The 1,153,433-nt window shown below is 43.7% G+C and overlaps 1 protein-coding gene across 1 annotated transcript; it reads right to left on the bottom strand.

The window, feature by feature from the left end:
* Positions 1–395,615: 395,615 nt before the first annotated feature.
* On the bottom strand, positions 395,616–965,584 carry FGD3 (FYVE, RhoGEF and PH domain containing 3). The gene is made up of 19 exons (XM_086939157.1): positions 965,243–965,584; positions 660,995–661,165; positions 646,056–646,245; positions 619,143–619,737; positions 577,016–577,105; positions 542,234–542,370; positions 512,436–512,592; positions 510,576–510,714; positions 508,140–508,198; positions 502,311–502,457; positions 501,609–501,701; positions 496,590–496,669; positions 495,683–495,713; positions 493,998–494,099; positions 474,532–474,594; positions 419,043–419,162; positions 418,157–418,309; positions 407,989–408,129; positions 395,616–396,941 (listed from the first exon to the last, which is right to left on the bottom strand). The coding sequence occupies exons 1-19, from the start codon at positions 965,400–965,402 to the stop codon at positions 396,729–396,731; spliced, it is 2,841 nt and encodes a 946-aa protein (XP_086795283.1). The 5' UTR covers positions 965,403–965,584; the 3' UTR covers positions 395,616–396,728.
* Positions 965,585–1,153,433: the final 187,849 nt, after the last annotated feature.

Here is a 1,153,433-nt window from a genome sequence, read left to right as displayed (position 1 = left end):
CATTGAGTGCAGTGTAATTATGTGGCGTGTAATTATGTGGCACTGAGGGATATTTGGAGCGTATGTTGCATTGAGTGCAGTGTAATTATGTGGCGTGTAATTATGTGGCATTGAGTGTTATTTGGAGTGTATGTTGCATTGAGTGCAGTGTAATTATGTGGCTTTTAAATATGTGGCACTTAGTGGTATTTGGAGTGTGTGTTGCATTTAGTGCAGTGTAATTATGTGGTGGCACTGAGTGATGCTGTGGTGGCGCTGAGTGATATTGTTGTGGCCCTGAGTGATGTTGTGGTGGTGCTGAGTGATGCTGTGGTGGTGCTGGGTGATACTGTGGTGGTGTTGAGTGATGCTGTGTTGGAACTGAGTGATGCTGTGGTGTCACTGAGTGATGCTGTGGTGGTGTTGAGTGTTGCTGTGTTGACCCTGAGCGATGCTGTGGTGTCGCTGAGTGATGGTTTGGTGGTGCTGAGTGACGCTGTGTTGGCCGTGAGTAATGCTGTGGTGGGGACGAGTGATATTGTTGTGGCCTGAGTGATGCTGTGGTGGTGCTGAGTGATGCTGTGGTGGTGCTAAGTTATGCTGTGGGGGTGCTGAGTGATGCTGTGGTGGTGTTGAGTGATGCTGTATTGGCCCTGAGTGATGCTGTGGTGGTGCTGAGTGATGCTGTGGTGGCACTGAGTGTTGCTGTGGTGGCACTGAGTGATGCTGTGGTGATGCTGAGTGATTCTGTGGTGGCACTGAGTGATGCTTTGGTGGCGCTGAGTGATGCTGTGGTAGCGCTGAGTGATCTGTGGTGGCGTTGAGTGATGCTGTAGTGGCGCTTTGTGATGCTTTGATGGCGCTGCGTTCGCTAGCAAGGCCTAAAAAGGACCATGCCTCCCCGGAGCACCACCTGTCGCCGACCAGGCACTGCAGAACAGGTCACCAAGAGGGCTTCCTTTACCATAGGTGGGGGGGGTGAAGCTCAAGAGACATATGGAATGCACAGCAAGAGTGAGAGCCACAGCAGTCACAGCCACAGGTCTGCATTTAAAACACTGAATCCCATACATGCAGACTATCCAGTGTCGACAGATAAAGTGAATAGGGAATGGGGGTGCATTGTGGGGTCACAAAATACAAAAACCGACCTTACAGTCTTCAACCTACAACTCGCACACACCCTAGCAAGGAATGCAAGTCAGAGGTGCCACACAGAGGTGCCCCTCCACACCCAGTACAGCAGCGTGCTACAGGCCTCCTGGTCTTAGCAGCCCTTTCAGGTGGAACCTCTCAGCAGTTCTCCCGCTACCTCCATGCTCACCCCATACTAAGGGCACCACGAACAGCACTGCTCAAAAAGCCGAGAGGCCTTCTTCCCTCTCCGGTGAGCCAAGGCAATGTCCCAGTAAACATCCCTGATCAAGGACTCCATAAAGAAAGGCTGCAGTAGGCTGGATCTGCCTGCCACATTTAAACCCCAAACCCACACAGGCCAAGTAGGAACTGAGACATGTCAAACACAGGACACCCTTGACAGCCTAACTAGAATGCTGCTCCTCAGAGAAACTAAGGAAGGGAGAAAGCTGGTTAGAGGTGTGAGCACCTTTCCACATCCACTCAGCCTCCCACTCAGAGCTGCCACTTCTGCCCCACTCAGCCAGGCTGTATTCGAGTCAACGGAAGCATCAAGTTCCCAATGGAGACCACCGCCCCTTCTTACTTCGTAGTCCTACAACCTTTCCTAGGTTTCATCCGGTACACTTCCCATCAGCCCTATGCCCACCCCTAGCAGACTACACTGGAAAGGCCACTTGCTCAGTGACTATATCAATCAAAAATCACCATAATCTTCTATGTTTTCAGAATCATCCAGATTCTCAACAAGGGACTACTTAGTTTACTCTAGGATCTTTCTAGTTCCAAACACATTTCTAAGCTCGTAAAAATTATTGGTATTGTATTGTAATTGCATTTATACCCCTGACGAGGGGTCAAAGAGCTTTTTCAGCGAGTAGCAGGCTACACAGAAAAGAATTTGAGTGGTGGATTAATCAGTTATTTGGATTAAGAAGGATAGCCCAAATTGGCATTCTTTGGTGGTCATACGCTGGGAAGTACAGGAAAATATTATAATACAATTACCTCTTTAGGTGGCTAGCCCACTGCTAAACCTTACTTTTCTCTTTAATGGGCTCCTTCGTCCTGTGGCTCTGTTGGGCCCACCGTGTAATGTTATGATGGAGTTTAGCCTTTCTTTCTATGGAGTGCTGCGGTACCCTTATTGTCAGTTAGGCGCTACTATAGGATCTAGAGTACATGCATTTGTATATCCAACATGGGGTAACTGTCCTAGCACTATGTTGAATTCCAAGAATGGGACTGTCCACTCGACACAGGGTGGCAGCCAAGAGCTCCCGGTATGGGTGGTCTTCTACGTGCACTGCACAGAGGGACCACTCATTTCACAAGAATGCAGAGGAAACATGCACTTGTTTTAAACTTAAGACTGACACATAGTAAAACCGTAACATCCATCTAAAAAAAGAACGAAACAGTAGTACTGTGTGAATTTGTGTGCAGGGGATCGAAATGTACATTGTTACTACAAGGGTTATAAATATGAGAATGGTGTGTGGCGGGGGCAGTGGTGCGGAATGCAACACTGTGCTTGAGGCTCAAACAAGGGCCTCTGTGATTACCTGTGGCTCCGTTCTGGTTCCATTGTGGGCCCTTTCGGTCTGGGAGGAGTCCATGCTGCAGGGGCCCAAACTCCTGGGGCTAGGAGGCTTGTCTACTACCCGGTGCAGGACAGCTGAGCCGCCGTTCATGTTGCGAACCCCCAGGGAAGGGGGCTTCTTCACGCCCCCCTTGGGCTCCTCTGACATCTGCTGGATGACCCCCCAGTGCTTCTCCTTGCCCTGTTTAACACGCAGCAGGACCACCCTCCCTTTATTCTCATCGCTGCCCCGGCGTTAGAAGCGCGGACTTGACTCAGTTCTGCGTTGGAGAGCGAGCTTCGAAGTCCATGCACAAAGCGCTCGAAGGTGAGCAGGCCACTGGGGGGCACCACCCGGCGCAGGCACTGCAGCCCCCGCGGGGCAGCTCCAGGGTGTCCTCCCGATGCCAGCAGGACTCGATCTCCGTGATGTGCACCGCGCCCCGCCGGCCGTCGTCCAGAATATCGAAGAGCATCTGAAGGCTTTGCAGGAATGCGCGGGGCAGCCCGTCCGTACCCTCTGGCGGCACCAGAAGCACCGGCCAGCGGGGATCCGTGCTCAGAGCAGCGGCCATGGAGCCCCGGGCCAGGGAACTTGCCCCCTTCCGACCCAGGAGACGCCACCTGCTTCTGGAGCAGGCAAGGGAGAGGAGGCGCTGCTACATGAAGCTCGAAGGAAGATGCACAACCTTCACCCCAGAGCAACTTTCTTCCCACATGAAACTCTGTTTATTCTTTGAATTAACCTGCAAGATTGTTGCGTCACGGGTTAGAACCACGTCTTCCACTGATTGGTTAGTCACCAGCTCCTTTCGCCATGATTGGTTAAAAGTCCTGCATTCACAAATTTGCATATCAAAAACCAAGCCTTGGCAAAGCCTAAAGGGCTGGCACGGCAGGAGGGGGAGGGGCCTGCGCAATTACCTTGCGGGAGCGTGCGACCATTTGGCAGTGCGCGCTCCCGCAGTAGATCGACTCACGTGCACGCGTTGCCATTGATGGCAATGGAACGCGTGCACGTTTTGGGCTGAAAAGCCCAAGCGATCGCAAAAGGTCTTTTTGCCTGGCAGCGCATGCTCGCACCGTAGGCTTGACCTAAAAATGAAGTAATACATCCTGCAAGCCAAAATAAATAAGGACATTACTGAATGTTTGATGCAGAATTACAGCAACCGATGCATGCTCACTTCACTCGTATTCCTGGAATGCTCTGTGCAGTTTCTTAAACCTTTGATCGCACAAGATGCTTCATTGATCAGTCCAGGTAGGCAGGTGTGGTACCAGAATATTACATGCACACAATATGCATGTCTGGCAATATTTGTATATACAATATTCTGACATAAAATCATTGGGCCATAAGGTCCTTTGTATTGTCTGTGTGGTTCACTTCTTCAAGATAACCTGATGATGGAGGCGTCAGTCAAAAGGACTTTGACCTTTGTCCTCATTGTTTTCGGAACGGTTCTTCGTATTACCAATGAGTTCACCTCTTTAAGATACCCTCCATTCTGTCATCAGGCATCTCGACCTTGATTTTGCCATTGTCAGGAGCCTGTTCTCATTTTCATTTCTGCTACGGAAGGTCCCAGCAGAAGGGATTTGTCAAATTCTTGTACCCGTCCTGGAATGAAGGGAAACAGCAACTCACAGGATCCTCTGTAACGGTGGCCAAAGTCCTATGAAGGTTAACTGCTGGCTGGGAAGAGATACTATTTACTCTGCTTGGGTTGTAAATGGCAAGAAACAAGTGGCAGGCAAAGAACCAGTGTGATCCAAAGCTCAAGGATGGTTCATAATGTAGATTGTCTTCTAATAGTGACAGAGTCCATTCTCTTAGGCTTCTCAGAAAGCACAAAAGAGCTAGTACAAGCTGGTCAGTGGAATCTGTATTGCACTTTGACCCCCTCAGCCACTGCAACACCAATTTGGAAGTGGAAAGTTAGTACTTGGGGTGTATTAACTAGTTCACAGGGAAGCAGGTGTATATTCTTCATTCCCAGCAGACAGGTTCTCTGGGGAAATCCCAGGGGACAGCAGTGTCCCATCTACAAGGAAGGGTAAAGACAACCTGAAGGGAAGCAATCACTTTTTTGAAGAAAAGTATAGGGTCCTCCATAGAACATCATTCACACTTCATATGGTGTTCTAAAATATTCTGCATTCACCTCAAACCCAAGTGATGGGGGACTGCATATAGTTTCCACAAGGGGCCAGTGGGATGCTTACTCTCCAAAGATTTAGGTAAAAACGTTCTTAACCCCGCAAACCATGAACAACTGCTTTCAACAGACAGGCACCCCGTAGTCTGGTAAATGGATAGTTGGCAGTATCAGCTATGGGTGGATATACACTTTCTATGCATCCCCAGCCTTTACTCTGCTGGTAAAGAGAGTGGACTCAAAGATTATTGAGACCAGTGGAGGGGGAAACAATCACTTCCCTCGATATGTGCCTATGATTTTATTATTCCCGAAAAGATTTAATTTTTCTATTATGTGAACTTCATGTTGCACTGAGCAGTTTGAAGGCGCTGTTGGGGCTTGTGTTGAAAAGGGAGAAGTCGGGGTGACTGACGGTTTCCTGTTATCACATATCTCTGACCAAATCTTTTAAAATATTTGAAATGAATGCAGGACTGCAGGAATGCAGGACTGGGGTCTTCGCAGTGAAGACCTGAGACCTAACAGATAGATTTCACAGCACTCATCATGATGCAGCCAGAAATCCAATGTTATTGTTTGCAAATTATTGTTTCCTTTCAAAACGGGTTTACAATTAGGATGCACATCAAGCAGTGTTTCCTCCTGCAATCTGTGGTAGGTAAACCTGCCATATGTCACGTGAGCAAAAAGAGCACATGGGGGCTTATTTACAAGCCCCTTGCTCCACCTGTGCGTCACTTTTTCCCATATTAAAAGTGAAGTATTGGTGGTGCTGGTGTTGGTGCATCACCGAATGGGGGCTATTGGCACATTATTCCACATTCTAAGGCGTCAAGCTCAGAATTGCATGCTAATTTGTGCACCTCGTACTAACTCAAATTATCCGAGGATCAATTTGGACATGCATTTTGCGGCCCCTCGTGATCGGTGCTTAGGCGTCTTTGATCAGTTGTTTCTTGGGTGATTCTAATTGGCTCACTTGAATGACTGTGTCTAGATTCCATTTTTCAAGAAAGGGTTACAACAGGGGTTCAATGCACGCCCATGCAGTGCAGTAGCCCGCTACCTTTCAGGGGACTGCCAATTGAATCTACAAGCTGTGGATAGCTAAGAAAAATGGCAGTATCATTGCCCCTGACCACATTCTGCAGGGTGACCCTCTAATTTTGCATTATGCCACTGCTTTCCAGGCAGGGTTGACCACCCCTTTGTGGCCTCACTGCTCAATGTTATATCAAGGGATTACACCTCTGTCTCACAGACAACACTTTGCAGTTTAACATGTGGGGCACGTAAGCATGCAAGCGTAGTCACTAAAACATTCAAAAGAATTTAGCACTGCAAAATAGAACACGCTATTAAAAGCAAAAATAACACATCCTCCACACTAATCCATACTAATAATATAAAGAGAGAGCCCAAACCTTTGAAGCGGGTAATCTCAGGAACCACAGCACCAATCACAACACCCAATACAGCGTTGGAAAGGGCAGTTGCAGCAGAAGGACATAGGCTATACAGATGCCCACCATATACATTTAAAAGGTAAAAGAACCGTGCCAGCAAAGTAGTCCCTTGTAGGCGTGTCTGCGTTGTGCTGTGGGCGTGTGCTGGGGGCATGTGCTGGGGGCGTGACAAACACTGGGGGCGTGTGGTACGTTCCACCCTTCATGCCATGTCTCATATTGTGTACTAATCCCACCATGCTCCCTTTAAATACCCCTGCACCCCATGATCATAACCCACCCTTACTCCTTAAAATACCCCAACACCCTTAAACACTAACCCATCTTAACCCTATAAATATACCCTGTACCCAAAACCCAAACCTATCCCTAAACCCTAAAAATACCCCTATACCCCAAAACCCAAACCTAGCCCTGAACCCTATAAATACCCCTGTACCTCAAAACTCAAACCTACCCTGAACCCTAAAAATACCCCTGTACCCCAAAACCCAAGCCTAGCCCCGAACCCTAAAAATACCACTGTACCCCAAACCCAAACCTACCCCTGAACCCTAAAATACCCCTGTACCCCAAAACCCAAACCTAGCCCTGAACCCTTAAAATACCCCTGTACCCCAAAACCCAAACCTACCCCTGAACCCTAAAAATACCCCTGTACCCCAAAACCCAAACCTAGGCCTGAACTCTAAAAATACCCCTGTCCCCCAAAACCCAAACCTACCCCTGAACCCTAAATTACCTCTGTACCCCAAAACCCAAAACTAGCCCTGAACCCTAAAAATACCCCTGTAACCCAAAACCCAAACCTAGCCCTGAACACTTAAAATACCCCTGTACCCCAAAACCCAAACCTACCCCTGAACCCTAAGAATACCCCTATACCCCAAACCCCCAAACTATATCTGAACCCTTAAAATACCCCTGTACCCCAAAACCACCCCTGAACCCTAAAAATACCCCTGTACTCCAAAACCCAAACCTAGCCCTGAACCCTAAAAATACCACTGTACCCCAAAACCCAAACCTACCCCTGAATCCTAAAATACCCATGTACCCCAAAACCCAAACCTAGCCCTGAACCCTTAAAATACCCCTGTACCCCAAAACCCAAACCTACCCCTGAACCCTAAAAATACCTCTGTACCCCAAAACCCAAACCTAGCCCTGAACCCTAAAAATACCCCTGTACCCCAAAACCCAAACCTACCCCTGAACCCTAAAATACCTCTGTACCCCAAAACCCAAACCTAGCCCTGAACCCTAAAAATACCCCTGTACCCCAAAACCAAACCTAGCCCTGAACTCTAAAAATACCCCTGTACCCCAAAATCCAAACCTACCCCTGAACCCTAAAAATATCCCTATACCCCAAAACCCCAAACTATATTTGAACCCTTAAAATACCCCTGTACCTCAAAACCCAAACCTAGCCCTGAACCCTAAAAATACCCCTGTACCCCAAAACCCAAACCTAGCCCTGAACCCTTAAAATACCCCTGTACCCCAGAACCCAAACCTAGCCCTGAAGCCTAAAAATACCCCTATACCCCAAAACCCAAACCTAGCCCTGAACCCTAAAAATACCCCTGTACCCCAAAACCCATACCTATCCCTAAACACTAAAACTACCCCTGTACCCCATAACCCAAAACTAAATCTGAACCCTTAAAATACCCAAACACCCCAAAACATACACCTCAGTACCCCAAAACATATACCCCTATACCCATACTTACCTTATCCAAACATTAAAAAAACATGCTTTTACCATTCATGCATTTACAACGAATTTCGTTGTATATGTATGCGTAGTAAAAGCATATAAAATGTAATGCCATGCGTTATAATGGCATTGCGGAGTCATGGTACTTTCGTAATGAAAGTATGTGGAGTGATGGTATGCGGAAAGAAAGTTGCGGAATAATCGGTGTTTACCCTCCCCCGGTAAGTACATTGGTGGCACGGCGGCCCACATCTCCAGCAACATCCTCATATTTTTTCACCACCCATTTGAAAAATGCACAGGTCTCTCTCATTGATGGCCAGCACCAACATACACTTTTAGACACACCTCCCGCCACAAGTTCTAGAATTGCGAACTTTAGAGCTGGGGAGCTACGTTCGAATCTCGGCATCAGCTCAACATCCTGTGATTCCAGGCAAATCTCTTTGTCTCCCCGTGCCTACCACAAATGAATGTGTTCTTCTGTAATGTAAATTGTGCTCATGCCATGTTGTCGAGTTTGCGCTATATAATATTGCAAAGAAATATAATGTAGGGAAACTCGAGTTCACACACTACTGAATGCGCACTCTTAAGTGCATCAGCAGTGCACTGTGAATCGGAGCATTTCACAGGCCTGTCACAGATAAGAAATGCTATCAAAACGAAATACTACAAAACAATATACTACTGGCCGGCAGCAATTCATACCCGGACAACGTCGGCACAGGCTGCTATCAACAATGAAATCATAAACCAAGGACTTATAGAAATTGAAGACTCACTGTATCTATTAAACGGGAAGTCCTTACAAGATTTCAGCCTGCCGCCAGCGGTCCGAACTAACCTAACTGGATACCACAATATCGCTACCACACACAATATTCCGGAGCTAAATAACTACCTTGCTCAACACTTGCCTAACTTAGTTCCCGATCAACAACTCGCCTACAACACCATAGTTGATAGTGTTGAAAAGAAGCAAGGCAAACTATTGTTCATAGATGCCCCCGGTGGCACAGGAAAGACTTACCTAATCAACCTCATACTTGCCAAAGTTCGTTCTTCTGGGAATTTGGCTCTAGCTGTTGCTTCATCTGGAATAGCTGCCACTTTGCTAACAGCTGGGAAAACAGCACATTCTACCTTTGAACTACCTCTAACAGTTTCCCTTGAAAGGGATTCAATATGCTCTATTCGGAAAAACGGACCTTTGTGGGACGAATGCACAATGATACTAAAACCATTGCTGCCTAGCCTTTTTTTACCCGGACAACGTCGGGACGGGACGCTAGTATATACATAAAAGCTGAATATTTTGTTGCATCACATTTGTGAAATCATTTCTACTTTAATGTAGAAAAACTATATTAAATTGTGTCACTAAGGCTATGTACTACCCCATTAACAACCTAACAGAGTGCAGCACATTGAAATTAGAGTTTTTATTTGATCACTGTTCTCCTTTCAAACACGGTACTTATCTAACACTGCTATTTCAGACATGTATCAGGGCCTGTTAGAAATGGGGTTTCTGGTTGGCTAAGGTATACACCCAGCCCAGGCAGAACCTACCATGCTAGTCTGGATACGCTAGATATACAACTGAGATTACCTTTGCTCACCCGGTGGTGGCTTCGGGCAGAATATTGTAGGCATATCAATGGGTAAAGTATTTATGCAACACACACACAGTAACACAATAAATAGGCCACAGAAATACTCCACACAGCATTATAAAAATAGTTTGTTATATTCTAAACACATTAAGGGAAAGCTACAAAAGTCCAATGAGTAAGTTTCAAGTTATGAATACTTTACAATAATAAAAATAAAAATAGTGCTAGCCACACTTATGATCATATATCATGTGGGTACTTTCAAGTGTCACTTTCTTGGATGTGCGGGGTCACTGGGGACCGTAGGATTTAGACACTCATGGCATTCAGACTGATAGTGGGACCGCGTACCAAACATTACCTGAGCCCCGGCTGTAGTCGTGGGAGAGTTGGAACGGATTCGGTGGCCCAAGAAAAACACAAGGGGCCCAGATGAGGCAATCTTACTCTCAACAGAGCCCTCCTTTGTGGGGTGTGATGAGCAGCAATGTTGGCATGCAGCACAACCTCTACTGACAGGGGAAGGCTGGTCCGATGCAACTTCATGGAGAAATCTCTGGTCACCACTGCAATGCTGGGGTCCACACTGGAAGGCTTCCCTCAGCACGACGGCACCAGCAAGAACACAGAGACGGCAACCACGATTGGCACAGAACGCAGATCAGTGTAACTGGCAATCACAGGTCAAAAGCAAACGCTGGACCTTTGTAAAGCAAATTGCTCAGTCTGGTCAGAGAGTGCATGTCAAAAGCAAACGCTGGACCTCTGTAGGGTGAAGTGCTCAATATTTCTAAAGCAAGGTTTTTGATTACCCTGAGACATCAAGAACAAGGGACAAGCAAGCAAGCCCATGGAGAATGATTTAGGTCAGCACAGCATGAAGGTAGCAGGCAGCAGGCCAGTACAGCAAGGCAGGTAGCAAAGTGGCAGTCCCTACTGCACCTCAACAAGCACCAGGCCAACACATTAGAGCAGTTAGCAGAGTGGTAGTCCCTTCTGGCAGCACATCAGTCCTTCTAGCAATGTGTAGATGTGGAGCAAGCGGCATCTGGCTACAAGTCCAAAAAGTGTCCGATTTGCAAGTGTCAGAGCCCCAGTAATTTAAACCAAAAGTACCTTTGATGTAGGGGGTGACTTCAAAGAAGGCCTTTGGAGTACACAAGGACCCCTTTCAAACCAGTCCTGCCTGACTTTCTGGGGGGCGGGGGGGGGGGGTGATCAGCACATTTTGTGTGGGCAGGACATTACCTATTCAAGAGGAGTGTGAACCCCTCCCATCACTCCCAGCCCAGGAAGCCCAATGTGAATGCAGATGGATTCAGATGCATTTCAATTTTCTGTATTGTGACTGTCTAGAGGAAATGCCCAAATGTAGCTGTCACCCAGCTAAGCCCAGACATGTATTGGAGCAGTAATTTCAGAGAAATTTCCACTCAACTGGCATTTCAAAAACAGTAAGGTCAAATCCAACTTTTCAAGTAAGGAGGAATCATTATTACCAATCCAAAGATATAAAGCATGAAAAAGCTACTCCTCACCGATCAGGAATTACCACTTAAACAGGCATGCAGGAATTGGCAATGCTAATCTATGAGAGGGGTAGGCCTCACAATTCTTAGAAATGGATTTAGCTATTTGTTACTACTAGGACATTCAAGGGACTTACAAGTAAATTGAATATGCCAATCAGGTACACAACAGTTACACCATGTTTAGGGAAGAATCACATGCACTTTAGCACTGATTAGCAGTGGTAAAGTGCTCAGAGTCCTAGGGCCAACAAATAAATACACCAAAACGGGGAGGTAAAAAGTACAATGTTAGGAGGAAGACAATCCTAAGGAGGCCAGGTCTAACAAGAGCCACTGGATCTGTTTTCTGTATAAGTATTGATTTGTCATGTTTCCCACATAATCCATCACCCAAAAAAAGCTTGGGGCAAAATAAACACAGATTCTGTTTTTAAAGCAATTTGTCCCTCCAGTGCGTGATCAGGAGATATCACTTGACAAGTATTTAGATGACATCGAAACCGCCATGTCCAACTCCTTAGATAACTACGCTCCATTAAAATCACATAAATCACCGAGACTTTTACCATCAGAAAAATGGTACTTCTTAAAATTAGAACAAAAAAATGGAAATCACTGTATCAAACTTGGAGCAACTCCAAGTGCATAAAGGATAATCAAGAATATAAACGAAAGTTTAATAACTATTACAGAGCACTTAAGAGAGCAAAGAAAGATGAATTCATCAAAAGACTTAAAGAAAACAGTAATTTGTCCAGAAAACTACTTAAAATTGTAAAGGAACTCTCTCAGCCTGTGTGTCCATCACAGATTATCACTCCCTCGCTATCCAATGTGAAGAAACAGGCAACTTCCTTACCGATATAATTGACAAAATTTATTCAGCATTTGACACACAACTCTACTAAGACACGCTCACTTGGGAACAACTTGGCCTCTCCACAGTAGCAATCCCACACCTAGGGAATTTTGCAAAACTTTCTGTGGAAGAAGTTGAAAAAATGATTATGAAAGTCAAGTCCAGATCCCCTCTTGACCCTTGTCCCCATGTTTTTCTCCCTCGGCTAGCTCTCATACTAAGCCCCTGTCTGACACAAATCTTCAATTGTTCCCTGTCAAATGCAGAGTACCCGGATACTTGGAAGCAAGGTTTAATACTCCCCTTGAAGAAAGCAGCTGGGATAGATGTTTCCATCTTATTCAACTATAGACCTATTTAATTGTTTCCCTATATGTCCCAAGTCCTGGAACGACTAGTCAACATCCAGCTAACTGTCTTTCTTGAAAACAATAACCAGTTAGATCGATTACAGATGAGCTTCTGAACCAATAACAAAACAGAATCCACTGTCCTTCCAGTGCTAGACAATATCAAATTAGAAATGGATCATGGCAAGGTTCTATCCTGTTTCCACTCGGCCTTTGTGGGATTTGATACCATTTCTCTTAGTCTAATGGTGAAAATCTTCATGAGGTTAGTGTACACTCCACAGCCATAACATGGTTGGGTTCCTTTTTAAGTAAGACAATCCAATACATCTAGTTAGATACCTTTAGGTCATTACCCCACTATGTAAATGAGTGGTTCCTCAGGGCTCCTCCTTAAGCCTAACACTTTTCAATGTGTATGTGTCATCGCTCGCAAAAATCAGAACATTCGGCTTTGAGATCTGCTCATATGCCAACAATACCCAGCCGGTAATCTTGATAGGGAAGACACATAATGAAAACAGTTAAAACCTTACCAGGTGTCTCGCTGAGGTAGCAAGTTGGATGAGGGCACATTGTTTGAAGCTGAACTCCGATAAAACAAAGATTCTACTTTTCGGCAGTGCACATCAGATCTGGGACTCTTCATGGTGGCCTGCTTCGCTGGGCTCAGCTTCTGAGCCCAAGAAAGTGGCAAAACACCATTTTAAACAATGACTCCTCATCCAAACAGGAGCAATTCAATACTACTTGCCATGCAGGAGCAAGTCAACGTCCATAAAGGAGCAAGTCAACGCCCCATGTGGCAAGTGCTTTGGCTTACTCAAGCTCTTGAGAAAGCTTTTTTGCTGATCCCTGTTGACTGGCGAAGAACCGTAGTCCAAGCTCTAATCACAAGTAGATTAGACTACGGGAATGCTCTTTATGTGAAGATGGCTATCTCGTCACACGATTTCTGGTGATTCAAAATGTGGCAGCCAAGCTTATCTGTAGCAAAGACGGATATACCTCGGCATCAGATTGTCTAAAAACCCTTCACTGGCTGCCACTGCACAAAAGAGCTAAATTCAAACTTTTGTGCCATGCGCATAAAGCATTTTATGAATCTGGCCCAGCAATCCTGTGTTAAAAATTGAATTTTATAAACCAGCGCGAAATCGGAGACCACTCAATTTAGCAGTAGGTACCAACTGGCGGTCGTTCTTTCTCCCATTTAGCATCAGCCCGGAGGAACCTACTGTCTCTAGACCTCTGCCTCACTGACAATCATATCGGGTTTAGAAAAAAAAAACTAGAAGCCTGGCTTCAACAGAAGAATCCCAGAGAGCCATTCGAGTTCGCAGCAATTCAGTGCTGTGATGTCCTTTAGGGGATGACTGTGCATGCTTTATAAATACTGATCATAAATAAATCCATAAATAAAATTAATCTGCTGCAGATTTTGCAGATTTTAACAACAAAACATTTGTTTCTAGCTCAAACGCATCAAAAGTTATTAAAAACGCAGGAACACTTGTTGCAGTGCAGTGGAAGGCCCCTTGCAAAGGTTGACCTGTCACCTTTCTGTTATTTAATGCTTTATTTGGCTATTAAACTAGTATTCATGAGTTGAAGCCTTTGCCTAGACAATGTTAACGTGTATGTTAACGTGTAAAACAGACAAAATAATGAAGTTATACTATCACAAAATGTGCCACATTATGCCGCATAATTTGCCTTTTATTGCTGAATAATTTAGTCCACCCTGATACATAATTCCAGTGGTGCTGATCATACGAAAGAAGAATTAAAGCATTTGATTGCCTACCCTTCCCTTCCTCACAACCAGACCCAGGCCCGGACTGGCCATAGCGGGCACCGGGCAATCCCCCGGTGCGCCGCAAGGGTGGGGGGCGGTTTTGAACTCCTGGGGGCCGATTTTGTTACAGGGCCGTTTTTGCAGCGTAGCTGCAAAATCGGCACTGCAACAAAATCGGCCGAAAACCGGCCCTAGCAAAGCGCTAGCCGGCACCTCCAACCCCCCACCACCACCACCCCCTCCCCCCCGAGTGGGGAGGGGGGTCCGGCCGAGCTCTTTGCCAGGGCCGGTTTTGGTTCCCAGTCCGGCCCTGACCAGACCTACAGGTCTGACCTGATTAATGTTAGGTGAGGGCACAGTATAGGCTGTGTGCATCTGAACTGGTTGGTTGTAGAAAGCGACAAGCAGGGGCGGCCTTAGGCATGTGCAAGCTGTGCACCTGCACAGGGATACCAAACCCCAGGGGCCTCCACACCAATATATATCCTTAATATAATAAACCTCTGAGGATGGATACATACTTGCGCGGCGGCCCCTGGCAGGGATTTGGCGGCCTTTGGCTCTGTTCCACTTCCTAACACCGTGACCCCCCCTCCTGAGCTCCGCTGGGCTTTGCCCCGCCCGGATCCCCTCTTCCGGTGCCCCCTCCCTACGCTCCCTGCCCAGGGCTGCCATGAGCCTAGACCCGCCCCTGCGACAAGGGCGTAGTTTAAGTGGATTAAGTGTACGTGAAGTATGTAAACATACTTATTGGGGCACACGAGAGCTAGTCACATCCTCATTAAAGGAAATAGATTTTTTGAGCACCCTCCTTTCAAAACAGCCACGGGTGACATTGTTTTCTTCTATGCAGAGCTGTGTAATCACATCTGCTGCTGCTATGGTGGTATTTCTTGGTCTTTGCTCGTCAAAACAATGCTTCTGAAGCCGAGTTCTGACATGATGTGTTATACCTCAGAAAATCCAGCCTCTGCTCACCTTCCGGTACAACAACACAGGCTTCCTGTATGATAGCTCGTGGCTCGCGCCGCTAAGAAGCCATTTATAGCACAGCCTGCTGGGAAACCAGCTGCGGCTCTTCATAGGCTGCGGCATGAAAGCGTGTCACAGCTGCCACCCTCACAGAGACGACGAGCTTGATGGACAGGCCGGGGAGCTGCTCTGTCATCTCAAGCAAATGTGAAGTGCAACGGAGGGAGGTGGGGGAGAGAAATGAGACGGGAAGAGAACGAGAGGGGCCATTGACTCCACTGATGCTAGGCGAGTTTGTTTGTTATTTTTCAAATATACTCAGTAAATCACTTAGGAAATGCAATAATTTCCAAAACGTTGTGCCTGGCATACTTCTTCTCGGAACTGTTGATTTTAGAGCCCCTTTACAAGAATGATGCTTGTTCTGGGAGTGTTGCGTTTAATCTGACTTTAAAACCGGTATGACACTTTTATTCGTAAACACCTCGATGTTTATGTGAGACTGTCTACTCGGTGCACGAGCAGCGCGTCCTCACGTAGTACAATGCAATGCAAGTGGTGTGTGGTCCAAGAACTGTAAAGCACAGCGTAACCATAACATAACAAAATGGAATGTCATGCATCATTATGTTGCATGATATGACACTAAGTTAACGTAGCATCATACCAAGCGGTGCCGGATTAAACCCTGTGGAGGCCCCTAGGAAATAGAAATTTCGACCCCCTCCCCCAAATCATCTCCTAATACGTTTTTAATTTTACCAACCAACAATTTGAATACCCCGATTTTATTACACAAAACTAAACATTAACAATTATTGATGTTATATATATATTTTTTTAATAAACCAACACATTTCTAAATATTTACTTCCCTCAATTTGTTTTTGGTGAAATCTTTCAGAATATCTTGGAAGTCTACCTTCTGCAATACATTGAGTTGATTCATTCTTTTCTATCTTTTGGAAACAATTTAGGAAAGCTTGATTGTAATTTTCTGTCAAGGTAAAATTAATGTTATTTTTATCTGTTGTCGCGGGCCCCTATAAGGAATGGGGCCCATAGGCCAGTTTCAACTTTGCCTCATTGTAAATCCTAACTGATACCACACTGACTATTAAGATACAAGATATGACATTACATGAACATAACAAGATGTGACATTACATGAACATAACACAAGATGACATAACATAACCACTCAAAATCACTCAACACTTCTGTGCGATTCTGTAGTTTATCAAAGTTACGCTGCGCATTATGCAATTAATTTTAATCTACAAATGATAAACTGAAAAGTATATAAGTCATGTATTAATATAATTCTCTAAAGATACAATTCCTGCACAGAAGAAGATCTGTGGACTTCTGAAAGTTAATCGCAAAAAATATATTTAAGCTCAATATACTCTTGCAAAACTGCCTGTTTATTTTGTTTAAAATATACAATGATTTCTTCTCTCTGGCTTCAAACAGTGGAGAAACACCTTCGGCATTTCTGGTAGGTAACCGATGGACTGATTATTCTGTTTTCTATTGCAATGATTATATTTGCCTGTAATGTTCATTAAATAAAGGTTATTGCTGACACAACTGACATAATCTAATATTCAATGTCCTGCCCATATTAAAATTCTAACGTAGTCAAGTCAAGTCAAGTCAGAGAATTTATATAGCGCACTACATACCCAGAGGGTCTCAAGGCGCTTAAGGAGGGGTGGGGAATTACTTGTCAAATATCCACGTTTTAAGTTGCTTTCTGAATGCTAGGTGGTTCTGGGTGAGGCGAAGGTAAGTGGGAAGTGAGTTCCAGGTTTTAGCTGCCAGGTAGGAGAAGGATCTACCTCCCATGGTGGTCTTGTTGATGCGAGGTATAGTGGCAAGGGCTTGGTGGGAAGATCGAAGCTGGCGGGAGGGGGTGTAGAAGGACAGTCGTGTGTTGAGGCATTCTGGTCCGATTTCGTAGAGTGCTTTGTTTGCGTGGGTTAGGAGCCGGAAAGTGATCCTCTTATTGACGGGAAGCCAGTGGAGGTTTTTCAGGTGACCAGAGATATGTTCTTTACGCGGGATGTCTAATATGAGCCTGGCTGAGGCGTTTTGGATTCGTTGGAGTTTTTTCTGGAGTTTAGCGGTAGTCCCGGCGTAGAGGGTGTTTCCATAGTCCAGTAGGCTCGTGACCAGAGCGTGGGTGACCGTTTTCCTAGTTTCGGTGGGGATCCAACGAAATGTTTTTTTGAGCATGCGAAGAGTGTTGAAGCAGGATGAGGAGACGGCGTTGACTTGTCTGTTCATTGAGAGTGAGGAATCCAGGATGACGCCCAGGTTCCGTGCGTGGTCTGTCGGGATGGGTGCTTTTCCAAGGGCTTCTGGCCACCAAGAGTCGTCCCATGCGGAGGGGGAGGTACCTAAGATGAGGACTTCTGTTTTATCTGAGTTCAGTTTCAGACGGCTGTGTTTTATCCATTCGGCTACTTCTTTCATTCCTTCGTGTAGGTTCGTTTTGGCGGTGCTAGGGTCATTGGTGAGTGATAGGATCAGTTGAGTGTCATCCGCGTAGGAGATGATGTTGAGGTTGTGTTGGCGGGCGATGGCCGCGAGGGGGCTCATGTATACGTTGAAAAGGGTGGGGCTGAGTGAAGATCCTTGTGGTACGCCGCAGATGACTTCAGTGGCCTCTGACTTGAATGGTGGAAGGCGGACTCTCTGGGTTCTTCCGGTGAGGAATGAGGTGATCCATTCCAGTGCTTTTCCTTGGATTCCGATGTTTCTGAGGCGCTGTAGAAGGGTGCTATGGCAGACTGTGTCGAAGGCTGCGGAGAGGTCGAGGAGGATGAGGGCGACTGTGTCTCCATTGTCCAGTAGAGTTCGAATGTCGTCTGTTGCTGCGATGAGGGCGGTCTCAGTGCTGTGTTTTGCTCGGAAGCCGGACTGTGAGGAGTCGAGGGATTTGTTGGCTTCGAGGAAGGCGGCGAGCTGGTTGTTGACAGCTTTCTTGATGACTTTGGCCGGGAATGGAAGGAGCGAGATGGGGCGGTAATTTTTGAGTTCGGTGGGGTCCGCTGTGGGTTTTTTCAGAAGGGCGCTGAGTTCAGCGTGTTTCCAGCTTTCCGGGAAGGTGGCGGATTTGAAGGAGCAGTTGATGACGTCTCGGAGGTGCGGTGCTATGATGGAGTCTGCTTTGTTGAAGATGTGGTGAGGGCATGGGTCTGTGGGGGATCCTGAGTGGATGGAGTTCATCAGGCGGGTGGTGTCCTCAGTGGAGATTGGGTTCCAGTCATTAAGGATGTTCGAGGGGGGAGAAGGTCCAGCAGATGGTTGGGTGGGTTGGTCTCCGGGTAGGTTGTCGAAGCTGTTGTGGATGTCGGCAATTTTGTTGTGGAAGAATGAGGCTAGGGAGTCGCAGAGTGCTTGAGAGGGGGTGATGTCGTTAGAGTTGGCCGAGGGATTGGTAAATTCCTTGACGATGTTGAAAAGTTCCTTGCTGTTGTAGGCGTTGTTATCTAGTCGTTCCTTGAAGGCGGTTTTCTTGGCCTTTCGGATCAGTTGGTGGTGTATGCGGGTGGCGTTTTTGAAGGCGTCCTTGGTGCTGGTGGTTGGGTCTTTTTTCCAGGCCTTCTCAAGGGAGCGGCAGAGTTTCTTGGATTTCTTAAGATCATCGTTGAACCATGAGGCCTTCTTGCTGCCAAGTTTGCTTTGTCGTTTTTTCAGTGGTGCTAGGATGTCGGCGCTGTTGGATAGACATAGGGTGAGGTTGGTGGCGGCTTGGTCGGGGTTTGAGGAGTGGGCTGGGGGGTTTAGAAGAAGCGATGAGGAGATCTGGTCGATGGTGATTTTGCTCCAGTTTCTTTGCAGAGTGGGTTGGGGGTGGATGTTGGATGTGGGCTTGTTGTAGGTAAAGTGAACGCAGCTGTGGTCAGTCCAAAGGAGCGCTGTGGTGTGGCTGAAGGAGACATGTTTGCTGGAGGTGAAGATAGGGTCGAGTGTGTGACCTGCGATGTGGGTGGGGGTAGTGACAAGTTGTTTAAGTCCGAGGTTGGCGAGGTTGTCCAGAAGGGTGGTGGAGTTGCGGTCGTTGTTCTTTTCAAGGTGAAAGTTGAGGTCTCCCAGCAGGATGTAATCTTTGGAGGGGAGCGCGTGTGGAGTGATGAAGTCCGTGATGTCCTCACTGAATTGTGCGTGGGGTCCTGGTGGCCTGTAAAGGAGGGTGCCTCTGAGTGTGGTCTTGGGGTCGATGTGGATCTGGAAGTGAAGTTGTTCAGAGTTGGCGAGATTGACGTCAGAGCTGGTTGAGATGTGGATGGATTTCTTATGGACGATAGCGATTCCTCCTCCTGTGTGGCCGGTACGGTCCTTGCGTATGATCTTATAATCTTCTGGGATGGCAATGGTGATGTCTGGGGCGGAGGAGGCGTTCATCCATGTTTCTGTAAGGAAGGCGACGTCCGGAGAGATGGTGTCTAGTAGATTCCATAGGTCAATGGCATGCCTGTGGACCGAGCGGGTGTTGAGCAAGATGCATTGTAGGTGGTTGGGGTCGGGAATCTGAGGTGTGATGGTAGTGGAGTTGGTGACGGTGCTGATGAATTTGCAGGAGTAGCATGAGAAAGGTCCATGGGTGTGTCCAGGAGCGGCTTGGACGCAGTTGGGGGAACGGCCGGGGTTAAGGGCTAGGAGGGTGGTGGCATCGTAGGTAATGCGGGAGGGCTGGGCAATGCGAGGACCAGGGGGTCTGGCGCTGGGCGCGGTCCAGGCGCAGACGGGCGTAGACGGGCTTACCTTTGGCGCACCTTCGGCGCGACTGGGGCGCGAACGCTGCACGTGGACGCTGCGCGCATGGGCTACTGTCATATATGGATGGTGGGAAGGGGGAGGGGCGAGGGCGGCTCAGCTGGGAGGCGGGGCGGGCTCAAGTGAACGCACACGGAGCACAAACAACAACAGAAACAAAATGGAGGGGGGAGCAGAGCAGGGCGCCGGGGGATATCGCGCAATGAACTGAGCTACAAGTCAGAGTAAATAACAAGCCAGTTATGCAGCCACCAATCGAGGTAAATCAAATTAAGTTCTAGGCGCAAATAATATAGTTGATCACAATGCAGCAGATAAATGACAAGCCAGCTGTGCAGCAACAAAGCGAGGTAAATGCGATTCAGTTCCAGGCGCAAGTCAAACAGTTAATTACAGTGCTACGATACCGCGTCTCGGCAGGGAGACAGGGGAGCGACCACTCAGGGCAGGAGCGATGAGGGATCACAGCGCTTTGAGGTCTGGGAGCGCTGTAAGTAGTTAGTGGGAGGGCGGCTCAGCTGGGAGGCGGGGCGGGCTCAAGTGAACGCACACGGAGCACAAACAACAACAGAAACAAAATGGAGGGGGGAGCAGAGCAGGGCGCCGGGGGATATCGCGCAATGAACTGAGCTACAAGTCAGAGTAAATAACAAGCCAGTTATGCAGCCACCAATCGAGGTAAATCAAATTAAGTTCTAGGCACAAATAATATAGTTGATCACAATGCAGCAGATAAATGACAAGCCAGCTGTGCAGCAACAAAGCGAGGTAAATGCGATTCAGTTCCAGGCGCAAGTCAAACAGTTAATTACAGTGCTACGATACCGCGTCTAGGCAGGGAGACAGGGGAGCGACCACTCAGGGCAGGAGCGATGAGGGATCACAGCGCTTTGAGGTCTGGGAGCGCTGTAAGTAGTTAGTGGGAGGGCGGCTCAGCTGGGAGGCGGGGCGGGCTCAAGTGAACGCACACGGAGCACAAACAACAACAGAAACAAAATGGAGGGGGGAGCAGAGCAGGGCGCCGGGGGATATCGCGCAATGAACTGAGCTACAAGTCAGAGTAAATAACAAGCCAGTTATGCAGCCACCAATCGAGGTAAATCAAATTAAGTTCTAGGCGCAAATAATATAGTTGATCACAATGCAGCAGATAAATGACAAGCCAGCTGTGCAGCAACAAAGCGAGGTAAATGCGATTCAGTTCCAGGCGCAAGTCAAACAGTTAATTACAGTGCTACGATACCGCGTCTCGGCAGGGAGACAGGGGAGCGACCACTCAGGGCAGGAGCGATGACTTGACTACAGACACTTGTTTGCATATAGATCAGATTTACAAGTTGTGGGATAAATACCACAACCAAGCATTTTCCTCTGATACATTTTGGAAGGTCAAATGTGTCAGGATTTATTGGTAAAGGCCCGGAAAAAAAGGCAAAGAATACAGAAGACTGTGGGCCCGATTCACAGAATGAACTTAAGACACAATCCTAAACGTACTACTATTTTGGTATTCACAGAATGCACTTAATCATTTCGGTATTCACAGAATGCACTTACTCATTTCGGTATTCCGAGAATGCACTTACTCATTTCGGTATTCACAGAAGTTAGTAGTCCTAACTTTAGGACTCTTAAATGCCTTCTGTGAATACCGAAAGTCTTAAAATTAGGATTTTTCTCAGTTTAGTAGTAGTAAATTTAGTAGTCCTAACTTTAGGATTCCTAAATGCCCTCTGTGAATACCGAAAGTCTTAAAATTAGGATTTTTCTCAATTTAGTAGTAGTAAAGTTAGGACTCCTAACTTTAGGACTCCTAAATGCCTTCCGTGAATACCGAAAGTCTTAAAATTAGGATTTTTCTCAGTTTAGGAGTCCTAAAGTTAGGAGTCCTAACTTTACTCCTACTGTGTGCTGTGGCCTTCCAATAAAATTAAATTGACCAATTGGGTGAAACCAATTTTACCAAGACCATGGTTGGGCCTGAGCACACACACGGTGGCACTAAATAGGAGTGTCAAAGTGCACAGATTCCTAATACCTGCAAAAATAGGGACCAGAAAAAGAACTAGGACCTCATTACGATGTCAGGCCAAAGCCTCCACCCAACAGTCAGAATTTCATAAACCGCGTCAGAACCCTTCCAACTGACTCTTCGGTTTACAATCCACCCGAACGATTACAATGTTTGTGTTTGGATTGTAAACCGCACGGTCCTTCCGAATCGGTTCAGACTGGCTCTCGGAGAATTTGTGTCAGTAGGGACCGCATCGTGCACCTCTACAAGCAGTGTTTCCGACCGACCGATTACAAAGTGGATTTCCAACAGCCTTTCTGAGTTGGCCTGCCGGACATGGAAAGGCTGTCGGAAAGTGACTTTGGGGGCCCCTAGCAGGGCCCTCTTTATCCTGTGGCCTCCAGTTGGTGGCCGAGGGGGGTACCTAAGGCACTCCCTTGTAGAAACCCTGCAATGTGTGGCTGGCACCATGGGGAGCCTACGACAGGGTGTATGGTTTTAAACACACACCCCATTTCCCCATAGGAGCCTGTGTTGTCGGGCAGAACAAGGGCTCCCATGGGGAACAATGGGACTCCGACCGAACATTGTTCGGTCTCATCGTAATCTGGCGGAATCGCAGGCCCGAGTTGGTCACTTTCCGAATTGGAGATGGTGTTGGCCAAAAAGTCATCGTAAAGAGGCCCCAAACATTTTGAATCAATCACAAAGGTTAACATACTATTCCCTACCCTTTTGTTTTTCATAGTATCAATAGTCAACCAGAAGAAGTAAATGGATGCGGATGGCTAAGCATGGCAAAGCAATTAAAAGAGAACATGAACTATGCTTGCTACACTGTTGAAAAACAGTAAACTATTTTAATTTGTGTGAGAGGAGAAACACAATTTATTTTTTATTTCCTCATTTTTTTCTCTATAGCATGAACAGAGCCTTCTATGAACATCAGTGTACAGAGATCTTTGTACAAAAAAAATATTTTTACAGCGGTAAGAGCCTGCCATAATTCTGTTCACCACTTTTGTCAGAAGGTACATTTGAGACTTCAGGTGTGGCAAGAGTTGGTGCCACACCATTGTAAAACATTTCATCCAAGTTATATATGAGAAAGAAAGCAGATGTCACATTAAAGGGGAAAAGTGCAATTTACAGCAGCATTTCTAAATGTAGGCCCATGGAGATTCAAAGTAATGCAGAAATACTCAACCCCCTGGTTTACCCCAGGAACTCCAGCTGCTGAAAGCAGCTGAAATCTCCACATGAAAATTTGGTAGTGAATGAGGAATAACTAGGGAAATCAGCTGCTTCAAATCCAATTCCCCTTAATTATTCCCCTTTTCATAGTGGAACCTCACACTTCAACTCATAATTACACGGTTTTTTTTCTGACCTTCAGGGTTACTGTACCTGCGGGTAAAGATAATTCCTGGTGCCTGAATTACCAATCTCATTACCATGTACCTAATACCAAAGCCTTTAGAGGTGATATTCAGTGGCAAAAGAAGGTGGAATTGAGTGAGAGAAGGGAGAGTACCAGGCAGAGGTGAGTTCTCAGTGCTGAAGGAAGAAATAGAAAGTAGCAGAAAGGATGTGAGTGAAAGTCAGCATATATATAGGCAACCCTTAGACTAGGCCAGAATTTACAAGAACCTAAACATTTTGTTTGAGTTCTTGTTTAGGGTTAAAATGTGTCATTGATCTAACAAGTCATCTGAACTGATTGTAAAGGTATTTGGCTGTGGCTTTAATTTGTACATCTAAGTTTGTCTTGTTCTAGATTGTAAAGCCTAAGGATCTGGATGCAATGGGTTATTTTTGAGTCCGCATGGGACTCTTGTCAGGAGGTTGCAATATGGGTTCAAGCAGATCCTTTTAAACTATGCTATACTAGGGTTGAGTTACCAGTCATGTATTTGATGTGAGTGATGGATGAGCTCGCATTGAATCTTAGATGGAGGTGGGTCTTGTCCTCATGTTGTTGATATGATACTCCAAGATTGTTTTTGAGTTCCCACATGAGTTCAATGTCCCTCTTTGAAAGGATACAGGTGTGACTACATCCTTGAGAAATGCCAAACAATGTATGAACATGTGTAGAAGTGAGATGTTTGTAATAACAACCTAATATTGGCCGGAGAGGTATAAACTTCAGCAGCTTAGGGCTGCACCCCCTACTCCTAATCTTATCAAGAGATGATCTACAAGAACAAGCGATCATCGATTTCAATGCAACAGAGAGGTCTAGAAGGATCAGGAGACAAGCCTCTCCTCTCCCGAGCATCCAGGAACCAGCATCCACAAGGTTGGAAAAAGTAGTTTCCGAACAGTCCCAATTTCAGAAAACTACATTGATATTACAGAGTTGCTGGAAATAAATTGGTTTTGCTGCTGAGCCACACATATAAATTGGTTTAAGTGATGAACGAGACATCATAAACATTATATGCGTGTTTAAAGCAATAACATAATGCAAATTAATATTTAGCATTTACTTGTCTTTGTTCATCTTGTGAAATGGCAAGACATATTTAATTTGTTTCAAAGCAGGAGAACGCAAATAAGTAATTATTTAGCTAAGCTGTTCGTGTACGCAGGACAGCATGTTTTCGTTTCTGAGTTTTCATCTAAGAAATTATTATGGGACATGTCATTTTCATTTAATTCATTTAGCCATTTATTTGATAACAATGATTTATATACTGAATACAAAATGCTTGATGTTGATGAGGCAAACTAACAAGTATTTCATGTAAGCAATATGGAAGCATCGGTGCTGAATTGCAATGCTAGCAAAGAGGCATAGGATAGAAGGGGCACAGGGAGAGCGCGGTATTGTTACTGACAAGTCACATTCCGAAGAAGGATGGCCATGACCAAGTAAAAGGGAATTCTCTAAGGTGATTCCAAAGACAGGTAAGTCATTAAACCTAATCTTTTCACATTATGCTAGAAGGTTATATGCATGTAAGTACCTAACAGGTGTTTTGGCACAAAGAGAATGATGGCTACCCTACCCAGAGTGCATAAGCCAAACATAGAAAACTAAAAACCTAGGAATGACCTTCCCATACCAAGTCAATGACATATGAGAAACACCCAAGTTCTAAAGAACCCTTCCAGATCCATGTGCCCAGACAGACAAGGATAAGGAAATCTCTAGTTATAATAATCCATAGCAGCAGTTCCGAACCTGTGGTCCTTGGACCCGTAGGGGTCCACAACACAGTCTGGTGGTCCGCACCTGCTTAGAAAATAAATTCCCTTTACGTATTAATAAAGTGTTCATCAATAGATAAAGAGTCAAAGTGTTAAACTGAAACAATTGAGATATTTTGTAAATGTGATGGAATTTAGAAGCTAAAAAATAATGTAATATGCTCAGACTGATTTGCTGGAAGAGTGCAACAGAATTTTTGATGACCAATATGACTGTATGACTGATAGGGGGCTTCAACTGAATTTAGAAAAGATGTAACCTTTCAATTAAAAGTAAAACGTAGGATTTTTTTTAAATGTGTTCATCATTTTAGCATATGTTCAATGAATGCTTGTTTATGTATTTTTATGTATTGTTTTGATGTTCAAATCAGTAGTATCTTACACTTTCTGTCCATACTTGTCATTCTCCTCTTTCATCACATGCAATGCCTCTAGAATGTTACAGAGTGATGATGCTCTGTGGAATGTTGGTTGTCTCTCAAGAAAGGCACAGTTGAGATGGGCTGAGCTGCCTGCTGGCTGTCCGGCTGAATTACTACAAAATCATAGAACAATTTTAGGCGGGGCAGAGGAGGGAGCGGAGATGCTGTATTCTGAAGCAGAGAGCGTAAGAAGCTGCTCCCGCTCCTTCATTGATCCCAACCTCGGATTCAGGGTTGTCGGGTCGCTCTAGCTTGGTTTGTGGAAAGCAGAGGGAGCGGGAAAGAAGCGGAGCTGCTCTTGCTACTGTACAGCTGGAAGAGTCAGGCACTGAGGGAGGCCTCCCAGGGGACTCCACAGCGTCACGGCTTCGGGCGTGGCCTCGGGCGGCTTTGAGCATGAAGGGCAGCTGCTGAAGGAAATGTCACACCGGAGGGGAATCACAAGAGCGCCACGGAAACATCCTTTACAGAGAAAAGGAAGGTGTCCTATTGCAGCCAAAGAACTAGAGCCTGGAGGATCACACAATGGTAGGAGAGAAAATGGGAGCCAGTATGGCATGGCTTCTGCTTCTCGGTCTTCAGTGCTGCTTTGTTGGTGATGGTTCCTCACTTCAAACCTTGGACTTTGGCTTCCCTGCATGCACTCATTCCATACTGCCTCTACAGCTACATACGTAACTGGAATTTAATTAGCCCAGGAAGGCAGGAAGCCTTCTGTGCAGCTTCCACTTCCCTATCTGTTGCTCATTGATTCCATGTCAGCACCCAGAGTGCCTGTGCCACAACCTGTGCACTGCATTAGCAGCCACCCCTTGACAGGTACAATTGGGTCCCTCCTCTCTGGAGTGGTACTACCCCATGCCACTCCTATATGTACCAAACATGTTGGTATCTCAGAAGCGGAGGCTACTGGCAATTCCAGGTAAGGGCAGAGGGGGTAAGGCTGATTGGGGTGGTCGATCCGGAGAGGGATTGACCCCCATAGTGGGTAAGGGGTGTGTGCTTTCCATGCTTGTACAGACTTGGCTGGAGGTCTGGTTGCAGCTTGAAAATCCATTGTCAGTGGGCAGCAACTGTCTGCTGTGAAGGGTAACTGACTTTCTGGTATCTCATGAAATCCTGAACTTGGTACTTTATCATTTGTATGTGAGATTGAATTTGCATTTGTGCTCATCCCCTCAGCAACCGAAGAAATTGTAGCTGGGTTCAACGGTCAGTGCATCAAGCGCTTTTTACCCAAGGTCTTATAGAGCAGAGAAACTTTCCCTAGAAAAGAAGCCATGACGGCAGAGAAACTATGTTCCGTAGACTTGTTTACTTACAAGTATGCAAAAAACACTAAATCCACCTGTCCGAGAAATGCATTCCTCCATGTGAATGCTTTAAAAATATTTAAGGCAATCTCAACTTATTTTTCAGCCGGAAGTTGGAGTTGAATATTTTTACCTAACAGACTAAATTTCAGAAATTGCACCACCATTTGTAGCTTCTTATTTATTTATAACGTTTTGTATAGCGTAAACAAAACCCTAAAGGGTATCAGAGCGCTTCACATTATAGGGTAGGTAGGATACAGTTGTAAAAAAAAAGACATTTGTTACATATAGAAGAGTGGAAAGGTAACTCTGGAGTTAATGGTTGCACAACAATGTAGTTGTCAGGGCATCTGGATAGTGGGCAGGTGAGTAAACAATAGGAACTTAAGTCACTTAGTGCAGAAACGTGTTCATCAGTATTGTTTTCACTTCTTTTTTAAAAGAGGAAGATGAGATTTGTTGGACATCCGGTGGGAGGGAGTTCCATATCCTTGGGGTGAAGCCGAGAAGGCTCATTCTCTTTTTGTGGAAAACCTCTGATCTCAGTAGCAGTGAACTTGCACTTCGTGAGGATCTGCACCCCCCTGAAAACTCTAGCTTTAGAGCTAGATATATGATGGTCTTGAAATGTAGGGCTTTATGAGTCATGCAGGCAATCTTTAGCTGTATTTTTGCTTCATAGGGTAATCAGTTTTAGGTTTTTAGTGCTGGGGATATGCCACAATTACTTTTTGTACCAGTTATCAGTCTGCTGCGGCATTAAGGAAGACCCTTCGTGGGGCCAAAGTGTATTTAGGAAGACCACAAAGAGTGGAGCTTAAGTAGTCTAGCCTCGGCAATACAAGAGCTTGGACTGCCTCTTAACCTTTGGTGTTTGATGGAGTGGATGGGCGAATGGATCCCTTAAATTCAAAGACTGCCTCCAATAAAATTTGCTTATCAAAAAAAAATTCAAAGACTGCCGTAAAATCACCTCTTATGGAATATTTTACTATCCCTGATCTGGACATCAAACCTAGCCAATTCAAAGAATTTCCTCTGAACACATTTCACCTTGCTGATCAGGAAAAGACACTTAAGGCACCATATTGGATTCCATCCCGCACCCTAAGATTCAGCTTTTGAGCAGTACTGCTAGTGAGGCTTGTCCTATCACTTCATGCATATCTGGTACTCTAGAACTGCATTTGAACTCTCATTCATCGCTTAACCTTTCTGGGAATATTGCTCAGTGCCCTGAATCCCTACAGTGTCTTTAGAGAATAGTGTCCTATGTATTGTCTCTGAAACATTCTGATCAGATTTTAGAGTCACTCTTGACCTTAACTAAGTCATTGGTTTTGGATAACAGAACTTATTGGGAACGGGTACTTCTCCCTTGCCCCTGAGTAGTGCAAAAGGGACTGGAAAGTCGGTTGAAGTACTTCAATCAGGAATCCTTTAAGTCTAATCTAGTGGGCATGGCTCTTATTTCTGATCATCGCTCTAGAGATAGAGGAATGCAAGCTTGCCCTTATCAATGTAGGAAAAATTATATTGGATCCCTGAGTCTGTCGGAGAACAAGCGGATTATTTCTCTGCAACATCTGTTTGAACTAAAATCGACAGAAGTATTAACTCATTCCTCCCCTACGCTAGCAAGCATAAAACAAATCATCTTTTTCCAATCTTTCAAAGTAAAGTAGTATGTGCACAGCCATGCTCTACGGGGAAGAGAAGTAAGGAAGACAATTAACAAAAAGCCACGAGGAGGAAGAAACTGCGAAGAATCTCCAAAAAATGAGCCAAAAAACTCGACTTTGACTTATATTCTGACTTGTGAATAATAGTGGAGAGCGGGGAGAATCACTTAAAAGAGGAAAGGGCAGGATTATCACTCTCTCAATTGTCTCAGGCTTTACAGTTAAACCCACAGGCGGAGACACTATTGCCACCTCAACGGTACAGAACGGGAATATCGTCGTAAAAATATCGACTAACCTAAATATCGCTGCAAAAATATCTACAGGAAGAAATATCGATGACAAAAGTATAGTCTGACCAGAATATCGACAGACAGGTAAGTAATATCGATAACATTGATATAGTTGTAATAAATATCGTTTACAAAAACATAGTTTACAAAAATATCGTTTTTTTAATAATTATAAGTAATGTAGTGTTTTTAATGAGTATTTGTTGTCAAAGTAGTATTTTTTGTAGTATTTTATTAGTTAATAATGTATTTTATGTTGAATTTAGTATTAATAGTTCCGTAGCGGGTTGTGGGTTTATAGGGGAGTAGGGTGGGGAGCAATTTAAATATAATAAAATAATAGATTAATTAATGTTTTAAATGAATATAAATAGTGTAATAAATAATAGTTAATTAATTTCAATTCGTTAATTGATTAATAATTATGTAATTAATTATGTTAATTGTTTAATTAATTTTAGGTGTGTGTACTGGAATTTTTTAGTGAAAATGTAGTAAATTAATTACATTTTAATTGAATAATTATTTAATTAATGATTAATTAAATAAAAATAAAGATTTGTTATTTTATAAATGACTAAATACATTTAGTAATTTTTACACCTACACTATCCAACGCTTTCCCTACTGTTGCACCTTCTGGAGTGGGAATAGTAATTTTTACCCTACGCTATCCAACGTTTTCCCTACTGTTGCACCCTCTGGAGTGGGAATAGTCATTTTTACCCCTACGCTATCCAACGTTTTCCCTACTGTTGCACCCTCTGGAGTGGGAATAGTAATTTTTACCCCTACGCTATCCAACGCTTTCCCTACTGTTGCACCCTCTGGAGTGGGAATAGTAATTTTTACCCCTACGCTATCCAACGCTTTCACTACTGTTGCACCCTCTGGAGTGGGAATAGTAATTTTTACCCCTACGCTATCCAACGCTTTCCCTACTGTTGCACCCTCTGGAGTGGGAATAATAATTTTTACTCCTACGCTATCCAACGCTTTCCCTACTGTTGCACCCTCTGGAGTGGGAATAGTAATTTTTACCCCTACGCTATCCAACGCTTTCCCTACTGTTGCACCCTCTGGAGTGGGAATAGTAATTTTTAAACCTACGCTATCAAATGTTTTATATGTATGTATTATTGTTGTTATATAAAGTAATGTGTAAAATATATGTATATGTACACATTTATTAAGTTTATAATGAAAAAGTGTAGTTAATTTGTTTTAAATAGTTAAAAAATAAAAGTAATGTAATGTATTTTGTTAATAGTACTTATATTTATTTATTATTTAATGTAATTTTAATTAATTTAAAAAGTCGATATTTTTTACATCTATATTTATTACAACGATATTTTTGAGTAGATATTTATGTACTTACCTGTTTAAGTATAGGGTGTCGATATTTTTGTAAACGATATTTTTACAACTATATTTATGTCAACTATATTTTAGTAATCGATATTTCAACACCCTACCCACCTCAACCATGGTCTCCCCCCAACAAGGGGTCCCTACTTTTCCCCTGAACCCTCTGGCTATGATGTTTTCCTCCAATGATGGGGATAATGCTATTTACAGATGTGACAAGGTGGGGTCTGTAGGGAATAATATTTTCTGTAACCCCTTGAATGTGCCTTTAAAGTTGGAATGTATTGCCAGTTATTTAAATTGGGCTTTACCATTGGATTATTTCGCTGACATTGCGGATGTACATAAGTTCCAAAATCATAAACCTAGGAAGAAATTGCAGGATTACAGTAACCATCTGATCTAGTTTTATTAAACAGTGATAAGCTACACAATTGTGGCATCAACATAATACCATTACAGGAGGAAAAGGAAACTAGATCCTCCTTGTCAAAAACCTGGGGTGAGGGGAACGACCACCCAGATTCCTCACCCACAGATGACTTGTCAAATAAAAAGTCAAATAATCTGCAGGTCTTGTTTGGTAAGGGTGGGTAGGAGGGTTTCCTTATGCTGCAGGGTAGGGAGGGGAACACTTCAGACCAAGGTAGAGTGACTGGGAAATGGAGTTGGGTAGCAAGAGTCCTTAACTCTAAGGGTTCCACTGGGCTAAGCTGCTAGTAATAGCCTCCAACTGGCCTCTTGAAATGCTGCTTGTTCATTGACTGATGGTAACAAAATGATTTTTCTGAATAGTCTGGGGGGCTGATATATTATGTATCCAATAAACCTGGTTAAGTAATAATTTTGCGTTTGAAGGCTACTTTGTTGTAAGTAGCACCGCAAAGCCTTCTAGGAGAGGACATGCAAAAAGGGGAGTTGCAATACTGTACATAATAAATATAGCTGGACATTTAATGAATTTTCATATGACTCAAAAACTAATTCAGGCTTTAAAAGTACTTTTTAAGGGTGAACAGGATATTAATGAATCAATGTGGTGGTAAATGTAAATATCCTTACTGACCCTATTTATGGCCAACTGGTAACTGACATGTTCTCTTTCACCGTTAAAATATTGAAGAGGGAGGAATGTAAATCCATTGTATTTGAAGGTGACCTTAACACAAAAACTTCTAACCACGCTTTATGGCTATTCGCAAATGAAACCAAAGAAGAAGCACTAAAAATTGGTTTTTGGGGTTACCAGAAAGAAGACAGACAAGTACATAAGGTAAGTAAAGCTTATCTTCCAGACACCTCATCCAACAGCTCGTCTCTCAAACTGACGCTTCCAAAGCTTCCACATTCAAATTCCATTACCTTATTACATTCTAACATAGAACCGTGCACTTATGCTAATATGCCTTCTCCCTCCCACAACAAACATCAAACAAGAGAATGAGGCAACCAATAAATGAACTTCTACATCTACATTTTACAAATGAAAAAATATTTCAAAGCTTTTAAAGCAAAAATGTTAACAAGCAATGTGAAAAAAGCATACATATAATGAACAATATTAATGTGTTTTTAACTTGTTTTTTTGTATGAATTGCAATGATTTTAATTAATTGTGCAAATAAAATACTTTGTACTTTGTAATATTAACATAGAAGAAGAACAAAACGTGTCTAATGTACTAGAAAACCCCTCAGATAGGATGATTTTTTGTCTTCCTTGTCACTCTTCCTCCTGCTGTGTGTTACCTCAGAAGGTGGTTTGGTTTTGTCCTGACCACTTATCCTCTCATCTGACCCACATTTCCCTTCTTGTTCTGACTCATGATGAAGAACTGCAGGTGCATGATGGAGAAGAGCAGCACTGTGTTTATTCCAGATTCTCCATGTTGTGTTTTAACTGCATTTTTGAAAGTTTTTACTGCTTCCAACGTCCTCGTGAATCTGGACCTTTCTGCACATCCTTTAGATGTCCTTATTTCAACAAAGTCTCCCACTTTCAATTCTACGTTTTTCACATTTTTCCGTTTGTCATAACTCTCCGTCCTTTTGTTCTGTAAGAATTTGTTTTCACCAGTCACCTGGGTATTATCTACACAGCCTTCATCCCAAAACATCATACCTGGACACACCTTTGTGGAAAGAGCTCTACCTTTGAATAGTTCAAATGGGAATTTGCTTGTGGTAGACAGAGGAGACATATGGGAACCAGCTTTTCTCTGTGACAAATTTACATTCCACAGACCATTCACTCTAGTCAAATGTATCCCCTCCTTCAATGCTTTTACCAACCTGTACATGGCACCATTTCTGTCTGTGGAGGAGACAAAGCTGACAATTTGTGTTCTATCCTACATTCTTTCAGGTAATTTTCCATCTCTCTGGAACAAAACTATACTCTGTTATCCATGAGTAAGAAACTAGGATAACTCTCTCTCTTGAATATGTTCTTTAGAAATCTTATGACAGCAGAAGAGGAAATGTCATCTGGGCATACACATCTGGAATACAGATCCAGGACTACCAGCACGTAAGGGGTGGGATGTTCCATTGTGACCTCTTCCCAGGGATAAGATGGTAATTTCTTGCGCACAATAGGAGTATTACTAGCCTTTAGGCCTTCGTCACATATCACACACTCCACACATTCCCCATTATACGCTCCACATCATGATCCAACTCTGGCCACCACAAATCTCTGCAAAGTCTCCTTTTAGTGTTACTATTCCCATGCATTATTCATGTGTGAGCTGTAACTTTTTCTGGTGCAAGCTTTTTTTGGGGTGAAACTAATCTCGTCCCTCTTAGAAGAAACCCTATGGCAACTGCAAGCTCATGTTTTAGTTTCCCTCAACTGCCTTTGCACATTTTCCTCTCTTTTATATTCGGTCTCCCAGAGGATAACAACTGAATTACACGTTTTGACTCTTCACCCAGCTCCAATTCTTCTAGCCATTCACTTTCAGCTATGCAATCCTGGCAGACCCAGAGACTCTCTCTATAACTAGATAATTACAATCACTATCTCTTAAGGCATGGGAGATACACACAATCAGATTTTCTTGACCATTCTTTGTCTGGATGAATAAAGCCCCTAAACACTTAGCACTGGCATCATGTACCACCTTAGTGTTAAATTCCTCTGAACATTCATCTCCCCATAGAAATTCAGCACTTTTCTTCAACAGTTTCCTCATATTATAGGTCTTACCAGCAAAATCCCTTACAAATTTGCAATAGTATTCAGACAGAACAAGGAATGAGGATTGCGCATACTTGAATATTGGATCCTTGATGGCCTGAAATCCTGTACCCTGAATATTTCACCTCACTCACCCCAAACTTGCACTTTTCTGACTTCAGTGTTAGATCATGTTAGAAATTGGGTTTCTAGTTGGCAAAGGTATGTACCCTGTCCAAGCAAAAGACACAATCCTACTCAGGGTAAACAAAGTGCACACTAAAATATAGCAGTCAGGCGTATCTAAAGAGGAAATGTGCAAAGTATTTGTGCAGCACATACACACACAGTAACACAATGAATATACCCCTAAAGTACTCCACACAGGTTCTTAACAATGGATTATTACAATATAAACTAAACAAGACCAAAACTACGAAACCCCAATGCATAGAAGATGAGATATTGAATATTTAAAGAATAAATGCAGTAAAGCACTTATAATCAAGTAGCCCTTAAAGGTTACATTAGATCGTGCTGGACCGGGGAAAAGTCAAAGTTTAAATGTAAATGTAAATGTAGGTGTACTTATATAGCGCAACCTGTCACCCAAAGGGCATCCTGGCGCTTGCTTAGGGAACCCGTCCTGGTATTCCCCTGTGAGAGACCCCGAAAGGGTGTCCACAGGGTGAAAGCCAGGCATCCCGCCACGAGGGGCCGTAGTGGAGATTAAGCAAGCTATTGCCCAGAGTTGCAGAGTGAGACCCCGTGAGTTGAGTAGGCACCGGAGCGAGAATTATTGAGGCCGTGGAATTTTTAGCCCGAGACCCGCTGAGGCGAGGAATCGAACCCTGGTCCACGGTCGATCCCAGCTTCCGGGTCTGCCGCCTCTAACCACTGAGCCACACTTCTCCAGTGTAGGCCAACCATGTGGAAGTGCAGGCCGTCCACAGGACCCTCGCAGGCCCTGGTGAACAAAGTACCTTTCCTGGTCAGAAACAAGGAGATGTGCGGATCTTCTCCACAGAGTGAAGGTGATGAGTCCGTTCCGAAGATGGATGCCGGAGTCGAGAGTCGTCGAGCAATGCACCAGAATCTGTCACTCTGTCGAGGGTATGCATCGATCTCACCAAGCTGCAGCAGCAGCGATACATTGTATAATGGGGCGACCTTCGGAGGCAAAGCGCTGGTTCTAATGCGTTGCACCTATTTTACACCCGCAACGTCTCAATGTGTCACTTCTGCTACTCACAGATGGGACATGCATCGAAATCCATGTTGCAAGTTGTCTGGGTCATTTCCATTGAGCTAGGCACAGAAGTAGGGTTAGAATCTTTGATGTCTCAGAGTCTCAAGCAACAGGAGGCAAGACAACTAGCCCTTGGCGATCACTTGGAAGGAAGGCAGAGTCCAGCTTACCTTCAGCAGAGTCAGAGAGCAGCATGCAGCAGTACAACCAGGTGCGTAACACAGGCCCCGCACTCTCCGCAGTATAGTGGGACCCCGAGCTGCAGGGGGCCCCCTCAGCTCAGTACTCAGGCCTGCACGCTCCAGATTAAATCCCGAGGGGGGCCCCTTTGTGTACATTGCAGGAGGGCCCCCTAGGCTTTTGTTACGCCACTGAGGACAACACACAGAAATGCAGGTCTTATAGTTCAGCAGTCCAGTTGAGTCTGTTAAGCAGCATAGCAGTTCCTCTGGCCTCCAGTTACAAGTCAAGGAATGTCTGTTTTTGGGGTCAGAGACCCAGTAATTATACCCAAAAGTGCCTTTGATGTGGAGGTAACTTCAAAGTAGCTCTCTGAAGTACACAGGTTCTCTTTCAACCAAGTCCTGTCTGCCAGGCTATCTGTGGGAGGTAATCAGTCCTTTGTGTGAGGACAGGACACAGCCTATTCAAATGAAGTGTTTGCCCCTCCCTTCCATCCTGCACAGGCAAGGCCATCATAATACAGATATACGTAGATGGGTAGTCTGACACCCCTATCCTTTCAGTATTGTGGCTGTCTAGAGAGAACGCACAAAGTGTAGCTGTCACCCACCCCAGACGTGTATTGGAAACAGGCTGTCAGGCACACAGAGCAGTAAGTGCACAGAAATGTTCACTTTCTAAAAATTGCATTTTAAAACGGTAATGTTAAATCCAACTTCACGAGTAAGTATGATTTATCAAGACAAGTCCAAGCAAATGAAACATGAAAAAGCTACTCCTCTCTCATCAATAATTACAGCTTAAATGTGTATTTAAGGAATTCCCACTGTTAACCTTTGAGAGGAGTAGGCCTCACAGTAAGGAAAAACTAAATAGGCTGTTTGTCACAACCAGAACATGCAAAACTTAAAAGTACATGTCCTACCTTTTACTTACATAGACCTCTGTCCTTAGGGCTAACTAGGGCCTACCTTAGGTGTGACCTATATGTAGCAAAGGGGGAGTTTAAGGCTTGGCAAGTAGTTTTAAATGCCAAGTCGAAGTGACAGTAAACGGCACACACAGGCACTGCAATGGCAGGTTTGAGGGGCTACTTCTGTGGGTGGCAGAATCAATTATGAAACCCACTAGTAGCGTTTAACTTCCAGGCCTCGGCATATGGTATACCACCTTCCAAGGGACTTACAAGTAAATTAAACAGGTCAATCAGGTATACACCAATTACAGACATGTTTAGAGAAGAATCACATGCACTTTAGCACTGATTACCAGGGGTAAAGTGCTCAGAGCCCTAAGGCCAACAAATGAGATTCAGCAAAACATGGAGGCAGAAAGCAACAAGAGTGGAGGAAGATCACCCTAAGGCTGACAAATCTAACACTTGTCCCCCCAGCTGAACGTGGGAGAGCTGCCAAGTCTCTAGGCGTATGGCTGCATCCAAAATGGGATGGCATAGTGAGAAGAAAATCAATAGAATTAACCCAGATCTGTGACTGGGCTGAATGTTTGGCAATGTTCAGCATTCAGTCCATCATCCTTTTGGGCTGCTATAGTCTTCCTAAGTAGGAAGGGTATACTCAGATGTGGGTTCCTTGCTCTCTATGCCACTTGATTCAAGCTAGCCTGCCTGATGTGGGGTGATATCCCGACACCGGTCTAAAGATACTTGTTTTCCAGTCTGGAGAGCACCTAGCTTGGCATTTCAGGCTGGACCGTTCCCATGGGGAGCAGGGTCAAGACTGGTTTGCATATGGCTGGGTCCAAACTGGGGTGCCATGGAGAGCAGAATAATGATGGTTGTAGCCTAGATATGTGACTGGAAGTGAATGTTTGACAATGTTCGGCATTCTACCCATCAACTTTTTGTTTTGCGATAGTTGCCCTAAGTGGAAAGGGTATGCTCAGTCGTGGGTCTGTGCTCGCTATGTCACTGGCTTCATGCTAGCCTGGTTGATGAGGAGTGATTCTCCAAAACCGGTCACAGGATGTCTGTTTTCCAGTCCAGGGAGGACCTGCCATGCAGTTTAGGATGGACTGTTTTACAGGGGGAGAAGGGTCAAGACTTATTTGCTTATGGCTGGGTCCAAACTGGGGTGGCATGGTGACCAAAGAACAAGGGATTTAACCCAGTTCTCTGACTGGGAGTGAATGTTCCATCCATTAACAGTTTGTGTTGCCAGAGTCCTAAGGCCAACAAAAAGATTCAGCAAAATGTGGAGGCAGAAAGCATAAAGATTGGGGGAAAATCACCTTAAAGCTGACAGGTTTAACAGACTTGCTCTTTGAAGTCTATTTAATATTTCTCTCTAATCATGTTCTTTAACAGTGAAACCAAAAATAAAAATGTAATTCTGGTAACATTATACTCTGGGAACACACCGTGGGATTGTAATATTGACCCTTTGGAAAACAGCTGCTGATGAGATCAGCCCAAAAGGCATCCTTTTGAAATGAAACACTCCATTGGGTATCACAAAAGCTGCAAGCTCTTGGGATGTCTTGTTGAGCTCAATTTGGTGATATGCTGACACAAGGTCTAGGGTAGTAAATACCCTTGCCTCCGAGAATGTTGCAATCATCTTTTCAATGTTAGTTAAAATGAATTTTATCAGTTACCTGATGAGTCACCACAAGTCCACACAATGACATTTATCTCCATTGTCCTTACGTGCCACCACAATGTAAGCCAGCCATTCTATTTCTTCCACCGGCTCAATCACCCAACTTTTGTTTCTCCAATTCATTTGCTACCCGTATGCTCAAAGGAATGTGCTTCACTTTTGCCACCAATGGAATTGTATTCTCTATTAACCTTATTTTATATTTGCAATCCTCCAATTTGCCAACTCCGTTCTGAAACAAACTTTCAAACTCTCTAGTAAAGTTGTTATTTTCCGAAAAAACTCCCTTCACTTGAACTTGGAGAACTTTGTTGGGCTTGAGACTCACACCCAATTCTCCTTTGTTAACCAACCCCAACAAACCATCCCCTGCATGTGACACATACAAAGAATGTCTGACAGAATATCGACAGACAGAAAATCGACCTACGGAAATATCGAAGTCAAGAATATCGACATCCTATCTACATTATGGTAAGTAAAAAAAGATCAAAAAAAATATCGATGTCAAAAAGATCGTTGTTAAAAATATCGTTTTTTATTTAAGTTAAAACAATAATGTAAAATAAAGTAAATAATACATATAAATAAAATAAACATAGTTAAAACAATTAAAATGATAAGTAATATATATATAATTTAAAAATAAATTTAACATATACATATAATATATATGCTTACTTACTAATAATTATTTTAATAAATTATACATTTTTTTAAATATCAGATACGTTATAAATACATCTATGCACATAAAACAATAATATAAATACCAATTAAATAAATATATAAAACAAAAAAAATGGTTTACTCTTTTTATTATTAATTATATACTACATTAACTAAAATCATGCAACAAATATTAGATAGCGGAGGTAATGAAATTACTATTCAAACCCCAAACAGTGCTACAGTAGGGAAAATGTTGGATAGCATAGGGGTCAAAATTAATATTCCCACCCCAGTGAGTGCAACATTAGGGAAAGTGTTGGATAGCATAGGGATAAAAATTACTATTCCCACTCCAGTGTGTGCAACAGTAGAGAAAGTGTTGGATAGCGTAGGGGTAAAAATTACTACTCCAACTCCAGAGGGTGCAACAGTAGTGAAAGTGTTTGATAGCTTAGTGGTAGAAATTACTATTACCACTCCAGGAGTGCAACAGTAAGGAATGTGTTGGATAGCGTAGGGGTAAAAATAGCTATTTCCACTCGAGTGAATGCAACAGTAGGAAAAGTGTTGGATAGCATAGGGGTAAAAATTATCATTGCCACTCCAGTGAGTTCAACAGTAGGGTACATGTTGGATAGCGTAAAGGTAAAAATTGCTATTTCCACTCCAGTGAGTGCAACAGTGTTGAAAACGTAGGATAGCGTAGGGTTTAACTTAACATACTTAATAATTAAATAATGTTTGAAAAATAAATAACATATTAAAAATGTATAAACTAAGAAAGGAATAACTTCCCACCCTATTCCCTCATAAACACACAACACGCTACACATAAAAAAGAACACAATTAATGTAATTGTCAATTAATACAAATTAATTGCCAATTAATAAATTAACAATACATTAATCAACAATAAAAACAAATAAAAAATAATAATAAAGTAATTATAATTATAAATTATTCAATTAAAATTAATTACCAATTGATAATTATTTAACAATAAAAGAATTATCAATAACAATTAATACAAAATATTAATTAATTCATGATAATTAAATTACTTCTGACCCTAGTCCCCTATAAACCCACAACCCACTACACATAAAAATGACCATAATTAATTAAATGGTCAATTAATTGATTAATAAAAATGCATTACCAATTAATAATTAATTAACAATAAAGTTATCATCAATAACAATAAATAAAAACAAATTCATTAATTATAATTAATTTTCTTCCCAACCTATTCCTCTATAAACCCACAACCTGATACTAAAACGCAAAAGGTACTTAAAAAAAATTACTAATTTCTAATTACTAATTTCTAAACATTTTATACATATATTTAAAAATAATGAAAATACATTTCAAAAAATGTTAAACATACATATAAAATACATACTAAAATACATAACACTAATGTAAATATCGATATTATTAACAACTAAATTATTTCTAACCATATTACTTACTTCGAAACTACTAACTCCGATATTACTTACTTCGATATAAAAAAAACAATATTACTTACCTTAAGGTCGATATTCTGGTTAACAACATTCTTGACATCGATATTCTGTCCCTACGATATTAAAAACTCGATAATACTGTAGGTCGTTATAAACAAATCAATTTTTTGACTGCTCATCACATGCAACATACCATATGTGTGCTTGTTTTTTTACCTCTATGTCTGGCTCAAAATATGCGAACATCCTAATCAAGGAACCACCAAAATGACCCAGTTTAACATCCATTTCCATCAGACTTCTTCTTTCAGGAAAACATTTCGTAAATGTATTTTAGAGGTGATGGTAATTCGTGAGCACAAGTCAAATTTAATAGAAACCTGTGTTCCATCAATTCTCACCCCCTCAGTTGGATACCCTTTGACCCCACCATGTCTCTGCAACACTACTTTCTGTCACACATATGATATTTCCCTTTTGGATAATTTCTTTCTCTACTCCTGCAATACTTTCTAAAACGACCTTTACCCCCACAGGCATTACATGTCTGCAAACATGATGGGCATAAATTGTCATTCGGTCTGTGGCCTTCCTGACCACACCTAAAACATGCTCCGTTAAATTCTGTTTCATTTCTCTTTTGAGGAACTTAGGGGCATATTACCAACAACTAGCTATAATTTTTGTCTCTAACTTGTTTAGAGACAAAAATTATCGCCGCACATCGGCGATTTTTATCGCAGATAAACCTTGCTATTAGCAAGGTTTATCGCAAATGCGATAAAAAACGGCCGCAATGCATGAATATCGCTGAAAAGTCAGCGATATTCATGCATTATCGAGCAAATGCTATTAGCCATGTTATCCACCTCCCATTGGATAACATGGCTAAGAACTCCTCAGGGCAGGTGTTAGCTTTTGGAGATATTCGCGCTTAGCGCGAATATCTCCAAAGGTTGGTAATAGGAGATAGCGATGTTAGGGACTGTTTCCAGTCACTAACATCTTGGCACGCCCACTTTGCATGTCATTAGTGATAAATATCACTGACATGCAAAGCGGGGCCCAAGATGGTCGCTATCTCCTTTTAGCTGTCACTAACTGGTGTTAGCGACAGTTTGGTTATAGGGAGATAATTTTATCTCCGCTTTTTTGGCTTTTAAAGCCAAAAAAGCGGAGATAAACCCCCTTGATAATATGCCCCTTTGTTTTTTGTTCTCACTACTCACTCTTTAACACTGGGGTTATCTCTCTTCCCCATACTGAGTTCCCTCTCACACTTCAGCACGTCTGCATGTGTTATGCCCCTTTTCCCACTAAAGGTACTTCTTTTAGTGGTGGATCATCTTTCATCCACAACTCTTCACAGATTTTGTCATGGTTACAACGTTGCACAAACTCATCTCAGATTCTTCCACCGTGCCTCCAAGTTTGCAGGTTGATGTCAACTTCCTCCAACTAGTGACATACTCCTCTTCCAACACATCCTGACCTTGATTCTGTAAGCCAAAATGACACCTTTCCAGTCTCTTGCTCACTTGTGGTAAATAATGTTGATCCAGTTTAGTGATCGCTATTTCATATTCATTAAGACCACGGATCTCATTTGTGCCAAGTACTGGTGAATTCTCAAGTACTTCCTGCCCTTACGCACCCAAGCAATGTAATAAAAGAACGCTTCCCTTCTGTACTAAGATTTGTACCACAAACATGTGCATAATTACTGAAAACGTTTTTCAATTTTATTATGGGTTCTCCAGGAGAAGGTAAACAAAATGGTGGTGCTGTGACATTTTGCATTGTGGAGCTTGGAAACTGAAAATAGATACATCGCACTTTAGTCTTGACAACTGTGTAATGTTTCTTTGTTGAACATATTTTCAAGGTATATTATCCTTTGTTTAATTCTTTTGACCTTATTTATTATTTTTTCTTCTTTGGTCCATTTCATTGCCTGTGTTCACACCACAACCTTTACAAGATGGCCACCAAGTTACCTTGTCTTTTTATTTATTTTTTAGACAATATGAACCCTCATACAGCAAGTGTACACTTCTTATTTTCCACAAACGTATTTCCTCCAAGACTGAGCACAAACTCTCCTAATGTAAATTGTCTGCCGTTGTTTCCTCACTGTAAATTTAAGTGCTGTTTCAACTGGAATCTGCAAATGTCCCAACTGAAAATGGACAACACTCGACTCTTTTTGTCAGTGACGAAAATGACAGACCATTTTCAACATGAAGAGTGACACGCGCAGAGTATTGTTCAGAGGTTTGCGCTGCACTCTGGACTGTTGTGCAAGCCAAGTGCTTCTGCGCGTGGGGAGAGGCACACACTGGCTACAGTCCTGTGCCGCACGCCAAACTACCACTATAGGGATCGCACTTGTACTTACGCACCTCGACACCTGAACTTAACTATGCCGAGGCCACATTGCCCCTCCAATGTTGCTGGTTCTCACCCAGATTCACACTCTGGATTCACGGTCTGTCACAGGGATATAGACGGAGTGCATCAATTGACATTGATGCTCAGCTCTCACTGCAGGCGCACTCAACAGCAGAAAAATGCTCACATCCTTTTTTGAGGTGTCTCGTTCCTGTAGATGTCGTCGAACCCATCCTCGTCGCAAGTCAATGTGGGGGATATGTGCAAGAAAATGTCAGAGAATGGTGTAATGCCAAATTTGGCAATGCCGCGCTCTGACATTTTCAAACAGCAGGGATGAGCCATATTTACCAAATTACGGCACACTCTGCATTTACCCTAGTGCTAAAAGAACTGCCTAGTGCCAACACATGCACCATTGTGCCATGTTGCAAGGGTGACTGCGCTGCAGGGGCGATGAAACAATCTTTAAAGGATATTTGCTGTTTCTATGTTTGCTGCAGAATGCGCAAATTGAGCAAATTGCTATGTGCAAGGATTGGCTAGTGTGATTCGGTGGGGTTTTCAGCTGAAGAATAGTAAAGAGGATTCATTAAAGGCCATCTGAGCTTAGAAATGTTTGGATCAGAATTTGGAAATTATCTATTTCCCAGGGACATAGGGGCCGATTACGATGGCGATCGCAGCTGCAAAAGGGACCGCACGCCATAGGTGCGGCGGTCCTGCCATACGAATTTGGATGTGCCCGCCACACTGGCGGGTGCATCCTGTATTTTAACATTGTGGCGGGTGGCAGCACCCGCCACAATGTTAAAAAATATGTATTTCATATGTATGTACAACATGACAGGCACTGTGCAGTGCCTGCCACCTTGTACATGCATATGTAGAGGGGTACCATAGGTACCCCCCACATGCAGCACCCCACTCCCCCACCCCTGGGGTGCCTGCAATGGGCCCCCAAAGGCACAAAGCATTCACCGCCTGCCTTTTTGTGGTGGCATCGCCGCCAAAAAAGACAGGCATCCTAATACCCACAGCGGTGCCTGCATGGCACTGCCGCCATAGTCCCATTATACCTGGTCCTGCAAGGTGGGCGGAAAAGGCCTGCCATGCAGGACCACGGTGGACGGTCTTTGCGTCCGCCGCGGTACCTTTCCCATTCCCACCGCCATCCTAATTTGGCGGTGGGAAGTCCGTCACCGCCGGCCCGGCGGTCCTCACCGATGGCCCAACGGTGGCGGATTTCCCGCCATTGTAATCGGCCCCATAGATCTTGCGCTAAACCATTTTGAATTTAAGCAGGCAACACTGGTCTCATTTTCTCATATTCAACTCAAAAGCTTCCAAAAACTTTCCTCCAGTCTCATTAGTCGATGGTTAGATATAAAATATAGCATATCAAAGTAAAAGTGTGAGGTGGTGCCCTCTTCCTGTGAGTCACAGGTAGCACCACAATACTTATCTTGGCACCTCAAGCATGGTCTTCGCCGCATCTGGAAGTTATTATGTATGAATTTGCTTTCCGTAAGTGTGAAATTTGTGCAATATGACAATTCAAGGTTTTAATCATGCATTTCTTGTCTGCCCTTCCTTGACCCTTCAGCTTTTTTACATATTAAAGGCCAATGTTTTTAAAGAATAATATTAAGACGTTGGCCTCGACATGACAATTTATTTTCTTTCCTAAAAACGAGGTTACCTGTAGATACAGTTTTTCCTTTTTTTTTAATGCTTTTTAAATGTATTTTAATGTATTTTTTGTATGGACCTCTTTTAAATTCCATAACAAGAATAAAATTGAATTGAGTTGGCCATCAGATTCCAAATAATGACTCAGTAGTGGTACCTCGGGTTACAATAATGATTCATTGGCATTCACAGGAAGTCTTAAGTGGGGTCCACAGAAGTCAAAAGTTTAAGAAGTACTGATCTATACAACCAGGTTTTCAAAGCCTTTCTGAAGGTCAAATGGAGAGAACATTTCCACAGTGTTATAGGAAGAGTGTTCCACATTTTCACAGCTGCTATCGAAAAAGCCCAGCTGCCTATATGGACCCGAAGCAATCAGGGAACTGAAAAGAGAGAAGACTCATGCGAGTAGTAGGACCGACTTGGAGCATAGATATTGATTTTGATTCCCAAATATAGTGGTTCTGAATCATGAATGCCTCTGTGTACATGGCAGAGACATTTAAAAGTGAAGTTGAGACAAACAAGGGCAAGCCAAGTGATAGTTTAGCAGCATTTTTTTAAATATGCTGGAACTTATTTACCCCACCCAGCAGTACGCCCCGATAAAACAATTACACTAATCAACACACAGTGGCGGCCCGCATGGCTCGCAGGAGGAGGGCTGTGCATGGGGGAGGGCACAGAGGTGTTGCGCGGGGGAGGGGAAGGGTGAGTGTCGCAATTGCGGGAGGTAGCTTCAGAATAATAAAAAATAATAATAACTTTCTTTTCCGGGGCCCATGTCTCTGGTCCTGCTCCTGCTCTCCTGCTGACTTCAGGAAGCAGGCAGCCAGGCTCCCACCCCAAAGCCAATCACAATGCTGCAATACAGCGTTGTGATTGGTCTGAGCACCGTGACACAGCCCTGTGCCAGGGACTGTAAGAGGTGGACATATTCCACATGCAGGCTGTAAATCAGTCTGCATGGAGAAGGTGAAAGCGAGCATGACTGGGTTGGGCAGCTCAAGAGGGCCGAGCAAACAGTCATTGCGCACTTAGAAGTGGGCAAACCACTCCTCCCCTGCCTTGCTCCTGGAGCAGACCAGCCTCGCCCACCCACCTGCAGAGGAAACAATAAATGATATTAACTTAGTTATTATCATTTTATATTTCCTTTCTTTTCCACTGCTCGAAAGCAATGGGGCAACGCTCCTTCGCCATAGCAGGGGAGCCGCCACTGTCAACACGTCTAAGAATAGTTGCTTTGATTACAACATCTATGTCAAATTTTATTTCATCAGCAAATATTTTAAAGAGTAAGTAGACAGAAGAGCTGTACATATACATCTGTCCTTTCTTCTTTTTGTTAGTTTGCCCCCTTTTCTTCTATGTGTGGTTGCACGCGAGTGTCACTCCCTAAGTGATGGTTTGGGAAAATGTGTGCTTGGCACTCCTTGGCAAATATTTTAAAGAGTAAGTAAACAGAAGAGCTGTACATATACATCTGTCCTTTCTTCTTTTTGTCCTTTTGCCCCCTTTTCTTCTATGTGTGGTTGCACGCGAGTGTCACTCCCTAAGTGATGGTTTGGGAAAATGTGTGCTTGGCACTCCTTGGCAAATATTTTAAAGAGTAAGTAAACAGAAGAGCTGTACAAATACATCTGTCCTTTCTTCTTTTTGTCCTTTTGCCCCCTTTTCTTCTATGTGTGGTTACACGCTAGTGTCACTCCCTCAGTGATGGTTTAGGAAAATGTGTGCTTGGCACTCCTTGGCTTGCCCTGTTACTTCTCTAACATTCTACGGTTTCTAACTTTCTACCAAGTCCCAATTACTCTGTTTTGGGTGAGAGTCTTCTGATCAAAAAGACTCAATCTTCATTCCCTTTTTCTTCTTATCTCCATTCAGGTTTTTTGTCACATCTATCACTTTGACATGCTCTCAGAGCAGCAAAAAGTGCCATACAACCTACCAACATAACATAACTAAGGGTGGGCGTACTTCGCGTAGCCGCACCCGCGAAGCTACGTGAAGCCGTTCTCGCACTACTCGAGCTTCGCGTAGCTTCGCGTAGCTTCGCTAGCTTGCGTAGTAGCTTGCTGGTCCCGTTCGCGAGCCGTTTTTCTTGCTCGGGAGCGCGTAGTGCGTGTTCGGGGCGCTGTCTGCGTGTTCGGGGGATTGTAGCGTGCGACCTTACCCATGTGGTGGGCTATGGGCGCGGCCATCTTGTTTTTTCAATTGTCCCGCCCGCCCGCGTTCCCTACTTCCTCTTCCGGGTCGCGAATAACGCGTTTGCGCGGTGCACGTCTTGTTCGGAAACACAACTACTTGTTTGCGTGTCCGAATGACGTTATCGCATTCTCACAGTCGGGTTGGATTGTGCGGCCGCATTCCAAACATCGTAGCGAACGCGACTAGGAGAGAAAAGCGAGAAAGCGAACGCAGAACCACGGTAAGTCATTACCGCGCACGCGAGAATGCTATTGAGCGCGCGAGGAAGAAAAACTACTACGCTACGCTGTAGATTGCGAAGTAGGCGACAGCTTCGCGCGCTCCACGAGGTGCGAAGTTGCCGAAACTTCGCAAACTCCGCGAACGGAGCGTAGTTCTCCGCCCAGGCCTAAACATAACACAGGTCTCTTCATCTGTGGGTGAATAGATGTCAGGTGACCCACTCCTGTGGGTGCCTCTAGATCTATGCTCGTGTGAGTCCCAATCGGCTGGTCTGTGTGTGTTGGTGGCTCTAGTTATTTAGGTTTGTGTACATGGATGTCTGCTGGTATGTTGTTCTATCAACATACTTGCATGTATGTCAGTATCAATGTCAGTATGTTCGTGTATGTATGCCCGATAGAAAAGTAAACCTGTTGGCTTTGTCATTGCTTCTTTGTTTTATGATGAAACAGAAATGACAGATCATTTCATGGGCCACTTATGCTTGTCGCTCTCAAGGCATCACACACACCACACACAAGTATGATACTTGAATTTCTTTGTTCATTGGTTTATACGTGGTTTATGAGGCTTTGCGACATCTTAATTATTCCAGTATAAAAGAGGTTTTTCCTTAGAGATTCGTATACATATTACATGCAGTTTACCAGCTTCAAATGCAAAACGCTTCTCTGCATTTCAGAACAGGGCCTTCCACCGCCTCGAGACTTCAGGTGTGACACACTATAATGCAAGCCTGGTGCCTCTTTTTCCAAAAGACGTCTCAGGAAAGCTTTCCACCACCTGAGAACTTCGAACGAGTTTTGTAATTGTTTGAAAGGATGTAGAAGGTATGAAAACCAAACACTGGTTGAAGCTCTGGGAACAGGGTTTGTTTGTGCAATCTGTTTAAGCTTCCATTAGGCAAACACAGTAAGCCTTGAAATAACTTTAAGGGGATGTTGCCTCAGTGTGAGTGAGGCAAGCACTAGCTGGTTTGTTATTTTCCACGGTCATAATAAAGCGAATATATTTCGGTGTTTTATGAAAATGTACGCCTCAGCTAAGCTCTGATAGGTCCCAAGGGCTCATTATCTATTCATATTTCTATATCTTTATGTAAATCTTTTTAAATACATTTTTATACTGGTTTCCTCGCTGTCTTTTTGGCCACATTAACAGTTAGTAAATTCACATTAGAAAACGTAATGATGGCAGTGAGTCTGCGTTCAAAACTCCCAATTAAAATATGTTTTGAACCTCGCAGCATCACAGACACCCACGTGAAGTCTGTCTCTGAACACCTTCACTGGATTCTTACATCTGTTCCTACGTAAATATCAATATGTTTGTGTATATGATCCTGACATTTATGGTACAGTTGCATCAGTCGTCAAGGAGTACTTCAGCATCGGAAACCATACAAAGGCAGCAAGTGGTCCACGTGACATACATAGCAAAAGGGCATTTTTTGCACAGACCTTTACGCATTACAGAGGTTGCACAAATGCAAGTGCAATTTTCGTGGGCGTTTGCACTACCAGCAAGTGCAAACAATTACATCTTCTCTGACAGTCCAAACACGAGGTCTTCAAGGGATTTCTGTGTCCAAATGTCAGTTCAGGGATGAGAACATGGGGGCTAATTTACATCCCACTTACGTCACTTTTTCCCATATTGAAAGTGATGCACCAGAGGCGCAAGTAGCTTGTAAATAAGCCTCTTCGTTTGTGGTTGAAGCAAGTCAACAAGTGTTGCTGGAAGGGTTGGGGGCGGGGTGCTAATAAGTATGGCTGCTTTTTACACCTCTTTTAAGGGAATAGGTTCGCTAGAAAGGTGTAGTAGGTTCCGGTGGTGTGACACAGAACTATGGGCCCACCCGCCGAATGTGTGAGGTCCCCTCAGTCTCCCATATCTCGCAGATATTCATAGACACTGGGTTGAATGCCTCCCTCCCAACCCCCAATCCCCCCCCCCACACAGCTCTTGCACCACAGGCGGAGGAGGGTGGCTGGGGACAGCATGGAGATGACATTAGCATACAGCAAAACATGGGCTTCGCATCCACCTTCAGTAAGGGTCTTGAAACTTAGTAGTGGGAAAGCGGAAATCAGGTAGGTTGAGGGAATTACCCTCTCAGGTGCTTGTTACCAACTGAGAGCCTCATTAACAAAATTATGACAAACTGCAGTGCAGCAAGCCTTCCTGCTCGAATGTCATGTGTCAAAATAAAAGGGCAGGAATGCGCCGTATCTACAGGATACAGCGCATTCCTGTCCTTCTCCCCTGCTCACAAACAGCAGCCATGCGCCAGCGCAGACACCCTTGCATCATTTTGCAAGGGTGTCTGCTCTGAAGTGATGCTTGTTTTTGTGCAGGAAGGTACACCTTCCTGCACATATACAACCATTAAAAACATGTTTCTCTTGCTATGCATGCTGCAGAATGCCGCACGCATAGAAAGAGGAAATAACAAGGAGAAATTAAAGTATTTATGCTTATTACGCCATTCCTATGCATCCCCTGGGGGACGTAGGATTCTGACGCACTCCCAGGTTTGCAAAATGTTGTAAATCTGGGAATGTGTCAGGTTCCATGGATGTTGAGTGGAAGCACCCCCAGCAAGACCCTTGGAACGCCCCTTTCACGCAGAGTAAAGTGTGAAAGGGAACCATATTTACTAGGCCATGAAAAGTCATGCAGGGTGACTTTAAATTACCTTGAAAATAAGGGGAAGCCTATTGCACTGCCAGTGCATTAATAAAAGTGATTCAGCGGCGGTGCTTTGGAGGCTAATAGATAAGCCCCTGAGAGTGAACAGGTGGGTGAGGGATTGATTGTGAGTTTCTTGCCTTGAATCACGTCCACACATAGCAGAGGGCTTTGTTAATCCTGCAAAGGCAAATTTACTATTCTAACTCCAGTCTTATATTATCTGGGAAAAGCGCAACTTCAATATTCCAAGAGGCAAATTTACCATTGTATCTCGAGTCTAGAAGTATTTTGTGAAAAGTTACAAATTCCCCAAGTATTTTAAGAAAGGTTTGGAAAGCAGTAATTTTGCATTGCAGAAAGTTCCCTGAGGGCCACTCAAAGAAAAAACAGGTATAAAGTCAATTACTGCTTTTGTTTAACAACACACACAGTAACTAAATGAGTGGAAGAGTTTTCGGAACAATCCAGATGGGAACTCATTGCTCATGAGAGGTTTTAGAGGGAGTGTACTGCGGCCTAAGATCCACTTCAAAGCACATACTATAGACAGGGTACACTGCCCTGGTCTGCAACGGGTATGCCCAGCCGTGGGTCCAGGGCTCACTGTGCCAATGGATTCAAGCTAGCCTGGCTGATGAGGAGTGATGCCCCAGACTCACTCCCAGGATGCTTATTTCTGGTCCAGGGAGGACCTGGCTAGGCAGTTCGGGTTGGACTGTTCCCATGAGGCACAGGGTCAAGACTGATTGCACATGGCTGGGTCTAAACTGGGGTGCTATGGTGAGCAAAAGAACAATGAATTAAACTTAGATCTCTTGACTGGGGGTGAATGTTTGATTTGCTCTGCATTCCGTCCATCATCTGTGTGTCTTTTGCTTTCTCGCCCTAAGTGCGCAAAGCATGCCCAGATGTGGATACCAGGCTCACTGTGCTAATGGATCCAAGCTAGTCTGGCTGATGAGGGGTGATACCCCGAAACCAGTCCTAGGATGCTTGTTTCCAGTCCAAGGAGGACCTGGATTTGTAGTTCGGACTGGACTGGTCCCATGAGGTACAGGGTCAAGACTGATTTGCATATGGCTGGGTGTACTTGGGGTGGCTTGGTGAACAAAAGAACAACAGATTCAACACAGATCTCTTGACTGGGAGTGAATGTCTTTTAATTTCTCGCCCTAAGGGCGCCGAGTATGCCCAGATGTGGATCGCGGGCTCACTGTGTCACTGGATTCTAGCCTGGATAATGACGAGTGATGCTCCGAAGCTCATCCCAGGATGCTTGTTTATGGTCTAGAGAGGACCTGACTTGGCAGTTCGAGCAGGACTGCATATGGCTGGGTCTAGACTGGGGTGCCATGGTGAGCAAAAGAATGACGGATTTAATCCAGATCTCTTGACTAGAGGTGAATGTTTGATTTGCTCTGCTTTCCGTCCATCATCTGGTTGTTTTTTGCTGGTCTGTGTTGTAAAAACAACAATTGATGGACGGAATGTTGCACAATGGCAAAACATTCACCCCCAGTCACAGATCTGAGTTTAATCCATTGTTATTTTGCTCACCACACCACCCCAGTTCAGACAAGGCCATATGCAAATCAGTCTTGACCCTGCGCCTCATGGGAACAGTCCAGCCTGAACTGTCAAGCCATGTAATCCCTGGACCGGAATCAAGCATCCTAGGACCGGTTTCTGGCTATCAGCCATCATCAGCCAGGATAGCTTGATTCCAGTGGCATGGAGAGCACGGTACTCACGTCTGAGCATACCCGTCCCACTCGGGGTGACAATTGCAAAAACAACAATTGATGGACGGAATGTTGCACAATGGCAAAACATTCACCCCCCGTCTCAGATCTGGGTTTAATCCATTGTTATTTTGCTAACCACACCACCCCAGTTCAGACATGGCCATCTGCAAATCAGTCCTGACCCTGTGCCTCATGGGAACAGTCCAGCCCAAACTGCCAAGCGATGTAAACCCTGGACCGGAATCAAGCCTCCTAGGACCGGTTTCTGGCTATTCAGGCCCTCCGGTTCTTGTTTGATTGGTACGTTGGGTGATGTACAATCGAGTTTTTCTCATGAGGTACTGACAAGTGGATTATTCTAATGAAGATACTACCTGTTTGCCTCCTAGATTTACAAGATTTGTTGGAGTGGATATAATTAATGCCCCATTAAGAGTTTTTGAAGCCGTATGGAGGTTAGAAGACACTGCAATGTAAGCCCAAGTCTCCATTTACATAGGGCGTGCACTCTAATGTATTGACTTGTGAGGACGCAGGTTGACATTTTTCTTTCCTTTATTCTATTATTCTTTCACTTTATAGACACATTGAATATTGATTAAATTAAATAGCCTTTTCTCATATGAGTAAGGTAAGAAGTTTAAGTGCCTTTAGGGTGCGTCTATGCCGTTGGAGGGAATTAAGTGGCATAAAGAGTAAGAGCATTTGTTTCTTTTTTCTTTTGTAGATTGTTCTGGTCCTGAGGAGAACCCTGGTAGTCAAAGGGTTCAAAACGCGTCAACTGTACGCATTTTCTAGTCAAACAAACATATTCAAAATGTTGTAGTTGTTTGTGATGCACTGTAACATGATTTGTGATTCACTCTGATGATATTTTGGTGCACTACATTAATAAAATTGTGGTTTATGCTTGATGTTGTTTGGCTGGTTGCGTATTGTTCCCTATTGTATTGAGCCTTTCCAAAAAACTGGTAGTGAGTTTGGCTTAACCCTTAGGTGAACGTGTGATTGTGTGGAGTTGATGATGTGTCTGGGATGAATGCTGAATGAATGAAGGAGAGGATTGAGTGATTGTGATGTCTTTGCGGAAGTTGTGAAAGTGAAAAGGAATGGTGTTGTTGTATTTTTTGTATTGGTTTCACTGATCATTGCTTTGTATGCATTTATTGGAAATGGAGTAAGAATTTAAAAGAAAAAGAAAAAATGTTCTTTTAATTGAGCTTTCATGGAACATGTGACGGACTTGCATTTGTCCAGTGTGTAATTGATTGGTAAATACTGTTCAGTACTGGCACTTGTCTTGGTTTGGATTATATTGACTCAGCCTTACTGAGTAGAGTCAAGGCCCTTGTTTGTTCCTTGACTTTTAGAAAGTAGGCATTTTAACCATTCTGTGCAACTCTGCCTGTTTGTGTATTGACTGTCTGATTTTGGAGTGACAGGGGCTGGGGAGGTGCATTCTCTCAGCCAACCACGGTCGGTCGATGTGTGTCCTGCCTTTCCTGAATGAGTCAGGGCTGGGATGAATAGACCTGGGCTGCATTCAGAGTAGGGGAGACGTTCTCACTAGCACCTGAATTGACTCAGTCTGCAATTAAAGTGATGGGAGGAGATTTCCCTTGCAGCCCTCATCAGCCAGGCATGGCTGCCTTACACACAGCTGTCTCCACCTCCTGCGGGCAGCTGCACCAGAGAGTACATAACTGGTTTGGACTGGGCTCAGAGACCCTTGCACAAAGAAAACAAATACATTTTGCGGTATAAGTATTTGAACTGAAACCCCTGAACTTTATACTTCTGGAATCAAGAGGAACCTTTGCCAAGGAGAAGAGCTGGAGAAACTTAGGAAGAATACTGCCCTTGCTGTGTGTCTGAGGTTGACCTGCAGTTGATGTTTCTGTCAAGGAAACAAGAAGGAATTTGCTATGTGCTGTGTCCCCTGCTTAAGTAAAGTCTCCAAGGGCTTGAGTAGAGCTTGCCTCCTGTTTTTAAGTCTCAGGAACACAAAGACTTCACCCCAGCTCCCCTGAACTTCCTTGCTGGGTTTTCTGACCTGACAAGACATGCCTGTGACTGTGTGGGGCCTCTGGAGGTTGTTTCTGTGGCTGGGAGATGGAAATAAATGCAACAACAAGAAAATCGATGCATCGCTCTTCATGCAACAGTTTTTCCCACGCAATGCCGCAGTGCGAGAAGAATCTCCCCGCACCTCTGCTGAAACTGATGCAGCGCCTGTCGCCGCTGCAAAATCGACGGTTCAAGGGATCGCAGCTGAAGAAATTGATGCAGCGCCACTCAATGCCGCCGCATCATTCATTGTCGCATCCCGGATTTCCATGCATCGTCCCTGTGCAGCAAGTTTTCCAGATGCCTCACCCGCAGATTGGAGTCGTCTCAGAATTGACGCATCACTTGTCCCTACAGACCGGACCCGACGCACCGCTCACCTAGGTCCAGCGGAACTGTTGCATCGCATCCACGAAGGACTCAGGAATCAATGCATCTCTTTGTTTTTTTATGCTTTCCAACACTGCAGCTGTTTGGCTTGGTGAATTTTGTCGCAAGAACAGGTACTTTGCAAGAAATCGCGCATCCATAGTTTTCTATTGACTCAGTTGGTAACACCTTTCGAAAGTCATTTTTCTTAAAACTTGTATGTTTGATTTTGGTAATTTTTGGTCTTGTTAAGTTTAGATAAAGATACTTTCTTTTTCTAAACCGGTGTGGTTTCCATTGGTGGTGTTATCACTGTGTTACTGTGAGTGTTGGTACAAATACTTTACACATTGCCTTTGGGAAAAGCCTGCAATCTGGTGGCAAGCTACCAAGAGGGTGAGTAGGGGTTACCTAGAGTGTGTGTCCACTTTACCCTGACTAGAAGCAAGGGTCCCTATTTGGACAAAGGTACCTACATTTGTCAATTAGAGACCCCATTTCTAACAGCCAGGCTCTAATGCAAATAAGGGAATGCCCCCTTGTGATCCATCCGGCACTTCATGTGCTTGAGCACAAAGTGTGTTACAGAAGAGGCCACAAAACCATCTGCCGGCCCTCCTGTAATTCCAAAAAGTCCTGCAGACTCAGAAAAGCTGGTACACAAACCATCATGCCTCCGGAGCTCTTTTGATGATGTGGTCCTAGCAGTGCAGACCATTTTGGAATTCTGAACAAGTAGCCAATGACCTAGATTCAGTCATTCCATTTTAGATAATGTTCCTTTCTGTGTGCTGAAACTCGGTTTTACATTTCAATTTAGTGCCCTGTATTGAAAGTGGTTCTGGATTTCAGTGGGACCAAAGAAGTAGGATCAAAATAAAGGTAGGATAGTTTAACCTTAGGGCTGAATAACACCACCCTGATGCATGACAGGTTAGATTGGGAAGTCTGCTAAGCATTGCACAGCCATAGTCAACCAGTAAAAGGACTAACACCTAATTATACTTTTTATCATTGTAAGCAGAAATGTAGCCAGCATTTGACTGATTCCGTACTCTAGGGCATAAACTGAGTCAGGAATTTGCAAAACCACGCTAATCCTTACTTGACCCATGTACACCAAGAGAGTCTTTCTTCACTTCTAACCAGCTGATGTGACTTCATGCAGCACCAAGTACTTCTCAAACTCTCTTATCCCAGAAACATTTTAATGATCAGTGAATCAGCTATCCCAATGTGTGATTCAAGCTCTTTTAAAAAATAACTATAGTAAATATCTTGAAACTGATCTACTAGACCCTGCAACATGCCTTCAAATTTCAATGGTACCTTTCCGAAACAGTGGAGAGGACGATAACTAATTTGAATTTGAATTTGAATTTGAATTTATGAATTTAATTTGAATTTAAAAACATTTATATAGCGCTCTACTACCAGGCGGTTTCTTGGCGCTTTGGGATTGCGAGGGGGGATGGCAGGAGCGGAGGGGATCAGACCTTGTAGGCTTGGGAAAAGAGCAGAGTTTTAAGACCCTTCCGGAACTCTATGTAGGAGGAAGTCAGTCGAAGTTCAGTCGGGAGGGAGTTCCAGAACGCAGGAGCGAGAACTGCAAATTTTGTTCCTCCGGCCTTTTTCTTACGGAAACGGGGGATAGTTAGCAGGGCCTGATGGGAGGAGCGGAGCTCTCTGCCAGGTGAGTAGGGTTTGATGGCGGAGCAGATGAACTCCGGGGCGGTGCCCATTTTGGCCTGGAAGGTGGTACAGCCGAGTTTGAACAGGGCACGCTCTTTCACCGGCAGCCAGTGCAGTGCCTGCATTAGGGGGGTAACCCGATGGAATTTAGGCAGGCCGTGGATCAGGCGGGCAGCCTGGTTCTGCACTAGCTGCAATCGGCGAATGGCGTAGGCTGGGGCGCCATTGTAGATGATATTACCATAATCAAGGCGCGAGAGCACCATGGCCATCACTATGATTTTTAACGCAGGCAGAGAGAAAAAGCGAGAGATCTTCCTAATGGTTCTAAGGGAGAAAAAACAGGAAGAAACAACTGAGGAAACCTGTGAGTGAACGGAAAGTGAAGAATTGAGGAGAATGCCAAGGGTTTTGACCTTGGGAACAGGAAGCGGAGGGACACCAAGTGAGGAAGGCCAGTGGGAGGGGGACCAGGGACTGCAACCATCCAACCTGGATGAACAACATGACGGACTGGACGTTCAGGGAGGAGGAAGGGGAATGGGAAAGGTTGAAAATTAGCTGGAGGTCATCGGCGTAATTAAACACCGTGACCTCGAGCTGCTGTAACATAAAAATTAGAGGGTAGATGTATAAATTAAACAAAAGAGGGGAAAGTGAGGAACCTTGGGGGACTCCACAAGCAACCCTGCAAGGAGCAGCGGTGAAGCCAGCTAGGTGGACCGCCTGAGCCCTGTCGCTCAGGAAGGACTCAAGCCAGGCGAGGGCCAGGTCCTCGATGCCCGCCGCCTTGACACGGGTGAGAAGAGTGGAATGGTCCACCGTGTCAAAAGCGGCGGACAGATCTAAAAGGATGAGGGCCTGCTGACAGTTAGTGTCGATGCCCTCGCGTAGGCTGTCCATCACTGAGGTCACCACCCTCTCGGTGGAGTGCAGGGGGCGGAAGCCCGCCTGCCTGGTAGAGAGGCAGTGGTTGGCTTCCACATAGGCGCTCAGGGTGCTGGTCACGTGGGCTTCTAGAACTTTACCCAAGTAAGGCAGGAGGGAAATGGGACGATAGTTGGAAGGGGAAGAGGGATCTGCACCAGGTTTTTTTAGAATGGGGATGATGGCCGCAAATTTGTGAGCAGTGGGGACCGCTCCGTTGCTGAGCGAGTCGTTCAAAAGTGTGAGGGGGGGAGTGGGGCAGTTTAGGAAGATTTCTCTTAAGATGTGAGCAGGGGCAAAGTCAAGGGGGGAACCTGACTTTACCTTATGAAGCAGGGGGAAGAGCGTGGCCTTGGTTAAGGGGGGAATGGAAGTGAGTTTAGACGTGATAACGGGCGGGGAAGGGTTGGTAAAAGTGGAGGAAGGGAGAGGAATGTTGGCTTTGATCTTTGCGACCTTGTCAACGCATCAGTAGTTAAAAGCCAATCTAGTCACCTTCAACATCTGCTTTCCGTATGGTAGATGGGGATGGGCCTATACAGACTGACCTTTAAAGGGACGTCCAATAGGTGTTAGAAAAAAAACAACTAACAGCTCTACAATTGAGCAGCCTATCAGCTGATAATTACAGAATGGAACCCCACAGCTCATGACTTAATGCCTTCATAACTAGTCCAAACCTTAAGGGACATCCTTCAACCAGGTCATATCCTGTGAATTGAGCTGAATTACTCCAGTTCATCGGTTTCAACGAGATATAACATCTCTAACCTTGGCTACCTCAGAGTTTCTAGCTGCCCTCACTTCTTTTCAATATCTATTTGTTTCCACTACTGATACTCATCCAGACAAGATCAAAAAACGTGGTCAAGACTGGACCTTAGACATGATGTCCAAATAAGATGTAGCCTTTATCCAATGTAGCCAAGGTATGACCCGCCCTTTCAACTCTATCACAAATATATTACCCATCATGAATTATCAGCAACAGACAAAACTCTTGGATACTTTTTTTTAACTCTTTTTTATTGCATGTCAAAAATAATCAGCAGCACTACAATGCAAGGTAGCTTCCGTATCAAACCAAACAGAAACACATTGTGATTGATCAATACCATAGTGGATGAACATTACATATCAAATCGATGATCCCAGTGTACACCTTGAGTGTCAGATCTCTTTCATGTATAACGTTCACTCTGCTTCGGCTTGCGACCCAGCCATGACTTGTTGTTGAAGGAAGTGCCGCAATGGCTCCAAAATGTCTTTGCACTTACATGACGTTGGGAGTTCCTCCGCATATAATTCCACATTTTCTTTGCAGTATACCAAGTCTTTAAGCCAGTGTACGACTTTTGGTGACTGTGCTCCTTTCCACGTTATAGCAACTCTACGTTTGGCCATTAGCAAGGCAATGCGTATAAATTTACCCAGGATCCCTTTCACATGAGGAACATAACATAGAAGACATACCAGCGGCGTACATTGTAATTTCGACCCAGACATTTCCTGTATATTTTGCACAACCTGCCTTCAGTAGCATGCCACCCTCCCACAATCCCAAGTGAGATGCATAAAATCAGCTTCTGATTGGCCACACCTCCTTCATCTGCTAGAATCCCGCAAGCCATAGCGGATTAATCGAAGGGGCGTGTGATATGTCTGATGTAGGTATTTAAAATGTATGATGCGAAGGTTTCCATTAGGGGTAAGCTTACTTGTGAGGCTGCAGACATGTTCCCATTCTGCCAGTGTCATAGGGGGGTCAATTTGTCATTCCATCGATCAAGGCTCCTATCTAGCCCACTGGTTTCCTCACCTAGTATTGCCCTGTGTAGCTTAGTGATTAACTTTTTATATGTGGGAGTAGTCAATAGTAACTGTAGGGATTGGAGAACTGTAGGCTTGGTCGGATATGTATCATAATGCGATTTAATAGCGTGCCTCAATCTGTGAACAGTGAACTTAAATAGAAGTATAGGGTTAGTAATCTACTGTGGGGCTTCAGGGGTGAGGAAAGTACCACCCGGATAAAGGTCCTGCATGGCACTCATTCCTGCCTTCCTAAGCAGCCGATTGAGCCAGCCTCCTGTGTCACCGATAAACCTGCATTATGTGCCAGGGGCATTGCTGGGGCATATATTTGTTGGCGAGCTGCCCTATAGATTGCCATGCTGCTATTGTAGTATCTATTGTGTGTATTTCCGTTTTTGGGGTACCTCGTCGTTGTGAGTGATGAAACTATGTAGCGGGGTCAGAGAGGCATCGCCATCTTCAACTGCCACATGAGGGGTGTAGGCATGTGGATTAAACCAGAAATATGCATATTGTGCTTGAGCACTTAAATATTAGATATATGGGTCCGGTGCACTGAATCCCCCTCTGGCATAGTCAAGGGTAAGGGTAGTCCAACCCACCCGAGCATGTTTACCTCCCCAGATTAATCGAAGCAATGATGTTCACAAAGTATTAAAAAACCCTTGTGTCAGTTTTATTGGAATGTTGGAAAAGAGATATAGAAAATGCAGCAATACTTCCTTTTTTATAATTGCAATGTGGTCCGCTAGGGACAGCGGTAATGATATCCATTTATCAATTTGTTGGTCCAATGAAACACATGCTCGCCCATAGTTTTCCCTTATAATAACGTCGGGGTCCCGATGAATCCAGACCCATTAGGTATTTGACCGAATCTGCGGTCCAAACTATTGTTTATTCCATAGGTGGTGGAGGGGTGGCTGCTGTCAAAAGGATGATAATTGACTTATCTCAGTTAATATTGAGGCTCGATAGCAGTCCAAATCAAATCGAATCTATTCTCTTAACACCTGCGCCAAATATCGAATGGGTTCTCTAATAAAAAGCACCATGTCATCAGCATGAAGAGATATACCAACTGGACGGTGATTAAAATTTAGAGCCGTCAATGGTTGGAGTTTAGTGGCTAGGATTTGGCGAATATTTTAGCGTCAATGTTAATCAAAGATAAAGGCCGATACAAGTTGCATGCATCAGAGGGTTTGTGCTTTTTTAAAAGGGTGATAATTAGAGCCTGATGGAGGGATGGAGGCAGAACACCAGCTTCACGTGCTTCAGGGTACATCTCCAATAGGTATGGCGTGAGAAGATCTATATATGCTTTATAAAGTTCTATGGTGAGACCGTCTGGCCCTGGTGCTTTTGCATTCAGTAGGGCACAGATTGCTGATTTTATGTCCGCTTCGTCTATTGGTACAGGTACTCCCGATGACCGGTCGCCAACCACGCACAGGCAATGTCATCCAGATATTCCTCCACAGTGGAGTCTGGGCCCACCCCCTCAGAGGTTTACATTTTAGCATAGTAACCTCTGAACTGTTTCACTATTTCCAAAGGATTGTAATATTCCCCTCCCTGAGTGTTGGTTATTTTATCTATATGATGATGCTCTGCACGTGTTTTGATTTTTTCAGCTAAATTAAGGCCTGGTCTACCACCCTCTCCATATTTCCTGGCAAGGTGTCGACGTGAAATATAGCGAGTTTCCGATTCTGCTACTGTGTCATATTCCAGAACTAACTCATGAATGAGTGATACTGTGTCAGGGGATGGGTTATCTGTATAGGCACTCTCTAGGGTTTTTAGTGTGGTCTTTATCTTCGTGAGGTGGGCTCCAAGAACTTTCAGAATACCGGCTGTGGTGCAAATGCAAACTCCCTGGATCGTCACATTAAATGCCTCCCATAGTGTGGCAGCACTGTCAACCGTGCCTTTATTAACCTCAAAGTAGTCTTCTACTGCTTTGTGAATAGTGTCATTATAAATGGGTTCCATTAAAGCCTCCAAACGAAAACGCCATGTGAATGGACAATGAATTGTGGTGGGAATATGAAGAACCAGTTGCACTGGATTGTGATTGGAAAGAGTGCGTTGATAAGTAGTGACAACAGTCACCGACTCGGTAGCGCCCTCACTCAGGAACTAATTATCCAACTGAGACCAGCTATTATGCTTAGGTGTGGCATGTGCTCCCTCCTTTGATGTACCGTTGCGAAGCCTCCAAACGTCCACCAACCCAAATTCCAACATAGCATGATTAACACTTTGGGCCACTTTAGGCGTGCAAATGCTTTGTGGGTTAGATTTGTCCAGATTGGGATTGAAATTGGTATTAAGATCCCCCCCACACACACAATGGCATTCTCGGGCCATTCTCTCAGTATGCTATACATTCGCTGAAACACTTCTAGCCCATCTGCTATAGGACCATACATATTTATGAGAGTGATTAATAAATTCCCTAATTTACCCTGAACCATAGCACAGCGACCCTCGTCATCTATTTGAGTCGTGAGTGGTGTAAACGGGATGCCCTTCTTAATCAATATGAGAACCCCCCTAGCATAAGAGGAGTATGCTGAGGCTAGCTTGAACCCAGACCATTTAAGTGCAATTTTCTCTTCTGTAACCTTGGTCATGTGCGTTTCTTGCAAAAAGGGAATCTGAGTGCCAAGTCGGTTCAGATATCCAAAGATTTTTTTCGGGGAATTCAGCCCTCTAATGTTCCACGTTAGAAACTGTAGCCTTCACCCATTGGCCCCTCGAGCACTTTTTATCACATATGGATTAGTCAACTGGCAGTCATAGTACACCATATTAAAATGAATTCCCCATTCCTCGTCTCAATACAATCACAATGAACAATCTTCTTAATTACAACATCTAAGCATTGGCTAACTTCAAACGCATTGAACCCTTCAGTCTACTCCCCTCCCAATTAGGTCGAGAATACAAGCCCTCCACCTTCCCTAAATTTACCCTAAACCCAATTTGAAAATTCAAACTAATGGGGGATCAACCTCTGGGGGGAAGGAATGACGGTAAACGCCTACCAAGCGGCAGGGTGGCCAGGCTGCTATAACAGGAAACCTAAACCTGCTCTTCAATTATGAAAGAGTAAATGTACCAAAAGCCTAACTGTAGCATAGATATAATATACTATCGACATACTTCTGTTATCACATCAATGCGACTAAGCTGCGGGCTCCCATTTAATGATATATTCTATTGTGTCCATGTATGCAGTCATGTGGATAAGCGACAACATAACGCACCAAGATAAGCAGCTGCTAGTCAGTATCACTGAGAGTCGGCGACATTGTTGAACTTTTTGAAGTGACCTAAGGAGTTTTGCGAGGACAAATGTGTTTCATGAATTTCAGAGCCGACTTGGAGTCTGTAAAAAAATGTGCTTCACCATCATGAGTAATTTTCAATTTGGCAGGGTATAGCATTGCATAAGGAACAGAGGCAGACTGTAAAAACCTTTTTACTGGCATGAATTCCCTACGGGCAGCCTGCACTGCTGGGGTTCAATCCGAAAAGAAGGACAATGATTACCCACATGAAAGATGGGACTCTTGGCTCTCGCCTCTCGGAGAATAGCATCCCTGTCCGCATAATTGAGGAGTCATGCAATGATCAGGCGCGGCAAGCACCCGGCATCGGAACGGGTTCCAAGCGACTGGTGGGCCCTCTCCACGATCTTGACCACGGAAAGCACCGAACCAACCACTTCACACAATAGTTTGTCAATGAAGGGCTCCATCTTCGAAGTGGCTGTCGATTCCGGAAGGCCAAGTATTCTAAGGTTGTTCCGTTGGGAATGTGCTTCCAAATCTTCATTTTTCGCCCTTATTACCTCCAGCACCTTCTCCATACTAAGGATCTGCGTCCTAGATTAAGCCCGAGAATCCTGGGTATCAGATAGCCTGTTCTCCAGCACATCAAGCCGAGTTTCATGGATGTCCAACTTTTTCCTAACTGCATAAAGGCTGGATGTAAGGACATCAATCTTACTATCGATAGTTTTAAGACCGGACCGTACCTCTAGTAATATAGACTTTATGTCCTCATCAGGGTTGTCCGCAGCGTCGACTGGGCTTTGAGCAGCACCCAGCTTCATTGATGAGTCCATGGTGCGTGTTTGGCGCTTTCTTTCGAATGGAATCTGGGGTTGTTTAGGGTCTGCCTTGCCAATTATCTGGAAATAGTAGCGGCACAGACGGCAGTGCCCGTCCGCGCACTATGTCTTGTTGTTCCAAAATACGTCGTCGTGTACAAGCCCAATCCTATCTCTGGCCGGTGGGTTCCTTTTTGTTGTATTATCTTTACCATGCCCTGGAAAAACCTGGATTATGACAGTTTACAAAGAGCAATATAACCGCCATGTATTACTAAAAGCTGTGGTTGTGGCACAAACACAGTGTTTTGCATGCCAAATCAATATTACATCAAACTGTTAGCAATGGATCATGTAAGGAACTCTCTTCCTCTCGCAGTGTGTGACTATAAGACAGCACCTCCCACCTAATCCGCATGTTGCTCGATAAAAGAAAGCTATAGGTAAGCACAAAAGTGTTTGAACTTATGTATGTCATGATAGGATGACAATCACATTATGAATGGATAATATTTTATTCACTACACCTAGGATTGGCATTTGGACCTAGTATAGATTGCACAATCTACTCAAATTTAGATTTTTTAATAAATAGTCGAAGTTTAATATAGATAGACCACACATCATAAATATGTAAATATCCACGGGATCAGTACAATTGTTTTTTTCTATAGAGCTTTAGAGAACTCGCCCACCACAATGCACAGAATAAAAGTATTTATAAACAAGAGTAAAACACGGTCCGATGTATAAAGATGGATGAATTGTGATTCAATAAGTCTGGAAGAAACACCAATATGATTTTGACTTTTTCCATTTCCTCCCTGCTAGAAAATATACTGAGGACATAAAGAAGACAGGTGAGCGCATGGAGTCCGTGCACCCTATAGAAGCATGGACAAAAAGAAGTAGATAAACCACCCTGGCGAAGGCTACAGACCCACGTAGTTCCTAGCGAGGGCCAAAACATGTTGGCACTTTAAAGGGGTACAACTGAACAATCATATTCAGTAAAACCCAATACATTCACATTTTTATACATGCCCCAGGTTCCCTCCAAATAAAACAAAGTGTTTGGGTATACTTGAAGGTATTTTTAATTTATCACTCATCTGAATATCTGCATGACCAGTACTTGCTTTATCTAAGAACTCCTGTTACATCTATGGTTGATTCCGCCCGGGTAGTGCCACCTTACCCGGGTGTGGATAGACGTCAATGATGAAGCATGTCACGATAAGTGAGTGAGGCGTCTACTCCAATATCTTTGGATACCCCTGCTACCAAAGATAAAGCGGAGGGAGATCACCATATCCTGCCAGAATCCTTGTTTGTTTTTAAATAAGCCCTGAATTCCTAAGGAGAATTCATAAGGCAGCGGTTGCCTATATGTGATAAGAGTTGTAATACGGCAGACTGAGGACCACCACGGTTGCAGCACCTCCAGCGTGGCAGTCGGAAGTCTGCAGGACTCATAATCAGGCCCTTTCTTTCTCCAGTCTGTTTCCTCTTTCTAAGTGTGCTGCACAAAAACAATCCTGCCTGTAACACAGGCACCATTCACAAGCACCCTTCCTCTAAGGTGCAATGATGCCTGCATTGGTTCTAGGCTGAATATTGTGCGCCAGTGCAGGCAGAGGACAGGAATGTGCCATATCCTGATCGAAATAGTGCATTATTGACCTCCTACATTCATGCAGCGCAGCACAGCAAATTGTCTTTCTGCGTTGTGTTGCATGAAAAAATGTTAAATATAATCCCAGGTGGTTTTACTATGAGCAAAGAGATGCAGGAAGAGGGTTTCAATGTTTGGGTGCAAATAAAAGACAAAGAGCAATCACCAACTCGAGTTTTAGGGATCTTAGACTGAAAACAATTCAACAACAGGATGGTGTAAAGATTGAAATGGTGTTGCAGGTTAATGGCACCCTATTTACAGATTCCTGCTGTTAAAGCTAACAAATAGTTCCCATAAGTTTTCCCCACTGCTCTTATTTCTGTAGCTATCTGCTCCCGAAATAACAGCACCAGAACCTTATGAAGGGCATCATGGGTCAGATCTGTAAATTCCACTATTGGTGTACAGGTTTTCTTTATTTTGGGACAATTTGCACTGAGGGTAGCCACATCTGCAGTGACATATACATCAAAGACCAGTACACACATGGCATTTATACTGGCTGACCATTGTAACTCAATGTCAGTTAGTACAGTAGTCTTCTCAAGTTTGTACATAATTGTCCAACTCCAGTGCAAAAGTGCAAAATGTTTACTCACGCGTTCAAGTGATGTGATCTGGCCCAATAATAATAATAATAATAATACTGGGTTTTATACAGCGCGAACAGCTACCTACGAGGAGGTGTCCCAGCGCTAGTAGACCACAAGTAGCCTGAGGCAAGAAGTAGGGGAGTTAACGTGGCTGGGTGAAAAGCCACGTCTTTAGCAGTTTCTTAAAACAGGGTTCGGAGGGGGCCTGTTGTATTGCTTGTGGCAGGGAGTTCCACAAAGCAGCGACGTTAGCTGAGAAGGTCCGACCTCCTAGTCGTGCCTTCTTTGCTCGCGGGACGATCAGTTGGACACGGTCATTGGACCGTAGTACACGGCTTTGGGCGTATCTTGGAAGGCGGTTTTTCAGGTATTGTGGACAGAAGCCATGCAGAGATCTGAACGCAAGCGTCAGAGCTTTGAATTTTATTCTGTTGGCGACTGATAGCCAGTGCAGGGTTCGGAGATGCGGAGAGACTGACTGCTTGAAAGGAATTCGCAGTAACAGTCTCGCAGCCGCATTTTGAACCACCTGGAGCTTATGCGTCAGGTATTTTGGAAGGCCAAGGTATAGACCATTGGCATAGTCCAGCCGTGAAGTGACAGTCGCGTGAACAACCGTTTTCCTACAGCTCTCCGGTAAAAGTCTAAGAATTTTCCGGAGGTTTCTCAGCTTGCTCATGCAGCATCCGGCCACTTGTTGAATGTGGGGTGTAAAGGACATGTTAGCATCCCATCTCACTCCAAGATTTTTTGCCGAATGACTGGGTGAAGGGGGCGGGCCCAACTCCGTCGGCCACCAAAGTTCAGGGGCGGGGGGTGGACCCTTGCCGAAGAAAATAACTTCGGTTTTATTAGCATTTAATTTTAGTTTATTGGTGTTCATCCAAAGAGCAATGTCCCGGAGACAGCCTTTAAAATCAGAGAAGGAATCCTGCGACGTCTCCGAGTACGGAAATACCAACTGGGTATCGTCGGCGTATGAAATTGCCTTGATGCCCCAGTTGGCAATTAGCGTGAAGAGAGGGGCCAGGTAGATGTTGAACAAAAGGGGGCTGAGGGCCGATCCCTGCGGCACTCCACAACTGAGGGGTTTAGGTGTGGAAGAGATCGTCCCCAGTGCCACCTTCTGCGTTCTAAGTGAGAGGTAGGAGTTTATCCACCCCAGTGCTCTGTCCTGAATCCCTATCTCTGTCAGCCGGCTGAGTAGCCTGGCGTGGTCCACCGTATCGAAGGCGGCCGACAGATCCAGGAGTACCAGCATTGCTGAGTTTCCTGCATCCATCGACCACCTCACTGACTCGGCTACCTCTAAGAGCGCAGTTTCAGTACTAATGCAGGCAGCATCTGTAGTGAGATGATACAAAGTCAATAAAGTTGTTAGAAATTGGGTTTCTGGTTGTCAGAAGTATGCACCCTGTCCAAGCAGGACCCACAATCCTAGTCAGAGTAAGTCAGATATGCACAATACATTAACCTGTGCTCACTCTCTGTTAGCTTGGTACAGAGAAGGCAGGCTTAACTAAAGAGGTCATGTGTTAGTACAATACTTCAGACAATAACACAGTGAAAACACTGCAAAAGACTCCACACCAAGTTAGAAAAATCAATCATGATTTTATAAATAAAACAAGCCCAAAAAGACAAAAAAACAATAAGTATAAGTCGAGATCATAATTTTTAAAGATTTAAAGTGAAAGATAGAGCTTATAAGTAATAAGCGACTATGGGATTATCTGGTCTCGCAGGACTTGGGAAAAGTCAAGAGTTCAGGCAGAGCGATGGAGCGCAGGCCACATACAGGAGCCACGCAAGGCACGCTGAACAAAATTTACTTGATCCTGGTCGCAACAGCGAGATGGGGGTGCAGCCAATCGATGCATTGGTTTTGATCCTGCAGCCGACATGATGCATTGATTTTCTCCATACAACAATTGGAATGAGCTGGTTCTGAAGACAAAGAGTCAGACCCAAGATGCATTGGTTCCGAAGCTGATGCACCAGGTTTTCTCCACACAGTCGAGGGGATATGTCAATCATTTCTCCTTCAGCAGTGGCGATGTGGTGGTTCGATGCATCAGTTCTGAAGGTGGTGCGCTGGTTCCAAGTGTGATGCACCAGTTCTATTCCTGCAACAGCAGCGATGCGTCTAATCAGCTCACACACCAGAGAATGCATCAGTTCCCCTGGAGCTAGCACCTGGATCCACTTCCAGTGGAACAAGCACAGGAGCAGTGGGTAAGACTTTGATATCCCTGAGTCTTAAAACAGGAGCCAAGCCAGCATGCCCTTGAAGATCACTCTAGGTTCAAGTCAAAGAGTCCAGTTCTTCCTCAGCAGGGCACAAGGTAGAAGGCAGCAGGGCAGCACAGCAGGAGAGCAGTTGTCCAGAGCAGCATTCCAGCAAAGTGGCAGTCCTTGTAGCAGCACAGGAGTACTTCCTTCTGGCAGAGTTTCTTCACAGGTCCAGTAGTGTCGGATTTGGTGAGGTCAGATGTCCAGTTCTTGTACCCAGTGGTGCCTTTGAAAGGGGAGACCTTTGGGTCCAGACTCACCATAGGTGGTTCAGCAGTCCTTTCTGTGGGTACAGGACGCAGCCTATTCTACAGTAAGTGAGACAGTGCTCAGCTCCTCCCCCAGTTAATGGCCAATTGAGACCTATTAAGTCACAACTAGGCTTCCATTGTGAGTGGCTTTCTAGAGGGAAGACAAAAAGCCCAGCTATCACCCATCCCAGACGTGTATTGGAGACAGGCTGCAGGCACCAAGGCTAAGAGCAGAAAAACGCCATCTTTCTAAAAGCGGTATTTTTAAAATTGTAATGATAAATTCAACTTTACAAGTAAGAGGATTTATCATTAGAATTCCATAGGTAATAAACATGACCGTTCCCTCTCCTTCCAACTGATTATTAGATGTAACGAGGAAGAGTCAAAATAGAAGCTTCTGAGTGGGAGAAAAAGTCTTTAAAAATGCAATTTTTGTCAATATTAACCTATGGGAGGGAAAAACTAATTTGGGTGTTTCCTCAGTATCAGAACATGTAAAACTTAAAGTAAATGTGTTAACTTTTAATTACCCAGTGCCCTGCCCTATGTGCTACCTAGGGCCTAGCTTATGGGTGGCCTATATGTAACAAAAGGAGAGTTCGAGTCTTGGCAAGGGGTTTTAAATGCCAAGTAGACATGGCAATGCAAACTGCACACACAGGCAATACAGTGGAAGGCCTGAGACAAGTTTGAAAGACTACTTCTGTGGGTGGCACAATCAGTGCTGCAGACCCTCTAGTAGCATTTAATTTACAGGCCCTGGGCACATGTGGTGCACCTTACTAGGGACTTATAGGTACATTAAATATGCCAATCAAACCATGTTTAGGAAGAGAGTACAGGCACTTTAGCACTGGTCAGCAGTGGTAAAGTGCAGAGTCCTAAATCCCCCCCAAAAAATTCAGCAAAAAGGTAAGGAAGAAGACACAAAATTTGGCGGTGACCATTCAGAACAGGGCCATTTCCAACAAAAGAAAAAAAACGACTGCACAAAAATCTCTTTTAAAAAAGCATGTCGCTGTTGGAACTGACATCTTGTAATATTCATATACACAAATGTTTAGGAATGGATTTAGAATCATGATCTATAACTATAGAATATAAACCGTCAGCCCCTTCTTCCTTCTTTCGGTATTCTGTGTCTCCCTCAATCCAAGTTATGGGCCTTCCTCTACTCCCTTAGCTTTAAATCTAATTGTGAGCTCTCCTTTTATGCCTGTATCAGATTCTCCATCTCTCTCTTAACTGGCCATAAATCTATAGTTCGTCATCACTCCCCCAGTCCTGGCCCTATGCCCCTCTTACTACTGTTTCATTCTTCAAAACAATCTTTATTAGCTCAGAATAGTTTCTTACCATGTTATTCTCTGATGGCTTTAACTCCAAGCTTTATGCAGATATTGTTGCTGACTCTTTATTTGTAGTTATTTGACAAGTCATTTGTCAAATGCTCATTCTAAATCTTTTTAAGGGGTTACCATGCACCCACGTTGTTGCTTTGATGTGCAACATGCTGGTACCGGTCTAGTGGAGTTTCAATTTAAATAAATGTGACATAAATGAATGACTAAATAGATAGATAAATAAATACATCTAAAATTGAACAGTTATAAGTGTACTCTGTATCACACCAAGTCAACTGCACCAATGCAGTTCCAATGCCATAACAAAGTACAATATTGTTGGGCTGCCACAATATGCAAGTGGCAGTGGCCCCTTTGCTGAACAGGCTGCATTAGCAGTTAAGCGGTAAACTCGAAGAAGAGTGTTATCAAAAGATGAAGTTAACATTGCAAGTGGTGAATATAAAAGGCATGAACCAATCAATCAATCAAGTGTAACATGGACCCTACTGGAAGCAAGGAAAAAGGACATTTGCAGTGTGGTTTGGTAGAAATAAATCTGTATTTGGGGCTTAGTGGGATTCTCACACCCTTCAGCCCTATTGGCATTGCACTTACTAAATTATTGATAGCTAGTCTCTTATTGATAGTAAGTCGCCAGCCATGAACAGCAGAATATTGGGGGCATATTTACTAGCTTTCCACGCAACGAAGGCAGCAAGCAAAGTTGTTGCATTACATGAAACGGATAGTGCAGAAATAATGCGCTATATCTACAATGATATATATAACACACTTCTGTTGCCCTCTAGTCCTGGAATACTGTGTGCTGCCAAGCGCCAGCGCAGCCACCCTTTCACCATGATGCAAGGATGCCTGGGTTTTGGGCAGGATTGCTTTTGTAGAGGAAGGATAACATTTATGCACAAAACAATCCAAAGGCAGCACTTATCTCTTTCTATGTGTGAAGCAGAATACATCTTTCATAGAAAGAGGAAATAATAATAAGAAAAAAATTGCTCTCGTTGTCATGTCATCCTCTGGCAGGCCTATTGATATGACACAAACCTTTGTAAATCTGGAATTGTGTCAAATTCATGGGTGGATGCACGGGAACAACCATGGCCCACCCCTGGACCGCCTCCCAGTCTGAAATGTATCATACTGTGTTGGTTTACATTTCTTTACAAAGCCATGCCAGGTGGCACGAATTGTCCCATGTGTGGCTGTAAAGATCTTACTGAAGCCTTTGTGTTGTACTTGCATCACCTTCTGTTATGCATGGAAAATGCAAAGGCTTAGTAAATCTGGGCACAGATCCTCGTGAAATAGGCACAGAGGTGTTGTTAAATCATTAGTAAAGCCTATGTTTGCTTAAGTTTACTTTTGAACAAATATACTGTAACTCCAACGTGTTATCATAACCGCAAAGTACAACAAATGAACATATAAGGGTAAATTAGTGAGTAGCACTCTGGATGTCAAGGTGTGTTGCAAAGACAAACAGCACCCACTTCTTAATGAAAAAAAGGCATAAACCATAAATTAAAATGCCATTGTGCCTTTAGACAAAATACATCAAATAACACTCACTGAATCTGAATTACAAGCTAAGCAGTAGGTCCATCTGCTTTCTTACAAAAGTAGTTCCAGAACCCCATCATCAAAACCTAACCAGAACATAAATGGGACAATGTACTTAGCCTTGAAATGCCATAGTCTTGATGGACAACCAAACCGAACAATGACACACCATGAAAAACACACAAATGGCAATGGCTAGATGGTGCAAATGCAAACCACCCTCTTCCCTACTGTATTTATGAATAACTAATGACAGGAGTTCTTTCACGATGAAATCAAATCTGCCTTTAGCCAGATTTAATAAATCCCCCTCATAAGCCCCTCACAGAACCGTCACTCTGTCTTACATCACCTCAATACTCATAAAACTATGTTAACTTTATTAACTAACACTGGGCCTCAAACTCAGAAATTCCATGGGCCCACAAGTCAGAGCTCCTCTAAACTGTCCCCAATGAATGGAACCTCTTAAATATTGACCTCTTAAAAAAAAATCATCTGAAATCAGTAAATGTTGATATGGTGATGGACGAATGCAAGCTGATGGTTTCACGCCATCCTGCTGAGCTCTAATGATCCATCTCCATTGCCTCACCCATATTGCTTTTGCCATTCCTGATGTGTATACAAAAGTGACCTAAAGTTATTGTAAAATGACCACTAGCACTGCAAAAAACAACCTAGCAAATACATTCTGTAGGCTATTGACAAACAAAAACATAAAAGTAAGAACAAAGATTTAGATCTCTGCCTGACTGTAATATCTCCTTTCTTTGGAATTCACAAACATCACCAGATTTTCCTGAAAAGTTACACCAGGTATAGGTTTTCAGGCATACTTCTTCTGCATGACTTTTCTGAAAGGCTGATTTTGGCCCTGTGAAAAATTCGTCTAAGTGGAGTGCTCTGCACAAAGGGAATAGAATCTTCTGTGCAAATTAAAAGAACATCCTCTTAAACAAAAATTTATTTTGCCATTTAAAAAGTTCTTCAACTACATCCAGAGCGAATCTATGGATGATACATTCCACTATCCATCCTCAAAGGGAATTTATTCCAGCCCTTGCTCAGGCACACATGGTAACCATTTCAAAATGGCTGCAGTGCACGCACTCACATGCTCAGCAGCCATCTTGCTATTGTTTTTCATAAGCAAAAGACACACAATTGATGGACGAAATGCAGAACAGTTCAAAACATTCACCCTCAGTCATGCGATCTGGGTTAAATCCATCTTTCTTTGGCTCACCATGACACCCCAGTTAGACCTGGCTGAATGATGAATTTAACCCAGATCTCTCAACTGGGGGCAAATGTTTTGATTTCTTCTGCATTCCGTTCATCAATTTTGTGTCTATTGTTTTTCATAAAGCATAAGAAAAAACATTACAAAATGGCTGCTGGCCTGATTTTATTTATTCAAGATGGCCAGATGACACTATCGACTTTACCAATTCTTATGGTGCAGTTCAGTATATATTCGCAAGCGAAAAACACAAGCAGTGGTGGACAGCAGGAGCAGCCACATCCTGCACAGCAAGGAAGAGCAGAATGATCTAGGGAACATGGGAGAGGTGGCTTAAGTTCTGCCATTTCTAAAACAAAATCACCAATAATAATAGTAATTCCTCGTAACCTACCACAAAATGTGTGGCTGTGAGGGCATCCCACTAAATAATGGCACATCTTAAAAATGTCAACTGCAAATGACTGAAGGGGGCTTACCCAGCGCTCATTCTCTCTGTACATTATGTGTTTGTTGCATGCATGTAGCAGTGTATAGGTGGCATGACATCTCTGACAGACAGCTGCAGCCATCTATAGGCGAGACCAAAACAGGGTCCATTAATGCATATCAGGCTGTGTGGAAAGGTAGGGCCGATTTCGACCAAGAACCCTTCAGTAGTTGCCCGGCGTTAGTCGCCCCTCATACCATTTGATATTATCAAACAAAGAGGCAGGCGCTGGAGACTGGAAGGCAGGAAACAGAAGTTTATTCCGACGGAGCAGAACACGTCAAATCAGACAACAGGGTATCTTCTCGAGGTGCTCTAAACGCATCCTTGCGGCCTGGCCTCTTATACACAGGTTTATTGCTTTATTACATGAAACACATTCTTGTCAATACTTTGATGTACGGAAAGACATCCTAGGAATCCCCGCTTCAAGCCCGTTCCCACACACATTTACAATAGAAGTCCCCACCCCGGTCACAGTAGGTGATGACTATCGCACAGCAGGACATTCCGTCGATTCCCGGAATGTGTGTGTCTGATCAGATCTCATGGGTTGGGGGGCCTTGATCAGTCGAAGATCCTTTGAATCGGGGCAGCTGCTTACTGTAAGGGGGCCAATAAATGGCATCCGCAGGGCCAGGTGGCGGCCTGGGAACGGGCAGGACAATTGGGCACAGAGGAAAAGGGGGTTCATCAAAGGATGGGGAGGTGTTGGCCGGGAGCAGAATGCGTTTCCGAGGCAGAGTCGCTCTGGATGGGAGGTTTATGGTTCAGGTATGTGAGAGCGGGGGCTGTCAGTGCGCGGGGGATGCTTGCGAGGTTAGGAGAGGGAGGGAGAGAGACGCGCTGGCTATTGGCAATGGGCAGAGGGGCCATGGCTTTCAAAATGGCTGCCACTTACGCGCACGAAGGGGCCTAAAAGGGACATGATGGTGTGGCCAATGTTTCACGATTTTCACATTACGCTCAACAGTGGCTATGGTGAACATAAATGAACGCCGCTTATGTATACCGATTTTAGTCATTTTCCAGAGTCCCCAGTTTTTATCATAAGTTAGTTCATTTCTGTTCATGCCTAGGGTGAGGATGTATAAGCCGACATTAGTTATACTAATGAGGGAAGTATGTGGCTGGTCTGTCCATAGAGGTCTTCGGTAGCCCATATGCATTACGGGCAGATGGAAATAATCCTGTTATCAAAAGAAAAGCTGACAGAATCGAACATAACCATACGTAGTCAACGTGATAGGCGGGGAAGCAGTGCATACGAAATTACACTAGCTGCGTAGGAAATTCGTTCGAATACAAACATGATGTCATACAAAAATGTTCTGGCAGAATAAGGGCTATTTGCACTTGAGGTTTAGACTTCGTGGGGATCAAAACTAGACAGCATGTTTATGTGCATAACTGGTGTTCTACAATCATCATGATATAGAGTTAACGCTTTCTTAGTTATGCATGTACAGTTGAAAGTGACCGATGTAAGGTTTCGAAAAGCTCAATTGGGTGATAATCAATACAAGTGGTTGGGAGAGGAATTCAACTTAATACAAGTGTCAGTCAAGGGGTGGCAATGTTCAAAAAAAGGGTTCTTCTTTCCAGTGTCTTATTACAGTGAGCCATCACTGGTAGGCTCTTATTGTTCTTCTTCTTTCGTTGGCACTATTGAGCACCGGCGGTGGAGCTATGCGTCCAGCTCTAATTCAGATTTCGCGTTGCAGGGTGTGGCCACTCTTTGCTCTCGGACCACAGTCCTGTTTGTCCTGTTCCCTAACTAGTCTACCATAGGTACCTTAGGCGGGGTACCCGCATTCCGTTCTTCTTTCGTAACAAACCCTATTCTATCTTTTGTGCTGTGTTTCTTCTTCAAGTCAAGTTAAAAAAACTCCATATGGAAAAGGGGGTGATGGGGGCGTGCTTTGGGAGGCCGAGGGAAGAGAGGGTGGAGTGGGATCAGATCTGAAATGGACCAAGGAGGACAGAAATTTCAAGCAAGTGGGCCCATCAATCGGGCACAATGGGCTGGGACTTTCGGAACGAGCTCATCAACATGCAGGGGCTACTGGACAGCCCTTCCTTCTTTCACTTTCCATGTTGAGAATGGTGCCTCGTCCCGCAACTCTTTGCTCTGTGGCTCCGCCTTGGTCAAGGTCGTAGATATTCCCCGATCTGCAGCCAGGCTGTGCGTCACGTCCGGCCCCTCTCCTCCGACGACTGTACGTTATCTTTAAATGAGTACAAAAAAACAAGTCTTAGAGAACTGACAGGGGAAGATGTTTACGCACTTTAATTTCTCCCCCAACCCCAAGTAGTTGGGGAAACGTCTATCGGTCACGATAGGGCGGAGACTTAGTAATCCTTACATCGGCATATGCTATCAACACATGAATCATGCTGTGGTCCGGGTCTGCTAATTTATAAAAAGTGTGAAGTGCTAATATCATGGGCTTGCGTCTACTTTTTTTTCAGGGAGGGACATACGCTAAGCATTTTTCTATTCTGAAAGCAACGGCTAACCTTTATAATTTTTAGACGATTTTATCTTTAAAAACAAGGTCATCAGCTACAGTCTTTAAGATTTTCTGGGACGGCTAGTACGGGACTGGGACCATTCTGGAAAAACAGGAACGTTTCGGACATTCTACTTTTGTGCAATGAGCGGTGGTAGTCTGAGTGATGAAGGTGGTGTTGCTGAAGCACTTAAAACAAAAAGCCACTGACATATAGTTCCCTTTTAAGGGTCAGATTAGGGGACATCAGTCGTCTTACCTGTCCTTTCTTTTCTCAGCCAATTAAGTTTCATCATTTTTCAGAAAGGAGAGGTAGTAATATGGCAAAATACGATCGTTTTGTTTCTGTCAATTTGTTCAAACACTGTCGTGTTTAAAGCCAATTATTCAGGTACCGACGAGGTACAGTGTCGTTATTTATTCAAAAGGAAGCAAGGGAGCCCTCAGAGAGAGAGAGAGCGTCGTGCCCGTCAAATAGGCTTTTAAGTACACGTACAACATAAAGAGAGAGAGAGAGAAAGAGACGTGTACAATAATAGGCTACTCAATGCACACATAACATAGAACAGTACGGGTCAGTTTTACGTATAAAAAACACACAAGCTGAGGGAAAACATAAATTCATAGTTTACGTACACACGAATACCAGATAAGGTGCGACAGTACATACATCAAGTACGAAAACCTAAGACAAAACACAGAGCTATCTTGGGCAAAAGGACTTTTTCATGCGTGTTGCGCATTCTCAGTATTCCATTTAATTCCTTTGGGGGTCGAGCTCTTTATTCTCCTTTCTTCCTAATAGTAGACAATTTTTGTTGGTAACCTCGTTTCAAAAATACTTACTCCCTTTTAATTGGTCGGACACTAGTCCAGTCGTGCTCATACTCACGGAAGGGGTCTTCCAACACCTAGCAAATGATGATCCAAGCTGAGGTAAAGGAGGGGTGCCAGTCGGACGTGTGATGGGACAATTCTGATTTTTTTTTTCTACGAGGGTGGAAGAAGAAGGGGTAAATCTAAAACATGACAATATCCCTAATTTCTCGGTTGAGGGGGAGTTTGGATGAACCCCAACCCGGGGTACTCTTAACTTCTCTTATTTAGCCAGCACATAAATTGACTCACTGGTGCGCATTATTTTGGGTGTACATTTGGGATATTGGTCGGGGTCGGGTCCGTTGTACTGCAATAACCCTTCAAGCTTCTGGTGTAGGCCACTCTCCCATTCACTAGCTCCAGGGAGAGTCGTTTTCTACGTAAGGAAAGTGCTATGTTTTTATTCGCCCTTTACATGCAGGTACCATGTTCGGGTTTATTTTTCTCATTCCATTAATCGTTCGATCGACATCTCAGTCATACAGGAGCATTCTTTTATCGACCCAGACGTGCGCCACACATACGCATTCATACCGTACAAATCAGGGCCCATGCGCACATTCATACCATACAATTTTTCACGCTCCCAGAGATAGCTCATACATACAATGTACCGTCTCACATGGCTGGTCTATTTTCCTCGCGTGGAGCACGGTGCGTTTTAGGTCTTCTCCATACTTCAGCGGAAATTCCGCTGCAACCTGCAGAACAAAGAAAAGAGGGGGAGGGGGCAGTGTTCAAAGCACATCAGCGCGCATAAACACGAGAAATGTTTTTACCTACCACGTACCTGACTTATCTCTTTGGGATGCAGTCCCTTGCATCTCGGCATTGAAGCCCAGAGGAACTGGTAGTGCGGAAAAGATAACCAATGATAGGCTGTTCATTACATAGGTCGCCCGAGGGCGGTAGTACAGACCTCGTGTAGGAAAGGGTCAAAAGCCAGGGGCATTCAGTATAAGGTGAAGGGGGGTGACGGATTCACGTTTTCATTTGAGGAATAGGAATGGTCTACAGTGGTATAGGGTCATTCCTATTCGCGGAGCACGATGCTTAGGATTCCGAGGACCAGGATACGCTTGGGTGTACTTCCTCGGGAATATTTACAGCTGTAGTGTAATTAAAGATTCCTAGTTTGGAAAAGGCGCGCTTTCGATCTACGAGGGAGCTGTGAGGTAAAAAGGGGGTTCGATCTGCTGTCCTATTCATAGATATATCTAAACATCAGGATCTTTACCGGCTGTTTATGCTGCAAGAATACATAAAATATGACAGATCTTGACTATTCCTTTACCACTATTTCTGTGTGCTATATCTTTTCAACCTTTTATAATCGAATTGCTTCATTTTACTTGCCTTTTTATTTATATGAAGATAGTAGCCTTTATTTAAAGACCTACCAATTCTAAGTGACCGTTATGATGAGCGAACCATTTAATTGAAAAAAAAACCAAACGTGACAAACGGTTGCGGGATCAGTGAAGGTTGATTTTATAATTGAAAGTATCAGTTACAGTAAAATTGTCCATACGCACATCATGGGCGAGTATCATGAGTAACATTACTTCGAAGTTTTAATAATACAATAATCAATAATGAAAAACCGACATCAATAGGGTTGTTCGCATGCCCAGTCAGTACCCTTCCCTGCCCGCCACGTGCACAAAGACCGCATACATCCCCCACAACATCAAGGCTAAGCAACTAGAACGTCATAAGGGGTTGTAAGTCCCGCCCATACTGGGGCCATTTTGGTTGAGGCCAGGCAGGTCCAGAGTATAGTTCAAATGCCTCCAATAACTAGCGGCCGGACCTGAATCCCTTTCGGCAGTTCCAAAAAGTTTGTTAGCGCCAACAGAAAGAACAAGCAGCATGAACCATGACTCAAAGGCGAGGGAGGCAAAATCTTTCCTACCGGGTCACGCTGAGGTCCCGCCGGAGCTGATCGAGTTGGTAGTCTACAGTGTCTCTTAGCAATTTGGACAAAAACTGGCGTCAGCATGAGAGCACCACCATCTTGTGACGACGTTGTGGCCACTCCGGAGAGCGGGACAGCAGGCGTATCCCTCTGCCGATGCACTAGATCAGCCTCCCTCATGGCACCAGAGGTGGATAAGGCTGCGGTCACCCGGGGCAGCAGCATATCCATGGGGGATAGTCGAGCAGCAGTGGCGGTTGCCCCCACCGGAAACCTGCGGGAGTCGAGGGCCAACGACTCTCGTAGAATCTTTAAAGCGGAGAGAACGTCTTCAAGAGTGGGGCTCATGCCCAAGCAGGCAAGCATCCGAGTTCCATGGTAGCCCATCGCCATCCTAGTGGACCAGGCCCAAATCCGGGGAGCCGGCCGCCATCTTGAGAGCCCCTCCCCGCAGCTGCCCTTCACCACGGCCACTGGAGCGGGTCCCCCGGCCAGCCAACCGCGGGGGCCCGCCGAGTGGAATGCTAATGGCAATCTTGGTGCGGGAGAAGAACCTCCACCTGGGGGGAAGGGAGAGAGAGAGACCGTCCGCGCCGCCTCTCCGCGGGCGTCCCACGCCATCTTCTGCCGAAGGTATCCAAAATGGCCGGATCCGCGACCCTGAGTTTAAGAGTCTCATGCTCGATCGATTGAGCTAGTCGGGCCAGGCAACAAGAGGGGGGTGGGGGCCATCAGCAAGGCATCCCCCCCCCACGGAACTTGCCGGACACCACCTGTGGGCTTATCCGGGGACGGGCCTTGGCGCGTTTTTGTTGCCTCCGGCCTATTCGCACAACGGTTCTCCACCCCAGGCCGCCACCGATGCCGCCTTTGTAGGCTTTCTATCGCCCAAAGCCAACCAAAAAATAGCCCAAAGTAGCCCAACATTACTACTTTAAGGAAGGAGGGACAGGAACAGCGTCAAGCAGACGGCGAATGCATTGGGATTGATGTTGCAGCAGGCTACCAATGTAAATAGTTGTTTAATACAGTGTTTTAACCTGTTACTTTGCTGGAGTGTTGTATATGTTTAATATTTGTATAGTGTTTGCCGTTATTTGGGCGGGGTGGGCGGTGGAGCCGGGCTGCCTTGCAGCCATCATGGCATCGAGCTTGGCTCCTCCCACTGGTTTCATATTTCTCACGACACGAGGGGTTGTTCCTAATGTTTCTGTTTTAGCGGGGTCAAAAAGATCCCTTCAGTGGCCTACTGATTTTGCTCGATTCCTTTTGTTTTTCCTAACGATTTTTATGTCATAGTTTGCTAGAAAGATACAGCGGCTAATCCGCATTTTTAAATACATGTCCTTTTTATTAGGGGTGTCTTCCGGTGGAGCCGGATGATCTACCCCTAATGAACGGTCCAGGCTGAACCAATTACCAATCAGTGGGGAGAAGATAGGTATGACGGGTTACAACGGGGACAAAAGTCTGCACTACCTATCTTTTCACTGCTTACAAAGACTAGATAGAATATCTCTATTCCACGTTATTTGTAAGCAGAGAATACCTCCAAAGAACCAATATCGGGCAATCAATGTCCGTTCAGTCAAACAATCAGTGGCGAGAAAGAAATAGGCACGACGGGTTACAACGGGGGCAAAGGCCTGCGTTACCTATTCTTCACTATCTGCAAAGGAGGACAGAATCTTTTATCCTTCCCCGTTTGTAGACAGAGAATTCTCGAGAAAACAATCCTCGAACAAACAATGTTCGGGCAAACAATCAATCAGTGGGGGAAAAAGATAGGCACGACGGATTACAACGGGGGCAAAAGCCTGCATTACCTACCCTTCACTACCTGCAAAGGAAGAGAGAATCTTTCTATTCCTCTCCGTTTGCAGACAGAGAATCTCCAAAAAGAACCATCAATTCGAAGAGTAATACTAGTATTTTCCAATCAATCAATCAAATATCTCACAGTTTGTCGTGTTACACGACCTTACCCGGACCGCATGGACAGTTTCTTGTCTTCCAAATCCAGTGCCCGATCGTCCTCTATCTTCTGTCGTGGCACTCCTGATGGTTCCCAGTCAGGACCGTAGATCACTCGGGAGAGGTCTGCTCGGAACCAGTGAAGTTCGGATGATCGGCTGCCAGACGAGGGTCTATTGGGCAGGTGCACTTCCCGATCGTTGCAGTCGTTCACTCTGTCGTTGGGACCTCTCCCACTGGATCCACGTGTCACTGATGGGCCCCACTTTTGGGACGCCAATTGTAGAAAGGTAGGGCCGATTTCGACCAAGAACCCTTCAGTAGTTGCCCGGCGTTAGTCGCCCCTCATACCATTTGATATTACCAAACAAAGAGGCAGGCGCTGGAGACTGGAAGGCAGGAAACAGAAGTTTATTCCGACGGAGCAGAACACGTCAAATCAGACAACAGGGTATCTTCTCGAGGTGCTCTAAACGCATCCTTGCGGCCTGGCCTCTTATACACAGGTTTATTGCTTTATTACATGAAACACATTCTTGTCAATACTTTGATGTACGGAAAGACATCCTAGGAATCCCCGCTTCAAGCCCGTTCCCACACACATTTACAGTAGAAGTCCCCACCCCGGTCACAGTAGGTGATGACTATTGCACAGCAGGACATTCCGTTGATTCCCGGAATGTGTGTGTCTGATCGGATCTCATGGGTTGGGGGGCCTTGATCAGTCGAAGATCCTTTGAATCGGGGCAGCTGCTTACTGTAAGGGGGCCAATAAATGGCATCCGCAGGGCCAGGTGGCGGCCTGGGAACGGGCAGGACAATTGGGCACAGAGGAAAAGGGGGTTCATCAAAGGATGGGGAGGTGTTGGCCAGGAGCAGAATGCGTTTCCGAGGCAGAGTCGCTCTGGAGGGGAGGTTTATGGTTCAGGTATGTGAGAGCGGGGGCTGTCAGTGCGCGGGGGTGCTTGCGAGGTTAGGAGAGGGAGAGAGAGAGACTCGCTGGCTATTGGCAATGGGCAGAGGGGCCATGGCTTTCAAAATGGCTGCCACTTACGTGCACGAAGGGGCCTAAAAGGGATATGATGGTGTGGCCAATGTTTCACGATTTTCACATTACGCTCAACAGTGGCTATGGTGAACATAAATGAACGCCACTTATGTATACCGATTTTAGTCATTTTCCACAACTGTGCGCCAAAAAATGATTATGCATGGAGTCTCAAAAATATATTGATGGCAGTGCCTTAGAACATTGCCTAAGAGACTTTGGAAAGCCTGAATGAAGAGGAAATTTAGGTTGTCTTGGGAATGTATTTGATCAGGGGATCCTGGGAAAAAAATTATCAGGCACAGTAGAATCAGAAACTTTTTGTGATTGTAATAGGAAACACACCCATTTGATTTCAGTGGTGGAATATTTCTGTGCTGATGAAAACAGAAGCTACAGTTTAATAGGTTTATTGAAGGATTCTATGTACTTGTAAAAGGCTAGATGGAAAAATATTTTTCAAACTTGTGTTTCGTTTTTAGGTCGAGCCTCAACCTGTTGTATCTCTCTATGGGCTGTTAGTACATCTCTTAATTGCTATTCGTTGTTAAGTGTGGCACTTAAAAATGTTGGCTTATTATTGGTGCATTTGTTGCAATGTCCCTCCTTTGTTTGCTGACTTCCCTCCCTGGCGATTTCACTCAGAGAATGTTTTTGTTGGCCATCACACTGTACAACTGTGATGGCCTCTACTCCAGTCTAGTTTATAGCTGTTCTTTGTCTGTACTCAGCGTGGACACATGCATTCCTGAAATAACAGGAGCATGTGGGATGGCTGGCGCACCTGAGTGCCAAGCTTAATGGCACCTTTGCCATCAGCACTCCCACTCATGAGTCTCTCACAGTGTCAGACTACTCGTAGATGAATGATGAAATGCATAGCATTAAAAGGCTCTGATAAATGCATTACATTTGCTGTAGCAAAGGCACCAGGTCCACCACACAGCCTTCCCATCGGCTCTAATCTATAAGACCGCCTATCAGCCCACCACACCCACTAACACCACATAAGTGCGTCCAAGGCCTCACTCAGTGACCATCTGCCTGCCAACTCCATGTGAGTCATAAATATCTCTCCCAGATCTCACACAGAATGATGGCCTGCTCTGCCTGACTACTACATGGCCGACTGTCTCCATGATCTTTTTGCCTGACCTTTCAAGACTACTGGTAAATTTAGGCACACCATTTACCCTATGTCTCCGCCAGGGTACACCTCATTTGATTTCGGTGGAGCTGAGTAATTGACACAGTACTGATCAATGCCGCATTTATTATTGTATAGCTAAGGTGTCCCCTATTTACTTTAAGGCCCAAGAGGAGGGGGAAGAAAGAGAACCAGAAATAGAAACCTCTTGACGGACCTATATGATTTAAACTTTGGTCATAGCTCTATGTGTTTAACCATATACAGCACAGAGGCATGAAAAGATAGGCTCAAGTCTAGCTTTTTGAGCTATCTTTATTTATACAAAAGACATGGTTATTTTTACTTTTTCTAAATATATAAAAAAACATTTTTTATAAATTATATCCAATAGAATAGTTTTGAATTTTTATGTACAAACAACAATAAGATCCAAGAATTAACAAAATTGACTGAATTGACCCCCACTATGAAAACTGTGTGAAAATCAAAAAGCAATCATTCCTGCAGTCTCTCTCTCATTCATTCTAATTATGCATTCTAGGACTCATACTAGGTGAGAAATGTAAACTCAAATCCACATCTGAGAAGAACAACACTATCTTCTTTGTATTATGTATACATGGGGTAGCGTTAACCCGTCATTGGCTACTCCCAAAGAGATCAATTTTCCTTTTTTCTGTAAGTATTTGTTGAGTTCTCAGACGTGTGTAGGAGGCCTACGCGCGTTTCTGTGAAAGCTGGATGTTGTCACCTTCATCAGGGCTGGAAGTGTGTAGATTCCAGAACATACGAGATGGGGGTCTCTAAAAACATCTGCAATACAATACATTTGTTAAGTGTCTGTGATGTATACGAGACCTGCTGCAACTTATTATGAAAAGCTGGAGATAAACGTGTGCTAAGCAATGTGACCAGAGCAGAGTGAAGGAATTATTATTGAGAAGATGTAGGACTAAGGTAAGTCATATCAGAAAGGAATTCGAATTTTAAGACATCACCGGAAGTGCAAAGAAAATAGTACATAGTGATGCGAATAAGATTTATCTAAACCTTCACCAAGATTCCAAAAAGATATATGAGAAGAATAATAAAAAACTAGTAATAACCTACTTTTAACAGTGCAAGTACACTGAAGAATTAAGTCTGAGCCTGGACTGCTATGTAGTCCAATGGACAAATAGTTATCTAGAAGGAATTGAGAGATAACCATTTATAAATCACTGAGGTTAAGACTAGAGGGCAGGTATCTAGGAGTCAAAATAACATACAAAAAAACTTACTTAGTATGCCAATCGTGAGATTAGGATCGCTGAAGCCGTTCTTTTCAAAAGAGTTTTTCTGCACGAGGACATGCGAGTCTAGAATCATATGTGCTGCACTGCAATCCTGTTTAAGGCTGTAAGATAAATTCAAGTTAGATGGCTGCTGTCATCCAGGCAGGAAGACAGCTGAAGCTGGTACAGACAAAGCATCTCACCTATAGTAATGTATTTGGGGGTGCTTCTGAGTTGCTACCAAGCGTCTGTGGTGATTTTTAGGATTGTTTGGTTTGCCACCATTCTGCAAGGTACAATATATAGGTATTGATTAGACATGAGTGTTTCTGGTTCCAATGCCGCATTTATATCACCATTCCACATAATCCCACTCCACATAACTCCAGTACACTCAATACCATATCATTATTATCCACATATTTCCTCTGCACCCCATACCACATAATTCCACAACACAAATCCACTCCACACCACACAATTTTACAACTAACAATTTCCAATTCAAATCAATATTTCCACTACACACCACATGCAAACACTCCATAACACAGGGTAAAACACATTGTCATTTACAAATCCAATAGGTCTAACAACCATATGCAAGACCGATTGCATTGCAAATGCTTGTTTAATGAGGCTTGTGAATTTGCCAAACCATACAGCAAAACGAGTACTGCAATACTCCTCTGTTAAAAGGACTTCACTTTAGTGATTTGTACTCGAGTACAGTTGCAAGGTATCCTGGAATTTTAGAATTCAACCACATTGCAATTGGTGCTGTATAAATACACAAGGCAGTTCATTACCCCTTCTTATGGTCCTCCTTGTCCCAGTCATGGCGTAGTGAGGGTGGTCCCACCTTCGGCAGGCACATACCACGTTTAGTCCTTTTTTAATGTCCATTTATTGGACAAACGCTCCCTCCTTCTGTTTTATTTCCTATCATTCCGATATGGTAAGATACTGCATTTTTTAGATTGCCTACTCTTTTGGTAGGTTACAGATGGCTCTGTTTGAACCTTTCGATGGTTATTCTCTGATGTGGTTATTGGACAAACAGTTTTTTTTTGTACAGCTAATTACTCCATTCGTTGCTTAGAGGAGCTTCAGGCATTAGTCCTCTCTTTTCCCTATACAAGATTTTTCCGGATAGGGGTGTTCTTCCCCTGATCCTGGTTTCCTTCAAAGTAAGCTGCAAATTTAATCTGCAGCAGGAGTTGATTCTGCCTGTTTTTGAGGAAGCTGGTTCTAGTAAAGTACCATCCTGACTTGATGTTAGGTGCTGTTTATTGTGTTATTTACAGTGTCTTGAGAATTTTTGCCTAAGTCTTTATTTGTCTCCTTTGTGGTGTTCATAAAGGCAAAAAGGTGAAGACGTCCACCTCGAGTCGCTGGGTGCAACAAGCTATCTGTCAGGCATACACTTCTCTTGATATGATTCCTCCTTCTTCTTTATAGGGTAGGTCCACCAGGTCGCTCCTAACATCCTGAGTGGAGTTGGATGGAGTTTCTATCCAGGATGCCATGCCAAATAATTGTGGGCATTACGTTCTGACCATTGCTATATGCAGTCATTTATTTTCTGTAATGAAAAATTAATGTCAGTGCAAACCTTCTTTTGTCTCTGGCTTGTGATGTCCTAACTATGTCATGACTGGGACGAGGAGGACTGTATGAGGGGGTAACGACTTCTTACCAGGAATTTTCATTACCCCAATTAAGTCCACTGCATCCCAGTCATTGACCCTCTTTTCCCTCTCTTGAGGTGTGCATTTCTTCTTGCTTCTGAACTTATAAGAAAGAGGAGGGAGAAGAGGGCGGAGTTTTGTCTATTCAATGGATGTTAATTAAAGGACTAAAGATGGTAAGTGCCTTGTGAGGGTGGGCCGCCCTCACTACGTCATGAAAGGTACGAGGAGGATCTAATTTTGGGTAGTGAAGATTACTGGTAAGTAAAGAAGTCATTACCTTTCTTTCAGGCAGCCACTCCTGCCTGAACTGTAAAATGATTCCTAGAGAATGCTAATGCTATGGTGACACTCGTTATAGATGTCAAAAGGGTTATTGAAAACACAATACAAATACCAATATGGTCAATTCAGCAGCAGCTCCTCGGCTGTTATGACAGAGGAGTGATACCTTGCCTGCTGCGAGCACAGCAGGCACACACATTAATAAAATGGTAATAAATACAAGTTTATCTTAGTCGCAGACTTGAGCTGTTACAGCGTAATGGCAGGGGACTGGCTGATTCATGCAATTACACTGTTACTGCAGCCCCTGCCAGTGCACATGCCAGATTGACCGGCTGCCTACAGCTGGTTAATCTGACATGCATGCTTCAACCTGCACAATCCCAGGGCTGAGAAACAGACGAGCGATTTCAGGTAAAAAGGTAAAAAAGTGGAATGAGAAAAGAGTTGAGAAATCCAAATTAAACCTTTCTGCCTCCAAGATTTCCAATAAAAAGGTTTGTTATTGATAAGGAGACTTTTATTGTGCCAAATGGTAGTGGATAAGAAATCAGCAATGGTGGAGGGAGGAGCTGGAGCTGAGGCCAAGAGTAACTTGGTAGTAAATTTATGTATAGGAGTGGATGATAAATGTGGTTTGCGAGAAAAAGAGAGAAATTCAGCAAAAGTAAAAGGGCAGAGGGAAAGACGTTCTAGCGTAACCCATAGAGGGCAAGGCTCATCAGGATCACGTAACCAAAAGGAGGCCTGGTGCAAAAGAAAAGCTTTGTGGTAGGTAGGGAAATCAGGGAAATTAACACCACCTTCTAATTTAGGGCGTGTTAATCTAAGGAGGGACATACAGGGCTTTTTGCCGGACCAAAGAAAAGAAGTAAGAATAGCGTTGATCTTCTTATGAAACTTCATGGGGATAGGGACTGGAATGTTAGAAATAGTATATAGGACAATAGGGGATAGCATCATTTTAATGGTATCGAGGCGACCCCACCACGAGAGATAGAGTGGGTGCCATCTGGTTGTGAGAGCAGAGAGTTTCTGGGTGCATTTGTTGAGACAAAGTGAAACCGTATCAGCAATAGAGGAAGTGACATGTAAACCAAGGTATTTAATGTGGGAGGAACTCCAGGTGAAATTGGAGGCAGCAAAATCAGGTTTGAAGGTGAACTTAGTGAGGGGTAAAATTTCTCACTTATCATTGTTGAACTTGTAGCCTGAGATCTGCGAATACTCATGCACTGCAGCAAGGAAAGCGGGAATAGAGTCAGTAGGATTGGAGATAAAAAGTATAATGTCGTCTGCATAAGCAGCAAGTTTGATGTGGATTGTGATGTTTGAAAGCCCTGGATATTAGGATGTTGTCTGAGTTTGGAAAGAAAGGGTTCCAAAGCTAGATTAAAGAGGAACGGGGATAGAGGACAACCTTGCCATACACCTCTACCCAGGTCAAAGAAAGGGGATACCAGACCATTCGCACAGACTGCCGCTCTGGGATTGGAATAAAGAAAGGAAATTAAGGATATAAACCTAGGGCCAAAACCAAACCATTCAAGGGCAGAAAAGAGATAGGTCCATTCTACCCTATCAAAAGCTTTCTCCGCGTCCAAGGGAATAGCAGCTAAAGAATCTTGAAAGCGGAGGGACTTAGATAAAACATTAAAAAGAAGTCTAGTATTGTCAGTAATATACCGCCCTTTAACAAAACCAGATTGTTCGGGGCCAAGTAGTTCAGGTAAAAAGGGGTCTAACCGGATTGCAAGCGATTTAGCAAAAATGTTGTAATCAATGTTAACAAGGGAGATTGGTCTATAATTTTTGCAGTATTGAGGATCTTTCCCTTCCTTAGGAATAATGCAAATGTGGGCATCAGAGAAGGTACCTGAAGAACTACCAAGAGCGACAAATGAACCAATAAGGGAGTGTAATTTAGGCATTAGTAATTTGGAAAAATGGAGATAAAATTCAACAGTGAATCCATCAGGCCCAGGAGCTTTGTCTTTTTTAAGGGATTGGAGGGCAGAAAGCAATTCTTGTTGGGAGATGTCAAATTCCAAAGAGGCTAAATCAATAGGAAAATGGTCTGCTTGAAGAATAGAAGAGAAGAAATCAGATAGAGATTGGGGAGAGGGATGAGTCTCAGAGGAGTAAAGGGTAGAATGGAAACGGGAGAATTCATCAAGGATGTCACCATCTTTATGTTTAAGAGTAGCGTTGTCATCAAAAACAGAATCAATGTTCAACTTATTATGTCTGATTTTCAAATAGTTAGCCAGTATCTTTCCCGCCTTATTCTTCCCTCCATAAAATTTCGAACTAGATTTCAATAGATAAAGAGAAGCATCGTCTGTGGATTTTTTGTTAAACTTCAACTTAACGTCAATAAGTGCTGTCAAGCTTTTCTTCGAGTGAGAGGTATAGTAGGAGTGCTCCAAACCCTTAATGTGTTGGAGAAGATCGCTGGTATATTTGCGAGCGGTCTTCCGTTTTTTGGCCACATAGTTGATGATAAAATCCCTAGCAGTCAGGCCCGGACTGGCAATGCCGGGCACCGGGCAATCCCCCGGTAGGCTGGAGGGGGCCGGTTTTCAAAAAGGGGGCCGGTTTTGTGGCTGGGGGCCGATTTTCAGTCCGCCCGTTACAGCCTGTGCTGTGACGGTCGGACTGAAAATCGGCCCCCAGCGTCACGTCACTACTTAGAAGAAGCGAAGCCACACATCAATCATGAGAGGCTCTCACTCTCTCAGTCAGACTTCCGACAGTTCCGATGCAGGCCTGCCTGCTGCCCCGGCCCCCGAGTAGTTACTAGCGCCGCCAGGCAGCAAGCCTGATTGACCGGTGTGCGTGTGTGCACTGTACTAGCAAGTGTGCAACGGACCCACCTAACATAAACAAATGGAGCCTGGAGGGAGGAGGTGCCTGTGTGCAGCACCCAGAATTTTGCCCTGTGACCCCTGTCTCCTCCTCTGCCGCGTCTGCGCGTGGGCCGTGGGCGGCGCGCCTCTCTAGGGTGCGGCTGTCCCGCCCGCATGCGCTTTGGTGATGAGAGGGGCAGAGGTGCGCACGGACGTCGGACGGACTGTAGTTGAAGTGGGTCGCGGCCCCTGCCCTGCAGTGAGTGAGTGGCTACTGGGTAGCGCCGCCGCCCCGCCCGACCCCCCAGTGTCTGCCATAGTGCCACCCCGTGACCCTCACCCCACCACAACACTGGGCAAACCTGTTCTGACCAGCCTCTCGTCCTGCCTTAATCATGGCCACAATAACTGCGTCACCTTTTCAGGCCGGGCATGTTCTCCCTGAGAAGCAGCAACGTCATGAGCAGGCCTTCAAGTCCGCCCACTCGATCCACACGCACCACAGTATACACTAATGTAAATAATAAAATAAACGTTGTAATGTAGTACTGTCATGATTGGGCAAAACGTTATAAATGTACAGAGGCGCGTGTGCTGGGCTGGCAGCGGCATAATTAAGACCAATAGGTGAAAAGCAGGTAAAGGCGAGGTTGGTGTGATTCAACAGTAAGGGGCTGGGAGAAGGGCAAAGAAAGAAAGTTCAGAGGGAGTGCAGAAGCGGAAAAGTGGGGTAGGGGCAGTAGGTGGTGACTAGATAGAAGCATGCATTGGCCCAATTATTTTGAAAGGAACTCGTATTGTTTTGCCAATGGGCTCTCAATAAATGAATATAAATGATTCAGAGAGGGCAGTGAGAAATATAAATCCTATTTAACGTAAAGATTAATAGACAAGAAATATGAAACTAGATGAGCGATGCTAGGGGCAGTAAAGGGGGGGTTTGTGGTGGGAAATGTGCAAAGGATTCGAAGGAATGGTTTTATGAGCACGTTCAAATAAGTGTGACAGCTACCACATGACATCCCAAAAAAGACACACAGGTAAAAAAGAGATTCTGAATGAGCACCAATAAACCACCAAATCCTTTGTAACAAACGCCCTGTACTTCAGGCCTGCTGGCCTCTTCTGTTCGAATTGGATCTATCTAACTCGTGACCTGGCTGCACATCACCTTACCAATGAGCAAGTGATGAGTGAACCTGACCGTGCGCTTTTCACTCTCTGGTTCAGGGACAAGCAAAGAGTCATCTGATGAGGTTTGTCAGGCAGGGCTTTAAGTGGGATGAAAAAACGGGTCTCTCAAAGTGGCGTGGCTGATGTAATTAATTGTGTGGTTTAAAAACATGAAAGCTAAGCATCTGTGCTTAGCATAGTGTGCTGCTCAACTGGTATTTTGCTGGTTCTGTGATTGTATCCAGTTATAGAGTGCAACAAGTTATATTATGCCTACAACAAGCTATTGGCTTTGTCAACTGAAAAATGCATTGTTTTGGCCTTGCTTTTTCCAAAATTTTCTTGGGGGGTAAAACCCCCCCAACCCCCTTAGCAGTGGTCTGCTCAGTCGGTACGCTTGCTCGTTACGCACTTTATAGGGGCTGGTCTGCCAAAATTTGCCAGGGCTGCTTTCAGTTCCCAGTCCGGCCCTGCTAGCAGTGGCCTTAAATGCATCCCAAATAGTGTGGGCAGGTATAGAAGGAGTGTCATTAAAGGCAAAATAATCGTGAAAAAGTCAACAAAAGAGGCGGTGAATTTAGGATCCAAAAGTAAAGAATTATTAAAACGCCACCTCTTAGGTCCAATGGGCTTGGATATAACATCAATACTAATAGAGACTGGGGCATGATCAGATAATAGGATAGGGCCAATTTCTGAATGGGTGAGGGATTGAGATAAATGGTGGGAAATAAAAATGTAATCGATACGTGATTGGGAGTGGTGAGAGAGAGAATAGAAGGTAAATTATTTTGTAGTAGGATTACAGAGACGCCAGGCATCAATAAGTTTATGCTGCGAGACTGCTTGGGAAAAGAGTTTGTGAGGTTTATTTGGAATGAAGGGAGCTTTAGAGTGCCGATCTAAAAAAGGATCAAGAGGTTGGTTACAATCTCCTGCCATAATGAAATTATCATCAATGAGAGTGGAGATACGGGTAGCCATAGCACGCCAAAACAATGGGTCACCATTCGTGGGAGCATAAACATTAAGAAGAGAGAGTGGAACACCCCTTAAGGAAAGCTTGACATATAACCATCGGCCATCAGTGTCAAATTCAGTAGCTAACAGGGAGTAAGAAAGAGCTTTACGAGTTAGAATGACAACACCATTACGTTTACCGTTCCCAGGAGCAAAAAACACCTCCCCCACCCATCCCCTCTTAAGCTTAACAGATTCTGCTTCGGATAAATGAGTTTCTTGTCAAAAAGCAAAATCCACATTAAATTTGGCAAGATGAGAAAGAATTCGTTGTCTCTTAATGGGAGAATGGAGACCTTTAACGTTCCATGAAACAATACGTACTGACATTAAAAATAATAATACAGATGATAAGAAATACAGTAAGAAAAAACCTTATGAGAGAAGGAAATAAGAAGAGATGAAGAGAGGAAGAATAGAAATAAGAATTTGGATATAAAATATGGAAGTACAATACAAAACCATCGAAAGAGAAACATATTGTAGCAAAAGAAGTAGACAAATTGAAGCAAGTAAAAAAAAAAGACACCTTGAAACACTGGAAGAGAAAAGGAAAGATTAGGAGAAAGGAAATATGAACATGAGCAAACATTGCGAACAGGAAATGAAAAAGCGTACTTACAGGGAAGGGAAGCAGGGGAGGGCAGTCAGGGAAAAGTTCGAGCGGGAGAGAGGAGGGGGGTAGAGCCTACTAGAGAAGGCGGGACAACCAAGGTCAGCAAACCGTCCAACCAGGAAGACAGCGCGGGACGCAAGAATAAATGCTGTGGAGACATGAGGAGAGAATATCAAAAATACAAGTCGGTAAGGAACAATAAGAAACTAATACAACCACATACAAGGAGAAGGAGTAAGATAATTAGGAAAAAATTACTACGAAAACAGGACATCATATGAAACTGGGAAGGAATACGAGAAACAAGGAATTAAGTGATGCAGTATGAACAAGGAACATAGCAAGTCAAGTGGAAAAAAAAACACAAAACAATTCAAAAGAGTCATGGAGGAAAGGACGAAGAAGAAGCGCCAGACACAGCCATGTCAGCTGCTCGGCAGGAATTTAAGAAGCTCTGAAGTCGAACAGGACCCTCATAGGTCGTTGTTTTGTTGTTGTAGGTAACCCTGAAGAGGCAAGGATGGAAGAGGCCATATCTGGCGCCAATTGAGCGGGGCTCCAGTCTCATGTCCAGGAAGGCCTTACGGCGGTTAGCTGTGGCTCTGGCATAGTCTTGTGCAAAAAACAAAGAGGAACCAGACCAAGAGAGACGAGGTGAAGCTCTGGCAGCTGAGAGAACTTTCAAAAGATCAGTGTACTCTAGGAAATACATGATGACGCCTCTTGGTTTCGATGAAGTGGAATTAGGAGAGGTAGCTCGACCTAATCTGTGGGCACGTTGTATATTAAGTACAGTACCTTCTGGCAGATGTAGGAGTTTAGATAGAAAAGATTTGAAGAAAGCAATGGGGTCACTTCCCTCCCATCCTTCCACCAGGCCGTAGACACGTAGGTTTTTGCACCTGTTTCTATTTTCGAGCTCCTCCACCTGCTTTTGAAGAGAGGTCATTTGCGAGTGCATATGAGAAACCTTAGCAGATGATTCCTGGAGAGAAGAAACAGTATGTTCCACCGATGTGACTCTATCTTCCATTTGCGATCAGTTATCGATCAGAACTTGTAACTTAGCATTGGTTTCCTCCATAAAGGGACGTAAGGCCCTTATTTCCTCCAGGAGTAAGTCCATAGTGGTATTCGGGGCGGAGTTGGATGGTGAGGGAGGATCCTTCTTTAGCCGTTTAGTGGTTGTTTTCCCAGACGTCTGCACTGATGACTCCATTTCAGATGAGGAGACAGTGGCAGCAGATGCTTGAGATGCAGAAAAAACTTTGGAGTTTTTGATGAGGGTGCGCTTCTGGATCTTATTAGCGCAGTCCGCCGTAAGTCTACTCATGAGGTAGTAGTTGGAAACACAAAATAACCACCAAATGACCTGTGTACACTGTAGGAATGACCAGAAGATGAAAGTCGCAAAAAATATGGCCGAGCAGCTGATAAAGTCAACAATGGCTCTAAAATAACGTCGCGAACTGCCTGTCTGGCTCGGCAGGTACGGAGCGCTCACAGGGATGCCGCCATTCTCGACTGGCGCTAAGCCACGCCCCCCCCCCGCCATTGCATTTTTGAATCATGATAAATACAGAAAGCAACTTTAGCAGAGATGGAATCCCAAGTTCTCAAAAAGTGTTCCTAAGTAGGACAGTGTTTGGTATTGCCTGTTTGTTATTGTTGCAGGATCACGTCATTTTGAGGTGTTTTTCTATGCTTTCTATTTTGCAGCTGTCATTCTTCCAGGTCTCACATTGTAGACCGTATCATGATGGACGAGCGACTATTCTTATTTGCATTAAGTGCGTAAAGTATATTCATTAAACACAATTTATCTATGAACTAGTGCATTATTTTAGACAGCGCAGCTCCCAATTTGAAAGAGACAAATTTTGTTCACTGTTTCGGAGCTGTGCTTTCTAAAAGTAAAGCTCTACCTCACAAAAATATTAAGTAAATTAATTAACTTCATACAGTGCAGGTGCATAAAAACGTGTACCCGGCTCTGCACTGAGCGAGTGGATCTCATCGTAATAGCGCCCTAACATTTTTTTAGTTTAGCGCATGTTTTTTTGTTCTATATTCTGACAATTAAGAGGCTTTACTCCTGGGTAATATCATGAAGGGCTGCGCTGATTCAGCGCAAAGCTGAGTGCTGATTTTATGCCCCTAGATCGTACAAAGTGAGTTCATTTAGCTCAATATTTTTCTGAGTTATTGCATTATTTCATACAGCACAAAACTGAAACAGAAAGAGGCAAACCCTCCACCCCGCTTCTGATCAGTAGTGTCTAAAATCAACTCTTAACTCAGATAAATATCTGGTTATATGAATTGAATTTGGATGCTGCAGGCGCATGAAAACTGCGGTAATTTTCACAGGGGCGGTTACTACGCTAAGGCGGAGGAGCATTGCCCCACTGCTCTGTGAACAGAGGAAAAGGGAAAAACAAAATGACAATAACAAACGTTATTATGATTTTATTTTTCTGTTGTGTCTCAGCTGGTTAGGGCCAGGGCGGGGCTAGAAGTCACAGGAACAGTGGGCGGAGTTGTGGCATTCTCTTAAGTGCGCATGACAGTGCGTCCAGTCGTCTTTGGCCATCCAAACAGCCATGCACACTTTGCACTTTGCATGATCTCCACAGACTGTATTGCACAACCTGAGTGAAGAACATGCCCAGGCCCATGCCTGCCTGAGCGCCGAACCAGGGCACTCAGACCAATCCCAGCACTGCTGTAACGCAGCGTCGTGATTGGCCAGGGTTATCTGGGAGCCTGGATGTTCCTGGTTCTTGCTTCCTTCCTGCTCCTAGAGTGACAAGAGGACCAAGAGGAGGTAGCCAGTGTACAGATAATTGGTATATTTGATCCTATTTTTTTCATTTAGCCCCGCAACCCGTCCACCCCCATTAAGTAGCGGCCACCACTGCGACCACAGCACATCATGATGAGGCCCAAACATATTTTCCTAGAAAGATGGTATGGGTACCAGTAGTTTTCACATGTGACAGAGCTGCCATCGGCTCTTGAATATTGCAAGCAGAGCTGTGATTACTAGAATGTTCAAAGCTTCAACAGTATGTCTCTTAGCATTGTCAGACTGTATCAGTGCACTCTTATATTGCAAATACTTAACAGATTGACATTTTGATCTGAACTGCAGGTAAGTTCAATATAGCCATTTTTCCTGGTGAAGAGCCACGGATTCTTTTTGATGAGCCAAATTTGGTGAGTGAGGTAATAGTGACAATAACATTTTAATGTAGAGTGGCATGTATATTTTTAGACTCACGATGCTCTGCTTAATCTCTTCTTTCCATCTACCGCAGAAAAAAGCAATCCATATCTGGGTTATAAAAGTAGGTCTTGAGGAAAGTAGGTAATTGTGGTTGTCCTTCTTGTACCTTATATTTATCACGTCCTGTACAGCTGCCTAGGTGTCAGACATTTCTGGTCGACACATAATTGGTTGTTTTGAAACGAACCACAGTTCTTGGTATTGTGGTCTTGCTGAAACACCTTTCTCCCTTCCCCTTCTTGCTAGGAGGGATTCACTTCTTCCTCGCTGCTGCTGTGTTGATTCTGTGTTCTTGCAAAGATACATGTGATTTAGGAAATAAATCTAATTCATGTTGTTCAAACAGACAATTCACCTGTGTTTAAAAAAAAAAAATCATGCTACGCTAGAATCTATTCCTCCTACACCATCAATGTTTTTGGCTTGCTCCATTGCAAAAACTCTTTGCTGGATTTTGGTGAAATGTGGTGGTCAACCTCCTGTGCCACTCATTTGGCAGGATTGTCATGCATGTGTGTTCTTCAATCATGACAGCATTTTTGAGATCTTAAATATTTAGATGTATGCAGTGCTTCATGTGTACATTGGATCCTGGTACCGGGCATAAGCACTATTTTTTGGGAGCAGGGTTTGTTTTTCATCACTAGACTTTAACCGAGAGTAAGCAAGAGAGAGGTAGAGAAGTGAGAAAGAATCAAGACGAGAACGATAGGAAAACAATGATAGAAGGAGTACATTTAACCTGCTACAGTGAGATAAACCGCCTGATTCATCAACGGGCCGTTTTGCGAGCCCCTAATAGCGAATCATAGCGATTCGCTATTAGGGGCTCGCAAAACGGCATTCATGTAGGAATCGCATAAATAAATTGCGATTCCTACACATTCCTTATTTGCGATTAGCAAATTGCTAATCGCAAATAAGGAATAACTCGCCATTCATTCCTATGGGCCAAAAGGCCCATAGGAATGAATGGGGAGTATTCCTTATTTGCGATTAGCAATTAGCTAATCGCAAATGAGATTGCGATTTGAAGGGTGCCAGGGGTGTCCACAGGACACCCTGTAGCACCCCTCAAATGAAATCTGACACAGGTGTTGCACACACACATGTCCAAAGGACATGTGTGTGTGTAACATGCAACTCAGAAAAATGCATTTATATGCATTTTTCTGAGTTTTCGCAATTTACCGCGAGGTTTGACCTCGCGGTAAATTGCGTCCAAAAATAGCGAATTCGCAATTTTATATTGGGTCATGAATATCATTTAAGGAATCTCAAATTGAGATTCCTTAAATGTGATCGCAATTTGAAAAATCGCAATTTTTTGCGATTTTTCAATTTGCGAGTACATGACCCAATGATGAATTTCTAATGCAATTTTTGCAGGCGCAAACGGCTGAATTCTGCGATTCGCACTGTTTGCGCCCGCAAAAATGCTTCATGAATCTGGCTGAAAGAGACTGTGCGTATAGGGTGGTGGAAGAAAGACACATGATATGGCGTCTAAACTAGGCATCATTATTATTCGTAAACCTGGAATTTGGAGTCCCTGCACTTAATTAAGAAAAATATATACAATAGATTCTTGCTTGCTATGGTATTTACCTGTGCCAAGATATTCCCTTATGTAGCATTCTTCGTTCCAAGTGGGGAGCACAGGGTCTAGCAAGCTGTAGTTTTTCAGTTGGAATCACAAGATAACCTGTATTTTTAAAGCACACGTTGTCCCAGAGGGATCTTGGTGCTCAATAACATGTTTATTGTTACCCAAGGTACTCATTTTATTGACCTTAGATGGATGAAAGGCTGAGTGGACTCGCCAGGATTCGAACCTGTGACCATAAGGTCGAACACAGGGCCCTGCACTGGACGCATTAGTCCACTGAGCCACCAGACACAGCAGTCGAATTCTCGAGTTCCTGCTCATGGACCTGTGTCTTAAAATGTTGATATACCATGGCTATTTACCGTATGCAACTTTTCCCAGAGGTCTGCTAAATTGGAGTGAATGGTTCAGGGAACGCAGAATTGACCACTGTGCAATGGGCAAGGAGGGAAAACCAAGCAGACAATTTTGATTAAATGGGATAATTTATGCACAGTGAGGAGACTGATGTGTTCCTCCAATGACAGTGAATGTCAAACGCAATTGTTAAATACATTTTTACTATTTAAAATAAGATATTACTTGTCAATGCAACAATCGACTGCCCGAATGTTGTGCAGGCCCAAACATCAAAACTTAAAGCCGAAACTGTACCACTGGCAGCACACAACCCTGTGCGCTCACCACAACAGAATTAGTTATGGTTTGAAATATTATGTAATAATCAAAACTAACCCGCCGTTGGCATGCAATACAACAGGTAATCTTGTGCAGATTTCTTTGCTGCTTTTTCATATTAATCATGTGTTAGTACTTGTCGCCTCAATACTAAATTATGAGTACCATGGATTTTTGCCCAGTATAATCCTAGTTTGGAATTGCCAATATGTGGAGCACTCTTGGTTTGGGGTGAATACCAAGAATTATGGTGTGTACCTTGAGGAAATCCCCCAAAATAAGGAATTACTAAGGCACTTTGGAATACCACACCTGATTTCTCCAGTATTTCCTCCTTTCGTCTGATAGTTTGACCCAGACATTTTGTTTTTTATCAGCAATTAATTTGTTTGGTGCAGCAAAATCAACTTGCGCATTTAACACAATTGTTTAATCCTCATGGGACTGCCACTTGAGTTATCAGCATCATCAACATTAATGGTTAAAATAAATTCCACTGCACAGCACAACATCACATATGTGGATATCAGATGCATCTGACAGCACCCCACCATGAGTGGTGCAGAAGGATGCAAAAATGTGCAAAACCTGGAATGTGTGCACGAGCGTGGAAGAATGAGCGAGCCCCCCCCCCTGAGTGCGTGGAAAGCTGGATTGGACTATTTTATGGGTTTGGAGCGCCCAGTGTTTGAGGCCAGAGGTTGTCCCAGGAAGCATTTTAAAATCTGGAAGCGGTGGGCAGACTACAGGGGTTTGACTCTTGATCCACCGGCGGAGCCTGATGAGGATCTAGATTTGGGTGATGGATGCCAGGCTTAGAGTGCGCAGGGCACTGGACTTTCAGATGGCGCGTAAAGAGGGCTTGACATGATCGCGTGTACGGGGCTAGGGCGGGATAAGGGGTGGGTAGTGGGATTTTTGGGTGGATGTGGGAGTTGGGGAAGTTAGGGGGAAACGTTTCTTTCTTATTGATTGGGATATAATGATGTGTTTATAATGATAATCATGCAGTGACCTCCTGATTGTGGAGTGCTGTATACCTGCTTCTGCCTGATCAACTAATAAAATTTGTTGTGAAAAAAAAAAACCTGGAATGTGTGACTTTGTTATACAATCCAGTAGACTGCAGATCAAAGTAATGACAGAGAACACTTACTTGGTAAAACTTGTTATTGTGGGTATCGAGTATCACTTCGGTGTCTAATGAGCTTTAAATATCCTTATTCAGCATGGTTTGATTATGCAGATTAGTTGTGTATGGAAAATATGACCAGAGGAGTATGAAGATAATGTATGTTCCTAATCACTGAAGTTATTTTTCTGCCTTCACATGGACCAAGAGGCCCTCAAGATGTGGTGAAGAATGTGTGTTGCAGTAAGTATGTCATGGTCAAGGTTTTGTGCATATAATATTATAATGAAACTCAATTATCATTGTGTGGCAGTTGTTGTGCTTTCTTCGATGGTTTAGATGTACTTGCCATGTTTCACGACTGCCACTTTAACAGATGCCACCAAAAATGCAGGGCGGACTCAGTTCATGTGCAGGGTTTATTCTTGGCACACTGGAAGCAGCTCACATGGCCGTCTGTGGTTAAATCTCTTAACGGGCTTATCTCTTAAAGCAAATCAGATTTGAGCTTCCGGTTTAGCACTTACAATGTTGATGTCCCACCTCTTCTTTTCTGGCTGAAACAAATACATGCCATACCCAAACCAGGAAAGGAAACATCACTTTCTGGTTAATCATCTAGGAAAGCATTTTATCTAAATTTGCTGCCTTCTAACCTTTGTTCACAGCCTGATCTCAATGTTTATGAATAATCAGTTTTTTATTATTGTGTTGACACTGCTTTTCTGTAAACTGTTTTTTATTAATGTACTTGTTTAGGTATAAAGGCAGCAGCAGCCCATGCAGGTAAGAGTGGTAAGGCGGTGGGACCCGGTTGAGGGGAAATTCGACAGATGACCACGAGGGAAAATTAAATGAATAATTAATTAATTTTCCCTTGTCGTCGTCTGTTGAAATCCCCCCACAACCGGACCAACCGGACCCACCACCCACCACTCTTACCTGCACGGGCCGCCGCTGTGTAAATGATGATTTATTCAAGTAACAAACGCACATGGCATCACTGCTTTTTATTTTATCCACTTGTCTCTGTATCTTTCTAATACCCTTCAGTGCCACCGAGTGCAAGGAATGTAGGCACCTAGGCAAACCTACATTTTGCCATATTGCTGCTACTCCCCACTATGCACAAAGACAAACAGGTACATGCATCAATCTCGTCATTTGCGATTCCTTATTTGCGATTTTTAAGGAATCGCAATTAAGGAATTGCAAATGCCAATGCATTAAGAAATCGCTAAATAAGTTGCGATTTCTTAGAATTCCTTAAATGCGATTAGCATTTTGCGAATCGCAATTAAGGAATCCCTTCCAATTCATTCCTATGGGCCTAGAGGCCCATAGGAATGAATGGGAAGACAATCTCAATTTGCGATTCGCAATTAGCTAATCACAAATTGGGATTGATATTTCAAGGGTGCAGGGGTGTCCAAAGGACACCCTGTTGCACCCCTGAAATCAAACAATGCACATATGTTGTGTACACACATGCCCTAAGGGCATGTGTGTGCACAACATGAAAGTTAAAAAAATGCACAAAATTTCATATTTCTAACATTTCGCAAAATTACCATGAGGTCCAACCTCATGGTAATTTTTCTCTCTAATTGCGAAATCACAATTTTTTTCAGTTTCATGCATTGCTTTTAAGGAATCGCAAAATTGCGATTCTTTAAAAGCAATTGCACTTTAAAAAATCGCAAAAATAGCGATTTCTTCACTTTGAGGATAATGCATCCCAAATAGTGATTTGGGAATCGCAAACGGACGAATTTTGCGATTCGCACCGTTTGCGATTCCTAAATCGCTTGATGCATGGCCTGTAAGTCTGATGTCTCCAGCTTCAATCTAGTGCGCTGGTGCTCTGGCACCCTCGGCAGGTAATAGTACTATTGACTTTATGTAGAGCTGACCTGCCTTTCAGTCCTACAGAATTGTCTAATATGTCAGACCCATCAGCTAATCTCTACTGGACCCACACCCTTCCACTGAGGAAATGGCTTGAAGAATCTCCTTCAATTGAGTCCAGTACTAGAGACTTGCACACATGCACACAGAGTGGTTTACACAAGGAAGAAAATGTGCATTGATAGGTAGACTTACGGATATTATGGACAAATTCCCAAATTGCATTTTTTGATATGTAAAGTAGCACGGCAGTAGTACTACTCATGTACTACAAACTACTATTCACAAACCTATGGACGCGTGGAAAAGGATACTACAGTTTTGTTTGGCACTTCAACCCATTACTGGCTTTTGACATATACCGCCTGCATTTTTAGTCATTACATCCTCTTTGAAAAATATCACTGTAGCACTTGCAAGGATCAGTGGTAATGGGATACCTCACTTAATAGCATTAACTTTCATTATCTGTTTTACTAGCATTACATTCTGGGTGTATGTGCACAAATCAAGTAATTGAAGACTTTTCTTGATTTTAATATTTTGATATTTCAGACCCATTTATTGACAATCCGCACACGTATTTTGAGTTCCTTGATTTTTTACGCACAATCTTATGTTTTAAAATAAATGTTTGATTTAAGTCGACGTAGCTGTTCACAGTTTCATTGATGGAAGTGCGCTTATCACTTTTGTATACGTTTTTTAGCACGAGAAGCAAGAGCAAAATACCTTTGTGCTATACTTTATTTCATTTGCACTTCTTTGCCCCATTTGCCCGATCCTCCTCTCCCTACTCATTACATCTCAATGAATGCACAGTATTTTGTGGGCATAGTAATACAAACAGCTGTGTCCACAATAATTAAGGTGATTAAAATATCACAGTTTTTTTTTACATCTTTGCAGGTGCGAGGCTGTTGTATTGGAATTATCCACCAATTTGCATGTTCAAAATTAAAGCCGGATATTTTGACAGTAATTACATGCATTTGTTCCTTTCCCTTCTTCTGATTCATGAAGCCGCTGCTGTGGCTGCCATGTTGCGTTGTTATATAAACAAAGACAGATAAACAGTGTTTATCATTTACAGCTACTTTTGCAAATCTAAAATGTAGAGAAAGCTGTTCTCAATTTAATCTCTTAGTATAAAGTATGATTAATATTGCAAAAGACGTGATTTAACGAAATCTCTAGTTTAGCATAGTAACACAACTCATGATTTCAAATCTTCACAGAATATGAAAAAGTCTAGAAGGGGCATATTATCAAGGGGGTTTTTCTCCGCTTTTTTGTCTTTAAAAGCCAAGAAAGCGGAGATAAAATTATCTCCCTATTACCTAGCTGTCGCTAAGATAGCGACCATCTTGGGCCCCACTTTGCATGTCAACATCGCTATCTCCTATTACCAACTTTTGGAGATATTCGCGCTAAGCGCGAATATCTCCAAAAGCTAACACCTGCCCCTGAGCAGTTCTTAGCCATGTTATCCAATGGGAGGTGGATAACATGGCTAAGAGCATTAGCTCGGTAATGCATGAATATCGCTGACTTTTATCCAAAAAGCAGTTAAGAATTCAAATGAGAAAAAAGGCAGTCTGAAATCATCTATTTTATATGTTCAACTTTAACTGAAAATGTACATATATTGTGAAATGAGTACAGCAAAAAGTGGAGGATTAACGTCTTAGATAGAATGACAAGAAAAATAGAACAAGGAAATTGGAATGACTTTAGCAAGGACACACTTCAATAAACTGCTTCAAGTTCAGCTCTTTTGTTGAGAAACTGATGTAGTATTTGCACTATAACATACATGACATGGAAGAAAGAAAAACTCGACTTCAAGAAAACAAATAAAGAATATAGCAAGCAATATTCTGTTAGTTTTAAAACATTTACTTGAAATGCAGTGCCTAAAGGCATTCAAATTGTGCCTTTGATAAATAGTCTATAATCAAAACCTGGATAGAATCCAAGTAATTGACATTGGTTGCTGAAGAGGAGACAAACTGGTGTAACTGTAGAGCATAAGGTGTATTAAGGAACTAATGTGTTTTACAATAAAGCCAAAATAATATGATGCAGTGATCCTTTAGTGATGTTGGGAAGCTCTGAGGTAGAAGATCTGGGCAGAGATGTACAAAGGAATCACACAAAGCAGCTCACCAAGTGAAGTTGCTGTGCTGTGTTGTCTAAATGGAAGAGAACAAAAATGCACCATATCTACTAAGACGTGGATCTTTCTGCTCTCTTCCTGTGCTGGTGGACTTGATAGAGTAGGTGTATACTAATAAGGGATTATATCACCTTCTCTCTACTCTCTCTCTCTGCTGTAGTGAATGTTCTCCCGCATCTGAGGGAACACTCTTCACATATAACACAGGAGAGGCACGGATCGATTTGACCTGCCCACCCCTGGTGGGATAATATTTCTCTGGAGTACGGGGGATCCCAGATTGACACCGAATGCGATGGTCCTGAAGAAGAGCGGAGTGACCTTACAGGCGCATACAGAGCGGTCGAAACATGTTGACTCTGGCAGTGGTAGGAGGGATGCCTTGAGGTTCTTAATTATTCCTTAGAGGCTTATACCCATCCTTTTTTTTCTAATTTTAATTTAAAGTGTGTCAAGGAAAGTTTAATAAAGTTTGTTTTTGGTTGACACCTTTAATCAGTTTTAATCACTCCCTATACTGCACTTTTTGTCGCACTTCTCGGTTGAGATCACTTGGTGTTTGCACAAATTCTCACCAATTTATGTGTTTAATGTTGTTAATGTCCATTTGTCCTGACTATATGTTGTGTTTAGAGAAATTTATTATTTTTTCCCCTCCCTTATGCTCCGTCTTGTGTGGGGTACACCAGGACGTATTGTAAGCAGGCCCAATGATGAAGCATGTCACATACCTTGGTATGTGAGTGAGGGCAGTTTTTTCAAATAGAGTGATTTGCCCTATTGGGGCCTTCTCTGTTTGTTGTGTATATATGTATTTTTATGTTATTTACTCTACTCCCCCTATTGTGTGTACAATTGAGGTCTTTGGGGGTCTGGGGTATTAGAGTTAAAACTTGGTTGACCCTCGCCCCTTTTTTGTGATTGATTATGTACAAAGAAATCACACAAAGCAGCTCACCAAGTGAAGTTGCTGTGCTGTGTTGTCTAAATGGAAGAGAACAAAAATGCACCATATCTACTAAGACGTGGATCTTTCTGCTCTCTTCCTGTGCTGGTGGACTTTAAGCTGGCTTGTGCCAATACAGATCTCTGGCAAGAGTGCCTAAGTCGGTAGTTAGCAAGGTTTTTGTGCAGAAAGGGGTCCCCATTGACACACATCAACCCAAGACAGCACAATGCTGTTGGATTTTAAATACACCCTAATACTTTGCATCAGGTTTGCTTTAAAAAAAAAAAGTAGTGCCAACTCATTCCAAAGTCTCTGTAAATGTGGACCCTATCCTTTTAAGGGACGTATATGAAGGCAGTTTATTTCATATAACACTGCAAATATGATCCACAGGTTGCCTTTATAAAACATAAAAAAATTTCCCTCCAATTGTGCATCAGATTAGAAGGTTGATGTGATATGTTTGAATATATAGAGAACTCCTACATGTATATTAAAGGATGGTCTATTGTTAAAGTAAGCTGCAGAGACTGTCAGCCAAGCCCTGGTGCTAATAATGGCCTTGTGGCACTATAGAAACAATTGAAGGAAAACTATTGCATAGGTCTTAACAGTGTGGCATCTGAGCAAGGAAGTTTACATTTTGTTTCATTGTAAAATTAGTGCTTCTTTTTTTGGGCATCAAGCATCAATGAACGTAGGTGTAAATAAAGTGCAGTGTTCCTGCTATTTCCATATAAGAGTTTCATCTGTACTTGTTCCACACAACACACTCAAAAGCAACTCTCCCGGTGTGGTGCATTTAAGTACTTTGGGGGCAATTACAATGTCGGTCGGATCGCAACCGAAAGACTGTTGGTTGCGATCCGACTGACATCTTTACATGCAGTCTGACCGCTGCATTAAGATGCGGCAGTCAGAGGCAGGTGGCGGAGGGAGAGACTGCTGCCTATTTGAGGGGCTCAAGAAGCCCATTGGGGCAGCGGGCAGAAAGTAATCCCCTACAATGGACCGGTGTCTGCTCAGGCACCACCATAGGGATTACAATGCATGTTTCAGGCAGCCTTTCAATGGTGGTCTGACTGCTATTGAAAAGCTGTCGGAAACAGACTTTGGGGACTCCCAGCAGGGCCCTTGTCCCTCCCTAGTGTCCGCTAAGAGGCCTGGAGGGCGCCTGTGGCCGCCAAACATCAGTACACCGCATGTCGGGCACAACTTGGTGCCTGGCTCATGGTGCATGGATGTTTCTAAACATTCATTTTCCTAATGCAGGTTGTGCAGCAGCCCTTTTCCACCCGCTGCACAAGCCATTTTAGGAAAATGGATGTTTACGACCGCCTCATGGGCAGCCACATCCAAATTCATTGGATGCAACTGCCGACTACTAGTCATCGGTTTTCCATCTAACAATGCCATTCGGATGCTCGTCCGACCTGCATCGTAACTAGGGCCTTTGTGTTTTTGGCTAACCCGTTGATTTTCTACAGCTCCCTCTCTTGACACTACCCTCTTTTGACACTCTCCACATGTCTGCTCTTACTGAAAAGTTCTAGCAGTGTAACACGCGTAGGGTTTCCTTTAGCTAGAGGTGTGCACTAACTTAGAGACTGATGTTTGAGCAAGAATCTCATCTCCATTTTGGGATAATTATTCTGTCCATTATAAATAAGCAACTTCAAACAGATATACTTTCCAACTTTGCTCACTACTATAATCACCTTGCCATCTTTATTTCATGATAAAGCAGCACCTTCAATTTAAAGGTATATGGCACTCTTACCATATTGGCTCCTATTTAATTGTTGTATCTATTAGTTATGACAGTTCACTTTAATGTTTGATACACAGCTGTGTGCAGTAGGGTGTCATCAACTGGTTCCATAACACTCAAGACATTTATTGTAAGTTGTAAAGTTGGCAATGTTGACTCATCTTTGATATATTTATCCTTTAGAAAAATGAGCATGAAGCATTAGTGTAGCAACAGTGTATGTACACATTTCTTATATAGTTGAAACCACACCCTTCAACCTGACATATGAAGCAGTAGCATCTAACTTGAGAGGGACCACCAGTAATAACTTGAGAAACTGTAGCCGATCTGCAGCCCTTACTCTTCTTTCTGATAAATTGTTGTTGCAGTTACATGTACTCATTATGTGAAAAAAATCCAGGATATTACAGCCATCCCGGAATAGTTGCGCAGCAGCTATTGTCCACTGGGGGGGGACATTCTAATTCCAAAGAAGAAAGGAAAAGTTCAATATGTCACTGTTGCTTTTTGCATATCTTACTTTTCTGAAGTTTAAATAGACACCGAATAAGGCCTATGGTGCCAGTGTACTCTCCTATGATGACCTCTGTTGGTGGTATAGTGCACCAAACATTCCATTTCCAATGCACTCTTTTGTGAAGCTCCCCATTGATAGAATAGTGGAACTGCAACTTTCCATCTCTATTGCACTCCTCTTTGAGGACCTCTATTAGAAGTATAGCACAACACCAACTTTCCTTCTCCGTTGTAGTTTACTGTGGGTTCATCTGTTGATATTAGAAGGCAGCATGTTTTCCATCAACAAATACCCTTCTGTGAGGACATCCGTTGGTAGTATAGCACAACTGTTTCTTTCCAACTCCATTGCACTTATCTGTGAGAACCTCTATTGGCAGAATAGCACTCCTGCAGCTTTCCATCTCAATCGAATTCTTGTGTGAGGACCTCTTTTGCTAGTAGAATGCAACAGATTTTCCATCTATGTTATGCTACTCTGCTGTGAAGACTTCTACTGTAAGTATAGTAATACATATATACATGCACCTAAATAGATATCCACCATAAAAGTTTTTCCCCAGTGACGTTTTGTTCCTATGTATGGTAGAATGTAATTAACAATTTCTATATTGCTCAAGACATTTATTGTAAGTTGCAGTATTTTCTTATCAGTATGAATCAACTTTGGCAAATCTCTTTAGTCTTAAAAAAGATAAAGTTGCAAGAGAATAGATGCAAATTTCCAGGTTGAAGTCACATCATAAGCTTTGTAATTGACAAGTCAAGCAATTGTACCTGACTTGAGAGGGACCTCTGGTACCAACTTGAGGAACTACAGCAGCTTTGCAGATCATTCACATCTTTCCAATAGGGTGGTGTTGCCATTACCTGTATTCATTGTGTCCTGGAACATCTAAGGGAATCAATCACGATGACAAGCATTACCTTGTGGTTAGACAATTCTCACAATTTCATGAAGAAAATATCAAATTCTTGAAAAACGTTGTCATAGACAGAATACCACAGACCAAGAGAGGGGGTAATAGAACACGGTACCTGAGTCCGTTGGAGTCTAAATACATTTTGGAACTGGATACCAAGGCCCTAAGGGGTTGAACATTGATGAAGAAATGAATACTCATTTGGGTTAAGCAATGCTATGTACTAGTTTATATCAATCTCAATCAATCAAAGATTTGTAAAGCACTGTAAATCATCTGAGAGAGTCTCAAGGCACTGGGGTTGCTTACTGCGTCGTGTTACTCTGATCATTCAAACAGCCAGGTCTTGAGTTCCTTGAATTGCAGAAGCAATGAGGCAGTCCTGAGGTGCAGGGGAAGGTTGTTCCAAGCTTTGGATGCCAGGTGTGAGGAGAGTCCTCCGCTGTTGCTTCAGTGGATTCGGGGGGGGAACTGCAAGGAAGAGGAAGTCGGATCATAGATGTATTGTTGGCTTGTGGCAAGCCATGCATTTATTGATGTATGTTGGTCCTTGGTTGTGCAGGGCTTTGTATGTGTGGTTCAACATCTTTAACTGGCAAGTCTTCTGTATCGGGAGGCAGTGTAGCTTCTTGAGGTGGGGTGTGATGTGGGTCCATCTGGAGACATTGATGATGATTCTTGTAGCTGAGTTTTGTATTGTTTGCAATCTCTTCAGGAGGCTGTGGTGATTTCTACGTATGGGGAGTTCCGTAGTCCAACCCACTGGTGACAAGCCCCTCTGTGACAGTTCTGGTCTGTCTGGGAGCCACCTGAAGATCTTGTGAAGCATGCGTCCGATGTGGAAGCAGGCAGATGAGACGCATGAACCTGTTTCTTCATAGATAGCTTGCTGTCCAGGATGTTGCTATGGTTGTGGGCGTAGTCTGTTGGGGCGGGGGATGGGCTCAGTTCAGCAGGCCAACATGCATCATTCCATGGCGAGGTGTCCACCCTGTATTGACATTTTCTCTCCTGTCTCTTACTTCTCATTTCCTAAGGTTGAAGTTCTAAACATGATTTTAATGTTGTGTTAGTCTTTCCCTTTCTCTCACATAAGGTTTATTGAACTGGTGAATCGCAGGGCTAGGCCTCCTAATGAGCTACGAATATGTTTTTTAATTAGGTTTCAATTCTTTTTTTTGCCACTTGGTTGTAATTGATGGAACACTGCTTTTTTTTGCTGTAAAGGACTTTCTCAATTTACTGGAAGCTCAGGTTCCGTAGTATCTGTGGTTCAGCTATAATTTACCCACTTTGATATGATAATATCTGAAATCATGAATTGACTACAGGGCAGTTTGTAAGTCTCATGAATTGACTCATTATTTGATGGTGATACTATCTCGTACATGTTTTAATTACTAAGGCATGCACATTGTGACATAAATATTTCTGCCAGGAGCAGATTATTTTAGTGTGGAAGGAGTACTGTTGTTTCAGTTGGAATCCAAAACATACAAGGACCGACATATTAAGATTTTATTAACCGACTTCGGTTTAATTCCTGTGCTATTGATTTTGAGCCTGTTATTGAAGCATTGATATATGTTGCTGATATTTTTTGATTATGTGTTACACATTGTGATATCTTTGCACACCATTGTGGCATGTATTTAGCTTCTAATGTAGTTATGGACATATTACAAGATAGCCGACCAATCAAAGTCTGTACTCATGACGCTCTTCCTTAGCCCTTTGTTTATGCTTATGATTCACAGCTAAGGTTTATGTTCGATGTTGGGGGTGGCTGTCATGATCTGTGAACAAGGAGGTCCTCCGACAAAATAGATTGGGAGTTTTTTACCACTGGCTGGTGTAATGGATGATTTAATGGAGTAAATATTGTTTGAGCAACTTTGGAGTGTGCGTCCTTAAAGGAAAAGTACTGTTGGATTATACTCGGGCTCTCTCACTAGTACGCACACCACTGCCACAGGAACTGGGGAGTGAGAGGATTTTGTGCTGCTGTTTTCACTTAAAAACTCAAAGGTTAAAGTAACATTATACTTAGGTCAAACATTCAGTTTTAAACTCTAAAAACCACTGAAATTCACCAGTTATGGTTAGAGTTATATCAAGTAACTATAACTCCTACCCTAAGGTAACTACAACTCACTCCCCATGTGCAGTGACATTATCAATGATGTCAAGGAAGATGGCATGAGTGATGCAATATATAGGGTAATTAACAGCGCGAGTTATAATTACCTTAGGGCACGAGTTATAGTTACTCTAATTATAACTGATTAATTTCAGTGTTTTTTAGAGTTTAAACCTGAACATTTCACCTAACAAGAACATTACTGAATTTCTAGGTTTTTTAATGAAAAGTAACTTTAATTATCATTAATTATATCATTGACATTAATCAAGCCGTGCGTGGTGGTCAGTTAGATGTAGGGCCTGGCCAATGACCAGGCTCTTTTGGTAGGCCCATGCATACAGTCAACCCCAAGTTTTGCAGGGTGTTTGGTTGTGCATTACGATGAGCTGGCCACAGGGCCTAGCCTGCGGCCAATCTCCTGCATGCAGCCAACCTTACGCTGTGCACGACCTTTGGCTATGCGCAGTGGAGGGTTGGTCAACTCCAATAGTGCCATGGTGTCCACCCAGGGCACCCACCAGGCTATCTTTGAGGGCTACGGGGGAGGCACCAAGGACCCAAGCCCCAGCCAGCTCCCCACATCCAGCAAAGGCTGGTGTTGATCCCATCCACAGCGGGCTGCTAAAAATTAAGTATGGGTGAATTTTGCGGATTTGCGGTCCGCGAAATCTTGCGGATTTTCTTAAATATATGTGACCACTTGTTTCTGTAACTTTGCCACTGTGCCGAAAGGCGCCAAGGTCCCTCGAGTGAGGTGTCCATCATAGTGAGGAAAGGGTGCGAAGACGTTGCATACCCTAGTGTGTGTGGGGTGGGACAAACGTGCGGGGCTTCCGTGCAAGTTCACATGCCTCTTGTTTATAAAGGGTCAGAGACCGATCAGAGCAGCAGATGAGAAGAAAGCAGCCTCCTGGTCACAGGAAGTACACGGGGATTGCGCTCGGGAAACTTGTGGATGCAAAGACCTCCATCAAGGATTACATCTAATTGTAGGCGGTAGATATGGGGAGGAAGCACACCTGCCTAGCCTAGACCATGCTCACTAGTTGTTTGGGCTGATTATAAGCGACCGTGCTCACTAGTTGTTTGGGCTGATTATAATGCGTGACTGAATTTAAGCTTCAACTCGGGCACCTACTTTATCAGTAAGTGCTTCCTGTTGAGGTTTAATTTTTGTGACAGGAGCATCATGCCAGAATGAATCCTGCCTGCATATTTATCCACGAAGATGCCACCGCGTTGTGCCATACCTCTACTCAACAGAAGTACTTTCTACTGGCTAATAAGTAAGTGCTACCTCGTTGGGTAAATGTATAGTGCTTTTGCTACACTACAGCTGCGTAAAGGGCCAGAATAGTTGTCTCCAGTTACCATGTGTGTCTGTAATTTTGCCACCGCGCCAAAAGGCACCGAGGTCCCTCGAGTGAGCTGTCCATCATAGTGAGGAAAGGGCAGGAAGATGTTGCATACCCTAGTGTGTGTGGGGTGGGGCTTCCATGCGAGTTCACATGCCTCTTGTTTATAAAGGGTCAGAGACCGATCAGAGCAGCAGATGAGAAGGAAGCAGCCTCCTGGTCACAGGAAGTACCTGGGGATTTCGCTCAAGAAAGTCGTGGATGCAAACACCTCCATCATGGATTACATCTAATTGTAGATGGTAGATGGTAGATATAGGGAGGAAGCACACCTGCCTAGCCTCAACCGTGCTCACTAATTTTTTGGGCTGAACGTTACTGAATTTGAGCTTCAACTCGGACATGTGCAAAAAAAAAAAAATCCACCAGCGAGCGGATTTGCGGATTTTTGGCAATCTTGCAAGATTTGCGGATGGCGAAATTGCCGAAAATCCACAAATTCCGAGAGCGGAACGGATTTTGCCCCCATACTTACTAAAAATGCTGCTCCCTGCGAGCGGGAGCAGTCGTTTTCCCTGTCCTGAACAGATGAAAAGTCTGCTCCCAGCGAGTGGGAGCATTTTTCAAGCTCCCGCCTGCTGGGAGCAGTTTGGTGGTTGCTCTGCTTGGCAGGAGACTTGAAACTGCTCCAGCCAAGGGAGACCAAACACAGGTTTCCCTGCCCATGCCAGTGCAGGTTGGGAAACTTCTACATCCTGGGGCTGGGCTCCCTAGGACATAGCCTTAGCTGGCCCTGGGAGATGGGGTCCCCAGGGCCATGAATGGCTCAGAGAGGGGTACCGTACACCCCTTTATAACAACATGGCCTGGACCTGGGGGATGAGGTCTTTGAGACCAAAATTGGCCTGGGTAGGTAGGGTCGCATGTGCCCCCTCCGTCAAAATATAAATATTTTGGCCCCCTTTCCTGGGACCTGGGCGCACCGGGGGTCCTTTTTTTGGAACAAGCACAGGAGGTCTGCTTGTTCTTTTTTGTAAATATTTTGCTGCAGATTTGTGGATCCTCTGCAAATTGTTGCAAATTTCAAAGAAAAAACATGTCTTTTGGGCCTTAGGCGGGGTTTCTCTGAGACCCCACCACCATGCCTGGGGGCTCAGGATATGGCTGTTACCACTTCCTGGTTGAGGTGGTAACATCCAATAAGATCTCCGTGTGAGATCTGTTGGGATCCGTGGAGCTTCCAAATCCCTAGAAAAAATCTTTTAGCAATGATTGCTCAAAAACTACTGAACAGATTTACACAAAAAGCATCCTTTATGGACCTAGATCTAACTTTCAAAATTGTGGAAATGCGTGCAGTGTTTTAGGCTGTAGCTGTATCTAAAGTTCATATGGGAATATAAATGGGGAGAGCGGATTCAGGACCCTCCTTTTTTCTAAGCCCCGCATGATGGAGCACCTGAAACAATTCATGTGCAAACTAGGCCAAAAAATATATTTTGGGGGGGAAAGTATTGTGGAGATTTTTCAATAAGCGCAAAATGTATTAGTGGTTCAAAATGAGGTACTTCATGTGTATTATCAGATTTCCCTCAGATGCAAGACTTAATGTTTTTTCATTAAACATATTATTTTCTCAAAACATACATTTTTAAAAAAAAATCAGGGATACTTTAAAAGCTGTAGTATGTGGAGGCCTGCGAAGTCTTCTAGGGTTTACGGTTTCGCACCGGCAATTTAAAGGCACAGCGTGCTGAGATGCAAAAAAGGCTGTTGAGAGAAATGCAAGACACTATCATATCCCCAAAGACTACAGAGTGATTGAACTTGAAAAAACTGACATGATGAATAATTTCTCGTCGGCTAAAATGCAAGTTTGAAATGAAAATGTCCCCATTAATGAACATGTCATGTATGGCTTTTATTCCATTAGAGCGGTGAATGTGGCCTCCTGGCATGACTGGAAGTAAACCAATTATTTGCAGAGCGCTGGATGGATGTGTCAGTCATCTTGGCGAGCGAGTGGCTATTTGTAATGCACACAACAGCTTGTTAAAGTTATTTTGTCGCTGGAGAGAATTTGAAAAGGATTTGTTTTTGGCATCTGGGAGAGCGAAATGCCACTCTCAAAATTATTGCTATGAAAATAATGTATCATAATAGTGTGACTTTCTTTAAGTTCTGGAGCAAGGACAAAATTACTTCTTGTTTGCTTAGAAAATAACCAGAATCCAATATAAGGAGGAGCTTCAATGTTCTGGCATAAAAGTTACATGTTTTTGCAGCGAGAAGCAGAGCTTTGATTTTATTGGCTCTTATAACTGTAATTGGGTGCTTGTTTGCTATGGCTGTTATAACTACACCTAATGCCAGCTTGGCTCTCGCATCCTTCATTTACAGGCTATTACTTCACTAGCATACTACTTTGGGGCTCATTCTAACTACAACTGGATTTGTTATTTGGTAATACATCACAGAGGACATGTGTGGTATTACTGCACTGTTCGGAGTTATCGGGTCCGATTCACAGAACTAACTTAAGACAAAATCCTAAACTTACTACTTTTGGTATTCACAGCAGTTAAGATTTTGTCTTAAATTTGTCTTAAGACAGACTTAAGACAGACTTAAGTTAGGATTTTGTCTTAAGTCTGTCTTAAGACAAACTTAAGACAAAATCCTAACTTCTGTGAATGCCAAAAGTAGTAAGTTTAGGATTTTGTCTTAAGTTGGTTCTGTGAATCAGCCCCATAGTTCGCCAAACCCTAAGTCCACCAACCTCATTTAGAGCCGGACAGACAATAAGCTTTAAATTGATGGGGTCCCAGTTGGTGTAGTTGTTAGAAAGCTTCCTCTGACAGCCTTCTGATGTAGGGGCCTTTAGAGAAACTACTGCAGGTTTCAGCCCTGCCCGAATTTTAGAAGGAGCCCACACTATTTAGGGTGGATGGTGTAAAGTATTTCCGGCCACATGCATCATTGCACCCGTTTGCGATTCCTAAATTGCGAAAATGAAGGAATCGCAATTTAGAAATCGCAAACGGCAATGCATGAATAATTCGCAAATATTTTTGCGATTTCTTAATTTTCCTTAATTGCGATTCACATTTTGTGAATCGCAATTAAGGAAAACCTTCCCATTGATTCCTATGGGCCAAAAGGCCCATAGGAATCAATGGGAAGGCATTAACATTTTGCGTTTTTCATTTTGCGAATCGCAATTTGTTAATGCATTTCAAGGGTGCTGAGCGGGGTCCAAAGGAGGCCCCTTGCACCCTTGAAATGTTTGTTTAAGTGCAAGTTTCACACACACATGTTGAAAAACATGTGTGTGTGTAACATGACACTTTCAAAAATGCATTTTTGAGCATTTTTGAAAGATTTCGCAAATTAACACGAGGTTCAACCTCGTGTTAATTTGCTCCCCCTATTTGCGAAGTCACATTTTTTTAAACATTCATGCATTGCATTTAAGGAATCGCAAAAATGTGATTCCTTAAATGCAATCGCATTTTTAGAAATCGCAAAAAATTGCGATTTCTAGAAAATTGTTTAATGCATCCAAAAAAGTGATTTTGGAATTCGAAACGGCCGAATTTTGCGATTCGCACCGTTTGCGACTCCAAAATCGCTTGATGCATGTGGCTGTTTATTTTTGGACTACCACCACAAGGATAAACTGGGTGGTGAGGGACAAAAAAATAATACCTGTCCCCACAACCTGGGAGAAAACTCCCAGTTAGTGGGGGCTTTTTTTTTGTTGCAAACAATAATTTTGGAAAGGGTTGCTGAATGGCTGTCAAAACTGACTGTGGCCGTCCACCAATATTTATGTACTGAGGGTACTGCTGGGCCAGCAATCAGCTCTAAATTTGGCGGATGGTAGTCCATCAGGGTGATAGTGACAATGCCCCTGGCCACCCTGACGCATGGAGTATCATCAGCCAAACCCTAAATCAAGCCCTTAAAGCCTGATTTAGAGTTTGGTGGATGGGTACTTCCTCACAAGTGTGACAGATATTGTTGAACAGGGCCCTTTTTGCAGGGTTATCCCCAGGCTTTTTGCCTTCCTCCTGTATTTTCTCTAACCGGTTTTTGTTGGCTTTCAGACTCTGGGCACTTTTTCATTGCTATTCAGTGCTAAAGTGCATATGCTCTCTCCTTTGAACTTGGTATGATAGGTTTACACCTGTTTGGCATATTTAATTTACTCTTGTACATAGTATTCCATATACCCAGGGCCTGTAAATTAAATGCTACATGTGGGCCTGCAGCGCTGCTTGCGCCACTCACGAAGTTGCCTTTCACACCTGTCTCTAGCCTCTGCCCCTGCAGGGCCTGCATGCGCAGTCTACTGCTACAGTGACTTGACATTTGAAGTTACTTGCCAAGTCTGGAAGCCCCCTTTTACTACATATATGTCACCCCTAAGGGAGGCCCTAGGTAGGTATGGGTAAGGTGCTCTGTAGGTAAAAGGTAAGACATGTGCTTTTGTTGTGTGGCATGCCCTGGTAGTGAAAAACAGCCTATTTGGTTTCTCACTGCTGTGAGGCTGCTCTTATCATAGGTTTCAATTTGGAATTCTCTAATATGTGTTTTAGTGGTAATTTTTGATCTGAAAGGAGTAGCTTTGCCGTGCTTGGTATGTTTGAAATAGTGTTGATGTATCCTGCTTATTGGTGTTAGTGGACTTGTCATTACTATTTTAGAAATGCCACTTGTAGAAAGTGTTAAAGGGGGTAGGCCCAAATATTGATGGCTAGATAGGGCCTAAATATAATACAACAACATTGTATCTAGCTGCCACTTGTGTTGCTGTTGTCTACTTGAACAGACTACGGCCAATTCAGATTTCATTGGTCCTGGTTATTTATTAAACCATTATACTGTATTTTTCTTTTGACTTTTTCTTTTTCATTAACCCCTTCACTGCGGCGGCTATTCTGCCGTACTGCTAAGGGGGCGGGCGGAAGAGCTGCGGGCGCATGCTGGTGACGGAACTGCTCCGTCACCAGCGTTGGTTGCGCTGTGCTTATGATGGAGCGGTTCCGTCATGGCCCCGCCCGCTCATTAGAACGCTCAGCACAGGCGCGGAATTCGCGCTGCGAATGAGCGGCGGGCGGGCCTTGACGGAACCGCTCCGTCATCAGCACAGCGCCACCGCAGCTGATGATGGAGAGGTTCCGTCATCAGCACACAAGGGGTTAAAGTGTCAGAAACAGGAAAAACAATATGTTTCAATGAAGTTACAACACAAGTATTGAATAATACTCATGCACATAAAACGTGACAAAACAATACAAATACAAAGTAAATCAGTAGAAAATAAGTTGCAGTATTAAACCAGTCATTAATTTCTCAAATGCAACAAAGATGTTCATAATTTGTTTGAACAATTTATACAATCCTTTGCGAAGTTGCTGCCCACTCGGAACAAAATTTAATGCAACTAAGGTTTTGGAATTTTGACCAGTCCCTTAGAGCAGATCCTACTCCTAAGTGTATGGTTCTCAAATGATAAAAGATGCAGATGCACTTCAAGCCCCTATAATATTCTTGGGGTTCTCCTCAGGGCTCTGACTGGGTACAATCTGCTTATTCTTTTGTCTATTCATTTTACTTCAAGTTATTGGCAGGGCACAATTCATCAATCTCATTTAGTTTGACACATGTCCTTTGACCATCCGGTCTGGAATTTTCTTTGTTGTCTGAAGCTGACTTGTTTTCCAGCTTCTTGTCTTGTTTCATAACCACGGATTTAGGTAAAGAACCGATCAAGGTCCGACTGGTTTCCCCCACTACTCCATTTGAATTTTTTCAGCGGTACAACCATTGGCGTTGTGGACACATTCTCACTGGGTGAAGCAATCACTTGTAGAAAGTGAGCATTTCTGTGTGCTTATGACTCTTTGTACTTTGCAGCCTAACTCCAATCAACGTCTGGTTTAGACTGGCAGGGGCCTGTTTTGTGCATTCACTCTAGACCAGGGATACTCAAAGTACAGCCTGATGGCTGCATGCTGCATTCCTGACCTTTAATTGCGGTCCCATGGTGAACAGCAGCACTGGGCTATTGTTCACTTGACAGAGCAGGAACATTCGGAAAGCTGTGAAATGGGCATACTTTATTTGTAAGTTAACTAAACTAAAGCTAAAGAAGCAAAGAATGTTTCCCAGACAACTTATCTTTAGCATGCATCTGTTTCGCATCCCTCTATGGCCACTTTTCAACGTCCTGCTGGCATCGGTGTGGCCCTTGGGAAGCCACTTTGTGGCCCCAGGGGAAATGTTTGACATATTCTAGTGGGCGCACTGCTGGATGTGACTGCGGGCAGCCGCCTTGTGCTGCTTAAGGTAGGGGACCCAGCAAGGTCTCCCCGCAGCTCCCAGAGGGGTGTGGGCGTGCCCCCCACCCCAGTGGTACGAAAGGGGGTGGTGATGGATGGAACATCTGAACAAATCAAACACTCACACCCAGTCAACAAATCTGGGTTTAATCCATCACCGTTCTTTAGCCCACTCTGCCACCCCAGTTCAGACATGGCTATATGCAAATCAGTCTGACCCTGTGCCTCATGGGAATAGTCCAGCCCGAACTGCCAAGCCATGTCTTCCCTGGACCGGAAACAAGCTTCCTAGGACCGTTTTCTGGCATCACAGCTATCTTCAGACAGGCTTGCTTGAATCCAGTGGCAAAGTGAGCAAGGGACTCACGTCTGAGCATACCCTGCCAAGTTATGGCAAACAAAGTGGTACAAAAGGGGGTGGTGATGGACGGAGCATCTGAACCAATCAAACACTCCGACCCAGTGTCAAGACTTCAAGCACGATAGCTAGCATTAGGTCAGTTCAAGCGAAAACTCAGCGGTCTCTAAAGCAAACCTCTAAATATCCACATTGGAGGAGACAGCACAGAGTGACTACCCTATTCCTGCAGCACTGCTTTCAGAACCTTGGAGAGCGAGTACTTCAACATGGCCGCAGAGGAAGCCCGCAAACTGTGCTGAGTGACCGTTCTAGTCTTCTAGAGCGCGCGAGCAGCTGTGGTAATGAAGCGCACGTTTGCTCAGGAAACTGCGCACTTTAACTGACTTCTTCACCGGAGACACAGTGCGGCTCTCGTGTGAAGCACCTTTCCTGAAATTTCCTGTCAGCGCTTCTTGATTCTTGGCAGAGTTCATTCGCATGCGCAACGTGGGATTCTGGCAAGTGACTTTTGTGAGAGACTTTGTTGAATTAAGCATCATTTAGTGCCTCTTCATAGAGTTTGAGTGAGGAACTCGGAAGACATAGAGTAGGGTTAGTTTATTCATTAGAAGTATCGCATAGCATTTAGGGTTAGAATTTAGCTTACCTATAGTGAGGGTTAGTTTCATTCAAAAACAATTACAGTACAGACTTCCAGAGAACTTTATACGTGGGACTAATTAATACCCAGGTAATCCCCTCAAATTATCCAAAGGTTTATCAATTGAAATACAGAAAAGAACAGCGCACTAATATTGGTTTATGTGCAGGAGCTGTGAAGAATATACAACAGCTACCTACAAGAGAGAAGCATAGTCCAGGTTACATTGGGGTAAGAGACTTCGAATTGTTAAAAAAACAGTTAATACACATAATATGTTTTAGAGAGTTGTGAATGCATTAAGTTGTTCTTTCCAGGGGTTGGTGTATCCAGTCAGAAGTCATATTGAAGAAGCACAGCCCACCAACCTGCGACTGTTTTCTCTCTTTCTCTTCCACTTCCCCTTTCCCTGCTGTTTTAGGGGTTACCAATAGTTTCCTACTGGTGACTCCTGAGGTGGTGGGGCATTGGGACCTACGTCGACTCCAGTGGATTCCTGAGCCTTCTGACAGATTGAAGTGCACACTTTTCCACTCGAGTCGACATGGCTGAGGGATACGATTTAAAGTCTTTGGCGGGAATCTTAGAAGGGTTACAGGCTCAGCTTACATGCTCTGCAGAAGAGAATAGGGTCCTTAGGGATGAGGTAAAAAGGTCCCAACAAGAAACTCGTCATGTTCAACAGAAATTGGAGGAACTCATAGCGGGAACAACTCCTTTGCCTAGTTTCAATTCCTCGCACAACTCAGGTTCGGAAGTGGCCACACAAGTGATTCATTCGGTGGCTCCAATTGTTCCTTTAGCTAACCCTGAACGCTTTAGTGGGGATCCCCATAAGGCCCAAATTTTCCTCACTCAATGTGGTAAAAAGCTTGGGGTTAAGGATCGATGCAGACCTCTCAATGGCCCCTCAAGTTTCTGCTGTGGCAGGATCCTGCATAGGTGTGTTGAGGCAATTGCGAAAGCTAGTCCCCATCTTATCTGCCTCCACCCTGCAATCGATCGTATCCGCCACAGTCATTTCGAGACTTGATTATGGTAATGCCTTATACCTATGCCTACCACAGAAGCTGTTGAGGAAGCTGCAGGTAATACAAAACGATGCAGCCAGGCTGATCCATTCTTTGCCTAGAAACGCGCATGTAACCCCACTGCTTCAGAAGCTGCACTGGCTCCCAGTGAAATTCCGAGTGCAGTTCAAATGTCTCTGTGTGGCCCATAAGGCACTCTTTGGGAAAGCCCCAGAGTACATTAAGCAACGTCTAAAGAGGTACACTCCGGGGAGGCTACTGCGCTCAGGAACAACCTCCAACCTGTTTCATCCTAGGTTCAAATTAAAGACCAAAGGAGGCAGGGCCCTGTCCGTGCTCCTTCCACAACTGTGGAACAAGCTTCCACCTACCTTGAAAGCGGAATCGCAACTTCTACCTTTCAGAAAGAAACTAAAAACTTATCTTTTCAGAAAGGCCTTCATGACATCATAGGAGGTGAAACAACTGAGGTTCTGGGGTCATTAGTGTGTTATGTTCTTTCTGGTTAAGCGCTTAGAGACCGGCGGTGATAGGCGCTATACAAGCAATCCCTAACATAACATATCATAACAATGTTCCTTGCATTTCCTGTGCAGATCAGTAGTTTTCAAAGAGGATCAAGCCAAGGTTGCATTCATGTTGTTTTATTTGAGCGGAGACGCCGCTGCCTGGTCCATGCCGCTGGTTGCTCGAAATGACGCAGCATTATATGATTTTGACCATTTCAAAAAAGAATTCTTAAGAATATTCGATAGAAGAACTGCTAACCAAGCTACAGACAATGAACTCCTAGATCTCAAGCAAGGCAATCGAGAATTGGTAGCGTATATAGCCCAGTTCAACAAACTGATCGTCGAAACAGATTGGCCCGACAGTAAGCGTGCGGCGTTATTCTATCGAGGTCTTAAGGATGAAATAAAAGATGCCTTAGCTCAGATTCCTAAACGTCCTCAGGAAATATCAGAACTGATAGATTTAGTTCTTCAAATTGAACATCGACTGTTTGAAAGAAGGTCAGAAAAGAAGCGACATTACAAGTCATTTGTGCCACGTCTAGACCGTATAAAATCCGAACACTCAAAACCCGATGCAGGTACCGGAGAAGAACCAATGCAAATACTAAGGGCGAGGCTGGACGAGCCCGCCTTTAGGGGTCGGCCCCCCGGCCCACGCACCCCATTCGTTGAGGGTAGCCGGTCGTCCACCCTATGGGTGGCGACCGAGTAGAGGAAGTCCTTCCGGGGGAGCGGTGACGCGTGTCCGGCGCAGGCGGGGTCAGAGGCCGTGACCTATATAGGTCACATTCGCAATTCGGTCGGCCTCTTTCCTCGCCTGCGCACGGACCTGCTCGCACCTTCTGCCCCCCTCCCCTCTCTGTTACTCCCAGGCTCGGTAGCCTGTTTTTTGTTATTTAATCTGTATCGAGCCTGATCTGGTAGATTCCCCTGCCCCGTAGTTGTTGCTGGCCCCCACTTCCCTCGTGGTGTCGGAGGAGTCGAGGCGGCTGTCCGGGAAGGCGTGGAGGAGTGCGAGCTTGACCGGGCGGAATCACGGTGGAACAGAGTCGGGGCGGCAGCGACCAGCGCGACAGGTAAGGGGTTGTAGCTCACGGGGCTGCGGGCTTGGATGGGCTTCGGGGTTCGCCCGGCGTCCTAAGTCGTTCCGTGGGTGTCCCTGGGGCCTGTCCAGGCTGTGGCAATCTTTGGTTTTTTAAGTATCCGCTGAGCTCTGATACCCCCTTGCCTGCTGCCTGGGCGCGAGCTGCGAAGGCGGGAGGGGGTCTGCTGGGTTATTCAGCGAGCGGGAAGGGCAAGCGGTAATTTTTTCCCGCGCGCCGGATCCGAGGGCACTATGCCACCCAAGGGCGTGCACCAGAAGCGGAAGGGTAAAGACCCAGAGGTAGCGCAGCTACTCAAGGCGCTGCTCACCAAATTCGATGGTGCCGGGGAGAGTAGTGAGGAGGAGGGGGAGGGGGAGCTTCCGGAGCCCGAGGCGGAGCCCGAAACGGTCGTCGAGCGCCCGCGGAGGCCGGGAGTTCCCCCTAGGGCCGCTTTCTCCCCTCTAAGAAAGCTAAGGTTCAGAAGCAAGGCGGGAGGGGCAAGAGCAAGAAAGCGGGAGGCCGGGCTTCGACGCACCCTAAGGAGGTCCCGCTCGAGCCGGATGTTTTGATTATACCGCCCCCTAGGCTGCCTGGATTACCGCCAGCTGCACCTGGCAACCCCCAGGGTAATCCGGGGACGCCTGCCCCCGTCGGCCCACCGGAGGACAGGACGGGGGCGATTTTGGAGGAGATTCGTGGTGCTTTAGCGGCCCTTGCGCCGGTCCCGGTCACTGGGGGGGGTGTGCATCCACCTGATACAGTAGCGCCTGTAGCGCCCACACCAGTTGCCCCATCGGCCCCCCAACCTGCAGCCCCAGTACCAGTGACTCCTCTCCCGGGGGGTGCAGCTTCGAGCCCACTCATGGAAATATTGGGGGCACTTAAAACATTGTCAGCAGGTCCTAAGGAGCAGGGTGGTGGGGGGGTGGGGACGACGCCGGTGGCGGTAGCCCCCCCTCCGCGTCAGGGACAGTAGTGGCCACCGCAGCAGTCGCGCCATGGGCGCCAAGTGCATCTGAGGATCCCACTCTTAGCGAGATTAGGGCCCAACTAGCGTTACTGGTCAAGGAGCGGGGGGCCATTGGACAGTTAGGTCAACAGGCCACCGCATCAGGGACGGTCGGTCCCGCGTCTTCAGGAGGTAAGCCTGAGGGCCCGAGTGTTCTGTCTGCCAGCGGGCAGAAAGCCGGGGGTGGGCAGGGTTATGTGTTATCTAAACCTGGCCGCTTGGCTACCCATGTGCCACTGGAAATTAAGGAGAAGATCTGGAAAGGGGAATATGTGGATCTGTTTTCTCTCATTCGACCCAAAAGGTGGGAAGTAGAGTACAAAGATAAAGATGGTAAGGACAGCGCTTCTAAGGAGAGGAGGCCGAGAGTGGAGGAGTCCATTACCAACTGGCTTTTTGGTTTTCAGGTGTTCATGACAGTGTTGATTGAAAAGAAGCCAGAGCTGGCTGCGTCCTTGGTTTATTATCAGCATAAGATTTTGAAGGCACATGCAACTCATGGTGGTTCTGCTTGGTTAGACTATGATAGGGACTTTAGATGGGAAAAGGTACAGGATCCTGACATGGGGTGGGACCAGGTGGAGGTCAATGTTTGGCTTGAAAGCGTGAATGGTGGCAAGTCAGGGGGGTTTCAACCAGCTAGGCAGCCCTTTCGGACTTCGCAGGGGGGGGCCGGGGAAAAAAGAGGAACCTGTTGGGCCTTTAACAGGAAGACATGTACCTGGCCCCCAGATAAGTGCAAGTTCAAGCATGTGTGCTCCTATTGCGGGCATCCCTCCCACCCTGAGTTCAAGTGCATTAAAAAATCCAAAGAAAAGGGAGGCGGGGGTAAGGACATCAAGCCCCCACAGCCTTGAATTGCCCACTCCCGTGGACATTGGGAGACTGATTTATTGGCTGAATCAGTATCCTGACTGGTCAGCAGCCGAGTTATTGTACCTAGGTTTTTCTGAGGGTTTTCGCATCCCAGCGCAGGACGTTCCCCCTGTTGACTATTGCAACAATCTACTTTCAGCACGGGCCCAGCCAGCAGTGGTCAAATCCAAAATTGACAAAGAACTGGGGTTGGGGCGGGTAGCGGGCCCCTTTTTGACTCCCCCCTTGCCTGGTTATGTGTGTTCTCCTTTAGGGGTGGTCCCCAAGAAGGACCCTGGTCAGTTTAGGATGATACATAATCTGTCGGCGCCCAGAGGGGCCTCAGTGAACGATGCAATTGACCCTGCCTTGTGTTCAGTTAATTATGCCTCATTTGATGCCGCTTTACAGAAATTGAGGGACCTGGGCCCTGGAGCCATCATGGCAAAAACGGACATAGAATCTGCCTTTCGCCTTTTGCCCGTACACCCGGAAGACTATCACCTGTTAGGTTTTCAGTTGGATGGCAAGTTCTATTATGACCGGTGTATGCCTATGGGGTGTGCAGTATCTTGCCGATATTTTGAGACTTTTAGCTCAATGCTTCACTGGCTATTTTCATATAGGTCTGGTTACAAAGGGGTCGTGCATTGTTTGGATGACTTTATGGTGATGGGGCCAGCGGCTTCCGCAGATTGTGAGCATGCTTTGGAACAGTTAGTGGCCATGTTTCATGAGTTCAAGATACCCCTGGCCCCTGGTAAGACGGTCGGCCCGGCGACATGTATGTCATTCTTGGGCATAGAGATTGACTCAGTGGCAGGCGAGTGCAGGTTGCCCCTTGATAAGGTTCAGGCTTTTTCTGGGGCCATTGAGGTGGCATTGTCTTCTACTAAGGTGACTCTGCATCAGTTACAGGTACTAGTTGGCCAGCTGAATTTCGCCCTGAGAATCATTCCTATGGGGCGCCCTTTCTCAAGGTCAATTGCAAGAGCTATGGTAGGCCTGTCCCAGAAGCACCACAGGGTTCGCCTCAGGGCTGAGGTAAAAAATGACTTGAAAGTGTGGCTGAGTTTCCTGTCAAACTTTAATGGTTCTGTTGTCTGGCCGGCACCGGCAGTATCTAGCAAGGAACTGGGATTGTTCACGGATACGGCTGGGAGCATTGGTTTTGGGGCAATCTTGGGCTCACGTTGGTGTGGGGCCGAATGGCCACGTGAGTGGCATGAGAGTGGTCTGACTAGGAACATTGCATTTTTAGAATTGTTCCCGATCTTGGTTGCAGTGAGCATTTGGGCAGAGCACTTCAGGAACAGATGGGTGATCTTTTGGTCTGACAACATGGCTGTGGTGGAAGCGATTAACAGGCAGGGGGCTACGTGTGCGCACGTGTTGAGATTGCTGAAGCGGCTGGTGTTGGAGTGTCTGAAGTGGAATTTGACGTTCAGGGCTGCACACATTCCGGGCGTTGATAACCACGCTGCTGATGCCTTGTCTCGTTCCAAGTTACAGGAGTTCAGGAAGTTCCACCCGGAAGCGGAGGACGAGATGACAGTGTTTCCCCCATCACTGTGGAGGATTGGAGCCCCGCTCTAGCGGGGCTGGTAGGTGCCTCACTGAGTGACCGCACTCGGGTTGGGTATCAACAGTGTTTTTTGACTTACAGGTGCCTAGTTCAGGAGGCGGGCAATACAAACTGGTTCTCCGATCAAGCCATGTATTCTTTCTTGCAGCGAATCAGGGATCAGGGCAGGTCTCTCTCTTATGCTAGGACTCATATTTCAGCAGTGGGGTTCTTTGCTAGATTGGCTGGTTCACATGATCCTGGGTCATCCTTTGTAGTTAAAAAGGCTTTGTCGGGTTGGGCTAGGCTGGAGGGGCCCAGGCGGGATTGCAGGCGCCCTTTAGATGTGAGGACTTTGGGGGATATCCTGGGGGTATTGCCTTTGCTCTGCACCTCAGCATATGAGGGCAGGCTCTTTGCAGCAGTGTTTTCCTTGGCATTTTATGGTGCCTTCCGCCTGGGTGAGATTGTGGGGTCGTCCCGGAACAATCAAGAGGGTGGGATCCAGTTTGGGGACACGAGAATTGAGCATGGTGGCCTGGTGGTGATCCTTACGAAATCCAAGACTGACCAGGCGGGGAGGGGGGGCGGTGATTCACTTGCGCCCCACGCTGGGAGCCCCGGTATGCCCGGTGGCCTGCATGCGGGAATATTTAGCCTTGCGTCCTGGTGGGGGCTGGACAGCCTTGTTCATCCATGATAATGGGGAGTGCGTATCGCAGTTCCAATTCAAGGCGGTGTTTCAGAGGGCCTTAACACATCTGGGTTTGGGGGGCGCAGGTTACTCTTCCCACTCTTTCAGAATAGGGGCAGCAACTTTGGCGGCAGGAGCAGGGTTGTCATCTGTGGCTGTTATGAAGGTGGGCCGCTGGTCGTCCAATTGTTTCAAGCGTTACATTCGCCCTGAATTACTTTGACAAACTGTTTTTTGCCACGATTTTGCTAACTTTTCTATTTCCTCTCTGATTAGTATGCCGGGTATGGTGGTATGGGTGTTGGGTCACTCATTTGTGCGACGGGCGGCTGAGCATCTGCGACGGCGCCATCTGAGGAAGCCATCGAGTTTGGTCGGGCTGAATTTCTATGGCATGGTGTGGGAGGAATGCGCATTCGGCATCTGCGGCGGCTCGTGGAGGAGATTAAAGAACGCGAGGGACAGAAGTCCCCGGACCTAATCATAATCCATCTGGGCGGCAACGACATGGTAGACCGTGGACGCCTGGCAGTCAAAGAGGCGCTCCTCGCTGAATTTTCTTGGCTTGGTCACACCTTCCCACAGGCCAGGATTGCATGGTCATGTATGATTCCGAGGAAATGGTGGGGCAAGGACATCAGGGCTAGGGTTTTGAACATATCAGTGAGACGTCTGAATGGTGAGTTGGCAAAGCTGTGCTCAGCGAAGGGCCGCTTGCTGCACTTACCACATAAGATGATTTCTGGCCCGGCTATGTTTCACCAGGATGGAGTGCACTTGTCGGACATTGGCATGGACGCATGGATTAATGGAATCTGGTCTTTTGTGCTGCATCTATTGGAAGGGGGGGAAGGGCGTCGGACCTATGGCCCCTAGTCGCCCTTGTGGCGGAAAAGAGACATTCGAACACTGATCTTGATAGATTGCATAGACGGGAGTCCACCTTTGAGCACTCCCTTAGGCCAGCACTGAGGGGAGAGAGGGTAAGCTCTTCACAGGGGGATGGAGACCACCGGTTGGGGAGGCTAGGGCGACAGGTACGAGCCTCCTGGGTCCCTGGTCAACCTGGTGGAGGAGTGGTGGTGCCCTGGAAATGGCAGACAAGGTTACGAGGGCTGGGGCCCATCACTCTATGACGCAGGTGGGTTGCTCCTCGCGTGGGCATCGCTTCCAGGGGAGAGCATAGCCAGAGGGCCCCTTGGTGCTGGGGGGATAATGTCATTCTGTGTGATTATTAAAATGATAATGTACAGTTTTAATTTAGTGTTCTGATTTGCAAGTTTTTAATAATTCTAATAATAATACTTCGTCATGTTTATGTTGTGTGAATATTAAACATGGCCGTTTTGACACCCACCTAAATCTCAAGTTTAATTATTGGGTGGGTGATGGGAGGGCGTGGAGCATGCTGGGGGATCCGGTCCCTATACTAAGGGCGAGGCTGGACGAGCCCGCCTTTAGGGGCCGGCCCCCCGGCCCACGCACCCCATTTGTTGAGGGTAGCCGGTCGTCCACCCTATGGATGGCGGCCGAGTAGAGGAAGTCCTTCCGGGGGAGCGGTGACGCGTGTCCGGCGCAGGCGGGGTCAGAGGCCGTGACCTATATAGGTCACATTCGCAATTCGGTCGGCCTCTTTCCTCGCCTGCGCACAGACCTGCTCGCACCTTCTGCCCCCCTCCACTCTCTGTTACTCCCAGGCTCGGTAGCCTGTTTTTTGTTATTTAATCTCCCACCCACCCGTCCCTTAGCTAGGCAGTTCAAAAGGGTGTGGCGGAAAAGAGACATTCGAACACTGATCTTGATAGATGGCATAGACGGGAGTCCACCTTTGAGCACTCCCTTAGGCCAGCACTGAGGGGAGAGAGGGTAAGCTCTTCACAGGGGGATGGAGACCACCGGTTGGGGAGGCTAGGGCGACAGGTACGAGCCTCCTGGGTCCCTGGTCAACCTGGTGGAGGAGTGGTGGTGCCCTGGAAATGGCGGACAAGGTTACGAGGGCTGGGGCCCATCACTCTATGACGCAGGTGGGTTGCACCTCGCGTGGGCATCGCTTCCTGGGTAGAGCATAGCCAGAGGGCCCCTTGGTGCTGGGGGATAATGTCATTCTGTGTGATTATTAAAATGATAATGTACAGTTTTAATTTAGTGTTCTGATTTGCAAGTTTTTAATAATTCTAATAATAATACTTCGTCATGTTTATGTTGTGTGAATATTAAACATGGCCGTTTTGACACCCACCTAAATCTCAAGTTTAATTATTGGGTGGGTGATGGGAGGGCGTGGAGCATGCTGGGGGATCCGGTCCCTATAGGTTCCATTAGAGGACCTCTCTCTCAGGAGGAAAAAGACAAGAGACGAGCAAATCAGTTGTGTCTGTACTGTGGAACTTCAGGGCATTTTGTGAGGGAATGTCCGAAGAAACCCAAAAATAACCAAGGGTTAAAAGACCGATCCCACCAGTAAAGGGAGTTGCCCTGGTGGGATGTTCCGAACAGTCAACTCATGAACACCAGCAATTGATTAACACATTACAGTCAGCAGCCCCTCACCTCACAGTGTCTTTTACAGTCAAATTCGGTCTTCAGAAGTTGAAAGAAGTTTCAGTTATGATTGATTCGGGGGCTGCCGGAAACTTCTGCGATCAGAAATATGCACAAGAGATGGGTATTAAGGCGATTAAGAAGAAGAACCTTGAAGTGGTGAAAGCGGTCGACGGTACCAATTTAACCTCAGGTCCTATAGTAGAAGAAACAGAAACCTTGGAATTGGATGCGTTACAGGGTCATCGAGAATTTATCAGATTTAACCTTATTGACGCACCCCAGTTTCAACTGATCCTGGGTCTGCCGTGGTTGACTGTGCATAACCCGATTATTGATTGGGAGAGAAGGACGGTCAAGATGAACTCAGAATATTGTCAGAAGAATTGTCTTGCTAAAAACATGGAGAAAAGCGAAGGATCACCGGCCACCGAGTTGGCTCAACTATCGCTTCACATTTGCACAGTCAGTACTGAAGAAATACCTAAGGAATATCAAGATTTAGCAAGTGTGTTCGACAAAAGAAATGCAGAAAAACTACCGCCACACAGGAGTTATGATTGTAAAATTGAGTTGGAAGCCGGTGCCAACTTACCCTGTAGCCGAGTTTATGCGCTCACAGAAAAGGAAAACATTTATCTCAAAGAATATTTGGAAGAATACACTAAAATGGGATTCATAAGGCCATCTCAATCTCCTGTTTCCTCTCCGCTTTTCTTCCGGCCAAAAAAGGATGGGACTCTCCGCACGTGTATTGACTATAGAGCCCTGAATCAAGTCACTGTGAAAAACCGGTATCCATTACCCCTCATCAACCAGCTATTGGACCAAGTCAAAGGAGCTAAAATTTACACCAAGCTTGACCTACGTGGGGCTTACCATTTGGTGAGAGTTGCCGAGGGTGATGAATGGAAAACAGCTTTCCGGACCAAGTATGGATTATTTGAATATCAAGTAATGCCATATGGGTTGAGCAATGCCCCGGCAGCCTTTCAAAACTTCGTAAACGACGTCCTACGGGAGTTCCTGGATCGAGTGGCCGTAGTATATATTGATGATATATTGATTTTTTTCCAACAATATGGAGGATCACGTCAGGCACGTGCGAGCCATTCTCCAAAAGCTTTTGGATAACCATTTGTATGTGAAGTTGGAAAAGTGTTCATTTCATGCAGAGAAGGTGGAGTTCTTGGGACTCATGTTGTCCGCAGCTGGTGTCGAGATGGACAATTCAAAGGTTCGAACAATTCAGGAATGGTCATCACCGAGGAGTGTGAAAGAAATCCAAAGTTTTATTGGCTTTGCCAATTTTTACCGGAGGTTCATTCCTAATTTCTCGTCTAAGGTCACTCCCATCAACCATCTGCTAAAGAAGGGGCAGAAATTTGAGTGGACAGCAAATGCGGAACAAGCCTTCCAAGACTTGAAGACTGCATTCATTAGCGCTCCTGTTCTAATGCACCCAGACCCGGAACAAGCATTTTTTGTAGAGACAGATGCGTCAGACTTTGCAACTGGTGGAATATTATCGCAGAGAAACAAAACTACGGGGCAACTACATCCGGTTGCCTACCGTTCCAGGAAACTGTCTGACACTGAGCGTAATTATTCCATCGCCGACAAGGAGTTGTTGGCAGTCAAAGAGGCATTCCAAGACTGGCGTCATTACCTACTGGGGGCCAAGCATACTGTCACGGTATTTACAGACCATCGTAATCTTCAATTTCTTAAGTCTGCAAAAACTCTTTTGCCACGTCAATTGAGATGGTCCCTGTATTTCTCAGAGTTCGACTTTGTGATCACTTACAAACCTGGTGCAAAAAATGGAAAGGCCGATGCCCTTTCGCGTATGAACCCTGCTGCCGAAGAAAGACCCTCAGTCGAGGAACCAATAGTTCCGTTGAAACAAATCATTGGCACCATGCACTTGAAAGAATTCGATGAACAAATTCAGCAAGCTTGCTCAGAGGATGATCTCCGCAAATGGGTAGAGTCTGATGTGAAAAGAACTCTCGTCAGTGGACTTCCTTATCATGAAGGCAAATTATATCTTCCCACCAGAAAACTTCAAGAAGAGGCCATGAAAGGTTGCCACGATGATCGGTTGGCGGGTCACAAAGGAGTTAAGAAGACAGAAGAATTGGTCAGGCGACACTTTTGGTGGCCTGGCTTGGCAGCTCAAGTAAGACAATATGTTTAGACCTGTGAGATTTGCATTAAGGGGAAACCAAGTCGACAGGCCCCACAGGGTTTACTGCAACCATTACCTAATGAACCATACCCATGGCACACAGTGACACTAGATCTGATTGTAGATCTGCCCTCTAGTCAAGGTAATACAGTGATTTTGGTGGTGGTGGACTCGTTTACCAAAATGGGACACTTCATTACCTTTAAGGCAGTACCCACAGCTTTTCAATTAGTGCAGACCTTTAACCAACACATAATTCGGGCACACAGGATTCCTCAGGTAATCATATCAGACAGAGGTTCACAGTTTATGTCTAGATTTTGGAAAGCCTTTATGCACAATTTAGGCATTGATACAGGTTATTCGACCAGTGATCATCCTGAAACAGATGGTCAGACTGAGAGGTTGAACCAAGATTTGGAGCAATATTTGCGCCTCTATCTGTTGGAACAGGATGTTGAATGGTCTGAATTATTGTGGACCGCAGAATTTGCATATAATAATGCAATCCATGACTCCACGGGGTTTACTCCATTTTATTTCAATACAGGCAGACATCCGACAATCACTCTAGGGAAACAGAATGGAGATGTCCCAGCCATTACTAGTGTGATGGAAGAACTACAGGGTTCTTACAAAAGTGCGTTGAGGAATTTAAAAAAGGCAAAACAATCCTATAAGAAACAGGCAGATAAAAAGAGAAGACAGGGTCCCCAGTTTGAAGTAGGTGAACAGGTATGCATTAGGTCAGTTCAAGCGAAAACTCAGCGGTCTCTAAAGCAAACCTCTAAATATCCACATTGGAGGAGACAGCACAGAGTGACTACCCTATTCCTGCAGCACTGCTTTCAGAACCTTGGAGAGCGAGTACTTCAACATGGCCGCAGAGGAAGCCCGCAAACTGTGCTGAGTGACCGTTCTAGTCTTCTAGAGCGCGCGAGCAGCTGTGGTAATGAAGCGCACGTTTGCTCAGGAAACTGCACACTTCAACTGACTTCTTCACCGGAGACACAGTGCGGCTCTCGTGTGAAGCACCTTTCCTGAAATTTCTTAGCAGCGCTTCTTGATTCTTGGCAGAGTTCATTCGCATGCGCAACGTGGGATTCTGGCAAGTGACTTTTGTGAGAGACTTTGTTGAATTAAGCATCATTTAGTGCCTCTTCATAGAGTTCGAGTGAGGAACTCGGAAGACATAGAGTAGGGTTAGTTTATTCATTAGAAGTATCGCATAGCATTTAGGGTTAGAATTTAGCTTACCTATAGTGAGGGTTAGTTTCATTCAAAAACAATTACAGTACAGACTTCCAGAGAACTTTATACGTGGGACTAATTAATACCCAGGTAATCCCCTCAAATTATCCAAAGGTTTATCAATTGAAATACAGAAAAGAACAGCGCACTAATATTGGTTTATGTGCAGGAGCTGTGAAGAATATACAACAGCTACCTACAAGAGAGAAGCATAGTCCAGGTAACATTGGGGTAAGAGACTTCGAATTGTTAAAAAAACATTTAATACACATAATATGTTTTAGAGAGTTGTGAATGCATTAAGTTGTTCTTTCCAGGGGTTGGTGTATCCAGTCAGAAGTCATATTGAAGAAGCACAGCCCACCAACCTGCGACTGTTTTCTCTCTTTCACTTTCACTTCCCCTTTCCCTGCTGTTTTAGGGGTTACCAATAGTTTCCTACTGGTGACTCCTGAGGTGGTGGGGCATTGGGACCTACGTCGACTCCAGTGGATTCCTGAGCCTTCTGACACCCAGTCAGCAGATCTGGGTTTAATCCATCACCGTTCTTTAGCCCACTCTGCCACCCCAGTTCAGACATGGCCATATGCAACTCAGTCTGACCCTGTGCCTCATGGAAACATTCCAGCCCGAACTGCAAAGCCATGCCTTCCCTGGACCGGAAACAAGCTTCCTAGGACCGGTTTCTGGCATTACAGCCATCTTCAGCCAGGCTTGCTTGAATCCAGTGGCAAAGTGAGCAAGGGACTCACGTCTGAGCATACCCTGCCGACTTATGGCGATCAAAGCGGTGCAAAAGGGGGTGGTGATGGACGGAGCATCTGAACCAATCAAACACTCACACCCAGTCAACAGATCTGGGTTTAATCCATCACCGTTCTTTAGCCCACTCTGCCACCCCAGTTCAGACATGGCCATATGCAAATCAGTCTGACACTGTGCCTCATGGGAACAGTCCAGCCTGAACTGCCAAGCCATGCCTTCCCTGGACCGGAAACAAGCTTCCTAGGACCGGTTTCTGGCATTACAGCCGTCTTCAGCCAAACTTGCTTGAATCCAGTGGCAAAGTGAGCAAGGGACTCACGTCTGAGCATACCCTGCCAACTTATGGCGAACAAAGCGGTACAAAAGGGGGTGGTGAAGTGACATGTACTTCAAGGACACTTGCCTTGCATTTTGGGGCACTCCTTGGCTACCCCGTATACATTCTGGCTTTGTGGGACTACCGGATCGGGTGGAATCTTGTCATATGATTTTCCCCAATTTATGCTGCTGCTGTGGTTGGGGTTTCACTGAATTTACCATAAAAATCCTAATAGGGGTGCAGGTGCATCTATACCCATTGATTACTTTAGGCCCTTAACGTGTTACTTAGTTGAAATGGTATATCCTGAAAAGCCCTCATGTGCTTCATATGCATTTAAATTGATCTTTGGTAAAAGTAATCTATATCCAATGGTAGACATGCAAGGATTATCAGATTGCCCTGTTGGGACTGTAGTCCGGAAGATTACGGTATAACGTTTACTAGGAGCACAGATTTGCTACGTCCTGTATGCCTATGGTGATCTTTTTATGATTCATGTGTTAGTATTTCTTAACCTGCTGCATTCCAGACCCTGATGTGTTCTAATGTATGTTATCTTTGCCTTGCATTGTCATGATAACAAGCATTATTCCAAGATTCGCTTTCTGTGCACAGTGATGCAACATATAAGTCTTTACTTTATTGCACTAACTGTGATGTTATGACAATTGCCTAATTGGCAATGTGATTTATGATTTATGTTGTCTGGGTGTTATATACAATATATGAAATATTTTTTATATAATAGTGTGTGGAGTCTCTTTTGTGGTGTATTTATTGTGTCACTGGTGTGTGTGTTTGTGTTGCAGAAACACTTTACACATTGCCTTTTGGATAATCATGTCTGCTCTGCCAAGCAACTAAGGGGGTGAGCAGGGGGTTATTTTGGGTGTGTACCTCAGTTACCCTGAATAGAGTGGTGGGTACTGTCTGGCTTAGATGCATTCCCTAGCCAAACAGAACCCCCATTTTTTACATTTTAATGAGAGAGGAAAGGTAAAAGAAACACTACATATCAGACCCGTTGTTTTTTTGCTTTAATAAAACAAGCTTATGCTTTGGGAATAAAATAAAAAGAAAAAAAGAAAGACCCAATTGGCTCAAAAACTCCTGGGGCCAAATTTATCATGGTATTGTGTTTCCCTTGCATCATGCATGGTGTCGCAAGGTCAATGTATTTCTAAAGTCAGATTTGCCAAGCAAAGCAAGACCACCTTGCATGGCCCGGCATTGTTTGATGAATCTATAGTAAAACAAGTCAGCACAAATCCCTGCATTACAAGGGTGGAGTGTGGGTATTCCCATGCATCCACCTGTGTATTTTGGCCCATTACCAGATTTACCAAGATGGTAAACCTTGGAATGAGTCAAAATGCTACGCCTACCAAGGGGAGGCACAATGAGGAGAAATATCTTTATTTCTCCTCATTGTTTCCTCTTTCTAAGTGTACTACATTCTGTAGCACACTTAGAAAGATGAATGAGTCTTAGAGAATTATTTTTGTGTGGAAAGGTATTCATTTCTGCACAAATACAATCCTGCCTACAATGCACCATGACACAAGGGTGCCTGTGTTGGAGCTAGGCAGCAGATTGTGCACCAGCCTAGGCAGCGAGCAGGAATGCGCCATATGTTAGTAAATATGGCACATTTCTGCCTTCTCCTTTTCAGGCAACGCAGCAAATTGACTTGCTGCGTTGCGCTGCATAAAAGAGTGATGAATCTGGCCCATGGTCTCTGCTTGTCATTGAACTGTGCCTTCAGTGCATCTGCTGCATTGGCAGATGCACTGATGTTATGGAGATCCCAACTAGACAGACATGGACCTATCGATATCATGCACTGTACTCCACAATGGGCGTGGAGGGCAGGATCTCAAACAGGAGGCTGGTAGGTCACTCACCAATCTATTAACCACACCCTGGATGCCAATCAGAGTACACTCACTGGTGCAAAGGTACCGGTCCTACCCTTGCTTGCTTGCTTCTTCCCCACAAAAACCATCTAGTTGGGTAAGGATGCAACAAGTTTACTTCACAGCAAAATGTAATACTGCAACGAAATTTGCAGATTGGAAGATTAGGAAATACATAGCAAACATTTAAATCAATATAAATCAAATTTCCTATTTACATCTCCCTGAAGGGCAGGCTGGACATCAGGAAAAGATCTTTATTGTTGCAAAAAATAACAAAAACTACCTGAATTGTATTCTAAAGGTACCTCACGGGAAAGACATAGACCAGTACTTTTCCAGATAATGTCTGCTTCATCTGAGCTCTCTGTGCATTGAGGTTCTTGGCTCGCGGTACTCAGGCACTCTCCAGAAGTGCAAGACTCTTGGGAATCAGAGGAAATATGCCAAGTGCTAATATTACAACTGTAGGCAGTTACATGCCTAATGGCCTATACAGTTTCATACATAGCTTCAGATACATTTGTTTAACGTTTCCTTTGGGAAAGTTGTCTTGTGCGTAGAAGAGAGGAGCCAGAGAGGGCGGACACAGAACTATTAAAAGTCCTGTGCTGCATTTTTCTCATGCAATTACCTACGGCTGTTTATGAAAAACCATATCAACTAACAATAGTGGCTACCCTACACATGAGACACACCGTGACACAGGACCTCATCACCTGCTGACTGGACTACGGCAACACCCTCTATGTAGGAATCACCGCACACCTCCTACAGAGACTTCAGAACATATTGAAAGCTGCAGCCAGACTCATCATCAGCCTTCCCCGATGAACCCACATCACACCCCACCTCCGGCAACTTCACTGGCTCCCCGTACAGAAGAGATGCCAATTCAAGCTGCTGATTGACGCACGTAAGGCTCTACACAACCAAGGACTCGCCTACATTAAACAGTGCCTGAGCTCCCACCAATCGTCGATAAAACTACGCTCTGCCTCCCTTTCACTTGCCCATACTCCCCACATTTACTGAAGCATAAGTGGAAGATGCTCCTCCCACAACGTAGAAAAGACCTGAAGCAGCCTCCCCATGATCCATCACCTCACTACTGGAAGTCCCAATGGCCCTCAAGACCTGGCTGTTCGGATAAGCCTCCGGGATTTGCAAGCGCTTTATAATCCTGATTCATTCATTGAATAGACAGGATTTTGTACCAAAAAATAATGCCTCTTTGAGGCAGGTGTAAAGAGGAGAAATGATTTTATTTCTCCAAACTTTTCTGACTTTGCTTCTGGGCTGTATGGTACCACACACATCTAAATTTGAAGAAGTTTTAAAGTTTATCTAGGTGCCCTTTCAGTACAAAACCAGTGGTAGATATGACGCAGTCACCTTTGCATTATGGTGCAAAGGTGTGTGCATGGCGCTGTGCACCAGCAACTCTGCGTGTTGCTCTGCGTTGTGTGACAACTTTGTAAATATGAGCCCTGGTGTCAATGATATGTGGCTCTCCACTCCCACACACCTTTCTCCTAATTTTATGATCCACAATTGAAAAGGAATGCCCGATTACTTACTGGAAACTATCGTTATCCTGAAAGTGTCAAAATTGGTTGTGTATTTTTTGTGATGAGGTGGGTACAGCAGAAATGCCTAGACAAACAGAACGCCTAAAAATAAAATGTGTCAGGCTTAAAGCACCGGAGAGGGTCGGACCGAACCTTTGCACACAGAGGTGAAAGCCTCAAGGTGAAACTGGTGCAAAGCTCATAACACAGCGCCATTTCATGAGTAGCCCTACTCTCCTAGCATTGCAGACTGAATGACGTCATCCCAAGAATACCAATTAGAGCTTTAACAAGGGAAGCGGATAGTCCGGTGATTAAGTCGGAAGGTAAAACCAGGCCTTGTCCAGATGGCACAGGAGCCCTTTGTCCCGGGGGTTCCCTGAGGAGACGCGCCAGGGTTTTACGCTGGTGTCCTCAAAAGCAGACGCAGAAAGATGATCTTCCCGCCTCCGATCAGGTAAGGCTCAAAGTGGTCTCGGCTTACCCAGCTTCAACGGCGGCATTCTGTGCGGCTTAGAAAGGATGCCTTAAAACGCCGAGGACCCAAAGCCGTGGTGATGACAGCAGCAGTGAGCGCGGAATACTAGCCACGTCAGCGGGCGCGAGGCTGGGCCTCGTGGAATGGAGGTACTTCTATCTCGTCCATTCAAGTCTCCATTTTCAGGAGCTTAGCTTCCATTGGTGCAGCGGCACCGAGGCTCAGAAGCCTGGGGGACCCCTGAACCCTGATTACTGCTGTGTTTCACTATTCAAAGAGCGGCCAGGCGGAGGGCTGTTCCTTCCTTGCACTAGAGCCCATGTTATACTAACTGACCATTAAAATTAGCTTTGAAAGTACATCTCGGGTGCTACCTTACTTAGTAAACTCTTGAAGAGAAGCCATGATTAAAACATTAGCTCCATATAAGATAGTAATACTCACAATATTTTATTGTTTTTATGATATAGTGTCCGAGGCAAGGAACAGATTTTTTGCAGGTGTGCTCGATAAAGAATTTGATGAATCCAACTACCTTAGGTTCCGCAGACAGGTAAAAACCTGGCTATTCAACATCTAATAGTTCTCTTCTGACTTTCCCCCCTCACCTTTTGGTTTTAGCGCCGGGAAACCTACGGGTAGCTGAGCGCTTTAGAAACTTAATTATAATAATAATAATAATTAACATGCAAATAGATGCTTACGAACAGGCGTCGAAGTGCATTAAAAAAAAGTTTGAGAACTGTGATGCTCCGCACAATGGTAGTTTTTTCGGTCTTTCCCTTTCAAGTAACTACACAGAAAATAATACACTATTGTGCAAACAGTCTGGGTATTACTAAAATGTATATGTACTGCAGAGGTCTGTGTCAGTAAACAGAGAACCAGAGAATTGAAAGATGTTGGTGCAGTGGTGAATATGACTTGTGTATGTTTAGTGCTAGGAGGACATTCTGTGACAGAAAGCACTGTGAATATGTAAGTCATTATTTTAGACTTGTATTACAAATATTATGATAGGCTGCTACAAATGACGCAAAAAGATTTTTAAGATAGAAAAGTGCTTCCAAAATTTAACGTTTAGTAATACCCAGTCTGTATGTAGTGCATTTATTTTTATAACTGTCTTCAACAGCACACACTTCATAGCTCAGATGGTAGCTCCCTTGCAATGCCACTCAGAATAAATCTGTCTCATCAGGAGACTTCAAATGATTCTGTTATTTAAAGCCAATACCGGCTTCCAAGCACCCTTTACAACTGCAGGTTAACCAGTTTACATTTACATTTCTTTCAGGCAAGCAGGCACCCTGGCAAGACGGCTTGTATAGCTGTTTTCCCCTCCCTTCGTTTCACAGCACCGGAGACTCCCTGCTTTACATTTCAACTGAAGCATTTCAGATCTCGGATTTAACCTTCCCCGGATGGTTGTCTTTCCACAAAAAGTAAAGGAACTGTTTCTCTTAAAATAAAAAAAGTATCGGCAAGTCGTGCCCCTCAGATCCCTCCCACTTCGACCACCGCTTACTAGGCTTGTGCTAAACTTATCTTTTGTGCTGTGTGGGGATTCTTATTGACTCCATTCCTCAGTCAGTATGCTTGTTTCAGGATCAGCCCAGAAGAATCAGACCAGCCCACTTCCATTGTGTATCATTCCGCCCACTGCTGGTGGAATACAGCCATTATGTTGTTTTGTCTCAGGCAATCACATTGGTCCCTGTTTCGGTCAATGAAACAGTGGAAAATATTCCATTCCCCTCCCAAGTTTAACAGGACAGGGCAGAAAAAAGACAGAACAGTGTTTGCTCCACAGAGAGACAGGATGGTGATGAACAGAGTGGATTTTGCCTCTCCGTGACATGTCATTGCCTCCCTCTCCCCCAGTGCTAACATGGAACTCCTTTTATTTGTATAGCTTTCAAGTAAATCTGGTATGCTGCTATTTATTTTATATTTGTGTTTGGGAACTAGTGTTTCTTTCTTTCTATATAGGTCAAATGCATTTATTTTAGTGCATGGGTGGACTCTTTTATTCCAATATTAAGGCTTGTGGGTATTTCGAAACACTATTTCCTTTTAATGTCCGTTTTTTCCAGTGAATAATGTATAAGGCCTAGTGTCAAAAGTCACTAGGACTCCAGTACGCACTACAAAAAAGTTGTTTATAAGGTTTATCTCATTCGGTTTAGTTTAAACCTTTTATTTAGAAAAACATCAAACATATGTATGTACTCATTATTTTCTTGAATTGGTGTTTTCCAACATGAATATTACAAACTTCGTAATTCAGTGGTTAAATTGTAAGAAACAAAAGGTCACATTTTATCAAAACACAGGTACAGTGCGAAATCAACACAAAGCAAATAAAAAAAAACAATGCATTTCGGGGCAATGGCCCCTTCGTCGGGGGTCTGAAAAAGAAAGAAAAAACAAGGAGGCTAATGTATATCAATACATCATAATATATGAACACTTATAACCCTTTGTATTTTGGATCACAGCTTACCTAATATATGAAAGCACAGTAGTAACCTGCGTGTGGTGGCTCCTAATTAGCCAAACATTTTCTGAAAAACCAAGAAACAATTTTTGAATAGACTCATTGAAGTGATATGTTATTTTGCTTAGCGAGATAAATGGGATGGCAATATGTGTGTTAGCTGTTCTTTAATCAAATTTGCATCTATAAAGAAAGAAGAAATAATTTCTAGAAATTACATGCCACTCGGTATCGAGCAATGTAGCATATATGCTTGCCAGAATACAGAAGCAAATCGGCTCACCTGCATGTGAAACTTGTGTGCAAGGAGAAAGAAACCTATTGGAAAAAATAGTTGCTATAAGTGCAATGCACGTTAAATGCCAAAAAATCGAGTGGAAGGAGAGAGACAACTTTAAATACCTGCGTGTCTAGGTAGTCGCGTTTCGATCACGCAAAAGTATCTCTTCACGATTCTGTGAACACGAGAGGAGAAAGATTGTAACTATTGCCCTTTAATCAACACGCCTAAGTTTGCCGACAAGAAAGCTGCAGACTAACTCACCGCCCGTTTTGACGATCCGTGCTCATTGAGGTTCAACCGGCAGTATGCTGGCTGACCGGCAGCGATTCAAAACTTAAAAATCCTACGTCTATTACGATGAAACGCTGAAAAATAGTAAACAGCGTTGATGGACTCGATAGAGTCAGTTTTTTGAATTAGAACAAAACTTTATGCGCTTTCTCTTTAAGCGCCAGGTACACATAATCAAACACGGCATGCTCTGTCTGAACTTTACAGACGAGTCCGTTTTTTATATATCACAAACGGTGCTTAGTACATTTATTCAGCGAGCGCCAAGAACACCAGAAATCAAATTAAAAGGCCGATTTTAAGAAGCGATTTTTAAGAATAACTTGCATCAAGCTTCTGAGATTACATTCTGAAGCGGAAGCTTTTCAAGTGTGAACCGAGGGTCACTATCTAAAACGTTGAACGATAGGTGTAAAACAGTGACCTAAGAATAGGTTGATGTTCCACGAAATAGGATGCAGAGATGTGTGATGCAGCATGTAATCTAATGTATATTTCAACAGCATCATGAAATCAATTGCGAAAGAGACACAATCTGACCCTGCCTATTTACAGTCTATACACGTATTGCAAATGATCAGTACACAGCAGTTCTTATGAATACGATATATATGTTTTTCTTGGTAACAAATGGAAAACATAGATGCACCAAAATGAACAGTCGTTTCTGCCTATTTCCAAACTTTAAACAAGTCACAACATTTTACTGGTGACTGATTGCGATTATGGTAACATGTGGAAAATTGTGTAAGTAAGGGAATCATATTTCTGTTTTCAGCTAAACAGGGTGAAAATTTTAAGGAGTCTGAAAATTCAAAGGTAACACGCCATTTCTATTTTATCATTCAACCCAAACGGAGTCATGGTTTGTAATTTGCGAATCCAGTAGGTTTCTCTTTGAAGTAAAATTTTGGCATTATCCATACCTAGCCTCTGAGGTATCAGCTCAATGATTTGAAAGCGTAGTTGTGCTATATTATGGTTTGCATCTATCCAATGCTGTGCCAGTGGAGACGTGACATTTTTTGTTTCTTATACGACTCTTATGCTCTGAGAGTCTTGTTTTCATCTTTCTATCTGTCTTGCCCATGTACAATAGGCCACACGGGCATTTTATGGAGTAAACTATATGTTCAGAGTCACAGTTTGTTGTGTGTCTAAGCATTATTTTTTCTCCCGTCCTCGGATGTTGAAGTGTGTTGCCTGGGATAACGTTGTTACAATTCTTGCAGTTGAAACACTTCATTGTTCCCTTGTGAATTTGTTCCTGTTGTAAAGCAGTCGGTTGATTAAGGAGTTCTTTCAGGTTTTGAGCTCTTTTGTATGCGAACAATGGTCGTTCACTAAACAGTGTTCCAAAGTCTTGCTCAGCAAGTAGAATTTCCCATCTTTTCAGTATAGTTCTTTTAATATCTCTAGAAGCAGTTGAATACTTTGACACAAAGACCATTCTTCTGCTTGGGTTTTTTGGTTTCTTTTTCAGAAGCTCAGTTCTTGGTATTGTTTTTATCTTCTCCAGGTGTGATTCCAATAGTTTCTTTGGGTAACCTCTGTCAAGGTATCTGTGTTTTTGATCGTTGAGACTCTTGTTGCATTGATCTGGATTGGAGGATATGCGTTTGATTCTCATGAATTGGGAAACTGGCAAGTTGTTTATTAGACTGGCTGGGTGAAAGCTACTATATAGTAGCGCAGTATTTTTGTCAGTTACTTTTTTATGCAGTTTCGTCTGGATGGACTTGTCTTTGATCTCGACTAAAACATCCAAAAATGGTGGTGCTTCAGTACTTATGTTGTGCGTGAATTGGATCCTTGGGTCCACAAGATTAAGACTGCCAATATTCTTCAAAAGGTCTGCTTTGGAGCGCTTCCATATAATGAAGATGTCGTCTATATAACGTTTGTAGTAAATCAGACCTTGTTGCCACGTTTGATCCTCCAGGATGTAATCCAGTTCGAATTTCGCCATGTAGATGTTTGCATATATACATGCTCCTGGGAAACCCATGGCCGTACCTGTCAGTTGATTATAGTATTTATCCTGCCAGTGAAAATAACTGTTAACCAAACAGAATTCCAGTAATTGCAGTAAGAATACCTGTAGTCCATGTGGTTTATCAGTTTTAAGGAGAGCCCATTCCATAGCCTCTATCCCTTGTTTATGCGGTGTCGACGTGTACAATGATGTGACGTCTATGCTGCAAAGAATCCATTCGCTACATCCAGCTGTGTCGATAGTTGCCAGACTCCTAAGGAAGTCCGAAGTGTCCTGCAAATATGTGGGCCAGTTTTGAATAAATGGCTGCATGTGAGTGTCAATGAAAGTGCCGAGATTCTCAAAAATAGACGAACAGCCTGACACTATTGGCCTAAACGGTGGATTTTCAATATTTTTGTGAACCTTTGGCAGAAAGTAAATTCTAGGTCTCCGTGGATAGATCTGCTTAAGGTACCGTTTTGTGTTGTTGTCTATCCAATTCAACGTTTCTGCACTTTCCAAAATTTCGTCAAGACTATGGGTGATGCTTGTTGTAGGGTCTAGCTCTAAAGGAGCATATGTATTTGTGTCATAAACATGTTCATCTCCTTTTTGTTTGTAGAACGTGGAATCCATTATCACAAGTGCTCCTCCTTTGTCAGCTTTTTGTATTGTGATATCCTTGTTTCTTGCCAGACGTTGTATCGCACTTTGTTCTGCTCTTGTCAGATTGTTTAGTTTCCTTTTATAGTGTATTTTACTCAAATCTGATTTGACTAGAGTTTCAAAGGTATCCAAACTTTTGTGGGATATTGGCGCCATAAAGTTGCTTTTGGGTTTGAAAGGTTTGTCAGTGTCATCCAAATTATCTGTAGGATTCAGTGTCATGAAGAAAAATTTCAACCTAAGAACTCTCATGAATTTAAAAAAAGATACTTCTGTTTTCTAACTCATTGGTTTGATACGTCCTAACGAAAGATGTCTTCTAGTGTTCTTGTCCATTGCGCTTCTTCTAGACGCTCCGATAATTCATGATTGACATTGAAGATTTCTTCCTCAAGATCTTTTATTGTTTTTGCAAGCTCCTCAACAAGCAGCAGAATTAGATCTAAGGAACATTTGTTTAAAATCTCAAACCATTTTTCCATAAATTTTGGATTATTATTGAGCCTGTATAACATAGGTCGAATAGCCAATCTAAGGCCTCTGGGAATTCTTCTAACTCGATGGTACTGAATTAGAGTTGTAGCATGTAACCGCTGATTAAGTTCTCGTCGGGTTAAGTATTCTAGTTGTTTTAATTGTTGTTCAACTGATCCTCCTTGTGTGTCAAATGTTTTGGCTTCTTTAATAAGTTTGTAAATTTGACTGGCCTCATCCGCTGTGTAAACCTTTGTATTTGCCCGATTGTCGGTGATTGAGGCAATCGAATCAAAGGACATTTTTGGTTTGGTGCAAGCGCCCTAAGGGTGCAGTAAGAGTAAATATGAATAAGGTAGGGTGCTGCACTCGTGTGTAACACTGAGGTTTTAATCCTATATATCGATACGTGTGCTGTACCAGATTAGTGCCTGCCAACTAAAACTAAACAATGTATAAGGCCTAGTGTCAAAAGTCACTTGGACTCCAGTACGCACTACAAAAAAGTTGTTTATAAGGTTTATCTCATTCGGTTTAGTTTAAACCTTTTATTTAGAAAAACATCAAACATATGTATGTACTCATTATGTATATCAATACATCATAATATATGAACACTTATAACCCTTTGTATTTTGGATCACAGCTTACCTAATATATGAAAGCACAGTAGTAACCTGCGTGTGGTGGCTCCTAATTAGCCAAACATTTTCTGAAAAACCAAGAAACAATTTTTGAATAGACTCATTGAAGTGATATGTTATTTTGCTTAGCGAGATAAATGGGATGGCAATATGTGTGTTACCTGTTCTTTAATCAAATTTGCATCTATAAAGAAAGAAGAAATAATTTCTAGAAATTACATGCCACTCGGTATCGAGCAATGTAGCATATATGCTTGCCAGAATACAGAAGCAAATCGGCTCACCTGCATGTGAAACTTGTGTGCAAGGAGAAAGAAACCTATTGGAAAAAATAGTTGCTATAAGTGCATAGTCAGATTTTGTTCTTACCCTTATATCAATCAGATATATGTGTACTGGTATATTACTGTTTATCGTCCCTTGGCTTTGATAACCAGTTTTCCTATATTTTTAACACCTAAGACAGTTGTTAATTGAAGGCAATTTTTTCCTCTAGATCTTTCTGTTTCTGGCGGATGTATGACGTTACAACGCATGCTTTTACCACGCATGCCTTTACAACGCGGTTTTTACAACGCATGCCTTTACAACGCATAGTGCTTTGGGGCGCTGGATAGTGAATAGTTTAATTTACTATTCCAACTCCAGTCCCCGTGGATAGTAGGGAAGGTGTTGGATAGTACATTAAACCTATTCCCTATCCTAGAGCACCCCCCAGCGCAATGCGTTGTAATGGTTTGCGTTGTAAAAGTTGCGTCGTAATGGTAGTGCGTTGTTAAAGTTTCATTGTAAAGGTTGTTTACCGTTTCTGGCTATTAGGACATTACCCATTCCTCTGTTTCTTTTACTTATGCTTATGGATATTCACTGTACTTTTTCTTTCCATTTCTAAGAGTGAATTTGACATCTGATCACAAGCCTCGACTATATTTCTATTTCATATGCCTTTGAGGAGGTGCCATCTCACCCATTTCTTTTCCAGTGTCAGGTGGGCGAATTCAAGATTTTATTGCTTTGCTTCCCTCTAGTAAGAATTCCGCCTTGTGTGTGTACAGTTTCTGTATTATTAAAGGGTGTGCTGCATTGTGGCGATACAAAACTTGAGTGGGGCCCCCCGCAAGGTCCAGGGAGGGCCCCCTGGACTCAACCAGGATCCCTCAGGTCAGGGTACTGTGCTGAGGGAGCCCCTGGGGCTCAGGGACCCCCCCCCGCTCAGCGGAGGGGGCGGAGGGGGGGTTGCAGGGCCTGTGTTACGCCATTGGCACAGCACAAAGCATCATTACATTTTGTGGCTGTCAATCACCTATGAGTCTCAACCATTTTATAGAATGCAAATCATGTTACATTTACCGCATGCCAAATGTCATGACCTTGCCCCACAAGCAACAGAATGCCTAGGTTCCCATATATAGGGTGGTCCCCGTCCAAATGTATTCTGCTTTCACAAAACTGTTACTTTTATTTATGTGTTATTTACTTTTGACACTGCCAGTTTGATTTCCATGATGGCAAGTGGTAGGCACGACTGTAAATACCTGCAATTCAGTACTGCTTCACCTTCTGAAGCAGGAAATGCCCTTTTTCCATTCTTAGCCACATGAGAGACATGTGTTATCAACATGCAGTTTATAGACAAACACAACTTGCAAAATAACGGCAGTCATGAGGGAGCAACTGTCATCTGCAATGCCCTTCACATGCCTGTCCAAGACGTGACTATTTAACCGGCCCTGTCACAGCACCCAGTGTTTGGCCTCATGCTTGCGGCAACTTACCTGAGCTCCGGTTACTCACAGTGTTCTCCCTTCATCCTCCAGCCAGCTCATTATTCTGCGCCTCGCGCCCGTCATCGTCGGCGTCTGCCATACTCCACAGCATTGTGTAGCGCCATGCCAGCGTTTCCTGATGCACCTCGCCTACGTCCCTCCAATGGAAGAAAAAAAAGAAAAGAAGACAAACTGCACTCGGGTATTCCTCATCCCCAGGGTCGGATTGGTAACGCGGGCATTCGGGCAATGTCAAAGGGGTTGGTGTCTGAGTTACAGCTGTCGGCCGCTTTTTTGGGCAACCTGGGGTGCCGATTTGGGCTGTCTGTGTTGTTAGGATGCCGCCAGCGGCCCAGTGGGTGCCTACTGGCCTTTCTGGAGGCAGAGGGGCGTCCATTACCTCCCTTTTTTCAAAGGGGCAGAGGTATCACTCCCTTTCACTCCCTGGGCCGGCCCATTAATGTATGAATATTGAGTGGGAGTAAGGGGCCTGAGCAGAAGTGGCCTCACTTGTTTTCAGGTGTGTTTCACCAGTGTGAACTAATCTGTGCATTTTTTAAAAATCTAAGTAAAGTTAAGAAAACATGCCTCTGTCAGAGAACCCCCCCACCCCTTCTTTTTATAAAACTTCGCCAAAGCTGTGTTTTGCGGAGAGGCAATATGCAAATGTGGGCCGCTTTTTTTTTTAGCGTGCCAGGGACGATTTTTAATCCCAATCCAACCCTGCTCATCCCCTATGTCTTGTGGCAGCCACATCAAAACTTGTCGGACAAGGTAATTTTCTAAAGTAGAGAGCGCATTAAAATAAAATAGCTCAGTCTTATTGTTTGGGCAGCCCTTATTGGACAGGGAAAAACGTGGGTATTTGAGATACAGCTTGAGATCATAGACACTCTCATGGACCCATGCCATGTGCACTAAACAGTATTTATAACACTAATCCTTTGTTGTTGGAACTACAGTATGACCCTAAAGAGAAGTGTTGGTAACTGCTCCTTGCAAGACTTTTGAAAACTCAGATCTCAAAGTGAACGTTGTATCTTATTGTCAACACTGCGTTGGGCAAGACTAGAAATCGTGAATTGGCTTTGTGAGAACATTGAAAGCATATCATTTGTTTACACAACACGTGTGTTCTTGAAGACAGGAAGTTGTGTCCCCTATTTGCCAGAAGACAAAATCCTAGACCTATGTTATGATGTGTAATGTGATTGAGAAGAGATAACACATGTTCGCTCTTGTGTGCTTAAGTGTGCTTTAACTAATTGTGCCTATCCTCTACAGATCACACTAGTGAATGCAGACGCTACACCCTGCTTGAATCCAAGGACACCATGTTACCCAGCTGTTAGAAATGGGGGTCTATAGTTGGCAATGGTTTGCACCGTTGTCCAAGTAGGGACCCTTCTTCTTAGTCATGGTAAGGGGCATACACCTCTAAAATAACCCCTGCTCACCCCTTGGTAGTTTGGCACAAGCAGACAGGCTGATCTCAGAGGCAGTGTGCAAAGCATTTGTGAACACATACAGTAATACGGTAAAAACACTACAAATGGACACCACACCAGTTTAGAAAAATAAGTCATCTTTATCTAAACCAAACAAGACCAAAACAGCAAAAATCCGCAATACAGTAATAAAGATATGTCTTTTAAATGATAAAAATAGTTCTGCTCAAAGCAAATTGCATGTGCAAATCTTTCAACACAAAATACCTTAGATGCGACACGCAGATAAACAAAAACTGTTGCAGGGAAGGTGATGCGTTTGTTCCTTACGCCCAGGGAAGGTGATGAGCTGATTTCTTACTTCAGGCGAGGTGACGCATCAGTGTCTCACTGCCACGCAGGGGTGATGATGCGTCATTTCTTTCACTGAAGGGGAAGTGATGTGTCGGTTTCTTACTGTGCGAGGAGGTGATGCATCGGTTTCTTACTGCAACCTCAGTGTTCTTGCCGGCATGGCGCCCAGATGCGATACATGACGATTAGGGATGCGTTCTCGATTCAATGGCGACGACACTGCGTGGCTCTCTTTAGCCGCGGTCCCACGAGGTGTTGGTACTTGCAGCCGCACAGCAAGGCCTGCATCGGGTTTGGTGCGGGATCTCAGCGTCCAGCGATTTCTCGAGCCACGGCAGGCGCTGCAACGGTTTCTTCGGTGAAGTATCGGAAACAGGTGCATATGCATCACGCTTCACGAAGTTGCATCACTTTTCCAGCTCCCAGTGGCAAACAGCCTCCAGAGGTCGAAAACAGCAGCAGGCACCTCTTAGAAAGGTCAGAACTCCCAGCAAGGAATACCTGGGGAGCTGGTGGTGAAGTCTTTGTGTCCCTGAGACTTCAGAACAGAAGGCAAGCTCTTCTTTCAAGCCCTAGGAGATCTTCAAGCAGGGGACACAGCAAAGTCCTTTCTCCTTTCCTTGGCAGAAACAGCCACTGCAGGCCAACCCCAGACAGCACACAGCAACGGCGCAGTACTTCTCCTCAGTTTCTCCAGCTCTTCTCCTTGGCAAAGTTCCTCTTGATTCCCAGAATGATTTAAAAGTTTGGGTCCTGGGCCCCTCTTTGCCCAGTCAAAACCAGATCTGTCCCCTCTGGTGCAGCTTCCTGGAAGGAGGTGGAGACAGCATTGTCCTTGGCAGACCTGGCCCGTTCAGGTGTGAAATAAAGCTCCTCCCCCTGCTCTGAATGCAGCCCAGGTCTATTCAGCCCAGTCCTGAATCACCCTGGAAAGGCAGGACACACCTCAACCCCCCAGGTGGCTGTCTGAACAAAATGCACATCTCAAGTCCCTGTCATTCCAAAGCCAGACAGTCAAAACACAACCTAGCAGAAGCACACTGGATGGTTAGGCAAGAAAATACCTACTTTCTAACAGTGGTATTTTCAAACCCATAATGTGAAAATCACCCTCACTAAAAAATGCATCTGAACATTCTGATTTCAGGCATATCAAACTTTATTTTCCTATCTTGTTCCAGTGGGCAGTAATGTTCATAAGATGTTATGAGCAAGCTCCCCATTCTATCTTATGGGGACAGAAAGCCTTCGAATAGTGAAAAACAAAATTGGCAGTATTTCAAAATCAGGAAATGCAACACACATCAGGGCATGTCCTACCTTTCACATACACCACACCCTGCCCACAGGATACCTTGGGCCTACCTTAGGGGTGACTAACATGTAAGTATGGGTGAATTCTGCGGATCTGCGGTCCGCAAATTTGCGTGAAATCGAAAGGAAATCTGCGAATTCTTCTGCAAAATCTTTTGCGATTTGCACCATACTTAACTGGAGTACTTTCTACTGGCTATCAGTAAGTGCTACCTCGGGTAAATGTATAGTGCTTTTCCTACACTGCAGCTGCGTAAAGGGCCAGATGATTTGTCCCCAGTGACCATGTGTGTCTGTAAGTTTGCCACCGCACCAAAAGGCGCCGAGGTCCCTTGAGTGAGCTGTCCATCATAGTTAGGAAAGGGCGGGAAAAACGTTTGATACTGCTAGTGTGTGGTGCGGGGCTTCTATGCGTATGCACAGGCCTCTTGTGTAAAGGGTCAGAGAGCGAGCAGGGCAGCAGGTAAGGAGAAAGCAGCCTCCTGGCCAGAGGAACTACAAGGGGATCGCTCTCGAGAAACTCATGGATGCAAATACCTCCCTCGAGTATTACAGCTAATTTTCAATGACAGATATAGGGTTAAAGCACATTTGCCCAGCCTCAGCCGTGCTCACTAATGTTTTGGGCTGATTAAAAACGTTACTGAATTTGAACTTCAACTTGGGCACCAGCTATATCTGTAAGTGCTTCCTGTTGAGGTTTAATTTTTGTGACAGGAGCCTCGTGCCAGAATGAATCCTGCCCTGCATAGTTATCCACGAAGATGCCACAGTTTTGTGCAATACCTCTACTCAACTGGAGTACTGGCTAATCAGTAAGTGCTACCTCGTTGTGTAAATGTATAGTGCTTTTCCTACACTGCAGCTGCGTGAAGGGACAGAAGATTTGTCCCCAGTAACCATGTGTGCCTGCAGGTTTGCCACTGCGCCAAAAGGCGCCGAGGTCCCTTGAGTGAGCTGTCCATCATAGTTGGGAAAGGGCAGGAAAAACGTTTGATACTGCTAGTGTGTGGTGCAGGGCTTCTATGTGTGTGCACATGCCTCTTGTGTAAAGGGTCAGAGAGCGAGCAGGGCAGCAGGTGAGGAGAAAGCAGCCTCCTGGCCACAGGAACTACAAGGGGATTGCGCTCGAGAAACTTATGGATGCCACGACCTCCCTCTAGTATTACAGCTAATTTTCAATGGCAGATATGGGGTTAAAGCACACTTGCCCAGCCCCGACCGTGCTCAGTACTGTTTGGGGCTGATTAAAAACGTTACTGAATTTGAACTTCAACTCGGGCACCAGCTATATCTGTAAGTGCTTCCTGTTGAGGTTTATTTTTTGTGACAGGAGACTCGTGCCATAATGAATCCTCCCCTGCATAGTTATCCACGAAGATGCAACAGTTTTGTGCAATACCTCTACTGAACTGGAGTACTGGCTAATCAGTAAGTGCTAACTCGTTGTGTAAATGTATAGTGCTTTTCCTACACTGCAGCTGCGTAAAGGGCCAGATGATTTGTCCCCAGTGACCTTGTGTGCCTGTAGGTTTGCCACTGCGCCAAAAGGCGCCGAGGTCCCTTGAGTGAGCTGTCCATCATAGTTAGGAAAGGGCGGGAAAAACGTTTGATACTGCTAGTGTGTGGTGCGGGGCTTCTATGCGTGTGCACATGCCTCTTGTGTAAAGGGTCAGAGAGCGAGCAGGGCAGCAGGTGAGGAGAAAGCAGCCTCCTGGCCACAGGAACTACAAGGGGATCGCGCTCGAGAAGCTCATGGATGCAAAGACCTCCCTCGAGTTTTACAGCTAATTTTCGACGGCAGATATGGGGTTAAAGCACACTTGCCCAGCCTCGACCGTGCTCACTAATGTTTTGGGCTGATTAAAAACGTTACTGAATTTGAACTTCACCTCGGGCACCAGCTATATCTGTAAGTGCTTCCTGTTGAGGTTTAATTTTTGTGACAAGAGCCTCGTGCCAGAATGAATCCTGCCCTGCATAGTTTTCCACAAAGATGCCACCGCTTTGTGCAATACCTCTACCCAACTGGAGTACTGGCTAATCAGTAAGTGCTACCTCGTTGTGTAAATGTATAGTGCTTTTCCTACACTGCAGCTGCGTAAAGGGCCAGAAGATTTGTCCCCACTGACCATGTGTGCCTCTAACTTTGCCACCGTGCCAAAAGGCGCCGAGGTCCCTTGAGTGAGCTATCCATCATAGTTGGGAAAGGGCGGGAAAAACATTTGATACTGCTAGTGTGTGGTGCAGGGCTTCTATGCATGTGCACATGCCTCTTGTGTAAAGGGTCAGAGAGCGAGCAGGGCATCAGGTGAGGAGAAAGCAGCCTCCTGGCCACAGGAACTACATGGGGATCGCGCTAGAGAAACTCATGGATGCAAAGACCTTCCCTCGAGTATTACAGCTAATTTCCGACGGCAGATATGGGGTTAAAGCACACTTGCCCAGCCTCGACCGTGCTCACTAATGTTTTGGGCTGATTAAAACGTTACTGAATTTGAGCTTCAACTCGGGCACCTGCTTTATTTATCTGTCAATGCTTCCTGTTGAGGTTTCATTTTTATGACAAGGCCTTGTGCCATACTTGTATCTATTCTCTGACCCTGCTTCGAGGGTCAGAGCAGGGTCAGAGAATAGTTGCAAGTAGGAAACAAGGTGCCGCTCAGGAGGCACTTACAGCGTTAGTAAATTCCGCGAGCGGAACTAATTTTTGGCCCATAGTTACTAACATGCAAGAAAAGGGATGGTTAGGGTCTGGCAAGTAGCTGCACTGGGCAGATCGACATAGCAGTACCAAACTGCGCACAGACACCACACTGGCAGGTCTGAGTTACCTTTGAAAGGCTGCTTGTGTGGATGTCACAATCAGTGCTGCAGGCCCACTAGCAGCATTTGATTTACAGGCCCTGGGCACACATAGTGCACTGTACTAGGGACTGACTAGTAAATCAAATATGCCATTCATGAAATTCACAACCCATAAAAACTATTTACAGGAAGCACTTGCACTTTGGCACTGAACTGCAGTGGCAAAGTGCCCAAAGCATCTAGACCAGCAAAAACGAAGTCCAACACACAGCAACATAACAGCAGGTAAAAGCAAGAATACAGGGGAAACCCACACCAATGATGCCAGGTCTAACACCAGCATTCTTACAGAAGCATTACACCATTAGAAAATATGTGCCCTGGTCCAGTGTGGTTTGTTTTCTCTTTTCTCCTCCCATCACCCCTTCCCTTTGGGAACATCCGTGGTACAGTGCATCTCCACTTGTCATTGCTACCACAGTTAGGTGATAATGTGAGTGCCAGAGGCAGTCTAGCTGTTAGAGTAAAGTGTTCTGCAACATACACTGTCTTGTTAGAGCTATAGAAATAGAAGTATCGAAACAGGAGACGTAGACCAGTGGCTACACCTATCAGCCTGGAATGAAGAAATTAATCCGGTATTTATCCACCAGCCCTTTATAAACAAAATGAAGAGAAAGCAGTGCAGTAAAAGATTATAAAGGCGACTTAGGGTGGTCTTCCCCAAAACCCATTGGCTTCAGTCCTCCTGTTTCTGATTACATTAATTTTTGTTGGCCTTGAGACTCTGCACACTTTACCCCTGCATTTAATTTTCTTTCAAGTCCCTAGTCAGGTGCAGCCCTCTCTAACACTCCTTTTCGAAGTAGCACGAGAAAAACTCATACCAACAATTTCGTACAGGAGTGAGCTGCAAAGGCCAAGATGCCAAAACCCCGGACAATGTAACTGTGCATGCCTAGAGGATCATCTTCTCACTCCCATAACTCACTTCATCAGTGCAGATCCGCCTGAAATTTGGATTGCCGAAACAGATGCTGCCCAGGCATGGAACATACTTAACATGCTGGAACAAGAACAGGAAAGCAGAGCCAAATAGATTGAATCATCTGCTATGAAAGGAGCTGCAGGAACGCAAACTGTCACTGGCAAGGACCTATTTACAGGAATCACTAGAAAGCATAAAGCTCACGCAACTCTAGGACACACACCCCCACCAGTCACCAGGAGTTCAAGCTGACGGTCTGAAAGGCCTAAAATATTTGCTTCGTCATTGAGGAAAAGGCTTCACTTTGAAAATGAAAACATGAATGGTTGACATTTAACAACCTAATACCTAAAACATAAAACCTTGTGCCACGGGACATCCAGCCGTAGTGATGGTGCAGTTCTTAAAATATCGACTGGGATTGTTACCCGCTACGGTCCACCTACCACCCTGGTTACGAGAACTCCGCATGGACACCTGTCACCTATGTGGGGATGGGAAGGTAGATCTACTCCACTGAGTCTGTTCCTGATCAAAACAATACACCCTTGAAAGCACAGACAGAACTAGTGGGGACTAATGATCTTAACCTTTTTTATACTTGCATATGTGTGTTTTAAACTTGTGATCTAACACTTTCTTTTATTGGGTATTTATGGAGTATGTATCTTGCTTTTAAAATGTGCCATTTTATTGCAATGGTTTTATTTAACCACGTCAATAACGAATACCATTAAACCTAGTCAAGTGGCACTTCATGTACCCAAGACATTAAGAACAGCCATTATAATCATGAGGACTAACATTATGTATGGGGGGCTCTCCTGGTTGGGCTGGTATCCCTATTTACATGGATGGGAGGTGGCAGCAAGCTAGATGGTAATGACTCTCCAATTGGTTCACTCTCGTCTGTTTGATATTGTTTTAATAGCAGCCGTTTTAAGGTCTATTGATGTTACAAGTGTTGGTTTGCAATGACTTTAAATAATTATGCAATACATTATTTCATTCATTCATTTGTACTACATGTACCCAGGGCCTGTGAATTAAAAGCTACTAGTGGGCATATAGCAGTCATTGAGCCACCCACTTAAATAGCTCTTTAGACATGTCTTGGCTTGCCATTGCAGTCTGTGTGTGCAGTTTTTAACTGCAATTTTGACCTGGCAATATAAATATTTTGCCAGGCCTTAGCCTTCTTTTTTTATTACACATATGTCACCCCTAAGTCATGCCCTAAACAGCCCATAGGGCAGAGTAAAATACATTTAAAAAGTTGGACATGTACTTTTATGTTTTATGTGTCCTAGTAGTGAAAAACTCGTAAATTCATTTTTCACTACTGTAAGGCCTACCTCACCCATAGGATAACTTTAGGTTACCTTAGATCCGTCTTACTTACTGATGCAAGCATCAAAGACACCTTAGGGCATTCAAAGCGCTCTAAAAGCATAAACAATATTAATAATAAATTCAGATTTTAAGTCACAATTGTAACAATGCCACTTTTAGTATGTTGGCATTTTATTTTCCTAACTATTTTCTGCCTGTATACTGTATCTGCATCACATGACTAGGTGTAGCTAGCATTAAGCCTTTGTGTATTGCTCGCAGGCAGTGATATAAAGGTGGTTAGGTATTGGTAGGATGGGCCCGCTCTAGCAGGGTGGGGAGGGGCAGACAAAACCTGGCCTAACTGAAAGTTTCATCACTTCTGTCGAGAAGCAACGCAAATCCCCACAAAGGCTTCTCGTACAGATGCAAGCTTCACTGGAAACGACGCCAAGCAACACAAAGTCACTCAGCTTCATCAGAACTGATGCTGAGTGACTCTAAGCCTTGCCACAAAGTTTCCAGCTTCATTGGAACTGACAACAAATGAAGAAAAGCCCCACAAAGCCCTAGCTGCACAGCTTCATCGGAACTGACACAGAGGACATGAAGATTTGCAAAGCAACTCTGTGCTGAGCGTGCAACACAGACCTAAGGTACAATCCTCAGCGGGCCAAACTTGTTTCTGTGCCTGGCCTGTGCTCCATCATGGTCGGCATGAATTTGTGACTTTGTCCCTGCCCAATGCGACCTGTCATCCACAGTTGGTGCTTTGTGCCTCTCAGCTCTCTTTTAGTTAAATCTTTAAAATTACATATCTCTATTCGACTGATTGCATATTTATAATTGAGGTGGCATTTTATTTATTACATTTTACTCCATTGATTCAAATTGGTGTGGGATATCTCTTATGCTATATTTTTACTTTGTTACTGTTTGAGTGCAGCATAAATACTTTACACATTGGGGCACATGCATCATTGTAGGAATTTGCATTTCCTAAATTGCGAAAATTAAGGAATCGCAATTTAGGAATTGCAAAATCCTATGCATCAAGAAATCCTAAAATCTTTTAGGATTCCTTAATTTTCGGAATTTGCGATTCCTTAATTGCGAATCGCAATTAAGGAATGGCATTACATTGATTCCTATGGGCCTAAAGGCCCATAGGAATCAATGCCGTTTTGCATTTCTATTTTTTGGAATTCGCAATTTGTTGATGCATTGCAAGGGTGCAGAGGGGGGTCCAAAGGACCCCCTCCTGCACCCCTGAAATGTATTTTAAAGTGCATGTTTCACACACACTTGTCCTAAGGACATGTGTGTCTGTAACATGACACTTTCCAAAATGCATTTTTGTGCTTTTTTAAAGAATTTCGCAAATTAACACGAGGGTCAACCTCGTGTTAATTTGCACTTCCTATTTCAAAATTCGCATTTTAAAAAAAATTGATGCATTGCATTTAAGAAATCGCACAAATGCGATTCCTTAAATGCATTCTCATTTTTAGGAAATGCAAAAAAAAGCGAATTTTGAAAAATTGTTTCATGCATCCCAAAAACGTATGTAGGAAGTGCAAACGGCCGAATTTACCGATTCGCACCGTTTGCACTTCCTAAATAGGTTAATGCATGTGTGCCATTGCCTCTAAGTTAAGCATGGCTGCGTTCATGCCAAGCCGCCAGAGAGTTAAGCATAGGTTAATTTAGTGACTTTTGTGGTTCACCCTGATAAGGATTGTGCCTGTTGCCTGAGAAGGGCTTACAACCCCCTCAACCAACACCTCATTTTCTCAAATGACTTATGTGGGAGGTTTTGAAAACATTCAAAGAAATAGAAGAAATACATGTATTGGATATATCCAAGAGCTTGATTACAGGAAATAGAGAAATATAAGCTGGACCTCCAAGAAACCAAATGCACCTGCAGACGTTTCGAGAAAAACTGGAGGAACAGCAAATACCGGAACACCACACCACCTACAAGAACGCATTAACGGAATGCCGCCAACACATCAGATCCACCAAAAGGACCTTCATCCAGAACAAGATCCTCGCCAACTCCACAACCCCAAGGAACTCTTCAACGTCATCCAGGAATTCACCAGACCCCCCCCTGCGAAACCACAGCCATCACCCCCTTCCAGGGCCTCTGCAACAAGCTCTGCTCCTACTTCCACCTGAAAATCAAGAGCCTCTACAACAACTTCAATGACCAGACACCTGACTCCGAAACCACTCTCTTCTCTAGCAATGCCAGCCAGCCCACCATCTTCTCCTGGCGCCAGTTACCACCGAAGACAAGGCATTGACCATGAAAGGCATGTACTCAGGAGCCCTCATAGAACCCTGGCCCCGCACATCTTCCACAGAGCCACCGCCGCCATTTCTCCAGAACTACGACACAACATCATTTCTACCTTCAAAACCGGCATCTTCCACGACAACTGGAAACACGCAGAAGTCAGACCCCTACCAAAGAAGCCCTCAGCAGATCCCACAGACCTCAAGAACTACTGAACAATCTCCCTCATCCCCTTCACGGCCAAGGTCACTGAGAAGACGTCAATGTCCAACTAACAAATTCATCAAAGAAAACTCCATCCTTGATCACTCCCAATCCAGATTCAGCAGCATCAAGACTGCTCTACTCGCCGCCATAGACGACATCAGCACCCTCCTCAACCAAGGACACACCATGGCCCTGATCCTACTCGATCTTTCTGCAATCTTCAACACCGTCTCCCACTGCACACTCACCGCCAGACTCCATGATGCTGGCTTACAGGGAACCACCCTCAATTGGCTCTGCTCCTTCCTCACTGGCAGAACCCAAAGAATCACACTGCCACCCTTCCGCTCCAAACCCATGGAGTCAACTGCGGAGTTCCCCAAGGATCATCGCTCAGCACCACGCTCTTCAACATCTGCATGGCCCCCCTCGGCGCCATCGCCAAACAGCAGAGATGCAGCATTGTATCCTACGCCGACGACACCCAGCTCATCTTCTCTCTCACCAAAGACCCCATCACCAGCAGACTCAATTTTCATGAAGGGTGTCGCATCCGGAATGAGCAGCAGCTGCCTAAGCTCAACTCATAGAAGACAGAGGTCCTCGTCCTCAGACCCTCCCCCTCTTCATGGGACAACACTTGGTGGCCCACAGCCCTCTTCAGCCCCACAACCCCCACGGACCACGCTCAAAACCTCGGCATCGTACTCGACTCCTCCATTTCCATGACACGACAGGTCAAAGCCATCGCCTACACCTGCTTCAACACCCTCCACATCCTCCAAAAGACCGTCAAATGGATCCCCCCCGAATCAAGCAAATCCTTCACCCAAGCACTCATAACAAGCAGACTGGACTATGGAAATGCCCTCTATGCTGGGATCAACAAGCCTCTGCTCCACAAACTCCATACCATACAGAACACCGCAGCCAGACTTGTCCTCGGCATCCCACAACACAAACACATCACCCAACACCTGCGCAACCTCCACTGGCTCCCCTTTGAGAAGAGAGTAACTGTCAAGATACTCACCCATGCCTACAAATGCCTCCACAACACCGGACCCCAATACCTCAACGACAGAATCTCCTTCCAGGCACCAAAGAGGAACCTCCGATCAGCCGACCTCGCCCTTGTCCAAACACCACACATCCGCAGAGCAAGAACAGGTGATAGAACCTTCTCCTACATTGCAGCCAAGACCTGGAACGAGCTCCCGATCGACATCAGACACGCCCCCAACCGGCATATCTTCAGGAAGACCCTTAAAACCTGGCTCTTCGACTGACAGGAGCTGCTTCCCCCCACCCTCGGCGCCTTGATACACTCACGGGTCAAGTAGCTCTCTTAAAGAATCTCTGATTGTTTGATTGATTGATTGATTGGGAGCAGGGTCAAGACTGATTTGCATTTGCCACAGCACTGCGAATATTAAAGACAAGCACTCAAGAGGCAATAGTGATTGCCCTAGCAAAGTTTTTAGGTTGGATGTGGAGAATTCAACGACAGATTGATAGCAAGTAGACTGCGAAGTGTTTATTTCCCTTCTATGCACAGTCTTCTACTTAGCATTTCGCCACAAGGCACTGTATTTTATAATTTTTTATAGCTGATACAAGGATGCACAGCTCCTGTCTTTTAAATGAAATCTTTTTTATCATAAAAAGTTTTTATGCAAAGCATCCAATGTTAGATAGGATGCATAGCTTATTTTTTAGACATTTACCCTACTTGCATTATTCTTTTAAATTTTGATTATCTATTCATGTCATGTAAATAGTTGTGAAGTATTGGAACCCTTGTTTTTTATGAGATTTGTTATTTATTGTCTTTTATGAACAAACTGTTCGAAATAGACTGAATGAACTGAACTGATTTGCATATGACTGGGCTCAATTTGGAATGGCATGGTCCACCAAAAAATGATTAAATTTAGGCCCAGGTCTCTACTGGGGTTGAATGTTTGACTTTGTTTCACTATTGCGTCCATCAATTTTTCTTTTTGCATTTGTCGCCCTAAGTGGGAAAGGTATGCCCAGAAGTGGGTCCCTATGCTTACCATGCCAAGGAAGTAAAGCTAGCCTGTCTAATGAGGGCTGATGGCGTGCAACTGTTCTCAGGATGCTTGTTTCCGCTCCAGGGTGGGCCTGGCCTGGCAGTTTGGGCTGGACTGTTCCCATGAGGAGCAGGATCAAGACTAATTTGCATATAGCTGGGTCTAAACTGGAATGGCATGGTGTGTAAAAAAACTATTTGGCAGATTTACAAGCCGCTTGCGCCACTTTTGCGTCAATTTTAACATTGGAAAAATGACGCAAAAGTGGCGCATGGGGCTTGTAAATCTGCCCCTATGAATTTAGGCCCAGTTCTCTGTGCTGGGGGTGAATGTTTGACATTTTTTCAGCATTCCGTTTACCAATTGTTCTTTTTGCAATTGTAGCGAGAGGAGCACAAATAAACTGTGCGCATAAGCGCATGCCTTGTGTTTGACCTGTTGGCTTTGTCAATGCACAGACAGTTGCACTTTCTGATTCCTCAGGGAATTGTATCCCTTGAAACATGAAAGCGCCACAAGTTTACCAATTCTCGAAGAAAGAATGAAATGACATGAGTCTTGCTCAGTTAATTCAAAGTTCGAACACTATACATCCTACAATATCACATTCACGATTGCCAAGGACTGCTTAGGGACTATATATTCATGCCGCTACTTTGAAGCTGTATGGCTCTAAAAAACGTTAACTCCTACAAATTCAGAATTCGCCATTCTTCGTTTTCCAAGTGGTTTGAAATGAACAGTTTATCAGATTCTTTCAGACTCGCGTGAAGGCCGCAAGGCTCCTCGAGCAAATGCAACCGGGATTCTATTTTCCATCTGTTTTATGCAAAATGTAAATGCACATTGAGAAACAGATTCGGGTTTTCATGAAGGCTGTGACCCCGTGCCATACGTTCGGGGGATTAACGTGCGCATTATTTCAATACCTCCCAGTTTCGGATCTGCTGCGGTCCCTGCATTGTTCCCGTCAGATTCAGGTCAGACCGCAGCACGCACGCGCTGTAGCTCTGACAGGCGGCTTTGTGTACAGTCGAAGGCTTAAAGGCCGCGCGGTGCAACCCTTAATCTCCTCCGATGCACACACCGCATTTTAATAATTTAAACAGTGATAGGTTAGACATACTGGTATAGATAAACATGAAAGTTTTCATGGCTCGCGGTGAGGGCCGATGTCGTCCTTTGTCTACCCCTTGCACGCATGTCCATGCTTTTAAGCGTATTCATTTTATGCGGGAGCCTATACAATCACTGCACCCCACCTCACCTCCCCCTGTGCCGGGAAAGCAGCTTGTCCAGCTCTCAGCGCTTGTTCCAAAGGCAGAACAATTCACAGTGTGTTCACTATTAACCAGCTGACTGTTAGCCTGATTCACAGATACAGATTTAAACTTTGTATAAGTTTAGGTTTGTTTTATAATTCACAAACTTCGATGTAATAGTAAATAGTTTAATATCGTAGGGCCCGATTCACAGAACGAACTTAAGACAAAATCCTAAACTTACTCCTTTTGGTATTCACAGAAGTTAGGATTTTGTCTTAAGTTTGTCTTAAGTTTGTCTTAAGTCTGTCTTAAGTCTGTCTTAAGACAAATTTAAGACAAAATCCTAACTTCTGTGAATACCAAAAGGAGTAAGTTTAGGATTTTGTCTTAAGTTAGTTCTGTGAATCGGCCCCGTAGACCCCGTAGCCAGGAGGAGAACAGTGGCAGCTGTCATCAAATAAAAGTAGTGGGGCGAGAAAAGGTGCAATGCCTATCCAGAGAAAATACCACTGGCAAACACTACTAAATCACCAACATGGCTTACATTAGCATTTTAAAAATAACATGTTTAACTTTAAAATGTTAAAGCAATGCATGTTGGCGATTCAGTTTACATGAAATAAAGTAAAATTAACCTTCCCTTACCTTGCTTGCTGAATGTCCTCAAGTCCCAGTCAACTCCCCTAACCAGTCCAGACGCTGCTCTCATGCTGTTAACCAGCATGAGAGAAGCATCAGGATTGGTTGGAGCGGTCTGGATTAGCGCTCTTTCAGGCACTGGGTGCCTGTGCCTTCTCTCCACCTGGCTGTCTAAGACAGCTGGGTTGGAGAGGCTTAAAGTGTGCATGTAAGGCTGGCCGTTGCAAGATCGCCGGCCAAAAAGACACACACACTTTAAACTTGTGAACCACTCCTCCTCCACTGTTGCCAGTATGCAGCAAAGGCCCCACCCTCGCAACCAGCTCGGGCTGGCAGAGGAAAAATAAAACGTTAATAAAGTCATTTTATTCCCTTTTTTTGCCCACTCAGCAGGTAGGGCAATGCTCCTCCACTCAACAGGAGAAGCCGCCGCTGGTGGAGAACTCCATGCATAAAAACCTAAGACATGCCTATCACTTTTGTGCATAGTTCTCCCCTCCCCTACTGCGGAGCCTCCACAGTCATAAACTTACCATTAAATCAGAGTTTGTGAATTCCAAAACAAACATAAACTTATACAAAGTGTGCGTTTACCTTTGTGAATCAGGCCCCCTCTGTTTAACAATAAGGTTATATTCATTAGGAGACCTCACAGATTCTTTCAGTGTGTTTGAACACTTTAATAACCTATCATCCCTACGTCCTCATCTCAGTCATTAATATTGAAATGTATCCCACCTCACAGCAAGGAAAACAAGCAATGGCATAGCCAATAGGTCTTGCCTATGGCTTTGCCAATGTGTTTTAGACACGCTGACTGCAGTGTGGCTGCTTTTCAGTATGGCTACAAGTTATTGGTGTAAAGGGGTGTGGAGTAAAGTGTTCTAAAGTTGAGTAGAGTGTACTGTTTTGGTGTAGAGTTGAGTTGAGTGGTATGGTGTGTTATGAAGTGGCGTATAGAACTGTGCTGTGTAATATAGGGAATAGAGTGTTGTATAGTGAAAGGGCATAGAGTTGAGTGGAGCAGATTGTTAGAGTGGAGTAGAGTTTTAGAGTTGAGTAGAGTGTTGGGGAGTGCTATAGAGCGTTGTGGAGTTGTGTAGAGCAGAGTTGAGCGATGTAAAGGGTTTTGGGTAGATTGGAGTAGAGTGTTGTAAAGTTGAGTGACCTTGAGTGGAGTATATTGTGAGAGTGGAGTGGCATAGAGTGGAGTGCAGTTATGTGGAGTGACATTGGGCAAACATTGCGCACAGTGAAGTGGTGTTCCGTAGCGTGTAATGCAGTTGCAGGGAGTGAAGTTACTTAGAGTGGAGTGGCTTTGCATAGAGTCTAGTGGCATAAAGTGGAGTGGAGTGGTGTTACGTGGAGTGGCATTGCATGGAGTGGAGTGTTGCTGCATGGAGTAGCATTGCATAGATTGGAGTTGCAATGCATGGAGTGCCATTTTGTGGAGTGGCGGTGCATGGCATAGAGTGGAGTGGCATGGCATAGAGTGGAGTTGCGTGGCATAGAGTGGAGGGCAGTTTGGTGGAGTGGCATGGCGTAAAGCGTAGTGGTGTTACATATAGCAGAGTGGCACTGAACGGAGTGGGGTGGCATTGCATAGAGCGGAGTGGTATTGCGTGAAGTGGCAAATTGTGGAGTGGAGTGGCGTGGCGTAGAGTGGTGTGTCATGGCATAGAGTGCAGTTGAGTGAAGTGACGTGACTTGGAGTTGCCAAAAGTGGAGTGGCATTGCGTTGCGCAGAGCAAAGTGGCATTGCATGTTGCGGAGTGGTGTAAAGGTCTCATGGATCCTTATTATTCATAGACTGACTCACTGATGAGTAGTCATTTTCATCAGCACCAATATCCTCTATTATATGAGGCTTGGCAGAGTGGTCATCAGTATCACTCATGACACTGCTTTAGGCCTTTTTGTAAAGGAGCTGACCAAAGGTCAATGATCAACTGAACACCCTAAGCACAGTAATAAACAATCTACCACTGGAAACCAAGGGCATCACTCATGCGGTGGAATGGGGCATACCACATGTAACTATACAAAGATAAGTGATTTATTTTGTCCAGCTTGCTCATGGTTCAGAAGGCACTCAGTAGTAATCAATAATAGATTTTTGTGTCAAGTCATGAAAATATAGGAGAATAATCATTTAGATTTCCCTTTGGAAGATTTGGACTTTCCTGAATCTGTTGAAAGGGTTCTTTTATATTCCTTCGAGGTTATTACAACATCAATTTCCTCACTTTCTGTTAAGATAAAAATGTTACTGTACTCCATACTGCCATTCTGTTTTGGAGATCCCTCCACCAGTTTTTATCATGATGCTGACTCTACTGAAGTGTCACCTCCATGAGTAGGAGGTGTCAATCTTTCCCCATCTCTACTTGTGCGGCACTGATCTAAGCCCAAAATGCAGAATTGGGTTCCTTCTTAGGTCTGACCTTGTGTTAAGTGTTCGCATTGAAAACATACAAACTCATGACTTTTACTATACATTTTTGTTGCTGATGACCATTGGTTCATCTCACTTGGGTGGGTTAGCTTCTTTCTTGAGAGAGAACTATTTTTGGTGGCTCTTCCAGGAGGCTTGGCTTTTGGGAAGATTTGCTTTAGCCAGAACACCCTCACCTCACTTTATAGGTCAGAGGAGCTACTACTTTGTCTGTGCATGATCTCAGTTGATGTGACTGAGACATCCAATTGACAGTTGGCTTCCATTAGTTTTAAGCAAAAGGAATATCTATCTATGGGACTAGGATCACAGAAGAGTACTGATAATTAATACAGTTTGCGCTGAATGGATATTCTTAGCACATTTTCAAGATAATAACACACTTAATGTCATTCCTAATACATGTATTCTAGATGTGGCTAGAGAAAACTTTAGTAGGCTCACAGAGTTGACATATACAGAGATGAGCAAAAGACCGACTTCAATCAAAAATTGATAGTTGTGTCATTCACATAATCATTGGATGATACCTGGTATTTTGGATAGCAGCATATTATCATCTCATTAATGCAGAGTTAAATTAGTCTACATTGAGAGTTGTGTCCTCATTTATACCTTTAGTGTCATACTAAGGTTGACAGACAATGAATTATTTGGAATAATACTGTTTGCTTTTGAACAATACATATCAATCATAGATGAAGGGGAAGATTTTGTGAAAGTGATGCTGAGAGTTGTTGGTGAAAGGCATACATGAGACTGTGATGGACACTGGGCATGTCACCAGCAGAGTCTGATCAGTGCACAAAAGCACTAGCCTGTTGTGCCTGTGAGGTGTTGGCTTTCCATCAAAACTGTTAATTTCATGTCCACAAATTTCATCACTGGTCCATACCATCATCTTCCCTCTCCATTCTTTTGAGGTTTTTTTAAACACTGATGTGGAGGTTAGGAGGTTCAGAGTCACTTTCCTGACTTGCTTACCTCCCACAGACCCATTGTCAGTGGCCAAGGCCAACCCATGGAGAGGTCTGTGAGTGACCCAAAATAAGATACCTATAGAAGGAGTAGGGTAGAATTGGAGGAAGAAGCAAAAAAGGGAGTGAAAGATAGTTCATAGTCAGAACAAGTTTGTTGAACTCCCTGAGCAGCACCGGTGGCATATTCTGCCGCTGCCCTAATGTTTCTCACTGTTCTCCTTGTCGCTCCATTGGAATCCAGTTTGCGTCCTTGATGGTGCGATGAACAGCATTTTTCTGCTGGTACTCTGGATTGGAGTCAAAAGAGTCCAGCTGGACAAACCAGCAACTGCCTGCAGCCCTTCAGGGGAAACAAACATACAGTCTGCCATGTTACTTTACCAATCAACCAAGACAGGAAAAAAAGAATTAATGCATTTTGCTTTCTGGAGAGTTAACCGAAAAAGACCCAGCAAAGAAAAAGAAAAGACATTGTTTTTGATGATGCTTGTTTAACAAATAGAAACAGCTAGATCCAGTAAATCATGTTTAAGAAAGCTATGAAAAGCAGAATTGTCAAATAATGCTTGTTACATGTAATTAAGTGTACTTGCATAGACCCTCCTATGTATTTATGATAATAATAACCATTTATATAGTACCGAACATAAACTGCATTGCTATTTGGCCTTTAATAATATATGTGTAACAAGATGGGCATTTCTATGTCTTGCTGGTGTTCTGGAGCCTTGGGTGCCATCAGGTTCCGTGTAGGCTGAGCCGATCAGTTTCATTGACTCCAGACACACATTATGACATGTGGGTAAAATGGTAGAGGTAACATCAACTGATTGCGTTTTCTAGGGAAAATTATGTTTTAATCAAGGGAGATAGAGGGGAAGGAGTTGGTAGTTGGGAAAGAGTAGAATATTTTGGGATTGAAACATCAAACAGATTTCAAAATAAAATTATCTTTACCTCTTCCAATGAAGTTTAAGAGTTATCGATCATGAAAGAAAAAATCAAATGGATTGGAGAATACAAGACAGCCTTGAGGACAGACTGGGCCAGATAAAAAGGGATACGTATGTTCAAATTGAAGAAGGAATGATACTGACAAAACACATGTTGTGTATCGTACCTTTTAATGTAGAGGGTGGAACTAAGAAACATTTCGGAAGATGTGCAGTGAAAGTATTAGCTTTGCCAGAGTCTAATATAATTAGCTTTTTATCCGAATACGCATGTGGCATTAAAAGGTTTTATGAGATACCAGGATACCAGGAGGTTACTGGTTTGAGTAGATGATGTCTCTGTCAGACATTTTATATATAAACCAGTCTCCCCTGGTATCTTGTAAGACTTTTTAACTAAAGATCCATGCTTGGGTAAAACAAATTAGGATAAATCAATGTGTGCAAAAGTTTGTTAAAAATATTCAAGTTTTGTATAACACAAAATTTGGCAATTTCGCAAGTTTTGCCACTGTAATTAAAATTTCACCCCAATAGAAGCTACTTTGTCGTTATCAACCACAGTGACTTGTATGAAGGCCACAGGGCAAATATATTTATGCATTGATTTACTCAGCCAGGACAATTCAATTTGAGTACAGTACCATCCTTTACCACATAAGATGTTATTGGGGTTGCGTCAGGGGCGAGTGTGTTCACTAAGCTGGATCTAAGATCAGCTTATCATCAGGTGATGCGCGATGAGAGGCATAGTTGTAGAATGAGGTTGGAGATGAGTTAGAAAGTGTGGGCAGAGGATATCTTAAGAGAGTATTAGGATGAGACAGAGCAGTACATTGTAGAAGTTTCAGTTTTTTAATTATTGTTTTTCTCTCTTTCTTTCTTTGGAGTTAAATAATACATATAAAGATACATAACTACATAGAAAGGGTATACATGTATAAGGAAAATAACAAAGAGATATAGAATTGTATTGCACAAAATTCCAACCAAGAGACAGGTGTTCTTAGAACAAATGTCGTAGCCCTTTTTAGTTTCAATGCTCATAAAAGGGAAATAAGACTCTTATTGGTGCAAAGTAAAGATGCATTGTGCTAAAATAACAGTAATGTGACAGTGTAGTTTATACACAAATTTAAGGCTAGGTAAACCTTTTCACAAGGGAAGGGGCACGGCATGGCGGCCAACGATTGCAGACATGCCTCGATGAGCTTGGTGAGGACCACAGCAGTAATCCTGAAAATCAGCTGGAAACGCTCACCTTCGATCCCTAAAATACAAAATCTAGACTACAGCATCGCCTTGCATGGGACTCCCATTGTGAAGGACCCCAACCATTACAAGAAAAAAGTCTCCCTCTCGTACTATATTCCTTTTTCACTTAATTTGACACAGATACAAAGCATGAGCTCAAAAATCCTTACTAACCAAATACTCAAACAATTAGCAAAGATATATTATTTTATTTAATTTCTTTTATCAAAAATGTTTTCATCATAATACTATATTTATACGTTTTTTAAACTATATATAAACAACTCAACACAAAATATTTCAAATAATAATATAGTCATATCTCAGTGGAAAATACAATAAAACAATAAATAAAGAATATCCCCAGGTAGAGAGACACAAACCAAATTCACACACTCCCACTCATACCAAACTCTTACACTCCCAAAACAACCTCCACACATATATCTGGGGAACTTAACTACAGAGTAACATTGTAGTTTAGGTGACCAAATACAACAACTGCATATATTAGGATCTAACAAGGCAGTGGTCGACGCGTTTTGGTGACTGCAGAGCAATGAAATGCCACCTTCCTCAGGACCTGCCAGATATAGAACCTTAAAAAAGGCGCTCAACCCGGCGAAGAAAAACACAACTAGTGATGTAATTCCACTGTCATCTATTAAAGTAAACTCGGTAGTTTCAATTGTCTAGATATTCAGTATCCTGTAATGACTGAGGTCAGTAATCTACCCCTTCTCATGAAGATTGCCATAATATAACGCTCTACTCTCCTGAAACGACTGAAATTAGTATAATGCCGCTTCTCATAAAGATTGCCACAATAACAAGCTCCGCTCTCCTTTCTGAAGGCGAAATTGCACCGGAAGTTCACTTCTCAAATTCATATACGTAAGGCACCAAAGTTCTCGAGCAATCACAATACGACGTCACTTGTGAGACGCAAAATTGCTGTTCAAAGCATCTTCTATTTCTCCATGTACATGTCGTGTCCTTTAACAATACGGGTCTGCTATAACTGTATATATCACACCGTCCACCTTGAATCCTGCTTTCAACACTCTAGGCAGTAAGCTTCATCCTGTATTATTTTCGAAGCTCTGATATGAGTTTTAGCCTGTATACACGTAGTCCACATATTCTCACAGTCGGCCCGGTCGAACCCAACCATCAAGCATTGCTGGGACAAGACCAAAGGCATTAATCCCCGATACAGCACCTTGTGGCAGGGCGGCAGATGTTTAGAAATGTAGAGCAGTGAAGATTTGGACACCAGCGGCCTTTATCAGCATGAACCACAAAAGCATGAACCCGTGCTTAACACTCTGTTAGCTTGGCGTAAAGGCAGTCAGACTTAACTTAGATCTAATTTGTAAAGAATTTACGCAGCACTCAGACAGTAATAAAGTGAAAACACAACACAAGAAAAAATCCTAAACTAATTTTGAAAAATAAAGTACATTTTAATAAATAAAATTACACATCATCAAATTAAATGCAATCAGTACAACTTGAGTTATGATTTTTTTAAAGTTGCTAGTGTAAAGTAGTGCTTAAAACATCAAAGCACCTCGCGGGTATCTGGTCACACAAGACCGGTTCAAAGTCAAAAGTTACGGTTGACCGCAATGAAGCCTACATCGGATATAAGTGGTGGGTTGGGCCCCATCTCATTTTACCTTCAAACTTAAATGAAATTCTGAAGAAAAGTTACTGACAAAGTAGACTCCAGGGGAGCAAGTCAGCAGGTGGTGTCTGAGAAGGAGGCGTCATTGTCAGGCAGCTGCTAGCTGTAGTCGCAGTGAAGATTTTAACATTTGGACTTTGTCATATTTATGGAAGTCAAAAATTCCCAGAGGCATGAAGCTGCAGGCTGTTGAAGATGGGAGCTCCATGAGGCTGGATACCTTCACCAAGCGGTCCAGATGAACAGGATTTGATGCTGTGGAGAAGAACGTTGTGGGAGCTGCCACAAAGTCAGGCCTACTGTCGATAGACGTTGGGTGGATTGGCTGGAAGGTAGGTCTTGGTTTTCAGTCAATTCTCTGGGGGCACTTTTTTTGGTAAAAAATATTTTAATTCCCAGATTCTTGGAGAAGAACCACCAACACCACAACCAAGGGTCCAGGACCTGGGAGGGCATCACTTACGGGGGTTAGGACTCACTCCACCAAGGGCCAGGTGCAGAGTTCAGGACCCCAAGAGCTTGTTATGTCGTTGTAGCTCACATAGGATGCCTGCTAACTAGCCCGTGGAGTCCCTTCTGGTGGGCCTAGGCTTAAGGAGATGGTCCAGTTCTCTCTAAGCAGCAAAGCTGGTATTCTAGACAGAAGACAGTCTGCCGGTAGTAGCAGATCAATCATATGGGGAGTCAAAGGCAGTGCTTGTGAACCTTAGGACCACAGATCCAGAAGTGTACTAAAGAAGTGTTCTGAGGGTTCAATATTTATACCTGGTTCCAGGCTTTGAAGGGGTTGAATCCTCCAGGCTACCCCCACATCTGGTCCTGGTAAGGTCAGGGGGCTTATTTATGAGCCCTTTCATCACTTTAGCGCTGCTGGTGCGTCACTTTTTGTGACTCACCAGCGGCGTAAAAAATGTGCCTTGTTGTACCATATTTACAAAGTGATGCATCTGGGTAGATGCATCACTTTGTAATCCCCTGCGCCACAAACCTGCACCAGGTATAAGGTATGCAGAGGGGGGCGTTCTGACGCAATAAGGGTCAAAGAAGTGACGCAGTGAAGTCTATAAGACTTCACAGAGCCACTTCAAGGACGTAAATGTCAATATCTTATGCCTGCCTCGTGGTAGGCGTAAAACTGAATCAGGCATGTTTCACAAGGGACTTGCCCGTGTTTAATGACCCATTGCTAGATTTGCGTCACTTTTGTGACACACTCCAGCAATGCGTCATTTTTGCACCTACAGATACGTCAGAAATATTAATGTATCTGTAACTCCTTGCGACATCATGCTTCATACTGTAAATATGACGCATCATTGGTGTCGCAAGGAGGGCGCAATAAAAAAGTGATGCATCGCTGTTTTCTCACAGTGATGCGTCACTTTTCTTAAATGAGGCCCTTAGTGTTTAGAACTCACTAGTGGTCAAATGGTTACTTGAGGTGACAAGGGACCGGTGCAAATCCAAAGTTCAGACCGACTGTAATGGAGTGAACTAGCCTTTGGAGTCACGTGGAAGGTCTTGGGCTCAAGATGCAGGTCTTTACTCAGGCAATGCAGCAGTGTAGCAGTTTTTCTTGGTGAGCAGCCCTTGTGAGAGTTCCACAGGTCCCCTAGGTGTACTGAAGCATTAGGTCCGAGGGTCCATTATTTATAATTGATGCCCACTTTGAATTAGGAGAAGGTTCTGGAGGTTGCCACCTTTAGAGGTGTCAGGAATTTCCTGCCTCCCTGCCCTGGCCCCAACCTTTCTGGGGTCACATCAGAGATTTGTCAAACACTTTAAAAGTGTGCTCAGACTGAGCCTTTGTGATGTGCAAGCGTGGATGGCAACAGCTCCTCCCCCTCATCAAGTCAGAGATGACCCATCCTGCCAGCACTTATCTCCCCTTTGTCTCACTGCAGGGGAGTAATATCCAAAAACCAACTGGCAGCTACACCTTGTCATGTGATCCTGGATCAGGCTGCAGGAACCAAATGGTTAGGATAAGGAAATGGCAACTTTCTAAAAGTGGAATTTTCAGAATTGTATTCAATTACAATGCCTTGGACACCTTTACAATGCCTTGGACACCAAACTTGACCTTTCTACTTGCTCTCAAGTGAACGTTATCACTTATTAAATGTGATAAGTTAACCCAATGTTATCTTATGGGAGAGGTAGGCCTCACAATAGTGAAAATCAAATGTAGGAGTTTTCCACTACCAGGACATGTAGAACTTAAAAGTACATGCCCAACTTTTTAAATATACCGCACTCTGCCTTCTGGGCTGCTTCAGGCCTACCCTAGGGGTGACATATGTATTAAAAAGGGAATTTTGGACCTGTCAAAAGGTCTATCTTGCCAGAGCAAACTGTTCAAACAGGCAATGGGTGTCTTGAGACATGTTTAAAGGGCTATTTAATTAGGCAGCATATTGAGAACTGCAAGCCCACTAGTAGAATTTATATTACAGCTCTTGGGTACATGTAGTACAACTTTACTAGGAATGTATAAGTACATTTAATATGCCAATTGGGTGTAATCCTAATTTACTATATTTAAAGGAGAGAGCGCAAGCATTTTAGAACTGGTTAGTAGTTGTAGAGTCCTTAGGCCAGCAAAAACAGATTAAAATTAAGGAAAAAACAGAAGGATGGAAGGCACAATGTTGGTGGGAATAATGCCAAGGAAGCCAGGTCCAACAGGATGTTGTATTTGTGCCATAGACAAACATTTAACATATTGTTTCCCACTTCTTCTAATGGAGTGTGGTGGGAGATCATGGGGTATGCATGGGGTTGATTTTCTTGGACCTTTCAATGTTCTACCTGAATAGAGCATGTATGTGGTTGATGGATTTTAAGTTTATTAGACATCTTAAATCATGAGAGGTTCTAGATTTCTCTGTTGAATTGTTTTTAGGGAAGTAGTCCCAGGAAGAATTTTACTGACCATGGAGTACAGCTTACTTTGGCAGAGAAAGCAGGGTATCTCAAAGAAAAGGGGAGTTGTGCATGTGGGACGGCAGTCAAAAGGGTACGTGGAGAGATTCAAAGCTTATGATTGTGAACTGTCTCTAGTGGGTGGTAAGCAGTGGAAAATAGATGTCCAAGGATGTACAGTATACTGTTATTTTCCACAGAACTGTCCCACATAGTGCCACTGGAGTTTCTCCTTTCAAGGGGCTGAGGGCAAGGAAGATTTGTTCTGATTTTGGTGCTGTGGATTCGAGACTTAAATGACCAATAACAGAATGGTGGCAGTGAGTGGGAGTACAGGTGCAAAACCATTGAACATATTTGCAAAAATTGAAAAGGTAATTTGATGTCTCTAGGGACAGTACTACGTCACATTGTCTGAATGTCAGTGATTGAGTAAGGTGAAGAATCCATCGTTTGTAGACAAAAATTTGTATAAATATCATGAGCTGGCAGAAGTGTTGTAGGTTCATGGGTTTTGTGCTAGAATTTTGGGTAACCATTGGCAGAATGTCAGACACATGGTGAAAGTAAAAAACAAGTGTCCATAGCAAGCAGGAACAACAGCATTCGTCTGTGTGCATAGAGTAGTAAGAGGTAAAGCAATGTACAAGGAAGTAAAATGTATTTCCTGTGTTCCTGTGATAGTTTCATTGTTGCTATTATGAGCAGAATTTTGTATCTTATTTCCTCACCCAGGTCCGGGTGTTAGTGTATCATATTTATTCATTACTAGCTGTATTCGGCCACGCGTTGCTGTGGCTCAGTCTGGTTAAATGGAAGAGTAAGAAAAGAGTAAGCGCATGTTTCTAATATGTTTAATTTCGAATGCTTGTGGGTATACAATGTGTTTTTGTGACTATTGTCCCTTGTAGTTGCTGTGCAGCAAATCGATAGGGTCTGTTCGACGTTTCGATTAAAATCACGCGCGTATTGGACACACGCGTATTCGAATCCAAAGTTGTGTCAAAATTTCAAAGCAATCGGTGAAGAACTTTCGGAGATTTAAGATTTTGAACAACGAACATTGACATTTTTATGTGTCTGTTCGGGCTTTCGATTAAAAACTCGCGAGTATTCGACACGCACGTATTCGAATCCAACGTTGTGTATATAGAACCACGCGCTAATGTTGCAAAGTAAACCAACTCCTCCTCCTTCCCTCCACCCACTTCCCAGTCTGCCATCCTGACACAAATTGCCCATCCTAATATATGTAGAATATTGTCTCTATGCGTCATTTCTTAATGTTGCAAAGTGAACTAACTCCTCCCCCCTCCCTCCACCCTCTTCCCGGTCTGCCATCCTGATACCAACTGTCCATCCTAATATATGTAGACTATTGGCTCTATGCGTCCCTTGTAGTTGTTCCGCAGCAACCAAATCAATAGGGTCTGTTCGGCCTTTCGATTAAAAACACGCGCGTATTGGACACACGCGTATTCGAATCCAACGTTGTGTCAAAATTTCAAAGCAATCGGTGAAGAACTTTCGGAGATTTAAGATGTTGAACAAACCAACATTGACATTTTTATGTGTCTGTTCGGGCTTTCGATTAAAAACTCGCGCGTATTCGACACGTGCGTATTCGAATCCAACGTTGTGTATATAAAAGCAGGTGCGTATTCGAATCCAACATTGTGTCAACATTTCAAATCAATCGGTGAAGATTTATGATTTAGAAATAAAGAACATTTACATTTTTATTTATATAGATAGATAGATAATTTGTCTTATTAGTGTTTTACAGGAACTAGGGGCATATTACTAAGCAATAGCGATAATTATCGCTATTGCTTGGTTAGAGACAAAACTTTACCGCTGAGCTGCGGCGATTTTTATCGCAGATAAACCTTGGTATTACCAAGGTTTATCGCAAATGCAATAAAAAACGGCCGCAATGCATGAATATCGCTGAAAAGTCAGCGATATTTATGCATTACCGAGCTAATGCTCTTAGCCATGTTATCCACCTTCCATTGGATTACATGGCTAAGAACTGCTCAGGGCAGGTGTTAGTTTTTGGAGATATTCGCGCTTAGCGCGAATATCTCCAAAAGTTGGTAATAGGAGATAGCGATGTTAGCGACTGTTTCCAGTCGCTAACATCTTGGCACTCCCACTTTGCATGTCATTAGTGATAAATATCACTGACATGCAAAGTGGGGCCCAAGATGGTCGCTATCTCCTACTAGCTGTCACTAACTGGTGTTAGCGACAGCTAGGTAATAGGGAGATAATTTTATCTCCGCTTTCTTGGCTTTTAAAGCCAAAAAAGAGGATATAAACCCCCTTGATAATATGCCCCAAGATCTTCTGTAATGAGCATTTTTACAGATGTTCTGGAGTCTTGATTGTTGTGATGTTCTTAGTTGGTCGGTTGACTAATTCAGTTGAAGCCATACTTCCAAAGCGGTATGCTACAATGGGACTGTTCCATATACCATTAAATAGCATATTTATCTACCTTATGGCATCATTCTTGGTACATCACAAGGTGCTAGTATCTAACTCAATGATACTCTTTCTATTAACTATGGAAGAGTGAAAAACAGAGACAAAACTTGAAAGGATTCAAATATATGCCTTGCAGGATCCATCAAGATGTTTGGAGCAGGTGTAGAGCTGTTGTACCAGGACTGAACTTGTAACCTTCAGGCAGCGCCAAGGTAGCTCTGCAGTAAATGCATTGACAACATCACCAGTCTTATCAGTAGTACATGCTGCAGCTTGCAGAATGGGCAGAGGTATCTGCAGCAATTGCTTTAGCCCCTTTATCTACCTTGAAATATGGTCTGTTGGTGATTAATAAAATAAGCCAGAACAAGAGGTTTGCTATAAACCTACAGTAAGCAGTAAATACTTATCTTCTGTTTAAGTCTGTGTACTTTCCCTAACTTTTTCACAGCCTTTGAGCACCACTCTTTCCTTTGCCTTCCTCTCCCAACTTGGGGCTTTTTCAGTTTTTCAATTTAAAGTGATTGTAAAATGCTTCACTAAGTCAAACGTAGTCTTGATGTATATGCAGTCTAAGATGACGGTTTGCTAAGGTTTCTCGTCGGATTGCATAACTTGTGTTGCGCAACCCTGATGCGAATTCCTTCTTGGTATTTACTAAACCACGCAAAGCTACTTTGCATGGCTTTGCATGGTTTAGTAAATAAAAAGTAGCGCAAGGCAATGCATAGAGTTACCTTTAATTACCTTATGGTTGGAAGGCGTTCCATGGGTGGAGCATGGACATTCCCATGGCTCCACCAATGGAGTTTGGTGCGTTCCCAGATTAACTAAAGTTAGTAAACCTGGGAATGCTCCAAAGTTATGCGCTTCCCCCAGTGAGATGTAAGGAGGAGTAATACGTTTATTTCGCTTCATCACTTCCTCTTTCCGTGTGTGGTGCAATCTTAGGATTGTTTTTGTGCAGGAAGGTATCACTGCCTGCGGAAAAAACAATCCAGCCCATAATGCAGACACCCTTGCCCCATGGAGCAAGGGTTGCCTGCATTGGCGTTAGGCAGCCTCAATTGCACCAGAGTAGGGAGAGAGGTAAAGAGCACCACATCTTAGTAAGTATGGAGCTTTTCAGCTTTCTCCCATTCACATGACACAGTGCTGCAACTTGTCCTGCTGCACTGCATGGCATGAATTCTAAGTAAATCTGCCCTTAAATGGGATAAGGAGGACATCTACCACTTATGGGTGATGTGCTTCATCCACCAAACTCCTAATAAGGCAGTGTCAGCTGGTAGGGGACAGTGGTGGGAGGGATGATTAGGAAACTAAAAGAATAAACGTACCGAATCATCGGAGCTGCCAGCCGTTGCAGGAAACAGGAACAGGAAGCACCCAGACATCCAGACTCCCCCAGCCAATCACAACGCTGCTGATAGCAGCGTCATGATTGGTCTGAGCGCCTTGGGGCAGCGCTCAGACAGGGGCTAGGCCTGGGCATGTTCTCCACCCAGGCTGTAATGCAACCTGGGTGCAGAATATGCAAAGTGCAAACCGGCCGGCCAAACAGTCATGTGTACTTTAAGTGTAGTAATTGCCACTCCTCCTACCACTGGGTCAAGGTGGCAAGGCGCCCTCACCTGGTGGCAATGGGAATGCAAAAAATTAAATGATAATAACTTCATTTTATCCAATGACTGCTTCAAACCAGTGGGGCGACGCTCCTCCCCCTTAGCGGAGGATCCACCGCTGTATTAAGTCCCAGAATGCTGAAACAATGTCTAATGTGGTAGTTAGACTTAAGACAAAGCAGAAAGGAGAGCCAGGTAAGTACTGCAAGCATAAAAAGGAAAAGAACGGAAGAGAGGTTTTGTAAATTCCAGTGCACCTTGCCTCATGTCAGTAATGTGCAGAACTGGCTCTATCCACTAAACCACAAGCACTTACTGAAGCATATCAAGTCCATGATTTGCAAGTATCATGTAACAGTGAGAAAATAACTAGTGCAGGTTTTTTAGGTCTGTCTCGTGATAGCAATAGTTGATATACAGTATGAATGCATTTGTATAGAGTTTACAAGATTAGGCCCAATTCAGCCAGTCATTGATTGAAACTATCATTCATGATGTATGGATTTTAGCTAAAGCATTAAGACCTATAGTCAGTCTTTTGGTGCAGCAGTCAGATGGGTCTAGGTGGGGGTGGGGATGAATTATTTACTGTCTCAAATAACCCAAAGTTTATTTAATATAGCAATTAGGACTGGCACCTAGCAGATTTTTAATGGCATGACCAGTTTATTTAATGTCCCATTTGGTACAAAATAAGGAAAACTAACTAAAGCCGGTCGGGACTTTTTCCTCTTCTCAGTACATATTTTTTTTTTAAAAGGAAAGCAGTTTAAAATGTGTTCTACGTTTATCTTAAAGATCCATGACTGATCGTTAAATTAAATAAAAAACGCAAAGCCAAAGTACTGAAGAATACAAACAATTTCAAATAAAGTTCTATTTGAGTAAAAGGTCGTGGACTTTATAGAATACAAAACATTAACAAATAGCCGTTTTGTTTTCAGGAAGGATTCCGGTCGGCACACTCGATTCTAAGACGGAATGTTCCTGACTAGCACTCGCTAATAAGAGATAAACAGTTCCCCTGATGAAGGGCAATATTTAGCCCGAAATGCATTGGGATTGATACATCGTGATACCAGGATTGATGTATTACACTGATTGTACAGATGGAACTGTTTTCAGAAATTAACCAAACCAAGGGGTCTATTACGATTGCGGTTTTTCCGCATCCTCCAGGCCGGCAGAAGCCACCGCCCGGACGGAGGATGTGGAAAAACCGCAGAGGACCCACCAAAGACCCAACGCCACATCAGGATGGCTGGTGGGTCCTGGTTTCCGTCTGCAGTTTTCCGCCGTGGTTGGCTTACAACCGCGGCGGAAAAGCTCTAATATGGAGGCGGTGTCTCTCAGACACCGCCAGCCATATTAGGATGGGCTTTAAAAAATGCTTTTCCGCGGCAGGTTTCTGCCGTGGAAAAGCATGTGGAACTTCACTGCGGGGGCCCGTTGCGGGGCCCCTGGGTGAAGGAAGGGTGGGGGGTGCACATGGGGGGGTACCTATGGTACCCCCCTGCATTTGTATGCAGAAATCGGCAGGCACCGCACGGTGCATGCCGCTTTCTGCATACAAATGCAATGTATGCATTTTTACCATTGCGGCGGGTGCACCTTGAAGCCGCACCCGCTGCAATGGTAAAAATAGAGGATGTGACCGCCAGGGTGGCGGTCACATCCTAATTGGACAGGAGGGAACTCTGCAGGCCATGCGGAGGTTCCCTCATCCTCTATGGTCGCGGACGGACTCAAGTCCGTCCGCGATCATAATGGGCCCCCATATGTGGATGAAAAAATAAAATAAATCCTAAAATGATGTAACTTTAGCTGCATCACTTTTCGTTTAGATGTTAATTAATGTGAGAATTCCTTTTTTTTGGAGTTCATAAAACTGCGCATCAAGGGGACTTCTCCCCGGTGAGGGGAACACATTTGGCTATGCTTGTATATGGTACATGTGCTGCGATAATCAGTAGACAGAAACATATGAAAGTGATTACAAGCACCAACATCGTAAATAGCAGGTATAGTTCCACCATGATGCTAATAACACTGTCTACATGCAGGCGTATAACACAAGGTAATAATCAGGTGCACCTCTATTATTCAATCCCTACTCTACGTGTGTCTAGGGAGTGTGTGTGAGAGTATAGCCAAGAATCCTCCACCGGGATGATCCAACACCATTACCTGGGGGACAGAATGTAGGACCCCCGTTGTAGTGTAGTTCCTATATTTCCAATAGGCTCTGCGCATTGGAATAACATATATTATAGTTTAGACGTGGGACTGAGGTCGACTACGTCTCTATCGAATATGTTAGACTTAATCGTGAGTGCCAGCTAGCTCAGCGGTCACTAGACACTTTCTCGAATTCACAAGAAGGGATTAGTTTCTGACAACCGCATAAACATGAAAACTTTGTTTCCCCAGGAGGAGAAACGTATCTCTAGAGTCGCGGAAACAATAGACAACTATTTCACTCAGTCAATCGTGCATGCTTCGTTTCACCAGAGGTGCAGAGAAATAGAGAGACAGGCGTTTTCAATAAAAAGTATTTATTGAACAGTCTTCTTTCTCAGGCAGAGGAAATGAACTGCTACATTAGTAATTCTGGTTGCAAAGTATAATGCATACAGTACGAAGAGTATTATAAAAGAAAACTCTAAAAGCATGGTATGGTTTCTAAGCCATATAAAATAACATAGAATACATACATTAATAGATAATGACTAAAAAGTACTCAACTGGTGTTTCTAAAATACGCCTACCCCGATGTACCTAACCTAGGTCTAGTACGAGGCAAGAAGTAAGTGAGGTGTATCTAAAGTTTAGTATTCTTTTTGCCAAGAATCTATTCCAAGAATTCTCTAGGGGGTCTAATCAACTCTGTACCTTGGTTTAGAATGAAGGAGGTCTTGTATCTCTCTCTCAGGACTCGATTTCCCAGGAACCCGCAAGGGTAGCCTGGAAACACTGGAGCTGGATTACTCTGCAGGAGAAAAGACAGCGTCTCTCTCAGTGCGTCAGCTGGAGGGTCGGCTTCCTTCGGCACTAGCTGTAGCAGGGCGTCGGGCAAGTAGATAGTCGAACTGCTCCAAACCGCCGTGTGTTTGCCTGGGCAAATGTGGGCATATTTATACATTGAAGGTGCCGAGTTTGACGTAAGGTTGGACATAATAACGTCATCAAAGACTCAGTTCTTTGAAAACTCCTTGAGTTTTTGGACAAATCAATATTCAAGCAAGGCGAAGTCCCCGACTGCTGAAGACGAGTTTTTCCAAGAAATCGTTGTGGATTCTCGGAACTAGTGGAAGAAGCCATGCCGTATTTGGGCTGCATAGGCTAAGTCTAAATATGGTTATGATTTCTATGCCTATATAAGGATAGGGTGATTTATACCTATATATGGGCATGAATCAGGAAAATTACACTAGGGTCCTAGATTCATATACAACACCCACTCCACTTTAATATGTTCAACATTACTACATCATAAGCATCTAAACATATCTAAAGCATATGTTTACAATCCCAACCAGAATACATGAAAGGCATTTGAAAAAAAATGAGTATGTCTATAGTACGCATTTAAAGGAATTGATGTCATTCTTAAGCATAAAACCTGATATCGGTAATGCAAACTGAATGAATCGGGAAATTTCATTTATGAAAAATGGCTCTGGAGTGCAGAAGTAAAAGTCGCGACCATTCCATAGCAAAATATATAAAACTGTTTTGGTGTTCGAGGACAAGGTCAAATATTGTCTAGGAAGTGTGTCAAAAAGAATTTCTTGTTCTTTAAGAATACTTCTACTTTAAGCAGATTACTATCCTCTTCGAGGCTATTGACGGAACCGTTCCGTCACGGCTCGCGGGTGAGCTGTGCTCATGACGGAACAGTTCCGTCACAGCCCGGCCGCTGCGCCAGCGCGGTGCTGATTTCGCACCTGCGCGGCGCGTTTAATTGAGCGGGCGGGGCTGTGACGGAACATTCCGTCATGAGCACAGCTCACCCGCGAGCCATGACGGAACGGTTCTGTCACCCGCAGAGCTCACCCGCGTGCCCCCCCCGTGACCGTTAGCGCCTCAGCGGAATAGCCGCCTGCAGCGAAAGAGTTAAGTGCAATAAACTGTTTCAATTTGGAAAAAAGTTCAAATTGAATCGTAGGAAAACAGAGTTCCCAATTTAGAAAGTTTGTTTTGAAAAAGTGAAGGTCGGATTTCAGAGTTCATGGAACGCTGTGTTCAAGTTTCAAAAGTTATTCTCGGTTTCAGGAGAAAACATCAGATCGTCTAGGCTGGAAAAGAAACCGTCTACCATAGTAGGCGAAAGTGGAACTACTTCATCAAGTAGATCAAATGTGCACAGATGAGAAGCATCGCCGTCAGCGCCAGGTGCCACATTAGCAATGTTCACCTCAGATGGTACCTGTGTGCCTGTTGATCCTCGTATCTCACCCTCAGTTAGACTTACTGGTGAGACCTCAATGAATGCCATCATCAGGATTGGTAGCCGTTGTGGGCAAAGTCGTTACCGGACCTAGCAAAGCGTCAACATCCGATAGCAGTACTGATGGAAGTGTAAGACAAATGTCCAACACACATTATTCTCTGCAAAGCAGGTATCGTAGAACAGGTAAGATGCAATCTTGCCAGATTGGTCTGAATGAAAGGAACCAAGTGGTATTCATATCTCTTAAATGAGCCAAGCCAAGAATCTATGTAATCCTTTCACGATACCGCATGGCTAGGAGGGCTTGTTCCATGGTAGTCTGGGTATAGTTGGTGACTGGACTTGCCATTTCGGAGCAGAAGGAATAAAAATATAAATCCTGCTACGAGTCGCAAAATGAGAGGCAGGCCGCCGAACACAGAGTGCGAGGAATTTTGAAAAATGCCTAGGACTGCTTCAAACGGTGCTAACAGTCCTGAAAAAATCATCTTAAATACGTGTGCGATGCCGCTGGTATCAGACATGTTTAAGATTTGACCTAACATTTCTGCAAAATGTACTGGGCAGTTTGTTGATAATAATGCATTTATCTCTGCAGAAGTCCTTGCAACTTGCAGATCATACGTTTCTCTAGACGAGGTCAGTGGCACAGTTTTTTGCAAAAGAATGGCTTTCATTCTCCTTAAAGTATCAATTCGTATAGAAGAGATATTCAGTGAAGGCCATAACACCGACACCCTGTCTGTATTGCTTTTTGGAAACAATACTTGCATACAGCAAGTGACTCTGGCTGAAACACTAACTAGATAGGCTTTTCCTGACAACATGCCACAACAGCTGGGATCATTGAGCATAACGTAGCTGCCATTGGAAAGCTGCCTGAAAATTGGTTCTATCATTGCTGCTGGTGAACCATGCAGGTGGCAAGAGAGGTTATTTGAAGAACCTTTGCAGGCTCCGTGTAAATTAATACCTTGACACAAAAGTGTACCACTTAGTGAGTCCTTACAATTGTTACCACTAGGAAATACCTCCTTTCCCCACTCCAACATTTGTGTGTGTATGGTAAATTCCAGGGAGACTTGATATATTCTTTACCTAACCTTTCATACATGCCCGCTGGTATGTGTCTTAAGCAATACTAAAACTGGAAAATCGCCACTGGTATCATGATGGTGCCAAGTATTATCCATTTGACCACTGGTTTCTCAGTAACAGTTAATGGTAATCTTTCCAGTTTTACTATGCCCAGCACCGTATGGTCTGCTCCTCTTTGTGCCAACTAGATTTGTTTATCTGTAAGGTTAAATACAGAAAACAATGATGTGGTGTTGATTAGACGCCATGGCACGTAGCCTGAACAAAGGTTTTGTAACGTCCAGCCTAGCAGCATTATAGAACGTAATTGAGACTGTGTTTTTTGCAATTTTTTCGTAATTGAGACTGGCCATGCTGTAACATAAGCAAGTCCTGCTCTATTATGTCAATGGCAGAGGATATAATGCTGTCCAAAGAATAAATTCTGGAGGACAGAGTTGTTAACCCATTGTCCACTACAGAGAGAGCTTTCTCCAAATTAATACGATCAATTTTTCGTATTTTTTCTGCAGTTTTTATTTGCGTGATTTTCCATGCTTCATTGTAAGCAGCGTATATACCGGCGTATATGAAACGTTTTTGACGTGGCTTACGAGGTCCAAGTAAGAAGTCTCGTAAATCAACGCCTTCTTTAAGTAATGTTCAGTGTTGTTTAATTTCTGGAAGTGTGGATTTCTGTAGCCACCTAAGGCATAGTTTTCCTACACTATAAGTTGTTACTATCCCTGGATGTTGTCTCTGGGAATATCTTGGATCTGGCCTATTCACTGTGAACCCTTGTTTTTGTTCAGGAATCTATCTTGACAGTTATTCGTGTCTGTGGGCCAGATTAACCATTTTCTCCATTCAGGATTAGTTCTGTTGTGTTGTAAAATCTGTTTTACGTCTACTTCCTCATCTGCAGTGCTATTACTGTCAGGTGTGGGCTTAGGTATGGACGGTTTGTTTAAATCCTTTATCTTAGCTAAGCCAAGACATGATGTTTGTTGAACAGTGTCATTTAAAAACATTATTCGTTCTGGGATAACGCAGGCTCTAAATAAGGCTTCTAAACCTTGCACCTGCCAGTCTTTTGTGCCCCAGACAGTTTTTGAGTCAATGTTGTCTTTCCAAAATTTAAAACCTAATGTAGACAGCTGAGCATAAAAGTTCGAAGAATAAATTTGTTTAGTATTTGTCAACATGTTTTTCATTCCTGTCTTGTTCACATTTTTAAAATAAAACGTTTCTGGATTTGTGATATTAAAACCTGAGAAGTATGGAAACTTTTTATAAAATGTTTTTGAGCTGCCCTTTGGCAGCGTTGGACAATGTTCCCATTGATTGTAAGTAAAAACATTTCTAGGGTTTGCAGATTTGTGCAAATAATGGTGACCATAATGATTAAAACAAAGCATTTGTTCATAATCCGATAAACTTTCTAAGTATTCATGTTCTGAAATTTAGCTGACATTTCTAAATCTGTCATCATATTATTAACAGTTTCAAAGTCCCAATCATCAGAGAATGTGGTGGGTGGCACAAAGTCACTCAAAGAGACCTTAAACTGGTGTAGAATCTTCACAAGTACCACCGGGACATAAATGTCATAATCAGATGTGTCCAATGCTATACCACCAGGTATAGGAATGGCTGTGATGTTCACTGATGACAGGTTTCTTCTTTCACGATGAGATGATTTGTGAGGTTTCAGGTGCAAGTTGATGTTCTTACTTGCTGTGTCCATTGTACTGTATTTTCCATCTGTCGTCTTTCGCAGACTTAAAACAAGAATGAGCCATAGTAGGAGGAAAAGTACACCTAGCAAAATCCAAAATTCAACCCATGGTGAAACCAGATATGTATTTTCAAGTTGATGTTATTTTTTCTTTGAAAGTTATTTTTTCTTTGAGTTCTGTTATTTTGTCTTTGAAAGTTTTATTTGCTGGCATAGTTTCAGGTTCAGTGGGATCCTCAGAAAATGTATCAAAGTTGATGAAATAGCCAGAGGCAGTTCTGTCAATTGTTGGAATTGCATCAGGATTGTTTGGAATCGCTGGAGCTGCTTCTTCCTTTGTCATATTAGTATAGTCAGGGACTATATCATTGTAGACAGGTGTTTCTTGACTAACTGTTATTTGAGTTTCAAGAGGTACAAGTTCCATTGCCTTGTTGCATAGTCGTTCTTTTCTTACTGCAGATTTATCAAAGGTGATAAGTCTTTCAGTTTGAACCTCTTGGATTGTAGCAAGATTAGGTCGTCTGCTACATCGTGGGAGTCCACTTGGCCTACTACTTATTATCGGCCACATGATGTGGTTTTACCAGGTCGATGGACACAACTTGGTTCTCCTTTTACCAGCAAGGGGCGGTAGTAACACTGATGTTCCGTGGATTGCTAAGACAGGTACTGCTTTTCTATAAGAAGGCCCAAATTTATTCTTCACCGCAATCTTTTCCCTGACTAGAACCCCAATTTTTGGAATCCAGACAGCTCTTGCTGGGACAGGTGGGTTTTCTTCAGTGGTTGTTGGCTTTGCGTTGAGTTGCTCAGACTTCTTGTTTCATTTAAGTCCTGTAAAACAGCCAAACGATCTTTGATATCAAAGGGTTTTTGTTCTACCACTGAAGTTTGACAATTGAGGTCTTTGATAATCATTCTAGTACCAAACAGTAATTCACATGGAGTGATTCCACCCAGAGAATTTCTTGGCAGATTGTTAAGACTACGTTGGACACTTTTTAGATGTTTGACCCACTGTAGGCGTGGGAGGGGGTTTGGTACTGGTTTCTGAGTTAGGTAGAGGCGGTACACCGGTATAACGTTTCAAACTTGGTTTTATTTTTATGGTTCTCTTTGTCCTATAAGTCAGTCTTTCCCTGGCGAACTCCAGGTTGTTCGTGGTGGCGGTGTCTTCGGCTTTTGGATAGTCCACGCTGTCTTGACCGGCGTAGCTGTCTTCTGCTTCGGTTCTCCAGGCCGGTATACCGAGGGAAAAAGGAGACCAACAGAGGGAGTCGTTAGTTTAAGGTTTGGATACTTCCGGACTGTTCAGGGGCCCAAGTGAAGTGAGGAGTCACCCGTGTCTTTCGCTACCTAGTCGTGATTGTGCAAAGTGGCGGGATAAGAATGTGAGGGAACCAACGGGTAGGGAGGGTGGACAGAAATTGGGACACACACACAGGGCAGGCACGCACAAGGCTACTTTACAAATTTACACAGGGGCGTTCTTCTTCCCCACCCAAGCCGCCAAACGTCTCCGTACCTGGGAAAGCCACACTCCTCCCTCGGGAGTGTGGCACGGCGATACACAGGGTCTTTGGCCTCCTGGCTCTCCCTCACTCTTGGTGCTTTCGTCCGTCTTCTCCGCTCCGTCCTTCTTCTCCGCTCCGTCCTTCTTCTTCGCTCCGTCCTTCCACGCTTGCTCGCCTTCTCCGCTTCTGTCCTCCGAGGTGTAAACACACCCACCATACAGGATATCCTGCTCTTTTCCAGTCTGGGTCCTCTGACGCCGGCAAGGGGTGGAGTCGCGTCCTGCTCCACGAAGGTCCAATTAAAGGCGCCGCGGTCTCCGTCTTCCTCCTGTTCTGAAACGCTGTCCCACTCCGCCCTTGGTTTGTTAGTCTGCAGGGAACGAGTGGAATTAGGGTCAGGCAACCACCAGTCAGTGTGCTTCTCCACCTTGACCTCGCTACACTCCTCCCCCCTTGGATTCTCCCGTTCGGGGAGAATGGGTGCCCTTGACAGGTAGTCAGCATTACTGTTTGCAATGCCTTTCTTGTGTACAATTTTAAACGAAAAGGGCTGCAGGTACAAAAACCATCTCTGCACTTGTGCGTTCTGGGACAGGTTCTTCTGCATCCACTGCAGCGGGGCGTGATCGGAGTGCAGAGTGAAGGGTCTACCTTCTAGGTAGTATCTTAGTTTGTCCACAGCCCATCGTATCGCTAGGCACTCCTTTTCTACGGTAGGGTACTGTTTTTCTCTGGGATGTAGTTTCCTGCTTATAAAGAGAATAGGATGTTCCATCCCATCCTCCCCCTCCTGTGATAGGACTGCGTCTACTCCCGTATCTGAGGCATCTGTCGCTAGGATAAAAGGTTTCTCATAGTTAGGGGGAATTAGGACCGGGCTGGATGTGATGGTAGTCTTCAGTGCTTCAAACGCCAGTCGTGCTTCTTCGGGAGGTGGTTTCCCTCTGTTAAAGTCGGAATTCTTCCTAAGAAGATTTGTTAAGGGGGCTGCAATATCTGCGAAGTCCTTAATGAACCGCCTGTAATAGCCTATAAGGCCCAAAAAGGCACGCAGTTCCCTGATAGTGGAAGGAAACAGTGTTTTGGTTATGGCGCTTACCTTCTCTTCCTGGGGAGCGATAACGCCGTCCCCTAACATGTACCCGAGGTACTGAACTTTGGGGAAGGCCGCTCTCGATTTCTTTGAATTGACATGGAGCCTGGCTTTTAGTAGGGCAGTTAGGATACTCTCCACATGTACTAAGTGGTCCTCCCATGTGAGGCTGAAAATAACAATATCATCGAGGTATACTAAGCTATACTTGGAGTGTGGGGCTAACACGGTGTTCATTAACCTTTGGAATGTTGCTGGGGCTCTATGGAGCCCGAATGGTAAAACGTTGAATTCGTATAAACCATCATCTGTGGCAAAGGCTGTTTTGTGCTTGTCACTTTCCCGCAGTGGCACCTGCCAATAGCCTTTTGTCAGGTCCAGCGTAGTGATGTATTTTGCTTCTCCTATCCTTTCAATTAACTCGTCCACCCTGGGTATAGGGAAGGCGTCGAAAGAGGAGATTGCGTTGGGAGCCCTAAAGTCCATACAAAAACGGGTGGACCCGTCTGGTTTTGGGACCATAACTATGGGCGAAGCCCAGTTGCTTTTTGATGGACGTATGACGCCTAGTTGTAACATGTCCCTCACTTCCTTTTTAACGTTGGCTCGCCTTGCGGCGGGAATGCGATATGGTCTTTGTTTAACCACTTTTCCTTCTTCTGTCTTTATACAGTGTTCGGCTAAGTGGGTACACCCTGGTTTGTCTGAGAACATGGAGGAGAACCGCTGTAACCTATGTACCAGCTCCGCACGTTTATCGCTTGGCAAGTCCGGGTTAATCGGTAGTTGTTTCAGGGTGGACCTCTCGTCTCGTCCTGGTAGTGCTAGCTGTATTGTTTTGGGAGGGGGACCTATCCATTTTTTTAACAGATTGATGTGGAAGGTCTGTTGACGTGATGGAGAGACTTGTAGTTTGTAAGTGGTGTTTCCCAGGGTGTCAGTGATCAGATAGGGTCCCTTCCATTCACTCCTAAACTTCTGAGTGGATGATGGAAGAAGTACCAAGGCCCAGTCCCCTTGGTGTAGAATCCTCCATTTCTTCCCTTTGTCATAATGCAATTTCTGGTGGACCTGGGCTTTTTCCAAATTGGAATAAGCTAAGTCTCTTAACTTGCCTAACCGGGATTTCAGTTGAGTCGTATAATCCAATAAGGATCTTTGTTCTGCCGCTTCTTCCCTTTCCCAGGCTTCCCTTGTGATTTCTAACAGGGACCTAGGTTGTCGCCCATAAAGGAGTTCGAAAGGTGAGAACCCTAAACTGCTTTGCACTTGTGACCGTAATACATAAAGGGCTAAGGGCAGCAATTTGTCCCAGTCTTTGTTTTCCGCACTCAACATTTTCTTAAGGGTGGACTTCAATGTGCGATTATACCTTTCGACCAACCCATCGGTTTGTGGGTGGTAGGCGGACGTGCGTATATGTTTCAGATCTAACAGTTTGCATACTTCAGACATCATTCTGGAAACAAAAGGGGTTCCCTGGTCTGTAAGTATCTCCCTAGGGAATCCTACCCTAGCAAACAGCTCAACCAGTTTTTCTGCCACGTTTTTTGTGGTAGGAGTGCTCAGGGCAAAGGCTTCCGGAAACCTGGTGTTGTAGTCCACTATGACTAAGGCGTATGTGTGCCCTCTCGGGGTGCGTGGGAGGGGTCCTATTAAGTCCATGCCCACCCTCTCGAAGGGATTACCTATTATAGGCAAGGGTTGTAGGGGTACTGCTGGGGGCCTGTACATGTTCTTCTTCTGGCAGACTTTGCATCGTTTACAATACATCTCGGCTGTTTTGTAAATACCAGGCCAAAAGAATAAACGGACTATGCTTTGTAGTGTCTTTTCGGCCCGCTATGCCCTGCTGTCAGGTGGGTGTGTGCATAGAACAATATCTGCTCTCTAAAATCCTGCGGGACAACCAGCTGAAGGGGTTCGCCTGCCTTCCCTTCCCTATACAGTAGGTCATTCATGATCCTGAACTTGGGATACCCCTGGGAAGGCGTTGTTTGTTCTCTATGTCCTGACTCCCAGGCATTCATAAGAGTTGGATCATTGGCTTGCGCGAACTTAAACCCCTTATCTAACTCCCAAGGTTCAGTTGCTAGATATGCTTCTAGTGGTTGGGCCCTCAACTCTCTCCTGAAGAGAGCAAGGAAATCAGGATTATCTATTCCCACTATCAGGTCCTCTGGTAGGGAGTCCACCACCCCCACTTTCACCTCACAGGGGTCTCTGCCTATTGGGCGTAGAGTGACTTGGGCTACGGGGTAGGGCTTCACATCCCCGTGGACACATCTGATATGCACGATGGCCTCGGGGCCTAACTGTGCAGGTAGAACAAATTTAGACTGTATTACAGATTGTCGACATCCTGAGTCTAGAAGGGCTTTAACGCATTGACTATTTACAAACATCCTTACGTAAAAGGAGGGCCCCATCTCGGCTGTGTACATCACGGCTCTCGGTATGTACCCGACCTCCATTGGTTCTTCTACAGTCTTCTTTCGTGGACACATTCGGGCAATGTGGCCCCACTCCCCACACTCAAAACACTGCGGACCCCTATGAGGAGGAGCATCAACTCTTATCGGGCGAGGCCTCCCTATGTCCGGGGTTGGTTTGTTTGTTTTCTTGTCTTGTTTCACGGGCCCCGTGCTGGATTTGTTGCCCTTGTCAGAGTCCCAGGGAAACGTGCGGGGCATCGCTCGGTAATAATTAGAAGCCATCTCGATGGCTTGGTCTGGAGTTAGCCCAGAATGTTGTCTCAACCACCGTTGTGTTCCATATGGCAGAGCCTCCATGAACTGTTCGAGATAGATGCTGGCCATTACTTCTTCTTTGGTTCGACTCTCGGGTCTCAACCATTTATCCGCTGCCATTTTTAGCCTGAGGTACAAGGTCTTAGGGTGCTCTCCTGCTACGCCTCTTTCTTTCCTGAATCGGAGTCGGTAGGCTTCTGTATCTAGTCCCAAGTGGTCCAAGAGTACTGCTTTGATGGTCAAGTAGGGTGTTACTCCGGTATGATTGGCTACTTGGTAAGCCACCTGGGCTTCACCAGACAGGAGGGGAGCCAAAAAGAAAGGCCACTTGTCTTCCGGCCATCCACATGCTCTGGCTGCTCTTTCAAAGTTGACTAAGAAGGCGTCTGGGTCTTCTCCCGGAACATATTTTTGTAAATGTACCCCCGAGGGTCCGAACTGTCTTCTCTCCATCGGTATAGGTACACTTGGGCTCTGTACAACTTTCTGAAGGCTGTCCATCTGAGCGGCCATTGTCGCTTTGAACAGGTCTCTGTCCGCATCGGCTACTGACATTTGCTGTCCTACCGCCCACTCCAATTTCTGTTGCCCCTCAATGAGCTGCTGGATCACCTGTTCCATCGCTGGGTCCGGCAGAGAAGGGGCGGATCCCACTTCTGACACCAATGTAGGCGTGGGAGGGGGTTTGGTACTGGTTTCTGAGTTAGGTAGAGGCGGTACACCGGTATAACGTTTCAAACTTGGCTTTATTTTTATGGTTCTCTTTGTCCTATAAGTCAGTCTTTCCCTGGCGAACTCCAGGTTGTTCGTGGTGGCGGTGTCTTCGGCTTTTAGATAGTCCACGCTGTCTTGACCGGCGTAGCTGTCTTCTGCTTCGGTTCTCCAGGCCGGTATACCGAGGGAAAAAGGAGACCAACCGAGGGAGCCGTTAGTTTAAGGTTTGGATACTTCCGGACTGTTCAGGGGCCCAAGTGAAGTGAGGAGTCACCCGTGTCTTTCGCTACCTAGTCGTGATTGTGCAAAGTGGCGGGATAAGAATGTGAGGGAACCAACGGGTAGGGAGGGTGGACGGGAATCGGGACACACACACAGGGCAGGCACGCACAAGGCTACTTTACAAATTTACACAGGGGCGTTCTTCTTCCCCACCCAAGCCGCCAAACATCTCCGTACCTGGGAAAGCCACACTCCTCCCTCGGGAGTGTGGCATGGCGATACACAGGGTCGTTGGCCTCCTGGCTCTCCCTCACTCTCGGTGCTTTCGTCCGTCTTCTCCGCTCCGTCCTTCTTCTCCGCTCCGTCCTTCTTCTCCGCTCCGTCCTTCCACGCTTGCTCGCCTTCTCCGCTTCCGTCCTCCGAGGTGTAAACACACCCACCATACAGGATATCCTGCTCTTTGTCCAGTCTGGGTCCTCTGATGTCGGCAAGGGCTGGAGTCGCGTCCTGCTCCACGAAGGTCCAATTAAAGGCGCTGCGGTCTTCGTCTTCCTCCTGTTCTGAAACGCTGTCCCACTCCGCCCTTGGTTTGTTAGTCTTCAGGGAACGAGTGGAATTAGGGTCAGGCAACCACCAGTCAGTGTGCTTCTCCACCTTGACCTCGCTACACCCACCCATCACCCGAACCTAATACCCTAGCTGTTATAGATTGCTTTATGTCATGGTTTTTTCTTTCCACTACCGCATTTCCCTTAGGATGGAATAGACTTGAGTACCACAATGCAACGCCCAAGCTGGCCATGGCCTCCTTGTAAGCCAGAGAGCTAAACGCAGGACCCTGGTCAGAATGTAGCGTGCCGATTGCGTATGTGCCGATAACGGCTTGCAAATCTTTTATAACAGTTCGAGGGTCATCCGAGCGCTGGGGCCACATCCAAATGAATCTTTTGTCCTAATAGTTCTGGGACAGCATCTTTCCATGGTGACGTCTGCATGTAGATAGTTTAATGCTGCCTAACAATGGTGTCTGAACTGGGCTGGCTACACTGTAGTCAGGTATCTGGTGGTTTTCAAAGCTATGATCTCTGTAACAGACATTGCAATTAATTCTAAATTCGTACACTTGGACGCTCATTCCTGGCCACCAGTACATCTCTTCTAATTCTATTAGAGATTTTAAGATCTCTTGATGTGTCAGACCCTCTCCCATATGTTCTTCGTGAACCAAAGCAGCTCTCCGATTCCTGTTTGGAATTACTCTATCCCCCACTCCAGGGATTCGAGCAAAAAGGAACGGAGTATGCATCAATTATGTATGTATGTCCGAGTGGATAATTCAGTGGTAATGCTGCATAGTTGCCTTTCATTGAGGCATTAACTGCTAGCATTGTTTCACAGTCTATCGTTTATTTATTTATTTATTTATTTATTTTTTGCAATTTTTAAAGCGCAAACAAATACCCATAAGGGTGTCTCGGCGCTAAAATTCACAGAACTCACTTAGAGGTGACAGGGGAGTTAAAGGTGGAGGATAGCCATGTCTTGACAGGGGAGTTAGGAGGTGGTGAATAGCCATGTCTTGAGGCTTTTACAAAATTTTAGAAGCGTGGGGGCAGTTTTGATATAGAGAGGTAAAGTGTTCCACAGTTTGGCCGTGGCAATAGTGAAGCATCTGTCTCCCCAGTTGGCCCTTTTTGTACGAGGGACTTTCAACAGGAAGGCTGAAGAAGACCTTAGAATCCTATGTTGTTCAACTGGACGGAGAGCTTCTTTTAAAAACTGTGGTCCTGCGTTGTTCAGGGTCTTATAAGCTATGCACATAGCTTTAAATTTGATTCGGCTCCTGATAGGGAGCCAATGGAGTTTTCTGATGTACGGGGAAATGGATGAGAATTTAGGGATAGACAGTAACGTTCTAGCTGCAGCATTTTGTACTGTTTGTAATTTATTGAGAACTCCTTCCTGCGCATTCAGAAGAAGTGAATTGCAGTAATCGGTTCTCGAGAACACTAAGGTGCTGATGAGAGTTTTTCCTGCTGATTGTGGTAGGTAAGGAAGAAGTTTTTTTATTTTTTGAGGGTGTAGAAAGCAGATGAAACAACGGCGTTGGCATGGTGGTGAAAAGTCAGCTTGTTGTCAAAGGTGACTCCCAGATTGCGGACCTTTGCCACTGGCTGGGGTGGGGGCCCCAGCTGAGATGGCCACCACTGAGGAGACCATGCTGGGTGCAAGCTCCCGAATGTCATCACCTCCGTTTTATCGGAGTTAAGCTTGAGGCAGTTTGATGACATCCAGGAGCTTATCGCCTTCATTCCCTCCTGAAAGTTGGCTGCGACGGATGTTCCATTATTGTGCACCGATAATACTAATTGGGTATCATCGGCGTACGTAGTGAGGGCACTTCCATAAGATTTTATCACCCTCGCCAAGTCCGACGCATAGATATTAAACTGCGTCGGACTTAGCGAGGAGCCCTGGGGAACACCGCAAGGGAGGGAGAAGGTGTGGGAGGTGAAATTGCCCATCTTGATGGTCTGAGGGCGGTTAGCTAGGAATGAGGCAATCAGATCTTTAGCTTTGCCTCTTATTCCTAGAGCTGAGACACGGTCAATCAGATTGACATGATCGACCGTGTCAAAAGCAGCCGAGAGGTCCAGAAGTATTAGGACTGCTGCTCCTCCCATGTCCATGGTTACTCTGATTTCGTCTGCGGCCTTTAGTAGTGCCGTCTCCGTCCCATGACCCTGTCTAAAACCAAACTGGGTCTCATCAAGAAGATTGTTATCATTGATGAATTTAGAAAGCTGGATGTTGATAGACTTTTCGAAAATTTTGGCTGGGAAGGGGAGACAGGCGATGGGTCTGTAGCTAGCGGGAAGCTGAGGGTCCAGTGTAGGCTTCTTTAGGAGGGGCTTGATGACAGCTTCCTTCCAGACTGAAGGATATACGCCAGATGCAAACATGGCGTTGCAGATAGTAGTCAAGGCAGGGGAGATTGCATCAGGGATGCGGTTTAAAATAGCTGGAGGGCAAGGGTCAAGAGGGGAACCGGATTTGATGCTGGATACCAAGCGATGAATATGATCCTGATCAATAGTATCAAAGGATAATAGGGAGGGCGAGATATTAGTAGGAGGTACCTCAGGAAAGGTAGGGGGAGCGGAATGAGTAAAGGTGATGAAAATGGATCTGACTTTTTCCTCAAAGTAGTTGGCCAGGGCATCCACTAAAGACTGAGAGCCTTCTAGGCATGGTGCCGGGGGGTTGGACAAAGTGTTGACCACCCGATAAAGTTCTCCTGCTGAGTTTTTTGCTTGCTCGATTTGAGAGGTGTAATAACGGCTTTTTTCAGCAACTATAAGTCCTTTATAGATGGCCAGGGCGTTTTTATAGGTCATTTCGTCTGCAGGACTATAGTTGCGTCGCCAGTGTCTTTCAAGATTCCTGCAGTGTTGTTTCTGCATCCGAAGGGTTTCATTAAACCATGGGGCTGATGGTATTTTCCTGTTTCGATAGGAGGTTTTGATGGGGGCTAGCTTGTTACAAGCCATGTTTAGATTCCTCAAGTAGGTGGAAGACGCTATAATGGGGTCATGCTCATCAGGAATGAGATTTTCTTGCATCATCTCCGCTAAGTGCGATATATTGATGTTTTTCCAATCTCTGTATGAAGATTGAGGGGGGGCTGTGACTGTAGGTTTTGGAGGATTAGTTTCTACAGTGAAGAAAATCGCTGCATGGTCTGTCCAAACGAGAGGGATAGTTCGGGTAACCTTTACTAAGGGGCTGTTGGTAAACAGACCGTCTAGCGTGTGGCCTGCTTGGTGCGTAGGAGAGGTTATCAATTGAGTCGTTGTTTTAGAACGATTGATTGTAGCTACGGAAGCCGTTTGCACAGCTGCCTTTGCGGCTTCATCAGCCAATGAATTCCCTGCAACGTGAACGCCGTCACGCTGATGACTCAGTGTATGAATCATGTAAGTCTTTTGTAGTTCTTTTTGGTTCCCAAAGCATTTTATGCTTGATTGAGCCACCTTTGGCGTCTTTGAAACCGTTTTGAACCCAGTTCTGCAGATATTCATTGTAAGACTGGATGCAGTAATATGAATCGCACACTATGAGTGTGGGGAATTCGCGATCAGTATTTTCAAGCGCCATCTTGAATGCCTGTAGTTCAGCTCGCTGAGCTGTACAGTCTCCGAGTGATTGGGTTTTAGTGACCAAAGGTCTGAATTTACCTTCGTGCCAGCGACCTTTAACAATCCCGCACGCAGCACTATAGGCTTGTTTACCCCCAATTGCGGGTTGTGCTGAACCGTCTGTGTAAATTATACATCTGTAATGTTCTAGAGGCAGAATCTCGGTCGGCAGAGGACATTCGTATTCGTATTGTAGAAATTCTTGTGTTTTCAAGTGGGGGTCAAAGACGTATTCAACGTCTGTTGCAGCAAGAGGATTAACCCATTGTATCCACCTTGGATGTAAAGCCTTAGCATTTGGAATGCTTGCTTGTGTCACTGCCTCTAAGGCAGGTACAGGTGTAACAATCATTATGCGTTTTCCCTGCGCAAGAGCTCTTTCTTTTGCTACTGCAGTTTGAACCGCTGTCAGAATCTTTTCTGTTGAAGTGAATTTCATTTCAGCTTGTGTGTACAAGAGTGATTTGTATGCTCTTGGTACCTTTTCACCTTCATTAAAGGTTAGGTATGTGAATCTGCATCTCTTTGGGATGATTCGGATCACAAGATTTCGCACGTTGTCGTGTGTTTTTAATTGTGTTTTTGCTAACATGTCTGTTTGCACGGAAAGCAAAATTTCTGTGTGATTTTGAGTCCAATTAGTTGGTTTGAAATCAGGTTTGATTAGTGTCGTGTCGTTATGCCTGACTGTCCAGCGAGACAGGTCAGGCAATGAGGAAGAGGAAACACGGACACGAAAGGGAGGAGCAATTAGTTGTGAGCCAGTAACTTCCTGGCAGGGAATAAAGAAGGTTGCCCCTGTTAAGCTCCGTGTCCTGTGGTCATTTGGGCGGGCTAAAGCGTGACAATGGCGACGAGGGTGGGATGAGCCAGAACCCACACACAACGTCGCGCAGCCCAGCCGAGCACCGGCCCCAACGACCAGCCAGCAGCGCCAGAAAGAGCGTGCAGAATACCGACGCCTGCGTCGGATCCTGGCTCACGGACGAGCGGAGCAAGAAAGAGCACGCGAGGATACACCTGCGTGATAGTGCCCAGCTGTGGAGAAGTAGAGAGCCTGCCAAGCGACGCTGAGGGTGCGCGAGTACCTGCCCCTCCGAGGCCTGAGGACCGCGAGAAGTGGAGAGCCAGTCGAGCGGCGCCGAGGTGAGCGCGATGTCCCTGCACCCCTCCGAGGCCTGAAGACTGCGAGGGTGAGTCTCCCAGCACACGCGACCGCTAGACAAGCCAGAGCGGGTCCACACGTGCGTCTGAGACTGCCGAGAGCAGGGGAATATGGCGGCCATGTTGAAGTCAGGCGCCGGCCCTCAATAGACCCACGCGTCACACACGGCGGCCATTTTAAAGTCAGGCAAGTGACCCGAGCACCTGAAAAGGCGGGAATAAAGCCAAATACACCACGCAGGAGCAGCAAAAGACAAACATAAGCTGAAACACTCGCAAGCACTACCAAAGAACACAAGAACAGTCGAATACTGCTGACAATAAGTACAAATACCGACTACACAGAACTACCATGTCTAATACCGATGCTCAAAGCACGTCCTCGACCGGAGGTGAACCCACGCAACCCACCACAACGGCGGTGCCTCAAGTAGCGTCCATAGGAGCACCTTTCATGCGCCAACCACAGCCGCTGGTGCTGACGCCTGGCAACACCATGGGCCCTGCATGGAAAACCTGGAGTGAGGATTTTGAGGATTACATGGAAGGGTCTCTTGTACAAGACTCTAAGCGCAAGCTGGTTGCGTTACGAAACCTTGCTGGCCAAGAAATAGCACAAATAATCAAAGAAATGCCCAACATTGCCACAGCCACTTATGACGAAGTGAAAGCTGCCCTTGATCGGCGATTCCTGCACAAGCACAATGTCGATTACGAACGCTACGTGTTCAATCTAGCGTCTCAGGAGAAAGGAGAGTGCATGGGTGATTTCATCACACGCATCAAAAGGATGACGCGTCACTGTGACTTCGAAAACTTCAAGACGGAAGACGCACTACGGCTCAGAATCATCGACGGTTGCCGCTCAGAATCGCTACGCAGAAATGTAGTACCACTTCTTTGAACAAAAGGGGGAGATGTTGTGTCGTTATGCCTGACTGTCCAGCGAGACAGGTCAGGCAATGAGGAAGAGGAAACACGGACACGAAAGGGAGGAGCAATTAGTTGTGAGCCAGTAACTTCCTGGCAGGGAATAAAGAAGGTTGCCCCTGTTAAGCTCCGTGTCCTGTGGTCATTTGGGCGGGCTAAAGCGTGACAATTAGTTCGTAGAGAGGGTTAACCCTTTCTGCATAGTTTAGAACATAAGTTCTTCCAAAATTCAGGAAACCTAGAATTGACTGTAAGTTTTTCAGCGTTCTTGGAGGTTGGAGCAGCGCACATTTCTCTAGAAAGTTAGCTGATAGGCTTTTGCCTTCACTTGATAACTCGTAGCCTAAGAATAGGACGTTGAGGTGGGCAATTTGTGATTTCTTAAAATTGAATTCATGCCCTTCAGAAGCGAACCCAAGTATTATGGTGTTCACTCTTTTCAAGTGCACTTCCAATCATCGTCTTTAAGATAGATGTCATCCACATAAGATAATGCCTCATCATCATACGTTTGTAGTAAGTCTGTTATTCTGGCTGAAAAGAATCCTGGACTATTCTTGAATCCCTGGGGGAGACAGCAACATTGTTGTGGTGTCCCCATCATTGAGAAAGTGGTAAAGTACCTGCTTTCTGGTGCAATGTTTTGACAGAAAAATCCATTTGAAATATCTAATGTGGTTTTATATTTTTTACGCACTATGTTATTCATTAGTGCTGCACTGTGTGCATTTTGTACTGCAAAAGTTTTGTAACAAGAGTTTAATTGTCTGTAGTCCAAAACTAGACGATATGTATTGTCTGGTTTGGAGACAGGAAACAAAGGATTGTTCATGGACGAGGTGCATGTTTCAATCACCCCTTGGTATTCAAGTTGATTTAAAATCTCCCTGACCTGTTTTTTATTTCCTGTTTGACAGGATATTGCCTTTGCATTGTAGGTTTAGTTTTTAACTGGATTTTATGAGAGTCCTATCCTATCCTACATGATTTTTGTATAATGCTGGAGCCTGGGCTACTGCCCATTTTCTGGCATAAGTGTATTTTTTATGAATTGGAATGTGATTAGAGAAGGCTGGCATAATTATCTCTTTGCCAGGTGGGCACTCCCTGATGAATTCAGGTGGCCAGTCTTGTGCAGCTAGAAGAATGTCATAACCCTTAGAAAGCTTCTACCAAAAGAGTGCTTTTATTTTTCTAGGTATGTCCCCTTCCATCCGGAGTGTTACTTCATATATGGGTACACTAACCCTGGTGTCGGCGGTTTCAACTTGAATGCATTCATTCAAGTTCACTATCTTCAGGATCTTGTGAGCTATTGTGACTTCTGTTGCGCTGTCTAGCATTGTCTGGGCCCACTCCCCGTTCCTGAGTTGTGTCCTCAAGATCCTCAGCATGTCTGATCTTTATGCTTGCTACCTTCTTCTTGGTAAATTGAGTTTTCTTATTTTTTGGAACGTGACGTTCGTCTATGGACTTCACGTGTTCTTCTTTTTGTTCTGATAGTCCTCTTCTTTGGATTTCTGCGAGGAAGTCTGAAAGGTACGAGAGGAACGAGTATCAGTATCTTGATATCTATCAGGTTTTCTCAAATTATACCTATTTCTGAGGTTATACCTTTTTTCGGAGGGCTCCTGTTGAGGAGACCTTCCTCTGGACTGAGAACGCTTCTCTTTAGGAAGTGTCTATTGGGTGTTTTCCCACTTCTTTTTAGGAGTAGTGAGATTATTTTTAATAAAAACTTTTTCAGGATTTTCAGTTAGTTGGGGTTTTACTGGTTTCCCACCTAAACTATCTCTACCTAGTTCTTCATATGATTTTTCAATAATTCTTGCAAGTTCATATGGTTGCTCTGTTATATCTGTTTCTTTTAGTTTTGGGCGGATTGCCACGGATGCTGCTTCACCTTTAATGTTGGCTAATAGTATAGCCGAGACATGTTTGAAATCTTTTAGTAATTTCATACCAAGATGTAAAGCAGGTTCAGGTCCATATTCATTTTGAATCTGTCTTAGGACATCGGGTATTACCACCAGAGACGGAACACCATGCGTTTTTGTTTAGATTGAATCAAAGACTGTACCCCAAGTGTCACAGTCCTCCACATGTGGTGCTATCCCCATTTGTAAACAGATTGTCAGAATTCTGTGTTGCTCATGAGGTGTACTATCAGGAAATACTGCCTCTATTGGAGTAATTATTTGGGCTAACCAAAACGGAATTTGTTCCCATTTTGCGGGCAATTTACCAGTGACTGATTGTATAGTCTGTGGTGTGATTTTGTTTGTGTTCCCTGGTGAGGGGTATGCTGTGGAATCCTTACAGTAGGTTGTACTGTTAAGATCCACATGACATTTTGAATCAATTGTCTATGTATTTTAATTAACTGTTTTAGCTGTGCTAACAGTTCTGGACCTGTCATGTTTCTATGTCAGGATGTGGTGTATAGCTGGCTAGTACCGGCCATGTTGCTCCTGGTCTACCTAGTGGACCGAGCCTGGTAATGTGATTTTGATGTTTAAGGGTGCCTTTAAACCAGAGCTGATGCTCAACTACATTTCAACATCCTCGAAATGAACGTATCCTACTGGAGGTTCCTCTACTTTGTAGTAGTGGAAATAGTGTGTTACTGGATTCGCTGCAGGAAACAGAATCCATAATTAGAATACCTCTGTCTGTTATATCTTTCTTTTGTTTCTTCTTTATTCAATATTCTTTTAAGCAGCCAATGCGTTTCGTTCAACAGAACTTCATCAGGGCTGTAAAAACATTTAAAAACATCACTTGTAATAATAGCCAATTAAAATCATTTCATACTTCAGTCATCATTTTTGTCATTTTACGATAGAAGAACATCCTTCTTACAAATTGGATCTCTAATCCTAAGGGCTTATTCTAGACTTGTAAATTTGTGAACTACATATCAAAGCACATAAATGTATCATTGATACAATGCAACAACATTATACAAAACCATATTAGATTATATATATATACATTTCTAAAAACTCTCCAAAGTGGAGGGAATTCATTTTAGTCTCTTTTTTGCACTGTATCACTATTTACAAAATTCATTCAGATTGGAAAAATACCTTTATGTAGTTAATGGTGTTTAAGGAGGAGACACATTACGGTGTTCATTACTTTTCCAGATTGTATTCCATTTTAAAATTGCAATTTATCTACATATTTTAGTTTTTTAAGAACATGCAGCCTATACAGACTTTGTTATTTCCACAAGGAGTTTCTTTTGGAACAGCATCTTTAAAACATAGTTTTGTCCTTTAGGCATGGTTATTATGACCCCTCCCCTCTCTCCGTTGTTAAAAGAAAAGGGGGGGGGGGTAGGGAGAACTTTGCTGAAAAGCCGTGCAATCAATAGCAACATGATTTTTATGACCCCACCCGTCTATCCGTTGTTAGGGAAGGGGAGAGGAGGGAGGGGGACCTTGCCGAGGACCAGTGCAATCAGTAACAATATAATTTCTTCAGTGAGATAGAGTTTCAATCAGATATATCTCTTATACCGAAAGTCATAAAAAGCTATACAATGAAATATAGTGCAATCTATTTGAAGGGAATGACGTGTGTAGTGGATTGCTGTCATATGTAATCCGTTAAACATCATGTAATGGTATGTTTATAGTCACGGGGCCCCATCTGACCCCCCAAAAGCTCTAACCAAAAACTAACACGACTCATACCAGACTTGATGTCTTACCGTGCTGGCTGTGTCCAATGTGCACAGGCATCACATCTCGTTTTTCTGTTAGTTACATCCAGGTCAGTAACAAAGGCTATTGTGCCTAGACAGTAAAAAGTATACATATATAAGAGAAATGTTTTTGACTTGAACCATACACATTATATGCATGCATTTTCAGACCTACAGGGATATCTTAATCTCATGGTGCAGGCAGTAGTCCCTACCCATTCGCGTTTTTCTGGAAAGTTTTCTTTGTGAGGAGAACATAATTTTTCACATATTTTGTGTGTTCTCCCATTTAACCTCTTGTCGAGTGTATGCCTCATGTTATTATCTACAAATGTGCACACAATATTTTGCTCCATTTTCTACAAGTTTACAGGTTTATAATTGTTCTACACTTGGTGATTTTTTGAGCAATCGAGTGTATCTCCATTTCGGCAAACCACTGTTCAATTGCACCGAAGTGATTGCATCTTTTAAGTCTATTTCTAAATTAACATGTTCGAAGATATTACATTGTACCTACTTATAATTTGTACTAAGAAGGTACACAAAATATTGCGTTTTCAATAAAAAGTATTTAATGAGCAATCTTCTTTCTCAGGCAGAGGAAATGAACTGCTACAATAGTAATACTGGTTGCAAAGTATAATGCATACAGTACGAAGAGTATTATAAAATAATACTGTAAAAGCATGGTATGGTTTCTAAGCCATATAAAATAACATGGAATACATACATAAAATAATAAAATAATAAATAATGACTAAAAAGTACTCAACTGGTGTTTCTAAAATACGCCTACCCCGGTGTACCTAACCTAGGTCTTGTACGAGGCAAGAAGTAAGTGAGGTGTATCTTAAGTTTAGTATTCTTTTTGCCAAGAATCTATTCCAAGAATTCTCTAGGGGGTCTAATCAACTCCGTACCTTGGTTTAGAATGAAGGAGGTCTTGTATCTCTCTCAGGACTCGATTTCCCAGCAACCCGCAAGGGTAGCCTGGGAACACTGGAGCTGGATTTCTCGGCAGGAGAATAGACAGCGTCTCTCTCAGTGCGTCAGCTGGAGGATTGGCTTCCTTCGGCACTTGCTGTAGCAGGGCATCGGGTAAGTAGATAGTCGAACTGCTCCAAACCACTGTGTGTTTGCCTGGGCAAATGTGGTCATATTTATACCTTGAAGGTGCCGAGTTTGACGTAAGGTTGGACATAATAACGTCATCAAAGACTCAGTTCTTTGAAAACTCCTTGAGTTCTTGGATAAATCAATATTCAAGCAAGGAGAAGTCCCTGAATGCTGAAGGTGAGTTTTTCCAAGAAATTGTTGTGGATTCTTGGAACTAGTGGAAGTAGCCATGCCGTATTTGGGCTCCATAGGCTAAGTCTAAATATGGTTATGATTTCTATGCATATATAAGGATAGGGTGATTTATACCTATATATGGCATGAATCTGGAAAATTACACTAGGGTCCTAGATTCATATACAACACCGTCTTGGTCACGTACTGGACAACCCTCACAGAGATGTTAGGCAGGTGCTTGGTGAAGCATCAGCATGCAGGGGCCCCTTGCTGTCAGCAGAACTGTCTCCTCTGCGTAACCCCCAGAAATGCCTATTTATGTATAATTAAAAGCATCCTTGCGATGTAAATACAGATTGGCATGGATATGGGTTTGCAGATAGCTCTGTCAGCCTGGGGATGAAGATAGAAGACATTGTATAGCGTGTGCGAAGACCTTGTACTCGGTGTACGAGGCATCATGATAATGTTGGCAGACTCAAAATGTGTAAGCAAATTACAGAGAAACAAATCCAACATTGTCACACCTGCGAATATGTGTAAAAGGTTATCCTAAAATGATATTGTGCAGAAAGAGGACAATGTAAGAAAATTTGCAGCGTTGCTACATGGTGCTAAACCAGGCACATAACACCATATACTTGCAACTGTATGTGGCCTTTGCAAATTTGAATCTGTTTTATTTGTTAATCTGAACCCCCTTTCTATGTTTTTGGTCTCTCACACTGGAGACCATCTACTGTCTCTGTTGACAGGTGCAGTTTTTGGTTTGGAATATGTGGTCACACTATTTAGATGTGGTTGTTGCTTGAGTCCCAGCGAAATAACTGTAGTTTACATTTTGAAAAAGCAGTTTTACTGAGTGATGTTAAATGCAATACGGCAGCACCATATTACAGCTGACCAGGAAGCCATGTTTAATTTAATACGCATTTTTATAGCATCTTACCTGACAAGTTTGGCAGTGGTATGGAATAGTGTGTGTAATTCATCTTGATTGGTCCCACATCCGACTCAGAGTGGAATAGGGAGCTGTAAAATGTGCACTTTGATATTGATATTGAATATGTTTGTAGAGCACTCAAATGCCCTAAGCCATCTTGGTGCTGGCATCCATAGATAAGAACAGATCTATAAAGCAGAGCTGATGTTATTAAAGAGCCTGCTTTTGTGAAAAGAGCCATGTTTTAGGTGTTTCCTAAATAGCAGGAGGTTATAGGTTGCTTTGATACTTAAAGGGAGCATACTCCATAAATTGTTGGAGACATCTGAGAAATTTCTCCCTCCCCAGTCTGCTCTCTTAATTTTTGGAACATGCCTTACATTTAGTGTAGTTGGAGCGGAGGTATTTACTTCTCCTATAGCAGCAAAAGACTTTCTTCAAATAGTGAGGTCCTGCATTATGAAGAGCTTTATAGGCCAAACAGAGTGCTTTAACCCCTTCCGTGCGGCCGCGATTTTCCCCGTATGCGGCCGCCGGACGAACACGGGCGGGCCATGACGAACCCCAGCCGTCATCAGCACACGAGCACCGTAGTGCATGACGGCTGGGGTTTATCACCAGCATGGAAGGGGTTAAAAGTCTCACTTTTTCCCACAGGCAGCCAGTGTAGCTGCTTGAACGTTTTAGAAACTGATGAGTGTTTGGGAATTTTCATCAGCAAGTGGGCAGCAGCATTTTGAAGGGCCTGTAGTTTGCTTACGTGTCATTTTTGGATGCCCAAATAAAGGGCATCCCAGTAATAAATCATAGACAGCACTAAGGTGGGTATTACTGTTTTTTTGTAAATTGAAGGGGATGAACTGCAATATATTTTTCAATGTTCTTAGGCGGTATAAACATGCAGGAGTAGTTTGATTTACCTGCTTTGAAGGTGTGAACTTGCTGCAAAAAAAATCCCTAGACTTCTGACCTTAGAGATAGGAGAAGGTAAAGGACCTAATTCCTGAGGTCACCAGGTGATTTTCCAAAAGGTAGTGTATTTTCCAAACAGTAGGACTGCTGCTTTTTTCTGAGTTTAATTTCAGACAGTTGATGCCCATCCAGTTTACACTGCATACAAGATCTAAAACGATTTGCAACCTCTAGTGGATCTCCCGAGATTGAAACTAGAAGCTCTGTATCATCTGCATGTGATACAGAGGAGAAAACAAATTATATTATCAGTTTTGCCAGAGGCGCCACAAATATATTAAAAAGGTTCGGACTCAAGGACTATCCCAGAGGGACCAAGCAGGGCAGAGTAACAGGCGTGTACGTAAGATCACTAAATGTGACTGTTAGAAATGGGGTTCTCTAGTTGGCAAGGTTTGCACCTTTGTCCAAATAGGGACTCTTCCTTCTAAGAAAATACCTACTTTCTAAAAGTGGTATTTTCAAACGCAGAACATAAAAATCGTCTTTACTAAAAGATGCATTTCTATATTCGGAGTTCAGGCATACTAAACTACATCTCTCTATCTTGTCCCAGTGGGAAGATATACTTGCAAAATGTTAACCAGTACTTCCTATTCTATCCTATGGGACAAATAGCCTTTACATAGTGAAAAACTAAATATAATGTTCATTAGCAGGTTATGTTACACACACCAGTACATGTCCTACCTTTCAAATACACTGCACCCTGCCCATAGGGGTAACTTGGGCCTACCTTAGGGGTGATTCACATGTAATAAAAGGGAAGGTAGAAGCTTGGCACATGGGTGCCCTTGCCAAGTGGACATGGCAGTAAAAACTGCATGCAGACACTGCAGTGGCAGGTCTGAGAACCCTTTGAAAGGCTGCTCGTGTGGGTGGCACAATCAATGCTGCAGGCCCACTAGCAGCATTTGATTTACAGGCACTGGTGCTCTCAGTGCACTTCACTAGGGATTTATCAGTAAATCAAATATGTCAAATCATGGAAACACCAATCCATAATCCAATTTACAATAGGAGCACTTGTATTTTAACAATGAACAGCAGTGAGAAAGAGTGCAGAGACACTAAACCAGCAAAAACAGAGTCAAAACCGAGAGGTCAGAAAGCAAAAAGACAGGGTAAACATGCCAAAAGATGCCAGGTGTAACACATGTCCCCTCCAGCTTAAAGTAGGGAGAACTAGCCAAACTCCTTGGAGTTCTTTTCACTAAGACGGAAGAACCGGAATTTGCCCATTAGCATTGGCACGCTCTGTGTCAGGGTGGTGTCCCGTTACCTTCCACTGACCCATCGTGCTCCTTGGCAGACAGGAGGCCAAGGAGAGGTTTACTCTCTTCTTCCACCCCATTATCTGTCGCCAAGAGCATGCTCACTTCAGACCTCGCAAAGTGAGGCATGAGGCGGTTCACATGGAGGACCCTTAATGGGTTCCTGGATGTCTGCAAATTCACCAGGTAAGTGACATTACATTTGCACACCACCACTTCAAAAGGCCCAGTCCACTTGTCCTGTCATACCAGCTGTTTCATCTCTTCTTGGCTTGCTTCCAGGTTTGCCTAAGCTGAAGCGTGAAGTCTGGTTCCTGAAGACCAGCATGTAGCTAAATGCATCCTGGGGAGTTTTCCTGGGAGTGTCTCCCAGCCTTCCTTGACCAAACTGATCTACTGTAGTTCCGATAGTACCCTTTCATGCAGGACCTACGCTGTTTACGGATAACATATACTGTGGGCTCGGTGGCAAACTGGCTCTGTACACCCCCACCGAATATGTCAGCCTATGTTTTCGCATTAGCTATCTCGCAGTGCTACAAGAATCTCCTATTATCAGAAAGATTAGTTTTTGCAAATTCAGAACATAATAACCTCAGACTTTTGGAAACAATATACTACTTTTTACCCAGTCACTCTTGCTTGCTTGTTTTGCTCTCAGAGAGATACACAGAAGAAACAGACAAGCATGCTTACAATAAGAATGTATTGTACCAGTAGCAGAGATATAGAACCAGCAGTACAGTGAATAAGAAGAAATAGTATTGTTCTACCATTTTGCAATAGTCATGAACACATACATGAATATGAAATGCATTTATAAAATAAAGTGCGTACTCCTAAGAAGTCTAAGTGACAAGAATCCTATTAGGATTTAGTCAAACCTCCCATACCTGAATAGTGAGAGTGTGGGACCTCGTCCTGGACTTGAGTTGGACACCCCGCAAGGGATTGTCAGACCACTGTCAGCTGGAGCAATGGCATGCCAAAATTGTAGCATTTCTGGTCAGTGTGTTGGCTTTGAAGTTTCGGTTCCCTCCTGCTTACTGATAGCAATAGCTGCTGTATTTATACAGTCTATGTGCGTATGTTCCCCATTGTTCAGTATGAGGATGACGTTGGGGATTAAACCTTGTGCGTTGATGAGAGAGGTAAAGTGGCCCTCCTGTAGAGTGTACTCATACATTATTCATATGTGCTAAGGATGAAATCTTAGCAATATCTATTGGGAAAAACCCAACCTCGGCATAGAACTAGGTGAAAGCTTCAGTCCATAAAAGGCTACAGACCTTATAAGGAGTTATGTCCATACAAGGCAGTCTGTCCTTATTTGGAGTTATGTCCTTATAAGGTTTGTTCATATGAAATGAGGGGGAGATGATCTAGGGAAAGTGTATGATGTTCCCTAGACCTACACCAGGGTACAAATAGGATATATCACACTGAGAGGTCCTTTCACAGGGTGGCCATGCAGAAGATCGAAGAAAATGAACCCTAATGACTTCTGTGGTACCTCCTTGTATGCAAAGAGAAGGCATGGTTAGAGGACATCCCACTTACGTCTCATGGGCTCTGCTAGACCCTTCATCATGCCCTTTAAAGTTGGATTGACTCTTTCCACCAAACCATTACCTTGTGGGTGGTAAGGAGTGGTGAACTTGTAGGTTACACCGCAATCATTCTACAGGGATGTCATATACTTGGATATGAAGTTGGTCTCAAGGTCAGATACCACCTCTCTGGGGAGACCCACATGGTAAAAGTTCCCCATTAATTCTCGGCCCACCGTTGGCGCCATTGTTCTGAGAGGGATAGCCTCTGTGTACTGGGTGGCATGGTCTACCAAGACCAGGATGTACCTGTTGCCCTTTGCTGTCTTGGGATCCAGTGGCCCCACAATTCCCATACCAACCCTTTCAAAAGAGGACCCTACAAATGGAATAGGTTGGAGAGGAGCCTTACGCTTCCTCCCACTGTTACCAATTTACTGGCAAGTCTGGCAAGACCTACAATGTGCATCTTGCTGCCTTCGCATTTGGGGCCAAAAGAAGTGGGTGAAATGCTGTCAACGGTCTTGACCTGCCTCAAATGTCCTGCCAAAGGCATGTCATGAGCCAGACCCAATAGGAAGGTCCTGATGCACTGGGGTACCACCAGCACAAGGGCTGACCCAGGTTCAGTGACCTAAGGCTTGCTGCATAGGAGACCATTTTCCCAGTAGATCCAGAATGATCACCAGCTGCGTGCAGCTGCAAACCCTCTAGGGAAGGGCATTCCTTCTGTTCCCTGTAGAATTCTTTCCAGGTGGGACCACCGTCTTGCTGCCTATGGGTCAGCTCAGATAAGTCCCCCAGTTCAGCCTTTTGTTCTCATGTAGGTACCTGGGCGTCCTCCTCAAGGTCAGCCTCCTCCCTTACTGTGGGAACTTTAGGGTCGGGTTTCAAGTGCCCACCGCCTTTCTCTTAGCAGGAACCTGGGCCACTGTTTCAGGCTCAAACTCCTTCTGAGTGGTCATGCATACCCACAATGGCAACTAAAGCATCTCCAAGCGAGACCTGACCTCCCTACACAAGGACTGCTCCAGGTCATTATCTAGCAGACAATCTAAAGGCCTGGTAGGGCTCACAACCCCCCTCATTTAAAGGGAATCTGCACCACCATACACTGGCGCTCTGAGTTGTCCACAGCAACTACTTGGTGGAATGCCCTAGGGACTACCTGCTCCTCATAGACCAGATGACACAGGACTGAGGTCACACTGGCTTCAGTATCTCTTAGAGCCTCTACCCTTCTCCCATTGATGGTCACCCAGGCGCTGTATTTCTTATTGTTAGCAGTCACCTGGTTTCCTGGGACCATCTCACTATCCCCTAGTGAGATGAGGGTCATTTCTGCTGGATCCCAAATCTCCTGTAGGTACCCCTCCTCCCCAAGCGCTACACTAGCCAACACCTTGGACTGGCTACCTGTAGGTGACTGTGTCCTCTTGGGACAAAGAGGTCAGAAAGCAAAAAGACAGGGGAAAAGCCAAAAGATGACAGGTCTAACCGTAACCATCTTTTCTCTGTCCATGAGAAAGGGATGTCAACAGAGTGCTGATCCAGCAACCCATATACTTTCTAGCCACTTGGTAAATACTAAATGGGAGAGCGTATCAAAAGCGTCAGAAAGAACTAATAAAATCAGTGCCGCTTTCCCTCCCCTGTTCATGATCATTCTAATTTCTTTCACCACTGCAACCACGGCTGACTCTGTGCTGTGGTTTTTACTGAAACCAAACTACACATGGTCTAAGATTTCATTTGCATCCAGAAACTCAGGAAGTCCAGAGTTTAGATGGTTTGCCAATATTTTAGCAGGAAACAAAAGCCTATAACCCTTTTGCCTCCTTGGGATCCAGTAAAGGCTCATTTCAGTATGGTAAGAATGGCTGCTTTCTTCCAGTCAGTGGGAAAGATTCCTGTTTGAATAATTAGATTCAAAAGTGTGGTAAGGTGGCCTGAGATTACCTTTGATGCTAATTGACGAGTAGTTGGAGGACAGGGGTCTGATGGTGAGCAAGATTTAGGGCCTGATTACGATGGCGGACAGACTCCTGTCCGTCTGCCATCGTCCTGGGGCCACCTGCCTACAAGGCAGCGGTCCCACAGTATGATAGCGGAAAGTCACTACCGACAGGCTGTCGTGGCAGGCCTGCCGCCATCATAATCAGGCCCTAAGTAATTTCAATAAGCTGAATCGTCTTCTCTTCCCTCAGCAGAGGCAACTCTATTTAAGTGTCCCGGGAAGTTAGAACATTATCTAAACCATCACTTAAGTTACTAGTATTCTGGTTAGGTGTACATTTTCCATATATTTCTTGGATCTTATCTTGAAGGAAATCAGCTGATCTGGTACAACAGTATCAGCAGTATCCAGGATAACCAAAGTTTTAGCTGTATTAAATAACTCCTTCACAGCGTTTTTTTGTCGATTTGATTTTATCCATAAAATATTCTGATTTCTTTTCAACAATCAGTAGCCTATATTCCGATAAGAGTTGTTAATATTAGGATTTTTCTGTCTCACAATATTTGTCCCTCCATGCTCTTTCTTGGCATCTACTCTTTTATTTAAAAAGTCTTAATTCTGTTGAAAACCAGGCAGCAGTGGCCTACTCCTACATTTTTTTAGGGTTTTTTGAGGAACAGTTAAGGCAACTGCTGCATTAATCCAGTCCTTATAATTCGAGACTGCTGTGTCTATAAGAGATATTTTCCCAATTGATTTATATACCATGTATTTAAATACCTTAGAGTTGGAAACTTCCCAAAATGAACCACTGATTAAATACTAACCAAACACCACAAAGCATTACTCCTTTACAGTAAGAAGACGTGTATGTACACAAAGATTCTTTGCTCTTCATGTGTAAAGAACGTTATGCGGCCAGAGTTCCTCAAATGTTTTGTCACACACTTTCTGTCAGGCTAGCAGTGCCACACATCACATTTGACAATATCACATATTGTACATATCTCTGCAGGGTAGTGGTTTGGAAAATATGTTACCACTTGGAAATGTTTCAGAAAGATTTCAAAGGTTTTATGCAAGGATACTATAAATATTGTTTTGGCAGTGAGAGTAACAAAGGAAATGATCACACAGCATGTTCTATATCTGTGAAATTGCTTGAGAAAAGCATTGGGTTGTTATACTTCCAGTAGACACTATAGTGCATTTTTCTGAAATCATTGAAAAATGGCTCTGAAACAAAGACATTCCATATTCCTTAACATATTAGATGTGCAACGCTTTATTCAAAAATAATTTAAAAGAACAATAATTTCCCTAAATTGCTAATAAATCATTGTGGGGTGATGCTAGAGTTGTAATGTGATTATGTGAAAAACGCAAAAGGTAATGGGAGGCTGCTTGCAATAAATATAACCATGTGAAATAGCTCAGGGTAGCACCCCAAACCATCATTCTTTTGTTCACCATGCCACCTCAGTTTGGACCCTGCTCTTCGTGGGAACTGTCCACCCTGAACTGCCAAGCTAGGTCCTCCTTGAACAGGAGCACAAGGTACCCGGGGTTGGTTTCGTCCTATTGTGATTAAGTGATCTTGTCCAAATATGTTGTCAAAAATATCAAGATGAGCATTTCTTGAAAGACAGATTTTCACGGTTCCAAAGAAATAGGTGTGTAAGGCACTGTCAATTAGGCTGGCCTGGATATGAGATAATTTCATGCATCACAACTTCATGTCTGGTTGTCCTATGTCAGGTCTGAGTGACTCTTCTAGGTGTTGTCTACCAGACAGCACAAGCTCTCTAATGCAAAAAGACGCCTTGGCAGCTAAGAGAGAGCTTAGAGCATTCCTATCGCTTACCATTGATTGAGTTTCATGCCCCTCTCATTTACTTGCTTTTTATTTGTAAGCTTGTGTGGGCGTTGATTTATTTTCTTGTGTTTGTCCCTCTCCTGGACAATGGCCTTGTTACTTGTGTCCTTCCATTGCCTACTTTTCAAGTGCTGTTTTTTTCTTTTTAGGCAAGCGCTCAGTGGAGTGCATGTGTTTTCCAACTGTCTCCCTTGTGTACGTATTTCCCCCCGCCGTGCTCTGCATTGTTCTCTCCCACCTATGTGCTTCTCTTTTTCCTTTGCTGCGTTGCTTCTCTTTTTCGCCACTGTTTTACTTCAGTGTCAGACTTTTTTCATACAATCTTCCAGCAACCATATACCACACACAATGCTTTAAAAAAACCTTTTCAATAATTCTGTAACACACCACTGCTTCTGGAAACAGTAAAACAATATTTTAATTATAGGGAACCTGATTCAATGGCTCAACGTAACTGGTAACAAACAGACTTCTGAATTTATAGAGAACATGACAAAACTGGGGTTCAACCAAACCATGAAAGTGCCTTACCTATAGCAGCCCTCATGCTTGATCGAGTTCCAGCACTGAAGCATGAAATGTATTATGAACTAAGAAAGAGAAGCAGTCACTATCAGTTGAATTAAAGAAAATCATTGAAACCCTTTCCCCATTAGGTTGGCTCCCTGCTGATATATTTGAGGAGCACGTGGGAATATTTGTGAGGATAACCCAGAATTTGGTAGGTAGCCTAGGAAAAAAACCTCTAAGGTAGTCTAATAGTTTCGTAGCGAGATGAGGCGAATTTTCGCCCCAAACCAATTGCACAGCTTTTGAACTGCCTCCCTGGCGAATTCATTAATCTGTTCAACCATCAGTTAATCATTTTCATCGATGTACTCCAAAACTTTTTCTTTTTCTTTATCCTTTTTGACTAATTTTATGCTCTACATACAGGATTCATATGGCTTTTTTTCAAGTTTCTAATGTTTAAACTGTGCCCATCCGAGCCTCTTGTAAAGACACGACTGATGCCATGATTCGTTCCAAGCAGTGTTTATTAATAGCCCAATGCATTTCGGGCGGAATACGCCCTTCGTCAGGGGACACTGCTATGGGAGTTGTCAGCGCTACATTCTCCCAGCTCCAAACCGATAGCTTCGGTTTGATAAAATTGAATACAAGGGTGTGCATCCCGATTTCTCGCATAGTCTAATAGTTTCGATCAATTGTTTGTTTTACAAAAAAGCTTCTACTCACTTACAAAGACGGCAATATAACTTTTATTCCAAAAAAGCTTAATAAGTGGATCTCTCATTCGAAAAGAAGAAGAACTAGGTGGGTAAGAACCCCCCCAAAAAATCGATCTCTCACAACATCTGGATAAAAATTACAGAATTAATGAAATGCAAAATTCAAAAGGCCTTTTGGAAAATTATTGAAGAGATAAGCGGCTCTCTCAAAACCTAAAATAAATAATATTACTAGCTTGGAATGGAAAAAATATATATATAAATTCTCTTTATGCTTTGAATCAGTTGGGTGATGTTCTCGTCTTTCTCCTCCTTCTAGACAGGAGGTGTTATATTATCTTAAGGTTGCCAGCAACACCAGTGCTAGATGCCCGATCAATGATCTATTACTGTTATAAACAGAGCTGCCTGTGAAGTTAAGAGCGGTGGGGCAGATGGGGTGGACTCGATAGACGACGAGGGAACATTTTTCCCTCGTCGTCAATCGAGTCCCCCGCACCACGCCCCACCGCCCCACTGCCCTTACCTGCATGGGCTGCTCCTAAATTTAAAATTGGACCCGGCCTATGGGCCTCCTACTTAGTGGTGTTCTTCTGCTACTGTTATCATACAGGAGTGGTCCTACCTCTTAAAAAGGCAGTGTTATCTTACTGCTATATAAAAAGCCCCCTTAAACATACCTAGCAATTATAGACAGATTACCCTGTTTGATGCCACAGGAAATAAAACATTTTATGAATGTATATTATCTAACCGATTAGAATAGGTGGAGGAAAAACATATTATACTATTGGAGCAGGCAGGGTTTGGAGCAGGCCACTCTACTTTGGATATTATAACTGTAAAACACCATATATTGGACAAATATTTGAAACACAGGCGGATGCCTGTCTATGCCCCCTACATCGACTATTCAACTACTTTTGATTGCATGGACAGGCAGACCCGTTAGAGGAAGTTGAGTGGCATGGCAATACCAGGGGGTCTTCTGAAAATTATTATTGCTCATCACACTTCTGGGTGGTGTCATGTTATGTTTGGAGCTAGGCGGGATATGACTCTAAAAATCCCTACCAGAATGGCCTGACACAGGGATTCCTGTTGTTCCCCCCTCCTTTTTTCACTATATATGGCACATTTGCCTGACGTGTTAAGTAAAGTAACTGGCGATGCCCCAAAATTAGGCTCTCATCCTTTAGGCACACTCCTTTATGCAGATGATATCGTCCTGCCAGACCAAACTCCTAAAGACCTTCAGAGACGTCTTGATATCCTGACATTATATTCAGACGCTTAGTTCCTGAAGTGATATATAAATTAAACTAAGGTCATGAGGTTTCGGCCAAAAGGGTGTCAGATAAATACCAAGTAAAAGCGGTCTTATAATAATTCTGCCATTGAAGTAGTAAAATCCTACCCTTACCTTAGAAGAATTATGTTGGCAAATTTGGCGGTGAACATATTGCATATATATAAATAAGGCACTAGCCTATGGAAATGCATTAAAGGAACTTTATGAAACAACAGGTCACATACACTTGAATAAGCTCTTAACAGTTTATAAAATAAAGATTACACTGACACTTCTATATGCTACAGAGACATTGAACCCAATCAATGGCACTTTATGCATAAGGTTGAGCGGAAAATTCTTCATGTTAATTGCACTTTAAGTTCTAGGGTCTCAATACAACCCCTCCGTTTGGAATTAGGATTGGTGAGCTCTTTCATAAGCGGACTGGCTGCTATTTTAGGATGGTATCATTGTCTATTCATTTTTTTTTTTACAGAGTTTTATATAGCGTGAACTTGACCCGGTATCGGGTATCAGAACACTTTACATAGCACCAGTTGCGTTACATGAGGACACACAATCATTTTTGGTAGGCACAGGGAGATTAATTGATTTTGGCCAGAATCACAGGATGTCCAGCGTCATTGCCGAGACTCGAACCCAGTTCCCTAGATTCGAAGGTCGACCGCCCTAGCCGTTAGGCCAACTCCTCTCCCCCAAATGCTGCTAAAGGAAAGCTAAAGAAAAGTCTTTAAGGAGCCGTATGGATTTGGAATGTCTTGCTCCTACTATGGATAATTTTTAACTAATATTTGAACTGCACTTCAGCTCTTTTCTTTGACTAGATTACATATCCAGAATATAACCTATGTTCACCTTAAAACCTTTCTCAAATATACTATGAAAAATTGCTCCATGGAAAATTATATAGCAATATGTAGAGCAAAATGTTGTTTTGTTTTATTGCTCAATTGTTTCAGGCAAAATTGCGCGATTCTGTGAATCGGGCCGTTTCTATAAAAACTGTGATGAATGCATGACGGAATATAATTTTGGGCGAAGAGAATATACACCTTATTTTATACAGATGTTCATACCATTGAACGTGTTATATATGCTTGTCCTGTCTTAAAAAAAATTAATTATCAACAGAGATTTTTAAAACCACTCTTTAAAAATATGGTATTTCAACAGCAAGAGCTGCAATGGAGATTATAAATTATCCAGTTAATTAATTATTAATGTGTTGTAAAATGTTTAATTTTTTTTGTTCCATTTCAAAGTTGAATTAATGAATGTAACTTTGTATATAGAAGATCTCATTGTAAGATCTAAGGGGCATATTACCTACAAACAGCGATATTTATCGCTAAGTAGGGTTAGCAGCAAAATTATTATCGCTGCCCTTCACCGATTTTTATCGCTGAGCTAACTTGCTATTAGCAAGGTTCATCTCAAAAGCGATAAAAATCCTGCAAAATGCGTGAATATCGTTGACAATACAGCGATATTCACGCATTAGCGTGAAACAGCTCTTAGCCATGTTATCCACCTCCCATTGGATAACATGGCTAAGAACTGGTATTAGCAGGCGTTAGCTTTTGGAGATATTCGCGCTTAGCGCGAATATTTCCATTACTTTGCCTTTGTAGGTAATAGGCGATAGCGATGTTAGCGACTATTTTTAGTCGCTAACATTTTGGCACGCCCACTTTGCATCTCATTAGCGATAATTATCACTGACATGCAAAGCGGGCCCCAAAATGCTTGCTATCGCCTACAAGCTCTCGCTAACCGGTGTTGGCGACAGCTTGGTAATTGGGCGATGAAATTTTCGCCGCTTTAGCGGGAAAAAGTCCTGCTAAAGCGGCGAAAAGGCCCTTGGTAATATGCCCCTAAATCTTTCATAAAAAAGTTTGACTTTCAAATGTATTTTTAAAAAAACCAGAAGTGCGTTTGAAAAATTCACTGGTTACATTCCAGATTTGCAGCATACCATGAATCCCTCTGCCAAATAGTAATACAAAACAGGTAGCTTTCGCAGTGAGAGATGTAAAGAACTTAAATAAAACTGCAACACCACACAGGTACCTGTTAATCCCAAATGCATCTGTCTTGGCTTGACCCATAGATGTTTTACTTAAAGTGGGTGGTAAAAATCGTTTTTTTTGTGACCTTATTTTGATCACAAAACATTTATACATACACCTGTGATCGGTAGTAGGAAGGGGAACCCTAAATATACCCTTCCTAAAACCGAATAACAAACCTAATTTGAGATTCAGAAATAGGTTACTGAATCGCAAATTGGGCCTTTGTACATTTCAAAATGCCTTTTCTCATTGAATCGAGACATTTGGAAACAAAAAATAGCTTGAACATATGCCCATAGGTCCTCCAGCACCTTCTGCAAGCAGTCATGTCGGGCAGCTGAGTGATCCAAATAAATTCACCCCTTTAGTCAACCCAAAGGTCAAGAGAACTCAGGAAAGTGAGTGAGTGAGCACTGTGCTGCCCACAGATAAAAGAGAAACACAATCTGCTCAACAGGGAGTTTTTGAAGTTTATGCCTTGGGGCTAGATTTACATGGGTAATCTTGTGCAATTACCAAATAGCAAATTTTTGTGATTCGCTATTTGGTAATCACAAACACAAATGTATGTAAGTATGCTTTGCACTTTGTGTGATTCCCAGTGTGTCTGAAATAGGCCATCCTCATGAATATTAATGTGGTAGGTCTCGGTTTGCAACCCATTGGGAATTGCAAAAATCACAGGGATGGTGGCCTGCTGGGGTCAGCAGACCCCCATGTCTGTGATTAATTTGAAATAAAGCAATCTTTTTTTTTTTAATGCAGCCCGTTTCCCTTAAAGGAAAACAGGATGCATTTCAAAAATGCGTTTCAAAAAGAAAATGAAAGGTTTTCTTTATTTTTTTAGGAGCAGGCAGTGGTCCGTGGGATCACAGCCTGCTCTAAAAAAGTGTTTTAACAAACACTCAGAAAGGGGAAGGGGCCCCTTAGGGACCCTTCCCATTTTAGAATGGGTTAGCACATACTTGAAGTAGGTGGTAAAATGCAAATGTTTTGCAATTGCATTTCGGTCGCAAAACATTCAGACATACAACTGCTATTGGGTATTAGGAAGGGACGCCATAAACACGCCCCTTCCTAATACCGAATCTCAAACCCACTTTGCAATTCGGTAATAGGCTACCAAATCGCTAATAGGGCTTTGTAAGTTAAAAAAATTCTTTTTGCAGCCACAAATTGCGTGATTCTGTGAATCGGGCCGTTTGCGTCCTCAAAAAAACGTTGTCAATCTGGTTCCTAATCTGTAATTTACAACAGCCATACACAGAACTTCCTTTACCATTTGTTTAGACCCAGTTAGGTTTGGCACTCTCTCCTTCTTCAATATTCCATCCATGACAGCAGCAGAAGTAGGAGACTGTTAGACATTGCCTCACCAATATCTTGTTACCTGGTTACTGAGTCATCAGGCTAGACCAGAGCCCATCCAGGAACCTCACATTAGGCAATTATGGTGTATTGTCTAGCCTGTGGCACTGGCCACACAAATTTCGTGTAAGGTGCTGGTGGTGATGCCAAGAACTATTCTGCCAAGTGCAGTTCTTGGGAAAGCTATGGAATTGATGCAGAGTTTGCAAGCCACAAGGCTCGTCTTTTGTGGATTGCAGTTCTCAGACTTTTTTCAAAGAACACCCTAAGAGTAAGGCATTTCTCCTCATTCCCACCTTCAAAGGCATGCCCTACTTTCGAAACAAATAAAAATAAAAACACTGCAAGGCAAGGCTTCTTCCTTCCACTGTCTGCCCACATGGGGAACCCGACCTCCAACTACATTATCCCATGTCCAAGACAACTCCTCAAGCAGAGTTCTCAACCACTTGAGTAGACTCTGGAAAGAAGAACTCTTCCTGTACTTGCTGGATAGTCAATTAGTCTATCACTAGCCCATCCACCTGCTCCGTAGGGTGGGTGGGAGGAGTACGAGTGATCATAATTCACACTAGCTAATAAAATACTCCTAGTTTAAATTCTGCTTTCCACCTTCCTTTAGACTAGCACATTTGAGGAGATCACTCCAGGATTACACTTTATTGGATGTGTAAACAGGACCACAGAAAGGGTAAGTATATCTTTACTCTTAGATTGGAGAAAGGTAAGGGCAGCTGTACATAACCGGAGCTGTGTGAAACCATCTTTACAAGCCTGAATGGTACCCACACCTACCTAGAAATTCATTTTGGGATGTGGAAACAGAGAGGTTCCAATTTGCATGAAGGTAGCTCATAAAAAGGCCAGGGCTTACATGCTAAAAGTGCTATCTGCTCCTGCTCAGGGCACTATCACACTATATTCTCTCCAACAAAACTGGCAGTGCCTTTCCTTGTTTGGGTGGGCCAAGGAGACTGCTGCTCATGCAGCTAGTTGGCCTAGAATATTGTGCCTTTCTAACTATATACCACAAGTGTCAATCTGTGTTACTGCTTTGGGGTGGCTAAGGTAATGGGTTGATTTCAGGGCACACTCTGTATGTCAGCAACATGCTGATTGGTTAACACAGCCAGCTGTGTGCACTTCAGACACATCCAAATGCACACAGTGGCTAAAGCAAGCCGACTATTCCAGCAGCCCGCTAGCACCTTGAGTCAACTCTCATTTTCTTCACATCAGATTTTAAAGAAGCATTTTCTACAGTTTACAGTAAATGAAGGTGTTCGTAAGTCTGCACCTTAATACATAGCACAGTAAATAATCAAGTATGAGCAAGTATTCCTAGTTATTATGGGAACATATTTAGTACAGTTAACAAATCTGTGCAATGTTAGTCTTGTAGTCATTGATTTGTGAGTCTTGTAACCTCTGATAGCTCAATACGTCTGGATGGTCTGTCTCACCAGGTCAAAGGAAGGGAATGGCTATAAAAATGCTGTCCTGCAGACTGAGAAACCTGATAACCCCAATGGTAATGTAACTGTCAGCACAGGATGATGTGTCTCTTGACCTTGGCCAGTGTGTGTCCAATCGTCAGCCACCACCAAGGTGCAGACTCAGACATGAGCACAAGTGCCACCTTGGTCTCTCATCTGATTATGAGAGCTATACATGGACTAATGTGATGCACACCTTCAAGGGTTTTGCATGCCAGCAGATAGCTGCAGATTGGCAAGTTTGATAGGGCTGGTAGACCTATTCCTGTATTGAGACAAGTGAAACTCTAAGTACCATGATGATTGGTGTAAACAGCAATGACAGTGTACTGAGAGCTAATGTGTATGGGCCATCATTTTAAGTAATGACATGACATGACACAACATGAGCCAAGTAGCATTAACCTGCCAATTTGGGGTTAGCAGTGAAAAGAGGCAAGAATGCCCACACGTGACGACCTGCATTATGCGATTCATTTTGTTCAATGCGATGCACGCTGCTGATGTGTAGTTGGCTTTCTATATATATGTACAAGAGCATATCAAAGCCTGAACACAAATATGAGGCAGTTGTGTAAAAATGCTACCACCTATTATAGGAAATTACTTCCACTCTCTCACAGCATGAGAATTTTGAATGTCCTAATCCTACATTATACATCTTACAATAAGAGCCTCCACTTAAATACGAGGAGCTAAATTACGGATAGGGCACACTTTCCTTGTTTGAGCCACAGGGCACCTTTCAAATGTGTGCCGGGTCATGATGCAAACAAGAAAAGTGCTTCGTATTAGTATGCATGCACAGCCCCTTGGGAAGTGGCCAACTCGTACTGCCCCCAGGACCGCACATTTAAAGTGAAATACCAGGCAGCGGCTTAAAAACTGTACGTGTTTCACTGTGCAGGTAGCAGCCTGCTTGCACTTTAAGGGGATTAGAAATCCACTCTAAGGCTGTTCAGTGAATGACTGCACCAGCCTGCATGGGATGTCTGTGGTGTCAATGGGACCCCCCCCCCCCCCTTCCAGGGCTGCCTTTTTATACTGAAAGTGCAACAACACCTTTTTTCATACAGGTATGTTTACCTCAGCGCCCACGTTGGTAATTTGGCGGGTGCATAGAGGCAAAGTGATCACCTCATTTACATATGTCCACGCCCCCAAGCAAATAAGGGAGTAACCCCTCATGAAAGCGCTGGTGCAACATGTGCGCCAGTACTATCGGGATTACAGAAGGAGATGCACAAGCGTCTGCAGCCCCTTCTGTATTACCATTGTGACCCGGGGTGCTCAAAGCGAGCGCACATGCACATTGCACCCACAGGCAATAATGTAAAATACAGGTCCCGATATATATCCCATATAGAAATCCCAGATAATGAATATTTCTGAACTATAAGTCAATGTAATTTACATTTTTTTCTTGTAAGCCTGAAGAACAAAACAATAGTCCATATCCAGAGAGGAATGAGAAAGCACCAAAAACTGCAAAACATTTTTTCAAAGTATCAAACGTACTTAATTTCAGACTTAACTCCATGGCTGCTATGCGTTTTCCCCTCCTGTGCTGCAGATTGCTGTTTTACATTGTTTTATGACGAGCTGGGCTCGTCATCAGTGTTTGAGGAGGCTACACCATGACGAGCCCAGCTCGTCATGAGTGTGGAAGGGGATTTCAAAGTTTAGTTTTTTCATGCCACAATGTTATCAAAAACGAAAGTGGTAGAAATTGTCATTATTCTTTGTTTGAAATGTACCCAAAATGTAGACTGTCATATTTAATGGCTTTTGGGATGAATATGTATTCTCCTGGGAAGCTCGACACCGCTCATATCTGTAGTGACTAATGTTCATGACCTTCAAAGACTTGTTTTGCATAAAGCATGGCTCACCATGGTGCAGAAGATAGAGCAATTTTTGTAATAAAAAATGTATCTCAATTAAAACGACAATAACCCTCAGACATACCCTGAAACGTTGCTTTGCACTAAATGACAATGTTATTAATAAAACTGAAGGAAGACAGTAGGTATAAAATTCTGTCTTCACTGACATTAAGTCCCTAGTCAATTAGACATGAAGTTGGAATCCTTGCACCAGTTAAAATTACAAGTTCTTATATTTGGAATATGTAATAAAGTAGAAAATCTGCTTATGAAATTGATTAAAGAAAATGCTAAATTGCCTTGGATATTAAACACGAAAAAACATTTAAAATAACTAGACAAATGGTGTTGAAAATACGAAGCATTTATTTTCACTGGTAAGCCTCAGCTGTATTTTTCCCCCTTCTTTTTTCTTTTTTTTCCTCTTAATAAATAGATGCTTCAAGAAATGCTGAACTATGCACAAGTGAATTTGATGGCTTGACCTCAAGGTGACATGCTTGTTGGAAGTTATAACTGTTGAAAGTGCCCAGTTTATAATATGTATTTTTTTACTGAAGCTTCATATTCTCCATGAACTAGATTGAAATTTCTATTTTACCATACATACCTTTCACATAATACTGAATAGAGATTCATGCATTTAACAAAACGTATGCTTACAAAGAATTTGAATATCATTCTTGGACTGGAGAATCTGTATGCAGATGTTTCTGTTTTCAGTGTAGCTCATTATTCCTCAGGAAAACATTCAATAGATGATAGAATGAATGCAGTAGTGTTCTCCCCACTGAACCAAGGTTATCTTGTACCAGCTAGGTAGTATGATACATTTTCTATTGAATAATGGACGTCATGTGTTTTTTCGTGGAAAAAAAGAATAGAGCTGCTGAGATGTCAGAAGATGTCCTCTCCTTGGATGGAAGTAGACGGTGATGCAGCACTGTTGTTGGAATATTCCCATGTTTTTTATATCAGTGCTAGTTTCTAGTTAGTTACTACCACTTGCAGTTCCACGTCTACCACTTCCTCTGGAGAGGAATTCACTCCACACTGTCATTCTTTGCCCCATGCTCTACATGACAGAGATCCTTTAGTTCTTACGGATGCAGCTACTGCTGCCTCTGTTTTTTTTCCTTTTCCTGATTGAGATTGCTTTTGTACAGCCTACTTCTGCAACTGTATATTGAAACTTGTGATAGATGAGATGAGTTTACTGTGTCAAATCCTTACTTCTGCTTCACAGCAAGTGAAAGGAATGACGCAGTCCCTTTTACGTGCGACTCGGCCATGTGTAATGACACATTGCTGGAGTTGAGTCTGTTTTCCAACACACTCCAGCAATGCATCATTACCGCTCCACCAGATACGCCAGGATTCCTGATGTATCTGGTCAATCCTTGCGACATGGAGCGTCGTACTGTAAATACAGTGCATCCAAGGTGTTGCAAGGAGGGCGCAATGAAAAGTGTTGCATCGCGGTTTACCAGTGATTGTATTCTAAGGGGCATATGTACAAGCCAAGATCACCACAGAAACAATCTTTAAAAAAATGACAGTTTGTTACTTCTATGTGTACTGCATTAACCCGTTCCGTGCTTAGCCGGCGGGAGCACTCCCTCCCTTACCGTCGCAGCCCCGCCCACCTTTCAGAACGCCCGCACCGCGGCGAAATTCCCATCACGGTTAAGGCGTTAAACAGCACACATAGAAGCGACAAAACACCATTTAAAGATTGTTTATGTGCAGGAAGGAACACCATCCTGCACATAAACAATCTAACCCGTCAACGCAAACAGCATTGCACTATGGTGCAAGGATGCCTGTGTTGGCACTAGTTTGCTAAATTTAGCGCTGCGCGGGGGAAAAAGCAGGGCTGCACCATATTGTTGTAAATATGGTGCAGCCCAGCATATCAGAATTGGCAGAGCGTGGCATTCAGCCAAGGAGACTAACGCGACGCTCCGCCACTTTGTTGTAAATATGCCCCTTAGTGTTCACATAAGTGAAATATACATCGCTTATTTATCAAAGTACCAAAGGAGTACCATAATGAGGGTAGAAAATAACTTTCAAAGTCAGTTATTGACCACAAATATAACCCCTGTTATATGTATTTATATTCGTATTGACAATGAATGTAGGATAAAGATAGTTCTCTTCGTCTACAGATGGTTATTTAACTTATTGAAAGTTATATTTCAATAAAAGTTATGGAATACTCACACGCCAACACCGAGATGGTGTGAAATGGGGTCACTATAAGAAATCATAATACGAATTAAATACTATAAGTATGATTACATTGACATATATGGGGCCTGTCTTCGATGACAACAGCTAACTCAGACCACTTTAATTATCTAGTGTGAGATGGTCAGAGGTTCTCTCCTTTTTCCACAGATTTTATTATATTAATATAGGTAAAAGTGTACAATGTGAACTTTCAGATCTCCATCTGAGCTGATCATGCATTGCATGCAAGGTGAAAGTGATGCTGCATGATAGTCAGTTTAAAGACACCCTCAAGGGGGGGGGTGTGGCTTAGGCACCAGCGGGGATGGCGGATTTACCGGAGAGCTCATCGACGACGTAGCCGGCCGGAACTTTTCCGGGTGCTACCAACGCTCGTCGGACCTGCTGCAATACTCGCACATACGGCGGAATACCTGCTGCTTCTATTGGGCCACTTGCTGACACATGGGGTGAGCACAATGCTTTGAGCATTTGTTCGTCTCGGCATTTCTCGTCATAGCGCAGCCGCCATTTTGTGATGCTCCCCACCTCGGAATCTGCCGCTTTTCCTTATCACTCTGGATTTTGAGCGTTTTTATGCCAGGAAGTGGGCTTATTTACTGCAAGTTTGAACTCTGTTTCTACCCTATACACTAGTCATTTGAAATATTGGATTTGGGCTCTTCTTTTTTCTTTATTAAGCCCTCATAGTTTCTATGGCCGCCATTTTGTGCTGCTGCTCTCTTCAGGACTCTACAATTCAATCTCTCATGTGAATTCCTCCCTCATTTCACTTTTTAACCTCCTCAAACAACATTTTCTGGATTTCTTCATGAGCTGTTCAGCAGTTAAACCCGGCGTATTTTTATAATTCCTTTCCTCTGCCATTCTTTTTTCTTATACAGTAGTTTTTGCGATTTATGCTTCATTACTCATTCCTTTTTGTTATCACCTAAGTGCAAATTGTGTACCTGGTTTATTTTACTTCTTCATTCATAATGGCGCGCCTGAACCGCACTTCCACTCAACCAATTCCACAATCCCTGGCTGATGTAAACCCCTTCAGTGTTTTGCAGGACACTTCTGAAGATATCTCAAACGATTCTCTTCTCTTGAAAAATTCCCCTGCGCCTTCTTCTCGCCCAAATACAAAACTCATTACTAAAGGGTCTTCTTCAACATCCTCTACTGGGAAGAGAGTAAAGGCGAACCCTCCATCACCCACCAATACATTTTCGTCGATTTCCATGGAACTTATATTAGAAGAGATACGCTCACTGAAAGCCTTTATGGAGGAAATTCGTTCACTTAAACCATATATGGCTGACACCAATGCTCGCTTTCAAAACATGGAAGACAACTGGTCAAATACAGAACAAAAAGTGATTCACTTAGAGAAATCTCTCTCCTCAGTCCAATCTTTTACTGCGGTTGTTCCGGACATGCAGATGGAAATTCAGAATCTTAAACAACAGGTAGAAAATTTAGAAAATCGAAATAGACGCAATAATATTCGCATTTATGGTCTTGTGGAGGGTCTTGAGGGATCCAATCCTATAAAAAAATGTCAATCCTTTTTACCTTAGCTTTTGGGCCTTCCGGACTCTCCACCACTTAACATCCAACGAGCACACCGTTTAGGCCCTCCTTCTCGCAGCTCCACTTTATCATCGTCTACCGTAAAACCCAGAGATGTCATTCTGTATTTTTGGGAAAACACAGACTTACTTAAAGTTCTTCGGTCCGCTAAAAAGAAGGGTAAGATCTCTTGGAATGGCTCCAATCTCTTCTTTGCACTAGACTATGCTAAAACTACGGCGGACCGTCACAAGAAGTTCCTGGAGATGAGAGCAGCACTTCGTTCCTTGAATGCTCGTTATGGTTTATTTCATCCATGCCTGTTCAAAGTTACTCACAACAATAAGACGACGAACTATGAAGATCCGGACCAGCTTCAAAAGTTTCTCGACTCCTGTACCACCGACTCTATGGACATTCCTCATCAATAGGTACTGTGCAGGTCGATTAATATGAATACTGTCCCCTGTTTGTAAAATGTCACCCATCAAGTTGTTCAGTTTCCATTTTCGTCCCCTTCTGTATCCATTTTGTACTTTTTCCTCTGTATTTTATTATGTATTGTAACTCAGTCTTTTATATCGTATCTCGTCTTTCTACTTTTGTGATATTTTAACGATATTTTCCTTGCTCCCCTCTAGATGCGGTTGTATGGTCCCTCTCATTCGTTTTTATGCCTCTCGTATTCACCTGGTGATTGTTTCGCCCTACGTGCGTCTCTGTGATATGTCCGGTTTGGCACTGTCGTCTCCACATATGGCTCCACTCCCCCTACTTCCTTGTCTTCCTGTGGTATGTCTCCATCTTGTTTTCTTCCGAGTTGCATATCATGTTTTTTATACATTTTTGTTCTCTGTCTCTCCTCCTCCTCCTTTTTTCCTTCTTTACTTCTCTCCTTTTCTCCTCTTTCCTCTTATTCTACCTTTCTGGTCTTTTATTACCCTTGTCTCTATTCTTTCACCCTATACATACCTTCTTTTCTCTTCTTTTACTTAACTATACCTCTTCTTTATTTCCTTACTCTGTTTTTCTACTTGCTTTAGTACTACTGTTTTGCAATGTTTTATTGTTCTCTTATCCATTTCTTACAATATAATTCATAGTTCATTCTCATATGTCTTTAGACAAGTGGCGCATATTTTTGCTTCTGATAATAGTTTCAATGTTTTGACATTTATTCTCAATTCTGTTTTTGTTTTTATTCTAATTGCTACTTTTTATCTTGGTTTTATTAGTATCATATGTACATACTTTACCTTATTCATTTACATTTAGAGTTTTAACTTGGAATGTTAAAGGAGTTACTAACCCTATAAAACGGCAATGTGTGTTAAGTCATTACGCTAAATTAAATACTGATAATGTTTTGATCCAGGAAACTCATTTATCAGAGCTTGAAGCAAATAAATTGAAAAGAGGTTGGGTAGGTCATGTTTTTTCCTCTACTGCTCCTGGAAGGAAAAATGGTCTATCTATCCTATGCCACAAAAAACATGCTATTACTGTATTACATCAAGAAAACGATCTAGAGGGTCATTGGGTAATTGTCAAATTAATTATTGATCAAATATCTTTAGTATTGTTTAATATATATATGCTCCTGTTTCTATTGATAATTTGTTTTGGACTTCAATCTCAGATAAGCTTGTTACATTTAACAATGATCATATCATCTTTGGAGGTGATTGCAACCAAGTTTTTGATCCCGTTTTAGATAGACGCTCCACAGTTAAATTCTCCAACACTAGGATGCACTCACAATTCACCTCTGCCATTCGTCGCAAAGCCTTGTCTGATATCTGGAGGCTTTGCAATCCTGATTTACAAAATACACTTTTTATTCTCCCCCTCATAATTCACAGTCTAGAATAGACTATCTTTTCTTCAGTAAACCTCTATCCCAATTTGTCTCACACTCTGAAATTGGTTCTATCCTGATTTCCGACCATGCCCCCGTTTTTGTGGACTTTGATTTGATCCCCTTCTCTTCTCACTCTGGCAGATGGCGTTTTAATAATACGCTACTTTCAGATCCTAATTTCACAGGCCAATTCACTTCTTTTGCGACTGAATTCTTCTCTCTTAATTCTACCCCAGACTAATGATTTGGGATTCTTTCAAAGTGGCGGCTAGAGGTTTTATTATTAGCTTTGTATCGCGGAAAAGAAAATTCTTTGAAAAACAACATACTCAACTGTTAGCTGAAATTAAACAACTGGAATACTCTAATTACCATACGAATTCTGACACTTCCTTAAAAAAGCTTATTGCAGCTAAAATATCCTTCAATAAATCTTCCACAGAAGCTGCTTCCTCTTACCTTCTGAAAAGTAGTGCCAGGTACTATGGAGGACAAAACAAGATGGGCAAATTGCTTGCCAACTATTTAAAAACTCGTACAGAAATTGAATCCATTTGTAACCCTGCTGGTGACTCATTTTTTAGAGATGAAGACATTCTCAATGAATTTGTTTCATTTTATAAGACTTTATCCACACCAGAACAACGCCCTTCTTCCGCTGCGCTCTCCTTTTTTTTTTTACTTGCTTCTCCAGCTTCACATTCGGCCTTAGATTTTTCCTCTTTGGATTCTGACGTCTCTTTATCTGAAATTAAAACAGCTGTTTCCAAATTAAAAGAGGGGTAAAGCACCTGGCTCTGATGTTTTTACTATTGAATTCTATCATAATTTTTTCCTCTTTTCTACTTCCTCACCTTCTATCGCTTTATAATTACTTTATACAATGTAACTCTTCTTCTGGTTCTTTTCAATACGCAGTGATTTGTTTAATCCCCAAAGAAAACAAAGACCCTTCTTTGTGTAAAAACTACCGCCCAATGGTTAATTTGGATTATAAGATCTTTGCTAAGCTACTTGCTCTTCGTATTGACCCCATTCTGCCATATGTTATTTAGGCATGGGCGGATTTTGCGGATTGGCAATCCGCGAATTTGCGGATTTGCGAATTTGCGGATTGCGAAAATCCACAAAATCCGCAAAATCCGCGAATCTTCGCGGATTTTTTTTTTTGTGTTCGCACGGGTTTCTGCAAGTTCGCGAGGGTTTTGTACAATTTCGCAAATTGCGAAATTGTACAAAACACTTGCGAACTTGCAGAAACCCGTGCGAACACAATGTGCCTACTCATGTATGTGCCTCTTGTGTGTATAAAAGGTCAGAGAAAGATCAGTTCAGCAGATAAAGAGAAAGAAGCTCCTGGTCACAGGAACAGCACGGGTATTGCGCTCGTGAAAGTCAAGGATGCAAAGTCTATCCAGCATCACAGCTGATTTTCCATGGTAGATTTGGGAAGAAGGCACACCTGTCCAGCCTCGACGATGCTCATGATTGTTTTTGGGCTAATGAATGAGTCACTGAATTTGAGCATCAACTAGTTCGAGCGACCATGTGTGTGTTACTATGCAATCGCCCCGAAGGGCGCAGGGGTCCCTTGAGTGAGCTGTAACTATTTTACAATGGCGCCAGCAAGCTGCCAGCGCTGTTGTAAAATAGTTACAAAGTTAGCTTGCACAGGAAGCACGTAGATAAAATAAAGCAGCACCTGCTTCGTTTTATCTAGTGGTTCCTGTGCAAGCTAACTTTGTAACTATTTTACAACGGCGCTGGCAGCTTGCTGGCGCCATTGTAAAATAGTTACATGAGTGGGGGTTCAACTTTTGAACCCGTTACGTCCGCGGATTTTTTTTTGCGGATTTTGCGGGAAATCCGCAAAATTCGCAGATTGCGGATTTCCCAAAAATCCGCAAAATCCGCGGGCGTAACGGATTTCCCACTCATGCCTAATGTTATTGGACCGGAACAATCTGGCTTTGTTAAAGGCCGTCTGTCTTCAGATAATTCCAGAGTCTTATTTAATATTCTTAGTAAAGCCTCTTCTCTTGACCATCCCATTGCTGCTATAGCATTAGATGCTGAAAAAGCTTTCCATGGAATTGGGTGGGTTTTTATGTTTCAAGCTCTTAAAAGGATTGGTTTTCCTTCCAAATTGATTTCTTTCATCTCCTTATTATATTCAGATCCAAAAGCCTCTATTTTATGCAATGGGAAAACTTAATCTTCCTTCTCTCTGTTTAGAGGCGTTCGCCAAGGCTGTCCTCTCTCCCCTCTTTTATTTATAGTTGCCTTAGAACCCTTCTTAACAAACATTTGACTAGATGATAACATTTCTTAAACTTGGTACTTCACAAGTCAAATTGTCGGTGTGCGCTGACGATATTCTTCTTTACTGTTCCAACCCCTCTACTTCTCTTCCGGCCTTCCTATCCCAAGTCGACACGTTTTCCCAGCTCTCTAGTTATCGTCTGAATTCAGATAAATGTAAGGTCCTTCCCTTAAATGTTCTTTGCCTAAAACAAGATTTTATCTCAACAGGTTTTTCTTGGAAAACTACTAAGAGTAAATACTTGGGCTTATGGTTCTCTTCTTCCATCCCTGACACACTGAAAGAAAACTTTGATGCTCTTTCCAAAACTTTATCTTCTTCCATTGACCGTTGGCACCCACTTGTTCTCTCTTAGTGGGGACTCCATCAAGATGATGCTCTCTCCACTCATTCTCTATCTCTTATCCATGATTCCAGTTCACATTCCGAATTTTAACTTTAAAAAGATCGACTCCATTTTAAACAAATTTCTTTGGAAAAATAAATCTCCGCGTATTACTGCTCTTAAAACTAATAACATTTCTGGTGGTCTTAAATTTCCTGACTTCAAATCCTATCATGTTGCTTTTTCACTTCGTCAAGCTTCTCGTTGAATTTCTTCTTCTGACCAGGATCAAGATTCTCCTCCTCCTCTTTGGTTGGAAATTGAAAACTATTTCATAGCCCCTTTCCATTTTGATGAATTCCTCGCCTTTACAAAAATCATTTCTTCCTTTCGTCCTCAAGTTATTTCTCATACACGTAAAATATTAATGCCTCTTCTTCCATCCTCCTTCCCTGCTACCTCCTCGCTAGACCTTCAACCCATTTGGAATAATTATTTATTACGCATCAAAGGTAGAACCTTTTACTGGAAAGTATGGAGAACCAAAGGTTTACTATGGATTTCTCAATTGGTATCTAATAATCTTCCACGTTCTTTTCTAGATCTTCAATCATCCTTCTCGTTACCTTCCTCCTGTAGATCTCAGAACAACTTGCTCCTTCCCTCCCTCCAGCAATATCTTCTCTCCTTACCTTCTAATCCCACTATTCCTAACAAATGTGTATTGCTCTTTCCTTTACTATCTTCCTCTACTTCTGCCTCATCACTTTATCGTAATTTATTTTTCTCTTCAGATAGACCCAAAAGTAAATGTGAAATGGCCTGGGAAAAAGATCTTGCAGATTGTTGGAGTATTCCTTTTTGGGATAAATTATGGTTAAAGATTCATAAGACGTCCAGAACAGCCAGTACCTCACAAACGTTATTCTTCCTATACAAACGCCTTCTCTTCACTCCGATGAAACTAGCCTCCTTCTCCTCTGACCTTTCCTCCCATTGCTGGTCATGCAAACATCCCTCAGCAGATTTAAAACATATGTTGTTTGACTGCCCTTTCCTTTCCCGCTTTTGGCTTTCGATTTGGTCACAAATTAATAAAATCTTTCACACCCAAATTCCTTTTTCTATTTCTCACATTTTCCTTGGCTTCCTTTCACCCTTATGGCCACTCCCTTCTTCCAATCCCACGCTACTAGATTTGCTTATTGCAATAGCCTTACACCTAATTACTTCTAATTGGAAGCAAGCTGAAAAACTCACCTTTAAGGCCTGCTGGAATGCTGTCTGTTTCCATCACAGATTAGACACCAGTAATGTTTCCCCTATTCCTTTAGGTATTAAGAGAGATCTTTTGTGGCTTCCCTTATCATCCTACTTATCCTCCTCAGCTTTAGCATCCACTTCTGTGCTTACCTCAGAAGAAGTTAGAAAACCTCCATGACCTCTAATTTTGCCGATGTTTATATATGTTTTAATATATGTTTTTCAGTTAAAACTCCTTTTTCCTTATTATGATTATTATATCCTGGATGTTCATATTCAATTTATTGTTACAAATGATACCTTTGCTAGCCTTGTACTTTTAGGTAATAATTTGCCCCCCCCCCTTTTTCTTCACTTCCCCCTCTTTCTCTTCTCCACCCCTTCCTTCTTCTCTTCTCTTCTCCTTTTCTTTTCTTCATTTTATGGTCATAATTTACTTCCAATGTAACGTATATATTTTATTGCATATTCTTTATTGTAATGTTCTATTTTCTTCAATAAACTTCAAACTTAAAAAAAGACACCCTCAAGCGCATGCGCATTAAGTTTTCTCATGTTTTGCAAAGTGTTACATCTCAGAACCCATTGAACCCATTTTAAGTTTGGTAGTCTAAATTCTAGTTTCTTGAGACACCTTACTCGCAGTGATCATACTCTTTGCAGCCTATCAGCATTAATGATGTTCGCTAGGACACCGCTTGGAATCATTCATGAAAAGAACAGTGGGTCAAAGGTGCTAATTTTATGGCTGGAAAAAGCGGTCACATTTTATGAGCAATACTGTTTTGTGTCTGGAAACGTATTTTGTGAATAGAGCTTTGTATTCATAGGTCAGTCACAAAATAAGGAACCTGAGCTGTCCAAAGTACATAAATAGTATACATTAGGTTGGCTGCAGATTGTGGCTCACTGATTGCTCATAATGACAGGGAAGGTGATCTGCAAGGGTCAGCAGACCACCATGCTTGTGATTGCTTTTAAAGAGGGAAACCATTTTTTTTAACAGTCCAATTTTCTTGTATGAAATGGGGCTGCTTTCTTTTTACATAAACAATTTATTTTCCTTTTTTTAAAGTTGTAGTGAAAGATGGCAGTGGTCCAATGGTCCTCTGCCTGTTACTCCTGAATCTTTTACCCAATTCACATCAGCTAGCACCACAATTTGGCTGTAACTTTTACAATTGCAAACCATAGATACGCCTGTTACCGAAGGGATGCCTAAAACATGTCCCTTCCAAATACTGAATTTTGATGATTACTGAAAATTGTAATGACTCCTGAAATGGGTTTGTAGATGGAAACATAAGTTTTTGCATTTGCAAACCCTAAATTGGAGTTATTGCAATCACAAAAACTGTTTTATATGTCTGGTCCAACTTTCTGGGTTAATTTCACTTCTGCCTCAATAGTTAAGTACATTCCTCACTCTCTTGCAATCATGGACTTAAAATCAGATATTCTACAAATCGGTATCATCCCCACCGTTTCCCAAAAATGAGCAGGTGTTGCTTTTTTAATGTTTTGCAGACTGAAAAGGGACAAGATGTATCCATTGTAGTTTTTCATTATTCATCTGCATAAGGAATGATAACACTGGATTTCCCATCATCCATCTACAAGGGAAGTTACATCACTTCTCTCCATGCTCGGGACCTGCTTAATAGCGAACAACTGTGAGCAAACAACTGCCACTTGAAAGGCAAGCCCTTCTGCACCTGTCCATTCCTGGACCATGCCTAGCATCAGGATCCTCCATCCTACCCCCTTCCATCACACACTGCCACACTCCCATCCCTTATCCCCGGCTGCTGCTCCACACGCTAATGCCTCACTACATCGCACAACAGCAAAGGACTTCCTGCAAGTTTTGATGCACTTATCCACACTCAACACTCATTGCACCCACACTGACAGCATCCAGCACCCCACTCTTTCACACTCACACACTCCTGCACCTACCCACACAACACTCCACACTCAGATGCATGCTCCTCAACACCTGCACACGCAACCAAACATGACACAGAGATCTGGGACCTGCTGCATGGCAATGCCCCAGACCTACTTTTCCTTTTGGAAACCTGGCTGAACCCTACATCTTCACCTCACATCACCACAGTCAGTGGGTACAAGATGGCCAGGCAAGACAGACTTCACAAGCCCAAGGGGGATTAATCTACAAGAATGCCATCAGCTGCACCACCTCCACAGACATATTATCCTCCAACATGGAACATCTGCCATTCAAGAGCCACATTACAGCTAACTTCACCCTAATTGGCAGTTTCATCTACAACCACCAAGACTGCACACCCACTTCACATACACCATCACACACTTTGCTGCGCCCCCCTCGACACTAGCAATTATAATCTACTTTCACCTGGAAGACAACGCCAACCCCAACTAAAAATCACACATGAAGATCTTGGAATCCTGCAGCTCACCCAAGGAGTAAAGAGACCTACTCATGTCACTGGACACATCTTTGGCCCTATTTTCACCACCTTTGTCAAGCCCACACCAAACTCCTGGACAGGCCAGTCCTTTGTCAATTTCAGCATTGTCTCCCAGATCAATATACAAGCATCACCACCAGACCAGCCCAATGAAACTGACAACCAAAACACAGCAATAGCCTCCCCAAACCCATCAACAATTTCACAAATTTGATCATCTCTTGCACCGTCTCTCTGCCCCCCACTAAACACAGCAAAACAACAAGATCTAGACCCAGGGACAGTTGGAACATGAGGAATTCAGACTGATGAAATATCACTGCAAACAACTGTAGAACAAATTGAGAATTAGCCAGGATAATGCAGACAGGAGACTATTTAAACCACCCTGAGACGCTAACACCAAACGATCCAGACCACCAAGAACGCCACTCTGGCGGACAGCATACATTTTAGCACCAACAGAAGCAAATAAATATTCACCAGTGTGAAGGAATTCTTCCCACAAGTGGCAGATTCAACTTAGTCCCCCCCCGACAGGATCCCTGCAACAATGTCTTTCAATTCTTCAGCAACAAAATCACTGCAATTTACAGCAACTTCAACCCACAACCGGACTTGACAGACCTGGCCAAATGCCTCCTGATCTTATCCAGGGAACCAATGCTAACCACATGGCCTGTTATCACCCCCGAAGAAACTGCAGCCTCCATGAAGTCCATCCACTTTAGAGGACTCATTTTGCCTCGCCATTCACCATGCCTACTCAAGAGAATTGCAATCCATCAGCGCCATGCTCACACCCCTACTGAATGGCTGCACCTCTTACACAACCTTCACTGATGCTTGGAAGCATGCAACTGTCCTCGATTGTTGAAGAAACTCTACACGGACTCTTCAAATCTTGCCAACTACAGTCCAAACTCCCTACTACCATTCCTATCTAAGTGCTAAGAGATGACAGAAACAACCCTTTTCCCTGCCACGGATGACATCTGCTTAACACTGGATGGAGGAGATGTGGCAACCTTAGTCCTCCTGGACCTCTATGCCACGCTTGACTGGGTCTACCACCCCATCCTCATCCAATACCCAAATGAAATCCGAATCCAAGGACATGCACTTACATATGGATCTGCTCCTTCCTGACTGAAGGACCCAGTCAGTCAGCCTATTTAACAACAAGGGGTGGTGATGGACAGAGTTTCTGAATTAAGCAGAATACTCTCACCCAGTCAAGAGATCAGGGCTAGATCCAACACCGTTTTTTAGCTCACTGCACCATCCCAGCTCAGAACCTGGCTATATGCAAATTAGTCTGTTCTTGTCCCAGTGCATGATGGGAACAGGGCAAACCAAACTACCAAGCCAATTCTGACACTGGGAAGGAAACAAGCTTCCGGGGACCGGTTTCTGGCATTTCAGCCGTCGTCGGCCCGGCTTGCTTGAATCCTGATGGTGCAATGAGCAAGGGACTCACATCTGAGTATACCCTTCCACGCTTATGGTGGACAAAATATTTAACAACAAGGGGTGGTGATGGACAGAGTTTCTGAATTAAGCAGAATACTCTCACCCAGTCAAGAGATCAGGGCTAGATCCAACACCGTTTTTTAGCTCACTGTACCATCCCAGCTCAGAACCTGGCTATATGCTAATTAGTCTTTTCCTGTCCCAGTGCATGATGGGAACAGGGCAAACCAAACTACCAAGCCAATTCTTACACTGGGAAGAAAACAAGCTTCCGGGGACCGGTTTCTGGCATTTCAGCCGTCGTCGGCCCGGCTTGCTTGAATCCTGATGGTGCAACGAGCAAGGGACTCACATCTGAGTATACCCTTCCACGCTTATGGTGGACAAAATATTTAACAACAAGGGGTCAGTCAGCCTGGCACCAGACAGCTTGGATGTATATCACCTCATCGGGGGAGTTCCAGAAGGATCCTCCTTGAGCCGGACCCATTTCAACAAATACATAATCCTTATAGCCAGCATCATTCACTCTCACAACATCACATCCACTCCTATACTGACGACATGCAACTCATTCTCTCCTTCACAGACAAGACGCTAAATACTGGGATCTAATGTATTGCTTGCATGACAAAAATCTCCCATTGGATGAAAACCACCTGTCCGACAAAATTGTCATCTTCAAGACAAGCACTTCACAGTGGGACTCCACTTGGTGGCCATCAGAGCTAGGACCGACATTCACCCCTGCAACCCAGGCCAAGAAACTCAAGATTGTCATTGACAGCAAACTCAACATGACCACCCAAGTCAATGCCATCACCGCTTCATGCTTCCATAACCTGAAAATGATGAGGAAGTTTTTAAAATGGCTCCCAATCAGCATCAAGAAAACTGTCACGCACACTCTCGCTGCAAGCAAGCTGGACTACAGGAACATTCTTTATGCCGCGATCAACGAAAAACTCATAAGAAAGTTCGAGACCATTCAGTACTTGGAGTCTCTCTCCGCAACCTTCCACACTGCACTCACATCACTGTACACTTAATGGAGCTCCACTGGCTCCCCATACACAAACAAGCACATTTTCAACTCATCGTCCACACTTTCAAGGGACTACATAACACTGGCCTAGCATCAACAACCCCATCTGATTCCAATACACTTCAGACACCTCTTCTCATTCTGACTCCTACTTGCACACATCCCACGCAAATGGAAAACCAGATCCAGTAGACAAGCCTTCTCCTACATCACTTCCAAAGTGTGGGCCAACCTGCCACTACATATAAAAGCCTCCTCCTCATTTCTTGCATTCAGCAAGAAGCTGTAGACGACCATTCATACATCTTCCCAAAAAAGCTTTGCTATAAGTATGGTTGCGAAACCTACTTTCTGTTACCTGTGGTAAATAAACAAAAACCTACAGAAAAATTGTTTTTAATGTATCGAGAAGGCATGGCCAGACCACATCATATAAAGTAGCTACAATCATTTAACAAAGTGTATAATATATGAGGAATTAATGTTTTTTATAGAAGACAAATCCTTCATTCTTATTAAATAATGTTTTATTTTTTAGATCTTGATTGATACATTTTCTGGAGCACGGCCTGAGATTTTCTATCCGCCGGCACAAAGGACTTACAGCCTGATTCATGAAGTAAAATTGCGCCCGCAATCGCTGCGAAAATGCAATTGCGGGCGCAATTTTCGTAATCGGCATTCAACATCAAAAAAGCGAATTCGCAAACACATAATAGCGAATTCGCTATTATATTCGCAGAATCCCGGCAGGTGAGCATTAGCGAATCGGAAAATGCGAGAAACCACGGATTCTGCGAAATAAATAGCGAATTCGCTATACAATCGCAATCGGTATTCAAGATAAATCGCAAATAGCGAAAAACCCAAAAATCGCATTTAGCGCCGCGCAAAATAAGGACAACTCAAAGCAGGTGGTAACCATAAAAGACATGCAAAAATTACATTTAAAAAACCGTTGTCCAATCACCAACAGGTTCAGGCCTGACCAATCACACATAAGGACAATCATCAGCAGCAGCATTAGGAGTTCCACAATGCCAGGAATGTACATGGTGGTGAGGCGTCGAAGGCTACAGCGATTAGCACGGAGGAGACGCAGGATCCAGGACAGGATATTCCGCCAGCGGGTCACCTTGCTGGGCCAAACCAGAGAGCAGATATATGCAAAATACAGGCAGAATGGGGAAATGATAATGCAGCTCATACAGGACCTTGACCCCCTGATGCAGCACCCAACAAGCCGTACCAATGCGGTGCCTGCACATGTGCAGGTATTGTGTAGCCTGCACCTCCTGGCCTCCGGGAGTTTCCAGGGGATAGTAGCGGCTGCTGGGGGGATATCCCAGCCCACCATGTCACGCTGCCTCCACACTTTTGTTGACGCCATGCTCACCCAGCTACACCGTCACATCAAATTCCCCGCCAGCCAAGAGGAATTGGACATGACCAAGCTACAATTCTACAATGTAGCCCATTTTCCACATGTGCTCGGATGCATAGACTGTACCCACGTCGCCATCTGCCCACCAGCTGCCATGGAGTATATGTTCCGCAATAGAAAGTCCTACCACTCCCTCAACATCCAGATGGTCTGCAATGCTAAGACATACATCACTGACATTGTCGCACAGTACCCAGGGAGTAGCCATGACTCCTTCATATTCTGGCACAGCGGCCTCCACACACGACTGGTCAGGGGAGAGTTTGGGGAAGGACACCTACTTGGTAAGTACACTTTGTCGACAATGTCACATTGCTAAGATGTAACAGCACAGCACAGGCAATCACCATCTGCTCCTCTCATTCAGGTGACAGTGGCTACGCCCTCCGTGAATACCTCCTGACCCCATACCTCAACCCTGCTACACCCCAGCAACGGCGCTACAATATTGCACACATACGGACAAGGAATTGCATAGAAAGGACATTTGGCCTGCTCAAGAGCAGGTTCCGCATACTGCACAAGACAGGTGGGGCCATGTATTACAGTCCTGCAGTGTGCTGCCGCATTGTGGTTGTCTGCGCAATACTACATAACATAGCAACCAAGCGCCGGATACCTGTCGACATCTCTGGCAGTAAATCTGAAGGGGACAACCGGCCACCAGCACATGCGCGCCATGCACGCGGGGAGAACCCAGCTGAAGGCCACAGACGTCGCAACCACATCACAGTGAACAGTTTCTAGTGCACCCTCTTCCATCACCCCACAAATCAATAATGCATGCAAAATGTAATGATGACACAACGCTAATGTGTGTAGCAAAATAAATGTATTTGTTCAAATCACAAAAAAGGTTTCAGTTCTACTATCTCCCACTAACAGTATTACAGCATACTGCAGTGTCATAGGACAGGGCAGGCTTAAAGTCAGCCTGTGCCTGTTATTGTCCAATGTACTCAAGTGCGCCTCCTGCGCGTTCCGCCCAGGCGCCTCTGAGGCGCATCCTCTTCCGGGGCTTCTGGACCTGGCGTGGGCCTGGTGCTGCGGCTGAGTGGCGGAATTTGTGAGGCTGAGTGGCTGCTGATGCTGGATGCCCCCTCACTAACATCATCACCCCCCACAGTGGCTGGTATTGCTGGAGGGTGTAGTGCCGTAACCGACGTGGTCAGGTGCTCCAGGACCCTGGTCATGTCCTCACAGCACTGGACAAGTTGGTGCTGCTGTGCTAATGAGCGGCGCGACAACTGAGAAGTTGCATTGGCAGCAACATAATTCGACCTACTGTAGGAGGCCAGCCGGCTCATGAGTTGATGGTGGCGGCGGCGTGCTGCACTGCGCTGTGTGGTCATCGCAGCAGTGTTGGCCTCCATGGCAGTCATGCGGGCCATTCCCTCACCCACACCTGCCATGGCTGCAGTCATGTTGTCCATGCACTCCCCCATTCCTGCCATGGCCGCCGTCATGCGGTCCATGCGGTCAGCGACTCCGGCCACATTGCGCCCTATCTTGTGTAGCTGGAGCTGAATGGCACCTTGCTGTCGTGCCTGGCGCTGATGTATTCTCAACATGCGTCTTTCTAGACTCAAACGCGCCAGCCCCTGTCCATTGCCCCTCCTGCTTGCTGGAGTGGTGTGCTGGCGAGACCTGCCACGCCTGCCCTGCTGGCCTGACACTGTGGCTGGCCACTGTGTCGCAACTGCCGCGGGCCCAGATGTTGTAGCGACTGCTGCTGGTGGTGTGACAGCTGGCGTTGCTGGTGCGCCAAATGCAGGGGGCTCAATAGTAGCTGGCCTGGCTGCAGCTATAGGTGGTGCGGCTGTTGCAGGGGGCACAATAGTAGCTGGCCTGGCTGCGGCTCTAGGTGGTGCGGCTGTTGCAGGGGGCACAATAGTAGCTGGCCTGGCTGCGGCTCTAGGTGGTGCGGCTGTTGCAGGGGGCACAATAGTAGCTGGCCTGGCGGCGGCTGTAGGTGCTGCACCAGTCGAAGGGGGAACACTGCTGGTGGACCTGGCTGCTGGTGTTGTAGCAGCGGCAGGGGCTGGTGCCTGGGTTGGTGGTGGCACCTCCTCCTCCTGGACCTCCTCATCAATTTGCAGCCTTTCACTGTCGCTGCTTTCGCCGCCACCTGTGAGGGTAAGTGGAGGATCATTAGTTGCATGTATCTGGCAGACGTGCAGTTTCTACATGCATGCTGGGTGATAATCCCTGAATGGCTGTGGCTTTGCGTAATTTGGAACCTGTCTGGCTGCATTGTGGTACTACTACATTGTGGCCACACCACATCTCCCACAATGCTTCAGGGCATTCCCTGATGTGCAACTATGGCATGCCTATGGGACATTAGGGGAGCCTATTTGGTCATGGACATTCATAGGGGGCAGGGTCGCAGTCGCATGCCACTTACCTTGGGTGTCTTGGGTGGTGCAGGATGAGTCGAGACGTGTGAAGCCTATGCAGGCCTCCCTCTCAAGGGTGTTCTCCACCTGGTCCTCCATGGGTGTGTTGGGAGGGACTGTAGGTCCGCCACCTCCAGTGCCCGACGACTCTCCAAGGCGCTCCGCCACCTTCTCTTTGGCACGACCTCGGAGGTCGTACCATCGTTTCTTCAGCTCCTCTAGGGACCTATCGGCCACTCCCACGGAGTTGACAGTGGAGGCAATCCCCTGCCAGATCCTCCGTTTTTCTTGCTCCGGGACCCTCCTGGAGTCTTTTCCAAAGAGTTTGTCGTGGTTGGCCACCACCCCCTCAATCAAGTGTTCGAGCTCCTGCTCGGAAAATTTGAGCTTCCTTTTGCGCCCAGAGGTGTTGCTGGGGCCAGGAACAAGTTCCTCTGACATGTCAGCAATGTAGTAGATGTGTTGAAATCACCAGAATTGCAGCAGCTCTCCCACTAGCTCTCTCCAGGTCTGCCTCACTGTGGTGAATGGGGGTGGGAACTGGCTGCTTCCTGGTTGTGATGTCATCACTGGGCTCGAAATGCGACTTCCCGTTTTCCCGATCTCGCGAGTTTGCGATCTCGCAAATAGCGATATCGCAAATAGCGATATCGCTATTTGCGAGTTCGCAATCCCGGCGCGGGTAGCCGAAAATAGCGATTTTTCTGCGATTATCGGTAATCGCAAACGGAATTTGCGCCCGCGTGCCAATCACATTTTTTTCTCGCTAATCTTCATGAATTCAGATTCCCGATTTCTCAATAGCGATTCGCATTTTTTCGCTATTAAGGAATCGCAAATCCCGTTTTTCATGAATCAGGCGGCATGTCAATTCAGCAATATGAGAAAGAGAATGAGATGGACTGATTCCCTCCCAACCCACTGAGTATTACATGAATACCGTGCATTCAATAGGTAATGATCAGTGATGTGAGACTCACAGAAATATTGGAACCAAAACCCTGTTTCAACATTAATAGACATACTCGTGAACAGGAGAAAACTAGGAATATTTTTTCAAGATTTAATAAAGTTGTTATGTTATGTTATGTTATTTGCATTTTAATGCGCACAGCTGCTCCAGCGAAGGAGCGTCCTGGCGCAGGGAAAGGAAAACACAACACAACACTAAGTCCAGTAACAAAAAAGCAGAACAGTAAAAACAAGGAACATTTAAAACAGGAAGGTTTTCAAAGCCCTACGAAAAGATATTAGGTCGTTCGAGAGGCGGATTTCCAAGGGGAGCGCATTCCAGAGGGTTGCAGTTAAAACCCTAACCTAAAGCACATGGTCAGATTAGTTGCTATTACAAAAACAAACAAGATAGTGGCAATTATATTTGTCAATAGGCAGAACAACAGAAAATATTGTAACATTTAGACAATATTTTAGTATTTCTCGCCATCAATAACCCCAACCTGTGTCTTCCCTCTGCTAACTAAACTAATCTTAGCACAATCCAATCTTAGCTCTATGGATGACCTACACCCAATATTTTTTTTGAACAACAGAAGCAGTGTTCAATATGGCGATTGCTGATGTTCTTGTCTCTGCACTTCAGTGATTAAGTTGTTCTTGACCAGGTAGATAAGTCTGTCAGCATACTGTATGGGCCAGGGGGCACATGTGGTGGGCCCTCAAACATCCATGTACCGTGTGCTAGGCACCACATGGGGCCTGGCACATGGTGCATGGGTGTTTGAAGCACCCCTTTTTCTATTGCAGCTTGTTCTGCGGCCCTTTTCCGAGATGCAGCACAAACCGCAAAAGAAAAAGGGATTTTTCTGACCACCTACACGGCAGGCGCAATACAATTTGGTGGGTGGTACATCCGATTGCATGTTAGGCGGTCCCACTCCTGCTGCGATGGCAGTCGGACGCTCGGCCGAACGCCATTATAATAAGGCCCTATGGGGCATATTATCAAGGGATTTATCTCCGCTTTTTTGGCTTTAAAAGCCAAGAAAGCTGAGATAAAATTATCTCCCTATTAGCAACAGGGTGCTAACACGCAAATTCGCATGTTAGCACCCTTTTTCTCTAAGGTTCCCCTTGCATCTCTAATGAGATGCAAAGGGGGCGTTCCAGAGGAAAATAATAGGAGAAATGTTGTTAAGCGACATTTCTCCTATTATCAAGGATTTCACTAACCCTGTTAGTGATAAAAAAAAGCAGCGGTTAGCACTGCTTTTTTTACACTTGGTATTTTCCTGATTTAGCCATGATATCCTATGGAAGGTGGATATCATGGCTAAGTTTGTGAGCCCCTATTATCAAGCTAACGCCAAACTTCGAGAGATTATCGTTGATTTTCCAGAGATAATCTCTCAATTGGCAGTTAGCGCGAGGATTTTTATCACTACTGAGATAAACCTTGCTAATAGCAAGTTATCTCTGCGATAATTTCCGGCGATGCTTAGCGTTAAAAAATTTGTTGCTAAGCATCGTTAGCGGTAAATATCGCTAAACGTTGGTAATACGGCCCTATGTGTCTTTTCTGTAGCCTTCAATAAGCAAAGGTGTTTACAGCTACTGAGGGACTGCAGCCCGGAATCCCTGGATTGAATCGTTTTGTTATTGCTTTGTTCCAGTTTATATTCTCTATTTGAACATTGCGCATATCTTTAAAATAAGCATTCAGCCGTTCTAGTCTTCTAGTATTCTGTGAAACATTGCTTACTGTTTAAAAACAGTACTGAAAATCAAAATATCAAAATATTTGAAACCTTGTTCATTGCATAGGAGTAATAACTAGCAAATCAAAATAGCAACAACATTGATAATTGTGCATTTGCATTTTAAAACATGCACCTGCATAAATGAGCATACATCATTTAAAAAGGCAATACTTTAAAAAAAAATATATATATATATATATATGAAAAGTATATCTGAATGCAACTACTAAACAAAAATATACATGCTATTTTGCAAAGTACAATACATGTGTTGTTGTTTTATTTAAAAGTGCACTAAATAGAGAGAGTTTTTTTAAACTAGGAAACACAAAGTGCTGCTAATGCTTTTTTTGTTTCATACCCTTGCCTGATACTTATGTACCTATTAGTTAAATTACACATTGTATTTCTCATGATGTACACAATTTATGGGATTTTTTGCGGGATCTAAATGTTGGATCATTACGTTTAAGATTATGATTATGATGCTCGGAAAGGATTTGATTTACACGGTTGCTTTTTTGCCTCATATATATATCTCACTAGTTTTTATTTACAACTGGAGTGTCTATTATTTCGAATGTTATGCTTTGTGGCATCAGACAGCATTCAGCAAACAATATTAACCCCTTGCATGCATCGGACGGCCCCTGGCCATCCGACGCCGCTGTGCTCGTGTGCGTCGGACGGCCAGGGGCGGTCCGATCTGCGCACGTGTAGAATATTGCCACACTGCGGGAAAATTCCGGCCGCGCCCAAGGGGTTAAACTCAACAATCAGTAGGTATAACATAAATATCAAAATCAAATTATGCTTAGTGAGAAAGACGCAAGGAGAAATTCTAAGTTATGCAAATAGGGATACTAGTGAATGAATATAAGAATCTTACCTCCATCCTAATGAGTGAAATCCGTCCTAACATTGGTATGGAAAGCTGACGCTATTGCTCAATGTACCCTCTGTGTGCTCCAAGCTGTCCCACAGTTCGGCCGCAACAATTCACCATTATCTCTTGGAACATATATACCCAGATAATTCACTCCATCAGCAATCTCTCTCAGTGGGGTAAACTGAGCTGTACAGCCAGTGAGAGGAAGTATTCCTAACCTTTCCCTGATAATCTGCAAGCTAGAGTAGGCACCAAGCTCAATAATATCTCTAATAATAGGCGTTATGATAGTCTCTGGCCTTTGAGAATATAGTTACGCATCATCAGCATATAGGTAGATCATGAGTGGCCTACTCCAAATGGAAATACCCAGTTGAGAATGATATTCACTGAGCAAGTATGCAGGAGGCTTAGTAGTGAGAACAAAAGCCAATGGGGATAGTAGAAAAACCTAGATGAGCCCCCCCTACCAACATGCACTAGGTTTACATACAGATTATTCACTCTCACATGTGCCAAAGCTCCAGTGTACAATAAAGGTATTACGCTCAAAAATTACTTTCCTAGGCCCATAGGCTTTAGGACTCCCTGGGTATAAGGCCACTTAAAAGCATCACATGCCTTCTCAGAGTTGAGCAGAGTAGCTGCTGCTGGTAAATTTAGATCTATTTGATGTAGAATGGCCATCAAAGTACATAGACTAAAGGCTGTTAATCTCTGAGGTATTAACCCAGCATGCCCCGGGCACCAACATCTGGTTCAGAGGCTGTAGTTTCTGCAGTTTCTGCACTAACGTTTTGGCCAGAATCTTTTTGCCAACATTTAACAAAAAGAGTAGCCACAACAGGACAGGAGCTCTGGTGTCTTCTGTCGGTAACTTCCAAAAGCAAGCAAGCAATGTGATATCTCATATTATGAATTTATATGACTCTGTGGAATGTTTGGAGAGTTTTGCACCTCAGAATTTACGTATTTGTATTGCTCCTCAGTTCCTGGCACATATTCCCCCATTACTCTGTGGTTTATCCCACAAACCTTGATAGAAAAAATATGTGTGGTAAATATCTTGCCTAGAACCTTGTTGGACCACTCCCCAGGTGGGCTCTCTTTATCTAGCAATCTCCTCGCATTGCTGACATTGTGATGCCTGAAGGGGTGCGAACTCCAGGACTCTGTGTTTCACTCTGAGGTTAGAGCCTGTATACTGGGACATTTTATGCTCAAAGTTGGTACGGTTTCCGAAGTAGAAACATTGTGGGAAACATTTAAAGTATGTCATTGGGGCACCAGTATTGCTAAAGAGGCATCTTTAAATCAGGATTAGATCTGCTGGAAAACATGCTGAAGCATCTTGAGCAGGATACTGCAAGGTTATAGCTGTGCAACATGTTCTGCAGGAAACTCCTCACAACATAGGCAACACCACAAAATGTTGACATTTGACCATGATGTCATCAAAAACATCTGTCGCATCAGCATTGCGGCCATATATTAACCAATACTGTCAGCTTCTAGCCAAAGCTGTCCACCAGCTTACACCTGTGGGTCGCTAATCCATTTCTGCAACATAATATTAGTTGATTTTCGTATAAGAATCCCACTGCCCCCTGAATATGTATAATAGTCAAACATGAGATATACTTGTCCTGAAGTAAAGCTACATCAATTATTGATGATAAAGATAAGCCAGTACTTGACAGGCTTTATGAGGATTGCTTAGTCCAGCTGATTAGTCTCAATGTGGTGACAGAGAAAACAGATATTGTCCATGCTTTTGTGATGCATTAAGCTACAAATACTGTGCTGTTGTATAAAGTAGACTATAAGCAATGTGTCTCCCTGATATTAAACAAAGATTCATATACGTAATAGGGGAGAGGATGTGACCTAACGGCTAGAGCGGTCGATCTCGGAGCTGGGGAACTGGGTTCGAGTCTCAGCAGGGATGCTTAACCTCCTGTGATTCCGGGCAAATCATTTAATCTGGTTCTGCCTAACAAAAATGAATGTGTCCGGCTGTAAGGCAATTGGTGCTCATGTAAAGCACTCTGTTACCTTTGGGTCTAGTTTGCTTTATCTAAAACTCGCAAAAACAAAACATAAACCCCCAATCCTCTCAATCCCACCGCATCCCACGCCAACCCCAAACAGTATTTAATACCCTCTCTTCAGTTAACCACATGGCTGCTGGGCGTTTCCCCCCCCTGTGCTGGAAAATGCCATTTTAGTGGCACCATGACGAGCTCAGCTCGTCATCAGCACACGACACCCGTGGGTGATGACGAGCTGAGCTCGTCATCAGCATCGAAAGGGTTAAGGAAGAGAACCAAAGTAATACAGTAGCCCATATAATAGCTGAGATTATTCTCCATTCATGAGGAGGCCTGAGAGCGCGCATTCGGCACAGGATGAAACATCAACCATTACTGCAATGAAAACAAAGCCCGTTTGCCCACCCAATCAACATAATTCTTTATCACCATCACAGTATCAAATCATAATGCAACCATGTGTACTCCATTGGACTAAACTGAGGCATCTTCGTCAAGTGCTCCAAAATGTCAAATATTGCATAGCATGTGTACTACAAGTCACCAATTTCACAAAGTTTATATAATCAGTTTGCACAAGCCAAAGAGCAAATATACCTCATCTGAATGCACCGTAACAGTTGCAAAAGAGAGCATGAGGAATACTTAATCATTATCACTTAGGCCAATGGTGCCATTGCACCAGTCCTCTCAAGTGAAACCTGGACTGCTGGAACCAGCTCTCTCCACTTCTGTGTTTCAGATGTATGTCAATAAATCAAATGCTGCATCTGGTTGGGTGAATAAAATGTGATTTATTGTTGTCCTCTATTCTCAGATTGTCTGGGAATAAAACTGAGTATTTGATTGATTTTTTCCACAAAATTGTTTTAACTTCCAAGAACGATCTTCTAGCCTCGCATATTAGAAGTGCGAAGTCAGGGTAGATGCAATAGGGGAGTCTGCATTTTCAGGTGGGGGCTCACATCCCTGTTTCTGTGATTACGAATAAGTAGGGATGCAATTATGGACTTCAGATTTTGCCTGGGTCATGGTTTGAGGGCCAGTGATATATGCGCCCTCTCGGCGATGAACATCTTAGAAAAGGCATCAAGGCTAATGACTGCAGCAAGCTATCAACAAATGCTATCATGTTGTGTAAGTAATTGGTCTCCACAATCCCCTTGAATCGAATATTGTTTCTGCATGAATGCCCTTCCAGGTCCTCATTCTTCATGTTCACCAGTTTCATCTCATGCACCAATTTAGACAGAGTGTCCGACACTTCTCAGTAAATCAGAGATCTTTGTTACATCCATCATCAGACCTTCATCCTTCCTGTCCAGACGTTCCTGAAAGTGGTCCATTCTTTTGAACAGATTGTCTATTTTTGATCTATCAACCACAGGCTGTTATTAATGTATTTGTGCAGTGTAGTTACTTCATTATCATGGGGCTCAGTGGGTATCTGCTGCTGATTGTGCCCCTGCCTCTCCCCTAGCCTGCACCAGAACAAACTGTATGGCTCAGAATGACAGTCTCCAGGGCTGCCAGCAGTACTCACATTACCATCCGCCAGGCGTATTCCAACAAATGCAAAATCATGTCCTTCAACAACACATCAGCAGAAATAGATCATGGAATGCTTTGAAGTTCTCACCAGGCCACAACACCAGCAGGGCAGGCTAAGCGATCCCCAGCATTCAGGGGCCAGGGGCTGGGGTCCTTCTTCACTAACCTGGCTGTCCCAGATGCAAGCCCCTACAGGAACGCAAGGTCTTCACTCACTGTCTTGCAGGGTTCATGGCCTATTATCGTCCACCATTATCCAGCCCACCCTGACTGGCTCTTCAGCTGGCACACTTGCCTGCACAGGCGCACTCTTCACCAGACCAGGCCACTTAGTGCTCGAGCTTCAACGGGGGTGTGGTGTAGTAAGACCAATTCACGAGGGTATGCTGTCCCCTATTGCCTGCCCAACAGCAGCCATGGTCCCTGATGGGCCACAATCCTCCTCAGTGATTGGGCAGCACCGGATTCACTACTGGGATACTCAAGCTGGGGATCACATAGCCATGCACTCCACTCCACTAGGCTGCAGACCACCGATCACATAAGGCCTCTGTCAAGGTGCTCTATAAGTAGCCTGGGACCTACACTTATGAGCAGCAAGCAGTCCTAGATGAAAACCTGTGGAGGCCCCTAGGCTGTCAAAATTTCGGGGGACCACTCGCAAATTATCTCCTAATATGTTTTTAATTTTATCAACCATCAATTTTAATAAACACATTTTATTACACAATACTAAACATTAACAAGTATTAATGTTATTAAACAAAAACTAATTGGAAACAATTTGAGAAAGCTAGATTGAAATTTTGTTTCAAGATCAAATCATTTTTTATGTATCCCTTGTCATGTGGTCCCTAAAAGGAGTGGTTCTCATAGGCCGGTGACTACTTTGCCTATTTTGTCATCTGGAACTGGCGGCAAGCAGTTGACAGGGAGCGTCACCCCACTGCTTTCAAGCAGTGCAAGAAGAGAAAACTTAAAATAATAATAACTTTTAGTTATTATCATTTTATGTTTGTGCTACTTTGCGGGCGGGCGGGTTGGCTTTGCTGCTCTGCACCCCCTTTTGTGCCGCTTTTGGCCGCCATAAGTGTGGCAGGGTATGCTCAGAAGTGAGTCCCTTGCTCACTTTGCCACTGGAGTCAAGCAAGCCGGGCTGAAGACGGCTGGAATGCCAGAAACCGGTCCTCGGAAGCTTGTTTCCAGTCCAGGGAAGACATGGCTTGGCAGTTCGGGCTGGACTGTTCCCATGAGGCACAGGGTCAGACTGATTTGCATATAGCCATGTCTGAACTGGGGTGGCAGAGTGGGCTAAAGAACGGTGATGGATTAAACCCACATCTTTTGACTGGGTGTGAGTGTTTGATTGATTCAGATGCTCCGTCCATCACCACCCCCTTTTGTACCGCTTTTGGCCGCCATAAGTGTGGCAGGGTATGCTCAGACGTGAGTCCCTTGCTCACTTTGCCACTGGATTCAAGCAAGCCGGGCTGAAGACGGCTGGAATGCCAGAAACCGGTCCTCGGAAGCTTGTTTCCGGTCCAGGGAAGACATGGCTTGGCAGTTCTGGCTGGATTGTTCAGGGTCAGACTGATTTGCATATAGCCATGTCTGAACTGGGGTGGCAGAGTGGGCTAAAGAACGGTGATGGATTAAACCCAGATCTTTTGACTGGGTGTGAGTGTTTGATTGATTCAGATGCTCCGTCCATCACCACCCCCTTTTGTACCGCTGTCGGAGCAGGGCAGGGGAGGAGTGGTTTGCTCACTCCTAAATGCGCAGTGACTGTTTGGTCGGCCCACTCGGGCCACCCACAACCAGTCATGCGCACTTTCCCCATTCTCCATGCAGGCTGCATTACAGACTGCATGGAGAACATACCCAGGACCCCATTCCCTGGTTGAGCACCGAACCAGGACACTCAAATCCAATCACAACGCTGCATTGCAGCGTTGCGATTAGTCTGGGGGGCTTGGATGCCTTCCAATCACAATGCTGCATTGGAGTGCTGTGAATGGTCAGTGGGCCCTTGCTGTGCTTCCTGTTCCTCGGGGAGAGCATGGGCAGTGATGCGTGTCCCGGCATGAAGGTAAGTTAATATTTGATTTTTTAGATTTTTTATTATGTGCATCCTTGCATGACCCCCTCAACCGCGACTCCCCTCAATCGCACCCACCCCCCACCCCCTCGGCCACCCCCTCCCAGTCACCCGCGAGCCATGCCGGCCGCCACAGGCAGCAAGGCACCTCAAACACCCTGGCTAACGAGAATGAAAGAGAATCTGCAGGACACAAGCTGAAAAAACTCAGCTATGTAAGCTGGCCCCAGAGAGCACACTGCTTAAGCGGCCATATTGTATCAAGGCTCTCTGGCAACGCCCCACCCCCATATATCATTAGGAAGCTACTCAAAATCAGCATTTTTCCTTCTTTATAAACTTTTATTTTATAGCGACTGTCCATTATTTCCTGCAAAAATATGATGTACAGTTTTAAAAAACACTGATGTCTTTGATTGTTTATAAAACACTTCTATGTTTTAATTAAAGAAAGAAAATTATAAATATGTGTAGGTTGACAATATATAAGTTTGGCCATAATTCATTTGATGAATTCTAAAGCTATGTTTTCTCTCGCTCAGGAAAGCGACCCACAAAATTGTCTCCGAGCAGGTGAACGACGTGTGTTTTTTTTTTCATTACTACTCTCGAGACAACAGAATCTAATTTTTTACCAGAACTGTCTTGAAGCAGGTGAATCAAGTTTTTTTATCATTTTCATGGAGGAGATAGAATCTCATTATGCTCCTGCTTGGCTGAAAGTTAGTGCACAACCTGCTTTGTTCTCAGAGCCTCTCTAATAGGCAGAGCTCAGAATATATTTGCCTTCAATTGCATTTCTCCCAGCAGAATGTGATTTTCCATAACGAGCAAACTCCAACTGGCCTGCAGGTGTATTTTTATACCTGTCAGCGTTGGATGCATTTGGAATTTAATCAAACACTCTGCTATGCCACATCCGGGGAAGCAGTACCTCACGAATGACAAACTCTGCCCTCTCTGTCATTCTCACACCACTATGCATATCAGTTGCTCCCAGTGTTGTAATATCGAGGACAGTTATTCATAGCACACCTTGGCATTTCAATTCATTTGATTGTGTGTTCTTATGGGAAAGGGTTGTCTACAGAACTGCACCCATTTTTATGCATGTAAGTCTTATGTTCCTGCATTTTTTTTGCCTGCTGTCCATCCAGGCTATATATATGTAGTAGGTTATAACGGACGTCACAGAAATGCTGTTCAACATATTCATGGAATTCTTACCATGCAAACATATATTTTCTCATCGCTTTTTCAACCAATACTTGATGTTGTGCTAACAGCACACTGACAAGGGGTATTCCACATAGGTTCATTTTAAATTCTAGCCTTCTCCTATATAAAATATATTTGAAAATGTAATAATAAGGTCACAATTCACATTTGCAAAGCAAGCTTAATTCCTCCTATATTATTTGTGAGAATAACGTAAGTGACATAAAAGTGGGAGTCGAGGACATGGTATGTTATAAAATATGCAAAAAGTTATCAAAAAAATTGACAGCTGTCAAAGCATGTTATTTGAGCAGGATAGAACAATGTCACCAAAATGCGAAAAATAATCAAAACCATCATTCATTGAAAAATGATAATGTTGACAGGCCTGGAGGGCATCACAAAAGCGACTGTTCTGTCAAACTTCATACTAAAGTGAAGATGGCTGAGTATTGCCGCATTACAGTGATGCAGGTGAAGGGATTTCGGGGTGGGTGGTGGATCTTGGGGTGGATAGATACACTGAACTTCAATGTGCTGCTGTGTGCTATAAACATTAGTTGTACAAATAGTATAAAAATATGGTTACTCAATCAATCAATCAATCAGGGAACTGAAAGCGCGCTACTCACCCGTGAGGGTCTCATGGTGCTGTGTGTGTGTGGGGGGGGTACGCCACTCTATTCAGCCGAAGAGCCAGGTCTTGAGGTTCTTCGTGAAGGTGTTCTGGGATGGGGCATGTCTGATGTTGGCCGGTAGCTCGTTTCAGGTCTTGGCTGCGATGTGGGAGATCGATCTTCTGCCTGATCTGGCTCTGTGGATCCGCTGGGTTTCAGCCAGCGTGAGGTTGGATGATCGCAGGTTTCTTTTGGGTACATAGAAGTTGATTCTGTTGTTGAAGTATTTGGGTCCATTGTTGTGCAGGCACTTGTAGGCATGAGTGAGGATTTTGAAGGTGACTCTCTTCTCCACAGGGAGCCAGTGGAGTCGCCGAAGGTGTTGGCTGATGTGTTTGTGCCGTGGGATGCCGAGGACGAGTCTGGCCGCTGTGTTCTGTATTGTTTGTAGTTTGCAGAGTAGGGATTTGTTGATGCCGGCGTAGAGTGCGTTGCCATAGTCGAGTTTGCTGGTGATGAATGCGTGGGTGACTGTTTTCCTCGATTCAGGGGGGATTCATTTGAAAGTCTTTCTGTGGATGCTGAGGGTGTTGAAATAGGTGGAGGTGACGGGGTTGACCTGTTGGTTCATGGTGAGTGATGAGTCGAGTACGATGCCGAGGTTCCCTAGCGTGGTCTGTGGGGGTAGGTGGGCTTCCGAGGGTGGTGGGCCACCAGGTGTTGTCCCATTCTGAGGGGGTGGTTCCAAGGATGAGGACTTCTGTTTTCTCTGCGTTAAGTTTTAGGCAGCTGTTGGCCATCCAGACTATCACTTCTTGCATTCCTCTCTGGAAGTTGAGTTTTGCAGTGGTGGGGTCTTTGGTGAGGGAGAGGATGAGTTGGGTGTCGTCGGCGTAGGATACTATGATGAGGCTGTGTTGTCGGACGATGTCTTCGAGGGGGGCCATTTAGATGTTGTAAAGGGTCGGGCTCAGAGATGACCCCTGTGTTACTACGCAGGTGATGTCGGTGGGGGCAGAGAGGAAGGGCGTTAGTCTGATCATTTGGCTTCTTCAGGTGAGGAACGAGCGGATCGAGTCTAGGGTAGTTGCTTGTATGCCAGCCTTGCGTAGTCTGGTGATTAGTGTGCAATGAGAGACGGTGTTGAAGGCTGCAGATAGGTCGAGGAGTATGAGGGCAGCGGAGTGGCCCTGGTCCAGGAGGGTGCGGATGTCGTCTGTGGCGGCGAGAAGGGCGGTGTCGGTGTGGATATCTTTCTTTAAAAAAAAAGTACCCACAACACATCCAAGCATCATTCAATCATGCCTTAAATACAGCGGCAGGCTTCATAGAACACAGTTTGTCCATTAGCCATCTATGCTTGTGATAAACAGGTGGAAACATAGGTTCTTATTGGAATAAACTACAGAATTCCTCAACCCTTAAGAGGAAAAATACAGCCATGGACATTCTTACATTTACTGCATTTGGTATGTATAGAGGGAGTTTAAAAAAGCAAAATGTATCATTTTGTCTTGTTTTTCCAGTTTTTTGCCTCAGGAAAAGGTTTTATTTTGGCTACCTCAGTGTCTGAAGGCCTGCTGATCAGTCCACGGGCACATATGCTCTGTTTAACTGGATAACAATCTCTATTCCTAATTGCTCTAGCTGTCACTTAGCCAAATCCTCAGCGTCCCACCGCAGTGTGCAGTACCTATGTATTAGGTGTCTAAGAAGTAAATATATTGCCATCTAAACCTCAAAATTACTATGTGCTTTCAGATGGGAATCCTTTCTGCAGTCAGGCTATATATGAGGCATATAACCAATGTGTAACAGGGATTAAAACTTAAGTATGTAAAGATGCTGATTCAACCAGAATCACAGTTTATAAGTAACCTGGGCTGAAAAGACCATTGGAAATAATAGATTTTTATTAAGTGTAACACTCTTACTAGTTTTGGAAAAAAATATATTCTGCTACAGCTCAGCTAGGTGCTTAAAAAATCATATATATCCTGGCTGGTGATCCTGTCTCTTCACATATATAGTTCCTACCTAGGCTCTGCTGGAAGCAGCAACTGCAATTACAAAGTAAAGCCATACAAAGGCCAGTGTAAGAGGGCTAATTGCAAGTGCTGTAAAGTGTATTTTGTGGCATTGTGTTTGGTCTGAGCACCATGGATTGGTGCTCATCCAGGGAACGGGGGCCTGGGCATGGTCTCCACAGAAGGTGTAATGCAGCCTGCATGGAGAAGATGTGATGTGGGCATAAATAAGTCCAGAGAATGCCAGCCAAACAGTCATGTGCACTTAGAAGTGGGCAAACCACTCCTACCCTCCCCTCTGTCGTTGGAGCAGCCCCGCCCGAATGCAAAGCTGCAGCACAAGGAAACGTAAAATGATAATACCGTGAGTTATTATCACTTTATGTTTTCTTTACTTCGCTGCTGCAAAATAGTGGGGCGGCACTCCTCTGCCTTAGTGGAGGAGTCACCACTTGACCCCTTCCCGCTTGTGAATGGGTTACACCAATTTGAAGTTGATGGTAAATGTGAATGTTTTGTTTTGCAACCGCATTCCCAGTCGCAAAACATTCCTACATACCAGTGCGATTCGCTGTTCGAAAGGGATGCTGTTGGCATGTCCCTTCCTAATAGAGACTCACAAATCAAATTTGTGATTAGGTAATAGCTTACCGAATCGCAAATAGGCCTTTGTACATTTCAAAATGCTTTTTTCAGGTTGCAAATTGCCTGCGAATCGAGCCATTTGTATGCTGAAGAAATCTTTGTCCATCTGGCCCTAAATTGTGCCGGTTGTGGTTGGTGTATATCAGCACTCATTTATGGACATGAGGGCTTATTTTTCAATGTCAGTCTTACACCCAGAACAAGAAAGATAAAATATTGCAAAACAGAGATAAAAAGGAAAAGAAGACAAAGATAGGGCAACATTGATAAAGGATAAAAACAGGGCTAAAAAAGAATATGTGAGAGTGAGATGACGAGACTAGAAGTGCAGGGTGGTGGTTCAAATAGTCAAGACCACGATGCCTTAATGTTAGGGACTCCTGGCAATCAGCAGCATCTGCAGTGGCCACACAAGAATATTTGGGGTGCTACATTATATATTTGTGTTCACAGATTTTTGCATATGCGCTCCACACCATGGATTTTTTTTCAGTGGTGTTTTATTAAACAGACCTGATAAATTATGATTAAAGATGCCTCAGCAATTCACTAGTCTTCAAGTGTTTATAAGTTATCTAATGAGTAGAGAACCCTGAATTAGAGGCATGCATTCCTTTGTGTATGTTAGTGTGATGCATTCCTCTTTCTGCATTGAATATCAGTGAAATGTGTGTAAGACTTCCGAAATACTCCAACATTAATAATCATCCCCTTCAAATCAATGTGTGTTTCCATTTGTATTAGCTAAAAAAGTTAGCATCCTTATTAAATACAAAAAAACTTGTAAAAGTCACAAATACTACGAATTTCTGTCAGCTGCATAAAATGATCAGGTGGAATGACTCTTGTAGCATTCTTTTACATTCTCTTTACATGCCTTTGTGAATCGGCCTCAAAACATTTAAAGTGGGAATAACAAGGAACTCTAAGGTCATATTCAAATAAAGTTAATACAAAGAGAAAGTAATATGCCCTCTTTGCATTTTTAATAACAGGGGTTTAAAATGTAGGTCTAATTCACAAAGGCACATAAGAGAATGGATAGAGTACTCCTTCAGAAATGCTTTTGTGAATCAGCCCCATTGTCTGAATACTGATGTTAACAGGGAGCTTGGCCTGGGGTTGATATGCAGTGGGCTCAAACAGAGGTTAAAGGTGCACCAGCCAGTACCGTTTCAGAGTGACAGCGACATGAGTTTGCTTATTAGGGCCAGTCAGCATCACACAAAAACACACTATTTGCCATAACTAGGTGTACAAATGAACAACTGTGTTTCCATCTGGAAGAAAAAGCCTAATTTAATCTGCTGTACTCCAGAGTGATGACAGCACACACAATAGCCCGAGACAGCCTCGCATGGGGATAGTGTGCAAATGATTCCAGATGAAGCTGGGTTTCTTGTCTAAAACAGGAGTGAGTGCTTTCTTTTTCCAGATTAGTTGGTTTAGCAGAAGAAAAATTTACCAGATCAGCCAGTAGTTCTGCCAATTTGATGTTAAGAGAAGTTCAGGAGTCTATGTGTCAGATTCACAAAGAAAGCAGTAAAGCTAAGCTCACAGATTTACACCTCCTTGTGACTGTAGATTTACTTCTTTCTTTGATTCACAAATATTTACAGACATCTGCATGGAGAGCTGCCCCAGGCACGGGTTTTTCATTCAGATTCCAAGGGAATATCATGTGACATTTGTATACATACATTTTCTCTTTGGGGAAAATATATTTCCCTTTAGAGAAATTGACTTTCCTGCACCCACACCAAATTTGGCAGTGACCCATTCCATTCCCACTCCAGAAAGGGGTTCACACCAGCTCTTGGCTGAAGTAAAAATCATGCCATTTCTGTGCATCAAAAAGGAATAAGAGGAGTTTGTAAATGGTGACAAACTTGAATATATAAAAGGGATATTTTTGTTTTGATATTCATCATTTATGGTGTATATCTGAGTGAATGGTTTGGGACACATTTGGAAGCTCCCGTCGATCATCTAGGTTTGTCAATGGCTTAGTTTAAGTAAGTTATTTGATGTAGAGGACATTAAGATTAATTTATCATTGTTTAGGTTGTCATATAAAAGGAAATGTTCCTCATTATATGGCATTGTTAAATTTTCAGGCATTTCTATGACTTAGTATATTCTAAGAGCAGGAGGATTATCGCAAGTGACCTTTTAGTTTGTACAATTAAATGCATTAAAGTGGATATAGGTGATAGGCTTGTGATGTGTTTGGGGAATTTAGAGAGTATATCTTTAGGATTTTCTGGGAGCTAGTACTGGTCTCTCTTATGTCCTTTATACCTCCCTTACTTCTATTTCTGTCTCATTTAGGGAGGGGTTTTGATCCCAGTCATTAATGAGAGCAACATATTTTGTAGTGGCTCTCTCTTAGCATGCATTAGAATAATATTTGGTACATTTCCAAATCACAATTTCTGTCTATTTACTTTCTTGGTTGTAGGTGTAGCCCACGTGACTTAGTAACTGCTTTCCTTTCTGGGATGTTATATAGTTAGCTCTCTCTGTCATTGGATCTGAACCTTTTGTAGTAGTATCAATACCTTTATATGTTTGTTATTTGCATAAAAAATAAAGCAACTACTTAAGTTATTTATACTTACATTTATGTTCTTATATATTTCACATTATTTTGCAGCTTTTCCGTCGGCGCGTTGTATTGTAGAACAGGTGCTTTCTTTTCTGTTGGAAGGAAAAAAAGCATTAGTTTAATTTTAAGTATTTATTTGGTGTCAGTTTGTAGACGTAAGGTTGTTTGGTTTATTTTTACTCACTTTTGGGGTGTGTTTATATTTTTTAATAATTTATGTATACTAACTTTTTTATATCTTTTTGCTGGTTTGCGATAGATTTTTTCAAAGTTGTAGTGTTTTTATCTAGGAAGTACATGTAAAACAATAGCAGTTGGAGAATGTGGCATTAAATACTTGCTGTTTTACATGTTTAGTTTTATTTACTAGTAAGTTTTAATTTAAATATAAGTGTTACTTGTTTAGGTAGGTGTCAAGATGTATATATTTCTTCTTTACGGCTCTGGTCAGAGAAACTGGCAGAATTTCGTCTTCGTGCAGCATCTGTAATTTTTCAAGTATATAGTTGCTTAAATTAGTGTGCCTTTTATATTGTTGAGTTAATTGTTTATTTGATTATATTGAGTAAGGTGTTTATAGTCTGATTGTATTGGTTAGTTTAGTTTGAATTCTTTTTCTTCTTCTTTGGTAAACGCTAAATTACTAAATTAAGGTTAATTTATGATGTTTGATATATAGTTTGATAGTTCGTAATATCATTATACATTTTATATTTTTTATATATAGGTTTTGCTGGATGCTGAAAATAAAGAAAGAAATTGCAAATCAACTTTAAACCCGGTGTGGTTTTTTGATCCTGACACACGGGAGTGCACGAGGAAAAACCTTCCTTTGGGAAAAGCTGAATAAATATATATATATATATATATATATATATATATTCATTAACATTTTGATTGTATAAAAGTTATTGCATTTTTTTGGTTATATTGTTATGAATTTAGCTATATATTTTACTGGGATGAATTATAAATATTTTGGTGATGTCATATATTGGGTGGAGAGGTGTGGTGCAATGGCCAGACCAGCTGACTTCGGAGCACATGGTTCACAGTTCGACCCCCGGCTCCAGCGGCAGCTCAGCTCAGCACCATGTGACTCTGGGCAATAGCTCACTTAATTTCCATGACGGCCCCCAGCGCCTTGAGACCCATAAGATTGAGTGGCTCGCGCTTTACAAATACAGCTTTTAAATATGGATTTATATATTTATTTTTAATTTGTAAATGTGTATACAATTTTATATGTTTATTTGAAATAATTGTTTTAATTGTTCCCACTGTTTAGGTCTCGCGCCTAGCGGTGCAGTGCGCAGCACTGTCGCGCAGCACGAGACATTTTGTAGGGGGGTTTTAAAACGGGTCTAGGATTCGCACACGCTCGTGCGTGTGCTTTTCCTTTTGGGCCAGGCTATTGGCCTTTGCGTGCGCCTTTTTTTCAAAGACAGCACGCAATTGGCCAAAGGCGGGTGCATTGCTCTGCCCATGGCCTATCGGTGTCTATTACGCGCACCGATGGTCATGTGGTTTCAATTATCATGCCTAGACATGGGCGCGATAATTGAAACCACATGGCTTGCTGTGGCACCCACGCACCACTCACAGGCTTTTTTTTTTAGATCCATTTCACAGGGAAGCATGTACATGAAAGAAGGAAAGAGAGGTGGGCTGCTCGCGCGCACCACTCGTTCTCGTAGCTTTTTGTAAAATGGTTTAAGGGTGTCGCACTGTGTTACATGCTGAGTCACTTTCTAACCCATGAGAAAGGGTTGTTTCTGCGTCACGCTAGTATACTGGTACACGGTGAGTAGCCGCTGATATAAATGCCTAGTTTTTTTTAAAGGTATAAGGCAACCTGGCGACAAGGCTTGTTCCTTCTTCGCTGCCTCTCAAATCACAGTAGAGGAGACCCATCTCTCCTTTCAGCCTGCATGAACGGTTGTTTTTTCATTACAAAAAAGTGGGAAAAGTTCTAACCAAAAAAATAAAAATTGAGAACCTCAGAGCAATTCACGATGTTACTATTTATCTTTCAAGAAATGTGTTTTAAAATGGATGTTTACAGAGTCTACTGGTATTACAGAAGCGGAAGAAGTTTTTTTCCTGCATTTACAGAAACGACCTGCATAAGAAATGCTGGTGCACTCCGTGTTTTTTTTTTTAACACGATGACAAACAAATTGTACAAATGCACTTCCCCCTTCATTGCACAACGAGCGTACATGCTCGTCATTGCACTGTATGATATGCACGGAAGGTTTCACAGTAGCTTGCCGTCATTTTCTCTCAGAAGGGTGTCTTGGAGAGACGTATATGGAAACTAGCCAAGTGGTCGGTGCTTCTGAAGAGCCAGAGATATGTACACGACATGCCACCGGCTTTAGGCCCCCGGCTACCGCCCGTCATTCATATCGTCAAGGGATTACTCGAAGGTCAGTCTCACATATAACCACAAACAGCTGAAGTCAAGGTCAAGGAAGGAGAGAAAGAGACATTTTTATATCTGATCCTGACACCAGCCTTTGAGACTATTAAACACTCAGAGCACCGGATGTGACGGACAGGCACTAGTGGACATGTTTAACGTTCCCTGGTCTGACATTATGGAAGATTCTAGAAGAGATGGGAGAGCATCCTCGTCAAAGCATGAGGTGTCCAGAAGGAAGGCTGACTGAACGGACCGCTAGTTGCTGACAAATCCGGTATCCAAGGCAAATAGAGCCGCTCAGTCTTCGGAGATGTCTAAATTAAAAACCATGACTTGGTTAACAGTAGCATCTTTCATTTAAAGCAACAGGAAATGGCAGCAATGTGACAGTTTGAGCTGTATAAAAGAATGTTTTATAAACATCTGCATTTGAAGTCTAGAAGAATCCATTGAGGAGCCCGCAGGAGCGCGGGTCTCCACTTTGTGCTAAGAACATGTGCATATCTCTTCTGTGGATCGCGGGACGTCACAGCAGCCAGCTGTGTTACAGGTCCACTGCCAGCCTCTTCCTAGTCACTCCAAATGTGGCTCTCAGTTAAGGTTATTTATCAGCTGTAGACAGTGCAATCTCAGGGCAGCTTAGGGTTTAGAAGAGGCTGGAAGGCAAATTTCCTATTCTAACTCCGTACTAGAATATTTAGAGAAAGTGCATTTATTTCCAAAATAATCCAGGGGGCTTATTAACCATTCAAATTTCAGTCCAGGAATACTTTGAAAAAGTTAAAAATTTCCCAAGTGTTTAAAAAAAAAAGAGGGTTGAATTGTCTGAAGGTGCCACTTGAGGAAAAAAACTAGGAATGTCTCTGTGGAAGTAGGACTCCATCGAGCCAACACATGATCAAATTGTGTTATCTAGAGCAAATTACTTCACATCCATGTGTCTCGGTTCCCTTATATATCAAAATTTGAAACACAGATGCAAAAACCAAGCCCTTTTGTTAGTTAGTCACCTATAACAAATTTGGGAATTTGCGTCAAAGTATTTTCCTTTCCCCGTGACAGAAGGTATCTGACCTATGGAAACTTTCACATCACAAACACCAAGAACATCGCACAAGCTCATCAAACACACATACGTCCAGCACATCTAGAAGATGCCATAAAGTCACATTACCACGTTGAATACCATTTATGCCTGCTGGGAAGGTCACCCTCCTAATAGAGGCTGAAGCAGCAGTAAAAACCTGCAGATGCATCGCTGAGACAACACATCAACATCATACACCAACAGTTCATTGGCAGATACTTGTTTATTCTAGTTATTTACTTTTGAAGCAATCACAGCACGCCGCGCTGTAGCTTGAAACATCTTAAGATAAAATGTGGCGTGCTGCATTGCTTCAAAACTAATAAATAGAACAAAAAAGAGGGCAGAGGACACATTTTTTTCCATTTATTTACTTTTGTATCAATATCAGTACGCGGTGTTTTAGCTTTAATTATTTAAAGTTAAACCGCAGTGTGCCATCATTACTACAAAACAAAATATATTAAAATAAAAGCTGCGGACAAAATCGGGTTACTTTTGAGCACAATGCCTTCAGCTGTAAATTAGCGGGCACACTTTTTTTTGTTACACGGCTAGCCAAAAACAACTTTTACTACACTCCACGCTATAGATTCGCCATCCTTCAGCACTGCTGATTTTTTCCAGCTTGTTGCGATTGGCAGTGAGCAGGGTGTGATGAGGAGAGGTACTGCCTTGAGCACTCTCGTCCATTAACTGGACGCAGTCGAACATACTTGATTACCAGTATTTTTTGTATAGCACAACTTTGACGGCTGCATTGCCATTTAATGCCATCCAATGCCATCAAGTGCAGACTTGTACATATTTTCAATGGTGTAAGGTCCAAAGATGTTCCGCAAGCTTCCCAATCAACAAACCAAGTGACATTGAGTGGGCTGCTAGGTGTTGTGTTTGAGAATGGTGTGTTGAGTGTAAATGTAAATGTAAATGTATTTGAGCTTATATAGCGCACAGCTACCCACAAAGGGTTTCCCGGCGCTTGCTTAGGGAACCCATCCTGGTATTCCCCTGTGAGATAACCCCGGCAGGTGAAAGCCAGGCATCCCGCCGCGAGGGGCCGTTGTGGAGATTAAGCAAGCTATTGCCCAGAGTCGCAGAGTGTGAACCCGTGAGTCGAGAAGGCACCAGAGCGAGAATTATCGAGTCCGTGGAATTTTTGAGCCCAAGACCCGCCGAGGTGAGGAATTGAACCCTGGTCCAGGGCCGATCTCAGCTTCCAGGTCTGCCGCCTCTAACCCCTGAGCCACACTTCCCCACAACTAACAAAGCCACCTGCAAGTGGACTAATGATCTTACTCCATTCTCTGCTTTCCTGATATTGGAGGGGGTGGGTCAGATGCTCTTGCTGCACCTCTTTTCTGAGTGCAGAAGTCCCATGAATCTTACAAAGTACCGACTGATGACAAATTACAGTGGCTAGCTTTTTATTCAATGTGTAAAAAAAAATTACACAATGGACAAGTTTTAAGTATGATGGCTACAGTCAAGGCACTTTCAGTTTACATATTTTTATACAGTGGTAATTCTTCATTTTAAGTCCTCTATACAGTGCTGCAGCTATATCTCTATTCATGCATCAACTGTATTCCAAACAAAAACACATAGGTAAAACACATTGTCATTTTCAACACCAATACCTCTAACTCTAAACAATGCGAGACCTATTGCATTGTAAATGCTTGTTTTCAGTTTTGTATGTGTTCCTGTTTGAAGAGAAGGGGAAACACGGGGAACAATGTTTTACAATTATTGTAATTCAGGTTGTTAGTAGAAGACACTCTTCTTTTTAGCAGAACAGCCTTTCACAGTATGAGCGCTCAACCTATTCAGGGACTGCTGATGACACAACATAGGGTAAAGGACATTTGACACCAAAATAAAAGCTGCAAAAAAATCAGAACCTTTCCACAGAATGGATATCTGTCCTGTCTGTGTATGTCTAACTGTGCCTGGTTGTTGCTTTTTGTGGTCATGAGCGGGGTTGTGTGTTACTGTATGTATGTATTTATTTGGGAATCAATATATCTATATTTATTTTATGTACATATTTTAGCTGTGTATCTATTTACTTGGAGTTGGCTATGTGAATTGGAATATCTGTGTTAGTATGTAAATGTATCGGTATCACCGCAGGCCAGGGTTTTTTTCTGTATTTTTATGCCTAACTCTGTAGGAGTCTAATATTTGCCGTGTGTCTGCGCAGGTTTGTGCGCATATTTATTATAGGTGTTTTTGAGCTAGTATGGGTGTGTTCTCTGTCGCCGTTGCCATCTGTAGTGCCTTGGGGATCAAGGCTTTTGTTAGACTTGACATATTTGCTGTGATATTCCCCCAAACATTCTAACTTCATCCCTCCTGTTTGCTGAATTTGTTTTTGTTGGCTTTAAGACTCTTTGATGTATGCCACTGGTAACCAGTTCTAAGGTGCTTGTGCTATCTACTTCAAACATAGTAAAATGACCTAAACATAGTTGGCAAATTTAATTTATTTTTAAGTTCTGATTAAATAGTACTACATCTATCCAGGACCTGGAAATTAAGTGCTACTGGTGGGCCTGCAGCACTCATTGTTCCACCCACTAGAGTAGCATTCTGAAACATGTCTCAGGCTTGCCATTGCAGCCTGGAGTGCAGTTTTAAACTGCCATTTCGACTTAGCAAAAAAAATAAACGTTTGGCATGCCTAAACCTTCCTTTTTAATACTTATAAGTCACCCTTAAGGTAGGCCCTAAGGGATCATAGGGAAGGGTGCATTGTATTTAAAAAGTAGAATGTGTATATTTAAGTTTTACATGTCCTAGCAGTGAAAAAGTCCAACAGTTGTTTTTCACTCTTGTAAGCCTCTCTTTTCCATTGACTCACACTAGGTTACCTTATTACATTTAATGAATGCTAACTTTGGTTTGGGAACAGATAGAGATATTCTATTTAGACTAGGGGTGGGCGGAATTTGCGTAGTCGCACTAGGCAAAGCTCCGCGAAACGGTAAAAAATCTCTGCGAGCATGCAGAATTCTGCCAACATGCGGAATTGCTTGTTCCACCCGTTAGCAATGCTTTTTTTCTGTTCGCGAACGCTGTTTGCGTGCTCGGGGGAAAATATCTTGCGAACACGCATTTTGAAAGCCCCAACAAGCTAAAAATTCTGTGAAGCCGCGGATCGCGGAATTTTTGGCAATTCCGCGCTCTCCGCGGAATGCGAAATTATGCAAATTACGCATGCGGAACGGAATTTACTGCCCAGGCCTAATTTGGACTCAAATGAATTGTCATTTAAAATCCTCTTTATTTAGTAAAGATGGATTTTAAGTTACAATTCTGTAAATGCCGCATTTTTAAAAGTTGGCATTTTCTTGTCTCAACCGTTTGTTCCTTCTGCGTGTGTCCTGGGTTATATGACTATGAATGCTTTGTAGTTTGGGTATGTATATTCCTTCTAGACAGTGATCCACAGAGTGCTTAGGTGTAGGCAGGTTGGGCCATCCTGACAGAATGACTACGGGGTACTGCACCCGGCCCTACTTGCACATCAAATGGCTTTGCCTTTTACACCCACACAAAGAAACCTGCCACCAGCGCTGCCTGTCGTCTGTTACCCCCAGACAGACTGGAGCCTTGGCAGGAGAAGGCAAAGAAGTATAAATAACAGATGTGGTGGTATGACAGGAGTTTCCCCACACCAAGGCTGACACAAGGTATAAGTACTAGAACTCCAATCTTGAGAAATATCCTGGGCCTGTGTAAGTTATAGAAGGACTGCTATGCTGCTTGAAGGACTGCCATGCTGTCTGAGAAGGAAGACTGGTCTTGCTTGCCTTCATTCCAGACTAACTAGAGTGTTTCCCATGGTCAGTTGGGTCAGCTACAGAGGGCACAACATGCTTTAGAGGCCTCACTGCAACTTCCCACCTGTACTGCTGACACTTTACCTACCTGTACCTTCAAACGGACCTGCCTGATTCCTGCTGGCCCTGATCCCCAAGAGGTGCTCCCCAGGTCCTGGATCCTTGAGTGACATAAGAGTGTACTCATCTTAAGGAAAAGTTGAACATCCTGAATCCTGAGGCCCATTCACAACAAGATTCTGCACCAGCGATGACTACCAGTGCAAAGTACTGGTGAGACCTGGTCTGTGCAATGATAACGACTGGCAAAATGAGACCTGCACTTCGGGGTACAGCTGCGACAGCCTGCAATGGCTGGCAATGCGAAGCTACAGCACTGATTGCCTACAACGCTCGGCTTGCTCTTTGTCCTACAGCGACCTCCTTTGTTGTGAAAGCAACTCTTCGCGCTGTTCTTAGAAGGTACATTTTTATTGGGACCTGGTCTCTGAATCTGACCCATGCTCCTTCGCAGTTGGTCAGAACTTCAGACTTCCCCTCAGTCCAGATGACCGTGAGTGGTGCCCTAAAAACTTTTCAATAGAATATCTCTAGTTCTACTGATTGGATTTGTGTTGTTCTGGTATCAATGTATTTATTAAAATGTGTTCTATTTTCCAAAATTGTTTTGAGATTTTTCTTGTGTTGGGTTTTCACTTTAATACTGTGCCCTGGTCCAATGCTCCTTCATGCCCTGGATGCCTGTGCCTGCTCTCCACCCAGCTGTCTGAGACAGCTTGGTTTGTAGTACTTAAAGTGTGCATGTCAGGCTGGCCGTCGCAAGACAGCCAGCCAAAGTGACATGAGCACTTTAAACTAAAGTGCTCTGTGCTAACTGTTCCTCTCTGCAAGGGGCCCCACTCTCTCAGCCTCTACAGCTTACCAGAATGAAAAATAAAATGGTAATACATCTGTTTGATTACTATTTAATATAAATTTTTCCCTTCACTTTTGTCAGCGGCCAGAGCACCTTTGCCCTCATGGAGGCACGACTGCTGCCAGACCTGCTGCTGCTTTCCTGCCTTGAATGCTAGGTTATTGCAATTGTCAGAGACATCTGCTGTTAGTTTTGATGGCGGTACCATTGATGCAGTGGTGATAATAATGCATTTTCCTGTTCAAAGGGAGGTGCAGCAGGCATACCACACTACGCGTCTTGGCAGAAAAAGATGGTGAGTTTGATGGCAGTGTTCTTCCCAGTGGTGACATACTTCCTCTCACTGGTCACTTTAATGCTGAAACTGGTTTCTTGTTGGTAGCAAAGAGGTTTATTGATCGCGAGGTCAGCTACTTCATAGACTTTCTCCATCACTGTCTCAGTCTTGTCCACTTGCATACAATATAAAAATAAGAAAGATGATTATGATGCAGCGTAAAAGCTGATCTTGCCTTGAACAACATTAAAACTTGAATCAACAAGAAAAACATAAATGTACACTCTGCACATGTCTAGAAAAATGATACAGAAACGTTTGTTGATGTACCAGCACCATATAAAGCATGCTTGTCTCGGTAGAAACAGTAAGAATAATCAACTAAATGTAAGATATTTAAGTAACCAATTACCTTATATACATTAACAGAGATGTTATACAATTTGATGATAACTAAGCATTGCTCTTGACTTTATAGCAGTGTCCTAACAAACTTGAGAATGGTATTGTGTTAGATGTTTGAAATTTTCAGGATAAGTGCCTAATATGATAAAGAACATTTGCGTTTGAGAACAATTTCATTTTAATGATTATTAGAATTAAGTTACATGCTGCTACTTTTTTAAATGGTGGCAGTATGACACACTTGAAGTTGAACATTTTTATGTAACAATTATTGACATTACAGAATGCATATATATACATATATATAGATACACATATATATGTATATTTATGGTGGGATTTATTTAATTATATTTAAATTTAATTATGAGTTTATTATACAAAATATATTAAATGCTGAATTTAAAGCACGTCCGGATGCATTTTCTCCTCTGGCTGCATTATTTATTAGCCTTGTGCAATGGACTTTGATACTTTTTCTCAAATGTTGCTTTATTTGTTCTTGGTTCATCCAACATTCCATTTGACAAGAAAGATCGCTCTTTTACCCTTTTGTGTGTGAACGGTGGGAAAATAATTTTTCTTCTATAGCCATGAAAAGTAGTAAAAGGAACAAGCTCTTTGTCAACTAACCTTTGAAGATGGAAGGCAATTCATTTCTCATGATATGTGTGAGAAAATATGACGGAGTAACAATTTGTACCTGGAAAGACAGAAGGATGATGATCTGACCATTGTGGACCAACCTTTGATGTCATGATGACAAATATGAACTATATAACTATGTCGTTCAGGAGGAAGAGAATGCTTTTGATGCCCTTTTTGAGGAGAGCTTACGTCTAAGCTCAGGCTGCCCCTTGTCGCTTTTTCTTAGCTCCAACCTGCCTGCCAGACTCTCTGTGTTATGCCCCTTTGTTTACTGCCTTTGCTGATGAACTTGCTGTAGGAAGATTTGGAGCAGTTTGGTGAGAAACCAGGCTTGAACTTTCCTGATTTATGCTTCATTCCGCCTTGACCATTCCTCGTGACTTTTCCCTAATGGACTTTAACCTTATCCTCTTGCCCATGCTAAGAGAACTTTTGAGAACCAACTTCTTCCTTTGTTGTTGATAGAAATTGTTTGTGTACTAAAAACCATCCACTATCGGATTCTTTTCTTTAGGGATAGATTATTTCAACCGCATGTGTGGTTTTTTATTTTGAACTGTTAGATTTATGACTGAGCTTCTTAAAATGTTACTTTTATGCATTGATTTTGGATCTTTGATACAATAAGCATGTTCTCTAAAGTAGAAAAAGTCTTTTTGTGCCGAATGTTCTTTTACAAAAACTGTGCTTATTTCTAAATGTATAATAAATGTACTCATAGATAATTTTCTGAACATCAGGTTCTTTTGCTCTTGTTCTGTGTAACCGCAGAAGAGCTTTTGGTTTGCATGATTCTTGCTAGATGACACTTCTTTAGGAGGTTTGGTCTACCAATTGCCATACTTTATATCTATAGCATTATTTTGAGCGCAATATACCTAAACCTGATTACCAATTTGTGAGTTGGCTACCAAATAACGGTCCTCATTGGGTAGCTGACACTTGGACATCTTGTTTCCTCACCATTCACAATGACAGACAAAGGTCCATCAGACGACCATTGCCTCTAAGGTGAAGCATTAATCCTGAGTAGGAATTCGAACCGTATGGGCCCAGTGGGAGTTTTATGGGTATGTTCATAAGTGTAGTAGGCGTCCGCTGCAACAACTGTCAGACTTGGCCAGTCTAATGAATGTAATGCAAGCAATCATAACATATCACAATAATGCCCATGTGTAAACTAGTTGTTAGACAAAAATCATTGAAATATTAAAAATATTATTTCAATACTAAAAAATGTCTTGATAAAATGAGCTTGATGACATACCCTCAACGCAACATTAACAGAAGCCTGTGTTAAAGAGAAACAGATCAAAAGAACTGGTAATAATTATAATTTGCTTTTATATGTAGATAGCGCTTAATGCCAAATGTATGCCATTTCTAAGCCTTGAAAATAACAGATGTACTATTGTCCATTCATGGTCCTCAATTTACCATCCTTCAAGAGGATAAAACGATGAGTTGGCCTTGCCAGGAGTCAATCTTGTGTCCTGCTGATGACTGGTTTCTTGCAGTAGCGAATGTTCAACTCATTGAGCTAGCCATTGGATTCCTGCTCCCTCCAGAAAAGCTGGGACCCTATAAGAGCAAGAGAATACCAGCAAACATTGATTAAATGAATTTAAAATATCATCCATCCATGGCCCAGCAAGCCCAATCAACCTTGTAGAAACTTCTGATCAAAAATCTACAAAATGAGCAAGAATACTTGGTGCCCCTCCAGGGCCCATTGGAACCATCGGAGAGCAAGGGGGGCTAGAGAAATGGATTACATAAAACAAAATTAATAAACATGGTGCACCAGGCCCTATCACAGAAAATATAGCAAAAAAAGTATAAAACGAGAAATAATAACTGGGGTCTCTCTATGGTTTCCTTTGAGAGACAGCCAGAAGTGAAAATACATTATTAAAATATTTACAAATAATACCATTGGCCTACAGTCTACGTATAACCTACGTGGAAGACCAATAATAAATGTGGACAAAACAAAAATAAATATAAATAGTAAAATGAGCAAAAATATCAGTGGGCTTAAAAAGAAGCCTTTCATACAAAGCAGAAGTCTATTAAAAGATCACAAACACACCCAGGTTTTGGTTTGCAAAATGGTGGGTGAGTACATGGTTTGACAATTTTAGCAAAGCATGGGGAACAAAGAGAGAATGACTTCCCAACATACAAACGGACTGCTTTTTCAAAGCAATGGATGATCTAATGGTTTGGCAAGGAAGGAGAAGGCCTGGAGAGCAAAGAGAAAATGAGTACTTATCCCACACACTCGCTTTACAAAGTAGAGGATGGGCACATGGCAAGCATGGCTTATCAAATGGGTAGTGGGACACTCCAACCACCAAAGATCAACTGCAGGCATAAATATCTAGAATTTGGCATTAATATAAGGTCCTTCACATTGATGGGAATTTGGCATCATAAGAGTAATGCACAATGCACGATCTTATACAAGATTACATCAATATATAAAAAGTTGTGCCTGGGCTACGTTGGAAACAGTTCTAATAGAACCTAAAACATGATTTCATCCTGTAAATAGCAGTGCAAATTTAAGTTTAATCACTAGTATAATGCATTTTTCATATATAAATGTTTATCATGATGCTATGGCCTAAAACAAATGGGTATCTGCACGTTTATCTAAAGAGACTAACCTTTGTGCACAACATTTTAATATAAATTCCATTTTATTCATTAAGTAAAATATTAAGAGTTAACATATGGATTTTTATACTATCTACATCCTAAATTTAGGGTTGCATTTATGCTTATCTAGAATCAACAATGACAGTGTCTTCTACTTGATCATAGAATTGGTTCTATTACTTTGTAAGTAACATAGTCACTCTACAATTTAGTACAAAGAAAACTAATTAGATTTCCTTTTATATGGTAGAGTTAAGCTTATTTGTGTTACTTTTTCTTTAATCTCTTGTAATTTGGCAGCCAGTAATCAAATCTGTGGCAAGTATGTTGTTATAATAATTTGAATGTAAGAACTATATGTCATGTTGCCTTATGTATCCATTTAATGTAATTCACCAGTTTTAATGATGTGTTACTTTTCTGAGAATTAGAAAATGTGAATAACTGCTCTGGTTGTCAACACTTTACAAGTGGCCCCTAAAATGGTTCTGCAACTATACATTGGGGTAAAAGCAATTTTTAGTTTCCAGATTGTAAATTAATAAACCAATCTTGCTATTCTAGACCAATGTACCCCAATACACTTTCAAAGTTGTCTGTGTTAGCCACTGATAATGCACTGCAATCTTGGAACAACTTTTATGTTTATGGTGCAATTGCTTTGTCCACTTACCCAGAAATTGATTCTATCATATTTGTATTGTGTTCATGGAAGTAGATGTGGGGCTTTTTTTGATTTACTCAAACGTTCAAGCCCTAAACAATTGCACTAAGTATTATCTTAACTTTATCTTATTTAGATACATAACTTTGATTTTTATCAAGAGAACAAAGTAAAATGTTTATCAGGTATTTAAATAGAATATCAAAATGATAAGGACCCATCGACTTTCTGCTGCACAGTAAATAAATTTACATATGACTAAGATATTTTACTTTAGTTGGTAGTTTGTAAAATTTGATCACAGTTTATGATCTTGTTGACATAAATTTTATTTGATAATTATTTCAAAATTACTCTATCAAATTTGGATCTATAACAGTGTTTATCTAATGCATTTTGTTTTTCAGTATGCTTTATAACTCTGTTCTCTTTAGCCCTATTATCAATACTCATATTTTTCCTTTTCTAGAAAAATACATATTGTCACTGATTAAAATTATATAGCAGTTGATAAAGCTGTTCACAATTCCATTTTAAATGTGTCACACTCTATAAACTGAATACTTTTCAACAATAAGGGTTATTTCATAGCAACTATGTGATAACTATTCTATGTGAGACAGACCTCTGAGTATTCAGTGTCTCTTCTATAAGGATCTATGTGTACAATACCAATGAGTCATTTTTTTTTATAATTCCTCACTCTTGTATGATGAATTGAAGTGTACTGCCAGATGATAATTAGGGTCACAGTTGTTAAAGGTCCTGATGCATTCCCTCCACTATTCCTTCAGTCATGTGTTGATAAAACATACAACTTCGTTATTGCATGTACATATAATCATGTTATCTATAGAAATGGATGTTGCAAATATTAATATTCAGGATCTTGAATGTTTCACTGGAATTATAGTAAAAGTGTTTGTTTTATCCTACACTTAATTCAACAGGTACATTTTCCTTTTGACTCTCTTGAAAAAAGTATATATGTTTAGGAGGGCAAATCCCCCAATTAAGTCACACAGGGGAGTTGGGGTTTGGGTTCAAATGTGATCTATTGTCATGTCAGGTGGCAGGGCCCAACTTCATTAGGTCCATACTGGGTATTGGTGGGCAGGGCCACACAAGGAACCAAAAACAGCCCTCACATCAAATGTTAAAACCAACCCCCTTCCCCTTTCATTTCTTACTCCCCGTTTCTCTTTCCTCTGTTTCATCTCATGTACCCGCTGTGCCTGATGTAATTACCTGGAGGATCTGGAGAAAGCAGCAGAGGAGCCAGCAGCCCCATTTGCCTTCAAATACCAGCCTCCAGTGGCTATAGCCAACTGGGAAAATGTGCAGTGGAATACTGGTCTGGTGGTTAGTTTCTGGTCTGTCGGTGTAGGTATGACATACACTTATGCATAAATACAGTAAAAATGCATGATCAATTCTAACTCTCTGCTCTGTAAGAGAGAAAATGAACAGCATTTGACAAAGGGAGAATGTTGACAGGATCAGAAAACTTCCAGGTTGAGTTTTTTGTTTTTTCCATGCTGTTCTGCTTGAACCTACTCATGCAAGGTAGTCAAATTAAATAACAATCTGACAGCACAATGAAATAAATTGAAAAATTGTAAGAAGGTGAATGGAAAACGTGGAGTGCAAAACCTGTGGAAATATATTAAGTAGAAACTTCCTTGTCGACATCCTGTGCTCGTGAATACAGCAGAAGGGTGGATAGGGCTGGACGGTGCACAAGCAATTCTGTAGCTGGCCAAGAAGTAGGACATAATTTCCTGGACCCGGTGTGGATCCCGATTATCAACTACAGAATATAGTAGGATACTAATATTGTCACTGGGATTCTGCTTTTGCAGAACTGTGTCTTCCGACAGCTGAACATCAGAATGCAGGGACTGAGTCTCATCAGTGTCTGGTTCACTACATTCCTGGCAAGCTCACAGTGCCTTGGATGTGCTCTAGACTTACAGAGCAACAGGTAATTGTGGCAACTCAAAAGCATGACACTCTAGTCCCCTAAGAGAACTGTGGAAAAACAGATCATCAACTTTTGGTCGCTGACTCAAATGTCTATAGCAAAACAGTAAACAAGGCAAAAAGAAAGTTCACAATATATTTATTGCAACTAACGTAGTCGTGCATGAAGCTAGCTTGCTGCGATTATTATACTGACTATAGAAAGCAACACAATTATCATCATAATGAAACTGCACAATACAGAAATGACTGATTCTCCTTCACAAGCCCTGTGTGACAATGTTGCGTCATACCTCATTCAGAAAATTAATCTTATTTACCAAACAATTACTTCAGCCAACCCTATTTCCATGCCTGAGACATTCAATGCAGCCCGGTCGCAGGACACTTCCCACTTATTGTGTTCTTTTCCACCTCTTTGTCCTAAGGAAGTCGAAACCTTATTAGATAAAACCAAAGCAGGCTCCCAGTTGGATATAATGCCTGCCAAAATTGCTGCTAAATTTGCTGAACAGCTTTCCCCTCCTATTTGTGCCATTCTTAGCAACTCTCTTACCAATGGTTACCTACCAGTTTCATGGAAAGATGCGCAAATCATTCCCTTACCTAAGAATCTCAAAGCCCCTATCACAGATCTTAGTAATTATCGTCCAATCTCCTTGCTCCCCCTACAGACCAAAATAATTGAGAAACATATTAATAGACACCTTTCAGAGTATTTAGAATCTACACAATAGCTTGATGCTTCCCAATCAGGGTTCAGAATTAAACATAGTACCGAATCTGCCCTTATCGAAGTCACAGACAATATTCGGATGGCCCTGGATAAAGATCAGGCAGCACTTCTTGTGCTGCTTGATCTTTCAGCAGGTATCAATATACAAGGGAACCCGTAGTAATGGCCAAGGACCACGGGTAGTACTACTTATTTTTATTTTACAAAGGTCCTAGGCTTTAGTAATACTTAGAGAAATGATTTTCACAGGCTTGAAATAAGGACTGTGTTTCCTTCTTCAGTGTCCAGCCGGACCTAGAAGTATTTACTTTGAACACAATTTTAGAGTATAAACAGAGTAGGGTGAGACAAGTCACACAATAATAACTGGGCACAAGCCTGTACCAAGTCATAGGAAGACAATACATGGGAGAAAAGAAAAGAATTAACAGGCAAACAAGGAGAACAGGGTGGCTTATAGTACAATGCAAAATTTAGATAAGCCAAACCCACAGTAACTGCCATGGAAAATGCAAATCATAGAACAAGCAGTACTGCACAAACAGTCGACGAACGTTTCGATCCCTATCTCCAACAATATAGTGGGATCATCTTCAGGACTAAAATGAGCTTTGCCTGATTGGTCGAGTGAGCCACGAGCAATGCAAAGTGAGCAGGACGTGGCTGACACTCATCAGTCGGCATTCAAGTTTCGATTGGCTGATGCGGATTGTGTCCGTTTTCGCCTAGCAATTTTGCGTGGCGTCAGGAAAGTTACTGGCAACAAACCGGTTTGGTCGGTTACATTTGACCGTTGGAGCCTAGCGTTTCTAGCGTAGGCTTGACGGGGAGCTTCAATGAAAGGGAGCCGTGAATTGTTACTTGTGATCTCTGCCGGGCGCTAAATAGCGTGGGCCTTTTCCGTGTGAGCCGTAAATTGCTCGTAGTGGGGCCGAAATTGGGTCCCGTCTGGAGGCACAATGGCCGAGTGCCTCCAGACGGGACCCAATTTCGGCCCCACTACAAGCAATTTACGGCTCGCACGGAAAAGGCCCACGCTATTTAGCGCCCTGCAGAGATCACAAGTATCAATTCACGGCTCCCTTTCATTGAAGCTCCCTGTCAAGCCTACGCTAGAAACGCTAGGCTCCAACGGTCAAATGGAACCGACCAAACCGGTTTGTTGCCAGTAACTTTCCTGACGCCACGCAAAATTGCTAGGCAAAAACGGACACAATCCGCATCAGCCAATCGAAACTTGAATGCCGACTGATGTGTGTCAGTCACGTCCTGCTCACTTTGCATCGCTCCTGGCTCACTCGACCAATCAGGCAAAGCTCATTTTAGTCCTGAAGATGATCCCACTATATTGTTGGAGATAGGGATCGAAACGTTCGTCGACTGTTTGTGCAGTACTGCTTGTTCTATGATTTGCATTTTCTATGGCAGTTACTGTGGGTTTGAGCTTATCTAAATTTTGCATTGTACTATAAGCCACCCTGTTCTCCTTGTTTGCCTGTTAATTCTTTTCTTTCTCCCATGTATTGTCTTCCTTTGACTTGGTACAGGCTTGTGCCCAGTTATTATTGTGTGACTTGTCTCACCCTACTCTGTTTATACTCTAAAATTGTGTTAAAAAAAATACTTCTAGGTCCGGCTGGACACTGAAGAAGGAAACACAGTCCTTATTTCAAGCCTGTGAAAATCATTTCTCTAAGTATTACTAAAGCTTGATCTTTCAGCAGCCTTCGATACGGTCTCCCATCAGATCCTATTGGAGAGACTACAGAGGATAGGTATTAGAGGATTGGCTTTACAATGGCTCACTAGCTTCCTGACAGACAGGACACAGAAAGTTACTATGGGCACATTTAAATCAACCACGACTAAAGTCAGCAAAGGGGTTCCACAGGGCTCCTGCCTGAGCCTGACCCTTTTTAATATTTATGTTTCTCCTTTAGCCAGACTGATGAGAGATTTAGGCTTCACCCCTATTTCGTACGCAGACGATACTCAGCTCCTCCTTACCTTTGATAAAAACCATCCCAACATCCAATCTAGATTTTCGGATGGCATGAAAGCCATTGCTGCTTGGATGCAGACCAACTTTCTGCAACTTAATGCAGGGAAGTCAGAGATTATGCTGTTCGGAGGAGCTGAAATATGCTGGACACCCACCTGGTGGCCTGACGAACTAGGCACCGCCCCCACTCCTAAGGATGTGGTTAAAAATCTGGGGGTCAGAATTGATCGTAAACTGACTCTGGAGACACATGCCAACACCACGGCGGGGTCTTGCTATTACATTCTGGGTCTCCTACGCAGGATTTTTCCCCTTCTGCCCACCTCCACTAAGAAAACCCTGATGCAGGCCTTGGTACTCAGCAGGATAGATTACTGTAATGCCCTTTTGTTCTCAGCAAACATCTCGGCCATTAAGAGATTACAGGTTGTACAAAACACTGCTGCTCGCCTTACAGTGGATGCACTCGCTAGAACACCTTCAGCACCTCTCCTGAATCAGCTACACTGGCTCCCCATTATAAAAAGAATACAATTTAAAATAGGATGTATTATTCACAAGGCCCTTAGAGGGCTAGGGCCTATGTATCTAACCCACAAATTGACCCCTTATTCTCCTATGCGCTCTCTTAGATCTAGTTCAGAGCTACTGATTACTGTTCCTAGGATCAAAAAAGCACGTAGTGGAGCCAAAGCATTTTCCTACCAGGCCCCTATGTTTTGGAACCACCTGCCTTTACATCTACGTGCTTGTTCCAATCTGATCCTATTTAGAAAAATGGTAAAAACATATCTTTTTTAATTATTCTCTGGTACTGCTATGATGTTTAGTCCCAAGCGCCGCGATACCCTCATGGGTGATTCAGCGCTATACAAACCAATATACACATACATATACATACATAATGTCACCATGATGTAAATCTAGTGGGCTAAGCCTATCCTTACACTGTATGCACATGGAGATTATTATTATTATTATTATTATTATTACTAATATTATTAATATTAGTGATATCTGGGAGCAACGAACCCCATACCTGGTGCGCGTGGTCAAGTGGTCTGCAACTGGCTTTGTAATCTCAGTTTACACCTGCTGCATGCCCCAGGGGTCGTCTGTTCCAGGACCAGTGAATTCCCCTCTCTGAGCTAAACACTATGGGCTCTGGATTATAAAATAAACGTTGTACATTGGAAAGCTACAGAGATGTGCTAATGTGTTGTGGCTATGAGAGCCTGGGTGCTATTGCAGACCGAACAAAAATAGTACATGATGTTGTTGGGTTTTCGACATTGGAGAATGTACATACAGAATCCCAGGAAGCAAAGAATACCAATCAAGATTGGAGTGTGTTTTCAAAATAATGGCATAAAAGAAAATGTACAGACGAAACTGAGGTGCACTCACTAGTATTACCCAGTGTAATCTATGAATCATCCTGATAGTCTTAAGGGTGCTGCACTACTGTATTGTACTGGCTATACAATAAGAAAACGAGAAAGATGCAGATGGCAATCTGCATGTAGTGCGCACTGTTCCTATGGAAACTGATTTCCAATATATCAACAATATAAATCACACAACACAACTTTAACTCAAATGCAATTAGCCAATTTTTAGTGGCATATTTTCTTCAATGATCATAAAACAATTCCATCATTGTTTACATTACATCCTATTTACATGTATAGTACACAAAATGCAAATGTGTCATTCTCTTTTTCAGGGAAAGGAATATTTAACATCAAATATAACAACAAAAATGTGAATATTTCAAAATTTTCATGTCATTGGAACATTAATACATTATCTCAACATTTCCAGAGCCCGATGCATTTCGGGAAATATTCTTCCCTTCATCAGGGGCAGTATCCTAAAACACAAAATGAGCAAACATCACAATTTTATCTAATGAAAAAGAACAATAAGACACTCTATTTAGGTGAGTCCAAAACGTAATATCTACCTGTGTCATAAGCTATGATGTACCCGTGAGTGAGGGCTATAAAGCATTCATGAAAAGTGGGAAAATTATCATGTACTCAAAGATATCGATCCAAGGGACCCAAAGGAAAAGTTTAAGCGGTTTTGCACACCTTCTCACTGGAGTGAAACTGTTGTGTTATATGACGCCCATTAAAGTGGTGAACCAATACATGCATCTGTTATTTGCGTGTAAATACCTGCATTCTGGCTTTAGGAAATATTCAAAAAACGTAGTAAAAATGCCACGTGTCACGAACATATACTGCAAAGCAAATAATAGTTGCCCATTACTGTATAAAGACAACGGGAAAGCTACTGACTTCAGTATTCTCCATTGGTGCCTCGTTTTGTCATCACTAACCTGCAGTGATGGAATGAAGAAAATGCCTCCTCTATTCTTTGGTTAGGATCATACATGCTCCTAGTTCTAGCATCAATTCGCCGTCTGTGGAAGATATATTATCTAGCATTACTCTTTTTAACTACCATTTAAACTGCGAATAATTACTGCTTTTATGAAATCAGACATACCAGTCTTCTTCTTCTAGCGCTCAGGAATCAATACTGTCAAAGCCGAAAAAGATCCCCACCTCAAATTCCTAAGAGTTGTAAATAAAATCCTGTTACTGCTCTATTCATGTAATGTGTTAAAAAAAACACCCACATACTTTTACATGCTGACATACCTCCTAGAATATCAATGTAAGTTTCTCCTAGTATCTTCTTGGTCCGTATTCTGCTCTGTCCTAGTGTAGATGGAGATTCTGTAACCGTGGATGGTTACCATACAGGTATATAGTAGTCCCATGTAGTGAGAGGCGGTGACTGCGCCTCCAAGGGTTATGGGAGATGTAGTCCTCAATATTAACAGACTTCCCAATGTGAAAGAAAAAACCTGGCAACCAATTGTTGCGGTAGGAAATGATAATATTGAAAAAATGACTGACTTTTCTTAGAAGACCGAAAAATATCCTGTGTATATATCGTCAATTGACGCTTAAGGAGTCAGAGGTAAACCTAATATAATTGCCAACAAGAGATAACCTCATAGCTGACTCTGTTGAACTGACAGGTCGCTAACACTCTCTCACTGTTATACATTCAGTCTATATAGTTGTTGAACTTTTTAATGCCCAAAGATAAGTACACACTAAAGGAAGATTCTACCTACGAGGTGTCCTTAGATGTATTTATAGTCCTTAATGTGTGCAAAACCTCTCGCGTTTTTCCAATGAGAATAAATAAGGTGCTATACTCATAAAGTACCTAGATGCCTGATGGTGTAGCCCTATATATACTGATACTGATGTTCGAATGAATTCATTATAGTAATCATTCTTAGGTTACATACGTACCTGATCGTATAGCAACATACCAGTAAACCATGATTAGTCTGCATTGCCATCATGTAGTTCATGTCTTTGGTTTACAATATTTGTATTAACATCATGGGATTACACAAAAATGTAGTAAACTCTATATAACATGTAATCATCCAGAGAAATGAAAAAACTACCAGAAGGTGAAATAGTGCCTTTATACAAAGCAACTAAGGTCTAGTCTATCATTAAGACCTCGAGGACTCAAAGTTTGTGAAAAATCTATCCAGAATGCCTCTCTCTGGAGTAATTTAACAGTGTTGTCCTGAACTTCTCGTTTTGGAACTACTTCAATGATTTGTGCTCTAAGTTGGGCTATATTGTGATGTGCTTCCACCCAGTGATTGGCTACCGACGATTATCTATTTTGTGTCCGAATAGTGCTTTTATGTTCTGTCAACCACGTTTTAAATTTCCGTTCTGATTTACCTACATAGGCTTTGCCACATAGGCACTTTAGACAGTATACTATGTGGGTAGCATTGCAGTCTGCAGAATGTTTTAAAGGTATATTTTTACCTGAGATGGGGTGTAGTAATATATTACCCAAGGTTATGTTGTTGCAGTTAATACAATTATGGCATTTCAAGGTGCCTTTGAATGTAGAATTTTCCGATGTTTTCTGGGATGTTCTCACCATAATAGGTTTTTTCCACGGGTGAAGGCGAATATAGTTTTTTTTCGTCAAATACTCCCTTGAAGTCTTCCTCATGTTGTAGAATCTCCCATCTCTTCAGTACAGTGTGTTTTATTTGACTGGAGACTGTAGAGTATTTGGAAACAAAGGTAAAAGAAGTACGTTGTTGTCTAGATGAAGTAGTTAGAAGTGATGCACGATCTTTGACCTCTAATCTATCAAGACTCTGTTCCAGTATATCCGTAGGATAACCTCTTTCTTGGAACTTCATCTTGTTGACCATCAGTTGCTGGGCTAAAGTGTCTTCATCCAAGCAAATCCTCTTGATCCTTAAAAAAATGTAATACAGTAAATTGGATATTAGACTCCTTGGATGGAAACTCGTGTATAATAATGTACTGTTCCTGTCAGTTGGTTTGGTGTAAACCTCTGTGCTGAGTTTTTGTTGCATGAGATTTTTCTTGATAAGAACATCAAAGAAATTGACTTGTGTTGTACTTATGGAATGTGTGAATTGAATTCTGGGATTTCTGGTGTTCAAATCCACAATTAGATGCTCTAGTTCCTTGTTTTGGACCATATTAGAAAAATATCGTCTATGTATTGACAATATTGAACTAAGCCTTTCTGCCAACTGTTGGACGTCAGTATGTAGTCATATTTGAATTTGGACATAAAAGTGTTTGCATGAGCTGGTGCCCCAGAAAATCCCATGCTTGTGCCAGATAGCTTGGCGTAGTATTTCTCCTGCCATTAAAAATAACTGTTATGCAAACAGAAATGAATGAGATTAAGTAAAAAAATGCTAGTCTTCAGTGGTAAATAAAGTTTGAGAAGCGCCCATTCTGTAGCCTTAATGCCCTCTGAGTGTGCAATGGAAGTATACAAGGCGGTGACGTCTATTGTGCATGATCATTTTCCCACTTTTCATGAATGCTTTATAGCCCTGTACTCACGGGTACATCATAGCTTATGACACAGGGAGATATTACGTTTTGGACTCACCTAAATAGAGTGTCTTATTGTTCTTTTTGATTAGATAAAATTGTGATGTTTGCTCATTTTGTGTTTTAGAATACTGCCCCTGATGAAGGGAAGAATATTTCCCGAAATGCATTGGGCTCTGGAACTGTTGAGATAATGTATTAATGTTCCAATGGCATGAAAATTGTGAAATATCATTGACATTTTTTTGTTCTATTTGATGTTAAATATTCCTTTCCCTGAAAAAGAGAATGACACATTTGCATTTTGTGTACTATATATGTAAATAGGACGTAATGTAAACAATGATGGAATTGTTTTATGATCATTGAAGAAAATTTGCCACTAAAGATTGGCTAATTGCATTTGAGTTAAAGTTGTGTTGTGTGATTTATATTGTTGATATATTGGAAATCAGTTTCCATAGGAACAGTGCACACTACATGCAGATTGCCATCTGCATCTTTCTCATAAAAGAAAATGTGCAATGCACAACAGCGCAAAGCGGAGACGTTCTAATTTCTACAGTCGTGACAATAAGGGATAACCATAGTAGGTGCACTGAGGGACTTCACAACTATATGGCAGACAGAATATCAAGGGACACAATATTGAAAGGCAAGATGGCATACGTTTTTTACACCCATCTCCACAGCTGTGTACCTCTACAACATGGACATATTGTCAAGGTATATATATGTGGAGTTAAGAATAGTGAATCTATACTTCCCTATACGCACTTCCCTTCATACTTTATATTTTGTCCACAATATTAGTGTGTCACTATATTCTTGTACTCAATATTCCCGCTGCCATGTGGAGTTAGCACAGAGAGTGTGACACCCCTCTCCAATTCTGTAAGAGCGTTGGAAACAATATGTGTGTTAGAGTTCCTGTCCGGAGCTTAAGTTTAAATTTCAAATAGGTATCATTTCAGGTCTAGGTCTTGAAGCAAATACTGTGATTTTATGGATTGTGCTCAAGAATAATGAAAATGACCTCACAGTCTCTGCAGCAGTCTTGTTTTTCCTAAATCTTTACTCACTACTAATTCCTTACTTTCTTAAGTGCTATTCATTACTCTTACTGCACTTGTAGGCAGGTTAACGTTGTACTGCCAAATGCTCTTCAGGGACAAAGGTGAGGACCTACAATAAGGATAACGCAAGTTTGAAAAAATTGCAGTCATGGACAGGATTTGCGCATTAATTCTCAGGACCTAGCACCAAATTAATGCAGAAGTCATTCAGATTAAAACTTGCTTCCAGAATTTGAATTTTCTTTATTGGCAAAAACTTAAAGTAAAGCTTAAAGAAGAAATAAATGGACTAACTAATGAATCCATAGCTTATTTCTTTGCATAATGAAACACTTAGCGATAATTAAAGTGAATATTAATTTAGTGAACAGTAGAAAACAGCTCGCAAGTGTACCAGCCTCTTTTTATTGTGGGGTGGAAGAAAATAAAGTAAACTGTTTTTGTGAAAGCTGAGCCAATAGGGCAATACATCAATCTGTCTTTTTTGGGGGGGGATGTTGTTGTTGCAGTGAAGAGGAAAATACACTATCAAGCTCCCACATTTGATCACATCAATGACCAAGTGCGGTGTTTGTTTCTAGTCACCTTATCAGTAATAATGGGTGGATGCCTTGTGTTTAGAACTTGACTTTGTCATTATTTGCACAGGCTTCGAGCAAATGGTGTATTTTGTTTGTCTGTGACTGCTCTTTAGAGCCTGATTTACACAAAAGGCTGGTTGCAGCAGAATGCTTTGAATTGCACAGTGAGCTGACCAGTGGCATAACATAAGCCCCGCGCAGCCCCTGACGCACAGAGGGGCCCCCTCATCAAAAGTGGCAGGTGGTGAGCCGGGGAGACGGGGCCTCTGTGTACTTTGCAGTGGAGCCCCCTCAAGTTTCATCACGCCACTGGAGCTGACTCCACACTTTATGCAGCAAATAATTCACTAATCTTTTTTTAGGCAAAAGGACTATGTACAACCTCAAAGTTAATGGGACGACTTTTATTGTCAAGGCTAGAGAAATGGGGAAGGGGCAACAACATTCTTATCCAAGCCCAATACGGATTCCAGCAGGGGAAGGGTAAGATAGATCAAGCCCCAAATTTAACCTTGACAATAGAGAAGTATACTAGTATAAAGGAAGGAAATGATATATGGCGGTCATGGACCTGAAGGCAACCTTTGACTGCGTAGCCCATGTGGAGGAGAGTGGCTCACTGATTAGAGCGACAGACCCTGATGCAGAGGTCTGGCACGGGACCAGGGTTCAATTCCCGACGCGGCAGGGTCCTGAGCCCAAAAATGTCCACGGACTCGATAATTCTCGCCTCGGTGCCTACTCTAATCATGGGGTCCCACGCTGCAACTCTGGGCAATAGCTTGCTTAATCTCCACTTCGGCAGCCCACCCGCTGCAGGATGCCTGGCTTTCACCTTGGGGATGCCCAGTAGGGGTTATCTCACAGGGAAAAAGCCAGGATGGGTTCCCAAGGCAAGCGCCTTGATGCCTTCGGGTGATACGTGCACTATATAAGTCGCCATACATACATACATACATGTCAAACTTTGGAGTACAATGCAGTTAATGGGAGTGGACCTGGCTATATTATATTTCATAAGTCAGCTATATGTCAATGCAACAGCTTCAGTTCGCTACACAAAAAATTGAGACTGCAGGCGCCCATTTAAAATTGGTAGGGGGGAGCGGCAGGGATGCGTGTTGGCTCCTTTTCTCTTCTCTTTGTACACTAATGGAGTAGAGCAAGCACTTTTAGCGGTTACTGATGGTGTCCCTAGATTTGGGAATAGTAGCACTCCCATACTGGCGTATGCAGATGACTCTGTATTGATCGCTAGGACGGGGTTGGGGCTACAGAGACTGATTACCAAATATGTCTCTTTTATGGGTGCCCTCCAGATGAGAGTAAATCACACAAAGTCGTTTGTAATTGTAGCAGGGGCGGGAAAAAGAGATAAAACCCCAAGTTTTCATGCGGAGGGGAATAAAATCGAAGTGGTAGAACCCTTACCATACCTGGGTATCCTCTTTGATAAAGACCTCTCTTGGAAAAAACTAGTGGAAAGCAGAAAGCGGATCATGGAGAGGGGAATCACCGCACTGAAATCCTTTGCTAAAAAACTGGGGCCAAGCCACTCCCCACGTTTAAGAATATTTATCATTTATTCTTTTATGATAATTTAAATTTTGATTGAATAAAGAGTTTTGATGATGATGATGACTATGTACAATCAGGTCAATACCGGCAGCCTAATTGGTATCAATGGTGCAGGAACAAGTAGAGCAGTGATTCTTAACCTTTTGACTTCGGTGGGTTCCCACTTAATCATTACCGGAATCTGGGAACACCCACTAAATCATTACTGAAATCTGGAGACCCCCATTGATTCATTTCTAAAATCTGAGGACTTCTATAGAGTCATTATTAGAAGCCGTGGATCCCTGCATAAGAAACTTAGATGATTTGAACATCAAATCAATACAGAAAAATACAGAAAAAGCATTCATCAAACAAATAGACAATAGTTAAATATTGCATTTAATTCACAGATTAGTACAATCAAAATCATAATTTAATGCAACAGCTTTGGATTTTCTAAATTCAGCTTAGGCCGCCCAGTGTCCATACTACATTCAGTTTGATGTATTTGCACTGCTCCCACAAACCAATCTGAGGACACAAACTTAATTTTAAGCCTCCAGTTGCAAACTCCTTCAAATTTACTTAACATTTTCAAATCATTTTGATTTTCATTTACATATACTTTAATAATCTTTTAGGAAATTGTTTTTTTTAGTGTTGTGTGGCCTTCTCCTGAGGTGCTGGGAGAATGCAGGCTTTTTCCCTTTGGTCATTTTTTAATCGTGGGGTTCCCATTCCCACCCAGGCATCCCATTTGATTCCTTCTGTTGAGGGCAGCTCAGGAAGCCTACTTTTGGCTGCCGTGCTGCCCCATACAACCCACACTACTGCATAATCCATAGGAGCTAGCAGCTTCTCCTTCTGTGCCTGCTCATGGAGGCTGGGATCTCTTCAATTGTGGTGGCCGTCTGCTCCCTCCAGACACTGGCACAGGGAGCGAGACAGGCCCACCACTACTCGGGGGCACAGCTGCACTCCCTGGCTTTCCTGGTCTTCGGGGGTCAGGGATGGGGTCCAGGCCGCCTTTTCTGTATTTACGGGTCTGCGGATGGGGTCCTATGGCCAATGGATAGTCTGGAGAGGGGGCTCCACACAGGTCCCCTCCCTGGAAAAATGAAAGAAGTCATCATGTCCCGACTCCAGGGCCTTGGCCTACACTCAGGGTAATTTCAGGAGCGGCAGTGGAGCCCCACCCTCTCCATTGTAGGAAATAGGTCAAATGTCGCCAATCTTCAAACCGCCATAACTCGACTCCCGTTGGGTCAATCTAAACAATTGTGGGCTCATTTTACTCCTGGTCCCTTTAAAGTTAGTGAAGTTCCTGGACTCCCACCATACCCTTCCTGAGAGAAGATGAGTCGCATACCTCACACCCACCTCGTCGTGCCAAAATGCCCAAACCACTGTCTCTACTCTAGGAACAGTTTTCACACCTCATCGAGGATAAAGCACTGGCAGGGAGAGCAGCTGCAGACACGCTAATGCTAATTAGTAATGGTGGGTGGTGAACTCTGCTCCGCCAGCGGAGTTTTGTCAACTTTGCACTCCACTGGGAAGGCGGAGTTCAGCAAAAACCTCTAACTTCTCAGCGTAGAGGAGTTTGCCCTGCAACTCAACACGAAGCCGCCGCAGGCTTACCCGTTCACTGTGCTTTCATGCCCTGCCCGGGCTGTCCTCCTCCTCCTGGTTGTTTCTTTTCCACTCCAGGCTCACCCCCAGGCAAAATGAAACCCCTACCCTCTACATCACTCTTGGGATGACTGTGCATGCACGCACGCATGCTCAGTCCTCCCAAGACGTAGAACATAGGAGTTTTGTTTTGCCTGGGGACGAGCCTAGCATGGGAAAGAGACAGCCAGGAGGAGAAGGACAGCCGAGGCAGGGCACAGAAGTGGAGAAGCACCATGACCAGGTAAGCCTGAGGCAGCCTCGGGGTGGGTGGCAGGGGCGGAGCAGAACGGAATTCCACAGAGTTTTTAGATAACTCTGTGGAAATCCACGAAGTAGCACTCCGCCAACTCCGCCCAACCTTACTAATTAGCAGCTGGAACTTCAGACAATACAATTCTAACACTCTAAAAGTTACCATTTCTGTACGTGTATCAAAAATCCAAATTCACCACTGACTAGAAATGTGTAACACATTTTAAAAACAGTGTTTTATTTGACTCTGTTTCTTATTCAAAAGCAAAGTGTCCAAAAATAGCATTTTAATTGTACTTGAGCTTTTCTCTCCTGTCAAAAAGTAATACCATGACAGGGGTGCCTATTGGTTTAAAAGCTGTAGCAGTCAAGCTACACATGTGGACCTAGAGCCATGTTTTCCTGATCAACCTAGTGAAACGCACAATATGTGCTTCAGTTCACAGATTATATTTAACATTGCATGGGTGTATTTCCTCCACAGATAGTATGGCCTTACTTGAATTCTAAATATAGATTATCGGGATTAGCCAATTTTACCATCTTTTAAGGGTCAGAGCACACACACCGGCGACATGAGAGCTGTTCTCCAGTGCTGACGGTGAAGTCCTTTGAAAGAGGTATAAAACCTTTACCTGTTGCCAGAATAGACAGGTTGCAGATTTTTGGATGAAAACATCCAGCTCTCTTGAGAAATATTTACGCTGAAAGCCTTGTCTTTTATTTATTTATTTATTTATGTCATTTGTAAAGCGCCTGAATCACCCCAGGTGGGGTATCTCCGCGCTAGGGCGAGACTAGGAGGGAGGCAGTGAATAGCAGGCAAGTGGGGCAGAGATTAGAAAAGCAGGGTTTTTAGTTGTTTTCTGAAAATCAGATAGTTGGTAGAAGTGCGAATGTCCAGGTGAAGATTGTTCGAGTTCGGGGGCAAGGTAGGAGAAGGATCTGCCTCCCATTCTGGTTTGTTGTAATGCGGGGTATAACAAGAAGGAGTGTATTTGGACAGTTTGTTGGTGAGATAGACCGGTCCCATTTGATTTAGACTTTTGAATACTATACAACAGATTTTAAAGTGTATTCTTTTCCGAATGGGAAGCCAATGGAGTTCACGTAGGAGTGGGAGAGAGGGGGTTCGGTGCGGGAAGCTTGTGACCAGACGGGCCGCCGTGTTCTGTACAACCTGCAGACTCTGAAGGGCCGATTATTTGGCGGAGATCAGCAAGGCATTGCTGAAATCCAGGCGGCTGAGTACTAGTGCATGGATATGAGAGTCTTTCATGTGGAGGGGGGAGGAAATGGAAGACTTTGCGCAGCAAGCTGAGGACGTGAAAACATGCTCGGTTGATAGCGCCAATGTGTTCATCCATTTTCAGGTTGTTATTAAGGAGAACTCCTAGGTTTTTAACCACTGGCTTGGGCGATGTGGCTGCCCCGAGTTCTTCAGGCCACCAGCTGGGGGCCCAGCAAGTAGTGGCATCTTTGAAAAGCATGATTTCTGTTTTATCAGTGTTAAGCTGCAAAAAATTGCAGCTCATCCAGGAAGAAATTGCTTTCATGCCATTAGCAAATATATCTTGAATGTTGGGGGTATTTTTGTCAAAGGACAGAAGAAGTTGGGTGTCATCTGCGTAGGAAATCGGGGTAAACCCGATTTTCCTAAGGAGTGACGCTAGGGGGGCATTGTACACATTGAATAGGGTGGGACTGAGACACGAGCCCTGGGGTACCCCTTTGGTCACCATTGTGGTGTTGGACTTGAAGGGTCCGAGATTTACTGTTTGTGTTCTGTCTTTAAGGAAGTCCATCAACCATTCAAGGGAGCGTCCTGGACGCCCATTGAATGTAGTCTGTCTAGCAGGATCTGATGGGAGATAGTGTTGAATGCTGTGGACAGGTCGAGCAGTATGAGAATTACTGCACGACCTGCGTCCGCCTGCATACATTAACCAAGGCCAGTTCGGTGCTATGCCGAGGACGGAACCCTGATTGAGATATATCGAGACAGTTAGAGGACTCCACAAAGGCTGAGAGGTGCTTGTTGATGTGTTTTCCAGTAGTTTGCTACACAGGGGGAAGCAGTGAGATGGGTCAGTAATTGGTAACAACGTTAGATGGCAGTTTAGCGTTTTTCTTGATTGGCATAATCTGTGCAGCTTTCCATTCTTTAGGAAGTGTGCCTTGGCTAATGGAGTGATTGAGGATGGGACAAAGGGGCTCCGCCAATTCGATAGCGAGTTTTTTTGCGCTTTTGGCGGGTATAAGGTCTGTAGGGGATCCAGACTTTGCAGATTTTAGTAGATTCTCTGTGTCTTGTGTGGTGAGAAGAGGGAAGTCTTTCAGTGGGCAGATTGGGGGGATGGGGGGTTCCCTGTGTTGGGAGTGGTCTGTGGTTGGTGTTAGGAGAGGATATTTTGTTTAAATTTCCTCGATTTTTTGTTTAAAATGGTCGGCGATAATATTGCATAAAGATTGGGAAAGTTCACCAGGGTTGCATGCTTTGGGATTGATCAGTATATTGAGAATGTGGAACAAGGTTTTTGATGTGTTGTCCTCTTGCTCGATTTGGGTGGCTATGTAGTTTTTCCGAGCTTTCCTAAGATTTTTGTGATATTTATCAAGGGCAGATTTGAACTTTTCTTTGTCCAGCATGTTTTTAGAACGGCGCCAGAGACGTTCAAGGTTTTTACACTTGCTCTTCTCTGCTCTAAGATCTGACGAATACCAGGGAGTCTGGGGATGGGTGAGGGGCGCCACTTGTTTTTTCATGGGAATTAGGGTGTCTATAGTGTGTCTGATAGAGTGTTGGAAAGTCCTTAGGCGTCCCTCAACAGTGTCCGTGGAAGAGTAGTGGGGATGGCTAAAAGTTTCATTAAAAAGGGTGGGTGTGAGTTTGTGCCATTGTCTGTGGCTATGGGTTACTGGAGAATTTTTATGTACATGCTCCCGAGGACCCATCAGGTCAAATGAGACTATCAAGTGTTCTGACCAAGTTAGCGGATTGGTGGATTTGTAGATAGTCTCGGAGGAGTTGGATAGTACCTGGTCCAAGGTGTGACCGGCAGTATGTGAGGGGGCATCATTCTTTTTTATAAGGCAGACTGTTGCCATTTCCTTAAGGAAGGTGGTCGCTTCTGGGTCCTGAGTGTCCTCACTATGGACATTAAAGTCACCAAGGAGAAGGAATTTATTTGATGAAATTACGTGGGGAGCAATCAGGTCCATGAGAGTGGTAATGTAGCTTGGAAGAGGTCCAGGGAGGCGGTAAACAAGAGCGCCCTCCCAGCTCAGTTGTGCGTGGAGGTCCAACCTGAATATGAGAATTTCTATTTTGTCACTGAGATGTTGACCTATTATGGTGGCTTTTATGGGGTCCTTATAAATGACAGCCGTCCCTCCACCAGTCTTGTGGGGTCTGTACAGTTTTACGATGCGGTAACCCTCAGGAAGTGCCAAAGCAATGGCTGGTGTGGAAGAGGGTTTTAACCATGTTTCTATCAAAAATCCCATATTAGGGCGAGAGGTGGCTAAAATATACCAGATATTTGTGGAGTGTTTGGGAAGAGAGCGGACATTGGCTAGGAAGCTGTCCCAGCTGGCTTTGATGGAGGTGTTGTTGTCCGTACGGTTAGTGTGGGGCTTACTTGATGCTGTGGAAAGGCTTTGGAAGCCGCAGTGGATGCATGAAAGAGGGCCTTCCAAAGTGAGGGGGAAGTTGTGAGGGTCTGCATGGGATCCACTGGCCAGGGTGGGGATAGGTGACTGATCCCTAATTAGTAAGAGGCCTGAGTTGGAATAGGTTATCCTAGCTTTTGGGTCAGAGTCATGAGCGGCATGGAAACTGGCAGAGTTTCTGGCTCCTGGCGACGGTCTGGCACGGACGGGTGCAGATGGGCTTGCCATTGGCGCGCCTTCGGCGTGCCAGCGGTACGCCGACTGCGCGTCGGCCAGGGCATGGGTATTTGACGTTTTTGGCAGAGGCCAGCTGATCTGGGCTTTGAAGTCACTTCCTGGTTGTGCGACACTCCCTCCATTCAATCGGAACTTTCCGTGGTGGAATGGGGAGGCACTGGCAATCAACACAAGGCAGGCAAGTACAGAGTCTTAGTGGTGCAGTGTGAGGATTAAAACATGTGAAAACAGTGAAATTCGTATTTTAAAAGAAACTAAACTGACAAGAAAACGAAAAAGTAAGGAATTGTTATGTAATTAGTTTTCTGTAGCACATACTCTTTCCAGAAGGATATCAGAGCAATTTACAGTTTTATGAAAAATATACGTACATTAGAGAATAAAATTTTGGAAGTCGAGAATACACGTTATACATTGAGCAAACGTAATAAACTCATGTCTCTTATACAAAAAAATTTGTAGATACGACAAATCAAACTTTATACAAACAGATATACAATGAGTTAGGAATAATGTACAAAAGATTAGATATTAGCATTTCATTTATAACATATGAATATGAGAGGTCTTGTACATTGCCCATAATTGCCCATAATTACTTGAATGGTGTATAAGAGCTGGTAGTTATTTACAGGTAAATTAGTCGGACTGAGATGTGGGCACAGAATAAAAAGTGAAGAAGTTCATATAGTTCATGTATTTGAAGACTGAGAAGTATGTGGCTAACCTATTAATAGAGAGATCATTACATACCTTAGCTACTTTTCTAGAGAAACTATGGGGTACATAGCAACATTTCCTGAAACAAGAGGTTTCTAGCTGGAATGCCATTTGGAGCAAATATATTTTGATACCCTGATGCATTACTTTATTAGATAGGCACTTTGAGCCTAGAAGGTGATACAAACAGGTTTTTATTTTTTATTTTTTTTATTGAAGTTCCATAGCAGCAAAAATAGACAAACACATAAAACAACCAATAAGACTGATATAAAACAGGCATATGTAACATCTACAACAATTTTCGGCCCAAGTCCAGGCCAATATTCTTGGTTTGCTATTAAACATACACATAAACATAATCTCCCCAATATTATACATGATAAAATAAATTACCCAGCCATATATTCCCTCAGTGACCCCATATCAAAAATCCTAACTGCCTCTTCCTGAATCCCTTCAGAGCATATAAGCTATATTCCAAATTATAAACATTCAGTAACGTAGCCCGCCAAAGCTCAAAAGCTGGGGCCTCTTGCTGGAGCCACAACTATGCAATTGTCAAGCGGGCAACGGCCGAGGCCATAAACATTAATTACCAATGCCTATATAGTGGCTGTCACGCCCCAACCTCCTCCCCTATACCAAACAACATCATGGATTGAGACATATTAACCCTATCTCCAGTTATTTCTGTCAGGAACTTCTCAATAGAATCTAACAAAGGGTCCAGAACCTCACATGCAAAAAAACATGGAGAATATCAGCACTATCTTTACCACAACGAAAGCACCTCCCATCATGCTGCCCTTCCCACTTCATCATTTTAAATGGAGTATGATATAGATTAAATATTATTTTATAATGTTGGCTGCGAAGGTTGGCTGCACATAGAATCCTTCCAGCCCGATCGATGGATTCTTCCAACGAGATTCCGGGGTTTCCCAACCAGGTTCTCCATTTCAAGTTATACTTATCTAAGTTGTTTGATCTACCCTCTAGCAATACTTTATAAATAACCCCAATCTTAGCATGTCGTCTGATAGATTCGACAATTTTAACCTTGGTAATACAAATTAAATGTTTTGCCAAAAAATCCCTATTTGCAAGTACTTAAAAAATTGCGTAGAGGGTAGATGAAATTTATCCACCAGCTCAACAAATGAATAAACCGGCCCATCATCTTGGTAAAGATCCCCAAGTCAGATGATCACCCTCCTTCTCCAACCAATTGCCACCTGATCCCAAAAAGTCGAGGAGAGTGCTCCAACAGAGTTAATAGGGGTATACATAGAAAGTGCTTCTTTTGAAATAACTACCATCCACCCTATTGAAAAGATAAAGCTTTACCTCTGGCCCTAGAATCATCTAATATGTAGAGGGTGCTTCGGCTGGATTACTGACATCTTCTCCTGTAAGTAGTAAACGAACGTTAACCAGAATACATGAGTAATAGTACAAAGCAATTTCCGGTATAGACCATCCTCCCTTTTCTCGAGAGAGAGTCATATATCTGGCCACTCTAGGAGCCCCGGGGCCCACATATATCTAGAGCAGAGCGATTGTAAATATTGGATTTGTTTCTGGGGCACCTCCAGTAGAACAGACCTGTAAAAATACATTACACAGGGTAAAACATTCATGTTCAGCATATTCGCTCTACCTACTAATGACAGATGGAGATTCTCCCACCTTTCAAATGATCTTTTCACTCCATAAATATTATCCCCCCCAGTATACCTCGATGATCTCTTGAACAGAGGTACGGATCTTAATACCCAGGTATGTGGCTTCCTTAACACACCTAACATCCCCATCCATTACCTGAGATGTGCATAGTACTTGGGTTTTTACAGAATTACGTTTGTACCCCGAGGCTGCCCCAAATGTCTGCGCTAAAGATTCTATTTCACATATTGCAAACCTAAGAGTAGAGGTGACAATGGCAATATCGTCAGCGTAGGCCAATACAGAATAACATTCTTGTTGTACTACGAAGGGCAAAATCTTTCTACTTTGTTCTAACTTAAAAATAAAAGGATTAATATATAACGCAAATAAAAGTAGCGAAAAGGGACATACCTGCAGTGTACCTCTAGAGATCACGATAGCTTGAGAATTATGTGCCATTGAGCAGAGTTTAGCTGACGTGCGATAGTAAAGGGCCTTTTGGGCCCTTATATAACCTTGTCCTAGGCCCATTTGTTGCAATCCCCGCCAGAGGAAATTCCATGAAACCCGGTCAAAAGCCTTTTCAGCATTAAGTAATACCAAACCTAATTCACGGGCCTCAGCCTGTGCAATGTCAAAGAGGGTTATTACTCTATGTCATGGGTACTCACAAACTTTCTCTAGGGGGCCAAATGTACAGTGTGGTTTATGTCCGAGGGCCGCACTGGTGGGGGCGGGGTCAGTGGGGGAAGGGGCGGGGCTATAGCAACAAGAAAAAAACTGTGACCATCAGGTTGATCACAGGTCCCCACAGCGAACGCCTTCGTCCACTGAGCCACCAGACCCGGCATACACACATCTCTCTCTCTCTCTCTCTCTCTCGTTCTTTCTCTCCCTCACTCTCCCTCCCTCCCTCTCTCCCTCTGTCTCTCTGTCTCCATCTGTCTCCCTCACTCTGACTGTATCGCTCCCTCTCTCCCTCTGTCTCACTCCCATTCTCCCTCTGTCTCACTCCCTCTCTCCCTCTGTCTCACTCTTTCTCTCCCTCTGTCTTGCTCACTCCCTCTCTCTCTCTGTCTCACTCACTCTGAATGTCTCACTCTCTATATCTCCCTCTCCATCTCTGTCTACCTCTCCATCTCTGTCTACCTCTCCATCTCTGTCTTCCTCTCCCTCACTCTGTTTCCCTCTCCCTCAGTTTTCCTCTCCCTCACTCTGTTTACCTCTCCCTCAGTTTCCCTCTCTCACACTCTGTTTCCCTCTCCTTCAGTTTCCCTCTCTCTCACTCTGTTTCCCTCTCCCTCACTCTGTTTCCCTCTCCCTCTGGTTCCCTCTCCCTCACTCGGTTTCCCTCTCCCTCCTTCCCTGTCTCCCTCTCTCCTTTCTTCCCTCTGTCTCCCTCTCTCCTTCCCTCTCCCTCCCTCCCTCACTCTCCCTCCCTCACTCTCCCTCACTCTCTCTCTCCCTCCCTCTCTCCCTCCCTCGCTCTCTCCCTCCCTCGCTCTCTCCTTCCCTCGCTCTCTCCTTCCCTCTCCCTCGTCTTCCCTCTCCCTCGTCCTCCCTCTCCCTCGACCTCCCTCGACCTCCCTCTCCCTCACTCTCTCCTTCCCTCGCTCTCTCCCTCCCTCGCTCTCTCCCTTCCTCGCTCTCTCCTTCCCTCGCTCTCTCCTTCCCTCGCTCTCTCCTTCCCTCGCTCTCCCTCCCTCTCCCTCATCCTCCCTCTCCCTCGACCTTCCTCTCCCTCACTCTCTCCTTCCCTCGCTCTCTCCTTCCCTCATTCTCCTTCCCTCTCCCTCCCTCACTCTCCTTCCCTCACTCTCTCATTTCCTCACTCTCTCCTTCCCTTGCTCTCCCTCCCTCTCCCTCGTCCTCCCTCTCCCTCACTCTCTCCTTCCCTCGCTCTACCTCTCCCTCGCCCTCACTCTCCTGCCATCACTCTCCTGCCATCACTCTCCTGCCATCACTCTCCCTCGCTCTCCTTCCCTCGCGCTCTCCTTCCCTCGCGCTCTCCTTCCCTCGCGCTCTCCTTCCCTCGCGCTCTCCTTCCCTCACTCTCCCTCTCCCTCCCTCCCTCACTCTCCTGCCATCACTCTCCCTCGCTCTCCTTCCCTCACGCTCTCCTTCCCTCACTCTCCCTCTCCCTCCCTCACTCTCCTGCCATCACTCTCCTGCCATCACTCTCCCTCACTCTTCTTCCCTAACTCTCCCTCCCTGTCTCTCGCCCTCCCTTTCCCTCCCTGTCTCCCTCCCTCCACCTTGCCCGTGTGTGCCCGGGCTGAGACAGCTTCTGGGCAGGCACACCCACAAACACAGCCTCACCGGAGCACTTCACACGTCTTCAAAAGACACTTCGTTTGTTAATGAGGCTTTGTCACCTCTTAGCCCCCCTGCAGCCCCACTCTGACTGCGAAGGAAATCGCCCGGCCCCCACAGAGCAGCAGTCTTAGTCGCGCTGCCGCAGGGGTTTTTGCTGACACTGTAAAAAAAAAAATGTAAACACGGGTACATGTCTGCAAGGTCCGCGGGCCGCCAGGGAAGGCTTGCTTGGCAGCCCCTGGCCCGCGGGCCGTACTATGAGTACCCGTGCTCTATGTACATGATCAACCGTCCCTCTCCCAGGTATAAAACCATGCTGTTTGAGCAAGACTATAGATGGTATAATTTTTGCCAAACGCATGGCCAATATTTTCGCATACATTTTACCGTCGGCATTAAGAAGAGAAATTGGGCATTATGATCCAGGTAATCCCCTTTTTCTTAAACACACAGATAGTAGCCTCAGACCAGGTTCGTGGAATCCCTCCTTTTTGCGCCACTTGGTACACTATAAGCATATCATTTTTAATTTCATGAAAGAAAGTTTTGAAAACTTCCAAGGGGAGCCTGTCAGGTCCTGCAGTTTTCCCTACGGTCAGTGAACCAATGGCCTGCTCTAATTCCCACATTGAAATTGGCTCCTCAAGTCTTTTAACATCCCCTTGCTCTAGCTGACCCCATAACGTGGCTGGTAGTCCCATATCAATTAGAGACAAATCCCCAACCTGACTCAGTATATAATTTGGTATAAAACTCATGAAATACTTTATGAATTTCCTGGGGATCAGATACGACTACACCCGCCTTATTTTGAATCCCCTTGATTCTTTGTTCCGACTCTTTGGTTCGCAATTTCTGAGCTAGACATCGCCCCGTGGATTCGCCATACTTATAGCATTCCTTTTTATAAGTTTGGTATTTTATGGTGATCTCCTTACTCCACTCAAGGTAAATTTTGGCCTTGCATCTCACTAAGTTATTCAGAAGTGCAGTGGTATTATCTCCAGCAGATAATGCAGTGACTAATTCCTCCTTGGCACTCTTAAGATCATCATAACATGCCTGCAATGCCTGTCTAGCCATTTTGGATTTTAAAAACCCAAAACTCTGCGTTTCCCCTCTCAATCCCACTTTAAAAGTGTCCCATAACACCCCCCAGGATGCTGAATGTCTGTTAATTTGAAAAAAGTCCTTTATCCACAGCCTGATATGCTCAACATATTTTTCATCCAACAAATTCTTCCTGTCAAATGTAACTATTCTGAGGGTGCACTTCTGATAATCAGTGGGATTTCTACTAACAAGTGTGCGTGATCCGAGGTCACCCTTGGATATATACTGATTTTCAGTCCGGTAAACAATTCAGACGGTGCAAAAAAATAATCCAGCCGAACATGCCTATTATGACGGTTCGAAAAAATTTAAAGCCTGGATTTTGTCTATGTAGGCTACTCCAAACATCCAAAAAGCCATGATTCTTTAATAATTGAAATAAGGCCTCATTAACCCGGGGTTTCCTACCCTTATAACTACGCCCCCCCATTTTGGAAATCTTCCCTAGTCAAATTTAATTTAAAGTCTCCGCAGAGAAGTAGAGGGGTGGGCCTTGTATCAAGCTCCCCATTCAGATATTCCAATTCTAAAGCTTCATCCAAATTAGACTCATAAACAGTACACAGGGTAAATAAAACACCCCCTACCCTGCATTCCGCAATAGCCCAATGTCCCAGATTATCAGCCAAAGTACGCCCGCGGTTTCAATTTAGAATCTTGCCAATATCGCCACCCCTCTTCTCATACTTGTCTGCCTTGAAGTTACTAATACCGTATACCCTAACTCTACTACTACCTTGCGTTTAGGCCATGGGCTATGTGTCTCTTGCAGACACACCACATCTGGCTGAAGAACCTGCAACTCTCTGGAGACCCTCTGCCTTTTGTTGTAGTTATTTAAACCACACACATTCAGTGTGCATAATCGGAGACCTACGTTTGCCATATTTTCCGAATAACCTGGTCAAGAAACCAAAAAATCAAAAAAACAAAAAACTTAACCAAATATCTTTTTATTTTGATAAGCATTTCTTTGCTGCCATGAAGCTTCCTTTATCTTTTGCTTTGACCCCTACCACCCCCCACCAACCCCCACTAGCCCCCTCCCCTCACCACTTCACCATCCCCCCACCACCCGCCCCACCTCGAGGCTTTAGGACTGTCAGTCCTCATGATGACAAGCTCCCTATACCCATTGTGCCCCCCACACCCGTGAGCTTCCCCTCCCAGTAGCAAATCCTGACCAACCAGAAAAGCCAAAGGGAACCCTAACTAATAGATTTCTAAACCAGACATAGCACTAAATCAGATTCCCTTTACCAAAAGCACTCCCTACTTGGGAAGCTGGAACATTTATAATCAGAACAAGACCCTACTTAAAGAAATATATGAATCAACCTAATAGAATAATACAACATTTTTGTCCTCCTTTAAGTGTTTGCAGATACTCATTCGCCTGAGTTTTGGAGGTGAAATACCAAGTATCCCCTTTGTAAATGATTTTAAGCTTAGCTGGTTGTAATAAGAATGGCTGGGGCCCTTTAGACTGAAACGGTGCAATGAGTCGGCGTAGTTGCCACCGCTTCTCTACCGTCTGGTGACAATAATCAGGCCTGGCAAAGAATTCGACCCCCTTTCCAGCTTTTTTCCTATCGGGGCGGGCCAGCTCAGAGGCAGCTTCCTGTGCCAAAAAGTTGTTAAATGATATAAGAATAGCCCTGGGTTTAACTGCCTCTGCCCCCTGCCCGAGCCCAGATAGAGAAAGGAAATCGATGGGCTCTCTGCACCTCTCTCTGCCAATCCCATTGGGTTAAATCTGGAAATGCCTCAGTAAACAGCTCAATAATAAATTTCTGAGGGTCCTGGCCTTCAATTCCCTCAGGGATTTGAAGAACTCTCAAAATATTCCGCCGAGCCCTGTTCTCCAAGTCGCCCAGCTTCCATAATACATCGCCCTTTCCTGCGCTCAAAGTCTCGTTCACTGTCTTCTGCCAGGCTAGTTCATCTTCCAACTGTGAGATACATGATTCTGACTCTATGATTCTTACAGTAAACTCCGAACATGTTTTACCAATCCGGCGCACTGAATTTTGCAGCTTGCAACAAACATTCTGTGTCCTCAGACTTTCAGACCGCGTTTTCTCCCTGTGGGTCATAATTGTTCTATATATGAGGCTCAAGGATACCTCTTCAGTTATCTCTACCGATGCATCTGGCATTCTGTGAGTTACAGGGGAGTTAGTTCCAACAGGGGAATGAGGAGTTAGCTTACGTGCCGGGACTGGGGAGTGAGCATACAGATGGGCTGCCCTCCGACATTAACCTCCCATATCCTCGGAATGTAGTGAACTATAGTCACTCACCTCATCATCATTTTGCTCCGTACCTGAAGCATTTTGCTTCCTTCTGTCACCCCCAGGTATATCTAAGTGACCCGGATGATCTGATAGCGAGAAAAACTTCTCTACAAGATCAACCAATTCGGCCTCCTTCTCTAGCGACTCTATACTATCCGAGTCTGATCCCGTGAGGACCCCACTTATACTAGCCATTTGAGCCATACTGCCTACCAGAAGATTATCATCCATATGAGCCTTAAGACTTCCAGTTGATTCACTAGCTTGAGTAGTGAGTTCCGGGGGTTCCCCATCTCTGTTACCTATTCCAAAGGAGTTGCCGCCATGCACCTTATCCTCCGCTGCCTCACTATCAGGCTGTTGAGCCGCAATTGCACCCATCAAGTCCCCCACAAGTCCAGTAGGTTGCACAGCCCCTTCATTGCCCATTACTTCTTGTGTCATATCTATAGGATGGTCCTGAGCTTTCCAGGTCTCCACTTTCTTCCCTCCTTTCCCCATTGCAAATAATTGCAGGATCGTACCTTTCACTCGGTTAACCGAGTCTGCCATATTGAGAGTGCCTCCTCTCTCACCTTTGCTTGATTTGGCGTTACTTTTGGACGGTTTTGTTGCTTGGCGGTTCCAGCGTTTTTCTACAGCTCCATTAGCACCAGTGCCAGTGTCCACCGCGGTAGCAGAAGCGGCAGGGGTAGCAGCATCCAAGTCGGGCGGGGCTCTGGCTTTCCCTTCCGCCCTTGGGAGGCATTCTCTACTCACTGAAGAGGCCCTAGAGTTCCAAACACTCAAAGCTCCAGTAACCGAGTTGCCAACTGCAGTCTCCACCCGTGCTCCTGCTTGACTCGGCGTCCAGGCTCACCTCTCGTGGCAGCTCCTAGCCCTGCAACAATGTATCCCGTTCGCGTTTTACCAAACAGGAATAATGCCGCCGTAAACTGATGAAACATGCCGTCCCTGCCGTCCCTCCGAGAATTGAGGTCAGAATTCGAAACTCGAAACTCAGGGCATAACAGTAAGCATTATTTCGTTATCTTCCAGGAATGTCCACTTTAATCTCTCGCAATCCGTAAAAAATATCATCGATATAGCCTCACAGGTGTGGGAGGTCGGGAGCAGCCAGCTCACACATCTGAGCCGGCGACCGCCATCTTGCCTCTCATTTTGTAATATGTCAATGCTTCGATACAAAGGGGCAGATTTACAATAACTGGCGCATCCCAGGGATGCGCCAGTTATTGTGTGCCACAGCTCCGCCACCCATGGTGCGCCACATTTACAATGCGGCGCACCATGGGGCAAAAACGGCACAGATGCGTCACGCATCTGTGCCGTATAGGCGGCGCATTGCTGGAGTTATCTGTTCAATGCTGCGTCAAGCCTTACGCCTGCTTCAAGCAGGTGCAGGGTTTTGACGCAGCATTGGCCTAAAAGTGCCCGCTTGAAATCTTGTAGATTTCACGCAGGCAGTTTTGCGAGGCGCACCTGCCCCGGAACGCCCACCCTGCGCCGGAACGCCCACATGTGACGCAGGGCTTTACAACGTGATGCATCTGCCTAGGGGCATCACGTTGTAAATGGGTCGCAGGGATGCACCATCTTTACGCCGCCGTTGCGTGACGCAAGGACAGCTTAAACGTGGCGCAAGTCCGACATAAATCTGCCTCAGCCCAAGGCAGCAATTAGAGTGATTTAAAAAACTGGTGTAATTTGCTCATTATTCATAGTAGTAGATATCTGAATTAGAGCAGAATGTAGTATTGTTTTAGGAGGGTGAAACATCTTCCTGGGACACCTGTAAGTAGTGAGTTTCCAAAGCCGGGGAATATTTACAAGCCCCTATCGCCACCAGAACATCACTTTTAGTGACGTTGTGGTGGCGATACGGGCTTCATCTTATTCACTAAACATGGCTTAATGCTGCCATGCAAATAAGGCACCCTTTCACGCTATACCTGCGGGCAATGGGTGTTACGGTGGGTGTTCCACTGCACACCCATTGATTTTGATTCTGCTTCATAGTTACAAGGGTGACGTAAATATGGGGCAGCTCCAACATTAAGATCAAGAAAAACCTGGCTTTACCATGGGGAAATGAAGAGAAATGTTTTATTTCCTCCTCGTTTTTGCTGTTTGCTGTTTCTATGTGTGCTGCGTTGTGCAGCACACATAGAAACAGCAAAACACCACTGATTGTTTATGTGCAAGAAGGTATCCTTTCCTGCACATAAACAATCTTTTTTTTTAAATTACACGTTGCAACGTCTATGTGTGCTGCATTCTGCAGCACACATAGTACTTACAAAATGCCATTTGTGATTGTTTATGTGCAGGAAGGGACTCCTTCCTGCACATAAACAATCTTTCCCTGCAACACAGATGCTCTTGCACCATGGTGCAAGAGTGCCTGCATTGGCGCTAGGCAGGTACATTTAGCGCCAGCGCTAAGGGAAAGGCAGGGGTGTGCCGTATTCTTGTGAATATGGCATATCCCTGCATTTGAAAACTGTCAGAGCGCGATGTTACATTTCTTAGCTTTACGCCGCGCTCCGACAGTTTCATAGTAAATACGCCCCTCTATGAGCAAAATGGCTAATGCCTGTAAGGCTTATTTACAATCATGCTTTGCTATTGAGACTCTCTTCAATATGATTATATGTTGATGGCAATGGGCAGCTTTTGATATGTATTTGAAGTGAGGGTCTTATGTTAAGGATGGTCCCAAGAGATTTGGTATTGATGACAATTTTGTGGGAAATCCTACATTTTGTAAGGGGATTCTTATTCATTTTTTCAGTTGAGGATAGGAGGAGGGTTTTAGCTTTTGTTGGATTAAGCCTCAAATTTCTCTCTGGCAACCAATCTTGAATGACATCATTGCTTGATTTGCTGTGACTAATACAGCTCAAATGTATTTCATAAATCCACATAACGATAGATGAAGTTTGTGAAATCTATAAGATTTCCAAATGGCTCTAGGTAAAGACTGAACAGGATGGGGCCAATATATAACCTTTTGGTACACCAAAATGCGTTGTCAGATGTGGAGGCAGGGTGTCATTGAGTGTAATCAATTAGAAGTGTTTTCTGGGATACAATTTACTCCATTTAACAGCTGTTTCTCCAATGTTTAGGGACTGCAGAACGAATTTCCATGTTGGTGTTAATGGATTAAAAGAGCAGGCCTAAAGCCCCTCAAACTATGTACATATATGTGTTTTTTATTTATGAATATTTAATGAGTTAATAGTGTTGAAACGTCTAACGCTTTCTCTAAGCCATACCTCATTATATGTTTGCTCTAAACAGTTACGTTATGCTTCAAAAATGTAATAGGTCCTTACAAATTATGATAAATCAAAATGATAAGGTATATGTCAAGCCAATAACATAGTTCATATTCAATATATGGTTGACATGGATTGATGGCAGTAGGTAGATCACTTTTCTGTGAATCTCCCTGTTATTTATCAATACATTTTCTCTGATTTACACATTAGGCTTTAATGACAATAATGAATATTATGGCATCAGGATGAAGGTCATGTTGCATCACTCCTTGTGATTTAGGTCAAAGGTCATATGATTCACTTCCTGTGATGACTTCTAGGTCAAAGAGCGGGTGATGTAACTTCTGCTAACTCTGGCAATTTGATGAATTGATGTCCATGGCTCCTCTAGGTCCAATGCTGTGGCACAGATATAACTCCTCCATGTCAAATACAGATTTTTCACACATGTAATCTGATCAGAATTACATGCTAATTGTTTCCATTATTCGGTCTGTAGAAGCCCTTCAATATAGGAAACTTAACAACATAAAAAAGTTTTTTGCAACTAGGGCAATATGTGAGATCTTGCACATTTTGTGCCACAGAGTTTGTCTCACATTCTTAATTGGAACCAGATTTCAATTTCAATACTAAAAAGGTTAATTGTGAGATGCATGCTACACAGCCATGTTCCACTTGTTAGAAGTAACACATTGTATGGAAGTACTCACAAAAGGCAAAGAGTAGAAGAAGCTAAGAACATCAATGATATCAAGCTTGTTTTACAGAATGCATGATCTAAATCATGTTCCAAAAAGGTGGTGTTTGCATGCACCGTACACAGATTCTCACAGATGTTGCAGGTTTTGCCTAAAATTGGAAGATGGGAGTCTTTTATACTAAGCGTTATTCTGAAATTGTTCCATCAAAATTGACCAGTTGACCCTCTTTGGAAATTTTAAGGAGAATCCCTAAACCATAATTATATGCTTTATTTGAAATCATTGGTGCTCTATTAAACTATCTATTTGTATCTGTAAAACCCGCCTGTGTAGGTCACAAGGCAAGGTAAAACATGTTTAATTATGCAGCATTTGGAATTGTTTTGTAAACATTTTCTAGGACTACATATTTCCAAAGTTTTTATTGTAAGGACTCAGGCCTATCAATACCCAATCTTTAGCTGTACCCACTCCGTTGAATTGTTACTGGTGAAAAAGAGAATGTCTCAATGTCCCCAAAATTACCAAAACTATTACCTCGCTGTGTGAGTAATAACGAATTACAACTGGTGTGCTATGAGACCTCAGATTCATAAATATGGCTATTGACTATTGGGGCCATTATATACAAACTTGTCTGGTAAACCATGGAAATATTCAATATCAAGGGGGTTTATCTCCTCTTTTTTGGCTTTAAAAGCCAAGAAAGCGGAGATAAAATTATCTCCCTATTAACTAGCTGTCGCTAACACCAGTTAGCGACAGCTAGTAGGAGATAGTGACGATCTTGGGCCCCGCTTTGCATGTCAGTGATATTTATCACTAATGACATGCAAAGTGGGCGTGCCAAGATGTTAGTGACTGGAAACAGTCGCTAACATCACTATGCCCTATTACCAACTTTTGGAGATATTTGCGCTAAGCGCGAATATCTCCAAAAGCTAACACTTGCCCCTGAGCAGTTCTTAGCCATGGTATCCAATGGGAGGTGGATAACATGGCTAAGAGCATTAGCTTGGTAATGCATGAATATCGCTGACTTTTCAGTGATATTCATGCATTGCGGCCGATTTTTATCTCTTAGGAGATAAACCTTGATAATAGCATGGTTCCTAAGCGATAAAAATCGCCTCAGCTCGGCGATAAAAATATCGCCGCTAAATCAACATAGCAATAATTATTGCTAGTTGTTGGTAATATGCCCCCGTGTTTCTGCACTGAAATTATCTTGGAATTACCAAGGATTTATACTTTAAAAGGTAATAATTAGAGGAAACTGTATTAACTTGTCTCGGTTATTGATGTGGGTGTAGGACCAGCTAAGTTCATCAATGTAATGATATTGAATTTATGATACAGTAATATAACATTACCTCCTTGTATGATTTGATCTGCCCATTCCTTACCAAGAGAGGTTTACTGCATTCAGCAGGCATTTAACAAAATATACCTAGTCCCAAGCTCAAACACCACCACATCTGGGAGCTACAAATAAGAATCACTCTCTTAAGACAATCGTTTTTTTAACTTGATAGATGGACCAATGCTTGCCTGAACCACAGTAAGTTGTGGCTGCCTGGGGGTCCAGATTCTCATGCTCCTGTGTCTTCGTTAGCACATGGGGGTCAACTTGAGCTCTGTCTCTTGTATGGGGGCTTGCTCTAGCATACCTTGCTGACATTCCACTCACTTCCTGGCTCTCTCGCCCTCCATCACCTGTGGTTTGAGTATTATCTCCACCAGATCCAGTTGCCTGGTGTGCTTTTGGTACTAGAAGCAGGGGGGTGGGGGTTGTTTTGACTCTCTCCCTCTTTCATGGGGCAGGCCAAGCACTGTCCTCAATGTGGAATGAGTTGGTTGTGTTCCCTGTCTGTCCCCATGCCCTGTGCTCCATGCCTATTTCGTAAAAGAGTAAGCACCAGGGCTCAGAGTTTTGCTCCGAAGGCTGTGGCCAATTATGTAGAATATAGAGGTGCTCTATACCAAGGCTGCCTAGTCTTGATTCCACCTATTAACTATTTCATCCATCACCATACTTCCTGCCCCTTTATCACACTCTTTCAGGTCCTTCTTCATGCCTGCTTTCTTTCCTTGTCACTCTTGGCCCCAGCTTTCTCTTCCTCCTTTTTTCCACCTTGTGTGTTTTTCCTCTCTCTTTCTCTGGGACAGTTTGATGAAGAAAAATTAGTGCTGGTCCCCCAAAAAATGAGTGCCCGTAGGCCCACCTGCAAACCACCGGCTCAAATTAAGTACTGGGAGCAACTACCTCTAACGGCTGTGGCAGGTGAGTGAAATCGGCATGGGTGCAATCAGTGCCTTAACTCACCTCTAAATGAGGGTCCACTTGGCTAGTTTCAAAGCTGCTAGAAAATAGCCCAAAGGTTGCTTTTAATTGCTAAACCGCACTGCTACTTTGACTCCTGGATGCTCTGTGCTTGCATTAAGTTTTTACTTTTAGGAATGCAGGCTACACATGTATCAGAGGTTGTCATCCGCATAAATCACACTGGAATCTGGCAAAAAACACAGCCCCAGAATCACATTTAGATAAAGAAAAGCAAATCTTTTTACGGTACCAAAGATGGCAGGCGAAACTCTTACATGAATATAAGTGGAAGGGGTTAGCATAGCTTTGAGTCGCAGAATGACTGACAGTGACACCTCCTGGCATTCATTAAAAATAATTAACACATACAAAAACACACAAACTCTTTTGCTCCATATGGTGACGAATTTCAAACTCGGTAATATCTGTCTAAACTAAAACTAAATGTGGGAAGGTTTCTTTCCAAAAGTTCCCATGTTTTTTAAAAATACCCTGAAGAAGAGATAAGAGCAAGAATGCTTCCTCACTCTTCAAACTCCAATAAAATTGCAGTGTTTGTAGCTAATGTCTTGGGTATTTTGACATTCTCTGATTTGGCTGCATCCTCGAAGATAAAACAGTGCTTTATCCATTCTGTCCACAAATTATTGTCCCATTGAATTCAAACTGAAGTCAGAAATATAAGATTGTGAAATGCAGTATTATGCTAGATGCTTTTATAATCCATTTCCCCAGTTCGCCTGCTTGTTAAGCATACTATATAATGCAAATATTATTCATTATGTAGCAGAGACTGAACTACAGTTTAATGAGCGTTCAATGTCACATTTTACAAGCCATGCTTCACTATTCCTATATTTTGACCCGAGCTGATAAACCATTTAGCGTGCTGGTAGAATTGCATAATAAATTCTGGAATGGATTTTTAGAGGAGTGTGGCTGTTATGGCTCTCAAGGGTATATTTTTATATTATATTGTGCACATTTTAAGTTGCAGTCTCGTCCAAATACACTGGAAGGCCTCTCTTGAAGAGTTTGCTTCACTGAGCCTGAAGTTCATAATGTAATTATAATGATTATAGATGGTGTTAATAAGACTTTCAACCATGGAGAAGATGATTGTTTTTCTTTAATCAGGGGCAGCTCTATAGGGGGTGACAGAGCAATGATGCTTTGAAGGGTCAGATGATTTTTATTTCCATTTCAGTGTGCTATGCGTTCATGCACCTTTAGGGAGTCCTTACATCAAACCACACCACTATGTTGGATGTCTGATAGAATATTGATTGCAAAAATATGGTGTGGAAAGAATCTTGTGTTCAAAATATCGAGGACCAAAATAATGAGAATCTAAGTGCAAATAGGTAAGTATAGATTGGTCATTTTTTACTCCACGTCTACGTACCTTGCAGATATATAAATCAAGGTGTGCAAAAATGGAACGAAGAATCGGAATGGGGCGTCGCTTGCAGGAGCAAGATGGCGGACGCGTTTTAGCACCGCTCCGCAACACACACCATTTATCCTCAAATTATGGTGTCCATGAGACGCCATCCAGCAGACCAGGCTGTGCCTGCTGGACCCAGTGTCCCCCAGACTGTGCTGATACTGCAGGTGGGGCTACTTTGTCGGTCAAGGACCAAGGCAGGTCGGAGCACACAGGCTGGGACGCGCAATGGGTGCCATCCGGCAACAGGAGGAAACAGCCGTAATAGCAGAACAATGTAACGGAGGGCTGACCCCGGATCTACTCAGCTTCTGTGAGGAGGGTTGTTGCACCAGAGATGGCCGGAGATCAAGGCAGGCTAGCCCATGTAGGTCGTGCCACATGAGAAAAGCCGTCCAACATCAGGAGTGGTCTGGTACGCATTGTGGAAGTCCACGGAAGAGCACCAAACTCCGCGAGCACATGAGTGGAAGACAGAGCCTGCATCCCAGAGCCCGCAGGAGGACTGCTGCCTAGAAATAAAAGGCCAGAGGCAGCGCAGTGGAGCAGGCTGTGGATGTGGCCCACTGGTTGGGCGGCAGTACGTGGACTGGACGCTCGCTGCAGCCTGGCTCTGCTTGTGAGTTGCACCTGGGCGTTTGGACCAGCACTTCTGAGCCTGCTCCACACCTGAGCTGCTTCCTCTCTTCCTGGATGCTCAGAGAATGAAGCCGGATGACGCTCACACATGCTGTGGAAGCGGGCTCAAGATGACGGAAGTGATATGGCTGGGCTGATACCTGGGGCCATGTTTTCTTGAGGAACTGACACAACTATTTACCTCTTCTGGTGGGAGCATGTTGGGGAGGGAGGGCCCCCCCACTCACAAATGTGAATGTTCATGGGAAACACGTTATTCATTATTGGGGGAGAGGTGAAGTCAAAAGCGAACACTGCTATGCATTTAGGAGAGAGAGTAACACATACACAACTGGCCCACAATCTATGGGTCAGTAGCGTTCCATGTGAATGCTTATATGCCTCTAATGGGTCTAGTCTACTTCGAGGATCCTCGCGGTCATGTGTAATGTTGGAGTTGACCCCTGAGCGTGTCTCCTGGAGTGAGCCAATCTCGAGCTCCTCTGAAATACTGAGCATTGTGCAGCTTGAGACACTGCTGCCCCCTTGTAATTAACTAGTGCAATACCACAATAATCTGGGAAGAAGGCAGCCTTATACATGCAGGATGACGACACCATTCTGCACCTAAGCTACTGAACAGCACCTACTGCTCCTACATTGCCCTTAGACCCAGGGAACGGGGTGGAATAGATGTCCGGGAAGCAGAGCTGATTTCAGATTTGGCTAAACAATCTGATAGAGACACAGTGATGGTCCAGTCGTCTGAAGATGCAAGGCTCGTCGGTGGTCTACCCCTCAGACACTAACTCTCTGACTCTACCAGAGGTCAGTCCGCAGACGTCAGATGGACCCATCCGATATATAAAATATACTTTATTTAGCTACTTGCTTATTGCTGTATCCTTAAATGCCTCTATGCAGATCATTAGGTGTCGCAAGTGCTCTCTAAATGGTGTGACCTACACTTGGAAATAGGAGGGAACTTTAACAGTGTGTTGGACATGGCCCTAGACCGCTCATTCCCACCATTGGGAGACACAAGTGCATCTACAGGAGCCTTGATGTTGAGGAACTGGCCCCAAAGAAGGGGGTTGGAGATATATGGAGACATCGCAATTCTTTCGCATGAGTATACTCCTTCTATTCAACACTGCATACTCTACATTTACGCATTGATAGGATCTTATAAAGTATTGGCTGGCATACTTGCAAAACGGTGGCACTATTATGTTATGTTAAATGTTAAAAATCTTATACCGCGCACGTACACCGAGACGGTTTCTTGGCGCTCAAATTCCCATTTAATACATAGTTATCAGAACGGGTTCATCCCAGACCGTTCTACCTTGCTTAAACTGCTCCAGCTGTTCCGCACCATGCGATATGCTCCTCGGCTTTGGCCCCGCTCTGGAAGTATGGTACTTTTACTTAGAAAAGGCATTTGACACTGTTGAGTGGCCCTTCCTCTTCAGTGTCCTGCCTTGATACAGTGTAGGACCCCTCTTTATTAAGCTTGTCAAGTTACAATACCACAGTCCAATCATGAGGGTCAGCACTGGTAGCATGGTGTCAAAAGACTATATTGGTGGGAAGAGGCACCAGGCGACTGTCCCTGCTCCATTCTCCTCTTTTCATTAACCAACGAGCCTTTGGCCCTGGCCCTGCGAGATTTCACAGGACTATGGGGAATACCATTGGGTGATCACTACATGCAGACAACCTGTTACTATATATAAAAGATGTCAAGATGATTCTGGATGTCATTCCTAATATGTTCACTCTCTTTGTCCGTCTATCAGGGCTATGGGTTAACTGGGGAAAATCATGTTTGTTCCCATTCGATCCTAAAATGCCTGATCGTATGCTTTTTGTCAGTTGAGCTTCAGTCACTTGGCAATCGGTTATGTTCAGCTACCTAGGCATTAGGGTGTATCACGATGATCTGGACTTAGTTGATGGCAAACTTACCGGGGCACTCACTTCTCTGATGTTACAGATGATTTTCTGGAATACGCTTGCTCTTTCACTTGTGGGAAGGGTATCGCTCATTAAGATGGTGGTGATCCCTCCATTTCTTTATTATTTCACCAATTTGCCGCTATGTCTACCGCCATCCTTATTCAGGCCCATCGAGTGCATTCTCTGTGATTTAATATGGAATACATCACGATGCAGATTAGCACCCACAAAGCTATATCTACCTATGGATCGGGGAGGATTAGCGGTACCCAATATAGAACATTACTACTTAGCATCTCTACTACAATGAGTGGCCTGTTGGGTGGTTGGTTTACACCTATCGGATACAGCTGGGGATGATGCTCCACACACGCTAAACACCTTCCTTTGTTTCATCCCTATAACAAGAAATCTGGTCCACTCCCCTTGCTGTTACAAGTGGCCAGCCACTGCTTCCATAGATCCCTGTTCCTCACCAGAAACATCAGACCATATGCTCCAGCAATTCTATTACTAGGGATGCCTAGAGGTAATGGGATAACTTCACTGACAGACCTTGCTGATTGGCATGCAGCGGTCATTCATATGCTAGGTGACCTCTGCCAAGACAGCACACTTATGACATAAAGCAATCTGACACAGGAGGAAGGAATGCCTCCAGGACACTTCCTTATGTATGCCTCATGTCTGTTATGGCACACATGGGGGGACATAACGCAATAATTGTAGACACATTTAGTGCTCCAATATATACGTCATGGGAGAAGGCCGTCATCTCACTCGCTGGTTTGCGGATGCATTCTGCCTGCATACAGCAACAGACCTGACTCAATAACGCTTAAAATGGGAGATTGATTTAGGCCATCCATGCAGAGTCACAAAAGGAATACAATTCTGGTGAGCCCCACACAGATCCCTGGCCAATGTTAGGTTTAGATCAATACTATATAATACACAGAGCATCCTTGACCTCAGAAAAAATCAATTGCTACTTTCATAGACGAGACATGGACTGTACTTGTTGTTCCCACTATGATGCTGGTATTATACATATGATATGGTTATGCACAAAACTACATTAATACTGGGAGGGGGTAACACAACATGCATACGAATGCACAGATAGACAACTCTCGAACACATGGGAAACAAGAATACTGGAGATATACATACAAGATAATAAACACAGAGACACAAATCTATTCCTAGATCTCAGCCTTTTAGTAGCCAAATGTATCATTATGAGGCACTGGAAATCCAGCGATCAACTGTCCTTACTGGACTGGTCTCACTCTATTTTCATTCGTGCTAAAGCAGAGGGTGTGTCCCTTCGTAGGGAGGATACCATTGGACTACTCAAATTCCCTATATCAGACAGTTGTAACTCGATCCTTATAGCCCTTCAAATGATTATACACCCAGTCTCAGAAACTGATGTCTCTTCGAATGGGGAACCAAAGTCTAGATAAGAGAGGTGGCCCAGTATTCACCCTTTTGGGGCAAGCTGTTTGTTTTTATCCATGTAGAGTCACATAAATATGCCGTTCTTACGGCATATTAGATGCTGTCACTGATTGCCTCGGGAAGGACTCTATGACAATTAATATTCCCAAGCTTAGTTAGTTTAATTGTTCAAATGTTCATTGATCTCCTACAATTGTTTGATGTCAGCAATACTCATATTTTGACCTCACACGACTGTCAGGTCTATTATGCAATGTGGAACTCACACGTACGCTGGTAATCAACAGGACAATGGACGCCAATTCACAATGCAACTTATCTCCTTTAGTTTCATTGAAACGTATGGGAGTGCTGATGTGTAGCAGGATAACAAAAATAGGTTGTTCAAGTTAACCAAATTGTATATTAAGTTACTGTACCAGTGCTCCAATGGATCAAGCTATGTGTATGTCTCCAATGAGGTCAATTACTGTAGCATTGCACTTTGACACCCCTTGACCCCGCTTGCAGGTTAGGCCGCTCCTCACGCCGCAGAGCTCCGCCTGTGTGTGCCTGCCTCTGTGCCCACTGCTGCCGCTCCATAAGCTCGCCACCCCCCCTTCCCTGCGTGCATACTTCTGCATTGCGCTATATCCTTTGGGCTGACTTGTTGACTGTCTTGTGCCGTTTTAAATTACTTTCTGTTGCCCCTTTGTTAACTGCTTTTTGGTGCCCCGTTTCCCCTTTGCCTTCTCTTCCCGCCACTGCCTCCCTGCGGCCCGCCCCCTCGCTCACCCATTCGCCGCCCCGCTCCCGCCTCCCAGCTGCTCCTCCTTCCCTTCTCCCCGTATATGGCAGCCCCTGCACGGTAAAGGGAGCAACCCTTGACCCTGATTGCAGGTTAGGCCGCTCCCCACGCCACACAGCTCCGCCTGTGTCTGCCTGCCTTTGTGCCCACTGCTGCTGCCCCGTAAGTTCACCGCCCCCTTCCCTGTGTGTATTCTTCTGCATTGCGCTATATCCTTTGTGCTGACTTGTGGACTGTTTTGTGCTGTTTTAAATTACTTTCTGTTGCCCTTTGTTAACTGTTTTTTGGTGCCCGTTCCCCCTTTGCCTTCTCTTCCCGCCACTGCCTCCCTGCGGCCCCCGGCCCCTCGCTCACCTATTCGCCGCCTTGCTCCCGCCGCCCAGCAGCTCCTCCCTCCCAAATCCCCTTATATGGCAGCCACTGTGCAGCCGCACAGCGGGCGCGCGCTGGCGCGCCAAAGGCAAGCCCGTCTGCGCCCGTCCGCACCTGGACCACGCCCAGCAGCAGAACCCCTGGCCACGATGACCGTCTCCGCTATGACTCCAACACCCTCCACGCACTCAACGCTGGACGACCATGCACCCTCTGACTGGCCGCCCGAAGCGCACCCAAGGACCCTTCTCCTGCCAGAACTGCAGTTTCACCAGCATCCGGCCCACCAACCCACCTACCAAAGAACCCAACTACCTCAGATGCATCCTTCTCAACACCCGCTCCACCTGCAAACACGCGGTTGAACTCTGGGACCTACTCGACTCTAACACCCCAGACGTCACCTTCCTGACGAAGACCTGGCTGAACCCCTCCTCAGCTCCCGACATTGCCATAGCCGTCCCAGAAGACTATAAGATCACCCGCAAGGACTGCACCAGTAGGAGGGGGAATCGCCATTGTCCACAGGAACAGTCTCAAAGTCTCGACAAACACCAACGACACCCTTAGCTCAGCCAAACACCTGCACTTTCAGATCCACACTGACCCCAATATCACCCTCCGAGAAACCCTCATCTACAGACCCCCCGGACCCCGACCACAGTTCAGCTACTCCATCGCCGACTTCGTCAGTGCACACGCCCTCGCCTCCATGGACTACATCCTCCTCAGGGACCTGAACTTCCACCTCGAGAACAACAACGACTCCAAATCTTCCACCTTGATCGACAACCTCGCCAACCTCGGACTCCAGCAACTCTTCACAACACCCACCCACTCCTCTGGCCACACACTTGACCCCATCTTCTCAGCAAGCTCCCACGTTTCCTTCAACCACACCACCGAGCTCCACCGGACCGACCACCGTTGCATCCAGTTCACCTTCCGGAAACCCACCACCGCACCCAACAGATGCTGCGCCGCTGAGCAAAGTCACTAAAGACCAGCTATCCACCACCCTCGCACGGTGCCCCACGCAGACCCGACCAACCCCGACGATGCCACCCACAACCTCCGATAATGGATCAATGACTGCGCCCACACCCTCTCCTGCTCAAGAAACCCTTCAACAGCCACACCAGCAAGAAAGCCAGCTGGACCTCCAGACCTCCAAGCGAACCTGCCGAAAACTGGAGAAGAACTGGATCCGTGAATGAACATCGGAAAGCTACGCAGCCCACAAGAACGCCACCTGCGGACACCACCACCTCATCATATCCGCCAAAAGGGCCTCCTTCAAAGACCACCTAAACAACAATGCACACAACAGCAAAGAGCTCTTCAACATTGTGAAGGAACTCTTCAACCCCAGCTCCAACACCAATGACATCCCACCTTCGCAAGAGCTGTGCGACTCACTGGCCACCTTCTTCCACCGCAAGATCGCAGACATCCATGACAGCTTCAACGCCGCGACTGCCCTGGTAACCACTAAGACCCCTGCCCCCACGACCTCCATCCACACCAACCGCCTGCTCTCCTGGACCAACATCAATGACGACGACACCATCAAAATCATGAGCACCGTCCTCTCCGGATCCCTGTCAGATCCTTGCCCACACCACATCTTCAACAAAGTCCCATCTCCGGAAAGCCATCAACATCTCCTTCGAGACAGCGACCTTCCCGGAGAGCTGGAAGCATGCCGAGATCAACGCCTTACTCAAGAAACCCAAGGCGGACCTCAAGAACTTCCGACCCATCTCCCTGCTCCTGTTCCCGGCGAAGGTCATTGAGAAAGCCGTCGACAAACAACTGACCAGCTTCCTCAAGGAGAACAGCATCCTAGACCCATCCCAGTCTGGGTTCCGCAGCAACCACAGCACCGGAACTACCCCCATTGCCGCCTTCGATGACACATCAGGACCCTATTAGACAATGGAGAAACCTTGGCCCTCATCCTCCTGGACCTGTCAGCCGCCTTCGACATGGTCTGCCACCGCACACTACGAGCACGCATCTACGACGCTGGAATCCAAGAGAAGACCCTGGACTGGACCACCTCCTTCCTCTGCGGCAGAACACAGAGCTTCTGCCTCCCCCCCTTTTGCTCCGAAGCCACAAAGATCATCTCCGGCGTACCCCAGGGCTCATCCCTCAGCCCAACACTGTTCAACATCAACATGGCACCGCTCACCTACGTCGCCCGACTGCACGACCTCAGCATCCTCTCCTATGCTGATGACACCCTGCTAATCCTCTCCCTCACCAAGGACCCTCACACCGCCAAAACCAACCTCCACAAAGGAATGAAGGCCGTCGCCGAATGGATGAGGAACAGCCGACTGAAGCTGAACTCAGACAAGACGAAGGTCCTCATCTTTGGATCCACCCCCCTGGCCTGGGACGACTCTTGGTGGCCGACCACACTAGCTCAAACATCCAACGACCACGCACGCAACCTAGGGGCCATCCTCGTCTCCACCTTCTCCATGAAGCAGCAGGTCAACGCCGTCTCCTCCTCCTGCTTCAACACCCTCCTCATGCTCCACAGGATCTACAAGTGGATCCTCACCGAAACAAGAAGGACGGTCATCCAGGCTCGTCGGCAAAAGACTGGACTACGGAAATGCCCTCTACACAGGGGCCTAGGTCAAACTCCTGAAATGGCTCCAACGCAGCCAGAACGCCTCCGCACGCCTGATCCTCAACATCCCTCGACACAGCCACATCAAACCCCACCTGAGGGACCTGCAATGGCTCCCGGTCAACAAAAAGATAACCTTCAAGCTCCTCACCCACACACACAAGGCACTCCACCACACCGGACCAGGGTACCTCAACAGCCGACTCAGCTTCTACACCCCCCACCCACCAGCTCCGCTCCGCCAAGCGCACCCTCGCCACTGTCCCCTGCATCCAAAGAGTGACCACCGGCAGAAGATCATTCTCCCTCCTCACCGCCAAGACATGGAACACCCTCCCCATCTGCCTACGACCGACCCAAGACCTACTGACCTTCAGGAGACTCCTCAAGACCTGGCTCTTCGAACAGTAGCAGCATTTCTCCCCCTTAGCGCCTTGAGACCATCACAGGTGTGTGGTGCGCTTTACAAAATGCTTGATTGATTGTGTTAATACCACACTCATGTATGCACTATATTTATGTATCTTTCTTCTTACAAAAACCAATAAACAGATTAAACAAAAAAAAATAACTAAGTATAGGAAGACTTTGTTACCCATAGAAACTTACCTTCATGATTTTTTTGTCCTCGATATTCTTGACACAATATTTTATCCAAATATTTCTTCCTTGATATTTTTCCCAGAGACCTTGATGTTTTGTCCAAATACCACTATGTTTAGATCCGTTGTATGCTTCGCAGAGGAGAGCAATTTATTAAGACCTTTAGCAGGCGGTGAAGATCACATTTATTATGTTTCGGACAAAATGCAATATTCCTGGAACAATGCATCATTCCATGCACACCACTAGGAGCTGACTCCTAAAGTAACCCTTGTATGCAAAGTATAAAGCATGAAATTTACGCCTTTGCTCCTTCTTCTGAATTCTGTGCTTTTCGGTGTGGCAAACAATCCCTCCAATGGGAACATTGGGGCATATTACCAACCAATAGCGATAATTATCGCTATTGCTTGGTTAGAGACAAAAATTTACCGCTGAGCTGCGGCGATTTTTACCGCAAATAAACCTTGGTATGATAAAAATCGCCGCAATGCATGAATATCGCTGAAAAGTCAGCGATAATCATGCATTACCGAGCTAATGCTCTTAGCCATGTTATCCACCTCCCATTGGATAACATGGCTAAGAACTGCTCAGGGCAGGTGTTAGCTTTTGGAGATATTCGCACTTAGCGCGAATATCTCCAAAAGTTGGTAATAGGAGATAGCGATGTTAGCGACTGTTTTCAGTCGCTAACATCTTGGCACGCCCACTTTGCATATCATTAGTGATAAATATCGCTGACATGCAAAGTGGGGCCCAAGATGGTCGCTATCTCCTACTAGCTGTCGCTAACTGGTGTTAGCGACAGCTAGGTAATAGGGAGATAATTTTATCTCCGCTTTCTTGGCTTTTAAAGCCAAAAAAGCGGAGATAAACCCCCTTGATAATATGCCCCATTGTTCTTGCTGGTTTTATTTTAAGCTGGTGCTGCATTTCCTATGCATTCCAAGCTCTACATATTTCATTGGGGGCCAATGAAACAATAAAGCACATTTTCGCACATTCCAAACTGCGAAACTCAGATTGCATTCAGGGGTGGCTCTTCCATTTGTGCAGAGGAGCGTAGCCCTACAGGCTAAAATCCCTCTCCATGCCCCAGAATTGAAAAATAAAATGGTGATAAATTTGGTTTATTACCATTTTACTTTGCAATATAACAACATCCTGATGGGGTGTGACAGCAGCAGGGAGGGGGTGGGCTGCCTCAGCATGTCTTTTTGGTCAGCCGCCTTGCAATGACATGCGCACTTTGAAACCTCTAACCTAGCTCTCTTAATACAGCTCGGTTAGAGTAAGTGCGGGTCTCCAGTGTTGTTGGGAGCGGCGAGTGATGCCACTCACTCCAATTACGACGCCACTCTCACAGCATCAGGAAAGCAAGACGTGCAGAGAGGAAGGGGTCGGAGTCGGACGTGTCACAGGTAAGTGTTTTTTATTTTTTATTTTTACCCACCCTCCATTCGCCTGCCTCATAGATGCCAGCCGCCACTGATTGCATTTGTTCCTTGCACACATTTTCCCACGTTTCACCTGGAAACATATGCAGAAGAAACTTAGCGCACATGTTTTCATTCAGACTCCACTAAGTCTGACAGAGAACTACTACAGCCTAAAAACTAGGGGGCAGATTTACAAGCGCCTTGCGCCTCTTTTGGGCCGCCGTTGCGTCACTTTTGTGACGCAGTGGTGGCGCAAAAGATGCTCCAAGGTGCGAGATATTAACAACGTGAAGCATCTGGGAGATGCGTCATATTGTAAAGCCCTGCGCCATCAGGAGGCGTTCCGGTGCAGGGGGGCGTTCCTGCGCAGGAACGCCTCCTAAAAGTGGCTGAGTGAAATCTACAAGATTTCACTCAGTCACTTTAAGGCTAATGCTGCGTCAAAACCCTGCGCCTGCTTGAAGCAGGCGTAAGGCTTGACGCAGCATATTAAGAATAGGCCCTCTCAGAGCATTGCTGGAGCTGCGTCACGCTTGCGATGCAACTCCAGCAATGCGCCGCCTTTACGGCACAGATGCGTGACACATCTGTGCCGTTTTTGCCCCATGGTGCGCTGATATGCAGGGATGCGCCAGTAATTGTAAATCTGCCCCTAGATGTACTGCTAGCGACTCATTAAAAGTGGCCCGACTGGAAGACGATTATTATCGCACCGTTTGAAACGTGATACCACAGGGATTGGAATTTAAGAGGTGCAAAAATTAGCACCTGTTACAAGTTGCACCCTTTAAATTGGGGCATAACTTGCAGATGTTGGTACTTTGCACATCAAAATACGCCTGTTCCGATATTTACAGGGCATTATGGGGAAAACTGTGAGGAACGTGGCACTACTACAAGTCTTGTAATTCCGATTCCTCGGACAGAAATTTGCACAGGAATCGGAAAAGAACAGGCCACTTGTAATGAGTGTCTAGGTGTTTTCTGACTACTCCACTACCAGGGTCAGCCTTTGCTAAAATAGTGCCCTGGGTATAATCCAATGTCATGCCCTTCTTGCTCCTCTTTCTTTCTCCTCACTCTCAACGATTTTCCATTTACCCTTTCCTAAGTGATATATATTCAATATTTAATTTGTATACATAAATAAATAAACAAATACGTGTAATTCCCCAACATTTTTCTAAGGAGGTTGTGGCACACATTTACCACAGATGCAACCTGCTTGCACCACTTGGCCACCATCGAACTTCCCACTGACTTCAGACGCTGCGTCACGCCTGCTTGGAAGCAATATCAGCTGGTAAACCTACTGAATAGGTGCAGATGGGTGTTCACCCCCCAAAAAAGCACCAAATTGTGATTATTACAGCACAATTGTCAAAGAAATGCTCCGAAAAATCAGAGGTTTTGAAGGATCACTTACAAATTATTCCAGTACATATGTAGTGTTCTACAGAAAACTTTACGCTCTCCTTGGTTATTGGCACTTACCCATCCAATTTCACATGACTTTGCTTATAAAAATATATAGAGCATCTTTTGTTGCTTAATTTTTTTCAACTTCTTTCCTCAAGTAGATTCTGAGGATGTAAGTTAAAGGTGAAGGTGGACATTTCACAAACTCTTGCTGTAGACAGAAGCCCTCATCAGTTACTCTTGATAGAGCAGAGATTACATCAAATGATTAGAATGACAAAAGAAATGATTATGACAACTTTTACGCAAATCATGACAAACGCGTGCCAAGTTTCACATTATGGAAAATGACATACATATATAATTCAGATCCTGCGTCATAAAAGCATGCAGATGAAAAGATAGTTTTGAGATATATTATATGTATAACTAAAAAAGATATGACTATTAATCATGAAAAACTATTTTTACTAATTTATATTGTTAGAATAATGTAGGAGAAAAGTCTCACGTTATGGATTTTATTACTAATTGATATGATTTTCGTGTATTAAGTGTGAAATTAATAAGACTAAAGGAAATAAATGTGAAGTAGATTGATTTTTATGTGAAAAAGTTACACAAATGTTATCCCATGTTATAATTTGCGCACCGAATTTGACAAAAAAAGTAGGTGATACATGAATATATTTAGATGTGTTCTCATGAAACTTCTTTGGCATGCAGTTCACATACCTATTACACGAATAACATAAAAATGACAAAAGAAATGCTTGTTCTTATATATGTAATGTCGACACTTTAAAGTACCTTAGACTTACATGTATTAATTATGAACAGATTGAAATGTTTATTAATGGATTCTGAAGTTAAAATGCTATTTTCCCTATTAAAATGTGATTCATAATTTAACATGATCTTGTTGTATAATAGCCACATTTCATGTAAGCCTTTATTTTTACATTTTCTTTTCAGTGAAGTAATGCACTGAATATTCTAAGCGCTTGGGAACTTTTTGAAATGATAACAGTTTGCTTTGTCATCTCCAGGACTGAATACCATATTTGCAACAAGTGTTATTACACTCTGGAACAGCCGCTTGGGAAAGAGCACACATAAATTCCTATGTCTCTCTTTTTTTAATTGTCCTATTGTTCAATGTGTCCTTTGCTTACATGATCTAAGGCAGCTGCGTAATCGATTTACTTAATTTTTCCGGATTTGTATCTTCTTTTCTGCTGCTGACCAAAGGAACTGAGAGGTCTGACAATTTGGTGATGCGAGGGGGTGTCACCCCGGAAACTTATCAGGTATATTTGCTCTAAGTTTAGGATAAATAGAGGGGTGGCTGCCTATTGTGATAGGGGGCTTCGATTTCTGATCTTCGATCCAGATTCCAATTTTGCTGTTGGGAGTAGGATTCGCTCCTGTTGATCGGTGTCCTGGTAAAGACTGAACCTTTCAGATGACATGTTCTCGTCATGTTGTTGTGACTCTTGCTGTTACAATGACAGACTGAGACCGATTGCCGTCAGGATGAACTGGAATTGCCTACTTGGAACTTTGCTGAACATTCCTGAGAGTCTTTACAAGGCTCGCCTGGCTTCCTAATCCTATGGGCACATATCCCCTGTTCATTCATCATATTCTCCTTGAATCTCAGAGGCTGGGTATAATAAATTGAATTCTTTTTCTAATTGGTTATTAGGGCTGTATACTATTTCATTTGAATGCAAATGTTCTTTACCTATAAATGAATAACTAAACTTTCAGGGCCATATTATCAAGAAAGGGCGATACATTATTGCCGCTTTTATCGGCAGGAAACTGCTGCTAAAGCGGTGATAATGGGTTTGATAATATGCCCTTGTGAATTCCCATAGAAGCCCAGGTTATGGTATTAACCTGGGCTTCTATGGAAATTCACAAGGGCATATTAGCAAGCCAATTATCGCTGCTTTAGCGGCAGTTTCCTGTCGATAAAAGCTGCGATAATGTATTGCCCTTTCTTGATAATATGGCCCTAAATTCTTAATCTGATTCTGCTGTTCTGATTCATCATTACTTGTTAGTAATTCATTGGTTTTGGGTTACCTATAGTCACTGTGGGAGCTTTACCTAATTGTAATGTATTGAGTGAAAGATACAGTTATTTTCTTCCTGGTCCTCATTGGGTAACTGTCCATCCTCCGAACATCCAAGCCCTTTCAGCACAGAGCAAGATCTATTGGAGGTACCAAGTGTATTTATAAGTTAGCGAGAGGTTAAAGTATATTGTATCCTATACAAGGGCCCAGGAAACGCTACAGCACTCTCAAAACCAATGGGTGCTTCTTTGTAAATGTCTATGTATTCAATCAGATCAGTTTCTAGTAGTCTTTCAAACACTTAGATTAGAAAACAGAAACTTCCTTCTTTGGTCAATTTGAAAGGGTGCAGCCACTTTTAAAAGCCGGTGCAAGCACTTAAAGAACGGTGTAAGTTAGCTCACTAGGTTGAGCACCATAGCTTCATTCCACAGCATGGCCAATGCATCCCTTCTTCCTTCTGGGGGATGATAACATGCATACCAAACAGTTGGGATCGCTCTCTCTCATTTATCTCATAGACAACATGAACAATTTAAAATACAGACTGTTTGATGCAAGTTGCTTTTTTTATGGGCATAAAGAACATCACTCCTCGATATTTCAGCACCTTTTCAGAGAGTTTGATTTTCTGCTTCAGGGGAATGGGGAACTGGTTCCAAAAGCCTGCAACATTGAAGAAATAAACATAAAGGGTGAGTGATTACTCTGCCTCAGAAGTGTAATGCTTTACACATGAATCTGAATGCTCATTGGATGCTGTGTACATTGGATACCTTTGTTTTGATAGGATACATGTAAGCAGTGGCAAGTAGGTAGCATGGGTGAGGCAGTGGCCTTAGAGTCACTTACAATTATTCACATTGTTTTGTTTGGTGCTGAGCGTGGCAGTGATCGACCCTTTATCTCTCGCTACACTGTTCACAGGAGGGGGCTCTTCTTCCTCTACCCCACCTGAATCACCTGTTTAGATGGTAATTTAGAATTGAGAGGCCCAAGGAGAGGGAGTGAATGAGGAGGGGAAGGCACGAGGACTTAGAGACAGATTTATCAAACTTTCAGGCAGCACAGTGCAACAAGACAGCTTGCAAGAAAGAGGGAAGGCAGGATTGCACCATATCTATCAAGAAATGGTGCATTTCAGTCCTGTGCCTGCACTGGTGCACAATTAGCAGATCATCTCCAAATCAGGCATCCTTGCAAAAGGGAATAATGGTGCCGGTGTTAAAAACAGGATTGTTTTTGTGCAGGTAGGCACACCTTCCTGCACAAGGATAATCCTTAGAGGCCTAATCCTCTATCTAATTGTGCCGCAGAATGTAGCACACTTAGAAAGAGGAACCAACGAGGAGAAATAAAGACATTTCTCCACCTTGTGTCTCCGGTGGGAAGGCATACGATTTTGATGCATTCTCAGGTTTTTCAGTGTTGGAAAATCTGGGATTGCCTCAGAATACATGTAACGCCCCCACCAAGTAGAATAACGTAAGGCAGCGACTTGCGCCGCCTTAAGTTACTCTAGAATTGCTAAGCCAGGCAGGTCCACTCAAGGTGGACTTGCGTGGCTTGGCATATCTCATCTAGGTTTTGTGTTGCTCTTGTGTTACCTTGCATGGCGTAAGAGCGGTTTCCATAAATCTGGCCCACAGTGAGAGGGCAAGATAGTTTATGTAACGAGGCGCCAGCAAACTTAAAATGAAATGAAAGATCAAGAGCATGCTTACAAGCAAGCTCATTGCACCTCTTTGAAATTAGGCGCACTGGGCCTGGGCCCGGCTCGCCCATGCCAAAAGCCAGTCCTGCCACCACTTATCAAGCCTTTATTAAAAAGTCATCTGATGAATGTTGTCACAATAGACCTAAAAACGAAAGCTGATATCATAAAACAAATGTTCTAGAATGCCAGTGAGGGTGATTGCCAACAATGATTGACTTCTTCTTTCCTCTACATTGGATGTCCCCTTTATGGTGTTTATGTACCCCCCTCCCCCTTACTGCATCTATTGACTCTTGTATCACATCTTTTCATTAGTAATACTGTTTCTTCTCCAGAAATAAATAGATCAACAAAACCACAAACTGTTCCATTAATCAAGTTTGGTATACTTTGACTTCAAACATGAATGAACATAAATATTGTAAATACGATAAATTGTTATAAAGTGAAAACACTAGACTCAGATAAAGGCCTGTGTTTGTCTTGTGCATGTACTAAATCCAATATTGATACAAAAATGGCAAGAGCAATTTCATCACAACAAAAAATATCAAATTAAAATGCTTTGCAGTTGAATAAATAGTGCAATTGTGCAATTCATTAACATTGCATCTTAGCTTATCAATTTGGTTAAGATGTCTAGCTAGAGACCATTACCTCTATGCCACTTATGAAGGTGACGCAACTAAATCAGGCCCTAAATTACACAAAGAGGGCATATGACGCATATGACATACTGTGAATTTAAACTAATCCGGGACAGAATTGCATGAGTCTGCCTCAATTATTCAGTGAATATGCTGAATAGTTCAACGATTTCCGAAGAAAATAGTGCGTGTCTCGCTTCTATATTTAAGGAAAGCATATTTGACAATTTTACTTTGTTGCTTGAGACATTGCCTCTTTCTTTCATCAGGTAGATGCACAGTGAATCCGATGTCCACAATGGCTCCCATTTAGGGCAATCGTAAGAGTCTGGGCCTCCACAAGAGATCTAAAAGCAGAAACATTTGATGTGTCCTTAAACCAACTACATCACAGGCTACTAATATGTCAGCCAAACAGGTACAGCGCTTCAAATCCAGGTTGAAAGCAGCCAGGGGCGTAGCTTAGTCATTTGGGGATCATTTGGATGCTAGTTGGACCACCATGACAGCCTGCCGGTGGTGGTCTGGCTGACTGACAGCACTTCGGTCTATGATACATGCTGTCGGACCATTTGCTGTTGGGGGGAAAACCACCACCTCTGACAGGATCTAGGAACCCGTCGGGGCGGTGGTTGGACTCCTATCCCTATAATGGAGGCGGTGCCTGAGCAGGTACCGCTGTAGGGATTAGGATGTCCCTTTACGACTGCCTTTTAATAGAGGTCCCACAGTCATGAAAAGGCAGCCATAAAGGGACTTTCGGGACCCAAGCTGGGCCCCTGTCCCCTGTGGGCCACTGAGGGCACATGTAGTGCCCACCCACAAATCCATGCGCTGCGTGCTAGGACCAAATGGGGCCTGGCACACGGTGCATGGATGTGTGCAAAGAGCCTTTTCCTACTGCGGTTTGTGCTGTGGCCCTTTTCCTGGGCCGCAGCGCACTTTGAGACTGCCTGCATGGCAATCTTATCATAATAGGGCAGGTGGGAACATCGACTCGTTGTCGGACGGACACCTGCCTGCAGCAATGGTGTTTGGAAGCTCATCCGACCGCCATCGTAATGAGGGCCTCAGTTTCATTGGGTGTAAATCTCAAATTTCCCAACTGAAAGAGCATTGAGCTGCAGGGTGGAATTGCCTGATGATCAAGGTTCGGGATTCGATATTTGAGATTCAGTTCCAAAAAATAACCAAGTGAAAACCTAGTATTGAAATGAGAACAACAAGTAAAACTGACACAAATATAGCAGACCTAACTCAGGGACCCCAAACCAAACTAGAAGCCAGGGGCCTTATTTATGAAGGACTTGCGCCACTCTTACGTGACTTTTAAAATGGGAAAAAGACACGCACCGGTGGCGCAAGGCCTTCATAAATAAGGCCCCAGGAATGCATTCTTTTTTATGGAGTCACACCCGAAACACCCCCTGCAGCTACTCCCCTGAAATCAGTAAGTGACAGTGTGTGTTCTCTTATCTCTGGAGGCCTTTCCTACACAGAAATGGGCAAGTGGAGGAAGGAATGAAAAAATGAATTTATTTCAATCAGTCCAAATTTTGCCAGGCCACAAAAAAGGGCAGTGCTTTAAATGAGGGTGCTGCAGGCATCATGGACCCTTGTGAGTCCTAAATTGTGCCTGTGCTGCACCTCTTCCAGATGCAGTAGAGGAAGCTCGCCATATCATAAAACTCTTTCAGTATCCAGTGTCCTGCAGCCCCTGACCCCTTACACACCTAGCCAGTAATTAATCCCACTGCAGGTGTCTGGAATGCTCAGGTTCTGTGGTGCAAGAGTCTGCTCAACATCCCAGTCGTGTAACACAAAATGCTAACCTCCACCCACAGAACATATGAAAAAGTCACTGAGACCTACATATGTCACGGACATTCATAGTCCTGAGACTGAAAGACCCCCAGAAGGCTGCCCTCCTGCACAGTAGGGGCTTCATGGCCTGTGTTACGCCCCAGCAAAAACCCTACATGCACAGCTGGTCTATTGACGTTGCTTTGTTTACAATTTTTGAGGACTGAGCTCTGCCACCACTTGTTTTTTCACCCCATCTTCATTATTTCTTCATCATTAATGGGCCTGGGAGTCAGCAGTGTTGGCAGATCCTGAGACACAAGGTGTAAGAGGCATTGTTATGTTATGATAAGTGGTATTTGTTAAGCGCACAGCTACACAGTGTCCCAGTGTCCCGGAGCTAATGAACCTTGTAGCTGAACTGTTGCTGTCCCTAAAGGGGGAAAAACAACTTAAGGTTGTTGCTGGAACAGCCATGTTTTCAGCAGTTTCCTGAAGGTCAGTAAGTCCGACACCTGTCTAAGTGTCGCCGGCAGGAGGTTCCAGACAGGTATATTATATTCTTGTTTTCATAGATTTAGATACATTCCCCTTTGAAATCCATATGCTCATCATTGCTGGGTACCTGCTAGAAAATATTAATTAACAGTTAATTGGGAGTGCACTGTAAGTAAGGCTGCGAGTAAAACGATTTTGCAGAATGTGACTAGTAGCAAGGCATTGAGTTTAATATCTATGTATTGATTTCTTTAATATTCTTCAGTATTGGACATCCACCCATAAGAAAATCAGTCATTCCTATAAAAGAAAAAAGTGAAAAAATTAAGTAAGGACTACATTTCTTGATAGTATAAATATGGGACAACGATAGTATAGATTAAGATAACAGACACCTAAAAGTGATGATGCTCTAAATGCCAGTAGCTAAGTAATTCTAGGCTCTTTTTTATCTTGCCAACCTAATTTTTTAATATATCAGATCCCTGAACACTACCTGGTTTAGGTCATAAGTCTGTACCATTGTCACCCTGCCCTCTTTTTCTATTTTTCTCACTGGGTGAAGGTGAAGGTCAATCTAGTCAATCATTATCAGAAACTGGAGTGTAACTGTTTAATTATATATTAGGTTATCGTGTGGCCTTCCTGACGAAGACGCAGTTTGCGTCGAAACACGCGTCGAAGATTGTTATTTTCCTTGCCACAAGGAACATTGTTATTATTCAGAATTGTTTTTAGAATTGTAATATGAAATATTGATTTTATATAAATGTGTACATGAGACAAAAGACACTTGATTGATATGTGCCAGGAATTTTTAACTGTTTTGTATTTTAATAAAATCATGTTTTTAAATTCATGTAACTAATTTAGTTTTAATTGTTACACTTCAGTTGTTTTTCATTGTATTGCATGTTGACAAGCATTGAGACATAAGGATCTATGACGTGTATATATTAGAAAATTGCCTTGGGATATATATTTGACTTGAATAGTCCCTGCCCTAGGAATTGCCAAATCAATTCGACAGGGGGTCCTTGTTATTTTTCAATATATTAGTTTTTGGCGCTGCCTCAGATTTACAAATCCTTGTAAAACTGGGGAAGCATCAAAAAGCAATGGGTGTTGCGGTAGAAGGCCCACATTAACACTCATTGCACTCCCCTTTAACCCCTTCGGTGCGGCGGCAATTCCGCCGTAGTGCTAGGGGGGAGGGGGGCCGAGGGGCGCTCACATGCTCGTGATGGAACCGCTCCGTCACGAGCTTCGGTTGAGCTGTGCTCATGACGGAGCGGTTCCGTCATGGCCCGCCCGCTCAATGGAACGTCCAGAGCAGGCGCAGAATTCGCGCCGAGCGGGCCATGGCGGAACCGCTCCGTCATAAGCACAGCTCAACCGATGCTCGTGACGGAGCGGTTCCATCACAAGCATGGAAGGAGTTAACACAGATACCTGCGTGAACGTATACCATAATTACAAAGTGGTATTAGGCCACAAAAAGTGGCTTAACTCCGCTTTGTAAATATGGAGCAGGGCATTGCGCCACTGGAGCGTTAGTAAATGAGATGCTGTGGTGGAGTAATCCCCTTGTACATATGCCCCTCTCATAGGGGGGTGCTGTATTATCCAAGAAAAAAATGGGACATCGGCTTGCACAGCCTATGAGCCCCAGGTCCCAATCATCAGCCACGCTGTTCGGCAAGGCAGTGAGCGGAGTTCTCATGATTTGTGATAGCTCTTCAACCACAGAGATGTGCTTGACTGCATGTCTTCTCCACTGTCAAGCACAAGTTATCGCCTTCCATCACGGATGGATCAATTGGGAGGGGGTGTGGTTAACCCACGTTCTGAGATACTTTTTAAGGGTCTGTTTCAAGGGTCTTCTTTAGATATTTTGAACTTGACAGTTTCTCTACATCTTTTGAGAAACTGTTATACCAGGAGGCTTGTTCTTTGCTACTAAGAGGGAGACAGGTTTTACCGACACAGCCTGTTTACCTAGTAGAAGTTCGTTTTTTACTTTTGGCTTTCTTTGAGCATGGCCTCAGCTCATATGAAAACGGGTGCCTTTCTCACTCACAGCTTAATAATTCGGGGGCATATTATCAAGGGGGTTTATCTTTGCTTTTTTGGCTTTAAAAGCCAAGAAAGCGGAGATAAAATTATCTCCCTATTACCTAGCTGTCGCTAACACCAGTTAGCGACAGCTAGTAGGAGATAGCGACCATCTTGGGCCCCACTTTGCATGTCAGTGATATTTATCACTAATGACATGCAAAGTGGGCGTGCCAAGATGTTAGAGACTGGAAACAGTCGCTAACATCGATATCTCCTATTACCAACGTTTGGAGATATTCGCGCTAAGCGCGAATATCTCCAAAAGCTAACACCTGCCCTGAGCAGTTCTTAGCCATGTTATCCAATGGGAGGTGGATAACATGGCTAAGAGCATTAGCTCGGTAATGCCTGAATATCGCTGACTTTTCAGCGATATTCATGCATTGCGGCCGATTTTTATTGCATTTGCGATAAACCTTGATAATACCAAGGTTTATCTGCGATAAAAATGGCCGCAGCTCATCTGTAAATTTTTGTCTCTAACCAAGCAATAGCGATAATTATCGCTATTGCTTGGTAATATGCCCCTTGGTTTCCTACAATCACCCAGGGTAAAATTCAATCTACACAATGTATCTGTGTTGGCAACTGTCCTTTACATTTTTGTTGCAGAGAATTCTTAAAGTTCAACGGCCAATTTTTTTTTTCAGATTTAAGATTACTTAGGGGATTACACAGATTTGACCATATGTGAGAATATTTCCGTATGAACAGGAGATGAATTCCAAAAAGTGGGTCAACATCCATCACCTGATTGTTTAAAGACATGAGTACACTGTTTTGCAAGTTTTGTTAATGTTGCAACTGTTGCTTCTTCTAGGTCAGTGTGTCACAAGCTGTGGGCCACGGAAGTCAGAGCAATTAATAAAGATGCCATTACATTCTCTGTTTAAATAGTCACATTTGCCATGATTTAAAGACAGCTCAAAGGTCAGGCTGCGTTATTCTTTTAACATGGATATTGGTGTTTTCATTCTCTGAATGCAAAATGAGAGGTGATTTTAAAGTGAATTATGTAACACTGTAAAATGCTTTTTGCAATACAGAACACAATGTCAATAACTGTAATTCAATTGTATGCATCCAACAGTTAAAAAAGCAAAAATGAAGAACTTATTTTTGGAATTCTGCAATGTGCTGGAAACAGAGATTTTAATAGGATCAAAACAAGTCAAGACACTTGGTGATGCATAATAGATAAATATTCACAGAAACCCTATTTCAACACATTAAAATTTGTATTCTATAAAGTTTTATTAGTAAAACTGTATGTCTGTGCAAATGTAGTGGCCATTTGAATGGAAAATGAGCTGTCTGTCAATGACAATGAGCTACCACACAATGCTTTAGGTACATTAGAAAATCGGCCCGCCTCATGTCCTTTAAAAGTGGGTTGCAGAAGTTTGTTGTTCTAAAAAGTGGGTCGTGGTTCTTAAAGATTTGGGGATCGCCGTTCTATGTTGTTAAGGAGCTCATGCTGTCCACGTGCATATAGCATATATACAATAATTAAAAAGTAACAGTGACGGACCAGGTTCTTGAGGCATGTCCAAGTGACTGATTTATGGGTAGACTTGCCAATGGTTGTTCTCAAATTTGCTTACGGAATCTCAAATACCCCTTAGTTGGTGCCCAAATAAATTTGGGTCTACTACATGTACCTAATGGCAGCTCACTTTATCAGTGGATGATTCAAGGGTGGCTAAAAAAAATCTTAGCATTAATGGTTTTACGAGTTTGGCATTTCCAATCTTGTCCAGTACTAAGTGTGGTAAGCAATACCCCCAGACCTGCTTCCTGATAAGAGGATACAGTCAGCAAGACACTCCCTTGCTTGAGGGGACCTCATGTGGTCGACCATACTGGTCCAAAATGTTTATTCATAAAACATATGATTGTATGACCCATTACAATGCTTAAATGTTGCTCTCGGGAACCAGTTTAGGGAACATTCTCTGAAAAATTGCAACTTTTTGATCTTTGATAAGCCAAGACAAAGTGCGAAATTTACCAGAAAAATAGGACATCCCAGGAGACGTTTTACCTTCACTCAGTGCTTTTGACTGTGAAATTCAAGGCTACTATGGGAACTGTGAAAGAGTAATATCTGGCTATGTGAGGCACTCCTTGACTAGAGGTTTGAGCTTTGTTTCAGCATAATTGCTCAACTTTCTGAGTCTGAAGGTAAAATGTTTGACTTGGGCAAAAGACTGTGGGGAATTTTTAAAAGCCCCTATCTCCACGGGAACATCACTTTTATCAACGCTGCTGTAGTGACAGGAGCTTCATCCTATTTACAAGGCTGCTTTAAATACTTAACGTGGCTTATCCCTGCCTTGTAACTAAAGCACTCTATCACGCTATACTTAGCATGAACGGGGTGGGCAATGGGTGTTGCAGTGGGCGTTCCATCGCAGCACCCATTGATTTTGATGCCAGCCATGGCCCGAGCAGGTAAGAGCGGTGGGGCCGTGTGGGGGAATATTTCGACGTATATGAAGAGGCGAAATTCATTATTTATTTAATTTTCCCTCATCATCGTCTGTCAAAATCCCCCCACCCGGCCCCACTGCCCACTGCTTTTACCTGCATGGGCGGTGGCTGTTTGACACTGCCCCCTATTTACAAGGGTGGCGTAAATAGGAGGCAACGCCAAGATTTGACCAGGGAAAACTGGTCTTAACATGCCGAAGCAAGGAGAAATGCTATATTTCTCCTTGTTTTTGCTGTTTCTATGTGTGCTTCATTGTGCAGCAAACATGGAAATAGATCATGAATGATTGTTTTTGTGCAGGAAGGTGTCCCTTCCTGCACATAAACAATCATTTAAAAATAACGATTTGCAACTTCTATGTGTGCTTCACGTAGCAGCACACGTAGAAGTTTCAAATCGCCATTCTGGATTGTTTGTGTACAGGAAGGGACACCTTCCTGCACATAAGCAATCATTCCCTCAATGCAGGCACTCTTGCACTATGTTGCAAGGGTGCCTGTGTTGGCTCTAGGCAGCTGGGTTCAGCACCAGCACTAGGGAAAATGCAGGGATGCACGGTATTGTTGTAAATACAGCGCATCCCTGCGTTTTTAGAATGGCCGAGCGCAGCGTTAACTATTTCGGCTTAACGCTGCACTCCGTCATTCTTTTGTAAATATGCCCCCATTTCTCCGTTACTAGGGGCTACTTTTCTTGCCTAGGTCTTCGTCCTTCATAACATTTAACTGGAGTTAACATCACCATCTCATATTCAACCATGGCCTTTGTGGAGACTAGGTCCTAGTCTACCACACCACAGAGACTAAAATCGAATTTGAATTTTCCATTGCTCCTATAAAAAGGTTTTTCTTTTTACAATAACTCCTGAACCCTGAGTCGAGTTTTTTTCCTTTTTCTATCATTTTATCAACTCCGTTCTCTTTTTGCAACTAAATTGGCATGATCATTTAAATGCCTTTATTTCTTTAGAATAACGTTTTTTTGTGTTGTGGCATATATAAGACATGCCTCTTTCAAATAGGAGAGACATACTGCTTGTGCACAGCTGTCAAGGGTGAGCAGCTATACCTCACACATAACCAGCTTCCCTCACAGGAGCCAGATTGCTTTGTATGAGCTCAGCCTCAGCCTCAGCTTCTATCAACCCTTCTTTCTTGCAGAGCTTAACAATCCAGTTTTCTGCTTCACTCTCTGAGAGCACAATATATACAAGCACTTTGTGTTAGCAAACATCTAACTATTTTTGCTGCACAAAACCACTAAAAGATAACTTCAGGAAAGCTTCTACTTAAAGACCACTCCTATGATTTTAGTTATTTACTGGGGTAGTATTTAATGTACGTTTCACAAGTCCCTAAAGAACCTAAGTCTCTGTCAAATAGTCAATTGCATTATTACATTTTTCATATTAATAGTTTGCGCCTGCAATTGAGATCGCAAACAATTGGAACACAGAAATGAGAATGACAGTATGGAAGGGATGCCCTAAACAAGCTCCTTCAAAACAGCATTTCAGAATGCATTTGGGAACCCATTTTACGATTTAGTAACCTGTTGCTGAATTGCAAAAATGGGTTAAGTACATTTAGCAAAGTCATTTAGCGGTTGCAAACCCTGTGCATTTGCAAATATAAGACTTTGCAACCAATACATGTGTTCATACATCAGGCCCTTAGCTACAATACTTCGGTAACTGTTAGTTTATATATTTCATATTCATTAATTTTTGGCAAACTTTCAAATATGTCAGTAATTATTAAGTACATCTTTTTTGGATCAACACATATTGCATCTTAAAATATAACACTCCATGGAATATTTCTTAATTACATGTACCCAGTGCTCCACTAAATAACTCATCTGCCAACAACTGTCTAAACATCTCAATTAAATATTTACAAGTGCGACTGCTAACCCCCTTATCCTATTTGACAAAGCTTTTTTTCTGACTGTGCGTACTGCCAAAATGTCCCTTTTTATTTATCAAGTGAAAACGACATGAATTTGGGTAGCGTCAATCTAGGATGCTTTCACATTTCTCTTCCCTGACAACATGCGTTTTTCTCCTTCGCTCATCCACACTACCATTGCGGTAAGCCTAGTTGGTGTGTCCCACATCTAAAGCTGTCTCTGCATTTCACTTGACCAAGTTACTGGCCACCGCTGCACCTTTTGTTCTCTACTGTCTGTCCATATACCACTTCCGATCTACCAGCTAACAGGCACCTAGAAACAGTCATGCAACAGAGTGATTGGGTTAGGAGTTAGTTGGGAGCCTTTGAGTGCATAAGGGATACAGAAACTTTAATCATTGGCCCCAGCTGTGTTGGGGTGGATGTAAGTGAGTACAGGAGGCAGTAAGGTTTTTAGATACCATGATTGACACATGGTCCTCCTTCTGATCCTCTTATCAATCTCTTTAGTCTCCTGTGACTAATCCCATGAGGCCAGAAAATTCCCACACAATATCAACCCTCAATCCTGCAGACTCTAGTCCCCAGGTCTTCTGAACACAGATCTAGAAAACAATACCAGAGAAGATAGACTTAAAAGGTTTACATTGGAGTCTAACAAGCTTTATACCAATTCTCGTAAGGCTTGGTTTGTTCTAGAAACATGTGAGGCTCCAAAAGGCATAAGGATTTGCAATAAAACCAGTTAATTGAAGAAGAAGTAATAGAACCTGCAGGGAGAGAATGGGAAGAGTAACCTTTCGGTTCACTGCCTTGAAGAATTCCTGCTTATCTGCCTGAACTTTGGAAACAGTGGTCCCCAGATTTACCTTCAATGTTTGCATTCCAATATTTGGCTCCAAGTCAGATGACATCAGTCTCCAAAAGTTCTTTAGCAGCTCATGGAGGGCCATAGAAATCATCCTAAACGCATCTAAAAAAACCTGTGCTAACAGAGAGAGCCATAATCACCATATTACTCACTATTCTAAAACATAAAGAGAAAATTGTGAGTGTGGAGACTGGAAGCAACAAAACTGACTGACTCCACTAAGGGGCACAAATCGGGATTGTATGGATTGAAACTTTGCTTGACAGAAAGGAGATTAGGTTTGACTAGGATAGACACATCGATTATGATTTTATAAATAATAGAAGACCGTAATGACAACAATCCAACCAGTAGGCGTTGAGATATTATTTTTAAAAGATTAAATGCAAGTATAGCACTGTGAAGCAAATAGCGCTCAACAAGTTAATTGTTCACGTTGGACCGAGACAAAGTCAAGAGTTCAGGCCGCCCATGATAGAGCTGAGGCCGGATACAGGACCCACTGAAGCAAAGTACCTTAATCCTTGTCGCAACACGAAATGTGTCGATGTTTACCACTCAGTTGAGGTGCTACGCTGAATTTCTCCATGCAACTGCAGTCATGTGTTGAGTCCATCAGCAAAGTGTTGGTAACGGAGTGTGGCAGTTCCGAATGCGATGCGCTGGGTTCCTTCACGGGTTGGTGGTGGAGTGTCGGTTCGGGAGCAGTAGTTCTGAGTGCGTTGTGGCAGTTCCAAGTGTCATGCGCTGATCCAGTTCCTGCAACAGTGGTGATGCGTCAATTCTACCCTCATTAGAGCACAACCCTAGGTCCACTTGCGAAGGTCCCAGACTGGAGTGGCACCACTTCGCAGGAAAGACTCACACGCAAATGGTCCCAATGGGCAGGACAGCAGAGTTATAAGCCTCTTGTGTCCCTGAGACTTAGGCAACAAGAGGAAAGCCAGCAAGCCCTTGGAGCCTCTCTGGCTTCAGGTAAAGCAGGTCCAGTCTTTCTCACCCAGGCACGGGAACAGCAGGCACCAGGGCAGCTCAGCAAGGCAAGAGCAGCTAAGGCAGAGTCATGGAAAGCAGTAGTCCAGCAGAGTGGCAGTCCTTTCAGCAGCACAGCAGTTCTTCTTCCTGGCAGAGTAACCAAAGGTCCAGAAGCGTACTTAGTTGATGATGCCAGTACTTAAACCCAGCTGTGCCTTTGAAGTGGGGCAGATGTCAAAGACAAGCTTTGAAGTGCACAAGGTCCCTGCTCTTCCGGCCCTGGATCCAGACTCACTACAGTGGAGTATGCAGCGCAGCTTTTTGTGTGGGGACAGGCACAGACCTATACAGGTGCAAGTGTCAGCCCCCCACACCCATCTAGCTCAAGAAGACCTATCTACCAGGTAATGGGCCATGAGGGTGTGAATTGCTCATCAGGTATATCTACGCTCCCTTTGTGTGGGTTCGTTAAAGGGAATGTACAAATCCCAGCGGTCACCCACCCAGATGTGTATTCGGAGACAGGTAGAGGCACAGCATGGTTCATCTAAGAAAATGCCAACTTTCTAAAAGCAGAAAGCAAAAGACACACAGCATTCCGTCCATCATCTATTCTGTTTGCATTTGTCAACCTAAGTGGGAAGGGTTTGCCCAGACGTGGGTCCTGTGCTCACTACACCACCAAATTCAAGCTATCCTTTGCTGATGAGGTCAGAAACCCCCAAACTGGTCCTAGGAGCTTGTTTCTGGTCCAGGGAGGACTTGGCCTGGCAGTTCGGGCTGGACTGTACCCAGGGTAAAAAGGGTCAAGACTGATTTGAATATGGCTGGGTGTAAACTGGAATGGGGTGGCATGCAAACAATGGATTTAACCCAGATCTGTGGCTGGGGTGAATGTTCGATTGATTCAGCATTCTGTCCATCATCTGTTCTTTTTGCATTTGTCTCACTAAGTGCAAAGGGAATGCCCAGACGTGGGTCCTGTGCTTGCTATGCCACCAGATTTAGGCTGTCCTGGCCGATGAGGGGTGAAACCCCGAAACCGGTCCTAGGATGCTTGTTTCTGGCCCAGGGAGGACTTGGTCTGGCAGTTCAGGCTGAACTGTTCCCAGGGTAAAAGGGTAAAGATTGATTTGAATATGGCTGGGTGTAAACCGGAATGGCATTGCATGCAAACAAACAATGGATTTAACCCAGATCTGTGACTGGGGGTGAATGTTCAATTGATTTAGCATTATGTCCATCATCTGTTCTTTTTGATTTTGTCACCCTAAGTGGGAAGGGTATGCCCAGACGTGGGTCTTGTGCTTGCTAATGCCACCAGATTCAAGCTATCCTGGCTGATGAGGGGTGAAACCCCGAAACCGGTCTTAGGATGCTTGTTTCTTATCCAGGGAGGACCTGGCTAGCAGTTCGGGCTGGACTGTTCCCATGGGGAACAGGGTCAAGACTGAATTGGAATGGCATGGCATGCAAAAAAACGATGGATTAACCTAGATCTATGACTGGGGTGAATGTTCAATTGATTCAGCATTCTGTCCATCATTTGTTCTTTAAACTTTCTAAAAGCGCCATTTTCAGACTTACAAGTTAAAGTCTGACTTCACCATAAATTGTGATTTGAATTGTGAGTCCAGAGACACCAAACTCTTAATATCTAGCTTTTCCCATTTGAAAATTACACTTATAAAATGTAATAAGGTAACCCCAGTGTTAACCTGTGAGAGGGATAGGCCTTGCTGTAGTGAAAAACAAATAAAACCGTTTTCGGCTATTAGGACATGTATAACTTAAATGTACATGTCCAACTTTTTAAAAACACTGCGCCCTGCCCTTAGCGATGTCTAGGCCCTATCTTAAGTGTGACTTATATCTATATATTAAAAAGGAAGATTTAGGCCTGGCAAGAGGTTTTCCTTGCCAATTCGACATGACAGTGTGAAACTGCACATACAGGCTCTGCAGTGGCAGGCCTGGGACATGGTTAAGGGGCTACTTATATGGACAGCACAAGTATTTCTGCAGATCTATCAGTACAAGGGACGTATATGTAAACTAAATATGCTAATTGAGTATGAGACAGTGTTACCATGTTTTAAGAAGAGAGCACATGCACTTTAGCACTAGTTAGACGTGGTAGAGTCCTAAAGCCAGTAAAAACAAGATTGGACAAATGGAGAAGGTAGGCAAAAAGGCTGTCAGGACTAATATCTCACCTCTACCTTACTTGGGGGCATTAATGATCTCCCTCCTAAAACTTGACAGAGGCCTGAAAGGAGAGAATGTAACACTCCACTTATGTTTCCAATGGCATGGTGTGAATATGAACCCCAAGCCCCTCACTTTGCCTAAGGGGAGGGGGCTTACATAGAAGCTCTCCTCACATTACACCCACCCATCTACCATGTTCAACGTAAAGGAGGTATGACACTTTCTCCTCTGGCTTTGCCTCAAGGTGAGGGAGAAAATGTCTCACTGCCCCTCCTCTGGCCTGTGGTGGATGAAATGACCAGACAACCTCCCCATGCCAGGCTCAAGAGTGAGGGGGTATAATGGCCCCTCATCTTGCCTATGGAAGGTGATCCACAGAATGCTGCACATGGTCAGGTGGCAGATCACTTGCTCCTGTTTTTGTTTTTAGTATCCCTTGGCAAACGTGTGGGGGGAAGAGGTCGCACACTGCTCATGTCCTTTGACAAAGTAGGGTTTGTTCATTTAAGAAACCTCTCCACCATTGAGGAAGAAAAGGAGAGGGATACACACTACCTCTTCTGAGGTGTGATTAAAACACTCAACCTTAGGCAACATTTGTTTTCCATTGTCGCTATGGATGAACTGTGCATCAGCCCAGTGGTTACTACCTGATTCAGGCCAGTACCATATTTTTTAATGACCATCTTAGTGGTGATATGAATGGAGGAGATATTATTTTACCCTAATAGTGCTGATGATTGCTTCGTCCAATTTTAGACTATTGAGGTAGAAATTACATCAACTATTTAACAGTGCATAAAATTATATGAAATTATTTGAGTGATCAAAGGCAGTCTGTCTGCTTTTCCTTGCATCTATAAGAATTATTTTTCACCCTCTTCTACACTGTATATAAACACTACTCCACTTTCTGAACTTCGCTGAATGCACCTTATTGCATCTTTCCCGCACAGTCACTGACTATTTGATGTATGGTGTTTCTTGTGAATAATCTCAGCGATTATGGATTATACAGGCATTCTCATTGATTGATGCTGCCCAGATTCTGTTCTGATAGGTTAAAAATGGGAACAATCACATTCAGAATATTTCATTTGTGTGTATTACTACCCAGGGTTACTGTGGCTTGATGGGTCACCCTCTTTTTTTTACATCATAAAGTGGAGTAGTTTAACTGTGATCCTACTAAGCAAGTAGGATCCTGGAGCATAGAAGAAGAAAGCCAGTTGCCTTGTTTTTCTTTTTTGCACTCTTTCATATCCAGTCTGATGGACTCCTTGCTTTTGGTTTGCCAAACTATTGAGCCCTTCATTGCGCTAGGTAGAGTATTGGTCATGAATGCTTTGTGGCTAATGCTGATGGTTTTGAGGATCATGCCGGCTGGTAAGGGGAGTCAGTTGAGTTTGATCAGGGTGGGAAGGGATGTGGTCCTGTTTCTTCAGGCCCTTGATGTTCCTACATATAGGTTTCCCTTAAGTGGGGCCAGTGTGGCGTCTGAGAGGCCACAGTGCAGGGCGTTGGCAAATACAAGTATGGGTGTTTCTGTGTAGTGCCAGGTTTCTTTGGTACCAGTTTCAGAAATGTATGAAATGTAATTAAATGCAATTCAACATTCCTGGTTTACATCTTATTTTATTTATTTTATTTTTTAAACTTGTAAGGCGCAACAGCTACCCAAAAAGAGTTTCCGGGCGCCGAGACACACGTACCTACCTACCACCGTACCTACACTCTCTCGAATTTTTTAAAACATACCAATTTTTTTATTTTTATTTTTTATATCACCGAAGTCCATATTGATGGTATTTACGTGTGGCGACGGAAATATAACCTCAATGGACCCGTGGGAAGTTTGGACTAAAGTGCAAGAAAGATCTAAATGAAACTTTTAATCCCTATAAAAACCAGACATATTCAGACTCCTTCAATTTTTTCTACTTCAACATAATGGTTTTGATAATACTGAGACTTTCAGATCTCCGTCAACTTGTGAACATGCATGCATATTTTTATAAATATTGGAACTTTGCATATGTTGGGAGGCAGATGATAGGCATTAAGCCATAATGAGCATTTTTTTGATGAGATGTTTTTGTGTTTATTATTGCCATAATGTTAAAGAATATCTTACATGATTTGGCAAGTAATTGAAGCGAATCTCACCAATTGATGTTCATTCATTTTACATGTGACATGTACAAATCTTTTAACAGTCAAGTGGCCAGGGAATAGGTTACATTTTGAGAGACCTGTTTGGGTGCCTGCACCAGAGTCTTGAAGCGAGAAGAGCCTAAAAAGCAACTGTAACGGGGATCGTTGGGCAAAGAGCACTTTCGGTGTGGTACTGGTTCTTAATGACAGACAGAGGCAGCATCAGAAATGGAAGTGGAGAGAATTGAGACAACCTCCTTCTGCAAGTGTCAGATTGTCAACACTCTGGTACTAAACAAGTGGAGACAATACCCCTGCAACAGATATCTTCGCCGCAAATTCTGCAGCGAGACTGTACATAGTCATCTAACAGTCAGAGGCTCATAAAACCGATCTGAAAAACTTTGCTAAAGTTCCTAGTGTGGGAAAGAGGAAGACCTTAGGAGGGAAAAATGGAAACAGCCATCACTCAGTGAGAGGGCTCTTCGATGAAAAGAATGACCACAGCCCCAATTTCCAGGCTCTTCGATGAAAAGAATGACCACAGCCCCAATTTCCAGGAAACCTGGGCTCTCACCAATGAAGGTGTTTCAGAGTGAGTGAGTATCGCATATGAAGGCACATTTGAAACATGATGATAACAAATTGGATTTTGTTTTGGAAAACAATTAAACCATTGTGGATTACCTTATTTTTCAGAAGTCATACACATAGGCATTCATTTTAAGTGGCCGAATGCAATGGAAATAATTCTGCACCTTGGGAGTCAGTGACACAAGGGATCCTGTTATCAGATACAGCACAAATTCACTTGAGATTCTGAATTGAACCCTGAGACTCAACTGAGAAATTACTGGGTCAGATTCCTCCAATAATTCTTTATCCCACTCAGTAGTTTCCCCCAGATATTATGGCTGATTTTTAGCAGACAAAGGGCCTTGTAAGAGTGTTAGAGTTATCATGGATCTCGCAATTCCAGATGATACAAGTAGCCTTGCAAGAGTGTTAGAGTTGCTGTGACCTTCGTAATTCCACATGATGCAAGTAGCCTTGCAAGTGTGTTAAAGTTACCATGGCTCTTGCAATTCCAGATGATACAAGAACCCTTGCAGGAGTGTTAGAATTACCATGGACATCCCAATTCCAGATGATGCAAATGGTCTTGCAAGATTGTTAGAGGTACTCTGGATCTCGTAATTCCAGATGATGCACGTAGCCTTGTAGGAGTTACCATGGAATTCGTAATTCCAGATGATGAAAGTAGCCTTGCAAGAGTGTGAGAGGTACCGTGGAACTCAGAATTCCAGATGATGCAAGTAGCCTTGTAAGAGTGTTAGAGTTACAGTGGATCTCATAATTCTCAATGGGACCAGGAACCTTGCAACCGGGTTACCGACCCCATAAGTGATTACAGCCTGCCAATAATGAGAGCCTTAATCTTTAAAGAAAGATGTTGTAAAGAATAATTGTATGTTAATACTACTACCACTTGTAAATGGGCTCTCGACTGTAGGAAGCTGGCTCTGTATATACTATACCAAAGTGAAATATAGTGTGCACAGAGCCCAGTGGATCCCCAAAAGCTTACAAAGGTAAAAGTAGATAATACCTTACTCTCTATAGGTCAGATTCACAGAACGAACTTAAGACAAAATCCTAAACTTACTACTTTTGGTATTCACAGAAGTTAGGATTTTGTCTTAAATCTGTCTTAAGACAGACTTAAGACAGACTTAATTTAGGAGTTTGTCTTAAGTCTGTCTTAAGTCTGTCTTAAGACAAACTTAAGACAAAATCCTAACTTCTGTGAATACCAAAAGTAGTAAGTGTAGGATATTGTCTTAAGTTCGTTCTGTGAATCGGGGCCTATTTGTGGTAGTGTGGGTGAGCATTTAGGCTTTATGAGAGGGTAGTGTTAAGCATTTAATGTACACACTAAGGTAAGAAATGATGGCACACACTGAAAGACTGCACTCAGACCAATTTTTTGTATACAAATATTTCTTTAGTTGTATTCTATTTTCTAGAACCAGGCAGAGCTTGATACAGGTAATTAAAGTTGTACTTTTCAAAACAGGTTGATAAAGAAGTGCAAGCTGAATGAAGATGGCTTTGTTACAGGTTGGTAAAATGTTTCAAAACAGTTGTAATTACTTTGTGATTACTTTTTAATACTTTGTGATTACTTTTTAGATTACTTTTTCTACTCAGTGTAGCATGACTAGATATCACACTGGGAAATTTCCTAGACAAAGGTAATATACTTTTGCATTAAAACACAGTTGCTTAGTTTTCCATACAAACACAACTCAACACAGAACTTATTCGGAGAAAAAACAGACAATGCAATCCTATGGAGGAAAATGAGGTTATCGGTTTGCAGGTAAGCAATAGGTCTTTGGGGTTGTGTTTCTGGGGTTAGAACAAGGGTTTCCTCAGGGTCAAGGTTGCACTCAAAGAGCACCGTCAGTGGCACTATGGCAGGTAGGTGCTGAAGCCCAATGTTAGCCTATAGGACTAGGGGGCCGTTGGTTCGTGGCTGCTCACGGTGTAGTGTAGTTCCTATATTCCCAATAGGCTCTGCGCATTGGAATAAAATATCCAATAGATGTGACGTAGGACTTATGTCTACTAGGTCGCTATCGAATATATTAAACTTAAATGTGAGTGCCAGCTAGCTCAGAGGTCACTAGAAACTTCACAAGAAGGGATTTCGTTTCTGACAACTGCATAAACATGACAACTTTGTTTCCCCAAGATAAAACTGATCTTCAGAGTTGTAGAACAATAGATAGATATTTTACTCAGTCATTCGTGCATGCTTCATTTCACCAGAGGTGCAGAGAAATAGATAGACGGGCGTTTTCAATAAAAGGATTTATGGAACAGTCTTCTTTCTCAAGCATAAGAAATGAACTGCTACAATCGTAAAACTGGTTGCAAAATATAATGCATACAGTAAAAAGAGTAGAATAAAATAATACTGTAAGAGCAGTGTATGGTTCCTAAACCATAGATAAATACATTCATAAATAAATAACAAAGGCTAAAAAGTAGTCAACTGGTGCTTTCTAAAATACGCCTACCCTGATGTACCTAACCTAAGCTTAGTACGAGGGAAGAAGTGAGGTGCAGCATAAAGTTAGTATTCTTTAGCCAGGAATCTATCCAAGATTTCTCTTAGGGTCAAATCAGCTCCGTACCTTGGTTTAGAATGAAGAAAATCAATCTCAGGACTCGATTTCCCAACAACCGCAAAGGGTAGCTTGGAAACACTGGAGCTGGATTTCTCGGCAGGAGAAAAGACAGCGTCTCTCTCAGTACGTCTGCTGGAGGGTCGGCTTCCTTCGGCACTTGCTGTAGCAGGATGCGTCGGGCAAGTAGATAGTCGAACTGCTCCAAACCACTGTGTGTTTGCTATGGCAAGTGTGGGCGTATTTATACCTTGAAGGTGCTGAGTTTGACATAAAGGTGGACAAAATAAAGTCATCAAAGAGTCTCAATTCTTTGAAAACTCCATGAGTTATTGGACAAATCAATATTCAAGCAAGGGGAAGTCCCTAACTGCTAAAGCCGAGTTTTCCAAGAAATCGTTGTGGATTTTCGAACTAGTGGAAGTAGCCCTGCCGTATTTGGACTGCATGAGCTATGTCTAAATATGGTTATGATTTCTATGCCTATATAAGCATATGGTGATTAATACCTATATAAGGGCATGAATCGGGAAAATTATAATAGGGTCCTAAAATACTATACAACAACGGGTAGGCCACTTGGTCTTGGGAGCCAAGCTCCTAGCGTTAAGATCAAGGCAAAGTGTTAAGGTCAGCACTAAGTTCACATCACCAGCGGAGCAGGTACGGCCGGGTGCAGAGTGCTTAGGAGGGGTTGGGAGCACACTGCAATCTTATGGAGATTGCCGGTTTTGTTTTTTAGCTGCAGGCTCCGTCCAGGAAGTCTTCTGAGAAGAACCAGACTCTGGAGTGCTGGGAGACCTGGCTGGGAACGGTGGGCCACTCGGACTCAGGCCGTAGGCGACAAGTGCAGTGGTGGTTGCAGGCATCTGATTTGTCTTCAGCAGGCTTGGAGTCTTTCTTTGGAGATTCTTTTGAACAAAGCTGCTGTTCACAGGAGATTTGGTCTTTGTTGAGGACAGTCAGTCCTCCCAGGGTTTCTGGAGGTGAATGGCTGCAGGACAAGGCATCTTTTGGTGCAGGATCTCTGGAAACTGAAAACAGGCTGGTAGGGCTGGGACCAAGTCAGTTCTTCACTGCAGTTTCCTCTGCTGTTCATCTTCTTTCATCCTTCATCTTCGTAGGTTGTGGGAATCTGCCTTCTGGGTTCATGGCTGCCCCCTAAATACAATATTTAGGGGGCATTTTAGCGGTCTCGATGTAGTAGCCAATGGGCTACTGACCTTAGTGGGACTTCACCCTTGGTGTGCTCACCCCACGTCGGGGAGTGGGCACAATCCTTTATCCTGATTGGAGAGTGCCTACCATCTGCAAGTTGGCGGGCACTGGCGGGTAGGCCTTACCTCGCCTCTGCCACCTGAGGGGTGGGGTTGGCTGTGGTGGTCACATCTTCTGGGCTGCTCTAATTTTTCCTGTTTATCTTCCTACCGAAAAGGGGGTGAGGCAGGAAGGGGTGCCTGCTCCTGATAGCAGTAGAGGCTAGGGGTCATGTTGCAAAGGTGGCAAGGCCTGTGAAGCTCCCCTGCCACAGATGCCTCTTCCTGACCTGGGGGAGGTGTGAACACCTCCACCCAGGAAAGGCTTTGTTTCTGGGCGGGCGTCCAGAAACATGTGTCGTGGTGGCAAGCTGGTGTTTACCAGTCATTAAATCCACCAGAGGCAGGTCATTTTTCAGGGGACAATCACTAATATGCCCTCTGAGTGCATTGTATAATAATTCCCACTTTGGCATCAGTTTATTATGCTGAGATGTTTGCTACCAAACTTCCCAGAATTCAGGAAAGACATTGTGGTGCTGTGGAGTTCATAATGACAAACTCCAAGACCATATACTCTTTTATGGCTTTACTGCACTTGCAATGTCTAAGAATGGACTTAGACACTGTAGGGGTACAGTGCTCATGTAACTGTACCCTCACAAGTGGTATAGTGCACCCAGCCAGAGGGGTATCTCACCTATACCATAGGCAGTGGGTTGTAAGCATGGCACACAGGTATGTGTGCCATGTCAACTCTTCACTTTTTTCTGCACCACAACATGCAGCATGCAATGGCTGTGTGTGTGTATTAGGGTACATGACCTCTAAGGGTGGTACAATATGTGCTGCAGCCCTTAGAGGCCTTCCCTGGTCACAATGCCCTTGGTACCCATGGTACCTTTTACATGCGACTTACATGTGGCCAGAGAGGTGCCAATTGGGGGTACAAAGGTACAGTTTTTGTAAAGAACACAGGCTAAAGGAACCTAATTGGCAGGGACCCAGGGCACATCAAGGCAAAGTGCATCAGAATTCTGGCAAAAAGTGTGTGGGGGGGGGGGGGAGATTGCTGTAACAGAAACCCACTTTCCTACATTTACCTGGTGGAAAGCAAAAGCTGATAGAATTGATTTTCAAAGCTATTGTCGAGTATAAACAATTTGGCATGGTTTGCTGGGGTGAGTCTCACCTGATAATATAGGAATTGTGTAAAATTGACTGTATTAAATATAGACATGACAAACACATGTTCGAGTCAATCAGGGAAGGGGGTCTTTATCAGACCGCCTTCCCCTATCTAGCTTTTTATGAAAAATAGGTTTTGCAAGGTTTCCATAATGTAAGTACATGCTAACACAGAATATTGGTTTAACTGGAAATCCAGAGCTAAAAGCATACAACACAGTGCATTTCTAAAGAACAATGGATGAAATCTTATCATGTAATGAAGCGGGCTCCTCTTTTCTCACGATTTTTCCTCTTCCCATTCTAGTCAAGAGTATGCCAATTATAACAGAAATGCTCAGGTCTTATTGCTGGCATGTGGTGCCAGGCTGGGGTGGTGGTGGGAGCAATTTAATGCCTGACCTTTAAATTAGCTGCAAAGACACTGGGAATTCAACAGGATGATATATTTCTGTGCCTGAAGCACATTAGTCCTTGAAAGATAAAAACATATATTTGAGTTGACTGACTGTCTCATTCATTCATTAATTCATTTGCTCATTCATGTACTTATTTTCCTTCCTGCTATCCACTCAAAATCTTGGAATTTAATTGCCAGTGACGCTAGTGAGCCAGTAACAATATTTTTAAGCTCTGATATCTAAAATAGGTTTTAAAAAATCCCATTGGCAGTAGCAAATTGTAAATCTGGATACATGGACAATAATGGCCTCAGAAAGAACTTAGGGTCAGATGCAGCAAAGGGTTTTAGCAATTCTGTGTCTATGGGAAAATGTGTACGTACATATGGCCCTTAATGCCCAAACTTCAATGCAGAGCTGAGTTTAGAGGAAGTGCTTTGGTGTTTCCACAGAAGGGGTGAGATCAGGGCTGGCTTTAGGGCGGGGCACCCGGTGCAGCCGCACCTGGTGCAGATCTGAGTGTGGCAAGGATGGCGCTGCATTTAGAAATAACGTATGGGTTTAAAAGCACCTGCTGCAGAGTACCTTGTGTGTTCAGCAGTTTTCAGGCAATAATAAAAATGTAAGGATAATTTTGGAGAATAATGGTCCTGCTGGAGAGAGAGATTTGAGTTTTGTCTAATAGCAGTTTTGAAGTATCATAAAGTAGTGCAGAGGGTTAATATCCCTGCTGCAAAGAGCATGTACCATGAAGATCGTGCAACTGTATTTTATGTGGATAACTCAGTGGGTTCTTGCTTTTGTCACAGAGATTCTTTAGTTATTTTCAGTTCATAAATTACAATCCAAATATAGCACAGTGACCTATGACCTATCATCAAAGAGCTTCATGCCCACTGCATGATATAGGTTAGAATATTATCTTTATTCCCAGTCTTCCCTTATCCCAATGTTGCTAAAAAGGGGTTGTTTGAGTAGAAATACATCTTTATTAGGAAAGCTAACCCCAACCACTGTGGTACTTTATGAATCCTGAGTTTGTACTTCGGCAGAACTACACTCTTAAAATATATTGCCTGCTAGTATGGGTGACTTGTGATTCCAAACCTTGTAGTCCTCATTGTCTTATGTAGTTTCCGGTGGAATGATTTACAGATGTATGATTCATGGTCTACATATAATGTGTGTGTGAGATAAAGTGCTCTGACGCTTTACACTGGTATACTATAAAACAAATGAAATGCATATGAGAGAGGGATTATGGAGAAATGACGGACACTGTTGAAGGGTGGTAGTGATGGAATCTGAGCGGTCATGGGTGGGGGAGCCAAAACATTTGTCGCATCCACCACCACCACCGCTAAAGCCTGCCCTAGGTAGGCTGATGGAATTGGGAAGGTGGTAACCACTGAAACGGTCTTAACATCATAAATGTTCTAATGATCCCTGCATCTTAAAAATTGTTTTATCACAGCAAATGTACGCAAATTACTTTGTTTCAAAATAAGGTAGGCGGGGCAGAGGAAAGAGATCTGTGTTTGCGTTAGTGATAGTGGTGGCAGTGGAGGTCTGTAAGTACATCCTAGAAGGGGCAGTAGCAGCCCACGCATGCACACTCACTTACACCCATGCATTGACATGCAGACATCCACAAGCACACCCATTCACAACACTCACTCATAAATACACATTCATTAATACGTATTCAAATGCACAGTCAATAAAAACAACAATTACCTGCTGCAGATCTGAGGGAGAGAAGCCTCGAAGGTGCCAAGAGGGTGTGCAATGCTGCCTACCCTCTTTTGCTGACCTTAATTTCATTGGTTCATTAGGTCAGTCAATGAAGGGACACAGCAGTCCCTACCTTGTCACAGAGTAGGAGGGGGTCAGAGATGCTGCTGACCCCGCCCACTCTGTGACGAGGTGTCAGTGATAAACACTCATCCCTGGGCAATTCAGGGCTTAAGACTGAAGCCCACAGGTATGAGGCTATCACTGATACTCTCCCTCATCACGAGGCAGAGGGCCTTGAGGACCTTTGCTGAAATATGGAGGTCACACCCACAAAAGCTGTGCCATCCTCCGCCCAGCAAAGTTCAGCTCAGGCAGCAAGGAGCCTGCGCATTTAGCGGATATGTGTCTACTGGCTGCCTGACCTGAAAATAAAGGCTGTCTGTCAGGCTGACCTTTGCTCATTCATCATTATGTCTATAAGAGGTGGGTGAGTGGTCCCTACACTCTTAAGGATGGGGCTTCTGCTGGGTGGTGGATTTGTAGGTTAATAAATGTGCATATAAGTTTGGAGTGAAAAATAAAATGATTCCTATGGATTTTCTGCACTCCACAATTCACAGGGTATGAGGATTCATGGAAATCCACAATTTGCATAGATTTCCATGAGTCCGAACTGGGATTTTGGTTAATTCCCAAAATCAGAAATTGAAGGAACTCATGCATAAAACCTATATGAGTACATTTGTGACTTTTTAAAACAGTTCAGTAAACTAGGCCCTTTCCAGGAGGAAACGTGAAGTCGACATGCACCTGGATAAAATCTTAATTCATGTTGCATAACTTATCCACAATGTACAAAGGCAGAAGTATCTATGTCAGGTATGTGTAAAGTCAAACATATCTATGTTAATGTACGCATGCATATTTAATGTGCTACTTTCAAAGCACTACTCATGAGTGAGTACTGTATTGAGAAAGTAGCACAAGAGTAGGCCTACTGAAAGACAAGTTAGGTTTCTATGAAGATGCTAATTTAAAATTTCCTCATGCTTACTTCAGTCACAAATAAAAATGTATGTGTATGTAATAAAAAGTTGCAATTTATTCAAAAATGTGCCCAAAGTAATTATTTTCAATATAAACATTTTCCATATAGAGGTCACCTTTTAGAGCTGACCCTATTAAAAAGAAAAACAATCACCTTTAGGAAACCCAAGAAGATGCGTGGAGGGTGGCATTTTAATAACGTAAAAATGGACTCAACACCTCAAATTAAGTATCTGGGAATATTTTTAAACTCCAGAAGCTCATTTGCCAAGCAAAAAGAAGCACTGAGGACCAAATCACAGGCTTTAGAGGCTGCAGCAACAAAACTGTCAAAAAGACTACTAGGTCCCAGCTTTATCCCATTGTTAAAAGTGATGAAGGCAAAAACATCTAACTCTCTGATGTATGGCCAAGAGATTATGAAGGGAACCACAAACATTCTTCTAAACAAACTGACAACCAAATTCTTTAAACGTGCATTCCATCTGCCAAATTCAGAATCACCGGCACAAGACCGCCTCGAATTTGGCTTACTTGACCACCATGGCGGAGAGGCTGGGGCATTTATAAAGTTTTGCAACACACTGTGTCAACCCCGGGAAGACTCACCAGACTTTGGCAAAAAATACAGAAAAGTCATGCCTGTAACAAATATCGGCTCCATCTGGATCATAGTCTACAATTACTTGGTATTAAGGAATTTTGGGGAACAGACCCCACCCAGTCGGCATTAAAGCTAGCTATCAGGAAGAGTGCCAGGTTGTGGTCCTTTCACTCAGGTAGGGCAATAGTGTCAAAAAGGAAACACGCCTGGGCAGTAATCACTAACTTTAATCCAGGAGTTGAATCCCTCCATTTATCAAGCACCTCAGCACTTTATTTGAAACAAAGGTTCCTGGCGCTGAGTTTGGGTGAATGGCCTTTTTTGAAAAATCTTCCAGGATGGCGCCAGAAAGACAGCCACACCCAATGCAGGTTGTGCGGCTACCACACCGAGGGGATGGAACATATAGTTTGCCTATGCCCAACAATGCTCACTTTTAGACGTTCATTATTGCGAGAAGAATGGATAAGACTTGGAATCCGATCTTGCCACCAAGCCATAATAGCAGCCTTCAACCCGAACAACACAAAGCTGAATATCGGGTTAACAAAATTTGTTATTAAAGCTTTAAGCCAGTTGGAAGTTATCGGGCCGCCAACCCTGTCCCATCATAGCAGTGGGAAACTCCATCATGGACACATCAACAGTCTCTCGGTCATTAACAAATTGCTGATTCGAACTTGGTCCGCGAGCCTTATAACAGCAGTTAAGAAGCTAAAAAATTTTAACTAATGTATCCATTTTAGAAAATGATGCTAGTGCTTTTATATTGTAAGGGTTTTTAATTTACCAACAATAAAGTTCTTATTATTACATATAGAGGTCAGTGTTGACAGAAACCTGACAACCTCCGAGTACATCACTAAAAGTGTAGAGGTATTTTATGTTTGGCTGGTTTAGAACAATATTCTAAAAACAGCAACATCCTCAATTGTCTCTGTTGTCCATTCGCCCTAGGACCTTCAAGTATGTAGTATCCTGGGTTGTGATGATTTACACTGTGCCAGTGGAACCCTGCCGGAATGATGCAAGACGGAATGTTGGGAGTGGGAACTCACAGTTGGAGATGGGCTGAGCGCCTAGCTGGGTGCTCCTGGTGGGGCCTTCTACTGGCTTTCATCTGCTTAAGACTGCTTTGTACAAGCTATATCTACTGTACTTGTAAGCTGTAACTAACCAGAATAATTCTACCTGAAATACTACTACCACAGTCTGGACTTAGTTATTACATTATCACAGTGATGCTCACCTTATTTGAGGCGGGTCAACCATTGATAACTTTTCTTGTCTGTGGGGTATGGTGGTGCTGGGCAGGGAAATCAAACGTTTTTTGTTTTGTTTCTGTTTTGTTTTTAGAGTAACACTCTCCTGCTTTGGGAGGCTTTGTTTTACTGGGGAACCAAAAAGCTTGGCTGAGCCAATGAAACAAACATGGTGCTGCCCAGCAAAGTTCAATGTCTTCTAGTTCATAGCTGAACCAAAGGCTCTAGATATCGCCACTAGGTAGATGGGTATCTCTAAATTGAAAATTGTATTACAGGGAAACTGGCAAACTATCCACCTAATGTAAAATTAGCCAAGGTCTGTCTAGGAATTCAGTGCTAACTGGGTACAACATCGCACAGGAACAGGCATGATACCATTGTACTAAGATTAAAATATAAATATACCACAATGCATGTTCTCGCTAGCATTAGATTTGTAATGAAAGAATACACTTCTAGTTGAAAATCCTACGTCTAGACACATTTTAAAACATTCTACACATTGTATGTGAGCAGTGCAGCACACATGCAATGTTTGAAGAAATAAAAACATTTCTCCTTGTTAGTGTCTGCTTCCACCTGAAAAAGGCACATTTGGAGCATGAATACCCCTGTTCTGGAAAGTAAATACAGTTGCAAGACGTTGCATCACTTTGCATGACTCTGTGTTGGTGCCAAGTCTTTGTAAATCGGGGCACTTGTGCCTAGAGTCTATTGGACGTGGCTGATGGTAGTGTTCAAGGAACTAAGGTGCGGGCCTTTAACTGACTGAAGATCTATCTTTGAGCCCAGTGGTGGATGCTGTCAGGAGAACTGGATACAGGACATCTCAAAAGTCTATGCCCTGCACACATTGCCTTGTGGGCATGTGGGTCATACCTAGAGTGTAGGCCAGAGGTAAAGCCAAATTCCCAGTGCAAGAGGCAGGCATTTGTTCAAGAAGAGTTAAATCCTCCTCAACGGGCCCAACGGGCACAACAATCAGGGACATGAGAAAGAAGGATGCCTGGAGCCATGATGGATATTGAAGTTTGAAGTGGTGCAGTGTAAAATACTCAGCTGAAATTCAGTTGGAAACAGGGGCGTAATACAGGCCCACGCAGCCCCCGTGGTGTGGGGAGGCCTCTAGCTCCAAGGGGCCCCCTCGGCACTGCACTGTGGCCGGAGAGCTCCTGATTGAGCCCGGAGGGGGCCCCTCTAAGTACTGTGCAGGGAGGCCCCCTCACTTTTCGTTACGCCAGTGGTTGGAAACAACCTTAACAATCTGGGCAGAGCCACGCATGCGGTTTCCCCGCAAGCTCAACCACGCATGCCTTAACTGCGCATATGTTTGGTTACGGCAGTGAGTGGTCAAGATGCTGGGATGGACGGGCCCAGGAGCAGGAAGAGTCGGGTGAGGATGCAGTGAGGTAAGCGGGGCTGAGGCTGGGATTTGTGGGGTAGTTTTGAAGGGCTCTGGGGAGTTAGGGTTGTGTTTAGTGCTCAATGGGGGTCGGGTAGTGGTAAGGCTCAGGGGGGTATTCAGCTAGTGTTTAGGACTTGGGGTCAGGTAGTGTTTAGGGCTCGGGTGGTCGGGGTAGTGTTTAGGGCTTCTGGGGGGTCGAGTAGTGTTTATGCTTGGGCAGGGGGGTTGGGGTGTGATCTGTACCACACATCCCTTTACCAGTCATGTCTTTACCATGAAGTTGCGTAGTAAAGGCATGTATGATAAAGTAATTGCCTCGCTATGAGGGGAGAGGCAGGAATCTCATAGGGTCCTCAGCACATTTTTTTAAACCTCCCTATTAATATGCATGTTTCTGCTGTCCATAAAGTCTGTGTTTCACCTGGGTACTTATTTTACGGAAGTTTGGTAATAAAGATCGGGTAGCCGAAGTGTTGCTGTAACTTATTTATTCAGTCTTAGTTGCAGGTTGGTAAATCAATGTAGAGAAGCCCCAACAGGAGGAACCTGTCTGCTGCTCAGCCCATACTCCAACTGTCACACCTCACCACAGAGGCACCCAAACATTCCATTCAGCATCACTCCTCCAACATTCCACACAGCACATTCACATTGGCTGAGCAGCTAGAGAGAAAGCAACAGGAGAGAAGCATAGATACATATAAAAGATACTAAAGAAATCAAGTGTCTTGGTCTTCTTACTGTGCCTCTAACGTCAATGAAAGAGAACCATGCCAGCAATATAGCAATAAGGTTTCAAAATATTGGATACTGCTTGAACATTTGAATGTATTCTGTAGTAAAAACATGCTAGCTATATTTTATTTCTTAAAAACCATACTTGTTTAAAAAACTGTATGATGCAGTCACATTTTTCTGTTGTAAGGTTTTCATTTCTAATTTGTATAATTTCTCTTTGTGCCACTTAACTGTTAGACAGTCAGCAGCTGAGAAATCAGGAATTAAAAAAAATTGGATCTGATAATGAAGACTATGAGAAGCTTGTCTGAAATATTTACTATTTCCCACTGTTTATTTTAGGGTGTGTCTGGCTTAGGCGGTGCAGTGTGTTACGCCTTCACTGCGAAAACCTCTGTTACTTGCACATTCACGAGTTTAATTGAACATCTTAAAATCCTATTTCTATGTTTTATGACAGAAAGGATTCCATGTTTTATGACAGAAAGGATTCATTGTTTATTAAAATAACACAGCATGCTCTTATCCATGGATTCTCGCGAGACGTCATCTTTGTGTTTCAGCTGTCAAGAGAGATAAACAGAAAAGAAAACATGAGAAAGGCAGGCACTGTATCAGCAGTGAACACACCAGGGAGGGTTTGTGGGCACGACCCTTCCTGGGCAACTTCTGATACCGAAAAACGTACACAATGATCTAAGACACTACTGGTGACAGATAGAGAAGCAATAATATGCAAAGCACAAGTCCCACGTCCCTACTGTCCCATGGGCTACATTTGAACTCCAGATGTTACAAGATGGCGTCATTCATCACTAAAATCCACTCCACCGTTCTTTCAGAAAGCGATGAACAGGAGTGAGGCTTTTCTTGTGCCAAAAGGAGACATTTCATTACATCTTCTTATGAATAAGGTTCTTCAACAGCTTAAAAGTTAGGACGTGCAAAATATATGATCGATGGTGACGTATCAACGTATGAGTGACAAAGACCTCCTTTCGAATTTTCTCTTAAACGCATAGTTTTTATTGATATTAATTTCATAGACAAATATTTCACATCGGTTAGTTCCAGGGTGTTGCTGTTGAAAATTTTTGAAAACGACTGTTTTGCCCGAAACACCTATATGTTCCTTAGCACCGGATTGAAGGAAAATGCAGGAAATACTTGTATTGCCAAACAGAGGGGATAACACTAATTGCTAAAAGCGTGGACAGGGGTCTGCTAGGTGTATGATAGTTGGAAAGTGGTTCGCATTTATTATTATTGCATTAATTTTACGTGTTTGCCAAGTTCAACAGAACATGTCTGTAAAGTAATTATTTCTGGGAAAATAATAAACAGACAGAAAGATTTATATTGCAAAATCAATATTTGGTCCTGAGCATCGATTCTGCACCAAAAAGAATTGCTAAGATCTACAAAGTGAACGTTTAGAGATGTACTTTCTTGTTTGACAAACACTTCAGCAAACAATATGTTGTCAGAGGAAATTTAAAAATAAACATCAACATTTAATTGCCAAAGTAAGTAACAAAATAACAACAGGTCAGCTATTAGTCTAAATAAATGGGATCTAAGAGAATATTACAGCCTTACATTAAGGACCAGGTAGGGGCAGAGGTGAAGAGAGAGACCCATCGCCCTTCATGTGCTGCTCTAACCCTATCTGCATGTCAGAAGGAAGGGACCTTAAAGGAGGAAGCAGGCCGTCCCTCTGACCGCACGTTGCAGAGAACACGCTGCAAACCATGACCCGTGGAGAGTGAGAACAATGACTTCAATTTCCCCGTCAAGAGCATTGGAGAGCTGCCCTAAAAACCCAGGACAGGCTTAGTGGATCGTAGTAGTGCCAAGAATGGCGTTGGTCGGCCGCAACGGCAGGTTCCAGCCATGTGACCAATGGGCTGTAGAGCCCTGGAGAACATGCTCTGAAACTGATGCGCTCAAGCACGGCGACTCCTGGATCGTGCTAAAGCACCCCAATAGAACTTACGAGACTTGAATGCCTTAGCGGGGCCTATCTTGGATGTCTCCACATGTGAATGAATGACTTTCAACCATAAAGGGGATGTGGAACTGGAAAACTGACCTAGGCAATGCTAGTGGGCATCCATCAAGAAAACTGTGTATATTGTTTGCAATCTGTTGTATTGTACTTTTCTGTTAATAGATGAATAGTCTTTTCTACATAAAAGCAAGTATTTGACTGGACAATCATTTATTGAGGTTGCTGGATGTATTTTGAAATGCGAGTCTGTGCTCATCCTACACCTATCTCCTCCCCAAGAAGCATTGGACTGCTCGACCTGCACTACCACTGAAAGTCAAGTGCTGAAGAGGTACTTGACCCAGTTGCTCAGAGCCCATGGTAGGCTGGGCGTCAGGACATCGGGGGTAAAGGACTCTACCATCACAGTTGGGCCAAGTAAATCTTTCTTTCCCCATGGCCCTCTACAAGGGGTTGTGACATAATTTTGAGAGCAACCTTATTGCTTTTATTTGTCAAATGATGATAGTAGTTCCTATATTAAAAAATGTAATAAAGATCTAAATAACTACTTTTTTTTTGTGTGTGTTATTTGCAAAAATATTTTTCACCTATCTAGTCACATGGATCAATAACAATATACTTCAAAAGACCCACTCTGGTGTTTGCAAGGTTTCCTGGACAAAAGGTAATAGGTCCCACCCTAGATTTGATATTTACAGATGCCACAAATCTAGTGGTGAACCCACCAATCACACAGGTGTGGCCTGATCATTCCTCCTAAAAGTTCCTCCTAGATGTGCTGAAGCCATAGGGTGCTCCCCGGGAGGTGACAGAACTCATTTTTTTTTTGTTCTCATTTGCCGCATCCTTGTTCCAAGAAATAGCCAACCACCTTATTGTCCTTAACCCCTTCCATGCTGATGACGGCCCCCATCCGTCATGCATCACGGTGCTCGTGTGCTCATGACGGCTGGGGGCCGTCATAAACCCATTGACTCTTTAAAAGTCTAGCACAGCAGCAGAATTGGCCCAGTATGGAAGGGGTTAAGAAAGAGAACAGAAAATGATCCCATCCTACACCCGGACAGACATACCGAATTGGAGGGAGGTACTTTCAGGAAGATCTTACTCCATCAAGGCATATTTCAGCCTGTTGGCCCTAGATTCATCGTGGTCCGGCAGACCCCCATCTGGACCATGGAGTGTAAGGGAATAATCATCGGACCCGGGGGTAAAAAAACAAACAAAAAAAAAACCCTGGAGGCCTGAGTAGCTTTTCATCTCCACTTAACTAAGAGGTTCCAAAAGGCGAGGCTCGGAGAGCTGCCCGATTTAGCTGTGTCCACCCTTGATGTTTCGTAGAGGGATGACAGCCAATCTGCGTGGGTTGGTGGGTTAGAATCTACCCAGTGTTTGCATATTTGCTGTCGTGCCAGGAGGATTGCATAGAATAGAAAGGTCCTTTCCAACCCCGTAATGTTGTCTTCCAGACCAAATATAATTAATGCCAAGCTGAGGGAAATCGGTATTTTGAGGATTGACTCCAGGGTAGCTGTGAGAAGTTGGCCTGATATGTGGTGTTTCCAATTCTGGAACCGCCTTGTATCAGTCCAAACAATCCCTTATGGTGTCTGGTTGTAAGTCAACCTTGTAGACAAGCTATCCTAGGGGTAGCATGGACTAAGCAGCCTTAAAGGCTTAACTTAAGAGGTCGTGTTAAGCGAGCTGTTTTACCACATACAATCCTGTAATACCAAATGAAAGGACACTACACAAGTATATATTATAAAAATATATGTGTTTATTTCTAAATTAATCCCCAGTACTCTTTATGAGCAAAGGGGCACAAGCGTTAAATCAAAAGCACAGTATAACATACAAAGTTGCACAATTATGGATGAGGGCGGGTGGCCACTCAAACCATATATTAAAAAAGTGGTATAAGAGATACCAATCGAATAGTGGTTAGGCCTAGGGCCTAGAGAATCGCTGGGAGCAGTCAGGACTAGCAATGCTGAAGTCGGGAGAAGCCCGCGGGATTCGGTTGCAGCACGTAAAGTGCGGCTTGCACCAATGCAATGTCAATGGTGCGTAAAAGTTACACAAATAGAGTTTAAGGACACTTCCGCTGAACCTAGAGGAACAAAACTTTAGACACAGACCCTAGAGGTGTGTACCAGTGTGGGAACACCGGCGTTGCAATGTTACCTCACCCACAGGCAGCGGGTGCATAGGGTCGAAGTGGCGTCGGATTTTGACACGCAGGCTCTTGGTGCTTGAAGCTGAAGATGCTGCAGGCAATGTGAAGGAGGAGTGTCCGGTGGATCTAAGGGTGGATCTGAAGTGGTGAAGACCTGAAAGCAGAGGGGACAATGTTCAAAGTCACTGACCAGTGACCACCGTGGAACCAGATTGGAACCAGGCAAAGTCGGGTGCAAACAGGTGATGGGGTGTTTCTTCTTTCTGCAGCCACGTGGACACGAAGAGGTCAAGGACGTCCCGGAGTCGATCACGAGCTGTCCTATAAAGGTTCTAGCTGATGGCGGTGTCGGCAACTCGATTGAAGCAAACAAGCCTTGGCTAATGCAAGCCACGGGGAAAATAAAAAAGGCTCATTACTCAGACCAACAAGGTTAGAGTGGGTACTCCTTTCTACAGGAGTGAGGGCAGGCTTGGAGCAACCAGACCCACAGTATAAATTGTAGGTTTTGTCGCCAAGATGGCCGCTGACCACGTGGCAAGTGGCCGGAATGGTGAGTCAAGTGGCACAAAACAAAAGGGCCCCACGCAAATCGTGGAGATGCTGGAGGGTTGATCTTTGGAACAAATGCTGCTCGGTTGTAGGGCTTCTTAAACCCCAAAGCACAGAGTCGAGGGTGCCTCGGGTGCTGCGCAGTCAGCGTCTCGGGGGTCTTCCAAGATGTCCGGTCCCACATCTCTCGATGCCTCCACGGGTCCCTTCTTTGCAGGGACTGTGGATCGGGCTGTGAGAAGTCTGGGAAGCTGGGTCTTGTCAGGCTCTGCACTCGGGCTCCAGCGGGAGGTGGCGGCACAGCAGACGTCAAGGTGCTGGGTGGTGCCTGTGTTCACGAGGTGGCCCCTCCTAGGCCACAAGGGAGATGCTCTTCAGTCTTCTATTCATCAGAAAGTCGAAGTCCAGTCGTCTTAGTTTAAAGTTGATTTCAGGATGATCTGCCGTGCTAGGGCACTGCTCCCTCTCTTATTCCAATCTGAGGGGTGGATCTCCTGCTAGGTCCCTCCCTATGGGTGGGACCAGGAAGGGGGGTGGTTACACCCCTTTCCTTTGTCCAGGTCGCCTTGGAGCTGGGGCTGGTGTGCCCCAGAACCGGTTTGACCGGATTATGCAATGGGAAGCCTTGTGCTCCCCAGGCACTGTCTGGTTTCTTTCAAACCTCCCTGCTACAATCCACTATCTCCTGTCTGGGGTGGTGTGACACCTCCCTGTGACAGGAAAGCCTTTGTCCAGGCCTCCTCTGCTAAGTTTCGGTCAGCAGCAGGAGGTCAGACATGTGTCTGTGGCAGAAGCATCCATTTTGTGGATCTGAGGCTCTTTTAAAAATCAACCGCGTTTTAGCAAAAGTAACATGTCGTCCCCTCTAGAGGGGTGGAATGCTACCCCCATCGCCAGGACTGGCGAGGGGGTAGTATTCCAATTCGTATGACACCTTACACGACATGTTTTGATAAAGCCAAACCAAAGTTGACATATAACCGCGAGGATTATAATGCACTTAATAGTATATGGTTTGGAATTATCCCGGAACAGCTAAGGGAATTGGTCCCGACAGCTGCAGACAGGCTCAGCTCATGATAGAGCACCATCTCACATTAAACCACGCACTCTGCCTTCAGGATTGTTAAGGCCTGCCATAGGAGTGGCTCACAGGTTTATATGTGTCCAGATAGGTTTAGATATAGGCATACTATATCTAAGCAAGGGGTGATTACACCACCTTGCCCCAGCTGAGTGATCAGCCAGTTGTGTCAATTTTAGATAGCCAGCCAGGGGTGGCAAAAGATATGCTGCAGCCCCTGGTAGGCCTTGGATGCACCTATGCCCTGGGCACCTATAGTGCTCTGTACAGGGGCTGATAAGGTGACCCAAGCCAATCTAGTTATGCACCTAGGGGACATGGAATCCATTTTACAGAGAGTGCAGATAGCCTGGGGCCCTGATTAGCAGGGAACCAGGCCAACTAAGTCGAAAACCAGCTAAACACAAGGAAAAAAATATGGGGTAACCATAGTCAGGTAGCCACCTTCCTACAGTAGCCTTAACTTCTTCCCAATACACAATGATACCGGGGCAATCCCAAAACATATGAATATCAGAGGCTGCTGGGAGGAGGCACTTGTTACAACACTTTCCTGGCTGGAATTTAGAGATATGCTCGATGCACAGTAAACAGGTGGTTACGTCTTAACCATGCTGGCTTGACGGCTTTGTAGAGGAGGCTAAAAGATCTAAGCCATAGGTCCTCACCCTGTGCGCCCACTTCACTTCACCACAATTCCAACGGGAGATTAAATTTGCCATCTGCTTCCTCCATGATGGGCCAGTACCAAAAGGTCACCTCCTTACGCCCCATTTGCCTTTCTACCAGATGTTTTTCTAGAAAACTGTACCTTGAAGATTTTTCCTCGACTGCTCCCGGGACCAGCTGACCAATTGCAAGTATTTTAATCTAGATAGGACTGGGCCGACTCTCTCGGAGAGCACCTCCCATTCTACCAAAGAACCTCCTGCCATCAACTCACCCCATCTTAGAATCCCTGCCTCTAGTAGGGGAACTGCAAGGCTATCTTTTAGACAGGGCGGAAGCCCCGGGGAATCCCAAATTGGGGCGAGGTTGGAAAAGTATGCCAACCCAACTCTAGCTTTTATTTGAACCCATTCTCTCACCAACAATTGTAAAATCTTTAGTCTCACCTTTTTAAAGAACCTCTGGTGTCCAAACTTGAATAAAAAACCGTCAAGTGGAAGGTTAGACCCAGTTAACATGGCCTTAAACATTTTCCCATTTGAGTTGTCTTCAGGGGTCTCCAGCAACATCCTGGAGTGGGACATCTGAAATGCCCAGGCGTAGTACTCTAGGTCTGGCAATGGAAGCCCTTCCTTCTCCCTCCTCCTCCTTCATTTTTTCCATGCCAGCCTTACTGTTTTATAACTCCAAATAAAATAATTAATTTCCTGCTGACATTTATGGAGCTGTTTGGGATCAAATGCTAGTGGAATGGAATTGAAAATAAACGTAAATTTAGGGAGGATAGACATTTTCACTAAGTTTTTTTTCCCATACACAGTCGGGGGGAGAAAGGACCAGGCTCTCAATAGTACCTTGGACGCACGAAAGTTGGTCTGAGCCAGTGCACCGATGTCATGGGTGATTTTAACTCCCAGGTAATGAATTGAGGGGGTCACTGGAAGATGTAAGTTGTCAATGTTCCAGGTCATAAGCTCAGTTTTCCCCGGATTCATTTCATACCCGGAAACCCGCCCAAATTCCTCCGCCCTCCTTATGACCACAGAGATAGCCTGGACATGGTCTGTGGTGTAGATGAGGATGTTGTCAGCATATAGTCCGACCTTCTTCTCCCAATCGCAGAATGTAAAAGGCGGGATGCTGAATTCGTCTCTCAGGATCTGGACGAAGGGTTCGACATAAATGTTGAATAAAAGGGGAGAGAGCGGACAGCCCTGTCTAGTGCCCCTCATGATTTGAAAGGGCTCAGTGTGGGTACCATTCACCAGAAGGCTGGCCCTGGGATCTCTGTATCAAAGTTTGATTGCTCGCCAAAATTTGGCCCGAGTTGAAACTTCTTCATTGCTGCAGCCAGATAGGGCCAGTTGACCCTATCAAATGCTGTAGTAGCATCTAGGGTCATAATGGCCAGAGGAAGGGCAAAGGTTGAGGCGATATCAATTGCACCTACCAGGTCGTGGGTTAGGTCTGCTAACTGGCTCCCCCGTATAAAGCCCTTTTGATCATGGTGGATAATCGTGCCGATCTCACTCCCAAGCCGTGCCGACAGAATAGCGGCAAAGATCTTATAATCATTGTTTAGGAGCGAAATCGGCCGATAGGACCCACAGTCGAACGGGCCCTTAACTGGTTTTAGGATCAGAGCGATATTTGCCTCACCCCACGACTCGGGTGGCACCGCTCCGTTCAATAGGATGTCATTGAACAGGCCAGTCAAGACAGGGACAATAGCTAAACCCAGAGCACGGTAGAGCTCGCCCGGAGTACCATCTGGCCCAGCGGCCTTCCCCTGCTTCAGTTGTTTGATGGCGTTGCTGACTTCTGCCTCTGTTATTTCCTTATCCAGGCGATCGCTCTGTTCCAAGGTAAGCGCAGGGAGACCAGCCTTATCTAGCCACGCGTACCAGGCCGATGGATCAACTATAGTTTCTTCTTTATAAATATTCTGGAAGAACTCCTGGAAGGCTTTTCCTATGTCTGTATTTGAGGTCCTAGACGTGACTTTCCCCTCTCCTCTCACTTACCTGATATAATTTTTAGCCTGATCTGATTTAATTTTTCAGGCTAAAACTTTACCTGCGGCCTTTCCATATTCAAAGTGTGAGAGCTTGCTGGCCTCCCACCTCTTTGCCACCCTTCCCTGTAGTATGCAATCCAGTTTTGCTTTTAGGTCCTTCTGTCTCTCTTGGTCTACTAATGGTATGGTATCAGAGCCTAGTTTCAGGTCTAGGAGTGTCAGCTCCTGCTCTATACTTAATATCCCTTCTCTATATTGCTTCCTTCTGAATGAGGCTCGGTTGGTAAAACATCCTCTTAAGTAGACCTTAAACGCCTCCCACACGATAGCCAAGGAGGCCGAGTTTAGATTACATTCTAGAAACGAGGTAGACTCTCCTATAAGGAAGTCCGTCTCTTCTTCCTCAAGCAGAATGGTCCGGTCCAAAAGACCAGGAGGTGTGTTTAGTCTGCTGGTCCATTGTTAATAAGAAGAGAATAGCCGAGTGGTCAGACAAATGGGAGGGGAGATAAACCAAATCCTTCAGGGCATCCTTAAGAATATAGCTAAAAAGAGCATAATTGATGCATGATTTATGCTTGTATTTGAGGTTGCGAAAAGACTCCCCCAACGTAGTGCCCGCTCTCTCCCTCCAGAAGTCCGCTAACCCCAAGTTTGCAATACATGTTGTAAGAATTGTTCTGGATTTAACATGGGTCTGTGCTCTGGAATTGGGCGATTTATCCAATTTAGGGTTTAGGACTAAGTTAAAGTCTCCCATCCATATCACGGGATCTTGAGAGGTAATCAGATAACTCTGAATTATATTAAGGAAGGAAGGGTCATCGTGGTTGGAACCGTAATATCCTACCAAGGTGAAAGCCCTCCCGTCTAACAGAACATTGGCTAATAGCCATCTACCGCTGGGATCCTCCTTATAGTCAATGACCTGAGCCTTGGGCTGTTTCTTGAAAACAATAAGAATCCCATGGATGTTGGCATTATGATCCGTACAGAGAAATGTATCCACCCATTTCAGATTTTTCATAATTTCCTTGACCTCTTGTTTTAATAGATGTGTCTCCTGGATGACAATGACCTGCGTGGGGGAGTCTCTTAGGTACTGCAAAATGTTATGTCTCCTACCCCTCACACGCAGGCCACTGACATTCCAGGTGATAAGCGTGGCTCAAATCCACCCGAGTGACTTACCGCACTCACCTATAGTCGCTATATAGGAAGTCAGCCGGACAGTGGAGAAGAATAAACAAAAGTCTTTATTAGGCCAAACAACACTCATATGAGAGGGCCCTGTCCGACCTCACTCCTAAGAGTGCGAACGAGAGGACTGACTCTCTGCATCACAGCGATACATTATAATGCAATACAGCAAAAAGGGGTACGCCCCCAATGGAAAGTTACCGAGCCTCAGACCAGTGTACAATGCTCTCATACAGTAGGCATCTGCACCTGCAAGGGATACATCATTATCTCTACTCAAGGCCATGGAGCCAGGCTTCGGCGTCTCTGGGCATGAGAACATTACTGATAAAGAGACTTGTTAGTTTCGGCCACAGTAAGCCGAGAAACGAAAACTGCTGTCTTAGTGAATTTCTGTATTCCTGCGGGAGGGGCATATGAGCGAGCAGGGTCCGCAGGCACAGAGGAATACACAAAATGGTGGCACACAGGCTAAGCTAAGAAACTAATATGATCACACATACATTTGAATATATGTAAGGAGCAAATAAAAGTAATTCAGCATAGGTGCATATACGAACTTCATCAGTTAGCCATATGATGCTAACTCATACATCAGCAATAGGTAATTAGGGTATCGAAAAGTGAATTCTATCAGACCCTCCTTTTAGCATCATTGGCTAACTATGGCCTCATTTATTTGCCAAAAGGTAGTGCCGACATCCATTCTAGGGGCAGGACTTTTCCTCTAGTCTAGAACATCTTCTGCAATAAACATCAACCAACTTGCATCGGCAGGAATTTCAGTAATCATAGAAGTAGTATATTGACCAGGTAACTTCTTTTTCGGACTTAAATTTGTAGCACACATCGAGCAACATGGAGGGAGGCAATATATGCAAAGGCAGCAAGTCAGAATTACACTCACCACACCAACCAAACCCATCAATATTTTCTAACCCCAGGAGGAGAAGGCGCCCCAGAGCCACCCTTGTAAGGACCATGTCCCATTATCCTGATGCAGTTCAGTCGCTAATCTATGTAATTTCTGTACTGCCAAGTTAACAGTCGGGGCCGAGTCAGGTATATAAACGCAACAGGACGTCCCGATGACGCGACAGGCCCCGCCCCTATCAGCCAGTATGACGTCAAGCACCATCCTGTTCTGGATCGTAAATAATCTCATAGCCTGAATCTCGACAGATATGTTAGTCGTAATGTCAGCTTCGGTGAGGACTACCTTTTCCATTACCCTAGACAGTCGTCGGATAGCCCTGCTGTTAAATATCGGACCCCAGAAAGGTAACAAACCCTTAGAAAAATCAGTCCATTGTTGGTACGAGGTGTCCGTCTGATCAACGTCGTCTACTTGAAGTTCCCTCCTTTTGCGCTGCTCTTGTGGCTGCTCCTGAGGACTGGGGAATCGACGATGAGTTTTGTGGTAATCAGAGGGAGCCACATACACAGGGGGAATCATGTAGGCTAGGTAGCACACCCCACCCCAACCCTCGGGCAACCATAAGTATCCATTATCACCGCAGACGAAATAGATACTGGGTGGGGCAATCAAAGAGGGGCTAAGAGGCAAGCGTATTGAAGCAGTCACATTACAAGAGCTATTACCAACTTTGATGGGACCCCCTCCCTTTATACAGAAAAATGGAGAAGGACCCACCACAGCCAGGGGTATCAGAGACTTGGAACTGTCGTTACTCTTCGGGGGGTGTCTGTAGGACAGAGTGGCATTCAATTTCAGGAAACTGTCCCTAAGTCTGTCAGTATCATTTGGTGTCAGGAATCGACCCAGCCTTTTCTCACACGTCTCTATAAAAGTCTGGTCAAAACGTCCATCAGTATATATTCGTCCAAGGGAAGATGGAGGCAGAGGGCGTACTCGCATTGTCATTGTCCACCCCCTATTCTGCAGTCGAGGAGTCAGGGAATCTGGCTGCTGGAAGTATTTAACAAGACCTATAAGAGTATACCACCCCACACAACTATTCACTGGCGTCAAAGGGAGGGCAAGAAATCTGTCTTTCTTATAGGCAGCAGAAGGTAAAAGCCCACAAACCCAACAATCTGTCAAGTTGGTAGTGGCGTGTGCATGGTGCAAAGTCTTAATAAAAACATTGTCTTTATAACTTTTTCGTAACATTCTTTCACCATAATCAACAGTAATCATATTATGTTCAGGAACGGCAGTGGGTGTGGGTGCAAACACATGAACGGGGTAAGCTTTATCCAGGAAAAACAATATTCCAAGAGTCACTAAAAAGGCAATCAAAACAATAATTATGACCACAATCTTTCCTTTTCGGGGAAGGGCCAACCAGGGGGAATCAGGCACAGGTCTTGGAGGAGCCGCAAAAGGCTGCTCCTCATCAGGAATGGGCCGCCCAAAGGGATACATTCTTAATATCCGTTCAAAATATATCAAAAGTCAAAAATGAAAAAAAAACACTTCTACTAAAAAAATAGTCCCAGACAATCCTCAACCGGCCAGAGGGGTTCTTCAACCCTTAAAAGGGATCTTCTCCCTGTGTCCTTCAAAGCCTCACAGGCAGGCTTTTACCGTCCATACCTAATTCCAACGTCGCTGTTCAATAATTTGGAAACAAGGGAAACACTTAATTCAGGCCCCGCACCACTCTATAGTCTCATAGCTCACAATCTTCGGCTAAACACCAGGGCTCTTACAAGTCCATCCCTACCACTAAATCTTCTTATTCAGAATGTCCACTAAGCCCTTCTTCCAGTGTTTAGTCCATCATATTTCAGCACTGTTACTTATTTTCTTCGGGGCCTCAAATTATAACGAGTGCTCCCTGGTACTTCGGGATCGGTGAACAAAACAGGTGAATCTGTGGCAGATGCTGAACTCTCTGGTGTCTCTTCACTAGTGGCAACAGGAGTAGTAGAGCTCACTGAATTCTCTATTCCGCTTCGCTCTTCTCCAATCAGTGAAGCATCCGAGAAAGGAACATACCTCGGGATAGACTCATTCTCCTCGTCAGCAATGCCATCCTGTACACATTTGTCATAGGGCAACGGGAGCGGGACCCTCTTCACATGTGAGGCATGTGTCCACGCCTTCCGTCCGTCGATCCGAAGTGCAGTACGTGTGGTGAGGAGCACCTGGCGCGGCTCCGACGACCTTGGCTCCAGACAAGACTTCCGCTGGTATCTTCTTACGACCACCCAGTCCCCTGGGTGGATGGAGTGTCCAGGCCCCTCCGGCAACGGCTTCAGAGTGTCTGCTACCTGCTGATGAATAGAACGAAGATCTTTAGTCAAAGCATACAGGTAATCTGTCAACAGAGGGTATGGTACTTCAGTAAAACATTTAGGCCTGGGCACTCCCCAGATATTGGCCGGACGGCCGAATACCACTTCATGGGGGGAGACGCCAATTTTTGCATTCACAGTGACTCTCGTTGAAAGCAAAGCTAATGGAAGGGCGTCTGGCCAACGGAGACCTGTACTCTCACATATTTTGGCCATCTTTAGCTTGAGCGTGCCGTTAAACCGCTCCACAAGTCCTGCTGCCTGAGGGTGTAAGGCTGAATGAAACTTTTGAGAAATCTGTAAGCCTTTACATATTTGCTTCACTAGTTCTGCATTAAAGGACATGCCATTATCACTCCAGATCACCCTAGGTAATCCGAAGCGAGAGAAATACTCCTTTATCAACATTTTTGCGGTAGAAATGGCCGTACAGTCTTTCGTTGGATACGCCTCCACCCATCTACTAAAGGCGCATACGACTACAAGGACATACTTCAGGTTATTGACCCTTTCCATTTCGATGTAATCCATCTGAATCACCTCGAAAGGGAAAGAAGGGGGTGCAAAATTTCCAGTTGGGACAGGGGTACCCTTTCCAGGATTGTGTCTCAAACACACCATGCACTGACGAACCAAGTGAGTGGCCACTTTAGAGATATTCTTATTGCTCCACACTGGGTCTAACAATTTACAGATACCCTTTGCACTAACATGAGCAGGCCCGTGCGCCATCGTCACTACTGGAAGAACATATGCATTCGGGAGTAACCATCGTCTCTTATCGGTCACATCTGTCCAACATTCATCCGCATCCAATCGTCCCTGCCCATCCTTCCATGTTCTCAATTCTTCTTCTGTCGCTTTGCCCTGTATGTTCTTGACACTCTGTACAGTGTCTGCAAACATATGAACATCTGAAACCCATCTAGCTGGTCCTGCCACAAACATCCGTGGTAATTTTTCTCTAGCAGTTTCCTTTGCTGTCTCATCGGCGAAAGCATTGCCTCGTCCTACGTCATCCACTATTGTCTTGTGTGCGCTACATTTTATCACAGCCAATCGTTTGGGTAGTGTCAGTGCAGTTAGCAGTCGTAATATCAGTGGACCATGTTGTATGCGTTGTCCGTGAGAAGTCAGAAATCCCCGTTCTGCCCAAAGTCGCCCATAATTATGAGCCACGCCAAAGGCGTATTGGCTGTCAGTATAAATGTTCACGTCTAGCCCCTCACTCAATTCACATGCTCTCAGTAAGGCAATAATCTCCGCAGCCTGGGCAGAATTGTAAGGTATCCTAGAAGTCTCCACCACCGTCTGTAATGTTGTTATTGCATATGCTGCCGTCGATGTACCGTCTGGTAATTTAAAACAGGACCCATCCACATACAACTCCCCGTCTGGTTCGTCCAAGGGCCTGTCTGTCAGATCCACCCTCCCCTTTGTCTCCTCTTCAGTCCTGAACAAACAATCATGTATGTCATCGTCTTTGGTATCTGTATCTGTGGGGATAGGTAACAAGGTGGCAGGATTCAGTGTAGCACACCTTTTGATCGTAACATGGGGTGCAAAAAGAGTCATCTCATAACCCGTAAGACGAGCACTAGTTAAGTGCTGCGTCTGTGTCCTGTTCAGCAAAATGTCCACAGCATGCGGTACCATTACTGTGAGGTCTGATCCCAGTACGAGCCCTGCCGACTGTCTTATAGAAACAGCAGCAGCCGCCGTGGCTCTCAGACAGCTCGGCAGCGCTCTTGCCACATTATCAAGCATGGCAGAGAAGTAAGCACAAGGTCTCTGCTTCCCCCCAAAACACTGAGTTAAGACAGACAGCGCGCAACCTTCCGCCTCATGTACGTAAAGGACAAAAGGCTTCTGGTAATCAGGTGTCCCAAGAACTGGCGCAGAACATAAAGCTATTTTTAGTGACTCAAATGCTTCTTGACATGCGGGGGACCAGGGTAGGGGCTCGCGCACTTCCTTGGTAGTCAGATACAATAGGGGTTTTGTTAGTAACGCATAGTTAGGTATCCACTGGCGACAATACGATGTTATGCCCAAGAATGCGCGCACCTCTCGCTGCGTGTTAGGTACCTGCATGTTAGTGATCGCTTTTATGCGCTCTGGCGTCAATCTCCTCCCCACTTTCGAAAGGAGGTGACCGAGGTAGGTGACCTCCGTTCGACAGTATTGAAATTTCGGAAGGGACACTTTATGCCCCCTTTTAGCCAAATGGTGCAGTAATTTCACAGTAGCATCCCGACAACCCTGCTCGTCGTCCGATGCTATTAGGATATCATCCACATACTGCAACATGACGTTGCCAGGTGGAAGCTCCAGTTCATCCAATTGTGCCTTTAGAGCCTGACTATATATGCTCGGACTCTCAGTGTACCCCTGAGGAATTCTCTTGAAGCGGAAGCTTCGGCCAGCCAATGAGAATCCGAAGAGATAACGGCTTTCCTTATGTACTGGAATACTGAAGAAAGCATTTTTCAAGTCTAGGACAGAGAAATATTTGGCCGAAGGGGGTATCATGGTCAATATTGTAGTAATGTCCGAGACCACCGGGTACTGTGGCTCCACTACTCTGTTTACGTGCCGCAAATCAATCACAAATCTATAAACATCAGGAGTATTATCAGTAGCTTCAGGTGACCGTCTTTTAAGGATAGGCAAAATAGGACTGTTACATATGTTCGAATCAGTCTCTTCCACTACTCCAGACCGTATTAAATCTTGTATTATTTGTAGCAGGGCCTTCTCTCCCTCCCTAGGAATCCTGTATTGTGGAACTCTGGGCAATTTCGCTCCCACCTTCACTCTTATTGTCACCGGGGCAATATCCATTTTACCTACATCTGTATCACTGACAGCCCACAAGCTGTCGGGTATGCCTTGGAATTCAGGTGGTAATGGGTCGTCTTTCGAAAAACACTGCAATGGGCGGGCAACATTCGGGCCCAGAGTAAGGTACACGCCATCCGGAGAACAATAAATGGTGGCGTGCAATCTTTTCAATAAATCTAAACCCAGCAAATTTTCTCCACAATTTGATGTCAATAAAAACGGTGAATCAACAGTAAAAGGGCCAATCGTTAACGTGAGAGGTTTAGAAATGGGGCTAATCACCGGAGTTCCTGCGAAACCCACGGATATGTTATTCTTGCCAGACAGAGCCGCCCCTGGGACCCGAGAACGAGCCACTGAACTTTTCATTGTACCCATATCCACTAGAAATTTTTGTTGAGACCCCATTAAGTCAGCTTCGACATAAGGTCCCCTCTGATCAACTTCCATAAGTACTGGTCCCAGGCTCTGTCCTACGCTGTCCTAGTTGTGGGAGAACCCTGTCAAATCGTCCACTGAGTAATCATCGTTATAGTACTGACCACCGCCCCTCTGCAACTGTTGTCTGTCTGCCCCATTGTCAAAGTAATTGCCTCCCGGTCTCCCGCCTCCTTCTGACCGCGCAGCCTGTCTCCCAAAATCACCACTACCTCGTCCTCGTCCTCTTCCTGGACCGCCGCCCGACTGAAGCAGTGGGCAATCTCGCCACCAATGCCCCTCCTGCTTACACTTTGCGCACTGATTCGGTCCCAGCCTTTCCCTACTCTCACCTCTCCCAAAGCCGCCCCTCTGACTCGGCGCTGCACCCCTTCCTCTGCCTCTAGCCACTTGCTGCAGCAAAACTCTTGTCTTCAGATCCTTAGCCTTCTTCTCCTGCTTGTCCTTACTCTCATTTTCCCTGTGTTCATAATATTGCGCCATACTGAGTATTCCCGAAGGAGAGGACGTTGTCCACGTGCTCTCCGACGCTTGCAGTCTAGCTGAAATTTCAGGCAATAAGTTCGTGACAAACCTATTAACAAAAAGCCGCAATCCGCCATCTTGTGACACATCCTGCCCACTAAAATCCATAAACGTTTCCTCAAACCTCGTAAAGAAATCAGAGACCGCCTCATCCTTTTTCTGCTTACAAGCCGTTAACTTGTCCCAATCTACCTTTTTCGGGGGAATGAGAGAATGTATATACTTTATACTGCGCCCTGGCAAAGCTAATATCTCAGCCTTCGGCTTCTCCCCTGGCTTACGCTCCTTGTCCCAATCCTGCAACTCCTGCCACGTACCTCCTAACTCTTCCACGTGGTCAGTACCTTTCACTTGCCGCCACACATCAACCGGGACCAAAAGCCCGAAAAACAATTCAACATCAGCCAACGTCATCACAGTGGAAGACGCCGCCTCTGTAAGCTCTTTGTAATAGGCAGTCGGGTTCTTTCTAGAATCCGGTAGCTGGGCCTTCAATGATAATACCTCACTTCTCTTCCATGGCGTATACACCCATTGCTCCTGGAAATGTGCATCGATCCTGTTCCTAGTAACAGCCTTCGTTACTGGATCTAGCAACTCGGGGACCTCGGGATGAAAAATAGGGTGCACCTCGCGCATTGGGTGGAGACCTGGGAAATGGGGTGTGCCGGCAGAGGGTAATTCATTCCTGTATTGCAATAGTGCACGCAAACTACTCATCACTTCTTTCACCCCTGTGTTCGTTCTATAGGCTCCAGCCAGTATATCTCGTAAAACCGCTGGAGCCACACCTCCATACCCCTGCTCCCAAAGCGGTATCAATACATTGGACATGTGCCACAAAGCGTGCTGCTGCATCAAAGGCTCAAAATCTTTCATGGTGGACCAAATATCTTCAAACGAATAAATATTATTCCTGGCCCACTGACATGCCTGATTAGCCACCATACTCCTTTCATCTAAACCAACCGTAGAACGCGTGAGCAACTTCCGTACCTGTGAGAGTAATCCGCTACCTGCGCCTCGACTCGGCGTTAGCATCTCCTGACTGGGGGTGGTACTAGCTGAAACACTAGGGAGTGCCAAAGAAAATTGGGAGGGTGCAGGTGAGGTGGTCTGGAGTAAGGAAACGAGGGGTGTCGAGGGCGAAGATTGTTGGGGGGCACTGGCTGAAGGACCCGGAACTCCACTAGCGGGGGCTGGAATTGGCAAGGAGGGATACAAGGGCTGTGGGGCATAAGGGGGAGGGGGTCGGGTATTCAAAATGTCTTCCATCTCATCCGGGTCGTCCTCTCGCACTACATAACTTTTATTTTCTTTCAACCTACAAAGTCTATCTGAGCGCTCCATACGTAGCGCATTCTCATTTCCAACCTGCTCTCTCGCCTTCTGCGCCATAGTCTGGGTGGACTTTTTATACTCTTCTTTCTCCTCTCGCAGCTTGCGTTTCCTGGCCTCTTTCTGCCACACTCGCAAAGAGTCGAACATACTCTGACGACTACGCCTAGCAAACAGTTTGTCTTGCAAGTAGTCCAACTTAGCTTCATCGAAAGAACCCGTCAAAGGCCATTGTAAATCCACATTATCAGCAGTGTACCGGTGCCACAAAGTACCAAACAAAATCGGGACCAGTCCATGTTTGACATACATATCAAAGCTCGGAGTCCCTTCAGGGGGTGCAGGTTGGCTCTCGGCCAGTCTAGTATCTGAGGGTCGACAACAGCATCCAAAACATCGTAACTTACTAAAACACGGCATCTTTACTTCGGTGTGAAAGAAAACACTTCACCACAGACCAGCTCGAGCTCGTTCATACACACATATAAACATACATTAGAAAACCACACGCCCACATATACAATACCTCCAAACACGTGTTACCAAATGGGACAAGGCCCGTCGACCAAGTCCTAGGGAACCTGGACTCTACCGCAGACCGAACAGTACACTAACTGTTCTGAGGACGGGGAACAGATCCGCCACCCGTGCGGCACTATGGATCACTGCGCACTTTACCACGGGAAACCCAGATCTCACCTCCACTGAACCACCACACTAGGAGTTCAGGGTAAGCACCGGAGTTTACCCACAATGAGCCACGCCTTCACCACAGTACCACCCGGTCGGATCGCTACCAACAATTACATCTAAATACGTCCCCAACCTCGTCAAGTCTGTCAGAGCACCAACTCGTACTCTGAGTTCCCCGGAGCACACTAGCCCCAGGAGCACACCGGCTCCTCAAACCACTGGAGACACCCTAGTCTCCCGGAACACTCCCGTTCCTTAAACAATCACAGGTGGACCACTCACCTTCCGTAGGCGGCACCGACCTCTACCGTTCTCCACCTCCGGCTGCCAGGACCAACACGGTCAGCTTCAAGTTCCGCCATCTGGACCCCGGCGTAAGATCCGAACCGGGACCTCTCCCGACCAGCAGGGTGGGGCAGCGCTGCGAGAACCAAGCTCGGCATCAGATGGGTACCCGGGCCCACCGTGCCGACCAGCGGGTCCCCGGTCTTCTGCTACCCACTTACGGGTGAGAAAGATCCTTATCGCGGGGTCCCTATTCGGGCGCCATCTGATAAGCGTGGCTCAAATCCACCCGAGTGACTTACCGCACTCACCTATAGTCGCTATATAGGAAGTCAGCCGGACAGTGGAGAAGAATAAACAAAAGTCTTTATTAGGCCAAACAACACTCATATGAGAGGGCCCTGTCCGACCTCACTCCTAAGAGTGCGAACGAGAGGACTGACTCTCTGCATCACAGCGATACATTATAATGCAATACAGCAAAAAGGGGTACGCCCCCAATGGAAAGTTACCGAGCCTCAGACCAGTGTACAATGCTCTCATACAGTAGGCATCTGCACCTGCAAGGGATACATCATTATCTCTACTCAAGGCCATGGAGCCAGGCTTCGGCGTCTCTGGGCATGAGAACATTACTGATAAAGAGACTTGTTAGTTTCGGCCACAGTAAGCCGAGAAACGAAAACTGCTGTCTTAGTGAATTTCTGTATTCCTGCGGGAGGGGCATATGAGCGAGCAGGGTCCGCAGGCACAGAGGAATACACAAAATGGTGGCACACAGGCTAAGCTAAGAAACTAATATGATCACACATACATTTGAATATATGTAAGGAGCAAATAAAAGTAATTCAGCATAGGTGCATATACGAACTTCATCAGTTAGCCATATGATGCTAACTCATACATCAGCAATAGGTAATTAGGGTATCGAAAAGTGAATTCTATCACAGGATAAAACCTGTAACCCCCTCATTCGTTTTTCTGACCCCTTCCCCCTCACATGCCCATCGAACATATAGGGAACCAAGAATGACCGCTCCTGACCTGGATAATGTGACACTTGCGGCAGTTAAAGTGGATGCTGATAAATAAACAGAAAAAGAAAAAGAGAACTGGCTTATAAGGACTTTTTGATGCTTTTACCCTCCTCCCACCTCCCACCCTGGAAAACCCCCCATACTTAACCTGGCCAGATGGGTTGCCAGATTGCGTCTCTAACGTGACCCTGACCTAGCCCTGTCTGCTTTGAGAGAGAGATTTTGACCGGCCAGCGTAGTTACGTATAGATATTTCGCCCCATAAAACGGGTGAATAAGAGGATACCCCCCCATATTGTGCCAAAAAGAAAATTCAAAAAGGTATATTTCTTAAGTGAAATGTTCCCCTTTTTTTGTGCATATTTTTTGCTTTTATGCTTTAATTCTTTTTTTTTCTCCCTTGTTCCTTATTCCTTATTCTTTATTCCACCTATCTCATTCCCTATTCTATTTTTTTTCTTGTTTTTTCCCCAAGACTTTCTGTTTGCTGTGATCTATTTTCCAAGTAATTATTCCCTTGTATTTGGATGTTAAAATATATTAGTCCAATATTTTGATTGATACTTGATACTGAGGACATTTATACCTTACTCTCCTACATACCATACACAGTTTGGGGCGGGAATGATGAACGGGAAAAATAGTGGGGTAGCCGAATGAAAGGTGGGCTAGCGCGGAGAATATCTAAATACCCCCTGTGTGTGGTTACAAATGGTAGCTAGGAGCTCGTCAGCATCCAGGGGCGAGCGAATATTGTGCATTTTATTATTAAACATTGCCCTCAAAAAAGCAGGGAACCTCATCTGCACAGTTGCCCCGAGGGGCCTGAACATTTCCATTTTCTGACTGAGCTCCCACTGTCTGTCTAGCGTGGTTTTAGACAGGTCAGATCGAACTTCAAAAGAGAAATCCGGGGCCTTCAATGAGTTAGCCTTGATGGCAAGATTCAAGATCTTCTCTTTAATGTAGTAGGTTAGGAAGTTCACCAGGATTTTCCTGGGCTTCACCCTCCCTGGGTTCAAACGAAAAGGGTCCCGATGTTTCCTCTGGATGTCTTTCTCCAACTCCGCAGCAGTCTCGTCCAGGTTGAGGGCGCTCTATAATAGGGAGACTACATACTCCTTGATTTCGCCACCCTCCTTTCCTTCAGGGATCTTTAAGAGTCTGAGGTTGTTTCTTCTAGAGTAATTTTCCAGGGATTCAACCCTGTCCTTTACAGCATCCCCTTCTCTCCGCAGAGACTGGGTCTTAACCTCTGCATACTCCAACTTTGCTTTTAGTTCCCCCACTGCACCTTCCAAGCTCTCAGTTCTCTCAAAGAGACCATCCACTTTCTTTCCAAGGGTCTCACAAACAGCCCTGATCTCATTTTGATTTTGCTTAGACTCCACAAAGCCACATTTAATCTCACTCCTCATTGTCGACAGCATTGCCTCAAGGGAACCCCACCCCCCCTAACTGCCCCCGGATGTTGGATCACCCATCTCACTGATCTCGCCGCTCTCTCCTTCAGCCTCCACCGACACCGACTCAGGCCCCTCAGGGTTTCCTACTGGCACAGATATATACACCTCCATTGTGCCCACGAGACCAGGAAGACATAAGCCCCTGAGAAGTAGCAGCTTTAGAGGCATTGGGGGTGCTCATACTCTTGATCTGGGTACCTTTTTCCCCCTCTAGACTTTGCCCAATGTCAAGTACCTGGGGTAAGACTTTGAAATAAGACCTTAACGAAGGTGTTACTCGGGCTGCGGTCTTTCGTGGCCCCTTGGGTTTGCCTTTCCTCGCCGACTGCTTATTGAGGCTTATGTTAGATTTAGGACGAGGACACCCCCTGTGCTGTGACCCCTTGGAGAGACCCTGAGGTGGCTGATTGAGGTTCCCCCTCCACCAAAGCCTCTAGCCCGGGTATTCCTTCCCCTCCTTTGCACTCTCTTGCAGGCTCGCTGTGATCTACTGTCTTCTTATCTCCACCATGTTTGCCAGTCAAAGCGTGATGCCCAGGGCCTTTCCGGCGCTTCCTGCCCTTTCCACCTCCCCACTTTCCCAGGGTTTTGCCATAACCAACGCTTTCACTCGGATGCTCACCTCCCTTCACAACTCCTTGTGTGAACTTGCTGCCATCAAGCCGTAACCGTAGTGCACTCAGGGTCAGAGTCAGAGCCGATGTCTGGGTCGGAGTTTGACTCCGGGTCCGTGGCAAAATTAAATTCAGATGCGGGCTCAGCTGGGAACAGCCTCCCGGGTGGCAGCCCTCTGCCCGCCTTTCCTTCTCCACTTCTCCGCTGAGGAGTCCGCGAGCCGCCACCCTGCGGCTCCGCCGAAGCTCCACGGCTGCTTCCGACCACCATAGGAGAGAGACGGGGGGGGGCGGAACGAGGCTGACACACATCAGTCGTGTTGGATCTAATCCGTCCGAAAACCTCCGAAAGTCTTCGCCGAAAACCTCCGTTGAAACGCCAACTCACCGCCCGCCAAGATGCCCAGGAAGGGTGCAAAAACCCGATAGAGGCAGCGACGCCTCACTTCCGGGGATCTCCGCTACGATAATCAGCTGGCACCGGTAAACATTACTGCATATCGGCAGGATCTAGGAGCGGTCCGTTGAGACGCGCGTACCGCCCTAACCAGCGGCTGCCATGTTTTCCAATGAAGAAAGAGTCTTGGGAGGTGACAGAACTTATGAGATCCTGGAAGAAGGTAGTCCCCTCCGCCCTTCTCCTTGCCTTTACCCTTCCTATTATGTCTAACTATACAGGTCCTGCATGTTATTGACCCCCTAAAAGCATCAAAATGTAAAAGGGAAAACCCCCCTGCATCTTGGTACCTCGAACACTTAAGGAAGGAAAAATCTGCATGTAGGAAACTGGAACGCAAATTGTAGAACATCAAATCAGAGGAGGGGAAATTTGCCTACAAAACAGCCCTAAGGAAATACCTACAAAGATGTAACACTGCTAAAAGGACTCATATAGCAGAGAGAATCAATTCTGCAAAAAAATCCTCCAAAGAACTGTTCAAAATCCTTAATGAACTCACGAATCCTAGCACCTGTAACCCTTTAATACCTACATCTCAGACACACTGTGACAACATCACAGTGTATTTCTAACAAAAAACTAATAACATCTACACTTCTTTTTCAAACAGTGTAATACCAGTAAATCCAGAACCTCTGGAAACCATTCTTAACCCGCACACCGACTCTGGAAGCTTTCAATCTTGTTTCAACGGAACAGGTATTGGTCCGTCTTAACACAATGAAATCCTGAGCGCCACTGGACAAGGCCACCCTCATGTGATAACTACCTTGACCCCCATACTGCTTAACCCGATGACAGACTTAAGTAATCTATCTCTACAGTTACCTACTCTCCCACTTAAATGGAAGACAGCACGTATCAGACCTCTTCTAAAACAAAATCCACGGCAGATCCTGTGGACATGTCAAATTATAGACAGTATCACTGCTCCCTTTCATGTTCAAAATCTTAGAGTTTGTGGTAAATCAACAACTGGTATCCTTTCTCAAATCCAACAACCGGTTTGATCCTTCTCAGTCAGGCTTCCGTGCATCCTATAGCACAGAATCAGCCTTAATGGAGGTAACGGATACCTTCAAACTCACTGTAGAACAGGGAACTTCAACATGCTAGTTTCTTGGATCTCGGCTTTTGATGCCATCTCCCATCAAATTCTAGTTCAAAGATTGAGGGAGATTGGTATTAATGGCAAAGCACTGAAGTGGATAGAAACATTCTCATTTAACGCACCCATTCTGTCCAGATAGGCGACCATGCATCAAAACCTATGGTCCTACATAAAGGGGCGCCCCAGGGCTCAATTTTGAGCCCCACTCCCTTTAATATTTATGTGGCCCCTTGGCAAAGCTCATTAGGTCATGTGGATTTGAAACTATTTCTTATATGGATGATACGCAACTGGTCATTACCATGGATTCAAATCAAACTCTTGCTCAAATCAAATTTAAGGACTGTATGCTAAAAATTGCTGCATGGATGACTGCAAATTTTCTGAAGCTTAATACAAATAAGACTGAGGTCCTCCTATTCAGGAAAGCCCACTCAATCAGGTCTACATACTGGTGGCCATCTGAGCTAGGTTTGCCACCAACACTAAAAAAATATGTAAAGAATTTAGGAGTCCTCCTAGATGAAAATCTCTCCATGAATTAGGATGTCAAAAGCATCTCTGGAACCTGTTTCGGCCTCATGCACATGCTGAAGAAAGTTTTTCTAGTGGAGGACCCTCTACAGGCCAGGAAAACCTTAGTCTAGGCTCTGGTAGTAAGTCATCTCGACTACGGAAATGCCTTAATGGTTGGAAAAAATAAAAGCCTCTCAGCTAGGCTCCAGGTGGTATGGAACACAGCTGAAAGTCTCATCCATAATCTCCCACCACGTTCCCCATCTGAACCCCTTCTGAACTCTCTCCACTGGTTACCGATCAAAAAACTGGAACTTTTCAAGCGTTTTTGTCAAGTCTGTAAGACTCTGCATGGCAAAGGTCCTGTCTACCTAAAAATAAACTACAGCCACACATCCCAGCTCACCAGCTTAGATCCAGTGATCTACTACTGCTGTGCCCCAAACGTATCCGCATGACCAGTTTTGGGAGTTGCTCCTTCTCTTTCTTGGTGCTGTATCACTGGAACCAGCTACCCATGTCTATCCGCACCTGCCATGATCTCACTCTCTTTAAAAAAACTTTTGAAAACATGTCTATTTAATCTCTAACTCTGCTAGGGACTCCCGATCTGCCTACCTCTGCTGGGGTGCCGAGTGATCCCCTCTGGGATGATTTGTGCGCCTAATAAATAAATAAATACAATTACATAATTGACATTATCATGTATGGCTCTCTCTGGGGTCTCCATGGGCATATATGTTAATTTTGTAAGTCCCTGGGCACTGTAGTATGGCAAAAGAGGCCTCAGACTCTTGTTTGGCCCCTTCTGTAATAGAGAGATTTGGAAACCACTGTGCCTTTCTGAGTTTTAGTAAAGCCTTTGGCAGAATCTACAGATTTTTGCTGTTGACTTAATTTCATTATCTTAGTATGCCTCACACTTTTGTACATATATTTGCAGAATTATTTACGGAAGTTTACAGCATCACTTTGACAGATAAGTGATTAATGTCTAGCCATTCAAAGTCTCAACAGAGATGTATCCTCCCTCCTTATGTTTTAACATATTTTTAAGTGATTGCATCCTTTTCTGACACTGAGTTGAATTAATCCACCTTCGTTAAGCGGATAGTGCATAAAACATTTCTAATATGATGAGAATGCCCTACTGCAATATCCAGATAAGATTGCCTCAGGCCAATCAACACTTTGCTCTTTTGATGTCTAGCAATATTCTCCTGGAAAATGTTACAAAAAATCATGTTTTGTCAATAAGAACCAAATTGCTTGAAATTAGTAAGATCCACGATGAATTTTTTAACAAATTAAAATCTTTTTTTGTCAAAAGAGTCACCAAGAAGCAGCGTAGGCCAGCAAAAAAGGAAGATCAGTGGTACAATAAAACCTGCAGGGTTGCCTATAAGGCACTGTCCGAAGCTGTAAAGACAAGAGATAAAAATAAAATAAAGGAGGCCCGAGTTACTTATAAAAAAGTTCAAATTTGTGCAAAAAAGGAATGGGAGGAAGATTACTGGAGGGATCTCCTTAAAGCTAGTGGGGAAAGATCTATGACACCGTTCTGGAACATTGTCAAATGGGGAAGGGGGGCGGTAAGAGGTGAACCCATGAATAATGTCCCACCAGAAGCATGGGTATCCCACTTTGTATCCCACTTTGCGACCCAGTTCTCTGTAGAAGAAGGGGAAGTAGAGGTGAGCTTGGCACAAACAGATAACCAAACGAGCTACCTTTCCTTCACCAAAGATGATGTTATAAAAACCTTGAACACTATCCCCAAAGCCAGAGCCCCGGGCCCAGACTCCGTTCCTGCAGATTTATTTTTACACGATAAAGAGCTATGGGCTACTTATATCCAATTGCTTGCCAATGGCATTGCGAAGGGCTCACCCATTCCTGAGACCTGGAAGGGTGCCGAGATCGTCCCGATCTACAAAAAGGGGGCATGCTCGGACCCAGGCAATTATAGACCTATTAGCCTGATCGCATGTATTCAGAAAGTATTGGCTAGACTTATATTGCAGCGAATCCACGGGTGGATAGACGATCAGGACATACTGTCACCCCTACAGGCAGGCTTTCGCAGCCATACCAGTACCATTGATCAAGTTTTTAGATTTGTGTTACTATACTGGCGCGTGGTTTTAATTGGGGGGGGGGTGCTTTTTGCTGCTTTTGTCGATTTAAAATCGGCTTTTGATTTAGTCCCCCGCCATAAGTTATGGAATATATTGCAAGAGCAGGGTATTCCAAATGAAATTCTTCATATACTAGTTAGAATGCATGAGAACAATTACGCCCAAGTTCGCTGGAATCAGCAGGGTAGTGTCACGGATAAATTTCCTATCGCGAAGGGAGTACGTCAAGGATGCGTATTAGCTCCAACGCTCTTTTCGCTATACATCAACAGGGTGATTAGGTACTTTGAACATCAATCCACAGACGCCCCAAAGTTGGCAGGAAGACTAATCCCCCTGTTGATGTTTGCAGATGACACCCTGCTGATATCAAAGACACAGCAGGGACTCCAGAGAGCCATTGGCGTTTTTGAAACGTTTTGCAGAGACCATGGTCTTGTCATAAACACAAGCAAAACTAAATTTATGGTTATGCATAAACGAAGACATATCAGAGGGAATGTAACTATGGACGGGGTCCTACTAGAACAGACCCAGGTCTTTAAGTATCTTGGAATCAATTTGTCCTATAACCTAGACTGGAAAGAACATACAAATGAGCTAGTAACAAGACATGCTCAACTAACAGGAGCCCTTACCAAGGAACTTTACTCTTCACATTCCAAACCTATTAAACCGGCAATAAAAATTTACAATGCCAAGGTAGGAGCGGCTGTCCTTTATGGGGCAGAACTCTGGGGGCCCAGTAATCTTACAAAGTTAACGGTTGCTCAAAATAAATTTCTCCGCAACATTACTGGCTTACCTATGTCAACCCCCCTGATACCTTTAAACTACGATCTGGGATTCTATAGCTTTGAGGACATGGCAAGGTATAGATCAGCTGCCTACTGGAGAAGGCTATGGGTAACCCCATAACTCTCCCAGTATGCCCAAGGCTTCCTAGATGTTAGATCCCAGGATAAAAGTGGCAAAATAGCTTGGATGAGAGACGTAAGAGTTATATATAGGGCAATGGGACTATCCCAATTATGGGATGATCCTATAAGCAATGTTTTTCCACCCAAAAAGGTATTCCGAGATTTATATTGGAGTATGATAGAGACCAATTGCTTTGGGAAATGTACTGTTCGATCATTTACTTATGATTTTTTAGATCTTAAACACTCACCGGCCCTAGAGCCTTATTGGGACTGGATTACTGTTCCAGGGGACCGGAAGAGGTACCACCAATTTAGGGTGGGGACCCTGCCGCTAAACTCCTTAACTGAGAAATGGCATAAGAGCCACACTTCAAGGTGCCTCTTTTGCAATGACCACAAGGAAAACATTGGTCATGTGTTGTTCGTTTGTCCCGAATATAGTGCCCCAAGGCGATCATGGCTGAAACCGATCTGTGCAAAGCTAGGTCTTAAAACTGCAAATGAGGCACTTAGGATCTTAAGAAATGATGCATCACAGCCCGTTGTTATAGCCATGTCAAAATTTTTCCACTGGATGTGGATAATTCGGGCACGCAAAATGAGGCTGGATTAATTCTAGGTTAGCCATTGCCCTATCTGGAATGTCTATACATTGTTTTTTAAAAAATAATGAATCTTGCATACTGTGATAGTAATATGTGTACTCTTGCATTCTTGCATTAATGAATTAGCTTTTATATTTGTGCTTAAAATTCTGCTTCTTTATAATAATTTTTTAATAATTTTTTAATTGATAATATGTAAAAGTGTAAATATGATGTTTTAGGGTTATATTTATTCATTTTTCTTTTTAACTTTTAGATCAATTAATTCAATGTGGATCTTGTCTCATTGTGGGGCAGGGTGTGGGGTTCTAATAACAACAATCTTTTTTTTAACTGTAAATTGTCTTTTATGATTGAAAAATATCGAATAAAGACTATTTTGAATTTGAAAAAAAAAAAAAATAAGAACCAAATTCCACATACCACTGGTTCCTAGATGACCAATTTCTGAAAACAGTTACTTGCTATGTTATTTAAGCGATTTATGTGATAGTAAATAATCTTGCATGTCATTGTGAGAATACAAAATTATTTGGAGCATTATTCCCTAAAGATCTGCTGAACATACATTGCCCTTGTCAAAGATCCTGATCTCCTCTCCAAATTTAGACCGTCTTGTTCTTTCTGATCCACATCTTCCATAGGAGACTATACAATCATAGTGCAAGTGAAGCGGGAGACTTCTGAGTCAGTGCTAGGACAATGTTAAGTGTTGTAGATTCAGTAATGATTTAAAAGCCTCTTTTTTGGACTCACCCAAGTCAGATGTTGTACAATCGTCCATGGGTAGCAAAGATCATTCTCATCCGGAAGTCTCAGTTTGTAAAGGTTGTCCAACATTTGTAATTATGTTTCTCCCTGTCTCTAAATATATGTCCAGATGAAGGTGGTGCGAACCATACTTGAGCACACTGAAACGTCACGTCGAAAGGAATTACTAGAGGATCTGTGTATAATATCAATATGTAATAGATTTGGATAGGAACATCAGATTTATGTAAATAAAAAATACAACTGTGAAATATGTTTTTATAACATGTAATATGTTTTTATTATGAACAATAAATAGCATTGTTTTTAAGTATAGAGAGATAGAGAGATTTGGCGCTGCTTTAGTTGTTAGATCTGTATTCACAGAAGGAGTGTCCTACTCATTTAGGGATGGTTTAATACAAAGTAGCACAACTATATTTTTGTTTCACAGCCTCAGTAAACAGTAAAGCAGGACTTGGAAGAGGCCTCATTACTGGATTTGAAGCAATGACCTTTGCAGAAGCATCTCAAATTGGACCTGCCACGCCAATGACAGTGGCAGACTTGAACAGGCTTGTGGAAAGACCCACTTGCACCGCAGAACAAAAGCTGTTTTGGCTGTGAACGAGTTGTTTGCAATAATCCACACTCACATAATCAATAGGTGAAAATATCAAAGCTAGAGACACTAAAGGGGTGGAGGACAAGATTATTATTATTTTTAACTCTTTAATAAATTTGCTCAATATACTATTACATACATGAATCACTTATGTTCGTAAATGATAAGGCTTCATTGTTACAACCATTATATGCAAAAGAGGGAAGAGACTGTAGTTCACTGGCGATTTCCGATACATACAGCAAAAACTTTTTCACAAGGAATATGCATAAATCAGGTGCACACCTTGCCAGCCCTATTATACTCCAACAAGGCTGATACATATTAATCCCAGTCCCCACCCTATGTCCCTCTATATCTCTCCCATGATGCCCATATTTTCTCCCATTTTTTAACACAACCCCTGCTCCTATACACAGTTTCCTCTGCTCGCAGGCACCAGTCGAGTTATTTTTCTCACTCCCCCACTGATAGTGGCAAGGATGCACCCCGCCCCCTGCAATGTTCCACTTCCCAATCCCAGCCGCGAGGGCTAGCCATATGCCCACGTGTCTGGGCCAATCCATGTCACCTCTAATCATTAGGAGGAGCCATTTAGCATCCATTGTAACCTCCACCCTGTCGCCCCAGACATAACGTTTGTTACTTTCTGCCAGAACCGGGTAATGTCGGGACACTCCCACAAAATATGGAAGAAAGTTCCTTCCTGCTGACAACTCCTGACACACAGCACCACTTGCGTCCTACCCCATTTATACATTTGCGTTCACGGGTAGTAGGTGCGGTGTAGTATCTTAAGTTGTATTAACCTAAATCTTGAACGGACTGCGATTTCCCTTGGACTCTGTATTGCCTCCTGCCATTCCTCATCGTCCATATTTCCCAGGTCGTCAGCCCACACCCCTCGCAGAGTCAACAGGGGGTCTGGTGTGTTATTTATTAGTTTGCAGTATATTGCTGATGTCGCTTTTTCAGGGATAGGCTGGAGTACCAGCCTATCTTCCAGAGGCGAGTGATCCGGGACTGGGGTACCCCGTGGGATATGGCTTCGTTGTGCATGCATTAATCTAAGGTAATGCTGACTCTGCGTCTGGTTCAAGTTATATTCCTGTTGTAAGTCCTCGAATGTAAGGGGAGCCTCCCCCCTCCACACATCGCCCAGATACTCCATGCCTATCAGTTTCCACCCTTTGAAGCCCATTAGGTTAGCCACCCCTTTCAATCGGTCACCCACCCATATCGGGTCCGGTTCGTTAATTTACCCATCCAGCCGAGGAATCTATTAGCTTCCCTCCAACACTCTACCACCACTCCAGTGTATACAGGACACTCCGCACTCTTTTTCTGGGCATACAAGAGCGGCTAACAGTTCCCTTGCGGCATGGTTGCTCTGTCTGCTCTGTAGGCCGGCTCGTAGGGGTCTACGTATACCCAGTGATTAATGACCAATAATTGTAATTTATGAAGTGCGATTCTGGGAGAACCACCTAACTATAGTAGTGTTCTGACTTTCTGGGCTACCCTCTTAAAAATTCTTGGTGGAACAGAATATGGGGTATTTTGGAGAACGTACAGGAGGCGCTGCAGAGCCATCAATTTATAGATGCCCATAAGAGACAATGGGAGGGTACACCAATGGCGGACGTCGGTGCGTAGTGAGTTCATCTAGGGCTCGAGGTTTTCCATTAGGAACGTCCTCTGACTTTGCGTGACGTACATGCCCAAGTGCTTTGAGCCTTCCCCTACAGCTGGAGTGGCACACTTTGTCCGCACCCTAGGTGGAGGACCCGATAACGGGAAGATCGCATACTTATACCAATTGATGTTATTGCCTGAGTAGCTCTCAAACAACTTGAAGATGTGGAACACCCTCGCCATCGAGTGATTTGGTCTTGCTAGATATAGGACTATATTGTCCACAAAGAGCGATATTCGCTTTTCCCACCCGCCTGGTGCCTCTATGCCCCAAATCATCGGATCCCTTCTGATCCAGTGCGCCAATGGCTCCAGTGCAAGGGCAAATTGTAGTGGAGACAGGGGGCAATCCTGTCTAGTGCCTCTCTGCAATTCAAAGGGTCTGGATAGCGCCCCGTTGACCCTCACCCTGGCCATAGGTGTTGTATACAGTAGCCTTACCCAAATGAAGAAAATGGGACTGAATCCAATCTTGCGAAGAATCATGAACAGATTTGACCACTCAATACTATTGAATGCCATTGATGCATCTTGTGCCATCAATGCCATCTGTTGGGCAGCTGGGTCTCCCGTCATAAGAAGCACGCCATATAGTGTGAGTGACACCAAAATCATATTTTGAATCAGTACAAAGTGGGCCATTTTTGTTAGTAACTAGCATACAGGCTGGAGCGCACTTGTGGTAATCAACAACTTTCTACTTTATCACTACATAACTGGTCACTATCTTCCCTTTATAATTTCTAAGACAAAAATCATGAGAATAAAATGCAATGTCACAGTTAGGTTATAGTATAGTATATTTGGCGAACAAATTTATTCCTTATGTTCCCATCCGTGCCCTTAGATCTAGTAACCAATTGCTACTAAATGTTCCCAAGATCACGAAAACCAGGTTGGGTGGAAGAGCATTATCTGTTGTGGGTCCCAAATTGTGGAACTCACTTCCGTTGTCACTAAGGCAATGTAATGACCACTGTCAATTTAGAAAACATTTAAAAACGTTTCTGTTTGGTTCATTTTAAAGTGTTCCTTGTTTACAGCACTCTCAACTTTGCGCTCCCTTTTCTGTTTTGCACTGGCAGCTACAGCGCGGAGATACTCCCTTGGGAGTTTATTCATAGCGCTTTATAAGCCCATAAATAAATAAATAAATAAAATAGTGCATCAGTGAGATCAATGGGGGATTTTGTGAGGTGTGCACTATTGAATGTGCAATCATACAGTTCCACATTGTGAGAGAGGGTGGGTTTAACACAGGAAATTTTACCAAGGTACAATGAGAGGTAGAAAGCAATACATTATTTCAAGATGGACATTGAGATCTGTTGTTTTTGGTGTTTAATAACAATGCAACCATAGGGAATGGCATGGAAACAGTACCTGGTCATCCCAGGACTATATTGTTAGGCACTTCAACAAGATCAGTGGCCACTTCCATGATGCACAGACATGGCGGCAGTAACAATGCTACAGTAGAACATCAAGCAACTGGTTTCTTTTTATCACCATGGTTTTGATTTACCGCCCTGAGGACCCTTCATTTTATCACAATGGAGAGTAATGTTTAGAATAAAGGGGAAAATCAAGCCAAGTGCAAAAGACAATGCAATTTTCAGATACAAGGGCCTGCTCGGCATTTTGTGGACCACATCAATGGTTCAGGGTCACTGTTTAATGAAATCCTGAAAGGATTTTATAAAGTTTGGGTCGTCTAAAATACATTGATGACCATAGGATGCCATTCATAGAACAGCGTGCGTTATAGACAAAGTAATGCAGTGTGGCATCTTACAGATGGGTGTAATGCGATCAGCAGACAGATGCCTTCCTACATTAGAGATTTGCAACCCACATATCATACACGAGGTAAATACAATTGTAATTTCTCACTAGAGGGTCTGTGCCCCAATTAGTTAGTTCAGCAAGTAAAATGAGTAATGTCTGAACTGGTCCACAGAAGTGGAAACGACCAAATATCATTCACTTATAGAACAAAGGTAGACCCATTAGGAAAAACTATAATGTCCACATTTTCTTAAGAGCAAGTGTATATTCTTGGTACCGGTCCCATGTCATATTAGAGATGCTATATAGTAAGATAAATAATGAATGGCTTTCAGGATGTATAGGAATAGAAAAGAAAGCACCAATCGACAACAGTAAAAGAGGGGGCTGTGCACAGGATACAGAAAATAATACGGACAGGGCTCTCTACAGCACTAAAACTAGGCACAATAACACCATTGCTATCTCAAGGATCTTGCACAAAAGGATACGTTCTCTTACCAAGATATTTGATTTGCAAAATAGGGATATCAGAATGACTGACAGCTAGGATCCGAACATTCTCTTTCAGTAAAGCTGCACTAAAAGGACACAGTCCCTCCCCAGCTTAATTTTGGAGGGGGTGTTGAAGTATGCAAAGAAGTCTTTCCACTGGATTCAGACATATTTTTTGACAAGGTCAGCAGCAATGTTCTCTCTAATCTTTTCCTCTGTAAGCAGTAATAAAGGGACTATGTGCTCTGCAGCAATGGCTGTACAACAAAAGCACACAATCACTTGTTATGCAATCAGCACAGTGTGCAAGTCCAACAATTAGCAATGTTCACCATACTAAAGATTGGTTTGTCCACCTCTTCTATACTTACTATATATTGAGGCATATGGCTCAGTTGTAGTAGACTTCATGGTCACTCCTAGAATTTTCAGAGGAAGACATCCTCACAATGATTACAATATGGCATCAGGGAGGATATTAGAAATGTTATATTATACATGGCATTATGAGGGAGACATCCCATAACTCTTCTACCCATCTTGTCTTTTGTACTCTACAATCCTCGCCATTTCTCTGATGGTACTCCTCCTTCCGTCTGTTATTTATACAGTCACTTTATCCTGTCATTGAACAATATATTCTTCCTTCTCCACACTGCCCTCATGCCATGCCACATCTCCCATCAACCCTGGATGCCTTCTTGATTTTTCACATTCATACCTTCATCAGTTTTTCTTTTTTCCCTATTCTTATCTTCTTCCTCCTGTAAATATCCACTGCTTCTCATCAATTCTGCCTCTTAGACCATTACTTCGACCCCCTTCCAGGTTCTATCACCTTGGCATATCAACACAAGACTGATTATTTTTTCCATCTTTTCTCACCTGATTTTTCACTCCAATTGCATGTTTCTCACTATCCTAGTTATCTCAGGTCTTACCGAATACTGTCCCTCGTTCCACTTTCCATCATTAGGAGTTCAAGGTACAGCCCTTAACCTTATGCGGCATTTCCTTACGTACAGGAGGCAATTTGTTGCTTTGAATCCATATATTTCAGAATCTTTTACTCTTCCCTGTGGGGTGCCACAGGGTGTCTCCATCAACCCCACCCTGTCCAATCTTTACGTTGCAGCCTTGGCACCTGTAATTAAATCCTTCTGGCTTGTCCTGACTTCTTACATTGATGATACTCAGATAGTTGTTGCTGTCTCTAACCAACACAATAATATTGGCTAAAATGTTCATGACTGCCTGTTAGCTGTTAGTTCTTGGATGAGCAGTAATTGCCTTAAACTTAAATCCAATATAATGGTGGTTGTACTCTTTGGAAATAATACATTCTTTTGGTCTTCAGTGTGGTGCCCTGGTGAATTGGGATCACTACCCACTCCGTTCATGACAGCCAAAAGTCTGGTAGTGAACATATATAATAAACTTTCCTTCAACAATCAGGTCAATTCGCTGAGAACAACATTTAATTCCTCCAGATTCTCAAAAAACAGTTAAACTGCTTTGATTTTGTCAAGGTTGGATTATTGCAACAGTCTGTATATGAACATGCCGCAACAACATATGAAGAAGTTACAGGTGTTGCAAAATGCGGCTGCGAGATGCCTGTGTTGCACTCCCAAATTTTGCTCAGTTAAATCTGTAATTAAAAAACAGCATTGGTTACCAGTGAGAAATAGGATTAAGTTCACATCTCTGTGCATTGTCTATAAGGCATTTCACAACATAGGCACGTCCTATCTCACTCAGAAATTTGATTGGTATGTACTTAACAGGGTCCTATGGGCGGCAAGTGCCAGAACCATGGTTATTCCAGATTTGAAAAAGCCAAATGGGGAGGAAGAAGTTTCTTCGCATGCACAGTCAAGACCAGGAATGAGTTACACATTTCTATTCAGACTGCCCTGAGCTTGCTGGCCTTCGGAAAGCCTTTAAAAAATGGACTCTTTGCAACTAGGCAATCAAGTAGGTTATGATCAGGGAGCTAGCAGTGCCAGAATACCCCATGGTAACAGAGCGCTCTGCAAGTCTCAATAATATTACCATTAACTTTTTACTATCTCTGTCTTCAAAACCACTACATGTCTCATACAGTGCCATCTCTTTCTCCTCTTTCATTATTACCCCTTTTACAGATGTTCCATTGTCCTTCCTCCCTTTCTTACACAATGTCCCCTTTCCATCTCTTTCTGCTATACTTTATTTCCCCTCGACACACCTCTTTCCCTATTCTGCTGTTCTGCTTCAGTTTTTACTTTTCCCTTTTCTTCCTTTCTACTCTCCTTACCTTCCTTTTAAACATTCCTATTGCCCTCATCTCTCTTGCATTGATTCTCTTCACTCCTCTGAATATATCATCCACAATTTATTGGGCCCTCTGGACAAATCTAAATGTTGAGGCAGCAATGCTTCGTGAACGTGAGTTCCGAGGTCCATGTAGCAGCCTGTCAAATGTCCAGCGCAGGCCCTCTGCATGCTAATGCAGTGGAAGTAGCTTTGGACCGTGTGGAATGAACCTGCAGACTTTCTGTGCACAGCTTCTTTACCAGTGGGAAGCAGATTTTTATGCAGTGAACACTCCATCAGGAGATTGCCACCCTTTTCACTGCTCTGCCATTCTTTGCTCAAGAAAACCCTTCAAAAAGCTGATAGTCCACTCAATGTTCCCTGCTACAATCAATATAGAAACGTAGGGGCAGATATATGATAACTGGCGCATCCCCAGGGATGCGCCAGTTATTTTGCGCCGCTGCTCCGACTCTTGATTTACAATGCGGTGCACCATGGGGCAAAAACGGCACAGATGCGTGACTCATCTGTGCCGTAAAGGTGGCGCATTGCTGGAGTTGCGTCGCAAGCGCGACGCAGCTCCAGCAAGCCTCGGGGGTGCCCTATCTGTCCAATGCTGCGTCAAGCCTTACGCCTTCTTCAAGCAGGCGCAGGGTTTTGACGCAGCATTGGCCTGAAAGTGACTGAGTGAAATCTTATAGATTTCACTCAGCCACTTTTGTGAGGCGCACCTGCCCCGGAACGCCCACCCTGCGCCGGAACGCCCACAAGTGGCGCAGGGATTTACAACGTGACGCATCTGCCTAGATGCGTCACGTTGTAAATGGGTCGTAGGGATGCACCACGTTTACGCCGCAGTTGCGTGACGCAAACGTGGCGCATCACCAACATAAATCTTCCCCGTAATACTCTTGCTCCTTGTAGGGATGAGGTGGAGCAAAGACTGATGGAATGGTGATATCCTAGCCAGCAAGAAAAGTTGTAACCACTTTCAATACAAACTGAGTTTGGGTCCTCAAACCATCTTATCATTTACTCGCCTGGACAATTTTACAGCAATGAGAAAAACAAACCTTTCAAAAACCTCATCACAATTGGGGATTTTAATAATGAAGCCTGATACATGGACCGCAAAAAAGTAGGGAACGCCAATAAATAGCCCTCAACTCTGCTCAAAGCAAGTCCTTGCTGGACTAGGGACAGAACAGACAATAAAACATTAGACAACGTTGCCTATAACGGAACGATTTGTCGAGTGCCACACCAATGCAAACAATTTGTTTCAACGGCTGGCATACACAGATTTTGTGGAGGGATGCCTCACCCCCAAGTTTACATTAATTACTTCATGGTGCAGGTCGAAGGAGTTGAACTGCTGCAATTCAATCTCCAAGCGTGGAAATACAGAGTGTGCAGGCACGGGTGCATGACCCTGTACTACCCTTCCATACTGCTGTGACCAAAGATCCTACCCTGGATGCAAGTTGATAGGAGGACAGATGCTCATGCCTTGGAGTTCTTGGTATCACATTGTCCTGGCCAAATCCGGTGAAACTAGTATGATTTGGATCTGGTTGTTCCTGGATTTATTCAGAACTCAGGGGGAGGAGTCAGTGGCAGGAAGGCATACATGAGTCCTTAACTCCACTCTAGAAAGAAGGCATTTCCAAGCAAGGGCTGCTCAGGAGACTCCAGGTGAAGAAGTGTTATCATTGCGCATTCTAAGCAGAGACAAAAAAGATAGAACCAGGGTTCTCCCCTTTGTTGGAGGACTGCCTGTGCCTCCTCTGGGTGCCACAGCCATTCGTGAACCACTAGGCGCCTGCAGTTGAATTTGTCTGCTCTAGTGTTTTGAGATCCAGCCTGGTGGTTAACTACCAGAAGAATCCCATGCAGGTATAGCATCTTCCAGAGATGCAAGGCCTCCTCGCACATAGCCAAGGACCCACCTCACCATGCTTGCTTTCATACCAAAGTCAGTGGTGGTGTCCGTGAGTACCTGCAGCAGCCTTTCTTTTAAGGAGGGCAGAAAAGACTTCAAAACCAAGTGTAACGCCTTCAACACCAACAAGTTGATGTGGAGTTGAGCCTCCACCGTAGACCAGAGGCCTCTGATCTTGACTTCTCCCAGATGGCCTCCCCAATCCTGCGCTGATGCATCCATGACCACCATCTTCCCTGGGTGGAGGTGAAGAGTTCAGCAGACACCATAGCAGATAATTTGTAGGCTCATCAAAAAGGAGGGTTAAGATAGATTTCTCTGATGCAGTGCCCACTGGCATTTTAGGTCCCATATGTGTCATTTGGCATGGGTTACCAGCAGGATGCAAAAGGGTTCACAGCCTCTGTCTCATTTGCACAGAGATCCAGGACAGAAGCTAAAACAAAGAGATTTTAGCCCCTAATGTCGTGGACTCTATATTCCAGGGAAATATATGTAATTGTAGTGTATCCAGAATCGCACTGATGAATGAGAGCATGTGCAAAAAAGACAAGTGTGACTTAGGCTAATTGATAGTGAGAGGTTTGCCAACATCTGGAATTGGTTGACGATTGCCGGGGTGACCTCAACTTCAACATCCAGTTGTTGAGGTATGGGAAGACATAGTACCCCCAATTTTCACAGATGTGCTGTGACCACTGTCATCATTTTCGTGAAGACTCGAGGGGCACTGGTGAGGCCAAATGGAACACTGCAAACTAAAAATACTCCTGTCCGAACATGAACTGCAGATAGCACCTGTGGTGGGCCAGCAGGACAGGGATGTGAAAATAAGTGCCCTGCATATCCATGCACGTCCAGTTTCTAGGTTCTAGGGCAGACAGGCCCTGGTTCAGAGTAAGGACCTTTAATTTGTCCTTCACATGAAGGTGCTGAGAGGATGAAGATATAAAATAGGATGATGGCCTTCCTCATTCTTCGGAACAAGAAAGTAGCAGGAGTAACGCTCACTACCTACTTCTGTGGCCATAACCCGTTCTATGGCCACCTTTTCCCAAAGGTTCTGCAATTCCCACTGAAAGAAGGAAAGATGGTCCTCTGTCAGCCACCCTGAAGGCAGTGGAAGGTGCAATGGAGCAGAAAGGAGTGGAGGGGCATAGCTCTGAAGGACAGTTTGGAGGACCTACTTGTTTAATGTGATTGCCATGTACCCTTAGAGGAAATATTGGACCCTGCATCCGACAGGGTGGCTGTGTACCTGTAAGGACACACTAAAGTGGTTTTGAGCTTGTGGCCGATTAGGGGCATGGGACTAAGCTGTAATGTTGTCCCTGCTGTTCCCATGTCCTTTTAGAGCCACATTCTCTGCCTGCCGGGCTTAATGGGGAGTCTGCTATTGACGGATGAGAAAACCTCTACAGCAGCCATCGACAGGGTGAAATTGTTGGTCGAATTGTCTTGTGGGAGCAGAAAGGCCTAAGTAACATGTGGTGGCATTGCTCTCCTTGAAACGCTCCAAGGCGGAATTACGTCAAAAGGCATGCCCATTAAATAGCCTGGGCACGTGGAGAACATCAATCAATACGATCGTTTTCCCTTGCATGGCTGTCAATAGTAGATCGAACACCTCATTGGCAAATGCACAATTACATCGAAAGAGGTGGTTTCCTCTGGAACAGTACCCGGGGGAAAGGCCAGTAAAGTGTCAAACCCGCTGGCATCCTGAAACTCTTCATACCCCTTGACATCATAATGGGAACATAATCAACCCCATCATCATAATTGATGTTTTCAGAATCCGTAATAAAAATATTATGCAAAGACTGGGGATTGCCAGAATGTAGCTCGAGGTTGGATGGCACAACAGGCTATGTATATATTGAAGTTGTGTCACAGTAGTCACCCGAAGTAGCTCGATTGCTGAGGACTGTAAGAGAACTGCCATGCCCATAGTCAAGCCCCTTACTGCAGTAATAAAGACAGACTGGAAGTAGGGAGTTTGGCTTGCAACCACCACCGTGTTATTCTAAGGATGAAGTGATGCTGACATGGTAAAAGATGTCTAATCACACAGCATCACAACCGCATTTTACTGTACATAATGTGAGCCGTACTCTAGCAAATGGTTGGCAGGTGCTTGGAGAATCCTCGCGCACAACCTTGGGGGTGATGTGCAGCGCCTCACACACAGGAGACCGACAGCAGTACATACAGTATGGACCAGGACCCCGAGGGGTCCAAGGCCCTTTCATTTAGCCTTTTGGCTGAGCCCTCCTCCAGGTGTGTGTGACATCAGGTAGGGGTAAGCCATGGCCGGGTGGTTCAGTGCAGTGCTCACCTGGTGGCAACCCTGCTCAGCTGCTGTTACCGTACAGCAGTTTTTCCATACTGAAAAGAGGAGCAAGTTATTACTTTTTTGACAGTTTTAGCACCCCCTAAAAAAAATCTTTGCTAATCCAATAGTATTACGATCTGACTTACTGAAGAGCAAGCGCTTTGGGCAGACTGCCTGGGAATGTACTAGACAAAATGTATAATACATGGGAGGGAAATTGGTTACGAAATCCCCAGTGCATCAGGGAAGCATTGCACTGAAAGTGCAGAAGGAATTCAGGTCATTGGCATCGCGGCGACTGCACCCCTAAATGAGATTCCAAAATGGATCCATAAAAGTAGAGAATGCTAGTACACGAAGTTCTGCAAGGGGAGAGAAGCTCGACAGGGTGTTCTGCAATAAGTGAATGTCCCCTGTTTTGGAAAACCGAGCCACAAAAAGACTCACATGGAATGAAATGCCTTACAAACTGGTGTCCAATTATTCCAACAGCTGACTATGACTTATGTAAATGAATGCACAAGAGCCCTTAAAGTAGAGCAGGTGTGTCTTGATATGTACTTTAAAAAGCTGAGGCACAGACACCATACTAATTAAATAGGATACGTTCATATGTGGCCATGAAAGCGATTGAAATGTATACTGTTACTGAACGTTTGCCACTTTAGTGCACAGCATTAGTCTTAAATTCATGGAATGCTTGGTATACGCAGCCTGGAGCGTTTTTCGGGTTGAGGGAGTGAGAGAAATACAGACTGAACTTTTAACCCTCCCACATATAGATTAATTGCCTTAAATATGGTGATTATGAGTTGCATTGATGTTGGTGAGGTTGAAAAATGTACCGCAAACACTTGTTCAGACCTGATTTTCAAACCTACTTTTCCAAAGCCCAACAACTGCATCAAGGCTGGAGGCCTGCCCTTCTGGCACTCCTTCCAATCTGACATTGTGCAGTCCACATGTAAAGTGCAGATATACATTTTTATTTGTTGTTCATTTGTATAGTGCTTATCACCACTGATGAGGTATTGAAGAGCTTTACGATGGGTACAACTGAACTCCAGAAGCCAAGGGTAGTGTTAGTCTAGTGTTACTGGTTATAGTAGCTTAATGGGAATAATCACCTCCGCCTCGTGCTGCTATTGTTTTCAAAGCATAGGACCCGCTTGTGATATCGAGTGGTCGGATCGCAGTCCGCTGTTGCGGCGGTCAGGAGACCGCCAAACAGGCGTTCAGCGGTTTGACCACCCAAATACGATAAGACTACAGTGATTGCGGACCAAACGTGCTCCTTTACACTGCAGCTTGTGCTGCAGCCCAGTAAAAAGGGCCGCAGCACAAGCCACCGTGTTAAGGATCCCTTAGTGCATATGTGGTGCATGGTACACACTGCATGTATGTAAGGGCAGCCACTATATGTTCCCCTAGGAAAAAATTGTAGTGGCCTATGAGGGACGGGGGCCCAGTTTGGGGCCCACAAAGTTCTTTTCCGACAGCCTTTCCATGGTGGTTGGACCACCATAAAAGACTGTCAGAGAGGGACACTGCAATCCAGACTGCAGTGCCTGCCTCGGCACAGCCGCCATTCAAGGGATGTGATTCCGATCGCCAAACCAATGGGATTGCAGATCCTGTCGGAGGTGGTGGTCTTCCCCTCCTATGGGTTTGGTCCAACCGTCTCCATCATAATGAAGTGGTAGGACCGAAGGGTTGTCAGTCGGTGGGACCGCTACTGATGGCCTGTCATCGTAATTAGGCCCTTAATAATGCTTCAAGTGGGATGAAAAAACTGGAGGGTCTCTCAAAGGGGCATGGACGATGATATTAAGGGCGTGGCTTAAAAACACGTAAGCTAAAAATCTGTGCTTAGCATAGTGTGCCACCGACTTGTATTTTGCTGTTTCTGTCATTGCATTTAGATAAATGATGCAACAAGTAACATTGTACCTACAGGAAGTCAGGATTGTTGGCTTTGTCAATGGTTGTTAGTTGCATTAGACAAATAAGCAGAAACTATGGCTTGTATATAATATTGAAAGAGCTTCCACTTAAAGCCCTGGTGACACCACAACAATGTTGCTGCTCCTAAGGTTCAAAAAGAGAAGGGAAATCCAGAAAGAAAATGACTCTCTTTAAAGGATTTCCCTTCCCCTACTACGCTCACATGGCATGACCTCATGCCGTAACTTCTCCACTAGTGAGAAGTGAGCACTCACACATCGATGTGCATGCTGTCACTGCAGTCCGGGAAAAAATGGACCACCTGTGCCAGGGCACAAAACAGAGCCCGATAATGACCCGTTTGCAGGCCTCCTTTAAAAAACTGCGGTGCTCAGACCCGTTGAGACCCGGCCCGCTTAAAGCCCTGCGGATGACACAGTTCTCCTAGCCCACACCGAACTGTCTATGCACCACTTACTGTAAGGCTTTGAATGTTTTGGTACATCCAGGATATTAACAATAAATGCCAGAAAATCAAGTCCATCGTACTAAAATCATTGTGGAAATTGAATATAAAATTAAGTTTTAGGAAAAATGGTAATCAAGTAGAACAAGTAAAAACCTTTGATTATCTGGGCATACATATCAATGATAAGTTGCTCTGGGGCAGTCAAGTCTAAAATAGTCCTACCTCAACAATACGGGGCAGTACGGAGATTTGCGAGCCAGTGTAATAATCGATTAATAAACCCTACTCATCAGCATATAAAACCAAAGCAGTAGCCGCAAGTACCTATGGGGCCGAAATATGCGATCATACCAACACAAAGGCCATACAAATAGTGGAAAACGCCTTTTTGGGGCGCCTGTTGTACCTAGACCCAGGGACTCCAATGGTAGCACTGAGAGCAGAACTGGGAATATGGTCTGTGGCAGATTATATTGCATTTCGCACTCTAAGCTACTGGACCCGTCTTTGGTCAACACCGGATCTTGTAGAGTAGCAAAGCGCCTGAGGGATATTTTGAGTGTGGGTGAACTGTAACAAACCGCTGTGGTTCAGACTTCTAGAGCACATTCTAAAGGCAATCAGCTGTTCAGACCTATGGTCTAACCCAGATTATATAACCAAAAGTACACTACTATTGGTGAAAAGAAAATACTGGGACTTTATGTGGCATAAATCTGCAGACATAAGAAGTGCCTTGTTAACAAAATAATTAGTTTTACAGACCGTACCTGGATGGGAATCCTACATTGAAACAATTTTCCCATTTAAAAAGGGCTCTTTTTCTTAGCTTCAGGTTATACACATTGCAGGTCCATTCATGTACTAAATCCTGGTCCAAAGGCCATTGCAGGAGAGATGGAACAAGTGATTTGCTCCATAGGTGGCAGAGAAAACTTTGATGCTTTTTTTGTTATTTTGTAATAATTCTTTGGCTCTTCGAAGAACATACTTTCGTTCATTGTTTCTGAAATATAATGCGAGGAGCTGTAAGGATGTTCTTCTACTGGGCTATGAAACAGACCACCCAGAGTATTACCATGCTGTAGCTTCATATGTATACGCTGCCTGGAAAAGAAGGCAACTGGTTAGAGCACAGGCCACAGGGAGCGCCACTTCTTAAAAATTAGTGAACGAGGAGCACCGACTGATTGTTATTATCTTTTATAGACCTATTTAAAAAAAAAAATATTGTGAAAATATTTAAATTTTTTTATTGGCATTTCACAAGCAAAGGCAATATGAGAGTACATCAGCAGTGTTATCATATGTGCTGTGGGTTTGTTTCAACCATTCTGAAACTGATATTCCCCCATACTTTACAACCTTACGGCATATGGCTTCCTGTATTGTTGCCCCACTAGATACCACATTTCTCAACCATAATCTTGAACATGCCAATTGTTTCACCATAACTCCAGAACGCCCCCCCCCTCACAAACATCCTTTGAAATTTTAGTTGTTACATAACATATTGTCCTAGGTATAATTCCTATTAATGTGAGTTATATGAGTTTTGTGAGCCGATTGCCTCAGTCTGAGTTAGCGTTTGGCCTAGTCTGTAGGTCGCTTCTCATCATTGACCATGCTAGGAGATCTCCCTCTAGTCTTTCGTCTTTCCTAACTTCATTCTTACGCTCCCAGCAGTGGCCCATTCACACATATCTGTTAACCATCTGTCTACCCTTGAGAGCATTGGTCTTTGCCATTCAATCGCTATGCGTCTATTTGCGATAAGTAAACCCAGCAGAGCAAATTTCCTGCTTAGCTTCTTATGTTTAGATGTAGGGAGCAGACCCAGTACCACTGTCTGAATTACTCTCGGGATCTCCCACCCTGATGCCATTTTTATGTTGTGCAGCATCTCTACCCAGAATATTGTGACCTGTGGACACGTTCAAACTCCATGCACAAAGTCCGCCTCTGTTTGCCTACATCTAAGGCATTGCCCTGAACGCTCTGGTTTTATGTTGCATAAGGTCTTCGGTGTTAGGTAGGCTTCGTGAATATAATTATATTGCCAGGACACCCCAGGGTAGCAGTGCGCTTTATAAGTTCTAATAACATAGCATTGTATACGTTTGAAACGTGCATTGGAATAACCAAATTTTACCCCTTTGTGTATCTTCTCCCATTCTTTCTCTGTGATTTGTCCTCCTGTTGCTACCGCCCATTTCTGTTGCACAGAGAGTGTATTTCTTGGTAAGTCCTTCCTAATTGCCCTGTATAAATGTGTTATCATGTGGCGACCCTGTGCCATGCTCAACATTACTTGTAGGGTTCTTGTTACCAGAGGTTCCTCTGGAAACGATGGCCAGATTTCTATGGCCTCTTGTTTATCTTTTGATATTTATCAGTTCTGTTATATAGCTCCCACGTGTATTCAAGTATTTTATTAGTTTTTAACAGACTATAGGCCCTCATTGAAGATTTAGTAAATTCTCTTGCCTCTCTCTCCCCCACCATGTATTCAAGGAAGTGTCTTTTGTTTTTACCCCTAGCAAGTCACTTTTTACAATTGTCTTTGGATTCTCAAGAAGCTCATGGCATTCCAATTTGACAGCAAAATTCTTGATATAGCTAAGCCAGGGGTTATGGGATGCACCCTCAAGAGACCGACAGTCATTAATCATTACCTGATTAAGCGCTACATCTGGATTGACCCATATCCTTAGCCATCTATCAGGGGGGCAGATGTTAGGTCAGAAATGTATCCCACACCAGATTCTTCATGGGAGATATATCAAGGGATTCCTTTGGGAACCGCATGGAGCATCCTCAGGAAATTATGTTCTACTGTCTGCAGATCCCTAACATCCTTATAACCCCTTACATCACTCTCACAAGTTGCCATGGGGATGCATTTTTCTTTATACACCTTAACCAGGGCCTGCACTGGCTTAGCCCCCAGTCTATTTGAAAAGTCTTGGCCAGGGACCTGCTCTCACACCCCATAGCTCCGGTCTGCCATCTGCCTGTCTGTGCTTCTGCCAGGCTGGTAGGGGTTCGAGCCCAGCCTTGCTTGTTGCCCCCTTTTGCAGCACCTTTTATCGCTGGTTTCATCTTCTTTTATTGTATTCACTGTGCCCCACTGTTTCATTCTTATTGTGATTACTGTACCCCTCTGTTTGTACTGTGATATTTTGGGCCCCACTGCTCATTTGTGCAGTTTTTGCCTGTCTTTTCCCGCTCGTTTTTCCACGCTCCCCCCTCCCACCGCTGCTGACCCCATAGGCCCCTCCTCTCTGCCATTCTCGCTCCAGCCTCCCAGCTGTGCCCCCTCCTCCCCCCCCCATATAATATCGGCCGCTGCATGGTGAGCGGCCAGGTCGCTCCCCACACCGCACAGCTCCACCAGTTGTGCCTGTGCCTCCCCCCCCCTGCTGCTTCCTGCTATCGTGAGTTCGCCACTGCTGGGCTGCTCTTAGTGCCGCTTGGTTCATTGTCCACTGCCTGTAACTGTCTACTGCCTGTAATTGTGTAATTGTTCACGGTCCATTGCCTGGTTTTCTTTTATTCTCCCCAGTATCCCAGTCTCCCTCCCTTTGCCTTCTGTACACCTCGCCGTTTGTTTCCCGTTCCCGCCGCTGCTCCCCTGCGGCCTGCCCCCTTTTTTGCCTTCTGTATCACGTTCCCAACGCTCATTCGCCGCCCCGCTCCCGCCTCCCAACTGCTCCTCCCTCCCACCTCGCCTTAAAAGGCGGCCGCTGCGTGGATGCGCAGTGGGCGCGGCAGAGGCAAGCCCGTCTGTGCCAGTCTGTGCCAGGACCGTGCCCAGCGCCAGAACCCCTGGACCCCACAACCGCCACAACGCCAGACTCCGCTACGATGCCAGCACTCTCCACGCACTCAATAGCGGCCGAAACCGCAGCTGCTTCCACGACCCGAAATGCACCCATGGACCCTTCTCCTCCCGCTCCTGCAGCTTCTCCGGCGTCAGAACCTCCAAACCTCCTAGAACCAATTCCAACCACTTCCGCTGCTTACTCCTTAACACCCTCTCTGCAAGCAAACACACCGTCGAGCTCTGGGACCTGCTCAACACCTCCACCCCAGACGTTGCCTTCCTGACCGAGACCTGGTGGAATGACCTCTCAGCAACCCGACATCGCCATAGCCATCCCGGACAGCTACACGATCACCCGCAGGGACTGCACCAACGGAATCGGAGGAGGAATAGCCATCGTCCAGAAGTCTACCCTCAAGGTCACCACCCACTCAGACGACACTCTCAATGGCACCGAATACCTGCACTTTCAGATCCACACCAACCCCAACTCCACCCTCAGAGGAACACTCGTCTACAGACACCCCGGACCCCGGGCACAGTTCAGCGACGTCATCACCGACCTCGCCAGCAGCCACGCACTTGCCTCCACGGACCACATCCTCCTCGGGGACCTGAACTTCCACCGCGAGAACGACACCAACTCCGCAACCCTGATCGCCAACCTCGTCAACCTCGGCCTGAGACAACTCGTCACAGCACCCACCCATGCCACCTGCCACGCGCTTAACCCCATCTTCTCCACAAGCACCCACGTCTCCTTCAACCACACTGCAGAACTCCACTGGACCGACCACCACTGCGTCCACTTCACCTTCAAGAAACCCACCACGCACCACCGCACCCAACAGCTGCTCCACCGCTGCTGGAGCAAAGTCACAGAAGACCAGCTGACCAACACCCTCGCCCAGAAACCAACCACCGACCCCACTGACCCAGACGCCGCCGCCCGCAACCTCAAACAGTGGATCGATGACTGCGCCAACACTGTCGCCCCGCTCAAAAAACACTCCAACAGCCGCACCAGCAAGAAAGCCACCTGGTTCACCGCAGAGCTCCAGACCTCCAAACGAGCATGCCGGAAACTGGAGAAGAAATGGCTCCACGAACAAACACTGGACAGCCACACAGCACACAAGAACACCACCCACAGACATCACCACCTCATCAGACTAGCCAAGAGATCTTCCTTCAAAACCCGCCTGGAGAACAACGCACACCATAGCAAGGAGCTCTTCAGCATCGTGAAGGAACTCTTCAGCCCCAGCGCCAACACCAACAACATCACTCCCTCACAAGAACTGTGCGACTCATTCGCCGCCTTCTTCCACCGCAAGATCATTGACATCCATGATAGCTTCAACACCTCAACAACCAATACAACGCCAGTCCCCACCCGCCCGACGAACACCACCCGCATCAACGGCCTGACCTCCTGGACCAACGTCAATGACAACGAGACACTCAAGGTCTCCATCCACTCAGGATCACGTCAGACCCCTGCCCACATCACGTATTCAACAAAGCAGACGCAGCCATCGCACCCCAACTGCAGAAGGTCATCAACATCTCCTTTGAGACAGCCACATTCCCGGAAAGCTGGAAGCACGCCGAAATCAACGCCCTTCTCAAGAAGCCCAAGGCGGACCCAAAGGACCTCAACAAATTCCGGCCCATCTCCCTACTCCCATTCCAGGCGAAGATCATCGAGAAAATCGTCAAGATGCAACTGACCCGCCATCTCGAGGACAACAACATCTTAGAGCCGTCCCAGTCCAGATTCAGAAGAAACCACAGCACCAAGACAGCCCTCATCACCGCCACAGACAACATGAGGCGCCAACTAGACAACAGCGATACATCGGCCCTCATCCTCCTGGACCTATAAGCCGCATTCAACATGGTCTGCCACCGCACACTAAAGACACGCCTCCATGAAGCCGGAATCCAAGAGAAGGCCCTCGACTGGACCACATCCTTCCTCCACGGCAGAACCCAGAGCGTCCGCCTCCCATCCTTCCGCTCTGAAGCCGACATATGCGGCGTACCCCAGGGCTCATCCCTCAGCCCAAAGCTGTTCAACATCTACATGGCCCCCCCTAGCACAAGTGGCCCGCCAGAATGACCTCAACATCCATCTCCTACGCCGAGGACACCCAGCTCATCCTCTCCCTCACCAAAGACCCGCACACCGCCAACACCAACCTCCATGAGGGAATGAAACTGAACTCCGACAAGACGGAGGTCCTCATCCTCGGATCGACCCCCTCAGCCTGGGATGACTCCTGGCTGCCGACCACGCTGGGAACAGCACCAACACCCACTGACCACGCACGCAACCTCAGAATCATACTCAACTCCTCCCTCTCCATGTCAAAGCAGGTCAACGTAGTCTCCTCATCCTGCTACACCCTCAGCATGCTCCACAGGATCTACAAATGGATCCCTACCCAAACGAGAAGAACGGTAACACAGGCCCTTGTCAGCAGCAGGCTGGACTACAGCAACGCACTCTATGCAGGAATCCCGTCCAAACTCATGCGACGACTACAACGCTTCCAAAATGCCTCCGCCTGACTGATCCTCAACGTCCCTCGCCACAGCCACAGCACCCCCACCTGAGAGACGTACACTGGCTCCCCGTAGTCAAGAGGATCACCTTCAAGCTCCTCACCCACGCACACAATGCACTCCATAACACTGGACCAGACTACCTGAACAGCAAACTCAGCTTCAACACCCCTACCCGCCAGCTCCGATCCGCCAGCCTCACCCTCGCCGCTGTCCCCCGCATCCAATGAACGACCTCCGGTGGCAGATCCTTCTCCTTCTTCGCCACCAAGACCTGGAACACCCTCCCTACCCACCTCCGGCAGACACAAGACTTGCTCACCTTCAGAAGACTCCTCAAGACCTAGCTCTTTGAACAGTAGCAGCACCCCCTCCCTCAGCGCCTTGAGACCCTCATGGGTAAGTAGTGCACTTTACAAGTTGATTGATTGATTGAAAGTCAAAAATCCCTGCCCCTGCACTAGGGTGTTTTAGTTTAGCCTTCCTTTGAGGTACCCAAGACCCCTGCTCATCAAAGAGGACCCCTAGGTGAGGGAAGGTAGCTACCCTAGTGAGTTCGGTACCACATCTAAAATATTTTTTCTGGGATTTTTTTCCTGGACCCACCACCATAGTGTGTGATTTGGAAAAGTTAATACTTAAATCTAATGCCTCGATAAAATCAATAAAAGTATCAAGCAAAAGCTGTAGACCCACTGGTGTCCTGATTATCAAGCCAGCATCATCCACATATAAAAGTGCGGGGATTAGATAGGATCCTGCCTGAGGGATATCCTTGCAAGCGGCACTTAATGTTAGACCCAGATTATTGATATAAAGAGGGAATAATAGTGGGCCTAAAATGCACCCTTGTCTAACCCTCTTTGCACTTTCACAGGTGTGGAAAAACTGCCATCCAGGTTATACCTCACTGACGCTGATAGGTCAAAGTGGAGTTCAAGTAAATAATGTATTATATTTATATCCATTCCCAGCTTAATGAGCATGGCCCAGAGTTTGGATCTATTAACTCTATGAAAAGCTGACGTAAGATCAATAAACAACAGGTGTAGTCGACCCCTTTTGGCTACTATTTATTTGCCAATGATAATCTGTATATTTATATATTGGACTATGGTTATTTCCTTGATCGAAACCCATATTGTAGGTTAGAAATAACATTAATTGGCCCCAGTCAATCAGACAATATTGTCAGAACCACCCTCCACAGAATTTTGACAAAAGAATCTGTTAAAGAACTAGGTCAATAACATTAGGGCTCAGCTCTTGACCCCTTTTAAAATCCTGGGCTAATGATGAATCTGGACCAAGATGTAAAAGGCCTAAATTGCAAGTGGCATTAAAGACCCACATCAGTATTTTTGCCCAGATTAAGGCATAGGCTTGATATAGATCTACGGGGACCCCATCCGGGCACAGTGCTTTATCTCTATGCGTGATTATAAAGTCATGATAAGCCTCATCCTCTCCAAATGTTACGGTTGGGTGTTCCCTAGGAGATACCCAATCAATATTGTAACCCTCTGCCGCAAGCCTTCCATACATGCCCTGAAAATGTGTGACCTATATATCTGGGGAGAAAGTACACTCCATAACACTAACCCAGGTACTGCCACTATTGATATTTCTTTTTGCTCCTCCTACTTGGTGACTCACACTAACTTTTCTGTAGTATGGACCCATCCAGCTAGCTGCCAAGAGGATAAACATTTGACACTTGACACTAATGAGTATTGAATGAGTATTGAATTTAACAACAAACTAAAAGGGGTGCAAGTTGAAGGAATTCCAATATATTGTTGACACTATTGTGAAATTTCCAGAATTCTTAACCTGAACACTTTCAGAACTACTTATGAAATCGATCTTGAAAACACGGATAAGGACTTTGACAACAGGGCACTCAGAGCTAGTGAGGGGCAATTTGAATCCTGTAAGACTATTGTAATACAACCACAAGATTAGGCTTATTCTCTGCAGCTCAAGACCTCGAGTGGATGCTTCTCGCTGCTGCAGTTAAAGAGCTCTATTGAATAACTGAACCCACAGGCCCAAGTATGGTGTAATACTTTAAATATTAAAGGGGGGTTACAGATAGGGAGATTATGTACTGTATCATTACAGGATTCACAGTTTTGGAGTGAGAGTCCATACATATTAGCAAACACAACTCGACCTATAAAACAGAACTAAACTATGAATCTCATTAATAAACAGGCAAACACATGCTAATAAGAGAACTTTATGATAAATTAAGCAAGCACTATACACAAAAGCTCATTAGTCCTACAGCAAAATACTTTAAATCTATCTTTGACCCTATGATCAGTTCAACCGATGAATAAATGCTCCCATGGTGAGAAAATTGCCTCGTATGAGGGGGAACTAGTTCTCAACTTTGATTCGAATGGCCCAATGTATCACTAAGAAGCAAGAGACCAATCTGGGACCACCTCTGGTCCATAATAATAAAACCACTAGCAGCAGAGGGTGGAAATGAGGTCCTGATTTCTGAGGAAGCATGCTTTGATGATCCCTCAAACCCCTGGATGGGCCATTTAGTTTAAGAGATGGAACTGGCGGCAGGGTGGGAAAGTGAGGGGGTCAGATCTGTTTCTGAACTCATTCAAACGTTTTCTTCATGAATGATAAGTGAGAACTCTGCTTTAAGGAAAGACATTTCTGATCTGTGTTGGTCTCATGAGAAACATTTTACTACACTAGACACGAAAAGGAAGCTTTGGGGTCTTTGACAAATAAAATTCTGTGCATGTAGATAAACCTGAGGAATGGCAAAGTGAATGGTGGAGTGAGTTGATTGATCGGTTGTGATTCAGCTACTGGCAATCGAGAATGTCTTCTCATTCTGAGTCAATTTCGCATCTCAAAATCATTTTGGAGGACCTTAGTCTGTTCTAACCTTAAGAGTTTTGGGATTCTGCAAGGAAAAGAAGTAGATAATCCTCAAGAATGTATGGCCAAACCAATCTCTCAAATGCTTCCTGAGCTTGCTACATGAGATTTTGCCGGAAACGTTCAACAAGTACACAAACCTCCTCCAATGCCCACCACTCAAAGGGTAAGGATCCCTCGATACTTACCTGAGGACCTTTTTCAATTTTTTTACTTCTGCTTCTTAAACAAACCTAGGAAACAGAGCTCTTCCACTATTTTAAGAGATTCTCTGGTTGGTTACTTAAAAAAGCGTTATCTTTCCTCCTTTCAGACACTAGACGCCCACGTCAAAATGTATTATGGCAGGGACCTTAAGTTCTGCTTCTCTATCAAGAATCTCAGGATCGACAGTCAAGCTAGAATGGTCTTAAGAAAAACCACTTGCAGAGCTGCTTAAATAATGGAGGACATTTTCACTTGACATATGATTTTCTACATTTTACACTAATGTATATTAAAGGGAGTACAGAAACCTTGCACACAAACTGTACATCTTCATACTTTGTGTACATCTTCATAATTTGTGCATTTCCTCACTATCTTTAGCACTCTTTATTTCCTGTAAGCATTAGGAGAAACATTAAATTAAAACTTTAATAATGATTTGCATTATTAGGTTTAGTAAGGGATTGGGTTAGGAGGGAGTACTGCTAAAACAACATGCAGCATGATGACTGTGGGATTTCAGTGGGTTATAGGTGCTGCACTGTTTGTTTTGGGAAAGTTTCTGGTCGAAGGAGAGGGTGGGAAGGGGAGTGATGCAATCTATTAAAAAATGTGCCAGAAGTACTTTCTATGTTTTGCCCCTTTGGTTCTGACTTTCACTATGTGAAGTGCTACAAAAATTCTAAATGATAACTCCTCACTTTAGGAAAAGTTGTATCTAGATGTGAGTGGGTTAGGGAATATAAATAAAGATAAGTGGCATTGTATATTAAGACTTGTAGAATAGATCATGAATACAGGAAAAATAACATTCATCTGCTAAAAGAGATTCTTTGAAAGAATTTAATACCAAACATATTGTTAGACCTGGCATCTTTTGGTGTGTTCCCCCGCTCTTTTTGCTTTCTGACCGCCTGTTTTTTGATGGTATGCTGGACTTTGTTTTTGAGGGTTTAGTGTCTCTGTGCTCTTTTTCATCTCTATTCAATGCTAAAGTGCAAGTGCTCAGACTGTAAATTGTGTTATGATTGGTTCTCCGTGATCAGCATATTTAATTTACTAGTAAGTCCGTAATAAATTCACTGACTGCACTTTACTTAAATGGGCATGCAGCACTGATTGTGCCACCTACACAAGTAGCCTTTCAAATGTGTCTCAGACATGCCACTGCTTTTTAACTGCCATGTCAACCTGGCAAGTGCACCCACTTGACAGGCCTAACCCCTCCCTTTTAATACATATGTCACCCCTAAGGAAGGACCACAGCAGCTCCATGTACAGGGTGCTGTGTATTTAAAAGGTAGGATATGTAGTGGTGGGTTTTTACATGTCCTAATAGTGAAATGCTGTGCATTTAGTTTTTCACTATTAAAAGGCTATCTCTTCCATAGGTTAACACGGGGTCTACCTTGAAACATCTCACAGGTGTAGATTCCCATGGGAAGATCATAGACAGTTGGAGCTTGGTATCTCTTAACTCACAATTTAAAAATACATATTTTAGTGAAGATGGTTTTTAAAATGAGTGTTTGAAAATGGCACTTTTATAAAGTGGGCATTTTCCAGCGTAACCATTCTGTGCCTGCCTGTGGAATCCACGTCTGTGTAGCTAACTGCTGGGGTCTCCTGCATACACTCTAGACAGCCACATCAAGGGAGCATAGGTGTGCCTAGTTTATCCTTATGACCCGTCACCAGGCTGATGGGCCATCCTGGGATAAGAGTAATGGGAGAGGTTTTCACTCACACATGAATAGGGCTATGCCTGTCCTCTTACAAATACATCTCAACCCTCCTTGAGAGTTACTGGGGGCAGAGTAGGGAATAGTGGGACAAATCTAGATTTTGTCCACAAGGACTTTCTTTGAAGTTTTCCTACTTCAAAGGCCAGAACTGGTATAAGTATTTGGTCACAGACCCCACATGTTCAGAAGTCTTTTGGGCTAAGAGATCCGCCATGAAGAAGAGCTGGAAAAGCTGCCAGGAGAAGTACTGCTCCTTTGCTGTGTGTTGCTTTGTTGGGTTGGCTTGAAGTTGCTGCTTCTGTCTCTGGCAGTGAAAGGACTGGACTGAACTTTCTGCAACTTATTGCCTGAGTTTCTCCAAGGGATTGTAGTAGAGCTTGTCTGCTTTTGGAAGTCTCAGGAACATCAAATACTTGAGGTTGATCTGCCAACAGCACTGGGAACTTTGTGTTTTGTGGTGCAACAGAAGAAAAACCGCTACAACGCCATCAACAACACCGCTGCTGGCTTGTGACCCCGAGGCACTACAGAGAGCATTGACCTGCTTCACACCACAGTCCTGGCCTCTTCAACGTCACCACATGATGCGGTCATCGAGCTGTTGCTGGCACCGTGACCTGTGGTCACTGCACTTCACATTGCCGCCCTGGTATCACTGATGATGACGTTCCACATTGCCATCGAGCCACTGCCTGCACCATGGTCTGTGGACACTACTTATGAGGTACACAAAGCATTGCCCTGTCCCACACCGCAGCCCTGGTTGAACGATGTCAGTGCCATCGACTCCAACCTCTTGAACTGAACAGCGCCATGCACCATGACTTGTGGGCATTGCACCAAGCATTGCCCCACGTAGCATCGCAAACTTGGGTCTGCCAAGGACAGTGCTTCAGCAACAACAATGCCACTACCTGCACTATGACCTGTGGACACCGCATATTCCATTGCACCACTTCCCATTGCAGCTCGGCGCCATTGACGCCCGCACTCCTGACTTCAAACTCATGGAGTTCAATTTGCAATGTAGGTGACTTAAAGGGCCGGACGACTCCTGCACCAACCTCCGGGACCAACTGCTGCCGGCGACATCGCCTCTACGGAGCTCATCACAAGGTCCCCGAAGCCCTGCAGTTCCAAGGTACTGTTTGCGGGTCTTCCAAACACTGTAGCTGGCCTGCGACCTAGCGGTCGGCCTTCAAGGAACTGTATTTTCAGTCTATACATGCAATATTTGTATTTTGATAGCTGCATGTTGGATTTTTATAATTTTGTTTTTATTTTAAACAGATAAATATTGGCTAATTTCCAAAAACTTGTGTGGTGTCCTTTTGTAGTGTTTTAATTGTATTTCTGTGTGTTGTGTGCATTTACACATTGCCTCTGAGATAAGACTGACTGCTCATGCCAAGCTACCAAGGGAGTGACGAGAGTTTATTTTAGAAGTGTAATCCTGTACTGGACTAGAAGGAATGGCCTCTACGTGGACAGGGTACAAACCTGCCAATTACAGATCTCCATTTCTAACACATATTTATAAACCTTGCAAGTAACTAAAACAAGAAGACTAACTATACTTCTTTCTACCTCACAAATTAAACCAACTAAAATGTTAGCAGATAATTCTGGACTATAGAGTATTCTGCAATGTGACTAAAAAGGTACAAGAATTTCTTTGTGCTCCCAATTATGCTTCTAACCTGGATTATAACAACATTTGTATATGAATGACCTATGAACAGTCTATTTAAAGGATTTTTTATATGGGGATTGGATGTATTATTGTTTTATTCCCAGCTATTAATACAACTCCCTAAGGTTGGTCGTGCTTGCATGCAACAGAGTTCAAACCTGAAGTTTAATTTAACAAAATATGCATGTTTTAATTGGTTGATGCTTGGCAATTAACCATGCTTTGTCTGCCATATTTAGTTTCAAAGTATTTTTTGTTAAAGAGGTAGGAGATGAGAAACTTTTCAGCTAATCTCTTTAGTAAATCTTCTTGTGCAAGCGTCACCTGGGTAGGTCATTTGATAGAAGAAAAATTGTGGCTCCCATTCACAGAGAAATGACTACACTACAGCATTAACAATAATCAAAGATTTAAGTATTTGCAATTGGAGGATGTTTTCAGGGTACACTATCGGAGTGAACTCTTTTTGGATATCAATCCTACAGTTTGAGATTTTGTAATTTTCATTGTATTACTGTTTATGACAGAGCTCTGCAAGACAATAATACATTGGGTTTTGAAACGGTGTTGAAATAAGGAGTTAAAATTAAGTGTTAAAAGATAAATATTTAGCCTTAAAGTAAAGCTACAATGGTAAATATACACGTAGTATAATTACAATGCCTGGATACACATATTTGCACAAACAGCTTGACTTAATATAGATTGTCTATCGAATAAAACATTTTAAGTGAAAAAGCATTGCAATGACCACAGTACAAGTTCACAAAGTTTATTCTTTCCATGTAAGTAAGCACAAAAGTGCTCAATACAAATAGACATACAACACATTGTAATTAGAAGCTTGCCATAGGTTGTATAATAGCAGACTGCAGGTAAGACTTTAAGGTAAAGTTATAAAAGGTCAGTAAAAGAAAACTTAAATTACAGATCTGTACAAATACCGGCAGACACTGCGCTAAATCTTACTTTTAGCTCAAATTTGCAAAGGCTTTAAAATACTTATTTAACACTATTTACAAATTATAAATAAATCATAGATTCCTCAAGAGTTAACCAAAATTATAAAAATATCACCACTGTGGGTGTTCTAAAAAAAATTCAGGTTTCTTTGACTGAGTTTAATAATGTCCTGGTTAGCAAAACTGTAAAAAAGAAACGTACAATACATTGGGTTTATAAAGAAAATTCAGAAGGTGCTTAGTTTAACAGAAAAGCACATTTTTTTCAAATAGTCTTACAAAACAAAAATGGATTCCACTTTTGTCAACCTCCTCAACAATTACCAGTGCTGAAAAATTTAACACATTAATAGACATATTTTCTTTTAAAAAGTTAATCTCAACAATGAAGAGACATAACGTTTAGTTTTGTAAAGGAAAGGTAACTGATATACTTAAAACTTGTGCATTATGTTTTGGATCAGAAAACGGAAATGAGTAGATCGGATGTGAGTGGCCAGCTACGCCCTTTGACAAATTTAACTTAAAAAGGTAGCACTGAACTACTCACCGACTGCACATTCTACACTGAACAGTAACTGAAAGGTCTGTTAAAAGTACACCTACAAAATAGGAGACAGAGCTTGCTTTATCACCTCATTCATGAATGCCCTTGGAAATACCAATGTCCTTCAGTTTCAACACACAGTCACTGCCTACATCTAATTGTGCCTTAAGAATACCATATGCAAGATAACCAGGATACATGGAATACGCGTACAATGAAAAGAGAAATTTCACTGACATTCCTATGCAGACACATGAAAATACATAAAGCCACCCACATACCAAAGTGCCATTTTTTTTTTAGAGATTCAAGTGAATTGCTACAGTATGAAATCATGGGTTTGCAAGGATTGTCTGGGGTTTTTATGGGTTTTCAATTTGTGCAATCTCTCCTTTGGCCGCTTTGGTGAGTATCTCCAGCCACTTTGTGAGTAGGTCTTCATCTTCGGCGCTGAAGATTATGCTCTGCTGAGACTGGGACAGCTTGAAAACATACTTCATTTCATGTTTTTCAGTGGCACTTGGCAAACTCACTTCATACCCAGGCAGTGGTATTGCACGAGCCATGCGCCCATCCTAAAACAAAGTAAATACAAATTAAAATAATGTAGAACAACCAATGTTACAAACTGCGGAATATAAAACCTGAATAGTTTATTTATATATGTGACATAAACAGAAAATCATAGTGTTCTACCATATTTTTTTGTTGTTATACATTTGAATTGTAAAATATAAATTTTCTTGCGTTCCTTGAAAATAACTAGAAAATATATCACTGCAAATAATTATACAAATGATCCAAAAGCATTCTGCGGAATCTGGAAAAAAAGTGTGGATGATAAGAAGAAAGGGCCTGGTGGAGGTACATTTCAAGTTTTCATTTCTTCAGGTGCTTATCACCTGAATCATACTGCCCATTAAAAACCTGCTCCCTCTAGGCAGAGACATTTTAAGACATGGGCAAAGTGGGCCCTGGCCCAGGGCCCCATGCTTTTTGGGGCTCCTGATAGAGGCAACTTGGTTCTGCAAATACTCTATTCTTCCCCTGATGACCTTCAATAATTTTTACATTGTTTTAAATACTGTTTTATGTAGTATATTGTTTATGTGGGTGATGTATGGAATGGGAGGTAGCTGCAGACAGTTTGCAGAGAAATGTTGTATTTATGTTTTATGCAACATCCATAAAGCACGGTTCTTTGAAATCAAAACAGTACCTCACATAGGAGAAATGTGAGGCAGTGACAGATTCCATTTCATTTTCACAGTAAATATTTGCAGTAATATTAGTGAGTTGCTGCTGTATCCCTGAATAATAGATGTAAATGCATTAACAATTTGGACGAGTGAGACTGTGCAGTCTATGACCTGACCAGAAAGGGTACTAAAGAGCTTAAATGAGTTCATAAATTCAAAAGTAAATCAGAATTGGTGTTTTCTTTTTTTTTTCCCTGCAAGTACATTCTTTTAATTTATCGTGCTTGTAGGCCCATTCCCTCCGTAATTCTGAATGACTCCACTTGCCGCCTGGGATATTTGCTGCCAGTCGTCATTCAATCCAGTCACATCTGCTGCCTTGCCTTGGCACTGAGGAGTGGTTAGGTGAATTTTCCCACTGCACGTGGCTTAGTTAGTAGCCTCCGTTTCACCTTCACGCTGCAGCTCCACTCATGGAAACTAGTTGATTTTGTCACCCAGTACAGACTTTGACAACAAACCTAATGTGCACGAAAAAACTCTCAGCTTCTCCCCGAGTTGGGTCAGGTGGGGTCATGGAGGCTTGTTCCCACCCTAACCTATGACGAGTTAGGAAGTAGGTGGGCTGCAGCAGTACACAGCCTTGCTGATTGACAAACAGCCTTGAAAACCCAGGGCTTTTGCTTAAAGCGCATAGGCTGTTTTTTAAATCAGCGAGGTTGCACTCCGTCATCAGAGGGAAGTGCCTTCGAGTGTTTTACACTGCCGGAGGCCAGTGCTGAGTTCAGGTAAACCCTAATAATCCTACGACGGCAGCCGCCAGCACATATCACTTTTGAAAGTGCCTGGTTATGCCTGACCCTCGCGCAGAGCGAGGGTCACACTCAGTGAAATTATAATGAAATGAAAATGTACAACTTGACAGCAAATGATGCAAAATTGAAACGGGGCAGAGCCCTGCGGCCCTAATGAAGAAACCGCCCCTAGTGGCGGGTACGTTTTCCTGGTGCACTTCGAAGATGCCCACTGAGTGCATGTTTTGATAAATCCAACACTGGCACCAGTGTTGGTTTATCAAGACGAGAATTTGTTACCAAACACCCCTATTTTCAGTGAAGCCATCATGGTGTCAGGGTACCATTTACTAAGTACTTACAGAGGGTGCTAAAGGTTTTGCCAGTTAGGGGAACAATTTCGCAAATTTGGGAAAGAGCCCAGCACTGGGGACCAGGTTAGCAGGAAGCCAGTGCACTTTATGGGAAGTTTGACCCTTTACTTAGTAATCTGACCTTGCTCCACAATTTACTTGCTCTTTCCAGAAGGAACTATTTATGAGTTCTGGATAGGATAGAATAGGTCCTTTTAGCTTAGAACAGAGACTACATTCTGAATGAAACACATTACTATTTTCCATGCTCGTTCTAATCAATCTTATTTTGATTATTTCTGTAACTGACTTATTTGACTAATTTGAATAAAAAGAACACAAATGCAGACTAATGCCTCAAAAAGAAAATACACTTTTGAAACTTCACCATACCTTTCTTTATTGACTGAACATCAATTGCTAATAACAATGACTTTGTTATGAAATGCTCAATTCAAACACAGTGGTACAAAAGGGGTGGTGATGGACTGAGCATCTGAACCAATCAAACACTCACACCCAATCAACAGATCCGGCTTTAATCCATCACCGTTCTTTAGCCCACTCTGCCACCCCAATTCAGACATGGCCATATGCAAATCAGTCTGACCCTGTGCCTCATGGTAACAGTCCAGCTCGAACTGCCAAGCCATGCCTTACCTGGACTGGAAACAAGCTTCCGAGGACCGGTTTCTGGCATTACAGCCGTCTTCAGCCCGGCTTGCTTGAATCCAGTGGCAAAGTGAGCAAGGGACTCAATTCAAACACAGTGGCAAAGATTCATCGTCCTAGGAAGACGCTGATCTTCCAGGTTTGCTAATGCTAAGTAAATTTAGGGTGACATAATTTGTGGATTATTTTTTTAAATGTGAGCGATCGCAAATCTATAATGAAGCAATCGAAACAGAACGGCTATGCAACAGCTCTGTAATGGCAGTAGTGACAGAGCCATTCCCAAGACTATTAACTCGGAAGGTGCACATCCAAGCAAGGGGTTCACTGCAATTATAAAGCATGACGCTTATTCCTGCATTCCAGTTACCACTGCATAACAAAAAAGTCTTTGTCACGCGCCAGGTCTCCATTGGCGCCTTGCGCTGCCTGTGCCTTGATCTTTGTACTCATAAGAGGATTACAAATTAAGGAAACACCACAGCGATTAAATGCTGGAACGACACTACACTTTAAAAGAGTAACCCATTCTTTTTGCAATCAGACTGCATGTCATAGGAAACTATCTTCTTATCTAAAAGGATTAGATTCAGCAGGGAGTCGGTGCTAAAGTCTTAAATTAAAGCTGCTGCGCTTGAACAGAGCACGAAATAAGTTTCTTGTCTCACAATTATCAGACTCCCAGTATTGCTTTGCTAAAGATCAGAGGGCGATGCACGGGTTTTTAGTCAAATATATTATAAAGCATCCTTTGTTAATTTTGTTAATTACACAATAAAAGCACCAATATATCTGCCAGTGTCCTGTTCACAAAGTAATAATCTTTCCCAGACGTGGGAGAGCTTAGAAGAACAATTCAGACATGGATTGATAGGTGATAGTTGCTCAGAAAATACGTTTCCATCCTCTTTTCCACTGAAAAGCGGAGTTCTCTTTTGCTTGTCATTTTAGTGCCTTCTGATGAACCCTTAACATTACTTTCTTCAACAGAAACATTACTAAACAGAATTGCATCAAACTAGAAACTATAACTCGACCCAGAGGAGCACCTTTGCTTCCTGTGATGTAAATCTGTTCAGTGTTGTCTCTGATCATACATTTCTATTCTATGAATTTAGAATTGAATTGGGGAGGTTGTAATGTGATGCAATCGATATCTGTGGTCCTGTTGCGTCGCTTGGCTCTTGGCCCCTGCTGTAATGGCTGTCATTGAAATCACAAAAAGGTGTCAAGGGAGGTTTATTTCAAATATTCGCGATCAATCGATTTATGAATGTCTTTTTGAAGTATCGAAACTAAGCAGAATAAATGCTCAAAAACCTCAGAATTTGTGGTCTCAGGTTTATCACGAATATTTGAAATAAACCTCCCTTGTCTGGGGAGTACAGGACCCAAGCCTCCCCTGTTTTCACTAGTAATGGCTGTCATGTCATTAAGTATCTTCAGCAAATCTACGTCTCATATGGCATTCAGCACTTTAGGACCCAAACAGTTGTCTGACTGCAACAGAAAAATGGCAGTTGTGGCTATTACAGGAGGAGGGCCATGGTCTCAGGGTCCCAGAAAAAAATCAAATGCCAACAGAAGGGAACAGGGTGGGCAAAGCCTTATCCCCAGATCTACATGGGAGGCTGAACATTTTGTTCTACATGCTCAGTTTACTCACCAAGTTTATGAACTTAAGCTGAATCTTGATTCCCACAAACCCACCACAAACTTCATGCTAAAGTGAGTTAGCAAACTACCAAACTCGTAGACCCATGTTGTTTCCTCTGACGATGTTTGTATACTCTGTTCGTACTGCACTGTTAGGGGACCAGAAAAACCTAGGATAGCACCAGCCGCGGCCCATCCATATGGAAGAAAGGGCTATGCCCCCTCACCTTTTTCCAAACAGGAAGAGTGTCTGTCAGGCTGAGCAAAGGCTGTCAGGATGAGCAAAGGTCGGCCTGACAGACACTCTTCTTGTTCAGGTCAGGCAGCCAGGAGCTAGACATCTTCGAACTGCACAGGCTCCTGGCAGGCTGAAGATTTCACAGCCCTATGGGAGTGACCGACTCAGCCTGGCAAAAGTGCTTTGAGGACCTCCCCCTCATGATGAGGACCTGGGAGCTTCAGTTTTAAGCCCTGAAGTGCCCAAGGCAGAGAGTCAATCAGTGACACATCGTCACACAGTGGTCTGGGGTTAGCAACTCTCACTGAAGCCATCCCGCTCTGTTATGAGTGTGGGACTGCTGCCTTCCCTCATTGGCTGACCAAAGACAAACCAATGAGGGAAGACAGTAGTCCCAAACCTCCTGGAACCTCCGAGGATTTCCAGGAGCTGCCCGACGGGTACGTTTTCTGTTTTTGAATGTTTGGATGCTTGGAGCATTTGTTTATGTACAAATGAATTTGTTGTGTTTGAGTGTTGTGAATGGGTGTGTGCATGTTGGTGAATGCATGGGTGTGAGTATGTGTATGTGTGTGTGTGCGTTCCCTCCCATCCACCCCCCCCCCCCCGGGGTCAAAATTACCGTCTGCAACTGGATACGATCATGTGGAGGGTAACTTCTAAAGTCTGCAAACAGAAGTTTAGCAGGGGACAGATGTCTATACTCCTTTAGAACTTTGCAGGAGTACAGTTGAGTAGACATCTCAAACTGAAGTATAAAAAGGAGTATGTGAAGTTCCAGTAAGAACAGATAAAACAAAAACAAACACAAGAAAATAGCACAATTAGTACAAAATGTTGTTGCACAGGTACCGCAGGTGCCACATAAAGCATAATAGTATAACAACCTCTTCTGAAAAGCTTTTAGTTGAACTACAAAACATATGAGTGGTGTGGGGAAGAGAACTGCAAGATTTGGAACAAGAACATGGAAGAGCACTAAAATAATGTCTACCAAAAATGTTCCAAATGCCTGGTCCTACGGCCAACGCCCACTGCACATGGGCAGAAACCCTGCACAGCAGGGTTGGCCACCAAATGTGTGTCACCTTCAGCCAAGCTCTGTAGCCCATCCATAGCACAAAACCAACCACCACTGCCAGGCCCAAGGCAAAAACCCGCTGTGTATGGGCAAGGGCTATATACAACAGGGAAGAGAGTGTTTTTGCAGAAGGATGGAACAGAACCCCTTTCAGAGGCCCATGAAGCTAGAAGGAGCTACTTGGGCCAAACATGGTGGCTGAAGCATTTGACTGCAGATGTCCCAGGGTCCAGTCTACTTTGGGCTCCCAGCAACTGGCGAAGTACACCGTCAGCACCTAACTCTCACTTGTAGCGTGGGTCGGGCAGTCCAAGGTTTTTCCTGGATGAGGTAGGTGTAGGGTGAGTACAGACTCACAACTCAAAATACACCCAACTACCCTTTAAATTGTCAAGTCAAATCGTGTTTTATGTAAAAGGAGTATTTATCTACTAACACAAAGTACAGTGCAACACACTTCAAAAAATCTACACAGGCTTCTTTTTTTTTCTTTTTTTCTTTTTTTAACACAGGCTTCTTAATGAAGACACAATAGTGTTACCTGGGTCAGCTCCTGTCCCACTTCTTCCTCTACAGATGATGGTTATTACCCATTCACATGGGTGATATCCAAGCTAGGTCCTGCTAGTGAGTTCAAGTCTTAGAAGTAATACAAGGGCTTTTAAGAAGAGTCCAAATGTCTCCATGCCTGGGTGCGTAAGTCAGAGTAAATTCCCCCGACAACCTGGTATCAGTCTTACCCGCATTCACATGAATGGGGGTCCGGAGTGCCCAGGCATGCATTCCTGGCCTGGTGGTGAACAGAACTATGGAATGTGTGACCCCAAATGTCCACAGTGCTCCTCTGATCCGTCAGGTGATTGCAACTGCACACTGTGCATGGGCGATGGTCCTCTTCCTGGACTACGGCCCCTCTTCATGTGCAGGGGGTCTTCACTGTAGACAGAGAGCCATGACTCTCAGTCTTCCCTGCAATGCCCTCCTGGCATACGGGGTTGTTTACCAGCATTGATACGGTGATGGCCTTCTTCAGATCCCAGCACTATCAGGGGCAAATTGCCTTCTCTTTGATGCAGCAGGGCACCAGAGCCGCAACCGTTTCACTCAGGGCAGCCCCCTCCTGGCATCAGGGGGTCATATCTTATGAACACCCAATTGGTGCAGCTGTCTAGTTCTCTACTTGGCCTCTACCAGGCATACGGGGATCGCACAGAGCACATGGGCAGACAACCCGTTTGGCATGCTGTTCTCGACGGACCAGCATTTTACACTCTGCTCCAGGGATCCTCTTGATAGGACCCCCACTTGACCTCACTCCCTTCAAGCAATCTTCTGCTTTTCATAGGTGCCACTGGTCTAGGGTCAGGAAAAGATTGGTGCGCCAGGCTCCTGTGGAGTGTTCTTGATTACCCTAGGTGGTATCCCTCACCAAGCTTGGGAGACCGGCAGAACTTTAGTCCTCAGTTCTGGTAAAAACAGGCCTAATTCATGCTAATTCAAGCCTCAACCTGCCTTTTTTTAATAAACCATTTCCAGACACACTTGAGATTCAGTGCCTTTGTCTTAGAAGTTCTTGTTCTGGGTAATGTCCATTTTGAAGTGCTCACGCCTTTATTGTGATCTTCCTCCAGAGAGCAGCCCATCACAGTAAGGCAGGCTTCAATCTTGATGGCCCCAACACAGGCCATGGGAGTAACTAAAGCAGGGGTCTCCAACCTTTTGTGCAGTAAGAGTTAATGATGTTCAATGAAAATCATTGCAAGCGACTAGTATTAGGGTTGGAATAGTGACCACATCAGACAAGATTACATTTGTGGCCACCTTATGCAAAATTACTAGCAGTGATCCTCTCAGTGCATCGGGTGGGGTTGTCAGCAGAAATCTCTATGTAGATAATAAATGCCATCTACAGCTGCAGGGCCCTCGCATGAAAGTAATACTTTTAGTAACAAGTCTCCCCACATGATTTATCACTCAAAAATCAGCTTTACACACATTTTGGAAATTCACCCACTTTTCTTCAAACATCAGCTTATGAGTTCTGCAAATACACACGTTTTTTCCTTTAGTATACATTTTTGGCATACATATATTGATTCAACCAAGCAAACGTTTCCAACTCAGTGGGCTAGGATGAACAATGGAGAACTACTTGCAGGTAGCTGGAGAGCAACCAGTAGTTCACTAGCTTCTCATTCGAGATTCCTGGACTAGAGGTTCACACCCAGAAGTCCGCCCCAGTGATATGTGCATCATAAGGCTCTATAGGCCCCATTTTCCCCAGATGGACCCAGGCCTCTTTGACCAGTGAGCTCCTTTCAGAATCACTGAGCCTCTATTGATGTGTACAGAAGAGGCCAGCTCTTCCTTCTTCCAATGTGTGTCCGATGCAGCTCTCAATAATGCAGCAATCCACAAGTCTGTCTAGGGAAAACCTTTACCTCAGCCTGCCCCTCAGCAATGTCTGGGCTGCCCAAAACGAAACCCAGTGTCTTCCATATATTGTATCTATTGCAAGCACACACACGCACCCGTGCGGAGCATCCGATTGACTGTACCCTTACACGGGCATCTGTACATCCCAGTGCGCTCATGCAACACCACACGCTATCTCCTCTACCAGCTCACAGGCCCACACATAGCTTCATGTGCAAATGCAACTAAGTGTGCTATTTTCTAATTAACTGTACGATTCCGCAGGCACACATTAATCCCAGGGCCCACACGCAACAGTGTGCGCTATTTCCTGATGCACTATACCTTTTCACATGCACCCATGCACCCCAGCACTGCACACAAGCCAATGCAAACCAAGTATGTGTGAAGCCCCCAGTCGTGCACATTTATCAGAGTGGGCTTGGAGGCCCCAACCCTGTGACACAGCTAAATCAAAGGCTGTTCACACTACTGATCACTGAAAATTTAAAACACTGTATACTGCCACCACTCTGCTGTGCTACTTAACTCCCTGTGATAACAGTGACCTTCCACCACTTGAGGGTAGCACTTTGGGTGCCCCTTCTGGTCTAAGCAGATTACAGTCCATGAAACAGGACTAGTTTATTGGGGACACGCATGACTGTGTTTGCTCATGAATAAAAATCCAAATACAACTGCAGCTGGGGCATTCAGGTAGGGGTGCACGTCTATCACTATGCAAGCGACTTTTCCATCCCAACACACAACATTAAAAAATAAATAAAAAGGAGTTCACTGAAAATACACAGTTTAAGTGACAATTAGGCTAGCTGACCTTAAGACCTTAACCTACGTTTAAGATAAAGCTTTAAAATTCACCTACAAGAACTCACAATCATGGTTATGACCCAAAGCCAAAAAACCTGAAATTCACCCATTATTGTTAGCTTCACAAAACACAATGTTCACAACAGACATGCAAATAACTTGCACACTGAATTCAAAGTTACAGACAATTTCTTATTCTGGCAGTTCTCTTAGGGCCAGATAGTGGGCATTATATGTTATTGACCCCAGAATAGTGCCGAATACTACATATCTTATCCTATTCCCAGCCCAACAGTGGGTCCTCTTCTGATTTCATTTACCATCTGCCCAGAGAAGGTGGCAAGTGGAATCAGCGTTGCTGGAGACCAGAGGGCCCAAGGTTGGACAATAGTCCATCGCCACGGGAGGCATATGTGAGTTGCCAGCTCCCTTCATGGTGCTGTAGGAACCGCACATGGCCACGCCGTTCCACTGTATGCAGCCCCTGCCCCTTTCCAGCTGCAGCTTTGCCATGTGTGGAACCCAGTAATTTCATGTTCATAAACACCGGACCACTTGCACCATGACCACTTGCGCTATGGCGTAGGGGTACCCACCTGGGGGATTCTGCTCCAGCATACTCTTAATCAGAAGCAAAAGTTTTCATTGAGCAACTTCTGAAACTTTTCTGTTTGGTCTCTTTCTAATCAGGCGAGATAAGCTGTTGGCTTTGAAAAAGCATAAGGTCTTCCTGTCACAAACTACAGTTTCCTGACTATTGCATTTTCTACACCCTCTTGCTTATAAGCCAACCTTGAACACTGGCAAAAATAGGACTTTTGTTACATCAAAAAATTCCGTGCCCCATCCTTCATATTACACATGCAAGATCGAACATGATTTAACTTTTTCAATAAATACATTATTAGCTTTAAAGTGCAACTTTCTGCCATGTTTGACAGATTTCCATGAGAAGCAAACACACCAGCAGACAAGGAGCACCGTTGAAAATGTTCTGGTCAATTTGTGTCATTTGCAGGAGAAAATCAATCATAAATTCAGCTGCTCTGGTGATTGGGGATTCAAAATGGGGAGTAACAACTGCATGGTAGCTTGGCTGATGCAAAGAGGAGCATTTCCACATGACCTGGTGCATGCTTCCATTACTAAACATGGACTTCTGCCTTAAATATGTAGAAAATGTAAGGTGCCCAGAGAAAGCTCTTTGGTGCCCCTCTTGTGGGGGCTATGGGAAGAATGCAAGGGAACTCTCAATGGCCCACGTGTCCTGCCCTCAAACACCCCTGTCACCTCCCAATCTGGTGTACTAATTAAATGACACCAATCTGAGGTCAGCCTACATTTGCCGTTGTACAGTCTATCAGCATGACTATATGCACACTTGCTGGCTTTTTGACCATTACCTATGCATTTGCCCTTTCAAGGCTGGCAGGTGTGTACAGTGAGAGATTCCATCCTTCCCTTTAACCCCTTCCCTGCGGGGGTTTTTCATCTCCTGTGTGGGGGAGGGGGGCCGCGTGCGGCGCCGCTGTGCTGGTGACGAGCTTTAGCTCGTCATGAGGCACAGCGGAGCTGCACTCATGACGAGCTGAGCTCGTCACGACCACACCCATTTTTCAAACGTTCAGCACAGCAGGGAAATTATCCCCGCGTGCGAACGTTCCAACGGCCGTGACGAGCTCAGCTCGTCATGAGTGCAGCTCAACCGGGCCTCATGACGAGCTGAGCTCGTCATTAGCACACAACGGGTTAAATACCTTTAGTCACCTCTCAGAGGTAGGGCAGCCTCTGCACGCTTTTAAAAAAGGGTGCATGAAATCGTTGCTCAGTCATTTACCACTTGGTGTATTTCTGTGTAGCTGGCAATGAGCCTCCAAGCCCAAAAATGGCAGAGAATTGTAGGGGAAGCATGAAATTCTCCCTAGCTTTATACTTAACATGGCCGCATTGCTCAGGGCTCAAACTACAGCCATGTTCATTAATGATATGATATGATATGATATGATATATGAGAGAGAGAGAGAGAGAGAGAGAGAGAGAGAGAGAGAGAGAGAGAGAGAGAGAGAGAGAGAGAGAGAGAGAGATTTAACTCAAGGCTAGGAACTTTTGTTTACAAATACAAACATTATATACAAGTGAATAATTAAACCTTAGAAATATAACAAAGAAGTTCCCATTTCATATTGGTTGTGATAATTCATTTTTCACTGAGCAGCAGAAAAAGGAATTTTAGTTTTTTATGAAAGTGACAAGTAACTGAAGAATGTTCTAATGAGCGGCCCGGAAGTGGAGTGGAATGAGGAAAGTACATCATTTTACCAGGCTCCTCTTCAACAAGTTTTATGTGCATCATTGAAGCATTCACAGCCAACGCCACCTTTACCTGAACAGTCCCTTGTAGGTATAACACCAGGGGCTCGCTCCTCGGAATGGCCACCCAGACTCTGTGCCAGGACTTTCCTTTGTCTAAGAACAGAAGGTTGCTGCAGAAAAGGCTGTTTTCCGCCGCCAACGAGGCTTGCTTCTGGAAAAACAAAAGGTCAAGAATATTTTATGAGCAGAAACCCTTTTAACTCTGCAGCAGAAATGAAATGTGCAAAATGGAAAAGGGGACTTTATTGTCAAGCATTTGCATAATGTGATTCCAGCATACGAGAAAGACGCTGAGCGAGTGTATTCAGTGCTGCGAGTTGTAAATTCAAGCTTTATGGGTAAAAATAAGAACAGTAATCAAGATGGCAGCGCTTGCTTCAAGCCTGGCGCTAAACCAGGCAGACTGAAATTGATGGAATGCAGCTTATCTTGTCAACACAGCAGTGGGTGGTCCATATTCAGGACTGCGGGGCATTCTATTTAGGTGATGTGTCCGTCACTAGACACACAATGGTTATCATGACAACTAAAGGAACATGTTTGCCCCGCCTATGACTAAAGACACCTGTGCTGACGTGTGGGATCACAGCTCCAGTCTGGTGCACTTGACAAGCCCGGTTCGATTGCAGATATGATGGAGGAATTCTAATTTTTTATTTATAAGGAAATATGGTTTAGGATTGCAAGAGCAGGAACTGTCATCAACATAATCACCCATCTTTGCACACCTATCACGCGTTTCTGGCTCTCAGCTAATCATTTTGCATTCCTTTCGTGTTTACCATTATTAGCAAAACCCTTGTTACTTTACAAGTCGCATCTCACCCTAAAGTCCCCTGAACCTCATGCATCTGTGCTCCAACGCCTCCATCACTTTACCAATGGAGTTCACCTTCCGCATAAATTCACTATTCTACCTTGAACCCGATATGACCCCTCCCGACACACTCTGTTGAACCTTTGCCTCTCTCCTTCAAACTTCCATTCAACACCTTCCTTCCATCTTATACCTGGCCATAAAGTTACAAAACTGGAGTTGCACTGCCCTTACCAAAAAAAGCAGTAAGAGTACATTTGCCTCTTATTCTAACTACTGCTTTGTAGCACATCTTTTCTTCTCCACCAACACGTCCATTTTAACTGATTCATGGCATATCTCTTTTGTACCAACCTTCCAAATCCTATCCAGCCAGGCCTCAATGGCCTTCATTTAATCAGTCACATATCATCTACCCTCATCTACATCACATGCTGATCTGTGTGAAGCATTTGACACCGCTAATCACCCCACATGAATGTCCTCCCTCCACATCTCTGGCACAATAGGTTCTGCTCTACAAAGGCTCTCCTCATACGTTGCTGACCACTTCCCCCCAGCGACCTCTTTACAAGATGATGTCTCCAAGGTTAAATCGAGGTCAACCCTATTCTCTCTCTACACCACATCCATTGGTCACATGATCTCCTCTTTCAGTTTCTCCTACCGCCCCTAGATGCACGCCACACAAACAAATCTCTATTTGCTAACCTCCTCCTCGCCTCCAATCAGGTTTCTATGATTGCCTCTCTGCCCTTCATTACTCGATGATTCTACGGTGTCTTATGCCAAACCACACCTAAACCGAGGTCCTCTACTTTCTCTCATCTGCACTCATCACTCCGCCTAGTTCTATCCACCTCCTCCTCCCATCCGTACCTTGGGTGAAATTGGCTTGCAATGGTCAAGCAGTAGAGTTCGAAAGTACTTGTATAAGCTTTCAGAAATTGGCTGCAAAACAGCTACAATGGGAATATTCATCTCCAGTTAGTAAAAATAGGAAGGACTGTAACATGTGCAAACCTCATTAATCCGGAAGCAAAGCCAAAAAATATCATTCCTGTTGGCTGCCAATGCAGATCAATAGGCTTTGTCAATGCTTTTTGCCAATTCTGTTCAGCATCAGTAATATGAATAGATTTTACTGATGCTGTAGAGCAGAAGCGAAAAATAGAAATGTACAACGCTGTGTATTCACACGTGTCATCGTGCATGGGCAGGTTTGCATCATGAAGTGACAGTGGCTCTGCATAATGATTTATTGGTGTACAACAGTCACCACGCATGTGCTCACCTAGGGAAAAATACACCTGCCATTTTGTTCACTTTTTTATTCACCATTCCAAGATGGTGGATGGCAATCTTGAGAGGTAAATAACTGAAATTAATTTGAACATGCAGAAAAGCATGTAAAAAAAACAAAAAAAGTAACCCAGTAGCAAATGGTAGCTGCCAGACCCTCCAATAGTTTTTTCTAACTTTAAAAAAAACACTGAGACAGGTGGGTGGATGTCATGTGTCAATGTCGGGAAGCAATGGAGGAGCTTTAGGTGAGTGGGAATTTAAAACTATAAATCACCACTAAAAATGCTGGCCGGGGTGGGTTTGGGTAAGCAGGGGATGAGCTAGGGAGCAGGAGAGAGCAACACAAAGTGCACAGGGATGGATAATTGAAAAGGGAAGCCTCACATAAGGAAAAACTCAGGAAAACACATGCACTCTTTTTGAGTACTAAAAGAAAAAGAGTTCTCTGAATGTGAGAAGTGGGCGCATACAAGCCATCTAATCAAAGTAGTGGTACAGAAGCTATGCTCCAGGCGAGGACCAAACACAAGAAGAGGAAGAAAAGTTTTACAATCAGAAGCAAGCAAATGAGAATGACGTTAAAAGCCAACCAATAGTAAGCACTGGCTGGTGTAAGGTCCATGGAGGTCATTGGTATTTTCCACAACTGTCTCTCACAACACATATGAAAAACCTAAAAAATTATTCAGTGTATTTTAGATGAACACTGCATTTATTTCAAACTTATTTGTTTGGTTTATTTCTAAAAGTCTTGAAAATGTGTAGCTGTCTTAATAAACTACTTTGCTGGCATTTAACATTGACTAGAAGCTTCAGAGCCATATTCACCAGATATTAGCAATGGCACACAGTTGATTTGTGAAATAAACAGAGGGATCAAAAAAACACAGGTTTAGTTTTAGTTGGTAGGACAATAGTGGCTCATAACACACAGCCTAAGAAGAAAGGAAATTCACCAGTCAAGGTAGTAAGTTAAACTTAATCCTCACCTCACCATGGACTCATGTTGAAGTCACACATTATATTATACATATATTATCCCAATACAACATCTATGGTACCTCAAATTCTACCACTACAGTTGAACCATGGACAAAATTGTGCTTTAAAATTGAAAAGCAGTAGAACTCACAATACCAACACTACAACGTCTTTAAATGACCATGTAAAGGACTATTTAGTGACATAAGGTAGATGTGACCAACTTATTGTTCAATTTCTCACTATTAAAAGCTTTCAGTGAATATACATTTTTATGGAGTCAAAGAAATGAGTGTGTAATTTCTGATTCACTTTATCAATCCATCAATGTGGTCACTCAAACCTTAAAACGCTTAGATATTTATACATGCATCTCCCTTTCATGCTTTATTAGGGTGCAGGAGTAAAGGATAAGGTATTACTTAACTAGTGAGTATCCCATTCTTTAGGTTTTGCACTTTAGCCAGTATTTCCACAAATCAACTTTAACTAAACTTTAACTAACGTATTTTTCATTCAATCCAAAGGATTTTTTTTAAATTGTAATCAGCACTCCCAAGACTCAATTACCCAATGCAGCAGCAGCAGCATTGAGCATCAATGGGCCAAGGCAGGAATGACAAAACAAGGCTTCACGCAGTAAACAAACTCAATGGCTGAAAGCATTATTAAGGATTAATGGCCCAAAATAAAAATTTGGATTAACAGCCCCAGACAGTAGTGACATCAACGGTCCAAATGATATGAACTGCAGTGGTTCAATGACCAGAAATGTGGTTCTTGAACCTCACTTACAAGAGTTAAAAGAGTTCCGTAATCTTATGGTGTATACTTTTTTCCAACCTTTCAAGAAATATGAGGCAGTTGAAAAAATGAGAGAGCTACTTACTCTATAATTATTTGTTTGTGGGATGCATAGCCGGAAGTTCACATGATTGGATTACTCCTATCTAGTGACAGACTTGCACGTTTGCAAGTTGTCTTTCTTCGTAGATGTCTTTGGAGTCAAACGATGTGCTGTAAGGCCTCCCTTAGTGGACAATTCACATGGGGCAGACTCCATGTTAGTCTGTGTTTCGTGCAGTGGTTGGGAGCAAGTATGTAGTGTGATGTGTGCATAACAGGGTCCAGCTTGGATATAGTGCAGTATCAACTGGGGAATTAGAGAAGAGATGTGCAATCAACCTAGGCTGCTAGGGAGGAGGGCGGGCACTTCTGGCTCCACAGCACTACTCACTACAAATTGATGTATACAGCGTAAGTAACATTTTCCATTTGTAGCATGTATGGCTGTTGAAACATATGCTTTGCATAGACTGCATAGTAGTATCGATCGTAAGCAACTGATAGTTTGTGGATGATGCAGATGCTTGGAGAAAAGTACTTAAGACTGCCTTGCGAGCCACCGACTGCTGGCGGGCTAAGATGTTCATCCAGTAGTTTTTGGTAAAGGTGTGTGGTATTGACCAGATTGCTGCGTTGCAGATGTCAGCTATCGGGATGGTAAGTAAGAGAGAAATGGTTGCCCCTTTCTTACAGGTGGAGTGCGCCCTGGGCAGAAAAGACCGGAATGCCTTCGGTCTGTGGTTGCAGATTTGGAAACATTTGACTATCCATGTAACTGTACCTGCTTTAGAGATGAAGTTACCTTTGAGAGTCCTTGTAAAGGCTACGTACAGCTGGTTAGACTAGATAGAAGGTCCTGGTAATGTAATACATAAGAGCTCTTTTGACATCTAAAGTGTGTAACACTCTCTCCACTACTGAATATAGGAGAAGAAAGATGACTGGAATCTCTATAGTCCGATTAAGGTGAAAGGACAATACTACCTTGGGGAGAAATATAAGATTGTTTCTGAGAAAAACCCTATCCATGCGAATCTGAATGAAAGGTTCCTGTGAGTTGAGTGCTTGCAACTCAGTAGTGCGTCCCAGAGAAGTAATAGCTATCTTCCAGGAAAAGAATTAATTAATCAGGCTTCCATATAGTATGGAGTTTTAGCCTTGTGTGGTACCGTTGCGACCTACCCCAAGCCGCCGAGTCCGGGACTAATTAATGTGCAGACCGCCGGGTACTGATGAAGCCTGGTTTCTTCACATAATAGGTAGTTCCAGTGTTGTTCAGATTCACTAACACAAGAAGCACCTCCTTCCTGTGTAATACTCATTTAACCTAACGGATACTGACTAGGTCCTCTAGTGTAGACACAATATTACTCTAGGTCCTGAAGAATCGTGAGTTGATTAAACCCTAACACGAGAGACATGTTGACCATGAATAACTCACATTGACCAGCACTGCAATAGGAACATCAATATCCTTCCAGTACTTGTCAATACACCTTTTAACTAAGAGAGGAGACCCCCAGAATAAAAAGGTTCTTTAAGGTACTCCCAGCCTTATTTTAAACTCACTTACCAGTCTACACCAATCAGGCCCACACCCGCACTTCACCAAAGTTGTTGGAAAAAAGATCTCCGATAAAGAGCCCCTCTAAGAGGTGAGCCCGTTGGGTATTGCAGCGCCGACCCAACGAGGAAAAGACCAGATGATGAAGCATGCCACTTGCAAAGGTGTGTGAGGGCATTACATCCAACAAAATGGATGCCCAACTGTAACCCTACTGGGACCAGTGGCACCATCATACTAGTGTGAAGCATACAGCACTCCTCACTGAGGAACAGCCCAGCACCTTTTTGACTTCATTCTCGGGGGCACCCGCTGTTGCTGGACCTCCCACTCAGTCAGAGTGGAACTCGCCTCCTCCCCTTCCCCCATTTTGTAGACACACTGTCAAGATGTCCACAGCACTCTCCATAACCTCATTGAGCTTTTAATTGAGCCATTTAAATGCAGAGGGCGAGGGCTGGGATCACGTTCAGCACAAAGGAGGGGGAGGAATTGCGGCTGCAATTTTCATGACCCACATCCTTGGCGGTGGCGCGGCACCCCTGGCGTCTCATCACGGCGCACCGGGGTGCCGCGGCGCACACTTTGGGAACCACCGCTCTAGATGTTAGAGTTTGCAGGCCACCCATAGACATTGCAAGCTTTGCGTCCTTTGCTATTTTTAAAGCATCTCATTAACTTCGGGGGGTGAAAGAGATGCTTCTCACTAAAAGGGATGTTGAGAATATACTGCTCAGGTTTTAATCCAGCGATATGGATCCAGGTGTGTTGTCGGAGGAGGAAACTGCCTTTAGCAGCTATGTCTGTGCCTTTGAAGGTGCAACAAATGTTGGCATTAAAGATAGTTTTGCTCTTAGGTACTATTTGCTACCATGTCGTCCTGTACTCCTCTGGGAGATAATTGATAAGTCCTGCATCTCTTCCTGATGGGATCTGTAATATCTGGAGCGGAGCCTGACATAATAGTCTATGTGACAATCTGTGTCTGGCCTTACATCACACCCTTACATCACCCTTTTGTTCAATGGGGTTTTCGGTGTCAATTGTATCTTCACACAAGCTTTAGTGGTGCCATTGGTGCCAGCTTCGGGTGTGATGAGGATGTTCAGTGCAGTTACATCGAAAAGACCTCAATGGACAGTGAAGGTTGACGTCCTTGGGCTGAGCCTTCATTGACTCCGAAGCCTTCAAAAAGTGGTGGACACTATCTAAAAGCAGCGGGGGACCTGAAGGTGACAATGTCTTATGTCTGTGTGCGGGGCTCAAGACCTGACTCCCATAGGAGCAATGCTGTCACTACGTTCTGGTCTTTTTTAGGTGGTTATAGCATGGTCACATGAGTCTCAGAGACGGGCGTGCTATTTAAGACTTTCTCTTCCTCCTGCTCCAAGGCGCTTGAATACTACCTCAGGTCTGCACATTGCCTGGGCTGAGCTACCAGGTCTGGTTGGGCCTGCTCTTCACACTCTTTTATGCAGAAGGAATGTACTTCCTTGAAAATATCTGGAGTTTTGGAGGGTGGCTGTTGGAGCATTTTACAATGTGTCTAGCACATCTTCATTTGGTGCATTAGGGTTTTCTTTCTACAGACGGTGATGCAGGACTTGCAAGAGGTGTTGTTGTGGTTGAAGGAAAGACACAAGTTTCATACGTTTGGATGGTCCGACCACAGGTATTTTTAGTTGTATTGGGGGAAATGTTGGGAGGATGTCTTATCACCCCCTTCTGGTCCACATTCTCTCATGCCGTTGGTCAGTGGACGACACCTGGTCCCTGAAGGGTGGGAGGAGGCCCTTAGCAGTCAGGTTCTTGAGTTATGGTGCTTGTCCAGTAAAGTAGCATGATGTAGAGTCATTGGGGCCCAAACTGATTTTCTGCAGCTTTGGTGCCGAAATTCAAATAGCGCAGAGCCCTTTCAGTGGACGTCCAATCTAAAGATGGAAAAAAAACAATCTGGTATACCCCCGTACCTAATGCGCCTTGTCCACTAAGAGAGGAGTCACAGCACATCTTGTGATGCCAAAAACATCTTCATAGAAAAAGGACTTGCAAGTGTCAGAACCCAATACTAAATAGGAGGAGTATTCAGAGCATGGTTATGTACAGCCACAAATGCTATTTACTTTTGCTAAACCTGTAATGCTTTGTGGGGAGTGGACGCTCCACAGAGCAATTGTGTTTTGTACTGTCTATGAGGGATGGCATGCCCCTGAGAATGAATTGGCTTCAACCTTCTTGGCATAAAACTAATCCACTGTTGCTTTTGACCACTTCCCATATAATATTTACTGCCTTGTCTTACACATTAGTCAGTTTTGTAGGTCTTCACATCCACCTGCCTTAATTTATAAGCTGCCATAAGGCCAGAGTGTGTGCATCCCTGTTTCTCCTTCATGCTGTAGCCAAGCTGAAGTCATGAGTTCAATTACAATCATGACACTGGGACAGTTGATGGGTGTCTACATCTTCTGTCAGACACCAAAGGATGCAGAAATTGGGTTACCTTGTCACACCAGCGTAAAAAAAACACCAGGACATTGAACAAGGCTGTTGTTGCTTCTTTGTGATTTGAGGAGGCAGCAGAATCTCTATGAGACATGTTCAGACCTTATGCCATACAGGGGGACAAACCTATACAGAATATCCCTTTCTGGTCGTTAGCAAGGCAGTAGGGAAATAACACAAGCTCTAAAGTCAGCTGCTGGGCAAAGATAGGAGACCTGAAGATAATAACAGCAACCCCTCATGGTCTTTTGGTACATCCTGGATGGGGCATCAGAATGTTTCCCAACCCCTGGCAATGCTAAGGATGATTATTCATTACAGCTCGCCTCTTGAGGAAGGCCAGGTGGGTGTTCAATGACAGATTGCTCTTACATATATACATCATTTTAATCCCCATTCATATATAGTTTGTGGCTCCACAAGGCTGACCTGGACCACTTGTTGGTTATTTGTTCTTTATCAGTGATAGTGACTTTGTAACAACTTCTGGTGAAGGACCCCCAAGCATCCTTGACTGGCATTTTGTGATGCGCAATCCTTCAGATGATCATTGATCCAATGATTCAGAAAATGAAATGTGGATGAGGATGTGAGACCATCTCACAAACAGAGCAATCTTGACCCCATCAATTAAAACAAACATAAATGCTGAAATGCAGGATTAGTGATTTCAGGTGGGAGAAGAGGATCCATGTAACAAATGTGCTTGGTGTTGACATTTTAGATCCTCGGATCCGTACTGAGATTCTTCGGTTGAAAAAACATATAAAGTGAGTTGTAATGAAGACATCATGCTCCATGGTACTATAGTTTCAAGGCTGTTCAGTAGAAGAGTGTATTAAAATACTACTTTTCAACCAATTCACTACTGTACTTATGTGATGTTAATGATGTATGCCTTTTCATAAGAAAGAATACATGGTAGCAGAACTTTCCCTGATCCTACCAACGCCCTCCGCCCCAATCCCCAGTGATGCTGGAGAGGACAGCTCCATGCAATATAAGGTTGGCATTAAAGAGAATGTTCAGGGCTCCATACAGCTCCCATTCAAGCACCATCTCCAGAAGTGTCCTTGTAATGAGAGAACCATATGATTTTCCACAAAGGTTAATGACTATGAAGTGTCAGAATAAGAACAGTCAAACTGAAGGATTGTAAAAAAGAATGTGTCTCTTTCATTGCTGAAGATTCTCCTGCTGTACGGAGATATTTTTAACATTATGCTCGCTCTGACCCTAGGTTTTGTGACATCAAATCATAACGGTATCAGATTGTCAGTATCAAAATTATGTATTTTTCTTGTTACAGAACAGTATGTGTTGCATGTCAAATAGTTCACATTTACACTGTACATATGTATCATTTCATGCAAACTTGTATATTCTCACATACATTACCCTTTCTACATTTGTTATTTGGTCATTCGAAGTAGGTCATGTTAGGTCAGCAAATAAAGAAAAATGAGCTAATATCACAAAGCCCTTTTGCAGTGGCAAATCAGCTACTGACATCTAAGTTGTGTGCTAACATTGCCAAAGGGTATTCTGTACCCATGAGACAAATTCCACTTCGGTGGTCATATCGGTAGTATGGGGAGAATTTGTTTGTATTGGGGGGAAGCCCAATGGTCCTCTTGACTGCTCTCTTCAGACCTTTTCATTCCACCAATGGAGGGGGCTGAAGACAGTGGTCAAGAGAGAACCCCCACCCCCTGCCGTCCCCAGTAGGATTTCTTTTTTAATTGCAGCATCCGCACCTTTAATAGAAATGGGTTGCTCCAAAAAAAGGTTTCCAATTTGCTAAAGCACATGCGAGGATGGTGATCTGCTATCCCTTGAAGGTCTTAAACTTTGCATTCATGGTCAATGTCACGTGGTTGCAAATGGCCTTATTAATATTCATTAGTAGCTTGTTCTGTGACCTCCTACAAACTGTAACGAAACCTAATTCCACATAAGGTTGAATTGGAAATTGAATTCATATTTGGAAAGCAGTTGGTCTACGAATTGCATATGCCGTATTTGCAAATGGAAATTTAGCACCTTGCCCAAAGTTCCCATTTTGAGAAGAAAGTTGGAAAAAGAACAATTTAACAAACTAGCAGTGACTAACAGTATGGAAACCATTTAATTGCGATCTGATTCTGCTTAAAAGATTACCTCCACAGCTGTTTTTTTCCTGTATTCACCAATAATTTCTGCTCCTGGGCTACCTGGCACGGCTGACGACAACTGGAAACATTCCTTACAAACGCGATTATGACGACTGTTGTCTGCAAGGGGCTTAAATTCAGAGCATTTTGCACAAATAACCTACATCAGAAAGAAATAACTTGTTACAGTCTTAATTCAAACAGTATTAAAACAGCATCAATATAATGCTGCTTTGTAAAACGAGATAGATATGCAAATACTTTCAAAAGAATAAATAAACAGCAGCTAATAGCACAGTACTACTATACTTATCCAAGGGTTCTCTTAAAGTTGTCCAATTATAATAAAGCCAATCATACAATTGTTTCTCCTCAAAAGAAATTGAGCTATCGTGAGCAAATTAATTTCTTATTCCCAATTTGTGTCTGTGAAACTTAGCAAATGTGGTTAGTTTGCACTCTTCCAAGGCAGTTTATTTTCTTATCCTAAATCATGTCAGTGAAATTTCACGGATGTGACAGGAGAAGATCAGGAAATTGGCAGAGTCCAAAAGACAATTAAGAAAGTGCCAGTCACGCAAAGTTAGCAACTGCAGATTGGTAAAAAACATACAGTGTTATCACGAGTCTCTTAATCACAAAATGACCCATTGGCATGTGCATTAAAAGGCATGTACACACTAGTTATCACTAGTGAGCAAAAGTCAAAAGGAGTGCACACGGATTTGGATTTTTTTGAGATACAAATTCTAGGCTCTTTAAAGATGCAAATGTTCCAATCCATATAAAGCATATCATGCAATTTTAAGATCTTAAAGTGGTTTATTTACTGCAATCCCCAATGTTGTAATATTTCCCACAGTATGCTCTGACATGCAATATGGGGCACTCACGCATCCACACTGCTTGCAGTGATGTCGCCTTTTCGTAATCGAATTGAAGGTTTCGCTGCAGCTCTTGCATGATTGTTTTTCTTTGTCTCGCCTTAATTTCGATTTTTTCAAAGAATCACCCTAAAATCAAAAAAGGTAACCTTAGCTTCAATTCTGAGTTTTTAGTTTTGTGTTTTCCAGATCATAATTTAGACAAACATTCGATAAGCAAAACTTCACAATGTGAACAAGAACAAACACAAAACTACAGCCTATTAAGAAATTGCAGGGTCCTGGTTGGGTGGGTAAGGGGGATAAAATGTGGAGAGTGAAAGGGCAGAAAAGGGATCAGCAAGAAAGTGACAGAAATTTTGAGCGAACCGCTGTATACAAATATTTCATAACAGGCAGCAGAGGTTTAGATGTATTGCACGGACGATCAAATGAAGTCAATTACTGCATTTGTATTCAAAAGCGTTGTACCATTAAACAAGTCAAAAAGGAAAAAATAAAATGTTAATAACTCATTGTTATTATTTAATTTTCCGTCCTTGCTCAGATGGGTAGGGGCATGCTGCTCTGCTCACAGAGTAAGGCAGGGTAGGAGTGGTTTGCCCACTCCAAGTGTGCATGTTGCTTTGGCCAGCCGCCTTGGGGCGGCCACACCGTCATGTGCACTTTGCATGTTCTCCACCCAGGCTGCACTAGAGCCTGGGTGAAGAAGATGTCCAGGTTCCCATTCCCTGGCTGAACACTGAACCACGGCACTAAGACCAATCACAATGCAGCATTGTTATTGGCTATAGGGAGCCTGCGAGCTGTATGCTTTCTGCCCAGGAGTCCTGGAAGCGAGCGAAGAGGACAGAGAGGTGGCAGTGGCTGCAGGAGCACACAGGTAAGTGTTTCACTTTTTTTTCATTCCCTGCCCCCCTCGCCGTCCCCCCCCCGTCCCCCCCCCCCCCCCACCGCCGTGAAATACCAGTTGCCACTGTTCATATTACAAATTCATGTTTTTCCACAAATAATGTATAGAACTGCATCGTGTATAAGGCAGGGTCGTGTGTCAAATTGGAGTTTTAATGCTTGGACTTCAGTAAGAGTAATAAAGCAGTATTCGAGAGGGCATTCACCCCCAAAATGAGGGACATCTTTATTAAAGTCAGATTGAGGTTCCAATGGAGCGTTTTCTGGTCTCTCCCACTAGCTTCAAGCCGCGCAGTATCAGAGAAGATGCTATAAATTCATTGTACATAACGGGACTGAAACATACAGATGACAGGGTAGTTCCTCGTTCTCTCTCTCTATTACATACCTACACCCCCCCCTACTTAAAAAAAATACCAAAACTCAAAATGAGCAGAAGGGAACTGAAAATGCCAGGGTTACAGCAGCCAGCCAGTGCATTCCCTTGTGTTCAGATTCTGTCTTCTGGAAGCCTAAAAGGAATTTTTCCTGTGATAGGCCGATTGGCTATTCAATATACATGCCCCCTGTTCTGCAATACTCCCTAACTCATACAGTGGGCATCTATGTGTATGGTTTTAGGGCACCTCCTGCCCATATGTGTCCGGGAGATACACTGTTGGTTTCCTGTGATATTCCTCCATGGCTGAAGAGACAATGTGCAATTCCACTATCTCTCAAAATAGAGTCTGACAATCCATTTCAATCAATCAATCATAGAATTTGTATAGCGCGCTACTCACCCGTAAGGGTCTCAATGCGCAGAGGGTGGGGGGGGGGTCACAACTGCTCGAACAGCCAGGTCTTGAGTGACTTCCTGAAGGAGAGGTGATCCTGGGTCAGCCATAGGTGAGTGGGGAGGGAGTTCCATGTCTTGGCTGCCAGGTAGGAGAAGGAACTTCCTCCGATGGTGGATTTCCGAATTCTTGGGACGGAGGCGAGGGCGAAGCTGGCGGATCGGAGCTGGCGGGTGGGTGTGTAGAAAGTGAGGCGGGTGTTGAGGTACTTCGGTCCCAAGTTGTGGAGAGCCTTGTGTGCGTGGGTGAGGAGTCTGAACGTGATCCTCTTGTTTACGGGGAGCCAGTGCAGGTCTTTCAGGTGAGCGGAGATGTGGCTGAGGCCCGGGATGTCCAGGATGAGTCGTGCTGAGGCGTTCTGGATGCGCTGGAGTCTTTTCTGGAGTTTGGCTGTGGTTATAGAGTAGAGGGTGTTCTCATAGTCCAGACGGCTGGTGATGAGGGCCTGGGTGACCGTCTTCCTAGTTTCGGTGGGGGTCCATTGGAAGATCTTTCGGAGCATGCGCAGGGTGTTGAAACAGGATGATGAGACTGCGTTCACTTGCTTGGTCATCGTGAGGGAGGAGTCCAGGATGACGCCCAGGTTGCATGCGTGGTCCGTTGGTTTGGGTGCGCTGCCCAGGGCAGGCGGCCACCAGGAGTCGTCCCAAGCGGAGGGCGATGATCCCAGGAGGAGGACTTCCGTCTTGTCTGAGTTCAGTTTCAGGCGGCTGTTCTTCATCCATTCGACGACGTCTTTCATCCCTTCATGCAGGCTGGTTCTGGCGGTGGTGGGGTCGTTGGTGAGGGAGAGAATCAGCTGGGTGTCGTCAGCGTAGGAGATGATTTTGAGGTTGTGTTTGCGTGCGATGGCCGAGAGAGAGCTAATGTAGACGTTGAAGAGGGTTGGGCTGAGTGATGATCCTTGCGGTACGCCGCAGATGACTTCGGTGGCTTCGGATCTGAACGGGGGGAGGCGGACTCTCTGGGTTCTTCCGGCGAGGAAAGAGATGATCCACTCCAGTGCCTTCTCTTGGACTCCGATGTTGCTGAGGCGCTGCACTAGGGTGCGGTGGCAGACAGTGTCGAACGCTGCAGAGAGGTCCAGGAGGATGAGGGCCGCTGTTTCCCCGTTGTCGAGCAGGGATCTGATTTCGTCAGTGGCTGCGATGAGGGCGGTCTCGTGCTGTGGTTGGCTCGGAAACCGGACTGCGAGGGGTCGAGGGATCCGTTCGTCTCGAGGAAGGCGGCAAGCTGTCTGTTGACGGTTTTCTCAATGACTTTGGCAGGAAAAGGGAGGAGCGAGATGGGGCGGTAGTTCTTGAGGTCGGTGGGGTCTGCTGTTGGTTTCTTCAGTAGGGCGCTGAGCTCGGCGTGCTTCCAGATCTCCGGGAAGGTGGCGGTGTTGAAGGAGGTGTTGATGATGTCCCGGAGTTGGGGTGCGATGATGGAGTCGTACTTGTTGAAGACGTGGTGGGGGCAGGGGTCGGTTGGTGATCCGGAGTGGATGGTGTTCATTGTGCGGGTGGTGTCTTCGGTGCTGACCGCGGTCCAGGCGCAGAAGGTGGTGTTGGGGGGCGTTGGTTCGGTGGTTGGGTGCGTGGTAGGTGCGCCGAAGCTGTTGTGTACATCGGCGATCTTGCGGTGGAAGAACGAGGCGAGTGAGTCGCAGAGGTCTTGCGAGGGGGTTATGTCGTCGTTTCCGGCGCTGGGGTTGGAGAGCTCTTTGACGATGCTGAAGAGTTCCTTGCTGATGTGGGCGTTGTTGTCCAGTCGTTCTGTGAATGCTGTCTTCTTGGTGGTGTGGATAAGCTGGTGGTGTTTGCGGGTGGCTTGCTTGAGGGCAGTCATGTTGTCTGTGGTCTCGTCGTGGAGCCAGGCTTTCTCGAGGGTGCGGCAGTTCTTCTTGGAGTTCTTGAGTTCGTCGGTGAACCAGGAGGCTTTTTTGCAGCCGGGTCTGCTGGGAGGGATCTTCAGTGGTGCAAGGTCATTTGCGCAGTTGGTGAGCCACTGTGTGAGGTTGCTGGCTGCTTCGTTGGGGTCCGCTGTGCTGGCGGGAGGGTTCTGGCGGAAGGAGGTGGTCAAGTCAAGTCAAGTCAAGTCAGAGAATTTGTATAGCGCACTACATACCCAGAGGGTTTCAAGGCGCTTAGGAAGGGGGGAGGGTTACTTGTCAAATATCCAAGTTTTAAGTTGCTTTCTGAATGCTGGGTGGTTCTGGGTTAGGCGAAGGTAAGCGGGGAGTGAGTTCCATGTTCTAGCAGCCAGGTATGAAAAGGATCTGCCTCCCATGGTGGTCTTGTTGATGCGAGGTACCGTGGCGAGGGCTTGGCTGGAAGAGCGTAGTTGGCGGGAGGGGGTGTAGAAGGACAGTCGTGAGTTGAGGCATTCTGGACCGATGTCGTAGAGTGATTTGTGTGCGTGGGTTAGCAGTCGGAAAGTGATCCTCTTATTGACGGGTAGCCAGTGGAGGTCTTTAAGGTGACCAGAGATGTGTTCGTTGCGTGGGATGTCTAATATGATCCTGGCTGAGGCGTTTTGGATTCGTTGGAGTTTCTTCTGGAGTTTAGCGGTAGTACCTGCGTAGAGGGTGTTACCGTAGTCCAGTCGGCTCGTGACCAGAGCATGGGTGACTGTTTTCCTTGTTTCGGTGGGGATCCAGCGAAAGGTTTTTTTGAGCATGCGAAGAATGTTGAAGCAGGAAGAGGATACGGCGCTGACTTGTCTGTTCATTGAAAGTGAAGAGTCCAGGATGACGCCTAGGTTCCGTGCGTGGTCTGTCGGGATGGGTGCTTTTCCGAGGGCTTCCGGCCACCAGGAGTCGTCCCATGCAGATGGGGATGTACCTAGGATGAGGACTTCTGTTTTGTCTGAGTTCAGTTTCAGGCGGCTTAGTTTCATCCATTCGGCAACTTCTTTCATTCCTTCGTGTAGGTTAGTTTTGGCGGTGCTGGGGTCATTGGTGAGAGAAAGGATCAGTTGCGTGTCGTCCGCGTAGGAGATGATGTTGAGGTTGTGTTGGCGTGCGATGGCCGCAAGGGGGCTCATGTATACGTTGAAGAGGGTGGGGCTGAGTGAGGATCCTTGTGGTACGCCGCAGATGACTTCAGAGGCCTCTGACGTGAATGGAGGAAGACGGACTCTCTGGGTTCTTCCGGTGAGGAACGAGGTGGTGAGCTGCTCGGTGGTGATCTTGCTCCAGCTTCTGCGAGGAATCTGTTGCGGGTCGTGGTGGGTCATTGTTCTTCTGAAGTTGAGGTGGATGCAGCTGTGGTCAGTCCAGTGGAGTCTGGTGAAGTGGCTGAAGGAGATGTGCTTGCTGGAGGAGACGACGGGGTCAAGCGTGTGGCCGGCGTAGTGGGTGGGGGTGTTCACCAGTTGCTTGAGTCCGAGGTTGGCGAGGTTGTCCAGCAGGGTGATGGTGTTGCTGTCTTTGTTGTTCTCCAGGTGGAAGTTGAGGTCCCCTAGGAGGATGTAGTCAGCGGAGGGGAGGGCGTACGGGCTGATGAAGTCTGCGATGACTTCGCTGAATTGTGTGCATGGTCCCGGGGGTCTGTAGATGAGGGTGCCTCTGAGGGTGGACTTGGGATCGGTGTGTATCTGGAAGTGGAGGTGTTCGGCGGCGCTGAAGGTGTTGTCATGTTGGTCGTGATGTGGATGGTGTTCTTGTGTACGATGGCGATGCCTCCTCCAGTCTGGTTGATGCGGTCCCTCTGGGTGATCTTGTATCCATCCGGGATGGCTATGGCGATGTCCGGTGCTGAGGAGGCGTTCATCCAGGTTTCTGTAAGGAAGGGGACGAGTGGTGATGTTGCGTCGAGCAGGTTCCAGAGTTCGACGGCGTGTCTGTGGACTGAGCGGGTGTTGAGCAGGATGCACTTGAGCTGGTTGCTGCTGGTGCTCGGTTTATCGGGTGCGGTGTAGGTCCGGAAGCAGGTGAATTTGCAGACTTTGCAGGTGAAGGGTCCGTGGGTGAGTTTCGGGGGGGCTTGGTGGCAGGCGGGGTTCCGGTCCGGTTTGAGTGCGTTGTGGGTGGCGGCGTCATAGGTCCGTCGCGTGGGCTGGCATAGTCGGGGGCCAGGGGTCCTGGCGCTGGGCGCGGACGGGCTTGCCTTTTGCGCACAATCGGCGCTCCCGCTGCGCTGGCGCGCGGTCTCCATATGAGGTGAAGTGGGAGGGAGGAGCAGCTGGGAGGCGGGAGCGGGCGGCCAATGGGGTGTACAGAAAGGAAAGGAGGCGGGGCCACGAGGGAGCAGCGGCGGGAAGAGGGGAGCGGGGGGCACACAACAGAGTGTAAAATTCAACAAAAGGCACAAAATGAAAATAAACAGAAGACAAAAATACAACTTATGGCAATGCTGATGTAGCACAAGTACAATTTAGGACAAGCTGGGGAGAAAAAAAGCGGAGAGCTGCGAGGGAGGAAGAACGAGCGGCAGCAAAGGGGGCACCAAGGTCCGAGACGAGCCTGTGGTGCAAGGCAGGGGCGTGCCAGCAGCTTGAGGGCCGTGCGGCGTGGGGGTGTCCTGTACACCGCAACCATAACAATTTAAGCTATCCAGTAGTAGTCACTATCCTGTATTACATTTTTTTACAAGCTTCTCTTCAGGTCATTTCCAATAGTGATCTATGAGTACCAGTAGAAACCTTGATATATTTCATAAACATTAAATAACCTTATGATGTCTAAACCCAAACATTCCCAAGAAGGTTTTCCTATTCAGATACTACAGTACACTTCTTTGTGCTCTCCACGAGCTTTTTTCCAAAATAATGCCCCATCAATTCACAATTTCTCCTTCAAAAGTCCAACAGGGTTCCTAACAAACATCTAATTTGTGCTCCCAACATATATATCACTCGCGAGACAATGGTTGACAGACAGGAGGGGTGGACGAAGGAATATATAAGCTTTGGGGGAATTGGAGACCAAATGCGGAGAGTTTGGGGGGGGGGGCGGGGGAGAGAGAGAGAGAGAGAGAGAGAGAGAGAGAGAGAGAGAGAGAGAGAGAGAGAGGGAGAGAAAGAGAAAGAGAAAGAAAGAGAGAGAGAGAGAAAGAGAGGGAGAGAAAGAGAAAGAGAAAGAGAGGGAGAGAGAGAGAATGGAAAGGGGCGACCGAATCGGTCCCCCCGAACTTATGGCCGAGTGCCTCGATCCCCCCGGGAAGCCATTTTGGGCGGGAGGCGCGTCTCAGCTGGTATGCCCGAAGCGGCGTAGCTGGGGCGCGCTCGTTCCCGCCCTAGAGTGGGCTGGCCTAGACACCGACGCAGCCAGCCACGCCCTCAGGGGCAGGCAGGGGCGGGTATACGCCCGCCCTGAAGACGGATAAAAAGGGGCGCAAGACCAGAAGACATCCTCTTGTTCTTGTGCTCTGAAGCTGCACCTCCTCGCTGCACGTGAGCTCGGGACAGAACGAAGAGCCAATTTTGAGCGTTTTAATCTCTCTCTTTGTCTTTTAGATACTTCGTCGAAAGGATGCCCAAGAAAGGAGCAAAGGGAATGTCGACTGACCAGTTGGTTCGGGCACTCATGAAGGACATGTCCGAAATTAAGAAGCGGTTGGCGGAGCGAGACGGCGAGGAGGGATCGGGGCGTCCACCGGCCGGAGGGAAGCCAAAGAGGCCGAGAAGGGGGCCGGTCGGGGGAGACGTCCCGGTTCCCTGTTCTCCGCTCGAGGCGCCAGCCCCGGTACCGACCCCGGTACCGGTTGAGGGGAATCCGATTCCCGTGATAGTCACCCCGACGTCTGCCGAAGATATGCCTCCCGAATTGGCGGCACAGTTAGCAGCATGGTTGGGGGACAGTAATGGGGGCGCCATGGCTACCGAAGCGCAAGCACTCATAAAGCAGTTGCGCGAGAAACGTGATGCAGCCAAGGTGCCCGCGCCGGATGCGGCGATAGACAAGCCACGAGGGACGGAAGCAGCGTCCGGTGCAGGTAAGCGGCCATTGCCGATTGCAAGGGATGAGTCAACACCCTCTCGTAGAGAAAGATTGGGGCAACATGTTCCTTTGCCAATAAAGGAAAAGATTTGGGCGGGGGAATACGTTAACATTTTCTCCCTGCTCGTCGATCACTATGAGGTCGAAACTGTTAAGGGTCAAAAGGATCTGATGCATCCGAGTGTTTGGCGCGCAAAAATGGCCGCCTTTAAAGTGAATGAAAATATTGGTAACTGGGGGAATGCTTGGGGAATTTTCACGGCAATTTTGGGGGAACGTAGGCCTGATTTGCTCCCTGAATTTCCAGTATATCAGTCACGAATTATGGGGTACTCGACATCACACCAAGGTAACCAATGGTTCTGTTATGATAACCTTTTCAGGAAAGCGATGGAGCATAACAAAAGTTTAACCTGGGACTGTTACGATTCTTTAACATGGAATAAGATGAAAGAGTCGGGAATGTTGAAAGTGCCATTGGTGGGGAGTGCTGTTAGTGAGTCCTCCCGCCAAAATGGGGGGACACCCTTTCGGTCGGGTACGGGTACAGACGATTACCCGAGACCCGCCGGCAATACAGGGAAGAGGGGGTTCTGTTTCAATTTCAACAGAAGCAAATGTACTAGGCCCCCGGGATCTTGTAAGTTCAAACACGAATGTAGTGGTTGTGGGGCACCCCATCCTGAGTCCTCGTGCAGAGCCAAATCGGGTGAAAATGGGGGCAGAGGAGGCGCTAAACAGGTCTAATATAGTCCGAGGGGCGCCTTTACCAACCCCGATTGATACCCTGGCGATGATTCCCTGGCTCAGCGAATACCCAGATCGTACTTCTGCTGGGGTGCTACGAAACGGTTTTTCATATGGTTTCCGCATCCCGGTGGGTAACTTTCAGGGTGTCGGGACGTGCAAAAATCAACTTTCCGTCTTGCAGCATACTACTGTAGTACAGGATAAGATCCGGAAAGAGGTTACCCGAGGTCGGGTTGCCGGCCCGTTTCCTGTCCCCCCGGTACGGAACTTTGTTTGTTCTCCTTTAGGGGTGGTCCCCAAGAAGGACCCGGGTGAGTTTCGATTGATTCACAATTTATCAGCCCCTCATGGCCTTTCTGTAAACGATGCAATTAATCCAGAAATGTGTTCGGTGCGGTACGCATCATTCGATGAGGCCGTAGCCATTTTGAATCGCCTGGGGCCCGGGACGCTGATGGCGAAATCAGATATCGAGTCAGCGTTCCGTTTGCTCCCGGTATACCCGGATGACCAACGTTTGTTGGGATTCATGTTTCAAGGTTTGTTTTACATGGACAGGTGTATGCCAATGGGGTGCTCGATATCTTGTGCTTATTTCGAGAAATTCAGTAGTTTTCTGCAATGGGTTTACACGAAGAAAACAGGTTTTCGGAATGTGATGCATTACCTCGACGACTTTCTGTTCCTTGGGGCCGCTGGGGATGATGAATGTGCCCGGGCCTTGACTGAATTTTGTGTTTTAATGAATCAATTTGGCGTGCCGTTGGCACCAGGTAAAACTGTGGGTCCCACGACTTGCCTCGAGTTCCTCGGGATCGAGTTGGACTCTAGTGAGGGTTGTTTTCGTTTACCAGCTTCCAAAGTATCGAAATTCAAGACAGCCCTGCAAATGTGTATCACTGCATCTAAAGTTACGCTGCATCAATTGCAGCAATTGGTGGGGAAGTTGAATTTTGCCTTAAGGGTGATCCCGATGGCCCGCCCCTTCTCCCGTTCGATTGCACAGGCGATGGTCGGCCTAAAGGAGGGTCACCATCGCACGAGGTTATCGGCCGAGGTCCGCCAAGACATGCGTATTTGGTTAGCATTTTTGGCGGATTTCAATGGTCGAGTCGTCTGGAACAAACCGGCCTTGTCCTCTGAAGAGCTTGGTCTATGGACGGATTCAGCGGGAAGCATGGGTTTCGGCGCCATCTTCGGCACAAAATGGTCGGCACAAAAGTGGCCAACATGGTGGCACGATGAGGGGCTGACGAGTAATATTGCTTTCCTTGAGCTGTTTCCTATTTTGGTGGCCCTCAAGTCCTGGCCCGATGGATTCAAAAATCATTCTGTCATATTTTGGTCTGACAATATGACCGTTGTAGAATGCATTAATAGTCAGGCAGCACGTTGTAAAATGATTTTGAGGCTGCTTAAAGAAATTGTCTTACTGTGTATGCAACTGAACGTGGTATTCAGAGCAAAACATGTCCCGGGGGTGATGAATCAGGCTGCTGATGCACTGTCTCGTTTTCAAATGCAGGCTTTCTCGGGTTTCCTTCCATCAGCGGACCCCGAGCCAGCACCCTTTCCCGAAGCTCTCTGGTCTCTCGGTGCCCCGAACTTCGTTACCTCGTGGGAGAGAGTCTAGCACCAAGGACGAGGAAGGCATACGAAGGGGCGTTTCGGGCTTATTTGGCCTTTTTGGGGACTGAGAGAGGGGGACTTTGGGGGCATGAGGATTGGGTAGTACATTTTCTGATGTCCTTGCGTAAGGCTGGGAAGTCGGTGGCTACAGCCCAGAGGCATCGTGCTGCTATCTCCTTTGTTGCCAGGGCTCATAATATCCAGGACCCGACAGCGTCTTTTGCTGTACAGAAAGCGCTGCGTGGGTGGCAACGCCTTGAGGGTCGCAGAGTAGACGAGAGGCGCCCGATAGGTCCGGATAGGTTGTCCCAGTTGCTGGCCACACTCCCCGACATATGCTCGTCTCAGTTCGAGGCCTGTTTGTTCCGAGCCGCTTTTACGCTTGCATTTCACGGGGCTATGAGGATAAGTGAGCTGGTGGCAAGGAGCAAGCGGGATGTGGCGGGGGGTTTGTGCCGGGACCACGTTCAGATCAGGGGTGAGACTATGACGGTATCCTTTGTCAAGTCAAAAACCGATCAAAGTGGGGTGGGAGACTGCATAGTCATTCGCAGGATTCCAGGGTCCTCCATGTGTCCGGTGAGGTGTGTAGAGGATTACCTAGCACAAAGGGTGGCATCATGGGGGGGGACAATGTTGAGACACGCGGACGCCACCCCACTGACAAAGTTTCAGTTTCAGCGGGTGCTCGCGATGTCAATTACCGCAGCAGGCTTGGACCCGGGTGAGTTTGGGACCCATTCCTTTCGGATAGGGGCTGCCACTGAAGCTGCAGCCAGGGGTCTTAATGTGGAACAAGTAAAACGAGTGGGGCGTTGGTCCTCCAATTGTTATAAGAGGTATGTGCGGTTGCACATGTTGTGAAGCTGTAACAATGTACTCACGCTTCTTGTCTTTTGTTTGGTTTTCAGTTACGCAAGCCTTCGAGGCGGGGCGGACTATGCAGTCGACCCAACACCGGGCCAGCGGTCAGACATCACCGGCTGTGAGAAAGGAGGTGTGGGTCGTGGGCCACTCATACGTGAGGCGTGCCGCAGACGTATTCAAAGCAGGTGACATGATTCACGTAGCTGGGGAATACGGGTACAGGATGTCCTTCTACGGAAGGGGCGGTCTCTGTATTGACCAGTTTCAAGCTTACTTTGAGGGTTTGTTAGGGCGGATGAGGTCACCGCCGTCTATAGTCATAGTACATTTAGGGGGCAATGATTTGGTCACCACCGGTAGACGACTTCTCCTGGAAGCAATGCTTTCCACCGTAAGTTGGTTGGCGAGGAAAGTTCCGGGGTGCATAATTGCGTGGTCTCATATGATCCCACGGAAAGTGTGGCGGGGGGCTATTTCGATCCCTGCTTTGAACCATTCTGTTAGGAAACTTAATAACAAAATGAGTAGGTTGTTCCGTTCCAGGACATTGCATTCTATCTCGCACGGTTGTATTAATGATGACAGTATGTATATGGGGGATGGTGTGCATTTGTCTCGGGTGGGAAATGAGTTACTCATAGGAGACTTCTTAGCATGGTTAAAAACGTTGGAACATGACCTTTAGCTAGGAGTTTTGGTGGGGGGCCCGGATAGCCGGTCAACTATCCGGGCCTGTGGCGGTAAGGTCATGATCGGTGAGCACTAATTAGTAGATCCCTATGAGTGGGCGTCACCCAACACGGATGGGAGCGCTCGGGAGAGGTGGCCATTGGCCCCTCAATGGGGAGGCGGTCCCTTCTAAGGATGGGTCGCCGGAAGTAAAGGAAAGGCGGTCAAGGCCCCTTCCTTTGTAGGAGGGGTTACAGCCCCCTCCTGGGGAATTTCCCGGGGCCAGTGACATCTGCGACGGCAGATGCGGTAAGTTGTGTGGGGTTGGGATAAGGGCCACGATACCTTCTAGATACCTCACACGAGTATTCGAACGACCTTTAACTGGCGTCGAGTTTTAGGTGCCCCCGTCAAGTCAAGGGAAATTGGTAGTAGTTGCACTTGAGGTACGCCTCCGTGCTGTCGCCCATCCCAAGTGGGAGGGGTAAGTCCGGTTAGGGATCTTGACACCGGTTATGACCTTGCCGTTGGCCCTTAAACGTTAGGTTGTACAATTTCAATATGTCAAGAAATGTTTTGTAGGTTGCTAGTTCGGCTAGGAGAACCTCTGTATTAGAGAATCTGTTAAGGTTAGCCAAACATCGCAATATGGTAATGAAATTGTACATAACATGAAACGTTTAATGTTTTAATTTTGTTTTAATAAATACGGCCGGGATGGTCACTCCATCCCACTTCCAAAAACTTCAAGAACTGTTTCCGGTTTCACTCCTTTTGGGGATTGTGTTGAGAGGGGGTGGCGGGTATCTCGGCTATATGGAAAGGGGCGACCGAATCGGTCCCCCCGAACTTATGGCCGAGTGCCTCGATCCCCCCGGGAAGCCATTTTGGGCGGGAGGCGCGTCTCAGCTGGTATGCCCGAAGCGGCGTAGCTGGGGCGCGCTCGTTCCCGCCCTAGAGTGGGCTGGCCTAGACACCGACGCAGCCAGCCACGCCCTCAGGGGCAGGCAGGGGCGGGTATACGCCCGCCCTGAAGACGGATAAAAAGGGGCGCAAGACCAGAAGACATCCTCTTGTTCTTGTGCTCTGAAGCTGCACCTCCTCGCTGCACGTGAGCTCGGGACAGAACGAAGAGCCAATTTTGACCCACCCACCAGCCCCTGAAGACAGCCAGTTGTGTATAATAAAGTTGATTAATTTTGTTTTGTTTTCGTTTCCAGGTTGTAGTGCCATGTTGATTTTGAGTTAATAAAGAATGTTCGTTTTGAGTATGTTTGCCATTAAAGATATCCAGTTAGTGTCGAATTTTGATGTATGCTCTTTCAGTCATAGTGGCCAATGTATTCTTAGGTTAATTTGCACTGTCGTATTTATTTTGGTAGGCGGTAAGGTCATGATCGGTGAGCACTAATTAGTAGATCCCTATGAGTGGGCGTCACCCAACACGGATGGGAGCGCTCGGGAGAGGTGGCCATTGGCCCCTCAATGGGGAGGCGGTCCCTTCTAAGGATGGGTCGCCGGAAGTAAAGGAAAGGCGGTCAAGGCCCCTTCCTTTGTAGGAGGGGTTACAGCCCCCTCCTGGGGAATTTCCCGGGGCCAGTGACATCTGCGACGGCAGATGCGGTAAGTTGTGTGGGGTTGGGATAAGGGCCACGATACCTTCTAGATACCTCACACGAGTATTCGAACGACCTTTAACTGGCGTCGAGTTTTAGGTGCCCCCGTCAAGTCAAGGGAAATTGGTAGTAGTTGCACTTGAGGTACGCCTCCGTGCTGTCGCCCATCCCAAGTGGGAGGGGTAAGTCCGGTTAGGGATCTTGACACCGGTTATGACCTTGCCGTTGGCCCTTAAACGTTAGGTTGTACAATTTCAATATGTCAAGAAATGTTTTGTAGGTTGCTAGTTCGGCTAGGAGAACCTCTGTATTAGAGAATCTGTTAAGGTTAGCCAAACATCGCAATATGGTAATGAAATTGTACATAACATGAAACGTTTAATGTTTTAATTTTGTTTTAATAAATACGGCCGGGATGGTCACTCCATCCCACTTCCAAAAACTTCAAGAACTGTTTCCGGTTTCACTCCTTTTGGGGATTGTGTTGAGAGGGGGTGGCGGGTATCTCGGCTATAAGAGAGGGAGAGAAAGAGAGGGAGAGAAAGAGAAAGAGAAAAAGAGAGAGAGAGAGAAAGAGAAAGAGAGGGAGAGAAAGAGAAAGAGAGGGAGAGAGAGAGAGAGAGAAAGAGAGGGAGAGAGAGAGAGGGAGAGAGAGAGAAAGAGAGTGAGAGAGATATACTGAAGTAAAAATGAAAAGTAATTCCCTGAATGCAAGCAGTGGTAGGATACAAGTCTTTTTATCACAGGGATGGAAACGGCCGCTATGCTCCAGGGGAGAGAGAAACACACGAGAAGGAAGTAAAGTCGTCAAATAAGAAGCAAGAAAAGAAAATTGACAAGAAAGCAAACACTAATAATCAATGTGCTGACCCAAAGCCCATTGTAAGTATCAGTATACAAGTCTTCAATAACAGACATCTACACCTGTCTGTGGGTGGGACTTAAAAAAGATGCCAAGCAAATGTAAGCTTCAGTCATTTGCAAGTAGCACAGAGAGTACCTTTGTAACTGCATATCTTTTTTTTATTCAGAGCCTCTTTGGGAACTCTCTGCGGTGGATGCCAACTTTGTTCTTGCAAAGAACGACAACCTACCTTGTTCTGGTACTGCAGCTACAGGTTATAGCTAAAGTGCTGTAATGGTGCTGCAGTGTGCAGAGCCCAGGAACCACATTCTACTAGAAAGGCATCTTGTAGCTCATCTAGATGAAGGGGAAGATAGACTGAATTCCTCTAGTCTCCTTGATAGGAGTTGGCACAGTCGTAAATGTCACGGGCTCATTTATAGTAGGCAGGAATGGGCTATCCCCAACAATTGACAGATGACCTATTTGCATCCCTCTTGGTTCTCCTGTCTCATTTAAAGGCTTTGGAAGTGCTATGCAGTGGAGTAACAGGTGGCTGTCATAGGAAACACCCTGTTGGTAAGGAACGGCAAGATGACAGCTTTAGAAGGCCCCTATTTATTGCAGATCTTAAAATTCCATAACATCCCTTGCCTTCCGTTCTATTCAAAGCATCGCGATACAGGGCAAGCAAAAAAAGGCCCTGTTAGGCACTGGCTGAAATGTCTCGACTTTGAAAAGAAATAAACACAACATTGTGACTGGCTCGCCATGCCATCATGGAATAACCAACTGACACAGTTATGTCCAAAGGTGCTGCTGCCATGTTGGTTGGAGCACCTGCAATATCGGCAGGAAGACTTTTGGTGGATTTTCAGTTTGGTGGATGGCCTGCTGCCTCCAGCACCCCAGATGTTTGGTGGTCCTGGTCATCAATTCCTGGATGAAACCTTCATTCTTGCCTTGTGCCATGCAAGTAAATAATTGCAAATGAGATAAACAACCACAATTACTCCATAATCTGGATTGCAGCTAGATTTTATGCTGGAATAATAGATCTGGAGTTGAATTATTCAAAAGTAAAAAATGCCCAAAACATATAAATATACACACGTATAACACAAAGCAGAGCAAAGTTAAAAGGTCCCTTACTGGCAGGAACAAAGAAACAGAACAGCATCTAATACTAGTAGAAGGAAGCAGAGACCACTATCTAGAAGGCACTGGTAAATTAGGTAGTATTGTTGTTTTTTAAACTTCTGAAAGTAGAAAATGAGTTAAAGAGAAGCATGAATTGATTAATTTTCCATGTGAGCTTAAACGACCGTCTCATAAGAATGTTCACGAACTAGAGGATCTCTTTTTACAAATTAATTATATTGGAAAATATATAAGTAGTAAAATACCACCATTGTTTTTATTAATTATATAATTTCTCATGGAATTCATTGTGGAGATGGGTTACTGCAGACACAGAAATCGCAAAGAATAATGCACAGTCAGCTTGCTAGTTGCATCTATGAAAATTTGTGGTATTGCTTGAGGGGGTTGGAAACTCAGGAAACAACCAAAATCCTTGTCAGGGTGAACCACAGAAGTCACTGTATTTACTTGTGCTTAACTCTCTGGTAGCCTGCCGCATAAGCAGTGAAGCTTGACACAGAGGTAATGTGTAAAATATTTATGCAACACACAAACAGCAATAAAGTGAAAACACAACACAAGAAAAATCCCAAACCACTTTAGGAAAATAAGAGTACGTTTTTAATTAATAAAATGATACCAGAACACCTAAAATCGAATTTGTACAACTTAAGAAATGGAATTTTAATGTTTTTTGTGAAAATAGTGCCTAGAAGCACCAAGCGTCACTCGCAGTCATCTGATCACGATAGACTGGGATGAAGTCAGAAGTTCAGACTGACCGTGTTTGAGCTTAGGTCAGATACAGGGACCAGGTTCGACCACTAAAAAGTTACCTTTGAAAGCCTGGTACAAAGAGTTCCGTTTGAGGTGAAGGAGGCTGCGAGGAGCAGAGAGAGTGTCAGGGATGGTCGTCACTGTAGTCCGAAAAGCAAGCCTAGTATTGGGGTTGGTCATCGCTGTAGCACAAAGAGTGCGCCAGGCATAACAGATGGTCGATGCAAGAGCTTCGCACTGGTGGTCACAGCAGGCTGTTGTTGTGCTGCTGAGTACAGTTGTCGCGTTGCTGGTCCCTGCTGGCAGTCACTGTAGTGCAAAGGTAGATCTCACCGGAGCTTTGCATTGGTGGTTGTCACAAGATGAGGCAGTGCCTTCTCCTATCTGGCTCCTCTCCATTGGAATAAACACCCTCCTTCCATTCGAATCTGCCCAAGCTTAGCAGAGTTCAAAAAACGCCTGAAAACCTGGTTGTTCTAATTGCTGCTTTTCCCTCACCTACCTGCCCTGCAGTGCCGAGATGAGCTGTGTGCTATACCAAAAACTCAAATAACATAACACAATAACAGGTGGCAGAGATTCAGCACAAATGGGCCCAATTGCAAATGTGTAGAGCCCAATCTTCAGGATTTCACCTTTTCTTCTTTGGAGGAGGTCAGCTGATGCCAGCCAAGGGTCCAGGACCAGGGAAGACCCAACTGGGAATCAGGAACTCACGCCAGCAGAGCTAGAGCTCAGGAAGGTCCAATTGCAGCAGGTCAGCTCAGCAGTTCCAGTGAGGCCTCTGGAGCTTGTTGTGTCCCTGGCACTCAAATCGGTCAGCCAATTGACCCTTGGAGTCACTCTGAGTTAACGTACGAGGACGGTAAGCAGGTTCAGCCTTCAATTTCAGGCAGCAAGGCAGTCATCAAGCAGCAGGGCAGTCTGCTGGCAGCAGGGCAGTTTTTCTTCTGTAGTGTCCAGAGGTTCAGGAGTGTTCTGAAGAGTGGCTCTGGATGTCCAATATTTATACCCGGGGCCAACCTTTGTGTGGGGTGCACCCTGCCTAGTCCTGGAAAGCTCTTCCATGTCAAGGCTCCAAACTGGGGGAGAAAAGGCAGGCAGGCCTGGTGTCAAATTGCTTTGTGTGTGCAGGAGGCAAAACCATTTGAAGTATTAGTGAGGCAGGTACAGCTCCAACCCAGTCATCCTGCCAGTATGGCAGTCCTCTCATACGAAGGCCCACTTTGTGTTACTGTCTAGAAGCAATACACAAACCCCAACAGCAGAGCCGTTCATAGTCAGTGACCCAGGACACTGACAGAAGGCACAGATGGTTGGGACAGAAAATTACAATTTTCTAGAAGTTAAAGAGGATTTTAAATTACAATTAATTTGAATGTAAACACTATCTCTATCTGCTCCCATTCTTATGTTATCACTTACTAGATGTACTAAGGTAACCCCCAGGGCTTTAAATGGGATGAAAAAACTGGGGAGGTCTCTGAAAGGGGTGTGGCCAATGTAACTATGGGCATGGCTCAAAACACATAAGCTAAAAATCTATGTTTAGCTTAGTGTGCCGCCCGACTTGTATTTTGTTGTTTCTGTCATTGCATCTAGATATATGATGCAAGTAACGCCATTCCTACAACAAGTCAGGACTATTGGCTTTGTTAATGGTTGTGAGTTGCATACGATTAATTCTGACCCAAAAAATGCTTCAGAAGAAAAATATCCTAGCCAACAAGGTTGTGCTCAAACTCGGAGATGGAACAGCATGATCTCAAATCCCGATCTACTAAACATAGTAGAAGCCAGGAAACCTATTCTTAAAGGAAATCGTTCAATCGACAATTTTCTCTTCAATGATTGGATGTTGTCCCTGGCTAATACTCTGGCACCCTTAGCCCTTTTAAAGAAAAATAACACTAACAAAGAGTCATCCCCTGATACACCCCCCATCTAAAAGACCTACAAAGTCAATGTAAAGAATTGGAAAAATTATGGAGGAAAGACTATAACACAGATGCTATGGAGTCTTTTAAATCAGCACTCAGAGCATACCATCAGCAAATTAGAGCAGAAAAGAGCATACTGCTCTAATTTAATTAATAAGGCTGACAACCAAAAAACTATTTTTAATATTGTTAAATCTTTTATTAATCCAAATTCTTCTGTCTTGAACAAGAAATTTCTCCTTCACAGGATCTATGTAACCACATCGCCAATTTCTTTGAGGAAAACAAATCATAGACATAAGGAAAGATTTCACGGACGGTATTGCTCCTCCTAATGGCAATCAACTTCGAGAAAACAATAGCGAACTCACCTGTTTTAAAGAAATTAATCTGGAACAATCTAGACAAGCAATTTTTCTTGTAAGTCAGGTTCACCGTTTGATCCCTGTCCCCCTAAAGTTCTACACACACTGGTAGATATCATAAATCCAATTGTCAATCAGATAATTAATTCAACTTTCAGGATAGCGAAAGTTCCCGAAAATTGGAAAATTGCAGCTGTGAAGCCTCTTCAAAAAAGAAAATTCCTGACCCCACCACGCTTTCTAATCTCAGACCAAACTCACTACTGCCCTGCCTGAGTAAAATCACTGAGAAATTAGTAAATACACAAATTAATGATTTCTTACAAAATTCCAATGTATTACACCCTAAGCAATCGGGCTTCAGACCGGGCCATTCAACAGAGTCAGTACTGCTCCATACATCTGAAACTCTGAAATTGGCCCTTGACCAAGGCAAGGATGCAGTGCTGGTTCTGTTGGACTTGTCGGCTGCGTTCAATACCATATCTCATGCTATTTGGAGAGATAGGCTTGCACATAGCGGAATCACAAACAACGCATTAGCATGTATCACAACTTTTTTGGAAAACAGGTACCTGATAATAACACTTGGTAGTTATAAATCTGAGGAAAAACAGGTGTCTTCAGGAGTACCTCAGGGTTCATCCCCGAGTCCAACTGTTTTTAATATCTATACGGCACCACTCCTCACTTTGCTATCCACATTTGATTTTGAATTTGTAGCATATGCCGTTGATACGCAGTTGATCTTTACTCTTGATAAAAACTCTTCAGTAGCAGAAGAGAAATGGCATTGCTGCCTAACTACAGCAATGGACTGGATGAAACTGAATCATCTCAAATTCAACAGTTTAAAAGCAGAAAAAATGCTGTTTGGGAAATCTAATTCATTTTCCCCAATTCAGTGGTGGCCCTCTAATTCAGCCCCACCTTTCAATACAGTGGATACAGTGAGAAACTTAGGGAACAAGTTTGACTCCACTATCTTTCCACAAGCAAGCACCTAGGGTGGCAGGAACCTGCTTCCAAACGACAAAAACCCTGAGAAAGTTTTTTGATCTCCTTCCGTTAACCGCTAAGAAAACAGTTACAGCTGCTTTCATTTTATCTCACGTGGACTATTGTAATAGTCTGTATGCAGGAACAAAAAAGATGGTCTTGAAATGACTGCAGACTGCCCAAAATGCTGCAGCGAGGTTGGTACTGAAATTGCCAAAAGGCTCCCCTTCAGCAGCAGCATTGAGAACTATTCACTGGCTGCCTATTCACAAGAGGATTTGCTTCAAAATCCTGACTATTACCTACAGAGTCACAAGAGCCACAGGGACCAGGATACCCAAGATCAAGAATTACACCATACACTACAAATCGAGTCCTGCGGTCATCCGCCGAGAATCTGTCAGCAGCCCTCTCCTTAAATTGAAAACGAGAGGGGGAAAGACAATGGCGGTGTTAGGAACAAAAGCATGGAATTCCCAGCCCACCCAGCTTAGACACACACACACATCGAACCCATTTTTAAGAAGCTTTTTAAAGACCTGGATTTTTACTTTACCAGATGACACTGTTTTATCTCTCATATACCTCCTTGATTTCAGCATTTTAACTTGGTTCTCCGATATTACAGAGTATCAGTTTTCTGTCCCGCTAGCTCCAAGGTGCTCCTTGGAGTGAACTTTGTGCTTTACAAATACCCTCATTCATTCATAAATAAGCAGCAACTATGGTTTGTATAGAATATTTAAAAAGCTTCCACTTAAAGCCCTGGTGACACCAGGTCAAGGTTCCTGCTCCTGAGTTTTAAAAAGAGAAGGGAAATCCAGAGAGATAAAGACTCTTTGAAGGATGTCCCTTCCCCTACAACGCTCACCTGGTATGACATCATGCCGTAACTTCTCCACTAGTGAGAAGTGAGGAGTGTGAGCACGTGCACATCGATGTGCCTGCTGTCACGACTGTCCGGAAAAAACGGACTGCTTGTGCTAGGGCACAAAACAGAGCTCGACAGAGACACGTTTCGAGGCCTCCTTTAAAAAACCGCCGGTGCTCAGCACCGATGAGACCCAGCCCACTTAAAGCCCTGGGAGAGTTGGAGCTTGCAAAAGTGAAAAATGACTTCAATAGTTTTTCACTGTTAGGGCATGTAAAACTTAAATACACATGTACCACTTTTCAAGCACAATGCACTCTGCCCTATGAAACTTTAGGACCTACCTTAGAGGTGACTTATATGTAATAAAAAGGAAGGTTTAGGGCTGTCAAAAGGGTTATTTTGTCAAGTTGAAATGGCAGTTTGCAATTGCACTATAGACTGCCATGGCAGTTCCAAAACATGTTTTAAAAGGCAACATTAATTGGTAGCACAATGAGTTCTGTAGGCCCACTAGTAGCATTTCATTTACAGGCGCTGAGTACAAGTAGTATAATTTTTTTGGGGTTTATAATTAAATTAACTGTACCAAATATGGGAAGTCTATTTTTACCTTGTATGAAGGTGAGAGAACAAAAACGTTTGCACAGGTTAGCAGTAATAAAGTATACAGAGTCCTAATGCCAACTAAAATGAATTCAGTAAAACAGTAGGAGTGAAGGCAAAATGTTTTCGGGGAAACCACACCAAGGATACACTTTCTGGATCTGTTAGAATTTGAAAAGAAAAAAGAAAAAGGAAATGAGATGCCAAAGACATGAGTGTGTGGTTTCATTTCGGTATATAAACTTTCTATTTAAGTTACACAATTTAAAAATTAATGTGAGCTATCTATTATTAAGAAACCAGAACAACTAGGGAAGCAAGGAAGACCATATAATTACAGAATTAATGACAGCCAGCAGTGCTTAAAATTGATTATTTTACTGCTACAAAATCTAATTTCAGAATTAATTTGGCGTGATTATTATTAAAAAAGCCCAGGCAGCGAACAGAACATTAGATGATTTAATCCATGTGCAATCTGATCTGCAAATATCCCTGCATTCAGCCACTCTTTAAGTAGCTGCAAAGGTATCAGACATTATCAAAATATGCAATAAATATAATTTGTTTATGGAATAATACTGTGAAGTATAGCTCTATTTCGTTGAAAATATATCACCCTTTTTCATTAAACATCATTTAATCCACTTAGATATGCATAGTGCTTGTGATTCTGCCAACAGTGGACTTAAAAGTAAAGGGATGCCGTTATATGTACTTAGCTATGTATGGTTCTAAAAGAGATCCACTCATGCATTTTAAAAACTTATTTAAAAACCTCAAAATATCCCTTTTGGCTAGGAAGAAAACATTACTGCTTTTTTGGCCATGTGTATCTCTTTTTGGGTTATCCGAGTAAGTTCAAAAAATGTATTTCGCTCTTATAGTCCGATCAATTAAAGCCCTGAAGTTTATTTCTCAACTTTCTCTCAATATTTAAGATTTCAGCTTTCTATAGTTGGATGTGATAAAAGAGGGATGTCTTACATGCAGAACCATGTTCTGTGAATAGAATCTCAATCTGGCATCACTGTACTGCAGCTCCTGAATCCAATTCAGAGCAAATGCTTGCTATCTATGGGACTGTGGTGGGCATAGGTTGAAGGAGGGGTGAGGCGTGTGCGGCATCTGCGCCACCAGCCTTCAACAGACACACAAACTATCAGTCTAAAGGAGTGTTCATGACATCATTTAAGAACATAACAAGCCTAACTTGATTTGTTTCAAATATTAGAATTTACTCACACCTGCCCATGCGCTGGTGATTTTTAGGTCAGGCACCCGCCTTTTGATTTTTCTTAAAATGATACATACAATGTACTTCGTTTCAACAAGCCCTCTTCATCCATTGGTCTGTTATTGAGCCATTCACATTTTTCACCCACCCGCTGCAGCTGGAGTGACCAGCACGGATGGGGGTGGCAAGGCAGTGAGGTGGCAAGGTGGGGTGGGGGCAAGGGGCGGTGTAAATAAAGAAGAAAAAAACCTTACCCCCAAGCCGTGCCTCTCCTCTGTCATCCCACTGTCGTCTCTCCCGGCTGTTCTTCCAGGAATAGGAAGCACCCAGGCTAAGGTTCCCCTGACCATATTGAAACACTGCAATGCAGCATTGTGATTGGTCAGAGCGCATTGGTTCGCGATCAGTCAGGGAATGGGAGCCTGGACATGTTCTCCACCCAGGCTGTAATGCAGCCTTAATGGAGAACATGCAAAGTGCGCATGACTGTTTGTCTGGCCGGCCAAACATTCATGCCATCTTAGGGAGGGCAAACCACTTCTCCCCTACTCTGAAGAGCAGCCCCACCCTGCCCGCAAAGCTTCTACAGCAGGGAAAAAATAAAAATGATAATAATAAAATGATGAAGCAGTGGGGCGACGCACCTCCGCCTTAGCGGAGGAGCCGCCACTGCACCACAGTTTCCCTGTGAGTGACAGCATTCTGTCCTTCCACAAGGAGTGCCCGCATCCACACACACAGTAATTACTACTATGGGAATGGCTGGGGTTTTTTTTCTGCAAAGTATTTATGACATGATTTTTTTAAACCTTCGTTTAAAAATGAAATTTTAAATATTTGACGCATAAAAGTACCTTATAGATTACTTTTGTAAGATCCTGCAAACGATTTTATGTGTTTGTAGTTGTACTATTTGAAAATTGTTATTTCGTGTAATGGTTTTTGTTTTTAAAAAGACCGACCACCCAAAAATAAAATCTTGAAATCTTATGCTTTTATCCACTTTTTTTTATTTTTAATTGACAAGGCCCAGCAACTTTCCCAATGATAAAGTTTTGCACAACCCATGACAAATCAAAATAAGCATTGACAAACACTAAAGATGGACTCCTGATACCAGACCTACTGCCTTTGCCAATGCTTGTTACGAAAAGTATGCGTTTAGCAACACAAATGTGAGTTTTGGGTCAGAATTATTTTCAAAATTTTATGAAGATTGAGAATGGCATGGGGTATGTTATTGTGTTTTTTAAATGAAAGAACTAAGTCGAGATAAATGATCAATAACTCAACCTGCACTGTGGATCTAAGTCATTTTCAAGTTTTCTCATTAAGTATGAGCATTTACTTTTACTCAAGAGCCAGACTGCAAATGTAGCCCATCACATGGTAATGGAGAAAGTCAATTACCTTCTGGAGAGAAGCCATGTGGTTTAAACCTAGCTTTCATTTTTTTCACATTGACAATTTGCATTGATTAACGCTATAATGCACTTACTAGTTATTGACAAACACAGGCCAGCGACAGACCCCATTCATCAGCATTGAATGCCCAGATGTTTGCAGATCGCTGCATTTCAATCGAGCTTGTTAGTAAATAGTTAAAACAGGACACATCTGAAGGTGAGTGCTTTTCATTTTTTTGTTTGATCTTTTTATTGAAATTTTACATTAACATCACAGTGGCAGGAACCAGTAAATAACATAATAATCACAAACCCGTTAGGAGATGTAGTTACACATTGTTATGATACAATGACATCTGATGAGTACACCTGTCACAGAGATCTGACTGAGGCAATCGAAGGCAGTTGCAAACGTTGGTTCTGCATTTGAATTGCAATGATACAATCGGTGTGTCCGCGTGGTACATTACATTCCTAGCCACAGTTCTGTATGGTATTGTTGTCAAACTGATTCGTAACCAGTCAACATTCTCTAACCATCAACCACAAGATAATGAACCAAAAGGAAAGGGGGTAAAAGGGAAGAGGCCGCCTCTAACCGGTGGAGTAGTGTGGCCCACTGGTTAGAGGCGGCAGACCTGGAGGCAGAGAACGGCCCGGGACCAGGGTTCAATTACCGATGTGGCAGGGTCAGCGGACTCGATAATTCTCGCCTCGGTGCCTACTCTAACCAGGGATCACACTCGGCAACTCTGGGCATTAGCTTTCCTCATCTCTACAACGGCCCCCCACATTCGCCGGGGATGCCTGGTTTCACCTTGGAGATACCCAGTAGGGACCATCTCACAGGGATAGCCAGGACGGGTTCCCCAGCGGTATACAGCACCACGACGCCTCAGGGCAGCAGTGCGCTTTACAAGACACATACATACATACAAGACAAAAGAAGGGGAGTGCTGCAATTCCAGATAGTCCCAGTTCACTCCATTGTTACAAGGAATGCCAAACTACCCAAAATACATTTCACAATACGTAGGAGTTGGCCTATCGGCTAGGGCGGTCGACCTCGAATCGGGGGGACTGGGTTTGAGTCTCGCCAAAGGCGCTGAACATCCTGTGATTCTGAGCAAATCACTCAATCTCCCTGTGCCTAACAAAAATGAATGTGTCCTCATGTAATGCAACTGGTGCTATGTACTTGATTCAGGTCAAGTTTACGCTAGATAAAACTCTGTAACATAAAAAATAATAATAATAGGACAGTGTGGTTCACGGCTTCGAGTGTTACACAGGTATACCTAATCAGACGTAAGCAGTGGGCCAGTTGGCACATGCGTCTCCTCATCAGCTCGCAGGGAGACCTGAAGTTCAATCACGATGGCACACCAGTTAGAGGAGATGGGGCATTTGTGGAGGCCCCGTGCATCCTCTCTAAGAAGGGATACACTTTCCGCCCTAGCCCAGATAATGACAGAAGATTTGCAACACCTGATGAACAGACGATTGGCGACAAGCCGGCCCAAGTCTAAAATTCGAGAGGTGGGTTCGTGCTTCTTAGCCGTGAGATAAAAGTTAACCAGACAAACCTCTTAAGTGCGTGTAAGTTGTCTACCTGTACTAGTGAACAGATGGTGTGTGACCTTGCACCAGTAATGCTGCACGGAGGGACAGGACCAGAGCATGTGTAGAAGGTCACCGTCTAACTGAGCACAACAGGGGCAATGGAAATAACAATACATTTTTTCTGGTGTGAGGTATGCCCAATGTATGATTTAAAGCTGTATTAATCTAAACCTGCCATGATGTAGGTAGGACTTGCAAGGATTGTGTTCCACTCCTTTGTCTTTCTCCCATCGCTGTCGTAATGATGTCAGTGTTGTGGCGGCCTGCAACCGAGGCAAGTCAACAAACCATTGAGTAAGCTGCTGTTGTGTGCCCTTCACATGTAAATATTGAATTGTAAGATGTAATTGTGGCTCATGTGTAATGTCTCCCAATGGTGTTGTAGTGTATTGATCCAGGAAGTGTGACTAATAAAATGCCCCGGGGTAGCCCCTTCTCCTGCATTAATGTCTCATATGGAACGAGTGCACCTTCACAATATAAATCACCAAGTGGGTGGAGGCCCGCTGCATGCCAAGCCGTCAGCTCTGCCACGTGGGTAATCCTTTGTCCCCTGGGCATGCCCAGCAAAGAAATTGCAGGGGTGTAAGGTGCAACATGTTTAGTGAGGTATAGGCTGCGACAACAACATATGCATGCCACCTGCAACAACACGGGATGAGGCAGAGGCGTCTTGGTGCATGGGTGTAACAGATGGAGGAGAGTTTCCAACCTCCAAGTAGGTGTATCTGCTGCTGTGTCATTAAGGTGCAAGCCAGCCAGCGAGCTACCCACTGAAGTTGGAATGCGGGGCACAGCCACATCCCCTTGATTTTTAGGTAATTACAATTTCAGGAGTGCCACTCTGCATTGTGACTTATTCCAAATTAAGTCGTGGATCGTCTTTCAAAGGGGCGGAAAGAAGAAGGTTGGTGCTTTTTAATGCATAAGTATAAGAACGGTAAGAGTACAAGGCCAATATCAGTGAAGATATAAAAGGGTTTTTTAGGTACTCACAATTAAAGCATAGCTGGTGCTGGCAACAGCTATGTGCGCTTTGACTTAAATACTCTCTGATGCACTTTTATGTATCGAGGAGTCAAAGAAAAGAAAACTAAACAAAATGGCTGCTGACTGAGAAAACATCATTCCCTTCTTACTGCTTACAACTCCAGGCCAGCGGCTTAAAAGCCCAGGTGGGTAAAACTGACCAATAGCATTGGCTAAGTGCAGAGCACAACTACTACAGCTAAGTCCATACAACAGCATAAGGTATAACAGCAGGACAAAAAGAGCCCAAAGAAAACAGCTGGAGCAATACCCACAGACACAACCCAACAAGAGTTCCAGTTACACTTACTGACAGGTAGGCACTGCCCCACATGGTAACACATCAGTCTAGGTATATCACTTCTCATCACCTACAAGCACACCATAAAATTCTCTGGCCAAAAAAGAGGTCAAGCAGCACTAGCAGAGCAACATTCCTCTTGCATGAGAGATGCCTGAGTGAGATAAACACTCGCAATTAACACAAGGATTAATCCTTCCAGGTCAACTCTGCCTCCCATTATTCCAAGATCAGTAAATTGAAAACCATTAGACTGGGTGCTAGCAACACCTGCACTTTAAAAAGCAGAGAAATGTCACGTATTTCAGTATGAAGAACTAGTTATTATTTTTATTAGGCCTGGCGTTAGCTAATACCTTTTAATTTTTCTAAAATCATATATATGATGGACTTGGCTATAGGGGCATTCATATATCAAATCAAAAGGATTGAGAGAGAAGGAATTGTGATCCATTCAGATTCCTTGCATCAATATTCAAAATCAAATGAGAATGGATCACTTGACCTGAGTAACCAGGGTTTGCAATGTTTACGTAGTATACCGATAAAAAAACTTCATTCACGTACACAAGTCGGAAAGGCGGTATATCTTGGTTCTCCCCCCTGCTTTAAAAATGTGACCGCATCATCATTGGGTTTGTTTTGTATGCTTCCTCGATCCGGAGGTAAACCACTGGTTATTGCAGTAGTGAACAGAGAGAAGTGAGGGTGCTCTGGTTAAGTGAATATCAAAATAGTTAAAATAGTTAAACAAAAAGTTAAATGTTTCTATTGTTTCTCAGGAATGTGATATTGAGGGGCGTTGGGTTCTTGTTAAAATGCATATAGATAAAATACCTGTAGTTATTTTCAATGTTTATGCTCCTACTGGTGTTGACAAATTGTTTTGGCCTGCTATCTCAGATAAGTTGGTTACACTTGATGAGAAATATGTTATTTTTGGTGGTGACTGCAATCAAGTTTTTGATCCTATACTAAACAGAAATTCTAAAGTCAAATTTACCTCTTCCAAAATGCATTCCCAGTTTACTGCTTCTATCCATAATAATGCCTTAGTTGATATTTGGAGACTCTGCAATCCTGACCTCAGAGAATATACTTTCTACTCCCAATCTCACCACTCCCAGTCCCGCATTGACTACCTTTTCCTTAGTAAATCCTTAGCTCAACTTGCCCTTCATTCGGACATCGGATCCATTTTAATTTCAGATCACGCACCTGTTTTTGTCGATATTGACCTCATTCCCTTTTCCCCTCATCCTGGGTGTGGAGATTTAATAATTCCTTACTCTTTGATCCTGTTTTTTGCTCTAAATTTAATGTTTTTGCAGCTGAATTTTTTGCACTTAATCCGACTCCAGTTTCTCCCTTTGTGATGGTGTGGGATTCCTTTAAACAGCTGCTAAAGGCTTTATCATTGATTTTGTTTCCCAAAAGAAAAATCAACTAATGACCCAATCACCTCAACTTTTGAGTAAAATTAAAAAACTCGAATACACTTACTATAACTCTGGCACTGAATCCTCTCTTCGAGAACTTATTGACGCTAAGTTTACTTTTAATAAATTCACCACGACAGCTGCCTCGAATTCTTTATTAAAATGTAATTCTCGTTATTATGGTGGTCAGAATAAAATGGGGAAACTATTGGCCAATTATCTCAAAATACAGAAGGAAAAGACAAAAATTGACTCTATTCAAGGCCCTGCTGGTGTATCCTTGTTTAAAGATAAAGATATACTAAACAAATGTGTCTCTTTTTACAAAACTCTATATACTCCCGAAAATTGTCCTGACTTGGCTGATCTCTCTTATTTTCAAAATATTCCACCTCCTCCCTCTTCTCATGTACATTTTCACTCACTTGATTCGGAAATTTCTATAACTGAAATTTCACATGCTGTCTCAGTCTTGCGTCATGGCAAAGCTCCTGGCCCGGACGGTTTCACTATTGAGTTTTACAATCATTTTTCTTCACTTCTTCTACCAAAACCTTTCTGTTATTTCAATCGTTCTCTGATTCCGGCTCTTCTCGTGGGACCTTTCAGGAAGCTCTAATTTGCTTAATTCCTAAGGAAGATAAAGACCACTCTTTGTGTAAAAATTATCGCCCCATTTCGTTAGTAAATACGGATTATAAAATATTCGTCAAAATTTTAGCTCTCAGACTTGATCCACTCTTACCTGATTTAATTGGTCCAGAACAGTCAGGTTTCGTTAAAGGTTGACTTTCATCGGATAATTCTCGTGTCTTTTTTTAATATTTTAAGTAAAGCTCCCTCGCTTTCTTATCCTTTAGCTGCCATTTCCCTTGACGCTGAGAAAGATTTTGACAGGATAGGATGGGATTTTATGTTTCAAGCGCTTAGATGGGTGGGGTTTTCCTCTAAATTTATTTCACTTATCTCCTTACTTTACTCGAGTCCTCATGCATAAATTTTCGCAAATGGTATGGTGTCTGATTATTTTCCGTTACAAAGAGGCGTGCAACAGGGTTGCCCTTTATCCCCCTTATTATTAGTTTTAGCTTTAGAACCCTTTCTGACAAAAATTAGACTTGATGATAATATTTCTGGTTTTCATTTTGACTTTCAGCAAGTTAAACTATCAGTCTATGCTGATGACATTCTCTTGTATTGTTCTGACCCACAGTCTTCTCTTCCTTTCTTTTTGAATCAAGTCTCCTCCTTTTCTAAAGTCTCCAGTTATCGGCTTAATATTGATAAATGTGAAATTCTGCCCTTAAATCCTCTTTGTCAAAAACATCTTTTTCAGTGTTCTGGTTTCTCTTGGCAACCATACAAAATTAAGTACTTGGGGGTTTGGTTTGCTCCTCGTTTATCAGATACTCTTAAACATAATTTTGATTATATTTCTAAAAAATTAAACACTGCCATTAAGCATGGGAGAATTTTGCAAATCTGGCGTTTGCGAATTTGCGTATTTGCGAACTCGCAATCCGCAAAATCCGCGAATTCTCGCAAATTTGCGGATTATTTTTTTTTGTGTGTTCGCAAGGGTTTCTGCCAGTTTGCGAGGGTTTTGTACCAGTTCGCAATTGCGAACTTACTTGTCGGCTCGCAACGGTCGCGACTATGTTGTTCTACGTCTGGTTCATCATCACAGGTTCCCAGCACCCTCTGTTTCACCACTGCCACCCTCTGTTTCACCCATGCCACCCTCTGGTACATCAATGCCACCCTCTGGTTCATCATCACTGTAGATTATGGGGGGGAAAGCAAGCACACCTGCCCTGCTTCAACTGACATGAATTAATTTGGGGTTGATTTATTAATGTGTCACTGTTTTAAAATTCCAGTCTGGCACCTGCTTCCTTATCTGTAATTTGCTTTCTGTTGCAGTGCAATTTATTTTTCCAGGACCTTTGTGGCCTACTTGTAGGTATTCTATGAGCCTGCTGTGAGGGTCAGAGCAGGGTCACACAATTGTTGCAACTAGCAACTGAACTCTGGAGGGGCCCGTCAGGAAGCACTACAGGGAAGGGTTACTATTACTAATGATGAGTTTGAACTTTTGCACCTGCTGAGTGCTTTCAGTTTTGCAAAATTCGTTTTTCTGCAGAACAGCAACTGTAATGCCCCAAACAAACCTAGGCAACTGAACTCTGGAGGGGGCCCTCAGGAAGTACTACAGGGAATGGTTACTAATGATGAGTGAACTTTTGCACCTGCTGAGTGCTTTCTGCAGAACAGCAACTGTAATGCCCCAAACAAACTTACTTATGAAAGTTGATTTCTAATTCAAAAGTGATCCAAAGAGAGTCAAAAGGCCTCAAATCCAAAAAAGTGCAGGCAAATGTCAACCTGAGGAGTTATTATGATAAAAATCATCATTTTCAGAAGGTCTATGCTGCTTGCTAGTGGATTTCTTGTGCAGAATTGCAAATTTTGTAATTTCGCGAGTGCGAGATTGTTGCTGCCCGCCGCACCTACATGTTCGCAATTGCGAACTCTTGCAATGCGTCGCCAAACTCCCGCGGGATCCCGCAGCAAGATCCAAAATGGCGCAGCACTCGCAAAATATCAAGAAAACCAACTCGGCAAACGCTGAATGACGGTAAGTGAACGCCGCACGCCGCAAAATTGTATCACCAAGAAAAAAAAAATCCGCTGCGTGCGAATTTGCGGATTTTCAGTAAATTCGCAAGCGTTCGCGGATTGCGAATTTACCGAAAATCCGCAAAATCCGCGAGCGGGACGGATTTTCCGCCCATGCTTAACTGCCATTGCCCGTTGGAACCCTCTTTTTCTTTCTTGGTGGGGGCGCCTTGACTATTAAAATGATGTTGGCTCCCCTTGTGTTATATACGGTCTCCATGATTCCTATTCATATTCCCATTTAATATTTCAAAACAATAGACTCTATTTTACTCAAATTCTTGTGGAAGGGTAAGAGATCTCGGATAGCTATTGCTGTTTTGAAGAAGGATAAATCAAATGGAGGGATTAAATTCCTTGATTTCAAGACTTACCACAAGGCTTTTTCCTTGAAACAAGCTATGCGCTGGCTCTCATCTGATCTCCCCTTTTACCTTCCTCTCTGGCTCAAATTAGAATCTTCCTTCCTTACTCCATTTGATTTTCGTGAAATACTCTCCTTTACTTCTAACATGGCTTCCCTTCATACTCCCATCATTTCTTATTCTCGTACTCTTCTTCTCCCATATTTGTCCTCTTCCTACCCTTCTATTTCTTCCATTCACTTACAACCTATTTGGCATAATAAACACATTAAAATACGTAATTGTACCTTATTTTGGAAATCTTGGCATTCTCATGGCCTAAAGTGGATTTCTCAACTTGTTTCATGTAATCAACCTCTCTCCTTCCAAGATCTTCAGTTGCAATTCTCCCTCCCTTCTACCTCTCGTACACAATATAACTCACTTCATCCCATTCTTACTCAATATTTGCATTCACTTTCCAATACCAATGATATCCCTTCTCCATTTCATCTTATTTCTAATGCACTAGAACACGAACCCTCTGCCTCTTTTCTCTATAAATCTATTCATTTCACAATAGATAGAGTTAAAACCAAGGTTGAGTTGGCTTGGGAGAGCGATCTTTCTCAAAATTGGTCAATCCCTTTATGGGATAAAATTTGGTCAAAAATTCATAGTACCTCTAGAGCTGCTAACACCACTCAAGCCTTATTTTTCATCTGTAATCGTATCTTATTTACTCCACTGGCTCTATCGTCCTTCTCCTCAGACACACCTCCTACTTGTTGGTCTTGCCCATGCCCTTCTGCTGATTTAAAACATATGCGGTTTGATTGCCCGCCCATTTCCCAATTCTGGCACCTGGCTTGGTCCCAATTCCAGAAGATTTTTAAATTTCGGCCTCCTTTTTCCATTGGCAATCTTTTTCTGGGTTCCCTCTCCCCTATTTTTGCCAATTCCTCACAACCATTTAAACTGATCGACCTTTTAATAGCTATTGCTTTCCATCACATTACCTATAATTGGAAACAAGCATCAGAAGTCTCATTCCGTGCTTGGTGGAATGCGGTATGTTTTAACCATCGCCTAGATACCAATTTTATCTCCCCCATTTCCCTAGCAATCAAAAGAGATCTTTTATGGCTTCCACTTACCAATTATCTGTCCTTGGTTGCTTCCCTACCACCCGTTTCTCAAATTCGCACTGATGAAGTTCAAAAACCACCATGATTCTTTCAAGTGTTCTTTGTTACTTTTGATATCGGTTATATTGTTTATTTCTTACGATTTAAATGTCTGACATCACTTTTTATTTTATCCTAGCTGCTGAATGTTATTATTTTTACTATGCATATTTTTTATACGAGATATTTCTTGTGTTTATCTTTTGATTGTTTCTTCATTTTCTGTCTTTGACTCTTTATACTTCAATAAACTCAAACTTAAAAAAAAAGGGGGGGCTATGCATGTGGAGAGGCCTGACCTGTACCTACGTACGTCCTTTATTAAGATGCTTCACTCATGCTGGCTGTTGCTCTTCTTCCATTTTCTGTCCATTTAATCCTATACAGTTGGCATGTGAGTCCTATACAGCTTCCCATTTGTCAAAAAATAGGTTTTTCATTTTAAACACGGCTTCCCATTTACTGCCAGTATCTAGGACATCATTCAGCAGCTCCCTAGCTATGTTCGAGGACTAGAAATATCATCACACAGTGATAATGGCTTGACTACTCCTCACTCATCTCAATCTAGGTACATCCTCCGCACTCTGCCAGTGATGCTGTACAGAAGAAGAACATCATGCATGCAAGACAGGTAAAGGAATGTGCAAGATTTCACAGTATGGTGTTAAAGGTTATCCTTTTTCACCTTCATGAACTGTAAATTATGCTGCGGGAGCCCGTGGGATATGAATTCAAATGTAATTGTGTTTGCAATTGCTTTAGATAATTAAAGTATAACGTGTAAGCAGTGCTGTATAGTTATTATTCACATGCATTATATTTACTGAAAGCTTTAGCCATCTAGACGACCTCATGTTATCAAATCCTCAAAAAGTATAACTAGAAGCACAGAGAGAAAGAGAGTCTTTCGGTCAGACCCCTGCAGTTGCTGGCTCTCATGTTTTCCATTGACTGTCCGTGCTTGGGTGGGCTGTCCATCAAGGCTACTGCATTAAGTGGATGGTCGATATGTCTCATTTTTATTCCCAATAGGTTTGGGTGATAAGCCTTCAATTAGTCATTTTGACTCCAAATGTGACATGTACTTTTGCAATTAAAGCCAGTGCTGATGTATTTACTTTGCTGGCACAAAGACATTTTAGTACCTGATTTATGGCTTTCTTTTAGAATATGTGGATGTTTTGGATGCTCTGTATGCTCTCAAAAAGGCCAAAGGCTACAATACTGTGTGTGTGTGTGTATATAAGACAGACAAGTGTGATATGGGTATGTCTGTAAGAGCCATTGAGCCATTTGTGTTTGGGACCAGTAATAAAAAGAAAGCTACACCTATTAGCTTTGCCAGTTCTTGTTATCAAATTACATTTTAACCTATGAAACTATTTTTTCTTTTCTTTGTAAATATTTAACAGCAAATTCTGAACTAAAACAGATATGCCTTACTACTGCTAAATTTACTCCAAGATGTAAGAGACCAGGGTACCTTTTGCATGTTCTTCATTGTTTTTTGTGTCAGAATATTGGTGCCAACTCTACTAAAAAAATAAATTAAAAATGTGGCAGAGGTGTATATCTCCACCTGGATGTAGCTTAACCTTTCATTGCTAATCACAAATATGTGTAGGTTTCCAGATGTGCTTGAGGGAATGTAACACGATTTCTCCCAAAAGCTCCTATTGTCACTATGTTGTTCTTCATTGTGGATGATTCCGAAAAGGTAGAATGGAGCCTCCTGTTCAAATACACATTTTTAGGTCTCGGCTAGACAGTGCATGAACTGTATCGAAGAGACATTTTGTATATACTTTGTGGGATCCAGTCCGCCTATAGGCTTCCCATTTGCTTGCTCCATCATAGCTCTTCCACTCTTTCTCTCCATTTGTCCATGGCATGCCTGTGTTTACCCCTCCCAAAGAGCATGGACCAATTGCACTATTCCTCCACTGCTGAAATTTTATGATGATTTCAGGAACTTATTTTTCTTTCTTTAAGAGCCCACCTCAGGAGCTGTCTTGTTCACTCGCTCCGAGGGTGGCGCCATGCTGTTTCATGTTCTTATCTTGTTTCTTGTTTCAATTGAATATCTGTTTGAGGAATCTCCTCATCTTCGTCTAGTCCGACCGCTTTCTGTAAACAGACCTGCAAATCGTGTTCTTATCTAATTTCTTGTTTGAATGGAACATCCTGTCCGAGGAATCTCCTTGCCGTAGTTTTGCAGGAGGCTGAGCCAGACCCAGAAGTGCTTGTTGGGCCTGGGGGGTCGCATTGACCAGGAGCTGGCACCCCCGGTCAGGAACCCCTTTACACACCAGCTGAGCTTCATCCAACTGCAGTAAGCCAAAGTAGGTCTCCTTTATCTGTGTAGTTGTGCTTGTATGTGCAGATCTCTGCAAATAAATGTGTACCTGTCTCTTCGCTTCTACTAATATGTTGGCAGGGCCCTGGGAACATGTCTCATGATAATCTTTAACCGCATCGTTGCGGCGGTCATTTTTGCGCTGCGCGGCTTTTTTTACAAAAGCTGCGTTACATGACGAGCTCAGCTCGTCATCCGCACACGCCCCAGTGGCTGATGACGAGCTGAGCTCGCCATCAGCATCGAAGGGGATAAAAGACCAGATTACTGCACTGGATTTGTGCCACCTCCATATTCAGCGAGGCTTTCTGTTGGACATGCACGTCACATGCCATGTAAAAACATCCCAGTTCCCTAGCTACCAGCTACTAACTTCACACAGCCCCTTCTGTTTTTTTATTGGTATCACCCTAATTGGCATTCATATGATTGTTGTGCTTTGGTGTGTTGTGCCACGCCTCCTTTGCAGTACATATTTCATACATTCGTTCGGTCCAGGGACCTTTTGTGTTTACTCCCTTGTTCAGCTCGGTCATTCTTGACTGTTCATGCACTTGTTTTTTGGGGCGAATGCATTGTGCGTTTAGTTTCGGGAATCGGTTCACAAGGGAATGATTGGTTATTTTTTGACACAGGAGAACAGGGGTCATTGGTAATAATAGTGTTGTGCCCATACTACCATTTGTGGGGCTTCATGGTGCTCAGTCATTTCCGCTTTACTGTGGACAGGACCATGCAGGCATGGCTGTAGGAGTGTGGACCTAAAGGTGTGGGGAGGGAGGGGGGGCAAGTTTACATTGATGCAGTGATGTGAAAGAGTAGCGCATCCACACTTATCTTTCTATTTATTGTACCATATTCATTAGCCTGCAGATGGTCATACTTGCCAGCTTTTGACACCCAAATGTCTGTGTTTTTATAGGCTGTCCCATAAAGCCTAATTCTGGTTACTCGAGACAGCATTGATCAGCGGCTTAGTTTCATAAATGCTTGTGCCATCCGGTAGCAGAGATCACAGTCAGGTATACTGACAAGCTCCAGAGACCAGTGTTCAAGATGAGCTGTTCAGCTGTGTCGGTGTGATTACTGAGATATGTTGGTGGACTGATGTTACAGTCACACAGGGTCTGTAACATGAAGTGCTGCCAGCCCAAGCACCATTTCTAAGCCTTGCATGTATTAATTTTGTTGGACTTTTTTCTTCACATTCCCATGCAAAACATTAAAATCAGAAATGAGCATTCAGAGGGTGCTCCAGAACAGTGTGTTGAAATGAGGGGAAAAGGGTGAAGATTTTCGTATTTAACCATGATGTACCTTATTTTGGGTCACAAGAGTGAGCATCTCCCCTATTGAGGATTAAGCTGGGAAGCAGTTTTGTGGCATCTACAAGTAATTAGTTTGAGTTCCCTTGTGCAGGCATGTTAATGGTGCTTCTGAATCTTGGTGACAGCTCTGCATGCCTTTCCTATTGCTAGTCTATTTCCTGCCATCTCCACCTGTGTTGTCTAGAACACCCCATACAGTTCCCTGGCTCTGTTGGTGGTGATTGGGCAAAGAAATTAAAGTTGCTGTCACATTTGCAGCTCATGGTTCGTCTCTCATACATACGCAAATTGTGATTCCGTTTTTGACTCCACTAGGTAGTTTGGTTACACCATGGCTCAGGCTTCATACTTTTTTACTTTAATTTCAGCCATGCTAAACAGCAGACTTGCTAATACTCAACATTGTTAAAAGACACTGACAACGCCATAGCTCTCTGATTGCAAAACCTATTCTCTCTGCCAATGCTTGCTTTTCTCTGTTTGGAAAACATTTTTCTCAATTTGAGAAAATACTTTTCCTACACCCCCAACAAGTCTGGGGCGATCCGTTCCACCTTCTTTTCTGCAAGAAGAACTCTTTGACACGCTTTGACACGAGTACATTTCTACCTATTCTCAGGGTGGGAAGGTGTCAGAGAGGAGTTTGAGTACCCACAACAAGTTTCTCAAAGTTCCCAAACTTCCAAGGTAAACCACCTCTTGGAATGCCCTCTTCCTACCCTTTCAGTGGGATTTACTACTGCAGATTTCACCACAAATACGCCTGTCAGAAATCTTTTGAAGAATTCTTGGCAAATATAAAACAAAATACTAAATAGTCATAAACTTAGGCTTATGACCAAATTTACCTTTATGAATAGCACCTATGTGTTTGCCTGAATTGCTTCACACATAATCTCTATAAAGTGCTCACACTTAGGAAAGATTAGTTGAATGGGATAAAATTATGAGCATATTTTATTTTGAGGAATACATTTGTTTTTGGTGCAATTTACAGAGCTCATTTTAAACAGATGGCATTTCTGGACGCCTGAGTTGAACTAAGATGCACAAAAATGTTGTGCATGAGCCACTAGAAGTAAATATTATCTTTATCAAAGTGACTGGGAAGGGGCTTCATTTCAATTATAGGTGAGGTTAAAACATAAACCATTACAAGAAGAAATAAGCATCCCTAATATAAGTCAGGGTCCATTTAATCAGAAGTGTAGGTGTAGAGATAATGACGCATGAGGCTTGCGGCAGGTGTAAAGATCACAGCATATGGAGGAAAGCAATCTATTTTATCATAATCCTGAGACCTATTTTTTTCCTCTGTAACCTTGGTGACACAGCTGGTCTCGCAGACAGGTGGCCTGATGTTCCAGATACAGTCAATTTCAGTGCTTATATTCACAGCTCGGCCTACATATGTTAGACCACTGACGCTTGCTTCAATTGCGTAGCAACATTTATCAAAACAAAAACAGGAAGTTATCCCACACAAACAAAAAATGTTTGTGTAACCTAGTGAGTAGTGGCAGATTACCTGGCAGATAACCAACAAGCAGCGGGGCCACAGGAGATGAGGAAAACCCTGCCCTTTTTCCCGCATGTGCATCCGACTCTACCCATGGACTCCTTATTCTGCACCTTTCACAACCCTCAACCATCCTCTGCATGCTCCTCGCCGACAGACCCCTGTGGACCCTATAAGTATCCGATCCATTATTTAGAGTTCCGTTGGTATCTAGGTTGTGTTACGCAAATCCCTAAAGAAAAAAAATACCCAATTTGCTCAATTGCTACAACTTAGCAAATGCAACATGACATATATTATTACTAATAATATATATTTTCGAATCCTGAACTCTAGAATGTTTCTTAGGTTCTCATTATGAGTGGTCCCCCCACCGCTGTTACAGATGAGGGGTGAGAAAAATTCGGCTTATTAAGAGTTATATCCTGTGAACCGGCTTAGAAATGAGGAATTACTGGAGGAATCAGTAATTCTGGGTTTAATTCCCTCAGTAAATCTTACTAGTGGTCCAGCCTTTCGCTCAGAGATTGAGGCTGCTTATATCAGCTGAAATCCCAGAGTGAAGGTGAAGAGCTCTGCAGTGTAACCACTCTGCTATTACCGGTCCCATTCGACTTAAGATGCCTCTGTATTGAGGCTCTTGGAACGAGAAACCGAGGTAAAAATCTGATTGAGATGTGGTTAGGTGATGCAAGAATGGGAAATGGAAGGGGCGATATAGAGCACAGTATGGTGAAGTATATTTGAAGCAATGCATTTGAATTGCAACCAGAGTGGTCTCAACAGCATTAGTAATCTTCACTCAGTGGTTTACTTGAGTGCAGTGGCAGCGTGTAGGGGACGGTGGTGGGAAACGGGGGAGGGGAGTCAGAATAAAATAAAAAAAAGAATAATTACAAATGGGTCGCCAGCCGCCGCCTCTCCCAGACTTCCCTAGCCAATCACAATGCTGCTGTCAAAATGACAGCAGCTTCATGATTGGTCTGAGTGCTGTGGTTCAGTGCTCAGACAGAGTGGTAGGCTGCGCATGTTCTCCACCCTGGCTGATCATCACAGCTGGGGAAGAACGTGCTAATTGCGTATGACGATTTGGCCGGCTCAAGAAAGCTGGCCAATTCATCATGCGCATTTTTAGTGCAGCAACCACTCCTCCTCCCTCCTACATCACGCTATCCCAAACCTGCCCAGCCCTGAGATGGAGCTTGTAGCCAGACTTAAGATAAAATAATAAAGTTCTGTTATCATAATTTTATTTTTCCTTTGCACTGCTCTCGGAGCAGTGGGGCGACACTGCTTCAGTCATGATGAAATAAGATCAGGACCGGTCTCTGATGGAGCATACAGGAGTCACTATACACACCGGCCAGTACAATTAATCCTTCTCCAAATCCTTTCAATATGATATTGGCTTAATCACTTGCAAAGTGCTGTCTGCGGTGGTGTGCTTCACAATGGACAATAAATTAGAACAAATTGCTCGAGTAGGTTAACTCATTACAATCGAAAAACAGAGAGCACATACATTCTACTGACAAAAATAGCATTGGTAGTGGTTTAAGAATAGCACATTATATAAATATATATAAATAAACAGGCATTGCTGCGGAGTTTGGAGCTTGCAGAAGTAGGTGTAATGGGGAAGTGGTGGATATTGCAGCTCCAGTATTAACTACCACTATATCTGGCACTGTACTTGTGTTAGTAGTACCCATTATATGTACTAATTCAGCAAACAATGATGCATGAAGAATACATGAATTTATCTTTTTTTTTTACGAAAAATAGCAAAGCAGTATCAATCCACTGAGTTTGTAAGTGCCTACATGTGATTTCTCAGGTAAAGCATTCTTAAACTACCTTTACAAGTATCAGATTTGCCCTGCTCTCACAGCCCATTGAGCCAGGACTCCTGTATGGTGGAATCTAGCCTGTTGCTTCTCGAAGGCTTTTCATATACTTCTATCAAGGTGATGAGGTGTTTCTTAACTTCACCGCCTTCACTTCAAACTCACAATGTCTACCCAACCTCCTCCCACCTTGAACTGACAGCTCTCGGATTAACAGAGGGACGTATACATAGTATTCACCCTGGTCTTAAAATCAACCCATGAATCAGACCACCATAGATTGCTCAACAGATCGGCCTCAACACTCATTGCTGACTCGTGTACTTCATAGTCTGGGATCCCTAACAGAGAGTCGTCCGCCAACACCGTGGATGCAGTAAGTCTATAATTGTGTGTTTCAGGTAGATAGATGTTAAGATGTGACCATTATGTTCCTAAAGAATACTTTGCTTGCAGAAGCACATTATGCATTCAATTGTGAATTGAGTTGAGGGATGTATTATATATATTATAGCACGAAAAAATAATTATTTTATTATGTTATTGACAAGTCCGACTGTGGTGTCCTGGACTTGTTGGTAGGTGTCTTAGCTGAGATGCTCCACAAACCACGCAACGGGTCCAAGGATAATATTTTCTGGTGTAAAAAATGGTGCTAACCACATGGTAGAGAGGTCGGGAAAATGTAAGTGTTGGGCCTAGCCCTCTTTGCAGGGTCACTCCAGATGTTTGCCTTCCTTTGCTTGATCCCATTTTGTTGGCTCTTTGGACGTTGTGCACTTTTTCCCTGCTAAACAATGGTAAAGTGCTTCTACCCTCTCCCTAAAACATGATAAAATTGGCCTCCACCTGATTGGTACACTGACTTTACTTATACGTACCTAGTAAATGGTACTTCCTGTACCCAAGGGCCATAAATTATGTTCTACTACTGGGCCTTCAGCACTCTTTGTGCCACCAACTAAAGTAGCCTTTTAAACATGTCTCAGGCCTGCCATTGCAGCTTATAGAGCAGTTTTAAACTGCAATTTCCACCCAGAAAAGTAAACCTTTTGCCTCCTTTTTAATAATTACAGGTCACCCCTAAGGTAGGGTCTAAAACGTATAGAACAGGGTGCTTGGTATTTAAAACATAGGGCACATGTATTTAAGTCTTACAAGTCCTGAACGTGAAAAACTTAAAGCCGTTATTCACTGTTGTAAGGCTATCTCTCCCATATAATAACACTGGGTGACCTCATTACACTTAATAAGTGATAACATCAGTTTGGGACCAGAAAGAGAAATGCTGTTTCCAGTCAAATGAATGGTAATTGAAAATCCTCTTTAATGATAAAGTCAGATTTTAAGTTACTATTCTGGAAATGGTATGTTTATATAGTTATCTTTTTCTGGCCTAAGCCAAATGTGCCTTTCTGTCTGTGTCCAGGGTCACAAGACCATGAATGGCGTGATTGTGGTGTTGTGGGTATTGATTCCAGACAGAGACAAAAGAGGCCTAGGTGTGAAGACAGGAAAGTGTGGTAGGGTAGGGGGGCGGGAATTGTGCCCTGCCATGATTACAGTTCAAACAAGCCTGTCTGCAGCACACACAAAATAACCTGACACCAGACCCGACCTTACATTTGTCAGTTTGGAGCCAGGAACAGGGCAAGGGGACCTGACCTGCACCAGTTTTGATGGTAGGCCAGTGGATTCTCCACACAAAGGATGGCACCAGCTGCAAAGGTTGCACCTTATGAATCTCTCATGGAACTGTGAACGATTCCAAAGAAGGACTGCCCTGCTGTTGGAAGAAGGAAGATTGGACCAGCATGCCATGAACCCAGCTCTTCAGAAGGGATTCCAGGGGTCAGTTTGATAACTTCCTGTTTGAGCTACAGGGACACAACAAGCTTTCCGTGGTCTCCCTGCAACTGTTCAGCTGACCAGCACCAGCCGGACCTACCTGAGCCCTGCTGCAGGCCTCTGCTGAAGTGAGTGCTGATCCCCAAGAGTTGTCCCCCAGGTCCTTGACACTTGGCTAGCATCAGAGTGTGATCCTCACATACAAAAGTTGAAGATACAGAAGTTATGGGCTCCTTGCAACCTCTTCATGCACCAACATGAAGCTCCTGTGGGACCTGCTCTTCTTGCCGACAGTGACCGTCTGTACCGACCACCAATACAAGGCTCCAGCAAAACCTGCACTTTGTGCCGACAGTGCCTGTTTGTGTCGACCACCAATGTGAAGCTCCAGCAACGACCAGCTCTTCTTGTTACAACAGCAACCGTCCACAACACTTGACCTGCTCCTCGAGCCGACAACAACCTCTTTGGGGCCCCCTGTCAACACGAACAGCAGCTTATCATGCAGACTTGAGAAGGTAACTTTTTTGCTGGATGAACATGGTCTCTGAATCCGAATCACACTTCATTGTGGTCAGCCTGGACTTGTGACTTTCCCCCAGTTCAGTGTGCCCAGAAAACTGCACGTAGCTCTTTGTGCTTTTTGGATCTATTTTCACTTTAAAAACTCATATCTCTGCTTCTACTGATTGGTTTTTTGTCACTTGTATGTCATTTTATTTATTTAAATTGAATCTATTTGTCTAGTTCGTTTGGGGATTTTCTTGTGTGGTGTTTTCACCTTATTACTCTATGGGTACTGCATACACACTTTACACATTACCTCTAAGTTAAGCCCGACTGATTTGTGCCACTCTACCAGAACCTTTTGTGGTTCATCCGGACAAGGATTGTGTTTATTATTTGAGTGGGGCTTCCAACCCTCTCAACTAATAACCCACTTTCTTACAGTAAAGAAGTCTGTTTCTTAGTTATATAAATAGAAATAAGGTTCATTGTTCAATGAGTATATTGGTGCAGACATGATGAGAGAAATCATGCAGGTCTTTGGCCGAAATGGTACTCAGTCTTTAAAATATAGGTGTCATGAGAAGTGATGGAAATTATTGGCTAATCTTTACATGTTTTAAGATGCTTAATTTCAGGCTTCTTATTCTCAATATTATTCTGCGGCTTCCCATATGTAAGCATAGTTGTGAAATGGTCTTTGGAGATCTATCTAAGAAATGGGGCCCTGGCCAATGTTTAAACTGTGAAATACAGCAATAATCATGGTTCAGTGGACCTCTATGCCCGTGGATCCCAGTGCCACTGTACCAGCTGCATCAAAGGAAGCTACACCCCAGCATGGGTTACACCTCCATGTCAGCAGATGTATGAGCTTCTGAATAAGTGCATGGATGGGACCATGCAAATGTTAAACATGAAAGAGTAGATGAAGGAACTGTAAAGAACGCGACACAAGACTGATTTCTAATGAAACATACTGAGTTTTATCTGTTGCTAAAAAGTAAATGAAGCAATCAAGAGTGGGGCTGCAGTTCAATGCAGAGGCCTGTAGACAATTCACAAGAATAATGCAAGAGGCCACATTAAGGGGCTCATTAGGATTGCGGTTTTTCCGCATCCTCGGGGCCGGCGGAAGCCACCGCAGGCCCAGAGGATGCGGAAAAACCGCAGAGACTGACGAAAGACCCACCGCCACATTAGGATGGCTGGTGGGTCCTGGTTTCCGTCCGCAGCTTTTCCGCCGCGGTTGGCTTACAACCGCGGCGGAAAAGCTCTAATCTGGTGACGGTGTCTCTCAGACACCGTCAGGCAGATTAGGATGGGATGTAAAACATGCTTTTCCGCGGCGGCTTTTCCGTCGTGGAAAAGCATGTGTAACTTCATTGCGGGGGCCCGTTGCGGGCCCCCTAGGTGAAGGGGGGGTGGGGGGTGGGGGGTGCACATGGGGGGTACCTATGGTACCCCCCTGCATTTGTATGCGAGGTGCCTGCCTCAATGTTAAAAATAGAGGATGTGACCGCCAGGGTGGCGGTCACATCCTAATCGCACAGGAGGGGACTCTGCAGCCCATGCGGACGTCCCCTCCTCCTCAGTGATCGCGGACGGACGCAAGTCCGTCCGCGATCATAATCGGCCCCTAAATGTGGGTCTCACATCACTGAGGATGCGCGGGATGGGGAGGAGGGGGATCATCATCTTTCATAAGCACACGGTCGCATACAGTAATAGAACAGATGCAATGCTGATTTTGTGTTAGACGCCAGACGGACAGTGATAAAGGAAGTGCCGAGCTCTCATGAATACCTAGACCCAAGTTTCTATTCTTCTTTCTAGGATTTGTGTTAATCCAGTGAAGGCTGGTGATTTTGCCGGATTTGCCGTAATGTCAAGGTGCAGGGATGTTCTTTTGAGATGTGGCATAAGCACAAACTGCTTCAAGTCTTTTGCTGGTCGCTATTCCAGTGGCGTGCAATGTCTTGAGGATGTGAAGAGTGGGTGAGATATATGTGAAGTATATTTCCATGGAAATGGTTTTGGACGGAAATGTTTGACTTGGGTAGTGAAATCAATATTCATCTTCCACACACAAATTACAAAAATGTATGCGTTGTTTCAAGCAAATAAGGTATTTTCAGAAAACAAAACCTTTGAGAAAGCACATACAAGCATGAAACACCTCAGCAGTGTTTCACCTTGATTCATTACTTAATGTAAAGTGACAAAAGTAGCAAAATAATTTTGGAAAGATTGACAATCTACAACTGCGATACCCTCACTTTCTTTGAAAGTGAACCTCAAGTAGTGTTTTTTTCTATAGGAAGCCAATGTGGAGTTAAGCAATTCTAGATGGCAAGATAGGCCTTGTAATCGTTTTTAATCCCACCTTCCATTCCATTTTGCAGTGGCGGCTCCTCCGCTGTCGTAAAGGAGTATCCCCCCCACCCCCACCCTCCGGCAGCATAAAATGCGAAAAATAAACTATAATAAACTAGGTTTATTATTGTTGTTTCCTTCCCTTGACTGCCGAGTTTTTGGGTTAGTGCAGAGTTGGGGGCAGGCACAAGGGCTGCCCCAAACTCAAGCAAGCATGCTATGCCTTTGAAATACGAATACATACAAATGACTGTATCTATGTACAAAAGGTTGTTTGTTCTTGATAATCTTGTAAGGACATTGCTTGTGAATTCTTTGTTTTCATTGCCGCAACACTAACAATACAGTAATTTGTATCTATTCGTATTTGAAATCATAGAAGATTTTCATGGTTGAAATGTAATGTAATAATGACTAAATAATCTTGGAGAGAAGAATTGAATGTTATGTTTTCATGATTTATGGATTGTACATAATTTAAAGTTGTACCCACCTGTGCCCAGCAGGCCGGTTGGCTGCTGGCCCCTATTTTGTCTTAACCAGTGTGGGAGGTACAAACAGGTACACACAGTCAGGCGCTGCACACAGATCGTTAGCAATTTGGATTTTGGATTAAAACGCTATAGTGAGGTGTGCATAGTCTACACCATTAGTTCTTGTTACAATAAATTATTGATTGGTCGAGTCGGAACGGGAACCGCTGCCTCAATGGGAGCTCCGTTCAGGAAAGTGCCCTCGTCAATGGTCCCGGAGCTCGAACCGGCGCCCTCTATGTGCTGATGGGTCATCAGCACATAGAGGATAATTGTAACCAGATTAACTCAGATCAACACCTTCGGACTTTTTAGACAGCAACTACTACCGGTCCGTCCGACCAGCAAATATCTTGCAACTATATTCCGCCCATATCGGTCCTGACCTATTATGGGCACAAGACCAGTCGCTTTGGACTTTTTCCACAGCACGTCTGGACTTCCCCGGCTGTTTCATAGAAATATCTACCAACACCCTGACTGGGTCGGAATTATCACCAGTCGTTGGGGATTATCCACCTTTTCCATTAGGATCTAGCCCTGAAGATTTGGAGTGTACTCCACTCCAATGAAACACATGTCGGCTGGCGCAATAAACACAAGTGCAATATAAATCGACTGCCCTTTCTCATTGTCTCTGAGAACACTAAAAAGATATCAACTGTTAATATTTATTGTGTGTGCACAGTTTTTGTCTCTCAAATATTCACCGTTTCCGAGCAGTACTATCTGAAAATAAAGCACTCACAAAGAAAATATTGGGTTAAATGAATTCCCTTTACGCCCTGCAGGTGTATAAAACAGATTCTCAGCTATGAGCGGAGCCAGAAAAAACATCAAGGTTGCCCCTGGACCTCAACCTGAAATGCACAATTTTATGCAAATCGCAAACCCTCTTTTTTTTGTTTAGAAAGCTTTATTAAAAGAGATAGATAAACATAGTACAGAATTATAATAAACAGCATGAAGTACAATCCATAGGATAACAAGGATAGCAAACCCTCTGACTCAGGCATTGCCAACTATCAAAAAGCTGAAGACACACAGCTTAAGGTTTTCTCGGAAAACATATACTTTGCCTCCGGTAAACCATGGCTTAATTACAAGCACACACCTAGCAAGCTTAATCAAAAAAGGCTGAATTTCTGCTCACCCTGCCACCTCCAGTCTCCATAATCAACCACAGATATCAACAGTGGCAGAGTTTTGTCCTAGGTGAAACACCTACCGCAGTGCTTAATTTGTAAAATATGAAGTGCCAGGGCTCTGATCAGGAGGCCACTGCAGCTGGCACTCCCCACCACCCTTGTCATCGCTGCCAAAACAACTGCTAACTATCTCTCTCGCCATGAAAATGCGACAGTTCAGACTATTCCAGGTCTCCAAGGCTAAAGGAATGGCTGGTGAGGCAGATATTAGCAATGATAATGTATATTGTATTCCTAAACTACTGTTGATCTGCTCATCTCTAAATTAGATGAGCAGCGCCACCATGTGGTGGACTGTTCTATGTATGGTGTTGACAATTAGGTGCCGGTGCCAAGCACCGGAAACCAATTAACTGCTGTACTGAGCACTCGAAAGCACTGGTTCAAATTAAGCACTGCCTACATGTCAATAACAGGCAGCCGCAGCCTGTGCAGTTAATAACAGTGGGGCATGTGGGGGATTCAACAGATGACCAAGAGGGAAAAACCCCCACGCGGCCCCACTGCCCCACCTCTCTTACTGCACGGGCTGCAGCTGATAAAAGGTTTAAGAATGCCAGGTATCCAACTGAGTTCTTTGAGAACGTCAAATGCTTCACCCTTGAGGCAGACATCCAGGTGACGTTCGACCACTGGTTCTATCCTGACTTTGCTATGGAAATGCCCTTCTCACCTGCTTACCCAAGTCCACCTTGCCCCCCTCAAAGAGGTCTTCCATGCTAACCCCCCTCCCCCAATCTACGCCACTCATTGATTTGTCCATATTAACCCAATTCCAACTCCTCACAGTGGCTTCGCATTGAAGCCTGTTGAATCTTTAACCCCTTCGATGCTCATGACTGAACGGTTCCGTCATGAGCATCGGTTGAGCTGTGCTCATGACGGAACCGTTCCGTCATGACCACACCCATTTCCATTAGGTGTCAGCACCCGGCGGTAAATCGTACCGCACCGATGTGGTTAAATCTAAATGTTCCCAACGTATTGTCTCCTGTGTATCAATGAATCAAATGGCTTAGATAAACCGCACTTAAAGAAGTCCTGAGGAATCCAATTCATCCTTTCGACTTTGGATTTTTTCTTTTTGGTCAATATATTTGTAAAACGTTTTTGGGGCCAGCTCTGGGATCTTCACCAATATAAAAAAAAAGGTGAAAAAAGTATACATTGGCATAGTAACTGGCAGTGGAGAAGTGTGGCTCACTGGTTAGAGGAGGCAGACCTGGAAGCAGAGGTCAGCCCGGGACCAGGGTTCAATTCCCGGCTTAGCGGGGTCTTGAGTCCTAAAATGTCCATGGACTCGACAATTCTCGCTCGGGTGCCTACTCGATTCACGGGTTCACACTCTGCGACTCTGGGCAATAGCTTGCTTAATCTCGACAACGGCCCCTCGCGGCGGGATGCCTGGCTTTCACCTTGTGGATACCCTGCCGGGGTTTATCTCACAGGGGAATACCAGGACAGGTTCCCTAAGCAAGCGCTTAGAAACCAGTCGGTGATTTGCGCTATATAAATTCCTGTACATTTAAAAGGGACTACTTTGAGGGAGATGGTGCTACTTGTGAAAGAGCAAAGTGTCCTCACACATAGTAAAGTTAGCCAAAGGTCGAAGTGCGATATCTTACTGCCCCTTGCATAAAGATGCAATAGCAGACGACAGAAAAGTAAGAAACGCTCAATAGCAGACACTAACGGATGAAGGTGCTGGCTGAAAAGCCCGATTAAGAAGAATATTACATGAATAATTTTTGCAAAATCAAAAGGTCTTGGAAAACTCCACACCTAGAAAAAGATAGCCCGATCCGTTTACAGGTGTACCAGGTACCTCTCATCCTTGCCTCCCCATTTAGTGTGGACTGGAGACAGCGGTGTTTGATGTGCAGTTGGAGGAAAAGGCAGCGATGTCCTGGACATGGCAGTAGGGTCAAGAATTACTAGCAACCAGTAATCTTTAACTGTCTGTGACTAATTTCAGCTCTAATGTTGGGGAGAATGTGGCATAACAGCCAGAGCGACTGAATTTGGAGATGGGGAACCAGGTTTGCTTCTCAGTCTCAACTCTACATCCTGTGATTCTGGGCAAATCACTTATTTTTCCTGTGTCTACCCAAAAAAACAAAAAAATGAATGTGTCCTTGTGTAATGTAACTGGTGCTCATTTATAGCGCTCCAATGCCTTTTTTGAGCTCCCTCTATATAAAACTGCAAAAAAAAAACAGTTCTAGCAGCCCGGCCCTCTCCACCACATACCAGACTGTAATAACTTCTTTGTAAACGTTCTCCTCAGCATTTCATGTATTTTGTGATTCTAAGCAGTTTTTCTTTAAAGAACAGCAGTCTTTCTCCAAGGACCCGCTCTTTAGTGTATGGAAAATATTTCAAAAATACACTGGTTAAGGAGCACACAGTTATTTTGCCTTTGACTGCCATCTTGTGGACATCGGTTGCCACATCGTCATTTATGACGATCAAGACAAGGATTTATTTGTTTTTGTAGTTTTATATAGCATGAACTCGAACACAACGGTACTGGAGTGTGTTACAATGAGCACCTGTTATATTACACAATGATGCACTCATTATTGTAGGCACAGGATCATAGGCTGTCGAGCCGTTGCTGAGACTCTATAATTAAGGTTCCAAAGTTTCAAAGTCGGAAGATCTGCCCCTTACGCCACATACGCTCCAAAGGTTGTAAAATATCACATAATATATATAATACATGTAAAATATTGTGACTAATAGCAGTGGCACGTAGCTGTCAAGTTTTCTGGTTCCTTAAGTGTGAAATTTCTGTGTTTTCATTGTGTTCATGTGTGACACTTGATTGCCTTATGTGTGACACTTTGAGTGATATTTGATGGCGAGTGTAATCCAGCGGTTTTGTCCACTTAATGAGTGCATGTCCCTAGAACCACCCTGCACACAATGAACATAAGTACAGCTCAGATAAGTTGTGTTGATATTCCTATGATGGGCCAAAATGTATTGACTGTAGTGTGAGCTATATCAACTCCTGCACATGGATGCAATTCATAAGGCTGTATTAAAACATGTTTATATCCATTGACATTAATAAGGCACATAATCTCATGCACTGATGAGGTTCTAAACCAGAATTGAATGTACCCAACTGACACAGTTAATAGGTAATCAATCAGACTGCAAAGTCAGAACTGGCAGAGAGTGTAAATCATATAAAAGAAGGTCATTTGGCAACCACTGCCTCGCCAGCCAAACACAAACCCTGCAAAAATATAGTAGTTTGAACACCGTCCCCACCCTGGCTCCGAATATGCCCAGTCTATTACTCCAGGCTTCAAAATTCAACTTAAAGAAATTAAAATGGCGAGGAGAGGGGTTGGAAAAAACTCTGTCCGTCGCAAAAGCTCAAATACTCGACTTGGGGTCCAAAAAAGATGAAGATCTTGTGAAAAATTGAGAGCAATTGATTTTGGACTTGCTTCACAAGTTTCCAGCAACATCAGGGAAACAGAGTAAGTTTATTTTCAAGAAGGAGCCATGGTTTAACAAGGAATTAAGAACAAAAAAAAGAAGGGTAGCCAAAGAGGTCCGACCACTAGACCGTCAAAAAAAAACTGGGGTTACAAACAAACAAGGAAAACCTGATTGAAGCCAGAAGCTCTTATAGAAAGTCACTGAGTGCAGCAAAGTCCTCCCACAAGGAAACGCTGTGGTATAAACTCCTAAGTGCAGGAAAACAACCAAACAGTCAGGACTTTTGGGGCATAATAAATGATCTAAATAAAAGATCAAAATTCCATCAAGAAGCAGGAGTGGGAGCTGATTCTTGGACCCTGCACGTACAAACCCTATATTGCACATTAGCGGCAGGCTTCACGAATGATTCTAGGGCAACAAATACAAATGAGGAAGAAGCAATCAGAGAGAATAACATAGATACCAAAGGCTTAGAGACAGAGGAGGTTTTAAAAGAGGCGTTCAAAATCCCGGAATTAACCAACAGAGGGGAACTGTGTAAAATAATATCAAGACTAAAGGCAGAAGGTGCAGCTGGCCCGAATGGGCTGCCAAACGCCATCTTTAAACATGACCCGGACTTCTGGGCAGAAACTCTAACGTCACTATTCAATCATATTTATAAAGAAGACCAGGTCCCGTCATCCTGGAAGATCAGTGTTATTCACCCAATTTTTTAACATGGTGACCACCGTAAACCAACAAACTATAGGCTTATATCTTTAATAGATGTGGAGGCAAAGCTTTATGCCTCTTGCATCCTTTTAAACCTGCAAGATTGGATTGAAGAAACAAACAGAATCCCCCGGATGCAAACAGGCTTCAGGCGGAAGATGGGAACAATTACCAACCTGACCTGCCTGTAATTATTAATGGACAAAGCGGTAGCGAAGGGAGCATGGTTGTACGCCTGTTTTGTCGACATAAAATCGGCATTCGACCGGGTTAAAAGAGAGCGATTATGGGGAAAACTAAAGACCTGGGGTGTGCCGACCAATCTCGTAAAGGCAATAAAAGCTCTATACCAAAATACTTGGGCAAGAATGAAACTGGGCAACGGAGCCTATACAACGAGGAGCATACCAACGCACCAAGGCCTAAAACAAGGCTGTGTTTTAGCGCCTACTCTTTTCAACCTCTTCCTTTCCGACCTCTCAATCGTGCTGGACTCTGATGAAGTTCACCCGCCATCATTGTCTAATCATCGAATCCCTTGCCTGCAATACGCAGACGGCATAGTATTGCTGAGCAAAACGCCAATAGGACTACAAAGAGCACTAAATAAATTAGTAACTATTTGAAACAGGAAGGTTTGGACCTAAACAAAGAAAAAACAAAAGTGGTCCGTCTAGTGGACCCCAAAAAACTTAGGTACACATGGATGGCGAATGGGGCAAAGGTGAAAGAACGAGGGTCTATCAAGTACCTCGGAATTATAATATCTCAGGGAGCAAAACAAATGGAGCACAAAACAGCAATACGTACAAAAGCTCAAGCCCTGATTTTCGCTTACCGCTTACTAAATGCAAAAATGGATTGCCCAAATTATAAGCATCTGTTGAAAGTCATGTCGGCCCAAATTCTGCCCACCCTGTCCTATGGTCTGGTCACCTGGTGTGGCAAGGAAGCCGAGGTACTAAATGACCTACAAACTAAAATCTATAAAGTTGTTTTTAATCTCCCAAAATGTGCCTCAGCTTCGCAAGTTAGGCTCGAATTTGGTCTGCAAAACCAGAAATACAGGAGCATGAGCGGCTTCGTAAAACTGTGCAACAAACTCAGATCTGCAGACCCAGATTCAATGGACTGGCTAAGCTGGGAAGAAATAAAAAATCAAGGGGAGTCCGGAACCCCGTGCACCTGGGGAAAGTACTTGAAAGTCTGTGTGAAAGAGCTGGAGTTGGAAGCAGCATGGGAAGCCGGGATGGACAAAGTAAGCTTAAGTAGATCGTCCAACATGGCAGCTAAAAAGAAATCTTTTCAAGAAAATAAAGATACATTTATAAAACGGCGACACGGCTGGTCTATTATAAATTCCTTCACAGCAGGAAAACCACATGCTTATTTAACTTCCCATTTCAACAAGCATCTAAAAAGAGCTTTTATGGACTATAGGATGGGTATGCAAATCTCGAAGGACCTACTGCCCTCCTGAGCCCACTTATGGCACAGAGGCAAAGACTTCTGAAATCCATCTTTAATGAGCTAAAGATCCGTTCCTGCAGACAAGCTGTAACAAGTTGGCTGGGAGGGAGTTCTATCATCATGGCGTGCAGAGGAACTAAGTTTCTGGCAGAGGTGAAAAAATGTTTGACCCAAGCTGAACAGGGGATTGCCCAAGAGGCGGGACACTAGGCCGCCCTAAGGCCAGGGATTGTAAAAGCTTGCAGGAACTTGTAAAATCAATCCGAGAACTTTAGATAGCGGAGTATCTCTGGAAGAAAGTTTTTTTAAACATAATTTTACATTATTTCCAAACTGGGGAGGAGAAACTATTTTAGCAGAATGTATTACATTTCGAATTAACATTTTTTTATTATGTGTAAATTGTAATAATTTTAATTAATATTATGCAATAAATCTTTTTGACTTGACTTGACTAGTATTTCTCATTCAATGTCTTTTCCCACCTGTTGGCGGTGGAAAGTTCAGATATGTAAGTTATTTTTCATTTCCTTAAACTGAACCTGCATGCACCAACAAACATAAATGTTTGCAGGTCATCCTACTACAGTCACACTACAGTTTGCACCCACGCACTACAGTCGGCAAGTGTTAAGCTGCCCCACTCTGAGGCCTGATTCTTATGTAAGCCTGCCCATGTGTCAGCAGAGCTCTTACCGCTGTTTTGACCAATGGAGCTGGCTGCCACTAGGTGTCACTGTTTGACAGCTAATTAAAAAGAGCAAAAAAGCCATGCACAACCTCTTCCTCTTGTTTGCATGACAACAAATTCCCACTCATGCCTTAGCGCTGGAGCTTAGTTTAAATTACATTACCTTAAAGCGACATGCGTGGCACTTGACACGGCTGGTGGCATTCTACAATTCAATAGCAAAAGTAGCCGTATGATACAAAGGTCTAACATTTGGACAAAATAGAGAGGTTTGTGTGCTCCTTCATTACATGGAGAAAAAATCTTTGATCGAGTCTAATGGTAGGTCCTTTGGGAGGTAATAAAATGTATATTTCTAGGCTATTTATGAGCCAGGTTGAAAGTAGCTATGCAACCAGACTACTCCAGTCCTGCTAAATTAAAATGTGTCTCCTAGACTAACGATTCAGTGAGGCAGAAGGTGACAGTGCCTGCTGTCTTCCACACTTTACAAATGGCTATTATAACACAACTAGTGGATTCAATCCCTCTATCACATGCATCAGAAATCAGATTCATATAATGGCCCGTGCGTGGATTTTAACTAGGTGCCAGTCCCCAAAAACTAGTGCCGCAACCACCCACTCAAATTAAGCACTGTATATTAGAGTTTGTGTTATTCAGTAACCACAAATACCGGGAGGATGAAAATTAAATAATGGTCACATTATTAAATGCATGGAGAACTGAATACTAATTGGAAGGCAACACACTTTATTTTCGGTTCTTCACTAGCAATACTCTAGCAAGATATGGCAGAAGCATCTCCTGAAATTGTCAGTTAACTTACAGCTTGGATACACTTTGGGTTAATTCAGATCAAACTGCCATAAAAAAATATTTAGCCAACTGGATGGGCAGAAGGAAACCACCGCTCAGATTGACATTTCCCAGATCTTTCGTATTAAGAAAGATTTCTTCTTGCACCTTATAACTCTAGTTAAGGAATTCTTACAAAAATAGCTAGAGAAATGCCTCCTTAAAAGCATATATCTGGGTTCTTACAGTTGAATGTCAATATAGAGTAGCCCTGATCAAAATGAAAGATAAACAAGAAGAAAACAAGCAATAAAACGAGTCACGGCCTGCGGCCGTGAATAAGTGACGGCGGGGGGAGTCAGAGAGCTAGATCCGTGCACAAGTGATTATCTACTGGCCCAGACCGAAGCAGGGAGAGAGAGCACTCAGAAACGCAAAAGAAGCTCTCTGCATTGCAGGGGGCGGGGCAGCCGAACCCGAACCCTTTGAAGTAGCCAGGCTGAAAAAAAAAGCAATTAGGACGGCCTGCAGCCGTGAATAAGTGACGGCGGGGGGCGGGGAGAGAGGAACAGATGGCTGTGAAGGGAGAAAGACTGCTGGCAGGGGGAAGGCTCGTGCATGAAAGCAGGTCACGTGATTGGGATTCACGTGAACTGTTGAAAATCCTCATCGTAAAAGTCAGCTTTGTGGATGGGCGGCATTAGGTCTCTCTGCAAGACCTAAAAAGTCACTATACGTTGACTGTGTGCACCAAATACAGAATATGCAAGACTGCTAATTCAGTTGTAATCTCTTATCTTGCATCTTCTGTATTTGGTGCACACAGTAGCATATAGTGACTTTGTGATCTTCCATTTTGACCAGGGCTACAGCCAATCTGCTACTGTTGAGTTGGATCCTTCCATTTTTAAGGAGAACTGCAAGCACGAGCCCCTGACAGAAGCACCACTGAAAGAGAAGATATGATTGAAGACCAGTAAGCCAATGAGCTTTGCCATTTCACACTTAGATGAGTCTTTTCTTTCAAACAAAGAATGTCTACGGGACTCATCTTTTTGGAACATTTTCCATCCTGGACCAGCATGTTTTGCATCAGGATCCCCGGAAGGAAAAAACAGCAGTGGTAGCTCCACCCTAAATAGATCTGAGTGCTACCACTGCTGTCACCCAGCAGCCCCACTGCAGGCAGACTGTTACGTAAAAACACTCTGTTGGCAGAGCTGTCTAAAGCTCCTATAGCAAAAATTCAACATTTACCCCCCTGTGAGTGGGGCAGGAGAAAGCCTTCAATGGGGAAAGACTCGAGAGCACTACTAATTTATGGTTGTGTTACCATCTGCCAAAATCTAAGAGTTTGATTCACTTTTTAAAACCATAAAAGTATTTGTGAAGTTTTACATAATCTCCGGAATGTAATTGTAAGCTTTTTTTCAGTTACCAAGCATACCCAGAAGGGCTCCTAGAAAGCAGCACAAGGTGCAAGCATATAGGTGTATTACTGCAAATGCCACTTTAAATCTCCTGTGGACCTCAATTACCTTTCTGCAACAGATTTAAGCACATGAGAATGGAGCAAACTGGGCAAATGCACTCTTTTTTCTTTTTTCTTCTCTGTTTATACAAAATTTACCGCAACCACCAAGAAATCTAGGGGTGATCCATTCCCTTTCTCGTCGTGGAAGGAGAGTTTCTTCAGCCCCTGGCTTGAGTACATTTTCAACTATTTCTAGAGTGAGAAGAGGTCAGATTTGAGTTTGTAAATGCCCAAAATATATATCTTTATGAGGGTTGTTGGGGTTACAACTTACACCTCACCTTGTAATGCCCACTTTCCACCCGTTGCACAGGATTTCCTACTGTAGATTTCTGCGCACCCATGGTGGGGAACCGTGCAGCAAATACTTTTGTGAATATTGCCAGGTGCTACTGGAGGCATTTTCATTTGTAAACATGTTTCCAGCAGAAAATACCTTTGTGAATTAAACCTAAAGTCGTTCAGCATCTTGCACCAGCGAGTTCAGGTGAATTATATGTATATGAATGCATGATTTAGGATTGTAGAGCGAGCTTCTGCAAAGCAAATCACCCTTAAACCTGGCGGTGGGTTAACTTAAAGACATTTTCCATCACTAATCTCATTTTTCAAAACCTTACAAACTTCGTAACCTTTGCAAATTTAACAATAAAAGAGAGGAAATAATCCTGGAAAGTAATGTCATGCAGATAAAGTTTTTTTTTACCGGAGAAATATCTTTTAAAAAAAATATTGTCATGGGTAGATTTATCAACAAAACCCTTTGCTCTCTCATGAAGTTTTGCAAAGTTTGCATAACTTTACCAGGTTTGTCACTCTGCAAAGGTGTGCCAGCAAATGTTACATTTCACATACCCTTACCATAATGAATTTCATGGTGAAGCACAGTCCAATTTGAGAAGAAATCAGTATACACACCTTTCGGTAGAAAATCTACAGGATTTACATTTTCTGTCTGTTCAACACAGTTTTATGGTACTAAATTGGTAAATTACCACTAAGAATAACCTAATATAGTTTCCAACCAATAACAGCATTTTTGATGATTCTCACACTTCTTTCAATACATTTTTGCAATACTTGCCAAGTCAACCGTGTTAGTATATTCTGTTCTTGTAACAATCGACGTCAGTATTGATGGTTTGTCATAGTTTCACCACAAGCAAGACATATGAACATCAGACACACACAAAGCAAATCTACGTAAACACCAAAACACAGCATAGAAGTAATCAAATCACGTATGTGCTGCCCAGTGATGTGTTATCAGCAAACATATTTTTCATGTGATTAAAAGATTTTGAAAACTTACTCCACCAGATGAACTGCATACATCTGCCCCTGGCATATATTCTAAGGAACCTGTGCTTAATGCCTGTAAAAGCAAACAGAATTGTATACTTCTTTTAGGCTGCTGAATAAAGATTTACACATCACTCCAACCTGGAACATTACGTGCCATTTATTTATATTTATTAATATTAATACTCATAAAGATAATAACAATAATAATAAAGATACTCATACTATTAACTCCTAATAATATCAAGTATATTATCTATAAATCCCAACAGCGTAAGACTGTGCTGACAGGGACTACCTATCACGTGTATTTTTTATTATCGACCTCACAATGATGAAATGCTGGTCTGCACAAACCAGGTTTGAATAAGTTACTGGTAGGTTGCATTGCAGAAGGTGCATTAACCAGGAGAGCAAACAAACAAGCTTATCCAGATGCAGGTGACGCGTCAATTCACTAAAGGGAGTGATACAGATGACACCAACAGATTTTACAATGTTACAGAACCTGATACCAATTACTTTTTAAATGGCAATATCAAGGTATTTTTATCACACGATCTGCATAATTGCCAGGGTATTCTATATTAAAGAGTAAAAACAGTGAGCAGTTTTTCTGGAATTTTACTTAATGTCTTCTCCAGTATTTTTTTGTTTTCATTTGATTACTTTTTTTTCCATTCAAAAGTGATGCGATTACGTAAAAATCTACCCATGCAGCAATTGGCTAATTTAGAGTGTGACATTGGAGGCATAAATGAATTTTGTTGAATGAACATTCTTCTGCACTTCTGCTATTAACACAGATTTGGATCGGTAATATCGTAGGACATCATAAAATGCTATGGCATGTAACCATCAGAAAAATCTATTAGTAGCAAAAGGATATTAGGAACAACAAGCAAGAAAATGCAATTATCGTACAGAGTATGGTGGGATGTGTTGGTAATCTTCACAAGATATTTCGATAAACCCAAAACATGTTTTCCTATATATGGCTTTGAACTGTGCACTTGCAATGGTAAATGCAAGCAGGATGGGGGCTCAGCAACTCATATTCATCTGGATTTGATGTCCCCTTCTTCCTAAGCTCTGTACTCTGCTACTCACCCAGAACTCGGAAGTAGGCAAAGTTGGAGACATGTGACTGGCTCACACCCAAAGCTACACTGACGACAGGCACTCGCGGGTAGGCCTAGATATTAACTGTAGGTACTTATATTTTGTGACACTTTTACCACTTTTCACTGCTTTACTTTTATTGGTTTTAAACGACTAACTTCTTTCAAATAAGGCAAAACATTTTTCTCCTCGAAATAAAAAATGTTTTCCCCAAATTCTAGAGGTGTTAGTAAATAAATGTTGATCACTTTTATAAACTTGGATTAGACTCCACATTACTCATGTTTGACCCTTAAACCCTCTGCATCATCCCAGGAATAAGTTCTGCAACTAGCCCAGGCTAATCAATGGTGAGTTTGCAATAGTTTAATGAGGCTGTTTGCTATTCAGGACTCAAGAGTTGCAAAAATTCAGCTAAAGAGCAAACGTGTTGCGCAACCACCTGCCCTACGGCCTCCCCAAGCAACCAGGAGCATTTTTGACAGATAACTCCCTTTTATGCTGAGATCAAAATTGCACATCAGCTTTATTACGTTTGACAGTGAAGCCCGCTGTCTCAATGATATATTGTTACCAGTTCATTAAAGTATACAAAGAAGGGACACTCTTTCTACCAAATTGGACGGCGCTGCTAATAGCGAAGGCTCACCTACCCACGCCTCGCGGAACCCGCTCCGCGGGTCCCGCTTCGGATTACCTGTGCTTGGAGCCTCGGTGGAACTTGTGTAAGGTCGAAGGGCTGCGAGCGGCAACCGGGACTCGCATTCCCAGGAGTCCCGGTGTGCGTGAGTGGCCGAGTCATCTGGCCCCGCTCTCCCTGACCGCCTCGCCCCACCCCCATCTGCTGTAAAGGGGCTTGGACTTGCTGCCTCTTGGGACACTCTTTCTACCAAATTGGACGGCGCTGCTAATAGCGAAGGCTCACCTACCCACGCCTCGCGGAACCCGCTCCGCGGGTCCCGCTTCGGATTACCTGTGCTTGGAGCCTCGGTGGGACTTGTGTAAGGTCGAAGGGCTGCGAGCGGCAACCGGGACTCGCATTCCCAGGAGTCCCGGTGTGCGTGAGTGGCCGAGTCATCTGGCCCCGCTCTCCCTGACCGCCTCGCCCCACCCCCATCTGCTGTAAAGGGGCTTGGACTTGCTGCCTCTTGGGACACTCTTTCTACCAAATTGGACGGCGCTGCTAATAGCGAAGGCTCCCCTACCCACGGCTCCCGGAAACCACTCCGTGGGTCCCGCTTTCGATTACCTGTGCTTGGAGCCTCGGTGGGACTTGTGTAAGGTCGAAGGGCTGCGAGCGGCAACCGGGACTCGCATTCCCAGGAGTCCCGGTGTGCGTGAGTGGCCGAGTCATCTGGGCCCGCTCTCCCTGACCGCCTCGCCCCACCCCCTTCATCCCAGCCCATTGGTCCCTGGATTTACAAATACGGAGCTCCCACGCTGCGCGGGAGCGCGCGGGAGTGCCCGGGGCTAAGACCGGGCAAAGAGCGGGCCGTTTGAGGCCGTTCGAGGACGGCAGAGGACGGCCCTGGCCCACCCCCCTTACTCCCATCATCCTGATTACTGTATTCTCGCGCTGACACAGGCAAGATAAAACTGTTACACCTTATTTTGTATGTTTGAGCGACGAGATCCCCTTCACCTTAAGCACCATGAGCACTAGGGTGACACGCAGTAAGGCCCCCAAAGGCGGCTCACAAATTTGTGGCCCTATGGATGATTTTATCACCCGCACAAATATAGCCATAGATGAAGAAATATCTAAACCTCAAACCCGGGTTTCCCAGAACTAGTAGCTGCAAGAAGGTTGTCCCAAGTATTTGCACTTTCAAAAAAATCCTCCTTAGGCCATATAGCCACTTCTGTCACTCCAGAGCGTCCTGCTCGTCATAACAGTATTATCACGCAGGCCGATGTCCACCAGCCCCCGATCGCTTCTACTCCCACCATGCCCTTGGAGCAATCACCTACTGCAGAAGGGACAATTTGCCCTGCTCCTTCTGATGCCCAGTGTTTTACCCTTAACCCACCCCCTCAAGCCTTCCCAATTACCACTTGTGCTAGCGGCACACAACCTAAAAGAAAACGCAACTCACGCTCAGCCTATTCTCGGAAGAAGGCAAAAGTTGCAGTCTCCCAACATCTGACACTGACTAATGCCCCGGCACCTAATGTTTTACCAGAGTGTTTGTCGAGTATACAGCCACCATGTCAAGGCAAGGGAGAGGGCCCAGTTACACCCCCCACCACCATTCTAGAAGATGAGGGCCTGCAGGCAGAGGGCCTGGGTAGTAATGATAGGGAATTTATAGATCAAGTTTGGGAAACATTAAAGAAACTTCTCTCACCCCTTGACCTAAGATTGTCGAGGATAGAAAACAACTTGCTCGAGATGGAGAAGAGCATTATTGCTCTGGCCACTCTCGGCTTGAGAAGTCTTGAAAATCAGGGCCTGCTTCCAACTGACCCAATACCACTAGCTCCTGTCTTGCAAACTGTGCAGCACCCACTTCCAGCTCCAGTTGCTGCAAGGCCTGTTCCTAAACCGAGGACTGTGGCCGTGGACCAAGCTTCCACTACCGCTAAACCTCAGGCCCCCAAACCCCAGGTTCCCAAACGGAGTTCCAAGCCCCAAGTAGCAAATCCAAATTCGGGAGTACTTTCTAGACCTCACCCTGTTGAAACCCAGGACCCTCGTCCCAAAGATAATTTTAGAGGGGGATACATCGATCTCCCCCCAGAGGCCAATGACTATGTGGTCGTGTTGACAGGCGTTCCTGTGATCGACATTGACCAACATGAAAACCATTGGTCATTGAAAAATAAAATAATGCATTGGCTCAACGTTAATAGGCCTATTCCCAATGGTAGAAGAAGTCGAGTACTGATGGTCCGCAGAATACCCTGGGTGGGTCCAACAAAGAAGTCTAAACCAGGGGACTGTGTAGTTGTAACCTTTGAGGACCTGCACACGGCACATCATATTTGTTCCTGGCCGAGTAGCGAAGAATCCTCAGTCATACCAAGGCCGCTATCCTACTTCTACCCTCCACGGCAAGTCCACACCCAAGTGGATAACTGGTCACTGGTACAGCATCGCTCATGGAATAGTCATCCGATGAGGCAAAAGAATACTCTCCCACGCTGGAATGGCCTCTCAACCTACAACAGATTTGGTGGCCTAGAGGAGGTTGATTGACTCTCTATGCCCCCTGTCTACCCACAATTGGATAAAGCAACGACATTGCAGGCTGTAGATAATGTTGAAAATCTAACTCATGGCTTTCCAACAAGCCAAGGCGGGCCTTTGAACAGCTCATCCGTTGACAGGGGGCCGACCAAATCGAATATTTTAGACCACAATAGAACGGAAATGTGGACAGATCTATCTTGCTTGATCCCCCCTCTTCCTGTTCAATCTGATTCAGTGGAGAATAACCCGCTTGATAGAGCTGCGACCCCAATCTTCCACCAGACTGAGATCCTTCCAGGACCATTTACACCGGCCGTGATAAATCTTTCCTTGCTTAACCACCCACCTAAACACTCTACATCTGGTGAACCTTTTTTGAAGATTCTAAGCTGGAATGTGGCAGGTCTCGCGCGCAACTTTGATATCCCGGAATGGAATGCTTTCCTGGCACCTTATGACATTTGCCTCCTACAGGAAACTTGGTGCCAGGAACCAAGACATAGAGTGGGTTTCTCGACCCACTTTGTCCCGGCTGTCCATCATCAAGGATCTAAAGGACGCCCATCCGGCGGTCTTCTCATATGGATTAGTATAGCACTGGGTCTTAGTGTATCCCAAAGGACCACCCAATCATCTGACCTTCAATGGATATCACTACATTGTAAAGGGGGAAGGAAGCTAGAACTATTTAATCTCTACCTGAGGGGTACCAGGAGTGGAGCATCACCTTTAAATCCAATAGGCTTAAGCAACAACTTGGCTGCCTGTAACACTGACTCTCTTGTCCTTCTTGCAGGCGATTTTAATTGCTGTTTTGAGCCTTTAGCTAAGGAAGACATTCTGGATACCTACGATGAGGATACCAGGAGGGGCATTCCTATCTTGAACCTTGAACCGATCCCTAAAAGGACACAAAGCGCAATTGACATAAATGCTCTTTGTATGGAACACAACTTAAGATCAACGAACGGTCGTTCCAAATCGGATTCCATGGGTGCCCACACATACAACAGGACGGGTCACTCATCTAGAATTGACTTTATCATGCTCAACTAGAACCTCTGGCCATACCACCACGACATGGAGGTTATAGAGACTTGTGATAGCGACCACAACCCTCTTTCTTTAACTATCTCTATCCCCTGGCAAGCTGGGAATCAAGACTCTTCAAACCATGCATGGAAAGCTTCACACGAGATTCTTCCCTCAAACTGTGGCAGGCGTTTGAAATGGGCTAGAGTCTCGGCAGACGAGGCAAGGATGACGCAAGCCGGAATCATTGTAACAGAGGCAGAACCTCGGCTTGACGCCTTAAATCCCACTAGTAAGAAGGTCTTACCGCTATTTTCAGAGACTATAACGGCACTAAGCGGGTTGTTCATCATTCCCAAACCCAGCTCCAGATCTGCTTCAAAAGGAGCTCCAAGGGCAAGAGAAAAGTGGTTTACATCCAAATGTCGAACCGCTAAGGGTGGTCTTGTTGCCGCAGTAAAAAAAAAAGATCAAGCCAACATCAGGTCCGCAAGGAAACTTTATAGAAAAACTGTGATTGAGGCCAAGCAGGCTCATGATTTCAATTTTTGGCGGGACTTAACGGAGGCAAGCACAAGGATAGATGCCAAGGGGTTTTGGGACTTGCTAAGATCTAGGGAAAAGCCCATTGACCAACAGTTGACCTGTAATATCCCTGGCGATGCTTGGTTTGCCCACTTCTCGAAACTGTATTCAGCTCCTTCAGGGCCATTCCAACCAGTTTTGGTCCCATTGTCTAGCTCCACAGATTTCCCGCCGAATGATGGCTTATTTACTAGCTTGGAAGTAGAGAAGGCATTCAGGTGTATTGTTCCCAATAAAGCGGCAGGCCCTGATGGGATCCCGGGCGACCTGATAAAGAATAACCCTTCATTCTGGAGCAAATTAATTGCTGCACTTCTTAATGAGGTTATGGTGGGGGGGTCTTTCCCTGATTCATGGAGGGGCGCTGAGGTCGTCCCCATTTTTAAGAAAGGCTGCAGGGACGACCCAGCTAACTATCGCCCCATCAGTTTGCTGGACTCGATGCAAAAGGTAGCGGGGAAAGTGGTATTGGGCAGGATTCTGCAGTGTGTGGACGAAAATCAGATTCTGTCTGATTTTCAAGCAGGCTTTAGAACGGGGACAGGCACTGTAGAGCAGACATTCCGCCTTTTAATGCTTTATTGGAAAATAGTGGTGCTAGGAGGGGGCAGTTTGTATCTAGTCTTTATAGACTTAAGAACAGCTTTCGACCTGGTCCCACGTGCATTATTGTGGAAGGTCCTCGATGGGTTAGGTCTACCTCCCTACTTGCTGGCCTTGCTCATAAAATTTCATGACAGCAATTTTTGCCCAAATTAGATGGGGTGCCCAGGGAGAAAAAACACCTCGTATCCCAGTAGACAGGGGCGTCCGCCAGGGGTGTGTGCTTGTCCCCACTCTGTTCTCTCTTTACGTCAACGGAGTGGTGGAGCATCTCCTTCAACATCCAGCAGATGCACCATCCCTGGCTGGAAGGAAAATCCCGACGCTCCTGTTTGCGGACGACACCCTCCTGATTTCGAAATCACCTGCGGGCATACAGTCATTGCTCTCCAGTTTCAAGGCCTTCTGTGACAACAAGGGATTGGCTATAAATATTGGTAAGACCAAATTCCTTGTCCTCAACCCCCCCAAGAAATTTGTTAAACCCCCCGTCCTAGACTCTGTTCCATTAGAAAGAGTCAAAGAATTTGACTATCTGGGTATACGTCTTAGCGATAGTATGAGTTGGAAGGCACACCATCAAAAAGTGTTTTTGATCCACAAGAGGGTTGTTGGTGCCCTGCTCAAAGAACAGCGTGCTTCCTCCACAAAACCAATCGGGGCACTTCTTGATATTTACAGGGGAAGGGTTGTGAGTGCAGCACTGTACGGCGCAGAACTTTGGGGCACTCAGAGAGTGGACACTTTGGCCCACTTAGAAAATAACTTCCATAAAGATCTGATGAGGTTACCCCACAGTACTCCCACAATCCCACTTTTGCTGGACGCAGGCACCCGCCCAATCTGTGAGCAAGCCAAATTACGCCCTCTCTTGCTATGGTCCAGAATCTGGAATGTCCCCAAACTCCACAGCTATGCAGATGCCCTAAATGATCTATTGTCTCTACCAGGTTGGCATAAGGTCACCTGGCTTAGGGAGGTCAAGAGGCTACTGTATAAGCTGGGCCTAGGAGCTGCGTGGGAAAATAAAACAGCACCTCCAAAACAAGTACTGAAGAAGGCCTATTGGTCATGGGTGGACAATGAGAGAGTAGGCAAAACTAATCATCCTAAATCTGTCGCCAATTTTTTGGTAGCTAAAGAAATCCCCTATAGGGAACCCTATTTGGATCTGATCTATAGCTCACACGACAGGGCATTGTATTTCAAATTCAGGGTCGGGGTATTACCTTTATGTAAGTTTACATCTACCTGGAAACCACCCCTGCAAACTGTACCTTATTGCCCATTCTGTGAGTTAAAAGTTGAATCTGTTGCCCACTTGTTGTTTGAGTGTAGAGCCTATGTGGCCCCTAGACGGAGGTGGTTGAAGCCTCTTTGTAGGAGCCTGGGAACTCGCTCTCATTTGGAAGCCATAAGAATACTGCTTACAGATGCTAGACCCTTTTTTGCCATCTGTTTGGCAAAATTCCTAGGCTGGGCTTGGCGCATAAGAACTGCGAAACAATTGACGATCCAGTAATGTGTTCCCTTCTTTATTTACTTATCCACTGTTTTTTTTGTGGAAAACAATGAGATGCTTTTTAAAAAAATGAAATGTAGGTTGCTTTGTCTTGATAATTGTTAAATTGTTTTTATGTATAATGTCCTGCTTTTATGATATGTTTTTATATCGAAATAAAGCTTACTACTACTACAAAGAATGGGCTTTGGCTCCCCAAAATAGTGTTACTCCCTCTCCACAAGCTCCTGCTTATTTAGGGTTTTCTTCCAACTTCCAGGAAGAGCTTTTATTGAAATGCATGCGGAGCTATTTTACATCTGAATAGTGCATTCACTCATCACACTGTTGGTCACATTAAATTATCTATCATATACGTGCCATACAGAAACCAATTATTTTTTTCAACTTTTTTCCACAGCACTGACAAAGCCATTAGGGTTGTATTTAATGTGATAGACAGCACTTGTGTATGCAGTGCAAGTCAAAAGTATTTATGAAGGCCTGTGTTTACATGTGTGGCACGTTACAGCCAGACAAATTGGCTGTGTCATTGCCTGTTTGCCACACCATGGATTTTCTTGAAGAAAAAGATGTTATGTGACCAACTTCTTTCCAGAATAGAGGTTTGGTCATACTCACTAGCCAGTTGACAGATCAAATTTCAACCCTAGATGTGCTGCCTGTTACAAAAAAAAATTATTTCCATTTCAGAGGATTTACTGTTTTTTCGTTCCGTTACCGTGACCCTTTCGATGTTGTTAATTCAACAGAGTCATAGGCAGGTTAAACTCACAAGTTGATAAAAAATAGCCTGCACAGCTACCTTTGGTGGTTTCCCAGAGAAAAAATTGGGATTATTACTTACAATATGCAAAACGAAATGCCTGACGGGTAAGTATCTCTTCAATCTTCAGGAAGCAATAGATGGATGCAGAGGGAAGATTTTGCTAGTCAGATATATTTGCAGAGAAGGCACTTTATAAGGGCTGCGTAGGGAAGATACCAGTGCTCCAGACCACATGTTATGTTATGATATGTTACTGAAATTTTTAAAGCCCTCTGTTACCCTGAGGTGTCCTGGCGATTTACGCTACCAACCAATAGAGCATCTTTGACCATTAGCTGCGATGACCAGTTAAGTAAATAGCCATGTTTTTAATTCTTTCCTAAAAGGAAGAAGCTCAGTTGAGTTTCTAAGAAACGTATGTCAAGTATGATGCAGATTTAAATGGGTTTAATCTATACATTATTGCAGGGCAAAGGTAGTACTTTTTTTGGTGAGCATGCTATAAAAAGGTAAGATGCAAAAAGCGTGCCTGAGGAAATGTGAACGAAAACATAGTGGTCAGTGGCGCACCAAAACTTGAGGGCGCCCCTTGCAAAGTACATGGAGGAGCCCCCTCTGGCCTTTCTTAGGAGCTCTCAGACCAGGGTACAGTGCTGAGGGGCCCACAAGAGCTCAAAGGCCCAAATGCACTGCGGGGCTGTGGAGGCCTTTGCTACGCTATAGATAGTGGTCCCTACAACTAGGTGAACCTGAGGAAATGCGGTTATATACATAGTGGTCAGAGGCGTAACAATACTTGAGGGGCCCCCTTGCAAAGTACATGGAGCAGCCCCCCCTCCCGCCATGCTTAGGAGCTCTCAGGCTAGGGCACAGTGCTTCGGGCCCCTGGAGCTTGGGCCCTCATGCACTACGGGTGCCTTCGCTAAGCCACTATATTGGGCCCTACAGCTAGGTGATCTGGGGTTTTTCACTAATCTGAATGCCTAAGAGAAGTCGTTCAGCCTACGGAGTAGCAAGGACTTTCCGAGTTACCCTGGGGTGAAATATGAGGTATCTCATGGTAAATGTAATCTTGTATTAATTATAGCGTTTCTAAAAACACAGGGGCCTCTTCACCAAGTCATTCTGGAGTATGCGAAGTGGTATAAAGAGAAAGACCTGGGCACTCTTTGCCCTTTTATCAATAGAGAGGTGGATGCTTTGGGCAGATTCACAGAGGCATTTAAAGACACATCAAATATACTCGTGAAGTACTATCATCCCGTCCTTATAAATAGTTTTTGTGTCTGAAAAAAACAGAATGGCTCAGTGAGCTGAACTGTCACCACTGACAAATGGGATGACCGAAAGAGTCTTGAGTTTCAATCTAGATAAGGGAACTCCGTTTTCCAACCTTACAAACGACAGTAAATTAAACATCACAAATAGGGTATTAACGTATTTTGTTTAAAGTGCATAGAAATGTCGGAAGCTCAGTGTGAAGCTCTGAATACATTAAAGTGGTTATTAATATTCGAAGTATATTTATTTTTCATTGACGGATCAGCGAATAAAAGGTTTATAAGAAACAGTGCCACTGCGGTAAAGAGCTCTGGATCTTTAATAACATTTAACTGCTGGTAGGAATGGCAGAGCGCGAGCTCATATGGGAATTCTGCAGCGCGCGCTGTGTGGCACGTGGCTGATTCACCGGATGCTGGCTCAGTCACGGCCTTTTGAATCGCTTCATTAGCGAGCGCGTGTTGTGGCTTCGGTAGTTTACAGCCGCCATGACAGCACTGCCCCACTTTCAGTGCTTTGTGGCTAAGCCTCGGGCAGGAAAGAGCCGAGGATTGTTCGGCGCCCTTGATGTATTGCAGGAATGCTTACAGGGCTGTCTAGGTGTTCAGCTTCGAACCAACTAAAGCATAAAAGGGCATAAAGTAGAATTTAATGTTCTTTTTCCTCAACGTTTAGAGCCGAACTTCAGCCATTAACAGTTCGTGTGTTAGTTGTAAACCTTGATTTTGTTAACAAGAACCTGCTGAAAACTTTTGCCTGCTGATTTATTACATTTTTTTTAGAAAACAGAAATTAAAAGCAATAAGTCTGAAATGAAAAAAGGTCACATCTTTATGTCATAAGCAATATGAAAATAAATCTAATCGGGTGGCCAATTTGCTTGAACACTCTAATATTCAAAACTTTGCGCGATGAGGACTAAAAAAAAAAAAAAAAAAATGAAAATAAATACGTAGCAGGTGTATTTAAAAGAACAATATTGTTTTTCTCTAACCTTGGGATGAATTGACCTCGAAAATGAGCGACATCATGCAAATTATTATTTCAGAATTCACAGCCGAGTGGCACTTATGAAAGGTTTCCAAACTTCGTCCGGTTTACAGACGAGCAGGACCTTCTTACAATGTCATTCCAAGGTCATGGTACCATGCTTGGCCCCACCAAGGTCATTGTGTGGGAGGCCCCCGATTCATCAGGCCTGAGAGGAAGCCAGCAAGAGCTGCCTTTGCTGAACAGGTGCAGGCTGTGTGAGGACTGATCCACAAATTAGCCAGATCTAGTTTCAGACCAGCATCAATCCTGTTCTTCTTTCCTAAAAGGGTTTGACATTTGGTGTAGAGGTGTTGGTGTGAGCTTCCTGCTGTTGGACGGCGCCCACGCATCTATGATGCTTTGTCAAGATGCTGCTTTCCACTGCCATGTACGCCTGTGTCGGTCTACAGGGGTAAGCTGACCCGGACCGACTCAATAAGCCTCAGGAGTTGTGTGACTTTCTACTGGGGGGCTGCTGTTTTAAGGGACACGTACCATTGATTTAACAGTGCCTGTTGATGCTACCATGGACTCATCTTGGTATGGTTTATTGTATGTGCCAAACATTTCAATTTCCCTGATCACTTACAAGTGTATTGCTTGACATTAACGCTGAACTGAGGTCAGAGAGATAGAATTTAGATGAAAATAAACTATGGACTTCACAGCTAACCCAGGTTACGCCATATAATCCAATAATGAAGCAGAAAACTAGGTAATGAGGTACAGGTAGGAGGAGGTGAGGTCGATACATGGTTTGGAGAAGAAGTGAGGGTACAGAAGGGGGTCATTTAAATAAATAGAAAAAGTGATAAGCCAGGGGAGACCATAATAAAAACTTGTGAAAGAGGGGCATGAAGGGGGCCTCCCACAACAAAATAACACAAGGATGCAAGGAAGCAGGAGGATTAGGCATGGGCGGATTTTGCGGATTGTCAATCAGCGAATTTGCGGATTGCGAAAATCCGCAAAATCCGCGAATCCTCGCGGATTTTTTTTTTGTGTTCGCACGGGTTTCTGCAAGTTCGCGAGGGTTTTGTACAATTTCGCAAATTGCGAAATTGTACAAAACGCTTGCGAACTTGCAGAAACCCGTGCGAACACAATGTGCCCAGTATGGTATGTGCCTCTTGTGTGTAAAAGGTCAGAGAAAGATCAGTTCAGCAGATGAAGAGAAAGAAGCTCCTGGTCACAGGAACAGCACGGATATTGCGCTCGTGAAAGTCAAGGATGCAAAGTCTATCCAGCATCACAGCTGATTTTCCACGGTAGATTTGGGAAGAAGGCACACCTGTCCAGCCTCGACGACGCTCACGATTGTTTTTGGGCTAATGAATGAGTCACTGAATTTGAGCATCAACTAGTTCGAGCGACCATGTGTGTGTTACTATGCAATCGCCCCGAAGGGCGCAGGGGTCCCTTGAGTGGTCCATCAGCTGATTTTCCACTGTAGATTTGGGAAGAAAGCAGACCTGTGCCCAGCCTACTCATGCAACTATTTTACAATGGCGCCAGCAAGCTGCCAGCGCCGTTGTAAAATAGTTACAAAGTTAGCTTGCACAGGAAGCACTTAGATAAAATAAAGCAGCACCTGCTTCGTTTTATCTAGTGGTTCCTGTGCAAGCTAACTTTGTAACTATTTTACAACGGCTCTGGCAGCTTGCTGGCGCCATTGGAAAATAGTTACATGAGTGGGGGTTCAACTTTTGAACCCGTTACGTCCGCGGATTTTGTTTTGCGGATTTTGCGGAAATTCGGAAAATTCGCGGATTGCGGATTTCCCAAAAATCCGCAAAATCCGCGGGCGTAACGGATTTCCCGCTCACCCCTAAGGAGGATGATTATGCACAGAGATATATAGGCGATAGGAAAACATTGTGGCAAAAGGTGTTTTTGGAGGGTCTCTCTCCGGAACAGCAATAAAAAACATTTCTTAAAAGAGATAAATCACTAAGTGCAGGATGTGGTAAGTGCGAGGGGGGCGGGGGGAGGGAAAAAAGATCTATGCAAAAAATAGCAGCTTTGGGGAAATGATTTTTCAACATTGCATTCTATAAATACAGGCTTTACGAAATCACAAACTGTTGCAGCTCCTCAATACAAAAAAAAATGCTTGCGAAGAACATAGATGCAAAACTCACTACCTGGATATACATTCATTATTTTTATTTATTTTTATTTATTGGTTTTGATAATTTATTGTTAATTATTATTTGCTAATTACATTTTATTAATTGGTAATACATTTTTATTAATTGGTAATTAATTTGTATTAATTTGTATTAATTGATTAATTTATAATTATATTAATTGCATTAATTAATTATTTGGATCGGGTTGTGGGTTTATAGGGGAATAGGGTGGGAAGTAAGTTAATTGTAATTTATTAATTATTGCAATTATTTTTGTGAATTGATAATTTACTGTTAATTATTAATTGGTAAAACAATTATTACTTATACATTTTTGGTACTGAAAATTATTTTGTTTTGTTAATTAATAGGTAATTAATTTTTAATAAATAATATGTATTGGTATTTATAATTAATTAATTATTAAATATGTTGTAATTGGTAATTAATTTTAATAATTTCCTATTGGTATTGATAATTATTTTATTTTTATTTAAATATTACATCATTACTTTTCCTACTGTTGCACTCACTGGAGTGGGAATAGTAATTTTACCCATAAGCTATCCAACGCTTTCCCTACTGTTACACTCACTGGAGTGGGAACAGTAATTTTTACCCTCCCACTATCCAACACTTTCCCTACTGTTGCACTCACTGGAGTGGGAATAGTAATTTTTACCCTCCCGCTATCCAACGCTTTCCCTACTGTTGCACTCACTGGAGTGGGAATAGTACATTATACCCTCCAGCTATCCTACGCTAACATTTTTAAATATTTTTTAATATTATTAAGTTAATATATATGTATTAAAAAAGAACAATGCCTTTTTTTACATTAATTATTTATTGATTTTACGGTTATTTAAGTATTTTTAAGTATGTTTTACTAATTATATTAATTCTTTTATTATTTTACATTACTTTTTAGACATTTAAAAAATTCGATATTTTTACAAACTATATTATTTACAACTATATTTTGGATTCAATATTTTTGTACTTACCTGTTCGGAGATAGAAATACGATATTCTGGCATTCTATATTTCCAGTCTTTACACACTGCCACAATAGTGCAGCGCCCCCTAGAATCCGCTAGTCAAGAACAGCGCCGGTTCCTGAATGCACTGACACAGAACTGCGCTGCCGATAAATACAGATCCGCTAGTCAAGAACAGCGCCGGTCCCTGAATGCGCTAACACAGATCAGGCTGCCAATAAATACAGATCAATACCGCTGATGCTTTCCTCCAATGTTTAATAATTGCACCGGTCCCTGAATGCGCTCACCTGGACTAGCGCTGCGAGGCCAGTGAAGTAGATGTGACGTCTCACACTAGACGAATGTCTTTCCTCAGATTGTAGGGCACAAAAGTGATGCCCAAACGCCCGCTTCTCCAGACAAATAGTTTCCAGATGACAGCAGAGACAGCCAAAACAACATACGCCAGGTTGTAGGCTGACCATACACGAGCAGATACCAAATAAAGACACACACCCAGGGTGCAGGCTGTCCAGGTGGAACAAGACACTGGTGGGGTCAGCTGGGCGTTACCTTTTGTCTTATGTATAATTTTAAAAATGTCTCTAGTTCCTTTCTTTAGTTCCTTTTCTTGAAGTAGCTTGCTTAGTGTACAGGTAGGTTCATCCTCTTCAAAACGTCGCCAAACTGTAGTAAAGCAAGATGCGGAGTCCACTTGGTAAGTTGATCCTTTATTGCAGGTTCCTTCCAAGTTAGATAGACAGGTTAAGATGTAAGGTAAACCCCACCAGGAGCCAGCTGTTAGCAGCTCAGCCTGAGATGACCAACTGCCACAGTAAGTAAGAGAGAGACACTGTGAGCTAGAGGGACACCCAGGCATTCTATGATGTCACATATAACATAGTACAGTCTAGCCAGAGAAGAACAGTGGAGAGGACATTTACTACACTGCCGTCGGCCAACTGTCGTCGCGAGCACTACCTTGCCAGTGCTGCCGACGTCCGTTGGCCGATACGGCCGCACCCGTTTCTTCGAACGTTCAGCACTGGCTCAGAACGTTCATAGCAACAAACGGGTTAAAAAGAAGAGACTAAAGAGTTTTTAGCTTATCAGAAGTTCAATAAGTATTATTAGAATGGTGGCTCTGTTATTTGTGCTGGGTGATTTCCATCTGTTGTTGGATTGCTGTGTCCCATGCTTTTCAAAGAATGATCTCTCGTGCAGAGCTACATTCTGAGTGAGAAGTATAACGAAGGGTGATGCCACGTCCGATGAACCCCTCCACCCAATCTAGATTGTCTACTAACTGTCCCTTTTAAGTTTCCAAATACTTCTAAATGAAGTACGGTTTACTCAGATCTGAAAAATTACAAACAGGGGAGTTTCGAATTCTGTGAGAAGTGTAATTGGTTGATATTAACTAGCTGCCACTTGTTACTAGAGGAGATTGCAGCCTGATTTAACTTCAAATGCAACAACCTGCAGATAACTGAACACAAAGTAACTAAGTAAAGCCAAGATAGCAGAGCACGGTTCTTCCAGTTGCAGCTAATTATGTGAAACAATGTGGAAAAGTTGCTCATTTTGCTTTTAATGTGTTATGAAAGCAGCTACTGCGCTCTTAGTTGCAGCTTGTAATGCAAAAGAATATTTAACTGAATCTAATTTGCAAGCATAACTTGACATTTTTTTAATGTATTGATATGGTTGCTTGCTAAGCATGTTTGTAGAGGCTGATCAGAAACATACTTCCTTATACAGGTCTATTATGAGTTGAGCCTTCTTGGATTTGAGGCTAAGGACAGGCTTAGGTTTCATCGTTCAGTCAATCAGGCTTTGGAAAAAACCAAGATGAGTAGGTTTGGGCCAGGTTAGTCATAGTCTGGCCTTGGTCTGTCGGTTGCAAACTGACTGAGCCGCTGCTTCTGAGGTGTTCAGTCAAGTGCTGAGTGCGTAGGAGAAATCTTCATGTACACGCATAGTACATCTGATTTATAAGCATGGCATGACCCTGGGCAGATCGGTTTCTGCAATCTGTTGTGTGTGCTGATGTCACCATCTGCATGTATCAGGGGTAATGTTCCCTCTGTTTTCTCCTTTCTATAGGTGTCCTCCCCTACCAATGTCAGCTATGCTCACTGCACTTATACCACTCTTTGTGCATCTAGGACTCAATGGACTGCTGCAGCACAGAAACAGCACTAGTGCAGCAGCCAATAAAGAGCAAATCCTGCCCAAGTTAGGTAAAAAGGCACTTAACTCCCAAAGGGAGTCATTTTTCCTATCTGGTCTAGACTGATGTTCTAAGAGTAGGGAGGGAAGGGAACAGTGAAAAGAGGACCGGCTCACAGTGTGAGTGAGCAATGCCATTTGTCCAGCTCTTTGCTACTGACTAATTAGCAATGCGTGTTTCAGCCAATAGGAAATCTCACCAAAAAATGATGGATCAGGAGAGCTAGAGAGTTTTTAGACCACATCTAAAAGTGAGATGATTTGTTTGCCAATTCAGTCTGTCAGCATGGCCTCTATGCGGATCCTATAACAGCTAATAGAGGTTACCCCAGTGCTTAATTTGAGCAGGGGCTTTCTGGTGCTCAGCACCAGCACCTAATCCTCAGCACCGGTGCTTATAGCACCAATTAAGGACCCACTCATTTGGAAAGCAGGCAATTTTCCCCATAATCACAGGATTTTGAGCCTTGCCAAGACTCGAACCCAGTTTTCCAGCTCCGAAATCAGCTGCTGTTAGCGCTGCCTCCTGAGGAGAGCCCCAGCACTTTTTATTTTACAAATGAACCACTGGGTTACCAGTATCAATACTGACAATCTGCTAATTGGCTTCATAGCAGACATATTTGAGGAGCTAAAGTCAAGTCCTTAGAGACAGCCTATGACCTGAGTGCATAGTATACAGACCATCCCTGAACGCCAGAATCAGAAATAGATGATCCAGGCTTTGAGCGGAGTTTGTGATTGAAACAAGGGGATTGTGGAGCTGAAAGAAATTCAAAACAAGCATTGAAAATGCAATAGGTCTTGCCTTTGATTAAGTTAAAGCCATTTGCTTTGCTAATGGTATCGTATAGCAAAGCAAATTGCTTTAACTTAATGAAAGGCGAGACCTATTGCATTTTAAGGTTTGTTTTTTCTAGGAACCGGGAGTTTAAGTGATTTGCCCAGAATCACAGGATGGTGAGCCAATGTAAACCCCCGATGTCAACATACCAGTTTAACTAACCTGCCGCCGCTGAGAGGGAGGAATGAGCCAACCCCATCGAGGAGACCCTGGACGTGAGCCAGGCAGGGTCACTTTTAATATCCGTTCCAAGCCCATTCGGGGCTTGAATCCATCCAGAGCCCCTAAGGCAGGAGTCGGGAAGAGTGCACGGTGAAACCCTATGGCTGGACTCCGGTACCTCAAGCCACAGCGCAACTCACAAGCTGAGCAGAGGCTCCAGAATCGCCGGACGCAGGTGAACAGAGACATTGCCTCCTGCGCCCCAACCCTGAGAGGTGTCACTACAGCCCTCACAAGAGTGAGAACGTGCACCGGACAACCCTACCATTGACCCCCCAGACCAGCGAAGGAAACTGCACCAGGGAAAGCCTGTGGAACCAAGCTGCAGGTCTTCCCTTCATAACTAGATGGCCAAACCGGAGCCGGGAATCATTAGTAAGGTGAGTCTGCGTCCCCGTTTTCGATCGAGACGGCGGCTAGCGGGGGACGCCAAAGAGCCAAGGATTCCCCTTTTCAATCACAGGGCAGGAAGCCTTTATTTCACTTTCACTGCAAAACTACCTGCACAACTCGGTGGGAACCTTACAGCCGAGTGCAGCGCGGCGAAGGGAAAGGTGACAAAAGAGAGATACAGGATTTTTCCCTTTGTTCCGCCATTCCTTTGCCGAGTCCTTTGTCAACGCGGTCTCCGCCCACACATAACTTTTACAAACTCTCCTTGACGGAGCTTCGGTTAGTTCCTGACTTAAAAATGAGAGGCAGGGAAGGGGTCACCTCATCCTCCAAAGGTGCTTTTATTGAACAGTTAAAAGTGATCTTGTGTGGGCACATTTCGGGCTCAGCCATAGAGGGCTTACTCCCGGAGCCAAAATGTATGCATACACAGAAGCAACGCAGAGATGGTTGCGCTGCTTGCATGCGAGGTAAACTGACTACATGCAAGGTAAACTGTCCGGTATACACCTGTTACAACGCATTTGTTACAACGCACTACCATTACAACGCGACTTTTACAACGCATACCATTACAACGCATTGCGCTGGGGGGCGCTCTAGGATAGGGAATAAGTATAATTTACTATCCAACACCTTCCCTAGGGTCCACGGGGACTGGAGTTAGAATAGTAAATTATACTTACCACTATCCAGCACCTCAAAGCGCTATGCGTTGTAATGGTAGGTAGTTGTAACGGTATGTGTTGTAACATGGTACATCCAAACTGTCCTCATGTATGCAAAGGCAGCCACTTGTTAATAATTGCATTGCACTTTCACTTTAAGTGAAATCGTGATGCAAAAATAAAGACACAGATGCCTTTGCCAAAGCCAAATGATAACAAAAAAGTGTGACACTGTCTCCCGCTGCCAGTAAACGATGCAATCCCGGTGGGCGAGGCAAAAAGAGGATAGGGTGGCAACCAGGAGGGACTACGTAGCCTCAGTTACAGTTAGAAGTCTCAGTTTAGCATAAGCTATGATGCTAAATGACGCACACCAATAGAAACTAGGGGCGGAGCTGAGACACAACATCGGGATCTGTATTGATTCCAAGAAGCTCTCGAATGCCGAGAGCAGCGCATGGGCACTGCTATCGCCAGCCGAGACCTAAAAACAAACAGAGGTATACTCTGAGGGCGAACACCTGGAATTACTGAACAAAGATCGGACCAGTTGTAGACAAAAGTCATGGCAAATGTTTTAGTCCAACCTCATCAGCTAAAAAAGAAGAAGGACTAAGGGTAGAGGCATGAATGATTCCACGGAATGTGCAAACGGTGTGATTTGCGTCATCAGGCGCAGTGTTACATTCTTTCACCAGGTAATAGAGAGTTTAAAAAACGAAGAAAAGATGCAAGTTTAACAGTAAGGTTTTTTTAATATTGTCTTACATAGTTTTTTTCCTGCAATCAGTGAACCTCACAAATGTAAATTACCAACAGAATTCTATAAGGCTTGACACAGGTGAACTTTTTATTTTACTTACAGGGGAGACCGGCGGTAGTTCCTCATCTCTCGAAAAAGAACTGTTAAACGCTCTGAATGTTTCACTGTTTTGTTTGTGCTTTTCAATAGTTGCCTGAATTACCTAAAAAAAATTAGCAAACACAAAACAGCTTCAATAACCCTCAGAAACAATATGTATAGTATTTTTTGCAAAGAAGGTATGTACTTAAGGCTATACAAATAAAAAACTAGATGAATAACTGTGTGACCGTGTCACTGGGAAGCCACTAATCCAGTATTAGCTCCCACTGTCATCACCCAAACCATGTTTAAAGACAGAATGTGGTGAGCCATTTTTGCAATGAAGTACGATGAACTATTGCTAACTGGAGAGGTCTTTCATCACAGCCTCATAGTTTGGTCCATCTGCATCATTCGTTGCCCTTCTTACAACATAAGTCATAAAAAATCTATTTATATTTGTATTTAATTTTTTTTATTTCCCAATACCCCCACACGCACACATCTACTTTGTGCTGGTGTCTCATGAACCTATTTTGGCTCATACCTGCTTGTATGGTGGTTCACAGATGTTGCATGGCCATTGAGACACTGAAGAAAGTATTGTTAAGCTCATGCAATCTCAGGCAGAAAAGGCAGAAACCTCTGGTCTGTAAAACAGTTTCTGAGGCTGGGGTCTCCTCAGCCAGCGAGAGATTGAAGTAAATGGTGAACCTTGGTAAATTGTCAACAAGGTTGAGTCTGAGTAATGCTTAGCTTGCAACAGCTGACTATCAAGTGGAGTTGCTTCGATTCAAGTGCAGAAACACTCCCTCACCAAACATTTGTTAGAACAAATCCGGAGTATTGTGCCTACTGAAACAAAGAATAAGAGTCTACACTAATATGCAAAGTTTCATTATCAGCCGATTCCTATGAGACTGTGGACACAGCAGTTCGGCCGACAATAGCCTTGGATTTAACCCCTTCGAGGCTAATGACGAGCTGGCCTCGTCATGGCGCTTACCTGCCCTGCGCGGATGACAAGGCCAGCTCGTCACAAAACAAAGGAATAAAGCGATTCCCAGCGCAGGACGGGAAAACGCCTAGCAGCCAAGTGGTTAAAACCAATGATGCTTTGGTCTTTTTTTCGTCAGTTCAGAAAGGGGGAGAAATTTTGAGCAGATTTTTCTAAACCCCAAACCTATCTCTGATATATGGGTTACAAATAAATACAATTCTCAATACAATTCTGTTCTCTTTGACCTTTCACCAACTTGTGTATAACAAAACGCACGCCAAACGGGGAAAGGTTGTTTCCAGTGCCTCATTTGTTAAAAAAAAAAAGTGCCCGGGCCCTCGTCAGGAGGCCACTATATCTTGCCCCACCCAACGCCCCGGTCAGCACTGCCAATGACGGTACCAACGCAACTTCTAACCATCGCACTCATACAAGTGTGAGAATTTAGACTATTGAAGGCCACCCAACGCTATAAGAATGGGTGTGTGGCAGCTATTATTAAGTTTTAATGTATATTGAATTACTAAACAACTATGGTTGAGTCCATCTCAAAATTGGAAATGTGGCAGACTGTAATAAGTGCCGGTGTTGACAATTAAGTGCTGGTGCGGAGCACCGGAAACCACCGACTTAAATTAAGCTCCGGTTGTTGCTAGACTAAAAGTCTGTCAGATCGGTATCAACAGGAAGAACATGTAACTGACCTGAACCCAATCTTTTTTTTCTTCTTCCGTTCTGTAAAAGATCAATTACAATATTAATTATTAAAAATGCTCTCTTCAGGTGGCATGTGCAGTGCTACGGGTTACAAGCAATGTTTCAGTGACCAATTAACTCAGTCACTGAAATAATCACACTGTTAACAATATATTCAAGACAGTAAACAAGAGAGTTCTAAGAGTACTATATGGCTTTATGGAAAAGCACTGAATATGGTTTCCATACTGAAATAAGACACCTCAAACGTGCTCATTCGTGTGCATACTTATTTTGCGGTCTTTTAAAAGCATATAGCTCCCCCAGAAAGATTGCCAGAGAGGTGCACATGCTAAAAAAAATTGCAATGACCATTATAAAATGAGAAACCAAGGTACCACATTCACACTATGTTTCCAAAAATGTGGCACTGCGTGCAGTGGTGTGAAGCTGCCTTGAACTGAATACATCAGGGGCCCATCAAGCTCTTTTCGGATTAAAGCAGAAACACCCAAGTCCAGAAGAATGGCTGCCCCACACAACAGATGGTTGAATTTGTCACAGAGTGACTGTCCATGGACAGTGTCCTTCTTATTCCCCCATAATTACTGAAGGTCCAGCCAGTGGTCGGCGTGGACCCACTTCGCCTCTATGAGATGCTCAAAGCAGACAAAATGTAAAGCCCCAAATTTCTACCCTTCATATTAACTCCAATCCTGCCTTGCCTCTTCTCAGCCGCCCCATTTTGGACATCTACTGCTCAGGTGCCCAAACCTCCACAAAGACCTTCTGAAATCCTCCCCTTTCAGAAAATCCGACGCAGAGCCCAGTTTATTTCTGCCTAGTTGCCAATAGCTGAATTCCACAACTTTAAGCACATTTCAAGATTATTTTCAAAACTGGAGCATATCCTACCTTGTTTGTAATTCCAGCGAACGCTTTTTTCCTACTATCAAAAAAGTGCGAGCCACATTTTGCTTGACAATTTCTTGAACCTGGAAATATAACATAGACATGTCAAAATTATTATGATTTTTTTCCTGCCCTAAAATCGTGAAGTCAGAAAGACTAACATCACTGCCCCCTCCACTCTTACAATTACGCATGCACATTTAATGAATGCAAAATCTCAGTCAGAATGTCTCCACTGTGGATAAGCATAAATGGCAAAACTTGGAATGAGTGCACTTTTTCCATAGGTGGAAAAGGCAGGCAAAGATGAACCCAATTCTGATTCAGGATAAGTGTCTAAACATTACACGTTCTGAAGGTCAAAAGTCGATGGCAAGACTTGTCCTTGGAGCTAGATCAGCGGAGCAGAGTCAAATCTCTTTGGCCTTTTTGTGCTTTGATCTAGATACATCCTTTAACTTTATCCTGGACATACCTGAAGGCAGTGACAGGGAATGCCCTGAGGCCTTGAATTAGACCTGCCTTGTTTACTCAGTGACATAAAGCTTGGGTCATGCTTCTTGATGGCCTTCGGCTGCATCAGTGAGCATTTGTCACAGGACTTTGAGTAGTGTTTGAAGGCAAGGCACAAAGAGAGACGTTGAGTAAGTCCTTAATTGGATACATCTGAGTACCATGATCACATCTATGCATGACCACAATCCCTTGGAAAGCAAGCTCACCTTTTCAAAGATACCATATTAAATGATATCCAGTGTATACAGATACACATTCTCTTCTTTGAGGGTGGCATGGGAGATAGACACGGGCCCACTAGAAGATACAGACTGACAGACCGCACTAATGGCCCCAGGGAGATAGCAATCTCTAAGAGATATAGTCTCCTTCAATTCCTCTACGTACATCATATTTATCTCAATAGACATCAGCTTTGGTAAATGCAGCGAGACTTATCTCCAGTTTGCTTGAGATGTAGGTCTGAGGAGGAAGACTTGGAGCATATTCAGGGATTCTGGAACAGGATAGCAATATCCCTCTCTGAGGTGGTGGGGACCAGAACAATTCTTTCCCACTAAATAGCCCTGTTTAATAGCCTTGATGATGTTAACATTGGGAGCGATATGCATACCTTATTGGGCTTGACACTATTCAGTTGTATAGAGCATCGTAAGCGTGATAGAGAAAGAAATGGGAGGTTGGCCTAAACTACTGCTGGACCATAGAGAACCTGCTTTATTAAACCCACATGTATGTAAATGTAAATGTAAATGTAAAACGTATGTAAATGTAAATGTATTTATATAGCGCAAATCACCGACCCGGTATCTAAGCGCTTGCTTAGGGAACCCGTCCTGGTATTCCCCTGTGAGATACCCCGGCAGGGTATCCACAAGGTGAAAGCCAGGCATCCCACCGCGAGGGGCCGTTGTGGAGATTAAGCAAGCTATTGCCCAGAGTTGCAGAGTATGAACCCATGAATTGAGTAGGCACCGGAGCGAGAATTGTCGAGTCCGTGGACATTTTCAGACTCAAGACCCGCCGAGCCGGGAATTGAACCCTGGTCCCGGGCTGACCTCTGCTTCCAGGTCTGCCTCCTCTAACCAGTGAGCCACACTTCTCCACATCTGCCTATGACAACACCAGAAGCTATACGCGTTGGCAATGATGGACTACATGGGGTAGCAGATTAAAATGGACACAATTCTGAAGCCTTGAATCAGGGAAGAAATTATAGGGTAGTTCAGATAGAATGTTCACACTTGAAACAGAAATGCATTTAACCGCAGATTAACTAAGCGTGATGTGATGGTCGAAGATGCTGTTTCGGATCCAAATAAAATGTATTTATTAAAACAAAAAGACGGACATCATATGGGTCCATGACTGACATCTGCTTCTGACAGACGTAACATGGCTTAAATACTGTGTCTCTGCGGGAAGTCATCCCGAATACTGTCACAAAAATGTATTTTTTGTAAACGTCATTAAAGCACCAGAAAGATTTGACAGGTGAGCTTTAGTCTGTGTCAAAATAGTGGAAAGATAGGAACTGATGTCAACACACAAGGGTGGCGCTTATATGTGGCTCCGTGTCACTACATCCGTAGGTGGGACGGAGTTTAAAGTAGCCAAACTGTCACTGCAATGGTGCAATTGCAGAAAATTCTCCTGATACAGATTGCCATCAGTTAGGGAGGGCTGGGGGATTTGAGACAAAAGTTTAGGAATTGGCAATTAAAAGTATTCATCAGAATTCTCTTTAGAAATAACCCAATTTTACACCTCAAAATGTTGCAAAAAGAAAATGGAAAAAACAAATCAACTTTTTGGGAAGGCACGTCAGTTCTTGAAAAAGCACAATATAGGGCTGGACATTTTTGACTGGCGTCAATTTGTGTCCTTGGTGGAAAGAGAGGGATAAGATGTGGCGGAACAGCCTGAACTGCCTACATCAGAGCCGATGGGAACCACATTTGAGTCTCGGCATCAGTGCCAACATTCTGTGATTCTGGGCAAATCACTTAATATCCCTATGCCTACAATTCAGCGCCTTGAGACCCTCATGGAGGATTTGCTGCGCTTTACAAATCCTGGATTTTATTTGGATTTAAATTAAAGGTACTGCTTGCTCCAAACACCTTTTACCACTCTATTGTGGAAGCAAGATTCTGAAGGTGGCAATGTGTCACAAGAACATAGTTGTGGCACTTTCTCGTGTTTCTATTCTGTGGTGCTTGACCTGCGAGTGACCTTTTTTTTCTCACCCTTAGATACACGTGGAGACTCTCTCTCTTACTGGCTTGCGATAAAGTGTACCTTTCCTTTGAGAGTCTCTTTCTTATCAAGTTCAATAATTATTTTATTTAGAAAAACTGTGGGTTTCACCCAAAAAATAAAGTTTTCTTATAGTGATGGTATTACTACAAGACATTTGCTACTTTGTAACAAAATAACTTTGTTTTTCAAAGAAGATATCTACATGTTGAGAAGTTGCCCAATTATTAGATAAAGCAACGACAGGATAGTAAAATTTGTGAAAAAAGAACAGAACTCCTCAACCAGTAAAATAAGAGTGAAAACAAACAATGAAAAACGGTTTCTCTCATCAGACTCCTTGATTTAGGAGTTTCTGTAATTTTCTTTTATCTGAATTAGTTTATCACGTACAAAATATTTGTTACAGCGCGGGGATGCCTCCGGGTCACCAGGCGCTCTACAAATCGCTAAATAAAAATAGTTAAGGAGGATATCTAACCACGGGGGTGGGGGGGGGCAGTATTACAGTAAGTGCCCCGGAATGGGGGGCAATGGGCATTTTCTTTCATACCAAAGGGAGGGGTGCACTATGGTATTGTAGAAGGGTCACAGATGCTTGTAAGACACTTCTATAATAAAGGATGCGTCTGTTCACATTTTGCACCGGTGCGATAACGAGTGGGCGTTCCCTCATTGTAAAAAAGGGGTGGCTCCATGCAAATGAGTAAACATTTTGCCTCTGTGCTTGCACCGTATCCACCCCCTTTTGTACCGTATAAGAGATCATGGGCGCACAGGCAAAGAACTGTCATGTGGGGCCAAATAGAGGTGGCAGATAGTGTGCCCATGCGGGTGTCCTTGGACAAGGGGAAAGGGACATCCGCGGGCTCCCCCACAGGCATTCCCCTGCAGGTGCATGCAGTTGCTCATTGCATCCGCCAACAATGGGATCCCTGTCCCCCTTTGAATTGCCGGCCACGTCACGACCTGCACAGTAAAGCAGGACCCACAACTTCATCACGTCATCAGCCTTTCACTAATGCACTGTTTACAGTGCAGGGACAAGTTCATGCCTGCCTGCTAAGCAGCACATTCAATGTAATAGAGTGCATTGCCCCAGTCTGCGCCCAGTGCAAACCATTTAAAGATGTATTGCTGAGCAGAGTGGGGCAGTATTTAATATCTGTGATACGTGCCCAGTGGTCCACTTGACTGTACAACAGGTTATGTTTGCCTCATTTCAAAGAGGAGGATGGAAGATGGCATTGATTCTATGTCAATACCAGGCAGAGTGGGAAAGGGTATGCTAGGATGAGCACATAAAGTGATCTTTAAATATCTCTGTGTGTGTCTACAAGGTGATGAGAGAATTGCTGGTCCAACAGCCTTGAAATATTTGTATTGATTACAAAAAGAAATACACCTTGGACTTGGATGACTGTGTGAACTGATCAATTCAGAGATGCTGTGGCAGCTCTCTTGGAAGAGGGGTGTGGGGGGCGGGGGGGGGGGGGGGGAGCGGGTAAACGAATTAAAAACAAATTAAAAAAAATTGACCTTCCACGCCATGCAGGTGCTGCCTCTCCTCTGTCCTCTTCAGGTCTGCTACAGCACCCGAAGCACTCAGGCTTCTGGGCTCTCCCAGCCAATCACTACGCTGCAGGAGCAGCATTGTGATTGGTCTCAGTATCCTATTTGGATGCTCAGGCCGTGCCTGAGGAGGCTGGGCATGTTCTTTATGGGGCTGCGGCAACACAGCCCAATGGAGAACATACCAAGTGCGCATGTTGGGCACTTAGAGGAGTGCAAACCACTCCTCCACATCTCTGGCGTCACAGAGCCAGCCCTGCATCGAATCTCACATAGAAACAGAAAATGATAATAGTGTCCTGTTATTATCATTTTCGTTTTCGCACTGCTGAACTAGCATTGGGGCGATGCTCCTCCGCCTTAGAGGAGGAGCCACCACTGCCGAGATACCTTGAACAAACAGTAGGTCTGCCTGATCTGAAATTAATATTACAATTTCTCTTTGAAAAATATCCGCTTTAGGAAACTTCTACATTTTCTTTCTGGTATGTCTGCTATGCATTGTAACTAGGTTTGCTTAACATAAAGTACTATTAAAATTTGGACGAGAAGGAAATTGCAAATATTATCAGCATATTATTATTATTATTATGTGCATGCACCAGTATATAAAGTAGTATTTTTAGCGAAGCTAGAAAAATAATTTGCAAAAAACAAACCTCTGTTAATACGAACCTGCAGACCTGCTATATCTATGTTTTCTCGTACACTGAACTTTTGGCCAATGAGTCTCAGTTTTGGAACACAGTAGAGCAGCATACTGTTAAACTGCAAGGAGAAAACACATATTTACAAGACAGCAGGAACCGTCCAATTGAGTTAACATCAAACTAGATGGTTCAGGAAATATTTGCAATCTCTCCCCAGCACACTGACAATCGCCTACACAATGGGTGCAAAAAAAAGCACTGCATCAGCCCTATTATTAATGAGCAACACTGTCTGGCCCTGCCAGTCAACCTCCAACACCAGCAAACTAGCTATCATAATATCCTGGATGTGAGCCAACCAAGAGCTCAATATTTGGCATTCTCTTCAACCAACAAACTATGGAATAATTTGTATTAAACCTGAAACTACCCCGCCCTCAATTATGCTCAGGGATGATCAACTGAGATTGCTGTTTAGCAATTTCTGACACTACCACCGCCACATATGCTGAATAATCACATTTTTTGTTCGACAACAACAGAATAATTTTGGGACTAATACAAACTATTAACTATTATGTGTGTCCCATTTCTCAGCTTCCAAATTGCTCTTTACAGCACTCCGCTGATTCCTGAGGCACGGTCCGTGTTGAGGCAGAAATCAAATAAAAAATAAATAAATAACGATTTAAAAAAGTATTTAATTAATTCTGTTTCAAAAACTTACCAAAAATAAATATCTATCTTGCGTTGTGCCATTCTTGGCTGAGAGTTTGTGAATGTGACCTTCTTTGATGAGCTCATTGGCTGGATTCACTATGTCTTCTTCACCGCCGAGTCGTTCATATACTTCCAGCAGCTTGTGCATTTTTTCCTAGGAGGGAAACACTGCATAAGTCTAAAATATGTTCAGAGCTATTTTTCATGAATGATTTCTGAGGTGTTGTAAAACAATTCTATTAATAATAACTTTTCATAGACTGCTGGGTAATACAGTGTTGCAGTTTTATATTCTGTAAATAGCATGTCCTACACTTACTCATTGTAATGCTAGGATGAAGTGCTAATTCAGATCTATCAGGATTTGAATGTATGGCCACCATGTAATAGGTCACACATAGGCTAAACAGTCATCTTATAACTCTGAGGTACCAAGAATGGCAATTGTCAAAAAAATGTGCTTTGTGTGGAAAAAAATGGAGGCTGTATTATTTTATGGTGCATTTGTTTAGTGGAAGAGGTGTGGCGACGCAGCCAGGGCGACTGATGTTGGAATCTGGGACCCATGGTTTGATCCCTGGCACCAGCTGCAGGTCAGCCCAGCACCATGTGACTCTGGGCAATAGCTCGCTTAATCTTCCCGACGGCCCCCAGCTCCGGGATGCCTTCGGGTAACTGTTCGCACTTTACAAATACTGGATTTACATTTTTTTACATTTAGTGTGAAGTCTGGGATCTCCTCGCCCTCTGGGCACTGACTGTTGCACATATGTAGGGAAGTTGCCCTATATTATGGTTTATTCGTTGAGTGTGAAGACTGCCATAGTCTCGCCCTTTTTGGTGCTGAGAGGCGTGAGTGTTGAGAGTGCTCATTTCACCTCAGCATCAGTGATTTGGAGCTGCCTTTGCGTTCTACACTCTCGGAGTATATTACATGTAGCCCTGCATGTGCCCTTGAGGCTTGATTCTCTGTACCAGGTCTCTGCGACAGTCTAGCAGTAAGAAATATTTCATGTCTCCAGAGACGCAGTTATTACATTCCTGGAGTGTCCTTTTAAAAACCATTGTAATCTGGTCCTGGTTTTGTCTACTTGGCTCCAGGAAGTCAACAAAGACTACAATTCCCGACATGCAAGACGATGTGAAATTAACAGAAGGGCTAGAACTGTAGTTCTCTCTGGTAAAATGGAGTCATCTGGTAATGACAGCTAGACCTTTGTTTTTATTTTGGTGGTATGTTTTTCTAAATCAAGATTCTCTATGTGGTAACTGTAAATTGTGACCTGCTTAAAATTTTGGGGCTGAAAGGACTCCACAACTGTGTCCCAGACTTGAAACAAAAAAAAGAAAACAGGACTCCATTGCCTGAGGTGCCAACTGCATTCCGGGCCCATTTACAAACCGAATGCTAGGCAATTACCATCACACAACAGGATCAATCAGAGTTGCCTATTTCCAAGGCATCAATACCAGACCAGCAAATAGAGGCAGAGATGAACTGAACAAAGTTACACTGTTATTGTATTTATATAGCACTTACTACACCTGATGAGGCATCAAAGCACTAAAACACAACACGTGTGTTGCACAACAGAAACAGCAACACTGACTTGGTTTGAGAACAAGATGATTGAAAAGACAGACACTGCATGCACAATAAATGAGAAGGAAGTGGAGAAAGAAAAGGAAACATGAAGACAGAACAGACACTTGAGGAACACAGAGAGGGCACATGCAAATATACACTGCGAATATACACAACAATGACAAATGGCATGGAGGGGTAAGAGGACGGTGGTCAACAACACAGAGACAGTGATGCAGGAAGATAAAAGCAGAAATGAATAGTGTGCACTGTAGGAGTAATAGTAATGGATGTAGAAAAAACAAGAAAACAAGCAACACCAGGACATTTAGAAAAAAGATGCCCTCAGACATCAGCATCTGACATTTGATCTCGGCCTTTGAATGGCCAGCAAATGGGATGAGATAAGAACAAGGTTTACAGGTCTGATAACAAAAAATGGCGCGGAGTTGGGAGCAGGTGAAAACAGGATCGAATGTGTGAATTACTTTTCACGAAAGAAAAAAGTAGCTCTTAACAGATGCTAAAATGGTGATCAGTGAATTGATATAGGGAGCCTGAAGCCCACAAAGTATATACAACATGCCTTTAAGAGACAAGTATGCGCTGCCTAGCTGAGATAGAAAAAGGAGTCAAAGGCAGATCTCCAAATTGAGGATTCAAATTTGGATGGAAAGGTTGAATATTGTAAGAAAGTAGTAAGGCCTAAATTAATTGGCTGTTAGATATAATAGTACTTGGTCCTTGCTCTCATGCACGGCTAGACACAGGAAGAGTCATGACAAATGCAGGCCACGGGCAAATGGGGAGAAAGAATAGGAGAGCGATAATGGAGCAAGTAAATGGCAAGCCAATGGGGAGCCTGCAGCCGCCAAAGTATATACAGCATGCCTTTAAGAGACAAGTACGCGCTGCCTAGCTGAGATCTAAAAAGGAGTCAAAGGCAGATCTCCAAATTGAGGATTCAAATTTGGAAGGGAAAGGTTGAATATTGTAAGAAAGTAGTAAGGCCTAAATTAATTGGCTGTTAGATATAGAGATGATTCACAAAAAGGGGTGACCCTGTGTCCCTCAGAACCTTGGTATTCAATAGTTAAACAAAAAAATGGTTCTGTTGGGTAAGAGATTATTTGAAGGATGCTCATAGATGCAAATGAAAATAAAATCAGCTGTCCGATACATGCACGTCCGTTTTGTAGAGAAATAAATGCTCAAAAAACCAAAACAAAGTCAGAAGGTCAAAGCATTGTATTATATAAATGATAGCAGTGTTGCTTCCATATACATCTGAATTACTTCATTCAAGGATAGATTTTCAATACATGGTAAGACCGTCATACAAATGTGCAAATTTGTGACTTTTTCGTGAAAAAAGTGCTCAATAAATGTGATAATATGTACAGTGTGGGGAAATAAATCTATATACATATATACAAGGTCGGTTTTGGATGGCCAGAAATTGATTTCAACCAACGAATCCTATGGTTTCTGTGGGGATCCTGGTGATTCTGAACCTATGGATGCGTCCAGATTTATTTCCACACACTGTATATATTATCACATTTATTGAGCACTTTTTTTCACAAAAAAGTCACAAATATACACACTTGTATGACCGTCTTACCATGTATTGAAAATCTATCCTTGAATGAAGTAATTCGGATGTATATGGAAGCCACCCTGCTATAACTTATATAATACAATGCTTTGAGCTTATGACTTTGTTTTGGTTTTTTGAGCATTTATTTCTCTAAAAAAATGCATGTGCATGTATCGGACAGCTGATTTTGTTTTCATTTGCATCTATGAGCATCCTTCAAATAATCTGCCTTACCCGACAGAACCAATTTTTTTGTTTAACTGTTAGACATAGAGAGATTCAAAGATAGAAGATAACATTGGTATATTTTGAAAAGTCAAGAAACATAAGAATAGTGTTAGAAGAATAAAGACACAAATACTGGTAAAATCAACAACAGTCTTAGATTAATACAGGGTAACTCATGGCAATCAGGGAGTTAATTAAGGTTCTTTATTATCTGGTATACGTTTTTTTGTGGTAAGATAAGCGAAGTGTGACCCTCAGTTGCAATAGTCGAAACATTTTTTTGTAGTCACATTTCTTACTTCTGAGCAGATTTTAATGTGGCAAATAAAGACGCTAAATAGTCCATTTAAATTCTATTGCACACAAACCAAGTGGTATATGGGTGCCAACACACACCAGGACTATTCTAGTGACTATAAAATCTGGCGACAACAAACTATCCTCCCCCGCCTTCCCCTGTCGTGCTGACTCATGAAATAATTGAGAAGCGCAAAAAAGATGATCTCTCTCCAGTACTCTCCCTTTGCAACACAGACAAAATAATCTGTGTCAGGGATACTTCACAACCATGGCTAGGTTCAGGGTCTATCTCAAGGTTTGGAGATCAATGCATTGAGCATTCACCCCCCAACACCTCTCTGGCTGAGGATAGAGACACAATACCTGCTCTGATTCTCACCCACTTAATTGTTTATATGAGCTTTCACTTGCAGCAAAAAGGTGTGTAAGGTACATTAGGGTACATCAGCCATGATGTATGTGATGATGTCCTGTTATTTTTCTGGCTTGGTATTTGTGAGGTCACAAAGAGCATCAGTGTTGCTTTTATTGTGTGGGACAGTGGAATTTGAGGGTTTTAAGTCATAGAACGTAACAATCAAGATACTCACAGACATGAAATGCAGATGTAAGGCTGGAAAATGTATGTATTTTTCTCCACCTCTCAAAAATGTATTCTAAGGGGCATTGTGGTTGAGACAGAGAAAATGCTAAAAGTACTGAAACTGGCCAGAGACTGAATTATTCTGCTTGTGATAAACAGGATTAGTTTAATTGCTTTTTAGTGTTCCTTTTGTAATCGCTACTATAACACTCCTTAACGTACATTTTTTCAATTATTTTGCTTTTTTTGGAAAGTCTAATTTGTAGAGTTCATTTTTAAATTGTTTGTTAACTAGTTCAGTGATTTGTCAACCAAAATTGATAGTCATCGATGTAAAGAAGTTTACAGTTCACAGTATCAGGTTTTTTAATAAAAACATTTTCATTGAACCCCAGGTGTTCACAATTATTATAAAGGTGGTGGTGGGTCTCAGCCAATATATTTAGACCATTTTCTCTCTGTGTAAACTGGTTCAAATATTTAATTTTAGAGGCCACAGACAATGTAAGGCTTCAAGCTGGATTGACAATACCTGAACTGCAAATATACCAGAAAGCACTGAATAGATTCACACAAATCCTGTGTTCACTCCAAAGTTGGTTTAAACATTTTCAATAGCTTGGGCTGTAGCAGAGAGCTCAAGTAACCTGCGCTTTTCATGTGCATACCCTCAAAGTTGATTTCATTTTAAACATGAACCCCTTATACAATCTGCATCACTCCGCCTTGATTAATGTACTTTGCAAAACTACAGCAAAAGTCTAATCCTAGGTCTCCCATACTCATTATTTCAGCCCATTCATGAAATTCTTACCCTTCCCCCCCTCTACTATATATGGCATTTCAATGTCCACCTCTGCTCCAAGTCGAAAACGCCGATTCTGAATGTACCACAGGGCCTTCTTCAAATTGTTAAAACTATTACTAAAGTGCAACCAGTAATAACCACTCTAACCCTTCACCTTGTACTTACGATCCAAGTACATTTATCAGTGATCACCCCTCTGTTTTTGGGCCCAAATTATACTGTGTATCATCTCAGTTCAGATCATTCTCCGCATATGCACCACATTACTGGATTGCGCTAACTCTCATCATCAAGCCTATCGCACTTTGGAAATCTTACACATTAACATTGACGATTTGCCTCATACTTAACACCATCGATGCTCATGGTATTTTCCTCCGGTGCTGGTCTTGTTGGAAATCCCATTGTTCATGACGAGCTCAGCTAGTCATGAGCACAGCTCCACTGTGCCTCATCGAAGGGGCTAAGTAAGCTTCATTAGTCCCACCAGCCCTTGTGCCCAGAAGAGTAATTAGAACATGCCCCCTGTTGACTCCCTGGACCATTGATTTCAATGTACTGTCTTATTGTAATATGGTAGATCATACATCTTGATTAATGCTACCATCTGTAATATACTATATACTACTTTCTGTACAATATCTGTGCCACAGTTGTTCTAATAAACAGATTCAAATAGAATACATTTTTCCAAAAACGTACAAGTTTAACAATTACATAAATTACACTGACCATCTTTCGAATGGCTGCATTTGAATGGTTTGCTGCAGTAGAAATTAACTCCAATGATTCTGAAAAACAAATTACAAACTAAACATTTGTGACCCAAAAACACACACTTCAAATACTTATTGTAAATTAATTGAGACTGCCTACAGCACTCTAAGTATTTAATTTGTGGACCCCTGCTTACCTTTTTTTTAAACATTTGAATCCTTCCCCCTACTCTTGTGGATTGCACGCCTATGTAGCCTTATCACTGACGTACAAGGTGTATGCCATATAATGCAATACACTGCAACTGAAAATGCCCATCTCTGCATCTGTTCTCTATGTTGTTAAGTCTATTCATCATGCTGTTTCTTAGAAAATGGTAGTAACTGAAAAAATACTGGCAAAACAACTTTTGCAAGACTCAGACTGCCTAAACCTTGGCTGTCCATAAATGCATCCCTCGAAAAATGTAGATATGTCTAATACCACCACTACGTACTTGCCCACAAATATGCCGGATGGTATGTTAGAAAATTACGAAATCCATCAATAACATATGTGAAAAAGGAATTTGGCTGGATATGGTAAATACATTGGTGTGTCTGGAAGTATTTATGTAATTTCAAGATGTTGACAGTCTATATTTTTCACTATTTGGTCTGTGTTTTTGTAAAATATACATTTGTAGCATATCTTTGCACATGGCACCGAGCACTACACCCAATATTTGGTCTACTGTTTTTCCCCTGGAAGCTCTGAAAACGCAACTCCATAGAAATCTATCAGATGAAGGAGCTGCCTTTTGAGTCAGCCCACGCATTTAGCTCAAGTTCAAGGAAGAAATATTTTTTCAGTGTGAAGGCCACATTCAGCTTATGAGACTGATCTCTATTTCTGTCTGCTGGAAAGCTACTCAGGCTAGGTCTCTCACATTCATTTATTAACTGGCTATACTGGTAGGCCTTCTACGGTATCTGTTCAGATGGTTTCCTCCTAGCAAAGTGTCAGTAGAAATCATTTATGTTAAAGTTCCCTCCATCTATACAAATAATAATTTTTCTCTCTCTCCTTTCCTAACTAATGCACTTTGGGAGAGCGGTTGCTCCTCAGCCTTGACTTTCTGCTAACAACAAAAAAGATGACACACAATCTTTACGAGGAGCAGCACACTTTCTTAGGATAACCTAGGGCTACATGGGGAAACAAAGCTAAGACCAATATTCAGGGTCAGCCGGTATGGCTTGTGGGTCGGGGGAAGGTGTGGGGGCCAGAGGTGTGTCCATGGTGGGGGTCACAAGGGATGTCGCACGGGAGGGGCGGGGTTTAGAATTTCTTTTTTTTAAATCCTCGAGGCTGGGTCCCGCGTCTTCTGTGCTCCTATTCTCATGAGTCCACTTCCAGGAACGAGCAATGCAGCACTGTGATTGGTCTGAGCTCTGTGACATGGTGCTCAGCCAGGGGCTGTAGGGGTGGGCATGTTCTCAATGCAGGCTGTAATGCAACCTGCATGGAGAACAGGTAAGTGTGCATGACTGCTTCGGGGCAAACACTCATTGCAAACTTGAGTGGGCAAACTGCTCCGCCCCTGTCCTGCTCTGTGAGCAGAGCAGCCCTGGCCACTCTCCCGCCCGCAAAGGAAACATAACATGATAATAACTGGAAGTTATTATCATGTTATGTTTCCTCTTCTTGCACTGCTTGAAAGCAGTGGGGCAACGCTCCTCGGCCATAGCAGAGAAGCTGCCACTGCCAATATTCATTCTCTGTTGGAGTCACGTGGACTGGAACATGGTTTAGACAAGGGAGAGGGCAGGTGTAAAAGTCCAATTTACCGAATTTCTTTGTTCAATGAAACTGGAGGTGATTTATGCTAAGTAGGTGTAGTCAGGCAATCTATTTATTGAATGCAGCCATTATGATGTAGCTTCCCATGTCATGGAATGCTGCCATCTGAATGTACAGTTGGTGTTTGTCATTCTTCTGGGAGATGTACAGATGTGCCGTCAATAGACATAGTGTCTCTACTTCTCAGACTCTGAGTAGTCATTACAGAATGCATTACTAATTAAACAAGAAATGCAGAATTAAACCACATTAGCCATATTGAATACTTTTTTTTTAGTCAGGCCTTCAGTTCCACCAGACGTCTCTCTATACTGGGCTTTAGTGCCCTGAGTTATCTGAGTATTTCCACTACATTTTCTTTACTTCTACTTGAGCTGACCATGCATGTCAAAGCAATCATCACTATTATTTTTATTTGACTGTTTAAGGTCTGGTTTATCAAAGGAGACAAAAAACTAATTTTTGTTGACCCCAAATGAACTTTGATATTTATTGAATTGGATCAAATGTGCACTTTATACACCATGATACACAGATGCATTGTTTGAAGAGGGTTTCCTATCATGAAAAAGTTAAAATTCAAAAGAATCACGTGGCAAGAAAACGTACTTAAAGAATCTTTCCTGTCTGGAGAAACCTCTGGAAGTTTCTTTACGTAGTCTTTCAGCAGCATTTCATAGCGGGGAATTCTTTGCACAGGCTCAAGCATATGATGCTGTAATGTCAGGTTCCCACACACTTCATCCTTCTGTATGGAGAAAACACTACTGAAGTTATTTTTGTCATTTTGGGAACGTACTCATTCAACAATTCAACCACATTTAGTAATTCATTAAAATTGGAAGGTGGTGTACAGAGTCCTGACAGTGGCAAGATGTTAGGGATTGAAGCTCTGCTCCGAAAGATCTCACCTACATGGATGTATGCAGATGTTATATACCAAAGCAACTTCACCTGTACACGGTGTCCAAACCACTGTGTGGGAGATGACATTGAGGCTGCATACCCCTTTAAAAAAAATCTCAGAATGCTTTGATAATGGGTAATTTTTGTACAACTTAAAATTTCACATAATGCCGTAAGATACACACAAAAAAATTGATGTTTCTACCTTTGATGATTATTTCATCACTAAGAAACCTATATGTTCTTTTTCTCTTTTTTGAAAAAATTATTTTATCTTCTCTTTTTTTCTCTTTTCCTTTTTTCTCTTTTTGAGAGAAATTATGGTATTTGCCAATGTATGAATATATTTGTACTCATGGACTTTAATAAAATAAATAAAATAAAAAAAATAGAAACCTATATGTTTCAGCAGTAAACACAGCAAAGGAACATGACACATTATGATTAAATAAATAAATATTTAAATAATCATTTCAATTAGGGTATTAAACATGCCCAGTTTCTACATGCCTGGAGCATGAACAATCTGTGTGCACGTATTATGGGCATGCTGTATGTCACTAAATTAGAACATACTGTGTAGACACACCGATGGCTTCATCAAACATACATTAGACTGCAACCTGAGCAGAGCATACTAGGTTTAATACTTTTTAAGAAAATCAGCAAACACATACTGAAGTTCAAAATGTTCTCAATTATAAGCCCAAAGAAGACTGGATATTATGAGAATATACAATGACATGCCCAGAGCTTTGAGTGTAATGCAGATGTCTAAACAAACACAATGACTAAATTTCAGAATGCAATTAATCCAGACATGAATGGAACAGGGCCAAACGTTAGTGTTTGACACATGTTCCTGCCATGTATTGAAAATACAGGGAGCAGTGGAGAAAAGTTGAAATTAACTAGCAGGGTAGTAGCTGTTAAATAGTGAAAGTATAGCTTGATGACGTGGCTGGTAAAGTAATATGTGGTTTTGCCAATTAAGTTGCTTTTGATCCATTTATGCTGCATAAAAAATGAAACATATGGTCTTAAACAATCTTCATTACGATTTCTTATTTTCTTTTACAGAGAAAGGCTAATAGCAGCAGATGTTACGCACAATCTCCTATCCCTTCTTTCCAGAAGTGCTGCAATATTAATCCTCATTTTATTGTCGCTCTGTTATCCATTGCTTTAAAAATCCTTTTTTTGGTCTTTTTAATGCTAGAACAAGTCAAGAAAGAGCCAACAAACAAAGACCTATATGTACAGCATTTTAGGGAAGTCTTTACATTTCGTAATCATTTCTTTCGCTTTTAAGCATGAAAATTTCCAAGAAAAATGTTACTGAATTAGTATTTTAAAGAACATAAGGATTTTCATTCTCTGTGTTTAAAGAATATGTAAAGATATAAGCTAGCATAGATACACCATTTTATGCATAATTTATTCATACCCAAACTGACCAGTACAGCAGAAGTTATGCCACATAGTAGAACTAAGGCTGGGAACTCACATTCAAGGAAGATGCTTTGCGTGGAGCTGAACAACATCTATTACACAATAGAGTACCTGGATATTCTGAATGACATCTTTAAATGGTGAGGACCTCTGCATCCATGTGTTGACCATGTCCATGGCTCTGTCAAAGTTCTTCACATACTCGCCGTACATCTTCAAAAATGGGGCGAGTTTCTGAAGGATATCTCCTATGCGGGGATTTGTATTCCTTTGGGATGAAAAGCATGAAACGTTGAACGAAAAATGCAACACAAATTTTTAAAGCCACATGTTAGAACCGGGGTCTTTGGTTGGCAGAGGCATGCATCCTGTTCAAGCAGAAACCAACACTCTGATCAGGGTAAGCTAGATATACGCTAAATGATAACCTGTGCTCACCCTATGGCAGCTTGGTACAGGGCAGGCAGGCTTATCTAAAGAGGCAATGAGCAAAGTATTTGTGCAACACTTGCATCCACACACACACACACACACACACTGTAACACAATGAAAACACCACAAAAATACTAATCACAGAGTTAGAAAAATAGATTATATTTTTATGAGTAAAACAAGACCAAAAAGATAAAAACCTAATAAGTAGAACCAGAGTTATTAAAGATTAAATCAAAATCTAGTGCTTAGAGTCAAATAGCGTTTAGGGGTTACTTGCTGTCGAGCTGGACCAGGGTAAATCCAGAGTTCAGACCAACCACAATTGAGGAGGGGCATAGACTTCAAAGGCTTGATGACTCAGTTCCTATCTGAGCAGACGATGGAGGCTTCGTCACCAAAATTCCTTTATGATGCAGGCACTGCATGGGCTTAGAGTCGCGCAGTCTGTCAAAGCAATGTCGCAAATCGACTTCTGCATCAGTGTTGAAAGGCAAAGTTGTCACTGCGTTGATTTTAATGATTCTGGACAGCAGAAATCACCTTTCAAGGGCCCAGGACTGGATTAGCACTACTTGGCATGGCAAGACTCACAGATGGCAGAGTCCAGGTTGCTGTTGCAGAGTTGAAGGAAGTCTTTGATGGTCCAGAGACTTTAGAAAACGGGGTAAACCAGCAAGCCCTTGGAGTCACTCTGGGTTAAAATGTGATGGGCCCAGTCCTGGTCCTCAGGAGGACAGAGATCAGCAGGCAGCAGGATAGCACAGCAAAGCAGAAAGGAGTGTTTCCAGAGCAGCAGTCAAGCAGGGTGGCAATCCTTGTAGCACGGCAGTCTATACTCCAGGCAGAGTTCTTCACAGGTCGAGTAGTGTACTATCTTGGTAGGGTCAGAGCCACAGTACTTATACCCAGTTTTGCTGCTGAAGTAGGGGTGACTTCAAAGAAGGGTATTTGAAGTGCATACTTTCCCTTACCTGGCTCTAGACTATCAGTAAGGGGAAATCAGCCCTTTGTGTGGGAAACAGAACTCTGCCTATTCCAGTGTAAGAAGAGTCAGCTTCCCCCCTCTTCCGGAATAGAAAGAGCTATCAGAATTCCGATGAGTTCTCTGTCACACCTACCCTTTCTGTGTTTGTGGCTGCCTAGAGAGAATACACAAAGCGTAGCTGTCACCCACCCAGACATGTATTGGAAACAGGCTACAAGCACACAGAGCAGTAAAGAGAAATGTCCACTTTCTAAAAGTAGAATTTCCAAAATAGTAATGTTAAATCCAACTTTACCATTAAAGAGGATTTATCATTACCATTCCAAAGATATAAAACATGATGCAGCTACTCCTTTCTGATCTGGAATTACGCCTTTAACATGTTTTAAAGAATTCACAATGTTAACCTATGAAAGGAGTAGGCCTCACAGTAGTGAAAAATGAATTTGAGTGTTTGCCACTAACAGGACATGCACAACTTAACAGTACAAGTCCTACCTTTTATTTACACAGCACCCTGCCCTAGAGCTATATAGGGCCTTCTCTAGGGGAGACTTACGTGTAATAAAAGGGGAGTTTATGGCTTTGCAAGTAGTTTTAAATGCCAAGTCGAAGTGGTAGTAAACTGCACACAAAGGCCCTGTGATGGCAGGCCTGAGCCAGGTTTGAAAGGCTACTTTTGTGGATGGAACAATCAGTGCTGCAGGCCCACTAGTAACAATTAATTTACAGCCCCATGGTATATGCTATACCACTATACAAAGGACTTATAAGTAAATTAAATATGCCAAACAGATGTAAACCAATTAAACCATGTTTATAGGAGAGATCACATGCACTTTAGACTGGTCAGCATTGGTAAAATGCTTAGAGATCTAAAGCCAACAAAAAGAAAGTCAGAAAAAGAGGAGGTGGAGGAAGGCAAAAGGTTTGGGGCGACCCTTCGGCAAGGGCCATTTTCCAACACTACATTTTGAACAAAATATAATATTTCCAATTCACGTATATGTAGTGGGTGCCCATTAGTGCTCAATAGTTTGCACCAGGTACTCTCCTGTAGTTATGATGGCAGATACCAAAACACCATTTTGGATTAAACCTGTCCATTAAATTATGTATTTCATTATTCTGCAAAGACATACCGGAAAGTTATTCATTCAGACTACTTAAGTAGACATGAGAAATGTTTCAATAGGTAAAAAAGGATTTATAAAATATGCTGAGAAACAAAGAAAACAATCAAAGCTTCTTTGGTAGGCCAGCCAGTCAAGATATTGGTCTTAGAATCTACACTCGAAACTGTGAAGGAGTGTATCAGTCATAAATGTTTTATTGTTTAACACATATAATAATTGCAATCATTATGAAGAAAGACAAACACATCAAACAAAAAGTTCCAATCCGATCACCTACGCTCCTCAAACACAAAAATTAAAAAGCATCTTTAGTCGCCAAACTGATGAGAAAAACAATTCCAGATTTCATGTTCTTGAACCAATATATTCTTCTCATAAGTCAATGATAATAACATCAATGATTACGACACAGAAACAAATACAAGTTGAAGATGTTACTTACATTGGAGTGCTTACTTTACATTTTGTTTTAAAGAATTTAGCAATAGAAGAACAGAGCTGTGCATTGTCCCCATTCAGATACATATCTAATACACTGGTGAGAAAGTTTTAAAATCCGCCTTATTAATGGCGGCATAAAGTGACTACTTTGCATCAAATACAGATTAAATTAAATTCATGTTCTGTCAGCCTAAAAGTCTACAGGCACCATCCTCTATGTTGACTCTGACTGCTTTTTGCATTATTCTGCAATAGGTAGCACAGGAAACTGGAACTCAACGTTATGTGATGGATACACGTAGAGGCTTATTTAGTGTTTGGCGGGATGGAAACTCTACCACAAATGTTGCAGATATTTCAACTGGCATATTACCAGTGCATTATAACCTATACACTTGCAATATGGCTGACTGGATATCCACAATGTTTGTGACGGAGTATACCATCCACCAAACTCTAAATGAGCCTTTCTTTTTTTTTACTTTCCCAAGTTCCACTCTAAATGAAATATATCTATGAATTTACATGGATAAAATATGGCTATGGGCCATGTCCATATAGCATGAACATATTGTTAACTATCCTTTACAGGCATGTGTATATAAGAGTGTTACTGTGATGTTTCTCAATAAATTGACAGCTTCAGATCTTCAATTGATATTTGTAGGTACTTCATCCAAGGATTATGGGATGTTTCATTCCTAGCGTTTATTACCAGACATAATTTGACATTTTGGGCCTCATTACGATGTCAGTCAAAAAGCATTCTGATCGACTCAGTGTCGGAATGGTTTCTGACCGACTCGGGTTTGGGGAGTCCGACTGACTGATTACAATGGTTCCGAAACCCGTTCGGTAAGAATCACATTGACTTTAATGGGAGCCTGTGTTCCGACTGACAACACAGGTTCTAATTGAAGAAAGGGGTGGTCGTGGAAAACTGTGCACCCGCTGGCAGGCACCCCATGGTGGCTGCCACACTGTGCATGGTTGTAAAAAGGGGTCCCATGGGTACCCAAACAGGCCCCAACCGGAGTACTCTGGGTGAAGGGGGGCCTGCTTCAGGCACCCAAAGTAAGATTCTGACAGCCGATCTGCGTCAGACAAACAGAGTTGGAAAGCCTGCTTGAATCAGACATCGTAATCTGTTGGTCCGAAATGCGGTCCATAGAGCCGTACAAGTTGGCTCCGACCGACTCGGTTCCTCTGAATGCCGATTGGAACTGAGTCAGAAGGACCAAACGGTTACCTACCATCGTAATCGATCAGTCTGAAATGTTTGCGAGTCAGTCGGAAACATGGGTTCAAACACGGATTTCGGACAAACCGAATGCCTTTAGGAGCATTTCTGACCGACATCATAATGAGGCCCTTAGTATATCCTATATACCACAAAGCAATCTGAAACATCACTTTAAATACAGTACCAAAATACCAAGTCATTGTCTGTTCAACCCCAAAGAGGATTTGCGGTTCGTGAGCAATGCAACTGCTTTAGGGGGTTAACAGTTCGAAATCCATGACTGCTAATCCCCAAACAGTAATACATCAGTTTGGAAACGTGCCCTGAGATTGTAGTACTTGAGCCTGTAGTCTGAGGACTTTGCAAATCTTTTTCAGGATTTGCAGTTCCCGACGTCTGTAATGGCAGCTGAAGCTCATAGTACCGATCCCAGCCTCCATTTTAGGTGTCAGGGACTTATGCATCCCTAAGAGAATTTATTAAGCCTGTAACTCTTTATATACGATTCTTTTAATTTATTAACAATTGGGGCACTTTGAAGGTTCCCCAATAGGGCCCTGAGAGATCCAGATGTGCACATGCTGGCCCCTTTTATGACCTTTTTTTCGCTTTACGTTCAGGAAGCAGGCCCATGCCCCACATCCTGAACTTTGTACCACAGGAGGAATTCTTCTCTTGCAGCAGCCAATCAGATAACTAGTATACATTGTACCAACTTAAGGATTGCTTATCCAAAAGGGATGACGGGAGAAAGAGCTCCCTTGTCCGATCGAATACTTTTTTAAAATTTCTGTATTCCCAAATATTACAGATAAAGAAAACTGTTAAGCATTTAAAGCCAACTCAACAACCTTTCTTAACATTTATATTTTAAAAAACGACAGGGAAAATGTACATCAAACCAAAAAAAGCATGATTTCTGAGCGAAGTTCTATTTACATGCCATGTTTGGTGTAAAGTTGTTTGGGTTGTAGGCACAAGCTCAATTTCCTATTGCCTCACATGCCTAAAAAAACTCAGATAGGAGGCAGAACTCTTAACAACTTAACTTTGGAATACTTCACGGCCAGAACAGAAATCCCAATTTATCAATACTGGAAACAAATCTGAGGAAATAAAAGTGGAAGAATACCAATGGCTGTGTGGATATCTCCACTTCCCTCAACTCTCCCGCACCGTCAATGCCATGTGCTAAAAGTTATGTGCATCATTGCTCTCTACTCCGGTCCCCTGTACTCACTCATGAAAAGTCAGGACAAGTATTTTTAGCACTCAAAGCAACTATGATGGCCTGCAATTCGTTACAAGTTTATGAGGAAATAGAACATTGGAATTTTGGGAGCTCCATTGAAAACAATGGAATCCTCCAGGCTTCCAATGGCCGGTAGAAGCCTGGGGGTACAACATTTCAATGTTTGTTCACAGCTTTTGCTGTGAACAAAAGGCCTCACAAAGCCAGAGGGGATTTAATTTCCCTCAGGCTCCGTGAGGCCTTTGTTTTACAAATTAGAACCTATTGCCCTCTAAGGGCAGAATGTTCTAATAGCCTTAAAGCCCTCAATGGCTCTACCGGCCATTAAAGGCCCGCTCCCTTATTAAAGGCCCTCGCCTACGGCTCAACAAAGCCTTGAAAGTCAGGGCCGCAAGTCAGGTTTGTGAGAAATATAAATAAAAATTTTCAATACTTGTCAGAACTTCTAAATTCTCTGAAATGAGACATCCTAAGAAATTAACTAATCTCACAGCATGCACACTATATCCCACTGACGAGCTCGAAACAGGGCAGAAAACGTCAAATTGTTTAACCCCTTGCATGCTGATGACGGCCCCCATCTGTCATGCACTACAGGGTTCGTGTGCTGATGACGGCTGGGGGCCGTCATAAACCCGCCCACTCGTGATTTTGCCGCACAGGCGCAGAATCGCGGCAGCATGCAAGGGGTTAAATAATAAGTCTGTCTCTGGATGATCATCTCACATTTAAAGTTACGTTATCAAGTATGCCTACAAATTACAGCTAAAAACCTCTATTTTAGGAACGGAGGAGGGTAGACAGCTATAGGAAATATTTTTCTATAGGTCAATATGATTATCTTTAACAATAGAAATTCAGGTAGCGTCCATGTTTTTATTTAGTATGATAAGATCCATAGGAAGTAGCAAAATGACAGATCGATTTAGTAAACATATTGCAGAGGAGTACTGCAGAGTAACAGAATTGTTTGATGCATTATTGTGATGTATTGCAAATGAAAAACGAGTACTAACACAACAGACCAGGATATAGTTCACAGTTAATAACCCCTTTTAATTAAGCTAGATTTAGCAGCCACTTCTATATTGAGCTAACACACTTTTGATAATAACAAACATGAGAATCAAAAACAGATTATATAATGGAACAATGACGCCCGTACAGATACTGACCTTTGCCCACTGAACACAAAGGAGGTCTCCTGTTAGATAAAATACTGACTCTATTCAGGACAAGTGGCCTGGACACAGCATAATTGTGGAAAGGGGCGACCACTCGGTCCCCCCGAACGTATGGTGGAGTGCCTCGATCCCCCCGGGAAGCCATTTTTGGGCGGGAGGCGTGTCTCGGCTGGTATGCCCGAAGCGGCGTAGCCGGGGCGCGCTTTTTCCCGCCCTAGAGTGGGCTGGCCTAGACACCGACGTAGCCAGCCCCGCCCTAGGGGCGGGCAGGGGCGGGTTCTCGCCCGCCCTGAAGACGGATAAAAGAGACGCAAGACCAGAAGACGTCCTCTTGTTCTTGTGCTCCGAAGCTGCACCTCCTCGCTACACGTGAGCTCGGGACAGAACGAAGAGCCAATTTTGAGCGTTTTGATCCTTTTCTTTGTCTTCTAGATACTTCCTCGGGGAGATGCCCAAGAAAGGCGCGAAGAGAATGACGACCGACCAGATGGTGCGGGCCCTTTGCAAAGAAGTGTCCGACATAAAGAAACGGTTGGCAGAACGGGACGGGGAGGAGGGTACGGGCCCTGCGCCGGCTGGAGGGAGACCTAAGAGGCCGAGAAGGGTTCCAGCCGGTGGAGACGTCCCGGTTCCCTCTACCCCGCTCGAGGCGCCGACCCCAGTACCGATCGAGGGGAATCCAATCCCTGTTGTCGTCACCCCGACACCCAAGGGAGACATGCCCCCCGAGCTGGCAGCACAGCTAGCAGCATGGTTGGGGGATAGTAGTGATGGCGCCGCGGCTGCCGAGGCACAGGCGCTGATAAAAGGACTTCGTGAGAAAAGGGAGGCGGCTAAAGACAAGCCGCCAGCGGCAGAAGTCGCGTCCGGTTCAGGTAAGCGGCCATTGCCGATTGCAAGGGACGAGTCAGCACCCTCTCGTAGAGAGAGACTGGGACAACATGTGCCTTTGGCTATAAAGGAAAAGATCTGGTCTGGGGAGTATGTGAATATTTTCTCCTTGCTTGTTGACCATTATGATATGGAGCATGTTAAAAGTCAGAAGGACTTAATGCATCCGAGTGTTTGGCGCGCAAAAATGGCCGCCTTTAAGGTGAATGAGACTATTGGCAACTGGGGCAATGCGTGGGGTATTTTCACATCGATTTTGGGGGGACGTAGGCCCGAGTTGCTTCCTGAGTTTCCCGTTTATCAATCACGAATTATGGGGTACTCGACATCGTATCAAGGTAACCATTGGTTTTGTTATGACAACCTGTTCAGGAAAGAGAAGGAACATAACAAGAGTTTGACTTGGGATTGTTACGATTCTGTAACATGGGATAAAATGAAAGAATCGGGAATGTTAAGAATGCCATTGGTTGGGAGCAATGTTGATTACTCCCGCCAAAATGTGGGGACGCCCTTTCGACCAAGTACGAGCACCGACGACCAGTCGAGGCCCGCAGGCAATACAGGGAGAAAGGGTTTCTGTTTTAATTTTAACAAAGGGAAATGTACCAGGCCTCCGGGATTGTGTAAATTCAAACACGAATGTAGTACGTGTGGGTCGTCCCATCCTGAGTCATCGTGCAGAGCCAGAACGGGTGAGAATGGGGGTAAGGGGGGCGCCAAACAGGTCTAAGCTTGGCCGAGGGGCGCCGTTACCAACCCCGATTGATACCTTGGCAATGATTCCCTGGCTCAGCGAATACCCGGATCGTACTTCTGCCGGGGTGCTGCGGAACGGTTTTTCACATGGTTTCCGCATCCCGGTGGGGGACTTTCAGGGGGTAGGGATGTGCAAAAATCAACTTTCCGTGTTACAACATACATCTGTAGTGCATGAGAAAATTCAGAAAGAGGTTAGCCGGGGACGGGTTGCCGGCCCGTTTAGTGTACCCCCGGTACCGAATTTTGTTTGTTCTCCGTTAGGGGTGGTCCCCAAGAGGGACCCAGGTGAGTTCCGTTTGATCCATAATCTGTCTGCTCCACATGGTCTTTCGGTGAACAACGCAATTGATCCGGAAGTTTGTTCGGTGCGATACGCATCGTTTGATGAGGCAGTAGCCATCTTGAATCGCCTGGGGCCCGGGACGTTGATGGCGAAATCTGATATCGAGTCAGCGTTCCGGTTGCTCCCGGTACACCCAGACGATCAGCGTCTTTTGGGATTCGGGTTCCAGGGGTCATTTTACATGGATAGGTGTATGCCAATGGGTTGCTCTATATCATGTGCTTATTTTGAGCAATTCAGTACTTTCCTGCAATGGGTGTTTACTAAGAAAACGGGTTTTCGAAATGTAATGCACTACCTTGACGACTTTTTGTTCCTGGGCTCCGCCGGAAGTCCCGAATGTGCCCAGGCCTTAGATGAATTCTGTGTGTTGATGGGTCATTTTGGCGTGCCATTGGCACCGGGTAAGACTATGGGTCCCACGACTTGCCTCGAGTTTTTGGGGATCGAGTTGGACTCAAGGGAGGGGTGTTTCCGTTTACCAGCTAGCAAAGTGTTGAAATTCAGGACAGCCCTTCAAGTATGTTTAAATACACCTAAGGTTACACTGCACCAGTTGCAACAATTAGTGGGAAAGTTGAACTTTGCCTTGAGGGTGATCCCAATGGCTCGCCCGTTTTCCCGCTCGATTGCCCAATCAATGGTTGGCTTAAGAGAGGGGCATCATCGCACGAGATTATCGGCCGAGGTCCGCCAGGACATGCGGATTTGGTTAGCATTTTTGGCGGACTTCAATGGCCGAGTCGTCTGGAACAAGCCAGCCGTGTCCTCCGAAGAGCTTGGGCTATGGACAGATTCAGCAGGAAGTATAGGTTTTGGCGCCATCTTCGGCACAAAATGGTCTGCACAAAAGTGGCCCCTATGGTGGCACGAGAAGGGGCTGACGGGTAATATAGCTTTCCTTGAACTATTTCCCATTCTGGTGGCCCTGAGAACATGGCCAGACGGGTTCAGAGATCATTCTGTCGTGTTCTGGTCCGACAATATGACCGTGGTAGAATGCATCAATAGTCAGGCAGCCCGTTGTAAATTGATTTTGAGGCTGCTCAAAGAAATTGTCTTACTGTGTATGCAACTGAACGTGATATTCAGAGCAAAACATGTCCCAGGGGTGATGAATCAGGCTGCTGATGCACTGTCTCGTTTTCACATGCAGGCTTTCTCGGGTTTCCTTCCTTCAGCGGACCCAGAGCCGGCACCCTTCCCCGAAGCTCTCTGGTCTCTCGGTGCCCCGAACTTCGTCACCTCGTGGGAGAGAGTCTAGCACCCAGGACAAGGAAGGCATATGAAGGGGCGTTTCAGGCCTATTTAGCCTTTTTAGGGGCAGAGAGAGGGGGACTGTGGGGGCAGGAAGAGTGTGTAGTACTTTTTCTGATGTCTTTACGTAGGGCTGGGAAATCGGTGGCTACGGCCCAAAGGCATCGTGCCGCCATTTCCTTTGTTGCCAAGGCCCATGGCATCCAGGACCCGACAGCGTCTTTTACAGTACAAAAAGCGCTGCGTGGGTGGCAACGCCTAGAGGGTCGCAGAGTAGACGTAAGACGACCGATAGGTCTGGATAGGTTGGCCCAGTTACTGGCCTCACTCCCTAACACGTGCTCGTCCCCTTTCGAGACCTGTTTGTTCCGGACTGCATTTACGCTGGCATTTCACGGGGCTATGAGAGTTAGTGAGCTGGTTGCAAGGAACAAACAGGATGTGTCGGGGGGCTTGTGCAGGGAACATGTCCAGATCAGGGGCGATGCGATGATTGTCTCCTTTCTCAGGTCCAAGTCCGACCAAGACGGGAGGGGGGACTGCACGATCATTCGCCGGACCCCCGGATCCTCCATGTGTCCGGTACAGTGCATAGAAGACTACCTAGCACGAAGGGTGGCATCATGGGGGGGGACATTGTTGAGGCATGCAGACGCCACCCCACTGACGAGGTTTCAGTTTCAGCGGGTGCTTGCAATGGCCATTGCCGCAACGGGCTTGGACCCGGGCGAATTTGGGACCCATTCCTTTCGGATAGGGGCTGCCACTGAAGCTACAGCCAGGGGTCTTAATGTAGAACAAGTAAAACGTGTGGGGCGTTGGTCCTCCAATTGTTATAAGAGGTACGTGCGATTGCACATGTTGTGAAGCTGTAATCATGTACTCACGCCTCTTGTCTTTGTTTGTTTTCAGTTGCGCAAGCCTACGAGGCAGGGCGGACTGTGCAGTCGACCCAACACCAGGCCAGCGGTTGCACATCACCGGCTGTAAGGAAGGAGGTGTGGGTCGTGGGCCACTCATACGTGAGACGGGCCGCGGACGTATTCAAAGCAGGTGACATGATTCACGTACCTGGGGAATACGGGTACAGAGTGTCCTTCTACGGAAGGGGCGGTCTCTGTATTGACCAGTTTCAGGCATTTTTTGAGGGTTTGTTAGAGCGGATGAGGTCACCGCCGTCCATAGTCATAGTGCATTTAGGGGGTAATGATTTGGTCACTACCGGTAGACGACTTCTCCTGGAGACTATGCTTTCCACGGTAAGTTGGTTAGCAAGGAGAGTTCCGGGGTGCATAATTGCGTGGTCTCATATGATCCCACGAAAAGTATGGCGGGGGGCTATCTCGATCCCTGCTTTAAATCATTCTGTTAGAAAACTGAATAACAAAGTGAGTAGGTTGTTCCGTTCCAAGACATTGCATTCGATCTCGCATAGTTGTATTAATGATGACAGTATGTATCTGGGGGATGGTGTGCATTTGTCGAGGGTGGGGAATGAGTTACTCATAGGAGACTTCTTAGCCTGGTTAAAATCATTAAAACATGACCTTTAGGTAGGAGTTTTGTGGGGGGTCCGGATAGCCGGTCAACTATCCGGACCTGTGGCGGTAAGGTCATGATCGGTGAGCACTAATTGGTAGATCCCTATGAGTGGGCGTCACCCAACACGGATGGGAGCGCTCGGGAGAGGTGGCCATTGGCCCCTCAGTGGGGAGGCGGTCCCGTCTAAGGGCGGGTCGCCGGAAGTAAAGGAAAGGCGGTCAAGGCCCCTTCCTTTGTAGGAGGGGTTACAGCCCCCTCCTGGGGAATTTCCCGGGGCCAGGGTCATCTGCGACGGCAGATGCGGTAAGTTGTGTGGGATGGGGGGAGGTCCACGATACCTTCTAGATACCACACACAAGTCTTCGAACGACCTTTAAATGGCGTCGAGTCTTAAGTGCCCCCGTCAAGTCAAGGGAAATTGTTAGTAGTTGCACTTGAGGTAAGCCTCTGTGCTGTCGCCCCTCACAAGTGGGAGGGGTAAGTCTGGTTAGGGATCTTGACACCGGTTATGACCTTGCCGTTGGCCCTTAAACGTTAGGATGTACAATTTCAGTGTTTCTAGAGAATGTTTTTGTTGGATGCTAGTTCGGCTAGGAGAAACTCTGTATTAGAGAATATGTTAAGGTGAGCCAAACATCGCAATGTGATAATGAAATTGTACATAAAATGAAACGTTTAATGTTTTAATTTTTTGTTTTAATAAATACGGCCGGGGGAGGGTCACTCCCTCCCCACATCCAAAAACTTCAAGAACTGTTTCCGGTTTCCCTCCTTTTGGGGATTGTGTTGAGAGGGGGTGGCGGGTATCTCAGCCATATGGAAAGGGGCGACCACTCGGTCCCCCCGAACGTATGGTGGAGTGCCTCGATCCCCCCGGGAAGCCATTTTTGGGCGGGAGGCGTGTCTCGGCTGGTATGCCCGAAGCGGCGTAGCCGGGGCGCGCTTTTTCCCGCCCTAGAGTGGGCTGGCCTAGACACCGACGTAGCCAGCCCCGCCCTAGGGGCGGGCAGGGGCGGGTTCTCGCCCGCCCTGAAGACGGATAAAAAGAGACGCAAGACCAGAAGACGTCCTCTTGTTCTTGTGCTCCGAAGCTGCACCTCCTCGCTACACGTGAGCTCGGGACAGAACGAAGAGCCAATTTTGACCCACCCACCAGCCCCTGAGGACAGCAAGTTGTTGTGCAATAAAGTGAATTTATAAGTTTGTTTTTCCATTCCGTTTACAGGCTGTGAAAGTATCAGTTTGTTGTTGATCATAATAAAGTATGGTGAATATTGTGTAGGTTGTTTCGATTAAAATGATTTGATGTAGTGTTGCATTTTTAGCATGTTCCTTCTGTCGTAGCGACCAATGTTTTTTGTAGGTTTGAATAAAAATTGTCGTATTTATTTTTTGGTAGGCGGTAAGGTCATGATCGGTGAGCACTAATTGGTAGATCCCTATGAGTGGGCGTCACCCAACGCGGATGGGAGCGCTCGGGAGAGGTGGCCATTGGCCCCTCAGTGGGGAGGCGGTCCCGTCTAAGGGCGGGTCGCCGGAAGTAAAGGAAAGGCGGTCAAGGCCCCTTCCTTTGTAGGAGGGGTTACAGCCCCCTCCTGGGGAATTTCCCGGGGCCAGGGTCATCTGCGACGGCAGATGCGGTAAGTTGTGTGGGATGGGGGGAGGTCCACGATACCTTCTAGATACCACACACAAGTCTTCGAACGACCTTTAAATGGCGTCGAGTCTTAAGTGCCCCCGTCAAGTCAAGGGAAATTGTTAGTAGTTGCACTTGAGGTAAGCCTCTGTGCTGTCGCCCCTCACAAGTGGGAGGGGTAAGTCTGGTTAGGGATCTTGACACCGGTTATGACCTTGCCGTTGGCCCTTAAACGTTAGGATGTACAATTTCAGTGTTTCTAGAGAATGTTTTTGTTGGATGCTAGTTCGGCTAGGAGAAACTCTGTATTAGAGAATATGTTAAGGTGAGCCAAACATCGCAATGTGATAATGAAATTGTACATAAAATGAAACGTTTAATGTTTTAATTTTTTGTTTTAATAAATACGGCCGGGGGAGGGTCACTCCCTCCCCACATCCAAAAACTTCAAGAACTGTTTCCGGTTTCCCTCCTTTTGGGGATTGTGTTGAGAGGGGGTGGCGGGTATCTCAGCCATATGGGCCTGAGGACTTAGAAAGAACTTCCTTACCCAGTGGACTACGTAAAGCTAGTCTTCTTACAGTAATTTCAGGGTGCACGATCTTTAAACTGGACTTAGGGACACTAAGTCATAGAAGTCTTAACTTAATGGCATTTTAATTAGCAACAAGCACTGGCAAATTCAATAGGCCAGGTCTTTACAAACTGTGCGATAGCTCAATCTTTTTGTCTTTTTGTTACAAGCAAACCTCGCAAAAAAAGACAAATAACAATTAAATGAAGTCGCATTTTACATTTAAAAAACAAACATTCACTGACGTGGCAGGTTCAGTAGATATGTTTTAAAAAAAATAACCTTTCAGGTGTGCCATGCATTTTGTTATGATTTATATGGAGAAGACAGGAATAAGTAACAAAGCCCTCATAACACTGGCAGCTACAATGTTACTTAAACACTTTGTAACTTTAAAAATGAAACGAAAAATACATGAACATCTAAATGGGAATCCAAATGCAGGTATAATAAATAGTTGGCATTCAAAGTTTATAAACTAAAAACAAAAGAAAAAAAGCGCACTTCGATGCACCTTTGTCACTGTCGAGAATGTTTTTTATTTTTTAGTGGATGTGAGCAATGTGCACAAGGTTTCTGCAGTCACTCAAAATTTAGGAAGTCAATTGATAAAACGGGCTGACCCATTACCCAAAGGTGTAGGGTACGGTAAGCAGAATTTAGAATGCCATTTTAACAGATTTATGTATGAAGCCCTCTGGCCAAAAAGGACCTCTAAGTATATATATATATATATATTATGTTTTCATTTTAAGAAAAAACAATAGTCTGAGGAAACACCAATACCTATCTCAATAGCAAGTGTTAAATATGGCTAAGTAGAACAAGGACGTTGATGGCAGATGATATTTTCCTCTACACCACCTCCAGTGATTTTTTTTCTTTCAAGTTCTGGGTGCAACGCCTGCCAACCATGAATCTACAGTTTGCTCTTGGGCTCGCAATGGTCGGGAAAGAGACACAAATTCGAAACATAAATTACAATTTACCTAAAGCACTGACAATGTATGCTGTTTTTAGACCGTTTTAGCATCTAGCCACTAGATGGCAGACGTACGCAAAACATAAATTCACAAAACTTTCAGCTGAAAAATCAGTATTGCAAATACATTAGTGTTCGTATACCTATATGATCAGATGAATCTAGCAGTCAACCCGGATTCTGTGCGCTTCTCCATTCTTTCTTCTAAAACCTATATATTTCTCTTTCATCTATTTTCGTTTCTTCCCATTGTAACGTTTTTCAATTCTAGGCATACATTTCACTTTTCTCCACTTGTTCTTGTGTGTTTTCTCACCGATTTCTTTTTGGGTCATTTACCTTCATCTCGTCATTCCCATTCTTATCCTGCTAGTAAATTAATTCCAGCAGATTTGCCCAGTGTAAACTCTTGTCAACAAATACCGCCAAGTGAGCAGTGCTCACACCTCCTTTCTCTATACGGTTTCTACAATCTCCCTACTTCTTGCAGGCTGTTGAATCTCTGCCCATGAGGGTCCTTAAAACTCCTAGTTCGATTTATTCAATCCCCACTTCAAAGTTGTGCATTCACACGAGCTTGCAATCCTCACAGACCCTACATATGTATCTAGTATACTTTCACCCACCAGCTCCCTTCACTTTGAGTGACTGCATAATAGCTGTGCACATTGCCCACATCCGCTTGAACATAGGTCTTTTCTCTTCTGTGACAAAGCTGCTTTAAAAAGTGTTTGATTTTTTTAAAATTATTTTGTATATTGTCAATACCAGCTATGTATTTTGCCATTACATTGAGGTGTCCAGTTATATTTATAAGTGTTTACGTAACACTATTGCTGCCTGTGAATTGAGAGCTTAGTTATGTTGCATTTATTCTGGTCTCCTTCACAATAATATTACTAATAATACCAATAATAAAAATTCTATGCACGGTACAACTAAAAAATGTATTGTATAAAAATATCACTCCTGAAATTGCCACATCGAAGCATGAATTTTAAATATTTTTAACTGGAAGTGCAAGCATATGACAGCTACGTTTAGGTTTCTTTTTTGTGGCACATATCTGCAATAAACAATACATAAGAATTAACCATTGCAAAGCCAGTTCTAATGACTATGCCAATGATTGATGAATAATCGCCCAAACAGCCTTTGCTGGAAAAGGGATTACAAAAAAAAAAAAAAAAAAAGCGGCATGTGGCCCTATGCATCTTTTAACAAGTCTGGTAAATTATGATCAATCATATACATGTGTGTCCACCATACAGTTCACATAAAATTAGATTCTCAATCCTTTTGTTCAGGGTTGTTTTGTAGCTTTATTTCAGGAGACGTCACAGCCAACACGTGTTTCGTCGGTTTGGGGAATATAACCCCCGACTTTCTCAAAACAACCCTGAACAAAAGGATTGAGAATCTAATTTTATGTGAACTGTATGGTGGAAACACATGTATATGATTGATTATAATTTACCAGACGTGTGCTAAGGAGTATCAAACAATTGTGTGGCTTTGCCTAACCAGAAGAGGGTAGTGGTTCTCTTCTCCTTATAGCACCGTGAAATTATTATAAGTGAGTACCCAAACCTAGGACAGGTGCACATCCCTCAGTGGCGCCAATACCTGGTAAAACTACCACTATTCAAGTAATCAAGCATGTTTTAACAAGGCCTAAAAAGACAGAGCCAAGTCCCCTCCTCAGGTCGCCCACTGCACTATAAATCAGGGACATCCTTTGATTAACATGTGGGATTTGGCCTCAGTGTTTCTCTGGTGAGTAAATTGACATTCAATAGGCAGTCAAACCTATGAGCAATTGCATGAATAAACACAGGTATTCTGTTATGCATGAACTCAGGTGGTGGAGGTGCGAGCCTGCTTGAATATCGTCGGTAATACACTGCGGGCTCAGAGGGCAAAGCAGTGGCGGCTGGTGACATTTGAAAGTGGTGCGGCGCAAACTGATAATCATACTGCACTGTAGCGAGCGAGCGTAGCGAGCGAGCCCGAATCTCCTAAGGAGGGTTCGGGGGGAATTCCCCCCGAGAACATTTTGAAAAAATAGTGGAAAAATGGTGCATTTTCAAGCAAATTTGAGAAAGCAGGAAGGTTAATAAAGCAATTGTGAAAGTGCAGGTATTACATTATTGAAGAGCTGTCATATAACATAGGTAGCTGGTTATTCAGTATAACCACAGAGCTTCATAACAGGCTATGCCAATGAAAATGCTGGCTGCTACTCGCTGTTATGGCTGACAAATTTGAATAGCGGCTGCCCAAATCTATTTACAAGCCACAGGTAATAGAGCTGGAAAATTCAAATGCTTTCGACGGTGGACCAAAACATAGTTTATAGGATGTGGCCTTGCCCTAACAATGGACCACATAATTACTACTGACATATAAAAATAACTATAACAATTTGCACTGCAGGCGAATTTAAATATTGCAAATCCAAATGTGTTTACACGATACAGTTGATGCGCATTAAAATTCCACGGACCAAAAAGTAACTGTTTACTAGACCTTAAGAAGTCTTGGTCAGAACAAATTTTATTAATCAGAATTTGTAGTGTAGAAAACAGTTCCTTTCTGTGAACCTTAAATTACACAGAAAGCATTGTAAATGATAAAAGCGGAAAAATTTGCTGCTGCTGGCTAGTACTGTGTTTTTCTGATTCGAAAGTGCGTCATGGCTTGAAACACCCATCCCTGGGCAGTGCAGTGGGGCACCTCGAGGCGATTTCAGCCTGTTATCACTCCATATGAGATAGCCTCCCTACCTATCCTCCCCAATCTCCTCCACCGAGATAGAGGACAGATACGGCAAAGCCTTCTGAGACACCAACAGGCCACATAAATACTCTACTGTGAGCCTAGCTCTCTGGAATACTCGTTGAATGTGGGAATGAAATTGGAAGCAACCCAGGAGAAGCAGTGGGAGCTTTTCACGGGCAAGGCCAGGGCAGATATTAAGCATGTATTGGTCCAGTTTCTCCCAGAGGGTGTGCACTGTGTTTTGTTTTAAAACAAGATTAAAATACATACTTTAAACGTGATCACCTCGGCTTTTGCCCAGGCACACAGGCCTTTCTTAGGCCATGCTTTAAATCCCCACAGTTCAGTATTTCCCAAATTGATGTTAATTGTTAGTCAACAAACGCAGTAAAATGGGATTTTGAGCCAGGAATTTGCTAACTTTCTAACCTCACATTCATTAACCCACACAGCAACCCTCCATGCATTTTAATATGTCTTACACAGTTATATTTATGTTATAAACCTCACAAGGATGAAATGTGGAGCCAGGCCACATCTAACTATCCAACTCTGCCAAGGGCCCACACCACTTTCAGAATAAGAGTTACTCTTAGAGATGACACCACCCCCAACATCCCATTCACAGGCTAGCCCACCCCTCTCTTATTTTGCAGAGTTGTGCACACTTTAAAACAATGACGGAGGCACATGTGGGTAGAAATGTAGTGTATAACCAAAAGAGCCTCCAGGAAGCTCCGATAGCTTGGAGTTCAAATTGCTTATTTTCGCTGATGCTGTTCTTAACCACATCGCTGCTGTGGTTATTTTTCCCCTGTGCTGGAAATTGCCATTTTGCTGGTGTCATGACGAGCTCAGCTCGTCATCAGCACAGCTCAACTGTGCCTCATGACGAGCTCAGCTCGTCATGAGCATGGAAGGGGTTAAGGCACGCAACCCCACACCTTAAAATAAGAAAATGTTAAACAGTATTCAGGACATTTTCTCCCACCTAGATGTGCCCAAAAGCTAATTCAAAAGCATCCTACTGGGAAATTACACATGTTTTTATAACAATATATCCTTAAAAAGAAGCGAAAATGCAGCAATAATAATAATTTGTAAAAAACGCTTTGAAATCCTAATGGTGTTTTCTAGTGTTAGACGTGTCGGAACTTGTGCAAGCAGATGCCGCCTAAAAGTGATAATGGTGTTTTAACAAATTACCAGGGGACTGGTGCTTCCCGCATTGCAGGAATTATCCCTTTCCCAGTGTTTCACATCAAAAGCCTGGCGGATTCACCAGCCCTAATCCCTGCTGGGCTCTCTCCAGTAAATATATATAGAGGCACATCGGTCGAAAGAAGCAATACGGGCCACACCTCCTCATTTAAATCTCATCATACTCTGATATGCATCTGCTCTTCTATGAGCCTGTACGTAAGGTATTCTAGGAAGTGTAGTCAATTAAATCCAAAGAAGGATGCTTCTTATGGTAAATGCCCAATGTAAGCTCACCTTGAGCCCCAAGGAAAGGTGTGCTTCTAAATTCGGAAAGCGCGCTCCACATTTAAGTCCATATTGAGACTCCGTGGCCCCCTGCAATCCCGGGGTGGTGTGACTTTTATTAGTTGGAATCATCACTGGTGTTTATTCTCTGAGGGTTCCACATAGGCAACAGTTAAAAAAGATGCCACATAATGCGCTAAGCTATTTGTCCAGGATGTGCCTACAATCTTTCTCTTGGGCATTACCGTAATGTTAGCCCCTCCAACAAAAAGCCTGGTCATTGCTATTAAGTGCAGCTCGTAGAAGACGCATCTAGTAGAGAGGGCAGTTCTCTACATGTGGACAAAATTAAATACATACATGAATACACACATAGACGTCACTTTTCGGATCCCACTATTGATTCCACTATTGAGTTTTACCTGTTGGGTTTAGTGCAGTGGCCCAGATGTCGAGGGTTTATTGCACCAGCTCCTTTAGAGATGCACGTGAATGAATGAGGGCGATGATAATGATGTAGCAAGAGTATCAGGAGCTGTGAGATTTAAAATTGTTCCCTTATAAGCTATATGTATCATGTGATTGATTGGGGTTAGCAAGGTTCAGAGCACTATTTGTAACCTGATTAGCGTAAGGAGCATGGGATGTCCCAGCAGGTTATTGCAGTCCTTGGATAAGGCTGGAAAGAGATCAGTCCCATGGGGGCAGGAAGAGCACTGTGCAGGACTGAACCGAGCAACCACTGCAATACATTATCAAAACAGCGAGCAGACACAGCGTTACAAGCATCATGAAAAAAACACACAGCTCTGTCTGGCAAATTTCTCTCTATAAAATCTGCATTGCACAAGTCATTTTAAAAAAATGGGGAAAACAAATTTTATTTTAAAGGAACAGAAAAACATTTGCAATAAATTTTTCGGAGCCCAAACTGAACAGTTATGTCCAAGGTGGGGTGATGAGTCCCACTTAATAGTAATTGATCCGTGAAGGTGTGCGTGGCCCGTGCTGGGTTTGGTAAAATTACCTCACCCTGAGGGTTGTAGACTAGAGACAGCAGACACATACTTGTGTTGTGATTTGCCAGAAGGCCTGCTGTTAAGCGGTTCTATGAAAGAGAACAGAATGACAGCCCCGGGCACCATGCCTTTTTTTTACCTGTCAAATGCAGACAATGGCAGGTACAATACTGGGTATGCACCTCGTGTGCCCACTCTTCACTAGATTTCGGAATTACTAGTGGCACGCATTTTCTGTAAAAAATGCAGGCCAACAGGGACACAGAATAGTTTCATTACAAAAAAAAAAATATTTGTTAAAACACAGTAAAAATACAGCAATGGATAACATTTTGACTTCCAGCCACACTAGTCCAGAGAAGTCCAACTATCAGTGCCTTTCACTTTGGGGCTCTGAATGGAAAGAGGATAGTCCCTGAATAGAGAAAGAAATACTCTAGACTCACGACAGAACCCGGAGCCATGAGATGAGCAGCCACTTCTGAGTATATGTTTAGTTATGGAAATAAATCATATTCTATAAAATACGAGCGAAATAAATAGTAAACCAGAACAACAAGCCCCACGTCTGAGTACAGAAAGGAAAGATTTGTGTACCAACACAAGCACACATGCAAACATGAAAAGCAATGCCACCAGCTCTTCAATTAACGTGGTAATACATGCAAACTGCTATGAAGAACTGGCTGTATGATTTATCACATTAAAGGCAGACCTTTTGGCTTTCCCAAAGCTTTTTTTGCCACTAGCACAATCCGAATTTTAAGAGTGAAGCCAAGCAAAACAGTGCTGGGGAATTAATCAATGGCGTTCTTTGAAGTAACCTAGTATTGAATCACAGTATACCTTTTCCGTTTCACCTACTTACATGTAAACAAGAAAGAAGAGGAGATTCAGATAGGCACAGGGAGATTAAAGCACCAGACTTTTAGTTTCTGGAGATGCACTCAACAAGACCTTGAATAATCTCAAACTGTTGCCTCAACCACACACCCCTGAGCCGAAAAAACATCAAACTGTTCTAGTCTGTTATCGAACTGATCGACACACGTTGCTTGGGATTGTCCCTCAAACGCTTGGATGTCATATCTACCCAGCTTATTCAGAAACTGATTGCCCATGAATCAAACTTTACCCGACTACAGACCGATGTCCCTTTATCACCTAGCACTAAAATCCTCAGAACTGCTGTTAGCTCACAATTATCAAATTATTTGGAAACAAATAGCCTCCGCAGTGACTTTCAGTCAAGGTTCAGACTGTGTAGCGGTACCGAAAATACATTACTAAGCATTAAATAACAACTGCTTTCCACAATGACCAGAGTACGTATCCTCGTAGCCATGCTTTATGTATTCGATAAAGTAGATTTAAAAAAAAATAATCTAATGTGCCAGTGAACACTTTTGGCATAGACAAAATTGTACTCTAGTGGTTACGTTATTCCTCTGAAACTTTACCTAGCAAGTAAAGCTTGGTCCCCGCCTCCTTAAAATATCACAAGCGACACAAGGGCTTCCAAGAGTTTTCCAAAAAGTCCTTGCCGACAACTACACCACTCAAGGCCTTCCACAGCAGCCATATCACTGGTTATTCGATTAAGTTCACAGTTAAATTGAAAGAAAGCTCTAATAATAATAGAAACCAGTCAGGGTATTGGCTTTTGCCTATTGAAATGCAATGTACATCCATACATAAATACAGAGAGTGAAGTGTTGTTTGCATGCTGTGGTGCACAGTGGACGCAATGTTAATGAACACAATTAAATAAGGGGAGTAGAAATTAGAAAATTCAAATGCTAATTTCATCATTGGCGAGAAAACCAAGGAAATCACTAGGGAAGTATTAATATTGCATCCAATTGAATTTAGAAACAAACAAACGACAAAGGGATTGAACTGTTACACCTACTGCTTGTGAAAGATTAAGAAACTATGTCAGGGAGTACACGAACAGTCAGTAGTCCATCAGTGAGCTGCTGTGATTTTACACGAGTGTTCCATGGCCCATGATATAGGTGTGTTAGCCAGGACACCCTCTGGCACCCACAGCACTATGTAATTAGTGCTAAAGCCGGGCCATTACAGAAAACACTGCACATTATCACGTAGCTGGCAGGCAATGTGTGCAGGAGGGCCAGTGTGAAAGGAAAGGAGCGAGTGAACAGCAAGGGGGGGGGGGACTCGTTATTTTTCAACAGGCGCTGGAATGTGGGAGGAAGAAGAGAGTGTGAAAAGGGGTAGATGTCATGTGAGGCCACAATGAAAAAAACGTTTTTTTTTTAACAATAATAAAACAAATACCTGAAACAACTAAACTCGCCTGCTCATTACGAGGCCTATGTCTGACCACAAGTTGGTTTCTGGCTGCTCCGAAACAAACCCATGTGTGACACACTGGAAACAGCCATCTCGAGTCTGCGCAGACTCAGCTTCCAGTCTGTTTACAGCCTTAACCCCACCCTTTCCCAACTCGTCACAGTGACGAGTTGGGAATGGGCGGTGTGACCAATTCTCCATTCCCTGATTGACGTGAAGCCCCGGGATTACAGGGCTTCACTGCAAAACGCCCAGGGCTGATTTCATCCCCACGGCATCAGGGGGTGGAGACTGGTCCGCAACTCCATGCTTTTGCCGAGCTGATGACATCACAAGCCCCAGGGCTGAGAGATCGTCAGCCCGGCAAAAGCTGTAGACATTGCCACTCAGCGTCAGACAGCCTCGCTGCAGAATGAATCATCGCAGGTAGTGTGTGCGCACCCCCGACCCTGGAAAAAAAAAAGAAACTATCATGCATTTTTAGGCTGTGTGTGTTCACTGTGTCTCTAACACAAAACAGTGAAACACAACACTTTGCTTTTTTGACGAGTGCCAGCTAAAGTTAAGGGGGCGGAGCCCCGACGCCCTCAAGGAGAAACCGCCCCTGGGGCAAAGTGATTTCCTCATTGGCACATGCGCCAGACCAATCAATATTGCAGAAAGGGCCGCAAGCGGTTGTGACACCTTCTGTAATACCAAAGTGCCCCAGGGTACGTTCCGTAATACAGCCCATGGATGTTATGTTATCCATGCCTCCCTTTATAATTGCCAGCGTTTTCCTTTTGTAACTCTCCTCACAGGGAGGCTAGCACCTGATTACCCTACCATAGCCCTTGATTATTCCCTTGCTCCCCTGCCGAGTCTTTAAAACTGGTGCTGTATGCATCCGTACCAGGCATAGGAGGTGATGACTCAGAGGCAAGGCGTCAGCAGTGCAGCCTGTCTGTCCTCTTGGTCCCCCTTTTTCCTGAGCCAAGCTTAATCATTTGAATTGTCCACTCAGCCGACCCAAATAAATATTTACTGAGGAGGAGGAGACGTCATTCGAGAAACGTATGACTTTCAAATCTTCCCATGAGCACGCTTTGGGGTTTCGAAGTCAATCGTCAACAAGTGGGAAACACTCGTAGGAGAAAAGTTACGAAGAGTAGATTTCTTATATTAATCTTCTCAAATAAAATCCACTGAGCTCAGTTGAGGATTATAAATAAAATAAAGAAATCAGGCAAACCAAATGCAATTTTGAACTAACAGTTATGGGTTAGGTTAGATAAGCACCAGCCCTGTACTGTTCTACTCGGACTGGGGAGCTTGCCAAGAGCTCTTGCTGTCTCCTTTTGAAATGAGAACTGGTGCAGATTGCTTATGATTCAAAACTCTGTTTATCTAGACAATAAACATGACCTTATAAGCAATGCCACAGAACATATTAAAAAAGAGAAACAAAGCTAATTCATTATTCAACAATCAAACAGAGCAAAAGTGAATTATATCAGTTTGCATTACAAATCGTTCTACTGTTAGTGTAATGGCAGGTACACCCAATTCATGTAGTGGATGAAATGCCTGACCAGCTGATGTAATACCACCACTTGCAGGCATTGGAAGCAAGATCAGTTTCCTGGCACACAAATGATGCAGGCAGTTAAGCAGCACAAGAAATAGAGCGTTAGGGGTCCTTAGCCCAGCAAGCGCTGATTTCTTTATTACCAGAACAGTCTAGGAGATATCTAAGAAATCTTCTAAGGATTATCATTAGTAATGATCTTTGTATACCTGTATCTGGCACAGACCACAGTTACCCAGAGATCAAAAGTAAGTCCTGGCGGTGGACTCTGATCCACTCGCAGAGTTTTCCTCATTCCGTTGTACGCACAGCTCGAAGAAGTCCGTAAAACATTTTTCTCTTGCTCGCATCAATCAACATCAAGTTGGTGAGCATGAGCAAAGAAAATCCACCTTGGAAAAGGGGGTGGTGATGGACAGAGTTTCTGAATGATGCAGAATACTCCTACCCAGTCAAGAGATCAGGGCTTGATCCATCACCGTTTTTTAGCTCACTGCACCATCCCAGCTCAGAACCTGGCTACATGCAAATTAGTCTGTTCCTGTCCCAGTGCATGATGGAAACAGGGCAAACCAAACTACCAAGCCAATTCTTATACTGGGAAGGAAACAAGCTTCCGGGGACCGGTTTCTGGCATTTCAGCCGTCGTCGGCCCGGCTTGCTTGAATCCTGATGGTGCAATGAGCAAGGGACTCAAGTCTGAGCATACCCTCCCACACCACCTCCAGGCGAGATTTTTCCTCATTCACGATCGTCAACATCAGGTTTGCGAGTGGGAGCATGGAAAATCAACCTCCCGGCGAGATTTCTCAACATGGGCAGTCTGATTTCTCACTGCGAGAGGTCGCGTATGCTCCAGACCGTTCGTATTGAGAAACAGTTTATTCGCGTTGAGAAAATTGAGGCCCGAGGAAAAATCTACCCGATCAGCAGAAAGGAAGCAGCGCCCGCTTGTGCTGTGCATGCTGCCATTTGCGATGATTGCACAGTGTGGACAAGCACCCGGCACTGAAAATCACAGCGATCTGCATTTATCTAAAGAAACTCCACCGCTTGCGGAGCTCTGTTAAGCGTGGTCCAGGCTTAATCAAAACTGTGTTTTTGTACAAAGCAATACTAAACAGAGACCACTTCTCACTTACGTAGGGGTCATCCACTTCATATTACTTCAGCTTAGATGTATACTTCATTCCTGCTTTACCAATGCCAAAAATGGAGATTAAATCATAACTCAAAGGAAATCTATATTCAATTTTGGGCTTATTAACCGACTTGGGAGCCTATCACCACCTTTGTCGAGAGAGAATCTACACTCTGTGCAGCAGGACTGTTTGTGAAGTGATATGACCAGCTGGAGGAGCTGGCTTGTACCCAACATTTGGGAACTGGTCTCAATCAAAACATTTTAGATTACTCAATCACAGTACCTCCCAGTCTCTCATAAGTTTGTAAAATTATTTGAAGCTTCAGTGTGATCCACAATTGTGGCATTAATTGCGTACCGCACCACCTACTGCATAATAAGGTCTGTCTTACATCTCCTCCACCAACAACATTAATTTACGTTTATTTGTGAAACCACCCTGTCTCAAACATTTATTAACCCCTTGCGGCGGTTGGAATTCCCCGCCCATACTCACTCCGCCTTGCGCGGGCGGAGTCATGACGGAACGGTTCCGTCATCAGCACAGCTCACCCGTAGCTGATGACGGAACCGCTCCGTCATCAGCATGCAAGGGGTTAATGAAGTTTTTTTAACAATTGCAGCGATCACTAAGGTTTTGAAGAAGAAAAGATTTTGAGAGCACATATTAATGTAAGTCCCTCAAAATCCAAAACGGAACCAACAATCCAAAAAGTTTTAGCCGTATTTCAGCAACTGACATCCTGCTCAGGTTACTAGCAACTAAAAGATAACACCATCAGGTGCCCCACATTATGAAAGGGTGTGGGCTCAATTTATTTCGCAGTAGGCAGGTGATTAAGTCACTGGTAAACACCTACCAAGCTGGTGGCAATTTGTACAGTAATAAGCGGCATTTGGTATCATTCCACCAACATAAAGAGGCAACCTGTAAAGGGTAAGTATGACTACTCAACCTAAAGATTACCTTTGGGGACCTAATGGTCACATGGGTCTACTTCTACCTTTCTTTTGGTTGAGTAGTCGTACAAAGCCTTTGAGTGTAGCCTCTCATGTTGGTGGAATGAGTTTCAGTTGGGCAGCAGGGGGGATTTTAGTTAATTCCTAAGCCCCTCCTCTTTTTTGTACTAAGAGTTGATTTTTCATCCAACCTTCCTTTTGGATCAATGGTCCTCTTGAGCATTAATAAATCGCAGAGACAATGTAGAGGGGAGAAGACGGCCTACAAAGGGCTGCATGAAGTACCAGTACAGCTGCAAGGCTTTCTGCCCTCCATCTGCTTTGTGTGCATTTTATTTACAAATTAAATTCAAATAAAACAGGGAACACATGTTTCCTTAAACATACTGTGCCAAGTAATTTTGCTGTACAATATAATTTTCTAACTACTATCAAAATAAGGCAGTGTTTTAACAAATAAACTTCCCAGCTCTCTTCAAGTAAAGTATTACAGAGACTGCTAATGCACCAGGTGAAGTTCATAAAGTGCATGCTGCTTTAAAATTCTCAGCACCATAAGTGATAACGTGTTGTGTGAGCGATCAAAATGAACCATCTCTCCTTCCAATAAAGATAGCACTACCGTTCCCATCAAAGAAAGTGGATGGACCAGTGATATCTGTTACTCCATTGGTGTGTAGTTCACCTTCCTATTGGGCCTCGGATACACCCTACAGCTCCCGCACATGGATCTCTGCTGCAAGGTCTGGTGTTGCGATCACTGTGGTACACAGCAAACAATTGGTTTCCATATGAGTCAACAGCTGACCATCAAAAACACCATCAAAGCCCAATCTTTCTCTGGTAGCCCAATTCAAAGGCAACACCACAATGTAGTGTCAAAGTTAGCCCTAAAAGGAGGTATCATGGATGTCACCAAATGCGTACTGGGGTTATTCACTGAGATCGACGGGTCTCTACTCAGAGCAAATTGCAAAACGCCAATTACTGATGAAGCAGGGATGCAACTATGGAGAAGCTGGTACACCCATTAAGTAATTACAGGCTATGGTGGCTGTATCAGGAAAAGTACAAAAGGGGGAAAAGTCAGTTCTGAGCTTAGAGCAGCTACTCTATGACAGGACACAGTGATTTCACACTCCTTGTTTATGTTGAAAGTAGTCTTTATGACACCGAGTTCATGAACAAGTACTCAGACATGACATTTATTCCAGATGTGATAAAAAAGTTATTGTCATAATTTTACTGTTTCCTTCGTTCACATCGAACTATAGGCTGCAGCGCCATGTGGACCAAGTACAGCATTTTCAATTGTAAACCCGTCCAACCCACAGACTATAAACGAATGTAACTATCTACATAGGAAATATATGATTTTCATTCTTTCAATAACTTTAAATGCTGTTTTTTTTTTAAATCAACATCATCCAAAACTTGGAATGTCTTTAAGTAAGCAAAATTGATTTATAGATGGCATTCAGTGAAAGAGGTCACAGTAGGTGTTAAAACCTGTTAGCAATGCCAGACAGTATGACCTCATTTAAGTTGCTTGTGGTTTTGCAACATAAATTAGCGAACCAAATGGATACATTTTGTATTTATGCCTTTTTTCATTTTGAGCTTTTTCTCCCCACAACTGAACACCAAGGCTTTGTGAAGCAAATAAGGGTATGGTCCATTGTAAGGGGTCTTAAGTGCTTGCCTTTTGAAGTGAGAGAAATTTTGTATCTTTTTGTTTTACCACAAAATATGTAAGCATATGTCTGTGTCATAGGACATTAGATATCTATGTATTTTTTTAATACTCAGATTTTTGAAGGACTATAGTGCCTGCTTTAAAAAGAGATCATCCGAATGTTACAGGTTTTATTTGTAACGCGTTATTCTAAAACAGAATACTCATCGAGTTCATTATAAAGGCTTTTAACCTTATTTTTGCCAAGAAGAATTTTAAACTATAACTCACAGAATTGTGAGAACATCGAAAAGAAATGTTACTTTATTCCAATTTTATTATGGAGTTTTGTATTATTTGACTAGGCCCGCATAATCACTTTAAGATCTGTTACATTACAACCGCTGATGTTTAGTAAGACAATCAAACATGAAAAGCAGATCATTATTCAAGATTTTACAGCCAAAGGTTTAATTCTAACAGGACCATTAGAGTTGTTCTCTACACTCAAAGAAATTTTGTACTTAGTAGATCTGATGTTCCTTCCAGTTCTGGTGTGGACTTTCTGCAACATTTCTTATCCATGTACCAGAAAGATAGTTACATTAAGGAGTAGCCGATAACTGCAGACCTTACATGTAAGTATCTTGTGGAGAAAAAAAATTGGAATTTCTGAACCTCATTCTAATTCCATTACTTGTGCGATTGTAAGAGAAAATGTCAGTCTGGCTGAAGGTACTAACTAGCGAGATCAGACTGTGGATGTTTCATTATTAAGGGGACTTACACTTATATCCTCTCCACCACATAACTCTACACAATCTCCCTTCTTTATGAAGAAATACATCTGTCTGACATTCCACTGCAAAGAATTACTTTGGTAAAAGGTAATGTCCCTGGTTCCTACATTTTGTTGCTATTTTATGTGAAGTTCTATGTAATTCAGTAGTTTGTGGTTGGCCAAGCAAGTTTATGGGTGCACGTATGTTCCAGAACAAACTCTTCCATAACAAGTAATGTCTCAGCAATTCACATAAGTAACACGATCAGAACATATTGTCAAACAAACAAGCCAAAACAGAGTACAAGCAGAAACTTCATCTGCAGTAGAAGGCGCCAAATGTAACTGTGAGTACCCATGCATTCCAATGTACGTTTCTGACATCAGGACTACTGGTTCCATACACTTTTAAAAGAGTTGAGTGTCAGCGATACATTCTAGCTACTCTCGGACAACTTGTACCAGACTGCAACTCGTGCGTTCATGCCATATAGGATGCCGTAGCATAAAGAGATCTTCTCAAGGGCAGTGGTTTAAATAGTGGTTGGTCTTTATGAAAGTCATGACATATATATATATATATATATATATATATATATTGCGGCAGGCGGCGCAGCATAGCGAGTAAGCGCTGGTCAAAGTTTGGAACTGTTGTTATTATATATATATATATATATATATATATATATATATATATATATATATATATATATATATATATATATATATATATATATATATATATATATATATATATATATATATATATATATATATACACATTCACACATATTTTGGGTAGTATAGGTCTGGTTTGTATTGAAAGAATAAAGTGTTACTAACTATATCAAAGGTTTAACCTGAGAGAATATATATGAATGCAAATTAGCCGAAAGTCAGATTTATCTATGACTAGCAGACTAAATGTTGAATAAATTCACTCTGAACTTTTTGCCTGCAATGAAATAAGTGAATATTTGCACAAAGTTCCTGTCCCTCTATTCATACATTCCCATTTAGAACCTTCCCAGTGGTGAAAGTGTGTTTAACGTACATTATTAACTGTACAGAGCACTGGATCAAATGCTCTTCACTGCCATACTCTTTATATCTGTAGCTTACTTTTAGAAAATATTTAGCCAACAGCAACTACTAGCAGTAATTATTGATGATCAATACACAGCCCAACTATCTTCTGTAACATTTTAGAAGTTTTACCTGTATGCGTTCAGAACCCTAGAATGTAAAAATACTAAGCAGCATTTACATAAATGTACTTACTGTTGTCATTAGTTCAAAGGAAATCCTAGTTCAAGGTTGAATATCTATTAACAGAAGTCAAAAGCAATCAGCGAATTGTGTCACTTTCTGGTCACTCTGCTATACATAATGGTGATGAGGATGAAAATGATGAATGCACATCAAAGAGCGATAACTCATCTGCAGACCCAATTTTATTTACAAGTAGTAGCATTCAACAGTTAGATTGGAATTTGGTGAAATGTTCTTACCATTCTTGCGTAATTCGTGTCTTCAATTCAGGCAGGAGAAACTGTCCATGGAACCGATAAATTGATGAAATATTAGAGAAGATTCCAGTAGTCACCTCAGGGGGAATACCAGCCTCTAATAGTTTCGTGCAAAAAACCTGGAAAAAGTAATTACATAATTTAGACCACTGAATATCTTCTCTTAATTTTTAGATTATCTCTTTTGTAGAAGATGTTTAAAACATTGTATCACATTGACTTGAACATAGCAATCTATTGCTCTTTATGTAACAAAAAACGAGAACAGATTTTCAAGTTAGAATTTAACGTTATATCAACTGTTTGTCCTGTTCTCTACTATTTCAATCGTTATATTGATTAAGGTTCCAGTACTTCAAATTCCTGTATAACACTAACTTATATAAGTGTATTATTAAAGTTTTGAGTGAGCAAAGACACACATGAAAAGCATTATTTTATCTTATTACATATCTGTTCTTTTTCTTTCATTATAAACTACCAGCAAAACGTTATTGAAAAAATAAACAGAGTTTTCCCATTTTAAAAAGAGACAATGATAATAGAACATTAAGTACTAACAAGCCAATCAGCTCAATGCAATGTGTAATACATGGTCATAACTGTATTGTTTTCTGCAAGTAAAAGCAGGGTGTAGCTCTGTAATTGCTAGTAAAAGATGGGGCATACTTAATGTGAGGACTCTGGAATAAGTACAATGACTGAGGCAAATATTAATTAATTAATGCTTATTTATAAGACCGGGCATTTTGATTATGTTAAAGAGTTATCCAAAAGATCCATTAATGCTGCTTATGAGAATTCCAAATACCTCTGCCTGTAACCAATATTTTAAAACTTCTAAGTAAAAAATTCAGAAAAAGATCTGACTTTTAATGTGTTGTACCCATTTCTATACAGTGGTTAGGACAGTGGGTAAGGTAGTCCATAGATAGAAGTATCACAATTACAAATAGGTCAAAAACACATTCTGGGGAACAGAAGTAGAACAGAGAAAGTTCACAACATTAACAATCTCAGTTTTTCAATTGGCCTTGTGAGCGTTCTTTCTCAGCTTTGGTAGGTGCAGTGTGTAATGGAAAATGTGTGTGCGTTATTTACGGTATCCCTTCACTTTAAAAAAAATGTAGGCGAGGGGGCGTGGCTAGCGCGCCGAGGTGTAGTGGTGGATTCGGCTTTAGCTCCGCTGTATCGCGGAACTCTGAAGTTTATTTTGAATCTCTTATCCCGTCTTTCAGGTTGCAGAGTGATGGGCCTGCCCTGCAGACAATGCGGTGAGTCTGGAGACCGCATTTTGAATGGATTTGTGCCTTCTTCAAGCCGCTTTCAGTTCGCGGTAAATTCTTCCTGTTAGAGACGCGGGCAGCCACCATTTTGGGTCACTGCTCTCGCGTCTTTCTAATCTGCCAAGTTCTGCCGTTTCTGATAAGGAAATGCCACATCCCGCAGCGATCCTCTTTATGTGCTAGCCCTCTTTGCCTCTGACATAGGATATTTCATATTGCCCACTGGAAAAGGGTAAAGAATCCCTGTGACAACTTTCCGCCTGCACTAACAAGGAGCCACACCACCCCAGAGAGTCACTCTTCACAGAGATCAGAGCTAATCAACGGAGATTTTATTGAGTAATATTTAAAACTCTTCAGTAATGCACAAGGTACGGAGTGACGGGCATGTCCTGCAGTCAATGCGGTGAGTCTGGAGACTGCATTTTGAATGGATTTGTGCTCTCTTCAAGCTGCTTTCAGTTCACGGTAAATTCTTTGTGTCAGAGATGCGGGCGGCCGCCATTTTAGGTCGCTGTGCTCGCATCTTTCTGATCTGCCAAGTTCTGCCGCTTCTGATAAGGAACTGCAATAATGTCACCAATTATTTCATTTATTACAGTTTTTTGGCTGAAATAGAAGATTTAACTTTCTATTCATATTACCTAATTGAACTGGACCACTACTGTCACTATACAGCTTGATACTACACAGTTTTCCTCATGCACTTACCAATATACTAAGGAAATGAAGCAGCTTTCTTATCAAATAGTGATAACGTGTTTTTCTTAGGAACTTTAATTAAGTTACTCTTGGTCTCACATTGAATGCACTGTGGCTATAAACATACTATTTTTTGGATTTTCTACGGCAATTGTTGTGAATACCTCAATTTTACTCCAGTCTTTTGGTGATATCATTTGCATATTACAATGGCTAATGATATCGACTCTGCTAGATCTTCTGTATCTGGTACAAAACCAAAAAGACATCAAAATGACCCGCCTTCTCCCATTCATTCTTCTCAGAATCCTGTTGTAGACTATTTTAGATGAAGCCAGTGGTCTTCAACCCTTTATGTCCATGACAAATGAAAAGCTAAAACAGATTGAGGAGAGATGGATTGTAACGGAAGGTAAGGTACTGGAACTGGAACGTGTTAGCGACCTGCAAGATGTATCTACCAAGATCCCTTTACTAGAACAGGAAATTCACAAGCTAAAAATCCATACTGAGGACCTTGCTAATCGAAATCGTAGAAATAATTTACGCCTTTATGGACATCCGGAAAACAATGAAAGTCCAGATAAGGTGTCGTTTGTACAGAAATTTCTTCCAGAACTCTTAGATCTTCAGGCTTCAATAAGTCCCCTCAATATACAAAGAGCACATTGTCTGGGACGTCTAAACCCTAACGCTACAAAACCACGCGGAATCATAATGGTTTTTCTAGAATTTACTGAGCTAATGCATGTTTTGAAGGCTGTAAGACTTAAACATCGTCTCATTTGGTCTGGCCATAATCTCTTCATATCTCAGGATATTTCCAACGCGACAAACACACTTCGCAAATATTTTTTGCTTTATGTCCTCAGATGAGACATCTTAACATCCAATATGGAATCCTCCATCCATATCTCTGTAAGATTGCACATGGTGGTCGGTCACGCTCATTTGATGATCCGGAAAAACTTAAACTTTATCTTCATAACCTTTCATCTAATGGAATGGATACTAATATTTGACTTCTCTAGTTTTTTAGGAATGTCAATTTGAATCCAGCATACATGTTTACTCAATGTTCTCAGATTATGAGTTTTTCCTTATATTCATGAGGTTCTCTTTCTCTCTTCTTGTTTGTTCCTATTACTGAGGTCCGTATCCTCTGGCGTCACTAGGCACCTCCTTTTTTGACGTCTTTTCTTTTTACAGATCTGGATGTTATTCCTTCAGCTGTTGCTTGCTTTTTCCTTCTGTTTCTTTTCTTTTCTTTCTTTCTTCTTTTTCTCTACTTCTCTACTTCTCTTGTTATGTCTCACTTTTAGTCTTGGCCTTTGGTAACTGTTTTACTTCTAAAAGTATGTCACATTTTATCTCACTCTTTATCCTGTTTTTTAGTACTCACTTTAATTTTAATAATATGTCTTCCCTCTCACAGATTGAACAATGTCTTTCCATGTTTTACTCCTGTTGATTTTGCAGTTTCGTGTCCCTGTTTCCTCACTCCAACATCATGGTTAAGGTGGTCTTGTGGAATGTTTGTGGTCTTGGTCATCCTGTCAAACATCAAAAGGTATTGTCTCATTTAGCTAAACTTAATACCCAGGTTGCTTTTTTACAGGAAACCCACTGTAATGATAAAGAGTCTCTTAAACTCAAATGCCAATCGGTCAATCAAATTGTTTTTCTCCTGCTATTGATCGTCATGGTGGTGTTGCTATATTGTTTCATAAATCTACTAATGCACAGATTCTGTCATCAGATTGTGATCCCACATGACATTGGGAAATAGTTGATGTATAATAAATAAAAGACAAATTACCTTCTTCAATATTTATGGGCCTGTAAAACCAGATCCAGAATTTTGGCAATCTATAAAATTGAAATTATTATCTGTATCCAATTCTAACATTGTGGTTGGTGGTGATTTTAACAACTGGTTGGATCCGTGCTCAGACAGACAATCTAAATGCAAATTTAAACCAGATACAACCCACAAATCATTTCAATCAGCCATTTCCTCCCGTCCCCTATTTGATACATGGAAAACATGTAATCGAGATACCACAGAATTTACTTTCTACTCTCCTGTACACCATACTAGATCTCGTATTGATTATATTTTAATTTCCAAATCGCTGTTACCTTGTCTCCAAACATCTGAAATTGGTTCTATTTTTATTTCTGACCATGCTCCTGTTTCTACCATTATTGACCTATCACAACATATAAACAAGGTTGATGGTGTTTTAATAATTACCTCTTATCATATCGTACTTTTATGTCAGAAGCGACATCCTTTATTAAGGAATTTTTTGTACTTAACAATTTGTTAGATACATCATTACACTACAATTGGGATGCATTTAAATCATCCTTTAGAGCCTTTACTATTGCTTACTCTTTAATGAATGAAAAAAAGCTAATGAATGCTAAATATAAAGAAACACTAACTCTTCTCAAAACATTTGAACACAATTATTACTCATCCAAATCCCTACCCTCTGTACAAGAATTAATTAAAGCTAAGTCCACCCTGAATAAATTATTTACTACGGATGCATGTAATATCCTCCTTAACATTAAATCGAAATATCACGGAGTCCAAAGCAGGGAAAATGCTAGTAAATTATTGAAAAATTAAATCAGAACGTAAAGCTATCGGCCCTATTCCCTCAGAATCAACTAATGCACTCCTCTCAACGGATTCTGAGATTATTAATAGTTTTCAATCATATTACAATCTTTTATACACAGAAACTACTAAACTCTTTGAAGAAGACTTTACCTCTTTTTTCCGAGATATTCTCAAACCTAAAACTTCCCTGCATGTTTTTAAACAGCTTGAGGAGGATATTTCTCTTCAAGAATTATCTGATGCTCTCAAATCCTTAAAAAAAGCAAAAGCTCCTGGCCCTGATGGCTTTTCAGTTGAATTGTTTTTAGCCTTCTCATCAATTTTTGCCCCTAAATTATTAGAACTTTTTAATTCTTTCATATCCAATTCTAAGGCCAGTGGCTCTTTTTTGGAAGCTCTCATTATTGTAATCCCTAAACCAGATAAAGACCCCTCCTTTTTGCAAACAATTTCGTCCTATATCACTAATCAATTATGATTGTAAAATGTTTGCAAAAATCTTAGCAACTCGTCTAGAGAAAGTTATCCCCTCTATCATTAATCGAGATCAAGCTGGTTTTGCTACAGGTCGTCTGGCTTCTGATAATGCTTGAATGTTTTCCAATATTCTGGCTCTTAGTAAAAAATATCCCTCTCCATTAGCTGCATTACCTGTAGACGCAGAAAAAGCCTTCAATCTAATTAACTGGTATTTTATGATTCACACACTAAAATGGTTTGATTTTGGTCCAAAGTTCATTTCATTTGGCACATTTTTATGTACAAATCCAAAAGCTTGCGTTTTTGTTAATGGTCTTTTTTCTCCATATTTTTATCTTCAAAGAGGTACTCTTCAGGGCTGTCCCCTTTCCCCGTTACTTCTTTTCTTATGCTTAGAACCTTTTCTAGAAATCATTAGAAGTAATCCTCTCATTACTGGTTTTAAAATAAATTCCCATCAAATTAAATTATCTGCCTACGCTGATGATATCCTTATTTATATGTCCAATCCTGCGTCCTCCTTACCCCCTTTCTACAAGAGACCTCTGTTTTCTCTAATGTTTCAGGCTATAAATTAAATTTCTCTAAGACCGAAATTCTACCCTTAAATCCTTCATGTTACAGACATATGTTTGACTCAGCCAATTTTACATGGTGTCCTCAAAAAATTTAATATCTAGGTACATGGTTCTCCTCTAACATTCGTGATACATTATTCAATAATTTCACTGCCTTAAAATCTAAAATTACCAATTTGTTGAACCTTTGGTCACCTTTATTTGTATCATGGTGGGGCAGACTTGACACAATTAAAATGATGACTGTTGTCCAGAAATTGTTTTTGTTATCAATGTTACCTTTCAAAATCCCTAAATACTACTTTACTCAGATTAATTTGTTATGTATTAAATTTCTTTGGCATAATAAACATGAACGTATTGCTATATCCAAATTGATTTGTCCCAAGAGCAAGGGGGGTGTAAGATTTCCTGATTTTCAATTGCTCCATAATGCTTTTCAAATTCGTCAATTTTTGGCTTTATCTAAAGATTATCAGTATTTACCTAAACCTTCATGGGTTAATGTTGAATGTTCATTGCTAAACGATTTTTCAGTGCGGGATATTGCATACATTACTAACTGTACTTTTATTTCTAGATACCCAATTCTAAAACATTCTCACTACCTGTTACATACACTTTTCTTAAAATGTTTTGACAAATATCAATCTTTTCTAGCTTCCTCATTATGGTTTAATAAATACATTAAATTTTGTCACAAATCATTCTACTACAAACAATGGAAAGAAAAGGGTATTTTTATGTCAATCAAATGATTGTTAATAATGTGATTCTATCCTTCCATCAGTTACAAGAGATCTTTCACTTATCGGATTCCTGTTTTCAGCAGTATAATACTTTAACTCCCAAATTACAGGAATGTGTACAGAACTTTCTCTCTCACCTAATTCCTACTTCTTTCATGCCTGATTCTCCCTTATATCAAATTCCTACTGATACTATACCTAGTGCCTCCTTTATATACAAAATTGTATCTACACTTGATGGCACACCTAGTAAATCAAATATTAAACTAGAATGGGAACAGGATCTATTCCAGACACTGTCTGTATCCCAATGGGATAAGTTTTGGCAAAACCTATTAAAGACATCCAAAGCTGCAAATATCACACAATCTTTATATTTTATTTTTAATAGAGTTATTACTCCCCTCCTCTTACATAAATGTAACCATTCTGTCACATCGTCTTGTTGGTCATGTCTTAATGCTGAAGGCTCTTTAATACACTTACTGTTTTATTGTCCTATGGTGCTTACTTTTTGGAAAGCTATATGGTCAAAATGTATCTTGATTTTTTCGTATCACATTCAATTTAATATTCACACTGTTTTCCTAGGTACTATGTCACCTGATTTTGATCAAATTACCTCTAAATCTATTTTATTTGATCTATTTCTTGCTGTGGCTTTTAAAGTTATATTAACTTGTTGGAAAGACAATTCTAAATTATCTTTTTTACTTTGGTGGAATTTAATTTGTGATGAACATAGAATTGCTCCTGTTCCTCAATCTTCAATTCATTTACAAATTAAATCGGATTTACTATGGTTACCTTTTACTACTTTTCTATCATTATCATCTTAATCTTTACAGTTTAGTTTATATTCCATAACTCCTCCTTTTTCTTCTTTCTCTTTTTCTTTCTTTTCCTTCTTCTCTTCTTCCTCTATCTTCCTGTCTCTTTGCTCCTTTTTTCTAGTCTTTTTCTATAAAAAACTAACTTTCTTTTTTCTTCATATTGTATTCACTCTAATATTTACACAGGTTATTTTTTATATCAGTAAAATACGTTATATCTATTTTTATTATGTATTCCTGTTTTTCATAGTTACTGCTATAGAACTCTAATATAAGAATTATAAAAGTATTGTACCCCCTTAATCTATACTTCATCTAATTTTACGCTTACTATTTACCTTTGTATTTGTATACTCATTTCTATATCAGAATTGACCAATGTACATTTCTATTCCTGTGTTCTTTATCTTAAATAAAAATTATTTAACAAAAGAAAAAGATGCAGGCATCGTTACTTCAATTTCTTAATGGTATTCCTGAAATGCTGTACTATAATGTTTGATTATTGCAGTAACAGATGAGAACACTTGCCAGTTAATCCCAGTGGCACGGACAATGGTTAGCCTCTGCAGGGTCGTTAGGGGGCTGTCATTAAGATGATGAACTCCTATTTCGCAGGGACTTGTGAAATAGTTTTGTCTATAGTTCACATCTTTGTGAAAAAAATGTATAGCACCATATTTTGTAAAATGAAAGAACCTAAACCATGCATGGCTTGTGCAAACACTGTTTAAACTCATGAGGGGTAGACCGCCATTGTTTCCACAGACTGCTGCATTGCTGTGCTTAGGTGAAGTATTATTTTGAGTATCAATGCACTCTACATCACTTTGCCTCATTCTGATCTTTCTCTCTGGATGTCCACATGCAGCAAGGTTACTGGTCTTCCAAAGACAAGTCATGATTGGCAAACTGCCCATTTTGCCCTCTGCCCACCAGCTCTCAAGCCTACCATGTATCTAGGGTTTGGGGTCCTCACTGATGCACCAATGACCACTGCCTAGACCCTCACCTGACTTACATGCCACTTCAGAGGCTTTATTCCTACTGTTGGGCAAAGGGCGGGCCGTCTAAGGCCGTCAAAGGTCGACAAGGACGGGACGGGCCATCTCCCTAACGTTTAAACCCCGGTAAGAGACTGCTCCCCGCTTATGGTGTTTGTATATTGAAACCATCATCCTCGCGCAATCATGTCCTTGGACATTGGAAAATCTAGGAACATAACTGTCAATACGTCAAAGGGGGCTGTAACAGGCACTATAGACCAATTTTTTAAACGGGTAACGATCGTCCTAGAAAAAGAAATTGCTGACACCAAAAAAGCTTATCCATGGACTTGCTAACTGGTAAGCGTTCCTCTCTAGGACTGATTGGGAAAGCATGTTCACCTGATGTGATAGCTTTAGATTCCCCGACCGTCATTATTCCCCTATCAGTATTGACTCTCTCACTCCCTTACGGATCATAGGGGATGAGGGATTAAGCAGGACAAACATCAATGAGGCCACGCCCCCCTCTAATTTCCCAGCTAGTCCAAACTCATCGAGATTATCTAGTTCTCCTAAACTACCCGTTTCTTCCCCGGTACCCTTAGAACAAGCAGAAAACCAACCAAAGAAAAGAAAGAGACGACCCTCTCCTTCGTCTCCAAACACAATCATCACTTTGGATACAACATCCCCACCCACACGGTCCCCCAAGTCTAGCGTGCCACATACAACGAACAACATAACAGGGCCACCTCCTGACATGGAGAACGAACTTCTCTCCAAAATAGAGGTAATAGTGAAGTCACTCTTGCTTCCTCTTCTGGAGAGAACGAGACTAATAAGCACACACCTAGATAAGTCGGGTAAACAAATAGAAGGGAACACCATGACTCTAACGAAATTGTCATCACTAGAGCACAAAAATTCCACACTAAATCCTACTGCTCCCAATGTCCTACCATTAGAACCACCATCTACCAGTGGTGTACTCCCAAAATCTGGAACCACACAGGGGAAAAAAGCATTAGCAAAATCCTCAAAAGAAACAACCAATAAAGAAAACCCCAAGCCATCTGAAAATACTCAAGCAAAATATGGAACCATAGTAAGTGACAGGGGAAAAAATGCAGTAGAGAAGAACCATGTAGAATCAAATCTTCCCTTACCGACGACTAATCCACCTATGAAAAATAGATCAACTAGAGAAACGGGAGAGCAGTCAACTCAGCGCCCAAAAAGACCAATACCAAGGATAGTTGATCTACCACCGGAATCTGCCCCATATACAAATGTTATGACAGGGGTTCCGGAACTAGCAGAGGGGGTTAGAGAGAACTATCACGCCCTAAAAAATAAAACCATCTACTGGCTGAAGCAAAATAGACCCCTTCCCGCACACGTCAACGGGGAAATCTTATCAGTAAGGCATGCTGTCTGGGTGGGATCTAGACCAAAAGATAAGAGGGGGGATGTGATGATCATTAACTTCAAGGACCATAGAGCGGTAAGGAGTATAGGTGACTGGTATGAGGCCATAGGAGGAGATAATATTTCTACACACTATGTCAGCTACTTCTACCCACGAGAATTGATAAATAATCCAACCCATCACCAATTTAGAAGACATCGCTCAGACTGGAGAGAAGTAGGTTATCAACCCTTCCAGAAACATTTCTTTAACCAACCCCCTCAACCATCATACCCACAAGCCACAGTGGGGGAACCAGAACAACAATTATCAATCATCATTCCCAGAATTTAATATACCTACTTTTAACCCTTTCTCAACGCTGTTTGGGCTAGAGAAAGTAGATTGACTCGATAGAGAACACCCTACACTACTAGAACACACTATGGCAGAAATTACTACCCCGCAGGGTGACACCATTTCAAACAGTCTAGTAGAAAATTACAAGACAGAAGGAGAAAGTCAGTCGGTTCGAGCAAATCTGATATCTGTGAGGGGGGGGGGGGCGTGGAATCTCACCCTGGGGAACACAATCAGTGACACATCCGTTCTAACACATGAGGAACAAAATTCGGTTCTAGGGACATTCGTGCCAAATAAGGAGAGTAGCACAAATGAAAGACAGGACTTTGGCAGGAGAGTAGAAAAAACATAAATTATGTTTTGGAATATTGCGGGCCTCCGCACAAAAATCACGGATGGCAGCGTCCTAGAGTTTGCCAAAGATTATCAAGTGTTAGCCCTCCAGGAGACCTGGCTTACTACAGAAATGCACCTGAAGGGGTATAAAACGTATTTCTCACCAGGGATTGCAGGCACCCACGGGAGGGCAAAAGGTTGGCTGATAACCTATATAGCAAATACTATACCAGGCCTAGAAATCACCGCACTCAGTCTAGAACCTCATTATCAGATTCTGAGACTGTCATTCCAGATAAAGAGGGTCATTCTTCTTGTAAACATGTATGACAACCTAGTGGAAAGCGAGAGAATAAAAATACTGGGGGCTCTCCGTAAGAAACTTATTATGTGGACTAAAAAAACACAACGCCCAGAACCTCCGAGTATTGTTTGGGGTGGTGACTTCAATCACCACCCATGTGAAAGGTTAAATAGTAACATTTGCAGCATGGGGCATGAAACAGATGAACAAATAACCCATTTTAGTCACTCAGTGGTGGGAGATTTCTTAAATGAAACTCTATCTAGCTTGGACCTAGTAATATTAAACGAAATAAATCCCCTTTGTGGGAAATTGGACCCTACCTATCTCGGAAGGGGAAGCGAAACAACAATCGATTATATTCTGACTACAGCGACCCTTGTAAATAGGACCAAGAATTTTAAAGTTAAAATAAACACATTAAGTGATCACGCTGCTTTAGCCTTTGATCTAATTTTGGACCAGGGCCACTTATCAGCACAAACCTTAATGACCACCCTCGCCCAGAATAATATACAACTTACAAAAACTAATGGTTATACTCTTGGGTGGGGGAAGATTGACCCCGATGAATTAACAAATAAGGTAGTAATTGCAGCGTACCCAGCAATATTGAAGTGTTTAGACTCTGAGGCAAGAGACGAGGAAGTCCTATCCCAATTGTTTTTTTTGTTTTTGTTTATTGAAAACCTTTATTGTACCTTCATATTGTTACACAGCATGCCGCCTACAACCCCGAGGGGCCGGCCGCTAAATGAAAGAGGAAAATCGCAATGACAGCCTCGTGAAATTAAAGTTCATGTGTTGAAAGAGTCATTGTAGTAGAAGGCTTGCCACAGGAATGAACGAAGGGCGCTAGCACAGTTTTCATACAGAGGAACTGAGGTTTTCATTTTCTGTTTTTTGAAAATAACAAAAGGAACAAAAGAACATCGGGAAATCACAGTGCGATCAATGACAATGTACATTGCAGGATAATTATAGGAGTAACCCCAGGACAGGATAAAGCGCCATGGTAGCTAGGAATCAATGTGGGGCGTGAAGAGATTACCACCCCCCCACCGCCCTCCCAAGGAACCCCCCCCACCTCAGTCACTCCCCCTCACTCCATCCCCTCCTCGTCATCCGAATCTAGCTGATCATCCTCTGGCAGTGGATCGCAGATGTCACCCCGGTATGTGTTCCATGGGGACCAAACCTTGTTCCACTTGCCCGGACAGGCCCGACTCAGGTACACCGCCCTTTCAGTTACCATTGTTCTGTCCATGTTCATGCACCACTGTGACGTCGTCGGAAGGTCTGCCACCCCCCAACGCTGCGCAATGTCCCGCTTTGCCACCATCATTCCCAGTGTCACCCAAAGGCGGCCATGCCGTGACAGGTCTGTTGGTTCCCATATATTGAGGCGACACCGCCGTGGCTCCGGAAGGACCGAGACCTCTAGCACCTGAGATATAGTACGCAATACTTGGCGCCAGTAGTTTTGTATGCGTGGGCAATCCCAGAACGTGTGAAAGAAGGTTCCCTCATCCCCGCAACCACGCAAGCAGAAGGGGTGTGGAGTTCTGTGGATGCGGTGTAGCAGCGTCCGCGTGTAGTATACCCTGTGAAGGACCTTAAGCTGGATCAGCCTCATCCTGGCCGATATGCCCGCCTCTTTGGGGGAGGCTAGGGCTTCGTTCCACTCGTACTCATCTATGGCGCCTACCTCCGGCTCCCATCTGTCCTTGAGGGGTGTCAGAGGATCTGGTGAGTTATGTAGGAGTTTACGGTATGTCAGGGAAGTTGCTCTCTCAATCATGAAGTCGGTCAGGAGGCGATCCTCCAGTGGGGAGGACTCAGGAAGAGTCGACCCAGCAGGGATGGCCGAGAGCAGGGCATGGCGGATCTGCACGTATAGGTACGCCTCGTGCGGTCCGAGGTCATATAGTTCTCTCAGGCGGGCAAAGGAAATTACACCTCCCTGCTCCCACATATCCCCCACTGTGGAGATGCCGATGGAGTCCCATTGGGAAAACCCCTTACTGGACCTTAGATTGCCCAAAGCGCGCGTGTCCCAGAGCGGGGTGAGCTTAGTAAGTGTACATTTCCAACCCAGCGCAGCAGTCGCCGCGTGCCAGGTCTCCACAGTGAGCTTAGTGGGTCCTATGAGCCGTCTCAGCTTCCTCCGGTCGTACAGTGGGGCAAGTATGGTATCGGTGCCCAGCTGCGCTCTGTCTGCTTGGAATGCCGGGTCAGACTGTGGGGCATGTAGCCATTGATTGATGGGCCTGAGTTGTGCTGCCCAGTAGTACAGATGCAAGTTAGGAAGTGCAATGCCTCCCTCATACCAGCCTCTGCAGAGTTTAGCTTGGGCTATGCGCGCAGGGTACCTGCCCCACAGCAGCCCGGAAACCACAGCTGCGACCCTCCTGAAGTATCCCGCTGCCACCGGGAACGGTGTGTTATCCAGGATGTACAGAAAACGGGGCAGAGATTTCATTTTGTATAATGCAGCTTTCCCCAACATTGTTAACGGCAATTCTGCCCAGAAGCTTGCGTCCTGTTTGAGACGTTCCAGTGGTGGCATGAGGTTCAGTCTCTTGTACGCAGAAGGGTCCCTCGTGATATGAATACCTAAGTATTTAAAGGAGGAGCCGGCCAGTCTCAGAGGGCACTCCGGCCCGAGTATCGGGGTGTTGCCCGCCAGCACGTATAACTCCGACTTGTTCCAGTTAATGGTGTAGCCTGAAACCTCGCCATGTTCGTCGCACAGGCGCAAAAGGGCTGGAACTCCACGCTCGGGATCTGTCAGATACACCAGCATGTCGTCCGCATAGAGGGACAGGCGGTCCTCCCACCCTTCCTTCCATTGAATTCCCTTGAGTAAGGGAGTATGTCTAATACGGATAGCCAGAGGCTCCAGGCAAAGTGCAAAGAGCAGGGGAGATAGAGGGCAGCCCTGGCGGGTGCCACGGCCAAGCGGGAACGTGCGCGATATGTGGCCATTCGCCACTACATGTGCCACTGGTGCTGTATAGAGTAGCTTTATCCATGATATGAAGTTCGGGCCGAAGCCCATGTGCGCCAGGACTTCGAAGAGGTAGGTCCACTCCACCATGTCAAAAGCCATCTTTGCATCCAGGGCCAGTATAACTGCACTATCGCTAAGTTGGTCCGCCCTTGCCAGTACCCCATGTACCCTTCGGAGATTGAGTGCGGTGTTTCTATGAGGCATGAACCCCGATTGATCTGGGTGGATAAGGTCAGACAGGTGAGGCAGTAGGCGGTTGGCCAGGAGCTTCACTAAAATTTTACTTTCTGCATTCAGCAGCGAAATGGGGCGGTAGGACGAGCACTCCTCCGGAGTCTTGCCGGGCTTTGGTATAGCCACTATCGTGGCCGTTCGCTGATCCAGCGGGAGCTGTCCCTTTTCTCGACATTCAACATACATCTTAAGTAGGTAGGGACAAAGGTCGTCAGTGCGTGCTTGGAACCACTCGACAGGAATGCCGTTCGGTCCAAGCGCCTTACCGGGTTTGAGCGCCCCCACGGCCAACCGAAGTTCGTCAGTAGTCAATGCCGCCTCCAGGTCGGCCATAGCCTCCGGCAGCAGCGAGGGGATATCTATGTTGCTCAGCGCACATTGGGCCGCTATCACGGTCACCTCCCTTTCGGGAGTATACACCTTTTCGAAGTGGGACGCCAGCGCTTCCACCACCTGGTCGGGGTCTGTTAGCATCGTGCCATTGCCATCCCTCACCTGCTTGATCCCCCTGGAGCTACCCCCTCTCTTGTCAAGCCAGGCCAGCATCTTCCCAGCCTTGTCCCCTACATCATACACCCGATTCTGAGTCTCAGTGATATGCCCCTGTACCGTGAGGCGTGCATGGTCTGTGTATTACTGCTGGTGAAGGGTAAGGGTGTGTGCCGTGTCGTCTGTGGGGTCAGCTTCGTGGGTGGTTGTGGCTTCGCGCAGTCTGAGTTCGAGAGCAGAGTGCTCGGCCGTTCGTTCCTTCCTATGCGCCGCTATTGAGCCTATAGCCTGTCCCCGTAACACTGTTTTATAGGCCTCCCAGAGAATCTCGGCAGAGGCCGCAGTCGGTTCGTTTTCAATGAAGTACCGCTCCGTGGCCTTCTGAAGAGCCCTCCTGACTTTCGGGACTTTAAGGTACGAGGCCTGAATGGGGTATATGCGGCGACAGGACTGTGTCCGGGAGGTAATGGTGAGGGTCAACGGTGAGTGGTCGGAGATGCCTCGAGGGTGTATGCCTACCTCGTCCACTCGCTGTATCCCGTCTCCCAACGCTAAGAAATAATCAATGCGGGATAGACTGTTGTGGACTGCGGAGTGAAACGTGTATTGTTTGATCCGGGGGTGAACATGGCGCCAAACATCTATCAGCCCCAGTGCCTCTAAGAACCGCCGAAACCGGGAGGGTCCCCCCGGCAGGGCAGCCACCGGAAACCTGTCGAGCTGCGGGTCCGCAGCTGCATTGAAGTCCCCACCCAGGATCACGTCACCGTCCGGGAGGGATAGCAAGAAGGTGCCCAGGGCTGGAAGCATCACCGAGTGTAGGGAAGGCGGGATATACACTGAGACCACCGTTAACGGGCGGCTGTCCCACTACCCCATTACCGCTGCAAAGCACCCCTGATTGTCGGATTTAGTACTCAGTGTGATGAAATGAGAGGATTTTTTGATCAGCATACCTGTGCCCTGTGAACCAGCGGAAAATTCGGAGTGTACAAGCATTCTATACCCCCTCCTGTCCAGGGCTTTGGTAGTCCCACCCACCAAATGAGTCTCTTGCATGAGCACCAAGTCTGGTTTATAGCGCTTTACTTCCGACAGGACTAGGCCGCGTTTCACCTTATCTCCCAAGCCCCGCACATTCCAGGAAAGGAGCCGAAGGGCGGAGCCACTAGTCTGCGCCCCATCCACCCCCACTGCATTGAGTCGTTCATCCGCCATCACCAGTCATCCAACCCACAATATATCCAGAAAGAATCACCCACACCTGCAATAGTACAATTCCAGTCACAACACACTGCACAGTTCTTGATCGACTAAGTGAATTTCCCGTGAGAAAGAACCAACCCCCCCCAACCCTTCCCACCCTGCCTCCCTGCTAAGCGGACCTTGAACTGCCCGCCACCCCAACTCGATCGATCTTGTGATGGCGATGCACTAGCACTCCTCCTAGCCGAAGTCTGCGAGCTGGGCCGGCTATCGTTTTCGGGCCTGTTGCGTCGGCGGCCAGATGTGCGGTCCACCGTGCGCCAGCCCTCCAGCCAGTCTCTTGCTGTCTCCGGAGAGTCAAAGAACCAAACCTTCTTGTCGCCCACCACTCGCAGCCGGGCCGGGAACAACATGGAGTACGGCAATTCCTGTTCGCGGAGCGTCTTCTTTACCTCCAGGAAAAGTTCTCCTCCTACGCGTGACCTCCGCTGTGTAATCCGGGAAAAAGGAGATACGTGAGTTTTGGATCTGAATAGGTGGTGCCACTCTGGCTGCTTGGAGAATCGTGTCTCGATCTCTAAAGTTAAAAAGTCTCGCCAGGATGGGACGCGGCGCAGCCCCCGGTTTAGGTGTCCCACCGGGTACCCTATGGGCTCGCTCTACAGTGAAAAAGTTGGAGAGCCCCTTGGGGGCCAGTTGGTTCTTGATAAGATCCTCCACATAGAGGTCCATGGCCCCTTTCGTCTCGGATTCCGGGACCCCCAAAATGCGGACGTTGTTTCGCCTGGAGCGCCCTTCGTGATCATCCAGCTTGTCTTTCAGGAGTTTATTGTCAGCCTGCAACTTTTCCATTGCCACCTGAAGTTCCGAGACGTCTTCCACAAGTGATTTGGCTACCACCTCCACTTGCTTCACTCTCTCTCCCATCTTTTGGAGGTCGGCTCGTATGAGGGTCACCTCGGTAGCGGTCGAGCCCACCGTCGCCTGAACCTGTTCCAGGGCGTGCAGGACATCATCCAAAGTAGCCTTTTTAGCCCCATCACTGTCCGCACCTTTGCCCAGAGATTTGCGCTGCTCAGGCTGGGAAAGTGTCTGGTTATCGTAGGCGAATTTACCGAGTTTCGCCTGAGCGGCGGTCTGTCGGGGGCCCTTCCCCGCCATTTTGGCTCGACGGCGGGTCACTCTTGGCGATAGGGGGAGCAGGCCGACCACGGCCAGCGGTGCCGAGGCGTCTGGACGGAGAGGTCCGCTAGGCACAGTTCGGTGAACGCTGCTGGTGTTTTAGTCCCTTCGGCGGCGGGTCTGCCTCAGCTCTGGCAGGCCAGTGCAAGATGGCGGCCATCACGCTGTAATTTCAATCTTCAGTCGCGGCCGATTGCCGCTGCAAGGCACTGCCCCGCCTTGTCGCCGGAAAGTTAGAGTTGGAAATTGAGTGTTCAAAAGTGACCCGTCGGTCCGGAGGTTGTTGGTGTCGGGCTATGCCGCCGGCGGGTACTTCCTGTCAGCCGCGCCGAAGAGGGTCCACTTCCGCCCGGATGGAGCTCGGCTAGACCACCGCGGGCGCACACGTGCCACCAGGCCGCACTTCGGTGGAGGACAAAGTAGGTCTTTCCTCCTCTTCCCGGGGCTTGAAAGTTCCCAAAGTTCTCCTGCGACCATCGTTCGGTCACCGCACCCAGGACACCCCTTCTGGGACAAGTATTGAGCGGATAGGCATGCGGATTGTTGCGGGAAGCCGCCTTGCTACGGTAGCCTCTCTAGGTTGCTGCCGCCATCATCGGCTGTTAGCCACGCCCTTCCTATCCCAATTTAAGGTGATCCTAGGAAAGGTAAATGCATGCCTGACTGTGAAGCAAAAAGGGAACACGGCAAGGAAAAAAGGATGGTTTAATCACGATTGCTGAGCAGCCCATAAAAATTTAAAGAGAGCGCTAACAAATACTATTAGAGACCAAGAGGAGGTTAGGACCCTGAGAAAAGCATATAGGTTGGCATGTAAAGTGAGAAAAGAGGAACTAAAGAAAGCCTTATGGAATCAGCTCCACGAAAGCTCACTAAGTAGAAACAGCGAATTATTTTGGAAGGTGGTGAAAGCACCCTTTCTGATGGATACAAAGGACCAGTCAAATATAGAAGTAGCTATTGAGGGACAAACCAGGGTAAACCATTTTTCAAAAATCTTTGGCAAACCCCCAGAAGTAGCTTTAACAGAAGGAAACAATAGACTAAATCAGGGAAAACCATTCCCAATCCCACTAGAAGTAGAACTATACGAGGTAATAAACGCAGTAAAAGCAAGTAAGAGCGGAAAAGCCCCTAGCCCGGATGGGGTGCCAGTCGATTTCTTCAAATTTAAATTAGATCTGTGGGCCCCTATCATAAAAAGGGTGTTTGACACCACAATGAAGTGTGGACTACTTACATCCTGGACTCAATCAATTCTGGTACCCATATTTAAGAAGGGAAATAGAGAGGAGGTGACCTGCTATCGCCCGATCTCACTCCTGGACTCGCTGGGGAAAGTACTGGGCAGAGTGGTTCTCCAGCGCTTACAGGAGTGGGCGGACGATACCAGGACCCTCTCGGATATCCAGTATGGTTTCCGAGAGGGCTTCGGGACAATGGAACAAGCCTTGAACTTGGCCCTGTTGATGGGAAAGTATGTGTCGGCCAAGCGCGAGAAGTTGTATATGGTATATGTCGACCTTTCCGCAGCTTTCGACTGAGTCTCCCATACAAAACTATGGTCAGTTCTGATCGACATGGGAATAGATACAGTTCTTGTAACCTTCCTTAGAGAACTTTATTCCAACGCCTCCTTCAGGGTGCGTTTCGGAGTACGGGGCGAACTGTCAGAGCCCTTTACAGTAGAGCGCGGCGTCAGGCAGGGATGTGTCCTGGCCCCCTTTCTTTTCTCCCTCTATACCAATGGTCTTGAGGCAGAAATGTTGAGGTGGGCTTGGACCTGCCCCGTGTGAAAGACCGCCTGGTGCCCGCGCTCTTGTACGCAGATGATGCGGTGATTTTAGCACGCACCCCACGAGAGCTACAAAAAGCCTTGAACAGCTATGCCAAATTTATGAGCAATCTAGATCTCCACATAAATATAAAAAAGACATACGTCATGGTGGCAGGCCAAATAAAGAAACAGGGAAAGAGCATCTTCCTCGATAATGAAAAACTAGAATCAACCCCCCAATACCCTTATTAAGGGATCATGATGGACGAGAAGCTTAACGTGAAAGTGGCTATAGAAGCTCTATCGCGGCACTTAAGAAATTCGCCAAGAAATTAGGGAAAAAGCCCCCAGATGAACTACTCCACATTTACAAAGCAAAATGCCATTCCATCGCACTTTATGGGGCGGGCCTGTGGGGCTATAAAAATACAAAAGCCTTGCAGGTAGCGGAGAATACCTTCATGAGATTTCTACTGGCCGTCCCAAAACGAGTATCTACATTTGCTTGTCACGCAGAGTTGGGAATGCCCCACATTGAGGATTTGGCTAAGATTGAACCTGTACTTCTCTGGCGCCGCATCTGGGTGTCAACAAAAAAAAAACACTTTTACCAAAGAGATTGTTGCAGACTGTATAACACTAGACCACGTCGAAAAAATAGACTGGCTAAGATACGTAAAAAATCTTCTTACTGACTTTGGGATGGCTGAGTACTATTCCAACCCCGCAACAATTGCTGAAATCCCAAAGAAAGAGTTAAAGGCAAGGGCGTTGAGCCGTATTGAAGAGTTACGTATCACCTTAGAGATCAAGAAACCATCAGTACAACATTCCCTAGCGGTTATGACTACATTGGAAATGGAACCCTATTTAACCTATGTTGATTCACATTTTGAGCGCTTTCTATTAGCAAGATTCAGGCTGAATATTTTTCACAGGGTTGTAGCCATTCCTAATAGAAACAGCTGGGAAGAAAGCTTAACGGTATGTCCGTGTGATGAAATATCTGAACAGTCAACGATTCACACCGTACTGTTTTGCAAATACTATTCCGCACACCGCAAGCTCTGGCTAATTCCCCTGTTGAGAACCTTAGGTCTTAGAAAATGTCGTCCTGCCATGTGTGGCTGCAATTCTTAAGCTCTGAAGAATATATGTAAAACTGTTAGCACTTTTTTAAAATGTATTTTTAAACACAGAGTAAATCTTCAATATAACAATGCTTGATCGTTTGGACTAAGGAACAACGATACCAATTTTAAATGACTTCACATTACATCTGTACCAGTCTTGTTAAAATGTATTTTAAATGATCTAATGCAATGTCTAAACACTTTTATGGTTTTTCATGTAAATTGAAACCGAATAAAGATTTTACTTACTTACTTACTGTTGTGAAGGCTGTGACAAGGCCCATTTAGACCTCTTCTGTTTTAATCATGTGCTTGTTTGCAGATTCTTTAATCTCTTTTTGTTAGAAAACGTGATGTTTTAGACTTTTGCAGTGTGTTAGTATCATGTCTTCCTTCTATCTAAGCTGACATATTTTTGTTATTTTGTGTTGGGGCGCTGCCATAACATCATGGCTGCTTACAGTCAAAGCGGACATGTTTTTATAGGAAGAATATTAGGTAGATGTAAATCAAATGACACATTTATTGCCATATTTATTTAGTTTTGTTGGTGCTTCAGTGTCTGCAAGTACTGTTTTAGTATACACAAATGAGATCAAATCAGCAATCAGATACTATAAAAGCCCAGGTATCTGACCATTATTTGGAAGGGCTTAATGCTAGAACCCTCAATGCCACAGTTCATTATGGTGTGCAGCAGCAACCAGCGTCAGCTGGGGGCTGCTCAAGAGCAGTGCAGAGAAGGATCCTTCAGCCTTGCACTGTTTATCATTCCCGGGCAAGATCTGTGACAGAGAACGCCTAAACAGCTATTTTTACAGAGAGAAGTTATGCTGCATGATTCATGTTACGAAACTCAGTTTATAGGCTTGCTATCTTCTGCTTCTTATAAAATTTAGCATAGCATTTAAAAGTAGTGATAGAGTGTGAGCATGCTAGGAACTTGCTACCCATGTTGGGAATGCTCCTACTGTTTTTGTCGGCCATGTCATGCACTACTGCATTTATTTTCTCATTCTGTGTGGTTACTGTTCAAACTTTATGAACTAGAATTGGGTTTTAAAAACTAAAATAAAAACATTTTAAAGTTCAGCCCAAGTATCTTACTGCTATTTTAAGTGTGTTATTCATTTACGAAAGAGAGTTTGGAATTCCATTGTGTCCCTGAATTTATATAGTGGGACTGATCATGTAAAGAAAATACATCTAACTGGCCCGGTGGGTTTTAGTATGGGTCGCAGTGCAACTGGGATTTCTAATTCATAATGGTGCACTGAACAAAGTCTTTGCACCAGGGGGTTAGATCTTCAACCACTGTGGCGCTGGGGAGGTCAGCCCCCAAGTCGTGACACTACAACCTGGTTGTGAGACTCCCAGGACAACATCACCTTCTCCAATGATCCCAAGCATATTGCTGCGGGTCTACACAGTTGGGTTGAAATACAGTCCTGGCTAGGACTATGGTTTTTTGGAACAGCTGTGACAGAATAAGTAGTTTATTTAGTTTGCTTGCCCTAACTTTCCCTTTCCTCTTCAAGATAGCACCTAAAGGCATTTTGATTTATAGGGTGACCAGTCTAGTACTAACACATTGTGTACCAATCAGGAATATACATGTTTCTTTTATTGCAGATACCACACAAGCCCTTAAACCATTTTCCTGCTATGCAAATGACCCGATTCACTCATCCAAAACCAAGCTGGATGGCACATGAAAATTCCCCTTAAGGAAGTCCTCCGTCTCTTCGTTTTCCCTCCACTACAGTTCTGATCACGAACCTTTCTGTAGTGATTTGCCCTCCCTTGTAATACAGGGTCCATGTGAGTGTTCCCACCAAAAGTCAGCCCCCTTGCAACTATGTAACAAGCTTTGGCAGTACCACTAATTCTGGCTTATGAATGAAAGCGCCCCTTACGTCACTGATGGATTTCATCACTCAATCATACATTCATTCTGTCACTCATCTTTACACTCATGATCCATTTATCCATTCACTGCCACATTCTTGCAGTCCCCCTTTGATACAACCATAATAAAATAGAGACAAGCTCAACAACATATCAAGATAAATTAAAAGAATTAGGTAGAAAAAAGAAAACATATTCCTGCCTAAACATGGGGGATATATGATTGCAATAACAAACTAAACATAGAGCAGGAGTCTGTGTTCCAGTGAAATTGTACATAGTCTATCAAGGTTTTTAACGGTCCAGGATAGCCACCACGTTTAGAACCAACGTGTTGGCCATCTGGGAATGGTAAAACAACACCATCATCTTTGCCTTCTACAGCAGTCTGTGCAATTCCATTTAACAAAATCCTTCTCTGCAGGCTTTCACACAGAGTAGGAACAATCCAGCCTTAAATGGATTGATGTTAACATATGCTTTTCACCATGTGATGTGATATTGACTCAGTCTGCTACACAATCTGACTGACTGCCAATGTAAACAATTTCAATTTGAGGACAAGGACACATCCTGGCTCACCTGGCTGGCATACCTGGCTGGCTCGACTACACTTCACTAAAATCTTAAGGTGGTAAACTGATGAGCCATATTTACTTTTAATTGCATTCTGGGCAGGTAAATTACAGCACTTGGGGTTAGCCCAGAAATGACTTACAAGAGGGCAAGGGCCTGATAAAAGGATGTGAAAATGTGACATGGTATGGAAAAAGGAATATTTAGTGTTTAACAAATCCAACCTCTATTTCAATATTTTTCAGACTTAGGACCCTCTTTTAAAACAAAAGACTTTAACTAACAGATTTAAAAAATAAATATCTGGAATAAATGATAACCTAGAGGTTTCACAAATAAGACTTCAAATTGCCAAGAGGTAAGTTCATAGGGAGGCTAAAGAAATGTACTCGCCCTTGTCCAATCCATAATGATATTACTGTTTGCAGTGAAACTACAGCTGAATCCTGACTTTGTTTACAGCTCAAGAGATGGAACACAGCTGTGGGCAGTAGAGAGCTGAGCCAAGAGCACGATCCATCAATCCCAACCAGGTGTCTGCCTAAAGCAACACAATGTGCGAAAACATCACAGCTTTCCTGGGACATATAGGAAGTGTTCTGCCCTTCACACTGCAATATAATATCTGATCCGACAGGAATGCGCTGCAATAAACTGAGTATCACCAAAGTCTGCAGTATTGCTCACCCAAAAACTCTATAAAAATCAACTAACGCTTGAGAACAACTTATTCTGCTTTGGAGTTTAGATTTCTAAAATCAGGGAAGTGCATTTTAATGGTTGACAAATATTAACTAATATCCATTTAAGCAGAATTCAGTCAGTGGGCATTCAATAGGTTTTAACCTAGGATATCAGGAGTGCATTCAGCAGAAGCAGGGAGAACGTGGCTTGAAAGGGAGGGATAGGTGAGAAAGAATGAGACTACGAAAATCAACAAAAGAATACGGTATTAGAAAGTAACTGGGAGCAAAGATTTTTTGCAGCAACCTTCTTCACTGGACTCAATCCAGATTATTCAAAATGAAGCTGATTGACTCGGACTCCTGCTGGTCCAGTGAGGAAGTCCCTGGGGCTTGTGCAAAAGTTCCTTTCATGCAAATGGCGTTGCTCTTACTGGGTCGATCTCAATAAGAAACTATCTTCAATGTGGACTTCACACTATCGATACCCCTTATACTGTTACGACCCTATGCTTCCACTCTTCCCTTAGACTTACATGACAAAGACTTAGCTCTACTAGATCTTCCACTAACACTGGCCATTAAAGTCATTCGCTTGGTCTGGAAGACATTAAATAACGCTTCATATCTTAGAAGTACACATACGAGTTTACCCGCCTCTACGGGGAACACTGTTGCAGCTCAATCCATTTGGCACACACTGGATAGCTTTTTGGCCATCAACTGATGCCCACTTAGTCTACGTGCTGCGGCCAGGGCGACTGACTCCGGAATCTGGGGATCACAGTTCGATCCCCGGCACCGGAGGCAGATTAGCCCAGCACCATGTGACTCTGGGCAATAGCTTGCTTAATCTTCCTGACAGCGCCTAGAGACCCTTACGGGTGATCGTGCGCTTTACAAATGTGGATTATTATTACTTTGCTCCATCCTCGATCATAGCTGTCATTCTCACCCTTTTCGTACTGTCTCTACCTATCTGGCAGTTCCCCTCCCCCTACTCCTTTTACCTCTCCCCCATTTTCCAATTTTTCTCTTCCTACTCAAAATTTATATTGGGTATGCGTACTGTAACCCTCTCTCACTTCTGTGTTAGTTTGGGATATGCATTACTGTTTTATATGCGCTACTTAGCGAAACTCAATGTTGCTCTTGCTTTTGTGGGGCATCACATTCTGCCTGCAGACCAGTTTAAATGTGACTGTGTTTATCTGGATTCCCCTTCTTAAAAGATTGTAGGCAGAAGCAATGTATATATTTACTGACATCAGGATGTTCTAGTAGGCTTAATGTATGTATGTTTTACATGCTTTCTGTTTCGTATTGTCTCAGAAAATAATAAAATATTCCGAATTTTAGTAAAAGAAAGTAACTGGGAAGATGCAGAGGGTAGTGCATTAAAGGAAATATTAGAACAAAAGTCCCACACCTAAATTACAAACCTGAGCGTAATAACTGCATTAATGTTCAGATCAATTTAAAAGTGGAAGGGTATTAAAAAAAAATCCCAAGTAGTGTTTGTGTGCATTAGTCTTCATTTTGCCCTGATCTGTAAATTAGCTGCAGAAAATCCGACAACACCCAGCATAAATTCAATATTGCCGCTGGTCTATGCACCTGTATTAACTTTCACGTCTTGATATCTTTGCGAGTGTTACTGGCAAACACAGAAGCATAAAAGAAGCTAGCCCTTACATTATCACTACAGTGTGGGGAGAGGTAAATGTTTACCCTGTCGATATAGAATGTAAGATTGATCAGCGAAAGGATGTCTTGCTATGCACTTGGCAGTTTTACACCAGGACTTGATCTGAGAGGTTACTGAAGAATAATACGGAATTACATTTGCATTGACAGAAAAATGCTACCAGGAGGTATGCCAACACTCCCTGTACAGCTCTCACTGTGACATTGTCAGTTTCCTCTCATGGTCTTAAACTTGGCCCCTTGTTTTCCAGCCCCATGATTCAATGCAAATCCCCCAATATCAGTCCTTGGTCATCACACCAGAGTTTCAAACCTGGTCTTCAGTCCTCTGCAGCAAATCATTACTTCAGCCCTAAGCTCCTTTTACTGCTGTGCTGTGCTTAAGTCATCCCGGGCACTATGTACGTCTATCAAGTTTTTCTGCCCATTGCTTCAATTCCTTGCTTTTGACAGTATTTCAAATATATCCTGTATATTTTCTCTATTTATGACCTGTTCTCTAAATTGGACTCTTTTGCTTATTAGATAGACAGCACATGTGCTGTCTGTTGCAAGAAATATTTAGCTTATTGGTGGCTTGGAGCCATTCATTACTTACTGTGAAACATTGAGTTGTTATTTTTTTTTTGGCGGGGGGGGGGTGAAACCCTACTGGAGCACCAGCCACAATCCTTGTCAGGGTGAACCACAAAAACACACAAAATTAATCTGTGGTGAAACCTCTGGTAGCTTGGCACAAAAGCAGTCAGGCTTCACTTAGACACAATATGTGAAGTATTTATGCAACAGTTAAACAGTAATAAATTGAAAATTCCATAAAGTTAAAAGTTCAAAATAGCACCTAAAAGAGCAAAACACTAACAGCAGAAATCTAGTTTTGATAGACCTGGGCAAAGTCGAAAGGTATGGCTGACCACTATGGGGTGTGGTCAGATACATGAAGTGGATTGGGCCCGGTCTCACTTACCATTGGACTAAGAAGATTTTTTGAAGAAAAATATCTGAGAAGGTAAAGTTCTGTGGGGCAAGGCAGCCAGCGGTGCCTGAGGAGGAGGCATTGTCATCAGAGAGCTGCTGGACAGTGTTGTGATGAAGATTTCTACATATGGGCCTAGTCTCTTATGGAAGCTGATCTCTCCAGTGGGACGAAGCTGCAGGCTGTAGCTGATGAGGGCTCCCCAAGGCTGTACATCCCTTCTGCAAGGAGCCACTGACCTGGATTTACTGCTGCGGAGAAGAAAAAAGTGGGGGCTGCTGTGAAGTCAGAGCAACTGGTGATGCACCTTGGGCAGATTGGCGAGCAGGTCGGTCCCGGTCTCCTCTTGGTTCTTAGTGCACTTTCTGGCAGAAAAAGTTGTAAGTCCCTAGTTTTGGATTTAGACTAGCTGGACATCTTTAGTATCACTTTCAAGGGTCCAGGACTGGAAGGACACCACCTGGAGATTCAGTCTGGGTTCAAGTGTGGGTTTAAGGTGAATGGGGCCTTTTCTGTCCCCGAGGCTCTTATCAGGAGGCCAGTCGAAAAGCCCATGGAGTCCATCTGGAAATTTTCGGTTCAAGCAGGGCAACAGATTTCAAGCAGCAGGGCAGTCCTCTGAGGTCACACTGCAGATTTCAGGCAGCAGGGAAATCCTCTTGGTGCAGGAGGACAGTTCTACTGAAGTACACAGCAGACCACAAGCAGCAGGGAAGTCCACTGAGAGTCCTTGCACAGGTCCAGAGGTGTACTGAAGAGTGGGTATGAGGGCCCTCATTTTATAATCTGGTACCAGCTTTGAAGAAACCTCTGGAGCTCCCTCCCAACAGAATTGTCTAGAATGTCCTGCCTCCCTGCCCTTGTCCCAATCTATCTGCAGTCACACTAGGCTAGTGTGAAGTTATTTGTGTGTGAGCCGAGGCAGTGTCTTGGAAGTGCTAGTTAGGCCATGCACAGCTCCGTTCCCCCATCCTGCTAGATGGCCAATACTGCCAACATCCAGTCCCTCTCTTGTGGCTGTCTGGGAGAAATACACAAAGGCCAATTGCCAATTACACCTAGTCAGAAGACCCAGGAAACAGGCTGCAGGCACCAAATAGTTAGGAAAAGTAAATGCCAGCTGTCTAAAATGGCATTTTCAAAATTGTGACCAAAATCTGACTTTGCTATTAAAAGGATTTTAAATGACAACTCCTTAGACAGCAAATTTGATATGTCTACCTATTCCCAAATAAAAGTTATTGCTTATTAAATGTAATAAAGTAACCCAAATGTTATCCTATGGGAGAGGTAGGACTCACAGCGGTGAAAAATAAAACGCATCATTTTTCACCATCAGGATATGTAAAACCTAAAATTGAATATCCAACCTTGTTAAATACAAAGCACCCTGCCCTATCGGCTGTTTAGGGCCTAACTTTGGTATGACTTATATGTATAAAAAAATGGGAGTTTTAGGCCTGGCTAGGGGTATATTTCCCAAGTCGAACTGACAGTTTAAAACTGCTTATGGGCTTCAAAGGCAGGCCTGGGACATGTTTAAGGGGCTACTTAGGTGGGTAGCACAATAAATGCAGCAGGTCCACTAGTACCATCTAATTTTAGCTCTGGATAGATGGTATACCACTTTACTAGTGGCTTATACGTAAATTAAATTTGCCAATCAGGTGTATGCCAATTTTAACATGCTTTAGGAAGTGAGCATGCCTTAGAATTGGTTAGCAGTGACAAAGTGCACCGAGTCCTAAGGCCAAAAAAAGACAAATTCATCAAAACAGGAGGAGACAAGGCGAAAGGTTTGGGGAACGACCACCCTAAGGCTTAACAGTCTAACCCTTACCATTGCTTGTCTTCACTATCACTCATTTGCTTCATATTCATCAGATGTGTGTGCTCTCCTTCTTCTTGCGTGTGTCCCTCCCCTGAAGCATGTGCCCTTTACTGTGTTTATCCCATCTGACAAACTTTGAATAAGGTCTTCAGTCTTCTAACAACAAGGCTTTTCTTGGTTTATATCAATGACACATGCTCCAGCATCTGAAAGCAAAACTGTTTCTCACGATACCCAGGTATGATAGGGTCAGGTCTCTTACTAAAGAAATCTTACAGGTGCAGATATCAAGAATGTTTCCTAGATTTTAGGCTACACAAATTTTACCACTTAAGGTCCCAGATATAAGTACACCACGTTACATACAACTCACAGGCTGCAGCTTCGGACAACATATACGTCAGGGTGAAAATGTATGACAGGTTACATTCTAAAAGAGAAACGAAGGCAATGTCCTACACTGATATAACATACTTAGGCATCAGGTAGGACATCTACACCTTTGGATATACATATCTTAGAAGATACTTCAGGTTGTGGTTTATGACAGCAAAGCTATAGTTTAGCTACTCATAAGGGAAATAGCTAGCTATGCTCTCTCTTGTATTCAGCTCACTTTAGACTGGAATATGGCACACTATTGTGGATTTAAAATGTTTAGGGTCTATGAAAATGCATCCATAACATCCAAAAATAACTGAAATAGAAACAAAATATTTCAATGCCATAATTCAACTAGCTTTTATTTGAGGTCCATGCATCTGGCATTGAGGCATTATTGCATTGCTGGAATGCCGACCATTACCTTTTTATGAAAAAGATATATGGCAACAGCAGTGCAAGGTTCTCTCACAAGAAGAATAAGCACAGTGCATACAATAGTAGACCAATGCAAAAACAACAATTGATGGACAGAATGCAGAACAATGTCATACATTCACCCCAGTACAGAGATCTGGGCCTAATGCCATCGTTTTTTTTGCACTCCACACCACCCCAGTTCAGACATGACCATATGCAAATCAGTCTTGACCCTGTGCCTCATGGGAACAGTCCAGCCCGAACTGCCAAGCCATGTCTTTCCTGGACCGGAATCAAGCATCCTAGGACCAAGTTCTGGCTATCAGCCTTCTTCAGCCAGGATAACTTGACTCCAGTGGTGTGGAGAGCATGGGACTCACGTCTGAGCATACCTATCCCACTCGGGGTGACAAATGCAAAAACAACTATTGATGGACAGAATGCAGAACAATGTCATACATTCACCCCAGTACAGAGGTCTGGGCCAATATCCATCGTTTTTTTGCACTCCACACCACCCCAGTTCAGACATGACAATAGTAGACCAGTCATCTTTTGCACAGTCGAGGCAGCTGTAGTACAATGTCAGTCACAAAAAGAACAGGAAACACCAATGCAGGATTCTCTCAGATACAGAAATGGCCAAACGCAGAAAGGATGAAGTTTACAAGGTCCCTTCAACACACACAACAGACCATTGAGGGCTAGAGCACTGCAGGAGTCCCTAACACAGCAAAAACGCATCAAGAGTTCAAGCATTCCTTACACAAAACAAGCAACATCAGGTACACACTTAACTCAAACAGACAAAGTACAGCATGGGCAGCAGCATTGAAATCTTCCTTCATACACACATTAGCTCCGTACAGGGACAGACACCAAACAAGCTCTCCTGACACAAATTGAGAGTGTCTTTGAAAGGAGAGCAGAGCAGTCTAGGACTAGGCTTGCAAGTAGGACGAGGACTTTGCACTGAATAAACTGAATGTGTCTGCCTTATTATGGAGGGAACATACTATTGAAAAATGTAAACTTGAAAGATGCTCTCAGAAATGTTTCTTGTTTGGGAGGTTCTTGTAACAGGAGGGACTGTATGCCAATGTATTTAAATTGAAATGTGCTAAAACTAAGTGAGTGATATACACGTATAATAACGTATAAATACACACACTGCACAATGCTCTAAAGGTATTTCCTTTTCCCTTCCTTTTCCTTTTTAAGAGCTTTATATAGTGCGAACTAGACCCGAGATATCGGGTATCAGAGCGCTTTACATGAGCACCAGTTTTGTTACAGAAGAACACAATCATTTTTTGTTAGGCATGGGGAGATTAAGTGATTTGCCCAGAATCACAGGATGTTGAGCGTTGTTGGCCAGACTAGAACCCGGTTCCCCAGCTTCGAGGTAGACCGCTCTAGCTGTAAGGCTACATCCTCTCCCCTTATTTACATCTAATATTTAGAACACATGTGCCAGAAAGCAGAAAGCAACCTGTGTTTTCAATATTGTGATAATCAGCCTTATCACACATCATCTCTACCCTCTACCACAACACATAATCAAAGTACTGTTTTGATCATTTTTATGGATGATGCACAGGGTTAAAAATATCACAACATATTTGCACCATTTCTGTACATATTCCCACATATCACCCTAGTATTTCCCTTACCAAAAATACATCCACTGAAAATAAATGGTATTTAAAAGGACCCATTTTTGAGCAGCATTGGAAGTGATCACAGCAGGACTGTCAGCAGAACACAGCCAGCTCATGCACACAGTTGAGAAGGAGTCCCAGGCTTTCAAGAGGCACTACTTTACCCATGTCATAAAATCTCTCTGATTGCTCTGAATAACATTGTGCACATGCCTGGGCCCAGCCAGCCAAATCTTAAACCTTTAGGAAGTTAGAAAGCAAGAAAATTAAAAAAGACATTGTTTTGTGGACAGTTGTTTTTTGGGTTTTTTTTTTAAACAAAAGGATCTAGTTAAAATTTTTAGCAGGCGTGTTTGAAGGTTGGATAGTGGGGTCCTAGGAAATTGCCCACTTTGTCCATGCCGTAAAACGTCTCTGCACAATTGTCGGATCTCATATTAAGTGAATTCAGAGATCCCTCTGGGTGAGCATAGATAGATGACATCCTCTTTACAAAAGTGATTCTAACTCATCACAGAGCCTTTTACATCAAACAACTGAAAAAATTAAATATAATCTCTTCGTATGTACTTTTGAAATACAAGTTAAACCATTAGGATAACTATGACTGCTGCTGCCATGTTTTCTAGCTCATGTTAACCATGCTCAATGAAGTGTCCATCTATGACATTTAGAGCCTCTCTTTAATCCCTTGGTTTCTGTGCCGAGAAATGAAGTTCATTCAGCGTGCTCAGTTAAAAAAGTGTACTTTCTTATAACTATGTAAAGGTCATCTTTTTCTGTTCTCATAATCTCAGAATCAGACACCCATATACTCCCTTTGTTCTACCAAGAGATGTGATCTTCACTGGAAGTCTGTTTAAAGAACTCTATCAATTTGCAAACTGCTTTTACTTACAAACCCCCTCCTATACTGTTAACTGGGCAATTGCCTATGTAAATATGCGATTCACAGATTATTTGTTTTTTTCTTTTGTTAATGAACCCTTTCAGACTTTGATGGGCATCCGTGCAGATGCTCTTTAGCATTTTCAAGAAGAAAGCGTAAGAAAGTCATCTCTGTAAAAGGTCGTAAAACTAGGAATCACATTGTGTACGTGAATGTAGAAACAATTCAATTAATCTTTTAAATATTCTGTACTAAGTCTACCCCTACTTAACTTTTTAGTGACTATTAATTCATCTCCTATATTCCAATACAGTTATTTGCACGATTGTATGTGATTTCTTAAAAAACGATATATTGGAATACCACTGCTGAGAAATCATTTCATCTAAATGGTTTCATCGAAATTTTCATGATGAATGGCATTTACCATTTCATAGAAACCAATTCATAGAAAAAAAATTTTATTTTCTAAAGTGTCTTCTGCATACTTTTTTTAAGGTGTAAATGAAATGGTTGCAGGCCTCACTTTCAGAAACATTTTGGTGAAGTTATTTATTTAAATCCTTTACATCGGGTGGCATTATTTCAGATTTATATCTTTTAACATTTACAATGTCAAACAATTACTTTGGATGCTTTTAATTCACTGAAGTCTCACCACCTCTAAATGTTAGCCACCTCTGTCCCCTAAAAATGCGACTCCCATGCACAAACTACACGCATCCCAGGCTCCTAAATTCCACCTATCCTTGAACCCAAAAGGTCTTTTCTAACCCTAAAATCTACCCATCCCAGAAAATTGTTTTTCCATGAGTTGGTTTCCTCCAATGTATTTTTGTCTTTCCATTAATTCACATAAATCATATAGAAACACAATGGTTAACAAAGGTTGAAAAACCAAGGAATCAATAACAGTGATCAGCGGTTTACAGAAATGATAGCAGTCATTCCTATTTTATCAAGGTGGGCATTCTGTGTTGATGTCAGCAAGAAGAGTGTATGCTTTCCTCAGCACCATTGTAGCCCCCTTTTCCCTATTTTCAGGACAAGGTTTTGGTAGCGCCATCCTGTAAAAGCCACCACAACACAAATATTCACATGCCTTCAGCCAATCCGATAGTCCAAATCTGCAAATCCTCAATTGGACATAAGGAAAATAATCCTCTCTTTTACAGTGGTATTTCTTTGTTTTTCAATATTATTTTTCTGAGAAACTTCGAGGACCAAGACCCCCAAAAGATAGATTCTTTTTTCCCATTAACCTTTCAAGGCCTCCATGACACATTTTTTGCAGCATAAACCTCTTTAGAACTACTAATGAATTTACACCAAACCTAGCAAAGCCATACCTTTGAGTAAAAGTCTAGTTTCTTGCCAAGTGTGATGTAATTCCATTCTGTGTTTTTTTCTCTAGATGAGAGCAACGTGCACATTTTGCTATGGGAATTAACATTTACATCCTCCACGACAGATGAGTCAACAGGATACACAGGTTGTGACATCACACATGAGATCACTGATGATGTTACAAAAGCATAACATACTACATTACATTGAGACTAATAGCTACACAACCACTGGTGACCATTACGGTGTCCCCACAAAGTACAGAAATACCATAGCCAACAGAAGAAGCAGTATCACACTCAACAACAATATGCCCCACAGATACTACATTAATAAGAATGGTTTCAAAACCACTGGAGATATCATCATAGAGATTGCATGAAATGTAAAGTTTTTGCTACTACTATCAATCAATGCTTTTGCAGAGTTCACACAAAGAGGAAAGGCTGGTGCCCTGCCAGTCACAAGTCATACGCATCCTCATAGACATTAACGGTAGAGGTAAGACTGAAGTACCAATATGCATCATTAGATGTCCCACAGAGATTATTTAGAGATGGGAGTCTGATCATTTGATATTTAAATAAAATAAATGTAAGTCTGCAGTACTGAGGGGTGAGGTGGTTGAATGGTGTGTCCCGTCGCAATTAACAATCATTCTATTGGCTATGGCATACATAATGTCACCAGTGATGTCACTGGGTGGGCATTGCTGTTGCATAACCAATCATACGAGGGGTATGTCAATAGCTTTTAGATTTAGGATTCTAACTAGAAACTTCATGCAACTCATGATCTTTTCAGGGATTGTAAATAGCTTTTAGGGTGTGGACACGCAAATGCTCTTAGAAGACAGATAACTTCCCTTAATAAATGTTTTTTCACTGAGTTAAAAAGTGCCAGATGGGACTGGCCTACTGCTGTACCCTTTACCAGAGCATATAGTATTAATTGAGCACAGCAGGTTGCCAGTAGCCCAGTCTTCAAAAACCTGCACCCACTTCCTAAATTACATCAGGAAAGAGTCTGTTGCACATAAGTCACACCTTGTTCCCAAGTGCTCTTGCCCCAGCACCTACTGGGCTCAACATGGGGAAAGGGTCATGCTCTATACCCATTTCCACAGCCTCAGGCATCCATTGAGTATGGCCTTTGGTCACACAATGTACTTAGTTCCTCTCCTGTGCTAGCCAAGTGCAAACTGTGGACACTAGACATGAACTATAGCCTCCAATCATGACCTGTTTCACATCCTTTACAGTGCTTGCTGTGCGATGGGCATAGAATGAGGCCTTCAACTTTTTCTTCTGAACATGGCCACTACCCAAGAGCTTTTTGAGCATGGTCTATTCCTGTGTTAATCAGGCACGGGGCACTGAGCCAGGCAAGTAGCCAGATCCTGTTGCCACTCCCACTTGCCACAGTGGCCACTGGGAGCAAAGCAGAACCTTACGCTGGCCCCTGTATACCATTACTGCCAACATGTCAAATGGAGATAGGACATGGCTTTCTCTAGACACTAACATGCTTTACCTTCTGCTGCATTTTTGGCATCCTGTCATACACACACCATCACACACAGGGAGCGTGTGCGCACATGTGCGCTAGGGTACACTAAAAAATTGTGTATTGTGATGCTGGAATAGAATGTAGGTTGGAGTGTCCGGAATTTATGTTTGGACACTTGGCCCCAGACTCTGACAGGTTGGATGGCCCCTTTGGTGGTCTTTTACATTAATGAGCGCATACCTTATAATTTGGTTCAATATGGTCTATACATCTATGACGAGAATGGGAGCCACAGTTCCATAGTCACAGGTCGTGCTCATACATGGGCACACTGGATCTGTTTCCATTAGGGAAGCAAGTGATCAAACTTGTGCTGGCGGTGACAAATGCAGTGGAACTCAGTCTCTTTATCCCCTGGTACTTGGGAGCTATATATTCATCACTGGTGTGCACACTACTGCTTAACCTTCAGTTGTACAACATACTGAGCATAGAATGCAGGTACTCACCAGAAACCTGCCGGCAGCTGTCCACCATGGACCCCATCCTGGAACTCATAACTTGAACTAGGCGGAGTACAGAGGGAAGACAGGCATGGAATAGGTCACATAATCAAAAGCTGGGACTCACTCTGTGCATGCTGTGCCCTCTTCTACTAAATGTGAGCAATCTGTGTGTTGTGCGTAAAATGCCTTGAAGGACAGCCCTTATTTATCAAGGAAAAAAAGCACTGCCAATAAAGAACGTCTACTTATATCCTAACCTTTGATTTTCAATGTATGTGAATGGCTGCAATTACAGATACCATTTCAAGAGGAGTACTTAATTCACTGCAGAAAGGGAGACAACAACTATTTAGATACACAAGGATCACTTAGCCAAGCTCACACCAACAGGAAGTGACACAACCACAGAGGCAAAATGTGGCGCATACTGTGAAACCCCACTGCGACAGGAGGCTACTAGCGACAATAAAGCACAATTAGATTGAATCTAACAAAAAAATTGAAAAACATTGTGCCCTCATACAGGTTGTTGTACATTATTTTACCAGAAAAAAATGAATTAAGAAAAACATAACTTATTCTAGTGTTAAGAAGAACGTGAATGCTCAGTGCTCGCTTAAACAGAACCTGTGGGAAATACACCTCTCAAGCAATAGAAACAAGGAGCAATTACCTGATCCAGCAGATGCAATCTTTTCACATACGCTTCTTCTGTGTGGAGAAGTTCGTTTGCGATGTTGAATAGCTTCTGAGGGTCTGTACACTAAAAAAAAAATGGCATAGAAGTAAATATCATGCAATGCTAATTAATCGAGTATTAGGTTTCACATTCCTAAAACCCTTCTTTTGCTTGGAATACATTTACGTAAAAGAAAAAACATCCATACAGTACTTTCGCACAGCTTAAATGATTAATGGCAGACCACATATAATAAGTGAATATGGCACCGAAGGCACCTACATATCTCAAGTGCCTCAAAGCAAGCTAGTTTATTATCGTTTTTCTTAAGCATTTATTTCATAATGTATTATGAGATTCGGTTGTATTAAGAGGAACTCAGCATCATGTGACCAGTGGCGGCCGGCACAGCTTGAGGGTTGCAGGGTGGGCGCGAGAGGGGAGGGGTCGCAATGCAAAAACTTTTTTTTAATAAACACCTTGCTGCCATGCCCTGCATCTCTGCGCCTGCTCTCCTTCATCGGACTCCTGGAACAGGAAGCACAGCCAAGTTCCCCTGACCAATCAACACTGCAATGCAGCATTGTGATTGGTAAGCACCCAGGCTCCCCTGTCCAATCACAATGCAGCAATGCAGCATTGTGATTGGTCTGAGTGTCGTGGTTCGACGCCCAGCCAGGGAATGGGGGTCTGGGCATGTTCTCCACACAGGCTGTAATGCAGCCTCCTTGGAGAACAGGGACATTGAGCATGACAGGCCCTCCCGGCTAAACAGCCATGTGCATTAGGAGTGGGCAAACCACTCCTCCCCTGTCTGGCTCCGAGAGCAGAGCTGCCTCGCCCACCCACAAAGCAGCAGGGAAACATAAAATGATAATAATTCAAAGTAATTATCATTTTATGTTTCCTTTACTTGCACTGCTTAAAAGCAGGGGGGTGACGCTCCTCCGCCATAATGGAGGAGCTGCCGCTGCATGTGGCTCTGGACAATAGCTCACTTAATCTCTCCGACTGCCCCTCAGTGCCTGGATACCCTATGGGGTGATAACTTTGCGTTTACAAAAATAAAATTTGGAATATGTACCATGGCGCTATGTAACATCTTAGTGCACATTAGCAGGGGCTGGAAAGATAGCACAACTCCAGCAGATAATGCAATCCATCACCGAGGTTGAAGAACAAAGGAAAAATCAAGTTCCCTTGCGTCTCCAATGTAACTCGCCAACAAACAGATGCAGTGGAATATGCAAGCACACACATACATTTAAAAGGATTCAAGCTGTTAAATAAAATCATACATGAAGATTAATATAGTATTTTTTTTTTTTATCAAGGTGACATTATGTAAATTAACTACTCTACGTTGCATTTACCACAATCCACAACAACATAAAACGGACTTCAGGGCTTGTGTCTATAATGAAAACGTATATAGCAAATCGATGGCAGTCTTCACACAGGGCCTGATGTACGAAGAATGGATTCAGTAAAAGTGGCTGCGTTGCATATTGCACATCAACTTCTACCAAATCCACTATGCGTTTGAGAACCGACCTATTTGCTAATAAGTCGGTTTGCAAAATACTTAATCCTTGTGGGTCGCAAATCGAACTACCTCATGAATATTAATGAGGTATGACTCAAATGGTGGCCCAGTGGGAGTCACAACTATCACAGGGATGGCGGCCTGGACTGTACTTTCACATAAGATATATCAGGCTCCTCACAAATGCTAAAAGGCTTTTTACATCTGGCCCATAAAGTGCTATATTTCACACCGGCTCCAGGAGCCAAACGACTTAAAATCTAATTTCTACAGCACCATCAGAGGACAGACCAGTGCTTAATTTGAGCCGGTGGTTTCTGGTGCTCGTCCTGCCAACCTGGATTCCTCAGGTGTTTGGTACGTCCCTTGGTAAAAAATCCTCATGCACTCGAGATGGAGTCGGAAATAGCGGTATGTCTTGATTCTCCGCTATGGTACTCGAGTGTCTGCATAATCACAGGGTTATTTTGTATGCAGCCTCCACCCGGAGGTAGTCATCCAAGGTTATGTGCAGTAGTGTCCAGTGATTAGTGGAAGTGGTGAAGTTTAAAATAACTCGGACAGCCAGAAAGTGAATTTATTGTTCCGGATTCGAGTTAATAATGGTCAAAATATTCTTGGTATGCGTTCAGAGAGTTACTAGGGTTCTCTACGCTACCTGTTTTTGTGGTCTAAAAGGTCGACATGTTTCAGCCCTTGTTTGTCAAAATGATTGTTGGGCTTTCTTCAGGACCGGAGTGTGAGGGTGAGAAGGCGACGTGTTAATCCTTTCTTGTTGGAGTCAAATTTTGTGCCTATAAAATAAAAAATGTGTCACCTTGGGGGAGGGTTAGGGGACTTGTTCTACATACATTTTAAAATAAACTGCCAGCTCTGTGCTGGAAGTGAATTCACTACATCGCCATGCATCGCTTAGCCATTATCCTGTCTTGAGTAACCACATACCCAAGCCCTACCTTTTTGTAAAACCTAGTGTTTTTCAATCTTATGTTGTAATCACAACTCATTCAATCGTTTCTAGTATCTTGGTTGCGAGTTTAGTTTTGAACCATCAACCCTCATTCTTTAAATGAAGTTTCTCGTCAATCACAGAGTATTCAAAATGTATTTCATGAGATTCTTTTTTTTAAAAAGGTTTGTTATACCCATACTCGACATTGTTTGATCATAACTGATATGCATTTTCTCCTTTTGTACTTTCACATATTTGCCTTTACTAGCGACTGCTCATCTGTGCTTATATTCAAAGCAGTGCGTTATAGATGTCACCCGAACCTTTAGTTATTTTAGTGCTCGATGTTAGCCTGTGTGATATTTTCTACATGAAACCCGTTTTCGCCCAAACATACTTTTTTTCTTTCCTGGTGTGCTTAGTATTGTATGCAGTACACATACCTCTGCACGTGTTATTACGTGCTTCCACGGGTACCCAGGGAGTCTGTAGGGAGGTCTTTTCTACAATTTAAGAAGGAGGCAGGGGTTGGTAAAGATAAGAGGGATTCAAGTACTTATCTGTTCTTTCGAAAGCGTTTCCCTCGTGCTACCTGTAAATCCTCCTTTGGCGTCTTGTGCTGACTCTGCCGTCCTGGACCCGGTAGGGTTTCCAGGTTCCCGGATGGTCTTTTATCTTCCTATTCTTCCGGATAGATAGGGAAGACAGACTGTTTGTGACCGCATTACTGTTTCACGAAGGTGCCGTGATAAATAAAGATGGTAACTTAATTTCTGAGCAGTATCACATATATTCTCTTTTATTAGAAATTTTTCAGGCGCATTATATTTCTCATATTTTTATCGATGTTGCTCTTTTTCATTGGACGATTTTCGGGCGCATTATATTACTCATGATTCTGTGGGTATTATAATTAGTTTGTATACTTTTTTATGAGACACTTCGTTGGACATATAATTTGATCTCTAATTTCAACAATATGCATTCTGCTTGTTGTTTTGTGCTTGTTGGATGGCTAGTTAGTGGTTCAGTGGGAATAGTCTTTTCTCCCAGAGGATTCTCTTAAGGAGTGCCCAGAGCTTTTTATTCTGATCTAAATCAATGTAGATGGATATCAAAAGATATGGGTTAAGACTATTCCCAAATTTTTAATAAAAGAGAATATATGTGATACTGCTCAGAAATTAAGTTACCATCTTTATTTATCACGGCACCTTCGTGAAACAGTAATGCGGTCACAAACAGTCTGTCTTCCCTATCTATCCGGAAGAATAGGAAGATAAAAGACCATCCGGGAACCTGGAAACCCTACCGGGTCCAGGACGGCAGAGTCAGCACAAGACGCCAAAGGAGGATCAACAGGTAGCACGAGGGAAACGCTTTCGAAAGAACAGATAAGTACTTGAATCCCTCTTATCTTTACCAACCGCTGCCTCCTTCTTAAATTGTAGAAAAGACCTCCCTACAGACTCCCTGGGTACCCGTGGAAGCACGTAATAACACGTGCAGAGGTATGTGTATTGCATGCAATACTAAGCACACCAGGAACGAAAAAAAGTATGTTTGGGCGAAAACGGGTTTCATGTAGAAAATATCACACAGGCTAACATCGAGCACTAAAAATAACTAAAGGTTCGGGGTGACATCTATAATGCACTGCTTTGAATATAAGCACAGATGAGCAGTCGCTAGTAAAGGCAAATATGTGAAAGTACAACAGGAGAAAATGCATATCAGTTATGATCAAACAATGTCGAGTATAGGTATAACAAACCTTTTTTTTAAAAAGAATCTCATGAAATACATTTTGAATACTCTGTGATTGACGAGAAACTTCATTTTAAGAATGAGGGTTGATGGTTCAAAACTAAACTTGCAACCAAGATACTAGAAACGATTGAATGAGTTGTGATTACAACATAAGATTGAAAACCACTAGGTTTTACAAAAGGTAGGGCTTGGGTATGTGGTTACTCAAGACAGGATAATGGCTAAGCAATGCATGGCGATGTAGTGAATTCACTTCCAGCACAGAGCTGGCAGTTTATTTTAAAATGTATGTAGAACAAGTCCCCTAACCCTCCCCCAATGTGACACATTTTTTATTTTATATGCACAAAATTGGACTCCAACAAGAAGGGATTAACACGTCGCCTTCTCACCCTCACACTCCGGTCCTGAAGAAAGCCCAACGATCATTTTGACAAACAAGGGCTGAAACATGTCGACCTTTTAGACCACGAAAACAGGTAGCGTAGAGAACCCTAGTAACTCTCTGAACGCATACCAAGAATATTTTCACCATTATTAACTCGAATCCGGAACAATAAATTCACTTTCTGGCTGTCCGAGTTATTTTAAACTTCACCACTTCCACTAATCACTGGACACTACTGCACATAACCTTGGATGACTACCTCCTGGTGGAGGCTGCATACAAAATAACCCTGTGATTATGCAGACACTCGAGTACCATAGCGGAGAATCAAGATATACCGCTATTTACGACTCCATCTCGAGTGCATGAGGGGTTTTTACCAAGGGACGTACCGAACACCTGAGGAATCCAGGTTGGCAGTACAAGTGATGCACCCCCCTACTGATTAATAGATTTGAACCAAAGGAAACTGGATGGATCAGAAATTTCCTTCTCCCCACCCCCATTGGTTGAAGGAGGTTTCAGGTGCTCAGCACCAGAAGTTAATTGACAAAATTGGCACTTATGACTGCTGCCACATGGTGGTGCTCTTTGTATATTTAAAGATGAGCGGAACAATAGTTATGTATTAATTCAATATACACTTAAAAACAAATAATACTTGCTGTCCACACCTTTGGTATAACTTTGGTGGCCTTGAACAGTCTGAATTGTCACACTAGTGGGAGTGTAATGGTTAGTAACTGTGTTGGTACTGTCATAGGCAGCGCTGGTAGGGGCAATGTAATGTATGTGTTCTTGTAAAGCACACTGCTGCCCTGAAGCGTCGTGGCGCTGTAGACCACTGGGGAACCCGTCCTGGCTTTCCCTGTGAGATGGTCCCTACTGGGTATCTCCAAGGTGAAACCAGGCATCCCCGGCGAATGTGGGGGGCAGTTGTAGAGATGAGGCAAGCTAATGTCCAGAGTTGCCGAGTGTGATCCCTGGTTAGAGTAGGCACCGAGGCGAGAATTATCGAGTCCGCTGACCCTGGTCCACGACCCTGCCGCGTCGGGAATTGAACCCTGGTCCCGGGGCCGTTCTCTACTTCCGGGTCTGCCGCCTCTAACCAGTGAGCCACACCACTCCAATGGCAATGGGAGGTGCAAGCTGTGGTGGCGTCCTGCAGAGAACCATGGCACTTATTATTTATTAATTTATTTAAGACACAATGTATTATATCTTATCAAAAAATGACAATCTGCAACTCGATACAGAACAGCCTTTGAGAACCTTTGATTAAAATACAAAATTATGCACCAAAACCCACGTCATTGTGGCTGAATCTTTATCTGTGCTAAAACTGCCCACGCTTCTCCCTTAAAGGGGAACACAGATAACAGCAAAGGAAGTAAAAGTACAAACAGGAAAAATAGGGGAACTGTGACTTTTGTGTGCGAAATAAGCATTTCGGAGCAGCGTGTACACATGAGAAGGTACAGTCTGTAAGGAAAAGCTAAAATGGCGCCCATAAGTGCCAAGTAATTAAGCGCTCACTGCTGACATCTACTGTGCCCTGCAGGTCATCAGGAGCTCTAATCTCAGCAAGGGCCCGTCAGACATTTATCCTTCCGAAATCGATAAAATGATCAACATCAGATGATGTTGACACTTACAAGTATCAGGAACTGCGGTATTAAGAGTTTTTAACAAGGCAGTCTATTTTTAAAAGTGATACAGCATTGTTTGACACTTTAGCTGACCCTACATCCTCATACAATTTTCCACACCTCTGACAGTAACCGGGAAGAGAGGGCCAAACCACAGAACTGATCCACAAGACTAGGAATAAAGTGAAACTCAGAATTTTTCCATTAAAAATCCAAGTTCACAAATCCTTTTGATTCTTTGTGGATATCCCTCCCTGTCTTTTAACACCATGCGCGCTAGCGGAATTCAGCTCGCACGCTGAGATTTGCGAAAACGCACTTTACGTGACAAGCTGGGCTCGTCATCAGCGTGCGAGGAGGCTTCGCCATGACGAGCCCAGCTCGTCATCAGCGTGGAAGGGGTTAAGCACCATGCCTACGTCTGCACTTTAAACTAATTTTTATAGATTAACAGCGCCTTGAAATAGACAGAGGTGATCGTTATAGTTGTAACATGTCATGAAACCCTAATACAGTCTCTATTACAATATTAAGTACTTATAGCTTCAAAGGACCAAAAATAAGGAAAACAGCTTGACAAGGATGCCAAGCATTGGGCCCTGGTGCAAGCGAGGAAAATGGCTCCTTTGTCTGCTGTTGGGGTAGTAAAATACCGATATTATAAGGGTCCTGGGCCTCTGTGCCACTGCACCTGCTGCACCAATGCCAGCTACACCCCCGCGTATGGATGTTATTTATTATATTTCGATGTCAGTTTGCATTTTGTAAGGCACTGGGTTTCACCTTCCACTAATTACAAAGTGTTAGCTTGTTTATAAATATCTTCATATCTTCACACATTGCTCAATAGAAGGTGCTGGCTGAAGCTGCAAATGAGAAGTCTGTAGTTCACGAGATCTCTCTTGTGAATGGAACAAAAATGGCTGGGAGCAAAATTACTCATGAAAAATGACCTATAAAATCGGGAAGTGTGACAAAAACTGAAATTAAACGCTGAAGCGGATATGGCTAAATTAACAGGAACACTTGAAATAAACCACTCCTCTCTCCACAATGCATTTAAAGAGTAGACATGGAGGAAGGACTATACAATCTAAGATACACACCGGGGGCTGTATAATATAAGTGCCCCAGGGGTGTAACGACGTTTGCGCCCGCTTTCCATGCCCTTGCTGCACACTTGGGTTTTACAGAAGGGGGTTGGTGCTTGTGCGGCCCCTTCTATAATACCAATAGCGCTGGCGCACATAAAGCATCCGCGCTATCTTCAGAGGGCGTTCCCTCATTTGCATGTTGGCATGCCCCAAACAAATAAAGGAATCCCTTTGTCTCTGCGCCTGTGCCGTGTTACAGACACGGGCGCAGAGGCAAAGAAGCTCCCAAGAGGCACACGGACAGTGCGTCACGTAAACGTTGGCCAGTGTGCCCCTGGCTGCAGCCCTCTGGACGGGGAAAGGGAGTCCAATGGAACCCCCGGATATTCCCTTGAAGGTGGGTGCTGTCCCTGACTGTACCTGCCTGCAAGGGGATCTCTAATCCCCCTTTAGTGAGCAGGCTGATTGCCACCTGCACTGTGAAAAAATGGAGCAGCAATACAGTGTATTTTCCTTGACTGGGCCTGGCGCACTTTTTAAAAGGTGCGTCCAGCGCAATGAAGTAAAATGCGCTGTATGTGTAATACTATTAAATAGTGTACCCTGTTCCTACATTCTTTGAGTTCAGGTTTGGACATTAGTTGTTTAAATAGTTTTCACATCAGCACTGGCAATTCCTTTTGTTCTTTTGGTATGTGTAATACGGCCCCTGATAGAGGTATACAGCCTTACAATGTACTTGTTACCACACACGTAGGTGTCACGGAAATCTTTACAATTAAGGTAAGTACTGCAACTGCTATTTTTGTAGTTTTACAATGCTGTACTTTACCACATAGGTAATTGATTACTTTATTGGTTTTAAGAGAACAAGCATAACAAGCAACATATGAATTATACCAGTGAAATCACCTGCATTATGTAAATATTTTGCCCTTTTTTACTGCTATTGGCCTGCGTCAGAAATGTAATGGCTCCTCAGATGATAATTACGTCAGCAAATTGCAGAAACTTGAACACCTTCCAAAAATAGTGTTTGGTTATTATTTTCCTTAATGATATCTGCCAGTTAAACAGCTCATCTGACACAGAAAAATACGATATAGATATGATGTATTTACAGCGTTGTAACATAATGCGCTGTAAAGACACACATTGTTATAAATCGATCATATTCCTGAAGGTTAACCTCAAGACCACAATCCATTATTTTTAGCTCATTCCTGCTGTACTGGAAGGCAAGCTCTGCAACTATCACATCAATGGCCGGGATGCTGCTACAACCATGCAAATGACAATAATGGTAATATTCCCACTACAATTTCTGGCGAAGTAATACTGTGATATTACTCAGAAGGCATTGATACTAATGCTGCTTTGGAGGAAAATAACATTTTTACCATCACTACCAATGCCATTGTTATGCCAATGAGAGTACAATGAACAGTGAACAAATGCTAGCAGCAAGTCAGTATAACTAGAACAAACCTTTCTACCCTCACTATTGTTTTATCACAAATGCTGAATTTCCTACAATTCCAAAAAGATCAGTTGTACATGATAGTGGTACAGGACTACCCCTTCACTACCACCAATTGTTCAGTCACTACGGTCTACCTCATAACGCAACATAATGGAATATACACAAAAGAGAAAAGATGCACCCCCGCCAATATTTTCAAACATGTAAACACAGCTAAAGTTAATACTGAGAAACCCTTTGCATTACTGTCATAGCTGATGGCAGATTGTTAGTCTATGTTAAGCATAGTCATACAGGCCTTGCTGCTTCTGACTTATGTAGGAAATGTGCCCTTTCTACAGGGTCATGGCAGATTTGTTGTATTTTGCTTTACCCTATATTTTTGTGGGCTATAGAACTACGTGCACCATACCCCTACTAACCAGAGAGAAAGTGCCTATATTTCCCCTTTCAATATGGTGAAATTGGCATAACCCTAACTGGCGCGTTTAACTAGGATATGGTACAAAGTGTAACCACAGTCTGAATGTTAAATGTCACTAGTGGACTGCAGCATCTACTGTGTCACCCACTACCGTGACAGGACAAACATGTCTGCATGCCCACTAGTTCTAGCCAAACTGTTGCAGTCTTCTAATGCAAATTCGACCAATCAAAATAACCCCTTTTACTTGGTCAACCCATCCCTTTTAAATATTTATAAGTCACCCTATGTAGTCTTACAGCTCATAAGGCAAAGCAGGTGGTATTTAAAAGTAGAATATGTAGTAATGTAATGTTAAACATGTCCTTAAAGTGAAAAAGACCCAAAAGATAGTTTCATTATAACACACCCTTCTGGTTTCTACGTGCTTCACCTGAGGTCTTTGGGGCTTTAGAAGTGCGCTCCTGTAGTGGATTTGGATTAAAGGCTAAAGTAAGAAGCAAAAATCTTTGACTAGGACGAACCTGGTTAATGTGTCTGCTCCATCGTGATTAGTGTCAAACTTCACCGGGAGTATCGACTATCACTGCTTTGTGCTTCTTGGCGCTTTACCTAATTTACTGTTTGGTTCAATGCTTTTTGGTGCTAATTTATTTCATAATTTAAAAAATCATAACTCCAGTTCCCCTAATTAAGTTTTGCATTAATGCATTTTACCTTAACTTTCTAATTCGGTTTTGGAATTTTATTAAGTAGCATTTCGACTTTATCACTGTTTTGTTACAGCATAAATTCTTTACACATTACCTCAAGCTGAGCATGTCTGTTTCATGCCATAGCTACCAGGGAACTGAGCTCCGATTTATCTAGTGACTTTAAGAGTTCACCTTGACAAGAGCAGTGATTTATCAAGGAGGTGGATAGTAATACAACTCAACTAATATTCCAATTTCTTAAAACATATTTAGCTTGACTTCATGATTGGCAGCTGCGAGCATTTACAAGTAGTCAACTCAGCATCGGGAAGTTTAAGTTTCTCGCATCTTTACTGAAGGTTGTTTGTACACTTCTCATGAGAATGTTGTACCCGTGCAATGAACTGTTTTGCTTATGTCAGATCTGTTACATTGGTGCCTGTGTGCAAAAACCTATACATTCTCCATGTGTTGGGCAGGAATGCAGTATTAGATACTCACTGCAGCCATAGGGGAAACCTTTGTCACTGTATTTCGTAATATTGCACGTTTCATATTATTGTTAAATAAAAATGGGGAACAACTTTACCAAGACGTTTTTACCATGAAATGCTATCCCCATGCATTTTTACCTTGCAATTACTTTAACCACACAAGCCTTTACAACGCAGATATGTTTGTATTGGTGAGCATGTTAGAAGTAGTTTATACATTTTAGTTAACAGTAAACATAGTAAACGTATGCGTGGAAGTGGATTGTGTGGTAAAGGTATTTCACATGTGAGCTAATGTAAATGCTTGGTAGTGGTCCGAATTGTAAAATGTGCATAGTAAAAATGTGCATGGTACAAGAACACATGGTAATTGTAATAAAGGAAGATGCACAGTCCACTGTGTAAGAAGGATTCTTTATTCTTAGTTTCTTCCAAGATGTTAAGTACAGGAGTAGACCCCACCAGGAGCCAGCTGTTAGCAGCTCAGCCTCAGATGACCAACTGCCAAGTAAGTTATAGAGAGCCACTGAGAGCAAGTAAGTTATAGAGAGCCACTGAGAGCCAGAGGGACACCCAGGCATTCTATGATGTCACAGATATCATAGTACAGTCTATCCAAAGGAGAGCAGTGGAGAGGACATTTACTACAGTAATGTCATACAACCAATTAACATGCTAAGACTTCAAGTAGGCATGTGAGAGAATTCTTCTTTGACAAAATACTATAACTAGACCTCTACCACCACCAGTACTGCTACGTACTGCTGTAGGGATGCTTTCCAACTAACTAGGTTCAACCAAAAGCCTCATAGCCAAATCCTTCTCACAGGCAAAGAAAGGTCAACAGGCAATACTTCAATATCAAGTAAGACATGATGCAGCGGCCATTTGTTGTGAGAGACATAGTAGGAATCTTGAGGTGTAAGTGGATTACAGAGAAACATTTTGAAGGGTGTCACATGACACATCCTTCACAGAAATTACCAAAATCAAAGAAATTATGTGTCCAAATAGTGTTTGCTGCTTACTAACCTGGAGGTGTGAAGAATCTGCTGCTATGCACAAGTCCCAGCAGATCTCACGACCATTAATCACAATTATTACATCATCAAGTCATCATCAAATGATTACATCAATGATTCTTAAGTTGAAGTAACGAATAAGAAGGCATGATAGCAGGTAGTGGCCTGCCAGGAATCACTCAAACTTTCATCAGCTCGAAGAACATACGTGTTAACAAGAGGACTTATCGATCATTACCCATATCCACACTGGATTATACTCTTTCTATTAAAATATTATGTGTCTATGAATGGAGTAGAATGTAAAAACAACCAGGTGATGGATGGAATGCATGAATTAATCTCAGCGACTGGCAATCACTCAGGGCGGCATTCCAATCCATCTATATTTTTTTGCCATCCATGCGACCTCCGTTTGGACCCAGCCACATGCAAATCAGTTCAGTCCTGACTGCCAATCCAGGTCCTCCCTGAACCAGAAAAGAGGCAACATAGGACTGGTTTCACCCTCGCTAGGACTCTTCAGCCAGGCGTAGCTTGGTTCCAGTAACTCCGTGAGCCCAGGGCCCAACTCTGGGCATACATGGGATGTGGCCCAAGCGAATGTCAGTGGCTGAGATTAATTTAAGCATTTAATCCATCCCTTTGTTGCTTTTGCATATGAATGGAGGAGAGTAACAATGAAGGACATCAGCTAGCATTAGGTATTAACATTACTTTATTTCCAAGAATATATCCTATAGAAATATAAAATAGTACACAGATACTTATTAAACAACAAAGGACATTAGCTAGTAGTGAAAGTTTCACTTGATTGGATTACCAGCTGTTCATAACGGCGTCCAGGCAGTATCTGATGATGTTGGAACTTGTCTTCTGTGAGGAAGAGCACAGCTCACAAAGGACAATCCGGCGAGCACCTTGTAAGTGAATCAGAGGAGGGTTTCTTACATGTCCCAGTGTCAAGACCTAAGGCAACCTTTTCAAATGAAAGATAACCAAGAGAGAGAGCCTCTCCAAAGATGGGGACATGGTATGTCATCAGGTAGACACTTGCGCAGTAGCGGCTGGTACGGATCGGGCATGGAGGGGCAAAGGGCGAAATGGGGGGATTATACTTTTTTTTTACGTATCTTACCGCCGCGTCTCTCCGTCATCTCTCCTCAGAACAGGAAGCAGACAGCCAGACTCCCCTAACCAATCAAAATGCTGCAATGCAGCGTTGTGATCAGTAAATAACCAGGCTCCCCTAATCAATCACAATGCTGCAATGCAGTGTTGTGATTGGTCGGAGCGCCCTGGCTCAGCCCTCAGCCCTCAGCCAGAGACTAGGGACCTGGGCATGTTCTCCACACAGGCAGTAATGCAGCCTGCATGGAGGACATGTGAAGTGCCCAATGACGGTTTGGTCGGCCAGAGAGTGCCGGCCAAACCGTCATTGCACACTTCGGAGGGTGCTATCACTCCGCCCCTGCCCAGCAAGCAGAGCAAGCCTGCCCCTGTCACACAAAGCTGCAGCAGAGGAACAAAATAAATATGATAATAACATTATGTTATTATCATTTTATTTTTCCTTTCTTGCACTGCTTCAAAGCAGTGGGGTGACGCTCCTCCACCTTAGCAGAGGAGCCACCCTTGCACTTCGGCCCCAGAAGAGAGGAATGACGTATGACCGGACACCTCTTCCTGTTGCCAGCGATGGGCCGGAACAGGAGAGTAGAGGAGAGAACAAGCATTGGAAATGCAATAGGTCTCGCATTAGAAGAGTTGGAGTTATTGGTCTTGTAAATGACATATTTTATTAATTTGTTGGTTTTTAAAATTGCTAAATTGATGGCTTTGTCATTTACAATGCCAATAGTTATAACTTTCGCGAATGTGACACCTATAGCATTTGGAATGCAACATGTTTTGTATTTACGTGACTTAGATGGCAGCTCTGGTCGTTAGGCCACATCTCTAGAGAGCAGGAGAGTGCAGCAGGGGAGAGAAGCACAGCAATGCAATAGGTCTCGCATTAGGAAAGTTTGAGCTATTGGTATTGTAAAGGACACATTTTTTATTTATGTGCTTGTTTTGAAAATAGCGAATTAATAGCTTTGTTATTTACAATGCCAATATTTTTATCTTTCGCAAATGTGACACCTATTGTAACACAATATGTGTTGTGAGGGTGAGTGAGGGTGAGGGTGAGGGGTTGAGGGTGAGGGGTTGAGGGTGAGGGGTTGAGGGTGAGTGAGGGTGAGTGAGGGTGAGTGAGGGTGAGTGAGGGTGAGTGAGGGTGAGTGAGGGGTTGAGGGTGAGGGGTTGAGGGTGAGGGGTTGAGGGTGAGTGAGGGTGAGGGGTTGAGGGTGAGTGAGGGTGAGTGAGGGTGAGTGAGGGTGAGGGGTTGAGGGTGAGTGAGGGTGAGTGAGGGTGAGGGTTGAGGGTGAGTGAGGGTGAGGGTGAGTGAGGATGAGGGTGAGTGAGGGTGAGGCTGAGGGGTTGAGGGTGAGTGAGGGTGAGTGAGAGTGAGGGTGAGTGAGGGGTTGAGGGTGAGGGGTTGAGGGTGAGTGAGGGTGAGGGTGGGTGAGGGTGAGGGGTTGAGGGTGAGTGAGGGTGAGGGGTTGAGGGTGAGTGAGGGTGAGGGGTTGAGGGTGAGTGAGGGTGAGTGAGGGTGAGTGAGGGTGAGGGTGAGTGAGGGTGAGTGAGGGTGAGTGAGGGTGAGGGTGAGTGAGGGTGAGTGAGGGGTTGAGGGTGAGGGGTTGAGGGTGAGTGAAGGTGAGGGTGGGTGAGGGTGAGGGGTTGAGGGTGAGTGAGGGTGAGGGGTTGAGGGTGAGTGAGGGTGAGGGGTTGAGGGTGAGTGAGGGTGAGTGAGGGTGAGGGTGAGTGAGGGTGAGGGTGAGTGAGGGTGAGGGTGAGTGAGGGTGAGGGTGAGTGGGGGTGAGGGATTGGGGTTGAGGGTGAGGGTGAGTGAGGGTGAGGGTGAGGGTGAGTGAGGGTGAGGGGTTGAGGGTGAGTGAGGGTGAGGGGTTGAGGGTGAGTGAGGGTGAGGGGTTGAGGGTGAGTGAGGGTGAGGGTGAGTGGGGATGAGGGGTTGAGAGTGGGTGAGGGGTGAGTGAGGGTGAGTGAGGGTGAGTGAGGGTGAGGGGTTGAGGGTGAGTGAGGGTGAGGTGTTGAGGGTGAGTGAGGGTGAGGGGTTGAGGGTGAGTGAGGGTGAGGGGTTGAGGGTGAGTGAGGATGAGTGAGAGTGAGGGTGAGTGAGGGGTTGAGGGTGAGGGGTTGAGGGTGAGGGGTTGAGGGTGAGTGAGGGTGAGTGAGGGTGAGGGGTTGAGGGTGAGTGAGGGTGAGTGAGGGTGAGGGTGAGTGAGGGTGAGTGAGGGTGAGTGAGGGGTTGAGGGTGAGGGGTTGAGGGTGAGGGGTTGAGGGTGAGTGAGGGTGAGTGAGGGTGAGGGGTTGAGGGTGAGTGAGGGTGAGGGTGAGTGAGGGTGAGTGAGGGTGAGTGAGGGTGAGGGGTTGAGGGTGAGTGAGGGTGAGTGAGGGTGCATGAGGGTGAGGGTGAGTGAGGGTGAGGGTGAGTGAGGGTGAGGGTGAGGGGTTGAGGGTGAGTGAGGGTGAGTGAGGCTGGAGTATATGTGTTCCTGGCTCTATGTGCGCCCTTTTTTTGCAGTGCATTGTTGTAACTTTAAGGCAGCTGCTTATACCATGCCTACCTTCATTGGAGCTGCAGGAAGGGCGCTCTGGAGAAGCCCAAAGCCAGTCAAACAATCGGAGGGAGAACTAGCTTCGGTGGGAAGGGACTCTGAATGCTGGAGCCAGGACTTCTCCAGGAAGTGGTGGTCTGCTTTCCTGGCCGGTGTTTTGGCTCTGGAGCAAATGAATCCGAGGGAGGAGGAGCGCAAAAGGGGAGGCTGAAGCTAGCGGTGACAATGGAAAGCTGCATCTAGTCTCTAATACCTTCCTGTTCAGTATTAACAGAGTGTGGACGGGTTCTCGGTATCAGCTCTCCCCATTGAAAATTAAAATGAAAAGTGAATGCCTTTGTGTTTAAAAAAAATGCCTTCAGCGGACCACGTTTGTTTTAGAGCCTAGACACACCAATAACCGGATTAGCTCAACAAACCCTAGGGATGTATGGAAATACAATTTTAAAAAGTGGACGGAGACACGTATTTGCTCAGTGAGAGTCACAAGAAAACACGCAACAAATTACCTCAGCACAGAAAGACACAGACACAACAACCTGGACAATGTTTGATAGAATTAAAGTTGGCTATTGTGCGCCGGGGTTTACACTACTTCAGTTAGGGCCGAACACTGCATGTCAGAGAAGAGAGAGAAGGGGAGGGGGGAGGAGAAATGCGACACGGCGGGCAGGGGAGGGGGCGGAGCGGGGAGAGGGAACAGACGGAGGGAAGGCAGATAAGGGGAGGGGGGAGGAGAAATGCGACACGGCGGGCAGGGGAGAGGGAACAGACGGAGGGAAGGCAGATAAGGGGAGGGGGGAGGAGAAATGCGACACGGCGGGCAGGGGAGGGGGCGGAGCGGGGGCCTGGAGTGCGGCTGAGGGAACTGATGTGCACGCGCTTTTAAGCTCAATGCGCATGCGCATTGAGCTTAAAAGTCACGGGCACTGCAAGGAATCGCCACGATTCCTTGCAAGTCAGTTGAAGAGTGGTTAAGCCCCCATAGTCTCGCAAGCTCGATGCGCATGCGCATCGACAGGCGAGACCTAAAAAGGACAATTGGATCATAGCAATGAAGGGACATCCTGGTGGGAGAAAAACTCTGTCTAAGATACAAGAAGTAATATCCATTTTAAGTGCAAGAATATAATCTGATCAGGTGCACCACCGCTGTCCCGTCGATCCAAGCAAGATCACACAGTGTGATAAATTAAATATTCTAAAACACTCCTTTGCATACGACTCCGTCTTTAGCTGTGGATTAGTGAAATAAAGCATATATGCATGGTCCTCAATATTGCTTGTAAGGTTGATGCATCAGTATAGTTTTTTCTGATAACCAAAAGAGAACAAGCATTGCTGGGATCTAGCAGCAGTTTTTAGTACTGCCCATAAGATGAAGGTGTTCTCATTTATTGAAAAATACCCTGATCAAGGCATTTCATAGAAAAAAAACAAGACACAAAATCTGGGTATGCAGAGCACTAAATTCCAGCAGCAGATATTTTCATTCTGGCAGCAGCTCTATTTAAGACTTCCGCCAAGAGATCTGTGATCTTCCCTGGACCACATCCTCATTCTGAGCAGAACACGTCATATCCCAGTTTAGCCAAGTTTAACAGGGAAGGTTCACAGGCTTTTGCCTTTCATTTTGATTTGTAATCTTGTATCTGGTAATCAATGGAGACTGCCAAACACAATATATCAAAAAGCTTTAAGACTCAGATTTCTTATCCAGGAAACAGTGTGAAGATAAACACTGTTGGATGCGTCTTTATGTTTATGGTTTAAGTATGAGAGATATAACTACCATATTTTTTAAATCGATCCGTAGTAGACCATTAGAGTAAAATCTATTGTAAAGTAAGTAGATGTCACGGAGCGGTCTGAGTCTCCCCGTACTCTGCCTCTTTTAAAGCAAAAGAAGTTCCTATACCAATGCCTCTCAGCACATCTTGCCTCTTGTCCTAGAGCATAGTGGCGTAGCTTGACCTACTGCCACTCTGGGGGGGGGGGGGGGGTCCCGAAATTTGCCGTCTGGTGCAGGTGAGAGCGGGGGGTGGCGACCGGTGGACAACTTGTTTGTTGGGGCAGGGGAGGTCAGGGTGGCGTCCGATGGACAACTTGTTCGCAGGGGATGGTGGTAGTCGCCAGACACAACTTGCTTACCTCCACCGCCCCCCCCCAAAAAAGCCGCCCAAGGCAGACTGCCCCCCTGTGCCCTCCTAGCTACCCCACTGGTAGCTAGGAGTGAACACATGCATTATTGGTTTCTTTTGATGCTTGTTTATGGATAAGCATGCAGTAACTGGAATAGTCCACAATACTGACTGTTTCCAAGGAATGCCTTGTGAGGGAAAACAGCTTTAACAAGTTTTTGTCGGCCTCCATAATGGGCACACAGGCCATCAGCAGACATGCTTCTCCCTCCAGTCCCTCCCAGTCATCATGCTTGAACCCTAAACTGTTTTATGTCACTTTCCATCAGCTTTACTTTGCTCCCCATGGCTCAGTCTAATCATGCTGATGAGCTTCTGGCCTCTTTTCCAGCTCAGTTGTTTCTTTGAGCAGGAACTGATGCCTCCTACAGGATGGGTTTGGCCTAAGAGCATCCCTCGTTGATCTCAGTTATTCACAAACAGCGCTATCTGCGCTTTTCATGTGCTGTGGCTTGTGCACCTCTGCCACGCTGGATGATGTTACCATTTACCTACCTATTCTCACTAACTATCAACATGAATTCTCAATATACACACTCCATTCAATCATACAAATGTCTCCCTCAATCCATCGATTTGGCTTCTATCCATGATTCGCCACTCTTTATTCAGTCACTAGTCTCCATTCATAATCCATTTACCATTATAATAATAATAATCCTGTATTTGCAAAGCGCACAGCTACCCGTAGGTTTCCCCGGTGCTGGGGGCCGTCGGGAAGATTAAGCAAGCTAATGCCCAGAGTCACATGGTGCTGGGCTGACCCCTGCCACCGGTGCCGGGGATCGAACCGTGATCCCCAGTGTCCGGCGTCAGTCGCCCTGGCCGCTGCGCCACACCTATTCCACCATTCTTCTAAAACTCAGTAACTGCCTTTCTGCAGTCACCCAAAATCCATTCCAACAATCCACCTTTCACCTTAAATCCACAATTTAACATCAGCCCATCATTCACCATCTATTTATCATCTATCTTCCCCTTAACCACCCGCCCTTTAAACATTCACAAGCCAATCACCATTCAACCATCACTCACCCTCCTGCCATCAATCACCACCCATTACCATCGATTTGACCATCATCCACCATTCCCTAGTTTGTGCTAAGTAAAAACTGCCATTGATTACCCACTTATAGCTTTATGTTAAGGTGATTGGCATGACAATATCTATTGTTAGCCCAATTCAAGGATGATATCAAAAATTACTCTACTTTTATTTGTGGTTTAAATAATGGTATACTGATGGTTGGAACAAGAACAAAAACAAGCATTTGCAATGCAATAGGTCTCACATTTACGCAAATTTGAGCTTTTGTCATTGCAAATAACAATGCCTTTTATTTTTGTTTTAGTTTTTAAAACATAAATAAAAGGCATTGTAATTTCCAATGCCCATAGTTTACACTTGCATAAATGCGAGACCTATTGCATTACAAATGATAGAGTCAGTCACAGGACTTTTACAAACACCGGTGTCTCCGACAGGCTGGCATGGGGTTAGCCACGGGTCACACTGTAGTGAATGTATCTAGGACCCTAATTAGATATTCCCGATTTATGCCCTTGTATGGTTATAATAAATCATACCCTCATAAAGGCATAAGAATCATATCCAATTAAGTCATAGCCAATGCAGTCCAAATACGACAAGGCTACTTTCATAGACTCCTAGAAAGTACAACACGTTCTTAAACAAACCAAGCCTCCAGCAGCCCGGAAATTTCCCCATCTTCTGTTTTGATTTGTCCTAGAACTCCTGAGAGTCCTGAAAGAACTGCCAGTTCTTAGTGACGTCTTATGTCCAACCTTACGTCAAACTCGGCAGCTTCCAGGTATGAATATACCAGCATCTGCCTTAAGCAAAACACAGTGGTTTGGAGCAGAATCGGCTATCTACCTGCCCAACGCCCTACTGATGCGTGAGCCGAAGGAAGCCGACCCTCCCTGCTGACGCACTGAGAGGGGCGCAGTCTTTTCTCCGGCCGAGAAATCCAGCTCAAGTGTTTCCCTGATTCCCTCGCGGGTTTCTGGGAGATCGAGTCCTGAGAGAGAGATACAAGACCTCCTTCATTCGATACCTAAGGTACAGAGCTGATTAGACCCATAGAGAATTCTTGATTCAGATTCTTGGCTAAAAACTAGGTACACTGGGGTAGGCATTTCTTAGAAAAACCAGTTGAGTACGTTTAGTCATTATTTTATCATTGTTTGTATTTTATCCATTTTAAGTATCACATGGCTTAGAAACCATATAAATGCTTTTACAGTATTATTTCATAATACTACTTTTACTGTACGCACTTTACTTTATGACAAGTATTGCAATTGTGGCAATTCATTTCTCTTGCATGAGAAAAAAGACTGCTCAATAAATAACCCTTTTATTGAAAACTCCCTTCTCTCTATTTCTCTGCATTTCTGGTGAAAAGAAGCATGTACGATTGACTGAGTAAAATAGCTATCTATTGTTTCCGCAACTCTAGAGATATATTCCTTATTGCAGGGGGAACAAAGTTGTCATGTGATATGGTTGTCAGAAGCTAATCCCTTCATGTCTATTCAGGAAAGCTAAACACCTTCTTGTTTACTTGAGAAAGTTTCTAGTGACCTCTGAGCTAGCTGGCACACACAATTAAGTCTAACATATTCAATAGAGACCTAGTCGACCTCAGTCTTACGTCTAAACTATCGTTTATGTTATTCCAATGCGCAGAGCCTATTGGGAATATAGGAACTATACTACATGGCGCCCAACGTTTGGTAAGGCGATAATTTAACGCTAGATACTAAAGTAACTCAGTCGTGTTTTTCACACAGACCCCTTTTCCGTAAAAACTCCAATAGACGTCTGGAGTGGGTAAAAGGCTAATATCCGCAAAAACCTAGTAGGAAGAGATTCCTATGTATTAGTTTTCGATGTATTCAACGTTGAAGGAGACAGTGTTCCAAAATATTGTGGACCTAATCTTTGTTTCCTTGAAACTTGCTCTGCAAACTTTCTGTCAGCGAAATGACAGAGTGACAACGAAAGGGATAGAGCTAGACTAGCAGCTCCACCTTTGACGGAAGACACAAGTCTCCAACAAGATCAACCGGATGCAATACTCATCCCGGTAAATGTAAGGAAAACCTTAACTATAAAACTCATAGAAAATGGTGTATCATCAAGAGGTGGTACAGTCATATTTGTTGTCGAGGCACATGAATATCGGCAGACAGAGGTATTCTATTCATGGATAACTTTTACAGCAGCAAATGCTGTACCACACGAGTTCCACTACTACAAAGTAGGGGAACCTCCAGCTGAATACACGCCTTTCGAGGAAGTTGAAATTCCACTAACTTACCAAGAGCATGAGCTCTGTTTCAATGGCGCCCTAAAACATCAAAATCACATTACCAGTCTCGGTCCACTATGTAGACCAGGAGCCACATAGACGGTTTTAGCCAGCTATACACCACATCCTGACATTGAAGAAATGTCAGACAGAGAACTTTTAGTTCAACTAAAACAATTAATTAAAATTCATAGGCAATTGGTACAATATATCATGCGGACCTTAACAGTCTGACCTACTGTAAAAATTCCACAGCACACCCCTCACCAGGGGAACACTAATAAAATTACACCACAGACCATACAATCAGTCATTGGTAAATTACCCGCAAAACGGGAACAAATTCCGTTCTGGTTAGCTCAAAAAATTACTCAAATAGAGGCAGTATTTCCTGATACTACCCCTCACGAAAAACACAGAATTCTGACCATCTGCCTACCAATGGGGATTGCACCACATGTGAAGGACTGTGACACGGCCTAGGGCAATTCGTTCCTTTCATCCTTTTGAAATGGCATGGACCCGGACTTCTTGGATAGGTTCAACTCTACTTTCAGAAATGGCGGCTCTTGTAATCCCTTTAGAAGAGATGATGTGGGAGGATGCTCTAGTCCAGTGGGGTGAGGGTTATAAAAGCATTTGAAAAAGACCTCTGCTCTCTGCATGATGCCAGATAAGCAGTGGGAACCCAGTGCATTTCTGCCCCTCGTCTGCTCAATTGGCTTCGAGCTGCATCTCCAAATATGAACCCTCAGAAAAAGGAAGTCGTGCATAGTCATGGATTCATTTCTCTGGTATTACAAAGTCAAATGCTGGTGACTTCCAGGACCCTCACAGCATGTGACCTGTGCTTAGGTGAATATCGCATGCACGAGCACAACCTTTGCACCTAATATTAGCAATAATACTCAGTTTGACACCCTGTACCCCAACTTAGATAAGTATATTTTGCAATTGCAGTTTTTCTGTCTGTTAATTGTAAAGCGGTGCAGTACATTACAAAGAGGAGAGACAGTTAAACATCAATTATTTCAGGTACTCATATTGCAAGATCTTCCTTTTGCTATATACTGTTTGTGAGCACTTTGACGTCTTCCACCTTTTGATGTTTATAACTCTTTTAGGGTACTTCACTATGGAGAAAGCTAATAAGGACAAGCAGCTGCCTTTCCCCTTTGTGATATTAATCATTGAGGAGCTGTGTTACCAGGCGACACAGAAATGCTACATTTGGACTTTTTTTGTTAGAAGCTTCAATTAATAAGGTGCTTAATGAGGCGACACATCGGCATCCCATATGCTCCATGACAGCAGGCCACCTCAGTGTCCTTGTGGTTCCTTCTCAGTATGCATCCAGAGCTAGGAAACTGCATGCAACTCAAGTGGCGGTCTTCATTATACACAGTTTTTGGTCGAATAAATAGGACAGTGTAAACCCTGATAACTGTGATTTGTTAGCACATTCCAGGGGAGTAGAATTTTGATTGAGGGGAGGAAGTTTGGCGATGCCCTTTTTGGTCATGTTATTTTGACCAGTGGCTGAAAGATTTTTGACTCCATATCACTCCCAGATGTGGACTGTTAATGACTGAAGTGGTAAGAAAAGGGTCCTGTGACGGTGTACAATAGCCACACGATAACTGCATAAAGCGTTTACACACAGCCTGCATTGTCTCAGTCCTTTTGAGTGCTTCTGGAACCAAGGTGTGAAGTAAAGTATTTTGGGCTACTATAAGAAAGCATACAGCCACTTTTTTTTTGTAGAAAACATTATTACCAATACCTATTAAGACATTTGGTACTTTACGTGTAGCAACATGGAATCATATTGACGGGTGAGGTCTGGGTATTCAATCTGCTTTTCTCTTTTAGATGGTGCAGGGGTGGCTAGTTGTTACACAGACTCTCAGTCTGTAGTGAGAATGCCTACTTCCCAGTGGCAGCTCCTCGTAATGGCGGGGAAGTGTCTCCCCACTGCAGATGAAAACTAAAACAAAAATAAAACTATTGTATCATAATTGAATTTTTCACTAACAGTCGATTCTACCAAGTCTAGGGTGGGGCGGGTGGGCGGCTTGGGCTATCCTCTATGGACAGACAGAAGCACTGTAAGTGCGGATGTCTGTTTGGACGGCCAACTTAGGGCAACCAAACAGATATGCACACTTAGATTTCTCCAACCTAGCTGTATTGTACAGCCGGGTGGAGAAACTTTACAGGATCTCAGTTCCTTAGTGAGCACCTAACCAGGTCGCTCACACCAATCCTGGTGCTGCTCTCACCGAATAAGAGCAGCGGCTGCATTGGGTGGGGAGTCTGGGAGCCAGTGCTTCCCCTTGGACATCATCAGGGAAGAGAGCAGCAGGGAGGCTGCCGGCAGCAGGAGTGGCAGGTAAGCGCTGTTTTAACATTTTTATTTACCCAGCCAATTTTTTGGGTAGTAGCCAGACTTGCTGCCTCCTATGCAAAGGTTCTGTGTCTGTGATGGCTGTAGAATTCCCTACACAAATATATGCAGGCCTTTTGGCCACTAATATGAAAAAAAAAACCTCTACCAAAATATTGGTTCCATCTTGTGTAGCGCCTTTAATCCAATCCTCCTTGCAACTTTCAGCCAGTGCAACGTTTTCAGTTTAAGAGTAACTGACGGGCTCATTACGATGTCGGTCGGCGTTGCCTCCGACCGACATCGCCGTGGCCTCGCTTGCAAACTCCCATTTCTGCATAGGAGCTTGTGCTGCAGTCAGAACCCAGCCGCAGCAGAAGCTCCCATCGACAAAAAGGAGTTTCTTATAATCCTTGTACTGTGTGGCAGGCACATGCAGTGCAGGGATTAACAGTGGGGAGCCATTGGTGCTCAACCGGAGGCCGCTGAGTCATGGGGATCCTGCTAGGAGCCAGTTTTGGGCAGCCGGTCGGAAACTGACATCATAATCCCTACAGTGGAAACACCGTCCCTAGGGGATTATGTGCGGGCTCCGACTTGCAGAAGGACTCAAGGGGCCCATCGGAAGCCAGTCGGTCCAAATAACTGGTTTAAACGCCGACCGCCTACAGTGTAATTAGGTGGTCGGACTTTAAACCTATGATGTCGGTCTGTGAGCCTCCGACGAGTGGTCGGAGGCTCACCGACCGACATCATAATAGGGCCCGAAGTCTCTTGGTTTCTGGCTTTCCAAAGGACTTTCCAATATGTACGGTCTTGCTGCGCTTTTACAGAATTTGAGGCTGAAGGTACAGGTGAGGTATGTCAAGGGTGTTAGGTAGAATTTCCAGACCTTAGGAAGACGGCAGAGTTTTGTAGAACCTTTCATGTTTGGATATACAGACTGGTGGACGGGGCCTTAAGGTATGCTTTTGGACATGATTTGACAAAAACATCAACACCAGCTAAGGAGTTTCTGGTTACTTCCTCAGAAATCTGGGCAAAGAACAATTTGTAGTTGTCGGTGTACAGCATGAAAATTGGCATAGGTTTAACCCAGGCTACTGTATTTTAGTCTCTAATGAAAGTTATATTCGATTTAGAAGGCTTTCAGATGCGGAATCTATTATTGCAATTTATTTAAAAAAATGATGTGTACAATTGATGGATAATTTATCGTGATTTGCTTTCCATGGTGCAAGGTTTAGGAGGGCACACTCCAGTGGTGTAGTTATCAATGGTGCAGCAGGTGCAGTGGCACCGGGTTGTGAGACTCCCGACCTTGGATGCTATTCACTATTCAAAAGGTTGGTGAGGGCACATTTTTCATTCTGCTTTAGGGCTATGGTACCCACACTGCGCCACTGGCATAGCCGATTGATACTTAGCTGTTTTTTAACTGTGTATCAAGGTGGTATATGGTGGGACATTAGTAGTACTTCATCAGATTATCTAAAGTTTTTACATGAGAACTGCTACCACTTCTGCTAGGTTTGCTGGTGTGCATTTGTTTTTAACTTCAAGAGAGTACATGATGACTGACCAGGCAGGCCAGTACTGGGAAGTTGATTTTATTCCTTATGTGTACCTGAAGATGAAACAGAGCATGAGTCCTGAGACGCAGTGTGCAGAGTGCATAACTTAGCGACCTCTTCGACACACCACTGCATTTAATAATAGAGAGGTCACTATGGGCCTGCAGTGCATAGGGCTATTCTTTTAAATTGAGCATGCAGGCAAGTTCAGTACGAGTCACCTCTTGGTTAGCACAAATCAGCAGTGGCCTTTTGCCCAGAAGCATGCTTCAAAAATATGGGCCTCAAACCCTTGCAATGATGCAATTTTTAACTGCAACTACCATTGTCTGAACAAACTACAGGTGGTTCAGAATGCCGTGGCCAGAACTCTTCTTAATATCCCCATAAAGACCAGCGTGAGACAACACTTGCACGATCTGCACTGGCAGCCTATGTTGGAGAGGGTAAAGTTCAAATCCCTGGTCCTGGCAGGTTTTATATTCCTGCCAGGTAGCTGGGCTCTGCTACCAGCTTCTCGCCTATGTCCCGAGATTTCGCCTTAAGAGAGTGGGAGGGAGTTCTCTGGCTTTTAGGGCAGCTTCGGCCTGGAACCTTCTTCCTCTTGACCTCTGCAGCAGTCAGGATCCCAAGATTTTTAGGAAAAGGCTCAAGACCTTTCTCTTAATCTAGCGCTCCTCTCTTGCCTTTCCTTCCTCCAGGCTCGCACCGGGATACTCTTTGAGTAGCTGAGGGCGTTACAAATTCCAAATACGAATACACTGAGCACGTGCTAGGAGTAAAACAATAGGGATCGCAAATGGCTGCAGTCCTTTCTGTGACACCAAATTGCGACGAGAGGGCAACTGTGCCAATCTAAACAATCTATAGTAAGTCTCTTGCTGCTATTTTGGGGATCAGAAACAAAACAACTTAAAAAAATAATACTGTGTCGAAATAAATCAGGGTCACACTTCACAAAATAAATACAAGAGCTGGGTTCACGGATGAAGTACGCAATCTGGGAATCCGATTGGCGCATAAGGAAGACACCCAACTGGAGCCTAATATGGGTAGGTGTGCAAAGGGTATCCAAATATTTATTGCGTTTTGGCATGAACTGCCGCTTTCCTTGATGGGTAAGGTCGCAATCAAAACGGTGATTCTTCCACGCTGTCTTTACGTAATGCCAAATTCACTTTATTAAATACCACAGCCGAATTTCTGACGCCTGGACCGCCTGCTGGTGGAATTGTGGGGTACTAAAAGGAAAAGGGTGAAGTTGGACACATTGCAGAAGACATGAGAACGGGGGGGACTCGAGGTGCCTCGACTGGGCCTTTACTATTTGGTGGAGCAGCTCCAACATGCTGTGCAGTGGTTAGACGAACACGATAACTGGGAGAAACGATTACTGGCGGGTACACATCAGGGGATCCCCCTCACTGAACTTCTTATGTTGGGGTCTAGGGAGACGGACCGGCTTCCATCCATTGTCCGACATGTCGACACAAATTGGGAGGTGGCAGTAAAAACTGTGGTGAAAAGGGAACCTTATGCTGTGGACGCCCCGTTATGGGCTGTGGTACCATTTAAAAGGATAAGTTGTAACATGGCCATTACTAAATGGATGGAAGGGGACTGCCATGTGATGGGGGACCTATACTTGGCTCAACAGTTCCTTACTAGGGAGGAGATGGAATCCACATTTGAGCTAGGTAGGGGAAAATATCTTCAATACACAAAAATTACAGCGGTGGCCCGTGAACTGTGGCTGATGTTTCCACAGGAACCGCCTACTCTGATTACAATGCAGGCTATTGCAACTTTGGCTGGAAGACCTAGATTAGTCTCTCACATTTACCGGGCACTCAGGGAAGACATCCCTGCTAACCCCCTCCCAGGTCAGGCCAAATGGGACGCAATTCTGGACATGCCCTTAATGATACCTGAGTGGGGGAGAGTACACGAAGAGGTCAGGTAAATCCGCTCTAATACCCGGTTCAAGCTTACAACGTACAATATCGTACACCAAACCTATTTGACTCCACAAGTATTTCACAGAATATACCCGGGACGCTCAGCCCATTGCTCTAGATGGGGTTACGTGGATGCCCATTTCTTACATATGCTTTGGGATTGCGCTGATTTGGTACCTTACTGAAGGTCAGTGATAGATAGGTTACAAACAATTACAGGGTGGCTGATGCCCGACTCCGTTCGGGAGATATTACTTGGATTCGTCCCTAGACCTGTAGGTAAAAAAACTCACAAGAAAATGTTTGCAGCTTGGGTTAGTACTTGCCAAAAGCAGAATTGCAATTGGGTGGATGAGTCCGAAGCCCCCCACGATGGAGAGTTAGGCCAAAGACCTACAGGAGTGGGCAGTAGTGGAGTTAATCAGGATGAAGAAAGTCAGGAGAGATGAAAGGCTGGAAGATCATGAGATGGCCTGGAATGTTATGATACCAGGAATCCCTGCAGGTTGTTGGCCCCCCTCGCAGGGGACCGAGGGGCGCAGGTGGATCGAGCTGGTTCAGGGAAAAGTAATAATGCACGAGAGCCACTCGGAGTACAGGAATGCAGGGGAGAGGTAATTCTTGTGAAAAGTAGTTAGACCTATGGGATCTGGCATGAAACGGGTACATGTTTCGCGACCAAGGTGGGGAGGGTAGGGGGGTACTTTTAAAGTTATGATCTGTATTTTTTATTATATTGTTGCTTATGTTCGGATCCAACAATGTACACTCTCATATATGTTGTTGTTGAAAAATACGTTTCATTTTGAACGGAATGTGCGAACACTACTGTCATGGCTCCTGTGATGTATAACTGTTGCCATACTTTTACATTATTCTGTTGATCAATAAATACAATAAAAATGTTGACTAAAAAAATTAACCTAAGGCACCAGTTCCCAATTATGAAGTTCTGGACACTCTTGGGTGCCACATAGCACAAAGCATGCACCATTTGTGTTACATCACAGAGGTAACCCATTTTATTTGTGATCAATAAAACTTTGCATCACATAGAGCAGTTGTCATCCATCATTAGAAAATCAGGGTTTCTTTCATGTAGAATAGTCCCTTCCTTGAATAATTTGGATGTTATTGTGCAGCTTGAAATCACTGGTGGGCAGTTGATGCACATTTGCAAAATGTTTTGCATTATTTAGCAGTAGGTGTTTTACTTTCCACACAACTTCAAAACCATTTTTGGTCTCAGGCAGCTTCACCAAAATGCCTCCCTCACTTCACGTCATTTTCACATAGCTTATAGGTGCAGCATTTTTATTTATTTAAACGCCATTACAATTGGAGTTTTAGTTATTGATAGAATTCCAACAAAATTGGTTGTTTTTAGGCTAGTTAAATGTTAATATAGTCTGGTCATGTTGGCTCTGTTGTGCAGGTCAATGTGAGTATAGATCCATAATCATGTCACACGAACTGAAAGCAAGCACTGGCAACGCCAAGCTGTCTGACTTAGTTTGCATCAATGTCATATGAGCTCTCAGAGCTTTCTGGAGCCAGACACTAACAAGCACTGGCAATGCAATAGGTCTCCCATTTGCGAGAGTTTGAATTATTGGCATTGTAAATGACAATGTCTTTTATTTATGTGTTTGAAAGCCTGCTATGAGTGCATAAACACACACTTTGTAGTTATAGTAGTAGTTGCTTACGAGAAGCAAGGCTGTTAGTAACTGTGTCTGTTTTACTGGCAGCCGTGCATAAACAAGGACTATAAGTACAAAGTGCGTGCGTATATGTGCTTGCAGGCTTTTAAAATAAGTAAATAAAAAGCCTTGGCATTTACAATGCCAATAGGTCAATCTCTCACAAATGCGAGACCTATTGCATTGAAAATGCTTTTTGTGTATTGTAGGCATGAGGTATTTGGACATTAACATATGTTAGCACAAAGTGCTTAATGTGTGTGGGCTTAAAAAAGTATGTAGGGGTAGATAATGTAGCAAACGCAGTGTTTAATTGGTAGTAATTTATGAGCAGTTGGTAGTGTGTTACACTGTGGAGCAATGTTTTTTTTAAATATTATTTGTAAGTACTGCAACTAGTGTAAACATCGCTGTATTTTTAGTGACAGGACATGGGGTATAAATGTGAGCATTGTTGTAGTAAGGACTTGAAATTGATACAATGCATATGTACAGTTATAATCGCTATTGACTAGTGACATGTGATGGAAGGAGGAAGGTGGAGATGGGAGGAAGCAATGGTCGAACTGTATTTTGTGTAGTATGTGTTACAAATTATCCTGGGAATTAGTGGGGAAAGTGCTGCAAAACCTGTGTGTAGCTTGTGAAAAGTAGGGAAGAAATAATTTGTATTTAAAGGCAAAATAAAAGTTGCATTAGCATACAAGCATAAGGCTAGTGCTGCCCGTGCCGTGCAGGGTAATGTCCATGACAAGATTGGTATTGTAGTTTTGTTACTAGTTTCAGATCGCTGTTTGTACAGTAATAGAACGTGTTGTGAGATTATTTGTTGTAGTGTTTTGGCATTGATCTAAAAGTATTACAAGATTTGCAGAAATGTAAAACAGGAAATGTAATGGGCAGATGCGTCAAAGGCTCCTTTCAGACTGGCTGTTTGCTGTTTGTAATTGTCATGGAAGATTTTACGGGGAGGAGTAAAGGCGCAGCTTGAGGTATATGAACCAGACAAGCTTGTTTAAGCGGCTAATTGAGAACACACAATAGATGGTGTGATAGATTTGAAAAAGGAATGTTTCTCGCAGACAGTAAACAGTGCTGCAGGGCATGTGTCAGCTATATGGAAGTTTGTAGTTAGATAAAGATGTATTAGCTATTGTATTAAAATTATGGAGTGCAGTGAAAGGGCTTAAAGATGAATGTAATAAAAGTAAGGTACTGCTTGCAAATGTATGAGATTTGCTGTTTTTTATAAATATTTATAGAACATTAAAAGTTACTCCGTGCCTGTGTGTTTTTTTTGCGTGGGGCGGTTGGAGGCGTGTTAATATTTATAGGTTGTACCTTATGTGGTATATACAGCTTATTGTGTGCTAAGGAGTGAGTTACATAATACCACCTGAAGGTCACTTTTGCTAGTTTTATAATTTGCTGTGCTTTAGTGCGCCTCAAAACCCCCTCCTGTACCGTTCGAAATCTCTACTTCAACTTAAGTGCGTGTACGAAGCATTCGTGCTGCCCTTTGTGCATGTAGGGAAAGGAAGTATGTATGAAACCGCACTTTTGTGTGTTGAGGCGGCAAAAGCGATGTTCAGAACAGGAAGAAAGTGGTAAAGATGAAGGGAGAAAAGGGAAAAGCGAATGGTGAAAACCAAAAGTAAATACGAGCAGCAGTTATTCCAGCAAGAAGAGCTTCATAGCTACAGGGAGGGAGCGAGGGACTAGTAGTTGTGCAAATGGCGTGAGCTGAACATGTGCATATGTCCTGTGCTGCATGCGCTAGGTAAAAAGCATATGCGGGGGCATGTATTGTTGTGGTAGGGTGGGATGTACAAAAGCAGAAGGGGCCTAATAGAGGCTGTAATAAAAAATGTGCCTTTAATGAGCGCTGATTTTGTAATACAGAATGTAGGGCAAAAGGCTGTAGAAATAGGGAAATAGGGAATAATGTAGTGGCGTGAAGCCTTGACAGTAGCGGTGCATAATGTGGCGGGCATAGCAAGGTTTGGCTTTAATGTGCTTTAACACAGAATGGAGTGTGAAAGGCTGTAAGAAAAGGGAAATAGGTAGCAATTTAGTGGCATAAAGTATAGACAGTAGCTGCGTATAGAAACGTGGGTTTGATGAGCTTTGGAAAGGGCCGTAATGGAGGGAGAAAAGGAGGGAGCGTGCAGTGAACAGGAAAAGCAAACAGCAGAGCCATTAAATAGAAGCAAAAGGGGCCTTATAAAAACAGGGAAGGAAAGATGAAGCGAGTGAGTAGGAGTTGAGGTAATGTTCTGTTCTGGTGCATAGCAATGGTTGGTTTTTACATGTTGCAACATAAAATGGAGGGTAAAAAGACTTTCGGAAAAGGAAAATAGTTAGTAATGAGGGGTGAATGGAATGCAGCTAATGTGTGGTACGGTAGGAGAAATGAGCGCGCAGAGTTTGAAAAAATTAGGAAAAGGGTGAGTACACGAATATGCAGTGATGCAAAAGGGGCACCATATGAAGTAAGCATTAAGGTACGACTGGGGCTGAACACAAAACTGAATGCGTGGTATGTATAGTTTGTATTGTTTCTGGTAGTGGTGTAAAACAGTGTATAGCATCACGCCACGCGCAGTGAAGGAAAGTGTGTATGGAACGCCACTATTGTGTGGTGAGGTGGCAAAAAAAATTAATGATGAAAAGCAAAAGCAACAAGCGCTATAACACAAGCTTGGCCCCGCGGCTGCGAAAGTTAACTATTAACTGAGAGAGGGAGCAGGAGGTGAGCCTGCGAGTGGTGCGCGCGCACGCGCCTGGAAGAGCAACAGCTAAAGGCTGTGAGAGGAAAGCCAGATGGTGCCTGTGTGCATTACTGTGCGCATAACCGCACGCTCTAGGCCACACAAAAAGCTGTGGTTGTCTTTTTGAAGCCCACTAACTAAAAGTCTCGCCAGATAAGCACATGCGCTGGTTCAGGTGAGACCTAAAAAGGAATATATGCTTGTCGTACACAGTAGGCACAAGTTGGTGCCATTATTTTATGCATGTGAAATTGCAAAGTTGAACAGGACTAGACAGGAACTCCATCTTCACAGCACCAACAATGTGTTGAGATGACCATGGCAAAGGAAAAATATTGATCTAATTAGCTATCACAACAGAGGGCTAAATCAGTCTGTAGCCAGATACTTAAACCCATTGACAGTCACTGCTGTTTTTGACCAACTCTGTATGTGGTTGACTTTTCTCTTGGAAAACACCAAGTCTACCAGTGTGGTCTTGCTCGCCCTTTATACAACCATTCATCATGTGTTATGAAACTGAACACTAATTTCAGCACTTAGTAGTTTGAGAGGTTAACAGTAATAAGTGAAAAAAGGTAAGAAAAAGCAGGAAGCAGGTACGTAAAAGAAATAGACTACAAAAAGTAAAATATACTATACAAAGGAGTTCAAAAGGTAGCAAAAAAAATCATGGGTAAGTGAGAAGTTTATTGTTCATTTTTAGAGTTAGGATTAGAGTCATATATGGTGTCAGGCATGACGTAAGGTAAGTTTAATGTTTTCATGTCAGGGTAGGGGTGAGAGTAAAGGTCAGGGTTAAGACTGGGTAAGAGGAATAGGGTAAGAGATTGTATTTGGGTTAGTTTATCTTTAGTGGATGGGTCCAAAATTGATATGGGACAACGAACTCTCAGTTTTGCACTCTACTTTATTACACACAATCAACTTAGTAGTAGCAAATAAAACAATATAGTATGGGAGACCAACCTCTAGATATCTATGTATTCATACTACGGTAAAGATTCAAAACAAGCAAAAATCAACCATTTTTTCATGTTTTGGCATTTTTACCCTATCCCAAATGGAAATATGATTGGTTAAATGCTTGACAATAACTAAGATGGTACTAAATGGGAAATAATGGAATGATATACACCAGCCAAATGCACCATTGAGAGGGAGGAGGAAGAACTTTATAGGACACCAGCTAAGGGGATAAAACAAATATATCCCAGTACAGCGCAGTGGGCTTGTACACTGTCAAGCATTACATAATGACTAACAAAGTAAATCTAATCACCGTTAAAACACACTAACACAAGATCACTAAAATATGCTACAAAACTAATGGTGCACTGAAAATATGCTTAGAAAACCATTGTGCTTCCTGGTTCACCTGTAAATCAATCTCACATATTTTACGACATTCCAGAGCTGTGCATGCCATGACAAGGTCTTGCAAACAGGCAACAGACCCTGCTGGAATACACCTATATCTGATTTAATATTTATGTATTAAACTAACCTCTGTTGCACAAATAGGAAAATGGAATTAACAGTGACGACATTTAAATGTAAATGAGAGGCGAGAATTAACCATGCATTGCTAGATTCTAAAGGCGATTCTCAGAACTTTGATTAAGTTAAAACCCAGAAGAGGCAATTCTAGATATACTTTCTCTGATAAACCAATTCAAATGCAGAAAATTACAGATTACCAACAGTGGCGTGTAAATGAATCCTCACACAACTAAATGCTACAACTTTAAATTAAACGTATCCACAGCACTGCCGCCTGATGAGATCAAATCATATTTACACCAGTGAGAAGCAGTGTTTTTAAAGACATATCGTTTAGACAATCCCTGCGGGGAGATTCAAATGTAGAAGAACAGGCCATTGCAGGATTTGGTTAGCTCACCTGTGATTGGGTTGATTGGGTTGGGTTGATTGGGTTGAATACGATGGTGAAAGGAATGAAGCGAGGTTCTGATTTGGCTCGGAAAATTGGATTCGTGGCTCAAGAGGGAGCAGGGAGCATAGAATTAGGTCAAGGGTGTTTCTTTATAGGGTGTAGAATTCCATTTGTTAGATGGGTCACATAAAGGGACCTAAGTAGACATTGTTTGCGAGCATGAGTTTTTTGGCCCTAACATTCTTGAATTCCTTCTTCGGACTAGCATGGATAAAACTGAGCCACAGTAAAGCACGTGCTATAAAAAAAGAGTTTAAACCAAACAAAAGTTATGTAAAGTCACTTGGTCTTAGAGCACATGAATATAGAGCGACAATGGTCTATTGTTTTAAGGCAAGAGACAAAGGCTACAATTATGGTTTCCAGTTCTTTAGTCAGAAGTAGAGAATTATAAACAGAATGCTAGAGAAACACAACAGTAATTACAGCATTAACCAAGATGTTTAGCAGTCCTACAGTCAATGAGAAAGAATAACCAGTGAGTGCTGTTTTCCTCAGAACGTTCATCATTTAAAAAAAAAAAAAGATTTGTTTCTACTCATTTATCAGGAATAAAACAGTTGCTTATTCCATTTCATAGGGGAATCATTAATTCGACAGCCTACTCCTTAGGTACATTATTTTCCATGCTTCGATTAATAAAATAATATTTTATCTATTACTATTTATTTTTTCTCAGAGTTTGGGTGCAATAGGGGAAACTGCAGTCCACGTGTCTTTGTGGCATGGCTACCGGGATGGCTCTAGATGCTTGCAGGGAGACAGGCAGCTCAAACCACTTGCCTGGAACTTATATTTGATGTAACAGTAAAGAAGACATATGAACCACAGCATACTGCTTTGTCCAGCTTAGTTGCTGAGATAGTTTAAAAGCCACTGTAGGTGTGTGCTGAACAATGTCTATCAATAAATCTAGTACTATATTTATCTCTTCAATTACTAAACCTCTTTAGGAAGCAACATTTAATCATGATTCTGAATCTGATGGTTTGGGAAGAGAATATTTTAGAGTCTGCAGCCTATTCCCAGTTCAACAACATCTTCATGACAGAATTTACTGCTGTCACCAATATGCTGGCAAGGTAAATGTAGAACAAACCCATGGTGTATGGAGAGGCCACACCAGAAAGGGGAAGAAAATTGTGCCACCAACCTTGCATTTGCAATGGTGAGTACTCCAGTTTATGAGCAATTTATCCTGGGGGCTCAGGAATACAAAGCTTCCAATGTGATGGCAGCAAAAGGCAAGTTTTTTTCAGGGCAGGTGGGAGGGAAAGTTAGAAAAAAATATTAATGTTACCATGCACCTCCATTGCAGCACGTGGATATTTGAAAACCCATTTACTCAGGGCCGGACTGACCGTAGCGGGCACCGGGCATTTTCCCAGTGGGCCGGATTGGTGGAAGGCGATTTTGTACCGGTGGGGGCGGCTTTTGTTGCTGGGGGCCGGTTTTGCAGCAGTGCTACAAAGTCGGCCCCTTGTAAAAAAAGCGCAGCAGCAGTGTTCCAGCCCTTCTATTACTCCTAACCGACCCATCCCGGGACTGGTCTGCCGCAATTGCCAGGCTGGTTTGAGATCCCAGTTTGGCCCTGCATTTACTGCAGTACAAGAACTCCTTAGGTGGACCAACGCAACCAATGACCTGTCCCCTCACACTCTTTTACATTTTGTTCTGCTAACATGAGTTCTGGCCAAACTAATGCTGTCTGGAGCCAGACCTAAAACATCAGGCGGCTGTGCAACCGATGGAATCATTTAATAGTCAACTTGTTACATTCTACAGGGACAGATGCTTAGAAACTCAAAGTAGATAAAACATGCCAGATATGTAGTAAATCGCTCCATACCAAATATCTTATTTTTAAAGCATGCAGCATATCTTAGTAATGAGCCATTTACACATAATTTGTCATCTGGTGGATATCTCTCGCGCACAGTGAGAGCAGTTTTTAGCTCTAGTGTCTAAATGTTTTGACATAAAGCAGATCAGGAAAAACAAAAGCCGAGAAAAAAAAAATCACACATACTACTCCATCTGCCTCACTGGTGCCCTATTGTAATATGCTTAGGAAGCAAAGAAGAGATAAAATACCAGGACATTTATAATGTGCCTGATAAATGCTCTGCGAGCTTTGCATCAAGAAATGCCGGACAAGCACCGACTTACTTGGGGATGTCAACGACGGCTGCTCCTCCGCTATGGCAGAGGAGCGGCGCCCCCCCTCCAGCAGCCCTACAACAGGGAAAATGTAATGATAATGAACCAGGTTTATTATCGTTTTATTTTTTTTCTAGCTGCTGAGTTTTGGGTGGGGCAATCGCAGGGCAGGAGTGGGGGACAGGCATAAGGGGAAGTGTTTCGCATTGGTATCAGTGTGCATGTGGGTTTGGCCAGCCGTCTTAGGACGGTCAAACTGACATGCGCACTGAAGCTGTCTCCAACCTTAGCTGCGTGGCCAGGTTGGGGACAGCAGGCACAGGCTCCCAGTCTAACTAGGATTGCAAATTCATAGCGCTCAGGCCAATCCGGACGCTGCTTTCATTCTGCCTAGCAACATGAGAGCAGAGTCAGGGTTAGCTGCAGTGGATTCTGGGAACCTGTGCCTGCAGTGGGGTGAAGCTTAGAAGAGGGTGATGTGGCGATCTGGCGACGCTGAAGGTAAGTTGTTTTTTGTTTTTGTTTATTTGTGTCGTCCGCCCACCTATTCGTCACCCCCAGCCCCTTGTCACACTTTCGAGACACCGGCTGCTACTGGATGGTAATCTCCGGCCCCAGCAAATATTTCATGTTTAGGATCCCTAACGAGGCTTGTGTGGAGCATGGAGGAGCAAGAAAATGTTCTTAAAACGGTTCTCAGCATAAAAAACTACTTTATTTTACACCTATAGAGACTTGTTTGGTGAAATATAAATAATTTGCCGCTCTGGAATTGTCTGTATGTGTTTCTTTTATTTATTTTTACAGAAAATAAATATCAACAGTAAAGTACCCGCCACGTGGAAAAGCATATTTGTAATTACAGAAGTAATTCTGTTAATCTCTAAAGGGTTTCACTTTAGTGAAATGTTGTTCTGCCAGAAATGTTCCAGTGCCCCGCCCTGTGACCACTGCGTACTGTGAGTAACTTTGACTAGACTTCACGAGTTAAATGCTTAAGCGTGTTTTAGCCACTGACATTAAGAAGCATTTCTGTTTTTGCAATGCAGTGTTGTTTCAACAGGCATGCCCTAACGAAACAAACATAATGTTGTCATATATAGGAAAGAGGTATGGCGCCGCGGCCAGGGCGACTAACGCTGGGATCTGGGGCTCACGGTTCGATCCCCGGCACCGGCGGCAGGTCAGCCCAGCACCATGTGACTCTAGGCAATAGCTTGCTTAATCTTCCCGACGGCCCCCAGAGCTGGGATGCCTTCGGGTAACTGTTCGCGATTTACAAATACTGGATTTACATAGATGGATTATCAATTGCTGATTTTAATGGCTAACCATCACCTTTCCCTGGAAGATTTCCCACTTGCATCTAAACTATTGATCTTATGTCAAGTGAAGTAAGGCAGTGTCGTGCTGGCTCATGTTCTGGGCTTCACGAGCGTGCTCACACTTCAAAGAAGGAGGTGATATGCACTTCAACTAGGACAAGTAAAAAAATAGAAAAGACAGTCTTGAAATGATCCGTGTTCGTCCCTTCACATACATTTCCTAGCAGGGATGGTACCGATGGTGCCCTGGCCAACCTGACTTCAAGATTCAAGACCTACACTCTTTGTCTAATGATGTTCACAAGAGGCACAGAGTCTTAGGACTGGCCCAGTTCAGGAGACATCCACAACAGGTTTAAGTTTCGACTAGACGTGGGTGAAGGTTTTAGCTAGTCCTCTGAAGTAGAAATGATCAAGAAAAAACAAAGATTCACAGGTGTAGCTAACTTTTCCGGAGGTTTAGTTTAACACCACCAGCTCGTCCAAGTCCAGGATTTCTGGCACAGGCTGTCTCATGCACAGGACATACCCCACCAGGAAATCCTGAGGAAAGCAGTTGCACACCTTCTCTACGCAGGTGAAAGACGTAGCCAATGGAAAGGGGGTCATTTGAAGGTTAGGACTCCAAACTATGGCAGATGATGGTGTCAGGGGATACCGGCAGTCAGTACAAGTGAAATGTGTATGGGCACTTCTAGTTCCGATGCAGGGCATAAAGACTAGGGATTGGGGTCCTACCGCACAGCAGGGACGGTCCACCCACTAAGCTGCATGGTCGAGTGCAGGAGTAAGAAATGTTTACTGCTGCAAAGGGTGCCTGAAACATTTCGCCCTAAAAAAAACCCTTGCAAGCTTCACACATTACATTTGTGAAATTGTGAACCTGAGTACCTCATAAAAAGGAAACCGATCACAGAGTTGAAAAATAGTAAGATCATTTAGCTGAAATTGACCACCCAATCCAAGGAAGTGACTTTTTACTTAAACTAAGTTTATTCACAACACAGGGACCATATAAGCAGTAACATAACTAAACACTTCATAGATACAATTATTACAATTTAAAAACAATTCCACAGTCAAAACAATAATTAAACACTTCACCTTGACCTTGAAACAAAAGCATTTAAATATCAAACTAACACAAATTATTTTCCATATAAAACATTGGCAATTTCTTTATCAACAGTTACCTAAAAAACAAATAATAATAATAATTCTCGGAACTTAAAAAGAACAAACAATAAGTTATGGAAGCAAATATAATTTGCTTTCAAGTAACACATAATAACAAAACAAGCACTAATTTTTCAGGTGCCGTAAGACAACAACTGCACACAGAGAACAATGATACAGGTTTGATATTCTACACCTTAAAGTACTGTCCAAAGCAAACAATAACAGCCACCTGTTGTCTTTGGGTTTGACAATCACAACTGATAATTTGTTGTACTAACAATTTTTACTTCTACAAAATGCATCCTTGACTGGTCGCCCATCATGAAACCTAAATTGACTTTAATCAGCATCCCAACAGATTGTTCTGATAAAGTCTTCTTGTGAACAAAGAACAAGAGGCCTCTAGCAAATCTGCTATGATCAATCCGAAGATCTCATGTAAAAAAAACACCTACATAACATGTATGCTTTTTGCTCCCATTGTAACTGCTTATTCACGAGTTGAGGCATTCTGCAGCCACAGATCTGAAGCCTTTTCTAGGTTAGCAGCCTAAAGAACATAGCAGTGGGTCAGTTAGTAAACCCTCTAATCCAATAAATATTGATATGCAATAAACATTCCAGGCAGTTATTCATTTATGTCATTTAAAATTGAGGGTTTTTTTGTCATAATTAGCCTAGGCGACAATATGTGATAACATAATATCCTCTGGTATACTGGCTTAACACAGATGTCACAGAAAATCTCCCACACTTCCTAATAAAACAACACAAAAATTTGCACTGGATTCAAATCTCTTCTAAAAAACAATTGCTAATGCTTTTTAAACTAAAGTTTGTCATTAAAAAGCACTCAAAAACTGCTATATGACCATTTGCAATTCATCCTTGTCTAATTTCAAAGTGGAATTTAATTTCTCCCTGCCCAATTGCAGAACTTGTGATTTAGTGATATTAACAATCAGATTATTTGACTTGAAATAATGGGTTAATATGTTCAGCTGCCTTTGAAACCTTACTGGAATGCAGACCAAATCTGTCAAATCGTCAGCTTGTAGTTAAATATCAATATGTTTGCCAACTCCTTTGGTGGGTTTCCATTTGCTCCAACTAATCTTTCTGGAAGGTCATACAGAAGGAGAGAAGAAAAAATGGTGCACTTACGCAACTTCTACTCATTATACTCATTAGGATATAAATGATATTAGTCATCTCTCACTGTCTGTGCACGTTGACCCTAGCCCTGGTTCTAGTATGACGAGAAGTAATGACAGAAAGCAATTGCTTGGGGATACACCTTTTATCAAGGTTGCACCACAAAAGTGCCTGAACAAAAGTGTTACAAGTGGATGTGCAAGTGCACTTTACAAATTATGTAACCTAAAATAAAAATGGAAGCATGGGCTGGCCTGTAGAAAATCCTGTCTGCTCTGAGAGGATTAGCTGGTTAGCCAAGCTGACACACTGAGCAATTAGATTAACCAATAGGCCAATAAAATATATTCTGAGTAAGAGAAAGAAAGATGGACCAAACATGGGGGACGGAAGAAAGAATACAGAGGGACAATTAGGAAATCAGTGACAAAGGTAGAGAGCTGGGATGCAGACAACCCTGTACAAGTGAGTTAAATACGTGGGAATCTTAGATTAGTGGTACAAAGATGCATAAAGTGGAATAAAAACTAGACATCACTCGTAATCAGCAATTCCAGCTTACGTTAGCAGGCATTTGTGCCCCAAACGTATTATTTGTTTTTATATCCTTACTGATGAAGACAATAATTAACATGTTATAACATGACTGCAACACAATACAAGAAAGGCATAGCTTCAAACTTCATAACCTATCTGGTATCATATTAAACCAGCGCTTCACTTGAGCCAGTAGTTTCCGGTGCTCGGCACCAGCACTTAATTGTCAACAACTGCGCTTCTGACAGTCTGCCACAAGGTGACACTGTCCGGCTAATTTAGAGACAACCGCAACCACAGTTAATTATTTATATACATAAAAAAATGTCTATGACCAGCCACCCAAGCCATTCTTATAGCTTTGGGGCCTGAAATAGTCAGATTTGTCACATGTGCTGGAGTGTGATGATTATTAGCTGTGTTCTCAAGATCATTCTCTTCTAAAGATGTAACTACATTCGGTGCTACTTGAATATGAGAAATCGTAGGTGGTTTAAATAAACAGGCAAGTGTTTTTAATTATATTTAAATTATCTTAATTAGCAGGCTTGTAATATACAGTGTGTGAAGTTCTATTTTTTATGGACAATGTGATTTACTTCTATTTAATTGTATATTTAAAAAGATCTATTTTTTATGGACAATGAGCTAGATTCATCATAGTCCCGTTTTGCGAGTCCTTAATAGCGATTATTAAGGAATCGCTATTAAGGACTTGCAAAACGGGATTCATGTAGGAATCGCTAAATAAATTGCGATTCCTACACATTCCTTATTTGCTATTAGCAAATTGCTAATCGCAAATAAGGAATAACTCCACATTCATTCCTATGGGCCTTTGCTAATCGCAAAATAGGATGCGATTTCAAGGGTGCCAGGGGTGTCCAAAGTACACCCTGTAGCACCCCTGAAATGTAATCTACATTGGTGCTGCGCACACACATGTCCAAAGGACATGTGTGTGTGTAACATGCAACTTAGAAATATGCATTTAAATGCATTTTTCTAAGTTTTCGCTATTTACCACGAGGTTTGACCTCGCGGTAAATAGCGGCCCAAAATTGCGATTTCGAAATTTTTAAATGGTTCATGAATTGCATTTATGGAATCTCAAATAGAGATTCCTAAAATGCAATTCCTAGCAAATATGCGATTTCGCAATTACCGATTTTTGCATTTGGGATGATGAATCCCAAATGCAAAAATTGCGCTCGCAAAGGGCCAGATCCGCAGAATCGCCCTTTGCGAGCCGATTTTTCTTTCATGAATCTACCTGAATGTGATTTACCTCTATTTTATTGTAAACCAATCAATGTTATTGAAATGTGTTTGTCTTGTATGAGCTTACCGTACTGCGGAAAGGTTATGTAAAGTTAGTCCTGTGAACTATGTGTTGTATTTTTAAATTCATTGTATTTTTCATCACTTTTTTATTTTAATCTATGCTTTGCAAGTAGTTGTTTGGTTATCATCTTTGGCAGAATGGCTGGGGCAGTGTGTGATGCAAGCTGCATTGGCCTCCTGACGAAAGCCCTGGCACTTATGTTTTTACAAATTAAGCACTGTACTAAACAGGTCTTAAAGGATGTACACACAGTCAGCCACGGCCCGTGCAGGTAAGAGCGGTGGGGCAGGGTGGGTGGGGGTGGTAACATTTTTCGACATACGGCGTGGGAAAATTAAATAAATACTTACTTTTCCCTTGTTGTCATATGTCGAAATCCCCTCCTCCCCCAACCTGGCCCCACTGCTCTTCCAAGCACGGGCCGCGGCTGCAAACCGTGAAAGAACAGCATGCACACAGATGTGGTGTTACGGCCAGTACTGCCAACTTTGGAAGAAGTCTCAGCATCAGCCCAACATCATCTGTTTCTGAACAAATCACTCGATATCCCCATGCATAAAAAAAATTAATGTGACCTTGTGCAACATAACTGGTGCAAATGTAAAATGCTCCAATACCTTTGAGCTCAGCTCGCGCTATATATATTAAAATCTGCAAAAACAAAATATCCACGTACCGTTGGGCACACATTATTTTCAATATTGTAGAACCAAGATTACGTATTTTCAATAATGTAGAACCAAGATTACGTTGCGTTGGAACTGGCATTTGATAGCACCAAATTAATTGGGTTTCAGTGGGCCCACAAACACCTCTGGGCCTGCTCCCTCTGCATCTGATAGGTAAGCTTCAGCAAGCATTGCAGCACAATACTACTGACACCTGGTCAAGCACACTGCCCTTAATATGTAGTGCATCTTTGTAGTACCTTTAATGTGTAGCGCATCAGCCAGTCACTATAAGATGGCCCTTCAATTCTAGGTAAAGACAAATAACACTCCACCTCAGACAGACAAGCTACGCCTAAGACAGACAACATCACTCTCCATCCTCACGAGAAACTTCAAAACTTGGCTCTTCGACAGACACCCTCCTTAATGGACTGGAACCTGCACCTCCGCCACTCCCCCGCGCCTTGAGAGCCTTACGGGTGAGTAGTGGCACTTAACAAACTTTGCACTTTACACTAAGCTGTAAATTTCTCAGAAACCTGAACGTGTCTGGTCACAGTAGCCAGACCTATGCAAGATACAGGCCACCATACGTGCAGACCTAACATCACACAAAAGTGCGCCATTTGTACATGCACCTGTGTAGTGCCTTCTCTCTTACCTTAGTTGGATCTAAGCACTCAGACTTTGGCACTTCTGTTGACTCATGTTCTTCACTGCTACCTTCGTCCATATCACTGTCCTCATCTTGTGTGGAGTCTCTTTTCGGATCAGAAGGTAGAAAATTGGTATCCATTTTGTCAGCTTCAAGGTCTGTCAAATTCTCAACAGCACTGTTTGTTTTCAGGTCCGCGTCTTCATTTGAAAAAACCTCTCCTGCCACACTACAAGAAGGACTGTCAATTCCACTGTCTCTGTTGGGTATTTTTCCATTTCCATTTTGCTCCTCATTGAAGTCAACATTTCCATCTTCTGTCTTAGATTCGTTCCTTAAATCCAGAGGATCACAATCCTCACAATTTTTGATAACACTTATATCCAGATCTTTGATTTTTAGGATGTCGGCACTGGAGAGTTCCACTCTGTTCCCTAAATGTGGCTGATGATCATCAACTTCACCCTGAGCCGGAGTTGGCTCTCCTTTGGCAGCTGCTGCATTGACATCAGTAGATATACACTCTTGTGAAGAGTCCAATCCAGGTTCCATCTTAAGATTTAAGTTCAGCTGGTTTCTTTTGACAATGTACACTGGTTGCCTACAGATAAATAACACAACAATGAACACGAACAATAAAAAACATGCAATTCAAAGCTGAACAGTGCTCACACAGTTTGGGTTATATTTTAATTTTTTCATTTCACTGAACCAGTCAAGGCCAAAGAAGTGTTAAAAACAATTTAATATTTTCCTTACCCAGGAATTCCCATGAAAGCCCGAGGCAATGGCCACACACCTTTAAGAAGGCCCTCAAACAATATTAACCAAGAAAACAACTTTGACACCTGAATATACATTTCTGTTGAAGATCCATGTAAGAGCACGGAAGCATAGGTCATGATTTTCTAATCCTACCAGGATCACCTTCTCACTGTTACCTCAGTTTCATCCTTAGACCTCCCACTTGGCTACTGACCTAACTCCAGCTTGTATTGCCTCTCTAGGGTTTGAGGTGCCTTTGAACTGCCTATCCCATAATATCGTACTATAAAGAGCACAGTTAGGTTTTAAAGATGATTATATGTTTCCCTACACCTTGGGTTATCAGTGCTTAATCTGAGCTGGTGGTTTCAGGTGCTTGGCATCAGCACTTAATTGCCAACACCGGCTCTTGTGACTGTCTGCCACATGGTGGCACTGTTTAGATGAGCACAACACGAGTTGTTTATTAATTCAAGACAGATTGAAAATGAATATTACCTGCTGCCCAAACCATTATAATAGCATTGGGGGACAGGAATAGTTTGAATTGATGCACTTCTAGGTGTATGATGGTTAGTAGTTGTCTAGGTAGTATCATTGCCAGCGTGGGCAGGGGCAATGAGTGGTGCAAGCTGCAGTGGCATCCTGACGAAGGCCCTGGCGCTTATCTTTTTTTGTTTTTTGTTTTTACAAATTAAGCACTGCTATCACTGCCTCTTTTGAGTCATTTATTGCTATTTGAACTGTCAAATATTATACTGAATGTACCTTCTATTTATATGAGTGCACGGTCATCATCCATACCTTATACTGCTTTATAAAGCACCTGGACAAATAGCTAGGCCTTCTTTTTGTACACAGAATGAAATTAATTAAATTAAGAAAATAATTATGCACAGGATGAAATGATGGATCAGTACAGTACTTGTAGGAATTATTAAGCTTACTGAGGAAGAGCTACGACAAACAGAAGGCAGTTATGAGCTGTAAACTAGATGGAGTGTGCCGCACTCTTTGCCTGGGGAGTTTGAAGAGTGTGCAGGACAGCGATGCCCCAGGATAATGTGATGGTGGTAAGCTTGATATGCCAGGGTTAGAAAACCTATTACAGCAAACGCACATAAGGACTGGTCATCCTCTAGTGCTCCAGAAGTGGAGCTGTCTTGGATTGGAGGTGCTCCTAGCGACAAGGACTTAGGGAAACCTTCAAGGTGCTGAATGCAGCTGGAGAGATGCTAGGATTAGCAGTGGATGACCCCGTGGCACAAGCGGGAGCAGGTAGATCCAGAAGTGCAGCATCAGTGAGGGTCCATGCCACACCTTTGGGTTTCTGGTTCAGCAAAGGTGGGAAAGGAGCACTGGGTATATAAGAGGGATACAATATGTGCACTAGCAGATCGAAGAATAATGCAACCATAGGGGCTGCAACAGGCCGCTTCAGGTTTAAGTCACATATCGGAGGGTGGGTGTGGGGTTGCTAGAAAGCACCAGAGGGGGCATAGTCACCCTGGTGTAGGGGAAGCAATGGAGGAAGGGGGAAAGGAGAAAAGGCCGCAAAGCAGGTCCAGGTAAAGTCAAAGAAAATTCAAAGTAAGATGGAACATGAGAGACACCAAGTCTACGAAGGCAATGAAGAGAGCAAAGGAAAGACCACATTGAAGCTATCAGAGATGGTATGGAAGGAGAGATAGCTGGAATGCCACCCTCTGTGGATAGCCAGATGATGAGGATGTTAGAGGACTTAACCTTCATAGAACTCAAGGAAGAGAAACAACAAGGTCTGGCACTTGAACAAGGTGCTTAAGAGTATTATCAGGCAGTTGGAAAACACTGGTGATAAGTGTTTAGAGGAAGAGATAAAGGAAGTGCTGCCCCCCCCCCCCCCCCACCCCTAACAAGGAAAGAAAATGGCCAGCAAATGCGTAATACTATTTCATGGACGAGGAGGCAGAGAAGATACAAGAGTTGCCTGCCTCATGAAACACAACATGCCAAGGCACCAAAAGGAAAGGCAGGTTTGTGAAGGGGCCACAAATAAAGTTGCATAGATAAGGGACACATGACAATATACCAAAGATTTGAGGGCTTTGGCCCAGGTTCATGAGAAAGATATGGTGCTAGGGTCATGTGGCAATGATCCGGGAAGGAATAAGGTGGCCTCTGGTCATCGGTGTGGTTGGATAGTGAATTTGAGTGAGGTTGCTTAAGGGGTGGATGTGGGTTCCACAAGTGAAAACGGCATGGAAGTAGGAACTGGTAAGATAAAGGGGCAGGAGCAGGGCACTTGGGAGCGAAGAGATAGCATGAAGGCTCAGAGCTAGGCAGCCAATGCATGCCTTAGAAGGAAGGTTTGTCTTGAACCCATGTCCCAGGGATGGGGCGGTGTTTACCTGTGGTGCCAGCTATAAAATGGGACCCACAGGATGGTATATATTTGATATTTTTTTAATGAGCAACATAGGCCAAAACAGCTTGGCATTCAAGCTATAAGCCAACAGGGTAGATCTTAAAAGTTAAACAGAGTTTTTAGAGATTTCCTAAATCACAAGAGATTTGATTCAGCTTGAAGAGCAGTAATAAGGGTGCTTCATTCTTTAGCAGCCGCTCCTAAAAAGGAGCGATCATCAGATGTTACAATCTTGATTTGGGAAACTAAAACAAGTGATTGTAAATTTCAATGCAGCGTGCCCATGGATCAATGCCATGAAGATGTTCCAGACATGAACACAGGAATATGAGAATATAAAAGTCTGAGACAAATAACAAGAGAATTGACAACTACTCTCTATTTTATGGGAGTCAATGTAATTGGATTAAAACTGAAGTAATATGACCAGTTTTAGAAGCTTTGATGATTAACAGGGTCACTGCATTTGATAGAATGGTGCCACAGACAGTGAACAATGGGGTGCCGGTGGGAAACATGAGAGTGGAGCTAGGCAGAGGATAAAGGAGGGAACTGAGCACTGGCAAGCAGGTGAGCATCAGCAAGAAGGGCTACTTTGAGAGGTTCCAAAGGGCTTGGTGGGATTCATCGGACAAATACTTCAAGAGGGAGGGGGAGCCAGAAAAAATGCAAGATGCATAGTTTCAGGGAAAGGGTTTCAAATAGCAGGAAGCAGTAAGAGGGCCACAATTGTGCATCAGGTTGTCAATGATAAAGCTGTAACAGCAGTGCAAAACTGATATCGTCTTCTGCTGGTCTCCACAATGGCTTTTAAAGAATGACCTTAACTGTTCCATGAGTATACCATAAATACCCAACCACAACAAGTACATTAAATATATTTTAGGAATGTGTATTTTTTGCTAACTATGGAGGGAGACAACTGGAAGCAAATGTTTGTCATCTTGATATTTTCAGGACTATGATTTGCAGAGTTGAAAATAAATTCTAAGCATGATTCTTGATTAATATCTGCGCAACTTCCTTATGGGCTTACTGGAGGGCTGTACAGCGCTTTCATCTTCTAAAGTGTATGGACACAGTGACATAGTCCAAGAAAAATATATATTTATTTTTCTTGGCTAACAGCATGGCTTTTGTTTCGCTGGCTTCCCCTGGGTGTTGTAAAATTCAACTACAAATAATCACTACACCAGTCAAGCCGTTTTGGCTTACATTTTTAATAAATATTGCAGACTTAGAAAATGTTTGGTGCATAGGACAAGAAACTGCACTAGCATGAAAAACTGTCTGTCTCCAATTGCTGGATGTGAACCCAGCGTATAATGCACATGCTGTATAACAATGTAATCTCCAATATGCAATACATTTGGTCACAATGAAACTTGCTATTAATCATTCATGGAAACTAACTAGGGTTGCCACTGGTCAGCAGACTTCCCAATTTAAAAAAAATATCTCATTCACAGTGTGATGTGGGGGGGTGTGTGTGTGGGGGGGGGGGGGGGGGGCGCGGAGCTTCATTAGGAGAACTGCCTGAGAGGCACTTCTGCCCCTTGCCCCCACTAAGTTCCCCTCCTTCAAAAAAGAAACTTGCATATGTTGGTACTGATGTGCTGGGATATTTTCCCAAAACTTAATGGACATTGGCAGTTCAGAGCCTTTAAAAAGAAGCTAGAAATAAAAGTTTTGCAGTGGTTTCTCACTAGTTTTCGCAGCCGCCTGTGATGTTAGCTCTTCATTGGTTGACCGCGTGAAGGGAGCAAAGATTGCTTTACGCACGGTGGCAACATGTGAGTTGGCAGGTATTTTCCCAACATGGCTGATGTGTTTGTATGAAGCCCAGTAAAATAAAACATTTGCAAAAAATAGCAAAAGCCAACTTTCTTCCCCTTCAAAATATAAACTTAAAACAACAAACGTAAGAATAAATTAATGGAAAATGATTTAGAACAGTCTAAATATCTAACGGAGGATTATAGTAATTAGAGGTAAAACTGACATTTTAATAAGACTAAAGAGGAATTTTTACAAGTTACTATTCAGTTACTAACAGCTTGAAGTCAGAGAGTCTCTAAATATGAACAACTGTGCAGTATTTAGCTCTGAAAACGCCTCAGGGCATCAGCCTCAGCCGCTCTGAGAAATTTGACAAACTATCACTAGAGTGTCGCTCGTTTGGTGCCCTCACGTTGCAAGATGTTTTATTTTTTCTCGGGTGCCTTTTGATCTTCATTTGCTAAATTTTAGCATTTATCTCAAGGGAACCGTTCATCCATCTTTATTTTCTCTAACATTATACTTAATTGGGGAGAATGACCCCTCCAGAATGCAGCCCAGGGTTCGGAGCATACAGTTGCATCTTGTTCTGTTTATTTTGTTACTATTTTTGCGAGATCCTATTGCATTGTATTGAAAGGTGTGAAGGAATCTGAAGATCTAGATCTGGTACAAGCAGCACCGAAGGCAGCGCTAGACTAGTCTCAGAAGTCACTCTTCTAACCAAACCAACCCTTGCAAACTGCACTCGTTTGCACGAGTTTATTCTGCCCTGGACCAGGGCTGGACTGGCCGTATCGGGCACCGGGAATTTTCCCTGGTGGGCCAGAAGGGTGGAGGCTGATTTTGGGCCAGTGGGGGCCGTTTTTTAGTTCAATTTCTCAATTTTGGTTCTTTTGGTAAATCATCTAAAAAGCACCGCAGTGTGCGCAATCCAACTCTGAGAACGAAGCTATGTACAATGGAGATGTGGGCGCGCGGGTTCTGGTCCGTCGTCCGAACACTGGACGTTTCCTGTGCTCTTCGGGGGGCACGACCCATCACCTCAAGACTGGGAAGCTTGTGAAGTCTCCGTTTCCGACCGGACAGTTTGCAAGCTCTTGGTAACTGCCCACAAAACGAATAACCGTGCTATGGGGAACCCACAGGTTACTGTGTACAAGGATTGACAGCACACCCGACAATCACCCCCCTAACCCCCCTAACCTCCTAACCCCCTAACCCCCAACCATCGACTCCTTCGGTATGTGGCGACAGGAGCCCTTAAGACCTCACGGGGCCCGCACACTCGCGCAGACGGATGATTTCAGGGACTGGCGACTGATGGTGATAGAAGGGAACATATATAATTAAACCTACCAAAGGTTGCCTGGCAACCGGTTCCTATATAGCACCAAATACTGTACTTAAGTCGTTCTACCACACACAACCACACACACACAGCCACACAACCACACACATACAACCACAACTACACGCAACCAAGCACACAACCACAACTACACACAAAACCACACATACACCCACACACACATGCACACCGTCAGTGCACACTTTCACCAGGCACAGACACCATCAGTCGTCAGTGGACGCTTTTACCAGGCCCAAACACCACCAGCCATCAGTACACGCTTTCCATAGGCACACACCACCAGACGTCAGTGCACGTTTTCACCAGGCACACACATCACCAGCCGTCAGTGCACGCTTTCACCAGGCACACACACCACCAGCCGGCAGCACACACTTCCACCATGCACACACACCACCAGCCATCAGTGCTCAATTTCTACAGGCACAAACACCACCAGCCATCAGTGCACACATCAATTGTTAAGGCATCCACAATTAACTATTGTAGCAATCGCAGTATGGCGCACTTTACTTTTAAACATATTCATCTTAAGCGCAGCATGCCACCATTGCTACAAAAATAAATACACTTTTTTTGGGCCTACAATTTATAGACTTTTGTTGCAGTTGGTGTTGCAATATTTAGCAATGCCAATAGCTCAAACTTAATTAACCCGACACCTATTGCATTGTAAATGCTTGTGTTACTGGGGGCTGGGTCTGCAGCAGTGCTGCAATATCGGCCGCCTGTAACAAAAGCAGCAGCAGTGTTTCCACCAGCATTCCCCCTCAAAACCCTCCCCCCCCTCACCAGTTCGACTTAACTGCCAGGGCTGGTTTGCGTCGTCAGTCTGACCCTGCGCCAGACCCGGAAGGTGCACACACGACATCCTCTGGCCATATGTGTTTGTCGGATTCAGGGAGTGGGACACCATTGGGACATTTACTACACATGTGGAAGGTACCCCAGCAGCACGAGGGACCATTGCAAGACGCTGCTGTATATTACTGTCTGCCTTTTTGAACTGCAGATATTAATACAGTCATGAAACCTGCAGACCACCCAGTGAATAACCAGGTTTCAAAGGATGTTTGTGCCTCTTTCTCTTCAGGTGCACACAAAAAGCTTATTGGTATTTCCTTTTGGAAATGCAAGAAAACTATTTGAAAAGGCAATTTACGCATTTTGTGCTTACGTACATCACTTTTTATACAATAGTGAACCATTGCTCATGTCAGTGCCAGATTAGACCCTGAGGAGGTCTAGGCAGTCGAAATTTCGGGGACTAACCTTGCAAATTATCTCCTACTACGCAATATACTGGATTTCTTTTTACAAACTGCCAGCTGCCAGAAAATAAGCTTTTATAAGACAAACTGATAAGTTAATGTGATGTCTCTGGTTTATGTACTATAAGTTCTTAATGGGTATGTTACATTATTCCAGTATTTTCTGTATAGGGTGTTTTTTTGTTCAAATATCTTGATTGTTATTTAAAAAAACATTTGTAGTACAATAGCAATACAGCAAATCAGAATCAAATCTATAATAAATTGTAAAGTAGAGTTCTTAACAAAGAATTTAATTGCCAATAAATACGGAACTCGGATAAAAGGAATGACAAAATAAATATCATGACGAATAATAAATATTATAAATTCATCAATTATTGAGTATAAACCCCAGAAGTAATAAACAGATGAGGCAGCAAAATATATTGCAATAAAGATATATGTTAGTTGTATTGCTTGATAGATGAGAAACATCAGCGAGAGAAGAATAAAAGAAGGAAAAAGAAAAAGAAGAAAAAGAGAAGAAAAAATATTAGAGAAAAGGAAGGGACATCCGCTTCATCATGGCACTAAACTCTTTTTGGGGCCTGATACAGAAACATTTATCACTAATCTTTAATACATCTATAGTTCTCTCTTTACCTATGATCTTGCTAGATCCATGGGCGACAGTTATTCCTTTACCTCTTGATAATACGGATTTGGAGCTCTTAGATTTACTTTTATCCATTGCTGTTAAAATTATACTCACAGAATGTAAATCTTTTCATCTTCTGCCTTATCATACCTGGTGAGCATGGGTTGCATATCTTCGTGGAGCTCATACTTTTGTTGAAAAGAAGCATTATTCACCTTCAATTTCTAATAATGTTTGGCGGTCTCTGGATAACTATATGAACTTGTCTTCTCAGGGGTTGGTTGCTCGATATCCCTTTGATTCCATTTCTCTATAGGGTCTTTAATCTAAAATGTTCACTTATTCGAGTTGATTCATGTTTTTCTATCTTGTGCAAACATTTTTTAAGAAAGCTGGATTGTAATTTTCTTTCAGGATCAAATCAATATTATTTTGATCCATTGTCACAGAGACCCTAAAAGGAGTTGGGCCCATAGGCTGGTGCCTACTTTGCCTATTTGGTATTCCAAACTAGTTCATGTCAATCATTTAGGCAACAGAGGGTATCCTTTTCAGGATGCACTCGTCCACACCCACCAAGGTGGGATGAATCTTTCTCGAGTCATGCTCCACGTTGGGTGAGCGGTGAAACACCCAACGGGCCCTGGATCAGGTACTTTGATGGAGATCTCTTTCTTTGCACTTGCGGTCCACGTGGGCCACAGGTGCGTGCCCTTGTTCCATTAGAGCAGGTGAAATAGTGGTACTTTAGGGAGGTATGATATATATTGTCTATGGATAAACAAGAGAAAATATATTTTATTGATCATAGATTAAATCCATGACAAGATTAAATAATAACATGAGGACTCGTATGACCCAAGTTGTCCGTACGTCCTTCAATTGGCCAATATGTTTCTTGCCCGTTCGCACAAGAGGGGTCAATGGCAATTCTTCAAGACTTACTGGACCCTAATCTACTTAGTGTGAGCACTTTGTTGGGATGTGGTGTTACAGATAAATAGTTAGCTTGTATTCACATCCATTTTATAAGAAGGAGATTAGCCCCAATATGAAACCCACACTTTCATTGATTTAATGTGATCTTAATCCTTGTTGTTCAAGGCTCCCATAGGCTATGGGGCCAGTGGATACCGCTTTAAATTTTTGCTACGTAAGAGTATCCCAAAATGTCTACTTCCTGTGTATGCATGGATGGACTAGTTTGTACAAACCAACATACATATGTACAGATACATGCATACATTTCGTAATCCACATTTCACCAGAGAAAGTGAAATCAGACTGCAGTCGCTCGTATCATACTGCAACACCAGAGCATAATTGACTTCAATATTATTTCAACTTTACATCAGTTACGTATGTACATTTCCCATTGCCAGACAAGACTAGAGATGCAAATAATCTTACATTGAAACTTTCTGTTCTCTTTATTTTCTTTACTTATTTTAGGAGCGATGTATAACTTATATTTTAAATGGTTTCATTATTTACACAGGTGCACTGGGGTGATCATCACAGTATCTATTATGGAGCAGGCTTCATTCAGTTAAGCTGTGGTTTATGAGTTGATGTATTTGGCAATGTTCACGAGTGAGGATCAGCACTTAGTTTTCTTGGTTTATAATAATGTTATGGTTATTTCAGGTTTGTGGTTTCCATGCCTGGGACCACCTGGGCTCAAGATACATGCAGTGTGTTAATAGACAAATTTGGAATTTAATATCCAATGCCTTTTGCATTATATACTATATATGTTGCAGTTTTTACATAGAACAAACAGCACACCAAAGAATGATCCTATGCACAGCTTGATGGCGACTTTGATCACATTTGATACCAATCCGTGAGATGACTTATGTTCCAAAAATAGCGAATTACTTGGATTGTATGTATATACAACACATCTTTTCTCAAAGCAATTTGTATCATCATGCACAATGAAGGAAGGGGAAAAATACCCTTCATTTAATCAATGATATGATATTTGTTTACCGGTGATGGGAAATGTACAAACATAACTGCTGTACAGTTGAAATAGTATTGAAGTCCATTATGTTCCAAGATGTCTGCAATTGGAATTGAGATCCTGATCCTCTATTAACTGTTCAATGGTATCCTTTCTTTGTGTTTATCTATTTTAGTGCACTATTTGTACTGAGTATGTCTTAGAAGCTCCTGGACCCATGAGACCCGTGAGAAAGACTGAATGCCTAAATGCTTGAGGTCGGTAGCCAACTTCGATCAACAAACACTGGTGTTGCAGCATGATACAAGTGAGTGCAGCTTGTTTTCGCTTTATCTGGTGAAATATTTTGGATTTTCAAATACGGGCATCCCAGCCCTATTGCCTTCTGCTACCATTTGAGGATGGGAAAAAGGATGGGTATTTATCACATCGTTTTTTCCTCCCAACCCCTCTCCCTCAGAACTGACCTGGTGTCTTGCAGAGACTCAGACTCTGAGAAGAATGTAACCACATATCCAACGCCAGAATATAACAGTCATTCCTGGGAGACGGGCTCAGTATCTGCACTGCATGTGAGTTGAATGACGCAAAGTATGGACGTAAGCGCACAGACGATTCAGCGGTGTGATGGCTTTTATGTAATAGCCAGTAAATGACAGTCGGAAACCCACAGATCCCCTGTTGTTTTAAAAGAAAGATTACAGACATAAGACTAAGCAAAGGGCCAGGGCATCGCAGTGCATCACACCATATGACCTACATAGGTAGAGGACATTGAACAGTTTATGTATGCACAGGTATTGCTTTAAGCAGAGAAGCAAAGAGGAAGGAAGCCACAGAACTCTTATAAACCCAATACCGCATTGTCAAATGTGAATGGCACAAGACGCCATTGATTACATCATCCAAGGTTTATTTCCCCACATATTGCTTTATAAATTGCTATGGCATTAGAGGCCTGACAGTAAGTGCAAAGTAGCTCAGTAGAATATCAGCCATCATTACTGCAAGTTATAGCTAATGATGCTGACTATAACTTGTGAATTTCTGTTGGTTTTTAATTCAAAACATGAATTTTGTCTGACAAATTCAACTAACAATAACGTTATTTTAAGATTAGTTTTTTTCAGTGAATTTCTAAGTTTTAAAAAAAATGACAACACATTTTTTTAGCACACAACTATAACGTTACTTTAACATTTGTTTTTTTCAGTGATATATATGTGTGTATGTGTATAAAATGAAAAAAATCAAAGGTTGATGTAACATTATAGTTAGTTTGATTAGTCGTGACAACATTAACGTTTTGAACTATAAAAACCCCTGCCATGCACTGCTTATGATTTATGACCACTGGGTAGTTATAGTTAGTTACAACTGTGTTTCCATAGGAAATGCATTTTTTGTGTTGCTAATAACTTTGGTGCAGTTTGACGAATCATCACTAAACTTTCAATAAAAGTGCTACTCTTTGACTAGTTAGAGTGAGAAGTTGTGGGGTAATCTTTCAAAAGGGGGCTGTCAAGAAAGGGGGTTACCAAAAAGCATTTCCCTAGTCATTTTTCCATGGAAACCTTTGACTCAGCTACAGCCTAAACTCCTGAGCGGATTTACACCAAATTTGGCAGAAAGCTAGCTCTTGGTCCAGAAAAAATGCTTTTTGTGATTTGGTGTAAATCCATTGTCATTTTTGAGCAAATAATGCCCAAAAACATAGCATATCTGTGGATGTGTAGCCTCCGTTGATCCAACAGATCACCTGCTGAGATCTGATTGGCTGCCACGGCCACCCCCTCCACCAGGAAGTGGAGGCAGCTATCTGAGTACTTGAGACTCAGACCAGACTCCTAAAAAAGTAACAACAACATAAAAGACATAAGGGGGCTGCGTAGGAATACCTTTACCTGCTGAGACTCTGTGACAAAACGTTTAAAAAATAAATGCTGACTCACGCGCTTCTTTACGGACCCCCCCCCCAGGTGGGCCAGGTCCTGGGGAGAATAGATGTTAATTGTTTTGAGCAAGGCCCCTTTTCTAGGCTGATTTTGGCCCCAGGGTCAGCTATTATTTTTAGGGCCAGGGGGGCAGCCTGACCCCCTCCTCAGGCCGTTTTCAGCCCCGGGAACACGATCTCCTGGGGTCCAAAGTTTGGGGAGGGGGGACCGTGGGTCCCCTTCCCTTTAAAAAAAAAGGCCCCCTGCAGTGTGGGGTGGCAGCCTTTCAGAGGATTGCCAAAGGGCCTGAGAATAGCGCCGGAAGTTGGATTGTATGGTAACTTTTCATTTAAAAAAAAAAAAAACAGAAATTCATTGGAAAACCAAAGGTTAAAGTATTGTTAGAGTTGAGTGAAATGCTCAGTAACAACATAACGTGTTAAACTAATAAAAATAAAAAAAATCACCAGTTATGGTAATCCCAACTAACTATTCACCAGTTATGGTAATCTCAACTAACAATAACTCGTGCCCTAAGGTAACTAAAACTTGCACCCTCAGCATGAACTGATAATTACTTCACATATAACATCACAGAAGGTAGGCGCCGACTTAAGTAGTCCTAAGTGGATCCGGTAGCATTCTATGATAATATCCAGGAATCTTGTGCTCCTGATTTAGCAGTATGCATGTCACTTGACTCCTCTACAGAGATTGTACTTAATGCTTTGAAGGTTATTACTAAAAAGGCGGGAACCTTGCTGTCTACCCGCGCCAAAAAATTTTTACCCAGAGACCCCAAGTGGTTCAACAGCTCTTCTTCGAGACCGGCGAGAGAGTTAAAGGCGGGTCTGAAGTGCATCCCAAGAGACCAATCTCGAATCAGGCTCCTTTGCCTTAATTATAAACGGGCTGTGGCATCTCAGAAATCGGTAATTAAGGATAATAGGTGGAAGGAGCTCCTTGAACCTGAAGCATTAAGTAACAGGGCGAAATTCTGGGGAATAATTAACAAACCCCTATTTGAAAAAGAAGGGTTGGATGCTATTGGTACAAACATCATAGAAGATGACTTGGTACACCATTTTGAGTCCATTTTTACCTGCACCACATTAACGGTATACCCGAAATTGGAAGGCAGTAATGAAACATTGTCCCCGTTTACAATGTGTGAGGTTGAGAAAGGCATCTCCGGCCTGACCTGTAACAAGGCTCCAGGTCCGGATGGCCTGCCCCCAGATCTCTTTAAATCAAATCAACCTCTCTGGACCCCAGTCCTCACGGCTGTGCTTAACGCAGCAGTGTTGGAAGGATGCCCAGAATCGTGGGGTACCTCCAGGATTGTACCAGTTTTTAAGAAAGGAGACCGCAATAGCACTTGCTGCCACAGACCAATTTCCCTCATTGATTCTGTAGTCAAGGTAGTGGGAGGGGTAGTCCTGAACAGACTGACCACTTGGGCCAAAGAAAACAGAGTTAACTCTAATATTCAGTACGGGTTTCGCCCCAGGCATTCTACTCTGGCCCAATGTCTTAACCTGTATATGACCCTTTGTAAGTATACTGTAGCTCGCAAGGGTGCCATCTACATGGCGTTCATGGACCTTTCCTCCGCTTTTGTGTGTGTCAATCGGGGGAAATTGTGGCAGTCCATGGACGCCATGGGAAGGATGTCACTCTTGTAAACTTCCTAAGGGATCTACATAGGGATACCAGGGCAAACATTAGATTCTCACACGATTTTGGAGTATCGAGGGACTTTACAGTTACCCGGGGAGTAAGGCAAGGGTGCATTTTAGCGCCATTTCTTTTTAACCTATACATTAACGAGTTAGAGAAGTCTCTGATTGACAGCGGGGTGGACTTCCCTTACGTAGGGCGCAGGGGCCTTCCCGTCCTCTTCTACGCGGACAATGCAGTCCTCTTGGCTAGAACTGCCAGAGGCCTGCAATCCTTACTGAATGCTTTCCGCAGCTTTATGGTTGAACGTGATTTAGACATAAATAATTCCAAGTCTTTCATACTGCAGGTCGGGACCCGCCCGAAACGCAAATTCTCCTTTATGATAAACAATGAAAAAGGGCCCATCACTACAACTTTCTCATACTTGGAACACTAACGGGGGCCATCTGTGAACCTTCCTGACCCCGCAAGTCTACCTGAAACCTGCCGTTTCCACCCCTGCTCACCGGGTCACCACGCCAGCCCGCCTCACGCTGCCGCACACTCTGACCATTCTTGTGCGGTCGCCGAGCGGAGAACGGGCCAAGGTGCAACCGGGGACTCCAATCCCCAGCAGCCCATGCGGCCGGAAGGCGCGCAACAGCTAACCGCGCCAGGAGGCGCATAAAGATCAGCTCCATCCCCGCCTCGCGGGACTAGCCGGGCTAAGCCCGGGCAAAGGGCGGGCCCTCTGTGGCCCTCCGTGGACGAAGGAGAACGGGTCGGAAATCGCTATTTTCGTCTGGACTTAACCTACGGTCAGTACGGTACTTAGTGTGTCTCTTTTTACCCAAAAAACTTGTAGTCTATCATTTCTACAAAAACCACTGACATTGGGTTACATAAAACTCCTTAGGTAGGCGAAAAGCTGGTTACGGTATGGGGAAACGTAAGACTATGGAAGGAGGGAGGGGGGCCATTGAGGCAGCCAAGCGCCCAAAGCAGATCAAAAATAAAAAAATCGAAGGGAGCCCCAAAGCATGCCGCCATGAATTGTGTTATGGATCGTATTGATGCTATTGTGAACGACTGCCAGGAAATTTTGTCTGTCGATGTGGGGATCTCTGAGGCGCCTGATTCCATTGTGGGGGTGGGGGCCCGAAAGCCTACTATACATGAGATAGGAGGTCCACCTATTACAATCCCGGAAATGTTTGGATCCCAGGCTAAACCCCCTGTGGCTAGGCCCCTCAATCCAGCTGTTAGATCCTCATCGCAAGGTCAACGAGGTAGTTTAGAGGGAGAAGTGGAGATTGGTAAAACTTCGTCCACAATTACAACTGATATCGATCCAATTCCCTGCTCCAATAGATACATGGTTTTAGCAGAGGTCCTGCCTGGGGAGTTAAACTCTAACCTTGTGTGTGAAAATAACTCCCCGTTATGTATTGGTGTAGATGAGGGAGTCGCCCCTATTAGCACCAAAGAATGTCCCGAAACTATTGGTGATCTAGTCATACTAGTCTCTCTACTCAGGGACGAGATTGTGGCTATGAAAAATCTAATTATTAATTTGACTGTAGCCACACCACCAAATCATGATAAATCACACTCCCAAATTGGGGCTTCGGTAATGATAGCGGCAGCTTATCCAACTAAATTAGGTAAATGCACCCATCAACCTACGGGGAAAAGTGACTCTAAGAATAGCAAGGTCCCCCAGATAAGTTCTGTAGCAGGGAGAGAGAATAGCTCTGCAAGCATCCCCACAACTACTAGTATCAAGAGATCTGGTCCTGAGGGGGCAAAAAAGGTAGTAATACAGCGTGGCTCTAGTGAGCAGAAGGGCCCTAGTGGGGTTAGGGGATGGATAGGGGTTTCCCAACCTAACGCAACTAGATCGAGGGCAGGGGCATCTCGTTCTAACATCCTCATAAATCAAAACCAATGGTCTTCAAATTCTAACATGGGGCTAGGTAGGGGTCAGGCATACAATAAGGGTGATTTTACCACAGATAAAATATTTATGACTAATGTCCCAAAGCAAGAAAGGAGGGCTGAGTTCCCCAGGGAAGGGGTTGACTCTCTGACGAACAAGGCCATTCATTGGCTACGGTACGTCAGAGGGTGTAGATCGGTCATAAGGGACGACATAGTCAAAGCAAGGAGAATAAGTCACACTGGGGCTACTTATGTTGTTATTGAACTAACCCTGTCCACTGACGATCTAGCTGAGAACCTATTCCAGATGGAATTTAGATCTTTCCCTCCCGCTTATTCGGGTATACAGTTGAGGAAGATGCCCCCTCTTCCGTTCTCGCTGGCTCCTGACATGTCGTTAGGGGAAACCAGGTAAAGGATTTGGAACTCTAGGCTGGATTCCATAGACTGACTACTCAGTGATGGAATCTGGGAAAAGAATGATCAAGTGGGGCCTAGAGATGGAGACCATGGTTTTAACTGTAGTTTGGTTGAGGGGTTGGACCTCATGGATCTGACGGAGCTTTGCCCAGTAAATGATGGGGTACCCTTGGATATTGTTGAGGTGGTACCTGGTAACTCCGACCCATTCCCTAATATGGGCCTGGAATCCTCAAATGCAAAGGGTCTAAGTATTTGTGACCCAGCTATTCCAGCACTGCTGTGTGAAGCCAGTAGGAAAGGAGGAGGTGTAGTATCGTGGAACATAGCTGGCCTGAGCCCTAGATTACAATCACCGGAACGGGTTTCTTTTATAAACGGCTTTGACGTTTGTATTTTTCAAGAGACCTGGGCCTGTGAGCCTCAGTTTCTCCTGGGTTTCTTGAATTTTTTTGTGCCGGCCCTTAAGTGTCCCAAGGGTCGCCCGAAGGGGGGGTTAACCATTTGGGTACGACAAGCACTCTTTGCTAGAGTGCTAGAGTTCCCGACTGGTAGCAGTGACATCCAGCTGATTAGGATTATGACTGAACAAGGGAGTTACAAAAAACAACTAAGGAGTGACTTATTGGAGCCTTGGACACAAAAATAGAGTCAGACAACCTATAGGGCAAGAAATTCTTCCACCTCCTAGTGATAAACCGATATTGGAACCAAACAAAGGAAAAAAAAGTGAATACACATACACAAGAAACAATTAGTGAATAATTAAGAAGAACCCTCACTCACCCTAGTGGTGACATGCTTCATCACGGGGTTCCCACTGGAGGAACCGAATGTCCCTCCAGTGTGCTTCGACGCCTGATTTGCAGCGGAGCAGGTTGTTGTGAATTGGACTTAGTGTATGTGATTGAGTGCAGGTGATGGTGAATTAAATATGAGTTGTACCCAAAATTTATTTTATTCAGCGGTCAACCAATATTGTTAAAAACAATGTGTGGGATATTAAGGGTGGTAATATTATTGACCACTTCTATCCCTTCAATGGTAGGTCAACAAGGGAGTTCTCTAGATATTTATAATCTGTACGTCAGAGGGACAGGAGATAGGAAGTCTGAGGTGCTGGTAGCCTTAGATCACCTGATTGACACCCAGTCTCCTGAGAACAATATAATAGTGGCAGGGGACCTAAATATGACATTTGAGCCCCTCATAGTAGATGACTGGTATCCCGGGGAAAATGAGGAATCCCAGTGGGGGATCCCTAAGCTGGACCTTAAACCCGTAAAGAATGGACAGATAGCATAATACAGTTCAATGCCTTGTGTAGCGAAAGAGGGCTTAGAGCACACAACGGAAGAACTGTGAGTGACTTCCAAGGAGCAGACACTTTTGACAACGGTCGCTCACAGAGCATGATTGATTATGCTATCTGTAGTATGGCAATCTGGCACCTGATTAAGGATATGAAGGTGGTGAATAGGCAAGAGAGTGACCACAATCCTCTATGTATTACACACCTTTTATGGGGGGAATCTTACAGGGGCTAAGCAATAGCGAGGAGGCCCTAGCAGAGATTGTCCCATCAAACGACATGAGGCGGGTGAGGTGGGCCCAAATCATGATTAAAAGTGATGTGTTAGAGAATATCAGCGAGGAACTAGACAAAACCACTAATGCCATGGATGCCAGATTGGAGGTTGGAACAGAGATTGTAAATGGCCTGAAAGAAATTACAAATTTGCATGACAACTTCTTTGAAACTATAAAGGGGCACTTCTGTAGGGTGGCACCCAAACCCGCAGGGAATAACAAACGCCCTAAAAGAAAGGGATGGTATAATGAAGCCTGCAGGTCTGCAAGATCATCTCGAGCTCTGGCTATTAAAAAAAGAGATCCATCTGTTATCAGGGAAGCAAGGCTGGAGTACAAGACCTGTACATAGAGGGCTAAAAAACAATGAGTTGAGCAACACTGGCAAGACTTAAAAAGTGCCAGTACCGCAAGGGACTCCAGACTTTTCTGAAGTATAGTCAAGTGGGGGATAGGAGGTCACCCTGAGCCGCCAACTAATCATGTAACACAGAGCAGTTGGATAGAATATTTTGGCCCCCAATATACATGCCGTCCTGAGGATATGTCCGGAGAAGCCCCAGTCAATATTGTACACCTAGTTCCTCCCTTTAGTATGGGCGATGTAGCAGTGGCCCTTGATTCAGTTTCACGGGGGAAAGCACCCGGACCCGACGGGGTCCCAGCAGATGTTTTTTTTCACGATAATGCCCGATGGGGCAGGTATATAATGAAGTTGGCCAATGCAGTGGCGCTAGGGGCCCCGGTGCCGAAGTCGTGGCAAGGGGCAGTTATAATTCCTGTGTATAAAAAAGGCGTCAAAACTCTGCCTGGGAACTATAGGCATATTAGCCTAATAGACACGGTACAGAAGGTGATAGGGAAAATGACCTTAGAGAAAATAATGGTCTGGGCAGAAGAAGAAAATATCCTGTCCCCTTTTCAAGCAGGTTTCCGCAGGCTAACCAGCACCACAGACCAGATATTTTGTTTCACCTTACTTCATTGGAAGACGGTCCTGCTAGGGACAGGCAGCCTCTATGCTGCCTTCATTGATTTGCGAGCAGCATTTGACCTAGTTCCTCGGTCAAAGTTGTGGGAAGTTCTAAGTCAGATGGGTATGCCGCTGGAAATATTATCACTTGTGAGGAGACTGCATGAGCGAAATCATGCAAAAATCCAGTGGGGGGCGGGGGGGGGGGGGGGGGACATGGGCAAGTTACCAACGAATGTCCGGTTGAGCGAGGAGTACGCCAAGGGTGTGCTATGGCACCTACGCTCTTCTCTTTGTTTATCAACAGGGTAGTTGAACGCATGCTGACAGGAGATGTAGACGCCCCGTCCTTGGCTGAAGTGAAGATTCCAATTTTATTATTTGCGGACGACACTCTCATTGTTTCTAAAACCCCTAGTGGATTACAGCGTGCTCTGAAGATTTTCAAGGGCTTTTGCATTGACCGTGGGCTAGAAGTCAATGTTACGAAGACAAAGCTCATGGTATTTAATCCCCATCCCAGTTTTAAAGGGAACTTTTTATGGATGGTCAAAAAGTGGAAAAGGTATCGTACTTAGTTTATTTGGGCATCCACATAGCAAAGGTAGCTAATTGGGGGAAGCATATAGAAATGGCGGCTCTCAAATTTCGCCAAAATAAAGGAGCCATAACTGTGGAGCATAGAAAATCTTTGACAAAGCCGATACAGCCAGCACTCCAAATGTATGAGGAAAAAGCCATCAGTTCGGCTCCTTACGGTGCCGAAATCTGGGGCTATGACAACCTAGGCTCATTAACACTTGTTGAAAATAAATTTTTGCGAAATCTTATTGGTCTCCCCAAAAGTACACCCATGAAACCGTTGCGCTATGAATTGGGAAGGAAAGCGCTTTCGGATATGGCCAGATTGCGACCAATATTATATTGGCGTCGTATCTGGATCACCCCGGAACTTGCGCATTATGCCCAGGGTTTGTTGGATGTAATTAAAACTGACACATTTCACAAAATAAGCTGGCTTAAAGAATTGACCAAAGCATTATCTATAATGGGCATGAAGGGGTTGTGGGAGAATCCTGAGCTAGCCCAGTTCCCACCTAAAGAGGTTCTAAAAGCTAGGTACTGGGAAATGGTTGCCTATCAGAACTGGAATAATGCTGATCCTTCCTCTATGGAGGGTCGCTATTTGGAAGTGAAAGTCTCCCCCAGTTTGGAATCCTATTGGGATGATATTACAAAGCCTGGGGATCGGAAACTCTATTTCCAGCTTAGAGTAGGGTCCCTCCCAGTTAGATCATTAACAGGCAGATGGGCTGAAGCCAATTCCAATGTTTGCCCGGCTTCTAACAATGGTGTTGAGACCATTGCCCATCTTCTCTTTGTCTGTAGGGCCTACTCAACACCCCGACACGTTTGGCTACTACCAATGTGAAAACTGCTAGGCACTAGGGACAGCAAGGTGGCCCAAAGATTAATTTGCACTAGCACTTTGCCGTTTATTTCATTGGCAGCTGCCAAATTTCTGGGGTGGGCATGGGCAATTAGAAGGAAATTTGTACCATGGAGCTGTGACTAATTTTTCCCTCTCACCCTTGATTTTGATGTTTGATCTATTGATGCTTTTAAATAGTCTGTCAAAATGCTTTGGACATTTAACTCTAGAAAATATTTCTCTTTTTTAACCTGTAAATGTACTTTTAATAATGGAATTTTATTGGAGTTTACAAAAGTATTTTAACATGGAACAAAACTGTTTTATATTGTGCTTTTATGAGTTTTTTATCTCGAATAAAACAAATTTTGACATTTGACATGACATACTTGAGAGTTTTCTTTGATGATCATTTAAGTTGGGCTGCTTTAGTTGAGAAGAAAAGAGGGGAGATTACACGGGCGAATGCCATCATCTTTAGCTTTGCAAGCAAAATGGGCAAACACCCAATTGCTGCAATGCTGAAGCTGTACCAGGCAAAAAGTGTTGCAATTGGCAGCTATGGCAGTGAGCTATGGGGATATACAGCAGTGAAGGGCATTCAGGTGGCAGAGAATAATTTTTTTAAACAATAATTGGGAGTACCAAAGGGTACCTCAAATTTAATCATTCATGAAGAAACTGGGCTCCCATTTATTGGCGACACGTTAGCTATGCGCCCTCTGCTTTTTTGGATGAAATGCTGGCTAAATAATGATCTTACCCTCAATCAGCAGCTACTTAAAGAGGCCCTGACTGTGGATAACATGCTTAAAATCCCCTGGTTAAAAGATTTAAAATCCTGCTTTAACGACCTTGGACGACTGGATCTCTTTTTAAGCCCTGAAACGATTACCATCGAGGATGTGGCCTATGTTAATAAAAGCTTTTCCCTATGGCAAAAATTTAACAGAGAAGGGGCAGAACTGGTTAAACCTAGTGTTCGTAACTTTATGTTACTTAAAACCGTCCCTTCGCTGGAACCTTATCTAACGTGAACTATTTCATCCCATGAGCGGTTTCTGTTAACCAGATTTAGGTTTAACTATTACCACATTCTATTTGCTGTTCCAAAGGGAAGTCATAAAGGGCAGGCCTTCCCGCCCTGTAGCTGGGATGTTTCATCTCCACAGGACCTAATGCACTTTATGTTCTTTTGCCATTATTATGATTTTCCCCGTAGATTCTTTTTAAAACCTCTTTTAAAAAAACTGAATTTCACCCAGTTTCGTCTGGCTCTTTGTTTCTTGCAAATGCTGAGCCCAGAAAGCACTTTATTTGTGGTTGTTTTTTTAAAAAATGCACTGAGAATGAGAAAAAGCCTCCCAAACTAATGGAAACTTGTACTGTAGTCATGGTATCAAATAAATTCAGATTTAAGTTTGCACATCTGGGATTAAAGCTTTTTAACTTGTTTTGTATTAACACGTGATTGAATTATTTTATTCACTTCACTTTCAATTTAATTAGTCTTTATTCGATTATTTTATTACTTTACAAGTTTAAATGTACATATTTTTATTTATATAATTGTCCCTTTTATTGATGAAATATTGCTTTTATGGTTTGTTATTCGTAAAACCGAATAAAGTATCTTGACTATGACTATATTACATCACTCATGAAATCTTCTATGAATGACATCATTGATAATATGATTGCAACATTTGTAGTGAAATTATTGATGAGAACACTGTATATTTGGACAGAGGACATGTGTCTGACTGATCAAATCCTCTCATTCCATTAATGTTTTCATGTTATTATTTCATAGGTGTGTCACGTGGTTGCAGGGCCGTACGAAGACTTTAACCCTTATTCGTTTCCGCCCCGTGAACAGGACTCGTGCGTCCATTTAACGTTGCCTGGGTATTCCCGAAGGAGGAGAACTCCGGCGTGACCTCACCAGCTTTCCACCACTCAGGGATCGAGGGGGCGCTCAAAGACCACCTCCAGGAACAAGACGCCGCGAAAGCCGGACGGAGAACGGGAGCGGAGACACCGGAGCCGAGCAGCTTCCTCAAGGAGAAATCACGCCGTCAAGAGGAAGAAGAAGACGGACAGCCCAGGGGAAACGACACGCCAGGAGGCCAATGTTGTCACGAGCCACCCCGCCGCAAAGTGTGGCAGGACAAGGTACGGGCCAGCTAAAGTGACTGTTTCTATCACGGGGTGGGACGGGGTAGGGGAGGTTTGAGGGAGGTCACGGGACTGCATATGTCTGTGTTCCTGTCATAATCACCTCCCCGAGCACATTCAGTCCTTGCTGATAGGGCTTAATACCATACGACAAAACTGGTGATAGTCCCTGGTGATTCCCTCACTCCCCGTCCCCCCTCTTCCAAGCCCAGGACCCAGAGCAACCAGTAACCTCGGCGTTTTCTTCTTTTCTTTTATGTACATGGCCTGACTGGGGAACTCCTGATGGTCGATTGGGCAGAACACTGAAAGCACGACACCGGAACCAAGAAGGATTTCCGACCAAGCCTATTGTTTGTTCACTTTTGCCCCTCCCGAGAAGGAGACTGTTTATGTTTACGTGGGGTTGCCCCTCCCGATACGAGGGTTGTTTCATTTGACTGGTGTTCTGTTGACTGCTAAATGAAAACGCCACCAGCGAACTCTCACGAGTGGTTCTGCCTTTTTGTGACTTCACGAACCCCCCCCCTGCCTAGTTGACAAGGTACCAACTAGTTAATGACATATTGCACATATAAGGTGCAAACTAAAACTTGGCACAGTACTGTTACTAGCGATGTGCAACAGTTATATTACACTTATGCGGTTTAGTCAAATACATGATTTGCACCATTCAGAACAATTCCTGGTTTAGGTTTATGCTTGCCAGTACAAAGTTTTCCAGTGCAAAATGTGCAATGCAAGATTCTTTTCATTGCACTGCTGACTAATTTGCAGCTAATTACCCGCATAAAACAGCAACAAATATGTGCAGCATTTTTCTTGCAACATAATTACAGAAGTCAACATTTTCACACAAACTTAGGGAAAGTGTAGAAGTTTTCCTTATATTGTCATGAAGGTTCTGGAAAAAACCTCTCCAATTTGCACACCTCAAACTGGATCACCCTCATGAACCAAAACAATTTCTTACATAAATACATAACGTTCAGCAAAACATGTTCCTTTTAACAGGAAACATAAAATGCATCTACGGAGGCAATACACTTAACAAGACTTCACAATCATACAAGGAATTTTGTACATGACGTACAAAGCCTTTTGGAGGTTGCAGAGCCTTCTGAGTTGCAAACTGAAGGCTTTGTGACCGCAAAAAGGCAAGCCATTATGTACTGAAGGTACACTGAAGTGGCTTTCCATCTGGCTATGCACACTTAGCAGCTCATTGAGTCAGAAGGGGGAGGAGGCATGAAAGGTCTCCCCCACTGGAAAGTGCAATGCAATGTTTCAGTGCTTTAGAATGTAAGTGCAAATGATTTGACTGGATATTGGCATCCAAACGGTGTGGCATCTAATCACAGAATTGAAGGTGTACCTAAGGGGCAGGTTTCGCCTTGTGAATGTAGTCTGTCGGCACTGTGGTGAACAAACAGTGATCGAGGACACCCCGCAAGCATCATTTAATGCCATTCAACAAACGCCTATTTTGAAAAAGTTTGTTGAAACTCCTGTCCTTTGAAGTCACAAAGTTTGGTACAAAAAAGTCACCATTCTGGACCTATGAACCTATGAAACGTATGGAGTTTAGCTGTGTCTTAGGTACCCCCAGCCTGTTCAGTGGCATTGCTGGGGCAGGCCCCTAAAGTCCCTGGCACCTGCAGACAGGCAGAGGTGAGACATCCTTGTGGCTTAACTTGCTTAGCTGAGCAACCAAATGAGGATCAAATATCTGCTTGCATTGTAATTGCATTGTGTATCCTTGGTTCCCCTATTCATAACACATTCCAGAATGTGCTTCCATCAATGAAGTGTTGAAGAGAGACGGTAAGAGAGTAATATCGGAAATTACACTTTTTCTAAACGCAAACATTTAAGGTAGGTATTGATACTGAAATGGAAAGGGTGTCATGTCACTTGGACATACGGGGTAACTAAAAGACAGTCATGGTAGCAAAAATGATGTACAGTTTAAATAGGGACAATCCTCTCGGCGAGGGGGAAGCAAAGGTACTTGTGAAACAACTTGAAATGGAGTAGTGGTAACCCTAGAGAATACAGATGTTGAGATGAGAATTCATCCTGCAATTCACCCTAGATCATGAAGAAACAACATAGACCTGAAGACATGATTGACTAGGAAAAAATGTATATTATTAAACAGAATTAAAAGGCGGTGTGCTACCTTAAAAAAGCATTTAGAAAGGCCAAGCAAGCTGGAAAATACTTGGCTCTTAAGGATATAAACCATTTAGAATAGCGAACATAATGTGAAACACAAAAGATGATTTTAAGCGGGGCTGGAATTATTATAGAGACTGTTGGTGTTGCTCAGAAGGAAGAGTGAGAGGATGCTAGTGTTGTAAAAACTCAGGATACTGGGAAATAGCATCTTTTCGTTTTAATTCGGATGCCATATCTATAAAATAGCAAGTAAAAAAAATCCAAAACACTTTTAAAGCAGATAATGTGTATCATACACCCCACCAAATAGAAACAAGTTTAAAAACAATATAAAATGATATTAAAACAATTTAATAATGTTAACACACACAACAAAGAGAAAAAAAACATGTTCATTCATAACCCACACCAGCTGTTTAAAATAATCTTGACATTGAAATATTCCAATAATAACACGGCTAATATTCTTCTGTTCTCCAGGCCAGCTTCACCGAGGAATTCAGTGACTGCATTTTACATGGTTAAAAGGGTAAGTCATTTCCAGAGATGGAGAGCTTACTTCATATCAGTGAATTTCTAGTTGCAAAGTATGAGCTTGTGTTAGCAGTTAAGGTGCCTTATATAAGAGACAGGTGAAAAAGAAGTGTGCATCTGTGCCACAAGTCAGAAAAATGGAACCAGTCTCTGATCGGATTTTTCCAGGCAAGATACTCTAGCAAAATCAGATATTGATGGTCTTAACTCTCTTTTGTTTAATGGGATCTTCAACATCATATTTTAATTATATATACATATATTGGACCATCAAACATAAATTTGCTGTGATCCTCAATGTATCTTCCTAGACCAGGTAAAAAAAAAAGAACCTGGTTTGATTTGAATTTGAATCTCTTGGGAGTATTTCTGGATATTTCAAATTCGATGGGAGTCCAATCACATGAGGCAAGTTTTTATTTAGTGGAATCGTGGGATATTAGCACAGCCTAGGGATCCAATTATATTTTTTTACAGCATCACAGTAAGGCTTCAGCCTAGTGTCCATACAAATACATACCCAGAAAGGGAGTGGTATGAAGCAGAAATGTGAGGTGGTTGTCCCAACTCTAAGACAGGGGTACAGACAGTAACTGCTAGGTAGATTCACAATTCTCCTGAAAAATCTATAATCTATCTGTGCCAGCACTGTATATATGTACCATACTGATCCATTCTGAATGAGGTCGGACTCATTCAGAATGGATAAGCGTGTCTGCGTTCCATACGTCCCATATGTTCTGTAGCTGCATCTGCCCAAGCATATGTGATCCTTTTGAGTGAATAAATACTTTAGGATGATAACTAGAAGCAAGTGACTTTTTTTTAATTAAACATGCTATTTCTTGATTATAGACCTACCTATTGTTCAGATAATTTGGCACTTTTTTATATACTTATGCACTCGCATAGTTGACATCTGTATGTTGTAAGCATAAAGGCATAAAGGTCAATATTTGTAGACCGAGAAGTAGGAGATTTGGGAAAAATGAGGAAGAGATTAATTTCACATTGACTTGCATAGAAGTGGAGAATTTTCACACTGGGAGAAAGCTGAAATAAAGCCTTTGCTAGATGTTAAATCGTGTGTTTCCAACGTAAATCAGGAGTGATGGCATGTTTCACAAGAGCATAACTGGCTTACCTTTTTTTTGGTGCATTTTCAGCTATATCATTCTGGTAACTCACTTGTAGTTTGTATGCTATGGTATAACTTGCTAAGCATTTTGTTGTGTTTTTTGTATGTGAGGGTATATCTTACTTAGCAATACCATCTTAATGGAATTTCAAAGATGACAAACTGGGATCCTTATAATAAGCCAACAATGCATCAATTAGTCTTAAACTCAAATGAAGTTAAAGGGATGCCATACACCTGATCCAAGAGTGATCCACTAGTTCCCTGCACAAACCAGAGTTCAATTACTATTGGTATGGCTCAAGGGTAAATGATTGCAAGGGTGCACTCTCTCTTTTCCACCTATACCCTTAACAGGCACCTCCACTCACTCAGCCTGTTGGAATTTCCCACTTCCTCGCAAAATATTGAAACAGCGCAGATAGACATTCCTCTATCCAACATCCCAGACAAATCACATCAGGACCCCAACCCAACTCTTTTCTCCTTGCCATGTCCTTCAGTGTGCTACAGGATTGATTGCTCTTGAGCCTTAACGTGTACTCCATCACTATCCGCATCAGCATCACTGGCAGGGTCAAATTTTCAAAAGCTGAATACTTCGGACAAAACATTTAGTTAAATAAAGGAACATGAATAAAGGACAGACAATACTGATTTACAAAAAAAGATCATTATGTTTCTATATTATTTTCTCTGGTCACAAAGCCCATATATATATATATATATTTACCGAATATTTTCAAATTTTTCAATAAGGCTGTTGATGTCTGGCGCAGGTTCGGAGCATTCCTGGCCCTTGATCAGCGACGGGCTCTTGTTACTTTTGGGGTCTGCTGGTAGTGGCCGAGAAGGTGCCGGGGGAATGGGCTGTAATGTTTTATCCTGGTTCACCGGTTTCAGATGATCAGGTTTAGGAGGTACTGTTAACAAAATAATAATAATAATTAGAAAACGTTCAGCAAGACATGCATGGATATGCTGTTTTTGCTTTCCTCCATCAGTGCAGCTATAACACACAACTTGTTCCATGTACAATGATGAGCTGCGTGCAGACACCTAAAACAAAGGCTTCTGAACCCTTCTCAGCAGACTTGATGTTTACAGAGCTTTCCTTTCGAAACAGGAAGCAGGGGTTACTGAAGTTGTAACTTAAATTGTTTCCCACTAACTTCCTCTGTAAACGGTAGGCATGATTTCCGCACATTTGGACACCAAAAAGCACATGCATTGCAGAAGATTAAACACACAAAAAAAACTTAGAATTGTTCATATTAAGTGCAGCCTTTTCTTATGAGCAAGTATTAGCGTCAATAGCAAGACTCATTTCCTGAGCGTGCCCCGCCCTCCCCCAATTGCGGTCTGCTATTCCTTCCTCTTTCAAGGGTTAGTTCACTGCAGCTAACTGGTACGTTTTCTCAAATATATGTGGTTCATGTCATTTAAAGTGTTTGCGATTTTTTCACCAATCCATTGTAAGTAAATTCATTTCGTTCTCGTGTAACTTTATGAAAATGCGAGCACCTGGGTCCCTTTAATGTTCAAAAGGAAGCTGATGCAATAACAAACTCACAGCAAACAGGCCTGCATGCTACCCTGTTTGATGTGGTCAAACCAACTTCTTCTGAGGAGGAGGGCACAGACAAGTCGATTCCGGATTGAACACTACAGCTTGTAAATGAACAGAGTCCTAAATTACACTGGACTGCAATGTTTACCACATTAAAAGCAATATGTAACGAAAATTAAGGAGGTGTAATGCAATGATTCACACGTAACACACAGAATGCCAACAGCTTTGCATCTTCACTTTCAAAGTTTCCGCAACCAAAAATAATATAATGATTTCAGCATAATTGAAAGAGGCTGCGCCATGATTCATGGCACAGCCTCTTTCAATTATCCTGATCTCATTATGATTGGGATTAACTTTTATCCTTTTGTGCATAATTGCAACGTTTTCCTCAGAAAAGTTAAGGAACATTTTCAAAACCTGGGACGTGTATCAATTTTCATGACGGCTTACTTGGAAATCACAAATTTTGCATAACATGCCACATCAGATTAGACCGAACAATATGGAAATCTGCCTTGGCCATGCTCCAACAGGCCAGCCTGAAGTGTCAAGCTAGACAATTTCTAAACATGAAAACAAACACTCCAAGACCGGTTTAGGTTCAGAGGGGACTTGGCTTCACAGTTTGCTCTGGAATGTTTCTATTGAAGCAGGATCAAGGCTCATTTGCATATGGTGGGTCAACACTGAGGTGGCATTGTAGGCAATATTATGATATATTGTGATTTGTCCCCAAGTGATTAATTCAGGCATCTTACCTTTCAGTTTTTTTTTTGCATACTTCAGTACGATGCCCTAAGTGCAACTGGTATGACCAGATGCGGGACGTACTGGAACCAACCAAGCATCCAACTGACGAGCTCCAACTGGGGTGAAACCAGTCTTGGATTACTTGTGTTCAGATTCAGAGAGCTACTAGTTTTGTGGTTCTGGCTGGAACGCTCCTATTGGAGCAAGATCAAGGCTGATTTGCATAAGGCTGGGTCTAATCTTAGGAGGCATTGTGGGCAATAAAATAATGGAATGTGATGCAGCCTGAGGAATTACAAGTAGCCGAGATTTAGCCAAGAAACCTACCCATTCCTTTTTTTGTACACTTCAAGAATATTCACAGCAAATACTTCCTTTCAATGGGAGAATTAATTTTCAAACAGCATTTTCTTTGGCAAAATACTTCGACAAAAACATTTTGGCAAGAATGTTCACCCGCCTGCCAAGTTTTGCAAAGGTTATTAAACTTTCACAAGCTTTGTGAACTGTTAAGTTTGAGAGTCAAATTTAAATTTCAAACACCCCAGTACATAACAGCTATGGTATCAACAGCATTACACAAGTATGTCAAGAAAAAGGCAATCATTAAAATTATGAGGAAGGCAAATAGGTTCCTGAATATTGAATGCCAGTTGCATCAAATTCAACCCTTCTTCACCACTGAAATAACCCTTCTTCTTTTACCAAGAGGTTATTTCCAAATATGGGAGGACTATCCCGCATTTTGCTAAAATAGCACAGAGAGGAAGACAAATCCACTCTCTGGAAGAAAGCCTAACACTGTGATACAATGTCTTGTCCGGTCCAACACAGTTTTTGCTTCACTCTGGTGATGACAAAAGTTTCACACACAGGAGTTTTTAAAGTTGTTGACGCCAGTCTTTCTTGAAGTGCTGTTTAGTTAGATATATATATATATATATATATATATATATATATATATATATATATATATATATATATATATATCAGTAAGGGAGCTTTGTTATGCTTGAACCGTGTCAGGTTCCGGCATCAGTAAACCGAGTGGTTCCATTGGGCAGCGCCGCTGAATGAATAACTATAAAAACTCCTGTGTGTGAAACACCTGACTTTTCATACAGCTTTATGGTCACTAAAAGGAGGAACGCACTGGGACCAGCCTTGGGACTGAGTAGCTTGTCTTCTTAGATGCCCTGAAGAAGCCTAAATATGGGCGAAACATGTTGACTGCTTTTACAGTTCTTCACAGAACATGAAATAAAGAACAAAGCTATCAATTACAAACCTCTCGCTTTATTTGCTTTATTTGGCAATTTTGCCTTTACTGTGTTATATATTATTTTTGTTGCCTCTCAGATCCTTGTGTCATAGTTTGAAAACATCACTCACAATCCATATTCACTGAGAGTCTCACTCAGCATTATATCAGCATCACCAACATGAATGACCACCTGGTCAATGAATACCTCGGCAAGGGGAAAAACCAAACACTCCATGCCTTACTAATACCATCCCATGACTTTCTGGCTTACAGAAAGCTCCTTAAAACTTGGTTGTTAACTTTCCCTCTGTAGACTCTATATCCTGATCCTCTCTCATTTCATTGTGGGTAGTGGCAAGAAGCCCTAGGGTATACATTGCACTTCACAAATCAAATCAAATGACTATCATGCCATACACCAAGCGCACAGATTCCATAATACAAAAAAAAGACATTCAGTTCCATCATTACAAAATAACAATATAACTTCCAAGCAAAGATAAATCACCTCTCCCACCCTTAAATATATATACACAACACATATGTAACATCCTTTAAGTACAACAGTAACAAGAAACTAGAATTTAGCCAATGGCACGATGCCCACAAACCACCAATAAATCACTTAATAATGCCAGCATCATACTTCTCAGACCTCTGCCCAAAACAACCCAGCAAGGACTGTGTCAAGGCTCTCAAGATGATGCAGATTTACACTAGAAACAAATTTAGGCAACTCGCCAATCAGGATCAAGAGAGGTAAAATCACAACTGTCTAATAGCTCCCAATAGCTCTCCGGCAAAAATTAACTATCAGAGGTGTTAAACATGTCAAACAAATTGCACAAAGTTTAACACTAGCCCAACTCAAAGAGAGCAGATTAGCCTGCCCTTGCAATCTTCTTAAATTCCCTACACAAGCCTCGTTACATCCTCTAAACTGTAGTCTAATCAGGCAGGGTATCCTCAGACGTGAGTCCCTTGTTCACTTGCTCATTTGGCCACTGGATTCAAGATAGCCTGGCTGATGAGGATTATGAATCAGAAACCGGTCCCAGGATGCTTGTTTCCAGTCCAGGGAAGAAATGGCTTGGCAGTTCGGGCTGGACTGTTCCCATGAGGCACATTCTTTAGTCTAATCATACTTCCTATTTAGCCTGCACATGAAATGACTTGGAAAAAACAGGCACAATATAGCCTTGAATAGCACTCCAATAGCACCCAACCCTAAATTCCCTCTAATCTCATTCCACTTCTCTGAATCCCAAAGCATACCTCTTCAAACTTAACTCAATCAATAGACTTTATTTCGCACTTAGAAATGCATAAAAGTACACAATAAATATAGAAACATTTCATTACATTTAAAAAGCCTATAGAATAGTGAAAACAGTACAAGTACCAGAAGGTTTATTCTGTAAATCACAATAAACTGCTTAGTACTTTGAGGAAGAGGCATTCCAGACACAGTGTCGCGGTAAGGGGGAAGAAAGCAGACCTACTGTGATATGTTCTACATGAAGCAGCTCTGTCAAAAACTCAAGAGACTTTTGGTGACTGACAGCTTTTAAATGGGGATTTAAGCTCTTAAATGTGGATCAAAGCTCTTAAATGTCGAACAAAAGAAAGAGATATAGTGATATTGATCCCACACCAGGATTGGACTAATTGTCAATCTGATTTGTATGTAATAAAGAGGGGACAAGCAATAAGTATGGATAAGATACTAGTCCAGTAAGCTCAGGAACGGGACAAATTGATTGTCATTCCTACTTATAGATAAGGCTCCCATTTCTCAATTATTACTGATTTTTATAGGCAAATACAGATAGAAACCCAACTATTTTACAGTCTGTGTTTATTTTTAAATACAAAAAAGTACAGAAAATAGGTTTTGTTTTTGATGATTTTCACTGAGTGATAGGTCAATAGATGTGCAGATTAACAGGTAGGGGAGTTTAAAAACTAAAAACTTCTTAATTAAACTTAAATATCTGCAACACTACAGCTATTTAAGCTGTTCTACAATGTGAACATTTTCGGATGACTGAATTTTGCTGCAAATGACTAAAACCCATTGGACATTCAAACCAGAGAAAATATTTGTTGGTTAAATAAATGGGGAAATACACCCACTGCATATTCATTTTGTACACTAAACACAAAATAAACATGGATAAATACAGATAAAATGATCAAAAAATAAATATGGATAAATACAGAAAGAAATGTCAAAAAAATAAATACCATAAAACCAGGATCCCTACTGTGATGAATCACTATCAAGAAAACAGAAAGTTGTTTTCATTCAAGGAGTGGTTGGTTTAATATGTCCCGATCATACCCCTATAATGCTGGTGAAAAAATATCTGAATTTAAGTGTCACATTTGTTGACCCCCCCTGTTTCACCACTGCTTCTAGACTGGGAGTATCCCAAAATCATGAGCTGGTTGCCAAAATTATTGCTGTGTGCAAAATGGGCACCGGAAGTGCACCTAGTAGCTATCCTCAGATTGTCCTCCTACTTTCAGTGGGCAATCATTTTGCCAAAATTATCCTTCAATACCTACAATCCTGGGTCACAGAAAATTCAGTTTGTGCAATCTATTTTGGAAAGAAATGTCATCAAGAAACAACCTGTATATTGTGACGCGTTCTCGGCTTCTCAACAGTATTAACATAGTCAATAGACATAAAAAGCTAGTTTCCTATTGAATGCGGACAAGTCTCCTGAAATTGATTATTGTACTTCACTCCACCACCTGGTCTAAGGAGCTCATGCAAGCAACAGAGGACATTTCTCCTAGAACTGACAATCAAAATGGGTTAAAGCAAGGGCAAGGTATTAACTCAGCTCCTCTTCCCACTATACTTGCATGATTTTCCAGTTGCCAATTTAGGGCCTCATTAAGATGGCGGACGGACCTTCGTCCATCCGCCACCCCAGAGTAGGAGGGACCGTCTGCAAGGGCAGCGGCGGTCCCTCCAAGCAGATTAGGATGTGACCGCCACCCTGGCGGTCACATCCTGTATGTTTAACATTGCGGCGGGTGCTGCTTGAAGCAGCACTCGCTGCAATGTTCAAAATGCATGCTTCGCATTTGCATGCACAAAGCGGCAGGCACAGCGCGGTGCCTGCCGCTTTGTGCATGCAAAAGCAGGGGGGTACCATAGGTACCCCCCATGTGCACCCCCGTCACCCTGGGGGCCCGCAACGGGCCCCCAAAGAAATCTCCGTATGCCTTTCCACGGCGGAGAAGCCGCCGCGGAAAGGCATCTGTTTACCCCCATCCTAATATGGCTGGCGGTGTCTAGACACCGCCTCCATATTAGAGCTTTTCCGCCGCGGTCGTAAGGCGACCGCGGCGGAAAAGCGGCGGACGGTCTTCCTGACCCCCCAGCCATCCTAATCTGGCGGGGGGTCTTTGAAGGCTCCGCAGCGGTTTTTCCGCATCCTCCGGGCCGGCGGACACTTCCGCCGGCCCGGAGGATGCAGAAAAACCGCAATCCTAATGAGGCCCTTAGTAAGGTTTCCACTAACATTATGGTTATATCCGATTAACTCTTTAATGTAAGCAAACAATTTGATCCTTTTTGATCTTACATCAAGATATCTCCACCGATGTTTGGGTGAATTGCAGGTCTCCGCATTCAGGTACTGTCTGATAATCAGTGTGCTAAAAAGTAAGGTAGTAGTGTTCAAAGTAAAAAGAAGAGTAGTGATGTGCCCTGGGATCCAGGTCAGGAGGCCACAGAAAATGACCAGGAAGGGGAGCCAAGCACTAGCCCATGTGACAGGACTGAGCTCTATCTATAAATCATTAGATCGTAGACATTTTACACAACTGATCAGATCCCTGCCAAGTTGCTTTATGCAAGTGAATATTTACCTCATATGTCGTGAAAGGAAACTGGAAGGGAAAATCCTAGGTAAATTGAGTGGCATAAATTCTTGTCTCAGTTGGGGCTGGGGTTATTTGATGGAGCCACTGACTGTTGCACCCTACAGAAGTCTTTCTTCAGAAGCTACTAGATCGTTTTGTGAAAAAGGGAGACACGGTTGCTTCTCTGTGGCTTTTGTTTGTCCTGTTCGATGGAATTGTCTTTTAGCCACTGTTAGACCTGTCTGGCCTTTTGCGTAGCCCCTCCTATTCATTATTTATTTTGTCCCCTTTTTGCCCCTCATACCCCTTATATCCTTTTGGGTCCACTAGATTTTTATGGTGTTGGCCTGGGGGATAGATGTTCTTTTGCCTTCATAGTTTTTCACCTCAGGCCTAGATGCCTTTCCTGACAGGAATTCCCTTAGATCTACAAAATGGTGGCTACCAACTGTCACAACTGCCATTCCCTAGAATGCCCCATAGATTAGTATTGGGGCCTTCCAGAACCTTCTGGACTCTACTGGACCCTGTGTGGACAGGCTATATAAGGGTAGAGGTCAGTAAGCCATTTTGTGTAGACTGTTGAGCTAGAGGAGAGAGGCAGTGGTGAGAGGAGGTGGACGCGCTAGGAGAAGTTAGCTTGTTAGTGGGATAAGCAGCCTCTCCAAGGAGACGTTCCCCCGCTTATCTCTGACCAAACCCTCTTACTAAGACTTGGTTGTTGGAGACATTGGTGGAACACTGATTGGCCCCTGTGAACCTTGCAGTTCCTGCTTAAAGAGACGCTGTCTAAAGGAAGCTTTTTCCCAGCCTCTTGCCCTCGCCAGATCACCTTACCGCCTAATCAGAAGGAGATTCGAGCGAGTAGCGGGGTCCTGCGTTGACCGAGGCAGTGCCAGGTGTTGCGCATAGCAAAGGAGCGCTTAGCCTTGTGCAGGCTCCGTGGTACCTGCCTTGTGAGGGGAGTAGTGCTGGATGTGCGCAGGCCTGGGAGTGAACCGGAATCCCGCGCAGCTGAGGCGCCACCTGACGGAGACACTACTTCATCGCGCATGAGCAGAAGAGCCAACAACGAAGGAACGACGTGAGCAGTGCAGGTGATTAGTTCACCGGCAACCCCCGTCTGGCCTTCCTTCGGCATTAGCGCGAGAGCGGAGATCCCGTAGTCCGGAAGAAGAACAGCCGGAGTACGAACTTGGAGGGACTTTGCCTCGCTCTCTGTCATTCAGCCAAGTAAGGTGGGGGAAAAAGGTTATCGTGTGACTGGGGGAGCAGGTCCTGCCTCTAGAGACGCCTGCAGTCCTGCCGGCTGAGGGCTGCGAGTAGAACGGCAGCAACCAGTGAGTGGAGGAGTGTCCCTGGGTAACCCGATCGGCTGGTAGTGTGGCCGAGTGAACTAAACCGCCCCATCGGTGCAAGGCTGGAGGGTCCCCTCCGAGGAAGCCGTAGATTGCCCTGTGATTAGAGGTGGAAGCCTTTTGAGGGTGACTGTGTGAAAGGGTTACACCAGTTTAGAGCATAAGACTCCAGGAAAACGGGGTCAGTAGGTAACTCAACCTCAGTAACAAGTCCTCTAGGTGCTACTAAGTGAGGACACTTCCTGCTTGGGGACAGAGTGGAAATCTCCCTGCGCAAGGATTACAGAGCAGGATATATTTCTTATTCAGTTAATCTGGAGCGGTGGGAGTTAAAAGTCAATGGTATCAGTTGTGAGAGCTCCTGGAAATACACTTAGTATGCCAATGTTTCATTGAAGGAACTGTGTAGACTGGCCTCTTTGAACCCTTCCCATTTCTCATTAACTGTGTAGCTCTGCTAGTAAATGTGAAGGAAACCGAATTGAACTTTGATGAAACGGACCAGAGAAATGTGAAATGAAATTGTAAGTGTTACTTGTCAAGCAAAGTGAGAAGAAATTTAAGGAGAAATATTGGTGTAAAAAGAAAAGAGATATACAGAAAAACCAAACTATTTTTATAAAGCAATCCATATTTTTCCATAATTACCGGTGTAGCGTCATTTTTGAGTGGAATTGCTTGAAGTTACTGCTGGGTGGTGTGCAACCTTTACACATGTGCCTCTGTTTAGTGACCGTCTTACCCTAGGCCAGGCTACCCTAGGTGACCTGACAACTTTAGGTTCCAACAGCCACGTAAAAAAGTTTTAGACGAAATAGTAAGTGGGTTTTGGCCTGGATCGGGAAAACTGCTTGAAAGTAAGCACAAAGGAAAATAGCAGAATTGGCCACAATAAATAGAATGCAATCCCATCTGGAACCGTTATGTGTAGAGTTGGTGTAAAAAAGTAATTATTCTGTTGAGATTCAATGGACTTCCTTTTTGTGCACATATTGGGCCATGTGTAATCACTTCTTTAGCAGCGACACCTACCTTGTCGGCAAAAAGAAGTGTTTAGGGGCGATTTATATTATATTGAGAATTAGGTTTTCCTATGTGTCAAAAGGGTGATTTTGGCATGGCTGTGCAGCAGGGTTCAAGATGCTGCTATTAGGCTACGCAAGTTAGCCCTGGAGCCATGTTTTCGCTACCACTGTAGTGGATGGCTCAATAGGTGTTGAAGTCGACAAGTGGCATTTACCTTTCAAGCATTTTTGGTGTTAAAGAGAGGTCTAGGGGCGGTACAGGGTGGACGATGAAATCCACTTGGTGGATATGTGGAGCCCAAAGTGAGGCAAAAGTGTCTGGGAAAGACACTGATGGGTTATGGGATGTTTCCAGGCCGTGGCTCTCTGTCAAGTTGGTCGTTTAATTTTTAGGTGCCTCTGGATGGGTCCAGTAGAATTGTCTTGGGACACACAACTGTGCCACTGGTATTTGGCTTGCGGTGAATGGCTTTCTCCCATGCTTTGGGCACCTTCCCCAGGGAATCAGTCATGGTCCAGGATTCCTGAAAACTAAGAGGAAGAATCACAGGAATTTTGAACACATAGGGCATGACTAAATCAGGCGTACAAACTTCTGACCCGTGAGCAAATCCCTCTGAGCACAGGGTTTGGAATTATGAGTTGTTTGATGTTGCCAGCACCTGGCATTAACTGGATGCAAAAAAAACCGGCAAACTTTTACAAGGGAAAATGAACACAGTAATTACGAGGGCATGCATATTTCCCTGATGCAGGAAGCACCAAAATGCACATTCCCCAGAAAATTATAATTGGAGCCATTCATTGACACCTATGAGGCACTTCTAATCAGATCCTTTGTGTGCTCTGTAGGGGTAGTGCAGAGCTGTTGGTCTGTTTTTCTTTGCTTTACTCCAGGACCAGTTTCTGGCTATCAGCCGTCTTGAGCTAGGATAGCTTGACTCCAGTGGCTTAGTGAGCAAGGGACCCACGTCTGGGAATACCCTTCCGACATAGGGTGAACAGCAAAACACACAAGATGATGGACGGAATGTTGCACAATGGCAAAACATTCACCCCCAGTCACAGTTCTGGGTATAATCCATTGTTATTTTGCTAACCAAGCCACCCCAGTTCAGACATGGCCATTGCTTAATGTTAGATCACTGCCAAAGCATCTTGTGGAGATTCATCTTTTGCTGGAATTGCATAATTTGGATGCCCTGTTTATAACAGAGACCTGGATTTACCCCGGGTCACATGTGGAGCTGGGCCTGACGTGCCCTCCTGGATATAAAGCATGTCATAAGCCTAGGCCAAATGGTAGAGGTGGTGGGGTGGGGATTATCTTCAAAGACTCATGGGATTTTACACCAATGGACATTGATGAGGTGATAGGCATTGAATTATTGGGCTTCTCCCTGAAAAATCCTACTGGGCATGTGCTGACCGGGATTGTCTGTTACAGACATCTGGGAGCAGTTACTGTGAAATTCCAATAGGATCTGGTCGATGTCTTCAGCAATATGGAATTGACCCATGCCAGAATGTTAATTCTGGGAGTTTTCAACATGTGGACCAATGGGAAGCTGGACTCAGGCTATAAAAACCTCATACAGTCTTGTAAAGATATGAACCTGGTCCAATGGGTTACAGAATGTACTCACAAGGGAGGCAATACACTGGATTTGATATTTGCTGAGAAAGACTCCATAGATATGGACGGTATCCTACCAGTGGGATGGTCCGATCATTACCTGGTTAGGTTCCCGAGTGACTAACCCTAGCTTGAATGCCTCTCCCCCGAAAACAGGAAGGGGTTATACAGGTAGGAATTAGAATAGATTGGTGGAGAGGGCTAAAATATCACAGGTTTTTCACTTAAATAGGCTTTTTGACCCTCAGAAACAGGTGGACGATAACTACACTGCATTCTGTGAGGGCATCAAAAATTAACTTGATCAGATTGCTCCATTAAAAACGATTAGGAAAGTGGGTAGACCCTCTGCCCCCTGGTATAATGAAAAATTGAGGAATTTAAAAACGGAAAGCAAATACACAGAGTGGCAATCGAGGAAAGGGTTACGTGGAAATTGAAAAAGTTATATGGAAAGGGAAAATAGCTAGCTGAAGAAATAATCACTGCAGTAAAAGCAGAATATTATGCCAATATCATTATGAAGGCATTTAATAGCACAAGGAGCCTTTTCAATATTGTGAAAGATATTGCCAGCCCAGACTGTAAAGGAAATAAGATCATTATGGGGATGAAAGCGGGTGACCCAGGTAATCCCGGAGAGGTGGATGGCAGGTCATCGGTAAACACTTAATGAAGTAAGGATGGTGGGATCAAGACAGATGAGCAGGTGACCGTTTTAGACCATTTTGAGCTACCCTCCGAGGTGGACCTTAAAAATTTAGCACTGAGTGTCTCTTCAGGCTCCCCTCTGGACCCCTTGTTTCACAAAACCTGGAAAGAGCTAGGACCTGAACTTTTCCCGCCACTCCGCCAGTTGTGTGGACAATCCCCAAGTAGTGGATTTGTACCACCCTGCTGGAAACAAGCTAATATCACGCCAGTTTTGAAGAAGCCAAATCTTGATCCCCTGTGCCTTAAGAGTTATAGGCCCATTTCTCTTTTACTGTACCCAGTGAAGATCATTGAGCGCCTGGTGAGCAGGATGCTCTCAAAGGTTGAGAGACTAATAATAAATTGGAGGACGCTCAATTTGGTTTCCGCCCGGGACATGGGACGGAGACCGCGATGGTGCCTGTGTTGGATGATCTTCGAATGCCTGCAGACAGGGGACAGTCAGCTATTTTGATCTTGCTGGACCTGTCTGCCGCTTTCGACACGGTTAACCATGCAATCCTTCTAGCCAGGCTAGAAGGAATGGGGGTGGTGGATGTGGCCCTGCAATGGTTTAAATCTTATCTGGCTAACAGACTGCAAGCAGTGGTTCTCCCCCGATCAGTCAGTTTTTGCTGATATTGAACATGGTGTTCCCCCGGGGTCGGCAATTAGTCCAATACTGTTTAATGAATATAGGAGCCCGTTGGTGGCAATTATTAAGTCATTCAATGTCAGCTTTGTTCATTATGCTGATGATACACAGCTCATCTTGTCTCTATAAGGGGATCACGCGGCATCCTCAGGAAATTTTCACGCATGTATGCAAGCAACAGTAAAATGGCTCAGAAACAACTCTTTGCAATTTAAAGGTGAAAAAACAGAGGTTTTACACTGTGCGATAGGGAAAGTGTCTCCTTCACTTCCAAGTGCCTTCTGGCCTACCTCTACAGATGTACCTTTGATACCTGTTGAGAAGGTACGAAACCTAGGAGTCAGTTTTAATGATAAACTGAACCTAGAGACTAAAGTCAATAAAATTGTGGGGAATAGCTTCACAGATTTTAGAACACTTCCGAAGATTCTCCAAATGTTACCAACCCAGGCCAGAGTTCTAGTGGTAAGGAGTGTTATCCTGAGTCGTTTGGACTACTGTAACTCCTTGCTACTGGAATCTCCTAGGTACCTGGTTGGGAGGCTACAAAGAGTCCAGACTGTGGAGCTAAGCTCGTCCTTTTGAGACCTCGGCGATCTTCGGCATCCAAGGCCTTGGCAGAGCTACATTGGCTTCCTGTTCTGCAATGGATACAGTTCAAGTCACTATGTACTGTCTATAAGGCACTGCACAGACTTGGGCCTAAAGCGTTGCGGAGCAAATTTAGATGGTATGTTCCCACCTGTACTTTTCGTTCCTCCTCGGCTAACCTTGTAAACATACAGAGGATTAAAAGAGTCAATTTAGGAGGTAGGGCTTTCAGTACTGCAGCTGCTAAGCTATGGAATGGTTTGCCCACCTAACTGAGGCAGGTGCAGGACCTGTTACTGTTCCGCAAGAAGATAAAAACTTGGCTCTTTCCAAGAGGTTAGCAGATTAACCCTGTAAGCTTCTGCAGCGGACATGATGGTAGCATATGTGTATCTTAGTGCCAGGATATCCGCAGGGTTACAGTGCGCTTTACAAGTTTGCTTAACATTAACATCTCTAGATTCAATCATAGAACTTTACAGTAATTTAACATTTTCAAAAAATGTACTATTGGGATGAAATTAAGTATGTATAATTATTAGACTTAACTAGATTTCTCTATTTTTCACTTACAGTACCAATGTACCTAAATATCACACTACCCCAACAACGCAATCCCAAGCTCCTATGCATGGAATACACAGTACAAAAGCATAGTTGGCTATGTGTTTGTCACCTCATCAGCATTTTCATAGGAAGTCCTATTCATACTTCGCCCGAATTCGATATTACACATTAAACACAAAAGATGGCACTTACATGCGCATGACATAGCTCCAAGCCGTATACTTGGCTCGGTGCTGCCGCCTCAATAGCTCATCCTTAACAAGGTCATACTTTGCCGACGCCAAGAGTACCCACTACACACAACCACTGGCATCGTCATAGCCAGTATGCAGCTCAAGTCATATAGGTAGCTAGGGATACCTCTTCAACAGCACATATATATTAAGCTGTAGTCCTGCCTCACCCTACCATGCAATATTCACCCAGCTCCTTATTCCCCTGCTCTCTTGATGGTTCACTCACCTCCTCGCACAGAATATTGCCCTCTCCTTCAAGGCTGCCAAGGCCCTTCTTAGGCTGTAACTTAGGCATGCAATGGTCTTTCATACTAAATGATCACCCCATTGAGATATGGTCTGTAGTTGTTATCCTGGGTTTTTTATACTGTTTCCTTTGCCATATTATGAGCTTATTCAGAGATTCTCTCCTGTTTGCTTTTAACTGTTTCTCTACCATAAGATAACCACTCACATTAGGATATATTTGACATATCACCCCAAAACACACAATCCTGCTCATCTTCCACAGATCTCTATGGTAAAAACCAGCAAATATACCCAACCCCAAGATATAGCAGACAACCACCCAATGAGCGCACAGTAGCACAAGCACTCAACGCACCTCTGATTTACCATAATCAGCTAACGCTGGAAAAGTAACTGTAATTTCCACTCAGCAATATCACTATACAGCACCATTTTTATAGTTCTCAAACACAAAACGCTAGATAGAACCCTCACTCTCTTACGCACAGAGAAGGTCATCAAAGGTATATAGATGGCAAAGCACTGTCAACTCAACAGCACTTTCCCCCCTACATACTAACAAACACCCTGGAACCAGTCACGAGATGGGGGGTTCCCTCATGCAAATGATGGAACACTTTGCTTCTGCTTCTCTGTGATACTACAGAGGCAGACCAAGAGGAGCTGCCGGTAGGCACAATGAACCTGTGCCATGTATGAGTCAGTGTCCCCCCCCCCCCCATGGTACCCTTTGGTCGTGCTTGAGGGATCTCAGGGACCCCCAGACTTCCCCTGGCAGGCGTGTGCAATCACTTACTACACTCTGGGCTTGGGAATCCCAGCTGTCCACCAAAAAAGAGGTGGGGTCCGCAACCTCCTGGGAAAAATGGAGCAGCGCTTCAAACAGCCGATCTGCCTATTGCTAATGTGCTGTTCCAACTGAAGGCACCAATCTATACATGTACCGGGAACAACGCATTCAATGTAACAGAGTCACTATCCCATTCTACGCCCTCAATGTAACAGTCTGTGCCTGGTGCCCCCCATTAAAGGTACTTTGTGGAGCAGACCATGACGGTATGCCCTATGAGTACTACACATGCTCCTTTTGTAGCGCATAGTTGAATAGAACATGTGTACCTGCAAACAATAGTTTATTTCGGCCAAGGTTGAAAATGGGACACAAGATAAAGAAGCGAGCCACTTGCCTTGGGGCTTCTGAGCATGCAGTGGTTTGACTCGCATAGGTTTGACATGGGGCTTTCTTCCACCTTGCTGAATACATGGTACTGGGCCGAGGCTCTGAAGACGGCCATGAACGTCCAGAGGGGAGCTTGACTCAATGTGACATCTGATTTGCGAAGGAGCAGGCGAGCGACCTGTAACAAATGGAGCAACATTAATTTTCTTGGCATTGAAGGCAGAATACAGAGATCCAGGGAGTTCATTTACAGATTACATGCATGTCACAGTGATGAAGCTTGAGCTGGGAGACTGACAACTCTTTTAATGGAAAGGCTGTGGTGGGGCCTTTCAGCACAATAGATCTGACAGCCACGGAATACCTCGGGCTGACCTTGAAGCGTCTAGTGGTTGCTACATGAATTAATATGAATGAATATGGAGATATAGCATTAAATCAAGAGATCACAACTGATTTATTCAAAGGCAGGGGTATTATATTCAATCAAATATAAAGTATGAAATAGGCCAAGGGACCGAAAAGCATGCATCACATGTAATCCCAAGGCAGCAACAAAATACAAATATTCACAATAAATCTGGAACTCCCCCATGGATTTGTCGCAATCCTCTATTAACGCACCATGGTTACACATCACCATGCCCCATCTTATGTGATGACAGGGCCACACCATGGTAACTTTGCACTGATGGAAAAAACAGGGCCAATGTGCTTCCTGCTACATTTTAATACAACAAAAAGGACTCAGCAGGATTTGCTGCAGTCCATATTAAGTCAAAAGTGGTTTCACCTGGGCAGCACTACATTGTGGATCCACAGCTAGATACATATACGTTAATTATATATACATTATGTGTATGTAAAATTTACTCTTTAACAAGGAAATCCTGATCCACAAAAAACTATAAAACAGAGTAAACTAAATGTTGCATTCCTACTGCTATTTAGGTTCTAAAAAATGTAACAGCTCATTTTGTTTCAATTTTGCATCAGAAGGGCCAATGTGATGCATTTTCTCCCTTGTTTGTTATGCAAGCACCTCAAATATAAACGCAGTTTGTGCCATGCTTTGCCTCGATGAAAAACATTGCTTTGGAGATAATACGTTTTGCTCTAATCAGAAATACATGAGTAGCGAAAATACTGCAAATACATTTCTTGAACTAGATTTCTGAAACCCATTGTGCACCTTAAATGCTCTCTGTTCATAGACACACCAGAACACAACCACTCCAGCTTGTATCTCTGGTGTCCTTGGAACTACAGGCGTTTTCCAAAGTATTGTTCTGTTTTCGTACCCACCCACCGGCCTCTTTCAATGGAGGCATGATCAGAATCCAGTTAATATCCAGCCTCAGCAACTTTAGCTCTGTAGAAGTGATGAGGCTTGTTGGACACACTGGGGTCTTAGAGAACTACAGGAGAGTTAGGAGCAGACTGCTTTGTGGTAAATACCAGGGTTAGTTCAATAGTCAAAACTGGCTTATAGAGGAATTTCTGAATATGACCCATCCTGAGATTTGCTTGTGAAGAACTGTAGCAACAGAACCAGTTGATGACCAGGGGAGAGGTAAAATTGCTGCCCAAAAATGTTAGATTACCTGTCTGAAATACAGTAGTGATATGAAAAGATATAACTACAATTATATATGCGTATTCAGGGAAGTAATAGGAGTGGTCTTGAGCAAATAACCTTTATCCCCTGACAGCAGGGTTCAGCTGCACAGGGGAAACCGGAGAGGTTCCAGGAATTAATACTCCTGGGCACAAGTAACATATTTGTAAGAGAAAGGAAAATGTATGCGGGGAGGATGTAGGGTCAGACCATCTGTCCTGTTGGATGTAATCGACAGAACTCACTAGTGAAAGTACAGTTTAAGGTAGGGCATTGACTGTGGTATGAGACTTAGCAACCCAGTGGATAGATCAAGTGAAAGCTACCCTACGTATCTTGGTCATGGTGGTGAATGCATCTCATACGTACTGCAATGTTAACATTGGATCTTAATTTGAGATTTCACGCTTCAAGTACTTTTGTTCAGTTTGTAAATTTACTGTCGTCAGAAACTAGCTAATCGAATCAAATCTAGCAAATGTGTTTTCAATTGCCGCATGCATAGATAGATTAAATTATTTATGCAGTGTAACTGGGGATTATCATCCATATCTTGTCTTTACATCTCCCTGCCGGTATAAGTGTAAGGGATATTTAGTTTGCAGTACAACCTTTTCTCCAATACTAGCATCACATCATCATATCTTTCTGAGGCTTTATCAACAAAATTTCAGATTTTGCTCCCAGGCACAAAGGCCATCCCCCTCACCATCTTTCTTGTTGAGAGAATCATCCTTTCATGTCAATATTGGGTTGAACCCCCCTCCACCCCTCACCCTCAGAGCCTTCCACACTTGTCTTAGCTGAGGGAGTTTTTTTCTAGAGCAGCTAATTTTCTAAAAACTACTCACTTCATCTAGTATGAACAGCCATGAGAGATGTTCATGAGTACAACGCATTTTCCTCGTCTCTCTTCTCCTTCTAACAGTAGAGATTACCAGGCATTGTAAACACTGTATACAATTGCTAGTTCAGCCTGAGCACCACTTGGGCAATTTGCATTTGTACTGTTAATCTTTGTAAGTCTTCTACACAGAGGAGACTCCTGCAGATGGAGGTACCCTCCCGAGGAGACCCAATAATGGTTCCTACTGTCATATTGAACTTTGCTTCTTTTGCTTAGATTTCTTTTTGTGCATCCGACCATTCCTAATGCTCCTTTACTGCCCTCTCTCTTGCTTTACAAACATTGTGCTTGACTGCAATGTTGGGCAACTGTTGATTTTTTTTCTCCAAGTACCCCGTATGTGTTCCACACACAATGGGGTGCCAACGTCATTGCAGACTGTAGAGTAATGGGCACACTGCTTCCCTAACAGTCCTTCTGCAATATTCCTGATAAGAAAGAAAAAGTAATCTTAATGCACGTATCTTTTTATCAGTCTCTCAGGCTTTGCTTCCAGTGACTTTGCTACTCCCCAATGAACTTTGCTGACCTGGGTTGCATTCTTGGCAAGTACTGGATTAATTAGGAATGTTCTAAAATAAACACTATGAAAGATTTAGCTGGAACCAAACTTTATAACATTTCTTTTTAGGAGGTATTTGTAAAGCACAGTGCCTTGGTCTATTGCAGTTGTTCTTTCTTTGCATGACCCGCTTGTTATATAGTCAAATAACCCTGGCATAACCTCCTAGGGTTGAAATGGGGTTGCTGAGTATCATGCACATCTTTCACTTTGCACTTTCTTCATTCATTTGCCTGCTATTTTCAAAACAACAAAAGTCATGCAATGAACAGTGGTTACTAAGGGTACAGCTGCAAAGTATTGGTTATGAGAAAATTCATTTGTAAGCTCCAAACAGACAAACAAATTGATGGCACGGGTTTGATGACAGGCTCAACTAGTAAGAGATGATCTACTTGAAAAAAAACTGTAGATTCTCAGAAGGTCAATTACTCATCATTGATTGAAATTGGTAATACAATATTTGTCACTAAGAGTTAACAAAGCGTCATTCTATTCAACAGAATGCAGATAGAACATATGGTTTCAAGGCTACAGGAGAATAAATTATACAATTTGAGAATGATTTTTTGACCCAAAGAACACTCATCATATGGAATATGCTACATAGAATTAGGTGAACACGACTTCTGTACATGAACAATCGGCCAACTAAAGTTGAGGATTTTTAATCTGGTATACAAGTACTTGTTTTTTGGAGGTTTTTCATTAATGGTAAGCCGAGGCCTCTTTTCAATTAACTTGAAATCATATAATGCCTTTTAGTGTTTTGCGCAGTAATGTAAAGGTAAGTGCAGTTTTAGTTTGTGGTCACAGACTGAACAAATATATATGTACGATCATTCACACATTTATGGTCTAGCTAAAAGCATTTCACCTTTTATTGCCCAAATGGGTGTTTGTTAGATGTATAATAAATGAGTGAAATGGATTAATGAATGCGAGAGCCATAGGCAAAAAAGATATTGCTTTCTAAAATACTGGCTAAATGTATTTTAACTTCCTGTATGTACTTGTGCTGTTTCAATAAATTGGTAAATTACTACAGGAAAATCAATGCACTGATGATAGAATTTTACCTATCAATCAACATTTGTAAAGCGCAACACTGTCACCCTTAAGTGTATCTGGACGCTGTGTCTCCATTGAAGAGCCAGGTCTTGAGACTCCTTCTGAAGTTTGCCAGTGAGGTGGCTGTACAGAGCTGGAGGGGAAGGTTGTTCCAGGTCTTGCCTGCGATGCAGGAGAAGGAGCGGCTGTGGCTATGACAGATGCAGGGGGGGGGGGTGCGAGGGAGAGTGAAGAGGAGCGCAGATGTCTACAGGGTTAGTGGAAGTTCGATTGATGTAGGCACGTCCAAGGTTTTGGGGGGCATTGTAGTAATGTGTGAGGATCTTGAACTGGTATATTTTCTGAATGGGGAGCCGGTGGGGGGCAACGTGGGTTCGTTTTGGGGGGGTCCAGGATAAGTCTGGCTGCAGTGTTCTCTATGGTCTGGAGTCTTCTGAGGAGCTGGGTGGAGATGCCAGCGTGGAGGGCGTTGCCGTAGTCGAGGCGGCTGGTGACAAGGGCCTGAGTGACGTTCTTTCTGTGGTTGGTTGGGATCAATCTGAAGATTTTGCAGAGAATGCGAAGCATGTGGAAGTAGGAAGAGGCGACTGTGTTTCATGGTCAGTTGGCTGTCGATGCAGAGGTTAAGTGCATGGTCCGTCGGTGTGGGTGTAGGTCTAATTTCTGCAGGCCACCAGCTATGGTCCCATGCGGATGTGTTCTTCATGAAGATCAGTACTCCAGCTTTGCCAGAGTTGAGTTGGAAAAAGTGGTCTCTGATCCATTTGGCTACGTTGGTCATGGCGATGCAGAAGTTGGTTTTGGCATTGGAAGGGTCCTCGGTGAGCGAGAGGATCAGTTGAGTGCTGTCTGCTTAGGAGCTTATGTAGTCCTTCTGGTCTGATGACATCTGCGAGGGGGGGGGGGGGGTCATCTAGATGTTAAACAGGGTGGGACTAAGGGATTATCAATGTGGTATACCGCATATGATATCTTTGGAGGCGGCGGTAAAGGGAGGCAGTCAGATGCTTTGTGTGTGTCCCCTAAGGAGAGTATCTTGCTGTATGCCTATGTTGTAAAGTCTGTTGGTGAGTGTGTTGTGGGAGATGGTGTCAAACGACACAAAGAGGTCAAAGAGGATCAGTGCCACAGTTTCTCCGCTGTCAAGGAGTGTTCGGAGTGCTGTGGTTGGCATCCTAATTAATTGGCGCCCAGTAGGTGGTTTTGTTCTAGGGATTCGGGGAGCTGCTGCTTGATGGCTTCGTTAAGTACTCTGGCTGGGTAGGGGAGCAGGGAGATTGGTTGATAGTTTTTGAGAACGCTGGTGTCAGCAAAGGCTTTCTTTATGAGGGTTCTGACGTCTACGTATTTCAATCTTTTCAGGATGGTTTCTGTGGAGATGTAGGTTTTGAGAATGCTGGTGAGTTTTGTGCTGATTAAGTTCATTGCAAGGTGGTAGAGCTGGTTGGGGCAAGGGTCAGTGGGCGCTCCGGAGTGGGTGGAAGACATGATGGCGGAGGTGGTCAGGACAGCGAGCGGAGACCAGGTGGTAATGGTTTGGCTGATGTTCACCATTTGGTAGAGGTTGTTGGGGCTGAGGGTGGCCGGTTGGAGGTTGAAATTGTTGTAGATGTTGTTGATCTTGCTGTGGAAGTAGTCTGAGAGGGTGTCACAGAGTTCTTGGCAGGGGTAGATGATGTTCTCTATGGCTACTGGGTTGGAGAATTCTTTGACTATATTGTAGATATTCCTTTGTGTGATTGAACGCAGAGTTGATGTGGGTGGTGATGGCTGCTTTCTTCCCTTCCTTGATGTGTTAGTGATATTTGCTGAGGGCTGTTTTGTGATAGTGCTCTCAGCGTGGTTTTTTGTGGAGCGCCATCGTTTCTCCAGTTGGTGGCAATTGCGCTGGTAGTCCTGAGTTCTGCGGGGTTCCAGCTGACATGTTTGAAGGTTTTGTTGGATTTTGTAGGTTTCAATGGGGTGACTGTCGGCGCAGCCAATGATCCAGGGGGTGAAGTTCTGGATGGGCTGGTCGAGGTCTGTTGAGGCCTTGGGTTCAGATGTGGTGAAGGCCTGTGACCACTGAGTTTCGGTGACCTTGCTCCAGCTGCAGTGTGTGTGTGTGTTTGGGGTGGGGGGAGTCCGACACCGGTATGCTGGGAGTCTGTGATGGTGAAATGTACGATAGTGTGGTCAGTCCGGGTGAGTTCTGCGGTGTGGCTGTATTTGATTCTGTCAGTGGAAGTGAAAATGGGGTTGAGTGTGTGTGGGTTATGTGTGAGGGGTCGGTAACCAATCGGGTGAGGCCAAACCTGTTAAAGTTCTGCAGGACGGCAACAGAGTTGGCATCATTGGGGATGCGGACGTTGCTGAGTAGGACTTAGTGGTGAGAGTCAGATTAACATGATAAAAGGTCCAATTCCTGTCAATTTGAAATCCCCAATATTAATAGAGGGTGAATATTGGCATGGGGCTTGGACTTTGTGTAACCCATAAAGGAAGTAATTGTAAAAGAGTTTGGGGTGTTCTCCCTTTTACAAAAATCAAAATGATATCATTTAAAATGTTTTATTGTTGTTATTTTATTGTTGCAAAATTTCTGATGCAATATCATATTCACTTGATGTATTGATATACAGTTGCTAGCCAGCTGACACGTGTTTCATTTCCTATGACTAGCAAGCCTGGGGCTTTCTCAAGGCTTCAAAAACATAAGAAAAAAACGTTTGTGGACAGAATTGAGTCCTATATTCCTGAAGACCAACACCTCCAAGTGCGGTCAGAGGGCACCCTTCTCTTCATGTGCAGTAAATAAGAAATCCTGTCATTGAGAAAGTCTTATAAAGGTGTGATAATATTGGAGTCCAAACAGTGATCATTAGAGGTTCCCAGACAAGTGAGGTGATAAAAAGAAAAGCCCAACAATTCTTTCTAATGTTGTATGTTCCATGATCTTAGGCTGCACCCGAATTTTGGTTGAATAATTAGTAGAGATTTCCGCTCTGTTGATATGTTAAAAATGTAATATATCATATAGTGGCGAGAGTCGATTGCTAGGGGGGTTTATGAGGTTGGGGTTGCAAAATGTTGCTCAAGGTTCCTGGAGGTCTGTAGGTGAGGTTGCCTAACATGAAATGAATGTATTCAGTCCAGAAAGAAAATATAATGCTTTCTAGGTTTCAATGTGGTCCACTTAAAAAAAATACAAATCACAAAGGAAGTTTGGCTGCTCTGTACAGAAGAGTCTGAAAAGATAGGATGCAAACTGACAGGTGCATTGCTCAAGTGGCAAGGTGAGATGTGTGCTAGTTAATACTCTTCCCTCTGGGAAACGAGACCAGCATGGAATTCTGTAGTACACCCTTACAATGTCATTCCTTCAGATCACACATTAGGTTTAATAGTTTAACCTGAAGACATTTCTTTAGTGGTCCTTTATGCGGTCTGAGATACGCAAGTTTCATACTGTTCTATATTGAGTTAATAAGCAGGAGGAATGGTTAGCTTGCTGTAATCTAAACAAGAAAGCACATTCATATTATATATGCATTCCGAATTCACCTAGAATTTAATCAGAACCAAAGAATAAATAAAATGGACACAGGTAGTACAGAATATATCATGGTGTATTCACGAGTAGATAACATTAAGGTTCTACCCATGAGAAGAATTCAAGCATTCTTTTATGTCTTAAATGTAATATACTTCTATTTCATCACTATCAAGAAATGACAGTCCCTTCTTTATAGTTAGTGGCTGTCATAGTTTGCAACAGGAGCACAACTCTTCGCCCACCCACCTCTGGCCCTGGGCAGTATTGGTCATCTCACCAACCTCGTGCTCTGGGCATTGCCACTCAGGAGTTTGCTGGTGCGACATGAGGCATGCTGTCCAGGATTGTGACTACCACGTGTGCTCTCTAGCTGTGACATGCCCCATCGCAAGCACAGTCAATCCTTTCCCCTTCCATACCCCACAAAGCTGACAATACGTCCTCTCTCAGTTGCAGTCTAAATAGGATATAAGAATCCACTGCAGGAAAAGGGTATCTACCACTAGATTTGAGGATCCAGAGATTATAAAATCTACTGCAAGATCAGCAATCCATAAAAGCCACACCTAGAGCATGGACACATAATAGTCATCCCTACGGATGAGAAGAAGCCTGTGCCTGGGCTCTGCTCTTCACCTGTGTTCCATCATCTAGGTACTGAAACTCTGCTTTGGTTTTGAAGTTGTCCTGTAACTACTGTCTCTCGGGTCTTCACAGAGTGATTTACTGATTCTGTTCATGACTCAAATTGTGGAGCTTTGATAACTGTGTATAGAACATCAGAATAGGAGCAGTCTCTCAGAGAATCCCTTGCCTCTAGCCAGCAAAAGGTACTGTGTGATTGATATGTTGAGTGATTACTATAATTAACGTGTTGCCAACATGATTCTTGACTGACATTTCATAGAGAGGGAAACTCAGAAAGATGGCATCTTTGTTCACCCTAAGCCTACAGCTTAGTAGACAGTTCTAAAACACCCAGAAAGTATTTCTAGTCATCTCTTCATTGAGTAGTAATCTCATATGGGGATGCTGCCATCTTGTTAACCTGACTGGGAGCATTACACCATTTCTCAATGACAAGGTCAGGCACAATCTGATACAGGGTGCAATATTGTTAAGAATACTGTGGTTTCTAATATACTCCTAGGGGTGTGTTACTCTTACAACGCATCTATTACAACGTAATGCTGTTACAACGCAGCTATTACATCGCAAATACCATTACAATGCATGCCATTACAACGCATGGCATTACATAGCAGATGCTATTACAACGCATACCATTACATCGTAAGTATTGGTAAGTATTTTTTTTTTTATTTAATATTTTATAATTGATTTAATTATTATTAATTTTAAAAAAATATTTATTTCGTTTTTAAATATTATAAATTAAATATATTATTTTAACTAATTTTAAATAAGTATGAGTATAGGAGTATATGTTTTGGGGTACTGATGTATATGTTTTGGGGTGTTTGGGTATTTTTAGGTTTTAGGGCAGTGTTTGGGTTTTGGGGTACAGGGGTGTTTTTAGGTTTTAGGGCACGGTGTGGGTTTTGGGGTACAGGGGTGTTTTTAGGTTTTAGGGCAGGGTTTGGGTTTTGGGGTACAGGGGTGTTTTTAGGTTTTAGGGTAGGGTTTGGGTTTTGGGGTACAGGGGTGTTTTTGGGTTTTAGGGTAGGGTTTGGGTTTTGGGGTACAGGGGTGTTTTTAGGTTTTAGGGCAGGGTTTGGGTTTTGGGGTATAGGGGTGTTTTTAGGTTTTAGGGCACGGTGTGGGTTTTGGGGTACAGGGGTGTTTTTAGGTTTTAGGGCAGGTTTTGGGTTACAGGGGTGTTTTTAGGTTTTAGGGCAGGGTTTGGGTTTTGGGGTACAGGGGTGTTTTTAGGTTTTAGGGTAGGGTTTGTGTTTTGGGGTACAGGGGTGTTTTTAGGTTTTAGGGCAGGGTTTGGGTTTTGGGGTACAGGGGTGTTTTTAGGTTTTAGGGCAGTGTTTGGGTTTTGGGGTACAGGGTTGTTTTTAGGTTTTAGGGCAGTGTTTGGGTTTTGGGGTACAGGGGTGTTTTTAGGTTTTAGGGCAGGGTTTGGGTTTTGGGGTACAGGGGTGTTTTTAGGTTTTAGGGCAGGGTTTGGGTTTTGGGGTACAGGGGTGTTTTTAGGTTTTAGGGTAGGGTTTGGGTTTTGGGGTACAGGGGTGTTTTTAGGTTTTAGGGCAGGGTTTGGGTTTTGGGGTACAGGGGTGTTTTTAGGTTTTAGGGCAGGGTTTGGGTTTTGGGGTACAGGGGTGTTTTTAGGTTTTAGGGTAGGGTTTGGGTTTTGGGATAATTAAATTATATTTACCATTTTAAAATTAATTAAAATATATTTAATAAATTGAATTAATTATTTTACACTAATTACATTTTTAAATTAAATTAATTAAATTAAATAAATAATTATTATTAATTTAATTTAATTTCATTATAATAAATATGTACTTTAAACTAATTACTTTTTTTTATTAAATTAAATTAATTACTATTTTTAATAAAATTACATTTATTAAATAGATATTATTATTTACTAGATATTATTAAATTAAATTAATTTAATGACAATTTTATAATGTCTTTTAATTAATTTATTTTAAATAAATTAATTACAATAAACTAAATAACATTTTTTTAAAAAGGTATACTTACCTATACTTACGATGTAATGCCATGCGTTGTAATAGCATTTGCGATGTAATGCCATGCATTGTAATGACATCCGTTGTAATGTATCCCGCGTTGTAAAATCTGCGTTGTAACGGAACGCGTTGTAACACAACGCGTTGTACTGACACCAATCCCTAGGGGTGTGTTACAACGCGTTCCGTTACAACGCAGATTTTACAACGCGGGATACATTACAGCGGATGTCATTACAATGCATGGCATTACATCGCAAATGCTATTACAACGCATGGCATTACATCGTAAGTATAGGTAAGTATACCTTTTTAAACTCCTAGGGCATCCACAACTTCAGAGAAGTGATTCTTACAATTTGCACTTGTGTTATGAAATAGTGTACAGGTACTCGCACAGCCAGACAAGTACATACAATACACACGCACCAATAATGTTATGTACCTAAAATACCTAAGATACTAAAACAAATCAGGCAGCTACCACGATCTGAGATACGAAGCTAAGAGACAATCTCAAGTCAGCTCTTTATTCTCTTTACTGGTTGATCACCTGAGATGAGTCCACACAGCTTGCTACAATGGAGACATATTCATCCTTCTGCTAAGAATATGGTTGCACCCAAGAGGTATAATAAACAAACACCTGAAAACAGTGTTAGCAGGTCAAGGAGGAGGTCTGTGAACCCACCTCCATCAAATTAGTTTTTTTATACAGAGCTAATAAATTCAAGCAATATTTTTAACAAGAGAATTAAAGTTTACCTCTTCGCTTAAGTACATCAAACCAGGCTCTTGGAAGTATTACTTGAATAGGGTATTTCCAATCCCTCCATGAAATATCCTACTTATTGCAGTCTTTATTTTTTTTCAATCACCACATTTTATTCTCCTGTCTTTTCAACTTGGTCCTCATATTTAGCAGAACAGCATAGCACCTTAAAGCAAAGTAGACCTACACGAAGCACTGCAAGTAATGAACACAACATGCTATAATACACAAGGACTCAATACTTCTTCTCCTGGACTTTAAGTGAAGAAGTACGAAGGGCTGAAAAAGGTGTTGTGAGGATGTATATTTTAGAACAGGATTTTCAGTCTTATGTGTAGTTAAGCTTTAGTTTTTACTACTTTTCACCATCAGATTTCTTGATTTTTTTGAGTTTTAACTGAAAGTGTTTGGTAATATGTTTCTAACATCTGGTAGTTTTGACTCCTGTATAGCAATAATAGTTTGAAAGTAATATACAGTACATACTACAGACTTGTTATTGAATAGATAAATCTAGCAGATTAAAACATTGACATAGCTAGAACTGGGAGAAAGAAATCCCAGATAAGTTGACTCCGTAAAGGCAAGTGCCTGCATTCCCATATCATAGGTGTATTCAAATATTTGATGGCGTAGCATGCATTTGAACATTGGATGCATACAAACTTGTAAAGGAATATTATCTTGTTACATGCTTCTGCACCTTTCTCAGTTTAGGCAAGAAATTTCTATCTCTAGAATTTGGCAATATGTTTCCTTTGTATACCTCCGGGTACTTTCACTCAGCTGGCTAACATCATGAGTGAGCATATACTTGTGAATTTTCTTTATTAATTTTCTATGTAATATAATGGATTATTACTTCTAATTTAACCTCCTATTGCGCTTTTGCCCCATTTTCACCTTTTATGTACAATAGTCAAGAGAATTTTGCAAAAGGAAGACATGTTTTTCAGCTGATGAACTCACAAGCCCTTGAAAATGACATTCCACAATTTAAGCCTCAACTATTGAGAGCTAAGTGTGAATGCATTCCATTGTGCACTAAATAATTTTTGTTGTGTGAATACAACTATGAGTAAGGTAAATGAAGGGAGTGATCCACAAATGTAAAAATGAATACTCTTGGAAACGGTGGCACATCTTACAATGAGGATATAAGAAAAGATTATAGTTACAGTGAGCATTACGCATGCCTGGTAGGTGTGCCACCAAGAGTGATGCTGCTTTAAGAAAAAGTCATAGCCAAAATAGGCTGTGGCAGCAATAATGATTTGGCCAGAGTTGGCACACCAACCTTAAGCATTGTTCTGATTGCCAATATTAACTGGAACTCAGTGGAAGAGCAACAACCTGTATCTAGCTATAAATATACACTCAATTTGAAATAGAGATTTTGTTCTTTAACATATGGACATGCGTCCTTGAGCAAATGATATGCTTTCTTTGCCCTCCATTAAAGCATGTACCAGTGGTGTTGATGAATTGGTGGAATAATTATTGCTGGACATCACAGCCGAAATGTAAAATACTATTCATGTACTTGCCTAAAATAATGATTAGACTGCGAGCTGGTAAAACAATTCTTAAAATAAACATTTGACCGTACAGGAAATTTAGAAGAGGGTGCACCAGCATCAGAGATTATGCGGCAGAGTAGGAGGGTGGTGGTATCAGACATGGAAAAATGACAAAGCTAAAAATGAAGTCTGTTTCACTGTCAAGGCCATTTGTTGTTCTGCCAAATGGAGCTAAATCTAACAGAAACACAACCTCGTGACCTGCTGAAGAAGGTAATGTGTTCACCATTCCATGTATTGTGAGGTATCTTTAAAATGTGAAGAACAACCAGTCAATAGCAGCACTAAACCTCACAGCTCAACAAAACACAGCAGCAATGTCAGCTGATGGAAATAACAAATAAACAAAGTTATCATTATACAACTTCTCCACAGATGCTGTTTTAGGACAAAGACAGAGGTTAGAAAAATACTCAATGCCGTAAACCAAATAGCCTCAACTATTTCATTTAATAAATTGCTGGTTTCAATAGTTGAGTGTTACCGGAGAAACTATCAAGCAATATACCATGTGCACAGGCTACTGAGCAAAATAAATGTGGAGTATAGGGAGTTATTTTACAGGTGCATCTTTCCACTTCTGCTGAAAATCAATATCCAGTGGGCACTGCGGGCAGGGCTGTTGGCCAATGGTCTAAGTTGTTCTATGTGAGAATTACAGACGATGGTATTTGCCAAAGGTAATGGCTTCAAGTCACACTTGTGTAGGATATAGTGGCTCGGTTACAAGATACAGTGTGTGGCCAAACACCATACACTTTAGACTGTGGCCATCAGTCTACCACACTGTACCCAGTGTAAATTGGAGAACTGAGCACTGGACATAATCAAAAGGAAGATCTCAAGCTTATACCCATAGGATATGCCCAATATATTCTAAGGGCATGGGTATTGTAAGCCAAAGCCTGTGCTTATTGGGAGTACAAAAACAGTGCCAAACAGGTTCTTGGAGTTGGACTACCAGGCAAAGCCCTGTGACCAGTATTCAGTGGACATGGCCACATGTGTGACATTTTTGTATTACTTGTTTATTGTTTAGAACTTCATCGCTGAGGCACTTTTAGTTGCACATATACCATTTTCTATCTGATTCATTCAAATTCATCTCAAATGCGACCATAATTATTGGCAGTCAGGAAAAATGTCTGTATGGCATGTGGGAGACATCACTCTTTTACAGAGAAAAGGGTAACAGCACTTAGGACACTGTATACAAGTTGTTTTTTTGTGTGAGAGATGAGCGCATGGCAATACAAAATAATCAAGATTCCAAGCAGTAGAGCCCTCCCAGGAGATTTTCACAAACAAAATGTGCAAGAAGTCATGCAATACCTGCTTTAAAACAGCTCCTGTAATATCCTTAACACGTTAGTTCCTGTAGTATCCTGAATATGTCATTTCTGAGTGCAATGAACCTGCTGAATTTTAAACCGCAGGCCATCAGCCTACATCTTAACTAAGCCTTTGTTTTGAACACTTCCTGCTGAAGCAAAACTGATATAATCTACTTGCTTAACTAACTGGAACCACGTTTATCTGTTCTGCAACCAGTCCATTCACTATCTTTTTGAAATATATTTCCAGGAGTTGGACAGTTGTGACAAAGGCACTTCTTCCTGCAATGTTTCTCTGTAAAGGTTATGAATATTTTTCATGATTAAGGTTAACTAAAGTTTTCTATATCTGAGGAGATAAATTCTCATAAATACTATACACCTTTTGTAAAATTTTATAGGGTGAAAATCTCTCTTTCTCTCTTTATATATATATTACCCACTGGCAGTTACCAGTAGTTAGGTAGAGGTAGGACGAAAGTTTCCATAGTAAACATTTTTTATTTTACCAATAACTTAGGCGCCGCTTCACAAATCTTCACAAAAAAAAAAAACATTCCCTTTTTGGTTCAGCAATGTGTATATAGATTCAGGGTGATCCGTCAAGTGGAGGCCGAGAAAAAAGTGGGGATCCCAAAACTCATTTCCCCATGTTATGTCTATAGAGATTTTTCATTATTTGAACATGTCTACAGCCCAAACCACTGAACAGAATTACAACAAATTTGGTAGATGTTGATTCAGAAAACGTGCTTTTTGCAATTTGTTGTAAATCTGTTCAGTAGTTCCAGAGATATTTAAGTTAACAAAATATAGATATCTGGAAGCTCAAAATCCTACTGAAACCCTGCTAAAATTTGATTGGCTGCCAACACTTCAACCAGGAAGTGATGGCAGCTTTTTATTATATTTTTATTTTCATATTTTTATTTTCCTCCTTCTCACTTTTCTGCCTCTTTCTCTGGGTCAAACTTTGATGATGAACAATAAGTCCCGGACTCCCAAAAATGTGTGCTGGTGCCCCCCTCCTTCCCCCCCTGCAACCACCAGCATAAATTAAGCACTGGATGGTACATACAAAAACGTAAGTATGACTGACACAGCTGTTTGGATAAACTTTAAATGGGGTCAAAGGTATGCTGATCCGAAAAGTAGGTGTTTGGAGCTTATGTCAAAAATATTACAAAGTATACAATACATTTGCATGTGTTGCGGATATTCTAGTACGTGGATTCGGAACAATAAATATCCTGGTTTACAGGTACAGTATTTTCACTGCATTTAAAAAAAAAAAAGAAACTGTGCCAGCTTTCCTGGGAGTAGTTAATTGGTAGTCTCTAGGCAAAGACAATACAAAATTGCTCTGAAACTATTATTGTATTTTACAAAATAATGTTGCAAAGGAGAGCTAAATATGCTCAAAAAGAGTCGACAATACACAGAACATGAAATTAAAAAGCCACAAATGCAGCAGATTGTGTCCATTTTAACCAGCTAGCAACAATTATATAAAGTGGCAAAACCTGTTACAAAGCTAGGCAATGACAACACAATGGAATCTGAGTCAATAACATGTAACTATGTAGCTATGCTCTAATAACTGTGTAACCTTTGTAACGATGTAACCTGCAACTGTGGTCTGATACTAATGTAAAGCGCTCTGATACCTCTGGGTCTAGCCAGCGCTATATAACACCTTTCAAATAAATATACTACACAAATGCAGCCACAGACTTGTAATTACAGTAAACCCCTGGTTAGGTGCTGATGGAATTCTTCAGCCTAAGAGATGTAATTGCAGCACAGTCAGCCTGGTAATGCTGGTTGCTGCATCATCACTAGATACAAGGAACAGATTTTTGATTCTATTCAATCTCGTAAATTATTTTCCTTTTTTGTTGCATCCATATATCAGATTAAAACATAGAATAGTTACTTCTGTGCTTTCTATTCCCTTCTCTATTTATGAAGAATGCTTCCCCGAATAGAAGGATCGCACACTGATTTCTGGAACACATGTGTGATTGTATGTTTTTAGATGGTGGTTCATCTCAGCATGAACCAAGATTTCCTAGGATTCCTGAGTAGCACTTTATAAATCCAGGGTCAGGTAAATTTAGTTATATTTCCGCCCTCAAGACTGTGCGGGAGACCCAGGGCTGATGCTTTTGGGCCTCTTTGTATTCTCACAAATTCAAGAGCTGAATTTGTGGAAGAATAACCAGTGGCCTGTCGGTTCGCCTGATATCAAGAGTGCATAGTCTTGAATGCACTCATGCCTCTTTAATCCACAATCGGACACTCCCTGCCTCTTTATCTCACTCCTGCTTTCTCGATCTGTCTCCTTTGTCTTCCTTCTTTCTCATGTGTTTCTTGCTCTCTGTCAATGTCTGGTGAGGAAAAATAAGGGCCAGTCCCCAAAGATGAATGCCGATGTACCCCTTCGGCAACCACCATCTCAAATTAAGCACTGCTCATATGGCTTCCAACATTGCATTTTTAACCTTGTTGAGATCATCATTATTGCTAATAACCCTGGGGCTATTTTACAAATCTGAATATAATTTGGTAGTCATAAGATGCAACGAAATATTGAGTTATACCTCTTCATTTCAAATTTCGTACAGATCAGTTGGAATGGGGGATAATGCTATTTGATGTTTTTCATTTTATGTTCCATCAGAAGTTCTGGTAAATGGAATGAAACGAAAGCTTGCATGAATGTAGAACTTTACTTAGTTTGCGGATTGGAGTAAACTCATTCAGTAGTGACATATGTATTATTTTAAAAAGTATCTGATAGGCTTTGAAGGGTCCATGTTATGTATATTTTGACCATTAATTTGCCAGCTAATTGTGAAAACAATTCAAAATCCCTAAACTCACTCTAATAATAGCAATGTGGCCTCATCATCCTTTATATACAAATGGGAGTGTTCAGGGGAATGATGTGCTGCTCTACTAAGAGTGCTGACCCTCAACAGGTTGTGAATTGTGTTGCCCCTTTTAGACATAATTGTTTAATCCCTGAGAGAGTTGCCGTTACTCCGTCCTCTGAGGTTGTGCAGAGCGGTGAGTTACGAGGCAAAGCAGAGACAAATGTCGCTTGCTGTCGCTTCTCATGCAGAGGGGATGTGGCCTAGCAGTTGCGGCCAGCCTGGTTGTTTTTGGGTCAGTGCTGAACTGATTTGCATATGGTTGATCCCCTTTTGGCAAAGTACACACAAGCAATAAAGAACAAGCAATAGCAACCTCAATATGCGTCACCTGTGATACTGGGTGCAGACCGGTTGGCTTTGCCAGTGTGGTTTTGGTTTTTCCATCGATCATGGCAAAACCCACTGAAAGATGACAGCCCGTGCTTGCCCACAATAGACAGCCATCTTGAAATGCGTTTTCATGAAGCAATAGACAAAGCATCACAAGATGGCTGCCGTACAGAAGCGCATATGCGCATCAGGACTATCTTGAAAAAGATTAAAAACTATTTCAAGATGGCCACCCTAGTCTGCAGCGGGTGGAGAGTAGAAGGGATTAAGAGAGCGCAGAAGGGGGGTCAGTTTTAAAACATTGAGCAGGGTGAGAAAGGGGAGGGGGACAGGGAGACCAAATAGAGAGAGAATGGGAGAGAAAATATACCTTCATGCACTGCAAAGCAATGTCAAGATGGCAGCAGTGGAAGGATATTATTCATCCTATCAAAACACGGTAAAACTGAATTGTTCCTTCTGCCGGACAATCACAAGAATAGGTAGGAAAGCCATCAAGACCTTTAAATAAAAATGGTGGAAATGCAGCCCAAGGTATTGCCAGCTTTTCACAAGCATCCGCTAAAACATTTATTGCATTTTATTTTCTCTATCGGAGTAATTTTCACAAAGCACATTTATTTTTATTTTTGACAAAAATCTGACTTTGCTTAGTGATGCATTATGTCATGATATTTAAATTAACCCCACTGCAGTATTACTACGACCTTTAAAATAAATTCCTGTTTTTCGTTCCAGTATGCAAGAGCTTTGCAAAAGGAACCCTGCAGATTGGTTGGCATCTGGATGCTCCAGACAGAAGCATTCAGAGTTTTAACAATGGGTTGAGAGGCAGTATGCAATTAGGCAGCTGTAAAGATTTTATGGGAGGGTCCATGACTTTTGGTGCCCACATGGAATCCAGGGCTCTACACATTTCCTGAATTTCAGGCAACTACCTCCAGATGTGGAGTCAGAGAATGTTAAGTTCAAGCCATATGCTCCCTATTTGTACACTCAGAGTGGTATGAAGATGGAGGCAATGTTGGATCAGCGGAAGCCTTCTCATAAATCAACATTCACTCACCAGAGACAATGTGCTGAAAGCAGTAGTTTATGTATGATACCGGTTACAAGTGTTGGCACTAACACTAATAACAACAATAACAATAAAAGAGAGAAAGGGTTAAAAGATAATCCCGAAGAGTGACATACAGAAGTAGGATGTGCACGGTGGTGGAGGAAAGAGGGGTGAGATGTCATCAAGGCCAGGCCCCCTTGGCATTGGGTAACCCTGGCTTTTGACAGATGATGAGCGACTAAAAAAACTCTGGACTATACACTTCTTTATTTATACAATGTATTCACTGGCTTGAACCTAACCCTAAAAAAACTGAATCTAACAATTGGTGTATTAATGACAATATAATGTAACCCTCAGTATGATTCGGTTTTACAATTTAGCACTAACAGGAAGCCACTGACAACTAAGGCCATATATGCATCCTCTCAAATATTCAAAGTAAATACACTGAAGCATGACATCTTATGATACCATGATCTTTAGAGATGCCATGATCTTTAGAGAGACAATCACATAAAACTTCAAACTACTTTAAAATACATACTCTGTATATGCATGCTCTGACATCTTTACTATTAATCAAATATATTGGAATGTATTCCACTTGACCTGTAGCGAATGCCAACTTCCAGACCTCTGTAGAACATGGTCTAAGCCTCATAGGATTCTGATTTACTGCTGGTGCTGACAGTTCACCAAAGAAAACATGTGACTTTATCTAACCTTTATTCTCACAACCAAAATATTTCACTTCTAACTGTGTAAGTCCAGGCATATGTACTAGAGCCGCATCTTCAAACCACATGTATGTTATGAATATTCTTCTCCAAAACAATATCAAGGCATCTACTTGCACACTGTATAAAAATGTTAAAATACATAATTTAGGTAAATAAGAGTTTGTGATTGTGGCTTATTAAAACTGGACACCGATTTTGAGAAATCATTACATACAGACTGTGCTTCTGAATTGTACAAAAAATTAAGTCACATATATGGTGTAATAGGGGATTGCATTAGAACACAGACTGATAAAGAGTAGCGATTAAAAAAGTGTATCCTATAGCATTCCACTTATCCAAAGCTAGACTGGCCCCCTTAAGGGCTACTCTGAACTCTGCTCACAGACTCATCACGGGTTCAAGAAAATATGATCACATAATACCTGCCTAGTAAAGTTCAATTGAACTTTCTGGTCTGAATAGGGCCACAAGAAGTTCTAACATTCTCTAGCTCAAACCTCACAAATTTTTTCAAAAAAAGAACCTACAACCGCTCCTTCTCCGGTCTTGCCCCGAGAATTTGTAACGTTTTTCCTCCCGAAATCAGATCAAACCCTTCATCCTACTCATTCAAGAAACAAGTAAAAGGGTTATTACTGAATAGCTGTTTGCAACAATTGACCTGAAGACACCATAACTACTTTTGTTTCTTGTCGACAACATGTGTATCTCATGCAATGGTGCAATTTTTGTTACTTTACATATACCACATTTGGTTTGCTCTTTTTGTACAAGTGCTTGTTAATTTACCTTATGTTTACTATGTACGCTTTTACTTGACAATTTTATCTGCTTCTTTGTACAGCACTCTGATCCCCTTACGGGTCATGTTCGTGCTATATAAAAGTTTCAAATAAAACAAATAAATATATACCTACCGCCCAGTGTCCAATGACCACTGGCTAGAAAGAGCTATTAAACAGGGGGAGAGCAACTAAACACTCATCGCCAAAGAGGGTCTACTGGCCAACTATCAGTCTGGAATTGGGGCCGGTTTAAGCATCGAAACACTACTGATCACCAAATACTGTTACGGGTGACCCTCCTCAGGGGAAGCTGTTTCTGTTTCTCTGCGCCTTGGCATAAGGACATTTACCTCATTCAGTGTTTCCAGTAACACCTCGAGGCAGACATGTTCAAACAATTATTAATTTAGAGTCAATCTAAAAAGGATGCTTGTTTACTGCTTATGTTCTAATGTTTTGACGTAACTCTGTTACTCGTTACATGGATAACATTTAATGCTCCATAACACCTAAAATTAATTAAACCAAAAAAATACACAAAATTGGTCAGTGATTTTTGCACAAAAGGACCGGATTCAACAAGCTCACCTTCAGTGGGTGGAAATCTAATCCTGTAAGATTTCACCTACATTGGAGTAGATGTATGACATTCGTAGGGTTCACAAAATTCTGAGTAGATTTCTAGGACTCAAATTTATTTTATAGCTTTATATTGCACTACTGTACTTGTTGAGTATGAGGGTGTTTTTACAGTTAACACCAATTACAAAAACAGCAATCACTGGCAATGTAAGGGGTCAGACAGGGTAACACAACGAGATAAAGTTCAGTATGAAAGGTGAGCGCCTGCAGACTTTTCACCACCTGCACATTTCTGTTAATGTTGTGCATTTTAAGACATATTTTTCCTGTGGAAAAATCTCTTCATAAACTGAATATGAGAATGTTCTGGCCCATTTACCGGGCTTCAACAGGGTTCATTTTTCGTTTGCTTTCGGGATCTCAAAGTACTTGCAAATTTCAAATCCCCACCAATTTATGAGTGTGTGAGCTTTCGAAGCAATAGAAGGGATCACACTTCTAAAGACCATTCATATGCTGCCTGTCCACCTGCAAATGTATAAAACCCTGAATATTTCAGATTTGATATTTGAAAGTGAGATTTACGAGAATAAAATTCTACCAAGCTCTACAACACTAATGGCATTTACTTATTGAAATTTGCTGATCTCAAGTTCTTAACCAGAACCTACTTTTGAAAAAACATGTGTGAACTTAGCCCAGGAGTAGCAAAATTCAGTAAGGGAAAACGCAAAATAGGAGTTCTTCTGTTGAACTACACACACAAACAAATGACATCCAGAGCCATCGGAAAAGAACACGATTAAGAAAGCGCTTATATACTAATGGTAAAAGTTACTATGCAGAAATCCTCATAATCTCCAGAAGTAAGCCTGGGAAGTTGCAGCTTTCATAACTATTCACAACCACAAGAATTTACACATGCAAAAATGTACATGTTAAACATTGATATTTCTCCACTGATAAAATATTTTCACAGTGGGCAAACCACTACAAACAGTTACCCCCAATTTTGGGGGTGTTGCCTCTCAATTGCCACCATTGCTGCTAACAGGATTAATTGCAACACTATATGTAGGGGAGAGGGCTGAGAAAAAGTTGGTGTTGTGTAGATGGTGACCAAATGCCATTCATCCCTGCTCACTACGCACACATGGAACAGATTTACTCCTGCATCATATCACACCTTACTGGTGCAATATAATGTGTGAGTAAATATAGGAGTGTAAATGTACATTTTATGAACTGCAGACATACACTTGTAAGTAATACCATGTGCTCACCTAAACTGGATCTAGATACAACAAAAGGCTTTGTGCCTTAAGCCCACCATGTTTCGGTCTATTTCCCAATCCCTGTTATAGTCTAATCTTGAGTGCTGCAAATAAATTAGCTTGGTGGTCGGTCTCGAGCTGCATCTCCCCAAGGACTCCCCCATCTAAACAGGATGGTAATATCCAATTAACAGGGCACGCCAAGGGAAGACGGCTATGGCATGAAAATACACGTTCCAGCAAAAACTGTTTCAGAACCGACATCTCGCGAGCCCACGTGAACGCAGTTGTCCTGACAGAAATACAGGAGTGATGACAAAAAAAGCATATGGCATGCAGATTAGGTTTAATGTAAGCCTTACAAAGGCCTCTGTAGAATTATTAGCCATGACTAATTGAGCATTCAATCATCATGAGGCAGAGCGCAGGGTGGGGGGGGGGGGCGTCAAAAATCACTCAGAGATCATCTGTAGCTGTAGGGCCTGGAGATGGCCTATTTTAGGGACAATAATGATGGAGTCTGACGTAAGCAGTGAAATAATGAAGGCACACCTGGCTTGGCTTCAAGGTGATTTTGCTTAGGTAAGTCAGAATCGCATGCAATGGATTCAGCAGGAAAGGAGGGCGGGTTAGTCACTGCATGCACCACAGGAGAGAACACACTCATTAACCTCATTGTAAATTAAACACCATCAACAGGCAATGAGCTGTTTCATTCAAATGATGTTTGTTGTCACACTGGGGCGTCTATTTCACTCCCAGTATACTTGTGATTCACAATGGATTGCAAAAGCTATTTCATGAGTCAGAAAGAATTTTGCAACACGAAAAAGAACTTCGAGAAAGTATTTTAAACTGTGTTTTGCAGAAGCAAACCCTGTGTTTTTGTGAATTGCAGGCTTTGCGACTGCAGAGCTCCTCTGTCTAGGAGGCCTGTAATTCCCAGATGCAGACAAAGCTGCTGGGAAATGAATTGTTTTCTAGTGATCCCAAATTTACAGAGCAAATTCTTTCATCTCAACAATCAGATTGAAAGCACCTGTGTCAGGGCAAGCGAAAAGCAAAGCCAGCCCTGGTCTGTCCCCATCCATGCAGCAGCATAATGCCAATCTGCTTGTTCGGTGTCTGCAGAGTGAACCTCATAGCAGAATGGGTTATTCAATTGATGGCTGAAGCAGGAGCTCACATCTTGGAGGTGATGGCTCCTTGTAAGCACCACAAGACCGGGAAAGAAAAACCAGGCCATGAATCAGGTGCCTTTGGAAGAACAGTAATTGTAGTCTCTGAAGGTGGACCTGCACATTGGAGTGCATGATACAACCAACCAATCACAAAAGATCAGAGGTGGAAAGAAGAGTGGGAAGTTTCACAGGACAAGGAAGAGATGTAAAAGCAAGAATGGCAAAGGAAGTTGTTTTGGCAAATTCCTTCCGGCCCCAGAAGACAGTGTTGTACTGTCTTAGGAAGGACGGGTGACTTCTCTAGAAATGGAGTTACTGAGAACCACTATTTTCCTAATTTGACTACTGATAACATACTAACTTAAGAAGCCAACGTTAATGTCTCATGAGTTGTTTTGTCAGTCTCTTGAACACCTCTTGATTCCTACTTTGGAAGCTGTATTTAGGGATTTCGGACTTAACGGACAGCTACTCCATCCTGATATACACTGGGAAGACTGTATCAGGAAGAATGTTTATATGTATGCATATGGTATTTCTATAGTGAGAACCTATCCAAAAGGCAGCAGAGCGCTGTACATGGTCACAGACATGCATAAAGTCAATGAAGGAGTATGAGAAGAGGAAGCTGGGCTGTAGGCGGTCAATGTGTTGCGATGTACCATTCTTTAAAGATGTGAGTCTTCAACTCCTTCCTAAATTAGAGAAACCTGGAGCCAGTCCTTCTGGATATAGTGATGTTGTTCTAAATCATGGTTGCCCAGATGGAAAAGGCCTGTTGTCTTTTTTTCGGTTTAACACTTCTTAAAGTCTGATGGTGCCCTGGCTGTATGAGTGCTACGATCCAGCAGAGATGCTGGGCTTGTCTGCAAGATAAACGGGGTTGTCAGTTTTGAAAGTTTTGTAAATAGTTAAGCTGATTTTGAAGATGGCACAGGCTGACAAGGGGGCCCAATGGAGTTCCATCAAGATGGGGTGATATGATCCTATTTCTTTAGGCTCTGTATGAGATGGGCTACAGCATGTAGGACATCCATGAGGGGTACGAAAGAGCAGACTGGGGGCCATGATGTAGGCTATTACAGAAATAAATTGTTTAACTATCTATGAAAGGCAAAGCTGGTGCCGGGCCATATTTATCTTTTTGGCAATGTGTCCCTAAACAGTGAGGATGGTGTCCAGAGTGAATTTAAGTGACTTGCCATTCCTTTGGGTTCTAAGATGTCAACATTCACATCATTCAGTCTGGTTTGTCATGTATCTTGTTTGAAGTTCTTAGCAAATATCAGGAATTCTGTTGAGCTTCATCTAGGTGCTGGACAACCCGTTTTGGAAGATGCGCAAGCAGTGTTTGAGGCAGTGGAGGTCTGGAGCAGAGGAGACTTTCAAGTGAGTTGTGCATCTCCTGCATATCAGTGAATATTGAGGCTGTTATCTGTGAGTAGAGCACCAAGAGGCTCCATGTAGATGTTGAAGATGACAGTTTGGAGTCCTGGGGACTCCACAGGTGATAGGGATCGTTTATGACTTGAATATGCCCATGTGAACGAACTGGTGTTGGGTGTAAAGGTAGGTGTGTAACCAGTGAAGAACATTGGTGGTGAATCTCATTCAAGACTCCAGCGTGCATATGAAGGTGGAATGGTCAACTATGTCAAAGGCAGCTAAGTAGTCCAGCAATTATCAGGAGCTCTTCACCTGTGGTCAGGAGGGTATCAGCTACGATGTGTAAGGAAGAGTGATTTCCATGCTGAAGAATGATATGATGCCAGACTGGTAGTCATTCAGGAGATGGTTAGCATTGATGTGGCCGTAGAGTTAAACTTCAAATGCTTTTTTAATGATCTTGCCAATGAATGAAAGGAGAACAATGGGCCGTCGGCTGGCAAGGCCATTAGGGTCTAGTGTGGGTTTCTTTAGGAGGGGGAGCAGCTGGGATATCTTAAGAGCTCCTGTATAGATGCCTTAAGTGAGGGAGGTATTGAGAGTGTCAAATAGAGATAAGACAGCATCTCCAGAGAGAGCTTTGATGAAGGAAGATGGTAAGACATCATATTCATATGAAGTGGCATTGAGGCAGTTCAGTATATCAGCAAGATCTGGAAGAGATAGGGATTTAAAGGCTGACCACTAGAGGATTTTACAAGATGAGATGTGTGTAAGAAATGTAGCAGGCTTGGTATTGTTGATGTGCTGTTAGATCTTCTGTAGATTTAAAGGAAGAGGAGGTTGATGTCATTGCACTTTTCTGTTGAGTGAGGAATAGGTCGGTCCAGGAGGGGATTGACACAGTCCTTTATTGCATTGAACAGCTTCTGTTGGTGTCTTCATTGATGATGTTGATATAGTACTTTGATTTGGCTGATGTGACCAGTTGTGCGGAGGGATCTCAGTATTAAAAGGTCCTCGTGAGTTCTGTTTGGGGTTCCTGGTTCTCATTTCCTTCCAAAAGGGGTACCAAGTTCTCATTTTCTCCAGAAAGCTTTACTAGTTTGTAAATGTGAACTGTTTCAGAGCCTTGGCAATCACTTCCTTCTGAGTCATTTCCTCTGATTGAAGAACTTTAACTCTACCTTGTTGTAGGAGCTTGGTTCTCCATCACAGTAGAGAAGCACAGACTTTAGTCCAATCTGTGGAGTTACACGGCCTTTGAGCAACAATGGTAATAAAATCTGCCATCCCATTCGCAAATGTGCATAATACATCAACATTACATTTTGAATCAATTCACCTCCCCATCTTGAAAGCCCTTTTTCTTTAATCTGCTGCATGAGAATAATATTAGCTTTCAGTAAATAAATGCCTTTCACTGAAAGTCATCTTTGGCTTAGAAAGGAAGGATGAGTGTAGACATCCAAGATAACAGATGAAGGTTTTGCCAAGTAAACAGCTTGCTTACTGGAAATTATATATAACAGCACTGACTTTTGAGGGGACCTTAATCATGGGATCTGTGATGTAAATGCCTACAAATAGAACTTACATGGGAGTGTGCATAGTTTACATGTTATTGGAAGGCTGCGATCTGAACAAGGCACACAATAAAATAAAATTATATCTGTTAATAAAAAAATATTTATTAGAAGCTTGATGTGACTGGCAGGCTCCCAAAACTGTAAAAGAGGTGACGATGTTAAAATTGGGCACATTAAGATAACAAGTTGTAACAGCTATTTTTATTTTACCATTCAAGGTTATTGCCACTCCTGGAGGGCATATTTCAATTGAGAATGAAAGTTTAACAATGCAAATTGGCAGGCAAGGAAAGCGTCAAGCAACATATCATAAATAGCTACTTTTGAGAGGAATAGAGAGCACCAAGGCTTGCTGGAAACTACATCATGAGCCCTTCTTCTTTCAAACGCGAATATGTTTTTCCTGATCGAGGTTTAGTTTATTACCCCACCATAGAACAGCGGATACTTCCTTTGATCAATAGGAGAAAATTGTGTTTCACTGTCCAAAGAGATCATTGTTGGTAAGCAATGGTACAAATAGGCCCTTATAGACATATCATTTAATTTATTAAGCTCTTTGTTCACTATGCTCTATTGCTTAAGTCATTATATTCGTATGTATTTGTCAAATCACCTTTTTGTGCCTTGGAAAGCGCTCTGATACCCGCAAGGGTCTTGTTCGTGCTATACAAAACTGTCAAAATAAATAAAAAAATTAAAAATAATACAGGTGGTGGATGTACATGCTACAACATTGTATAAAACTTCCTTGAATCCATGTGTGCTGATTAGGGTTGTTAAAATGAAATGAATGTCATTTGGCCTAAATGTTCCAAAGTAATGAAAGAAAGAATTAATGTATATTAAGCTTATAAAACACACTGCTGCTCTGGAGTGTCCTGGCACTGGATGCAGTCAGTCTAAGAGATGATTTAATATAGCCTTTGAGCCCTCTGTAGCAGGCTCTACCGGCCCTTAAATGCCTGCTCGAGCGTTAAAGACCCGAGCCAAAGGCCTACTACAGAGGATTCTAAGGCTATCGGAACTTTCCACCACTAGCGGGCAGAATGTTCTACTTTGTAAAACCAAGGCATCACAGAGCCCGAGGGGGTGGAAATCTCCTCAGGCTCCGTGAGGCCTTTGTTCCCAGGAACAGCTGTGAGTAAACATTGGGATGTTGATGCTCCGGGCTTCTACCAGCCATTTGAAGCCCGGGGCACTCCATTCTCTTATAATATAGAATATAAGATGTTGAGAGTCAGATCTGATAAGTAGGTGAAGAGAATTTCATATGGTGGAAGCCATCACAGAGAAGGAATGCCCTCCAAAAAAAGAGAGATATCTGCAAGACCTGAGAAAAAGACCAGAGCGTGTGAGTTGGTATTAATGGCACAAATCCATAGCACATAAAGACTGGGTCGCAGGAATGCAGCACGAAATGCCACCAGGAAGAGCGCTTCAAGGGAAAACATTTTCACAACTCTCAACCAAAGCAAATAAGAGGTGGCTCGCAGAGGTGTTCGTGCTGCTGTAGTCCGGATCATGTGGAGCCTAGTCAGTAGAGTCTTTCAGGACTTTTAACAGACTGTGTGCCCATAATCCAGGCAGTATGAGATGGTGGCCTGGATTACTCTGCATTGTATTTGAAGCAGACAAGATTCCCACACCGACGCACCTTTTCTATCAGAGTGCGGGAAATTCATTACAATACTCAAACACCCTACAACCTTGTCGTGGATCTTCTCAACCTGTACATAAAGTTCAACAATCATTGGAAATGCAATAGGTCTCGCAGCATTAGAGTTAGTGCTTTTAGAATTGTTTATGGGTTTTTTTTGTAAATCTTTAGCATTTTTGTTTCCTGTAGCCAATGCTAAAGTATTACAAATAAAAAAAGCCATAAACATTTCTAAAAGCTCTAACTGAAATGGTCTGAGAACTATTGCACTGTGTGAGGGTGAGGGTGAGGGAGGGTGAGGGTGAGTGAGGGGTTGAGGGTGAGTGAGGGTGAGTGAGGGTGAGTGAGGGTGAGTGAGGGTGAGTGAGGGTGAGTGAGGGGTTGAGGGTGAGGTGTTGAGGGTGAGTGAGGGTGAGTGAGGGTGAGTGAGGGTGAGTGAGGGTGAGGGTGAGTGAGGGTGAGGGGTTTTGGGTGAGTGAGGGTGAGGGGGAGTAGTTGAGACTGAGTGAGGGTGAGTGAGAGTGAGGGTGAGTGAGGGGTTGAGGGTGAGGGGTTGAGGGTGAGTGAGTGAGGGTGAGGGGTTGAGGGTGAGTGAGGGTGAGGGTGAGTGAGGGTGAGGGGTTGAGGATGAGTGAGGGGTTGAGGGTGAGGGGTTGAGGGTGAGTGAGGGGTTGAGGGTGAGGGGTTGAGGGTGAGGGGTTGAGGGTGAGTGAGGGTTAGGGTGAGGGGTTGAGGGGGAGGGGTCGAGGGGGAGGGGTTGAGGGTGAGTGAGGGTGAGTGAGTGAGGGTGAGGGGTTGAGGGTGAGTGAGGGTGAGGGGTTGAGGGTGGGTGAGTGAGGGTGAGGGGTTGAGGGTGAGTGAGTGAGGGTGAGGGGTTGAGGGTGAGTGAGGGTGAGGGGTTGAGGGTGAGTGAGGTTGAGGGTGGTTGAGTGAGGATGAGTGAGAGTGAGGGTGAGTGAGGGGTTGAGGGTGAGGGGTTGAGGGTGAGTGAGTGAGGGTGAGGGGTTGAGGGTGAGTGAGTGAGGGTGAGGGGTTGAGGGTGAGTGAGGGTGAGTGAGGGTGAGTGAGGGTGAGGGATTGAGGGTGAGTGAGGATGAGTGAGGATGAGTGAGAGTGAGGGGTTGAGGGTGAGGGGTTGAGGGTGAGTGAGGTTGAGGGTGAGTGAGGGTGAGTGAGGGTGAGGGGTTGAGGGTGAGTGAGGGTGAGTGAGGGTGAGTGAGGGTGAGTGAGGGTGAGTGAGGGTGAGGGGTTGAGTGAGAGTGAGGGTGAGTGAGGGGTTGAGGGTGAGTGAGGGGTTGAGGGTGAGTGATGGTCAGGGTGAGTGAGGGTGAGGGTGGGTGAGGGGTTGAGGGTGAGTGAGGGTGAGTGAGGGTGAGTTTGAGGGGTTGAGGGTGAGGGTGAGGGAGGGTGGGGTTGAGGGTGAGGGTGAGGGAGGGTGAGGGTGAGTGAGGGTGAGGGGGGGTTGAGGGTGAGTGAGGGTGAGGGTGAGTGAGGGTGAGGGGTTGAGGGTGAGGGGTTGAGGGTGAGTGAGGGTGAGGGGTTGAGGGTGAGTGAGGGTGAGGGGTTGAGGGGGAGGGGTTGAGGGTGAGTGAGGGTGAGGGGTTGAGGGTGAGTGAGGGTGAGGGCGAGTGGGGTTGAGGGTGAGGGTGAGGGGTTGAGGGTGAGTGAGTGAGGGTGAGTGAGGGTGAGTGAGGTTGAGGGGGAGGGGTTGAGGGTGAGTGATTCACAACAAGGTGCAACTTCAAGTTTGGGGAGCATTCACCTATCCTCTGTCAAGTTTTGAGCAAAATTAGCACCCGGGAGCACCCCCCAAAATAGTAAATTCGCAAACTTTGTGCTCTGTTTATGTATCTTACTGGAGGGATGGTTGGTGAGACTGGCGTTTTTGCGTTCCTTGTCTAGTGCTTTCCTGCTGTCCGGGCTGCGCAGCCGGGACTGCAAGTGCAGCACGGAAAGCAGCCAAACTGAGCAGGCGGCAGTGCAAGCGCAGCGACGTGTGCAGCCAACTGAGAAGCGCCAGTTGGAGTGCAGCTCCGCGTGCAGCCGGCAGTGCAAGTGCAGCAGAGGGAGCTAGAGTGCCGCAGACATTCTGGTTCCCAGAAGGATTGAGTCGGCGTGGTGGGTCTCCAACGTGTGTGTGGGGGGTGCTGGGGGTGAGGTAGTGATATCTGTGTTGCGTAAATCTGGGATTAATTTAAAGTGAAGAAGGGCTGTGTGGGAGTACTCTGCATATATAAAGTGTGTATGTTGTGTTTGTGACAGTAACTAAAGTGTGGCGCTTAAAATGTGTGTGGGGTGGGTTCTGCAAAGCCACGTGTGACATACAGAATGGGTGTAAAGTGCGTGTCTGCAAAGTGGGGTAAATTATATTCTAGGGAAATATCAAGAATGAAGCTCCTCTTCCCTTACTGTTAATTAATACATTTGGATCGTGAAAAGTGCGAGACAACCGATGGCAGTCACGTAATCCTCAGCTTGCAGCAGAGTTCAAACAAACAAAACAAGATCAAGCCACAATTCCCCACACCAAACCAAAAAGGGGGGAAGTGGGGGTTTAAAAAAAAATGCGACACGGCGGGCAGGGGAGGGGGCGGAGCGGCATTCAGATTACATTTTGTACCAACAGGATGTCAGCATTTTACTTTGCGAGAGCACGCTAGAGAACAGAAACAGCAACAACATTGGCGGTTCAAAGGCTAGACTCCTTAATCCGAAATATGTTCCACTGGCTATGGGTTCCAGCAACAGAAAGGCAGCGCCATTTCTCGCGCCAGTAGTGGCACGCAGCCGCTGGGGTGACCGCAGCTCACACAAAGTAGGGGCTGGCATTCCTGGGATGCCAAAGATCTGAGGTGGGGGAGGGAGAGGTGAAAGGCTTCACAGATTTGTTCAACAAGGAAGTAATAAACAATGCGCGACGTTGGGAACTGCGGGCGAGCTCTTTTTGTGTGCATATAAAGTGTCAAATAAAGCGACTGCTAAGGTAGCTGTAGCCAAGGCGTGGAACGGCCGCCATTGTCCCGGGCTGATTGGAATGGAAAGTGAAATAAAGCGACTGCCAAGGTAGCTGTAGCCAAGGCGTGGAACGGCCGCCATTGTCCCGGGCTGATTGGAATGGAAAGTGAAATGTTTCAGGAAAGCATGTCGTGCCTGCATAGAAGAAGCTCATTAAAGACAAGACGGAGGGAAGAGAGGGGAGGGGGGAGGAGAAATGCGACACGGCGGGAAGGGGAGGGGGCGGAGCGGGTAAAATAAACAAACAAGACGGAGGGAAGAGAGGGGAGGGGGGAGGAGAAATGCGACACGGCGGGAAGGGGAGGGGGCGGAGCGGGTAAAACAAGACGGACGTGCACACGCTTTTAAGCTCAATGCGCATGCGCATTGAGCTTAAAAGTCACGGGCACTGCAAGGAATCGCCACGATTCCTTGCAGTGTGGATAAAGAGTGGATAAGTCCCAATACTCTCGCTTGCTCGATGCGCATGCGCATCGACAGGCGAGACCTAAAAACGTGTAACTGATTACTACCCTAAGAACCTCCAAGCTGCCCAGCCGCGTCTGGGCCCTTTCCCCTAGCAAACCTTTTAAGCACACCACTTTATGAATACACAGTCTGCTTCACCTAACTGCACGTCCGCTGGCTGGCTGGCCTCTGTGAGAAGCAAGTTTAGCTACTAAATTTATATTTTTACAGCCAAATGGATGCATCTGATTTTAAACATGTGTAACTCGTATATTTACTGTACTGAATTAACTTTATAAAATGTTTTTATTTCTTTTAACTGAACACAAAGAAGCTAAATAGTATGTTGTTTTTATATCATGTAATAATTTTAATTAACTGAATCATGACAAAATAAAACTTGTAACTTGTAACAGTGACAATTGTTTCCATAATTTTGTGCAGGAGCTAGCCGGAACATGTTATGCAATTCAACTGGGATGTTAATGACAAGATGTGCTGTAAAAAAAGAAAGTGGAGGTAAGCCCTGCGGGTAGGCCAAGGTACAACGGTCAGCCAACTGACACCCAGAAGGAGGAGGGCCTCCTAAATCCAGAATCACAGAATTGCCCAAATTGAATTTCTTGAAAATGCTGAAAATACAGGAGCCCACTACTGAAGTACAGACCTGAAAGTTTGAAGCATGGTCCACTGTTTGCCCTCCTAAGCAGATTCAAACTTCCATAAAGGTATAAAAAGGATGTGATAAAGTAAACTGAAGGCATCACAGGGACATTGAAGAAGGTGAAGCTCATGGAGGAACATGACATCCTAAACAGTGATACTGAAAGAAAGGAAGGAAGGAAGAGCTACAGCTTGACCTCTGAATGCAGAGACTGGCTTGAGTCTCTAGAGAACTAAAGATCCGACACCCATGCAGGGGAGTCTATTGACAAACCTTGGAAGATCAACTATGTGAAATGCTGCTAAGAGACCATGTAGAAGGAGTGCTGGGACTTCGCTTTCATCTAAGATTGTCCTTGTGTTTAGTGCTTTACCAGCACAGCTTTGATGTAGTAAGCCAGCTGAAACCAAGATAGTGCTTGTTCAAAAAAAACGCATAGGTTTTGAAGAAGTAAAGTTAAGTATTAATAGCCTTCTTTGTGATATTGGCTTGTAAGGGAAGAAATGGTGTATCCTGTTATCTCGAAGTTCCCTGCTACTCAGCCAGTTTGTATGTGATGTGTTATTCAGTCTCAGTTAAATCAAGAAGAACAATGGAACCTAAATGTTTGAGGTTCTTGAGGCCGACAGAATGTTTTTTTAAAAGTGAATTACAGTTGAGAAATACGGGCTTTGGTAAACAATGATTCGGAAAATGACTGGCAATGGGGACAACAATTATCAGAGCTCTCTTAATCTGAGCTTTAGGACAAATGTCCAACCACTGTGTGTGTATGTGTGGGAGAGAGAGAGACTTCTATGAAATTGTTTTTTTATAGTAATTGTGTATTTCTGTTAGCGAGAAAAATGGCGTGTTATTAACTCAAATCACTTTGTTACACTCTTTGCAGATCAGCAATTTACGTAATCATACAAAATATATCATGTATTAAAATTAACAAGCCAACACCACACTGTATCTGATAATGATTCTCGAATGAGCACCTTAAAATGTAAGAGCCCCATTTAGAGCTAGACAATATTGAGCACTTGTCAAACAGTGGAAGAGGATCTACCCACCCTGCTTTTTTTTTTAAGAGCACCTGGTAAACAAAACATATCGCAACAACCTGGTGGGAACCTTCTAATACTGTGGAAGTCCTCTAAATGTGGGTCTACCTCATTTGGCTAGTTTTGCCTTGTGTATTGGTTTGCATCAGATTTTATTCTTCAATACAAAGGTCAAATCTGTTGTGCATTGTTCAGGTTTAGCTAATCTTCTCTGATCTGATCCATTAAAGGTTTCAGACCATAATTATCCAACATTCAAAGTAGCAGGATGGTATCTATCCATAAATCCATCACTCTCATTTTTCTTTCAATCTATAAAATTGGGCCAGATTCTCAAAGCATTTTGTGCACCAAATTTCAATTTAGGAGAGGAAAGTTAACACTTACAACATTTTACAGATTCCCATTCCTTAGTCATAGAGTAGGATCGCTGTAATTTTTCGACCGTAGGATCATTTATGAAAATGCTCAGTGGTGGCTGCTACGGAATGGGGGTGATGGGGGCATGGTAGGGAGGAGGGTACGATACCATTTTTTTTAAACACTTCCCGGGTTAAAGCCGCAGCGTCTACTCCATCTTCTTTTCTTCCTGGCTTGCAGTAAACACGGGCTCCCCTAAGCCAATCACGATGCTGCTGCCATCAGCATGACAGCAACGTTGTGATTGGTTTGAGTGGCCTGTTTGGCCACTCAGACAGTGCCTGGGAGCCTTTGAGCCATTCTCCACCCAGCTGTGAAACACAGTCAGGTGGAGAAATGCTAAGTGCGCATGACTGTTATGCTGGCCCAAGAGGGCCGGCTAAATTGTCATGCGCAATTATGGTGCACAAACTGCTCCTCCTCCATGTGACCCCGGCCCTACCTCGCCCTAACTTAGCCCCCTCGCCTGTTCAAAAATAAAATATAATAACGTTAGTATCCTTTTATTTTTCCATTTTCCACTGCTCTGAGAACAGTGGGGCGATGCTCCTCCGCCTTATCGGAGGAGCCGCCGATGGTGCTGCAGTTGGTGATCCAGAATTAGGGTCACAACTGTGAGCTTTCTGGTTAGGTCAACCTTTAAACAGAAGATGAACCATAACAAACTTATGATGTATTCTCATACCCCTTTGCAGACAGTTTTCTTTGCAGGAAGCACATTTATTTGTTCTTGACAAAGGCAGGTGCATTTACAGAGTGGTATATTGCACAAAATCCCTCATACTTAAGGCCTGTGCAGGAAAGGCATATTGGAGAAATAATTGCGTAAGTGGGATTTTCCAAATGTAGGAAATTTTCAAAGAGCAAATTTTACACACTCAAGAAAATCTACAACTGGCATAAATTTTCCTCCGCCAGTACTCCTATGGTTCCTCGTGAACCTGTGAAGGAAAAAAACGTGCTCAATATAGAAGTAACCCTGCGGGAACAAATGTCAGACCACTCCAGGTAGCCCTTTGGGAGTATGGTCCAATGTTCATCTCTTCCTGAAAAAACTCAATATAATAAGTATCCAGCAGTTAGGGGTTTTCTAATTATATAATACAGTCATGGCTGTAATTTGTTATGATTGTCACATGTCTACCTGCTCGGGAACGAAACATAAATTGAGCTTCTCTGATATATTTTTAGAAACAGAAACTCTGAAAACTGTCTAGGACCCAATGTCTTTGATGTTCTACCAATATTGCAGTAGATAAGTACAAAAACTACTTGTGTAGATGGTACAGAACAATAACGATAGAATATAAGTAAAATGAGGTAGGTGTGAATTTCAGCCTAAAAGGTCATCGACATATTACCTGTGCCGATGTGATTTTATGCTTTTATTTAAACTGCCTATGTCAGTGATCTGCCAGTGGCACATCAGTGGAACTTCCGGTCTCCACTATGGAGACCACAAAAGGAGCCTCCTCCCATTCTCCACTGAATACCTACCTACTCCTCTGGTGTAAAAGAGACTTCAATGCTAGATTTTTGTGAGATGGACAACGTCTAATGTATTGATATTGACCTTGTATATGCAGATCAACCTGCAGTTGGAACAGAGGTGATATTTATCCAAAAACAATCTTCAATCGCAGTGATGATCCAGCTTTAGAAAGCAGCAACAATTCAAATGTGGTGGAAAGTATTCGTGCCACCTGAGACTCCACAGCCTTGAGTGGTCCGCCAAGGGCTGAACTGGGAATAAACATTGCTCTTTCTTTAAAACTGTTTTTGTATGTGTACAGCCACCTGTCTTAGAAGATCATTATTCAGAAGAGGAAGAGAAGACTAAGGAGAGATGAAAAATTAAAGGAAAGTTTTAAAGGAGAACAATTAATTGTAACTAAGAGTGGCATGCCACTTATTGTGTCTTAAAGAGTATGTTTGAATGAGCAGTGCCCTTTCACTGTACCAATCAATTAGTATTATTCCAAGGTATCCTAACTCTTTAGGTTTCCCGGCTCTATAACTTTCTTGAATAAGATTTTGACACAAGGTGTGACAAAAGAACTTACGCCAGTAACTCAACGGCGAAAAACTTTGTATTTTTCTCTGAATCCTCTTTCCAGACAGGTGCAATTTACTGCCTTCCAATAAAAGGTGTAAAAACGTTACTTAAGTCTAATCACTACACAAACATCTTAGATCTTCAGACTTACTCATTGCTGACGCAAACTCATTTATGTACACCATATTCAGTCTGGTTAGTGACACCCATCTCCTCTCCTTTTATCGATATAGTTAGTTTCAGTCATCTACTCAAGGTCGCTATGCCCCCACTTGAACTGCTAATTCTAATTTTCTTGTTCTCGTTCATTTAAAAAAAACATTTTGGCAGTATTTTGCCTTAGTTCTAGGTAGTTGTCTTTGTAGTAGAAACCAGCCCACTGTCCAGGCCTAGTTTCACTGCCTGCTCTTTGAATGAAACTTAGAATGGGGGAGCTCCGACATCTCCATAATATTTTGCCACACCTTTATCCTTCCTTGATGGATACACTTTTCTTTAGAGCATTCCGCAGTGATACTTTCTGCAGTCAGCTCAAATTCAGATTCAGCTTCTAATAGGCCTGAGAGAGGGCTGTGAGAGAGGAAAATGTGTTATTCCCCAAAGATTGCACTGGGAGTATCCCAGTCTATGTTGCAGCGAAGATTCAACTCCCTGCACCATATTCAAGGATTGCTTAAGGATCAAAGTGGCTTGAGACTCGACTACTGAAATACACTATACTTTGGAATGCATTATTCTTTGATACAGAGGCTCCAGTTGGTTCAAAATGCAACCCCCGGACTTATTTTAGGAATGTCGGACTTTACTCAGTCTCGGTACATATGGTGAAACTACACTGGCCCCCGATTGAGAAAAGGATCTTGTTTAAGGTTCTGTGCCTTGCGCATAAAGCATATTACGGTGCTGGGCCTTTCTATCTCAGCTGTACGATGCAGAATGATGTGCCTGGAAGAGGCCTACTAACGAATGTCTAGCAGTGATATCAAACACTAGCCTTGCTAGGCAAGGAGGCAGAGTGTTCTCCTAGAGGGCACCCACTCTTTGGAATCAATTACCGCGGTAAGTAGTCTCAAACTCAACAGTGGTCACTTATATTTTAGGAAGATTCTGAAAACATGGCTTTTTTTTAAATTAAACCTGTTTTTAGCTTTTTCAACAGATGGTTTGGGTTCTTTTGGTATAGGGACACCCTTGACTGGCTGGGTGCTCTACAAATCCCCATTCTATCAACATCCGAAAACATCGGAATACTTCAAAAGTAGCAAATGATTTGTAAGTCCAGATACTATTAGCAGAGACAACATTATGCAGAATCTGAAAGTACATGATGCAAAGTTCAATAAAATGACTTAACTAAGTGACCATCTGACTGAGTGAAGGAGTAAAGTATTTGTTCCTAATTGCATTGGCTTTTAAACAAGGTACCAACTATACTATATTTAATTTCACTTCAGAAATGCAAAAGGCTACACACCTAGGAGGTCAAAAGTACATGTTGAATTATTTAAAAAAAAAATCAGATCATTTGCACATACTGTATTTTTAATTAATGCCACGAAAGTTTCAGCACTCTCTTCAAAAACTATTTTCTAACACTGAAACTTGGATAAGACGTACAGGAAAAACAAATGTAATCTGATGTTGCGCGCTGAAAGGAATGGGGAAGCAGTCCGTAGGGTTAAGGATGTGGTCATATGTCGGACATAAAGGAATGGGAAGTTACCTGATCTGGAGACGTTGTGGCAAATGTCAGAAGGTTCATTACGTTTTATACTATGCAAATACCTCGCCACCAAAATATATTACAAAATACAAATCTCGAAAATGAACATATTGCTCTATTGTTGGTGTTTCTTGAAAAATGTTTTTGTATCGTTGATCAGCGTTGCTAGGACTTCACTTTTAGAGCGCCCCCTGCAAATGTCCAAGCCAGTAAAACCGGACGCTCTTCTTTTTTAATGTAGACATCTGTATGAAATGTGTGTTTTTCTTTTATGCAAACGTCATTACTCCACAGGCAAACATAGGTTATACACATAAAATTACACTAGAACTCGTGCACTATTTTATTGATTAATGGCCTAAAAATGAATGCTATTCTCGTCAAATAAGTTGAATTCTTTTTGTATCACTAGTGTAGGTCTTCTTTCCTTAGCCATTTCAGAACACATATAATAAAAACTCGACTATGTTCACCTCGAGGTCACTTGACTATCAGACCCTCAGATCATAGCGTCCTGCTCAGTGCTTTTTCAAAGAAAATGTTCCTAACTTTATGTTTAAGATTATAAAGAGGAAGGAATATCACTCCAATCGAGAGGGAATAACGAATTAGGAACTATGTTCAGAAGCAAACCGCATGAGGTCACTTTCCGTAGCTGGCACTTACATGGTTTGTTTTATCGCAGAGTCAAAAATGGTACAAAAATGTGCTTATGAAGTTTATTGTGCATTTTTTATGTCGTGGTAACAAACAAAAGCAAGTAAGTGTAAGTAGTATCAATCACCACCTGTTTTAACGTATTCGAACAAGCTTCTACATATAACAACTGCTTTAAATGGGCAAGCACTGTCCGGTATTGAGTACCAGCACTTCTTTCATTTGACAGTGAGAGTACCCGCACTTCTCAGCACTGCTGCAATACCTTTAATGGGTAGAGTACGGCAGTTCTCAGGCACAGACAGGTACTCCAGATAGTGAGGACCTGCCCTTCTATATTTCCAATTTAAAGCACTGCTTACAACTAATAATAATTACTGTATTGCCCTAAATGCCACACTTCTGGTTTCTAAGCGCTATAAACATTCAACATACCCATTGTTTTTATAATGAGAAATAAAACTATTTAGATACGGCCATTGTGGTTGGTGTTACTGCTGAAAAGGATACAACCATGGTTATTAGGGTGATATTCAGTAAAGTCTCCGAACTTCCATAGGCTGAGGTAGGTCACGGTGGAGTAACGGGATTGGAGACTTTCTTATAAGGATCTTTATTTTACCATTGAAGCCTCATTCTCCATAGACCACACTGAACCCACAGCCGCAATTCCTCTGCAACTAAACATAGATCAGGGGCGGCCTTAGGCATGTGCAAGATGTGCACCTGCACAGGGCCACCAAACCCCAGGGGCCACCACGCCAGTATATATCCTTAATATAATAATCCTCTGAGGATGGATACATATTTGCGTGGCGGTCCCTGGCAGGGATTTGTCCGCCTCCGGCTCTGTTCCACTTCCAAACACCCCCCCCCCCCTCTTCACTGGCCTCCGCGCTCTGCCCCGCCTGGACCCCTCTTCCGGGGCCCTTTACCTACGCTCCCTGCCCAGGGCCGCCATGAGCCTAGAGCCGCCCCTGCATAGATCGCCTGGAGGGCAGTGAGTAACCTCCCTTCTGCCTGTTACTTACCTACTATGGACTGGGTAGATAAAAATTAGTCACCCTCACTTTCTGGAAGACCCCTTCACCCCACCCCCCATCTTATTAAAATGCTACTGCAAATCAGAGTCTTAGAATCTGGGAGGTAAATCACAAAATTATTGTTAGAGGGTTTATAATTGCACGCTACCGTATAGGTAGGTAGAAGATTGCCTGAAATAGAACTGTTTTTTGTTAATAGAATCTATTGTTTTTCTCCATCTGGACAACATTGTGTTTTTGCCCTCTAAATAGTTATTTAAACACAAAGGAGAATACAAAAAAACTTGATCACAGATTTTAGTCACAATTAAATCTTTTGCGGGTGATGCCACATTAATATTAAGAAGCATGGTGAATTTAAACATGATGTCTCCATGTGAACAGGGTTCTCCTCCTACGACCGTCAACGAAAAAACATCTTTTTCGAACGATTCGTCTTTGGAAATTTCAGGTAATTGTCTGGAAAGCTGAACATTTTTTCTGCAAATTATCAAATACAATTCCTCATCCATTTCAGAAACAAATCCGGCACGATGAATAAAAAACTAATTTCCATCGGCATCAGCTGATTTCACAGTGTTTTATTGTAACTTTCATGACAAGAATGAGGCGCACTTCAACACGTTGCTGCTGGATGAGTAACTGCTTAATAAAAAGTGCTTCGTGCTGACGAGGAAGGGCTGCGTGCAGTGAGCGGCATAGGGAGTTTAATTGCACTGTGCAATTTCCCAAAACAGTAGGATGACTCTGAGCCATCTGTGATTTGCAATGCAGCCAGGAGGTGTTATTCTACCCAGTGCCGTCTTCACGCATGGGCACGCTGGGCAGTTGCCCGGGAGCCCCATGAGCATAGGGCCCCGATGCAGACCAGAATGTAACATTTTCTGTTAAACATTTTTATTCCTGTGAGCGGTTGTGTCAGCAGGGCCCATTGCACTGCTTTGCCTGTGAGCTTATAATGCTGTTAAACCAGCCCTGATCCTACCTCCCCATCGGAAGAGCTGGTTAGAATGGCAATTCGAGAGTCATTTCCATGCCAACCTTGCCTTGTTGTGTGGAAGAGGATGGGTCTGCCTATGACTCATATCCAAGTAAGGGGGTGAGGAGAAGGGGGGTGTACAGATTAGGCCTGGGCTGTAAATTTCGTTCTGCTCACGGAATTTGCGGAATTTGGGTAGAACGCAAAATTGCCCAAAATTCTGCGTTCCACAACTTCGCGAAATTTTTTGCTTGTTCGCGTTCTCAAATGCGTGTTCCAGAGATATTTCCCCCCGAGCATGCAAACAGCGATTGCGAACAGTAAAAAAAGCATTGCGATCAAGCAATATATATAAAAAATATATTAATAACTATGCAGAGGGCAACTTGGACTAAACAAATAAGCATAATAAAGAAAATGACATTTCAGTGGACGTGCGATGTGTGATCATTTTGCCAGGGGAACAACATATCTGCCTATCATGTGAAAACATTAAATTAAGACAAAATAAAAAGGGAAATAGCGTTATCACAAGCATTGGTAGAACATAACCAAAATTAGCTTTGGATTCTGAGCTGTGTGGTTTTTCCGACACTTCCTGAAGCGACCAAGAATTTAAAAACATCACCAGACGACAACCAAAGATAAAACACGTTTGACTTATCAGCTGTCTGAAAACACACCCGCACATTACAATATACTCTGATATACAATTTCTAATTCTAGAAAGAATGAGCAACTGTTGCACACTGAACACCATCGAGAACCATTCCCACCGAATAAAGCTGAAGAAAATAAGTTACTGCTATTAATACTATCAATAAAAGAACACTCTTATGGCTGTCACTTCCCTCACCTTCCGCACGTAAACTAATCCTTATGTCAAAATTTCGGGTTTTAAAAAAAAAAAAAAAGTCTTCCAGCAAATTTTAGTAACATGTAACTACAATAGGTATACAGAAAACTATTAAATGGGATTTCTTAATTATTATATTATGGAGAAGTAAGTAAAGTACATATTTAAAAAAAAAATAAAGCACTAATAACACAACTGTTTTTAGTAATTGCAAATATTTGTAGCATGCGTTTTAAGCATATTGCATCAGTGTCTTATGACTACTATCCGAACTAGTGGCGCAACTTTAATCCTATACAAAAGTCACACAGCTATACCGAAACTGATTAAAACAAGTTAGACAAGTTCCATTTTCTATAACGACTGTTTGGCAGACGCAGAGAGTGGATGTATTCAAAATAGCTTGAAAGTACTACAAATCTGATGCTACTGTGGATGTGAGGGGTGGTCTATTGATGGTCTTCCCTCCATGAAATCTCCAGAGGGTACACTCCTCCACCCTCTTTTCATCTGACCGCAGAAGTATTATTGTGTTTTGGGTTGAGTAGCTGCACCAAAGGAGATGCCTGTTGGAAGCATTAGCGACCATTATGTACACATTTAGATATGTGGTATTTCTATAGTGCAAACCTAGGCAAAAGGGAGAGTAAGACAGCACAGGGTCACATCTATACTACTATTATAAAGAAAGAGGTCTCGGAAACCATTAAAGGTGTTCTGGACTCTGGGGGCAAAGCCATGCTAGTGATGTTGGATTTGTCGGCGGCATTCGACACCGTCCCCCATGATGGTCTTCTTGCAAGACTCTTTGAGATCGGTCTACGGGGGAAGGTGTTCGACTGGTTCACTTCCTTTCTAGCCGGCCGCCGGCAAACGGTCTGGGCGTCGCCAGATTCCGCCGTGATGCCGCCTCTGGGAGTCGGGGTCCCACAGGGCTCTATCTTGAGCCCGACCCTATTCAACATCTTTATGACCCCATTGGCGGCGTTGGCGGAGTCGTATGGCGCCCAGATCGTATCCTACGCGGACGACACCCAGCTCCTCTTCTCTTGTAAGAGAGGAGGAGACTTTGATGAGGAGAGTATCCGGGATTGCCTTGGGGCTGTTTTTCAATGGTTCCAACTGAACAGCCTCAAGTGCAATTCCGATAAGTCCGAGGTACTCTTCTTCGGGTGTGACATAGAGCCAGACTGGCAGGCCTGGTGGCCGATTAATATGTTTCCCCCGCCTTGTTCGTCCCAAGTCGCCAAGAATTTGGGGGTCAAGATGGATAATGGGCTAACATTGAAATCTCAGATCCTTGGGGTGGCGGGCACCTGCTTCGGCATCCTTAGGATGTTGCGGAGGTTCCTTCCCTTGTTGTCCGAGGAGCACAGGAAACTGACAGTGCAGGCTTTGATTGGGTCCAGGTTGGATTATGCCAACATTCTCTACCTGGGCCTACCAGAGTACTTGCTGCAGCGGCTCCAAGTGGTGCAGAACGCTGCTGCGAGAGCAATCTTTGGATTAAACAGACGGGCCAGTGCATCGGGCCTGTTGAAATCCTTGCACTGGCTTCCTATCTGGAAACGGATCGCTTTCAAGGCTCTGACTCTGGCCTATAAAGCTCTCCACGTGGTGGGAGCAAAATACCTTCAAAATTGACTGGCCTTCTATCAACCGACCAGGTCTCTGAGGTCGGAATCTCTGTTTCTGGCGGTTGTCCCGCGCGTGAAGAGAGCGCGTTTGGGAGGCCGCTCTTTTGGATTGCTGGCGCCACAGTTGTGGAACTCTCTGCCGCTTGCTCTGCGGGGAGCTACTAGCCTACTGGCTTTTAGAAAAGGCCTTAAAACCTGGTTGTTTAGCCAGTAGCCTGTTTCTCCTGTTTTTACTTGTCTGGTATTCTTCCTTTCTTTTATCGGTGTTATGTTATTGTGCTGCAGCCTTTCTTTTCCAATAAAGCGCCGGGACACTCTTTTTGAGTAGCCGTGCGCTATACAAAAGAATAAATAACATAACATAACATAACAGAGAACTGTCTCCTTTGAGCCAGGTAAACTTGAAAAGTACACCACCAATCACAACACCCAATACAGCGTTGGAAAGGGGAGATCCAGTAGATGGACATAGGCTATGTAAAAAAAATATATGTGCGTTATTTAAAAAATTTACAATAAAAAAAAAGTAGTCCCTTCGAAGGAGCGCCGGCCGTGTGTGCTAACCACATACGTGCTGACATCATCATCGGAGGACGGGAGTGCGAGGAGGAGTGGCGGACAGGACCACGGGGAGGAGCGGCGGACAACAGCACGGGGAGGAGCGGAGAACTTAGCCACACTGGAGCGGCCTGAGGTACGTGAACTGCGGGGAGGAGCGGTGAAGTAAGGAGGACAGGACTGCAGCAGCGGCGGACAACAGCGCGGGGAGGAGCAGAGAACTTAGCCACACAGGAGCGGCCTGAGGTACGTGAACCGCGGTGAAGTAAGGCGGACTGGAGCGGGATGACAGGTAAACTTTAGCGCTGTAGCGGGGTGTGTATACTGGCTTTGTTCGTTTGCAGCGTCAGATGCGTGGCCACAGTGTTAGGGAGCAGGGCGTGTGCGGATGATTGGGGGCACTGAAGGTGGCGGTGAACTTGGGCTGAGGAGGTGGTTGGGGGCCTGGATTTCGGCGACTGGGAGCAAGTCTGATTGTCCCCGGACAACGTGGGAATGGAAGTGAGCCTGAGGTTAAGCAGAGTTAAGAATAAGTTCCAGCGCCCAATACTCCGCTTAAAATTACGGGACCAGTGCAATTACATGTCGGCGGGTGGAATACCAGGAAGCCTGATTGCCCCCGGACAACGTCGGGGCGGGCTGCTAGTCCAATTATAAATACATTGATAGGAGAGATGGCTGGTTGTGGACTGTTAACACAGCGGGGTGCAGTGTTTATTAACTCGTTCCGTTGGCCGACGCGAGCACTACCTCCCGGGTGCTGCGCACGACTGTTGGCCGACGCAGCATCGCCCACTCCGTGGAACGCCCGCACTAAACGGGTTAAAGGAGGTGACGTGGCAGCTGGGGCCCTTTGAAAGTGGTAGGGCAGAAGCTCATGTCCCAGTTTGCACCATGCAAGCAAGACTATGTCCAGTGTTTTGGTAAGTGGATGGAGAGAAGAGTGTTTACTCCCTGAGATCGTTCATAACAAAGAACATTGTGCTTTTTATTTGCACAATTTCCCCCTGGTTCTTACCTTTTTAGAGGCGATATGACAAAAAATTAATAAGGAGAGTACAGCCAGTGGTCTGGATTGCCTCTAAGAGCCCATGTACGAGCCAGGCCATGTTTACGTTTGTGATGTAAGTCATGCAACAAGGACCATGTAAAAATCAAAGTGCCTTCAAAATTCTGAAATGTGTATTTCTTTAACATGCGGAAGCGTTAGACTTTAGTACGCCCGTTTATATATCTGCATTGAGAGGTAGGAGTTTTTAAACAAGAACTTAAAAACATTCATGCCTTCCCTTACCTTTACACCAATGCCATTAGTGAACTAGGATGTAAGTTCTCTGTCATATGTGGCTTAGATTCTTATTATAGATTGAGCAACATCATAGTCTATGAAATCCAGGAGGAGAGGTTTTTGTGCATCCTTAACTCATTTATTTGAAGGTTGTCTCATGCAGAAATGCATGACGGCTTTGAATGGTACCTTGGGTCGTTCGTGCCATTGCAGTAGCAGCCCTAATGCACACATCATTCCAGAAACAGCAATAATGTAATTATTTGTCTGGGCTCTCTTTATGTAGGTGAAGAGGTACCAGACTTTTCTGTTATTTGACTATGAACACGAAAAAGCTACACATTTAAGGTTAATTTTGTCGATGCAGTGTACACTGGCCCAACTAAAAAGAGAACAATTTTACTTATAATATTAATGCAAACATCTGGGAGGGGAAGAGGTGGAATGGAGGATATAGAAGGATACAACATAATATGCAGCAATCCACTTCACCTTGCTAGGGTCTTCACTTGGAGTTAAGGTAGCTGACTCCCAAAAAGTGGCAACACTTTAGCGGTGAGCGCAACATTTTATTTTCTATACCGGACATACTCCGGCCTTGGCACTGCAGGCTGCCAGCTGCAGATGTGTCAGGTCAGTCCACATTCAAATTCCACTCAGGGCTGTCCACCTCCCAGCGAATAAGTCGTTCAAACAATGTTGTTTCTATGTGTCCTGTAAAATATCCCAGTCAGTACTCCTCTGCATGTGTTTTTTTGGTTCCCACAAAAAGTCACACGCACTGCCTGCTGTAGTCCTCTCGTTGACCTCGCAAAGGCGGAGCCTGGCAGAAGCACACCAATCAGCAAGAAAGACTCCTGGGATAAGTGACGTGAAGCCTCACACAGGGCTTCTTCCTACAATGTCCCAGGCTGCATCAATCAACTGCGCCTCTGCCCTGCTCAACTGCAGCACCCACTAGGTTGAAGATGAAGGTCTGCAACAGTGGTAAGCAAAATGTCATTACGTCACTTCTGTCAGATGCTGGGTCCTCTGGACACGCCTGACTGCCTGACCTTCACTACATACGAGTGCAAGGCAGCCATTCGATTGCTCATTTGTAAACCCTGCCCGAGTTACTCTTTAAAATTATAACAGAGCTTGCAAATCAGGTGGCTGTGAGCAGAGCTCCATAGCCCTCATTAAGAAACCGCATCTGAGGAGGTGTGTTATGTTATGTTATGTTATTGGGGGATTTTTATAGCGCACTGCTACTACGGAGAGTGTCCCGGCGCTTTAAGATCCTCAGTGGTACCGAAAGGCTTCTCTTGTGTGTCTTCAACTCCTCCATTAATTGGAGCAGAAATGCATGGATACAAGGATTTTCTTACAGATACTGGGTGCATGGAAGAAGAAAGCATGTTACCTTGTATTTTTATGTTTTACACGGTCTAGTCTGATGATGTAATTGTAATGTAACTCATGCATCTGGTTTTGAAGAGGATGCGCGCCAGCAAGGGGAGCCAATGGGGTTCGGTCAGGATGGTGGTGAGATGTCTTGAGAGCTTGGATATGATGTGCTGTGGAATGTAGGATGCCCCTAAGGAGTGCCAGTGTGGAGTCTGAGCGGCTGTGGAGCAGAGCCTAACTACCATCCAGATACAAGAGTATGAGGTCTTGAAGAGTGTTTCTGAAGTTTTTTCTTTTTTAAAGAAATAGCATCACTTTTTTTAGAAGGGAGAGCTGCTACCAGGCGCTCTTTCTATTTTTGGCAATGTGTTCCTTAAATGGGAGACTGATGTCTAGGTTTAATACAAGTAACTTGCATTCTTTGAAAGTAAGGATTAGCAGCCATGAAAATCCATGTCATTGAGTAAGGTTTGAACAGTTTCTTTCTGTTGTTCTTGGCAAATAACAGCAATTCGGTCTTGGTAGGGTTAAGCTTCACGTAGGTGCTGGCCACCCAAATCTGGAGGATGTGCAGGCAGTGTTGACGTGCTGGATGTCTGAAGAAGAGGAGACCTTCAAGTAGAGTTGTGTATCATCTGCATATTGATGAATCTTAATGCTGTTATCTCTGAGGAGAGCACTGAGGAGCTGCATGCACAGGTTGAAGATGACAGGGCATGGTATGGAATCTTGGGGGTCTCCGCAGGTGATATGGAACTTTTGGAACCTGGAGGTGCCCATGTGAACAAAATGGTGTTGGTTAAAGTTAGGAGGGGAACCAGTAAAGGACATTGCCAATGAGGGGGGGGGAGTATGAGAGTGAGAGGGCCAACTGTGTTGAAAGAAGCTGAGAGGTCCAGCACTATCAGGAGGTAGGGGTCATCTTCATTGAATGCATACATTTTGATATAACACCACTGGGATACAGCATCACTGGATTTGAAAAAAGGGAATTTGTTGTGTGATGCACAGGTTGACATTTAAGAATATAAACACTAATATTTTTAGAATTAAAATAACACTATTTAAATACAGCCATTGTGGTTGGTGTTAATGCTGAAAAGAATACTGTCATGGGTATTCGGGTGAGATTCAATAAATTCTCCAAGCCTCCATAGGATGAGCTTAATAGAGTAACGGGTGTGGGGACAGCATAGAAGGATTTTCATTTTACTGTTGGAGCCTCATTTTCCACATACCGTACTGAGTCCACAGGAGCAATCACCATTCTGCCTGTTGCTTTCCCGCTATTATAGCCTGGGCAGATGGAAATGAACCAGTTAGCCTCATTTTCTGGATGTCCCCTTTACTCAATATCCTTTCTGCCCTTATTCTGCAGAGCATGGATTCTCTGTGCATTTTGTTTTGGAATATAAGCAAGTAATCTGAAACTTCACAAAGAGTGAGGCCTTCCTTCTCCCACGCCCCACCCCAATCATCCTGTGCATTCTACTTTCCTACAGGAACCAAGAGTCCCTGTTTCTTTTTCATGATGGATTGGCATGGTCATTTCTCTTTGGTTGCTGGATATTTCCCCATGAGTTACCCTATTAGGCATCACTCAATGCAGTTCACTGTATGTATCTTTCCCAACAAATCTCACTGAAGCTTATGGTAGGAATTGGAATGAATGTGTTGTTAAAGAAGTTCATTACTCAAGAACTGAATTCCTTGAGCATTGTTAGCATAACACATGTATACTATTTACAACTGCCAACTCTATATGAAACATGACTAGCCATGCTGAAGCCTGTGTAATATCCCTCATTCCAGACTGTGAGCAATCATTGCTAACTGTGCCCACCACCCAAATGCATCAGGCGCCACCGACCACCATACCCTACCAGCACCTCACACTAGGCAGCAGTGGGCCTACACCATGTCAGCCTGCTGCACTGTAGTCAGAGGAGTGGTCTGCACCAAGCATGAGTGCTACAAGTGCATGTGTTTAAAGGACACTACATCCAACTGCTAACTATGGCAATTCCATCGCCATGCTGCGAGTGAGCAGCAGTAATCAAACTAGCAATTACCTGTGAGTCCATTTAAGAGTACACAACAATCTCAAAATAAAATCAGGCATTACTTGTAAGTATTTAAAATCCAATAGATTTCAGATAATAATCTTAGAGCCACTAGAAATAAAAGTAAACATTTAGGAACTGATCTGTGTCAAAACATCTCCATTCATATTACAATCCACATCTACTATTGAGTGAGCAAATCCTAAATTTACTGTATCCAAAAAACATTCTTCTCCACCACCCCATCGAGAATTCAAACATAAATGACACTCTCCAAAATAATCATATACAACCTTGTTTGGGTTCAATCATTGCTGTTGTGGAGACCACTATTGACACTGATTCCATGTAGTAGATTCACTCATATGCCTACAATATGCCAGCCGAAGAATATGTACCGCTTGAAATCCACAAAAAGAGTTCAGTTTGTTAAATTTACTGCAGAAATCTGTGTGTACTTTGAACTTCACAGGACATACAGTTGATCTACCTAGAACAAGAAGGCTTAAAGAACATTGCCTCATGGATGAAGGCCAACCTCCTCCAACTGAATGCCGAGAAATTGGAAATTATGTTGTTTGGAGGCGCAGCAATAAGCTGGACACCTAGTTGGTGGCCGGAGGAACTGGGCCCGGCACCCTCCCCGAAAACAGTGGTCAAGAATCCGGGAATCCGAATTGACCAGAAACTTACACCAGAAGCACATGCCACAACTACTGCACAAACATGCTTCCACATACTCAGTCTCCTTAGAAGAGTGTTCCCTCTACTACCTCCTTCCACACGAAAAACACGGATGAAAGCTTTAGCGTTAAGCCAACTGGATTACTGCAATGCATTGTTGGCTTCTGCAAATGAGGCCTCCCTGGACAAATTGCAAGTAGCCCAGAACACCGGGGCCCGATAAGTAGCAAATGCCCCTCCCCCAGAACAGCCTCAATACCGCTTCTAAACAAACTCTACTGGCTCCCTGTGAGAAAACGAGTGAAATTTAAGATCTGTTGAACCGTTTTCAAAGCTGTTAACGGGCTGGGACCCCCTTACCTGTCCAACAAAATATCAAGGTACACACCCTCTAGGTTTCTTCACTCAGGATCCAAGTCACTTCTCTGCATCTCGAGAATTAAAAAATCCCCCATGGGTGGCAGGGCCTTTATGCACTGTGCCCCTACTCTCTGGAACGAACTTCCTTGCCAACTACGGGAATGCCAGAACCTCCTACATTTCAGAAAGCTGTTAAAAACCTATCTCTTCTGAGGTATGTTAGTCTGCCCAAGAGCGGTGATACCCCTGTCGGGGGGATTTGGGTGCTATAAAAACTCACAAATATCAAATATCAAACTAGGGTCTCCAACCAGTAGCTTGTGAGCTACTGTAGCTCGTGAGCTACTGTAGCTCGTGAGCTACTGTAGCTCGTGAGCTTCTGTAGCTCTCCAGCTACCTCTGATTAGCTCACCTGTGTGCAGCTCAGCTTATTAAATTAGAAAGCTTTTGCTTGGTTGATCTATTATACACATAAAAAAATAACTAGAAAATTCATTTAAAAAGAAGAACTACATAAGAACAGATAACATCTATCACTGGAATAGTTTTCCCAACATTGAATTCCTAACCAAGTAGGATATACATTTCTGGAGTCTCTTACTGTCAAACGAGAGCCATAAACAAATAAATCTAACAGCGAAGAAAGTAATCATTATCCACCGAGGCTTCTTCCTTGTGATCATGTCATCAACAAGGCTAATAAATAGCATATTACACTCTGCGTATCTGCACATGTACTATATACAAAAACTAACTCAAGACAGAGGTATCCAACCTTGTAAAATATAAGCACCAATGAGCCTCCATGCTCCCAGTGAAGAAGATGGGTCAATTTCACAGCTGATCAGTCAACTGGATGGAACAAACGTAAAAAACTCCGAGTCTGTAACAACGAGGGCACATCAACCAGCCAATCATTGCCAGTGATCCAATTTCAACCTAAAATTGTTACAAATGTATGCACAATCACTAGCCTAGAACGTCTGAGTTTTGCGAGCATAACAACCATGTTTACATGCAATCAAGGAACTTCCATTGACTTAATTCAAGTCATACTTTAGATATAAAAAGAACAAATAGCCGAATGCAGTAAATGTTTTCGTCTGTCAAAATTGACTTTTTTTAAATGTGAAAATTACTGACTGTCTTCATCTAATGAGGGTTATTCAGGCATTAGCCACACAAGAGTCACAAAAATGTCAAAAGTGTTATTTTGGAGAAGATAACACTTCCTGTTCGAAATAATATGAAAACAACACGGCAATTGTACGGGTCTTTTTGACAGTTACTTGCTACGTGTTAACAGTCGTCTTTTGACTAAAAGAAATGCATATAGGTCTTCGTGAGAGCACATCTTTGCTAGGCGTTAGTCGACAATAACAAAGAGAACCTGCAGGTCAGAAGGAAACGCTCACCGCTGCCCAGCTGACGTGGATTGCAACAGATTCTCTGTACTCTTAAAAAGCTCGGTTTCGACTGATCAGAACCGAATGGTTCCTATCCTAAGAACTAACTTTAAAACAATCTACCAATCTTTCTAGATTTGCATGAAAATACAGAGTGAAATGATGGAACATACCTGAACTTTGCCAACGAGGCGCACATATTTCGTCTGTGTCTCGACTGCAAGGTTTCCTGTTCTGTCGCCAGTTCCTTTTTCTAGCACGCACCAAAGTGACACTGCATTTACATTTCTGGTCGACGATTACGTGTCGAGAACTGCTGGCAGGAACTGCAGACGCTCTGCATGCTTAAAGGTCTCTGGTCACAGCAGAACAATTTAAACTTATGAAACATGTCCTGTGAGTTGCGAATGCTTCACACCCACACAGGAATGTGTTAAGATAAACACGACGTAAAGGATGAGAAAGCGTAACTTGTTGCAATTGTCATTCGTTGCACGTTTAATGAATACACTGAACGCTTCTCTAACTTCTTAGGTTTCAAGTTTGAGTACAGCACTAAAGCAACTAAGCATGTGCCCAACTATAACTAGGGTACAAATAGCAAATGGAGGGCAAGCAGAAAATATCCAACCTTTCATGGCTGTCAAGCTTTTCTGTCCACGAAATTATCTCTGCTGTAATTCTGCAACTACCATACATTTATTCTGCGATCCTGATTGTTTCCTGTGCTGCAAAGGCAGGGAGTGGTGCCCAAAAAACATTTGCAGTACGACGTGTGTGTTATCAAAAATGAGCAAAACTGTACGCAATGTAGACTTACTACTTTTGATGGGGTAATTCACAAACTCTCACGCAGTAGTTTTAGAAATCAACTAAAACCATTATTCTCCGGGTGCATACCTGAATTTATAAGTCCTGGCTGACACTGTGAATATTTAAGATTAGGAAATATCTGCATAGGCTCCCTGCATCTTTGTTTTAGCTTTTTCAGATAGTAAATGTATAAGAACATCTAGGGTGGGAAATACAATAAGGAATTGATATGGATATTTCAAAAATTGCCACCTCACGGGTGTTCCTAACATTAATAACCCCTGACCTTCTCCCAGGACCACCAGTCGTATCCTGTCTACCATGCATATGGCTGTGGCAAAGCATGGCACCTTGAACAGCCCATAATACTACAAATGTAATCTACACCTATGAATATCTGCCGACGCTAATTCTGCTAATCAAAAGGAAAGCTTCCAATTGTCATGCCTTCAAGTATAATTCAGGTACACAAAGATTTGTGGATAAAACCCATAATCTGCAAAAGGTCGTTAGACCACGCATTGCACATTTTGCTTTAAAATCCCAGAGTTAAGTAAAAAATCCAACATGCATGCCCATGTTTAGGGTGAAGTTTGCCCCCCAATGTTTGGAAAGTGTATCTCGGAGTCTCATCCGCTGAGCGGTGTAGATCATTTTAACACTTGCATGACCTAAACAGCTGCTGGAATGCTTGCAAAAAGAGCGTACATTTGGCTAAACATCCATAGAAGGGTCCATGTGTGACCTTTGATCCTGTAATTACCATCCTTGTACTTTCAAAAGCTGAAGACGTTAGTTCTTTGCGGCATGAGATGTGTTAAAATTTAAGAACCACTTCAAACTGTCCAGATGTGAACTACTCGCACATTCATCTACAGCGTCTTTTCTTTTGTCATGATGCGCGAAACTCTGCACTGTATAATCACATCATGTCTGCATTTCTCCTAAGGGTGACGATCCCCATGCACTCTGCATTCATTTGGACTTGCATACGTTTATGCTCCTTCACTGACCCCTAGACCTATCCAACAAATTTGAGGTTCATGATTTATGTTGATACCTTCATTCAAAGTGAGGGCTACACAATGCACTCCTTCAGCAAATGTTCTGTTATGTACTTTTAGAATAAACCTTGTTTAATCACAGTGTCGACAAAGAGCACAGGTAATTTCTTGATAATGGTCTTGGTAAGTACCAGCTCCTCAAATATTCAATAATCTTACCAAATCCAAAGTTTTGGAGAAAGAGGGGAGGTTAATAGATCAGTGAATCCGATTAATTTTAATAACTCTTATTTATTTTTATTATTTTATTTGTGTATTTTAATAAAGCGCGCACCTACCCCAACGGGGTGTCCCGGCACTGAAGCTCAAACTGCTAGATCATGCCTGGGGAAGCAATTTAACAGAAAAGGAAGTTTTTCAAAGATCTGCGGAATGCCGATTCCTCTTGAATCAAGCAAAGGGAGATCGGAAGTTTATTCCATAGGGTGGAAGCGCACACTTCAAATGTCTTTCCACCCATGCGCACTTTTTTAAATCTCGGGATGACAAGTAACAGCTTAGAATTGAAACAGAGAACTCGAGAGTTACAGTAAGGTCGTAGACTTGAGGAGCGATAGGCTGAGCCAAGGCCTTTGGTGGCCCGGAAAGCTAAAAGTCATGGCTTTAAACTCAATCCTTTTGTGGACAGGAAGCCAATCTAACTTCTGCAGGTAAGGGGAAATATGTTCTCTAAGTGATGTGCCACAGACTAGCCGGGCTGCAGCATTTTGCACCATCCGAAGTCTGTGGCACAGGCCTGATGTTAAGCCAAGGTACAAACCGTTGGCGTAGTCCAGGTGTGATGTGATTAGAGCCTGGACAACTGTTTTTCTGGTGCAACTGGGCAAATAATTGATACTTTTTTTATCATTCTAATTTTAGAGAAACAGGCTGCCGAGAACGTGTGAATTTGATTATGGAGAGAGAGAGAGAGAGAGAGAGAGACGTATCCCATCTAACACCCAAGTTTCTGACTGAGTCCTTGGGGAAAGGGGCTAGGCTGAGATCTAACGGCCACCAAAGATTAGAGTCCAAAGGGGAGGGTTGAAGAAAAGAACCTCGGTCTTTCCTGCATTAAGTCGCAAACAATTGAGATCCATCCATTTTGCAATGTCTCTAAGACAGTTTTTTAGGGGGTCAAAGGTAGACAGAGTAGGGTCGTCATAAGAAAAAAGAAGCTGGATGTCATCAGCATAAGATGTCATCCTAATTCCCGACAGAGATATAAGTTCGGCCAAAGGGGAAAAGTACACATTAAAAAGAAGCGGGCTCAACGAGGAGCCCTGCGGCACTCCCCATTTGAGTGGGCGGCTGGAAGAGGTGTAAGGAGGAGTGTATACTTGTTGTGTACGGTTAGAGAGAAATGATGCGATCCACTTCAACACTGTGCCCTGAAGGCCAATAGCTCGAAGGCGAGTGAGAAGGATTGGATGGGAGACGGTGTCGAATGCTGCAGAGAGATCCAGCAGCACCAACACCGCCTTCGATCCCTTGTCCAGGGTCCAACGCACGGAGTCGGCCATTTCAATCAAGGCCGACTCAGTACTATAGCCGGCCCAAAACCCATGTTGGGAATCATGGAGTAGGCCATTAGATTCGATAAAACTGGTAAGCTGTTGATGAGCAAGTCTTTCAAGGATCTTAGTCGATGCAGGGAGTAAAGAGATGGGCCTGTAATTACCCGGATTCTCAGGGTCAGCATGGACCTTTTTCAAAATGGGGACCAAAAGAGCATGTTTCCACAACTCGGGATATATGCCAGAACTCAGGGAAGCATTCCAAATGCTATTGAGATGAGGGTAAAGAAATGCTGCTAAGATTTTAAATTGTTTAGCCGGCCATGGGTCATTGGGTGATCCTGAATTGCATTTAAGAAGTTCCTAGAGGGAGAGATCTGCCGGGATTTCCTGAAAGTCAGCAAAGACAGATGACGTTACAGGATTAGTTGGCAGTATGTCCCAAGTGACAGGGCCATTGGAAGTTGGAAAAGAGGCGTAGATTAAGGCTATTTTCTCTTCGAAGAAATCGGAGAGATGAGTACAAAGGGTCTGGGAAACTGGAGGTCGTCGATTAAGGGCCTGTGGATCGGTAAAAGATTTAACCGTCTTAAATATCTCCTTGGAAGAGCCACAAGCTTTGTTAATTCTATCAGAGAGATAGCAACTTTTTTGGTTAATAATCATTTTACGGTACTCTTTAAGGGCTGCTCTGTATTTTAGTTTACTTTCTGCCGAGAAAGTCCGTCTCCAATGACGTTCAAGGGATTTACAAGCAGATTTTTTTGTCTTAACTCGTCCGAGTACCATGGCGCCGCTGGGGCAGAACGATAGGTTTTATTGGGCCGGAGAGGGGCCACAATATCAATGGCTGAGGTCACCCATTTGTTGAGATGGGATATACGCAAGTCAAGGTCCGAAGCCCCTGGAGGATTAGCAGTGACAAGGTGTTCCTGTAGAAGTCCCGAGGAGATCTTACTCCAATTTCTGCCGTATTCTTTAGCCAATATCATGGGTCTATCCTGATGGAACAATTGAATAGCGAAAGGGATGATATAGTGGTCAGACCAAACCACCGAACTGGGTTCCCTTACTGAAATACCCGTGAGATTTGAGCAAATGACAGATATTCCACATTAAATTATATGTCCTCTAGGCCTGGGCGGTGAACTCTGCTCCGTTTCCGTTGCCAAGTGTGTGGAGTTTTCCACACTCCGGAGACCACACAGAGTTCCGAAAAACTCTGTTCAATGAAGCGGAGCAGAGTTTCTTCTTCACTAGCGCTCACCAACTTTAAATTAGCTAGCACGCGCATGGAAAATCCAGCGCTACACCACCTCCCAGCAAGTTTTCTCAATGAGGGCAGTCACTTTTGGTAGCGACCGCTCGCATTGAGAAACCTTCCGTTTGCAGTGCCAAAGCTGCCGCTTGAGAAGAACAAGCATAGAAAAATATTTCTCACAACCCCATGGTAATCGAAATCCACGAACAACTAAAATTGGTCTTCAAGCCCTTCCAACAGCGTAAACCCCATCCCCATTCCTTAAATACCCCACTAATCCAGTGAGGTCAAATATCAATCTTTTACTTTGTAATCATTAATACCCATCAAAAACTCATTGCATTTTCTTTTTTCAGCCACTAAACATAGAAACAGACAAAGTAACCATTGAAGCTGGAGGGAATAAACCCACTCCAACGAATGCTGAATTTATTGGTTTTATTACATTTATTCTATTAAAGCACAGGTACTCATAAGTACTGTCCGCGGGCCACCAGCGGCCCGGCAAACCTTCCTTGGCGGCCCACGGACCTTGCAGAGTACAGTTCGTGTCGCATGACATGACATTTTTTTTTAATAATTTGGCCATTAAGCACCTTACCACTGGTTATTATGTTTTTTTTAATCTAGTGAAGTCAAACAAAATTAGAAGGGAGGGGCCATCAGGGCTAGATGATCTTTATACAGAGCCAACTTCATCAGGAACCATTTCTTTCTAGTGAAATAGTCCTCACTTAGCTCTCAAGCACAAAGGACCGGTTTCCAACACACTTGCTACAAACTTGAAGCCTCCAAGAGCCGCCTGGCCATTCCAAGCTTCCAGGGGGATAGAGAGCATCCAAGCTCAGTTCTTGTGGCCTTTAAAGAATGGACTTCTATGATGCAGTCACATCTTCTGACCCTGGGGATCCACTAATTGAGAGGCCTGGAAGGAAATAATTGCATCAAGAGGGTGAGAAGACTGGCTAGTCCCCAAGGAGATACCATTGGTTTGTTTAGATTCATCTAAATCTCTTTCTAGTGTTATGATTTTCCCACTAACTGCCTGCCCTAGGAGACGATTTTTCGATCTATAGTTACCATCTGACTTAGCCATGCAAAGACTAACTCATATTGGAGACCAGATGGACATATGTGTTATCATATCCCTTTTTAATCTGTTATGGTTCTCCAGCTGTTGTGCATTTGTCATCACCACTGTTTGTTTCGCCTTACTTTTTTAAAGAGTATGAGCTTTCACTGTTACTTTTGAATGGCATATTCCACTTCCGTTACAGCTATCATGTCATTCTGAATCCTCATAATCGTTGCTCAGTCCACCCACAATCTAGGTACCTGGATTATGCAAGAGCGGCTGCCATACTGTAAAATCCTACACTTATTATTAAACATGAACATATTATCTTTAAAGAAGTATTGCAGGTTTACATGAAAATCCGGAACAATATAAACAATTATCTTAGTTGAGGTGGATTGGACACCCTCCTGCAAGTGTTGAGGTATCCAATGGAACCATAACACATAAATAAACTGTCTCTACAGCTCCTTCCACTGGTCACACAAATGTATCTAATGGAAAAATATAAATATTTTGTGTCTCATTTGGATCATATTGGCTACTCCCCTGCAAGCTTACAAGCATCTAATCAAAAGATATAAACAAACCTGCTCCAATTATGTTGGATACATCTTAACATTTATTTTTGTGACCAAGCAGAAAGTTCTTACTGACCTCCAACACTTCAAAGTAATAGATCTGTGTATATAAACGTGCTGTCTGGCCAAACGTCGGCACAGATGGACACACAAGGAGAACTCACGGATACAGACATACTTGGAGAGACTTGGAGCAAGCCTCAGCTATGTCTTCATTTCAACTCTGCTCAGCGTTTATTCATTTCAAAGGCTACGGCTTATTGAGAGGGCCCTGGCAGCTACAGTGCTATGGGTAAGAAGATGGGAAAATGGGCTTGCTTCTTGCCAGATTATTTTTTATTTCAGGCTCCTCAGTTTTGTTTCTGGTAGAATGAGAAAATGTTCTTGGTTACATCATACACTCATAATAGTAAGATGCACTATCATTCATAAATTCATTTAAAATGATGCCTGCTCCATTTAGGGATAGCTCACAGGTGTTCTTGGGTTCATTCAGTGTTCAAAGACACATTTGGACCAAGGAATATAGACACCATATCTCGTAAAATGCACATACTTTATTATAGTATAAATTCCCTAGTTCTACAATACATAGCTGATGGTTTTAGTACCAAGACAGTATATTTGAGTGAATGACAGTGTGGTCTCTCCATACCCAGTCTGATGATTCTATTTTGCTCCCATAGATAAACTCTGTGTATGGTAGGGGCTGTTGACCTAAACCCATTCTCTTTACTAGATATCTAGTGTTCTAACAGTTGAAAAAGCTGTGTGTTCTTACATTTCACTTGCACAAATGTTACCTGTCCAGAACACAGGGGCATCTGATTAAGGAGACCCAGAGATTAGTGGGAAGTTTGTCTCATCCAACATTGGATGGCTGTTCCCTTCTTTAGAAGAAGTCACAAAACACATTCCGCTAATCTCACTGTGGAAGACAGGAAATTCGCAAAAAACACAGTTGATGGAAATTCACCTTTCAACTTGAGTAGCTAGGCAACTTTTCTGAGTCAATGAATATATTGACAGCATTTTTATAACATACTACACAAAATAACCCCAGTAAAAGACCCACATTCTGGTGGAAGTTGGTGGCCCACTTAATCCAGTCCTTAAGATCTGATGGTATTAGTCCAACAATAGTTTTGCCCCTCTGGTCCTAAGGGCTGGCAATGCTGGTTTAGCAATGGTTAAACACCAATGAGGCAATGACAGCTGACATGCATGTGAACCCCCATATTAAATCTGAACATGGAAACTGTACTACTTGTTCTTGACATTAGAAGCTGGCAACATCAAGAAGAACATCTGACATCTAGTTTCAACAACCACTTAGACTAATAGGGCATTTCTCCTAAAAGACAACAAAAAATCTGTTCGATCTTCCACGGCCTGTACAAACAGCCTTGGAAGGAATTAAAGGTTGTCACGAGTGAAAAGTCTTTACCCTTTTTCATCCTCCAGGAGAAAGAGACCGGAGGCAAACCTTCTTGTGTGTTGCATACTTTCTTTTGACCCCTCAACTGCTAAGGTGTGGAGAACAGGTATACAGAACTACCTCTGCAGATCACTACCTCATGGCAACAGGGGCCGGAGAAATCTTTGATACTCATACTTGATGCTTCTCCAATAAAAGACCCTACCCATGGTAGCGGAAGCGCTTCCACTACAACCTTACCGTATTATTTGCTTAGATTTCGATAGCACAGAAAGGTCGTACACCATCCAGTTTCAGTTGCCCTAAAATTTGGCTGGGGTCCTTTTCCATGGGTCACCTTAGGGGAAATCGACTCCAAGAGTGAGGTGTCCTGGACAGAAGCACTGGGATTCAAAGGATCAATGTTGATGAGTACCAACCTCTTCTCCTAACCATACCTTCCTAATTTGTGAGCAATAGTAATTTTAAGATTCTGAAGTAGGTCTGAAGTAGTACTTGTTATGGTTCATCCAAATTTTATTGACTTGACACATTCTATTCATGGCTGGGCGCAGGGGTGTATCTGTCATTGGTGCCGCTGGTTAGGTGGCACCAGGCCTGGAAGCCTGGTGGTTCCACTGAACCCTGATTATTGCTGTAGTTCACACTTCAAACAGCTGCCGGGGGGGTCCATTTCCCTCCATGCAATAAGGCCCATGACACACTGGTTACACCACTGGCTGGGTGTACATTTTAGGCCTATCACATCTTTTGACATTTCTTGAAATGTTAGAACTGTCCTCAAACAATATTTAATGTGTAGAGGAAGAGTGGACTTGGTGCAATGTGGATAACAGGTAAGCACTCAAATCATTCATGCCATACTTTTCAGATGCTGCTCCAGGTTTTGAGTTTGTGCTTGAATGTTGATGAGAGCAGTTCTTAGGATATATCACTCACAAACAAAATTGAAAAACTGGATTGTTTAGCAAATTCTAACATGTAGTTTCCTTCTTAAAAGACCAACTTACAAAAAGGGTCTGTTGAAACCAGCGAACATCAGCCAAACAATTACCACCTGGTCTCCGCTCACTGCCCTGACCCCCTCAGCCATCATGTATTGCATCCACTCCAGGGCGCTCACCAACCCCTGCCCCACTAACTCTACAACCTCAAAATGAACCCAATCAGCACGCCTCAGCACCTCCATCTCCACAGCAACCTTGACGCACAGATGGAAACACGCAGACGTCAGACCCTGAGGCGGCTGGTGAATTTTAAAAGAGGCGATCTGAAAATTTTAGATAGGACTTTAATGTGCAAATTCATAAGTGTTTGCCATTTCCCCAAGAAAAAGTATATAGCAAAAGAAGTCACTAGTATCAAATTACATACTGCATCACTTCATTTGCAAGGAGATCAACTCCCAATTCCACTCCACATCTGTTAGTGAGATGGGCAGGGCAGATGGAATTCGGCTCGTCATGTGCACACAGAATAGAATCTTATGGGTTCTCTCCCAGTCTCACCATTTTATAGCTCTTGGAAGCAAGTAAAGAATGACAAACAGTTCCCTACTGTTCTGGAGACTAGATCCCAATAAAATAAAGCCTCAACAAGCAATGCTTAAAGAAAGTGTGAACCATCGGGTTCAAACAGCTATTCTTAAACTAGAACTTGGTTGTAGTCTGACACCCGCAAATTATGCCAACAGTGCCCTGGTGAAGTATGGATGAATCATGCATTCGTAAATGCTGTATTTGTAGTGTGTGCCACTGACAGCACAGCAGGCAAATTACACTGTATCGTACGATCTGGTTGGTTGCAATATCTTTTATTTATTCTCGTCCTGTGGATGTTCGGTGATTGTACTTTTACATTTTAGAAATCTTGGGGCTATCAGGCTAGAGTTTGTCAAAAACATGCCACTCCGCCTTCCCTCCACTAGCTGCTGGCTTTCCAAGGGGCGAGACGAAAGTTGTCAGATACCAGGCTCTTTCTTGTTTTTTTGCGGTTTTATATACCGCAAACTCGACTCCCAAGGTATTGGAGTGCTTTGCAAGAGTAACATTATACAAGGACCCGTCCATTTCTGTTTTTGTATTTTAGTCACGGGAAGATGACGCGATTTGTTTAGAATCGCAGGATGCGGAAGCTCGAACCTGGCTCCCTAGCTCCACAGTCAGCAGCTCTGGCCCATACCCCACATCCTCTTTGGTTTAGTTGTGAGAAGTACAAGTATTTACCCAGACGTGTGATGCATAGGTCCTGGTGGGTGGTTTCCAAATTAAGAATACAGCTACAATTACTCATTACTTACACTGTGTCATGCTACAAGAAGGATTTTGACAGTGGTATTTATTCAGCATTTTCAAAGCAGGTGACACAAAAGAATGCAATCCTGTTGGTCCACTCCATTCAAGGGTTTTATTGGCCTTGTTTTATCCCAGCCCTAACACGGCCCATGGGCACTGGAGCTGCACCAGATTACATTACAATACACAAGGTCAGGTCTGTTAGAAACGGGGAGATTGGGTGATGTGCCAGAATGACAATGTGTTGAGCCAGCGCCGTGATCTGAGCCTGATTCCTCTGTTCCATAGGTGGCAGCTCTGGCTGTTACACCATATCCTCTCCCCTCTTGCAGAAATGTCACTCTAGGCCTTAATTGAGGGCACATATAACGGACCTAAAACCAGGCACGTGACGACAAGCAGGCTCCCCTCTTGAGCTGCAGTCCTTTATTTTGCTATCTGATAGTGCCAGTGTGCATATGCAAAATCGAATTGCAGTCGTTGTGTTGCCAATGTCGACACACAGGGGTAAATTTCCCTCCAGCTAATGGACTGGCACCCAAAGCACGAAAGAACGGCATTACCACATTACAATAAAAAACAAAACGACATAACACAAGGAATGTCTGCGCCGAAAGGCAGCCGATTTAACCCAGAGGAAAGCCAGTTGGAGAGGGTTGCTAATTATGTTAACTACTTACTGTAGGTATGCGATTCAGCAGTTATACTCCCAATCCCATAGGTAAGATCCTCCTGCCTCAGGCTGCCTGTATCATGTTAATGTATTTGCTGGCCGGGAAAAAATAAACCGGAGCTCCCCAGCCAATCTAAGAACTGCTCTTATACTGCTTTTAATACTAAACAGAATATCAGTAGTGCTTGGATTGGTTGGGGCTGCATGTAGACAACGCTCCATAGAAAACCGATGGGGCAGTGTCTTTGCTTATGCAGCTCCATGCTAGCCTTTGATGGAGCACAGATGTTATCATTCAACTATTTACTACAATTTTACACAGAAAATGGATGTGACACTATTTTACAGGATAAAGACAAAGTGTGTATATGGTTTCCATGTTTCAAGAAACACACAAATGAATTCCTGATTTAGATACTGAATCGTAAAAGCATGCAGAGTGTTAGAAGTAGATTTCAGATAACACCCAACAGTTAATAAGCTGGTGCGAAATTTGACAATTTAGTGACGTGTTCTCATTCTTTGTTAAACGTGACAGATAAACTATAACACAGAACATTTCTATGTAAGAATAAAACTGCTTCATGTGTTAGGAAAACAGATAACACTAGAATGTGTAACATGAGCATGACATATACAAGAAAAGTGGATGTTATATGAAGTTATATTATGATTTGCACTTCGTAAAATTTGATTTCAGGTGTACTTTTAAATCCTGTATGATGTATTAACATATAATGTGCAAGAGACTTAACAAAATTTATGTGAAATGATAACTAGTATTAGAAATTTCATGAGCACCCTATACTTATATGAATTCATTGAAAACGATATTGAAGTGATATTAATATGCTTAATTGAAGAATTATTCTACTGTTCTATGTAATGTAAGATTAATATTTTAGCACAAATTTATCGTGCATGAGCTGTGTTTCATGAAGAACTCAAGCTTTGCTTCCTTTCCTAGTATGAACTTATGAACCGAATAGTCTGAAACCTAGGGGAAAGTTTCATCAAGTTTCCACTAGCATTCTAACACTCCATCGTCTTCTTTCCCGTTTCTAGCTTACTTGACTAGTCTTGCAACAAAAGTGTCACTTCCTAGAGCACTGCTTGAGAATGGGCTGACATGAGATGAGAGCATGAACTCACCTACTTTTAAAAAGAAACAACCAATCGTGACAAAACTACAGTGTTCTTAAGGATATTGTGAGAAATGGATTGCTTAATTCTTATGGATTTGTCAACTTTTGCTTACTACATCATATCATCCTACCAAGAGAAACCAATGGGACAGAGTGATCCAACAAATTTGATGTCAAGGGGTGTAAACTTGGAATCAATGTAGTATAATTGCCTGAATTTTGAACTCAGGAGAATCTCGCCTGTACCCATCTTGCGGTACAGAGAATGGCGATTGGGACTTCCAGAAACAATGCAAAGTGTGATGAAATACTGTGTTTGCTGCCGGCTGGTATGCTATCATAGTGGAATCTTTTTGGATGAAAAGGTTCACAACAGAGCAGCTGTGGCATTGACACTTCAGGGCACAGACAGAGGCAGACAATTCTGTTTATGGACTGGAATTGGTCATTCAACATTTGCTGAACTTTCCTAGAGGGTTGGTATGAGATTTAACGGATTTCCTACTAATTCATTATTCTAGGGTCAATAGCATTCTCCCTCGGCTGAGGAAGATAGCACTCTCAATTCTGAATCTTTCAAAATTTGCAAATGTTTATTAAACCTGATCTAATTTGAAATTAAGGCTGTATGCTAATCCTTTGATACTTAAGCAGAAATATATTATGATAAAACATTCTGCTGATTCTGCTTAATTTAACATTTATTAGGCGCAACAGCTGCCCCAGCGAAGGGGCGTCCTGGCGCCTGATCATATGCAACAACACAACAGATCAGAGCTGACGAAGGGGGATATTAGCCTACAGAGATGAACAAGTGGGTTTTGATGGCCCTTCTAAAAAGGGTCAAGCTGTTGAGGGCCCGAATGTGAACAGGAAGGGAATTCCATAAATCTGCCGCCAGCACGCGGAAGGAACGTCCTCCCATCCTGCTAAGCCTGAACCTAGGCTTGTTCGCCAGATACTGGGCTTCGGATCTGAGGGATCGCGTGGGGACATAAGAAGAAATAAGGCCTGTCAAGGCCGGAGGAGAAGAAAGCTTTAAGATCTTAAATGCCAGACAGAGAACCTTAAATTTGATTCTCTGTCTGACCGGAAGCCAGTGCAGAGAGGCCAATACAGGAGAGACAGAACATCGTCTCGGGAGACCTACAATGGCCCGTGCAGCAGCATTCTGCACCCTCTGAAGCCTAGTCGCCTCAGCCTGATTGACTCCAAGGAGCAAGGCACTCCCGTAGTCTATCCGTGAAAGGATAGAGGCCTGAACGACCAGTTGACGTGTGGGAGGGTCGAAAAATTTGAGAACTGGTCTAAGTCCTCGCAGAATGCCATAGCAGGTGGCTGCTGTCTTCTTTGTATGGCTGGCAAAAGAAAGGTTAGAATCCAGCCATACCCCCAGATTTTTGACTTCGTCCACTGGAATAGGCATCGCCCCCAGTTCGAGAGGCCACCACTGGTCTCCCCAGAGTTCCGCCTGCTTCCCCACAATCAGGACCTCGGTCATTTTTGCATTAAGCTGTAAGCAGTTGTTGCGCATCCAGCTAGCCACAGCTATCAGTCCTGCCCGGAATCTGGGCGCAGTCACCTCAGGGTCCCCACTGAGTGTCACCGCCAGCTGCGTGTCGTCGGCATACGATGTCATCGTAAGGCCATATTGCCTGACGACAGCAGCCAGCGGTTTCACATATAAGTTGAATAATGTGGGGCTGAGGGCAGAGCCCTGCGGGACTCCCAGTTCCAGAGAATGGTACGAGGACTGGCCAGGTGGAATGGCTACTTTAAAAGACCGGTCCGAGAGGAATGAGCGGAACCACTTAAGGGCCTTCCCGACAATCCCCACTTCCTCCAGACGCCGCAGTAAAATGTCATGAGACACCGTGTCGAACGCAGCGCTCAGGTCTAACAATAGGAGCGCCGCGGTCTGCCCCGCGTCTAGCACTGATCGCAAGTGCTCAATCATAAAGAGCTATGTTGAGCACGAAACCCATTTTGAGTCTCGTCAAGGATGTTGTTACGCGAGAGGTGGGCAGACAGAATGGTATTCACGTGTGCCTCCGTGACCTTGGCGGTCCAAGGCAGGAGGGAGATGGGCCGGTAGTTCTCCGGGAGCAGGGGGTCAGAATTCGGTTTCTTCAAAATGGGTTTGACCACAGCCTGCTTCCAGGATAACGGAACCACGCCCTCTCTGAGGGAAAGATTGATCAGCTCCATAATGGGCTCACGACAGAGAGGCGGGAGAGAGGCGAAAAACTCCGGTTTCAGAGGATCTGAGGGAGAGCCAGATTTAATTTTATGGCTCAGAGTATCGAATACCTCATTGGACATGCTCGGCAGGATTGACAGAGTTTCAGGCACCAAGACCTCTACTTCGCTAGGAACATCCCCGGGGGCAGCTGGTACGAATCCTCGGTAGATTTTCTGTACTTTCTCCACGAAAAAGGATGCCAGGCTTTCACAGTGCGAGTCCGTACAGATTTCTTGCGAGGTGGCCCGTTTCCCCATCAGGTCTTTAAGTACCTTGAAGATCAACTTAGAGGGGTTGGGGCTGTTAGAAAACTCAGCTGCGTAATATGCGGCCCGGGTTTGGCAAATAGCTCTGTGGTAGGACTTAAGCTGGGCAAAGTAAAGCGATTTTAACGTGGGATCGAAAGCTTTTCTCCAAGCCCTCTCAGCTTGCCGGCAGGTTCTCTTAAGCTCGGCAAGCGCCTCATTATACCAAGGGCTACGATTTTTCGCATGACATTTTGCCCAACGCAACGGTATAAGAGAATCGAGGGCAGTAAGAACCCAGTTGCAGAATTGTTCATAACCCTGTTCTGCATTCTGCAGTTTGCCCTGGGGATGTGCCTCCAATAACCTGACAAACTCCTCCAGCTTAAGTTTACGCCAGTCTCGCTTTAAACTCTGTTTACTTGCAGGTTTCAGTTGTGGGGTGTCAAGGGGACATGACACTTTAACCAGTAGGTGGTCAGTCCAACCCACCACCATCGGGTCAGCTGATCTAGCCCGAGCTAAGGTGGTAAAGAAAGGATCCAATATATGTCCTCCTGTATGGGTGGGGGAGGTGACCAGTTGGTCAAGTTGCAACGCTTCTAAGTCCGCCAGCAAAGAGCTGATGGAAGGGGATGACGACTGATCCAGATGTATATTTAAGTCACCAACTATATTGAAATTAGAGCAAGTTGCGGTTAAGGAACTGACTACATCCACAAGGGCAGCCTTGAAGGCGGTGTCATTCCCAGGTGGACGATATATAAGCACACCGCTGAGGGTGAATTGATGACTGACCTTCACCTTAAACGATGCGCTTTCGCACATAGGGAGGTCCAAGGCCTTCCACTCCACCGGGAAACACGATTTCGTCGCCATGGCTATACCACCTCCCCTCGTCGGGCGGTTTAAGATAGATACTGTATAGGTAGAGGGGAAAGCCAAGTTAATGATGGCAGTATCCGCGTCCTGTAACCAAGTTTCGGTCAGGAAGATGATATCGGGAAGGTCCGCGTCGATCATATTGCGTAGTGACTGATGGTGTTTGACCAAAGATCTAACATTCAAACTCCATATGTTAAGGGCTTGTCCGGACCATTCCGTATGGGTGCCACGAACAGTCCTACTGACTGGACGGACTCCAATGGGAGAGGTCAGAGAGAAATAACCGCAGATACACTCATAAGGTCCTGAGAGAGGGGGTAAAGGGTCATGATAACAGCCCGGAAAATTATCTCTAATAGAGATGAGAGCTGCACGATCGTACCTGAGCGCCGCCATGATACACTAGCTGCTAATAAGGGAGGGATCCAGAGTCCATAGCCCGCACCCGCTACCTCGACGCGGACGAGCGCAGACGGGCAGGACTCTGGCACGACTCCGGCTAAGCGACGGCATCCCACTGCGCGTTCCCGCTGCGCGGGAGAGGGCAGCTTTAAATAGGCGCCTCCCTAGACACCTCGAGCGTCAGGACGCTCCAAAATGGCGCCCGCGCTTGAAAGACTTACCCCAAGCCAAGATGGCGCCCACGATTCCAACCCCAGGGACCCGGACCCGCCAAATGGCGGTGCGACTTCCAGAAATTAAGTGGGAGTAAGGGGGCAGCCCAGAGACAGATAGCTAATTAAGAGTGTGTATACATAAGAGATTCTTTTTATTTTTGAATGTTGGCAATTATCTTTTCCAGGTCCTCATATGATAATCGCTCATACCCTACATATTCAACTCCCTTTCAGCACAGAGCAAGGCCCATCGGAGGACCTAGTAGATTTGTTATGGTAGCTGAGGTTAATCTTAAAAAAGAGAAACTAAATTTCTTAAAATAATTTATAAGGCCCAAAACATTAGGGCTACAACCCCTTCATCGTGGAAGCTAGGACATCCCATGCCAGGTTGGCACAGCAAAAATATCAGCCAATCTGACATACGCAGCGCCATTGACAGCCTCAGCTGCTCATCCCACCCACTTACGGCTTTCATGAGAGCACAAAGCCGGTCCTTTAAGGAAGATAAAAGAATAGAGGTAGGGGCTATTTAAATTCATTGTTAAACTCATTGATGATCATGGGATGTAAGTGGTTCACACCAGTAGGGGGTCAATGCTCCTGCGCCTCTGTGAAAGAACCAAAGCTAGTCAGACGACCCCTCCCAAAGAAAGCCTCCGCCAACCCCAGCGAACTTTCAAATTATCCTCCGTTCTTCCTGCTCTCCTACTCAGCCAAAGTACTCAAGAAAGCCAGCAACCTGCAGCTCACTGAATTCCTAGAGCAAAAGTACCTTTCACAATTAGGATTCCGTGCCAACCACAGCATTGAGACCACGCGGACGACATCAGAACACTACTCTCCCACGCAGAAACTTTGGTCCTGATCCTCCTCGACCTCTCAGCAGTGTTCAACAAAGTCTCCCACAACGCCTTCATCATCAGACTCTACAACAAAGGCATACAGCAAGATGCACTCAAGTGGATCACTTTCTTCCTTACAGGACACACACAGATCATCCGACTGCCTCCCTTCACCTCCCCCACCCACAGACATCATATGCGGTGTATCACAAGGATCGTCACTCAGCCCCACCCTGTTCAACATTTACAGGATCCCCTCACAGACATCTGATCCCACGGACTCAACATAATGTCCTACACAGACAAGGCCCAACTGATTCTCATGCTAACCGAGGACCCCTCCAAAGCCAAAACCAACTTCTGCAACGCCATGACTGACATGGACAAATGGATGATAGAGAACTGCCTCCAACTCAACTCTGACAAAACGTAAGTACTGATCTTTGGGAAGAACACCTCCGCATGAGAACCCAGTTCCAACTGACTACTGATTTCGGAGCAACACCCACACCGGCCGACCATTCATCCTCGACAGCCAACTGACCATTAAACAACAAGTCAACGCAGTCACCTCCTCCTGCTTCCACACACTTGACATGCTCCACAGAATCTTCAGATGGATCCCAACCAACACCAGAAAGACCGTCACTGAGGCACTGATGAGCAGCTGCTTCGACTACGGAAACGCCCTCTACGCCTACATCTCCACCCAGCTCCTGGGAAGACTCCAGACCATACAGAAAGCTGTAGCCAGACTCATCCTAGACTTCATCATACGAACCCACATTGCCTCCCACCTGGAAGACCTCCACTGGCTCCTCATCCAGAAGAAATGCCAGTTCCAGATCCTCCTCTATGCCTCAACCATCGACTGAACTTCCGCCACCCTGTTCGTCACCTGCGCTTCTCTTCACTCACTCTCGCACACACCCAGTCATCCATCGAAGCGGCGGCCGCTCCTTCATCTACATCGCCGCCAAGACCTGGAATGACCTCCCCCTCCAGCTCCATACAGCCCCCTCACTAGCAGACTTCAGAAGGAGTCTCAAGGCCTGGCTTTTCGACTGAGACACAGCGCCCAGATCCCCCTAGGGGTGACAGCGTTGAGCTTTACAAATGCGGTTTGATTGATTGAGTGCCTTAAGGCACTAGAATAACATGTTTTAGTCTAACCAACTGAACAGCACTTGTGTTTGTTTAATGTAACTCATGGGGAATACATGCTGGGTTCGTGTACTGAAATTTTAAACTATAATTTGCAGTTAGGCACAGATTGCTGATGGAAATGATAACACTGAGATATCTTAGCAGCTGAACAAACTTGTCTAAATGTTTTAGTGTTAGACTCCCTGCAGCTTGAACAGCCTATCAAATGATGGTCGACAAAGTGAAAAGTGGTATTTTTAGCTTCAAGGATTAGAAGTGATTGCTGCCCGTGATTAAATGCAATCTCCGGGGTCCTCATAAATCCAAATGTCGCTCCGATGAGGGAAAAATGCCAAGGAGTGCACGCAACCATCATAAAAAATTAGGTGCAGCACATTTTACAGTTCCTAAATGGTGACTGGCTCCAGTCCATGCTCGACAAATCCTCGAGCAAAGTGTCCTTAATAGGTGAATTCCACTTCATTTACTCCCCTGACAGGTCATCAGTCCTGACTGCATTGCTGAAGTTAACCTCACACACTCATTTCATCACGCCCTTTGCTTTAATTCCATTATTCAGAAAGACATTTCAGCAAATGGTAAAATCATATATTATATTAAAGTATTTTTTTAAGAAATTAGAAAGTGAGAATGAGAAATTCAGCTCAATCAGCAGTCAGGAAAGGACGACTCTTTCCCTGGTGGTCTTCCAATAGGGGCTGCACAGAGGACCCTAGTGCCTCGGAAGTAAATAGATTTCCTACAGGAGTAGCGCAGTTTGGTGGGTAGACATTAATCCGGATTACTGGTAAACTGTCAAAGGCTGAAGCTCATAGAGATTCACATTGAATCCAAGACTACCGAGAGAAATACGATTTAAAAGAATCGAAGCAGTGCTTAATTTGTAAAATACTAAGTGCCAGGGCTCTGACCAGGAGGCTAATGCAGCCTGCACCACCCATCGCCCTTATGATCGCAGCCAAAACAACTATTAACCATCTCTCTCGCATGTAAATGCGACAGTTCAGATTATTCCAGGTCCCCAAAGCTAAAGGAGGCAGGTATGAGCAATTTTAATGTATATTGTATTCCTAAACCACGGTTGTTCAGCTCATCTCAAAATTGGATGAGCAGTACCACCATGTGGTAGACTGTTCCAAGTAAGGTGTTGACAATTAGGTGCCTGTGCCGAGCACCGGAACCCAATTAAGCACTGATCTAAAGAGACCATCTGCTGGTGGATGGGTTGACTTTTTGTAATACAAAAAGGCATTTTGCCTGAGGATCCCACTTTCAGCAATTCTAAGTGGAACTCCGTATGGGCAGGTCTGACCCACAGGCAGGGGGGGCTCTAGCTAAAATCAGTAAAGACAGTGCTATGCCAATGTGGCACTCAAGTGTGAGGAGCCATTTGTCCCCAAAGTATGACTATCCTTTAATGTCCAGACAAAAAGCCGGGTGAACCATAATCTATGCTTTCATTGGAGCACCAGTTACATTACACAAGGTCACATTCATTTACTCATTTTTTAGGCAGAGGGAGATTAAGTTATTTGCCCAGAATCACAGTATGTTGAGCCGATGCCGAGACTCAAAGCCTGTTCCTAGTTGACGGCAACTCTGCTGAAATGCTACATTCTTTTCCCGGACCTCCCTCTCTTGTGTAGCTTGCCCCACCCACCGTTCACAATGTTGGAAACCCTCTCCCACTTCTCCTGATGGGCACAAAAGCAGACAGTGTTGCTGCTTTGTAAATGCAATTTGCTTTGTTAGTGTTTTATAGACATATTATACTAGATGTACCTGTAGAGGGCACGGTGACCCGTAGGCATCCCAACGCTGGTTGAGAGGTACAGCAACACTGATCACACTGGTAGCTCAGCATGGGGCTAGTTCTTAAATAGACAGGTCTTGAGAAGTTTTCGGAAGGACAGCTCTCTGTCGGTGGTCCTCAAGACTGGGGGGAGGGAGATCCAAAGTTTGCCAACATTGAAACTAATGGACCCTCCTCCCTCTTTGGCTTTTCTAATAGGAGGAATAGCAGCCAGATGCGTGTTGGTCAATCATAGTGCCCTGTTGGAGGTTTAGGCGGCGACAAACTGGTTCAAGATGGGAGGTCCTTGAGAATGAAGGGCTTTACGTGCAATACATAGTGCTTTGAATTCGATTCTTCGGGCAACTGGGGGGGAATGGAGAGCTGCCAGACCTTGTCTGGCAGAAGTCTGTCTGGGGATGCCTAGCAACGTGCGTGCAACTGGATTTGGCAAGACCTGTAATTTTCAAATGATTGCCTTGGGTGCGCCCAGGAAGAGCGAGTTACTGTCGTCCAAGAGGGATAGAGTCAGTGCCTGGAGTACCAGCCTCCTTGATGTCTAGGGGTGCAGGTGAAGTATGTTATGTAACATATGCAGGATTTTAAAACAGCTGGCTGAGAGTTTGGTGGCCTGAGTTTCCATCGAAAGGGTTTCACCCAATCATACCCCCAAACTTTTTAGAACAGTTTTAGGGGCATGGGGTGAACCAAGGCGTTCCTACCAAACCAGGGCCCGATTTTGGATTGCTCCCAAGAACCATAAGTTCAGTCTTGGATCCGTTCAGCTTAGGACATGGTTTATTCATCTAGCTGGCTACTAACTCCAGACATGGTCCATGGGTGGGGGTGGCAGGATCCAGGTCTGAGGTGAACGAAAAAACCAGCTGGGTGTCATCTACGTAGGAAACGCTAGAGATCACGAAGTGAGTCACGAAGTCCACTAGTATTTGCATGTAGAGATTAAAAAGTGTAGGACTCTGGGATGACAAATTTGGGACACCACAGCTGAAAGGAATTATGTCTGACGACCAAGATTTGTCAAATACCAGGAAGGATCTGTCCTTCAGGAAGGAGCAGAGCCAGTCCAGCAATTTTCCTGACACTCCAGCTGCGTGGATCCTTTTGAGGAGGACATTGTGGTTTATAGTATCTTAGGCGACACTTAAGTCAAGAAGTTTTCTTGGTCTAGTCTCCTTTTTGACATCCTTCACTGACACTAGGAGGGCTGTTTCGGTACTATGTTTGGGCCGAACACCAGTTTAGGTGGAGTGAAGGTGGTTGTTGGCCTCGATGAATATAAAATAAAGGATGACTATTAACCTGTTTTTCTAACGCCTTGCTTATGCCTAGAAGGAGTGACATTGGACGAATCTCTGTACTGTGCAACATGTTTAAAAAATATTAACAAAGAAAAATGGTATTTGGCTTTGTCAATGTTTTTTAGATATGCTGCACAGCAGTGTGGGTGAAGCCATTGGATGTCTTTGCGGTGAGTTTGGAGTGGACACTTGCTTTGTGAGAGACTGAGGCAGAGCTGCAAAAAGGCTTACATTTTGTAGGCAGATAAGTAGGAATTCCTTGTTACCAGCCTTTAGTAGCAGTCATTGATTTGATGTGATGGATGTTGTTTTAGGTCTAGCATACAAACAGTTTTAGCTGTCTGGTGGGAACTACAGTCATTACTCCATACAACACATAAAATACACACATATATAAATATACAGAAAGCGGCTTTTGGACAACTCATTACAGCCAATGGTTACTGTAGTTAAGCTGGCTTCAGGCCTTGACTCACAGGTTGTCCAACAGCGGTGATATCAATGCACTGCACTGTATGGATGTGACATCCAATAAATAAGGATTTTATTTATTTTCACACACTTAAAGTATGTTCACCATTCCATCCATCCCCATAGCTCGTTTGTTGATTCCTAGCGCTCACTGCCAAATCCCTTCCCACCCAGTGCTCCCCTGCCTGTCACCATACTGCTCTGCATTCATTTAAAATAATGTATTTATTTAAAAAAATTGGTAGACAAGGCAGCTGAAAAGTGCTACTGAGATGTTAACTTCCCACTTATGTCCTCCCACTTTACTTTACGTTTCCGACATGGCCACTTTAGAGCAGTAAAGCGAAGAATGCCGTAATGGCCACCGTGCATTACAACGCATGCATGTACATGTCTTACAATACATGCGTGCATGCATGCTACCTCATGGCACGCATCATAGCATGTTTTTTTATCACTCCAAAATAGCCGGTGTGAGAATAGGGTTGCTTTATTAGAGCAGCCACTGCAAGCTTGCATCGTGACGCAGGAGCATCAATTCAGCAAGCATTGGCAAAGAGAGCAGAAAGGCCTTCGCCTTTTAAAGGGGATGTCTATTCACTTTACTTACTAAATATAACAATCACGAGACAGAAAAAGGAATTTATTTAAGCAAATACTAAACCTGAGTGACTAACAATAACCTGTGCCCTGTACTTTTTCATGTAGGACTATATGATTCGAGTCAGGCATCAACATATATGCATTCCCATTTGCTTTAAACAACTATTCACACCTAATACTCACAGTAGGGGACACTGATCACACACTTCTACAGGTGTTCACATATCTTATGAAATTTCACCAGGAGGCCACTAATCTGACAATTTAGTCATCTCAGATAGTAGCAAACAATCATTTCTTGCAGCAATTGATGATCGGAGAGGGCCACCAGTTCCAGCCATGCCCTGTGGAGATTGAGTTTTGCAACTAAGACGCGAACGAACATAAATGAATAACTTCAAGAACAAAAGTAATCAGAGTCTCTTATGGAATAGGGCTCTCAGTAGACGTGTTCTAAATCTGTGGAGATGAAAGTCATCTCTGTCTTGTGAAGTGGATGATTTTAGGTGTCACTGACTGACGCTGGCATGGTCTTGTCCAATTTATAGGGACTGAAAACAATGGGGGCCTGAATGATCCTTGGGGTACTTCTATGGGTACTTCATTCATGTGCAACTTATGTGATGTAGGGTCTCATGATTGATATTGTCATCCACCCCCTGTGAAGTATGCGTTTCTGGGCTGCCATAGGAATGAATTCCAGACTGCTTTGTCTGAGTTAAGGTGACAAGTTTCAAAGAATGCTCTGAGAATATGGACAGTTGTGATAGGCATCTAAGTGTAGAGGTTGGCACGGTTGGGTATTATTGTTGGGGTCAGCAGAGGTTCTTAAGTATCTTTATTGATTAGCAACATGTATGAAACACTATACAACTGGATTCACACTGTAGTATAAGTTAACATTTGATGAGAACCTGAATATTTCACATTCTGTTTTCGTTTTTCTTTTATCCACTACAGATACGCTTTGCATCTTTTCCACTTTCTTTTCATTCCATGGTGGTCTGGTTTCAGGGGATTATATTAGCCTTTTGCCCAATCCCTTCCAAATCTCTAAAGGCAGTTTCTCATCTGTTCTTGTCATTTTCATTTTCATTTCTTCTGCCGGCGTCCATTTATTTATATGTTTGACCCAGTCATCCAATTTGGGCACATTAATACTTAAGAATTTTAATAGGGTGAATTATACACATTTCATTTTTTTATTTTGGATTTCGTACAGATGGCACCAATAGCTAAATGCATGCCTGCGGGCTCTGGAAGGACTGATATTTAGCTAGATTTCAGTACATCAGGACAGATTTGTAGCTGGAGACAGCTACTGCTTCAATATAGGTAGCGGAAATCACACAAACATGGTTTATTGTGAAAGACAGTTCAGATGATGTGAGTTAAGGGAATCATGAAAAATCTGTAAATCTATGGCCTCGGAGAGCAACATTGATTAATCAGTATTGGGAATTGGTATGCCTTCTCTAATATTTGTACTTTCTTTCAGTGAGGTCATACTTATTAGGATATGTTTCTTATCTAAGCGGAATAGTGATAGTGGTTAATTGGTTGATGATTTGTTTCACTACAGTTATTTTGCCCTTTTTAGTTTGGTGAACTCAAGATAGGAGTGTGTCTCCTAGTTAGGTGTTTCTTAGCTTTTGCAGTCTAAATGCAGGCAGTGTTAGCTGTCTGTCCCAGAGAACACAGTAACCAATACTTTTTACAGTGGGTTTTGAGTCTGCCATTTCCTCGTGATTGGATGAATTTCTTGTCTATTTCAATTCCCTGTTCCTGATTCAGTGCTTTCCTCTCTGTTCTTGTTTGTATCTCCAAAGGAGCATTTAGATTTCATTCTCACGTTTAACTGATTCAGCACACCCTTCCACTGCTGTCAGGGACTATTTCTATTCATAAAATGCATTTTTGACTTCGCACTCCACGGGAGTGCCTTTGTCTCTCAGGCATACACACTCATCCCGTATTTCTGCTCTGTGACTCAGCACCACAGTCTCTCATCACCCTCCTATTGTTCTTTGCTCCCCTGCCCGCAATACCCACAATTTTTGACTAATTCACCAACCCTGTCATCACGTACTACTGTGGCTCAGTGTCATTCTCTCCTCCCCCGCCTAGCCTAATCCATCCACTGTTTCTCAGTGCTACTGACTTTGCCAAAACACGTGCAAAATTGAGCCAGCAAAGCCAATAACAGCTTCCAGTCATCTTAGAATGTTATTTTCTAGACTTCCAAGATGGTGGTCATATTGCAAACAGGTGCAACTTTGCAACCTGCTTGAACTAAAGAAAATATCTCTCAGCTATCCTGGAATGTTAATTTTATACTTCTAAGTTGTCTGCATGCTGTGCGTGCTCACATGGCAGCTATTTTGGAACAATAGTTTCTATTCCTCCAAGGAGGCTAAATGTCATTTTGCATACTTCCCAGATGACCACTACATTGTCTACACCCAAAATGATGGCCATCTTGGAGTACTGAAAATATAATTCCAAGATGGCCATCGGCTACTATTAGCTTTGTCAATGATTGCCTAGTTTAATATTATTTGGCAAAGCCAACAGTGCCAAAGAACAAGCACTGGCATGCATGGGTGGCTAGCTTTGTCAATGTTTGTTATGACTACATTTGATTTTGAAATGCTTACAGGTCAGAGATTACTTTGGAGTGGAATATATCTTTTCAATGCAAGTTCAAACCTAGCTACTACCTTTGTAGATTATGTTGTCTGCATTTTCAAATAGCATATATATATATATAGGAGGAGAGCACCCTCTATGAGAGACGCATTGGTTAGAACAAGTCCAGAGTCAGTTGGTTCTGTCAACTGGCTCACTAATAAGATAGGATTTTTTAAATGCAGTTCATGCCGTGCTTGCAAGTTTGGGACAAACAAAAAGACTTTTACTGATCCTTTTTCTAATATGCCCAATCAAATTGCAGGCTATTTTACATGTAAAACTGATTTTGCGGTTTATATTTTAGAATGTAGTTGTCAATTATGCTATGTCGGCAGCACTAAACTTCCTGTTTTCAATCGTATTTTGCAGCACTTACGGGCAATCGTCAATTCAGACCCCGCTTATCCGGTTGCCCGACATTTTAAATTAGTGCATCAAAATAAACTTCAGGATTTAAAATATTATGTTATTGACTCGGTTCCTAAGTCTATAAGAGGAGGAAACCGTGAAAAGAAGCTTCGGCAACTAGAAAGTCAATATTTTGTGCGTCTTAACACTAAAATGCCGAATGGGCTCAATACTGGGGAAGATTTAGTCAACTTTCTCTAAATTGCTTAATATAGTCTGCAGGTTTATAATCAATTTGGTGATGTTTCTTTTATATATATTTTTTACTTATATGATGAAATACTATCCTTTACGATGCTGCTTTTTATTCAATGGATTTTTAGCAATAATGAAATTTGGAGTTCTGTCCATATTTGAATGCTTATGTGTATATATATCATTATTGAGTTTTAGGCACTTTAATGTAATATTTATTGTATTTATTGGCTATATGCACTTTACTCAAAGTTTTGGAGTTTATTGGTTTAACTGGGTTCTTAGTTTTACTGATAATTCTCTGGCAGGGGTGTTATGAATTGGCCACATTTATATAAATGTTTATTGTGTTCTACATTCTCTATTTATGATGTTTATATTACAGACATTTTAAGACGACTAGATACAATTTTATACTTGTATCATTGCAATTTTCCAATAATTTGTATAGATTAGCCTATGACATCATGTTCTGCTGTATTTTGAAATATTCGCATCTGCTCATCTGATTGTAAATGAAATTTGTTTGGGGACTAATATTGTGATAATTTTTACATTTTAGTCCTTTCACTTTGGGTGTACCTTTTTGTGGGCTCCTTTGTTATCCTCCTCAGTATGTTAATTCTTAGGAGAAATAGGTATTTGCGGACGTTTATAGTTGGTTAGGGCACTTGCCCTGGATTTCTTTAAATGATATTTGGAATGATATTTACAATTGATTTTTGAATGATATTTACAATTGATTTTTAAAACATTGTTTGTTTACTTAACATTTTAAAAATCATAGTCTGCTCTCTATTTCTATACCCTATAGGGAGTGTCATTATTGTAGCCACGAGGTATTTAAGGGCGTGGGCTTTTCAAGCATGTTATGTGATCAAGACTGGGGTAACCTAGTCGAAACGCGTCATGTTGGTGGAAATAAAAACTGCACTTTAAAAGAACTACCTTTCGTTGTGGTCCGTTCCTGGTAAGAAGCGTTGGGTGGAGATTTTGCCCTGGCAAGCTGCTTCTCAAGGACTTGTTTGATTATATATATATAGACTTTGTATCGCTCGATGCTGCCTGCATCCCAGTTCCTCTGCTCCAACTGGATTAAAACGAACAAGCCAGACCCAGTTCTTGTGCAAAAGTGTTTTATTCCATCCAAAAGTTATTAACACCCAAGCAGTCCTGCATGACGCGTTTCGCCTCTAGCCAGAGGCTTGATCACATGATCATCATATATATCAGTTCCACAAATATGAGTACATTTAATTTACTGAACATAAATTTCCACCTTAATAAATGCACAATTGATGAGAAGCGACATACAGACAATTTTCAAGAACTAAACAATATACCCCTTGAAAAGATTCTGTGTTCTGAATTAAAACTCATCTATAAATAAACATATTTTAACATCAAGCTTGATGAATGGGAGGAAATTAGATTGTGACTCAAGGTATTCAAACTGATTAAAAAAATTAGGGTAAGGAATGTGAAAATAAAGCACAACGCTTCATTCATGCAACACTGCTGAATCTTTGGATACTGCTGCATGGTGAGAGGCATGCCTGAAGACTCTGTTGAAAAACAACCAAACAGGGCCAGTTCCCAATGGTTACGATGATGGAACATTCATGGGCCAGCAACCCATCTTCCTTGTGCTGTAAAAAAAAGGCAGGCAGAGCCTTATATAGGGTAATAGCTGTTCAATCAATAGCCAAACTAAAGTTTGAGAGCCAGGGGCAGAACTCAGAAAGGCTCAGTAAAAGCACCATCACAAATCACATAAAGGTGCCCCTGTAGCACATAAAAGGCTACCAGTCTACACCAAGAGACCACCAGCGTCCGAAAGTATAGGCAACAACACCATCTACTTGTTAGAACAAGCGCATCAGTGAGAACCTGCAACTCCTAAGATGGGGAAATGACCTCTACACACATACATGAAAAGGAATGCACTAGCTCTCAGTGCCTTGGCCCAAAGGAGACTTTTGTGACCCACAGCAACTGTGGCCATCTGCAAATCCATAGGGGCATCAGTTGCCTGCAATCCCTAAACCACTTGGAGCGCCTCAGCCAGCAAAGCGAGGTGAACAAGGCTGTCCTACCGAGAATGACAGATAACAGGGCCACCCACTATTCTATAAATAAATAAAAAGTAGTAATCTATTTGATGCTAAATAATGTCACTGTAATGTGGTGCTAGAGTTCCAGATCATTTTACTATGGTCAAAAAAATATTGCAGAATCTGTATATCCTTAACTTGACAAAGATTTACATTGGGAGGTAAAGTGAGCCCAACAATGGCTGGCTGCATCACCGAGTGGTCATTTATACGACTTCTCCCCACCTTGAGTGGATTACAGGCTGGACTTCTCAGATTCTTCTTTGGAAGATCACTAGAAAAACTGTCATTTACATATCACTTTCTGTGCAGCTGGGTGAGCTAGGCACTTGTTGGCAGTGCTTAATTTGTAAAAATAATTGCGGTGACGGTGCCCCGAAACTCTGCTCAAAAGCCTATGGCTGCCGCAAATAATCGTCTGCCTGCCGTCCTGATAATCTTAAATCCACCTCAAACCTCTTTAATCTACCAGAAACTCCCTTCCCTTGTATTGAGGGTTCGGACTGAGCATAGCAGGCACTGGGTGTTTTCCCGGTGGGCCGGAAGGGGGCTGATTTTGAACTGGTGTGGGCTATTTTTGTTACTCGGGCCACTTTTGGAGCAGTGTTGCAAAATTGTCCGCCTGTAACAAAAGCGCAACAGCAGTGTTTTCCACTGGACCCCACGCCCACAGGGCCGGTCGCACGTAATTGCCAGGGCTGGTTTGCGGTCCCAGTCCGGCCCTGCTTGCATCTCCCTCTTGCAGGTTCTTGCTTTCTTCCTCTGTGAATGTCTTTCTGTTTTACACTTCCTCCATCTTCATACATTTCTAATCTGTGTGATTTTCCCTCTCTTCCTCAGGTCAATCTAGTGTGAACAAAATTGCGCCGGTGGCCCCCACTGTCGTCCACTGGCTCGAATTAAGCACTGTTTGGTGGAAGAAGGAACGGTGTCAGGCTCCCTCCTGTGCCACAGAACTAGGCTACAGAGTTATTATAAAGCAGAGCTGCATTGATTTTCGTGGGTATAAATGTTTACCTAAAGAAGACATATTTGCTTCCTGCTTCTTCGCTTTCTGACATTTTTTAAAAAGTGAATTTTCTGCATAGTGTAAGATGTTGAGCAACAGAGGCAACCAGGAATGAAAATGGTGGAGCATCCGAAGGAGATGCAGACTAGATGTATACAAGAGCCCGGCTAATGCATTACAGTACTGTGAGGTCCTACAGGACAAATTCAACAGCCTGAAAAAGCTCTTCCAACAGGTCATTGTATGTGCAAGACTAATAGGGCTGGATAGACTCAACTGAGCACCATGAGCGGGAGGCCATGTAGCACTAACTGGAAAACAGGTTAGAGCACAATGTCAGTAAGAAGAACCAGTGGAAAGCAGTGCAAGAAGTGCATCCACATACATGACAACACACCCGATTCAGACAGGAGACTACTTTATTTTGGGATTCTCCGGTCTCAAACTGCCCCCGCTTCAACAGAATTCAATGGGTAAAATATATTCACCTGATTTCTTTTCAAAATCTTCCACTTTCCTGGTCTTAAATGTTGGTATGTATGATGCCATTCTAGCTTGGTGGTGTAAAAGTGCATATAACAAATCCCTCGGACATGCTTTAATAATAAGCATTGCAATTGCAGGTATATTTTTTTAGGAACGGTAAAGCACTTTGGGTAATTTTCGTACCTGGTAGTCCCCAATGCAGGCTTGAAATTTGTCTCGGACATAAATTAGCAGTATCACTAGGCACAACACTCAAAATGTTATAATCAGGCATGCCACTCATCACAGATCAAACTGGGAGGGCTTGTCCACACAAAACTAGGTGATGAACCAACTGGAAGACCAGTGATGGGAAATACAACATTAAAAAAAAGAACAAAAATCATAATCCTAATTCAGCTTCTCATCCAATTGGTAGCTCCCCTTTGTTTTCTTGATTTCTTTTCCACCTATTCGCCCCTCCTCCCTCTGGCCAGTGCAGTGTAGTCTGGACAATGCGTCAGGAGCATGTAGGCAACCACGTCACATCATGCATAGCCTATGGCCATGTGTTCCACAGCACATCCCTTCCCAATTCATACTTTAAGACCTCCACTTGCACAAAGACGAATGACAGTTGTAAAGATTATTTTTATGATATTATTTAAAAATCAAAATATGCGTACTATCCAAAGAGGTGATTTCTAACCTTTGGTCTGGGGACCTCTGGTGGTCTGTGAGCCTCTTCGGGGGTTCGCGACTATTTTACAATTTTACAAAATTAAATAATATTAAAATGAATGAATTAAAATGAATAAAATAGATCCAAATAAAGAAAAAAAATTGAAAATGTGAAATCTTTTCCAAATTTCATTGTGGATTAAGCTAAATATTCGATTATTTGGCTATTTGTTTGGTGTATACATGTTTTGGCATTTTTGTGTATTTTTTTGGGGTCAGTGGTGAAGCTAGGCACTCGGCTGCCTGTGGCGGTCCCTGTCGTTGCTGCCCCGCGGCAGTGCTGAAGAGTAGGGGGAGATTTCGCCACACCCAAATCTCTTGCCGCCCGGGATGGAACGCTACCCCTCTACCCCCTTGCTACGCCACTGTTAGAGGTTCAAATCATACAAATTGCTTAAACTGGGGTTCCCCGGCTTCCAATTATGACTCAGAGGAGGCTCCTGGATTCCAGTAATGATGCAGTGGTGGTCCACATTAATTAAAAGGGTATGAACTACTGCTCTGAAGGTCTTTGGGTGGCCCTTTAAATAAAAACTCGACATTTGAAACTTAACAATGTAACATATACACATGCAATCACAAGCGTTTGCACGCCCAAGAGCACGAGGAGAGCTTAAAAGCTTAATATCACTTGAAGGCAAACATTGAATTCGGAGACTGTGTAAAATAAAGAGTTAGGCGTCACTTGTAGTTTTCTATATAAAGTTAAAATAATCCCGATTTGTGAATGTCAAGTCAAGTCAAGTCAGAAAATTTGTATAGCGCACTACATACCCAGAGGGTTTCAAGGCGCTTAGGAAGGGGGGAGGATTACTTGTCAAATATGCAAGTTTTAAGTTGCTTTCTGAATGCTAGGTGGTTCTGGGTAAGGCGAAGGTAAGCGGGGAGTGAGTTCCATGTTCTAGCAGCCAGGTATGAAAAGGATCTGCCTCCCATGGTGGTCTTGTTGATGCGAGGTACAGTGGCTAGGGCTTGGCTGGAAGAACGTAGCTGGCGGGAGGGGGTGTAGAAGGACAGTCGTGAGTTGAGGCATTCTGGACCGATGTCGTAGAGTGATTTGTGTGCGTGGGTAAGCAGTCTGAAAGTGATCCTCTTATTGACGGGTAGCCAGTGGAGGTCTCTAAGGTGACCAGAGATGTGTTCGTTGCGTGGGATGTCTTATATGAGTCTGGCTGAGGCGTTTTGGATTCGTTGGAGTTTCTTCTGGAGTTTTGCGGTAGTACCTGCGTAGAGGGTGTTTCCGTAGTCCAGTCGGCTCGTGACCAGAGCGTGGGTGACTGTTTTCCTTGTGTCGGGGGGGATCCAGCGAAAAGTTTTTTTGAGCATTCGAAGAATGTTGAAGCAGGAAGAGGATACGGCGCTGACTTGTCTGTTCATTGAAAGTGAAGAATCCAGGATGACGCCTAGGTTCCGTGCGTGGTCTGTCGGGATGGGTGCTTTTCCGAGGGCTTCCGGCCACCAGGAGTCGTCCCATGCAGATGGGGATGTACCTAGGATGAGGACTTCTGTTTTGTCTGAGTTCAGTTTCAGACGGCTTAGTTTCATCCATTCGGCAACTTCTTTCATTCCTTCGTGTAGGTTAGTTTTGGCGGTGCTGGGGTCATTGGTGAGAGAGAGGATCAGTTGCGTGTCATCCGCGTAGGAGATGATGTTGAGGTTGTGTTGGCGTGCGATGGCCGCGAGGGGGCTCATGTATACGTTGAAGAGGGTGGGGCTGAGTGAGGATCCTTGTGGTACGCCGCAGATGACTTCAGAGGCCTCTGATGTGAATGGTGGAAGACGGACTCTCTGGGTTCTTCCGGTGAGGAACGAGGTGATCCAATCAAGTGATTTTCCTTGGATTCCGATGTTGTTGAGGCGTTGTAAAAGTGTTTTGTGGCAGACTGTGTCGAATGCTGCAGAGAGGTCAAGGAGGATGAGAGCGACAGTGTCTCCATTGTCCAGTAGAGTTCGAATGTCGTCTGTGGCTGCGATGAGGGCGGTCTCAGTGCTGTGTTTTGCTCGGAATCCGGATTGTGAAGGGTCGAGGGATTTGTTGGCTTCGAGGAAGGCGGCGAGCTGGTTGTTGACAGCTTTCTCGATGACTTTGGCCGGGAATGGAAGAAGCGAGATGGGGCGGTAATTTTTGAGTTCGGTGGGGTCCGCTGTGGGTTTTTTCAGAAGGGCGGTGAGTTCAGCGTGTTTCCAGTCTTCCGGGAAGGTGGCGGAGTTGAAGGAGCAGTTGATGACGTCTCGGAGGTGCGGTGCTATGACGGAGTCTGCTTTGTTGAAGATGTGGTGAGGACATGGGTCTGTGGGAGATCCTGAGTGGATGGAGTTCATCAGGCGGATGGTGTCCTCAGTGGAGATTGGGTTCCAGTCGTTAAGGGTGTTCGCGGGGGGAGGATGATCAGCAACTGGTAGGGTGGGTTGGTTTCCGGGTTGGTTGTCAAAGCTGTTGTGGATGTCTGCAATTTTGTTGTGGAAAAATGAGGCTAGGGAATCGCAGAGGGTTTGAGAGGGGGTGATGTCGTTGGAGTTGGCCGAGGGATTGGAAAATTCCTTGACGATGTTGAAAAGTTCCTTGCTGTTGTGAGCGTTGTTGTCAAGTCGATCCTTGAATGCTGTTTTCTTGGCTTTTCGGATTAGTTGGTGGTGAATGCGGGTGGCGTTTTTGAAGGCGTCCTTGGTGCTGGTGGTTGGGTCTTTTTTCCAGGTCTTTTCAAGGGAGCGGCAGAGTTTCTTGGACTTCTTGAGATCATGGTTGAACCATGAGGCCTTCTTGCTGCCAGGTTTGTTTTGACGTTTTTTCAGTGGCGCTAGTGTGTCAGCGGTTTTGGATAGCCAAATGGTGAGGTTGGCGGCGGCTTCGTTAGCGTTGGAGGAGAGGGCTGGGGTGTTTTGAAGGAGCGAAGCGGAGATTTGGTCTGTGGTGATTTTGTTCCAGTTTCTTTGCAGGGTAGGTTGGAGGTGGATGCTGGGTTTTGGTTTGTTGTAGGAGAAGTGAACGCAGCTGTGGTCAGTCCAGAGGAGGTCTGTGGTGTGGCTGAAGGAGACATGGTTGCTGGATGTGAAGATGGGGTCGAGTGTGTGACCTGCGATGTGGGTGGAGGTGGTGACAAGTTGTTTGAGTCCGAGGTTGGCGAGGTTGTCCAAAAGGGTGGCGGTGTTGGGGTCGTTGTTCTTTTCGAGGTGAAAATTGAGGTCTCCCAGAAGGATGTAGTCTTTGGAGGGGAGCGCGTGTGGGGTGATGAAGTCCGTGATGTCTTCACTGAATTTTGCGCGAGGACCTGGTGGCCTGTAGAGGAGAGTGCCTCGGAGTGTGGTTTTGGGGTCGATGTGGATCTGGAAGTGAAGGTGTTCGGAGTTGGCGAGGTTGGCGTCCGAGCTGGTTGATATGCGGATTGATTTCTTATGGACGATAGCGATTCCTCCTCCTGTGTGGCTGGTACGGTCTTTTCGAGTGATCTTATAGTCTTCAGGGATGGCAATGGTGATGTCTGGTGCGGAGGAAGCGTTCATCCATGTTTCCGTAAGGAAGGCGACGTCTGGAGAGATGGTGTCTAGTAGGTTCCATAGGTCAATGGCGTGTCTGTGGACCGATCGGGTGTTGAGAAGGATGCATTGTAGATGGTTGGCGACGGGAATCTGTGGTGTGGTCGTAGCGGAGATGTTGTTGGTGCCGCAGAATTTGCAGGAGTAGCAGGAGAAGGGTCCATGGGTGTGTCCAGGGGCGGCTTGGACGCAGTTGGGAGCGCGGCCGGGGTTAAGGGCTAGGAGGGTGGTGGCATCGTAGGTAATGCGGGAGGGCTGGGCAGCGCGAGGGGCAGGGGGTCTGGCGCTGGGCGCGGTCCAGGCGCGGACGGGCGTAGACGGGCTTACCTTTGGCGCACCTTCGGCGCGAATTGGGCGCGGTCGCTACGCGTGAACGCTGCGCGCGAAAACATCTGTCATATATGGATAGTGAAGGGGGAGGGGCGAGGGCGTTTCAGCTGGGAGGCGGGGCGGGCTCAGGGAGTAGGAAAACAACAACAACACCGGAGACAAAATGGAGGGGGGAGCAGAGCAGGGCGCCGGGGCAGGTCGCGCTACTAACGCAAATCCAGGCACAGAATAAGCAAATACGATTTCAACAAAAGAGCACTATCACATTCAAATGCTATGCAGCGCTGATCACCAATCTCGCGTAGTAGCAGACAGGCAGACCAGGGAGCGACCACTCGCAGCTGGAGCGACGAGGAGTCACAGCGCTATGTGGACTGGGGGGCGCTGAAATAGGTAGTGGGAGGGCGTTTCAGCTGGGAGGCGGGGCGGGCTCAGGGAGTAGGAAAACAACAACAACACCGGAGACAAAATGGAGGGGGGAGCAGAGCAGGGCGCCGGGGCAGGTCGCGCTACTAACGCAAATCCAGGCACAGAATAAGCAAATACGATTTCAACAAAAGAACACTATCACATTCAAATGCTATGCAGCGCTGATCACCAATCTCGCGTAGTAGCAGACAGGCAGACCAGGGAGCGACCACTCGCAGCTGGAGCGACGAGGAGTCACAGCGCTATGTGGACTGGGGGGGCGCTGAAATAGGTAGTGGGAGGGCGTTTCAGCTGGGAGGCGGGGCGGGCTCAGGGAGTAGGAAAACAACAACAACACCGGAGACAAAATGGAGGGGGGAGCAGAGCAGGGCGCCGGGGCAGGTCGCGCTACTAACGCAAATCCAGGCACAGAATAAGCAAATACGATTTCAACAAAAGAGCACTATCACATTCAAATGCTATGCAGCGCTGATCACCAATCTCGCGTAGTAGCAGACAGGCAGACCAGGGAGCGACCACTCGCAGCTGGAGCAACGAGGAGTCACAGCGCTATGTGGACTGGGGGGCGCTGAAATAGGTAGTGGAATAACTACTTTACAATCGCTTTGGTAAACTACAGAGTCAAACAAAACGAGAACCTCAGAATATGTTTTCTTGCTCAGTAAATCCAATAATGCAGAGCAGAAGAATTTTTGCGAAGCACAAACCATCAAAGGTCATGTCAGGGGTCACAAGGCGTGTGCTGACAAGGCAGCTAAATTACATAGATAATAATTAGCAGACATTTCAGCAGCCACAAATTGCATTTAAGCAGTCCGAAATAATTCAATCAAAAAAAGTATTTGCTCAGCTGTGAGGCTGTGACACGTTTAGCTTTGTATGCAGCTTTCAAAAGGTGCATAGCACATGCAGTTCTTTCCAGCAGTTCCTGAGTTTTAGCCAATAGCGCGTTGCAGGCTGGGATCATCATTTTTTTTTAATTTCCAGCATGCAACATGCTTTTGGCTGTAAATATAGACCTGGCTAAAGGTGTAAAATGTGATATGGACCCCTTTGCAACTACGCTAGCTATGGGGAAGAACCACAAGACCAACAGGTACATTTCCAAGTTTTATTTTACACGAAGTCGTACAGGTGTAGGAAACATGGCCTACCGGGCAGAGGAAAAAGCTCCAACTGCTGGTATGATTCCAAACATAACATTCTAAAGACTATACTCGGATTCTGATGCCGGAATCCAAACCAAACACAAGCTTCTCTTTTTGAAAGACTTTAGTGGCAACTTTTCGACCAGACTTGCAATAGAATTCACAGGGGTGGAATCTCGTTAACCCAAACATGTTGATATAGCGTATAGACTGATGTACTAGGCTATACCAACCAGGGCCGATGCTGGGCTTGGGCAGTGCAGACCACTGCCCAGGTCCCGCAGTCAGCCCTCCAACTTGGGGCCTCGCACCAATGCAACACAGTCAGGCCACGGCATGAAAAATGCCACCTTGCAACTGCTCCACCTTAGGGGGCCCCCTCCCCTGGCCTCATGGCTATGGTGTAGGGAGGCGGACCTGAGGTGCGGTGTGGGGGGTAGGCCCAGTTGCAAGAAGGCACATTCCTCAGTTTTGTCCTGCAATTAGTCCTCCACTCCCCACCCACGTGGAGGCACAGCGGGAGGACTATTGCCCAGCTGTCTTAACCCTCTCTGGAGATAAGCAACCCTCACACCTTCAGCCCTTTATGAGCTGTTAAGAGGTTCTTGTAGGTGGCTGAAAAGGAGGGGCTGCAGCTTCAGGAGCAGAGGCATCTATTGAGATGCAGACAGTCATGCATGGGTCAAGTTTAGGCAAATTAGAGGGGTCTTGCAAATTCCCCTTCTGACCAGGGCCCCAGGAATCCAAGAACCAGCCCTAATAACAGACATTAAAACCCACTTCTGTGCTGATGACGAGCCCAGGCTTGTCATGCAGCACGGTGCTCGTGTGCTGGTGATGAGCCTGGGCTCGTCATGAGCAGTGGAACGCTCACACGCGGGGATAATTCCCCCGCTGTGCTGAGCGTTCCATTGCGCGAGCGGGCTCATGACGAGCCCAGGCTCGTCACCAGCACACGAGCACCATGCTGCATGACGGGCCTGGGCTCGTCATCAACACCGTGGCGCCGTGCGTGGCCCCCCTCCCCCGTGCCGCGGGGGAATTAGCCCCGCGACGAAGGGGTTAACAAGGGACTTTAATGGCCGGTATAGCCAAGCTACCGAGGGCTATAAGGCTATTAGAATATTTCACCAATAGAGGGCAAAATGCTCTAACAAATAATACAAAGGATTCAGTGAGCCTGAGAGGATTTAATTCCTATTGGGCTCCATGAGGCCTTTGTTCACAACAACACCTGTGATCGGCAAACATTGGAATGTTGAAGCTTCGGGTTTTTACCAGTATTTAGAAGCCCGGAGCACTCCATTGTTTTCAATGGAGCTCCCAACATTCCAATGGTCTGATTTGTCTTTATTCTATGAAACAGTAAAGAGGATGTGACAAGGCACCACAAGGCCATACTAATGGAAAAAATATGTGATGGAAGAATATGTGCTAAACAAATGCCATTATAATAAAGTAATGGAATGATACACACACATCCAAGTGTAAAGTAATGTTATTGTTCCTGCCACAAACAAATGCCCATGTCGCTGTACGCGGAACACACCATATGAAGTGCAGATATATGGACATGATAAAATAACGGTTATAGCAGGAGGGGGTGCTAAATTGGGAGCAGAGAATCTGTGGCAGGGGCATGGTTGATGGGCTGCCAGGAGGTTGTCTAGGTTTGGTGCATGGCGGCAGAGGCTGTTGATTCTCCTCTTGGCGTGGCTGGTGTTCTGGTGGCGGTGGTTCTGTGCTCCAGGCCTATGCCTCTTACCCAATGCTGCACTCTCTCCCTCTGGCCAGGAGCTTCAGGAGGCAGACTAGGACTCAGGAAATGTAGATACTGTCTGCCTCAGACATCTTCCTCGAGTCCGGGGACTTTCTGTTTGGGGGGCAGGATGAGTAGGGGCAGTCGGTAGGTAAGCGACTGGGACCAGAGTGTTTGGAGTTCAGAGGGGTGCCTATGTCAGCTTCCCCAGTAATGCTTGGTAGTGTAGGGCAGTGTACTAGCTGCATATCTCCCCCAGACCACATACCCCTTTGCAACGTCCTACTAAGATTTAAGAGTTGCAGATTATCACCCAGTAAAACTGGGAGCAGTGTTTCTAAACTCAGAATTAACAGGAAACTCAGTAGTTTGGTGTTGGGAAACACAGGATCACACCAAATCAGACAAAGCAGTATCTCTTCTGGTGATATCGCCCTTCCTGACTCACAATTGGGTCCTAATTGTTGGCACTAGCACAAGTCTGAAGCATCTCCACCATTAAACCATTTGACAAAATGTTGACATTTTTCTCAAGGAGGCTGCATCAGGAGGGAAATATGTTTAATGTTTTCAAAACAATGGCTCATTACAGGAGGGTGCTATTCTGAGTCTACAAATTCTACATGGCAGGATGCAAAATTTGAGGTTCACTCCAATCAATCAGGGTTGGTTAAGCGCAGCTACTCACCCGTGAGAGTCTCAAGGCACTGGTGTAGGGGGGGGGGGGGGGGGGGGGGGGCGGTTCAGTTGAGTGCTGAAGTCATCCAAAGAGCCAGGTTTTGAGGTCCTTCATGAACTGGGGCAATGTGGGAGATTGCCAGAGGTTTAGGGGGAGGGTGTTCCTGGATTTGGCTGAATCAACATTAGCGCGAAAACGGGAGTGAGAGCTATAGTAGTCACTTGAAATAACTTTTTGGTATTTGACCTAGGTGGGCTTAACCGCATCGCTGCTGCGGAGATTTTTGCGCTGTGCGGCTGTTTTCCATTTTCCGCGTTACATGACGAGCTCAGCTCGTCATCAGCACACGCCACCCGTGGCTGATGACGAGCTCATCAGCAGTGAAGGGGTTAAATAGCAGGGTCATGTAAAATAGCAGGGGAATGTACAGGAAATTACAGCAGCAGATGGAAGAGGAAACAGGCTTGGAAAATAATAATGTTGTGGAAAAAGCAACCAGAATTTCCAAGGTGCACACAGAAAATCTGTCAAAATGCATGACAAAATACAGACTTTAGGAAAACTAGCGATAGTAGGTAATATGCTGGGTTGCAAAGTATAATGGTAGAGGAACAAACCAGCGGAATCCAGACTCAATAGGTTTGGTCAGAGTTCAAAACAGTAAGAAACAACCAAGGTCTGCACGGAAAGCTACAGGAGAAAGCGAGATTCCATCATACAAGTGGATTGTAAGTGTAACCACAAGACTGTAATACCCGACTACATAACACACGTTGCGCATTATGTATTTTTATATTACATTTATTTTGGGGCAATAGCTTGAAAAGGCGTTTTTTCACAGGGCTGCTAACAATGTACATGAATTGGAATTAGAATAAAAAATAAAGCTTTGTACTTGTTAAACATCAGAACTAGGCTGGGCGATTCCCTACATCGAGAATTTAAAATGGTTCGCAGAGTTCCGTGGGTAGGGCAAAATCAAAAACAATGTAGAGGGGATTGTGTTGTGTTAAGTTTAGGATCTCCATTACTTGTTCAAACAATCTTGGAAAGGGCAGGCACAAGGGATTTGAGGGAACCTAATATTCACATTCTGACCCTGGGCTTTTTCTATCGGGCTTCTTCACCAGCCACTATAGCTAGGGGTAATGTAAGAAATAGTGACCAGGTTAGAGTTCCATATGATTATGTAACCCCGAAGTTAAATAGATTTGAACTGCTCTCCACATTGGAGGATATTGATTGACTCCAATCCCCTGAAAGGTGTAATACGATTCTCCAGTTACCGTCTGTATCGAAAGGGAAGGTTGGGGCTCCAGTATGCAAGCAGACATGTAACATGGCCCAAGTTGGGCTTAGGGAACCTGGGGTCAAGCTAAGAAGGAACATGGGCAGGGCGTGTGGTAGGGGTCTACAGGTTAACTCTATACAGGGAGCTGCTGGTGTGGCGACTATATCCTGCGATCAATTAGGGCCTGGTAATAAACCTGGTGAGGCGCTGGGTATAAAGTTAGTTTCTTGGAATATTGCAGGGTTCTCCACAAAATGATTTCTGTAGATTGGTCCAACTTTGTTGAGCAGGTAGACATATTGTGTTTTCAAGAAACATGGGCTACAGATACAGTATTTCGCCAAGGTTATTTAAACTTTGCTAAAGTAGCAGAGAAGGGTCAGCGTGGTAGGCCCAAGGGTGGCTTGACGGCCTGGGTTAGACAAACAGAGCGGTACTCAGCTCAGGAGGTCTATATAGACTCTAAGGACAGGAGTTACAGTTCCAGATATATTACGTATTAATGTCTATGCTTGAGGGTTGCAAGGGGGGAAAGCTACTCCCATTGTCACATTTTTAGATTTGTTTTTATTAGATCACAGAGCTGGTAATAATGTTATAAGAGCTGGTGATTTTAATTGCACGTTTGAACCTCTGGACATCCATGATGTCAACCTTGCCACAGAGGAGGATGCTGAGTGGTCCATCCCACATCTGGACATTCCCGCAAATAAAAAATGGTCCAGCGCAGGCCTCCAACTAAAAATATTCTGTTTGAAGCATGGGATGAGGGCTGCTAACGGAAGAACCAAGTCAGATAAATCAGGTTCTCATACTTTTAACAATGGGTTACAAACCAGTAGAATTGATTATTTCTTGTTGAACAAGGAGTTCTGGTGTAACCTTGTTGATATGGAGGTCTGCGAAAGGCCTGAGAGTGACCATAACCCTCTGGTGCTCTCGGTCTTAAGCTCGAAGTCAGCACGTGGAGCTACTCCAGCTCCACGTTCTGACTTTGTCGAGGTCAGATTGACCAACGACACTAGAGGCGTCAAATGGGCAAATGTTTTTCAGAATGAAGAGCACTTGGTGGAAATGAAAAGCCTGTTATTAAATGCCATTGGCAAATTACAGGCTTGTGTTACGCAGGGGGTGTGGAATATCAAAGTTGAACAGGTCCATGAGGAATTCTTTTTAAATCTTAAAAGATATTTTATCAAGAATAGTAAGAATCCAAGCCGTCATACTGATCAAATAGCAGCACTTGGTATGGTGCCTCGTGCCGGTTGGCTTATAGGAATCTAGCAGCAGCAATCCGATCTAAGGATAGGGCTAGAATCTCTAAGGCTAGGTTTGACTATAAGAACGCCCAGTACCATGCAAAAAGGGCCTGGGATGAACAGCATTGGGGGAATTTTTTAGAAGCTTCCCTAGGGAGAAATATGTTTGTGTTTTGGCATCTGGTGAGATGGGATAGTGGTGTTCCTAATAATGTCCCGCAGAATTATGTGGAGCCCGATAGGTGGGTCTCCCACTTTTCAGCGCAGTTTTCAAGTGCAGAGGTTGGTCTCGAATTTCAAATTAATCCACCTCCGGAACACATTTAGACTTTACTAAACATGAGATGGAAACTGCACTACACTCTGTTCCTAGAGGAAGGGCTCCAGGGCCCTTTTAATCCATGACACATCTAATTGGGCTGTTTATATCCAGTTTTTAGCAAATGCAGTGGCTAGTGGTGCGCCAATCCCAAGTACGTGGGCAGGAGCGGAAATATTACCCATTTATAAAAAAAGGTGATCGTGCAATGCCTGGTAACTATAGGCCTATTAGCCTATTAGATTGTTTACAAAAGGTCCTGGCAAGAATGATTCTAAATAGACTCCAGTCCTGGCTGGACGAATCCAATCTCCTGTCTAATCTGCAGGCTGGCTTTCGGTCCTGTACAAGCACCATAGATAAGGTGTTTAGATGTATACTTGTATATTGGCGCACTGTGGTAATAAGGGGAGGCACCCTATATGCAGCATTCGTCGACCTGAAGTCGGCTTTCGATCTCGTCCCCCGAACTAAGATGTGGCGTTTTTCGGAACTGGGCATGCCACCTGAGATCCTAGTCCTACTGGTCAAGTTGCATACTGCAAGTTATGCGCTGGTGAGATGGAGTGCACAGGGAAGCCTCACCCATAAGTTTCCTATTGAGAAGGGGGTCAGGCAGGGGTGCGTACCAGCCCCGACGCTGTTTTCGCTCTACATAAATGGGGTGGTGAGCTACTTTAAGGATTTCCCTACCGACGCACCCTCCTTGGCGGGGAGTAGGATCCCCCTACTCATGTTTGCCGGCGACACCCTCATCCTGTCAAAAACAAGAATGCGCCTTCAAAGAGCCCTTTCTAGAGTTGAGGAGTTTTGGGAGGACCATGAACTGATTGTCAATGTGGACAAAACTAAGTACATGGTCCTGCACAAACACAAGTTAACTGTCGGCAGAGTTGGAATGAAGGACGGTTTATTGGAGCAAACTGACACCTTTTCTTACCTGGGGGTTCACATTGATCGTAATGTGAGTTGAATACCACAAGTGGATCTCCTCACAGTTAAGCATGTCCAACTATCAGGTGTATTGATTAAAGAGCACAGATCCTCATACACGAAACCGATAGCCCCTGTCCTTCAAATATACAACACCAAAATTAGTTCCTCAAACCTCTATGGGGCTGAGCTGTGGGGCGACGCTAACCTGAATAATCTGGTTGTAGCACAAAACAAGTTTATGCGGTCCCTAATTGGGCTCCCACAGTCCACTCCTTTGTTACCATTGTTTTTGGATTTGGGTTGCCACTCCATTAGGGATGTGGCGGAGTTTAGGCCAACTGCTTATTGGAGGAGGATTTGGGTGACTCCCGAGTTAAAACATTATGCACTGGCTCTAAATGATGTCATGAACTCGGATGTTTCTAATAAAATTGTATGGTTAAAGTGTGTGAGGAATACACTCACTGAAATGGGTATGAGTAGGTTATGGACCAATCCAGGAGATGCTGTCTTTCCGTCCAAGGCAGAGTTTAAGGCAGCGTTGAGGTTCCGTGAATTCTGAACCTGGGTCATAAAGGTCGTGGTTCTGTTACGATTTTGGTAACAGCGAACCGTAAACAGTGAGTTCAGCAAGTATGAGTGTTTTCGTTATGTTACACCGATGGATTCACTGTTTATTTGAAGATTTCGTTCTAAACTCTTGGGTTCCATTTTGTGCATGGCAGCCATTTTGTGGTTGCCCTCACATAGGCCGATGACTTTAGCTGACTTTTGGATGACCTGAGTGAACTGACCCTGTTGCCTGAAGCTGACCTTGTTAGATCAGTTCCTTGCCCAGTAGCTGATCAAGATTAAGGATCAGAGCACAGGAGATTGTAAAGTTTGGTATGCACATACACACCCCTTATCCTACTTCTCATCTGTTTTTGTTCCTCCTTTTATGGCTTGTTTACGATATGGGTTGTGGTCTTTTATTATGGGTTTGTCCGGCTTGTGTAAGAAGGAATGTTGGGCTTTTTGCATGCTTGCAAAAGATAGCACTGCCCCTTTCTTTTATGCTGAGTTTTGTAACCCTAAGCATATAAAAGGCCTCTGTTCTCTGTATTCCTCAGACTGCCTCATTCAGTTGCTAAGGCAGCTGGGTGACGTAGCCTCACTTATTGAAAGTTTAATAAAGATGTCTTTTCATATTTCAGCTTCTGTGCCAAGTTCTTTATTGATATTAGTAAGACCCCTGAGAATGAAGATTTTCCATTTCCTCAGCGTACTGGAACATGGTTGTGACCAGCGCTATGTGTCCTCTATTGGGCCCTCTCTGTCAAGAGCATTTCTCGACCTAAAACACGAAGCCAAGTATGAAGGCTATTGGGATCTTATTACCACCCCCAACGAAAGGAAACTATACCATCAGTTTAGAGTGGGCTCTCTACCTACCAAGGCATTTACAATGAAATGGTATGGTTGGAATACCAGTGCCTGTCCGTATTGTTCAGATATGGTTGAGACAATGATTCACATTCTGATTGCTTGTCCAGCCTATTATAAACCTAGGCAAAGATGGTTGAAACCGGTTTGTCAGAATATGGAAACCAGGTCAAGCTATGAGACTGTTAGGATTTTATCCACATCACTGGAAGAGCCGATTGTGATTGCTGTTGCCAAATTTTGAGGATGGGTATGGACTATTCGATTAAAATCTAATATCGTATGATAGTTTTGTCTTGTAACTGATCTTGGCTTATGCACTTTATAATATTTGCACTGTGCACTTTGAATGTAGTATTTGTAGTATCTATGGATTGCTGTCTGTTGGAATTACTTGTGCTAACAGCATATATATTAATGTTCTTGATTGTTTTAATGATTTTAATATGTCGTGTGTATATTCAGGCATTTTTTGCCTATTCGGTTAAAACGTAGAAACTGATGAGTAATTGTTAATTACCACACATTGGTTTTAAAGTGATTTTTATTTCACCACCTATATGGCATGTATCAACTTTTGTGATTTTTTTTAATCGAAATACAGTTTTTTGAACTGAACTGAATTAGAATGTTTGTTCCGCTTTCAAGAATAAATTGTTGATAAAGCAATGGACAACGGAGAGCGCCAGAGGTATATGTGATCCTGAGGCCGAAGTGTATACTGAAAAATTATTGATTTACCACATTTGCCACATAATGTGCGGATTTCACAACAAATGTTGTTTCTAGGTCTGCTGTATTAAAATAATACTGACCAAGAACTTGTAGCATAAGTAGCCCTGCTTAATTCAGATAACCCTGCCAGATAATTTGATTGAGATAATTAGGGCCAAGCAGTTCTAGGAGTCATGAAATGATAAAGCTCTGTTGTGTGTGTTGGGGGTTATTCTTATGTTGATTAAAATTTGTATTTCACAGGAAACTGTGAAATATCTTCTATATTTCACGGTTATCTATGAATCGAAGCTTTTATTTTACTGAATGTTGGGCAATAAAACCATCCAAACATAAGGGGGAGAAGATGATGGAATAGTAGGAAGGGGATAGGTGAGGGGGAGGGAGGGAGGGAGGGAGGAAGGCAGGGGGAGAGAGGGACGGGGAGTGAGAGAGGGAGTGAACAACTGTGCACACACACACATACATACATACAAACAAACACACATACAAACAAACACACACACACACACAGCTTTAAATCATGACTCCGGGCATTTAAAAAGCCATCACACACACAGGAATGCTGACTGAGCCAGGAATGTATTCATTCTGAACTGCAGGGCGCTGGCCAGTGAATATACTGGCGTTGAGTGCATGCGTAGCTCTTCCATATTCATGAAGGATTTTGCGCTACTAACGGATTGCATGGTCATCCGGTTGTCACAAATGGCAGAAATGCCTTTGGGACTCAGGGACTTGAGCATTACTGTTATGCCCGTGTCCGTTCATGCACAGCACGTACGCCTCCTTCATATTTCGCAAACTTTAAATAATAGATACCACCGTCTCTCACATCATGCCAATTAAAGTGAATGGTAGCAAACTAAAATCATATCGTAAATGAAGAAAATCCCAGGCAGGTGAAAGGCATGCAGCATATCAGCAAAGACTAAATAAAGATAAAAATGTAAATACAAAATGGTATTTATACAGCTCAAAACTAGTTAAAGAGCAACGGAACAGTGTACATTGATGTAAACTTGGACGATTGAAGATCGAATACATCAAGTGGGGAGTTCCAAATTTTGAACTGAACAAGCAAATTACACATTTCACAAAATGTACATATCAAACACACTTCATATACTTTCATGTTTTTTCATCACAGGGAGATTCATTTGCTTAGAAGCTCACTATTATCGGTCAGATGCCAAAGATTTGAGGATGAACAGCAGCTACACATTTCCCCTCAGATCAAGACCACATGTACACCCTGCACTGGGTGGCACTAACTCGATGGAGTCCTAGTTGTTCTTTCTCACCGTGTGGCACCAGATTCCTTCACCCACAGGGTGGCCCATGTACATGCCTAGGCCACCTCTGCAGTCGCTCTCCTACTCTCGGTCAGGCAGACAGCTGTCACTGCCCCTACACACTGCATTTGATGGAGTTTTACTGAAACTTCTGTAATCCCTTTTGAAGATGTTATAATTCCGCAGTTCCCTTTACTCCTGGGTAAGGTGCACTGGAGTGATTTGATGTGTGGAGAAAAAAAATAACCACTGACGAACTTCAGGACTTTTTCATGGGATCGCTGACCTCAAAGTAAGTACTTATTGTGAACCTGTAATGAGAATGAGTGCAAGAGTGAGCATGAAAGTGTGAAGAGTGTGCAAGTTTGTTTGTCAAAGAAAGTGTCTGTGTGAATGTGTGTGCTATCAATGTTCGATCAATTCTCAAGTTATTTGTTTTGTCAGTGACAGTGGATGAGAAGAGTAAGTGGGTGACAAAGGATGAGAAGAGTAAGCGGGTGACAAAGGATGAGTGGAGTAAGCGGGTACCAAAGGATGAGAAGAGTAAGCGGGTGACAAAGGATGAGAAGAGTAAGCGGGTGACAAAGGATGAGAAGAGTAAGCGGGTGACAAAGGAAGAGTGGAGTAAGCGGGTACCAAAGGATGAGAAGAGTAAGCGGGTGACAAAGGATGAGAAGAGTAAGCGGGTGACAAAGGATGAGAAGAGTAAGCGGGTGACAAAGGATGAGAAGAGTAAGCGGGTGACAAAGGATGAGTGGAGTAAGCGGGTACCAAAGGATGAGATGAGTAAGCGGGTGACAAAGGATGAGATGAGTAAGCGGGTGACAAAGGATGAGAAGAGTAAGAGGTGACAAAGGATGAGAAGAGTAAGCGGGTGACAAAGGATGAGTGGAGTAAGTGGGTACCAAAGGATGAGAAGAGTAAGCGGGTGACAAAGGATGAGAAGAGTAAGCGGGTGACAAAGGATGAGAAGAGTAAGCGGGTGACAAAGGATGAGAAGAGTAAGTGGGTGACAAAGGATGAGAAGAGTAAGCGGGTGATAAAGGATGAGAAGAGTAAGAGGTGACAAAGGATGAGAAGAGTAAGCGGGTGACAAATGATGAGAAGAGTAAGAGGTGACAAAGGATGAGATGAGTAAGCGGGTGACAAAGGATGAGATGAGTAAGCGGGTGACAAAGGATGAGAAGAGTAAGAGGTGACAAAGGATGAGAAGAGTAAGCGGGTGACAAAGGATGAGTGGAGTAAGTGGGTACCAAAGGATGAGAAGAGTAAGCGGGTGACAAAGGATGAGAAGAGTAAGCGGGTGACAAAGGATGAGAAGAGTAAGCGGGTGACAAAGGATGAGAAGAGTAAGTGGGTGACAAAGGATGAGAAGAGTAAGCGGGTGATAAAGGATGAGAAGAGTAAGAGGTGACAAAGGATGAGAAGAGTAAGCGGGTGACAAATGATGAGAAGAGTAAGAGGTGACAAAGGATGAGAAGAGTAAGCGGGTGACAGAGGATGAGAAGAGTAAGAGGTGACAAAGGATGAGAAGAGCAAGCAGGTGACAAAGGATGAGTGGAGTAAGCGGGTACCAAAGGATGAGAAGAGTAAGCGGGTGACAAAGGATGAGAAGAGTAAGCGGTGACAAAGGATGAGAAGAGTAAGCGGGTGACAAAGGATGAGAAGAGTAAGAGGTGACAAAGGATGAGAAGAGTAAGCGGGTGACAAAGGATGAGAAGAGTAAGAGGTGACAAAGGATGAGAAGAGTAAGCGGGTGACAAAGGATGAGTGGAGTAAGTGGGTACCAAAGGATGAGAAGAGTAAGCGGGTGACAAGGATGAGAAGAGTAAGCGGGTGACAAAGGATGAGAAGAGTAAGCGGGTGACAAAGGATGAGAAGAGTAAGTGGGTGACAAAGGATGAGAAGAGTAAGTGGGTGACAAAGGATGAGAAGAGTAAGCGGGTGATAAAGGATGAGAAGAGTAAGAGGTGACAAAGGATGAGAAGAGTAAGCGGGTGACAAAGGATGAGAAGAGTAAGTGGGTGACAAAGGATGAGAAGAGTAAGCGGGTGATAAAGGATGAGAAGAGTAAGAGGTGACAAAGGATGAGAAGAGCAAGCGGGTGACAAAGGATGAGAAGAGTAAGCGGGTGACAAAGGATGAGAAGAGTAAGCGGGTGACAAAGGATGAGTGGAGTAAGCGGGTACCAAAGGATGAGAAGAGTAAGCGGGTGACAAAAGATGAGAAGAGTAAGCGGTGACAAAGGATGAGAAGAGTAAGCGGGTGACAAAGGATGAGTGGAGTAAGCGGGTACCAAAGGATGAGAAGAGTAAGCGGGTGACAAAGGATGAGAAGAGTAAGCGGGTGACAAAGGATGAGAAGAGTAAGTGGGTGACAATGGATGAGAAGAGTAAGTGGGTAACAAAGGATGAGAAGAGTAAGCAGGTGATAAAGGATGAGAAGAGTAAGAGGTGACAAAGGATGAGAAGAGTAAGCGGGTGACAAATGATGAGAAGAGTAAGCGGGTGACAAAGGATGAGAAGAGTAAGAGGTGACAAAGGATGAGAAGAGTAAGCGGGTGACAAAGGATGAGTGGAGTAAGTGGGTACCAAAGGATGAGAAGAGTAAGCGGGTGACAAGGATGAGAAGAGAAAGCGGGTGACAAAGGATGGGAAGAGTAAGCGGGTGACAAAGGATGAGAAGAGTAAGTGGGTGACAAAGGATGAGAAGAGTAAGTGGGTGACAAAGGATGAGAAGAGTAAGCGGGTGATAAAGGATGAGAAGAGTAAGAGGTGACAAAGGATGAGAAGAGTAAGCGGGTGACAGAGGATGAGAAGAGTAAGAGGTGACAAAGGATGAGAAGAGCAAGCGGGTGACAAAGGATGAGTGGAGTAAGCGGGTACCAAAGGATGAGAGGACTAAGCGGGTGACAAAGGATGAGAAGAGTAAGCAGGTGACAAAGGATGAGTGGAGTAAGCGGGTGACAAAGGATGAGAAGAGTAAGAGGTGACAAAGGATGAGAAGAGTAAGCGGGTGACAAAGGATGAGTGGAGTAAGCGGGTACCAAAGGATGAGAGGACTAAGCGGGTGACAAAGGATGAGTGGAGTAAGAGGGTGACAAAGGATGAGTGGAGTAAGAGGGTGACAAAGGATGAGTGGAGTAAGAGGGTGACAATGGATAAGTGGAGTAGCGGGTGACAATGGATGAGAGGAGCAGTGGGTGTACCAGCTGAGTCACCTCTGTGCAGGTCAAAGAGTGCACTGACTTAATTATTTCTGCATGTATACATTTCCCTTTATATTTGGACAATTTAAAAACTCATCCATTTATTGACATACTTTGTGACCTTGAGTACACATTTGATTACCCACTAATCACAGATTAGCTTTTCATCACTTAGTGCTTGATATTAGGACTCTAGTGTTACACTTTAGCATTCAAAAACGACCTCTACTTCACCCCCATTCCTACTAACACTGGTTATGCAGCCTCATTGTAAAACCCAAGGGTTAACTACACCAGAGCTAGCCCATACAAACCAACTCTCTACTTCATTTAGACTAATTCAATCTAAGCCTCTGACTTTTTCTAAATAAGTAATTGCAAAGCCAATAGGTCCGGCACTGGCCACCAGCATTTTGGCTTTATCGGTGCTTGTTTTATTATATTATGCTTTTTTCTAAATGTTATTGTTGGAGAAGCTGCGGAGGCCTCAACAATCGAAAAAATAAATTATGTTAAGCAAAATTATTTTTTTTGTCTCAAAAGCACACATAGCGATAAAAGCCCTTGGCAGTTAAGACAACTGCTTTGAATGGGATGAGTTCCATGTGAACGGACAGGATGCCACCACTTGCGGTAAAGTTAGCCAATGGCTGAAGTGGGTTGACCCAATGTCCCATTCTGTAATCCTGTAGTGGGTGGCAAGAAAATGTGAATGACACAATAACGGGTCAATGGATGAAGAGGGCTGGCCGAAAACCCCTTTGCTAGTGATGAAAACGGAATGCGCCGGACCAGTAAGTATAATTCAGAAACATTATTGCATAGGTATAATTTTCACATTGGGTACAGAGGAACAGTGTTACACATGCCTAAATTACATTCCTGAGAAACAGAATCAGGAATGGCGGGTTTTTTCTTCACGTTTTTGATTTTCTGAAACAGGAATTTTGTCGGTATGGTGGAGTTTCCGGATTAGAACACCAGCCTAATTGGAAGGGTAAGAGGTTTAGCACCCTGAAAACATTCCTAAATTTACTACAGACATGGTAGGCCAAATGTGCCTTTAAACTTGGATTGGGTGAGGGTGCAGCTCAAATTTCAATGGCTGAGGCGGAGAAGGAAGTCCACTACTGTGCAATATGTCTTGAGTCAACAGATAATAATAATAAGCACAAGCAAAGCAAGATATGTTAAGCTTTTTCTCATTGGGAGTGCTGGATAACAGTTGGGCATCTTTATATGTGTTACTTCCTCTTGTCCTGGGAAAATAATGTCATAACGAAGCAACATCTTTATCTAAAACAATACTGAAGATGGGAGTAGGACCCTTTTATTGAACAGACTGCATTATTAGAGTTAAGCTGCTGTACACTCCAAGAAGAAAGTTACTAAAAGACATCAGACGTAGACATTTTTGTTGCAAGTCATCTTAAAAGAAAGTGAACTTTGTCAGACTTTGCACAGTAGATATCTTTGGCAAAGTGCCCACATTTTTGGTACATTTTACAGAAAACCTAAGTGATGCAAGTCTTTACTTTGTAAACAAAAAATGTGTCAATTCAACAACATTACCATGTCAACAAAAGAAAACAAACAAATGCTCAAAGGAAATTACCAAACAGCCCTGTGTCTTCATGATAAGCTATGGCAACCAAACAAGAGGCAATTTTTAAACAAAAACCCACAAGTGAGTAAGTAAAATGTAATTGTGTCGATGAAATAATAAATAAGAGAGCACACAATGGCTCTCTATAAGTATCTGCAGTCTAACAAAAGGACTAGTTCATTCCACATCACCAAAAGTTAATAGAAGCATAAATGGGTTACTGCCACAATCCACGAAATGACATGGTTTTGATGGACAGCCTGGCAAAGCAATGGCAAATCCTGAAAACCACATGAAAGCGAATGACTTTAGGACGAGGCCCAACACCCACCCCCACCCTCTGTCTGTGGTCATCCAGAGAGCTTCAGTTTTCTAAAAAGAGGGATTTTCACAATTATTAACATGTAGTGGTTTGTGAACCACTCGTAGGGTCTAGAGAAAAGATTAAGTGGATCTAATAACTTCACGAAACGACCCTGCAAAGAAAAACGGCCATTACAACAGCACAACTGCTGCTAGGACAGCAATTACTGTAAGATGCACATATTTCAGAGTCACTGTAAACTAAGGCTGGTCTTGGGAGGCAATTAATCTTTGAGGAGGCCTGGATAATCAATTAGGGCTTGTCAACAGAGGAGCTTCCTCCAGAGCTCTAACCGAGCTTGTGACCTTTAAGATGATTGCTTAGTAACTTGTGCAGAGCTCCAATTGCCCCCTCTCTTTACAGGGTAATGAGATTACAGGGTGATACATTCCTTAAACCTCTCCAAACACCAATCAAGCAGGGTTGGCTCCGCTGCTAAGGCGAAGGAGCGTCGCCCTACTGCTTTATGAACAGAGCAGAGGAAAAATGAAGTGATATTATGAAGAATTATTATCATTTTATTTTTCCTTCCTATGTGCGGATAGGGGCCGGGCTGGCCAGATCAGGGGCCGGGGAGGAGTGGAGAGCACACTCAAAGTGCACATGAATGTTTGACCAGCGGTCTGGGGTCGGCCAGATATTCATGAGCACTTTGCATGTTCTCCACCAGGCTGCATTCCACAGCCTGCTGAGGAGCATGCACAGGCTTCCTGTCGCCGTCTGAGTGCTGAACCATGGCGCTCAGACCAATCACAACACTGCAATGCAGTGTGGTCATTAACAAACATAGCGTGTATTTGTAAAGCACACTTATTACCCATGGGTCTCAATGCGGTGAATAACAGATGTTTATTTTTACCCAACCCAATGGTACTCATTTTATCGACCTCAGATGGATGAAAGGCTGAGTGGACCCGCTGGAATTTGAACCTGTGACCATGAGGTCGAGCACAGGCCCCTGCAGTGGATGCTTTAGTCAACTAGACCTGGCTGGGAAAAGCACATTTTCATGTTATCACAGAGCACAGAAATAGTTACGGAAAATATATTTAAAACAAGGGAGGTAGAACAATCAGTGGTATTTTTCAGAGAGGCTGACTGAAATTGATTTTGTTTGGAATGAAAAGTTACCTGCATAACAGACTGGATGCGGATGAGGTATTTTGTCTAGCCTTAATAACTATAATAGACATTCAGATGTTGTAGAAATTGAGAATAGACTAACAGATACACATTGTAAAAACACAATGACCATGCCAATAAAATACTGTGCATTTCACAACTGCAGTGCTATCTTACACCGTCTTCTCTGACAACAAGGCTGACACTAGAATGGCTCCACAGCCAGTTGGTTAAATCTGTTACATGCACAGAGTACAACTAAGACAGCTGCAGGAACAGTCCAAATTTCACTGCAGCGAAAACAATCAACTAAGTTTTGAGAATGTCAGTGCAAATGTGGTAAAACAAGAATGCAGAGCTGCTTCAAGAGTTATAAAGACCTCAGTGTTTGCAAGAATCTGGAGAGAGCAATATGTCTGACCTCTTTGCAGCCAGTGGCAACATGCCCAGTCTATTTAGCTGCGATTCTTCTCAGGTCAGGAACATACCTTTGAGATAGGGTTCAGCTATCCAACCGGATTTTACTTCAGGAAAGTACTCACCCAACCCAATGGTCTCTACCTGCCGTACAAACCGCCCCATTGGCAAATCCCGAGAAGGATTCAGAACTAGCTTACATCATGTAAAGCATCACTAGCGTGAAATTTATGATAGATTTTGAAAAACACCTCTAAAGACTATTGTGATAAGCCACTAGGAGTCCTGGAGATTAAAGGACAGAACTTGCACCCATGTCTTAGAGGATGGGTTAGTGTACCCAACCATACCATGCCCTAGAATTGTATGCACCATCCCTACAATGCTGCTAGGGTGACAGACAAAAAAGATGAAACACTTATGTGTATACAACATATAAGAGTACAGATTAACTTTATGAGGTGGATGGGACTCACGGTAGAGTTGAAATTAAACACACTCTTACTTTTTTGCAGGAACTTGTTTTTTTCCCTTCTGCCTCTATTAGAATTAATTCAGTAACTCAAATTGCTATCCACGAGAGAAATTAAAATAAAACTCCCTTGGCTTGATACAATCTTAGCCACAACTGACATATCAAGTTTTTGTTGTACTATTTCCCATCTCTTTATCAGATAGTGTTGTCCTTTTAAGCCATCACTAGGGCATGGGGATTTTTTTCAGGGTACAAACTAGCTATTACCCAAATTATCTTCAGAGTCAATTCAGAGATAAGATGACTACTCACGATGAGACAAGTCAAGCACTCAAAAGCACATCACAGGGGGTACAAAATTTCATGAACCTGCATCTTGATACTCGCCTGTCACAATCAGAATTTTTAGTTGGCAAGGGCAAACCAGAGTGTGAAAAATGTCTTCAACACCGGTTCATCACTGTAACTAAGAAACTGGCAAATAGGCCCAGTCTCCAACTATGACTTTAACCCCTTTTCTGCGGTGTCTATTCCGCCTCAGTGCTAAGGGGGAGGGGGGGGGGCACGGCGCTCCCGTGCTTGTGACGGAACCGCTCCGTCACGAGCCTCAGGTGGGCTGTGCTTGTGACGGAACGGTTCCGTCACAGCCCCGCCCGCCTAGTAGAACGCGCCGCGCAGGCGCAGAATTCGCGCCGCGCAGGCGCGGCGAGCGGGCCGTAACGGAACCATTCCGTCACCAGCACAGCCCACCCGAGGCTCGTGATGGAACGGTTCCATCACGAGCATACAAGGGGTTAAACTCCCATCTCTCTATACAGTAGTGACAAGAAGTATAGCTCGTTTGGATACAGAATCAGATAAGAAGTCTTATTCGATGAGACACCGCTTTCAGGTCTGAGTTAAAGAGGAAAATCCTCTGTGCCCCTCTTGGAAGGGAAATGAGGTGATGTGGAATTCTACAAAGAAAAGGACTATGTGGGACAGTTTGCAGCAATATAGACTCACTGCACTCTCAGACTTGTAATGCCTCCTCCAGGCTCTTGACCGGGTGCAATGCTGATGACCTTGGGTTGGTTTTCGCCAACTGGACTGCAAGGTCCTCATGGCTCTTGGCCTGATCGCTTTCTTGATACGATCTCCAAAATGAGTACAATGGTCCTCCTCGTCTGGGGCCTGCTCCTCTCCCTACAGGGTAGCGCAGCTCCCTTGTCTTCCAGGGCTAGTCACAGTCTCAGGTTTCTTCAATTTAATAGCTTGATTCTTGCCCCATGATACTAGTAATAAGCATTTCTATTCCTGACAAAAGTCCCTCTGTGCTGGGAGCAAGACAGCTTGCTCTCGTAGTCTATATCAATCAAGGGCTAAATGTGGCCCCTGGTAGGCGTGGGCGGAAAATCCGTTCCGCTCGCGGATTTTGCGGATTTTCGGGAAATCCGCAATCCGCGAGATTTGCGAATTTCCCGCAAAATCCGCAAATCCGCGAGCAGCGGATTTTGCTCGCACTGCTCGCACTGTTAGCGTGAGTTCGCGCCCCGCGAATAAGTGCGAAATTGCAGAAATATGATCTTGGCAAAACTGAAAGTAACTACTTACCAGGTTCAAAAGTTCAGGCACATCATTAGTAGCCATTTCCTGTAGGGCTTCCTGAGGGGCCCCTCCAGAGTTCAGTTGCCAGTTGAAACTATTATGTGACCCTGCTCTGAACCTCAGAATAGTTACACATATGCCACAAAGGTCCTGAATTACAGCTAAGGGAGACAAGCAGGAGCCAGGCTGGAAGTTAAAATCCATTAATCAGCCCCTAATTCATTATTGTCAGTTGGGGCAGGGCAGGTGTTGTAACTAATTTTGCAACAATGAAAGCACTTAGCAAGTGCAAAAGATCACTAATCAGGGCGCACTAAGGAAGCAGGTGCCAGCTAAAAAAATATTCTGTGACACATTAATCAGCCCCAAATTAATTCAGGTCACTTGAGGCAGGGAAGGTGTGCTTTGCTTTGCCGAAAATAATGTACACTGGACAACCAGAGGGTGTAGTGATGAAACAGAGGGTGGCATGGGTGGGCCAGAGGGTGGCATGAGTAGTCAGAGAGTGGCAGTGGTGACAGAGAGTGGCAGTGATGAAGAAGAGTGTCCCAAACAGGCTGGACACGTAGAAACAACAAGTTCGCAAAACTTGCGACCCGACAGGTAAGTTCGCAAATTGCGAAGTTGTAAAAACCCTCGCGAACTGGCAGAAACACGGGCGAACACAAAAAAAAAAAAAATCCGCAAATTCGCGGGAATTCGCGGATTTTGCGGATTGCGAATCCGCAAATCCGCAAAATTCGCGGATTGCCAATCCGCAAAATCCGCTCATGCCTAGCCCCTGGTCATCCTACTTGGTAGCACTTCCCAGATATAAGGGCCATCCATCTGTGATTCTTCATTTAGAATGTTACATTTCGGCCAACCCCACTTGACTGAAATGAAATCGGGATTATGCCGGGTGGGCAAAGAATGTGTCCCCAAAAAATGAAAAATTCTCCTGCTGGAGAAGTCCAGGCTACCTCTAGTGGCTATGGAGTTTCTGCTAGTCATAACACAGGAGGGCAGAAGAGCTTTGCGACTGATGCTGGGTGGATGTTAGATGTTACTGTATGATACCCTTCCCACTTTTGGATTAAAGACTAAAGTCCTGGGAGCAGCAGCATGTGGACAGTCATTTCCCTCAAGAAACCCAAAGACAGCCTGAGTGACAACCACCATTTTGGCAGCATGCACTACTCCCTCCATTTAATGCTACACATTATCTCAATATATTTGTAATAGGCCTTACAAGTGCATGTATGTGTTTACACACACACAGACAGTAATACCCTGAGGGAATTAAGGATCCAGGTGACTGAGTAGATTTTAATGGGGACGGCAAAATGCTGTGTCATCGCTATGGGGGCAGGGGAACGGGTCTTGATCCCTGAACTTAGAATTAACTTCCACCAACTCCTGTCAATCTTTCCAACAACAGATTTAATGTGGCAGTAGTCACCTGGGTGTCCATTTTGGCCAGCAGAGAATGATGCTGTGCTAGGAAATGTCAGGTAAACAAGGAGACAGACAATGGGCTCGCCGGCTGAGCCCTCTGAAAGGAAAAAACAAACACACAGCACACCAGCAGATTTGAACAGTGGCAAGGTAGCGCAGCATACCGGCCATGGGAGGATTACCGCACCCACATGGTGTGCATGTGGTTTCTTGAAAGAGGGTGAGGAAGTATGTGAAAAATCCCAAAATGGTGCTCGCTATGGTGGGACATGTGGTCTGCTAGAGCTGACATTTTTGCAACCTGGGGATCCAGGCTTGAATCTCTGCAGTGGCACTTAATTGAACATTGTGTGATTCTGTGCAAATCCCTTAATCTCGCTGTGCCTAAAAATGTGAAAAGTAGTGTGTGAATTGTATTTGTGCACGCCCAATTTGGTGAATACGATGTTGTCGATCATCTCCCATTCACCTACTTAATGTACAGCACCGTGTTGCTTCTGAGATAGGTTTGCGCTATTAAATACCAATGCAGACACACACACTCCATCTAGGAGACAAGATAGCTCCTAGAAGCTCAGCATGAGTGACCATCTCTTTTGCTGCAACAGGCAGTGTGTGTGCGTATGCCATAAGAAAGTAAGGGCAAACATGCTCTAAATTCTGTGGCTAATTAATAAGGTCAAAACAAAACAAAAACGAGAGTTACGCGGATGAAGCCTCACTGCATTATGCATTTGGCACAGATGTCCACATTTTTCCATATTAAAGGCAACGATAAACTGTGCACCATTACACTGGGCATTGTCTATGCAGCTAAAAAAGGAAGATTTCTCTTAGACTCAAGACTGCGAAAAAGAAACAACTAAACAAGTATCCCAAAAGGCAAGTCCAAATAGCTCAGGGACAGGCAACAAATATAACAATTAAACAATTTTCGGTCACTTCTAAGTGGGCTCAACAAATAATGTTTGAAGTATTACAATTCATAATGGGAAAGAGAAATACAACCAATCAGAAAGTGACCTCGAGCTGACCTCTACACCTTGGGCCTGGTGACTGGAGTGGGGTCATTACTCAGTCCTGTCACAGGTTGAAGCCTTAGGTGTGATGAGTGTCTGCTCAGCGCCAAGGCTGCACACCTGCACACACATGAATCACCGCGACAGCACCGAGCCTCCAGCACTCATCACTGCCTCCCCTTCAGCTCCCAGACCTCACCAAATGCCAGCCGCAGTTGTATTTACGAGCCATGTTGGTAAACACTGATTACAAGCAGCCAGGTCAAAAATACACTGCTTGTTTAAACAAACCCAGACGAGTTCGTGGTTGTCACGGCAACTTTGCAGACAGCAACCACGTCAAATCATATTTGAAACGGCGAAAGGAATGACATCCTACCTAAGCAACAGCGCGGACATAATCCAAGCAAACCACCGCCGACTGAAAGAACATAGTACGTGGATGGAAGGGTGGGAGGGCTGGAAACCCTTCAACAGATGTGACCGCTGCTCTATAATCCACGACATTAATTAAATGACGCTGTGCCAATGCCAGGCTCAAAAACATTTCAAAGCCCTGGCACCCCCTAAAACACAAACCCCAGAAACATCTGTCTCCAGCGACTTGGTTCTCCAAATGTATGCCTGATTTTTATATCCAGTTCTAGGAATATTCGTGAAGTGTAGTCCGGTTTTTGTCCCAATATTTGGGCCAGTGTCAGAAACAGACTCAGTTCCGATTCATGCACCGGGCAATAAACGCACATGCCCTATTGGTTTTTAAATGCCAGACAGCGTGGAGCAGAAACATGCAAGGGAGTGTGTGTGTGTGGGCACAGCGAGAAAGAAGCGTGAGAAATAATTGCATATCAGGTTACTGTGAGCGGAAGCAGGAATGGGAAATCAATGAGTCAGGCTACACAAATGCTGCCTCTTAATGAATGATTTGTGTACGCAGAGAGCAAAGAGCATGTGAAGCTACAGCAGTTTATCAGAAATATATATCTTCACACATACTGATGATGTAGGAATGTACGCAAAACTTAAACCTGAAACAAATTTACGTTTTGGTTGTTTTTACATTAAATAAATCAGTGTTTACATCTGATGCACAGGGCGAGGGTTTACTCACCAGCGGTGCGCCAGGGGCGGCCGGCCGTCCATCAGCCCGGATTTCCCGCGAAGCCTGTGACAGAAACTCACGCTTTGCTCTCCACAAAACCCGGGGTTCTGAAACCCGTCACTCAATCTATGCAGAAGCGAAGATTGTTTTCCCATCAAGCATCGTCGGCCTCCATCTAGGTCATGTGAAGGTTGGTGCCCGGCTCCCCGGTCTGTGGCCTTGCGGATAACAACTGCACCAGCCCCATCGTGAACCTTGTTTAAAAAAAAAAACACCCAAAGCCGCTGCAAAGCCGGAGTGCGCTGAGCCCTCCTCAATGCCAGCTTGGAGGCTGAAGGGGCAAAAGTACTTTTCAGCCTGCAGAATGCCTTAGAACTGTTGCCATGGTAATACACGGTGAGCGGGGAAGGGGCTGGTCTGATGACAAACGCAGCCACTACACGGAGAGAAGCCTTTACCAGGGATGGAGGGAGGGCGGACTGACTCCCCAGACGATGAGTTGACAAAAATATTTCCCTGCGTTTACTAGGAGCGCCTTCCCCCCACTCGCCTTACATCACGTCCTACACATCTCGTATCGGGACGCGGCATTTCACAGCGTGCAGAGAGGAGAGAGCCGGAATGCAGCTCAGACAACTGCCTCGTAACGCGTTTTTTCCTAGAAACACCATCCTCTCTGCGCGCGAGGGGGTTGTTGCAGGTCTTAAAGTGACATGAGCAGAAAATGCCACAATATAAACAGAAAATGTAAAAGCTCTACATACAACGAATTTATTTGTAAAAAAAAAAAAAAAAAAGATTATAAGGAGCGAAGTCTCCCCTTCCAGTTAGTTCAGAGTGTGTGAGTGGAGGGACGAACAATTTATTGCAGATTGTATGATCAGAGATAGACAGCGGCGGATATGCAGGGAGTACATACAGAAGCGTGGCTGTGATAACATCTCCTGGTCATTAATAGTGCACGAGGCTGACGCTCAAACCATTGATTTTTTTTCTCGAGTCTTTCACTTAAAGTGCATGATATCACTGCAGAGCCAGCGCATTGGCTGTGAGGCATGACTTACTGGTTGACACTAAAGCTCGTGAATTTATAATTTATACCAACATCTAACATAGGCCTGGTCCCCTTGGGTGAATATGAGCAGATTCTGTGCATTATAAGGTTAAACTCGAGCCTCCCACGCGCATTGAACAATGACAGACACTTACGATTCGAAAACTACTTTTTAATGGCTCATTAGACGAGCCTTATTGGGCCACCCAGACTCTCCAACGAGACATCCACGGTGGTAATGGGTAATGCAGCAGTCACTTCAGGGACAACACCCCCCTTTATGGGCAGCATTTACTTGCTGGGAAGAAGAGTACAAGTCCTCTCCCTTTGGAGGGTCCCGATTTGAGCCCAAGACTTTTGATAAGGGACACTTTGGCTCTCACATTTGACAAATGTTGATTGTATTGTATGGTTATTGCATTTATTTGGCACTTACTACCCCTGACAAGGCTTCAAAGCGCTTTTTCGTCGAGTAGCACGCTACTGCGGAACCCATAAAGGATTAGTGCTCAATTAGTATAGTGACATATGAAAGTAATTTGAGTGATGGATATGTTAGTGAGTTATTTGGATTGAGAAGACTAGCTGAGGGATAGAAAAGGGAAAAAGATTTGCACTTATATAGCACTTGAACCTACAATACCATCCGAAGTATCAAAGCCAGTCAGAAAGAGGCACATTAGAAGCACTAAAGAAAACAGACACACAAATCATTAAGTGTGTGAAAATAGTCTAAATGAATGGCTTACAGAATTCAGGGGAAGAGTGTTTCAAGATATCACATGGAAAAGAGTGCAAATTACAGGGATATATCATGAGCTGAAACAAACATATACTGCTAAAACAAACAAAAAAGATATTTATTGCATGATTTGACAGAAGCAGCCTCGAAGTATCAGTCTCTCACTATGAATCCCACAAGTGGTCCAAACGATGCATCTGGTATTTGCAACCATTGCTGAACAGTAGTCGCCCTCAACTGCATATAACTTTAGCTGCAAGGCTACAGAACCTGTTCACGAGTTTGCGACGCTTCCAGTAATGACCAGTGGGCAATGTAATCACACAACTGATACATTTCATAAAAACGTCATTCTGTTGCCTGGCAACAATGCAAAACTCTAAGAGTGAAAGGTAAAAAAAAAAATGCCAGTTTGATTCTCTCTGCCCCTGAAACAGAATTTCAAGACAAAGAGCATTTTAACACACCCGTATGAAAAATAGAAAACCTGTGATTAAAACTATTTCTTTTTGTTGCAAAGTTCGAGTGCCTTTTATTATTTTCTCAATTCTTACGAACAATAGGTACGTTTCGCTGCAACAGTAGCAAATGAATGGGTTTCAAAGAATAAAAAGGAATCTTTGCTACACAATAGGGGACCTTGGCAAGGCGAGGGGTGCATTGTCTGCCAGAGAAAAAGAAAGCCCAGGCTGCCGACTGTGGAATTCCTACATTTAAAATGTTAGGCTGAGGTCTCCGAGCGAGGGGGGCAGGGAGAGAAGGCGGAAAGGGGGTGGGTGGGAGGCTGATGTGGGTATCAATTATAAAGAGCTGCCAATAGCATCATTTTCCCATCTGCATGCGCACACTTGAGGGATGCTGTCCAGTGAGAGGAGGCTCCCTGAGGTTATTGTTGCAATTCCAGCTGTTGGGTGACAATGGAGGTTTTCTATGATTCAGATAAGAGCCGAATTTGTAAAATAGTAAGTGCCAGGGCCCTGATCAAGATGCCACTGCAGCTTGCAGCACCCAGTGCTCTGCCATCACTGTCAAAACAACTACAAACCATCTCTATCGCCTGCAAATGCGACAGTTCAGATTATTCCAGGCCCCCAAAGCTAAAGGAATGGCTGGAGAGGCGGGTATTAGTAATTTTTAATGTTTTTGTATTCATAAATAACCATTGTTCTGCTCATCTTTAACCCCTTGGCTGCGGCGGTAATTCCGCCGCAGCGCTAGGGGGGGAGGGGGGCCGCGCGGCGCTGGCATGCTCGTGACGGAACCACTCCATCACGAGCCTCTGGCGCGCTGTGCTTGTGACGGAGTGGTTCCGTCACGGCGCCACCCGCTCAATAGAACACGTCACGCAGGCGCGAAATCACTGCAGCGCAGGCGCGGCGGCCGGGCCATGACGGAACCACTCTGTCACCAGCACAGCGCGTCCGAGGCTGGTGACTGAGTGGTTCCGTCACCAGCACGCAAAGTGTTAAATTAGATGAGCAGCGCCACTATGCGGCAGAGTGTCATAAGTGTGGTGATGACAATTAAGTGCTGGTGCCCAGCATCGGAAATCAATGAAATGCAGGTGTTGAGCACCGGCTCAAATTAAGCACTGATTCAGATATAGGTTACAGGTTTGTACCCCCATGAAGAGCCACTGTGTGTCTCACTCAGCCTCCTAGTCTTAACTGCCTGTGTCAACAGTAGCTGGTGGAACCAGGGGAAGAGAGACCATTAGACAAAATCATCACAGTGCCAAGCACCAGCTCCCTCATACAGGTCGATGAGGGCACACAGGATGCCACCCTTGTCCACTGTGCAAGGTATTTACATTGCTGTGCCGAGGCATCATTGGCATTTTGATTCACATTACCAGTAATAGTTAGCAGAGGTTATTACTAACAAATGGTTTAATTTCTATTACTCTGACTGCAAAAGTAGAAAGTTAATTTAAATACCCAAATATGGGTAATAGTTTGATTACTCTTACTACTTGGGAAAATAACTTAAGGTTTGTTGCTCTCAAGGTAGAAGACACGGATATGTGGTAAATATCCATGTGTCTTTTTAACTGTTCACAAACATTTTATATGGCTGTCAACAAAGTTTATCTTGACAGTTTAAAGTGACAAAACTGGGAAAAGTAAGCAATAACGGAGTCTGAGAAAGTCCCTGACACTCCCATATTTTCAGGAGAAGCAAGGAAAGTTTTTCCCCAAGACAAGCAGAATTTCCTTGGGCAGATAAAAAGTAATAAATGGAAATGAAGAAGTGACAACATTTATGCAACATCCACCACCCTGAAGGTTCTCTTGGCGCTATCTAAATATTGCCTATCCAAACAGATACAACTTAAGCATTTTTCCTGAACACTAAAAGGATGGGTAAGCGCTTTACCTTCTTATGGGAAAAGGATTCGAATGCAGAGGTGTCTGACCAGAAAATGAAAACATATCCACCATATTCACTCATGTGACTGGTCTGTAGACCTAACATTTCACAGAAGCAAGCAGATGGGAGTGAAAGTAAATGTAAATATATGATTTTCATCAAGGTGCGTGCATTTGCAACAGAATATTTGAACTCTTCAAAAACAGTGATTTTCCATAAATCATAGATATAAGGCAACAAATCTTAAAAATGACCTATATTTTGAAAGTGAGCCCCACGTGTTTATATGCTTCAAGTTATAGATGCCTGTACACAAAACAACCACAACTCTGGACAATGGAGCAGATTGTCAAATACAGGCTCTTAGATGTATATATTTACAGAATTGTGGATGAGTCAGCATAACAGAAGGGTACGATGGGATCGCAGGTGCCAACAATGGCCAATGATGTAAGGATATTTTACCCTAAAAAAATAAACCAGTCATGTATAAAAACGCTGTCTAGCCATTTTCAAGAGGAGAATTTAATATAGTTTGTCAGTGTTGGACCTGGCCCTTTCACTAGGGTCATCCCCAAATTTTGCCTTCCTCCTACTTTTGCTAAATTTGCTTTTGTTGGCTTTAGAATTCTGTGCACTTATAGCCAATGGGCATATTTAATTTACTTGTAAGTCCCTTGTAAAGTGCACTACATGTGCCCAGGGCCTGTAAATTAAATGCTACTAGTGGGCCTGAAGCACTAGTTTTGCCACCCACTTAAGTAACCCTATAAACATGTCTCAAGACTACCATAGCAGAGCATGTGTGTGCAGTTTAAAGTACCTTTCTGACTTTGCATACGAAACCTTTTGACAGGCCAAAATCTTCCTTTTTAATGCATGTAAGTCACCGCTAGGGTAGGTCCTGGATAGCCCAGAGGGCAGGGTGCAATGTATTTAAAAACTTGAACATGTACTTTTAAGCTTTACATGTCCTGTTAGTGAAAAACTCTGAAATTCATGTTTCTTTACTGCAAGGCCTATTAGAAACCTAATTTCCAAATGGAAGATAGAACTAGTTCATGTTTGGCTTCTCTTGAATCTTAATTTAAAATCCTAACTTATGGTGAAGTCCGATTTTAAATTACAGTTCTGAAAAATTCAAGTGTTAGAAAGTTCGCATTTTCTTGATGTAGCCATTTGGTGCTTGAAGCCGGTCTCTAGTCACATGACTAGGCGTAGTTGGCAGTGGGGCTGTGTGTATTCCTCCTAGACAGCCACACATAATGGAAGCTTAGGTGTGATTGGATGGGCTATTACTAGCAGGATGGGTAGGAGGAGCTGGGCCTGGCCCCACCTGCACATGAATAGGCTGTGTTCTGTCTCCACAAAAAGGGCTGCATATCCCCTCTGTTTAGTCTGGATCCAGAGCCAGGAAGGAGCTCTATTTTTTTCTAACCTGGCGTGGGATCTTTTTGTGTGGTGTTTTCAATGTTTTACTGTTTCAAGTGTTGTGCAAATACTTCACACATTGCCTCTAAGTTAAGCCTGACTGCTCTGTGCCAAGTTACCAGGGGAGTGAGCACAGGTTAATTTGGGGTTTGCTTGTGCCTTACCCTGACTAGGATTGTGGTTTTTGCTTGACAAGGGCTCTCATCCCAGTCAACCAGTAACCCAATTTCTAACTGTCAGAAACTCATAACAATAAAACATATGTGACGGGTTGTAAGAAAAAGCACTGTGAAACTGAACAGATACAAAAAACAGGAGACAGACAACAGTCAAGACTTCAAATTAAACAAGAACATGCTTTGGGGAGATTCATGTCCCCCAGTGCACTCCACCACATTAACTTTCTATTTCTTAGGCAATTCCTATCTCTGAGTAGACACATCCTCAGAGGACCAAACTGTTTGTTTGTATGGTGATTAAAATCATAACTTCTCCATTAGAGCGCTAGTACCCAATACCATTAGACAGTCTTGGATTTCACACATACAGAGCAAACTGTACATGAATCCCAAGAACCCTGCCAGCTTCTCACTAGCTAGCAGGCCACATTCTTGATCAATGTACTGGAAAAATGAAGAGTTTAGTTAAAAAGGAGTCCTTATTTAGGAGACTGACAAACAAGGTTCCATCCAGAAAGAAGTTCAGTGAAATTAGCTTTCCTGAGGGTGATGAATGCCCCTCTTTGCCACCTCTGAAACCACTCGCCTCTCTTTTTTCTTGGTGGGATTGATCTGCTTGGCTAGTGCCTCAATGGAAAAGAATTCTCAGTTGTGGCTAGATAACTTTGAGGGTCTTTCAGCCACGTCTACCTATTGAGCGCTGCAGGGCTCCCCACCTGTTTCACATTTACATGAACCTGTAGATAGGTTGTTGGTCGAAGAGGAGACCTCTTCTACAAAGACATGGATCAAAGAGGACTCTTCTTATGCCTAACCTGGATTTAGAAGAACAATGCAGAAACTCTGTAAGGCCCCAACAATACACTACAAGCAGGAGCCGATCTATGCAAATTTACTAGAATTCAAATGTATAAAAGCAGAGATCAGGACCTCAATGTCAAATGGTCAAATCGGCGTCATTTATCTTTTACCAGCAGAATAAGCCCTTCAGAGTTGATGACTCTTTTACTGAAAAACTACCTAAAGTTAAAAGCTAGTAAACACCTTTAGATCCTACCTTAAATTAAAAGCAGCAAATAACTGTGGTACCTAAAAGCAGGAGCTAGAACCAAAAGCTAACGCAGAAAAGTCCAACTTTTACAGAAACTCTCGCCAGAGAGGCAAAAATGGCTCAGTGAGTGTTGAGATTGCTGCTAATTACAAGATGGTCTGCTCATCACAAGTGTGAACCACCACAACAGTCTCACACCGGACTCCATCACTAGTCAATAGCCAAACTTTAATACGCCCATGAGCATGTTGCTCTTCATTCCTTGGCATGAAACCACTTTACCACATCACACTAACTCTGAAGTTTCCCCTTTTGCTCTCAATAAAGGGAAGAGCAAATTTCACATCCGTCTTCCACCTCCATAATGTTTTAAATGACCGAGTACTTAACTAGCTAAGTTGTTCATCCCTGCTGTTGGTTTTAAATGTTTAAGTTCGATCTTTCCGATTCATTTCAAGAAATAAACAGTAATATCCCTCAATGTGCAAAATAAATTTCTGTGGAGCACTATCACTAAGTAAGAGTTCAATTACAAGTGAGCCAGGCAAAAGGGTCGTCATTCCTAGACATAGGGATTACCTTACGCACGAGCATCAGTAATTCTATGGTGCTCGAACTCCTCCTGATCATAAGTTACAATGCCTGTAACGAGAATTTGTATTTCTGCAACAATTTCCTTAGGTTTTCCTTCCATGCTGGCCCATTCTCCCAAACAGATTTCTGCTGGGTTTAAAAGCCATGATCTGCATGTAGAAAATATTAAGAGTGTGTGTGATCTCATGTCACACAATCTCACAGCTCTGTCTGCAAATCCAGGAATTACTGGGTACTAGTTATGAGGGCTTAACAATGGAATCTGACCCTCTCAAATTTAGGAGGTCACTGGAGAATGATTGTTCCAAGCAGATGATTGGTTCGCCCTCCATCAGTAACTTGTTTCAGTAATATGGTTGTGTTCATTGACATACTCACTCCTACTGTTGTGTTTTATTAGTCAGATCATGGTCATTTCTTCCTCTAGTACTTACTTCCTCCTGTACACAGTGGATCTAAAGAGCTCTGTTGCTGCTCCAGGGTGGTTTGCAGTACTTTACAACAACCCCAATAGAGGTAAATAACACACATTCAAACTTTACCATTCCGAGGTTGATCAATTGAGTACCAATACATTGGTTAATAGTAACAAGTTATTCACAGTAGTTAGATATGGCAATACTGGTGTGGTAAGCACTATCTGAAAAAGTATTATAAGTGAGGTTACCAGTTCAAGACTGTACTATTGCAAAGTATTTTTTTTGGGCACTGCAAATAAATTGACGTTTTGCAGTCAGAGAATTCAGAGCCCAGACTGTTTGGTTTGTTGCTAGAAATTCAGGAAACATCAACATTTTACTTATGTTAAACAAACTCCACTGCTATTCAATTGTTGATATACTAAAGTGGCATGAAAGTCAATTTGAGCACCTTCTGCCTTAGAGTCTGCCTTAAAGGTTACACTTGTTGGGCTTAAAATCAATATCGAGATATGAACAGCCATATAACTCTTTGTGCAAGTGATAGAACTCATAACCTTGTGTGACAGAAGGTGTGGCGCAAGTCCTGCATGTGCTCCTTACACATTCATACACACACACACACACACACACACACACACACACACACACACACACCCTTCCCACAGGGAAGTGCTGATGGCTGATGGCTGTGGGCTGCAGGCTGTGCTCGGTTTATGAAAGTTGCAGCTGGGGCTGTTGATCCAGTCTCTTCCTAGAATTCTTTTCTGGAGCACCCATCCACTTCTTCCATCACCCAAAAAAATCGGTAAGGACTGGGATGAACACTAGAAGGAATGAGTGCACAGGGAGATGAATTATTTGTGCATGGACGTACTATGTTTCTCTAAATTGATATTAGAAAAGTTTGATTCGTGTGTGATGACTAGCTCTTAGTGTGTTTTCCCTATTGGTTAGACCACTCCCCTTTTTCACATTAGTAATACATTGGCAAATAAGTAACAATCGTGATGCACGTTTCATCTCTGCAGGCCTAGTAGTGGATTAACTATTTAAAAGGGATGTGACACATTAGGGTATATTAAGCCAATAGGTTGGAAACTAAAATCAACTCTTGCAACAATGTTAGTAACAAAAACACACTGCAGGAGACCATGATTAGAACGGGGTGATAGTTTGGACATGGCAGTCCATCCTGCCCTGAAAGCAGTGCCCTAGCCTGCAGCCTACCAAGGAAATGCCAAATGGCAGAATTGCCAGGCCAATCCTGGTAGTGCCTTATCAGAAACGTTCCATCTTGGCAGAGGGCTTCAACACATAGGAATTCAAGATAAGATAAGATGCACTGTTGAACAACCTGCATTTGTACCCATTCATCTACTGTACGATATATCTGCACTGTACACTGCAAAAAAGAGAAATACATTCAATGGGAAATGTACAATGTATGTAAACAACAGTCTGGAAGAGATGTTTACTTTTATACAAACAAGAGCATTATCTCCATCCATTCTCCACAAAATAGACCACATTCTGAAAAACATTGTGTACAATTTGCCTGTCGCGTTATAGGCTGGAAAGGTCACAATTTTGGTGTAAACGGTGACTGGGCTTCCACACTGTCCAAACAGAGAGACCCACAGAGGTAAACAGGTTTTAGTAAACTGAACCTGGTCTCACCTTTCATAGCTTAGTTTGAGCAGCAAAACAATTCCTTGTTAAAAACAAATTATTTATTCACACCCAGAGTAGATATTTTACAAAAATGCAGATATAATGCATAATTTCATGATGAGAGAATTAAAAGAGAATATATACAGTCTAATACCTTTGATACACGGCATTTAAAAGAACCCAAAGAAGATAAACATAATTTTTATCACCATGCAGAGAATTATAATTTCAGAAGTTCATTCGGGTGTATACCATTAAAAGGGGCAATACAATATCAATCAATCAATTAATCATACCATTTGTATAGCGCGCTACTCACCCGGAAGGGTCTCAAGGCGCTTAGGGGAGGGGTCCGCTACTGCTCGAACAGCCAGGTCTTGAGTTGTTTCCTGAAGGCGAGATGGTCCTGTGTCAGCTGGAGGTGGATGGGGAGGGAGTTCCATGTCTTGGCTGCCAGGTAGGAGAAGGATCTTCCTCCGGCGGTGGCTCTTCGGATACGTGGTACGGCGGCGAGGCTTGTAGAACGTAGCTGACGGGTGGGCGTGTAGAAGGTCAGGCGGTCGTTGAGGTACTTGGGGCCCAGGTCGTGGAGAGACTTGTGTGTGTGGGTAAGGAGCCTGAACGTGATTCTTTTGCTGACGGGGAGCCAGTGCAGGTCCCTCAGGTGGCCGGAGATGTGGCTGCATCGGGGGATGTCCAGGATGAGTTGGGCGGAGGCGTTCTGTATGCGCTGGAGTCTTTTCTGTAGTTTGGCTGTGGTTCCCGCGTAGAGGGTGTTCCCATAGTCCAGTCGGCTGGTGACGAGGGCCTGGGTGACCGTCTTCCTGGTTTCGGTCGGGATCCATCGGAAGATTTTTCGGAGCATACGCAGGGTGTGAAGCACGATGAGGAGACGGCGTTGACTTGTCTGGTCATCGAGAGGGAGGAGTCCAGGATGAAGCCCAGGTTGCGTGCGTGGTCGGTTGGCTTGGGAGCGGTGCCCAGGGAGGGGGGCCACCAGGAGTCGTCCCAGGCGGAGGGCGATGGTCCCAGGATGAGGACGTCCGTCTTGTCTGAGTTCAGTTTCAGGTGTCTGTTCTTCATGCATTCGGCGACGCTTTTCATCCCTTCGTGCAGGCTCGTTCTGACGGTGGCGGGGTCTCTGGTGAGGGAGAGGATCAGTTGGGTGTCGTCGGCGTAGGAGATGATGTTGAGGTTGTGCTGGCGTGCGATGGTTGCAAGAGGTCTCATGTAGACGTTGAAGAGGGTGGGGCTGAGTGATGATCCTTGTGGTACGCCGCAGATGACTTCGGTGGCCTCGGATCGGAACGGGGGGAGGCGGACTCTCTGTGTTCTTCCGGTGAGGAACGAGATGATCCACTCCAGAGCCTTCTCTTGGATCCCGATGTTGCTGAGGCGTTGGACTAGAGTGCGGTGGCAGACGGTGTTGAACGCTGCAGAGAGGTCCAGGAGGATGAGGGCCGCTGTTTCCCCGTTGTCGAGCAGGGTTCTGATGTCGTAGGTGGCTGCGATGAGGGCGGTCTCGGTGCTGTGGTTGGCTCGGAAACCGGACTGCGAGGGGTCGAGGGATCAGTTTGTCTCGAGGAAGGCTGCAAGCTGTCTGTTGATGGTCTTCTCGATGACTTTGGCAGGAAAAGGGAGGAGCGAGATGGGGCGGAAGTTCTTGAGGTCAGTGGGGTCCGCTGTTGGTTTCTTCAGTAGGGCGTTGAGCTCGGCATGCTTCCAGCTCTCCGGGAAGGTGGCGGTGTTGAAGGAGGTGTTGATGACGTCCCGGAGTTGGGGTGCCATGATGGAGTCGGCCTTGTTGAAGATGTGGTGGGGGCAGGGGTCGGTTGGAGATCCGGAGTGGATGGTGTTCATCGTGCGAGCTGTGTCTTCGGTGGTCACCGCGGTCCAGGTGCGGAGGGTGGTGGTGGGGGGCGTTGGTTTGGCGGTTGGGTGCGTGGGTGGTGCGTCAAAGCTGTTGTGGATGTCGGCGATCTTGCGGTGGAAGAACGAAGCGAGAGAGTCGCAGAGATCCTGTGAAGGAGTGATGTCGTTGTTGCCGGTGCTAGGGTTGGAGAACTCCTTGACGAAGCTGAAGAGCTCCTTGCTGTCGTGGGCGTTGTCGTCCAGTCGTTCTTTCAGTGATTTCTTCTTGGTGGTGCGGATGAGCTGGTGGTGCTTGCGGGTAGCGTCTTTGAGGGCGGTCATGTTGTCTGTGGTCTGGTCGAGGAGCCAGGTTTTCTCGAGGGTGCGGCAGTTCTTCTTGGAGTCCTTGAGTTCTTCGGTGAACCAGGAGGCCTTCTTGCTTCTGGGTCTGCTAGGAGGGTTCTTCAGTGGTGCGAGGTCGCCGGCGCAGGTGGTCAGCCACTGTGTGAAGTTGCGGGCTGCTACGTTGGGGTCCGTTGCGCTGGCGGGTGGGTTCTGGCTGAGGCAGGTGGTGAGCTGGTCGGCGGTGATCTTGCTCCAGCTCCTGTGAGGAACCTGTTGCGGGTGGCGGTGGGTCGTCGTTCATCTGAAGCTGAAGTGGACGCAGCTGTGGTCGGTCCAGTGAAGTCCGGTGGAGTGGCTAAAGGTGATGTGCTTGCTGGATGAGAAGACGGGGTCAAGCGTGGGGCCGGCGTAGTGGGTGGGGGTGCTGACCAGTTGCTTAAGTCCGAGGTTGGCGAGGTTCTCCAGCAGGGCGGCGGTGTTGCGGTCCTTGTTGTTCTCCAGGTGAAAGTTGAGGTCACCTAGGAGGATGTAGTCAGCGGAGCAGAGGGCGTGCGGGCTGACGAAGTCCGTGATGTAGTCGCTGAATTGTGTACGTGGTCCAGGGGGCCTGTAGACGAGGGTGCCTCTGAGGGTCGTCTTTGGGTCGGTGTGTATCTGGAAGTGGAGATACTCGGCAGAGGGTGAAGGTGTCGGAGTCGGCTGTGATGCGGATGGTGTTCTTGTGTACGATGGCGATGCCTCCTCCAGTCTGGTTGACGCGGTCTCTCCGGATGATCTTGTCTCCGTCTGGGATGGCGATGGCGATGTCGGGCGCTGAGGAGGCGTTCATCCAGGTTTCCGTGAGGAAGGCGACGACTGGTGAGGTTGTGTCGAGCAGGTTCCACAGTTCGATGGCGTGTCTGTGGATGGAGCGGGTGTTGAGCAGGATGCACTTGAGGTGGCTGTTGTTGGTGCTCGGCTTGGTGGCTGCGGTGCAGGTCCGGAGGCAGGTGAACTTGCAGGCTTGACAGGTGAAGGGTCCGTGGGTGCGTCTCGGGGTCGCTCGGTTGCAGGCTCTTGGTTGGTCGGGTTTGAGTGCGATGAGGGTGGCGGCATCGTAGTTCCGTCGGGGGCCAGGGGTCCTGGCGCTGGGCGCGGGCCAGGCACGGACGGGCGCAGATGGGCTTGCCTTTGGCGCGCCTTCGACGCACAATCGGCGCGCCCGCTGTGCGCCAACGCTGCGCGTGCGTGGAGGCGGCATAAGAAGGGAGGGTCCGCTGGGTGGCGGGAGCGGGGGGGCCAATCGGCTGGCGGGGACGGGGCCGCAGGGAGGCAGCGGCAGGAAAGGCGAGTGGCTGCAAAAACAGCAGGAAACCAGCAAAACTGGAGCAGGAGGAGCGTGGGGGCGACCAGGCCTGGCAGGTCACAGTGGTCGCTCCTGAGGTCAGGACGAAGTCCCCTTAAGAAGGGAGCTGGGAGGGAGGGTCCGCTGGGTGGCGGGAGCAGGGGGGCCAATCGGCTGGCGGGGCCGCAGGGAGGCAGCAGCGGGAAAAGGCGAGTGGCGAGTGGCGGCATAAACAGCAGGAAACCAGCAAAACTGGAGCAGGTGGAGCGTGGGGGCGACCAGGCCTGGAAGGGCACAGTGGTCGCCCTCACTACAATACAAACTTCATGTGAGTTCCTAACTATTTGACTTTCCTCTTTTCCCTTTATAACCATTTTACTCTCGTTATACATCTTCCCATTATTCAACCCCCCCAGTCTCCCCAATGCACTCTGCAATACAAACCCATATTTTTAACCCGCGACTTATAGCATAATTCTATAAATCGCGGTGTCCAAAAAAGAGGCAGTATTCCTGTTCCTTATTACAACCCAGAGAGCTGTCATATCCCAAGATTGCTAGCGCAGTGGTCAGCTTGAAATTGCCACCAAATAAGGTTTTCCAAAGGACCAGGATCCCAGATTTTAAACGGGTTAATTCCCCTAAATCATAGAACATATGTATCAATGTGTCCGGGCCCACCCCACACCTAGGACACCTATCATCCCCCCTTTTCCCCCATGAGAAAAGTTTCGCCCGTGTAAAATAAAGATGAAAAATGGTCATATATAGTTGTGCTTTTAAATTGGAAGCTAAAAAGATTTCTGCAGATAATTCCAAGCTCCTATAAATGTCTACGTCCAGATTATTCAATTTCGCTACCCACGGTGTCTCATTCTTTTCTAAATCATCCGGCATTGCTGCTAATAAAAGATTATATAAGCTCCCAATTCTACAAGACTTGGTTCTAATTTGATCCATCAAAGGAATCCTCTCGATCTTCACCCTTGGTCTATATGCCATAAGGATTCTCTTAACCTGTACAAATTTAAGAAACTGATTAGGGAGTATCCCAAAGTCCTGTTGTAATTCAAGGAATTGCGGCTGCTGTTTTCCACCATAAAACTCTCCAACAGTGGTTACCCCTTTATTCTCCCACTCCTGCCCCGTAATATCATAGGCATCCTTCGGGAAGAACGACACATGCCATAGGGGGGTATATTGTGTAACCCTGGGAATTTCCATGAATTTTGATATCTGCTTCCAGATCCTCCATGCACTCTTTATGATTTTAAACCGAACTTTCTTATAATAACTTTTCTCCAATTGCTTTAAAAGAAGCCCTGAGGCCTCATTTCCTACTGCTAATTCAAATATTGTTGGAATTTTCTCGATCAAACTCCTGCCACCATTTTTATCTATCTTCAATAAAAAGGATATTTGATGTAATAAGGCAGCCCAGGTATAAAAATGTGGGCAGGATATTCATTTTCTAGAAACTTCCCCTCCCAATAATTGACAAGTGAAGCCCATTGACCCTCTTTAATTCTACAGCTATGGTTTAGACTAGCGGATCAAAGTTTGCTTTAATTATATTATCCACTTTCGCCGTAATATGCACCCCTAGATAAACTGTTGACTCTGCTCACCTTACGTCTTCAAAATCCACGTTCTCTGTACAGACAACAATAGTTTTCTCTCTATTCAGAGTATATCCTGATAGCATGCCAAGCCTCTCAGTTATGAAATTAATTTCATCTAGGGCCTCTTTGGGGTCTGATGTTAAAATTGTCACGTCGCCAGCATAAGCCAGTACTCTGGTCTGATACCCCTTGGTGCATATAGGTTTGATTTTAACTGACTGTAACAGCTTCTCCACCAGTGGGTTGATGTATAGAGAAAATAAGATGGGTGAGCAGGGATCGTGCTTGCCGCAGTAGAGGTCTTCAGGGCGAGCCTCGCCTTTGCTTTTGCCGATGCTGCAGCAGATTTTGGGGCCATTTCAGTAACCTCCTTACTCCCCACAAATACTGTTGTCTTGAGATCCACCACAAGCGGTAGACGCTCTTCCGATGCCGCTTCTGCCAGTACCGATGCCGAATCCGCCAGGCAGAGACCCGCCTCTACTCCGGCGTAGCCAGCACGCTGAGTCGGGACCACCGAAGCCGCTGAAAGTGGCGGGACGCCGAGAACGTCTTCTTAACATTCTGGCAGTACCTGAGCAGCGCCAGCCCGATACAAGCCACCACCAGCTGAACATATCGCCCCTGCGGAGTCTGCGGAGTTAATGAAGCACAGGTAAAATCTGCCCTCATAGTTCCGTCTACTGCCTTCTTTACCGGCGAAAATCCCAGCATAATGATTAAATCACCATCGGGCTCTCGGTGCAGTGCGAGCTACGGCCTCAATCGACCGCCATCTTGCCTCTCATCGTTCGCTCGTCATGCAGCAAAACAATTCCAAGAAAAAATTGTATGGGACAAGTGAATAGCAACCAACTAAACAAACAACAATGCAGTTAAAAATATAAACTTAAATGTCCACACTAAATGTCATCTACGAATGAAGGTTTAATAAGCAAATGATTAAAAAAATTAATACAAAATGCACAAAATAGGAAAATAAAAAATGTCACCGATGAAAATTGAGGAAAAAGTTACATTTAAAAACAATTTAAAATAGAAAAATAGTGAGCAATCCCCAGAGAGCTGACCAGCACCTAGACACACTTAGTTGAGAGCTCACCATTGCGGAAGGTCAGACATACAATGGCTGGGACTCAGTGAATGATTCCACTTTCATACAAGAATTCAGTGCATGGAACAAAAAAAGCCCACTAAATCATCCTAAATTCTGTATAAGAAGAGAACTTCAGTAGGTCGAGGACATTGCAGGAATCTTCAATGAAGTCCAAGCATGTAGATGAAAGAGCTCTGAGCGAGATAAAGTCACAGTGTAAGGCAGGCTCTTGGGTTGCTGAAGTTGATGTTTTTTCTTGGTCAGAAGTTTGATGTTCATACTTAGCTCAACTTAGAATATTTAAAACTTTTCAGCAGGGCTATGTGAGGTTTTATCCTGGCAGAGCGCTGAGAAGGGTGGAAGATGAGAGATTGGATGCTTCTTAAGGAATCTCTGAGTCATACGTAAATACATGAACTCGAAAGAACTGTGTGCATGGCAGGAACACTTATTGATAGAGTTCATGGATGAGGAAACGTCCATCCTACTGTTACACCACAACATGGCTATTCAGAAAGCATGCCTCAAGTATAGTTTCTACCAAAGTCTTCATGACTGGGATTGTTCCTGTTCCAAACTTCTATCTGATGTCCTAAGCCCCTAGTTCTCTCAGTGGTGGTGTAACCAACCAAAATGTAACACTGTATATACACTTTGGTCTTCTTCAAACTGTCCTCCTGATCGTAAAGCTAGCCATGCATGTTGGAATCTTGTGGATACATCAGCATCCGAGAATGGCAGCCATTGCCCAATGTCTCATACGCCTGGCATGATTAACCACTAAACAACTAGATGAGCAGGTTCGGTAGATCACCAGAAAAACCAGTATCATGAGGAACTGCAAACCAGCTATTGCTCCAGTATGCTATGACTGGTACAATAAATAATTAATTACACTGTCTTAACATGAGAGACAGATATAGAGAATGCAATAACAATTCCCTATTTTTAGGTTCAAATCTTTTTATTGAAACAGTCCTAGAAGTCACAGATTGTGAAATAACCTAGAGCAGGCTCGAACTCTCAGGTATACCAGTTTTAAACTATTCTGCCATGCTATCCGGCCTCTCACTAGAATTACATTTGACATATGCCATCCCTGCTTAACTTTGTAAATTGTATCTCTAGTTCTCAAAATTATCATCTGCAAAGCTAAAAAAGAAATAAAAAGGATGGGGGAGTAGACAGCGACAAACACATTGCGTAATATACTATTATGTGACCTCTATAGTCATCTCAAAAAGCTAAATGGCAAAAGACACTAAGTAGAAGGGAAGATAATAGCCTGAGGCTTAATGAGAAGTCTCACCAAGAAGGGGGGGAGGGCATATATGGGCTTTTTAGAGAGGTACAGGCTCTGTGCCCATCTGAGTCAGGGTAAACAAGGGAGGCGGAAGCTGTTCCTCTGGGATGGGTGTCCCCCACCAACTATTTAGTGGTGGTGGAGTAGGGGTTAGGGCTAAAAAAAGAGGTAGTGGGATGGGGGATCCCGCTTTTGCGGAACTAGGGTCCTCACACAACCAGCAAGCTAGGTGTCATGCTTCATCATATGGACCTGCTCCTCATTGGGCCGGCGCTGCAATGTTCAACGGGCACCCGCAAAGGGGCTCTTTGTCGGAGATCTTTTGTTCCTTTGCCGTATGATGAAGTGGGGGTGTGTGGCCCGTGGGTGTGTAGATATGGTGTGGTGTAGTGAGTCAGGACCTTGCACGTTTAAATGCATTTCTAACATGACATGCCATTAAATTTTCTCACTTCAAAATATTAATTCTATTTTCAATATAAGCAGTGTATCTTTCATATTAAAAGCCTATGTTAATTCACTCATTAATAAGCACATGTATACTTGAATAGGCACATCATTGCTAATACGACATTTCATATATAACTACAATTCTGTTATGCAACATTTATATCTGATCAAGGCACTACATTAATCTATCATTAATAGACCCATTACTCCATATTGCACTGATCCCGGCCTAATGTTACATTTATAACCTAGATTAGTAAAATCCTCTAAATATGTGGGTGCTGACTACTCGGGATTGCAATGCACCCCTACAAAGTTTTCAAAGTAACATGGCGCTATCTCAGGCACTATCCTCTTCTTCTACAACACTACTTGTAGGTATAGATGTATTGGCCGAACATCCTCTCGGGTTTTAGGTTGTCTTATGCAACATTTATGGAGGTACACATTGAAGTACTCTAGTATTTGAAAAAACAGAATTGTTAAAAAAAAAAAGTTCCAGGTACAAACTGGTGCCAGACAAAGTTGATCCTCAAGCTCACGGCGGTCGGAATAAAGCTGAAAGTGCCTAATAAATGGAACATGTACTGGAGTTTAGGATTACTATTAATCCTCCAAGTGCTCCGGCAGGACACATTTACAGGCAGAATAAAGTCGACCCTCCACACGGTTAAAATATCTTTGCAGGTTTGTGGTCAAGGCTTCTCAGAAATTTTAAAAGAAGCTAATAAAAGGCCAAAGGACTGCCAAAGACAAGTTTGTGCTTAACAGATTCGATGTCAAGCCACCCCCAGCTTGAATATCATATTTCCTGGTTTGAAAATTCATAAAAGGTAAAGACCGCACTATATAAATCCAGATCGCTAGGACACCATGTGTGCAGGTTGCTAACAATCCGGTCCTCATTTTAGTGTATTTTTAAAAAATTTTGAAGTTTTAAAACTCGACCCAGAGGCACTGGAGCGCTTTACATGAGCACTGGATTGCAGTAAACAAGGTACATTTTATTTAGGCATGGGAAGATTTAGTGATTTGCCCAGAGTCATAGGATGTTGAGCCGACCGTGGAACTCTAACCTAGTTGCCAGTTCCAAAGGCGGAAACTCTGGACGTTAGACCACATCTTCTGGTAAGGGTGGTTGTTATAGTTCATCTACTGGGCTGCAGTCAACAATTTGCTGGAAGAACACTAGTTAGTTGAGATTCTTTCCCAGAGTTCCAGTGGTCATAGTTAGTAAATAAGTTGAACAGGAAGACCTGGCGTTTCACAGCAGACCAGTTCCCCCAGCATAAATGCTATGATCCAGGCAGCATTTCATGCACTTCCATTTTAACTCTGATTTCCCACAGAGCAGAAGGCCCCCTTATATACACTTCTCCAACCTCATACTTTCCAAAATAAGTTCCCCCAGCAGGTACAGCAGACCGTACACATCATACTCACCCTCTGCTATACCTAGAGCGGAGATTAAGAAACAGGCTTCCCCAGCACTAGACCAAGTCAGAAGTCAAGCAAGTGAAAAGATCAGGCCTTCCTATGCTCCCCTTGAGATTGATAACAATTGCTAAATTCAGAGACATGATATTGTTTCTTGTCCATTTACAAATCGAGATGGAAGAAAAAGATGGGTCTTGTATATAATCATTCTGAAGTTCCTGTGCCTGGGATTTGACAGGCAGAGACGTTAACTGGGAGATGTGGTCTCAGCTATCCATGCCAAAGATGTCAAATGTATTAAGTCCCTTTGGCTGGCTTACTTAGGCAGCTCTACACCATACAAATATTTTATTTGAAATACATATATTAATATACATGGGTAAAATAAAGTAGCTAGGCAAAATCAAGTGTTAAATCTGGCCTTTTCATACAAAACTACTTATAAGATTTCATTTTTTCTTGTTAACTTTCACCTACACCTCTTTCTAAAAGTAGAATTATTTTATACTTTCATTTTTAGGAGAGGCGATATTGCTGGCGACTATAGGCATGCCAAGTGACACATCCAGGCAAACAGACACTGTGCTTCAGTATCTCATAAGTGAATTATATATTTACCTGCCAGGCAGGGATTATGGATGAAATCAGGTTTTAGAGCGCACTGTTACCTTAAATAATGGTGTCCTGGCACTATAGCTAAAGATGCATAAGGTCACTTAATAGGAAAAGAACACAGGTCGGGATTTATTTCTGTAACCGCAAAAGGGTGGTTATAACAGGAGTGTCTCCACTAGGAGATATGCAGCATTTAGCATTCGGAAAACCCAAAAAATTGCCTTAAAGTCAGATGTTCCTACATCTATTGTTCTCTTTTAGTTTGTCTATGACTAAAAAGTTATATCTGTCAGTGTTACAGGAACTTTTTGCATTTGCTATAGTTAGCCTCATGTATGTGGAAGATAAGACAACTGGTGGCCAAAGAAGACTATTTACAACCTGTGGAATTCAATTCAGGTGTATTATTGATCAATATCATCCTATACAATCTCATATCACAGTCATGGTCAAAGACAGACTTTCATCCCCAGTCTTCTGTCACTTAGTGTTGAGCTGCCATCTCAAGCCAGTATACTTTTAATTCATCTTTCATTGATTTAGTAATACTATTCAGTATTATATAAGCACATTCAATCTTTTTCTAATGTACTACAATGTTAGAGCACTGGTGCTAAATACAATTAAACTACAATCACAACATTGCCATGAAAAGCCATCACGTCCTTTCCATTGATACATGCCTCCAAAGTAATTTTATGTTAAAGCATTGGCAATTAACATTTATGTTTCCGCATGTGACCCGGAATCCCCCCAGAATCCATGACAACACATGGCAGCATGCTGGGAATGCCCTGTTTGATTTGTTATGAGAAGCATCTTTTAATCAGCTGTTTCGGCACATAGTAATCATGACACCCGTCCTCATTGCCTGAAGAATTCCTAGTGACACTGTTCCCCTGATTACTGGCTCTTGCAGAGGAGTCACAACCTAAGCATTTTTTCAAACTTCTGGAGTTACTCAGCTGCAATGATCTTCCCAACAACGTAGATGCCCTAATAAGAAAGCAGCTAAGTCTCCAGTTCTACTTCAAGGCTCTCCCCATCACATACACCTTCTTAGCGCTAACTCTTGCTACGAAACCCAGGGGGAAAACAGTATGACTTGAGTTAAGTTGGTAAATCCCAAATAAGCTTTTGCTATGTGACATGACTCTCTTATGGCTAAGGGGCATGATTTAAGGTAGTTAAATGCTAATTTTAATCTTTCAGGAGCTAGAAGAGGTTATACAAACACATTACTATCTGCAATATATATTAAAGAGCAGTTAGATAAAGTGAATCAAACAATGTATTTTTTTTTCCAGACGAACTGAAGAGCTAGAACTTCAGTTTCCATTTTGGATACTATGAAAAACAATCAAACCTCCATCCAAAAATTTGAGAAAGACATTGAGGCACTCAGAACTAAGCACCTTGAGATTAAAACGAGATGGTCAAACCTGTGATTTGGTGGCATCCATGAGCAGTGTAAAATAGCTCTGAACCAACAGCAGTCATTGATAAACTTGTTAGGAAATATTTTCTGACTATGAAGGAGACTATGTTATTATCATGTTATCCCCATCGTTCAAATCACTAATTCATATTTTCAATGCACTGTAATTCTTAACTTTGCAGGCTAATCAAAGAAAAAACTTTGGTCAAAGCCTTGTACAGTAAAACCGTTTAAAACTAAGGGAGCATTTGATTCCATAATTTTCCTGGATGTGATTTAGGAGTCAGCCGAAAAATTTATAGGGTTTAACAAACATACAGACTAATTTCAGGCTTTGAATATTTCATCTTCCTTATTTCAGCAATCCAAACTGAAGTCGATTCATAATAGCTAGCTTAAGATATTCACTCAGCTTAGGTAGGAACAAAAGTTTCTTCGGAAGCTCAATTACAAAAAATTATCACATTTAACTTTTTCTCTAATGTTTCTCTTTGGTCTTCAGGGGAAGGTGGTTGCAATCTCATTAAGTGCAATAACATGGCACCTTTCATTGTGAAGGTGGCTGGCTTTCAGGATCCCAACTGGGTGTGGTCTCTGAATGTCAGGAAGGGTTTGGTAATAGGATAATCCAATGAGTCAATGCGGGAAGAAGGATGGGCCCAAAGGTGTATCGAAATAGGAACAAAATGGGCAAAAAAGGATGCAAAGGTCATGCATGGATTCAAGATAATAGGGGAAAAGCAGCATTGGTTTTTAAGTGTTTTCTTAAAATAAATACCTGCAATTGACCGAACTGCAGAGAAAAAAGTAAGATCAACATGAAATGGCTGAAAGAACATCACCCCAATATATTTTTCCTACAAGACACCCATTCAAAATCAATTGAGGTATACATATTGGGCCTTAAACTGGTTCAATTCAATTTTTCTGTCTTCAACCACTTTACCAACCAAAGGTGTTGTAATAATTTTTTACAAAACTCTTAATTTTCAAATTATTCCCAAAAATTCAGATTCGATCCAGCAATGGTTTAGAACTACAATTATCATTGTTAAGCATCAGTGGTCAATTAATTATTGGGTGTAATTTTAATTGCTTACAATCAGTGAAAATAGATTTTTCTAAAAATAAATAAAAGACCCATAAAAACCACTCATTTTGCATACTATTAATTTATTTAAAAAAAATGTTAGCTGGTAGACAGCTGGAGAGAAATTAGCGACACATATGGCTATGCAGGAGATTCTGTAACTCGTATGGACTTTCTCATATGGTAGTAGATTTGGTATTAGGAAAGTCTTTATCTTGCTTAATGGGGTCCTTTGATCATGTGGCTGTTTCACTGGTCATAACTTGTAGGGGTGATTCAGGGCCCAGATTTTATTGAGCTCCGCATAAAACAATACTCTAATTTAAAATATGGATTAAAGAATTCTCTGAAATTAAAATTGGTATGGCAAATCTAGGTGTCCATTTGGGACGCCATTAAAGTCACATTACATGGTCATTTCATCACCTTTAGTCTCAGTAACAAAAACTTGAAGCAATCAATAGTCAACCGCATCAAAAAATAAAATTATTGCAGCCATATCCAAATTAATTGAAAATGATTTACTATCCAATAAAAAGGCATTAGGGAAAGTCAAATCAACACAGAAATGTTTCCTAAGAGACCATCTATTAACACCTTAGCTGCGTGTAAACATCCCTCCCCAGTGCTGCGCTGTCCATTGGAACCAGTGCTGAATGGACGTCCAATGGTCGTGCGCAGCACTGGGGAGGTAGCGCTGCTGACGACCGTTGGCCGTCAGCAGCACTTAAGGGGTTAAATGGTCAAGTCAGTTCACAATAACCTATTAGTGTGTTCAATTTTGAATATAACACTTTCACTAATATATTTACAAAAGGATGTTGTAATTAGCAAGGAATTTGATACATCCATACTAAAATGTTTTTATTTTGGGCGGACAAATTGTCTCCAATACAAGCTATTTAATCATGGCAATCCATTATTCTTCTAATGTTGCCAATCATCATTGATGTTGAACAAGCATTTGACCTGAATCACTGAAGCACTTTACATAAAATCCATTTTTATTAGGTCTCGCCTGTCGATGCGCATGCGCATCGAGCAAGCGAGACTATGGTGGCTTATCCACTCTTTGTCCAACTTGCAAGGAATCGTGGCGATTCCTTGCAGTGCCCGTGACTTTTAAGCTCAATGCGCATGCGCATTGAGCTTAAAAGCGCGTGCACATGCCCCCAGCCGCCTGCCTTGCCTACTCTCCCGCCCCCTCACTTCTTGATTGCACGGCCGCTAGGCCGTGCCTCCCCTACTCTCCTCCCCCTTCCCGCCTGCCTTGCCTACTCTCCCGCCCCCTCACTTCTTGATTGCACGGCCGCTAGGCCGTGCCTCCCCTACTCTCCTCCTCCTACTCTCCTCCCCCCTCCCCTTATCTGGCCTTCCCTCCGTCTGTTCCCTCTCCCCGCTCCGCCCCCTCCCCTGCCCTACCCCCCAGCAATTTGGCCTTCCACTGCGGCGTCAGGAATGGCAGGCGTTGTTTCGTCTTCCTGTGGCACTCGTGCTGCTATACCGGCCCATCGTCTGTCTCCCTCCTCGCCCCGTCGCTGTATCGCTCGTTACCCACGCTGCGTGGGGAGAAGGGGCAGGAGTTGCTTTTCGGAAACTCCCAGATCTCGCTACTTTTCTGTGGTCTTCGTTTCCGCTTGGGTTGGGAACGTACCTTGCTGGCATACACCTCTTGGGGCACGGATTTCTTTCACCCATACTCTGGGAACGGCCTGCCAGTAGTACTGCTCACCCCCTTCAGCAGGCATTTTCCTCCACGGCACACGCAGAGGTGCTGGCGCCGCTCCCGTCAGCCGCGGGCGGCATGCTTTGACTTTCTGCTCTGACCCCCACTGCAGCAAATTCTTTCAGTTCACTGCTGCGCGGGGTGAGGGTGTGCAGTAGGTGTCGCAGGGCACTGTGCGACGTAGCTTAAGGACACTATTCACTTGTTTTGCGGGTAGGCTCCGCTTCATTTTTCAGAGCCCGGCAACTCTCCTCACGCTGCGGGCTCATTCACTCCACCGCTGCAGCAGCTTTGGTCACACGCTGCGCACCGGGGGCAGGGGTCGCTACAGGCAGGCCGCGGGTGGGCTCCGCTGGTCCTGCTTCATTAAGGGGACAACCTCTGGCGCGCTCGCAGTGTTGGGGCAACGTATCTAGTTTATAGCGGGTGGGCTCCGCTTTGCACGAAGTCTCGGCGGCGCTAGCTGGCGGCCACCATTATACTGTTCTGACCTTTGCGGGTGGGTTCCGCTTTCGTTGCCGGTCACGGGCTCACCTTGGACCTTTTAGAGACTGTTTTCTTCCTGCCCTATTCTGGGCAAGTGGTGGCTTATTTTCGAGACCCAGAAACGAGGAGTCTTCATTCCAGGAACACTTCGTTCGTTGACGTCCTGTAGCCAAGCCAGGTTTTCAGGTTTTGATGTTATCAGTGATTCATTTACTAGGGCCAGCTTGCTCGTTCCAAGGCGAGATCTTTTCATTGTGTGGCTTTCAGGTGTTCTGCGAGTTTCCCTACTCTTCCTCAAACGTTGCCTGCTTATTCTTCCTCGTAGTGCCTGCTTTGAGATTGTTTTGCATTTATACTTTTTAAAAGGGAGATTGGCGCGAAAAAATAGGGTGTTGTCCAGTGACTTTCATTGGAGTCTGGGGATAAGTAAACTAAGAGCACGTAATATCTCTGAACAATGTTCTGTCCACACATAGTGAGCTTTCCTCCCAAATAGGGATTTCTAGGAAATGTGCTTATTGACCATAAGTTAACTCCACTTTGAGGTATTTGTAGTGAAGCTTTCAATGCTAGAAATGTGAGTGTATTTTTGTAAGCACTGAAGCCCTAGCATTAAAGATGATTCAGGTCAGCGTGTGTATTGTATGAAAAGTGTATCGTACAATCTTTTTCTACATTATATTTCTGCTTTGTCCCCCAAAATTTAGAACGCCTACCCCTATGATGCCTCTACATACAAACCCAAAAGTGGTTTAGGAAACAATTAACGGCTACCTTAATTTGTAGGCAGTTGTGTTCCTTATAACTGAGCATGCCAGTGGACCAGATTTCTGATAATAGCACACTTTTTAGCTGCTTGCTAAACTGCCGGTGTCGCGCATAGTGCTTATGGCCTGTATGCCTACTCCTTCTTCATTTCCCTATGCGTGTTCATGTCTGATCTCTTTACCACACCAAGTATATGGATTTGGACATCAGAATCTTCTGCTTCTACTAATGTAGACCAAAGACCTCTTCGATCTTTCAGTCTTTCCATTTTTTTCTCCCGTCTCTTCTTTCTTCAGCTGGGTTATCTCATGCTACAGTGCTCTGCTTTTAAACAGTGTGCTTCGTGTCACAGGTTTTTTCAGCAGCTGAACAGCATGACATCTGAGAGCCAGGTGATGAGTACATGGTATCATTGAGCGCCCTATCTACCAGTGAGGTAACCAGGCACCCTTCCCAGAGACACATCTATGAGATCATCATCACACTCACCCTCACTCACCCTCAACCCCTCACCCTCACTCACCCTCACCCACACTCACCCTCATCCTCACTCACCCTCAACGCCTCACCCTCATTCACCCTCAACCCCATCACCCTCACCCTCACTCACCCTCACTCACCCTCAACCCCTCACCCTCACTCACCCTCACTCACCCTCAACCCCTCACCCTCACTCACCCTCAACCCCTCACCCTCAACCCTTCACCCTCAACCCCTCACTCACTCTCAATCTCACTCACCCTCACTCACCCTCACCCACACTCACCCTCAACACCTCACCCTCACCCACACTCACCCTCACCCTCACCCTCACTCACCCTCAACTCCTCACCCACCCTCACCCTCACTCACCCTCACTCACCCTCAACACCTCACAATGACTCACACTCACCCTCACACACCCTCACCCTCACACACCGTCACACACCCTCTGCATAACAACACCTCTCACACCCTCACTCCCCCTCACACACACTCACACTCACGCAACGTCACACACCCGAAGCCTCACACCCCCTCACTCACACTCACCCTCACACCCCCTAACCCGCACACCGCCTAACGCTCACACCCCCTAACGCTCACACCCCCTAAGAATCACCCCCTAACCCTCACCCCCTCACTCTCACCCCACACCCTCACCCTCACTCACCCTCACTCACCCTCACTCACCCTCACTCACCCTCAACCCCTCACCCTCAACCCCTCACCCTCACTCACCCTCACTCACCCTCAACCCCTCACCCTCACACAGTGCAATAGGTCTCAGACCATTTCAGTTAGAGCTTTAAGAAATGTTTATGACTTTTTTTATTTGTAATTCTTTAGCATTGGCTACAGGAAACAAAAATGCTAAACATTTACAAAAAAAAACCATAAACAATTCTAAAAGCACTAACTCTAATGGTGCGAGACCTATTGCATTTCCAATGCTTGTCTAATATTGGAGTACAGTTTCAGAGGAACATTCAGCATTTTAATAGCTCAGCCTCTGCCTCTATTTTAATGTATTCCCAATTGGCTGGTAAAATGCATGAGAGGCATGCACCAAGGATGCCCAATGTCCTATTTCTTTTGTTATTTTTATTGAGTCCACGGAAATCATCATACAACAAAAAAACAATGTTGTGCAACCTATACCTCAGATTAGAAAATAAAAGGGTTATGCAGGTTACATAGTTTTGTATTTAAAAGCAAATAAGGGCAATATTGTGCATTATTTCGCTAGAATCCATGAGTTTATCAAATTTAGTGGATACAAGGTAAATAAAACTAAAACAGAGAAATTGCTACTTAATGCACCACCAAGGTCTAAGTGGGTGATTTAAAGTACAATTCTAATTCCAAGCAGACCATTAAGTGTTTTGGCATTTATATATCCTATGACGGTAATCAACAGTTTCAACTGAATTATGCTCCCTTACTTTCAGACACCAAAGTGTTGCGATTTTCAATGACAGTCTCTTTCACCTTTGTATTGGTAGGGTGGCCTTAATCATACTTGTTATTTTACACTTATATGGCTTTATGTTCCTTAATGTCTCAACACGTTATCAATTTTTTAAATAGGTTGAATTGGTTTTCCATCTTTTATTTGTCAGAATAAAAATCCGGAATGTGATACACCATTTTTTCATGATATAGAAATGTAACTATATTACCTACTGGTGGTCGCCAGTAGGTAGTTATAGTTAGGACCATGTTTCATTAGGAAAAGCATTTTTTGGCTTATCTATATCTTTGGCGCCGTTTGACAAATCTTTGCAAAATTTTCTCGAAACAAGTGTGCCCATGATTTTTGTTGTGCATTGAAATGTTTGGGGCAATCCATCAAGCAGGGGCTGAGAAAAGGGGGGCGGGGGAATGTGCACTTCCCATGTTAATTCCCATAGACTCTTTTGACACGCCTGCAGCCCAAATCGCCATACAGAATTACACCAAATTAGGTAGAAAGCTAGCTTTCGCTCCTCAGATTGGGCTTTTTGTTATTTGGTGTACATCCATTCATTATTTTGTGAGACATTAAAGCAAATCCAAATTTGTATCGCTGCAACACATTTGCAAATAATCAGAAGCTTGTGCAGAGAATTCAGAGCTCTGATTAGCTGCCAACACTTCAAAGCAGCTGTAGTGAAGAATACATACTGAAAATGTACCCAGCACTTAGTAATTAACAAGTAGTAACAACTCCACTTGGGTAGATATTTTGTGAAAAACTGTGAACACGTTGAATAAAAGGGAAGGTGCAGTCCCTTGTTGGCAGAGTCACTCACACACCTACGGACACACCCATATAGACACTGATACACCCAGTCACAGCCCCACACAGTCACTCACAGACCCCCTCAGACACTCACACACCGAGTGAGACACTTATGCAGTCACTCCCAGACCCATACAGACACTCACAAATCCGTTGAATCACTCACGCACTCCAACACACACCCAGAGACGTATTCATGAACTCAATAACACCATGCGCTGCTTATGACCTCGCATATTACATCACTAATGACATGGTCAGTAATATCACCGATGACATCTCAAATGACATCACTGATGACATCATCCATAGAACCACTCACACCCCTACTCACACCCCTATACAACCTCTCATACACCCACTCACACACCCTCTCACATACCCTTTCACAGACCCATTCAAGTATTCACACAACCACTCAGTCATCTATAGAGCCACTCAAACACCCACTCACTCACTCATAGCCCTCTTACACAACCACTCACTCACACAGCTACTCATACAACCAGTAACTCACCAATATAGCGACTCTCAAAGCCACACTTATTGAACCATACCACTCCTCACACAGTCAGTCACCCAACCATAGAACTACTCACACACTCACACAACCACTTACATACCCATTCACTCATGCATATAACTACTTACAGACTTGCTCAATCACCCATACAGTCACTCACACTCATTCTCCAAAACAGCTACTCACACACCAACTCACTTAACCAAACAACCACTCAAACAGCCAATCACTCACCCCTACAGCCAGCAGTGGCAGTTGGCACAGATAAGCGCGATGGGGCGCGTCAGGGGTTGATAGGCGACGGAATAGGTATTATAACTATTCTGTCATCTGTCAATTTCCTCCGTCCGACCCTGCCCCACCCCACAGCGCTTACCTGTGCCATACGTTGCTGCAGCCACTCATACACCCATTCGCCCACGAATACAGCTACTCACACACCCACTCACCAATCCATACAGCTACTCACACAGCCACTGATACAGCCACTCACACATGCTCACCCACCAATACAGCCACTCACACTTTTTTTATTGAGATTGCCCTCAGAGCAAACAGCACACATTCTACTGGTATAACATTTTTTGCAATTTGTTATCATATATTTCACCCAAAGGGTCCATGATCTGAAGGTTACTCAGCCAAGTGAATAAAATACATCTAGGACATCTTGAGTAAGTACGGCTCATACTGTTACTCTGTGAAACCTAACATATGACATCCACAGAATGGTTGGTCCACTGTAGTCTGATCAAACTAACATTAGGATCCTCTCCTTGGTCTGCCAGTATGTGTCGTGCCTAATGATGCACCAGTAAATCCTCCCCAAAAAGTCACTGCACAATTGGCCCATAGTAGCTGATGTGCCTGTCATGAATACTCAGAGCTGGTTTGTCAATGTAATTAAAAATTAATCTATGGTACCCAAATGGATTAATCCAAACCAATTACAGCATCATGACATAGATCGCTAAAAGATTGCCAAAGATGCCTAAAATATACAAGATCTAGCAATGTATGCCAGGGTCACAATTATGCTGGGGTTGGCACATTTCAAAGGTGGCCATCATATGACCAAGCCACTATTATGCCAGGGGGACCTATAATTGTGTCACAGATGCTCACAATATGACAATACAATAAGGGTCACTGTTACACAGGGGATGCACAAAAAATCACCCAGTGGTCAGCAACAGGTAAAGGAAGGTGACCTTGCTAAAATAATGCAAAGGATGACTTCCATAGTTAATTCAGGGCATGAGCGTAACACATGCCATCACACATACACACGTCTCTCATCTGGACAAGATATACTTGCTCAGTTCTGATGAAAACTTTATTTTCTAGGCCTGTGTCTGAGCAGTACCACCTATAAGGATTCTCGTCAGCTGCCTGATCTAGTGGATGCCCAGTGTTCACACTGTACAACTGACTAACAGAACAGGGCAGAGAATGCTTGCCTAGTCACTAGGAAATTTTAGAGTAAGCCACATAGCCAAATTGGTCACTCACATGCACACTGTGAGCATGTTATGGCTAGCCCGACAGCCACCAACAAGAAAGGATTGGCCAGCTGGACATTTGGGGTAGAGAAATTCTGAACTTTTTTAGAGCCAATTTATGCTAACCTTACCTCTTTGACAGACTTTAAGGGCTCCACCTGGCAAAAGGCATGATTTGCAGTTGAGAGAGGACATTTCACCCATCGCAGCAAAAAAGATCATTTTGATGGTGGAATGGTCAGTGATAGGTTGCACCTGTGCAATACCTCCTCTATCAATTTGCAGAAGGTCCTTCTTCACAGTTAGATCCTCTATGACAGACAGACTGTGGTTTGCGCCTGGGCTTGTAGCTCGCCTTCATGCTTCATTTTATATTTCCCATCTAGCCAGCTGAGTAATGCATTTGTGGTGCAGTCTCCTTTGACCCTTTCAACTTCCCCTCTCTGGATTGATACAGTAACATCAGCTATGGACAATATCTCCGTTTTTTATTTACTCAATAATTTTTATTGAGGTGGCTTGTGAAAAGGCCACAGGACTGTTGTGTTGAGATAAATTTAGTTAGCTTAGTAGGTCTCTTTATTGTGAGCTGGAAAATGTATGATGACCTCATCATTCTGGGAGGCCCTGTATCTTCAAGAGGGCAAGTATGCCTCAGCAATGTTGAGAATAAAACTCATATAAGGTGATTCTATTTTCATATTTCCTTAAAAGGATGTCAGGAAAGGTGGGTGGACCCCTGCGGTCTAGGTGTTTAGAATTAAAGAGCTGTGCTCCCACGACCAGAATAATCTTCATGTTGAATTATATTTGTGATTAATTTTGCTTGATTTAATCTCAGTTTTCAGTAGAGTACACAGAGCAGCACAAATTTTAATAGTGAATTTAGGGAAAGATTTTAGTTCATGCTGAAGAATGAGCAAAGTAGTTTGAACTTTGTTCTTTGGAGCACTGAGAGCAAGTGAATACATTTGAGTGCTGGGGTAGTGTATTAATATTTCTTCAGGTTCATTCATGGCTGCTTGGTTTTGCTTTTTCTGGAGTTTTTTTGATGCTTTCTTAAGCGTTCTGACGTAAATTATCTTACAATAATGCAGCCTTGACAGCATCAGATCTACAGGACTTTAGAATTATCACTGAAAAATAGAAAGGATCTTTCTTATTACATAGTCGTAAAAGGTATTTATTTTACAACTGCCTAAATTTGATGTACAATTAAGGGGTTTAATCGCACACATCCATACTGTCTACTCCTTGGGGGAGGTTTGGAGCAGTGCAAATTTCTTTAGGCAACTAAATGGAGTGCACTATCTAATGAGTCTTCCATAAGAATTTTGTTTTTCAGACTATTTAGTCTGAAGCAAGTCTACTTCGCCGTAAGAAAATGAAGTACCTTGATATATTTTGCTGATTTAAATCTTAAACCTTCTTAGATGTAGTTTATCATCAGCCACATATCTTTGGAATTTTATTTAGGAATAGGAGATATTGTGACCTAGAGACATATGCTGGTATTAAGAAGTTACAGAGATAACCGTGAACCCAGTGGGATTCCTTAAAGGAGGTTTTTTGCTGATTAAGTTGATGAAACCACAATGATCAACTGGCTTTGAATGGAAAGGAATGACTGGCATCATTGCTGAATTGTGCTGGTAACTCCTGCCCATCTTTCCAGGTATTCCAAAAGAGTTTGGAGTCCAGTGTGTTGTAAGATAAGTCTAGTAAGATTGGAATTTCTAGTGTGTCAGTGTCAAGAGATGTTAACATATCTTCTCTCATAGCAATAATTGTAGTTTATCTCCCCCTCCTAGTTTAGAACATGATTGTCATGTAGGATATTATTGGATTTAAAAAACTGCGGAGGAGGCATTTGGCACTCTCCTCCCACTTCTGTGATTTTGCTTATAATGAGAAGTTTGAAATGTCTGTAGTTTGCAAACTGCAATACATTGGTTGTACATTTTTAAGCAATGGATTCTAGATTTCTCAATAGCATAGGTCCATTGGCCTTGTTAGAAGGGGGATATTTCTGTTGTCTTGGTAAAGAGTAGAAGTGGTCATTTAAAGTAGATATCGGACCTGGTTCAAGTGACATCAAAGGTTTTAGTTTTTGTAGCATCCTTGCATGGTTTATCAAGACCCATTGTGGACCCCATTGTGCGAAAGGTCAATATATGGTAAAAAAAATCTTCTCTCATGGGGAATTAATGAGTACAGCCTTGAACAAAAGACTGAGGGACTTGTGTTAGGATACCACTACTTATGAAGGACTATAAGGAAAGGGTAAAGGATATATGTTTAACAAATAAACATATCAACACCATCTAAACATGGTGCTTTGTGACAGCTCAATATTTCATGGGTATATGATGTCCCAAGTGTTAATACCAGAGGAATGCCTCTTTAAATGGTCAGGCATCTGGCGATGTTTGGAAGACCAATAAAGGGATCTATGTGATTCAAGTAGTAGAACAGACCCAGCTCCAGGCATTGACTGGTGAAATCAGAAAACATGTAGCTATCATTAGCGCACTATACAAACTTGAATCCGCCTCCCCATAGTATTTCTAAATTGTTCATAAGTCTCCTATACAATCTAACAAAACAGAATTATTTTGAGCCACAAAATAAATATACAAATCACACTTTAAATATTTTGTACAAAAATACTTTTTTTCGCAAATATATCTTTAAAATGTATCATATTCCTTAGTGCATGCGTACTTCCTAAAAATGTCCCCTCCCTCCACATCCTCAACTCACTTGCACAAAATGATGAAGACATCGATCTATTCATCTATCTCAGTTATTCATGCCACATTCATGCTACAATTTCTCAATATATCTCACCTAACTACAACCTTCAAAAAAGGATGAAACTCCTGGGCCTAGCAAATCACACAATACCACTATATTCAACATTATATTATATGTGAATACATTTCCTATGGCAGTTGCATGCTTATTTCAATAACTCAACAGATTATATCCCTTCTCAATATTGTAGGGGGAAGATCATTTTAGTCATCCCCTTTAGTAGACAACATGGATAGCTTCGCTAGGTCTCAGTATTGTGGCTGAGCTCCAACTGACCTTGTTTGAATTACAACGCCAAATGGTTGTTTTATTGCAGACTGGAGACTGCACTATCTAAAGACAAATTCTTGGTACTTGGAGACCTTAATTTACATCTTGACAACCCCTTAGACAATGCTAGCAAGAACTTCAGTCAGGCACTAGGAGCTCTCCAATTGAATCAAATTGTAAGAGGTCCAACTCATCAGTTGGGACACCTGCTTGATCCCATATTCGTTAACTGGGGGGAAGTAGAAGCCATGACCCCTATTCCTATCCCCTGGTCGGATCATCACCTAGTACCTTTCTCTATACGAATTCATGGAGGTAGACCTCTGCAGCCAACGGCTTTGTATCACCTCAGGCGGAAATGGGCTACCTTCTCCCAGCCTAAATTTTGCGAGGCACTGACTAAAGCGGGGAGCCCTGGGGGGGGATGATGCAGACACGGCTAATACTAATCTTTGTAAGCGCATCAACGAGGCGCTAGATTCCACAGCTCCTCTTCTAAAAGCCAAATCTGGTGGCCGTGTTCAAAAAACTGCCCCATGGTTCAATGACGAACTAAGAGTGTTGAAAACCGCACTGACGAGAGCCGAAAGAGAATGGCGCAGAACTCTCTCCAAAGAAACCAGAAACGCCTACCTGACTGAGAGGCGACTTTACCATGGCCTAATTAGGAAGTCTAAAACAGCATATTACACGTCCAGAATTAGTGAAGCTGGCAACTCGGTGAAAGAGCTGTTTTTGCTCTACAAAACTCTTTCGAGCGGAAAACCTGCCACTGTTCCAGATGATTGCTCGCCTGAATCCTGCGACAAGATCGCAGACTTCTTTGCTGAAAAGATATCCAAAATCTATTCGGCATTTCCAATTCAACCCATTAATGGTACAGAATTTGTGGAAAGCCCTAGGGAATGGGGGGATAGACACAGACTGACCAACTTTGTCACCCCGCCTCCAGAAGATCTCCTAAAAATATGCAGATCTGTGAAGTCGGGATCTCCACGGGACCCTACCACACCAAAACGTTTGGCAGATAGCCTAGTGGTATTGGAACCTTACATCAGACATCCATTAGACTTGTCTTTCAGCACCAAGACCGTACCCAAAGATTGGAAAAAGGCGGTGGTCCTACCCCTAAGGAAGAAACCAACCATTAGTTTTGATAAACTAGAGAACCTCCGACCAATTTCACTCCTACCCTACCTGGCCAAAGTGGCTGAAAAAACGGTCAATATGCAATTGATGGATTTCGTGGAAAAGGCTGCCTTACTGCACGATACTCAATTTGGCTTCCGTCCCTGCCATTCAACGGAATCTGCGCTCCTAACGGCGGTGGAGACCCTACATCAGGGGGTGGATGAGGGTAATACTATGGCCCTCCTCCTATTGGACCTGAGTGCAGCATTCGACACTGTAGCTCATACCACCTTGCTACAGTGTCTGAATAGTGGAGGAATATCTGGAGCTGCACTCCAATGGATCCAATCCTTCCTGACTGGGAGAAGCTTTCAGGTCCGCCAGGGTGATTACTACTCTAAAAACATAGGGTTGGGCCAGGGTGTTCCCCAGGGATCGTCCCTGAGTCCCACCCTGTTTAATCTTTACGTCTCTCCAGTGGCTCCGAATGCTGTGAGCCATGGATTGAATATTGTGTCTTATGCCGATGACACACAACTGGTTATCTCCCTCTCACGTGCACCCGGACTTGCCATGGACAGTTTCAGGGCTTGCATGCAAGATCTTGCAACCTGGATGTCCACTAATTGCCTTAAATTAAATGGCAACAAGACCGAGGTGCTCGTGGTGGGGAGGAACCCATCTGTCTGGTCATCGGCGTGGTGGCCCCCATGCCTAGGTGAGGCTCCAATGCCTCGTCAGGAAGTCAGAAATCTTAGTGTCTGGCTCGATGCTGACCTGTCTTTTGGACCGTAGATAGACCGGGTGGCGGGTGTCTGTTTCAGCGTTTTAAAAACCCTACGGAAGGTCCTAGTCCTACTTCCTAGGTCCGCCCGTAGAACGCTGGTGCATGCCCGAGTCACATAGCGCCTAGACTACGGCAACCTACTGTACTTGGGAGCAACCTGTAAGGCAACAAACCGCCTTCAGGTGTTACAGAATGCGGCAGCCCACCTCATTTTGAAATTCCCTAAAAGATCGAACTCTAAAGCTGCCCTTCAGACCCTCCACTGGTTGCCAGTAAGAAGCAGAGTGGAATTCAAAGCCCTCTGTACCCGTCACCGTATCCTTGCTAGGAAAGCGCCAACACCACTCCAGAACCTAGTCACCAGGTATGTACCATCACGCGCTCTGCGCTCTTCGCATGGAGGCCTATTAAAGGTCCCCAGGGTGAGAAGGGCCCGCATGGGTGGACGATCCTTTCGCTACCTGGCAGCTAAGAGCTGGAATGCTCTGCCTCTTAATCTCCGCCTGGAGTCATCAGAATCTAGCTTCCGGAAGAAATTAAAAACATACCTATTTTCTAAATAATCGGGCCCACTCCTCACTTCTGTTTTGAGTTCTTCAGTTGCAGCACGGGGACACGTTCCTGAGCGTAACCAAGCGCTTTATAATATATATATATTATTGCACTGCTACCTGTCAAAAGAGCTTACAGGGTCAGGCCTTTGTGTAGTGCATCTGAAATCTCATATATGGTGTTTTAGAAACATAGAAGTAAATAATACAAAAAAACTGGATTACTTAAAATGCCTTAATATGGTATGGTAAAATGTTAATGTGGTATGATGGGTGTGCAATGTATTATTTTAGTGGGGTTAGGTTAGCAGTTCCTATTAGCAGCAAGTTTGCGATTCCAGGTGTGTAGTCAGTGTAAATGTTACTCCTCCAAGTAAATGTTGCTGTAAACTTTACCATGCCCCAGAAACATGTGTCATTATCCCTGAGAAATCTGGATCTTAGCCAACAGAAAGACTACATGTTTTTATAAGTAATTTATAATACATGTAAGGACATGTGTCAATAATAACAAATGTGTTACACTTTGCCATATGTATTGCCTTATCACATTGTACAAAATCCCCTAACCCATAATAGAAGCCAAGGGGTATAGTTCAATAGCAGATGTGGGTATATCATACATTGGGCATCTGGTTGGGGCAAGGAGTTCATGAACAGATGTGGTGGAATGGTCTGATAGCTGGCTATAAGTCCAATTATCATTGGTTGTGGGCTGTGCTTGAGTGGTCCCATCAGACTGTTCCTAAACACTCCAGACAAGGCACTATAGAGTAGCAACTTACATTACAACTTTTGTTTTAGGCACAGGGAGATTATGCGATTTGCAGAGTTTTGCAGGATGTTGAGACAAAGCAGGCAGTCTAGCCAGGTTTCCCAGTTCCAAGGTTGGCAGCTGTTGGACCACATCCCCTGAGTCCTGACTATCCTCTCTGCACCTATACCCTTCAATGGCATGTCAATCAGGATTTGCTACTGCTGGTCAACATTGGCAAAATTACGATTTTGGGGTCCTATTCTAACAGCAATAGAAAGAAACCAGAGGCATTGTTCAGACACTTCGCTTACTCTAAGACAACCACCTCAACACGAGTATAATGACTCCTCTGAGATGGACAATAGCCCTGGAGGTGCAACTGAAGCATAGTTACCTGTGCACTCTTGAGTACTAACCCTTGCAATCCTGGAAAGTGCCTCCCTCCCATACTGGGAAATTACAAGGCACCACTGTCAACATTAAAACATTCTATCTTAGGAGATGTATTGGTAACTTAAGGTGCTTTTTTCCCTGAGAGGTTCACAGTCTACACTTACTACCCTCATTGCTCTGTAAAATTCTAGGTACTTTCACTCTGATATCTCAGTTGTGCCTTCATCAAGGGCAAGATCTAAGTGATAGTGGAAGATGCCCTCTACTGTATTGTTAGACCTGACATCATTGGCGTGAGTCTCCCTTCCATTTTGACAGCTTGCCTCCTCTGATTTGATATGTTTTTGCTGGTTATATGTTTGGGCACTGTGCCACTGCTAATCAGTGCCACAGTGCAAGTGCTCCCTATGTTAAATTGATGTACTAATTAGTGATTCCATGATTGGGTTATTTGGTTTACTGTCAGACCCTTGTACAGTGCACCATGTGTGCCCAGGGCTTGTAAGTCAAATGCTGCTGGTGGGCTTGCAGCACTGGTTGTGCCACCCACAGAAGCAGCTTGTAAAGTGTGTCTCAGGCCTGCCATTGCAAGGCCTGTGTGCAGTCTAGTACGGTCATGCCAACTTGGCCAGTGCACCCACTGCCAGTCTCCATACCTTTCCTTTACTTCATATTAGGCACCCCTATGGTAGTCCTAAGGGCAGGGTGCATTGTAAGTATAAGGTAGGACATGCCCTGATGTGCGTAGCATGTCCTAATAGTGAATTCCAGCCATTTTCATTTCCACTATTGAGGGCTACCTGTTCTCCATAGGCCAGAATGGGCAGTTAGATTATTACATTCTTATAATCCTTACTGACTCAAGGAACATGGTAGAAATCTGAATTTAGTATGCCTGAACTCAGAATAATAATATACATATTTTAGTAAAGTTGGTTTTAATATTCTGTGTTTGAAAATACAATTTTTAGAAAGTAGGTATTTTCTTGCCTAACTGTCCAGGCCTGCCTCTGCTAGGTTGTGTATTCCTTGTCTGGGTTTGTGAGTGACAGGGCTGGGGGATTACAGGAGACAGGCTGGGGCAGCCCGGTGGTGAATAGAGAGATCTGCATCTGGATGGGAGGGAGGAGTTGCACCTGGGACCTGAATTGGGCTGGGCCGTCCCTCTACAATGCTGGCTCCACCCCCTGTGGCTTGTCTGATGTCTCTGCCCTGCACTGTGAAAGGAGAGAAGGAATCATGTCAACAAAGTGCTCCAGAGCTGTATCTTCCCTCCCCTATGCTGGCTCCACCTCCTGTGGGGCGGCTGATGTCTCTGCCCTGCACAGTGAAAGGAAGAAGAGAGTCATGTAAACAAAATGCTCAGGAACTGGTTTGGACTAGGCAGAGGCCTCTCTGACTTCAGAGAACAAAGGATTTTGGAGTATAAATATTGAGACCCTGATCCCAAGAAATTAGATCACTTCTGGAACAAGAAACTTTCTGCCAGGGGGAAGAACCAAGGAAGCTGTAGGAGTTTGGACTGCCCCTCTGCCAGTGTGCTGTTTGATGGGTTAACCTGCAGTGGTTGCTTCATTGCCAAGGGAAAGGAGAAGGAACTTTTTAAGGACTTTCATCATCTACATAATATTCTCCAAGTGCTTGAACTGTGCTTGCCTCCAGCTGAAGTCTCAGGGACAAAAGACTTCACCTCCAGCTCCCCACTGAATTTCCTTGCTAGGAATTCTGACTCCAGACACTTGTTTGCCGCTGGGAGCTGGAAGCGCGGCACATCCAGAAGAAGCGTGACGCTGCCGCAGCTGAAAGCATCGCAACACCGGAGAAGCGAGCCTTTGCCGCATCTCCCTAGAAGCGTGTGTTCATCGAAGTGGTCTGCTGTCGCATCACTGGAGAAGCGTGACGCCATTGTGAGAGTCGCCATCGCATCACCGGAGAGGCGTGTAATGTAATGTAATGTAATGTAATGTAATGTAAGTACCAATTTATAACACGCGGCAATCGCTCCAAGGAGCATCTAGGCGCCCAGAAGGACCACCAGATGTTAGGTAGTTCCTATGCTTACTTGACCGAGACCCGAATTACACTAGGCTTCTGGCAGTCATATCTTGTAGATTAAAGATCCAGGTTTTTAGATGTTTACGGAAATCTATTTCTTTATCCAGTAATCTCAACTGGGGGGGAAGAGTATTCCATGCTTTTGCTCCCAGTACCGCCAGGGATTTACCCCCTCGAGTTTTAAGTCTGAAACTTGGGACGGTAAGCAGGTTGGCCGTTGAAGAACGCAGTGCTCTGGTTGGGCAGTATCTGCTGAATTTTTTCCTCAGGTAGGATGGGCCTAAGTTGTGGACAGCTCTAAAAGTAATTAAGAGTACTTTGAACAAAACCCTTTTTGTAATAGGCAGCCAGTGTAATGCCTTAAGGGCTTTGGTTGCAGATGATCTTTTCGGCCATTTTAAAACCAACCTCGCAGCTGCATGTTGCACCATCTGAAGTTTGTGTGTGACAGCTTTATTTGTACCAGCGTAGAGGCTATTGCAGTAATCGATGCGTGATGTTACTAGTGCAACCGTAACTGTTTTCCTTGCTTCAAGGGGCAGAAGATCAAAGAACTTTCTCAGTCCCTTTATTACCCCAAAGCACATGCCTGCCACTCTAGCCGCTTGTTGTCTAAAAGACAGGTCAGAGTCAAAATGCACCCCCAGATTACGGGCCAAGTTGGTTGTATGAGGTGGTATTTCAGCTTTTTCTGGCCACCATAATCGTGGGATGAACTCATTATTGGGGCCTATAGGCATGATCTCTGTTTTGCCTGTGTTGCATTTCAGATGGTTTAGACGCATCCATTCAAAGGTGGCCGTTAGGCAACCTTTGAGATTTTCCTCCCAAGCTTGGTTATCCTTATCCATTACCAGGATAAGTTGTGTGTCATCGGCATAGGCTATAGCGTCTATGCCAAATGACGAAATCAATTTTATCAGAGGTGCAGTATAAACATTAAACAGGGTCGGGCTCAGGCTCGAACCCTGCGGGACTCCCGTCAACAGCGCTTTTTCACTGGAGCAGAATTCCCCCAGGGTCACCACTTGCCTCCTGTCACTTAAAAAGTTTCTTATCCACTCAAGCACTGTCCCTGTGACACCAGATGTTATTAGCCGGTCTAATAGGATGGCATGTGAGACCGTGTCGAAGGCCGCCGATAGGTCTAATAAAATCAGGACGGCCTTCTTGCCTTGGTCTAGGGCTGAGCGGATAGTTTCTGTGGCGAACAGGAGGGCCGATTCGGTGGAATGTTGGACCCTGAAACCTGCCTGGTTGGGGTGCCATGCATCACTATCTTCCAAGAAACGAGTAAGTTGTTTATTTACAATTGACTCTGTGACTTTACACAGGGCCGGAAGTAGTGAGATGGGTCGTAGATTCGACAATGTGGTGGGGTCAGGGAGTTGGTTTTTTTGCAGTGGTTTCACTGCTGCCAGTTTCCACTCTGGGGGGACTTTGGCTGTGGACAGTGAGGTGTTGACAATGGCATTTATTATTGGGTTGGCGATGTCCACAATGAGGTGTAAGAGTCTAACTGGGCAGGGGTCAAAGGGGGATCCGGATTTTGTTGCCAGAATTCCTCTTTTGGTATCCTCCAGGCTAACTGGAAGGAAAGTTGTCAGCTGCATGGCCCCTTGCCTCACTATATCATCCTCTACTCTGGGCTCTAATATAGGGACATCAAAGTCCTTCGTCAGCCCCTGTACTTTTCCCTCAACGAAATCTGCGATCTTGTCACAGAGTGCCTGCGAGGGCGGGATATCCTGCGCTAAACATTTAGGTTTGTTAAAGCCGTTGACAATATTGAATATTTCCTTTTGTTTGCTGCTGGCTGTTTCTATTGCCAACGAGAAGTACCTTTTTTTTGCTTGTTTAATCAGCGTATGATAGGCATTTTTTATCCTTTTGTATTTGCTACGTTCTAGGCTAGAGTAATTTTTCCGCCAGCTTCTTTCAGCTCTTCTGAGCTCCCCTTGTTTATCTTTGAGATCTCGATCGAACCAGGGTGCAGATGTTTTCTTTCTACCCCGCCTCATTCTGTTTTTTCCCTGCCCAACTGTGCCTTTCAGATCATTCATCCATGTTCTGAAACTGATGGGATTTGCAGGTACTACCAGCTGGGGTCTACAGTTCCTGGCTATAGTTATAAGTTCTGGGTGGGACAGTATCGTTTTCCATTCATCCCTTGGGACCATGCTGTGTTCCTTTTTATAATCGTTTTCTCGGTAGGACATAAGAGGGAACGTAAAAGGAATCAGCATATGGTCAGTCCATATTTGGGGTCTAAGGGGGTTAGTTGTCAAAGCGTCTAGGTTAGTGGCAATGCAATCTATTGTATGCCCTGCCTCATGGGTGGCTAGGGTGTCTCGGATAGTCAGGCCCAAGACCTCCATGGTTTCCCGATAGGAGGCAGCAGGTGTATCGGTTGTGGACTCTAGGTGGATGTTTATGTCACCCATCAAAGTGAAATTAGAATACCTAAGTATCAATGGGCTGAGCACATCTCCTATGTTACTCAGGAAGCCCGCACAGGGTCCTGGTGGGCGATAGATCAAAGCCCCCGAGAAGGAGAAGTTGTCATTAATTTTAATTATAAAACCCATCCCTTCTGCACCTGTTAACTCTTGCAGTGGTTCCGTCGAGCAGCTGAGGGAGTCCCTATATATGATGGCCACTCCTCCACCACGTTGTTCATTCTCTCTATCTACTCTTTGTATACCATATCCAGGGGGCAGGGCATGAACCACATCTGGGGTGCACCAGGGTTTAAGCCATGTCTCCGTAATGAAGAGGCAATCTAAGTTGTCATCTATCAATAGGTCCTGGATATGCTGGGCATGCTTCGGTACAGATCTGGCATTTATTAGGGCAGCTTTAAAGCTATCCTGGGGTGTTGAGAAGGCCGAAACCTGGGACCACAGAAAAGTGTGGCGACAGGCCTGGCAGCTCACTGGTCCTGCCCAGTATGAGGGATCAAAATTATTTGAGTCACAACAGGGCTTTGTTTGTAAGGCCAGCAGGTCTTGTCTATCATAGCGCCTGGGTATGACATTTTTTACAGGGTCCCTGGCCCTGCGCCCAGCCTGTGCGTGGACGGGCGCAGACGGGCTGGACTCTGGCTTGACTCCGGCGTGAATGCGGCGTGCCCGCTGAGCGCGTCCGCTGCGCGGAGTCATAGCCGTCTATTTTTATAGTCTCTAGCCCTACCCAAAATGGCCGCCGCCATTTTCCTTCGGTGTCCCGGCAAGACCGCCCTGAACTGGCCGGTTGCTCTGGGGGGAGGCTGATGTGCTGTCCGTGCAGCGTGGGATTCGGGGGGTTCAGGAGGTAATTTTTATAATTTTAAACAAAATTATGCCTCCACCCTCAAAAGGTGGAGACACGCGCTGCGTTAAATCCGCGCGCTGTGCAGGGGGGGGATAGGACACAGAGGAGGTGATATTGCACAAAAGTATTTTAAAAGTATTTTAAAATCAAGTCAAAGCATCTGCCCGGCTCAAGCCTCAGGCATCAAGTGGCATAGTATCTCGCGAACGGGGTCCTTCTACTATTTTTATAGTCTCTAGCCCTACCCAAAATGGCCGCCGCCGTTTTCCTTCGGTGTCCCGGCAAGACCGCCCTGAACTGGCCGGTTGCTCTGGGGGGAGGCTGATGTGCTGTCCGTGCAGCGCGGGATTCGGGGGGTTCAGGAGGTGATTTTTATAATTTTAAACAAAATTATGCCTCCACCCTCAAAAGGTGGAGACACGCGCTGCGTTAAATCCGCGCGCTGTGCAGGGGGGGGATAGGACACAGAGGAGGTGATATTGCAGGACCCTGTGGCGGCTCCAAAGTACAGAGTCGTCGCATGGCTGCCAGGGCATTAACTCATCAGGTCATCGCATCGCCGCATCAAGGGCGCCATCTTCTCACATCGCAACAGGATCATCGCATCGCATCAAGGCGCTATCTTGAACACCGCAATGGGCCCCCAGGCCGAGAATCTACGCATCACCTCCGCACCGGTAAAGATCACAACGCATCCCCTACTCTGCGCAAGCATTGAGCCACGACGCATCCTCTCCCCCGGATCACGGAACCGATGCATCTCCCCTTTTGTGAGCCTTTTGTTTACTTTGAGTTACGCATCCAGGTACTTTGTAGAGAACTCTGTCGCATTTACCATCAACTTGAACTATGCAACTTTAACACCATCAATGCTGATGGTATTCCCCTCCTGTGCTGACCTTTGATGTTTCCCATTGTTCATGACGAGCTGAGCTCGTCATGAGTGTACGAGAGGTGTACCTCATGACGAGCTGAGCTCGTCATAAGCATCGAAGGTGTTAATCATCTTTTAACTCCATGCGCGCTAGCGGAATTCCGCTCCTGCGTTGAGTTTTTCTAAATCGCACTTTGCGTGACGAGCTGGGCTCGTCATCAGCATGCGAGGAGGCTACGCCATGACGAGCCCAGCTCGTCATCAGCGTCGAAGGGGTTAAGCAATCTTAAGTGCAGTATTGTGGATTTTTGACGTTTGTGGTCTTGTGTTAAGTCTATATAAAGAATACTTATTTTTATAAAACCTGTGTTGTGTCCATCTGTAGTTTTTTCGCTGTATTACTGTGCATATTCACAAATGCTTAACACATTGCCTCTGAGATAAGCCTGTCTGCTCGTGCCAAGCTACTAAGGGGGTGAGCAGGGGTTATTAAGGAGTGTAATCTCCTTATCCTGACTTAGAAGTAAGGGTCCCTGTTTGGACAAAGGTGAATACCATTGCCAACTAGAGACCCCCAGATCTAACATGTAGGATGAGGTAGACACTTCCATGCCCTGTTAGATTATTGTGCACCTTGAAAGTAGTGGCTTGTGGAATGAGAATCTGCTACTGTATCAATATTACTGATGGAGCTTCCTGTTTGGAATAACAAAACACAAAGCTTTCACGCAGAGGACAACTGGACTCCAATATTTGGCAGCACACCAGGTGAAGTGGGTGGGACCTTGTTTCCACAGAAAACTATAGCCATGCTCAGGATTCTGTGTTACTAGAGCATAACATGCATCTTGCTTGCTACAAACCAATATTTACATCTATGGATTCTAGCTAACTTTACAAATCCGAAAATAAATACAAATTGTGACATGTTTTGAGGGGGTGTTGGCTGTTTTCATACAAAGTGGAAATAGACTAGACACTAATATACAACTCACAGTATTAATTAAAATGTATGCACAGTGTTGATATAGACTGCCAACCAAATGGTGTTAATTTCACTGCAGGAACAATTAAAAATGTTATTACCTTTGAACAGTGCAATTATAGCATCTGTTTCAGAACAATGGTTAAGTGTTCCAACAACAAACCAAACTGAACATTCTGTACCTGTACAGTGATATAGATAAAAAAGAAAACCCTCTAACAAATTACACAGTTTAACATATTAAACCATATCTAGCCTTCAGCTAGTGTTCACTAGGGGCCAGATGTACAAAGGGCAAAATAGCACCTCGCAAATTGCGAGTCTTTTGCGTCCCGCAATTTGTTTTGCCCACCGATTCCCGATAGGGTCGCAAATTGCGAAGCTCATTAATATTAATAGCCCCTCGCAAATTTGCGAGCCCATTGGGAGTGTCAGCCCTCCCAGGGACGGTGGCCTGCTGGGCTCAGCTGACCACTATGTCTGGGACTGCTTTTTAATAAAGCAGTTTTTCTTTAATGCAGCCCATTTTTTTTAAAAGGAAAACGGGATGCATTTAAAGAAAAAATAAAAGAAAATGTATTTGTTTCATTTTTTAAGGTCAGGCAGTGGTCCCTGGGTCCACTGCCTGCCCTTAAAATTTTTTAGAGACAGTCACAAAGTGGAAGGGGTCCCATGCGGTCACAAAACATTCACACATAGCATTGCGGATGCAATTAGTAAGGGAACACCCATTCCTAATTGCGACTCACAATTCCTAAATAGCGAGAAATTGTGACTCGCTATTTAAGAATCGTACATGGCCAACGGTCGTACATCTGGCCCCAAGTCTTTACAGTAGATACATCTACCCGAACGTGGTAAATCTACATACAAATGTGATTTCTTCATAATTAATCAAACAGCAGATTAGCACACATTCTGAAGCCTTGTGTGAAAAAGTAAGTGCATCCTTACTGTTTCCTTATCAGTCGAACAGTTAATTAGAAGCAATTCCCGCTAAACATGCATCGATGATAACGACTGACTATGTCAGTTTGAACTGGATCATTCAGATTGTGGTACCACATCATGTCTAGGTCAAAAGAGATTTGTGGTATCTCACAGAAAGTATCACGGTTGGTCATAAGTCTAGGAAGGGGCTATAAGCCATTTCTAAGCAACCTGAAAGATTATTTACAGACAGAGTATGTCAAAGCTACCCGGAAATGTGTGTTGCAGCAAATACACACCAAAATTAGGCAGTACAAGGAATATAAATATTGTAAAGGATCCCAATACAACCTCTAGAGATTTAAAGGACTCTGTCAAACATGACAACACAAATGTACTATTTGGAGAAGTCTGAGCAAGTGTAGCGTTGGAAAGAACAATGCTGCAAAGCTTCGGGTTGCAAAACAACAGCGCCTGAATGAACCACAGGACGTCTGGGTAAATGTCCACTGGACAGAAAAGACTAAAGTGGATGTATTTGGCTGTAGTGCACAATCATATATTTGTCAAAAAACAAACATTGCATACCACTACAAGAACCTGATATAAACAGGCAGGAATGGGGGGATGGAGAAGTAATAATCCTGGTGTGCCTTGCAGCTGCAGGACCCAGATAACCCCCAATACTTACGTCCATCATGGATTGCTATCTATAACAGTAACATTCTGGAATAAAATAGGAAATCGCCTATCCAAAAGCTAAAGTTTAGCCAAAGTGAATCGTTCTACAGGACAACCTAAAAAACATTGATAAATCTATGGCTGAATGGCTAAAAAATAAAAGAAAATGCAAAAAATCTGGATTTCGGAATGGCCAAGTCTAATTCCAGATTTTATCTCCATGGAGATGCTGTGTCAGGACCTAACAAAAGCTAGGCATAAAAAAATACCCTCAAACATTACAAAGCATAATCAATTTTCTGAGGAGAAGCGGCTTAGGATTCCTCCAGTGGGAAGTGAGAGACAGATAAGCTATCATAGGAAAAATATTCTTATAATTATAATGCGGCGGTCGGACCGGTCTACTCAGGGCCGGACTGGGATCACAAGCCAGACCTAGCAATTATGTACGACCGGTCGTACATTATTGCCAGGGTTGTAACACTGCTGTTGCGCTTTTGTTACAAGGGGCCAATTTTGCAGCACTGCTGCAAAACTGACCACCAGCAACAACACCTACCTCCACCATTCCGGACCACCGGGGAAACACCCGGTGCCTGCTACGGCCAGTCCGGTCCTTGCTCTACTGGATGTCGGTCCGACCTACATCCTAATGAGGCCCTATATCTATGTATATAGTGTTTCTTATGCTATTATTTATTTTGAGAAAACAACATCTGGTGGAAAAAACACTAGTATACCAAACGCACAGCTGAATGTAAAGTATGTCAATATAAATTCAAGAAACTGTTGCTTGTTTAAGTCACTATTAAACAATCAAGATTACACTTTTAAAGTAAATGTTGATTCAATTTATATGTTCATTTTCATTTTCAGCAGATACATGAAACCATTGATGACAAGACATTTGCTTGTACTATCAAAAAATCATTGTGATTCTGCTGTTACAGAAAATTAATTACACATTGCTATCAGTCAATCATAGATACATTGTGTTAATGACACAACCAAAGAATAAATCATTTGAAAAAAGCCCAATGCATTTCGGGAAGATCCCTTCTTCAGGGGCACTGTAGGAATGAATAGAAATAAAACATAGTCAACACTATGCCTGAAAGCCAGAATTCATATATACATGTTCTTACTACACGCATAATGCTAACAAGATGCATGCTCTTATTACATCCTGAGGACATGATGTAGGTATCTCAAATGCCTTATGTGCTTGTCTCTAGGTCAAGCCAGAAAATTAACATGAAAAAACGAAAGGGAAATTGGTACCTTCAGAAAAAACCTCCACCAAAAGTATCCAAGTGTAAAGTTGATGAGTATTCATTGTCAAATGCTTGTTTGAATAGTGCAGATGCCTCAACCGTGGATCTCAGATCACTAAACTAACCACCACACCTTCCTTGCGCAATTACACTCACTTCGAGATTCAGTTGTGTAGAGGCTGGTTTAAAGAAAAGCCTTGTTGAAAATCTGTGACACAGCGTTCTGTATTTGCAAAAGATAGAATGAACACTGGTAAGAACGCCTTAACTCACGGGGCTTCAATCTCTAATCAATATGGGAAACTAAGTCAACTATAGAAGAAACTTACGAAAGTAAGCGTAGCTGTAAAAACCTTGGCTTGCGTTTGAGAAGACATTGCCGAAGTTTTGGACTATTAGTACATCCAGCAAGAAGGTTTTTACAGCTATGCTTACTTTCACAAGTTTCTTCTATAGTTGACTTAGTTTCCCATATTGATTAGAGATTGAAGCCCCGTGAGTGAAGGCGTTGTTACCAGTGTTCGTTTCTATCTTTTGCAACTACAGAACGCTGTGTCACAGATTTTCAACAAGGCTTTTCTTTAAACCAGCCTCTACACAACTGAATCTCGAAGTGAGTGTAATTGCACAAGGAAGGTGTGGTGGTTAGTTTAGTGATCTGAGATCCACGGTTGAGGCATCTGCACTATTCACACAAGCATTTGACAATGAATACTCATCAACTTTACACTTGGATACTTTTGGTGGAGGTTTTCTCTGAAGGCACCAATTTCCCTTTCGTTTTTTCGTGTTAATTTTCTGGCTTGACCTAGAGACAAGCACGTAAGGCATTTATTGAGATAACTACATCATGTCCTCAGGATGTAATAAGAGCATGCATCTTGTTAGCATTATGCGTGTAGTAAGAACATGTATATATGAATTCTGGCTTTCAGGTATAGTGTTGACTATGTTTCATTTCTATTCATTCCTACAGTGCCCCTGAAGAAGGGATCTTCCCGAAATGCATTGGGCTTTTTTCAAATGATTTATTCTTTGGTTGTGTCATTAACACAATGTATCTATGATTGACTGATAGCAATGTGTAATTAATTTTCTGTAACAGCAGTATCACAATGATTTTGTTATAGTACAAGCAAATGTCTTGTCATCAATGGTTTCATATATCTGCTGAAAATGAAAATGAACATATAAATTGAATCAACATTTACTTTAAAAGTGTAATCTTGATTGTTTAATAGTGACTTAAACAAGCAACAGTTTCTTGAATTTATATTGACATACTTTACATTCAGCTGTGCGTTTGGTATACTAGTGGTTTTTCCACCAGATGTTGTTCTCTCAATTAGGCTGGCTGCCTTTCAACCAAACAGCACGCACACTTATTTAAGCAGTTTGATATACGGTTTACTCAGTATCCAGGAGGGTGTGCGCAGGTAAACTCCCTGTTTATTCTTCATTTTGAAACACATTCTAGGGTACACACATCCCTCCATCGGAAGATCACAAATGCAACGCAATAGTTCCTGTTAATGGCATTGTTTAAAGCCGTCTTGCAGTTTATGACACATATTCAGGTATTTTCCCATGCCAGAAAGCCACTACGCTTTACATCCTCAAACATGTCCGGATAGTCACTCACTCCATTTATTTCAGCTGTGCACGTACATATGGGTAGATTTCATTTGTGTCTAATTTTTGCCATATTTTCTGAATGTGAGTCTTCAGTTATGTTTTAACAATTAGTTAGAATGCACCATTGTACTTACAGGTTATCCTCACACCAGCAGTAAACTTAGAAAACCTAAATCCACATAGCAGCCTATGGGTTCAGCATTACAAGATTAAGACTTTGCATGCAATTCTGCCTCCTGCAGCACGGGACATATAGTGCAGAATTTTTGATTTATCATCACGACTCCCGCAGCCAAAGCACAAATTGTAGACTCTGCACATCACACAATCAATAGTCTACTGGCATATTTTACAGACCTGCATACCATTCCTCGTCCTGCATCATAGGGCACATATTGCAAAATGTGTTCAGTCCTGTCTCCCTCGAATTAGGGATTTTATTGCAGACGTCGACTATGGTTACGTTCATTTCAATGTGGAGAACACATTATAGCCATTGAGCAGCAGCCTCCCTCTTGCAAACTAATGCATATAGTGCATACCGCCTTGCCACTTGCAGACCATAGTGCATAATGCAGACATTAACTAACACCACCTTACTTACCACTGGTAAATGGAAATTTGTTAAGAGAGGGACGGCGGGCAGACCCACACTCACCATTGCATTCACGCGTATGCACACATTTGCCGACCATTCACAAGCAGAAACACTTGTGCACCCACCCATTCACAGAACACACTCACAAATAAATTGTTACATATGCATGCATGGATCAAACATTCAAAAGGTAACACTTAGCAGGCCACATTTGTGATCTCGGGTGGCAAGCCATGGGGTTCCAGAGGATTGGGATTACCACTTAACCAACCCCACTCTGTGTCGAGCCTCAATGATAGACACTAGGATCTGTTCAGGGATTAAAACTGAAGCACCCAGGTCTGACGCTATTAGTGACGCCCCCCCCCCCCCTATCATGAGAGGAGAACCACCAAACAATTTGCTGGGCTGAGGAGTTCACACCCACATAACTGTTTGGGAGATTAACTAGTATGGGTCCAAATTTGGGACAGTGAGTGTAAATATTCTGGACAAAGGGTCAAAATTCAGGACAAAAGTTCAGGACAGAAGGTCAAAATTCAGGACAAACATTTGAGACAAAAGATACATTTTACAGACACATCAGAAAAGGTCCTGCAATAGTATATAAGGATGTAAATAGGCATCCAACATAAGTACAAATCAAAATAAGCTTATATTAGGTTGAGACTATCGTGCATTTAACGGTTTTTCAGTAGGCACACAGCTTTGGGAAACTGTGCAGGTCTTTTTGTGGTATTTTATATCATCCTAATCTATTCATATGGTTACTGCACTGGGTTGTCCAGTCTGATAGTTTGTTTATAGTTCATGGTTCAGAGCAGGCATGTTTGGTGAGAGAAGTGGCTGCGAAGATCAGCTCAGATTAACTTTGTTACTAACATCTCATATGTGAGTGACATTGTGAGATGTAAAGCAGCAAAGTAAAGAATGTAGCAAATTGGGACTTGCAGTGCTGGACTAGAGTGCAGTCCTTTGTGTTGCCAGCTTTATTTGTCAGATCTCTTCAGGTATTCCATGTCTGTTCAGGTGGTGATGGCTGGTTAGGGGCTGGTACTATACCTTGTGATGGATAATACCCATAGCAGACACATCTTGTGTGAGGATGAGCGCATTATTCAGGAAAAGGGAGTTATTAACCAGCCTGCATACCTATAATTGGCTGCAAACGGTAGTGTTATGGTATTATTGTTGGCCCAGAACAGCTAAATAAGAGTTGGCATGACTATATAATGCCCTGGCTAGCCATATATCAGCCCTTCTTATTTTACCTGCATATGGTAAATAGTATACTAGTTGGGCTGTTTCTGTGAGCTGTAAAATGCAGGTTCTCATTGATGCACAGAAATGTGCTACACACTGTATACGTGGTTGAGGCATTACTGTAGGTCAGAAGGAGGCACTATCTTTTACATACAGAACATTTTCTATTGAAATGGCAGCAAAACGCCAACTGATAAAACTATATAGCGCACAAATGATAATGCGTGGAAATATGTATCATTTGAACATCACCAAGTAAAGTGTTGTGACCGTTGTGAGCCTATTAAAACATCTGTTTCCAGCACACTTCTGAATTACAAGCAAGCAGTGCAGTTGTGGTTTCCTAACTGCTGCTAGGTTTTAAAACATTTGCAGGGTTCATTTACAGGTCTTTAAAAGTTGTTGTGTGTTACAAAAAAAGGACAGCTTACAGCCTTTGTTTCCACATACCCTTTACCACCACAACAAGACTGTCAACTAGTCCACTTTACTATTCTGTATTTGAATGCAAAGTAGGAGAATTTTGTAAATAGCTATCCACATGTTAAAAGAATAAACTGAAATTTGTCAGCTGTTACAGCCTGATATTTGCCCCCTATTCCTGAATAAATAACACTTGTGACACGCTTAAAACACATTTTAAAGGCATCGTTATTGCCCATTCACGTTCTCAACTCAAATTACTTATATGGGATGCATGTGTGATAGTTTGCTAGACTTTGTGCACTGGGCCCTAGGCTGGTTGTGCAATGGTGTGAAGGGTGTTCTTGTGGGTCTTGCTGTAGAGGAGATACATGGTGTTCTGTTGCTTACTATCTCATTGATTCCGTCAAAAAGGAACATTTTGCCAACATCAGTACCCGATTGTTTGATGTAGGAAGGGTGAAGGCTAAAGAAGGCATTACTGGGATTGATACACATGTCCTACATTGCAACTCACTGAATTAAGTACATGGTAGCAGAGGTGGAGGGGGACTTACTGGATGAAAGCATCTGACCAAGTTTATATGCCTCTGTAAATCAATTAAATTATCTTGGCTTGTCTCAAGTAGGCCTACAGGTGAATCAGAACTTTGGCATTGTGCGTAAAGGGCATTACCCACAATGGCCAGAAAGTGAGGGGCGAATTTCCGATGTGCCTCATATGTCCAATTTAATCATTCAGACACCTTATTTGCAAATTGTACAACATTCCTCCTATTATACAATCATGTTTGAATGGGTAGGTAGAGTGGTTTAACCCTGGGGAGATTAGCACAGACACAAAAAGTTATTTTGAAAGATGGTTAAGACATCTGTGTACTAGGCTATGCCTTCAGATCACAATGAGTTTAAGAGGGCTATCATCAATGACACTTGATGCATATTCATACACCACTGAAGGCTGGACTGCTCAGATGGAGAGACAGTTAACTCCCTACACAACAGTAACTATTTGAATGACACATCCATGAGTATTCTCCTATTTCATTATGTCCCACCTCAAGCAATCCCCGATGTATTGCAGTACCCACATTGTATTTTATTCTTGTCACGCCAGCCAGTCTACGTATCCTATATACTGTTAGTTCACATGCTCCTTCATGAGACTCTCCCAAATACCAATGTGCTTAAATCTTCCCTTCAGTATCTATTTTTTGTATTACCCCATTATTGTACTCCGAGCTAACCAGAGACTGTCCTAGTACAATTCATTTTGGCCTCAAGTGCCCATCTCAGACCCAATCTGGTCCAATTTAAATACTGCTTCTGCAAGTGCATTCCATGTAGGTGCAAATATGAACAAAACCGCCACCTAATAGCCCTCAAGCACTCTCCAAGCTGTACTAAAGTAGAGTTTAAAAGACACTATCCGCTGGGCTAGCTCAAAACATATGGCATAACTCGACCCAGACATGGCACATATGGAACATCAAGCAACAGCCTACCCATAAAAGTGGTTGGAGTGACAGGTCACTAAGACTAAGTAAGCCTTCGAACAGAAGACAAGTCACAGGAAGAAAAATCATAAAGTAGCAAGGACAGACAGAGAATCCTCATATAACATAACATAACATAGCATGTGTATTTGTAAGGTGCACGTTCACCCAGAGGTATCTTGACGCTGGAGAACAGATGTTTATTGTTACCCAACTCAATGGTACTCATTTTATCGACCTCAGATGGACGAACGGCTGAGTGGTCCTGCCGGTATTTGAACCTGTGACCATGAGGTCGAACACAGGCCCCTGAAGTGGAGGCAGTAGTCCACTGAGCCATCAGACCCGGCAGTCCATGCCATATCCCAGCCTTATCAAGCCATGTATCCTCATTCAGCTGCTTGGACACACAGTGTACTATTTCATAGCAGCCTTGACACACAGCGAACCACGAGAGAGCATGCTAGACACAGTAAACCTCGGGATATCACCCTGGTCACTCAACCAACCATATGGGAGTAGACTGTCCACGCTATGGACCAAATGATCATCAGGAATCACCAGGCAAAATAAAGCTGGTTGCATGGGTAGCCATGAAAAAGCAACATGAACACACAGTGGATGTAATGAGGAAGAGCTCAATATCGTACAGTTCAGGAAAGGTAGATTCATAGCCTGCTTCATGTTTAACCTTGTAAAAAAATTACTTTTGCATCCATTGCGGAATACACCATCGCCTAAACTCTACTCTGCTTACACTGTTGAGTCAGTGGTTGGCCATTCCTTAGAGCAAAGCGGTTTGCAGAGTTTTTGTCAGCCTCGCAAACAAAAGTACTACAATCCCTGGTTTCCCACCTAGCTTGTAGTCCTATTTAAAAAACTGAAACTGGAGCAGCAAAATAAAAGATTAAGTCACACATCTTAAGACTGACAGTACTAAGTTAATTCAACCAAAGCACTGGTCTTCAGTTTAATACTCTCAGCCGTGTGTTTGCTCAGGGGACATGAGCATACCAGTGCAGTGCACGAGAGTAGATCGAGGCATAGTTTGAAGTGGGGAAGGGGCTTGGGAGTGGGAACCAGGACAGAGAGCGGGAGGTGACGGTTCAGAGTTGTGTGGAGAGGCTGCACATACAACGGGGTGAAAAGCATGGAGGAGGGACACAAAAAATGTTGGAAAGATCAAGGAGAAAGTAGCAAAAATGAGGGAAAAGCAAGGAGGAAGCACAAAAAAAGGGGGGGGGAATAGCAAGAGAAAACAGCGAAAATGAGAGAAAAGCACTTTAATTCAACTTACCCTTTGAGAAGTTTGTTGCATGGAATGCTTTTCATCAACCTAAAGTAACCCAAGAGTGGGTAGCCTAAAGTTGTTCTCTTTGGCCCCGAAGCATCCCTGCAACGCAGTGTTAGTTTAAAAAAAGATTGATAGAATGTGACCAGCATGGCATGCAGACACCGAGCAGCTATGAAAGAGAGTGAAACCTGGGGTGCCCTCTTCCTATTCCTCCACCATCCTCACCAATCGGTGTTTCTTGGCAGCACTTTATGGGAAGATTGTTTTCAGTATCAAGAGGAGTCGTCTCAAAAATGAGACCGATAAGCCTGGTCTTGCTAGCTTAAAGAAACTCCTCTAGCACACACTGGTGCCAATCCTGGTTGGTGTGGTTTGTAAATAAAAAAAATTAAAAAGTAACACAATACTGTGCATTGCGCTGCCTTGGATTACATTGCCTTATGTCAGGTAGCCGTTACATTGGCGGTACATGGCTGTTCCCGTTCAGCCACCCATATAATTTGATGTTAACCTATATTTACAAACACTTGTAAAGATGGGTTTACGGCAAAATGGTGGGGCTATCCGAAGCTGAGGTAACTAGGGGAAATAGCTTTATTTTTCCTCGTTACTTCTTCTTTGGATGTGTGCAGCACACATGCAAAGAGGTTAAGAAGGCAAGAAACAGGTTTTTATTGTGTCGATCAGAAAATGGCGCCTCCCGTGTGTAACGTAACTTTATATTCTTAAGTAACTTATGTGACAGTGCCACAGAAAGGAGGGGAACCTCTAACCTCCCATTAGGACCAAGATCCATATATCATTGTTACAACATAGATCTGTGCACACGTCAACTTATGGCAGTAAAAATACTGTAAGTAATCACAACATGAAAGCAACACAAATAACATATGCAGCCGAAGTCTTCATAGAAGTGTTTCTTCAAATCTGTTTTATTCACATCGCCCAGCCAACACGTGTTTCGTCAGGGCACGCCGCCCATGACTTCATCAGGGCTCCTGATGTGCACAGATCTATGTTGTTACACATGCAAAGAGGAACTGGCCTCAAAGAATAGTTTTCACTTCTTGGTCAAACAACGTACCTGATCACAATGTTTTGGCACTAGGCAGCTACAACACAGTGCTGTTCTGCATTTCTGTTTCACACAGCACAGCAACTTCATTCCCTGTGCTGTGTTAAATGACATGTTAGCAAATATGCTCCTCAATGTTTTTGGGCAGGGGTCCAGACATAAATGTTGTCTTGGACCTTGTACAGCATTCTGCTGCCTTTAGACTAGGGTCACGCTTTGGAGAAGTGTGGCTCACTGGTTAGAGCAGGCAGACCCTGAAGCAGAGGTCAGACCCGGGACCAGGGTTCAATTCCCGACGCGGCAGGGTCTTGAGCTCAAATGTCCATGGACTCGATAATTCTCGCTTAGGTGCCTGACCTAATCAAGGGTTCACACTCTGCAACTCTGGGCATTAAGCTTGCTTAATCTCCACAACGGCCCCCCTGCGGCGGGATGCCTGGCTTTCACCTTGGGGATGCCCTGTAGGGGCTATCTCACAGGGAAAAGCCAGGACGGGTTCCCAAGGCAAGCGCGGAGATACCCCTTCGGGGGTCGATTCAGGCGCTATATAAGAAACATAATAATAATAATAATAATAATACAGACAGAAGTTCACTAGTTGTTAAGAAAAGGCTATTTTTCAAATAATGAGGGAGAAGTCTATCCAAGGCTGCAGCATAAGACACTTGCCTGGCATGTTACAGTGTGGCACTAGAAGATTTTGGTATTAGTGCCCACCGGTCGTGTTATGTTAGACATTGGTAATTGTGCTCTTTGTCCTCCATTAACTAGGAATGTTGAAATAAAAACTGTACAGAAACAGGGACTACAATAAAATAAAATCCCTCCGTTCATAAACTATTCCTTCCTACCAGTCCATCACACAATCAGCTCCTGAAGTGCTTTTGTTTTAGGGCCTGGGGCGCTGAATAGACTACAGGAATGATAGCTTCGCTCCTGGCTTTACTGCTGGTTGCACCCGGTGCGACAATCTTTGTTGGTGTCATCCCCCGAAAGACTTCCTTCTCCAAGGATTCCCTCAGTACAATTCAACAGTGCCGCTCATCTTTCCATATACCCTCTCCCATTTCTTTTATAGTGCTACTCATCCCAATGTAGGGTGTCAAGAGTGCTTCACATCACACACACACATTATTCAGACACAATAACTCATATAGGTGAATAAGTCAATGTAGAGAAAATGTTACTTAAGACAATGAGGACTGCACGGTGAAGGAGTTACATGCTATTCATACTGGTAGGCAAGGGCCACTGGAAGTATGCGGCATGGGTGTCTAAGTTATACAACCAGTAAAGGCAAATTATGCAGCATAACGTGGCACATATTTTGTAGTATTACTTCTTTATTTTTTAATACATGGTAATACTGTCTTAGCAAAGATGTCACCTCATTTATACCAGTTTAACAACAAACTACATAAATAAGCAATGGAAAGACGACCAATCTACCTTTGTGAAGGGCCCTCCACAGCACGTGAACACATCTCAACACTTTTTCCTTAACCTTTGATCCAGTTGAGCTAGAAGCTTTTTTTACCACATCTGCAGAATATGCAACAGATAATGGGTTGTAGGACAAATATGACAAATCAATAATTATGAGGAAACAGCTGTGGCCACAGAAGCGCATAATTCCATTTGCCTCAATATATGTTAAGAGTGCTTGATCTGGAGCAATACAAACTCAAGGTTTAAAACATAACATAGCGTTTGGGGTTGTCCTCACTAATGCATATTTATTATTATCCAAATGAAGCTACTGCACAATGTACATACAAACAAATATTTGAGCTGCATGTTACACTTTGTGCTTTGCAAGAGGCACATTATCCCTCTGCTCTACTTCAGGATGGGTCACAACTGGGATTAGTCAAAGCTCAGATATCTCTCCAAGAGATACATTAATCACCAGAGTTAAAATGGCATGTTTATGATTGTCTGATAATTGTAGGCAGGCAAAGTATTTGCACTAGCCCCTGAATACGCTACAGGAGCAGACGCGCCACATGCTGTAACTGTAGCATGGCCCATTGTCCTTCTGTATGAGAGAATCTGCCACAGACAGAATGACAATGGGGCTAATTGACAGTCTTTGCGAGGTCTGGGAGGAGCTGCTGAAGCCTCCTCAGTTCAAAGAAATGCAAGCTGGCCCCCAACAGTGAGTGCTCTAAAACTCTAGAGGCTTCTCGCAGGGGGCATCGCACATTCCTGCAATCCCCAGAATTATGGACAAAAGGCGTCTGTAAAAAAAATCATAACGGACAACGGACTGGACGCCGAAATAACGGACGGTTTGTGAAATTTACAGATGGTTGGTCACCCTAATGGCTGTGACATCTTCAGCCCAGCAAAGCTCAACTCATTTAGAGCAAGCCCAACACCTGACTGCCCTGACCTGAAAATGGAGAGGGTCTGTCAAACTGACCTTTTCTCAGCCTGACAGAAACACTTCACATTTGGAAAAAAGTGAGGTGGGGGGCCCCTGTGGCCTTAAGGAAAGGCCGCTACTGCAACTTAAGGCAAATATTGCAGACATGGACAACCATCCTCCTATTTTTTAGCCTAAGCCACATTTTTAAGACTTCACAAGATGCAATGATTCAATGCATTGGAAGAGTGCAGTCAAATATAAATACATGCATTTTTATAATGCAAATATTTGCTTTTCAACTCTGGATTATACTGAATGAAGGGATTCATACTTTACATGAAGTAACCTACTGAACAAAGCATTAAATTGCATGATATATACAGCTCTAGGGCAGCATATTGCCCATTCTCCAGAATGTGACTACCACTCATCCTCCTGCAGTCTAAGTCACGTATTGTAGACTTTCATCCTGCCACCTGCAGCCTAAGGTGCATGCTGTAGACTATGACCACACTCCACCTGGCTTATTGAAACCTAAGGCCAATATTGAAGATTTTGTGCACCACCATGGCCCTCTGTGAACTATGGCACATATTGCAGTCTATGACTTAGACACATCTTTGTGCACCTAAGATGCAGATTGCAGACTTTGTGTATTATCACACCTGCTGTGGCATAGAGCCCATATTGTAAGCTGTGTACCAGTATGCCTACAGTAACTAAGGTACACATGACAGGCTTGGTTTACCATCCCGCCTACTGTAACCGTGGGCACATATCCTCCAATATCACCCATAAACAAGGCATTTTTCTCAAACATAATTTATATGATACATGTCTTCCTTAGGAGTCTTCCCCTCCAACCCATGCATCTTTCAAATTCAGTCAACAAACTGTATCACTTTTCCATCCTAGCTACACAACATGTGATCATCCAGGCAAATGTTTGTAGGACAATATACCTACTGCCTTGAGAAAGCTAGCTACTAGCTAAAGCGATTTTAACCGAGCACAAAAACACAAAGTGCCATTTTCAAAGACGGAAAACCTAAATCTAAATACAGATGGTGTTTTTGTCTTTTCAGATTTGCACATCAGTAATATTCTTTACAACTTAAAATCATATCTGGAAAAAAAGCATTTTTAAGTCAATCGTGCATTTTCACTATTTTGAGAGATAATTTCAATACAAATGTGCAGTTTTCTACTTTGCACTTTTCGTCTCAATTACAGATTTAAAACAGGTAACTATCTTATTTTCCAAACTTCTAGTAAGCCAAAACCACACATCCTCTCACTTAAAAATGTGTGTAACGTTTCAGAGGAGATGAATACAGAGCCCTAACCTGTGTGAATCATGAAGTACCCGTCATTCCCCTATGGAGCTTGAACCAGGTGAGCTGAGTCCCACACAGGAGCTAAGGATTGTGAAATCAAACTTACATTGTGGCCCTCTTTTTAAAAGTGCCAGTAGTTCGCCAATGGGCCCAGCCATGAGTTGCTGCCAAATTGGGTTGATAGTTAAAATGCTACGGTCATTTTTTTTCCCCTGATGGAATTTTGCCAGTAAGACTTTTTATGGTGCAAACCTAGCCAAAAGGCAGTGGAGCAGTGTATGTGATCAAAGACAAGCATAAAGTCAAAGAGTAAGAGAGGTAGCTGGGTTGTGGATGGTTAATGCATTGTGATGTAGTGCTCTTTAAAGAGGTGTGTCTTCAACCCTATCCTAAATTGGAGCAGCATTTGGGCAGTTCTGATGGATACAGGGGTGTTGTTCCAGATCCTGGGTGCATAGATGGAAATACTTTCTAGAATTTGTGGGGGGAAATGAAATAATCAAAATGTACAGCTTAGAACAGTTTTCTCCAACGAGTAGCTCGTGAGCTACTGGTAGCTCTCCAGTTATCTGTAAATAGCTCTCCTGTGTGGAGCCTAGTTGACTGAATTGGAAACTTATCCTTGGTTGAATTAATATATGTGTACCAAAATTGAAAAGCAGGTATTTGAGATAAAAATGTATTTTCGGAACTCATATGCTGATGCTTGGAGAAAAATGGTTGAATTCCTAAAATATAATTATAGCTGATATTTGAGGGAGAAAACTTAAATGGTGTTGGGGAGATGTTTTACTAATAGTGTTAACTTGGTGGCAGGGCATTGCATGTATGGCTGTTATGTATTACCAATGTACAGACTTTCCACATTGACAAAGCATGTTCGCATTATTGCTAGTAACCGTGCCTGATGCACAGAGGTGATTGCTGCTGGTAAATGTGCATAAGATTGCCACTAATGTAATCCTGTCTGATTTGGTCAAGAACATCTTAAATAATTTTAGTAGCTTGGGAGAATTTTTATTCACCATAAGAAGCTCTTAATACAGAAAAGGATGGAGACCCCTGGCTCAGAACAGGGGAATTTTGCACTATTATCTCATTTCACATTCCAAGGTACGAAGCTTGGAATGGGGAGCTAATAAAATAACAGCCCCTGTGGTAGTGGTATTTACTTGGGGCGGTATCACAATGCCAAAGAACGAACAACTTGTAGAGAGGCCCTTTTTGCAACCAAGATTTTTGCAGCTCATTAGAGTGTCCACAGCTTGGCTGCCCATTTTTGACACAGGGCCGGTTTTGTTTTAACAGAAAACGAAATTTAAACTGTACCGGACTTCGTGTCACAACGGATTTGAGTTGCTTCCCCCATCAGATGACAGCTGAGTCAGTAACTGCCCCTGAGCTTCAGAAAACGTCTTCTCGAGTGAATGTCCTTGTTACGGCATCCCTTGCAGAAAGAAACAAGTACAGTTCGCGTGCACACTGGAGCTTTAGCAAAATAAGTTTATTAGTTTATATTGGGTTAATATTATTCTGTCATGACCTTTTTTTATTTTTTTTAACTGTGTGTTGGGATGCAAATGTCATAGACTAAAGTGCATTCAGGTTATTAGACGTGGTGTTAGCACACCAGGGCAGACTCTTGAAAATATCTTATAGAATGTGTTATTGTAATTCGACAACAATTTCTTGACTGGCGCATCACATAGGCTCCCACAGTGGAGGACAGCCTCTGCCCAGTAGGGGTCACTGTTCAGCTAAAGGTCTCTAGGTAGCTGCGTTATGTCCAGTCTCAGCAGACCTGCCAACTCACATGGTGCCACTGAGTGACACACGATTTCTGCTCCCTTCACCCGGTCACCCGTTGAGGAGCCGAAATTCCATGGCGGCAGGGAAGACGAGCTGGAAACCACTGCACAAAGTGACTTTCAAGCTCGTCTGCGGCTGTAAGCAGCCAATGACCATTAAGGGGTGCAACAACACCCCAGGATATAGGCAACAGACTCAGCGACCCTTCATTTTTTTGGGGCAATGGAGGGGTAGTGGGGGGATTTGTGTAGCTCCTGCGCCCCACCCCCTCCTCACACGATGCACTGTATTTGTAGGTTGGCGGGTCTGTCTAAGTGAAAATGTAATTGCCCCTCACCTTAGTTTGGAAGGAGATACCTTCACTGTGTTCCTGTACTATTTCAAAATTAAATCAAAACAAGTTTCCGAAGCAGAGACAACAGCTCTGTCCACCCACACTACATTACGCATTCACAAACCTGCTAGAGCTTTCTACGTCATGCCTCGTATACTGATACAAAGAATGCATTTTGTTTCAAATAAAAAATATAGATCAGTGAAGCTACATCATAGGTCATGCAGAACCATAATAAAAACTTTTTTCGGGAAATGGGTTCATCCATGGAGTTAGGAGTGGGGTGGGGGGCCAGGCCAAGAGAGTTGGTTCAGAATTTAAAAAAACATACCTCCTCACTGTGTCTCGCTGCTCTCTCCATTGTCGTTTCTGCCTCAGAGAACCAAGTTGTGATTGGTAAGCACGCAGGCCCCCCTTAGCCAATCACAGAGCTACAATGTAGCATTGTGAATGGTTTGAGCGCCGTAGTTCGGCACTCAGCCAGCGAATGGGGGCCTGGGAATGTTCCCCATCCATGGAAGTAATGCAGCCTGGGTGGAGAACATGCAAAGTGTGCAAGAATGTTTGGCCGGCCAAACATTCATGAGCACTTTAGGGAGTGCAAACCACTCATCCCCTCCCCTGCTCTGTCAGCAGAGCAGCCCCGCCCAATCCCACCAGCAAAGCTGCTGCAACAAGGAAAAAAGAAATTAAAATGACTTGGAGTATTATCATTTTGTTTTTTCTTTAGTGACACTGCTTAAAAACAGTGGGACGACACTCCCCCACCTTAGCGTAGGAGCTGTCACTGGAGCCAATACTCCAGTGATTGTTTCCACTTCTGGTACTAGGCAACTTACAAGTACCATTTTCACTTTCTCCATCATATCAGCCTTAATGTTTCACCCCTGACCTTTCTGCTTACATCCAGCATGGGCACTGTAACAGTCTCATCTGTGTTGTGAAGTGACAAGAAAGTAATTTGTGGCATGCAGAAGTTCATGGTGTTGTTTAGGAGTGATATTAGCTGAGTTAACTATCATAAAAGGAACTAGATATTTTCTACAACAAGAAGGGAGAAGAGTCTGGCATACATCTATCAACAAAGGACAAACAAAAATAATAATATCCTGAAGTTCTGAGAGGTGAGAAAAAGTGCAGTAAGTATTGATAATTTAATATCACAAGTTGAACCATGCTCTTTTATGTGGACATGTGGAAAAATATATCTCCTTTCTACTGCCCAAATTAGACAGACATTAAACAGTAGTTGAGATGTAAGGCTAAGTGAGGGGTAAGGAAGTATGTGAACCCTTCATGTAACCTTGCGCAGGACCCTCCAGTGCCCAAGGGTAGTGGTAACAATTGGCAGGCAAATGTAACATAGCAACAGCATATTCCACCAAATGCTTTCTAGCATAAAATGGCTGTACTCTCGAAGACGTAAGCAGATACTGATCACAGAGGAGCGCCATAAAGACAACAATAGCAAGGTGTTGTTGGTTAGAAGACCCTCCAGAAACATTTAGCCTTCCTTCCCAGACAACACTGCCCTCTGTTAGTTCAATTCACAAAAGGGGGTGGTGATGAACAGAGTGTCTGAATTGAGCAGACCACTCTTACCCAGTCCAAAGATCAGGGCTTGATCCATCACCGTTATTTATCTCACTGCCCCATCCCAGCTCAGAACCTGGCTATATGCAAATCAGTCTGTCCCTGGCCCAGTGCATCATGGGAACAGGGCAGACTAAACTACCAAGCCAATTCTTTACCAGAAAGGAGACAAGCTACCGGGGACCGGTTTCTGGCATTTCAGCCGTCTTCGGCCCGGCTTGCTTGAATCCTGATGGAGCAGTGAGAAAGGGACTCATGTCTGAGTATACCCTGCCACACCTATAGTGGCCAAAATCGATTCACAAAAGGGGGTGGTGATGAACAGAGTGTCTGAATTGAGCAGACCACTCTTACCCAGTCCAAAGATCAGGGCTTGATCCATCACCGTTATTTATCTCACTGCCCCATCCCAGCTCAGAACCTGGCTATATGCAAATCAGTCTGTCCCTGGCCCAGTGCATCATGGGAACAGGGCAGACTAAACTACCAAGCCAATTCTTTACCAGAAAGGAGACAAGCTACCGGGGACCGGTTTCTGGCATTTCAGCCGTCTTCGGCCCGGCTTGCTTGAATCCTGATGGAGCAGTGAGAAAGGGACTCATGTCTGAGTATACCCTGCCACACCTATAGTGGCCAAAATCGATTCACAAAAGGGGGTGGTGATGAACAGAGTGTCTGAATTGAGCAGACCACTCTTACCCAGTCCAAAGATCAGGGCTTGATCCATCACCGTTATTTATCTCACTGCCCCATCCCAGCTCAGAACCTGGCTATATGCAAATCAGTCTGTCCCTGGCCCAGTGCATCATGGGAACAGGGCAGACTAAACTACCAAGCCAATTCTTTACCAGAAAGGAGACAAGCTACCGGGGACCGGTTTCTGGCATTTCAGCCGTCTTCGGCCCGGCTTGCTTGAATCCTGATGGAGCAGTGAGAAAGGGACTCATGTCTGAGTATACCCTGCCACACCTATAGTGGCCAAAATCGATTCACAAAAGGGGGTGGTGATGAACAGAGTTTCTGAATTGAGCAGACCACTCTTACCCAGTCCAAAGATCAGGGCTTGATCCATCACCGTTATTTATCTCACTGCCCCATCCCAGCTCAGAACCTGGCTATATGCAAATCAGTCTGTCCCTGGCCCAGTGCATCATGGGAACAGGGCAGACTAAACTACTGTTAGTTCAAGTCAGTCATTCTTAGTAGATTGGACTACTATAACCTGCTGTTTGTGGGGGGGGTCTGAAATATCTAGTAAGGCACTTGTTTTGTATTCAATCGGCACAGCTAATATGGCTTTGTCTCTTTCTTGCTATTCCTTATCTGCAGCTTCTCTTGACTTCTTGCATTGGTTGCTTATAACTACGAGAATTATTGTTTACGTCCCTATGCGTAAGTCATAAAACTATACATCAGGTCGACCCTCTCTTTCTTCAGCAAAAATATAAACACTAGCCTCCTTGGAGAACTGGATCCCAACATGTGAGCGGAGCTAAATCCTCTCTCTAGTGATGCTCACATAATTGTACGGGGACAGCAGCGCAGTCAGGCAGACCATAATAATGTGGTATAAAATGCATGTGTGCTCTATTGCTCAGATAGCTTTTCAAAACTATAGCATTGGGAAGGGTTAGACTTGTATTTAGTGCAACAAATGGATTGTTTGAATATTTGCTTGGTTGATTTTAGGTCCCAGTCTGACCATGGAAATGTAATGGTAGCCTTATTATGTGATATTGTCATGAACAACTAAACAAAAGTTGCAGCAGTCTAATCCAATTTGGTAGGGAAATGCAAATAATAAATGACTCACCACTGCATAGGCTGAATGCATCCGTTAGTGTCAACTTCACCAGTTTGGCACCGAAAAGCCTAGTCATGTAAAGACTCATGTAGTAACTGCTTGCCACACATATATTTACTTCTGTATCTTCTTTATTAAGTATGATGTAGCTGGTAAGAAATAAGGGTGCTGCCAGCTTGAGATGCAACTCAGGTCTGACCAGCATTCTGCCTCTCACATAGTACATTCTAAGCACTACAAACATTCTACATTTTACCTTATACATTCCATTTCAACACAAGACTAAATATTGAGTTACCACACATCTCCCTTCTTAATAAAATATAAAAGAGAGAAGAAAATAAGATGGTTTTAAAAATAACTTAAAAACTCTACTTACAAATATATTCTCCTAGAAATTTAGGTGCAATAACCTTCCTTCCACTCTTGGTGTAAACTTGTTGTTCCATAGTAGCGTCATTAGAGGAATTCTCAGAAACAAAGTCATTTGGAGCTGGATCAGAATGAATCTCAAGACCCGCATTCCCATTACCTGTCACCTCTGGAACACTGTATAATCATGGGGATGGGGGAGGCAGAGTGAGAATCCTTTCAGTCTCCGTAGATAACTTTCATAATCAGAAGGGGGAAAGGATCACTTGTCCTGCTTAAACCTTGGGTTCACAAGTCAAGGAACTGGTATCTCCCAAACATATATGACTCTCATACACGTGTATGTTGATAGTCTCTCTTTAGCGGTATATACTGTGTCCCCGCTTTTCTACACGTGCGTGCGTAATCATGGAGTCATTTTTTGTCTTGTGCACCCTCCACCAAGAGGTTTGCCTTAGGGTTTAAGGCAGTAGTGATCGTGTAAAGTGGGGGGTAGTGGTGTGATTATTAAAAATCCGGACAGCCAGACAAAAACAATTTAATGGGTCTGGATTCGGACTAAAACTAAAAATTACTGATGCACTTTGCGAATTGGTAAGGGATTCTAGTGCATTATATAGGATATTTTTAAAAAGAGGTCAACATGTTTCAGCCTTTGGTAGTCAACAGATCTATAGGCTTTCGTCAGGACCAATAGGGGTTAGTGAATGGTGAAAAAACTGTGAGAAGAATAAAGGGTTATTGACCTGAATCTTCGTGACTTTAAGGTTTCATTGTACCTGCAAAAATAGAAAACACGCACACAAACAGCGACAAACAGGGAGATAGGGTATGGAAAAACACATAATTATGTACAATAGTACCTTCGTTTTTGTAAGGAACTAGAAAATGGCAATACTTCCCGTCATACTCATTTCGGGCGTCAACTCTTCCATTCTCATGCTTCGGTTCGACTTATACTGAGGTGCCCATAGTTCTGACAATAATACTGTAGTGAGGTGCCCATAGTTCTGACAATATCACTGTGCGTGATCTTCAGTGGAATATGCTATACAGTGAAGCCGTTTTGTGTTTTCATCTAAAGGCACTGCAGACATTCCAATTTTGCCAAATACTCCGAGTGTGTGGTTTTTAGGAATATAAGCATGCTTATGGTGGCAAAGAGGTTTTTCACGAGTCGCTAGTTCAACGTGGTGGTGCGTAACTGCGTTCGTACTGAATACGCTATGCGCGCTCCTATTAAAAAAGCGTACCTTGTCTTATTTTGGAAATTGCTCCCTCGGGGATTTGGGCTGATCGAGAGAGGCCTTACTGAAGAGGTATTAAAAGGAAGGGGTTAACGAATGCGCTTTCTTACTTACGGTTTTCCGTGTGATAAATGCGCATAGGTCTACCGAATACCTTAGTGCCTTCTTACTCGGTCCTGGCAGCATGTGCTGACTCTGCCTGTCATCACCCGGAACTACAGCGTAATGCGGTTCCGGGTCGATTTGTACTCCATGGCGGTAGAAATGGAAGAAATACTTCAACATGTGGTGTAGGAGGTTTCTTTTGAACTACACTCACCATTCTATTAAAAATTAGCAATGAGGAGTGCAAATCGGTATTATTATACAATTCAGTGGGGAAAAAGATTTTTATATAAAGAAAACGGTAATGTTTGATTTTCATTTGTCAGATCTAATGAGGTAGGCTAGAGTGGGCACATAAATTGTTGCGCATTAGGGAGAACACAGTGGTTTTATTTTCGTGGGTCGTTTTGATCTGCAACACTGTCATCAACAACAACGTTGTCACAAGAATGGACCACCGTTGGTTGGACAGAATTCGACTCCGAAGCAGTAACAGGACATAACCACCAGTAGTCATCCAAATCACCAAGACAATCACCTCCATCTCCCTTTTTGAAATTGTTACCAGACTCCCCACATCTAGCAAAAGCAATCTTACTCATGTGAAGAATACTACCATCATCTAACATAACCGTATTGCGCATTAATTTGGTGATTGTTTTAGGATTTGAATATTGTGGTTGTAGTTTCCCAAGTTTCTTTGACGTTTTGACCCTAACTAACTGACCAACCTCTACTTGTGTCTCCTTGGTTCAATATTTTTTATCAAAATACATTTTGTTTTTTTCTTGAGATTTGCAAATGTTTTCTCTGACCTTCCTTGAACCTAAAAATATTTCCTACTTCTGCCCATCCAAACAGGATTCATTTTGCAATAAGGAAATCTGCCTCTCATTAACCCAAAAGGGCTTTCTTCACAAGTATCATGTACCGTTATTCTATATGACCACAACATTTTGTCTAATTCACAACGCCAATCTTTTTTTCTCTTGTTGGCAAGCTGTAATGTACCTTTAATCACTCTGTTAACTCTCTCCACAACAGAGGTACCTTGAGGATGATATAAAGTGGTAAACTTCTGCTTGACACCAGTAGACTCCATGAACACCTTCATAGCATCCGATTTAAACTGCACTCCATTATCAGTCAAAATGGAAGCAGGGAGGCCTTCTCTAATGAAACACTCATCCAAGAAGTTGATAACCATTTGTGTATTCACTTTGTCCACAACCTTTAACTCTATCCATCTTGAAAACAAATCTACTAGAACTGAACCTCTTCAGAAGCGGTTGCTCCCTTGCTCCCATGCTGGTATCGTATCGCCACAGTGCCTCGTTAGCATAGCATAGCAGCGCGATTGTAAACGCTGAGCGGCGCACTAATTATCTGTATTTGAATCTGTCCGTGCACTGCTACCTGCAACTGTTTAAATTGTTTTGCTGGCTATTGCAACGCTTCCTCTGTGTCCACATTTTAATATCCCAGCCTCGTCCTGCTTGGCTTTGGGAACACTGCCATTTTGTTTATTGTTGTTGCCTCCCAGCACCGCCTCTCCACCCCGCTCCCGCCTCCCTGCTGACACACCCCTCGCCCCACCCCCTACACACTCCATTTATGACGAATGGATGTACGCGCAAGCGTCCACGCGCTGCGGCCGCGCCGAAGGTGCGCCAAAGGTAAGCCCGTCTGCGCCAATGCCGCGCCCAGCGCCAGACCCCCTGGTCCATGCCATGCCCTGCCCTCCCGCATTACATACGATTCTTCCACCCTCCTAGCCCTTAACCCCGGCCGACCCCGCAACTGCGCCCAAGCCGCTCCTGGACACACCCATGGACCCTTCACATGCTACTCCTGCAAGTTCGACGGCACCAAGATAAACTCCTCATCCACGATCGCACAACAGACATCTGACTCCAACCACCTAAAATGCATCCTGCTCAACACCCGCTCAGTCCACAGACACGCCATCGACCTCTGGAACCTACTAGACACCATTTCTCCCGACGTCGCCTTCCTAACAGAAACATGGATGAACGCCTCATCTGCCCCAGACATCACCATTGCCATCCCGGAAGGCTACAAGATCATCCGTAAGGACCGCACCGACCAAACAGGAGGAGGCATCGCTATCGTCCATAAGAACTCCATCCGCATCTCAACCAGCTCAGACGTCAACCTTGCCAGCGCCGAACACCTTCACTTCCAGATCCACACCGACCCCAAGACCACACTCAGAGGCACACTCCTCTACCGACCTCCAGGACCCCGCGCACAATTCAGCGACGTTATCACTAACTTTATCACCCCACACGCCCTCCCCTCCGAGGAATACATTCTACTGGGAGACCTCAACTTTCACCTGGAAAAGAGCAATGACAGCAACGCCACCTCCCTTCTGGACAATTTCGCCAACCTCGGACTCAAACAACTTGTCACTACGCCCACCCACATCGCAGGTCACACACTCGACCCTATCTTCACCTCCAGCAAACATGTCTCCTTCAGTCACACCACTATTCTCCATTGGACGGACCACAGCTGCGTACACTTTACCTACAATAAGACCACAACTCACAACCTTCCTCAACCTACTCTACGAAGAAACTGGAACAAAATCACCATCGACCAGATCTCCTCATCGCTTCTTCAAAACCCCCCTGCCCACTCCTCAGACCCCGACCAGGCAGCAATTAACCTCACCCAATGGCTATCCAACAGCGCCGACATCCTAGCACCGCTGAAAAAACGTCAAACCAAACTAGGCAGCAAAAACGCCTCCTGGTTCAACGATGATCTTAAGAAATCAAAGAAACTCTGTCGCTCCCTCGAGAAGGCCTGGAAAAAAGACCCAAACACCAGCACCAGGGACGCCTTCAAAAACGCCACCCGCATACACCACCAACTTATCCGATCTGCCAAGAAAGCCGCATTCAAAGACCGACTAGACAACAACGCCCACAACAGCAAGGAACTATTCAACATCGTCAAAGAATTTACCAACCCCTCAGCCAACTCCAACGACATCACCCCCTCTCAAGCCCTCTGCGACTCCCTAGCTTCGTTCTTCCACAACAAAATCGCAGACATCCACAACAGCTTCGACAACCGACCCGGAGACCAACCCACCCAACCTTCTGCAGGACCTTCACCCCCCTTGAACATCCTTAATGACTGGAACCCAATCTCCACTGAGGTCACCATTCGCCTGATGAACTCCATCCATTCAGGATCCCCCTCAGACCCTTGCCCTCACCACATCTTCAACAAAGCAGACTCCATCATAGCACCACACCTCCGAGACGTCATCAACTGCTCCCTCAAATCCGGCACCTTCCCAGAAAGCTGGAAACACGCCGAACTCAGCGCCCTTCTGAAAAAACCCACAGCTGACCCCACCGAACTCAAAAACTACCGCCCCATCTCGCTCCTCCCATTCCCGGCCAAAGTCATCGAGAAAGCTGTCAACAACCAGCTCGCCGCCTTCCTCGAAACCAACAAATCCCTCGACTCCTCACAGTCCGGCTTCCGAGCCAAACACAGCACTGAGCCCGCACTCATCGCAGCAACAGACGACATTCGAACTCTACTGGACAATGGAGACACAGTCGCCCTCATCCTCCTCGACCTCTCCTCAGCCTTCGACACAGTCTGCCATAGCACCCTGTTACAACGCCTCAGGAACATCGGAATCCAAGGTAAAGCACTGGAATGGATCACCTCGTTCCTCACCGGAAGAACCCAGAGAGTCCGCCTCCCACCATTCCACTCAGAGGCCACTGAAGTCATCTGCGGCGTACCACAAGGGTCCTCACTCAGTCCCACCCTCTTCAACGTATACATGAGCCCCCTCGCGGCCATCGCACGCCAACACAACCTCAACATCATCTCCTACGCTGATGACACTCAACTGATCCTATCACTCACCAAAGACCCTAACACCGCCAAAACCAACCTACATGAAGGAATGAAAGATGTAGCTGAGTGGATGAAGCACAGCCGTCTGAAACTTAACTCAGACAAAACAGAAGTCCTTATCTTAGGTACCTCCCCCTCCGTCTGGGATAACTCTTGGTGGCCAGAGGCCCTTGGAAAAGCACCCATCCCGACGGACCACACTCGGAACCTGGGCGTCATCCTGGACTCCTCACTCTCGATGAACAGACAAGTCAACGCCGTCTCATCATCTTGCTTCAACATTCTTCGCATGCTCAAAAAAACATTTCGCTGGATCCCCACCGAAACCAGAAAAACGGTCACCCATGCACTGGTCACCAGCCGCCTGGACTACGGAAACACCCTATACACCGGTATCACTGCAAAACTCCAGAAAAACTCCAACGCATCCAGAACGCATCAGCCAGACTCATACTAGACATCCCACGTAATGACCACATCTCTAATCACCTGAAAAACCTCCACTGGCTCCCCGTCAATAAGAGGATTACTTTCCGCCTCCTAACCCACGCACACAAAGCACTTTACGAACTTGGACCCGAATGCCTCAACACACGACTCTCCTTCTACACCCCCTCCCGCCAACTACGATCCTCCAGCCAAGCGCTTGCTACCGTACCTCGCATCAATAAAACCACCATGGGAGGTAGATCCTTCTCCTACCTCGCAGCTAAAACCTGGAACTCACTCCCCACTCACCTTCGTCTCACTCAGAACCACCTAGCATTCAGAAAGCAACTTAAAACTTGGATATTCGACAAGTAACTCCCCACCCTTCTCCAAGCGCCTTGAGACCCTCCGGGTATGTAGCGCGCTATATAAATCTCTGACTTGACTTGACTTGAAAATATATTTCACAGACTCATCTTGCCATGTCATTGGGTCCCATGATGTCCAATGCTAATTCCTCCCACGGTAATTTGGGACAACCCAGTGAAGACATTAGTGGATTGAGTGTTTTCTGACTTTCATCTGAACACTCACAACTGATACATTCTCTAACAGACCTCTCAATTTCTAAATCAATGCCAGGCCACCAGTATAGAGCTTTAATGTTCTTCTTGGTTCTGGAGATACCTGGATGTCCTTCATGTCCTAAAGTAATGATTCTCAACCGAACCCCCTTTGGCGGAACTAGATTATCATCCCGGCACACAAATATGCCATCCACCCTTAGTTCGTCTCTAACCTCCCAAAATGGTTTGAACTGGGGATCAGCCTTCGAATGAGTGTGCCAACCATTTACAATAGGTATATAGCAGAAAATCAACAGATACAAAAATAGAAAAGTGACACATCAACCTAAGAACGTAAAATTAAAGAGCAACACAATGTAGTGCAGGATAGTTAATTGCCTTCTGGGTTTTGAGTGGGCTTTTGAATTCTACAAAGGAGGGAATGGTTCTGATGTGAGAGGCAATGGAGTTCCAAATTGAGGGTGCGCTTCCTGTGAAAGATCGGTCCGCAGTTTTTTTTCTCCTAGTTTTTGGTGGTATGAGTAGGAGGAAGTTTGAACTTCTCAGGTTCCTGGTCTAGCCGGCTTTAGTGAGTTTTTTGGCCAAGTACTCAGGTTTACCTGGGCTTTATGGGTGAGGCAGGCTGTTCTGAAGCTAATCCGCATCTCGACTGGAAGCCACTTTAGTTCCTTGAGAACAGGGAAGATATGATCAAATTTCTTGATACTGGTGATCATTTTGGCGCCCGCATGCAAAGTTGTTTTTATGGGAGCCAGGTGTGATTTTGGAATTCCTGAGAGGACTGCGTTCCCATAATCCAGTCTTGACAGTACCAGAGATTGGGTGGCCTGTTTGAGATCATTGGGCGGAATGTAGGGTTTTATTTTGTTCAGTAGTCTGAGGTTAAGGAAAGCGCTTTTGGCCGAATTCTTAATGCGACTCTTCAAGTTCAGTTTTGAGTCTAGAGTGATGCCTAGAGACTTGACAGTCTGCTAGAGTGAGATTTCCGTTGAGCGCATCAATGGCCTGATTGAGGTGAGCATGCACATTGAATCCTTAGTTTCCAACGACTCGAGGTATCCGGTCGGACCGCCACGGTCCGCTTCCTCCCAGGCCTATTCCTTTGTGTGTTTGGAGGCATCTATGGTATCCCCCTACATATCCCTGTACCAAGTGACAGGCATCGCATGGTGCCTGTCACGTAGTACAAGGTTATGGAAAACATGTACGATGCGACCACCACCGTTGCAGTCGCATTGTAATATGGCCTGTGGGACCCTGCGGCACTATGTTGGGTGGTCCCCAACTCCATTAGGGATATCGTAATCAGGCCCTGAATTTGAGATGCCTACAATACAGGCTTCCATGTCTTTGAAATGGCCTGATGCGCTGTCCCTAGCTCTGGTTTCCATCAGATCGATATCACATACACGGTCTGGCCTTACGCCGCTTGAAATAGTCTTTGGGAGGCCCATGAATATTTTTTGGGGGTCCCCTAAGCCTCACCCTATACGTGATGTACCCCATGTGTTGATGAGTGACTATTTGTACCAGTTAACTGACAGCTTGTCTTCTATTTATCAGCAGGAACGGGAAGTTCTTCCAGACAGGTCGCAGGGTGAAGGCCATGGTCTGCGGCCTGGCGATTCCATGCTGCATGCCCCCATGAGCCCAGCTGCATTGACAGATCACCACAGCATTCTGAATACAGAGAAAGGGCGAGCTGCGTCACCTGAAGGACCTGAGGAAGTCTTCCCGGACTGCACGATCCCTGGTACATCTAGATATCTGCTTCGATCCAGGAAGAACGACATTTCATCGCAGAAAGAGACTTTTTGAACCACTGTCCTGGGTGGTTAAAGACTGGCTACAAAGGGGGGTAGCCTATTAGTGACTACTCCTCTCGATGTTAGTGAAGAAGCCAAAGCCTGCCCCGGACCTTAGGGCATCATCTATTTTGTTGTTTGCCAATGAAAATGAGTTCGCCTAAGAAGAAGGAGATCACTGCGACAATGTGCAACGGCTGTACAATCAGCATTATTGGTCTTAATTTGACTATTAACATCATCGCTAATGTAATGCCAATAGGGCTGTCTGTGGAAACATGTAATATTTTACTTGGCATAAGTGACAGCCGTTTTGGCTGTGGTGTCTATTTAAGTTTCCTTCGTAATTCTTTTGTCTTTTCATTCCGCTTGTGCTATCTATTTTAGTTGACTTTCTGACTCAGCTCAAAGCAATGTACATGCTGAGAGTTTGTAGCTGCCAGCACACCTGTTAACTGTCAATTATTTACTGCTACCATAAGCATTCCTTCTCCCCCTCCCACTTTGCTGACCATGTAGTTAATCATCTGCCCTTGTTTGCTGATAACTATTTCTAAAACGTGTTCTTCCTATTTCTGTTCACATGCTTACACTGCACAAAACTGTATAAAAAATGGCACTGGTTTGTGAAGCCAGTGTACTACCACAGGCAGCACTTGAGAGTGCTGTGTGGATGTGGTCCCACTCATGAGTGATGATTAATAAACTTGTTATTTATTTCCAACTCCAGTGCTGATCTCTATTTTGTTGGTCTTTGAACCCGTGGACAAAAGGGTGACCCTGCACCAGTGTACCCCTAAAAAGGTATATTTCCACAGATCTGTCCAACACAGTCATTGTGGGGGAAGACATCCATGGCCCCACATCGATAACGCAATAACTTGTTTTAAAGGAGCCACTATCTTTTCTAAATTGGACCTTTACAAAGGTTACCCTGAACTAGAACTGGAACTGGAAAACCAAAGCAGCTATATCATCAGTTTACAGGTACAAGAGAGTTACATTTACATTTGGAATCATGTCAAATGCTTACATTTTCCCAGAACGCAGTACAAAAGTCATTAGGCCAGGTAAAAATTGTCTCAACTATAGTGATTGCATATTGTTTTTTGATCATAATCAAGAAAAGTATTATGAGCAGGCATTAATATAAATACACTTTTGTTTATGTTAAACAGGACTTGCACTCAATGCTAAAAAGCGTGAATTGGATTTAATATACAAGAGCTAACATTCTTTGGTCATAACTTCTCACGTCAAAGCATGCAACCTGACCCTGAGAAAGGCTTGAATGCTCTGAGAGTTTTATCAAAAGTAAGGTCTCTCTTAGTATGGCTAATTACAGTACAAGATACAGTTCCCATTTTACAACAAGTAAAGCAGTGAGGCAACAGACAAAAAAAGAGATCTTATACATGGATAACATAATATAACGACGCATTCGAAATAATAAAGATGATGCCTTCACTGGTCTATGGCCTACTTTAACACCTTGGCTGCTAGGGGTTTTCCCGCTGGGTGCTGCCATTCACTAAATCCCACTTTACATGACAAAGCCAGCTCGTCATGAGCGCAGCGCAGGTAAAGCCCATGACGAGCTGGCTTTGCCATCAGCACTGAAGGGGTTAATCCAAATGTTTGCACTGAGCTTACAGTTGATGCAAGGTTATTTTGGCACAAGAATAATGACAGGACTCTCCAAGGAAGACTGTTGTAAGCCAGTTGCAGCTTGACTGATGTTGAAAAAGCCCACTCCCAGCCTGAAAAGGAAAGATTTGCATTTGTGTGGGCATGACATTACTTATATAACCATGTTTTACTCTTTTTGACACCCCACTGTAGCTAATCCCATTGCATTTTTATTTTTTTTGCACTTTGCACTTTATATTAGTGCCACTAAACTGTTTGATCTACAAGCTGCTACCAACATCTGTTTTGCATGACTAGGTTAATGTGTTACATTTCTAAGTGCGGTAGATTATGCTGTTTTTAATTATTGTTTTGTGCTTTTTCTTGACTGTACTGTATTGGAGATGTTCTTTTATGGCCAGGATTGCCCAAATAAAGACTTCTTGATTGGCTGATTGTGTGGGCATGCAAATACCACTTTATCTTTCTCTGTGGCAAGCCATTCATAATAAGTGACCATTAAGTGCATATATAAATTTATGGTAGCCCATGTTGCAATATAACATCCTGAAATGAGAGGTGGGCATACCCCTTATGAGCTATGTCTACAAGACAATGCATTAAACAGGAAAAGAACATAAACCTGCTGATGTACATCCAGACATTCACTCCCCAGAACTCCAGTTTGACCATCACTAGCGGTAGAAAACATTAATGTTATCATTTGACAACTCTCAGTGGAGAGGTTGTCAGAGGATGAGTTATAACATGCATCAATGGATCGATGACATGACATTGAAGTACATTCTAAAGATCATTTTACAAAATAGAGGTTGGCATGCCTTGGCTGCAGGCATTTATCCAGAAGGGGTGAAAATGAGAAGGCCTAATGTCCTGTAAATGAGTACATAGCAAATTGACAGTCACTCAGAAAGGACTGGTGCTAAGAGGCTCTTGCATACTTATACATCAGACATGGACGAAAGTGGCAGATGCATTGTAATCACCAAGAAATTTCTATGAGAGAAAGTGTGGTTCCCTGGATTATGTAGCAGACGGGAAACAACCTTTACCGCAAAATCTTAACAACGCTCTACGCATTTTAGGTTTGGATAATTACCACGCATGCCTTTACCATGCATAGCTATGTAAATATTTAGTTACGTAAGTTAGTTAGAAAGTATATGATGTAGAGTTTACATCTTAATAGTTATATTTTTTAAGTTGTCATCATTTTTCAATTCCATTAAAATTTTGTTTACGTAAAATTTGTATAAATCACAGTAAAACCAAGCTCTTGGGACAGGATGTGAGGTCAGGGATAATGTATGGAGGAAGTGTATTAATACCCAGGTATTGATTGTAATGCCTGGGTATTAATAAATAAGAGGCCGATTAAGATGTTGTGCGGAAACTTTCCGCCTGACACCGTCTCGGAATCGGGACCGACCGACTCGCGGTCAGCGGTTCTGACCGACCAATTACCATGAGACCAAAAACTGTTCGGTCGTATTCTCATTGACTCCTATGGGAGCATGTGTTCCGCCCAACAACTTAGGCTCCTATGGGAAATGGGGGTTGTGCGGAAAACTCTGCACCCTATCGCAGGCAGCCCATGGTGCCTACCACGCAGTGCAGGGTTTTAGAGGGGGGCCCCTTAGGTACCCCCTTGACCCCCAACAGGAGGCAGTAGTATGAAGGAAGCCCTGCTAGGGTCCCTAAAAGTCTCTTTCCGACATCCTTTTTGTGCTAGACAGGCTGACTCGGAAAGGCTGTTGGAGACCGACATAGTCATCGCTCAGTCGAAAACGCAGTCCTTAGCGCTTCACGATGTGGGTCCGAATGACACAAATTCTCCGAGAGCCAGTCGGAGCCGATTCGGAATGACCGTGCGGTCTACAATCCGACCACAAACATCTTAATCGGTCGGTCAGATTGTAAACTGACTGAGTCGGTTAAGACATGGTCTAGTGGAATCGGATTGTCAGGAGGGGGCTTTTCGCAGGATATCTTAATTGGCTTCTAGGTGTCGAAATATATTTAAATTTACAATTTTTCATTAGATTTAATTTTTGGGCAACACACATATTTAAAGACAGGATGCAAGACATATAGGGGTAATGGGTGTGGAAGTGTATTATTATCCAAATATAAATTGTAATACCTGGGTATTTATTCATTAGATTTTAAATATTTAAAATGTAATAATAAATATAAAGATATTTTAAACAAACTCCAACAATCACCTTTAGGGACAGGATTATAGAGATATAGGGACAATGGTTGGGAAGTGTCTTAATATGCAGGTATTAATTTTAATACAGAGTATGCATTACTAGGCATTGAAACATATTTTAATGTAATATTATCACTACACTTAAATATTTTTTTTAAATACTGCACCACTCACTGTTAGGGACGGGATACAAGGGATATAGGTGTGATGGGTGGGGAAGTGTATTAATACCCAAATATTAATTTTAATACTAGAGTATGAATTACTATGTGTGTTTAAATTAAATATAATCACTGAACAAATATTTATTTTTAATAATGCAACACTAACGTTCAGGGGCGGGGTGCAAGGGATATAGTGGTAAGGGGTTTATTTTAGAGTAAGCTGTATAAGACAAATGCAAACACCAGGTTTTATCATTTTAAAGTTTATTTAAAAATAGTAAAAAAAAATGACAAGCATTTAAAAAATATAAAACATTTTTTAAAAAATACAACTACAGTTTATTGCAATAAATTAAAAAAATTAAAAACTGAAAAAGTTGTTTCTGGCACTTTTACATTAGGATCAATAGTGAAATTGTCCTTTTTAGGTCTGGCCTGAGTCAGCGTGCATGCGCTGTCTGCCAGGCATTTAGTAAGGGCTTTGGAACTTTGAACACACAAAGTGTGTGTGCTTTTTTTTATTTACTAACCCGCAATTGGCCTGTGCATGTGTCTTTCTTAAAAAAGACAAAACACACAAGATGATGGACGGAATGGTGCACAATGGCAGCACAAAATTGGTTCAAGGAGGGTGATGGTCCAGCCTTCTTTGTTCCCTGGCCTAGGGTGCTCGGGAGCGAGCAGCAGAATGCTGCATTCCTCATGTTAATCAGGTTACTGCGGCCGCGGCTTTCACTTTCATTGGTGGGCACGACGCCAGCTGCATTCATTACAGCGCATAAAGTGCACCACTCTTTAATTATGTGTATTTACACAATGCGCCCACAGTGCTCTTCACATTCAAATTCTGCTGACTTCAAAGTGTTTAAAGAAAAAATCTTGTTCCCTGTGAAAGAGTATATATTTGTTTTTGACTTCATGTTTGAATGTTTTATGTAATTTGTTTTTGTATTCAATACATTGGTTGTGATGTATGTAAGTTTTAGCCGTTTCGACATGGCTGGAACTTCCCCGTTGTGCAGTAGAATTCCACGCGTGTGCAGAACGGACGGCCCCCGGCTGTCCTCCGCACACGCCCACCGGGGCCATCCGACACATGGAAGAGGATATACGTTATCTTATTTTGTGTCTCACATTCTTCACTAGATATTAGTGTGTGTAGCACTTGCTTTTTCATGAATATCGACTTCTTTTGACTAAAATAAATCATTGTATGTCACAATTAATTTATGTTTTGTTACTTATACCATGTGTTTAGATACTTTTTTCTCTAGAATCATTTATTGATATCCCAATGGAATGTAGGGAAAAATCACTTTAAAGTTATTTGTCTTTCTTTCTAAAGTAAAAACTGTGGCAGAACCACTGTTCGCTTAAGGTAATTGTCCCCAGGTTCTGCCCAATACTGGGTATCCACATTGATTAATACTCCCTTAAAACTGAGTCACAGAGCTCATTGGAGGTGCATGATAGTAGTTTAATTTGCTGTACATTTCAGCATACTTCAATTTCCATTGCAGAGGCAGAGTGATTATGCTCAGTTGTCCTAACAATGGTGTTTTCCAGAGTAACTGCTCTGTGCAATGGGAAGAGAAATATTGCACACACCTCCAATGACTCATGCACTCAGTCAACCTCTCCTTATAGTAGATATAGCCATCATATTTTTAACAGTCTGTTTCCTCTAAATGGTTTGACAAAAGTTGCTGAAGCCATTGCTGGCGGATGTGTTGAAAACGAAAAGAAGAAAAATGTATAGGTATTTTTTGTTTATTTTAATGCATTTCAGGCTTCTTGTGTTTTCCCTGGTAAGTGAAAGAGATAACTTTGTTAATTGTTGTAACCTGTGGAGAAAGGGTATAGTTAAAAAATCCTTCTGGGCGTAAAAATGTTATGGTACGTTGTCTTTTTGGTGCTTTGCCAACTATCTGGGTTAGGCTTTTGAATGTTTACAGTGCATTTTATTACTATTACCAGAGGATGAAACAGATTGTGGCATGTTGAAGGGATTGAGTGATGGTTGGTTCTCCACGTTATTAGTTGTTTTGGGGATTAAACTTGCACTTGTGGATACTATAATTCTGTGGAAAATGGAAAATGCAATTTGATTTTTTGAAACGTGTATGAAAATATAAGGTGGTTTTGTTTTCATCCTCTTTGTTTTTTTGCTATGCTTACATTATATTTTATAAATATTCTTTGAAATCTGTTATGTTTTCAGATGCTTTTCCAATTGTATTTTTGGAGGTGATCTCTGTTTTGGAAAAACAAAAAAATGCTTAGATTCTGTATTATTTTATAATGTAATTAGAAGGCACAGTTTCTCTCCAACACCTGTCCTAAAGCAAGTATCCGGTGGAGCAACAGAGTTAATTTTACCCTGCAGTCACTGTCCAGCACCTTCCCTGTGATAAGTACCCACCACAGTTAGAATAGAAATTTTGCCCCCAGTCATTGTCCAGCACCTGTCCTGCGGTAAGTACCAGGAGTTTGAATAGTAATCTTATTCTGCAGTCACTGTCAGCACCTGCTCCAAGGTAGACGCCAAAGCAGTCACAATATTAATTTGAGTCTCAGTCACTCTCCATTACCTGGCTTGGGGTAAACTCTCTGTCAGAGTTACATTAGTCGACTGTTGTGTTCAGATATTTTTTCAACTTGTTACAATTGATAAAATTGTCTTAAAATTAGTAGTATTGCAAAAATGTACAATTTATTTACCTTCCGGTAGTTTGTGATAAGTAATGGTATTGGAGTTTCCCACAGTAGTTGTTTTTTTCAAATTCCGTTCAATATTTTTTTTAATCGGTCTAAATATCTCTTTTGGCATTGTCTGATTGTTATTGGGGTACACTTTGTCAAATATTATGCTTATTGTGGTAGCTAGATGGCACTCTTTTAAACTGGCTGTCACTGTCAGTATTCCACTCATAATGCTGTGTGTGGTCACAAAGAAAGTCAGTGTTCCAATGATCACAAAATGGTGGATGGCCACTTATATAGGTTTAGATTGTGCCGTTCCTTAATTCAAACAAAAATATGCGTTGGGCAGCATTTTAAGAGCACGTTTGATTATGACAGAATGTATAATTACTTTGTTAATTTAAAAACTATGTTTTCTTGTGTTCCACTCAGAATATCAGCCATTTCACAGTGGAAATACATGTATTGTGTTTTGGTAATAATGGAACTCCTACGCTCTAATTGACATATATGGAAACCCTTTTATCTAAATGTAATGTGTACATGTCCACATTTTACTCGCAAAGTTGGGAACTGAAGTCTTACATTTTCATTGTTGTGGAAGTGGAAACAAAAACAATTACTATTTGGGGTGGGTGCATTTTTACTGTATTTAAAAATGTTTGCATTGTAGCGGTATGCCTGGGAAAGGCATGTGTGGCAATAGTTTTCGTTGTAAAGGTACAGATAATATATCTAAATGTATATTTGTGGTATCCATGGTGAAGACTTGCATTGTACTGGTAGGGTCATTGTAGAGCTTGCATTGTAAAGGCATGCATGGCTAAGGCATTCGATGTTCCGTCACTCAACTGTAGCAGATGACCATTTTCAATAATGTCACCTGTGCTAAAACACTGAAAAAGAGGGCCACAGGTGATAAACTGATAATGTCAGAACTACCTGAAACTGTATGGTCAACACTAACTATTGACTTTAATGCTCCATTTGCCCTAATCAGTATCTTATTTTTCTAACAGATCAATAGTCATGATTTACAATTAAAAGATAGGTTTTATTCATTGCAGCAGCTACAGTGCTACCAATTCCTGAAGGTGTGGGTTTAACCTGGGGTTCACCATTCATTTTAAAGTCGGACAATGGACCATAGTTCAATAGGAGCAGATTCAGTAGATGATGAAATGCTAGATATTGGTCATCGTAAAATCACTTCGCAGTGTCCCCAAGTTAATGGCATGGTTGATATGGAAATCTCTGTAAACCAGCTTTGTGCCATACACTTAGAGACTATTGTGGCACGTCACAATATTCCCCGGGCAAAATTAAGTAGTATCTGTTGTGTGGCCAGTCACTCTAAAATCTACTGCACTGAAGTGAAGAATTCTCCAATAGCAAATCATCGCCAAGTGACAATAGCTAACAACGCAGATGACTGGATTAAACAATACACCGACAGGAGATGCTGTGATCCCGACTCAAACATCACTTCAAGTGATTTAGCGTTGGTGCACCAAAGGCAGATAAAGTCAAATTTACTTTTACAACAAACCACTGAAAGTATAAAAGAGGTCGGGCCATGATAACTACCCAATTAGAGAAGACGCCCGTACCAGATATGCTTCTCATTTTATAAATTTTAAAAGCCAGAATTTAAATATCTGCCAACCCATCAATCCTTGAAGCGCCTTCTGATAAGATAATTACATTAGTTTAGGAGATGTGATCAAATGGGCACAGCTGCTGACTCTGTGTCTGGTGAACCAGGTTTGAATCCGGAGTTGGCTGTGATTCTGGGATGATCATTTCCTAGGCCCCAAAAAACAGGATCTGATCTTGTGTAATGTAAATCTGTTTTTAATGCCCTCATGCCATGTTCTCTTTATATAACTGCAAAAGTAAAATAAATGAAGTTTACTATCACAAATGTGTCCTATGTACTGCCATTCAGAAAGAGTTGTTCTGCGTCCCCAGAGACTTGGGGCCTGATTAGGATGGCGGTGAGACTGCCATGACAAGCCAGTTTCCCAGCCACCACATTAGGATGGCGGGCGGTTTGTGGGCATGCATCCAATGGACTCCTTGAGCCCGCCTGGTGCATCGGAGGGGAATCGTATCTCTACACCAGTGGCGGTGCCTACCAGGCACCGCTGTAGGGAATATGATGTCCCTTTCTGCCTGCCTTTTCATGGTGGTTAACCAGCAATCAAAAGGCAGGCAGGAAGGGACTTTGAGGGTCCGTAGTGGGCACTCCTTCATCCCTGGCCCTCAGACATTGGCCCTGGGGGGCACCTATTTAGACCCCCTACACATCCCTGCACCATGTGGCAGGCAGGAATATGTGCGGTGACCCATTTTTGGCTTGCGGTGTGTGCTGCGACCAGCAGCACCCAACGCAATACAAAATATAGGCATTGCGACCGCAGTGGTGGCAATCGCATTGTAATGCCTATGTTGGGACTGCCGACACCCTGTCGGGCCGTCCTGTTTTCGATAGGTTGGCGGCGGATGAAAATCTGCCCACCAGCCTATTCAGCCCCTAAGTGACGAAACAGAAAATGTTTATTGAAACTTGGGTTATGAGCATGCCGGTCAAGATAAACACAGTTGTATTTCAATCTTCGTTTATTTTGACAACAGAATGATTGGCATCCAACTTCAGCTCTCTGCCCTGGTGGGAACAGCCGGAAACGGAAAGGATCAATCGAAAGCTGGAGAGCAACTATGTGCGTGTGTCTGCCCCAGAGGCCGTCTGAGGTTTTGTAATTAATACGCAAGGAAATTAAAATGGGAACTCAATTCTAAATAGAACTCCTAATGAGAGCGGTAAAGTGCAGAATGCCTTACCTTAGCACCATTTGATCGAGCTAATATATATTTCATTATTTGCATATTGGTAAGTAACAATTTTCACTACAAAATCAAACACCACCAACAGCTATTACTGTAGAAAATGTAACTATCATCAGCCTATATCTGTTTAGGTGGTCTCACTAATATGCCCAAAGATTCTATTACTGCCGACATAAAAAAGCTTTATGCAATGTGCCTCATTGGTACACAACTGATATGACACCACAACTTAACAACTCGTTTTGTTCCCAGCCTTAATCTATACCGAGCAAAATACCGAAATGTATGAAAAGGTATGTGTGAAGCAGTGCTTTAAATGGGCTGGTACTCAACGGTACTGAGTATACCAGCACCTCTAAGTTTTATCACTGATTTCCAGCACTGCCAAGGAAAGCACCGGTACCCAGAAAAAACCTGTCTCTGACATCCAAAGCCCCGCATCCAGGGCCGGACTGAGAACCAAAACCGGCCCTGGCAAAGTGCTCGGCCGCCCCCCCACCCACCGGGGGGTTGGGGGTGCGACCGCGCTCGTTGCCAGGGCCGGTTTTTGGCCGATTTTGTTACACTGCAAAAACAGCCCTGTAACAAAAACAGCCCCCAGGGGCCCAAAACCAGCCCCCACCCTTGCGGCGCACCGGGGGATTGCCCAGTGCCGGCAACAGCCAGTCCGGGCATGCCTGCATCTGTAGCCCTGATCCTGAGCCCCGGCTGAGCTATCAGAAGGGCTCATTTGCATAATGTCAGGGTGCTCACCATCTTGCTGTGTTCAACAGAGAAGGGTCAGTTCAGGCCCTGTGCTGTCAATCACATTCAGTCTATTGTGTGCATTTGTGAAAACACAGGAATCAAGGCAGAGTGCCGACAGCGCCAATTAAGAAAGCCATTGGAGGTAAAGAGGTTAAAATTACATTAATCATACCGGAGTCTACTGTGTGTCTGCTTGCGTCTGTGTTTGTAACTGCATATGTATGTCTGTTTTTTGTGAGAGAAAAGCGAGAGAAAGTAAGAGAGAATCAAGACACTCTCAGGAGGTATTTTAAATAAAATGTGTGGTGCTTTGTGTGTGTATGTCTGCTTGGCGACAAAGGTTCATAAACACGTAAAAGGGAGGGTTAGTGAGTGAGTGAAAGGATGGACAGCGGGGTAGCTAGCACATTTGCCACCTGGGGCGTTTGTCGGCCGGTGCGTGCAGGTAAGAGTGGGAGGTGCAAGAGAAGGGGTGAAGTGAAGGGATGAGGTGAAAGGGGGAAGTGCCGCCTGCCCTCAAAAAGAGTACCGCCTGGGTGCACCGCCGCACCTTGCTATGCCACAGAGGACAGATGGGTGTGCGAGTTAAAGGCTGGATGGATGAGTTAAAGTGTGGATGGATGAGTTAAAGGGTGGATGTATTGATGGTGGATGAATGAATGAAAGAACAAATGAATGAAAGAATGGATGAGTGAAAGAATGGATGAATAAGAGAGGGTGGATGGATGGATAAAAGGGTGGATGGGTGGATAAGTGAAAGAATGGATGAATGAACGGGAGGGAGAATGGATGAAAGGGTGGATGGAATGAAGGAGTTAAATGGTTGAGGGATGTATGAGTAAAAGGATTGATGGATGACTGAAACAGTGGATATAGAGATGAATGAGTGAAAGGATGGATGGATGGGTTTAGAGATGGATGGATAGGTTTGGATATGGAAGGTTGGGCATTAAAAATGGTGAAAAACCGAATGATGGATGAGAGACCCAATAGACAGAATCTTAACGTTAGATGGAGGACATCAGCAGGTAAATGGTAGAATGAAATGATGAATGGATAGATCAATGGAAGAGACAAGAGATCTCTTCTGGAGAGGGCTGTGAGGAGCTACTTCATTTGCTTGGTGCCATACGAGCTTTGATTTGAAGTGGGTGTATTTTGATTTTCTGACTACTCCTGTGCTCAAAAATATATAGTATTCAGCCAAACAACAGCAACTAACAGTATGAAATTAAGAAGGTGCAACTATTGCAAAACAAGCAAACAAATCATTGCGTTTGGCTTTCATTTTGTGTAATGAGTTAACCTGTTGTATTTATATAAACACTTCTCATATGTTTTAGTAGTGCTGCAGCTATTTATAGAAGTCATTAAGTATCATCATGTTTTGACCTTAGCCCCGCCAACTCCTCTAGCTCATTTTAAGAAGTACCTGCACTTGTTTTGTTCCATTTAAAGCACTGGTGTGAATTATTTTCTGACTAATTTCTGTTCGGCAAAAGGGAAAACGGCAGCATCTGTCCCGCCACTCTAGGGGCATTTACTTACAAAATATGCAAAGCTATTATCACTCGGTTACCAATTTTGCTACCTTCAGTATATACTGGGCACAAAGTGAAACACAATTCTGGGAAAATATAGTTTCTACAATCGCTCGTATGTGTGTGTTCATTCTTGATCATGACGCGCCCCCTTGTGGTCAGAAGTAAAAACTATTTCAATAACGAGGCATGTTTTACTACAATCAGACAAATGTGGCTTGTCCTGTGTGCTGCTCTTTCATTAGACATAAATTCAAAGGGCACATCGAGCCTGGTGCAGGCCCGGTTCTAGAGGGTGGGCCAAACTTGAGCCTGGCTCACCCAAACATGAGCTTTTGGCCTTGGCCCGAGGCTTGATGTGAGCCGTTTTTTGCCCCCATCGGTGTTCGGGCTGGCTCTCCTGATCGGAATTTATGAGGCTGCTGCAGCCTCTGCGCAGCCCAGCACAAACTATTGCGGCCCATTGTCACATACGTAATGACAATGGGCCAAAGCCAGCAGGCAGAGCATGTGGTGGGAGCTTCCGCCCTTGCCTTAGGGCACAGGTCTTCAAACGGTGGTGCGCGCCTCCCTGGGAGCCCGTGACTGCATTCCAAGGGGGGCACAACTGCGTCTGCAAGGAAGGAATTGTAAATTAAGATAGCCTGGAAGCGTGCGTTTATCTGGTGAGTTCACAGGCTGTCTTCTTTTACATGCAGAAGTTAAACAGCATAAAAAGTTTGCACCTGTAATCCTGAGTGTTTCCTGGGGCACTGTCATTGAGTAGGGAGACTGGGCTCAAAGGTAAACACAACATGCTAATAACTATGTATTTTTTTCATTTTCATACAATTGCATATATAAAAAACGCGCACACACAGTAAATGAAAAAACAATGCAAATGAAACGGATTTTGGGAAAATATACTCTCTCTTAAGTTATAAACCTCCGTTATCTAAAGCAATCACTGCAGATTTCTGTGTGACCAGAGTCGCCGATTTGGAACCTGGTTTTCACAGTGGGAAATAGTAACTAGTGTATTTATAGAGCTACACGGTCGATGCCTGTGGTAGAAAGCATTCTGGTATCAGATAAAGCATATATTAGCTACTCGGCTGCTTTTATGTGTGTTGCTTAATCAGTTGCATAGGGTCCAGTGTCATGAGAGGCCTATTAAAGCCAGAGTCACTGCAATTATGCAGCAGGGAAGGACCAAATCATGTGGCAGGGTTGACTAAATTATGTGGCATGAAAAGGAAAATAATGTGGCGTTATACAGAACATTTTGTCATACATTTGAATTGTTACTTTGTCATTTTTACATGTGGTAAAAACTATCTGGGCATTGGTTTCACCTCATTAATGCTGGTATAATACCCAAATATAGCAAAAAGCAAAAGAAAGGTGACCAGTCAAGCTTTGCAAAGGGCGTTTCACAGAGAGATGAGAGCACCTTTACTACAAAAAGGTGGGGGCAGCACATTGGAGCTCATTATTTCTAAAAGGGAGGAGTTGTGTGTTATATGAACTTGTGTTTGTGTAATGTAAATGGTGCTTATTTAAAGTTTCCCAATGCCCTTGGGCCGGGTCCTCCCTACATAAAACCAAAAAAGGGATGGAAAACCTGTTTCAAGATTGGAGTTATAGCCATGGTCGGTAAGTTGTGAAAGAGGCACAGGAGGTGGAGGGCTACTTAGGGCCTCAGCTATCATTAGTGCAGAAAGTACAATTCCATTGGGGCCCAGAAGTGCGAGGGGCTCACAAGAACCAAATTATGGAGAGAACAGTTTTTTTGTCAATTTCTGTTATTGTTTGATACTTTTCCCTATCATATGTTTCACATTTACTGTGGATTATGAGCTCCATAAAAGTATCCATGATTTTATCTCAAAAGCTCTGCCGTTGCGTTCCGCCCTGCCTCTCCTGTTTCCCAATCCTTGGAATAAAGTTTTGCAGGGGTCCCCAACTTCAAAACATTTTGCTTTGGGGGCTCCGTGCAAAAAAGTTTGAACACCTCTGTCTTAGGGTATGACAGTGAGGCCTCACCACGGGAGATGCTGCCCCTGCGGGCCAGAGTTGTCACTCCCCTTGGAACAGGAGGTGATGGGGGCAAAAAATAGGGTTCTGCTCCCTCCATCCCTCCTCGCAGTGGATGGCTGGCCCAACTTCAATTCATGCTGGCCAGGAAAGGCATCCTCACTGCTCTACCAACCTCCCATCTCAAACTCAGAATTGAACCAGAAACAGGACACTCATTTACTGCTTCCTGCTGAGGTGTATGGATATAACCAGGGCCACTGGAATTATGCAGCATTTGGCAGGGAGCCTGGCTGCTTGCATCCTGGGCAGGAGCCGAGAAGACATGGGACACGGTAAGCTAGACTTAAAAAAAATATATATTATTCAATTAACACACACCCCCCCCCCCCGCGTGACTCCCTGCCCCCTCTCCATCCCCCCACCCCCCGCTAGTCATGCCGGCCGCGATTAACTCAGCGGCCCACCCGAATGCACCATTGGCCCACCCAAATATAAATTCCTGGAGCCGGACCTGGCCTGGTGATCGCCGCACCGGTAAAGTTTGGGGGGAGGGGTATTCATAGAAAATAGTCTGCCAGCAAGGTCATAAAATATTAAGATCATATCAAACAAAGAGAAAATAAGAAAAAGTAACATATATACTTGTGCCGTTTCATATAATGAATGCAAGGAAAATAATATGTCGGTTAAAAAGCGCACATTATAAACTGTCTTAAGGAAGGTCTCCGGACAACCCGGTTACTACATTCATAAAATGCCTGTCTGTACAACCCTGGCGTATTCAGAGGGGCGTCAGACGCGGCTCGACAACTATGTAACATCTCCGACAGGAATGTCAGTTCCTTCGCATTCGTTTTCACAGGCAGGTGAACACCAAGACTCTAATTAAAAGGCAGATGAATGGTATTGTGCGCTCAGTCATATTCCGTGCGCGGAGTGCGTGCTCTAAAAAGTATAAACCTCCCACTGTTACCAGAAAACACGTGCCTCATTTTTGCAACATTTTCTGCAGATTTTAAGAGCTGCAATAATAAAGCAGATCATGAAATTCAATTACTGGTTTTACCAGACCTAGAGTCGTCACCTGTCCGTGAAGCTTACTTACATTCCTAAACTGGGGTGCCAAGCTTTCAGCTTTTTTGTCTGGCATTTAATAGAACTGTTTTGCAATAAAAGGCAATCTGAAGTCTCAAGGGACAGAATAGCAGTACGTTAGAGAATGAAAAAAAAGCAAAAGGTAGAAGGTGCCAGCAGTAAACGTCGTGATTGCGTCACCTATCCTGCAGTCAGTCACGTATTTGCCTTTTGTCCCAGAAGTGGTGATGAAAGTCAGATAAGCTTGATAGAAGAAGCAGTGTCGTCTCTAGAATTGAATTTTGGGGGAGGTAAACTTTGGGGCACAGATAAACTGGTGAGACCAACTACAAACGACAGACACACAACACAGACAGGCAGACACACACTGCCTTGCAATGAAAGGTGGTTGGACAGTGTCAGGGTGAGGTGTCGTTTTTTTCTGTGTCGCATCCTATCAAATTCAGCATGCTGTGATGGTGTGGCACACTGGGTGGTGTGACACAAAGGTGGTGGCTGGGCAAATATAGCAGGGGCAGAGGCCTCATCTAATCCCCACCAAACCTGCACCAACCTACCCACCCCACCCCTGCCTACAGTCTCCACTGGATAAAATATAATACAGCCTCCAGACATAGGGAATCACAGACACACACAGACCACAAGTTGTCCTACAGTGCCCCGTCTGACGCAAGCTTGGTCCCCACACTCACAACCTGTCTCCTCTTCCAGGTGTCCAATGGTGCTGAAACGAGTGGTGTGGGAGGTGAGGAGAGCCCCTAGATAACTTTGAAGGATACCAGGATTAAGATTAATAACAAAGAGGCGTTTGCATGTGTGTCTTGCAACATTTAATGTTACATTTTTCTAGACTGACTATCAAATGTCAGGCAGCTTCATCTGACCACCTGCTGACAATTCTTTTCACGTACTGTTTGCTAATCCTTTCTTTGACTTCAGAGGGAGGCATTTTATAATGATCATAATGACAATCTTTCTGACATGATTGTGTGAAAAGAGAAGGCTACAGTGTATTACTGTGCTACGGAAAACATGTAAATAAAACATTAGCTTGGCTGCAAAATAACGTAGAGTACTTGAAAATATAGCAGTAGCGGTGTGTGATAATACCTACCCAGACTTAACAATACTGCACCTTGTAATGAGGGACAATGCGGTTATCTCGGGGATGAGAAGAGTGAAACACAGAACACTACGGTTATCCCATATACACCTTCGAACAGGTTTTACATAAGAACATTATTTGTGCAGTGGCGGCTAGTGTCAGGGCAGAGTGGCGGGTGGGGTGATGGACACCGCATCGCAGACTCAGTGCTCTTCAGCTGCATTGCACAGTCTCTAAGAGAGCAATATCAGTATTGACCTGAGCACCCTCGATTTGTGGTCTTAGAGACTGGGAGCCTGTGGCTGCGGTCTCCAACCCAGCAATGCAACCCTGGGTTGGAGACATTGCAGTGTGCATGTCCGTTTGGCCATCCTAAGCTGGCCGGCCAAACTGACATGCGCACTGACAGCAGTGCTCAGCACTCTCCCTCCAGCCTGTAATCATATGGCCCCAGCCCCAAGACGTGTTCTTGTTAAAAATAAAATGATAATAAACTTGTTATTTTGTGGCTGCTGCTGGGGGAGGGCGACGCTCCCACGCCATAGTAGAAGAGCCGCCGCTGTACTTGGGTGGGTAAAAAGTGCAGTATTTCCTCCCAAGTGGAACTCCATCTAGGCGCAAACCAGGTTTGCTCGTGTATCAGGATTGCTACAGGGCTCAGAACGATCTGCACTCTCTCTTAGGCCTTGAAGTGTGATGGGAACGAACATTAGAATTAAAACAAACAAAGACACATCCATTTCAATTTGTTTGATACACCCAAGATTAACACTGCTCTGGTTCATTACTTCTCCCCTGTCAACATTCACGATTTTCATTTAAAATAGACACTATTGCAGACTCCAAATTGCTGTATTGTGTGATGTAACTGGCAAGTCCAGTGTATAACACGTACACATTGTCATTTGGCTTCCTATATTACCTATTGGGTTTTGGAAACCGGTCACCCAGGCATGTAAGCATTTGTATGCATTATGCATTTTGGGTAAAAATATACATATACACCTATAAACTGGAAACATGGGAGTCCTTTTGACCACAAAATAGCCTTTAAACATCCGGCCTTCATTGCAAGCTGCTAACATCTGCATGAATCAGTTAGGGTCGACAGAAAACATTCCGTCATTTCCCATTGTGTACCAAAATAACAATACCCTTTACATCAGCCTCACTCCCCTTGGAAAAAAACAATAAACACAGAACAAAACATCAAAAGTGACACCGGAAGAGCTTCAAACGGTCTCCTTGTTTGTGAAGGTCAGAGGCAACATAATAATAGGCATGGCTGCAGGCGGGTGAACGCTGTCCCACCTAAACATGCTTTTTTATCATAATGATGAAACTCCTGACGTTGTCGTGATGGTTTCCAGCGAGTAGTGAGGAATTGGGGATAGGCACTCGAATGATTTAAAAACTAATCCAGATAAGTGCAATCTAGTGAGGAGAGGCTGAAGGTAGCCTGTGCTGAATGCAGTGAATTTACACCATCTTTGTAAGGCGAATTAAGCCAGAGTTGGGTGTATTGCCAGTGTCATATTTAGAATTTTGGAGGCACACTTTAGGGGCCTCTGTCCCGAACAGCTTAGTATTTCATTACCCATTTTCTGCATATTTAAGCGCCATGTCAAGGAATATTAAATAATACATTAAAAGTTGAGTTGGAAAAACAGAAATATGTAAGATAGAGAGGAATTTTACTCTCCCAGTGGCCCCTCTGGAAGGCAGGGGCCCTGGGTAACTGCCCACTATGCCCATGCCTTACAACATCTCGGTGTATTGTTGGACAAGGTTTGAGTATTGACCGTTTTTTTAATACTTGCATGTTGGTCTGTCAAGCGAGGAAGGGAAATAGTCTTTTTTGGGAGATACAAGGATTTCCTCTTATGTGATAAGGTAAATGCTGAGAGAGATGAAGGTGGGATCCACGTGAGACCAGGTCACAGCATAGAGCGTGTTCCTGTTTTAGTAGGTGGGATATTCACTGTACCGGTGCCTATTGTTTTCTAGCCATAGGATTCGCCGTGGACCTGTGCCCATCTCATGTCCTAACAATAATGTAATGATATCCCAGTGTTCAAGGATCTATTTGCAAATGTCTATGTTTCCCTGTCTAGTGTCCCCTGCCCATGTATATGTTATCTTGGCCCAGGCTATATGACCCTCAGTCAAATCCCCAAGGGCTTTGTAGGCGTGTGAGCAGCTTGAAGGCGACTCTTTTGTTGACTGGGAGCCAAAGGAGTTCTCACAGGTGTTCGGTGATGTGGCTGCGGCAAGGGATGTTAAGAACCAATATGGCTGCGGTGTTTTGAACGTTCTGTGCTTCAGTATACCGCTGATTTGATGATGTCTTATGTCTGTGTCTCCCGAAATCCAAGTCATGATATGTGTTCCTTTGTCCCAGTGCACAGCTCAACTCATGGCAGCATGTATGTTTATTCCCCTGATTCAAAAGAAGTATCCCATGTTTTATGGGTACATATCCTCCTATTCCAGTACACATGCCCCACTGACCCAGTTTGTCTCCCTGTCACAACAAAAGGAACCTCCACCCCTTAGCAGTCTATTTCCCATGCCCTAATCCAGTGCCAGCATTACCCCAGGCCTTGTGTATGGTTATTTAAAGGCCCAGTGTGTCACTCTCACTCCCCTTGTGTGTGACCTTCCCTGTACTGGTGTAAGTGTTGCCACACTTAGCGAGAGTGTCTTCCTGTCAGTGTTACTGCATTTCCTGTCCCAGACTCTGCGAGTTCCAATGTTAATGTCGGTGTTTTTCCCCACTGTGTGTGTGTGTGGTACCCATCTCAATTGTCAATCCATTCCCTGACCCACTGCTACAGATTTTTATTTCCCACTTTAACTGTGTCCCTGCCTCAGCAGTAGCGTAGAATCAGTATTGCTGTACCCTATATATTAGCGTGTTGTCCTTCCTAGTGTCTGTGGATTCATTATCTCTATGTGGCAGTCTGCCAGTCCCCATGTCTGGGTACCCGGATCCCACAGAGGGTAGGTTGCCTCTCCCACTGTACACTTCTCTCTCTCTCTCCCTATTCCGGGCTCAGTGATTTCACAGTTCCAATGTTACCTAGGTCCTTCTGGTAGTATCAAGATACGTCAGTGCTTCATCCAGGTGTACTAGATGACCTGGTCTTAGTCTAAACCCTGCCCCAGGACAACGATATTCGTTGCCCTATTCCAATGGGTTTTGCCCCAGGAAGGGTGCCTTCCTGTCCCAGTGTCAGTGTATTCCCATCTCCAAGGTATTCAGTCTTTGTGTTATACTGCTCAATAAAAATTATTGATTCTAAAAATAAATTGTTGATCAAAGCTCTTACTGCACACATTGTGAAGGATAAACGCAGCCGCGAATGCGAACGCAGAATAGTGAAAAGTAAAATATATTTAATAATGGGGCAGATGGCTGGAAATTCAGTGTGCTTTTTCTTAAATGCTGTTGCATGTCCTGGAACATGCATGCACTTAATCTGCACAAACATTCGCTGAACAAATAGTGATTAAAGACCCAATCAAAATACATAATTAGTGGGGCTGAATTGCCACAGACAGCGTTTCTGGTGCACGATCTTTAATGCCTTTCCTTGGGATCTAGGAAGAAGAAACACAAAGCGATGCAAGATTTTGAGATAAAGGGTTATTTTATATTCTCAGGAAAGATTCAAAGTGCATATACTAACGAATTTCAAGGCAGTGGAATGCCAAAGGAGGATACAACGCAAGAAAAGAGTACTTCATTAATTCATGCTCTAGTTTATTAGGAGTTATCTAAAGGGGTACGTCTGTCTTACAACTTCTTCAGAGCACTGGCAGAAAAGGAAATACAGCTTAATGTTTGGAAGAGGAGATCAGAGTTGAATGGGTGGAGTAAGGAACCGTACCGGACTTTCGTCAACCAGGACCCCTGTTTTGTGTGGACGTCATTTAAAGGCAAGTCTGAGTAGTTCTGTTGTCATACGTTTCCTGGACTTCTTTAGGTCTTGCTATGGTCAGGTTTGGGTTAACAATGCTCCAAAGTCTCAGTCATTGCACACCAAGTGATGTGCCTCAATGTTTTATTAGCTTGAATGACTCGAAGACATTAAGCAAAGGTCTTTCCTTGAAACAAAGTGAGTGGTCAGTTTCTGTAGATGTGAGGGGTCTTCAGGAGAAAGATGGATGCATGACTGCAACTCACCAACACCATGTATCCAGCAATAACCTTTCAACCCACCGGTCACTGCATCCTATAGTGAAATATTGTTCACAGCAAAGTACTTGAGTAATATGTTCACAAAAAGAACAACTAGGATTGAAAGCACGTGCCCTTGAGAAATATGGTCACTTTGGTTAAGGAACAGCTTACAGGATTAACCAAGACTTTTGGTTTTCAGAAAAGTTATGGAATTTGCAGTACACTTTGTTGAAACAGTAAGAGGATCCTTGGCAGATGCCGTTCCTTCATGAAAAAACTGTTGGCCACATTTAGAACTTGGATCATCCACGGTCAAGAAGTAACCATGTAGCAAAGCTTCTTCTGGTGGACAACTGGAGTGGGTTTATACAAAACCGAAGTTGAGCCGAGTATGGCGCTAGCTAAGCAAAGATCTTAAATGTGATGTAATGGTTGAAGTTTAGATTTCAGGTAGAGTCCCTACCAAAAGAAATTTCAACATTTTGATTTGTTGCTTATATTGCAAAGAGGTCAACTCAAGATGCATCCAGGTTGTGAACTCATTTTCAGCCACACAAGCCATTATTTGTATATATTCAGTTCTGCTACTTCTCATCCATCAATGTTCATGTCAAAGTGAGGCCAAGGTGATGAGGGAGAAAAAACAAAATTATAGCCACCTTATAAACAAGCATTTGCAATGTAATAGGTCTCGCATTCACGCAAGTTTGAGCTATTGGCATTGTAAATGGCAATGCCTTTTATTTATTTTTTGGGTTTTAAAACATAAATAAAAGGCATGATCATTTACAATACTGATAGCTTAAACTCTCATAAATGTGAGACCTATTGCATTGCAATAAAGGGCCTTCAAGGCCACTTGTTAGATTGTAAATATCAGAGGAAGAGACCAGACTGCAACGTCTTCAAAGTAGTGATAAATAGTGCAATGAAGAAGATGTGGAAGCTTTGTAAATTACACAGACACACAAAGTGTGAAGTGAGAGTTACATATGATCCAAGCTATAAACACTAGCCAAGCATTCCGACACCTGCTGGCATTGGTGGTGCTGGCATTGGTGGTGGTCGTATTGGTGATGGTGGTGATGATGATGTGATGGTGGTATTGATGCTGCTGGTATTGGTGCTGTATTGGTGGTGGTGGTGGTGGTGGTGGTGGTGGTATTGGTGTTGGTGGTACTGGTATTAGTATTGGTAGAACAAGTATTGGTGTTGGTGGTATTGGTGATGGTGGTAATGGTGGTGCTGGCATTGGTGCTGATGGTATTGGTTCTGCTGGTATTGGTGGTGGTGGTACTGCTATTGGTGTTGTTGGTGGTGGTGGTGGTACTGGTAGTACAAGTATTGGTGTTGGTGGTATTGCTGGTGGTATTTGTATAGGTGGTGGCATTGGTATTGGTGGTATTGTAGTACAGGTACTGGTAGAGGTGGTGGTATTGGTGATATTGCTGCTGGTGTTGGTATTGGTACTGGTGGTGGTATTTGTGGTGGTGGTAGTATTGGTGGTGGCATTGGTGGTGGTATTGGTGGTGGTGGTGATATTGGTGGTGGTGGTGGTGGTGGTATTAGGGGTGGTATTGGTGGTGATGGTATTGGTGGTGGTATTGCTGGTGGTGGTGGTATTGCTGGTGGTGGTGGTATTGCTGGTGGTGGTGGTATTGCTGGTGTTGGTGGTATTGATGGTGGTGGATTAGTGATGGTGGTATTGCTGGTGGTATTGGTGATATTGGTATTGGTGGTGGCATTGGTGGCAATATTGGTGGTGGCAGTGGTAATGGTGGTGGTGGTACTGCTGGTGGTGGTACTGGTGGTGGTGGTACTGGTGGTGGTGATACTTGTGGTGGTGGTATTGGTGGTGGTGGTGGTACTGGTGGTGGTACTGGTGGTGTTGGCATTGGTGGTGGTGGTATTGGTGATGGTAGTGGTGGTAGTAGTGGTGGTAGTATTGGTGGTGTTGGAGGTGGTTGTGGTATTGGTGGTGGTGGTGGTGGTATTGGTGGTGGTTATGGTGGTATAGGTCGGGTGGTATTGTGAATATTGGTGATGGTGGTATTGGTTATGGTATTGTTGGGTTATTTGTGGTGGTGGTATTGGTAGTGCTATTGGTGGTGGAGGTGGTATTAGTGGTAGTGGTGGTATTGGTGGTATTGGCGGTGGTGGTATTGGTAGTGGTATTGGTGGTGGTGGTGGTGGTATTGGTGGTGTTGGTATTGGTGGTGGTGGAATTGGTGGTATTGGTGGTGGTGGATTGGCAGCGGTGGTGGTGGTGGTGGTGGTGGTGGTGCTGGTAATAAAACAGGCTTTTGAAAACAACCTGTCAGGTGACTTTAGTACAGATGACATGTAACACAGATGTGTTGTTGTCGGCTTCAGCCCATTAGTACTGTATTATATGCTACCGGTAATTCACATGACTTAATTCGCTAAGCATTTCTAAATCTATTTTACTTGGGAGGTTGAAACAGACATGAGATAATGCCGGGTCAAAGTGATAGAACGTAGGTGCCTGTGTTTTGGGAGCGGCCGTGTTGCTTAAAAAAACACAAGCGGTTTCAGCTGAAGCAGCTCATGTCCGGCCTGCAGTAAGAGGAACTCAATAAAGTAAATAGTGCTTACACACTAAATAACAGGTCCTGTGTAACAACTGAAGTAAAAGGGCCAGTCGCCATGGGAGGGTACAAATGAAGACAAGGCTGTACTAAGGAGGAACTAACAAGCCTATTAACGAATCCAAAGGCAGCATTTACAAAATACACAAGCCAATGAAAAATATAAGAGGAGAGTGGACGCAACGTCTTTCCCATACTCGACTACAGCAGTCTTGCAGAGCGAGAAGCACGTGCCCGCTGAAGCTAGGTTCGACCTAAAAAGGTGCCATGCCTGAAATGTGTTAATCTGAATTAAATTTAGTATGATTATTACCATATATTTGGCAATTAGACATTCATAACCAATGTTGGGTAACTGTTGACCAGCAGGGACTCTTCAGTGACACCAATATATGAGGCATGCAATGTGAGTTTATCAACTGGAGAACTGATCCATAATTCAAGCTATCGGTCTTCAACTGGTGTGGGGCAAGGACTGCAGGAAGAGCACACAAGGCAGTAATAGACCACAATTAGCGTTATTAACAAGCGCTTAAGGTCAGCCATGCTGCTAGCACATCAAAGTTCCAGAGGTGTCATTTCTTCCCTTTATCTCATTCCACCCCCAGTTACTGGTCTTTCGTGAGAGTGGTTCGGCTGAAGGTCTATATACCAACAGGCATGGACTGTATTCTAAAAAAACTGATTCATCATCTATCAGCAACATTTCATCAAAAGTGCTACGTACGCGTTTTTGCTCTAGGCTGTGGGTGTTAACAGCTGTTAACTGCAAATCCAGAGATGTGGCTCTAAGCCGAAGCCATAGGTCAACATAATGAAAAGATAGAGCAATTTGGAACAGACATATTTTGACAACAATCTGCCAAAAAGGAATGATGCTGTTCTTTGTTTCCATTATCACTTTCTCAACACTTCTTAGGCTCAATGTAATTGTTGGTATATTTACGGTACGTTTTTGCCCCATTCTCTTGAAACAATTGTGCATACTGGTTTAAAGATAATACAGTTAGTAGCCAAAATTCTATAACCATTCAGAATCCTGAAATTTATGAAGGTACTGAAAAAGTGTAGTTGGCATGAAACGCCATTTCACCACTGTGCATCATCACTGGTAGCAACGTTGTCCACGAAGGTTGTCTGGTGAATAGTTTTCACCTTGACAATAGCACAGGAAGAGATATAACAAAAATGGATCCAAAAGTCCTGTGAAGTTAAAGTTAATAAAATAACTATTGTTAGACCTGGCATCTTCTGGCATGTTTCCCCTGTCTCTCCTTCCCTTTTATTACATGTAAGTCACCCCTTAGGTAGGCCCAAGGTACCCCAATGGGCAGGGTGCAGTGTATGTGAAAGGTAGGACATGTCCTGGTGTATGTGACATGTTCTGATAGTGAAATACCATGTAACTCTTTTTCACTGTTGAAAGGCTATCTGTCCCATAGGATAGAATGTGGAATACTCTAACATTTTACAAGTATATCTTCCCATTGGAACAAGATGGAGAAATGGAGTTTAGTATGCCTGAACTCAGAATGTTGAACAGCATTTTTTAGTAAAGATGATTTTAATGTTCTGTGCTTGAAAAGACCACTTTTAGAAAGTAGGTATTTTCTTGCTTAGCCATTCTGTGTTCCTCTGCTGGGTTGTGGATAGACTGTCTGGCTTTGGAGTGACAGGGGCTGGGGATGTGCATTCTCTTCAGATAGCCACTGGTGGGGGGCGTTTGAGGTGTGTCCTAGATGAGTCCGGGTTGGGCTGAATTGACCTGGGCTGCATTTAGAGTAGTGGGAGGAGATTTCCTTGCACCTGAAAGGGCCTGGTCAGCATTGGACAAGGCTGTCTGCACCTCCTGCCGGGAAGTTGGGCCAGAGAGGACCAAACTGGTTTGGACTGGGCGCAGACACTCTTTGCCCAAGAGAACAAAGATAACTGTTTATAAATATTGGGGCCCAGACCCCAGAATTTTAGAACTGGCTGGAATCAAGGCACCTTGCAAGAAGGAAAGCTGGAAGAACTTCCAGAATGAGTACTGCTTCTTTGCTGTGTTGCTGCTTTGTTTGGTTGGCCTGCAGTCGCTGCTTCTGCCTTGGGCAGTGAAAGAAGTGGACTGAACTTTCTTCACTTATTGCTGAGTATCCACAAGGGCTTGAAATAGAGCTTGCCTCCTGTTCACAAAGTCTCAGGGACAGCAAATACTTCACTTACCTCTGGGTACAGCCTCTGGAACCGTGGGTTTCAGTTGCCACAGAGGGGGAAAGCAGCCATTGCTGTCACCGACACCGCTGTGGACTCTGTGTCCTGAAGGCACCGCAGAGGGCACTGCCGCATTTCGCACCCCAACTCTGGTCTCACCGACTACGACTGCCGCTGTCACAGAGCCGCTGCTTACTTCGCGACCTGTGGGCGCTGCACTATGCACTGTCTCGCTTCACTCCGCTGCCCTGGTCTCACTAACAACGTCGCTGCCCGCTGACCTCAACACCCGAGACCACACTGTGGTTTGGGGGCACGCTCGTAAGTCACACAACACACAACCCCATCCAACACCGCAGTCTGGGCTGACCGACACCAGCTCCCATCAAACAGCATTGTTGCTTTCACCGTGACCTGTCAGCACAGCCACGGGCACCGCCTCACTCTGCACCGCGGCCCTGGTTTCACAGACGCCGCTAGACGTCTGTCACCGAGCCGCTGCCTGCACTGCGACATGAAAGCACAGCACGCTTGCACCGCTACGCTTCATATCACAACCACGACGGTTCCCATGACCGGCCCGCACAAACTCGATCATCGAGAACCAAAGGTACTGTTTACAAGTCTGTTGATACAAACGCCAGTCCGCACCGATGCGGTTGGCCGGAACTGTTGGATTCTGTTGCTTTCAGAACCGCAGTAGCACCGGATGTAGCTACCGACTTCAAGGAACTGCATTTTTTAAAGTCATACTTGCAAAGTACCTATTTTCTATTGCTGTATGTTGGTCTTTTATCATTTTGGTCTTGTTTGCACAGATAAATATTGGTTATTTTTCTAAAATTGATGTGGTGTCCTTTTGTAGTGTTTTCACGGTATTACTGTTGGATATGTGCAAATGATTTACACACTGCCTCTTCTAGTAGAGTTGGAAGAAAGCTGTATCCCACCTTCAGCATCTTCCCCAGGGCAGTCTTACCAGGTGTTGCTCGTGCCAAGCTACCAAGGGGGTGAGCAGGGGTTATTTCAAAAGCGTATATCCCTTATCCTGACTAGAAGGAGGGGCACCTATTTGGACAAAGGTGCAATCCATTGCCAACTAGAGAACCCCCTTTTGTAACAACTATAAAGTTACATCGCCTTGAGAATGATTAGTGATTATATCCTAAACTGTTGTCATGTTTACCATTTTCCGATGTGGCTATCCAAAAAATGTATAATTTTTCATCTTAACCACATGTAATTTCTTCAAAGGGCTTTGGTATATAGTCTGGTGATGTAAGATTTCTATTTCAACTATAGTAGGCTATTTATGAGATCAGTGGCTTGGATCATAGAAAGGAGGTCAAAATTAAAAATATGAACCTGCACACTTTGAGTTGGCACAGGCTGTCTAAATAATGTAGAGCAACTATTTGTGGAGCTCTTGTTATCTATCAATCAATTGTATCAATCAAAACCAGCAGGGTTTTCTTTAGCTTTTTCTGGCAAAGAATTTTGTTTCAATCACCAGTGGTGGGGGTGGCAGGTCGGGGAGGGGGTAAATGAAATGAAGAAAAAATATAAACACTTACCTGCAGGCCGGCTGTCGCCTCTGGGTCCTATTCGGTTGACTCCAGGAGTAGGAACCAGGTAGCCCACATGTTCCCAGACTACCCTAGCCAATCATGACACTGTATTCCAGCAGTGTTGTGATTGGTCTGAGTGCTGTGGTTTGGTACTCAGAGAGGAACTAGGAGGCTTTGCATTTTCTCCACCCAGGCTGTGTAATACAGCCGGTGGAGAACATGCAAAGTGTGCATGACTGTTGGGCCGGCCCCAGACCAGCCAATCAGTCAAGTGCACTAAAGAGAGTGCCCACCACTCCTCCCCCTGTTCCTGTGTCAGGCCAGCCCGCCCGCGCCTAACCAGCTGAGCCACGTTGGAAAAAAATAATAATAATAACATCCCATTTTAATCTGTTTTTTTTTCTTTTTGAACTGCGCACAGAGCAGTGGGGCGACGCTCTTCCGCCACAGTGGAGAAGCTGCCGATTCCACTCACCCACAACCAAATATTCAAAGGCTGAGCTTCTACGTGAGCTCCTAGAAGCGTTTTATCTATTTTTGGCTTCAATGCCAGATCTATATGTTACAGTCATTCATGCCAATGGTTGGTTTGGTTTAAACAAGAGAGTAAATATATCTAAAATAATGATGGAGGTCTTTGGTGATGTGCTGTGGCTGTGTGAGAAATAGATGTACAAAGAAGATCTGTGGCTCATTGGTCAGAAACAATGCAGTCCAATTTAAGGCAGAATTTCAATCTTTTGTATCCAGTATATGTCACAAGAAGTCAATTGATTGAGAGGTGAATTAAGCTCGGACATCACGGTCATCAACATGCATTCCTGTCAGCAGGAAATATAACAATGACCATTCTGTTCCAGTTGATGGACAATATCCAGGATGAACTGGGCCACTGTATTAAATGGATTTCAGAAGTTGGTTAACCTTTGCCCGGCTGGTGCTGCAATGTTTGTTTTGAGCGATGTTGCAACAATCTAGGTTGTTAGCAAGTTAGTGATCATCTTACAAAAATATAGTGGTCATTTGTGGATCTAACTGATAAGACACTTTGAGGAGCTGTACCTGTGTTGCTGAAGGCGCTTTGCATTTTGCCACCGGACCTGCTTCCAACCTCGCCGGACCCGCTACGCGGGTCCCGCAGCGTGGTATCTCCCGAGGGGCTGCTGATTTGGGCTGTTCTCTGGACCGGCAGGGTTGCGAGCAAAGCAGGGACTCCGTGGACCAGGAGCCCCTGCGAGCCCCATCACCATCAGCTGGGCTGCTCTCCCTGCCGGCCGCGCCCCCGCCCACGGAGCTTAAACAGGCGGGATCTCCCGCACTCAAACGGGACACTTTGAGGAGCTGTACCTGTGTTGCTGAAGGCGCTTTGCATTTTGCCACCGGACCTGCTTCCAACCTCGCCGGACCCGCTACGCGGGTCCCGCAGCGTGGTATCTCCCGAGGGGCTGCTGATTTGGGCTGTTCTCTGGACCGGCAGGGTTGCGAGCAAAGCAGGGACTCCGTGGACCAGGAGCCCCTGCGAGCCCCATCACCATCAGCTGGGCTGCTCTCCCTGCCGGCCGCGCCCCCGCCCACGGAGCTTAAACAGGCGGGATCTCCCGCACTCAAACGGGACACTTTGAGGAGCTGTACCTGTGTTGCTGAAGGCGCTTTGCATTTTGCCACCGGACCTGCTTCCAACCTCGCCGGACCCGCTACGCGGGTCCCGCAGCGTGGTATCTCCCGAGGGGCTGCTGATTTGGGCTGTTCTCTGGACCGGCAGGGTTGCGAGCAAAGCAGGGACTCCATGGACCAGGAGCCCCTGCGAGCCCCATCACCATCAGCTGGGCTGCTCTCCCTGCCGGCCGCGCCCCCGCCCACGGAGCTTAAACAGGCGGGATCTCCCGCACTCAAACGGGACACTTTGAGGAGCTGTACCTGTGTTGCTGAAGGCGCTTTGCATTTTGCCACCGGACCTGCTTCCAACCTCGCCGGACCCGCTACGCGGGTCCCGCAGCGTGGTATCTCCCGAGGGGCTGCTGATTTGGGCTGTTCTCTGGACCGGCAGGGTTGCGAGCAAAGCAGGGACTCCGTGGACCAGGAGCGCCTGCGAGCCCCATCACCATCAGCTGGGATGCTCTCCCTGCCGGCCGCGCCCCCGCCCACGGAGCTTAAACAGGCGGGATCTTCCGCACTCAAACGGGACACTTTGAGGAGCTGTACCTGTGTTGCTGAAGGCGCTTTGCATTTTGCCACCGGACCTGCTTCCAACCTCGCCGGACCCGCTACGCGGGTCCCGCAGCGTGGTATCTCCCGAGGGGCTGCTGATTTGGGCTGTTCTCTGGACCGGCAGGGTTGCGAGCAAAGCAGGGACTCCGTGGACCAGGAGCCCCTGCGAGCCCCATCACCATCAGCTGGGCTGCTCTCCCTGCCGGCCGCGCCCCCGCCCACGGAGCTTAAACAGGCGGGATCTCCCGCACTCAACGGGACACTTTGAGGAGCTGTACCTGTGTTGCTGAAGGCGCTTTGCATTTTGCCACCGGACCTGCTTCCAACCTCGCCGGACCCGCTACGCGGGTCCCGCAGCGTGGTATCTCCCGAGGGGCTGCTGATTTGGGCTGTTCTCTGGACCGGCAGGGTTGCGAGCAAAGCAGGGACTCCGTGGACCAGGAGCCCCTGCGAGCCCCATCACCATCAGCTGGGCTGCTCTCCCTGCCGGCCGCGCCCCCGCCCACGGAGCTTAAACAGGCGGGATCTCCCGCACTCAAACGGGACACTTTGAGGAGCTGTACCTGTGTTGCTGAAGGCGCTTTGCATTTTGCCACCGGACCTGCTTCCAACCTCGCCGGACCCGCTACGCGGGTCCCGCAGCGTGGTATCTCCCGAGGGGCTGCTGATTTGGGCTGTTCTCTGGACCGGCAGGGTTGCGAGCAAAGCAGGGACTCCGTGGACCAGGAGCCCCTGCGAGCCCCATCACCATCAGCTGGGCTGCTCTCCCTGCCGGCCGCGACCCCGCCCATAACGTACACTAGTACTTTAAGACTTTAGCACGCCCGCTGCGCGGGAGCGCGCGGGAGTGCGCCCGGGAGAAGCCCGGGACAAGGGCGGGACCGTCTGTGACCGTCAGGGGCCAGAAGAGGCCGGGCTGGGCCACATCCCTTGGCTCCGTAAAGTGGGCACCCAGCCAACGGGACAATGGCTTCAGGTACTCGATCCTGTAAGACAAAGAAATCTGCAGGAGACGTTGTTTTAGGCACTATGGACCAGTTTATAACTCGAGCAGTTTCCATAGTTGAAAAGGAGATAATCCTGGCAGAACGTAGGTTATCCCGGGATTCTACGAGTATGTCCAACAAGCGCTCATCTCTGGGCGCCATTGCCCTAGCTGCTAGCCCTGGACATATTACTCCAACTCCATTTTTGATAAGTGATTCCCCAACAATTGACGAGAGAGTGAGCCGGATTAGGGCTAGTCTAGAAAGGGTAACTACCACCGCACCAAGCATTGTACTTGACCAGACACACTCCAATTCCTCCGTCCAAAGTAACCCATCGCCGGGGGGGCAAACTCCGGATTGCAATCCCGAAACCTATGAAGTCTCTAGCTCCCCTGTGCCCCCTAGGGAAGCTGTGAATTCCCCACCCACTGTAGGACACATCGAAGCCAGTACTCCCAGAGTAGTAGTTCCCCAAACCACACCTGCAGGGAATCTAGCTTTAGGCCCAGTCTTACAAAAGAAGAGAAAGCGTCCCGCTAGTCCCCGCAGGGGAGGCTCTCTAAAGCCCCACAGTAAAGTAAGTAGGAACACTGCACCTAAAGGGGGCACTAGTTTAAGTTTAAATCGGGTTCCTCACCCAAAATCATACGCGACCCACACCGGAGATTCTTCATTGGAGGGTACTCCTGGTCAAATGGCTCCTATAGATATTAGCATTTTCCCTCAAGTTGAGAGCATAATTAAGTCTGTGGTGATGCCTCTCGTAGATAAGATTGACGGCCTCACACGCAAACTAGCCTCACTTAAACAGTCAATGCTGGACAACTTTTACGCGGTGAAATCATTAGTCAAATTTCACGCCAAAGCCCAGGCTGAAGAAAATGGAGGGCTAAGGAGTGGTGCTGTCCCCTTAGTCCCCTCTATTTCTATAGCCCACCCTGAGCTCACATCTTGCCAAAAGACGCCTGCCTTGGGAAAGGCTCCCCAATTGCAGCAGCCCAACAGTGGAACCACACCCTCACCACTAACTCCTACTCCTGAGTCTAGTCTGGCCCGACCAAGGAACAAAGCTAGTACCCAGGCTCCCAAGGCACTTAAGGTTAATTTTGCTGCAAATTCCAAGCCCATAGCGTCTAACGCCAAGGTACCTGGAAATACAGTGATCGTAACGAAGGGTGATACAACCCCATCCCTTCCAACTCCTGCCAAACAGGCCGTGTCCAAACCTCCAGCAAAAACCACGGTAAAATCTCCGGCTAAAGACAGGGCAAGAAGGCATACGCCAAATGCTAGCCTTCCCCCTGGCTGTAAGCCATATGTGGTAATCTTAACGGGGGTCCCTGAGCTCGAAGAGGGTTCTTTTGAGTCATACTCTGACCTTAAACACAAGACGCTCTCCTGGCTCAAAGCCAATAGACCCCTCCCAGGGCATATCGATGGTAGAATAGCCCTCGTCCGACGTGTGGGTTGGATTGGCAACAGACGCAAGGATATTACCGGGGACTGTGTGTTGATTAATTTCAACGACCCCAGAGCAGCAGGTATGATCTGTAGTCAGCAGTCGCATTACAATTTCTGCGACATACAAACTAGGGACCTGGGGTATTTCTATCACCCCCCTCCTCTAATGGGGCCAAAAAAATCCTTTCAAGATGGGGGCAGAGGAGCATGGTTCCCTCATTACCCAACTTTGGACCCCAGAGCAAGGGCATGGACACCTACTCAAGCAGCCCCTCCACAGGGCTGGGGGTGGTGACTTGATAATTTAGCGGCAACCAAAGCCTCCCCTCCTAGGGTCATTACATCACGTATAGATGGGGGGGTTCCCCTGTCCAATAATGTTGTGCCCCAATCCCCGCCTAACTCAATTATGCCCTCTCTCTCAGGCGATGGGCCAGAGAATATTGAGTTAGTGGATGGAGCCCAAACTCCCGGTCCACAGGGTGGGAATGCCGGATGTGATGAGCCCCTGCATCATGCATCCCTGAAAGCCATTAGTTGGAATGTGGCAGGCTTAAACAGCAAGCTAGATGTCCCGGACTGGGTGGCGCTCATTGAACCCCACTCAGTCTGTGCATTCCAAGAGACGTGGTGCGTAGAACCAAGGCACCGAGTGGGCCATGCCTCCTTCTTTGTCCCGGCAGATATTCCATCATCGGGAAGAGGTCGCCCCTATGGAGGTCTCTTAGTTTGGGTAGATATTTCCTTGGGATGGAGGGTACACCATCATCCCCAAAAATCTCCAGACTTGATGCACCTCACCGTAACATGCCCGAGGAGAGCTGAAAAACTGGAGATTATTAACATCTACACACGAGGGGCCTCTGGGAGAGCCTTGTCACCAACGCTCTCGGACCTGGAGGTAGTCTTGGGTGAGTGTAGTAGCGATTCATTAATTATGGTTATGGGGGACTTTAATTGTACATTCGAGCCTTTGTTGCCCGACGAATCCCTGGATTTATATGATGAAGATTCAAGGAGAGGTGTCCCGTCACTTGATCTTCCAATCATAAACAGTTGGACCCCCAGAATCATCCAGCTAAATTCCCTCACACTGGAGCACGGCCTGAGAGCAGCCAACGGGAGGACACCCTCAGACTTAGCGGGGGCACACACATATAATAGGGTTGGTCATTCATCCCGGATAGATTATATCCTTTTAAACTTTTCTTTGTGGGCTCACATGAAGGATATGATAGTCCTACCTTCCTTGGATAGTGACCATAATGCACTCTCCTTGACCCTATCATACTGGTGGAGGGAGATTCACCCAGCTTGTGGAAACCATGATACACCAGCGACAGGGCCATTGGGAGGGGTGGTTCCATCAAACTGCTTAAGACGCCTGAAATGGGACAAAGTGGCAATAGATGAAGAGAAACTATTATGTATCAGAGCTGTTACTTCTACAGCCTGCGCCATTTTAGAAAACGAGCCTGTCAACACAAATCGGATTACAGCGTTGTTCTGCGAGGTCTCGCTGTCAATTGGGGACCTATTCAAGGCTAAAGTAAAAAAGGGAAATACTAACCGCGATAAGCGGCAGGGCAAACCCGGTTGGTACTCGAAGGAGTGTCGCGCTAGAAAGAGAGCACTGATATTGGCTGTAAAAAGCGGAGATGCAACCTTAATAGCCACCACACGAAAGAGCTACAAAGCGGAGCTTAAAACAGCAAGGAGAGACTGGGAAGATGAATTTTGGCAGGAACTCCGAATCGCCAGTGTTGGAAAAAACGCAAAAGGTTTCTGGGACTTAGTACGCAAGAAAAACAGACCCCTTGATACAGTCATCACCTGCAACATAACTGAGGATCTATGGTACTCACATTTTTCGAAATTGTACACAGCATCTGCAGCTGAAGCGATGGATTTCGCACTACCACAGTTCTCTCAAGCTGAGGAGAGACTTGAGGAAAGTCTGTTTACCAAGAAAGAAGCGGAAAGTGCAATCAAATCTCTTGTCCCGCGTAAAGCGGCTGGTCCCGATGGACTCCCGGGCGACCTGCTCCGCGCAGACCTAGGTGATAGGAGTATGTTAATTTCATCTGTATTGAACGCTGCCATGGCGGGTGCCCCTCTGCCCGCCTCCTGGATGGCCGCCGAAGTGGTCCCTCTGCACAAAAAAGGCTCAAGAGAAGACCCAGCGAACTACAGGCCGATTAGCCTGATAGACTGTTCGCAAAAAGTAGCAGGCAAGGTCCTCCTAACCAGAATACAGCAGTGGGCAGATGAAAACAGGATACTCTCGGACCTCCAGGCAGGGTTCCGAACTGGTACAGGAACATTCGAACAGTCGCTAAGGTTACTTATGATTCACTGGAAGGTCGTCACGATTGGGAAGGGCACTTTATATCTTGCCTTTATCGACCTCCGGACGGCCTTCGATTTGGTCCCCAGAAACAACTTATGGAAGGTTCTTAGTGATCTTGGCCTGCCACTTTATCTGCTTCACTTGATCATGAAGTTCCACGAAAACAACTATGCCCAAATTCGCTGGGGTCCGAATGATCAAAAGACCTCAAGAATAGATGTGAATAGAGGAGTGCGGCAAGGGTGTGTTCTTGCCCCAACACTCTTTTCGCTCTATGTTAATGGGGTGGTGGACCACTTGTCAAGGATATCAGCAGATGCCCCTCGCCTGGCAGGTCGTTTAATTCCCACCCTGCTTTTTGCGGACGATACTTTGCTTTTGTCAAAATCGCCAATGGGCCTACAACAGCTTCTCTCTGGCTTTGGTGATTTTTGTAAACAAAGAGGACTCTGTATAAATACAGACAAAACAAAGTATCTCATCTTGAATCCTCCGCAAAAACATGGCCCTCCACCAACATTGGGCTCCGTTGCACTGGACAGGACCAAGTCCTTCGATTATCTGGGTATCCGGCTAGTGGATTCCATGAAATGGGACCAGCATCTGACCAAAATGTTGCTAAATTTGAAAAGAGTAACCGGGACCCTGCTGAAAGAGCAGAGAGCAGCCTCAACCAAACCTATAGCTGCAGTTTTGGACATTTACTCGGTCAGAGGAGTAAGCGCCGCTTTGTACGGGGCGGAACTGTGGGGAATGTCGAACTTGAAAGATCTTACTCGAGCTGAGAACACCTTCCTGAGAAGCTTGATGTCCCTCGGCCCTTCTGTCCCCATCTTGCCTCTGCAATTGGACATGGGTTGTCCGGCGATTGAAGATCTAGCAAAGCTACGCCCTTTGCTTCTGTGGGCCCGCATCTGGAGAGTCCTTGAGCTCTCAAGTTATGCGGATGGACTGCGGGAGATTTTAAGATCAACAGGATGGGCGAAAATAAAGTGGCTAACGGATATCAAAGCACTACTCACCAACTTGGGGCTGGAAGAAGCATGGTACCAACAGACAGCCCCACCCAAATCAACGATAAAACGGCTTTATTGGAACTGGGTGGCAAATAGAAGGAATTCTTCTACCTCGATTTGTAAGTCGACCAGAAATTTTATGGAGTCCAAAGATGTCCCCATTAGAGAACTGTATTTGGACATTATCTCAGCCCCTTGGGAAAGATCTCTGTATTTTACATTCAGAATTGGTCTTCTCCCCGTAATGGAACTGACCAGTCATTGGAAAATTCCCTACCAGACTGCCCCGTGGTGCCCCTTCTGCCCACAGCGCCACGAATCTGTCCCTCACTTTTTATTCGAGTGTTCTGCCTATAAAGTCCCACGGTCAAAATGGCTAAAACCCATGTGTCGCACACTGGGAACTAGACACTGTAATGTGGCACTAAGGATTCTTCTTTCAGACACTCGTACTTTTTATGCATGCGCCACCTCGAAGTATCTTGGGTGGGCATGGCGGATTTGGTCAAAAAGACTCAGACAAATTGTTTAATTATGCTTTTACTTTTATGGCCTGTTTCAAAACCATGCTTATTTTTTAGGTAAATTAATTATTCTTCCCCTAAATAATAACAGTAAAAATTGCAGTTCTAGATCATGCAAGGGGTTCTTTTTAAAAAAACTCGCTTTTTATCTCTAAATGCTTTGAAATGAATTTTACTTGTATGTACGCTTTTTAAGATATTTTATATGTCGAAATAAAGCCTTTTTGACTTGACTTGACTTGATAAGAATGCAAATACTTTTGCTGTGCAAATTTACTCGGCACCCTAAGCATTTTATCTGTTTCAATAAAATGGAATACTGGGCTAGTGTGTGAGGGTCAAAGAAATTTAGGAATCCAGAGCATTGTTGTCAGGCTGGGTCTATGGTTCACATATGCAAAGAAATACGATGACAGGCGCACATGTGATACTTTGGGTTAGATGCAAGCATATGGTTAAGACAACATTTTGACTTGTTTCACTTTGTTATTTATTCAATGGCTTTATTTAGCATTCAGCCACGGTGCTTTACAATATGAAAGGAAAAACGACAGTATTGTAAAATACTGAATTAGGAACTGTAAGATTAAAGTGGTTTAAGCAAAATACGAAAAAGAGGCAACCTAGTGAAAAGGAAGAACTCATGGGGGTGGGGGACGGAAGGAAGGAGAACAAACAGGTCAATGCAGGAAGAAGGAAAAAGAAACCGAACGAGCAAAAAACAGGCAGAAAGTAAAGTGCAGAGGAACCTGAGGGAGTGAAAGGGGGCATGAAAGAATCAAGGACCCGAGAAGTCAGCAAGGGAGATGGATACAAGGAACGGTAGGAGGAACCAAAGGCAGAGAGGGGATTAAGCCCACAGAATGGGCAAGGAGAATATAGGACTGAATGGGCTCAAGGATGAGGCACCAGGGATATGTCAGACTTGCATCCCATGCAGGGAAAGGCATAATAAACATCTGAGGAGGGTAAAGAGAAGTTAGAGCAGGAGGAGGGAAGCATATAGAAGGCAATACAATAGGGAACAGCACAACCAGCGTGTAAACAAGGAGACAGAGCGAGGGAAGAAGAAATTCAGAGGGGAGGATATGGGGGGTAGATTGGGGAACCAGGGAGGAAGAACGCAAGAGAAAACAGACAGTCAAAGGAGCAACTTGGGCTTTTCTGATAGATGCAGCCTGAAGAGGTGCTGGCAGAATTATGAAAAGGGTGGGTTTAGTCCTGCGGTCAGCAATAAAGGAATTTAATAGAAGAGTATCAGCTCCTGGACTGATGCCCGGCGCAAGTGGTTCTGAAGTTTGCTTTTGTTTATGGGACTCTTGTTCCACCTGATAACTTGAGGAGGCTAGAGAGATAGGGAGGAGCAGACTGCTTTGTAGGCTAGGCATTTCAGATTATTCTAGCCTTAAGAAGGAGCCAGTGTAATTCGATGAGGATTAAAATGTTGCACTTGAATATCCTCGAAGACAAGATAAAGCTATCTGCGGAGTACAGAACAGTCCTCAGTGGTAGGAGGGAGGACTGCGGTAAGCTAGCAATCATTAGTTTCCAAAGTCCAGTAGTGACAGGATTAAGGCATGGACAATATAAATAATGTATATTTTCTTAGTATAAGTAATAGGAAACTGAGCAACAAGACCAAAGGAAACGACTCCACAATGCCGGGTTCAGTTCCCTCAGGTACTATGGCAAGAAAAACATGCATCCCAAAATCGGATAAAGAAGTTGACGAGTATTACTGTATCATGCAAAATTGTCTAGCCATGTTGAGAGTGCCAGACAATGCCAAATTAAAAGTGTCCTGTAATGGGATTGTTAACTCCTTTTTGTAATCTCCTTTTAGGTCTTCCTTACTGAAAATATCTGCCCTTTTTATAATGCGACCAACTGCCCAATAGAACTCTTGTACAAGATTTCTGCCCTGCTGTCTGTCAACGAACACTAAAGAATAGTGACAAAGATGTGTTTGTGGGGAGGAGGGTGTCTGATGCTTCTTCGCCACTCTTGGTGCTCTGAGTCCTGATGTTCTGGAGCACGGAGGCTCTGATCCGGAGAGGTCTGTATCATCATCTCTTTCATCTGGGGTGGAGGAAATCCCTGAAACAGCAAGGGTCAGTGAGAGGTCTGTGTGGCATCCAGGACAGTGATCTTCCTGCTGGGAACCATTGCGACTTTTTTGTGTGGTGTAAGTTTTGCCAGCTCTTGGTTTAAACATGGTTTCGGCATGTTTGTGGTGTGGGGCCAACATGCCATAAATTTTCAAATAAGTTATAGTAATTCAGTGAGATACAGGTCGTGCCTTCTTGTTTGGGTGCGGAAAGTACATGTCTTTCCTGGACCGAATAAAGGACCGGTTTCTGGCTATCAGCCGTCTTCAGCCAGGATAGCTTGACTCCAGTGGTGTGGAGAGCCATGTCTTTCCTGGACCGGAATCAAGCATCCTAGGACCGGTTTCTGGCTATCAGCCGTCTTCAGCCAGGATAGCTTGACTCCAGTGGTGTGGAGAGCCATGTCTTTCCTGGACCGGAATCAAGCATCCTAGGACCGGTTTCTGGCTATCAGCCGTCTTCAGCCAGGATAGCTTGACTCCAGTGGTGCTGCAGGCACACTTCTTTCCTGTGTACCCTCCAGGACATTCTTTGATGTTTTCAATTATACTGCAATAAGTGAAAATGTGCTTGCAGTAAATTCTCTAATACAGCAAGGGATTGCTCAAAGAATAAGCATTTAAACAACCAACATGTAAAGAAAACTATAGTATTTATGTAAAAATGATCTCTCGTTTTATCAGCTCTCCCTTGGGAGTGGTGGGCATGAGGAGAGTTAACCGACTCTCCTGAGCCCCGTGAACCATCTTGGGTTTGCTATTGGGCATATGAACTGCCCTAAAACCAGCAGCTTGGTGTGAGATGTTAGGAATAAAGATACGAAAATGCAGCCAACAAGCAGGGAAATTGGAGGGCACCCCAACTAATGAGTTTGTGTGTAAGCCAACAGTGGTCCTCATGCTCCTTGTTGTCTAAGCTGAGGTGGAAACAAGCAAGTGTCACAAAAGGCCATGCTGCTTCCTACAGCTCAGTGCAGAAGGGACAGCTGAAAAAGCAAGTAACATTTGCTTAAAAATGTGTTGAGCCTGAGGAAATAATAACATGAGAATGCCCATAGAAATGGAATGAAATAGAAAATGTGCCTTTTCATTAAACGTGCACATTAACGTGTAGCATGATTAACATGGTAACATGGTTTTGTTTGTAGTAAGCATCCATGTCTATCATATTTACATGGTCAAGCAAAACTAGGCATCAATTATTTCTCTATTTTTAGCATTGCCTTTATTTAAACGTTCCTTAAATAAACAGGCTTTTTAACAAGATGTTGCACAGTGTCTTATATAATTTAAGTTAACTTCATTAGACATGTCATCTTTGTAGAATGTGCTGACTTTAATAAATGTTTTCTTTCCTTCCTAAGCTACGTGTTCTCATTATATTTGGATAGATTTTAGCTGTCATTTATTCACAATAACTAATCTCAACAGTATATTAAAACAATAGGGTAAGCATGAAAATTTGAAGCTCAGGATATAATTCCATAGAAGTTACAACTAGAATGTTTCTGCTTTAAACAAGTCCATTGTCACACAGTGGAGTTTTGAAAAGCTAATAGAGTAAGCTGTAGGGTTCTCGTGGGAACTCCATGTGAAACTAACATACATGAACATTTGCAACTTAGTAGACTGCTTGCAGATGCTTTGCAGTCTTCCTATGTTACCGTGGGAATGAAGAAGGATGTAGCAGATCACCAACCAATCATTTTACCATCGGACTAAGATGACTAACACCGAAGAAGATGGATACATATCTTTTTAGGTTTAATATACATGTTCCTAGTTAGGAGATTTCAGAGCTCTTACACTACGCTTTCCGTAGAGCACGCTCTGAGAGCTTTATGCTGTCCAGACTAATCCAGACCTATTGTTCTGTGACTATCCTTTTCCTGACTTTTGCCTTTTGCAAAGTGAGCTACTGCTGATGATGTTTTCTAAATTCCCTTGAAATACAGCTACTGATGTGACTAACTTCTAATTGAGAGAGGAGACTCAGATGAGTTTCCAGAACTGCTCTTTATGAGGATTTCAACTATAATCTAAATTCTATTCTAACCGCTCCTTAAAATTCTCGCTCTTTTCTGAAAAGGACTTTTTATGGGTGTCAGTAGGTTAGGGTCTATTAGAGTGGACTGGGGACTCAGGCATTTTTCCTTTATGGAACACACTGTAATATATTTCCTGATTGTTGCTAAGCATTGTTTTTTCTTGATATTTCTGTAAATGTATTTATCTAATTTTCTAATCTGAATAAAGAGGTCACAAACTAATTTACTAAACTTGAAACAATAAATAAAGGCTTTAAAATTCATATAAAGTTTCATTATTGACCGACCTTAATAAGTGGTGTTAAAATTTGAAATGGACTTATGCTGCATTCTAAAACAGTGGCAAAGATCCAGTTGACCAGAAGAAGAACAAGGCACGGAGTTGGAGACCACCTTTGTAAGTCTAGGTTTGAACTGAATTAAAGAACAGATACTTACGTGCTATCACAGTCAAACAAGAGACGGCCAAATGATTAATAAGGTGAACCTCTCTTACTTCACCACTGACAACTGCATAAATCATAGCTCCTATGGCATCCTCCGAAACCCACCTGGAAAAGCCTAATCCAGTTAGCATAACTAGACAGTTCAATAAGTCACACTATGCCATGCTTGTACCCACTTGTGTGCAGCACACAAGCCCAATCCACACACCCCCTGTTTGTCTCATTAATCCATGTAAAGGCTGACAGATTGTGAAATCCCTTTCAGAACAGCAGAAGATGGGCATATAATGGGGAGAGTTGCAAGCAAATATGGCTCTCTAAAACTCTATCCACAAATGAAGTCGAGAACAGTGAGTTACAAAAGTCTCTCTCCCACCAGGAGATGTGTTTAGGTTTTGGAGGCAGCAAAAATAAGACACTTATGTCACAGAAGTATGCAGCAAGCACAATTTCCTGGCAGCCAGGTCAGCCACCCAGAGACATTTCCAGGAACTATGAGTGTCAGGAGTTGCTGAGCACATACTTTGTCCTTACCCTCACCCAACCCCACCCCCATCTGTCTAAAATGGCACCAGGTGACTTCCTCCATAAAACAAACCTTAGTTCGAACTAATTTATTGACATTAATTAGCACAACTCTTTCTTAGTGCAGACAATTGCAGCATATCACTGTTGCTACCCGTAAGTGATGTTGAGTCAGTTCACCCACTTAATAAGATGTCACACCTATATTTCAAATGTCACTGGGCAGACATTCAGTTTCACTTCAGAGTAGCAGCACACTCAAACAAGCATTGGTAATGCATTGATTTTACCTATGTAATAAAGAGCTGTTTTCATCAATCATCATCCGAGAGAAGGAAAGGGCTCCCTGACAGATAACACAGGAGTGGAGAGGATGTGGTGAAGCAGTCAGAGCTGCTGACTGGAGAGCTGAGGATTCCGGTTCAAGTCTTGGCGGCGTCGTGCAACATCCTGCGATTCTATGAAAATCACGTAATCTCTCTGGGTGATAAATTGTTATATAATAAATGTACTGCAATAATAAAAGGCAAAACTTTATGAAAATATAGTTCCACCAAAGCAGATGTTAACAGCATTTCAGCGGCAGGTAACTGATAAGAGAAGCAGACGAGGAACAAGCCTTGGTAAATGCAGAAAAATATGCTACAGTCAATAGAAATGGAGGTAAGGTAAGTTGCACGCACAGGAACCAATGAGAAGCCAGGAAAGAATGGAGGTGGGACGTAAGTCCTTTTAAGTTTAAAAAAATAGATTTCTCAAGCACAGCACAAGCACTGTGCAGGCAAAACCTAAAAAGCAAACAGTGTAACTAAGTCGGAAAAGGCAACACTGCCTGCCATCCAAACTCTGCACGTGTAATGCACCATTCTTCTAGCCTTACTTACAGGGAGTTCCGACCAGTACAATAAAATACTTAAGCCGAAGTAAAGATGCTTACAACTCGAGTCAACTAATCTGTAGGCCTTTTCTCTCAGTACGTTTCCTTCCTCTGCCTAAGGAAATCCCTTCAGGGCCATTCAGTTTGTTGGTAAGAAAAAGTACAAAGGTAACACTTAAACTGTAAATTCAAAAGGTATGTCTTAAAACGACAAAAGTCACTGTAAAAACTGTAAACACTTAAATACACAACGGCAGGAAAGTCTTTTCTAACGATCCAAAGTATTCATTTGAAATATATATATATATATTCAGGATTTATTTCAGGTTGCAGCAAAAAAAAAAATCATTAATGCATCACAATAGAGCGCCTTGCCAACTAAAATATAGTCAGAGACGCCCTTCCACACGCCTGACATTTCCAGGGTGGGCTGGCATGGAAAGTGCAGCCTAGCCCACATGCTGCTACAGGGTTTATCTCACTCACTCCTCCAGTAATCTCTTTAACTCTGACCTGCCCTGGATATCTGGCACCGTCGCCGCCCGCTGGACAGACAGACAGGCAGGAAAGCTCATTAGCGCTCGGCCCATGTTTCCTTACCTCTTGCAATGGAAACAAAGAATGACGGACAGGTACCGATAATCCTGCTGCAACAGAGGGATGATAAAGCTGGGGACATTGTTTTTTTCTCCACCCTCATGCACAGAAGCATCTGATGTCATGCGAACACACCCACAGAGGGGGGCCTGTGATAGCCACATGCAGAGAGGTGGCACACCTATCGAGTAAGGTCAATGAGACTGTAAAAAAGTTAACATTTCTGGCAAAAGGTTTGTGGTTGTTTCTGGTGATTCCAGCATGCTTACAAAGACATTTCAAAGCACATAAATTGACACCATCTGGTGTGAAACAGCCAAGTGTGTTCATAGATTATTTAGAACCTGTGTCCATTTGAATGTGCTGGTGAGAGAAAAAACTTCAATGCACAACAGAAAATATGGCTTGAAGCTTTCAGTGTCCACTACAACATATTTTCCATGCTCAGTGTACACATTTATTTACCACTGTTTTATTGTGTCTATACTGCTCGAAGAACCCTTCAAAATGATTTTGGGCATCAGTGATGGAGGAGGGGGGGGGGGAGGGGAGACGTTGTGTGTCTAGTTACAGAGGGTGTCGATAGGCTTAGAGCAGGGTTGTCCAAAGTCGGTCCTGGAGGGCCGGATCCATGGCAGGTTTTTAGCATATCCTAATTTAGATAAATGTAGGTAAAAATCAGGCATGGATCAGGCCCTGCAAGACCGACTTTGGAGAACCCTGGCTTAGAATATCATTAGGTTTGGCTTAACAGTGTAGCTGTTGCCAGACCTAAAGGGATGCATTACGGAGAGAGGGGTTAGGGCAAACCCTCACATTGATTCCCTCTAGTACCGCATTTGATCAGCCAGATGTTGTGTGCTTTCACTGAACATGTGTGCTTACGTTGCACTTTTTTGCCTTGTGGAAAAGCTTATGCTCAATACAGGAGGACTGTTTTGGGTATAATGACAAGCCAATATTCAAGGTCATAGGTCTGATAGGTTTATTATAAAATGTTACAACAAAGGCAGTGTTCCTGATGTATTTTGTGTGAAAAGCATATGTTAAATCAATAGACATTTAAATGTGGATTTGCATTGCTTTGTAATAAAGCCTGCAGAAAGGTATTATAGTATATGTACAGATTACTTCAGTTGGCAAGGGTTTTGGTCACACCCTCTGATAAAAACTGTGAGGATAGAACATTTCCAATGTGATGATCTTTGTTAGACCCTTTTGAGGGCGGTTGCAGATTGCTTTGATAACAGTAATTCTGAGCAGGTTTGTAATTTTATAACTGTAAGCCTGACGGCTACCTGCTTATGCACAATTCAATTGTAGGCCTGTGATGGTTATGGTAACAAGCTATGGTAAAGACTAAAAAGCCATACTGGTTCATTGGAAAAATGTATGTCAGGTTCCATAGGTATGGTCAGATTATTATAAAAAGTTAAGGCAAATCTAGAAGGCCTCACAGATTACCATAGTAGGCAAAATAAATAGAGTGTATTACCCCCTTTGACAACCATAGGCACAGAAGATTTACACTGGAATATTTGTTGCTAGAATCCCTTTGAAAACCCCACATACACCATATGTGCAGATGCACAGAATATAATATTCGACTAATTATCTTTGTTGAGCAAAGTTAGGGTCCCTCATGACTCTTGAGTCATAATCCCCCTCACATTCGGTGTATGTGGGGGGGGGGGGTAGGCATATAATGGAGGTGGGAGCAAATATGACTCTATAAATCTCTATCCATGAATGAAATGGAGATTAGTGACTTACAAAAGTCCCCCTCCCACCGAGGGATCCCTTGTTCGGGTTTTGGATGCAGCAGAAATTAGACACTTGTGCCACAGAAGTATGCAGCCTGCATGGTTTCCTGGCAGCCATGTCAGCCATGTCAGCCACCCCGAGGCACTGCCAGGAACAATGAGTGTCAGGCATAGTTGAGCACATCCTCTGGACTTTCCCCCACCCAACCCCTGCTGTCTAAGACAGCATCGAGTGATTCCTCCATTAAAGAAGCATTAGTTCAAACTAATTTCTTGACTTGAAATAGCGCAAACCGTTTATGGTGCAGACATATGTAGCAAACCACTGTTTCTACCCTTAAGTGATGCTGAGCCAGTTCAACCAGTTGATAAGATGCCACGCCTATATTTCAAATGTCACTGTGCAGACATTCAGTTTCACTTCTGAATAGCAGCACACTCCAAAAAACAAACGTTGTAAGACGGAAAAGAGGGGCTGTGGGTAAGCATAGAGCAGTGGGAAAGCCCACTTCAGGCATTGACTCTATTGCCTGTGAGTGGTGGCATTTGTCTGATCATATGTGCACAACCACCTGAAATTAGTGATTAAGTGCCAGGACTGGTGGGTAAGTCCATTAGTTTTCCATTTTCTCCTTTTAAGGTCCCTTTTAATTTCTTTACTTCTTCTCTTTTTATTTTTATTTTTAGAGCATAGTGCAGCTCCCCAGACAGTGCCAACGTGCCACTTGCTTACAGCTCATTTCATCTCCAGTGCGCTACATCCCATGGGGACATTGCTTGTACACCAGGTGACCATCATTCCATGATGCTCGACCTTGGCAGACAAATTGTTACTGCAAGCACATGCCTGCCATGTTTATGTGGTAGCATGTGTTATGTTTTCCTATTTTTCTTTTTTTTTTAATGTATCGTGCACGTGCTTGGTGGGTTTTGTGGGTGTGTTTAATTGTGGTTAGGCAAGTTTAGTGAATTCAAGAATAAGTTAGTGGGCGGATGAATGGCTGCATGAGTGCGTACATAAGTGACAGAGTGCAGCATGCATGATGACCTACTGAGATGTGCTGCTAGAATGGAACCGAGGGTTTTAGATCTCATCTGAAGGTAAAGCCTTGAGCATGCAGAGTAATTTCATGAAAAACATTTGCACTTCCCAGTTCAAGTCTTTAGCTGTCTGAGTGGTTGTTAATGAGAGAGTAGTCTACCGAGATACCTAGGTGCATGGCAGCCAAAGCATACTGCACTAGGAAGGAGCTCAGATTGCTCTTTAATCAGAAGGCATTGTGGTGGAATCAGATGCAGGTTAATGTGCTTAGATCTGCTCAGGGAGCAATAGTGCAGCCCTCTTCTAGCGCCTACAGACAAATAGGGTGTTAGTGCTCTGTATACGTTTCCTTAGTCAGTTATGTTAAATATTTGTATAGCGCATAATGAAAGTCATAACTTCGAGTGATGAGGGGAGACTGGACTGATACAAAAAAGGGACAAGGAGAGTTGCGAGGAAAGGACACAATAGGTGGGGATGAGGAAGAAATAAATTGATGACATAACTTTCACCATAAGGTGAAATAGGATTTTGTGGGTAGCCATCTTTAAACATCTGACTGTGAGGTAGGCAGTAAGTAGGGAAAGGGCCAGGAAAGTTAAAGTGAAGCATCCGAAGCAGAAGAAAGAGCATTTGTCACAAGAGATGCAGGTTTTAGAAATCCTTGTTCCTCAGGTATCATAATGCTTTCTTTCAGAGGTGGTGGTTGTGGTACACACAGTTTGTAATCATTCTGCTTGAGTAAGGCAGGGGGGCATTAGAGGTGGGGGGGGAGCAGGCAAAGGGTGATTGACTGCTTTCCTGGGCCGAGAGCCAGGACTTTTGTTTCAGCAGCATTTAGTGTACTAGTCTATCTCACTGGTAAGTACGGTTTGCATAATTAATCTTACCAGGTCAAATTGGCTACTAGCCAGGGAAATCAGTTCTAGTGGATTTTACAAAAGGCAACCATAATGGTTTTCATATATTGACCTACTCTTTTAAAAATTATTACATACATTTTGATTTACCCCGGTCTAGCACGACCTTAAGTAACCTATTAATGCTATTGACTTCTAAGCACTGTTTTTGGTTTAATCTTTAAAAACTCATATCTTTACTTTTACTAATTGGATTTTTGTCATTTTTGGTCTTGCTTTACTCAGACAAATATTATCTTCTTGTGGTGTTGTCACTGTGTTGCTGCAATAAAAGTGTGCTCAAATACTTAACCATTGCCTCTTAAATTAAGCCTGACTGTTCTGTGCCAAGCTACCAGAGAGTAAGCACATGTTAATTTAGATTGTGTGACTGACTTAGCCTGACTAGGATTGGGGATCCAGTTTAGACAGGGTGTATTCTCTGCCAACCAGAAACCTCAGTTTCTAACAAAACCCTACATGCTTCACCAAGGATCACTCTTGGATGCTGTCTCATCCTTAAACTGCAAAAACAGGTATCATAGGTATAGACTATACATTCTAGCCCATGGACCTATCCCCAGCAATTTCATAAAGAATCTCAGAATCACTTTTGACACCCAAATATCTAAAGTAAACCAATCAATGCTTTGATCAAACAAGGGTAATTTCCAAATTGATTGGAACATAAAAATCATCCACCCTTTGCAAAAAAAAGCAGAACTTATCTCATACAATCCCTTTTGATCCACCATCTGAACTACTGCAATTCCCAATACCTTGGTCTCACCAGGCCCCTTATTTACAAACTACAAAATGGAGCAGCCTACTTCATCCTCAAATTGAGCCATCATACCACATTTAGGCAACCTACCCTCTTGCTGAATGTAAGCAAAACTACTCTCCACCATACAAGTCCGTAGCCGTCAACTTTGTATGACACTATTCCTGCACTGACAAACCAACCATAAATGGACATATTTTGGCTATGCCTGCACCCTTGGGGAACTCAATACATATTGTCACGCGCCATGCCTGGAAGCAGGATGTTAGCATTCCTCAATAAACTGGTTGTCTCGTATATAAAATGGAACCTCACTCTATCAATTAGGTCAATTTGCATAGACCTGAGATCTCATACAAGGGTAAGTATGAGGATGTGACTTCTCTCTTGGTCAGTGCTCAAGTTGAGCATGGCGTACATCAGTTACAGGTCCTTCTCATACCACTTGATTGCATTGGAGGTAGTTACCTTACAAAGGACTCAATATGTTAACTACTCTTCATTTATACATGTAGATCTATATATGCATATGACTATATTTATAACACTTTTGGTTCCTACCAATGAGCCTACTCATTAGCAACATCCTCCCATGCTGAAAGGTTTGTTAATAATTTATGCAACACAAAGCATCTCAGAACGGACTAAATGTGTTCTCCTGTCAGTTCCAATAATTTGCTCAGGTACACTCATGTCCTACACTCGGACAAACGCTAGCCCCTTCAACTTCCACATTATGTCTACAAAGCAACAAATACTGGTACTTAAGACACTTTGTCTTACCTAGAGGCCAAACTGCTAGTTTCCATGATTAGTAGATAAACGCATGCTTTAATAATTCTCCTCTTTCTTACATCCTTTTCTTTTCGATCTGCAATGCATAGAGCATGGAAGTTAATACTGCTTATGTTTAACAACTCCAACTATTCCTCTACATAACTTGAATTTTGACATTTAACTACATCCCGGTATCAGATGTTCTTCAGAAATATGCCATTATTTCAACTTTCTGAGTTCATGTCTCATTCTGCTAAACACTTATAAATAATTTCCTCTTTTCCTCAATTTAGAAAGATTCACATAGAAAGTTGTATGGAGGTTTAAGGGTGCCAGTACACCATCACTGGTAATGTTTGAGAAGCACAGCATATTGGAGGGTCTACCACAACAGTATAATAGAAGCGATTTTGGTCAATGTAAAAGCTACTGTGAATAGAAGCTCTGTTAGTCTTATCTCATTGCGAGGTTTGGGGTCAATAGCCACATAAAGAGCTAAAACATGGTATAGTGCCTTTTAAACCCAACAGGAAATCCAGATGCCGGAAACGAAGGCTCAATTTTAGGCAGATGAGGTTTCTACCAAATAATACACGACAGGCTCTCCTTTAGCCTACCATCAAACAACACAAGTCCTAGTTCTCGAGGCAATACTTGTCTATTGATCTGCAAACATCACTGGTTAAACATCAATCACCCCAGGAAATCTCTTAATCTAGAGATTATCAAGATGTCTCAGTCTATTGCCCTTATAAAAAGCAACCTAGCTCTGATCTACACATTTAGAACAACACAGGACCTACAATCACCTTGGAAGACAACAGAAAAAATGTGTGAAGAGCGAGATGGCACCTCACAGGCACACCACCAATGGGACCCCTGGCTAGTACTCACCAGGATGGCCCTGTTCTCATCATTGGTGCCATCAAGCTTTAACGTAAACGTGTCTCAAACCCAAAGTAAAAGGACAGTGAATGGTGCAGTGGACACAACTTATATGTGACAAAAACTTACAACATTAAACATTTAACATACAAGTTACCGTGCAACCAGGACAATAAACATTACTCATGTTCCCTTCTTTGTTGCAAACAGTAAACACATAAACATAAAAAAGGAGAATGTGAATACTACCTATCGATTCACACCCTACTTACAGCTGACATGTTTCATTGCCTTGGTTTTTATCAGGCAATTTCCTCAGGGCAAATCAATTAAATGCCACTGCCAAAGACACTGTGCTTTGCGTGCCTTCAAGTAGCCTTGCCTCTCATACCAGCCAAGAGGAACATTAAAACAGGAAAGCAGCCCCCATCGGTGAGCGTGATCCTATCTCCCTTCAGTTCTGTTACGGTGGAGAATAGTCGTTCGGCGTCTTCTCAGCACTCGAACTTCTCCTTTAGCCTAGCCTTCTGCCAAGAGAAGAACTTTTGGCCAGGAATGGAACTGACTGGGGGTGGGGAGCCTCACAGTTGAAGAGGAAACTAATTGGTAATTCATGAGACAAGCCCAATAGTTGCTGTTGACTGTTCCGGTGTGGTAGGCGAATGTTGTTTGGTGCAGAGGTGAATTATTTAATGGTATATATTGCATCCTGTTGCCTGGGCTTAAAGAAGAGAGCGCAATGAAGTGCTGAGAATAAACTTTATTACTTTCACCTCTAAAGTGTGTAAAACATGAAGTCAGTGTGTAAACATAGGAGGATTATTGCTTTACCGGGTATCAACCAGCGGTTGCTTTTATGGTCTTCTGGTATCTACAGAACCCATAACAGTGCATTGAGTAACTGTTCAATTATTTTTAAACCACCATATCATTTTCTTAAACTATTCTTCCAGCTCACACAGCTAGGTCAATTTTAGGAAATATCTGTTCTTGAAAAAATTTAATATTAATGGTTTTAGTGCTAAATTCAATGTCAATAAAATTAGAGACGAGGTGTCCTACTGTTTTTTCTAATGCACTTCATCATTTCTAAAAATCGAATTTAGTGACGTGAAATAACTCCATCCTAATGTAAAGGCATTTTTAGTTGCTAGCATTATGCATGGACTTGTTTTTTGGCAATATTGTTAATGTAGACACTCTTAGAATCACTATACAGACTTTACAAATTACATACTTTAAAATAGCCCACGCCCATGCATAGTGAGTTGGAATAAAAATTGGTAAGTGGAACGCCGTGTGTGCCATAAGATTTCTGGTGAAGAGTGAAGTCAGGGCAAACAGAGACGCAGAACTGTGGTGCCTGCAATTAGTGTTGTTGTTTATTTCGATCACAAAGTCTTGGAAAAAAGGCACCTAATGGTAAAGGAGGCATGATTGCTTTTGTGGCAGAAAAGGAAAGCATTGAAGGACCAGGTCAAGATATGGGAGAAATTGGAAAGTAGGCCACAAAACAAGTCAAGAACACTGGACAAGAGTGTTAGTCTTTTAAGGAAGAGTGGCAGAACAAGGTGCACAATGCTGGGTCAAGGTGGATCTGTTTCCCATTATGGGGTGGTTAAGTTTTTTTATTTCAGTATTTTTTTTATTGAAAAAAAAGACATATATACATGGTGCAGAGTGAAAAACACATGGGGGATGGGAAAAGACAGGGAAAAGCGCCCGGGGGGGGGGGGGGAGGGGGGGGGGACAAGCATTGTCTCGATTGGCCTGTGCCAGTTTGTCCATGTTCTCATGCTTGCTTCTTCTCCTTCTTGTAATCCTTCAGGCTTCCCCCATGCCCCTTGCAGACTGTCTGATTGTCTTTTCGCTCCCCTGGTGGCGTGAAGAGAAAGGAGAGGTGTAGAGATATAGAGAGTAAAGAGAGAGAGGAGTCACATTGTGTCGCAGAGTAGGTGATGCATGTGGTTTATGCAGTGTTGCCTAGTCTGGACGTTCAGGGTGGGTTATGGGAGGACAGGTAATTGTCCAGCGACAGCCACATCTCGCTTTTTTTTCCCTGAGTTCGGTAGGCTGTTGGTTGTTATGGTGTCGGCTGCTCGTAGGAATATGACCCAGTTGAACCAGGCTTTAAAAGTGGCCTTTGCTGTGTCTTTCCAGTTGTTCAACACCGTCTTGACCGCCGCTGTGAGCAGGAGGTCAATCAGGTCCCTGTCATTTTCGGATGTTATGAATGGGTCGGTGTACCCCAGTGCTAGATAGTGAAAGTCCAGTGTTAGTGTGGCGCCTGTTACATCATTAATTAGAGTATTTATTGAGTCCCAGAATTTCCTGATCTTGGTGCAATGGAAGAGGAGGTGTGCCAGGTCCCCCTTCTGCTTATTGCAGTTCCAGCAGGAGTTGTTCTCTCCGATACCCATGGTGGCCAGGCGTGCTGGGGTCCAGTAGGCCTTGTGTAACAGCCAGAATTTTGTCTGATCTAGAGCTGTTGTCACCTTTCTTCTCGACGATGAAGACCAGAGGTCTGCCCTTTCCTTCTCACTGAGCTCTCTCCCTGCCACTGACGTTTTAAGATTAAGGAGCCATGTGAGATACATTGAAGAACCTTGAGAAATGTGCAAACATTAGGGAGACCTACAAAATATCAGGCATATTTTATGTTATGTTAGAAGATTTGTAGAGCACAATGTAAACCCAAGGGTGGCTTGAAGTTAAAATGAAGAGATCAAAGCAAGCCTGTTGGCAAATAAGGTGGTCTGAGGAAAACGGACACCATAGAAGCATAATAGAAAAGGGCTGGTGAAGGATAAAGGCAATAGAGAATAATGGAAAGGCAGATGGGTGACTCCAGGAACAGTAAAATATGAAAACAGATGTAGAGACCACAAAGGAGAAGGTTATTTCAATTATTTCATTGCACTTTGTGGTGTGGAATTACAAATACACTCACCAAGTAGACAGCACAGCTAGGGATACGGAAGGAAAGCTTTGCCTGGCATTCAGAAAGTGGACTGGAAACACAAACTCAATGCCAACACACAGAGACTGAACATAATCAAGGGAAAAAACAGCCTTCATTCTCATACCGGTCAATACAGGAATGCAAATGAATGTAAGATAAAAAGCAAGCACTGGTGTGTCCGATAAGGTAGCCTCCAACCTACCAAACTCATATGGCCACTTGTTGCACAAGGAATAGCATGAAAAATAATACAAGTGCTGCTAAAAATGTTTGTAAAAAGCTTGTTTTTAGTTTAAAATTAGAATTTGCTAAACAAAGTTACCGCTGTAGTACTCCTCAGTGGGGAGGCAGTAGTTAAACATGTTACTACCTTCCGTGTTATCAATCAACAACATTATTCCCTTCTAAGTGCTACCTGCATACAGCTTTGCTTTTGAGACTGGGTGTTGCTAGTACACATTTCTATACACACTACCTCAACTTCCACTTCCTCATTCCTCTCCTGCCCAGGAAGGCACTCCTCCGTTGCCCACTGTCTTTCTATTGAAAGAAAACACTTCTCCTCACCCTTTCATGGGTTGACTAAATGGACTACCTAGACAGAAGACATCCTGATTTCTCTGTCTGATGGGCATGTGACCATAGTGCTGCTGGTCATAACTTTACATAGAGATTTTGTGGTCACTTTTTCTTTCCTTTTCTTTCTTTTCTGTGTGTTTTGTAGGGGCTCAGTTTAGGGCAATGCACAGACAGACATTTGGTTATATATATATTACAGCAATCCCTGCAGAGCAAATGGCAAATGGCATATTGTTTGCATGTCAAGACTACAGCAGTGGTCAAAGGAGTAGCAATCAGGACCCCGCTGCAGAAGTGCCACTGCTCTTCTCTAAGCTGAGCAGCTGGTTGAACAGGAAGTCAGTGGGAGGGGAATAATCATCTATGAAAGATACGCTCAGAATGATTACCAGGTAAACAACTAGCGGGTAGCAAGCAGAGCGATGCAGAACAAAGGTTATGCACTTGACTGATTCCCACTTCTGGCCTTCTGCTGTGGTTCAATATATATATTTATACAAGCTTTATGATCTCCTCTTCTTTTAAACAAATGAACCAATGCAAATTGTAGAGTAGGGATGTCTTCTTGGTAAGCAGTCCGTTTATCCTACCTAAGAATGGGTGAAAATGAGCTATTTTTCATAAAAAAAGCTAGAGTGAGCAATGGAGTGTCTGGTGAGGTGGACTCACCTCAGAGTACTTACTGGAATGAGGGAGAATGGACTAACGGAATGGCCACAAAGTAATTTAAACATTATCTCATATGTATATACAGGCTTATAGTGCATCTCGGTACTATCCGCATACAATTCTGTATGGTGTTGCTTTGCTTCTGGGTGTGACCCGTACACTGCCTTGCTTTACATCTAAGCACAACCTGTATACAGCTTCGCTTCTTTGACTTTGGGCGCTAAATATATACAATACTAGCTTTCAGAAAGTAGGTTAATAATAGGGGTGGATGCGAGTCCACCACAAGGAATATGAACACAAACCTGCCAGGATAAAACACAATTTTAATAATTTAAACCTGGGCTCAGCTCCCGGGTGTATGACCGAAGCACGAATGGCTAACCCACGCGTGCTTCAACAACTATGTCACAATCAAAAATGCATCTTAACTGCACATTCATTTGCTGGCCTTGCATATGGGTGGTTAAGGCACATGTGTGTTTAGGGCAAGAGGTGTTCAGCTTGTGTGGAAATGGCATGCGTGGCTTAGCCCGCGTGGTTAATGCAGGTTTCCCAGCTCCCAGATAAATATGGCACAGAGAGACAGGCCCAGCTTAGGAAATTGTGTAAAACATTTAGCAGTAATAAAACAGTTAAAAAGTACAAATACATCACAATAAAAATCCCACAACCAATTTCGACAAATGTAGAACATTTTAACGTGTAAAATGGCACCCAAACAACTACAGTAAAAAATTAAATTAAATAAGGGGAACTGGAGATATGATTTTTTTAAGATTTAAGGGAAAAGCACTAAGAAAAAGTAAAACACCAACCAGAAGTTACTGTTCATGGATGACCAGGACTTAGGCATGATTTCAGGGCTAGTGTGGGTCAGATACACCAAGCAAATTTGTCGCAGTCAAAGATTTTACTTTCTGATTTAGTCTCTGAAATGGAGATCAGAATTCTCTAGTGGGGCAAAGTTGCAAACTGTATCTGCCAAAGTACTCTTAAAGCCGGACAACCACTGAACGATGTTCTACCTTTGGACTCAGTCTTTTTTATAGATTGTAAAATCCTCCATCGTCAAAGCCTGAAGCTGTATCCAAGGAAGATGAATTTAAATTGGGCACCTTTGTTGCAAGGTCCCAATGATTCTATGGGGGTCTTGGAAATCCACAAATGTTCTTAACCCTAATTTTTCAGAGTTTCTGGGACAGCTTTTCTTGGTTACTTCTAGGGCTCCCAGGACTTCAGGTACAGCACTAAAGGGGCCAGGATTCACTATTTCATCACAGGCTGCCTGTATGGTGTAGTTCATTTCCAGTCCTCACCGGTTAACTGGACAATTCAAGAAAAATGCCTTGTGCAGGTTGTTGTGTACCTGTAACCCCATAGGATGCCAGCCAACTGATCCTTGGAGCTCACTTTATATTGCTGGTTGCATATGGGAGATGGTCCAGCCCTTCAGATCTCCCCACATTTCTCAAGCAGCAAGTCCAGTCTTCTTCTGCTCCTCCACAGATCCAGAGAGTGTTCTGAAGAGATGTTGGTCAGTTGCCAACTTTGTAGGTTTAACTAGCCAGTGGGTGTAGGAGACTCCATGATGCTCCTTAAATAACAAAAACACTCCCTGGGGCAACGCTTCCCACTTTTACAGCACATCCTGTTTGCCTTGCTGCAAATAATACCACTGTACACTATTCTGAGTTAAAACCAATAAGGCAGAATGTTCCTACCCCTCAATGGAGTTTGTGCAACAGTCATGTCTGCGGTTAGGGAAATGAGCAGCCTCCTGCTCCAAATCGCCTCCAAATTGGTTTTGGACCAGCTCCCATTGGGCTGGTTCCAAGCTGGCTACAGAGGGCCTACAGAACAAAATGTCTAATCTTCCCCAGGTCTCTATTTACATTTAACTATGAATGTGCAAAGCTCATACTGGTCTTTTCAAAATTAATGAAATTCCTGGGCCCTCCCCAGCAGCCCTCCCAGAGCTGATATCTGTTCTATACCTCGCCCCATGGTTTTGTGTGAAAAGGCATAAACCAATATTTCTGCCCGGGAAGCGTTTTTTAAACCTCATTAAAGGAAAGCCCTGGCCGGGCCATCTAACAGGCTAATGCTAACTAGCCTACTGGAGGCTCAGACAAATAAAATGTGACCTTTTAAACATCGCTTTTCCTAAATATTTATTAGAAATCTGTTTTCACCATTGAATTGGATTATTACTAAGCATCAGAAACAGCGTTTGAATTGTTATGGCAACTTGTCAGAGATAGCAAGGTTATAATTTTGTTCTGAACTACAGTTTTTTTTCTCATATGAAAGCTACAGCCCTTTGCAGTCAATATTTTTGGGGGGTATTTACTGTAGGTACATACCAACATTAAATTATTGTATGAACGACTGTTAAGTACTAGCTATCCCTATCTTGAGAGCTCCTAGACCTACTTTGGGGTGACTGATTCAATATTTAAAAAGTACGGATTTTTACTGTCAATAGAGGTTATCTTGACCAGTTCGCTTGCAGGTTTAAAAGCTGCTGGAGTCATGCTAAAAATGGTAGGCCGGAAGACTTATTTCGCTGTCAGCCTAATGGATGACACAACATGTCCTGCAGTCCACAGATGACATTTAACTTTCTCATGCTGTTGGTGCATTTCCTTCACCTTATACTATGGCCTTACTGGGTAGTTAAATATGCCAATTAGGAATAAGCTATTTTCCATGTTTTAGGGATGAGAGCGCATACAATGGGGGGTGGACAGCAGTGCTCCAGTGTGCTGAGCTGAATAACCAGGAACACCAGTCCAAAAAATGGGAGTGACCACACAAAAAGAGGTGCTTTCTTACACTAGCATCTGGATTTTGTGTGTTTAGAGCCTTATTTCTATAACGGGTGTAAACCATGCAGTTCAATATAGCACTACTTAGAATACGGTACTATATTTATAGTACTACTTAGAATACTGTACTATATTTATTCCATTTATGTAAGTACTTCTTTGCATCTGGTTATACATTTTCAGAACATTACTTGCACCTGTATTTTACCTGCTTACAAACCATCTGTATAACATGAAGTTGTCTTTCCATAGTGCCCCACTTGCATCTAGGTGGTATCTTCTTGGACTACCACTTTAGATCTGTGTACGACTAACATAAGCTGTGATGTGGCTCAAAGCTATTATTCCATAAATAACTACATGTAGTCCCTTCTTTGCACCTAAATGGTACTGGCAAAGGAATTCAGTCAACTCCTGGTATATCAGTCCAGTGTCCTGCCTGTTCACTTCCTGAGCCTTCTGGCCTCCACACTAAAACATTGCAAATATCGGAAGTGAGATTAGCTCAGACGAGGTCCATTCTCCCCAATCCTCTTCTCCATCCCCTTCTCTACCTCTCTCTTGTCTATTCCTCCCCACTCATACCATCTTCCTGACACCCTTTCCTCCATCTCTAGCCATCAACAACTTACTATAAGCAACTTGAACAATGGGATACTTGTAACTGTCCCTAATCTTGTTCAGTTACAATCCCCCCACCAAAACCGAGCCTTTGGGCTATATACACTGCTCACATGGCATGATCCGAACACATATATATCTCCATTGCATCGCACCTACTTATACACCTAGCTCCCCCCTCTGTATTTTTGCATCAATATTCTACCAGCTTTCCACAGGAAATACCACCATGGATCACCTTCCTTTGGCACCACCTTCTGGACTTGCGCTCTTCTTAACACTAATTTCCAGTCGATGCTATTTATGTTACCCTACCGAAGCCTGCTGTAACATGCCTTTAGCACTTCTCTGGTCCTCATGCACATCACCCAAATCCCTATATGTAGGTCGCCCTTATTTACACGTCACGTCCAAGCGTGAATGCCACTGTTCATTTAGCAATTAAATTATTCCTTTGTCTACAGACTCAGATCTGGTAATGGGTCTTCCATCTCCCACCAGGTGCCTTGGCTAGTTCTTGATATTATTTATGAAGTTGCTAACTAGTGTGCGATTGTTAAGCTTGGTGTGTGGTGATGGGCGATCGAATAAGAGAAAACCTGATGGTGCGCACAATAAATCTAGACAAAAATTACAGTGTAGTGCTCCTACACGTGATTCATTTCACCATCATCTCTAGGACCAGCAAGGAAAACCTGCAGATTATTCCTCTTGATTGGACTGATGACAGTGGAAGTCAATTTACAGTGAAGTCTGGGGATGTAATGAAGACACTTAGGGCCTTTTCAAGGAAGGGTGCAAGATTACATAGAAATAACGATTGAGGTTCACAATATATTGCCCTGTTTATCAAAGCCTAGATGGAAGGTATGTTGGTCTCACTTCTGGGACATGCAATAAATGTCACTGAACCTTCTAAATGGAATACAATAAAAAGCTTTTTAAAGAAACCTAGTTCTGTTAAGAAAATAAAGTTTTTAAATCGAAACACAGTGTATGTATTGGCATTTACACAACAACACAGGAAAATGAAGAAAAACATATTGCCTGACAGTTTTATTTGGAGATCACCCTTTGGGATAGTACCAAGGCTTATTTGCATATGGTTGACACCAGTCTATAACGGAACACACTAAAGGTGATGGGAGGAAGGTTTGCAATTTGTCTAACCACTGTCAAATTGCTACAGTAGCATCCCAACCCATCGTTCTTTCGCTCACCATGGCACCTCACTTTAGACCCGGCCATTAGCAAACCAGTCTTGGCCAATGGATAGAGATTGAGCCAGAGCGATTACCAATGGCTGAGATGAATTCCAGCATCCCAGCCTTCACTTTGTAGCGGTTACCGGTCTGTAATGGATCAGTGAGCAAATAAACCATGTCGTAAAATACATTTAGGGTCGCTTCCCCTGATCTGGGTTAATACACGAAGCAAATCATAATTTCTTGTTTTACTCAATGAATAGTTCACATGTAACATTTTATTTATTTATTTATTTAAACTTATAAGGCGCACAGCTACCCGCAATGGGTTTCCCGGTGCCAAGGGATAGACTGGAGAAGAAAGAAATACAAGGCTTCAAAGAGTGGGACAACTAGAAAAAGACTGTTCTGAAAAATTATTGCTGGAAAAGCCAAGTTTTTAAACCCTAGCGAAACCTGACAAGATCAGTTTCCAACTTCAGCCTAACAGGCAAAGCATTCCAAGATTTGGTGCCCAGGTGAGAGAATGAGCGGCCGCCCATCTTCACCAGCCTGAATCTAGGAACAACAAAATCTCCTTTGCCTGCAGATCTGAGAGTACGGCTAGGTATGTAGGCATGAATGAGACTGTGAAGGTACCTAGGGGCAGAGCTCTGTTTTATCTTGAAGATATAACATAGAGAAAATCAAAATTGGATAGGACACTTGTTACCACTTATACCAAGAGAAGTATTGTGAAACCCTCATAAACGTTGTGTATAACGAGAAGCGGTATATCTTGTTCTCCGCCCCACACAAACGTTTTGGCAGCAATCATCGGGTTAGACAAAGTGTGTATTGCCTAGCCTCGCCCGAGGCTTTCTCTGGTTTTTTCGTGGCAGTCTCCAGAGATAAAAATTCGAAAAACCCCAACAGAAAAAGGCACAAAAAGGATAAAATAGTTTCCAGCCGAGTAAGATACTCTTATTTTATTAGTATCGGTGGACAACTAGTTTAAAAGAAGTTGGTATGCTCGCTGGAAAATTAGGAATCCATAGCATATATTACTAATATTGACAAAAACGTCGACATGTTTCTGCTCTGTTGGCCCGTGGGTCTGAGAGCATTCGTCCGGACAAAGACAACAATAAACAGAGATCTACCTATCACTATTTGTGATGTAGGGGGGTAGAGGTGTAATTTACAGTCTTACCCTTATGAGGTTCTATGAAGTCACCTGTAAATTTGAAGAAAGAGTTGGGGTCACTAGTGGCAATTACCAAAGTGCGGTTTAAAATGGAAAAACTTGTACCATTTTCATGCAATTTCATTTATGGCATGCTTTTTTAGAAGATTTAAGAACTAAAGGATATGTTGGCGAGTTAATGGTAGCGACTTGTTGCGACATATAAAATTACAAGGAGTGTGACATACCTCTAAATCAGGTGAACTTGAGTATGCGAACCTGATAGAAAAACGGGAGTGGTAAGTGAGTGTACAGCACATTTCCGTAATGGTGAGGAAGTCTGTCATACCCCATGTGAGGTCTTACCTTATTAGTGTTTAAAAAAGGTTCCCTCAGGAAGTCCCAGGCTATAACAGTATCAGAGAATCAAGGTATTAGTCATTCAGGTACTGTAAGGAGTGGATGAGCGAGGGCGGTGGGGGGACGACTTACCCGCAGCGGAAATGTGTTCCGCGTCTTGTGCTGGCTCTGCCTCCTGGACGCCAAGAGCACGTTTCCAATGGCGTTTTAACTACGCTGGTCATAGAAATAGAAATGAGACTTTTGTATACAATCGTAAAACACATAAAACAACCTCAAAAAGTGGGTATTGGAAAATGTTTGTGTGCTTACTAAGTAATTATAAGTTATCTACATCATGGTCTCGTAATTGTTAAGGCACAGAATCAAAATTCGAATCTCATAGGCTTATGAGTGTCAGAGCGCCAAGGGTACTCTAAATTTTCAGAATTACAGACAGCTAGTATCAACGTGCGAAGTGGTGCCAGCAAATATCATCATTTAGACCATTTTTATTCGTCTTGAGACGGTCCACCCAGCGTTGTTCTTTTTCGTACAACACCTTTTCAACGTTGGGTGTGTTCTCTTGAACTTTTTCTATAACTGTCCACTTCAGGTCTTCAATACTATGGTTTTGTTCGATAAAGTGGGCACATAGTTTGGTGGTGTTCTTTTTTAAGCGTATGTTACTTTTGTGCTCACCTATACGCAGTTTGACCTTTCTGCCGGTCATTCCAATGTATTTTTTTGTCACATGGACATGTGACCATATAGATCACATGGGAAGTGTTGCAGTTGCTGTGTTGTCGCTGGGTCCATGTAAATGTTGGTGACAGTTGCAATGTTTTAGAAATGGATGTGGAAGTACAAGCTGTGCAAGAGCCGCATGGGTAGTGGCCGGACACTGGAGCCATATTTATGTTTCTGATCTGATTCGTTGGATTCCTCTGTTTTGGACGAGTATGAACCAGCATGTCACGTAGATTTTTTGTACGTCTATTAGCAAAACGGGGCTTTGGCCAGTTGAATTTGCCTGTATTTACAATATGCCAATTCTTGCTGATCAGTTTGTTGACCTGATATGTTGCAGGGCAAAATGTGGTAACACAGGTTACGAGGTCCTTATTTTCAGTTTTTTCAAAAGATGTAAAAAGGTTTTCCCTCGGCTGATTCTGGGCTCTTTTTTGGCATTTTGATATTGTGCTGTTTTTGTAGTGTCTTTGTTGTAATCTGATGCTCAGAGCTCGTGATTGTGCTTGATAATCCTTTTTTCGACTGCAGTTCCTTTTTAAGCGCAAAAATTGACTGTAAGGTCGGTTGTCTCTGAGCGGTTGAGGGTGGTAACTTTTGTAGGACAACAAGCTATTTTTGGCAGTCGGTTTTCTGAAAGTTTTTGTCTCGATTTTGTTGTTCTCAGAAAAGATCGTTAGATCTAGAAAGTCAATACTTTCCTTGTCGGATGTATATGTGAATCTTAACCAGGGGTCACGTGTGTTAAGCCAGTCGACAAAAGTTTTCAGATCTTGGTTATTGAGCCAAATCAAGAAGACGTCATCTATATAACGTTTCCAGTAAATGATACTGGAAACGTATGGGTTGGCTGTTGTGAGTACATGGTGAGTTTCAAAGTTACTGACGTAGAGTCCGGCCACCGATGGCGCAAAGGCACTGCCCATGGAGGTCCCATGGCTCTGTAGGAACAGTTGGTTTTCGAATTCGAAATAGTTTTCCGTGAGTGCCATCCGGCAACATTCCAAAACAAAGTGTCTGGGTGTTCTAAAATCCCAGTTCTCCATAAAAAGTACGTCTTCCAACATTTCCAGAGTCTCTTTTTGGGGCAGACTCGTATATAGGGATTCAACATCCAATCCCACCAGGAGCATCTTAGTGGGGTCAAAGGTTAGATCTTTCAGCTGATTCAACAGATCTCGTGTGTCTTGTAAGTAAGCTGGTGTTTTTTTGACAAGTGGTTGGAGGAATTGGTCCGCAAATTTAGATAGGGGTTCCAGTGCTGACCCTATCCCCGACACAATTGGACGGCCTGGAGGAGGTATCCTGTTTTTATGTGTCTTGGGGAGGGAGTAGAAATAGGGGATCTTGGGATTCTTAGTTACAAGGAAATCAGCCTCTTGTTTACTTATCCAGCCATTTGTTTCGGCTTCGTGAACCATGATGGCAATGGTTGTCTGCAATCTTGGGGTTGGATCAATTGAGATTTTGGTGTAGAATTTCTCATCCGCTAATAGATCAAGACATTGATTCATATAGCCTTCTTTTCCGAGGATAACTATACCTCCACCCTTATCCGCGGGTTTTATGACAATGTTCTCCTTTGTCTGTAGTTCTTCCAAAGCGATTCTTTCTGATCTCGTTAAGTTCTGGAAGGGTCTTCGCACGTTAGTTGCCAAGTTGTCAATTCCAGTTAGGACCGCTTGTTCGAAGGCTAGTATCTCTACTGGTACCATATTGGTTGGTGGGCTGTAGTTTGATTTTTTACGGAGGTTCGTGTCTCCTAGATCAGAGGTTGCTGGCGACTCCCCAAAGTGTGCTTTTAACTTAAGAGTTCGACAAAACTCTGATAGTTCACACTTGAGTCGGAACAGATCGAGGTTGGGGGTAGGGACATATCCAAGTCCTTTGTTCAGGACATTTTCTTGGTCTACCGAAAGGGTCACTGTGCTTAGATTCACTATTAGTGACTCGTTTTGCTGGTCCCCGGCTTTGTCGAGGTCATGCTCCTTGTTTGGACATTTGGCTGTTGGTCTTGCCATGTTATGCCTCTTCTCCTTCCTCTTTGGTTTTGACCCCTCAATAAAAAAGGATCCTGGTTCTGGTTATTTGATCCTTGTTGGGGTATCCCCATGAAGTTTTGCATTTGTTGCGGACCATGGTTGTAAGGATTCATCCAACCCGCATATGGTTGCATATATGGCTGAAAGAATGGCATTGGGGGGCCCATAAAGTGTTGTCTAGGCCATCTATTGCCTCTTCTTTGTGGTCTGGACCGGTATTGCCCTCTGCCTCGTCGATTGCAAGAGTCATCGGACCCTGTATCGGATCCTCCTGAGGAATCCCAGCCATCTGAGTCGTTATCTGATCTTAGAACTGTTGATTTGTAATCTTTGTTGGTATAGGGATGCATTTTCTCATGACTGAATTTCTTAATGTCTTTACTTAATTTTTGTAACTTACTTTGCATCAGGAAATCCTCACTTTCTGATATCTCCTTGTTTAGCTCTTCGAGTCTTTTTTTGTACACTGCTGGTTGTGTGCCTTTCTTAAGTTCAACTTCACAGGCTTCTATTTGGATTAGAAGTTCATCTGAGAGTCTTTTGGCCGTTTTGACTATTAACACTAGATAGTCAAGAGTGCACTTCCATGAAATTGCCGACCAATCACGTCTGAATGCCAGGTCGTGTAAGAAGATTCTTGGCGCATTCGTGATCCACAATCCTCGTGGTGCTATTTTAGAGCGCAAATATTCAGTCATTATTATTCCATGGATAGCAACTCTTATTTGTTCCTGCTTTTTCGCTGTGAGATTATCCCAATCATCAGTCTGTGCTATAACTTGTACAAAGTCTGGATTCTGAATTAGCGTGTGAGCCGCTAAGATCTCGCTTATGTCGCTCCCCGAAAAACTCAAACCATTCATGTCCTCCATTCTTAATTCTCAAAGGAGTTCTTGTTGTTCATGAACAAGAATTGCAAAGCAGGTTTCCCGCAGCTGTGCGCTGCTTAATATGAATACATCAAATAGAGGGACGAGGAAAGGTTGTCCTATCTGTTCCCCGGAACTCAGTAGAGAAAATCAAAATTGGATAGGACACTTGTTACCACTTATACCAAGAGAAGTATTGTGAAACCCTCATAAACGTTGTGTATAACGAGAAGCGGTATATCTTGTTCTCCGCCCCACACAAACGTTTTGGCAGCAATCATCGGGTTAGACAAAGTGTGTATTGCCTAGCCTCGCCCGAGGCTTTCTCTGGTTTTTTCGTGGCAGTCTCCAGAGATAAAAATTCGAAAAACCCCAACAGAAAAAGGCACAAAAAGGATAAAATAGTTTCCAGCCGAGTAAGATACTCTTATTTTATTAGTATCGGTGGACAACTAGTTTAAAAGAAGTTGGTATGCTCGCTGGAAAATTAGGAATCCATAGCATATATTACTAATATTGACAAAAACGTCGACATGTTTCTGCTCTGTTGGCCCGAGGGTCTGAGATGGCCTAGACAACACTTTATGGGCCCCCCAATGCCATTCTTTCAGCCATATATGCAACCATATGCGGGTTGGATGAATCCTTACAACCATGGTCCGCAACAAATGCAAAACTTCATGGGGATACCCCAACAAGGATCAAATAACCAGAACCAGGATCCTTTTTTATTGAGGGGTCAAAACCAAAGAGGAAGGAGAAGAGGCATAACATGGCAAGACCAACAGCCAAATGTCCAAACAAGGAGCATGACCTCGACAAAGCCGGGGACCAGCAAAACGAGTCACTAATAGTGAATCTAAGCACAGTGACCCTTTCGGTAGACCAAGAAAATGTCCTGAACAAAGGACTTGGATATGTCCCTACCCCCAACCTCGATCTGTTCCGACTCAAGTGTGAACTATCAGAGTTTTGTCGAACTCTTAAGTTAAAAGCACACTTTGGGGAGTCGCCAGCAACCTCTGATCTAGGAGACACGAACCTCCGTAAAAAATCAAACTACAGCCCACCAACCAATATGGTACCAGTAGAGATACTAGCCTTCGAACAAGCGGTCCTAACTGGAATTGACAACTTGGCAACTAACGTGCGAAGACCCTTCCAGAACTTAACGAGATCAGAAAGAATCGCTTTGGAAGAACTACAGACAAAGGAGAACATTGTCATAAAACCCGCGGATAAGGGTGGAGGTATAGTTATCCTCGGAAAAGAAGGCTATATGAATCAATGTCTTGATCTATTAGCGGATGAGAAATTCTACACCAAAATCTCAATTGATCCAACCCCAAGATTGCAGACAACCATTGCCATCATGGTTCACGAAGCCGAAACAAATGGCTGGATAAGTAAAAAAGAGGCTGATTTCCTTGTAACTGAGAATCCCAAGATCCCCTATTTCTACTCCCTCCCCAAGACACATAAAAACAGGATACCTCCTCCAGGCCGTCCAATTGTGTCGGGGATAGGGTCAGCACTGGAACCCCTATCTAAATTTGCGGACCAATTCCTCCAACCACTTGTCAAAAAAACACCAGCTTACTTACAAGACACACGAGATCTGTTGAATCAGCTGAAAGATCTAACCTTTGACCCCACTAAGATGCTCCTGGTGGGATTGGATGTTGAATCCCTATATACGAGTCTGCCCCAAAAAGAGACTCTGGAAATGTTGGAAGACGTACTTTTTATGGAGAACTGGGATTTTAGAACACCCAGACACTTTGTTTTGGAATGTTGCCGGATGGCACTCACGGAAAACTATTTCGAATTCGAAAACCAACTGTTCCTACAGAGCCATGGGACCTCCATGGGCAGTGCCTTTGCGCCATCGGTGGCCGGACTCTACGTCAGTAACCCTGAAACTCACCATGTACTCACAACAGCCAACCCATACGTTTCCAGTATCATTTACTGGAAACGTTATATAGATGACGTCTTCTTGATTTGGCTCAATAACCAAGATCTGAAAACTTTTGTCGACTGGCTTAACACACGTGACCCCTGGTTAAGATTCACATATACATCCGACAAGGAAAGTATTGACTTTCTAGATCTAACGATCTTTTCTGAGAACAACAAAATCGAGACAAAAACTTTCAGAAAACCGACTGCCAAAAATAGCTTGTTGTCCTACAAAAGTTACCACCCTCAACCGCTCAGAGACAACCTACCTTACAGCCAATTTTTGCGCTTAAAAAGGAACTGCAGTCGAAAAAAGGATTATCAAGCACAATCACGAGCTCTGAGCATCAGATTACAACAAAGACACTACAAAAACAGCACAATATCAAAATGCCAAAAAAGAGCCCAGAATCAGCCGAGGGAAAACCTTTTTACATCTTTTGAAAAAACTGAAAATAAGGACCTCGTAACCTGTGTTACCACATTTTGCCCTGCAACATATCAGGTCAACAAACTGATCAGCAAGAATTGGCATATTGTAAATACAGGCAAATTCAACTGGCCAAAGCCCCGTTTTGCTAATAGACGTACAAAAAATCTACGTGACATGCTGGTTCATACTCGTCCAAAACAGAGGAATCCAACGAATCAGATCAGAAACATAAATATGGCTCCAGTGTCCGGCCACTACCCATGCGGCTCTTGCACAGCTTGTACTTCCACATCCATTTCTAAAACATTGCAACTGTCACCAACATTTACATGGACCCAGCGACAACACAGCAACTGCAACACTTCCCATGTGATCTATATGGTCACATGTCCATGTGACAAAAAATACATTGGAATGACCTGCAGAAAGGTCAAACTGCGCATAGGTGAGCACAAAAGTAACATACGCTTAAAAAAAGAACACCACCAAACTATGTGCCCACTTTATCGAACAAAACCATAGTATTGAAGACCTGAAGTGGACAGTTATAGAAAAAGTTCAAGAGAACACACCCAACGTTGAAAAGGTGTTGTACGAAAAAGAACAACGCTGGGTGGACCGTCTCAAGACGAATAAAAATGGTCTAAATGATGATATTTGCTGGCACCACTTCGCACGTTGATACTAGCTGTCTGTAATTCTGAAAATTTAGAGTACCCTTGGCGCTCTGACACTCATAAGCCTATGAGATTCGAAGTTTGATTCTGTGCCTTAACAATTACGAGACCATGATGTAGATAACTTATAATTACTTAGTAAGCACACAAACATTTTCCAATACCCACTTTTTGAGGTTGTTTTATGTGTTTTACGATTGTATACAAAAGTCTCATTTCTATTTCTATGACCAGCGTAGTTAAAACGCCATTGGAAACGTGCTCTTGGCGTCCAGGAGGCGGAGCCAGCACAAGACGCGGAACACATTTCCGCTGCGGGTAAGTCGTCCCCCCACCGCCCTCGCTCATCCACTCCTTACAGTACCTGAATGACTAATACCTTGATTCTCTGATACTGTTATAGCCTGGGACTTCCTGAGGGAACCTTTTTTAAACACTAATAAGGTAAGACCTCACATGGGGTATGACAGACTTCCTCACCATTACGGAAATGTGCTGTACACTCACTTACCACTCCCGTTTTTCTATCAGGTTCGCATACTCAAGTTCACCTGATTTAGAGGTATGTCACACTCCTTGTAATTTTATATGTCGCAACAAGTCGCTACCATTAACTCGCCAACATATCCTTTAGTTCTTAAATCTTCTAAAAAAGCATGCCATAAATGAAATTGCATGAAAATGGTACAAGTTTTTCCATTTTAAACCGCACTTTGGTAATTGCCACTAGTGACCCCAACTCTTTCTTCAAATTTACAGGTGACTTCATAGAACCTCATAAGGGTAAGACTGTAAATTACACCTCTACCCCCCTACATCACAAATAGTGATAGGTAGATCTCTGTTTATTGTTGTCTTTGTCCTGACGAATGCTCTCAGACCCACGGGCCAACAGAGCAGAAACATGTCGACGTTTTTGTCAATATTAGTAATATATGCTATGGATTCCTAATTTTCCAGCGAGCATACCAACTTCTTTTAAACTAGTTGTCCACCGATACTAATAAAATAAGAGTATCTTACTCGGCTGGAAACTATTTTATCCTTTTTGTGCCTTTTTCTGTTGGGGTTTTTCGAATTTTTATCTCTGGAGACTGCCACGAAAAAACCAGAGAAAGCCTCGGGCGAGGCTAGGCAATACACACTTTGTCTAACCCGATGATTGCTGCCAAAACGTTTGTGTGGGGCGGAGAACAAGATATACCGCTTCTCGTTATACACAACATTTATGAGGGTTTCACAATACTTCTCTTGGTATAAGTGGTAACAAGTGTCCTATCCAATTTTGATTTTCTCTACTGAGTTCCGGGGAACAGATAGGACAACCTTTCCTCGTCCCTCTATTTGATGTATTCATATTAAGCAGCGCACAGCTGCGGGAAACCTGCTTTGCAATTCTTGTTCATGAACAACAAGAACTCCTTTGAGAATTAAGAATGGAGGACATGAATGGTTTGAGTTTTTCGGGGAGCGACATAAGCGAGATCTTAGCGGCTCACACGCTAATTCAGAATCCAGACTTTGTACAAGTTATAGCACAGACTGATGATTGGGATAATCTCACAGCGAAAAAGCAGGAACAAATAAGAGTTGCTATCCATGGAATAATAATGACTGAATATTTGCGCTCTAAAATAGCACCACGAGGATTGTGGATCACGAATGCGCCAAGAATCTTCTTACACGACCTGGCATTCAGACGTGATTGGTCGGCAATTTCATGGAAGTGCACTCTTGACTATCTAGTGTTAATAGTCAAAACGGCCAAAAGACTCTCAGATGAACTTCTAATCCAAATAGAAGCCTGTGAAGTTGAACTTAAGAAAGGCATACAACCAGCAGTGTACAAAAAAAGACTCGAAGAGCTAAACAAGGAGATATCAGAAAGTGAGGATTTCCTGATGCAAAGTAAGTTACAAAAATTAAGTAAAGACATTAAGAAATTCAGTCATGAAAAAATGCATCCCTATACCAACAAAGATTACAAATCAACAGTTCTAAGATCAGATAACGACTCAGATGGCTGGGATTCCTCAGGAGGATCCGATACAGGGTCCGATGACTCTTACAATCGACGAGGCAGAGGGCAATACCGGTCCAGACCACAAAGAAGAGGCAATAGATGGCCTAGACAACACTTTATGGGCCCCCCAATGCCATTCTTTTAGCCATATATGCAACTATATGCGGGTTGGATGAATCCTTACAACCATGGTCCGCAACAAATGCAAAACTTCATGGGGATACCCCAACAAGGATCAAATAACCAGAACCAGGATCCTTTTTTATTGAGGGGTCAAAACCAAAGAGGAAGGAGAAGAGGCATAACATGGCAAGACCAACAGCCAAATGTCCAAACAAGGAGCATGACCTCGACAAAGCCGGGGACCAGCAAAACGAGTCACTAATAGTGAATCTAACCACAGTGACCCTTTCGGTAGACCAAGAAAATGTCCTGAACAAAGGACTTGGATATGTCCCTACCCCCAACCTCGATCTGTTCCGACTCAAGTGTGAACTATCAGAGTTTTGTCGAACTCTTAAGTTAAAAGCACACTTTGGGGAGTCGCCAGCAACCTCTGATCTAGGAGACACGAACCTCCGTAAAAAATCAAACTACAGCCCACCAACCAATATGGTACCAGTAGAGATACTAGCCTTCGAACAAGCGGTCCTAACTGGAATTGACAACTTGGCAACTAACGTGCGAAGACCCTTCCAGAACTTAACGAGATCAGAAAGAATCGCTTTGGAAGAACTACAGACAAAGGAGAACATTGTCATAAAACCCGCGGATAAGGGTGGAGGTATAGTTATCCTCGGAAAAGAAGGCTATATGAATCAATGTCTTGATCTATTAGCGGATGAGAAATTCTACACCAAAATCTCAATTGATCCAACCCCAAGATTGCAGACAACCATTGCCATCATGGTTCACGAAGCCGAAACAAATGGCTGGATAAGTAAAAAAGAGGCTGATTTCCTTGTAACTGAGAATCCCAAGATCCCCTATTTCTACTCCCTCCCCAAGACACATAAAAACAGGATACCTCCTCCAGGCCGTCCAATTGTGTCGGGGATAGGGTCAGCACTGGAACCCCTATCTAAATTTGCGGACCAATTCCTCCAACCACTTGTCAAAAAAACACCAGCTTACTTACAAGACACACGAGATCTGTTGAATCAGCTGAAAGATCTAACCTTTGACCCCACTAAGATGCTCCTGGTGGGATTGGATGTTGAATCCCTATATACGAGTCTGCCCCAAAAAGAGACTCTGGAAATGTTGGAAGACGTACTTTTTATGGAGAACTGGGATTTTAGAACACCCAGACACTTTGTTTTGGAATGTTGCCGGATGGCACTCACGGAAAACTATTTCGAATTCGAAAACCAACTGTTCCTACAGAGCCATGGGACCTCCATGGGCAGTGCCTTTGCGCCATCGGTGGCCGGACTCTACGTCAGTAACTTTGAAACTCACCATGTACTCACAACAGCCAACCCATACGTTTCCAGTATCATTTACTGGAAACGTTATATAGATGACGTCTTCTTGATTTGGCTCAATAACCAAGATCTGAAAACTTTTGTCGACTGGCTTAACACACGTGACCCCTGGTTAAGATTCACATATACATCCGACAAGGAAAGTATTGACTTTCTAGATCTAACGATCTTTTCTGAGAACAACAAAATCGAGACAAAAACTTTCAGAAAACCGACTGCCAAAAATAGCTTGTTGTCCTACAAAAGTTACCACCCTCAACCGCTCAGAGACAACCTACCTTACAGCCAATTTTTGCGCTTAAAAAGGAACTGCAGTCGAAAAAAGGATTATCAAGCACAATCACGAGCTCTGAGCATCAGATTACAACAAAGACACTACAAAAACAGCACAATATCAAAATGCCAAAAAAGAGCCCAGAATCAGCCGAGGGAAAACCTTTTTACATCTTTTGAAAAAACTGAAAATAAGGACCTCGTAACCTGTGTTACCACATTTTGCCCTGCAACATATCAGGTCAACAAACTGATCAGCAAGAATTGGCATATTGTAAATACAGGCAAATTCAACTGGCCAAAGCCCCGTTTTGCTAATAGACGTACAAAAAATCTACGTGACATGCTGGTTCATACTCGTCCAAAACAGAGGAATCCAACGAATCAGATCAGAAACATAAATATGGCTCCAGTGTCCGGCCACTACCCATGCGGCTCTTGCACAGCTTGTACTTCCACATCCATTTCTAAAACATTGCAACTGTCACCAACATTTACATGGACCCAGCGACAACACAGCAACTGCAACACTTCCCATGTGATCTATATGGTCACATGTCCATGTGACAAAAAATACATTGGAATGACCTGCAGAAAGGTCAAACTGCGTATAGGTGAGCACAAAAGTAACATACGCTTAAAAAAAGAACACCACCAAACTATGTGCCCACTTTATCGAACAAAACCATAGTATTGAAGACCTGAAGTGGACAGTTATAGAAAAAGTTCAAGAGAACACACCCAACGTTGAAAAGGTGTTGTACGAAAAAGAACAACGCTGGGTGGACCGTCTCAAGACGAATAAAAATGGTCTAAATGATGATATTTGCTGGCACCACTTCGCACGTTGATACTAGCTGTCTGTAATTCTGAAAATTTAGAGTACCCTTGGCGCTCTGACACTCATAAGCCTATGAGATTCGAAGTTTGATTCTGTGCCTTAACAATTACGAGACCATGATGTAGATAACTTATAATTACTTAGTAAGCACACAAACATTTTCCAATACCCACTTTTTGAGGTTGTTTTATGTGTTTTACGATTGTATACAAAAGTCTCATTTCTATTTCTATGACCAGCGTAGTTAAAACGCCATTGGAAACGTGCTCTTGGCGTCCAGGAGGCAGAGCCAGCACAAGACGCGGAACACATTTCCGCTGCGGGTAAGTCGTCCCCCCACCGCCCTCGCTCATCCACTCCTTACAGTACCTGAATGACTAATACCTTGATTCTCTGATACTGTTATAGCCTGGGACTTCCTGAGGGAACCTTTTTTAAACACTAATAAGGTAAGACCTCACATGGGGTATGACAGACTTCCTCACCATTACGGAAATGTGCTGTACACTCACTTACCACTCCCGTTTTTCTATCAGGTTCGCATACTCAAGTTCACCTGATTTAGAGGTATGTCACACTCCTTGTAATTTTATATGTCGCAACAAGTCGCTACCATTAACTCGCCAACATATCCTTTAGTTCTTAAATCTTCTAAAAAAGCATGCCATAAATGAAATTGCATGAAAATGGTACAAGTTTTTCCATTTTAAACCGCACTTTGGTAATTGCCACTAGTGACCCCAACTCTTTCTTCAAATTTACAGGTGACTTCATAGAACCTCATAAGGGTAAGACTGTAAATTACACCTCTACCCCCCTACATCACAAATAGTGATAGGTAGATCTCTGTTTATTGTTGTCTTTGTCCTGACGAATGCTCTCAGACCCACGGGCCAACAGAGCAGAAACATGTCGACGTTTTTGTCAATATTAGTAATATATGCTATGGATTCCTAATTTTCCAGCGAGCATACCAACTTCTTTTAAACTAGTTGTCCACCGATACTAATAAAATAAGAGTATCTTACTCGGCTGGAAACTATTTTATCCTTTTTGTGCCTTTTTCTGTTGTGGTTTTTCGAATTTTTATCTCTGGAGACTGCCACGAAAAAACCAGAGAAAGCCTCGGGCGAGGCTAGGCAATACACACTTTGTCTAACCCGATGATTGCTGCCAAAACGTTTGTGTGGGGCGGAGAACAAGATATACCGCTTCTCGTTATACACAACGTTTATGAGGGTTTCACAATACTTCTCTTGGTATAAGTGGTAACAAGTGTCCTATCCAATTTTGATTTTCTCTACTGAGTTCCGGGGAACAGATAGGACAACCTTTCCTCGTCCCTCTATTTGATGTATTGATATAACATAGAGTCTTAAATTTAATTCTGTTCTTAATTTCTAGCCAATGCAAGTCGCGAAGGGCTAAGGATGCGGATGTTTTCCAGGGAACATTGCGTAACAACCGTGCGGCCGCATTTTGGACAACCTGAAGTTTTTTCACAGTTGTCAAATCGGCACCAGTGAAGTAGTGTGGCTCACTGGTTAGAGGCGGCAGACCCGAGAGCAGAGGACGGCCCGGGACCAGGGTTCGATTCCCGGCGCTGCAGGTTTCTGGACCAGGGTCAGCGGACTCGATAATTCTCTCGCCTCGGTGCCCACTCTGATCAGCGATCACACTCGGCAACTCTGGGCATTAGCTTGCCTCATCTTCACTAACGGCCCCACCAGACCGCCGGGGATGCCTGGTCTCACCCTGGAGATACCCATTAAGGGACCATCTCTCAGGGAAGCCAGGAAGGGTTTCGCAGCGGTCGAAGCGCCTTGGGACCCTACGGGTAAGTAGTGCGCTATATAAATGCCAATACATTTACATGACATTTACATTTACATTTACATTTACATTACATTACACCAAGATACAGTACATTCCCGTAGTCCAGGCGAGATGTTATTAAAGCCTGGACCACCGTCCTTTGAGTGGCAACCGGAAGCATCCAGAAGATTTTTTGGCGCCATTTTAGTGTGGCAAAGCAAATGGCAGCCATCTTTACGGCCTGTTGTCGCATAGTGAGCTTTTCATCGATTAAAAATCCGAGATTGCGAACCTGGGCCACAGGCTTCGGGGTAGGACCCATACTCTCGGGCCAATGTTGGGGGCCCCAGAGATCTTTGTCCTTACCCAGGATCACAATCTCAGTTTTATCGCCATTTAACTTAAGGAAGTTTACCTGCATCCATCTTGCCACTTGGGACAGACCCAATTTAAGAGCCGAAATATTGTTGCCTTCCCTTTTAGATATAGAGAAAATAATTTGTGTGTCATCGGCGTACGAAAATTAAGTTAAGCCAGCTTCTTCCACAATGGTGGTGAGGGGTCTAATATAGATGTTAAAAAGTAATGGGCTAAGAATAGACCCCTGGGGAACGCCGTACGCCGATGCACAGATTTTAGAAGATGCTTTGACCGAAAAAACCTGGAAGGTACGCCCACTCAGAAAAGAGGCTATCCAAGTTAGGGCAGAACCCCCAACTCCCAAGGATTGGAGGGATGTGAGAGGAATGGAGTGAGACACAGTATTGACTATTCCCTGGAAGTAATTGTGCATTACGAACCACGTCCTATTGTAATGTAATTGCATTTATATAGCGCTGCATACCCATGATGAGACGCTGAAGCGTATTAGCAGAACAGGAGCATGCTATACCCTGGAGAACGCTTGGTTGGAAGTGCTGATTTGTAGTGTGGCCGATGTGGTAGTGATTTGATGTCATGCATGATTGCATAGAATGGTGTTCTTCGGGGCACAAGTGGTAAAAAAAGAAGTGGGGAACGCTGTCACCGGAAGTGACGTCACAACAGGACGCAATATCACGAAAGGTGCCGAGCTCCTCATCCCAGAGAGGCCAAAGAGTGAAGTCCAGCTGTTTGGCAGGGGGGATGGCGCCCCCCGGTAAAATAGGGGGGACGCCATCCACCCGCGTGGTACCCCGACTCGAGCCCTGGTGTTCTTAGCCTCTTTTCAGTTCTGCGCTTAGGAGTGTAATAGTGGAAGATCAGTGAGAGACAGAACTCACAAAATACATTAAATGTGTTGTTGTGATTAATTGAGCGGTCTCTAAACATGGTAGAAACTCCGGGATGAAAGGAAAATGGCTCAATTCCAGACCCTGAAATTGTACTGCACTCGGGTCCACACAACAAGAAAACTAGCCAGAGGGAGTGGTGTTTGTTGCAACGAATCCAGCAGTACAGCAACTGGTTCGGAATCTCATGCTTCGCTCATTGCGAGGCAGCTGTTAGCATCTCGGGGGATTAGCTCACTGACTGCTGTGAAATGTCCTTCATTCCTTGCTCCCTGCCCCATCCCTCACCAAGCTTCAATACCAGTGGTCTGTGCTGGTCTGTTGAGATGCCCCCGCAGACCGACCCTTCCTACTCCCGCTGGGGATGTTAAACCGTTCTGATACATATCTCTTATTTAAAGTTATTTTAATATTGAGGTTCTACGCCTTCTTTCTCTTCCGGTCTTTTTTTTCTCCTCGTGCCTCCTAAAACAGAAAGCATTTTGTGTCACATCCGCCTGGCTACAAACACGTGACTGACTAATGATACTATCCCGTGAGAAACGTTTATTCATGTAAAAGAACTTTGCAACAAGCGGCAGATAATTTTGTAAATATCAACCTAACATTTCCACATGCTTAGAAGCTGCACGTCTAGGAGCTTCGCTCATTGAAGCCCTTACGAACGGCTCTCGCTTTCGATGGCGCGAGGGACATGAAGCTCCACTGGCAGTGCCCTGAAGCGTCTCCTAGTATGGGTCGCTCGTTTTCTGAAAAAGTGTCTCTTTCGCTTTTAACATGAGCACCACAGGTCACAGGCGTCCATGTTTTGCTTATGCAGCGGCAGTCCCAAAAGAAAACACGGAAGGCAGCTGCTTCCCAGACAGCTGTTCCGGACACAGAACAACTTAAAACGTAATTAACATCCTCACTTTTAATATTACATAAAAATTGGGCCGTGATAGGCTCTTCAGAGATGCGAGTTGATCACGGTGCATTAACAACTGTACATAGTTGGCAGACATTTAAAAAACACACGTGCTTTGAGACAGAGCCATTGCTTCAAGGCCCTCATTGTTAATAGTGTGAGGGAATCACAATGTAGTCCTGGAACTGGAATTATAAAGACACGGGGTATGGTAACTCCAGGATGCCGGATCACTGGCTAGGTTTGTGCATCAATTTCCACACATCTTCCCACCATTCTGGGCTCTTCTTCCACACAAAGATTTCACCAGGTTTAACCTACGAGCATCCCAAAAAAGTGATTTGTAAACTTCAGAGAATCCAGAAGAGAGCTGCGAGACATCTCCTCAGACGTCTCATCAGCTGCAGCATTTCACTAGAACTTGAGTGTTTGGGCTGGTTGTCAGGAGGTAAACATATCACCTTTCATTCAAAGCAATGTATATTTTGCATCGTGCCATTCACAGCACTAGTCCAAACGCCAGTGCCTGCCACCATTCCACACCTCACTGGTCCATGCTGAATTCACTCTTTGCTGTCCCTTCCCTCAATACATCTCATACCAATGGAAACGTCTGCTCTATCCAGACGGCCAAGGCATGGTACTCACTCCTTGCATGAACAAAAGTCATTTACAAACATCTTCAATTCCAAAGTGCAATAACATCACGGGTCTTCCCAAGTTTATAACAACAATTTTGTGATTAGCTCTAAATCGCATCTGCATGTGTGACTGCATCTGGTCTCACACTAAGCCTTAACACTTCATGTTTAAGCACAAGGACACCTCTACAACAGGTTTAAAGAATGTCTTTAAATGTCACACATCTCACCCAACACTTCCCAACTGGGTCATTCCATAACCAACTCCCTTCACAGCTTTGCACTTCGAAAAAGAGGAGAGTCCGTAATACTAATGCAAGTTGTATATGAAGTGATGCATAAATGCTACATTACAATACAAAACAAGGCAAAATCTGCATGGGATAAGAAATCAGGTGTGTGATGTAATGCACTGATCAGAATTCCATGCTAACAGCTGAATCAGCATTACCATATATGCCTGATGATGGCATTTATGGAGGAAAGAAGTATGCCGGGCTCTCAAATACGTTATAAAAAAGTTTCCATGGTTCATCAGGTAAGTATAGAGGTAGGGTCATGGTGCACCATTCGAGATCTATAGACACAGAGGAAGAGAACTGTTCTTTATTGTGAAGCTATTTAGGGCTAGTTGGACTGTGGGATCTAATGAAGACAAAATGCCCAATCTGCCTCACTAAGGGCTATAGGTATGAAGGTACCGATTTGCGATTCTGAGATAGCGATTTTTAAGAAATCGCTGTTTCAGAATCGCAAATTGGTATGTATGTACAAATTCGCTGTTTTTAGCAAATTCTTAGTATTCCTTAATTGCGATTCTCAAATTGCGAATCGCAATTAAGAAAAACTTTCCCATTCATTTCTATGGGCCAGGCGGCCCATAGGAATAAATGGGAAGGTATTGTCAATTTTGCGATTCGCAATTTGAAAATCGCAAATTGAGAATAATTTCAAGGGTGCAGGGGTGTCCAAAGGACACCCTGTGGCACCCCTGAAATATGCATGGGTGCACATGTGGCGCACATACATGCCCTAAGGGCATGTATGTGTGTCTCATGGCACTTTGAAAAATGCTGAAAGGTGCATTTTTAAAGGAAATCGCAACTTACCACCAACTAGAAGTTGGTGGTAATTTGCAATTCCTTAAGGGCATTTTGGATATTTTTTTGGCTTCATACATTGCATTTAAGGAATCGCAAAATGTGCGATTCCTTAAATGCAATTGAAAAATAAGGAATCGCAAATTTTGCGATTCCATATTTTGCACCAGATTTTACTTCATACATATCATTTTCCTAATTCGCATTCGCAAAGGCCAAAATTCTGCGAATTTCGGCCTTTGCGAATGCAAATTTGCTTCATACATATGGCCCTGAATCTCCTCAATCCCTATTCACAATGATCTCAGACCAATCGCAGCTACTGAATTGCCAGGAGATATTACTAGGGGACAATATTAGGGTTTGGCCCAATCCAATAGAAAATGTTAGAAGAACCATGCATGATTCCAAGGTATGAGACGAATACTTAATATGACTGTTGAGCTGACCACGTGAAACAACCCTTTCAACTAAAGAAACCAGGCGAAGTCGAGCTAAAGCCTTTTACCTGGAGATGGATTAAGGAATCAAACAGAAGCACACTACGGCAAGGATAATTCCTTGAATTTGAACATCAAACCTTCTGAAGGTCAGTGCTTGACTAGTGTACAATACTATACTCCAAATTTAGAAGGGACATCTTTCAGTGGCCATATTTACAAGAAGTTGGTCATTGGACAGGTGCCGGTCAAACAATTGTCATTATTGCTAAAATATGGAAAATTCTATACTGTACTTAATGCACTGTAGTCCTTCATATCAAACACCAATATGCTGTCTTCCGCCAATAGTGAATTACTTCACCACTCAAAACAGGTGTGAAGAATGAAAATATACTAGCCATGAATAGGTGACTGACTCTGTAGATACATTTGGCTTGAATGGGGATTTCTACAATTTTACGCATAGAGTAATAAGAATGTGTGAAAAACGTGAGCGGTTTCAAATGTTCTCAGTGATTAAGGTAGACAATTTATGGTCAACAATTGGGTTGATTTATGTTGAGCCTTTTTTTCGCAATCTTAAATCAACAGAAGAGTGAATCAAATACATAAAGAGTAACCTCGTAGTGAATGTCCGAGGTACAAAGGAAAGAAAAATGGATATAGTTAAACATACATAGAGGGATGGGACACAACATAGTGATTTTAAGAACCCTCACTCACCAACCTGGTGGTGACATGCTTCATCACTGGGTTCCCACTGGAAAGACAGTGTGTCTTTCCAGTGTGCTTCAACGCCTGGTTACAGCAGAGCTGGATCTTGTGAGTGTTAAGGGTGTGATTGAAGCCAAATTAAGCTAAGTGAGTGCAAAAAATGAAAAATTAAAAAATGCAGATTCGCGACTTTCAACTATTTTATTAATAGTCCGATTTGCACTGGTTAAAAACAGATAACCGCGGCCCGGACTGAACGGTTGTGCAAAGATAGGTACTTGGTGGGGAGTCGCCTGCAACCATAATTGCGGCGTTAAGAATCGCCCCACACCGCGTTTGCCCACGGGGTCCCGCATTGATGCACCTCTTGTATACGACTCCAGCAAAATTGCTGCGTGGGTCTTGAACGGCTTTTTAGCCATAAGTATAATATTTAGCGGAAAGGGAAAAACTTTTTTCTTTTTCACACAAACTCCTCACAGCTGGGTGCACCTTAGGGCGTGTACACCACCGGAGGATCACACTTTATGGTCCTGACGAAAGCTGAGCGACTTGGGCTCTTACTAAGCAGAAACATGTCGACCAATTTTTTCACTATGGACTAGGGGTCTTTAATAACCGAGACCACACCTATGTGTCCATTTATATCTGTTTTTAACCAGTGCAAATCAGACTATTAATAAAATAGTTGAAAGTCACGAATCTGCACTTTTTAATTTTTCATTTTTTGCACTCACTTAGCTTAATTTGGCTTCAATCACACCCTCAACACTCACAAGATCCAGCTCCGCTGTAACCAGGCGTTGAAGCACACTGGAAAGACACACTGTCTTTCCAGTGGGAACCCAGTGATGAAGCATGTCACCACCAGGTTGGTGAGTGAGGGTTCTTAAAATCACTAAGCTGTGTCCCATCCCTCTATGTATGTTTAACTATATCCATTTTTCTTTCCTTTGTACCTCGGACATTCACTACGAGGTTACTCTTTATGTATTTGATTCACTCTTCTGTTGATTTAAGATACTAGGATTAGGGGTATAAGAGTGAACATTCATACCCTTCCTCTCTTGTTGGTTGTGGTTGCCTTTTTTTCGCAAGCCAGTGGGATAGGTCCAGGCAGTAGGCCCTGGAGTGGCTCTTTACCAATGCCCCTGCACAGTGTTCTGATGCTCATTTAGCTATCAATTGTCACAAAGTATACACTAGAGCAGCGGTCTTCAATCTGTGGGGCGCGACCCCTAGGGGGGTCGTGGAGTCCTGGAAATGGGGTCGCAGATTCTTCAGAGTGCAGTTCCTGGCATTGGGCTGATCGAGGGTGCTCACGGCGGAGGCCTAATTCACACCGAGGTGTGAAAAACATCAACGACTCATTAACAAGTAAAAGGTCTTTTAAAGACCTGTCAAGTACTTGGGTGTGACTGTGTGTGTGTCCCTGAAGCTGTTACAGCCAGGCTCACATACACGTGCTGGGGGGGAGCTGGGGGGGGGGGGGGGAGTGGCTGTAGTTTAGCCCTTTGAGTTCAATGGATGTTGCGCACCTGGAGCTGTGGGTCCCGTGACACGTCCCCCGCCCCCAGCAGGGAGGCACAGAGATGCCCTCCCATGAGCAGGAAAGAAGAAGGAAGACGACGCAGAGAGATACTGATCCCCCATGAGAGAGGCACAGAAAAGGTGGGTGGATGAATGATGGGTGGATGGATGGATGTTAGGCTGAAGGATGGATGGATGTGTGAAAAGGTGGGTGGATGAATGATGAGTGGATGGATGGATAAAAGTCTGAAGGATGGATGGATGTGTGAAAAGGTGGGTGGATGAATGATGAGTGGATGGATGAATGAAAGGGTGGATGGACGAATGATGGATGGAAGGATGGAAGGATGAAAGGGTGGATGGATGATGGATAGATTGGTGAAGGATAGATGTATGGATGGAAGAATGAAAGGGTGGACGGATGAAGGATGGATGGATGAAAGGGTGGATGGATGAATGATGGATGTATATGTAAAAAGATGGGTGGATGAATGAAGGGTGAATGGATGGATGAAAGGGATTTTGGATGTATGGATGAAGGATGAAAGGGTGGATGGATGAAGGATAGATTGGTGAAGGATAGACTGGTGAAGGATAGATTGGTGAAGGATAGATGTATGGATGGAAGAATGAAGGGTGGACGGATGAAGGATGGACGGATGAAGGATGGATGGATGAAAGGGTGGATGGATGAATGATGGATGGATGGATGTGTAAAAAGATGGGTGGATGAATGATAGGTGAATGGATGGATGAAAGGATGGATGAATGATGGATGTATGGATGGAAGGATGAAAGGGTGGATGGATGAAGGATGGATGTATGGATGGGAGGATGAAAGGGTGGATGGATGAAGGATGGATGTATGTATGGATGGGAGGATGAAAGGGTGGACGGATGAAGGATGGATGTATGTATGGATGGGAGGATGAAAGGGTGGATGGATGTATGGATGGATAAAAGGATGAATGATGCATGGATGGATGTGTGAAAAGGTGGGAGGATGAATGATGGGTGGATGGATGAAAGGGTGGGTGGATGGATGGATGTATGGATGAATGAAAGGGTGGATGGATGAAGGATGTATGTATGAAGGATGTATGTATGGATGGGAGGATGAAAGGGTGGATGGATGAAGGATGGTTGTATGGATGGGAGGATGAAAGGGTGGATGGATGGGAAGATTAAAGGGTGGATGGATGTATGAATGGATAAAAGGTCGCATGGATGAATGATGGATGGATGTGTGAAAAGGTGGATGAATGATGGGTGGATGGAAGGAAGGGTGGATGGATGAAGGATGGATGTATGGATGGAAGGATGAAAGGATGGATGGATGTGTGAAAGTGTGGGTGGATGAATGATGGAGGGATGTGATGAGGTCTAACAGGCGCATTTATGGTCGTCAAAAGTTGATGATGAGGAGTACCAGTTTCTAGAAACTTTTGTCGGAAGGGGGTCCTTACGCCTAAAAAGGTTTTACAAGGGGGTCTCTGCATCAAAAAGTTTGAAGACCTCTGCACTAGAGTGAGAGCATTCAGAAAGCTTTTAATAAACAAGTGAGCCATCAGTTACTTGTGCAAACGGACTATGAATATCAAAGCACATCACACTTTAAGAGTATGCCAAACAGCAGATTGGAATTCTATGCAAAAAACATACACAAAATGACTTATTTCATCACACCTTTGTCATAAATCTTTGATATGTGGATGAAGTAATTTGAAGAACCGTATTATGAAATTTGTCTTGTAAACCTAATAACAATGTCTCCATCTTTTTTCTATTGATTCTTTTTACATTTTATATTACAACATGCAATTTTTTAAAATCATTTTAGAATATAATTGTTACAAGCTACTGTGAGTGAAATTTCCAAAATAATCACATAATTTGGATGACTTAGGAGGCAAAATATTTGGTCCCAACATCCACAGATCTAAAGTCCCCCAGAAGGTTAGTTTTTATCCTGTAATACTGTCAATAAATGTATTTAAGTGGAAGATGGGATATTTAGAAGACTATGAAATAAACAGAAAATGCAAAGAAATGTATTGTAGGTCAAGAGATTTGAAGGCTAGGGCAAATCTATGCAGAGGCACAGGATCCTCAAAGGTTCCTCAGACTTTAGAGGGAGGAGGAAAAACTGTACTACATAAAGTTTCTCTGATGTACCATATGCTACAGCTTTCCCATGGTGAATATGTGTTATACATTATGGAGTCATTTATTTTTGCATTATCAAGGTGACATCTTTCAATGCATTGCTAACTTGTACACAGTGGAACCGAGTATAAACATGAAGGAGGAAAATGGGGATTACCTTAAGTGGCAGATACATAGAAGTGGGATAACTCTGGCTTCATTTCAGGTGATCCTAATACGACTATGCTATGACAAGGGCTAGAGAAGCTCACAGCCAACAGAACAACAATAAATTGTGCTTCTTCTATATACCTCGTTGGTGAGGTACCTTCATATATTAAGACGACAATGAAAAGCAAAAGATGCAGAGTACTAAATCAGGGAATATTCACAAAAATAAATGGCAAATATGCATTTGCAGGGCAAACTTAAAAAACTAAATGCATTAATACCTAAATGACTAGGGTCAAATCTAATAACCTTATACAGTGGTGTACCAATAGCCCCCGTAATGTGGGGCCCCAGTGGGCCCCTTCAGCACTAAGTCCCTGGTCTGCAAGATCTGGGTCTTGAGAGTGGGGGTGGGCCTTACTGACCTTGCTGGGGAGGAGGTTCAGTGTTGTTACGCCACTGGTTGCATAGCTCACAGGATCTTAGCCTACAGATTACACCCTCTGCCCATTAAAGAACTATACGCTGTCGAACTGACAGGTCGGGGAGTCCCGGAATGCGGACTCTGCAATTACAAACGAGAGTCGCTGGCCCATCTATTACTTTGCTGTCCGGCCTTGCGCGCAGCACGCAACCTTTACCTTAGGCCAATTCTACGACAAATGGGGACACGTACCGCAAAGGAGGCGGTCCATCAACTATACACATTGACTATAGTAAAGCAAATGGCCTCCTTTGGAAAGTTTATCCAACAGACACGGGCCAAGCTGATGGCTACCCAGGGCATAAATGATTAAAGACCTTGCAGTCGTAGGCGGGGCTGCCCTTGCACAGACACTATTCTTTTGAGCTTGCCAGTGCCCAGAGATTCACTATACAGACTTATCAGCTGACTAACTTGTTGTTTTAAATCTTTTATAATTTTGCACTCTGTTTTTAACGTGTTTCTAATGTAATGGTTTTGAGTAACCAAACAATAAATTCATTCATTCATTCATTCATTCATTCATTCGTTCATTCATTCACTGGTTGCACAGTACACCATTATATTGTGGCTACATGTCAAACTGTGACACTATAAATGTAATACAATTAATAAATATAATTCTAGGCAAATTAATCTATTTAGGATATGCTTAGATGATCGGTGTCCATTTTAAATGTAATTTCTCCATCTTTGGTCAATAGAAATTATTAAAATGTCCTGGTTACCCCAGGTTGGTGGGACAGTACTTTGGTACAAAGCAGATCTACCCTGGGACTGTTCCCTGAAGTGGAACCTGAAAGTTCTATATTGTTCTTAGTACAGCACCATAACTATGAAAATACCCAGCAGTGTCATTAATGCGCATGTGTGGTAGTTATAGAAGACGCACATGAAATACCTAGCTGTGTTTTGTCTGTGTTATTTTTGTGTAAACGAGCCTGGACTAACTATGTGTTTAGATGAGTTTTAAAAAAACAAATTCTACAGTCACAGATTTATCAAAGACTACTCAGAGTATCCTTCACTTATTGTTTGGTTACTGGAAATTATTTGTATTTTTAGAACACTTCCGATATATTTTTAGACCGCGAAGCAGTCACACTCCTGGCTCGTGCTTTGGTCCTCCTGTGCTCAGCTTGAACCATGAATAATGACCCAGTGCCTCTTGGATATCGGGAGTTAACCAATGCCTGCCATGCTTAAAGTTCTATACTTCAATACATAGCTACAGACCAGAAGACCTCGCTCATTTAATGGGTGGGGAACCACACCTTCAGCTTTTCAAATTGGCAGAGCCTTTACACTGAAGTTGATGTTACTTTGAGTACATTACCCCAGAGGAATGAGTAAAAACAACACATTGTCTCTAAGAGACCTCTTTAGTGCGGATACATGAAAATCAGTAGAGGTCCCACTGGGAGAAAGTGAAGCCATCGCTAAACAAGCATAGGCAAAGTCAATATGTGGTTTCTGCTTATAGATACAGCATATAATGTGATGAGTGAGTGGGAAGTTGCTGATGGAGGGCTGAGAGGAGGAAAATAATATTGATGGGCGAGAAGATGGATTATCTATCTTAAAAAAAGACTCCATGCTTTAAGAGATGGCCATCCCACCAAGTGCTGTCGGTCAGGTGGGACTCGTAAGAATGTCAATTAAGTGATTTGCAGTCAGGAGGAGGATAATGAGGATTTCTTTGTGCAAGTGTGTGGCAGTTGTCAGGAAGGTCAGTTTGTGAAAGGGTTTATAGAGAATACCCAATTTACAATGAAATTTGCTTCAGGGGCAAAAATCACTTCGATTCTAAGAATGGTTTATGAAACTCTTCAGAAAGGCACGGTTTCTCTTTATAAAGCTGATACATTCCCCTAAAGGGTTTCATGAAACTAGTGGGTTACTTCAATAGATGGATTTAATTTAAAGACAGAGTTACCAATGGGAAGGTCTCGATGAACGCGGACTCATTGATTAGTTGACTGCACCAAAGAGATTTACAGGTCTTCCATGACCCCAAAGAGTACCGGTCTGTGAGATTGATAGAAAAGTCTGTTGTGTCCGGTTTAGGTGAACAACAAATGTGTGGACTCTAGAGGAAAATAACCAACTTCAGAAGAAGTGGCAAGAAGGTAAGGTGAAGCTAGGATGGTTAAAAAATATGTGGTATGATCTGAGAAAAGCTACCAAAAAGATTAAGGTGAAGTGTGGTGATACTGTGAAAATTAAACTCTCTGTTTTCGGATATGCAGTGTCAATATGTTCCTCCCCTGTGAAATTCAAAAAAATGTTTCACAATGCAATAAGAACTGAAGATTATAACATTTGAAACTTGAATTTCACTTATTGTTTGGTTACTGGAAATGATTTGTATTTTTAGAACACTTCCGATATATTTTTAGACCGCGAAGCAGTCACACTCCTGGCTCGTGCTTTGGTCCTCCTGTGCTCAGCTTGAACCATGAATAATGACCCAGTGCCTCTTGGATATCGTGAGTTAACCAATGCCTGCCATGCTTAAAGTTCTATACTTCAATACATAGCTACAGACCAGAAGACCTTGCTCATTTAATGGGTGGCGAACTACACCTTCAGCTTTTCAAATTGGCAGAGCCTTTACACTGAAGTTGATGTTACTTTGAGTACATTACGCCAGAGGAATGATTAAAAACAACACATTGTCTCTAAGAGACCTCTTTAGTGCGGATACCTGCAAATCTGTAGAGGTGCCACTGGGAGAAAGAGAAGCCATTGCTAAACAAGCATAGGCAAAGTCAATATGTGGTTTCTGCTTATATATACAGCATAGAATGTGATGAGTGGGAAGTTGCTGATGGAGGGCTGGGAGGAGGAAAATAATATTGATGGGTGAGAAGATGGATTATCTATCTTAAAAAAAGACTCCATGCTTTAACCACTTGGATGCTAATGACAAGGGTAACTGGTCATGCACTGCCCATTCATTTCAATGGAAATCTCATTATATGGGCTTAGCGTCCAAGTGGTTAAGAGATGGCCATGCCAACAAGTGTTGTCGGTCAGGTGGGACTCGTAAGAATGTCAATTAAGTGATTTGCAGTCACGAGGAGGATAATGAGGATTTATTTGTGCAAGTGTGTGGCAGTGGTCAAGAAGGTCAGTTTGTGAAAAGGTTTATAGAGAATACCCATATTACAATGAAATTAGCTTCAGGGGCAAAAATCACTTCAATTCCAAGAATGGTTTATGAAACTCATCTGAAAGGCAAGGTTTCTCTTTATAAACCTGAAACATTCCCCTAAAGGGTTTCATGAAACTAGTGGGTTACTTCAATAGATGCATTTGATTTAAAGACAGAGTTACCAATGGGAAGGCCCCGATGAACGGGGACTCATTGATTAGTTGACTGCACTAAAGAGATTTACAGGTCTTCCATGACCCCAAAGAGTACCCATCTGTGAGATTGATAGAAAAGTCTGTTGTGTCCGGTTTAGGTGAACAACAAATGTGTGGACTCACTAGAGGAAAATAACCCACTTCAGAAGAAGTGGCAAGAAGGTAAGGTGAAGCTAGGATGGTTAAAAAATATGTGGTATGATCGGAGAAAAGCTACCAAAAAGATTAAGGTGAAGTGTGGTGATATTGTGAAAATTAAACTCTCTGTTTTCGGATATGCAGTGTCAATATGTTTCTCCCTTATGAAAGTCATAAAAATGTTTCACAATGCAATAAAAACTGATTATAACATTTGAAACTTGAATTTTGTCATCAGGGTACGTGACAGTGTTCTGACATCTGCGAGACGTCATTCTCATTAAGGAGAAGTTCCAGATGTAGCAGAATACCAAGGTTTATATAAAATGTTGTTTTGTGTGACATCTGCACCTCTAAGGAGATCCAGGTTTATCAGAGAACCAAGACACCTATCAGGTTCTATGTGATGTTTGTAAAGCCCATATATTCTTTGTTTTTGTTGTTGTTATAGATTAATGATGCATACTTTGCTGTTGTAAATGATTTATGTTTGTATTTTATTTTTTCCTTTCTCTTTTGACTTTGCATTGTTATGTTGGGATCCACCATTCTTTGTTAAGTTGGTAATTTGCCTAGTTAAGGAACGCGAGATGTGTGGTATCTATTCTAATATAATAAAGAGAGACTAAACCTTTGAGGCAGGTAATCTCAGGAACCACAGCACCAATCACAACACCCAATACAGCGTTGGAAAGGGCAGTTGCAGCAGAAGGACATAGGCTATGCAGACGCCCACCATATACATTTAACCCCTTCCACGCTGATGACGAGCTGGGCTCGTCATGGCGTAGCCTCCTCGCACGCTGATGACGAGCCCAGCTCGTCACGTAAAGTGCGTTTTCGCAAATCCCAGCGTGCGAGCGGAATTCCGCTAGCGCGCATGGTGTTAAAAGGTAAAAGAACCGTGTCTGCAAAGTAGTCCCTTGTGGGCTTGTCTGCGTTGTGCTGTGGGCGTGTGCTGGGGGAGTGACAAACGCTGAGGGCGTGTGGTACGTTCCCCCCTTCATGCCATGTCTCATATTGTGTGCTGTGGGCGTGTGCTGGGGGAGTGGGCGTGTGCGGGGCGTGGGATTACGGAAAAAAAAGGGAGCGTTGTGCCCAATATTTTGTTGTTTTTTCTTCCCAGGTTCTGTACATTCCAGCTCCGGGTGTCCACCCTGCTCCCTGTAAATACCCATGCACCCCATAATCATAACCCACCCTTACTCCTTAAAATACCCCAACACCCTTAAACACTAACCCATCTGAACCCTATAGATATACCCTGTACCCCCAAACCTATTTCTAAACCCTAAAAATACTCCTGTACCCCAAAACCCAAACCTAGCCCTGAACCCTATAAATACCCCTGTACCTCAAAACCCAAACCTATCCCTGAACCCTAAAAATACCCCTGTACCCCAAAACCCAAACCTAGCCCTGAACCCTTAAAATACCCCTGTACCCCAAAACCGAAACCTACCCCTGAACCCTAAAAATACCCCTGTACCCCAAAACCCAAACCTAACCCTGAACCATAAAAATAACCTTGTACCTCAAAACCCAAACCTAGCCCTGAACCATAAAATACCCCTGTACCCCAAAACCCAAACCTAGCCCTGAACCATAAAAATACCCCTGTACCCCAAAACCCAAACCTAGCCCTGAACCATAAAAATACCCCTGTAGAAGAACTGCATTAGCAGAGTTAAAATGTACTGATAAAGAAGAATGTTAGAGAAAGGAGTCAGAACATTATGATTGTGTTGTAAGTGGTGAAATAAAAATGCATAAATAGCAAAATATGGAATAAACTAAAACATTTACAAAAGCTCAATATGTTCTCTGTAACTTTAGAAGAGCCTGTGCGTATACATCTTTACTTTGTGAACAAACAAAAAAGTAAATCAATCATGTCATCATAACACAAAAGGAAAGCAAATGAACACATAAGGATGATTGAAGTAAAGCAGTGTCTCTTTTTGACAGGCTAAGGCATCCAAGCAGCATGCACTTTCTATACAAGAACGCTGTAAATCAGCAATCAAACTGTCATTGCATCAGCAAAGTAAATACATCAGTGAACACACACTGGCTCTCATTTACAAGCTACACTTCAAGTGACATATGCCACCTAAGAAAATAACTACTTGATGTCTCATCAACAAAACTTAATAAAAACCCAAAAAGGTCAATATAAGCATTCATGAAATACCAGTGCCTTGATGGACAGCCCTTACAAGCAATAGCAAATCACAAAAAAACATGATAGCCAATGGCCACTCTTTCTCTTTACTTTGTTATTTGTACTTTTCGATCAATTGATGGCATATGGTCTTCATAAGCAAAGAGCTGCCTCGAGCCAGAGATAAAAGGATTCCATACGGTTGCATCTACTTACTTCAGACACACAACCAAACAACTGTACTTTGAATCCTTTGACACAATATTGTAAGCATCCGTATCTGTTTTCCTAGCAGAATAACCTTGAGCCAAAAGAAAATTAAATTTCATGTACTGAAATATCATTGCGCTAATAATGTTTTTACACATAAATTCACTGCATCTTTGTCCAAGTCCCAATGCTTCCTCTAGATATGACAGAACAATAACTTATTTCTGTGTTAGATATTTTTTAATCACAGTTTGCCTCCTTTTCTACAATGCTATATTTTCTGTTTAATTAATTTAATTTTCAACTCGACTTATTTTGTTGGCAGGCGGTAATAACGTAGACGAATAACACCCACACTGTGTGGTTGAAAGATTTTGATCGAGAACTAGTCCAGTGACACAAATCACACCAGTCTCATTGTGCATCACATCTTCAATGTCCTCACACATGGGTGGGCCAGAAGAGGCTGCAACTGCGGTCATCAGATTGTGGTTATCGGCTATTTGAGACAGCTTCCAAGTTCGACATTTCTTTTTGAAACGGGTTGAGTGGAAATGGGCTGGAAGATCGTATCCCTGCCAGTGCTTGCTCTGAACTGTTGATCATGGATAGCATGTACTTGTGTGGCAAAAAAAGCAGACTGCAACACACAAGAGAAGAGAGTAAAGAGATGCTAGGGAAGAAGCAGGTAAAGCACAGTGGCAGAAAGGGCTTATAGGCTGACTGGAATATGGCAGCAATTGTCATGGAGAGGATATGCTGCATAATCCCTCCTAATTTGCCATGGCAAACTCCCTCAATCACTCCAAACATAACATCTAGCAGTCACTGGAGTGATGGGTCTGGCTAATGTATATAGGTCACCCTGGTATCACCCCCTGCATGCCATTCGCAGCTGTACGCAAGATCACATTGATACGCGCTATGGATAAAAGATACCACAGCTCGGGAACCATATACAGCGAATGCCCTGAGCACCTTAGTTTTTTGACATCATATATCACTTGAACAGCACTCCGCTCTATGAAATGGACCCACAACTGAACAAGAAAGGTTGGAACAAACTCCAGTTGAGAACTATCGGTAAGCATCAAAAATAATGCAAAGACACTCAAAAGACCTACAGGCTGGTTATGCTCTGCACTATTCTGATCCTATTTCAGTAACGTAGTGTGGGGTTCATTCTTTTACTTCAGGGACTGCACAACAACAATGCCATACAAGTTTCACACTACTTGTAAACTAAAAGCAGAGCAGCATTGTTTTAATTAACTCCCCTAACTTGTCAATATTTATCAATGTTTATCAAAGCATCCTAGAACCTACTTATCTAGAACACTTTGATGTCTCGGTCCTGTCCACCACAGGTAGGATGATGCTACCACTGTCCTGTTTAGAACCCGTTCAAACACTAAGGTGCTATGATCCAATTTCTAACCTAGCCATAATGACTATTTCAACTTTGATGATTTCGGCACTCATACCTTTTCATATGAAATACATAAATGTAATTGAACATGCTTAAGCACGCAAGTACAGATTATCTGCATAACCATTATACACTGAGAGCCTAGGCACACTTGCATATAGGCTTCAGAGTGCGATATAAAATCAGGTGCAACAATAAATTACACAGTTTGATTCATAGACCAAAGAAATGCAAAAACTTTTGCCAATATGGCAGAATTCTGTAATATTAAACTCAGAGTTTCACCGGGTCCCTGGCCACTTCTTCGTTGTTCTGCCGAAAGAGGTAGGACAACATCCACAGACGTGTAGGTCTGTATGTGTGGCAGTAACGCTTGCAGGTAATTTCCATCGTGGTAACACACACAAAGGTATTACTGTCAATTGCAGGAGAAAGAGCATTTGTAGTGTGGGCCCGAGGGCACCCTTATATGTGTTGGGAGCGAAGACATTTGAGACTCCTTCACAAGGAAAGATATATTCCCAGTTGGGAAACAAAAATTAACATTGGAGTCTTATCACCACAGAAATTTCCAACTGACAGAAATTCTGCATGTAGAATTGGTGGACATTGGAACACCCCTGGAAACCTATGACTGGCAACTAAAGGGACCCTATGCAAATCCCTAAAATGCCAGGGAATTGCTTAAAATTTAGGGCTAAACTAGGGGAGAAAATGGCCCACGTCAAGTCTGGCTTTTTGTTAACTAGGCTCAGTGTTCCCAGCCCTCAAGGATATTTAGACCAGGATAGCCAGAATGCAGTTTCTCCCACTGATGTTATTTGACAAACATCCAAATGATAAAGCTAAATGTCTTGAGGTGCCATAGTAGTCCAGGCTCATCCCCTACGTTTGGACATTGCGAGACACTTCTTGGAGGCTGGCTCTTCTTCTCTTCTTTGTCCTTGAGCCATAAGAAATCATCCTGAATTTACAAAATAACCCTACCTGCCTTCTGAATCTGGATAACCAAATATATGTCTCCACTTTCAATCAAAAAACTTTCTTTTCTTCACCATGATGAAGTCTTCACTTAAGCAAGATGCAAAACTGTGCAAAGAATGGGCAAGGCTGTGCAATAGCTGTAAAGCAGGCTAAACCTTGATCCATCCCCATCTGTAAACCATAAATGCATAAATTGTTCCCATTTTATGTTCTGTCAGCGGAGCGCCCGGAGGCGCCGGCAAAAGACAGGAGAGCCGAGCGCTGGTGGCGAGCGCTGCAGGGGAGCAGACCACAGGGAGGAGAGCGCCCGGGGAGGTCCAGCAATACTTTCCAAGTGCCGTGAGGGAAACGGCCAAAGAGACTCTACAGCCACATTAGCGCCAGCACCCTGACCGCCGCGAGGGCAAGGGACTACATCCCCCAGGTGCCCCGGCGGTCAGGTGACGTCAGCGGAGCGCCCGGAGGCGCCGGCAAAAGACAGGAGAGCCGAGCGCTGGTGGCGAGCGCTGCAGGGGAGCAGACCACAGGGAGGAGAGCGCCCGGGGAGGTCCAGCAATACTTTCCAAGTGCCGTGAGGGAAACGGCCAAAGAGACTCTACAGCCACATTAGCGCCAGCACCCTGACCGCCGCGAGGGCAAGGGACTACATCCCCCAGGTGCCCCGGCGGTCAGGTGACGTCAGCGGAGCGCCCGGAGGCGCCGGCAAAAGACAGGAGAGCCGAGCGCTGGTGGCGAGCGCTGCAGGGGAGCAGACCTCAGGGAGGAGAGCGCCCGGGGAGGTCCAGCAATACTTTCCAAGTGCCGTGAGGGAAACGGCCAAAGAGACTCTACAGCCACATTAGCGCCAGCACCCTGACCGCCGCGAGGGCAAGGGACTACATCCCCCAGGTGCCCCGGCGGTCAGGTGACGTCAGCGGAGCGCCCGGAGGCGCCGGCAAAAGACAGGAGAGCCGAGCGCTGGTGGCGAGCGCTGCAGGGGAGCAGACCACAGGGAGGAGAGCGCCCGGGGAGGTCCAGCAATACTTTCCAAGTGCCGTGAGGGAAACGGCCAAAGAGACTCTACAGCCACATTAGCGCCAGCACCCTGACCGCCGCGAGGGCAAGGGACTACATCCCCCAGGTGCCCCGGCGGTCAGGTGACGTCAGCGGAGCGCCCGGAGGCGCCGGCAAAAGACAGGAGAACCTCTCGCAACGCGAGTCGCGCGCGGGAGCGCCGGGCTAAGCCCAGGCAAAGGGCGGGCCCTCTACGGCCCTCATCAGACATAGAAGGACGGGGACGGGCTACACCACTTGGCTGTTTGGTGAGGTATTTACCAACTTGTTTTTCATTACTACATGCCCAAGTCCGTTGCTGGGGAAATGCCTAATACAATCCCAGATGACATTTTCGCACACTCACCATCTAACTTCCAATGGCTGGAGGACCTAAATAGTCTGTGCAAGGTCAAATATGTCCCTGCAGTACCCTCCCCCACGCGTAAACATAGATGCCCACCATCATCTACAAGGGAGCCGAAATCTATATCTATACCTTTCAGGGCCACCCCTGCCAATAGGAAGATCGAGGGGGCTAAAGATAACGGGAGTCTTACGAAAGGCCAAACACCTGATAAACTTTCTGTAAGTTCGACTCCACCTTCAAATAGTTCTTCTCCTACTGTGCCACCTGTTGCTCATCTGGACGATTTGCTACCATCTCCCCAGCAGGCTCTTCTGTCCATGATTGAGCAAATGCTGAAATCTTTAATACACCCCTTGATGGATAAAATCAATACACTAGAGTACAAGCTCACGGGGCTGGAAAGCTCCATTGGATCCTTCTTGAAACCATCAGCCCATGTCGCTACAACTGACTCCTCGCCGACAACCACCCTTACAAATCTATCTAACCCGATTACTCCTCAGGATGCGGCGCTTATTCAACTCTCAACCGCCACTTCCATGTTGTCCACCAAACCCAAAGGTCCCCTGAAAGTGACAACACCACGCCATATTCCACCTAAACATGTGCGAACCACCCACATACATTTACCGCCAGAAGCAGCGCCTTTTGTAATAGTTCTATCGGGAGTCCCTGAACTAACTAAAGGCAAAACTGAGAGTCACACTGAACTTATGAACAAGGTCAAGTTCTGGTTATCTAAAAATAGACCTCTGCCTTACCATCTTGATGGCCGCATAATAAGTGTCCGGAGGGTGGGATGGCTGGGACCCCTTAAGAAAGACATTTTGGGGGATCTGATCCTGATCCGATTTAGGAGCAGACACATTGTGCCATATCTGCAGACTTGGCTACCTCAAAATGAAGATGGTCTTATTTCTATTTGGGATCTATATGACTTTTATCCTTACATGCCCTATAATCTTTCATCTAGTATAAGGGGCTTTGATAACATCCATGTGGGCAGAGGAACCCATTTAAGCAATGGTAATAGTTTTTCACTGCCTACTAACTGTCCCAAACCGTCTTTCTACAGGCCTTTGTATCATAATTATTAAATCTTTTGGACTACTAAATCTTTTGGAATACTTGAGACCTATAACGTTGCCTAAAGATAGTGTAAAGATCGTTTAATATGTTAACTGTGCAAATCTAAAGCTAATAGGAGATTTATTTAAAATGTTATTAGAATGTATTGCTTTATTTGTCTGTATGCTTTTATGATTTTAATTTTCAAAATCGAATAAAGCTTTGTGATACTGATGTTCTACACAAAATGAGTGAAAGGGGAGCTACACACTCAGCCCTATGGAATTTCCTATGTGCCACATTTGAAAATGATTGTTCAACTACATTTAGACTAACACTGCCCATTGATGTTCACATTTCACATTTTGGTTGCAAAAGCATACCACTGAATGCAAATAAACATGCCTTATCTACAACTGTTGACGCACACATTCCATGGGTTAGTTAGTACATGAAATTGTCTTCTAATTTCAATTTGAAATCATCAGTGGCAGGGGATACTGAAAAGCAACTCCAGACAATTATATTTAAATTGTATGTAAACATCTGACTCAAAAATGCATAGATGGAAAAAGTATGAAAAGCAGTATTTGCTTCTACGAACAGGCAATACATAAAAACAAAAATGTCTGCCTGACTTATAGATGACAGCTACAACCAATGCTGGTTCTGTACAATGGGCCGCCGCCAGCTCAGTCAGCCGGTTGAGAGACCACGTGCCAGTGTACGCTGCACCAGCTGGCACACTTGGCTCGTCCTCCAGAAGGATGGACTCAGTCATTAAGACTACCCTGTGATGTTCTGAACTTCCAAGATCTCTTCTTGCATGAATGGACAGTGTTGTTCCACTGCACCTGCTCCTCATGCTCACAACAGGCATTTTAAAGACCAAACAAGCTTCCTTGATGCAAGTCACCCTCTGCAGATTTAACACTGCTGTCAACATATGCACTGAGTATTAGCACAAGAGGGCAGAACTTAATCATGAATAAACTGAACACATCTCTCTGTGAATCAGTAATGCAAAGCGATCTGCTTATAAGCGAGGAGAAGGGTTGTACAGCAAACAGCAAAGCTGTAAAGTGGCAGTACCAACCAATACCAGTTTTTGAGTGGTGAATTGCCGACAATACAAAATATCAGACTTGCCTGGTCATTTTATTTCATCCAATTCGATTTCCGTCCCATTTTTCTGAATTTAAAAGTACTTAGCATCTGCCATCAACCACCACCACCCCTTGGATATATTTTGAGATATTCAAGCGAAGATTAGGCGTCTGAAACATTGTTACTCCACGTGGATGGAGGTTGCTATAAACTTTCAGCTACTAAAGTAGGAAAACACAACAGAAGTTACATTTGGGAAAACAAAGTAACCGGATGATTCTGGGATTTTGTTGTATGAAAACCCATTCAATGCGCAAAAGCCAAGTCGGTCTAAGTACCCCTTTAAACCAGTAGCATTGGTACCCGTTGAATTTCATTCCTACTCCCCCTACCCCACACCATAAGGCTCCCACACGCAGACTCTACCAAATGTAAACAGTACCTTTCATGAGGCTCAGTTTAAAGACTGAACCAGTTTTCGCTTTCTGTTGTTTGCTATCTTCATTTTTATGATTTGGGATTTCTTGTGCCAAGAAAAAATATGATCAATACACAATACAAAGAACAGCAATGAGTCACCCCCCCCCCCCCCCCCCATCACTGATTGCTGCAAATGTCATGTACATTTTGATCAACCCACGTTAAAATAATTTTGATGTCACCAGTTCTTAATTTGATCCGGAAGGGTAACTTTTGGGGTCCGGCAGTTATTTTTGACCGTGAGCAAGAGAGAGAAAAACACACAAATGCAAAAGAAGGAGGAAGAGAAAGACAGAAAATCAGGCACACAATGAAAGCATTGGCCAGCAAGAGTGAGATGAAAGGGCAGCAGCCTTTGTTAGTGAATTAAAGAGGCCTAAGTTGAAGACAGCTCTAGGTAACCTCGGTATTCGGCGGGTCCAGCTCGCCGGAGCAGGGCTTTGGACACCACCACTCATTCTTTTACAAATTAAGCACTGGATGTAACCTACAATTATGACATTTGTGGTATTGCCAATCCCACTATCACTTCCTAACACAAACTTAATAATTCATCCATGTTTACCACTGCAAATTGTGAGACCATGTCAGCTGGAGAACTTTTATGAACCTTCTGAAATGTTTATATGGACTATGTGTGATGAGTTCTACATCTGGGATCATCACTATCTGCTGTCAGTGGTTATGGAGAGAAGACTTTTTTTTCCAGTAAGTATCATGAAGGAGATGGAGCTTTTGACTTAAGAGTGAAACCTTCAGGCTTACAGTGAGCACAGGTAATGCTTACTTGTTGCAGCTTGCCATCCCACCTATCAGTCTGTCCCGTCCCAACCTCACCTTAATTCATTAGGTTTGGCTCATTGCTCATTCTGTCCTGCCACTATAGGCAGAGGCGGCTGCTCTCAATCCCAAGTGGTGAGGCAGCAGGGAATAAAATGCTTTATTAAACAAAAAAAAGACAAAAAAATGTGTACTTACCCGCCACTGCTGGATGCAGCCTTGCGCCTCTGCTCCTGTCATGATTCTCAACTCCCGGACGTCCACAAACTGCTAAACACTGTGCAGACTCCCAGATGCGAATCCAGACACTGTTCTCATGCTGCGAATACTATTTCCAACATGAGGGAAGCGCTGGGATTAGTCTGAGCAGCCTGGTTTCGCACTCAGACAAAGCCTGGGAGCCTGCGTTCGCTCTCCACCCGGCTGTGGAACACAGCTCAGGTTAGCGAAAAACTAAGTGCGCATGCCAGTTTAGCCATGCTAAGGCAGCTGGCCAAACTGACATGTGCACTTGAGTGGATTTATTGGGTTGCGTTTCGGTATCTGTGTATATGTATCGCCTCACAGCCCCCCCCCCCCCCATAGATAAAATACTAAGTATCTGTTCTGTGGAAGGGAGTATTCACCTGCAGAAGTTGGGATTATCTCTTTACACTGCATCTTTTCAAAATCCCAAATCATTACGCCCAGTTCTCTTGAATAAAAACCTCCGCCTCCCACCCCCCAAGCAAGAAACCCACAAAAGGGGAAAGGAGGGAGGGGTAACCAGCAGATCAAACAAGAATGCCATCCAACAGCTACACAATAAATGAAGATATTCCATAATAAGGAGAGAGGACACAAGATTTACAGAAAGACCTCCAAGAACCAAAGAATATGAACATGCGCTCAAATCTTTTATCGTTAAAGGGTGTATTATGGCCTATACCAGGCCAATAAACTTCGAGCATTATTCATGATGCTATTCTGTCAAAACCAGGCAAAAGAAATAATCCTTGTCAACAATGTCTGCAAGCCAATGCTTTCAATGGATACTATTAATTCTACCTACCAAAAAACAAAACATAACGATGGTATTATAGGCTGCATAATTTGTTGTGGGACTGTAGATAAAATATAACCAAAAATCATGTAAGGCACCTACGGATAAACACAGACTCGAGGAGCCTTGTGCCTTAGTTCAATTTTCAAAATATGTAAAAAGGTAAAATCCTTGTCACCAGAAACATGAACCATTATGAATTGGGAATCAAAAACACAATGAAAGAGTTGGAGGCTACTCTGTTCCTCTATTTGCAAATACAATTTCCTATAAAGGACCAAAGAAGTCAGCAACAAAATGATCAACCTTCCATAAATTTGTAAAGGAGCTTACATGGCCAGGTGCAGTAAGCTGAGAGCTGTGAAAACTCACTGCTTAGTTTTGATAAGACTATAGAAATAATCAACCACATGGGACTTAATGATCTAACTGCAGATAGTGCATGCATCTTTAAATCCTATAGCTTTAAAGCACTTTTCAAGTGTGAATATGGATACAAAACATAATTCAAGCCATTTGTTTGGCAAGCTTAGATGGGGCCTTTAACAAAACAAAAGATTAACTGGTCTTATTGTGGGTTGCGGAAATTCACTAATTCAGGTTATCAGAACATTTTCTGGGATTTAAAACAGTCAGTTGGCCAGTTTACAACTTCACATTTACTATGAACTAGAGGATCTAAGCTTTACGGGGCCAATTGCAAAATACTGTATCAACACATGTTCATTATAAATTAAACATTGGAAGAACTACTGAAAACTATTTTATTATTTCAAGAAACGCATACAAATAAACTCTGATGGAAGCCCAAAGAAAGAATTAAAAGTGATTTAATAGGAAAGTCCTTCCAGGTGTCAAATGGTCCAGAAGGATGGAATTGTGCTAAGCACAAGGGCCCCATTCCAGCACAGATCCTAGTCTACAGAAGGACATGAACAGTCTGGGACGAAGTGCAAAGGGTGTACTGGTGCCAAGAACAAAAAATAAATGGTCACCAGGTATCACAAAGTCAGAGGGCATCTTGGACGAGGTCTGAAGGAGAATCTCAATGTCTCTGGGGAACTTCTACTCAGTGGAGACAAATCCACACGAGCTAAAGTTAATTATAGGATCCCCTCTGAGTTCCTAAAGATGGCAAATGGAAAAGCAGCAACAATCTTATTTGACCAGCATGTGAAAGTAGAGGGCCATTGCAGGGATTGTACAGGGCCAACAGGTGCATATTTCACATGATGTGAGTGACAAAGAAATCAGTGGACTCTGGGTTCCTAGCACTGATGGGAGTAAAGCTGTGTGGAGAAATTCATCACTGCTCTACAACATCTCTTACTCTGGTACGACACCATGGGGTGTAGAAATTCTTTACCAACACAGCAGCAATAGCTCTTTTCAGGGCTGCATTCAGGGAAACACATCGGAGGAGAGGGGGAACACTCGGCAGTAGAGTACTCATACTCTCCTACATTCCACAAGGAGAAACTGTCAGGGGAAACTGCTAGTTTTAAGAGACGGCAGGCTTTACAATCTAGAAGTGTTTAAGCAACACTCCTAAGCTCACTCTTTCTTTAAAAAAACATTATAATGAGTTACACAAACCAACCTACTCCGGAGTGTGATGCTCCGAGCATTTTCTGTAAGAATTTCATGTCATCAAACGTAGACCCAACTCCTGACCCCTACACAGGGCCGTCCGTGATACTTCATCCTCGGTCAATACAAAGCTTCATGTGAGGCCTTGAAGCTCTCAGGCCTCCACCCATGAAGCCAGTGCTTCCCTAGAGCTGTACTGTGAAAGCGTGCTCCCATCCAACTGGACTGGGATCAGATCTATACGGGACTGCACGGATAGATCTCTAGGATTAATGGTGGGTGCAACATTCAAAGTTGCAACATCCACAGCCACACCATCCACTCTTGAATCAGCCTATAGCTTTACCATTATTGGCACCCAAGAAACATTTGTAAAGGGAAACCCCTATGTTAATAGATTATATTTGGAGTTGGTTCTATAATATATTTGGACCACCTGCTGCTAACACCCCAACCCCTGCTGCAATTTTACTTGCCCAACAGATCATTGACAAATATAGATTTAAGAAAGTGTTTACTTTAAAGCAATTCACACACGCTTGCGGGTTTTACCCAAAAACTCAAACATTTATGAATAATCTGTAGCTCATGGGAGGCAGTGAAATCCAAGCTTGTGGGGGATTCGGAGTCCAGTGACAAATTTGTATTTTTAAAAACCCTGCAGGGCAATTAGGCATTTAGTTTAAAAGTCCATGTTTACACAGGGTCGAGGCATGCTTAAAAGAGTTCACCAGACCAGAACGTGTCTTTAATCACAATGCTTCACGCTCCCCATACCACCGGACCTCATCCAATCTAATACACATAAAGCAAAACAGGCAGCAAAGAAAATGTTATTAAAATTTTCAAGCTCAAGCAAAAACTTTAAGTTTAATTTAGATGTCGGCTCATCAATTTTCAATAGTACTAATACATGTACATACGTTTACCAATGTATGATTTAAAGTAATTCCCATTCACAAGTCTCTCTGTCTGACAAAAATATCCAATAGCAAACTTCATATAACTGTAATGTCAACTATTTGTCGTGACAGACAAAGGAAACCAGGTGTTGGAAGTCCAAACTCGATTGTGATAAAACACCAAACTTTTAATGTAAAATCCACACAGAAACTTTTATTGCTCAAAGGCAGGTACTGACATGGAAAAACAGCAAATCTCTGCAAAACTGATCAAATAGAAATGAACCCTGTTGAAAATATTTTCAATGTGCTCTCCTTAATGAAGTAAATGTACGAGAGCGCACACATGTAAATTACTTGCAATAATGAAAAAACACACTGATCTAAATCAATAGGTTAGACTTGGTAAGCACACCGTATAATTCAGAAAGTGGAGTTGGTCATAAATATAGATAAACTTATTTTGTGGCCAAATGTGTACGTGCAGGAAAGTTAATTTAATGACTGCATTTTGCGGCCAAGAACAACAATTAAACATTATAGAATTGAGAGAATAACCCCATAAACACACTTTTGCTGCAGGGTAATTTAAGCGGCATAGTACCATTGGGATGCAAAGTCTGTTGTTTATAGGTTACAGCAATTGAATTATTACTACATGTATGGTTTAAAGCATTTAATATTGGGTTGCCAAATAATCATGGGACTACCTATACAATTGCTTACGACGCACTACATTTCACTTATCCTTCTAGCACACTTGTCTCTTCTCAAAAGACTTCTCTACGAGATGATGGTTGTTGAGATAGTACCTGCGACCATACCATGTTCTCTTGTTGAGTCTTCACTGGGTGGGAAGGTGATGATTAGGACGAGGTTTATCTACAGTGACTTGTGCTCTCTTTTTATTCCTTACAGGTTCGGGCAAAACTATGCAATTAGGACTGATAATCAATGGCGTGTATTTTTACCCCTTGACCCTCAGGTGCCAACTCAGGATAGCTTATATTCATTCCACTTTCTTATGATGGATGGATGTCACTCAGTGACATAACTTTACTCCCAGATGACCCCACTCTCTAAGAGGAGCAGTACCCTTTATTTGTAAATTTGATATGACTACTAATTTAGCCTTTCCATCCTGGTGTAAGCATTTTTTCAGATTATGTACAGGTTTCCAGGGTTGTGAGCCATCAACTTCAGATCAATAATTCTTTTATTAATTAGCAGGTACAATGTGATATGGTCTGCACTCGGATAATTACTTAGTGAAGATCTAGGCACACTATCAACTTCTATAGTGATCTAATATTCTGATATACACATATATTTTTGCATACTACCTTTCCCTGGTTGCATGCATACAGAGTGTAACACTCTATAATCCCTCCTCACACAGATTAGTTAATCGAACTGTGCTAACCAAGCTACCGGGAATTTTCAATGTTGGGTACCGATCTCTGCGTACATGTTATCTTTAATTAAATCAGTCAAATACTTCTGGAATGTCTGAGGTCTCATTGAAAAGCAGGTGCAGTCTACTTGCAGTGTTCATGCTCAGCAAAACGAAGATCTCTCACAGTGACATTATACATTCATCTGCCCTTTCATAGCCAGGAGTAGCATGTGACGTTCAATGAAACTATGATTTTTCATTTCAAGTTAAAATTACCCGGAATTTGAACAATGTGATTGGGCAACATAATCAATTCCTGATGTAATTCAGATGTTGCATGATATACTTTAAAAATGGGTGAGTGACATTTGTCATTTATTTATTATTTATTTATTTTTTGCATTTGTAATGCGCACAGATACCCACAAAGGGTTTCCCGGCGCCAGGACTGAGAGACCAGCAGCACAGAAAGCAAAAAACGGCCAGAGGCCACAATTATTTATTTATTGAATAGCCACGTTTTAACGCTTTTCTTAAAGCTAGCGAAGTTTTCCTCCTTACGTAAAGCTGGAGGAAGGGAGTTCCAGAGGACTGGTCCCAGATAGGAAAAGGATCTCCCTCCCTTTCTGGCCAGTTTAAATCTGGGTACCACAAAGTTTGCTGCATTAGAGGAACCAAGGTTACGTGCAGGTGAGTAGGGCCTAACTAATTTTTGCAAGTACCTTGGTGCGGTTCCTGCCTTTATTTTAAACATATAGCTCAGGGCTTTGAACCGAACCCGGTTCTCCACCCTGAGCCTGGCTGCGGAGTTCTGGACTAGCTGAAGCCGCCTAAGCACAGCTGAGTTGGAGCCCAGGTAAAGGATGTTACCGTAGTCAAGCCGAGATGTAATGAGGGCATTGACTACGGTCTTCTGGGTATCAGCAGGCAACATCCAGATAATCTTCCGCAGCCATTTCAGGATAGTAAAGCAGGTGCCAGCCACTTTATTGACCTGCTGTTTCATCGATAGTGTATCATCGATTTGCACCCCTAAATTCCTGACATGGGTAGCTGGGGTAGGAAAAGCGCCCAGGGATGGCGGCCAGTGAGTGTCCTGCCAAAGGTTTCTGTTTTTACCTAAGAGAAGGATCTCCGTCTTCTCTCCATTGAGCTTCAGCTGGTTCGTTGACATCCAGCTGAAGACTTCATGAAGACCCAATTTCAGCACAGAAGGGGATGAAGGATCCAAATTGGTGAGAGAAAAAATAATCTGTGAATCGTCCGCATAGGTCATAAGTTCTAAACCAACTCGCTCTGCTAGATCGGCGAGAGGGCGGAGATACAGATTAAAAAATAACGGACTCAAAATTGAGCCCTGCGGCACACCATGGGGCGAAACAAAGGTATCTGATTGAGCCTGTGAAGACGAGATCTGAAACGTCCAGTTGCACAAATAGGATTTAATCCATTCCAGCGCTGCCCCTCCGACACCATCCTCACTCAGCCTGATAAGCAGTCTGTCGTGTGAGATGGTGTCGAAGGCTGCACTTAGATCAAACAAGACAAGTGCAACCGTTTGCCCCTCGTCCAAGAGCCCCCTGATATTCTCGGTGACTCCCAAAAGGGCGACTCGGTGGAATGACCAGCCCTGAAGCCTGACTGGGAGAAATGGAGTAGATGGTTATTCTCCGTAAATGTGGTAAGTACACCGTGAATGTGCTTCTCCAAAATCTTAGAGAAAGCAGGCAGCAGAGAGATAGGGCGATAGTTGACCAACACTTCAGGGTCAGCAGAAGGCTTCTTCAGCAAAGGGCTGACCATGGCGTGCTTCCAGGACGATGGGACTTTTGCCAGATGGATAGAGGCATTTAATGTCTCAGAAATGATCTTCAAGGCAGAGTCGTCAAGTTGGCTCAGAATGCTAATAGGGAGAGGGCATCCTGCTGATGCAACTGTAAGCTGAACATCTTTGCCGTCCCTCTGCGGGGGGTTAATGTTGGCAATAATGGTTTTGATTTTTTCCACAAAGTAGGTGGCGAGGTCTTGACATTTTTGGGGAGTAAGGGGGGGTGTAGCGGCCATAGAATTAGCTCCGGCTAATTCCTTGACTGTATTAAAAAGAGTCTGTGCTTTGTTAGCAGCAGTATTAATAGTCTCTGCTACATAACAGGCTTTGGCTCTCGTACAGGCCGAATGATAAAGGTTTCTAGCCTTACGGTAAGTCTCTTTCTTTTGCGGGTCATAGTGTTTGCGCCATTTCCGTTCGAGTGCCTTGCATTTGGTTTTTTCTACTTTGAGATCCTCAGTATACCAGGTAGCTGGTGGGCGATGTACATTTTTTCTACATCTGGCAACAGGTAGACAAATATCAACTGCCCTCTCCAACCATGTATGGGTTTCCAACGCATTTTTCTCCATGTCGCAGCCCAAAACAGGGGAGGATTTCTTTAGTACGGTCTGCAGCTCAGACAGGTCCAGCCTTTTCCAATTCCTCATAAGGATCGGAGGCCGTGTGGGGCATAGCTCCGTGGGTTCTCTAAGAGTAATACTAAAGAGAGTGAGAAAATGGTCGGACCAAGAGATATGGTCAGTTTTAAGCCATTTTAACTCGTGCATATTTGATATAATAGGGTCCAATAAATGTCCTGCTTTGTGAGTAGGGCCCTCGTTCCGCAATGTCATATTTAAAGCAGTAAAATCCTCCAGGAGGTTCACCACTGTACTATTTGCCCTGTCCTCCAAATGGAGATTTAAATCACCTAATACAGTCAGGTTTTGGGCGTTAAGAAAGTAAGGTGAAATGAAATTAGCCAAATTCGCGGCCCAAACATTACTGTTTCCAGGTGGGCGATAAATTAAGAAACCAGAGAACATAAAATTTGAATTTAGTGCAATTTTAAAAAATGCTGCTTCGCATCCAGGAATATTAACCACTTCAAGGTCACATTTAAAATCCCTGTTGAAGATCACAGCAATACCACCTCCAACATGTTTCACTCTATCCACCCTAGCAATAGCATAGGTCGAGGGCAAGGCGGCGGCTACATCGGGACCTGCACTTTCATGCAGCCAGGTCTCTGTTAAGAACACCGCGCATGGTTTTTCTTCAACTAAGAGATGGAAAATATCTAATTTATGCTGGGGTAAAGATCTGCAATTAACGCTGTAAAAAGTGAAAGCACAGGGGTTATGTCCAGAGGATCGCTTGGGTAACTTGCGAGTGTATGTACTCTCTGGGTGGGGCTGAACATTAGTTAGGGCGAAAGCACAATGGGGACAAGCTTGTATACCTGTTAGGGAAGGTTTAAGAATAGTACATTTTCCGTTACTACTAGGGAGCAAAGCCCTTAGCTGATCCGCAGAGATCATACCTGTAGCAGCGTTTCCTGCCCCGTGACCCGGCCTGGCCCGGACGGGCACAGACGGGCTGGTCTTAGGCTCGTCTTTGGCGCAGTCCGAGGCGCCTACCCTGCGCGCCATTGCTGCGCGCTGGGGCCGACGAGTAGCTAAATACCCTCCAGGAAGCGGAGGTCTAGAGCGCTAACCGCTATAGGCTCCGTTAGGTGCCGCCCCTGTCCCGCCCTTCACAACCGCGATTGGCTGGGGTGCAGGTTGTTTCAGAACGGAGCGAGAACAGCCCTCAAGAGAAGATGCAAGTCCCTGGTGAGTGCGAGTAAGTGCTCAAGTTGACAGGGTGAATAGTAAAAACAAATACAATCACTACAATGATTTAAAATTGTGATTAAAAAAATCGAGTTACAACTCGAGAACACAGGGCAAAGTTCGCCAATCTATCTAGTGTGCCTCTGGAAAATAAAACGCTTTCAAGTGTTGCAAGGCTCGGCGCCCAGCGGGGAGTAAGCTGCCACCAAACTCTTACCGCGAAAGCGCCAGCCTCCTCGCAACCTAAATACCCTCCAGGAAGCGGAGGTCTAGACCGCTAACCGCTCGAGGCTCCGTTAGGTGCCGCCCCTGTCCCGCCCTTCACAACCGCGATTGACTGGGGTGCCGGTTGTTTCAGAACGGAGCGAGAACAGCCCTCAAGAGAAGATGCAAGTCCCTGGTGAGTGCGAGTAAGTGCTCAAGTTGACAGGGTGAATAGTAAAAACAAATACAATCACTACAATGATTTAAAATTGTGATTAAAAAATCGAGTTACAACTCGAGAACACAGGGCAAAGTTCGCCAATCTATCTAGTGTGCCTCTGGAAAATAAAACGCTTTCAAGTGTTGCAAGGCTCGGCGCCCAGCGGGGAGTAAGCTGCCACCAAACTCTTACCGCCACAGTCATAATGATGGTATTCACTTAGAGTAGGGCTCCGACCTCTTCATTTTTCCGATTTTGGACCAAAAGCCATACACAGCTGAAATACACAGGCCACTTGCAACCAGCTGTCAAATTTCAAGGATGTTTACGCCCTCATTGCCTCCTCCCACACATACTTCACTCTATATCCTTTTGCTCCTCTGTAGTAAGCAAATATATTCTATGATAAGAAAAGGTTAACATTATATGTTTTTGTTTCTAACGTGCTTTCACAAAAATGTTCACAACTCAATAACTTGTATTACACTCTACTATAGCTAGGTTTGATCTGGAATGGAGGCACATTCTCTGTAGCAATTGTCAAATTGTCCCTGGATAAATTAGCATAATCTAGCTAAAAGGCTAGCATATATTTTTGAGCGAAAACAGAGAGAGATAGAGACTTTATTGCATGATTATTTTATGGTTTTAAGATGGTAAGGATTTTAATCAATGTAAATTTAAATCTGTAATTCATCACTGTCAGTCATGCTTCTATGCCAAGATGCTTAGAGAGCCATGTGATACCATTAAGGTACCACTTGCTACCTTGGACCCTTTTCCACCCATAAGCAAAGACATCTGATCTCTATCCCGATTGTCCACACAGCAATTTATTCTAGTCCTATCTTCTTATTTCTGGAATGAGACAGACAAAGGCATTACTGCTGCTGTACTGACATCTTGGCTCAACCCGATGTTCACAGATCTCAAAATATTTTACAATTGTTCAGTTAGTTCTGTCTTCCCCTTTTAAAAGGCATTCCACTGCTTTATTACAAGTTTGTATACTCAGAGCCCCAAATATAGGGGCAGACAATATTTCTTAACATCTTCCAGTACTATAAAGTTGCACACAATGTGCATTATTGCTTCAGGTGTTGTTATGCAAAATCTGCATGTTTTGTCAATGTCACCATTGCCTTCATGGGATTAAACCAAACCTTAACCACATTAGTTGTCTTCTTAGTTTCACTACAAGCGGTTGCTTTGGATATCGTGGTATTTTCAGTGGGTCATATAGTTTTGGGGCACCTACTTTCTTTCTAAACTCCTTTAGACTAAACTTTGAGGCTAATATTCAAGTTGTTTGTAAAAATGTTTATAATTTGCTTACTTGTCAGGTTCATCTACCACATTGCTTTTGCTTCCAATTCCAAAAGAGCAGTAGCCGCTCCTGGAGGGGGTGCCGCGGGGTGGTGGGGCGGGTGAGAGGCAGGGTGTGTCATGGGGGTAGTAAACTCTGGCTCATGGCCGACCGGAGTAATGTAAATAAATAAAGCAAACGTCATTGCGTGCGCGGAAACGCATTTGGTGTTTCAGTACGTGCAATGAAATTGTTTTACTTATTTACTTACATTACTCCGGTCGGCCATAAGCCGGAGTTTATTAAACCATGGCCATAAGCCGGAGTTTACTACATCCCCCCCCCCCCCCATCCTGTCCCCGCATTCTCCCTCCAGGAGCTTCTACTGCAAAAGAGTGAAATATGGGAGATGAATCAGATGAGTAAAAAAGTTACAAAACGTGTTAACAAAACAAGAAAGAGTAAGATCCTCAGAGTTGGGAGAAACAAAGGTTCCCATCTGCTCTGCTGTAGAGCACATTTTACTATAGCCACATCCCTGTAGACAAACGTAAAGTGGTCTGCTACAAGCCATATAGCAAATACTACGTTTTAAATACAGTTAAAAAAAAAAACTAACAATTGCTCTATACCATGTAGAAGATAGGAAAACATTTTGCGACTAGTGGGCCAGTTGTATCAAACTACTAAAATTACGTTTCAGACTGGGCATCAGTTTGACCTACTATGAATATTCGTTAGGCAGGCCACAAATTGCAGCTTACTCTGACTAGCCACAACCACTGAGATGGTGGTGTGCAAGGGTCAGTAGACCTCCACTCCTATGTTTGCTTTTGAAAAAATAAAAGTTGTGTTTCAAAGCAGCTGGAAAAAGGGCTACTTTAAAAGTAAAAAAAGTTTTCATTTCTCAAAAGTTTCAGTGAGAGTTTGCTATGGTCCCCTGGGCCACTGCTTGCTCTCCCTGAAGCTAGCTCTCCAATTCATAAAAGGGGAAATGGTCCAAGAGCGGCTCATTCCTTTTTTTCACATAAGTGACCACCCCAACCTGGAAGTTTGTAACTTTTCAATGGTTTGCAAACAGAATTCCAGTTTCAAACCATTTATACATATGGTGCTAATATGCAATTTGGAAAGTTGCAATTTAGTATTCAGTCTCAATCTCAATTTACAAGTCTGTAAAACTTTACTACCCCCTAAAATGATTTTTGAACACGAGGAAATAACATTTTCGCAGATGCAAACTCTGATTCAGAGTATTTGGGACCACAAAAAGTTGAGTGCATCTGGCCCAATGGCCATTATAAGATTTCTTGCCAGACTGGAGCGGTTGGTCTGGGGACTGTAGTCTAGTTCCTACATTCCCAATAGGCTCTGCGCATTGGAATAACATAAACGATAGTTTAGACGTAGGACTGAGGTCGACTAGGTCTCTATTGAACAGGTTAGACTTAATTATGAATGCCAGCTAGCTCAGAGGTCACTAGAAACTTTCACGAGTGAACAGGAAGGAGTTAACTTTCCTGAATAGACAAGAAGGGATTAGTTTCTGACAACCGCATAAACATGACCAACTTTGCTCCCTCCAGAATAAGGAGTATATCTCCAGAGTTGTGTGAAAACAATAGGTAGCTATTTCACTCAGTCAATCGTGCATGCTTAGTTTCACCAGAGGGCAGAGAAATAGAGAGACGGGCGTTTTCAATAAAAGTTGTTATTTATTGAGCAGTCTTCTTTCTCATGCAAGAGAAGTGAATTGCCACAATTGCAATACTTGTCATAAAGTAAAGGGCGTACAGTAAAGGGAGTATTATGAAATAATACTGTAAAAGCATTTATATGGTTTCTGAGCCATATGATACTTAAAACGGATAAAATATATACAATACATACAATGATAAAAGTTGACTAAACGTACTCAACTGGTGCTTCTAAAATACGCCTACCCCGGTGTACCTAACCTAAGCGTGGGAAGGAGTAAATGAGCTGTAGTTTAAGTTAAGTTAGTTTTGCCAAGAATCTGAATCAAGAATTCTCTAAGGATCTAATCAGCTCCGTACCTTGGTTTTAGAATGAAGGAGGTCTTGTATCTCTTTCTCAGGACTCGATCTCCCAGCAACCCGCAAAGGTGACTGGAAACACTGGGGCTGGATTTCTCGGCAGGAGAAAAGACAGCGTCTCTCTCAGTGCGTCAAATGGGATGGTCGGCTTCCTTCGGCACTCGCGTCAGCTGGGCTTTGGGTAAATAGATAGCCGCTCTGCTCCAAACCACCATGTGTTGCTTAAGGCAGATGTTGGTATATTTATACCTGGAAGGTGCAGAGTTTGACGTAAGGTTGGACATAGGCACAGAGGTTTGTTCATAGTGTTTCAAACAAAGCTTGTTTTTTTAAATATTGGGGCAAGTTGGTCAAGAAGGACGAAAACATTTACCATCTCTCAAAGCACGTTCACATAATGGATATTTGGTTGAAGGTTTAACTAAGAAGTGCTACTGCAAACTCCCTAATATAACATGTTGTCAGGATTTATTTAATAGGTTGTTGCACTAATCAACAGTGAGATCTAAAAGAGGCAAAGACAATGGGAGCCTGTTGCATGGAAAGAGGGGAAAATAGGCCCAGGTTTTGATTAAGGACTACAAAAACAGCCTAACGGCCATTGCCCTGGTACCTTCAGCTGTAATACAGCCACACAATGATTAGCACAGGACTACAAAGACACACTTGTTTTCGTTATCTAAACCAATAAGGTTATATATTTTATTAAATGAGCATGCATTAAAAAAAAAATGTAAGAATTTAGTTTTATCTTATTTTGAAGGTGGGATAATAGTTCACCTTTTTCTATATGGTAGAAAGGTGTCAGTCAAGCATTATAGACTGACTCAAATCTCCCCTTCCCGTACAAATACGTCAATTGCTGCTATTCATAAAGCACTCTTTCGAAGCACAAACAGTTCAAACTTCCGATCGGAGAGGAAGAGCTGGCAAATAATTTACCTAATACAATGAACAGTAAAGATAAATATTTCTTAGCTCCATGCTCGGTGCAGTCATCCTGCAGTGCTATGTTGTTGACATTTAGCTGACAGACAGGGACTGCATGCCATCTGAGGTGAGAACCCACAGCGGGGGAGGTGAGGAAACAGAAGCTTGGAGTGTTTTACTCGACCATTTTAATTGACTGTAGCATGAACCTGACTGCAGTGTTTCTTTAATCCTAAACAAATTATCTCGATGTTCAAAACGTGTAAAGCTTTCAAATCAGCACAATTTTGCACACAGAGTTATATATACTGAAAGAAAATCATTTAACTTCGGTTTTAGCTATATAAAAGGCCATGGGCCAGATGTATGAAGCTCAACTGGGTTCGCAAACGCCGAATTTCGGCGTTTGCGAACTAATTTGAGCAAAATGGTATGTATGTAGCAAATTTCAGTGCAAAATAAGGAATCGCAAATTTGTGCTTCCTTATTTTGCGATTGCATGTAAGGAATCGCAAAATTTGCAATTCCTTAAATGCAATGTATGATGCAAAAAAAATTGTTAATTGTCCCTAAGGAATCACAAATTACCACCAACTTCAAGTTGCTGGTATTTGCGAATTTCTTGAAAAATGCCCATTTTTGCATTTTTCAAAGTGCCATGTGATGCACCACATGTGCACCCATGCTTATTTTAGGGGTGCAACAGGGTGTCCTTGGGACACCCTTGCACCCTTGAAATTATTCTCAATTTGCGATTAGCAAATTGCGAATCGCAAATTGAGAATAATTTCGCATTCATTCCTATGGGCCTTCTGGCCCATAAAAATGAATGGGAAATTATTCCGTAATTGCGATTAGCAATTTGCTAATTGTAATTAAGGAATTTTAAGAATTCGCTAAAAAATAGCGAATTTCTACATACATACCATTTTGCAATTCTCAAATAGCGATTCCTTAAAAATCGCTATTTGAGAATCGCAAAAGTGTATCTTGATACATCTGGCCCCAGATATCTTGTGTGACCCTCCAAAACACAGATTAATGCTTTCAACTGGCACACACATTTTGCACTACTATATATATATATATATATATATATATATATATATATATATATATATATATATATATAGTCACTGCCATTAAGTATGAGTTACTCTGGGTAAAATGAGTAAGTTTTGATAGAGACTTTGTGAAATTGAAAGGCAATCATTGCACTTAAAATAGATTTGTGTTATATCCCTGTACTCGCTAACTTTAACAAACTTTTTGTTTGGGAGATGCAACTCTCTCATGACATGAGTCAATGTATCTAATTTAATGTATTGAATGTTGGTACAAAGTATTAGAAAAGAATGGTAGAATGTTGTCAGGAGTCTTTCTTCAGTGCAAGTCTGACTTCAGGAAATAAAAGGTTAGTCCCTGATCCGTTTTGAAAAAAAAACATGCGATCAAGGTCGCTGAAACGTGTCATGAATGGCTGACGAGAAATAAATAGGAAAATACAAACCGCATACATACACACACACACATACATACTCAAAAATACTATTGCTACCCAACTGGCAAGTTACAAAGCACAGCTGGCATTACAATCTTTGATGGTGCCCCCAGTGACCACCTTCTCCGCTGATTTCCTCACTAGTACCCTCCAACAGTGCCCCTATCCCTCCAAAAGGTATTTTAATTGTTTTATAGCACTACACATACCAGTGTAGGGCGTCAGAGCACTTTACATCTTACACTCATTATGACAAGAAAATGAGTCAAACGGTGTAAATCAGTGTAGAAGAAATGTTACATAAGACAATGAGGACTACAAGCTGTAGGAGTCTTATATTGTCCATACTGGTAGGCAGTATGTTTTAATAGTGTTTGGTCTAAATAATAATAATAATAATAATAATAATAATAATAATGAATTTTGTAAAGCGCATGGTTACGCCATCTCGGCGTGCCCCCGCGCTGTACTGAGTAAGGAGGGCGGTAGCCCATCCTGTGTTAAACGGCGGCTGCAAGATTAACTAGCAAATAGATAGGTTTTAAGTCCCTTTCTGAACTTAGCCTCAGAAGTCTCCATCCGGAGTTCCTGCGGGAGTTTATTCCAGTTCTGAGCTGCCAGGACCCGGAAAGATCAACCCCCAATTCTGGCTTTCTTTACTCTCGGTACTGTTAGCAGACCGATCCCACTTGATCTCAAGGACCTCCCTGGAACATAGCTGGTAACAAGATTCCCCCAGGTAGGCTGGACCAGATCCCTTAGTAATGCGGTGGCAAGTGCAGAGTGCTTTGAACATTACTCTTTTCCTTACTGGGAGCCAGTGCAAGGTGTCGAGGGCTCTTTTAGCGGCAGCCCTCCATGGCTGCATGAGAACAAGTCGAGCAGCAGCATTCTGCGTAACCTGCAGTCTGCTGAGACATTTAGTAACACAAACTCAGGATTTAAAACATAATACAGTGGTAGGGGTTGGTTTTACTAACGAACAAATCTTTGTAATAAAAGCAGTAACCCACTTAACTATATACATAAAATACAATTCAGCAATGTCAATTTTATATTTCTTTGAAGCAGGCATGCTCATTGATGCAGCTGAAAACCTGTAAGAGTCCCTATGTAACACACAAACTGATTTTGAGACATTTGAAGTAATAGATAAATAAACGTGCACCATCAATTTGTTAAAGAGACATGAGAAATAAACATGAGAAACTGAGCTACTGCATCATAAAAGCCTGCAGATGATTGTAAGAAAAATTAATTTGAATAATATAGGTTTGTATTTCATTAATCAGCCTTAACAAAACTATTTAAACGGGTAATAGAATGGTAAAGTGATGTAATAGTGTTATAATGTTCTTAACCATCCTATGGAAACAGATATTGTGTGAGAATTAATTAAATAAAACTTAATTTAAATAACTTTGTGTGTGTTATTGAGGGCTTCCGTTCTGAATTCCATCTTCTGCATATGTGAAATTGTGCACCAAATGAGATAAGTAAAAGCAGTGCTAAACATTCATATGAAGTGTAACTCTCATAAAAACTTTAGACAACTTTAGACAATAATTGTCATGTATGTACTAATATGGAGCACTTGAAACGAGATTAATGTTTTATATATTGAAATAATGTTACAGTTTGGTACTTTGAAATGTGCAGTAAAATGGCATTGTTACATGAAATCTTTGCAACAGAATTTTTAACATATCTGAATGTTGAAATGGTCTTTTAGAAGATCGCTTTGCCTCCATAAAATGTATATTTCACTACTTATATCCTGTATGTTCCTAAAATGACTATATTTTAGGCCTGCATTTTACTATTCTCTACTGCTTTATCCTGGTGAGAAGCTTTCTCAAACTTACATTGTGAAGCTAAACTGTTGCTTCCTACAAGTAGTTCACTGCTCAGAAGGAATTTTTGCAACAAAATTTGATACTTTGGTAACATTTGCTATGGGAAACAGTCCTCTTGAACTCGCTCTCATGCCAGCAGCTAAAGGATCATTGTTTGGAGGTTTACGTGCACCGAATGACCTCCAAATTACGTGATATAATATGTGTATTCCTTTATGCTGCACGACAATCATCTTATATGAACTGACCAATGGACTGAGTGGTCTGACATGATGAGGTGACCAATGAGGTGTCACCCCAGAACCAGAAGGCTATATTAAACTTTGATCTGATGAATGAAAAGAGAGATTTGGTTGGATGGGATACAATACGGTTCAGTTCTCTCAGTCGGAAGGATTCAAGAGAGACTGCTTTTGGCTTTTCTGCAACTCTTTCCATTCATGTTCATCCCTTATAGACTCTGCTCACTCCCTCCATTTGGACTGACACATATGCTGTGCACGCCACTCTTGCACTCCTTTCCGATGGGACACTGCACATGAGCTGTCATGGTTCATGTCCTTGCTGAACTCTCCTAATCCTTTTGTCACCCTATGGCAATTCCAACTATCTAGACGATTATGTACTCTTTAGGCAAAGAAATGTTTATTAATAATTTGATGCCCTTAAATTGAAATCTTTGATAAACTAAATTGTAACTAGAAAATTTAGTCTATGGTTTGTCATGACTTTCCTTTTACTCTTTGAATGTGCATTCTGAGTTTGTTTATTGATGCCAAGAAGAGATCGGCTTAGAAAAATTTAAGAATATCAATTATTAAAGTTATTTTATTGTATAGCCCTAGAGAATTATTGGTTTGCATGGTTTTGGTCTAGCTAAACTTCTTCAGAAGGTTAGGACTTGCAGTAGTAATCCTTTACTTGCATAGTCTGGTTTTGTATGTCATATCCATGACATGAAATATAAGATGACACAAAATATTTCAACCCCATGCGCGGCGCCCAGTGCTGTGGCACCAGTCGCACCGCCCTAAATCTGACCCCATTACAAAGGACGGGAGTGTACGTATATATAACCCTCTAAACTGACTTCTACAACTCCTACTATACTTTTGCCATATAGTAGATATTCTATTTATGAATGTTGCTATACCAATCCGCTTATGCATATCGCTAAACCACCTATTTCAAAATGTGTAAATCTGAACTCCTGAAGTTCTCGCAGTTGCTCCTCTTGGTAGACCTGTATAGCTCACTCCAACCAGTAATGATGTAACTGGTCAACAGTGGCAGCTGCCTTCAATAGGAAATGGTAGGGCGTGAAGGCGCTACTCACCAAAAAAAGCGAGCTGAAGCACGAACGCTGAAGCACTTCTCCCTTCCACAAGCTGGAAAGGAAGGACTTTCTTCCTGCTTGTGGAACAGAACTCCAACCAATCTTGGAGCTGCTTTCATGCTGTGAAAGCAGTTCCAAGATTGGTGGGAACAGGCTCACCCCGTGCTCATTTTGAGGCAGGGGGTCTATGCCAGCAATCCCCAAGCTATTTCACAGCATTTGGATTGCTGGGTCTACACTGGGCATGTTGGATAGGATGGCTGTAGACAGCCAGACGATCTGACATGGGGACTGTCGACCAGTGCTGTATTCCTGCACTTGAGGTATTTAGCCCCGCCCCCACCCTCACGCTGCGCACAGGGTGAGCCATGTGGTGGCAAATAAATAAAATGGCATTAAAAAAACATTTCATTTATTTGTGTTTGCATTCTGCGCTTGCAGCAGGCGGGCGATTCTTCTTTGCTCCTGACGAGGAGTCGCCACTGCTGTTCAACCCCATAACATGAAAGTCAATTAAGTTAGGTCCTCATTCTGAGTTGCATGGAGTGATATCCTTGCAAGAGATACTACTCACCAGGATTGTGAGTTTTGCCTGCTAAATGCAGGAGGATAATGTACACAGTAAATGACCTAGAATGTCCGAACTGCATGTAAGAGAGTGCACAATCATCCCAGAACAAGCATGTTTCGCCATTTCCAGGCCCGGAAACTGGACATGCTGCAGCTTTGGTGGGGTTATGGCCAGTCTCCATAACGCTGGCCATTGTATCTTCCCCTCTGCTTACTGACCATCTTGTAATGAGGACCTGAGGGTTTAACAAACCTTGGACCAGTAAAGTGTTACCTTTGTGTTGGTATGTAATAATGCCATAAAACTGGCCCAATCATTTCCATATGTATAACAGTTCTGTATTTGTCCATTACTGATTGACCATGCCCTGCTAGCTATACTGCAGTTACGCTTTTTGTTTTATGTTTTATGTCCACGTAAAGCCCTCTGAAGGCCTCAGTGCCTATGGTGGAGCTAAAGAAAACCCTACATAAATTGCATTTAGGATTTTGAAAAAAAACCCTAGTGCACCCCGCTACGTACATCTCAACGGAATGTGTGGTCTCAGCTATTGCAATGGCAGTACCAAGGTCTCCGGTAGGACTCAGCTGAAATGAACGGGCCCAAAACTCAATGTTTCATCAAATATTTGGTGAGAGATGTTTCAATCCCATTGCACCTACCTTGGAGGCAATGCACTGGCCCCTCATTAAATAGCACTGGAGGTTCCAAGCACTTTGCCTTGCACACCAATACGGCTCCCAGTTTTCAGTAGATTTTTTATTTTTGTAGGTGAAAGCAGATAGAAAGCAATCTATTTCCATGTGTGTTATTTTGTAATGAAACAAAAGAAGAAAAACAAAAAGTGAGTCCTTTGATGAACTCTTTGTGTGGTAAAAGATTATTCCATGTCAATGGCTATGCATTCTGACAGCCAGGGTTTAATTTGTGAAAGAATGAATATTGGTGCCCAAAGTAGCGCTCAGAAGCCCTCTGCCATCATCATTAAACATCAGTGTGTACAAAAAAAATGGTTACTGGTAGTCTTTAATCCACCTCAGGGCTCTTATATTCACTATCAGACACTCCCTGCCTGTTCATCACGGTCGTGCAGCTTCCTACTTTCTCTTGATTATTTTTTTTCAGTCTTTCTCTTCTCCCTTCTTTCCCCTATGGGTTTATTTCTCTCTCTTGCTCTCAAGAAATGTCTGGTGAGGAAAATTAAGTGCCCGTCACAAAAACTGAGTGCCGACAGGCCCCATCGCAATAACCACCAGCTCAAATTAAGCATTGCTGACAGTCTGGAAAGTGTATAAATTAAAAATAAATTAATTTAAAAAAAATTAGAAATGCCCTTGCACGTTGCCTGGTCCTGTAATAATTACAACAACTGTTCAACTTGCTTGTTGATCCTGCTTTACAACATCTATCACTTCCACTCAGTGTTCAGCTGTGGTCCTATCTAGTACGAGAGGACTCAACAGTTTTGCGCAGGAGTAATTTAATTATTTTCTCAATCTGAGAATCAGGCTTTCTCTCCATTGACAGCTAGTGTATGCTAGATCACACTCCTGTAGATGACTCCAGCTTTCAGTATTCTTAACTCAGTGACTTTCAGAAAAGCAATATACATATTGCTGGATACATTCACATTTAAGCACTGACGCCATGGGTTGTACGACTTCAGAACACAAGCCTTTACCACCCATATGCCTTTACCAAGCACTGTAAGTATAGTTAAGGTATATATATATATATATATATATATATATATATATATATATATATATATTTACAACGCCAAGTCCCACGGTCCTCGGGACTCGTTCTTTCAATAAAGAGCATTCAGAGCCGCTCCAGCGTGGTTTCGCCAAGTAGTTTTATTGCAGACACTTCTTGCAGTTCTTGCCAAGGTTACAAACGCGTTTCGGCGTTGCCGCCTTCGTCAGTGTAAACCAGCATTTTTTTGTTAGGTGATTTAAATAAAATTCATGGTGACAACCTGTCACGTGTTCTAAAAAGGATAAACATAAAAACGGCACAGAGCTTGTAATTGCATCATTACTTGTGGCGGCCATCTTATAGTGGGTCAGTACCATATCAAGTCAATTACATCGATAACCCTTGGTACAGTGGTATTATACATACAACACATTTATATACATAGTTCATATGATTATGACGATCAATTGATTTATTCGATCATTCATGTGTTTTCATAGATGCTAAGTAATATTATCAGACATATTACTGGACGCCTATCTCAATAGTGCCGTTGGTTCGCAAAACCCATAATGATCCCGTTTAGAGCTTTGTCGAATGGTTCACGTGTTTAGAATAAAGGGAACAATTATCTGTCTCTGGTTTAGTACAATCAAGCCCTGAATGGGCTAGTTTCATATTGTTTATGTTGTGTACTTACACAAAATCATTTTTAATTGTTCCAAAGTTTTACTGTTTTCAGGGATCAAGGATGACAACGTTTTAGATATGTGTCCACATTTCTTCTTCGTTGTTCATCCCTCCTGGGGTCTTGGTCTGGAGCTGGATAATGAACCTGGATTCTAAGGTTCTTAGTTTTTTTACCCAGTTCCCCCCTCTGTCAGTTCTGACTAGTTGGTCCAGTATATAGTAGGTGAGTAAGTTGCTGTTACTGTTATGCATTAGTTGGAAATGCTGAGCTACAGGGTAGCTTTGGTCCTTTGAGGTAATGGCCTTCATGTGTTCAAGGACTCTAAGTTTAGTTTGCTTTACTGTGCTCCCTATATACTTTTTCCCGCACGGGCATGTCAAGCAGTATACAGTATAGTCAGAGTTACAGTTGAGCAGTTTCGATATTTTGGTTTTGGTTTTCCTCCCTGGTACTTGATAATCTTTGACCTTCTTCGAGTTTTTACAGGTCTTGCACTTCATACATGGACAAAAGCCAAGAATAGTTGTTTTTTTCTTTTTTCTGCTCTCATAGTGGCTTTCAACTAGTTGGTCCTTGAATGAGTTTCCCTTTCTGTATGAAATGAGAGGATGGTTAGATAAGGATTTCCCTATTACAGAGTCTGCCTTTAAGATTTTCCAGTTCTTTCTCATAATATTAAAGACTTCTGGTGACTTCTCTGAATAGTCTGTAATCATTCTGATTTCTGATTCGCCAGATTTTGGTTTGTCTATAAGTAGGTCATTTCTACCCACTAAATTGCTTTTGATCTCGGCTTGATCTAGAATTCCTTTACAGTATCCTCTCTGTAAAAATCTTTTCCTAGACTGGTCTTTCGCCTTCTCAAACTCCTGTTGGGTCGAGCAGTTGCGTTTCATCCGCAAAAACTCTCCCAGGGGGATGTTATTATTTTTTATTTTTTATTTTATTTTAACTTACTTTGACTTTTCTTTTTGGGGGAGACCCCCCTTTTTAAATTAGCTATATATGTTTTCTTTATTGGGGGAAACACCTCCCTTTGTTTAAGTTACCTTTACCACCCTATGCCATTATTCACCCTAAACCTAAAAATACCCTTCCCACCCTAAACCCTAAACTCCTATCCACCCCAAAACGCTAAAATTACCCTTAACACCCTATAACCCTACCCACGCCTAAACCCTAAAAGTACCCAGGTTTCAGGTTTTAAAGTCTTTATTTCGATAATAAAATCATAAAAGACATTTTTTTTTAAACGTGACGTTTTGGACATACAGATTATTATAAAGAGTTGGTATTACAGCAAACACAATTATAGTTTCAATTACTGTATACAAATTCGAATTTCATGAAATTCATACATATAGAATATAACATTATTTTAAAATTACAATTAAACAGCCTGACAATACAAAGACAAACCTGACCTAAAAATTAAAAAAGATTAAAAAGGTTGGAATTAAAAGCGTTGAAATTAAAAAAGAGACAGGATCTTAGTCATTTCTGCGTACTTCTCGTTCTGATCACCCATGCCCACCCCAAGAATTTGGCTACGCTCACAACAATCACATCAGAGGTGTTAGTTTTAAGTGCCCAAATAGCCTCAGCACACCCTTTGTATTTAAATCGCTTGCAAAGGGGTTTTATCCATTTACTTCGAGGGGCTTGATAAATCGAACAGGCAAATAGAAGATGACCCACACTCTCCTTGTGTCCCGGGCACCAAGGGCAATATTCACTCACTCCATTAGACCAGTTTTTAGTGAACGAATTCAAGGGCAAGGATCCCACACGAAACTGGTAGTAAAGTTTCTTGTCAAGTGGCCTAGTGATAATGTCCCAATAGTTCTCTAGGAAGGGATCCAACTTGTGAGTCAGGAACCTTCCTGTTAAACTAGCGGAGCCAGAAGCAGTGACCAAAGCTTGACGAACAGAGGCCCAATAAAGTGCCTTGTACTCCTGTTTTGATGGAAAAATATTAGATCCCGGGGAAACCCAAAACTGTTCAAGGCCCATTTCAACCAGGATCGATTTTACTGCACGCAGCCATGGAATACCACCGGACCCCCAAGTTGATCTTACTTCTGCAAACTCATTAGCAAAAAGGCTAAGGTCAGGAGAGGTCCAAATACTAAAAGTACCCTTACAACCTTTTTCCCTACCGGTCCGTAACCACAGAAAAAACCATACTACCCTATATACCCTAGCCACCTGTAAACCCTAAATAAACCTTACCACCCTATACCCACCCCATAACCCTATATGGGTGGTAAAGGTATATGCGTGTTAAAGCTGTTTCCTCTCGCCATGCTCTTATCTGTATACTTCTCGCAGACATATCATGGCCATTATGTAAGTGGACACACTTCACAGGACCTCTTTGGTTCCACACAATATCCACCGTTGGACTTACACCATACACTGATTAACATGAGCTATTTGTAAACTTTATTGGAGTGATTAACTAAATAAATGGAACCCAGATAGACCTACAGGAGAAAATATATGGGACACGTTTTTTCTAAGATGATCTCCTCAACTGTTATAACTTATCCCTAAAGAAGTCCATAGATTGCAAAAATGAAATGCACCGACTCATTCCTTTCCACCAAGTAAAGGAAAAAATACAACAGGAATTATCTTCTAAACCTGAGAATCAGGTTCTCTGTGGACTGTAGATCGGTGTGATCTGGCTTGCACAACTATGAAGGACATCAGTTTTAACAGTTCCTAATTTAGCAATGTTCATATCAGCAATAATATTAATGTTGCTCAGATATATTCAGATTGAAGTGCTATAAAAATTCAACAAAATCACTTGATAGAAGTATGGCGCAGTGGCCAGAGTGGCTAAACTCCGGAGCATGGAGCTTGTAGTTCGATACCCGGCAGCTGCTCAGCTCAGCATCATGTGACTCTGGGCAATAGCTCACTTAATCTCTCGACAGCCCCTTGCGCCTTGAAACCCGTAAGGGTGATATGCCCACACTTTAGAAATACGAATTATGATAATAACAAAACTGTGACAAAGGCCAGTTTGTTGTTTTTATTTTACAGGGCTAACAAATATTGCACAAACATTCAACAGGCATCCTTGTCACATGTACATTTTCCTATGCATGGATGTGGAAAATAGTAGATACCAATTTTTTTTAAAAAACAACATATAAATGTGATATGTTCCATATAAGTGAGAGTCTAGTACAATAAAGCACTGCGTGGTTCTGGCCCAAGACAATTTCCAGGCTCTTAACAACATCCACTTACAAAGGAAACCGAGGTCATTCACTCAAAACAAACTAGCTGTATATGCAAAAAAGTAATATACCTTTGGAGGAAGAAAGTTCTACCTGTAAAGTTTAGAATTTTGGAATACCAAATCATGATGCAGGCTCCTTAACCCCTCCCATGCTCGTGATGGAACCGTTCTGTCACGAGCCTCGGGTGGGCTGTGCTGGTGACGGAACAGTTCCGTCACGGCCCTCTCGCCGTGCCTGCGCGCACGAATTCAGCGCCTGCGCTAACGTTCTCTAGCGAGGGCGGGGCCATGACGGAACCGTTCCGTCACAAGCACAGCTCACCCGCGTGCCATGACGGAGCGGTTCCGTCAAGAGCATGGGACCGCCGAGCGCCCCCCCCCCCCCCCCACCCACCCCCTTAGCACTGCGGCGGAATAGCCGCCGCAGTGAAGGGGTTAAAAGAGGTTTCAGAAATATTGGACATGGTTGACGGTCCCTTATGGAAAATCACCCCCTAGCTAAATAAGTCCCGAAAAAACGTTCTTGTAATGTTGTCATTGCTCACCTTTTGGGAATGAGCACAGAATCTGGCCCACAGCAAGAGTAAGAAGGAGGAAAAGACAGCTACCGAATGGAAAAGAAGGGATGAAAAGTACCTTCAACACTGAGCTAAAGAGACTATATGCATACTATGGTGGAAGAAAGTAGCATGTGTTGGAATCAAAACTAAGTCGTCTTAGTGCACCGCAACCGTGGCAGTCTGCAGCACTGGTGGCAAGCTCCTAAGAAGCAATTTGGGGCCCTTCACGTATACATTGGGGCCTGTCACTTATTTATACACATGAAGGGCAGTGTGAGTCTACAGTGGCAGCAGGCTTTGGAGGACCAGTAGGTCAAGGACTGCAATGCTTTGTGTCCACTGCTAATAAGCTATCTTGGGATATAAAGCAGCTACATTGGTAGACTCTGGAGGATCTACAGGTCTAGGATTCAGACATACTTGGAGGTTCAGGAAAGTAAAAGAGCACTGATAGGCCCAGGAGGTAGAGGAAGACCACATATCCAATAGGCTGAACAGTGACAGGTAGGTAGCTGTAGACGAAGTGAAACACCATGTCTGTGAAGTTAAGCAGAGTTGGGAACTTCATATTCTGCAAAGATGTGTAACACTTAGATTCACCGTGGACACCAACCTCACCCTAAAGGAGCACACCTTAAAAATAGAAAATTACAATAAGATGGTCTGGTACCAGCTCTCTCTCTTTTAACCTCTTCGACGCTCATGACGAGCTGAGCTCGTCATGAGCCACAGCGCTCCGGTGCTCATGACGAGCTCAGCTCATCATGGCCCGTGGAACGCTCAGGTGCGGGGAGAATTCCCCCGCTGTGCTGAACGTTCCACGGAGCCAATGCACCTGTGACGAGCTGAGCTCGTCATGTGCACAGGAGCACTGTAGCTCATGACGAGCTGAGCTCATCATGAGCATGGGGGCACTGTCCGTGCCCCCCCTCAACCCAGCACAGCGGGGGAATAACCCCCGCAGCGAATGGGTTAAAGTCATCCAATTTCACCCAGAAAGGGACTTCAGAACTGCTCTGGATGGTGGTTCTGTCCTACTCCATGGCCTTAGTAAAACACAAACAATTGAAGAAGGGTCTGAGGGAAATTTAAAGACCTGCCCAGTTCGTATCCCCCTAACTGTAATCCTAACAACAAAAGAACCGGGGGTCTATAACGGAGCTTCAAGTACTCTGAGCTGCTGCAAAACTCCTACATAAGTGAGTTAGGCGCTAATAGAGCTATATAAGTCTCTATATCAGAATGTGTGCCAGGACAAACCTGTCGAAGGACCTACTGAGATTGTTGGTAAGACCCGTACAGAGATGTGTTGGATTCCCATCAAATAGGTATGTAGATCAAGTGTTCTCATTTGGTCATCCAAAAATGGGGTTGTATGTCTCTTGATCAATGAGACCCATCCATCGCCCTTACTCAATTGGGTCTCACCATCAATCGCTAAGGTACCCATGAGCAAATGATAAAGATGGGATCGAGTGCAGTGCAAAAATCAAAGGATGTGTGAGTTAAAAACAAGGGGTAAAAGGATCAATAGGCGAAAAACTCTAATGTAATTTGTCCTTTCCCTCAAACAAACAAGAACAATGCAGAGGAAGCAGTCTAAACATATAACTGCATTTACAAGGCCAACATGTTTCAGCCGGTTGGGACAAGATCCCATGGCTTTCTTCAGGGCCAGAGTTCTAAGCATTAGCTACTGCATACATAAAGTGAACGTAACGAAGCTCGGGTCCTGCAATGAGACAACGCCGGACAGAGCGGGGCCTCCTTTTTCCTGAGCTGGGTTCCAGGAGAGGTGAGGTACACTCCCTGTACTATTCAGATGTAAGAGACACCGTTTGGTACAGAGGAACACGATTTTGGACTATTTATGTATATCCTTTACAGATTGTCGTTACGTTCACTTTATGTATGCAGTAGCTAATGCTTAGAACTCTGGCCCTGAAGAAAGCCATGGGATCTTGTCCCAACCGGCGGAACATGTTGGCCTTGTAAATGCAGTTATATGTTTAGACTGCTTCCTCTGCATTGTTCTTGTTTGTTTGAGGGAAAGGACAAATTACATTAGAGTTTTTCGCCTATTGATCCTTTTACCCCTTGTTTTTAACTCACACATCTTTTGATTTTTGCACTGCACTCGATCCCATCTTTATCATTTGTTCATGGGTACCTTAGCGATTGATGGTGCGACCCAATTGAGTAAGGGCGATGGATGGGTCTCATTGATCAAGAGACATACCACCCCATTTTTGGATGACCAAATGAGAACACTTGATCTACATACCTATTTGATGGGAATCCAACACATCTCTGAACGGGTCTTACCAACAATCTCAGTAGGTCCTTCGACAGGTTTGTCCTGCTCCATGGCCTCCCAGACTCCACATTGGCAGCCCTTAGGCCTATCCTACATGGTGCTAAACCTCTTATTCAAGACTTAAAGAAATAGGATCACATCACCCTCACCCTGATGAAACTCTATTGGCTCCTTTACAGGCCCACATCATCCTCAAAACAAGCTGCATCTGAAATGTAGCAGGGAAACACAATAGTTTTCGCTTGGTAACGTCATCGTCTTCCTATTCCCCACTGTGGCAGTTTCTACACGGGGACTTCTGGCAAACAATAAGCAAGATGTATCCACCAATACTGCAACAACAGTAAATGGTTACTGAGTGGCATGCTTGCAGAAAAAACAACAGTGCTTAATTTGAGCCTGTTGTTTTCCTTGCTCAGCACTCGCACTTTGCTCATAGCTTCGGTGCTTTGTGACAAGTCTGCCAAATGGTGGCGCTGTCTGACAAATTTCGATACGAGCACAACAACTGCTGTTTATTAATTTAATATACATTAACAATCACTAATACATGGCACCCAAGCCGTTCTTATAGCTCTGGGGGCCTTGAATAGTATGAATTGTGACACTTGTAGGAGTGTGATGGTTAGTAGTTGTGTTGGTACTGAAATTGGCATCGCTGGCAGGGGCAAAGGGTGGTGCAAACTGCCACGTCCTCCTGACGAGGGCCCTGGCAGTTATAGTTTCACAAATTAAAGCATACCATCTAACACGTTTCCCCTTCAGAGCAGGTCCCCTTCCATGCTCCCGATTTATGCCCGCTTTACAAAGCTAGGGGTTTTATTTATTTTTAAACAGTGCGAATTTACAATGTGTAGAACATCACAACCTTGTACATGCCTAGCTGGTAGGTCTATTGAAGGAAAGGTGGACCAGTAACTATGGTAACTTAAATAGGTAGGTCACAAGAGGGGCTATAAGAGGGGGCGGCTAGGTGGTTACCTTTAAGAGGGCAAACTTATAAGAGGAGATAAAGGTGGTGAGGACTGTCCAGGTATTAATTAGTTTGCTGCTTACAGCAGTTTTGTACGGTAGGACGCCAAGTGCAGTTTGTTTGTGACTTTTGTGCACTACCTCGGGTTCCATGTTCGATAGTGACTGTCTTCCCTCCCGTGATTTGCTACAAAAGAGGAAAGGGGCAGGGCAGAGATCTGCATGCATATTCAACATCCAGCAGGGGTCAAAGTTCAGCCAATCTTAGACACAGAAGGTTGGAATTATAGCATGCTCTGTTTACCAACCGGATACACGACACGAGTTTTCACAGCTGAATCTGGGAGCCAGGAAGGCTGTGGCTGGAAAAAAAGCAGAAACAAAGGGACCTTGTTGGGGGAACTGGAGAGGGCCATTAAAACAAGGACAGAGCTCCTCTTCCCTGCTCTGTCCTAGACAGACAAAAATATACATACTTCTGCAACACACACACTGCTGGGTGTGAGCGTCCTGTGACTGGATAGGACAACTCGTGGGAGCAGGGGCGTCCTGGTCTCTACTAAACAACCCCTGGCAGCAGGGGCGGCTGTTTGGGCCCAGAAATGGGTGGGTCTCTCTCCAGGAATCCCCTCTCAGCACCTGCTGTTCATCGCCTCCAACTCCCAGCTGACGGGCTGCCTGCAAGAACAGGGAGTGGACACGAGCCTGCACATCTGTCAGAGGGGAGGGGGCAATCTGGAAACATACCCAACGTACTGGGAACGGCAGGCCGAAACCAAGAATGTATCTGTGGGCTAATTGTATCAGCAGGCGTAGCTTCCCGTACTATAGCTCAGCTGTGCAACTAGTTTGCTGTTTAGGTGATTCCAATGCTGTGCATTCTGGCTTAAATGTGATCTGTTGGCTCAACTGCTGGTGGACCAAGAATTCTAATCCCAGCTCCAACATTTGGCCAAAACATTGTGAGATTATGGGCAAACACACTCTATATACCGGTCCCTCAAGTTGTAAATAGTTGTAATGCAAACACAACATAAACTGCATTGTCTCCAGTACTGCTCCACCCAACTGTGTGCACCCCACCAACCCATTCTGCGTTCTTTAGCCTGGCTCAACTAAACATCTCGGGGCATATTTTTGTCGGACTTGCAGTACTTTTGCGCCGCCGTTGCGTCACTTTTGTGATGCAGCGGCGGCGTAAACCCTGCGCCACGTTGCGACCTACTTACATCGTGACGCATCTACGGAGATGCTTAATGGTATAAGGCCCTGCGTCACATGAAACCTGCGTCAGGTTTCATGTGGGCGTTTTCACACAGGGGGGGGGGGCGTTCCGTCGCAGGAACGCCCCTGAAAAGTGACTCAGTGAAATCTATAAGATTTCACTGAGTCACTTTACCAACGCTGATGCGTCAAAACCCTGCACATGCTTGTAGCAGGCGTAAGGCTTGACGCAGCACGTTACAGATAGGGCAAAGTTGGAATAGTGCTGGAATTGCATGCCGCATGCAACACAATTTCAGCACTGCGCCAACTTCACGCCCTAGATACGACACGCATTTGTTTATTCCTGCGCCATGGTGCGCCACATTGTAAATGCGGCGCATCATTAGGGGCGCAAGGATAAACTATCTTTCCTGGCGCATCTCTGCTGATTTGCAGAGATGCATCAGGCAACATAAATCTGCCCCACCATTCGTATAAGTACAGCATGCTCGCACTACACTAAGACACTCAAAAACAAGTTTCTCTCCGTTTAATATAGGTTTACGCTATATCACAACCCTAACATATTCTAAAAATCGTAGACACGTTCAAGTTCACATCATTTGAGGCCGTTCTTATTCTGGTAATTCAGTTACTATACTAGAGCGATAGTGACATTTTAAGGTTTACATTGTTATTAGGTCTTTTTTTCACTCCAGTCTCCAGTATGTGAAAGCATTCGCTACTACAGACAGACTGCTGGGAAACAAGGAAGCAACTTGAAACAATATATCCTTCTTATGATGTTAAAACCAGCTGACGGGTCGCTCTCAGAGGAAACTGACTTGCAATGAACTAGGACATACCATTGTCCAACAAAAAGGGGATCACGGTGGATGAATACCACACAAATAATCTCTATGCTAGATTACCATTCTGCAAAAAAACTCTGAACAAGGGATACCACCAATTCTCCAAACCTGTGCTGACGCTGCACCATACAATCTGTACACATATCTGACTAAAACGGACAGACAAATCAAGAACCTTACAGTCAACAATCCGTTGACCGGAAGTAAAGTTCAGTAACGACATTTATGTCATTGCAGCTGATAAATAACCGCATCGCATGAGTGACACAAGTAACTAGTCCGGCCTTTTTGGTTAACAGCAAATTGCATTCTGGGATTTGTAGTTTTGGTGTTCACACTGTAAACATCTCAGCATGCAGAAATGATACCCTGTTGAAAGGGAAGGGTTGGCTGGTGGGTTCACTCGCACAGGGGGTCCATTGCCAGCCGTGTCAGCGCAGCCCAGAACACGTTACAACACTGCCTTGGATTACAATAATCTCTGATAATGAGGAAACCCGCTGCAAAAGGAGTTGTGTGAACGTTTCAAGTATGTCTAGGTATAACAGTGCAGTGGGTTGTCACTAGTACAACGACTTTCGACGCAGGTGATTGTCAACACACCGGAGGGAACTTAAATCTTGGAAGTTTGTGGGGAGCTAGAAAGAGAGTTTACAAATTCATCATGTACATGGTAGGAGAATAGTACATATACCCGAGGACTCTTGAGAAAATAACAATTTGAAGCAAAGAAGAACTACATTTAATTTAAGTAGCTTCACAAATACACCAAAACACTGTCATGTGTGGAGACGGTGTGCAGAACTGCAGCAAGAGGTACACAGCTTCATGCACTGAGAGTCGGCGTGTGTACCATCAAGGCGCTATCAGACCCTGCCCCGTCCTAAACGGGCCCCTTAAGTGCATGCACGACCCACGCCCACTACTCACCCTCGCCCCCCAGCTGCATGCTGCTGTGAGTTCCAGTCATGCCGCTCCTTCCTGTCTGAATCTGCTGCTGCGGCTCTGGCTCCCGTCCTGATCCCAAAAAAGGAAGAGGAAACCGCTCGCCTGGCTGCCTTTTCCTCTCCTTCCAGGCGCACTTCCCCATTAGATGAGGCTGCAGTGGGGAGAGCGCATGCCGCGGAGGGCTAGGCTGTGCTGGCGGGTTGCGTTTCGGTGCACGACAGCACAGCAGCAGCAGTAGCCTGTGCCTCCGGCTCCCAGTCCAGGCTCTCGCGCACGGCTCCCGCCGCTGCTCACAGACCCATCGGCAGCGCAGGGCAGACTCCGAGCATCAGAGGCGCGCGCGGCCGGCGGCGCGTGCCGGGCGGACTGGGAGCCCGGCAGCGGGCGCGTGCAGGGGGTGGGGAGCGCGAGCCGAGGCATCTGTAGAACTGCTGCTACCGCTAGGTAACCGCCGGTCCGGTCAGATGAAAGCGGGCCGTTAAACTGCGACAAGTTGCTTTCACCACACAATAACACAATATTATTGTACTCTTTTTTAAAGGATTTCAGGAACCCTATCAGTCCTAAGAGAGATTGGGCAGATTCTTTAAAATCTGTGCGAGTTGCCAAATGGAAATAACATCTTTTGTAGATAACATTAAGAGGAGTAATTTGGTATCTATATACATTTAATACATCAGGTCATAGAAATCTGTCGAGAAATACATTGAGGCCGAGTGATGTATTGTCGATGCATACCTTTTGTTCAGCGGACTATCTGTGTGTGGTTTAGTTAGAGCTTGACTTAAAACCCGTTATTTCTCATGCATTTTCTGGGGATTTGAAAGGGGGCAGGGGGGGGGGGGGGTAACGAGTTTGTGTTACTCGACCAAAAGGCCCATCCATCTTGCGAACTGCTGTTTTCAGGGCCCTTCGTGATCCTTCTAACATTTTGACAATTATGATAAAGACATTATCGCTTTTAATGTATATTTTGATTCATTTGTAAGTTTTCATTGAGATTTAAGCACGTATTCGGTTCAAGGCTATTGCTAGTTAAAAACACAATTCATTTCATTTTAAGGTGTTATTGTACATTTTCCATGCCACTGCAGGCGCCGTGTTTCTTCGCAACCTGAGTTAATGCAGCACTTTATTCCAACTGTATACTTAATGGCACCATTCTATTTATTAAAACCCTTAGAGCTTGACAACTGTATACTTTAGAGTTAACCTCCTAGAGTTTCATTCACCTTCTTCTCACTTGTGTAATGCTACAGAGAGCCCATCTACTCACATCTTTGTATGCAAGTACAATAACAGAGGCATTAAAATAAATATTTGAAATGTGAGAGCACTTATTGATTGTGGAACTATGTGCAATTTTAGAGACACTGAACTTGTTACTGCTAATCATTCACCCAAGCTTAAGAAAGACACACTTTCACACCAGGCCATTTAATTTATCAGGCTATTCTGCTGCTAGTCACATGAGGTGGGTAATGTCTAATTTGATAATATTTTAACTCTCCATTTTGTGTTTATTGTGTGGATGCATTTGTTAATACGCAACAACAATGAATTGTTTGGGGAAGTAAAACAGCATAATACCATTCTCATTAATGTCAATGCTCTTTTTACTCTCAAGATCCAACGTTACCACCAGTCGCCTAACTCTTTCCAGTGCCGAGAAGTGAAAGCAGGATGGTCCTGGTGACCTCAATTCAGATATATCTTGAATACCATTTCTTTGTTGACTACCAGATAGATTTGCGACTGTATACCAAGATTTCCTCTATTTAATATTTGCATTTTAAAGTACATTTTGAAAGTTGCCTTGAGGATAAATTGTGAAAAGGCGTAATTTGGCCTTATAATTTTTTCAGTGGGGGTATCTATTTCCTTAGCTGTCAAGATATTAATGAACTAAGACAATACATTGGTTACAGAAAAATAAATGTTATTACAACAAATGCCATACCCCAAGCTGTTGATTCACTAACTGCTTGATAACATGAAATAAGTATTTTATATACCAAGCTTAATCTTGGAGGACCATATTATTTTAAATAATTTGCGCTACATATGAGAATAAAACAAGGTTTAAAGCCTGGTTTGGTCATTATTAGGCCTGGAATAATTTCAATGTCATCAACATTACTCTTTGGCACAGAATTACCAATAATTATGCTTGCTTGTGTAATTAACAGTAATTTGGGAGGAAGAATAGCACAGAAAAAATGGATTTAGAGAGCACAAGCAGCTACTCAGACTACTGTTCATGTTGTTTTAAATTTTGTGCTATTTTCTTAGCGCAAAATGCATCCTTGCATTCTAAGATTTCTTAGAAGCAGTGGATTGCTGTATCCAGTATCTTCACATTGCTAAGTGCTGGCTGGTTTCTGGTGTCAATAACTCCATGCATGAATCAGTATTGTCATTTGCAATTTGTTATGCTTTTAATGCTTGGAGGCACTATTTGCAGAGTGGTCAACATTCTCTTACTATGTCTAACCATAACAATCTTGTTTTTTTCAAAGGAGAAAGATGCAGCAATCAAAAACCAAATTAAACACATTTCTCTTCAATATTCAATTTCACCATTCATTGTATATTTGAACTCCAAAAGGCTCACATTTGCTTTTTCCAAATAGCATAACTGGTTGCATCTCAAGCATTATAAGCCCTGGATCATTGACTTGTTTCCACAGTGGAATTTGGAATTATGAGACACTTCAAATGAGTACGATTTTACGCTAATTGGCCATGGTTAAATTACTTCATGTTATAATGAAAAATTACTGTTTGAGGTCAGGCATATCTAATTTTAACACAAGACTATCATTATGTGACACATGAAGAAATCTGGTGAAATTAGTCAAAACTCGTACAACTACTTTTGAGATCATGTCAAAGATCTCAGAGCTCATCTTGGGATCAGCCCTATTTAAAATGTACCCACATTTCTCAAACACATTGTGCCGTAAGACATCCCATGGGAGATGCACTGAACTTTTCTCTGTTTCAAAGGTTTATGAATTCCTGATCTGGGGGCTTCTTGAGTTTTTCAGAGGGCATTGGCTGTGTCTCAAAATATCAGGTTCTCATAGACCTTCATCTTAACAACTGCTAAAACCAAAGCACAGAATGTCAGCTTGTGTACAGCTTGGCATAATGAGGTGCCTTCTAAGTCCTGCTACAAGTCAAGTAAAGGAGTCAGCACACGTAACTGGAACTGCACACACTTGGCCTAAGAACTTTAGGCAAAGAACCAACAACATTTATTTTTGCTTAAGCCCTAGTTTGATAACAATTCTCTTGATGATTTACAGTTAATTATTGTAAAAAGAGCAGATAGACATACACTCTATGCGGATGGACATTATCACTGTGCTAATGTGAAACCTCTCCAATGTTCATTCTGCTTCAAGACAAGCAACACTTCTCTAAGGGAATGCTAATCTCTGAATTGATCACACCTCAATGCCATTACCCTGTAGCTCACCATTCAGGTCTCCCTACTATGTATTCCAAACCATATTGCATCTATTTCTTTGCATGATGGACCATCCATGGGTTATGAAGTCCTGCCTTCTTTTGCTTGCATGCTTACTCTGAGTGACAGTTTTTGCTTGGAAGTATACTCTAGAACTTTCAGCCTCCCACATGTCAGTGCTTGACTGACAGAATGAATCTGTGAAGTCAGTTTTGAAAAAACTCATACATAGAAAGTTGAGTTGCTCTATTCGTATTTTAAGTGAAGTTCAATACAGTGGCCTCATCCAGCTGGTCTCTCCAACAACTCTCACTCTTTCATCTTCTTTCTAGAACCTCTGCTAGTTCTACATTCCCTCTGACATAACTATAATGACAGCGTCTGGATGCCACATAATCCTATCCTAAAAACTATTGTATATTACTTTATCATCTTAGACAGAACTAGTTTGATGGGCTCCTTTTATTACATAGATAGCAGAAACTATAGCCTTGATGAAGTCCAATTGTAATAGGACAACAAAACACATGTCGGCTGCTCACTGAAACCATTCTGTATTTGCAAAAACAAAATGATTAACGTTCTTAGACTTTTCTGGCTGAACAACTTGTAGCATTTGATGAAATATGTTTCTGCCATGTTTGCACTCTATTGTGTGCTCCATCAAATACATTTCTTTGAATTGCTCATATCTGTAATGGTATTGGCCTACAAAAGGATGAGCTAGAATGGTAGCCATACCATTCGAACAATATGGTATTAATCATCTAGTAACACCAACCCACAGACCTTTGCTCATGTTTCTAGGGGTTAGACCTTGTATTTGCTTTGTGTTTCTTCTGTGCAAAAAGCAATGCTTTTCAAATGTAATACATCACAAGATCAATCAATCAATCAATGACATTTATAGAGCGCACTACCTACCCGTAGGGTCTCAAGGCGCTTAGGGGGAGGGGGGTGCCGGTACTGCTCGAACAGCCAGGTCTTGAGCTTCTTCCTGAAGGAGAGGTGGTCTTGGGTCTGGCGCAGGTCGGCCGGGAGGGAGTTCCAGGTCTTGGCGGCCAGGTAGGAGAAGGACCTTCCTCCTGTTGTGGCTCTACGGATGCGTGGAACGGCGGCGAGGGCGTGGCTGGCAGATCGGAGGTGGCGTTTGGGAGCGTAGAAGTTGATTCGGTTGTTGAGGTAGCTCGGGCCTTGGTCGTGTAGGGCTTTGTGTGCGTGGGTGAGGAGCCGGAAGGTGATTCTTTTGTTGACGGGGAGCCAGTGCAGGTCTCTCAGGTGTCCGGAGATGTGCCTGTTCCGTGGGATGTTGAGGATGAGTCTGGCTGAGGCGTTCTGGATCCGCTGGAGTCTCTTCTGGAGCTTGGCGGTGGTTCCGGCGTAGAGTGCGTTGCCGTAGTCCAGTCGGCTGGTGACGAGGGCCTGGGTGACGTTCTTCCTGGTCTCCGTGGGGATCCATCAAAGAGATGCTTTCATTTGTTAAAGCCAGATCTGCGCCCTTTAAGAGACAAACTGTTAAGTTAATCTGATGTCTCTAGTTTATGTACTTTAAGTTGTTAATGGGTACATTACATTAATACAATATTTTCTCTATAGAGTCATTAATGTAAAGTTTTCGTTTCTTTGAGTTGATTATTTTTTTTCTATCTTTTGGAAACAATAATTAGGAAAGCTTGATTGTAATTTTCTTTCAAGATTTATTTTGATCCATTGTCGCGGGGCCCCTAAAAGGAGTGGAATCTAAATTTAATTTCATATTATTGAAAAAAATTCCATACATATGTTTGGGTGGTACAAAAGCAGAATGAAGTCCAGCGTCTGTGTGTAACGTCCTGGAGGTCTCAGGATCTTTAATAGACAATCACAATGAGGACACAACCACTTAAGTACGTATTGTTATTTTAATGACGGTAAAAGGAATACAATCAGTCAACGAAAAAGAGTCGCTGGAATCCTCCAGCCTTGATACGTTACCAACCCACAGCACAGATGGTCCTGACCGTCCTCTGCAAATACACCGGTCCCGGTGTACACCAACAGAGGGCAGATAACAATGGCCGAAAATGCCACTCGAATGCTGTGAGGGGCACGAGGAGTAAGTGTGAGCACCGAGGAGTGAGGGAGACACCCTGCCGGGGTCTCTACCTAAAGGGAGCAGCCGCTCTACCTCTTCCTCTGACTGCACCGGGACGCTGAGTCACCTCCTGGTGTTGCGTCACCGATGCCCAAAACAAATGCAGCGGTGGGATCGAGAGCAGCCGCTCGATCGACTCTGGGGACTCTTCGGCTGTGACGCGGCAAACACAGCTGGTATTCCCTGAAACACGGGCCAGGCTGGGAGCTTCGGCTCACACCAACCGTTACCCGTTGGGATAGTCTTAACACCGCCAACACTTCTTGTGTGCGTGTTATTGTGCAATGCGGCAAGGTACCTTTGGGGTCCGCTGCGGCTGGGAGCCACGGCTCCAACCAGCGTAAGTGCGATAGTGCTCTGACTCAGCCGAGTCAATGCTGTTGCCAACGAATGCCCGGTAGAGCTTCCGGGACTGAAACAGGGTGAGCCAGGCAAGACACGGCCCAGGGAGTAACGACTCGACCTACCTCCGTTCTTGCAGGACGCTCCCGCTGCTTCTCATCTCACCGGAACGCTACTAACCACGAAGCGGGGATGTCGGTGTAAACTCAATATCCGACAGCGTTCTTTCCCCGGGTTCCTCCTTTATGGGCGTGTTTCCTTGAGTTATGCAATGGCTCTCCCGTTTGCATAACATCTTCCTTGCTAAGCATCCTGGGAGTCGTAGTCCGTCTTCGCCGGTCCCGGCGTTTTTCCCGCATGACGGGGAATTCTTGACAGTACATCCTCCCTCCCTCAGCGTCTCCCCACGGGGCCAGTGCTAGAAGGAAATCGGCGATGAAACAATGAGACCAAGCGCGGAGCGTGTACCCCCTCAGCAGGTTCCCATGATTGCTCCTCAGGGCCATAGCCTTTCCACGCCACCAGGTACCACAGCTTGCACTACGCCATTTGGAAGCGAGTATACCCGATACCTCGTACTCCACCTCCGACTCCACGCATACCGGCCGAGGTGTCACAGTTTTCTTGAAGGTCGCTGGTTTGAGCAGTGAAACATGAAAAACTGGGTGAATACGCAACGACTGGGGTAAGCACACCTTCACGTTCACTGGACCCATACACTTGGTAATTCGATAGGGGCCTATGAATTTGGGATGGAATACACTGTTCTTTCGAAATCTCATGTTCCTTGTGGATATCCAAACGTAGTCTCCAGTTTGGTACAGAGGCCCCGGTCTCCTCCTCCGGTCAGCCGTTGCCTTGTACTTCTTCTTGGCCTCTATCAGGACAGCCCTTGAACGTAGCAATGTGTCCTTAATGTGTGACACCCTGTCCGCTGTGGCGGGAATCTTGTACTCTTTGAGAGGATGGAGAAATGGCAGGAACCTCGGATGATGTCCATAGTTGCTGTAGAACGGAGATGACTGGGTGGGGCTGTGTGTGGCATTGTTGTATGCTATCTCCGCAACCCATAGCAAGTCGACCCATTCTTCCCTACCCTGGTCCACAAAGCATCGCAGATACTGTTTGAGCGTTTGGTTCAGGCGCTCCGTCTGGCCGTCCGTTTGAGGGTGGTAGCTGGTGGACAGGGCAGTCTTGACGTGCAGTGCCGTGCACCAGGTTTTCCAAAACTGAGCAGTAAACTGCGACCCCCGGTCTGACACAATCACCCCTGGCAATCCATGTAAACGAACCACATTCTTCAGGAGTAATGACGCTAATTCTCCAGCCGTAGGGACTCTTTTGCAAGGGATAAAGTGCCCCATCTTCGTTAAATAGTCCACAACTACCAGGATCGCCGTCATCCCTTGGTCTACCGGCAGACCCACCAAGAAGTCAAGCGATATATTTTCCCATGGTCTATGCGGGGTAGGAAGCGGATGGAGGAGCCCTTGGGTTCGGCTGTGGTCTGTCTTCATGGTAGCACACGTAGGCCATGCCTGTCCCCACCTCCGGACATCAGCCCTCATGGTTGGCCACCAGAAATGCCTTCCCATGCTAGCCACCGTTTTTTCGAAGCCCAAATGTGCTCCACATGGAGGGTCATGACACCAGACAAACGCTTGTTTCCTCAGTCTAGGCGTGGGTATCAGCAGGCACCTGCCTTTCAGGGGTATCCCATCCCTCACCTGCCATTCTTTGTGACTGAGGAGCCACCTCCTCCATGCGAATGACCGGATCCCTCTCTGGATTCCCCTAAGGAAGGTATCCGGCTGGATAACCCCCAACACCATCTGAGGGGGAATGATGGAATGTTCGGCAATAGGCATCGGTTCCTTAACTGCAGACTGACGTGACAGGGCGTCCGCCTTCCGGTTTTCTGACCCAGGCCAATAAGTGATGTGGAAGTTGAACCCCGCGAAGAATATCATCCACCGCAACTGCCGGGGAGAGAGATGTCGTGCTGCCGTCATGAACTGCAGGTTCCGGTGGTCCGTATACACCGAAACCACATGCCTGGCCCCCATTAACCAATTTCTCCACTCAGCGAAGGCGTCTTTGATCGCTAGAAGCTCCTTCTCCGCGATGTGATAGTTGCGTTCAGCGTCATTCAGTTTGCGGGACATGTACGCCACAGGATGAAGCACCCCAGTGTCTTGATCACGTTGGGACAGGATTGCCCCCAGTGCCACATTCGACGCGTCCGCTTCTACCACGTAGGGGAGATCTGGATCAGGGTGAGCCAACACCGGTGCTTTACCAAAGGCGCTTTTCAGGGCTTCAAAGACTGTCTGTGCTTCCGGGGACCAGACGAACTCCCTGGATTTCCTCAGTAGTTGTGTGATTGGGGCCACCAACCCCGAAAATCCATCTATGAACCGCCTGTAAAAATTGGCGAAGCCTATGAAGCTTTGGACGTCTTTAACTCCTTGAGGCACCGGCCACTCTTTCACCGCCCTGATCTTGCGTTCCGCCATCTCTTGTCCGTCCGGACTCAGCATCACTCCAAGGAATTCCACAGATGTGACGTGGAAATCACACTTGCTGAGTTTGCAAAACAGCATATTCTCTCTCAGCTTCTGGAGTACTGTCTTGACGTGGCTTACGTGTTCCTCTTCAGTGGCCGAATATATGAGAATGTCGTCAATATATACGACTACGTATATATCCATCACATCTCTAAATACCTCATTCAGAAAGTACTGAAAGGTCGCCGGGGCGTTGCACAGGCCGAACGGCATGACGAGGTACTCAAAAAGGCCGAACCTGGTCTTAAAGGCGGTCTTCCACTCGTCTCCGTCCCTCATGCGCACAAGATGGTATGCCCCCTTCAGATCCAACTTTGTGTATATACAAGCCTTTTTTACCTGTTCCAGGAGAACACTGATGAGAGGCAAGGGGTAACGATTCTTTATGGTTATCACGTTCAACGCCCTGAAGTCCACACAGGCTCTCAGCTCCCCGTTGGCCTTTGGGATAAAGAAGAGTGTCGAGGCGGCCGGGGATTTGGACGGACGGATGAAGCCCAGCTTTAGGAGTTTATCCAGGTACTCCCGGAGATGCACGTTTTCAGGTTCCGTCAGGGCATACAGCCGGCCACTGGGAACGCTTGCCCCTGGCACCAGGTCGATCTGGCAGTCAAACAGCCTATGAGGAGGGAGCACCTCGGCCTTCACTTCATCAAACACGTCCCCAAAACTGTGATAAGCTCGGGGGAGTGCCACCTCCTTTTCTGCCGCTGTAGCCACCGTCTGCCTCCCGCTCTCTTCTGCGTCAGGGGGGTCCGGACGCATTCCACAGTGCTGCTTGCAATACAGTGACGTCATCTCGATGGGATGGGGTCGTCCCTGCTTACCAGCGGTACGGCCCATTACGCCGCGTTTCCAGCCAAATAGGAAATAAGGAATGCCACACGGGCTTGGCTTGTAGGGAACGCCTTAGGTTTGCACGATAGATGCAGCGCCACCTGCGTGAGGAACACCTGCACTGTATTGGGATCCCCACTGTATCTCTCCGGTGTCGCCAAGGGTATGGAAACCGGCATTTCCACCACTACAGCTGGGTTTTGGTTCGTGTGGGAGGTGCTGGGCGTAAGCGGGTCGCTCTGTAGGGCATCCAGCCTGGCCCGTACATCGGCAGTTTCTTGCCTTGAGGCCGTCAACTCTACTTGCATGGTGGCTAAAGGTGCCAGCACGTCATCCAGTGTTGCCATGTCTGTTATCGACCAGGAGACAGTTAATGTGGTTAAGGTCAGATATTTTGTAACGTCCTGGAGGTCTCAGGATCTTTAACAGACAATCACAATGAGGACACAACCACTTAAGTACGTATTGTTATTTTAATGACGGTAAAAGGAATACAATCAGTCAACGAAAAAGAGTCGCTGGAATCCTCCAGCCTTGATACGTTACCAACCCACAGCACAGATGGTCCTGACCGTCCTCTGCAAATACGCCGGTCCCGGCGTACACCAACAGAGGGCAGATAGCAATGGCCGAAAATGCCACTCGAATGCTGTGAGGGACACGAGGAGTAAGTGTGAGCACCGAGGAGTGAGGGAGACACCCAGCCAGGGTCTCTACCTAAAGGGAGCAGCCGCTCTACCTCTTCCTCTGACTGCACCGGGACGCTGAGTCACCTCCTGGTGTTGCGTCACCGATGCCCAAAACAAATGCAGCGGTGGGATCGAGAGCAGCCGCTCGATCGACCCTGGGGACTCTTCAGCTGTGACGCGGCAAACACCTCCCGGTGTGCGTCACAGCTGGTATTCCCTGAAACACGGGCCGGGCTGGGAGCTTCGGCTCACACCAACCGTTACCCGTTGGGATAGTCTTAACACCGCCAACACTTCTTGTGTGCGTGTTATTGTGCAATGCGGCAAGGTACCTTTGGGGTCCGCTGCGGCTGGGAGCCACGGCTCCAACCAGCGTAAGTGCGATAGTGCTCTGACTCAGCCGAGTCAATGCTGTTGCCAACGAATGCCCGGTAGAGCTTCCGGGACTGAAACAGGGTGAGCCAGGCAAGACGCGGCCCAGGGAGTAACGACTCGACCTACCTCCGTTCTTGCAGGACGCTCCCGCTGCTTCTCATCTCACCGGAACGCTGCTAACCACGAAGCGGGGATGTCGGTGTAAACTCAATATCTGACAGCATTCTTTCCCCGTGTTCCTCCTTTATGGGCGTGTTTCCTCGAGTTATGCAACGGCTCTCCCGTTTGCATAACATCTTCCACGCTAAGCGTCCTGGGAGTCGTAGTCCGTCTTCGCCGGTCACGGCGTTTCCCCCACACGACGGGGAATTCTTGACACTGTGGTTACGCGGATGAAGTCGGCCTGAAAATTAGAGCTATCAGCGGCCACTTCAGTGATACTAAGAGGTGGTAATAAGTTTTAACCACGTGACTAACATACAGGGGAACACTCTTAAAGAAACCTATGCAGAGAATGACCGACTGATTAGTGGGACCTTTTTGATTTTAAAACTTCTATACCTGGTTAGATGGGATAAGAAGTGTTTCACCTCTTGTGGATTCACATGAGAGTTTTTTTTAACTAAGAACGTATTTCTGATTTGTCCATATAAAGGCGAGAACAGCCTGAATATTGGCCTCACCTTTATAGTAAAGGTGACTCTCCTAGGTTGTTCGTAAAGAGGGGTAGATGATTTATTGTCCTGAAGAAGGTGGCTTCATTCTGATTTTGTACCACCGAAACGCATCAACGCTTTTCACTTTTGGGTTACATCCAAGGAACGAAGTGTTGCTTGTACACAATGAAATTATGTCAATACTGTAATTGATTCCTTTGAATGAATCACTGTAAATTACAATATATATATATATATATATGTAAAAGGGTATCTAGACAACCAGTGACCAAAGACCCTTTTGTGTTGCCCGGCGGTGTCGCCTCTATTACCCACAAAATATTAATTAATGAAGAAGCAGGCGCTGGAGACTGAAAGGCAGGAAATGAGGGTTTATTCTCTCCGGAGGAGAACACATCAATTCGGACAGCAAGTATCGTCACGAGGTGCTCTAACCGCATCTCTGAGGCCTGGCCTCTTATACACAGGTGTATTGCTTTATTACAAGAAACATATACTTGTCAGTACTTTGATGTACGGAAAGGCATCCTAGGAATCCCCGCTTCAAGCCCGTTCCCACACATTTACAGTTGAAGTCCCCGCCCCGGTCACAACAGGTGATGATTATCGCGCAGCTGGGCATTCCGCCGATTCACGGAATGCGTGGAGTTTGATCGGATCTCATAGGGTGGGGGCTTTGATCAAATCGAGGGTCCTTTAATGGGGGAAGCTTCCTAATGTACGGGGGACGGGGGTGTGATAAACAGTATCCGCAGGGCCAGGTGGCGGCCTGGGAACAAGGGAGACAAACGGGCACACAGGAAAAGGGGGGTTTGTATCAAAGGACTTGGGACCATGAAAGGGATGAAGGGAGGTGTCGCGCTGGGAACAGGATGGGATTCCGAGGCAGAGCTGCGCTGAAGAGGGGTTTATGACCCGAGGCATATGAGAGCGAGGGGGTTGTCAGCATGTGGGGGGTGCCTGCGGGGAGACGCGCTGGCTATCAGCGAGGGGCAGAGGGGCCATGGTGCTCAAAATGGCTGCCGCTTACGCGCAAGGCATGTGAGAGCGGGAGTGATCAGTGCGTGGGGGTGCTTGTGAGGGTGAAGAGCCGTACTGGGGGTCAGGGGTGGGCAGAGGGTGGTTCTGATCAAGGCAGCTAAAGTGGTGGGTGTGTGCGACAAAGAGTGTGGCATCGGGGCAAAGGGAAGATGGCGCAGATAATGTTCACCAAACAGTATTAATTTTCCACAGTCCTCCCTTTAACATTTCTAAGACATCTTGCCGGCCTATTTCCTATCTATGTCTACTGTGGTGGTCATAAGTAAGGAAGTGATAACCCAGGTGAAGGAACTGTACATAAACATCAAATTTTTTTTTTAAAACCTTTTCATCTTAGTGGGCGGGCTCATCGTTAAGCTCGTTGCAGGAAAGTCACAGTAATGCAATATCAGACAAAAATTATGTAGTGAGAGCGTTGGGTACAGATCATAGATGCTTATAGTCATTTGGAATAGGAACTGATAGGTTACCACGTAAGTAAGTTCTTTTTGTACTCGGTTGGAGCATAGTCAATTCAATGGTGGTTGGGAGAGAAATGAGACATAGTAAAAACAATAATCAGGGTTTCCAGTGTCTTATGGTCGTGGACCATTATTAGTGAGTTCTCAGCATTCTTTGTCGTCTTCTGTTGGCACTGCTGAGCACCTGCATTACAATTCGTTCTTTAGTAGGAATGTCCATGTAGGTTGAGCCGTTGGAGGTCTGTGGGCAGGAGTGTGTCTTTGTTTTGTTTCGCCAGGCCTCGTGGGAGAAATACGTTACGGTTTTGGAGCAGGTGCATTTTCTTCCATAATCCAGAGTGTGGTCATTAGAGGAGACAGAAAAGGATTGTGATGAAGAGTGCAATTGTCTTTGAGTTGTGGAGTCTGTCTGTTCTTGGGTCTTTGTGGTGGGTATTTCCTGTTGCTTCCATCATCTTCAAGGTGCTCGGTAGCTGGCAGAACCACATACTTCGTTTAGCTTCTCTTTGGGGTGACCCTTGGTGGTGTTTAGGTCACCGTTCTGAGATTTAACACAGTTCGTGGTCTACTTAGTCGGAGCTCCCTCCCTTTTGACGCAGGAAATACCCTTCTCTGGATGGTACAGTAGGATTTAGAGGATTTTGAAAGTTCAGGTGGAGGGAGGGGGGTGTGTGAGTAGTCCTTATGGTAGGTCGGAGGAGGAGGGGATGGAGCAGGGCCAGATCGGGAACAGACCAGGGGGACGGAAAATTTTAGACAGGCGGGTCCATAACCAGGTTCAGAGAGCGGGGACTTTTCGGCACATGTCGATCATAAAGCAGGGGCCTCAGGTCAGCCCTTTCCTTTCATTCTGTCAGAAACAGTGCCTCGTCCTGCGACTCCTTACTGCTGCAGTCTCGCCTTGGCCAATGTCGCTGATGTTCCACGATCTGCAGTCAGGCCGCGTGCTCCCACATCCGGTCTCTTTCTCCTCCGACAGTGGTACCCTTAAATGAGTTTGAGAAGACAGTCTTTAGAGATTTTGCAGAGGAAGGTAATCACATAAATCTATTTCTCTCCCAACACTAAGCAACTGGGTAAGCATCCGTTACATTGAGGTTTTGCAGCCAACGTATAAATAATTGATGATAGGTTTGCTGGGTTCCCTACAGTTTTCCTTCGTTACTATTTCTTTGGCGTTTTTGTTGGTACTACATTCATTGTCGTGGAACGAAGTCTGATACTTATTCATTGCATTTTATCACAGTCACGTCAATTCTTCTGGCAGAGACCCACTTTCCTAGTACGAGTCCTACGAAGCTTATGCCGTTCTTCAGGGCTTTGTATTTTACGAAAAAGTGCAACGTGCTATTCACCATGGTCTGATAGGTATCTTTCTGAGGAATGAACATAGGCTAAACGATTCTTCATTATATCAATGCATCCTATCTTTCGGCTAAACAGTTTACTTTCAACAGGGTTTACTTGCAACAAGTTCTTTCATTTTTGACTTAATTCTAACTTTGCAAACATTATTCTAAATCCTACATAGTTTCTTACAACCTGGCTACTTTATTAAAAAACTCGGGGCTAGCGATGACTATTCAACTCATCCTTGGGGTGGGCGAGGTCTAATGGGAAACAACTAGGAATATAGCGAACTGGGGCAAGGGACATTTTTCAAACTCTCGTCCAGGGCAGCTGATACAAAACTGGGGGTACTCTGGGAAAACGGGGATGTCTCGATCACTTTTACTGTTGGGGTATTGAGATAATTTCGGGACGGGGAAGGTCGCGTTTACCAGAGACATTTTTATCATGGGTGCCACTGACAAGTAGTTCCCTCAAAATGGGTCAGATTAGGGAACCTTAGTCGTCTTACCTGTCCCTTTCTTTTCGGCCAATCTAGGTTTCATCAATATTTAGCAGAAAAGGAGAGGTAGTAACGTGGTATCGATGTAATTTTTATTTAGGACAAATTTGTGCAAATACTTGTGGTATTTGGAGCCAATCAGGTGGTGCACCAGGGGTAGTGGTTCGCCAATTAGGTGCCAGTCGCTAGGAAGAGTGAAAGTGTGGAGGAGAGAGAGAGAGAGAGAGAGAGATAGAGAGAGACAGATAGAGAGAGACAGATAGAGAGAGAGAGAGAGAGACAATAGGCTAAATAGTACACGTGTGTCATGGAGAGTGGCCGTGTACTATTTAGGCTATTCAGTGCATTACCCAACATGAGACATTTCGGGTCTGTGCTAGAACGTAGAAAGCATGCAGTTTGGGACAGAAGAGCATTAGGCCGGGTACGTAAGAACATGCATTGAGTTGGGTGTCTTTAGGTGCCATCTTGCAGTGTAGGTCCGCTTCATGTATCGGACATGACGTGGCTCCAGATCATTACTATACCCTAGCCGTGATCCCAATGTAACCTGTAGAGAGGGAAAAAGGAAGAAAGGGAGGGGGAACAACATTCGAGCATATCAAATGTACGGGCACGAAAGTTCTTTACTTACCACATACTCGTCTTATCTCCTCGGGATATAATCCCTAGGGTCTTGGCTTCTGAAGTCAAGGGGGGCGGGTAGTGTGATAGGTTGGTCATTGGGGGGGTATGAGGGTGGCATTATAGATTGTGTGTAGGGAAACGCTAAAAAGTAAATCAGAGGCGCCTAGCGCGAGGTATCTGGTTTGTAGATGTATCTAGCTATCGGGATCCTTAAATCATTCCCAACGCTGTGATGTTCTAAGGCATATCAGTTCTTCGGCCCACCCTGTCCCTTAGTACCTTCGAGCATCATACCTTTATCACACCGCTTCACTTTACCCGTTCTTAGAAGTCGAGGTCCTTCTTCATGCGTTAGTTCCTGAGCCTAGTCGCATATTTGGAGGCAGCGTATCATACCTTAGATTCGATCATCAATCCGGGGCCAAACAACCATTCTCTAATAACCTTAAAAAGAGAGCAAAACGGTTGCGCACAGAATAGCCCTCCCGCCATTTCCCACATTTACAAAAGTATGCGATACCTGTTCACAGTTTGGAAAACCTTTATTTGCATAATCGTTCAGTAAGTAAATATTTGAGTGCAATCGTATTTGGCCGGACACGGCGATGGCTGAAGCACATACAGTAGGGGGGCTATTTTGCAGCATTTTAAAAATATTGAAAAACGTCTACTTAGTTATTTTGCAAGAAAAAAATGTCTATTAATAATTGAGGGATCAGAGGGTATTTATTTCAGAAATTTGAAACACAGTCAGACTAATTGCAATCACATTTCCTAGATGTATACCGTGGGCGTGCGTCATAAGCTACGTTATGTATCGGTTACAATAAATATCATAATAAATCGTACATTGAAATCAACATTTTAACGGGATTCTTTCAAATGTTCGCCAAGTGAACCCTCCTCCCTTTTTCGTCAAGTGTACAAAGGTTCACATACATATCTCAGAACATCAAGTCTTGTTAGCTAAAGAACACCACGCGGTGTTCGTAAGTTCCTATTGATACCGGCGCCATTTTGGGCGATGCCGGGTTGGTTGCACCAAAGTCCCTTTCGGCAGTTCAAAAACCTGTGCTAACAGAGGGGCTGGTAATGTGGACCGTCAATCAAAAGGGGAGGGAGGTAGAATCTTCCCTACCGGGTCACGTTGAGGTTCAGCCGGAACTTACTTGAATTCGTTAGCCCACAATATTTTTTGGATGATTCAGACTGAAGCTGGTGCTGACACGAGAGCACCACCATCTTGTGGCTATGTCGTGGTCATTTCATTAGTGATCAAGGCAGTTGTTCCCCACCGGAAGCCTGTAGGGGCCGAGGGCTCCTAGGACTCTGGTAGAATCTTCAAAGCTGTGGGGATGTTGTCGGAGGTGGGGGCTCGTGCCCAGGCAGGCAAGCGCCCGAGTTGTAATACCGGACAAAGTTACTCCAGCGGCCTAGACCCGCCTTCCAGGGGGCCCAGACGCCATTTTGAGACCCTGCAGCAGCCGCCCTTCGTCGTGTCTTCAAGAGTGGTAGAGATTTCTTTGGGGCGAGAAAAAAATGGAACACCGTGCCGTTGGAGCAGGACATTGGCTCGGGGCGCTAGGATGCAGCTGTGGCGCCTCTACCTGGGGAGGTGAGGGAGGCTCGTTCGTGCCGCCTCCCTCTCCCAGTGCACCCCACGCCGTTCCTTCGAATCAGGGGTGTACATGATGACCACCCTACACCCCTGACTCGGCGAGTACTCTGGAGGACCATTGTATGTCCGGTGCTGCGCAAGTATGCCCGTCGGACATTGTATGTTCTGTGCTACGGAAATAGGTCCGTCGGACATTGGATGTTCTGTGCTGCGCAGGTATATCCGTTGCCCGGCTGGAGGATTTCGGCGCCGGGCCGGGGCTGGGAAACCTCTTACCTGTGGAGGTGGGAGAGGCTCGTCCGCGTCGCCTCTCCCTCCCAGCCCACCCTGCACCAGTTCAGCGGAGGAATTTGCGATGGCCGGACCAGGAGATACGAGGGAGGGGGTCATCCGCATCCGCCCCTTCCCTACTCGTGGCCCGGGGGACGCCGCCCCAGGAAGGAGAGGATGGGAAGACCATTTCACGCCGGGCCCGTGGAGCCTCCTGTACATTCTCGCCGGCGACCTCTTTGGTCTATGGCTGTCGGCAGGCCCCGCCCCACACGTGCTGTGTGTTTCACCTTCCGGATGGGCGGGACCGTTGACCTGTTACATTTTGGGAACTTCCAGAGTGAGCGTAATATGTTTTGGATTGCTCCTCTTAGTACAGTTTTACCTTAAAGAATGTTTTACCAGTTTTTCTATATATCGTTGGTTGTGTGTTATCTTTACCGTAATTAAATCTTAAATTATATAACAGAGACTTGGCTTCCTTGAGTCCTTTTTCTAACGGGGCATTGTCTACGCAGGCCTGTAATTGCTTTTGTTTTGCAGAGTGGGGGGGGGGGCAGAGAGTAATCAGTCCCAGAACTCAAACATGTCGTTGAAATCGGTCTGACGAAATCTGTGCCATCGGGCATAATCAAACGTGGTGGTTCTATCCGTCCTGTCCGTGTTAGTCTGATTCGTCTTTGTCTCGCGCCTTTTCCCTTTCTGCCGGCCTGTTATTTCTGTCGGCCCTCCGCTCTTACCTATGTTCCGTAGAGTCGGGCATTGGGCTTTCCAGTGCCCGAGTCTTTTACAAAAAGCACATTGGTTTTGCCTTAAGTCTGTTCGTCCTGCGCGTAGTGTCGGGGGGTTACTTTCGGGTCGTTGTGTCTCGGGGTTGTCCTGTCGGTACGTCCCTTTACACTGTTCCCTTTTTGTGTCTAATCCTCAGAACTGTGTCGTCGCTGCCCCTTCCTTTGGCCTACCAGACGCTTGGAAGGTCGCCTGTCGCGTTTCTTTACCTACTCTGACTTCGTCTCTTTCCTTTCGTTGCATTGCTTCTTTGCGCCACATACCGAGACTGTCGAGCATAATAGGCGTTGTCTTGCTACTACGAAGGGCTATTTCTAACGTTTCTATTTTGTCAAGATCGAAGGATCCTACCAGTGGCCACTGTTTCTCTTGATTTGCTTTGGTATACTTGTGCCATAGCTTACTATAGGCTATGGTAATTAATCCATACTTTGTGAACATTTCTTTATTAGGGGTGCCTTCCAGCGGAGCTAGATGGTCCACCTCTAATAAACGGTCCGGGCTAAACAGGCTACCAATCAGTGGGGAGAAGACAGGCATGACGGATCACAATGGGGATAATAGTCAGCACTACCTATCTTATCACTGTGCGCAAAGACTAGACAGAATATTTCTATTCTACGTTGTTTGCAGGCAGTGAATACCTCAAGAACCAATATCAATAAAATAAAAAAAATGGTCAATGGGGAGAATAAGTGGGCCCGCAAAGGTCTGCGTTACCTACCCTTTCACTATCTGCAAAGAGGGAACCTATTCTTTCCTGTTTGCAGACAGAGTATCTCCAGAAAATAATCCGTAACAGTTAATCAATGGGGAGGGGCAATTGATCAGTGGGGGAGAAAGATAGGCACGACGGATGCGTTACCTATCCTTCACTGTTTGTAAAGGGAGAGCCTGTTGTTTCTCCGTTCGCAGACAGCGAATCTCCAAATAAATTAACAAAGAGTAATACTAGTATTTTTTTCAATCAATCAAACAATTTCTTAATTCGTCGTGTCTACACGACCTTACCCGGACCGCATGGACAGTTTCTTGTCTTCCGAATCCAGCGCCCGATCGTCCTCTTTTCTTCGTAATCCTCGCGGCACTCCTGATGGTTCCCAGTCAGGACCGTAGATCACTCGAGAGAGGTCTGTTCGGAACCAGTGAAGTTCGGATGATCGGCTGTCAGACGAGGGTCTATCGGACAGGGTACCTCCCGATCGTTGCAGTCGTTCACTCTGTCGTCAGGACCTCTCCCACTGGATCCACGAGTCGCTGATGGGCCCCACGTTTGGGACGCCAATTTGTAAAAGGGTATCTAGACAACCAGTGACCAAAGACCCTTTTGTGTTGCCCGGCGGTGTCGCCTCTATTACCCACAAAATATTAATTAATGAAGAAGCAGGCGCTGGAGACTGAAAGGCAGGAAACGAGGGTTTATTCTCTCCGGAGGAGAACACATCAATTCGGACAGCAAGTATCGTCACGAGGTGCTCTAACCGCATCTCAGAGGCCTGGCCTCTTATACACAGGTTTATTGCTTTATTACATGAAACATATACTTGTCAGTACTTTGATGTACGGAAAGGCATCCTAGGAATCCCCGCTTCAAGCCCGTTCCCACACATTTACAGTTGAAATCCCCGCCCCGGTCACAACAGGTGATGATTATCGCGCAGCTGGGCATTCCGCCGATTCACGGAATGCGTGGAGTTTGATCGGATCTCATAGGGTGGGGGCTTTGATCAAATCGAGGGTCCTTTAATGGGGGAAGCTTCCTAATGTACGGGGGTGTGATAAACAGTATCCGCAGGGCCAGGTGGCGGCCTGGGAACAAGGGAGACAAACGGGCACACAGGAAAAGGGGGGTTTGTATCAAAGGACTTGGGACCATGAAAGGGATGAAGGGAGGTGTCGCACTGGGAACAGGATGGGATTCCGAGGCAGAGCTGCGCTGAAGAGGGGTTTATGACCCGAGGCATATGAGCGCGAGGGGGTTGTCAGCATGTGGGGGGTGCCTGCGGGGAGACGCGCTGGCTATCAGCGAGGGGCAGAGGGGCCATGGTGCTCAAAATGGCTGCCGCTTACGCGCAAGGCATGTGAGAGCGGGAGTGATCAGTGCGTGGGGGTGCTTGTGAGGGTGAAGAGCCGTACTGGGGGTCAGGGGTGGGCAGAGGGTGGTTCTGATCAAGGCAGCTAAAGTGGTGGGTGTGTGCGACAAAGAGTGTGGCATCGGGGCAAAGGGAAGATGGCGCAGATAATGTTCACCAAACAGTATTAATTTTCCACATATATATATATATTGATGTGATCAAGGCCGGGGCAACCCGGCTGAAACGCGTCATGTTGTGAGAGGCTTCAATAAACTGCACTGAAACTTAAAACCTTTTGTGGTGGTCCGTTCCTGGTGAAGGAGTTCGCTTTTTCCAAATCAGGATTTGGTTTCCATATATATATATATATATATATATATATATATCTGCTCCAAACCTCGCAGTAAGTTTGACACAAGCGATGCATTAATAAGTATTGCACAGTGAGCTCATTTACGGGCACTATTTGCTTATGAAGATGTAATAAGTGTTTACGTCGAATAACGCTATGGCGCTTTAAAGCGAATGTAAAGTGTTACAATATTGTGCACCATTTAAAGATGGCGGCCGCAGCATTGGCACAGTTGTCCTATGACTATGTCCATGAATAATGTGTAAACATAAAAAACAGCAGTTTCGGCGACGCCGTGTTACCATCGACGAAGGCGAATGCCGAAACGCGTCTGGACACCGTGAGCTTGACAATAAAATCTCAAAGCTCGCTACCGTGAGTGCTGGTCTTTTGTGGTGTAAACTACAAGGTTTGGAGCAGACATGGATGCGGGGGCACCACCCGCTTAAAGACGGTGTGATCAAGTCTTAGTTTACATTTGTAATTATGCTCTATGGTTGCTGTACACAACCAAAGTAAAAGGAAGGGGGTTGGCCCAGGATTCCCGCTCCTACAATGAAGAAGGTTTTACTTGCACATATGATTTAAGGGTGGCACAATTTTCTTTTGGGTACACGTTGGAAACTGTCATTTATATTTGCCCACTGGGGCGGTATTTTTTGCAAAGTTTTTTGCAAAGTCTATTTGCCAATGACTTTGCCCACTTGGGTGTAATTCAACGGACTGATAAAGATAATATGCCATAGTCCGATATGTTTCATTTAATCGCTATTAGAGATTAAGATGTATATATGTCATTTGATGCCGCACAATCTGTTAATTAATTTTTTGTGCCTTGACATTTGTTTATGATTATTAACTTTCGAAGTTGTGTAATGGAACGAACTATAAGTCTTTTTTCCATTTCCTTACCTGCAAAGTTGTTTCCGTTCACGTGACCCAGCACTTTTGCACTTTAAAATGGCGACTGTTTGTATTGTATCTTCGGTGAACAAGCCTGCTGGTCAGGCGAAACGCGTCCGGGGTTTGACAAATAAACTTAATTTGTCTGGTACATGGTCTCGCCAACGTGTGGTTTCTCTACTCGTTTGTGGAAATGTTTAAAAGACCCGGCATCGGAGGTCTTTGATTCAGGCGAGACACCCGTTGGTCTGGAGGCGGTGACGAATTTCCGAGGCAAGGAGGAAAGAAGATATATATATATATATATATATATATATGAATTTTGAGAACTTTTGATAGTCCTGACAACTTCTAAAATTCTGAAATTCTGTGATACATGTCATGACATATTCTTTTCGATGAACTGCATTGTTATTTCTGGTATAAGTTTGTTAATCATGTTTTGACATTTTGTACATAGGACACTAGCCGATCCACGGCTTTATTGAAACGTCATAATTTATGGACATTATGTAAACTATACCCCTGTAAATGGATAGAACACCATTCAAAAATGGCGCCCGTAGTGGTGCAAAGGGGCGAAGTCCTATGTCACTGTCAATGATTGTAACAACAACTTTATTAACTTGCTGTTTGCATGTCACGAGTGACACACTGACGAAGGCTTACGCCGAAACGCGTTTGTGCTTTCCTTTTCCCCACATTAAATCATCACTGTGATATCTCTCAGTTTACGAGTGCTGCTTCTTTTCTTGTGAACTAAGAAAGGCTTTGAGCGTCATATATATATATATATATATATATATATATATATATATATATATATATATATATATATATATATGACGCTCAAAGCCTTTATATATATATATATATATATGTCTGATGATGTGTCTCCCTTTGATGTTTTCAACACTGTGTGAAATTATTAGGGGTATTGTTGTTTTTATTGTTTTAATGTGATTTTGTATGGATATGTATGGACATTTTTTAAATATTCATGTGATTAAATTTGGATTGTATATGTATTTGCTTTGATTTTTCATTTTCAAGACTGATTAAGTGGTATCTTTTAAATGATGCTGTATAAGTGAGTTAAAAAATTGGATTTTAATTCTTCAAGAGTAGTTTTTTTTTAAAACTGATTATAGTACCGTGACTCTTGTTGTAGAGGGGTGGCTCTCGTGTTTTTACACAATTCTTTCCAATGCCTCTAGACAAATGTCGTGAAAAGCAGTCAGATTATTTTTGGTTTATGCTTACAAATCGAAGCGCATTCTGTGATGTATATCTTTTGACACACACGTTTTGAACTTCCAATGCCGCTCAGAAGGAAGCAGCCTCTGTAAGGCAAGCCATCTTCCTCTCACAGAGAGCCTTAATATGAGTTTCCATTTAAATATCTTGTTTACTGGCCCAATAGAGTTACAAGGTCAGCAAATTTCCCGCAGTCAGTGGTTTAGTCTGGGGACTTCATCTGCTTTAAGCAGGAGATTCAACAGGAGAAAATGCGGTATTACCAGAGAAGTAAGATGCATATTTATCATTTCACTTGATAATTCTTCACATAGATCGGTATGTTCATGGTCTCACTTGTAATTGTCCAGGAACTCACCACTCCCCTACACCCCAAAGATACCAGTACCCCTGAAAGCATTAACTTTGGAACAGGAGTTATAGGCTCATTTTCTGGGCAGGCCTGGGTGGACGTCGCAGAGTTTCACTCTGTGGAATTTCATTGAGTTACCAAAAAACTCTGCGAAATTCCACAGAGTTCCACACCCGGGTGGAGTATGCTTTTGCTCGCCACTCGGCCACCATGGAAAGAGAAGCATGTGCAGATGATGGCTCTCTGTGCTGAGAGTGTAGTTGGGGTAATAATGTCCTATTTAAAACCAAGTCATTTGCCAAACACTGCTCCAAGAACCCTGTGCAACAACAGACTAGTCGAACACATGCCTGTGGTTATCAGATCGCCCAACTATCTCCTTACCAGGCTTTACACAACAATTCCCACTCACGACCTGTGCTTGCTGTAGGCTCCACCACAGTTAGCACTGTACATGTCCCAGACTGGGAGAGATGCCACACTAGGGACGCTGAAAACACAAAGTCACAAAATACTACCCCTACACCTCATCACCAAGTAAAAAAAAGAGGGACAGTAAAAGCAAACTTATTAATACAAAAGGGGCTGTCAGTGGAGACAAGAGGACACGCTGCTTTGGTCAGTAAAGTACCTGGTCAGACGCGTGTCCTTAGCTTCTCCTTGGGCATCCTTGGGCATGGCTCAACTATGCCTGGTCTCTAGAGATGGTTCTTGGTCCTGCAAGTTCCTTGCTCGGCAGGACAGGTGCATGCTCCGGTAGCAAGGAGTAACGACCATGCGACTTGACAAAGATGCACAGATCGCAAATCGCACCTCCTCATGCTCCGGCTAGGACCGCCTCCAGCCCTCCATGCTCTCGACATACACTAAACCGGCTCATAAGTGGCTGGACCACACGCTCTGGTGTGCCCATATTTATTTCCGGTGCAGTAGGTCGTTTCTTCCGGAACACCAAGCTTAGTTGAAAGTTTTCAACATGCTTTTAATGAACATTTATTCATATATTATTATGCTAATGGTGAGCTGTGGGGGCAAACTCCACTAAGCGGTGGAAACAGAGTATTTTGCTGAACTCCGTGCACACCAGCGGAGTCTCAAAATTCCGTAAACTCCATCCACCAAGCGGAGTTAACCACCTACCCTTAATTCTGGGGCACTCCTAATGAGGCCCAGATATTTCTCCCTTCTGGTATATAGAACAATGGCTGCACTTAAAATGAGTAAACACCATGAAACCTTGGAGTCAAACCTCAAATAAGGACCAGATCAGATTTTATAAGTGCAGTATTAATTGCTTTCTGAAAAAGTGTAGGAAAGTGAATTATTAAAAAGTCACTAACCTGTTAGGTCCAGGCAAAGGTTTTGCATTCCACGCCAAGGGACGTCTTCTTGTTGGCTGAACACTTTTCATACCTTTGCCAGGTCAGGATTTCTTAATTTCCATCTCAAAGCCAGATAGCCATTGGACGAGGGCATGCTAAGGCCGTTGGTTTTGCAACAAAATTCATAGAGGGAAAAGTTCAAATTGCACACCGAAAGAAGTTTTCTTGTTGGCCGAACATTTTTCATACCTATGCCCGGTCAGGATTTCTTCGTCCTTCCATAGTCTCTTTTTTTGGAGCTCAAAATCCTCCAGTGGGGCAAGGCTGCATGCTGTATCCAGGAAGGTCAGACCAAAGTTGGATAGGTTTGAACTAGGGTCTACTGAACTGGCTTTTAAAGCAGCAGAAAAATCCAAGTGGGATCAACCTGATTTTCTAGCCCAGCGAGGTCGCACCTTGAGCGTTTGGTCCCCATCCTTTGAAGGTTTGGAAGTTCCACTTTTTCATAGATTGTTGAAGTCCAGATAGACATGGTCAAGGATGACACTTCGGGGTCAGACCCTACTCCAATAGAAGCTAACAGCAGGGTCCATACATGTTCAGTTGCAAATGATCAGGTGAACACTTAAGGGAAAAGGCTCCTGCAGTTTGTTGCATCCCTGTAGCAAGACATGAGATCAGCCAACTGACCCTTGGAGTACATATCTTTGTCCTGTATACAAGTGGAAGCAGGTCCAGCTTTTAGATCAAATCAGTCGTTTCTGGCCTCAGTGCCCAGAATAAAAAGAGCAAGAGCTGGTGGCAGGATGTTCTCCCTCAATGCCGCCAAACTATGGAACTCCCTTCCCCTCCAACTCAGTTCCAACCCCAACCTCCTCTCGTTTCGGAAACAGCTGAAAACTTTCCTGTTCAATGCCCACCATTAATCTCCTAACTGAACCTCTTCCGTTCAGCAAATACACCTCATACTAGCGCTTGGACGCCCCTGGGCAGCAACCGCGCTTTATAAATACACATTTCATTTCATTTCAGCTTTCAAGGTCTCTTCACAAGTCTTCCACATACTTAGTAACCAATTGGGTAAAAGTTCCCATAGTCAACCTGGCCCACTTTTGCAGTTTAATTGCAACTAGTTGAGAATGCACTATTGTCGTGGGAATTCAAGATGGCACAGGCCACCTGGCCAGGGATGGGGCTTATATGCCAGACAGGAATGCGTTTAGGGATATGAGCAGTCCTCCTCCTAAGCTACACCAAATTGGTTCTCCGACCAGCTTCTCCTAGTGCCCTGTCAGCAACAATAGGACTAAAGATACGAGGTGTAAATTTCTCATGCTTTGACTTGCACTGAACTATGAATGGGCAGGTTTCACCTCAGATCATTTCAGGTTAATGAAGTCCCTGGAATCTCCTCTGCTTCCATTCTTGAGCTGATATGGATCACATGACCAACAACTAGTCCATTACAAAGCCTAAGCCATTATCCTGCTCTTGATGCAGTATTCATATCTCATGAAGGTCAAGCACTGATAGGGCATTTGTTGGTCTGCTAATCCAAAAAATCCTTCAGGAGCTTCAGAGACAGAAAAGGTAACTTTCTAAAAGTTACTTTTCATAAATATTTAGTAACATTGAATTAATTGGATTTTTCATCAATATTACCGGTGATAGCAGTTTTAATATTTTAATCTGTACTCTAGTTTTCATCATAGGATAGCCAGAGCCTTCCACAGTGAAAATTACTTGAGGGGGCTTATCACTGCAGGACATATTTATATTACATGAGAGTAGTTTCTACGCCATATACTATGTCCTGGGGGAATAGATAAACATGCTAATCAGGGTTTAGCCACTTCTTACATGTTTTAGGGGTCAGAGCACATACACTGGGCACTGAACTGCAGCGCCCCACTGTGCAGAGTCTATAAACCATCATTAAACATCAGCAAAAATGGAGATGACAGACAACCAGGGTCATTTTTCACAACATTAGGAGCTATGCAACCTTTACCCTTCCTGATTAGTCACTCTCTAGCATGCCCACATCTCTACAGTCTTGGCCTCTTGTGCTAATTATTTAATTAATAATATGGATGGAACCAAATCCTTGCCTTCACTTTTGTCTTCCACTTGACTGGTTTACCCACTACAGAATGTAAATTTTCTCATGCAACTCTTACTGTGCCTGGGCCTTGAGTAAAGATGTGCTAGTTCTGTCTTTGTACCTCAACTTAGAGTTAACTACTGTGGAGAAGTGTGGCTCAGGGGTTAGAGGCGGCAGACCTGGAGCTTGAGTTCGGCCCTGGACCAGGGTTCAATTCCCCGCTTCGGCGGGTCTTGGGCTCAATAATTCCACGGACTCGTTAATTCTCGCTCCGGTGCCTTCTCGACTCACGGGTTCACACTCTGCGACTCTGGGCAATAGCTTGCTTAATCTCCACAACGGCCCCTCGCAGTGGAATGTCTGGCTTTCACCTTGTGGATACCCTGCCAGGGTTATCTCACAGGGGAATACCAGGACGGGTTCCCTAAGCAAGCGCGGAGATGCCCCAGGGTAATTCATGCGCTTCATACATTTACATTTACATTTGTGTACAGCCTCCTTCACAACATCTGCCAGAATTGACTCTTGGGAATCTTACATCTGATTTAAAACAATCACAATTTATGTTTGGGGTCTTCTGTTGACCCGCCATTGTCGTTGAGGAAAGGAGTACCCTAAAAAAATATTGACACATATCTCCACTTATTTCAAAGAAATCAAGATTGTGTAAAAAAGAGTGAGTTATAGATCAGTTCATCTCCTGTGTCACCTGGAATGTTTCTCGTTTCGCAAGTGAATTGGAAGACCCTGATTCCCATCTTGGTTTTGATTAATAGCAGTCAAAGAGGCACTCTCAAAGCTGCCTTATTTTAAACGATCAACAGGATGGGCAGACCCTCTGGTGTGTTGATGTTTTGTGCTAAATAATTCTATTTTCGATATAGCTCATGTCCTTTTATTTGGAATGAAATACAGGTTAACAATTCTTTTGATCAATGTTGAAAGAGATATCATTGTGTGTAATCAACCAATTAATTCCAGGACCCTGTCCCTGGTATTAGATCACTTGCATTCTCTTTTTTGGAAACTGTCACTAATAGGAAGGTGCAAAAACTTCTTGCGTAGTCAAAAAGCCAGTAAATTGTGATAAGCAGCAAGAATGTGCTCAAGGCTTAGGTTAGAGGTCTTGTGTGCACTATGTAGATAGGAGTTCCTGGGTCTTTGACTTATAGTTCCTGGTCAGTGCTGACTTTCCTGCACAAGAAGGTTAATAATACAATCATTCATTGCCTAGCAACTAAACAATGAGCTTTGCGGAGGTGTATTGCTAACGCTATAGTTTGTCACTCAGGATAAAATCCTGCAAGTTTATTTTTTCTTCCCTTCTTCCGTTCCTAGGTCCTGCTTAGTTAGACAGGTTGTTTTCTGTGGGCTATATGCTTGATCTTTCTACAGGTACTAGCTCCAGAATTGAAAATGTTTGTCTGGTTATTAGGAACGTCTGCAGATCATCTGCAAAATTGATAACATCACTGGTGGCGCAAGTATTGGTGAGTGACGCTCCAATTTATCAATTCTAATTTTAGTCAAATATAAGGTTAAACACTACTGATCATATTAGCCTGGGTTTTCAGATACAGAACCATTCTGAACAAGGGAGGTCTTTCACTTTGCACGGTCGGGATCCATTAGGGACAAATAGAGGCGTGAAACATGTCGACCTAAAAAAACATCCGTTTTTAATCACCACCAGCACCAAGATACGCAGAAGGAAAAATACTCACACTTCTGACTATCAGATCAAGAGTATTTCTCTTGGCTTTGGTTTTTAACCATATCACACAGACTCCCGAAAAAAGTCTCTTTAGGGTACCTAGTGTGATATTTTTTACTCACCCACACACCCGCACTCACTACTGCGGCGTTTCTCCAAAAGATCTCTGATAAAGAGCCCTCTCAGGGGCCGGTGGGGGACTGCAGTACTACCCCTACGAGGAGTAAGGCCAATGAGGAAGTCACCTGCTTGGGTGTGTAAGGGCACTTCTCTAACAAGGAGAGATTCCCCCCATGAGCTCTGAGTATCCAACCAGTGCCTCTTGAAAGAGTTCCTTCCACTAGCTATTCCAGCGACCTAATTAGCCCGCTTTATCCTTAGGAACAATCAACCTTCAGTGATGCATTGGTCACAGAACAAGGCTGCTCACAAGTTGCTTGAGTTTGCCGATCACAGAGACAGTGTTCTCTCCATACCATCTTCAAGAGACACCTAAACAGCTGCGTTTCTCCTCCTCTCTCTCTGCCTCCTCCCCATTTTCCTCTAACCATCTATACTGTTAAGTCGTATCTTCAGCGACATTTGCAATGGCCATTCGGACCCTTCCTGAGATTGCAGAGGAAGAAAGTCCACAAATAGAAAAACCAGTGCTGGTTATGGGAGACTTTACTGAACCTAGAGCTTCTGAATAATGGTGTATGATTAAGGTATTATTTTTGAGGAAATAAGGAATATAGTTTTTCCAAAAAGGTAGCAAAGGAAACTCTTAGCTCTTATGTATTTTATATGTTATGTCATGTCATGTTTGTTATGTTGTAAATGCACTATCACCCATTAAGGTATCCTGGTACTGAGCAGGTGTTTGTGCCTGGCCCTTCCTATGGTAGATTGATTAATTGAAAGCCAGGTCTTCAGCTTTTTGGCAAAGACAAGAAGAGAGGAGGAGGCTCTGATGTGGAGTGGGAGGCCATTCCACTCATTAGGAGTGACGTAAGAGAACACTCAACTTCCTGATATGCAGGATGTGTGCGAATAGGAGTTCTGCAGAGCGGAGATGTCTGGATGGTTGGTGGAAAGAGATGCAACTGTTCAGGTAGGTGGGGTCAGAGTTGTGTAGTGCCTTGAATGTATATGTGAGGAGTTTTAACTGAGTGAGTTTGAGTATCAGGAGCTAGTGCAGTTCCCTGAGGTGTGGTGTGATGTGAGTTCTGTGTGGCAGATTGAGACTGAGGATGAGTCTGGCTGCTGAGTTCTGGATGTTTGTGGTTTTTTTGTAAGTTGCATGGTAATCCTAGCATTGAGAGTGTCCCCACAGTCCAATTTGCTGGTGACTAAGGCGTGAGTGACAGTTCTTCTAGTGTTGTTTGGGAGCCACTTGAGGATCTTCCACAGCATCTTCAGGGTGTGGAACCAGGATGCAGTGACAACATTGACAAGTGTGGTCATGTCATGTTTGCTACTGATTATGTTGAGATTCGTGGTGTGGGATATGGATGGGTGTGAGTGTGGTTCTAAACTCTTTCTACTTCTTTCTTGGCCGATTTGAGCTTGAGACAGTTGACTTTCATCCAGTTAGCACTTCAGACTTGTAGATTGTGAACTTGTTTCTTGTGATGGTGTCTTCTCCAAAGGGGATTTTATTATTTTATTTTTTCAATTTGTAGGGCGCAACAGCTACCCAAAAAGGGTTTCCCGGCGCCTAGACACAGCTAGTATTGAGGGCGGAAATGGCTGTTCAGTGTTATTGTTCAAACAGCCAGGTCTTAACAAAATTTCTGAACCTGAAGTAATTTTCTTCCTTCCGGATGCAGGGGGGGAGCGTGTTCCAAAGGGAGGGTCCCAGATGGGCAAAGGATCTGCCACCTGTTCTCGCCCGTTTAAATCTCGGTACGCAGAAATAGACTGCCGTCTGCGACTGAAGGTTTCTCTTGGGAGTATAGAGGTTGGCGAGGGTTTGAAGATATTTGGGCGCTGTACCTGCTTTAATTCTGAACATATAGCTCAGAGTTTTAAAGCGGATTCTGTTTTCGATCCTGAGCCAATGAAGATTCCGGCGATGGTTCGAAACTCCGGAGTTCTTGGGAATATTGCAGAGTAGCCGAACCGCTGCGTTTTGCACCACCTGCAGTCGGCCGATTACAGATTTGTTAGCGCCCAAGTACAGAATGTTGCCGTAGTCAAGCCTTGATGTAATAAGGGCATTGACTACGGTCTTTTGCGTTGACACAGGCAGCATCCAGAGGATCTTCCTCAACCATTTAACTATGGTGAGGCATAGGCCGGTTACTTTACTGGCCTGTTTGTTCATGGATAAGGAATTATCCAGAATAAAGCCCAAGTTTCGAGCCTGGGTTACCGGGGTAGGAAAGGCGCCCATCTGGTCAGGCCAGTGTACGGGATTCCAGAGATCTTGATCTTTTCCCAACACCAGCATTTTCGTCTTGTCGCCGTTTAGTTTTAGCTGGTTTTTTGTCATCCAGTTCAGGATTTTTGAGAGTCCTTCTTTGAGTAACGAAGGGGAGTGAGGACAAGATTCGGATAGGGAAAAGATGATTTGGGAGTCGTCGGCGTAGTTCATAAGAGTAAGACCCGATTGTTCAACAAGGTTGACCAGGGGTTTGAGATATATATTAAAGAACAGCGGGCTTAGAATGGACCCCTGGGGCACTCCGTGCGATGCAGGCAGGGTGTCCGAAACGGCTCGTGAAGATGCGATCTGGAAAGTTCGGCTTGTCAGGAAGGACCGGATCCAATCCAGTGCCTTTCCTCGTACACCATTTTTATGCAGCTCTTTGATGAGAGTCTCATGGGAAATGGTGTTGAACGCCGCGCTCAGGTCCAATAGCACGAGCGCGACCGTCTGACCTTGGTCCAGCAGCTGTCTGATGTGTTCAGTGACTCCAAGCAGGGCGGTCTCTGTAGAGAAACCCGCCCTGAAACCAGATTGCGATGGATGTAGTAGGGAATTCTCTTCTGCGAACGTGGCTAGAGCAGAATGTACGTGTCTCTCCGGACATTTAGAGAAAGCCGGGAGCAGGGATATGGGTCTGTAATTGGCCAATATTTCCGGGTTTGCAGTCGGCTTTTTCAGGAGGGGTGTAACCATGGCATGTTTCCATAAGGCTGGAACAGTGGCAAGCTCAAGGGATGAGTTCAGAAGATTTGCAATGATCTCTAATGAGTGTTCATCCAGTTTTTTGATAATCTTGATAGGGATGGGGTCCCTGGGGGAGCCGGATTTGATGGTTTTAAGAATTATATTCAGTTTGTCTACTGAAAGGGCAGGCCAGGATTCCAGTAGGTTTTCACCAATGAGAGTAGGTGTGAGGTCAGAGGGAGAGGATGGTTCTGTATTTTTTGCCGTGATATCGAGGATGATTTTCTCAATTTTCTCAGTAAAAAAGTGTGCTAACGCCTGACATTGTTGCGTGTTTAGTGGGGGTGCGGCAGCTGTAGTGTGTGCACCAGCAAATTCTTTAACTTTGTTAAAAAGGGTTTTTGGCATATTTGTTGTTTCCACGATCGTTTTTGAGACAAAAGCAGCTCTTGCTTTTGCACAGGCCGTGTGATAAAGATTCCTGGCTTCCTGGTAGCTTCTTTTTGCATCGGGGGCGTAGTTTTTACGCCATTTGCGTTCTAGTGCTTTGCATTTGGATTTTTCAATCTTTAGACTATCATTGAACCATGGAGCCGGAGGGCGATGTCTACTCCCTTTGGTGCAAGTAGGGGGACAGACATTTGTTAGCTGCATCGCTAAGCCAGTTATGTGCTTCGGTTGCTAGCCAAGGGGAGAGTATGAGATGTGTATCATTTGCATAGGAGAGGATGTTGATGTTGTGTGCACAGATTACATTGGTTACAGGATCATATATATGTTGAAGACGGTAGTGCTGAGCAATCGAACCTTGAGGCACTCGACAGATGAGTTTGTGGGTTTCCAAGAAATAAGGTACCAGGCTTACAGCTGTATTCTGTTCGTTGAGAAAGAAGATTTAAAAATTAAACTTGACCTAAGTTCAACTACTGGTAAATGCTAGACACTGGAGCAAGTTTTACATTTTGTAGAGGCAATTATTCCATAGGCTAATGACATTTTCACTGGTATGAATTGGCACGAATATATGATCAATGTGTAGTTAGTTAGTTTAGTAGTGTTACATCTTGCATCCTTGGTGTCGTTCTGCCCTAACTTTTTACCCTCAACCCTCCTGTTTTTGCTGATTATATTTTTGCTGGCTTTAGAACTCTTCACACGTTAACACTGCTAACCAGGGCTATAGTGCTAGTGCTCTCTCCTCAACACAAGGTTGAACTGGCTTATCCCCAACTGCACATTTAATTTACCTGTAAGTTCCTGGTAAACTGGTACTGCCTTTGCCCAGGGCCAGAAAATTAACTGATACTAGTGGGTATGCAGCACAGATTGCTCCACCTACTTAAGTTTCCTTTAAAACATGTTTTAGGCCTGGCATTGCATCCTTTGTTTGCAGTTTGCAATTCTGAAAATCCCACTTTTAGAAGGTTGGCAGTTTATTGGCCTGACCATTTGGTGACTGCATCCTGATCTTGGGTCACATGACTAGGTGTAGCTGTCAGGTTGCCTCTGTGTTTTGTTCCAAGATAGTGGGATAAAGGGAAGACAGGTGTTGTCAGGATGGGATACTCTGAGTTAATGAAGGGGAGGGGAAGTCACCTACCACATTTCAGATCACAAAGGCTCTGCATGAGCACTCTCAAAAAGGGGTTGACACTGGTTTATTGTGATCCCAGACAAGATGGGGCCAGGACAGGGAGGAAAGGGATGCCTGTCACCTCAGGGGATGGAAACCTCCACAAGCTGCCTTCAGTTCAAAGTTAGAACCAGGTATAAATGTTGTACCTTGACCCTATTGCTTCAGTACACTTCTGGACCTGTGGACTCTGCCAGTAAGGAGGACTGCTGTGCTACTGAAATGACAGCTGTTGTGCTGGACTGCTGCCTGCTACCCTCTTGCCTGGTTAAAAAAGACTGGACATGCATCTGTTGGACCCAGGGCCTCAGTGTGACTCCAAGGGCTAGTTGCCTGGCCTCCTGACTAGAGCCTTAGGGACAGAAAGCTCCAACAACCTTAAACTAGAGGTGGGCGGACAACTCTGTTCCACCCATGGAATGTGCAGTGATTTGCCCCTTTCGCCTTCCATGATGTAGGCGGAGAAACCAGGCAAATCTCTGCACACTCGGGGCGTAACAGAAGTTGGCCGCCCGCCACCCGCCTCCCGCCCTCAGTATTAAATAACCTTTAAAAGCAATAAATAACATTTAAAATAACCTTACCTTATCGGCGGTGTCCCGGGCTTCCATCCGTCTCCATCGCGCGTTCTTCTGAGAACTGTGCATGCGCGGGAGCCCACACATGCGCATTTCTGGCAAGGAATGCGCATGCGCGGGCTCCCACGCATGCGCAGTTCCCAGAAGAAGGCGCGATGGAAACGGATGGAGCCCGGGGACGCCGCCGACAAGGTAAGGTTATTTTAAATATTGTTTATTGCTTTTCAAGGTTATTTTATACTGTGGGTGGGAAGCGGGCGGTGCGTAACTGAACTATGCGGAGAGTGCGGAGATTAGTTCCATCTCCGTGCCTCTCCGCGTAAGTCCCTTACGTAAATTACGTCCACACCTACCTTACACACAGCACCTGGACACTGTCATCTATGACTCCTAAGCTGCCAAGTGGTGCCACCCCAGTCCTGGACCCTTGGAAGTGGGCATGAAGGTTTTCTGCCAACCCATCTGTTTTTTTAGCAGAACCAACGATTATCCTCTGCTGTATGGCACAACCCTGAGCAGAACCTACACTTCACCTCTGCTGCATGGATTTTCATCATGCAAGGACTTCACATTGCCACTCTCAGCCTCCCTGGAACCCCCACTGCATGACACATCCTTGATGCAGGCCTTCGCATAGCACGTCCCTTGTTGATGGCATCCTCTACGATGACACAGGACTACACATTGCAAGCCCCACAGCTTCCTCAGAATCAGCCTGGGTGCAAAGCATCTCGACCCAAAACTTTGCATCACAAACCTCTCATCAATGTCATCCTCGAGGACAATGTAGGACCAGCTACACAACTCGTAAAAATTGCCATGTGCAACACATCCTTGACGCGGGACCCCGAAATGATGATTTAAGTATACTCATGTGGGCCCCTGTAGCCAGGCCATGCTCCATCGTAGTCCGCCAGAAATTGTGACTTTGTCCCAGTCTGGAAATTGCTATTGCAAAGACTGAGGCTGGGGCTATATGTGGTGCACAGCTGTAGGCCATTTCTAACTTGAAGTCTTTGCTGTAACCTTCCTCTAAGCTTGTACTTCAATCAGAAATGTTCATAAGCAACATCATGAATGTATAATGTATTAAGCTGAAGAACCGGGATTTAAACCCAGCGGTGCCAGGGGCACGCCTAAAGTCTTCGGGTTCACCTGTCTTAGAATACAGAGACACAGGATACTTCTTGGTGGCGTCAAAGATCACATTTATTGGCTGCAGCCAGTAACAGAGGTCCTAGAAGTACAACACGGTGTATGTTCTCAGGAGACTGCTCAACTTTACAAAGCAAGCCATCCCTTTTTATACAAAAAATTGTGCTTCAGGCAAACATTCCTTATTTACAGTTTGACCACTCACATGTTTCCATGACAAAAAGCATTGCATGATGACAAACCCATTTTTCAGTTTGTGCAGCCCATAATTAATCATCAAACAAACCCAAGATAAACATTCATCTTTTTGACAAGCCGGACAAACCCATAATAAAAAGGACCACAACCCACATCATAAATAGACCATAAAGAAAGGAACAGAAACAGATAGAAGTAGGATAAGGCATGTTTGTGTGTGGTAAAACTTTATGATGTCCTGTGCTCTGATCCTTAATCTTGATCAGCTAAAGGGCAAGAACTGGTTTGGCAAGGTCAGCTTCAGGCAACAGGGTCAGTTCACTCAGGTCAAACAGAAGTCAGCACAAACTCAAGCTAAGGTGTACGTGTCCTTAAGACTTGTTCAGCCACAGTCATCGGCCTATGTGAGGGCAACCACAAAATGGCTGCCATGCACAAAATGGAACCCGAGGGTACCGAACGAAATCTTCAAATGCACAGGGAATCCATCGGTGTAACATGACGAAAACACTCATACTTGCTGAACTCCCTGTTTACGGTTCGCTGTTACCAAAATCAGAACCACGACCTTTATGACCCAGGTTCAGAATTCACGGAACCTCAGACCCTCCTTTTGCCCTTACATAGGCAATCACTCAGTCTATATCTGAATCGATGTCAATATTCATCAGGTGATCAAGGTGTTGTTGGAGCATCATCCTATCTCTCTGTACTTTTCTTGAGACAAGCGGTCTCCTTACACGTGTAGTAGCACAGAGGCCACAGATGGCGGGACCACACTGTACACAAAGACAACACGAGAAAAGAATCACTAAAGCCACACCAATGACCGTCAGAATCTTCCATCCCCACGCGGATAACAGTTCCCAAAACCATCCAGTTAACGACCAATCTCCTTCGTCCACATGTATTGACTCAGAGATCTTATGTAACCTGGAAATGGCCTGGTACACTGTCGGAGCATTATCTGGAATGAAAACGCAGCAACTTGATTGGATCACTTTACATACTCCACCTCGATCTGCAAGTACAAAAATGACCTCGGTGGGGTACGATCCAAATTGGAGGTGACCTCTTTCATCTCTGCTTCTCACTCAGACTAATACTATATCCGATCGCGTTCCAACCAACATAAGCTAACAACTCATCCTTGGGAATGGTCCTATACGTATTAATATCTCCACTCATATTCGTAATTCCCTTCACCAAGGCTTTATTACTTGAGTTATCTCTCGTGGAACGCAGGGGATAGAATTCGATGGCATAAATGAACATCGTCTGGAAAGCCCATAAAGACCCATTCTGACTAAATGGCAGAACCAGATAGGGAATACCTCTATCCGTAGTATGTGGCATAAGACCACACACCCAACAATTAGTGGTTTTCACTACCAACTGGTGTTGATGCAGGAGCTGTACAAAAGAATTGTTTACGAATTCTGATCTTCTAACCTGCTCATGTTCAGGAAAAGGGTGAAAAGAATGCAAAGAAGCAGTAGTAGGAAAAGACATAGGTTGGGAAATGGGTGCAGAAGTCAATTGGGTAGCGAAAACAATCCCACCCACCAAAGCTAATGTCATACTAAGACACATCAGAATACATGTGATCAGGAAACATTTGCTATGCATTATACTACGCATTTTCATTTTCAAGCTCATATTCTCAACAGCTCTCTCAAACTCAAAAAACTCCATCCTCTAACCGTGCTGTTCGCGACGGTTGGGTCTTCCGTGCTAAGGAATGCGTCTGTCAGTCCAGGGAATGCCCTAAGACCAACCAGAACCTCGACCTTGTGTCTTCGGCTTGCACTCCCAAGTCTTCACACCGCGACCCTACAGCTGAACCCGGATGGCGGGTCGAAAAACAAAAATAGGTCAAAACAGTTTCCTGGCTGAGAGAGTGCAGTTATCAAAAGGAAAAAGGAAAGATTATTTATTTATTTGTCCATTTTTCTCGGTCTCAAGTTATAACGATCTTTGCCAGGTACTGTATGATCTCGGAACAAAGTTTCCGGCTCAGTGGTGTCCAGTCTCAAAGATGAAGGCACAGCTGCTTGCAAGACATCATCATCCTCTTTCTCAGACCTCGTCCATATCAAGTGTGCATCACTAAAAGGCATAAACTTCGACACACGCTCTGTTTCTGAATCACCAATTCCTTTCTGGACCCACTGGTCATACGGCAGAGGTAAAGGTACCCTCTTACAGTGTACGCCGTGGATCCAGTATCTTTTACCGAAGCCCTTCACAGATGTTCTCGTAGACAAAAGCACTTGATGAGGGCCTGTCCAACGGGGCTGATCATTCTTGGTCCGCTGAAAATTGCGCGTTAACACCCAGTCACCTGGATTCATGGTATGACCTGGGTCCACAGACGCGGGTGGGAGGCTATCATGAACCTGTTGATGTAAGACACGCAATTTAGCAATCAGGTCATACAGATAGTGTGCTCTCCATTGATCAAGGGCACAGATCATTTAATGCAGATCCGGGCCTGCATTCTCAGGCTCCAACACTCATTACTCAGTGTCAAAGAACGCTCAGGCTGCTCTTTCATGTGCACCATAATGTAATGCCTTTTGCCAATCTCGAATCCTCCGGTGCACTGCACTTCCGTTGGAGCAAAGGAAAGGGGGTGTGTGGCCAAAACTCAGGCCAAGGGGCTCAAGGGACTGCACACTGTCAGAGGTTACCAGCACATGACAGGTGAAAAACTGAAGCCTCAATTCTTTCGCTCTTTTGCACTGAAACTCTTGTTCTGTGATGTCCAATGCCGTCTGATGGAGCAAGTTCGATGCTTTGAAGACACCATGGATGGCGTGCTGGCGATCACAATCCAACCTTGCTACTTTCTGGGTGCTGATACTTTTCATCTGTTAGCTGTCACTAATGGGATTGTGGGTGAGTTCTGCAGGTTATTATGACTTAATCCCGCAGAACCTAGTGACGTAGGAAATGTGACACAATTGTTAGTTTCCTTCAATTAAGTACAAAAACAGTTCTTTTAACAAAGGGACTGCAAACAGGTGGCCTGCAATCTTCAAAGAAGTGGCTATACGCCATGGGACTATTGTGATCTAAAATACACTGTCATTCTCAAAGGCAATACAAAGAAAAAGGCAGTAGGCAAAACAGTACCTCTAGCCTCTTTAATTGGGTTTCCATGTGAGAGCATATACTCTACCATCTAAGGGTAGGTAGCGACATGGGAATTCTATCTGAATGGATGTCCTCACACATGGTGGCATTGTCTAATGGGGCAAACACAGTTTTTTTCTCACAAAGATTACTTAAAGGTGTTCCCTAATTCCTTATCTACAACACCTCAAAAGAGAAATCGCATAATACATATTATCAGGGACATGTAGATACCTCCCTTTAATAATTGTGCATCAGGTGGACTATGCAATACAAAAGATAATGATCAAAATGTGGAAACAAAAGACAAGAACTAGAGAGTCCTGGTATTTCCATGATTTGGAACACATCTAATCCACCAAAAATTAAAGCAGCAGAAAAAAGGAACTAAAAACCAAATGGAATAGGCATTGAATTTGTCATATTCAAAAAAGCGTAAGGTGTCTCCTATTGAGGTAAAACTTATCTTACTATAGTATTGAGTCAGTTAACCAGTCCATCACTACCCTGACAGTCAGACTGGAAACATCAAAGTAGGCCTGAAGAAAATTCTTAAAAAACAGTCTGGTCATACAAAAGGGAATTATACATAATATGGGGGTTTCTCGTACATTACTGCAATCTGGAAGTGTGAACCTGAACAATACAAAAATAATAAAAGGGCTAACTGGTGAAAGAAATATGGAAAAGAGAAATGGAACTAGGACACAGCTAAAATCCCCAATTACTAGGCACGATGCGACATCGGTCAGGGGAGAAGTGACAAAAGAAAAATCTATAGGAAGAACAAGAAATTACTTGGGTGATAGTCAAGCATGCGACACAATACCAAGAGTATGAGTGATACACAATAAAATCACAATAGTTGACAAATTTAACTTTACCTCTGGCCGCTACACCATATACAGTAACCTCAGCTAATGTTCCAGTTCCTTCTTCAGGGAAAAAAAATAAAACCTGGTTTCCTTTATGGTACAAAGCCATACACTACTTAGGAAGCAGAAAAAAACTGACTAATGTAATATAGAAATTAGGTCACCATGTACAAGAGTCACAAATCTATAATTTATCCTTACGTCCAATCAGGATACATAAATTTAGGGCTGCCTGTTCCTTTAAGGGAAGAGGGGGCAGTAGCGTGACTAACAGCAAGTAACTCATTTTGATCCTGTATATCTCTTTTATTTTTCTTGAATACTATTTATAGCCAAATTGACATACACTGATGAAGTGTTGTCTGTGTCGCGCACAGTTATGAAAATATCATATCTGTGAAATGTAGCAAATCAACCCAACTGTTGTGCAGCGATACGCATCGTCATGTATATCACTTCACAACACAGGTAAACTTGTAATAGTATCAAAGGCAGCAACATAAAACAAAAAACGTGCATAAAATAAAGAAAAACGCACAAACGCAAAACGTACATGCCAAGCCATCAGCTATACTTGCTGTATATCAAGCACAAAAAGCATAGACAAAACAATAACATATATAAATGAGCGATGACACACAATACCATGTCCCAAAACCCAATATTCGGGCCTTCTTACCCTCCTTTTGACAGTAGTTTCACCAGTTAGTGGGTATCTGCTGTCAAATACAATTTTACTGTCTCTCTTCTAACATACAGGACCAGCAACAATAATTCATGATAGGACCAAATACACTAACATAAAAAACACATGAACATTTCTTTCCAAAGGCGTTACGTAAAAACACATCTCTTTTCAACCAACCAACTCAGGTGTTTTGTCAGCCTTAAAATCACCCAGAACAATCCATGAATGATCTGTGGGCAGAAGCAAAAAAAACATACACAACACACAAAAGAGAGACATTTATCATTACAAACAAATATCAATTATAACTTTTAATCAGAAGACAAAATATGACACATATTAACAAACACAAAAATAAATTTCCATTACTTAACTGTTACCATCTTGTCAGTCAGCTTGCAACATCAAGCCACCTTAGTTTTGCCTTCCTAACAGTAAAATTGTTACACTGACACTCCATATTAATTTGGCACCTACAATTTCCCACTGTCAAAAATAATTCTTAATTGGCAAATCGTTCTCACTTAGGCATGTAGCCTTCAAAATTTTAGTAAAGGGCTTTGTCTTATTTTTTTGTTTAAGACTTAATGCACCACTTCATTTTCTGTCAAATAAAAGCAACTAGCAGACATTAATTTTTTAGAGCATAGACACAAATGTATCAGTTCTGCAGAGCATTTAACATGATGTTGGGACTTTCAAAGAAACCTTTTTTATATTTTCCCTTTGGAATTAAGTTCTTTAATTTTATTGATGTTCTTATTTAGAAACCAGAAACCCGACATTTTAGAGGCCTGTTTAACAAGGTCATTCTGCATTCCACAGAGACAAGGCCCTAATTTAAAAGGTCACAAATGTCAACTTGATAGCCTCCTTCCATTGTTTACAGGGAAACTAAAGATAGCATCTCAGTTTGACTTGAGCTAGCCTCTGCAGCTTCTCCTAGCCCCCACCCTGCTCACTGTGAGGCTGACAAAGACAAAAAAACCTTCCTAATTCCTCCTAACCTGCAATAATTCAATTCAATTCAAAATTCTTTATTTCGGCTTGATGCCATAAAAGAACAATGCATAGAATACAGTTCAGTAAATAAAAAATGAACATTCCACTTTAGATATTAAGATCATTAGTTAGAACAATGCAATTCATGTTGGAAGACAATTGGAGCACAATAAAACAATCATAAAATCATAGGATGGACCACCACGCTAGTTCCAATAGACAAGTCAAATCAAGCCCATATAAGAAAGAAAACTCAATTACAGTTGATACCCCATTTTTTTCCTTTGGGAAAAAATAGAAAGTAAAAATCTGCTGACACTAAATATTATCTGTTGCGATGTATTTGTTGTTAAAATTTTCAAAGCCTGTGAACATGACCTCAAGCCTAACAATAGACATATTGGTTTAATCCATCTTTTTCTGGCCTGAGCATACGATGGGCAGAAAAAGAGGATATGTTGCTCATTTTCTATCTGGTTATGTTCACACATAGGACAAATTTCGTCCACTACAGTGAATCGCAATTTCTAGCCCAGCGTGCCAAAGTGGTTTTTATTAAAAGGTTTCCATATCTAAGTTTTAAAAATAATGTTTTGGCAAGTGGGGGCTCTATTTCATCCATAAAGGACTCTTAAAGTGGTTCGTCCTTAAAATTTAAGAACTTTGAAACTAGAGTCCCACTAGTTGTGATACTTACAATCCTATTTACTATAAAGGTCCAAAAGGCTAATTTGGGGTTGGGGGGTAACTGCTCAGGGTTCTCCCAAAAGTATTTCAGACCTATATTGCTGAGCCAAATTTTAACGTGCCTGAGCCATGGGATAGCTTTCAGGCTGTCAAGCACCATAATTTCTTTTAGCCCGTCTCTATAGTCTTGAAGTTCGGGAACATGCCATAGTCTAACCCATAGCATTAAAGGTCGGATCAGGACATAGTGATCAGTTCTCTTAAAGTTTAGGTCCAATTGCAAGGGTACTAGTGGGGTACCTCTCGGGACCCTTACCAGACTTCGCATAAAGTTGTTATCTTGGACACTAAAGGTATCCTTGGACCCAGGCCCCCATATTTCTGCGCCATAAAGGACGGATGGTTGGACTTTAAATTTAAATAATTCCATCACTGGAGACACCGCTTTACTAGTGCTCTGGCTTTGCTCCCTGAGAATTGGTTTTACATTCTGGGCAAATATCAGTTTGCTTTTTTCCATTTAGGCTTTCCAAGTGAAGTTGGAATCTAGTGTCACCCCTAGATATGAAAAATGGGGCACTGATTCCAACTTTACTCCTTTCAATGTTAAGCAGCCCTTATCTGGTTTACTTGGATTTAGGGCCATACATTTTGTTTTTTTCCCATTAATCTCCAACCCCTTTTGACTACAATAGTCACTAAAGGTGTTCAATAGTGTTTGTAGACTTTTTTTGTTTAGGAAATCAAGATAGTGTAGTCAGCAAATAATAGGGATGTTACCCTATCGCCGTTCAGTTTGGGAGAGTCGTTGTTACATCCCTCTAGGTATGAAGGGATGTCGTTCACAAAAAGGGAAAATAGCGTGGGGGCCAAAACGCAACCCTGGCGAACTCCTCGTTCGATTGGAATTTTTTGGGTTAATTCGCCATTTGGACCCCATCTAATTCTCGCAAAGTTCCCTTCATGTAACTCTTTGATCTGAACTACTAAATTATTTGGCAGACCTGCTGCACTCAGGGTTTTCCATAAAAGATTGCGTGGCACTAAATCAAATGCTGCCCTTAAATCAACAAAAGCAACATATAAATGGCTCTTTTGATCTTTACGTACTTCCAGTAAAGGCAGCAAAATCTAAAAATCTGATCTATTGTGCTGACTTTTGATCTGAACCCAGCTTGGAATTTGGTTAAAATTGTATTTTCCTCCAACCAATCACTCACACGTAATAGAATATGTTGTGAGTAGATTTTCTGGAGGATATCCATTAAGCTGATTGGCCGATAGTTGCAGGGGTCCATCCTATCTCCTTTTTTAAAAATTAAAACAATTTCAGCTCCCTTCCAACTTTCAGGGAATTCTAAAGTGCGGGAAAATTAATTACACAAATAGTTGATATATGGTGCCCATACTTTTAAATCGTGCTTGTATAAGTCCCCCGGGATCTTGTCAAGACATGGGGCTTTGCCGGATTTAATTTGGCTTATTGCCAACTCTGTTTCCCCTAAGGTGAAGACAAGGTAATCTGCTGGTGTTTGGTGGCTTGCAACATTCGTGTCCATATGGGGATCATCATATTTTTTATATAAATTTGTGAAATGGGTAACCCAGGTTTGCTCGTCCAGAAAAACATCCTTGACCACCCTGCCTACGTGGTTCCCATTTGCTACTAGCCTCCAGAAGGCCACATTATCACGCGATCTGGCGGCCAGCAGCAGTTCAGCCCATTTATCTTCCTCCCATGCTATTTTAGAGGCCCTTTGAACAGACTTATAATTATTCATTGCTTTTAGAATATCTAAGGGAGACTTAGACTTGATCGCCATTAATAATTCCCTTTTTGACTCTCTACAGGATCTGTCATACCATGGCTTTTTGTGGGACAGATTCTGGATCTTTTGCTGGTTTTTTTTGGGCATCTTGGTAACTAATAATTTTAGGTCAGCAAAGAATTTCTGGGGTACTATCAAAAAGGAGGTTTTGGTTACCTCCTCGGATGTTAGACCTAGGTAGGGTCCAAGGGTCCCAGCAAAAAGTAAATATATTTCACTGAGGATGTCACTGTGATCCAATATAAAAGGCCATTTAACGGATCTCCTATTATTACTAATATGGATCTCGGTATTATCACCACTACTTTCCTCAAGTGGGAATGGTTGAGCTAAGTCGTTAAACAGTGAAGCATCTAATGTCAAGTTTAAGGGAAAATTATCACTTTTGAGCCTCTCCATTACATCGAGGTCCAAAAGATTCGACCATAGGGGTATAGAAGCGATCACAAAATCTAAATTACTTTTGTAGTTGTTCCTATTTAAGGTTGGTTTCTTGGAGCTATCAGATGGTAGCCGTCCGTTGCAAGCCCTAAGAAAATACTCCGTGCATAATTTAGTCAACTGGAGAACCAAGGTTGTACATTTAACTGTTTTAATGTTCTCCAAAGTAGGGATTTTGTTCGCCTGGTCTTCCTCATCAAAAATTTCACTAAGGCCCAAAACTGGCTCAAAATTACAATTTAGATCACCAGCCACGATAACAAAATCCTCCCTGAGGTCCAGTCCATTCAAGAAACAGTCTAGTTTAGAGAGGGTTGGTGATTCTTTAGAAGAGGGTGAAGGCCTATTGTAAATGTTTATTAAAAATAATTTCTTCCCATTACAAATTGTGACTTTTAATGCTAATATATCTACGGAGTTTGTATCTACCACTTCTATATTTACACTTAGTTTTATTTTCACCCAAATCAAGAGTCCCCCCGACGGCCTTCCGGTTCTGGAGGGAATCGCACCAATTCCATAAGTCTTGTAACCTACCCTGTGTGGTGTATCCACTGCCCAGGTTTCCTGTAGCAAACAGAAATCAAAAGATTCTATAAAGCTAGCCCACTCCGGGTCCCTTAGGTTTTTTGTTATACCAGCTATATTCCAGCAAACCAATTTTACCGGCACCCCAAGTGCAGATGGCATCTCGTGGGAAACCCTTGGCATCTCTTCACAACTAATGCGAGCCACAGATTGTGTTGCCATGGGTGTTTCCTCTAGAGATGGCATTTTGCTCAAAATGCTTGTGGGTACTACCAGTTCTTTATGTGTAATACAGCACTCTCCTGGGGTGTTTTTGTCATTGTTTACAGTATTGTCCAGTAAGGAAGGCTCAGGATTCACCAATACATCAGGTTCGTAAACAACACCTACAGCAGTAGGACTCCTTAATCCTCTTCCCCCCCCCCCCATCTCAAGAAACATCAGTCGCAGTCGTCTAGACCGCTAAAAATGTCGAATCTATTTGAAGTCTCTAGAGGTGTGAAGGGTTTTAGATGATCCATCCTTCTGTTCTGGGAGTTATGTGTTCTAACTGGTGCGTAGTTCCATCCAATGGAATCTGGGACTGTCACAGCACAGGGAACATATTGCAAGTTCCTTGTGTTCTGTAAAGTTGGAGGGTACATAGCATATTGGTTGCTCCCAGCATTCTGAACAGTGGAATGGTTAATTGGCTGGGTTTGAGTTGTATACTGAGGTGGGTGGTGCTGTGGTGGAAACACCACTGACCTTGGGTAAAAATACGTTAATGGTCTAGGGATTATGGTGTTATTAGAGCTACCTATCTGCCAGTTTAGTATGAATTGGACAGCGTTAGGGTCCCTAAAGTTCACGACCACCACGTCGCCGTCGATGTCTTTGGGTCTACCCCCCAACCATTGGAGACGTCGGACATGGACAATTTCACCATTTATATGATTTGCAATTGGCCTGTATAGACTCAGCCAATGCATAATCTTGTTCTTTAATTGGGCGAAACCCTCCCTCTTGTTTTGCTCCAGCACAGGCACCCCTGTTAGGACGACCACATAGGGTACTGCCTCTGGCGGGAGTTCGGGCAAAGGAGTCCTTTTAGGTTTCCCCCATGTATGCCTGGTGTCCCCCACCTCCCTTGTCGGTTTCCCCAAAAGTGTATTAGCCGTGTTATCAATGATTTTATTTGCAGCATTGGCCGACGGGTGGTCTCGAGTTTTTTGTTGGGGCGGTTTAGGGGGTGGGTTGTGTTGGGCAATCACTGTCACCGTGTTCCCCGTGGGCTTAGAGGTAGATACTCTTGAAGAAGGAATGGAAATAGGGACAGCTGAAGGTGGTTGAGAAGGTATTAGTGTATTATGTGATGCATTATTTGGTACTAAGCTAGTTGCGTTATTTAAGCCAGTGTTAGTTGCAACATCCTTACTTCCCAATGCATACTCAATTTTACACAGTCTACATTCTACTTCCATCAACCTCTCCAAAATAGATGCTGAGTGAGATTTAATTAGACTCTCTATGTTAAGTAATGTGACAAGGCCCTTATCCTCGTTGGGCACATTGACAACCATACTAGTGTCCATACTGTTCTCTTTGTCTGCAGGCAAATTTGGTATAGAGGATGGGGTGTGGGTCCCCTCTGAGTCAGCCTGTAAGGAACTGGGTTTTTTAACAGTAGTGTTAACCTTTTTCCCGAAATCAGAACAACTCAACTTAGATTGTAGCGAATCCCCCCTTTTCTGCCGTTTTTTATTCGGCGGTGGTCCGTAGTTTTTTGACAGGGGTATCGTTTTTTTTGCCCTATTGCGGGGTATTTTCGCTGAAGGCAGTACATTTCCCTTAAATATACTTGGAGTGCGTGTTTGGGTAGTTGCGGATAGACCATTCGTATCCATCTTTGGAGAGGTAACTAGTGTGGGCGCAACTTCACTGACTTCCAAAGGCTGGCTATCCAATATATGTACCGACTCATTAACTATTAAATCAGTGTCCGTGTCGGTGATACTAGTAACGGGAAGTGATGCCAGTGAAACTGACCTGTTCTTTATATTTTAGACGGAACGGCGACGATCCGCCCGGCGCTCCGCCAAGACAGTTTCCTTTGAGATGTCAGGGGAGGATTTTGTAAAGTAGTTATCAAGAGTTCTATTTAATGACACACCCTGTTTGTCAAGCACAGGCTGTTCTGTGTTTGTAGCAGACATTTTGTAGAGGATAGTCCAACAAAACAAACAATTTAGACCTAATTATAGATGATGTCAGAGGCGATCAGTACCTGTAGATCAAAGGAACGTGCCCAGTCCAGTCTCTTCCGTTCTCTGAGGGTCTCAGAGGGTCCGCCCTTAGTCCGGGCTTTGTCCCGGGATTTGTCCCGCACACGCGTCCCGCTCACGCGTTGCAGCACCTGGTCTTATACGAGAAGATGGATAAGGGGAGGAGTCACGGGAAGAGGCGGCAGGTGTGCCAGGTGATCCGCGCACAGCCTGGTGGGCCTCGCAGTCCCGTCCTCCGTGACAGCAGCTTTTTCCCCTAGCGCAGCTTCACCACTCCAGCGGCAACTTCCAGCAGGGTTACACAGTCAAAGACACCAAAGACTCCTCTGCGAGCGGCCCCCGCAAAGCGGGGGCCGCGAGGAGTTTTCAAGGGCAGAGACAGAGGGGAGGAGTCACGGGAAGAGGCGGCAGGTGTGCCAGGTGATCAGCACACAGCCTGGTGGGCCTCGCAGTCCCGTCCTCCGTGACAGCAGCTTTTTCCCCTAGCGCAGCTTCACCACTCCAGCGGCAACTTCCAGCAGGGCTACACAGTCAAAGACACCAAAGACTCCTCTGCGAGCGGCTCCCGCGAAGCGGGGGCCGCGAGGAGTTTTCAAGGGCGGAGACAGAGCGGAGGAGTCACGGGAAGAGGCGGCAGGTGTGCCAGGTGATCCGCGCACAGCCTGGTGGGCTTCGCAGTCCCGTCCTCCGTGACAGCAGCTTTTTCCCCTAGCGCAGCTTCACCACTACAGCGGGAACTTCCAACAGGGTTACACAGTCAAAGACACCAAAGACTCCTCTGCGAGCGGCTCCCGCGAAGCGGGGGCCGCGAGGAGTTTTCAAGGGCGGAGAAAGAGGGGAGGAGTCACGGGAAGAGGCGGCAGGTGTGCCAGGTGATCCGCGCACAGCCTGGTGGGCCTCGCAGTCCCGTCCTCGGTGACAGCAGCTTTTTCCCCTAGCGCAGCTTCACCACTCCAGCGGCAACTTCCAGCAGGGTTACACAGTCAAAGACACCAAAGACTCCTCTGCGAGCGGCTCCCGCGAAGCGGGGGCCGCAAGGAGTTTTCAAGGGCGGAGACAGAGGGGAGGAGTCACGGGAAGAGGCGGCAGGTGTGCCAGGTGATCCGCGAACAGCCTGGTGGGCCTCGCAGTCCCGTCCTCCGTGACAGCAGCTTTTTCCCCTAGCGCAGCTTCACCACTCCAGCGGCAACTTCCAGCAGGGTTACACAGTCAAAGACACCAAAGACTCCTCTGCAAGCGGCACCCCTGCAATAATTCACTCTATTTCGAAAAATAATTTCTCCTTTTTAGGCGCTAAAAATTATCTCTATTCCCAGATTAATAAACAACATTTAATGTGAATAATTTAAGGAACCTAATAACACACATACCAGTTTTTAGAACAAATGCTTGTTGTAATGGTACTCATTTCATCAACCTTAAATGGGTCTTCACTGGGTCATTTAAAAGCAAACCCCAAATGGGGATAGCCTGCAAATTTGTATTATACCTAAATGTATGCATTTACTGAAGCCTAGAGCACTTTAAAGCTATTATAAATGGCAAAAATGCTGTTTTAAATGGGCTATTTTACCCAAATTCGACTTTGATATTAGGGGCATTTAAAAATAAATATCCTATAATTGTGTTACATATTAATCATCCTCAGAATGTTCTTTACAAATTGCAGAGATTGGACATTAGACATATCTCATGTAAATCCTTAAAAAAATAAGTTTTGTACGCCTGCGCTAAGTGAAATTCCATATGCTAATGTTCTCATTATGCAGTGTAACACAACTTAAATTAAATTATAATGCTAGGAGGTCACAGTATGAGCATTAAGCTTCATGAATAGTAAAAAACGAATTTTGTAGCACTTATTTTTAATAATTATTTTTCAAAATGTCTTAATTATTTTTAATAAACCCAATCATTTTTGATAATTCCACATATAAAAGCAAGCTGCATCATTTGCCTATCATTTTAGACGCATCCATTTAAAAGCCTAAGCACAGAAGCCTAACTTATAACATGACAATATGTTTGCGCCACTTTTTATCTTTTTTATTTAAAAGGACAATTTTATTTAGCAACAGACCCAAGTATATGCTTACAAAAGTTTGCTTAATAGACTGAAAACATAAAAAAAAACACAAACACACATTTGAGCTCATTTCAGACATAAACAGAAAAGGGTCAAACACTCAGGACACACAATACGGCGCGCTTTAGCCATGCATTTCGTGAATAGCGCCATCGCTATTCACTTACAGAAGTTTGCACTAATGTGAAAACCACATAGACATTTAAACACACATTTAACCTATAAATCAATACTCAGGACTGAAACAAAGAACAGCCCACAGACTGTACTTTAACCAAACCATTTGCAAATACTAGTTGTAAGTCATATTTACAAGAAACGCTTCTCAATAGTGTTCCGAAAGACTGCAAAAACAGCCCTACAGACTGATGTATGTCCAAAAAGTAAAAATACACTCAATTCACGAGCTTTGGCTAGCAGAACACCAAACAAAATTGTTCTGCATATCTTCATTCGTAAAACTGCGCAGATCAAAGGATCCTTGTTTTGTATTATGTCATATTTTAATTCCCTGGGAATACAAAACCACCAAGGAAGAAATATGTTTTGAAATCTAAACCTATTTAGATTTGTTTAATTTCTCATTGGCTGGCTTCTTTACGCCAAAGGCGAAAAGAGTCAAGCATTGCCGGTCGGGCTTTCTTCTTAAATAGTTTAACTTCCAAATTATCCAGAATCTCTGTGTCATAGCTACAATGATGTGGCCATTTTAAAACACCATCTTTCCTAGTGTATCGGACCCATACTTCATAAAATGTAATAGGGCCCACGCCATGTTTAGAGTAGAGCTCATAAGTCGGAGTTCCAACTGGAGGTATCGGACACGAGTCCTCCAATTGGGAATCCCTGTTGCAACCAAAACAAAACTAAGTACCAAATTTGCTGCAACTAGGCATCTTCGCTCACTAATCGAGCTTCAAATTTCAAGGGGCTATCTCTATTGATACACTTGTAAATATACAAGACCCTCGGTTTTTGAAAATTGCAATCTTCAAATAAAAACTAAGGAACAAACTAAGAACCAAACTAAGGACCAAGCAAAACTAAGAAACAATCAAACTAAGGACCAAAGAACCAAGAACTAAGGACTCAAAGAACCAAAGAACCAAAGAACAAAGGACTGGGAGTGACCCACTTATACTTAACTGAATTGTATTTCACGTCACCAGAAGACCCGTCTATCGTCTCGCCTTACAAAGCTTCACAAAGGGGGGTCCAAGACAGGGCGACAGTCAGGGCAGCAGTCCTTTCGTAGCCGTCTGGAAAGCGGGAAACCTCGTGGAAAAGACCTTCGGTCCACGTTTTCGACATGCAGGGGTGGCTGAAGTGGGGGGCCCTCCTCCAGAGTTTCCTCACAAAGCTCCTCACGATCCCCGGGCTTGGACTGGTACCGCTGAAGTCACCCCACGTTGGAAGCGCCAACTGAAGAACCGGGATTTAAACCCAGCGGCGCCAGGGGCACGCCCAAAGTCTTCGGGTTCACCTGTCTTAGAATACAGAGACACAGGATAATTCTTGGTGGCGTCAAAGAACAAATTTATTGGCTGCAGCCAGTAACAGAGGTCCTAGAAGTACAACACGGTGTATGTTCTCAGGAGACTGCTCAACTTTACAAAGCAAGCCATCCCTTTTTATACAAAAAATTGTGCTTCAGGCAAACATTCCTTATTTACAGTTTGACCACTCACATGTTTCCATGACAAAAAGCATTGCATGATGACAAACCCATTTTTCAGTTTGTCCAGCCCATAATTAATCATCAAACAAACCCAAGATAAACATTCTTCTTTTAGACAAGCCGGACAAACCCATAATAAAAAGGACCACAACCCACAGCATAAATAGACCAAAAAGAAAGAAACAGAAACAGATAGAAGTAGGATAAGGCATGTTTGTGTGTGGTAAAACTTTATGATGTCCTGTGCTCTGATCCTTAATCTTGATCAGCTAAAGGGCAAGAACTGGTTTGGCAAGGTCAACTTCAGGCAACAGGGTCAGTTCACTCAGGTCAAACAGAAGTCAGCCCAAACTCAAGCTAAGGTGTACGTGTCCTTAAGACTTGTTCAGCCACAGTCATCGGCCTATGTGAGGGCAACCACAAAATGGCTGCCATGCACAAAATGGAACCCGAGGGTACAGAACGAAATATTCAAATACACAGGGAATCCATCGGTGTAACATGACGAAAACACTCATACTTGCTGAACTCACTGTTTACGGTTCGCTGTTACCAAAATCGTAACAGAACCACAACCTTTATGACCCAGGTTCAGAATTCACGGAACCTCAAAGCCTCTTTGAACTTGGCAAAGATGTGTCATCAAACCTGAACATCTCTCTTTATTGCCAGGTTTTAGAAGATTTCTTAAGTTGTGAGGGTGCCCTAAAGCTTTCTCCATTTGCATATAGCATAATATGTTATTGGCTATAGAACTGAAGGAGATCTGTGCTGACCCAACAACAATAAGCAGTGAGAGTGTTTTCCTTAAAACCAAATTTGCAATAAGATGATACTAAATGATATAAACATTAAGGGCCAGATGTAGGTAATTTAATTTTACCGATTCTAAAATACCAACTCATACCGAATCGGTATTTCAGAATCGGAAATTGAGATGTAGGTAAAAAATCGGTAAAAATTACCGATTCGGAATCACTCGGAATCTGAAATCGGTAAATTCCGATTCGGTAAAACCCATTCATTCTTATTTGGAAATTACCGATTCGGTAAATACAGAATCGGAAGTTTGAAACTGACAAACATGTGAGCCTGTGAACCAATCAGTAACACCAACCACACCCAAAAACAAAGCTACAGTGGAATCAACCAATCAGAATCAAGCACCCCTCCTCAGTACCTGGGAGTGGCCACACCCATACAGGTGCAGAAGCCAACAGTCAGGAGAGCAGGAGGACAGACAGAGGAGCAGGCTTCCCTGAGCTTACCTGAACAGCACCATGGAGAGTCAGGATGGACAGAGGGATTCAGCAGAGCGCAGGAGAATAATGAAATTCAGCCCTGAAGAACTGCAGGTGCTTGTTGCAGAGGTTGTGAAACATTACAGCAAAATATTTGGGAAACAATCACTGCATGTTGCTGAGTCTATCAAGCGCACCACCTGGATTGATATTCAAGCTAAGGTAAATGCCATTGGTGTCACCCACCGTGAAATTAACGATTTGAAAAAAAGGTGGTATGACCTTCGCATAATTACCAAAAAGAAACTAGCTGCCCACAGAAAAGAAGCTGCAGCAACAGGGGGAGGCAGAAACCGAGCACCACGACTCACCGACATTGAGGAGCTTTTTGAATCCACCCTTGAGCCTGAATGCATCCATGGCATTGGTGACGCTGACAGCTCCACAAGAGCTGCAAAGAAACAAGGTAAGATGCATGTACATCATCATTAACCCATTTACCTATTCCCCTTCTCCACTTTGTGTGCCTACATCACACTCCAGAGCAGGTTTTACTAATGCCCAGCAATGCATCATGGAAGACGTAGTCATAGGCAGATAACTCTATGCAGTCAGCATACCATACAGCAAGGGATTGGACACACTACTAGCAGAAGCAAATGAGGAACAGGCAAATGTGTGATAGTAGTGTGATTTAATCAAGAGACACAGGTGAACTACTCCACTGACACAATGTCCATGTCTGTCCACAGGAGAGTCATCGCGCAGCACAGCAATGGATAGGGAGAAGAGGAGAGAAGAAGCTGGTCCCAGCACAGTACAAGGAGGGAAGGACACAGAGCAGGCAGCCAAGACACCTGAGGACACAAACACACCACAGCCTCAGTCTCCTCTTTTGTTTGGGACTCATGAGTCAGGAGCAGCTGCACAGTCCCCCCACACCAACAACTCCGTCACCTGTGCGAGAAAGGGCAAGGTGGCTTGATGTGCCCCCTCCCCGTATCCTAGAAACATCTGAGGAGGAAGAGGAGGAGGGTGACATGGCAAGCAATCCACCAGAGTCAGCCAACGCTGAGCAGCAGCCCACTCTGAGAGCTGTGCGGGCCAGTGTCCGAGGACGAAGGTCACGGGAGAGAGCAGTACGGTCAGGGGGTCCTCTGCGGTCTGGAGGCCACCATGGTCAAGGTCTAGCGCCTGCAGGCAAAGGCAATGATGGTGTTCAGAGGCAGGCGCGCAGCATCAACAACAAGCTGGATAACATTGACAAGGGCATAGTAAACATTTCTGACAGCATGCAGTCGCTGGCAAATGGCATGACAGACATGACCCAGGGCATGACTGTCCTGTGCGACAAATTGGACAGGGACCACTTGGAGAGGCCCAAGGCTCGTGTGGATGTGCGGCATCAGACAAAAGCCTTAAACCGATTTGCAACTGCAACCTCCCTGCTGTGCAGACGGTCAGTAGCGATGCCGGATGCTATTGTTCAGTGCTGCACCAATTTATCTGTGGGGATGGGCAGAGTAACCTCTGCCATGGAGCTGATGCTCACACAACAGACAGCCACTCGAGGCGACACATGTTTGGCTGAAAGTGAGGAATCCACCAGCAGGAGTGGCGCAAGCACTCCTGTCCCAAAAATACGCAGGAGCGGCAGGCGTCATTCGACAGAGACAGGCCACACCGAAAGCCATGAAAAACAGCCACATCAGTCCCACCCTGTAATCCGTGAACGTAAACCTTGACTATGCCCTCCACCCAAAGGACAGGTCACGGTGGTGTTAACTGTGACCACCCAGTCATGGACATTGATATTTTGTGTAACCATTGTGTGGTATCATTGCACTTGCGTAGTGAAAATTAAACTACGTACATCCTAATCTTAGCCTGTCTGTGTCTCATTACTCACTCAGAAATATTGCTGCGTGATCTCTGCCCGTCTTAGTCTCCCATCTGTAGCTGGTGCTGCTACTGTAGAATAGGGCTCTGCCTGTTCTGTGTCATCATCTTGTGGAGAAGTGTGGCTCAGGGGTTAGAGGCGGCAGACCCGGAAGCTGAGATTGGCCCTGGACCAGGGTTCAATTCCCCGCCTCGGTGGGTCTTGGGCTAAAAAATTCCATGGACTCGATAATTCTCGCTCGGGTGCCTTCTCGACTCACGGGTTCACACTCTGCGACTCTGGGCAATAGCTTGCTTAATCTCCACAACGGCCCCTCGCCGCGGGATGCCTGGCTTTCACCTTGTGGATACCCTGCCGGGGATATCTCACAGGGGAATACCAAGACGGGTTCCCTAAGCAAGCGCCGGGAAACCCACTGTGGGTAGCTGTGCGCTATACAAGTTCAAAACATTTACATTTTACAATTATCATCAATGTCCTCATGATGTGTGATCTCCACCTCTGTGCCTTCCTTGGTGGCGAGATTGTGTAACATGGCATAGGTCGCAATGATATTGCAGCACAGGATTGGAGTGTACTGGCGTGCCCCTCCACTCTTGTGGAGGCAGTGAAACCTGCTCTTGAGGAGTCCAAATGTGCGCTCCACAACGTTGCGTGTAGATCTGTGAGCCACATTGTAACGCCTTTCACTCCTGGTGGATGGGTTGAGGTAGGGGGTGAGCATAAAGGACCGCAGGGCATATGCACTGTCGCCTAGGGTGGAGAAAGATTGACATTAGTTGCATGTACATGATACATTAATCTACTGTGAGTGTCAGGGTGTGTCAATGTCATTTACCTAGCAGGTATCCGTTTCCAAATTCTCCGGCAACCAGGCGTCTGTATATCCCACTATTCTGGAATATGTACGAATCATGGGTACTCCCAGGGAATTTTGCAACGATGTCTGTGATGATGTTGCCAGCGTTGCATATGACCTGCACATTGATGGAGTGCGTCGACTTCCGGTTCCTGTATATGTGTTCTGTGGCTGCAGGTGGATAGAGTGGTACGCGAGTGCCATCTATGCAGCCTATCACGTGAGGGAACTGTGCCAGTTGATCGAAAGTAGTCTTGGTCTTTGCAAGTTCCGCAGGTGTGTCAGGGAATGAAATATAATGCTTCATCCTCTGCATCATGGCGTCAAGGAACCCCCTGAAGAAACGGGACAGGCAGCTCTGGGACACACCACCCACTGCAGCTATCACACTCTGGTATCTCCCAGAGGCAAGCATGTGTAGGCTACACAGCACCTGCGCATGGGGTGGGATGGCGTGGGCCCTGGGTGTTGGGTGCTCCAGGAGTGGGTGTAGGTCCCTGATCAGGTCCTGGATGGTTTGGGGATGTAGCCTGTACCTCTGGAGTATTTCTGGCTCTGTCAGTTGGAAAAGTGTTATCCTCTGCCTGTACACTTGTTCCTCCCTTTGCCATTCCCTCTCTCCTGCTGCCTGTAGTCTTTGCCGCCTTGCAATGACGTAGAAAGCCGCCATTCTGCTTACACTGTTGCATTTTGGGACTCTTTTTATAGCCTTCACCTGGTTATCACCTGCATTCAATCCATGGTAAATACTGACTCCTAAATACCGAATTTCCGTAAATTCTGTATTTTTCGTGCTTCCTACATCTCAATGCCCATTATTTTACCATTTCTTATTTACCGATTCGGTAAATAAGAATTCGGTAAATGTGAATTCGGAAAATTCCGCATCGGTAAAAAAAGACTCTTATTTACCGTGTCGGAATTATACTGACTCGGAATTATACCAACTCATGTTTTCCGAAACGGTAAAAATTGGACTCCTACATCTCATTTCATGGATACCGGTCGGTAACGGCCGAAATTACCGATTTTAGGCTGTTACCGACCGGTATTGGCCGACCTACATCTGGCCCCTAGTGTAATTACGCCATAGGTCCACTTTATCTGTGTCACAACCAAAATGCAGGAAAAGAGAAATAGCTTGCTCAAATGACATCATTTGAAATGCGGAATCTTTATATTAAATTCTATTTAGGTATTATAACATTGGCTACCTTTAGATCAAGCTGATGTGCAAATTCTAGGGATTTATTTGTGATAGAGGCCACTGTGGAGATGAAATGCAATCACTTTTGACATGCCCCAGTTTTCAAAGTTAATACTTTTTTGGCTTAAATCTATATTTCAGGCGATCAATGTAAGATTCTGAAAAGAAACTTTATCTTTATGTAAAAAAAACCTGATATTTCCTGTATTGACTCTAAACGTTATGTACAGGTCTTGGCAGCAAAGGAGAAGGTTGTTGCAGGTAAAGTAGTGCCCTATTCTAGGAACTGAGTGAAATGTTTGAAAATGCAGAAATATTTTTTTTCGTAATCCTTAAATCCGCCATCGTTAAGTAGTTCCGCTTGCACTTTTTGGTGTATGGAATTTTTAACAACTTTGGCTGTATTTTATCCTATGTTTTATATATGTTGTTTTATGGCAAATCTGAAGTTCAGAAATAAACACTATTTGATAGTAATGAACTATGCTATGAAATTCCCAGATTATTTGCGTGTCTGCCACTGTATTTCATGAACATTTTACTGTGCCATACTGCAATTCTTAAAAACTGTCTTTTGTTGTTTTTCAATACATATCAATAAATAGAAAATTGATCAACTCTTTCATGATTGATAGACAGATTAAAGCCCCAAGAAATGCAGCTGATAATTTCAATCGTCCTCTTGTTCCAATCAAGATTTTGAACTATTACACCTAAATTAGAGGCCAGGGAAAAATGGGAGAAAGGGTAAGACACCAGCGATGCTAGTTCAGAATGGTGCAGCAGCCTCCTAGGACCATCACAGGACCACTGCTCTGAAATCTTTGCAAAACAACAATGAAATATAAGAACTTTAGAAAAATACTAATGACCCATTCATCTGTTGATTTAGTGGCTTACCCATCACTTGACACCGGAAATGTTAACAAGCTCAGGTGCTACTAGGACACCAAACAGACACCCAAGACACCAAATACGCAGCGTAGAGATGCCAGGTAAGTGCAGGTAATGCCGAGGCAGGTTCATGGGAAGCATAAGATTTCTGTAAGGGAGGAGGGGGACATGAAAGGAGGAAAACAATAAAATGTTGGGAATGCAAGGCTGGGAGACAAACAGATATTGCAGCGGAATACCAAAACAACATAGGTCATTGCCAGGCACCCAATCGCATCCATCCAGGATATTTACGTACTATCTCCGCCCTGCTTGCTCCAAATGTCCCGCCCCTAACCCGGAAGTGTATCAACAATAACTCCAATGCTAGATTACATTTTTCCCATTTCCACACTCTTCATGCATGACTTCTTTGGATCTTTTGTGAGGCCTTAATCCCCTTGTAGGAATTAGCTAACACAGCACCACATGCCCGTGCTTTCTGTCTCTTTCTGATATGCCTGACAGGGTCTTTTATTTTTTAATTACTAACAAGCAAACGCATGACTTTGAATTAGAATGAACACATTATCACAATTTCCAAGAAAGATGTGGTGTTCCCAGATGGAAAGTGAGGAGTGCATTGTTAGCATGCACCAACCTATGCTGTACAGCTAGCACAGTTGTACCATGGAGATATTCTCAACACTTGAGCCAAGGCACTTGAAATGTTTCTGTATCTCTTTCTGCCCTCAGCACAAATACCTTTTATCTCGTCTCAACTTCCACTTCATTCGCCTTCAGAATCTCTGTTTTCTCTGGTCAAACCTTCCAATGCCAACTTTGTTCATCGAGCTAGAAACCCCTGACTTTAAGTAAACTTGTTAGCTGTAGTTCTCTGGTGCTAACACTGGAGGAAGTGTTTTGTATATTATTTTTCTGACTCGGTGTTCTGAATACTATTCCATTTCTGGTCAGCTGAAACCAAGTAATCTCATTTCACATGAAGACCATTAAAAGTTAAAACTGCTTTAGGTAAAGCCTTCATCTTCTAAATAGAATATATACTTTAAATGCTAACAATATTTGTAACTATACTTTATACCAATCCTAAACCTAAAGAATGCCTTATTTCACGTATATTATTACATTTTTGTCAGTGCTTAATCTCTAAAATAATAAGTGCCAGAGTCCTAGTTTTTTACACAGAAGCTGCAGCAGGTGCTGTAGAAGGTTGTGTTGCCAAATACTAATGCCGCTTTGTCTTAATTCCTCCTCATGCATTTTATGCACTCACCTTGACCAGATAGGCCTCTTTGGAATTCTTTGTTTTGCCTGCATTTCACATTACAGATATTTTGTGCACACTCATCATAATTGTATGGAAATTATGGATCAGAAAACATGATTGAGCTCTCTTTCCCATTCTGATCTACATTTACCCAATAGATGTGGTCTACATCCTGTTATAGTACGGGCCTAGTTGACCAGTTTAATCTTGAAATAGGTCTCTTCACATGGTAATTGAAGGAGTCGTGTTGGCAAGAAATGTTTTCTGTTCCCAATTGTCATCTACATTTACAATTAGAACCCAGGTTGGTAGAATTTACTTGGATTAGGGAAATGAACCCATTTGAATCAATCAGGATAGATAAATACCTCCTCTCCTTTTCATTCTCGCCCTTGAACCTTTCTTAGAGACTATTAGAAGTTCAACACAATATACAGGATTTCAATTTCAAAACATCGACATCAAATTTACTGCATACGTGGATGATATCCTATTATTCATTTCTAACCCTTCTGTTTCTCTGTCGGTCTTCTTTTCCCTACTACATGATTACTCTAATGTTTCCGGTTATAAATTGAACGTCGATAAATCAGAAATTCTACCTTGAAATAAATTCTGTCTTCCCTCCATGTTTTCTGATTCAGGTTTCGAATGGAACTCTTCATATAGTAAATGCCTCGGTGTTCTATAATCTAATAATATCAAAGAACTCGTTAAACTGAATCACACTGATGTCCTAAAGAAACTCTCTGCTCTCATTGATGGTTGGTCTCCACTTTTTCTTTTCTGGTGGGGTTGATTAGCTAGGATCAAGACGATGCTTCCCCCTATCATTAACATTTACCTATCTATGCTCCCAGTTTCTCTTCCTAACACTTTCTTTCGCACCATCAACAGTTTACTGATCAAGTTCCTTTGGAATAAACGCAAACCCAGAATTTCATTGGGTCGTCTTCAACTTTCTAAAGGATTGGGTGAGGTTAATTTCCCTAATCTCAGACGATATCATTCAGCTTTCACCTTGAAACAAATTTGGACTTTTTTGTCTGACTCTACTACTCCGGCATGTACTGCATGGAGCGCCTTAGAGCAAGCCCAGTATTCTTCTTTTTCCTTCTCCTCCGCTATTCATGTTACTTTGCCTCCGAAGCGCATGTACTTTCCGACTTTTACTCACTACAAGGCTCTTGTGGTCTCCTTGCCTGGCATACATTTTTCTTTGGCTGATTATTCCCTAAGCATCCCAATTTGGTATAATAAGAATTTTAAGGTTAATAATCGTGCCTTATTTTGGAAGGAATGGATTGACAAAGGCATCATTTCCCAAAACAATTGTTGAAAGATGGTTCTTTTATGTCATTCTCTGAACTTCAAACTCTATATAACAATTCCCCTCAACACGCCGCTCATTATACTTCACTCAAGGATGCTCTCACTAGCTACTATTTCCCTGAAAACCCCATTGCTTTGCCCGAACACTCATCTCCCTCTTCTGACCCTATTGATTTCTCCATTCAATTTAAAGCTGCCACCATTTATAAGTTACTATCTCATTCCCCTGCTATCAGATCCAAATCCACCTTGGAACTACTATGGGATCAAGACTTAGGTCTCAACCTCCCACTTCACACCTGGGATCTCCTTTGGTCTAAAATACATACTACTTCACACTCAGCCAGCACCACACAGACCTCGGTTATTTCTATAACAGACTATTCCTTACTCCTAATGACCTCTATAGATTTAAATTATTGAACTCCCCCAAATGTTGGTCCTGTCCGAATGAAAAAGGGGATTTTCTACACATGTTTTTTCACCTTCCTGTAGTTAAAGCCTTCTGGTCTTGTATTTGGTTAAAAAATTAAATTACATTTTATCTTCCAATATCCAAGGTAAACCAGCTTTTGGACCCTTCACAGTCAGGCTTTAGACCTGGGTTCAGTACCGAGATGGCGACTCTAGAGGTAACAGATTCGCTAAGACTTACTGTCGATGCAGGAGGGTCAGCAATCCTTATTCTATTGGATCTCTTGGCAGCCTTTGATACCATCTCGCACGCTAGGCTGGAGGAGAGATTCATGGAAGCAGGGATCAACGCAATGGCGCTTAAGTGGCTTAACAACTTCCTCTCAGAGAGATTCCAAACGGTGGTATTGGGCCCCAACTCATCTAAAAAATATCACCCTAACCCCTTCCACGCTGATGACGAGCTGGGCTCGTCATGGCGTAGCCTCCTCGCACGCTGATGACGAGCCCAGCTCATCACGTAAAGTGCGATTTACAAAAACTCAGCGCAGGAGCGGAATTCCGCTAGCGCGCATGGAGTTAATAGAGGAGTGCCACAGGGCTCCTGTTTGAACCCGACACTTTTTAATCTATACATGGCCCCACTGGCTAGGATAGTGGAGCAATTAGGTTTTGGTATCGTCTCCTATGCAGGCGATACGCAGTTGATCTTTAATATCGGATCGAATCCTGCTCTAGGCAAAACTCGTTTTGCTAAAGGAATGCTTACCATTGCCAACTGGATGACTGCAAATTATCTCCAATTGAATCCGGACAAGACCGAACTGATGCTACTAGGCAAAGCAACAGACGTCTAGTCAGATGACTGGTGGCCACAAGAGTTAGGGACGGCTCCATCACCCAAAGAGACAGTGAAAATTCTGGGACTAAAGTTGGATCAAGCTTTAAATATGAAAGCCCAAGTCTCGGCAATCACAAGCTCATGTTACTATGCCCTCCGATTAGTGAGGAAAATACTACCTTACATTCCGCTCCACCATCGGAGAACCCTAGTCCAGGCAATGGTCACCTCACGACTGGATTATGGGAATGCTCTATTAGCGGAAGTCGGGGAGACGGTTCTGGCCAAGCTACAGGTGGTGCAGAACACGGCCGCCAGAATGATCCTCAATCAACCGGCTGGTTCCCCCTCAGCCCCTCTGTTAAGGAAACTTCATTGGCTATCAGTAAAAAAGAGGTCTTTCTTTAAGATTTGTTGCCTGACCTTTAAAGCAGTCAATGAGACTGGCCCAATGTACCTTCGTAACAAGATATAGAAATATACCCCTAGTAGGCATCTGAGATCAATAACTCAGCATTTGCTACAGTCCCTGCGTATCCGACTGGCCAGGACGGGAGGGAAAGCCTTCTCGTACCTGGCACCCAAGTACTGGAATCAACTTCCGCTGGGACTGCGCTCAATGACCAGCTAAAACGGCTTTAGGAAACTATTGAAAGCTTATTTATTTTAAACTTAGAGTATTCTTGTTCTTCAGCCTTAGGGAGGTTGTCTTGACTGGATAGCGCCGCAATGCCCCAGGGTGAGGTGAGCGCTCTATAAACTATTAAACTAAACTTTCCACATTACACACGTTTTTTTGAGTAATTCCTCCCCTGCTTGGGTTAATCACATTAATGAGGGTAATTTCATTAACTTATTTTTAGCCGTTTCGCTCCAGATTATTACCACTAATTGGAAAGATACCTCTGGAATTTCTTATCAAGCCTGGTGGAATTTATTGTGCCATCCTGATAGAATGGACAGGGCTTATGCCACCTCTACTCCTTTGCTGATTAAAAGAGACTTATTATGGTTACCTTTAACTAATTTTCTTTCAAGAATATTAGAATAATTTCATTTTACTTGCTGCATATTACATTGCTGTTTATTATGTATTTAATAGTGCTCTCAAAACGTTTATGATATATCTTTTTTCTCTCAATTTTGACTCTTTTTTTCCTCTCTTCTCTTTATCCCCATTCTCTTTTCTTTTTTCTTCTTTCTCTTTCTCTTCACATTAAAATATTTCAAAAATGCAACTACTCTAAGTACGGTTTCTTTTTCTAAGAGGATATTGCTTGTAAATGTATAACACATTTTATTTTTATTAATATCATACTGTTACATGACTCTGTACTGATGTTTTACATTGTTTATAATCTCAATAAAGCATTCTAAACAAAAAAAAGGATAGATAAATACCTAAAGTCCAGTCAGTCAGTCTACTTGGTATCAATGCTAGCATAATTTTTGTCTAATAAGTAGCACATCCTCCAATTCTATTATTTATGTTTGGTGTGGGTTGTATTTTTGCTTTGATGGGTGCCTTTCTAGATTCTTATAATACTGACCCTATGCAGGAGTCAAACAATTGACTGAAAGGGAACCAGTAAGGTGTGAGAAAAGGCAGATCTAAGTGTGCTAGCAGCCAGCCGGGTCACGTCTGTATCGGCGGAGGGGCCACGCCCCCCACTTTTTTCCTCGACAAGAAGAGTGTCTGTCAGGCTGAACAAAGATCAGCCTGACAGACACTCTTCTTGTTCTGGTAAGGCAGGCAGGAGCTAGACATGAGCTAAATGAAGAGGCACCTGACTGCCTGAGCTAAACTTAGCCAGGCTGAGTATTTTGCAGTCCTCAGTCTGGCAAAAGTGCCTCAAGGGCCCCCTTCTCGTAGCAAGGGAGAGCATCACGATTGCCTCGGACCTGGGCACTTCAGGTTTAAGGCTTGAAGTGCCCAGGGCCGATTGTTAATCAGTGACACCTCGTCACAGAGTGAGGTGGGGTCAGCAGTCAAACTGACCCCATCTGACACTGTGATGAGTTAGGGCCTACTGTCCTCCTGGGACCTCCAAGGTTTCCCTCCCAGAGAGCTGCAGTGAAGGAAAGTTTTATGTTTTTTTTATGTTTGGTGTGTCTATATATGAATGTATGTATGTGTATTTGCGAGTAAGTATTGTGAATGGCTGTGTATATGCCCCCTGCCCCCTACCTGTTAATATTACCAGCCGCCACAGCTTGCTGCTAAGACAATGTTTAGCAGACATTTCTCTTTTCATGCTGCCATACATTTCCTTAAGTTCAATGAGCTGTTAAATTGCCCTGTGCAGGCAAAAGGCTAATGAGGATTGGAAGGGGCTTGTTGACGTTCATGGTATTACAGGAGTGCAACATATTCTCAGTTATGGAGTAGGACTCTAGACTGTATCATGATTTTACTGAAACATCAGGAAACATCAGGGTTTCTGCAAGATTTTAAACCAGAATGTATCCATCTTCACTGTTGATTACATGTCTTTATGAGGAGTGTACCTCAAGGTTATCCTGTGTTATGAATGGGTACAAATATGCATCGGTTCATCGGATACACTTTAGTGATAATTTTATGAACTGTAGAGCTGAAGTGTAATAATATGAAATTGTATGGTTTATATTGTCTATGTAGCTTTAATTAAGCAAACACATGTTTAATAATAAATACAAAAAAACGTATTCATGCTTTGTGGAGAAGTGAATTTATGTGACATTGCTGCATTGACATTTGACTAATACCTTGCCGTATTTTCGAACCTTGAAGAAATCTCTTTATGTATGTTGCATGCATAAGAGAAAATGTGAATACAATATTTTGTCTTTTAAAAGCGAGTCATTTCAGGTCAATTTTAAACTAAGAGTACAATTATTTTGCAAAAATGGGCAGTGTGGCATTACATAATGCAAAAAATAAAGATATTCTTCAAGAAAACCACTATAAGGCAATTTATTTAGTGTTTTTGTAACCAATGAGACGCTATGGGTCGTGGGATTTGTGTGTTGTCAGGACGCCTCAAACCAACATTGGCAAAGTGAATAGGTCTTGCCTACGCGGAAGCTATTGCCATTGCCAATGTCTTTTAGCCATGTTGTACAGCAGTGTGGCTGTGCAGCATCGCTGAATGTAAGGTTCGAAAAAAAGCACTTTGATGCCACAAGTGCTGGCCACGTCATAGCACTTGTTTTTCTTATGGCGGTTGGATGTGGACAACACGGACTACAGGAGTTGAGGTAGGAGTGGAATCAGGATGGTTAAAAAATCAATATGACTCGGCTAGCACTGGTCACAACAAATCATTTAATTTGTTTCTTATAGTGGTTGGCCGGCCCAATAGAGAGAACAGGATTGTGGGATGGGTGTGGTAGGGTGGGAGAATAAGAAGTAACACATACAAGGGTTGGGGTGGGCGTGGGAGTGGAAGAAGCAACACAGACAATCTGTGGAGGCAGGAGGGGAAGAAAAAATTGAGTGGAAGGGGGGGAAGCAAATGGGGTGGAAGTGGAAGACGCAACATAGACAGAAAGAATAAAGAAAATATTACCTAAATCGTAGCGAGAAGTGGCTGGACAGTGGGAGGACAGTAACCAATCTAAACCAATCGGTTTTGGTCAATGATCTGAACGAAAGAACAGTAAGTGATATCAACAAGTGCTAGTCAATTAGGAGGCAGAAAATAAGTATGACAATGAAGTAAACTAATGGTAAGCAATGGGCAGACTTCAAACCCCTTCTAGTAATCAATATGTCTCGCAGTGATGGGGCATGTGCTGTTGGCAGGCAAAACCTAAACAGGGGAAATTGCCAGTCTTGGCAGGCATGATGCAGGAAATCGCAAAGTCTTTCCACTTTTGTCTCCGTAGCATATTTCACATGCTTGTTGCACTATGGGTGTTGTGGGAAGTGAAAGAGCGGGATAGGGCAATCACTCACCAAGTATGTCATCTGCATAACCAGCATTCACAAGTAATTCATCACGTGAACAGGCACTTACAGCTGTTCTCAGCCCCCATTCTCAACCTGGTTTGCCAGTCATGCAGCTCTCCTTTAACTAATATCAGGAAAAGGCATGAATTCAAATACCGGTCTGTCTGTACTCAGGAATCATTGTCCATCTAAGCCCAACCTCCACTCCCTTTAAGATCTCTAAGGCTATTACCATTGCTTAGCTTTTAAGTTAAGCCCTTTGGCACTGGTTTCATCTGTGGATGTCTTTTTGGTATGATGGCATCTGCAATAAGAGGGTTCAAGCAATGCCCTCCACCTATTACTGTTTATGTGTGCACAGTCCCCCAGACATGAACTCAGTCATTGGAATTCAAAGAGCCAGCCATATTTAACAACATCTGTTTCTTCCGTCAGATAAGTAGTGGCATCAGGGTCTCATTTTTATTTTTTATTGATAAAACTTGGTTCTTGCCCCTGCAAAGTCACAGAGTTCTAGTCACTAGGGCCCTTCATGTTTTGAGTCTACTGGCTTCCAACTCTTCCTAGCTATCAATAAGAATTTCTCTCAACTTCACAAAATATGTAAAAATAGCACAGCTTATCTTCAGCCTAGGAACCTGCAGCCATCAAATGGAGGCCAAGCTTAGCTTGAGTTGGTTTACTGTCCCATATCCGGTAGAGCTGAAATGCTGCTCCAAAATAACAAAGACAACCATAATGACAAACACAGTAGTTATCAACAATGTTGGCATATATTGCAGAATTTTCTTATTGAAGGACTCCATTTCTTTGCCTATATCTTAGGTGCTCAGAATAACAAATTAATGCTTAGAAAGGCTCCGCTCACGATCAGGATTCTAATAGAAAACATGATTGATTATCATAAAAGTTGGGAACCACACATGCCAATGAATACTTCAGAAAGTACTATAGCTTGTACCTTAAAAAGAGGAATTCAAGCTTTTATTATCTGAAGCACATAGTTGTAATTAATGCAGAAATAAGGAGAGGAGGCAAATGTCCATTGAACCACTTTCGCTGAGTTTCCAATAATTTTATATTTTATTTTACTTGTAAAAGTTGCAGTGATCTAAGTATCCAAGTCTACTAAGGTATGACAATGCCCCAAATGTTGGCCTTGAAAGTATCCCATAGTATTGCACAGTCAGGGACTGTGCCCTTATTCAACTGAACTGGACTGTTCCCATGAGGCACAGGGTCAAGACTGATTGGGGTGGTGTGGTGTGGTGAGCAAAATAATGATGGATTAAACCCAGATCTGTGACTGGGGGTGAATGTTTTGCCATTGTGCAACATTCCGTCCATCATCTTGTGTGTTTTGCTGTTCGCCCTATGTGGGAAGGGTATACCCAGACGTGGGTCCTGTGCTCACTACGCCACTGGAGTCAAGCTATCCTGGCTAATGATGGCTGATAGCCAGAAACCGGTCCTAGGATGCTTGATTCCGGTCCAGGGAAGACATGGCTTGGCAGTTCTGGCTGGACTGTTCCCATGAGGCACAGGGTCAAGACTGATTTGCATATGGCCATTTCTAAACTGGTATGGTGCGGTGAGCAAAATAACGATGGATTAAACCCAGATCTGTGAGAGGGGGTGAATGTTTTGCCATTGTGCAACATTCCATCCATCATCTTGTGTGTTTTGCTGTTCGCCCTATGTGGGAAGGGTATGCCCAGACGTGGGCCCCGTGCTCACTACACCACTGGAGTCAAGCTATTCTGGCTGATGACAGCTGATAGCTAGAAACCGGTCCTAGGATGCTTGATTCTGGTCCAGGAAAGACATGGCTTGGCAGTTCGGGCTTGGCTGTTCCCATGAGGCACAGGGTCAAGACTGATTTGCATATGGCCATGTCTGAACTGGGGTGGTGTGGTGAGCAAAAAAACGATGGATTAAACCCAGATCTGTGACTGTGGGTGAATGTTTTGGCATTGTGCATCATTCCGTCCATCATCTTGTGTGTTGTGCTGTTCGCCCTACGTGGGAAGGGTATGCCCAGACGTGGGTCCTGTGCTCACTACACCAATGGAGTCAAGCTATCCAGGCTGATGACGGCTGATAGCCAGAAACCGGTCCTAGGATGCTTGATTCCGGTCCAGGGAAGATGTGGCTTGGCATTTTGGGCTGGATTGTTCCCATGAGGCACAGGGTCAAGACTGATTTGCATATGGCCATGTCTGAACTGGGGTGGTGTGTTGAGCAAAATAACGATGGATTAAACCCTGATCTGTGACTGGGTGTGAATGTTTTGCCATTGTGCAACATTCTGTCTATCATCTTATGTGTTTTGCTTATTCAACTCAAAACACCACGCGATGACATGCACACTTAGCTACTGAACACAGACTCTGTTAGGGTTTTTGGGGGAAACTTCTGACATAGATTCAAAACTCTCTTCTGTAATGAATAGTGTTAGACACACTAAGAATAACCTCAGAAAGTATGGAGTAAGTATGCTATAATTTCTATCCATGGGGATTAGTGCAAAACATGCAAACCAGGAGTGAATATGGAACATTGTGTCATGGACTGGAGAGTAAAATTAGTAGGTTCTTTCAGAACTATATTGAATTTTCCATACATTTTGAAGATGCAGCATGTCTAACATATATGACATCTTATGTACTGCATGACTGATCAATCACCTACCTGGCTTAGATCTATCTAGCTGGGACCCAAGACCTACATTTAAATCACCACTCCAAATTATCTGGTCAGCCCACGCTTTTTCTACGCAGGCCAATCATGTTATCAAGAAAAGATGATGTGTTAGAGTTTGGGCCATATGTGTTTCTAATTGTGACATTGTGGTCTAATCGCCTATTTGTAAACTGTGGATGTCTACCTTCTGGAACTGTCAGTGCCCTTCTTAGTTTGAAATGAAGTGATTCCTGAATAGGAATACAGACCCTTCTCAGTGCTTGGTTTAAGCTGGTGGTTTTCGGTGCTCAGCAGCAGCACTTAATATTCAACACCAGTGCTTTTCATAAGCACCAGTTAAAGACACGTTCATTTATGATAGGCACAGGAAGATTACATTATTTGTCCAGAATCACAGGATATTGAGCCGACACTGACACTCAAACTGTGATCCCCAGCTCGGAAGTCGACATCTCTGGCCACTATGCTACATCCTCCCCCGACTTTCATGGTTAGTAGTAGGTTCTGTTTTAGGTGGCGCGAACAAGAGAAATGGGCTGGTGCAAGCTGCCTCCTGACAAGAGCGCCAGGGAATATATTCTGCTACACACTTGTGGGTTATTGCCTCACCTAGGCATCATCTGGTATGACAGGCTTATACCACATCAGGAATATTGTCTGTGGGTGTAAATGTGGGAAGTTGAGGTACCAACAGGTGCAGATAGCAACTGTCCACAATGCCCAACCTGCTCTTTGCACCAAAAATATCCTTGCAACCCCCCCCCCCTCCAACACCCCTCCCGGGCGCCAAAGAGAAAGTCAGCTTGTCACGTGGACTTGATAAGGCAACTCTTAAGCAGGGCAAACCAGATCCCTGTATCTGACCCATGGTCTATAGCTGTCATCCTTAACTTGTGACTTTCCCCCAGTATAGTATGATCAGATAACCGTGAGTGGCGTTTTGTGCTTGTCAGCGCAATTTTCACCTAAACATTTTAAAACTCATATCTCTGGGTCTACTTATTTTTTTTTTGTCGTTTTGGTGTCAATTTATTTACAGTATATTCTATTTTTCTATATTCAGTTGGGATCTTTCTTGTGTTATGCACATTGCTTCTAAGATAAGTCTGACTGCTTTTGTGGTTAGATACCAGAGAGTTAAGCACAGGTTTATTTTGTGGAACACCCTGACAAGGACTGTGCTTATCATTTGAGTGGGGCTTCCACCCCTCTCAACTAATAAACCCAGTTTCTTACAAAGGAATACTCTTAAAAACCTACAATGAAAAATGTTCACACCTGCAGCCATGAAATGGTGGTACATCTGCGTAAGCCTATGTACCTTTTTATGATTATACCTTACACCCTTCTTGCCCTTGATGGACTTTTGTGACTCACCTACAGACATCTACTTCTGTGCAATAGCAGAGGCCTTAGATTCAGCTTCAATTAAAGAAGCACAGATTGCAAAATAACTGTACACTCAGTTGAGAGCAGTGGAAGAGAAGCCAGCTCATTTATTGACATAAATATCTGTGTGTTAAAATGATGCTCCCAATAAAGATAGTAATGATACTGATCACATTTAAGTAGCTCACTGTACAGAAACGTCAACGCGACCATTGCAAATATTTTGCGCAAAAGTTATAGTGGGCAGCTGAAACTGTTAAAGAGCGGTCAGGTGAGTTCATTTGTTTAATAAATAAAATCAGACCTATTTAAATAATCTTGGGGACACCTGAAAGATAGATGCATTATTGTAGCTATACCTATGTGGACATAATACCATAGCTTTTAAATCAAACAGTGAAAGAATAAAATACATTTACCAATTTACTGTCCCAAACTTACGGATAACTTGAAACCAACAAAAAACACAGGCGCAGATTTACAAGCCCCTTGCGCCACTTTTGCGTCACTGTTCCCATGTTAAAAATGACACAAAATTGGCGCAAGGTCCTTGTAAATAAGCCCCACAGTCTTCAGTGGCAGTTCATGCCGCATCAGCTCGAGTTTAAGTTCCCATCAGTCACCCAATACACCTTCTGTGTAAAAAGGCCAAGCTACATAAAGGAAATACCACACATCAAGAAATATTTAATGGGCCCAGAAACTGATTGTTCCACACTTTTTTAAATTATATTCGACACTGTTGTGGTGCAAAGAACCACATTTGTACAATTCATTACCAGAGCCATTGCCACTGCAAAGGCTTTAAGCACCCATCATTTAAACAGGCACACATAAATACAAATGTGTGCATATAAACTCAAATTCTTTTGATATCTCTCTCCTCTTTCTTCTTGTCACTTACGACCACTGAAGATCAGCAGGCCACCCAATTCTCTGTGGGTGGAGAAGTGTGGCTCAGGGGTTAGAGGCGGCAGACCCGGAAGCTGAGATCGGCCCTGGACCAGGGTTCAATTCCCCGCCTCGGCGGGTCTTGGGCTCAAAAATTCCACGGACTTGATCATTCTCGCTCCGGTGCCTTCTCGACTCACGGGTTCACACTCTGCGACTCTGGGCAATAGCTTGCTTAATCTCCACAACGGCCCCTCGCGGCGGAATGCCTGGCTTTCACCTTGTGGATACCCTGCCGGGGTTATCTCACAGGGGAATACCAGGACGGGTTCCCTAAGCAAGCGCCGGGAAACTCTTTGTGGGTAGCTGTGCGCTATATAAGCTCAAATACATTTACATTTACATTTATGCATCAGGAATTCTTTCCTGCAAAGGCGGGCCAGGCATTGAAGGTGGAGAGGTCCCAGCCTCCACCATCCTGTTGCAAAGCAGAGAGTGTCTGTCAGGCTGAGCAAAGGTCAGTTGACAGACACTCTTCATGGTCGGGTCAGGCAAGCAGGCAATGTACAAGTGCTTAATGCATGGGAGATGCTCCCACTCATGACGAGCGGGCTCCTCAATATAGGCGATGTCCTTGCTGCTTCAGTTTTAATCTCTGAAGAGCCGTATGCTGAGTGCCAATCAGTGACTGCTCATCACACAGTGGGGTGGGGTTAGGAAAGGTCCTCCTCTCATTGACTGGCCCATGACAAGGTCAGCCAATGAGAGGAGGCAGCAGGATCTTCAGGCAGTCCCTTCCTTCTACAAAGCTTCCAGGAACCAGATGTCACCACGTGGCATGAACATCCTTACTGAATGCGGGATTCATGTGTGCGTGCATGCTTTGAATGGATGTGTATAAGCTTGTGAATGTTGGAAGTATGTGTACGCAATTGTGAATGGATGAGAGTGAGTGAATGTGCACGTAGAAGGGTGTGAGTGTGTGTGCGACTTTATGTAAGGCAGTGTGCATGTGTGTGTCCGCCCAGCACCTACTACACATTATGGCCCACCACTGCTTTACTACTGCCACAAAAGGCAGCAGACTGTTCTCTTTTATTTTAAACTGCAAGCTTAGTATAGTGTGGAGCTTACAAAGGCTGATTAAAACAAGCTGAAAAAGTTGTGAGTGGAAGCATTTTGCACCTTCTATACCCGTGCATTTGTATCGACCAATCATCTTGTGCCCTGTGACTGAAGAAATAGACCAATGCCTTTCCATGTTTATTATTGCACCAGTGCCAGGTTTAAGTAGTCTGGACGCTGTGTTAAAGTAGGGTGTCACTCCAGTGTAAAAACACGACTTCAGTTCAGAACAATTTGGGAGAGAACAAGTGCATTTCCAGGCCATGACACATATGCTTTCAAGCTCTGGGAGATGTGCTGTGCAAGAGCATAACTTTTGCTCAACGGTTTTGTAAAACAGGTGTTTTGAAAATCCAGCATTGTACATTTAAACAACACATAGTTTTGGTTGTGTTTAAGGATTTGTAAAGAGACCTTTTTAGCCCTGACCTGCCTGGAGAGGTAGCTTTTAAACAATCCAATGACCGAACCCAGCACTTCTTGCATAAGCACTTAAGGCAACAACGTTTGGTCATGTTGTATTAAGACTGTGCGAGGATTTACAATTTCACGTTCCTAACCAAAACTCAATTATATTTTCCTTGGCTTTTTTAGGCACACTGTTTGAAAACATTGAATGTAAAGTGTGAAGCTAACAGTTTGAACATAAAGTAAAAGTTCCTTGTAAAACCCCACAAGCTGGTTGCAATAAATTCTGGCTCGGACACACCTGGCCTTGGAAGAGAGCAGAGGATGGTGTGTGTGATGGATGGCAGTGTGCCCCTGCAGTCACTTTAGTACCCATTTGTGCCAGAAGGAGGGTCTTTGCACCACACGTCATAGTGGAAAGTAAAATTGCATGCATGTCTTACTGGATCGTGGACTGTGACGCAATAGTTTCCAAATGGGCTCTTCACGACTTGGTGGTTTTATATCATGAGCACTTAAGCTAGACTGGAAGGACACCAAGCAGCACTGTAAATATTATAAAACCAGCCCCTATTGCACTGTGTGCTCAATAAGCAACCCTGACCGTCGCCACATAGACTCTGACTTGATCTCCCACAAAATAAATTAAATACATATATATATATATATATATCACTGGAAAAAACAAAGGTTAAAGGGACGTTATATTTCGGTGAAAATGTCAGTTAAAGCATACTGTTTTAAATAAACAAAACCACTGAAATTCACCAGCTATCGTTATCTCAAGTAACTGTAACTCGCGCCCTAATGTAACTATAGCTCGCTGAAAAAAAGCAACGTTTAAAGTGACGTTATAGGTAGGTATGGTTATACAATCTTAGCTGATGTTAAAAACAACCCTAGAAATGAACAGAAAAAAATGAAGGTTAAATTGATGTTACAGTAAGGTGTTGAAATAGTGGTAAAAACTAATATTTAAAAAACAAAAAAATCTCTGTGATTCACCAGTTATAGTTTATAGAGCTAACTCTAACTTACTCCACTCTCATACACTGCTTATGGCCCCACTGACTAAACTATCCATCACTTAAATTACTTTCATATTTCAAAATGCTAATTCAGCACTAATCCTTTATGGGTTCTGTTGTAGCGTGCTACTCGCTGAAAAAGCGCTTCGACGCCTCGTCAGAGGTAGTAAGCGCTATATAAATGCAAATATAATACAATACATATTATGTCACTCGTGAAATATTAAATGGCATCATAATAACACCATAGCCCTATACAGCATAGAGTTATTGAGTGTACACATGTGGCTTAAAAGCATGGAAATAGCGCAAGCCGGGGAGACAAATGCAATTGTGTATTTTAAAAGATATATGGTCACCGCTTATAAATCACTAAAGGTTGGGGTGGAAGAATTACTCCATGTTAAAGAAGGTAAAAGATGAGAGCACCTGATTTGGCTTGTACAGGTATGTTTAAAAGTAGGCTGTGGCTTAAAGCAAGAGTCTATTCTAAAAATCTGTCAGAAAAGACAAAGCTGTTGTTGACAATAAGTCAATGGAGGGTCACTCTAAGTCCTGCATGAGTACTCTGATATCTTCAGCCCAAATAAACAACTTTAATTGTAATCACTTGGGGTCCCTGTCCCTGTGGGTCAGCCCTACAACTGGCTGGGGGTCATAGTGATACCACCCTTCCCATTATGCATTTTTCAGGACACAGGAACTGAGGTACTGAATCCTGTAATGGCTGCTACAATATTTTCTTGAGTGGGATATCTTATTGGCCAACAGGAGAAAACGCTTTCTCAGCCAATGGGATTCAAGCATTTTTACACAACCACAGAATTCTCATGGTACGTAACAGTACAGATATCACTGAGAGATTAAGCGCTTCATGATTGAGCATTTCTTTGCAAATGTTTAAAAAACATAAGATTTACACCAAAGAATAAAAGGCATCCTTTCTAAGTACAGTTCCAATTTACTACCAAATTTGGTGTAATTCCGTGTTTTCTTAATCTGTATCAGAGGGCAAAATTTCCTTTGGGAATGAACATGGGAAATCAATGTTTCAAACCCGTCTTGGCCCCTGGTTGACTGATCAGTGCAAAACTTCCTTGAAGGAGCCAAAGAGAGTGAACTTTTTGGGGATACGTTTTGTGCAGATTCTTCAAACTGTTTCAAAATTTTAAAGAATCAAAAAATGCCTTTCCTATGGAAAGTCAAACCTGACTATAACTACACTTGCACTAGGGCTGCTGGTGTAATATATATGTATGTTGTAAAGTAGTTTTACTCTATTTATATATTGGATAAATTGTAATAAGTTACATAAGAAATTTGTGAAATATTCCAATACGTCGGAGTCTGGTGCACGGCCCAGTATCGATCTTCTGTGCAGTAGTAAATCATTTATGTGTGTATGAAAAGAAAAAGTGAGTGGATTTCTCCCAGGGCTGCTTTTTCGTGAGAAGCATCAGAGATTCCTTTTTCACTTTCTGCCCAGAATCTTAGACTACAATACAATTCCACTCTGTACATTGTGCCACAAATGTCATTAATGTATTGCCATTTTCATTTTTACATCTATAAAACCAAACCATTGCTCCCCTTAATCACGCTGAAAATACCCTTACAAACTTTGGTTTTGTATCATCTTCACTAGTGTTTTATGTGGGTCTTCTCAGATATCTCATTGATTCTCTCCAGTCTATTCAAAATGCCCCAGGCGTATTCTGTTCTCTTCCTCACATTCTTATTTCTCCGCATTTTTGAAGCAATATACAAATAGTATACATACAGCAAGAGGCTTTTGATCAGCAGGCTTCATCCATTGGTCTGTTTAATTGACATTCACATTTTGCTGCCCTCCCACCACAGCGTATAGCAAGGGCCAATGGGCCAGCCCCTTTACCCATTGGCTCCATTCACTTTGAGTGGCTGCACACTGCGTGAGCACATTGTTCACTTCCGCTTAATAAGTAGTTCCTTTGTATTCACTGCCAAATATTGTTCAAAGTGTGCATTTTATTTCATTTAGTTATATCAAGTTTAAAAAATGACTATTTATGCTGTCTTCACTTCGGGTGCTCACTTAGCTGATGATTTATTTTCCAGCACTTTTAGAGCTGTTGTTCTAAAATTAAATTGGAACATAGCAGCTGCATGCGATTTGAGTGCTTAGTTATGTGGCAGTTTATTCTTGTCTCCTTCACAAATAAAAAATAAAATGGAACTGAAAGGATTATCGCTTAAAAAAAAAGCCACATGATTTAATGTTTTTTTTTCAATTTACAATTGTTACTGCAAACATAATGCAACGAAGTTGGATCACTGATTTTTTTCTTTATTATTTTGTGTCATATGCTTGTAATTAAAACAATTAAAATATTGTAATCTTTGCACCAGTCTGCCAAGGTCAGACCTATTTCCCCACAATGTAGGGTGTAGTGGGTGGAAGAAAAATGTGACTGACACAATAACAAATAGATGGATGAAAAGAGCAGGATAAAGTCCTTGTCTGTAAGTAATTTATACACATAATATAACTTTATGTGAATCCCAAACCCCATCTGAAAAGCATGCTACTTAACCCCTTCGATGCTGATGACGAGCTCAGCTCGTCATCAGCCACGGGGGGCGTGTGCGGATGACGAGCTGAGCTCGTCATCTAACGCGGCTTTTTGAAAAAAGCCACGTAGAGCAAAAATTACCGCCGCAGCGATGCGGTTAATTGCAGATAGGCAGCAAGACACACAGTGGATAATGCTGACCACATACTTGCACATGATCTTGACCTCCAAATCTTGACTGAAACTTGGCTAAATGATTCCTCTGCTCATGTCCTTGAAAATATAGTCCCTCCTAGCCATGGCATCGCTAGACTGGATAGACACAGCAGACCAGGCAGAGGCATGCTCTGCATACACCGTAACAGCATATCAGTTCAACATTCTCAATCCCTGGTTTTAGCCTTATGCGAATACGTTTGCCTTCATATTGCAAGAAACAACAGGCCACTATGCAAACTACACAAAATCTACCACCCTCTAGGAAATAACCTTGCTTCCATAGAAAAAATTAGGGAAATCATGGCAACAGACACAGGACAATATTGCATTCAAATCTTCCTCTGAGACTTCAACGTTCACTGGAATGATTGGAATGACCCTGCATTTAACAGCTTTAAATCCTTTCTTGCTGACCTCAACCTGATCCAAATCTGTGACAGCCCCTCACACAACAAGGGAGCTACCTTACATATCATTATGAAGTTAAACTCAATTCAACTTGAATCTATCCTCCCCTGTGATTGGACTGACAACCACTGCGTGACATTACTCATCACTGAAACTGTGAGAACAAACACAGCTTAACGAATGAAACCCAAACTCTGGAAAAGGAGCATGCGAAACATCAATGGCAATGAATTGACATTTCTCAGTAATAACAGCCTGCCTCCTCCTGGAAACATGTCATATGTTCATGATTTTACGAACCACTAGTTGTTCCATGAAGCCCTTTCTAAACTCAATTGCACCGTTACAGTTAAAACAAAATGTCCACCAAGGACTCCAAACCATGGTATAACAGTAGCCTCAATACAAAAAGATGCAACCTGAGACTAGCTGAACGTAGGTGGAGATCATTACCATCCCTTGAACACCCCACGCTTTTAAGATCACTAAGGAACAGATACTACAAAGCATTAGAAGTTTGAAAGCACATTTCTTTGGAAACCAAATGGATCAAACTAGAAACCGGCCTAAATAACTAGCTGGATCCAGTCCACCCCAAAGTGCAAGGAATTTCCTCCTTATTTCTTGAGAAGACAGAACACATGAAAATAGATTTGCATATGGCTTTGGGAAATCATCCAATCTTACTTCATGCCTGACTCTCCTTTCTCCAGACTGTTATCCCCTCGTGTCCACCTGGGCACATCCTAAAAAAAAATCATGGCATTCTTTCAAAACTTTTCTGGCAGCGCTGAAACCCTCAAACCACTTGAATGACCCTCTACCTCCCAATTTATTCAATGAGATCAAACCAGGGTTACCCACTCTTTGGACCAAAGTACTATCCTTGACTTCTTAAAATTTGGGCAGGTTTCCACCATCTTAAGAAAACCAACGGCTGATCACACCGACTTAAATAAATAATGACCTATCTCCAACATTTCCACTCTGGCGAAGCTCCTTGAAAAATGTTTACACGTCCAATTTTGTAACCACATGGAACAATTCCGCCTTTTGGACCAATTCCAATCTGGTTTCCATCCAGGGCATAACACTGAATCAGTTATTACTCAAATAGAGGACGATGCACTAACATCTTTGGATCAGAATGAATCATGCTTTCTAATCCTCCATGACTTATCTTCTGCATTAGACACTGTTAAGCGCAACGACCTACTAGACCTTTGGAGCATAAAATGGGTTTAACAGGATCAGTCTTAAACTGGTTCACCTCATTTCTCAAATACAGAACTCAATGATTGAAGGATAATCATTCCCTATCTCAGACCACTCTGGTCACACTAGGGATCCCTCAGGGTTCTTCCCTCTCGCTCACTCTCTTTAACTTGTTCATGGAACCTCTAGTGGAAATTCTGAGTTCATTCAACATCCACTATCACATGTATGCAGACGAAACTCAATTATACCTGAAAGTCGCCTCCTCTGAAGACATCATATCCCTCAACTTAACTGTACAGAAAACCAAAATTGCCTGGCATGCAACTACCTCAAACTAATAACTAAAAAAATGAATTGCTCTTAATCCCCCTCTTCAACCAGTCACCTCATTGAAGATTGGTTGAATCAACTAACAGCCCTCAAGTTATAGATTCAGTGAGATCACTGGGAATAATTCTTGACAAGAACCTTAACATGCAGAAGCACATCAGTGCTGCCACAATGGAGAGAACCTCCAAAGCCCTAGTGTTTCCTATGCTGGACTATGGAAGTGCAAACCTTTGCAGCTTGCTCAGATCCAAAACGATGCCTCTAACGGCCTCTCTCGACTCTGCTGTAAGGCTCATCACAGGATCAAAAAGAAACAGCCACATCGCCTCAGATTTAAAATCCCTCAACTGACTCCCTTGAAAAGTAAAAAATCAGTTAAAAATCACCTGCATGAAACATAAAGCCCTTCACCTGGGATACCTCGCTAAGAAGCTTGAAATTCTTGCAGCTTCCAGAAGCTCTAACACCTTACTGCTGAAACCACAGAGATTCCTCAAAAAGAAAACTACAACCATGCTTTTGCTGGGATTGCCTCAAGAATTTGGAATGCCTTGCCCTCTCAAATCAGACTAAATGACTCAACTGCATCTTTCAAGAAAGAAGATAAAGTACTATGTATGAACAAATGTATGCGCTAGATCCTAGGATCTCCTCACCTCACCTCGTACCTTTCGTGACTCGTCAATTACCCTGATGCCTACAGCTCTGCTGCTATGTTGTTGTTTTTTATTTGACGCTCCTGACTTTGTGTTGTAAGCACCCTTATCTGGGTGCTGCCTTATCATTTGCTTTTCTCTACTTGGATATCATTGATGTTTGGTCTCTGAGCAATTGTAAAGCACTCTGATACCCGCAAGGGTCATGTTCGCTCTATATAAAACCTTTAAAATAAATAGTGACCTACACCAGACTTAAAAAAGGATGGAAATACAAAAACCAAACCTCATGGACAGCAAATAAAACATCTAATTCACATCTAAGTTAATGTGCCCTTGTAATACGTAGACGTTTGTACACAAAGTGATAGATCTGAACAAAAACTCCCGGTGTGCGTCACTGATCCTTCCTTAAGAAAGAAAAAATTACAAGTAACAACAAATAGCACACACACAAAAAGAGTAAATCATTTATTTAGGAACTGTAGCTACTTTCTTTGCTAAAACTGATAGAACACCTTCTGTGGGAATATCAAGAACCCTATTTAGTTATTCAGAAAGCCGCGCAGCACAGTTAGGTGTAACCTAGAATTGTAGCAGGTGCTTCTGGCCCAAATGAATCTATAGCTGCCTTAGCCCTTTAGCTAAATATTGAAAGATATTTAGATTACTTATTTTGCATATGATGCAGAATAGAATAGCAATTATATAGAGGCACATATATGTATTTGTTTCAACCAGCTACCAAACCATAATTGAATTTTCTGAAGCATATTCCAGTCCCAAAATGCCAGTTTTTGAGCTTATTTCCATCTCTCTCCTCGGTAATGGTCTATATCCATCAGCAAGCAGAGTGCAGGAAACTGTGTCATTTGAATGAAGCATTAAGCCTCACTTCTAGGCTCACTTGCATAAAGGAGCATCTGCAGACAATACAATGGATGTGCTAAATCTGAATCTTGATTGTGTGACAGATGTATTTATATTAAGGATGCACTGAGCACATTAATTGTATCTTTGATTAGGCATGCTTATTTTATGCAATCAAAAACTGCTAAGAAAAAAAACAAGCAAAGGATTCCAAATTACAACTGATTGTGCATCGACGCCTGGGAGAGTTCTTCCAGTCTGCAAGCGGGCACATCACGTGATCCGCCAAGCTGCAGGTGGCCAGGCGCGAGGCTAACATATTTGTATGAAGTACAGAAATTGGGAAGAATTGAATGAATGTTATGGTCGCCTTTCAGACTCACAGAAAAACATGAACACCACGTACACATATATAAAAGGGAGTCGCTGCTTGTTTACTCTTTGGTGGAGGCCAATCCCTTCCTCGTTTTGGACATTTACATGCTCGTTGGAACTCTAGAAACGGGCCAGTGTCCTATTCGACTTGTCGAGAGTGAGGGCTGCCCGGGGAGAAGACGAGTCCAAGCCGCCTGGGAGAGGGGAGTTCATTATAAATGCACTGACAGATTTTATTGTTTTGATCAATGTTTTCGCACCGAAGGATCCCACACATCTTCGAGAGCGGGCCAGAAACTGAAGGGTTAAATCTGGAACTAGGCGATCATACAAGCAAATCAGTAGCAAACACAACTTTTTAAATCGTTAATCCATATTCTAAACAGAATGAATGGAATTCAGCCTGGTTAGTCCCCGGGGGCAGGCGATGTAGGAACAAAAATTCATGTACATGTGTCTCATGTGACCTTTGAACCTCCTGGAACAGTTCACTTGGTTGCACACGGCCATGGGCAGGGCCAACAGACACAGTACACGTGGCAAGTACGGCGCCAGGGGCTCTGGGTCATGATACTGCCTGTGTTACACGAACTGGCAGTCACCTTTATTAACTAAATGACGTCCCCCGGCATAAACGAAAACTCCCGCCAGAGACAGGTGCTTTATACAGCAGGAATAGGCCACACGTAGGCGCATGCGCAAACACTACAGCTACCTGTCTCTATATCTGATTATAGTGTGTTCCTCTTCATTGTTGCTTTTGCCTTTGTCACTGTTTTCTTATAAAATCTTACTTCTTCTTATTCCTTTTCTACATTTTTGTCTATTGTTCTGGGTCAAAGTGTGAAGATAAAAAACAATTCCTAGACCCCAAAAATGAGTGCTGGTGCCTTCAAATCCAAACACCTGCGCAAATTAAGCACTCTCCATAGGAGATTTGTTGGTATTAATTTTACGCATACACATTAATACCAATGCTTACATGCACATGCATGAGAATAATGCATATGATCTTTTAAATGATAAATCATACAATGGTATTCAAAAAAATCTTTCCAACACATTAATAAAGAAATCACATTTCCCAATAATATCATGCAAATATGAGAACGATGAATTTCATAATCTGTAAACAGATATTCCGAAGGCACCATATGGAGCGTCCCTGCAACTGCATGGTTCCGAATCGTTGTCTTTTCGTTTCCAAGCTGGCAGTGCCAACTGCATATGAAAGGAACAGTGTTAATTTCATGCCTGCATTCCCATCTGATCACACAATGAATGCCCGGCCCCACATGCGTGTGTACTAACAGCGACCCTGCAGAGAGATGCCACAAGATGCTTGTACACAATCCTACATGGGGCAGATAATTAAATAACATTAAATAGTGCATGTAATCCAATGTGGGCATTTCAGTTTAAAATAGCAGTCTGAGATGGTAGCAAATAAGGTTATCTTTCACTAATCATCAGTTCTCGTGGAGGCTAATATATTGAAATCTTTTCGGAGACATTTCTGGGTCAGTAACTCAGTCTGCAGCGCCCCGGGCTCTGAAATGCAAGAAGTTAACGGACGTGCCCACTAGACGATGCAAAAACATGTCATTTTAGGGGAAAACTCCAGAACGGTTCCGATATTACTGATGACATAAGCGACCTCTTTTCGGCAGCGCATCAAGACAATATTGCAAGTGAGTTTAGCAACAGAAGGTAAATCTTTTTAGCCGAAAAATAAATTCACAATGCACTTTAATTCTCTATTGCATCATAAATAATACATTAAGCCTTGCGAATTCCCATTGCATTGTGAACTGACCACTTTTTTAAAGAGCAGTATAGCATTACCTTGAGTTAAGTTCTTTTGTATTCTTGGGTAGTCAATGCATGCTGCAGTTTGAAGTGACAATTGTGATTGGTAGCAAGGAATGAATGATGCAAATACACAACCGAAAAGCAGACCCTGTGCTTTTTAAGGAATAAATTCCAGTTGCCACATATTGAGCAAGTCTACGGGGGAGTAGATTCGTAGTGGTTTACAGAGGGCGACTATGATGCCTATATCTAGTACTAGTCTAGAACTGTCTCACAAAACAATAAATACATTAAATAATAAACAAATAAAGTTGGATTATAAAAAAAGTGTTTACACTTTATTCGATACCTCCCTTAAGGGTTATTATCTAAATGTAATAAAACACATCGAGTTATGATGTATATATTAAAAAACAGTCAAGGAAAAAAGTCGACGCGGCGTTTCAGTGTAGGTAAAATGATGTCACCTTCTTCAGGACATTGACATTAACTGTAATCTAGAAATTGAAAAACAATGATTTGGATATCTTTGCTACATTATTGTGACACAATACAATAAATGATTTATTATTGTCTCTCTTTTGAACAAAACAAATTATACATTCCATCTCCACTCACATATTATTCAGAAAAACTAAATGGTATTTAGACATCACAAGTTGTCATTCTTTTCCAGTATACATGGATTTATGTGGTTGTTTTTACTTATTATACCACCTATAGTTGGTAAATACCTTCAATTGCAGCTTTTTAGTGGCCGACTCTATTGTTCGGTTTTTGTGCTTTTGTGCTGTAGCGCTTGGTCTTCCAATATGTTTTTTTCGTGCGGACTGATTAATTCAATCTCTAAAGAAAAGACGTTGTATCATGACTACGATTCGCTTTTAGTGTTAAAAAACGCCTTCTTTATCTAGAACCCATATTTACCTTAGATGAGAATTTTAGGTCTTTGAAAATGGGCACGTTGGAGCCACCGTTATATAATATCAGGTGTAGTCTTATCTGACTTCCGGATTCTTTCTTCAATTCAGAATCACTAGAGGGGATTTGAATAAATGACAGCATTGTGGTCTAGATTTCTTTACTTGATTGATGCCCACCTTCCAAGGCTATCAAAATTCTGAGCGTACTCACCGAAATGTAATATCGTATATTGTCCCAGGGAGATTGTGAGTCGTATGTATCTACTTCACAGTCACTTTTTTTTGCTCCATATGTTGTGTACCTGTAGGTATAAACAGATATTTCTACTTGGCTTGCAGCGTGTCGTATATCAATTTTCTTCCACTATCTTATGCCTATTTTAAACCTAATATATAGTTATGGAGGCTGAGTTTGGATTTAATAATCCGTATCTCTATCTCGGAATCAGACTTCTCGGGCCTCAGCTGGCTATGGCCCTAATTTTGCATCATAATTTGGTAGAAAATAGATCCCGACAAACAGGTCCTCTCTGTTGTGCAATTCAAATAATTACTTTGATTGCCAACATCGAGGACGAAGCCTTGTGTACATTTATGAATTGAGGTATCCTCATCTTATCATAAATCCTAAACTACAAGTACTCTCTGTTTTGGAATTAAAATTAGGGCTTAAATTACCGACATTGAGGATCAAGCCTTGTGTCTTTAAGTTGGAATCTCTTAATTTTATCTTAAATACTAGCAAGCGTTTTTGGCTTATTCACATACCTGTATTCGAGTATTCGGCCTCCCTGCTCCGGCGTGCCCGTGGTTTCGTAAATAATTTGAAAACCGCCACGCAGGATGCTTTAAATGCTGGCTCTACTTCGTTTGACCCGGAAATGGTTCCTAGGTCATTCCTTTGTTTTTATAGTAACATTATCAATGCGGAAATGCAATTTTTATAACCCACTCGCAACTATTTGCAAAATTATTAGTGAATAATAAATGTGGCATTCCGCATGTAGTTAATCTAAATTTACTCGGTTGCCGATACTGTCTCAGTCAACCCGGAAGTATATGATTATGTGTACAGTGCTGCCAATTTATTATATACAATCATATCTCCTTTATTTATTATTTCCAGAGTTTAATGATTTGCTGGAATTAACACGGTAACGATACGTGTTTCAAGTCTACTATATCGAGCAATCCCTGGAAATCGCGAAGACACTAAAATGCTCGCGGCCATTTTGGATTGGGTTTAATTTGCATTAAGGCAGCCTATTGAAAATCATATGTGCGGTTCGTTTTTTAACAATTCGCGAGTGTGACCTGCATAATTCCCTTTGATAATTCACAACACACATAAAAAAATATCCTGACAGTTCATTCAAATGTCTAAGCATTTCCGATTTTCATCGTAGATCTTTACGAATGATTAAGACTTTCATGATTGCCATCATTCCTCTTTTCATAGATACAACACGATAACCCTGTTAATATTATCACCTATGATGTTAACAATGCATACAGTGCTATGGTCATATAAATCATGAAAATACATACAATACTAAGGTTATGTAATTCAGAGATAATAATCCATAGTTGACCTATTTTCATCCCAGTCATGATATTCTTATTGGCATATTTTCTATCTTGATCACCACATTAGATTTAAACAATCAATAATAAAGTATCAAACATCCTTATATTTAATATAAACAATGTTAATCCTGATATGTATGTTGCAAAAATAAAAATAAAAATCATCGTTTCTCTTACCTATCTATATAGATCACATTGTTATGCTCCTAGTTAGTAACCATTTCATGTGGTTGGATAGTACATCTTATACTTGTTCAGAGGTTGATGTTTTGTTATAGTACTAGTCTTTCCCACTCCTCTCTATTGTTTAGGCCAGTTCTGTACGTGTTAAACAAGGACATGAAAAACTGTTCTCTCTTTTTCCTCTTGGCATGGGTATTACCTCCTCTCATACTGAGTTGGGTGACTTCTAAGCCACACCATTTCAGGTCGCCAATCTCGTGTTTATGGATCAACCAGTGGTCCACTAGTGGAGCTGTCCTTTTCTTTGTCCTGATCGCTGACTTATGCTCTGTGATGCGCGTTTTAATTTCTCTCGCTGTTTCTCCAATATACGCTTTGTTACACGGACAAAGGATAAGATAAATCAGATTTTTAGTTCTGCAATTAATGAAGCTTTTTATTTTGTGAGTGACACCATTATATGTTATTGTGTTTAGTTTCATTTGGTTCTCACAATTATTACACATGTTACAGCTAAAATTCCCAGTTAGGAAAGGCAACTTATTAATAGTTTTTTGTTTGTCTTTCTGGTCTTCCCTGTACGTATGCACCAAACTATTTCTAACTGTTTTATTTCTTCTGAAACTAAACATAGGTTTAGGTATCTGAGTGCCATTCCTCTCATTCAGCAGTGACCAATTTCTATTGATTATGTTCTTTACTCTGTTGCTGGCTACACTAAAGTTTGTGACAAAGATGAGTCTGTTGTTTGTCATTTATTCAAATCCCCTCTAGTGATTCTGAATTGAAGAAAGAATCCGGAAGTCAGATAAGACTACACCTGATATTATATAACGGTGGCTCCAACGTGCCCATTTTCAAAGACTTAAAATTCTCATCTAAGGTAAATATGGGTTCTAGATAAATAAGGCGTTTTTTAACACTAAAAGCGAATCGTAGTCATGATACAACGCCTTTTCTTTAGAGATTGAATTAATCAGTCCGCACGAAAAAAACATATTGGAAGACCAAGCGCTACAGCACAAAAGCACAAAAACCGAACAATAGAGTCGGCCACTAAAAAGCTGCAACTGAAGGTATTTACCAACTATAGGTGGTATAATAAGTAAAAACGACCACATAAATCCATGTATACTGGAAAAGAATGACAACTTGTGATGTCTAAATACCATTTAGTTTTTCTGAATAATATGTGAGTGGAGTGGGAATGTATAATTTGTTTTGTTCAAAACAGAGACAATAATAAATCATGTATTGTATTGTGTCACAATAATGTAGCAAAGATATCTAAATCATTGTTTTTCAATTTCTAGATTACAGTTAATGTCAATGTCCTGAAGAAGGTGACATCATTTTAACTACACCGAAACGGCGCGTCGACTTTTTTCCTTGACTGTTTTTTAATATATACATCATAACTCGATGTGTTTTAATAATTTTAGATTGTAACCCTTAAGGGAGGTATCGAATAAAGTGTAAACACTTTTTTTATAATCCAACTTTATTTGTTTATTATTTAATTTGTTTATTGTTTTGTTACACAGTTCTAGACTAGTACTAGATATAGGCATCATAGTCGCCCTCTGTAAACCACTACGAATCTACTCCCCCGTAGACTTGCTCAATATGTGGCAACTGGAATTTATTCCTTAAAAAGCACAGGGTCTGCTTTTCTGTTACAATTATTCCCCTCCTTGTGAAAATTATCAGGGGATCCTTCCACCAATTTTCTGCAAATACACAACCCACAATACCCCATGAACTTAAATTAGGGGTAATCAGGGACAGTACTTGCAACACCTGATTTGTCCTTAGGCACGCTTGACACTGAAATCACCATTCCTGATCTCAAGGATCATAAGGGCTGGGGTCATGGCCACGCAGGCGACTAAGATGCAGCCGCGGCCCGTGGAGGGAGTTGCGGTGGGGCAGAGAGGTGGGAGGGGGGTGCTAAAAACCGGCATATGGATAATTGGAGGTAAGTAAACAATTTAATTAATAAAACGAATTTCGTAGCGTGCGCTGCATCGCATTTTGCGATGCAGGGCACGCTACGAAATTCGTTTTATTAATTAAATTGTTTACTTACCTCCAATTATCCATATGCCGGTATTTAGCATCCCCCACCCTGCCCCTCACCCGCCTCGCCCCGCCTCTCTGCCTCACCGCAACTCCCTCCACGGGCCGCGGCTGCTAAGATGGCCGCCTGCACCTAAAGCTGGGCCGGCCGGGCACTGCACTAACCTGATTACATCTGTGCAGACTGCCTGTTGCATCGCGGACGCCTTCTTATCTTGCCCAGGAGATGGTGCGGAGCAGATCGGCACCGGAGGCGTGAGGATCCGAAGAGCGGAACGGCCCGTTGTGCTGCCCTGCGTCACCTCGACCCGGGCTCCGGACTGGAGGCCTGAACTGGAGCTGCGCTACGGCATGGATCACTGCGGCCGAGCTGTGAGGTGAGCGGAGGCCACTGTGCTGTGCCCGGTGCCGGAGTCGCTCCCCCCTTCTTGATACTGCGGTGACCCACCCCCCACACCCCCCTGCTGTTGCGGTGCGGCGGCGCTACTGCCTACGGGGCAGCTGCGAGGCATGTCAGCCGTGTAGGCGCAGTCAATCTGGGCCGCGGGCGCTTTGTGGCGGCAGGGAGCGCGGTGGGGTGGAGGGGAAGCCGCGAGTTCCAGCCTCGGGTGTTGCGAGGCACTGGGACTGATCAGGTGTGCTGGTTCCCTCCTTCTTGCATGCACAGCACTGTGGGTGGCACACGACGACAGCCCACATCTATGATGGCTGATATCATGATACCTGTTTGATGATTCTCCCTACACTGGCGCCTGCATACCCTGGCCTCACTTGCTGGCTTCCTCCTGAGGCGGAGAAGTGATGCTCCTCGCTCCTAACCTACTGCTGAGGTGCCACAACGTGGAGGTCCTTTGTTTCCTGATCGTGATGTCGCCTGCTGGGATTAGGCTGAATTGATGGGGAGGAACTTGGAGCTCCTGCACTAGTGCTTGGGAATTGGAATGGGGCCTTACCAAACACATCTTCCTAAATGCACGTTGCGCTTTGGTGAGGCATTGCTCTCTCCTTTTGCCTGGCATCTTCTCTGTCCATTGGCTGACGCGGGGCTGACCTGGTGCCACATCTATTTGGCACTCTCCTGGTCAACTGGCTACTGAGTGCAATTGACTGTCTCGGAATACACTTCCCCCTGTACTCTGGGCTGCGTTGCTGGTGTAGTCCCTGCAGTTCCATATGACACAGACATCAGCCATTTTGAGGCTCTGCTTACACGCTTATTGTCGGAGGCGCGACTATCCACCTGTCTGCCTGGGTTTGTGGACGCAGCCAGCCTTGTGCAGCCATGGGACGGAAGGACCCTAAACAGCGGACGCTGCAGTTCGACAAGGTCCCTGATGCCACTTCCAGCGACCATGTAGATTCGGCTGATGGGGTGCAGGGCGAAGATGATGCTGAAGATGCTACCTCACTCACTGCGGCAATGCTCAGAGAGATGCGGGTTGGCTTCAAGGCCCTTGATTGCAGATTTGATGCGTTGGATAAACAACTGGCGGATATGGGTATGAAGGTGCAAGCTCATGATCGTCGGCTGGAAGTCGTATAGGCCAGGGTTTCGGATATAGAAAATGGAGCGACGCAATCTCAGAAACGACTGGAAAGAGTGGAACGTATTCTGAAAGAATAGCAAAGAAGTACCCAATGCACACAACAGAAAAAGTATAGCAAACGTGTGTCACTGTTGACACTTGTAAACCTCAATACAAAGTTGTCTTCATGTATGATGGAAAAATAAAGGTCTTCTTTAAATCTCTCTGACAAGCCAGCCGACACGTGTTTCGTCGCAATGGAATGTTAATTCCGCGACTCCTCAGGACTGTGTAGCGGAAACAACAGAAGTAAAAGTCGCTCCGCCGGTGATAATTCCGACCCGGCAAGGCCCGAGACTTGGAGGGTGTCTGCAGTATGGACACGCCAATCAGAAACAGGAAAACCTCCGGTATGGGTTCCCGAAAGTCTTACATCAAACGTCCATTCAATAGTGGTGGAGTCCCGGTTGGCCCTTTAGTAATTAAAAAGGCAGTATGATGGGCTCGTTGCCATGTAGTCCCGCAGGCTGTTGGACGCAATCTCAGAGAGCGAGTGATCTCCCATAGAGTGTAGCTGCTTGTGTGGAGCCATGATGTCGAAGATGATTCTGCGGGTCGCCGTGTTCCAGGTAATGGACCACGGCGACCCGCAGGATCATCTTCGACATCACAGCTCTCTGAGATTGCGTCCACCAGCCTGCGGGAATACATGGCAACAAGCCCATCATACGGCCTTTTTAATTACTAAAGGGCCAACCGGGAATCCACCACTTATGAATGTAGGTTTTCCGGTTTCTGATTGGCGTGTCCATACTGCTGACTCCCTCCAAGTCTTGGGCCCTGCCGGGTCAGAATTCTCACAGGCGGAGCGACTTTTACTTTTGTTGTTTCCGCTACACAGCCCTGAGGAGTCGTGGAATTAACATTCCATTGCGACGAAACGCGTGTCGTCTGGCTTGTCAAAGAGATTAAATGAAGACCTTTACTTTTCCATCATACATGAAGACATTGTGTTTTTTTCTGACAGCTTTGTATTGAAGTTTACAAGTGTCAACAGTGACACACGTTTGCTATACTTTTTCTGTTGTGTGCATTGGGTACTTCTTTGCTATTTTACGGTGTGTTTGGCTTTCAACACACACTCTGGGGGGTTATAGGGCTCATCCCCTCACCCTTTTGCACCACATCACAAGCCAATACCCTTGCGTTCATAGCTGGCAGAGCGCCCAGTGATTCCCCTAATCTAAAAACCCTCAGCATGTGTATTGTATTCTGAAAGAATTTGCGATAAAGAATGACGATTTAGAATCCCGTAGCCGACGGAACAACATACTCATTATTGGCGTGCCTGAAACCTCCACCTCTGGCCGAATGGACATTTTCGTGGAACAGCTACTATTGGATCTCTTTGGCAGAGAGACTTTCACACAGGAGTTTGTGGTGGAACCTGCACACAGGTCGTTGGGTCCTCGCCCCAGGCCCGGTCAGCCTCCGAGGCCCATCATTGCCAGACTCATGAACTTTAGGGACAGGGACACAGCACTTGGTTCAGCCCGTGAGCATGGGGAGATCCAATCGCAGGGGAGTAAGCTATCCTTTTTCCAAGACTTCACCGTCAGGTGCAAGATGCACGACGCAAATTTAACGGAGTGAAAGCCACTTTAAAGAACCTTGTCCTGCGGTATGGAATGCTCTATCCGGCCAGGCTAAAGGTGGATGTGGATGGCAGATCCCTCATCTTTGATACTCCGACGAGGCACAGGAGTTTTGCCGAGTGTACAAGAAAAACAACAATGGAGTGGCGGCGGCTACAAGTACGACCTCCCCCCCGCATTCCGGATCCGAGGCCAGTATTGAACTCTTGTCCAATCCTGGGACTGGTTGATTCATTTTTTGTATTTGAAGGCGCTGTTATGTGATTACCATAGTTGTAATATCTTCCATTCGTCATTATAGTATTCAGTTTAGCCCGGCCGGCGTGGCGTTGCTGCACCTCATGGTGAATACCGAAGTTTGTTTGCTAAAAAAATGCCAAGTTTACGGTGTGTATATGCGATAACTGTATTAAGATGCTTGTTTGACTTGCACTGCTGTACTCAACCCCTGTGCTCGTAGGAACCACATACAATGTAGAAATTTAGATATTGCAATTATACAAAAATAATTCCCATCAGTTCTTAAGATCCTAAGAGCTTCTGTACCAGAAGTAATACCCAACATATGGCATGTCGGCCTAATCCATTTATGTCTCAGGTTCTTGTATATTGGGCATATAAAAAGAACATGGGCGATAGATTCCACTTGCTAGGACAAAACGGGCAATCCTTGGTTGTTCCGGTACCCCATTTGCTAGTAAAAGATTTTATTGGAAGGGTACCTATCCGATATTGATGGTACCATTTCCTATCACTGGGACTGTAATGAGATTCCAATATTTTTCATATACTGGAACATGTTTGGTCTCTAAAAAAACCTTAGACAGTGAATTACTCGTCAAAGATGAGAATCTTTTGACCATCACCATGTTCCAGTACAATCCCTTGAGTTCTTTACGCGAAGGAAATGGGGAACTAGTTGGCCTAAGCCACAGCTGGTTAAGTCCCATATCACTCAGGACCAACCTAACCTGCTTAAGCCAAAGGATTTTACCTGCTCCAAATGTATCCCTGACCTCCAAAATAGCATGGGCATAGTCTGCTAGTTCCTCTGTGACCTAAAGCCTCCTCTAATATGCCACAGGTCTGAAACGGGCTATATCCTCCAGGAATTGACAGCCAAGATCGTAATAGAGTGGTATAAGAGGAGTAGATTGTGGTAAACCCGTTATTGACCGCATACATTTATTCTGGAAGGTCGAGAGAGCGGAGATATTGCTGAAGCCCCATAATTCTGCCCTGTATAGGACCGATGCTGAAATTTTGGCATTATAGATTTTCAATAAGGGGGCTATGGGCTTAGAATACGATTGTCTAGATTCCTTTAGCAATGCCCCTGCCAATTGGGCATGTCTAAGTAACAGCATGTCCCCATGCGGGGTCCATTTTAGTTTGGAGCTTAGTGTAATGCCCAAGTATGTGAATACATTTGCCTGTTCAAGTGGAACATTATTCATAGTAGCCTTCCCCATTACTGATTTTTGATTATGGAGAACCATGAACTTTGTTTTAGCTACGTTAATTATAAGGCCGTAATCTTTGCAGAAAGTCTCAAACCGAATTATTGCCACCTGGAGACCCTTTTGGGTTTTAGACAGCAACAGGGTGTCGTCGGCAAACATTAACAGGGGTATTTTCCTACCGTTAATGAATGGAGTGTCGGTAGGATAATTTTCGAAATAATTTGTAACCCTGTTAATGTATAGTGAGAATAAAGTTGGAGCCAATACGCACCCCTGTCTAACTCCTCTTTCTATTTTAAATGTATCAGTCACCTGGCCAAACTGACCCCATCGGACTTGGACAAAATTGCCTTTGTGTAACTTAATCAAAAATGCCAACAGGTCCCTTGGCATCCCCTGTTCGGCCAGGACTTCCCACAACCTAGATCTAGGCACCAGATCAAATGCTGTTTTAAGATCTACAAAGGCGGCATAGATTCTCCCACCGTTAAGGAGGACTACATGCCAATAAATTAAAACAAGTCTAAAAACCTGGTCTATGGTACTCTGGTGTGCACGGAACCCTGCCTGTAAGGGGGATAAAATACTACATTTGTTGATCCAGGCTTGTATGCGACTCAGGACCAGCCTGGCGATTATCTTCTGTAAACAATCTATAAGGCTTATGGGCCTGTAATTACCTGGGTCAGATTTATCCCCTTTTTTAAAAATAGGTAAAATCTCTGCACCTTTCCATGAATCTGGAATGGGGGCACCTTTGGTGATGGCATTTGCCAGGATCTGTATGTGCGTTACCCAAACCTCCTTGTTATACAGAAACAGATCAGCAGGGACACAATCGATCCCGGGGTCTCTACCACTACGTACACTGTTGAGAGCAGCTTCTACTTCCTTTCTAGTGAAACTTCATTCAAGAGTGTCGATATGGTTGACCGCCCAACCTTGGGATAAAAAAGATTCATCCAGACCCATAACGAATTGTTTTTTGAAATGGGACACCCAGTTCTCAGGGGGAACATGGCTAATTGGCGGTATACCGGTACATTCCCTCCCCCATTTTAGGAGGTGCCAAAAACCTGCCATGTTCCTTTCTAAGCTGGCTCTGTATAATTCTAGCCAGTATTCTTCTTCCCATTCTTTTTCGGCTATGTGTTGGACCCGCTTATATTCTATACGAGCTTGTAAAATGATATCCCTATTCTTAGTACGGATGGCCTGGGATAATGCTTTATAGGCCACCCTACAAGTATTACCATACCATGACTCTACAGGAACTTTAGCATTAAATTGATTTTTAGATTTGTCTACAGTAAAAAAACATTTCAGTTTGTTAAAAAGATTTTTGTGAACAAGTGCAACTTTGGACGCATAACCCGGTGTATCTTGGCAACCTGAGAGATCATCTATAGCTTTGGAAGCCAAAGCATTAATGGCCACTAGCTTATCCTCCTTTAGAATAATTTTAGACCACTTGACCCTTCTCATATCGTTACTTTGTGTGATTTCAACCCCCAGAGTGGAAACCACATCGGGGGATTTAATCAAACGGGCCATCTGTAATAGCAGAGGATTATGGTCACTCTCTACCCTTTTCTCTATTCTCATGTCAACCCATAACTGATGACCAATGGGAACACTGTTGCAGGGTTACGAGGGCAGTGTCCCTGAATAGTAGACATAAGTTGCTACATTAAATTTCTTCGTAGGATGTACCACACTCCTGCATGGTCCCACAAGATCGATCCTACAAGGCCTCACCAATGTCAGAAATGAACGGCCCCACTTGCTGACTTTGCCCATCTCTCATGGACCTGTCCAAAGCTGCAACGATACTGGGTATTGATACACAACACTTTGGGCGACATGCTTTCTATGATGTTGGTTCCCACACCGGAGATTGCACTGTTGGGATATACAGCCAATTTCCCTAAGAAAGTCAGGAAGTTTGCAGCTCTTGGGTTCCTGTTGGCAAGCGAGAGGTGGCGTCACTGTGGGGCAGTAGGAAGGTCCCTACGCTACAGGCATGGCTTCACAGCCTAGCGTTTTGCAATGTGAACTGCAAGGAATATGCCACTCTAGTGCCCAGCGCCTCACGACAGGTGGATACATGGGGCCTTACAGAGCATCTATTGTCAAGACACGTAGTGAGACGTGCATGCAGGTTACGAATGGCATTGTCCCCGAAGGAGTTGGTTAAGATGGGATGTATCATGTTATGTTGCTATGATGTGATTGTTCCTTTGTTCTAGGTGTTACTGCCGCCATATTGTGGGGCGGGCTGGGCTGGGGTTAGCAGAACTGTGATGGATGCTGGCAGATGCCTACAGGCGGGGTAATGACTGTAATTGTCTTGCATTCTTATTTCAATACTTACTGTTGCCATAAATATAACGTGTAACTTATATTGCGCACCACTGGGACATGAAGACGCATTCGCTATGTACCGCTTTGAACATTACGAATTACCATGTATGTGTAAAACTGAAAATAAAGTTTTTAAAAAAAAAGTTTAAAAAAAAAAGATCATTAGGGCTGTTGCTGAAAAAGCCCTCCTAATGTTGAGTAGGTTCTACCCCTTTCCCTTTTCCTAGCCCCTTTTACACAATTGAGATTGTAAGCATCCGACAAGAGCCAACCCTGTTAGGTCTTCAGACTTTAAAGTGCTTGTGATGTCACTGACACTATGCCACATAAACGAGCAAATCCATGTCTCCATAGTAATCCTGACTTCAGAGCAATGACTTGGGGCTTAAGGGCTACACTCAGACCTCGATAGTAAACTGAGAGGCCTGCAGGGTCAGACTGGGAGAGAAAACTGGCCCGGGGACCAAAGTAAAAGTGTCCCACAATAGAGATTTAGATAGCTAAAAAAGTGGCCATTTTTGAAAATTGGGGCAGGTTTGAACTCTTAAAGACACACCGTATAAATATTTTGCAGGGCATGGAAGACTGCATGGATGTGTGCTTGCTGCAGGCAATGTTTGTTTTAATATCAGGGAAATAAAAAGTAAAAACCGGCCCCACAGACCGCAAATCAGGCCCACAAACAGAGAAAAATGTGGCCCACCCAGTGATCTGTAAGTCCAGTCCATCGGGAACTGTCTGATTTCCTTGTAGGCCAGTCCAAGCCTGAAAGCTGTGGAGCCCTTCAGAGGCCAGTGAGGCTCTAGGAACTAAACACACCTATCTGAGGCGGTCTAGCAGCTAAGCTGCTGATGTTTGGTCCTAGATCGGAATTCTGGACCTGGATCATAACTGAAATTTTTTTGATTCCATTCTAAGAAGGGGCATTTGTGCGCTATATAAATTTAAAAATCAATTTTTTTTTATTTATTTAAACTTTATTGTTTAGTTAATTAAAACCATAACAAATCTCCTTTGCACTTCTGAAACAATGTTTAAAAATGAAATTAATTAAAGATAAATATTCAAGAATTGCAACAAGGTAAAATCCAAATACTCATAAATAGAACTTTTAAAGGGACAAAGAAAAATCAAACATTAAATGTCCCTAAGCCTAACATTGTAAACATCTGTGATATGTAATGCACTAAAAAGATACGAAATGTAATGTCATTATGAAATTAAAATGTATACATCTGCAATTATAACACTCCAACGCCCCACAGCCATGCGTGCCCTTTAAAAGTGACCATATGTGCAAACAGAGGTGAGAATGAAAAGGTGGTCCTTTGTCAACAGAGATTAACCAATCAAGCTTCAGGCATAGATCTCAAGGCCAACTGCACCAAAGAACTCCGAACAAGTAGAAAGGTACGTATTAGGTTGGAAAGACACACAGCAAATGGAAAGACAGATAGACAGGCGGCTATGCATTCTTTAGGACTGATAGGAAAATGGACAGGCATGCATAGTCAAGTCAAGTCAAGTCAAGAGATTTATATAGCGCGCTACATACCCATAGGGTCTCAAGGCGCTAAAGGAAGGGTGAGGAATTACTTGTCGAATATCCAAGTTTTAAGTTGTTTTCTGAATGCTAGGTGGTGCATAGCAACAGATAAACAGATTAGAGACATCGAAAGATAGATTATGTAGATTGTGTTAACCTATGGATGCTGCAAAAAACACAGAGGAAATGCTGAAAGCAATTAAGCCACCTACACATATTTAAAATAGGCATAATGAGCACCCAGGGCAGACTAGCACAGACCACAAGCAATAGTAGCACTTGAAGCATTGCATCTAAACCATCCCCTCGGCTCAATCTTCATCAGAGCACTGCACATGTTGACAATGACCCGCCCTGCTTCTTGCCACAGAAATATGTTCACCAAAATCGTGTAAAAAGAAGTCAATTATTAAAACGGAATATTAGAAAGTTACTAGACTGCTAGTTCACATTTAGCCTATTGAAATAACAAATGTGTCTACAGTGATTTTTTCACAGTGGATGCTGACTGTGTTTTGCTGTCTGTGCCATTGCAACATAGCTTAACGAGGTCTGACAGTTGTTCTGCTCGTTGACATTGCCTTCAGCGTGTTGGAGGCACAAGAACCTTCCCCAGCTCGACGCTCATCTAAAAATAGTCCTTCGTGCTCGGATCCACATTTTACTGCCCAAGCATCTTTATTCGCTTGAAGATCTTGTCATTATTATTTTTGCAAATCTAGTCTCAAGGCAGCGTCCATATAATGTAACACAAAACTACAGAAACTAAAGTGTGCTTTCTTTAGACTAGAGCCATTGCTGATCTTAAAATAACTTTTTGAGATTATGTAATTTGAGGTACATCTTAATGGAGAATTATTTAAGTGTCAATGCCCGACCACGCATTTGTTACTGGGCATGAAATAAGTTTTCAAGGTTAATGTATTTTCAATACTGAACCCTCACCGGATATCTGATGGTCTGCAGGGCAGCACCTGGAATGAAATTACATTGAAAGCATTAAAGGTGGAGTTGCACAGGGAGCCACTTTAAGCCCCACCCTTTTAAAGGCATAAGTCTCATCCCTAGCAGACATCAGCAGGAAATTGGGCTTTGATATTTGCTCATATGCTGATGACACGCAATTGGTGATTCCCCTTGTAAATAGGCTGACCAATGCTGATACCAAGAACAACCTAATAAACTGCCTCACAGAACATGCAGGCTGGATGTCTGGGCACTGCCTAAAATTAAACGCCGAAAAGTCTGAGGTCTTGCTTTTCGGGCGTGCCCATACAATTTGGGACAATAGCTGGTGGACCCAGGCGTTAGGCGCCGCCCCAGTACCAAAGCCGGCAGCAAAAAACGTGGGCATAATTTTTGATGATACCTTAACTATACAGGATCACGTACTCACATTCTGTGGAAAAGGCTTTGCCACACTGAAACTCTTCAGAAGACTTTTCATCCGGATCCCTCCGACTTGCAGAAAAATGGTGACACAGGCCCTGTTTTTGAGCTATCTGGACTACGGCAATGCCCTTTATGTTGGCATGGCCGACCATCTCTTCTCCCGTCTCCAGGTGGTCCAGAACAACGACGCCAAACTAATCTGCAATAAAAAATAAATACAGTTCAGCCTCCTACTACTTGAAGGAGTTAAACTGGCTGCCAGTGGCCAAAGAGCCAGTTTTAAGCTCCTCTGCTTTGCGCATAGAACCCTGCATAAAAAAGCCCACACATCTTACGAGATAAAATAGAATTTCATGTTCCATCGAGCAACCTGAGATTGCACAATCAGGCCTTTGCGTCAGTCAAACGTACGACCAAGGTTAGGATGGGCGACCAATCCTTCTCCAAAGCAGCCGCGGTCCTTTGGAACAACCCCCCACTTGACCTGCACCTGACAGACGACTATCTACTGTTCAGAAAGAAGCTGAAAACCACCAATTTCCCTAGATACTGACCCTGCCAAATGTCAATCTTAGAGTAAACTGCACTGCACTGCATTCAGCCCTAGCGACGCGCTATCCCTCGGGATGAATGATGCACTCTATAAATACCCAAATACATACATACAGTGACCTTGTTGCACCTGGGACAGGCTCAGAGCCGTATGCATATGTATTGCATTCAGCCTCATATTACATTTCACGAACACGGCTATAACATCCCTCGTACAGCAATCAAATAGGCAAGGATAACAAAAGCAAGTGTAGTAAAAATGGGATGAGATGGGGGAGGGGTGAGTAGGCAAGGTTAAGCACAGGTACTATGGGATTTCAATTCTTGTTTCTGCTGTCTTTTTGTCAACAGTCAATATAACAAATGCAACCAAGGTGGTTGACTTACCAAAGCTCGACATTATGGGAAGGGGACTTGTCCATAAAACCTATGCAGGAAAATTCACAAATAGGATGGACTGGAAACCCAAACCATCTAGGTCAAAGCAAAATTCACATCAGATGCACACTACAGGAGGCCTTGGCTAAATTGGGAAGATACGGGCCTACTTGGGTCACGGTAGCACATCATGGTCTGAAAGCAGACCCAAAGCATGCAGGCCATCGGGGAAATGCCAGCATGGCAGAATGGCCAGTCCTGCCCTGCTCACAAAGCCCTATGCAGTGAAAGCATGGGAGAGTCCATTTACACAAGAATAAGCTTAATGAATTCAGGGTTAAAGAGGAAAAACAAGCCCCAGTCTGAACTGCCAATAAAGGACAAGTACAGATCATTAAAATCAAGAGGGTGTTGAAGTATGTAAGGCTTCTTCGGATTTAAAGCTACAAAGGGCAATAGTCATGTGAGGAGGAGAGGTCAGGAACATATTGCAGAATGGGCCATCTCTTACAAGCTCAAAAGGGATTGGCTGGGAACACTCAGAATTAGAACCCAGAAGGGAGACAGTTGGGTGGGAGAAGGAAACAAGCATATATTGTCAGGGACTAAAGGACTCAGAAACTGATGTGAACTCGACCCCCCCTTTTTAACATCATGAATGGCATGGGTGCATGGGTAATCACTGTGGACAGCTGAGGAAGAATAGGGATGTGAGTGAGAGAGAGAGAGAGAGAGAGAGAGAGAGAGAGAAAGAAAGAGAGAGAGAGAGAGAAATACAGCTCCCTTGGCGTCGCTTCTGATAATGGTTCCCGAAGACCTCTCTCTGAGTAGTTGGCTTCGTACATGTGTACATGCTTGTTCAGTAATCTCACCTGTGCAGACTAGCTTTTCGATAGTGAGTATGAAATAGAATAAGCCTACATCTTAAAGTTCGAGTTAATATAACATTAATGCTTAACACCTTGCTTGGAAAAAATTAGCACAATACAAAGCGTCTGTTTTGCAATATGTCTGCCAGCAGAGCTCTGAAAATCAGAGCAGAAGACCAGGAGAGACTCCTAACAACCAGATGAAAGTTATAGATGGAAGAGACACTAGATGTAGAGGAATGAAGCATAGATATCGTACAGCAAAGATCTGCCTAACTAAGCAGGGGAACCAAAACCGAGGGACCAAGGAATGAGAGAGCAAAACAAATGTTTAGAAAGGATAAGTCATGTAATGATTTCCAGCAGGAGTGAAACACTTTAGCCAAACACACAGCTGTCAGGCAATGAATGAATGCCCTATGCACCTTCATATGTAGGTGAACCAATACTAGCCCAGAAGTAAAGGCCAAAGACCCAGGAAGTGCTCTCTCCATAGTCCCCTCTATCTCTCCAAACGTTTACAAATGGTCCAGAACCAGGCGGCTCGTTTGATCACTCATCAACCCAGACATCTTCATATCACCCCCCTCTTGAAACAACTTCATTGGTTACCCGTAATCCAGTGTTGCGCCTTTAAGGTCGGGTGCCTCATCTACAAGTCCCTTAATGGGAAAAGTCCTAGATTTGTGAATGATTTGATCCACAGGCACGCTCCCTCCCGCAACCTTCACTCAGCCGATAAGCTACTGCTGTCTCCACCCTCTTATAGACTAAAGCGCACTGGGGGCGCCAGGTTTGCTGTGCTGGCACCCATGTTCTGGAACTCTCTCCCTTCCGACATACGATTCTGCCACACTCTTCTTAAATTCAGAAGCTGTCTTAAAACGTTGTTTTTTTTGCCAGGCTTTCTAATTATGCATTTGAACTCGGGCTCTGAAGATATTGCAGCGCCAAGAAACCTCATCGATGTATGTGCGCTTAATAAATTTTACTTAACATAACATAACATAACATAGTGCACACTAGAGCTGCCAACACTATAAGCACCATCTTCCTGGTTTCGATAATTTTGTGGCTTTCTGATTACGTAACAAGTCTTGACCCTGAATATTCCTGGCAAAAACTGCATAATGGACCAATGCTTTATAGGTAAGAGATAACTGGGAGGAACACATACATGGGGAAAGGGATGCGTACAAGCTACATAGCTTACAAGCAATCAACTGATGGCAGATTGAGAACGTGTGTCAAGCAATGGGTCTTATCTGGATCTCCTTGAAAAGTCACTTGAAAAGTTAATGTTTGGGCAAGGCTCAGGATATGTCTCACATAACTAATGCAAATGTGTCCATTTCTAAAGGTTCGTATGAGCAATTTACTTTCCGATATAGATATGTGTTACATGCAGACATTTCTGTCCTCATACACCGCATGTTGTATACTGATTCCCAATACTGATTTTGTTTATTATAGGCAATTGGTGTGTCTGTATAACATTTCTGAGTATCCACTTTGGTGTTCTTAGGCGTAGAGTACATGTCTTGTGAAATAGTTACATGGAGTAGCTTTTATTCTTGGCATTTGTGGGCTCTGACATCCTTCACATAGTTTTCACATCTTTTTGCCTTCAATCCTTCTGTTTTTGCTGGCCTTAGGACTCTGCAGCTGTACACTGCTAACCAGTGCAAAGGTGGTTGAGCTCTCGCCTTTGAACATGGTAAAATTGGCTCATACCGAATTGCCATAGTTAATATAGATCCCTAGTAAAAGGGTATCACCTGTGCCCAGGGCTTGCAAACTAAATGCTACTAGTGGGCCTGCGAGAAAACAACATTGGGTGTGGGCTTCCCACAGTAAGGCCAAGCCTCTTTAGCACTAAACAACAACACAAGAGCCAGTCCTGTGACCTCTATTTGACCTGAATTTCCACGCGCAAAGAATTGAACTAAGTGCAGGTTGAAACAAATTTCACAGATTAAATCACTTTTATTTTTTATGAAAGTTTTTGATAAATTGTTGGTTAAAGTTCACCAAAAACTCAAAACAAGTAGCAAGAACAAACTATACAGAATACAATCTTCATAAAAATAAAATTTTCATATAAATACACATTAGTGAGTGAATAACATTCATACGTGGTTGATCAACATTCACATTCAAATCTCACACTCTCAAACATATCATAAATACAAAAATCAATATTTACAATTTAGAATGTCACAGAGTAAATTTTTGAAAAAACACCACAGAGGTTTTTTTAACGTTGGATAACCTATTTTTTGCCGGTTTGAAATATGCTATTTGAAAATAACAATTTTATGGTGTCGATAGGCGGTCTATGCGTTTTGAACCTCTAGCGGGTATGAAAGTTTTTGATAAATTGTTGGTTAAAGTTCACCAAAAACTCAAAACAAGTAGCAAGAACAAACTATACAGAATACAATCTTCATAAAAATAAAATTTTGTGTAGTTTTTAACTGCCATTTCAAACTGGCAAGATAAACCTCTTGCCAGGCCCAAGCTTCCCCTTTTAACACATATTCTTGAGCACACGTCAATACATTCTCAAGTGCACCTTTATATGACTCCAGTTCTTCTTCGGCACTGCACCCAGGTTGCATGGTTATTCCCTTCTGATACCTGCGTTAATACGATGTTAACAGTTAAAATCCATAAGATGTGGATCCTCATTGAACTAATTTTTGCCCACATTGGTTTATGTTTAGATTTCCACTGGAGCCCGAAATGCATTGGGACCAGTAAAAGAAATTGCATAAGGATGAAAGTTCAATGTTGCATGAAGTCAAAGAAAAAAATATTTTTTGTTGCATTTTTTTGTTGCATGAATAAATAATTGGTTAAATACCATTTACAACGCCCAAACGACTGGTATATGTTTGGATAAAAATGTGTAATTCGCGACAGCGACCCACCAGAACCTCGCCCAGAGGGACGTTCCCTAACTTTAGAGAACGCTTAAATATAGTCATTTAATTGCTTCCATATCTGGCATTGTGAAGGATAGGGCGATCAGATTAAATTAATAATGTTAATCAAAAGTGCCTCTTTGTGAAGAATGGGGGGTATGGGTGATTGCAGAGAAGAGAGAGTTTTGAAGTTGTTTGGGAGAGGTTGGGAGATATTCAGTGGGTAAACGCCCCAGAAAACGTGAAGTGAGTAAAAATAACTCCTAGGAGTTGATTTCAGATGGAACCAATCTGGGGATCAGGAAACAGGTGCAGGTGGGGGTAGATCGGTGGGCGGGGAAAAATTGAGAAACACATTTTCAGGAAGCTTCGATTATAGCTTAAGTTTGTGCTTCTGGATAAATGTGGTTTACAGATTGCAGATTGGAACTCACAGGAAAAAGACATTGCAGATGGTTGCTTATTACAGTGAGCACATTAGCGACTCTCTGACTAAATAATGTGGGTTAAATAATAATCGAAAGCAGAAGGCAATGATATCTTGGCTGAAAGATGAAAACCCACCAGTTATTCTAAGGCAGGGAACTAATTTCACACAGAGGCCTGGAAAACTGTTCCATCCATTATGAGTAGATTTGTTTAATCCCTGCATCAGCCACACATAGATAATGCTACACTTTTTCAAGGAGCATTAATGCAGCAGCAATTTAATCCACAGTAGTTCGAAAAGGCCAGTTGAATTGAGGTCTCTTTGAGTGGGAAGAAAGATGTGGTCCAGCTGTTGACCCCAGCCAACTGAATTAGTTTCTTTTAGATTTAGCTTCTGTTGGTGCCAAATCATAATTGGAAGTAACTTTAACCTTGTCTTGGCATCAATGTTGGACTCTCTAATAAAACTAGAGATTAATCTGAATTGAGGAACTGCTGTTTTCTGCTTTGTTGCTTTTTAATTTCACAAAGTCTTGGGACTTGTCCTGAGTCTGGGCCAAAGTATTAGCCTCTAAAGTAACTTTTCAGACTCTTGATAGGACTCGTTGCTAGATATACAACACAATGGGCTTGAAGTACACAATTGCCATTGATTAGAACAAGTATAAATTATGCCCATGCAAGGCCGCAGTTTACATATGTTTTGGTAATTCACAAATAATTCATGCAAGATTCCTGTTTATCGTATTTAATAGGCGTAGATGAGTAAAATACATGAAGAAAAATATATCTCACATCTGTTTTTCTAACTGTGTACGTGCATTATATTTATTGTTAAGAGAATGCATGCAAAGGGCTTGGAAATAGTGAGATTTTACTTTAGTTTCTATATTCTTTCAATTGTCATCTTTTTTCCCTTACAATTCTCGATTTCATGCACCTCCTGTAAAAACTGGACTAATGTGTTACGGTAAAAAAAGATTCACTCCTAACTCTAAAATTTGGGAGAAGTTGATAAATAGTTTAAAATGTTCGCAGAGTTTGCTAATTTTGCCCATCTTTGCCTGCAGAGATGCTTAACAAAGGACAAAAAAGGTTTTCGTGAGAATATTTTCTGTCAAAGCTTTTTTCAAGAGAGTTCTGCTAAACTGCTTTTTTGCATATTATGCCTACTGCAATTCTTTACTGAATGCAATTTTTCTCACACAGGTTATATTTTTTTAATTTTACACATACTTTTAAATGTTAACATTTTTAAAGAAATTTCATAGAGTTGCAGACACACTTTTTTTGCAGATGCAAAGATTCCTAGAAATAGTTGTCTATCTTCATATTTTGGATGTGTGTAGTATTTGCGTCTAGCGCAACTCAAGCCAAAAGGCAGCGGAGCACTGTGCGGGGTAAAGGCAAGCATGCAGTCAATGGGTTTTAGGAGTGGTACCTTGATTCTGGGAGTATAACTGTACGGTTACCACATTGTGATTCAGAGTCCATTAAAGAAGAACATCTCCAAATCTCTACTAAGTTGAGGAAGTGTAAATGGAAATACCTGCAGCCTTGTTTTTCCTTGTTCTGCTTCTTAGACTCCAGTGCAATGATGTCCTTGCTGCAGGTGTGACAAGAGAAACCAGAGATGGCGAGTTTGTTTGCAAGGTATGTGGGGTGCTGATTGCAGGCGAATTTCAGGCGGATGCTAACTTTGTAGTTTACAAAAGCTGCCAACTGTCCAAATGCATTAAAAAAATGTTTGCGCACACTCACTAGGTTAATATGTACACTCACATTACATCTGGCAAGTTAATCGTGTCTCGAGTTCAAACTGATGTTTGCACTCGAATCAGGAGGATTACAGCGTGTCCACACATTTGGCGTAGACCTGATTCGTATTCCCTTTCACCAGATTAAACCTGGATAACTGTGCTGGGTGGGAAACACCATATTCCTAGTTTTCCATCATAGAATGGGAGAAAATCTGCAGTAATATGGAGATATCGCCCATTCAGACTTTTAGAACTCAGAATGGGGTGGTAATAGCATACTGGAGAAAATCTGAATACATAACTAGGTATTATACGGAATAAAGTACTCCCGGGGTATTTCCCCTGGCAGCAAGACCATATACTTATTACACAAAAGTTTGGAGGCCCCAAGTGGATGCTCACCACAACTGCCTACAATTTACCTGGCTGTGATACAACCACTAGTATAAACATGTAGAAAAATATTGCTCCGCAGTCTTCATATGAGTGAGTAGGTTGAGCAGTTGTACACCAATACGCATTTTACATGTTTAATGTGGTGTGGCCGTTGCTTAAATCAGTTGGGTGCAGGCTATGGGTTCTTCCAGGTGGTAATCAGGCATAGACTCTTCCTAAACAGACACTGGCCTAAATTGGAACCATAGGATAGAGGGATAACTGCACATAGGCTGAGGACAGGTGCACAGGATTCATAGATGGTCAGCCAGAGGGATGCTTCGTCTATAAATCCATGAAAGCTAAACTTAGACAAAGGCACAGTATTTGCGTATATGCTCACATATCTGATGTGCTGTTGTGGGTGGGGGGGGGGATACTCTTTAGATCTGCCCCACACAAGAGTATTGAGCTATTTCATTACATTCTCAGTATAGGTTCTGTTTTTATTTTTCATGTTTGTGATGGACACGAAATAGCAAGAAAGCAAAAATTTAAGCAGTTTCGGGAAATGTGATGCTATGACCAGGTATTGTACGGAATAAAGTACTCCCTGGGGTACATTATACACATATTGCAAATCACGTCTGAGTGTTAAGACCTTATCAAGGCCTTTCCCATCATTCCTTTATATGGTCATTGAATTCTTTATAATGTATAGCAGGGGGGCACTTTATCTCATATATAACATTCCAATGCCTTCACTGCCAACATCTTGATGCGTGACCATACAAGACCTCTGGTGCTCGCTGTTTCATCATAGTTAAAAAACAAGAAACGTTTTTTTTCCATCAAATATATAGTTCAATGCGCAGAGCAGGTTTTGCTTGTTTTGTTCCTTATGAGATGAATAACATTTGAATATTCGGAACTGTTAAACTGTAAGCAAAATAATGAGTTGGCCCAGGACCAGAAAGCAGGTCCTACCTTGAATACCATTTCCTTTCATTCTCTAATGAGACTGGTGGCTGCCATTTTATCTAGAAGTCGTCATAGCAGGTTTCCATAATCTCTAGAAAATTGAGCCCTTTTGGCAGGACCAGGTTCCTGACTAGCTGGATCTTCAGCAGGTCAGACCTGGTTTTCTCATCCTCGGAAGGAAGCTAAGCCTCCGCTTTGCTGCAGCAGAAGGAAGTGGAGAGAAAGCTATCGCCCAGTCGCCCACGCACAATTCCCCTGACAGCTCAAAGTTCATTAAAAAGATGTGCGTGAGGGAAAACGTCATTCGTATGGTCACAGCGGACGGATACAGCGATGCCTCAAAAAATTACTTTAAAAATCTTATAGTAATTTAGGCGGTTCTCACGAATGTCCTAGCCCCTCTTTCAGTCATAGAAACTTTATTGCAACATTAATACATATTTCACTTTTAATATTCAAGATATTTACCGGCTCATTTTAGTCAAATTGACTACTACCTTAAATAAATGAACCCTGTTCAGACTTCAAATGCTGCAAGCAGTGTCATATACTGCATTCTTTCAAGCAATCTCAATGTTCGGCTGCCTCCGGTGAATTGCACGCTTCTTATTGGCTGAAAGTTTACCACAGAATAGGATCCAATGACGTGTGCAATGTACCCTGAGCTGTAGATGCTTGAACATAGAGCTGTGGGAACCCCTAGAAACATGAACATTCACAAGCACTGCCTTCCCATAAGCCCCCTAGTGCCCTGGTTAGTTCAAAGCCTTGTTCCTGGCCCACTTGTGTTTTATTGGCATTTACAAATGGCAAATGACGTACCAGGAGTGATGCCATTTCTTATGGGGCTTCCAGGTTGTCATTGGTAAGGTTTTATGACCCAGCAGGCTTAGGGGTTTGCTCATTTATATGAGCCCAGCTTTAGGTTATCTAACAGTGTGTCCATCCCGGGTGCTCAGAGTTACCCTTTACACCCACATATAACTTAAAGCGGCAGGGGGGTACTGGAGCCTGAGGGACATGTCATCTTTCATTATGACTCCCTCGCTTTATAAGCAACTAGCAGCCCGCCCCAGCGTTGCCTGGGGCAGAAAGAAGCTGGGGGCAGCATTTATTTTAGCCGCCGTTGTTCAGGGCCAACCTCCCGCCCACTTCCCCCTCCCGCCCCGGCCCGGCCCGGCCCGGCCCGGCCTGGCTCCCTCCCGCCCCGACCCCCGCCCGGCCCGGCCCCCTCCCGCCCCGGCCCGGCCTCATCCCGCCCGTGTCCCAGAGAGCCTGATCTTTACCTGAGCCGCCGGTCCCGATCCAGGCACCCCGCCCGCACAGGCCGCCACTTCGCCCAGCAGCAAGCAGGGCCGCGGCAGTCCTCCCAGCAGGTCGCAATCTTTGCCGCCATTTCAGGAAGTGTTCAGGAAGTGTTAGGAGCGCAAATGATGTCATCACGCAGACGTCACGGCCGGCGATACTAGCAAGGGACTACTTTATTTTTATTAGAACATTTTTTAAACAACGTATATTTTTTATTTCTAATAGCCTATGTCCTTCTGCTTGCCCTGAGGTTTTCAAAGATGTCTTGGGTGTTTTGATTGGTGGTGTACTTTTCGAGTTTACCTGGCTCAAAGGACACAGTTCTCTCTTTATAATAGTAGTATAGATTATCAGGTAAAGGATGTTTGTGACGATGCTGCTTTGATTATGCCATCAGTGGCGTAGCAAGGGAGAGGTGGGGGGGTTTACTGAGTTTTGGGGTGGCAACCCCCTAGTCCCCCGCTCTTACCTGTGGCTGTTGCGGGGCTGCCAATGCAAAGATCATCAGCACCGCCCCGTGCTCTTACCTGTGGCTGTCGCGGGGCTGCCAATGCAAGGATCGCCAGCGCAGCCCCCGGATCTTACCTGCAGCCGTCGCGGGGTGGCACGCGGAGGGACCGCCAGCCACGGGAGGCAAAAGGTTTAGCTGCGCCACTGTATGTCATATGTGATATCATCAGCAATGACATTGGTGCTGTTATATGTGATATAATCAACAGAGGTATCTATGATGTCATGTAAGTTGACGTGTGTTGTCACTTGCAAGGTTACGAGTAGCGCGCACTAGTGGTTAAGATGCATGACTAGCTTACCATAGCTTTATGTTTTATTATTCAAAGTTTTTCCAGATTTTCCCATGTGCTTGCTTGTACTGCTCTGCCAATGACCCCAGTGGTCTATCGACAGATCCCATTCTTAGTCCAAACTTTCTCATCACTTTTCTGCTTTCTTCAGTTCTGCTTTTGCAATATATCTACTGATGAACCAACAGGACTGCCAGTGCTCATGTCTTCACAATCTATCACTTAAATACAGACATATCTCCAAAGGACGTTGAACAGCATTCCTTTTGGTAACACACACTGATAGGGTCAGATTTATGTACATTTGATGCAATGCAGGGCAGCAACCAAAGCTTTTGTGCTGTATTTCTCCAAACAAGGAAAGCAGAACAGTGCCATATCTAAAATATGGTGCTCTTTCTTTCTCCACCTGCACAGATGCACTTTAGACAGCCTCCTTACGCTATAGGTAAGGGGTATGTGTGCAATGTTTAGCATAGTTTTTGTGCTGGAAGGGTACCCTTCCAGGACAAAATACTATGCTTAGACTTAATTTAAGGCTTTTACAACTGTGTATGTGTGCTCCACATTACAGCACACAAGCGAACTTGAAAAAAGGTGGGGAAAAAAACATTTCTCCAACAGTACGCCTATATTAAGGAGTATTAAATTTTTGGTCCAAAGCCCTGTCTACCTTTCTTTAGTTTATGGGGCTTTGCATAAAAAACCATGGGTGATTACATGTGAACGTCCATGTACTACTCATTTTACTGACCCTTAACACAAATTAGTGCATTGCTTTGGGACTACCTTCCAGCGTGTAAGGAAGCAAGCCTTTGTGCATGTCCCACTCCCCATTCCACCCCTTTTTGCCCCATTTGACTACTAGCTGATGGCTTTTTGACACTGCGAGAGAGCACTGAGGCTTGCTGACCAGACCTCTGTGTCAGTGTTCTGACCCATTACAGAAGGAATATTAAATTGAATGTCCCCTATTGGCAAGTACAGATTTACTTATAAATCCCTAGTATATGGTATCCAGGGCATGTAAGGCAGAGTGTCCACCCAGGACTCCAGCACTGTGTGTGCCACCCTGACTGTGACAAATGACAAAATAATCACTAGCCTGCCCCTGCAGACTGGTAGAGTGTACGCTGCTAGTTCGACTTTGCCATTACTATTAATGGCAAATCCCCCATTCCCCTTAATATTATATGTAAGTCTCCTCTAAGGAAGGCCTATGGCATCCTATGACAGGGAACTATATATCAATAAGTAAGGCATATGTTTTTCATATGTCTTTACAGCAACACTTCCAAATTGTCGTTTTACTGTGGAAAGGTTAGTAGCCCCCTTTGTTAACACAGGGTACCAGCTGGGTCAAGTATGGTCATATTAATCATGGCATTACATTTGACATGATGCACAGGTCGAGATTAATGTCACTTTTAAAGCTAAGCAACTTTTAGAAAGTTGCCACACTATGACCCAGCTAGTCCATTGGCTTTGCACAAACCCTAGTCAAACAGATAGCTTACTGCCCATGTGGGGAGATGTGTCAACGACTCCCAGGCTCATGAACAAAGGCAGTTTCCCCATGGTGAGGTGTCCCCTACTCCCAGGAAAGCTGCAAGGGGTGTTAGACCAAAAGGGGAACTTCAAAGGGGATGTCGCCTTTGAAGGGCCGCCTGTTACAACACTACTGAGCAGGATGCCCTTTATTACTGTAGATAAGTTGGAGACGTGCCCACGGGAAAACCAGTTGGACCATGGGCATGTAGCCCTTAGGTATCCATGCCTCTGAGGTGGGGTACAAAGCTCCTGACAGTCAAAAGACGGTTCTGACATCTTGAGAGTGGCAAGCATATTGCACTCTGGGATTGCCAAATGCCACACAACACCAGACCTTTGTTACCAAAGAGGAGACCTACTAACCCATTGGCTAGTGACCACATTGTCCCTTCAGGGTATTTTACTAGGTTAAAACGGGCACCTCTGGCATCTTGTACCTCAGTACACCGTGGATTTGGAGAGAGGACCAAGGAGGAGTGTACTGCTGCCTTTCAAGCTGCACAAAGAGAGGTTACATCATCGGAAGGACTTCATCTGCTGCACTATGGGCTTGTGAATTTGGACTGTGCATATAGTTCCTGGCTTAGGGAAAAGTTGATTCCCGGCCCAATATCAGAGAAGTGACTCCAGGGGTCAGTCAGCTGGACCCTGGAACAGCACCAGGGATATCAAAACTGTGGAAGCCCAAGCCAGCAAAGCAGTAGCCACTCCTGAGGGATCACTGCTGACCACTGGGCATGCCAAGAGACAAATCTGAAAAAGCCAAAAGTTACACCTGTGTCTGCCAGATGCAGTAGTGTTATCAGAGACTATATTTGTTGCCCAAAATGGACACTAGCCCCCACCAAGGATATTCAATGTGACCACTGTGTTGCATAATCGAGTGCCCTGGCGCATCTGGCCTTCTGCAGTCTCAAACAGGACTCTGCAGGACACCAAGTGCAATGGTCATAATCGCCTCAACCTACCCATGGACCGAGGGATCAACCGCACTTCACCCCTGACACCAGTACAGCACCAGGAGTATCCTTTGAGCATCTTTTGCCTGTATCCGCAGCACCAGGACCACTCAATTGACGTCTATGGAGGTCTTCCTGTAAAGTTTGAAACTTGCCTTAAAACGCTCTGGGGGCCAAGTAATGATATGATAATGATAAAGGGCCCGATTCACAGAATGAACTTAAGACTCAATCCTAAACTTACTACTATTTTGGTATTCACAGAATGCACTTACTCATTTCGGTATTCACAGAAGGCACTTACTCATTTCGGTATTCACAGAAGTTAGTAGTCCTAACTTTAGAACTCCTAAATGCCTTCTGTGAATACCGAAAGTCTTAAAATTAGGATTTTTCTCAGTTTAGTAGTAGTAAAGGTAGGACTCCTAACTTTAGGACTCCTAAATGCCTTCTGTGAATACCAAAAGTCATAAAATTAGAGTTTTTCTCAATTTAGTAGTAGTAAAGTTAGGACTCCTAACTTTAGGACTCCTAAATGCCTTCTGTGAATACCAAAAGTCTTAAAGTTAGGATTTTTCTCAGTTTAGGAGTAGAAAAGTTAGGACTCCTAACTTTTCTTTTTTCTTAACACGTTTGCCATTTTTTCATTCACAACAATAGGATTATTTAGGAATGTATGATTTTTGGACTGCTGATTTTGAAAGTCATTGAATCGACCACGACCCTTATGGTGCGATGACTTTGAACAGAATATTAATTCAATTTAGAGGAATGTATTTCCTCCTGCCAAGGATATGTTCAGAACATTATAATCCATACAATGTGCGAGTGTCTTATTTAACACCATACAAGAGAATGCTTTTCCATTGGTTTACACCTTGAGCGGATCAGAGAGGGAACTCATTGGGAAGAATAGTTACTGATATAATAGATTTTGGTCTTGCTTCACTAACTGTGATTGGTGGTTGGTGAAGCGGACTCGGGAGAAAACCTCTGTACGAGGATATCTCAGCACAAGGACACAGGACATAAGCTGGAAGATAATGGAAATCGGTAATTGGTCAGATTAATATACTGACCATCAATACATTTGTTTTTAATGATTTGTTTGGATTGGGTCATATACACATACATTGCCGAAAAGTTAGGGCTGTAAGGAGAGACTGGGATGTACCTAGTTAACTGCAAAGAGATTGTGTGAGTGGAAGCCGGTGATTGGTCTGAATGATTGACGTACAAAAAATAACAATCTTTTTTACAGATTGGTTAGTCTGCTACCCAGAAATAAATACTTTAATTTGTGCTCACCAATCCTTAAGTTATCCAGTGAATGATAGCCAGTGATTGGTCAAAATAAAGTGCAGCCAGAAATGAATTACCGCTTTGACAGATTGGTTTCTTTTTGATGCGCACGTCTTATACACCGATTAAGACAGGAAGATTTTCCATCCGGAAATAGATATGTAGATTCGGTTTGTTAACCCCCTAGTGATTGGGTAAAGACTGGTTCATAATGCATGACCCGCCGGGATATACTAACACAGATCGGCTACTCATTATTCGGAATTCTGGTTCAGAGGAGGTTGGTGAGTATATGACAGAGCTCCTGTCCCTGTAGCACATATGAGACTAAAAACCCTCTTTTTATGTAAGCTGAACAAAATTAATATGGTTCAGCTTTTTCATAAGCTTTGAGTGTTGGTTTGGTATCAAGGGACTAATCACTAATGAGTGGATTGGCTAAGTAATTATGTAGACACTACATATAATAGCAAGAGAAATAGAAAAAGGTTTGGCTTTTGAGAATGTGGACCAGGAAGCATTTATAACAATAAAATAGTCTTTTTGTGGTTGGTCCACTTTGTCTTTAGTGCCCAATACCAAGATGTTGATTTCAAATCTTGGATAAAAAGATAGCTAATTTCGATTTTTTTGATAATTCATTGTTGGGATAGATTTCACCGCTGGAAATTAGTTTACTCGTTACAGATGGGTCCACTTAAAAATTCAAGTAGGTGTTTGGTGATTGATGTAGGACATCTCCTTATCTCACTAGGGGGGTTTTATATAATTTATATGTCATAAGGAGAATAGACACTGGTGTATATATTAGTGATTTTTTGCCTGCTTTGTACTTCAGATCATACTAGAAGGTACTACACCTTGCATATATATATATTGGAACTGAACTGGTTCGGGATTCTATTTCACCCAAAAATCTTTGTCAACTTGTTGAAATCAGATTGGCTAATGGAGGAGCATATCCAAGTGAGTGGCTTTCTATTTGTACGAGTAGAGTGTATAACGATCTGTGTGAATATCAGACATTTGGGTTTTTCATTTATTTTATAAACAATGAGAAACCGGTTACAATTTGATTACCACATGCAATTAGATGATTGCAAAATGAATATTGGTAATAGAAGAACAAACCTGTTTTTTTTCTCTTTTTAGAATCTATATAGGCAGGTATTCTTGAGTGTTGGGTTTTTAAACCTGATTTAATGGTGATGTTTGTATCTTGTAAATAATTTTTATATAAGCTTATTTGTATATTTTTTTACATTTTACAGCCCTTATGAAGTCCTGTTGGACAAAACAAGTTGGCTGGGCTTCTGTACGCTTGTAAAATGACTTCAATAAAGTGGTTTTGAATACAGATGAACAAGACTCCTTGATGAATGGTGTTGGATGCAATGGACTAAGATCTTATTGTACTTACAACTGAGTAATATATATTGAAGTAATTTGCTCCTTTTCACGTTTGTTTATCAATGGACCTAGCATGGTATTTAAGAGTGTATTCCACAATACGACCCCACAGCCTTATACTATTTGATAAGGCTGTGGCCTCACACAGCACTATCAAAGCTTTGTGCTAAAAAGATAATCCCAATTTTACTCTTCATGCTAGTTTTTATCAATTTTTTGACAGAAACGCAGTACAAAGTGTTAGTAACTACAACCCTCCCTTCTTTTTACATGAAGCCCTGAAATGACATGAAGCAGTCAAGAAAAAAGCAGAGACATCCACTGACGGCGGGGAAGAAACAGAGAGAGGGTTGGCAAATGACAGGTACACAGGACCTATAAAAACTGTGTGTGAACACCCCTAAACAAGGGGATTACCACCGCACTGTAAAAAACAAACACAACAGTTCAGAGAACATGACAAAGGCCTGATTCATTTACTACAGTGAATTCCCTCGGATTTATACTGCTCCTAATGGTGTCTCAAGTCTAGTGTGATGGACCTGCTCATGATTCTGGTCGTCCTACTGCAATCTCCGTGATAGGGATTTTTTTTTTTATAAATAAACTTTATTTATTAATCATATTACAGAAAGGAAAATATCTTTGAAACATTTGTGAAAAAATAGTATTTAAATAAGTGAAAGATCATCTTTTTTGTGCCACACCTGCTAGATAAAGGTGCTGCGTTTTTAAAAGTATGCATTACTTTATTAACTGTCCTGTAGGAAAGATTCTGTTGTAAAAATGGTAGATATGTTCCACACATGAATCATATAAAAAAGCTGAAAATGTTAAGAAGTGGTCATAAAAAAATAACAGTGTGAAATGTAACAGTATTGGTCACAGATACTGTGCTGAGGTCCTGTGTTGTTATCTTAAACTTCAGATAATTCTGGTCACCTTAAAAATTCTGAAAAACTGAACACAGCAGTGGTGGCAGTATGGACTTTGAAATTTTCAAAACTCTTCAAACGTGAAATATCTTGTTTCTTCAGTTGAGGCGTCTTCCGTTGAGGCTTCTTCTGTTGAGGCTTCTTCCGTTGAGGCTTCTTCCTCCTCATAAGTGTCTTCAGTTTCATTATGTACCACCATGCCTGTGACAGACATGTAAGTGTGCATCTCTAAGGCTTCTTTAATTGCCTGTTCCAGAGTCTCATCATGGTTAAAGTCCGTGTCTCCAATGATGACAATGCGCTTTTCAACTCTTGTTTCTGATACACTGCCATTTATAGTCTGAATAATTTTCGTGGTTATAGTGGTGGAAACCGATTCTGATTCTGCTCTCATCGAAACACCAGGTTCACTGTCTGGGCTCTCATCAGCCTGAGTAATGTACGTGGTTATAGTGGTGGAAACCGATTCCGATTCTGCGCTCATCGAAACACCAGGTTTACTGTCTGGGCTCTCATCAGCCTGAGTAATGTACGTGGTTATAGGGGTGGAAAACGATTCCGATTCTGCGCTCATCGAAAAACCAGGTTCACTGTCTGGGCTCTCATCAGCCTGCGATGATTCATAAGGGGTTGTTTCAGTTTCAGTCTGTATTAAAGGAACTTCTTTAGTATAGATTTATTCTTTCTGTGAAGTATTGGAAATAGTGACCATCTCGGTTTTCAGCACTGGAGGCTCGGAACAAACTATTATTTGAGGTGAAACATCAGTGTCAAAGTGAGAGGCATCTCCATTCATTTGAGGATCTTCTTCTGTTGTTCTGCAACTGATCTCCTCTGGTAAAAGTGTCTCTGATGCCTTGCATTTGGTAACTGTGCATTCCTGGGTCAGAATCTCAATCACACTTTGGTTGCTCGTGCTCATCACTGTGCCACCACTCCCGTCTACAGGTTCAACAGGATGTGCACTCACTTCTGGACTCGGTTCTTCAACATCTTTCAGTTGTTCTTCAACTTCCCCCTCTAAGACTTGATCTAGAACTCTGGGGGCTGCCAGGTACTCCGCACCCTCCTCCTTACTCTCACTGCTGCTCCCATAGGAAGAAAGAGAGCCAGAGGCTTTCTGAGTTGGAACTGCCAAGTCCTGATTCTGTCCTGTGACTTCTTCATAATAGTGAAGATGGCCATTTAATTCATTCTTCCATTTTTGATTAAATATTTTGTCTTCAGTCACAAATCCACCTTGTCATCGACTACGTTCGGAATCTCACTGTGCTCCGCGATGATTCATAAGGGGTTGTTTCAGTTTCAGTCTGGATTAAAGGTACTTCTTTAGTGCTGATTTCTTCTTTCTGTAAAGTATTGGAAATAGTGACCATCTCGGTTTTCACCACTGGAGGCTCGGAACAATTTATTATTTGAGGTGAAACATCAGTGTCAAAGTGAGAGGCATCTCCATTCATTTGAGGATCTTTTTCTGTTGTTCTGCAACAGATCTCCTCTGGTATAAGTGTCTCTGATGCCTTGCATTTGGTAACTGTGCATTCCTGGGTCAGAATCTCAACCACACTTTGGTTGCTCGTGCTCATCACTGTGCCACCACTCCCGTCTACAGCTTCAACAGGATGTGCACTCACTTCTGGACTCGGTTCCCCAACATCTTTCTGTTCTGTGCTCAAGCGTCATTTAATACAGTGTGTGTGCCTTCACAGCGCTCCTTACTTACATGGAACAAGGAGTTACAAGTCTCTTTCAATGCCGTCTACTGTACCTTATTAAATAACTACATGATTCCAGATAACCTGCTTTTCCCTCGAGTGTAATTTATCTCTGTCTGTAAGGATCCTTCGTGAATGTCTTCATTATCAAATCGTCATCCTCGTGAAAGATTGTTCCAGAGGATACACAGAACTGATGGGGCGTAAGCATTTTTTATTTTTGGGAGGGGCACGTTTTTTTTGGTAATTGAAAACAAATTAGTCTAAGCATTTTACATCTCTTCAACTAGCTCCAGTTTAACTGCCCATGTTCAACTCAGTGCACGCACTTACATATTTATTCTGCCTGCCACGGAGCTCTTGTGAAGTGCTGTCTTCCTCGGGAAATCCATGGATGATGTTTGGCTTTGGGGAACGCCTCCGAGCCGAGATCCACCCGGCGCGACGTGATCAGCGTGGCGCCATCTTGTGGATTGTGTTTCTTCAGTGCAGCTGTGAGCTTTCTTTCGCCGTCATGCCAACCGTGTTATCTGCTAGGTTGACGTTTTTAGTTATGTCTATTGAATCCTGTCAGGAACGCGAGGCAGTCTTGTATCTACATCAATTACATCATTTAAAAACAGAAATGTTCATCATTATTTCTTGCAGTGCCAGAGTGTTTTTGTTTTTCATCTGGAGGGTTCACTTATGGAATTTAATAACGTTTATTCGTTTTGGGACTATTTTATTTTTCCAAGCTGTTTCTGTCAAGTTCAAAGCGCACTGATTGATAAGGTACAGACTTCTTCATTAAGTTGCAGATAATCTCCTTTTAACTGCCGGAATTATTATATTCCTTAACAGAACTTCAGAATTCCTCTGTTAACTTAATTGACAGTGCACATTGCAGTTTTCTCTGTCTTATATTTTGCTACAATCTATTGACATTTTCCTAAAACCGATGGAATTTATTCTTACTGCTGTTATACTTTTACTGTCATTTTGCATTTAAATCTGCATATCTCTTTAGTGAACTTTATTTTTTTTTTAGCGAATACGCCTGCACATTTCACAGTGACAGGCACCCCAGTCCCATTTGCTTTCAATAGCCCACTATGTGGTAATCCCTTGACAATGGTCCACACATGGATCTCTCGATTTTTTGTTTTTACCCTATGTTGGGTGTGCGCATTTCCTCCTTGGAGCTATACAAGGGTGTTAGTCCCTGTGCATTGCGTTTATGGGTTCCTACCCAAACGCTGTCAAACTTTACTAAGGTTATAGTCCTTTAGTATTAACACAGGTTTATACCTATATCCCATCCTCGTCGCCAAAATAATGTAGTAACTAAATCCAGACTGTGGTAGTAGTATTTCAGGTAGATTTATTCTGGTTAGTTACAGCTTACAAGTACAGTAGATATAAACAAGTACAAAGCAGTCTAAAGCAGATGAGAGCCCCACCAGGAGCACCCAGCTAGGCGCTCAGCCCTTCTCCAACTGTGAGTTCCCACTCCCAACATTCCATCTTGCATCATTCAGGCAGGGTTCCACTGGCACAGGATAAATCATCACCACCAAGGATACTACATACTTCAAGTTCCCCCTCTAAGACTTGATCTAGAGCTCTGGGTGCTGCTAGGTACTCTGCACCCTCCTCCTCACTCTCACTGCTGCTCCCATAAGAAGAAAGAGAGACAGAGGCTTTCTGAGTTGGAACTGCCAAGTCCTGATTCTGTCCTGTAACTTCTTCATAATAGTGAAGATGGTCATTTAATTCATTCTTCCTTTTTTGATTGAATATTTTGTCTTCGGTCACAAATTCCACCTTGTCATCGACTACGTTCGGAATCTCACTTGTGCTCTGCGATGTTTTATAAGTGGTTGTTTCAGTTTCAGTCTGGATTAAAGGAACTTCTTTAGTGCAGATTTCTTCTTTCTGTGAAGTATTGGAAATAGGGACCATCCCGGTTTTCACCACTGGAGGCTCGGAACAAACTATTATTTGAGGTGAAACATCAGTGTCAAAGTGAGAGGCATCTCCATTCATTTGAGGATCTTTATCTGTTGTTCTGCAACTGATCTCCTCTGGTATAAGTGTCTCTGATGCCTTGCATTTGGTAACTGTGCATTCCTGGGTCAGAATCTCAACCACACTTTGGTTGCTCGTGCTCATCACTGTGCCACCACTCCTGTCTACAGCTTCAACAGGATGTGCACTCACTTCTGGACTCGGTTCCTCAACATCTTTCAGTTGTTCTTCAAGTTCCCCCTCTAAGACCTGATCTAGAACTCTGGGGGCTGCCAGGCACTCTGCACCCTCCTCCTCACTCTCACTGCTGCTCCCATAAGAAGAAAGAGAGCCAGAGGCTTTCTGAGTTGGAACTGCCAAGTCCTGATTCTGTCCTGTGACTTCTTCATAATAGTGAAGATGGTCATTTAATTCATTCTTCCAAAGCAGCAGTGAGAGTGAGTAGGAGGGTGCAGAGTACCTGGCAGCCCCCAGAGTTCTAGATCAAGTCTTAGAGGGGGAACTTCAAGAACAACTGAAAGATGTTGAGGAACCGAGTCCAGAAGTGAGTGCACATCCTGTTGAAGCTGTAGACGGGAGTGGTGGCACAGTGATGAGCACGAGCAACCAAAGTGTGGTTGAGATTCTGACCCAGGAATGCACAGTTACCAAATGCAAGGCATCAGAGATACTTATACCAGAGGAGATCAGTTGCAGAACAACAGAAGAAGATCCTCAAATGAAAGGAGATGCCTCTCACTTTGACACTGATGTTTCACCTCAAATAATAAATTGTTCTGAGCCTCCAGTGGTGAAAACCAAGATGGTCACTATTTCCAATACTTCACAGAAAGTGATAGGGAATCTTACCAAAGTGATTCACAGATGTCTCCACCTGTGGGTCAACATGCAAGTTGACCCCATGGAACAATTCACAGGATCACCTAATACATGATCTAATATTCATTATTCGTGAATTACAAGAGGTCTTTAAAGATTGCACTGAGGATGCATTAGTCTAAGTGTACCTCTCTTTGCAGCGCACTGTACTGAATGCATTTTCCAAAACTGAAGAACTTTGATGTGATCCACAGTGGCATGATATGTAATATCTATAATTGTGACCATGTACCAAAAGAGAACCCATTACATTTGTATAACCTTCCCTCTTCGATATCCTGTTTTCACTATTACCAGGGTCCTCTGATGCTGATTTGCTCTTTTACTTGTGCGGTGGTACTCCATGTCAGTAATATCTGCCATTAATTTAATATATGCAAGACACAGGCTTTTAACTTCGGAAGCACAGACACAGTGATGCACCATGAGCCAAATGTAGACAAATACAAAACCAAAGCAAGATCAGAAGAATGGTCAGCAGATGCAGATGTGCCTCTGTCCATCAACAATGCTGAAGGTTGGTGAATGCTGATGCTGTTCAAAAGAATGTCTTTGAAGGCATGATACTTCTATTATGTCTCCGTGAAACTGGTGATATTTTCATTCTTCTCCACTGATTACGACCATGAGTAAAGAGATATTACAAATCAGTACACAAGAAAGTAGAGAGCAATCACTTTTCCTTCACCATAAATTAGCACTCACAAGGCTAAGCTAAGCTAGGCTTGGAAAACTAAAGTTCAGGTTACAACTAGTATATGTTGGTACCACCTTGGAATAATATTAAAATAGCCTTCACTGACAATTTTTGGCATGCTTCATCATCGGGCGGTCTACAACTCGATAAATGTCATGTAGGGAGGAGCTCAACCAACAAATATGGGATCTCTTAATATTCTGAAAGGAGGATCTAAGGTTGTAGTTCTATGCAAATTTAAAATTGTCTAGAAGTAACCATCAATAATGTATTCCCTAAAAGAATATCAAAATCAGCAATTTTCCTTTAATGGAGATGAAACGACAGGCAAAAAGCAAATTGTGTCACATTTATAACCCTTACTTGATGAATTAACATATTAAAAATAGTGATTCAGCAAAGACAAAGTGGGAGATAAGGCCAATGACCAAAATGCTCCTTTAGAAATGATGAAATGGACCATATCTTTCATTAATATTTTGCTCAATCGATGAATCAACAAATAGAGCAATGCTAACAAATAATGAAACCCATGCTTATATCTGTATTCAACAGTATGTTGTCCATATCCATCAGAAAGAAAAAGATCTGTATGGCAGAAGTCAGTATTTTTAAATGACTCACTATTTAACAGCTATATAACTTGCTATGCTATGCTGAAACCCAATAATCTCCTTAACACCAATATTGGAAGAACCCCAAACTTTACCTCAGCCCCACAATTCCTTCTTCTTAGTCTAGCGGTAATTACTACCCTCCCCATCAATACCCAAAACGTAGTAGAGTAAATTCATAATCAGAAATTGGGACCACTATAGGATCAAGTTCTAGATAGAAGCTAAGTTTTAAAATGTAATACAGAGTTGTTAATAAAACATTACAGAGGAATGCGTAATTTTGTCATAAAGACTCAAACTACAGAAATACAGAATCATAATTCATAGCAGACCCCTAGTCAGTTAATGAAAGTCACTATAAATTCTAAGTGTCAAACTCATGAAGAGTACTGACAATATTTTAATGAGAAAGAAAAAACTCAGAATATTCAGACAGAATCTTAGGAGGAAAATGAGAAGTCACCAACAGTCTTTTAAAACCAAAGGTTTTAATACCCATTTCATATATATTAATTAATAGGACTGCACATTCAGCATAATATAATCATGGTTAAATCGCATTGGCAAATATAAAAATTAAAATTGTAAATTTAAAAGGTCCTTAACACTAATCCAGTTCTTAAGGTAAGATAAATCTTCCCCTTGCTTCCTCAGCAACTACAACCTGAAGATGTGCAATCCACTTTGAAGCATGTATTAACAATAACACATAGAATCATGTTCTTCTACAAGCTTACACTAGAACTTCAAAATGATACATCAAGTACACAATGGAAAATGTAAATCTCAATACCTGCTTTCTATTACACAATCTATTTACGTCCTTGCTGAGTTCAGCAGAAGCTGTGGGGAGAGAGGATTTACAGAGGGCTGCTGATTGAGAGGGGGAAGGAGCAGGAGCAAGATGAGCACAACTCCACAAACCGCATCCAATTTAATCAAACAATGTCTCGCATTGACAATGCGGCATAATTATACTAGATTATTTTTCACACTCCAAAATAAAATTATCATCTTGTTTCAAGTGAAAAATCATTGATTCATTAGTTACGGTCATATGCAAAATTAAAGTTACTAATTCAGACAAATATCTTGTCACACAAAATTCACACATCTGAAAAATCTTCAGCAATGCTACATGGCAAATGGAAGTGCATGTAAATGCTTCAACAATACAGCACAAACTTGTTGTGGATTCCTTGATTTATTTTTTATGGTTGTTAATCACTAGATTAATATTGGTCGGTTAATTTCGCCGTGCTTAATCTCGGGAGCCTTTTTTCTTTATTTTCCTTAACCTCTATGTATATATTTATTTCAAAATTCGGATGTTAATCACAAAAAATCCTTTTAATTAAGGATTTAATACATGGTGAAGACCCAAAGTATTCCCTGGATTGTCTTCACATTGACTCTTGTTCCTTAGCCTTGTTTATTCATTTATTGTGTGTCTTTACACGCATCCTTCTGATTTTTTAAATATTATTTATTTTTATTTACTGGCAGAGGTATCATACTCACTTACCTACTTTTGTATTTTTTAAATCTGTTGCACTGTACTAGATTTTGTTGTTAGTCTCACCTCTAACACTTAAAGGTACCCACACCTTTTATTTCATTACATGTTTTTTTAAAGTTTATTACTCCAAAATTCTGACCAAGAAAAAAACTTGTCACAATACTGTGATTTGTATTTGGTTGTTAATGTTAAGCTAAGAAGATTCTGAAATGCCCTGCAGTTTGCCCACAGTGTAGCATACATACAGTGATGGAAATGAACCACAACCCTAAGCCAAAAACTGCCAGGATTATGCTGTGGCCAGAAGGTAGCAGAACATTAGAGATGTCTACAGTTTCTATGGCCAGCACACGTTTTTCTTCCTTTTTCCCTTCTACTGTAATCTCTGGGACCATAAACACTAATAGAGAATTACGTAACAACAAATATGGTATTGCAGTTTGGCACTGTTACCACAAATTCGATCACATAGAATCATAGTTGGTAGCAGGCTCACTTGTACTGAGGATCTTGTGTGGCAGTAGTATATTTCCTTGATGAGATAAATCTTGTACGAGTGAACATACATAGCTCAGCCTTGAGGGTCTAGAGGCATTTTTCTAACTCTTTTTTCTGTTCGGACTTTAGCTTGCCCAATGCATTCTACACATTACTATATTTTTAGGCTCTACTTTCTGTGATGTAGACAACAGTATTCGTAAAGTCTGATATTTCTTCAGCCCTATAAATGGAGAACAAATATGCACTATTCTAAAGCAAACAAACGGAAAATGGCCCATAAATGTGCTACATAACATCACTAGATTCTCAAACTATTTTACATTGATAACAAGTTACCTCCAAATGCTAAAACTGAGTGCCTGGTAGATGGTTCTACATTAACTCAAAAATACTATCAAATAACACTCAGAACAGCTCTTGAGTTTCTCCATCTCAAGAGTGCAAAGACCAAAGGTTTCCTCTACATTTGTCGCCCCAAATTTTGAGTACAAAGCATTTACTGAGAACACATAGGATCATGTCACATACCACAAAATATGATGGTCAGTAAAGTGCATTTTAATTTGTAAGTGACATCCAATAATCTTTCCCAACTAAGGGCCAGATATACGACCCTTTCATTTAGCACCTCGCAATTTGCGACACATTGCAAGTAGCAAATTGCAAGGTGCTAAATGAAATGTTCAACAGTGTGTTTACAGTGTTTTGCGATTCCCAATGGGGTGACATATTTCGAGGCTCATTAATATTAATGAGACTCACAATTTGCAAGCCCATTGTGAATGCCAGCCCTCCCAGGGATGGTGGCCTGATTGGCTCAGCAGACAACCATGTCTAGGACTGCTTTTTAATAAAGCAGCTTTTAAAAAAAATATGTAGCCCGTTTTCCCTAAAGGAAAACGGGATGCATTTAAAAAAAATTAAATGAAACGTTTTTGCTTCATTTTGTAAGGGCAGGCAGTGGTCCTTGGGACAACTGCCTGTCCTTAAAAAAATCCTTTTGCATGTATTTGCAAAGAGGAAGGGGTGCCCTGGGGACCCGTTCCTGTTTGCTAATGCATTACCACCTACTTGAAGTAGGTGGTAATTGCAAGTGTTTTGCCACCGCAATTGCGGTGGCAAAACATTAGTACATTGTGTTGAGACTTGCTGTTTGGAAGGGAACGTCCCTTCCAAATAGCAAGTCGCAAAACCTATTTACTGAGTCGCAAAAAAGTTGCGACTCACTAAATAGGCTATGTACATGGCACAATATATTTTTGCATGGGCAAACGGGTTTGCAAACCCACTTGCGCATGCAAAAAAAGGGTTGTACATCTGGCACTAAGAGAGAGAAAACAATGGCGAATTGAAAATACGCACTGTGCTTGATGTCCTTTTAAATAGTTGTAAATTATATTGTCTCATCTGGTAGCAGTGATTATAATTTTTGGTTTTGGAGAGTTCCAAGAAAAAGGAAATAGAAGGGAAAAGGTTATTTAAGTAAAAGAACCACTGAGGGGGTCTTGGGTGCAAATAAGTCTTTTGAATCATTGAAGCCTCAAAAGAACCAAACTCATGTGGATCTGAAGTCAAATGGTATGATTCCCACTAAGAGGATTTGTTTAATATCTGTGTTTGAAGGCACAAGGCAGAACATGCATCTCCCAATTGCATGGCCAATGTAGAAAACTCTCTAATGTTTAGAAACGGACAGGCCAAACAGAAACAGTTTCAGACCCACCGACATGTCATTCTGAGGATTGTGCCCTTAAAAGTGAAACCCAGAAACCCGTCATAGGAACCTCGGGCTGGACTGTTCCCATTGGGCGCAGGTTCAAGACTGATTTGCATACAGCTGGGTTCAAACCGGAATAGCATGGGGAGCAAAAAAAACTGTGGATTTAGGCCCAGATTTCGGTACTGGGGTGAATGTATGACATTGTTCTGCATTCTGTCCATCAATTGTTGTTTTTGCACTTGCATCCATTTTCACCAGGATTCAGTCTCAGGCTCTAAAACTCCAAAGGTGCAACACGTGTCAATGTAGGCATGGGCTGAGTGAGCCTGCTCTCGAATGCTGAGTGTAGATAATGTGAGAATGTAATGTTGCACAGAATGTTAGGGGTGTATGTACCGGAAGAAGCCTGGCAGCTACTCACAGTCGCAGCGAGGCCTAACACAGGCTATGGCTGTAACCTAATGGTCTAACATGAAATAAAGAACTTACAGCCAGATTCATCAAGCGAATTGCGCTCGCAAAAGGGCCAGATTCTGAGAATCTGGCCCTTTGCGAGTGCAATTTTAGCATTTGGGATTCATCATCCCAAATGCAAAATTCGCTAATAAAGAATTCGCAAATTTGCGAGGATTAGCATTTAAGGAATCTCTATTAGAGATTCCTTAATTGCTATTCTTGAAACATTTAAAAATTGCGAATTCGCAATTTAGGACCGCTGTTTACCACGAAGTCAAACCTCGTGGTAAATAGCGAAAACTTAATAAAATGCATTTAAATGCATTATTCTAAGTTGCATGTTACACACACACATGTCCTTTGGACATGTGTGTGCACAACATCAGTGTAAATTCCTATTTCAGGGGTGCTACAGGGTGTCCTTTGGACACCCCTGCACCCTTGAAATCGCATCCTTATTTGCGATTAGCAAATTGCTAATCGCAAATAAGGAATAACTCCCCATTCATTCCTATGGGCCTTGAGCCCATAGGAATGAATGGGGAGTTATTCCTTATTTGCGATTAGCAATTTGCTAATCGCAAATGAGGAAGCTGTAGGAATCGCAATTTATTTAGCGATTCCTACATGAATCCCGTTTTGCAAGTCCTTAATAGCGATTCCTTAATAATCGCTATTAAGGACTCGCAAAACGGGACAATGATGAATCTGGCTGTTACTGTCTACCTTAGTGGCTCCAGACTCTTCTATGAAGAACCTGCCCTCCAGCTTCAAAACTATTCTCTAGAGATTTAAAAATCCTCTCTGTCTATCTGGCTCTTCACCTTTTTCATATGTTTCTTTTTAACATATTTTTATTAGTAATTATAAGTTCAAAAAAAAGTAAATACATTGCCTTGTACCTAAAAATATTTTTTGTTTCTCTTGCAAAAGTATGCCACCATTATCTTCATTATATTCCTGGAGAGATCCTCTGACAATCATAAAATATCTGACCATTTTTAAATAACGCATAACACAGGAACTCCTCATCTTGACAAGTATTTGTCTCTTGGAATCTTGATAAATTAAAAAATATTGTCAGGAGTAAAAAATAAGAAAGTACATGATAGGGAACCGGTGATGGGGCCCATTCCATAACCTTCCTGCTCAGCAAAAAAAGAAAAGAGGGAGGAAAATGGCGCAGAGAGGAGATGAACAAGCATCTATGAAGTAATAGTGAGGGATAAAGTACCCCCTGCCATACATTATAAGGATATTACAAGTCACTGAGGAGTTCGCTAATCAAATAGAGGAACAAACGCTGAGTTCCTTTATAGGGGTATGGAACTCCAAGGTGACCTGCAATATCCTTATCATGTATGCCAGGGGGTAATCCTCCCATAGAATACATGGTCACACTATCACCGAGCACGTTAGCAAACATGCTAAATGAAATAAGACCTCTGGTGCAGAATTAAACACATCAAAAACCTGTTTGTCATTTGTTGCAAACAGTTATTAGACACAGTTCAATAGAAGTCAGTTTTAGACAAAAACGGATGCACTAGCAGTGAATGTGTACAACCAGAAGAGTCTAACTATTCTGTAACTATCTAAGGAGTGAAAAAAATAAACATGTTCTCTCTGCTTGTCATATTAAGCTAAAAAGTAGAGCAGAAAAAAGAAAAGCAGCTTTCTGTTTTGTTGCATTAAGAAGCTCTTTCAAATATGCCTCTGGCAGCTACACTGTGACATTAGAACTCAACTGTAATCAATCAATCAATCAATCAATCAGAGTACTTGTAAAGCGCGCTACTTACCCGTGAGGGTCCCAAGGCGCTGAGGGGAGAGGGGGGGTGTTGCTACTTGCCGAAGAGCCAGGTCTTGAGGAGTCTTCTGAAGGTGAGTAGGTCTTGCCGTATGTGGGTAGGGAGGGTGTTCCAGGTCTTGGCGGCGAGGAAGGAGAAGGATCTGGCCCCGGAGGTCGTTTGTTACATGCAGGGGACAGCGGCGAGGCTGGCGGAGCGGAGCTGGCGGGTGGGGGTGTGGAAGCTGAGTCTGCTGTTCAGGTAAGCTTGTCCAACGTTGTGGAGTGCTTTGTGTTCGTGGGTGAGGAGCTTGAAGGTGATCCTCTTGTCTACGGGGAGCCAGTGTAGGTCTCTCAGGTGGTGGGTGATGTGGCTGCTGCGGGGGACGTTGACGATCAGTCGGACCGAGGCGTTTTGGATGCGTTGGAGTCGTCGTAGGTGTTTGGCTGGGATTCCTGCGTAGCATGCGTTGCCGTAGTCCCGTCTGCTGCTGACGAGGGCCTGAGCCACCATTCTTCTTGTTTCGGTCGGGATACACTTGTAGATCCTGCGGAGCATGCGGAGGGTGTTGTAGCAGGAGGAGGAGACAGCGTTGACCTGCTTAGACATGGAGAGGGAGTAGTCAAGGATGAATCCTAGATTTCGTGCATAGTCGGTGGGTGTTGGTGCTGCTCCCAGTGGGATCTATGTTGATACAACGCATGTTATTACAACGCATGCTTTTACAACGCATTTTTTACAACGCAAAAACTTTTACAACGCATGTATTTACAACGAATGTTTTTACAACGCAGGTACCTTTACAACGCATACCATTACAACGTAAGTATTGGTAAATATATATTAATTTTATAATCGTAAATTAATTAAAAAAATATAATTTAATGTAATTTAATTTAAATTTAATTTTAATTTATTTTTACCCTGTACCCCCAAAACCCAAAACTGACCCTGAACCCCAAAAATACCCTTTTACCCAAAAACTAAAAACTGACCCTGAACCCTAAAAATACCCCTTTACCCAAAAACTAAAAACTGACCCTGAACCCCAAAAATACCCCTTTACCCAAAAACTAAAAACTGACCCTGAACCCCAAAAATACCCCTTTACCCAAAAACTAAAAACTGACCCTGAACCCCAAAAATACCCCTTTACTCAAAAACTAAAAACTGACCCTGAACCCCAAAAATACCCCTTTACCCAAAAACTAAAAACTGACCCTGAACCCCAAAAATACCCCTTTACCCAAAAACTAAAAACTGACCCTGAACCCCAAAAATACCCCTTTACCCAAAAACTAAAAACTGACCCTGAACCCCAAAAATATCCCTTTACCCAAAAACTGACCCTGAACCCCAAAAATACCCCTTTACCCAAAAACTAAAAACTGACCCTGAACCCTAAAAATACCCCTTTACCCCAAACATATAACATTTAAAATATAATTATATACTTACCAATACTTACGTTGTAATGGTATGCGTTGTAAAGGTACCTGCGTTGTAAAAACATTCGTTGTAAATACATGCGTTGTAAAAGTTTTTGCGTTGTAAAAGTTGCGTTGTAATGGTATGTCGTTGTAAAAGTTGCGTTGTAAGTGATGTTTCCCGCTCCCAGTGTGGTCGGCCACCAGGAGTCATCCCAGGCTGAGGGGGTGGGTCCGAGGTTGAGGACCTCTGTCTTGTCCGAGTTCAGCTTTTGACGGCTGCTCCTCATCCAGTCGTCGACGGCCTTCATTCCCTCGTGGAGGTTGGTTTTGGCGGTGTGTGGGTCCTTGGTGAGGGAGAGGATGAGCTGGGTGTCGTCAGCGTAGGAGATGATGTTGTGGTCGTGATGGCGGGCCACTTGTGCGAAGGGGGCCATGTAGACATTGAACAGCGTTGGGCTGAGGGATGAGCCCTGGGGGACGCCGCAGATGATGTCGGTGGCTTCTGATCGGAAGGGTGGGAGGCGGACGCTCTGGGTTCTGCCAGAGAGGAAGAATGTGGTCCAAGTCAAAAGACTTCTCTTGGATTCCAGCTTCTAGGAGGAGTGTCTTTAGAGTGCTATGGCAGACCATGTCGAAGGCGGCTGACAGGTTCAGGAGGATGAGGGCTGATGTTTCTCCATTGTCTAGTTGGCGCCTGATGTCATCTGTGGCGGCGATGAGGGCTGTCTCAGTGCTGTGGTTTCGTCTGAATCTGGACTGGAACGGGTCCAAGATGTTGTTGTCTTCCAGGTGGCGGGCCAGTTGCATTTTGACGATTTTCTTGATGACCTTTGCCAGGAACAGGAGCAGGAAGATGGGCCGGAAGTTCTTGAGGTCCTTGGGGTCTGCTTTGGGCTTCTTGAGGAGGGCGTTGATTTCGGCGGGCTTCCAGCTTTCCAGGAATGTTGCTGTTTCGAAGGAGATGTTGATGACCTTCCATAGTTGGGGTGCGATGGCTGCGTCTGCTTTGTTGAATACGTGGTGTGAGCAAGGGTCAGACGGAGATCCTGAGTGGATGGAGTTCATGACCTTACGTGTCTCGTCGTCGTTGATGCTGGACCAGGAGGTCAGGCGGTTGGCGCTGGTGGTGTTCACAGGGGAGGTGGAGTCTGGCGTAGTCGGGGCGGTCGTGGTGTTGAAGCTGTCATAGATGTCAGCAATCTTGTGGTGGAAGAAGATGGCTAGTGAGTCGCACAATTCTTGTGAGGGCGGGATGTCGTTGGCGTTGACGCTGGGGTTGGAGTGTTCCTTTACGATGCCAAAGAGCTCTTTGCTGTTGTGTGCGTTGTTATCCAAGCGGTCTTTGAAGGAGGATGTCTTGGCTAATCTGATGAGGTGGTGGTGTCTGCGGGTGGCGTCCTTGTGGACTGTGTGGTTGTCCGGTGTGGGTTCATGGAGCCATGCCTTCTCCAGTTTCCGGCATGCGCGTTTAGAGGTCTGGAGCTCTCTTGTTGGCGTGGCTGTTGGAGGGTTTCTTGAGCGGGGCATGGGTGTTGGCGCAGTCGTCGATCCACTGTCTGAGGTTTTGGGCTGTGGCGTCTGGGTTGGTGGGGTCAGTGGGTGGATTCTTGGCAAGGGAGTTGGTCAGCTGGTCTTCGGTGACTTTGCTCCAGCAGCGGCGAGGCAGCTGTTGGGTGCGGTGGTGCGTGGTTGGTTTCTTGAAGGTGAAATGGATGCAGGGGTGGTCGGTCCAGTGGAGTTCGGTGGTGTGGTCGAAGGCGACGTGGGAGCCTGTGGAGAAGACGGCATTCAGCGTGTGGCCGGCGGCGTGGGTGGGTGCGGTGATGAGTTGTCTGAGGCCGAGGTTGGCGAGGTTGTCGATCAGGGTGGCGGAGTTGTTGTTGTTCTCGAGGTGGAAGTTCAGGTCCCCGAGTGCGTGGGTGCTGGCGAGGTCGGCGATGGAGTCGCTGACCTGTGCCTGGGGTCCGGGGGGTCTGTAGATGAGTGTTCCTCTGAGGGTGGTGTTGGGGTCGGTGTGGATCCAGAAGTGCTGGTGTTCGGCGGTGTTGATGGTGCCGTCTGCATGGGTGGCGACCTTGAGGGTGGACTTGTGGACGATGGCTATTCCTCCTCCGATTCCATTGGCGCGATCCCTGCGGGTGATCTTGTAGCCGTCTGGGAAGGCTATGGGCATGTAGGGTACCGAGAAGTCGTTCCACCAGGTCTCGATCAGGAAGGCCACATCTGGGGCGGAGGTGTCGAGCAGATCCCAGAGCTCGACGGCGTGTTTGCGTAAGGAGCGGGTGTTGAGGAGTATGCAGCAGAGGTGGTTGGGTCCAGTCCTTGGAGGTTTGGTGGTTCTGTCGCAGGTGAAGCTGCAGGTGTGGCAGGAGAAGGGTCCGTGGGTCCGTTTCGGGGTGGCCTGGAAGCAGGTGTGGTTTCGGCTGGCATTGAGTGCCTGGAGGGTGCTGGCATCGTAGTGGATTCTGGTGTTGTGGCGTTCGCGGGGTCCAGGGGTTCTGGCGCTGGGTGTGGTCCAGGCGCGGACGGGCGCAGACAGGCCTGCCTTAGGCGTGCCAGCAGTGCGCCAGCAGCCCGCTCGCTGTGCGCGGCCTTTGCCCGCCCGCTTCTCAGCCTGCATATGAGGTGGCTTGGGATAGAGGAGCAGCTGAGAGGCGGGAGCGGGTAGGCGAATGGGTGTGCAGGGGGGGTGGGCCGCAGGGAAGCAGCGGCGGGAAAGTGCTGGATCGGGAGCGGCGGGGGGGCAGGGGGAAGTGGCGCACAGGGCAGAGGGGAGGGAAAACCCAGGAAACAAGGAGGTAGCAGGGAGGCAGGAACCAGGCAGTCAGGTGACGAGCAGTGGCGTGGGGGCGACCTGCCTGCGGGCAGGGTCGAAGGACACAAAAAAACGCAGAAAGGTCACAAAAAACGGGGGGAAACGAGTGGCACAGAGGCACAAAGGTCACAAGAAAGGGCAGAAAAGGTCACAAAAAACGGGGGAAACGAGTGGCACAGAGACAGAAAGGTCACAAGAAAGGGCAGAAAGGTCACAAAAAACGGGGGGAAACTTGTGGCTCAGAGGCAGAAAGGTCACAAGAAAGGGCAGAAAGGTCACAAAAGACTGGGGGAACGAGTGGCACAGGAGGCAGAAAGGTCCCAAAAAAAGGCAGAAAGGTCACAAAAAACGGGGGGAAACGAGTGGCACAGAGGCAGAAAGCTCACAAGAAAGGGCAGAAAGGTCACATAAAACGGGGGGAAACGAGTGGCACAGGAGGCCGAAAGGTCCCAAGAAAAGGCAGAAAGGTCACAAAAAACGGGGGGAAACGAGTGGCACAGAGGCAGAAAGCTCACAAGAAAGGGCAGAAAGGTCACAAAAAAACAGGGGGAAACGAGTGACACCGGAGGCAGAAAGGTCCCAAGAAAGGGCAGAAAGGTCACAAAAAACGGGGGGAAATGAGTGGCACAGAGGCAGAAAGCTCACAAGAAAGGGCAGAAAGGTCACAAAAAAATGGGGGGAAACGAGTGGCACAGAGGCAGAAAGGTCCCAAGAAAGGGCAGAAAGGTCACAGAAATGTAGGGGCAGCTAAGCAACAGAAGGCAAAACGGGTAGAGAGACATGGCGGCCGCGAGGGGAGCAGAAGGAAAAAACAGGCAGAGAGACACGGGGGCAGCAAGGGAGAGAACGGGCACAGGCGGTGCTGTGTGGAGGGGGAGCGACCTACCTGGAAGGGTCAAGGGTCGCTAACTTATAATAGTTGAGTTCAGACGTCTTTTTTTATAATTAGCAACTGGGTGCATCACAAGTCATCTATTACAAAGAAATTAGATACTGGCGTTTATACAGGAATTACAGAATTCCATTTATTATTAAAAAATTAGAGACAGGCGTTTATATAGAGATTGCCGAATACCATAAATTGTAAAAGAAATCGCAAATGCAGTTAACTTCCACCTACAGTCCCTGGAGAAAATAAAACCTATTCTGCCTACCGTCCAACTCAAATCTGATGCATCAACACCAGAAGTATATAGATTGTACTTTAGCAGTGAAGTCCTGGTGGGTATAACCCGAGCCTCGCTCAATCCATTGGAAGCCATCTGTCAATTCATTGTAAAACTCCTATCCTCATCGAAAAATTACAGCCACATCTCCACCATCCTCTTAATCACATTGGCTTCCTATTGAATAAAGGACTAAGGGCCTGATTACGACTTTGGTGGTGTGGCAGCGGCCACCAGGCCAGCACCCTGTTGCCCCACCACCAATGCCATATTGACACCGCGCACCAGATTAGGAGTTTTCTCGACTGCTTTGATGGTCACAGGTGGTGAGCCTTAGAAAGGCACCACAATGGAAACACCAAAGCACGTTCCTTTGCAGCATGGACAGTTAAGTCCATGCCGTGCAGAAACTGGGCATGCATGCAGACAGGGGGCACACCATGTGCACCCCTCCATGCATCCCCATTGCCCTGAGGCACCAGGGGGCCTTGTAGGGCCCCATTATTTTCCTTATCAACATAGGTTTCATGGTGGTCTCACCGCCATGAAAATTATGGCAGTGTATAAATTCATAATATGCACCAGCATATAATGGCCTCTGACCAATGCGCCACCACCACAGGTTAAAGGATCCCAGCGGTAGCAGCGGTCCTACTGCTGTGCTCGTAATACGGCTGGTGGGCTGCCTGTCTGCCAGTCCAGGGACCGCCACCACGGGTTCCTTGTAATCGGGCCCTACGTTTCACTGGAATGTCTCACCTAAAAGGCCCTACATCTTAACTCATCCTCATACCTCATAGACTTACTCACTATTTCAGGTTGTGGCTTTTATTTTGGCTTTTTTTGGTCATTCTGTATGACACACTGTGTTAAAGATCGCAAGATCTACACCTTTACAAGACATTCATTTCAATCCTCCTTAATTCCCCTTATACTAACAATGAAAGCATTGATCTAGTGAGATACGCATTTGTGCCAGAACCCCCCACAAATTGCAAAAATGAGCTTCACAAACATCCCTCGCCTGCAAACATGAATAAAGAGGAAATTTGAATTGAACCCAATTTTCTCTACTGCAGTGGAGAAAACCTTTCTCTGTATCAAAGGCAATGCCTACGAACATAGAGAGAAAGTGGCCCTGCAATTGAAATAATGTGAGGCAAGGTAGACTGTTCTTGCACTTCATGACTTGTGGACACGTATTGATGCATCCAATGGACATAACAAAAGGGATAGCCTCTTTCTAAACAAAACCGTACACTTCCAGTGCACCCAGTGACACCACCCAGGAAGATGCATTGGTGGCTCGTTTGTCCATCCAAACACTGCCCCAACATCTGACTGAGGAACTGACCATGAGGTTTCAACTGAAGAGATTGAAGAAGCCATTATGCTGATGGTGACAGACAAGATCCCGGGGTAGGACGTCTTCTACCTTGAACTTAATAAGGCTACTAGTTCCTTAATGGTTGACCTCCTGGGGGAATGTTTTTTAAAGCTGCATTAACATGGAATTTAATAGAGGTCACAATTCTCTGAAACACAAGCCCGAAGAGATGAACAGTAGTGTACTTGTTATAGGCTTATCTCCCTCCTTAACTGTGATGCAAATATTTTGCAGCAAGTATTGGCCATGAGCCTGAGCAAGGTGATTCCAAGAACAATTCATAGGAAGCCAAGAGGTTTTACACCTAATCTCTACTGACAGAATCATATGGAAACATAACTGCATTTACTCTGGCAAAATAAACAGGACGCTGTGAGAATATGGTTTTCTCCATCAACAATGAGAAAGCATTTGACTGAGGAGAGTGGGCTAAATGTTTCACACTGTTGAGCGGCTTGGCCTTGAATATAAGTTTGGCAGCCGGGTACGATGGCTTTATCAGGGCTAACTTCACATATATACTGCAATGGATCTCTTTCTAACTTCATCATAATTAAGAGAGGTTACACAAACAGAACAAAGGGATAGTGGTGAGAACAACATCAGCACATCAGTCCTATAGAAAACCTGTATCAGCATTTTAAAGAGTAAGAAATTCACAGTAATGGTGCCTCTCAAGGTCACTATAAACATCCCACTACTGCGCTCGCGGATTTTGCGGATTTTCGGTAAATTCGCAATCCGCGAACGCTCGCGAATTTACCAAAAATCCGCAAATTCGCACGCAGCGGATTTTTTTTTCTTGGTGATACAATTTTGCGGCGTGCAGTGTAAGTTCGCAATTGCGAACATGTAGGTGCGGCGGGCAGCAACAATCTCGCACTTGCGAAATTACAAAAATTGCAATTCTGCACAAGAAATCCACGAGCAAGCAGCATAGACCTTCTGAAAATGATGATTTTTATGAGAATAACTCCTCAGGTTGACATTTGCCTGCACTTTTTTGGATTTGAGGCCTTTTGACTTTCTTTGGATCACTTTTGGATTAGAAATCAACTTTCACAAGTAAGCTTGTTTGGGGCATTACAGTTGCTGTAATGCTGTTCTGCAGAAAAACGAGTTTTGCTAAACTAAAAGCAATCAGCAGCAGGTGCAAAAGTTCAAATTCATCATTAGTAACCATTCCCTGTAGTGCTTCCTGACTGGGGCCCCTCCAGAGTTCAGTTGCTAGTTGCAACAATTGTATGACCCTGCTCTGACCCTCACAGCCGGATCATAGAATCGCTACAAGTAGGCCACAAAGGTCCTGGAAAAAAAGACAGAAAGCAAATTACAGATAAGGAAGCAGGTGCCAGACTGGAATTTTAAAACAGTGACACATTAATAAATCAACCCCAAATTAATTCATGTCAGTTGAAGCAGGGCAGGTGTGCTTGCTTTTTCCCCCCATAATCTGCAGTGATGATGAACCAGAGGGTGGCATTGATGTACCAGAGGGTGGCATGGGTGAAACAGAGGGTGGCAGGGGTGAAACAGAGGGTGCTGGGAACCTGCGATGATGAACCAGACGTAGAAACAACATAATCGCGACCGTTGCGAGCCGAGATGTAAGTTCGCAATTGCGAACTGGTACAAAACCCTCGCGAACTGGCAGAAATCCTTGCGAACACAAAAAAAAATCCGCAAATTCGCGAGAATTCACGGATTTTGCGGATTGCGAGTTTGCAAATTTGCAAAATTCGCGAACGCCAGATTCGCAAAATTTGCCCATGCTTACCCACTACCAAAGATGTCACTACACGGTAATTCAACTGAACTCCTGTGTCCCAATGCAGAAAAGCACTGTGCCTCGGCACTCTTAATGTCCTTCTATTCTTAGCCAGTAGACATAATCCGCTGAGTATCAAAATAGCCACTCACAAGAAATATCAATCTTAATAACTCATTCCAAAAAAGTTTTATTTATCAATTGTCAATGCTCTACTTAACAATAAGAAATCATGCCTCAATGGTTTGTATAAATCAGTCCAGCATAGTGAGATAAACGATATTGGACAGATGGAGGTAGTGTTCCTGAGGCCTCCTTGGTGTCAAAGGATGATGGCATTCAGCTATACAAGTTTATCATGAGATATTCAAGGGGCCCTTATGTTAAAAAGAACCAGGATCGCAGAAAGTTGTTTGAAAGATCCACATGAAAGCAAGGTTGGTTCCGGGAGGATTCGGAAAATGTATGTCCAGATTCCAATATTCAGTCTATATAGGTTAACCACTGCTATCTGATAGTTGTCAAGCCATAAGTGGAAAAGTGTCTGTATTCGGACAACAAAGTTAGTCGAAAAGCACTATATAAGCGATTGTCAACAAATGAGGGCCAAAAAAGGCCCATGCACTTATTCAACAGCAGAGTGCACATGGGCTATGATATGCCCCATATCTACGGCGATCCCGTCGTATGTCACCGCGTCCAGCCCGGTCACGCAAAGAAAAGTATCTGCATAATTAACAGAGGCACCAGGCAAGGGTTTCCTGTTTCACTACTATGCTGCATAGCAACGCTGGAACCCTTAGTAATAGCCATTAATATAATCAATCTATATCAATGGTGTGCTTACAGCAGAAGAAGCACTAAAATTAATTCTCTACGCAGGTGATTTTAATGAAGTTGCACAATCAAGATACATCCAAACTGGCCCGCATTGAGATCATTGTAAAATTTTCGGGTTTTACAGGATATACACTATATTGGAATTAAAGAGAGCCCATACCAATGACACCAACCACCACTAAGCAGGCCCTGGTCTGCCTACTCTTTCAATGAATAACATGCAAGCTAAGATTTTTAGGAATCTTCATTAATAGAGACTTCCACGCCTAGGTAATTAACAATATACAAAAGATCCTGGAACAGATGACTATCGAATTTGGAAAATGAAAACACTACAACTGTCACTATGGGGTGGAGTTCAGACAGTGAAGATGGTGGTAGAACCTCAATGCATTTATGTTTTAAGTCTGCTACCACTTAAAATATGTGTTCCTACTCTGAAACTCATAGATTACTCGATGAGAAAATACTTCTAGGGCCCGACAGCACCGACACCTGCAGCCAGCAAGCCATCATGCCGCTACCACAGCAGGTGGACTGAGGATGCCTCATATGCAAACTTACTATAGGGCCCACTACCTCTCTGACCTGGCGCACCACTTTGTTCAAACCTTGAAAGGCCAGTTTGGGCCCTGATTGAATGTTATTTACAAAAGGGCACGACTGGTTGTCACACCCTTTATTAGGGTGCTGACTTTCTGATGGATCAGATCATCCTATAATCAAAGAAACACTACAGGTATGGTCTGAGATGCACAGAAGCTTGAGTGAGAGTGGATTCCTCCATTCATTAGCCCCTATCTGGAACAATACAGTCATCACGATTGACAGCAGGTCATTTCTGTGGAAAGATTGCTCGATAAAGGAGTTTGAACTATTGCCCAATTATACTCAGATGGTAAAGAACAAATATTGGCAGCTGGGGGCTTCTTACTGCACCACCAGTAGTATCCACTATGTTTATTGCCCACTATATAGACCGTCTACCAGATGGCACAGCATTAAGGACATTAATTCATATTAGAGAGCCAACATAAACAGATAGTATCGAAAAGGAAGTGTAGAAAAACAGGAAATGTACTGCAATAATCAGACAATTTTCTATGTATCCTTTATATTATTTTATTCGTCCTCGTCTTCAGTGTAAACAGCAACGCAGCCAACGTGTTTCACCCAATCCCGAGCTTCATCAGGGCTGCAAAATGCAAATACTATATTTAAATTATGTTAAACCATTCTGCATAATACTTATCCAAATTGCAGCATTTTACAGATAAAGATGTGCTTCATTCTCTAAGTCCAAAACTTGAAACATGAGGAAGATGCATACACATGTGTAAGAAGCTCACAATCCACAAAAACAGGCTGATCATCAATTACAGTTTTGTTGGCAAAGAGATCAAAGAAATATTTGAACAAATCATAATCACAAAATCGACATTGTAAAGTAAACCATAAGATACAGAAGAACACTTCTTTTGAAGCTGTGCGGGCAAAAGTACAAATCATAACAAAACACAGAGAAACACACCTTCATGGACATGTAAACGGAGAAGTGCAATCAAATGACAAACAGACAAGGAAAACGAAACAAAAGGAAAGAATGAGACAAAAGAGAAGAGATGTAAGTTACCCCACATCTAGTACCACAGCCCAATTCAATTCCAAAAGTGGTTTGACAAAAATAAAAAAGACCTCACAAGATACTTATTCATATTCTTCTCATAAGTCAGTTCAAGCAATGCACACTAAAATATCAAACTGATAACCAAAAATGTATTGCCACTTAAGATCAAAGCCAAATCGAGATAAATGAAAAGCAAAAAGCAATATGTGGATAAAACAAGAAAATCCATGAGAACTGCAGAAAAACCATACCAAATGGACTTGGAAGTACCAAAAACCAAGCAAACCAAAAAGAAGTACAATAGCAACTGGTGTTGACCAGTGATATGAAAAGTCAACCATCTTTAAACGTGATCAAATTGTGTGCCATATTGGGAACGATTAAGAAAAGGAAGAAGAATTAAACAATGTATAATTATTAATGCTCATTCTAGTGCATAAAATACCTTAGTACCTTGTTCAGGGAAAAGATGTTGGATTGTCATAATAGCAGAAGTGAAATTTACAATATTGGTACTAGGTACGTCAGAGCGAGTACTTCAGTCCTCCAGGCTAAAAACAAATGCAATAACACAAGTAAAAACAAAAACAAACATGAGACCTCCGCATCTTAAACCAAATTAATCACATGTCCCTCAACAAAACTAAATTGTAATGATAACACTAATACTTGTCCTCATAACAAAATGGTTTCCATCATGCATCTTCTACCTGTGGCATATGAGCTTTCACGCTCAATTAAAGAACAGAGATCACACCTTGACAGACTTGCATTGCCACGCTCAAAACTGGAGCAGTGATCACACCTTAACAGCAGTATGTTGAAACCTCAAGTACTACTAACGTTGAAATAAGGTAGGTCAATTTAAACACCTCTGTGCCGCGCAACATCCATTATCCACACAATGTGCATCACTCACAATCTGTTCAAGACCGAACTAGTCAAATCTGGCAATGAAGAGATAAAGAGTGTTTCTGGATACTACCCCACCAGTTCAGGGGCACATTTTAAAACCAGAACGAAACCAGCCATTACTGTTAAGCGCAACTACATATATAATAAAATATCAGCTCCAAACTGGCATACACCTAAAAAAGAGGTGCCCCTGCATCTCCAGAGCACTCCTTGACATTATGACACGCGCAAACAAACAACAATAAAGTGCTCCTATAAATCTACGGAACTCGCAATTAAACATACCCATGTTCAGCCATTGTGAGTGCGTCCAGTGTCAGTATGGAAGATCGTGGTCAAGCCCAGTATTAGTCCATCAGGATGCAAGGGACGATAGGGAGGAGGACTTACCTGCAGCTCCACTTTGGGCATCACAGCTAGTCACTCCTACAAGGCGCAACTACAATCAACCCGTTTTGTCTCTGCAGGGCATTCCATGAAGTCAGCAACATGGAAGAAGGACAAGGCAAGTCAGCAGGAACATGCAAAATGGTGGGCAAAGAGGGACTTCATGGTGTGTAGCAACAACAGTAGGCAGAGTCACGAGACAATGTGCTTCGCCCAGCGGATACCGGAAGATGGAGAACTAAGGGGGCTATCTCGGAGGAGAATGCAGAGCTACACTAGTGTCAAGGACCTGGAGCACCTACTAACACAAGGAGACCGGAGCTGGAGAGCAGCAATCTACACCAGGAGGACTACTGATGGGATGTATCGCCCAGCCACGCTCCCGGAGGAGAATGGCTAACGCAGATGCATAAGCACTTGTAGTTTTGTGCTGGGAGGCAGGGAGGGGCTATGGGGAACAGGTTATGGGGGTTGCGATAATGGATGGCACTACAAGGGTTCCCAGCTAATACTACAACTTGAGGACAAGAGAACACAGAGACTTAAGAGTGTTCTCATGGATTTTCTTTATTGATGTTTGTCTGTTTGACTCAGGGAATTCCTCAGGTTGAGGTTATATTTCCTTTTAAGCAAAAAGTCTTTCTGAGTGACATATACTTGGAGTGACCTATCCCTGCACAAACTGCTTGACCTGAAGACAAAGTTTGGTGACGGGCTCCCACTAACCCAACACAATCGGCTCTGTCATCGACGGTAGCCTCCGCCAGAGCTGTGGCGGAGTTACAGGGCGATCTGGAGGCAGACTGGTACAGTAAGGGTACCTCTGCGGCAGACGGGTACAGTAAGGGTACCTCTGCCTGGCACAGTAAGGGTGCCTGAGCCAAAGACCTGGAGCCGCAGGGAAGTTCCATTAGTCCTTCGGGAGGTTGGGGGGCCTTACCAACCGGGGGTGTGCCACACCACGCTCCGCCCTGAAAGGGGGGGCGGGAGTATAAGACATGATCACGTGATCCGTAAGGGGATCAGCAAAGGCTGCACTGTCCGGGCGTCGACCCACCATGCCGGATGGCTCATAAGGCTGGCGGGGCAGCGAGGGGCTGCCTGCCCTGATCGCCCGTAAGATAACCCACAAAAATGTCATACTTTTTGTTGTATGAAAATAAAACTGCAGCAGTTCTTACGCATAACAATGTGTCCTGTGTAATCATTATATGGGCAAGTGTATAAAATGCAGGGGGGGAGCGGATGACGGTGTGGGCACTATGCCGCTGCCTGTGTCCCCCACAGGGGGACATCAGCAGGGCAGCCCCCTTAGTCCCATTAGTCGAAGCCCCCCCCACCCTCCGTCAGTCCTTGGGGAGGGGGAGGCTCGGGCAGTGCTCCTGCCCCTCCCCCGGCCGGGTGCACCACCAGTGACGTGCATCCGGGGGAGGGCGCGTTGGGGGCGGGCTGGGTACTTAGGCCCCTGCAGCCCTGCATGTGACCTCTTGCCGGTCGTCCGCCCTCCCGGCTGCCCCTGTCCGGCCTCGGTACCGGTCGTCCTGCGCCTGCCTGCCTCGCTGCACCCACCCTATCCTCGTACCCAGCAGCTTGGCAGGTGGCATGCTGATTTGGATGTTCTAATGTTTTCTTTTGTGTTGCAGGCGGAGTTACAGGGCGATCTGGAGGCAGACTGGTACAGTAAGGGTACCTCTGCGGCACACGGGTACAGTAAGGGTACCTCTGCCTGACACAGTAAGGGTGCCTGAGCCAAAGACCTGGAGCCGCAGGGAGGTTCCGGGAAAACCGCAACGGCGCCCAGTTAGTCCTTCGGGCGGTTGGGGGGCCTTACCAACCGGGGGTGTGCCACACCACGCTCCGCCCTGAAAGGGGGGGCGGGAGTATAAGACATGAACATGATCACGTGATCCGTAAGGGGATCAGCAAAGGCTGCACTGTTCGGACGTCGACCCACCGCGCCGGATTGCTCATAAGGCGGGCGGGGCAGCGAGGGGCTGCCTTCCCTGGATCGCCCATAAGATAACCAAAAAAAGTCATACTTTTTGTTGTATGAAAATAAAACTGCAGCAGTTCTTACCCATAACAATGTGTCCTGTGTAATCATTATAGGGGCAAGTGTATAAAATGCAGGGGGGAGCGGATGACGGTGTGGGCACTATGCAGAGCTACACTAGTGTCAAGGACCTGGAGCACCGACTAACACAAGGAGACCCGAGCTGGAGAGCAGCAATCTACACCAGGAGGACAACTGATGGGATGTATCGCCCAGCCACGCTCCCGGAGGAGAATGGCTAACGCAGATGCATAAGCGCTTGTAGTTTTGTGCTAGGAGGCAGGGAGGGGCAATGGGGAACAGGTTATGGGGGTTGCGATAATGGATGGCACTAAAGGGTTCCCAGCTAATACTACAACTTGAGGACAAGAGAACACAGAGACTTAAGAGTGTTCTCATGGATTTTCTTTATTGATGTTTGTCTGTTTGACTCAGGGAATTCCTCAGGTTGAGGTTATATTTCCTTTTAAGCAAAAAGTCTTTCTGAGTGACATATACTTGGAGTGACCTATCCCTGCACAAACTGCTTGACCTGAAGACAAAGTTCGGTGACGGGCTCCCACTAACCCAACACAATCCTTTTTGATTCACAGATGAGGGGAAATTAAGAGCTTATCTGTGTCTCTCCTTCTCTCCAAGGATGTCTGCGGTCCCCTACCTGTGAAGATCATATAAGAAGGACAGAGGAAGAAACTGTTACACGTCTTTTCAAGATAATTTCTCATACAATACTCACCTTAAAATAAAAACAGTCAAGACTAAATAAGAGGTATTTTAGTCTTCATTCATATGCCAAGTGACATTCTACTTTCTTGGTTTAAATTTCCACAAGGCCGGGGGCGTGGCCAGCAACATGGCTGAGTAGGATGCATGCCTGCGCTGCTCCGGCAACAAACAACTGAGCCGACACTCTCTATGGTGGCCTGAGGTACCAAAACTGACGCCTGTCCATCCCTCGTGGTCCGTCATCCTTCGGACAACAGTGGGGGCCGGTGATAGCCGTGGCGAGCCTGCAGCGCCGAGTGGAGAAGACTGCAGCGAGTGAACCATAAGATACAGAATAACACTTCTTTTGAAGCTGTGTGGGCAAAAATACAAATCATAACAAAACACAGAGATACACACCTTCATGGACATGTAAACTCAGAAGTGCAATCAAATGACAAACAGACAAGGAAAACGAAACAAAAGGAAAGAATGAGACAAAAGAGAAGAGATGTAAGTTACCCCACATCTAGTACCACAGCCCAATTCAATTCCAAAAGTGGTTTGACAAAAATAAAAAAGACCTCACAAGATACTTATTCATATTCTTCTCATATGTCAGTTCAAGCAATGCACACTAAAATATCAAACTGATAACCAAAAATGTATTGCCACTTAAGATCAAAGCCAAATCGAGATAAATGAAAAGCAAAAAGCAATATGTGGATAAAACAAGAAAATCCATGAGAACTGCAGAAAAACCATACCAAATGGACTTGGAAGTACCAAAAACCAAGCAAACCAAAAAGAAGTACAATAGCAACTGGTGTTGACCAGTGATATGAAAAGTCAACCATCTTTAAACGTGATCAAATTGTGTGCCATATTGGGAACGATTAAGAAAAGGAAGAAGAATTAAACAATGTATAATTATTAATGCTCATTCTAGTGCATAAAATACCTTAGTACCTTGTTCAGGGAAAAGATGTTGGATTGTCATAATAGCAGAAGTGAAATTTACAATATTGGTACTAGGTACGTCATAGCAAGTACTTCAGTCCTCCAGGCTAAAAACAAATGCAATAACACAAGTAAAAACAAAAACAAACATGAGACCTCCGCATCTTAAACCAAATTAATCACATGTCCCTCAACAAAACTAAATTGTAATGATAACACTAATACTTGTCCTCATAACAAAATGGTTTCCATCATGCATCTTCTACCTGTGGCATATGAGCTTTCACGCTCAATTTAGAACAGAGATCACACCTTGACAGACTTGCATTGCCACGCTCAAAACTGGAGCAGTGATCACACCTTAACAGCAGTATGTTGAAACCTCAAGTACTACTAACGTTGAAATAAGGTAGGTCAATTTAAACACCTCTGTGCCGCGCAACATCCATTATCCACACAATGTGCATCACTCACAATCTGTTCAAGACCGAACTAGTCAAATCTGGCAATGAAGAGATAAAGAGTGTTTCTGGATACTACCCCACCAGTTCAGGGGCACATTTTAAAATCAGAACGAAACCAGCCATTACTGTTAAGCGCAACTACATATATAATAAAATATCAGCTCCAAACTGGCATACACCTAAAAAAGAGGTGCCCCTTCATCTCCAGAGCACTCGTTGACATTATGACACGCGCAAACAAACAACAATAAAGTGCTCCTATAAATCTACGGAACTCGCAATTAAACATACCCATGTTCAGCCATTGTGAGTGCGTCCAGTGTCAGTATGGAAGATCGTGGTCAAGCCCAGTATTAGTCCATCAGGATGCAAGGGACGATAGGGAGGAGGACTTACCTGCAGCTCCACTTTGGGCATCACAGCTAGTCACTCCTACAAGGCGCAACTACAATCAACCCGTTTTGTCTCTGCAGGGCATTCCATGAAGTCAGCAACATGGAAGAAGGACAAGGCAAGTCAGCAGGAACATGCAAAATGGTGGGCAAAGAGGGACTTCATGGTGTGTAGCAACAACAGTAGGCAGAGTCACGAGACAATGTGCTTCGCCCAGCGGATACCGGAAGATGGAGAACTAAGGGGGCTATCTCGGAGGAGAATGCAGAGCTACACTAGTGTCAAGGACCTGGAGCACCTACTAACACAAGGAGACCGGAGCTGGAACAGAAGTAACGCTCCTAAGGCATGACCTCCAGAATCAGAAACAAGACTAGGGGAAGCTGAGGATACTATCCAAGATATGAGGAAAGATATGGCGGAGCTTCAGTCATCTCATAAGCAACTGCTGTGGAAGGTAGACGATGCAGAAAACAGGGCAAGACGCAACAACCTCCATTTTGTGGGATTTAGGGAAGGAATCGAAGGTACGAACATGGCGGAGTTTCTGCACTCTTGGCTGCTACGCACTTTCCCAAAGGATAAATTCTCAACTTGTTTTATCATTGAAAGGGCCTATTGGGCGCTGCTGGCTAAACCTCCGGCGGGAGCAAGACCTCGAGCAGTAATAGCTCTTTTAAAAAAAAATTTGGACAGAGACATGATTCTAAGGGAAGCCAGAAAACTTGGAGAAATCCGTCTACACAATGCCCAAATATTGCTCTTCCCGGACTACAGCCAGGAGGTGCAGAGGCAGAGACGCTCCTATGACTCGTGATATACGATTATGACTCGTGATGTATAAGGACATGACACACTTTTTTCAAACACCGGAAGAGGTGTGGCAGTGGCTGAAGGAACGCCCTCTGTTGATGAGACACATGAATGGGACCCAGAAGTCAACTGCTACATAGAGGCCCGTGGAAGACCCTAGAGGGGCGCCGAAACCGCAGAGGTCGCAACAGAGGCGTGGAAGCCAGAACCCGGGAGCGACCCCATACCCCACAGCTGGACCTGTACGGCGGAGGAGTACGGTCTCCCTGGACTCTAATCAGCCGACGGGATCCCGATTCCACCGCCTTGCAGAAAAAGCACAATCCGAGGGGGAGGAAGGACCTCAGTGTTCCTCGTCTGAGGGGGGGAGTCGGGCGGGCACTCGTTACATCCCCTGGCAGCTGTGATGAAAGGAATGGAAAAAGAGATTACATCAGAGACAGTGGCATCTCAGGGGGACCCCCCGGACTCTAATTCGTGAAGAAGGGACCGATCTGGCTGACCATGTTTTGGATATGTTTGCACGGAGCATGCAAGTTGGACACCCCTTCTTGTTTGTTGTGTTCTTCTAGTCTAACTTCTCTATTGCTATTGCTTGCTCTTTTTACTCCACTACATGTTATTCCTAAAGGTTTAGAGCGGGCTTCTCATATTTAGAGGGGTTTCTGATTGGGTGGGCGACAGACCTCCTACACCCGAAAAGCTTAATATCTACCAGTTCATTGGAGATGGGTCTGCAGGGGAGAGGGAGGTGGGGAGGGGAGGGATTTCGGGGGAGATATAAATTGTTTTCGGGAAAGGGAGGGGGAAGATTGGGTGGGAGTTGGAAGGGGGTTGCAGTTAAGTTTTTAAGGCATGTCACTGAAGAAAACAGTCCATACTTATGCGTACCAATCACCCGACACCTGCTATTCTACAAGCGCTTTAGGAATGATGTCCCCTACAGTGATGGGTAGCCCCCAGACGGTCGCGCAAGTCAGTGGCTGCATCAAAATCCTAACATGGAACGTGAGCGGCCTGGGTAACAAGATAAAGAGGGGGCTGGTCATGTCCTGAGTGAAGAGGATAGATCCAGATATAGTCCTGCTACAGGAGACCCACCTACAGGGTACGCAGTGTGGGTTCCTGGCGAAAGGGTCATATAAGGTCCTGGCCCACGTTTGGTACATTTCAAGTTCCAGAGGGGTTGCAATCCTGATTAAGAAATCCCCTCCCTTTGCAGCGACGCGGTCTTGGACGGACCCACAGGGTACGTATGTACGGATAACCGGTACATGGGGGCGCCAGAAGATCACGACCATTTCCATATACGCACCACCGAAACTTCAAGATAGAACCCTGAATGGTATGGCTGATATCCTACTGAACACACCAGACACACTTCACGTGGTGGGTGAGGACTTCAATGATGTTATGTCCTCTGCATTAGATAGGTCTAGGGTCCGGCCTCACGACCAAGCTACGACTCCTTTGGCAAGGACGATTGACACACTTGGATTGACGGATGTCTGGCGGTGGCTACACCCGAACGTCAAAACGTATTTATATTTCTCGGGGCCCACAGGGTGTACTCCAGACTAGATTATGTCTTCCTTCCCGGTCATGCCCTTAGCGTTGCGGATGTGACGGAATATCATGCGGAAGGAATTTTGGACCATTTGCCTCTTCTGGTGACAATTGGGGGGAGACGCGAGGCTGGGGGCAGGGGATGGTGTCTGATGGTGTGGGATCTTCAGAACAAGGACTTGTTGCAAGGACTTAGGGTGGACACGAAGGTATACTTCGCAGACAATGTTGGATCGGTCCAATCAGGGGTGATTTTATGGGAAGCTTTTCAGACGGTCCTGCGCGATAGAGCCCAGAACAGGAGAACATGGGAAAAAAGGAAAACACAGGCTGAACTGCAAGCTCTAGAAACTCGTATCCTGGAGCTAGAGCGACGACATGTGGTTGACCGCAAAGCGCAGACTCTTAGGGTATTACTGGATATACAGAAACAGTATAGGGCTCTAGTGACAGAGGAAGCTAAAACTCAGGTGCAGGCAACTCTTCACAGACTTTACGACATAGGGGATAAGTCTGGGAAGCTTCTGGCATGGTTGAGTCGCAGAGAGCAGGATGCGCGATGGGTGGAACAAGTGATAGACGAGCAGGGCCGACTTAGGAGGACGGATGTCCAAATAGTTCAGGCATTCGCTGAATATTATGAGAATTTCTAAAAGGCCAGAGACCTGGAACCAATAGCAGATATAACGCTGTACCTAGAAAGCACTGAAACCCCCGTATTGACTGAGGAGGATCAGCTGAGCCTGGAAAAGGAGATAACGATCACGGAGATCAAAGAGGCCCTAGCTAGTCTGCGTCCGGGGAAATCCCCAGGTCCAAATGGATTCCCCACGGAATTCTTTAAAAAGACGGCAGATTTACTCAGCGGCCACCTGCTGGACCTGTTTGCTGGGGTGGTCCAAGAGGGCAGGCTACCGCCGGACCTTCATATGGCCACAATTATTTCTATCCACAAACAGGTAAAATCCCCTGAGGACTGTGCGTCATAACGCCCCATCTCACTCCTGAACGTGGAGGTTAAACTCCTGGCGACGATTTTGGCTCTTCGGCTAAGACGGGTGATCTCAGCTCTGGTCCACTTGGACCAGACAGGCTTCCTGCCGGACAGGGCAACCAGGTTAAATTTGAGGAGAACCCATAACTGTCTGATGGAGGTGCGTGGCCGACAGGAGCCCCACATGTTCCTGTCTTTGGACGCGGAAAAAGCGTTCAACGCACTACATTGGCCCTTCCTGGAGGGAGTTTTGATCAAGTTTCGCTTTGGTCCCAAGTTCAGGAAATGGGTGAACCTTCTATATGCAGACCAGAGAGCTAGAGTGAGGGTCAATAGGGTGCAATCAGCAGACTTCCCTATACGGAGAGGGACCCGGCAGGGGTGACCCCTTTCTCCCCTTTTGTTCGTCCTTACCATAGAGATAGTGTAGTAAGTTTTATTGTTTGATTAATTAAAATCATTACAAACCCCCCCAATGTCCTTAAAACGTATACAAAATGTCATTACTTTTATAAATACACCTAATTTTGACATGGTTCAACAATTATATAAAAGGATATTGTACTTTTCATTAAAAACTTGTGAGGGGCTACAAAAATTTAGAAACCTTTTGAAAAAGATGATCATATTATGTAAGCCCCAGTGTTCCGAAATTTTAATATTCATGCACCACTTTTTGCGACCTGCTGCTAGACTCTGGTAAGCATGCTGTCCATTCATTAGTTTTATTGCTCGGCTGTTAAAAGGTGACATTGATCCTGCTTATTTTGTTTGCTCTCCGTCAGCTTGCCGTAAGAGGTTTCTGACCATTGTCATGAATTTGACGCCCCTGCAGACCAAGATAATGGAAGCACCTTCCAGCCAGCTTATCACTGCTTGTCTGCATGAGCGAATGTTCAAATCATTGAAGATACATTTTAAATACTGTCTCCTCTGTTCCAGAACTGCTGGGCAAGCACATAATAAGTTCGTTACAGATTCCGATTTAAAACCACATAGTCGACAGTTTGCGGATTGATAAGGCTTTTTCCAGGTTGGATACAGGTCTTTTGAATCATGCAAGCCCATGCGGAAGTGTATAAAACTCTTTTTTAATTGCAAGCTGAAGTGAGCGGATAAATAATTTTGGGGCCTTAGGGTTCTGTATGAGTTGATGACTGTCCACCCTTGCCGGCGCTTGGTGATTGCTTTTTTGTCAGCCAGCAAGGATTTCTTTTTAGCTGCGGCATTTGCGGCTTTGCCGAAGCTTAGTCTATCTTCCCCGTTTTCCCACGCTGTTTGTAGTTCCAGCTCGGTCAGAGCTGTTCTTAAAAAGCTTCCCCATGAACACAGTGTTTCTAGGTTCATCTGATGCTTAATTTCATTCCAGCATAGATTGTTCAGGGTGTCCTGGTTGGAGCAGCGGAATTTATGACAGAGTTTGACGAAGCTACTCATTACCCGGTATTTCTGGTGCTGTAAGCCAAATTCCAGTCGAACCTGAGAAGGAGAGGCAGATTTAGGCAGCTCAAAAACAGCCTTGTAAATCCTAGTCTGGAGCTCATTCAATAAGATTGCATCTTTTCCACACCAAGTGACTAAACCGTATGATAGACTGGGCTGGATTTGTGCGGCCATGACTTTTAGCAGATGAGTGTAGTTCGGACAGTCTATTTTTTTCCGTAATTGTCTGTAAGCATAGATTAATGATTGGGCTTTAGCTTTTAAGGCCAGTTTGTGTTCCTTGTGAGATGTGCCCTGCTCAATTATTATGCCAAGATATTTATATGAGCGCTGCTCTTCTACAATTGCCCCATTTACTGACCATTTAAACTTTGTTTTTTTAGGATCCACTAAGCGAACAATTTTTGTTTTTTCTTTGTTTAACTCCAGTTGTACCTGATCCAAGTAGGATGCTAAATAGTTTATTGATCTCTGTAAGCCAATAGGAGTTTGGCTCAACAAGACTATGTCATCTGCATATTGTAGGATGGCGACTGACTCGTTGGCCATGTTCGGAGGGTGACAATCGGCTTTTTCAATATGCTGTGCGATATCTGAAAGAAACAGATTAAAGAGGCTGGGAGCTAGAACGCATCCTTGTTTCAATCCTCGCGGCGTAAAAATGCTCGGGGTTGTGCTACACCCGTCGCCCAGCTTTACTCTAGCCCAGGTTTCCGTGTAAAGGGCAGTTATGGCATTAAGCAATTCTCCTGGCAAGCCCCAGCCCTTGAGTTTGTTCCAGAGAAGACTCCTGCTTACTCGGTCAAAAGCGGATTTGATGTCCACAAAGCATGCAAAGAGTCTGGATTTCTTTCTTGAGGCTTTTTCAGTTAAGAGTGCTAGGGTGGCCAGGTTGGTTGAGGTGCCCATCCCTTGCCTGAAGCCCGTCTGGAACTTGGGGATTATGTTCTTTTCCTCCATCCAATCTTGGAGCTGGGCCAACAGACAAGAAGCATAAAGCTTGGCCTCCACGTCGATCAGTGAGATCAGTCTGTAATTGCCCGGCTTACGGTGGTCACCCTTTTTATATATAGGGTGGATAATGTTCCCTTTCCAGGAAGCCGGGACTTTGCACTGTGTGTAGATCTCATTGAAGATGGGAGTAAGGTAGGAGGACCAGAAATCTGGGTCGTTCTTGAAGATAGCATTGGGGAGGCCATTTGGACCTGCCGCACCCTTGGACTTGAGTTTTAAAATATGACCTCTTAGTTCCTTTGCATTGGTCAAGTTATTCAGCTCTTTACTAGCTGCCTCTGGACTGGTTACGCTTCCTCCCAGATAGTGCGGGTTGGGAACTGATTGCGTTTCCTCTTGGACAGGATGCTGCCCTCCAGGCCGTTCTGCAGGGCCTAATGCTGTGTTGCTGTACAGGGTTTTCACGTGGTGAACCCACGTTTCTTGACCGATTCCCGCTTCTTGCTGTAGTGTTGGGCCAGTTGACATTTTGTTTATTATGCCCCAGAAGTCGCTGCAATTGGGCTTTTTGCTTGCGGACAATAATTGTATCCAGGTAGCCCCCTTGTACGCTATTTTTGCTCTACTCAGGTTCCTCCTATAATTGATCCTTAATTGGCACAGCTTCCAATTTTTTATTTTACTTCCTTTGTTTGCTGCTCGTGATTGTTGTCGTACCTCTCTGGCAAGCTCTCTTTTTTGATCTCGCAGCTCATTATTGAACCAGGGCTCTCTTTTAGTTGCCATCCTTGAAGTCCGACCTGGTGTGGCTGGGAATCTTTGGACTAATAATTGGGCCAGCTGTTCCCAAGTTTTGATGCAATCGGCTGCTGCTTGTGGGCCCTGTTTCCCAGGTATTCCCTAACTGTCTCCTGGATGGCTTGTGACACTGTTCCCTGCCATTTTAGTTTTCGGAAACTACACTTTTCAGGGTATTGTGATATGGACTTAATTTTTTGGGCAAGCTTTGCTTTGATGGTCATTCTTACAATAAGGGGCAGATGATCACTTTCGACTCGTGATGTAATTTTAAAAGTGTCGATTAGTGAAAGCAGATTATTGCTGGTGATGAAGAAATCTATTGTTGAAGACACTTTTCCGCTCAAAAATGTAACAGCCGCTGGAATGTCACCCGTGATTTTCCCGTTCAAGATTGTCAGGCCGAGAGGTTCTAGTTCGTCCACTAGTGTTCTGGCTCCCAGGTTATTTTGCTTTTTACTTTTGCGCAGGGAGTTCGCTATGAGGTTGCAATTAAAGTCACCTGAAATAACCATTTGGCAGTGCTGATGACTTTTCTGTAGAGATTTTATTAAATTTGTTAAAGTTTTGTATTTTTCATTCTGTTTTTTTCTTTCAGGATGGATATAAACATTGATTACTAATAGTTGCCACCTACTTTCATCAAACAAATGTTTGCCGTTTAGTTTGGTCACTTGGACCCAGTTTGTCCCCGTGTCCAATTCCTCGGATGACCAGTCCAGATTTTGTGTTACGTAAGTTGAAAGGCCCCATAGAGATAGTGGTGTGTGAAATAAGACAGGAAAGAGGAATAAGAGGATTTAAAATCAAGCAGGCGGATACGTCTGAGGAAAAGATTTTGCTATATGCGCATGACATCCTCTTGTATGTTACCCACCCAGCCGCTTCGATTCCACTGCTATTTACCCTACTGGGCCGGTATGGCTCCTATTCAGAGTACATGATAAATTGGCACAAATCAATTTTGTATAGCCCCAGAGAGGGGAGGCTTGGCCCTCCTTGCCCGGCGCTCTTCGGGTCACAGATGAAGGGTTTACATATCTGGGGATATACGTGACAAAGGATAAAACGATCTACTATCAGAGAAACATTCAGCGAGTACTCACAAACTTCGTTAATGACGCAGCTAGATGGAAGACACTTCCCCTCACGATTTTAGGCCGTGCTGCAATGTTCAAAATGATAATGCTGCCACGATTTCTTTATGCCTTACAGAATGAATATTTCCCCCTCCCCCGACAGATTTTTAAAGATATAAACGCCAAATTCGGGTCTTTGCTTTGGCTGGGGAGGCAATTCAGGATAGCCATAGAGACGTTGCAGAGGAATCCGTATAATGGGGGGATCTCCCTGGCAAATATTTAAGCGTACTATTGGGCAGAACACTTCTCGCTGATAAATGACTGGCTTCATGTTTCGTGGGATCACCCCATGTATACACTGGAGAGAGGGACGATGGCGCAACGCCCCTGTTTGCACTATATTTATGGGGCAGAGGAAAAGAGAGACTGCTATCCGCAACACGGATTACAGTAGAGATGTGGGTGAGAGCGACCAAGGCGATTGGCAGGACACACAAACCAATGAAACAAACCCTGATATGGCACTGTGCATGGCTAAGGGAGCTGCATACGTTGAGGGGGTTTAAAAGGTGGGATGACATTGGCATTTCCGTACTGGGGGATTTGTTGAAAAGGGGGGAGCTGAAGTCCTTCCAGGTGCTGAGGGTGGAACATGGACTGCATCACTCCCAATACCTGCAATATGCGCAGCGGCGTCATGCCTGGACGGCAGAGGCGGCACTATCATGTCCCCTACCTGAGTATGCCCCGCTTGAGGGTCGTCTACTGCAGGAGCACGTCCCCAGCAAACTAGTCTCTCTGACCTATAAAGCTTTGATTAATAATATGCCTGATAGACTGGTAAAATTGAGAGAAGCATGGGAACTAACCCTGGAGGAGATGGACACCCTTGACTGGGAGACAGCCCTGATGCATCCATTGGAAGTCGCAATAAAGTCCCACCTTAGGCTTATACAATATAAAATTCTGCATAGGATTTATTACGATAGACAGCGATTGCACAGAATGGGGTGTGCCAGTGATACCAACTGTTTGAGATGTGGACATGTGAAGGGAGACTTTTATTATACCATTTGGGAATGTTGTGTAATCCAGGAGTACTGGGCTAAGATCTTAAGAGAATTAAGTGAGATACGGGAGACGGCCCTCCCAGTGGAGAATAAACTGGTTCTTTTGGGAATAACAAACGATGTGGATCTGACTCGCCCACTTCTGATATTTGTGACACTGGCTCTGGTGGTGGCTAGGAGGGACGTGGTCCGGGGGTGGGTGCTCCCACACCTCCCAAGCTAGATGATTGGAGACGGGGCTTGGATATGTACATGGCTGCGGAGAGGGTCACCTACAAGGCCAGGGGTGTCCCAATAAGTTTACTAGAGTATGGGGGAAATGGAGAAGATATCATGGACTGGATGGGGGACTATGAAGAGAGAGGGGAAGGTCACTCTGTTATCCCGGTTGCATGCGGGGAGTTCCCTGACTAATGTGTGTAATATAGAGACAGGTGGGGCATTATACTATCATTGTGTAGGATCACTGGTGAGACTTTGGGTACGGTGGGTGGAGCGAGGATGGTGGATGGGGGACAAGGTATGGAGAACGGATTCATGTGACATGTTTATTGTGCTTATGAGCTTTGAAAAAAAGCAATTTTTTTTTTTTTTAAATAAAAAATCCACAAGACCACCCCCTTCTAAAAAAAAGACTAGATCGCTGTGTATGGTTTCTGTGCATACATGTATTAACATGGGAACCAATGGCTACAAATCAACATGACTCATAAACAACATAATGAAAGGAGGAACCAATTTGAAAAGAAAAATGCTCTGTGTCCATCATTTTAAAGGAAATCATTCCAGATCCACATGCATGGAAAAAAATATATAAAAATTATGTTACATATATAAACAATGTAGTACTGCACATACTACCCCAAAATGGAAAATACAAAATTTAAAATCCCCAAAACTTAGGGCTATATGTATCAATCTATTTTCCATTCGTAAACGGTGTGAATAACTAAATTTGACAGTTTGTGAATGCAAAATAGACTTTCAAGTTGTATGAAAGGCTTTGGCAGTGCTTTTCAGGTAATCAAATCTTTTTTCTATGACCTAAAATTGCGACTACAAATAGGGAATTGCAATTTGCAATTCTCTAAGCACATGTACCAAGCATTTTCTAAATGCAAACTGGACATTTAGGGAATGCAATTACCACTGACTCCTAGTCTATGGTAACCTTGTGCAATTTTTGAAAATGCAGATTTTTGGGCACATTTTTGTTTTGGGGTGCTCCATGTGGGCCTTAGGCCTCCGGGCACCCTTGGTTTTACATTACCTAATTTGCGATTACCAATTAGGTAATTGTAAATTAGGTAATGCAATATCATTCACACCTTTGGGCCTTTAGGTCCATAGGAACAAATGAAGTAGTATTACCTAATAGCGATTACCTAATTGTGATTGCATCTCTGTAAGAATTGCTATTTTCTCACATACCATTTTGCATTCCTTAAAGAGTGATTACCTGAAATTCGCTATTTAGGGAACCCGAAATTGATTTTTGATGCATATGGCCGATAGTTATCAGGTGTTTAAAAACCTCATATGTATGCCATATTAATGGGCTCTTCAGTTTGCAAACTTGTATAAGAAATAGATGTTAACGCACCGATTTTCAAATGCTCACATATGTGAACTATATGCCACATTAGAGAGCTGTTAATATTATAAGCTTATATAGGAAACAGACGCAATCCCACCTTAACCGAAATATTTATAAATAAAACAAAATCACATATTAGAAGCAAGAAGGAGTACCCACCTCTGAAGGAAGGTCTAAAACGCGGCCGCCACCCAGTAGAAAGGAACCAGATTTTTTTTTCAATTTTTCAATCCATATACCCACCAAAGATTCACCAAAACAAAAGGAAATTATAACCCATAATGTCTAGCTAAACAAGTAACAAACAACCACAATTCGTACTGCATGGCTTCAACTTTATGTGCTCCCAAAAATGCAAAAATAAGCTCACCTCGACCAAACTGCTCAGATGTACACATATGAATTTGTCTGTATATTTAAAACGAGGTGTCTCAACATATAGATTCAATTTAGAGAGTAACTCACCTCTAAAGTACCTCCTAAACCTATATAGATATCAACAATACTAACCCCCAAAAGGGGGCAAGTTGAAAGTCACAAAAATGGGTTTTCTAACCCAAGCTCAATTTCAAACAATTTACACAAAATTGCAGTGAGCTTTTCACAGTCCACTAACACAATAGTGAAGAGAAGAAAGGACTTTAAAAACAAGGAGGAAAGGAAGAAAACAAAAAGATATAATGTATATGGCAAAAAATAAAGACAATCTCGACCACAGACATGTTTACAACCAGAAACATCCTACCCAAATGATGTAGTTGATTCTCAGAATCTAGTCCATTGCCTATAGATCTCAGCCTACATATCCATTTGGCTTCCAAATGCCGGAAACAACGCTTCCATTCTCCTCCCCTTTGGTCAGAGAAGGCGCAGTCCACTTAGTGGAATCTGAAATTGGCTTTGTTGACATCTCTGAGACAGTTATGTCATACCAAGAGGAAGGTAGCATCAAGAGCAAGACAAGCTCTGCAGTGTTCTTGGATTCGAGATCAAAGTTGGGGTGCGGTGCTCCCTAAATAGATTTCTTAGAGACACAAATGATTACATATACCACAAAACAGGTTTGACAATTTCTAAAAATGTCTGATGGTATACTTGACTGGGGTGTTAAAGCTAAATTCCTTAGTTTTTTTCGAACCCAAATGGCAAATATTTCATTCATTACATATGTGAAACCCGAAGGGTCACTTTAACAGAAAGCAATGTTTCCCATTCTGGGTAGAGTGTAACACGGGCACAACATTTCCCTGATGGTCTTGCTTCATCTTTATACAGTGTGCCATGTGTCTTATCTATAGGTCCTCCTAAGAGCTGGTAAATATTACCCATCTCAATGTTTCTCCTGTTATCACCCTCAGAGCATAAAAGACTAAGTGGACCTTCCAAGATTTCAATGTATAGCCTGCAGACTTCTCACAGACCTCTACAAAGCAAGCATTAGCAGACTTGGCTGAAAAAACTCCAACCCCACACATCTGCCCCCTATGTGCCCAATACAGTTACAAGGAAGAAACCAGAGGTTGAAAAAAGGAACCATCTACCACATACATCAAGTCAACAGCATCGAAGCACTTCCATCCCTCTGCAGGAAGCCACTCTTACCTATGAGGGGCACAGGCCTAGACCTACTGTGCACCCAAGAGGCCATATCTTAGCAATGAATGAATGAATGAATACACTTTTAGAGAGCGCATGGCTACCCTTAGGCATCCCAGCGCTATAAGACCAGTGGAGTACCCATAGACACTCAATGGAATAAATGTGTCTTCAGTTGCTTCCTAAAGGCAAGATGGTCTCTTTCAAGCCTGATGTTGTCTGGTAGGTTGTTCCAGCACTTAGCTGCCAGGAAGGAGAGCTGGCGGCCTCCCATTCGGGCTCGCTTCACCCTTGGTATTACCAGCAGATTTCGCTGATTGGATCTTAAAGATCTGCAGGGTATATGACGACAAAACAGGGGATGTAGGATAGTCGGACCACCATTCCAGATGGACTTATGTGCCATGCACATGACCTTAAACGTCACTCTCTCATGAATCGGCAGCCAATGGAGAAGCCGCAATGCGGCTTTAGCCGAGCTGCGTTTAGGTATGTTCATCAGCAGCCGAGCTCCACAATTCTGCACTGACTGCAGAATTTGGATGAAGTTTGCTGGGGCCCCGAAGTAGACCGCATTTGCATAGTCCAGCCGTGAGAGAATCAACGACTGGACCAGCAAAATAAGTCTAGCCTCAAAGGGAAGGAGGGTCAAGACCTTCCTGAGGACCCTGATCAATCCAGAACAGGTCGCGGCCACCTTCTTTGCCTGAACTTGGAATCCCCGGGTTGAATCAAGCCACACCCCTAAGCTCTTTATTTGGGTTCTAGTGTGGGGGTGGAGGGCCAAGACAGTTAGGCCACCAAGGGTCAAGGTTGAGGGTGGCTTTGTAGCCCAAAAGCATGATGTCAGTTTTCGACGCGTTGAGTTTTAGGAAAGAGGAGGTCATCCACTCCATCACCTTGGTGAGACAGGGGGTAAGTTTACCGATCCCTTGATCTATGGCCTCATCCCTTGCCAAGGAGACGATCAACTGTGTATCATCGGCGTAGGTGATGAGCCGTATTCCCCAGGGAAGCACCACTTCAGCCAATGGTCTCATGTAGATGTTAAACATGGTAGGGCTGAGTGATGATCCCTGGGGGACGCCGTGATGCAGTTGAAGTTGGTCCGATGACACCTCCTCTTCAAAAACTGAGAAAAATCTTCCCGACAAGAAGGAATGAAGCCATTTGAAGGCCATTCTCGAGATCCCTACGAGGCGGAGCCGGTGAAGCAGGAGGGGAAGTTTACCGTGTCGAAGGCTGCACTGAGGTCCAACAGGATCACAGCAGCGTAGCCTCCGGCATCCACAATACTCCTAGTCGCTTCCACCACTGCCACCAACGCGGTCTCTGTCCCCTGCTTGGCTCTAAATCCTGTCTGGGAGGGGTGCAGAGCTCCAGTGGTCTCTATAAATGAGGATAGAACATGATTCACATGTTTTTCAGCAATCTTACTGAGTCCCGGAAGCAAGGAGATAGGCCTGTAGTTGGCTAGATCGTCAGGGTCAAGGTTAGATTTTTTTAGTAGTGCCTTGACTTTAGCCAGCTTCCAGGTGGGGGGCACTACTCCCGTCTTCAAAGAGGTATTGATGACATGCATTATGGCCGGACACACTGTCCCCGAAACCTGTTTAAGAGCGGATGGTGGTGCAACATCCAAAGGGGAACCTGACTTAAGGTCATTGAGGAGTCGTTCAACTGTGGCCAAATCCAGCAACGGGAACGCCTCAAGAAGTCTGTGGGGGTCAGAACTGACCTCTTCCAATGTACCCTCGCTCTCCTTAATGCTGGTGGACTGGTCTATTTGCGTAAAACCAGCATAGATGTTATTAACCTTGGCTACAAAAAAGGCCGCAAGGCCCTCACATCGTTTCAAAGTATTGGTAGGGGCTCTAGTGGCCAGAGGGGGAGTAACCAGTTCTTGAAATATTTTAAATATTTCTCTTGGCCTATTGGCCGCTTCCGAGATTTTATCCTGGAAGTATGCCGATTGCGCCGTTTCAACAGGTTTTTGTAAGATCTAAGCAATACCCTATATTCCTCTTTAGCCGGGGTCGAGAAATCTTTCCTCCATTTTCTTTCCGCCCGCTTACAATGCTGTTTAAGTTCTTTAAGATCCCCCGTGTACCAGGGTTTCTTATTCGGGCCCGACCGATGGCAGAAAGCTTTTTTGGGAAGAATAGGGTCTAGGGTGGAGCCCAGCCACTTGTTAAAGGCCTCATTGGCCTGTACAGGGTCGTCATAATGAACCAGAGGGGACCTCCTCAGGGCGGCCTCCCAATCCTCCGCAGGTAACCTTGACCATGTTATGTTATGTTATGTTATGTTATAACAATTTATTATGCGCACAGCGACTCCAGCGAAGGAGCATCCCGGCGCAGAGACACTAAGCAGTCATAACACAGCATGGAGATAGTGCTACAGAAAGTACTAAAAACAGGGAAGCTAAAATAGGAAGGTTTTTATGGCTCTGAATAACTTTCTTTGAGAGGTTAACTGTATAGCTTTGATCCAGAGGGGACAAGACAAATGAGAGCAATGCATGGTCTGACCAGGGGACAAAGCTGGGTGGATTGCAAGTAATATTACCCAGACTTGTGAAAAAGTGATCTAGTAGATGGCCCCCTATGTGCGTAGGGCCTGACACTATTTGTTCCAGTTGTACTACCCTCAAAGTGTCCATCAAACTCTGTGAGCCATGTTTCAGTTAGAAAGAGGGCGTCAAATGATTGCTCTTCCAAAAGTAGATGAATTTCTGCTGCATGCCTAGGAAGAGAGCGGCAGTTTAGTAGGGCAAGAGAATATGATTTCAGAATGCAAGATCCTGGTCCTGTAAATTTACATCGGGACATGGTTTCCCTATCTCCTCTAACTGAATGTTCATAGGGCAGCAGATATCTGCCCTATCTCTGATCTCCCGCAGCTGCTTACCACTGTAGCTCCGCAGTTCCATCATAAGATCCCCAGGCCCCGCCTGTCCCGACCTGGCACGGACGGGCACAGACGGGCTTTCCTTAGGCGCTCCTTCGGCACGCAAAGGTGCGTCCGCTGTCGCGGACGCTGGCGCGTAGAAGGACCGTCTGCTTATGAGTGTTTGGGCGCGCCGTATGAAGCCTCTAGCCAAACACTAGAGCAGCAACCTGCAGTACTCAATATGGCCGCCAAAGTGATCGGCCTCTCTATGCCCCGAGCTGGATCCAGCTCCTATTCGGCTGAGGTACCGGGTCCTAATGTGGTGACACTCCAGGTGAGCCAAAGCGCTCAGAGTAGGATTAAACACACAGGGTGGTGAAAGTTCAATTTAAAAACAAACAAGCAACAAAATGCGAACACGCGATTTAAAATAGCAGGTCTAATTAAGTGCACAGAATCAGTTATTTAAAACACAATTACAGCTAGCACTGGCTCCCTGGATTTTCGCCTCAGGAGCAACTAAAACTCTGGTCATGCAAATTTCATCAGATTTCCTTCTCAGGGTGCAGGCTTTCAAAACATCTGCAAGACTGTAGAACCAACATATGAAAAGGACATGCCACTATTCCACAATCAGCAAGGGGCATCCGAAAACCTGACCAACTGGCCATCTCTAACTGGTTCCACATAGTTGTTAAATCTCATAAGATCTCGCAATGTAAAGGTGTGCAGTCTTCCAATATTAGGTCCACCTGCTCAGCTTATGAGTTTCAATCCATCCATGACATCAGGGGTGTTTCGACTGGGCGGTGACGATAGTATTTGAAAAAAGAAATGAATGATTTACCTAAACACTATAAGCCTAGTTAAGGCGAAAAGTGTTGTTTTAATTTGCAGCAGCGAGGTGCTTCCTCTGATCTTTTCTTTTGTTTGGCTTGAATAGAGCGGTGCTCCGTGTTACCTGAGCTGTGGCCAGGTGAGGGGGGGCAACATTCTCCTGCAAATTGGGTGAGTGTAATTCTCTATGTTTACAAAGTGCATATGATTATTAGATACTCTGGTGATCTAGCTCTCATGGCATACCTACATAAGGTAACATGATGTTTTGCAGTACGCGTTTCTGACTGGACAAAAGTATTCAGCAGATGTTTTTTGAAATGCTATTGTCACTAATGATATGTACATTTATTTCTTATTTGTGTGTGTGTGCGTCTGTCCATCTGGTGTACTCCGACAATTTGAACACAGGAGATTCTCAGGTGATATTTACTTTGTTTTTCACACTGCTTTTGATTTTGATTCACATCACCACACCTAGCAGTAGCAAAATAGGTCCTGATGAAGCAGCAAGGTGACCCATGGGCCCGATAAAAGACTGCAGAAACATGTCGATCACTTTTTCATCTGTGTAGTTATTTGTTAAGGCTACCACTTGCACTGTTTTTATCGTTGAGAAAAAGGAGGTGTCCATTAAAAATATTTTCCTCCCTTTTACTCAATTTTAGATATTGCACTTTATACACTTTTTGGTTTACACAATTTAGCACTGCTTTTCAGCTACCTCCTGATACCCAATACAGATTACATCACAGACGGTTTGGGATTGATGTGGTAGATTTGGCTGAGTCTGGCCAAATCTCGCACTGGGTACTCGATTCCCCACGTGCAAATTGAAGGTTCCCAAATGATGTAGGGCGGTACAGGGTGGAAGTCTGATGGGATCTCTTCGAGCACTTTTGAGAGACCCAGCGATAGATTTCGCTATTCATTGGTCATAGCACATATCATCACTGGACAAGAAACACACCTACTTTTCTGACCCTTTGCTACTCTTTAGTTGGTATTCAAGTTCTTGCCTATAGGTCACTGTGTAAATTACAAGTAGGAAATAAATGGATACGGTGAGATGTGAAGACATTGGATGAACATGGAATGTGCTTTGTATGTCTGACGAACTCCATCGTAGGCAGGAAACATGAGATAAATAATGCAGTTCTATGCCGATGAGATGCTTGACAAAATAGCCTTTATGCAAATATGGTGCTGTACAGCAGACACACGGACACCTTGCACAAGACCCTTGCTGCTGCAGCACATCCTAGTGTTACATGAAACAGAAATTACTAGATTTGCTGAATTACCAACATAGTTACAATAAACAAATCCTAAAAGGACACACACAAAAGGCATGCACACATATACATTCTTAAGGCACCAGGCAACACACACAATAGTCCACCGACCTTAAAACCACCTTGTTAGTGGTTTGACTGTCAGCGAGGGCCATAAACCAGACCTTTTCCCCTGAAGGCATCAATAGGACTCTGCAGTGACCTATGCAGAACCCCAGAGGCATTTGTGCACACCACCTGCAACCACCAGGGCCGGCTTTTGGGCAGTGCGACTAGTGCGGCCACACTGGGAGCTGACCTGTGGAGGGGGTGCCGACCTCATGGGGTGGGCGCTGTGTTTAGCAATAACGTATGATTGGAGAAATGAGGGGCACCTATGTCTGGTGGAAGTGAGAGAATAAGAGGATGCGGGCATAGGGTGTGGGGGCGCCAACAATTATTCTCGCACCAGGCGCCACAATTGCTAAAGCCGGCCCTTGCAACCACAACCTGAATCTTACAACCCAAACATCTGAAAAGTGCCCACAGGTGTGGCAGGGCAGGTGCTCTGTGCCCAAATTGATACACTTAGTTGCAAGCGTACCACAAACTACTATTTGCGGCACAATACATAGCATGTATATGAATACCCTCTAAGGGATATCACATTCACACGAGAGAGGGGTTGCAAGCTCTGCACACTTCCCAGCTTCTGATTCTGCATTGGCTGCTTCACATCCTTATTGTCACTGGAAAAGAGAAAATCAGAACAGCTGATATCAGATTCTACAGCACCTACTGCCACACCCCCCCCCCCCCATTTACCATTCCACCATCACGCCCTCATCATCCCAGCCTTCCTGAACTAGCACGTACCACCACAGACAACCCCCTTGAAGCACTCCTCAGATATTTACTTTTAGAAGTCCACACGTGCGAGAACCTCAGCCCTGAATGAACATATGTTACCGCTTTATTGATGGAGCCTGGTGACACAGGTGGTCTCTTTCTATTAGACTGTTCAGGGGGTGGGTGAGTTTAATGTTATCGGTGGATAGACACGTTCACGTGCCCACCTGAAAACTAGATTCAGTCAATTATGTCAAAATGAGAACTGAGAAAGATGAACCTCCACCCCTCCCAGGGACGTAGCTTCAGCTGGTGCAGCAGGTACAGTGGCACGGGTGCCCAGAGGCAGGAGGGGGCACTGAACCCTGATTATTGCTATATTTATGCCACTTAACCATCTAATTCTTGCAGAAGGAATTTAACAACAATATGTGATAAGATGATCGGAAAGGTTTCTTAACTTATAAGTAAAGAAGATCCAGGCCAGAGCAATGTATGTGGCAAGTAATACAGCAGCTAAAGAGAACATTATTAGCAAAAGGCAGCCAGTGAAGAAAGAACTGTTCAGGAACAGCAATTCCAAACTCTTTAGCTCTAGTGAGAAGGCTGCAGGCGTGTTAGAAGTAATCTGTAGCAGAGAATCTGTTACAAAGTTTCAAACAAATGTACTGCAGGGAGGGAGAAAGCACAGAAGAGCAAGCATCTGACACCTTCGAAAGGTATTAACCATTTTAGTTGCCTTGTCATTAATGAATAGAAAAGCGTTCCTTTAAAATGTACCCTAAATATTGCTGTTTGTTTATGGGGCCCTGGAAAAGTGTTCTTCTGACGTGCCTGGGAAGCTTTTGGCAATGTTCTGTGACCACTGAAGCTTGCATATAAGATAGTTTACCAGTCTCAAGCACATGATTTTGCGATAATAGAGGAGAGAACTTCTGGCATTATAGAAACAAGATATGGGAAAGGAAAGACTGTGAGAAGGGTTTCAATCAATTTGTAGTGCTAGAAGCAAGTAGAGGCAATTGTAGTAACTTACGGCTTTAGAGAGATGTCAGGAATAACAAAGATTTCTTACTGCAAAGTCCAGGAATCGTAAATTTTTAAGACAGCCTGAGGCAAACGTAATGAAGGGACACTGAAAACAGCCAGGAGCAGTAACAATAAAAGAGAAAACTACATATATAGTGTGGCTCAATGTGGAGAAGTGTGGCTCAATGGTTAGAGTAGGCAGACCTTGATGCAGAGCTCCGGCCAGGGACCAGGGTTCGATTCCCGCCTCGGCGGGTCTTGGGCTCATAAATTCCTCTGACCAGATATTCTCGCCTTGGTGCCTATTCTAATCATGGGTCCCACGCTGCAACTCTGGGCAATAGCTTGCTTAGTCTCCACAACGCCCCCCACAGCGCCGGGGATGTCTGGTTTCACCATGGGGGTGCCCAGGAGTGGACACTTCACATGGAAAGCCAGGAAGGGTTCCCTTGCGGTATTCGTACAAGTGCCGGGAGACCCACTGCGGGTAGCTATGCGCTATACAAGTACAAAGACATTTACATTTATATACAAATACCTCCACACAATTTGTAACTTTCTACATCCTCTTGATTTACTAATATGAGGCAAGCAATCACTACTTGGAGTGTATGCTTTGACCCCTACTTGCCTTTTTCAAACCCATTAAGTCCCTCTTTCACTCCCTCAGGGACCTATGTGTTCAGCTTTTGTAAGAGTGGCCTTGATCAAATAAATTTCCAACCAATCTACCTCGACTTTGATTTCTTAGGGGCTTTGGGGTCATGGTTTTTCAAGACTATGAATAGTAACAAGTTGTCGTGATGAACATACTTCCAGTTCTAATGCAGATAAAAGGAGGCTGAGTGATGCCTCCTCAATGGTAAAGGTCAGCAGGATGAAACCAAGTGCCCAGAAATCAGGAACATTAGCCCATGACATTGTGAACAGCCTTGAAGTTGTGTTATGTAGGTTGTTTTATCTAGTTGACAAGGCTCTATGAGGGCCACTCTAATGTTGTAAAAAGCAGATTTCCGATGATATCCCACCATTGGTAACCATTAGCAGGATGGGAACAGGTGCCCAGGAGTCAGGAAGTCTAAACCGAAACATTGTAATCAGCCTTGAAGTGGTTAAGGGATAGTTTGGTTTTTCCTAGTATTCTAGTTTTGTGTTCATAAAAGAAGGTTGTGGGTTATATCTTGGTAATGGTGATCAGAAGGGGACCAAGTGCCTAGGAATCAGGGAGTCTAGCCACATATATTGCAAACAGCATTGAAGAAAAGGGATCCGTGTCATTTCCCCTACATGTTCCTATAGGGCCAAGGTCAGAGTTCTTGGATGAATGAGGTGGGCAAAGCTTTCCCAGCGCAGAGGGGAAGCTGTAGTATCTAGCAGACTACACCAACACATTCTACGGCAGGAGCTAGCATTTACAAAAGGCTAAATTTGGTGTTGTCTACAACACAAAATGACATCTGTTGGTTGCTATTGTTTTGGAGCAAAGGCCTATTAAGAGGAGAGTTAATGGAGGGGGGAGTAGGAAAGGACCAGGCAGAGGATATTTAAATAAAGTTAACTTGCAGACACATTGTAGAGCCTGTTTCCACAAGGCTTCAGGTCAGAAAACAGCGTGGCTAAGATTAAAGAAATGAGAACTACCAAATAGATGCCATGCTGCTGTCCTAGATGAAACAATGGATGCAAGGCAAAGCTTATTTAACCATATTGCCACTTTTTTTATTTACCCTGAAAGGTCTTTCACTATTAATAATGAAAGTAGAAGTTGTCAGGGAGGAAAATCTAGAAGGAGCAGAGTATGCTTCCTCATCTAAACTAGAAAGAGCAATGGTCTCTGAGACCTAAGAAAAGTATTGAGCTTGCATGGAAAGGTAAGGGCAGAATGGTAACAACTTACCAAGCACTTCATCTCCCACCCACGCTTATACAGGGTGCCAGTCTGACCATGAATCGACTAGTGCTTGCCCGACTCTGCTTGTCCACCATTGGAACCTTGAGAGGGGCTTGGAATATGACCCCCACCCAAACCATGGGCTTCTTTGGACCTTGCAGGAATAGGCAGATTCTGGACTTTTCAAAGATTGTGAAGTTTCTGCTCAGATTGTACAAATCCTGGAGTGCTTCTCCACTTCTTTCTTCACTTGTGTGGTGTATATGTATGCCAGTAGGCAGTACTCCTGCATTTAGAAAGGAACAGAGGTACTGCCCATCACACCAATTTCCATTTGTGCACATTGGGAATCATTTTACTAATTTGACAGCATCTCTGACTTGTGCAATATTGCCCTATTGACTACTTGGCATTCTCTTGTCCCCCCTGCCCCCCCACCATGTCGGTGTACACACAGCTCACTGGTTGGTGCTGTGTAGCTGCATATATGTTTTAATCCTTCTGCTACTCCTACTGGAAAACCATTAACACAGACCCTCCCGGTAAAACCTTGCCTCTAGCATAATTGAAATCTTGAAATTTAACAGGGGACCTACAACGTTGATAAAAGAATTGGTGCTATGCTTCATGAATGGTAACCCTATGAAAGTCAGTGAAAATCGACGAAATTGTTTCACAAAATACAATACATTTTACACTTTAACTTGTCAACCATTGCAGCATCCTGCTGTGTATGAAAGCAAGAGTAACCAGGTAAGAGAAAAGACCTTAAGCATATGTACCCAGGACATTTGGAAGTTTCTGTTGTATTTTTCTTGTCATACCTTTTAAACCTAAAATGTACAGATATTCATCACTGGTTTTTCCAGATCGTGTTTATAAAAGCGAAATGTTTTATTACACCATTGATTTTATAACATGAAATATTAATTGCAAGAACAACCCACCACCGTTTATTTTATGTGGTCAAATAACGCTTCTTTCAAGAGAATGACGTTTTTAACCTGTTTTAGTAAATAAACCTTTGAACTGTGAAACTGGGCACACGCTACATTTTCGCACACAAACAGCTGTTCCAAAGATCCTTGGCTGACAGCCTTGATGAGAATCACACGACAAACACTGTAACTTTCCTTGTTTCTCGTCTGACTGAAATGATGCTTTGGTGGCAGGGCGTTCCCTTTGTTTACCTGCGATTACACTCGAAGGAGTTGATTAAAAAACACATTTGTTATGCCTTCGATTTTTGGATATTTGGTGCACGCATTTAAATCAGTGAAACAGGGCCGGCTTTAGCACTGGTGGCGCCCAGAGCAACAATCATTGTTAGAGCCCCTCAAAACAAGCACTGGTAATGCATCAGTTTCGCCTATGTAATTAAAAAAGAACTGTTTTCGGCAATCATCGTTCGGGAGAAGGAAAGAGCTCCCTGACAGATAACACAAGAGTGGAGAGGATGTGGCACAGTAGCCAGAGTTGCTGACTCAAGAGTTGGGGATCCAGGTTTGAGTCTCGAGTCTCAGCTGCTCTGGACAACATCCTGTGATTCTATGCAAATCACTTAATTTCGCCAGGTGATAAATTGTCATATTAATATGCTGCAAGATTAAAAGGCAAAACTTTATGAAAATATAGTTCCACCAAAGCAGATGTTAGCAGTATTTCGGCAGTGGCAAACTGATAAGAGAAGATGATGAGATGCAAGCATTGGTAAATGCAGGAAAATATGCTAAAGACAATAGAAATGGAGGAAAGGTAAGTGCCACGCACAGGAACCAATGAGAAGCCAGGAAAGAGAGAAGGCGGGATATAAGTCCCTTCTAAGTTTATATAAAAAAACAACAGATTTTTCAAGCACAGCGCAAGCTATGTGCAGGTGAAACCTAAAAAGTCCTTCAAGAATTTCCTCACTGCCATGCTCCACTAGTGCCCCTCATCTGTCTATAGCCCCTCTCTCATATGCAATACTAGAGACAGTATTTTTTAAGAGTGTTTGATCTGGAGAAGCACAAACCCAGGGTCAGAAACGTACCACAGTTGTTGGCTTTACTAATAAGAATGTATTTCTACCCAAATGAACACTTTTTAGAAACATTAGGATAATGAAAGGCTGGAGAAAAACATAACGTTCTAACCTACACAATTCAGTTTGCATGCAGCTCTTTGACGAAAGTTCATATCTCACTGTGCTGAATTAGGGTTACAACTTATAAACTGCAAGTTACAAAAGGATCTCTGTGACAAAAGCAAAAACCTACTAAGCGATTCACATAAAATATAGTCAGGTGATTTGAGTGGTACACGTTCTTTGCAGCAGGCATGTTAACCATCTGCTCTACTTTATCATGAGCAGAAACTGCCTCTAGATAAAAGCCTGATCACCCTCCAAGCAGAAGTGTTAATCGCCAGAGTTATCTCGACATTTTTATTGTTGCCTGAAAACTGCCAAACACACAAGGAACTCTGCAGCAGGTGCTTCCACCTCTCCCGTGGATAGTGAGTTGGATGTTTCGGGGAGATTCACAAAAGGATGTACTAGTACATATAAAAGTGTACCTGTAGCACTACTCCCAATTCTCAACAAGCATTGGAAATGCAGTAGGTCTCGCATTAGAAAAGTTGGAGTTATTGGTCTTGTAAATGACATTTTTTATTTATTTGTTGGTTTTTAAAATTGCTAAATTGATGGCTTTGTCATTTACAATGCCAATAGTTATAACTTTCGCGAATGTGACACCTATAGCATTTGAAATGCAACATGTTTTGTATTTACGTGACTTAGATGGCAGCTCTGGTCGTTAGGCCACATCTCTAGAGAGCAGGAGTGCAGCAGGGGAGAGAAGCACAGCAATGCAATAGGTCTCGTATTAGGAAAGTTTGAGCTATTGGTATTGTAAAGGACACATTTTTTATTTATGTGCTTGTTTTGAAAATAGCAAATTAATAGCTTTGTTATTTACAATGCCAATAGTTTTATCTTTCGCAAATGTGACACCTATTGTAACACAATATGTGTTGTGAGGGTGAGTAAGGGTGAGGGTGAGGGGTTGAGGGTGAGGGGTTGAGGGTGAGTGAGGGTGAGAGGTTGAGGGTGAGTGAGGGTGAGGGGTTGAGGGTGAGTGAGGGTGAGTGAGGGTGAGTGAGGGTGAGGGGTTGAGGGGGAGGGGTCGAGGGGGAGGGGTCGAGGGTGAGTGAGGGTGAGGGGTTGAGGATGAGTGAGGGTGAGGGGTTGAGGGTGAGTGAGGGTGAGTGAGGGTGAGGGGTTGAGGGTGAGTGAGGGTGAGTGGTTGAGGGTGAGTGAGGGTGAGGGTGAGTGAGGGTGAGGGTGAGTGAGGGTGAGGCTGAGGGGTTGAGGGTGAGTGAGGGTGAGTGAGAGTGAGGGTGAGTGAGGGGTTGAGGGTGAGGGGTTGAGGGTGAGTGAGGGTGAGGGGTTGAGGGTGAGTGAGGGTGAGGGGTTGAGGGTGAGTGAGGGTGAGGGTGAGTGAGGGTGAGGGGTTGAGGGTGAGTGAGGGTGAGGGTGAGTGAGGGTGAGGGTGAGTGAGGGTGAGTGAGGGTGAGTGAGGGTGAGTGAGGGCGAGTGAGGGTGAGTGAGGGTGAGTGAGGGTGAGGGTGAGGGTGAGGGTGAGTGTGGGTGAGGGGTTGAGGGTGAGTGAGGGTGAGGGTGGGCGAGAGTGAGGGTGAGTGAGGGTGAGGGGTTGAGGGTGAGTGAGGGTGAGGGGTTGAGGGTGAGTGAGGGTGAGGGTGAGGGTGAGTGAGGGTGAGGGATTGAGGGTGAGGGGTTGAGGGTGAGTGAGGGTGAGTGAGGGTGAGGGGTTGAGGGTGAGTGAGGGTGAGGGGTTGAGGGTGAGTGAGGGTGAGGGTGAGTGAGGATGAGGGGTTGAGGGTGGGTGAGGGTGGGTGAGGGTGAGTGAGGGTGAATGAGGGTGAGTGAGGGTGAGGGTGAGGGTGAGTGTGAGTGAGGGTGAGTGAGGGTGAGGGTGAGGGGTTGAGGGTGAGTGAGGGTGAGTGAGAGTGAGGGTGAGTGAGAGTGAGGGTGAGGGGTTGAGGGTGAGTGAGGGTGAGGGGTTGAGGGTGAGTGAGGGTGAGGGTGGGTGAGGGTGAGTGAGGGTGAGGGTGAGTGAGGGTGAGGGGTTGAGGGTGAGTGAGGGTGAGTGAGGGTGAGTGAGGGTGAGTGAGGGTGAGGGTGAGTGGGGGTGAGTGAGGGTGAGGGTGAGTGAGGGTGAGGGGTTGAGGGTGAGTGAGGGTGAGTGAGGGTGAGGGGTTGAGGGTGAGTGAGGGTGAGGGGTTGAGGGTGAGTGAGGGTGAGTGAGGGTGAGGGGTTGAGGGTGAGGTGTTGAGGGTGAGTGAGGGTGAGGGGTTGAGGGTGAGTGAGGGTGAGGGGTTGAGGGTGAGTGAGGGTGAGGGGTTGAGGGTGAGTGAGGGTGAGGGGTTGAGGGTGAGTGAGGATGAGTGAGGGTGAGTGAGAGGTTGAGGGTGAGGGGTTGAGGGAGAGTGAGGGTGAGGGGTTGAGGGTGAGGGGTTGAGGGTGAGTGATGGTGAGGGTGAGTGAGGGTGAGGGTGAGTGAGGGTGAGGGGTTGAGGGTGAGTGAGGGTGAGTGAGGGTGAGTGAGGGTGAGGGGTTGAGGGTGAGTGAGGGTGAGGGTGAGTGAGGGTGAGGGTGAGGGTGAGTGAGGGTGAGGGTGAGGGAGGGTGAGTGAGAGTGAGGGTGAGGGTGAGGGGTTGAGGGTGAGTGGGGGTGAGTGAGGGTGAGGGTGAGTGAGGGTGAGGGGTTGAGGGTGAGTGAGGGTGAGAGGGTGAGGGTGAGTGAGGGTGAGGGGTTGAGGGTGAGGGGTTGAGGGTGAGGGGTTGAGGGTGAGTGAGGGGTTGAGGGTGAGTGAGGGTGAGGGGTTGAGGGTGAGTGAGGGTGAGGGGTTGAGGGTGAATGAGGATGAGTGAGAGTGAGGGTGAGTGAGGGGTTGAGGGGGAGTGAGGGTGAGGGGTTGAGGGTGAGTGAGGGTGAGGGGTTGAGGGTGAGTGAGGGTGGTTGAGGGTGAGTGAGGGTGAGTGAGGGTGAGGGTGAGTGAGGGTGAGGGTGAGTGAGGGTGAGGGTGAGTGAGGGTGAGGGTGGGTGAGGGTGAGGGTGAGTGAGGGTGAGTGAGGGTGAGGGTGGGTGAGGGTGAGTGAGGGTGAGTGAGGGTGAGGGGTTGAGGGTGAGTGAGGGTGAGGGGTTGAGGGTGAGTGAGGGTGAGGGGTTGAGGGTGGGTGAGGGGTTGAGGGTGAGTGAGGGTGAGGGGTTGAGGGTGAGTGAGGGTGAGGGGTTGAGGGTGAGTGAGGGTGAGGGTGAGGGTGGGTGAGGGTGAGTGAGGGTGAGGGGTTGAGGGTGAGTGAGGGTGAGGGTGAGTGAGGGTGAGTGAGGGTGAGGGGTTGAGGGTGAGTGAGAGTGAGGGTGAGTGAGGGGTTGAGGGTGAGGGGTTGAGGGTGAGTGAGGGTGAGGGTGAGGGGTTGAGGGTGAGTGAGGGTGAGGGGTTGAGGGTGAGTGAGGGTGAGGGTGAGGGTGGGTGAGTGAGGGTGAGGGGTTGAGGGTGAGTGAGGGTGTGGGGTTGAGGGTGAGTGAGGGTGAGGGTGAGTGAGGGTGAGTGAGGGTGAGGGTGAGTGAGGGTGAGTGAGGGTGAGGGTGAGGGGTTGAGGTTGAGGGTGAGGGGTTGAGGGTGAGTGAGGGTGAGGGGTTGAGGGTGAGTGAGGGTGAGGGTGAGGGTACATGCTTTTCACTTTCTTCAAAGGTTGTCCGTGCATCAAGGGTAGTTGACTGAACTTTAAGTATAATAATTGTACGTACTCTTCGGTGGCATTGAGCTCACACCCTCGAATGGTCTTCGGTAGTATTGTTTCCTGTAGAATTCTATTTCCTGCTTATAAAGCGCATGTCTCGGTCAGTATCAGCAAAGTGGTATGTGCATGTGAAAGTCGGAGAGTTGGAGGCGGTTAAGGAAATGCAGAACATTCTGCAAAAGTAATGGGAAACCATTTTTATCTTGAAACTGTTTTTAACCGACAGTCTTTTATTCCTAATCATAGATGAGTGGGAGTAATACAGGGACTGGAGCAGCAGCGCCTCAGTTTGGATTGGTGTGGCAGGCAGCAGAAAGTCAGGAGAGGGAGGAGAGGGAGGATGGGGAACTGCTTGCGAAATGAAATTAAAAGCGGCCGGGCGGGAAATGCTCTCAGTAGCATTCGTTTGAAGTGTGAAGCAGGGGGCGGGAGCAGCCTTTGATGTGCGGATAATTAGGGGAGGAGCAGCCAGGAGATCCAAGCTGGGGAACAGATGGCTGGCGATTTGGTGCTGTGCACGCGCATTTTAGGTCAATGCGCTTGCGCATTGACCTAAAAGCCACGGGCACAGCACCAAATCGCCCAGTTAGTTTAACTCTGGTTAAAGCCCTATATCCTCGCAAGCTCGATGCGCATGCGCATCGAATAGCGAGACCTAAAAATACGACAGAGGTCAAATAATGTAATATATTCGATGTATTAAACTAACTTTAACCAATGAAAACACATCAACATTATTGTTTCCAAACGCAGGCATGGTGTTTGTCAAAAAGCAGACTTTTAGTCGCATGATGGAATATTTTTGTATCAATTTCCCCTTGCAGAAAAAGCCAGAAGAGTATTCCTAGGTCTGGCCTCTGCCATCCAATCAGATGTATCCTCTAGCCAAGATTACCTGAATCTTGGGGGTAGAGATAGTTTTCAAGTTTGATTCCAAGTTTCTTGTTGAGTGTTGTTTTTGAACTATTTTCTTGTGCTTAATTTGGTCTTTCCCAATATTGACTTTAATTGTCACTCCGCTCCTTACTGGGAGCCAATGAAGTAAGCTATTTCATGGAAGAGGCAATTTCTGGATTTTTACTATCAGATTGGCACTATTTGCAGTCATTCTGGATGAAATGAGTTGCAGAATTAGGGATGACAAACATTGAGAATGTGGCATCCCGTGCTCTTTCAGGAGGCGATCTTAGAAGAGAGTGAAAAAGTCAGTCACCCTTGGGGCTGGTCCTGATTAGCATTATATTTGCCATGTCTCAATTCAAGATTGTGTGACTGCAATATCCATCGGTAAATGGCAAGAAGGCAGTCTGAGACACTGTTTTCAAGTGTAACTAATGACTGTGTGAAGATAGTTTAGTGTTGATAATTCATCTTGTATTCCCTAATCATGCAAGCCACTGCGAACATATGGGCCCGATGTAGGTAAATCTCATTTACCGACTCTAGAATACCGAATTTTACCGATTCGGTATTCTAGATTCTTGAGGCCCATAGGAATCAATGTCAATTACCGAATCGGTAAATACCGATTCGGTAAAATTACTGAATTGTCAAGGGGGACAGGGTGTCACTTTGACACCCTGTTGTACCCCTGATTCTGGCTTGTGTGCCATGTGACACACATACATGCCCTTAGGGCATGTCTGTGTGCCACATGGCACAGGTATACATGCACAGATGTGCATGTACACTGGAATTCGTTATTTACCACGAAATATCATTTCATGGTAAATAACGAATTCTTAAGGGCCTGTGGCACTGTTTTCAGTGCCACCTACATCTAGATTTACCGATTCGGTATATTTACTGATTCAGTATTTTACTGAATCGGTAAATTTACCGATTCTGTAGATGTTAAGGCCCCCTACATATCTAAAACCAAATACCAGTCGGTAACAGACGAAATCGGCCGTTACCGACCGGTATTTGGTGTCCTACATCTGGCCCTTGGTTATTAAAAAGCACAGGAGATAAAGTAGGTCCCTGAGCAATATCCCTGCAAGGACATCTTAAGGACATTAGAAATATGCATCCAATCATGCCAACTGCAGCAATAAGGACAGACCCACTGAAACATTCTACACTCTGCATACCAACAAGGAACAGGCCATGATGAACTGTATGAAAGGCGGCAAACAAATTCAACATTATTGAGGGGGAAAACTACCCTTCACCCTCAGCCCATATTTATTGTTCTCTCTGGACAATATTATGCTAGTGCCAGGCTAAAACAAACGCTACTGCCCCGCTCATCTTAGCAACAAGGAGTAGATTGAAAATAGCCTTGCAGCCAGAAAGCTCAAAGAGTGAAACCTTCATGAGCAGTCGCGTATGTACAATTCATGAGCTCACTTTCAGCAGGTATCAGCTGAGGATTGAACCCTTCATGATAGCTGCAGGGCAGAGATCTTGAGGGTGAGGAATGCCCAAGTTTCACCATCAGTTTAGGAACAACAATGTAGAGTTAAATGAAGTTAAATAGTATTTTTGATATTGCTTAGTATGTGAGCTGGAATGTACAGACAGAATCTAGAGTGCTTTATTGAGTGTGTTCTATGTAGCAGTCATTACTGTTTGGCAGCGCTGAGAGCTGGACTGCTGTGCTGAGGATACCAATTCAGAATAAACACCTCTGAATCACATCTCTGGATTTGTGTAATTTACTACAAACCCCCTTCAGTATTCTTACAAAAGCTATCTTCACAGTTTCAAATGCCTCGTTTTCTCATGGATGTCATAGATTCCGATTCTGTGGAATAAAATGTGTAATTTTTAGGCACCTATGTGTCACTGATGTGGATCAAGCCATAGAACAAATCATTTGCCTTTGGAACATTTAAAATATTGCCACGGTATTTATCTTTAAAGGATGCACTCTAATGCTTTGAACATTCAAACCAATCTAATGTATCAAGTACTCATTATTGAAATAATGAGACTATCCACTGCAATGATGAGAGCAAGGGAGCTATTGTGCAAGACAACATTAGGCCCAGCTCATAAGATCTATTTGCCAGTGCCTCCAGTGTATTTATTTTGAGGCAAGGGCTGCTTCTAGCTACAGTCTTTGAAAACTATAGGATCCCCCATCATACACCCGGACAACATTTTCTCACCTAAAAAGATAAATAGAATTGAGCTTTCTTCAACTCTGGCACCTCCGCATCAACAATAAGTTAAAATGTACAATAGAATGTATACATTCCATATGATGATGTATCCACAACACAAGGCTGCTGGAAGACCTGTGTTGTGAGTTTGCACTCCAGAAGTCAGACAGAAAGAAGTATGCACAGTTTCAACAAGAAACACTGGCCTGTAAGATGTATTGACTCCAAGCAAAAACTCTGGCACAGATTTACAAAGGCGTTTACGAGTATATGAAGTAGTATTGCAGAAATACTTCTTGCCTTTGTAAATTTTACAGAAGTATTTGTGAATTGGCCTGAAAGGTCCACCTCCCTATTAGTAACAACACAAAAAGGGCACATTCCTCTTTATTTGTACTAACTGCATATGAATATTTCCAGAGTATTCCCATTTTAGATATATTGGACCAATTCACAAAGGCATTTAAGAGTACTAGTTCACATACTCATGAAGGGCTTTGTGAATTGGCCTTTCAAACATTGTAATTATTTTGGGATTTTGTTAAAGGTAAAATAAGGGCTCCTTACTGCAATGTTTAGACTCACAGATTGGGCTTCTGTTTTGATTCTTACGTGAAAAAACTCAAGAAATGCCATTGGGGTGGGCCATTTTTGCTGAACAGTACAGTGGATGGTGTCTCATTGATTACTCTATATCCGTGAGAAGGGTCAGACAGGGGCAGAAAAATAGGCCGGGACACCAAAATAAAAGTGGACCCCATTAGCAAGTCAGAGCTGAAAGTGTGGCCTACATTTGCACACAGGACCTTTTGGAACTTGTAAAGATATATTTTATATTGCATTGTATGGAGAACTGCATGCACTTAATGTGCTTGCTGCAGGCAATTTTTGTTGTAATATCATGGAAATCAACAGTAGAAACCAGCCCATAAGGCCATAAAACAGGCCCACAAACAGCCAATGACACAGCCCCTCACACTGTGTTCAGACCAGCCCTTCAGGCACTGCAGGATTTACCTATAGACCAGTCCAAATCTGTCGGTGAGAAATTCCACCTGGCCCGTCTAGATTTCTAGTTTCTCTGCTATCAGATTCTTGGGTTTTGAGATCTACTGGAGTGTAAAGCTTGCTGAACAAGCTTCAGTCCATGTATGCTCTGTGTAAAATGACATGCCATTGACAATCAATGCTGCTTTGCTGTCGCAGGCCTGCTCCTGATTAAGCCACGAGATCCGACTCCAAAGAGAGTCTATAATATTTATTACATGTTATCTTTTAAGGTAAATGCAAATGTATATGCTTTAAGTGAAGCTGCATATCTGGACTTGTAATGATTGACAGATATTTCAATATTTATGTTATGTTATATATAATAATAAGGCACTGGGATGGCTGAAAGCTTTCTTGCTTAACAGGAGCTTTCAAGTCCAAAGGGGGACTTCTCTCTCCGACAGGGTGATGCTTGAGCAGGGGGTTCCTCAGGGCTCTGCCCTGAGTCCCACCCTGTTTAATCTATACATGGCCCCTTTGGCAGAGGTAGTGCAGTCGTTCGGCGTGGAGCTTGTCTCCTACGCCGACGACACGCAACTTCTTATATCTCTGACCCAAGCCCCGTCTAAGGAAGCTGATAACTTCAATGCCTGTATGACCAAACTTGCCACATGGATGAATGACCATTGTCTGAAACTCAATGGGACAAAGACGGAGGTCCTCATTATTGGTGGCAATGAGGTCAAATGGACTACTGAGTGGTGGCCCAGCTGCCTTGGTCCTTTGCCCTCCCCCTCCCGAGAGGCGAAGAATTTGGGTGTATGGGTGGATAATAAACTGTCCTTTGATAGCCACATAAGAAAAACTGTAGGCAAATGCTTTGGGGTGATGAAAACTCTGAACCGCACCCTTGACCTGTTACCCATCAATTCCAGGCGTACCATGACGCAAGCACTGATAACGTCCCGTATTGATTACGGAAACGTGCTGCTCATGGGGTCAACTGAGAAAAACATCAAAAAGCTACAGGTTTTACAAAATTCGGCAGCTCGCCTGGTCTTAAGGCTTCCTCGCAGAGCTCCATCACGCCCCTCTCTGGCAGCCCTCCACTGGCTACCAATCAGGAAGAGGATTGATTTTAAAGCTATGCTATGGTGCCATAAAATAATTCATCACAGAGCACCGGCTTATATGTCGGATTTGGCATCTGTTTATGAACCTAGCAGGTCGCTTAGATCTAAAGGAATGGGTCTGCTCAGAACTACCCGCCCCAAAAAAGCTAGAATGGGAGGCAGATCATTCCGTACTTTAGCTGCTAGGAAGTGGAACCTTCTTCCTTTGGATATTAGGATGGAGAATAATGAAACTATGTTTAGGAAGAAGTTGAAAACCTGCCTCTTTGCCTTGTGATTGGTTCCTCTACACTATTTCACACTCTCTCCACAGCGCGGGGACACGCCGGGAGGCGTCACCAGGCGCTCTACAAACTCCTTTAAATTAAATATGCTGTTTTGTAACGCGCACAACTACTACCGGAGTATCCTGGTGCAGTATACCGCTGGGGAACCCATCCTGGCTTTCCTTGTGGGATGGTCCCTAGTGGGACCCCCAAGGTGGAGCCAGGCATCCCCGGCTTTGAGGGTGCCGTTGTGGAGATTAGGCAAGCTAATGCCCAGAGTTGTCGAGTGGGACCCCTGGTTAGAGTAGGCACTGAGGCGAGAATTATCAAGTCCGCTGACCCTGGTCCACGACCCTGCCGCGTCGGGAATTGAACCCTGGTCTGGGGCTGACTCCTGCTTCCGGGTCTGCCGCCTCTAACCAGTGAGCCACACCACTCCACTAATATTCACAAACCTGAACTGCCTCTGAGATTTAGTGGGTCACAAACAATCTGGGACCACGAATCTGAGTACATCATATGTGAAAACCTCAAACATCTCATGTTTTAAAGGTGGATTACCTATTTGATCACAAAGGTTTTAGCAAGGAATCGGCTCAAACGCTTATTACATTTCCTTAGGTCGAAGTTCATCTAACTAATTTAAGATAACTGACTCTATTAGGTTCAGCCAGCATTTGGCAGATCAAAGGCTTATTTGGATAAAGGGCAGAATTCAGGTGTAGCCATTATGGGAGTACCTTATCTACCTGGAATATGTAAATCACAATGCTGGGCATGTTGGTAAATTGATGCTCAGTGCAGTTATCCATGGGGGCCAGCATGGTCCTTTCACTGGGGCTTACAGTTTTAAAATAAGTCCTGCTCACCCACTTTGTAGCTTGGCATGAGGAGACAGGCTTATCTCAGAGGCAATGTGCAAAGCATTTGTACATAACAAACATAATAACACAGTGAAAGCACTGCAAATGAACACCACACCAATTTATAAAATATCTTTATCTAAACCAAACATGGCCAAAACGACAAAACTCCAGCATACATATATCAAGATATCACTTTTAAAATGATTATTGCAAAAATAATACTTGTAGAGACATATAGCTTTAACTGCTGCTATTACAACATTGAGATAGGCACAAATCCCAAATACTGTGCCGACCGCAAGGTGCACGTGCAGACCATAGAGTCAAATGGACCCCGAGTAACAGTAACTTGGAAACAAAGTCAATGGATGGTACACAACGTCATGGCTATTGCCACAGGGGAGGTGAGGCATTGAGTCTGCGAGGAAGCGAGGTGTCGAGTCTGGGATGGCAGGGGATGGCAGGGGAGGTGAGGCGGGGTTGGTGGCGAGGGGTCGGTTCCGTTCAGCAGTGTGCGTCACGGAGTTCAGAAACTCACCCACGTCAGTTATTGGCTCTGCGATGACGAGATGCAGGTGCTGGCGGCAAGAAGCATCGGAGCGAGGGCTAGCGTCGGGGAGGTTGATAACGTGCAGGCATTGGCAGGCATCAGAGCTGCGGTGCAGGCAGGACAGTGCATCTTGCACTTCACAAGCGGTGCCCACGGCCTCGGTGCAGGTCGCAGTATCACAGGTGGCATCGCTGACAGGGTTGTGTTGTTTTTCTTGGGTTGCAGCACTAACCACATGATTCCGTGGGTGCAGGAACTGGACTTGGCACCCTTTGGCAATGAGGTGTCCCGCAGAGAAGTCTAGGTTCTGTTTCACAAGTTGCAGGTAAAGTCTTTGTGTCCCTGAGACATCAGAACAGGAGGCAAGCTCTACTCCAAGCGCTTAGAGAATCTTCCTAAACAGAATACCACAGCAAGGCAAAAGTCAAGTCCTTTCTATTGCCCACAGACAGAAGCAGCAAATGCAGGCCAACTCAGCAAATCTACACACAGCAAAGGTGCAGTACTCCTCCTGACAGCTCTTCAGCTCTTTTTCATAGCAGGGTCCTCTTAGTCCAGAATTAATCTAAAGTTTTGGGGTTTAAGGTCTACTAGTTATACCTCTTTTTCTCTTTGTAGTTTTTGTTTCAAGAGTCTCTGAGCTCAGTGAAAACCAGTTCTGTCCTCCCTGTTCCAGCTCCACTACAAGAGGTGGAGACAGCATTGTGCAGAGCACACACAGTCTATTCAGGCGCCAGTAAAAAGTCCTCCCATCATTCTAAATGCAGAAAGGTCTATTCAGCCAGGCTTTGAGTCACCCCGGAAGGGGAGGACACCCCCTTGCGCGTAGAGTGAAAGCACATCCCCAGCTCCTGTCACTCCAAATCCATGAATACACAAATAGGCAGAGGCACACAGAATGGTAAAGCAAGAAAATACCCACTTTCTAAAAGTGGCATTTTCAAACACACAATTTAAAAACCATCTCTACTAACAGGTGTGTTATTACTCTCTACCTTTTCCCAATTGAAAGTTACACTTGTAAAATGATACAAGGCAGCACCAATGATCACCTATGGAAAGACAGCCTTTCAATAGTGAAAAAAATTGTGAAAATCTAAATTCACAGTATTTCACAATCAGGACATGTAAAACACACCAGCACTGCTCCCTGTTGAAGGGGGTACCTTGGGCCTACCATAGGGGTAACTTACATGTAAGAAAATGGAAGGTTGGGGCCTGGCAAGTGGGTGCATTTGCTATGTCGATATGGCGGGTTAAAACTGAACGCGCAGATACTGCAGTAGCAGGTCTGAAACACATTTGAAAGGCTACTGGTGTGAGTAGCGCAATCAGTGCTGCCGGCCCACTAGTAGCATTAGATTTACAGGCCCTCGGCATACACAATGCACTTTACTAAGGACTTACCAGTAAATCAAATATGCCAATCATGGATAACAAATCATAATCACAATTTACACAGGGAGCACTTGCACTTTGACACTGATTAGTAGTGGCAAAGTGCCCAAAGTACCTAAGCCAGCAAAAACAAAGTCCATCACGGAGTCAAAAATGCCAGAGATAGAGGCAAAAAGTCTGGGGAAATGACGCCAAGGATGCCAAGTCGAACAGTAGGCATGTGTGAGTTGTGTAGAAAGCCTTCTGGAATATAACAATATTTTCATTTTGGCAACTGCTGTTTTATGGGGAAAAGCATTTTGTCCTACTAGATTCCTGAAACCAAATCCCACTGAGGATGACATATAATTTTGCTATAATAGAAGTAGTGTTAAGGATTTGAATTATTCCAGTGTTAGCAATAAAGTCCATATCCAGCAGCATAGCCAGACTTTTCTTTGCGATGCTCAGGATTTTAAGATGGGATGAGCAGTTAAAGAACTTTCTGTTGCACCTATGGAGGCCATACTTAGCGGTTGCCCAGATCTGCTCAATTGAATGCTCCTGCTGGAAAAGACTTGGATCAGGAATGCAACAACCCATGAACTGGGTCTCCTGGGATATTGAGCACGTGTATACTGTTATATGATTGTTTTCCTGCTCTGGAACTTTAGACCCGGAAGGTGTAACTTGGAGAGGAGCTGGTGAATCCCAAGGAAACCACTGATCTATGGGGAATTTTCAGTACACTGTTAAAAGTGTTGGAATACTGAAATGGACTGCCACCAGTAGTGTTTAATAAACAGGTCCTGTATAAACACATCTACTATGGTGGGATAACCCTACCATTTTTTTCCAAGTGCACAAAGACATATCATATCCCAAAACCTTGAGGTATTTGTTGAAGGGAATCCTGCCTTTATTTCACATTTAAAATGCAAAACAAAGAACAATACTTTGAACTGTGAAATGGTGTGATAGGCCGAAATGCCTGTTTCTAACTATAGACGCAGACAATGACTCTTAACAGTTAGAGCTTCACATACCATGTATAGATCAGTGACCAGGCGCCCCTGCAAACTGCATCCGTTCTCATGCCGCCCAATCAAGATTCAGCTTCCATATTAAACTTGATCAGAGTTATTTCATAAGGAGTTTATGGTTTGACAGGAACTTTGCCTTTGAGATATGTTGCCCAATGGATGTTAGATTTCCAGGTCTACTGCAAATTATCTATGTCCCTGTGTACTTCATTGAAAACAGTTTAGTTTTTCTATTTTGCAAGGTAGGACTTCTCACTACTATTTTTATCTTGGGGTAAGTGGTTCTATTGTTTTTGAGTGAGATTTAGACACCTTTCATTTTCACGTTTTTGTTTTTATCGTTGGACTTTCATGCAATATGTTTTAAAATTGGTTTTTGATGGTAAAATGTTTTATTGTGTTTTTTGGCTTTGCATTACTTTTAAGTGCAACATTTTTCTCCATTGAATACTGTGAAAGTGTTATTTTTCTGTTCTCTATAACAAGTGAGCACTTAAATATTTTCTCATTTTTAGGGTATGTTTGTTGGCAGAAACTAGATTAAGTACCTTTCTGGGGAAGAGGCAGACACCCAAAAATGAAAACTGGTATAAGAGAGAAAGACAAAGCTTACATGTTATAGCTTGGCACAAACAGTAGGGCATTCCTAATGGATAAGTGTGTGTGTGACACCAACAGCAAAACAAAACCATATTACAGGTAACAAATAGACAAGAGAAAACAATTTTGGTAAAAAGAAAACAATTTATGACGAAAATAACAGAAAGCAGCAAAGCAAATCTTATAGAGACATCATGTGCTTTTAAAAGTATGAATCTGGATGCTTTTTTCACTTGCAGCAGTCTAGTGAAGAAAAAACTGAAACATAAGCACACAAACGTGCTGCTCCTCAAAAACTGCAACTATGGGGCAGCAAGGCATTCATTTTTGGTACTGAAGGGAAACAATGGCTCCCTGTTCATGAAAAGAATCATTTTTGAGAAAATGTCGTCATTGAAAAAACAATTTCATTCATGTGCAGCAACTGTCCAAGTTTAGAAAGTACTGGTAAAAAGAAACATCAAACCTTTCAGATCTTGTAGCAAAACATTCTACACCTTCTAATGTTCCCAGATCTTCAGCGACTGCTCCAATGGCACCAAACCATTGTTCAAGTAGAAAAAATGGTTTCTCACTTTCAGTCAGCACAGCAGCCAAAAGTTCCAACTGCTGATGATTTTCTTCCAGTTCAATTTTACTTTTTTTTTTTTTATTGTGTCCCTCATGCTATTGTTCTCAAAAATGTGTTGGTACTCTTTAGAATGAGCCCTTCTGCTCTGGAACATCTTTTCTGGTAATAATAGTGTGGAAGAGACATGAGGCCATCCACACCAGTCCTGAGAGAAGCTTTAGAATGTGGAACATTCAAGGGGGTAGCAATAACACGCCTGTCCCCAGGCACACAGGTATCCCCCAACAGTCTTTTTGATGTATTCTCTGTTGGAAGCAGCAATCTGATTTAAGAGTAATAGGAGTAGTGTTTTATGAGATGGACCTAATAGACTAAATTCCCTAAATGAATCATAGCAAATTTCAGGCACAATCTCCTTTTTTTGTTTTGTATGATCAATTTCTGTGAGTTACTGACTGTACAATCTATCCCAACAACATCTTGTTATTGAGCATGACAAGATGGCAGGTGGGAACTGGCTAGGACTCCTTCTCCCTGCTTCTTAATTCATCTTAACGTCCACCTTTTGCAGTCTTTATAGGATCAATGATAAATGAACTCCACTCCACTGGCTCCCAGTACAGAACAGATGCCAATTCAAGCTGCTGACCCACACACAAAAGGCTCTACACCTGAACTTCCACCAGCCATCAAGAAGACTAAGCTCCGCCTCCCTTTCACTTGTCCATGCTCCCCACATCTACCGAAGCAGAAGTTGAGGACGCTTCTTCTCCCACATTGCAGCAAAGACCTGGAAGAGTCTGCCCACAGACCTCCAGACCATCACCTCACTTCCAGGTCAAGACCTGGCTGTTAGAATAACCCTCCAGGGCCTGCAAGCGTCTGAATACCCTATCGGGTGATTACCGTTGTTACCTGCTACACTCACCTGAAGAACAGGTACCGCAGAAACAATGAGAGCCTCCCCTCTTACCTACAAACCAATCCTCCATACAGATATGTACTGTCTGGGTGATTGATCTACAGGGGAAGGGGGAGAGTTTTCCCTCAAAATAGAGGTGACTATCAGGGAAGGGATAAGTCTAGGCAGGTCGTCTCTGGGAGGGATGTTGTTCAAGGAAGCAGGAAATGTAGGGTTTCTGGAGGACGACCTTCAGTAGGGTCTAGAAGACATCATGAAACCAATTGAAACCAATATGACATCTTAACTGAATTTGGCCTTAAGGAAACAAAAGTTTCCACAGGGTTTTTCCTTTGCTGAATCTGGCAGATGTTTAATGTGACTGGCTTAAGGTGTTGAAGGAATTATCCTCCACTGATTACTCTTTGCTCGAAGAGGGTCAACCTTTTCTTCATCACTGCAGTGGAGTTGTTGTAAACTAGTGCCATTGCACCTACTTCTCCATGGAGGGTTCTTATGACAATAAAAGTTGACAATGAGAACAGAACACTAAAGTGAAGCTGCCTGTGTAGTTATGAGTAAGGGTCTCCTCCTAACCCTTGTTGTACTTATGCTAGTTATCTTGTGACCTTGATACTACACAATGCGTTATTACTCTAGGCACCTTTTCTTAGCTGCAACACTATGTCTAAGTCTACCCTTTTTAACTTTCCTATATATAACATAAATATAAGCAAGCCAAATATATTCACACATATTGGCACTTTGTCAAGAGAATGGGACCCCATGTTTGTTGGAAATATTTTGCAATGAAATTGAAATAATCTTTACGAAAATAACAACTATTTTATGAGCAGAGATGGCACCATCAACTTTCACGAAAAATGGGTTTACTTATCACAAATTGAAATATGGTTTCCTTTCAGTTTTTCAGAACTGGTGAGATGCACTTTGGCAGTGGTAGGCTCTCACTTTTAATCTCCGATTTGTATCCCACTGAAACACAAATCAATCAAATAAGATTTGATGAGTGAGAGGGCTTGTCTTATTGTGACTACTAAAGTAATGGGCTAAACTTTTTGACGGACCAGATCCGAGGTTGTAAAGAAACTGTTGTGAGGTCTTTTAGATGGTTAAAGTCAATGTTATACCCTGAATGGGAAATTGTTCCTTTGTGCACAGTTATATGTTTGCGAACCATTTTCAGCTGGTAGATCTGCCACAACTGTTGGTGGAGCAGTCGCCTGAGATTAGGTATCTGGTCTGCCTTCCTTTGAGGTGATTTCAGCAACAAAACAAACGACTCAATGGCATAGCCGTTCATGTAAATGTAAATGTAAGTGTCTTGTAAAGCGCACTGCTACCCGGAGGCGTCCTGGCGCTATAGACCGCTGGGGAACCCGTCCTGGCTTTCCCTGTGAGATGTTCCCTCCTGGGTATCTCCAAGGTGAAACCAGGCATCCCCGGCGTTTGTGGGGGGCCGTTGTGGAGATGAGGCAAGCTAATGCCCAGAGTTGCCGAGTGTGATCCCTGGTTAGAGTAGGCACCGAGGTGAGAATTATCGAGTCCGCTGACCCTTGGTTCACGACCCTGCCGCGTCGGGAATTGAACCCTGGTCCCCGGCCGTCCTCTGCTTCCGGGTCTGCCGCCTCTAACCAGTGAGCCACACCACAGTTCAAGCCTTCCTCATCAACCTTTCATTGTTCTTATGATGGGATGATGAAAAGCATGATGAGTGTGGACAGGACTTTGGCTGAATGTTGGGTAAGTCCTAATATTGCCCTAATAACCAGAGTCTTAGTGTTGGTTTGCAGGTTGGCTATGAACCCTCAGGTGGGAATGCTTTGTGATAACCATATTACAGCTGTTTACTACTTTCTCAAAGGTCAACTTCCCTAAACGTTAACTCATGACTTTGGTGAAAAGTATGATACTTATGGATTTTCTGCATTTGTAAATTCTGTGGGCAGAAGTGTCCATGAAGCCAGATTCTGTGAGCTATGATCTAGGAAGCTGTGCTCACAGATAACGTACTTGAACAAATAAATTCGCCATAGGTAAAAAAAAATGTGAAACTGATGCCCAATATTTTTCCTGCACTGTACTGTTCGGGACATTGGATGACTGTATTCAGAAAATAAAATATTGCAGGATGGCTACAGTGGAAGATTTGAAGTGAATTGGTAAAATAGAGGTGGAAATTCCAAAAGATGACTCCCTTGTCTACAAATATTTCAATATAAGCAAGTTTACTATAAAATACATTTATGGTTCATTTCAAGAAACCCTTTTTAGGTCGAGCCTAGTGTTGCAGCGCATGCACTGCTCGCTTTGCAAGACATGCAGTATTCAGTATAACTTGGAAGCTTTGTGGAAGCTCTGCCCACATTCTGCCCATCTTTTTCATTGGATTAGGTCCCAGATCATGCCTTCCGATTGGTTTTAAGCTTGTTAGTCCATCCTCATAACGGCCATGAAGTCATTTGTATCCTTCCACGGCTACTGGACCCTTTACTTCGAAAACTATTTTCATCCCGTGCCTCCCCCCTCCCGCAGTCCATGACTTCTCGACCCCGCCCCTCCACTCCCATTCGTGCCTTCTTGCCCGCACGCACTCCTGTTTCCAATGCAATAGGTCTTGCATAAATGTGAGTGCTAATGTATTGCAAATGCTTGTCTTCATTACGTGCGGCAGCTTTCCCCTTTCCTGTAGGTTTTACGGCTGCCCTTCTCAGGTCCCACTGCTCTTTCGCTCCTGCAGTTTAAACCTCTCCTTTCACTAAACTCGCGGGGTTGCCTGGTTACTTTTCTTGTTTTATTTCCATGTCAGTGAATGGACAGACGTCGAGTAAACCGCACCGCTGGGATTAAATGTAACAAGGAAATGGGGGAGAAAACGGCCCCAGACTCATTCTATCAGCCTCGGAAGAGTGAAAGGCTGTGTTGTCCGTGCTGGACTTCAACGTCACCAGGCGACTGTATAGCAGCCCAGTCGCTCACTGAGCTACCTTAGCAGATGCTGAACTACTTCCTGCCGCTGTCAGTCGTGAGCTCGAGTTCTACACTGTGCTTATTGCAAAGGCCCCATGAATAAGGCTCAGGGCAAAGGGAGTCTGTTTTGGGACACAGAGAAGGTGGCCCACGTCACACTAAACATGGGGGAGGTGGGTCCAACGGGTCGGCGTCCATCCAGTGCACAGCTGATTGCTCACCTGCCTCCTGTTGCGCTCTGACTGTGATATATCACACGTGTAATTGCTATAAATGTGCATGACACGCGCAGAAAAAGTGCACCTCAGCGAGCTGAGCGCCAGGTGAAGAGATTTCATCCTAACCAGCATGTCAGAGTTCAAATCCCTGCGGTACAGACTTAGTCTTTTATCCTTTAGATATCAGGCTGACTAATAATGCTCTTATTTACGTAAGGCAGAAACCTGTGGTGGGCACCATCAGAGGCAGGTGTGGTGGCACCAGGCGCTGGCCCAGTAGTTGTCACACAGAGTGAGATAAATGGACCCATATGGTCGCCTTTCTTCCAGTCTCACCTCAGTACATATTGTGTTCCAGGTAGGAAGGACGCGGCCATGTTGGATGGAAGAGCCCCAGCTGCAGCAGTGGGGGGCAGCCTTTCCTGCCAGGCCGGGGAAGGGGGTTGACAGAGGGTGGCAGGGGTTGGGTAAGTGGACTGATGTGAGTGATGAGTTTGATTATTTTGGGGGGAGGGGAGTGTGGTGAAAGCGGATTGTAGGGAGAGAGATGGTTGTGCAGATGAAGTGAGTTTGGCCTAGCTTCAAATGTTCGTGACTGTGGGAGTGATGGTGAGTTATTGAAGGGGACGGGAAAGTGACTGGCGGGCTGTGAGTGATGGAACTGATGTTATCATAGTGACAAGAGAAGAGGTTGAACTGGTGATTGCTTGTTTTGGTGATTGAAATAAGTAATTGTGAAGATGTTAAATGAGAAATGGACGGACTCGATTGGGCACTGAAATACGGGAGATTGTTAGGATGAGTGGGTGGGACTGACACCGCGTATTCTTGGTGAGAGTTTGTAAATTTGCACTTGTTTATGATGGAGAGAAAAGAGAAAATATACGAAAACCGTTTTATGTCGGTATAAAAAATCCTTTGCATATCGGTATAAGATTAAATTGGATATGTGACTTTACATTTCTTGGAATGTTAAGATTTGCAACGATTGAATGAGTTGTTTAAAAAGAGAAAGAAGGGACAGATTTTGAATGGTAATGCAATATTGTTTAGAAAACTTGGCTTCGGTCAGATGAACCATTTGTTGAAACAGGGATTTTGAAAGGACATGGAAGGTGGGTGCGGTACATCAACAGGCTTTATGGACAACATTTGCATTGCAATAGGTCTCGCATTTATACGAGTTTAAGCTATTGGCATTGTGAAATGGCATTGCCTTTTATTTATGTTTTAAAAACCAAAACATAAAAAAGGCATTATTTATTTATTTCAATCGTTTTATTATAGCGCAAACATGACTATTGCGTGTATCAGAGCGCTTTACAAAATTACAGAATGCATTACAATAATATCATATTTGAAGAAGAAAAATACAGGATAAAGGCAGCACATGGAAAAGAGAGGGTAACAACCTAAAATAAACTATTATAACAATTACTATGTGAGTCTCCAAATTACTCATTCAATTCAACAGAAAGTTCGAGTTCAATCAGCCTTTTAAAGCCTGAAGGCCCGTATTAATATTTAAAAAGGTCGAGTCTGCCGCAGCACTGTATTGCCATCACCATGATTATCATTTACAATGCCAATAGCTCAAACGTGCGTAAATGCGAGACCTATTGCATTGCAAATGCTTGTTAAAAATTGCAATAACTTTCATTTAAACAAATTCAGACACATCAAGTGATAAATATAATTTTCTTTACTACAGATTGCAGTGATTTCATTTGACTGGGGAGACAGGATAGGCTAGAAAAAATCAAATTCACAGCTCATGCCCTTAGGAGCTGTAATTCAAGTTCATAAAGGGAATGTTCTATCTCCGCTCCTGAATGATGTCATCTCAACAGCGAGTGACCCTCATGTGCTTTTCCAAACATGTGATATTGTCAGAAGATACAGAGTCCCTTTGTGCGCTGCCCCAGGAACGAGGATGATGTGTTAAGAACTGAGTTTCATATTTTTATTTGAGATACCGAACTTTACAAAACACATTCTGCAAGCACAACAGTGTGGCTGCTTAGAGAGGGATAAAATGTGGATAGGAACAAATGTATTTGTAAACTTTCAAACAAAATAACAAAAAGCGACATTTGGGGGAGTATTACAGAATAGAGTTAATGCACATGAAGTCGGTGTTACTAGTTTTTCACAGAGCTCGAGGCGGGGTCCAGAGTTCAGATCCTGTTCTTTTTCTAATACACCGTGTCACGTGAACAAAAATGTTAGGTCCTAGAACCCCCCTTTCTGGACGTCTGAATGGTGCTCCGGAAGCGTTTGCTCATGCAATATGTAGCGCCATACAGTCACGTTCTAAAACAATTTGCATATCACTGGGAGAGACATTTCATTTAGTGCTGCCAGGGACATATCGGTGATACACTTTGATCTGCATTCTTTGCTTTCAGTGAAAAATATATGAATACATCGGCAAAGAATTGCTACCAGTGAGGCTGATTTGGAATTAGGTGGTAAAAGGAAATTCTCCAATTTCTGGATAAAAGTGTTTAATCTGCTAGTGGAATTTCCTCTTCTAGGTATTACATAATGGATGAAAAGACCCCCGGCACAGGTTTGGCATTTACAACAGTAATCAGAGTATTTTCCATCTCCTCCTAACTTTAATTCAGGCCCTCTGAGCAGTACTGTAGGAAGCAGCTCTTTATGTAGAATGTGAAAACGAGATATACTGTAAAAAGAGTCTGGGTATTCCGTTACGAGTGGATAGGGCCAGGGTCGGATTGGTAACGCGGGCACTCGGGAAATGGCCGAAGGGTCGGTAGCCAAGTTCCAGCTGTGGGCAGCTTTTTTGTCTGTGCTGTTAGGATGCGGCCAGAAGCCCAGTGGGTGCCTGAGTGACCTTTTTAGAGGCAGATGGGCGGAGGTATCACTCCCTTTCGCTCGCCTCGCTGGGCCATTAATGTATGCTGATTGAGCGGGGGAGCTGAGCAGAAATGGTCTCACTTGCATTCATGTGTGGCTCAGCAGTGTGAACTAATCAGTGCATTTTTTAAAATCTAGGTGAAGTTAATAAAACATGCCACCCACCCCCTTTCTTTTCATAAAACTTCTCTGAAGCAGTGTTTTGCGGAAAGTCAATACGCAAATGCGGGCCACTTTCTTTTGATGTGCCCTGGCCAATTTTTGATCCTAATCCATACCTGGACAGGGCTTGCTCCAGCAATCCTAATGTGCTCTTTTAGGGAGAAGTGTGGTCGAGCAGCCTTAGGTTTATCAGGGATGAGGCGTATGAGACATCTGCAAATACACAAAATAATCAATAAATGATGCACATGACTCAATAAGGAGATCTACACCAATGTATCAAAATAACACATATCTTTATATATGTTTAGACACCAGAACAATACAATCAGGTAAGTATGTTTTTCAAGAGAAATACTTTTACATTTAGAAAAATGTCACAGTGCATTTTTCAGAGAAAGCAATGTTATTCTAAGAAAGGAAAAACAGCTATGGCATACATGTTCCTTGCAGCAACTTTTGAGACCAACCACTGGGACTTGAGGTGAGTATGGGGCAAGGTCCAAGGCAGCACCAGCAGATCACATCTAGCGGCACGTGTGCGGCCGGGTGCAGTGGTGCAAAATCGGCGTTGGGTGCCTAACGCAACTCAATGGGGATATGCCTTCGTCAACAGATGCTGCAGTATTGGAGTGGAAGGTCAGTCAGGCTGATCCAAAAAGAAGGCTCAGACTTCACAATTCTTGGAAACAGGGGGGGACAGTTTTGGTCCTCTCTCTCTATGGGTCCGGGGCGACGGATGCAGAGATGTCCTTTGGCGTCAGGTTCTCATCACTGGGAGCAGTCATGGTAGATGAGGACTGCAAACAGATGTTGCATGCAGCATTGCAAATTCCACAGTGGGGAGATCCCAGGTGGCCTTCGAGTCTGGAGGGTCCGGGCACCACGTTGGCACCATTGGCACCATTTGGTACCTGCAAGATGCAGGGGAACAGCTCTGCTTCCACAGGAGTTCCAGTTTCTTCGGAAAAGTGCTGACAGCCCTCCCAAGCTTTAGAGGATCAGCAGCTTGCAGAGCTAGATGATTTTGGTGCAAGCAGTGCCAATTCTGCTGCTTCTTCTGCAGTTCTTACTTTTGCAGCTCTTTGACCCTTCTTTCTCTTTTCATCAGCAGGATCTGATTAACTGGTGCCAGGGGCTCCCCCTAAATGCTAATTTTAGGGGTGTTAGGAGAGTGTAGGATAGTAGTCAATGGGCTACCTACCCAAGGGGTTACTTCGCCCAGGTAAGACCACTTCCTGGGGGATGTGGTCATTACCTTGTCCCAGAATTTCTGATTTTGCCATCACTAAGATGGCTAACTTTGAAAAGCCACCTTCACTTCCAATAGCTCTCCTTAGCTATTGAAAGTGAAGCCTGAGGGTGGACATGCCTCTCCCGGTGACAAATGGGGTTAACTTACCTCCTGTGAGAGAAACCATATTTGCATGCCTCATGAAGTTCCCCCACCTTGGAATGCTAATCTGTAGGTCATCCTGTGGAAGGTGTTGTACCATACCCCTGGTCCAAGCAGGCTAGGTTGATTGCCCCCGGAGAACATACGCCCTTACCCTTGGTTGTCAAAAACTCATCACTGGTGGCAGGCTGGTTAAAACCAATGGTCTGAACATAACCCCTAGTGTAAATCCACGCTGGAAAAAAATTAGTTTGGCATCATTTGACCAATCTTCATGAAATTTTTCAAAAAAGTGTCACGGTGGGTTCTATTGTTATGGAAAGGTTGGGGGTGATCCATGCAGTGGGGACGAAGAATTTAGGGCATGAAATGAGTTTGCGTTTGTAATGTTAATTCCCTCAGGAACCTTTAGCCACACCTACAGCCCGATCCACTGAACGGACTTACACCAAATTTGGCAGGGAGGTAGATGTCTGTTCAAGGAAGTACCGTTTGCTTATTTGATTTAAATCGATTCAGTAGGTGTTGAGAAATTTAAGTTTACAATGAATACTTTTTCTACTTTGTATGAACAAAATAAAAAATATATAAAATAATAATGGGAAAAATTGAAATTATATAAAATATATGAAGCTGTGCAAAAAATAAAGACAATGAAAAATCTCTTGATCCATTGTCACTGTTGTGAATAAATGTATAAGATTAATTGAGAAGAATCAGGTCTTGATGTAAAGTATTGATAGGCTATGAGGGAGGTTATCTAGCTGTGTGTTGTCTCTTTCCCCTCTTCTCCCTAGCCTTAAAGCAGCTCCTATAGAGGGGTCCCCCATTTTTGCAGTAGCAAGGAAGAAACAAAGCAATGCATTAAGCTACAATCATGTCCTGTGCAATGAAGAAATAATGCAATGCGCCACGTTACAATCATGTACTCTGCAAGGGAAAAATAACACAGTCTGTAGGGCACCAAGCATGTAGTTTGTCAGGCACAAATAAGGTTAGGCGTCATACGACAGTTTGATAGTTTGTTAGCAGCAATAATGCAAAGTGTAAAACAACAGTTTAGGTGCCCCCAACATGGATCAATGATGACACAAAAGTACCGCTTTTTACTCCAGCCCCAGTATTCCCCCTCCTTGGGCCAGCACGGGCCTCGATCCGAGCTGAAGCAGCAGGCTTGTGCAGCTGACAGAAGTGAGAGGCCGAGAGAGTGTCCCTCCGAGCCCGCACCCCACCCCAGGTGGTGAGCCACGTTACCTGGGGGGTGCAATCCCACTCTTCTTCAACGACCAGGCGCTCTTCACCAACGCCTTGGCTTGCTATACGATGTGCGCACCCTACGCGTCCGAGTCTGCTTCTTCTCCCGGTGGACACAACAACCAGATGCTCTTCACGCACTCTGTGCGTCTGAGACTCAGTTTACTCCTGTGTGCCCATGATCACAAGGCACAACTTCTGAGGGTCTCAAGCTGCAAAAGCATGCGTACACGCATTGCTTGAGACTTCTCAGAAAACGTTTATGTTACTGTGTTTCCAAACAGGGAGCCAGCTCGCCTCAGGCCCTTGGGGTTTCGGACACAGCACAAAGCACAGTCCTGCTCAAGAAGGGGGGGACACCACCAACTGCAATTTTCCTTCAGTCTCTTCCTTAGTAAAAGCTACAAACTGCAGGCCAGCCCAAGATCATGAATCAAGGGTCAGTCCTATACAGCAGTCTCTTCAGAAACATATTACTTGGCAGAGGTTCTTCTTGACCTTGAAAGAGGTCAAAACCTTTGTAGACTCAACATTTCCATTTCACCGTTCAAAATGACACCAAATACTACGGGTTTAAGTTCTCTTAGTTATACCCCTTCATGTCTTTGAAGTTCTTTGTGCTCAGGGGTCCCTGACCCCTCCCTAAATCAGTTCTGGGTGTCTCCCTCCCAGGGTCACCTTCTCCCTTTGATACAGGGGGTCTGGATCCTTAATCACTCAGAAGGAGATGGGTCAATTGGGTTATAGCATCAGCCCAGGCCTTTTCACCTCCCAGGCTTCTCCTCCCCCTACTCTCCAGATGCACGGCAGCCTGGTGCCATCTCACCCCCTCCCTGGGTCAAGACCTCTCCCAGCTCCTCTCACCTCTCAGATCCAGACAGCTAATCCACATTCAGCAGAGACAAACAAAAATGCTTAAAGCATAAAACTCAGCCACTTTCGAAAAGAGCGGTTTCTGAACACACAGTGACAAATCCACTTTCATAGAAAGATGTGTTATGACACTGTGAGTTCATACATACTAAACTTCACCTCTCCATTATAAAATTACAGGAAACTAGGCTACCAAACACAATACCCAGCCTCCCCCATTACATCCTTGGGCAGGATGGCCTTTCAGCAGTGAAAAACGAAATGGAGTGTTTTTCATGGTCAAGACATAACACACACCTTAGTATATGTCCTGCCTTTTACTTACACTGCACCCTACCTAGGGGGTTACCCGGGACCTAGCACAGGGGTGCCCAATGTGTATGCAAAAGGGAAAGTAAGGCCTGACAAGTGATTGCACTTGCAGGACAACATGCTAACTTAGCAAACTGCTCGCAAGCCCTACACTGCAGGCCTGAGTTCCCTTCTCCGCGCGCCTTTGCATTACTAGCCATGGCACGTCACTTTGGACTTTACTAGTAAGACAACTATACCAATCATGGCCAACCAATTACCATTACACTTTAAACAGGGAACACTTGTACTTTGACACTGTTCAGCAGTGGCAAAGTACCCAAAGCATTTAAAAACAAAGGAGATAGAGGCAAAAAGTCAGGGGTAATCACGCCAATATATGCCACATCTAACACGCGTCCCCTCCAGCCGAAAAGTGGGGGGATCTACCCACCATCATGGGAGTTTTCATCATTAAGGCGGAAAAATCTGGACAGACTATCAGCATTGGCGTGTTCTGTTCCCGGACGGTGTTCCACCATGAA

The sequence above is a fragment of the Lissotriton vulgaris genome, chromosome 9 (genome assembly GCF_964263255.1).
Source record: "Lissotriton vulgaris chromosome 9, aLisVul1.2, whole genome shotgun sequence".
Classification (NCBI taxonomy): Eukaryota; Metazoa; Chordata; class Amphibia; order Caudata; family Salamandridae; genus Lissotriton; species Lissotriton vulgaris.
The sequence above is the reverse complement of the archived record's forward strand: the minus strand, read 5'-3'. Positions and strand labels throughout refer to the sequence as shown.

What these genes read in the sequence shown, in the direction of transcription:
- FGD3 (XM_086939157.1), bottom strand. Translation starts at nt 965,402, where the DNA reads ATGGGGAAGTGCGCCTGGAAGGAGAGGAAAAGGCAGCCAGGCGAGCGG. An exon ending in CATGCAGCTGGGGGGCGAGG is followed by an intron (nt 661,166 to 965,242) that starts GTGAGTAGTGGG and finishes CATTTGTTACAG; the next exon opens with GTCGCTCGCCTGCTCCTTCG. An exon ending in GAAAAATTTGAAAATATTCG is followed by an intron (nt 619,738 to 646,055) that starts GTAAATATATAT and finishes ATTTATCTGTAG; the next exon opens with GCAACCAGTGTACATTGTCA.